This window comes from Camelus dromedarius, chromosome 30 (assembly GCF_036321535.1).
Source record: "Camelus dromedarius isolate mCamDro1 chromosome 30, mCamDro1.pat, whole genome shotgun sequence".
Classification (NCBI taxonomy): domain Eukaryota; kingdom Metazoa; phylum Chordata; class Mammalia; order Artiodactyla; family Camelidae; genus Camelus; species Camelus dromedarius.
In genome coordinates this window covers 12,113,434-13,204,643 of record NC_087465.1, presented here as the reverse complement: position 1 = coordinate 13,204,643, position 1,091,210 = coordinate 12,113,434, and the positions used below count along the sequence as shown (strand labels likewise).

The following is a 1,091,210-nucleotide window of genomic DNA, read 5'->3' as shown; positions in this document are numbered from 1 at the left end:
GAGCACACAATGAGTCCTTCTAATTGACTGACAGACATGACTTTAAAACATATCTTCATCCTATTACTGTTATAAATACAACAAAAACTATTTCCCCAGAAATAAAAATAAAATTAAATTAAACTTTCTTGGCTGACTGATTCATTCATTCAACAGATATTCAGTTAAGACCTATTACATGGAGCAGCACATGGAACAGAGGATGAGCTTCAGGGCAGGCCAGGCCCTGAAGACGTGTCTCTCCCAGCACGTGGGCGCAGTGAATGACAGCATCAGTTCTCTGAAAGAGTTCACTCAAGAGCAGAAGAAGGGCCAGAAGCTGAATTTCATGACTGAGAGACTAGACTTCCAAAAGGGAAGATTAAATAAAAAGTACAGCATGGTGACTATAGTTCATAACACTGTACCATATACCTGAACAGTTTGAAAGACTAAATTTTATGTGTCTGTACGTATCCTTGGGCAGTTTTATTTTTAATTTCATTTTAATTTTTGAATGGCTAATCCATTCACATGGTTCAAAACCCAAAACACACAAAAATGCACATAGTGGACGGTTCTCCCTCCACCTCCTTCCCTCACCTGCCAATCTAAGGGAGGAGATCTTAAATGCTCTCACTACAAAAAAAAAAAAAAAGAAATGGGAACTATGTGACAGGATAGAGGTAGTAGCTAATACTATGGTGGTAAAATCATTTTGCATTTTATAACTGTTTCAAATCAACACACTGTATACCTTAAACTCATGTTATGTGTCAATTGTATCTCAATAAAGCTAGAAAAAAAAAAAAGAAGACCATTTTCTTCTTGACCAGTATCTGATAGGCAAAATCTGCTAGTGACTCATTGGGCTGGTGGAGTTTATTCCTCATCTACACTCAGAGGCCCTGCCTTGTCTTCTCATGCAGGCAAAGCTGGGACAAGGGGTAGGGGCTGGTCTGAAGACAAAGCAGGCCTAGCCTTTCTCAGAGCCAGAAAGAAGAAACTGGCAATGAGGATGATAATAAACAGAGAGCCCAAAGCAGCCCCAGACCAGACCCAGTGTTCACAGGGACCCCAAAGACCACCAATAAATGAACTGACTGCAATAATGCTGATTTCATCCACTTAAAAAAAATGTTATTTTACCCAATTCAAGAACTCTTCAAGTGTTTTCCTGACAGGGAGCCATCAATCACCAGTACAGCCAAAGTCTTAACCAGGCCATGTTTTCACTTTATACTTGCTTCCTCTAACCCCTGCCTAGCTAGCCTTCTTGGTTAGCACACAATTTTCCCTTTTTAATTTTATAAATTGAAAGATGATTAGTGTGGATTCCATTATTTCATTCTTTCCCTTCTCTTTATATACAAGCTCATCTCCTCCAACATTTTTAAATAAAATATTCTACCTTGGTTGATCGATCCGCTCCTTGGTTGTCATCCTGTGGCTAGTCTCACTTATTAATGTGTTCTTTAAAAAGGCTTGTATGCAGATAAAAAAAATGTGACAATGAGTGTGTATATGTCCATGAGTGACTGAAAAATTGTGCTGAACACTGGAATTTGACACATTGTAAAATGATTATAAATCAATAAAAAATGTAAAAAAAAAAAAAAAAGGCTTGTATGCAGCAGGACCTTATGGCTGTTCCCTCACTGCATCTAGAGAGGAGAGTGGTCAGTGACGTGTCTCATCACTGCAGGATAGAAGATGAAGACATTCATGAAAATACAAGAAGCTAGAACTTAATACCCAGAAAAGTCAACTGTGTCCGGGACAAGAGGCCAAGAGAGGGTGGGGTTGGCACAACTGGTTAACAGGAGCCAATGTTTTCCTTCTTTAGGGCATTTCATCTTCCTATTGAATGTCTGTTCCATTTCACGATTGGAAATTTAAGTGCCGAATGTTTGCTGTTTTCATCTAGTTTGAAGACCTCAAAGATGGACATATGCCTGTTACAGTCTGGAGAACTTGGTAAATTACAGGCTGAAAAGCAGTTTTAAGTCTGGCAAACTCACTCTGAAGATTTATTTCTCTTTGACCATTGGCAAAAAACCTTCCAGTCACTTTTAGGTAATGAAAAGTTCAATCTGAAAATGAAAGGTTCTCACCTAATTTAGCATATTTCCCCTGTCCTAGCCTGGCTTGCTTTAGGAGCCTACAGTGTGGAGAGGTTGTGTCATATTTGTCCTCTCCTGTCTTTCCTCATCAGTCCTTCCTCCCACATTCAGTATGCTGCCTCTTGTCCTACAGGGAGGGGAAAAGGAGGAGTCTTAATGGAACAGTGCAGCTCTGATCTAACATTGGTACCCTCTGGCAAACATCCAGAGTGAACTCTTTCATGAGATGCTACTGTGAGTTTTTGAGAGTCTTCTGCTGGGGACCTCTAACTGCAGCTCCCTGGTGTGTGTTCTGTCCCTCTGCTAGTTACTTCTGCCTTCCCACCCCTTATCTTTATATCCCATGTCATATATCCAGCCTTTTTGGCTTAGATGCTTCATTGCTGGCTGGAAGCCCTCTAGGGCAGTGTCCTTCACAAGATGGGGAGTGGCTGACTCCCTTCTCTAGGGTCTGCATGTGGCTTATAGGAAGTACATACCTTCATCCACTTGACAAAGATGCAGCTTGCTCCCTACTCTGCCCTCTGTGACTTTAGGAGTAGAGGATTAAAGCAGTAGTACTCAATGTGGGGCAGAGAACAGGCGACAGGGACATTTTGGTTGTCACAATTAGGGTGGGGGGAATGCTACATGCATCTAATGAGTATGATGCCAAATATCCTACAATGTATAGGACAGCTTCCACAATAAAGAATTAGACCCAAAATTCAATAGCCCAAGGTTGACATATACTGGAGCAGAGGAGCAATATTCAGGACAATGTAAAAGTCTGTAATACCCTACAAGAGTTAAAACTGAATCAGAACAGAAACAGAAACTGAGAAGGGTCATCACTTAACTGTTCTCTAGAATTTCCAGAAGATCTGACCTATTTATCTGCTGTCACTGGGCAGGGACTCATGCATAGGTCTAGTTATAAGATTATAAGATACTCTCAAAATGTGTTCCAGCTCCCCACGTGGATGTCCCTCGATGCTAAATCAATTTCTCATTAAAGACTTTTGCTAATTCTTAAACTACCTCCTTACTTTGCATTTCTGTAAGTCCACTCAGCACCACATCTGAAAATAGGAAGATTAGTCAGCATTGCATCTGAAAATAGGATTAGTCAGAAACCAAAAATGAGCAATTCTTAGGTACTTGCTTTGAAGGCAAAGGGCTGTATCAGTAATCACCATTGTAAGGCATTATGGCAAGAAGGCACAAAGGCGCTTGTAGGTAGTCAGCAATGCAGGGGCCCCCAACTGGCAAGTAATGATGAAGACACTAAGGACAGGCAAAGCTCAGCCTCATTGGACAAGTTGATCACTCTTCGGCTGGGGAGACCAACATTTCTTTCAATTTAAGTAAACTTAGGTACGGTGGAATGATTCGCATTTCATAAAGTTGGGGCTGCAGAGAATTGTTCTATTTTATAAACTGGATCTGTGTCAATTTCATGTTTATTTCAGATGTTACCAGGTAGTCAACAGTGAACAGCAAAAGACAGTAGATTTGGCAGTGCCATAAGGTAGCAGTTGCCAGATGTGATATACGAGGAAAAGGTGTTATAGTGGAAAGAAATCACAATGTGTGCAGCTGCTATCATAGGGTTTTGGAAAAAATATGTAAATAGAGCTATGCAGCATAAACATAATGAGGAAATGGGCAGGTCTAAACCCTGTAGAGGTTAGAGTAAACACAGCTTGTTTAAAAAACAGAGATGGTCCTTGTAAGTCCAGCTCTGGTGGGTGCACACAGCTTATATCTGATTCCAGGCTGTGGGAACAAGACCCTTCTTTACCTTAAATAAACAGGAAGTTACAACCAAAGAATGCAGTGTAAGGCACAGTAACTTGATCTGTATCACTCTGTGCACTGGATTGCAGTGCTTCTGGATTTATATATAAACACTTCAGAGCTTTAAATGGAAAAAGGCTAGATCTGTTTATCTCTGTATTGTGTACTTGGGAATTAAGAGAAAATTAAGGAAAAAACCTACTGTTACAGTAAAGGCCCTGACTGTAATGTTTATAATATAAAATTCCTTTCCTTAGAAAATGTGGGGAAGTATGTTGGGAGAACTTTTAAAATAGCACATGGAACAGAATGTTCCCTTCCACAGATGGAAAACTAAGTGCAACCTGTCCTTCCCCACCACCTATGGCTTGGTAATGTCAAGCAAGCCAATGTGAACTGAAGGGAAGGACCTTCTCTAAGGCTCTCCATATCTGGATTTTTTTTTTTTAAATTGAAGTATACTTGATTTACAACGTTGTGTAAGTTCCTGGTGTACAGCATAATGATTCAGTTATACTATATATGTACGTTGCTTTTCATAACAGTTTATTACAAGATATTGAATATAGTTCCCTGTGCTATACAGTAGACTATTTTATATACTGTCATTTGTATCTGCTAATCCCAAACTCCTAATTTAGCTCTCTCCCCACCTTTCCCCTTTGGTCACCATAAATTTGTTTTCTATGTCTATGAGTCTATTTTCTAAATCAGTTCATTTGTATTTTTTTTAAATTCCACATATATGTGATATGATATTTGTCTTTGATTTACTTCATTTAGTATGATAATCTCTAGGTCCATCCATGTCTGGATTTTATCAGAGATTCACTTTTGTCTCTTATGAAGAATTTGCCTTGATTCAGAAATGGGCTTCTCAAATGCTGGCCCCGTCCCTCTGTTCTGAGCCTTTGTTTGGGAAGCTGTAGAACTCCTCATTGGAGAGTACCTGGGGCACTGTCCTTTGGGGGACCCTGTAACTTAGATGTAAAAACTAGAAGTGACCCCAAAGAGATCCTGAGATTGGCTCAAGGCTGAGCAGACAGGAAGTGACCAGGACCCTGTCTGCTGACTGTAGGTCAGGGTTATGTCTGTTCTTCCTGAAAATGCCTATGGTCCCAAATGTCTGTACAGCTGTGCACACAGATCCACATGAGTCTGAAGGGTTCTCTCCAGTCCATCGAACAAGTGAAACTCATTTGCATCTAGCATTTAAACTTAGCATGTATAAGCTAAGTGATACTCAGCAGTATACTCAGCATACATACAGCATTAAATTTAGTAGGTATAATTTTATAGACTGAGGTGAACAAACCTAAGGATATTTGATCTAAAGGAAAGAATGAAAGATAGTCCAAATCTATTTATTTTTCTGGAAGCCTCAGAGAGCTGGCCTAAGTTCCCCAAGTGTACCCTTCAGTGCAGCCTAATCTCATTTTAGCATTTAGCATTTGAGTACTTTGTACAAAGAAAATATGTTCCTTGTTATAGAAGCACAAACAGCACTGACTAACCAAAGTATAACTGCAAACCCCCTACAGCCATCCTGTGTTTGCCTTTAGCTCTTCCACTTACTATCAGTGTAACTTCAGGCCATTATTTACCTCATAGGTGACTTGTTACTTCTTCTGTGACAGGAATAAAAATAGCACCTTCCTTGCTGGAATGCCAGCTCCCCCCCTTATAGAGCCAACAGTTGGGGGTGTGGCCCAGGAACTTGTAGTTTTTGAAAGCTCCTCACATAAGTTTGATGAACAGCTAGACATAGGAACCACTGGTTACGATAATTCCAAGAAAATAAAACTACTATCTCAGGAAAATAAAAGACATTTATATTTGATGTTAACCCAAATTTGGGAGAATACTAGTCCAGTTCAAGAAAGATTTAATTTAGCATGTATAATTTTATAGACTGAGATTAAGAGAGGGGGGAAAAAAGCAGCAAACTCTTTGGTTGCTGGCAGGATTTTCTCAGCTAGTTTGTATAAAGTACTTAGAATAGTCCTGGGAACACAGTAAATACTCAATAGAAGTTGGCAATTATTCTTAGTATTGAGTAGAAATTGTATTGGTTTGTTTAGGAAAATGGTAAGTGATCTTTAAAGCGGCGAGTACTCAGCTCTTTATGTGAGCAAAATGTCTTTTAGAAGTTACATATAAATATTAATGCACATTAAAACTTCGCCTCGTATGTTAACTTCTTACATTCTCCCATTGAGCAATTTTGGATAATTCTCTTCTTGCTCTCACTTTACATTTTCTGTTTTAAAACTGATATTAATAATCCTTTTACCCTTCTGAAAAACAAATACCAAAAAGCATCTAGAAAAGGCATATGTTATCCTTCAAAGAAGCTGGAACCAGAAAAATCCTTTAGTCCATCGTCAGGACAAATGTTAGAAAAATAAATTAAACACACATATCTGCAATAAAATTCTAAAAAATTTTCCTGCCTTGCATGTGTTTATAGTATAAGATGTATCTGAAGCAGGCATGATGGTTTGGAGGTATAAGATGTTTGGATTTGATTGCTTCATTTCTCTAACTGAATTTTAGGAGGGTCCTTATCCTTCCTTCACAAGCCTTCTATACCTTGCAGGCATCAGCCCACCTCTTCCCTGTTCTTAGTTGGGACAGGGTGACAATTCTTAGCAGATATAAAATGACTGAGTAACTTTTAGGAACGTCAATCAACCATGTGCTGGGTCATGAATGCGAGACCACTTTGTGACCCTGCTCAGTTATTTTAACCCTCTCTTCTCCCCAAGGCATCCTTTAGCCAGAGCACCAGCCACTACTAAAACGTGATTATAAATCATAGCTATTTGCCCAGTGACCCTTCTTATAACACACACACACACACACAAAGCTGTGAGCTCTGAGGGCTCATGCCTAGCACAGACAGCGTCTCTGCTGTTGATGAATCTTTATGGAGGCCTTATCTTATATTTTGAACAGCAAAGCTCGGGCTCTGTTTTACTGAAGCTGTTTATATATCTCATCAGAGTAGATCAGGAAATGTGGTTGACAGCATGAGAAACATAATATTTGCTGGCCAGCATTAAGGCAACCTTTCAGCTTGAAGGCATGATCAATGGAGTGTGCCTGAGGCTCTGTTTAGATTAAGGGAAAGAATGCACTGGTGGCCACATTCATCCAAGCAAATCATTTTCCCTCCCTCGGGCTGCAGTGGAAAGCTTTCCAATAAAGCGATGACAGGATTAAACACAACCAGCTCCTCACACACCCCTCATGTGGTTCTTGGCCTCAGGCTGGGAGGAACCTGGGCTCTAGTTTGACTAGGATGATGGCTTTGCAAGAAAGGGCAGCCCACACTCTGCTTCTACCTAGCTGTGTGGCCTATAGCAAGTTACTGGTTCTCTCTGAGATTTGCTTTCATCATTTGTAAAATGAAGATGTAGTTGTCAGCATTCTCCAGAGAACTCTCTATATATTCAGATATATTGTATTATATATAATATATATACATTCACACACATACATATAACATAGTATATCTAGATATACATATATATATTATTTATCCATTTACTTTTTGGGGATTTATTTTAAGGAACTGGTGCATATGATTTTGAGGGATGGCAAGTGTGAAAAATACAGGGCAGGCCTGGAGGCTGGAGACCCAGGGAAGGGCTAAGGCTGCAGCTTGAGTCTAAAAGCAGTCTGGAGGCAGCATTCCCGCTTCCTCAGGGGAGTTCAGTCTTATTTTCTTCAGGCCTTCAACTGATTAGATGAGTTTGCTCACATCATAGAAAGTCAACTGCTTTACTCAAAATTTACTGATTTAAATGCTAGTCTCATCTAAAACACACCTTCCCAGTGACATCTAGACTGATGCTTAGCCCCAAATTGGGTACCATGGACACCGTGGCCAAGCCCGTGGGCACATAAAATTAAACATCACAAGGGATGATAATAATACTTTGCTCAGAGTGGTCTGGGGAAAATTAAGCATTAATGCTTAAAAAACACTGCACAGGACTTGATAACTGACTCTGTGTCCCAAGATTTTAGGGCAGATTTGACTCAATTTAAGACTAAGTTTGAAAACATTAAAACATGTGAGTTAGCATCAGGTGGAGTTCAGCACACAACCAAGTCCCAGCATCTGCTTCAAATCTTTTCTCAGCGACACTGCTGAGCCCCCAGCAACATGCTTCAGAGTCCCTAGAAATTGGGGAGTGACACATTTGTAGAAAAGGCATGTTAATAGGCTCATCAAGTTTTCAAAAACTTACCTTCTGCTCTAAAAAAACAACAAAGAACTTTTGTGGGTCCAGTCAACTTTTCGTGGGTGTTTCCAGACCCTGTGGCCCCAATAATGTGGAAGGTAGAGGAGTGAGTTAAGGGCTTTTTTAACTCTGTCTTACCAAGTGCTTGCCCCAGAGTTGGAAAGGGTGCTTAAGAATGTGGCTCCCACGTACATCTTTCTCTTTGCGATATGAAATATGGCCTCAAAGAAAACTTCATTGTTTCCATTTCAAGGTCCTTTTGAGAGCAGAGAAACTGGGCAGTTACTGGTGGAATGCCACCTTTCCAAGATTTATTAGGCATTGTGGAGGGCTCCGTAAACTCAGAAGGTAGCTTTTGTATCCTGCAGCACTCACAACTGATTTAATTTCATGTCAGTCCTGGAACAGCAACCAGAATATGAACTGCAAGTTTATAAATTGCTCCTTGGAGCAGCTAACCATGCGGTGGGGGGGTGTCAACCAGAGCGGAGAAGCAGGGGAAGCTGGCAGATTGAGAATCGGAACAGCAAATGAGCAGATACGTTTCACCAAAACTAAAGTTCTCATCCGGCCCCCATTTCACCCCCCAACCCCTTCTTTCCCTTGAGTTTGTCTCCTGCCTAAAATACTCATTCTTTTTTTCCAGAAGGATGTCAGATGGGATAGCAAAGGAGAAAATGGATTAGGCTACCACAGTGTGTAGGGTCTTCTGGATTTTCAAAGACCATTTCATCAAAATTCTGCTTGAGCCACTCAGAATAAACAAAATAAAGCCTAATTTACATCTCCTCTCACAACAGAATCCCTGATGGGAATGTTAAAACAAACTGATGTCACTAAGAAAACAAAGCTAATACTCAGAAGCACTGCATTCTTACAGGAGCTCAGAACGTGGTTTGGATTCATAGCATCAACTAAGTCAAGCCTTAAAATGAGCACGCAATTCACAATGTTATTGGAAGGAAAACATATCGCATATTGGGATAAATCTAACAGTCTATCAGCTCCACTGCAGTGGGGCGCTGTCCACGAGGGTGGTGGCAGCCTGTATTCCCTTTTGTCACTTGGAATTACTCTGGACCAACAATTTGTGGATAATGTGAGGACAGACTTACCTTGGTGACAGGGTGGTCACAGCAGTCTCAGAGGTACTTCCATGTCTCCAAATGTATATATGCAGTTAATTCTAAAAAAATCAAAAGAATACATTTTTATAGCAGACATGTACACCAAAAATTGACACAACATTGTTAACTGAGTATACTTCAACTGAAAAAAAAAAATGCAGCCTGTCAGCACCCAGGCTAGTTAAGAAATCATCCCTGTTCTCAGGCAGCTTGATCTAGTAGGTGGGGAGGATGTAGGTAAAATTATACCACAATATGATGAGTGCTGTGAGAGAGATGCTGTTCAAGTACAGAAAAGCCAGTCAAGGAAGGCTTCACAAAGATGGTGGCATTTGAGATGACTACTGATTGGTGAGTTATATTCTTTGTTTATTTTTTTATTTTACGCTAAGCAGAATAAAAGTAGAGCCACGAAGAGAAAGCCATGGAGGTGTGAAAAGGCCAGAAATGTTCCAGGAAAGGTGAGAATTTAGTGTGTCTGAAGCAAAAGACCTGTGAGCGACTGAGCAGACGAGGGAGAGAGTGCAGGAGCAGCCTACTAACAGCCTCACGGTGGAGATGTGGTGCTCAGAGACTCCAGGAAATGGCCATAAGGGTGAAAAAGGACAGAATTTGGGAGGTATTTGTGAGTATGGAGGCTGTGAGAGAAAAGTTGAGGATACACAAATTTCTAGCTAGGAAGTCTAGGCGGGGAGGTCACTCTGTTGAATGAAGTCATCACTAAAGTAATGGAAAAGATAATGGCAGATACCAATTGCTGGGGCAACTTGAATGGGAGATAGATTGAGGGGCGGGGGGTGGGAGGGTGGCAAGTTTTCCTTAAGGTCGTTTAAAATCTCTTTTCAAATTAATGACAACTGTGCCAATTCAAGAAGTCGCTCCAACAACATAGAAAAGAATTTGTGCTAAACTCCATAAGCTGAGTTAATTTTGAAAGAGAATCTTGATAATAGTTACAAATTATTTTTCATATTCAATTACATAATTTTCATTTAAGTTAAAAAAAAGTTTTAACCTTTGACCCAAAGAAAGCTCATCTTCAATTATTTTTAAAATATGCAATTTCATTTTAGTCTGATGAAGAATTATTTTATTTGACAAGGATCTAAGAAAAGACCAATCTGTGCAATATTAAAATAGCACAGAACATTCATCTAAGAATTTCTTTATAGGAGGTACTATAATTTTGGCGGTGAATACTTTTCCTTTATCAGATCGGATGGATCATATATGCAATAAATTACTTCTTTCAAAGTGAAATTCCATCTAGATCAAGTTACACTCATTCTATATGTGCATGTGCCTACCTGTCAAAGCACCCAGCCATTTCCATAGCCAATAACTGATATATCATTAGCTTCATAAATCTTATTGTCGCTAATTTTACAAGGCAACAGGAATATTTCATACACAGTGATTTTCATTTGGCTTTTTTTTGTTATTTTTTTTTAAGCAACTCATTTTAAAAGTGAGGAGAAAAGTAATAGTACTACAGAGAACCACAAATGAACCAAAGCTAACTTAATGAGGTTGATATGAACTAACTTAAGTTAAATGCATTTATTTGTGTGAACTATGCTGCAGATAATCCCACTGATGGGTAATATTTAGACAAATACACTAGTTGTGAAAATAACCAAATGAAAATATTTGCATACACTGACATTTTGAAAATCAACCTGAATATTATCAAAATTAGGAAATTCCTTATAATATAGTGAGATAAAGAAATCTCTATTGTAAATAAAATTGTAAGTTTAAGATGTTTAATTGTACTGTATTTTACATAGTCACTGATAAAACTAATGCTGTTAAGGAGGTTCCTAGAAATCAAGGATAGAAACAATATTTAATTATAACCTGCTAAGTTACAGTCAGAACATTTGGACATTTGAAAATAGATTTGAAAATCTGTCCTCAATCTCCAGGTATGCACTGGCCTTACCTATGCATTATATATTGAAAGGGAAAGTATAACACTGGTAAAATTCCAGCATAACAAACGAAGTAGGTTGGAAACTCAGTTTCAACTTTTTAGGAAGTCAATATGTCTAAAAAAAGTTAAATTTCATTAGTTTAGGTTTTTCTTAAGTGATCTTGTAAATGAAATGGAAGAATAAATTGCTCAGTGTAGAATGCAAATAAAGTGGAAAAGTCTCATTACCCATCAGGTATTTTGGAATTTTACTCATAAAATTTAGGGTTAAATATATAAAATAAAACAGAACAAATTATTCCAGAAAAGTATATTTGGAAAGGATCTGAATCATTTTGATTTGAAGCCTTCCAGAAAAAGAGCATCATAGTTTTTTGTTAACAGCTTATAGCTTAACGCTGTAATCATGGTTCTTGGATTTACTGAACAATTTCTGATAATATACTTGAATAAAAATGTTATTTTTAAAGTTAAGAGGTTAATCTTGTAAATATATTAATGTGTTAATAAAGATAACAATTTATTATCCTAATTCAATTTTGTAAATGTTATAACAAATCACTAATCAAATATTTTCAAAATGTCACTTTTTATATAATAATAACAAATTATGTTACTTATTGTATAAAAAGATAAAAGCTTGTATCAGGTACTATTCACTGCCAGATACCAACTAAAAATGAGATTTTATTGTTACAGTGATATGTAAATTATGAGTGTTTGTGTGTAGACAAGTTTTAAAATTTCTATGAATATTTATTGAGCTTTCCTTATATGCCTATTGAGATAGAGGGAAAGAAAAACTACCTTTAATGGAGCTTCATTTATATCCCATACTCTGTGGTAAGACTTTACATCTATTTTCCCATTTAAAGATGAGAAAAGATATGAGGTGGCTATATTTACTCTCTCAATTACATAGCAGTTAAGTGGCGATACTATCTTTAAAAATAAGATCTGCTAAAAAAAATAAGGTCTGCTAAACATTTAAAGAAGAATTAATGCTAATCTTTCTCAAACTCTTCCAAGAAACTGAAGAGGAAAGGACATTTCAAACCCATTTCATGAGGCCAACATTCCCCTGATTACCAAAGCCAGAGTAAAGGCACCACAAGAAAACTACAGGCCAACATCCCTGATGAATATAGATACAAAAAATCATTAAGAAAATGCTAGCAAACAAAATTTAACAGGACATTAAAAGGATTACACAACATGACCAAGTGGGATTTATCCCTAGGATGCAAGGATGGTTCAACACAAAAATCAATTAATCAGATATACCATATTAACAAAATAAAAGATAAAAATCACATGATCATCTCAATACATTCAGAAAAAGCATTTATCAAAATTCAAAACACTTTAATGATAAAACTAGGAATAGAAAGAAGAACTTAACAAAATAAAGGTATTTATGAAAAGCCCACAGCTAACCTCATACTCAATGATAAAAAACTGAAAGCTTTCCTCTAAAATCTGGAACACAGAAAAGATGCCTAGTCTTGCCATTTCTATTTGAGATAGTACTGAAAGTCCTAACCAGAGCAATTAGGCAAGGGGGAAAAAAAAGTGGGTATCCAAATTGGAAAGGAAGAAGTAAAACTGGCCTGCTCTTACATATAAGGAATCCTAAAGACTTCATGAAAAAACTATTATAACTAATAAATTCAATAAAGTCTTAGGATACAAAATTAACATGCAAAAATCAGTTGCATTTCTACACACTAACAACAAATTATTTGAAAAAGAAATGAGGAAAGCAATCTCATTTATAGTAACACCAAAAAGAATAAAATATTTTGGAATAAACTTTACTGAACAGGTGAAAGCTTGAAATTGAAAATTATAAAAACATTAATGACAGAAATTAAAGAAGATACAAACAAATGGAAAGAAAGCCATGGTCATAGATTGGAAGACTTAATATTGTTAAATTGTCATATTATCCAAAGTAATCTACAACCTCAATGCAATCCAATTCAAAATCCCAATGCATTTTTTACAGAACTAGAAAAAACAATTCTAAAATCCATATGGAACCACAAAAGAATATGAATAGTCAAATCAATCATGAAAAAGAAGAACAAAGCTGGAGGCACCATACTTACTGATTTCAGAGTTTTTTTTACAAAGCTACAGTTAATTAAACTAGTACGACACTGGCATAAAGACAGATATAGAACAACAGAATAGAATCAAGAGCCCAGAAATATACATGTATATATTCAGACAATTGATTTTCAACAAGTATGCTAAGAATACAATGAGGAAAGGATACTCTCTTCAATAAATGATGTTAGGAAAAGTGATATCCACATGTGAAAGAATGAAATCGGACCCTCATCTTACATCATATGCAAAAATCAACTAAGAATGGATTACAGATTTAAATGTAAGACTTGAAACTTTAAAATTTACAGAAGAAAACTTAGAGGGAAAGTTTCCTGACATGGGTTTTGGACAATGTTTTCTAGGATTTGACACCAAAAGCACAGACAACCAGAGCGAAAACAGGTATGTGGGACAACATCAAACTAAAAAGCTTCTGCACAGCAAAGGAAATAACCAACAGACTAAAAAGGCAACCTACAGAATGGGAGAAAGTATTTGCAAAACACATATCTGATAAGGGATTAATTCCTAAAGTATATAAGAAAACACACACACACATACACACACACACAAATAACCATAAGGTTAGCTTGACTGTGATGCACATAAATTGCTTTTTTGTTTTCTTAATTTAAATTATTTTAAGCATTCAGAAAAGTATATAAAATAATGGACCTTGTTTAATTACCATCCCTCATTAGCAAATATTAACATTTAATCATATTGGCTTTACATTCTTTTGAGAAATTGAACATACAAAATATAGTTAAATTCCCACCTAGTCCACACTGTTCCCTTCTCTCAGTACTTAGGGGCACTACTGGCTTGTGGTTGATGTCAGTCCTTTCCCTTGTATGTTGTTGTAATTTCATTACCTATATTTACAAAATTGTTGTCACAATTGTGACTTTATTTTCCTCATCTTTATAGTTTAGAGATTCATCACTCTTCATAAATGTAGTGTTTTGGTCTTCTATTTAGCTGCTCTATTGTATTCTACTGTATGAATATTATCCTCTTTTGAGAGGCATTAAAGTTGTTCTCAAAACTAATTTACTTTTTGAGTTGAATTCCTAAAGCCATTTGGAGTTTATTTTTGTGTATAGTGTGAATTTGGAACCTAACTTATTTTTTCCACATCACAACCAATTTCCTCCCCAATTTTTATCTTAATAGGCTGTCATTTTTCCCTTAATTTATAATGCAATATTTCAACTGTTACTGTGCTAACTTACTTTAATAGAGTGTTTAATATTAACTCGTTCTTGCAGTCCTATGCTAAACAACCGTTGGTTCTGATATATTTTTCTAGCATACTGGTAGTTTTGATATGCAAATATTTTAATTGGAATTTCTTCTATATTCAAAACTATGATTTTAATTATGATTTTTTTTGACTCATTAATTTCTTAGAAGGATTTTAATAGTCCAAAAGTATTTGGAGGATATCTTTTGAGTAATCATTGCTAATTTAATTGCACTGTACTCAGAGTATAGTTTCTCTCCATGCACAAAAGTTCTTTGATATTTGTTAAGATTCACTTTGTGCTTAGTATGTGAAATATTTTTGTTAATGGTGCATTTGCCCCAACACAACATTCTATGAAAAGATCTGTATGGATATGTATATATTTGCACAAGTGTTAACAATGTATATGCATATTTTTAGATCTCAAGCCTTGGGTATCACCCCTATCCCCAGGTTCTATAATATAAATTGCTGAAAAACAAATTCCAAAAATATACTACTTTTGTCTAAATGTTCAGGTCCCAATGTTGAGAGTGCAGTGCATTCAGAAAATGGCACAACTTACAACTATACTTTAACATAAACAAACAAAAAACCATACATATGTATGTGTGTGTGTGTGTGTGTGTGTGTGTGTGTGTGTGTGTACGCGCGTGTGCGTGTCTGGTGTAGTGGTCAAGGTCATGCAGACCACCCTGGGTTTAAACCTTGATTTTGCCATTTACTCTACCATCTTAGAAAAGATTCATAACTTCCTTGAAACTCAGTTTTACCAGGTATTGATATCAATGTGTAAATCCTTGTTACATTTGTTCCAATGGGAAAAGTAAGCAGAAGAAATGGGTCTCTGTGTGGAGGACTGCAGGGGACTGATACTGAGTGCATCCCCCTTGTGTGCAGGTACTCCCAGGTACTTCACATACATCATCTCATTTGAACCCCCATGACCATTTCATGAGGTGGTGTGCCTGTTGGGATTTCCATTTTATAGATGAAGAAAGAGTCATTCTCAATGTTATGTAATATTTAAATAGCAGAACCAAGATTTAAACTGAGGTCTGTCTGAAACTCAAATTCATGCTTTTAACCACTACTTAACACTGCTCCCCAGGGTTCCAGAAACAGTGAGGGGAAGCCATGGAAACACTAAATAACTAAGGAATGGGGAGATTCCTGAGTAGGGAGGGAAGGCTGAAGTTCAGTTGGTCTTGATGGCTGGATAATTGGTCCAGCCACCTAGTTCACTGAAGAACCACAATTCCAGGCACTCTTGAGAATAAATAAAATCAGTAATAAAAAATCCTTACCAAAAAGTAACGAAATTATCTAAAGTGATCTGCTCTCTTTCTAAGAAACAGAGGGCTGTGTCACTTAAAAATGCAATCTAATCTCTTTTGAGGCTAATTATTATTTCCTATGACCAGCCATTCCTTCTGAGACTAGACCATCGCTTACATGCAAAATACTTGGAATCAGACTTGGAATGATTTGCTACACTTGAAACATGTGAAGCTATTCATAATATGAATCTATTCAATATTTAGAATCCCTCTCCCAGGTCAGCTTTCTATTAGAGAACAAGGATGAACATCCAAGAGCTGAAAACAGGGTTTCTATCATTATTGTGCCAATATCACATACTCTCACAAGAAAAGAATATATTTTTTAACACCTTCAACTTTCATTCACCAAGAAAAATACTAGATTTATTTATTAGGTGAACATATTAAAGACCCACAAGTTCTAAAATATCTTCTATTTTATAGGGATGTTTTGGATGTCTTATTGTCATCTGGGCTTTCCACTTCTGCTGCTACCAGTTACTGGAAAGGTGTGATACACAGTGCAAACAATGACCTGAAATATTCAGCTACAAGGAAAAAACTGAGAAGTCTGGATACCTACAATCTATAAATAAAAGAAACAAAACTTTATAACAAAAAAGAAAATACAGTAACCATATTTTAAAAAGTACACATTCACCAGAACAAATGAATAAAATTTCTAATAAACCTGCTGTCTTGGCCAGTGTTAAAGGGAAAACCACAGGCCCAAAATGGTGTCACCTGTGCTAAAGCCCATGATGGCAAACCTAGACTTAATAACTGACTCAGTTTTGACCTTCCCCAGAAAGGTGATCTTAATTGACCAGTCTGGAATTTTCTGGTCAAGCACCAGTAAGGTAATCTGTCAGATGGGCCCTCTCCATCCCCCTGAGGAAGAACAGGCATCTGCTTGAAAGATCCTTGCAATTCCCTTCCCCCTAAAAAGATGTTGTGGCCTAAAAATTATCCTCTCCTTTCTTTTGCTAATGGCTCCCTTGCCCACCATTCTTCCTATAAAAGCCTTCCATTTTGTACAACCCCTGGGCATATCCTTCCAGTTGCTGGATGGGATGCTGTCTGATTCACAAATCACTGAGTAAAGACATTTAGATCTTTATATTTATTTGGTTGAGTTTTGTTTTGTTTTATATATATTTGGTGGCAGTGGTGAGATTGAAGTGAGTTTCCAACTGCATTTGGGGACAACCAGAAACATAGGTATAGTGTCCAGAGAATCCTTGGAGTTCTGTTTTTCTCACCATTTCCTAGGGCCATTGCTAAGTTCCTCTCGGCTGAGCTCCACTCTTTTTGTATTCAAACTCCAAATCTCTTTGGCTTTCCTTTGCAGGGCAGGCAGGTCAGCTTGAGCTAGCAGAGGGATTCTGTCATGGAGCCCAACTGAGCTGGCAGACAGATCAACTCAAAGCCAAGCCCCTAACCTTTTCAGACCACAATTCCCAGGATGCAGCAATATCTTTTGGTTATTGCCAATGGTGGAAAACCCCAGCCCTTGATTCTGTTCCCAGATTCCATGTTAGGAACTCCTGACATTTGTCTGCAATTCCCCAATTGTTTGGATTCCTTCCCCAGATTCCTCATTGGGAACTGTTAAAGTCCAGGATGGAGTAACATCTCTAGGTTACTGCTGACATATTAAGGTGCACATGTTTGTCTTGTTTTATGCAGAAGCTTGTTTTATGTTCTGAGAGCCTGACTTTATAGCTTCAGGTTGGGCTCCAAAATACGATCGAACAGAAATGTGAGTTGTACTTCATTTACAACTAAACATGGCTGGATAGAAATGTGGGTTAAACTCTTTTTGTGGCCAAGAACCTACCAGACTGTTACTAGCCCTCAGGGAATTACAGTGGTCCTCGGGGAAATGTTTCAAGTAGATAAGATCATATAAGAGGTGCATTTTAAAGCAAGAGCTATGCAAAAGCCTGCAAATTCCAAAGTAGCTTCATTGAAAGATTCATTGCAAAAAGCTGATACAAAATTAGACACGTAAGAAGTACCTAAAACAAAACTACTAGTGATGTGCCGCGTACTTCTTCCCTCTCTCACCGCAGCCCTCACGCACATACCCCTAACTCTCTCTTTCTGAACTGCCTTTCCACCCTGAGGAGACTATGAGACAGTCACCACTGAGGACAAAATGATCCGAGGCACAGAGGAACCCCCTCACATAGAGTAAAAGAAATTCCCAAACCTAGGGAGCAACCCCAAAAGTTTTTGAAGAATTGAGTTATTTTGGGGGCCTATGACCCCAGGCTCCCAGATCTTCCTCAGCTTGTACACATGTTGCTAGGACCTGGGAAAGCCCAAAACTGGATGTAGGAAGCAAGAGGGTATAGTGGGACCCATTGAGGTGGCCGGTCAGTGACATGGTGATGCTCGGGTTGGTAAAAGAATTTACCAGAGATAACGTATGGGAGTAGAAAGGAGTTCATTAGGGTGCACTGCCATACACAACAGCAGGCCACACAGACAAGAGGTGCCCGTGTGATCCCCGAGGGCTGGTTGTTGAGGTGTTTTATAAGGTCAGGTCACAAGGTGCCTTATAGCTTGTGCACAAGTCTCTGATTGGCTGTAGGTGAGGTCAGAGGTTTAGGGTCTATGAAGGGCGGTGGGGTCTATGACCCTGATAAGGTGGGCATCACCTGGGGCTGTCAGTTTGCTCGGGGAAACTGCCCAGCAAAGAATGTCAGGCATCTGGGAGCCCAGGAATGGGGGTCATCAGGCTCTGAAGGATGTCAGTTGTCCCAACAGAGGGCAAACCCCCAAGGATAATATTCCAGATCCCCGACCAGAAAGGGCTCACAAAATAGCAACTGGTCTTTTAAAAGCCATTACAAAACAGTAGAAAATAAAATGGGAGGCCTGTAGCCTGACTGAAGTCCTGACGACAGCTGAGCACTCTTAAAGGATCCAGAAACCTGCCAGGCTAATAGCTTTACAGCTACAACAGCTCCAGGGCCAGAGACCCAAAATAACACCTAGGCCGCCCTCAGTACACCCTCCTAGATGTCCATTATCAAAACCCTGGCCCAGAAATCTATGTCGCAGTTATAATCAACTGGAACGCTGGAAAAGAGATTATCCTCAAAGGCCCTATGCAGATTCTTCAACATGAAGTTAACTGTCCCTGTATCGGCCCCTTCCAAAGTTCACAGGACTCTGAGGGGTTTCCTGGTTAACAGCTATGTTATTCCCTTAAACAGCCACAGGGAAACTAAAATTAAAATTAAGGGGGTCATTCAATATTGCCAAAAATATTTATTGTTCATTCTGGTTAAAACCTGACAAGATATTTCAAAGGACTTAATCACTGTATGATCAGAAAAGTGGCCAAACTGGAAGCTGACATTCAGAGCCTGATAGGTATTTTCTAGGCCTTTTCCCCTCAGTTAAATGTACCCAGAAGGAAAGAAACACTCCAATAATAGGTGGATGGGAGTGTCATTCCTCTAATACCATTTAAGTGACAACATAATTCTTCGAGGTATTAAAAACAGTTGTTCTTACTTTACAAATCTAGTCTTTACAGGACCAGAGGTGTGGCTTCAGAAACAAGTCAAAGTCTAAAAATCTTTTTCGCCAGATCCCAAACCTCTCCTGTTTATCTCAAAAGGCTTGTCCTTGTGCCTTTGAAATATAAACGTGAACTCCTATCTAGGTAATCTCACTGACATACAAACTTCAGGGAGATAATTATTATCAGAAGGAAAATAGAAAGTGGGGAAAGTGTCATTTGGAATTTAGGGAATTAAACTGTCTTCTAAGGTCACCTGCTTGCATCTATGTGTGTCTATATATAATGCAAATTAAGGTATTTTTGTACCTCTGGATGGTATTGACAAAATTAATTTGTAGAAGAGCTCTCTGTAGTTGGCTTGAAGACAAGTTTGTAAGGATTGGGCATTCCAAAGTTCTCAAAAATATAACAGAAACTAACCCAAATGTTTTCCAAGTTCACATGACCTAAGATAATAGTTAGTAAATAAAAGCTAGTTTAAATTTGTTGGTTTAATTAAAACAGATCTATCTTTAGAGTTATCAGCATTAAATATAGTACTTTTATTCTACCTAGACTTACAATTTTTTTGCATGAAAAATAAGTTGGTATGATAAAATTTTCATAAGTAATCTAAATATAATTGTTAAGAGGTAGTATATTAAATAAATAAGACCAGTATCAAAAAATTAGGTGAATTTTTATAATAAGTTTCTCAAATGTTTTTGGTAACCTGAAACCTTAAAGATTTGCTAAGATTAAGTTAAATGAAAAAAAATTTATTGACTATGTGGATCATTCCCAAATAAGAAAAAAAGTACTCAAGTTTAATTACTGAATACAGGTTTCTCCATTGTTGGCTTCTTACTATAGAGAAACTGAAGATAAATTGGGATCTATTAGTAAACATGTTTAGTGCCACACTGAGAAATTGTCTATGAAAAAGATACATTTCTAGAAATTATGAAAAGTATTTACAAAGCCACAAAATGCAAATATGAAAGACAGGTTATACTTGTTTACCTCTTAGTTTTCACTAGAAATTAAAGTTTCTAAAGGTTAAGAATTCTAATTAACATATACAATTAAAACTACTGGAAATAAGAGAAACAACTCTGTGTGATGTGGTTTTTAGTTAAAAGATATAAATAAAGATGCATTTTTTATTAAGGAAAATGAGTAATTTTGTCTAAAATAGAACTTTCTGGTTATGAAGGACAAACTAAAGGTTTACAAAAGGCTGAAGAGAGAAAGAATTTTACCTTGTGTAATCAAGCTGGCTAAAACTGAATTGTTATTATGAGGGTTTTTAAAAACTAAGTTTTAATATCAACAATGTACTTACATAAAACTAGAACTAAATTTTCTTTCATTTACCAGATAAGAAAACTAAGTATTGTTTTCATATTGTTCTGTAATCCTATTTAGTCAAGTGTTCAACGTTTTGGACATTTCTGACAAACTTCCCAAAATTAAATTATAAAAATGAAGTCTTTTTGACCTGAGAGAAACTTTGAGATTTTTCCAGAGGGCCCTTGGAATATTCCAAAAGATTTGTTAAACTAATTAGGCTTACTTGATACATTACATTACATGGGAAGCACTGTCAAATAAGAAGTAACATTAAGCCTTCTTTATGTTGTTTCTGTATAGGTGGATGTTATCAGTGTTCCAGAAATTGTGTAAAATTCCTGGAAGCTTGATATGTCCTGGCATAAAATGTCTATTACCAAAATGGACGTTCACACTAAAAGGGCTGAACCTGAGAATCAGAGAAATACCCCGGCTGACTTTCATTCAAGGGCAGCAGCAACAGAATGTATAGATTGTGGCCCATGTGGATGAAATCCATTCTGCTCCTGCAAAAAATGACCCCTTATTGCCAGACTTTTGCCATCTTGATGTCCTTGTAACATGATGTCTGCTCCCCAAAGAAATTTAGATGCATAAACAAGGGCTACTGGAAAAGCCAAGATGCCTTCTTGGATCTTCCTGGCTCCTTGGTGAATCCCATTTTTTTCTTTCTTTCTTTCTCTTTGTCTTTTTCCCTTTCTCTTTCTCTTTTTCCCTTTCTCTTTCTTTCCTTCTTTCTCTTTCTCTCTCTCTCTCTCTTCCTTTCTTCCTTCCTTCCTCGTTCCCTCTTCTTTCTTCTCTCCCTCCCTCCTTTCCTCCTCCTCCTTTTACTCATCATATTCCATTTAAGAAAAACTAGCTTTGCCCCTAGAACAAGGCCTCAGACCTCCTCCCTCTGGACACTTTGAACACCTGTGGCTGGACTTCATTCAACTGCCACTTAGTGTGAACTATTAATATGCTCCTGTAATTGCATGTATGTTTTCCAGATGAGTGAAGCATTCCCTTGCTGCAAGGCTGATGCCCTGACAGTAGCAGAGAAATTGTTAGAGACCGTGTTTCTCATATGGGGTATATACCTTCCACAATCTCCAGGGAAAGGGCACCCACTTCACTAGGCAAACCATACGAGCCTTAACAAAACCTTACAAACTTCCTGCAATTATCCCTGTACCTGTCACCCTCAATTATTAGGCAAAGTTGAGAGAACTAATGGAAAACTAGATTCAAACAGAACAAGAATTAGTAACATGAGACTAAATGAACTAATGAGGATGATTATAATTTTTATCGGTTTGTGTTTAAATTATTGCTGGTTCTTAGAATTTTTTTTCAGATTTAAAGAAATCTTTTCTCTTAAGCTATCGACAGTTTGATAAGATATACTTTGTGAACGATGAAACATTTACTTTTTCCCCCATCTGATCCTTTCAGAATTCAGAAACTCTCAGTAAGTATTCTTATTTTCATGCTGATTGTCAAAAAAAAAAAAAAAAGTTTTACTGTGATTATCTTTGGTTAAAGAAAAGGGTAATTGTAGAGAGAAAAATTATGTTTGCACTTTTGTAGAAATTATATTCTAGTCTTGTTAATTATCTTTGAGGTCTTGTATGATCTCTAAGTGGGACTGGATCCTGAATTCTTCTAGTTTCCTCAAATATGACTCTCCAACTAACATTTTCAAATTACTCTCACCCTATGGGTTTGGAATAATTTAGAACAAAGACTGCCCTTAAATCTTCTTGGAAGGGACTTACTACCCAGATGTCAATCAAATATCAGGGATTTGAGTCTTGGGTACACATCTCACAGCTGATGAAGGCTCCAACCCACGCCTGGTCCTGTACAAATGCTGGAGGCTTCCTAATCAAACTGACAAAGAAGAGAAGCAGCGGGACATCAACACAGACTGCTTCCACCCAAGATGATGGATCAGGACTTCATACTTTAACTAAGAATCCTTTCTTTTCTTTCCTTTACTCTGGCCTTGACCTGGAAAGATAACACAATCATCTGTCTCTCTCAGGCCACTGTCAAGGGCAGGGTTGGAGGGGACAGAGGTTACCTCTGGAATTTAGGATGACTCTATTTCAGGCTAGGAGAAAATCTATAACTGAACACAGCAATTCCTGTGAATAAATGCACTCCCTGAGTAGGAACAGATACAAATGGGAATAAGATCAGAAACCTTTCCTTAATTCTTGAAGATATTGTATATTCCATCGCTAAGGCATTAGTTGCCCAGCAAAGATCCTCAGACTCTCTGCCCAAGGTTGTTCTTGAGAATAAGACCTTAATTATCTTTTAGATGAACACCTGTGTGATGAAACCTTTGCCTATTCCTCCCTCCTCAAAAGAAGATGTCCTGGCCTAAAACTAATCCTATCTTTAACCTTGCTAACTGCTCTCTTGCAACACCCTTCTTCCTATAAAACCTTTCCGTGTTACACAGTACCCTTAGAGCACCCTTCCATTTGCTAGATGGGATGCTGGCCGATTCATGAATTGTTGAACAAAGCCAATTAGATCTTCAAATTTTACTCCGCTGAATTTTGTTGTTTTTTTTTTTTTTTTTTCATTTTTTTTTAACAGAATACCTGACTTCATCTAAACATAATTACCTTCCAAAAGCCCCACTTCCGAATGCCATCACAGTGGAGGTCAGGGCTTCAGTTATGAATTTTGTGGGGACACAAACATCAGTCTATAACTCCTGCCAACCATTAACTCCATAGGTCCTAACCCTCAAACAACTAGCAAGACTGCTTTCTGATTTCAACAGACTCTATGATTATTGGTTGCTGCACATTTAACTGCACTAAATTTTCTCTTAATTCTTGTTTTCTTATCTAATTTGTAAGTTTAATCCTTCTTAATTAACTGTCTATTTTTGCCTTATTGTGGTCTCCTCATCCATGAGAGGTGTCATTTATTTCAACCACTTATTACCTGTAGAATGCAAAATTAAGAATCATTCTCTTTTAACAAATGAAAACCCATTACTAGGCTGTTGTCATACTTCCTCTGTGTACAGAAATGTAACACAAAAATTCATTTTAAGGCAAATTACAACACATTTAACTAAACTTGGATTTCTCAAGCCCATCAAAGGGTAGAACTGCCTTCTCAAGATTTCAAGGGTTGTTCATGAGAAGTCCTCAACTTCTTCTTGGTGAGGAAGTGCTCCCAAGTGATCCACTGTCTTGTCATCCCTCACAGAGTAGTGGAGGATGCTGTGGAGGTGTGACAAGGCCTGGGGCAGCGGGTGCAGAGCTGTGGCTGCCAACTGAAAAGTCTCTTGGGTCGTGCTTGGGGATTGCTGTTTGTTTGTTGGGGTTCCAGCTATAGTTTGAATGTCTCTGTCCCCCTCAGGTTCATATGTTGAAATCCTAACCCCCAGTGTGATGGTATTAGGAGATGGGGCCATTGCGGGGTGATTAAGTCATAAGGGGGGCCTTCATGAGTGGGATTAGTGCCCTTAGAAACCCAGAAAAATCCCTCTCACCTCTTCCACTTTGTAAGGTTACAGCAAGAAGGTCTTGTGTAAGGAAGTGAGCTCAGATCAGACACAGAATCTGTTGGCGCCATGATCTTGGTCTTGCAGCTTCCAGAACCATAAGAAATAAGTGTCTGTTGTTTATAAGCCACCCATTCTAAAGTGTTGCAGCAACCCGAAAGGACTAAGGTAGCATCTGATCAACATGTAAGGCTTTCATACATTTTCAAGATTCCAAGAGAAAAATCCACAGCATTTATCCACAGCATTTATCCACAGAGTAATTAAGTAGACGAGGAGAATGAAAAAGCATGTATGCAGGGGAAACCTAGAGGAGATTCAACCCTGATCTCTTCAGTAATTTTGAATTTTTTCACTCTTTCTTATGCATTAACAGTCTCATACTCTTTAAGGACACATCTGTTTTTCATGCGATGCTTCAATTCACATGTACAAAAAGACATTTGTGTACACAGATGAGATAAGGGCAAGGAAATCTCCAGCATCCACATGTACACAGGTGTCAATGTTTTAATGGAGAGTCACTGAAGAGCACACTTAAAATGTCACATTTCATAAAACTTTCCCCCACCCAAAGACATAAAAACTTGGCTGGATTTATTTGTAAAACTGAAATTACTCTCAAAGAGACTTAGCTCACCTTCCCATGGCAACCAAAACAAATTTGGAATTTAAAGGCTAGGTAACTGCAGCTCGTCTTGTTAAAACTATCATATGAATGCTGAAGGAGGCTTTGAAAAACCCGGACATTCTCGTAAACATTAGTTTTGCAGAAGTTGCCCCCCAATTCAGTTTGGTACCAAATCCTTCTGAATGTGGGCTCAGAGCAGGCTGAGTCTTTAGTGCAGCTATGAGCAATACTTCTTTCTAACCAAGTGGGAGAAGCTGTCAGAGTCTCATTGTGGGATAGTTCACATTCAATGTTTGCTACAAATTAGGAAGTAGAGAGAGAGTGAGGGACCTTCTCCAGAGGATCTGGTCCTCCCAGCCCCTCGCTCACAGGACAATCACATCATCCTTGTCACATCTCATTTGGAAAAACTCTTCCTAGAGACAGTGAGTTCACGATCGCGTATAAAACAAAATCATTGTGCAGTAAACTCCACCAATGCCCTTCATATGTCAGCAGGGCTGCTCAGACACCATTAACACAATCAAATCCATCCCCACACCTCAGGTCGCTGCTTGGGTTTCCCTGCTAATGCATTCCTGCAGTGTCTGCCTTTCATGTTCTGACTTTGCTCAGAATAAAAACGACTGGGTGTCCCCCCTCTGTAGATTCTGAAATGAAAAAGAATCAATTAGACCAGCCATATTTCCATCAGGGGGGCTACTGCTGTTCCCCAAACAGCTTAAGCTGTCTTCTCATAGTTTATGATGTCAGCAGGCTCTCCCGACTGAAATACAGCCTTGAAATCTCACTCCACCCCCTCTCTGGCCCTCTGTCTGCAGTATATATTATTCTTGTAGTTTTCAGAGACAGCTGTGTGAATTAATGAACTGATGTGAGAATCAGAGTTGGCCTGGAGCCCCATTTAAAAGTCATGTCGATGACCTCATAAAAACAGCAAAGAATGCTTACAGCTTGCTTGTAAAATAAATCCATTTCTTAATAACTTGGAATGCCCACATAATTCAGCACATATTTTAACCCCAAATGATTATTTCATAAGAGAATGAAAATTTCCCATGAAAAAGACATTTAGCCAACCCAGGCAACTATAAACTTTAATTGATATTTCACAGTATGTACTAGTTTGGCCTCCAGGGAGTGTAGAATATCATTCTTGCACCTGCATTTTAACTCCAGAGTTATAGTATTTCAACCATTAAACATTTTTCATTAAAGCACTTCATATAGAATTAGTCTAATCTGATTTTTAACAAAAGTATTCTATATTTAGTTTTTCACACTGTATTAGTCCAAACTATCAGAACTAGGAAGGGTGTGCTTTTGTTCACTGGCAGGAGCAAAAGGGTGGTCTGTCTGCACCCTCTCGCTTCAAAGATGGCCCTTTCTGCGACTGCTGGCCTTTGAAACAAACACGGCATTTCTAAACTGAGTCACTCCCCGGACAAACGGTGGGCCCGAGAGAAACCAAGACACGGGGTCGGGGAGCTCAAGTGGTCTGCAGGATCCTCTCCCCTCCCTATGAACAATCATAAAACCCCACAGAGTGGCTCTTAGGAAGCAGGGAAGGATGTGGAATATTTTTCTCGGCTAGAGTGGAGAAATGTACAAACATTTGCATCTTACGGTTTGAGTTTTATAGCTGTTATCTTGCTGGCAATCTGGGGCGAACAGCTGCAGGATTTTAGGATGTGTGGCTTGAACAACAAGGAAAGGGGCCTTTCTAAATGCTGCGAATCAGGATGGGAGAGGAGCTGACGTGAAATCGGAGGCCAAGCAACATTTCAGGAGAGTTCGCTGCCCTAGAGAGCTCTTTCTCCCTGAAAGGCTAAACTCAGTTCTCTCTCACTCAGAACATTAATTTCTCTGGCTTGAGAACTCCTGAAGTAAATACAAGTAGCTCTTTTTAAACAGTGGTTATACTTTTTTTTTTTTCAAGTGAACAAGTCCTTGAATACTTTTCTGACTTAGTTTCTCCAGGTTTGCTTAATATTATTTCTCTTACCGATGTTTCAGTGTGACGTGCAGTCAAACTGAACATGATTCATGACAGTTTATAGGTAACTCTGCCAAACAGACGTGCTGTGCTAGACTTTAGCCAAAACAATCCCCGTGTGCTAAACAAACGTCGGCCACAACTACTTGCTCATATTATAAAAGGAAACTTGGAGTGATGAAAATATTTTCATTAGGTATGTTGGAATATTTAATGTTGGAATATTAAAGCTTCTAACGCAGTTCTGATAGAATGTACAGTGGTTGACTTCACACAACATAAAACCCCCAGGACCCTCTCATTGGTCTGGTGAGTGTAAGGTGTTGGTTAAAGCATACACACATCCAGTATTTGACCTACAAACATGGCTCATGCCTACTCTCCAGTCTCACAGTTCCAAGGCCTCCATGAGTGTCACCACAAGAGGGGACCAACAAAGAAGGTAACTGAGGCCATGCAGAGTGAAAGCTAAAAGTAGGGGCCCATCCCAGAGGTCCTTTGTTAACAGAAGCAGGGAGCAAAAAGCCATCAAAATGGGACTCCTCTTGCCCAGCCAGTAGGGAACCAATCTTATCTTACTTTGAAGAAACAGTCTGCATGCTGCTGTCAACAGAACATCTGTATATCATTGTTGTGAACCTGTGAACCATTGTAACTGGTCTTGTAAAGTCACTTCCCACCTGTCCCTTCTCTGGCTGGTGGGAGAAGCCACACCCCATCCAGGATTGGATTCCTGGATGGGGTGTGGCTGTGACGGCCCCTAACTTGCCTCAGAGGGGCACAAAGTCAGAAAGGAAACGTCAGAACTCTGACCTTGGATGGGAAAGAGGTGGTCCAAGCCAGAGATTCCTCATCTGTCACATGGATTAAGAAAGCTTTGTACTGTAGTAAGACCTCAATGACAAAAAGCAGGTAACACACCTGGAGCAGAGCAGACGCTCCAGGAGTATTTTATCAACTCCCACTTTCATTACTGGCTCTAGCAATAGAAATAAAAGCTAAGTGCAAGCCAGTACCTCAAGCCAGGTGGCTGGTTGGGCAAATGAGAGGCAATGTGGGTGAGCTACATTCCTACGAGGCACGTACTTCCAACAGGCTGGTGTGAGGTGCGAAGGAAGTGCTTCTTGCTTCCAGGAATTAAGGACTACAGCCCACTGATGAGAACCCAGGGAACTTAGTGCCTCCTACTCTAGGTTTAAAGATTTTAGGAGAATTTGGACAAGCATGCTCGTCTCCCCCCATCACACACACACACACGAGGACTCAGACAGGGACTGAGACCTTATGAGGAACACAGTGTGTGTGCAGCCTCCACTGTCTCTCCCTAAATTGACCCAGCCACCTGGCCCCTCTTCCTACAAGACTGAAGGATGACTGACTGGAGGTTGTCTCTTGTCGGAAAGTAACCAGTCCACAGAACCAGCACGGTCCCCTCTGGGGTGTGGAGAAAGGGGTGGGGGTGAGATGGCTGGGAGGGGAGTGAAGGCAAAGAAAGAGTCCTACCCGTCCTTCTCTCCTCCCTCCCCACCCCAAAGCTCACGTTTATGAGCTGAGGAAGCTGGTTTCGTAAGCAGTCTTAGCAGGCTGTGAGTTTACATGGTAAATGGCTTCAGTTTTCTAGTATCTGCTCTCAACTGTGCTCTGCCAAACTCTCCAGTTTTCCTTGGTAATACTAGCCTGAGTCCCTCTTTTTGAATCACTTCAATTTTAAGTTTTCTTTTAATTCTTAAAGTGTACTCCTGTTTTGTTTTGTTTTTTAAACTCAAACATCATACTCATTTCAAATTTTTCTTGTTCCCAGACTAGCACAGGCGGGAGGCTCCAGGAGCAGAGTTGGGATGGGAGTCCTCCCTCTCCTCCACACCTGATCCTTTGAGGCCGAGTGGGGAGGAGGTAAGAGGAGCCCGGATTGTGTCCACCTGCTTGAAGACCCCTGATGAGAATCCTCTCTTTTTCTGTTCTTTGTCTCAGCTTCTCTGTGTAGCCCTGAGCAGCCCCTCATTCCATCTGTGAATCAGGTGTCTAAATACTGACTAGCTCAGGGCACGGAGGTACACAGCTGGTTCCTCAGCACTGCCGACGGTCCAGGACCATTCCTAACACCCCAGGTCTCAGAGAGCAGTAGTCCTCAGAACCCACAGTGGATAAATGGGCTTAGTTCTGAGTCCTCCACCTTGACCAAAACACCACCCATTCTGGCATGAGGCAAGTGGCCGGTGGCTGGATTGGCTGCCCTCACCTGGCTGACTGAGGAAGTCACACATCCTCTGCTGAGGCACTGGGGACTCCATAAACCAGAAGATGGATGGCACGCAAGAGCAGCGCCTTCGGGGAAAAAACATAGTGAAGCAGTGCTGCACTAAATCGAGTTGTTCCAGAGGCATCGTCCTTAAAAAGAACCCTCTAGAATTGCTGCCCTGTGTTGTTTCACTGTTGTAATGAAGAAGGCTACTGAGGGAGGGAAGAACGGATGAACAGAGAGAGTGAAAGAAGGGGGTGTGGACTGGAGCAAGAAAATTGAAAAATAATACAGTGACTTCTTTGACAAGGAATATATATTATTGATCAATTTCCTCACTAATGACTAGAAGGAAAAGCAAAGGAAAAAAAATCCCAGTAAAAGTTCATAAATGAGTTGAGTTGACCCAGACTCCTTGCAGTTTCTATACATCTGGACTACAGATTTCAAAGTTTAAGATCTCATGGATGTAAAAAAGCAGGAAGAATGCCCTGAGAATGAGCACTACTCCAGGCATTCTGCAGTGAGGAGACATCTGTTCCATCCTTGGGTCTCTCTTTCCTACTCCACAGTTACACTGGACTCTACTTGTCTGAATCACACATTCAGCTTTATCCTTGTAGTAACAGTGAGTTTGACAGCTATCGTGACAATAATGCTGTGTAACAATCCACCACGAAAGTCGCAGCCGCAGATAAAGACGTGCGGGGAGGTGGGGTCAGAGGGGCTCCACGCGCATTTCCTCCTCCTCCTGTGATGAAGGCCAGTCTTCCCAAGGAGATGGCAGAGGTGCAAGAGGGCAAACAGAACCACTGTTCAGGCCTTTGCTCATGGCATGACTGCTAACATCCCCTTGACCAAAGCAAGTCTCAGGGTGAACCGAAATATAAGGAGAAGTGGCGAAAATACTCCTTTTTATTAGGAGAGCTACAAAATCACACGGCGAAGTAGAAGAACATAGAGACGGGTGAATAACTAAGGACACTCATACAATCTGGCAAAAATAGTAGCTGAGATTTTGAAAAAGACCTGTGAGGGTAAACAGGACATTAAAATGTATCCCCTATTCCAGCAGCCACAGGTAACTACGATTGATAATGATGTCATCATTCCAGTATTTTTTCCAGGGATATTAAAAAATTTTTTTTTCAAACTTGAGCTGAAACTAAAAATACAGTTGTGAAGGTAAAAATGTCATCAAAGTATATCAGAAGCATTTTTCTATATTGATAAATATTCTTAGACAATTCGTTTTCACTATCCATATAGTACAGCATAGAGGTAGGCTGTATTTTATTTAATCATTCCACTGTTGTTGGACATTTAGTTTGTGGATACTATTTTCTTAATTAGTATGGTAAAATAAAAATAAAAATAATAAAAATGACACTTCCTGAGTCCTAGAAGCATGTGGGAACATGCTGAACAGGCAGGTTGTACAGCAGATAGGGAATGAAAATTCAGGTTTGAAAGAGACAATGTCATCCACCTTCCTGGATGTACTCTCAGGAAATCTGTGTCTTCTTCATGAGAGGCATCAGTCAGGATTTAGCTTTTAGTAAGCTGTATTTTGGCTATAAAGCAACAACAAAAAATCCTGATGTTGAATAAGAAAAAACACACTGTAACACATAATGCCAATAGGTATCAACCTAATTTTCTAGCATTTTGCTTTACATGTGTTGCTCTCCTAAGCAACAGAAAAGTACCAAAGGCCACCAATTTTGATGCCTGGATGGTGCTTCCAAGTGGTTTTCTAATGGCTGTCCCAGGCAATCAGGGGAAATTTTATGCTAGTAACAGTTGGCCAGTTATTTTAAATGGTTGAGGAGTTTATCTGTATCAAAAATAGTTACAGACTTAAAAACCCATAAAAATCCCTCTTTTTAAAAATTGAGATGTAATTGACATATAACATTCTACTAATTTCAAGTGTACAGCATAATGATTTGATGTACGCATATACTGTGACATGATCACCACAATAGGTAACATCCAAGATCCCTCTATTGTTAGCAGAATGTGGTCTTTCAAAATTTGAATCCATTTGGGGGCGGGGGAGTTTAGGGCAAATATCAATCATTTACAACTTAATATGATTATCAGGTCAATTCATAACACAGCCAATATTGAAAAGGGGAAAGTACATAAAAACCTAAGAATTTACTGAAAGGAGATGAAGGTATTGCTTGAAACTAATTACTGACAAATATTCTTCAGGCTGCTAGAAGAGTGAGCACATGGGAGCCAGTCCCTGTATCTGGTGCTTCAATGGGTTCTGCTTTTTATTCTTACAGATTATGTGCACGCAGTTACTCACTCTGGTCACTAGATGGTGCTTTTGTGCACAACAGCACTTGGCTTTGCGACCTTTGTTCCTTCCCTCCCAAGAAGTGATTTATTAGAAATTCAAGATACACCTCCATCTCAACTAATTAGCCTTTCATTAACAAACATTTTGACTTTAATTATGAAAAAATTATAAAATAATTTTGTATCAAAAATGTCAAAATAATCGGGAAAAAAATCAAATATGTGATCTACCCAGACTTTCTCTGTAATAGTACAGTATGAAAGCTTCCAAATAAAAAAATCATTTGATTCAACTTCTGCTTCTCTAAACCAACAGATCTGCTAAGACAGTGCAATTTGTCTGGAAGGGTCTTGGCTGAAATTAATTAACGTATCGAAAGTTGAGTTCTTTATACATAAATAAAGAGTTGTGGGTTACAACCTCACAACTAACTTTCTAGCTGAAAATTTGATGAATTTACTTTTCCTCTTTGCACCCAAGTTTTTTGGGTCCAATTCTTTAAGAAATTCTAGGCTAATGTTAAACATCCCCTGAGAATTTTGCTGCTCTCACAAGTTCCCCCTCCCTGCCCCTGGTTGGTTTCAAGAACACCAAAAACTAGTGCTTTAATTGGAAACTGAAACCACTGTCAGGCAGTCTGGTGGAGTGGGAAGCACAGTCACTTCCTAGCAGGGCTGATATTCAACTGTAACACTGTCATGAGCTTTCTTCACATGGACGCTTTCCAAGAATATAGAAATTAGATGATCTTAGTGACAAAAATGATACTCCAAACACCTTGAAGCTCGGTGAAGTTTTCAGTCATTCACTAAATCATTAACCCCAGCCCATCAGTTACCTCCTGTCTCAGATGTATCGTCAACCTCTCCCCTCCTATTATATTTTCCTGTTTCAGATTAACAATAGCAAGTTTTTCTACTCACAAAAAACAATCACCACCTCCCTTAAACTCATGTCCATGTTTACTAGTCCATGTGTTTCTTCCCTTTTGTGGTCAAACTTCTGAAAACAGCTGGAATTCACTGTCTTCATCTTCCACTCATTCTCTCCATCAATAGCCCTAGGACTTCCCATCACTGCGCTGAAATCATCCATGTCAAGGTCACCAACAGCCTGCTAAATCACAAATTCAACTCTTTGCAGTTCTCATCTTGACCTTGTTGATAATTCTTGAACTTTCACATCCCTTGATTTTATAGTCATCAGACTTTGTTGGTACACACACTTCTCAGGACCCTGCTCACAAAGACACACACACACACACACACTTTTTCACTTAAAAGGAAAGAATTATTTTTTCAAGTATAGAACAATATAAAGTATAATCTAATAAACACTGGCCCACAACTCAGAACTAACACCTTTTAACATTGTTTGGTATTTGCTATCAGACAGATTTTTCCCCCAATTACACCCTTGGGAAAAGTATATAAGTAATAGTAATCCTATATCACCCTTTTAAAACAAAAAGGGAATTTCAGATAAAGCTAAAGCTTCTTTTATTCACTACCCTTATTCAGGCCTATTTCCTTCCCTGACCCTTTCCTCAAGCATTATGAGATAGGTGTGCAGCCATCCAGTGCCTTTTAAAATTGTTACTTAAACACATATGTCATCTGTTATTTGTCTCTGCATGTATTTCCTATATTTACATAAATGATGCCATGCTCAATTTTTTACTTGTTTTTGTGAGGGACAGTCAACACTAGTATTTTAAGGTCAGTCTACACTGCTATGTAAAATCAAATTCATACCATTTAATTATGTTAATACATTTATTCATGTGACTATGTAATTTGATACATTCAATCCCTTAAAAATGAGCATTTAGGTTGTTTTGGATTCTTTGCTACTGCAAAGAAGGCTGTAATGATCTCTTTTCCTGTGTCTCTTACCCACACGTGAGGAATTTTCTCAGCTACATCTACCTGGAAGTGGGACTCATTCCTGGGTCTTCTCAAGTCTTGTTTCAATTAGATGAATGCCTCAGTCCACTTCTAAAGTTATCTTTTTATTAAAAAAAAACTAACAATGTGACTTCCTAGCTTAAAATCTTCCACGGGCCCCTATTTCACTACAAAATAAGCTGCATGGTCCTTAGGGTCTAATATAAGGTCCTTCACTATCTGGCTTCTGCCTCCCTCTCCAGGTTCATCTCCCACCCCCTTACCCCATCCTCTAGTCCTACAGAACTACTTTCAGCATTTCAGAATTTCAGAACGACTTTTCTGAGTGGGACACCCTGGTCTCTCCTTGCTCTGCATTTGCACATGTTATGCCCTGTGTTTAGAATACCTGCCCCTTGTAATCTTTGCTGACTGTTTGTCATCCTTCAAGGTCAACCTAGATGCCATACCCTTTGGCTAGCCAACAGCCCACTGTTTCTCTCTTTTTAAGATGATTTAGATATTCAAAACAAAACTTGCATCTTCTAAAAATTAATTACTAAGAGTACTGTCAACACTATCTTCCCCCATCCATACCTTAGGGCAAAGAATCTGCGAAGTTTTCTGCTCATAACAGGTAGCAGATCCTGCATGAATGCCCTGGAGTAAACCCTATTGTCATCTCTTTTTCGCTGAGAACACTGAGATTGGAAGCAAACTGTGTACAACTGCTATTTGAGGCCAATTTAAAGAAGGGGAGATGCGTTCCACTATTTCAAGAGAACAGTTTACATTCTTCTTTGTGAAGTGGCTACACTCTGTTCTACCCTTGCTCTCTCTATTCTCACATCTGTGAGAATGATTTTTCTAGACACAACTCAAACCCTCCTTCTCTAAGTGGGGCTGCAGTGACCATTACAACATGTGCACCTTGTTTTACACAATCTCCATGAACAAAGGACCCAGAACACTCACTTGGGCTAAAAGGATTTCACAGCTTATGGACCTCGCCATATCTTACTCATGAGCGCGTTTCCTCCTGCAGATGTGAGCTGCGTCAACAGTCAGAACTGATCGATTCCTCCATAGATAAGCGCATTTCACACATAATCCAGAAAAATTATCATTTGAAATATGGGAATAGGAGTGGAGTCTTGATCCTCTGTGAAGGTAATCAAGCACCCTGCCCCATAAGGATTGCATTTCCAAAGCCTACAGTGAGGGGGTTCTGACCGTGGTGGGGAAAAGGAAAAATGTTTGGTTAAGAATCACATGGAGAGAAATGTACATGTTATAGAAGTTTTAGCTTCCCTTCTTATCACTACTCTCAATAAGAAACTTTCCTGAGTACCTGCAGATTCTGGGCACTGTCTTAGGCACAACGAATCCAGAAATCAGGGGCTGGGAACAGGACAGGGAGCTCACAGTCCATGGGAGGAGACAACTAATCAACAGATAATTATATCAAGTGTGATAGACACTGACTTGCCAATGCTGTAAAACTGCAAAGTGTAATAAAGAGGTTCTGAACTGAGACTTGAGGGTCTGAGGCACAAGCAGGAAAGGAGGAAAATGTGCCACTGAATGTACAAGGTGATGAAGGGGACAACGAGCAGTTGGATAAATTAGATTCATTCCCAGTAGCAGGCTCGTGTGTCAGACCTTGTGACAGAAACAGTGACCTGGGGTGGGGCGGGGTGGGTTGTGAATAGTGCCCACCCATCCACCCATTCTCTGAGGGGCTTGTCTTCTCAGCCAGGGGGCATGGCACTACGCAAAATGCTCTCCTGGTGACAGCCGCCACCCGTGCCCACCTGGGGCCAGAATGCAGAGAAGATCCATCAGTGGAACAGGAGTTCCTCTGGGGCTGGCTGGCCTGTCTGCTCAGGCCTCAGATTTCCTTCGTGATTCTTTAAGGCTCAGCAGTCACTCTCATCCACCACCTTGGCTGTAACCTTCCAAAGGCACAAGCACACTCAGGTACCAGCTGACCCGGGGACTTCTGGGGCTAGATTTGCTAGTTGGCAGAGATAGGGCTCCTAAACATGCAGGTGCCCTTCCCCAGGTGGCTCCTGCTGGCCCTTCCAGCCTCATCTCCTCCCACTCCCCACAGCTCACCCTGCACCCAGCCCGATTCACACACCTCCTGGAGCTCCACGCAAACATGCAGTCTGTTCCCCATGCCTGTAATGGCTTTCCTTCCCTCTTGTAACTGGAGAAAATCTCTATGTCCTTCAAACTCCAGCTGACTTATCCGGCCATCTTCAAGCAGAAAGGATCACCTCTTCTCTGTGCGTTCAAAACTCTGAATACAGCACGTTGTCACACTGCTCAGTATTACTCGCTTTACATGTTGAATCCCACTCCATGCTGAAAGCTTCCTCCCGGCCCCAAACCCAGTATCTTCTCCGGTTCCTTGTCTTTGCAATCAGCACCTCCACTGGCCTGACGTGATGTAAAACATTCCCCTTTACCTGCTTTCCAGTGCCTTCCCAAATCTAATTACTTGTATCTCCTAAACGCCTCTTAAAATTTCTCTGTATTTGCCTTATTACTGGCCTAGATTATTATTTGCTTTCCTATAAGGTCGCTTTCACTTTTTAACTCAGCTAATTACCTCTGGCCTCATCCCCCACATCTCTGAGGAGGCAGTATAGCCCATTGGTTAAACACACAGGCTCTCCTGCCTCCTGACCTGAGTTCAAATTTCAGCTTTGTTACTTACTGTTTACACAACTTGGTAAAAGAAGAAAGGCTCGCACTTATCTCTAGGGTTGCTGTAAAAATGAAATTCAGAGACACATATAAAGTGCCTGGAGTAGATCCTGGCACAAAGTAAGGACTCCCAAAGCATCAACAGTTATCATCATTACTCTTCCAGCATCAGGGACACCTTTAGAATTATTTTTAAGTCATTTGATAACATCCCTCCCTGGGAAGAAATGCTTATGAGACTTCCCGTGGTCTTTGGAATTTAGTGGGGTTTGTAAGACCCTCCATGATCAGCTCCCACCCCCCTACCAGACTGCTCTCTTCTACTTCCACAAACACCCTGTGCTTTAGACAAGGACCCCCCTTCTGCCCTAGCCTTTCAGCACTCCCCTTAGCCTCCTTTCCTGGTCAGTTGTTTCACTAGCAGGCATTCCCCCTTCACCCATCTGGCCATTTCCAACTTATTCTTGAAAATCAGTTCACAGGCCACGTTCACTACCTAAGGAGCCCAAGAAAACAAACAAACAAACAAAAAACAAAGTAGTTTTCAAACATGCTAATAAATACTTTGTATTTATAAATACAGATAGCATTTTACGTAGGTTATAGTGTACTATAGTTATTTAGGGCTTTTTTTCCCCACTGGTGCAATGCCCTGTCCAGGGTTCTTCTGAACTGACCACCAAATAGCTGTATGACCCCTGCATTCCCCAACTAAAAGTGTATTTCAGCTTTGAGTATTTAGAATAAGATCTTTGTTGAATGATAGCTGTCCAGAGCTGTCCACTAAGATTATTTGTATTTCAAAAGCATTTGATAATTTCAGTAGACTTGGATCAAGCAAGGATTAAAGACATTTGGGGCTGTGAGACATTCAATGATTAATCTTAACACACATTTAAGACCACTTCTGTCCTATCCCTGGAAATATACAAGCAAAATAGAGAAAAAGTCTCTGTCCTTCAGTTACCAAGGCTGACGAGGAGACAGGTATGTTAATCAATAGGTTTAAAGGAATGATAAATGCTTCAGTAGAGTGCAGGGTAATTTGGAAAGAGAGACAGGGAAGAATTTAGTTCTGTCTAGAAGCAAAGGTGAAGCCAAGGTAGACTGAGGAAAGACACGTGGGGTGGCTCATGTTCATCTGTTGAAGGAAGGCCTCAAGCATAGAGCACAGGTGTGAGGCATGGAAACCATGGGCCTCAGAGCACAGGAAAAGGATGAAAGTGTTCTCACATTCCCTTCAGAGTTCACCTCATTCCCTGGCTTTGAACAGGAGGAAGGAGTTTATCAGAGAACTCAGTAATACAACACAATATGATATAACATAATATTATGTGATAGTTAATATGTACATGTAGTACATGCCAGTACTGCTCTAAGAACTTCACACGGATTGACTGAATTAATCTTCACACCAACAACTGATCTAAAGAGAGGCTAAGTTATCAGGGTCACCCGGAGAGAGGCAGGGCTGAGATGCGAGCCTGGGCACTGGCTCCCAGCTGCTGCTCCTCAAGGCAAGGTCTCAGGATGTTAATGGCAGCTCTCCACTGAGTCGTAGGAGGTGCCTGAATCATGTAAGATGCCGATGGTTATTTAGATCCATGCTGTCTCAATCATGGGTGGTGGTTGAGAAAACGAGGATTTTACACACCCAATGAAGATAAAATTTCCCTAAAGTTCTCACACAAAGTCCCAGGGCCATGACTGCCCTTGAAGGGTTTTTGTCCTTTTTGGAATAAGATACACGGAAGCAATTATATCTGGTGTTTGGGACAACTACCTGGGTCAGGGGTGTGCTGTTGTTGAACACACGAGCACACACAGTGTAAGAGGTTCAGGGGACACCCCGGTAAGTGAGATGGCCCAGCCCCCAGGTGCTTTCAAGGCAGTGGGGCAGTAGGGCAGTCCTGTGGCCCTCACACACTGACTCAGGGCAACGGAAATTCCTAAAGGCTCATATAACAGCAAAAATGGGGTGGGGGAGTTAAATCAGAAATAAAAGAGTCTACCAAAACTGGCCTGAAGGATTTTCTTCTACTACAAATAAACATGAGCCTGCACACACAGACACCCCCCCATCTGCAGGCACAAAAACCGTTTTGCCTAAAATCCATTTTAACCTGAGAAAAGGGCCACACCTGGGTAGACTGAGAAGTCAGCTTATCAGGGGGTGAAGGTATAGCTCAAAGCAGAGCACATGCTTACCAAGCACAAGGTCCTGGGTTCAATCCCCAGTACGTCCTCTAAAAAAAAAAGTAAATAAATAAATAAAGCTAATTACCTCCCCCCACCAAAAAAAATAAATAAATAAAAAAAATTAAATTTAAAAAAAGTCAGACTATCTAGTGACAAATACAAATAAGATTTTTCTTTTTATAGAAATAAAACAGTGAAATTTTAAAGCCCACTAAGATGGGGGCTCGGGTATAGCTCAGTGGTAGAGGGCAGGCTTATCACAGGCTCAATCCCCAGTGTCTCCATTAAATACATACATAAACAAACAAAAAAATCTAATTACTAAGCCCCCCCATTCAAATTAAAGCCCACTAATATAGACTCAAAATCAAAACTTCTTAGAGCCACTATTTTTCCTACAAGGCACTGTTCAGACTCCCCTGCCAGCTGGCTGGGGTGTGTGTGTGAAAAACCGTAATATTTCGGGAGTTGTCCCTGCACCAGACATTTTTCTCAGCATTGCGGGCTGCTCACCCCACGCTGCCCGGGCACCTGCAGGATCAGTCAGTTTGCTCAAGCAGCTTCCCAAGCAAATGACGTAGCTTCCCTTCTGTTGTTCCCAAAGACCAACATCTGTCAGAGATCAGCATATGCATCCGCGTATTAAAGCGCTCAGTGTTCTAAGGCCCTGCACTTAATTTTCCCTTGGGTAAACAGAGCCAATAATGGATAAATACTGAAGGATCAAATATCCTTAAACTATTGGAAAGAGCTGTGAGTGCAGACTTTCATCCACATCAGAAGTGAGAAAAAAAGACAGCAAAAAAATACGACAGAGGCTCTCCAAAGCGTGGGTGAGGAGCCTGGAGGGAGTTTGTGCCACTGACCAAGTAGCGTGTGGGGAAGCATCATGGTAAATGGTGGTGGGGACAGAGCATTAAGGAGCTTTCTGGCTAAGTGTATTTAAATGTTAAATATGGCAAAAAAAAAAAAAAAAAAGAGAGATCTTTGCTCTCTTCAGAAAAGAACAGCAGAGGGCCTTGTGGTTGCCATCCTCCAGGTTGAGTTGACCCCCCCACCTCTGTAACCATACACTGAAAAGATGTCTACAAATGTCCTACTAATTGCATTTTGAGAGAAGTCCCCGTAGGAAGATGAACTCTGAACGTGCTGACAGGCTCGGCCGTTGAGTCCACGGTTGGTTTTGTAATGGATGCGCCAGCTCCGCAGGGAAAACACACAGCTCAAGTGTTTCTCCTTCTGAGGAGGAACATTTCAGCCTCTCAGGAATTCTTGTCTAATCCAGGGACATGATGCATTTCACAATTTCTATAGAATCTTTTAAGAAAAACACTCTAACCTTTGAGGTAAGTTTGCCTCAAAAGATTATCCTATTCAAACTTGATCACCATTTGCAGCCACACTATTATTTTCTGATTTCCTTAAAAGAAAACAGCATTCAACATTTCGGATTAGAGATTCCCTTTTTGTTACATAAAAAAATTAGAGATGTCGTTACTTAAAAAAAAAACATATAAATCAATCTTGCCATGGACCGAAACTCTTCAGAGCCACGTATCTACCTTACCCAAAACACGAGAGTCTACTTTTGAATTATCCATATTTAGAAAGCTCAGAAAATGTTCATTTTTTTAAATAAAATAAAAAAGATTAAATATATGGCTGATGGCCTTGGTGGTAAACTGCCAAAGGAAAGCAGAAAGAGAAGTTCCAAGTGACATGCTCCTTGGAAACCAGCTGTTGAGAAACCCCCAGGAGAGCCACACTGACATCCTCTCTGGATCTTCCTCTGCCTCCAAAACTTCCACCATGTATAGGCAGTCCCCCAACTGCACCCCGTGTCCTTTGCAGAAGGAGCTGAGCCCTCTGCTCTTATTCAGCCTTGCCAGAAAAGCACCTGGGTAAGCCTCAAAGTGGGAAAAGCAAAATATCACCTGTACTTGAGTAAGAGAGGCAAGACAGCCATCAAAGGATGTGGCTCAACACAGACTTGGGTTCCCAGCCACCTCCTCTCTTAAGAGTGAGCTGTCAGTACAATCCAAAAGAGAATGGGAAACACAGAGAGCAGCGCCTAAGAACGACATCATATTTATTTTCCAATGGGTTAAAGAATGTTTAAGCCTTGAGAAATCAGTGAGGGAATAACAACACATAAATCCTATAAATAATAAATGAGCTGGATATATAATCAACTGCATTGAAACCACATTAACAAAATTACCAATAACCGAGAAGGCAGAGACAGCAAAAAATAAATAAAATCACTGTCACTCTTAAAAGCTCCTCATTCTTATTATTGCTTGTGTTTTTGCAAGGGGGTCCTTTCCATTTACGTAGTGAAGAAAAACAAACAGGCAAGCATGTGTGTTTCAGAGGCAACAGTCACACGACTGCCATGTTTAAGCCCACTTGTTGAAATTTCTTCTTTGGCTCCATGGATATTTTGATTTTCTTCCTAGAAAACTTATTTCTGTGCTTCCACCTTCTTCAGAACTAGAGAACTTCTAGTCTATTTTTGTACATATTTTCTCATGTGATATTCACAATCAATCTACAAGTTGAGTATCATTATTTTAGAATGAGCAAAGGAAAGGCTTATTAGCAAGGCTACAGAAAATGCCTTTGGACAGTGAGTGAAGAGTTAGACTTCTAACCCAGAGGTATCTGAACCCTAAACCTAGTTTCTTAACACATTATGCTTTCTCTTCTAAAGAAATGGACTGCTGCCTTCTCACCACCAAGGATCTCTTTTTAATTTTTTATTTTTCTCATTGGACCCAAGTTTTGATAGAATTTTGAGCAGCAAACAAATTATAGAGTTTAAGTAACAACTAATACTCCACTTGCAGTCATAGGAAACATTTATTAAAATAAGAGCATCTGACCAACATGGGATAATACTGAGCTGATATAATTTCAATCAAAGAGCTTTCAAAAAGATATTCTTATTAGTCGTCTATTTGACTTCTTGTTTTAAATGTTTATATCATTAGGCTTTTTGAAATATTAAAAAGAGCCATCCTGTGGGCCTCTGGGACTGTGGGGGGCTCTGGTCTCTAATCCACTTTGGAAGACACCAAAATCTGTGTGTTTTTAAGTAACAGAAGCGGGAGATGCGATTGTGCTTTCGTGAGAAAACATTACCTTGAGTCAGAAATCCTTTCATATACCAACCTAAATCCCTCTCGCTCCGGTGTAAACCCATTTCCTCTGTGGTCTCAGGAGAGATGGGAACAGCTGCTGGTCGTCTTTTAATTCTCCCTTTGTGACCCAGGGCTGGTCCGGCTTTATTGTCCATGCACTACGTTGTGAGCCACTTTGGACAAATCCCTGACAAACTGGACATTTGTTACCCCAATTCTCATTTCTCAACATATTTTCCAGGTTCTCTTTTTGTTATACAAGGAGAGATTTAGATTCTGGGGATCCGGACACAAAAGCTCCAGGCCTGAGAAGTATCTCACAGGACTGCCTGTATTCTTCATGCAGCACCAGGCTGGAGGAGAATGAAAATCTGATATCATGATAGCTGAGACTAATATCTGTTGCTGCTATTCCAACTGCCTTTAGTACTTCTGGAAATTCTTGCCTCGGGTCACAGTCCTGTTACCAGCTGGGGTCAAAATACACCAGATGAAGGATTCATATTTCCATCTAATTCATTATACTGATGGCTTTTAAGAAGCATCTGGACTTGGGCATATTAGGGGGATTCATAGAGAATACACTTGGAATAGTGACAAAACCGTTTTCCGTTGATCATTCAGATCCTGCCCAGTCATTAAATGACATTTTCAGTTCTCATCAATTCCATTTTAAATTTCCCTAAATAAAAACATATAAAAATAACATTTAATCCCACTCTTAAGAAAACTAGGGGCCTGATCCACTTCCTTACATCCCAAATAACCCCAAATCCATGTTTTCCAGACAAAATCTCTCATTGTGCTGCTCTGGATCTCCAAGTTGGAAGCACCAAATAATGGCCGTAACAATATTGAGCATAAATGTCAATCTTTTATGCAGCTACTTAATGGAATCAACTTCTTAACGCTATTTGCTGTCTCATGAAGGAAAGGAGAGTAGAACAGAACAAAGCAAGTACTCCCCAAATTTCTAGATTCTCATTTCTAGGAAAAAAGGAAATAAATCACCCAGAGATAACATCAGTGGCTTTATCTTCAGTCAGCCCAGTCTTTCATAAAGTCAAGTTTTTAATCAGAGCTCTTTGGCTTCAAGGGCAACTGATAAGTTAGTTGTTAAGTTAGTTGTTCTTTAAAAAATTTTTATAACAAAGTCGCCCTTCCTCTGCAAAATTAAATTTTTTATGACATTTTTCAAATCTTTTTTTTTTTTTTGATTTATTATTTCCCATTGGCTTCTGAGCCTCTGCAAGAAGCTTTGTGTAGTCATTCTCTTTCAATTCTTAGATTGTTGACTGTAAAAGAACTACTGAAAATAGAAGCTAAAAGCTGGCCTTCCTATTGAAAAATGTCTTCCTAAGAACCAGGATTCAGAATGAACATCCAGTGAATTCAACTTGCTGAACTTTCTAAACCACCTACAAACTTCCACAAACATTTTAAGGGGATGAATCACAAGTATATTTACATTCCTAATTCCACCTAATCACAAAAGTAAAGTTTATGTTGTCAGTGTTTTTATTGAAAATTAACAACCTCATTGCTTCTGCCAAATAAAATAAAACAAGGACAACTACCTGGTGCATATATGATGCTACAGTGAGGTAAGTCTCTGGGACCAGGATACTTGAAATAGGAAATTTTTCTCCTTTCATGGTTGTAGAGGATCGAATGGTGCCTCCCCAAAAGATATTCCCACATAAACATCCACAGGGCCTGTGAGTGTTAACTTATTACAAATAAGAGTCTTTTCAGATGTAATTAAGAGGACTATCTGGGTAGGCACTAAATCTAATGGCAAGAATCCTTAAAAGAAACACACAAAAGAAAACACATGGACAGAAGAGAAGGAGGCCGTGCGAAGACAGATGTGGAGACTGGAGTGATGCAGCGCTGAGCCAGATACACAGAGGAGAAAGGGATGTGACCATGGAGGCAGTGGTAGGAACGATGTAGTCATAAGCCAAGAAGCACTTGGAGCTACCAGAAGTTGGCAGGAAGAGACAAGAAACTGAACCTCCCCAGAGCCTTTGGAGGAAACTCATCCCTGCTGACACTTGACTTTGGACTTCTGGCCTCCAAAACTGTGAGAGAATAAATTTCTGTTGTTTTAAGTCACCAAGATTGTAGTAATTTGTTACAGCAGCCACAGGATACTAATAAAATGATTTAAAAAAAATTGATCATCTTAATAACCAAATTGAACTATGCAGCCAAATCTACACAAATCTACGGTCCATAAATCAATAATGAGAATGGCCAAAAATAAACGATTCAACTGCAGTTTAGTCATTCATAAAACAAGTATTCACTCAACTCCTATGTGCCAGGCTTCAGGGATAAAATTGTGAGTGAAAACAGACACAGTCCTTGCCCTCCTGGATTTTACAGGCCAGTGGGGAGATGCAGGCACCAAGTAAACAGTCACATAGTCAGGCTGGAGCGTGTTTCAAAGGACCATTGTTGGCTCCATCATCACTGTGGTACTTATCACCTCTTTGGTAAGCTGGGTGACTGCATACTACAGCTACAATTTGTGCACCACTTCAACTGGTATCTCTACCACTGTTTACATCACTCTGTAGAAACTGCTCTCTTGTCTAGAGACAACATAATGTTATGAAGCGAGCACGAGCTTTGATGTGGGCTCACACCCAAGCCCTAGCACTGACTGAAGTCTTGTGATCCTGGACATAGCTCTTAACTTCACGGACTTTGCTTTCTTCACTGTGATTTGTTTTGGGGGGTCGTACGAATCCAGGAGTATCCATATACAAAGTGCACCAGATGGCTGCCAACACTTTGGAGTAACATAGTGAATGGTACTGCTTATCTCATGTGCCACATCAGTGCTACTGACCAGGTGGGCGTCCCCTTCCCTCAGGGCCCCAGGGAACCCTCCCTTTGGCCTCCCCAACTCTTTTTTGTCTCTGCAGCCTGCCCAGTGTTTCTCAGCCACTTTTAGGGAAATCTTTTCTTCTCCCCACACTTCCATCTTCCGGTTCTCCAGGACCACAGTCTCAGGCTCACTTTTTCTTTTCTATACATTCTCCCAGCCCATCTGAGCAATTCTTTGGTTTCAAATATGCTATATATGTGATGGTTTATACATATACACATACATATATACACTTATAGATACACACATATACATATATGCTCATATATATTATACATAATATATATGAGCCACACAAATAGTGTATATCTATAACATTAATGAGAATGTATGTGTATAGATAGGCAAGTATATACCTCCCACATCTCTATCCTGAATGCAAATCTCTATATATCTATTTGTCGCCTAGATATTTCCACTGGGACATCCAACTAGCAGTTCAAACTCAACATGTCCAAAAGCTAAACTCTTGGCTTTCTCCAAAACCTGTTTCTCCTTTTTTTTTTTGCCTACATGAGGGAATGTGTCACCTTGAGCCTTCCATCTAGTCACCTAAGCAAGAAGCCTGAGGACCATTCTATCCTGTCTGTCTTCACAACACATCCAGTCACCAAGTCCTATTCTTTATACTTCTATGTCTTTCTGAAATGCATCTTATCTCCCTCTCCCTGCCTCTGTCTTTGTTCAAACTCCCATTATTTTCTCACATGGATTCCTGTAATGGCCTCCTAAGGCACCTCCCTGCTCCCAGCCTCTTCCTTTAATCCTCATTTAAATCTATCACCCCTCCAGTCTGTCTCCAGTACAGCCACCAGAGTCATCCTTCATAAATGCAAAAATCATCACACAATTCACACTCATCCCCAGGTGAAATTCTCCTGGGGTTACTTATAACCTTCACCACAAAAACTAGAGCTTTTGTCAAAGCATACAAGGCGCTTGTCACCCTCTCTTTCTCACCTCTCCCTGCTCCTCTGTGTCCATACTCTTCAGCTCTTCTGAACAAATTTCAGCTACCATATATGCCCTGCTTTCCAAGGCCTCCATGTCTCTGCTGGCTCCCTGCCTCTTGTGCAGAATTCCCCTTCTCCTTCCCCTCCTCTCCATCAATTCTTCTCTCCCACCAAGGTTCATATCCCCACTTTTTGCCTGACCTTTTCTGATCAGTCTCTATATTCTCTCTGTCCCTCCTTTGGTCAAGACTGAATTGGATAAAAATTGTGCTGTACACCAGAAACTGACACAATATTGTAAACTGACTATAACTCAATAAAAAAAAGTTAAAAAAAAAAAGAGAGACTGAATTAGATACCACCCCGCTTTTGTAGTCCACAGACCCAGGTATTATCATTCTTTTCTGTCTTTCCTGCAGATAGAAAATACCACGAGGTCAACAACTGGTTAGTTATCAGCCTAGCAGCCAGAGGAGCAGGTGAGGCAGCTCCTGAGGGGCACCTGTTGCCTCTGGGGAGTGGGCTCTGCAGTTCCTTCCAGCCCTGGGAGGGCTAGCTTGTTCCAGGGAAGGGTGGGCCACTGCCACAAACTCTGCAATTTCAGAGTGGTTCAGTAGAGCCAGAATCCTCAGGGGCAATCACCTAGATGTCCCCAACTCATGTTTCAGGGTACCAGATTCTCCTAACCAAAGCTCTCCTTAACACAGCAGACTTGCTTAACCGAGCATTCATGGAGCTCTGTGACTCCATCAGATCATCATTCTGCTGTTCAGCTGCCTCTGCTCTTCAAGTACAGGAAAGAAGGACTTTTCTGTGTGCCTAAAACTGTGTGTTAATGGCCCTTAATTTCTCATCCTCCTTCTGTGGGGCACCTATACAGGTACCCAACTCTACTGCCTTTGTAGATTTTCTCCTAGATACCAGAGTATCACATCTGTAAACCTTCTACTTCATCCAGACATTTTCCCAGCTCTCCATCTGTAAAATCTGAAACAAGGGACTATTTGGACCCTCCATACCACTCATGATGGCATTCTCTTCACCTGCCATGTGGTGACAGACCCAAATCTCCATATGATCCTTGTTTTTGGGGGACCACTCTCAGGATTACTTGTTGTTAGTTTAGGACCTGTGAGAAGCAGATTAGATGTACGAGAGATTTATTGAGGGAAACATCTGCAAGGGAAAGAGCTGGAGAAGTGGCGAGAATCTTTGGATGACAGTGCAGATGTGACCTCCGTGAAGGATGGAGGGAAGAGAGCAGGGCTGGGTGGGAAGAGTCACATACTGCAGAGCAGTTCTGAAGAGGTTCAGCTAGGCCAATGGGGAGTCCTTGGGCCAGAGTCACCCATCTGGCAGGAATGGATGTTTTTATCTGTGCCACAGTCAATCACTGGCTAGGAGCAGCTCATAGGAAGCATGGCCCTGGTGGGAACACAGTGGTAGGTTCAGAGCTTAGCACCTGGAGCCATCCAGCAAGCACTTCCCTTAGAAGAGAAGTGATTGGCATATTTGCATGGCCACCACACTCAACCAGTTGTCAAATGACTGGCTTTGTTATAAAACATAGACAGGCCATCCTCATTTTACACTCTTTCAAAATGCATGGATTTCAGTTATCATGATTCAGCTAAGTAACAACAGTCCTAAAACAATATGGCTTAAATTTCAGTTACCACGTTATATTAACTGTGTGTAAACTGCATAAAGTACAAACTTTGCTGCTAGCTCTTTAGTTCACAGATCACTACATACATAACAGATGCACACCTGATCAATGTCCAATCACATCACTTCTTTCAAAGTCTGTTGGTGATTGGTCACTGTGTGTCAGTTATAAAGTTCATGCACAGAGAGCAAAGCAAGCATTTGTATCATCTCCTTGTCTCCTAGTGACAGTCCTGTATGACATTTCATAAATGGATAATCAGAAGAGGGAAATGGCTAAAGAATATGAAAGTCAAACAAACAAACAAACAAACAAAAACCAAGAGGTGACAATGCTAGAAGTGAAATTTGAATTGAATGTAAAGGGAGTTAGAGAAGAAATAGCTGATCATGGGAAGGTTGATCCTGCCCCTGTTCGAGACTCTGGACATGCAACCAGAAGAACACAGTGAAGATGGAGTTACTGACATTAATGAGGAAAGTTGTGATGAAAAAGATAAAGATATCACAGAAGGACTGATGCTATTAAAAATCTCCATATTAAATAAGCTCCTAGAGATATTTCACAACACTGGAAGTGCAAAGATAAAATGCTAGAAGCTGACCCAAACTTAGAAAGGAGCATGACGGTTCACTGAAGCACAGGGAAAATGCTCACTCATATTGTAAATTATATGATGAGAAGGCAAGCATTCTGCAAACCACTCTTGATAAGTTTTTTGCAAAGGTGTAACTTTAATCTGTAATGTTTCCAAGACTTTAAATTACAGTATACTAAAGAAATATTAGTTTTACTATATTTTATTTTCCTATTTATTTATCTTACAGTAAGAGTTTTTAATGTTAGACAAAAAATTTTAAAGATCACAGAACAATCATAATTTCTTCCTATTGGTTATTAACACTGCTTTGCATAGTTTCAGCTCACACAGTCATTTTAATAGTTCTAGACAAAGTAGAGATTATTTATTATCTATCACTGACTTGACCATGCTGGCTCTTTCTTGCTAATTAAGTAGCAGTCACAAATGATTTAAATAATCAGCCAATACAAAATAGGTAAAAATAATTAAACAGAAAATTCATATAATTTTTATCAATCTAATCACGTTATTTAGCCAAATATCAAATTACAGCATATGAAAAATTTCCTAATGTTTTTAAATGTTAGAAAATCAACAATCATTATCTAGCTATTGTGGAATTCTGAAGGTTCAACAAGAATGTTGAGGGCATACCTAGTATTTCCCCAGCTACTAAGTGTAAAGATACTTTTTCAGTGAGTAAATGAGATTGGGCAGCATATAAAAAGAGACCTTCCTCAGAGTACAAGTTAGAAACTCTTTCACATCTTCTTGTTACTGTCAAGATGGTGAATACACAGCTAGCTTCTTCCTCAAAATCAAACTTGCAGAAACTATAGAAACTAAAGAGAAGCTTGGGCTCCAGGACTAGAAATAAGTGAAATGGCCACAAGAAAAGACCATGGTAACCTCTTGTTAAAACTGCACGTTGTCTTAAATTCATGTGGGTGGGAGCTTGCAACTGCAGCCTGGGGCAGAAGGGATCTGGAAGTAGTAGAACAGATAAACAACAAGGTCCCACCGTATAGCATGGGGAACTATATTCAATAGCCTGAAATAACCTAGAATAAAAAAGAGTATGAAAAATAATATAGATGTATAACTGAATCACTATGCTGTACACCAGACACTAACACAACATTGTAAATCAGCTATACTTCAATTTTAAAAAAAAGGATAAACTGGAGGAAATCACTTCATTTTCTCTCTCATCACCCTGTATTGTCTTCGTACAATCACTGCCATCAATTCCCTAGAAATAGGCAGAACAGCCAAAGCACCAGGACTGGGGTCCTTTGATACCAGGGCAGTTCAAAAGTTTTGTGTGTAAACAGTTAATAAAAGTGGTGGTGGGTGCTGATTGAGGAGCTGCCCTTGGACACTCGATTACCCAACCCCTTTCTATCCAAACTGGCATGGCTGGTGGAACATCATCTAAGGAGACTGTCTTTTCCTAGTTCTTCATCTTCCTGAGTGTGCAGTGGTGAAACCCTACCCCAGAGACATGCTTGGTGCAGTGCCAGAAGCAGGAATGATCAACAGTGGATGTGAGGCACTTGAGCCTCTCCTCCTTGAGATTCGTCCTGTCCCTTCAATTTAAACTCACCAGAACGGGTACAGTTTAGGGCATGGACTTCAGTTGCTTCCCCATTTATGTTTTCTGACTGAGTACCTGACACCTCCAGGGAATATCACAAAGCCCAATACATACATACACACATACATACATACATACATACATGGTAATCTAGGTTCCCACAAGAACTTTCAGGATCTTTCCTTTTCTTTGGGGTTTTTCACAGAAATTCCCAGTTCCTAATGGTTAAATATAATATTCCAAATAAGCGATAGTCCTGCCATTTTTATATTAAATTAATAGCATGTGAAAAACAATTTTATAAAAATCAACAACAAAAATGTATGTGATACTTAAGAATTTGGTCACATGTGAAACTCTGGAGGACATTTTTACTCTTTTCATAGAGAACAAAGAAGAAGGGAAAAGTATGAAAAGAACATTTAGAAAGAAAGTCCTAAGAGGAGAATAAGAAAAGGAAGAAACTGAGGGATGGAAGGTGGCCTACGAAAAGGATGACTACCTTCGAGGTGGAAGAAGCCATTAGACAGGACTAAAACAGAATGAAGAGCATGCTAGGGTAGAAATAGTATGCAATTCTTAAACACTGCTTTTTAAACAAATACTAAAAGAAACCCTAAATAGCACAAAATCCTGAAAAGACCCAAGTTTATTTATTTGTTCTTCCTACCTTCCTTCCCTCTCTCCTTTCTTCCTTTCTTCTTATCTCTCTGTCTCTCTCTCGCTCCCTCCCTATTTGGACACAGGTTTATCAGGGGTATTCACAGCTTCCTATGGGGGAGATCTAGCCTCAAGATCTAGTTTAAAACTGCACTGGCCTCTGTCTGCTGCAAATCCACAAATAGGGAGTTCATTGTATCTTTAGTTTTCATTTGAGATTTTGGCTTCCTGAAACCGAGCCTATGGTGCAACTTACAGGTTACCAAACCAGGAAAATGGAAGGTCTTAGTTTCATTGGTCATCATTAAAAGCAAAGCAAAGACTGGTATTACACATGGATAATTTTTGAGAGGCAGTCAGTAAGCTAATTTTGGGATAACTACATATAAGTGTGAACCAGGACCCGCCGTGATTTCCTTCTCAAATAAATACCTGCTGAGACCCATAAATCACCCACACGTTAGTTTGACTGAGTATGTGTGTTTTTACCAAAGGCTGATAGCAGTAGCAGAAACAGCTCAACCAGCTTCTGAAATGAACAATTAAACCAAGTGTTTATCTTCTTAACGTATCATAGACTGTATGTTGAACCCAAATAGCACCACAATTTATGAGCTTTATTAGATTCAGTCCTATTTCCAAATTGAGGCGCCTCTATGACTTTAACTATATAGGTGCCATACCATAACTATGACATCTTCCTGGTGCCTTGAAAGAGTTGATTTTTTTGTAATGCTTAACAACCAGGAACTATGAGACAAAAAGTTATTTAATGCTATTTTAAAATACATTTATATAAGTTATTTCTACCATCCTCAATTAACCCAATCCAAAAGAGCACTTGGGTAATAGCTATCCACTCTTCTGGAGTTATCTGAACCCTTTAAAAGTGACGTGAGAGAAAAGTCCTTCCCAATTTATCAAAATTATCTGTTAATGCTGGTTAGTCGTGACTGTCTGTATAGACCGTATCCTGGGCTGTCCTGGTTGGTTAAGGAAAGCAAATGATTTCTAACATTTGCTCAAGAGTGACTTAAAATTCCAAGTACAAACAACCACTCTCTTTTTGGAAAAGAAGACGTATATTTTTTGCCCACCTGCCCCTCTTTCCCAAAGCAAGCTAATGGAGAGGTCGGTACATCCGGGATGTATGTTTAGGGGTTTAGTAACCTAAGGCAAGGCAGGAGGTACGCCTCGAGTTTACTTCTCAGGAGAGCAGGCCATTTGGGTCCCTCTAGAACACAGTCACCCTGAACATAAGAGACCAATCTCTTGTCCTGATAGTGAGCAAGTTCAGTTCCCTGTTAGTTCTGTCCCATCCACCAGCGCAGCCACATAAATCAGGGACCCAGAAAGGTGGGGAGAAACTGGGGAAAAACTCAGTCCACCTTCCTCACAGGATGCTACAGTGTAAGTAAAATGAACACATTCAGGAGTTGGTTCTTCTTGCTAGATACTGTCTGTTCCATGACAAGGAGCTAGTCCCAGAATGTGCTGCACAACACCTTCAAGTGAAAAATACTACTGCCCTTTGAAAGAGAATCAGGAAAACACACACATCCCCCCAGCTAGAGGGTGCTGACGCTCCCCGGTTACTGTTCGAGCCACGGCGTTTCCTCCCCACGCGCATCAGGATGTGGGCAGTCTAATAGCATTAGCTGTATACTCAGTGATTCTGAAAACGGTCTTTACACTTCCTCATGGGGGCCCATGTGAGGCCATGTCCTCCTCTAAGTACCGAGGACACAATTCTGTGTCTCATTAATTAAACTCTTCTGATCTAACTGAGAAGACAAAGGTGAAATTCACTGCGCCCCCACCCGCAGCTGCGCCGTCGTTCCCTTGCAGAGCTGTATTCATTCTGCTGTTACATGCCTTAGACTCTTTCAGCCTGCCTTCCCCGACTCCCTCGCTACACTGGAGGCACAGGATGTCTCACCCTTATGACAGTTTATTACTTGTTTCCCATTTTCCCAAATCATTAAAACTGTGTTATTTTCTTCATCGCTCGCCAAAGCACTTGGGCCTGAAGCATTCACATGTACGTGGCATGTAAGAGAACCCCACTCAGTCACCCTTGGAACCTGTTATGGTGCACTCTGTTGAAGTTTTAGGCTCTCAGTTGACAGCACTGCCCCATGATTTGAAAAGAAAGTCTACAACACAAAGACTTCAATACGAGTTTTTACATTATTAAATTAAAAGAAAGAATACATCAAGGCATTTCTCACCAAGGCAACAGGAAGTAACAGAAGCACAGGAAGAACACAAGTCTGCTCCAGCTTTGGAAAGCCATGGGGAAAGTGTGATGGGAGAAGCCGAACTGATCTGGGGCAAGTCCCTCTTCCAAGCACAGTTGCAGTCCCTCTCATTGAAACATGGGGGAAAGACATGTTTTGTACACTTAAAATTGCAAATTGAACATTTTTCATTTAAAAATATCAGTCTAATGCTTTAACTGCTCAAATTTTTAAAGTGAATATGAGAACTGTCTCATTTAATTCCTTTAACATAGCAAGACAATCTAAAAAGGACTTCGGAATTTAAGCAGCTCGAATTCTCATTAACAAAAGATAAAAAGGCAGAAGAATTTAGGGTTCTTAGCTTTTATAGTGGAAACCAGGCACCTGCCGTGGTCTGTGCACAGTGGTGGAGACTGAGCTAATTTAATGGAACCAGTGAACAGGTTACATGTGTGTGGTGTGAAGGGGATGGGTTTTCGGATAAAGCTGCTCAGAGTGGAAATCAGTATGAGGAACACCTGGCCCGACTCCCAGCCATGCATTAGTTAGAAACTGGAGAAAGAACCACTTTTGGAACCACTAATGAGCCCCAGGTGAAAACGCTGTTCACTTTTTTTTTTTTTTTTTGGAATTTCCAGTGTTTTGATTGATGAGCAGATTGTTTAGGATTCCTAATTTTCCACTACATTAAAACATAGCCTTTGTTTTTCCTCCCCACTAAAACATTTTTGTCTCTGTCTCCCACACACGCCTCTCACTAGCTAGAGAAAGGGTCCGCTTCCATTTTGGAATCACTTGGTGAGATGGACATGCTTAGGGTAGTTCGAGTCTGCAGAGTGTTATGATCCAAAAAATTAAAATTGGAAACATGTGAGGGTTTAAAGTGGCTAATTAATAAGTACAAAGTCTTGCATTTTCTTACATTTGCAGCATTGTTACATTAGACAAGATTTAGAATATTCCAATATTTTAAAAGAAATTGCCTGTAATGTAAAAGAAATCACATTTGTAATTAAAATGTGTAAATGCACAGTTACTCTCAAATTTCAGGTGCTGAGAACCACTGGCTCTAAAGAAAAAGAACCAAAGTGAAATTTATCGTTGTATGGCATCATTCATTCAGCAAATATTTCCCATGCCTATTGTGTTATGAGCTACTCAGAAATAAAAGTACACATAGGAATTAAGTCACATTTCATGTTTTTATTAAGACTAAGGTTTTGCAGATAAATGGCAACCATTTTAGATTTGTTTTTCAAACAAATTCATTTTCATTATTTATTCAAAAATTATTTACTGTACACCCAAAATTGGGCAACATCGCAATGAATAAGGCAAATATGGTCATTGCATTCATGGAATTCATAGTCTAATGATGTTGATAAACATGGAGCAAAGAAAACTAAAGGTGGAAATTACTATAATTATGACTGAGTAAGCAGTAAAGGAAATTCTAGGGTACAGTGAAGCAGTGTATGGAATAGAGGGACCTAATATTGACCAGAAAATCAAAGAGGATCTCCTTGAGGAAGTAATATTAAGTTAAAACTGGAAAGATAAACAGAAATTAGCCACATGACAAGAGAGGCAAAAAGAAACTGACACAAAGCAGACAAGGTCCTGGGAGGAAGCAAACTCCAGGATTAGAGGGAAAAAAGCAGGCATCTCTGTAATGGTTTGCATTTCCCTACCTATGTAACTAAATTGCTGAATATGTGACAAACTTTTCTGGCTTATTCAAGTTATCATTTTAATCATCAGTGACTAATTATACTCTTTTAAGAAATGGCCTTTTTAGGAGCTGTAGAGATGTGGAGAGTTGCTGTCCCTGAAATAAATGGCCCCATATAATTGTGCTTGAGGCCCTGTATTTGATATATGTTTTCCCTGTAATCTCTTGGGTTTTTTTTTTTTTTGTTTTTTTGTTTTTTTTTTGCTATCAACCATTATTTCTGACTTCTGATGGTGTTTTTAGTAGTACTGTTCCTATTGTCAATTTTTATCTTATAAGCTACTCTGGTCTAGAAAACTAGAGAATATAAATGATTTTGTGATTATGTCTAAAAGAAAAATTAATGTTAGAACAAATAACCAGGCTCTGAGTAAGAGCATGGGCCATACACAAAATATCAAATCCTTAAGTCACGAACTCTATGACATCTATCCTGATGTTTTAGAGACCCTTCTATGTCCACATCTGTGTGGGTTCTTAAGAAGTCATGCTAGTCCTGGCAAGTCTAAGCTTCTCATTAAGGAACACTGATTGACATGTTCTGTGTCTGTAAGCTGAGTCCCAGAACTTCATTCAGTCTGCACCTCATACTCCCCAATTCTTTTCAACCTCTTGGCTACTGAACCCAATGCACTTACCATTACAGCAGGAGGAATAGTATTAAAGACAGCCTGGGCCAGGAAGGTAAAGGAATCCTAGAGGAGAGATACCCTCCTAAAGGGTAAGCTTCACTCCAGTCAATTGTTGCCAAGGTAGCAGGTGGCTCAGTATGACCACCAGTAAACCACCAGTATGTTCTGTTTTTCTAAGAAGGCTGGAAATCTGATTTTTCACATGAAACTCTCTCATTTAGAAGCACTGCCAATTAATACAAATTATTTTTTAAATTTGGAAGGCGAACAAAATTTATCTCTGAGCTGGAATGCCTTCATTTTGAAATCTCTGCTTCATTTATAATCTCTGCCATGCTCCTTTCTGTTTCCCTCCAAGCAGTGGTGTGCTGGTACATGCTGGACAATCAGCTTTCTGTGGTGTAAATCCCTGGACAATTTCAAGCTATCAAGTGACATCACTGAACTCAGAGCTTGTAAGGGACACACGGTAGTAGCATATCACACAGATACATGTCAGTGACTCCAAGAGCTTAAAGAAGGGTGAAATAATTGGGAAGCAAGGAGTTTTGAGTGTTTGTTACCTTTGTTTTTAATATAATTTATTTAATTGGAAGTTTAAAATAATTTAATTTTTCACAATGGCTGTGTGTAACAGTTGGCTTGTAAAACTCCAGAGCTTAGCAGCTCTCCTGAGCATCTACACATCATCTCCTGCACACAAGTGCTACCAAAACATGCTCTAGTTCACCATCACTGGCCACCTCTGGCCTCAGACCTCTCCTTCCAGTGAGTTAACTGTGGGCAGGCAGCTCTCCTGTTAGTCCTCTCTATGACTAGCCCTGGGGGTCTCACTTGGGCATCATTCAGTTAATAGTGAAAATGACTGATCTCTAGAAAGGAAGATTTTACTAAAGTTAACATGTAATATTGCAAACTCCTATAAACCATTTTATGCATACATTTCGGTGGGTAATCACAGTGGTGTGCTAAAGACACACAAAACCACAGGCTAACTGCAGGACTTCTGCCTGGAGTCTTGGTGTTACTAAGTAGTTGTTCGTTTTTTTTTTTAAGTCAAAGTTTTGGTCACATATAAATGAAAGCAAATTAGGAGAAACTTGTTTTTTCACATCTGCCCACCTGGAGGGTTTAGGGAATGGAGGCATGAAACTGAGTGAGACAAATCAGGAGAGCTTTCATTGCCATGCAAGTTTGTGACTTAACACTGATAATTCTGAGCATAAGGCTAGTGAAGCCAAGACCCGTAGCCGATCTTTGATGTACATAGAAAAACATACGTAGATAATAATACACCAAGTTCATAATACAGTGAAGAGTAAGTGAATTAGTATTTGTAAGGCTGTTAGAATGGTACTTGGTGGGGAAAACAAAAACCCAACCCCTCAAAAGGGTCAGTCTGGTAAAGGCTACAAAGGTGGGAAGGAAGGGGAAGGAAACAGGAGTCAGAGTCTCCCTGAGGAGGCAAAGGTCAGAGATTAGTGACACCCCTAAGTCTGTCTGCAGGTACCAGCTTGCTCATACTATTAGTGCTCCACGGAGCACACTGCACAGGACTGCAGGGGGGACCAAGGACCCCACCCACAGTGCTGTAGCTGAGTTACAGGGCACGCTGCACATGCTCACAAGTGGTACCAGGGAGGCTGCCATGTCACAGTGCTGTAGCTGTGACAAAGGGCTGATCTGCTGAACTGATGGGATGGAATGTAAGGACAAAAGTCTGAGGAGATTTACTAAAAAATAAAATTAACTTCTTTATGAATCAGTAGTTTAATTTTGTTTCTTTCTGATTTTACCCAAAACTGGCTTTTTCCACACCAGTTCAACTTACTGCTATAAGTGCACTTATAGGACTATTTATAAACATCTGAGTTTGGGATTTCAGGGCTATTTTTAGTTGATCTATTTAGATGTATAATTTTAAAATTATATTTTCATTTGATGACACAGACTGATGTTTAAAAAGAATAAAATGTTAACTTCAAAAAACACAAGATAACAGGGGGAATTTAAAATGACACACAATTACCTTTCTGACTTTTATGGTGTTGTTTCTAATACTCAATATAACTGTCTTGTGACAGGAAAATTATAACATTATCATAAACACAATTAGTACATCAGAACCAGGCACAGGTGCTCTTACAAACATTGAGTGTAAACAGAATTCTGAAATATGGATTTTATTCTGTAGATATGCAATGAACCTAAGCCACAGTATTTCTTTTGCAGGAATAAAACCCTGCAAAATAATTTAATGATACTGTAATGCATTCCCTGCCATTTAAAAAATTGTCACAACATTTTGAAAGAATAGTCAGAAGCATTATACTAAATACAGTAGAATTTTTAGCTAGGATCAGAACATGACAATGAAAAGCATAATTAAAATTAAAGCAAATTAGAATAAGGAAATGAGGATGCCACGATGGCATAACTGGGACAATACTTCTCCCATTGTAAACAATAATTCTTTTTTAATGGGCAAAATTTATGAGACAAATGATTTTAAGATTTGGTAATAGCACAAGACTCATTCCTGAAAGAAAATAAATGAAGGAAGCTCTATGGTCACTCAAGCATTCAATCTCACATACTTTTTGATCCACTGTATTGGGAGGGGGACTCACAAGTGGTACAGATGGGTCTCACTGAAATTATGAGACAAATATTAGAATTCATGAGCCTGAATCAACTGGTATTTGAGTATCAGAGTTTGAAGAAAAGGATTCTAGAATTCTCCATATCATTCATCTAGCATCACTGGCTGACTACCAGCATACACATGTATAGGGTGAAATTCCATGAAACTACATAAAGAACAAGAAGCCACAAGCTGAACAATTCCCAAAGCTCACATGGGCTAAAGATGTTCAAATTTCTTACTCGGTAGAGTGAGGAATCCTTGTTGAACATTCAAAACATTTACTATAGACCCCAGAAGGGCCATGTCCCAGAGTAAAGGCTACTCTAAACTCTCCCTACTAAAGATTAAAAACAAGCCTCAGAGGATAAAGTGGATGTATGCAACTTAACTGCATGCCAAAAAAAAGCCCATCACTCTCTGAGGAAAGAACAAAATCCAGCATGCAACAATGCAATATCTATAATGTCTATATTCTGCTTAAAGGCCTCTAGACATTCTAAGGGGCAGAAAAATATGACCCATAATCAAAGTTAAAATCACCCAATGGAAACAGACATGAAATAAATTATATATTTGCAAGAGGGACTTAAAAATAGCTACTATAAATATGCTCAAGGATCTGAAATAAAACATGAATATCATAATGATTAAAATTAAATATATGAAAACCAAGTGGAACATATAGAGATAATATATACAAAATACAAAACTAAAATTGGATAGGAGAAGAGCTTATTCAACTCTACAAAGAAAAAATCAGTGAGCTTGAAGATAAGTAACCAAAATTTTTCAAAAGCACAGAGGATCAAAAACGACTAAAAAGTTTAACAAAACCTCAGAGGTGTGGGGACTATCAAATGGTCTATCATATTTTTAATTAGAGTCTTAGAGGAAAGAGATGAGAAGAGGGGTCAGAAAAATAACATTTAGAGAAATAATAACTAAAAAATTCCAAATTTGATGAAAAATATAAACCTACAAATTCAAGAAAGTCAATGCTTCCAAAGAAAAGCACACCAAGGCAGTTCATAATCAAATTTCTGAAAACCAATGTGAAAAGTATAAGAGAATAGTTATAGAAAATTATAAAAGCAGATATATAACAAACATTACATAGAGATATAAAGACAAGATTGCTGACTCCTCATGCAAAAAAACTCCAAACCCCCGCCTCCAAAATGCAACTAAGAAGACAAGGAAATCAGACCTTTAAAGTATTCAAAAAATCCACCTTAGATGAAGAGTGCTGGAAAAAACTTCACTCTTATACTAACAACCAAAAAAGCTGAATAATCTCTAAAATCATAACTTTTCTTGGACTCGTCAGAACTGAAGACACAGAGAAACCAACTCCTCGGACATCTAAGAAAAGGCAAGTGCCTCCACGCACATGCGTCCCTGGGGGCAGAGCATAGGAAGAAGGCAGGGCGAAAGGAGGCGGTAACATTTTGGCTGAAATGCATGACATATTACTAAAGGTCAAGTGGGGCGAGAGTGAAAGTTTACATGTTCTGAGAATTACAGATGTGGGAGCTTGCACCCACTCACAGACCCTTCCCTGATCTCACTGGGGCACAAAAATTGCTGAAATAGGACAGGTAACCCAAGAAAAACAACCTTGTGTGAAGGCCTGGAAAAGGAAAGCAGTTGCCAGTGTGGAAGGGCAGGAAGTCCTTCCAAGGTTCTCCTTCCAATGGGACCAAAAGCCCGAAGGCATTAGGGGAAGAGCAGAAAACTCTTTGTCATCCCTAGGGCCAAGGCCAGCACTAGGATGAGGTAAGTGATGCACGTAGGTGCAAAATACAAGGAGGCACCCACTCCCAGGTTTGTGCAATGCCAACCTTGTGCTTGTACAAACCTCTGAGTGAGGATCACCTGAATTAGTGTGTCAGTGCTTCCAAAGTAAGGTAAGTCCAAAGAATGTTCTTCACCCAGGTCCCAGCCATTCACAGGCACTCATGAAAACCTATTGCATATAGGGAAGAGAAAGGGGGAAAAAAAAAACTACTTCCCCTGGGAAAGGAGTGGAAATCTGGCAGGAACTCATAACACAAGTGAGTCCCTACCACTGGGGAGGAACAGGATCACTGAGAAAGTCCTAACCCTGAGACCCAGAGTCACAGGGCCTGCTTAAGAATGAGGCCAAGCCAGGATGAAGATAACGTGTACTAATCTCCCATCACCAAGCTAGCCAGCCTTGAATAACAATCAACATCAGTCTACCAATGAGAGGCAGACAAGAGCTTGGGGAGAGATCTCCGAACTACATGCTCACAGTACAGTCTAAAGCTAAGAGTGGAACAGGAAAATTGAGAAAAACCCATCAGAAACCCAGTCCTCGCCCTGACCACAAAGTAATGCTGGAAATACTTGAAGCCAGCAGTGTATTAAGAGTAACCATAACAACACGCAAATTGAGCTCGGCTCCTAAGAAGAATTTAAACCCTCACAATAAAGACCTAGCAAAAGAAGGGTTGTGTTCATTACTAGGCACAAATAAATACGCCTGAGTTTCAGGAAATTATTAGATGATGCACAATAAGAAAGAAAAAAGACAGCCTGACTGTCAAGAGACCAACCAATCAACAGAACCAGGCTCAGGTAGTGCAGATGTTAAATCTATGAAACAAAAGGTTTAAATTTCTGTGATTCACAATGAGATACAAGAACACAACTATTAAAATGGCTAAAATTTTTTTAAACTAATAATACCTAAAATGCATAGCAACTGAAACTTCTACATACTGCTGGTTGGTATGCAAGATGATTACAGCCACTTTGGAAACCAGTTTGACAGTCTCTTGTAAAGCCAAACACTTACTTACCACATGCCCTGGCAATCACACCCCTATGTATTATCCAGATGAATGAAAAAGTGATGTTCACACAAAAGTCTGTACACAATGTTTACAGTGGCTTTATTCATAATTGCTGAAAACTGGAAACCCTAGGTGTTCTTCAAATGATGAACACATAAATAAAATATGATACCTTATACACTAGAATATGACTCAACAGTAAAAATGAATGAAATACTGAATCACATAATAAAATGGATGAAACTTAAATGTGTTTTCTAAGCAAAATAAGCCAGATCCCAAGTGCTATATATTGCATTATTCCATTTATATAACATTAAAAAGGGAAAGTTATCAGGAGGAAAAACAGATTGGTGGTTACCGGGGGTCCATACTGATATAAACACAGCAAACAAATACATAAATGAAGGAGGAGGAGTAATTCATCCTTGCAGAATAATTCCAATCATTAAATGTAGACAGAATGAAGGAAATAGAAAATGGCCATCAGAACACAACAGCAGCAATTGCTACAGGCAAATTTTATCAGCGAATGTTAAAATCAGTGGACAAAAGTTTAAAGAGAAACAGGGTATCTGCACAGCCTCAAGGTATCTCCCCCCAAATATTTATTAATTATAAATAGGGAAATAATAATTTTACATTGGAGTACGCTGACAGCCACCACCTAACCCAAGTCACCAAAATTAACGCCATCTTTAATAAGATATATTGATATTATGAGCCCCCAATATAATGCCCTGAGAAAAGCCCATCATCTCTGTGATGCATTTCCCCAAAATAAATAACCTTAATCTACTCATGAGAAAAACACCACAGAAAACAAACTGAGGGACATTCTACAAAAAAACCTGAGCAGTACTGTTGACACTACTTTTGACACTCCTGTGTGTTAAGGAGGATACAAATAGAGGAAAGATTGAGAAACTGTCCTAGGTCGGAGAAGATTATAGAAACATGACAACTAAATGCATTGTGGGCCCTGTTTGGGATCCTGAGAAAGAGAAAGAACACTAGTGGAATAACTGGTGAAATCTGAGTAAAATCTGTCCTTAGGTTAACAGTACTGCGCCAACGTTAATTTCTTAGTTTTGGTAACCATACCGTGGTTAGGTAAGATGTTAACATTAGGAGAAGCTGAGTGAAGCATCTACAGGAACGCTTTACTATCTTTGAAACTTTTCCCTAAGTCTAAAATTACTTCAAGAGAAGAAGTTAAAAATAACTCTAATTAATATGTTAAAAGTTCTTGACAAAAGGATAAGCAACATCCATAAAGAAAAGGGCGATTTCAGCAGATAGAGGGGAACTAAAAGACAGAACCAAACGGAAATGGTACCAGATATAAAGATTGTCTTTGAGGGGCTCACTACTAGACTTGCACAGCTGAAGTAAAATTCAGTGATCTTGAAGACAAAGCAACAGAAATTACCCAAATGGAAACACACAAAAAATAGTGAAAAACAAAGCATAAGAGGGCTTCCAAGAGGGCTCCGAAAGAAGGCCAAATGGTCTAATATACTGTAAGTGGAACTCCAGAAGGAAAAGAGGGAATAAGGCAGAAGAAATATTTATTTTATTTAATTTTTATTTTTAAACAACTTTATTGTAGTATAATTTCTCTATGGTAAACTACACATATTTCAGATGTACAATTGGATGAATTTTGATAGATGTAAACACCTATGAAACCATCACCACAATCAAGATACCTAAGATTTCCATCACTCCCCAAGAGGTGTAAACTTTGAACTTCCAATTTATTCCTTCCCACCCCTTTTACTCCCTGGTAACCATAAGTCTGTTCTCTATGCCTGTGAGTCTGTTTCTCTTTTGTAAATAACTTCATTTGTGTCTTGTTTTTTTTATTCCACATATAAGCGAGATCATATGGTATTTTTCTTTCTCTTTCTGGCTTACTTCACTTATACGAAACATAAAATTTATTATTTTAACCATTTTAAGTGTGCAATTCAGTAGCATTAACTATATTCACCATGCTATGTAACCATCACCACTCTCTAGTTCTAAAACTTTTCCATCACTACAAAGAGAAACTCTAACCATTAAGCAATAACCCCCTCATTCTCCCTTCCCCTGATGACCTCTAATCTATGAATTTTCTTATTCTAGATAATCCATATAAGTGGAATCATTCAATTTTTGTGTATGGCTTATTTCACTTAGTACAACGTTTCTGAGATTCATCCATGTTGTAGCATGTATCAAAACTTCATCCCTTTTTATAGCTGAATAATATTTCACTGTATGCATATACAGTTGACCCTTGAACAACACAGGAGTTGGGGGCACCCACCATCCATGCCTTAAAAATCCACCTATAACTTATAGTCGGTCAACTTACATAACTTGTAACTCATAACCTTCCTCATGTATCCAGCTCCTCCATATCCATGGTTCCACACCTGTGGATTCAACCAACCTCAGATCATGTAGTACACTGCTGTGTTTACTACTGAAAAAAATCCACTAATATGTGGACCCTCACAGTTCAAACCTTTGTTTTCCAAGGGTCAACAGCATTACATTTTATCAATTCATCTGTTGACGGACACTTGAATTGCTTCCACTTTTTGTCTATCACTAGTCATGTAGCAAGGATGCTGCATTATGCTGCATTAGTAATGCTGCAATATGAATATTCATATCTGTTTCAGTTCCTGTTTTCAAATATACATATATATTTCAAATACATATATATACTTGTAAAGTTTTTAAAGGGCAAAGTTTAAAAAAAGAAAAGGTTCAAATACATAAAAGAAGTGGCAAATAACCCAATAGTGAACTAGGAAAAAGAAAAAAGTACACACTTATTTTCACAAAAGAATAAAAATAAATGACAAATAAATATGGCAAAAAGGGTTTAGCATTATTAGTAATCAGAGAAATTAAAAACAAGAAAATAAGAAAACACATACATATGCCCATGATTTCTTCTACCTGGAAGACTTATTATGTCACCTACAAACACACATTTCAGACCAGCTACATCTTTTTCCTTATTTTCCTCTGTTCTCTGTGAGGACCTAAAAACAATGACACTCTAGGAGCAATGGGCACATCCAACACAAAGATCTTGGTTTCTAAATCCCATTCTCTACCAAAAGGAACCAGAACTTCTTGGGAAAATGTTGATTCTAGGGCTGGGGAAAGGAAAGTACAAGGTGAGCCTAGCACATCTTGTGCAAAAAATAAGTAAGGAAGTGCTCAAAGAATGATGGGACATGTAGCAGGCCATAGGAGACAAGTTAAGGGGCTCCCCATGGTCAAACTGTGACAATTTGAGCATCAAAATGAATAATAAAAGTAATGGGCTATTACTGACTTGAACAACAAGAAATAATCAGTGAGTCTATATTGGTGTACGTGCGTGCATGCATGCGTGCATGTGTGTGTGGGAAAGAAGAAGGAAGAGAAGGAATAAGAAGGAAAGCACTTCCTCAAGTGACAGATAACTCCCTACATGTGTTTATATGCTAATTAACAAAATTGTCTGTTCCCTCCACACCTCCTGGATAGCAGGCCTTTTCCCTTTTCTAGGTAAGCAATTACAGAATAGTAGGTCTGCTCTGGGGAGGTACCAGATATTCAGTGTGTTTCAGTGTTTCACTAAAGAAAGTCAAAGGTTCACAAGATGAATACATGTAGCACTCTACAGTTACAACAATACCTCAAATGCACGCAGGACTTCACAATTTTTGAGGCTCTCTTGATTTTTGTAATGAATATAAGAGAGGTGCAGGGCGAGTGATTATTCTCATTTTGCAAACTGGGAACAATGAGGCTCACAGAATCAAGTAACTTGCAGAGAAGGAAATACAGATGAAGTTTTCCGTCTCAGTTAATTGTTTCAAGAAGTATGTTCTATGGAGCTTTTATCCTTAGAGACAATAGTCAGGTATGCTTAATCCATCCTCACCACGCAGCAGCAACAGCAAAGCCAAGTACGAGGCAATCTGGCCTCATGGACTTGAGCGAGTTTAAAATTCAAAGGCCATGTTTCATTTCTGCCAATGATTCACTCTGTGGCCAACTTATAATGGGGTGGTATTAGTTTTCTCATGTTTTACATTTAAAAGGATAAAACATGGAGGTTCATAATATAGGCAGTTAAAAAAAATACAGTTAAATCAGAACCTAAGTGTGTAGAGAGAATTCTTTTGCTTTTGAGCTCACTGACACTTCCAGACTTTCACCTAGGATTTGCATGTGGCCGCTTGAATCTCAAGTCTGGGTTATTTGCAATATATGAAACACTGTGAGCGAGCAGTGGAGTTTACATTTGCAATGAGATCTTCCTCTGAAAGGATTGAAGCTGAACTACTATTTAACTTTCCATGTTTGGAAAAGGAACTGAAATAAGCGCTTAAATCCCTTTCCCCCCATTTTTGTAATATGAGCCCCACTTCAGGAAAGCTCTCCTCTTTCCCCACACAAAGAAAATTTTTATGCTCCTATCTGATGTAGAGCTATCTAATGACCAAAGAAAATCCCAAGATCTTTTTTTCCTGGAAAAGCCCCTTGTTTTAATGGAACAGTCAGCCTGGCAGGGAGAACACAGCAAACTTAATTGGCAGCGGTGGAGCAGATGGTGCCTGGAGTCTGTTCACGCACCTGATACGGCTAAAACAGTTCTTGAAAGGGCAACATGTGGTTTTCCAATCGCAGGGAACTGAATATTATGGAAACTCCACCCTTATAACTTGCAATGTCGTATGGTATTTCACCAACTGTTATTTCTCAGATTAGTCTGTGAATAAAGACATCCCAGAGAGGAACTGAAGACATTCTTTATGATATCTGTTCTGGACACTCAGCTTCTCAATAAATTCTCAAGTGAGTCTCAACTTTAAAAACTTAGGACTTCCCCACTTTGTGCTGTTCACCATCAATATTCTAAAGTTTAATGCTTTGTGTTTGGCCAAGTGCTTTCATATTTATTATTCACTCATTTACTCATTTAACAAATACTGTGCATCTCCAAAATACAAGATATTGCAGGGAATCCAAAACTATTAACCTAATCTCTTCCCTTGTGGAGTTTAAAATCCAGAATAGGAGTAACAGCACCATTTAATTTACTAGTAAAACACAAGCTAGTGTAATACGTGACAGAAGAGAAGAATTTGGGATGCAAAAGAGGAAGAGATGCTCTAGGTTTGGAGCAACTGTTGAAAGCTTCATGGGGGAGAGGCATTGCCCTGAGCTTTGAAGGATGGGCAGTGGGGAGGATTTCACAGGTGAAGTTGTAGGATGCTGAGATGACAACAGCATAAGCAATGATAACCAGATACATGTGTGACAAGTACACTGTCAATCTAATCAAAATGGTAATGTTGATGACCAAAGTAGCCTACTGCTGCTCAAGTTACATTAAGTTATTCAGACCCCAGTATTCTAATAATTTTCAATGGTTGATGATTTAATGCATTCCTATTAGAATTCCTCCAAGTGAATAAAACAAAAAAATAATATAATAATGTACATTAATATTTAATAAATACAAAGAGCTTTAGTTAGAATGTAAGAAAAAAATGACCATTTTTGTTAAATCTTTTATAGAATCAAAGTTTAAACACACAAATGTTGCTTTGAGAGAACATTCCATGACATTAGAACATTCCATGTATTTTAAACTGATGGCCACTAAATTTTCCAGGCTTTTGTTTCCTAATCTGTAAAGTAGGGGCTTAGATCACATGAGCCAAAGAACTCCTTCCAGCTGTATGATTCTCTAAACACACCTACCTCGATAGCACAGAGCTATATATTATCAGCTGCCATCTAGATATTATCCAAATGCAATAAATTTTCAAACATCATTGCTTGACTCTACCACAAAACTGAATAACTTCACAAAAACTTTTTTTTTTTTAAGTTGGGAGACAAGAAGGTACCCAGACACAGAAGTGTCGAAAATTGCCATCTGGAGATTGTGCTGAGAACACCCATCAGAGCACTAGAGCTCTGACCTGAGGGACAAAAGTGAAAAGGAGGAGAGGAAGCAGATGTGGTGGGGAGGGAAGTGCTCTGACTGGGAAGAGGAAATGTGTTCTGTTCCCAGCTCTGCCCCGGACGAGCCATAGGACTTTGGATAAGTCCTTTCAGCTCTCTGGATCCCAGTCTCCTGGGCTGTAAAAGAAGTTGATCCAAGTAGCACCTTCAATTCAATTTAGGTCTTAAGTCTGTGATTCTATGTGAGACATATGATTCAATATCTTGGTGTAAACCACAGCAATAATGCTCAAATTCACCAAAAGAATGTCAAGCATTATTTTGCACAGGCATTGTTACTATTCAGGAAGTCTTCTCTACCACCCCTTCTGTTTCAGCCCAGCTTTCTGCTTTCATTGCTGAATCTTCTGATTAAAACCAATTGTTCCCAAGAGTGGAAATGTTCCACTTAGCTCCTGAGCCCCTCTAAGAGGATTTCTGAAACTTGTGGGTGACCCACTTCTGTTCCACTCAGTTATGTGGGAAACAAGATTCTCTAGATGCTTCCCATTGCTAAAAATGGAATGCATTCAGCCCAGACCTCCAAGTTATTAGCCTGGAAGACAAGCAGAAAAATAACTGAAACTCAGAACAGCTGTCATCCCTGCTACGTCCTTAAATTTCTAGTAATTAAGTACTAAGGGGAACTGAGCAAATGTGAGTCTTCCATTTGTTTGCAAAGGTCATGAAATGAGTACAAAAGAATAAGGGTTATGACAGTTTATAGAACACATATGTTTATGAAACAATTATTAGTAGATAGACGTTCTACTTGGCATTAAGGTAACTTTTGTCCCTACCTTACATGAATGATATCCTTGGAGTAAAAAAAAGAACCAAAAATGAAATTCCTGTTTGTCAAGAAAGTTAAGCTTCATTGTTAGCTAAATTGCCTACACAGTGAAATTCATCACTTTAGCGTACGCACATTATTTTTGGCTAAGCAGTCTTTGCATACATCTTTTCACTTGCCCCATTCATTCATTCATTCATTCATTGATCTAAGAAGGCACCTGGCTTACTTCTAGTTCAGAGCCTCAGGTGGGAGTATATTCACTAAACACTGTAATAGACACTGAAGGTAAATGACTGTCTTCTTCTACCTGTAAATCTACTTGTTAATGATCTAAGATAGTCTAATGATCATCACCTCTCACAGCACCCCCACCACAAACATGCTTTTTAAAAGAATTTTATGAGTTTTTATTAGCATGTTAATTTCTTGCATAAAAATTAAACTTATATATTCTTGCCCACTTCATTTATTAGTTGGTTACAATGGCTATAAGACACACTTTGGAAAGGTATGTAATATGGTGAATATGCAATAGTTTCAGAGCTAAAGAAGGATCAGAAAATGAAAAGCCTGTGAAATTCACAGAAAGGAAGGCATAAGGTATGCCCCGGAAATACTCCAGATTGGGCAAAGGCTGATAGAAACCAGGGCCCCGGCTCTTGAAGGCTTAAGGAGGAGGACAATTGCATGACTCTGTGGTGGAGACTGTAATCAAAGTAGTTAGAATATGAGCGTTCATGTGGGCGGCCATTGTGGTGGGGGGTGCGGGGGGTGAGTGCAGGGGTGGACGGCAGATGGAGGTTTAATGGTCTGTGATACATGGTAAGAGGGGCCTCCATTCACTGAGGTCTACCCTGCATTAACCCTGGCTGCAATCCTGGGAAGCAGCTACTATTACTATATTTTTAATCTGTAAAAATATTTTAAAACTAAAGCTCATGCAATTAAGTAACGTCCCCAATGGCTCAAAGCTAGTAGTGCCTGAGTCAGAGCTCACACTCAGATCTCCTCCACTCCCAGAGCAGGGACATGCCGTTGCTTCCTCTGGTGCACCCTGTAAGTACTTTGTTCTTCTGATGCCCCTGATTCCACAGGAAACTTATCACATAAGTAGAAATTCTGTTTCCCATTCATCTTTCCCACAAAATGCTGTAAACTCCTCTAGGAACTTTGGGTCTGACTAAATCATTCATTGCTCAATGCACATAGTAACTAACATACAGGTCTCTGCTATCCTGTGAATACTGGCACCTTCCTATTCAGCTTACACTTGTCCTGTACTTTGTCAGTGTGGCAGATAAGTCATTTCCATACAGACTGTATTTCAATCTCTAAAGAGAAGGTGCAAGATTTTGAATTTAGTTTACATACTTTCTTTCCTCCCCACGCCCTTGCCCCCTCACCCTCTCTTCTGCCTTTCTTTCTTCTTTCTTTTCTTCCTTCCTTCTTTCCTTTCTTTCTCTGCCTCCCTTCCTCCCTCCCTTCCCTCCCTTTCTTCCTTTCTTTCCTTTCTCTTTCTCCCTTTCTCCCTCTCTCTCCCCCCCCACCTCTTTCTCTCTCTCTCCCTCTCTCCCTTCCCTTATTTCTTTTTCTAAATGGTCATCCTTAGCACTAGCATCTGGAAATAAAATGGCATCTAATCTAAGAAATATAAATATTGTGTGTGCGCGTGTATATGACAGAGAGATGTGTGAATTAGTCTGTGATGTGAACTTTAAATTTTTTGATTTATTATAAATTATTCTAGACATATAAACCTGCATGAAGAATAATAAAATAAATGCCCATATACACATTCCTCATCTTAAGAAATAAAATCTTTCAAGTACAGTTGAATTCCTCTAATGTTCCACCCTAAATAAATAAATAAATAAATGCATTGTGATGAATTAAACAGAAAGCATAATACCTGCTTCCATTTCATTTTCAAATTAAATTTTTAAATTTCATTTTAAAACTCACTGTTGAAAAAGTTACTTTCATTAGTAACAAAAGGTCCTATCACCTTCTGTGACCTAACTTCACGTGTACTTGAATGTCTTTCTGTTACTTCACATTCAAATCACCAAAACCAGAAATGACCAACTTCCCCACCAGACTGCCTTCCCCTGCGGGTTTCCCCATCCTGCAAGCAGCGTCACAACTGCTGCAGGTCACCCAGGTCTGATGTGTGGATCACACAGGACTCTTCCCTTGGCAGTTCCCCCTAAGCCCGATCAGTCTCCAGATGCTGCTGTTTTGTTTCTCTGGGTCAGTCCATGTTTCTCATCTCCTTGGACACATTCCAGCCCAGTGGTTCTCAAACTGTCATTCAGGGACCCATGGGAGTCCCCAAAAGTCTTTCAGTGTGTCATGGGTTCAAACAATTTTCATGATAATTTTTAGGTGCTATTTGCCTTTTTCACTTTCTCTCACAAGTGTACAGTGGATTTTTCTGAAGACCACATGTCTTGTGACATTACAACAAACTGTACGGCAACTGAATATATGACAATCCAGACAGATCCTATTAAGCTAGACAGTAAAGGAACTTGCAGGAGTGTAAAACAAAATCATTTTCTCAGTATTTTGTTTTAAAAATACTTTTTCATGAAAATGCTTTTGTTAATATATAATGGGTTTATTATTATTTTAAATAATTTAATACATATTTAAAATTTTCTTTTAATTTCAAATTTGACAAACAATAGATAAAAACCCATGTAAACAAAAGCACTCTGCAGTCCTCCATCATTTTTATCAATGATCCTAAGACCAAAAATCCAAGAACTGCTACACTAGTCCATGTCTCATCGCCTCGTTTCTGTCACTTGTGCAGATCTTCTCAGTGACTTCCCAGCCTCCCATCCTTCCCCTGTCAGTTCATCTACACAGGACTGACTGCTGAGTTCACCCTCCTAAGAAAATCATATTTTCCATAATATTATTTCCATGTTAAGAATCCATTTATGTAGTAATCTTTAGTTCCTATAACATTTTTCAACTTTATCAATTCTCCAGTTTTATCAACCACAATTTCTCCCTCAAAACCATCCACTTAAGTCATCTACTGGTCAGGCCAGTTGCACTGACCCCAGAATATGATTTCATTCACCTCCCAACCTTCATTCAGATTGCTGTCTCCCTCTCCATCCCTGGACTCGGTACCTTTCCTCTGCCTGGTCTGAGGCAGCAAAGAGAAGTATGGAGTTAAGAGCACATGCTTTAGAGTCTGGTTTGAACTCCAGTTACCTCTTAACTATGTGATATGGGCAACTTACTTCTGAACTGTGAAACAGAAAGTAAAGTACAGTAGTACCTACCTCAAACGGCTGCTAAAGATTTTTTAAGATCATGTTTAATAAAGCAGGTATTCAGTAAGTGATGGGCCATGTTTTTATCCAAATCCTGCCTAAGATTTCAGCTTTTCCATGAAGGCTTCTCAGTCTTTTTCATCCAACACTGATCCCTCCCTCTTCCACTCCACTTACTGGCATGGAATTCCATTTTGGTCCACACATTCCAAGTGAGATAAGAATGGACCATGTGATCTCTCTCTCTTTCTCCTCTCCCACCTCCCTCACTCTCTTTCCTTCTCTATCCCCTCTGGCCCTCTCTTTCTCTCTCCATATACATATCTGTTTTCTTGGACCTAGCCAGTGGTGTTACATCTAGGTCAATATATCCAATGTGTGTGTCTCTGTTCCTCTGCCTTCCATAAAATGATACACATAAACCAATTCTCAGCTGACAGGGCCACATGAAATGCATTTGATCTATAACCTTTCATTCCTCCTGCCCTTCTGAGAACAGCGAGGCCAAGTCTTTCTCTAGGATAATAAATCCATTCATTTGAAAAAGGAAATTCAAACAGGAAACATTTTATATAGAGAGGCAGATCTGATGATAGGATCATCCAAGCTACACAAAAATGAGGCCAAAGGCTGGTTGATTCTGGCTGCAAATCAATCCTACTGTGAAATGACTTTTAGCCATCCTCAACTTCTTAGAGGTGTGCTGGGAATTTACAGGGTTTGAAATCCAGTTAGGACTCTGTCAGTAAGAGATGGATGTGGACTGTTACAGGGTGTACAAAAGCCTTCAACTTGGAGTCCAGGCTTGCCTTGACTTGTTCTGAGGTCATGGACAGCTGCTTCATAACTGTGAGTTGGTTCTTTGACCTCTGGAAATTAGCTTTATGGTCTGCTAAATGGACCACTGTTATTAAGGGATAAAATTTTATATATATATATATATAAATAATACATATACATTTTATAAGATTGGTGTGTAATGCTGAAATCCACCTAACATTTCATCCCTTGGAAGTTAAAATTCTGAAAGATTTGTATATCTCAGTCTTGAGAGACTCCAATATATTTTTTTAAAGCCATATTCACAAATGACCTAAAACATAAAGGTATTTGTCTTAAAAGCATAACCCTGGAATGTGATTACTTATTATGTTTCAAAGGCTTTATAATGTTGTAGAAGGCAGGCACCAGAGCTCTTGAAATATACAGTAGATTAACAACTAAGAAAAAATAGCATTTTCCTAAAAGTTCTTTCTTAGAGATCTCCACAAAGGTCTTTACTCAAAGAGGAAACAAACTCCATATCCAAGAAACCCTTTGATTTAATATTTTGGATCATATCAGTCTTTTTCCTCGTCCTCTAGAGAGGCTGGCTATGTGGTAGAGTGGCCAAGAGTGCGATCTCTAGGTAGAGCTGGTTGGCTGAATTCAAAGGCTGGTTCTGCCCAGTGGGGAGCTGCGTGACCAGGCAAGTTACTTATCTTCTCTGTGCCTCATTGATCTCATTGGTAAAGCAGGTGCCACGCTAATACTTATCTCATAGATTTGTTGTGAGGATTACAGAATTACTCCTCTTATTCCCATCATGTTCCTGGGCCAAAACAATTTGATTTTTAATGCAAGGAGTTGAGGTATGAAGGATGTCAGGATCTCTGAGTAGCTAAAGGGATGCAGGGAAAACTGTCCCTCGGCGACATCAGTCACATGAGAAAACAATGTCTTCCTGAGGCTCTCAAGGCAGAGTTGAGAGGCACAGTAGTTTCAAATAAGAGTCCTACTGTGATAGATATGGTGCAGGACAGTGCTTCTCAAACTATCTGTGGTTTTAGGAAGAACCAGTTCTGTGTTTTATTTTCAACTTGTTGTGGGTCAACATTGTTGTCAAACACAGTAAAAATATTGTGGCCATCTCAAATGGCTATAAAAGTTTCTGAAAGCTCATTCTCACTTTCTGTGTTTGTCTATCACAGGCCAAGTACAGAAAATTCACAGAACAGCACACTTGGAGGAGTCCTGACACAGCGGACACTTGGCTTCCTCTTGGCTGCCCGGTGTCAAAACTATCTTCCTAGGTTTGGGGAACTTTCTTCTGAGGCAGAACTCACCTTCTATACTAGAAGTTGAAATGGTCAGTGGGCAGCTACTTGCATTTCCAAGCCTTCTTTGCAACTGAAATATGGGCACATCATTCCAGGCAGTGTCTGTCAAATGCAAAGAGCCCTGATTTTGAATCAGAAGCCATAAACTGAAGAAAGGGAGACCGTGCAGAATCCATTTTGGTGATGCTGCTTACGGATTCATCTAGTTCCCAAAGGCAGTGGTGGCAACAGTTCCAACAGTTGTACCCTGTATCTAGGATTGATGATTGGCTCTCTGTTGCTGTGTAACAAATTCTCTGCCTCCCTCCAAAGGTAATGGCTTCAAACAACTATAAACATTTCTTTTTCTCAGTTTCTGTGGGTCAGGAATTCAGCAGCACCGCTGAGTGGCCACGGCTCAGAGTGGTTTGCAGTCAAGATATTAGGAAGACTGCAATCATCTGAAGGTGTGAGTGGGGAGGGAGGGCCTGCTTCCAAGTTGGCTCACTCAGGTGGCTGGAAAGCTGGTGCTGGCTGTTGGCTGGGAATGCAGTTCCTCTCTTCAGGGCTCCTTGACACACGATGGCAGCTGGTTTCCCCCTGAGTGTACAATCTCAGATACCAAGGGGAAGCTTCAATGTTCTCTATAATCTAGTCTCATGAGTCACACACTGTCACCTCTGCCAAACTCTATTGGTCACACAGAGCAACTCTAATTTCATGTGAAAGGAGACAGCACAGAATATGAATACCAGGATGGGAGACTCACAGGGGCCATCTTGAAGATGGCTACCCAGGGCAGTCTGTGGATTTATATCCTGTGGCAGTTCCAAAACATGTTCAAAGGCATCTTATATGACTGAAATGTCTCCAAGACTGGTTCTCTGACCCTCTGAGAGACTGAGTGGTTCTAAATATCTTTTTATCAAATTTCTTTTTGCTAAATTAACCAGGGTTGGTCTCAGTTGTTGGTGATTAAAAACTGTCTGAGCTATTTTGAGGAAAAGACTTAGAAACACATTTTTACCTGATTATCCTGGAAAGCAACCTAGTATCTGTTTGCAATATAGAAAGCTTGGTTACGTAAAATTAGAATATGCACACTATTTCTAAGCTGGACTACAGCCTTGTCTCATGATGATTCACCTTTCATTGCAGAACTTCCAGCCTGGACTTCAGGTGGAGTTGTCAGTACCGTTATGAACATATGTTTTCACAAGTTACAATTTAGGTCACAAAAAAGTTTCACTCAAAATAACTATATTAACAAAATTATCTTTAAATATATGAAGCAGAAGTTTTTCAGATTTTTTTTTCAATTTAAAAGTCTCTCATGACAAATGAGATAGGGAAAAGCATTATAGTTTAGCACAGGCATGCATAAAAAGCACACAGAACCACTTTGCAAACAGTTTGGCATTATCTATATAACTGAACACATACACAATCTATGACCCACCAACTCTAGTGTTTGGCTTATACCTAAGACAGATGCATGCACGTATTCATCAAAAGATTTGTACAGTTATGTTCCTGCCAGTTCTATTCATTATCCAGACACACACAAAAAGTACATACTGCACAATTCCACTTACACAAAGTACAAAAAAAAAATGACTGAGTTAGTTTATGGTGTCAGAACCAAGGGTAATGATTACCCTAAATAATAGGAAATGATGGTGACTAGCAGAGAACAAGAGAAGAACTCCTGGGATAATGCTCTAATGAAAATCTAGTTCTTGATTTGAGTGCTGGTTGCAAGGGTGTATTCAGTTTGTGAAAAAGTGCACACTTATGAACTGTGTATTTCTATACGTATACTTTCCTTCAGAGAAAGGTTTACTTAAAAAGCATAATAGGTACATTAATTTGCTATTTCTTATCTTCTTATCTTCCATGGCATTTAAAACCATAAAATAAATATGACATTTACTTATAACTTTTTAATTTATAAAAATTTCATCTACTGAGATAAACTAGTTTATTGCTTTCATTGTTATAGTAACTAAATGCACTTACTTACAAATTTATTTGTATGTGAAAAGTTTCCTTTTTAGGGAAAGGAAGAGAATATTTTTTTTACCTTTTTCAAAAATGGAGAAGTTGATTTTTCTCTGTTATAGTTTAGAATCCATTACTTTTTAAACTTGGCAAAGAAATAGTCCAAGAGGAATTTGCTGGGACAACCTGAGTAAGTGATGATGGAGTTGGAGTGAGTGTTTGGACTTCGTGTGCTATATATAACCATGACCAATGTGCTTAAACCAACTCCAGCAGCACCAAGCGACACCTGTGATGCGTGTCCCTTTGGATGAAAGTTGTGGCTAACTTGTTTACTCAACTGAATTTCCTGACCTTTATTTTAACGTGAGCCTTGAAGGGGGAAAAAACTGTTCCTTGCAAAAACATTTTATCTGAAATCCCAGAAAAAAAATTCTAAAGGATGGTTCAACTCTTTCATGACACCATAACTAGCTTTTAGCACTGAAACTTAGCACTGAAATGCCTTCCTCCAAAAGTCTATGAACAAACCCGGACATGTTCACCTATCACAAGTAAAATTTTTTTAACAGAAGAGATCTTTGATTTCAGGAAGAATTCAGATTCTAAGAACTGCCTTTTTTGATTCTGTATTTTCATTTTGACACCACGCTGCGGATCTTTCAAAAACAATAGCTCCCTATCACTAGCCATCAAGACTGTGCAACGAAGCCATGTTACAATCACACGCTGGGAATTATGGCCGCTAAAGAAAACGTGACTCCCAAAGTGGTCGCACCCCATTGCCTGCCTTTTAGGTTTTGTGCTGGGTATGTCTGATCCAAGATCCTTCTTAGATGGGTGATGAGAAATAGCTCAGCAGTTCTTCTCGGGGTGAGCGCTGGGTGAATGGGACCTGGTGTAAGGAAATGCTTCTCCCCCTGCTCTCTTAGCTCTCAAGTATTTTACATTAAGTGGTACAGAAGTCTAAAACCCAACATCTGAATGGTATGTTATCCTTTAATCAGTAGTTTACTGATCTACTAACATGTTCTGCACAAAAGCATTTTCCTTTGGGATCCTGGGAACAATTTAAGAGGTCCATTTAGTCATTTTTTAGGTTGCTTGTGCCTGCCTCTGACACAATATTGATCTGACAAAGTGGTTTTTCTTTTTCCTATCTCTAGAATCCAGCCAATTTCCCAACAAATAGTAGGTTCTTAACAAACGTTTGATGAGCACATGGACAAATGAGTAACACATGACCCTCCATGGTAAGAAGAGAGTCCTTGACAAGAGTTATAAGCTGATAATGTTGAATAGAGCGGACTTGCTGAAGAGGACGAACCCAGCTCTCAGGAGTTAGTTACAACACAGCATCAACTGGACCGCAGGGCTCCAACTCTGGAGTGCAACCTCCGGCCAAGGTGAGTCCAATTTCCCAGGCTTCGGAACCACTACAGGAAACCTGTTCCCCACTCATAGCTGAACCAGCCCGAAGGCGGCAGTGCTGCTGGCCGGCTACACGGGCTACTCAGAGGCTTTCTGGCATTGGGCATGTCTTCTTCACTCATTCTGAATTCAGAAATATTTACTTAATGTCTAATACTAAATGTGTATTATGTGCCAAATATTGAATTTGCTACATAAATTAAGTACTTAATTCATTTATGTTCATAAAGCAAGGATAAAAATGTCTATCATGCAAGATTCTTATAAAGTTGAATGAATTACATTATGTAAATCCCCTGACATTTTGTCTGGTGCATAGGAGTTCAAAAAATGATAGCTATCAGTACTGAATATAATGAGATGCAATTTCATCTTAGTCAAAAACAAAACATGGTTTGGGAAAGATTACAGTAAAAACCAAATACTGAATTTTTTTTAATTTGCAATTTGAATATTTTATGATCCTGAGTTGCTACTTCCATTAGTTTGTAATTAAAAACAGACATTATCTTTGTATTTGACCCAGTATGATGGAAAACACAACTAGATATTTCCAAACTGTACAGCTCTAGTGATGACTATATTATCATGACTCATAGCTGTTTAACACCCAGTTCCCTCTTCTAAGGACCAACCTGGTTTCCAGGGTAGATCAATCTCCTTTGATAAAATGCACTTCAATGATTACAAGATCAGCAGTATTTTCCTAAAGTATGTGACAATTCATGTGTATGAATACTTAAAATTAGTCTTAGGCCCTCCGAACTCAAAATGAACTTTCCTTCACCTGAAAATACTAAAGCTTCATCATGGAAGCTAAAGATTTTACTTTCTTAATAGAACACATATTTCAATGTAACATTAATTTAATCTTTCATACCTTAGTAGCAATAAACTTAAAAGACCTTTTCCTAAGCAAGTTTTGAGGGATATGGAGTAAAGTTAAGTTTCTGGAAGAAAACGGCTTTCAAGTATTGGAACTCAGAAAGGATGCCACGCATGATGGGTGAGCTTCACACAGGGATCAGAAGAAATGGTGTTGAAAGTGGAGGCCAAGAGCACTGGAGCCATTCTGCCTAAGTGTTAATTTTTTGAAATTTCTAGTTAATCAAATTAATGATAGCCAGATCATTCATTCATCACAATTTATTAAATCATGAGACCCTTGTGCTGAAAGTGGTTCTGTGACACTGGCCAGTCATTAAAACTGTCTGAACTTCAGCTTCCTAATCTACAAAATCAGAATCATGTCAGACAATCCTCTGATGATCTATGAGTCACTGCCCTTGTACCAGACACTGTCAGTGTCCCACTCAAAGTCCTTGAGCCCCACTATTCAGTTCCTCCAGATGACATCCAATGGCCAGGGCCTGCCTCACCTCTCAGTGCCAGGGGACTCTTGCCAGAACCATGGAAATACCAGTGCCAGGAACTGACACTCAGCCAACAATGATGGGAGCTGGTGTATAGGTATTCAAGCTTCCTCACCTCCTCAAAGGAATTATTTTAAGACCCCACACCATTCCCCAGGGCTTCCCCCATAGAATTAAGCTCCAGTCATCCACACTGGTGGCTGCCTTCATAACTCACCCTTTCCTGGCTGTCTCCCTTTCCTGTATTTCTTTTCCCAATGTTCTAATACATATTCCAACTTCAAAAGAAACATTGGAAAATCAAACTCTTCAGAGTTATCTCCCAATATAAACATACTTTTCTTATAGGTCTTGGATTAACTGAGATTTAAGAAACACTGCATTGGGGTAAGTGCCCATTCTGATGCTCAGAAATAAAGAGCTTGTGCTTTACAAACAAAGCAAAAACAAACAGCTAAATTCCAGTTCCTTAGAATGAACCATTCACTCCTAGTGTAAAGAGAAATCCAGAGATAGAAAGTTCATGTGCTGTCACATTTTTGGATCACACCTGCTCCCTCCCCAACTTCCCCTAATAAATGTTCTTGTAATACAACAGTATCTGGTATCAAAAAATCCCCAACTTTGTACTTGCATAATCACATCAATAATTTGATTTCTACAGTACTCTGTGTTTTACAGATTGAAAACAAAATTAGAAAATGTTTATCATTGTGTTTCCTACAAATATAGCATTAATGAGCTGAGAGGGACTTGTTAGATCAGAAAGAATGATGTTGTCAAATGTAGATAGTTTTTTAATTCATAGAAAAGAAGTTCAGTGTAAGTGGAAGCCTTAAAATTAGTTGCCAAATCTTCCTCCTCCCCAAATCACGACTTTGGTGGATGCTTTCTCTAGACGGTTCTGAGCCCCATTAAAGGCAATACAAGCAGTCTCAATGTGGTCCTGACTCCTGGCGTACACACGTCGAGAAGCCTGAAAAATTACGAAACTGAGCACCAAAGAATCTAGCTCTTTACTTTCTCCCCAGTCACCCCTGATTCTAAAACCATCCTTCACTGAGCTAAATGCCAAATAGTCCCAAGAGAAGTCAAAATAACAGTCCATCTTCAGGGTAACAGAGGTGAAAGCCACTGGTTTTCCCGACTTTCCATAATACATCCATCCCCCCATCTGTCCTGCTCCCAGCCAGCTTCGGGGAACTTAGTTACATTCAGTGAGCCTCTTACACTAGGTGTCAATGATAGGTCAAAATCCCCAGCTAATAGAATAGTTTCCAGTTTTCCAGATAAGGAAGCAAAGTTAGGGCTTTCCTTCTACACCTAGTTGGAACTGGAGCATTGTCTCTGGAAAGGGTCCTGTATGTAAGTGTATCATCTTCTAGGGATGTTACCTAATCCACACACACAAAATGGTCTATATCAACTCTAAATCAGGAAGTAGCTAAACCTAAAAAAAATCTGAGCTATATGAGATATTATATGAGATATGAGACTCAGATATCCTAAGTGGCAATATAGCTAAGCTGTGGGGTCTTCTTTTTTTAACTAGGATATGTTTTAAAAACTCATTAAAAACATAGTGTACAGAACGATTCAGCCATTTGCCACATGTCACCATTCCAAGAGCTCACAGAGCTGGCCTCTGATAAGTCTCTGCCAGTTTTCTTAAGGATCAAACCAGGTTAACAATATGAGTTCACCCTCGGGGTTCTCAGGAAGCATGACTAATAACATGGCTGGGAAACACCGTACAGACAGAAAAGCCACACACATGCAGCAAGGATACTCACGAGCTTCAAAAAATCAGTTGGTGGACATGAAAAAATATTATGTTTGAAATGTGAAGAGTTCTGAAGATTTATTTGACTTGCAGGGAAGAAGACCAGAAATAATATAGTTTTAGAAGACACTTTCAGTCAACTTTAACTTTCCAACCTGATTGCTGTTTGGCCCCTGCCTCATTGCCGGGGACAATACCCCCAGAACAGAGAACTCAATTTCTAAGCCCCCTACCAAATCTGACACAGGAAAAAACCATTCCAGTTAAGCTGAATGGAAAAAAAAGCCTTGCAGATTTCAGGCCTTCATTTGAAAGGCACCTGTTTTATTTTGTTTTCATCACACTTAGTGAAATGTAAAATTCACTGGTTACCACCCTTTTTTCTAAAGGTTCAGATCACCCAACTTGATCCCCCACACTTCTGCTTGGAAACAGACCCACCAAGCTCGTAAGATTAGACACACTTCAGTATGTTTCTTGTCCTTTTTGAATGTGGGCAAGGGTGGGGATGGAAGACAGGGGATGCAAATTTTGGAAGTTTCCCTTAGGGTAATTCAATTTTGGGCTTTGACTCTAAAATAAACCAAGAATAAGAGAGATGAGACTGTTATTTTGAAATTAATAATGCTATTTCATCTAAAACATTCCAGAAATATTAACTAAGAGAAAACAGAATTGAGCACATTTTTGGAAGCCCTGTTCCAATCTTCCCACAACTCCAACTTTCTCACTCTCACAGACTTTGTTCTCTGTGTCTTCTTCTCTATACCAAGTGTCCCTCACTGACCTCATCTGGAAGGATCCGCTAGCTTCAACAGTACCAGGGGCACAGACTACCCCAAAACCACAGGAATGGAAATGACCTTATAGTGGATGAATCATTAATTTATCAAATTATTGGGAAAACAATTCAGAAAAAATCAACAATGAGTCAGTGAGATCATTTGTGGATAACATGCCATTGCATTTGGGCTCATCCATACAAGTGTTATCTTATTAATTCCTCCAGGTGGTTTCACAGCATGTTGTCAAGAGGTTCCGCTGCCCTCCCTAGCCGACCCAGAAATACCTGGGACACAGGACTACAACACTTACTGCATAGTTAACAGAAGTTTTAACTGAGAGAAAACTCAGATGAAATACATGTCATAAGGTAAGGTAGGACGTTTCAACAGGAAGTATCAAAAAAGCTTTATGCAGTCTCAACAAATAGGGGTTTATTTCTCTCACATCAAGAGAATTCTGCACGTAGGCCAAAGCTGGTGTTAGGTCAGCAGCTCAACATCAGGGACAATGATTCTGAACAACTTTCTCTCCTTTATAAGATAGCTGCCCCCAGCTCCTGCTGCACATCCCCACTTAAGACAGAAAGAAGCCACAGCTGACCCTCTTAATGGGAAAGCAAAAGTTTTTTGAGAACCCCACACTCTTCACCCCCACTCCCCAGCACTTTCTGCACATATCTCATGTCCGCCCCAAGCCGTAGGAGAGGCTAAGTAGGCGCTCAGCTCTCCCACCAGCTGCTCTCGGAGAAGTAGGCAACTGGGAATGGATGTTGGGTTAACCACCTCATGGTCTGTCCAGTATGAACTTGAAGTGAGAAGACAATCACTCTTCGCATGACCCTTCCCCTCGGCTGTCCTCACTGGGGCTTGTTACTTTTCCCCACTAGGCAGGTGAGACCTTGAGAGCACTGGTTCCTGTGTGCACCTCCACGGTCTCTGGGACCTCACACTGTGCACTGAAACTTGAGAGCAACCAAGAATTCTAGCAATTCTTTGCATCCTCAGCATCTGACACCAAGTCCTAGTTGATGGCTTCCCATTTTCTAGCAAGATGCAGACCCCTAAATGGCTAAAACTTATTTAGTCTTTTTTTTTCATCCTGAGACACATGTGTCATTAAAACTTCTCCAGAGGGACATGAATTCCTTTATTTGTTTTTATCATGGCCAACTTTTTCCTCTTTTCCCTCCTTGCTTTGCCAGAGTATCTGTGCCCATTAGGACCACCAGGGACAGAGGGTGAAAGACCCAACAAATCTTTCCATGGAGTCTATCGATATATGCAAAATAGTACCAAACATATGCGAGTGGAAGAAAGGCAAAGGCAGGAAGCTAGCTGGACTCCACAACAGGTGCGAAGTTCATCAAAGTGACTTGCTCAGTGCTCATCCTCAGCTCACTGGTTTGCCTGTGGGTTATTTTATCAGCTTTTTAGGACTCAGGCGCAGCCTCCAGCTGTTCTGGATGCCTCCTGAGTGGATTTAAGAATCACTCCTTCCTCTAATTATTTAGAAATGTTTTCAACTTGTTATCACACATTTGGGAATTATTTCTTTTTTACTTAATGTAGCAGCTAAAATAGCACCAAAAAATATCAGACGTCTCACAGTTATCACAAAACAAACAAAAAATAACACTAATAAAGCAGTTTGGTCAATACAAAAATTATTACCTGGGTTTTCCTGGACTGGGTAATTAGCAGATATGTTTCTTCTACCTAGGTTTTACCACGTGTGAGGCTCCACCAGGAGAAACTTCTGTGAGCTCTTCCTCCTGGCTATGCTGTGGCATTCAGGTAGATATTCTGGGAGGGACTGCAATAGGGAAGAACAAATCTGACTCTGTATCTGTTTCTTTTACTTTAACATTCATAACCTTCATATTCAACCTGCTTTTGCTTCGAGTTACGAATGTTGCTTATACTCTGATATACACAGGATAGCCCAAGTTTACTTTATGCTCTATTCATTGATACTGCTCCTGACCACCCGTCAGCATGGCATGGGTGGGTAGGTCCCCTTGGAGTGATGCAATTCCTGCCAGCATATTCAAATATATATTTTTTAAATTCATATCTCCATCTTGTTTTGCAACTAGATAAAACTCAGTATGTTTTAAAAAACTTAAAAAAAACCCAATAATCATAAAAACAAAACAAAAAATATGGGTATTGTCTTGTAAAGTACCTAATACTAATATATTAGACTGTGTCCTCTTCCCCAGTGCTGACAATTCAGTTCCACCACAATTGCCATCACTCTTTCAGGGCAGACAGGGATACACTTACACCAATCAAAGGTGATCAGACTGTGTTAGAGCACAGGATCTATTTTCTATGTATCTAGCATGGGTAAATGAAGAAGTAGTGAAAATGCAGAAAAGATGGTCAATAAATATTATGTTGCCTATTTGGATGAAAATAAAACCAAAACTCAGCAAATGGCTATTCAATGTGGATTATAATTTGTCCAAATGCTATTTGCTTTTTAAGACCTAACTCAAATTCTACATCCTCCATAAAGCTTTTCCTAATTTCCTCTCCCCATCTCCACTCAGGTAAATATAATAGTTCTCCCTCTGAACCTACATGATTTGTCTTTTATACTTAGCACTATTCCACATTATGTAATGGTTCCACATGTTTATATCACTAAGAACAGACACTGAAATACATGTTAAATATTTTACTATGACTACTAAAATCATTTACATTTATTTACTTTTTAAATTTAGTTTCTGGTGTCGAGCATAGTGATGCAGTTGTTATACATACATATATTCCTTTTCATATTCTTTTTCATTATAGGCTATTACAAGATATTAAATATAATTGCCTATGCTATATACAGTAAGACCTTGTTGTTTATCTATTTCATATGTAGTAGATAGTATCTGCAAATCTCAAACTTTCAGTTTGTCCCTACCCCATCCCTTTTCCCCTCTGGTAACCATAAGTTTGTATTCTAATGTCTGTTGATCTGTTTCTGTTTTGTAAATAAGTTCATCTGTCATTTTTTTAGATTCCACATATAAGTAATACCATATGGTATTTTCCTTTCTCTTTCTGGCTTACTTCACTTTGTATGATAATCTCTAGGTCCATCCACGTTGCTGAAAATGGCATTATTTCATTCTTTTTTATGGCTGAGTAGTATTTCATATATACACACACATTTATATACACACCACATCTTCTTTATCCATTCATTTGTCAATGGACATTTAGTTGCTTCCACATCTTGGCTATTGTAAATAATGCTGCTATGGACACTGAGGTGCATGTATCTTTTTGAATTAAGAGTTTCCTCCAGATATATGTCTCAGAAGGGGATTGCTGGATCATATGGTAATTTTTTAAGGAATCTTCATATTGTTTTCCATAATGGCATCACTAAAATCATTTACATTTAACAAAACAAATTATATCAACCCAGATTCAAAACTGCTAGCAACACATCTGGCTAAACGAAGCAAAGATTAATTTGTGAAAACATACTGAAGTTCACCTAGCAGGGTGTTTGGAGAAACAAGTTTGGGAATAAGAAGGAACTGTCAGTGCTGAAAAGGAGGAGCCACAGCAGGAAGAGTGCTCAGCACCTCAGCCAAAATAAAAGACCCCTGCCTTCCCTTTCATGTAAGCAACTTAGCTACGTACAGGAGGCAAGAAAATAAATACCCATGGAGGGAAGTGAGCATTTACCTAAAAATGCCCTCACAGTAGAAGACTACACACAATGAAGGAGGGATAATTCTCAGAATGAAGAAAAGAAAGGAAGGATGGAGGGAAGATGGGAAGTGGGGGGGGTAAGGAGGGAGGGAAGGAGGGAGAGAGAGAGAGAGAGATCAGAATGGCCAAAATAAAAAATAATGGCACTACCAAATGCTGACTGGGATTCAGAGAAATTGAACCACTCAAGCATTACTGGTGGGAATGCAAGATGGTACAGCTACTCTGGAAAACAATTTGGCCAACAATTCTTACCAAACTAAACATGCAATCACCATCTCATCCAGCATTTGCACTCTTGTGTATTTATCCCAGGGAAAATGAAATTTATGGTCACCTAAAAATCTGAATATGAATGTTCATAGCAGCTTTATTCATAATATCCCCAAACTGGAGTCAGCCCAGATGTCCTTCATCAGGTGAATGTTTAAATAAAATGCAGTGTAGACATGCCACGTAACACTACAATGCAATAAAAAGGGATCCACTATTAACAAATGCAACAACTAGGATGAATCTTCAGGGATTTACACTGAGTTAAGATAGCCAGGTCCCAAAGATTAAGTACTGTATGAGTCCATTTATGTAACATTTTTGAAATGACAAAATTTTAGAAATGGAGGACCGACAGATGGTTGTCAGAGGTTAAGGAGGTCAAGGGAAATGGGCAAGGGACAGAAGACCATGGATGTGGGTCTAAAAGGGCACAGGAGAAATCCCTGTGGTATTGGAACTGCTTGATATTTTTATTGCAGTGACGGATACACAAACCTACATGGGTGATAAATTTTAACGTAATTTTAATACACACACACACAAATGATTCCAAGTAAAACTGGGAAAATCTGAACAAAGTCAGGGGTTGATGTTACACTATAGTTTTACAAAATGTTAGTACTGGAGGAAAATGGGCAACATATACAAGGGCTCTCTATTATTTCTTCTAACTGCACGTGAATTAAAATGATCTTAATAGAAATTTCAACTAAATGCATGCACACACACAAATCATTATTAAACACCAACTAGGAGGCAAAAATTCTTCTCCTTGCCAGCAGCCGAAGGATAATAATAGTACAGTATAATAGTATAGGATAAATAATAGTACAGTAAAAGGAACAGGTGAATTACTGATTTCCAAAGAGTATGAAAAGTGCTATAATTATGAGTTTGTGCCATGGGCTACAGAAGTTGAAGGGCCTGCAACAAGGCAGGAAGGATTCACAGAGGGTTGACATCTTCACCAGGCTACAAGACAGAAGCCAAAGGTTATTAGATGGTTGGAAAAAGAAGACCAAGGCACTGCAGGCTGAAAGAAGAGCGCGTGGAAAGGCGGGAAGCATGGAAGAACATGGAATGCTTAGGGAACGGCTCTGAGCATGGCTGAAGCTTAGAGTGGAGGGACAGGAGACCCCACCAGGAACAGAACTGTATTCCATCCTGAGAAGCTGATGTTGGGTCCTTTGGGTAACTTGGAGCCAACCAAGAGTGGACAGGTTGTGTCATATTAGCTAGTTATGTGACCTGAGGGAAATCTCATTTAAGTCTCATTGCCTCGTCTGTAAAATAGGGATAACATAGTTGTGGAGTTTAAGTAGACATGATTAATTATGTTATTAATTGCTAATTAAGTAAGTAAACATACATCTAAAGAGTTTAACATTGCACTCAATGACCATTAGAGCAGGCAGGAGAGGAGGAGTGACAGTCGTCAGCATGCTGAGACCTGCAGGAGCCTGGAGGACCACAGCTGAGGTGCTTTTCCTGGGATGAATGAAGGGTTGCAGAACAGACACAGTGGGGACATAGTGCCCATAGTGGCTCTCGACAGCCAGAAGGAGCAGGGGGAATGAGCCTGTGGACAGAAGTGTGAGGCGTCATAAAGGAAAGAAAACGAGAATGCATTGAGTGGCTACCACATACCTTATCATATTAGCTCACTTACTCTTCACAACAGCTCCATTAAGACAGGTATTATTATCCCCACCACGGAGAAGAGGAAACTGAGGCTCAAAGAGGTGGACTTGCCAAGGATTATGTAAGTAGTAAGTGAGAGCACTGAGATTCTAAGCCAGGTCTTTCTGTACAGTGTCCATGGCCTTCCCCCTACACCAGGTAAATCATTTCTAAGTTTTAGTAAATGGCCCATAAAAACAGTTCACCATCGGTAATAAGTAATTCTATACAACAAATAATTCTCTATGACTAATAGGGTTTTTATGCCTCTCAGCTCCCCCCTCCCACCAAAGCCCCAGTCACTCTATTAGAAAAAGAAAACAAAAAAGTCAACAGGAAAGAACACGTAATTGATTAGGATTACAGCTGGCACTCCAGATGCAGAGAAAATAAATGATTATCCAAGTTGAAGCTGAATGCTTGATAGCACCTTATACTGTCATCCAGGAACAATTACGCCTCAGCTCTCACCTTTCTCCAGTTAAAATCCCTTAATGGTTTAAACATAATCTCCCAATCTACCTACCAAATTAAAACACAAAGTTCCAGGAATTTGAAGGAGGAAATTCATAACGAGTGAGGGAATAATGGTGGCCAGCTTCTTGGCTTCTACCCTAGCTGGGTTCAAACCTTTCATTTCATATGTTAATTCACTACTTAGAGCCCAGGTAATAAATCTACTTAATCTCCAGGTAATATATACACAAGAAAAAAAAATTCCAGGAATGATTCTCTTTAACCACTTTGCACTACAACAAACAGTAAAATCTGTGATTTGTGATTTATCTATTTCACTTTTTCTGAACTGTAGAGGTATATGTTCAAGATATCTTATTCTTCTTGATTTTATATATATATATGTGTGTGTGTGTGTGTTTTACATATGATGCACATATATATATGCATATACTATCTAATCCAGCAACGCAAGATTTTTTTCAGAAGTTACTATAGCCTAAAGGATGATACAATGTCTGTTTTTCATGTGCAAACTTTTGTGTGGACATGTTTTAAAATCGATTGGATAAATACCTAGGAATCTGATTGGTAGGAAGGGGTGTTGTATAATAAGACTATATTTAGCTTTATAAGAAATTGCCAAATTGTCTCTCAAAGTAGCTGTATTATTTTGCATTCCCACAGATAGTGAGAGTTCTTGTTATTCATCCTGTCCAGCAATTAGTATTGTCAGGGTTGTTTTCTTTGTTTTTTTTTTTTTTTCTAATTTTATCCATTTGAATAGGCATGTAATGGTTTTAATGTGAAATTTCCTAATGACAAATGATGTTGAGCATCTTTTCATATGCTTATTTGCATCCGTGTATTTTCTTTGATGAGGTTTCTGTTAAGGTCATTTACCCTGCTTTAATTGGCTTGTTTATTTTCCTATTGTTGAGAGTTCAAAATATTTTAAAATTTCCTTTGAGACCTCTTTTTGGATTCAGATTGCTTAATTTCAAAATATTTGGCAATCTTCCAGATATATTTATTTCATTGATTTCTAATATAATTTTTAAATGACCTGAGAACATACTTGGTATCACATCTGTTCTTTTAAATTAGTTAGTTTATTTTGTGACCCAGAATATGGGTCACAAAATATGTGCACTTAAGAAGAATGTGTATTCTGAAGTTTGCTGGTGGTGTGATAAATGTCAATTTTGTCAAGTTGGTTGATAATGTTGTTCAGACCATTTATATCCCTATTGATTTATTTTCTGCCTACTTGTTCTATCAATAACTATAAAGGCATGTTCAAGTCACCACTGATAACTATCGATTTGTCTATTTGTCCTCTCAGATTCATCAGTTTTTGTCTCATGTATTTTGAAGCTCTGGTATTAGGTGTGTACACCTTTAAGACTGCTATGTCCATTTGTAGAACTTTCCACTTTATCATTATGTAATGTTCTACTTTATTTCTGATAATACTCCTTTTTCTGAAGTCTACTTTGACTGAATTTAATGTAGCTAGTCTAGCTTTGTTTATCGTTTTTGTTTTTGTGTGCGGGGGGGTGGGGCAGATGGGTGACAGCCTTTGATTGGTAAGGTATCCTTTGCTTTTTGAAAGTTTGCTTTACAGCACCTCCTTTTTATGAAAGACCTATATTAGTGCCTGTTTTTGCTAACTGAAAGAAATCTGAAGAGGAGTTTTGCTTTTATAAAAATGGCAAAAAGCAAAAGCAGAGAGGAAATGGGTGAGGGACAAGATAGGGGTAGAGGATTAAGAGATATAGACTACTACATATAAAATAAATAAGTAACAAGGATATATTGTAGAGCACAGGGGAATACAGCTATTACTTTGTAATAACTTTAAATGAAGTATAATCTATAAAAATACTGAATCACTGTGTTGTATGCCCAAAACTAATATAATATTGTAAATTAACTATACTTCAATAAAAAAGAACTAGTGTTCAGCATTTTTTGCAGCATAGAGGTAGCACACCCCCAGCAGTGAGAGGGCACCACCAAGCTCCTTCCCCAAGAGACCTTCAGCATCTCAAAGTCAAGCTGCCATAGCTTTCAAATGTGCCTGTGAGCATCTGTGCTTTATCTCGATTTAATTTTTGCATCTGTCAGCAAGATGTGTCCTAAGGCAACTGCTTCTTCGCTTTAAGCCATTTTGGCTTATGAGAGGTTTCACAGGAACGCTCTATTTTTGGATAGAGGGGGTAACCTGTATTTGCTTTTACTTTCAATCTATTTATCTCTCTATATTTAAAGTGAGTCTTCCATAGACAACACATAACCGAGTCTTCTTTCTAAATCCAGTCTAGCAATCTTTGCCTTTTTACTGATGTATTTAGACATTTAAAGTGATTATTGTTACGGCTGGACTAAAATCTACTTCCTTGCTGTTTTTGACTTGTTCTATTTGGTCTTTCTTGCTTTTTTATTTACTTTCTCCCTTCTCTGAATGATTTTATGATTCTATTTTATCTCCTACAGTTACTTATTATTTATATCTCTTTTTTAAACAACCAATAATCAACTTATTAAAATAGTCGATGTAAGCAACTACAATGATGACTTCAATCTCTACTCCTGGCTCAAAAAGGACAGAAGTAATCTGCCTAACATGCTTGGAAGGGCTGTACAAGACAGTGTATCACTTACACATCCTCATCTGGAAATGCGGCAAGTCTTAGAACCTTCACCATGAAGAGTTTTTCTCATAATGATTCTCAATCTCAGAAGACATCCAAACCCATCTTTTCACTTTACTGTTCTTTTCCTTTGAGCCTCTGATCAAGTCAGCACACACCTTCCCCAGGGAATTTACATGGGGGACAGTTAGGGTAATTCTTACTCAGTGAACCACCATGTCCGGTTCCACCAGTGTCTTTCTAGTATCAGTAAAAGCCGTGGCTGCCACGTGACTGTGGCATGATTTCCTGACTGACTTCTTCCTCAGCAGGAAGGAACTGTGGTGAGTCAGGAGCAGTGGCCACAGTGTCTTTCTCGCAGAGGTTTGATACTATTTTTTAATATTTAACTTTTTAATGATTAATGAGTTTACCTTCAAATAGTATTATACCCCCTCAGATACAATGTAACAATACATTCTCCAGTCCTCCCATTCCTCACCCCACTGTTGTCATACACTCAACTTTTACTAATAAACAGTTATAATTTTTCCTTTACATGGTTAGCTTTTAGAACTAAAAATTTAGAAAAATCCACTTTATCTTCATTATTCATTCTCTGTATAATGCAAGTTCCTGATATCATATGTCTTCCACCCAAATACCTCATTTAACACATCTTGCAGAGTAGACCTGCGGTAATGAGTTACCTCAACTTTTGTTTGTCTGAGAAAGGCTTTGCTTCTTTTTCACCTTTGAAAGATGTTTTCACTTTACAGATGTCAGGTTTCTCCTTTTCAGAACTTTACAGACAGCATTTCATTGCCTTCTTATTTACATGCTTTCTAATGAGAAGTCTGCTGTAATTTGCATCCTTGTTCACTTATGTAACATCGTGTTCTTTGGCTGCCTTCAGCTTTCAGAAGTTTGAATATGATGTTCATAGGTGCTGGGTGTTTGAAAAATTCTTACTCATTATTTCTTCAAATATTTTTTCTGCCCTCTTCTTTTTTTGTTCTCCTGGAATTCCATTTATGTGTATGTTAGGTCATTTGGTGTTGTCTACAGCTCTTAGATGCTTTGTTCTTTTTTTTATCATGCATTTTTTTCTCCCAGTGTTTCACTTTGGGTAATTTCTGTTGATCTATCTCCATTTTCAAGCTCACTGGCTCTCTTCAACTACATCAAATCAGATAAAATTACAGATAAAATTGCTGAAGGCATTCTTCATCTGTTCCTGAATTATTTTCCTAAGATTTTCATTTTCATAGTTTCCATGTCTCTGCTCAAAGTACCTACTTGACCACGAACATTGTCTCCCTGCTCCGTTAGCACCTTCAACCTATTAACCACAACTATTTTAAATTTCCCATTGGACAGTTCCAACATCTAGGTCATATCTGAGTCTGACTCTGTTGACTCCTTTGTCGTTTTAAACTGTGTTTTTAGTTCCCCCTTTGCATTCTAAAGTTTTTTGTTTAGAATTGGATGTATTGTACATGACAATAGATACTGAGATAGTTACAGTTGGAGATGGGTACACCTTTCCTTCTGCTGGGCCGTTAGTGTAGGGTTCATATCAGTCTAGTCAGGAGTTAGGCTGGTCTGAAGCTTGCTTCCTTCTTGGGTTTGGGTCTCACACTTGGCTTAGGTTTTTGTCCTCTGTGCAACAGACAGAGAATCTGTCTCTTGCAGCTCTCCCAGTTGCATTCTACTCTTAATATTATTTGACACTTGACAGGGCAATGAAGCTGCAGGAATAGGGGAAGGAGGTGTTGTCTGATGCTCTGATTAAGCCTCAGATTTAGGGAGGCATTGTGAACCTGGGTCTGCGGCTGTGATTATCTCTAGTATTCCCGTTCCTTCTCCAGGGGTAACACTGGGTCTACAGGGTCCCAGCCCCACTCCCTCCATGGCCTTAGTCTACACTTTAGTTTCCTTTTCCCTGCATATTAAGGCTTTGGTTCCTCTGAGATGATACAGAGGATAAATCTGGTAGTGTTTCAGCAGTGGTTTCTGTTCCCTCCCCTGTTCCAGCCAGGATTACAAGGGAAGTTTTCTTAGACCTCTCCCCAACCTTCCCTGTGAATTCCTAGAGGAATTCCTGGAGGAAAACCCTTCACAAGACTGTGACCCTCTACACACACACATGTCTGCAGCCCCAGGGACTTCACACTCCCACTCAGCCTTTAGCAATTCATTGAAAATTTCCAGGCTGAATCTTCCCTTTGGTTTATATAGAGTTTGGCAACATCTTTCTTTGCAAGCACTTGTCTCTCCCCACATTTCAGGGTAGTTGTTTTGCCCTGCAATTTTAGTTCTCCTGGGTTCAAAGGTCATTAATTTCCAGCTTGTCAGCTTTTTTCTTGTTGTTTCTTTAGGACTGATAGAGCCTTTCAGCACTCTTTATCTCCAAATTGAAATAATAAGTCTTTCTACAAAGAGGCAATTTGACTCATCCCACATACCTCTCATAAAACAGTGAATAAGTATAAAGGGCCTACAAGGTTTTTTTTCTTAATTTTTTTTTTGAAGTATAGTCAGTTTACAATGTTGTGTCAACAGTCCTGGTGTACAGCATACTGTTTCAGACATACATATACATATATATATTCATTTTCATATTCCTTTTCACCATAGGTTACTACAAGATATTGAATATAGTCCCCTGTGCTATACAGAAGAAACCTGTTGTTTACCTATTTTATATATAGTAGTTACTATCTGCAAATCTCAAACTCCCAATTTATCCCTTCCAACCCGCTTTCCCCCCAGTAACCATAAGTTTGTTTTCTATGTCTGTCTACAAGTTTTTAAAGAAAAAAAAAACAAATTTTCAGTTCCTGCCACATAATTAATTAACCAGGAGCGTGACTTCAAATAAGAAAAATGGACTGATAAGACTTATTAGACCCATCACTCCAAAAGGATCAAATGGTACAACTACATGGAAATGATCTGAAAAGTAAAAAAAAAAAAGAAAAGAAAAAAAGAAAAAGAAAACAGCTATGGTATAAATACAAAGCATGAGCTTATATTTTATTTTTTAGTTGAAGGTTATATGATAAAAAATAAAACAGGTGTTTTATATCTGGTCACATAAAGATTCAGGTAAGTTCAATAACATCTAATGAGCATCTACTCTACGGCAGACTCTGTGCTGATCATCTCTCCCTCTGAAGAATGAACAGGAAACAATCTGTGCCCTCAAGGAGCTTTTAGTCCAGCAGAGAAGACAAATTATGTTTAACCTGACTCAGCTATTTAATTGTGATTATCTGAAACTAACATCTGGCCACTTCATTTTTAGGAGAAAACTGAGTAACACAATACACATGTGTGAAATAATTTTTTACAATTAAATTATTCCACATTAGGATACTATTTTAAATTTGAAAAAAATAACTGATTTCCTCTCAAAATATCACCCTGATTAAAACTTCATTAAATATAAGAGAGTTCTTAAAACTAAAGGAACATTTTACACTTTAAACAATTAATTTGTATCTCACATATTACAGTAGCATGCTTTAAAGAGCTGAAACTTGTCATCACCAGAAAAATTACATTAATAATACTTCATTTTTAAACAGAAATAACATTTTAATGTATTACTTGGGTAGCTCCTTAAATGATTTACTTTTTTTTCCCAGAAGGTCATTTATAACTGAGGCTGGACAGTTAGATGTAAAAACATGTGTTCAAAAGTTGAGACAGAAATGGCAAATGGCCACATTCTCAAGATCATGTAATTGAGTGAAATAGGGAATTCAATACCTTAGCAGATGACAAGTTCAAGGACGACCCTGTTTTAGCAAAAGCTAAGTTGGAACACATGAAACCATCTGATTCTGAGTTTTCATGTGAATCGTTTTGGAGCACAAGGATTAATGAATGTATGAGAATGTGTCCTTGGATTAGAATGCATTCCTACAGAATGAGAATAAGAAATATGAGAAATATTAAAAAGAAAACAAATATAGTATTGTTAATTTCTTACTACGTGATTCTAAAAGACTTGAAGCAAAGGATTCCTGTGACTTCTTCAGAGGTGGGTTGCTTTCCCATAATGCACCTGCATGCAGAAGACAACTGTAAATGGTATATGATTCTGTTCAGAGTCAGAAATATTCACAAACTACCATCAGACTTGGCTCAGCCTTCTTTATACACTGCTAGGTTTGTCTTCTGGAACTAATAAGATTAAAAATTCAAATCTGCTTATGCATTGAGCTAAAGAGTAGAATTATCTAAAAACAGATATATATTTATATCTGTATATATACAGATATATAAAATTTATGAATTTGAGGGTGCAATTTGAGAGTAGTTTTGTTAGTCATGAATGTTTGAGATTAAATCAACTATGTAATTTAAAACTCAGTATATGGAAGAACTCTACCTTCAGTTCATGGGAAATATTTCATCAAACATAACAATAGATGATGAGCTAAATAGTTAATATAAGTGAGTCAGACCCTTCTCTGTTTATAACAAAGACAAATCAAAGGTCTACAAGAATTGCGAACTATTCTATGGTTCAGGGTCAGTCTGAACAAGGGTACCAGCTGTTCCATTAGATAATGTCTTGGATAAAGTCACTCCTCAATGAAAATTTTCACACTTTGTAATAATAATGCATCACTACTGAAAAAAAAAGATGATGACAAATATCCCAGATAGTCCAGAAATGAATTCTTTTCCATGACCAAATGTATTTGCTAAGCCAAGAAAGAAATAATGAGCATTCTGCCAAACTCTATGCTTTTGCAATGGTTTAGAAATTAATAATACAGTATTAGTACAATGAGAACATGTATTCAGAGAGAGAAAGTGCTTTACTGTGATCTTACTTCCCACTTTCAGGAGAAATAAAAAAAATGAATGAACAGATACCTTTAACTTTCAGAGTTTTTGACAATTAATGAAAAATTAGGACACAAATGATACCAGAACTGCTTTTTGTTCCTTCTTCTAAAAGTGTCATTCTTTCATCTTCCAAACCCCTATCAATTGGTAATGAGAAGAAAGGAAGAACACTCTTGTCCATGATAGAAACACAGGTGGGAATGTTAATAAACTTATTCTGATGACAGCTGCTCTCACTCTCGAGGTGATAATGAGACTTATAGAATATACTTGACTTGTGTAGCCAAAACATGCTTACCAGTTGCAATGGTTAACTATATATATATATAACTAAATCTAAGAGGTTATTCTTAGATTTTCTTTTTATATTGCAGATTTTTTTTTTTTTTAGATGGCACAAAATCATGCAACAGTTTGCTAAGTTTCTTTCATCCAAGTCATAGTGATTCCTGGGAATTGAGCAGCAGTGTTGAAGATTTGCTGAACAGTAAATCACGTTCTTTATTGCAACTGTGGCTTTACAATGATTTGAATTATGCTGGGATTCTGTTCTAGGCAATTTGAAATCAAACATGAGAATGTTAATTTCTTGCAACCAAGACATCTCATACCACAATATGATACGCATGGCTGCTATACAGTAATAGCCGAGCAACATTTTTTAAGCAGAGAGCAGTCAGTGTTCTTTTTCAAGGCAGATGTTTTCCAGATTTGCTATTGTCACTCATTAAGAAAGTAAGAAGTCTGTGAGTTATGATAATGTGAGGTTTGATATTGTATATGAAATTCCATCCATAAAACACCACAGATTTTCTCAGCTAATTCTTCCTTTTGCTTGCTTTAATTGGTTCAGTGTGACTGTTTTCCCATTAGTGTAGAAATACTTATATTGCCTGTGTGATAAAATGTAACCTAGCAGAGGAAATAGGTAGGCAGTGGGAATACTGATAAAGTGGAAGGAGAGTAGGTATTTTAGTTAACAGGACTCATATATTCAAAAATTGTGTTATTTTAAAGTAATTATAAAGGGAAAATTTTGTGTGAATTTTATGAGACTTATTAATACATGTTGAATTTGGGGAACAACATACTTTGGAGGAGTTCAAAGCATTGTACAAACATTATCCAATGGACGCTTCCATGTAAGAATAGGTCTTACGTATTTTAGTGGAGTGAACACAGCTCACATGGCCCAACAGTGACAATGAAGCACTTAAAAAGGTAGAACAATGAGTAGAGCAAAGCCTAGATTTTTTTCCCTCCAAGAAATTGAGTTTGATGCCTGAATTATCAGAAAAATAATGTGGCAATATACCAGTGGGTGACTGTAATATTCAACCTAATATATACCTTCTTAAAGTTATCTCCTTACCTAAATTGATCTTAAAATTTGAAATAAGATAGATGACCTTATTGACATTACCATCAATTTTAAAAATTATGATATTTTATCATCTTTCATTCTTTCATTTCTTCCAGATATTTGAGTTGAAATATCTTCATAAAAAATAGAGATTTTCAATAGCTGCTATTAAGAATATGTATCTTTTTTAAAAATTGATTGCTTTTATAGGGGTCATTAGTGGTGAAAGAGGTTTCTATTTTCCCACAGCAGTGGTGTGTGGTATCTGTGCAGGGCTCCCAGCTGGCCTGCTACTCAGAACAGAATCTGCAAACCCACATTCCAGATTGCCTCAATATTGCAACATGAGATGCTTTAAAGAAGTAAAAACACAAATAGCTTAAGAGACGATCAGTGGAAATAAAACAATGACATTTTTATAAAACTTTAAACTAGAAGCCTTTAAAGGGTACCATTTTTCTCAAACAACTGAAAAATGATGGCAAGACCCATATACTACTCATGACATCTGAGCAATTTTATGCAAAGCACTGAACAAAATATTAAGCCTTCAAATACAGAAGACTCATAATTCAGTAACTACACCTCCTTGCACGTAACTTTCAGCAGTAGCACTTAGGAATTCATGTACCAAATGCAAACCCACAGACTCGGCTATGGGTGTAATAATAATGGCTCCCAGAGTTTAGTAATTCCAAGTATGAGTATTATGCATGTCTCTTCTTTTTTCCCATTACACTAGGGCCATAAAATTTATTTCCACCCCAGGCAGCCAGCACGTACAGCCAATTCATTATGATTATCATGACACAAAGGGAGAAGGGACTATGGCTCAAGAGGAAGGGACTTCACAAATGTAGAACAACCCCTCTGCACCAACGTCAATACCAAGGGAATTCTGAGGCTGACTAGGGACCCCAGATGTCACCGATGAGATTTCTATACAGATGAACTGTTGAGTCCTCAACTGGATTCTCTGAAGCCCTTCAATGGCAGTCCATGGCTAAACTATACTCAGCCCTGATCTGAGTCTAGGTTGTGGCAAGGGCAATGGTGAACTGAGAAATCCTGTGCTGAAAGGACTGCAGTCTTGCAGAAAGATGCTGAACTTTTATCTTTCGATGACACTATTCCTCTACAAAATAAATGATTCTGGCCCCAGGCAGACTGATATCATCGTTAACAACCTGCAATAAGGTGAACTCTGAAACCAAGAAGAGGCAGCTAGAGTCCATGAATTAGCTTTGGACCACCCCAAATGCCTGCACACAGCCAGAGTTAACACATGGAGACAGAGCCAGCACACTTAATAATCCATCTCAATTGAGAGAGATTCTGTTATTTGCTGAAAGAGAACTTATCTCATCAAAAGATAAATCTCTTTAAAGAAATCCAACTATAACTTACTGAGTAACTACTACTCTTAGGCATTGTCTTGGGGTACTTCACTTGATTCTCAAAAGTCTTTGAGTGAGATTTTATTATCCCCTATTTTACAAATTGAGGCTGAGTAATCACAGCTAAGGAGGGATGAAGCCCCCTGAGACAGGCTGATCCAAGCCTAAAGCTCAAGCTCTTCCCACTGCTGTCCCATGCCATGGTAGATTACAGATGGCTGCAAATACTTTGCCACTCTTCTCACTGAAGGATGAAATCTAACTGTCTTTTCCCCTTGAATCTGGGTCAGCCTTAGTAACTTGCTTGACTGTTAGAATGAGGTAAAAATGACATCTTTGGACTTACGAATCTAGGAAGCATTAAGTCTTGTAGCTTACACCTAAGACTTTTTGGAATGGTTGCTCATGAAGTCCTGAGCTAACATGAGAGAACATGTAAAGAGGCTCCATGACTAAATGGGAAGGGGCCCCAGTTGCACCCAGCCTTCTAGTCATCCTCACCAAGACGCCAGGCATAAGCCATCCTGGACTGTTCAGACCAGGCCAGCCATCAGTTGAACATCTCCAAGTGACCCTCGCTGATGCCACATGGAGAAGAAAAAGCATCATCTGCTCCCTAGCCAAATTCCTGACAGACCACGTCATAACATGATAAAATGATTGCTGCTGTGAGCACAAAGTTTGGGGGTAGATAGATCTGCAACAATAATTTAATAATAATAAAAAACTGCAAAAACAATTTCTTCTGTGATACAACCAGACCGTAAACCTAAGACAGCCCCGGGCAAAAAAAAAAAAAAAAAGCCTAATATTGTTGAAAACTAAAACATTCTCTGGATCTTTGATAAATGGGATATGATTTTTTGTTTTATTTTTCAAGTTAGAATATACTTGGTTGACTAAAGAGGAGAACGGAAGAAGAGGAGAAAAGAAAAATGTTACTCACAGGCCACATGTTTGAAAGGTCCCAAAGAGAAAGAGAAAGTTAGAATTCTTTTGACTTCAAGTGATGGAAACCTTAATTAAACGGCTTTAAAAAAACCACAGACACAAACTTCTATATATAAAATAGATAAATAACAAGGTCCTAATGTAAAGCACAGGGAATTACATTCAACATCTTGTAATAACGTATAATGAAAAAGAATATGAATAAAAATATATAAATATATTCATAACTGAGTCACTATGCTGTACACCAAAAACAAACACAACATTGTAAATCAACTAAACTTCAATAAAAATAAAATAAAATAAAGGGAACTATGGAACGTATTGGTACATGCAACTGAAAATTGTATTGGGATGCTGACCTTGGACATGCAGGATTAAGCTGCTCAAAAGTATCATTAAAAAACATGTTTCTCTCCATCTTTCAGCTCATTTTCCTCTAGGCTGGCTTTATTCTCAAGGCAACTCCCTCTTCATGGTGACAAGATGCTTTATATTTAGGTTATATCATAATGTGTCAGCACCAAACTCTCCAGCAAAGGGCATTTTCATTTCGAAGAGGCCCAGAAAAGGGTGTCATTTGCCTGGATTGGGGCACACACCCTTCCCTAAACCAGTTCCTGTGGTCCAGGAAATGCAATGTTCTTACTGGCCAGGTCTGTGTCAGCAGACTACCCACGAGCCTTGGGAGTAGGTCAGCCCTATCTTGCCACGAGGACTGAGAGTGGAGTTGCTCAAAGGAACCTCGTGCATTTTTTTTCCATCAGAAGGCCTGGAGGGTAAAGACTAGAGAGAAGAAGATGTGCTTCTGAAAGTCAGTGAGAAGGAAATACCTGTCCCTTCTTTACATCATTAAAATCATTTCCACTTGAGTATCTGAATCACAGCCATAATTTACTCTTTGAAGGAAATGGCTTTAAACAAAATGATGATCGTCACGCCCTCCACATCCATCTTGCTCTCCCCTCTCCTGTCTGAGGACACGCTCCCCTGCTCCCTTACTGGTCTCTGCAGCAGCCCAGGCCCCCACCAGAGTCCTCCCCTCCCTGGTGAGTGTCCTGTTTTCTGGACCTAATCTTCCTTCTGAGAACTAGATAATCAACATCAGCTACTTGAGCCAGTGCCCCACCTGCTCTGGGCCCCTTCTTCCTGTAAAACGAGAGGACTGTTTAAGTCACCTCTAATGGACCTTAATAAACAACTTCCTCAGACTTTCACTGAGTCACACCCGAGAAAGGTGAACCCTGATCCCTTTATGTGCCTTACTGCCATGACCAGGTGACAGGAGGGGACTCCTGCTCTCCTTTGTAAATCAGTAAGGGGCAAACTTCCAATCTCTCCCTCCCTCTGAAGGGGAGGAAGCAGACACTCGCTGTCTCTTCCCGGCGTACTTCCTCCTCCCTGCAGGAAGGAGCGGTGCTGATCTGTTTGGTGGAAGCCTGGCTTCCACTAGCGCCCATTTCCCTGCTTGATGAGATGACAGGCCACTGCTCGCCTGCAGCAGGACATCTAGTTCTCTTGGACGGACCTGGGCTGAGGCAGTAAGAGCCCTCTCCTCCTCTGCTGTGAGCCCAGCACTGCCTGTCCTGAGCACTGACCCGCTGCAGAAGAGGAGCCTGCCCCAGCTGGTGGGGACACCTGCCATCTTCTCCTGTTCCAACTCCTCCCACCCTGCGGAAGCCGTCCTTGGACTGGCGGTAAGTGGACCGGATGGCCACACAGCAGATTTGGCTCTTTTTGTAAATACAAAGGTTTTTCTTTGGGCTGGGAGGAAGGGGATGCAATTTTGACCTCAGGTCTAAGCCATATTCCCTTATGTAGACTTCCCAGAACCTTGAATTTTAATGTCTGAGCCACGTTCTCCAAACTAGATTTCCCAGAGCCTTGAATTTTATCCACTACTTCTCTGCCTAAAATGGTGATACTATGAACCCCAATTTGGCTAGTGATTCTTCTCTCTCTAGGTGAGAACCCTACAGGGGCGAGAGGCCACCTCGAGCTCTTATCTGCCTCTAACAGCCATTTCCAAATTACCTTCATGTGCATTCTTATCATTTCAGTCTCAAAACCACCTTGTGAGACTGCCAGGCAGGGATTATTCATTTCAATTTATAGCCAAGAAAATGGAGATTTAGAAAAGTTAAGTGACTCAGCCATGGTCTAGTTAGTTAGCGGTGGAGTGAGACTAAGTCCAGGTCATCAGACAATGAGACTAAAATCTCAAAATCAGAGGCACACTAACATTCATTCTATAGCTTCAAAATTCTACAAGAACATTCTACCAGAAGAATAACTCACCCAGCAGTTACTACTGATCCCTGTACTGCTCTGGCAAGAAACTGTTATGTAAACTTCAGAATTCAAATCTTTATATAGGATACAGGGTACAGGCAAAAAGAAAATCATGCAGATAACAAAGCATCAGAATGTCAGGTGCATGATTTAATGTCTAAGCTGCTGTGACGCCAGGACCACGCAGATCACAAAAATAACACACTGCAGATGTTTTATCCACGTAGATCTGAGTGAACATTATGGAACTGGATGCCCTGGTGAGTATCTGTAACTGTGTTGCTTCTGTTGTTTTTAAGCACCTCATTGGCTAGGATATTGGATATCACCAGAAATAATGTAAGCCTTAAAGCCTGTCAAATTGAGGCAGCCTGTGCACCTGCATCCAGCCATCCCCCACCACAGCCGTGCTGGCAGCTGTCAGTGTTCCCACCCTCCCCCACGTGACTGGGAGTCCCAAGTCCCAGGCAGGCTCTGTCTGCTTATGTACAAAGAGGAAACAAGGTTACAGACAGGAAATAGGACAACCTTGGCAACCTCACTACCTCTAATATCCAACCAGCAAATTCTGAACTCTACACAGTAAATTGAGGAAATATTTTTGAAAACAATACCTTCCACATATTGGATGCAGAGGTGGAATCTTTCAAGAGAAGAATTTCCCCACAGTCTCAAAATCTCAAATTAGTATCTGAACATGCCTCTGGATGTTGAGCAAAACCAGTGGAGAAAAAACTAATTGATGACCATTCTCTAGTACATCTTGTCTCACACTAGGAAGTGGTGTGAGCTTAAAAATTATTTTCATTTGACACTTACTGGTTTTATAGGTAGTTTTTCTACTTTTATTTCACTTTGTATGTGTAGTGTGCGTGTGCATGTGCGTGTGCACGTGCACAAGGAAAGGGAGAGAGAAGGCAAGGGGAAAGAGAGAGAGAGAGAGGAAAAATATTGACTATTTTGTGTGACATCTGGATTACTTTGTTCTGTGTTTATGGATAAAGCAAGAGGCAGTAAAAAAGTCAATTTCACAGTCTATAGTTCACAACCAGGATATAAAAGAAACAGGAGAATCCTGTTATTCTGGGAGAATGACAGCGACAAATTGAATCACATGCCTAGTCCATAGTAGGTGCTCACCATGTCCTTGCCGAAAAAGTGAACTTAAATTAACTGGGTTCATTACAGAATTTATTGATTGAATGTATGCTAAAATGAATATTGCTAGTTGGTAGCAATGGGAGTCTTGTGTTTGTATGTGAAAGCATCAGGGAGATAAGAATAAAAGAAAAAAAATAAATACATTTTATTTTTAATCACCTAGGAACTGTTTAACTAAAGTATTAGGTACTATTAACTTGTCATCATCATAGAGACAAATAGTTAAGGACGCCCTTCTCAGTAGCCTTCCCTCTTGGATGTAGAGGGAAAGCCTTTAGAACACAGCTGTTCCTACACCAGACTCTCAAGAGAATGATTCAGTTCTTGCCATGGAAAGTCTAACCATAGAAAAGTTATTAAGGAAGATGTAGAAGCAAAACCACAAATGCCCACATGCACAGGAGTGTGGTCTGCACAGGAGTGTGGTCTACACAGGACGATGTGGTGGACAAGCAGTGTGCAAATAGTCTAGCTAAATCCCAGTAGCTAGCTGCTGCTCCTGGAGTCACACTTCATACCAAGAGAAGTTGAAAGAAAAGATTGAAAGCAAATTCCTCAATATATATAAGACCTCTTAACATTCTTCTCCTTACACATGAACAGGAGAACTGACACTTCATTTACTGCGTTTCTAATTAGATCTCATTGTGTGTGTGTGTGTGTGTGTGTGTGTGTGTGTGTGTGTGTGTGTGTGTGTAAAATACATCACAATTCAGTGGGAAAGGGAATGATGTCAGCAAAAACGGCCCATCAATGACCTCCAAAAATTCTCTCCTCCAACTCCTCCATTAAAGCAATGAGAAAACTCACAAATTGTCAGATTCAATATTTTCAGAAATGCTAAAAATTAACCAAAGGCTCCCAGAAATTTGGGTAGTGGCTTTGCAAGAAAAAAATAGCTGAATCTTGGTAAGAACAGTGTGCTTTGTGGCATTTTAATTTGCCCTATGCCCATTCCTCCTCTCCAGCTCCTCTACATTAGCCTTGAAAGCTGACAGCTCAAAATCATAGTGAAATTCAGCAGACTAACAGCCACTGGAGGGAGCAGAATGAGGTAGAGCTTCATTAAAGTTTCATTCCAAAAGACTTGTCATTATCTGAACTTAGTTCTCTGCAAGACCCTACTTGAAGTGATATCTTTATTTAACCTGACTCAGAGCTCACCCAGTACAAAAAGTATTTTCTCCAGGTGCATTTGTCAAAAATTATAGGCAATTGTTTAACTCTGAAGCTGCTTAAGGTAGTAAATAATGTACCCGGATAATAATAGGCTAACCAAAAATGTTAAAGGGAAAAGTTTGGGTAAGACATCTACAGGGGCTTTGAAAAGCTCTGAAATGCTCCTGGGAATTGAGAAAACCACAAATAGAGGTACGTCTGTGCACATCCCCAGAGCTGTGCACATGCTTAAGACCTCGAGGCTCTCTGCAAGCAGGAAGGGAAGGCTGAGGGAGAATTGTGAACTGCTTGGCTAAGTGTTGAAGCTGTGTCCTAGCACACACACAGTGAGCTCCTCAGCAAAGACTGGGAGATTTACTGGTTCCAGGCATTTAAGGAAATCTCTGCCTGATCATTAGCAGACCATGAAGCTAACTAAGTAGAAACTTTGGTGGTAACACACAACAAAGAATACAGACTTTAGGGAATTTGTGCAGGAAAGTCACTAAACAAACAAAAACAACAGCATAGAACTGCAAACCCTGGGGAGGAAGAAGTTCTGATTTCCAGAGTTGCCACCACTACATGTCTGGTTTTTTTTCAAAATGTCTGGTTATCTACAAAAAATTATGAGGCATGCAAAGAAACAATAAAGTATGGCCCACACATGAGGAAGAAAAGCAACCAATAGAAAAATATACCTAAGGAAGTCCTAGACATTGGACTTACTAGACACAAGACTTTAAATTAGCTATTTTAAATATGTTCAAAGAACTTTTAAAAGAAAAGTCTAAAGACTAAAGGTAAGTATGAGAATAATATCTCACCAAATAAAGACTATCAATAGAAACAGAAATTATAAAAAGAAACCAAATAGAAACTCTGGAAATTGAAAGTACATAAATTTAAATGAAAAATGTACCAGAGAGGATTCAACAGATTTGAGCAGCCAGAAAAAGAACAAGTGAACTAGAAGACAGCTGAACTGAGAATATTATCTGAGAAAGAGAAATAAAAATGAATTAAAAACACAGAAGAGACTAGAAACTTGTAGGACACAGACATACTGTAATATATGAATTATGGGAGTCCCAAAAGGAAAGGAGAGAGAAAAAGAAGCATAAAAATTATTTGAAAACTAATGGCTGAAACTTTCACACATCTGATGAGAGGTATGCATCTATATACATTCCAGAAATTCAACATATGATAAGATAAACAGATATCCACACTGAGACACATCAAAATCAAACTGAAAAAAAACAAAGAGGGAGTCCTGAAAACAGCAAAAGAGAAGCAACTCATCGCATAAAAGGGATCCCCAATAAGATTGTAGTGATTTCTTCTCAGAAACCATGGAAACCATATGGCTGTGGGACAACATATTCAAATTGTTGACAGAAAATAGTCAATATCCAGCAAAGCTATTTTTCAAACATTAGAAGCAAATTAAGACATTCTCAGTTTAAAAAAAAAACAGAGAAAATGCGTCACTATCTAACCTGCCCTACAAGACATACTAAAGGGAGCTAAGCAGTATTCTGCAAATTCTTGAATACAGACAAAGAAAAAAAGAGCATTGTTCTTTACAATGTAGCCAAAAAAAAAAAAAACAGTATAAATGTTTTCTGTTGCTGATAACTCCTCTATTTGATTTAAAAGACAGCTGCATACTGCAATAATTATAAATCTGTGTTGATGGATTTCTTTCAATGCATAAAGATGTAATTTGTATGACAGTAACAGAAAATAAGGGGGGGAGGAGAAAACAGAGCCCCATATGAGCAAGGTTTTTGTATGCTATTGAAAGTAAGTTGGTATTAATCCAAAATAGATTGTTATAAATTAAGATATTATTTGTAACCCTCAGAGCAACCAAAAATAAAGTAATTCCAAAAATATATAGTAAAAGAAATGACAAAAGAATTAAAATCATACACTATAAAATATCTATTTAACACCAAAAAGAGGCTGTAATGGAAGAAAAGAGGAATAAAAAACATGTAAGATATACAAAAAACAAACAGTGATATGGTAGGCATAAATCCTACCTCATTGGTAACTGCCTATATATAAATGAATTAAACTCTCCAGTTTAACTCTCCAAAGCAGAGACTGGTAGAACAGATAAAAAACATGATCTAATTGTATGCTATTTGCAAAAGATACTCTCTAGATTCTAAGAAACAAATATGTATAAAATAAAAGGATGGAAAAGATATACTTTGCAAAGAGTCACTGAAGGAACTAGAGTGGCCATACCAATATCAGACAGAACAGACTATAGTACATTTTTAACAGATTGAAGACTAATAATAATAATAATAATAATAATAATAATGCCAATTCACCAAGAAAATGTAACAATTATAAACTTATATAAAGAATACCAAAATATGTAAAGTAAAAACTGTCAGAATTAAAGGAATAATTAGGAAAAAATAAACAATCATAGTTGGATCTTCAATATCCCATTTTTAATAATGGACAGAACTAGAAAGAAGATCAGCAAAGAAATAGAATACCTGAACAATACTATAATACATGCACGTATATGTAACTTTCCACACAACAGGAGAATGCCATGGAACATTCTCCAGGATAGGGAGTATGCTACATCATAAAACAAGTGTCAGTAAAGTAAAAGCCTCAAATAATAAGAAGTATTTCTCCAATTATAGAAGGATATTTGGGAACTCACACAGATGTGGCAATTAAACAACATACTCCTTAAAAAGTCAGTAAGTCACAGAAGAAATCACAAAGGAAATTAGAAAATACTTTGATGTAAGAAAAGGAAGACACAAGAAACCAAAACTTGAGAAATATAATTAAAGCAGTGCCTGAGGGAAACTTATACCTTTTGTATTAGTCAGGGTTCTCCAGAGAGACAAACTCAAAAGGATACATATAAGAGGAGATTTATTATAGGAATTAGCTCACAGGATTTTGGAGGCTGAGAAGTTCCACAATCCAATCCACCATCTGCAAGCTCGCAGTGGAATTCAGTCTGAGTCTGAAGGCCCAAGAACCAGGACAGCTGCTGTCCAAAGGCAGGGGAAGATGGATATCTCAGCTCAAGTAGAGAAAGTGAACCTGCCCTTCCTCCACATTTTAATTCTACTCAGACCCTTCAAACGATTGGATGATGCTCATTCATGTTGGTGAGGGCAATCATTTTTATGCAGTCCACTGACTCAAATGTCAATCTCTTCTGGAGACACCCACACAGATGTGTCCAGAAACAATGCTTTCGCAGCTATCTCTGGGTATCCCTAAGCCTAAGTCAATACATAAAATTATCCACCACACCTGTAAATGCCTATATTTAAAAAGAAAAAAAAGATTCAAATCAATAACCTAAACTTCCACCTAAAGAAACTAGAAGAGCAAAGTAAAGCAAATGCAAGCAGAAAGAAGAAAACGATGGTCACTGTGGAAATAAAACAAAGAATATAAAAATAAAGAGTGATCAACAAAATCAAAACGTTAGCTCTCTGGTAAGATCAACGAAATCAAACCTTTACTTAGAATGACCAAAAAGAAGAGGCTGGATTCAAATTATTAAACCAGGCTTTAAAGAGGGGACATTAGTATTGACTTTACAAAAATAAAAAGGATTATAAGGTTCTCTATAAACCTTTTATGAGCAATTGCATGCCAACAAATTAGATAATCTAAATTAAATTGGCAAATTCAGATAAAGATACACACTACCAAAACTGATTCAAGAAGAAATAAAATTTCTGAATAGACCTGTGACAAGAGATTAAATTAGTAATTACAAAATTTCCCAGAGGAAAGCCCATAAATGCACCGGTGAATTCCTTTAAACATTTAAAGAACGATTAACACCAACCCTTCACAAACTCTTTGAAAAAGCAGAAGTGAAGGGAACACTTCCTAATTCATTCTATGATGCCAGTATTGCACTGATGATGCCAAAAACAGAGAAAGACATAACAAGAAAAGAAACCAGAATCTCTTCTGAATATAGACATAAATATCCTTGATAAAATATTAGCCAATCAAGCCCAGCAATATATAAAAAGGGCTATGTATCATAACCAATTGGGATTTATTCCAGGAATGTAAAGTTGGTTTTACATTCAAAAGCCAGTTAATGTAATTCACCATATCATTTGAAATAAGTACAAAAATCACATGATGATCTCATTAGATGCAGAAAAAGCATTTTGCAAAATCCAACACCCTTCATGATAAAACATCAAACAAACTAGGGGTAGAATGACACTTCTTCAATATGACAAAGCACATCTATAAAAAATCCACAGCTAACATCATACTTATTGGTGAAAGAATGAATGTTTTTCTCCAAAATTCAGGAATAAGAGAAGGACATACGCTTTTATCTCTTCTTTTCAACATTGTAGCTAGGACAATTAGACCAAAAAGAAAAAAGCAAGAGAGAGAGAGGGCTGGAGAGGGTGTGGAGAAGAGGGAACCCTCCTACACTGTCAGTAGGAAAGTAAATTGGTACAGCCACTATGGAAAACTGTCTACAGCTTCCTTAAAACACTAAAAATAGTTACCATATGATCCAGCAATCCCACTCTGGGGCATACACCCAGAAAAGACAAAAACTCTAATTTGAAAAGATACATGCACACCAACGGTCATAGGAGTAATATTCACAACAGTCAAGACACGGAAATAACCTAAATGCCCATCAACAGATGAATCAATAAAGAAGATGTGTGATATATATATATATATATATATATATATATATATATATACACACACACACACACACACACACACACAATGGAATATTACCCAGTCATAAAAATAATGAAATAATGCCATTTGCAGCAACATGGATGGACCTAGAGACTATTATACTAAGTGTAGTCAGCCAGAGAAAGACAAATATTATATGATATGACATATATGTGGAATTTAAAAAGTAATACAAATCAACTTATTTACAAAACAGAAACAAACTCACAGACATAGAAAACAAACTTATAGTTACCAAAGGGAAAGGTGGGGGGAGGGATAAATTAGAAGTTGGGGATTACTAGATACACACTACTATGTATAAAATAGATAAACAATAAGGATTTACTGTATAGCACATGGAACTATATTCAATATCTTGTAATAACCTATAATGGAAAAGAATCTGAAGCTGTACACCTGAAACTAACACAAGATTGTAAATCAACTATAGTTTAATAAGACAGAATGGGAAAACATATTTACAAATCATATATTTGATTAGGGTCTAGTAGCCAGAATAAAGAAAGAAAACTTACAATTTAACAACAAAAATACAAACACTCCAATTAAAAAATGGACCAGGACTTGAATAGACTTTTTTTTCAAAGAAGATATACAAATGGCCAACAAGCATATAGAAAAATACCAAACATCATTAGTCATTGGGGAAATGCAAATCAAAACCTCAATGAGACAGCACTTCACACCCACTGGGATGACTATAACCTGAACAAAGTACAATAAAGAATGTTGATAAGGGTGTGGAGAAATTGGAACTTTTCTACTTTGCTTCTGGAAACATAAAATGGTACAGCCACCTCGGAAAGTAACCTGATAGATAGTTAAACATAAGAGTTACCATATAACTCAGCATTTCCACTCCTAGATATATACCCAAGAGGCTTGAAAACATATGTTCACACAAAATTGTATACACAAATATTTATAGCATCATTATTCATAACAGCCAAAAAGTGGAAACAACCCAAATGTCCATCAATTGATGAATGGATAAACAAAATTCAGTGTATACACACAATGGAGTATTATCCAGCCATATAAAAAGTACTAATATACGCTAAAATATGGATAAACCTTGAAAAACATTATACTTAATAATATGTTTATAATAAATAAACTAAGGCATTAAGTTCTGTAGCTTATTATATGGATGGCTTATAAATGAAATTAAATGATACCATTCATGTAATATAACCAGAAGAGACAAATACACAGAGACAGAAAGATCAGTGGTTTCCACGAGCTGTGGAGGAGTAGCTTCCAGGAGGTGAGGAGTGACTGCTAATTGTTTTGGGGTTTCATTTGGGATGATAAAAATATTTGGGAAATACACAAAGGTAATGATTGTACAACCTTGTGAAAATACTAAAAACCATGAACTGCATGTTTACGAAGGGTGAATTTTGTGGTAGGAGAATTATATTTCTATTAAAGGAAAAGATTCAGGGGTCATATCCATCTAAACAATGTAAAGGAAAATTTATAATTAAAATCAGTATTTTTCAACCAAGCAGCATAAATAATATCAAAAGGAAATATGAAAAGTCAACGTGTTGATACTTAATAGTTACTTGGGGCATTTTCCTCCCTGGCATGACTAATTTTTCCATGACTTCTAAGATGAGAACTAAATTTCAAGGGTTATGAGATTCACTATCCCTTTGTAATTTAAATATTCCCAATTTAAGCACAGAATGCCTAGTATTGCACATGATCATGCTTATTAAATTCTCTAGGATTTAACTGTCTTTATGAACATTCTGTGCAGGGTAGGCCGGCAGGCTGGAGACAGAGGAAAGAGCTGGAGCTCAAGTCTGAAGGCAATCTCCCTGCAGAATCTCCTCTTCTGAGGAGGAGGCCAGTCTTTTTCTATTAAGACAGTCAACTGATGGGATAAGGCCCACTCACACTACAGAGAATAATCTGTTTTACTCAGTCTACTGATTTAAATGTGAAGTTCATTTAAAAAAAAAAAAAACTCCACAAAGATATCTAGAATAGAGTTTGATCAAATATCTGGGTACTATGCCCTAGCCAAACTGAAACATCAAATTAACCACTGTGGGCATATGGTAACAAGAGTGCTAGACTCCTAGTCTGGAATTCTGAGCTCTCCTTCAGCTGTCTCTCAGCAAGGGACTTCACCTCTCTTAACCTCAATACCTTTATTGTAAAATGTGTGAGGATACTGAAATTCGGTGTGCAGGGTGAGAAAATAAGGGCAGTCAGGGACTAATCTGACTTACACTAGTTTTTTTCCACCCATTAAATTATATATCACATGCCAGTGAGTGCCCTTTGGCTAATATTAAGAAATCAGGGGCTTACCATTAACTTACAATACCCAGTATTTGCTGTGTTCTAAATGGCTGTGGAATATATTGAAAGAATTCTGCCAATACCTGCAGGTAGCCTAAATTTTGAAGAACAGTTTGTGTGTATGTATGCATGCATGTATTTATGTATTTTAGTTGCAAGGCCAAGGCACAATTGAAAAATATAATATACATTCAATAAAAAACACATAATATTTAAAAAATAAATAGAAAATAAATATATGGACACTTCCATATTGTACTCTGTGCCAATAGCACCCTCGAGACTTGTGCAACTCAGTGGCACTGTGTCTACAAATCCTTCCGTTTCTACTAAACCCAAAAAGAAAAAAATAAACAAAATGTGCCTTCATTTTGCCTCCCTCCTGCATACCACGGGTCTCCAACCATATAAACTTCTTCTAAAACTCAGAGTATCTCCCCTAATATCTCCATATTCTTAAATTGCCTACCTCGTTAAAACCTAACTGAACCCATTAGCAGCTTATTCCCACAAATTCTTCATACTAAATATGCAACCTCATTATCAAGATTCAACTATTTTTACCTAAAAACCAGTACCTATCAACCACAGTGCTAGAAAACTTCACATTTGTTACTGGGTGTGAGTGCTACTCAGCCAACCTCATCAGGGCCTTTAGTGCAGCTCTGAAAGACTTTCCTTACACCTACTCAGTCCTTTCTTACATTGTCCAAAATGGTTACTCCACATTTCCCACTTCTGTTAATCTGGATTGCTCATGCCTACTCACCTATTCTAAGCCAATAACCTTAACTTAGAGTCCATTGAGCAAATAAAGCCTCTCAGCGGCTAACAGCACTTTAACTTCCCGTGAGAAACCTCTGCTGATCTACAGTGCATCCTACATTATTTTCAACTCATTTCAGGCAAAGAGGTGTATCTTCTGCTCTTCAAAGCTAACCCCTCCATCTCTCTGGGAATATGGCCCATTGCTATTCCTTTTTGTTTCTCATATTTTTAAAATCTTTAATCTCTTCCTCAAAATACAAGCATGTCTAAGCAAGTCTAATTCAAGAAAGAAAGAAGAAAAGAAGGAAGGAAGGAAGGAAAGAGAAAGAAAAGAAAATAAAAGAAAAGGAAAGAAAGAGAGAGAGAGAAAGAAATAAAGAGAGAAAGAAAATTTTCTTACTAAAGTGCAATTCCAAAGACTTCCACTTGACGAAAATTGAGTTCCAGAGATAAAATTAAAGACTCACCCTTCCATGTGAAACCACCACAAAACAGGCAAAATACATGAAATAATGGTTCTCCAAACACTGGGCACGAGGTAGTACAGGACAGGGGACCCTAAGGGACAGGAAAGCCCTATAACGGCTACAGCCGCCCTGGCTATCGCCACCACAGAGGCTTCCAGGCTGAGGAGCAGAAAGCGAGAGCCCAGACCGACCTGTTGAGTGGAAAAGACAGAGCTGAGAGACTGGGCAGAACAAGGCAGCTGGAATTCACAGAGAAGAGGACCAGAGAGAAGGGAGCTGCACAGAGAGAGAACTCTGGAGATCTGCAGAGGGTCCCCCTGGGGTTTTCAGCTGATCAGCACAAGAATACATGGAACCTACCAAAGGCTGAAAGGAACTCCCACCAAAAAAGATCAGAGGGAACAGTGCCAGGTCCTCACACAGGACCAGGAATGATACCTGCCCCAGCCAGACTGGAAAAGCTCAAGATTCACAGGGCATTAGGTCGAGTGCTCGGAAGAGTCCTGCCTCAGCAGGGGGAATAATTAGGCTTAGAACAAGCACTGCGCTGATTCCTTCTACCTATTTTAAAAGCAAGATCGAAAAGGATTACATGATTTCCAACTAACTTAAATGAATCCCAGAATAAGACAGATAATACTTCCAGGAATCCAAAGATGCCAGCAACCAACAGACAAAATTCACAAAGTCTGGCATCCAAACAAAAGTCACCAGGCATGCAAAGTAGTAGGAAAATGTGAGCCACAATTAAGAGAAAAAATACAATAGAAACTGATCCAGTCACACAGCCAACATGCTGTCTGGGCCTGCTTTCCTTTACTTCCTCAGTGGTCGCATTCACTAAGGTGGAGCCCTGCTCCAGCATCCTAATTTAGGGAGTGACCCAGGTCAGTCTCCCTCCTCAGCTGGGACAGTTACATTCCCCTTTGTGCAAAGGAACTCAACTCCTGGATGCTCCTGCCTGGAGGAGACCCTGAGGACCTGCCAGGAGCTTTGACTCCACTCAACGTTCAGTTTCTGTTCTATTCCTGGTCCACAGAGGTATTTTTCTAGCTTTTGCTCATGGCTATGTCTTTTTAGTTTCCTACTGTTACACTTTAACTCTTATTGCCATGTGTTCGGAGCACAGGGGAAGCTTCAAAATAAGACCTTTCCTCAACTGCAAGTCCCACCCCCATTATCCCTGAAATTCCTCCCTTGCTTTCAAAGACATTACTCTCCCTTGGTTTTCCTCTCACCTCTCTGATTACTGCCCCTTTTTCTGAATCCCCTTTCTCTGTTCACCCAGTAAATGTGTGGGCCTTTAAGGGTCTCAGTCTCCCCTTACTCTATGATAAAGGTTTAATCTGAGGCTTTGTAAGTCTGTGATCCCCTGAAATTTTTTAAAAATTTTGAATTTTTTTCAATCAGGAAAAAAAGTTACAAATTCTATTTAAAGTCAGATTTCATTTTCATAAGAAATCTTGCACTGCAGTGTTTACCATAAATGCAACTCTTTAGTTATTTAGAATTAACTCCGTGGTTGTGGCAAGTATAGTATAAGTAAACAGACATATAAAGCTACATTTGAAAACAGAAGATACTCTTTAGAAGTCCATTCAATTAATGAAAAGTTAAATTGGATCTCTGTAAGTGTTGACAGTGGGGGAGAGCAATAAACTGAGTTGGTTAAATGAAGGGCAAAGGATAGGTTGAACGTGTGTCTCCCATGAATAACGAGTGAATACTGGACTGTGTTTACGTGTTTGTGAATATTTTAAATCATCAAATATTTAGTTAGTACCTTTCAAAGGCAGTGATAGATACTGGGAAGACCCAGATGAACAAGGCACAGCCTCTGCCTTCCTTGAGTTTACAATTTAGTCTTTTACTTTTCTTATTATTTATTTTAATTCTGCTCCTCTATTCCCTAAAGGGAGTGGCTTGAGTGTGGCAATCTAAGAAGGACTAGGGGCAGGGTGATGAAACAGGCATGAGGATAACTTACCCAGTTCTGTTTCCAACATCCTCAAAGAGTTCTCCTTTGAGACTGAAACCTGCAGAGAAATGTAGCAGCATTTTTCCCCTCTCTGCTAGCTAATTGGCTCATTATCCTTGCTAATTGGGCAGAGCAGCACAAATAAGCCAAAGGAAAAAAAAATCAAGAAAAAATGGGCACATTTCCCAAAACACCTCCCAGTTTTCTGATCGTTATAAGAGCTCATTTTAGAACTGGAGGTCAGAGGGGCTTGGGGCTAGGAAAACAAAGTTTGTATGTAAATAAGCCAGGCCTCCTTTTACAGAAGAGTTTAAGGGACTGGTTGACAAAGTGTACAGAATCCTTGCTCTCCGACACCACAAAGTATCTATTACATGAGAACTTCCTTCTGGCGCCAGGCAGCATTTAGTTTTTACTTAATGTTCTATAGAGGATGGGGCACTGAGGGGGAAGGGGACAGAGGGTGCAGGGCTGCTGAAATGAGAGTGACTCTGAGCAGAGCCTACTTTTGGGAGAGGGGGAGGACAAGAACAAGCCCCCAGGGGAGAGAATGGGGACAATAACGTAATAACTGACCTTGTACAATGTTCTACAGTTTCCAGTGGAACTTGCACACCGGCGGTCTGCTTGTCCCTCACCACGACCACCTGGGAGGTGGCTATGCACAGAGAAACAGCTCCAAGAAGGCCAGCAAGTGGCCAAAGGTGGCTGAGCTGATAGGCAGAGACCTCCTAATGTCTAGAGCAGAGGTGCCTTTTCCCAGAACATGCCACATGGCAGGATGTCACTCTCTCCTTAAATTAAATCCAAGGCTTGGGATCACATACTGGAGACCAGAGCTGGCTGCTACATTTCAAGGCATGTTTAGTAATGGAAGGTTTTCACACTTCCAAAGTACTGCCAATAAAATTCAACAGCAAAAGAAAAAAATCTCCTATGTCAGAGTCTTAGCTTCTGCCTAGGAATGAAAGGCTGTCTCAAGGAATTTTTTTAAATAAAATTTCTATCAGACCCATGACCCACAGTCCAGACTAACCTGCTCTTCAGGAACCACCAAATCGGAGAAGTCCAGGGTTTCTGCAAACAGGCCTTCCAAGGAGATCTTCGCCCAACGGGGCTTTTCTTCCTGAGAGCTGGGCTGCTTTAATCTCCTAATGGAGTGTTCAAAGTCATTTGCAGGAGACAAGCAGCGTTCTAGTAATCTGGGGTTTGCAAAACAGTTATGGCGTCCAAGAATCCACATGTACAGCTTTAAACAAAAAATCTTTTTCACAGTCTCCTGCATTTTCAATTGCCAACACAATCAGTGAGGGCTTTTCCTTCTGCCCTAAATGGCAGAGAAAATCAAGTCTCTGAGTCTCATCAACTTCCCGCTCCCCTTTTTCATGCTTCATTCCAGCTTGTCTACCTTCAAACTTCGCAAACCTCATGTGTCCAGGCACTGGCCTGCCTAAACCCTAAGGCCTCCTGGGGCTCCAAGGAGGGAAAAACCTGGCTGCAATTCTTGGATAAATAAACGAGCAGAGGAGGATTTGTCGCGTCATGGATGACAAAGGACTCCTCCCATCCCAGTTCCACTGTTCCCACAGGCGCGTGACTGGCAGGGTCCAAGTGCCAGAAGTTCCATTCTCTCCCGGTCAGGGGGCGTGGAGACACCCTGGGCGAGCCCAGGAGCGAAAGCGGCCCCAGGCTTCGGGGAGACGAAGAAACATGGCCGGACTGACCTTGCGCACCCCACGTGACCTGCGCGCCCCGCCCCTCGCCGTGTGACTTGCAAACCACGAGACCGGCACCCACGTGACCTGCGCGCCGCCCCCCCCGTGTGACCGGCACCCACGTGACCTGCGCGCCGCCCCCCCCCCCGTGTGACCGGCACCTACGTGACCTGCGCGCCCCCCGCCGCGTGACCGGCACCCACGTGACCTGCGCGGCGCCTGCGCAGAAACCTCCAGCTCCCAGGCTCGGGCGTCGCACTCTGTACCCGGCGCTGCCCTGAAAAGGCCCGCGACCTGGGCCCTGGAGCCCTGGCTGGTATCTGCAGGGCGGCCCGTCCTGCCTGGGGAACGTAGCCCAGCTCTACTTTGATAGTTTTCTCGGTTCCGCGGGCTGCAGAAATCCAAACCAACCAGAAGCGTTTCTCAGCCTGTTCTGGGGTTGCACAGATTCGAGTAGCTGGGTACACGTGAAATGGTGCAGGCGGAGGACAGGGTTAGTAAGAGGAAACGTGTTGCCATGTGTGCTTCCCGCATTATGGTGCTTTTTCCCAGGAGAATGTGCCTTCTGAGTGGGCGGAAGTTGGTCTCACCAACACCTGCCCGCGGCAAGGAGTAGACACCCAATGCACATTTGCAGCGTTTATCCCTGAATTATCTAATAGAAAGAAATAATGTGAGTCACATCTGTAATTCTAAATTTCTAGGAATTTTATAAAAATAAAAAGAAATGGTAAAATTATCTCTAATAATATGCCTCCTTTAACCCAGTATATCCAAAGTATTATCCTTGTCATATTTTTTTAAATCAATGAGATATTTTACATTCTTCTCATATTGTCTTCAATATCTGATGTGTATTTTACAATACTGTATACAACTAGCCACATGCCAAGTGCTCAATTTCCTCATATGGCTGGTGGCTTCCATGGTGGCCAGTGCTGATCTAGACTGTTTTTTTAGATCAAGGTATGGTCAGTTTCTTTGGCCAACTGGACAACCCAGAACATCAGGAGGCTCTGGGGACACCACTAGGAAAGTCATGTGGGGAGGACTGTATCCATTCAAATGCATTCCCACCAACAACCATTTCTTAAACCTACTTACTACAAGCTTTGACTTGTGTTCACAGAGTATAGACACAGCCCCGCCCCAAAAAAAATTCTGAAGGTACTTGACTTGCTCAATGTCAGACGTCCTTACCTAGTACGTACTTCTGGTGGGCGAGTGGCATTAAATGGCTTTTTTCTATAGTCTCTGATTATTGTCCACCTCATTCTCCCTTTTTAGAAAGCCAAAGTCTGCATTTTTTAATATTTTAGTAAATTATGCACCTTTTCTGTGTTACACGTAGCATGCTGCTTCTCCACACTCTCATTTAATCCTGTCAGTAACTCTGATGTAGGCATTTTATCCCAGTTTTCAGATAGGGAAAATAAACCTTGGAGAAGTGCTATGACTTTCATGGTGAGAAAACTTGGAGAAAGATAGATTCTAATGTAGTTCCATCCATTTTCCCTCAGTAAAGTCTCTTATGAGATCTATGGAAAACGTTGGGCTATGGGACCTTGCACTTCAGACCCTAGAAACCTGCAGTCAAAGCAAATGAAACATCTGGTGCCCTCTGAAGCCCAGAACAAGGCCTGATATACAAACTCTGGGTCAGTTCTGGGCCCTGACACTTAGTAAATGTGTGATGTTGAGAAGGCAATTCATAGTAATAAAAATAACTAGCATTTATTGATTTTCTCCCATGCATCGGGCTGTGGCCCAGGCAATTGGTTATATACTTCCCTTCCTCACAACAAAATAGATACTTCATATTGTAGATTAGTAATCTGAGCCTCAGGAAAAGTAAATTGCCAAAGGTCATACAGCTAATAAGCAGAACAGCCAGAATTATTAATGTATTAATTATTATTAAATGTATTAATGTCTGATAAGATAACTTTAACCCCACTTCCCATTGAATACTTAAAAAGAATATCTTAACTAATTTCAAAATCATCAATATATACCATAAGCAACTGTGTATTCATGTTTCACATCTAAAAGGTTGTAAAGCATGAGCAGATAGGAATTGGTTTCAATGTGCTTTTTTTAAAATACAAATGTAAAAGTTTTATTATTCACCTGCAATGTGTGGTAACTAGGTCAAACAATTAAAACAACTGGGTTTTCAAAAGAATTCTACTTGCGTTAGTCAGCTCATGAGGTTTTTGGAGTCACTGAGAGAGAAGGAAAAGTAAAAGCATTTTGAAAGTGTGAAGTGGTGACAAAAGTCAGATTTCATTACAAACATGTTAAAAGCAAACTTCAGTTACATACAAACAGGAAATGTATATGAAGATACATTTCTTAACTTCATTAGGAGTCTGCAACAAGAAAAAAAAGAGTGAAAGGATGGAAATATAACTAGAAGAAATGGAAGGAAGGGGAAATGAAAAAAAGATAAAATAGAGAAAATAGGTGTCTTTCTTTAAAGAGATCAGAGGGAGGACGGGAAGAAGGGAGAGAGAGAAGGGAATGGAGGGAGGGAGGAAGGGAGAAAGAAGAGAAAAGCAAAAAAAAAAAAAAAGAAGAAGGGAAAGCAAAGGAAAGAGCTATGGGGGGAAAAAAAAGAACGAATCCTTGGGGTCAGGCAGTTGCTTCAAGAAAAAGAAACTGGCCATGACCTGCCTCGCGTTGAGGCTGGGTACAGTTTTTGCGACTGTTTAGAGAAAATCTAGTGCTCTCTCTGCCATTAATCTTTTCTAAAGAAAGACTTTGTTCTGCACCTGTATAAACAATCCAGATTTTCAAAACCTATATGCCTGCCTCTAATGTGTGAGACTCTGTACTTATACTGATAGCTTCAAGTCATCAATAGGTGATGCAGAAAGCTGCCTGAGATCTCCCCTTTACATCTTTTTGCTCCCCCTTCTCTTTTTACTTTTCTCCTTCGCCTGTCGCACTAGAGTCAAGTTCAAGCTCAGGCATCCCAGGAAGGATTTCTCTGCTCTGTCAAGTACTCCCTGGGTGTTCCCAGCCCAGAGAGAACCAAGAGCAAGGGATCTTTTCACTTAACTGCTCCCAAAGGAACCTCTCCCCCAGTTCCCCTCCCGCCTCACCACCACGACCACCAACCCCACACCCAACAAAATGACAAAATATACGGGGAGAAAAACCTCTGCAAAAGGGGGCGAACTGGAGGGGTTTGGCGAAACATCCCCACGGGAGACGAAGGTGGAATGATGCCTGAATGATGAAGTCAGCCCGGGCCAGCCACCTGTTGCTGCACTTCAGGCAGGGAGCCGGGAGCATTTGTTCTGCTGGAGGAGGTGGTGGAGGGAGGCTGGCCCGGCGGCTTCTGCCCAATCCGTCCCGGGCAGCCTGCACATCTGTCTCCTTAAGCTTCACTCAGCTTGGGAAACTGTGGGCTCTTAGGAAAAGGACAGGTAAATACCTAATTTGCACGTGAAGATTCAATTTTCTCAGTGTAAAACGGAGTAACTAACCAAACCCCGACTTCATAGAGTTTTATTTTGTTGTTTTACTTTTGTGTGTTTTAGTTACTCAGTGGGCAGTCGCATGGCACCTGGAGCAGTGCCTGGCACACACAGCAGGCACTCAATATAGCTGGCCATTGGTGTCCGCTTCCAAAATGAAGTACACATCCCTAGGCCACGTTTTGCAAACGCCCCTCGAGTTAGAAAATGATGAGACCGCAGTTGTGTTTTGTCTCCTTTGAGGGGCGGAGCATACTTCTGGGTGCTGTTTTGTCTTTTTTGTTTTCTTTTGTTTTTACTTTGGATGATTGTGCTGCCTTAGCATCCAGGAGCGCTCTCTTCAACACACCATCTAAAATAGTCCATTCCCTAGACTATAACCTGAAGAGCTGGGGTAGGCTCCTCTGTCTTACGCACTGTGGTATTAAAAACAAAATTGACGCAAGGAACTCTCAAGACAGCAGAAAACAGCAGATACAGCATCCTGTGCTGTGTGGCCAGGAGGGGTGTAGCGACTGGAATACCGAAGGGCCAGGGATTCTACACATGGATTTTGACTCCATATCCTATTTACCAGCCTGTTGATTTGGGGTCCTTAATATCTACGTCTGAGGCTTAGCTCCGAGTTCTGCAAAGCGGAGATAATAACATTTAAATCACAGATGTTTGAAAATAAAGGAACCAATGTAGATGAAAGTTGTGTTAATCATTTATTGACGTTAAAGGAAAAGAGGGCAGGAAAATGAGAGGTAACTTGCAGATAGTTCGGTGTTGTTTGCTTGTTTAGCTTTTACTCTTTCGTCGGGCCAGGCTTGGATTGGCAGTCATACATTATGAGTGATGAACTTGGAAAATACAGTTCTGATGGAAAAAACTTGGGACAGAAGCAAAGGTCGCGATCCTAGGGTTTCCAAGTGTCCGGCAATCTTAGCCATCGCTAAGATGAATGGGGAGGGAAGTGGGTGGGAACGAAGGTCCCTCCTCCACTCACTTTACGCACACTTATCTCGCAGTGACCCGTCGGTGTGGCCCAGGGGCCCAAATCTCTGCTCAGCAGAGACTTCCCCTTCCCCGCCCCACCAGCAGATCCTCTGCACTCAGAAAATCGGTCCCCACCCTTTCCACGCCCCCGCCCCACCTCTTGCCCCACTTTCCAACCCCCTGTTCTTTGCCCGGGGTGGTTTGCTCCGAGCAGTATGGATAAATAGACCTGTCAAAAGGCGCAGCGCGCGGTTGTGAGCGCTGAGCCTGGGCCAGGGCGCTGACTTCTCGGCCGCGCTCTCACGGGGCAGCGGCGGGGCTCCGCGCTTCCCGGCCGCGGTATCTAGAGCTCAAGGGAGTTCAGCCTGTCCCCCCGCCTCCGCAAGCGAGCGGAAGGCGGAGACCGCGAGGCTGGCCTGGAGGAGGAAGGCGGGGACGTGGGGGACACAGCGATGTCCACCGGCTCGGTGAGCGACCCCGAGGAGATGGAGCTGCGGGGTCTGCAGCGGGGGTACCCGGTCCCCGCCTCCAAGAGGCCGCCCCTCCGCGGCGCCGATCGCAGCTACATCTCGCCCAGTGACAACTCTTCTGCGGAGGAGGAAGACCCCGACGGCGAGGAGGAGCGCTGTGCCCTGGGAGCGGCCCGCGGCGCGGGAGGCTGCAAGAGGAAGCGGCCCCGGGTGGCGGGGGGCGGCGGCGGCAAGAAGCCCCTCCCGCCCAAGGGCTCGGCCGCCGAGTGCAAGCAGTCGCAGAGGAACGCGGCCAACGCCCGCGAGCGCGCCCGGATGCGCGTGCTGAGCAAAGCCTTCTCCCGACTCAAAACCAGCCTGCCCTGGGTGCCCCCCGATACCAAACTTTCCAAGCTGGACACGCTCCGGCTGGCTTCCAGTTACATCGCGCACCTGCGGCAGCTGCTGCAGGAGGACCGCTACGAGAACAGCTACGTGCACCCGGTGAACCTGGTAGGGGCGCTGCGCGCGAGGCCCGGGGCGAGCGGCCCAGAGATGCCCAGCGCGCTCCCGGGCACCGGGCAGAGTCTAGTGGACGGGAGGAACCCTGAAGGGGGATGGCGGGTGGAGTCCGGACTGGGTGGTGAGGAGACCAGTTTAGTTTCTCCCAAATCATAGGAGATGCCAGCGGTTTTCCTGGAGGAGAACCATCCACCCTTCTGGGTTTGCATCATTCTGACCATTGTACGTGGTGCTTTGCCCAGTGACAGCTATTGGTTAAAATCCTACTTCCGGGGTGAATCTAGGTTCCATCTGAGTCCGTTACCCCGTTGCAGATTGCATGGCAAATCGCCCTTCCCTAACTGTTTCCAGCTGAGTGTGACAGGTTTGAATCAACGAGCTCTACTTTCTGAAAGGAAGGAGCAAAGGCCGAGCTCTTTTTTAAAAGACTTTGGATTTTTCAGTTCTTGAAGAACAGCAGAGGTTTCCCCAAACGGGATTTGTCTGGAAAGTCCCTCTCCGACTTGCCAACACTCTGGGCTTGAGAAAGATCATATCCTAGTTCCTACTTGGAGCGAATGGCTGAGAGTGTGTGTGTGTGTGTGTGTGTGTGTGTGTGTGTGTGTGTGTGTTAAGGAGAAGAAAATTAAGCGGCAAAATCCCTAATTCATGCAAGTTTCGCCGAATCATCGTGAGGGCAGCATGGACGGACACCTCACGTCTCACGTTATCAAACTCCAGTAAAATTAAAGTCTTAGTTTAGAGAGAAAACAGGCAGATTCCCAGAATATTGACAAATTCAGATCTACTCAAAGACAGGGATATTCCAGGGTTCATTTTGGAGAGCGGTTTCGGTTTGAAACGGTTGTTTCTCCCACAGTATCTAATGCTCTTTTTGATTTTACAGACTTGGCCTTTTGTGGTCTCGGGACGACCCGACTCTGACACCAAAGAAGTTGCCGCAGCTAACAGATTATGTGGGACCACCGCTTAGAAGGAGCGCCAACTCGACAGGATTATTGGTTAAGCGCCTGGGTTTGGGGGCCAAGGAGAGAAGCGAGACCGAGTGAGAAACCCCAGAAATGGGAAGTTCCATTGGATTCTCCTAGACTCCCCCACCCCGGAACTGTGAACTCAACAGGTGGCGGGCGTTGGGGGCAGAGCCTGAGGGTCGGAGGCGCAGTTGTCATCACAGGGCGCGGATTGCTAGGCTGCCACGCGTCCGGGCGACGACACTTTACGCACGGACACAGATCCAACCTTGGCTTTTAGCAGTGTAGACTAACCCCGGCGCTGCAGTCTGAGCCCAGGCCAGCCGCCCAAGCGTTAGTTTGCAAGCTAAGCCAGATACACATCTGCGGTGGCACGACTCTGCACAGGCCAGGCCCTCACGGTTAGGCAGTGGTTAGAACGCGCTCTCCATGGTCGGCTTTAAAAACAGAGGTCTTCACGTAAGACCTACATCGGGGTAAGCTCTTCAGTTGCAAAGAGAGGAGTGTGGCACACCTGGCCCAGGTTTGTACCCTACAGGTCAGCTCCCCCTGCGGGACGGACTGTGCCCTCTCGGTGCGGGGAGAGGGGGAGGCGCGCTTTCAGAGGCCAAACCCCGCTGGGTTTTCCCGGGAGCTTCTCAGCAGTTCGGCCTCCGGTATGGCGAAGCCCTTCACTCCCCGCAGGCTCCCGTCTCTTCCTAACCGGGCTCCCGTCTACCCTCCTCCCCTTCTAGGCTCGAACCTCCCACAGGCCTCCCACCACCAACCTAGCTGGGCCTCCTTCGGGGCCTCTCTCTACTCCCTCCTCCCACACCTACTTGCAGCCCACTCACCCCACGTCCCCTGCAACTCCTGACTGTCCCCGCCTGGCCTCCCATCTCCAAGCTCAGGTGGCCTCCTCCTCCTCCAACACTGCCTCCCGGCGCCGCCCACGTTTTCCTCCGTGGCAGGACCTCGGGCTGGACCGCGGAGGCTGTTCGGTACCTAGTGACCTGCTCAAGGGGACCGCCTCGCTGCCCCAGGCTGCACTACCATAATTAGCAGATGTAAATAAATTTATTTTTTTATGAATAATAAAACGCGTTGTGAAAACCGAGTGCCCTTGGGGCATCAGAGTGTGGTCTTTGTTGCTCTTGAGCGAGCTTGGCCTGGGAATTCACTTAAAGGTGCCCTCTTGTCTCTAGGCAGGGATTGGGTCGCGTCAGCAGAAGGGCGCATTTCCAAAGGTAACTCTCATTAATTTCTATGGTTCTGATTCTTCTTCTCAAGGCAAGGGCTACTGGAAGGCAAACCCTGGAGGCTTGTTAGGCCCTAAGAGTCTTTTGGGGTCAGGGTCAGGTTGAAAGGTATACACTCTTCAAAGGCATATAGATGCACTTCTTTCTTCCTTACACACACACACACACACACACACACACACACACACACACGTACATATATTGGACACTTTCATCAACCTATTAAGCACACCCCCTTGCCTACGATTGGGTAGTTTAAGCCCATACACCCGGAGTGGGAGATGGGTCTCCGGTCCAACTGACAGAATAAAACCGTAATACAAGGTGCCAATTTGCATTTCAGTAGCGCTTTTCTTTTTTTCAAATAATTCTTATATAGAGCTTTTGACGTAACCACCTTATTTTCCTTGTTATTTTCTTCCATTTCCACTGCAGTTTTCGCAGGAAGTAATGACTTGGGAAGCCCATGACACGGTGTTTTAAATGCAGGTCTTTTTTTTTTTTTTTAAAGGAGCATTTTCTTTGTAGAACATTTAGAAAATGTAGAAAAGTGTGAAGGGGAAAAACTACCTAAACAACTGTCCAATTTGAGGTGTGTCTGTTATTTTATAAAATTGAAAGGCAGTTTTCTTGACCAGAGAGATAAAATACAGCTGGAGTTTAGGAGGTGAGAGGGAGGTGAGGGAACGTGATTTCCTGTTTTGAATTAAACCAAACCAAAACTCTGGAGAACTGCTTTCTGGCACCATTTTCTTGGGCTTTTGTTCATGCTCAGTGGGGATCCAGCCCGCAGGTCCAGTCTTCAGGGTAGGAGTCTGGGGGTCTAGTTACTTGGTTTCTGTGGCATCTGGCTCTCTGGTAAAAGAAAACCGGGGAGTAAGTAGTGACAGGAAACCTTACCATGGAGGTTAAAGGCACTTTGGCTGGTTGTAAGTTCTGGGTGCCTAGATGAAGGGTGTCGGCTGAAGCCAGCTCTTAGTCAAGGTCTTTTCCAAAGCTTCCAGCCAAGGAGGTCCTTTTCATGGAAAGGAGCCATCATAGTTTAGGCATCTTTTGAAGGTGAACCTTATGTCTGAAGACCCCTACTTGAAATCCAAGCTCTGCCACCCCACAGACTAGGGACCCCTCTCAACCTCAGTTTCCTCATCTACAAAATGGAATAATAACAGTGCCAGCCTCAGGAGACTGTCATCAGGAATAAATGTGATAACAATATTTCAGCAACTCTTCTAAGGCAGTGAGCAGTGCCCTAACTGCTGACTGACTACTATGAGAAAAGGGAGGGGAGGCTTTGGCAGAGAAGGACACTTTAAACAGGTGGGACATCTCAGGAATCCAGTCTTTAAGACAGGGTCCTGTTTTGAGATGCCTGGATGAAAACAGTGAGAGTAGTGCCCCACCAGAGCAGAAACAGAAAAGAAGAGAAAAGAGAAAAGGAAGGAAAAGAAAAGGAAAGAAAAGAAAAGAAAAGCTATATTTGTAGCAAATACAGATAAGAAAAAGCATTTGAATAAACAAGGAAATATTAGGGCACATTTTCATAAACCAAAGAAAATATTTTAAATATGTGTTACTATTACAATACTATTATATTCTTTCAGGACACTTCAAGGGCAAACTCACAGATTTTCTGCCCCTTATTCTGCCTCCCACACCCATTCAGATGGTACTGTTTGCTGACTCACAGACCCACAGTGTTGTACTCTGCAAATTCATTTTTTATTGCACTTGATAATCCGACAATTTACAAAGAATAAACAACATTTTCTCAAGAATGTTTTACTTCGTGGTTTCCGTAAAAAATCCAATGTCAAGAATTGTTATTTTACAAAAAGAGAAGAAACAGTGAAGCCAATTTCTAGTAAGTCCCAATGATTCAGTATAAATTGCTCAAGCTTCTGGGCAAGGGATGCTGTTGGGAGAAGCCTGAAGCAGCTTAAACCGGTCCTTCCTTGATCAACCACAACTACTGACTATTCTGACTACCGTGTGCTCAAAGTGGTAGAAAAGCACCCCCAGACTTTCCTTTCTTCTATTTTGGCTTCATCATTTTCCTTTAGGGATTTGGGTTGGAGAAACAGCAGTTGGGGCTGGGGAAATGAGGGAATTAAAAAGAAAGAGAAGTAAGATTGTCTTTAGGGTTATTTCCATTTGATTCTACAACTCTGAGAGAAAAGTTGAGGGAAAAAAATTTTAAGAAATATAATGTAAAAGTACTGAATGACAAATCAAATGAGTAAATTGAAAAATATTCTTTAGGGGGCTTTTTGAGGGGCCAAAGCATTATTATTAGTGAGACTGACTCAACCAAAGAGAACAAAAATCCCCTTTCACAGGCTCTTCCTAAGATGAATATTTTAAAAGAAATGTTTTCAGCCCTGTAATTCTGAAACACTTCGGCATTGCTCTTGGTTGTGGATGGAGAATTGACCGGGGGCGTGTTCTTCTGCAATGAGCTTCCAGTTACAACTTCATGTTCTGATGGCTCCTTCAACAGACAGTGACAATGACCATTACAATTTACAGATGAGATTTTTTCCCCCAGTAATAAATGCTTCATAAATCAAAAGTAAATAAGAAAGACATCCCCGCTCCATAAAAAGAACTATGTGGAACATACCCTATTTTAATAGGTAATAGGTAGATGGTTTGCCTAATACTTTCAAAATAAAATGAAATGACCAAGGAAGTGTCTGGGAGGGCAAAAAAGTAGGTAAGTTCGTAATTGACTTCTCACTGCCAAGCATCTGACTTCTGGGAGAATTCACTAAGAGGTACAGATTGGCTCCCCTTGTACTGGGCACCTGGCTACTCTCTTCCTACTGAGCACTTCAGCTTATCCACCTGAGGGTGGGCAGTGGGCTTGCGTCTTTGCACTCACCACCTACCATTCAGCGCCTTTTCTATGCTGTTTTGCCTCTTGTATTATTTTTTCTTCTCTCTCTCAGAACAGTGAAAAAAATGGTCCAGAGAAATCCCTGGAATCCATGACTCTAAGACAGTTTAGGAAGTAGCTGGAACCTGAAATCTACATCTAATTGTGTAAACGTAATTAGCACGAGAGTACTAGTGCCTTGAATGATCTCAGCCCTTGTGGTTCTCCTCTCACCATGATAGGTTATGGATCAGCTTTGAGATCCTTCACTGCTTGTGGTAAAGAGACTTGTGGAGCAGTTAAAGGCAGGAGCTTTCAGCTGGATGGAAATATGGTATTCGTATTGACTATTACTCTTATCAATAGAAATGGGGAGGAGTAGGGAGTAAAGAGCAAGAGGTTTTTATCTTTCACTTTTCTTTGTTAAAAAGTTTATATATTATTTTTAGAGTTTTTAAAAACTCATATTTTTTAAAAGGATTGCAAGCTGCCGTGTCAGATGTAGCTGGTTCCAGTCTAGCCCTGCCATCCACAGCCCTACACCCTTACCCATTTTCCCTCTTCTCTGTGAGGTGCGACTGATACATCCTACATCACAGACTGTATTGAAAATGGATTAAATGAGATAATTCTTTTAAGCACCTGAGCAATATTCTATAAACATTAATTTTTTTTAAAAAAGTTGAAGACTTGACTTCTTTCCTTCCTCTAATGATAGTTCTGCTGTCCCTTAATCCTCATCTGCACATTTGTCCTGCCATTCCCCACCATCACATTTATCGCCTTGCTCTTTTATGCCACATCTAGTTGTCCTATATTGTTGTCATGAAGGAGAAATTTTCATTTGGTTTTCTCTTTAAAAATGAAGATCATAAATAACACTTAACATCAAAAATTATACATGGGATACAAAACAAATCCATTTAGGAATGCAAGATGGACCAGTGGATTTTGATGTAACAGAATCCCAAAAGTTCATTGATATGATTTCAGATTTCACATTGTAGCCAACTTTTCAGAAACCATACTTGTGCAGTCTAGGTGTAGAATCAAAGAATATCACAATTACCTAAAATGGCCATTAAAACACTTCTTTCCTTTACAATTGCAACTTGGTGTGAGGCTGAATTTTCTTCCTATACATCAATCAAAATAACATATCACAACAGATTGATGTGGAAAGAAGAAATGAGAAGGCTCTCTTCTATGAAGTCAGGTATTAAAGAGGTCTGCATAAATGCAAAACGTTGCCACTTTTCCCACTAAAATATTTTGGAAAACATAGTTACTTTCGTTGAAAATATGTTATTTACTTTCACATGTAATTAGTTCATTATTATTTTTAAATAAATTAACAGAAGTTTCCTCTCAGCTTTGACTTCCTATCCAGTAAATATCAACAGATACAAGCCACATAAACAAAAGTTTTTCAATGTCTTTAAGATTTTTTTCAAATGTAAAAATATCAGAGGCAAAAATGTTTGAGAACCACTGACCTAGATAATTCCTAAGGCCCTTTTCATTGATAAAATTCACATTTTCTTGATTTTTGTGGTGATCTCAGCAGGACAGGAGCCTGTAGATCACGTCCAGGTTGGATACAGGAGCAAACATTACATCCAAAAGATTCTCTGGAGAGGTTAAGATGACAACTTAGACGGGCAGGCCTTCTCCAGGCAACATGGCTCTGGTCTAGGCAGAAAAATCAGCAGGACCAAAGTGTGTACTGCTTCCACACAGGCTGCTCTCAGAAAGATCTCGGTACCATTTCCTACTCTTTCTGTCTCATACCCATCTCTCCTGTCCCTATAGGCTCTTAATTTTGAGCGTTTGTAGCCTCAGGACTGGACCTGGTTTTCAGATGAAAGAGAAAGTGATGTTCCAAATTCATGACGGTAAAATCCAATTTCTTTTGCCCCTATGTTAATATTCCCTGAGGGCTATGTTAGAATCATCTCATTATATAGCACTAATGTAAGAAATTTACTTAAGGAAATGGGGGAATCATTTGCACTGTTCCTCAGTTAAGAGTTTTCACGTGTAGGTTTGCCAAGTAGGGGAAAATACATTGATTCATGACAATGTTGATTAACTTCTACAGGGCACATCACTGAAGTAACTGAAGGCCTTGACATGCAGAATGTGAGTAGAAGAGAAACAAAAACAACAGCAAAAATGCACAGAGTCCTCAAATTCTTTGGAAGCTAGCATCTTCAAATGCAAAGAAAGGATCCCATAAACTCAAAAGTTCAGTAACATGAGGTCCAGGGGACTTGGATGATCCTTGAAGAAACTGTTCTGAGAGCCAGGAATTAGGAGGGAGTATCCTCTTGCAGAAGTAATAGCAGAAACTCCTCAGGCTGAACCCAATTAAGGAGCATCAAAGTGGCCAAGGGCAGTGCTGGAAGGGGCGGAAGCCAAGGCCTCAGGAGCCTGAGGGGAGCAGGCGGGTGAACCCAATGTACACAGAGAAAAGGAGGGAGCGGTGAGGGGAGGAAAGACCACAGTTCTAACACTGTCTCAGACCTCCACATCACCAGGCTTAGGCTGGATGCTATGTACTAAACAGAACATCTTCAGCGCTTCTGACCAGGCACTGTACCACTCGCTGTTTACATGCACACAACGCTCTGGCAATCCCTAACTTTTATGTGCTTTCATGACAGGTTTCCCTCAAACAGTGTTGATGGAGTAGATCAAGCTATCCACCTCCTCTGTCTGACACCATTTCTTTGGATGCTTGGGCTGGGATGGGGTTGGCTGGACTAGACGATGGGGAACTTAACCATCAAAGATGGTTTCTGGTGAACCGGGCCTCCCATTGCCCACACGCTTGTGGAGGGCTGGTCCAGGGACCTGCTCTAACCAATAGAAGGTGGCAGCAGTGACTCTGACAGTTCCCAGCCTAAGCCTTAAGGACTAAACACTTCTCCATGCACTTATTTGGGATCCTTGAGCCTCTGTGTGAGAATTCCAACCATGTTTCTGAAGGGACTGCATGGAGAGGCCACAGGAGAGAGACCCTAAGAACTGAGGAGCCCAGCTGACAGTGAGGACTGAGGCCCCACATGGATGATCCCAGCAGAGCCAACAGTGGAGGTGTCTTAAGGAAAGTGAAGAAGCTCTGGAGGACAGATGGCAGAGGTAAGCCATCCCCACCAGGCCCTGTCCTAATTCTTGACCTGCAAAATTGTGAGACATAATCATAATACAGTTGCTGTTTCAAGCTACTGAATTGGGGGTAGTTTCTGAACTCAGCAATAGATAAGCAAAACATATTGTCAAGTCAATTTCCACCTCTGCCATTTATTCAAGAAACACTTACTGATCATCTGCTATGAGCCAGGACAGTGCTGGATGGAATGAAATGAATGACAGCGTTGCCTGGCCTCAAAGAGCTGCCAAGGAACAAAGAAAGGGATGAATGGACGGATCGTTGAAGTACGGTGTGCCGAGTGCCATGAGGGAAGGTGATGCTCTGCGAGGAAGGGCACAACACCCAGCCTTGGATCATCATGGAAGGTTTCCCACAGAGCCAACAGGTGAGGCCAGTCTGGACAAAGCAGGAGAAAGGCTTCCAACTCTAGTCTGATGACAAGGGTAACGTCCAGTATGGCAGTGAAGAACACAGACTCTTACTAGTGACTTAACATCACTGAACCTCAGCTTTCTCTCTTGTAAAATTAAGATAGAATAGAACCTACCTGATGGGGTTGTTCATGAAGGTTCAAACCAGCAGTGAATGTCACACACTTAGCACAGGGCCTGGCATCATAGGTGGTCAACAAATGTGAGTCTGTTAGTTTCAGCGTCAGTGACACCTGCACACTGAGATGACCGTTTGAGAAAAGTCATTTTCTCCGCATGGAGGAGAAATTGCTAGGAATCTCTCTGACTATTCAGAGTCCCTGATTTTTCCTTAAATCTGAAAATTCTCAGCCTTTAACTGTGATTCTGTTTCAGCTCTCCTCTAAAGGGATTGGCCTCTTCCAAATTTTGAAATCTCCAAGGTATTGATCTGCACGACAAGCAACACACCTAGATCACTTTGGGGTGTGAGGATAGATTGTTAAAATATATGTGCATGGTTAGGACAGCTGGATAGAAAAATGTGAACATTGATCATACGGCCATTATAACATACCGGGGTTAAAAACAGCACCAACCATCTGTGCTGATACAGATGCACCCACAGTATGCACCCCTGCCTTTCAGCTCCCCTCCGATCTGGTACAGAACCTCTGCTCTGGAGGGAAATTTAAGACCCTCTGACCCAAACTGTCCTGGACTAGAATTCACAGACTCTGAGTTTCCCGTTGGCACTCGGCCCACTCGATCTGAAGGACACCAGCAGATAAGGATTTGGCACCACGACAGCTATTTTCTGCAGCTGCTTTCGAAGAGCACTGGCCAAGCACTGGGGAGGCTGCCTAGGGTGACAAGTGGGGTGATGTGAGAAACTGACTAGTTGGGTGGCCCCGGGCAACCACTCCCTTTTCCAACTTTGCTTTCTCATCGAAAACGAGGGGCCTGGGCTGGTTGAAGCCTCCAGCCTCTCTCAGTTCTAAAGTGCCCCCTTTGTTGTGGGTCTTCTGAATGCCGTCGGTGATGCCTCCTGCAGTTTGTTGGTACATCACAAACAGGGAGGCTGAAACCCTGAGCAGAAGGACAAAGTCCACCATAAACGTTCTAGATGAGTTCAAACCCCGCAGGCATCTTTTGACTTGTCTGTTCTATGGAAGAACTGTGCTATTTCTGCGTGATTTTATTGTCAATTGTAAACTTCACTACAGACTCTTCATTTCTATGATAAATGCTCAGTCTTACAAAGGTACTAAAGTCTTCTTCTGTGTGATACAGAAATCGAAAAATAGTAAGTTTTGATGTTTAAAGCTATTTCTTTCTGAAGGCAGATTTTCATTAGTATTAGAAAATATGATAAGACAAGGAGATTTGTCAGGCCTTTGAACAAGTGTTCTATGATGATATTTGATTTGCCCCAGATTCAGAATTATAGTGGAAAAACATCAGATCCAAATAAAAGAAACTTCAGAAAAAAAAAGGCAAAAAAAAAAAAAAAAGGCTTTCTTTAATATGCCTAGAAGCCTAGGAAATGTTGACATCTGTTCTCTGGTTCTGAGAATTGAGTGAGCCTTTCCTTCTTTAGGTAGGTTCTTTCCCCACTGCTACTTTTGTAGTTTTCACCTGTGTGATTTTTCAAAATTTTGGTTGGTGCTTTAACAGCACACTTTGTAAGTTTGTTTCACGTCTCAAGATGTGATTCACCGGAGCCTGGGCTCTTAGAATGCTCACTGGCATGCAGTTTGCAGGATGGATTGAAGGAGGTCCCATCTGGACAGGCCAGGCAAGAGAGACCGAGCCCTGAGGCTGAGAGTGGTGGTGGGGACACAGGGGTGAAGCTGAAAGACATTTTACAGCTAGAATTGAATTGACTGGATTGTAGACTGGATGTGGGTGATGAAAGACAGGAAGAAATTAATGATGACTACAAGGTTTCTGACTTGGGCCAGACAGTGTACATACAGTATGTCATGAGTCATCATTTATCACTAAAGTTTAAAAGGGCAAGTTTGAAAGAGTACAGAATTTAGAAACCCTACCATTCATTCAGGAACTCTACCGTGCATGGGCCTAACAAGATTCTTATCAAATTTGGTTTTGTTCCAGGGATTCAGATTCGAAGTGGGTACACTAACAGCTCAGAGCCTAAGGAGAGACAAGGACTACTTGGTTCAGAGACACAAATCTTGGAAACAATGTCCCTGCCCCAGTTCTGCACGACCATGGCTTGCTCTTGTTACTGAACTGTAAATGCCTTCAGCACAGGGGTCATGGTTTTCCAGTGTGTGTTTTTATGAAATTGTTTTTCTGGTACAAAGCAAGTGCTCAATAAATATTTAATGAATTAGTGCTAATAGAAAATAGTTAATGCTACTCTTTGGTTTAAATTATGTTTCTGTTGTGAAATGATGGTGATTTGGGAAAGCCTGCTCTCTAGAGACACCTGAGACACGCAGTTGTCACAGAACAACCAGGACACTGCTTGACCGGTGACACTGGTCCCTGGTGCACAATGCAGCATGCCATCTCTGCATGTGATCTGATGGTTCCTGGGATCCTTCGGACAGAAAGGAGACTTATTGAGTCAGTATCATAAAGCACAAAGCTTTAAAATTGGAAGAGACACATTAATATTGTAAACATGCTAAGTCTCATGCTATGCACTTTACAGATAGTAACCCTTTAAGTCTCTCATTAGACTATTAGTAAGTCTGTGATTCTCTTCTTTTACAGAGAGGAAAACCGAGGGCAACAAAGCTTGAGTAACTTTCCAAGGGCCACACAGGGAATAGGTAGCAGACTCAGAGCTTAAACCCAGTTCTCTTTAGTTCAGCATCTGAACCCTTAACCAGCCCCATCCCATTGCCTCCCCAAGGATGTCTCCACCAACAAGGCCACCTTAGCCTTGCGTGTGACCTAGGGCCAATGGATGAGCCACAGGGTTACACTGGCTCTGAGTTCTTCAGCTGGTGTGGACATGGGGAAAGAAGCCAGGGTCTGTCTGCTTAGCTGGCAGTGCCAACCACAGCAACCCAGGGAAAGGCACTTGAAATCTATAAAGATATCTGTTCCTCTTTGGTTGTGTTTTCCTCTTTATTTTCTGAGGAAGATGATTTGAAAAACACCTGATGTCTACATGCTGAGCTGAAAGACGTAGATCTATCCTTACCTGGAAAGTTTAGCTCAGAAGATTGTACACTCTTGAAAAGCCCAGCAGAGGAGGCAGGAAGTGGCTAATCTGAAGATCAGAGACGAACCACTGGAGGGCAAAAGGAGGTGGGGAGAGCCGGGAAGGGCCATGACTGAGGGCCCTTCTCACCACAAGTGTTCTCTGATTGTCTCCCCACCCTGCCTACAATGGCCAGTTGGATTAGATGTGCCTAATAGATCATTGTTTAAGTCAGCTGAGGAAGACATAACTTTCCACTAGCAACAGGTGGTTCCTTGCATTATCCATTTTCACAAGGACAGGACAAGAGATAATATGTCTGAATTGAAACATGTGAGAATTAGGGTACCCCTAAGGAAGCTGCCTGATAAGAGGTGTTTTAACCATCTGGGATTAGGGATTGCCCAGGAAAGCAAGGGTGTTTTTTCAAACATATGAAATCAATCAATGTAACCTGTAACATATCACCTTATAGAATAAGGGAAAATAAAAACCCACATGACCATCTCAACTGACACAGAAAAGGCCACTGACAAAATTTAATACCCTATCATGATAAAAAAAAAATTCAGAAAAGTAGAAAAAGAAGGGAAATTTCTCCATATCATAAAGGGCAATTATGAAGAATCCACAGCGAACATCAAACTCAACGGTGAAAGACTGAAAGCTTTCCCCCTAAAATTAGGAGCAAGTCACAGATGCCCACTTTCCCCTCTGCTGTTCAATATTGTGTTGGAATTTCTATCCAGAGCAATTAGATAAGAAAGACAAATAAAAGGCATCCAAATTAAAAAGAAATAATTAAAACTATCTCGTCTCCGATGATATGATCCTAGTCCTATATACTTACAGTAGAGTCCACAAAAATCCACAAAAAGCTGCAAGAGCTAATGAATGAATTCAGCAAAGCAGCAAGATCCAAGATCAACACACACAAATACGCTGCTTCTCTATGCTAGCAATAAACAATCTGAAAAGAAATTTTTTAAAAATTCCATTTGTAATAGCATCCAAAAGTATAAATTAAAACAAGAAGGTGAAAGACTTGTACACTGAAAACCATAAAACATTGCTTAAATAAAGTGAACAACTAAATAACGGAAAGGGGTCCCGTGTTCATGGATTGGAAGACTTAATATTGTTAAGATGTCAGCACTACATAAAGTGATCTACAAATTCGATGCAATCTCTATAAAAATTCCAATGGCTTTTAGGCAGAAATGGAAAAGATGATCCTCAAATTCATACAAAATTGCAAGGGGCCTCCAACAGCCAAAACAATCCTGATAAAGAATAAAGCCCGAGGACCCACATTTCCCAATTTCAAAACGTACTACAGCAATGCTACGGCAATCCAAACAATGTGATATTAGCATAAGGATAGACTGAAGACCAATGGACTAGAGTTTAGAATCAGAAATAAATCCATACATCTATGGTCAATTGATTTTTGAAAGAGTGTCAAGACCATTCAATAAGGAATAATGGTCTCTTCAACAAATGGCACATTGGGGTGTCCACATGCCAAAGGGTGAAGTGGGATCTCTACCTCACACAGCAACCAACTCAGAATGTATAAATGACTTAAATGTTAACAGTCAAAACCATGAAACTATTAGAAGAAAACATGGGGTAAATCTTCAAGATGTTGGATTTGGCAGTGGATATAACATCACAAAAATGAGCAACAGCAACAAAAAGGACATATTCGACCTCATCAGAATTAAAAACCTTTGTGTATCAGATAGTATTACCAAGGAAGTGAAGGTAACTGACAGAGTGAGAGAAAATATTTGCAAATTGTGTTCTGATAAGGGTCTAGTAACCAGAGTATGTAGAGAAGTCTTACAGCTCAATAGCAAAAGGACAGTCTAAAATTTTTTCAAATGGGCAAAGGACTTAGATATTTCTCCAAAGAAGTTATACTAGTGATTAACACGCACATGAAAAGATGCTTACCATCATTAGTCACTCGCAACATTTGAAACAAAACCACAATGAGTTACCACTTCACACCCACTAGGACGGTTATGCTAATAATTATAAAGAGGACAGTAACAAGTATTGGTGAGGTTGTGGAGAAATTGTAATCTTCCCACATTACTGGTGGGACTGTTAAGTGGTTCAGCTGATGTGGAAAACAGTTTGAGAGTTCTTCAAAAAGCTAAACACAGCATTATCATATGATCCACCAATTCCACTCCTAGGATTGAAAACAGGTACTCAAACAAGGATATGCACATGACTGTATATAGCAGCACAATTCACAAAGCCCATAGATGGAAACAGCCCAAATGTCCTGAATAAATAAACCAATTGTGCCATCACCATACAATACACTATTATCAGTCATAAAAATGAATAAATGTCACAATGTGGATATTCCTGGAAAACATTATGCTAAGTTAATGAAGCCAAGCCAAAAGATCACATATTGTGTAATGCAATTTATAGGAAGTATCCAGAATAGATAAATCAATCCATTAGGACAAAATGCAGATTGGTCGGTTGCCAGGGCCTGGGATGAGGGGGAACAAGGAGAAACCCCTTAAAAGGTAGTTAGTTTGTAATGATGGAAATGTTTACAGACTAGATGGAGATGGTGGTTGCATAACATTGTCAGTGTACTAATGTCCACTACATTATTCACTTTAAAATTGTTTATTTTAATGTCATGTGAATTTCATCTGAAAAAAATGATGTTTTTAAAGTAATAACATATATTTGTTATCAAGTATAAGAAAATGAGTCACTGAAATCCACCTTCAACGACAGTAAATACATCTGTCAATAGACATTTCCACACTATGTTATTTGCTTCCATAACCACCGTTTCTGCTGTGTTGGGAACTCTGCAGCTCCAGTACTTACCACAGGGTTCAATCAGAGAAATAACGGAATTGAAGGTCAAGTTTTTGAGTTTTGTCATGCAACCATCCCAGTCATGCAAGGCTGTGATCAGCGTACCATCTAGTGACCAGTTTGTAAGTTGCAGCAAATCCTTTGCTTGCATATATCAACCCTGAGGTTACTTTCTGCTTTTTCAAGCTCAAGTGGTTTAAGATTACTGGTCACGAATACAAAGGTCAGGGTTACACGCCTTCTTGAAGACTTCAAATTCTACAATAAGAATACATTGTCGTATCCTGGATTCCCTAGGGACAGAGCCTGAGGCAAAAGCATGTGTGCTAACACCTGACTGGGGAACAGGGATCCAAGGAGAGCGAAAAGTGGAGGGAAATGGAAGAGAGGCAGGGAAGGAGGGCGAGCAAACATACGGTGGTGCAGAGCTAAGCTGCTTACAGTTTGGGGATGAGCAGGGGGCTCAGAGAGGCTGCAGGAAACTACTGGGTCCCCAGAGGGTGGTGGTTCTGGTGGAGGTCCTGCAGAAGGGATGGGATGGATTTCCTGCCTTCTCTATCCCTCTTTCCTGGAGGTCCACCCCACCTGGAGTCTCCTTCCCATACACCTGCCCTGGGCACCACTTGGGGCCAGGCCCACACCCTCCTCTAAGGACACAGCCCTGTGATGGTGTGCCCACCCCCAACCCTCCACGATGTCAGGAGTCCCTGCTGGTGATGCGGTCCCCTTACTGAAGGCAGCCATGGAGCTCATTAAATGTCATTCCCTAGAGGTGGAACTTCTTCCTAAGCAACCAACAAGAAAGCAGCTGCTGGAAGGGGTCTTTCTAGAGAACAGTCCTTGCTGGAGGGAACCCAAAGAGGCTTATAAACTGGGTTCTGCATGTGTGTCTAAATGTTAGGGGCTCCCACTGCACTAGAATGTGTATTTTCATCTTAAAACAGACAAGGAATTTATACATGTGGGATGTAGGTTTTCCATGAGAAGGACCAGAGTGATTCTAGTATTTTCATAAAGACACAGCAAGAGAATCTATCACCCCATATTTATTCTCAAAGACAAGGTCTGGGTCTAACACGAGTAAAGCGGCCATAATTATAGTCATTTCCCCCACTTATTTCACATAGGACTGTTGAGATGAAAACACACGTTCTAGTGCAGTACTGACTTCTGTTTACTTTTTTTCCATTTTGGCTCTTCACTCCAGCCAAATGATAGTATGGATAAAAGCAGAAGCACTGAAAAAAAAAATGGTTAACATATATCTTTGCACTTTGAACTGCTTTAATTAATCTAAAAATTGGTAAAACCGGTCATTTAAAATGAACACATGAAAATATAAGTCTATACTTCTCCCTTGTGGTCAATAGTGGTATAACAGAAATGAGGGTTGCCAGTGAGAAACAAAAAGGCAGTTATTTTGGAAAGGCTGCGTGTAATTTGGTTGTTCTATGGCACAGAATTTAATTCTTCCATTGTCTGTTAACTTCTCCAAACTCGCACATTCCCCTTCTGTAAAATGGAGTAAATACGAGAGGTTAAGAGAGTGGCTGGGAGCAGATGAAATGTGAAAAGGCTTCGCTCTGTTCCTGGCCCAGGTGAGCACCGAAGAGATGATGCCTTCCCCTATGAAATTAGAACAACCTCAAACGAAATGCTAGATGCAAAAGCTTGGAACTGAATTAGTCCAAAACTCATTCTAATTAATTAATTTTATGTTGAAACGTACCCAACCTATGCATTTTAAAACCTTCCCAAATGATAAGTAACATATCTAGACATCATTTCCTTCCTTATTGATTTCTTAGGAAAACGTCCTTTTCCACAATAATTTTGAGGTTCCTGTCTTTGAATTTTTTAAAAATTAATCTTTTTCCTTCTAGTGTATTCTGGAGCCCTGGATCTCAGAGTTCTGGGTTTGCCAGTAAAAGAAATTATACAAAAAAAAAAAAAAAAAGAAAATTCATAAAAGGGATGATAAATTTTGATTTTGCCAAAATCAGATACAAAAAAGTCATGTTCAAACTATCATCATGTCCAAAAAAGATGGAGTATTTAACACTCAGACAAAAACGTAGGAAGGATGTTATTTCAAAATGAAGGGCAACTCTTTCAACTGGAAAACTTATTACCTTGTTTTTATTTTTCCTGACTCTGATGGTCTTCAGGAACTTTCCTCACAGGTGGTTGGCAGCAGTGAACAACCATTTAGACCCAGAGTAAAGGCAGCGGACAGGTGAATTGAGTCCCCCCACCCCCCAGATTAGCCCAAATCAAGGACATAGATATGTGACAAGACACAGAATGTACATAAATGTGAGAGTGTTCCAGGATTTCCCCCTTTCTGGAAGCATCCGATTTCTCCCTCCTGGTCTCTCAGTTGGCATGGCCATGGTGAGGGGCAGTCCGCACCATGCCATGAGTCTCTTTCCATAGGAACACCGCCAGGCTAGGAGCTGTTCCCTGGCTTCTGTGATACAACTACACTCTTGGTTCCCGCCCCCTTCCCTGGCTATTTCTTTGGTCTCTTGAAGGCTCCCCCACCTCCACCTGTTTCTGCCCGGTGGTACCCAGAGTCCAGTCTAGTTCCTATACTGGTCATCTGAAGCAAGAAAACACCATCACGTTCATTCTAGATTCTCTCCAAGCTGCGAATCATAAGGCCTTTCATCTGCTGTTCATTTGTCACGACACCTACACTCGAGAGCCTTCACTGCCCTCCCTTGGATGAGTTCAAGTTTGCAGACGTCGCTTTCAGCATGGGAAGGATCCCAGCCTACGGCCTCCTTGGCTCTATTCATTGCATTCTCATGGCTGTGACCCAGAAGTGTTTCTATTGACAAGCATGTCACTTTCAATTCTTACTGATTTCGTTTAATTGTTTTTCACATGTTTCACCACTAACCTACTTATCTCTCCTTGCACAGTTGTATCTTTTCACCCCCAATTTATAACTTTGCATCCATGTTCGTTTAACATTAAACTAGCAAAATTAATATCAGCCTGTAAATTTGTTTTTAGTCGTGGGCCCCAATTAAATTAACAATAGAGTATTTAGCCATTTGGTGGGAGGTTTTATTAATTTCTCAAATGTGCTTCCCTATTTAGGAGACTGAAAGAGAACGTGCTCCTGGAAGATTCAGGTAGTTCAGTAGGTTTTACAGATATATACATATTCTTTCTCAGATTCTTGAAATGTAATTCTGATAAGTAAATGTAACTCAGAAAATGAAATGAAGTTCTGATACATGTATATCCGAATCACTTTGCTGTACATCTGAAACTAACACAACATTGTAAATCAACTGAAATGAAATAAAATAAAATAGATGTATTATCATAGGGCATGGGGACTCTACTGCAAATATAATTTGGTTAATTAGAAATATATATGTATACCTGTATTTATGGATAGAGTTTAGGGGTCAGCAAGTTGGTTGATTGGACGGAGCAGGAGAAGGTGAGGAAAAGGTATGTCTGGAGAGGGAGTGTGAGGCTGGATTCCCAAGAATGGCTATATGTATATGTGTGTGTGGGTTTGTGTGTGTGTGTGTGTTTGTGAGCAAATACTGAGTACCAGCACCATGCTAAGGATGTTTCGTAGGTATTTGCATTGAATCCTTACAATAACTTTCTGAAGTGGAAATTATTTATCTATATTGCTACAGTGAAAAGACCCAAGATTCAGGGAGATTGAGCAAAGTGCCCGAGGTCACCAAACTACTGAGTGACAGAGCAGGGATCAAGCCCAGGGTGTCCTTACTTCAAGCTTCTGCTCTGACTACCGCACCCTAGAGCTTCCTCCAAAGGTTTTTCCCCCAAGGAAGCATCATTTGGGGACATAGCCTTTACTTCAAAGGGACACTTTGGAAGAGAAAATGTTCCTTTTTCCTGTCAAAGAGGTTGTTGGGAACTCTGTAGGCATAAGGGTAAAGGAAGGACATTGCTCATTAGGAGAAGAAGAATTAAAAATTGCCAATCGGGCAATATTATCTTCCCAGCCTTCTCTCCCGGGTCCCTGTTACTTATGGGAGCCTGTTTCCTCTCCCCTGCCCTGACCCATGTTCCCTCTATGAACCTTTGAAGAAACCATCATTCATTTTCCGTGAGACTCAACACTTGTTAAGTGTCCCTGCCTTACAATTAATAATTTCTATGAACATGAGTCACTGGAGACCTGACGTGCTCAAGTTCAAAGACTACAGCCCATGTGTTTACGAGCTGTTTCCATAAAACAGGAAATGGCCTGTTTTTCCTGAATAGTTGCCCTTGAATCAATCTCCTTGCCAAAAATCACAGGGTGTGGAGTTGTTACCTGGCTTACTAGCGGGAGGGCTATAGTTTTTGCTTCCTGCTCCCAAATTTCAATGTGCTTTCAAAGAAAGATGCACAGACCATGGCTACATCCATGTACTTAGCCCAGGAGTTAGGGATTTTTGTAAGATCCCTGAAAGCTGGGCCTTGAAATCTGCAGAGAGGCTAAAGATCCCTCTTCCCTTCCCATTCTGCCTGACCACTCATCTACAGAAGGATTCATTTTCCTTTTCTGCTTTATTAGTAATATTCCTGGAGTGGTTATACTGAACCAAATCCTAAGCTTTAGAGGCATGAATTCTCAGAAGCACCCTGGGAGATGGGCACACTGAGAAAGATTGCCGTGTGGAGACCTTCAACTACTTTTCAAAACGATGCAGCAAAGTGAGTGGCAGCATCACTGGATGAACTCAGGTGTGCCTGAGTCCAGAGCCCTGGCATCTGACTGCTTGGCACTGCTGCCCCCGTGGGCTGGCCCTTTACAGCTTTTAGTGTTTAGACTCTCTCCTTGTCTGATGAGTCCAGGAAATGTTGCTGGTGGGAGTCTGGGTTTCACCAGCTGCGTGGATGCAAAAGAAAAAGGGCTTGGTGAGCAAGGTGAGAGAGGAGTGGGGACATCTAATGCAGTGTAGGGAGCTGCACTGGCACGTCTGAGGACGTGGACAGGGACCAACTCTGCGGGACCGAAGTGCAGGGGGGCAGGGGAAAATCAGGGAAGTGGATGGGAGGTGAGGACACGGGGCCAGACCAGGAGAAATTCACGTAGACTCCCTCGGAGGACCTCCTTTCTCAACCTTAGAAAGCAGACTTCTATTTGACTTTTGTTTCAAAGCACTTTCACAATGATTCATTAATATCCACTGATTCATTCAGCATGCATTTTGACACGACGTTTAGATATAGGGAATCGTGCTTCACATTCGGATGGCCAAAAGGAATCATCGAGTGTGAGCCTGACAAAAAGGAGCCCGTCATCTCGTGGGGGTGGGGAATAGAGTGGCAGTGTAAGGGGTGACGAAGCACCTGGCTTGTGGACCAAAAGGAAATGAATGGGCTTCCAGCTGAGCTCCACACACAGGAACTGTGTAATCACAGGCCAACCCCTTAACTCCTCCTAGCCTCAATTTCCACAACTATGCAATTTCATAGGAGGAGAAGGAGCAACGCATGTGAAATATACAGCAGAGTTCTTACCACATGATGGATTCAAAAATGTGCGCTATTGCAATTATGTAAGGAAAGAGTTGCCTTTCATTATTAAGAGGTGCTGTCACTTCTTATAACAAAGGCACGTTCTATGCAAATGAATTCTGTTGCAGTTATGATGTTTCAAAGCATCAAAAGATTGAATCTAAAATGTAAATGGTTACCAGTTTGACAGACAGACAAGATGGGGTTAGAGAGGCGTTCTAGGCAGAAGCAACAGCTTACGCAAAGGCATGTGAAGTAAAGAGCAATTACAGCGTGTTTAGGGATCAGTGAGTTAATGGTTAGAAGGAGGAGGAGCAGGAGAAGTGTCTGAGCCTGCGGCTGGATTCTCAAGAGTCTAGCTGGCCTGGTGAAGAAGTCTCATTCCTCGCAAGTCCCTCGAGATCCCTGAAAGAATGAAGTCACAAAAGTATCTGCTACGCATCAAAAAAAAAAAAAAAAAAAAAAAAAAAACCTATTGGGAATAATCTTGGGCTGACCAAGAAGATTTTTAAAACCACAGGGATTGTTATTTTTCTGAAAGGAAAGCACCCTAGGGCAACAAGCTTTGACCACTTGTCAAAGGCTGAAATATTTTCCATAATAAGACAAGGAGGAGGTGGAAGGCCAGATGCCCATTGTTCTAAACCTATAGATTCATTTTTCTTCTCTGTATTAATTTGTTCTCTTCCTCTGCTTGATTTCTTACCCACAAAACACAAGAAACATTTAAATCTCAGCAAGCAAAATAGGAATGATGTGAATGCATTTTCTCATTTCCCTGAGTTGTTCTATGAAATCAATGTGGTGGTGGGTCCAGTGAAAGCTGATGTTCTGGCCAAAATGCTCATAATTTTTTTTAAGTGAAATCCACAAAAATCTGAGCACTTTTTCAGCATTTCTGCTATACTTACTACCGTATACCAAATAGTGCCTTGGGTCTTAAATGACTTGCGAATGAATTAGCAATTTGGGAGGCCAAAAAATAGCCCTGGGGGCACAACATAACTTTTATTCCCAGTACAAAGCGACCTCCCTCTATGGACCAACAGTTGCTTCGATTCTGTTGGAGCCTTGGTGTCAACAAGGACAGGCTGACTGGTCCTATGGTTGGTCCGCACTAGAGAATCTACTCTGGCTTCAAGATGTGAGATGAAACCACTGGAAAAGAAAAGAGTGAAACTTCCACTAAGCAGACGGGCTTTGAGGACTGGGATACTTCCTGTTGAATTTTCAGCTTAAATTAAGGTTTATCCAACTCCTTTCGTGTTGAATATAAATTGATTCAGCTCCCACTGAAAATCTTTCTGAAGTGCGGGAGGCCAGCCTGTGAATTTCAGGCTAGATGGTCCCATGGAATTGTACAGTGCCGTGGGGTCATTTTATCACACCTGAATGCTCATTTTACCCAGTTGCAGACCTGAACAGTAAAAGGCGGGCAACCAACCTGTCTGTGCATTCCAGGATGTGCCCGAGAGACGTTTTATTGTCCTCCGTGTTATGGACTCAGTTGTGTTGCCCCAAAGCCCTAACCCCTAATGTGATTATATTTAGAGGTAGGGGCTTTACAGAGGTAATTAAGGCTAAGTGATGTCATATGGGTGGGACCTAATCCAGTGGGACTGGCGTCCTCAATAGAAGAGGAAGAGACACCAGAGCTCTGTCTCCCAGCATGTGCACAGAGGGAAATCCACATGAAAATACAGTAGGAAGTTGGCCATCTACAAGCCAGGAAGAGTCGTCGCTCTAGAAACCAACCCCAGTGTCATCTTGATCTTGGACTTGTAGCCTCCAGAATTGTGAGAATATAAATTTCTGTTGTTTACAGCCCCCCAGTCTGTGTGTTTTGTTATGGCAGCCCTAGCACACTAATATCCTGCTCTAGATATGATTATGATGAAGATAAAGATAATGAGGAAAACTTCTATTTGCTGAGCAATTACTATGTGCCTGGCTTCACGCTTGGGTGCTTTGCATACGTCTTTTAATCTGGACCACTATCCTGTGACGGAAACTTGGCACTTCCTTTTGGCAGGAGAGCAAAAGAAACGCTCTGGTTAGTGGCGCTGACCTCCCATTAAATAAGATTTGGTCATTTGGGGAGGCATTATAAAGTAAAAAGGTGACTTTTTTTAGGCATGTGTGAAAATCATCTCATTAGCTGAATCCACAGACCTGAAGCTCAGATCCTGCTTTTCAGATCCAAGGCAATAAGATTTTCACATAATGAATGTAAATGTGGCACTTAATACCTAACAATCTTGCCTCATGTAGCACACCTGATACAAGAATTCAGCAGCTGAATCCGCTAGGGGGCTGTGAAAGCTTCTTTCTTGCAGCAGAGGGCAGCCTCTGCCTGGGAAAGGACTACGTTGCACCCCCGCCCCATCTTAACTATATGCTGATCTTCCCTCATTTCTGATACATTGTCCTGCAAACTCATTACCTAAATTAAAAATTGTGTTCCCAGATGAGTCTCAGTAGAAAATCTTCTTGAAAAGGATTATTGCTGATAAAATAAAGCCTGCCAAGGAGCTTTTGACACGGCCCTTCCCTAGAGAATGATTCTCTAGTGTTGAAGAATAATAAATCCTATTTTATTTATGTTTTGGACATAGCCTTTTAAATTTATTTTTCTTTCTTTCTTTTTTAATTGAAATAAATTAATATGCACTATTATGGAAGTTACAGGTCTACACTATGGTGATTCACAATTTATAAGTGTTATACTCTATTTATGGTTATTATAAAGTATTTGCTTTTAGACTTTTAAAATTATAGGTAATTGCAAACATATAGAAAAGCACAGAAGACATTAGAATAGATAAAGAAGAGTACCCACCCCCACTCAGAGATATGAAGGAAATTGTATTCAATTTTAATTTGCATTTCCTAAGGACTTGCAAACTTGCCATATTTACTAGCAAAATCCGAATGAAAGTGATAAATGAAGGAGACATGGAACAGGTTTCAGAAATCTGGAGTTGTCATCTTGTACCCACCTCTGACTCACTGGAAGATCTTGAAAACATTGCATTACCTACATAATGAAGAATATAGTTGAACCAGACTATGTATCTATATATATATACCTATGTCTATATATTTAACCCTGATTCTGTCTGCTTCTTGCTTCATGTAACCTGGGCAAGTTATTCACCCTCTCCAAGCCTCAGCTTCCCGACCTGTGAAATGTGGACTAATAACTGTGTCCACTTCACCGGGTGATAAGGATTCAGGGTGAATTGCACATAAAGCCTTTAGCTCAGCATTTGGCACATAGTAAAGGTGCAAGGATATTATTAACCTCGTTGGGCTTCATTCAGCATCTTCATGTTTGGTATGAGGGACATAGAAGAGATCTTTAAGTCCATTATCAATGGAAAATGCTAAATCTTATGTGTGTTTAACGCTTTATTGCTAATACCCTGATCAGAGCAGAAGGATTCTACACTCTCAGTGTCAGACACATAAGAAACACTGATAGAACATGGTACAAATCTGCATTTTCTCACTGGCAGTAAAATATCTCTAGGGCCAAAGGCTGACTGCTTTGTCTCTGTTGTGTTCTTTCACGAATTCTTTTAAGGGTAGGGACTGTATTGCAGTTCTGTGTTCAACTCAATTCAATTAGAATCATTTACTGAGTACCTAAAATGTATAAGGCACTTTCTAAACACTGTGGAAGGAAGATAAATGAAGCACAAATTCTCCCCATCACGATACAATAATCTAGTAGAGGAAGATAAGATATGGTGACAAATGATGAATGCTGTAAGTAAAATTTACCCCAAGGGGACAGAGCAAACTGCTCTGTACAAGTAAGCCTTCAAAGTGGGTAGGATTTGGATAGGATGAGATGGGGTGGCCGTGGGCATCCAGGCAGGAACATTCTAGACAGAAAGAAAGACTGAGAAACTGGCAAAGCCATATTTGTAGTCCGGACCAGTTAAAGCAGGGATTTAATGGGGGTGGAGTAGGGGGTAGGGCTGAGAAGATAAATTGGAGCCAAATGGTGGGGGGGCTTTGAGTGCCAATTTTAGGCCTTTAGACTTCATGAGATGTAACGAGATCAGATCCTTGCTTGAAGGGAGGGTGTGGGGAACGGATGGTAGTGGTGGGGAGAAAATAGAAGTGAGGCTGTGTCAGTAAACAATTTCAGTGGTCTGTTCAGGGGGGTTGCAGATCTGAATTATAACCCTGGTAGTAAAAAGAAGATATGCATGTGAGAAAGATTAAAGGATGAGTCATTTATTCATTCCCTGTTTCATTCCTTCCTTCCACTTTCATTAATCACCTATTCTGATCAGGTACCTGCCTCACAGGAGAGATTTAAAGAAAAATCAGACAATCCCCGATTGAGGCAGGGGAAAGATAATTTAGTCAATACTTAGATTTTCAAGGATGCTTGTCATGGAGTTGGGATAAGGGTGGCTAGTGAGGGAAAGAGAGAAGAGAAGGACAATAATGCCACTACAGAAGCATTCAACACTGGAGAAGAGGAGGGTTTGAGGGAGGACGATGAGATCATTTTGAAGTGGAGGTCAGCTTCTAAATCTCAGTGGGTAAGTGAATGGATACGTGCATAAGAATGAAAGGCTGCATTCATCACCACCCTCCGTGAATCAGATACCCAAATATTATGATTAAATCTCTCCGAGCAAAACAGCGTCTCCACATTCTAAAGCGCTTCTATAATGAAGGGCAAATACTGAAGAAAAGCAAAACTGGGAGCTCAGTGTTTAATTCTCCAGATCTCTGTGGCGAAGTTCAGAAAGATAGAATTGGCAGCCAAAATGTCACAATTCGCAAACAGAAACATTGGCCTTATGTTTTTACACCACAATTCAGTTACTCTGGACTTATTGTTCTTTTTCTAGTGTTTTGGCTTTAAAAAAAAAAAAAATTCTGGCATTATGCCAATTCCCTGTACATTTGCGTGTGTGAGAGCAAGAGAGAGACTTCACATCTCTCCCCATGACTTTATTTAACTGCTTGATTTATTATTACAGCAACTTTCTCCCTATTCAATATTTTTAAAATCCTATTTGTTTTATTCTGCCACTCTCTGATTTTTATAATTATCAATGTCAGTCTTCCCTCAATAGAGCCCTAAAGGTGGAGAATGAAGTTTCCAACCATGTTCTGTCACCTTAATCTCATCTGAGTCAAATCTAAGGACCTGAGGATTAAAAGGATGGAGCTGAATGATGTCTGCAGACACAGGACATTGTCCACTTTTGGGAGTTCAAGATCCCTGGACGCTACAGTTTGTCCAACTGTCCCCTGCATCACCAATACTTGTGATAATGCAGATTTCTGCCCTGGCTCTGCCAGGCCTATCAGAATTCCTAGAAGTGGGCTGGGAAAACTCATTTTTACTAGCTCCCCATGACATTCAATCCATCCAGAACCGTTGGACAGGACGATCTTTACTATTCCCTGCACTAACATAATTATAGGGCAGATTGGACCTGAGACAAAATAAGGAAGTCATCCTGGCCGGGCTTAGGTTCTCCCCACTCCCTTTGGGGCACAACCCCCTCAGCAAGCCCTGGATATTTCCTCTACCTCACCCACCACCACTCCCCACCTTAAAACACTCCCAGAGTCGAAGGCCCAGCCTCTAGAAGCTTCTCCTCTTTTCCTGCCTCACTAAGTCTGATCAGACTGGGCTACAATTATTTCCTCACATTGCCTGCATCTGCCAATATGTGCAGGGGTCAACTTGCCTTTTGGAAACTGCTAAGAGTTGTTCAGAGTGGAGATGACTTACCCAGGCCAGTGGAAAGCAGGCAGGCTGAGAGAGCTCCTCAAACTAGAATCCTAACCCCTTCCCATCAAAATGTCAGTTCTCTGGAGATAATGACTAATCCAGGGAAATGACTCCTCTGAGAGAATTTCAGACCAGTTAGAGGTGGGGAGGGCGACATCCTGGCAGATGGGTGGGGTGACGGCTTTTTGGGAGACATGACAGTTTGAGGTTTCTGGAATCTCATCCATGGGAAGATGCTCCGGCCTAAGGTCGATTCTCCTTATAAAAATGCAGAGCTCATCCACGTGTCTTTACAGAGAGGAGATGCAGGTGCAATCTCTTGAACCTTGTAGAGAAACTCAAAATACTTAGAGATCAGTCTGAAATTTCAACAACCCTTCGTAAACATCTCAACTCTGATAAACGTGAAGGTAAGGATTTCCAGCATCCTAAGGAAATAGGTTTGGAAGCATGCAGTCTCACCCATTGAAAATACTCTCAGGGTCTGCGAGATGGCAAGAATCATGCACTCGTTTCATTCAGATGAGGGACTTGATTGTAGGAGTGGGATGTTCACTCTGAAATTCTCTCACAGGACCCTCCGATTAAGTTACCTGGGACTTTCACTATAGCCCGAGTGACTTAAGAGAATGTAAAGGATCCTGTGAGTAGCCATGGTCTGAAGATTATTTTCTTTTTAGTTAAGGCAGAAAACATGAATGTGTGATTTTCTTAGATAAGGTATGGACCAAGCAACTTTGGTGAGTGGTGTGGGTGAGCTTGGAACCCACCAATCCCACCCGTCTTGGGAAGCACTGCTGGGATGGATAACCCTGGTCCATGAGGTTCATGAACGACACACACATGTGAGCAGGTGGGCACAGGTCTCAGGTGATCACTGCCTCTGTCAGTTTCACCAAATACATGTATGGCACCACCAACAGCATGACAGAATAGCACTGTGTGCACAAGGACGGACGTTCACGGGGTGCTCACCATGAGCCAGGACTTGAACCAAGCTTTTACATATCTAACATCATTTCATTTTGTAGTGGGTCTGATGATTATTTCCATTTGTACAAGTAGAGACGCTGAGATTTAGGGAAGTTAAATAACACCCTAAATCGCCAGCTAGTATCGTGTGTGGGGGAAGAACTCAAGCCCAGAGTTGGCTCTCTGAAAAAAGCACAGGCAATAAATGCGTGGAAATACTAACCTAAATCCCACTATTCAGAAGGAACTATCTGCAACATCGCTGTCGCGTGGCTTCCCAGGTTTTCCCCTATGAATATTACAAATAAAATATATATATATATATCTACATACATACCTATCTATCCATCTTTTTTTTCATTTCACAATATGTAGCTTAGAAATATCTCTACACAATCAGGTTTTTAATGACAGACAGAAAAATGGTCTGGTCACCCCGGGTCCTCTGGGCTTTGGCTGCAGCAATGTGCTTATCCAGTACGATGCCCACAGAGCACCCAGGGCGATGGTGCCATAAAATGCAGAGCTGGGCACCCAAGTAGATATCGAGACCGCAAAGTCCTCCGGCTTTGAAACCCTCTCCAGCACATTCTCACATTGCAATATTTTACAGAGAAGGGTAATGAGCCCGAGAATTACCGCCCTCCAGCTTTGGGGGAGTGAAAAATGAAGGGTTGTTTTCCAAGTAATGTGAGGCCAGGCAGCTGGCTCAACAGTCAACATTGCCAGGCTTCTCCGAAGGCCGGCATCAGCCCCCACCTCCTGCTCACCACCAAATGTCACGGTGCACCTCAAACCAGGGAAATCTGTCCTTCTGCAGGATGTGCCACTGCAAGAGCAAAGTGGGTTTTATTGGCTTGTGGTTTCCTAGGCTCTTAGAATGTTGAATGCAGCCTGTGCGTTTGGCAGCTGAAGAACTCCAACGAAACCACAAGCTTGGAATTGATTAGTTCCTGTTGGTCCCCCTCTTCCGCCAATATCAGTACCTGTCTCTTGATAAATAGACACAGGAACACACTCCAAACACAAGGTCCTTGACCGCGAGCAATAAAAATGTGCCTTGACCCACTGAAATAAATTGTATCAAATGGAGTTATTGTTTCCATTTATTATGTATTTGTCATGTCCCATGGAGCGGCTAGTGGAATAAATATTTTTTTTCCAGTGGAAAAATGAATGTATGACAATCAGAAGTATTAACGATTACAGAACAGCTATTCTCCCCAGCCTGGGCCAAGTTTAATTCTCTCTACCCCTGAGCAAAAGCCCCACTGCAGATTGATGACTTTTTTTCTCCACTTGGTGTTTTCTCAGTCCATACCTCAAATTGTCTCTCTGCTGCTCCTTCTCTTTCTGGTCATCATAACCAGTTCTCCAACAGTCCCTTCTAGGTGCCAAAGTTAAAGAAATATTAGTGAGGCTGATAGGTTTTAAAGGAGTTGAGTGGTCCAGGAATGGGTTTTGAATTGATTCAAAGAAATGGCAACTTCAGTACAATATTTTAGTTGGAATAGGAGGAAATGTGTCTTTTAGTGACATTAGCAAATTATTCAGAATCACTGTCACATAGGGACATCTGAAGATCATATTGAGAATTTGATTAATTGGTCTCATTCCTACAGATAACCTAGAAGAAGATGGAATAATTTACATTTGTTATCACCTAGTATGAATTTGGTAGATATAAATAGCAATATTAAAGATTAATCATGTGGTGAAAACTGTTACTAGACTATTCTGTTAACAATAGAAGGTGAACACAGAGCAGGCACTTAGTTTTCAAGCTTTTTTGCCATTAAAACAGCTTATGTGATACTATCTGTCTTGTCCTATTATTATACAGAACTAAGAGCACCTTAAAAATGTAGGTCTTGATTAGGTGGTGGCCTCCCCCTTGATCCTGGTAGAGTAATGCTGAGTTGCCTCCTAAGGTCCACAGTGCTTCTGTTGACCTTGAACTTCAAAAATACACTGTTTTAGCCAGAGTGAGCTTTCTAAATGACTGTCACCTCCCTGCTTAACCATGTCAATGGCTCCCTTTGGCCACTGAGGATAAAGCACAAACTCAAGAGCATGGCTTAAGGAATTGATCTCAATGTGGCCCCAGGTCATCTCTCCTGCTACTTCCTCTCTGTCTCTCTGCTCCCCAGCCATGCCATGAACCACCCTGGGTTCCCCTATTTCCATGTTTGTAGTCATATCATCATACCTAGGCCTGAATACAGGCTAGCCCTTCCTCCAGGACCCCACAGTCTCTTACCCTATATTAATTTTTCAAGATACTTAGTATCCAAGTGACATGCCCTAGGCTGTGTGCCAAGCCAATGGTAGAGTCAGGATTTCAGAACATAAATTCTCTGAACATTTGACCAAGGATCCTTAAGAAATAAGCCTTTGGAATGTCAACTGTAAAGGAGTTGGCTTCTGCTTGGAGACTTTCTTAGTATTGTCCAATACTGCCAAAATGTGTGTTTTGTTTCTCTGGCTTGAAGTAGGAATCAAAACAGCGATTTTTACTTCTAAAACAAGATCAGGGGTTTAAAATGTGGATGTAATAATAGCAGGCAACTGCTGGCACTGCTCAGATCAGTGTCTGTCTCTTTGACACATGCTACTCAGGCTTCAGCAATGTGGCTACTAAAGGAGATGACAAAACCTTTTGTGCGTGTCTCCTTGAAACACCTCTATCTCATAGAGGTAAATTACACCACATAGATTATCAATGAGCCGGTGATTCTCTAAAGCATGCTTAGGTATGCAAGGCATTGGGATCCTAGGATTTTATTGATCACTGAAAGTTTCCTATGTTCTCCAACTTGGCTCATTCATGGAAAATGATAATGAAAGTCTTCTCAATCAGTGTGAGATTTTCAAAAATATTAGCTCCCTTTCCTCTGTATGTGTGCAAGGATATCTTCCAAGCTAAAGTCTCTGTCTGTGTTGGTGGGAGCTGCAGGCAGTAGTAGGGTGTCTTAGGATGTCTTACATGTGGCAGGGAGGGTGAGCGATGGCACTGGAGTCAAGGAAGTGGGAGAATAGAAAGAAAAGTCTTGAGATGATGTCAGTCAGGTACATAAGCTGATGAAATGGCTCCTGGGCTGGGGGAGGCGAGTGGGGACAGCAAATCAATTGACTGCAAAGACCTGGCCACCCACCCCAACCATTCTTTTTATCATGCCATTGATTTTGGGTCTACTGTGAATTGCTGCAGACTTATGCACTGTGAAACTACGATGAATTTGTCACGTAGATGTAGTATGAACTATTTTTACTGAATCTTCTAATAACCTCTGATATACCTCCAATCAAAATAAACCTTCATGGATATATTTGAATGCGTGTAGTTTCCTTTTTAATGAAAAGTGAATTTTAAACTCTTGAGATAAATAGCTTAATGGAGCCTGGATATTCCTGGCATGTGTTAATTATACCTCATGAGAAATATGCATTGGAAGATAGTTTGCCAGATCACATACACATGCATGAAATATCTCATGGGACCAACAGTAATTGTTCTTCCCAAAATTCTTGGGTTCCATTTTATTTCTCAAGATAGAGCTATAAATCTGATAGCAATTGAACTCTATCAAGTGTATGGAGCTGTTAAACAAATGTAAGGAAAAGACAGAATACTTAAAACATCATGTCAAAGTAAATAACTGGGTGCTTCCCAGCAAAGACAACTTTACATCAGCATGGATACCAACACATGGAAGCAATTAATAGAAGTATTTTCAGTGAGAAATAGAAACATATCTACGGCCATTACTGAAATGCATTAAACAAGATGAACTTTTTGGAGAAAGTGAAAAAATAATATTTGCTAAAAAAATAAAAGCTTTTGGCTGTCATACAGTAATGTGTAATACTAGTGTTTTTGAGGTTCCCAGTCCTTCAATCCTCTTTATTCATGAGTGCATTGGAAACAGCAGATTCTGATTCAAATCACCTTAAATTCAAGGACTGCATTAATGGCTATTGGCCTCCTTAGAGCATTTTCCTAGAATGATTGTGCTGTCTGGAATTTTATTTATTTGTTTTCAAAATGAAGAAAAAATAATTCAGAGCTGGCTAGGGATCACAGAGTGTATATGCCTTTTAAGAAGTTATTTGCTGAAAAATTATTCACCATTCCAAAAAAAGCAAAATTACCCCCCAAATTGTTTCTTTTCCTCTTTCAGCCCCAAATGACCTAAGCTTGAAGATACTTGAAAAATAAAGGTCCTCAGAGGATATCCAACGTGTGGAATGAATTAACAGGAACCACAATGGCACTAAAGTTAATAATTATATAGTAAAAGAATGAAAAATTGGCATGCTTCTGAAGTTAACATAACAAATAGAGAACATGTAAGGAGCACCCTTTGCCAAGTTTAAGATGAGCCCAAAACAGAACTTTGAACTAGAATTGTACCTATTTTCCACGTTAGTTTGCTCAAAATTGTTTTTTGTCATTGTTGTTGTTGTTAAGGGAAGAAGGTCTAAAAATATATATTTTGCAGGTGACAGAAAGCTGTTGGCTATTAAATGGCTCTTAGATAATAATATATGATTCAAGTGTAAATGAGTCAGAAACATATGGATTAGATTTCCCTTAAATCTGTTCAAATATTAAAAGTTGGGGGGGGACGGGGGAGGCACTTGGCAAATGTTTTGGAAGTTTTTCAAAACTGTAATGTCTAAATGTACACTTTGAAACTGCTGTGAAGTCTGGATGGTCCCCAGACTCAGTGATTGGCTTAAGCAGGTAGATCCTCTGGTCACAGAAATCATTTCTTCAATGGCGAGAGCCTAGTCCTTCCTGGAAGAATCATTTACCAACACTCAGCTGGCAACCCTGGAAAGAAAGACATCTCCAAGGCAAAAAATTGAAAACTTCGTATCTAAGTGGACTGAGCAAAGCCAGTTTTAGACATCAGATTCTGAATGTCTGATTTTGCATTGGTATTTTAAAAATCTAACATGCTTTCAGACTTTCGATAAGTATTTGTATGAACAGCTTATATCGTACCATGCAATCACTCAGGGTGATAGTCAAGATATTTACTAACCTGTAACTCATAGGCACCATATTTAGGAGAAATGCTCATGTCCCTAGACATACCTGCTGGATGTCAGTTCTAAGAACAGCTATCTTTTTCAGATATGTGAGTTCAATAAACAGAAATGAAACATCCTTTGAAACTCTGGAAATATTGTGTGGAAGCAGTCAGCTCCCTACAGTAACTCATTTGGTTAGACCCCCATGGCAGCATGGCCAGGACAGGATTTGGACCAGAAAGCTGTGCCCCTGATTCATATTCTGGATTGCACTCAGATCCCACCCACATCCACAAATTCCTGACCCTCATCACGAGGCGGTCCAGACAAGGCTGTGTGAGCAGGGTCAGGTCACATTCATCCCCACAGCCAGAAAAATGAATCGAGATTTATGGGCCACAACCACAATATGAGGACAGATTATTATTTATGTAATAAGCCTATGATGATCTGTTTTGGCTCTCATTTCCCTACAAGATCTTTTAACCTATTTCTTGATGATGCTAGCATTATTAGGCATTCTTTCCCAATCAACTCACTTTTATTTTATCTGGCATGAAACAATAAGGCTTATAAGAGTTTCACTATATCATGGCTCCATATGCATTTATTTTTTTTCTCATCACTGCAGAAACTGTCTGAGGTGGGCTCTGGTCCAGCCTGCTGGGGATATGTACATCTCTGGATGTGTATAAACATGGGGATCCGAATATTTTCTTTTAAAGCACTATGGGTGTTTGGATTGTTCAGATATATTTTTAGGTTTTTCCTTTTCACTGGAAGAAATTCTCCCTAAAGAGAGTTTGCTCTATACTTTCCCCATGAGAGCTGAGAAAGTGGAGAAATACCCTCCCAAAAACATAGGAAAAAAATGTATAAAAAGTTTGGAGGTGAGATGACTAATTTTAGAGTAGCATAAAAAATAGCTTTTTAAAAGTAAGAAGACCTAAAGAGGCGTTTCTTCAAAGAGGACATACCGATAGCCAACAGGCATGTGAAAAGACGCTCAGCATCACTAATTATTAGAGAAATGCAAATCAGAACTACAATAAGGTATCACCTCACACTGGTCAGCATGGCCATCATCAAACGTTTACAAATAATAAATGTTGGAGAAGGTGTGGAGAAAAGGAAACAGCCTACGCTGTTAATGGGAATGTCAACTGGTATAACCACTATGGAGAACAGTATTGAGGCTTCTTAAAAAAACTCAGAATAGAACTATTATATGATCCAGCAATCCCACTCCTGGGTATATATACTCAGAAAAGATGGAAACTCTCATTTGAAAAGATACACTCACCTCAATGCTCACAGCAACACTATTTACAATAGCCAAGACTTGGAAGCAACCTACCTATCCATCAATAGAGGACTGGAAAAAGAAGCTGTGGTATATATATGCAATGGAATATTACTCAGTCATAAAAAAGAGTGAAATAATGCCATTTGCAGTAATATAGGTGGGCCTAGAGATTATCATACTAAGTGAAGTAAGTCAGACAAATATCATATGTATCACTTATAGGTGAAATCTAAAAAAAAATGATACAAATGAAGTTACTTACAAAACAGAAACAGAGTCCCAGACATAGCAAACAAGCTTATGGTAAGGGTGAGGGGAGGGATAAATTAGGAGTTTGGGATTACGAGACACACAATACTATATATAAAATAGATAAACAACAAGTACCTACTGTATAGCACAGGGAACTATATTCAGTATCCTGTAATAATGTACAATGGAAAAGAATCTGAATAAGAATATATATGTGTGTGTGTATATAAATATATCTGAATCACTTTGCTGTATACCTGAAACTAACACAACACTGTAAACCAACTATAATACAAAAAAAGAATTTTTGCATATTGACTTGTATCCTGCAACCTTACTAAACTCACTTATTAGAGAAAAAAAAAAAAGTAAAACTGCCCCGTGACATTTAATGGTGACTCTAGGTAGAGAAGCAGCAGCAGAAGAAAATCTTTCTTTTGAAGATCTATTGCTCACTTCTTGTAGTGGGGAAGACCAGATTTAAAACCTGATGTTTGAAAATGGGTATAAAGTTACAGTTACGCAAGGGTAGTAAGTTCCAAAGATCTGCCCGTCAACACAGTGCCCATAGTTAATATTATCATATAATATTATAATAATTATAATGAAATATTTTATACTTAACATTTTAAGAGGGGTTGATCTAATGTTAGATGTTCTTATCACTCACAACAAAACAAAACAAAACAAAAAACAATGAAAGGACACAGGGAAACTTTTGGAGGTGATGGACATGTTTATTACCTGGATTCTGATGATGCTAACACAAGTATATGCATATATCCAAATTCACAAAATTGTATGCATTAATTATGTGCAGTTTTTGTATACCAATTTTACCTCAATAAAACTGGGAGAAAAGGAAAGAGAGAAAAAAACTTTCTAAAAATGCGTTTCTAAATGAAACAGAAAATAATGATACACATTGTGCAAACTGTCCAATTCCCCCATAGGTACCATCTATTAGTGCTGATATGTATCAGGCCCAGCAGTAACTGCTTAACCCACAGGGCAGCTCTGTGAGGCACTTGGGCAACTTACTTATCTCTGTATTAGTCTCCTGATTTGTAATCGGCCAATAATAGCACCTATCTTGTAAAGTTGTTGGCGGGTTAAATGAGGATAGAACATTGACACAGTGCCTGTCACACAGGAAATGCTCACTAAATGGGAACTATTGCTATTACTCTAATTTCCCTCTTAAAGGAAGGCACTCAAGGCTTGGACACGTCAAGCTCGCAGACAGACACCGATCTGCCTAATTCCAGAGTGTATGCTCTTAGCCCCTGAGTTATACTGTCTCCCGATTACACAAGCAAATGTATCAGTTAGAAATTTTCCCTTTTTGTCTCCTACTTAATGTCTTCTTTGTCTTATTTATACAGAATCAAGGAAATCCTTTTTGGTCATATTCATAAGAACAATTGCTTCTTCTCTCTCCTTGTTCCAAAGGTAAATATTCTAAAACTGGCAAGTCCCTGTAATTATTTCACCCAAATATGATTCTATGGAAGTTGAAAATATTTCCAGGTAAATGTTCAACTCCACATTTTAAGGCTGTACCATGGAGATTATGTTCTGCACCAGTGCAGACTTCAATGAAATGGACCATGCAATTTCATAATCATGCGTATATCTGATTTACCTGAAACCTCATTTAGTCTCTGTGGAAGCAGCAACTAACATCTGGCTTTACTTTGAAAGACCACAAAAGGGTCTTGTTTGCGAGTCCACCGTATAACGTCATCCTAGCCAGAACTGTGCATACAGGAGGGAACTTAAGAGCATCCTTCCTCGGAAAGTCTGAGCAACTCTAACGTTCACTTTGAGAAGACGCCTTCCGAGAAGGAGGGACAACTCCTCCAGTTTGGAAAAGAAATGATAAGTTCAGGAAGGCACGGCGTCCTGACGACATCCCCGATCTGCTCTAGTGATCATAGTTCTCTGCTGGTCTGAGAACAGGGTTGGTATTCTATTGTTTGCTTCCATGTGGTTCTGGCTGCTATGGGAACCACCACTTTGGTGTTCTAATGGTCAGCACGTCTGACTCACTTTGGAGAGAGGTACAGTAACACGATGGCATGCTTTCAGGAAAAAGCATGGAAAACAAAACAGAATCCGTGACCCCCTTAAAAGAAAAGGAGACTGTCTAACATACAAATCGGGCTAGACCCGAGGGCCTGGCTCGGTGGTGCGTAAAAGGAGCTCAAAGATGGTGTGTCTGGGAGTCCGTCCTCTCCCTTGAGTGGTGGTTTCTCCACCACCAACCTCTTAACTACCTTCTTAAGCATGTAATAACACAGGACATGACCCTCGCCTGGAGTTCTCAGCACTTCACTCCTGTCTCCCTGCACTGCATCTTGAGAACAGCTGAGTTTAAAAAAGTGTGGATTGTTCCACAACCGACTCAAATAAATTACCTCCAGGGAGCTGAGCAGTGGCTCCTTTGTGACCTAGCTTGTCTCCAGTGGTCCTGCCCCAGTCTGGGAACAACACACAAGCCATTGCATTGCCTTTTCCGGAAGACCTGGGAGAAGATTTGCCCCTTTCAACCTCTTTCTCAGGACATCACCGCCCATTCAAGTCCCTGGAAACACAATTCTTAAATATGAGCTCTCCCATTTTTGGATGATAGGGAAAAGAAGTGAGATCTGAGACACTGTTGAAATTTCCTGGTCTCATGAGTAATATTAACCCATGAAAAGAGAAAATGTAGAGGTAGGATTTTCAAAGACTTTATTATGTAAGGGTAAAATGGAAGAATAGACAACATAGAATATGTCAGTACAAAGATGGTCTATGGACAAAAAGAAAAAATAAATTATATAGATCTTAAATACATCATTCAAAAAAAAAAAAACAGACTCAAATTTGCCACTGCACTGTGTCCAAGTTAGCCTAGGATCATAAATTAATTACTTGGAGTGTAAATTAAGTCTCTTTAGCCACCAGGGGGTCCAAGGTAGCAAACTGGGCCTTTTTGAATCCATAACTTAGCAAGTAAGAGTCAAACCCAGTGATATTTCAAGAACCAAGAAAGTGGTTCCAAGAGGAAGTTGTCTTCCCGATAAATGAGCAGAGATGGAGAAGTCATTATGACCTGAAGTCAGAAAGAATGAACTCTTTCTTAAATCCATGCTTAATAAGAAACTCTAGCCCCGTTGAACACTCAGGGAATCAGAGAATGTGTATTAACAGTCATCAGCTGGCAGTAACGGAATGCTTGGAGACTAAAGGATGGAGGTGACTTTGTAACATAAACAATTCACAGAAATGGCTAAATAACTCATTTATTTATTAATCTTGGAGAACTTGGAAGCCTCCAGGAAAGACTGAGTAAAAACAAGTATTGTCTCAAAACTTAAACAATGGTTTGGATGATATTCCAGAATGTCAGAACCTCCTATTTCTATGTATCCACGTATGAGCTGGGCAATGTGTAGGGTTCAAAGACGTCTGTCGGGTTTTGTTTTTGTTTTGACAAAGTAAAGGAGCTTTCTTTCTAACTTTGGATGAAAATTCAAAAATAATATGGATAAAACATTGTTTTTAAAGAGAGGATCTCTGTTTCCTATGGGATTCCGTACTTCCTCTCAACAGTTTTCCAGTTCCCACAGAGAAAGTTGGAAATAACTCACACCCTTCTCAAGAGTCCTTCCTTTCACTCAGCCTTTATAATGTTTGTTTCCATGGACCATTTTCTCTGCCTGGAATTCCCTTCTCCTGGAGGCCCACCTGCTGAACATCTTCCCACCTCTCAAGGCTCAGGGACCCAGACCCTAGATACGTGAAGGAGAATGAGAAGAGGATGTGATGTAACCTGGGGGCATGACAAGAACACGATCATCTCAGAGCCTCCAACAGCCTCAGGAGCTTGGTTCCCTTGATTTAAAAGTCCCTTTGCTGCTCTGCACAAATGTGAGGAAAGGGGGCAGATTTCCAACTGCAGATCCAGGTCTTAAGAGGCCACAGCATAGCAAGTGTTTACTGTGTTTAATACTTCCCAAATAGGACAGTTGTCCTCCCCGATGGAGACAGATTTGGAGTTGGGGGTGATTCATAAAGCAGGCTGAACAAAGTCTCATATTATCAGGCCCCCAGAAAGGGTTTCCAAATGGAACAGATGACAGCTGCTGCTTCCAACTCCACACTGAGAAGCTTCAAGAAGACAGGGTCCTCTAAAGATTTATCTATTTTGCTTGAGTTGTGTTCGAAAAGATGTGAAAAGAAAACAGATGGATTATATGCACACAAGTACCTGAGCACGTGCTGTGGAAAACAGTTTGGTGGTTCCCCAAGGGAATTTAAACAGAATTACCATATGACCCAGCATTTCCACTCGGAGGTAAATGCCCACAAGAATTGAAAACAGGTATTCAAATATTTACACACAAATATTCACAGCCGCACTCTTCATAGTAGCTTAAAGGTGGAAACAACCCAGATATCCATCAATGAATAAATAAACAAATGTGGTCTATCCATGCAATGGAATATTATTCGTTGATACAAAGAAATCAAGTACTATACGTGCTGCAGCACGGACGGACCTTGAAAACATCACGCTGAGTGAAAGCCAGACACAAAAAGTTACATATTACACAACTCCATTTCTAGGAAATAGCCAAAATAGGCAAATCCATGGAGACAACAAGTAGATTAGTAGTTGCTTAAGGATTAGTGGGAACGGGGAATGGGGAGTGACTGCTTAAGGAGCACAAGATTTCTTTGGGGGATGATAATGTTTTGGAACTAGTTAGTGGTGATGGATGTATGGCATTCTGAATACACTAAAAAGCATTGTGTTGCACACTGGAAAATGGTTAATATTGTGAGATGTGAATTTCACCTCAACTAAAACCCACAAATACACACACACAGACCCCTCAACATTTAAGGGTTACAGAGACCCTAAGACACAGAGGACCAGCACAAGTGCATGGTACTCCAGGAGTCCCAAAGGCCTTCTGTTTCAGTTCAATGCAACACAGAAAACTGTAAAAAGCATCTCCAAATTCAACTCCCAGTAACTCTGTTCTTGAATGATATGGTGGCAGGACCCCTGGGCCTTTTCTTTTGCTGCTCAGAAGCAAAATGTGTCAGATGGCCCATCTAACAAGTTTTTCCAATAATCTCTGGGCAATTTCTCACAGCCTTAAGTGAGAAAGAGGATTTTTAAAATGGAAAACAAGGTAAGGAAAAGTACTCTCTCTGAGCTTCCAACAGCTTGATTTAAATCGAAGTTGGTTCTCATTGCCTTTGGATTGTTTCTTTCCTCCCCATTTTCATTACAGGAAGCTATTTGAGGCCAACCCTCAAATCAAGTCTTTGGCTCTGTTTCTCTTGGTCTAGTTAACAAAATAGAACGGTTTAACCTAACTTGTTTCTTCTAACAATTTTGTAGTCCTTACACGGATGCAAATATGTTCAGCTCCACTAATATTTCATGCTATTTTTTCTAATCGAGAGTGTTTTCAAGAGCCTGCTATGTTCCGTAATTCCCATCAAAGTATCAACCACAAACAAATTCACTTGCAAATAAATTTAAACTGACTTAGCCCATCAGAGGAGGCTTACCTGAATCCATAGCTCCTTGACAGGTGTCTCTGGGTGGAACAATAGAAATTAATCTGTGGTTGGCAAGTACCAAGGGGTGATCAGCCCCTCAAGGTCACTGTGAAGAAAGTTGCTGGCTTTGAGCTTCAAAGAATGAAAAGGTTTCCTTTCTGACAAGAGTGGATGTGGTGGAGGTGTCACTCAGGAAGATGATAGGGTTACCAGCCTGGAGGTAAAAATGTCATTTGGAGCAAAGTGTCTTTTGTGTCTGAGCTGATGTTTGGAGCAGGTCAGGCTAAGGGCTACACAATGACATGCCAACTTCCAGCTCTAGGGGCTTCCTCTCATGCCACTGGAAATCCAGCAACTTGTAAACCTGTAAAGGTTGAGTCCCTTTCACTGCAGAGCATTTCATCGCAGGAGCTTTTCCTGTTTCTTCAGCCCAATGTGATTGTCACACGTAAGTAAAAACAAGCACCTTCCATGGTACCTAAACACATTGACAAGACAGCAATTAAGCCTCTGCTGTTGACATAATTTTGGCCTGGGAAATAAAAAATCATACCAGTTAGGCTCAAAAATCACTTTCAGAAGTCGAACTTCTGTGTAATGCAGGCTGAAGACCACCGTTATTCTCACCCTGATTCCGTATGCGAAGAGGTCTAGTAGCGTCTGAGAAGAAATCATAGCTTAATCATCCACTGTGTCATTGGCATAATTTCTAACACCAATACAGAATCCCTCTGTATACTTTTCATGCAAAACTTTCCATAATGCCCAGTTCTCCACTGGAGCCGGCTGGATGCCCAGAATGCCACACTGCTTATCTTGGGGAAAACTGCAGAGAAGCGTTTCCATCTAGAAGAATAATCATCCCAGGGACACAGTAGTAAATCTGTTTCAGTTGAGTTTCTCATTGCAATGAAATGGAACACTTCTTCTAGAACTTTAAGCCTGGGTTCGCCCCATTATAAATGAAGCAACTGTAAGGTGCTGTCTCTGGTCAAGTTAAAATATGTTATGGAGGCAAACTAGCATTGCCAATACCATGTTAATATTAAGATATGCCAACTATGATGTCCATTAGGAGAGGCAAAGTATTTGCCTAACGGCGGAAGCAATTATCCTCACTCCACCTTTCATACACGTCGTTGCCCACATGCTGTATTTTGCATGGTTCCCGTGACAGCCCTGTGGGATACACAGGGTGCATGCTTCTCATTCTCATCTCACAGGTGATGATTTTGAGGCTCTGTGAGATGAACAGCACCCCCCCCACCGCTGAAAGCATCCCACACCAAACCCAGGCCCCTCCCTTTCCACCTCACCACAGTGGTTCTGAACTCAAGAGCAGTGTCCTTAGGAGGTGACAAGTAAGTCTGTACGAAGGACAATGGAGAAAACTGCTCCTTAGGGGCTGCAGAGGAGCTTTTCAACCAACGTCTTTTAGAAGAAAGAAGAAGGTGCCTTCACTCTTGCCCTCTCCCTTTTCACAGTCAGTGTTCTGCATTTTGCTTTCATGTTAGACAGTGATACCTGGAAATGCTTTGAAATTATTTGAGAATAATGTCAAGCTTTAGAAATTATCAGTGTGGTTTCTATTAAGATAATGAGAACAAGCAGGGTTGGGAGTCCTCCCCACTTTGCTCTGTTCCTTCACATCAACCAACGGGGAACGATTAGGCGGCCCAGTGCCTGCGCAGACCCGTGGGTACCCGGATGTTCTGGAGACACTGGGCAAAACTGAGGTGCATCATGTCAATAAGTTTCCGATTTGTCCACTTGAAAGCGCTGGTGTGACCATGGCAGGTGGCTGATTCAAGAGGCAGGAATAAGGGGATGCCAGAAATGGAGGGTTGAGACGAGGTGGTAGGGCACCTGGCAAGCACCTGTCTTGTTACAGAAGGCTCTGAAGTGGGAGTTAACGCTTTGATTATGGTTGCAGAGTCACCAGCTACCCGTGGCCTGAGGTCTCTGGGAAAGTCACTCCTTTTCCTGATCTGACGTGTCCTATTTTTAACACCCACAGGGTTGTACGAAACCAGGATTTCCCCAACTTCAGTTGTTTACAAATTGTATGCATAATTATGTTCCTTCATTCAACATATGATGGGTACAATTATTTACTTAATATTTCTTAATATTTGTCTCTCAATCTACTTACTACTTTACTTATCTTTTTATTTTAATTTTGAAATTTTATGGAAATTTAGTGTATACACACTCACAAATCATAATATATCCTAGATGAACTTTTACACACTTGACACACCCACACCACCAGATTATTGCCTGCACTCAGAAGCTCCTTCCTGTCCCGTGCATAAGGGTAACTACTCTCCTGATAACCAAATAGATAGATTTTGCTTGGTCTGGCTTCCTTCACTCAATATTTTGTGAGATTCACCTTCATTGCTGTGTAATGTCTTGGTTCATTCTTCTCCTTGCTGTGTAAGTTCCCTTATGTGAGCGTCTATAGTGTATTTGTGGATGGCCTTCTGGATAATAGCCAATTTGGGACTGCTACAAACAGGGCTGTTAGAACATTCTTCACATGTCTTTCAGGGAATATAAATCCAAGTTTCTGTGGATAAATATCTAGGCATGGCATTGCTGAGTGGTAGGTAAGTGTTTTCCAGTGAGGTTACCAAATACATTAATTTTAAAAGAAAATTTTGCATCAGTAGGGCAGATGGGGAATCAATGCCACTTACCACAAAAAAGAAAACCATACAAAAGAAATGCCATAAAAAGAAAACAATGGTGGGGGGAGGGTATAGCTTAGTGGTAGAGTGCGTGCTTAGCACAGATGAGGTCCTGGGTTCAATCTCCAGTACATCCATTAAACAAAGAAATAAACAAACAAACCTATTTTACACCCCACCTCAAAAAAGAAAACAATGTTACTACATACCAGCTCAACAATGGCTGCTGAAGGCTGTGTGCCTGAGGCCTCGCTGGCTTTGGCAGCTGCCATATGCAAATACTAGGGAGGTGTTAACGAGGCTGTAGTACTAAACAGAGACTTTCTACTTGATTAAAAAGAATGTCCAAGAGACAACTGCAAAGGCAATTACTGTCTGCTATGAGAGTCGATGCTGTTTAGTGCTGCTTTCTACCTAAAACCATCAGGCATACCTCAAGCAGTACATACCTCAATGAGCTACAGTTTGGGGAGAAAAAAGAACTATATGATATGAACAGTCTTTTCTAATTCTGACATTCTATGACTCTAGACTAGCAGTGCTCAACTGAGGGTGATTTTGGCCCCCAGGGAATATTTGGCAATGTGTGGAGGTATTTTTGATTGTCACCCCTTGAAGAGAGAACACTACTGGCTTCTAGCGGGCAGAGGCCAGGGTTGCTGCTAGACATCCTCCAACGTGCAGGCCTTCCCACTCCCAAACAAAGAGCTACGCTCTCCCAGATGTCAGTGGTGCTTCAGGTTTGAGAAGCCCGACTGCAGACAGGGATGTCATCACTGGGAAGGACCTTCCATAGGAGAATAGAACTTTGCAGCGATCAAAGGGATTCTGCACTGAAAATTATTAGCTGATGATTTCCCAGAGAGCAAATGAAAAGTGTAATAGAGCTGGGTGAGCATTTGGGTCTGAGACCTGCTCCCTGATCCTTTCACCTACCTGTGAAACCCATACCAGAATGAAGTCAATTTCCAAACAAGGTTCTACTTCCCAGGTGATAAGTCCCTCAGATTTCCTCCCAAAGAAATTAAGCTAACTGCAACTTCCTACAAGTGAAGAAAAGCGTAGTACTAATCACCTTGTTTCTAGTGCTATTGACCTGATTGCCATTTGGGCTGACAGTTGCTTCCCAGATCTTGTACCCTCGCTCAAGGGGAGTGCATTTGGAAAAAGATTTATCTCTGCCTCGCCTTTTAGACTAGTGATGCCAAAGGAAATGCATTCAGTAATCTTTACAACATCTCCATGAAGTATTATAACAATATACATTGTCCCAACTGTGAAACTCCAGGGTTTGATAATGAAGGGGAGACGGTGCCAGAGTTGGAACTCAGAGTTTCCTGTGGTGAGTTCACTGTGTTCAATTATTTTCTTTCATCATGAATTCGACACCCTTTGTCACATCAGTCCAACAAGGAGGAAAAAAGATGAGATAATGGAGAATAAAAAGAAGTACTTTAAAAAAATCAAGAGAAAAGTACCATGGAAAGCCAATTAAAGAGGGAGTCTGTGAGTTAGCAAAGCATTCTTTGGCACTCCCAAAGTGCTTTGGAATCAATTGATTAGCTGATGTATCATTTAATGTGATGGACTTTATACAGATAAAATGAACACAATAATCCTATTTTACCACATAATTGGTTCGGGAAAGGAAATATTCATTGATATTATCCTGAGTTGCAATTCTTTAAGCATAAAGATTCCTATTCAAAATTGAAAATTGAACTTTCTGTCTTGTAGCTTACCCAGAAGTAATCTGTCAAAGATATACTGTTGCAAAGAGAGCTATTGATTGAATTGGGAATGTTCCCCTTGGAGGTTGCCAGTAGGCATTTTTTTGAGCACCTCCTGGAAGAGTTTACATTGATCAGTTCTTTCTGACACCTTAAAATAATGTTTGAGGAATGAGCTTTCGACTTGTCTCAGGATCTGACTTGAAATTAATAGTGGGAAACCTAGGAAAGCCCAAGTAAAGACAAAACAGGGCAGAACTCAACACTAGAGAATCGGTGGTAATGGAGAGAAGTGTTTCCTTATTAGTTACATTTTCAGCTAAGTGCAAACTCTATATAAATGCTCTGGGGGCCTGAGGACAGTTTCATAAAACACTGTGAATGCCTGTTTGAGTGACAGCAGTCTACATAAAAAGTAATGTTTTTTTCTGAATCTTTGGCAGTAACAAGAAGGGTTCATAGGGCTGCCTGTGTATAAACCAGTAGTATAATAATTTTTTTTAATGGAGGGACTTATAAAGGATACAGCTTTTTATCTTACCAAGTAGAAGGTTTTTAAAAAAGTATTTGAGCATTTAAGACCTATCATCACCACCTTTTACAAAAAGGACATTTGAGCTCTAGCAGTAGTAGTTAGAAACCATCAAGGCAGAGGTGATCCAGTCCAGCAGTTTTCAAACTTTTTGATCTTAAGATCCCTTTTAACTCCTCAAACCTGCTGAGAATCCTATTAGATTTTTAAGACTAAAAATGATTAAGCACACTTTTAGATTGATGACATCATCACATGTCAGGGAGCCTCTGGAAAACTCCACGGTCCACTGGTGAGAGCGTGAGTGAAAAAGGAAAATTACACCTTTGGCTGTCATCGTGAAAATAGTTTTGACCATGAGGACTGCTTGAAAGGGTCTTGGGAACCGCCAGATATTGCCAGACCATCCTTTGAGAGTGGCTGATCCTGTCCAATGCCTTAGTTTTATTGATGAGGAGGAGATTGAAGCCTAAAAGGTGATCTTTTCCAAGGTGAGAGGCGGAAATATGTCAAAATGCAGGTGCACACCCACGTGCACACCCACATGTACATGCATGTAGGCACATGAACATCAAGTCCCGGGTAGTCAGGCTCTGGACCCTGCCCCACACAGGCAGGAGGACAAGCTGCACTGCCACATCTGGGCCACTCCTCGAGGACAACAGCATAGAGAGTGAAAAGGACAACCTGGCCTTTAGAATAGTCTGTCTGCTTCTCATGACTGTCCCATGAAAGACATCTTTCTTGTTGGTAGATTATAATTATAAAGCTGATTACAAGTAGAAAGGCAAAACTTTGGCCAATCTAAGAAAGAATCTTCCCATATTAAAGGCTGTTCTGCTTAAAGCAGCAGCTTTCTGCTGGAATACCGATTTCTCTGATTTGGAGGGCTAGCCCCAGCTTTGCAGAACAAAAGGAGTAATTGGAAAAGGGAGGTCTTAATTTGTAGTTTGTTGTTTTTTGAATTTAAGCCAGATCCTGAAGGGAAGACTATGGTGCCATTTGAATGACATAAAAGAAACAATTTCTCAGCAACGCCAGTAATAGAGCTTGTGTGTGCTGTTTGACCGCATGGTAAGGAAAATGCCTCTCTAAAGTTGATGTTGTTTTGCAGCTTTTTTTTTTTTCCTGCCTATGGCTAGAAGAAATATCTGGGTTTAGAATGCTATTACTTGCATTAAGCTACCTTTGCTTACAGTGACTAAAAAGAAGTTGTCTTTGAGGCTGAGTGTTCTGAAAGTTTACCCTTCCAAATCAATTACACCACAAAATTTCCTTAACTCATCTTAGCTCTGCCATTGGACATTTCTTTCTGTCAAGGGAGATGTCATCTGCATTCCTAAGCTTTTTATGCCAAATTGATAAAAACTGATACAGTATTTGAACGGGACAGTAGCAGATACTTCGTAGAAAGAGCAATGAAGCTAGGGTCAGAAGTCTCAATTTAAAGGCTTTGCATTTATCAGCTCTGTGAGTTTGGCAAATGACTAGTTTCTTCTCTGGAATGGGCAGATGAGTGCCTGTCTCACAAAACTCTCCTATTCAGGATGTCCCTTACTGCCTGTGATCCCCAGCAGGGCCCAGAATGATCTGTGTCCTCATTAGCTCTGCTGTTACAGACACTTGGACCAAGCGGCCGACCATGACTCTGGATTTAGGGAAAAAAACTCTTCCACAAAATGAGGACAGGGCTATAAGTGTCAAACTCTCAGCTCAGTTCCTGATGTAATAACATCTTAGTAAATAAGACCCAGTCTTATTTTCATCATTAATAAAATAATGTTTCTAGTAGGGGAGAATTCATTGGGATAGTCTGAAATCTTAGTCCAGACCAACAGTATTTCAGGAGCTGAGCTGTCTGAACTCCAATGGAACCTGGCGATTAGGGAAAGACTTGCTCTGTGCCCCTAGGTGCATCCTTGTGGTATCTCTTTTCATGATCCTAATTAAGGAATGATTTATAGAACACGTATTTGCACAATTGAAAAATAACACTTTAAAACAGTGGTTGCCTTCTGAACTGCGTACCGGCCTAGAGCTAATGCAGTTAGTATGGTAACTGTGTACCAGCCGAGAGCTAAGGCAGTTAGTATGGTACCCAAATGCCCGCCAGGTGATTGTCTTACTTTGATGGCCACCCTGGCACCTCTGAGGCCACAGAGCAACACTGAGCTGCCATTGTGGCCCCCTGGAAGGTACCTAGCTATACTATTTTCAAGTATTTCAATATTTAATTTTAAAAATGGATGGCCACTTAAAAAAAATTTCAAAACAATTCCACTGTTTGGATATTTCCAGTGTCCCGACCCCTGGATCAAAGATTTCCCATTATATGCATATTAATAGTTCATGTGTGTAAAAATATCCCAGTGCTAGACACCAGTGTGTTCAAAACAAGTCTGCTGGGCTGAAAGGAAGAACCCTTATCACATGCCCTTCATTTTCATAGCAATTAGTATTACAGAGCTTATTAAAATCAGCTGTGGGAAAAATATTATTATAAAAAATCTGAGGTCTAAAATCAGGCAATAAGGGCCATTGCAGGCCAGGCTTTGTGATTGCCCTCTTAATCCTATGGAACATACACAGAATTATAATTTGCAAGGGCCCACGTCAAGTCATCAGGAAATGAAGCTTACAAATGCAAACTTATCATGAAATCTTAAATTGGCAGAAGTAATTCTGGGATGTGTATAGGAAAATGTGATGCTTGCCTTTCTAAGCAGATAAGACTGAAATGCAATGAAATGTTTGTAAAGTTCCACTAAAAATTTGGCCCTGGAGTCTGCATCAAGTTATATAAATATTCATTTGGAAAACTGATGAGTACAGCTGCATTTTGAGTTGGCCAAATTATCATAAAATTATGGAATCAGAAAAATGGAATAAGTGGATAACTTAAAAAAAAAAAAAAGAGAACTACCCCCCTTCCCCTCTGTCGTTATATTTCACTATTAAATAAACAGCTTCCCCAGGACCCTGAAGACAACACCAAAGCTCCCCTACCCTTGGGATTTTGTGTTACAAGAACCTACAAATTCCCTTTATTGTTTATACTTGAGTTAGGTTTTTTCTATTACCTGCAACTAAAGCATTCTAACCCAGAGGACACACTTTTTCTTGCTTCAACTTTTCACCCTGTAGTGGATATTGGCAGTTCCCCATGATGCATTAATTATCCCTTTTACCTTCCTTCCCCCCCCAAAAAAAGAGGAAAAAAATTTTGTTCAGACGTCCATCTCTCCCTACATCCCACAAGGCCATGTACCTCGAAGGAAACTGGTCCTACCCCAAGCTCCAGGGATGGCAGTTCCCCAGCTGGGTTTCTCATCTTTTATAGGTGAGCTTCTTGCATGGTAGCCAAATGATTACCAACAATGTGGGGAGCCATTACTTCTTGTTTACACTCAACAGAGAGCAAGTATTTCCAATAAGGGGTTCCAGACAAGAGTCCCTAAATTCACTGTGACTTAGATCACATGCCTACCAAATAACCAGTTACTTCGGCCAGAGGGAAGAAATGCACTGTCAACTGTTGTAGGGGAGGGTTCATTACCAGAACGAAAGTCTACCTACTGTTAGAAAGGGATAAACTGAATAAATGCTGAGTAGGCAGGCTGGCCAGATTTAGTAAACAAAAATGCCAGGTACTCAGCCAAATGTGAATTTCAGATAAGCAACAAACACTTTTTTCGTATAAGTATGTCCCACAAATTGTGTAGAACACACTTACACTGAAAAGAATGTTATTTATCTGGAATTTAAATTTCAGATCAGATTTAGTTGGCTGCCTATCTACCATGTTTGTAGAGGTAAACATCACATTATATACAATGCAATACGGTATAATCTATCTCGGTGTGGCATGTGAAGGGACAGGTGTAATCATGACTACAATCTGAGTACCAGTTGTATGTCAGCTATTTATTTAAATCAGTGTTGATCCTATTAACAGCACAGCACAGTAGATATCATTATCCCTATTGTACATATTATAAAAAATGTTATGCTCAGGAAGGTTAATTCAGGGTCTCAGAGGTAGTTAAGTCACTAATCTGGGGTCAGAAGTCACGAAACTGGTGGCCTGAGCCCAACACTGCCATGCCTCTCTTCCTTTCTAGAAAAGGTTACTGTGAGCAGGACACCACTCCATCCTGACTCATCCATCTCCAAGCCTGTTTCCTTTGACCCTAAAAGTTTCCTTTAACTTTAATTATGACCCTATTTTAAATATAGCTGTAGTGCTCAAGAGAAAAAAAATCTGGAGAATAGAGAGCACAAAACAATATTTAAGGCTGGATGGCTCAACAGACCTGGGTACGTGAGCTTTCTTTGAAGACTATTTTTGCCCCTTAAATGTGTACATGCTTCCCCAGAAGATCCTAGTTGGGGTTAGTTCAAAAGTCACACACCTTCATATACATTTAATGTGATTGATTTCAAACATTCCAAAATGCTGTGTCTCCTCTGAAAAATTTATAGTGAAGTTCATTATCTTTGTAAATGATTCATTTAGGCAGGTCTTCGTGTCTCACCTGCATCTATCACTCTGCAGAGCAAGGCTCCTGAACCATTCTTAAGTTCAAACATAAAACAGCCACTAGCCATCACAAACAGGATCCCCAGTCAGGATTCTCTTCTGTTCATAAAATAGATACAGTTCATTTTTCTTTTCCCCACTAGATCAGGTTCCTGAACCCATAATCGTATCTTTTTTTTTTAACCACTGTTTTTGAGCATTTTCCAAGTCAGTCTGCCACACACTGAAGTTGCAGTCAGGACTCCCGTGACCTGCGTGTGTGTTCCAAGCACCTGTGTCTCAGCTCAATCCCTATGTAACTAGTCAGCCCCCATCCTTTACTAGTGATGACAGGTGGGAGTCAACAGTGACTGGGTGGGGGTTGTTGGTCATTGGAGCAGAGAGATGGTTAAGTGTGCTTTGGTAAGTTGCAGAATAATTTTTCCAGCTACAAAGGATAGCCACTCATTTCCAGGTGTTGTTAGCAAAGCAACTAGACCAAAGAGTCAGTTTCCCCAGATGGCTAAGGGCCACTTTTCTTACGGGGCATCTCCTTCTCACTAATTTTTTGCTCTCACATAACTGTGGGTTGGAGATTAGGAGAGAATGCTCAAGATCAGTGGTCACCGTCGCCTGGAGGAAGCAGGAACTATAGGAAAACCTATCTGTGAAGAGATGGCCTCACTCCAGCAGATCTCAGCAGCCTAATGTGGTGGGCTTGAGTGGCAAAGGCAGCTTGCTGTGGCAGGTTGACTTCAATCTCTGTTAGTCTGAATTTAAAAAAAAAAAAAACAGAGGGAACAACTCGTATAGATACTTCCTTCACCCCCATGTCCCTATTCATGTATTAATGATACTAGCTGCTTTCATAAAAGCACATAACACTCTTGACATTACTGGTTAGTATTCATTTTGCAGATCACTGTGACCATCAGATCTTCTTCTGCCCAGTTTGCACAGAATGGGTCCTCCTTACCCACTTTCCTACCCACCCTTTCCTCCTCCTTTATTGATTCTTGTCAGATTGTAACTTTCAATCCTGTCTTGCTCACTTGTATCCTCATTTTCTATTTGACAATTTAATAAGGTTGCTTTGCTATTTTTAATTTGGTTCTCTATAGCACCACAATGGCCTAATTTAGCCATCCATATATTTAATTGCAATATTTTCTATTAGATTTTATGTGTCATTGATTAAAAAGCTGAATTGTCTCAAGCTTGAGCCAGACCACCATTGAATTCTAGGACATGCATTTCCTCTGGCTGGCTGCCCTAGACCAGCAACGATAACGCAGAAGTATTAGGTGGCTCATTGTACGTATTCAGAGCACATTTATATCTCAAGTTGCTTTCCCTGCACCGTATTAGCCTCCGAGGTCATTTGTTCTGCCCTCAACAGGAATACTTGCAAACAACAAAGCTGCGTGAATATTAACCTGATCAGAATAGGAAATGCAATGTGCTGAAATAAGATCACATCATGTACTCCAAACACATTTCAGTCCTCATCTCCATAAGCAATCTTAATTTTGGAAATTTTTCCCAATAATCAGGAAGACATTTTTGTCATGTGTTACATCACACTTTTGTGTTGTCATCTTAAAAAAAAGCACATAGTGAAGGGGAAAGGTGACAATCAGAGACATATCTGTGTTAATAGCTTCTAATCTTCTTTTCTGCCTCCTGCTTTTTCCACTGCAATTTAAATGCTTTGCCTTAATTGAAAAGAGACTCCTGGGTGCTAAGGAAGACCACCAGGAGGAATGTTTCTCAGTAGGAGGCTTGCTACACCACTCATGACGTGGTCGGCTTGCTCTCAGTGCCACTTCACCTTTCTCTGAGGCATTATCCTCGTGTATAGCCCTTTCCTAGAATTTTTGCATCTGTACCTTTCAGCTTCATCAGCCAGAAATGAGCAACCTACTTCTTGTGATTCTTTCCACAGTTTTTCATCTCTTGTCTTTGTCTTTTTCTCCACCTCACTCACCATATCTGTGTGTTTTCCTTGGATCTACTACATTACAAGCAATGATCTAGGCACGGTGACTTCAAAAATACAAAACAGCTGCTCTTACAGAGCTTCTAAATAGGGTTGGGGTCGGGAGGACAGATGCTAAATAAGTATATAAAGTCAGGTGGGGATAAAGATGAGTGTGATGCTGGACATGTACACCCACCAGGCACCTCTCCCTGACCTTCTGATGGTCCTTCTCTGTGCTCTGAGATGTGGGAAATTCATCTGCTCACACAGTTCCTCCCCAAGGCTGTTGTGTGAGTTTATGTCTGTATCTATTTCTTTCTAGTCCTGATTTACCATCACTCTCGGGGGTGAATTCACTCTTCTGGCTGGTGTTATCTAAAACAGACCTTATGTCGCATTCTCTGACATATTAGCCTCTGGGGTCACATTCTCTGATATAAGGTCTATTTTAGACAACACCAGTACCAAGCACAGAGGTGTTCCAGAGCAACTGGAGCTCTTCCACCTTGATGGTAAGAATGCAAAGTGGTACCGTGGTATGGGAAACCAGTTGAGCAGTTTCTTATGAAGTTAGACATACGCTTAACATAAGACCCAGCAGGCTCACTTCTGGGTGTCTGTCCTCGAGAAATGATAACCCCGGCACACACAAAAATGGAAAGAAGCTCTGCTCATAATCACCAGGACCTAAATGTCCTTCAGTGGGTAAATGGATAAACAAACTATGATACATCTACACGATACACAGCTACTGGGGAAGAAGGGAACTGTTAGTACGTGCTACAATTTGGATAAATCTCAAAAAGCATTATGCTAGGCGAAAGAAGCCAGTCTCAAAATGTTACACACTGTGTAATTCCATTTATGTAACATTCACAAATGACAAAATTACAGTGACGAGGAATAGACCAGTGGTTGCCAGAGATTGGGGTGTGGATGGTGTGACTATGGACTGATATAGCAAGAGGGCGTTTTGGGGAACTATTTTGTAACTTGACTGTAGGGATGGTAATAAAAGTCTATACATGGGTTAAAACTTGTAGAACTGTACACCAAAAAGGAAACAATTTTGCTATATGACAACTTTAAAAATAATAAAAGAATAGAAAGTCAAAAAATAGACCTTATTATAATTTCTCCATAGAAAACTCCAATGGATCCAAGAACAATAGTGCAGGGAAGACATTGTGTCTATGCTTTTATTTCCTTTTGTGTATTTAGCTATTGGATGGGCCAAACATCCAGGGTAATTGACTGCATTTTTGGTTTTTATTCAGGCATCTGCCGTTGTAGACTCAGGGCAGTCCCTAAATACCGTTTCAGCTCTCAGCCATGTTACTTTCATTCTTCTCCACCATTCAAGCAAACAGGGAAGGGATTCCCCGTGGTACTTCCTGACAGATTTATCAATCCTCAACCAGGCCAATTTGAGAAATCAATACCATCGTAGCTCTGAAGCTGTTATAAATTTCAGCTTTCAGGTTAGCAGCCTTTAACAGGCAACCGGGGTCTAAACATTCGGGCACATCCTGCCATTCACTTTTACCACATCGAATCATTTCCAGATATGGAAATTTGTGGCCTCTGGGAACCACTTGGACGGAATGGACAAAATTGTCACGAGTCAAAGGTGAAGCCATTTTGTTTCCATTTAAGGATGGAAACCATAAAGTCATTTGTTTCTTTACTAACAGGTTCTGAGTGTGGAAATTCACACTTTCCTCTGCTTAGCCCAGACACCTTCCCATGGACACGATGGCTTAGGAGGAAGAGCTACAATTTTTGTTTTGCCATATGGACCTAAAGGAGTGTGGACAAAGGGCTGAGCCTGGCCTCTGAATGTAATCCTACAAATCAAGGCTAGAACACTGAACGGAGCAGGGCTCTAAAACATTTTCCTTCCTATGTGATAACTTTAAAATATCAGTTGAGGGGAAAAAAAAACAAATGTCAGCTGTGAAATGAATATGGCTTATGGAGGCCAGGGATTTTGCTGTTTGATTCCAATTAGAGGTAATGACAATCATGAGAATTCTTGCTGCACCTCTCCTTAGTGTAGGTGTTATTTTTGCAATTAAAGCTCTACATGTGTCTCCGCAGGGTTTTTATTTAATTGGCAAACATGGTATGGCATATGTCAAGTTTTATCAATTCTTAGGCCTGTTCATGAACAATTGCCTTGAGTTTGCTGATGTTTAACATCTGCACCCCAAGTCTCCCATTCCAAACACCACTGCAAATTGGTTTCTAGTCCTTCAGCCATTGGTCCATAGGCTTATGAACAGATTTATAAATGACACCCATTAAGCTTTGGAAGAGTCAGAACAATTTCAGAGCCAGTTTTACTCTCCTTTTTTTTTTTTTTGTTGATGCCAAAAGTTATAGACTCACAAGTCTTGTCTGAATGAAGGCTGTACATGTACCTGAACACATCTGGAAGTAGAATTCATTCAAACAGTAATTGTACTCATTATTAATATTTCTACTTGCACATTATCCCTGAATATTTATTCAGGGCAACACTTGAGTAAACCGTGGTTACGTTACGGAGAAGAAAATGTTGGTGGATGTAATGGCACCTCTGTATGCCTCTTACAGAGCACCGTGAGTCTAGGAGTTTGTGTTTCCAAGTATACAATGGGCCCCATTCTTCCCTGAGGCCACAAGGAGGCACTGGTTTAACACTTTCCTGGCCCACTGTGTAAGCTTTGGTGTAAGCTTGCCCAAGAGAGTAGTCAAAGCTACAAAAACAAAAACAGCACCCCCCCAAACCTCCCACCAGCCATTAAGAAAATTACCAGAGGAAGGAGTAAGTTGTATGAAAACTCATCACCACTGGAGAGAAAGAATGGAGTTCACAGCCATCTGGGATAATCACCCCAGGATCCAGCCCTTTGCCCCTCAGTGATTTAGTTTCACTGTCTTATCTCTGGTCTTTCCCTCTGACTCAAGGGAAGAGAGGCCATTGCCCTTCCTTAAAGGCTAACCTCTAGCTCTTCCCATCCCGAGGGGACATTCTCACTCCCATCAACATCTTTAGTCTCCTCTTCCCCTGTGAATTCTTTGCCCCTTTGTCTTATATTCCCAAGTCTGTCCCCATCTTTAAAACTGTCTCTTGAACCTGAAGCCACATCTAATAACTACCTTTGTCTTTTCTTATCATTACCAGACCTCTTATAAGAGTGGTTAAGTCACATCGAATTGCTGATCTAAGAAAGAATAAAGTGGTTGCTAAATGGGGTCACTCTTTTGCTAAAACAGCTCTTTCTGAAGTCAACAATCACTTTCTTTGACACTATGTTTACCATCATCTGCTGCTAGAAAGTCTCTCTTCCTTTTCCTTCCATGACTCTACATAGTTTTGGTTTTCTTTCTAGTTCTCTAAGGTCTTCTCTAGTTTTTAACCTTTTAATCTTTTTCCTCTTAACCACACAAGTTCAAACACCTTGATTTTTTTTTCTGGTTTATTGTTATTCTACTCACTCAAAAAATGAACTCTTTTTGGCTTACAGGTCTCTAGGTGCAGATGTACAGTTGTGTAAGCATGACCACAATCCAGATGCAGAAATGTTCCATCACCTCCCCAGATTTTCTCGCACTGCCCCTTTGTAATTAATCCCTCCCTCCACCCTAATCCCCTGGTAATGACTGATCTATTTTCTGTTCCTAAAAGTCTGCCTTTTCTAGAATGTCATTAAATGAATCCTACAGCATGTAGCTTTTGAGTCTGCCCTTGAATCTCCACTTTAACTGCCTTAGTACCATGTGGCAACAATCAAGTGGCAAACATTCACTGAAGATGAGGCCAGTGACTATTAAATCCAGGGATCATAGAGAGATGAGTCTTCAGCTGTCTTGGAACATTCCCAGGGCTACTAGTTTGTATTCAAAGAATTATTTTTTTACATTGTTTATTGTCATCTCTTCCTTCACTCTGTCTGAGCTTCTAAAGAGGCAGGCCGGTTATGGTAGGTGAGGGAAAGGTTAACAAAAATGGTATTTTTTCCCAAGTACAGGTAGTGAATCATGGGATCTGTCCCTGTTAATGGGAACCTCTTCCTATTCCATAAGGTCAAGCATTCCTGTGAACTAGGAAACTGATTTTCTGGAAACTGCAGCCATGTAAAGGATGTCAAACACATCCTTCGCTTTGGGGAGATTGACCAGGACATTTGTCGGTACTACTGAGAAAGCCATTGTAATCTATGGAACAGCCTTCACATGGCACCTGGCCCAGTGAGTGAACTATAGGAGGGTCTCAGACACTTCTGTACTAAGTTGAATTGATATGAGCATCAACAATATAAGTGTCACAAAGGTACAAGTAAATGTTGTTAGGTCCTTTCCTGAGCACACAATGCAGCTATAAATCACTCCTCAATTGAACACAAAGGGTTGGTTACATAAAGTAAAACTATGAATTTACCTGCTCAACTAAGGGCAAAAACCCAGCTAAGAACTCAATCAATTCAAATGGAATCAGGTTTGAGAAACAGAAATCTTAATAAACATCATCCTAGAGTAGAGAACATTCAATGTCCAGAAAATTTTATTTTGTCCTGATGGGAAAAAAATCAATTCCTTTCCAAGAATGGAAATTGTTTTCTCTGTCTATTCACACATCATGGGGAAAAATTAATTTTTTTCTTTGTACTATACATGACTTTAGATGACACCTTATTCAAAATATTTGATCAAATACTTCACCGCTTAACAAAAAAAGAGGGAGATTTATCTGCCCATAAAATACAAACTATTTTTTTCTTCCCTTCATTATTAGTAAAGAACCATTTTTTAATAGATGCTTATACACTCATGAAAGAAAATGTATTAATACTTATATAGAAAGTAAGAGCACTGAAAATCAGTCTGTAATGCCCATTTACCTCCACTTTAGAGTTCCATTAAGTCTATGAATTGGCTCAGCAAACTGTATCAAATTATTCCTGTTTGATAGACAATCGGTCTACCTGAGAGACTTCCTTCTCCATGGGGCCATTTCGTCTGATCGGGTATCAAATGACTTGCTGATTATTCTGACTTCAAAGGCTACTGGCACTAAGATCTTCAAGGTGGTCTGCAATGCCCTGAGTGTTGAGGCCACCTGTCAATGTGGCTTCCAAATTAAAGAGAATCTGCTGGGAAATGAAGAATAAACTTCCTCTCCTTCAAATCAGGCGGATGAACCTTGAGCAATTTTACTTTTTCAATACCGGTTGGTACGGGGAGGGTATCACCAAGATGAGTCCAGTTCCCTCTGTTTTTGGTATAGATGCATTTACTTGCCAAAAGTATGTAAATATCCATTTGTAGGGTTGCAGATTTTAGAGAAACTTTGAGTAAAGACCTTCAATCTTCTATTTTTATCAGTTTCTGGAAATATTTTAGTACTGTATTTATACTAACGGAAAGTAATCACTGAGTTTAGAGATGCATTTTGAAAAGAAAAAATTGCAAATACTTGTCAGCTACATTTTCTTTTCTGTTTGCAAAGCTCTAGTAAGTATTTGCCTAACTTTTTTTCACTCTCATTTATTAGATGATACTGCTTCCCAAATATAAAAACTAGGTCAGTGTGGTAGCTGAGAATAGTTTATAAACTTTGTATATTTGGGCTGACTCATGTCATAAAATACAAGACAAGGTAAATTGCTAAACTCTGTACTTTAAAAATTGTTTAATAAAAAATTAATACAACTGTTTAATAAAGATGGTAGAAATGTAACAAGCTCACGATGAATTAAAATAATATATATGGCTAGTTTGGGTATTTCATGTAAATTCATCTTTATCAATTTTTATATGAATTTATATGTGGAAATTATATTTTCTTAAGTATATGTGGCTCTAGATTTAAGTCTAATGACAAAACTCGCAGAGGTTTTGTGCACTTTATTTTCAGGCATTTGTTAGAAAAGAAGAAAATGATTGCTGTTTATTAGACTCTGAAACTAAACCACGTTGTCAGCAATTAGCTTGAACAGACAAAAATACTATGAAGCAACTCTTCATTCGTTTTTAGGTGCAGCCTCTGGGGTACAGAATTAAATTTTTTAAATTGTAACTTTGAGCTGGCATTGAATAGAGTTGGACACTTTTAAGCATCTGATGATTTCCATCAGGTACTTTGATGTTTCAATGTGCGCATTTCTCCTTTGTTTAAACAGGCTTCAGAATAAATAATTATGAAATGTTGCCTGGCTCTTCTAACATTTTAGGAGACCAAAACTGATTGTTACTTTATTGTTTTATGTTTATCATTATAGATTTTTTAAGCTTTTTATTTCAAAATAATTTTAGACTTGGAGAAAAGTTGCAAAAAATAGTCCAGAGTTCCATACATGCTTCATTCAGCTTTCTATAGCTTTCCTTAATGTTGGCACTGTGCATAACCATAGTACAGTTATCAAAACTAAAAAATTAACTTTGGTACAATACTATTAACTAACCTACAGACTTTATTCAGATTTCACCGGATTTTCCAATAACGTCCTTTTTTTCTGTCCCAGGACCCAATCCAGAATCCCACATTGTGTGTTTAGTTATCATGGCTTTTTAGTCTCCTTTATACAACTTTTAAAATAAAATCTGAAAGTACTTTTCCATAGTAACTTATTTTCCCTCATTACTGGGTTTTAACTTTCATTCATGTTTATCATTACCATTTAGAGGGCTTTTTTAAATAGAAAATCTTAAAGCAATCTGGTGAAATACATTCTAAAGTTGCCTCTCTGAAATTCACAACACAATAAACTTAAAAAAAAAAGAACTCCTTTTAAGTTCTCTGTTCAGCTGGAGTTGAAATACTTGGATTAGTAACTTTACTACTGATTCAGATTTCTACCAATGGTTACTTCTGGATGGTCTTAACTTTACTATTTGACTGGACACTTCAAAACTCTGGGGATCTTGTGTTGTCTAGCTGTCTTTCCCCTGTAATATCACCTAGTCTGGAGACAAGCACTCCATGCCTGAAAACTAAATAGTACCCAAATACACGTGCTAGTTTAAATCACTGAAAATGTTTGTGATGTTTGCTTTCTTCAAAATAAAGATGAGGGTTGAGGTTACAGTACAAAGAAAATGAGGAATAATATTATATTCAGTGTATGCTATTGACAAAGGAAAAAAAAAAAAGTAGTGCACCTACTAAGTTTGTTCTGTGCTTGCAGAGGGGAACAATCCTTGCATTTTACAGGGGGTGTTGCTCATCTGCTCAGCCCACGATGGGTCCAAGGATCTTAACTGCAATCCTTGTCCCCGACAGAATTTCCTAAGATTTTAAAGAGCACGTTATCACAGAAGAAAAAAAATCACCCGGGAGTGTCTGACCTACATTCACACAACGCATTACCACATGGTGGAGGTTGCGGGGTGCTACCGGCACAAGCCAGGCTTTCCACTTTGCCCTGGACTCTATCCTTCCTGGCTTCCTAAAGATGCCAGCTTCTCCGGTTTCCCCATCTCTTCTGCATCATCATTCTCTCCTTCTCTATTGGCTAATTCCCCTCAGCCTGCAAAGATTCCCTAGTGTCTCCCAATTTACCAACATAAACCCTCTGATTCTCAGTCTTTTCCCAGCAATTGCTCATTACTCTGCTCCTCTCCAAGTCACACCTCTTTTAAGAGGGGTCTTTGACATGCTGTCTGCACTCACTTCCTCATCTTCCATTCTCTCTTCAATTCTCCTCCATCAGCTCCTATCATAACAGTCTGCTGAAACTGCTCTTTTCAAGGTCACTGGTCACCTCCATTTGCCAAAGCCAATGGACACACCCTTGTCCTTAACTTTCTCAACCTCTCAAAAGCCTTAGACAGGTTGAGTCCAACCTTCCTTAAGTTCTCTACACTCAGGGCTGCCCTGACCCACCCTCCAGTTTCCTGCCAAAATCACCGGCTTCTTCTCTGTTTCCTTTGCCAGCTCCCTCTCATCAGACTGAACCTTACATTTTGGCATTTTTCAGGGTTCAGTCCTCAACCAGTTTCTGCTATTCCTGTCGGCCTTCTCTTTGTGCAGCCTCTTTCCACCGAGAGCTTCAATTTTGAACTAAATGATCACTCCCAAATTTGTATCTTCAGCCCATACCATTTCTCTGGTTTCAGTTCTTTTTCTCAGTCACACGCTTGCTTAACAATGCCATTTAGGTATCAGATATTTTCACCTTGCCGTTTCCCAGGTGGACGTGATTCCCTAACCTCTTGCTCCATGCCCTTCCCCCGTCTCCTGCAGCCCTTATCTTTATTGCTCCCTTTCCGATAATTCTCCATTCCAAGTCAGCAAGGTATAGGGATTCTAATTCCAAATATAATCTCAAACCCAGTAATGCCTACCCAACGTCAATTTTTCCCTTCTTCCTTTCAGCAAAATTCTAATTTTTGTTGGAGGTCACGACGTGCTTAGTTGCAAAGCTTCATTCTCCAGCCTCTCTGGCACAGGGGGCTAGCCAGAGTCCTGGCAAATAGGATGCAGGTGGAAGAAATGGGTGGGGCTTCCAGTAAAGAGCTTTAAAGAGCTTTAAAGTGGGGAACTATTTGCTCTGCCTCTCTTTTCCTGCCTGGAGTGAAGACAGGCTGGCGAGGGCTGCATCAGCTGTGTTGCAATCTTAAGATTATACTGAGGGTGGAGGCACACTCTAGGGAAGATAGTGGTGAGAGCAGAAGGAGCCGCCATTTCAGCCCTGGAATGCTCATTATGTAAGAGAAAATTGAATCTCTGTTAAATGACTACTATCCTGGGTCTCTGTTACAATCACATAGGATTCCTAGCTGATAAAAGTTATCTTTCTACATCTCCACTGCATCACCCTCATCCAGGCCTCTCTCATCTCTTGCCTGATCTTTTTAAAAAAACTTATGGAAGCATCTCACATCCTTGCTTAAAAACCTTTGATAGAGTCTCATTAAGCTTAAAATGAAATACAAGTTCTCTAACATAGCACGATGAGGCCCCTGCCTAGTTTCTCTAGGTCGTCTCATATCATGTGTTCATCTTTATTCCCTGCCATCCTTGAACATGTCTAGCTTTGTCTCACCTCAGGGCCTTAGGATGTGCTGTTCAGATTACCTGGAAACATCTATACCCTATTCCTTCTCCCCCCCTCCCTCCTATTCCAAAGACTAGCTCTTTTGTCTTTAATTTCCAGGTTAAATGTCACCCCTCTGACCATTCTGCCTAAATTTGCTCACACTCCACCATAACTTTCAACTGTTGCCACCTTTTAGTTTTTATCATGTTCGTTTCAGTTTATCATGATTTGTTTGTACCATGTTGTTTGCCTTTTTCTTTTTAAATCTTAAGTTCTATGCGAACAGGGTTGATGTATTTGTTCCCTAGCTTTGTTCTTTGCTGACAAGCACCTAACCAGGGTGTCTGGGGTTGCTTGGCTCACAACCGTGGCTGAACATTAGAATCACCTGGGGAGACTTTAAGTCCTGATGTCTAGGCCTTGCCCATCTAAAGTCAGACTTCATTGTTCAGTCTCGGGAACTAAGGTCAGTACGTTCTAAAAGCTCCCCAAGTGATTCTAATGTACCACTAGGTTTGAGAACCACCACATTAGGCCAATGGTTCTCAACTCTTGGCTGTACATCCAAGTCACTCACTGGGTGAGTTTTAAAGCAATACCAGTGTATGCACCCCACCACCAAGGTTTTGATTTCGTCTGGGGTGGGGGCTCTGAGTATAAAATTCTTCCCAAGTGATTCTAATGTTGTCAGGGTGGGAACCACTTGTATAAACGCTCAATACATATCTGTTGCCTGAACGAACACAGCTCACTATACAATTAATTTAAACATAACCATACACAACAAACTTTATGTGATAGTGTTTTCATATGGATTTCTATTCTTCGTCGATAGGAATTGGTTGAATCTCTTTGGCAGCAATTGTCTGTTCTAATTAACACCAGGGTTCATGACACCCTCCCCTCCATACCTGTTTTCTCTTACTTGTGGTCACTCTGGGACACATTGGGTTTCTTGTTTTCTTGTATCAAGAGCCTTGTCACTATTGACTGATAATTCTCAGTTTTATATCTGCAACTATACCAAGTTCACACTTAAATGCCAATTGTATGATTACACTTATATGTGGAATCTAAAATAATGGAACAAACAAATAGAACAAAACAGAAACAGACTCACAGAGAACAAACTAGTGGCTGCCAGTGAAGACAGAGGCAACAGAAGGGAAGGGGATGAAGAGGTACAAGCTACTAGGAATAAAATGAATAAGACAGAAGAATTTAATGTACAGCACGGGGAATAAAGCCAATATTTTATAACTTTATGTGTAATAGCATCTATAAAATATCAAATCACTATTGTACACCTGAAACTAATACAATATTGTAAGTCAACTCTACTTCAATTAAAAATAATTATTCACAGCAAAAAAAAAAATGTTATGTCCCTACTTACAATCTCACCCCCCAATCCACTCCTCACACAGCACCTGGCACAAAGCCCATCACAGAGAAGATGCTTTTCACGTGTTTGTTAACTGGAATGAATTTATCAGCTGTATTAGAAAAGGGTTGCCATACCCCAAGCTCCAAAATGTCCTGTGCTCTCACTATTTTCTTGGGTCCACAGCTTTTTCTTCCAGAAGCCTCTGTCCTGAGCCACGCGGGCCTGGGTTGGGGAAGCTTCCTAATTGAAGCTACACTGAAAAGGCAGCTCCTACAATCCCTTGGTGCAAATGGGCTTAACTCCCCTCGCCCCTTTCCTCAGGCAGAATGTTACTTTTTCCTGTTTTCTGAATTTAATGTTTACACTCTGCTGTGTATGTTTTAAAGATTTATTCCAGCATGGCTTTTATTGTTATTTTTTTTAATTTAAAGTGAGTTTAAAGGGGCCACACTACCTGGATTGCCACGGGACATGCTGAGGATTTCTGAGAAACAGGAGGCAGGATAACTCAGAAAAAGCCAGCCAGCCCCAGCAGAGACAGTGCCTTCCGGGAGGACCAGAATTCTTTACAAATTATCACAAATGACTTAGTATTGAAACTCACACTTACCAAAAGGAGACTGAAAAACATCCTATTTACCCTCGGATGTAACTTTCTATCTAACCAGCCACGCCCTGGTGCTGCCGGACCACCCAGACCGGAGAGCACCAGTTCTAGAGATCAAGGATTTTCTCCGCTTATCGCCACACCGCGACCCCGGGGACGGTAAGCAGTTCACGAGTATGTGCTAAGTATCGGATTAACGAGCAAAAATTGATTGATACATGATGGACCAAAAAAAAAAAAAGGATTTTAAAACGTAAATTGTAATATCAAACTGGGAGCAATTGCTTACTGCGAGGTGACGTTTTTGGATTGGGAGATAGGTGTCCAGATTTTTTTTTACTGGGAGCAGTGTTTAAAAAAAAAAAAAAAAAAAAGACCCACTCTTCTTTGTGTGTGTGCGCCATTGTCTCAGAGACACAGGTCCTGGGCGGACAAGGACATACATAATTCATCCTCCTACATGAGGGACTAGGAGGAAACAGAAGCTGGGTCCACTACGAACCACTTTGTTTGCGAGCTCCTGACCATGTAATTGTTTTAACCGCTAGCAGGTGGATAGGAGATCCAGGTCTTCAGGACCTCAGACTGTTAATGTCTGGAGATGAGTGAGTGTGAGCCAATCAGGACCAGGTTCAGCTGGAGACCCCAAGAGAGTTTCTTTAAAAATAATAGAGAAAGATGGCACAGTGGGAAGTGAAAGTGTAGGAAAGCAGCATGGGGTTCAGTTCAAACGAGTGGAAAGTAAGAACCCCTCCCCAGACAAGCTTAGCTTCCTGTGTTCCGAGGTCACCCCGAGCTTAGACCGTCACAGGTGCTGATCCCCTTCTGCAGCGTTTCCTGCTGTGGAGTGTGCACCTGAGAGGTAGAATTCAGCTGCTGTAACAGGGACCCGGAGAGGGGTATCTCCCCCTGTGTCTCCTGCCCCAGACCCTGCTTCTCGGATGCCAGTAAAAAACTAACTTCTTTGCCAAATATATACATCTCCACTGCAGTTGCTTTTTCCCTCTAACTCTAGGAGAAACTGATGTTAATTGTGTAATTGTCCCTTTCTCTTAGGTGTCAGCAAGGAGCCTTCCCAAATAAGGGATTCACCCATTTTGGGGTGAAGGGAGAACCTACTCTTTAAAAATCCATTATCATGAAGGCTTTTCTATCACAAATCTGTCAAGCGAGTGTAGCTAATGCTGGATGAACACGACAAGCTTATACAATGCTAACCTAACATAACTAAGCCATCTTCTTTGTTTCCTGGGCTCGTCTTGTGACTGTAGCATCAACTGGTTCTCAACTGGATTAACTTCGAGTTCCAATCCATCCTTCAGAATCCTAAATTTCATACTTTCATGGAACCATCCGGTAAAAATAGACATTAGCTCCCATCCAACTCTTGTTTCTTAAATGTTTGTAGTCTTTTGCTCTCTCAGTCAGACAGAAGCACTGGAGTCTTTTCTTCTCAGCCATTAGGCTATTCTTGGGTCATCAGTGTTTTCACTCAGGAGCAAAGGAAGCAAATGGTACCCTGGCTGGTGCAAGGCCTGGTGTATGCTCTCATAACCCAACAATGAATGGATCAGACACTGGAAGCCTCTTGAAAGCTCATGTCATCCCCTCTCAATTTTGCATTGTTCCTTCTTAATAGTTTCCAGTAGATTCTGAGAGCCATGAGAGAAAGCTTTGAAAAATATTCCAGGCAGCCCCTGACATGGACATGAATCCACCCAGCCTGAACCTGGTTCCTATATAGTGAGCATCCTTTGAACCCTGACACTGTGCCAGGCAGTGCTGTTAAGTGCTTCCCATGCATGAACTCATGTAGCCCCCACATCTGTATGTGCCACACCCATGGGGAGGTGGAGGTGCTGACCTCGCTCAAGGTCCAACAACTAATAATCAGAGCTGGTATTTGAACAGAGGCTGCGTGGCTCCAAAGTCTAGGCTCTTAACTGCACACCGCTGCCCTATCACTGACAGGAAATGTAGCATGCCTTTGTCCTCAACAGACTGCGCAAGCCCCACGTAGCAACCCTGGGACAGTTCCTTTGCCCTCCTGCTGTGCACAGAAAGCTGCTTAGACCAGATCAACTGAACTCATGTTTGTTTTTTTAATAGTCAGGCAATAGTATGTGCAGAGGTCTCGCTCCTGTCTTCTTTGCCAAGTCTCCATAAGCTAACCACGCTGTAACATTGAGAAATCTGACTACCTCCTCCATACCTTTTTTATCCAGTTCCCTCTCCCTTCACCCCTACAAATACGATCTCTTTTTCTGAGTTTGTTCTTGAAGTATAATTGGCCTACAATACTACATTAGTCCCTGTTACACAGATGACTTTTTTCTATACATTTCAAAATAATCTTCACATAAGTCTAGTTATGATATGTCACCACAAAGACATTAGTTAGTTATCGACGATCCTTCCTATACTATACATTTCATATGGTGACTCATTCATTTTGCAACTGGAAGTTTGTACCTCTTAATCTCCCTCACCTATTTCTTTCCTTACTGCCCTCGACCTCTGCTCTGGAAATCACCTGTTTGTTCTCTGTATCTATAACTCTGTTTCTATTTTATTTGTTCATTTGTTCTTTAGGTTTCACATGTAAGTGAAATCATATAGTATTTGTCTTTGTCTGACTTATTTCATTTAGCATAATACCCTCCAGGTCCATCCAGAATGTCACAAAGGATACGATTTCATCAATTTTAATGGCCAAATAATATTCCATTGCATATATACACACCGTATCTTCTTTATCCATTCATCTGTTGCTTCCATATCTTGGCAATTGTAAATAATGGTGCAATGGATGTCGGGGTACACATATCTTTTTCTAATTTGTTACTTTGGGTTTTTTTTTGGATAAATAGGAGTGGAATTGTTGGATTGTATGGTAGTTTTACTTCTAATTTTTTGAGAAATGTTTTGCTGCTACCCCTTTTTCAGCTGCAGAAGTCTTGACTGTTTTATCACATGGCTGCTATGTCTCCACAAGTCCCAGTTTCCACTCAACACTGCTATCCATTTTCAGGCACAGTAGTCAGTTCAGTCTCCAAGTTTCTCCTTCTGTGCCCCCCATATATACATACATGTTGGGGCCTAGATCTATGGGACACAAGTGTGCACACGTACAATGGAATACAGAAAGCACAAAACTAAGATTTCACATGTCATCCCATTTAATCCTCATGACAGCCCCATGCAGTAGGTACTCTCTTTCAACCCACATTATAGAGAAGCTGAGGTCCAGGGGGTTCCATAACTTGCCCACGGCACATGGCTAACATTGGCTTTGGGATTCCACTGCCCTCTAACTCCAGAGGCTGCCCACACGCACAGCAGGGAGAGTGCTGAGCCCCCAGGACACCAGCGTGGCAGTACTGAGTGGAGCTCTCCAGTCCTCCCTTTCTAGGAGCACAGTAGAGTATTTTCATTTTTTTTTTTTTCAGTAAAGCACATCCATTCCAGTCAGTCTCACCAGGGGAGCTGTCAATTCAAGAAGAATCAAAGTGGTTTGCATTTTTCTTTGCAACTCACCAACAAACTGCTTGTCATTTTAAAAAGTGGAATAATACAGTCTGTCTCATAGGCTTATTTGTGAGGATGACTTGAAGTAAAGGTAACTGAGCACCTTGCTCAGTGCCTGGTACACAAGGGATGCCCTTAATAAATGCAAACGTTCCACGTTATTATGCAGTGAAGTATAGCATTGGGCTGATCGCTAATGACCTTGTGAAATAGTTGCAAAACAAATGATTATAACTTACATGAAAATTCATACTTTTAAAATCTGAAACAGCCATTGATACTATAATTTTTATTTTTTTCATGAAAGAAAATATCATAAAATCCTTTTCCCTGGGTAAGTTCCACTCCGATTTGGGGTTCAACTTGCTTCATCCTCTACCTCCTTTCCTTATTTGTGTACAAACAGAACATTCCCTCAGTGAATCATGTGAGTTTGAAAAAAGCCATTTATGTCCACAATGTAAAACATGCAATTTACAAGAGTCTCCTCCAGAGTTGTGCCTTGTGACTTATGTACAGTATTTCCTTCCTCTCAACAAGAGAGTGAATTAAGTCTTGAATGCTACATTGACAAAATGGAGCAGCAGAAGTGAAGGAAGAGGATCTAAAAGCATCCCTTTGAGGGCCAATTTGTCTGAGGGCTGCAAAAACAAACAAATGGTGGGGGAGGGAGGGTGAGTTAGATGTGCCCCAAAGGGAATAAAACCCAAACTGAAATAGGCCAAACACATAAATTGCTATTAAATCACGGCTTTTATTTTTCCTGCCTTTGCCCTTCTAACTTTTGGTTTCTCAGTAAATGAAAGGAATCATTTGAAGTAAGGGCCTGGAGAAGGCAGGCCTCTGACCCCTAGCTCGACCACAGAGATCAAAGGCAGGCCCCATATGTGTGAGATATTATCTTTTCCAGGCAAGTGGGCATGATGTTTTGTGATGCAGTAGTGTGGAAACAGACAAATAGCCAGGTTAGTGACCGCTGGGAGGGAAATGATTGACGTGGGGGCTGAGCATGAGGAATGAGGGGACTCGGAAAGCCCGTCTCCCTTCTGAGGCCTTTTAGGGTATATTTCTCACAAATCCTTCAGTGGTTTTCTTGTTAATTATGTTACCTGTGACTTTGGTCCAAACCACATTTTCACGTTTGCCATGAATGTTTATCTCTACAAATATGCCCCTTATTTGTTTTTTTTAACCTCCCTTATTTTTAAATGCAATTAAAGTTTTTGTTTTGCAGGGCAAGGCTCTAGGATTTTGTGTGTGTGTGTGTGTGTGTGTGTGTGTGTGTGTAGATAAATAATATGACTAAATCTTTACTAGTAATCATAATAAAATGCCGTTAGTAAGATCTCAAGATGAAAACAGGTAGGACTACCCAACAGCTCCAAAGGATCTCACTCTGCAGGGGAACTGTGCTTCCCTCTGCCTCGGTTGTCCTCCCCCCACCACCCCACACACAAAGAGAATCAGCCCCCCGGGGCAGCTCCCCCTTTCTTCCTGGGACCAGTGCTGCATCCACAGGAGGACGCTGTGGTCTGGCCCCAGGCAGTCACCCGCAGCTCAGAAGCTTTCAGGTGTCCTGGCCCAGCACTCGCCTTCATCAGGCTGATCATTAACGTTCCTCAGAAAGAGAGCAAAGCAGAACGGAGGTGAGATGGATTTCAGCCCGTGTGGTTGAACTTGACCTTTCAATCATTTTTCCTGCACATTCTACTCTCAACATTCTGTGGGGAAGCCAGGGGCATTCCTGGGCTCAGGGAGTGTTGCTGCCTTTCCAGCCTCCTCCGAGTACTTTCTCTGTCTTTCTCTCCCTCCCTATTTAGTTCACTCACTCACTCCTCACTCTTGCTTTTTCTCTTTCTCAATTGATTCCTCTCTTCCCAACATCTTCTTTGCCCCAGAGCTTTATGGAATAGGTCCAGCTAGCATTTTCATGGAAGTAAAAAACCCAGAACCCAGACTTCCTTGTTTAATATGCTCATCAAATTTCCTATTCCTACTTGGGGGTTTATCCTTGCCCCTGTGTTTGTAACACATACCCCAACATACACAACACATATACCAACACACATTGATAGGCGCACACACACACCACCATACACACTGGCACATGCACTAACATGTCAATACACACTGATACACATACACTAATATGTACTAACACACACAACACACTAATATGCATAGCATCTCACACACATACCTGCGTGCACATGCATGTAAGTACATATGCAGAAAGCAGTCACTTCTGAGCCCTGAAACATTTCTTTATCCAGCTGCCATCCTTAGGAGTGGATGCAGATTGCCAGTTTTCAAGGTCATCTGTTTGTCCACTGATGAGTGGAGAGGAATTCTTGTCACTCTCTTTGTGAATAAAAATTACTATTAAAATCTTGCTGAAGCTGAAAAAGCTCCCGGAACGTGAAAACAAAGCCTACATTTCAGCTAAAACACAGGAGTGTAATAATCAGGCTTTCTGCTCTCAAGTAGACCCCCAAAAGCAGAAGAGTTCCTGTACTTTAGGGCTTTGTGAGCAAAGAGATTTAAGCACGAAGATTTTTCATCATGAGCCAAATAGGAGATTATTCCTGCTAAAAGGATATTCATAATGTTCAGGCACCACCAGATAAGGGACAAGTAAGCACTATAGTTTTATCTAAATACGTGGATTTACATTAGCAGTTTTCAAAGTCTTTTGTATGAACTGGGATGGAGTAAGTTAATACAGCCTCAATTACCAAGCTAAAAAAAAAGCAGTCTGGTGATCTCCCTGCCCCCTTGTATCTGTCTAGACAATTTTAGACAAAAGAAACTCATTTGCTCCTGGAGGTGTTGAATGAAAAGTCACCGGGGGTTGGTGGAGGGGGAGGGGGTGGAAGTCAAAAGACTTGAAGCAAAGAGCCTTGTCCTTCCCAGGATCTAAAAATGAGGATGTACTGTGTATAGAAACCACCTTAGGAATAATTGGGGGTTGTGGGGGCTCAATGGCTAAAATTAAAGGAGGAATTAATTTTCTTCTAAGTTTTCCTCATCTCTTCAGTAGAGTATAAAATAAAACAACTTTTTAATTTTAATGCATGTATTTTATCTTTCCTAAAAATATGCAACTATACTTTTCTTTTCTAAATCATTTAAAAAGTATCTTTTAATCCAGAATTTTATTTCAATAATATCCTTAGGAGCCATGCTGTGGGCTCTAGGGCCAGATGGTTTATAAGACCACCTTATATAAGAGCTGTTTTTCTGCTTCTAAAAATAAATTCCTGCTGACTCCAAGACTGACCTGTGCTACGCACAGCATTATGCCAAAAAAAAATCAGCTCTGTGCTTCCAAGACAATTTTTAATGGCACATCTACGGCACAAATACTCTGTTCTTAGAAGAGTTAATTCAAAACTTTTATTCATAGTAAAAGGTAATGTGAGAAGAAATTGATTGTTAGTTAATAAAGTATAAAGGATGTTTTACTTAGGTAAAACTAGTAAGTAAAAATGCAAACCCCATTTTAATGACTGTCAGCTCATGGCACTGACTTTGTTCAGCTTTGGCTGGAATCCCTCCTTCATGGCTCCATTGTGCAGTGACAAGCTTGCCTCATAGAAACTATGGCAGCTTGCCTCTTTTCCCAACTAACAGTAAGTTTCCTGAAAGGTTGAGACAGTTAATGTTTATATCCCCAGCAACTAACATAGTTTCTAGAGCACAGTGAAGACACAATAAATGTTTCCTAGGTATGTTTTATTTTATTTCAGGGCAAACGGAGGGAATTTGTTTCTTTCCAGATCTGGAGGTGGGCCCTTGCTAGGGTTGATTCCACTGATCACTGGTGTCCTTAGACACCAAGATTGCACGAGACTTGTCATGTTGACTTTTTATTCTTATACTTCTTGCCTCTTGACGCAAGATGGCTGCTGTTTCTCTATGTATCATTTTTCATCCCAGATAGGAAGCTTAGGAAGGATAACAAAAGATTGTGTCTGTTTTCACCTGGAAAGCAAAAGCTTTCACAGAGTCTCCCTCAGCAGACTTTGCCCTGCATCCTTTGGGAGAAGACTGTGTCACAAGGCCACCCTCACTGCAAGAGAGTCTACAAAATCAAACATTTGGCTTTCTAGTTTTTATGATAGATTAGGAAAACAAAGAAAAGTGGTTTGGGAATGGTTGTGTTGAGAGAGAGCCAACCTACAGTATCTGCCTTGGGCATTGAAAGTGGATTGTCTGATATCCTGGATATTGGTGTGAACTGATTTTCTTTCCTACTAAACCCAGAACTCCTTGAGATAAAATATAGCTTCATTTCTCTTTCAATAAATATTTGTTGATTGAAAGAATCAATAAATAAATGAGTTTAATTATATTAGGGCAGAATAAACATAGATACTTTCGAGTTTGCTAAACCCAGTTTCTGATACACTTAATCCAAAGAAGGTTAGTTTGCAAACCTCATGAGGGAGGGTTTCCTGTTTTAAATTTCTTGAGTTCCACAGAACTTCACACTTGACTTCACGCACACAAGGATGGGTGCTCAGCTAATACTCTCTTGACACTGAATGAAAAAATAATGTGAACTAGCTGGTCACAGGGCAGTTCCATATTCTGTCATGAACCAGTGATACCTGAAAATTTCTCAGGACAAAAAAACTGTAGCTTTCTTAATACTCAGACACTTGATCAACAGTTACTTAACTTTTGAAAACTGTATTTCATAAACTTAGCACTAATTTCAGTCTGTTTCTGGTTTAATAGTATGAATTTTTCCTCAGTCTCAATTTATAATCCCTGACCCCAAATTTGAAATAATCACCATTGGATTCCATATGATCCAGTAATTCTGTATTATGACTCACATTCTGGATAAATCTGCTATGATTGTCTCCTTTCATGATAAACCCCTGAAGATGTTTCACTAACAAAGTAGGCAGATCATGTGGTTGAACACAGAGCAAGTTTACAGTGAAGACATAAAAGATTTCCATGGAAAAACAGTCTTTCCTTACCCAGCTCACTCTCATTATTCAGTGTGAAGGTAGAGGGCACTGCAGAGGTCACGAAGGTCTTTGTCCTGGACCTCCTCCACTGACTGCCCCTAAATCATCCCATTGCACTGAGAAGAGACCTTCCCCTATAGACTTTTGAGAGGAACACAGTGCCCTTCATCAGTTAGTCCAAAGTTTGAAAGGCTCAATTTCAAATAATTATCCTTACTTCTAATATAGATCCCACTTGCTGAATTTTGTTCATTTTTATCACTCTGGCAACAGAAGAGTTGGAAATAGCTCACTAATAGCATCTCAGTGTAAAAGGTTTTACATGAAGGGTGCTGCCTCTTTCCTTGTCCTTGGAGCTCAGTTGCACTAGTCCTTTTAACATGTTCTTAAGGATTAATTTTCATTCCCTGACTCATTCTTCAGATGGATATTCCCCTGAATCTGCTTCAGGTTTTCTTTAACTGTATGCAGTGGCGTAGCCAGATAGGTACACGCTTCTTTCTCGCTGGTGCTCACTCAACCTAGACCTTGAGAATTCCTCCCACATAATTTTGGAATCTCAGTATTGGGGTTTTTAAAATTTTTTTTATTAAGGTATAGTCGATTTACAATGTGTTAATTTCAGGTGTTCAGCATAGTGATTCAGTTGTACATATATACATATATATATATATATATTCCTTTCCTTATTCTTTTTCAATTGTTAATCTCAGAACTTTGACTTCACTCCTGTCTAGCTAAGATGTATCTAATGTATATTATTCTCATTATTACATTGTGCATTTTATATTTTAGCCTTATTATGTTACTACACATTTTGTTTTTCATTACCTTATCAATTTAAAAGATCACTTTACATTTTTATTCTCGAATAATATGCAAATAGATTATCTCCAGGTTTAGGACATGTTTAATGGCAAACTTTATAAATACCAGTCTCTTCACTCATTCACGTATTCATTTATTTGTTCCTTCATTCAACTATAGGAGCCAGTTATATGCTGGTTAATTAAATTCAGCCAATTATATGCTGATCACTATGCTAGGTACTAGGAATAAAATGATCTACTTTCATAAATCTTTCAGACTATTGCGGGAAGAGGCATTAATCAGTTACTCCCGTTAGTAAGTATAAAATTGCAACTTTGACAAAAACAGTGACAGAACAGGTAGATTTGGCTTCATCGGGGGGATCAAGGAAGGCTTTCCTGAGAAAGCCATGCTTAAGTCAAGTTCTGAAGTAAGAGGAGGGATATACCAAGTGAAGAGTGGAGGGAAGAACATTCTTCCAATCCTCAGATTACTCCTTCACTAAGCAACATTTATTGGGAGCCTGTTATTTGCCAGAGATGGTGTCTGATACTAGAAATGCAGCAACAGACCACTCAGGAGCCCTGCCTTCTCTGAGCATTTGGTCTAGCGGGGAAGACAAATATTAAACACATCATCACTCCCCCAAATGATATAAATTACAATCAAGATAAAGGCTACAAACAAGAGGCATCAGGGCAGCTGGGAAATCCATTAAGATCTGCCTGGGGCTTCCCTGAGAAAGCAGCATGCAGAGGTCACTTGAAAATGGTACCCATTGAGAGGACCAATCCCTGCCCGCTAACTTACGTGAGGTTTCTAAGATAGATGCTTATTTTCCACCGCCCATTTTCCCAGAAAGAAATGCTTCATGGGTGTGAAGATACTTAAGAGTTAAGTGGTCTCGGGTGCTTTGCTGGGTCCACTGATGAATATGCAGAGTAAAGGAGTGTGGAATCCTTCCCTCAGCCCTATGCTGGCTTCTCCTTCGTTAGAGGCAGATCCTTGCACAGCCTGGTGGAATTTGTTCTTAAGAACCTAGACCCTTCATGTCTGTGAGTCCGAATGGATTTTGTTTGGGTTCTTTTTCCTCCTTACCCAGTCATGAAAGGCAAAGGCTTTTCCTTTTCTTCTAATTATGAGCAGTGCTGGTTCTTTCCTGTCTCTGTCCCAAGTCTTTTCAGAGATGTTGGCCAATTATTCTTAACCTAGATTTTATCAAATGATTTCCTACACAAAGTGATTTCCTGCCCATTTACAAAGCATGGCTTGGCCTCAGTATTTTTAAAGTAAATATTTTATTTAAAAAAATAAAAAGATGTATTTGTCTATGTAATTAATGGAAACACTAGCATTTGTCTTTTTTTATTTTTTTTACACAAGCACGTCTTTTCATTTTCTTTACCTTTACTCTTATATGTCTTAGCTTAGTTCTCTCTCTGGATTTATCTTTGAGCAATCAATGCCAACTTTTTCTTGTGGGCATACACATTTGCATTTGGTTTCTTGAATTGTTTATTTTTTGTTGTTATTATTGTGGAAACATTTTTAATATTTTTTTTCAAATATCCTAAGTGCTGTGTTATAGTTCTTGCTGTTTTAATGTTTAGCCTTTAAAAATACTTCTGCAATATATTTGCCACACATTATTTTTTTAACTTGATAAGCATAAATCAACTGTGTGATTGAAATACACTTTCCTTACTTCATAAAAAAGTCTCCTCTTGTTCTTGGAAGCCCAAGTTTTAGCATTTGTCTCTTTTTAAGGTTAATTTTCAAATTTAGATTTTTGCATATCCCCTTTTCTTTTTATAAAACCAGATTACAAACATTTTAAGGAATGTATTTATTATCTACTCTTGAAAATGATCTCCAACAGGAAACAAGGTTAAATTTATATATGCACTCCCACAAATGCTCCCTTATCCATGCATGAGGATAGGCCAACTTTCAAAGATGTATTTGGCACATACTATGTGCTAGACATTTTGGACACTGAGAAGAATTGTGTGCCTAACTCCATGAGCTCCCAGCCTGGTTGATGGGCATGGAGGTGGGGGAAGGATGGAGGCTGGTATAGACATTTTCTTTATATTAATTAAGCTCAAATACTTAAAGTCTTAAGTCACTAGCAAGTTGGCTATCACAAAAACAAGAGCAAAGAACTACTCTTGCTTGGAGACTTTTAGCAAATCCCACAAAATAAGATTTTTCTTATTTACTGTTTTTGTTTATTTTTACTGCAGGTTTTACCCTACTTTCTAATCCCTAAAACAAGTAACCAAGTGTTGAGGAAAGAATGAGGGAGAGAGGAAGAGAATGTGAACATGAGATCTTCACGTCTCTGCTCTCTGGTGGAGGTGGCTAGCTGTCCACTTAAGTTCCCTGCTTGCCTTGCCTCCATAGATGGAGTTGCTGGGAAGTAGCTGCCCAATGGGGGACTACATTTCCCAGCATCCTTTGCATCTAGGTCAGGCTGTGTGACTGTGTTCTGACCAATGGCATGTGGGCCAATGGGATGAGTGCCCCAGACACTTCCACTCTCTCCCTTCCTTAATGACTATCATCTCATAGGGCTATTTTATACTGACAATGATGGAACCACAGGACTTAAGAAGCCTGGGTTCCTCAATCACCTCTTGGGATAGAATCACTTGACTGGGAACATCCGCGTTGGACTGTGATGTGAGAGGAAATAAACTTTAATTTTGTTAAAGCCATGGAAATATTAGGGTGGTATCTCTACCAGTTAGTGTTACCTTTAGAAATACACAGTCCTTATTGTACTAACAAAGCAGCAAGAGAATGTATGGCTTGGTGCAGTGTTGGTCATGAGCCATCTCACCACTCTTGTGATGCAAAGGTGACATTTATATTCTGGCTCTGCTGCTCTTAGCTCCTGGTAAAAGAAGATCTGTCTACATTCCTGGGAGACTGAAAGTCACAAGTTTAGTGTATAGTGTTAGTACCATGTTGTCTCAAGTTTGAAGTAATTTGTTGAATTTGAACCTTTTAAAAATTCTTTTTAAAGAAATTTTAAAATTTATTTTATTTTTAACATTTTTATTGATTTATAATAATTTTACAATGTGCCAAATTCCAGTGTAGAGCCCAATTTTTCAATTATACATAAACATATATATAGTCATTGTCACATTTTTTTTTCTCTGTGAGCTACCATAAGATCTTATATATATTTCCCTGTGCTATACAGTATAATCTTGTTTATCTATTCTACATTTTGAAATCCCAGTCTGTCCCTTCCCACCCGCCGCCCCTTTGGCAACCACAAGTTTGTATTCTATGTCTATGAGTCTGTTTCTGTTTTGTATTTATGTAGCACAGAACTTTGAAAAAGTATAGATGGTGACACACTGGTCATTAAGTGTGTTAAGAAGGGCCCACCAGATTCCAATGAATGACACGTGTAAACCTGTCTCTCTAATTAAACGAGCAATAAAGAGCTTTCATTTAAAGCCATGCATCTTAGATTTTTTTTTAAGACCTAGGTAAAATTGCTAGAAATAGACACCTTTATAAAACAGACTTTGCGAATGGGTCTTTTTCCGTCCATCCTTGATATAAACTCATCTGCTTCACACAAAACGAACTTCACATGACATATTTTTCTGGTGCATTTCTTCCCAAATTTTATACACTGGGTACATCATATCTGGAACAAATATGCTTGCACAAGGCCACTCTCCACCACCCACTCTGTGTATAGCTGGAAAAGTCATAAACAGTCCTTGGACGCTGCAACATGATCTTTAAATCTGCAATAGCTGACGATGATTTTCTGCCTGATTGGGAGCATAATGCCTTAAAGGAAATTTCAGAGCCAGCCTTGGACAAACTCCGCTGTTGGTGACATCTGCCTTATTACCAATAAAAATGATGTATTGCGTAACAGCAAATTACTCAGCAAACAATTCCCAGAGTTCACCTTTGCTACGGAGTGTGAAACAGAACTACTCCCTTTCCTGAATGTCAGGAGTTTTACAGAGGAGAAATGACCTACCGACAGTTACTCAATGGGAAATGTCCCTCCTCAAACAGATACATGATATTTAACTTTACACACTTGCTACCCGTGGAAAAGAGTAAAATAAAACCACCAGTTCAGTTCTTGCAGAGTTTATATATATATACACATGCATATATAGTGTTCTGCAGTGAATATATCATTATACAGTGACTATTATATAGTATGTGTAGTGAATATATATAATATATGCAATGTATTATGCACACACACACACTGGAAAAAAGTCACATGCAATCAACAAAGCCTGCTTCAAAAGGATACTATCTCAGCAGTTGTGTGCCTTGGATAAACATTATGACTGCAAACTGGTTTGAAATATCCTAATGAAGAAAAATTTTGAGGTGAAGAAGTCCCTAAACTAACTGGAGTATCTCACTGCCCAAATATTGCCAGAATAAAATATAAGCAACACAAAAAGCCCATTAAGCTTTAAAAATTTTTTTCTTGTTCTACTGATTTGAATCGGGCTGGAAATCATGGCTCAGTAAATTAATCCCGGATAAATGTGTTTGTTGTGATAAAACCCACATTGAGAGGCTTAGGAATTGCCAGTTCACACATCTGAAATAAAAGCACCACTCATCTCAGTCACATCACCAAATACTGTATGAAAACTTTATTAAGTGAAGGAGTTTGTGTGCTTTTATTAAACTCTGCCACTTGTTTCTTGCTCATATAATGGGAGACGTTACATTTATCCATCTAACATTTTATGTTTAATGCATCTACAGAGGATTCTTTCCCAAACCTTAGAATGCACTGTATCGAGCGTGCTGAAGAAAGTCCTCATGTAGCCTAGAAGGACACTGGCCCTTTAACTTTTAACACACTTCCCCAATTAAGCGTTTTAGGCTCCAGACTTTAACAGCTGTCTGCAGCTGTTGAAAAGTGATTTATCATTGTCAGAGTTCATGACCAAAACATTAAAAGCGTTTTTTTTAATGTTTGGCAGGATAACTTTCATCTATAGTCATACATCCTCTTTAATGCTTTCTTATTCACAGTAGCAATAAAAAATGAAAGAAAAATATTTTACTGAATAATTTTGAATTATATTTTCCTCACACAGAACACTCTAATGATTTGTAAAAATCTTTTGTGTAAGAGAATATTGCTCTGCAAAATATTTGTTTTGTTTTATGGAGAAAAGTGTGGAGTTTTGCTTAAAAGCTTTTTGATGATAATCTGATTTTATTCATGCATGGGAAATTCTTTTAAATTCTAAAATGTTCAAGGAAATCCAAAACCATTTCCCTGTTTTTGAAATAAAAGAATTTTTTTTTTTTACTGGTGTTAAAAAAGGTTTCCACATCAAACATTCAGTGTTTTCATAGTGTTATACTTTGTTTTTAAAAGAAGCTTTTTTTACCTTAAAAATTGCAAGTGGAAGGGACTCAAGCATCTGTAACCTCAGGTTCATCTCTGACTAAGCACCATGAGTCCACTTCTCTTGGAGAAAATTGAACGGAAGGCTTTTTTCACTTACTACTTTCTACTTTTCTATGACCATTTGTCTAAATTTATCTGGGATTCAACATTAACTCAGTTTGCTAGACACCTGTTTATTTCATGAGCAATTCTTAAATGCCTACTGGGTTCCATGCCTACGGTGGCCCAAAGGCCTAAAGGCATCTTAAGACAGGAGTGCACACTCCACAGGGCATTTACTGCACAGGTCTTTTATCTTTTCTGCATACTATTTGACCTCCATTTTTTCCCATATCAGACAGCCAACATAGACATTTATGACAAAATCATTCTGTCGTTTGCTTTTTCAAAGTTCTGTGCAGTGAAAAATTTCAATTCTACTCTGGAAGAGATTTTAACCCTGAAGCTGAAATCCATTAACATCCTTCCCAACTTTAGTACAGAGCCTTTTGATATGTCCTTCAGCGGATGCCCCCTACATCCCATTTCTGTTAGGGGCTGTAGGAAATAAGATTCAGGAATCTTCAAGTCCTGAAATCAAAGCAGTATAAGAGGGACTGGCTAGAGTTCATCAAAGTGGTCTAACTCCTCACCCGGGCTCTCTGCCACCTCCCCCACAACCGTGAAGGTCTGGAGCCTACTGCAGGGGCACACGTGCGTTAGAGCGCTCGGTGACAAATGAAGTGGAAAAAGAAGTAAAACTTGAATGAAAAGACTTCATGAAGCTCGCCACTGAACCATGGGCAAGGTGGGGATGTTGAAGGAAAATGCAGATCGTGTTTGTAACCACTTAATGCTTTACAGAAAAACAGGAACTAACTCAATTGAAGCTGGCAAGTGCTTCTTAACAATTCATCTTAAGTGACTCTTATTTTTGGTTCATCAGTGGCTTCACTGAAGAGTAAAAGAGAGAGGACAGAAAGCAGCATCCTTGTGTGTTTGGTTTTGCTCAAGTATCCCTCTGTCAGCTTGCCTCCCTGAAGAAAAGGCAACTGGCCTTTGCAGTGTTTTGGTCATAGATCTGTCCTCCTAAAGATAATAATTTGCTTGAGCAACTTCCTGTTTTAAAGATACTCCCTGGGGTGTTAGTGGCCCTGAATTACAGAAGAAACAAAATACTGTAAGAATGCTAAAGCTGCAAACTCCAGATTAACCATGACCGAGAATAGAAGTTCCTCGGGAAACACAAGGAATATTAAAAGAGGATAAGAGACACTCTAATTTTACCTTTTTCTTTTTCTATTTTTCCAACATACTGCAGGCTTTGGCTTTATCATATAAGGGAAGCAAACAGTCTGGAGGGAAAAATAAAGGAGCCGGAATCAGGACTCAAGGTTAATAATGGCATTACAATATATCCAATGACTTTACAGACTAACATGAAATCACTCGGTCATTTCCTCTTTCTCATAAAGAGATTGGGACACCTAGGAAACCCTTTTCATTGTTTACTACCACTGTCTCACATGCCATGGCCAACTATGAACTGATGTGAGATTCAATGGGTTAGCCTGGGAAGAAAAGAAGCCTGATCATAAATTTGCCTGATGAGGTCTCATTATTTTAAAAAGTTTAGTAAGGCTTCCAGTTTGCTTATCGTGGTAGAAAGCTTTACAGGCTCAGCCAGAACACCTGGATGAAATATGTCTATGGAAAGGCATTGGTACAACAGGCTTTAAAAAGGTGAAAAGATTTTTAAAGAAGGCCCCCAATAAAAAAGACCACAAGAAATGTAAATTTCACATGTAACTTTCTTTAAGGACCAGCTAAAATATGTCAAACAAACCATTCCCCTTCTTTAACAACAACAACAAAAACAGTGGGTTAGAACATTAATATCCTCAAAAAGATCCCTTCTTAACAAAAAGTGTCTAAAAAGTGATGTCAATATGTTTCTGTAAGTAAATTGTAGTATGTAAATTGCTAAACAATATATGTGTGAACTTAAGTTTACATTAAGTCCAATTGTTGAATATCATCTTGGAGGAAGAAATTATTTGTAGTTCAGTTCTGAAATTGGAAGTTTGTTTTATAGATTTATTTCTCTAAAGGCTTGCTTCCTTTGACCAACTCTATAAAGCCAAAATTACCATGCAGTTGAAGGAAAATATGCGAGGAAAAAGAAGCTCTGAAATTTGTGGGTAGAAAGATTATTTTTTAAAGGTGACTGAAAGCCATACAAAGATAATCAACATCTAAAGAGTAATTTAGTCCCATAAACCAAAAATCTGAAATCCTTTAATTATATCACAAAAAGTTGCCTTTCATCAGAAAGACTTTTATGAATATGTGTGTGTGTGTGTTGTGCATTGTAAAGCATTCTATAAATATGAGGTATCACTGTTATTACGGATCCTGTGAGGCAGCAGCATCTCCTAAGTAAGAGAATCAAAGCTCTGATCAGAACCTGGTCATGAAAGCATAGTCAGTGGTAGAAGTGGTAAACAAAGGATGGAATGTCGGACCTAAGCTACACAAAAGAAAAGAAACTCACAGTAAAAGTGAAGCTGTGAGACCTTGTTATTTAGAAAGATCAAGAAAGGCTTCCAATTAATGATACTAGTACTACTACCGATGATGGTGATGACGGTGATGATGACGGTGATGATGGTGATGTTATTCCAGTTGGTAAAGACAAACAGTGTGGGTAGCGAATGTTTCCCAGAGTTAATGGGAAATGACCTATTAAACAAAATGTGGAAACATCTAACTGAAGGCTACTCACAGACCAGGGATTAAAAAAATAAATAGCTTTCATCTTGCACCCCAACTCCAATTGATTGATTTGACTCCTAAATCAACTAGTTAAGAAAGATCCTGAGGCTGCAACTTACCATGAAAGAGAGCCAAGACCAATTGATGATGCCTGTCTTAGGCAAAGAAAGGGGAAATGGATGGAAGTTCAGAGTTGAATAAGGGGAACGGAATAAGGGTAAACTGAGAGCAGGGTTGGGCTCAACCAAATGGTGAGTGGCCTGTTCTCTGTTTTCTTTTCTAGAATATAGAGGGATCACTGGAGATGTGCAAGGTGGAAAAGAACCCACATTCTGCCTAGAACCATAAAATCATAAAACGTTGACTTGATTACTGATAGTGTCAAAGTCAGAGATTCAATATTTTATCAAAAAATGATGATAGGATCACCCAAGAACAGACAGCTTTCCCTAGATGAGGAGCAGGTCTACGGTGGATAGCCTCTGTCTGTCACTGCAAGGGTGCAGCCCCCCTTGTCACCCTGCTGACCTGCTGACATCACCTTGGGAGATGGACCTTCATGGACTGTCTCCGTGGGCTCTCTTGCTGTGTGGCTTCCAGTTGACTTCAAGCTCAGTTCATCCAATGGGAGGTGATGAGAGGAGGTCAGGAGGTCAGAGGAGAGGAGGGGACCGACATCAGTTCCCTCTCCACTAGGTGCAGGTTGGCAGTGACTGAATTCCTCTACCAAAGGCCACATCTTTTGTCTGGGAGTTTTCTTTGACAGCTTCAGCTACAGCTCTCTCTGAATTCCAGTGACCCTTCCCCATAGCCTTGGGGTAGTAATGGCTTCCTGCTAGTGCTAACTACCAGGTGCTTATGGTGCCTGCTGGATTCCCACATTTTGTAAATAGTTCCTTTATTAAATTTTATTTGTTAGAATGTAACATCTTTTTCCTCTCCTTCCTGAGACTAATAAAAGAACCCAAATATGCATGGCTCTATTTTCTAGGGCTACAGTAACATTATTGTAGCTGTACGGGAACAGGGATCTTTGATTCCCCTCCAGAATTTCCATAAAGCTCCCCTTTCTATGACATTGACAATCGATGTCATCTCAACAAAGTGTTAAGAATTCTATATGTGAAATTTCAATATCCTCTCTCAACGAGATGACACCCTATCCCACCTGTCCTCAATTGTGCAAACACACACACACACACACACACACACACACACACACACACACAGCCCACCCCATTTAAAAATCTGAATCAGCCATGGCTAACCAGGATTAGCAATGTCTACACCCAGGCAATAACATCTGCCTTCCTTGCCAGTGTTCTTGGGCCAGTGAAATCAAAAGGTGGTTAGATTTAGGGGTTGATTAGATTCAATTTTTTTTTCAAGAATAATTGCACATGACTCTATGTCCTATCAATAGGGGCATAATTTCCTTTTGCCTCACATTTTGTTATGTTGTGGCCTTTGATGATTGTTAAGATGCATTAATTAATTAGCATTTTGAAAAGTGGTGATAGTCTATCATTCCCTCTTCAGTTATTTGGTAGAAAACTTCTATTAAAAACATAGAAATTTCTCCTCATGAACTTTTTGGTTACTCTGAGGTTCAATTTAAACAGGAAAGGCAGATTAAATGCTCATTTTTCCCCTTTATCAGTTTATAGAATAATGAGTTTGTTCCCTAGCATCCTCTAAAGATAACCCATGAAGTTTCTCCCCCAATCAATTTGTGTATCATTGTGAACCCATGGATTTAAACATACTTGATATATTTTAATCCATTGACAGTGTTACTGGTAATGGTCAGGTTATCTCATCCTTGGTTAATGGAACTCTCTTCTGAATCCATTTGGTACCACCCCAATAGTCATTGTTATTTCCTTCCTTCTGCTACAAACAGACCTGCCAGGCTGATGTTACACATTTCCTATTCCTGATATTTTCTCTCTATAGTTCTCTGAGCCAGATTCCTTTTAGTGGAAAATTGTACTTAGAGACTACAAACTGGGCACTCTTGTTCTTTTTCAAAATTATCTTGGCTATTTTATTGCTAAATATTTACAACATGGTACAATCTTCAAGAGCTTAACCAATAAGCCAGATGACATCATTTATATGAGGAATCAAAAAAAATCATAATCAGGACACAAATGGACTAATTATTATTTTGATTATCACAAATCAAAACACATTTAACTGTCCTTTATGACTGGATTACCACATTCTGTTGATTCTTATTTTGTAGTTGGCTTTATTCCTTTGATAACTATGTAAGTTTAAAAAGCTAAAGCTCAAATCTGTTCTTAGAAACAATAATTAGTACACACATGTAAACTAAAAAAGTGCAGTGTACTATATATATGTACTTACATGCAATATAATATGTATGTGCAGTTGAACTATAATAATTCTACCTAATAAAACTGAAAAAGGAAAAACAAACAAAAGATATTTAAATTATAGTCAAGAAAAGATGCTAGTAAAAATAAAGAAGGTTTTTAAGTGTAGTCTAATTATAAATTCTACTGTGTTACCAGTTCATAAGTGAATATTGGCCTGTTAGTATGTTTTCTTCCCTGCGCAGCCTTATAACTACTTAAACTCAGAGAAAATGCTGTGAGGATAAGAACCTCCTTTCTTGTCCCCACACATGTGCACAGACTTTAGCCCAATACCTAACGCATAATAAATGCTAATTAAGGGCTATTGCTTTTATTATTTTTAGCTGGATTCACAATCCCCCTTTCCCATCTAAAAATGAATAAAAAATGAAATAATTTTAAAGTAGAGGGGAAAAAATTCTGTTTCCTGAAGGACAAGCAAAGGCTAGTTAGTATGTGACTCATTCTACTTTGTTACAAGGTGTCCCCTGTGTCACAGAAGAGATCGGGTAGTTACATCTCTCAGAACCCCCTTCCCCATGTGGGGGAACTGAGATTTTTGTTGTGTAAGAAAGTAGATACAAATATAATACTCACGAGGTTAAGTAAAAACCTACATCCCTGAATTTGATTTGGTTGGATCAATATGACTTAAAGATTTATTTTAACACACACACACACTCCCTAATATATCCACTGAAGAAACCTATGAATGATGACCAATGAACAGCAATGAATAGCCCTATTGCACAAATTGTAGCCTCCAAGTGTTTCCTGCTGCAAAAAAAACAAATACTCTTAGAGAAAGAACCAATTACAGGTCTATGGCAAGAAATGAGCAAGGTGAGGCTACCACATCTTGTCATGACCACAAAGCAAGGAAAGAAATCTAGTGTTTTGTCAAAAGAACCAAGGAGCCAACTTGAACAGGCTCTCCTGGCCAAGGATTGGACAATTGAGCAGCAGTAAGAATAATAAAAGCAAGTTCCTAGTGTAACTAAACACGAACAAAAGCCCCATTGGTTACACTTTTGAAGAAAACTAGGAAATAAATAATGAATGCCCAGTAATCAAAGACGTGTCCTTTTCTTTTTTTTCCATGTCCTAACCCAGCAGACTTTTTTGCAACAAGGCCTCACCATCAGGGCTCTTTCTGAACTTTTGTTTTAGGACCCAGGCTGCTCTCATGGCACATGCAGCCCTTACTGTCCCTACTATCAAAATGCACAATGAGGACTTTATCTTTTCTGGTACTGAGTTCACAGGGAGTCACTAGAGAGGGAGCTTCCAGAGTAAAGTCAGTTACAGACAAACATTAATGGAAGACCTACTGGGAATAAGATACTTTTTGTCCCTAAAGATGCAGTGAACACCAAGCCCAGTCCCTGCCATCAAACAGCATGTATTTTGAGAGGACACAGTTTTATATAAAAGAACAAAGAAGGAGATGGAAGTGAGGTGGTTTAAGGGACAAAAAGGGCCAACAGACAAATGATTCTGAGTAGAAAATGTCCAAATAAAGAGACTGGTAGGACAGCAAATAGAGGCAAGAGAGGAGTATTATGAGATAATTCCCCAAAGCTATTACTTTCTCCTTGTTAAAGAAAGCCTTTAACAAGGTATTAACAGTATGCATTTTAAATGTTTTTCTCCCCTTCTTTCATTGAACAAAATCTGAGTTATTCATCTCATCACCCTCTGGCTTAAGCAAACATAGAGGCAAAAGCCCTGGTACAATAGGAAAGCGCCATCTCGCAACACACACTTCAACGTAATGACTCTTTTCCTCCGAGAATTGGTTTTGAAACTCACCCAAACTTACTCAGAGGAAACTCATTTTGACTGTAATAGCTACATGTGTAATGAGATTAGGCTGACAGAATCTTGCTCTTTTTCTTTTTTTTTCCCAGTCTAAAATATATCAGATTTAAAAGCTTGTCAATCTGAGAGTAAGGCAGGGATAGTAACTTTGTGAGCCAGGGGTGGTTTACAAGTGTACAAAGCTTGCAGTTTTATTTTCTCCACACAAAGACTGCTTTTATTATAAACAGTATACTCTCGCTGGGGAGTATCAATTCGAGTGTCTAAATCTCCAGATAGAGGTATTTCCTTGCCCAGGAGTCTAATAAGCATGCCAGAAAACCACACAGAGCAGAACACTATATGCCTCCTGCTAACCTGGGACCATCATCTTGTTAATTTCCTGGTGCTCATGTGTATTTTGTTAACTCATCAATTCAGCGGTTTCTGCATATTTTATGCTTTACCATATATGTCAGGATAATAGTACACGGGTGGCATTTGTAGGCAGGAGGGGAAAGACTTGTCACAAACAGGTCTCTGGGTTTCAAAAAATGGCCCCTGAAAGAGTTCTTCTTAAATAACAAACTCCAGTGGTACTCTGTCATTCTGGGCTGCAATGTGAAAGTTTCTCCTTTCTTAAAGTCCTGCATGGTCCTATTTAACATGTATTTTACACACACAAACACCACACACAAATTATTTGAACACATGGTTCTCTGAACTCCTTTGGAACATATTATCTGCATAATTCACTTAACCTTCATCATATGCTACCTTGCATTGTTACTTAATAGTTTTATGTCTATAAATGCTACTCTTCCAGAATAAAATGCTTAGATCACAGAGGACTGGGATTAGATCTCTTATCATTTTTTTAAATCACTGTCCTCTCTCTTTGCTCCCCACTCCCACCAATGCCCAATACACTCCTCTGTACATAACTATTGCTAAGGAAATGTATCAGTTACCACCGGCAACAGCATCATGATTAGCAACAATAATTATCGACTATTAAGCCACGTGTTGAACTGGGTAGTTTGCATTCATAATCTCTGTATTCTTACAAAACTTGCCTATATTTAAGCCCCATGTTAAATTTATCATAAAATATTTCAAACATTCAAAAATAATGAGTCTATGTACCCACCATTGTCAGTGTAACAGAAACCTCTATAATGGACGTTTTAATATATACTGATACTAAGGCTCTGAGAGGGTAAAGGGACTTGCCAAGATTTCACAGTTGATAAGGAGCCACTTCTAACTGAAGTGGGGGATTCCAGAATAAAATGTAGACTATGTAGAAAGGACCAAGTTTAGCTGTGTAGATAATAGAAGTGCGGTTCTTGAAAGGATTAACCTTGAAAGGGTTAAAGCAACTTCCAGAATTAGCTAATGTATGGCCAGAAAGTCACTTGTCAGTTGTGAAAATGTAGCCAGTATTTAGAAGAACTTATTCCACAATCATCCCAGAGGGATTCACTGATCACCCACTCCTTCCTCTTCCTTCTTATCTCACGGTTTGCTGATTTTTATAGCATGTTCTTCTTATTTTCCATGAAACATTTATGAGATTCTGCCACTTTAAAATATTGTCCTAGCTCCAGAAGGGAGATGTAGCATTGCTACAAGTAAGTGTTTGTTTGATTTTACCAATGCTTCAGATACATAAATGTCAAAAGAGACAGAATTCTTGCTTGGAAAAATGTTGGACTTTGGGGGGAAATTATCTTAAGAATTGCAATATCTCCAGGCTATAAAACTCAATTGGGACATACTATGAAAAGAGTCTTTCTAATAAGAGATTTCATAGCCTTACTTCTGACTGGGACTGGAAATACCACATAATAATTAGAATGAAAAAGCTTTCAATATTTTTAGGCTTAACTGGAAAATGTAGTACAAAAAAAAAAAAGCCCTAAAACACCCCACAATAGTTCAAGAAGTTAGGACCTCACAAGCATCTTAGACAGTCATATGGAAGTGTGTTTTGTTGAGGAAAACACTTTTATGATGATTCTTTTAAACCTGTATCCCTCTTCCTAACTTAAAACACCAAGATGCCATCTGCTGTTATTACAAATGTGTCTTCCTAAATGTCTTACTAATATTTTAACTGAGTGGAAATCAGTTCTAGAATCAATAGTCTATCAATCCTTCAGTCAAAAATGACATATTTTCCTAATAGACTCTCTGCCCTGTATTTACCACAGTCTGGATGTCTTTAACTGATTGTTCAAACATTCATTCATTAAATTGATTTCTGTTAAACACTCACTGTTTTGTGCATTGTACTAGAGCCTAAGTGGAAAACACAGAAGAATAAGCCTTAGTCCCAATATTGAGGGGCTTTCTGTGGAAAAGAAGACATGCAACTACAAGCTATAATACAATAAATAAACTATAATACAATTAATAAAGGGTTAAATGCCACAAGTGAGGTACACATAAAGGTTTATAGATGATCTGAGGAGAGAGAATTTTTTTTCATAAAAGAAACAAAGAAAGCTTTTTTGAAAAGATGGAATTTAAACTGGGTCTTGAAATATTGAGAGTATTTGGATTTTGGATCTAGAAGGGCATGATAACCAGGGGGAACATGTGAACAAATGTGCAGAGGAAGATAATATGGAGCTTGTACTATGACTCAAAGCAGAACGTCTCAGGGCCAGTGAAGTGGGCGGGGAAGCTGCTGGCAGCCAATCCCCAGTCCTAGACAAGACACACATCCTTCTCGTAAACCTCAAATGCCATTCCTAGCAGTCTGCATCATTCCTTTACACACAGGGTTTGCACTTGCTTCAGAGACATTACTGTGGGGTGTGCAAATGAGTAAGAGCAGAGTTAGACTGAACACAGGAGATAAATTGGGAGTCTGTCTTTTTTTCTTCCCCAAATAAATGGTAATGATGGGCACTGACTCTTCACATGGATTAAGGAAAAGAGAAAGGATGGTGCTAAGCGAGGAATATGACAGAGGAAGATGGTATCACACTTTGGAAAATTGTGACTGCTATGGGGGGTTAGGAATGGCTGACAAAGCATCAAAGATATCTTGGGAGTACTGAATCACTATGTTATACACAGGAAACTAATATAATACTATAAATCAATTATACTTCAATAAAAAAAGATATCATGGATATTTAAAAAGTGGCTACAAGGATGACAATACCATTCATAGAGGTTTAAAATCCTGAACAGAAACCAGAGGAAATAGAATGAGAATTATTCTGAATAATGAATTTGAATGTGTGGCACAAGGCCTAGTCCCACTGGGAGTGACAGATCACTAGATGTCCCTCCTCTGAAAAATATAGTTTCCTTTTCTTCCATAGCAACAGAGTTCAGCAGAAGGCAGGGCCACCCAGCTAGAGACTCAGCCTCCCTGACAAGTTCAGTGTGGTGACATGACTGAGTCAGGGTAATGACATGTGAGCTGAGTGACAGAGACCACTCTGGGGCTTGGTCTTCTGACCCTAGGCATGGACTTCTCCATTTTGTTTTTCTCTTTCTCACATGCTGACAGGAACATAACCCAGTTCTGGCCAGACATATGTAGACAACACCTTCACGGGGCAGAACGATAATTTGAAAGGGCCCTGGGTTTCTGGATGACTTCCTAGAGTACAGGTGCTCTGCCATCTTGTGAAACAGAAAACAAACTCCTGCATTATTCAAGTCATTGTATTTGGACAGGAGCTTAACTCTCATCTTAGCTAACATAGTAGGCACTTCATAAATATATACTGAGTGAATGATTGAATAAGCAAATTAATGAATGAACTTAAGACCGAGTTAGAATATTAAAATAAACATATCTGGGGACAGAGGGAAGTGCATGTCCAGAGTCAAGGAGAGTGTTTAAAGTGAAAGCAGGAGTTGGTATCTACCGATATGGATGAATGGTTGAGACTGGATGAGATTATTCAATTAAAGAGAGAGAGGAAGGAAGAAAAGAGTGAAGGAGGGAGGGAAGGAAAGGGAAGAGAAGGGAAGGGAAAGAGGAAAAAAGAAAGAAAGAAGGAAAATGGTCCCAGAAACAGAAACGGAGGAGCCAAGACTGATCCTTCCAGACTATATTCACATGGAGAATGTCAGGTGGGAGAAGAGACAGAGAAGGCATCGTCAGAGAAGTTAGAGAAGCAGGAGAGATGAGAGTTATATAAGCCAAAGTAGGTGAGTTTGGGAATGAGATGTTTTAAGGAGTTGGGAGAACCAGATCAGTGGTCTGAGTAGGTGCTGGGAGACCGTGATGGACAATCATCTTTCCAGGAGTCTGGCTGTGGCCCAGAGGAGGAACCAGGGAAGCATGGGGGAGCTGGAGGGAATGGGAGGATCAAGAGAAAGCTGAGTTTGGATAGGAAAACAATAGCATGTTGGCAAGCTGAATGGAAGGGACTTTTGAAGAGGGAAATACTAACAAATGTTCATGGGGATGGGGTAGGAGCCACTTAATTGATTCAGCAGAGTTTCAGGTTGGGAACAAGGGATTAGGTAGAAGGATTAGAATGGAGTAGGAGGAAAGAGGTGAAGTGCAGGAGAAGTTGGATGGAGATGCAGGAAAATTTTGAGAACAGAAAGGCCAGGAAGTAGGGAGGGAGGCTGAGGGAGTTTGGTCTCTAACATTCCTCTTTTTATCCACCCACAAGAACAAGGCTCACTACAGTATTCCCTACAGTGCTCTGTAATGGTCTTGGCAACCTGACATTAAGCTTATGTCTACAGCACATTTCTGCATCAAGACAAAAGAAAAATAATGCTGATTTGTATGTGCTGCTACCCTATCAAAATAAAAAATACGTTTTTCCAAACCTATTTCTCTTATTTTTCTCCAACATTATTAGGATGAAATATTTACTTTTATATTTTTTTTCCTTGACTGTGTTATCTTAGCATTTAGTAGGAATGAGAGATCATGCCATTTAGTGTGAAATTTCTTTTGATAGCTCGTACAGTATAGTTAAGTTGGTGGTCTACAACAGTTTTCCTTTAATTTGACAAGTTATTAGGCATTTATCTTTGCATCACCTTCATTGTCATCTTCTGACAAGTCCTGTCTTTCTTAGCAGCATTGTCAGAGCATTAGACACACCCAGAGGAAGACATGCAAGTATTTTTTCTTTAACCTAAGTACCTTAATAACATTAAATAATTAAAGAACTGTCAAGCAGGTGCTAAAGTAGAAACTGAACGATGTTTTCAAATCTTTGAACAGCATGTAACTTAGCCGTGACGTTTATACATTATAAAGGACAGATGGAGAGATGGTCATTTGATTGTTCACAGTTTTACAATGAATGAATGAACTGAACACAAAAGATTACTTCCCATGTGTTCAGTGGTTAACAGGGCAGCATGCAGCTTTTAAGGCCCATTAGATGTTCCTTATGTCAAACTCACATGCAGTTACTAACAGGCCAATGGCTTTTGAAAATGTAAAGTTGACTATATAGCAGCATAGTTTGGTTAGAACACTTGAAGTGATGATGTAAAAGTAGATATATTATTCTTTTGTGGAGCAGAATTTGAAGTCCGAATACCTATAGGTCACATGTGTGACTTTTGGCAAATGATTTAGTTTCTCTGTTTTACTTTTCTTCTCTACCCAGAGGGGTGTTGAGTCACAGCTTTGGAGGCTTCCTGGATGTGGTCTGAAAGTGGTTCCTGCACACAGACAGCAGGGAGAGGCCCAAGAAAGAGGCAGGACATTCCAGATTGGTAGGTGGCAGGTTTAATAAGCCAGGAAACTCACTAATGAGGCTGCTCTTGAGTGGTTACAAAATGGATAGTTTTCTGTATCCCCCCATCAAATCTTAAAAATGTATATAGAGGCTGTAACAGGATGCAGTCATGCATTCAATCCAGATGGTCTCCACAATGCCTTCCTCTCCCAAAGCCGTGTCCTTGGGACAGCTCCTGCTGTGGGGACGGTAGATAGAGCATATATTCCAAGGGCAGGGGAGACGTGAGGATCCTCTGATTGCCTGGGTCTTGCTTCAGGGTCAGCCAGTGGTCAAGTCCTCTTGATTATACCCTCCAACCAAAGGACTTACTTGTGTGATGAAATTAGCTACAGCTTATTTTAAAGCATTTTCTTTAATTTGTAAAACATTTCATGTAGCCATCCATTTATTGATTGATTCATTCAACATATATTTCTGAAGAACTACTGAGGGCTGAACCATGGGCTGGGCTCCCAAGTGACTGACAAACTGGCAGGAGCAAGCTATGAAGGGTCTTGTTTAACACAGTGAAAATAAGGGTCTCACCCAGAAGACAGTCAGGGGCAAGTGATGAGATTTGCCTTTGAGGGAAACTGTCCTGACATGAAGAGAACTGATCTAAGTGGTGAGAGTGACTGAGACCAGGAGACAGACTTCTGTCTACCATATTCCTTTATGATAGCATCTCTTCGTTGCAGAAAATTTGGAAAATACATTAGAAGTTGTTAATATATTGTTATATTTTCTTAGGGCAGCCACATGTCCTCGGTTTTCTGGGATAGACTTATTCAGATACCCGGTCATGTTATTCCCAAAGGACACTTGTACTTGTTGAACTTGTCCAGCTATGCCAATGAACTTCAGATTCCCAAGGCTAAAGTGAAAGAGTGTTATCATTAAGTTACTTGAAGGCAGAGTATGTATTATTCCAGAAAAAAAGACAAGAGTAATGAGTATGAGTAAAAAAATAAAGAGAAGCAGCAACGGCCAGAAGACAATGAGAAAAAGAGGGCATGCTAAGGTCCCATTAGGGAGGAGCTTGTTTCCAGAATGCCAGTGACTTTCTGCCATAGAGTTGAAAAGCAGTTTGGCCCAATCAGTGTTGAGTTGAAAGTAACATCATCAATGCCAGTAACTTAAATGCCTTGCTTTTCTCTGTAAATTCAAGTAGACTCAGTTGAGTAGAGGTGTAGTCAGTCTGCACATCATCTGGGCACCCAATACGTTGTCACACAGTGAACTCATCCATCATGTGTGCTGGCCAAAAGACAGAGGACTTCTGCTGAGATGACAGGGACAAGAAGGATTGTAAAAAGGAGAGGGCCATGGTGACATCTGCATTTGAGAAAAGTTACTCTAGATATTGTAGGAGGCAAGATCTCTGTGGAGGCTGTTGGAATAGTCAGATGAGAGAGGCAGGGAGATAAAGATTTGAATTAGGACTATGGTAGCTGAGATAGAAAACAGAGGACAGATTAGGAAATTGGATGTATCCCCCCAAAATTCACATCCACCCGGAACCTATAAATGTGACACTATTTAAAAATAAGGTCTTTGCAGGTGTAATAAAGTTAAGATGACACCATGCTGGATTAGATTGGCTCTAATTCAAAATGAATGGTGTCCTTATGAGAAGAGGGAAATTTGGACATAGAGTCAGAGACACAGGAGAGAAGGACATGTGACAATGCAGACAGTGACTGGACGCTGCAGCCGAAGATTGCCTGTGCCCCAGGGAAGCTGGGAAGAAGCAAGAAAGAATTGTCCTCTTGAGCCTTCAGAGAGAGCATGGCCCTGCCAGCACCTCGATTCTGAACTTCTGGACCCTGGAACTGTGAGAGAATAAATTTCTGCTGTGTTAAGCCACCAAGTTCATCATAATTTGTTACAACAGCCCTACAAAACTAATATAAGAGGGGAAAATATTGGACTTAATCTTCATTTGGGTCTGAATGGAGAGGGAGAACTTTGGTCACGGGGGAGTGAATAGGCAGCTGTGGAACTAGCTAAGCAAGAACATATAGCAGAGTCAGCAAACTGCCCTCAGCTAAAGTCTACTGTCTCCATATTGTTGTTAATAAAGTTTTATTGGAACACAGCCACACGCATTTGTTACATATAGCCTGTGACAGTTTTCCTGCTACAATGGCAAAGTTGAGTAGTTGTAGCTGAGACTTCGTGGCTTGCAAAGCCTAAAATATTTATTATCTGAATCTTTGCAGAGCAATCTGCCAACTCTTAGCATGCAGGAAGAAGGTTTAGGGCTCTGATGAATTCAAAGGCTCTACAGGACAACTGAGTGAATGTGTCATCAACTGAAAAGAGACTCACAAAAATATTATAGGAAGTCCTACATTGATTTGACCTAACAGTGGAAAAGTTAAACTGTAAAATCAGAACTGCGCTAGGTTCATTATTAAGTCACTGCCCCAGAACGATAGATATTTACTTTGTTCAAGATAAGGAGGGAGGGAAGAAACCATGATACACCTCCTCCAAAAGCAAACTAAGCATTTCAGGTCATTCTGGTACTATCTAATTTCTACCACATTTTTCTTCCATAAAAGGCAACCATTGCAGAGACTCATTATTGCCTGCAAGAAAAAAGGCATTCCATGATGCTGTATTACAGTCTAAGGAAAGTTTTCTAAGCTGTGAAGTGGTCATTCACTTCTAAGTCTGTGAACACATTAAGAGTTCTTATCCCAGCACTCTAGCATAAAACATTCTCCGGAAACTTTCCCACCACATACCCCCAACAGCAGACAGAGGATCGCATAGATCCTAGGTTGGGGGCCTGGCCAGAAGGGATGCCCAGCAAGGTCAGAACTTCTTTGAAATCCTATGTTCAGCTTTAAAACACATTTAAATTTGGGGTTCTATTCTGTAAAAATATTTGTTTTAATCTAAAACAATGTTTCTTTGAAAGCCAGTGTCCAAAGTCAAGTCTACATGTAAAACTTACAGCTATAGTACATTTTAGCATTACCAAATTATCCTGAGAAGGCTGCAGTACAAGTGTGCTGGAAATATGTTTTGCTACACAATGTTCAAAAAATGTGTATTACTCATTATTCAAGAAAAACAGCAGACAGACTGGAATCACAGACCCAAATCAAAGTTGACAGAACGATTTTTGTCAGAATCAGGAAGTTCTACAGTTACTTCCAAGGCCTTGTCTTAAAATTCATAGTGATCAAAAATTATATCTGGACTCTCCCACCCTCAGCTATATCTTTGGCAAAGGCTTCTGGCTGAAAAAGCCACCCACCACTCTAAAGAGCAACAGGAGAGGCAAATGTGCTCCATCTACCACTGAGCATCCAAACCGTGTTGTGCACCATCACTGGACATATTCATAAGGAAAGTTTTTCATAACGTCAATTCTGGCTTATCTCTGATGACAAACCAAATCACAAGATTATACAAGATTTGGAGATTCTGCATCTTATATTTTCTATAGAGATGTAGTTAGTCAAGAAACTGCCAGAGAAGTGAAAGCTATCCCCAAACAATGTGCATGTATTACTTTGGCCATAAAACATTCCATTTGTGGGTAAACTGCATTGGCTGAAGGTGACCACTGCATTATCTTGGTATCTGGGATATCTTAGCTTAAAAGTAAAGATTGGAAAGCATCATTACTTTGTCAAAGGTATGTTCTTTTCCACGGGAGTGGATTAAGAAACCTTGGCCAAGGCTCCATAGGAATCGTGCAGAATGAATTTGTGTTCTAATAAATCGACTCATGTTTCACAGGACTTCTCCATTCATCAGGCTTAAGATACTAAAATAAAATCAGAACAGTTATTCACAACCTACAGATTTTCAGATGCCATTGTTTCTGACAACTATCAACCAGACTGTAGGAATTCATGAGTAGAACCTTGCTCAGGTGGTCACCAACATACCTCATCTTTCTTTTTTTTTTTTTATAATTTTTTTTTTTTGCAGGGGGGAGGTAATTAGGTTTATTTATTTTTTTTACTTTTTCAGTGGAGGTACTGGGGATTGAACCCAGGACCTAGTGCAAGCTAAGCAGGCGCTCTACCATTTGAGCTATACCCTCCCCCCATACCTCATCTTTCTGAAGTGAATAATTAGCCAGATGAGAATGTGATTGACTTGAGGATACTGTGAGAGCAATTGTTGGAAGAGATTGATGCTACAACTCTCTCCACGTGAATGCAAAAAAGAATCTGTTTTGCTGAAATACACATCAGGAGGTACCTTGGCTAACTCAATCCAGATTTAATGGCTGCACGAGTGTTTAAGACAATACCATATTTTAGTGGTTGCTTTCCTCAATAATTTTGCCCGTTTCTATTACAAACAAGAGGTTTTGCTAAGAATTCTGGGGCTAGAACAAGGATTACTGCTACTACAATTGAAATCAAATTCTTTGCTGTCATTTTCCCTTAGGAAAATAAGATTTTCTAGATGAAGTAGCTTAAGAAAGAAATTAGGTTCGCTCTCACTAAGTAGGGAAAGATAAAACAGCATCACTCTCATGCCAACAAGAAGCTGCGGAAAATAAGCAGGGCCCTTCCTGCAGAGGCCGCTGCAGTTTTTCAGGCCAGACCAGAGAGGATGAGGGGCAGCGTCCAGCTTCAGGAACATTCTAGGCCCAGGAAAAATGAAAGTTCTAGAAACTTCAGCTACAAGGAATCTTCCCGGAGTATCAGAGGAGTCCCTACATATGCTGCATAAATGTTTGTTGAGTAAATAGGTGACAAATGAGCAGACTGTCTTTTCTATCCATGGGACAGAAAAGCCTGTGGTTTTGATGGTCCCGATGATGTAGATTAGAGGGTATAAAAGTCAGAGGTTCCCAGAAGCAAAGCTGTTCTCCCTCCAATCAGTGTGAGAAATATGCAGAAAAGTGCCCACTATGTGTAAGGCACAGGTTTGTTTAATCTCGACAAACAAGTTTATACAGAGAGATAGACTGAGACCCCCAAAGTTCATTCATCCACCAGTCACTGAAAGCTTGTTAGGTGACCAGAGCCAAGGCCCTGCCCTCCCAGAACTGACATTTTAACTGGTGGAAACTGTCAGTAAACAAATACATAAATAATGTATTCAGTAGTGATAAGTGCTCTGAAGACAGTTGAAGCAGGAGGAAGGAGCAGAGGGTCAGCGGTCAAGGGAAGCTCTGATACGATGACACTGGAGCAGATGTGAGGAAGGTACATATCCTCTCCAAAGCAGTGAAAAAGTGGCTGATTTTGTGTATTTATGTGATTGTCCGATTTGCCCATGTGTCCAGTTCCAAAGTGGTAAACCTTGGGGTTAGTTGCTGATTGTTGAATCACCATTTCCTGAACATCCTTGGCTGCCTTGCTCCAAAGAAAGCCAGTTCCTGGCCTTCCAGGAATGAGTCTGTTTCCAGAGCACAGCTGAGCATTTGGGCAGCACCATATTGATCTATGATTTTAGGCCCAGTTCTGGAATTCAGCATCAGTCTGGTATATATGTATCATGCTCCTTTGGAGTTCTTGTTACAGGGCAACTCAGAGCCCTAGAATAGCAGTGATGGCCTTTTGACTCAGTAAAATTTTTATTTAAATGATATGAAATGAGGCTTTGTCCAGCTCTTCCTTGGAGAGTTTGCTTTTAGATGGACTGGAATCATTCTCTCCTCCTAAAACAAACAGGAAAAACACTCACCTATTAATATGATGGCAGTTGAATCTTCTCTTTCATTCCTGGAGACCCACTGTTGTTGGCAATTAACCAGTACATGGATGTTTTGGTCAATAACTTTCAAGGACAAATAATAATTATACTCCAATCAAACTCATTATGTTTGACATCCAGTTGGATAATATAAAACAATTTCACTCAACATGTTAATGTGTTAGTTATGTGAGGATGGGTTCAGGGGCCTGTAGTGGATACATCAGGGTAAAGCCTGTGCAAAATGAAATCACTGAATGTTTCATTTGAGAATCAGAGATTTGTGGAAGCCTAGGCTGAAAATCTCTCTGAGTCAGGTTATTTCTTTTGCGATTTAAACTATAAAAACCCAGGGCTTCAATTAGGTGCTAATTGGATGAATCCAAAGCTTCTATTTAAGTAAGTCTTGACTGCCAGCAGTTCTGAGGTAAAAGAATTAACCTTTGTGAACATTTATGTTAATAAACAGGACTGGAATGGATCTCAGAAATTACAGATTTAAATTATCAGATTTTGTGGTATATAACGATTTTGCTAAGTTTTCCTAGTAAATCATGTACGTAGTTAATACCCAACTTACCAGCTGGTTGTGTTTCAACATTATATTTGTAAGTTGATACAAAGTCAGAGTGTATTTCCAAAATCAGTGGTGTTATAATGGTGTTAAAAAAAGGAAATTAGCTTATTTAATATTTAATCCATGTTAAGACTAGGTCAGTTTGCTTAATCCATATTGAGACAGTTCATTTTAATTCGCAATTTTTAAAGCATTTATAATGTATGTTATTTTGAACATTGTGTCAAATGATGAGCTACTAAAAGGCTCTGGGGTTAAATTGCCAGAAGATGAATCCTACCTGCTAGTTACCAGCAACGTGAGTTTGGACAAGTACTTATTACCTTGTTAGCCTCCGTTTATACAACTATACAAATTTGTAGGAGGGTAATAATAATAACATGTATTTAGAGGTTTTAAGTTTTAAACGGCACAGGCCCAGTGCCTGGCATGTGTGAACAGTCCATAAATGAGTAAAACTGGCTAAAAAGTCTGATATCATCATAAACGAAAGCACTTCATCTCCCTGCTGGTGTGGTACCGCCGTGAGAAACCACAATCAGGAGGGGTCTCACGCATCTCAGTCGGGGACCAGCGTAAGGGTCTGTTAATCAACTTGGCTTTGGCAAAGCAGCCTCCTTGTGAGGAGGCAGCCTGTAACTAAGAGGGTCTGAGAAAGTAGTCCCCTTTCCCCCTTTCCTCCTAAGGTGTCACCACAACTGCCAGGACAGGGATATGGCTGAGAGGACCTCCAGCCTCTTCAAATCGTGGCATTGAATGAAGGCCACAGGTCCATGGGGTTCCTCTAGAGGTTTCTTCCAGGGGAGACGTCTTTGTGTCTGTCCCCAGTTCATCTGACATCCGCCACTGCTTTAGCTCTTCAGCATCTTGGTGGTATCCAGTTTCTGCAGATGAGCTCTCACTGTCCTTACCTGCCTCGGGCCAACATCTGGACCTGCTGTGACCATCACCACCACCCTTTGGCTTTATTCAGCCAGATTGTAGATCCAGGGCAGAGAGAGCAGACAGAGGGCTGAGAGGGTGTGGGGCGAGGGGAGCAGATTGTGCAGAAGGGGGTGATGGTGCAGGTACACGGTGGAGACTAGGGGACCAATGGCGATACTCGTTTCCCATCCCAGAGCCTGCTCCACCCTTCCCACCTCATTCATAGGGATCTTCTTAGTCCTTTGAAGTATATGTTTCCTTTTTCTTTTTCAACTCTCTGTCCTCTGATCCTACCTCCCTTGTAAACCATAATGATAGCTGCTGAGCAGGAAGAAAACACAATGGCTTGAGGAATCCATGTCCTATTGGTACTTCTGTGTAAGATCTACCCCTGCCCTCTGCATGACATGGGTGGGCCTTTAAGCAGTTAGTGCAGGAGAGACTAGACAAGTGATAAAATAAGTAGATAATATCATGTATTATATATAAAATAGACATAATGAATAAAATTACATATGTACTATTTTATATGATATATACCAATAAAACATGTAACATATAATACATACTAATCAAGATATGTATCATTATAGAGAAGTACTATGTATAAACTTATATTTTTCTAAAAGAAAACACAGGCCCATTAAGATAAGTGTATATTGCTTTACCTCCCAAAAAACAACATGAATCCTTGTTAAAATGTTTTATATATGCCACAAATATTATGAAGAGAAAGAGAGAGAACTCTGTTGACAAACAACCACAACACTGGATAGTTGTTGATTTTCACGGAGTGTGAGGCTAAGGGCAGTGTGCGTTCTTATCTCCACCTCATGAATTATAAAAGCAAGAAGCAGTCTAGTAAGTATGAAATGAAAATAATCACCTGGTGGAATCAGCCTCCTGTCTCTGTGTTTATACAGCAGAGTTTTTCAAGCTCTCTCTCAGGACAGAATCGGGGAGAGGGACCAGACAGCATGGAACAGGGATGGGGAAGAAGATGAGGAAAGAAAGGGAAGCCAGTAACAGTTACTTCTTGCTGCTTTTCTTCCTACGTAATGCACACCCAGTCTGTGTTTCAAAGATCTGATTTTCCTCATTCTCATGCAGATCATCTGGACGTCTGGGTGTCTGGAAGGAACACATCATTAGAGGCTGGGTTTTTCTGGATGGGACACAAAAATCTCTAAACAGTGATTTTTTTTTAATCCCTAAATTTAATTTAGGACTTCAGCCTTTCCTACCTAGCATCTCTGCCCCTGCTCTCCTGTGACCAGTGGCTGTCTGTGCACCACAGACCCTTTGAGAAACCTGCCGCTAAGTTAATCACTGGGTGGCACCCAAGAGCCAGAAAAGATGGATCAAATTGCAGACACTCTCTAATACACATATTTTAACAATTTCCTCCGTCCTCAGCAAAATTATGCTAATATTTTAGTTGAGTTTCCTCAAGTCTGGAACTCAAATTAAGTCTGTCTGTTTCATTTTTATGATAGTGCTTGAAATCACTTGCAGACAAGGGGTTGTTGGGCCATGAGATTTATAGTGGCAATGCCACAAAGGTCAAACACATCCTGAGGAAGAGGAAAGCAATCTGTAGAACCAGTGTTTTCACTGCAATAAAGTTTATAGCAGCATTAAGGGAATAGTTACAAATCAGTCGGATGGTGTTGATTTCATTGAGAATAAGTATATTTACACTTGTAAGCTTTCTCTCAATAATATTCTGAATGTTTTACACAATGGGGTTAGTGAAGGTTGGATCTAGGCATATTTCATGAGTGACAAAATTTGTTTTTCTTTTTTCCACCCATCCTTCCACTTGTGACTTTCACAAAATGGGTTTATAATGGCTCTGTAGGGGCTCAGTAAAGGTTTGGCAATTTTCTGAGATTTCCAACAAAGTCAAAGGTGCTGCAAAAACTTTAAAATGATGACTTGTGTGTATGTATGTGATTAAAGAGGAGATCAATCTAGAGAAACAAAATGTCCCTAATACTGAAAAGTGCTCTTTTTTGGGTAACTAGTAATTAGTTCTCCTTAATGCAGCTAATTTTGTATCATTAGGATTTCTCATTGCATGCTCAATCCCTGGATTTAAAGGGCAAAACACAAGTACCCCAACCTATATAAAATCTACAAAGAATTACATTTATGCTCAGTGCAATCGTTATCTTAAATAGGTTCCTTTTGTTATTCTTATCACAGTACCCAATTTCCTTCATAGAACTATTACTTTTTGTAGTTAACTATAAATAATTATGTGATTATGCTATTATTTGTATTAATTGGGCTATTACTATATAATGATCTGATCTGTTGTTTAGTTCCTTACTTGCTGTCTATCTTGTCTGCTAGATTGCAAATTCCACAAGGGCAAGAACCTTGTCCTATTCTTGATCATAGTCCCAGGGCCTCTGACTGTGTCTGGCACTTAGATCTCAAAAATATTTATTGAATTAATGAATGAATATTGCCATATTCTCGGGATTTTTCCACATAGTTTTTCTCACCCTCATAGTAAATCTAAACAAAGAAAATATTTTCTAACTCTATTAAGTAGTTTTCTAGAACCTGTTTCTATCTTGTGTTTTTCTTCTCTACGAGCTGATGGGGCTCCAGTAGACGTGGGGGAAGGAGAGGTGGCTCTTACTATCTGTGTTCTCTAAAGCAGAAAACTGGGGCTTCAGGCTGTCAGTCTAGTATGTATAATTTGTTGACAAGAAATCATAAAACATGGCCTGGAGCAATCCTCTCTGAACCAGAGCAGAGTTGTCTGTGTATAAACTGTGAAAATCTGTGGGGCTCTTGTGGGTGCATTTTATTTTCCCACGATTGCCTCGTAAATATGTTTGTGTTTAAATATCCTTCAATCTCAATCGTAATAGAATTTAGTTCAACCATTTTAAAGTCATATAAAGTTTGGCCACTTTAGGAAACAAGTAGACCATAGAATAATATGCTAAATGGTTAGTTTGATAGGGCCATTATAAGATAGACTGAACATTTGGATGTTTTTATTCTTTTTAAAAAATAATTTTTTTTTATTTTTCCAATTATAAAATTAAAACATAGCATTGTATTGAAAATATGAAAAATTCAGAAGAAAATTAAAATTACCCCAATTCTTACTGTTCAAAGTATATATTTTACTTGGAGAAGATCATGTTTGTATTTATCTTAATGGAGAAATTGGTCTCTCATCAACGTAATACCTCATTGGCTATTGAACCACAAATAGTCATGACTTAGAGACCCATGGTTTATCAAATGTTTTATTGAACCACTGCAGAAAAGATAAATTATGACATTAATCAAATTTTCTTCTTTAGTTATAAAGATTACTGAGCGTAGAAATTAACATTTTCACATATGGTTATGAGTATACTTAAGGGGGAAATCCAAATGGGTTAAATAAGGTTTTATTATTAATATTACAAACATAATTAGGTAAACATTTAAAAAATTTTAAAACATAAAGGAAAATAATTTTAGACAATAGCAATACTAAATTTATTTTTGAAAAAAATATTTTATAACATGTCTCAGTGGAAGGATTATCCTGAAGAGCTGAAACTAGTGCAGATTCTAGAACACAGATGCCCACAACACTATATGAAAGAACACGCCTGTGGTAGCAAAAATTTCTATCGGTAACTGAATTATATCACTTTTTATTCCAGAACCAAAGTGTTTTAGAGAAATTCCATGACATAAACAAGTCTAAGTCATCTCTCATTGTCGAATTACTCTGATACCGGGTGGAATACAAGACAAGTAGATGAACTGAGACTTTGACCTTCACGTCTGTTGTGGACTGAACTGCCTCCCCCATCTACATCGTATGTTGAAGCCCTAACTCCCAGCACCTCAGGATATGGCTGTATTTGGAGATAGAGTCTTTAAAGAGGTAGTTAACTTAAAATGAGGTCATTAGAATGGGCCCTAATCTAACATTTCGATGTCCTCAGAAGAAGAGAGCATTAGGACACCCACAGTTACAAAGGGGGGCTGTGTGAAGACACAGGCAGAAGGCAGCCATCTAAATGCCGATGAGAGAGGGGCCTCAGAAGAAAGCAACTCTGCTGACACCTTGATCTCAGACTGCTAGCCTGTGGGAAAATGCGTTTCTGTTGTTTAAGGCACCCAGTCTGTGGTACTTTATTATGGCGGCCCTGGCCGTAACATCCACCATCCAACTTGACTGGAAAATATGATGAGAAATGGAAAGTGGCTGGCTAAAGAGTGTGGCTACTGTCAAAGGTTTCAAAGGCCTCTTTGCCTGGGTGACAAAAATCCTCGGTGTGTGGGAGTCAGTCTTTTGGCCTAGGCGTGGCCTGCAGAAGGCCCTGTGAACGTAGAAATACTTGTGAGCAGAAGTTAACATCCCCCCTTGCCGGCCGCTACTGTGGCCTCTGGTGGAGACTGAAGGACTGGGACCCAGGTTGAGGGTATGGTGATGTGGGCAGTGAGGCAGGGTGAGGAACAGGGCAGGTCAGGACGATGCCAGAATGTGGACCCTAGAGAGATAAGCCTGTGTAGGTTGTTCTGAGGGACCCGAGGGCCACGAGGAGCCGGTGAAGTGGTGATGTGCCCCTGGAGGGCACCATCTGCGCCCCTGGCTGCGGTCTGAGGGCCAATCTCACCTCCAAACTTAAGCTGAAGTGCCAAACAAAGTGATGAAAAGGTAGAACAAGTGAAAATCTGGTAAGAGTGGCTGACTCCTAACTTTTAAAAACGTTTGGGTGAATGCGCATGGGTGTGTGTGTGCATGTTGTGTTTGTAGGGTGCGCACGGATAGAAAGCTGTTGGCTGCATTTAAGAGACAGGAAACAGCTATTTGGAGAATTTTCTTTCTCACTGAATCTGATGCTTGGAAATTATTTCGACGACCACTTCTAACACTAATCTGCCGCGTGTCTTTGGATAAATTACTTCACTTCCTGGGTCTTGGGTTCTGCACCTAAAAAAATAGAATGATGGAAAACAGGAGTGTTAGCTGATCTGCTTTTCGAACCAGCTGATGAGGTACTTGAGTGACGGTCAGTACTGAAATAAAATGTGCTGGCCTTGCCTTCAGACTGTGAGGTCACAGTGCATAAGACAGCAGAAAACAGCCACTCTAGGTATGAAAAGATGGTCATCAACGCTGTCCAAATGTGAGAATGACACGGACAAAAATCATCTCCAACAACTGAAGGGCAAGCTCTTTACAAACTGGCCAGTTGTCTATCTTCTCTTCCTCTTCCAGACTAAGCAAACACTTGCTCAGCTTACACTATGTGTGGACAATGGACTGGACCGTGCACATGCTTTTGGGTTGTGTCTGGGGTGTTTTCAGGAGTAACAGGAAGGAAGCATATGACACATGAAAAAAAAATACTGTAATTTCTCTAAATAATCCAGTTATTGCTATAATTTCAATCCTGGAAGAAAAGTTGATCCTGAAAAATATCTTTGAGGACAAATATTTTTTCAAAAGTAATGTAAATCATAAAAAGATGAACTAAAATAATTTAAAATTTAACAGTACACCCCAGATAATTTTTTTTAAGCTACAATGAATACAATAATTTTGTGCTCAGAACATTAGAGTTATTTTCACAACTTACTGGGTACGCTTGCTCTAATTTGACCTCAAATAGATATTGGTTACAATGATGACATGTAGAGAAAAATAAAGATACAGTCCATAGGTGGAAAAAGTGCAGAATTCAGAAAAATCGAATTGAGAAGCCAGCATTCGTTGTTGGTGTGCTATTTGTGTATGACTTCTGAGTTCTAAACCTCACTCTGCTCTGGGAAATTGACTTAAACTTGGCTTCTTCACCTTCAAAATGAAAATATGTTCTTAAAAATACATTCTCCAAATCTCCACCTCAAGCTGCAGTTTTTATCCTGGACCCTCAGGACTTCTGTGTGAAAGAACTCATTGATACATGTATTTCAAGCAAAGGAAAAATAAGATTTACTTTTTTGTTAGGGCTAAGCAGACACAGGGAAGTGACTCCAGCTTTTTCTGAGAAACTTGCCTGACAGGGAGAAAAAAAGATGCATAAATCAAATGAAACTTGGGGACACTGAAAGATAAAGCACATGAATGTCTCAAGGTTGTTTAGTTTATGAAGGTTTCCCTATTTGCCTAGCAAACATGTAGGACCCTAGGAAGGTACCCTCCATGGGCAGTTTGAAAGCATACAGCATTTAAGCAACTATGGAATGTTTACTGTCTGTAAAATATGTTCTCTGTACAATAAATCTATTAGAATTATTAAATGGCCAGACATCCCAATTAGAAGTCCTAAAAGTCAAATTCTGGAGTTTTAAAATGAATGGAATTGGATAATGTCAAGTAACTTTTGGAGAAGTATCTATATGTTGATTTCTAAAAAAAAAAAAAAGGGTAAGAAATATAGCTTTAGTTTTGTCCAAGAATGAAATACAGTGTGTTAAAAATTGCTTCAGCCAATTTCAGAAACTCCCATAAATTCTTCCGCTGTGTCTCTCTTATTGGACTGTCAACAGTGATAACACTTCATATTCAAGGTATATTCTCCCCTTGTACAATGGATCGACTTAGTACTTTTCCTTTCCCAATTATAGATGAAGTGTGGATGAAATATGGAAGGCAGTTTCCAGGAAACTCAATAAGGGAGAATTCTTCGTTATTTTAGTAATGCTGCTTTGTGAATATTAACGTGATGTTAAATCTACCAAAATAGGTTGTAAAGAGACAGCAACTTGTATTTTTATGGGAAATATTTTCTTACAGCCTAAGAGAGAATGGAAGCCATTTTATCAATAAGTTCAAAACTTCAATATAAATTATGACTTGTTTTTAAGATATATTTATTTAGGCTTGTGTTCCCAAAATATAAGCTTCAATAGGTCGGGGACTATAGGCCACTGCCCACCATTGCAGCTTTCTTGAAGTTTATTCTAATACATAGTTTTGAGTAAGCAAATCAATCAAGAATAATGATTGTAGATCACTGCAATAATGGTTTTATTGACTTTTATCATACAACCCATGTTTTATGTTTTGTTCTGTTTTTAAAGTACTAAAATCACAATGGATTTTTTTCCCTATTCCCTTTCCTTGGTCACTCCTAACTGGTCTTTACTTCCTCCTAACCCAAAAAGAGCAACCTTACATTCCAGTGATTTAATGTACGGAATGCAAAGCCTAGATTGTCAGAATTCACAAATTCTAAATTTGTAAATGATTTATATCAGAGAAAGGAACTGATTTCCTAGATTTCTACATGTATCTTCTGAGCTTTGGGTTACCTATTCCTCAGCAAGCTGTTCCTTACAACTCTCATACTTTTCCTAAACTTAAAGCAATCTTGAAGTCACTCTTGGTTTCTTATTTTTTTGTGCCTTCTCTGTAATTTGTCACTCAGACTGTTACTTCTTCCACTTGGACTTGCCCCTTGTTGTCCATTTTCACTGCTGTCACCCTGGTCCCCATCGCCATCAGCCACAAACATCTATTGCTCAATGTGACAAAAGCACTCTATATAGAATGTTCTGCAGACCACATTATCATCCTGGCTTTAACTCCATCCTTACTTCTGTTTCCCATTTCAATCCATTCCAGTCCATTGTTCACACCACAGGCTTTTATTTTCCCCAAACCTTGCTGAGATTCCAGTGAGCCACCCATAAGGAGTCATCCCCAAATGCCAAATCATTCTTTTATTCATTTATTCAGTACATTTTTAACGGTGTGTCCATAACTGAATGCAACATAATGTCATTTGTTTGTTCTTTACTTATTCATTTATACCTTCCCCTTATTCCAAAAAGAATTTGATGGCTTATGTTAATATGCAATAAAAACCAAATAAAATCAAGTAAATAAGGACAATGGAATTTATCCAGAAAATATATCTTTTCTCTCCACATTAGATAAAATTAGAGTACAGAATTGATAGCAAGACAAGAAGAAAGATATAACTATTTACCAGATTCACAATATATGTAAGATTAAACTTGAACAATAACCAAGATCCATTGCTCAGGAGAAGTACTCTATTTTCCTATTGAGATCAGAAGGAAATTTCTTCTGTAGGTCCTTATCGAAAGAACATGTGTACTGTAAAAAACAATGTCCTCACTAATACCCTTATAGCTGGTTTCATAGGGCTATTTTCAGGAATGTGCCTCAGTGTTCAAGAATTGTGTAACACTAAATGGAGATTCAAAAAAGCACTTCTAAGAGCATGGTTTTCAAAACGTATTGTATGCACAGTATAGCATTGACAATAATAGCAATGACAATTATAGTTGTTTGAGCACTGATTATATATAAGTTATAATGTGCATCACTTTACACACATTGTTATTTAACCCTTCCATGACCTCTTGAGGTGGACATAATCCCATTGAACAAGTGAAATTAAAGAGCTCAGCCATGAACACTTAGTAAGTATTGTTCAAACATAAAACCCTGCCATCACATTAGAACCCCCTCGTGCCTGATCAATCAGCCCTCTCTCCCTTACAGTAACCACTCTCCTGACTTCTACCATTATGGATTAGTCTACCTATTTTAAATGTAATATGAACGAAATCATACAGCATGCATTATTCGGTGTCTAGTTTCTTTCACTCAATACCATTTGTAGAATTCATTCATGTTGTGTGTAGTTGTAATTTGTTCATTTTCAAGTTGTGTAATTTTCCATTATATGACTATACCACATTTATTAACCATTGTACTGTCTTGGACATTTCTGTCATTTCCAATTTTTGACTATTATGCATGTTTTGCTGTTATTCTTAGTTTACATGCACCCACATTGTTATGGTATATACATCACGCGGGGGAAGACGGTCTTTAGCATTAGGAGATAAAGCTGCACTGTTTCCCTGCAGGGTCCCTCTGTCTTCCTTTCTGCTCCTTCTTGCATAATTCATCTACATCAGAAATATAGATTAATTCAATCAAAGCCATTTCCTAATGAAAAGAATCACAACAAAATTAAGTCCCACAAAAGCTTTCTATTTTTTTCCTAAAATTGTAGCAAATTATGACTAAATCATCTTTGAGAACGTTTAGTTCCACCAAGAAGTAAGGGTGAAGTTTTGTTCTATTTTAATTATGGGATGTGGTGAATGAGCCACTGCACGCCAATTGCTGTAGGCAGGAAGCACTCTCAAAAGCTCCTTGACACCACCTATCAGACCAAAGCACTAAAATTTCTTTGAACTTGAATTTTAAGTGCTTGAAACACTGTAATCTTAATTAGCTCTGACACATAAATTACTTCATTTTACACCCACAACCATTAGCACTCAGAATTCTATGTCAAAGTTTCTGAGTTCTCAGATTAATGTGTACGCCATGAAGACCTGTTATTGCCCCGGGAAGGAGATGTCTTTCGCCTTCAGTGAAAAGGTATAGCATGGAAAGTGATGCTTTGCACTTGGTAGAGCTCATGGAATTTATCAAGAACATTGCTTAACTATCGTCTAACACTGTCCCCCCCAGCACTCAAAAAAATGATTATTCAATTTCAACCAAGATGTATTAATTTAAAGTCCATAGTCCATTTAGCTCATCCAGGAGGTTTGCAAGTTTTCTGTGAAAATATTTTACTTCTATGTTTTCATTAGTTAGATGATTATCTTAAAAAGCTAGTCAAGCCATCCCTGGCTTACCTAGATGGGCATCTCTCACTGAGCCTTTGCCTCTCAGCCTCAGTGCTCATGTTTGCCTTTGCTTTTTCAATAGCATTGGCTGCCATTGGGTTAATTCTGAACTTCAGGCTAACCCAAAAAAAAAAAAAAAAAAAGAGAAGAGCTTTGTATGTCAATAAGGTGTTCAGACACGTGGTTTTGAAATAATTCAGATAAAATAATTCAGAGAGACTTTAAATACTGGAAAAATGGAACTATCACATAGCACATGGTAATTTAGGAAGGCCGGACTCAGAAGATGTCAAAAGAATTTGTGCTGGCACCTAGTACCATTTGTGACAAAGCATTAAACTAATTTATTTGTCAAAAGAATTTGTGCTGGTACCTAGTACCATTTGTGACAAAGCATTAAACTAATTTGAATTTTATTGTTTTCTTGGGTTTGAGCTTGATTTATAAACACATCCTTGTTTATAGATGTGTAATGGTTATAGAAATACAGGGTTTATGTTTTATTTTCATTCATATTTGAGAAGTATTAAAATCATATGAATAAAAACTTGGAGCCTGTTAGAATTGTTTTCCTTTAAAATGGATCTTTACATTTTTTTAAGCTTGAAAGCACTGCTCTGAGAGATCAGTAATGAGAGTAGCTAATATTTGTTGATAACTCTGCTTGCACTGTGTTTTTAATCCTCCCAAGTATCGTATAATGGAGTACTATCACGTAGGGTGGTGTAGCTGTACGTGATGCAGTGCTACAACAGATCCTCTCTCTGGCCCATGTTACAGGTGACGAAACTGACCTTAGACAAGCCATGTCCACAGCTTACGCATGGCTGCCCTGATTCCCACTCCCAATCCTGACTGTCCACTATGCATTGTGAGGCATTGGAATGCATTACCAAGAAAATCTAGTTTTTCCTAAAAATATAGACAATGTTACCTTTTTCAGACTATTTCAAAGTAGTCATTGCTCAGAGAAATGAACCTCACCGAGTTTCACGTGATGTCATGGGCAGCGTTACAACACTGGCATGTCATTTATGGCTGGACCCCAGCCTTGTAGTTTTAGGTTCCGTTTCTGTAACTCACCTGCTGCTGCTGCTACCATCTCTCCTCCGGGGTTTCGCCTTAGAGACACTGGCTGTACACTTGGTGGCCAAGGTAGGGCAAGAAGGGTTACTCTATCAATGAGAACCCCCATCCTCAGCAAGGACCTCGAATTGTACTGTCTTGGGGGAGGGTGATATCGAGCAGGCAGTGGGAAGAGCAGAAACAAAAGACAAAAAGAGTTCAAAGCATGTTCAAGTGGACACTTCTGCCTCTCTGCAAGGGAAGAGATGTGTTTAAATGGAAACCAGAGTTGCCTGCTTAGGTTAGGTCTCAATTATACTTATCCCTGACAACAGAGACCTGGAGAGCTCCAGCTCAGAGGCTGGAATAAATCCCACTGATTTGATTGGAAATAATAATGAACAATATTTCAGCTGCTTTTCTTACAAAATGTAAAATGTTATAAGGTGCCTTAAGGTGATGATTTCATTGGATGTATAGAATAAATTCTCAACAGTAAGTAGAAGTAAACACTGGAAGAGGAGCCAAGAAAGATCCAAAGCAGCATCTCTAAACAGACAAAACTTGCCAAGTCTAATAACTTCATTTAGAACTGAAAAGAGTAGTTTAAAACTATACTTCTGAATGCTTTCCTCATAAAATAAGATTCCTATGCACTAGTAATGCTGCCATAATCACATTTCTCTGAATCTTCTACAATTTGTAGTTTTTTCTTTTTTGAAATTTATTGTGAACTATTTTAAAACACATGAAAGTAAATGTAATGCACATGTGTATATGGATATATAGAATGAGAGAGGGAGAGATAAAGAGACAGAGAAACATCTGTGTATGCACCACTCAGCTTAAGAAAAAGAATTTTTCCAATGCACTTGAAACTCTTTGTTGTACTTTTTTATGACAGCTTTCAATGTTGCCACTCCCAAGGAAATATCATGAAATTTTGGTCTATCATTCCTTCACTTTTATCATCATTTTATAATATGCATGCAGATCTCAAAATAATATGTTGTGATTCCTGATACATTTAAATTTGTTTCTACTGCAGTCTTATTTTTATCTTCTCTGATATAGATTGAGTTTTCAATTTTTTTATTCTACATTTTCTTTATAATAGCATGAAACTTCCACAGTCTATTACAATTTTTTTCCAGGGGTTATGGTTACTCTTAAAATTCTAACATGAGCATTTACTGAAATATAAAATTAATCAAAACCTTTAACTTCCTATCAGATCATAAAAGGATTTTAGAATGGGTCAGCTGATCACCCACCCACATCCCCGCACATGTTATCATATAAGTCTTTTTGTTTTCTCTCATTGCTTAACTCTCCAGGCTAAACATTAGTTTTATTGTGTTATATAGTCAGTGTTCTTTTCAGATTTACACACATCTTTGCCATTTTCTTTGTCTACCAGTTTTTCTTGAATCTCTGGCCTTGCTTTGGGATCATTGTCCTTTGGCCTGAAATAGATAATTTAGAAGTTCTTTTAGGATGGTGTCAAAGTGGTAAATACTCCAAGCTTTTGTTTCTCTGATAATGATTTGATTTTACACTTGTTATTCAAAGGTAATTTTACTGACTATAAAATTCTATGTTGACAGTTATATTCTTTTAGCACTTGAAAGATATTCCATTGTTCTCTCACTTTTATTGTTACCAATGAAAAAACAGCTGTTAATTTAACTATCTTTTGTTTTGGTTGCTTCTTTTAATCCTTTAAATTATGTTTTTAGTATTATATTTCACTACAATGTATGTGGTGTAGAATAATTTTTATTTATTTTATTTGGATTATTATCCTTTCTGAATCTGAAAATTCTCATCTTTTATCAGTTCTGGATTTAAGTAAAATTATATTTTTTAATTTTATTTTTTATTCTTATACAAAAACTTAATATTTTTAAAAATTTTAAATATCACACTCCATTTACAATTATTATGAAATATTGGCTGTATTCCTCATGTTGTACAGTACCCCCCTGTAGCCTACCTTACACCCAGTAGTTTATACCTCCCACTCCCTCACCCCTCTATTGTGCCTCCCCCTCCACTGGTAACTACTATTTTGTCTTCTATATCTGTGAATCTGCTTTTTTGTTATATTTACTAGCTTATTGTATTTTTTAGATTCCACATATAAATGATATCATGCAGTATTTGCCTTTCTCTGACTTATTTCACTTAGCATAATGCCCTCCAAGTTCATCCATGTTGCTGCAAATGGCAAAATTTCATTCTTTTTTATAGCTGAGAAGTATTCCATTGTGTGTGTGTGTGTGTGTATACCACATCTTCTTTATCCACTCATTGTTGATGGACACAGGTTGCTTCCATATCCTGGCAATTGTAAATAAGGCTGCTAGGAACATTGGGGTGCATGTATCTTTTTGAATTAGTGTTTTTTTTAATATATATACCCAGGAGTAAAATTGCTGGGTCATATGATTAAAATGACCATACTACCCAAGGCAATCTACAGTCAATGAAATCCCTATCAAAATACCAATGGCATTTTTCACAGAACCAGAACAAATAATTTAAAAATTTGTACAGAAACACAAAAGACCCTGAATAGTTAAAACAATCTTGAGGAAGAAGAACAGAGCTGACTTCAGACAACACTACAGAGGTACACTAATCAAAAGAGTATGGTACTGGCACAAAAAAAGACACACAGATCAATGGAACAGGTTAGAGAGCCCAGAAATAAACCCATGCACTTATAGTCAATTAATCTATGACAAAGGCAGCAAGAATATACAATGGAGAAATGACAGTTTCTTCAATAAGTGGTGTGGGAAAACTGGGCAGCTTTGTGTAAAAGAAAGAACATTCTCTAACATTGTATACAAAAATAAACTCAAAATGGATTAAAGACCTAAACATAAGACTGGATACTATAAAACTCTTAGAGGAAAACATATGCAGAACACTCTTTGACATAAATCAGAGCAGTAATTTTTGGGTCCATCACCTAAAGTAAAGGAAACAACAGCAACAGCATATGGGACCTAATTAAACCTAAAAGCTTTTGCACAGCAAAAGAAACCATAAACAAAATGAAAAGACAACCTACTGAGTGGATGAAAATGTTTGTAAATGATATGACCGATAAGGGATTAATATCCAACATATATAAACAGCTAGTACCACCAACATCAAAGAAATAACCCGATTAAAAATGGGCAGAAGAATTGAATTTTCCAAAGAGAAAATGCAGATGGCTAACAGGCACGTGTAAAGATGCTTAACATCGTTAATCAGGAAAATGCAAATTAAAAGCACAGTGAGACATCACCTCACACCTGTCAGAACAGCTATCATCTAAAAGAACACAAATCTGACACAACATTGTAAAATGATTACAAATCAATAAAAAATTGTTAAAAAAAAAAAGAATGGCCAACAAAGAATATGAAAACAATTATACATACGTAGGTATATGACTGAAACATTGTGTTGTACACCAGTAATTGACACATTGTAACTGACAATAAAATAAAGAAAGAAAGAAAGAAAGGCCAACAACAACAACAAAAAAGAACACAAATAACAATTGTTGGCAAGAATGTGGAGAAAAGGGAACCCTCGTACACTGTTGGTGGGAATGTAAATTTGAGCAATGTGGAAAATAGTATGGAAGTTCCTTGAAAAACTGAAAATAGAACTTCTATATTACTTGCATTTTAAAATTACACAATCTAAGAGATTTATGTTCATATTTTCATTGTAAGTGACATTTCTACACGGAGGCTCTAAACCAGACTTTCAATATCAGCAATCCTGTATTAACTGAATTTTTTGTGTGGAATTGGTACACAATATTTAAAAGTTAGTAAATCATGGCAGATTTCTCCCACTTCTTAGGTGTCATATATTAAATTTACTTCTCTTAGATTCAACTCAACTATATCTATAAGAGAGTAGGAGACAGATAAAATGTTTATTGCCCACTTATGAATAACTTTATAGATACAGACAACTTAAGTTTCTATATAATTAACCACCCCTAAAATTAAGAAACCATAAAAATAAAATGGTTGTATAATAGACATTGATTCACCCTTGGCACACAAATACTTACCAACTGCTCTCAAAAAACTATTTCCTCAAATTTTTCCCTGTATACTAAATATAATGAAGTGGTATAGTGTATGTGATTTTTTTTGGTGATAAATATAAATTACATCTATATTGTATATTATTTTCTGCTTGAAACTGAAACACAGACTGTAAAGTTACTGTATAAATAGCTGGAAGATTAAAAATATTATCCACTTTGGATCTACTTAAGCTTGTCATATTTAGTACACACAACAGATCAGAACAGCTTAGAAATGTCAGCTCTTCTGTACTGTTTGTCTCATCCAAACAGCTACTTTGGATGAGGTCTGTACTACGCAATTTCTATTTAAGAGACACCCACACTTAACAGTAGATCTCTGATGAGTAGCTTGGATCCTTCAGAAGAGGATAAAACATAGTCAATGGACATTTTAAATAAATACTGGTCTGTCAGTTGATTTTCATAACAGAATGCAGGATATTAATTATAAACTAGAGATCTTTCACATTTATATTGCTCAAGCCTTTTTGATATGACTCTTTTTTTAACAGCAAAGTGTCTTTGAAACACATGCCTTACATCTGAAAGAACGTCATTTTTTTGGATGCAAAACCACGTTGTTCATTTAGAATTCTTTTACAACAAGCAGGAGGTCAAGAAAAATAGCTTGATAAGATTAATGAAGCTGATATTAAACTGTGCATGCAAATCAGAATTATAAACACACTGTGCTTAACAAAAGATCTTAACTGGTAAGATCTCACTCAACACTGTAACCTCTTTTTTCTCTTAGCCTGGCCACTAAGTATGCCAGGAATGGTAATTGCTTAGCTAGTAAAAGCGGTTTTGCTGAAAATAGACCTAAGAACGTGCTATTGGCTCATATAAACCTTGTACAAGTTGAAATATTTGTTTGAGGATCCAGCCTTAGCCTCTTGTGATTCTTCTCACTCTTATTACACAGAATCTGCCTCTGTCCTTGGCTTCGTCACATTTTACTGTCCTTGACAACCTGTTCTGGAGTGAAAACCTATCTGACAAACTATCCAATCATTTATTGAAGATTGGTTTAGAGTCTGTCGTATATAAATACCATGCAAGGCATTAAGGAATCAAAATGTAAACAAGAAAACTCCTGCTCTTCAGGAGTTCTGGTGGAGCAGAGGAAATCCCCAACCTCTGTGTTAGTGCGGGAACAGAAATGTGTACCAGGCTTGGGTGGGCATGAGGGAGGGAGCTGTGCTTGAGGGGAACAGACATTTTCTCAGGTGAAGGAATACGTGAGCTCTGGCTGGAGAGGTGAGTAAGAGTTGAACTTACAGCCAAGAGGAAGGATGAGGAACTTCCAGAAAGTGGGCACTGTATGTGGAAAGGTGTGGAGGCATAAAATAACTTGTATTATGCAGAGTACTGTCAGCGCTTTGGTGTGGCTGTGAGGCACAGGGGTGCGAGGGAGTAGATGGTGAAAGATAAGCTGTAGAGGCAGACACAGACGTATAGAGCTGTATTGTATTGCAATAATTCTAAGATGCACGTGCTTTCACATTTTAACATCCCTGAGATTGAGATGCCTCCTTCACATGATGGTATCTTTCAGTAACTGTCATTTGGGAGGTTGTTGTTATTTGCTGGCATATGTCATGGCTGTTCCAGGTTTCAGTTAATGTACAACATGTTGGGTTAATGCCATTAAAATTTCTTTTAAAAATTACACATAATTCATCAGCTTTGAAGCAAAAAGGGTTTTTGTTTATGCAGAAAGGCACAGAAACAGAGTAGCGGGGCTTACTCTTGGTATTTGAGAAGTAAATCTGACAACATTCTTTCAATAAATATAAATTAAGAATTCTAAGTGATAAAAAGCATTATGCCACAGTTTAATTGGCATTTTTTCTTTCAGAGTAGTACATAAAGTAATGATGTATCTTATAATCAATAGTATGTTGGGTTGGATGAAGTATCAGTTATTAATAAGTAAGTATAATACTCTACTTTGATTTAATCACTTCTGTGTTTTGGGTTTTTTATTTTTGTTTTTTGCTAGAATAAACTCTCATAAAATATGAAAAGGTAATTTGCCCCCCTCCCTAAAGAATGTGTTGTTGATTCTGCAACTCTGGGCTCTATGTGAGTATATTAATAATCTTGGCATTCAGGTGAGGTCATCAGTCCCGAGGACACACTCAGACGCACACACACTTCAGATCTTGACTCCATGACTTCAGGGTTAATAGGAACTGTGGACTTTCCAGACACAAGGCAAGTAGAAGTAAGAGAGGTCAGACTTCCATAAGAGTGGATGCACCAGTCCATGTGGAGGCTGGATCCAAGCTCCAAGGCCCCATCAAATACCCTAGAGGTCAAACTTGATATGGAGCCAATGAGCACCAGCTCTTGAATGGACCATGAAGACCTAGACAAGGAGTGTCTTCAGCATGCCCAGGATGCCTGGTGATGCTCAGAGGCTTCTTCCTCCAAGTAACCTAAACTGTTTAAGTTTTAGAATTTTACTAAAATGCAAAGTTGGAGGCACTACCCACAAAGTGTGAAAAATTACAGACACTGGACTAACAACCTTAATCAGTGGGGGTTCATATTGGTGTGAGTTGATTTTAAAAATAAATAAATGTGGCACCTCATCTGAGCATTGAGTATAAATGTATTTCTGTAACATCAGGCTAAAGAATTCTGAAAGCAGAGGGAACCATTCATTGGGCTTTAAATTGGGAGAGCGGATTAATCATATCTTTAATATCTTCAGTGTTGTTCTGGCAGCAATCAAGACAATGAAAGTGGAGAAGGGCAGAGATGGAGGTGTCGTCATTCAAGTAGGAGGTATACGTTGCAAATAGACATGAGAGAGTAAAGCATCTGGAGAAAAGTTGTGTAAGGAAGGGGTGTTTTAAGTTAGGAAGTCTTCAAGGAATCCTCAAATCACACTGCAGTGGCAGCTGATGACTCTGATATATCATGTAGTAAGTAAATGTGTACTTCACTCAAGACATAACTTTGTCTAATGAAGCTGGATATTATCAACTGAAAACACATGGTTCATCCTGTCTTGTGACACAGTCAGGAATTCAATATAAATTGGAGGGCATATGGACAAGGAATATGTTTGCAACCAAGCCTAGTCATCAGGTAAGACAGACATTAAGGAAACTCTTCTCTCTATCCTGGTCCTTTGAGCCAGCAGGGTGCAGCCACACATCGTATATTTGGATATTAGAAACAATTGCATCTTCTTGCAAACTTTGAACTGTTGACTTTGTAGCCCTATATCCTGGCTTTTGTTTTCTTCTACAGGGCTTAGTTTGTCTTAACCCTTTGGTTTCAGATCCTTCACCCACTAGTAAGGATCCTTTACCCAGAGTATAATCTCCCCCACCTTAGGCTCACCTTGTTGGAACACAGTCCCTGTTCCAACCACATGCCCTGTTACTGGCTAAGCCACCTCAACACACCAAAACCCCACCCCACCTCCCCACTCCTGGTCCCATGATGAGAGGAGAGGAGAAAGACTCTGAATCAGTTACATGTTCATCAGAGAGGAGTTTGGTAAGCAAAACCTGGTCTCCAAGGCAAGGGTAGCTGATGTCTCTGTGAGAAAGAGTCAGCAGTTTTCACACATGTTATTTGGATTTCCCAGGAATTAGACAGAATCCCAACAAGATGATGGAGGAGGGAGCCAGTATCAGAATTCCAGATGAGTAGTCAGCATCAGGAGAATCAGTTCATGAAGTTGATGAATTCACAGAAAGGGCCTGGAAACAGTAAGACAGGGAGGGCTCTTGTCCTAGGAGGAAGGTAGGAAACTCAGCAAGGGGCTAGCCTGGGAATCAAGGAAGAGTATCCAGGTTAGCAAATCAGGCAAAAGGACTAGTAACTGAATCTCAAAAATAAGACCAAAACACAACATTCCACCAGACTAAAAAATTAAGATTATGCTAATTATCAAGGGTGACTTGACCTTGGGCACAAATAAGGGACTAGAACCACTGAATTATTTTCTATGTCAACATCATCATCATCATCATCATCATAGATAACATTTATTAAGCTTTTACCACGTGCCAGGCGTCATGCTAAGTGATACATATGCATTAGTTCATTTAAACTTTGAAGTGCTATTAGCATACTGATTTTATAGCTGAGAAAACTGAGGCACAGAGAAGGTAAAGAACTTCCAAATGGAGTAACTAGAGAGCATATGGAAAAGTAGATGTGAATCCATTTCTCACACTCTACACTAGGATAAATTCCACATGTTTCAGATATTTAAATATAAAAATTAAACTATAAAAACATTAGAATAAAAAGTGAATTCATTTATGCTCTGAAGTGATTCAAAATCCAGAAGCAATAAAGGAAAAACACAGATAAATTTAATTACATAAAATAAAAATTGTTGCCTAGCAAAAGATAAAGTGTGAAAAGTAAAAGTACCAAATCAAACTTGGAAAAATACTTACAAGTTATAACCCAGAACAGGGACCATCCTAATTTATAAAGAGCTTTCAAAAAGGGAGGAAAAGGAGATGGAAAACCTTATAGAAAAATAGGTAGGAAATGCAAACATAGAACACATAGAAAATGAACTTCAAATTGTTCCTTAGCCATATGAAAATAGACACAAATAACCCATAATAAGAGAAATGGAAATTAAAAGTATACTGAGGTTGGCAAAAATCCAAAAGTTTGGCAACATATTCAAATGTAATAGCACTCCCATACATTTGTGGTGTGGATGCAAATGACATAGCCATTTGTCAAGAAACTTGTAGTCTCTAGAAAAAAATACACACTTATTTTACTCTTTGAGCAAACCCACTTTTAGGAATCTATTCCATGGGCACAGTGTAAGAATACAAAAAGATAAGGGCCATTTATCATAGGATATTCATAATAGTATAAACTAGAAACAAAATCAAATGTACATTAACAGGGGGCTGGTTGGATACATCAAGATATATGCTCATATTAGAATACTATGCAGCTGTAAAGAGTGAAGAATTGGGAGATATATCTATACACTACTCTGGAGTGGATGTGCTGTTAAATGCAAAGAGCAAGATGGAGAAAATGTGTGTAGTATGCACGTACTCATCTAAGAAGTTGGAGAGCTGTGACAGGCCAAATAATGGTTTCCCCAATGATGTCAAGGTCTTAATCCCTGGAACCCAAAATATGTTACCTTACATGGCAAAATGAACTTTTCAGATATGGTTAAATTAAGGACCTTCAATTGGGAGATTGTCCTGGGTTATTGAGGTGGGTGCAGAGTATCCCAAGGATCAAGATGGAGGCAGAAAAGGGGAGTTAGAAGGAGACGTGGCTACAGAAGAATGGTCAAAGAGATGCAAGGTTGCTGACTTTGAAGATGGAGGAAAGAGGCCACTGGGCAAGGAACATGGATGGCTCCCTGCAAAAAGCAAGGAGTTGGGTTTTACCACAGAGCCTTCAGAAAGGCACACAGCCCTCTGAAGTATCAATTTTTCCCAGTGAAAGCTGTGTCAGACTTCCAACCTACTCAACTATAGAAACCAAATTTGTATTGTTTTAAAGCCACAAAGTTTATGGTAATTTTTATGGCAGAAATAGAAAATTAATACAGGAAAGAAGACATAAAATGAAAAGAGTGGTTGCATAAAGGGGGAGGGGGGAAATAAGGAGACACAGTCAAGGATAGAAACAAGATTTATTTTATAGGTTTGACTTGGACTGTGTAAATATTTTACATAATCTTAAAAAATTTAAAGTAAAAATGTCCATAAAATAAAAATGGGGTGAATTAGTTGGTAGCACAACCACCCAGAAGTTCAAAGTGGCTAAAAAACAGTTATTTGATTATAATCTTTAATACAATATATCTTGGAAGAAAAATTTTTGAAACTGCAAGAAAAAAATCTTATACTATTTTCATTAATCATATGGTTGGTAGTAATTTTTTTTTTTTTGTTATTTTGAATGATTTTGGGTGTATTATGGGAGACAGAAAGAGAAGTATCTGATATTCTAATTCTATCAGTCTGTGTCACTAGAACTCAAATTCTGAGCATGGGGTAAAGGAGATTCAGATTTGAGATCAAAAGGTTAAAATAAATCCTGCCAGTCCTCAATCTGGATTGGAATTATTTAAATTTATGATGAATTCTACTTAAGACAAAAATTTTCCTAGATGTATTTGCTAAAAAGATCCAGAAATAATGATTAGTAACAATGAATATTCTTCGTGCCTGAATTATAATTTCCAAATACATTTTCCTACTACCAGGGAGATTCAGTGAAGATTTCAATGATTTCCAGGTTTTGGAAAGAAATATACACTATGAATCTGAATCAGCTTATCATGCTACATTGCAATGAAGCTATAAAAGAAGACTTAAATCATGTCAAAGAACACAGGAATTTACTCAAAGAGTCACTCACTGGTCAAAAATGGATTAGGATAGATAAGGAAAGGGTAATAATTGCAATCAGATTCAAGCATTTTGGACACATTTATATATATAAGTTCATAAAGATAAACTTATTGGTCATTGTTGAATGATGCTCAAATATCAACTCTTTATTTTGAAAACTGGCCTTTCCATGCAGACTACACCTTTGGATAACCCAATAGCAGATGAGGGTAAGTTTCTCCTAATAGAGATATTCTAGCTGATAAATGAAAGGAATGACAGGTTTCAAATATCACCATTTTGCAGCCACTAATGGATTAGTGGATCAATGATGGCTGTTAATATCACAAAAGAGAGAACCAGAAATTATGTGCCTGTTGATAGAAGAACATAACACTACTTATGAAGTCCTCTCACCAAAAAAAAACACACAAAAAAACAAAACAAAAACAAAACAAAACCAAAAACCACACACATAAAAAAAAAAAAGAAAGAAACTTGAAACTTTTCAAGCCTCTGGATCCAAATACCAGTTTACAGGAAATTAGATAAAGCAACCTGTTGAATGATAGCACAGTTCTGCACTAATTAAAATTCAGATGATGGAAAACCCTACGGGACAGATAATCCAGTCAGATAAATTTAAGGGAAGAAATGTGATGGAGGAAAAAGATAAATTACAAGAGATCTTAGACATTTTGACCAGTCACAATGTATGGATCTTATGTGGATCCTCATTCAAAATACATTTTAAAAAATCATGAGATAATTAGAAATGTGAGCATTTACTGGATATTGATCACATTGAGGAGTTTTAACTTTTATTAGCAAGGCACTATGGTTAGTTTTTTTTTTAAAGAGATCTTGTCTTTTAGAGATGTATATACTGAAATATTTACTGATGCACTCATATGATGCCTGGGATTTGCTTCTAAATAATACAGGGAGAAGAAAGGGTGAGGATAGAGATGAAACAAGATTGGCCATGAACTGACAATTGCTGAAGCGCAGTTACGAGTACACAAGTATTTCAGGGTTTGTTCTGTTACTTAATATACATTAAAAAATTTTTCCATTATAAGAATATTTTCTTTTAAAAAGATACACACACACACACACACACACACACACACACACACATATGTGTATATATAATAACTTGCACAAGTTCTCATAGCTGGTAAGGAATGCGGCTGAAGTTCAAATTCTGATCTGATGCTGGAGCCCCTTTTCTTTTCATTGATGACACTGTACTGCCTCTAAACGTTGGATGAGACAATGTTCCTGCAGTGTCAATTCATTCAACTTCACCAATCCATCAGCTCCAGACTCCAAAAGGGAAAGGATGCCTTCCCTGATGTAATTTACAATACTAAATGGCAGAGGAACTGGGGTAGGGTTTGTGGCTCTGTGTCTGACCACCCACAACTGCTGAAAATCAGGTGATATCTTCATAGAGAAAATACATTCTAGACCCCTGTGGGTCCCCAACAGTTGGTCTACTGTGGTGCAGGCCTTCTAGTAACACTGGCTAGACAAGTGTGAGGATCAAGACATAACAGGGTAGTTGTCTGCAGCTGGTATCAGAGCTCAAAGCTCTGTGGAGCTAATTCCACTATTTGAGAAGTCACAGGTCGAGAGGGAGGATAAGGAAGGTTTAGAGTCCATGACGATAAATAGAAAACTAGGTTTTTAAATCAGAGATGTGGTCAAGGAAGGGAAGAGCACGAATGGGGGAGCTAGAGAAGGGGCACCACCAGAGAGAAGGGAGGAGGAGACGGATGAGCCTGATCCACAGGCAGAAGGGATTTACCCTCTGCTTTCTTTGGTCCACCTGTTGGGGATGGTTGGGTCCAGCACAAAGGCCTGTAGGACAGTCAGAGGACAACAGGATTGATGCATTTCTTATTGAAGTAGAGGGAAAGGAGTCAGAGTTGGCTCAGAACCTTTTTGAAATCCTGGCTTATGGGTGAAGGTACAGAGGGTATGAACCACAAACTATAAGCCTCGACCTGTGAGCAAGTAAAATAAACATCCGTAGGCCAGATCAATAGGGGGGAGATGTCTAAGTACTTGGTCTGTCCTTATGTGAGAAGAAAAATATATGATTCAAAGATTTAAGAATTAATAGTCAGAAATTCAGATACTGGCTCTCTGTGACATCCAAGTTTGGCATGGTGTAGAACAAACATCTGGGTGATTAAAAACTTGACTTCTATCCTGGTTGTTTTGGCCTCTTGAAAAATAAAACCTAACTAATTCACATCACATAGTCAAGATTTGGGAGGCAAATTAAATATGGGTGATAATGAGTCAGAAAACAGACCAGATTGCCTCCAGAAAGAGAAAGAGGTCTTTGCTATTCAAAGGGTGGTTCATGGACCAGCAGCATGGGCATCTGGGCAGGTCCTGGATAGAGAGCCTTTCAGACCCATCACCAGCCCGACTGAATCAGAATCCATTCTAACTACCCCTCCCCCAGATGGTTCTTGTGCAATTAAAGTGTAAAAGCACCTCTAGAGCGCTCAGCATTGTTACCACCCCCATCATAGCAACCATGTATTTCACATTTGTCCTGGGCTAATACTGTTCCTTCACATGAATCGTCTCAGTGCACCCATGTGAAGAAATTGCTATTATTATTCCCATTTTACAGATGAGATAACTGACATCCAAAAACATTTTTAAATTTGAAAAGGCACATGGCTTGTAATGGATGGATCTGGGATTCAAACTCCAGTTCTTAGAACCCCAAAGTAGGAATCTTAATTCCAATTTATCCTTGGAAATGTTCATACCTATGTGTAGAAACCCCACTGGTTATCATTATGTTTGATTATGAAGAATGAATATATTACAGAGACAAATAAAGGAGAGAAGGCAGGAGAAAGACCCACCATCACCACTGAAGAATTTTCAAAGTGAGTTAAGACCAGACTTAAAACAGTGAAGCAGAGCAGAACAGGCAGGGCACAATAAGGGCTGTTAGATGGCTTTCTTCACTGATTATTCCAACATTAAAAGGTTCCATGTTCCACAGAAATATTTGTCTGAGAGAAAAACAAAATTAACATTTTAGGTTTCATCTGTTTTGACAAATGCATAACTGCCCTTAGCCTGGCAAAGATTTCCCCTGTTGTCCCAAATGAAAACTGACTAAATTTGATGTGAGTTTAGAATGAATCCCTACTGTAGTTAGGATTTGCTACAAAGCAGCTGTTTCTTATTCTCTTTTCTTGAGGATCATGTGCTAATTATGACAGACTTATTAAATGTCTTCAGGAGGCTCTCCATGAAGCTGTACTTGGCCATTTATGAGTAGTTCCTGAGTTTATCACAAAATTTCTGCCTGATTCTCTTGATCTGGGGGTGGTTTTTTAAGTCACTGGGAGATAATAATCAGAAAGAAACAGCATGCCTCAAAATCTGAAACAGGGCTATTTTAATCAGTACATTTTAATTTAAATTACTTTTAGCTTATTTTTCAAAGGGAGATTCCAGATTTCTAGCGTTTATAATTCTTTCCCTTTAAAATATTACTTTGAAGTGGGCACAAAACACAGACGGTGGCTGCATCTACATGATGCAGTCACAGGGTGAAAAAAGGACATTCTGTCAGAACAACTTCCTGCCGCTGTCCAAGGCAACCCAAAGCATCCCAACAGCGCCTCCCTCCCTCGAAAGCTCATCTGCAGATGGGCTTTTAAAGCACCCCTCCGTGGTTTCCTGTCATTCCCATACCTCTTATCTCCATTTTTTCCCAACTCCCTGCCACTAATCATTCACTTTAAATCCTTTCTTGTTCTCTACCCACTACTGAGGAGTTAATTCAGGCTGTGTCTCCTTTACTCAAGGAGTTCCCCATATATTACTGGTGCTCATTCTCCATTTTTCTGCCATTGTAGCCTGAGAGCATTTTCCCTAAAAGAGGTGAAAGAACTTGTTTAGTTCCTGGAGGCCACTATGGAGTTTCAGTAGCTTTATTCTGGTTGAGCTGACCACCACCCACGTTGGCCTGGCTGAGACTTTGTCCCTAACTCACTGCATCTCCTCATGATTACCTACTTTTTCTGCTAGCGTAGTCCCAACAGAGGTCAACTGGCCCAGTGGGGAATGGGAATTATTTGCTCCAAAGTCTACCTACAGCTTTGAAGAGTCCCATAATCCATGGGCTAGTATTCTATCTCCTATGTTAAGCTAGAACAGACCTGGGAACTCAGCTGGTTACAGGCAGGTATTGAAGCTCTCTTACTTGTTTATTTGCAAATTATTTATTTTAATTTTAAAGAGATATAATTTATATACCTCAGATCTTACCTTTACATTATAAAAACCCCCCTAACAGGTTTAAAATACCTTCTTGACAAAAATGCCAACTTTATCTTTAATATCAAGGAAATCTGATTGTCCAAAATGGTGCCATAAAGCTGTGAATATTGAAAATATTAATAAGTAACTTGCTGCACACAATTGCTCATAAACCCAAATTTTAAAAATACTTAACGTGCTCCATTTGCCATATATTCTAACATTTCTGCTCTGTGGTGGAGATTTGTAAGAGATGATGAGAGGCAAAAGATGTTAGAATAACAAAAAATATTTCTATGGATGAGTAAACCTTTTAACCTTTTAGTGGCAAATAAATGCATTAAAATTCTGCATTACAGAATGCACAGATCTTAAGTTTATATTTTAATAAACTTTGATAGATTATACACCCTTGTAATCCTCATCCAAGTCAAGATATAGGACATTTATTTCAATTATCCTATGAAGTTCCCTGTTGCCACTTTCCAGTCAACACCCTAGCCCACAGACAATTATTCCCATTTCTATATAAATGGAGTCACACAGAATGTACTCGTTGGGGTTTCTTTTGTTCAGTATAATGTTTTTGAAATTCATCTGTGTTTGTATGTATATCTGTAGTTGGTTCTTTTTATTGCATATTCATATTGCAGTGTTTAATATACCATAATTTATGTATGATTCAACTATTGATGGATACGTGGGCTGTTTCCAACCTTTAAGTTTTATAAATGAAGCTATAGACATTCATGGATAAGGCCTTTTGTGGACACCTGTTTTCATTTCTCTTGGACCTGTGAGTGGAGTTGCTGAGTCATACAATAGTGACATGGCTATCTTTATTAGGAACTGCCAAACTGTTTTCCAAAGCAGTTATATAATGTTTTTAACTTCCACTAGCAAAGTTTGAGAGTTCTGATTGCTCCTTTTTCTTGCCAATACTGGGTACTGTCAGTCTTTTTAAATTTCAGCCAGTCTAGGGAGTGGGTAGTGTTGCCTCATATGGTTTTGATTTGAATTCCCCTCATTAATAATGATTTTGTGTGCTTATTGGCATTCATAGTCTTATTTGGTGAACTGTCTGTTTAGATCATTATTTTTAATTATTTGGGGGATGTAATGTTCTGAAAATATCAACCAAGTCTAATTGGTCTATTGTATCATTTAATTTCTCTGTTGCCTTATTAATTTTCTGTTTGGAGGATCTGTCTAGTGATGTTAATGGGGTGTTAAAGTCTCCTACTATGATTGTATTCCCATCAATTTCTCCCTTTATATCTGTTAGTATTTGCTATATGCTTCTATATTGCATGCATATATGTTAATGAATGTAATAGCCTCATCTTGTATTGCTCCTTTAATCATTATAAAATGTCCTTCTTCATCTTTTTTATGGCCTTTGTTTTAAAGTCTGTTTTGTCTGAAATCAGTATTGCTGCTCCTGTTTTCTTGTCATTTCTGTTTGTGTGGAATATCTTTTTCCATCCTCTCACTCTCAATCTATGTGTGTCCTTCTCCCTAAAGTGGGTTTCTTGTATGCAGCATATTGTGGTTTCTTGCTTTATTATCCAGTCTGCCACTCTGTGTCTTTTGATTGGAGCATTTAGTCCATTGACATTTACAGTAATTATTGATAGATGTGTGTTTATTGCCATTTTGGACTTAGTTTTGTAGTTGATTTGGTATTTCCTCTTTGTTCATTTCTTTTTCTTTTTGTGGTTTGATAATTTTCCTTTGTATTATCTTGGTTTCTTTTTAGTTTTTGTGACTCTATTGTAAACTTTTGGCTTGTGGTTACCCTGTTTTGTACATATAGTAACCCATTATTATATCTATTTTAAACAGATAGTAATGTAAGCTCAAACTCATCCTACCGAAAAAAAAAAAAAACCTCAAAAAATTTTCTTGCTCCCCTCTCCCACACTTAATGATTTAGATGTCCTCTTTTACAATTTCATGTTTATTCTCTTGTAGTTCATCGTAGATATAACCTTTCCAATTATGGTTTTCTCTTTTCTGCAGCATCCTGCTTCTTTTCTATTTAGAGTAGACCTTTCAATATTTCTTTTAGCATGGGTTTAGTTTTGCTAAATTCTTTAAGTTTTTGCTTGGCTGTGAAGTTCTTTATCTCTCCTTCTATTCTAAAGGATAGCCTTGCTGGATAAAGTATCCTAGGTTGTATCTTTTTCTCCTTTTTTGAAATCATGATCTAGTAGACTTTCAAGGTCTATTTCATTGATCTTTCAGGGATTTCTCCTGCTCTTTTAATTGGGAGTGGTTCCTCTGTGTCTTCATTTTACTTATATCTCTCTGGTACTATGGATTATGGAGTATCAGTTTATCTACTGTGGTCCTGAAGGGGTTTGTTTGTTTGTTTATTTATTTATTTATTTATTTATTTATTTATCTAAAGTGGATGTGGAAATAAAACTACAGAAGAAAAAGTTTAAAAAAGAAAAAAAGATTTGAAAACAAAGTATAATTGATAGCAGAACAAAACAGAAATAAAAATCACACAATTTTTTAATTAATAAAAAATATTTTAAAAGAAAAAATTTAAGGGGATTAAAAATTAGAAACATAAAAAATTAAAAATTAAAAAAGAAAAAGAAAAAAAGAAAAAAATTTTCCCCTGGAGACTGTGTGCTCTTAATTTTGGGGGGAGGTCCTTCTTAAGTATGGGTCATTGCCAAGTCTTCCTTCCGTGCCTTTTGCCTGTTATCCCTTTGGTTGGGGGTGTGGCCAGTGTTCTGGTGGCCAGAGCCTGCCCTGGCTATTGAGCGGGGCCTCCTTTTTATTCTGTTGTTGTCGCCGCTCCTGCCCTCGCCCTGCTGCGGGAACTCCGCTCTGTGGTTCCAGAGGCCCTCTGGTAGCGCCCCGGGTCTGTGCCGGTAGGCGGGGGGGGTCTAGTTGGGCGAGTCGTGCCCCTCCTGACTCCGTGTCCCGGGGCCAGGCTCGTGCACCGGTAGGCGGGCGGGTTGCTCGCCCGTTCGGTGCCGCTCAGCGCACTGCATAGGGTCCGTGCTTGGCAGGCGGGCTGGAAGAAAGCGGCCTTACCAGCCCACGCCATTGCTCTGTGCCAGAACGCCGCTCCCTGTTCATTTGTCTCAGAGCGCAAGCTCACAGAGGCACCGGGGCAGAACACTCCCCTCTGCCTGGGGCTGTAAACAAGCCTCAGCCCCGTCTGTGAGGTTACGGGGCCCCCAGATAAGGATTCAGGTTTCCGCCCGGCCTCTGCCCGGGGAGCCGCACACAGGAGAACATGGTGGCTGTGGCTGAGCCCGGCCTTTATGGTGCCACAGGTCTGCAGAGACAAAAGCTATGGCGCCACTCCCCCCAGGGCACACCAGCAATGTTGCTTTGCTTTTTTTCTGTGTGTATTTTATGGGGGACCCAGGCTGTTCTGCTCAGCATAGCACAGCACCCTGCAGTCCCCCGGGGTTGCCTCTGTACAGTCCCAGTCCTCCACCTGGCTCGGACAGCCTGTCCCGTCCCACCCCTGCTAGTTCATGCCAAGGGCTGGGGGTGGCAGGGACCCTTTGTGCCCATTTAACTTAGTTCTGTCAGTAAAGGGCTATTCCATACAGATTCAAGCCTCGGAGGCTCCCCCTCCATTCTGCTAACCTCTCCGGGTGCAGAGGGGGAGACCTAGCAAAGGAGCACTATTCCTCCTTTGCCTCTCTCTCCCTGTGGGACTGGTCCCGCACTATTTTCTTTTTTCTTCCTTTTTTCCTTTTCTCCTACCACATTGATGGTGTATTTTGTCTTTTTAAGGAAGTGGTGTTCTGTCAAAGTACAGCAGGTGTTCTGATTGGATGGATGGGTCCGTGGATGTCAGTCTCGGTGTATTTGTGGGAGAGGGTGAGCTCTGAGCGTCCTACTCTACCATCTTGGCCCATCTCAAGAAGAGAACTTTTAACATGAACAAAACATCAGTGAGGGCTGGGGCAGCTTCACACAGCCGTGTAATTGGATTAGGGGTCTTCACCTGTGAGCGGAAGCAAGCCTGAGCAGAGAAAGAGGTCTAAGGGTGCTGCGGAGCCGAGGGAGCCCTGGCCAACCTGGCAGGAAGCACGGGGCTGAACACGCCCATCAGAGTGTTCTGTGCGACCTTCATAAATAAGCTCACGTTGCTCCATCGCCAGGTCCAGGCCGCCCCGGGAAGAGTATGCCCTCTGCAGCTGAGGGGGCCCGTCACCGGGCCTAGCTCCGAGGGCCCTCCTCCCCGCACCCACTGCCGCTGGGCTTGAAGCTGCCCCTTGAAGGGGGATCTGGAAGCACAGCTCAGGTCTACCACAGACAGCACAGACTTCAGAGCCAGGCTGCTGAGCTTCACCTCCAAGTAAGGTCTTAACTTCTCTGTGCTTTGGTTTCCCCAAGTATATGACGGCGTTGGTAACAACTGGCCAAAGCTGGTAACCCTCACGGGGTTATGTGACAGTTATGTGACGACTAAGCGCTTAGAGGACTGACGGGCCAGTATTAAGAATCCTATAAATAATCACTATTACTGTTCTCATTACCTCATTTAACATTCCCATGGACTCTACAAAGTAGGTATTCTTGTCTCCATTTTGCAGCTCAGCAAACTGCTACTTTAAAAGGTCAAGTAGCTTGCCTAAGGTTACCCAGATGGTCCAGGCTGGATCAGAATCCAAACCCAGGTGTATTTGCACCCCCAGGTCACCTGGATGATGAAATACATTTTTTGCTATTGTTGCTTGTTTGCTGCTCCTGAATTAATTACATAGATGTGCTTCGAGTTCTCTTTATGACTAAGACACAGCACAATGTCCAGCACAGAAGAGGCAGTCAATAAATGTTTACTGACTGGAGGAACAAACAGCCAAGGGTTTCTTTTGCTTATAGAGACCTGGCCTGTTGCAGCCTTGCCTAATTCTACCCTTGAGCTGAATTTTTTTCTTTCTCGTTTTAATCATGCATAGGCTGTACATTTGACACTGACATCATAACCTCCATGCATAAAACCACTAAGTAAAGTTGAACGGGGTGCAGACATTTCTGGAACTTTATTTTCTGTCTCCCTGAAGAACTTCAAGCACACAATATAACTAAACCGATCTGCTTTTTCTCCATAAATATGTGTTTGAATTTCTTTTTTGTTTTTTAATTCAACAGGAGTGATTAGAAAAAAGTCTATTATTTATTTTTTATTTTTTAATTTTAATTTTTTCCTTTTTCAGTTTTATTAAGTACAATTATTACAGTTTGATTGCACATACACATTATATTCCATATAAATAAATACATATATACACTATACTGCACATTTTTTTTTGGTTTACATGTATGTGCTGATCATCATTTTTCTATTTATTTTTAATATACCTTATTGATTTATAATAATTAAGATGAGTAAGAGATTCAGGGGATTCATCAAGGAGGTACTAATTCTCATCTAATCTCCTAAAATATCATGGCTAAGAAAAATGGTGAAAACATTGCAGATTTTATAAGCAGCACATGAAATATGAAATAGTTTAGCAAGGTGGTAGCACAGTGTGCAGTTAAGTCTTTGTATAAACTAACACACAGGCACAATTTGGTGGGAGAAAGCAAAATTTGGTCTATGTCACTCATTAACGTCCCTGTACAGTTTTCATTAATAAATTCATCAGGGGTTAATGGGAGTCTCATGTGAATAATCAAGACCAGGGTTTCCTTTCCTGGCTAGTTTACTGATCAATCTTAACAGTTTAGTAGCAATCAAATTTCCTGGAAAAACAAGGTCTTAAAAAAATGGTCTGGTTGAGTGAAATATTGTAGCAGACATCTGTGATTTTTGCTCACCCTTTCTGAAAATAGCACCATGATTTTGCCTTGAAAATACCCATCCCCTAGTCTCTGTTTCTGTGGTCTGAGTGGAACTGTGGGACCTAGATGAGGTTCAAATAAAACATTGTGAACCAGTTGGAACCCACTGGACTCAATAGCAGAGTTTTTGTTGGCCTGTTAAAATAAAGAATCTCTCTTTTTCTCGTGGGGTTGATGAGTAGATAGGCCATAATGTAGTCATTGCTGGCAGCCACAGTACCACCATAAGGAAGCTGACTTCCAGGGAATATGGTGCCAACATGGGACGGGAGTGTGAACCAGGAGGGAGAGAGAGAGGAAAAGCTAGATCAGAAGGCAGGTAGGGAGAGAGGCAGAACTGATAACATTGTGTAGCTCTTGGATCTAGCCATACTTCAAGCTCACCCTGGTATTTTTCAGTTGCTTGAGCCAATGTATCTTCTTTTTAAGTCAATTTGAGATGAATTCTCTACCACATACGATTGAAAGAGTCCTAATATTATAGCTACTGCCTTATGAAAGCACCAGGTTCCACGATGTTCTTAAATATTTGAGTTTTAGATGGTAGCAAATACATTTTCCCAGTACTTCAGGTTACTTTCCACACAGCCCCAATGGCCAATTAAAAAGTGATATCTTCAGTGGCTCTACCAGTGTGATTTATATTTCAGTGTCACTAATAACTTAGTGTTTCAGAGTTACAGTACAGCTTATGCTGTCTTATTTGTTTTTGAGTTTGTGTTTTTGTTGTTATAAGTTACACTTGATTAGCCTGATGAACTTAATAGGATAACCCTTAAATAAAAATGACTAGCTAATAGTAAATTCAAAATTTAAAGAATTGAAAATCATATAGAGAAAGGAGAGATCACTGTCTAGAAAACAGAGTACAGAATTCTGGTACTGTCATTAAACAATACACTTAACGTGCAAGCTTTCTAGCAACTAAAGGCCAAAAGAAAAGCAGAAGGGACTTTCTAATTTCCATTGTCTGTTAAAAGGAAGGTTGTCAGTTATTCAGAAGAGACAAACTTCCTAACAAAATTTTTGTTAAGTTTTTCTTAGAAAACCCAGAGTCATGGGTTTTTAAAATTTATTTAGGAGTCTGGGCTTTTGCTAGAGAAGTCTCCTTTTGTTTGCTTTGTTTCTATTTTTCCACTCATCTTGAGACTTGGTAGTGACTTTAATAAAATGCCGTGATAACATTTTCATGGCTTGCCTAGTGCCTAATGATTAGAGAAAAAGAGATAGAAAACAGCTGGTTGAAACTTCAGCCAGGCCAAGACTGAAGCGATGTATCTTATCAGACAATTGAAACCACGTGCTCCAGCCCTGACCTCAAGCTCAAAAGGTCAAGGAGGTAATGTGCAAATTCGGGATGCTTCTGAAAGTCTTTTAAAAGGACTTCTGGGTGGTAAAAGCTTGGCTGAAATGATTTCTTCATGTTCTCTGGAAATTCAAAGCCAGCATTTTTGCACAGCGTCTGGGCAAAAGTGGTTGAATTTGACCTTGTTACTTCAAAGCCTCTATTACACTCTTAAAGATAAAGGAAAACATCGCTGCCTCAAAACAAATGGACCGTCGGCTCCAAGCAATCATTTGAAGGTACTTAAACAGTCAAAAGCCATTAATATTATCACAGAGTTGTATTCCTTTTCTTGGGAATCCTGCAGCTACAATTCAGTTTCCTTTGCCAGCATCTATGTTTGGCTTCCTTTCCTTTCCTTTCTTTAGTCACAAGTCTCTTGTCTTTAAATTGAGTGAGTCATCAAACAGTTTATAAGACTCAGTTAGTCCCTTTCTCATTTCTCCAGAAATCTGTATCCTCTTTTCAAAAATCCAGAAATAGCTATATTAAAACCACCATATCGGTAAATCAGATTTAGTAAGAGTTTATAGTGCATATAAGAACAGTTCTCCAACCGGGAGTTTTCTAGTGTAAAATTGTTGTGAAGCTCAGGGGTCTGACATCACAGAGTGGCTTCTAAAGTGAAAACGAGAAAGTTGTTTAACCTTTGTAATGATTGGTTATTAGAATGGAGGTTTTCCAGAAAGCAGGGGATGGTTTAAAAGGATGAGCTCATATCAATTTTAGGAAGATGACGTGTTTCTTTTATGGTTGTCAGAGGCATTTATAGAAGTTAAGTTTTGCTTATGTTTATGAAATAACCTAAGTTAAATGTGGATTCTGTTCATGAATAAGCTAGATTTAGCTTTGCTTACGTGGCTTATATGGTTTTGCCTGCTCAGGGAACGTTCAAGTCTTGTCTCCATTTTGTATTTAGTTTTAACATCTGTGAGGCCCCAACTTAATGATTTTTCCCCTCTGTTTTTTTAGAGTTTGCCTACTTAATCCCTCATTGATAATTCTTATACACATATATATTTTGTATATATTGCCTGAATCATCTGGGCTATTTATTAATCATTTTATTAGAAAAGTCTCCTGCAATTAAGCATCTCAATCTCAATAAAAATCCTTGAGGTAATAATGCGGGAAGCAAAGATAAAATAATTTAAATTACATAAAATTACATTTCCTTAAAACAAATCGCAGTTTTTGCTTAGACATCCCCGGGTTGTGTTGTAGGTATGTTGCCTTCTCTGGTCCCCTTCTCATCACAGCAGCGAGTTCCATCCTCTGGTATTTCATTTCAGTGCAAGCATCGCCCCCAAACCGCACGACTTTAGTCGTAGGATTGGTTTGTGGCACAGCTCTTCGAATGCAGCTGTTTATCCATGATGTCTAGAAATAAAAATGGGGAACCGTGGGAGAAGAACAAGATACCTTCTAGAGATGACAGAGAGAATTCTATGAGAGATGGGAAGAGCAGGAATTATATTTTTTTATACTTGGAATATGCATGTGCTTATGAAAATTTTGCTTATTTCTATTGGTGAATTCTTACTCCAGATTTCACCTTTGCATAATGTGTATCATTTCCTTGTGCCTGTAAAGATGATGACAGTCGTAAGATGTATATTGTGTCACAGTATTCTGATAGCATCCCTCATGTTGAAGACCATAGATTGGGAGCCGCCAGAATAGTCTTTGTGGCCAGCATAGAGCAACGAGACACCAAGTCATCTCAGAATATTTATAAATAAGCAGTCTAGGAGCCACAATTTTGGGTTGGAAGGGAGGACTAGAGAAATTTTCCTGGAAGCACATTACTTTTCCTTAAATTGTCTGTTACTTTTGTGTGGCTGAGGAAGGGGGTGGATAGATGGGTGGGGTTCAAAAGCCCCTAGCTCAGGCCAAGCAGCCCCTGGACTCTGTACATGACTCAGCTAAAACTTTAGGTTCCCAAAGAGGAACAAACTCAGGAACAGTGACAGGGATAAGCACAAAGGTCACAGAGCTTTTAAGTTGTTAGTTTGGTACCTGACTGGTCCTCCTATTGATGTCTGAGTATTGTGAGTGAGATAAGGATTTGAGTGCATTTTACAGTTTTGCATGCCCATCCATTGCTGTTATTTCCAGGATCAAAAATGCAATTACATTCAGGTCCACGTTGCTGCTCCCTTTTCTACTGTTTTGTCTTTTTCATTCTTGTGCTGACTCTTCCCTCTTGGGTTCGCTTGTTTTTTTCTCTTTCCTCTGCCTTGAGCAGCATCTCGTGTTGATTCTCTTGGATCTTCCTCCTCAGAGCACAATGGAAGCAGCTATTTAATTGTCCCCTCAGGCCATGTGCTTTTGGGAGAAAAGCACTGGTTACCAGATACTGTGAGAGAAGCCAGGTACACAGAGACTATTAAGAAACCAGCAGTGAATCTGATCCTAGCACTGCCCCACTGGCCACCCAGAAAAAGGCATGCAGTGATCAGTGATCATGTGGGGTGAAGCCCGCAGACTCAGTTTAGAGGCGAATCCTAGCTCTAGCCCTCACTAGCTGCATGATCTTGACTTCACCATTTTGTGCTTCAATTCCTAATAAAATGTAGATGATGGTAAGTAGTTGTGTTACTCGCAGGTTGGTGATGCAGGTCAGTGTGTTAATATGTAACAAGTGTTTAGAACCATTCCTGGTCAATAATAGGTGCTAGTGCTTTTCAGGTGAGCCCGCTTGCCTCACTTGTGCTGTGACATCTTTTACAGCCCCCTCCGGGAACACAAGCATGCTGAGCCCAGGGGGAGAGCTTGCAGTGAAAGCAGGGAAAGAAGGGTGGACAGGCTCCTGGGTGGTGCTTCAGTTGCAAGATTTGGCCCAGAGCTAGATTTGGTTCCTGTCTTACAAGGAAGTGGGCGAGGTCTTGTTCAGTGCCACACTGGCTCTCCCAGAACCCCTGGCATGCAGCCTCCCGCCTGGTGCCCTCCGAGCCTCCTACAGAGACTCCTGAAGAGACTGAGCTCTTCAGTTCTAGACCACGACATCAGTGCAAGTACCACACCTCGTAAGATGAGATAACAAAAACACGTCAATCACGCCACAGATTAACCTCTGGTAGATGCTTCACATGTACCACAATTCATTCCATGGCTTTTAAGCTGTCTGGTTAAGTCCTATATGCTCAGCTTTACAACTCCTCCATAACAAAACTAAATTTAGATAACTAAAAGGCTGTCTCTTCCAATTCATGTGCCCTCAATGGCGCATGCTTCTGTGCAACATGGACAGTTATGAAGGTAAAGCTTATACTTGCATCTCAGCCTAAACCTTCCTTCCTCCCTGTCTCCCAACTTTCCCTCAGTCTTTCCTTCCTTCTTCCCTGAGCAGCTCCAGAAAGAATGTGAATCCAGCCTTCTTTGATAACACCATATCAGTAAGGACGTGGGGGAGAGGGCACTATCACACGTTGCTACTAAAAAGATGAATCAGTATGAAATCTACTAAGGGCAGCTGTCGAAATTGCAAATGCACATCTTCTTTGACCTAGTGCTCGGACTTCCAGGAATTTATCCTACAGATAAACTCTCAGGATCTAAACAGAAGAGGTACAAAGTTATCTATTACAGAATTATTTGTAATGGTCAAAGATTGGAAATGACGTAAATGTTCATCAATACTTTACAGTGTTTCAGTCTACTTGAAATCTCCAACCCCAAAAGAGAATGAAGAGGTATTGATGTGGATTATTTCCCATGATACATACACATTCTTACACATGTGCACATGCACACACCTGTATATGTTACCAGCTAAAATATCTTCAGAAGAGAGAGAAATACATTGTTTGAAGCCTGGCAAAAGGAAGGCTTTTCATTAGTCAAATTTGGTTTGGCTGCATTTAAATGAAAAAGAAAAATAACCAAGGCTTAAGCAAGACAGAGAAACGAATTTCTCTCCCATGTGAATAAAGTCCAGAGGTAGGCACTCTAGGGCTGATGCTACAGCTCCATAAAGTTAGACTCCCTAGACTGTTCCAGCCTCTGCCCTCCACCCTCTCAGTTTGTGACCTGTGTCCTCATGGCGCCGCCATCAGACCCCCTTCCAGGAAGCAGGGCGGAGGAAGGGAGGAGAAGCCCCTCCATTTTCAGGAGGCCTCCCAGAAGTTTTACCCAGCACTCTCACTGCAGGTCACTGACTGGACCTTAAGGATGTGGCCACACCTCATTTCCCAAGGGGCTTCTAGGAAATGTACTTTAAGGCTGAAGTAAGGAAGAAAGCAAGAATGTACATTGGGAGGCTACTATCAGTCCTTTTGTCCTTTCAAATCACAGAATAAATTACCAATTTAAAAACTAAATAGAAATCACATTTAAAATGGAAAAAAAAAAAAAAACCCAGCCAAAAAGTTATACATAGGTCAGACCAGCCTTTTTGAGGGCTTATCTCTGATACCACACTTTAGCTGATTCACTGAGGAGCCACCCTTTCCTCAGGTCCTGGCCTCTTCCAAGTGGACCCAGGGCTCCTCCAGTCTCTCATTCTCTCTTGAAGCCAGCACCTAATACTGGCCTGGGGTTCAGGAAGTACCTATCATGCTTGCAAATTTCCGCAAAGTGCTACCTTCACACCATCTCCCAAAGGTCATTTTCAGAATTGAGTTTCAATCCACCAGGTAAACTCAGAACCATTGCTCTTAGAGTATTATTTTTAAATAATGTCTCAATATTACTGATGAAAGCAACAATTTTTGCCACATAAGCATGCCTTCCTCATTACCTGACTTAAAGCAGCTTTATGTATTTCTCTAGTAGGAAAACAAAAGTTTAAATTTCAAGCTCTATTTAACATGCTTGGGCTGAGGAGTGCTTCAGAAAGTATACAGATAGCTTGATTTTGGCATCCCAAATCCTAGTGAAGAATAATTTATATTATTTTAGGGTGTATTTATTAATATGTGCAATGCGCATTCAGTGTAGAAGTTCATTTAATCTCCATTATTATAATATTTGACTTATTAAGCAAACTTATTTAATGCTTTATAAATAATTTTATAACTGAAACCAAGCTCTTTGGCCACCCTTCAGGAGTTGCAGCTATTAAAACAGAGTGAATTTGTTTTAAAGAGTTCCTAGTCGGCACATTTTTCTTTGTATACTAACGATGTCAATTGTGACTAATAAACACTAAAAGCCTTTCTATCCAATAATAATGATGGTGCTCGGGGATTGTTTGCTTCATGTAGTGTAGTCATCTACCCACAGGTATTTAGGCTGGTGTTCACCGTTCATGTTTCCTAACTATTCAGAAAGCAGGACTATTTAGCAGAGTTTGTGCTGCGTGTTGTGGCCTGTTGCATCCTGCTAGCGATCTGTGAGCAGTTAATGGAGTCTTGAGACTAGCACATGAGTTCTGTTGACAGGGCCCCCTTACTACATGCTTCTCAGTTTTCCAGGTAAGATGAGGTTTTCACTGCGCTCCCCTGGAGGGGGCAGTATTGGAGTGGAACTTGATTGTGGGATCCCTATAAATCCAAGTGGGTTATTTTGCCTCAAAAACAGAAAGCAGACCCCCAAGTCTGCACCTCACACTTTTGCATATCTGGGCCAGGGCCCCCTTCCCTCCTGTGCTATATGATAGGACCTTGGTGTTTATCTGTTTTATATATGATATGTGCATCTGTTCATCCCAAAGTCCTAATTTATCCTTCTCCTTCCTTTCCTCTTTGGTAACCCTAAGTTTGTTTTCTATGTCTGTGAGTTTATTTCTGTTTTGTAAGTAAGTTCATGTATATCATTTTCCTAGATTCCACATATAAGTGATATCATGATATTTGTCTTTCTCTGTATGACTGACTTCACTTAGTATGATAATCTGTGGGTTCATCCAAGTTGCTGCAAATGACATTATTTCATTCTCTTTTATGGCCAAGTAGTATTCATATATATATATATCCCACATCTTCTTTATCTAGTCATCTGTTGATGGACATTTAGATTGCTTTCATGTCTTTGTAAATAGTGCTGCTTTGAACATTGGGGTGCATGAATCTTCTTGAATTAGAGTTTTCTCTAAATATACACCCAGGAGTGGGTTTGCTGGATCATATGGTAACTCTATTTTTAGTTTTTTAAGGAAGCTCCATACTGTTTTCCATAGTGGCTGCACCAAACTATGTTCCCGCCAACAGTGTAGTTTTTTAATCCACACCTTCTCCAGCAATTATTATTTGCAGGATTTTTGATGATTGCCATGGAATGTTTGATGGTGACCAAGCCTATAGCCAAATGGACAGTCCATTGAGACAGATCAAGAGAGTAGAAGGAGAACCAGCTAAGACATTGATGTAGCAGAGGTGGGGGATCTGGCAATGATGGAAGCTTGGGCAACAGTGATAGTGATGGGGATGGGCATGAAATATAAAAGCAAGAGATATGCATGTAGAAATGGCAAGATTTTATAGTGACTGAATATAGCAAGAGAAGGAATAAAATAGGATCCGAAGTTTAGGGAACCAAACAATGCTGACTCTACTGTGATAAAACTGATATTTGAGTAGGAGCTTCTGTATGGGAACAATTGGGTAGAAGATGGAAAATTAGTTTTTAAATATGTTTAGAGGAAATTAATCCTTTGGAATTAAAGAAAAAGTCCCACTGAATGGAAAGATTTATTAATAAAACAACATACCATAAAGGTATCTGCATAATGAATTTTGCTTCATTTTTAATCCCTGATTATGTGAGGATAACTCAATTACATAAGAAAAAAACTTTGATTTAGACTATCAGTTTTCAATTCCTCTTTGCTAATGAGGTTATACAGGAAAAACAGCAAAAATACAAAAATTTGAACATAATTAGGAAAGGAAATTTTTAAACTAAACTTCACCAGTTTCCAGAGATGTTTAAAGAAGGAAAAGAAAGAGGTTGCACACATTTTCTTTGGCTTGTAGCCCAAGAAATTGTACTTCAAGCTTCATAAGAAATCAAAGTAGGGAAAAATCTGGCCAAAGCAAAAATAAGACAGGAATTGGGAAAATTTTCAGCAGATATATCTTGGTTAGATTAAAAAAAAAAAAACTAAGAAAAAAAGTTGCATTTTGTAAGAGCCGTAATAGTAATGAAAACTTTAAGCCTCATTCATAAGAAATGGGTAAAGAAGTATGAAGATCTGACGGATATGGAAATAGGAAAAGAATATGCCTTTTTTCCTTTTTGCTAGTAGATCTTAAACTAGCTTCTCCACTTATGTGCAACCATGTGACTTTGGACAATGAAAGTATTAAAGGTTGTTACCAGAATTTAGGGAGCTAACCCATGGAAGGGCTTGCTGTAGCGCCTGCTGGTTAACGCACTCTTTGATAAGCCATTGCTCTTCCAACTCTTTGCTGATTCTACAATGAGCTCTCGCCTTTGCTAAAGGACTGGATTCTGACTTTTCCTTGGTTTTGCCCGTTGTTCACGGGCAAACACCCTTCCAGCTTTATAGCAGGGGTTAGGGTAACGTTTCCAGCTTCCAGAACAGGCTTATTGGCTCATGGGTGTTTACCAAGGATAGGCGTGCTCTTCTCAGTGGGATCGTTTCTTCCTTTCTCCCAGTTTCTAAAGCACTGAACCAAATATCTGCAATATTTCCACCCATAGCACATGCAGTGCCGTCTTTGTCTGCCTCTGCCTTCTGTGCTCTTGGGAGGCAGTAACCCCCTCAGTCTCCCTTTCCCCCGTCTCACCCACTCATACCCATGACTTTATTCCTTACATTTTCTGGGAGTTTCAGTCTTCCGGTGAATGGAAGTGCTTGGGATTAAGCTGGCCGGGGATAACAGTAGCAAGATCCAGCACCACCATGTGCCATGCCATGTTCTGTATATTGTACAGACTCCCTGAAAACCTCACTGAATCCTCATGCCAACTCTATAAGGTAGATTCTCTTATTATCCTCATTTTACAGATGAGGAAACTCGGGCAGAGAGAGTCAAGCTCTTTGTGGTGAGTAGTGGAGCCAGTCCTTGAACCTGGGAGGTCTGCTTCTAAAAGCCACCCTCTTGACTCTACATTACAGCAGGCATGCCAGCACCTGGGTGGCAGAACAGTGGCAGCCAATGGCATTGTAGGTCCTGGGGGTACAGGCTGCTGACCCTGCACAGAGTCAGGGGGCAGACGGCACCTCCCCTCTTCTCGGAGGAGAAGTAAAGAACAGCCACTCCTATTCCTTTTCTTAGTGGAACCTCTGTCTTACCATCAGGGGAAATCCCTCCCAGGCCTCCTCCACACTGTTTTTCGGATTGGATCCTGGGGCTTTCTCTTGAAAACCTGGCCTCCAGGAGGGAGCCTTTTCCTTCATTCTCAGTAGCCCCCATTTTGAACATTGCTTCTTCTGCTAAACAGTGTCCTCTCAGACACAAGGTAGGCTTCCAATTTTGCCATCAAGGTACTATCCCCTGATACACAGCACAGAGAGCCTCGCCACAGCTTCCAAGGCTAGAACGGGGGCCGTCACCGACAGTTGTGCAGGTTGGGTACTGCACGAGCTAAGGGAGCACCATATGCGCCGTTGACATCATAGATACACATATTTATTGCAACAAATTTTTCATCAGATGGCAGTGAATTCTCTTGTTCTAACCAAATTTCTAGTATCAAAATTTTTTGACAGATAGAGACAACATCTTAAGGAGAGAGTATACCTTCCTCATTTTTTTAAAAGAGGGCATTGTATGGGCTACTGATGGCCCTAGCTGATGTCAGCAGTATTCAGGCTTCTCAGGCAGGCTTCCTCTGAGTGCCCCAAAGCATCCCCCAGCCCTGGCCCCTTCCCGCCCACCCTATTTAGACTGAAAACACTGATTGTTTTCTAGCCACAAACTGGCCCAGCCCTCAAAGAGAAGATATTACCTTCCAAGAAACTCTACTTCCACTTGGCCCTGAAAAACATCCCTTTGACGTGAAAGTCTGGCTACTTCTTTCTGGAGAGAAGGGAGTAGGAGTAACTGGTAAAAGAAACTACATACTTCCATTTTTCCTTTTTTCCTAGGTGAGGTTAGAACAAGAAAAAAATAAAAATAAAAGGACCCAGTTAATCCCCTACTCTTGCCTAAAGAATCCCCTTATAGGGTTAATATTTGCACTTCTCTCTCTGGTCTTTAAAATAGGATCAGTCCAAAGAAATTTCCCTTTGCTTGGCTGAAGGGTGAAATAGAGGAGGATGCAAATGAGGTGGTTTGCACAGCATTACTGAGCTTGCAAATGCTTAGGAGGGGAAAATAACTGAGAGGGAGAATGAGGGGGGACAAAGGACAGGTTAGAGAGAGATTTGTGGTGATGCCATGAGGCATAGCAACTGGGGAAGGGAATATAAATTGGATTTTAAGGAAGTTTTGCTGTGTTTTGTGCCATGCAACCCTCTCCTCAGTGTCCCTAAATAACTTCAGAAGAAAATGCATTACTTTGAACGGTATTTGAGGACTAGACTTATTTCTTGAGAATGTGACACTATGCTGAGATGAGCCTTAAAGGAGAAGAAAGACCAAGAAATATTTATATTATGCTAGTTTGGGGTCTTGTGTTAGTTTTTCCTGTATACCTAAGTATCACTAAAAAACTTGTTTCTAGAGGCATCCGTAGGTGACAAAAAAGAAAAACTGTGGTTAAATAAGGATAAGAAATCTCACACCCTAGAATCCTCTGTTCCTCTCAGCATCTTAAAGGTGCACAGGTATCCTGGAGAAAACTCTGAAATACTTGTTACCATCCTGCAGTGTTCCATTGGTACTGACCTGGGAGATGTAATAGATATGTTAATAGAGATTAAAAGTGGCACTGACGGGGGCTACTACCTGTCATTATCTGAAATTGGAAGACGGTTTTTATAATATAGAGGTAATCCATTTGTTTCTGAACACTATGGCCAAATATTGTTGACTGAAATGAAAGTTGTCACAGCCAACCAAGCAAAAATGACTTTGAGAAATTTCAAATCAACTATCATGTTAAAAGAGTAGGACAAGGAAGAGAATTACTGTAAATTGAGGCAAGTTTGGGTTCAACTGAAAGAAATGTGTATTTTCTGTGATTCTCTTAGAGTCATCGTATACACAATGATCCGGCTTGTTTCATTGTTTTCGAAGGGAATGCTTTCTCAAAGGTACCTTCTAAAAATGAGTGGTACTTCAAGACCAATCCAATGGGTCGGCCTTTCATCATGGGTGGCAGATTTGGACAAATTTGCTTGTTGATACTGATTAATGAGCTATCACCCTTGGGGTTATTAATTTTGAATTTTCTATGATGAGTGAGCTCTATTATGTTTCTGAGGAATTGCTCCCAACTCACCTGTAAGACCAAATGTTTATGTGTCACTTAAATGCATATGTGTAGAAGATAAAGGAAGGGGGAAAGGAAGGATAGTGACCTTAGGGTTACAGACAACATTTAAGTTCATTTAAATCAATGGCTGCTGTTTATTTTCCTCCGGGACTGTGGGCTCTATCAGATTTCATCACATCACACACCTGCATCTTCTTGGTTTGTTTACTTTCCACCCCATGACTGCATTCAATAAACAGTGCTCAGAGGGAATAACCTCAGAGATGGGGTGGAGGCGAAAACCAGTGATAGAAAATCTTATTCTTAAAGCATAATTTGAGTAAATACAAAATTTCATTGTCTGAATTTTGGGTAGTTAGTTGTAATCTTACGTTTTACATATAAATTTTACAACATGTGACTTTACAACAGTTACTATTTTTACATATCACTTTACAACAGAAAATAAATGCATTTGAGAGAGTTCTTCTCAGGGACCCTTTTTGCATATAGTCACTATTGGTTTTTTAAAAAAAATAAAGAAATACCATGTTTTATTCATCTCAGTAGGCAGCAGGAATCTGTCACCATGTCATTTCTCCACAACTTCTTAAAGAGACATCTTTCCATTTGTGCCTTGAGGTTGACTGTTTTAGGATGCCTTTTGAATGGCTGTTTAGATTAATCTAACACCTCTTCACATCCTTGTAGTTGTGCAGATGAAGAGGGCTGTGTGGATTTTAAGTTTTTATTGTCAGAATGCCTTCTTCAGGAAGAATTACACACCAAGCTAGCAAGTAACTATTTGGTGGCATCAGTCAGCACAAAAGAACATCAGAACCCTTCCAATCATAGAAACTGTGCATTTTGGAATGTGCTAGTTTTGGTTTTTCACACAGTGTTAAAACCACATTGAAGACACATTACCTCTCAGACCCTGAGGAGACTGAGCAAAGCCACGATCTCAGTGCCTTGCATGGGGCCCAGTGTGTAGTTGGCAAGCAGTGGATATTTGCTGAATTGACTTGAAACTGAACTATATAAAATCATCATGTACAGCAGATTGTAGGCTCAGAGGATCTTAGAACTGAAAAAGTAATAGTGATCGCCTTCAATAGTCCTCTCATTTTTTTCCCGATGGGAAACAAAGGCAATGAGCAAGATCCGAATTACTACTTCAGAATTAAAAGACCTAGAATGTGGATACTCCCTTGCCTTCTCACATTTCCAGAATTATGGGATCTCAGAGTAGGGATAGGTCTGAAGTTAGAGATAGCCTGTGATGCACAGATCTCCTTTACAATACGCTCTTCAAATAATCCCCCGAGAAGACTGGGCCAGGTGACATGGTTCCCTGGACACATAGGGGAGGTTGTAAGCCCCTGGAAGAAGCCCCACTTCTGACATTTCTTGGCACAGGGGCCAAGGAGAGGAGGTGTCAGAAGGCAGACAGGTAAAAGGGTGAACCCAACTCATATTTTTGGTTCTCCTGGGGCACAGAGAGGGTGCAGGAAAGGCTCATGATCACAAGATATAAGATGAAATAGGTGAGGACTTTGATACCAGTGGGAAATAATTGGTACCGTGGACTCCAAGAAGTGAACCAAAACCTTGCCCCCAAATGCCAGATGGGACCAGTAGCACCCAATGGGCACTGGTTCATAGAACCACATCAGCCTATCTGCAGACACCCAGAGGACACAGACAAGAATATGAGGGCCCTCATACTCTACTGCTAACATTAGATTATGCAGAATGCACACGTGCACACGTGCAGATGCATGCACACATTTATATACTCAAATGCACACTCATCTCCCCAGTCACCCAGATCATCTTGGAGAGAACTGGGGACAGGAGACAGAGATGAAAAAAATCTGAGAGGCTGGGTACCTTTCATAAAGAGGATGAGGAACTTCTTGTGCCAGGTGAGACAGAGTACGCCCACTACAGCCCGTATCTTCTACTGATTCCATTTAACTACTCTGGACAGAGTAAAAGAGCAATTATGTGAGCACTCTGAAAGTAAACGATGGCAAGCAGCTTAGGGAAGGACGTCAAAAGCTGGAGAATGACCAGGTGCCACTGAGTTTATTGGGCTCTATTCCCTCCTTTATATTTTGACATTGACCTGAGGGCAACTGATGTCCTGGAACATGGTAGCAGGTGTGGATAGTAAGGCTTCCAAGAGACATCTCCCTGTTTCCAAGAGGAGGACGGGGAAATGTGGACACTGTGAGTTTTAAAGAATATGTAAGAGGGAGACTCTTCTGTCTCCCTCCCTCTGTCCTCCTCTGGTTCGTTTTTGAGGGCAGCACCAGTCATGGAATTGCACTGCCAAGTAATGGTGGTGGCACCTGTCATCTCTAAAAGAAAATGCATCTCTCTGGCCAGAACTGGGAGAAGGGAGCTCCTGAAGTCTGAAGAGTGTGGAGAAGTCTCATCTTTGTTATTTTTGTCTCTCTTTTATCTCACTACTTAGCACTTAGGATGAGACCAGTGCTGGGGGATAAATATCTTAGAGGAACTCCTGCTTTCTAGCTGGACACCTAGGAAAAGGGACTTCTGAAAGCCAGAGAAAGTGGGGGATATTTCAGAGAGACGAAAGATGGAGAAAAGGCTCTCGTATCTTTGTGTCAACCGACCCAAGTTCCTGGCTAACCCCTGAGCTGCTGTGGAAAAGAAATCTAGCAATAGTTTTAGGGGCTGAGCTATAATAAAAACTACCACCCAAATCTTAGACTAACCACTAAGTGACACATATGCAGAGCAGATGCAGACAGCATAGCAAAGGCTTTGAAAACCTAACTGGAACCACTGCTGAGAGAAGGCAAGACAGAATGTGTGAGCTGAATACAGCTGGGCTTGGCGCCTCCCAAAACAAACAAGCAAATCAACATTCTCCAGGGGATTTGAACAAGATTATATCCAAAATGCCCAACATACAATCCAAAATTGCATACCAAAAATAAACAAACAAAAAAGTCTCAGGAATATCTGATAAATTCCCAAGAAAAAAGACAATGAACAGTTGCCAGTGCCAATAAGACCCAAATATTGGAATTATTAGACGAAGCCTTTAAAAGTGATATAATAGTGAACACTCTTGACATGAGTAGAAAGCTGGATGTTCTCAACAAAGAAATAAAGACTGAGAAAGAATCAAATGAAAATTTTAGAATTGAAAAATACAATAATTGGAGTAAGAAAATTCACTGGCTAGGCTCAATAACAAAATAGAGATAACAGAGGAAGGGCTCTGCAAACTTGAAGATGGGCCAAGAGAAATAATCTAATCTGGAAAAAAAAAGAGGGAAAATATTGAAAAATATGATCAGATCTCAAGGATTTGTGAGACAATAACAAAAAGTCTAACATTTGGGTCTTTGGAGTCTTAGGAGAGGAAAAAAAAATTTTGAAGAAACATTTGCCAAAAAATCCCCAAATTTTGTGAAAGAAATCAATTTACAGATTGAAGATACTCAGAAAATCCAAAAAAAGAATAAACTCAAAGAAAACCATGCCCACTCATGTCATTATCACTGATTTTTAGCAGTTTGATTAATTATAGACTGGGATTTCAAAATTGCAGAATAGATAAACAAGATTATACTGTAGAGCACAGGGAAATATATACAAGATCTTATGGTAGCTCATGGAGAAAAAAATGTGACAATGAATATATATATGTTCATGTATAACTGAAAAATTGTACTCTACACTGGAATTTGATACAACATTGTAAAATGATTATAACTCAATAAAAAATGTTAAAAAAAAAAAAAAGACAAATCTTGAAAGCAGCCAGGGAGGGATACATTACATAGAGGGGAATGATTATTTGAATGACTGTGGATTTCTTATCAGAGGCCATGGAAACCAGAAGACAGTGGAACAATATCTTTAAAGTGCCAAAAGGAAAGAACTGTCATTCTTTGTTCAGCAAAGCATATCTTTTGGGAATGAAGACAAGGTAGACATTCTCAGATAATTGAAAACTGAGAGAACGTATCACCAAAAGATCTGACCTAAAATAAATGCTAAAAGAAAATTTTCAGGCTAAAGAGGGAAGCATGAAACATCAGGAATGAAGAAAGAATAACAGAAATGGTGAAAATGACAGACTATTTTTTTTCCCTGAAAGGTCTTTAAAATATTTACGACTGTAGAAATAAAAATTTATAACACTGCCTGGTGGAGTTCTCACTGAGTGTAGATCTAAGACATGTGGCAGCTGCAAAGCAGAGACTGAGTATTTACCTAGGGGTCTATTTTGATGACTGTATCAGGACACTCTGGTGACGTCTCCCCTGCTACCCACTGAGGTGTATGCTTGTGAAGAAGATCAGAGCAGTTCTAGAGAAAATAAAGTTTCCTTACACAACTCAGTTGTACACAATTAAATTAGAGATCTTGTCACACATATTTTTCTTCTTTTTGGAGAGAGAGAGACAAAATATTTGCATACTTATCATACTGTTTCTAATCATCTTCATATTTCAACTTGACCTCTCAATCCAGGACTTCCAAAAAGTGTGATAGAGGTTGAAAATTTTTTAGCACACCACTCTCTTTTAGCTGATTCCTGTTTATCTCCCACTCCGAGTGACCACTGGTGAGCTGGAAGATTATGGTATTACCTATTTTTTGTAAACTGAACAGCATTTGTTAGACAACCGAAGCTCTGTTCTTTCCCCTGATTTTGTTAACTGTCCTGTACCAGACTCAGTCCGACTCCGACCCCAGCCCCAGTCAAGGTGTATTTTATTCCCTGGTTGCACACTCCTGCTTTGGATCTTTAAGTTTAGGGCATGGGCTCCTAAAAATGACTGAGCATAGAATTTTTTTTCATCTCTAGCCTGCTGATTGTAGTTAGCTAGGGCTTCCTACTCTGAAGAATTTTTCCTCTAATTTTCTAAAACTGCGTACTCATCCTTTTAGGATACAATCTTTTACACCAGGGCATGTAAAAAAGAGTCCTTTGGATTTTCTTGTTTTGCTTTCTTTCCTTGATACCGTGTTTTTGGAAACACAGGGATGATGATTGGAAACCACACACAAATATTCTGTTTCTTTCTAAAGTTTGTATCATGGAATTTTATCCATTTCCTTATCAGCTTGCTATTGTTTTTTTTTTTTTTCTCCTCTTTTTGGTTGGGGGAAAAGGAGGGTCATTTTGTGAGGTATCAGGAGAAGAATTATTAGTGATTTGATTTTATTCTGCTATCTTTACTCAGAAGCCTTAGCATGGGATAAAGGTTTTGGCTGCAATGCAATATATGCGTTTCTGAATAACTCCACATCCTGCAAAATTGTAGTAAAACATAACAAGGCTAATAGAGAAAAGAAAATTAGATATAGATCACTCAAAACCTATGCAACTTTGTAATCAGAGCATCAACAAAGAAAATAATCTAATTAAGTTAATGACAAAGTTAAAAGATGTTGATTTTTTTTTTAATGGTGAATTCATCTTTATGGATAAAGAAATAAGGAAAGGTTGAGGCTACTGAGTTATGGAAGCCAGGATGAAATGCCCACGTGTCAGAAGGACATCATAGCAAGGACTTCAAAGACAGAGCATGTAAACAAAACCAAGTTAATGGGGAGGCTAGAGGGTACAAGGACGTAGCACAGTACTGAATACCCCTGCAGCTCTCAGTCAGTGGCGCTCATGTAATTTGCATTTAACTGCCATTATTTGATGATGTAAAACATTATCATGCTGGGGAAAAGCCATGTATAAATTTCATATGAAAATTCTCAGTATATTGACATCATTTTTTTTTTTTTTCTGTTTCCCAGTTAGCATGAGCTAGCTTGGATTACTGGAAACAAATTGTGCCTGTTCATAGGTGATATTTCCTGTGAAGGTCATTTCAGCAGAATCTCTAGCTATATACTAACTCATAAAAATGGTACTACACTGCAAATTTTAACAATGATTTTGTCAGTGTTTTAAAATACTAAAACATGAACAATTAAAGGCAGAAAAAAATAATGACTTTGGTACTTACTAAATATGCTTAGATTATCATTAAATATGGAAAGATTGGAAATAATCTATACATGCAACAGGAAAAAATTTGATAAACTAGAGTACATCAATTCACTGGAAAATAATGTGGACACTAACAAAGATTTATATTAAAATGTATTATCAAGGAAAGATACTTAATATTACATGAAAAATATGTAATAGACATCACTCTGTGTGCACATATGCATGAAAACGTTACCTGTGGTTATCGCAGTGTCTCAGTGTGGTAGGATTCCAGTTAATTTTTATTTTGTTTTTTTTCCCCTCTTATCTACATTTTCTTTTTTTCTGTAATCAACTTATATTACTCTTGCAGTAAGATGAAGGGAAGCTGTTATGAAAACTCACATCTGAAAATATTTTAGCTCACATTATTTTATAGCAGGAAACAGCAAGCAATATAATTTCAAAACCATAGGGGGCTGGTCTTAAAGAATCTCTTCTGCTTCGACCTGCTAGGCTGGTGGAGCTTGGTGACATGTAGCCGTGGCATGAAATGTGGGTCTGGGGTCTGGGGAGGTTATACCAACACTCACTTAAAGGTCTGTTGGATTTGGTCTATTGCAACATCCTATGCTTATCAACAAACTTTATTTTCAGAGACCATCCATCTCTTATGGAAACATTACTTCCTCCATGGCACATGTGGATGCAACACAATACAGAGTCTTTACTGGGGGAAGGAGTGACTATAACAACAGGAAAGCAGGTTAATGCTACATCATGAATCAAGCCACCAAAAAAGAAAAAAAAAAAAAGGGTTTTCTTGCACTTGCAAATGTGACCGCATTAGTTTGGGCCACCAAGAATGAGGAAGATTTGGTGGGGCCTCCCTTATTTCTGAAACCCAGCAAACAGGGCTGGATCCCAGGGGCTCTCACACAGTTATCGTTCTTCATGATCATAACATTTGTGTAACACTGCACCAGTGACTTAACTCCTCTGGGCCTCAGCTTTTCTAGTTGCAAAATGTTTGTGATGATCTCAGAGGTTCTCCTCTCGCTCTGAAATTCTACAATGTTATAATTTAGGGGAATTCAGTTAATATTAATGGAGCACCTAAGATGTGCAAAATACTGTGCTAGACTCTTCAGTTGTCCACAGTGAGTAATATGCAGTCTCTCTCCTCAGGAAGCTAGTAGTTTGATAGGAGACACAACATACAGATAATTGAGGCAAAGGCAAAGTAAGAGTGCCCCTATAGTAAAACAAATACAGTGCCTGAAAGTTGGAAACAGCCTCAATAAGAGTTCTAAAGCTGTCTTTCTGAATTGTCTTCTTTAGCCATTTTCAATTTTTTTGGACATCTAGCTCTCTAAAATATGAACAAATTCTTTTCAAAAATCCCAAACTGTAACAAGCCAATAAAAATAGGAATCTGCTTTGTTGCAAACACTAATGGAATTCACTCCAATAAAATAGAATAAACCCTCAATAATTCAGACCAAGGAAGGTGAGAATTGAGATTTAATGCAAAGTCCATTATAGGATATGGGCATTATGTGATTTTAATGACTTCTAGTTTTACTTTCAAGGGTTTAAAGGATCATTGCCTAGAAATCATTACAAAATGGCTTTTGCAGAAGATAAAATTTGAAAGCCCCCTGTATGTCTGGTTCAACCTTCTTAGTGTACAGATGGGAAAATTCATACAAATTGGTTATTCCAGGCCCCAAAGAGAGAAGTCATTTTAAATGACACAGCAAATGTTTGTAAATGGTTATCTGATGAACTTGATATCTCTTGAAAGTACCATGTTCTCCAACGTTCTATGTGTTGCCTACAATCTTATTCCATCTGTTAATTTGAACTGTATGTACGTGAAAGATATTTGGTAGCAAAAGTAAGCTTTCATCTATTCACTTTCCATTCATCTTGGCACCAAACAGGCAATTTCTAGCCTATATTGTTAACATGAAGGGCGCTGAAGGAAGAAAGAAGTCAACAGATACTAACTATCCTGATGGTGTGTTTCCAGGAAGGACAAGGGCCTGACCTTCTGCATGCAGATTAGCTGCCTAGCAGGTACTATTGAGAAATATTGTCAGGCATTTTAATGCCCCAAATATTTCCCCTGCTAAATTGCTAAGGCTAAATTAGAATTGTGATGAATTCATTCCTCTGGAATATAATTTTTTTTCACCAGATATCATGTGTGAGAGATAATACTTCATCTATTAGGTTAAACCATGTAAAGTAGTTGCTTTGGTAGGTCAAAAAGTGGCAATTTTGTATGGTTGAAGCTATGTTTTATAGAATTAAATAATTAGATATTAACCAACCTCTTAAAGAGCAGATAATAGGGCTTGAAAGAAAAGAGACACAGGAAAGTGATATATTGACAGAAAAAGGAGTTAGAAACAAAAGGTGTAGGATCAGAGGTGGCCAGGAGAGCAGATGCGGGTGGAGTAGGAAAAAGGGAAAGGATGAAATGTGGACAAGCGTCTTCAGCGCCAGCTGTGTTCAGAGTTATGAAAGAAAGAAGAGACATCATCTCAGTCTACCAAACAAGAAGAGAGCATACAAAATTGCTAGGGAGCCATACGAGTCTGTATGAAATCAGGAGCTGGATTGTTTTCAGACCACACGTATTACAACAATTCCAAAAAGAGAAAGATCACTCTAGGTGGTCAGGCAAGAGTCTAAAGAGGCAACAGCTTCAACTTGAAGGATCTGAGTAAGTGGGAGGATGTATATGCTCTGATGGCAGATTTGATCTAAAAAGAAAGGGGGCAGCTTCCAATGTGGATACAAAAAGGGACCTCCATCCTCCAAAGACCTCTATCCTTCTCTCCTTCCTCCCCTTGCTTGGGGTAGCCTAGCATTTCATCCTTTGTGATTTAATTCCATGTGAATTTAGTAAGTCTTCATGTTTGGATGCAAAATAAAAAAGGGATGGATAGAAAGAGGGACCCTCCACCAAACAATGCTTCTATAATCCCTGCCTTAACATCTCTGTCATTGAGCAAGAAGACTCATAGCACTTTATTGTTTCTTAACTTCATGACTTTCATAGTTAGACATATGAGGTGACAAAAAGTCCCATCTCTTAGGCTTGTGAACTCAATTTCAGTTCGAATTGATTGCTAGAAAATAAGTCGATAGAATGAAGGCAGGACCAAGTCCTCAGCATCAGCATGTTAATGTTAAGCATGCAAAAGTTTTTAAGCATAAACTGAATACCCAAATAGCTCAAGAGGGAAGAAGATAATGCATTTGGCCTCAGTACAGGTGGTGTGACTGGGCATCCAGGAAAAGGTAGAGATGTTCTGAGCAGAGTTCACTGATGCTTCTACATGAAGACAACTCTACCTGCATTTCTGAAAATATATCTGAGAACATATTTAGAGCAAGTATTATAAAAGCTGATTGCCCCTGTTTTTGAGCATTTGTAATTTTTGGATTTTCAGTGGTTGTCTGTTTTATTTTATTTTTAACCATACAAACTGAAATATCTTCAGGATGTGTTTTCACTAAGAACTGGGTGTGGACGTTATAAGATAAGGTTTTGGCAGTAACTATTTAAAAATGACATCAGAACAAATCTGACAAACTTCAAGAACATTATTTGTTGAAATGGTCCTTATTATTCCTTCTCCCCACCCCAAGATTCATGATTTATAAGATAGTTATTGTTATCCTACAGAAATTTCATTCCATCTGTGGTGTTCCCACAATTTTTCTATTTTTGTTGTATTCCAGATTTTAACAATCTACACTTAGGAAAGGGACACAATATTATGAAATCACATGTCTAACTATGAATGTTATAAAGTTAAGAAACAATAAAGTGCTGATCATGTCGTAGATCTGACTGTCCATCTGTACTCGCATCTGAGATGCATGGCTCCCTCAAAATTCATGTCATATCCTCAAGAGCTAATTGGTGATTTCAATCAGAGAAGATTAACCTTTTTTATTCCCTTTTCCCCCTCTTTCTCTTTACCTCCAACCCTACATTTATTTTTTTCTTCCAGTTGTCTTGAGACATAATTGACATACAGCACTATATACGTTTAAGGTGTACAGCATAATGACTTGACTTAAATACATCATGAATTGAGTATCATAATATGTTTAGCGAATATCCATCATCTCATATAGAAACAAAATGGAAGAAATAGAAAAATTTTATACTTGTGATGAGAACTCTTAGGATTCCCCCTCCCGAAAACTTTCATACATAACATACTGCAGTGTTCATTATTTTTATCATGTTGTACATTAAATCCCTGGTACTTATCTGTCTTATAAGTAAACGTTTGTACTTTTTCAACCAATTTCATCCAATTCCTGCTCCCACCCTTGCCCACCTCTGGTAACCACAAATCTGGTCTCTTTTTCTATAAGTTTGTTTGATTGATTTTGAAATGTAATTGACCTACAGCACTATGTTGGTTCCTGTTACACAAAAGAGTAATTCAAGATTTCTATGCATTTCCAATGATCACCAGGATAAGTCTAGTTAGATACTAAGACATGACATAGTTATTGACTGTATTCCCCATACTCTACATTTCATAATTTGGATTCATTTATTTTGCAACTGGAAGTTTGTACCTTGTAATCTCCCTCACTCTTTCTTTCCCCTCTCACACTGAGTCTACTCTGGCAACCACCTCTTTGTTCTCTGTATCTGTAATTCTGTTTTGTTATGTTTGTTCATTTGTTTTGTTTTGTTTTTTTAATTCACATGTAAGTGAAATCATATAGTATTTGTCTTTCTTTGTCTGAATCACTTCACTTACCGTAATTACCCTCTAGGCCCATCCATGTTGTCCCAAATAGTAAGATTTCATTCTTTTTGGTGGCTGAGTAATATTCTGTCATAGAAATACACTTATCACATATTCTTTATCCAGTCATCTATTGATGGGCATCTAGGTTGCCTTCATATGACAGCTATAGTAAATAATGCTAACAATGAACACAGGGTTGTGCATAACTTTTCTAATTAGTGTTTTTGTTTTCTTCAGATAATTACCCCAGAGTGGAATTGCTGGGTCATATGGTAGTTCATTTTTATTTTTTTGAGGCATCTCCATACTATTTTCCATAGTGGTTGCACTAGTATACATCCCCACCAACAGTGCACAAGGGTTACCTTTTCTCCACATCCTGGTCAACACTTGTTATTTGTTGTCTTTTCGATAATAGTCATTCTGACAGGTGTAAGGTGATATCTTACTGTAGCTTTGATTTGCATTTCCCTAATGACTTGTGATGCTGAGCATCTTTTTATGAGTCTGTAGACCATCTGTATGTCTTCTTTGGAAAAATGTTTATTCAGATCCTCTGCCCATTTTTAAATCAAGTTGTTTGTTTTTTTGTTTTTTGATGTTGAGTTGTGTGAGTTCTTTGTATATTTTGGACATTAACACCTTATCAGACATAGCTCTTGCAAATATATTCTCGCATTCAGTAGGTGGCCTTTATGTTTTGTTGGTAGTTTTCTATCAAAACATATAGTTTCCTGTGCAAAAGCTTTTTAGTTTGATGTAGTCCCATTTGTTTATTTCTCTTTTATTTTCCTTGCCTGAGAAGACATACCCAAAAAATATTACTGAGAGTGATTTCAGAAAGTTTACTGCCTATGTTTTCCTCAAGAAGTTTTGAGGTTTCAGGTGTTACACTTAAGTCTTTAATCCATTCTGAGTTTATTTGACTGTCAGGCTAAGCATTTTGAAATGCAATAGAAAAGATGCTCAGGAAAAAATATTGGGGGGTGGTCAATGAGATCTAGAATTTTTCTTCTGGATTTCTCCACTAGTATTTTTGCACATTTTTTGTTTTATTTACAGTCATACATCACTTTTAGATTCAGTGTCTACTTTGTAGAACAGACATATCCTCTGCTGTTGTTTGCCTTGTATAAAACTTTAAGCAGACTCTCCTAATTTCCTATCATGTCACCAGAGAGCCAGAATTAGTTGATAGTTATAAATCTCTTATGAATATCAAGTGTCACTGTGATATGTAAATACGGGGTTGGAGGTGGGGATCTGATGGGAGCTGAATGAGAGGCCAACTACCCAGTGAAGGGGCTCTGCCCGCCTGGCTCTGGGAGCCCTCTGGGCCTGATCCAGGCAGTTCTGACATGAGACTTATTCCTCCCTTTGCCCCTCCCCTCCTCCTGCCTTCCATCACTGCAGCCCTCTCACCTGCTTCGGACTTTCCTGCCATCCTTTGGCTTTTGAAAACTTGATACAACCAACTACTCCAGGTTTGTGGTGGCCTTTTGATGGGGCAGCTTGGCTGGGCTATGATCTCCAGTTGTACAGTCAAACACTACTCTAGGTGTTGCAGTGAGGTGTTTTGTTGATGTGACTAAAGCCCATAATCAGTTGACTCTGAGTAAGGGAGAGTAACTGAAGTACTCCAGGTGAGCCTGGTTCAGCAGCTGAAAGGCCTTAGGAAAGCAGAGGTGATGAGGAAGAAATTCCACCTTTGGACGGCGGCCTCAGCCTGTACAGAGAGTTTCAGCCTGCTCTTGGTGACAGCCTGTCCTGTGGATTTTCAGACTTCCTGAGCCAGCCTTCACGTCATCTAAGCCAAAGCCTTGTGATTAACATCTTATATGTTATTGCCTACTGGTTCTGCTTCTCTGGTCGGATGCTGACTGGCACAGTGTTCCGAATTTCTCCCCAAATTGTATTTGTTCCTGGAGCAGAGCTAGGGCTTGTGTGTGAAGGTTGCAGGGCCACCTTGTACTCAAGAGGCAGGATGGCAGTCTGTCTGAGAAGCTGTAGGAGCACATGGTTTGACAGAGTCCTGCTGGGCCCACGTGGAACTTTGGCACAGGCAATAGTAAACCCTGCTACCAACTACATAAGAAAAAGGAGCAGAGACAGAAGAGAGAAGGCCTCTCACTCACAGAACACACGGTTGGGGAAGCACTCCCACAGGCACAGAAAGGGTGAGAAAACCCAGGTCCTGAGCTGTCCCCAGTCTGAATCACTTCTGCTAAGGAAAAGAGCCAGAGAGCCTCCCTTCCCTTAAGAGACTTTCATAGATCATTAGACTATTTGATCATGTAAGCCATGCACAGTTGAATCTCAGGGAGTTCTGGGAATCCCTGTATTTCTAGATCTAGCTCTGGAATTTAAGAGAGAAACTCGAATTAGGAAGGGGAGAACAGGAAAGCAGTCAACTGGTTGGCAGTAACACTCACCTATGGGAGATACTTTTAGGTCCATGAATTAAAAGGCATTAAGTACAGGCTTGAGAGCCACCCAGACAGGGGGCTTTAATAAGCTTTCTGAGCAAATCCACATTCAGCTCTCTCATTTGTAAAACGTACATACTACCTACCATAGGCTTTAAAGCAAACAAAGCACATTACATTCCGGGCATATGGAAATGATGTTCCATAAGTGTTAGCCCCCTTCTAAATATATAAACTCATGGGGAAAATAAAACTGTTACAGGAGCCCTGAAATGAAGATTTCCATCAGATCCTATTCCTCCATTCCTGTATATGTCTTTGCTAATGATTTTTGATGACTGTTTGAATTTATATTATATTCTCCTTTGTTTGAAGATGAAGATCAGTTTACTTCCTGCTCTGGTGAAAAGTCCCCAGATTCTGGGTGATCAATAAGCATCCTTTTTATCAAGAAGGATTGCCATGGTGGTGCAATACATTTTTGTAAAACAGAAACATAGGACTTTCCCAGTATCCTGAGTCAATGGCAGAGTCAGAAATAGATTCTAAAACTGCTGATCCGTTGTCCCATGGTCTGCTAGCTCAAGGGATCTTTCTTTTAATACCTCTATGTGTAATTAAGTGTTGAGTTCTTCAATCATATACTTTCCCTCTGCCTGTAAGTTTTTTGCTGATGACCAAGAGCATTAACTCCTTCCTTCCTTAAGCCTTGGGAAAAAACTCAAAGAGAAACTCTATAACCCTGGGAATGTGCCACAAAAATGTAACCAAGGAGACTTTTATTGGCTAATGATAGAAAGAGTTACCCAGCAGGTTTGAAACTGGAGATGGGCCTCTAATCTCAGTGATACATCAAATGCAAAAGTTACGTTTCTGGATTCCTGGAAATATCACATTTCCTCGTGGTCTTCCGCTGCTTTCTCTTCCCTGGAGATTATTTTTCCCTATTTCTTAAAATTAGTCTCCTTTTCTCCTGAGGAGCTTCATAAAATTACAGTAGTGTTCCACAATAGAAAAAATTTTTCTGAGCAGGAAGGTGAAAAGTGCAGTGTATTATCATATCCTTCCACAAGTCACATGGAATTCTTCAATATGTGATGGGAAATTCAACAGATAGATACACAACAGATTCTTATTTTCCACGTTCTCATTCCAGTGGAAAGGGGCTTCACCTCCAGCTCAGAGCACTTTCAAAAGTGTGTGGTGATCAGGCCAGGGGGGAGCATGCAGATTCAGACAAGGGGAATTAATCCATCGTTGAGAGGTAGTTGAACTCAGGAGTGACTCAGCAGTTGACTGGTTTTGAGAATTTTGGTTGATTCTAGTGGTCACACTGTTGGCTATTTTGTCCAAAAGAAAAAGGGAAAAACTAAAAATGTGTTCACAGTGAATTGCTGTAGGAAAGCTTCTCTTCCTTTGCTGGTGTTTCTGACATTAAGCCTTCACCTCTGTTAAGCAGTGTGGCCTTGTTGGGACTGGAAGCAACACAAACCCCTCCCTCCCCAGTGAAACCAAAACACCAGCGGTAGAAGGGACTGTGGTCCCCATTGCTAAAACTCCCTCTGACCACCCAGAAGAGAATTCTGTTCCCTGCTGCCCCTCGGTGGTGTTTCCTTACCTTCTTTCTCTTCTCTATCAAATCCAGCCTCCTTGAAAACGGGACGAATGGTCAGATCTCTTAAACTATAGACTGCCATCCTGGTGCGGTCTTACCATGCATGTAAAACAGAAGGGACCAGACTTTTAGAATGAGGTGGGTTTTCCTCTTCTGTTCTCTCACTCTCCTGCCTGCCTAGAGCCTTCGGGGAGAACGTGGCTGGGAAACACAGCCATTTAACAAGACATCTGGAAATGAGTGGCTATCTTAAAGTAGTCACAGGTAACAAACCATTTGCCCTGGGAAGAGCAGCACAAACATGGACAGCATTCAGTGCAATCCCAAAGATGTTCCCAGATCTGCACTAATATAAACGTCCCCACAATGCCCATGGCCCAGAGCTTCCTACCGGTGGGAATCTTGCCTTGGATTTATGGGCATTGCGTCTCTAAATCTGTGTTAAATATTGAAACATACAGGTGTACTATGGGTAATTTGCATTTTCATCATTGTGCCTTTTACATTGACCAAATTTTCTATAATGGATATTACACAATTGTGAGTTTTTTTTTTTAAGAAAAGGGAATCTATTTGAAATGTGGTTGAATTAACATGACATTTGATGCACTGTGAAATGCTGACAAATGACATAGTTGAAATGTCGCTCTGTTTTTCTCAAAGAATTCTTTGTTCTATATCTAGATATAGGTGATGTTTTTAGTTTTAGGAATTTTTGTAGTCAGAAATACATTTGAGATGACACTAACCAGACTCTCTTCAGAGTCAATTTTAAGTTATCCTTATAAGCTACTTTTATCCTCCCTCATCTCCATACAGAGTATTTAATTATGTGGCGTAGACATCGACGGCATTTCTTCTTAGGTATAGGAAGGTTGTCTTATGGTTTTTTCCATAAAGCCTAGTACTTTGTACATAAAAACGTACTTTGAAAAATCTCCATAGGATATGTCCACAAACGCCATCGTATTTTCTTTTTTTTCCCCTGACAGTCATTGAACCTGAGAGGTAGGGGTGCTATTTATTAAATTACACATGTGACAGTGTATTCCACAGCTTTTTGTGCTTTAAAATTGCAGTATAAAGACAAGTTATCTCTCAACAGGGGCTCAAAATTGGTGTTGGCAAAGTTAGTAAAGAAGAAAAATCACAGGAAAGTTTTGGAATGTTTAGAATACCTGTCTAGGGACCTTCTAGATATTTTTCAGATTTCTTTATGTTTTAATCAGAGAGCAGTACAGCATTAAGGAGCTTGAATCTGGGGTCAAATAAGTTCACATTTTCCTTCTATCAGTTACCACTTGGCTAACCTTGGGCACTTTGACGAGTTTCTTTGAACCTTAATCCCCTCATCAGTTCAATGGGACTTAGAAATGGTTAAAGAGTAATTGTTAACAAAGGTAAAATAATTCTCATACAAATATAAAATGAATGCACGTCAAAGAGTTTTTTAACTCACTAATGAATAAGGAAAACCTTAGCTGTTATAATTGGCACAAAGGAGAATTCAGATCTACACATATATGAATGCCTTTACAAATGCTGGAATGAATTTGCTAATGCATGCAAAATGGTTGTATCTCCACCAGAGAAACTTTATCTGCATTCCAATGAACAAGAATCATTTGCATTGCATCAGTTGTCTACAACATTCAGAGTTGTAAAATAATTCAGACAATGAAAGATGCAGATAGCCCATCCAGAGGGATATACTCACTACCTTGGATGTGCTAGAACTCTGCGGCTCTGCCTGAGGCATCTACTGACTGCTTCTTTGGAGGATGAATGTGACCAAAAATATGAAGGCAATTTTAGACAATAATTGGGTACCTAGGTTTGAAGTCAAAGATCTCCTGATTTGCAGGAGCTTGGCTCTTGAGAGTAAAAGTTTTTTCCTGAATTTCAAACACTTCCTTTAAATATCAAGAAAGGGTCTTTAAGCCAGAAAAGAGAGCATACTGGATGTGACATCATCTTTCTTAAACTCTGTCCAAGTCTGAGTGGAGGAGGCTGGAGATAAAAGGAGAGGAAGCCCAGATTGTGACTGTGTTCCTTGACACCTGCATCTGGGTTGTTACCTACAAAGGGCAAGAGAAGCCCCAAGATTGAGTTCCAGATTAGGATGCTGAGAGTGGAAGAGATCTGGCCCTGCCTCCCACCTGCAATTCTGGGAGGAGGCAGCCTCACAGCACTTCCCATTTTTGTATGGGGTGTGGATGTGATAAAGACAACAGGCAGCATGGAATATTCAGTGTTAGAGCAAGCCCAATGCAACGCCCTCCATCGCTGGTGCCCTACACCTGGCTTGGGGGAGAGCCCACAGGTGTATGACCCCATGCATGCATTTGGGGGTCTTCTCAGTGCTGGGTAAGAAGAGGAAGGTGTAGAGTGCTCAGACAGCAGGAGGTGCTGGTGCTGCCCATGGGCAGACGAGGCCACGTACAGCAGCTGCTGCTACTGCAGGACCCAGGCTAGAGTGATAGCCCACCTGGGCGAAGATATCTCAACAGAGACCAGAGAGGAAAGAGGCAACACCCTGATATCCAGACAGCCTCCCCTACACTCAGAAACCTCCTGAGGTCCCCTGAGAAAGGAGAAAGTTCAATATAAATTTGACCTTGCCAATAACAGAGCCTGAACCCTGAGTTGTTGATTGACCCTAAGGTGTCTACACTCCAAATTGCAAGACTGAATTGACCTGACAGCTTCAGTTGTTTCTACTGTAGCATTAGGCATTAGACACAACAGTGACACACATGAGATGGCACATTGCTGATGTTTTACAGAAATGCTATTGAATAAAGCCATCCTCCACAATACCTTCTTAGCATTTTGTGGGTACCTCTACTGAAAGCAGCCTCACTCTCTTTCTTTTATTATAATTAGTTATTTATACAAGTCTTTCTCCCTTACTAGATTCTGGTGGGGCCTATATTTTATGCATATTTTTGTAACACCCACCCTAGTCCCTAGTAGGTGCTCAATAAATGTTTATTGAACTGAGTTGGGGTTTTTCTAACCTAAGTTAAATTTTCTGTTTCCTAAGTTAAGTGTTACTGTTTCAAAGGATAAATGAATCCCCCACTCTGCCACAGTTTCAGAGCTGAAGGGTATTAATGGTCCTTAATTTTATTTCTATCATGTATTTTCTAATTGCAAAATGACTAAAGTTTGTGTGTGAGGGTGTGGACACCCGTACATGCATATGTATGTGTGTATATACATACGTGTGTGCACATACATATATAGTAATGATATAACATGGCTCTTAAATGGCTTGATAGTTTCCATTTTGACCAGTGTGCCTTCACCATATAGGCTGTGGTCACGGAATTGTATTCTGCTGGGGTATTTGGGCGGTATCACTTGGGCATCCATGCCTTTCCTGAACTAGATGAGCACCTGGCTCTGTTTCCATGCAGCTGACTGAGTTCAGGCTGCACCAGCCACTACCTACTAAACTTCCATCGAGCTGTCAAAGTTGTTTCATCATGCATGGCTAGACCACTTTTTTTTTCTCCTTGACATGTTAAAATGAACCCAGAACTCATCATTGCATAAAGTCGCTGAATTGTTCTTTCCAATAGCATTACCTTTTACTTAGCAGTCTTGTTTTTATCTGCCTGAAATTGCAGTGTCTGGCAGACAGAGGTGCAAGCTGCATGAGTTCGAGGACAGAAGTGCCAAGTCTAAGCATTGCAAAGTGGCCACTTGGCTTGTGCGCCCATCTGACCCAAAGCCCGAGTCCCTGAGGACCTCCGAGGAGGAGCATCTGCTGGCCCAGCACCCCACGGAGACTGGTGGGTTCAGAGTGAAACCCCGATGTTGTCGTGAGATTGAGGGGCAAGGTGCCAGGTGCAACCCCTCTCTCCTTGTGATATCTTCCTATTCTTGATGACTTTTGCCTCACTGCTGATTCTGCAAGCTGACTCAGCATCCTTGCTCCATTTGCTGACGCTGGTCATTCCTCTTTTAAACGGTTCTCCAAGATACTTGACTGCATCCAGATAAGCATTATCCACTTGTCTCCGACTTGCTGAAGGTGGCCTTGGGCTGCAGAGGTGAGTACCATTCTGACTTGCCTTTAACTAAGTCTCTCCTTGGATACTAATGAGATGTCCAAAAGAGCTAGCTCTGTTTGTTTCTGGCTTTAAAACACAAGTCAAGGAAAGATTTCATGACCCATAGTGTCACCTCTGCTCTGCAACCAATTCTAACTGCACCTTTAAGCATTCATTAAGAATATCCTTAAGTGTGCCTCACTGAACAGCCTGAGATATTGCCAACTTTGGGTGGACTATTCTCAACACCCGTTAATGGATTTTTTAAAATCTAGTTGGCTAAAATATGAACTTTCCAGGTTACTGAAAAATTTGAAGACATTGTCATCCAAAGTATGAGGTCTTCATAAAATCTTCCTGACTTTTCAACTACAGCAACTTGAGTTTAAAATCCACAAGGTTTAAACAGCATTCAAAACAGGTTTATTAAAGTTTCGGACCACGTTACACAACTTTGCACAACATAGGCTCATTTCAGATTCTATTACAAAAGATGGCTACCACACATGGGGAGGTTAGCTGGCCCCCTGGCTTATAGCATTTAAGTGCAGGCCAGCTCTGAGAAGGAAATTCACTGTATCAGGGAGATGCAGGTGGTTCATTTCATGCCTGTAATCTAAATTATTAAAGTTAAAATGTTTAAAACAGCACCTGGACTTTATAAAAACTCAGTGCTATAGATGGGATTCCAAATTGTTTAGGGATCCAATCATAACGGCTTATGTGACTTTCTAAGAAATGTTCTTTTGAAATCTCATTACTGTTTGATGCTTCCCGAAGTTGATTTGTGGGTAGGGGTCTAATCTGAGAGAAATCTGCTTTTATTTTTGAGTGATAGCAACATGAAAGGAATATATGTACGTATATTTTTACCTCTTTTGCCTTTTTCTCTTTCACATTACTCAAAAACATCTAAGTCATAGACACCAGGCGATCCTTGTAGGCTGAACTTGATGTGAAAAGCAAATTAGAAAGAAGTTCTCCAAAATGTAATGAAGTGGTTTGAAAATGCCAGACTACTTCTGTGGAATAGAAAACTGTGTTGGCTAAAACAGCAAAGATTTTGGCGCAGTTAATTACAGCAAATCAAAAAGTTCACCAATGGTTACTCCCTAGATGCAAGTGTAAAAGCAGTCAGTCAATTTAGATGACTGGTCAACCAGACTTAAAAAACAAACAAAAAAACAGAATGGTTGATTGAAATGGTTTGGGGACAGATTCTTTTCAGTGTCTATCTGGCTTTTTGTGCCCAATAGCTCATGAATCCTGTATGGAGAAAAACCACAGGGCAACCACAAGTAATACATGCTACACTGATCCCCAAGTCTTTGGTGCTAGGAGTACAGACTCAACAGAGATTCTAGCAAAACAGTGAATACAAAGAAATGTGCGATGGGACTTATTTGGTGCCAGTTATCTTCTTTTGCATAATTTACTACAATTTTGTCAAATTCGTATGAAGTTGATTTTTAAATAAATAAAATAATAGGAGATAGTACTATATTGGAGATGGCCAATTAATTTTCAAAAACTTTTTTTTTACTTGTTCTTGTCTTCATTCATAACTCTTTATACAACAGAATAGGGTCTTTATTTCTTATTTAGGATCATTCAGGTTCTCATGATCTTAATTCTGGCCTTGTGTTCTCTTTCAATACACTGTATGTATGTCTGAAATGTAGATGATTGGGTTGAACATGGACCCTGCAGGGTGCAGGCTGGGAGTTGTTTTTACATATTCTATGGAACATGTTTCTTTCCATCTCATTCCCTTCTTTCCTTTAAAAGTGAATTATAGTGTATAGTCAGTTATAGGACCCTCTCAAAAAAAAGACGCTTTCCTGTAATATTATTAGTATACACACACACACACACACACACACACACACACACACACACACACACACACACACACACACATACATACCTTGATGCATCAGTTTTATAGGTAACATAATCAATGTTACCAACATTTTGTTCAGCTTAACAACCTATAGAAGAAGCTGTCAAGACTTCAAGCTGAGAGTATGCAAAACTTAGAAAATACCTAAATTAGAATTTTGTTGCCAATGTTTGAACAGCTGCAGTGGGCACACAGAGCATATGTTCCTATCACAATAGTAATTTATTTATTTATTTGTGCCTAAAATATTGATTCCAAAAGAGTTCAGGGCAGAGTGGGAAGCATGACAATGATGTGATCTTCTGATTAGAGGTCAAACTGTTATCCTATTTGCAAATCTATCAAACAGGGCTAACAGCCTATCAAATTAGTGGAGAGTGGCAGACCAGAAGTCAGATTTCCCCTGCGTTCCTGTGCTCCTTTTAGTATCATTCATTGTATAATCATTCAGAGCCTCCTGAATGCCAGGCAAGTGCTGGGTACTGGGAATATAAGGTTTGAATAAGACATAATTCCCACGTTCCAGAACTGCAGGAATAAAGGATAAATGGGTAAATAAAGGCAGATAAATGCCTAAATCATTACTGAATACAGTAGCTCCATAATTAGAAACACGGATGTGGTGAGAACACACACAGTCAATCTACCTGGTCTACCTCCAGTTGTAAGTTTTTGGTACACTCTAGCCACAGTGTTCTTCAAAATGCAAATCCAACTATATCATCATCACTCACCCCATATTAAAATCATTTTATTGTGTTCTACTCCTTTGAGAATGAAGACAAAGCTCCTTAATATGGTAGCCTACAAAACCCAACATCACCCTGCTCTGGTGTCCCTGTGTCTGCTTCACTCTTGGGTTCCAGCCATGCAGGCTTATACTTTTTCTTAACAGCTTTATTGAGATATAATCTGCATACCATAAAAGTCACTCTTAACCTGTTTCAAGTGTACAGTTCAGAAGATTTTGTTATATTTACAGAGTTATACAAACATCATCACAATCTAACTTTAGAACATTTCCATCACCCTATAAATAAACCTTATATCCATCTACAGTCATTCCTCAGTCCCAAACCTGAAATCCAAACAACTACTAATCTACTCTCTATCCTTACACATTTGCCTTTTCCCTGGACGTTTTATGTAAATATAATCATATAATGTGCATCCTTTTGTGCCTGGCTTCTTTCTCTGAGCATTATGTTCTGAGGGTCATCCATGTTGTGAACACTTATCAGTACTTCATTTCTCTTTACTGCAGAATAGTATTCTACTGTATGGATAGACCACATTTTGTTTATCCATTCCTCAGTTGATGGACATTTGAGTGGTTTCTATTTTAGGGGTATTAGGAACAATTCTACTCTGAACATTCCTGTGCAAGTCTTTGTGTGGACATATATTTTCAATGCTCCCGGGGAGATACTTAGAAGTGGAATTGCTGGGTCATATGATATCTATGTTTAACCTTTTATGAAAAACTGTTTTCCAAAGTAGCACCACAATTTCTTATGTTCCTGCCGGCAATGTGTAAATGTTCCAAGTTTTCCACATTCCTGTCAACACTTGTTATTCTCTACATAGTATAGCCATCTTTAAAATGGTATCTCATCATGGTATTGATTTGCAATTCCCTGATAACTAATGAAGTTTAATATCTTTTCATGTGTTTATTGAGTATTTGTATATCTTATTTGGAGAAATATCTATTCAGATCATTTGCCCATTTTTAATGGGTTGTCTTTTCATTATTGAGTTGTAAGAATTCTTTATATATTCTGGATCCAAGTCATTTGTCAGATATATGATTTGTGAATATTTTCTCTCATTCTATGGGTTATCTTTTCACTTTTTTTTTAGCTTTTTACTGATAATTTTTTAAATCCATTTCTTGTTTTTTTTAATATATATTTTTATTGAAGTTTTAAAGTCAGTTTATAATGTTGTGTCAGTTTCTGGCATACAGCCTAATGCTTCAGTCATACATGCCAATACATATATTCATATTCTTAGTGTGTCTTTGGAAGTGCAAAAGTTTTTAACTTTTATAGTTCAACTTATCTTTTTGTTTTTCTTTTATTCTGTGCACTTCTATTTACTTATCTATTTTTAGAGGAGGTACTGGGGATTGAACCCAGGATCTTGTGCATACTAACTAAGCATGCACTCTACCACTTGAACTATATCCTCCCCTCTTATTCTGTGTGCTTTTAACATTTTATCTAAGGAATCACTGTATAAGTCAGCTCTGGCTTATTCTTACTCTCTTCTTTTTGCTATAACCTTTCCCACCCAACCTTTGTACATGGTATTCCCTCAGTCTAGGACACTCTTTTCTCCCCCTCCTCCTCACCTAGTAACTTGAATCTGTCCTTCCAACTCTCAGCACAAACATTACCTCAACAGAAAAGTCTTCTCTGACCTCTTGGATAGGTTGAATCCCATCTTAATAATCATGGCAACGAGAAACTCTCCCATAGCACTGACACAGGTACAGATTTTCACTTGTTCTGATGATTATTTGATGAATATTTGTTTCTCCCACTGTACCTGAAGTTTCTCAAAAACTGGATTGGTCTGTTTTGGTTTACCATTACATCCCCCACACCTAAGACTCTTTTTGGCAGACAGGAGGTACTCAATAAATATTTGTTGAATAGATGAGTAAACAGTAAATAAAGGTCTTAGAAAGATTTCACTGGGAAAGTGTCACTAGAATTGGATCCTGAAGGATGAAGTAGGAGTTTAACAAGCAAAAAAAAAAAAAAAAAAAAAAAATAGGACAAGGAACTGCAGGCAGAAAAAACGAGCCATACAAAGAAGTTAAGAAATGAAAGTGAAATAAAGAATAATGAAAGAGCTTGACACGATGAGAAATTCACTGGGACAGTCTCATGCACACGTGTGTGTGTGTGTGAAGGTCTAATCAGCTGTGCAGGGAATGATGAAAGATGATGGATGGGATGAGATGTTTCGATGCATGTAGAAGAGTGACTGGCAGTTGTCTAGGAAGCAGGGAGAGGGGTCTGGAGTGGGAAGAGCCTATACCCACACAGAGATGGGTAAAGAGGTTATGCAGTCTTCCAGTGCTCCTGACTTCTCTCCCTCACCCCTGCCTCTTGGGTACACTAATGGAATGTGTGGTACCTCCCAGGAGTTACACTTGGTCAACGTGATGTCAAAGAGAAGAATCCAAAAGGAGTCTAGAGATGGAATGTCAAACATCTGGCCCCTGTTTGGGGGAGACATCTTGGTTAGTAAGCCCCTTGTATCATTCAGATTACAACCTATAGGGAACCGGAGGCAGCTCTAGATAGGAACAGGAATACTCAGGTGCCCTTGACTTCACTGGTTCAGTGCTCAACTCTGCAAACGGTGCAATTTACAAATGGCAAACCCAGACACATCTTAACATGGGAAGAAGGTTCCTTCAGCCCATCTGATGTGAAACTACAGTAATACCAAGAAAGTTGTGATAGCAGAACTCAGCACAAACTAATCTTCCAAAAGAGACTATCAAATGGCAGTCTGTAGAATAATTTGAGGACTCACATATTTCCACTCTCCATTTTTGTTTTTGTTTTGATCACATTAAAAAAAAGGTTGTGGAGTTTATAGTTTCAGCAAAAAGAAAACGATTGTGTTCGCAAAGTTTTTAATCCTTTCCGTTTAGACAGTGGATAAAACTTTTTTAGGTTTACCTTCTTCAGTTGGATCTTTTTGGCTCATTGCAATGGTTTATTTATGTTTTTGTTGTTTCTATTGGCATTTTTAAGGATTGGAATTTGAAGGTGCTTGACATAAAATAAACTCACACACTGATAAGTTTGGAGCCCAACAAAACTTTAAAACCACAGGTTCACAATGAAACAGTGAGAGCTTTGAAATTCACAAATCCAGGCTAAGCCAGGGATGAAACCAAACATGTTGCAGAAATGTCTCTATGTTCAAGAGTTTGAGTCTCTGTGTATTGGTCTGCTTTCTTTCACTTATGTGATGGAAAATCCCCAAAGCTACCAAATCAGTCATATGAAGAAATGAACACCCCCTGAAATTAAAGGTTTCTAAATAGCTGGTCTCTAAATATTCTTTCTGGTTTTTGTTCCTCTTGCCTATCTTCTTCCACACTGTGTAAGGATATTTTCCCCTGAAAAATAGATACCAAACTCAACCCCTTCTCTGAGTTAGCAGCTAATGTGGGCGGTGTGGAAGGAAGACTTTGCTAATAATATCTATGTGACAAAGTTTACTTCTGTGTTTTCTTTTGATTTGTACTGATCTTGAGCTGAATTATTCGGTTTTTGTTTAGGATAAATAATTTCTGCAGATCTCTGCAAGTTTGCATTAAAAAAAAATAGTGCTCTCCAGACACCTTTTTTTTTCAGACCCGACAGTTCATAAATTGTAAGCTAGCATTTTTAGCCTTAATGTATGGTAAAAACAAGTCCATGTTGATATCTTGGACATGATTTAAAGGTACTTTTATTTTTAACGTTGTTGCAAAACGATTCCTTTCATCTGCTACCATCCCGGTTTATTTCACATACGTGAAACAGGCAAGCCATGCATTTTCTTTTCTGGCCACTTGAGGGAATCAGGCTTTAGAAATGGCAGATAATTTAGGTCTTTATTTCAAAAAATAGAGAATAAATATTTATTTGTTAACAAAACGGTTCTCCTGTCATCTAGACCTCAAGAAGATCACAGAGCCCAAGTTCTGAGACAAACTGTTCTTCATATATTTATATCCAGGTGCGAAAGAGGAATTACTGATAAATGGGAGTCCTGGGAAGTACTAAGTGAGGGCCCTGCACACAATTTATGATCAGCACTCTTGGACTTCAGAATGATTAATATCGTCAATTCTCACTGGAAAAGAGCTGTTTCAGCCCAGGAGAGGACTGTATATTACTGTTTATAGAAGCAGATAACATCAAAGTAACCCACGGCTTGTGTTAAGCAAATACAAAACTCTGGGTCAATGCAAATTAATCCTAAAGGAGTAACGGAAAGTTCTTAATGACTGTGAGATCTATACATTATCACTTTCCATTCAAGTGGTGGAAAACGGTAGAACTATTGATGAGATTTGCAACTGGCCTCCTTTACTGTGTTGTGCTAACAGCTGCACAATAGCATATTCCCCAAGAAAGAGCCTTATTATCTGTCCATCTGTAGTTTGTTAATGAAGTGTAGAAGCCTATGCAATTTTAAAATTACGTTTGGGAGCTTCTGAACCATTTTAATATCATGTTTCACAACAAAAACGTAGCAAATCACATTATACTTTATATATTCTTATACGTTAAGTGGCTGTGTGGATGGATGAATTAAAGACTGTTCTCTTATCTGCATTATACTAAACAGATGTTATTTCAAGGGCATATTATACAGTTTTTTTCCCCAAATGATGTTGTTACTCAGTGAATAATTACATATTCCTTTGGTTTTAGGAAGATGAGAAATTTGTAAACAAAAGAAAAATATATGGAGACATTAACTGTAATATTTAAATGTTTTATGTACACATTTTAAAAAGCATCTTGGGGACTTTGAGTACAATTCAGAGGAGCTGTGGGTAAAATAAATTCCTTGACAAACATTTTAATATTTTTCATTCTGTAAGGTTGGTTTTTGCTTTAACACATTTTTACCCAAATATTTAAAATTATTTCATTGCCCCATTTGCATGATGTCTTGTATTTATATTATTATTTCCAAATGAAGTGCAGAATGCCAATCTTCTCCAGATAGGCATAGTAATGAATTTAAAGCACAGTAATGAATTTAAATTTATTTAAATCAGCTTCACATCCTCTGCCTGACATAAAATATATAAGGTAACTTTTTCTTTTTTTTTTTTTTCCCTGCTGCTACAAGTCTTTTACCAATTCCAAAAAGGTAGGAATCCAATTGGCTTAAATTTCACATCCTTTTCCTCCTTGTACAGATTTTGCTGAAATAGATAATTGGCCTCCTGAATAATCTGCTAATTACTTAATCCAATCTCTAATAGAGTAAGTTGATTTCCTTCGGAAAACATGCATAGGAAAAATAAATTAGTCAATGAAATTACTCTGTAGTAAAATATATTATTTAAATATTTAAAGATTATGTCATTTAAATTAGTGGCTTGAGCTCAGATTCCCAAAATTAGTATTTGACCATAGGTTTTATTATATAATTTAGAGTGAAAAGATTCCTTTAGTCTAAAAGACACCAAGAGCAATTATGTTATCCCGATGACGGCTTCAGATGGCGTGTTTAATATTCAGTGTTTACTGATCTGTGTGTGTTTCCGACAAGTCATGTAAAATTAGGACTCACTTTGCTCTGCTCAGTCATGAAATGGTCCAGACTTAACCAGCCCTGGATTTGAGCATTCAAACCGTAGTCTAAACCACTGGTTGCTCATGCTTTTTAAAAAGGCTGCCTGCCATTCCAGAGTGTCATGAAGATGTGCCATTGCTGATGTGATCTTCTTGGAAACTTAAGTCATAGTGTAGAAGAATTTATCCCATTAAATTGCTGAAGTCCTTTCTCTCATGGGCCATGTTTTCAGTGTCTTGATCCATGTCCTTGTAGATGCCTCAAACTAAGCATAGACGACCAGTCCAACCCATCCGATGACGTCTTTTAGACAGAGTGTTATTGTCAAATTAGTTTGTCCTCTGTTTGTATACCCTTTTGTATTTATCAAAGCTATTTCACTTAAAAAAATGTTTTTTTGTAGTGGCATAAACCAATCAGGGCAGAAAAAAAGCCCATTTAACATATGAGAAACCTGAGTCCCCAAGGTCCACGACGAAGCTTAAGTCACTGAGTCCAAGGTCAAGCAGCAAGTATCTGTGCTTCTGGAACCATAGGCAGGGATTATGACCCCCAGTCAGGGATTCTTTTTATAAGCCAGTTGCCAAAATGAGTTGCACAGTTTTAGTGAAGCGATCTTCAAAAGCCCCATTTGGGTAACAGAGGATTTCAACATGTCTGTAAACATCTCAACTGTAGGGATTCCGATCTGTGATCATTGCTGAGAGTAACCCATGATGGAGACGCTACTAAGGAGTGTATAGGACTGCAGGATGTTGCCTTGTTTTGTTTTACTGCTATTTTATGTGCAGGGAGGAAAGGAATTCATTCCAATATCTAATGGCTTTTTCAAAAAAATGAAACTTTATAAACTTTGTTTTTATATACATATTTACCTCCTATATAAATTTCCAAAACAACATCTTTAAATAATAGCACTTTACCTCTCAACTGTGACATGATAATTATTTCAACTTTTCTCCAGCACTTGTCCCTTATTCTCCCTCCCTGCTGGAATGAATACCATGTACTTTTCTATAAGTTATAAGGGGCAATAAAAACCCTGCCCAGTGACTGGAATGGTGGAGGATGCTGGCATGCCATTTATTAAAGTAGAGTTTATTTCACCTCTGGTTAAAATTTGCAACCATCACTTTTTGTATCAGTCATTTGAATAAGTACTAGCCACTTGGGCTACCCTGAGGGTTGAGAGTTTATAGTGACTGTAAATCTATTAAGCCACAATTTGCACATAATAAAATGAAACAGCAAGCAGTTAACTGAAAGGCTCAATTCTGAGCTGCCGAACAATTTCCAGGAAAAGTCCCTTCTGAAACAGCTCCTGCTCCTGCTCTCTCTGCCTTTGAGAAATTCAATCAGGCTGATTGAGGAAACCTGGAGAGAGTTGGCTGTTCCTTCCTCCAGTTCATAATTGCCTCGTAGACTATTTAATCATCTGTAGATGAAACAAAGCTGGTGCTGTAGCGGGCCGGAAGCAAAGGCATGTGCTTATCAATTGCTTCCTACCACCCCGAGAGCCAGCACCCATCTCTGAGCCGTCCTGCCGGCTGGCGGGGGAGCTGCAGGCAGACTGGATCTTCCGGTTGTCAGTACAGTGGCCTTCCTGAATGCCTTTATTTTATTACAGTAAGGCATACAGCGGCCAAGTTTTTAAGAGCTCAGCTCAGAGCAGAGAATGAAGTCTTTCTACTTGCAGGAGAATGCAGATGGGCCTGGATAATGCTAACGAGACCAGAACTTGCTGGGTACGGATTTGACAAGAAGAAATTGAAGAAATCCTGGCATTGACTAAGCAAAACAAAATGATCGTCTTCCTCTGAATGACCGTCTACAAGTAACTTTCAATCTGAGTCTGACATATATCTAGACTACAAATATAATCTGTAATATAAACAATCAGGTGCTTATATGTGCGTATTCAGGTGCATCCCCAGGAAAGCTGAATTTTTTGTTGGCGGTACATTTCAGTGCCCCATGGTGGTGGGTGACCCTGGACTAGCACACAAAAGGTCTGGTCAGAAACCACATGCCCAGTTTGATTAAGTAAGAAAAGAAGACGGGCTGGCGAGTGGAGACACTGAGAACTAGAAAACCTGATACATCATACTAATTGACTTGGAATATTAGCCTTCTGTTGAGCTGTGGAATTCGTTTCCTCCTGAATATAGACAATATATTCTCAAGCTTAAGGCCCATAGGTAACTCTGTGATGTTGTCATCAACCTCGATACCTGATTTTAAGAATGAATTTGGGGGAACGTTGTGTTTACAAGAGAATTCCGTAAAGAATAGTTCCATTGTTTGGAGCTGTCCGTTTGATGATCACAAAACAATCTTCTGTGTTTTTCTTTTTTAAGCTTTTCTTGTCAGTGGGAAATTTTTAAGGAATTTTAATTCCGAAAAACACTCACTTCTGGCTCCTGTGTGCCAATTAGGTTCTATTCATCGACTCAACAGTTTCCTGTTACCTGTTCCTTCAGGTAGAACAGAGTCTGATAGCCCTGCCCTTTCCCAGGCTTCTGTGCAGGGACCTTTGCTGCCTGCAAACAGTAGGGACACCTGTTTTCTGAGCAGGGAAGGCCAGCATCTGAAATCCTAGGAATGGGGCTGCTTTTGAAAACAGGGGTGCTTGATAAGGCCATCCCTGTGATAGGCAGCGGAAATTTGATAATGAAAGGAGATGCCTAATAGATTAATCTGGTGTGATTTGCCAAAACACAGGGTTTTCTGGAAGATTATCCACACTCCCAATAGGAAGCTCTTTGTTTGGTGAAAGTCCCCACTTATCATTGTGAGCTTTATCGCAATAAGAAACATAATGGTTTACTTGTTTACATGCGCAGTAGATATATTCAGAGCTGGGCTGTGGGGCTGTGAACTCCCTTTCATTTGAAATGTTTCCACCATGCAGGTTATTAGCTAAGGGGGAACAAGCAGTTGGACACATATAAAATTTAAATCTGCCTTGCTTAGATTGGCAGGAACGAGTGTTATTTCATCCACTGGGAAAAGGTTTTATTTCCTGCCCAAATACTTGCAGAGGGGAATCGCAAGCTCATTTGTAGCCATCGTATATGAACGTGTATATGTATTTGGAGCGAAGTGGTTTGTCTACAGCAATGGACTTGTTGCTTCCAACTAGTTATTTTCCACTTTAATTATTTCATTAGCTTGTCTTACTCCTATTTTGGCTGGCTTACCATAAAGGGTGACTTCTGCCTCTGCATTGTTTACATTGACCGTGTAGCTCAAATCTCAATGCATCTTGAACAGGACTGCTTTGGTATTTGGAATTGATTTTTAAATATCTCGCACATCCGGTGGGACAGGACTACCAAAGCCCAATGCTCCTGCTCTGAAAATAAACAAAATAATATCCCCATGTCTGAGCGCAACTTGATTAAAGCTCTCCCCACTCTTTTTTTTTTTAAGTCATCCCCTGTATCGACAGAACTCTTTTTTTGTGCTCATACAAAAATAAAGCTTACCAGAGCAAATAAATATCTGTACAATGCAGTAGAAATACTGAATTTTATATGCCATGTGCCCAGGGTCTCCCTGCTGGGGTTCAAATGATGGCATCTCTGAGCTTTAGTAAGAATAACTAATATTTATTGGCTGATTATAACATGCTGGGTGTTGTACAGGGACATTTTTAGGCTTTTTTCCCCCATGTAATTGTCACAACACTTACTCTTCCTCTCATAGGAGGGAAAATAAATATGAGAAGGTCAATGACTGCCTAAGGTCGCACATCCTTGCAGTGACAGAATTAGGGCTTGGACCTAGGTGCCAGGTCACCCAAAGAATGGGTTCCCAACTCCCCCGTTTCATTGCTTCTTAGATGACCTGACTTTCCTTGGGATTCAATCTTTAAGGGAACTGAGAGTCAGGTAGGGGGTGGTTATTCTTATGGGATAGATGAGGAAGGAGCGATTCCCAGCGGGAAAGTCCAGGAGGCGTGCAGAATCCACTATATCCTGCTCTTCCTGCTGCAGTTGGAGACTTTGGGTCATTGAATGACCTTTGCCAGTAAATGTCATTACATCACATGTTCAAGTGGGAGAGACAGAAGGATAGAGAAAAGTATAAAGGAAAATTGAGAGCGGAAATCTGATAAACCTATCAAAAGAGAATGGATCTTAAAAGAATTGTCTGTCTAGACCAACTGACGGCTATATACAAAAGTTACTGGTTCATGAAGGTAAAAATGGCTCCAGTGCTGGGAAGAATTACCACCAGGTAACACATGGCACCACATGAAAATGGCATTGCGCCTTCTTCAAACAGGTCTTAGAAGTGGAAAGCACTGGAAATCTGTTCTTTACAGTTACAGTTTTTGTTTCATATTTTACAGTTGGTGGCGGCACATGTGGCTTTCCCGTCTTCCTTCTCCAGTCCTCTCGTTAATCCAAATTGGGGCTGTTCTTGTCGAAACATAACTTTTCACGGGGGAATAAATCTCTATCACATCTTTTGAAGTTACAGTCAAGTGGTCTCACTGGAGCCTGCGATTTCAAGTTTTTAAACTGTTTTCTAAGATGTTTCCTGATTGAAATATTTGCTTCAGGGTAGGGTCATGATATATTCTCATGTAGTCAGCATTTACTTTCATTTTATACACACACACAAACATACATATATATACACACACACACACACATATTTTTAAAGTCCTTCTAATTTTGAGTCATTTTGATCAAAGAACAGTGACTGTCAGTCATTTTATCTCGTGTGCTGCAGCACATATTTTCAGTTTATTTATTTAAGGAATACGCCCCCTCCCAGTTGTTTCTGAATAGAAACGAATGGCTGCATGACCAGACCTGAAAACCATGGTATTTCCTTTTCATAGATGTTAAAACACCATGAATAAGCAGGATTCCTCCCCATCAAGCACCTTCATGGTTAATTAAATCTCCACACGGAGACACAGAGAAGACCCACGTCTCTGTGGTGCAGTGCTGGAGTCCCAGGATAAACACAAGAACAGAATTGCTTGTTGGGCTTGGAACCTTTTCACTAGAAGCTGACTACTTCAAATAACTTATTTTTCTTTGACTCTAATTATTTACTTCGACTGGACTGACTTTATTTTCAGGACTAGAAATGGTCATGTAACCTCCAAAATGTCTTAGCCATGAGAAGTCCCACGTGAAAAAAACAAAAAAAACAAAAAAAAAACATGAACCGTCACGTTACATTCTGGCTGCACATTTGTAGCTTTGAATCACATTAAAGTCTCCACTTTATAAGCGTTTTCTACCTAGTTTTAGGATGAAGTACAAGTCACATGAGATAGGGTTGTTTTTGTGTCTCGAAGATTCAGATAATTTCTGCTTAGTGCCGTGTCTTATTTTTATTATTATTTATTATTATTGCAGTTTTGTTATTTAAATTATTTTTTAATTTGTCTGTTTTTTTGCATTAAAAAGTGCTTTTTGTTCCTCTCTGTATTAATACGCTTTCAGTTCTCAACATAAGGATCAGAAGCTCAGAAGCTGATCCTACTACAACAGTGATTCTCTACAGCTTTTTCTGGGAAAATGCATATCTACATATTAAATACTTCTCAAGTCCCTCCCCTTGAATATATCTCTTCCACTATCACTTTTGTCCAATCCACCATCATTTTTCATCACAGCCACAGTGGTCCCCTACACAGTTTACTGCATCTACTCTGGCTTCCCCCAATCCATTTTCTGCCTTGCAACCAGAGGAAGTGTTCAGAAAGTGCAAATCTGATCATGTCACTTTGTTTCAAACCCTTGAAGGTTCCAGTGGCTCCCAGGGTCAAGCCAAACCCCTATAGCAAGGTCCAAGCCCTCCTGGTCATCTCTCATGCTAGCCTTCTGCTTCTTCCCTGCACTTCAGGGACGCTGGCTTTCTTTCAGCACCTTGAGATCCCTATGTTACGTCCTGCTGCACAGATTTTGCACACAGTCTTCTATCAGACTGAAATGCTCTTCCTTCTTCTTTTCACTTTTCTTGGGAAGCTTCCCTTCACCTCCTTGACTCAGTCAAATTTTCTTATGATCTCTCATAACCCTGGGAACCTCTCTTCTGTAGTGTCTATTACAGTAGCATCTTTATATTAATTTATGCGTCTCTCTTCCCTACTGGAGGTAGATTCCAAGACACTATCACAAAGACATGTCCCCCTGTTGTATTCATATAGTGGGCACTCAGTGAATATTTGCTGAATGATGAATTAATGGATTAAAAGATGGAATGGTATGGTACTGGCACAAGAACAGACACATAGATCAATAGAAATGAATAAAGAAGACAGAAGTAAACCCACACACCTATGGTTAATTAATTGACGACAAAGGAGGCAAGAATATACAATGGAGAAAAGACAGCCCCTTCACTAAGTGGTGCTGGGAAAACTGGGCAATTACATGTAAAAGAATGAGATTAGAACATTTCCTCACACGATATACTCAAAACATACTTAGAATGGATTTAAGACCTAAATGTAAGACGTAAAACCATTAAACTCCTAGAAGAAAACATAAGCAGAATACTCTTTGACATAAATCACAGCAGTATTTTTTTAATCTGTGTCTTAAGGCAAAAATAATAAAAGCAAAAATAAACAAATGGACCTAATTGAACTTAAAAGATTTTGCACAGCAAAGGAAACAATAGACAACCCACTGAATGGGAGAAAATATTTGCAAATGATATGATTGACAAGGGGTTAATATCCAAAATATATAAACAGCTTATACAACTCAAAATAAAAAAACCAAACAACTCAATCCAAAAACTGGGCAGAAGACCTGAATAGAAATTTTTCCAAAGAAGGTATATGCATGGCTAATAGACACATGAAAAGATGCTCAACATTGTTAATCATCAGGGAGATGACAGTCAGAACCACAGTAAGATATCACCTCACACCTGACAGACTGGCTACTGCCAAAAAGTCTACAAATAACAAATGTTGACAAGGATGTGGAGAAAAGGGAACACTTGTACACTGTTTGTGGGACTATAAATTGGTGCAACTAGTATGGAAAACAGTATGGAGGTTCCTCAAAAGACTGAAAATAGAACTATCATATGACCCAGCAATTCTACTCCTGGGTATACATCCAAAAAATGAAAACATGAATTAAAAAAAGATACATGCACCCCAATGTTCATAGCAGTGTTATTTAGAATAGCCAATATATGGAAGCAACACAAGTGTCCATCAAAAGATGAATGGATAAAGAAGATATTTTATATATATATATATATATGTGTGTGTGTGTGTGTGTGTGTGTGTGTGTGTGTGTGTATAATGGGATATTATTGAGCCATAAAAAGAATAAAATTCTACCATTTGCAACGATGTGGATGGATGTAGAGAGTATTATGCTTAGCAAAATAAGTCAGAGAAAGACAAACAGTATGTTATCACTTATATGTGGAATCTAAAAAAAAATACAACAAACTAGTGAATATAACAAAAAAAAAAAGAAACTGACTCACAGATATAGAAAATAAACTATTGGATTTCAATGGGGAGAGAGAAGGGAGGGGCAAGATAGGAGTATGGGATTAAGAGATACAAACTACTACATATAATAAAATAGATAAGCAACAAAGATACATTGTACAGCACAAGAATATATAGCCATTATTTTGTAATAACTTTAAATGGTATGTAATCTATAAAAATATTGAATTGCTATGCTATACACCTGAAACTAATATAATATTGTAAATCCAATATACTGCAATAAAAATAGATTGCTAGATTTTGCTAATGCATTTGAAGTCCCAAGAGCACCAAACAGCACAAGCTGACAAACAATTCTTTTCAATACCAGGAATAAGAGACCAGTCTCTTCTCACAAACAGTGCTGTCTGAGGCACAGTCAACAGGTGGTGGGGCAAGTTAGAGCCCCTGCACATTAGCCTAGAGCATGGGGTCCCCACCAATAATGTTTGAGTCAGGCAGATTTCTCAGCCCTTCTTAGGGATGCTTCCTATTTCTCCCAGCCTGCAGACTCCTGAGGGTATATACAGTGTACTTTCCAAATGTGTGAACACCCGAATAGTGTTAACAGGTGAGGAAGCATAGGAATTCTTCATGAAACCATGCTCTGCTGTCTTTTATTTATTCTAGAAGTTGGTTCTGTGCACACTGTGTGCTTTGTGATGAAGCTGATATTCAAGAACGGTGAACTTTTGCAGAAAAAAATTAATTTTATTGACAATTTCAGTGAAAGCAAGGGAACCAGTCCTTGTTCCAACAAATCACCCACGCGGCATCACCAGCTGGGTGAAACCTTGATAACATCAGGGGACATGAGATTCTTCACCCAAAGCTGCCAAGAGACCTGATAAAGCAAAACTCAGTCGAGAAGTCTTACTCCCAGGTGCTCCAAATGATGACCTGCTGGGATGATAACTCTTCAAGACTTGGGGCAGACGTCTATTCCACAGTCCCATGATGTTCCAGGCCCTGTGCTCAGGGGCTATGAGAATTACCAAAAGCAGGAAGTCTCTCAAAATCCTTATCATCAAGGCGATCTGAAGCACAGAGAAATGAAACATTTATTGTACCAAGGGCTGGAGAACTGAAAGAATTCTTCACAGAGGAAATTACACTTGAGCCAAACCTTGAGGGAAAAGTCAAATTTCCAGGGAAAGTCAAGGATGAAGAACATCTCAAGAAAGAGCTTGACCCAGAGCAGGCAGGTATGAGACTACAAGGCAAATCCAGAGAACTGAGGCTAATTTATCATGGCTGGAGTTCAGTGAGAGGAAAGGGCAAAGAGAAGAGTTAGAATAATGCTGCTAGTTATCCATTAGTGGATTCATGGATGGGAAAAATAGCTGTGGTCCTTCCTGCATTGAGGCCATCTGTTGTCTTTTCCCTTCCCTTCCCTTCCCTTCCTTCCTTTCCCTCCTTCCTTCCTTTTTCCTTCCTTCCTTCCTCCTTCTCCCTTCCTTCTTTCTTTCTTTCTTTCTTTCTTTCTTTCTTTCTTTCTTTCTTTCTTTCTTTCTTTCTTTCTTTCTTTCTTTCTTTCTTTCTTTCTTTCTTTCTTTCTTTCTTTCTTTCTTTCTTTCTTTCTTTCTTTTAGAAACCATTTTCCATTCTGAGACTTGGTGGGAAGAATAGCTTAAGACCACTCAGTGGTTGTTGTGACCCATTCAGTGGCCTGAGCAGTGGGAGCTGCAGACCAGTCTTCAGTGGCGGGCTGAGCGCTCCAGTCTTCAGTAGGGAAGAGCTGAACAGGCACAGAGGGCACCTGCCTGCCTCCAGACCAGTCTGCCATCTCAGGCTGAGAAGAAGTGAACGCAGGAGTTGGACCACTGTCTTTTCAAATCAAGTAACATTTTATGTAATCTAATCTGCCCTCCTGCAAACTTTATTGCTGCTTGTAGGGTTACAACATCTGTCATTCTGCCATCCCATGTTTAAGCATTATGTGGCAGTGGAACTGGATGAACGTGAGCTAATACATGAGTATACTAGTTTTGTGTTGCTGTGTAACAAATTACCAAAACCTTAGCTGTCTAAACAAGAAACATTTATTACCTCGCCATTCCTCTGGGTCAGCAGTCCTGATGTGGCGTGGCTGAATTCTCTGCTCAGGGTCTCACTGGGATGAAATCACAGTAGCGGCCAGGGCTGCTGTTCTCACTTGAGCCTCAGGGTTCTCTTCCAAGTTCATGATTATTGGCAGAGCTCATCTTCCTGAATCAGTGGGACTGACATCCCCATTTCTTTGCTGGCTCTCAGACAGGGGACACTCTCAGTTTCTAGAGGACACATGCACAGACACACACACACACAGCCTAGCCTCCTGACCCTCTCTATCTTCAAGCCAGCAACAGCGCTTCAAATCCTTCTCATGCTTTGAATCTCTGACTTTTTCTTTTCCACCAACTGAAAACACTCCCTGCTTTTAGAGGGCTCATGTGATTAGGTTAGGCTCATGCATATATCTCCTTATTTTAAGATCTACTGTGCATATAATGCAACCTGAATTTGGGAGTGAAACCCATCCTATTCATAGTGATCAGGCAGGGTGTTTACAGCAGGGTGGCAAATCTTGGAATTCTGCCTGCCACAATGAGCATGACAGTGGCTGTGATTCAGCTTAGTGTAGACAGGGAAGGCGATGACAATTAAAAGCCCCTCTAAGCTATTACCTGCTCCCGAACTCTACCCCACTGACCTACCATTCCTAACTCTGAAGTTCTTCCACTGGTGTTACTCACCTAGGTTAACCAGCAAACAAAGGGACACTGTCTCTAGAGGCCACGCTGACCAGGAGGAAGAGGAAGACAACAGCGGGGGCATCCTTCTCCACATCTCTCATGTGGGCGTATTTGCATGCATTGATCTAATACAATTCCTGGTTACCAACTAGGATACTCTCGCAGGTGCTACTGTACTTTGCTGCCGTGCAAAGTTCCTTTAGGGAACCATCCCTGCCCCCATTCCAACTCTCTGGGACTTGAATAGAATTAATGCCCTGCCTAGTAACCAGAGGAGTATTGGACCCATACCTGCCTATGAGGATACAACAACCCTCTAGCCACAGTGATTTCCTCAGGGATGTACACACAACCCAGGCTGAGCCAACCAGCACCAGCAAGCCCTGAGCTATCACTAGATCTCTCTAGAAAAAGAAGCTTTCTTTCATTGGTGATAGCAATGAAATCAAGCAGGTGTCTTACCCCCAACACTATTGACATTTAAGGCTAGATAATTATTTTTTTTGGGGGGAAAGGGCTGTGTGTTGTAGGATGTATCACAGTATCCCTGGCTTTTACCTGTGAGATGCCAACAGCCCTCTTGCACCCCTATCCCCAGATGTGACCATCAAAATATCTCCACACATTGTCAGATGTCCCTTGAAGGGCAAATTCACCAGTGATTGTTAACTTCTGGCCTAGAGATACTGTGTCCATCTTGTCACCAAGAGGAGAGATGCTACTTGAGAAATTAAACCAATTAAGAGAACAGGGCAGAGAGATGGAGAGGAATAAATCCTGATGACATGAGCTGAATACTTCTGAATCTTTTCTGAGTAGATCTACCCTAGATTTTTTGCACTATGCAACAATAAATTCCTTTCTTTGCCTAAGCCTATTTGATTCAGGTTTCTTTTACTAAATCAGGCACTTTGGATAACATAAAGCCTGAGAAAAAAGATGCTGGAAAATCAATTTCAATCAATTCTGGTAACATGAGCCTGGGTCAAATGCTTAGGAAAGTGAGCTTCTTAAAGTTAAAGGGTATGGAATCTAATGATAAACTTCATCAAACTCATAATGCTGTGTTTTTCTTGCCTAGAATGCTTCCCATCAAATTTGTCTTCATAGTCAAGTGAGTAGTAACTGCCTGACTGATAACTGTCAGACAGTCTCTGAAAGGAGATTTTGCCTCAAAGAGTTGTAAAGGGTGATTCTGTAGGACTTTTTCAGATGCAAGTTACAGAAGCAAACGTCCAATTAGCTGAAAGAAGTGTATTTAATCACAAAAAACAAGAAATTGAACACCAGAGGTCAGGGAAGGCTAGAGGTGTGAGCTGGTACCAGGACAACTGAAACCGTTGACCTTGCTTTCGCCCAGTCTCTGCCACTCTCCACATGCAGATTTCTTTTGCCCTTGATATGAAATAGCTTCTTAAAGTGGCACAATTCCTAGCTGCCCAGGGTTTCCCAGTGTTTTATCTTCCAGCCACAGAGGTGGGACTTCACATCTCTATCTCAAGTTCAGTCAGTGAGCCCAGTGAATTCACTTGGATCTGGTATCTTTTCCCCAGTTAATCAATAAACTGTCACTCATGGATGGGCTACCTCGAAGGGCCCTGTGCTAATCTCTAAGCAGTGGTGGGGGGTCATGTAAGGACTTGGCAAACCCATGTAGTAACCAGGAGGACTGGCGGGGTAGGGAGGAGTGTCTGGAAGGACCACAGGCAGTCATTCTGGACAGAGAGCATTCAAAGGAAACTTCTTTGAAACCTTTTCCTTGAGGTCCGTGCAATTAATATCAGGTCCTGCTATACTTATATTGTTTCTTCAAGGTTACTTTAGTTCAGCTTATGAGCAACTTGGATAAAGTATAATGATCCTGAGATGTCCAGCCCAGTGAAACTAAATTGGGGAAAAAAAAAAGCCTCCTCGAGCCCATGGCAGAACCTCATTAATGGCAGCCTTGTTAAACAAAGCTTATAGATGGAGTTGATGGGACCCAGCCCAGACAGGGAAAGTGGTACCTGTAGCGGGTCCAGGTATCAGTGCCGCCCAGCTCTCTGGACAGCTCCATTGTTTGTAGACCTTTAGCTGGAGCTGGAGCTTGGTGCCCTGTTGACGCCAGAATCCGTCTGCCAGGTTCCCGGAGGACTTGCTGGATTTCTGGATACAGTACAAGTTCCCTGTGTGTTAGTGCAGTTGAGAAACTTTTCCATGTTCTTTTCTTTTTTTTTTTTTCTTTAACTTTCCCTTTTATAAACCCAACAATGGCAGGGGCTAGGGAGTGAGAGGAGAGAGAGGCAGGAGGAAGCTGTGGGCCTCACGGAACTCTCTAATTCTACGTGGGAAACAATAAATTATCCCGGTAAACCCACAAGCTGATTTACATCTTCTTGACTTAAAAGATAACCGGGAAGGAGGGGGAGGGAAATGTTTTATTTTGCTGAGTTTGGAGCTAGGATCCTGAAAACTCACCAGAAATTTGAAGGAAGGAAGAAAGAAAGAAATACAAAGAAACAAACAAAAAAAACCTCACCTACTCAACCCATTCTCACTACATGCACGGAGGTCAACAAGAATGGTTGGAAAACTTGCACATGGCAAAGCGGCAATCGTTAAATATTTGTTTCTGCAACAACATATGAGCTTGACAAGGATTCTAGGCTAAACTGGGGCCAGAAGAAATTTTAAAAATCCAGGCCAACCCTCAGAGCCAAATGGAGAAAGAGATGCGGTTCTTCCCTTCCTCCTCGTGGAGATAAACGGTCCGCAGATAAGGGCACATACGGTATTTCTGAACCTCAGCTCCCAGGTCTGTTTTGACTTCTCTGCAAAATGTTTCTGAGGCAAATTAAAGTTAGAGGAAAGGCACAAATCTAATCTATGAGCCTGTTTTTTAAAGTATGAGACCTATTCATCTAAACAGTGCTTTTCAAACATGTTTTTTCCTCCAGCGGTTCCACATGTAACCTCATTCCGAGCTCTGAAATATAAAACAGAGAACTGAGGAGCTGCTGTGGCCGAAATGGAGGCAGGAGGCCCAGAGTTCCTTGTGCTTGGCTTCCCCCCTCCCTTAGGTTTCTGCAGAAAACCACTGACCTGAGGCTCTCTGACACTGAGCACCTAGACAGAAGTCACACTGTGGTCACTTGTAGATGCTTGAAGGAAAGTTCTGGGCCAATTCCCCAGAGGGTGCCGGAGGTCAAGCCTGCCCTGGTAGTTTGCTATCATGGCGGTCATTACACCTCGCGAAGGTGAGATTCCAAGACGGAAGCCACAAATGACAGACATGGAAGTGGGGAGTGGACCACCTACAAAGACAGGCTGGCCAATTTCCCACGGCATGAAGTTAGGGTAACCTGGCAAAGAAGCAGAAATTGATAGTCCTTCGCACCCCTAGAAGCACGTGGATCACCAGCCCTGCACTTAATCACTCTCTGAGAAAATCCAATCTTTGTCCCAAGGGCTGAAGACCAAAGGAGGCAGGATTGAGAGCCTCCTTGCCACAGTGGCCGTGGCAATTGGAGCCCCAGGTTACTCAGCTTTCAGATGATGCCTTCCCTGAGGTCTCAGCTGTCAGGCAGCTGTGAGTTCAGATTGAGGTGATGGGGCTACAAACTCATGGGATTTGTGAATCAACGTGCTGCCTGATAGCTTGCTACCTGTGAGTGCTAAGAACTAAAACCTGATCAATATACAATCTTACAGGAATAATTTCCTCCTTTTTTACCCTCAAGAACATAGATTCAATAGCCTAAAAAGGCAGTTTTAATTTCCAATCCAATTGCATTTTACATTTAATTCAATTTAAATTCAAATTAGTATGTAATATGCAAACTATATTCATTCTCCCCCTATAATGTCCTTGGGAGGCAGACAGCTGATGACTGCTACATATTTGCTCATATTTAACACGCCTAAGACAGAACTCCTTGTTCTTCTACCCAAGCACTCTCCCTCGCCTCCTTATCCCAACATTCCTCTGGTTATTTATGGTAAATCTTAATTCCTCTCTGTCTTCATACCCATGTTCCATGAATGAGCAAATCTTGTCAGTAACACCTCCAATACATATTCTTAATCTGACCACTTCTTAGCATCCCAAAACCCTAGCCTGAGCCATCATCATCTTTTGTATCATCTTATTGGTTTCCTTCCTGTCTGCCCTCCATTCTCCGGTTAGCAGTCAGAATGATCTTCTCAAAGCTTAAATCAGATGATATCACTACCCTTCATAAAATCCTCAAATGGCCCATCATACCAAGAAAAATTCCAAACTATTCACCATGCTCTAAAGTTCCTAATAATCTAGCTAATTGTCACCTACAACTCTTACCTTCCACCCCTAAAACCCCACCTGCCTCCACCAGATCAGCCCTCTTCATGCTCCTCAAACCCACGCCCATTCCCATTCTGGGCCTTGGCAGTGCTATTTCTTCCACCTGGAAAATCCTTCCGTCAGGTCTTTGCAGATCGGGGATCACTCCCTCAGCTGTTTTTGCCCACGAGCTAAAACGGCCTTCCCTATACCACTCACACAGGCTCTGTACCACTGGAGTATTTTATTGCCTTTATGATATTAATCACTACTTACAGTTATTCATGTATTTTTATTAACGTATTTATTGCATTTTTCCCCCATACTAGAATGTAAAATTTGTGAGGTCAGGGATTTTTGCCTTATTGCTCTACTTCCAGGGTCTAGAATGGTGTCTACCACATGTTGGCCAAATGAATGAATTTTTTCTCCCCTAACTGTGGACCAGGTACTGTGCTAAGCCCTTTGCATGTATTCTTACATCAATAGCTAGTCAGGGAGGCAGTAGAACACAGTGGTAGAGTGTGGACTCTAGCACCAGAGTCCTGGGATCAATTTTTTTTTAGTGGAGGTACTGTAGATTTAACCCAGGACCTCATGCATGCTAAGCATTTGCTGAGCTATACCCTCACCTACCCCAGGATCAAAGCTTAACTCATCTCTGATTAGCTGTGAAACTTGAATAGTTGGATCTCACTTTCCTTATCCCAAAAAAAGTGAAAATAAAATGAATGCCCACCTCATAGATACCCACAACATACTTACAACAATATCTTCCCCCATCGTAAGCATTTAGTAAATACTAGCTGTTATTACACTATCTCACTTTGTCCTCACGACAACCCAATAATGCTTATCTACATATTACATCTAAGGAAAAACACTCAGCCAGATAGAATAATTTCAACCCTAGTCCATGGAGCTAGTACTGGGTAGCAGTGAAGATTAAGCCTTGGCCAAGACCATGTTTTCAGTACTCCACCATGCTGCTTTACTCCATGGGCTATCTCCAAGATTCTCCAAATTTCTGGGAAAGCAGGATTCTGCTCAAATTCTCATGTCCTTTAACTCTTGAATAGGTTTATAAATCTTTGGTAGACTGGCCATTCTGGGGGAATCTTCATGGTTTCAGTGAGGGAAGACATTTGTAAAAATTTAATGGACCTCCTAGGAATAGTCAATTAGTCCAAAGATGGTCACCTCAACCCAGCTAGACCAATGAATTTTTGGACTTGAATCAAGTGAAAGTATCAAGTCAATTTCTGTCCAGTCATTGAAGATGTAAAATGCAAAATACAGGAGCTATCAGTGGTTACATGTCCCAGTATGTTAATAAAAAGCCATCTGCAGAGAGAAAGCAGCTAAAAATGAAAGATAAAGAAGAGTCCTGAGTGTTTTCAGTTTCCTGATTTCTGTTGTTCCTAAAGCCCAGGACTTATCCTATCATTCACAGAGTTAAAATGTTCAAGTCTTTCTTGGATGCCAAGAGCCGGTTCCTATTAAGTTAAAGTTGAGTTTATAACTTACAATCAGAATAGTCTCCAGTAAGAGACAGAGGAGCATGTGTGTATCAGCATGTGTGTGTGTGTGCAGTGCATTTGTGTTGAATGCCTAACGTGTTGAATGCTTACAATATGCTGAGTGTGTCCTCTGTGCTGGGCACTGGAGATACAAGGATGACCAAGACACAGCCCCAGTGCACTAGAATCCTCTGCTCTGGTGGGAAAAGGCTGATGCAAGAGAAAGAATATCATCAATACTATGCAGTAGATATTACAACAAAAGTTATGCTTATGATGTTACAGGAGCACAGAATAAAAGCATCTAAAGGGGAGGTGCCGAGAGGACTTCCCTGTCATCATACTTTCTTTCTATTTCTTTTGCATCTCAGCCTATTCTTTCTCTCCTTGGAGAGCTCCCTTTCCTTCTCCCAATGTGGCTTAAGCTTCTTCTAACTACATCCACCATCTCTGGATTACACGATCTATTCACAATTTTGGTGACCACTTAGATGGGGGAACATTCTAACTGTTTACAACCTACACTCCTCTCCACTCTAGATGCTTCTAACTGACTAACTCATGCACATCATCTGGATTGCTCTCAAGCCCCTCAAACTCAGTATATCCCAAATCGAACTCATCACCTCTGGAACCTATTTCTTCCAAATTCTCTTGCCCAGATTGAGGCACCATCATCTGCTCAGTCATCCAAACCAGAAAGCAGTGACATCTTGCCTGCTCTGCCTTCCTTGCCTTACCTGGTCCCTGCTGGCCTCACCTGTGGAGACTTCATCCTCCCTCACAGGACCACTGACCATCCTAAAGCCTTTTCTCTCCTCTTGTATACATACATCATTGACTAAGGCAGACAACCTTCAGCACTTAACTCAGGCATCACTTCCTCCAGGAAGGCTTCTCTACCCAGGGCTCTGGTAGGTGGGTCCCAAACTACACTTTATTATTTCCATTTCTTTGTCCTGACACTTCCCATAGACTGTTGTAATTATTTCCCCCACTTGGCTGCAAATTTCTTAGGGCAATGACAGTGTCTTATCCATCTTTTATCCCTAGTCCCTACAACAGTTACTGGAACACATAGGAGGTCTTCGATAAATATTTCATGGATTGATGAGTAGATAAATGAATGAAAGAAATAGTGAATGGGTAGCTATAGTGGGATACATCTAAATCTTGACTCCCTTTCTGTGATAGTTCCACCCACACACACGTGATCCCCAGAATGTCATCTGTAGTCTAAAATTGAGCAGGGTGGGAGAATGGGGCTTCGGGTGAAGACAGGCAGGTTCTCCAGGTTGTTCACACACCACATCAACACTCACCTCTGTCTCAGGCTTTTCCTCAAGGCGTGTACCCACACCATCCCCTTCTGCAATATATTTACGTCAGTCTCCTAGCACATTTTACCTGTGATCCAGCATCCCCAGCAGCATCCAAATGCACCTCTTCACTCCAGCATCCATCATACAGTCTCGTATAAAGCAGCAACAGAATGCTGGACAGTATGGTAGCCTTATAGATACAAATATAGATACTTCAGTGTTCCTGCTTTTAAGACCACATTTTGGAGGGGATAACCAACTCTTGTCCTGGCCAACTTTCTAACAAAGATGGAAGATGCCTCCTGCAGTTCCCCACAGTGAGACGGTGGGAGCACCTGCTTATTGCCTTCGGGCAAAAGAACAATTTCCTCCTCTCTCCTCTCTTCCTGTCACGTGCACATGTTACATGCCACTACCATCTCTTGGAGGCACCTCGGTCCCTTCATTCACCCAAACAAGTCTTTGGTTGAAGTCCCACCCTTAGCCTTCTCCACATCATCCCCCAACACAGGTACAGGTGTGCACACTTGCTCCAGCTGCTCAGCCAAGCTCCTCGCTCATATGGAATAATAACTCTACCTGGAACTGGATCGCAGTTCTCACAATGACCAGAAACTGCATTGGGATGAATAGATGGGAAGACTGAGCGGGAAGTGCCAATGGTAGGAGGGACTCTGGGAAGCTGAAGAGAGGAAAATGGAACAGTACTGTTCCAACAGAGAACTTCTTTCTTCATCATCTTTTCCTTGGGGCCACCATCCAGCAGAGAAAAGAAAGTTTAATGAAGCCCCATAACTATCACGGATTGAAGTATATCCACAAAAAGAAGTTTGGAGGTATTACACATCCATGGCACAAGGTGACAAAAACCGTAATTCTCTACAAAGATTCCTGTATGAAAATAAAATGGATGGATGAAAGGATGAATGGGTACGTGAACAGACTGACAGATGAATAGATAGATAATAGATTTATATCTTCCTCCTTTCAAAAAATATCTTGTTACCTTTTTAATATATTATATATTACCATAATATTGTATGCTTAATATCTCAAATATCTCCATATTGTGACAAATGTTGAAAACAGACAATTAATCTTTCAGTTCAGTCATGTATTTGTTTCTTATCTTAGTGATGCTTTTACAATAATCCCTCCTTTCAGAGACATTTTTCAGCACAATTTAGTTTAAGAAACTCGGAATATTAAAAGAGAAGTGGCTTTACTTTGGCACAATAGGAAATCAAACAGCATTTCAAAACTTTCTTGCTAATCGTATGAAATGACAAATAAAGTGCCAAGCATAGTGCTGAGCACAGGGCAGGTGACCAACAAGTTTAGCATCCTTCAGTCAACCCATTCAAATAATCAAGTTATTGTATTGTGGACGTCAATGAGCATTAAATAGTAATTAGCAACTAAATACAAAAACTTCCTTACTGTTCCTCGTGATGGTTTAAACATGCAGATGTGCTTTCTCCTCACTGTGATGAATTCTCTGATGTCAGGTGTTCTAGGGCCCAAATTGTGCTTGGACCATCTTCCAGCTGGTCAGGTTACTTAACATCTCCAGGTGAAGTTACTTAACATCTCCAAGGCTCAGTTTCTTTGTCTGCAAAGTGGGGACAATAAGAGAGTTGTTATGAAAATGAAAGAAGACAATACGACATTCAAGGGCTTAGAGCAGTGTTGGCACGTAGTGGATACTCTCTGAATACAGTGGTCTGGTTTTTCAGGTTGCAAGCTGGAGCATAATTGGCTTCTTTATCAGAAAAACACCTGGAAGTTTGAAATGTACCAACCACTCATAGCCTAGAAACCACACACAGATACTACAGCAACAGAAAGAAGGCAATGATTTGTGCCACATAAAATTCTTAGGATTCATTAGCTTAGTGTCTCTAAAATCAGCAATTGGCATATTAGGAATATCTGAAAATATGCCTAATGCAAGTATAAATCACTTCCCACCTTCTTACAATGGTTTATGGTTGTGGAATTGAGTTTCAGCCAAATAATATCAGTCAATGAGTAATTTAGAAGTAGCCCAAAATATGTAACACAGAAGTGTTATATGCAACTCGAAAGTAAATTATGTATCTCACAAGAGTAAGAGAGAACACCACAGTCTGGGTTTTTGAAATTAGAAAGAGCTGTTATAGGCTATTTGAATAATAATAAGTAAAAGTTAATCTGGTCTTGGAATTTCCACAAAAATATACTAGGTTATTTTGTGGATAGCAATAAGGAGAAGGTAAAGCACAAAATACATAAGCAGGAAAGTGATTTATAAGAACAAGAAATGAACCGCACCACTTCTACGTGTGCGACGTACACGAGTTTCACATTTGCAATTCTAAGAAGCATAAGTCCACATGAGTTTTCTAAACATGGAGATGCCCCGCCACAGGGGGATGTCTCTCTTAGAGTAGAAGGGGCATCTCTGTCGTTGCTGCCCTGTAGTTCCACGTCCCATGGAATGATTTCAGCCTGGAGTCTGGACTTTGAGGTCACAGTTTGAGGCACGTAGAGTATGCAGTTCAGAGCTCATCATTATGAAGGGTAAATAGGATGAGGGACCATTTTCTTTCTGTTTAAAGTCCTAGTAATTTCATATTAGGAAGCCCTAAGAGCACAAGCATAAAAGAGACTAGGAGAGAATTGGTCAAAATAGCACAGAGAAGGGAGGAAAAATAAAAAAAGCCCTGGAAACAGCAACAACAAAAGGCCCCTTTCTTCTGGCATTGTTACCCCGGATCCCCATTTCTGTATATTTTAACTTTTATTCTGTTTATCAGTTTCTATCTAAAAAATAACGTCTGCGTCAAATTTTCATCCTATGTAACTCTATGAGGATTCTCTTTTGCTTTCTTGGAGTCTAATTCTCCCATGGCATTGCACGAGATGTAAATCTGACCCTAAGGGAATATTATTTCAGTGAGAGGAGAAACTGCCTTTCATGGCAGCATGGTATCATTTAAGTGTTTTTTTTTTTAATGTAATCTTTAAGGGAGATATAAAATTTATAAGTGGTAATGATATCATTTTAATCATTTGCAGCTAATAGACCAACACAAAAATGACGGTGTTTTCTTCTTAAGTGGGTTTAATCAAATGCAGAGTTTGGGAGTCTCCAATTTAGAGATATTCTTCAAATAAGCACTCTGCCTGCTGAGTCACTGTGGTTTTCCTGGAATTGGTTTCTGAAGGTTGGAATTTACATGGTGGAGCATTTTTTCTGTCTTAAAGGGCCTCTCCGACCCCAACTCCAACCCGTTCTCTGGTTCACTTGCCCCCCTGTGTCGTGGGCCTGAGGGATGTCTCCATGGACAACCTGCAGGATTGTGTGGCTTCCTCTCTTCCTGGTGGCCCAGGTGGAACTCCTTCAGGAGACAGCAGTGGGATCTAAGGCAGTCCCGGCTAGGGAGACCCAGTCCATTATCCATAACCAAGCTACCCGTCTCAGTGTCCATACATATTCTATACTAATGATCATTTCCCCTTACAACTATAAAAGCTTAATGTCAATCAGTTCTGCTACTCCAGTACTGGTATGAATTTTCAGTGTCTTGCCAATTAGTGAAGTTTGGGCTGTGTTTTTAAAGACCTGATCAGTTTTGCTAGCAGTGCTTGCTCTCTGAAAAAAATACACTATTTCTTCAAAAGGGCCAGAGAATGACTTCTTGAAATGTATGGATTTTCTGGTGCAATAAAAATTGAAGGAGAGAAAAGGGAGGAAAAGAAGGACCGATTGGGCTCAGGATACTGTTCATGCATCAAGTCTGGGCTCTTTTCCCTTCAATGTGCACAGACCTTTCCTCTCTTCTATTCTAGAGCAGTGCTGTCCAGTGGAATTTTCCATGGCGATGGAAATACTTTTTATCTGCACTGTCCAGTACCACAGCCACTAGCCATGTTTGGCTATTGAGCATTTGAAATGTGGCTAATGCAACAGAGGAAATGAATTTTTAACTTTATTTGATTAATTAAAATTTAAACATAAGAAGCCCCACCTAGCACTGTTTTGGCTAGTACTGTTCACGAGTCTTGGGTTGTATAATTTTGAGTTCATTTTTATTATACCCATTAGAATAAGATATATTTACATTTCCTCATGTCATTTCCAAATCTGACTGCAAATCATAAAGCAAAAAAATTGCTTTCTTTTTACATATCCCATGGGGAAAATGTTCTTTATTGGTCTCTCTAAAAACTTAGTCTATTGCTAAAAGTTCATTTGCCTTTTATTTATTTAGAAAACACAATGTATTCAATGAAGATAGGGAAAAGCCTAGCTTGATCTGTGCTCTGGGAAACCCAGCTCCGAAGTATAGGTTTGGTCTCTTTAACATAAAATTACTATAAGATCAAATTTGATTTGTTTTGGCTTGCTAACCACTTTTAGATTTTTAATTGTTCTTTATTGCCCTGACAGTGCCTTCAGGGTCTATGCTGTAGGACCAGGTCATAATAAATTCCTTCCAGCACTTCTAAATTTCTAGTAATGAGCCTCTCTTGGAAGGAACCCAAAACATATTAGTCTTATACCAAATTCTACACAATCTTGGGTTACTATAAAACACTCATGCATTTTCTAATTTTTTTTTCTGAGTGCTTTGTAATTTATTATCTAGAACACAACTTTACTTAGCCAAATTATAATAAAGGAGCTTGTGATCGAATTTGTGAAATTCTAAATAAATGAATTTGAAGATAATTAGGTATGTATAGTGCTGAAATACCTGATTCTAGTCATTCAAATGCTTCAATTTGTGAAATTTTTATAGCACTCAGTCAGGTAAAAATCTATAATATGACATTTTAAGATATCATTTGATGGGTTTCTAGTGTGTTGTTTAAAATATTGTACACCATTTCTGATTTGTATAGTTATTGCAATAGCATACGTTCTAGGTAAAATTTTTAGGTAAGTTTAAAAACTAATCAGAAAGGATTCCTTAAAACTACACAAATACTTGAGGTATTATTAAAATGTATGTGTAGGTAAAGACAAATACTGATCTGAAAAGGAGTAATCCTTAAAAGTATCTTTCATTGCACTTGAAAAATATCTCAGTATTAACAATATATAATTATTCTGGCCCTATTAAAATATGTTTGATTAAGTAGTGAGTAAAATTATAAAGAAGAAAGTAAACAATATTTATTTGCTAAAATAAAATTATGTATTTAAAAGAAGAGGGTGAATATTTTCTTTTCTTAAGCTTCTTTCAAAAATACCATATGATACCACTCATATGTGGAATCTTAAAAAGAGAGAGAGAGACAAACGAACTTATTTACAAAACAGAAACAGACTCACAGACATAGAAAACAAACTTATGGTTACTCGATGGAAGGGGGTGGGAAGGGATAAATTGGGAGTTCTAGATTTGCAGATACTAATATACATAAAATAGGTAAACAACAAGTTTATACCGTACAGCACGGGAAGCTATATTCAGTATCTTATGGTGAAAAAGAATAAGAAAATGAATATATTTATGTTCCTATATAGACTGAAGTACTGTGCTGTACACCAGAAATTGACAAAACATTGCAAACTGATTATACTTCAATTAAAAAAAATTTAAAAATCTGAACAAACCATAAATCACAAAAGATGGGGAAAAAATGATACCCATGTGTATAAATCCTGATACGATACTAGGATTTAGATGCTAGAGGGCCAGCCTTGACACTAACCATTATCTCAGTGCTTAGATGTTTCTGAGGAGATAAAACATAATATCAGGAGTGGTTTTCAGACACTGGACACAAAGCCACAAAGGTCTTTGACTAAAGCTGGTTTATAGGCTTTACTTTGTGATTCACCCTTTCTCCCTACTGAACTATCAAAGCCTTTGCTTGAAAAGAACCATTGGTGAGTAGGGAAAAATAGAGGAATTCCCTAATTCTCTATCAAAACATTAAAACCACCTAGGTATTCTTATGGAACCTACATGCAGAAAAATGTAGTAGCAATAAGATGCATTCATAAGCCCATACAGCCAAAGAAATGTACAATTTCAAAAGAACACAGCTCAAATAAGAGACAGTAGATATTTAGGCAAATAACTTAGACATGTACATTAAGGAGATAAAAATTCTCAAATTTAGATGAGAAATTTTACTTAAATGCTTTTTTTTTTTGCTGTCATTTAATTTAAAAACTATTAAGTTGGGGAGAAATATGCAAGGCAATTTGGAAATAAAGCCAATCTCAAAAGAGGAAATGTGATATGTGAACTCACTATAAAGGATGAGAAGAGTTCAAGAAGTCATGAGCAAATTCAGGGATGTTGAGAAACCAGTTCAGCTTCCTCAAGCTTTCTATTCATTAAGTATCCTGATTCCCAAAGCAGAAGCTAAGTGATGAAGCTGCAAGTACCATGTGCAACATTATGGTGACTGAGGTAGAGTCTTGTGAAATGACTTCAGAGTTTATCAATGATGATATAAGCAAAATATCCCCTTGGAGAGTAAGTTTTAGCAGAGCTTTCTAACAAAACTCCAAAAGGAGCTACAAAGCAATGAACACTTAGAGATTCTCTGATGTGGCTGTTGTGTTTGTAACTAAGAGGCAGCATGGAGTAAATTTGCAATGGCCTTTTTGTCAAAAGCCTGAAGTTCTGATCTGTGGTTATTGAATTATAGAATCTTTGGGTTAGAAACCTTCTTGCATGTTGCTAATTCCTCCCAACCCTTTCTGAATAATCCTGCTGAAGGCTCATCCAGCTTCTTCATAAACACTAGCAGCATCAGAGAATTTAGCAGATGGTTCTTATTTTCAGAGAGTTTTATTTGTTAAAATGTTCTTCTTTGTGGAGTTCCTAAGTGCATCTATCTTTAACTACCCTTCTCTAGTACTAGTTATATTTTCCCCAAACACTCAAAGTCGAGACCTCCTTCCCAGAAAATGCTGGCCACTTGTTAAACTTCTATTCTCCTTAGCTGTTTTCGTCATTGCTCACTCACCATGCTTTATAGTCTTCACCATCTTTTCTGGCTCTCTACAGTTTGCCCATGCCCCCATTAGACTAGGGCCCCAAGGAACCAGCAGAGTATCCCATGTGTTGTCTGACCTAGGGGCATTTATCATAAATAAATGTGAATCTTAGTTTTCTTCTGCATCTACTGAAATAACCATATAATTTTCCCCCCTTTATTCTATGGAAGGAATGAGACAGACCTCACTGATGAATTTTATAAATGTAGACCCAACATTGTGTTCCTGGAATCAGTCCAATTTGGTCATAATCTATTGTCCAATATATGTATTGCTGGATTCTACTTGCACATATTTTGTTTAGAATTTTTAGCATCTATCTTCATGAGTAAGAGCAGCCTCAATTATTCCTTTCTCATAGAAGATTCACCAGGGTTGAATAGTAAGGTTAGGCTGGCCTCATAAAAATGAGGTAGGAAGTGTTCCCTCTCTTTCAGTTCTCTGGAAAAGTCTGTGTGCTAATTCTCCCATAAATGTTTGGTAGAGTTTGCCAGTGATCCATCTAGTCCCAAAGGATTGTTTTGTTTTATTTGTTTTGGTTATTGTTGAAGTTTCAAAATTACAGAATTAACTTCTTCAGTTGTCATGGATCTTTTGGAATTTTTTCCATTATAGCTGTTTCATTAATATCTGGTCTTATTTTATTATTTCCTTATTCTTTTTGGGTTGAGCTGTAGTTCTTTTTCTAACTACCTGAGGTAAATTTTTAATTCATTTATTTTCAGAATTTGTTCTTGTTGTATATATGAAAACAAGACATGGTTAGTATTTTTTTGTGTGTGCCTTTGATGGTATAATTTAGTATATTTAACTTTGAATGTAATTACTATTTTATTTTGGCTTAAATCTATCATTTTACTATGCTGTTCTATTTGTTTTGCTTGTTCGCTATTACTTTTTCACTCCATCCTTATTTTAGATTAGTTTTTTTTTCATTTATTTCTTTATTGGTTTGGGAATTATATTTGAGGGGAGATATTTTATTAGTTCTTATCCTAGAAATTATAATATGTACCTTGACTCTTCAAAATCGGGTGTTAGAGTTCTAATTCCAAACAAAACAGGGGACTAGATTTACCCTCACCTGAAACAACTGAAACACTAGACACGATATATGAAAAGGTATCTCTAAGGACATTGGGCATAAAGGAACTGAGGACCGTGGTCCCTGAGAGGCCAGAGATCAAAGAGCCAGGCCTTGCAGTTGCCTCTGCTTATTGCCCAGAGCAGGTCAGCAAGCCTTTGCAGGCTGTGGGGAAGCAGGAGGGTCCCAAGGGAAGCTGGTGGTATCTCTGAGTTGTGGAGGTGGATCTGGGAGCCAAGGAAAGCACATTTGCTAGGGCCTGTGAGGCAGAGCGCTGAAGAGAAGAGAACTGCACGGGGGCGGACTGTGGAAAGCTGTAAAACGTTTGTCTCAAGTATTTAGTTGGATACTGATCAACACATGCATATGAAGAAAATGACCCAAGGCCATGGAGGGAACCACCCAAAATATTAGAGGGAACAGTGTCTAAATCACCAGGCACAGAAACAGTGGCTGCTCCTATATTAACTCTATTTTTTTTATTTTCTGTGTTCTTAATGCTCTGATGTCTGGGCTTCACTGACAAAGGAGAGATTACCCCTCAGGGCCAGCTAATTCCCAGAGAAGCAAATGACTCCACTTTTCATAGGTAAACCAACCAACCAAGAGCCCATACTTCAGCTGTCTTCTTTATTGAACTCTCATACTCCAGGAGGGGATGCTCCTTTGCCCTGATCTCCCTAGGGCCAGGTACCCGATGACTAGGGATCACCCCCACATCCCAGAGCCAATGAAAATTAACCATAGGTTAGATGCTGCTCTTATCCCACATAACAAAGGATAAAACAAGACCCCCAAAGATACAATTGATTCCAAGTAACTTAACCACATCCCACAGTAAAGCTCAAGAAAATTTTTGAGAATATAAAATACCTAACACCCCTCAAAACAAAATACTCTTTTTTGTTTAGCATCAATAAAAAGTCACTAGGCATGCAAAGAAACAGAAAAATATAACCCATAATAAGGAAAAAAATCAACCAATTGAATGTGATTCTGATATGACACATTTATGGTAAAACAAATAGAAAAATACTTTAAAACAATTATTATGTTAGAGAAACAATTGAATATTTTAAGGCAGGAAGGGTCTAAAACAGACAGAAATGAAACTTCTTGAAATGAAACTCACAATGATTGAGATGAAAAATACACTGGATCAGATTAATGGCAGATTGGACATTGCAGAAGAAAACATATTTAAACCTGAAGACATAACAATAGAAACTATCCAAAATGAAACACAGAAAAAGGACTGAAAAAAAGTACAGAGGATAAGTGATCATTAAACTTTAGGACAATTTTGTGCAGCCAAACATAAATGAAATTAGAATCTCTGAAGAGAAAGAGGAGAGAGAAAAAAATGCTTAAAAAGTAATAACCAAAACTTTTCAAATTTGGTGAAAACTGCTAACCCACAGAGTCCTGAAGCTCAATGACACCAAACATAAGAAACACACCCAAGAAAAGTACATCAAGGCTCATTATTATCAAAATGCAATTTGAATGATAGTGAATCTTAAAAACCAGTAGAGGAAAAAAAGGGAGGTACAAAGTTAAAGATGACAGCAGACCTGCACTACAGAAATATTAAAATCCTTAAAGCAGAAAGAAAATGATACTGGATGAAAATCTGTATCTACACAAAGGAATGGAAAGAATCAGAAATGGTAACAACATGGGTAAACATAAACACTTTTTCTTGACAGTTAAACATACAAAAGATAATCAACATTTAAAGCAAAACAATAACAATGTATTATGGGTTTGTAACATATACAAAAGTAAAATATATGGTAACAATAGCAGAAGGGCTGGAACAGGACAAGTGAAATTACACTGTTGTAAGGTTTTTATAATACAAGTGATTTAGTATATCACTTGAATATAAATATATGTGTGTGTGTGTGTATATATGTTAAAGGAACCAGTAGAATAACAGAACAAAGAGTTATGGTTAATAGATCAATAAAAAATCTGAAATGAAATCATTTTTTAAAAGTTGCTCAATCCAGAAAGAGTAGAAAAAGAGAACAAAAAGAAAAAAGAGCCAGGTTCATAGACATCTGACCTATACAGTCATATGAAGCCTTGCACTTAACAAGAGTCCCATGTCTGGATTAGCACTCTGCTGCTGACATTTTTAAATGATTAGTAATTTATGATCACGAAGCCCATGTTTTTTGTGTTGCACTAGGTCCCCCCAAATTATGTAGTTAGTCCTACATGGGACAACTAGAAAACAAACAGCAAGATGGTAGATTTAATAATCACATTAAATGTAAGTGTTCTAAACACTCCCATAAAAAGTTGCAGACACTCAGATTGGATTGAAAAAAATATTCTCAGTTGTATACTTCCTACAAGAAGCAAATTCCCTCTCTGTAAGTCCAATTTATTAGTTTATTTTTTATGGATAATGCTTCAGTTTCTTAAATAGTATACCAAAGTATTATCCATAAAAGAATAAATTGATAAATTGGACTTCATCAAAATAAAGAAGTATGCTATTTGAAAGAAACTGTTAAGAGACTGAAAAGAAGCTAGGACTGCAAGAAAATATTTATAAATCACATATCTAATTTTAAAAAGCCTTGTTTCCAGAAAATACAGAGAACTCTCAAACTCAATAATAAGAAAACAAACTAATAAATTCAAAATATAGACAAAAGATTTGAACGGACCCCTCACCAAAGAAGATGTATGGATGGTAAATAAGTACATGAAAAGATAACCAACATGTTTAGTAACTAGGGAAATGCAAACTAAAATAATGAGATATCACTACACAGCTATTAGAATGCCTGCAATTGAAGACTGACTTTACTATGTGTTAGTGAGTATGTGGAGCAAACTGGAATTCTCACACCCTGCTGGTGGGAATGCAGAATGGTATAACAACTTTAGGAATTCATTTGTCATTTGTTTTTTGTTTTTTGTTTTTCAGTTAAACATATATCCACCATATGACCCAGCCATTCTACTTCTAGGTGTTCACCAAAAATAAAGTAAAACATATGTCAACACTAAAACGAGTATGCAAATGTTTATATAGGAAATGGCCAAAAACTGGAAAGTAACCATAACCAGTAGATGAGTGAATCAGCAAGTGGTACTCTATCCATACAATGGAATACAATTCATCAATAAAAAGAATAAGCCTCTGTTACATGCAGCAACATGGATAAATCTTAATTATGCTGAGTGAAAGAAGCCAGAGAAAAGAAGAATATATTGTATGATTCCATTTACCTGAATGTCCAGAAAATGCAAACTCATCTATAGTGCTAGAAGGCTGCTCAATAGCTGCCTGGGAATGGTGTGTTGAGGGCGGGGAGATTACAAAGGGGCACAAAGAAACTGTTGGGGTGCATGTATATGTTTCTTATCTTGGTCGTGGTGATTGTTTCATGGGCATTTATACACGTCAGAGCTTCTAAAATTTGTCAGCTTACTATATATCAATTATACTTCAAAAAGCTTTTTAAAAAAGAGCCCATAAAGATATTACATGTGTAAGAAAAATAATAAAGAAAACCTTTACATTTAAAAAATATATCATGTTAATAAGTACTCTTATCCTTATCTTAGACAAAGGACTTAATTTATCCCTCTCCCCATTTAGATTACTGTTGTGTGTTTTAATTCTCTCTGTAATTTTATCCTCATAGGAAACTCTTATTTTATATATAGTCAGCATTTATATTTCCCTATATTTGATCATTTTTCCTTCTCCATCTTTTCTTGCATCTCTTATCTTACAACTGGAATGATTTTTATTCTGCCTGAAAAAAAAAATCCTGGAGTATTTATTTTAATGCAGAACTTCTAAGGGAAATTGCTCTCATTCTTTATTTGGAAATATTTTGTATCACTTTTATTTCTGAAGGATTTTTCTCTGGATAAAGAATTCTAGGTTGGGAGGAAATTTTTCCATACATTAGTGATATTATTCCTCTGTCTTCTAGCTTTGTTGCTGTTAAGAAGCAGCTGTCAGTCCAGTGTTGCTCTTAAAGTAATCTGTCCCTTACTACCACCACCCCTGCTACTTTCAAGAATTTTTCTTTGTCTTTGGCAGTTTTTCTATGATCTCTAAAAGGCATGGATTTCTTTTATTTTTATGACTTTAGAATGTTAAACTTTTTAAAATCTGTGAATTGATAGTTTTCATTACTTTTGGAAAATTTTAGTCCACAGTCACTTTAAATATTGCATCTTCTACATTCTTCACCTCCTCTACAGTTGAATGGATGTTAGACCAACTCACTGAACTCAGTCTTTCACTATCTTTTGTGTATTCCATATCTTTTTTGTCACTCCACTCTTTATTAGGGACCATTTATTCTTAGCTACCAACAAGTTTACTGTTTGTCTCTTTTCCTGAGTTTATTTTATTCTTAAACTCAGCCACTGCATTCTCAATTTTAGTTATTATAGTTTTCATTTCTGAATTTTCTATTTAGTTCATTTCACATACTCAATATCATATTTTAGTTTAAAGCTTTTTGCTGTATTTATGTTGAGCTTTTATTTCTCTGTACATAGCAATCATAATTGTTCTGTAATCTGTGTCTGGTGCCTTTTCTGTGTGCAATATCTATAGGTCTGTATCTGTTGTCTGTAGTTTGTGTTTGATCTTCATCATATTTTCTTGACTCCTCATATGCCTAGTTTAATTGTTTGTTGGACACTGCATTTGGAAAATAAGTTTTGAACGTGATTTGAGACCTAAGATAATATACTTTCCTCCAGAGACAACTGTCTTCTTTTGCTAACATTTTACTTTTAAAAGTTCCAAAAAATGAAAAAAATTAAAGAATTTTACAGTGAATGTTTGTATATTCACCAAACTCTACCTTTAACATCTTTAAACATTTGACTACACTTTTCTTATCACATATCTATCCATCCATGGGTTATTATTTTCTCTGCCAAACACAGGAGAAAAATAATAATCTGGGATCGTTTCAATCTAATTTCAGGGCTTGAGAAATAAAATGAGATGAAGGTTGCAGTCACTGCAAAAGTTGTTTTATTCCTCCTTCCTTTTTCCTTGTGAGTGTGCGTCCATTCCTTCAGGGCACTAACCCAAAGCACATGGTGATTTAAGGAGACTCTCTCCCTTGGAAGACTCCAGACTAAACTTTTGGTTCCCAATTCTTTGAAACTACTAGATGTACTGCTTACTCTATCAGCAAATCTTCCACAGTAACAGACATCCCCAGGGCAAAACAGCCCCATAGTGCAGATTTCCATCCTCTGGATTTGCATCTCCTCCTTTATAGCATCCTTGTAGTTACTCAATATTGTGTTAGCTTTTTAATGCTTTTAGAAGTTTTTGAAAATATTTTGTTCATATTTTTTAGTTTTCTTAGTGGAAAGAAGTGAATGACCTAGACTACCATTACCAGGACATAATTCTCCTGTTCTCTCTTGAACCCATTCAGATCATAATTTCATCCCTATCATTCCATTAAAACGGTTCTTCTCAAAGTCACCAGTGACTCCCAAATTTGCACTTCCAATGGGATTCCCAGTTTTCATCTTGACATTTCAGTAGCATCTAGTATTAATGATCAAATTTTGCTTTATTCACTTGGTTTCTGGGACTTCCTATTCTCCTGATTTTTCTCCCATCTCAACTAGCTGATCCTTCCCTAAGATCCTTTGCTGATGTCTCTTAACTTGAACTGGATCCTAAATATCAATGTGGCCAGAGCAAGTCTTTGCAAATGTTCACTTTCCTGGGTCTGCTTCCTAGGTGATCTCCTCCTGTTTTAAATAGCATACACATCCACCTTGATTGTCACATATTGTTAACCAAATCCTAAATCCAAATATCAGAGACATTTACCTTTCATCTTTTTTTTTTTTAGTTCTCTATATTATATATGTATATATAATATATATATATATACTAGTTTAATTTTAGGCTGGTTTAATTTAAAATTTAATTCAAATGTAATATTTGGATTTAGGATTCCCCTGCAAGATATTTTTTTTTCCTTGTGATACAGCCACCCTTCTCCACCTCTATCCCTAGGTTCACTCTAACTTTTAGTGACAAAAAAGGCCAAGGGTGATACATGTCATGGATTATAAAAATCTGAAGAACTCCATTGCTTATCAGTTGGCAACCATGCCAATGGAAAGTGCACAATCATAACTAACTACAAAGTACTTAGGATCTAATAAATTTGTACCTTAAGTTTCCACATCTAAGAGAGAAAAGCATGGGGCAGAGGATAATAAATGGAAGATAAGGTGACTGAATCAGTCTCCTAGAACTCTAATGAGAAAATGAATGGAGCCACACCAGAGCTCCTCATGGCTCATCCCCAGCCGCTAAATGTCTTCAAATACCAGATTCCACATGTCCCACAATTTATGGGAATATGCATTCAAAATATCATTAAGTACTCAAATAGTCTTGTCTTTTAGTAAAGTTTTTAATCTGTAATAAAAAATGAAAAGTCATTCCTAGAGAAAGGCAAGGAGGATAATGTGTCTACTGTCACAAAGCAGCCTGGTAGGTAGGAACAGAATAGAAACCTATGGGTTATGATTTTTTGCCACCCATCTGTTCGATATCAAATTGCCTACACAACATTTTCACATTCACGTCTGATAGGCATCTTGACATTAACATATCCCAAACTGAGTTCTTGATTCCTCTACTCCTACCCTGGCTCAAGCCTCTCTTTCTCAAAGTTATACTTTAATAAATGTCTTCATTATTCACCCAGGTTTTCAGACAAAAACTTGTATGACATTACAGAATTTATAACTTTATGACTTTAACCAATTCTGGAAATTTTTGACTTACATATCTTCAAATCTTTAACCCCATTTTCCTTTCCTTCCTTCTGGAACCCCAAAACCAATTTGCTCAATCTTTTCATCATGCTTCCCTTGTCTCTTACACGTTCTCCATACTTTTGTCTCTTTGTGCTTTATTTGTGTTGACTTATTGTCTACTTCATTAATCCTCTTTTTGGCTGTGTCTAATGTGGGTTTTTTATTATTATTACTGAAGTATAGCCAATTACAATGTGTCAGTTTCTGATGTATAGCATAATGTCCTCATCATGCATTTATATACATATATTCATTTATGTACTCTTTTTCATTATAGGTTATTACAAGATATTAAATGTAGTTCCCTGTGCTATACCGAAGAAATTTGTTTTTTAATCTATTTTTATATATAGTGGTTATCATTTGCAAATCTCAAAGTCCCAAACTTATCCTTTCCCACCATCTTTCCCCGGTAACCATAAGATTGTTTACTATGTCTGTGAGTGTTTTTGTTTTGTAGATGAGCTCATTAGTGTCCTCTTATTTTTAGATTCCACATATGACTATTATCATATGGTATTTTTCTTTCTCTTTCTGGCTTACTTCATGTAGAATGATGATCTCCAAGTCCATCCATGTTGCTGCAAATGGCATTATTTCATTCTTTTTTTTTTAAATCACTGAGTAGTATTCATTGTATAAGTATACCACAACTTCTTTATCCAGTCATCTGTCAGTGGACATTTAGGTTGCTTCCATGTCTTAGCTGTTTCATATAGTGCTGCTGTGAACATTAGGGTGCATGTATCTTTATGAATTAGACTTCCCTCCAGATATATGCCCAGGAGTGGGATTGCTGGATCATAGGGTAAGTTCAATTTTAGTTTTTTGAAGATTCTCCGTACTGTTTTCCATAATGGCTGCACCTAACTACATTCCCACCAACAGTGTAGGAGGGTTCCCTTTTTTCTGTACCCTCTCCAGCATTTATCATTTGTGAACTTTTCAGTGATAGCCATTCTGACTGGTGTGAGTGGATACCTCATTGTAGTTTTGATTTGCATTTCTCTGGTAATTAGCAAAACTGAGATTTTTTTCATGTGCCTATTGGCCATTTGTATGTCTTCATTGGAGAATTGTTTGTTTAGGTCTTTTGCCCATTTTTGGATTGGGTTGTTTGGTTTCTTTTTGTTATTAAGTTGTGTGAGATGTTTATACATTCTGGAAATTAAACCTTTGTCAGTTGCATCATTTGCAAATATTTTCTCCCATTCCCTAGGTTGTCATTTTGTTTTGCTTATAGTTTCCTTTGCTGTGCAAAAGCTTGTAAGTTTAATTAGGTCCCATTTGTTTATTTTTGCTTTTATTTCTACTGCCTGGGTAGACTGTCCTAGGAGAACATTGCTAAAATTTATGTCAGAGAATGTAATGTGCTTTTAAACACAACTAGTAAGTCCTTAATTTTAATTATTTTATTTTTCAGCCTTAATATTTCTATTTAATACTTTTTTTATATCTGGTTATTTTCTGGGAGTCACTATCTTGCTCTATATATTTTAAACATATATCAGTGTTTTTTTACGTTCTTGTCAGATACTCAAATAATTGGATCTCCAGTTGGTCTGCTGATATTCTGTTACCCTCTTGGTTTTCAGTTATTTAGTCATGTTTCCTGATGCTTGTTTATTTTTGGTTGAATGTCAGACATTTGAGGCTCTGGATGATAATTTCCTCTAGAGAATTTTGATAAGCCCTAAACTCCAACTTTTGTCTCCCTAGCCCCGTGAGAGTGCTGAGAATTCTGCTCAGTTTTTCAGCTTCTGTGCTACCATACACGGCTCTGTAAATGTTTCAAGATGAAAAATAGCACTGAGTGTCGGGCTCACTCTCTGTACTTACTCTTTTTTGGGGAGGAGCGTGATTCTTGAAGCTTCATATTTTGACTGTCTTGGTGGCTCCATGATGACTTTATATCCATGTTTTAAATATTTTATCTAGTTTCTCCAGTTCTTAGTGCATGGTCTGATAAATTCTAATCCACCATAGCCAGAGCAGAACCCACAGGAGTCAATTTTGATTTTCCCCTCTTTCTCCTATATCACCACCCATGTTTGAACCACCAGGAAGTGCTGTGGGTTCTATCTTCCTGAATATATGTCAGTTGTAACCAATTATCACCTTTTTATTCTAAGCCAACAGCATATTCCACTTAGACAGCTACAGTAACCTCCTAAATGGCAGGGGATTTAACTTTAGATTAAAACTTAGAGATTATTTTTAATTAGAGAAGTAATATAAAATAGATATGGATAAAGGTATTTTTGTATATTTGGTGCATGAAAAGGTTCCTTTCTGATCTCTTCTTCTCCTTCTTCTTCTTTTTTTTTTTTTTTTCTTTCTTAGGAGGTAAGATAATCTGCTGGGAAAGAGGTAGAGGTGTCATATAAGAGGCTTAAGGAGAGTAAGAAAGTTATTTGATCAAAATAATGCAGCATTGTTGAGATCCCATTTGAGGCTTGCCACAAATGTAGTTGAACCAAGCTGCCATGTTGTATGACACAGAGGAAATAAATAGTTGGGCTCACCAAACCTGATGATTTATAAGTAAATATAGTTGAAAGAGAAGAGGTGGAGGAACTTTAGGTTGTTGAAAAGATTGTTTTTATTATTGGAATGATGGCTTGCAAGCTCTAATTTGGATAGGACCAAAATTTAAAAAGCAAAGGCTAATATATTTGTACAAAGTGAAATGGTCAATGACCTAGATGTCCCAAATAAGGTGACAGAAGAATTACAGTGGGGGTAGTTGAAAAGACAAGTTGAAAGCAGGAGGGCCGTGGTCAGGTATGGACTCCAAAATTAGTGATATTGGAGGTAAGGAAATTGGAGATGAGATGTTGATGATGTCGGAGGTGAGGTTATAACCTGAGTGAACTGGAGTGGAGAGTGAGGAGTGAGGTCAGCAGGAGGGGGGACCAAGATGGCAGCTGAACCTGTGGGCACTGAAGTAACTCAAGATGATGGTCAGGCTTGAGGTGGAGGAAAGGACCATAGCCAAAGGCCAGTGTCTTTCAATGGCTAGGAAGTTCAAAGAAGAATGGCCTAGCCCAACGAGATGGGCTTCAAACAGTAGATGATTAATAATCCTGAGTGGTGTGTGGTGTTAGGAAATAGACAAATGTATTCATGAAAGTGGTTTCTTTGTTTCCCACAGCTCAGAGCTGTGTCAAGGATGAGAAAATAAAGGACATTTCAGGAATGACTGAAGAGTGGAATATTGGTCAAGTGTTTATAACACATAACTTCCAGGTTGCCGTCCAACCTTGAGAACCTAGGATAATAAGATGTCATAAAGTATTTGTATTGCCTGGACATGATGCTTCTCAAATGAGACATACCAAAAATTCTTGTTTTCTGGAAGATGAAATTAGTTTGTGGTATTAAGTAGTGTCTAAATATGAAAAAAAAGAGCTATTGCTAAATAATTATTTCATGGTGAAGAAAAAAGGATATTATTAGATGATACTTATTTCTCAAGAATTTGAAAGAACATGCTAGTCATAAAAATGGCTCCCTTAAGATAAAACAGCAAAGCTGCTCATTTTGTTGAAGTGGCATTTCTGTGTCTATAAATGATTTGTGTGATTTCATCAGTAATGTGCCCATAGTGACTTGAATTTTTTGTAAATAATATGGTTGTATTAATACATGTGTATCTTCCAAAAAGACATGGATTATGGCTTTCTTTTTACGTAGAAATTTGTAATAAGGAAATTTTTTCATTTGTTGATTAGCTCTGAGTTATCCAAGGGGTCCCAGGTTAACCAGAAATATCTTCATTTACTTTTTCATTTATTCAACAGATATTTGCTGAATACCTCATAAGTGCAACTTACTGTTTTAAAAGTCAGAGATATAATGCCAAAAGAAAAGAAAAGTCTAGATTTAGTATTCAGTACTTAGTATTTTCCAAAAATGGTCATGTAATTTGATTCAAAGAACAACAAATAGTCCAGAATAATGTGAATTTCTGACCGTTCACTGGCTAATTTGAAAAACTATTAGGTTTTAAAGATCCTTGCACATTTGTTTTCATTACACTCTGGTATCAGTATGAGTATTCATTGACAAAAATTGTGGCTTTTTTTTTTTTCATGAAACCACCAACTTATTCCATAATCTACAGAATTAAATGCTGAGGCTGATTAAACCTATGCTTATAGGCAGGCTGACTTTCCTTCCTTTTATTCCCAGGACAATCCCTATTTTTCTGAGTAATATTCAAAATATCCTGGTTCAGGAAATAAAATATATGGTCAAATTACTTATACACAAATGAGCTACAGGATAGTGCTTAGGAATATATTTTAAAAGAAATAAATAGAATGTACAGGGGCCAATTATGAATTTATAAAATGACTTTATAATATTTGAGTTAAAATTTTCTATCCATAACCAACTATAGACTCTCTATAAGGTTTATTTAGTGTTATTTTTTTGCATTAATTATTTGAAAACAAAGACAATGTTGATTAATGGGAAAGTGGGTTTTAGAACAGATTTTTTAACGAGTGGTGACATATGATATTTATCTGCAGAATCAGTAAAAGCTATTAGCTTTGGGTTCCGCCACAGAAAGACAGCAGCATGTTATGCATGATATCCAGAAAAAACACTAGAATAGTTTAACGAGCAAATTTCATTGTACCCTCAGGGGTGATTTTTAGTCAAGATCACTCCAAGTCTGCTGTAACAAAGGTCAGAATATAAAGAACACAGAAGTACTGTCCAAAGTGCCTTGATCTTTTATTGGTGACTCACAGTGTAACTGTCACTCATGGCATTCTCAACTGACAGTCTTTCCTTTAAATCTGGGAATATTTTTTGATACGTTCTTTCACTTATGTTTTTTTCCCACTGGCGTTTGTAAGCTGTGGCCTGAAACATATTCATAAAACCCATTATATATGTGTATAGATAATGAAGAAAGATTTATCCTGAAACTACTTTTTAGAATTAAGTCTGTTTGGATAAATTATCATCCTATCCAAGCCAATGAAGGACTATTACCCCCTGGGTTTCTGAGGTTAAGAATTTGACCTAACAAAAGTGATAGCTCATGTCTCACCCAGTGTCGGTTCATTAATAATTTTTATGTGCAGACCACAGAGATGCCGTTTTGAGAAATTCAATTCCGTGTAAAGATGTCCTAAAGATATCTTAAAAACTTACCATGACAGTGTTAAGGGTGAATATGTACCCATTTGATAGGTGAAAAAACTGAAGTTCAAATTTAAAAATCACCAAGAAGGGAAAGAAATGTAGAATCCAGATTTCTGCTGTATGGAAAACAGAAATGTATTATTTGAATTTTTTAAAAAAGGGATGATTAGAAAGGGTGTGGGGATTCAAATCCTATTGATCTTGTTTTTCAAGTGATGTCAATAATTACACTGGCACTCGGTGAGCACCTACTCTGTGCCAAGAATTCAATGAAGTGCTTAATCTACACTATCTAATTGAATTCTCAGTACAATGTGGTAAGGTGGTTGTCTTCACAAGTGCTTTGCAGAAGAAGAAATGCAAGCTGAAAAGATTAATTTATTTGCCTTGGTCTCACAGAGTCAGGATTCAGACCAGGCTGCCTGCTTCCAGAACATCTGCCTTAAACTACGCTGCTAAACCAGTTAAGGGACATTGTCACCCATGATGTTCAAAACCCAGTGAGACTGCATACACTACCTCCATTTTGCAAGATGGAGAAACGGAGGCCCTCGCCCTGAGCAAGATCACAGCCTTGCTTGACTTCAAAGCAAAGCTCTTCCTCCTATACTGGGCCACCTCCTTAATCTCATACTCACCCCTCTCCAAACTGTTTTACTTTAAAAAAAATGTACCATTCTCCCTCTGTAGAGGCTAGTACTTTATCCTCCCACTGGAGAGAATTTGTCCATGTGGCTAAAAACGGAAGTGTTTCTGCTCATGCAGTCACTGGTGGCCTCCTTCTCGCTGTCTCAGTGAGAGCCTTTTATGACTGTCACCTGGCATGAGGTGTGCACACATGATGTGTACATATAACAGACAGTGTGATTGTGGGGGGACATGACACAACTCAAACCAATATAATAATGTATTTCCACAGTAGCTATTTTTTTTATCTTTATTTGCCTACTTTTCATCTGATATTTTTATATTCTACTTCCAACACCAGAAAGTTTTTAAATGGAGGTGGGAGGCTTTGTAGACACACTTAAATCACCTGAAAAGTTATTTTTAATTTTTTCTGCACACCTTCCAGCTTAGTACAGGAATCCAGTGAAACAAATGTTTTATTATTTGCCAAGAAACTACTTAGTTCTGATTTCTAGCTGTGTGACTTCAGACGAGTTATTTCTCTGTGACTCAGTTTCCTTTTAAAGTGGGAATAATAAATGCACTTACTCCAGAGGGTTGTTGTGAGGGTTAATTGAGTTAATTCATAAAAAAAATCTGGAATTCGATCTCAGAATTCACATTAAGAACCTGGCAAATGGATGACCAGATTTCAATTTTCATGATGTTAGGATTATGAAGGTATTTAAAGACACAGACACAGACACAGACACACACACACACACACACACACACACACACACACACACATCAGAGCCTTCCAATGACTTGTTGCTTGTCCAGCTTTCCCTTTCCTTTGGCAATATCTTCATGGTCAATCTAAGTTTCATGAACACAAATTACATACCCTCCCTAGTTGCAATCATTTTGTTTTTGAAATTGGAGAAATGCTAAGCTCCACTGGAAGTGACCCATGGCAAGGAAGACATTTTGAAACTAACAAAATAAAGAAGCTTCCTACTAAAAAATGGCAGCAAACTTTGGGCTGAAATTTTTGGTGAGAAGTCATCATCATCAGTTATTTTCTGAAATAGACCATGGCTGTGGTTATTGTCACCCTTCATAGGAAAGAAATCTCGACTTAAGTGACTGTGCAACAGAATGCCTTCCAAAAACTTTAGGTAGATGAAATATAGCATGTTCTTCATAACAGAGGGAAATCATATTTTTAAAAAGGCAAACCAGATACAGATTTCAGTCCCAAGAATATTAGCAACGAGTTCACCTTATCTAGAAAACAAATGTGAGTGACAACCACTACATTGAGATAGTTGTCAGATCTAAGCACACACACACCACTGTAGGTCACGCTCTAAGTAATACTATGATGGACTGTACCAAGAACAAAAGGAGGCTAAGCTTCCAATATACGTGATATTTGGGTAATTTTAAAAGACATTTGTAAGGGAAATGCTGAAGTATACTCTTTTCCAAAGATTTGTTGGCCGAGTTAGATTTGTGTGTGTGTATACATGAATACTTATAGGTGGTTTTGCCCAACATCATGAGTGAAAAACTTCCCTGGATGTTTCATTGTTTCAAACTATATATTGTTTTTCTCTAAACTTTGCTATTATGGCAAGTACCATGAATTTTGTTGATTATCATTTTAACTTGGCAATGCTTGGATTTTCTCTGCTGTGAGCTGGTGCCAGAACCTACTCAGTGAAATCTGCCCATCCTGGAAAGATTGTAGATTAAAAGCAAACACATAATGTGAAGGAAGACAAACGTGCTCCCGAATGATAATTAATACAACACATCACTGAATAAAGCGTACAAATCTTTTATGGCCGTCTGTGTATTATGCCTGTATTTGTAGTCCTGAATCCACAATGTGACTGTTATCTTTTTCTATGTACATGGCATGTTCTGATTTAAAATTTCAAAATGCTTTCCCATGTCAATGACAATCTTAATAGAGTCCAATTAGTTCCACAAGGCACTTTCTGATGCACAAGCCTCTGGCTTGATTGCGGTGAATGGTGGGTATTTCCTGTGTTTAAGCCCACATATGGATTGAGTAAGGCAGTGGCAGAGAGACTACTGTTTTCCTTCACTACATCTTCATTTCTTTTTCACAGGCTAAGCCTTTTTTGTTTTTCCTGGCTCTGTTGTCAAAATACTGACCAAAGTTTTGGCTCATGGTTTGGAACACCAGGCCAAAACAATCCTATGGAAACTAGTGTGGCAAAATGTATTTTCATCTATACATTCACCATTCAACCATGCGCCTTACCACACCCACTGACCCACGCTGTGGTTTAAAAACAACATGGGTTTGCCCCCAGAACGGTTTGATTTATATGACACGTTTTTTCAAGCCTGCTCTATCAACATTAAAAAATGTTCTGAGGGTTGGTTTCATCACATCTCTTGTGGGGAAAAAAAAAAGTATTACCTACACTAGGATCACTTTAGTTTCTGTTTTTCAAAACAAGGTGAATTCTTTTTGCATTCTGAGAATTTTTTTTAATGCGTTCAAATAATAGGAGATTATTTTGATAATGCAGGAAAATATGTCTGAATCAGAAAGCAGTTAATGTAATTATTCAAAGTATTTCCTATCAGGTTACAAATAAGAAAAGATTAAGAAATTTCCTTGAATGAGTCTTCGTGCTTTTCTGTTTAGGCTAATTCAAAGTGATTAATTCTTTTTAAGTGTCAGAATCCATATTTTTTTCTTGTCTTTCTAGAAGTGCTGGCTTAGTTCTTTAACTCTGTTTCACAATACAAAAGCATCTCCCAGCCGATTTTGAATATTGCTTGACAGATAAGATTGTCCAAAGGTATCTTTACAAACAGTGATCCTGCTCTTAATTATTCATCCACTTCATTTCCTCCTCTGAATATCCACTGAGTCCACTTTCAAAGTTCTGAATATATTAATGAATCCTAATTGCCTCTCCTGTCAACAAAAACAGAGTTTGATTTGCATCTCATAGTACCTGTTCCACTCAAGATATTTGTCTTAAACAAGGCTACACTGGAAAATTTTACTGAATTACATTAAATTTGCCCCCTGGACTTTATCCCAGATGAACAGCAAGAGCTAAAATGGTCAAAAAAATATCCTTTGACTTTAAATTAAGTATTAAAACTTTCAGCAAAATGCAATTTATAGTGTGTGCTGCAGAGAATTTTATGGTTCCCCCTTGAGAGAGAGGGGGAGAGAGGCAAACTCTTTAAAAATGTGGAGAGATTTACATTTTTAAAGAGTTTGCCCCTTCTCTCCCCGCCCCACCCCATCTGACTACCTAAGTCTTAGTTAATATTTCTATCTCTAGTAGTTCTGGAAGGATAGTTTTTGAGGGTCCAAAATCTAGATTCTCTGTTTTGAAAGTTAAGAACAGTGTTGATTTGGGAACATTGACATAAGAGAGAAAGTTAAAAAAAAAAAAAAAAAAGAGTGGAAGGCATGGCTTTTAGATTGCTGGTGCATCCTTTGGGCGATCTGATAATGTAATGTTTGTAAGATATTTTAGTTAGCTCGAATCTTGAGACTTAATTGTTCTCTTTCCTAGTCTCAATCCAATTACCATCTCCTAAACGGGGGATTTCCATAAAGTAGAGACGTTCTCAGTTCAAAATACGCTTGCACTTTTAGATTCCCGGGCTACGGATACTACATAAAGGTTTTGAAGCGCATGTGGGACAAGGGTTTAAGATTTTAAATCAGAGGCAGCTTTTGGCGCTGTCACTGCCTGCGGGTGCCTGAGCCTACTGTACCCGGGCGTCCGCGTTCTCCGTGCACCTCACCATTCCTGGCTGCCCGCTGTCTTCACCTCGAATCCTCCGAGGCTGCACAACCCACAGTAAATGCCCTAGTGTAATCCCCGCCCAAATTCAGGCACCCTGGGGCGGAGGAGGGAGTGGTGGTAACGTCACATCTTCACGTAAATCTCTGAATTGAGAACGCGGCGCGGTAACCCGGACTGCAACGCCCATCCACCCATCAAGGGAAATCCACAGATGCATTAGAAGGCCAACCATATACCCGGATATCCTGTACCTAAGCGGGCTGCGTCTTTAATAAGCTAAACCCGCATCTCGAAGTGCCCTTTACAATTTAAAACGTATAGCCATTTCGTAGGAAACAGAGAAAAGCTGAAAATACCTCGAGCAAAGAAAACAAATTTTTTTCTTTTTGTGGACAAAAGGACTTTCATTTGTGATCTGTGAGCTATTTAAATATTGGTCCTAAAAATATTGGCTATTGAATTACCAAAGTTTTTATTAACTATACAGCTAATAAAATAATTCTTGAAAGGCTGAAAAGAATAAAAAATTATTATATTGCATTTACTTTTATTAGGAATGTGCAGTTTATCACCTATTAATAGTACATTCTTACTCTGTAATGCAACAGGAATACATCTGTTTCTAATACTTGCTGTATAGATCATTAGCCTACCGGTCTTTCTGATCTGTTTCTCCAGTGGCAGAATAAAAATCATAATTAATGCTATTTTAGTGCCTATATGTACCCTTTTTGTACAAGATCAGAGATGTTATTGGGTCTGCTAATGTGACCCTGGTTTTCAACTCAGGTGATTAGTGTAGGGAATTAAGTGTGTCTAGTTATTATCCATTGAAGATTGTAAAGATACAACAATCAGAATCATAAGTCCAAATGAAAAGAAAACGTGATTCTTTGAAAGTGTTTAGAAGGGTGCACAGCAGGGCATATTTTCTTTCTTACTGGCAAGAGTTTGTAACTGGATACATTAACATTACTGAGAACATGAAAACATGAAACAAAAGTATTGATTCAAGAATTCACTGAAGAATCCAAGTGCACACTGGCTGGTTTTATTTTATTCTTTTAAAGCACAAGTTACATCAGTTGTTTATGGCAGACAGGTACAATATGGCTGGTCCTCTCCATGCATTTTTTTCAACAGACATGAAAGAAAGTGTTATTTGTATTGTTAAATTTACATTATCTCCCCTTTAATTGCATCAGCTGCTAACTAGATCTAGAAATAATGACATTTAAAGGGAAAATGGCAATCATCTCCAAAAGACTGCAGTATAATGGAAGAACCTAATTAATTTAACCTCATAATCTTCTATAATGGCAGAGTTTCATCATTCCCACAGATGGAGCTCAGAGGAATTAACAGTGCTGTGTATCCCCACAGACTCCACAGAATGGCTGGCGCAGGGGAGATTTGTCTTTATATTGCTTCAACTCACATATTGGCAATGGTTGCTGGAAGTTTACTAGGAAGACAAAGTGTGTAGCATTAAAAGGTGGAAGTAAAAAAAAAAAAAAGAAACCTCATTTTGCAAAATGTCTTGCCTCCAGTTTTATATGGTAGAGGCAAAACAAAATCTTTGTTGAAAGAGGGGGACCAAGAATTTCAGATTACCTATAAATATTCTTTTGCATTTAAATTGCAACAGAAAGGGAAAGCAAAGGCTTAACCCCAGGAAAATGAGAGATTTGCACATGTCTACAGCTATACTTTGAAAATGCCATTATTCATTTTCTTCTTGAATGATTTGTAATATTTTCTGCAACTTTTGCTAATATTGGAAAATGGAAAGATGTGGGGCTCCTGTGTGGACACACAGGTACAATAGATTGGGGATATTTTTAAAAGATGGTAGCATCATGAAAATAGCTTTACTGCTCTGATTTCTCTGCTACACTGTTGAATTCCCTAGGCATTACATATGTACTGCCCAAATTCATTATCAGTAAAGGGATCTGGGAGCATCTCTCCCAGCCATTTTTCTTCCAAAGAAGCCAATTTCTTTCCATTGTCAAAAATAACTGTATATTATTTTACATACTTTAATTGTGAGTATAAACATGGATTCCTGTTTCTCTGATCAGGAGTTAATCTCAGAAAATAGTGACAACAGTGAAGGAACCCCAGTGTCAGATTCCGTATGTATCTCACTTGTGTTAGATCAGCTGATAATCGTGAAATTGAAATTATTTGCTTGGGTCCCACAACAGTCTTAAAAACAGAGTAGATGGTAGCTGCAAAGGACGCACCAAAGGAAGAAACGTTATCATCTGTATTATTGCAAATGGTCACTCTTATTCATTCAATGATCGTTGCACTTTTATGTGCCAAGTAAGTCCTGTGTTAGGGGTGAGAATTGGCCTTTCCTGCAGGTGCCCCCACAACGAGTGTCGAATTTTACCCACATTTTTTTCTATCAGAAAGTGGTTTTTAAGCTGCTGATCTAAATTTCGAAAATGCCCCCTGAATCTCTCTCCACCTCTGGAAAACTGGCGAATCTGCCCTCTATGGCAGACGGTCTTTACCTGGAAAAAGCACTATTATTAGTCTTCTGGTGGCACTTGGCCCAGAGGATTCACAATCTCCCAAACGCATTAGCAAAGGTGTTTCTCCCGTCAATAGTACTGGGGATCCTTTGACTGCGTCCAGCACCGCCAGCTCACAGCCTTTGCAGGAGGAGCCCAGACAGCCGAGATCCCTCGGACGGGTCTGGGCTTCTGCGCACTTTCCCGCGCCTGGCCTCGTTCCTTCCCCGGACTGCATGAAATTCTGCGAGGCTTTAGCTCAGGCCAGCAATTGATTTGAGTGCGGCTGGGAGTAGAGGGGCGGCGGTCTTCAAGCTGTGATGCGCAGCTTTTTTTCCACTTAGATTGTATGTTCACGGAGAAGGATTGTTGGCGGGGCTGGAGTTGGGGGAGATGTTAAGCCTCCCCAAACGACCTTTAGAAGCTTTAACCCTGCCCTGAAAGGGACCTTGGCCGAGGTTAAAGTCGCCTAAAAACGAGGGTGGGGAGGTGGTGTCCTTAAGGAGAAAGGAGACTGGGGAGAGAGGATTTTACTCCTTGTAATTTTCTGCTGCGGCAGTTTTCGATGCTAAGGAAATGACACTGACCACAGGACAGTCCGCAGAATTGCAGAATGAAAACCGAGGTGGGGGTGGAGGTTGGAGACCTCTGATTCTTAGAAATCAGTAAAGGGCGAAAGGTTTGGTTCTCAGGAATCTGTGGGCAAAGGGGCATCTGCGTTTGGAGATGCTGTGGCCTGGCCTTGGAGCGCGCAGGGTTGGGCGGGAAACAGCCTGGCACGTGGTTACGCTTCGGTTAAAGAGGGCTGCCCTGGGAGTCTGAGCTGGGCTCGAATCCCGAGTCTGCGACCTCCTAGCTGGGTATTCCTTCATTGAACACATATTACCTGATGGCTCGCCCCGCGCTAGGTATTATTCTAGCCGCTGGCTGGGCGTACAGCCGTGCCATCTTGGGCAGGGTCACTTGACCCCTCGGAATGTCATTTCTTCATCCATACAACTTCAGGGTTGGACGACTACAAGGCCGCTAGGATCCCTTCCAGCTGTCAAATATGACACAGGCGCGAATGGGTGTGCCCTCCGCTGACGGATGAGCCCCCTACTCTCGGCGGTGGGCGGGGAGAAGGACCCGATAGGCCCTTTGCTTCGGTCACTTCTAGGCAGGCAGGATAATATTGTTCCTCGTGCTAAGCCGGCACAACAGAACCGTGCAGAGGCGCGGGATATACCTCATCGCGGCCACGAAAGGCTTGTTTTCCAAAATACGACCGCACACCGAGGTGAAACCTCTTTTCAGAGGCGTATTCTTCCATATCTGACCATCCTCGGTGTCAGAACAGGCCTCGGCAGCCAGCCGGCCGGCGTTAGGCCCCTTTACAGCCCGGAGCCCGGCCTGTCCTTACCAGGCGACTCCTGCCGCGGCCCGGGGTCCCACTCTCGCCTGCCACTCGGAGGAGAACGGACTCCAGCCGGCTGGAGCCGGGACCACCGCGGTGCCCATGCCGGCGGCCTGCGCCGCCCCGCGCTGCAGAGCCCAGCCCTGGGTACCGCGCCCATCGCGGCGCCCCCCAGCAGCGTTGGCTTTGTAGTCCCAGTTTCCATCGAACCTTGTGAGGGCCTGCTCTCGCCTCGCGGGGGTCTGTTTCCAGCTCACGCTGGAAGTGGAGTTCGAGGACAAGGGAGGCGGCTGCCTCCGCCAGCCGAGCCTCTGGGGTCACCGCGCGCACCCCACCAGCGCCGGCGAGGCAAGCTTTTCCCGACCCCCGGGCCCCGCGCCGGGGCAGCCGCGCTCCCGCATCCTCTCCGGCCGTTCGATCTCCCCAACGCTACAGGTGGCAGTCAGGCCACCGACCCCCATCTCCAGCCCAGGCCTGCTGCGCCTTCTTCGGCGCGCCCCGGCGTGTGGAGAGGCTGCGGTCTGCTGCGAGCCTAGTCCGGCGCCCTTCTCGCCCGCGGCCTCCTAATATCACCGCCGCTGCTCCTTCCTCTGCCTCCCACGGTGGGCTTAAAGCCTCGTGGTCCTTCTGGCTCATTCCTCCCGCTCCCTCCCCCAGCTCCCGTATCCTGGAGCTCCGAACCTGAGTGCGTGACTGCGCTGCCGCGTCCACCCGCCCGACCGCAGCGGAGCTCGCGGGGGAGGTGGGGAAGAGAAGGAAGGGAGGGGCGGGAGGAGATGGAGCCCAGGGAGAGGCCGTGGGTTGGGGCAAACTGATCCTTGGAGGCTAAGCAGAAGCAGCTGCTGGTAATAGGCGCCGCCGGGGAGGGAGCGGGTTTCCCAGCCCCGGTCGCTCGCGGCTGCGGCGGGCGCGCGGGCTGCCAGAGTCACCGCCGGCAGGAGCGACCCGCAGCGGAGAAGCCTGCTCCACAGGCAGGCCTCAGTGCAGACCCCCTTAACTTTTGTGGGACCTGTCAGTCCCAGAGGGCCTTCCTGATCCACCCTCCTCACCAAGACGTGGTAAAAAGCCCCTCACACCGCACTTCCCGCTTCTCGCACCCGAACTAGCGCTTAACTTTTTACCTCCTTGCACCCTAAGAATGATGCTTAGATGTGCGTTATCCCAAGCCTCGTAAGGCGGTGGAACGGTGAATGACAGTTCAAGTCCCTTGGCCTCCTCCCCCCAACACCCAGCACCCTTGCGCAGATGGCCAAACACTTCCCATTGTTCTGAGGTCGGGCAGCAAGGACTCGCTTCACTTAAAACTGTTTCTTTGATTATCTTTTCCCACGTACTTCTGAGAAGGGAAATAAGGAAATGATGCCTGTTCGGAAGCTTTAACTATTAGACAAGTGTTTGTAAATGAAAACATTTGGAAACTTAGGAAAATTAATAAGCACATGAAAATCCACGACAAACCATAACAACTGATTTTTATCCATCATTTTATATCTGTCCTTGATGCATCTAAATATAAACCCCCCTGTGATTTTATGTAGTTTACATAGACCACAGACATTTGGCATTTGCTCTTGAGTTTTATTCCGATATATTCATGAATTGGCAATTGGCCTTCCAAACCTACTAAATACATATTTCAATCCTGGAAAAATAAAATTCGGTTCAATTTATTGCATTTACATTTTATGCAGTGTTTTTTTTTTTAATTGGGGGAAGTTCTCTAAAGTCTTCCCCTCCCCCTCTCCAACCCCCCTTAGAGTCCTACTTTCGTGGCCTCTGGTTCCACTACTTTAGTGATATCTAGTAATAAAATCTTTGTGGTCCCAGAATATAATCAATCTAGAATTTCTTTCCTTGAATGTTTACATCATACAAAGTTTTCGTTACAATCTTGTTTAACATGTTTTGTTTAATTCAAGACATGTTAGAAAGAAAAACAAAACTGAACGTTCCTATGGAGGGAATAATTTTTCTTAAATCTTGATTGAGTTATCAGCGGTAGCACTTAATCTTTCCTTTCCAAAGAAATTTGTGTTTGATTTTATTTATCAAATGGTGCATCTATGTTGAAAAAGTTTGTCTTTTGATTCTTTTTACAATCGTATATATACTGTTAGCAAGTAGAAGGTATCTTGTGAAGCAAAACAGCTTCCAGAAGAAAACCACTCTCTTTCATGCATCTGCCTACCTGTTTAGCTAACCAAAACATATTATAAAAAAAAGATGTCTTTTCATTTTGCTTCTCTAATATTTGAGGGCTTCAGATCTCTCTAAATAAGTGAAATTCGAATGTCCTGTTTGAGGGAGATTATGTATTTCTGTATCTTAGCTTTGGACAAAGGAACTGTTCATAGTCTTTGGGGAAAAAAATCTACTCCTACTTGGAAACAGCCTAGTGGACTGCATCTCTCTGTGAGGTTTCCCCGAAAACTCCCCACCGCGGAGCTGCTCGTACATCTATGTGCGTAGACGCGTCGCTGTCCCTCTTCCACTTTTCTTGGATAAGTGCAGCTGTGAAGAACCAAAAACAGTATTATTGGAAAGGCATAAGGGAGATTGTCGAATTCTAAAGCTGTGCCGTAATTTCCAGTTTCACTTCTCTCCTCTCCACCTCCCCCACCCTCCTATCCAATTTGCAGGACCACGTGTGCGGTTCTACATCCCACAGCCTCTTCTCGAGTTTCTTGTGTAGTTTTTGTTTTTTTCATCTCAAGTAGTCAGAAAAATAATGCCGGGGGGGGGGGGGGAAGGCCCGAAGTCGAATTGCAGAGCCACCAGGCAGAGCGACAGGACGCGCTTGCAACACTACCAGCAACCGGGAGTCTCCCCGGGCTTTTCGGAGACTGCATCAAATCCACATGTGCCAGCGTCCTAGGCAGGCGGAAAAACACGGGTCTTACGAAAGAAGCTGGGCTTCCGTAGAGTGAAGGCGAAATCGACAAAGAAAACCCTCCTACCTGAGGTGAATTTCGCTTAACTCTCTGAACCGGACTCAAGTCGTTTCACGATCTGTGTTCGTGCGAATCTACCTACGTCGCCAAGGACCCGCGCGCGCCCCAGACTCTCGGTCTCTCTTCTCAAGCTTCCTAGCTCAGTTTTCACATCAGATGGGTCATCCACGTTTGATCCTCGCAGCCACATTCGCAGTATTTCTTGAACAGTGAACACCTCTTTCCGAGGCAAACGGTTTGATCAGCATTTCTAGCTCACGTTTAATTTTCAACAGACATTCATACCCCCTAGTGCCTGGCCTCGCTGGAAGTCCACTTTCAACAGCACAGGGTACAGGTAAACGCTGGGTGCGTGATTTCGCCTCTGTTGATGTCACTGCATCTGATTTCACTTCAGAATTCCCTGTGTTGCTGGAACGACACCCAAACCTATTGAATCGGTGACTTGAGACAGCTAAGAAATTTTACATAACTTTAAAGAGTAAAGATTGCTAAAAGCAGTCACACTGCTGGGACCACAGGGATCTTGTTTTCTTACATATGGAAGAACAACTCCTTTTTCACTCCAACAAATATTTTTGCCCCAGCTGATCACCAGTGATTTCCTTAGCTGATTGTAAAGTGGTTAAGTTTTCCTCTTGCTATATAAATTTTTTGATTTGAAGGGAGATACCTATATCATGTTAGATTTAGGCAAATTATTGGGCTTGCCATTTACTTCAGGATCTACAGCAAATTAAAAGTGAAATCCTGGGACGAAGATTTTAGAGTAGAATGGCCATTAGCAGTTAGCATGCTGTGTACTCTTTGAAAAGTGGTAAAAATGTATCTGTTAGATTCCTTCCTTTCATATTCACTATAGACATAATGTGTTTGGCTATGATTCAGTTAACATATAGATTTTATATCATGTAAAAGCACTGGTTTAAATGATGCACAAAGTAATTTTCAATGTTGTTCCTTGAAAGATAGCTGAAGCTAGCAAACATTTGTTTAATAAAATAGAACAACCTATAAAAAATAAGCACGCAAACAAAATGTCTGGTGTTAGGAGAGAAACCACATGGAGGCAAAGAATAAAACAAAACAAAGAAAAAAACCAGACATAAACAAAAACAGAAACAAAAGAAGTCAACCTCAATCAGCAATTCAGCTCTCTGAATATCTGACTAATATTCAAGGACACAGTAGGTTTCATTACCAAGAACATCTCTTTAGTGCCTCTTGTTACATGTTAAGAAATAAAGGCAATTACAATGTTGGAAACACAGTTTTCCTCACTCTAAATATTTTATGCTTATCAAGCAAACAATGGGTTGTTTGCTTTCTCCTTTTCACTACTCCTTTGGCACTAAATTTGGCACCTAGATGGTGCTTGGCTTGGCACACAGGGCAAGGCAGTTTGAAAATTATCTTTACAGCTACCTCTGGTGCTGTTCTTCAGGCATACTGTTGGCCAATAGAGAGCTGATTGTTTTGTCTAAATGGGCCTCAGCCCACAATCTATGCTTTTATAGAATAACCCTTTATGTTACATCTTTTCAATGAATCCAAGCTTTCTTATCCTGGGCTGTCTGAAGTCAGAGTGTACCTGTTTTGTTTTATTTTTTGCATGATGACAGAACTCACAAAATGGAATAGATTAAAACAAAAAGTTTAATAATAATTTATAACTATAAACCTAAAGTCAATTAAAGTATTGTCAGCTCTCTGCCAAATACATGGTCAGGAAATAGCAAGTGAGATTTAAGCCGGATAAGTAGAAGTAGTATGTCTAGGGAAACTGAATCTAGGAGTCATAAACTTGAGGTCCAACTCCACACTGTTCGTGAATCAAACTCCCAAATATTTCCCGTCCTCTGGCCATTAGAGTTTACTTATGAAGTATGCAGTTCTGTTCTAAACTGCACTGGAAGAAAAATTATGTTGGATTTTTTTTTTTTAAATGCACCTGCAATTTTATTCTTGGGGGACGAGGTGCAATTTTTTGAATTTCCTAGGTGTGAGAAAGAAGAATAAATCTGATGCTTGTTTGTCATATGATATTATAGAAATGTAAAAAGAACAATCAAGCCATTGCATTTGGGGTTGGGGGGGGATAAGTGACTTCCACACTGAGGAATCATGTTCCCCCAAAGCCCTTGTTAGATATCCACTTTTTATAAAGGTAAAGGCAGCTCACAAGTGGATATGTTAATAAGTAGAATGATCTGGATAAAAGCAAACTGGAAGCTCAGGAAAGCTCCATGTATAACAGTCATTGGCAATGGAAAGCATATATATGCTGAGAGAAAAATGATAAAAAGAAAAGAAAATCCAAGCAAGTGAGATTAAAGACACAGAAGGACTGCATCTCAGTACCCTTGGAAGATTCATTGAAAAGGAAAAGATCAACAGAACAGGTTTTTTAAAAAATTAGTCAAACATACAATCAAGTTTACCATAGTAATTATTTATGAGACATAGGATATGGGGAGAACATCACCTGAAAATTATCCTCAAGTCTGCTTTAGTAGAAATCTGGCCAAGAATCCTAGTGTTGCACCCCTCACTTGGTCTCCTAAGCTGTAAGTGCATAAAGATAAAAGTAAACTTAAACTTGTTCTCTCACCCCAGGCCCTCTCACTGCAGACCTTCAGAATTCCTAGTGTGATTCAAGAATTTGAAGATGTTCTTTTAGAAGTCTTGATGGGGGAAATGTCTTTCCTAAGGTTGGTCAACTATAAATGCTTTAGAAAACCAGTCTGAATGTAACAAGAAATTGGATGGAAAAGTAAAAAAAAATGTATGGTTCATGTAATAAGTTCCCGTGTAGGGAGTAGACTTCTCCCTGGCTTACCTCGTATGATTTTTAGGGGAGCCGTAGGCATAAACATTGACTTTAAGATTACAGGATATTCCAGTAGACTAAAGTACACAGATACTTTTATAGTATAAAGGTCCTGGAGTATAGGGACCATGTCTTGAGTCTTGTGCATAACTTTTCTTAGTATTATTCTAGTGCCTTCAATCAATGCTCTCCAGCAAGATGCATTCTACACTGAAGGAGTTAACATGATTCCTACGAGGACTAAGCAATTTAACTGAGTAGAAGAAGAGAGGTCAGTACTAGGGGAAAATGACTGGTCTATTAAAAGTTCTTTAAATAGTCCCTGTACATAAGAGCACTTCTAACTCACACCTGGAGAGCTGACTTCTCTCTTGGCTATTCCCACGTGGTCCAGTCTTCTCTCACTGATGCTCAGGGGTAAATCTTGATCTAAACTAGTGGCCAGATCTTCCTCCTCCTTAAGAAAACTCCCATTAGGTGCATTTGACAAGTTTTTCTATAAGAAATTACATTACCGAACTAAATAATAAAGGAATTTTAAAAAACATGTGTGAGTGTGGAGTGTGGGTGTGTGTGATGGAGAGAGAGAGAGAGAAAGAGAGAGAGAGCAATTTCTTTCGAATCGGGACTAGTCATAACATACCTGTCAGTATAGGCAGGATACAAATGCTCAAAGAACCAGAAAACTCCTGTTGATTTTTGCCCTCTGCCTTCTGTGGATCTGTATTTGAAAATCCGAGTAGGACCCGGATTTAAATGTACATTTCTGTCACATGTGTTCTGTGTTTATGCCATAAGCCCTGGTATAACTCTACACTTAAGGAATCTTTTTTGCCTTTATGTGCAAAAAACTGTCATTTCTCTATTTTGCACAATGTAAGTTAGGCCAGCAGTTAGGGTTAGCGTTTTATGACATGTAAACAACTGAATGTTCTAAGTCCAATATAAACTAACAGATACATAATTGAGTCCTTATGGCATTTACTAGTTACACACATGGAAATCCAACAAATAAATATATCTATATATATACATCAATAGATGAAAATAAACTCATATATATCCTCAAATGGATAATTATGAATATATGTTTTATTGGGTTTTGGCTTGGCATTGCAAAGGACATTTAAGTTTTTCCTGAAAATTTTATTCATGGTAGTGTTCATATCAAATGAAAAAAATAAGGATATTTTATGTCACGAATAAACCTATCTTGGGTGGTATAATTCATTTGCAGATTGTGACCCTATGCCCAGGCAGGACTGTAAATCCACGCTGTGTGCCTGTGACTGATTTGGTATTTGGATTTCTGATTTGGCTGAGAGATGTGTAAAAACCTCAAGTAGTCAACAGCTCCCTATTGGCTGTGCATCTGAGGGGCTCAGGAACATTGTTTATCCCAGCAAGTGTCTGGAATACATTATACTCGATAAATTGGCTCCTGCTACTCCCGTTTTGGAGAATATTAAGAATCTGTATACTGTGCTAAAGTAAATGTACTTTGACCAAATAACAATTTTCCTTAAAAGAAAATTCTAAATCTTCTGAATCTAGGATTTGCCAATATTTTAAACACATGGCATTTCTGAAAAAGCAATAACAAAATAATTCCCCATACCTTTGAATTCAGAAACTGGTTCAAAATTTAGGTCTGTTTTTATTCAAAGGCCATATGAATCTGGGTTTCGAGAAGTTAAAAAAAATAAAATGGTGAGATATTCGGGTTGAAAGTTGTTCTACATATTATTTTTAAGAAAGTAGCAGGAGTAAGGATCAAAAGACTCCTTGTCCTAAAACATAAACTTTTTAGATTATTTGTTGCTTCTGAATTATATCGATTTTCCAAATGTGATTTTCAAATAAATCACAGGCCTGTAGTCTTTGACAAGAGAAACTTACATTGCCTTTGGTGGGTTCTTAGCAGACACGTATTTGGAACTTTGAGGTTATTGTTTGCTTCCTCCTGAAATAATACTTTTGATCACCTGTGCTTTAAGAGACTCTGGACTTGCTTTTTTATGTTATGGAAATTCTTTCTATTTATGAATGGGTAGAAATGATAAGCAATGAATTCAAAAAAGCAAAACCATCCTCATCAGCTGGCTAAACTGGTTAATATTTCTATTTGGACAAGTTACTGGGGTATTACTGGGTTAACATAATTGATCAATGCCTTGACTTCTATAGGAAGTCCTCTTCATCCAATACACATGGTCTATTTTGAAAAGTTTCTGGCTTTGTGTATATATAAACATCCAACAGCTTAGGGTGAAAAATCAGTCTTTGTGTATATTACCAATTATCTCCTGTGTAGGCTTTATCTCCAAATCTATAGCCTGTGGTCTTTGAAGGTGAAGGATTAGGTCTCATTGTTCTGACTCAAACTTCACGGTATCTACTACAAGCCTACAGATACTCGATGACTGATGGGAAACTACAGCAAACTGTGTGAATCCAGCAGATTTTGGAAGAGTGTGTTCAGTAATACCCGTATTCATGCCACGCTCTATACTCTCCGAGGCCCTTTGGCTCACACGATCTCATTCGATGTGAATAATTGAGTTGGAGGGGGAGGGGTGGGGCAGGGATTCACTTGAGAAGGAGAGAAAAGTGCAAACATTTGAACGCTCACTGAGAAGCGTTGAGTCCTTATAAGAGCAAATCCTCAAGGTGTTTTCATCTCTTTCACTGCTTGTGATTGGATCCTAGTCAAGTAAGAGGAAGTTCCCAAAGGAGTATCTCAGATTACCGGCCTATAATGGATGCTTCAACCAATGCTGAAATACTTCACAGGTTGAAACCAGATTCTCTCGCCCCCACTAAATCACAGATGCAAAGGGACTTGAGGGTGACAAACTTTCCCTTATCCCCCCAAAGGGTTCCTTGATGCCAAGAGAGACAAAACATTTCGTAGTAAGGGCTAGACGTGGACGTTTAGTCCAGGCCCCTCTGCGTGATTCTGGGCAATCCATTTACTGCTCTTTGCCTCAGTTTCCCTAGCTATAAGAAGAGAACATAATTTTAAGACCTCTTACAAAATTGTTTGAATTCCGGATGTTTTGAGAAATTTCAGTCTGACTGCATATTCCTTTATAACCTCCAAACCCCACCAGGAAAAAAAAATCACCATGTCACTCTACCAACCTTTCCTTCAGGGCCACCTCCTGCACACCTAGCTCCCCTTGTGTTAGCAGAGCAAACCCCACCACCGTCTCCCTCAGCTGAAACACTGCAAGGGCCCAGCCTCAGAGACACCCTCCTCGGGGCGTGGGCACCAGGCCCAGCTCCAGCTCCCGCGCGGAGGGGAGTCGGCGTCCTGGGCTGGGGGTTGGGGAAGGGCGAGGAAGTGGGTACTGGGAAGAATCGGGGTGGGGGGTGAGGAGCTGGAAAGAGGGTTCCCCTCGCCAGCGCCCGCCCCGGTGTCGCAGCGCACTCAGAGCCGCGCCAAGGACGCCCCTCGACCCGGAGACACAGGAGCATTTCAGAAAAAAAGAAAGAAAAAAGCCCGGACTGGCTCGGATTTCTGGAAGCCAGAGCAGTTTTTGCCCTAAACACCGACACAGAACCCCTCTTAACGCTGCCCCGGCCTCTCCGTTGCCCATTTTCGATTTGGTTTTGGAAGAACCGGTTCCTCGGTCCCGCGTCGCCGAAGTTGTGACACGAGTAAGTCCAGCCTCCGGGCCCCTGTCGCCGGCCACCCTCCCCTGGCGCGCTCTCTTCCCACCTTGGCCCCCGGCGGCGGCGCTCCCGCCCCTGCCCGGGCCTCCAGTTGGGTTGTGGTGACCGGGAGACTCTGTTGTGAAACGAGATCTGACCCTTTGGCTCCGAGGCCGCGGCCAAGAGCCCGGGGCCGTGAAGCCCGCGGCCCGACCCGGGCCGGGAGGGTGACGATCGCGGCCCTGGGGCGGCGGAGGGGGCGCAGCCGACGCGGCTCCCCGGCCCCCCGCCGACGATCGCGCGAGCCGCCCGCGCCCCTGCCAGCCTGCCGCCTCCAAGGCCGCCGCCTCGGCGTGGGCACCGCCGCCAGGTATGCGGAGCCACCTGGAAGGGCGCGGCGACGCGCGCGCAATAATGGGGACGCGCATCGGAAGGGTTCCGGGGGACGCCGGCGTTGTCCCCGGGTCCCTCAGCATCAGGGCGCTCACGTGGAGGGATGTGTCTGGGGGTCTGTTGGTTTTCTTCCAGGAGGTGTTGACTGATGGGGACGTCAGAGGATGGAGAGGGTCAGCTTGCCTTTATCTGATGTCGTGATTGCCGTCCTGGACATGTGCTTGCAATTGAAGCTCCAGTAGGGGAAGCATTTGGGGAGCAGTCTGGGCAAGGGGCTATTTATATTTAGCGCTTTCTAGTCCCCGGCGTTTCTTCTTTCGGCCCAAAGTGGGTTGTTTGGTCCCACTCAAAGAGGCCAGTTACGAGCAGTAGCAGATGAATTGGAGGGGCCAACAAGGGCGAGGTGTCATTAAAGCAGGGAAAATAATCTCCGCTTTAGCTCTGGTGAGGATTGGAGGGAAAAATGGATACTGCAGAAATGTTTCTCATTGTTTATGTTAATTAAGACCCACGCAACTGCAGCTTTTTTGTTTTGGTAGCCAGACTGACTAATGCTTGCTAGCTAGCTAGGTGAGTCATCTCATAAAACTAAACGCTTCTTGAAAAAAATTGGGTGGGAGAACGACTCAAATCTGTCAAGAGATGTGAATTGATTATGTATTCAAAAGAACCAATAGTGAGTGTCTACTCAGCAGAGAGGATCCCAGCTCTGCGTGGCAAGTGCAGGGATACTGTGGAGCAGGATGGCCCTCCAGGTCAGGGAAGGCGTTCTTCCATCCTTTCAGAGACCCTAGCAACCTATGTGTCCTGTGTCTCTAGCTCAGAGCTGTTCACTCAGCCAACACAGGGGAATGTGCCATGTACCAAACATCTTGTTACATGGATTAAAATGATTTCTGCCCTGAAGGAGCAGTCTGGTGCACAATTGTGACCTAATAGGACTAGTGCTCTGATGGGGAAACACAGATGGATAAGGCTTCCCTGAGGCAGGACTGAATGCTCCTTGAAGGTGACGTAGCAGTCGGGTGAAGTCTCATAGAAACAGGCAGAGAGCTGTGGTCAGCAGGGCATCTGGAAGGGGCCTGATGTAGCCACAGGTGAGCAGGAGAAATGCAGGGAGCAGGAGAGATGTGCAGGGACAGTGACTGGGGACAGATTGGAAAGGGCTTCAATGTCAGACCGAACAGACTAAATCAGACTTGTTCCCTCTTTGGAAGAGAGTAAAATCCAACAAGTTTCACAATTTGGAACATGTGAAGGCCTTAGGGAGAAGGCAGAGGAGAGCATAATTAAGATGTTACAAAATAAGAAGTATAAAAAAAATCTATTAGTGGGATTATTTAGCCTATAAAAAAGTCAAAGTGTTCACAGAAGGTAATCAGAGTGAGGGAGCACTATCAGAACAATCTTGTTTTACTAATTGTTGTTTTAGTAACCTGAAGTGCAACTTTGAAATGTGTCCTGTTGTCCTGGAGTGACTGACTTACATGATCATTTTAGAATGTAAAAATGAGAAACAATTAAGCATATTGCATTGTAGTTTTATGACTTCATCCTTTACAGAGTGATTATTATCATTCACTCACATGTTCATTGAGCATGGACTATGTATAGGGTGCTTTCAGACTTCTCCATCCTATTAGATGGTATTAATGTCATTGTGTAGATGAAGAAATAAACTCAGAGAGGTTAATACATTTGTCCAGGCATACAGAGTTGATGAGTGCCAGAGTTACTGAGCTAAATCCCTACCCACCTGCCCCCCAAGTCTTCAGTAGTCTTTTTCTTTACCCTTTGATGTCATCACAACTAGCTAGCTGTTTGGGGCTCTCTCCTCTTTATCATTTCCAGCAGTAACTTAAAAGAAGGAAACTAAAGGAATGATTTTGAGGTTGGCATATTACGCAAAGCTGATTGGATAGCTCAGTCATTGGCTTACAGAATCATGGGTCAAAGAGAATCTGAGTGAGCTTGACTGACAGGCAGAAGCTAACAACATGAGAATTTCACAGGAATGAATCAGTTCCCCAAGTATAGAACAGAGGGATTATGACTTGAAAACGGGTCATTTGCAAAAGAGTTTGTGTGTCCCTAAGCTCAATAAGTGCCAGTGGCGTTTGGCTCCAGAGGCCACTGGCTAACAGACATGTTCTGTGGAGGGGGATCAGAAAGTTAAGTAACTCGTTTCTAAAAAGGTGAGTAATTAGGTTTTGGGCCTAGAGAGGAGAGCTTTTAGGAAGGATCACTGTAATCTTCAGCTGTTTCAAGGATGATTTTGTATCAGGAGCATATTAAAATGTATTTGTGTTGCTGCAGAAGAAAACTGACCCTAGAAGAGAGGGTTTTGATCGGTCTGTTTCAGCTCATTATAAGGGGAAAGCCTCATAAAGGTTAAACCTTCCAGCTGTGGACCAAGCAGCTTGGCAAGCTGGTGAATTTCTGTCCCCAGAAGTGTTCATGCAGAAGCAAGTTGGAGATCTGTCAAGGAGGTTTCAGCTGATTCCTGCCCTAGATGGAATTTGGATTCCATAGCTTCCTTCTGTGTCGCCTACCACATTTTTCCCCCATCCCATTATATACTCATTAACTGTTTTCTTAGTGGATTAACTTTCTTAGTGGATTAACCACTTTAAACTTTTCTAGTTTTGCTTAAATAAAAGATGTCCTATGATTTTAAGGAAAGAGTGAAATTGCAAAGAAACCCTGGGTCAGTGCCTCTTTTCTGACAGCTTAATGCTTTCTCCATTACTGTCTTTATTTTTGGTGTTTTGGCCTTGGAGACTGCAGTCCTGCAGTCTTATTCTGCATCAAGCAATCCTTACTTTGGGCAGGACGCAAGTATAAGTAAGAGTCAGCATCCAAGAAATGAGGAAATTGCTTTGTTAAACTTTAGTTGTGATTGTCAAGGGTAAGGGTGCAGGGAGGCATTCATTCCCTTGTTCTTCCTAAACTACACATGTAATCTGCATAACTTCTAAGCTCTAATGAGGAGCTCGGTTCCCCTGTAGTAAATACAATACCTAATGAGCTGGACATTGAAGTCTCTGCCTCCATCCATGATTAAAATTGCCTTTGAATTTTAGCAGCAAAAGAAAGCAAAATGACATAAGAGTCTGAGAAATAGGTTTTCATCTTATTTTTAGAAATAAATCCCCTTCTTTTACTCTTGACAGCTGAACTTATTGTGGGTTAAACAGTCCAGCAGGAGTAAGTACCACCTGTGTTAGAGAGGAGTGTCGGTGGATGAACATCTGGTTAAAGATCAGCCCTAACACCTTGTTTGATTTGGAGGGGCAAGGGCTTATAATTCCCAGTGAAGAAGGCAGTCACTATCAAAACCACTTGTTACCTCGTTAATAGTATCAGGAAAAAGGAGGTCGACAATTGATAGGAAATATGAATTGTGGCACATTAAAAAAAATCAGCTTTAGGAAGTGTGTAGTTCAATGAATTTTGACTGTTATGTACACCTATGTCACCACTACCATCAAGATATGGAACATTTATGACACCCCCAAAAGTTCCCCCTGCCCCTCTGCAGTCCATCAAACTCCTCTCAAGCTCCATTTCTGCCCCTGACTCCAGGCAATCACTAGCCTGCCCCCGACCCCTCCGGATGAGTTTTTGGGGTGTATTTTTAATATCTTCAGAGATATTCGATGGTAGAGCTTTCTCCGTAAAAGTAAAGGAGTTGATATTTCAGATCCCTTTTTCTTTTTAATAAAGTCAGAAAACTCATCATTTAGTTATCGTTTTTTTGGACAGCAACAGACAACCACTGAATGGGACCAGTTTAGTTGTTCCAAAGCCTAAATTATTTTAAAATTAAAACTGTAGCCTTGTTAGGCTGAGCAACTACTTCTGTGATGCACTGTGTACGAGTGACATCCGTGGGGAACTAGCAATGCCTAAAGTCAGTAGCTGGAGCAGAACTAATGCACCAGCCTGGGGAAAGTTTAGATAAGCTTATCATGGGTGATTATGCTTGGAAATATTTTCTCTTAGATGCCTGAATTTCCTCATTCTATGTAAGATTTATAAATCTGGGGTTCTCAAGCATCATCCTATTATAGCATACCACTGTCGCTCAAGCCTCTCGTGAGTGTGCCACTCGTCATAATCAGTGGGCAACGGTGACTTTTCTTGTGCTTCAGTAGAAATTATTTTATGATAATGGCTGTCAGACTCAACCTACTGAGTCAGGGGACATGGTGACTGACTTTGCTGAACGTAAGAGGACAAAATGATTAATGGTTAAAGATCCCGTGTTTACTGAAATGCGTTTTGACTTTTCGTCTTGAGTCTAGGGGAGCAGATTCCACTCAAAGAGTGACGTTGAGTGAAAGAGCAAGCGATGAGTGTGTAATAACCGGCCAACTGTTATCCGCACAGTGATAGCCCACACCAGTGATTTAGTTAAGGCTTCCAAGTGTCCTGCCATGCTGTTCAGTGTTCAAAAGTTTGACATCAACACAAAAATTTGATAACTTCTAATATAGGGAGGTTCATGAATGTTGTCAAGGTTACAGATTCCTCTTCTAGCAACTTTATTTGAATATTTAAAAAATATGAATTCTGTGTTTCATCCTTCCACTAGGGCCAGTGCTGTATGAGAGAGAAATTTGAATAAGTGAATTTGACCTCACTTTAAAAGAATTACTATTTTTAGCTGTCATGCCTTTTGATCCTCTAATTAGACTGTTTAGAATTTATCCTTAAACAATTAAAAAGAAGGAAAAAACCTGTTGAATAAAAATGTTGAAGTGTTATATGTGATGGTGAAAGAAGGAAAAACACCCCAAATGTTGCACTTGATAGGAATACCTCCCCAATGGAATACTACATGGCTGTTAAAAATACAGACTGTAAAATGCTTATGAAACAACATGAAAAGAAACCCCAAAAAAACACAAGCTTGAATATTTGCTGTGATCATAGTTATGTAAAATTGTGACAAGACAGTGGGGTTGAGGGGATTCTATGTGTGTTTCTTTAGAGTTTTCTTAATATTGTTAATGTAGAAAGTGCTACATTAAAACAATGTGTAGGTCTAATGTTCCTGAAAACATAGCTTGAATTCAAGTCCAGTTACTGAATGCACACATGTCATCATTTTCCTAATCAGTGCAGTGTCAGCTCATGTGATTGTCCCCTTGCCTTAAAGTCTTCCCCAAAAGACAGAAGGAAGTTGCTGATGGTGGAAGCAGAAATCTGGTCATATTTATTGAGAAGGCCTATAAAGAATAAACGGGCTTCATACTTAAAACTTTAAAACAGCAGTACCAGTAAATCAGTGGAAAAGCTATAAAAGCAAATTGGTGTCGACATTTATTTCTATAGAAACTACATCTCTGGCTGTAGAAGACTTTCACCAATGCAGGGCAGAACTTGTTTTTCATTAATGGTTTCAGTGGTTGGGACGTGGTCCTTCCAACAATTGGAAAGGTCAGTGAGAATTTGGTTTCTGACTCACTTGGGCATGCCCAGTCTCTGCTTTCCTTGATGTAACCAAATTTCTTAGGAAGGTGAGGACAGCAGAGAAGAGGCCACCTTGAGATCAGGCAGCTTGTGGCTTCTGGAGCCAGGGAATAGTGAGTTGAAAAAGTCTCTGGACGTCATTTATCCAATGGTTCATTTCACTGCAGGCTTCTGTTTGTAAATTTTCTTAAAGACCCCCTTGATTTGATATGTTTATTCAATCTGCAGTTGAAGTCTTCTGGGGATACACTTCAGAGTGGCCCTTTTTCTTTTCTACAAAGCAGTGTTCCACCATTAGTTTCCTTCTGCTTCTCAGGAATGTTAGAAAACTCAACACTTGGTGAGAAGGCAAAGATTAAAGTGATGGTGTGTTGTAATGAAAATACTCTTTCATCCAAGAAGCCACAAGTTATTAACAGTGTCTGATGGATCTCTGGTTCATTAGAGATGATTTATGTGCTGTCTAAACTATAACCCATTTTTCAAAACCAACAGGAAAATTAAAATATATGTGACATATAAATTTTTTGCAAAGATTATTTTCTTCCCAATCACATTAATTTCCATATCCACCCCGACCTTATTTTTCTTCCATCTAGAAATTCTGCCCCATGCACCTGCCTACCCCCACCCTTTCTCTGTACCTTGTACTCTTACTCCAACTTGACAATAGTCGGGATGTTTGTGATGAGCTAGAACCGAAGTAAGGTCATGTTTACAGGTGAGATGAGGTGCTATTGCTTGTTTCAGCAACTGCCTGGCTTTAGCCAATGGGTGGAAAAGACTAGAAAGTGTCTCTCTGGGGTGGTGAATATGGATTTTACTGAACCTAGAAAACCTGAGGTTCAAAGCTCTTGAGGTTTTTTTTTAGGTAGCTAGGGTTATTTGTAGAATTGGGGAAAAAACTGTTATCCCAGGGAAAGCTTAAATTATAGCAGGAGTGCACAAAATAGATACTCTGTCTCACATGTGTTAAAATTTCCAAATTTAGAACTATTCTATATTTTAACAATGAATAAGATTGCTAGTTGTAGTAGGGGATAAAACATCACTTCCAAATGTGTATCACTGAGCTCTGGAGGTATAATTATAATGTCCTCACCAGGGGCTCAATTTCATAATGCTTCTGGGCCCCCAGAGGGGATTTTGTGTGATTGCAGGATTTGTCAGAGTGCAGTCTTAATTTGATGCTTTCCTGTACATTCTGTTTCATCATGTATAAATCTAACATTTATTTGCCATTGTTTATTTGCTAGCATGTCTATACTAGTTTTGGCTGCTTCCAACCTCATTCCCCCAAGAGTGGCAAATATAAAGAAAGATCCTCAGGCTTCCATTAATCTTGTGTCAGGAGAGTCTATGTAACAAAATTGGTTTTTCTGTCGTGTTTCATCAACAGTCCAGGTGATTGGGACAGAAGAAGGCATAGTTCCCTGAGGTGTTGCAAAGGTCAATTCAAACAGGGCCAGGACTCTGTTTTTCCCTTGCCCAGGTTACCACCCACTGTCCCTCTGGCCACCTGCCTGCTTCTGCTCAGCACTGATGCCAAGGGTAGCATCTGGCCTGGGGCTGTGAATGCAAGTCAAGAGCTCTACAACCGTGAGCTGTGGGTGCCCCTACCTTGTCACCTGTGGGCTTCAGTGGCCTTGGAAGGGGCTACATACTGCTGTCTGTCCAGGAAGAGCATCTTTTCCAGGTGGTCTGCCTAGCAAATATGAAGAATCAGGCTATATTTAAATGTATGCCCAGCTTTTAAATGTGCACCCAGCTGTGCAGCTTTTTCTCACTGTTTTGCTCAGTTGATCTTTTCTCCCTACTTAAAGAGTAGTGACATACATTTTAGGAAGAGGCATCCAGGCTTTTCCTCTATGCTCAGACTAGATCACGGAATCGACTGGGTGTTGAATTTGGCCAGTAGAGCCCCAGGACATCTTTCATTCCCTTTTCTCTTTATGAGAGATCTTTCACTTGAGATAGAAAGTGAGCTAGCAAGATGGCCTTCCATGGTGTACTAATGATAGACAGGTAGCCTTCCATTGGGTACAACTAGTGGAAAGATGGCCTTCCACTATGTACTGTGCCAACAACTCTCCCTCCACTTCGGGAGAGGTACCAAATAGTTGACCCAGGAGTGGGTAAATAAAGGCTTTGGTCTTTGGAGGTAAATGCACAGGTGGGTAATTAATCCAGTTCCCTGCTTTGACATGCTGGGTGTTGGGGATGGGTGTATGGATGGGTAACTGCCACCAGACTTCTGGCACCCTGTCATATAGGGCTACTTTTGGTACCAAGACATCTGCCTGTACTGCTCTATAAATCTCCCCAAACAAACTTCATCTCACTGATCCTTCCATTGGTGTGCACCTCCCCTCCCAGCCTATACCGAGACTAGCCTCCTTGGACCTTCTTCTGTTCCTTCTCTAGGAACCACTCCTTGGTTTAAATGAAGTCCCTTTGCAGTTCACCTCTAAGTACCCTCTAGATCTATATAGTTTTATGAATTATGTCCACAATATGTATGTAGGCAGGTAGCTAGATAGGCATGAATTGATGAACCTGTGTTTGCTTGAGCCTGTTTCTTAGGGTATTGGAACAAATAATTCAAAACCTAAAATTTGATAAATCATTTTTTAAAAAGTTGATTGAATGGTAGCACCACCACTTACCTGCCTATCTAATTTTAGCTCAGAGTTTACATGTCTTCAAAAATTGTCATGTATCAATAATATTCATTCATTCATTCATTCAAAATATTTAATGAGCACCATATGTGGCCAGAACTAGAGAGCGAGGCATGGTCCTAGCTCCCATGGAGCTACAGGCCAGTCAGGGAGACAGGGAGAGAAGTAATTACAGTCCCATTGGATAAGTGCCATAATGGAGGCACAGGCTTATGTATAAACCATGAAAGATCAAGTCCAGCAAGGGAATTAAGGGCTTCCCAGAGCCAGGCTCCCAGGTATCAGTAGACCCAGTCATGGCGTATATTTCATGGTTCGGGTTGACATGGAGAAATCTGGAAACAACTATGCTGATTTGACAAGCAGGGGAGGATTTGTAAATAAAGTCCGTGGGTCTCTGTGCTTTTCTGATTTGGGGATGGTAGTGGAAACATCTACCTGAACTAGATGAGGGCTGATTCTTTTGGCTTTCTCAGTGGTCTCAGTCTTTTCTCTTTAGCTCCGGAAACAATAACATGCATAGTATTCAGTGCAGAAGAGTTTCATCTTCAGAAGACATAAAATGACGAGTGAAATACCTTCTGTGCTCGTGTAACTTGACCATTCTTAATGCCTTAAACTGTTCAGTAAGTCCAATAGGGAAACACGGAAAAGAAACACATGGGAAATAATCCTGGAATATCAAGTATACAGACTTTGATTGGAACATGCTCTCAGGACAGGTATGGAGAGGACAGGAATTTAGGGGAAATCAGAGGGGGCTTTGTCCTGGGTCTGCCCCCTTCTGTGAGGAATGAGGCTGGACTTTGTCTCACCACATATAGGTGCACTGTGGGCAATTTATGTGAAAGCACTTTGTAAACTGTAAAAGTTTTACCAATGTGAGGCAGGGTTATTATCATTATTTTAAAATGCTACTTTATCGCCTGGAAAAGTTAACACACCTCCAGAGAGTAATGTAAGCATTGAAACAAATCTAGTTTCTGTAATATCTCTTCCCTCATTATGTAAGAAATCCTCTAAAAGCAATGCTGGTGGATTTTAAGATTCAGTTCTGAAATTTTGTGCAGTTCAAAGTAGAGTGGTCTGTTGTGTTTTCTTGGGCTAGCAGATCATAAATACATCCATATGATTTTTATTTACTGCTCACTGGAAATTATGAAATTGTTTCTTGTTGAAACTACAAAAATATTTAGCTTTAATAAGTATTCTCCAGATTTTAGGAGCAATTTATGAGTCTTATGTTATCCAACAAGCATCACATCTGTGTTGACAGTGGATGAGGCATATGTTTTCTGGCATTGATAACTGTGAGCAAAACAATCATAAATAGGAATTACTCCGGCATTTCAGAATTACGTCGCAAAGGATCCAAGCTTGGAATGTTGTACCTGAAAATTATGTGTGTAAATGCTTGTGTTCATTAAATTATAAACCTAAAATATAAGATGTCATCCAGCTGAAGCCTCCCATTTCACAGATAATAAAACTGAGTCTCAGGGAGCCTAAATTATTTGCCAGAGTTCATTCAATAAGGGGTGGAGTCGGAACCTGAATTCAGACCTCTTGACTTCCTCTGCAGTGGTTTTCCCACCAGGTTAACCTGCAGAAGTTCAAGTACAAAAAGTGATACTGATGGGCAGCTAGGTGAATAATAATATTATTATTCCTTTTTGAAGATAGCTGAACTTAGAATATATTTCCAAACACTATATTGATTGTCCATATCTTGAAGCAAACTCCCATTCTTCTTGAAAGTGTTGAGTCTCTGAAGGTTCAAAATTGATCAACCGTGAAACTGTGACCTAATGTAAACTTGCTAAGAAATAGCATAATAATATCCTTGCCCTGAGGGCAAAACACTCAGCTCTAGCTTTTTCCCTTTTATCCTTGCTCTGACTACAATCATATTTCTTTGTGAGTATTTCCTCTTTGCATTGTGGTACAGCTGACGTTGATAGATAGCATGGAGAAACTGAATTCAAAAAGAAAAAAAGAAAAGAAAAAAAAAGCGCTTGTACTGTTGGCTCAGAAATGATGTGTGTGGAAAGCTCTCTAGCTGCCCTCTTCATTCTTTTTTTTTTTCCCCCTCCTTGGGCTGCAGCTGCTGACAGCAGACACACTGAGCTATAATTTGGCCACATTTGGCTCGTGTAAATTGTGATAAACAGTGAGCCCATAATATTTATTTTAAAGATTCATTCAGTGAAGGTAAGTATTCTTGACTTGTGTATACACGCTAGTGAATGGAAAGCTGCAGATATGAAAAAATAAGCTCTTAATTTCACGCCACACAATTAATATAGCTGCTCGATGCTCTATTCTTCACAGGTGCAGGGGAGTTGGAACCCTTTGAAGAAGTGTGTAGCTAATAGCCCATATATAATTCGGAAGAAGAAATCTTCAATGGAAGACCCTTGGGGGATAAATGGACAGTCTGTAAGTAAACAGAATGTCAGTCCTAAGGCAAGAGTTATTACTTTTAAAATCGTAATTACTATTTTTGTTGTAACCTGAGTGTCTGGAAATTCCTCAAAAGCTCTGTACCAATTTTTAATGATTTTCAAAGTTATGAATTAAGTAGGACATGATTTCATCAGCCTAACCTAATTTATATCTTTCTTAAAGGCATCAGTTATCAAAAGTAGAGGTCTAGAGGAAAAAGCTAACCTTTAATATTACTTGATTATACCAACATGCATAACGTAATTTTCAGACTTAGATTTTCCTTTGCCTCAGGGAAAACATAGATTTGTCTCATGACACTTGAAATGAATGCCTAAGTTTGGATTGTTTTGTATGTGTTTGTTATTTATGAGAACACTTGTGTGGGTGTGCATGTCTTTAAAATGTGTAGTTTAGTGTGGTAGTTTTCACAGTTTGACAAACTCTTGAGTCGGCTTTAAATTAAGGAGAACCTTAGGTCTCTTGGGTTTTATTTTGTTTGTTTATCTTGCGAGCAGAAGAGAAAGGGCTCAGAAATTTTCCTCAGGTTTGTATCCTTTGGCTCATAAATGAATATTCCCAATTAGAGGTAATCTTATAAATAACCTTTGAGTTATTTAGAGCTTGAAAAAGTCAGTGGATTTTAATGTTAAAAAAAAAAAAGCCTATTTCAGTAAGTTAGAGTTGTTTTCTTGGAAAATTTCCATAGCAATATTTGGGGTGGCCTTATATAGCTTTGCCTTGTAAATTCTCTGATCAGTTATGGCACTTTTAGATGTGTGGTTTTGTAGCTCAGCTTTGTTCGCCATGGAATTATTACAAACCCGAAGTGTGATCTTTAGTAATGCTGTTGTGGTTCCTGTAAATGTGTGTTTTACAAGACCTACTGGTTGTTATGCAATAAGCAGTAACTGCTAATGGATTAGAATTTTAATAACACAGGGTCAAATGCTATCAAGGTCCTTTGGCAGTCACATTGTATGCAATTACCAACTGCATTTTATGGATCTCCCAAATCATCTTGTGAGGTAATTCACAGAAAGCACTTCGAGAACATTCTGTACGGTGTAGCTTTCACACTGAACAGGAAAAGCACCCTTAACACATTTAATTTGTGTTCTTTTAAACTCCTGTCCTGGGCCTGTGATCTTCGATTTTCTTATGATACAAAAGATGGTTTTGTAGTGCATATAAAATAAATGAAAAATAAATGCACGGATAACCGCTTACTTACTTACCTAAAAGTAACTTTCTTCTTTAGATTGATGCAGGTTAAAGTGTCAGAGAATCGCTAACAAATTGAACAGTATCTGCAAATAAATGCTACAGAATTTCTTCTGAGATTTTATATTCTGCCAATTCTCATTTAAGACAAGAAATTAAGGTGTGAGACATATTAAAAAAAAATAACAGGTAAAGAATATAATAATTGAATTTTTTTTTTCTGCCTATCCTAACACAAAGAGGTGTTTAGTGGGCTAGCTCATCATGTACCATTTTGAGGGGTTTTGTTCCGTGAAGAGTGAAGCAGTTTTATCCTTCAAAGATACCCGGCTGTCTCAGAGGTGGAAGACTAGGGAGGGCTGTTTCTCAAGGGCAGACAGCATGTGGCATCAGAGAAGCCATTTCCGGGCAGTTTGGCCCCTGCCCACTCAACTGCAAAGGGCACGCAGTGGTTTCAGAGGTCCCTGGGCGGGGTGGGCTCCTCCCAGCTCACCTGCTTTGGCTCTCAGGTTTCCCCTTTCCTGAGGGAGGTGGGGACATGGGCTCAAGATGGAAAGAGGACCTAGAACTTAGCTGAAAGCAATAAAGTAACAGGAAAATTAAGGAGTAGAGGGAGACCTGGTACCCGAAGTGCTTGCTCTTCCAAACGTGAATTACGCTGTCCTTTGCTCACAAAGTTTTTCTTAGAGAAAGTCAACATCTTCAGAATAAACACAAGAGTGTATTGTACCCCCAGTAGTCTGCGGATGTAGCCCCTGGACCGCAGCGGAGTTTTGGAAATGTGCCTTTCATGTGACAAGAGACGCTGGCAAGAGACCACTGGCAGAGGTGAGGTAGCTTCTCATTTTGAGCCTAAGGACGTGTGGCACTGGGCCAAAGACTGAAATGAGAAATTCTGCCTTTCTTATTCTGGAATTTTCTGTGTGTTTTCCAAATCTTGGAAGAAGTAGCTCATGTGGTTTTGCAGGTCTTGTTGACTCTTCCAATTGCCTCTGAGGACAAAAAGGAGAGGAGGACGTTGGTGGGGCTTTACATCACTTTAGTGTTAATTCTGGCCCCTCCACTAGCCCCTCTGGAGGAGCCCCATTTGGATGAGCCCAGCTCCACTGTCTCTTGGGGGTCCTCTCAAGGTAAAGGCCTCTGAAACACAGACATCAAAAGGCCAACCTATGGCTACATCTTTCAAGTTCTTTAGTTTATGAGGATTTCTAAAGGGAAATTATGTCAAGATGAGAAAGGTACCTACTAGCGCTTAAAAAAAAAAAAGCAAATTAAAAAAAAATCAGTGTATTTTCCTAATGAAGCTGTGATCCCTATAGTTAAAAACCCTGCGTGCTGTAAACCTAAACCTTGTGTCTGATTTAGATAGAGTCCTGGCATCTTGAAAACTACATTTTAGATTCAGAGTCAGAAGACAAACTAGTATGTACAGAGTAGATGAACAACAAGGTCCTACTGTGTAGCACAGGGAGCTATATCAATGGCTTGCAGTAACCTGTAATGAAAAAGAATATGTCTGTCTGTCTGTCTGTCTGTCTATCTACCTCTGAATCACTATGCTGTACACCAGAAACTAATGTAACATTGTAAATCTCTATAAAACAGAGACAGCATTTATCTTCTATTATTTAAAATTGTTATTTTGTAGGGGCTAGAATATAGCTCAAGAGGTAGAGCACATGCTTAACTTAGCATACACAAGGTCCTGGGTTCAATCCCCAGCACCTCCTCTAAAAATAAATAAGTAAATCCTCCCTGCAAAAAAATTTAAAATAAAATAAAGTTATAATTTTGTAGGTCAAGTGGGGTCATGTATTTAAAAATTCTTTGATAACTGAAAAGTGCATTATAATTCTAATGCACTTTTATTGTAAGTATCATTAGAAAAATGTCGGTCATGGATAAAAAATTATCTGGACACCTTCAAGTCCACAATAAAAATTTTTAAATGCAACCATTATACCAGTGCCAGGTGTTATAAATTCTGACACTACATATGTTTGGTTATGTTATCAGCTGTGGAGGGAATCAGGTCTCCCAAAACTCTAAAAGGAGCATTTTATTATAAATGGTAGACAGTTAACTTCCTTTTATTAACAAAACTTCAGATGGTAATATTTTAGAGCTTTTTTGAATAATTGTATTTTAGGGCTCTGTTGTATTCTCATAACTATATGGTAAAATTGAAATGCTAACAGCTGTTATTGCAAGAAAACCATGAACTAAAATATGTATATATCTTATTGCTATACTTGGACATTCTAAAAATGAAAAGTGACTTTTGACCAAAATGTAAAAATTAACTACGTATTTATTAATGGAGAGAAGGACACTATTTAGCAGAATATTTTACTGAAGGTAGTTATACAGGTACAGTACATCCACATAAGTCAAATTAACTGGGAAATTATAAATTAAATCAGGATTCCATTCATTCAGCTTTACCAAGAATGAGATACTTTATATAAGCGAATTTTTTAAGTAAATGAAAAAATATAGAATTCAGTAGTTTTCAGTTTCCTTTTTTAAAGCAGGAGCCTGTGTTAGTTCCATCAGGCTGCTGTAACAAAGCACAATAAACTGGGTGGCTTAAAACAACAGAAATTTATTGTCTCACAGTTCTGGACGCTAGAAGTCCAAAGAAGTTGTTGACAAGGCTTCCTCTGAAAGTTGTGGCAGAAGTTTTCCTTGCTTCTTCTCAGCTTCTGGACATCTAGAACAATCCTTGGCACTTCTTGGCGTGCAGCTATGGCACTTTGATCTCTGCCATGTTGTCACTTGACATTCTCCTCTTACGCCTGTCTTTTCTCCTCCTCTTATAAGGCCATTAGTTATATTGGATTAAGGACCAACCTAATGACTTCATCTTAACTTGATAACATCTACAAAGATCCTTGTTTCAAATAAGGTCACATTCACAGATACCGGGGATTAGGACTTCAACATATCTTTTTCGGGCCGATACCATCCAACCTGTAACAAAGCCTAATGAGAATATGTGGCTTCAAACCTTATCTATTTGCTTACCCATCCCACCTCCCTCCATTTCACCACTTGGAATAACTCAGTTTACTTGGTGGCAAATATTTCAACTCACCATGAGCTGGCTTAAGCAAACAAAAGGAAAGTCTTAAGGAAAAAGGTATCTGGGGAATTCAGGGAGATTTCTTTCTATTTTTCTCTACACATTTTCTTCTGTCCTCCTTTTCTTTATAGACTGGCTTTTGTACTCCCCTTGTACAGCACTGGCTGCCTGCCGACCACAGGTTACATGTTACTGATCCATCTACCATGCAGAAAGAAAGACTCCTCTTGGTCTGGCGTGAGTCACAATTCTGTGGCTGATGGAGCCAGGAGCTGCAGCAGAAACATGGCAGTGCCCAGAGTAGGGACTGGGTGCACCACCCAATAGGTGCCTCCCATAGAACCTTCAAGAAACCCCCAGGTGTACTGATGGAGGCACCAGTTTGAAACCACCATTCTAGTCCTATCTCATGATCTTACAGATGGGGAGGTTTAGCCTTTGACGTACCATCACCTACATGCTAATCATCTTGATAGAAAAACCTACAGGTGAAAATATATACAATTCTTTCCTGATGACTTAAGGTCTCTTTACAACTGTCAGTTATAAGCTGCATCCCTAATAAGCTAGTTTCTCTTCTCTCCCTTGATCTGACAGTAGCAATGCTTTGCATTTTCAGCTCCAGGCAGTAAAGCCTAGAGCTGGGGCTAAACTGGCTATAATGGGATAGATACTTTTGTGAAAAGACAGGCAATTGGGCATCATGAAGAAAGCCTTGACTTGGAATCAGAATACCTGATTTTGAGTCACATCTTCCTAACCATGGGACCTTGGGGAAGTTATTTCAACTTCTAAGCCTCAACTTTGTTTTTATAGAGATAGTAAGATCTACATTGCTGGGTCTCTGTGATGTAGAAATAGGATATCATATGCCAAAGCACTTTGTAAACTGTAGAGCAATATATATGGCCATTAGTGCCAAGCCCTGTGGGGCATAGTTTTGGAAAACGCAGGGCACTTGGAATCAGACATATCTGCTCTGGTCTGTGCCCTGCACTTGGGCAAGTTTTTAAACCTCTCTCATCCTCAGTTCTTCCTCAGTTGTAAAGAAGAGATAATAATACCTTCTTATATGATTGGAAAGAACATATGAAAGTCAGCTTGTGCATGAGAACACAGTTTCTAGAGCCTGACCCCCTGCATTCAGATTTGAGCTGCAATACTCAGTGGCCGTGTGACGCTGGGCATGTCTGTAAGCCTCCCTGGGGCCACTTTCCTCGTCTGTAGACAGGGATGATGGTAATAACTTACATCACATGGTTGGTGTGAAGATGGAATGAAATTATATATGGGAGAGTGCTCAGACTGGTGCCTCACATACAGGAAATGCTATCTCTGTGTTTGCCATTGTTACTAATATTATCTCAAACATGCCAGGCACACATATAGTAAGTGCTTAAAAAACACTGGTGGTTATTTAATTAAGATGGATCTGACTGGGGCGATGAGATACTACCTCTTAATTGAATTCTATTAGACACACATTCACAGGGTCAAGGGGAGATGGTGTGGGATGTCAGACCATGCTGGAAGGAATAAAGCAACATTTCCCTTTGCATGGGCAAGGCTGGTATGCCCCTTAAAAGAGCTCAGGTTGGAATATGGTCTGAGAGTTTGGAAGAGACTGGCTGTCAAAGTTCAAAGTGGGTACCAGGTTGTATTAACAGTTGGGTATTTTAGGTGAAGAATAAAACCTAGACAGGAAAATTAATCCAGAGCCAGGACAGTGACTTGTTTATATTTCTAGGGCCAAACACAATGTCAAGCCCTTTGCATGCACTCCATAAACATTTGTTTATCTGAGCTGACCGGGATCTTGTGTCCTGGGACAGCTCAATTGGTCCATATGCACCAAACAATTACAGTGTGACAGGGATGAAAATTGCTTGTGGCTGATGCTGTAAAGAAAGCAAAGAGGGGCTCTAACCACTGAGACTCACTGCCTCTGACCTGGCACCTATGTGTGGGGCGCTGACAGCACAGTGACCATGGTGCTCAGAAGTGGATGTATACGAGCAGTTACCAATCATGCCATTTGCATCTCTCTTTCTGAGGAAAAGGCACAGACTTTGGGACTTTTTTTTTCTTTGGAGGTAAATGCAGCTTAAATACTTAAAAGAAAAAAAAAAAACCAACACTTTCTGGTTTACAACTCTTTTATAGATGAAAAGTCACCAAAAGTGTGAGTTCAAATAAGAAATCCATTTCAGTATAGCAAAAACACAATAAAGGACCAGAGAGTAGATCCTTTGGGCTTTGTCGGTTAGAAGATCTCTATGGCATGCACTCAGCTCTGCAGTTGTGTCGTGAAAGTATTGGCAATACAGAACAGAGCCCCGGGGTGATATTAATGTGCTTCAGTAAATGGAGGATCCCTGCCTGTGTTCTCTTGTTAGCACTCACAGGTGAGCCTACCATTGCACTCCCACCCTCTTCAAGGTTTCCCATTTTGTTTCCATCAGGGTAGCTCTGTCATCCTGGATTTGACTTATTTCCTCTCTCTGAGTCTCATTTTCTTCATTTATAAGATGGAGAATTGAGGAGATGATCTCTTCTGGTTCTAACAAGTATGATTCTATTAATGTTCATTTTATACTGGGTAATTGAAGTTTGTAAAGTTTATGCATTGCAAAATAAATGTGTGCTGGTTGCCAGGGGTTGGGCAGGAGGACTCATTGGGAAATAGAGCATCTTTTTGAAGTGCTCAGTTTGAGGATCTTATTCCACAGTTCCAGGATTGCCTTTGACCCTAATATGATGCAGCTTCACATTTCTAAGGTGTCCTTTTTTTTTTTTTTTTTTGTGACCTTCTTTATCCCTCAGTCAATGAATATGATTATTGTAGAGCCCATAGAATATTTTTATATTGGCACTGATATTGTGATAAGGGTTCTTTGATGTCTTCATTTCTGTACATGTGTTATTTTACTTATATGTAATATTATATACAAACATTCCTATGATTAATTTTAAAAGGTGCTTGGAATATCTTAAAGAAGCACTTCTACATTTTATTTCCACTTCCTGTGTTTGTAGCGAGTTGAAAATATGGTTATAAATTCTTGGATACTCCTCCCTTTCATACATGTAGCTTCTTGACGAGGAACCCCTTGAGATGAATTCCTCCCCTTGGGTATGGTCTAGACTTAGTGACTCATTTCCAATAAGTGGAAACAAGGGAGAAGTGAGGTGTCAGTGTGGATACTAGGTCATGAAAGCCACTGTGGCTTCCTTCTTGCTCTCCCTTGGTCACTCACTCTGGGGAAGCCAGCTGCCATGTTGTGAGGGCACTCAGGCAGCCGTGTGGAGAGGTAGACTCTGAAGCCTTCTTCTTCCTTTCTCCATGTGAGGGAGCCTTCTCAGAAGTGAGTCCTGCAGCCACAGTCTAGCCTTCAGATGATGCAAATAACTGAGGTGCATCCTATGAGAGCCCCTCATATCCAGCAACACTTAGATAAATGGCTCCCAGATTTCTGATTTTCAGAAATTGTGCAAGATAATAAATGTGTGTTATTTTAAGATGCTAAGTTTTGGGGCATTTTTTTACACAGCTGTAGATAACTAATACAGTAATCTCATCAACTATTTTTGCATTAAAATTATCTTTACTCTATTTATATAAACATATAAATAAAATTAATAAAATTATTTTTTCCTATTCCATTTCATGTAGAAGCAATCACAGGGTGCTTTCTCTCTTTTGCAAACTGGTTGCATCCAGATGTCAGTTTATTTATCTTTATCTGCTTCCTCAGACAGAAGTTTTTTTTCCTCACACAATAAATGCTTTAAACTGCTAATTAACATATATTTTATTCTCTCTTATATTGTCCACACTTACTTACAAATCTGCTTACCTTCCAGACTGTGAGCTGTCTGAGGGCAGAGGATATGAGCGGAATAATCACCCTCCTCTAGCATTCAGCCCTCTCTACTTTGTACACTGTAGATGCAAAAAATGTTTTGGTTGCATGAATGAATGAATGAATGAATAAGCACAGTTGCCTGGAGCAGAGGTTTTGTAAACAGAGAGAAATCTTCACATGTGCTAGTTTGGCAGCTTTTGCTCCACGTGGTTCCTGGGAACCAGGCAGCTTTGGAAACAGACCAGAATCAAGCTCAGAGCTTTCCTTGCTCCATCAGGTTTCATCAAGGTAAAGGAACACTGAAAGCAAACATCACTGCTGTGAAACCTCATTAATTGGACCTCCGTTAATGGAAAATTTCTGACAATTTAAGCAGAGGATGAAGTTAATTCTTACATATGTCCTTTAGGAAAATAGGATTATAAAAGAAAATAACAATATAGATTAATTTTAACTGTAGGAAATATACGAAAGTAGGCAAAATAAGCTGAATATCATATACAAAAATTTCATAGGCTTTTTGCAAATAAATGTTATTCATTGAAGAAATTTTTCCAACTGCTCTACTATGTTAAACTAGATCAATTAATGTTTATATTTCAGAGGAATTCTTGAAATTTCTTTGAGAGGTCTCCCAAATTCAAACTGAACAGAAATCAGACTAACAGTCTCTTTTTAAAAAAATTTTTGATTCCTGCAATGCTCACATCTCGCATCAATAAAGTGATAACTGAGCTTGTGTTCTTATTAGTTCAAGTCAGAGGATACCCGTGGGGTACAGGAGGGAGCATGGGCTTGGCAGGCAGCCGGAAGCTTGTGTTGGAGTTCCAACTCAGCCGCTGGCTGAAGTGTGTGCAAATCTCTGATCATTTCTGAGCCACAGTCTTCATCTCTAAGACAAGATAATATTTCACTCCTGGGTATCTCAGAATTCTTGTGAGGATCAAAAGGAGAACACGCGTGTCTTTATTAAGCAACACATGTACACATGTTGTGTGTTTATCAAAAAACAACAAATGCATCTCTCTTCTTCCAGATTGTACTAAAAAAATTCCTGGGTCCTTTTCAATAGTTTTCCCTTTTTTTGTAAGAGAAAGGAAAAAAGTTTTTTTTAATTACTGATTTTATTTCATTTTGAAATATGGTGTTCATAATTCGAAGGGACATGAGATAATTGCTATTGGGCTGTTCAAATATTGAAATAGATGACTGTTCATTCAGTAGTTCTTGTTTTTACTTAAATCATGTATGGACTAAAAATTCCTTTGAAGAATCCTAAAATTTATGGAAATTTATTTTAATCCCTAGAAATTCTCAATTTTTTTTATTATATCAAACATCATTTGGCAAGGCATATAGGATATGTTCATTTCTCTTTTTAATGAAGCTATTGTATTTCTTTCAAAGGATAACCATCTGAGATGTTTTTCAAGAATAAAATTTTATGCTTTGAGTAACCAAATATTCACCTCAACACCAGTCATGTTTTACAAGGAGAAAAAAAAAATACCTCCTAGATTATTTATCATTAAAGTGATTTATTTAAAATTGCATTTCTAATTTCTACTAAAAAAAGAAATAGATTTTCTTGGCATAAGAAACACTGACCAAATACATGTTTCACTTTTTTTACCCTCAGTGTTTACATTAGTGATTTTTAGTGCTTTGTCTATCCAAGTTTCTCTGAAACATTAAAAAAAACAAACATACATTTACCTGACTTTATGTGGTAGGCTGGGAGGGTTAACTTCAAAAACTGGGTTCAAAAATACTTTGTGTTCAAGTATGTGAAATTATATGCCCTGAAAAATGTTGATAATTGGTTAGCTATGCCTGCATTTAACCACTTGTGTTCTCAAAATAGGAGACTGTTGGTGGTGAAGTGGAACTTAAGCAACTTAAAATAATTTCATCCATAAAGCTGACTTTGATTCAAGTTTATTTGTTAAAAAGTTCACATTATGGGGAAGGGTATAGCTCAGTGGTAGAGCGCATGCTTAGCATGAACGGAGCCCTGGGTTTAATCCCCAGTACCTTCATTGATAAATAAATAAATAAATAAATAAATAAATAAATAAATAAATAAATAAATAGTAAACCTAATTACCTCCCCTCCACCAAAAAACATTCACATTAGATCTTAGAAATTAGCTGTTTGCTCAGATTCCAAATTATCTGGGGAAAAAAAATAGACTTACCATTTACTGTGGACCAACACAAACAGATCTATATTTTAACTTAATCAATTAGCATTTTATCTTGTCTTTTTTAAAAAAATGATTATTTTTCTGGTTGCCCTGAGGTAGTTTTTAAAATATGATGACTGACTTCAGTCAAAATTGATATGCTCTTTATCTGTTTTCAAATCAAGCTGTGAGTTAGGCTGCCATCTTAAAACAATATAACCAATGGACATTTTCAAATGAATGCGTGATCTATTTGTGATACTGACTGGGGACTGTAAGTCACAGAACCATCAGCAGTGGCAGCAGGGAAGGTACTGGACTAATTCACACAAGTGCCATGTGAGTCTATGGTGAGTGAATTCATTACTCAGAGCATTCAAGTCCTTTGAAGATTATCTTTCACTTCTTGGGACAAATGTGATCTGCTGCAATTTTAACTGAAATTAGTATTTCCTATACTGCCAGTAAGAGTTGAATAGATTTTCATATTACTTTGGAAGAGCAGGCTCTAAAATCTTAGAAAGTTCTCACCTACCTTAAACAATGAGAAAGGATGGTATAATATGAAAGCACTTGTAAAAAAAAAATTAAGTTTTTAATCCTCTAGTTTAATGAAAAGTTTTAAGATGATAAATGTATTCTGCTAAAAAAAAAAAAACAACCCACAAATACTGCATATTAAGTCAATTGAGATATTGTTCCAAGTCCTTTTAAGTTGTTGCCAAACAAGTTGTTTGCGTTGGTAGCTAAATTTTCTATGCACTGTGTATTTTGAAGTCATTTAAACCAATAATAGTCCTTAAACACTACAAGTTACGGGAGAAGATGAAATGGGCTGATTTTCTTGGGAGGTATCCGCTTTAGGTCCTTGGAGATGTGTGGTGCCTACTATTACTACAAAGAATAAATAACATTTATTAGGCACTTACTACATAACAGGGCTGTTCTAAGCACTTTTCACATATAGCTTTAGCTCATTACTACTTGGTGATAATCTGTTGAAGACTCATGCATGGGAATATGGTGGAACTGGATTACCTCTAAAATCCCTTTCACCACTGAGATTTAGTGAATCCATGATTTATTACCTAGTGCTTAATGAAAGAGCGGAAATAGGGCTATAAGGATCAAGGTGGTTTTTCCATATTCAGGGAGGCAAAATGCATAATGCTCTCTGTGTTCCTTTGGGGTTAGCATATAATTTTAAAGAAAATGTGCTATATTTTTCCAGAAAGGCTCACACAAAGCACATACAGATTAAAAATACTTCTGCTATTTCTTGCCATTTTCCAAGCCCTCTGTGAGTTCTAAAATACAGTAATGAATTCCCTTAATTCTTTATAGTATCTAACAAAATTAATTCTTGACCCTTAATTAAGTAGAATAGGCTTTAGCTGGTTATAAATTAACTCAAAGTAATAAACTTGTTCTTTCTTCCTTTCCTCCTTTCCTTCTTTCTCTCTTTCTTTCTTTCTCTTTCTTTCTTTCAAGTTCAGGTCAGTAGTTACAAATTTGACCTTAAAATGGGAAATCTAACTAATTACTTGTAGAATAAGCAATAAAAACCTTTGAAAATATGTGCAGCCTCAAGAGAAAAGTATAACAAAGCTTTCTTGTGAAATGTTTAGAAAACACAAAGCAATTTACCTCACTTTTCTTTGCATTTACAGTAAAAATAAGTATGTTTAGAAGTTGATGGTTTAAAAAAGTATATTGAGACCATATATCCCACTTCTAAAGTTTTACAAAAGTAAAGGAATTCTGCAGTGATTTCTCCAGTTAATAAGTGCCTGCTTTTCCATGCATTCTGGTTTCACAAATTTCTGCAGGGCGTCCATGGATGCTTCTTCATTTTGCTTTGAACAGTCTTTCAGCTTCTCTTGTTTCTTTGTATATACATGAATTGCTTCCCATATGTAGTTCCAAATTAAAAAAAAAATTAGTATGAGTATTTTCAGTTAAGTTAGAATAAAACTCACAGATATGCTCATCTTGTTAGCCTTAATTCCATGATATTGAAGTATGAGTGATACTGAGCACAAATTTGTGCTATGACTGAAGGTATCATGTTCAGCTATTTTTATAGCTTTTTTCTCATTATTTGTTGATGCTGTTTTCATCTATTATTAATGATACTATATATGTATATATTTGATTCAACTCCAAGTAATGCTGGCTTAATTTGAATTAAAAAAAAAATTTTTTTTAAAAGAAGGGAACTAAGTATAGGATTGGGGGAATAATTAACCTAGTATGTCCAGTCTCATGATAAATATTTTTTAAAAAACTTTTGCAAATGTACTTAGATGTTGAGATTCATGAAACCCTGGGAACCAGAATATATTTGCAACTAATTACAAAGACAGCTAACTGCAGTCTCTTATGTAAATTTTAAAATGATGTGACTTTTAAAAATACATTTATTAAATAATTAAATTCTTAGATAAATAATTAATGTTAGAATTAAAAATAAATTCTAATGTCTAATGTGAACTTTTGGGGGATAATTAGGTTTATTATTAATTAAATAAATAAGTGTATTAATACTTAAAGATGCCATATTTGGGGTTCATCTATCTTCTGTCTGTATACTTTGGATCTGAAAAAAAAAAATGTTCCCAGCTTCAGTTTTTATTTCCAATGTTCACTACCTCTTGGATGGAATTAGCCCAAATCAAGAGGAGCTCAATTCAGCTCACTCAAGCTGAACCCTGGCCTGGGGGTGGGGAGGTGGGGAGAGGAAGCTTTCCTTCATCTCCTCTGAGGTGTGGTTCTGTTTACTTTGGAGAGAAAAGATACAATTATCTCCTAAAGTGGATTAGACATGGCAAGAGGAGATGATACGTTTGCACTATAAACTCTCAAGCAGCTGTGAGAATGCCTTATGTGTGAAATTTCTTACCTTCTTAAAAATCTTGATAGAGTTGTAGCTAAGCTCTTAACAGTCAAAAACAAACTGCCAGTGAAGTTTATTTTCTTTTTTGCTGAGTTTTCTGGACCATTGTTCCGCTTGAGGGGCCCTGTTTGTTAGTTTTGGCCCGAGGACCTCTCTTCCTTCAGGATAAGCTCTCCTTAGGCACTTGTACAAGTCGGTACTCAGGGGCTGCCTAACAGTTTATTCACAGCCCCGGCTAAAGCATAATTCAACTGCCTCACTTCCTGTCTCAGAGGAGGGGGTGGCCAACAAGGGGGTTTGTATCTGTAATGTAAAAATATAGTTGATTTTGTGGAACACTGGGACATTTTTGTTTGTTCTTATAAAAGATTCCTGCTGGAAGTTTTATTTTAAACTTGGCTTTTAGCCTTTTTTTTTTTTTTTTTTTTTTGCTGTGCCTTGGATGCTGATCTGATTTTCTGCTTTCACGGCCCTTTTTTAAAAAAAAATTTAAAATATTTAATTCAACATTAAGTGTGCTTACAAGCCACATAGCAGAATAAAATCACATTACAAACGTTGTAGTATTAGATTTTATCACCATTTATTTCTTCTAGCCTGTCCAGGGATTTCTTCATGTTCAGTAGAACTAATTTGCAGTCAGACATTGAGGTCTTCTAGGAGGCCAGCAGGCTCCAGAAATTAATTTATCCAAATAACCGATCCCTCCTAGGCCAACCATAGAGGGACACCAAAATGGCCTAAGAAGGCAGAGCCTCCTTTTGAAGTCTGGAATGTTTTGACTGACTTGAAACAGGCGGCTGGAATGAAAGGATAATTTTCAGTGACCCAGGGGATTTTTTTGCCATTTTCAAATATTAGGTAAAACAAAGAGAAATTGCTTGCTCTAATTTAGAAAGACTTAGTAATCAGGAAGGCGACCAGACTGAGAATAAAGTTCCAAGGTACATATAGCAGAAGCTTATTTACTGGGCTTAGGTTGCTGGCAAAAATCAAAATTATTATACCCTTAAAAAACCTTACAGGAGCTATATTTTAGTCAGTATATCTGCATTTTCATCACCTATACCTGCATTATTTTCTTAGTATTAAAAAAGAGAGAGAGTTCATTGCTTTGATTAGTTGCCACCTAAAAATACTGCTATATTAAAATCTTAATTTTATTAAATGAACAGGAGGCTATATTTTAAAATAGCCTACCTTACTAAATTGGTTTACTGGAAGCCCTAAGTAGGTATTTCATATTTGTCAAATTTTCAAAAAAATTAAATCTTTAAGGCCATTAATTCTTGAAAGCCAACTGTCACCTGAGCTGAAGCATGAGACCATCCAGGTGTCTTTTGACTACCAGCTCAGAGTAGATCAAAGTCATTTTGAAGAGACTCCTTCATTATACTGTAGATACATATTCATTGTTGCAGAAGGAAAAATACCTTTTCTGGTTTTGGTTAAAAAAAATGAATTAAAAGTAAGAATTGGTAACCAAATAACTTCACATTAAGATAGAAATAGGAACTGCTTCTTTTTACACAGTACATCCCATGTCCCCTATAGCACAATTACGCACTTAATAGTGTTATTTAGGAAAAAAAGGATTAAATAATACTTGTAGTTGAAGACTTCTGGGTATTAGTAGATGCCAACTGACTTTCTGGTTTTAGAGTTTATTCTACAGTTTTGGAGAATTACACAGTAATTTAGGTACTTTTAGGCCATGAGTATGCCAATCCTGTTGCAGGCACTTGGTCATTCTTGGTCCTGGATTAATTTAAATGAAAAATAAATTTGTAATTGTATTGATTTTGATCTGTATTCAGGTTTGTTTGCTGGTTTTGAATTGCAATTACTGAAGCTTTCAAACCTTTTTCCTTTAAGTTTTATCTTTTTGTACCAGTTTTCCATTAGATTGGCTGCCCTTGCAAAGCTAAAGTGCACGGTAAATATAAGAAAAATCTCTGAAGGCAGACTGTTCTAATGGGAGGTGACATTCACATTATTCTTGGGTGTTGCAGAAAGAAAATAGTATTGTCATTCACCTTTATATCATTTTCAAGTTTTTCGTTTAGCTACTGAAATTCTGAGTAAAAAATAAATAAAAAACTCAGCTCTTAAATAAATTGTGGGAAATAGCCTTTGGAAAAGAAGTAAATTGAGAGGTTTAAGTAATGGTTGACTGGGGCCAGCAATGTTGATGAATTTAGGTGGGAAGGGGAGTTAAGCTGTCTTTGGTAATAAGAGCTAAGACTCTCTGTAAGTACATGGTAGAGGTTTGAGAAACGTGTGCAACTGAAAATATAGGAGGACAGTTAGGAGATAATAGTTGCTTCTGCCAGTGGACTACAGCAGAGAATATCTGCCAGGGTCGCATAATCCACTGAGCCAGGGGAAGAAAATAGAATTTCTAGTTTTAAATTTCCATCTTTTAAAAAAAATGTATTTGTGTAGGTTTTATGTGTAATATGTTAATTAAGTGCTGTTTGCATTAATGTATAGATATATGTTGCTCAAATTTTTTTTACTGATGAGGAATTAATGTTTAAAAGATGTTTGGGAATGGTTAGTTTTGATAATAGCTAGCTATATGCTTTATTCTGCATATTTTCCATTAGGAACCAGCAATTTTATACTTTGATAGGGAATCTAAGTAATACAAAACTCCTTTGTATTCATGATTAATAAATGCATATAGATATTTTCATGTTGAAGATGAATATTTCATATTTTCTCTACATTCTGAACAACAAATCTCAGTGGGGCCTGACCCACTTGATTTTAAAGATATTTTATCTTTAAAAAGTAATACTAGTTCTTTACTTAAAATCAGTGTAATGTGAATGTATATCATTACATACATATTACGTTATGCATACATATAATAGTGAGGAACCTTGAGTAAAAGGTAGCTGATCTTTTTTTTTAAATTATGTGAATAGACTTGATGATAACTATTTTCCTCAATACTATGCATAGGTTCATCACTTTGTTCTGTCTGCAAGTTACTATAAATTTGACATCTGGATAATTAACCCTATAGTTACTTGGCAATAAAAGACTTAGTGCTTTTTTTCCCAAATAAAAGATTAAAATATTTTCATGTAGAAGAAGAGTTCATCTTAGTATGTTTAACTGCAGATGCCCAAGGATAATGAATTCAGTTTCGGGCAATTTGAATCTGAGCGGTTTGGAAGATATGTGGGTAATTTATGTTGACAGCTGAAAATTTGGACATAAGTTTCTAGAGTGGACTGGCCTAGAAGTATAGATTTGGGGCCATTAGCAATTGGATGATTCTGAAGCGAATATCTAAGATATCCCAGGAAAAGTGTGCTGAGGAAGAAAAGGACCAAACAAGAGAAGATTTAGAGGGATATTAGAGCTGAGGAGAGGGTGAGGGTGCAAGTATGAAGTCTGAGGTGCAGTTGGAGAGGGAGAGGAGCCAGAGATGGTGAGACAGCACCCAGAAGAGGAGATGTCAGTGGTACCAGGTTCCTTTGAGGGATCAAGATGGATAAGTACTAAAAGGTATACAGTGGACAGTGGACCGTAAGTCCTAGCAGTTCGATGGGAGAGCGAAGGGTGGAATCCAGATTACTTGTGTTGATAAGTAAATGAGAACTGAAGTATTGAGATTCAACAACCCTTTCTAGCAGTTTGACTGAGTAGGAAGAGTTAGAGCCTTAGCTAGAGCGAGATGAAGGACCGAGGGAGGATTTTTAAAGGAGAAGGTGTTCATGCCAGAGGGAGTCCATGGAAAGCCCATCCTTCCTCCTCGGGTTCTAAACTCCCTTCAAAGTCACTGTCTCATATGCCCCTGCTCTTCAGAAGGCACGACATGGTAGGAAATGGGAGACGTATGAGGAAAGCTGTATTTGGGGCCACAGGATATTTATATCTGCATAGTAGCAAATAATCATGTATGTGCTGCTGGGTGAAGATCAACTTGTACTAACTGTCATGCTTCTAGAAGCTGTACTTTTTTCCTTGGCTTCGTGTATTCCATGCCTACTTTTCTGCTTGGCAAAAGCCTCCTCCTCCTTCTAGTTTGAAATCAAAGGCCAACCTCTGTATGAAGTCTGCTTTGGTAACTCCAACCAGTTGAATTCTCTCTTCTGTGGTCCTTTAAGAGCTCTACTGAGGCTCTCAGTATATTGATTTACAACTAGCTGTTTACCTATCTCTCTTCCAATGAACTGTGAATTCTCGGAGGAGCACCTGTCCTGTCTCTTAATCACTAGCCTATCACGTTGCCTGGCATTTAGTGGACACTTAATCAATATTGCTTCAATGAATGAATGGATGAGGGAGGACATGAGAAAAGACAAACTGTAAGTATTGTGAGAGGCACCAAAACACTGTCTTTGTGGTGACAGATTATTTATACCCATTATACTCATCTATGTGTAACTAGCTAGCGGCCACCTTCATCCTATAAAGATTGGCTAATTATTATGGTTAATTGAGATTATGTTTTCACATCATGACCCCTATTTATTCAAAAGTAGGAATATACTTAGTTTATTTGTCTCAGCCTTTTGAAAAGAATATATTTGTGTAGGTTTTATACTGTATGTAACATGTCGAGTGGAGATGTACTTAGTTTATTATAGTCATCATTACTTGTCAAGTATGAGAAAATAAGTTAGAATTTCAAAAGGAAGTCTGAATTGCAAACTGTCCTGTTGGGAGTATTTAGAATACACAGTTGTAGTTTTAATAGAGGCTAGAATGCTCAGTGAACTATTGTTGAAAAGTTTTGTTTGCTTTTAGTTCTTTTCTTCACAACAGTCACTCCCACTACATAAGAATCATCAAAGTAAGTGGAATGCAAATTAGTGTAAAAAAAAGAAAAAGGATTGGATAAGAAATGTTTTATGTGATTTCTGTTTCCCATCATTTATTCCAACATTCTAGACGTGACACTTTCCCGTCATGGGAATGTCCTGGTATAAACTGTATCAGCAGTGAAAATATGCTATTGTATAATTAATTAATTGTTTTGATGTTATTCAGATTCAATTTGATTGTGAGCTCGTGGTTAACTGCATACTTTTACAGAGCCAGCAACTGAACACTTTATTCATTTTAAAAGGATAAAGGAGATTAATTTCTCTTAGACTTAGGATCAAGAAATTGGGAAGGAGAGCATGGGCGAGGGAGAGCATGGCTTCGGGTCATGTGACTTGGGTTCTCATTTGGCCATTGTCAGTGACTGGCTTTGTGACCCATATCAAGTTATCATCTGGCCTTCCTCCTCTGAAAAATGAGCTAGTGAAACATCATGGAGTTGCAAGAAATACATGATATGGTGCTTAGCATATGATAACTACTCAGCTAACACTGGTTGGTCTCTCTCTTTTGTCCACGATGATTTTCTTTTACTTGACACTAAAAATATGTACCTCATTGTTCTTTTTCACCTTGCTGCCAGGAAGGATGATCAGAGGCAAGTTTTGTGCTAATTATTGGGAGTTGTCTGATTCTAGATCTTTGTATAGTTCCCTACTTTTTGTCTTCTTTATTCATTTATATGTCAGGTTTTCTTAAAAGGCTGTACTAATTATGAATAGTACAATGGAAATAAAACTTCCTAACACACAAAAAAACTATTTAAAAATAAAGCAAAAGAAAATCACCTCAAATCCTCCTATTGAGATATAACCATTGATAGTGTTAGGTATGTATCTTCCCAGACTTTCCTTGGTGGATGTATGCAGATAAAAAATAATCTTATAGAAATTAGATTGTTCTATTTAATCCTATTTAATTTCAGAAGAAGAAAATTGAGGTAAGTCAAAGAATTGCTGAACTCCAGGAATATGTTGTTTTTACAAAGAATATTAATTGATGAAAGACAATCTCAAATTAAGGGGAAAGATTAATATGAAACTACCAAGTAAGAATTATCTTTTAGCTGTATGTATCACCTTTAGACAGACCATTGACTTTTTGCTTAACCCCAGAGAAAATTAGCCTACTGCTCACTTCCTCTTTCTCTGACAGTTTTTGTTAGCTATTCTTTTGACATTGTCAAGGTTTATAACATTCTGTTATGAAAATCCTAATAGTTATTTAATATCAAGTACTAAATACTCTTTGCTATTTCAATGAATCTAGTGTTTGTCATTCTTTTTTGTTAGTTTTGAAATTTTTAGTAGAGTGGTTGTCTAAGAAAGGCTCATGTTGTGCTGTGTTCCCTGATTTTGTGCAAGACTGAGAATGTTTAGATTGCCTTCCTACTTAATAGGCAACTTGGAAGAGTACAAGATTGTTGGGTCTCATTTTTTCCCCTTAAATTTTTAGACGTCATACTGGTGTCTTCTGTTAGTGCATGTTACTGTGGAGAAGGATGAGTTTGACTTGATCTTTCTACCTGTGAATAGTGAGATTCTTTTCTCCTTGAATATCCTTATGATCTTTCTTTGTCCTTGAGGTTTAATAACAACATTATGTTTGGGAATTGATTTGTCTGTATCACTATTTTTCCTTTTTTGGTGGCACACAGTGTGTCTCTTTGTGGCTTTTAAAAATTTTATTTACTAGGAAAACTATATTAATGTTATGTGAGACTGGTGTGCCCTTTGACTGAAAGTTCAAGTAAAAATTTGAGGCAACATTTTGTTTCATTATATTTGAAAATTTTAGTCTGGTTCATTTACTGAATAAATTCCTTCTGGAGCCTGACTCTGTATATGTTAGATATCTTCTATCTGTCCATATATTTTTTTTTATGATATCAGTTTTAATTCATTTCCATTTTGTTTTGAACTATTTTCTCCAGCTTCTCTTTGGTATCCCTGACTGTTTAATTCATATTTATTCTATTTATTGTTGGTTCTCTGTACTTTTTACATTCCTAGTTTTGTAACATTCCTAGTTTTCTGGTTCTTTCTAGAGTTCTGCCTGCTTACTTTCTGTCACCTTTTTTTATATTGTCTTAGTTGAACTTTTTTTTAAAGGGGTCATGTATTCTATAATTTATTTAAAAATTCTTTTTCTAAACTCTTTTTTGACTCTCCCTGCATAATGTCTCATGGGACATATGTAGTTCTGGACTGTTGGGAATCTTTCTGAAATTTACCTATGAACTCTAATGAGCTTAGAAGACATTATCATTCATTTGTGAAGCCATTCTGAAAGAGTATTAGGGAAGCTAGCGATGTATTCTTTGATAAAATCGGTGTTAGCATTGTACAAAATGCAAAATCTCTTACATTTTGTGGGTGTGCTTAGAATTGATGTGGCACTTTCTAGACTGGGACGTGCTTCCATAGGTATCACTTGATCATGACACCAAAATATGAACACACGGAAAATGTTACCTGCCTTCATACTGGGAAGGGGACTGGGTTTCAAAGAGTGTATGAGTCTTGGCCAGGGTCACCAGGCTAGTGAACCAGGCCCAGGACACGGTAAAGCAGTACTGAAACCCCACTCTGGTTCCTAGTTTGGTGGTATTTTCTCCCTCTCACTTTGTTCCTTGTGTTAATGGAAAGAAAATATTTAAGATTAATGTATTAGTTGCATAAATTCCTCCAATTTTTTAATATAATCCTGAGGTTTGATTTATTAAATGAGAACAAAAACATCAGTGACAGCATGTTTTAAGCAGCGGCATGGGACGTGGACCTTACAGGAAGTCTAATGGCTTCATGAATGGACTGCCACCTACTTCTCTTCCTCACATGCACCTTTCATTCTAACCATGAGCCTTTGTGCTATGGCACAATCAGTGTTCTCGCCTATGCTGTTTACTCTGCCTAGAATGCCCTGCAAGTCTTACATACTCCTATGTATCTCTTCCTGGAGTTAATTTCTACTCATCAAAGCAAAACAAAAAAGTCAATTTAAGCATCACCTCTTTTGAGAAGATGTTTTGCCTGAACCTGAAGGTCTGCCAGCTCTCTGCACAATTCCATCATGGTCTTGTCTGATAGCTGTGAAACAGTTGGTTTCCTTACACATCTGGGACCATGTCTGAGTTTGGCTTTTTATTGCCTACATCTGGTAGTCATGCTGGACTATAGTAGGTACTCAAAAGATATTTAGTGAAATGAAGAATAGCTCAACAGATTAGTTCAGTCTGCATGGTGATGGATTGAAGGTTTCTCAATAGGAAATTTACATTGTCATTTTTTTTTAGCACCATTAATCTGGCTTTTATGGACAGGGTAGTTTAAAGTGAAGAAGTGAAGAAAACACCTTAGGAGACTCTTACAATAGTAGGTGAGATATGAAGATAAATTCAGCATCTTCTTCAAAAATGTCAAAGCAGTAAGAATGAAAAGAATGACAGATTTTTATGAATGATTGATGGGATGGATGTCATTACTCACGTGGTTCTTCAGCCTGGGAAGTCCTTTTCCTCCTTTTTAGATATTTAAATTTCATTGTTGAAATTTTATCCATCCTTTATGTTCAATTCAAAGCCCATCGTCAGGCGGCTTATAATGCCACATAACAAACAAATGTTTTCTTGGCTTATGACAGCTGATGTGCCATTTTTGTGCCAAGAGTCTGCAGATTGGCTACTTTTGGCTGATCTAGACTGGGCTCAGCTGGGCAGCTCTGTTTCAGGCCATGGGCTGGCTGTGTTTGCTTTAGGGTTTGCTTTGGTTCAGATTTGCTCCATAAGTCTCTCATCACACTGGATCTGATGATCACTTGAAACAGCACGCTTAAAGATTTTACTAGTGTCACATCTGCTTATATCCCATGGGTCAAAGAAAGTCACATGGTCAAGCCTAACTTTAATAAAACAATTCCATATTTTATTACAGATTAAAATAATAAATTATTGTGGGAGGGTAGGATAGTATATCATTACAGAACAACAGTCCCAAATAGCACACCCCTAATCTGTGGTTCTTTTAGCTAGAAGCGCTGTTTGGGTTTGGAATTCTTGTGCCACTCTATTTGCGAACAGCACTTTCTTCTTTGTACTAGTAAAGCATTAATTCTTTAAAACAGAAAGCAATTTATTGTCTTTAATGACAATGACATTGTACTCTCCAATGGAGCAGATTCAAGTGTATAGTAAAAATGCTATGTATTTAAACCTTAACTATATTTTTGAAATAAAAATGGCATTCTGTTGGTGTTCAATTACAACGTATTTGTGGACATTCTTAGTGAAGCATGTAGAGATTTTTTCTTTTTATATTCTGTTGACTCACAGTGGCTAAGACACTACTGAACTTTATATTTAAGGTACTGAAAGTCAAGTTGCATTGAAGTTCACATAGAAAGGAGCATGAATAGTCCAGTACCAAATAATGAGTTTCCTTTGTTTAAGAAATTCTGAAATTCTTTTCAGGCAATTAAGATATTTTAGGGATGGCTTTCTTCCTGCCTAAGTGTAATTTCTAAAGTAGCTTGATTAAGGAACAAGCTGTCTGCTTCTTTTTGTATGAAGGTAATTTTTAAAATAATTTATTGCATGGATTATAAAAAGTTGACCTTTTGTGGAGGAATAGTACTGAAGAAAAGTTGGTTTTCTTGTTTTTTAATATTTATGGAATTGTGTGATTTAGGCTACTTCCAGAAAAATGATGTATTTGCTTACTTTAAGAAGTCAAACAAAATAATCTGTTATGAAAAATATGGTAGAGTAATATATTTTGGCCCCTTTGTGCTATAGAACAAGAGTGACAAAATGTATTTTTTCTGGATAACCAGTAACAGTGCCCTTTCGAAAAACCAGTTTGTTCTGTTGAGTTCCGCATAGTTTTAATGTCACTGAAGACTTCGAAGAAGAGTTTGGATAATAAGTTTTTCTGTCTGATGGAGAGAAATGTGAATCCAGACAAAGGAGAAAGTGCAACAGCAGATGCACAGAGACACAGCTCAGCCGACTTGGGCGGTGAGGTAGCACCATGACATGGAGGGTCCCTTAGTCAGAGCAGCACGTTTAAACCCAACAAGCCTTGATCAGATTCATTGACAAAGTTGACTAGTGACTCATAAAAATATAATGAATTCATATTTTATCAGTCCCTTTTAATTTAAAAAACATAAGGTCTATTTATTTGTCAGTATTTTGAGGTTAGGCTAAGACTTTTCCTTTGAGAAGGGTTCCAGGTATGGAATTCAGAATCCTCTTTTCTTGTTCCCTACCCGTATGACGAATATATACTCTTATTTCTTCTCTCTGTAGAAAAGACAGCTCACTGCACACAGTGGTCTGCACCTTGTTTTCTGCATTTACTATGTGTTGGAGATCATTCCGTATCAGTATATAGAGGGCTGCTTTATTCCTTCTATAGATGCATAGTATTCTATTAAGTGGCTATGCCATTATGATGGGCATTTGCAAGTTTTCTCTTTTTTTTTTTTTTTGCTGTTACAAGCAACGCTATGTGCATAATGATCTTAGAAACGTGTCATGTTGTATGTGCACAATGATGTATGTGTGATAAATTCGCAGGGGTGGGATTGCTGGATCCAAAAGCACATGCATCTGTAATTTTTACAGCCACTGCTGGATTGCCCTCAGTAGGTGCCAGAAGTGCAAACACTTCACCAGCAGTGTATCCAAGTGCCTGTGTTCTCCACTCCTTTGCCAAGAGAGTATATTAACAAACTGAAATTTTTGTCTGTCTGAGAGTTGGCATAATTGTTCAAATCTCAATGTAGTTTCAATGTGCGGTTCTCTTATTAGGAAAGGATGTATGCATGATGGTTAAGAGCGCCTACTCTGGGGCCCAGATACTCGGGGTTAAATTCGGGCTTTACTGCTCATTAGCTCTGTGACCTTGGGCAGATTTCTTAACTTCTTGGTGCCTCCATTTTCTATACTTCTATTGAAAAGAGTATAAACTACCTCACAGGGTTGTTTTAATGATTAAATATGTTAACATATATAAAGAGCTAGACTGGTATCTGGCACACAGTATGGTTGGGATATTATTATTGTTGCTGTTATTGTTAGTGGAATTGAACATTTTCTGTCTCTAAGGGTCTGTTATTGTTTCTTTTCTATGAATTTTTGTCCTTTCCCTTTTAGATTATTTGTTGGTCTTTCTCTTGCAGATTCTTATGAGCTTTTAATATGTTAAGCTGAGCCCTTTCTATACAATCTGCAAATATTTTTGCACAGTCTATTGCTTGTCTTTTATTTTTGCCTATGGTAAGTTGTCATGCCCACTCTCAACATTTATGCTATTGAATTTATCAATCTTTTCTTCTATTAGGTTTTAGGATTTTGCTTCATAGTTAGAGAAATCTTTCCCTCTTTCAGGTTATTAAGCAGTTCTCCACAGGGTTTTTCTCTAGTATCTTTATGATTTCATTTTTTTACATGTAAACCTTTAATCCATTTGGATTTTATACTGATGGATGGTTACAGAAAATTTTTTAATTTGCTTTTATCAAAGGTATTTTCCCAAGCATTAGTTATCAAATAATGACAATACACACAGAATGCCTTTTATGTAATACGATTAAAATTGCAAAATTACAATAATAGTAACTATTGTAATAGGCACACATAGGTTTGAGAAGGAACTCCCACGATATCTGCCTCTCTGAGGCAGTGATGGCAAAGGATATACATCATGTCTCCCAGTCAGGGAGAAGAACACTTTGAGGTAAAGAATGCTGAGGGAAACAAACACATAAGTAAAAACCACAAATTCAGTGGAATCTTGAGCTGGTACTTCTAAAGGCCGGCCTCCTTGGCAATGCTTCTTTGCAAGTCACCTTCATTCCTTTTCTAAATGCTTTTTGCCTTTGGCTCTTCCTTGGTACACATAGTCACAGTGGTAGGGTGTTGGATGTGAATGCAGAGTCCACCTCTTCGCTTTCTCAGTTTTAATACAGAATAATTCAAATGGGTGCAGGAGGGGTAATAAAGCTGACTGGGCAAATGAACTCAGCTTTTCTGGTGTCTAAAGCATTTGAGGGACCGATATTTGAGGAAAGAGCTGGCTGCGCTCTCCAAGCTGGCCGTGGCCATTGTAGCACCCACAAAAATCTGTTAGATCAGAAAAAATGATGGAATGCAGAAGATGGCAAACTCTGCTGCCGTAAAAGCATTCCTAAACTTCAGTCTTTTTGGACCGAGGGGAGAACATGGCTTCTCCTATGTGGGTGGTCACCTCGAGACTCACCTATTCCTGTCACAAGTTGCTAAGGAATGAAAAAACAAATAAATTTAATGAAAGTGTATTTGCTGCTGCTGTTACTTCTACATACAAGGTTTGCTTATTAATTAAGATATATCCTACCAGCGACATAAGGAACCACGTGGCAGCGCCCTCTAGTCCTGCCTCATATTTACTGAGCCAGTAGCTCTCAACCTGGACTCTAGACCAAACTGAAGGCCCTTGGCCCCTCTCCAGACCTAGAGATTCTGATGTGCTGCCAGAGTTGAGAACCAGAACACTAATCTTCATTTTATTTTATTTTCGTGTGAAATACCATAATGGAGGACGGAAATCAGAATTTCTTAAGATGAAGTCTTTGGTCCACCTGGGTCAGAATCACCTCCATTGTTAAAAGGGAGGCTTAGAGACTCCCTGCCTCCAGATTTACCAAAGCAGAATCTCTGGAGATGGAGGCCAGAAGTCTGCATTCATAAACACCTCAAGTGATTTTGATGTTCACTAAAGTTTGAGAACTGATACAGAACTAAGTTCTGGAATATTGGAACAAAATCTGAAGAATTTTATCATTGTAGAGATATGGAAGAAATTTTGGATCTCACTCTTTCTCTGAACAAGCTTTAGAATATGTGCTTTATAAGAGATTTAAAAATATGTGCAAATAAAAATATATATAAACCTAAATATGAGTTTTAGTAGTAAAAATATAAATCAAGGAGAGAATAATAGAAAATTAGTTGGGTGGTTTATAAAGAAATATGATAAATGGGACTTGAAACATATCTGAATAGTGTACTTGTATTTTACGTATTTTAAAATTCACTTGATTTACAAATTTGGAAGTTTTTCTTAACGAGTTGAGTTTTACTCAGAATTAAATGCAAGCTGTGCACCACCCAAAATCCCTCTATAATCAGTAATTCAATTAGTGATTCTATTTCTACAGTATTACATTTTTTATTTAAAATTGAAATTCTTAAAAGTTAGAGTAAGTGAAAGTATGATCTGTATTGTTTGTTTCCCAACCAGAAAGAGATGCAGGGTGAAGCAAATACATGAACATATTCACCTCCTAAAAAATAATTTCCTAAAAAGTAAATTAAACAAATACTTATTTAAGACAAGAAGTGATCATGCTACCTATGAAAATTATTGACACAATTTAGGTAGGTGCCTCTCATCCCAGGGAGGAGCTGATATTGAAATATCCAACAACTGGAGGCACCAGTGAGATGGGAGACCACCAGTAGGACCCCTACAAGGTGGTAGTTAAGTACATGGGCTTGGAACTGTAGACACCTGACTTCAAGTCCAGATTTGTTTCTTCCCCTGTGCTCTGTGGGCACATTGGGTACACTACTGACCTTCAGTGTTGGGTATCATTTGTTACAGAGGTAGTATTCCTAGTACCAGATTATCATCAAGGCCCACCTGGTGTGTATTTATTCCAACAATGACATTGTATTAGTCAGGGTGCTCCTGGAAAGCAGAACCAGTTAAGAGGTTTATTATGAGGACTTGGCTCTGGTGACTGTGGAGCCTGAGAAGTCCCACAATCCCAGCGGTCTAGTTCAGTCTCAGGTCCTGAGTCTGAAGGCCTGATGGTGTAAATCCAAGTCCAAGGGAAGGAGGAGATGAGATGAGGTGTCCTAGCCTAAAAGGGAGGCAGGGAAATGGGACAAATTCCTCCTTCCTCCACTTTGTATTCTAATCCAGTCCCTAATGGATAGAATGATGTCCACCTGCTTTGGGGAGGTCAGTCTACTTTCCTGAGGCCACTGACTCAAATGCTAATCTCATTAGGAAACACCCTCACAGACACCTCCAGAAATAATGTTTAATCTGGGCACACGCTGGCCATTGAACTTGACGTATAAATTCAACCATCACAGTGTCAAAGATTACTTTGTGAAAGCGTGTATTTCTACATTCTGAGCATGTAGACCTCAAGGGTAGATATGTAGTCTGATCTTTCCATGTTTATTTGGGAGTACTGAAGGCTGTCTCCTTCACTTTGAATACTATTTATTTGTTTAAGCTGTTTAACCATTTTTAGAGATTTATTAAGTACTTAGTGAGAGGATACCGTGATCCAAGGCCTGGGGCTAGTCACTGAGCATTTGAGATGAGTAGAATTCATGACCTTAAGGAGTATATACTTTTCTTGGAAAGAAATATATGTATAGAAGTAATTGCAATTCAGTATCAGAAGTGCTACAATAAAGGTAATAGTTAACTGATTACCAAGTTTATTAACAAAAAATGGGGACAGAACCAACCATTCAGTGTAATAAAAATGCCCTCTACACTTGGAAGCTAGAAAGGGTATGTACTCAGCTGAATAAAGGCAAGTGGCTAAATTTAACCAGATGCTTTTACAAAGAGGCAAGATTGTAGAAGAGCTCTTGACTAGGGGTTCAGAGGTCTAGGTGGTGGTCAAGGCTGTTATTGTCTGAGTTACGCTGATCTCTTTATCTCCAGGCTTGACCATCCCTACCTGTAAAGTGCTAAATTCTAAGTCATAATCTATGATTCTATCAAATAACTAGTATTGCCAAATAAAGATACAGGATGTCTGGCTAAATTTTAATATAAAATAAACAATGAAGAATTTTTTTGGTAAAGTGCATCCCAAATGTTTCCCAGGACATTCTTATTCTAAAAATTATTTGCTGTTTATCTAAATTAAAATTTAACTGGGCAGCCTATATTTTTATTCACTAAATCTGCAATCCCTGCAAGCAACCTTGAGTGAATTAGAATTACTAAACTCCAGCCCTGCTAGTATGGGGGATGAGAGCTGGGGAGTCTTATAGTTTCTTTCCCTGCAAAATAATATGTGGAGCACAAGAAAAATAATGAGAAAGGAAATGATCTGAAAAGCAGGTATAAGAAAAGATGTGTCTAGAATAGGAAGTATCACACAGCTCACACATCTGTCATTCCAGTGCTGATCAAGTCCCTTTTGTATCACCAAGTCTAATGGAACATCAGAGGAGAGGGGAGAAGTAATCTGGTGTTGCATTGTTTGAAGATCCCAATGATTAAAATTTTCTGAGAGATGTGTTTTAAAAATCTTTTTGTTTGTCCTGATTTTTAACAAACACTTCCCAAGCATCTAATATCTATCAGGTACCATCCCAGGTACTTGGACATGCTTATCTCGTAACTGAAAGATAGTGTTCACAGGTCCTAGAATTGAGAGCTTTTTCCAGTCTGACAGTTCCTGACATTGAAAGAGACAAGATGCAGTGCTTGCTGTTGTTCTGGTTACACATGTCTCCCAAGTAAATCCAGCCTGAGGATTATGAGAAAGACTTCTGTAGCAAAAAGAGTTAAATGTGCAATATTTGCCCAGAAAGAGTTAATCCTTAAGTATGCGATATTTGCCATTTCCAGGAAAACTGACTTACAAGCTGGGTTTTTCAAAGCAAATGGAGCTCTCCAGTAGTCTGAGTGAACCATTTTATTGACTTTGTGTAGCTGTGGCAGAATTGCTACTGTACTTCTTTCCGAGAGTCTGTTTCCCCCAGGGAGCATGCCACTTCCACTACAAAGACCCGAAGTTGTCTTAGCATCCAGCATGCGTGAACTCAGTGTTTTCCTACTTTTCTTTGCATCACTCTGGTATAAAATATGGCCTGGTTTATGCTTTCAATCATCTAAATTTGTCCAGGCATGATAGAGGATGCCATACAATTTTCTTTTGGTAGTTAGAGCTTTACTGACATAATTGCAGCCCAATCACATTTCAAAGATAACTAGTACAATATGTACATATTTAATTCAAAGTTTCCTGGAGGCTTTCAGGCAAATAATGACCATGTTTCCAAGCCATCTCAAAAAAAAAAAAAAAAAAAAAACCCAGAGACTCAGAAGTAAAAGTGCTTTTTCATCATCTACGCAAGGTTGCTCTAGGCAAATGTGTTTATTCCTTCTTTTTGACGTCCTTCCCCCGCCTCCCTCCCCCCAGGACCCTGCTTTCCTTTTATCCCCGACTTTGCCTCATATTCTAGATCATTCTCTTCCTTCTGTCCCACCACCCAAGTTTAATACACTATACTCTCCTCTTAAAGTCATATCAAGTGACTTGTGGGTTAATATGATAAGTTTATTCTAGTATGCTAATAAAACTTAATGGCTGGATGAGTTTTTACTCCAGATGACATATCTACCTTTTAGTAGTGACCTTTTATGGCTCAACACCAAGCTGAGGCCAAGATGGGAATGTAAGCATAAATTGGAATGGGTAGAGATTAAGGGGGAGTTTTTTTTGCACAAAGTCTCTCAGACCTCATCAAATCATACCACTAGACCTCTCTTTACCTGGCCTAAGTTTGGGTCTGACTTAAAATGTAAAGATTCTGAATGACCAGCTGAGATGAGGAATCCATATTGCTTGTAAATATCTTTACTTTTTATAGTAGGAAAGAAAGTCATGACAAAACTGCCTGTGTGTGTGTGTGTGTGAATAAAAACTCTTATGCTTGAGGGGAGATGCCAAGATGGTGGAGTAGAAGGATGCATAGCTCACCGTCTCCCATGATTACATCAAAAACTACACATTACACACAGAATACCTGTTGAACTTTGGCACAATATCTCTTACTTCAGAAATACAAGAAGAATCCTCACAGAAATGGGTCAACAACAAGGTCGTATTGTATAGCACAGGGAACTATATTCAATATCTTGTAGTCACGTATAAGGAAAAATAATATGAAAATGAATATATTGTATGTATATGTCAGACTGAAACATTATTTTTCTGTGCACCAGAAATTGGCACAACACTGTAAACTGACTATACTTCAATTAAAAAAAAAAAGCTCATGCTGTAGGAAAGTAGTAGGAAAATGCAGAATATAGATAACTCCCTTTCACTTGGATCACAGACGTGATTGAAGCAAAAATATAGAAATATCAAGGTTGGAGAAGGTGCCTGTATTCACTGTTAATGTAGCCCCTTGGCAGCTTGCTTAGAGTAAAAACTGATTCATGGCAGGTGATTTCCTCTCCTTTTTACTAAGTATATACAGCCACCTCCTCCAGCACGTAGGAAGATTCCAAAAGGAGGAGAGCTGGGACACCACTGGCAAATTAGGAGTGAAAGGGCAAAGCAGTGTCTGAAACACAGTGGGGAGTAGGGAGAGCTCTTTGAGAAAGGAATGAAGAATCCAGAAGAATCATTCTAGAAATGCTGTAAGATGTCGTCTCTTAGCTGTTGGGTGTTTGGTAGCTTCTGACAGCAGTAGAAGTTGTACATCAAGTCTGGTTTCTATTTTCCTCGTAGGTGGAGGTCAATCTTTCAAATTAGGTTTCTTTTCTGTGTATTTGTTTCCTGGTAACATGTGATCTTTTTTTCCTTTTAAGATGGTTGCAATGGATCAGAACAAATATATTAATATTCTCACACATTTAGCTTCAGTTTACACCTCTCCCCTGAGAGTCATATTCGAACATTCAGATGCTTTCTGGGCATCCCTTCTACTTAAGACATGGAGAGGTATTCAACATGCCTGAAACTGACCTCATTGTGTGTTTGTTTCATTTCCATTCATCTTGAGTCATCTTTTACTTTCCTCCTGTCAATTCCTCTTTTTTGTATCCAGTCAATCAAATCCTGCTCATTTTACCTTCAAAATAATTCTCAATCCTTACTTCAAGTTGATGTTAATTACCACCACCCTAGTTCAGTGGACTTGCTTCTTAAATTTCCTTGACTGGGTTATTTCAGTAATTGCTAATTTATTCATTTATCCCCACTCTTGCTCTTTTTATATCTGGTCTGTGCAACCAGAATGATCTATCTGGAAGACAATTTTGCTAAAACTACAGTAAAAATCCTGAATTCCTTGGCATAGGAAGTTCTTCATGGCTTCACCATATCAACCTGTCAGCAACATCTCAGCCCTTTCTTTTATAATCCAGTTTGAGTTAGATGCCCCATTCATAAATCTGTCATAGTCATATCACTGTATTTAAATAATTTGTTGAGCTTTCTATAACCTTCAACACACCCCTATTCCTGAAAATAAGCAAATAAACCCCAAGCAAAATCTCTGGTCTCCCAGTGGACAGGGACAGAATCTTACTCATTTTCATAGGCTCAGCAAAGCATAATGGCTCTCTGCAGGCCCTGGACTCAGACTGCACTCAGTCCTAGCTCTATCATTTAGGAATACACAGTCTCTGCTAAGTTACTAGCACCTCTGGGCCTCAGTTTCTGCATTTGTAAAATAGGGACAGTAGCGCCTGCTTCAAAGACTTGTGAAATTAAATGTCAGACATTTAGGACAGTCAGTATTTGGCATACAATAGGCAACCCATGGTTATACATTATTGCAGAGAACATGCTCAATACCTTATAAAACTGAAGGTGTATAACCAGAAGTCATTGCAGGACAAGGACCAGTTAGGATTTGATGAGGCTCTGACTAGTGATGAGAGCTGACCTTCTCTCTACTTTTCATTTGGAAGTAGGGCTGGACCATGTGTGCTGGTGAGCATTATGTAGGGTGTGAGGGAAATCTCCAAGCAGAGGGTCCCTGGCCCCACAACTACACCCTGGTTGGATTAGTACCCCAGTATCCTTGAGGGCTGATCCATTCTGTGTAGAATCCACTTCTCCTTCTAGAGCTGGAGGAAGGCATCTTGTCCTTGTCTAAATTAAACTTGTTGAGCCACAACCTGGTTCCTATTTGAGGATAATGGGTACTTTCATCAGGAGGAGGCTTCTGGGCCACAGCTCAGTAGTGGCATGAAAATGATGGACATTTGGAACCAATGAATGATCATTCTTTTTTGACATTTATTTTTAGCTCTTCTCATGACCACAGTGTAGTTTCTGATGCTTCACTCAAGTGCCCTTCCGAGTCCTGCTGCTACCTTTTTACTGTAAATGTAGATTCCATATACCATAACAGGCATAGAGACTGATGGCCCAGCGGTAGAAGAGGGCTTCCCTGATTTCTCTTCTGGTCTTTGGGTCTCTCCTCTCCTCACATGCAGAGAGATCCCAAGAGTGCCCCTGCCTTGAGCCCTTCCCACCATGTATGTGGTCTGGTAGACAGAATATGGTTCAGAGCTAATGCTCATAAGCATTATGCCCACCGAATGATCAATGTTCCTGGAGTGAATGTAGGGGTGTTTTCCTATCCTCTTCCTCCTTTACCTACCACTTCTCAGTGTAAAAACATTAGCATCCAGAAAAGTTCTGAAACCAGGTTCATCACAATGGGAAAAGGAAAAGTTTGAAATTAATTCTACTCTAACTATGTTGATACCAATATGCAACAGCTCCTTCATGGGCAAGAGAATGTACTGTGCTTGGATTTGCTTTTAATTGAAGTATAGTCAACTTATAATGTATCAATTTCTGGTGTGCAGCATTGTGATTGGATTTTAATTGGTGGCCTGTCTGGTTTTTTTTTTTTTTTTTTTTTTTTTGGTCTTTTCTAGAAAGTTCACCATACTAGAAAATGTGAAAGAGGTAAACAATGTGGAATAGATATCAGATTTTTCTGGCTCTTGAGAATTTAATCGACCAATGATAATTGGTGGTAATTGACTGATACAATTGGTTTCCCTGTGGTTCCCGGGAAAGACTGTGTGGTAAAAGATTTAAAGACAGAGGGTAAAATTTGCGGCCATTTTGAAGTTGCTGTAACTCTTTTAGGCCACTAAGGTACCATTTAGTAAATTAGTGTTTTGTTGATGAATTTTAGTTCCAGAGGTTAGTTCACAGAATAAGAGAAATTGGCTTAAAACATTGAAGAAATGCTGATATAGTCTCTGTGGGTAACTATAACTTCTAAATTACAGCAAGCTTAAGTATTTTAAATTAGAAACAGAATAATCTGTTTTCCTATGAATATTTAACACAGTTGGAGCTATAACATTTCAGGTAGGTATAAATAGAAATTACAACTCATAGTTAATTAAACAATTTGAAGATCCCTTCCTGTTTTACAGTCTGTTTTCAGTATCAGGGTATAATCTGAGTGAATTAAGTGCAAAGACCCATAATACAATGATTTGCATAAGGCTGCCAACAAAAATAAACCTGGCTGTGATTAAGGCTATGACAATGGTGTTAGCTTAGCTCCACAGGCTCATGGAAGCATGCAGAACAAGAGCAATTAGATTCACAAACTGATTTATTACATAGGCTGCAGGTGTTGAGTTTTATGGCAATTGGGGTTTATCAGACTTGCCTCTACATATTACAGTTTAGTTATATGGCCTTTTCCTAAAATTCATTCATTGGAACATTTTTAAAAATTAGACAGAGTGTCTTCGTACATGAGCTTTTTCTTAAAAAAAGTTAATTTGACTTAAAAATGTAAAAAATCTTGGTTTGAGTTTTTTCAGAATAAGACCGATATTTAAGAATAATAATTCACTGCTCACCTATTGCAGAACTTTAGTTTTTAAATGAATAATGTGCCTACAGAGCTTGCAGGGGCCATCACTGGGGGATGACCTGCTGGCCAGGCAGCCCCTGGCACAGTAGGAGTATGGAGGGAGCTAAGATGTTGTTGCTCACTGGGGAAGGCCACTCATAGTCACTAATTATTGAATCGTAGTTGTCATTTTGATGATTTTTTTTTTTAATAGAGGACTTCTGAGGAATTCATTTTGTTAGGGAAGAAAAAATAACCAGCACAGAATGTTGACTTAAAACTATATCTAAGAGTCTAGTAGTTCCCATAATTCCTAGAATTAAATTTTATTGAACTTTCAAAATAAATTTCACATCAAATCAGAGCTATGGCCACAGCTTGTTTTTATTGTGGAGGGGAAAAAAAAACATTGTCCTGGCCATACTATGGTAGTAATTTTGAATATTTCAAGCATTTTATTGCAGAAAAGAATTATCTTTCATAGCAGTTAAATTTTAAAGAACCACGAATGTTTATCTCTCTAATGTGTGGATTTTGCTTTTCTCAATTTCCTTTTTTTTTTGTATAAATTTGCAAGGTCATCAGCTTTGGGTTGGTGGTTCGCCTAAGTATGTTCTGTATTGTGGTATCTTCCAGAAGGACAGAAAATATTCATAAGCTATTTGGGAGTTTGCTATTGCTGTGTTTATAAATACAATGTTGCTTTGGCCTGAAGAAATGGAATGAACCTTATTACAAATTTCAAAACTTATGGTTCCGTTTTTATCTGTGAACTTGTTTAATGAATATTTTATTGAATTTGGCTTGGACGTATTCACATATGTGGTACTCATGCTTAATTCTGTTATTTACAGGGTGTTTTTCTTCTACATATTTTAGATTATAAATGCTTGACTTAAAGCAGCTGTGGGTTCACTCCGTTTTACCCCTTGGCATCAGTGCTTTCTCTAGGCCTTGTCTTCATTTACCTTTCACCAGATTTCAAATGTGCAGCATTTTTCTTGCACTTTTTGAAACCGAGCAAATTATTCACAAATGTTATATGGTGACTGAAGCTAATGATCTACCTTTCTTAAAATTCTTTTGCCTCTGTGCTTTACTTGCAAGAGTACTGATTTTGGCGAGGGTATACATTGCTCAGGCCACAAGAGTAATTTGAATGCACAAGTAAAAAGAATTTTTCTTAACCTATTATTCATCATGTCTTCATTTAAATAATGTAGCATTATGTCACACTGCTGAAATTGGTTAAAATAATGCATTGATTAAATGGAGGAAAAGTATAATCTAAAGAAATAAGTGAACTGGAACTCTTAAGTGAATTAACCTTACAGTGTAATGCATTTCTGTTTGCAGGGAACCAACAGCTTTTATAATTTTATGATTGTCTGACAATTTTGTTGTTTCTGAGGTTTGTTTGGAGTCTGTGAAATGAAGCACTATCTAATTTCAGATCTACACAGGCAAGCTCTGAAATTATGTGCAAAGCTATTCTGCCTGAATACTGTAATTATGATTTACAATGAAACTTGTAAAAAGTTAAGCTGAATTTTATTTTGAAATTTTCCCTAATTGATCCAATCCAATCCTATGTAAACCAAAGAAGCCTCTTGAAATTCACTACAGAAAGTTTCACTTAGAAAAAATAAAACGTATACTATATAATGAAGCTCACAATAATTTAAAATGTTCAGAAGAATGAAAGTCCATTTCTCCCCTAGTGGGAATAAAATGATCTTTATATATGGTATTGAATAAGAAGGATTTCAAAAAGCTCGTATGACATGATTTTCTATTAGTAGTTAATTCCCCGTGGTCTTTTTATGTAGTAAGAAAGGTGCAAATTCCTTCTGTACAGTTTTACTGTTGAGTACCAATGGCTATTATATTACTATTTACTTGATAACCTACAGTGGTGTAATTCTAGGCCTTTTAGCTGTTAAGAGAGCATATTCAGTCATGGAGGTAGAGTGGTGAGGCTGGTGAATGGGAGAAAAAACAAGATTGTGGGGAGCAGAAGAGGTCTAGCTGTTCCTAAAGAACATATGTGCACATGTCAGTTTATTCTCAAAACCATCATCCTTCAGACAGAGGGTATCATCTGCCGGGGACAGATCATTCCTGTCTCTACCTTCTGCCATCTCTTCTCCATATTTTTATTCCATTGAAAATATGTTGTATTCATTATTAGTCTATTAAGACAATTTTCAAAAATAGCTGAACATGTGAGGTTATCAGCATGTTTCCTAGGTAGCTAACAGGTCTGCAGTTGGCTGGTCCTGTCTCTGGGGCATATGTGCTGCTGTCATCCCTCTTGTGCCCCTGGTGGTTATTGCTGTGGGCATTACGATCGGCCCCCTATTCCTAAACCAAGACAGCATCTTGGACTCAGTTTTAAACATGACACCAGTTGACCACTGCCATGGACTAGAGTTGGCACTTGACCTCAAACCCATCTACCATCCTGCTTAGGGATCACAGCTCCTGGAAGACTGACAGTTGCCATCCAGAGTAAGATAAGGCCAGTAGTTCCTTCCCTGTAAAATGCTGGTTGGTATGAACTAAATGCTGGGTACAGTCAACTTTGTTTATTAAATAGAAATGCAAATTATAATTAAAATAATGATGATTGGTTGACTACACTCAGGAAGCTGAACACAGTCACAGGAAACAACATATGCCTCACACCTTCATCTGCTGTTATGTTAGCAACCGCCACATGACTGTATCTGGGGTTGCAGTTTGCATTCTGACTCTTAAGGGCAGAAGCTGTGGATACTTGTGTATTAGTTTGCTAGGGCTGCCGTAACAAAGTACCATGCACTAGGTGACTAAAACAACAGAAATCTGTTTTCCCACAGTTCTGGAGACTAGATGTCTGAGGTCAAGGTGTCAGCAGGGTTGGTTATGACTGAGGCCTCCCTCCTTGGCTTGTAGGTGGCCGTCTTCTCCTTGCGTCTTTTTATGTCTGTGTGTGTTTTAACCTCTTTGTCTTATAAGGACACTGATCATGTTTTAATCTCTAATTAAAAACTCCCTTCTCTTTGAGCCTTATCTATGGGAATGAGGAGTTAGTTTCCACCTGGTCCCACAAATAACGAGTTCAGCTTCCTCAGACAATGCTTCTTTTTTTTCTCTTCCTGCTTTCTTTTAAAAATAAAAAGAGAACACAGTGACATGCAGAAAACAGTGACCCGGGAAGCAGAAGTCCTGGGTCCTCATCCCACCACTGCCACTAATTAGCTGAATGGTCTTAAAGATGCCACTTGGCTACATGTGTTTTATATTCTCTATAAAATGAAGAAATGAGACCCCATGACTGCTTAGGTTTCTCTTAGAGCTAATATTTTGAGACTTTACCTGAAATTATTTTATTCCTTTAGTCACTAATTTATTCATTCTCCAATTATTTGAGTGTCAGTAGTGTGACTTGCTTTGTATGACCTTCCTCCCAAGAAGGAGCAGTGGTGCCCAACCCAAGTAGCCAGTGCTCTACATATGTTTTAACTGCTCACTCCCTTTCTCTCATTGTCCTTCATATCTATGGGTTCTGCATCCGTGGAGGCAACCAACTAGGGATTGAAAATATTGGGGGAAAAAAATATCCAGAAAGGTCCAAAAAGCAAAACTTGAATTTGCTGTGCACAGGCAACATAGTATTTACAACCACTTTCATAGCATTTACATTGTGTTAGGTATTATATGTAATCTAGAGATGATTTAAAGTATATGGGAGGATGTGTGTAGGTTGTATGCAAATACTGCACCATTTTATATAACAGAGCATGTGTGGATTTGGGTATCCTGGGTTGTGGAGGTGGGGGTCGATTCCTGGACCCAATCCTGCTAGGATTCTAAGGGACGACTTCATTCTCTTTTCTTGTCAGTGCTTCTTAATAGCATGCAAATCGCTTCCTCAATGAAAAAATTTTAAGTTTTAACAGATTACAACCTTCTCAGCTAAACAGCTTTTCATGTTTTCATGTTGTGGATTCTTTTCCACTGGATTTTTGCTTCTAAAAGCTCCTTCCAAAAGATGTTAAAACTTCTCATTGTGATTTTTAAGTCACATTTTAAAACATAATTACACAATAGTTTCTCAAAGAAGACTTATCTTGTAAACTCCCTAAATCATGCCATTTTCTCATATACATCTGTAATATATAATACACATATATATACCATATGTGTGTGTATATATATATAATATGTATATCTATCAGCCCATGAAATTTTTTTTAAAGTACTTCTATGTTTTCTATAAATACTGGCATTGGTGTATCCAATATTCCCACCATTTATATATATATTATCCCCACCATTATATCTCAAGTATCTGTTTATAAACAACTAATTTTCAAATTACTTCATTAAAAACATAAATTATAGATGATTCTATGGTTTTGTTTACTGGGTAGAAAAACGTTAACACAAAGAACCAGCAAGGTTTAATTCTGAAATGACTATGCCAGCATTAGCTACCCCATGGTTACTTAATTAAGCAAATCAAGAAACCTTGTCAGTCAGTTTTGATGGTGCAGAAGCATCTCCCTTCAGGAAGTCTTGTGGTCAGTGGGCAAAAATGGCAACCAGCTTCTCAAAAGTTGAAGGCATTATTATGTACTAAAGGTCACCCACAACTTTTATAATAGAGGACCAGCTGTGTAAACTGCAAGATGTTGTCAAAAGGAAGTGCCAAGCAAAACTCTGGTGCTGTTTGCTGACTGTGCTGAAGGGCAGAGAAGCTCAGTTCTTGCCCATAGTTGAGAAAATTGTGAGGAAAAGCGCAGCCTCTGGGAGGTGCCTCCACCCAGGGCCTGGGCCCCAGTCCTAGAGATCACACTTGGCCTCACACCCTGGTCCTCGGAACCTTCCTAATGACCAGGCCCGGATCCTGCAGGCTTGGGTTCGGGCTCGGGAAGCAGCTGGGCGGGCTGTGCTCCTAACTGGCCTAGTTAAGCTGCCAGTTCTTAAAACCTGGAAGTAATTCTTTAGATGGTTTGGAATCAGCATCGACTATGATGTGGTTGCAGCATTGTCAACTGAAGTTGATTAAAATGCATGTCATTCTCTATGACACTGTAATTAAAATAACCCAATTTCCAAATGGTGTGCAAGTTTTTGCAGGCCTGGAGCAAGAGCCCTTTCATGGTTTAAAAATGTGTTCGTGCTCCCCACCACATGATCTCAAACCACTGCCATCACCCCTCATTGCACAGAAGCAGGCAAACGGTGCTTGTTAAGCGCCTACTGTCTACCTGAAACCATTTAAAAACTCACACGTGGGCCAGACCCATGGAGCTTCGAGTATAGCAAAGGAGGTAAAGCAGGCTTATGGAGAAAGGTCAGTGAGCTGAATAGTATTTAACAGTAATACCCTCTGTTGTGTGTGCATTATATATGCATTTATATATTTGTTTGATTGTCTCGCTTTTTTCCATTGTCGTTTTTGTTTTGAAACAAAGCATTTACAGTGCTTGTTACATAGTACAATAACAAATAGTACAGTGGGATAAAAATATAAAGAAACTAAGCTGTCACGAAAATAAGGATAGAGATAAAATGAAGCCGGGGTAAAAGTAGCTAACAAAGATGAACATTCCAGAAAGTTCCAAAAAAGAGAGTGGCTCGAGAGGTAGGTGGAGAGTCAGGAAAGAGTGACTAGCAACTTGATGTGAGTTTTCCTTTTTTTGCTGTGACCACCAGGAAGTTCAGCTATAGGATTAAGGGTATCCATTGTACATTCTATGGGTTTTGACAAATGCATGATGACGTGCAGCCACTCACCGGATAAAAACATAACAGTTGCTCGAGAGAAACGGCTTTCTTGACATGAACACTGAAAGAATTTTCTCCAGTGCTTCTCCATAAAAGGGAAATGGTAGAAAATGTCCTCAACATCCTTATGTTCCGAATGACATCAGATTTCCCCTTGTTTTCTTACAAAGCCCTCAACATAGACAGAAGACAACACTAAAGTTTAATCCAGTAAATTTCTAATTAGCAGCTAAGGGTACACAATGAGGTTGAGGAGTTGTGGAGGTCTATTTTCATTCAAGAGTAAAATTTTAGACTATCCCAAGGAATCAGTGGGTTGGATATTTTTCGGTTAATTCTCATGAATGTTCTTTTGTGAATCTGGGCTTTTATTACTCTTTTGTTGGTTTTTGAAAAATGAAGCATAACATACACGTAGCAAAAATGCAAAGATCATATCTGAAATGTATAGTTTGATGAATATTTACATCAGTACATGTTTGTTTAAAACAATCACCCAGGTCAAGATTTAGGACAGTTCCAGCAGCTCAGAAAGTCCCTCTTCCTCCTGCCCAGTCAATACCCATCACTGTTCTGATTCTATCACAATTAGTTAGTTGTGCCTGTCAGTGAGATTCATGTAAACTGAATCTACTTTGTAATTCTTTCTCAATATAATGTCTGTGAGATTCATCCCTGTTTGTTTGTTTTAATATATAGCAGTCACTCATTCCTTTTCACGCTATGCAGTATTCTATTATATGAATACTCACAATTTATTTATCCCTTATAACACTGACATACATTTGGACTCTTTCTCTTTTTAAAAATAACTTATAGAACTTCTATGAAAATTCTTGTGTATGTTTTTTGTTGGACATATGCTCTCCTTTCTTCCAGAATGAAATGGCTGGTCAGGGCAGATGCATATTTAGATTTAGCTGATACAGCAAAACTGTTTTCCAAAACCAGTATACATACACTTCCACCAGCAATGTGTGAGCTTTGTAACTGTTCTGCATCTTCACCAGCCCTTGGCATTGTTAATCTTTAAAACATTTTAGCCATGCTGGTGCTTATGCAGTGTTACCTCACTGTGATTTTAACTTGTATTTCCTTGGTGAGTGAAATACCCTGCCTCATGCCTGTTGGTCATTTGTTAGTGGCTTTTGCCCAATTTTTTTTTAATTGGATTTTTTTGTCTTTTTCTTAATCACTTGTAGGAATCGTTACATGTTCTAAATATGAGTCCTTTGCTGGGTCTATGAATTACAAATCCATTCTCTCAGTTTGTGCCTTACCTCTTCACTATTTTGATGCCTTTAGATGAACAAAAGATGGTGAGCTTTTGGTAGGAGCTGGGCAGAAAAGAGAGGGTTACAAATGATATTCTCTGGCAAAAACTTACGGGGCAGTATGATGTTATGGTAACACACTTAAATTATAGGTACAGGTGGAAAATAGAACAGTGAAGAATAAGGTAGTAATTGTACGGTAGGTAAGTACAGGAAAGTTACAGATCTTTGTAGATTGGTTTGGGCTCAAAGACTTAGGGAATGTTCACACTGGGAGTGTTTTTGAAGACCATCTACTCGAACTCATTTTACAGATGAAAATGAGGCCAAAGAATGTTAAATCACCACAGCAAGTAATGAGACGGTGTAGAAAGTGAAATTAGAGCTGCTTCTTCAAGAGTAAGTGAGCTACACCTGGGAAGATTTTCTGGCTTAGCCCCCACTTCGAATAATTTGTTACATTATCCCAATCATACACTTGAATTTCTAAGATTGTTTCTTGGTACAGAATTTTCCCAAAGGAAGGGAACTGAGAAAATGTGGTTACTGTGGACAAACCACCTACTAGCTGGGCGAGCCTGATTAAATCATTTCATTTCTATGAAACTCTGGCCTGGATTGTAAGGGACAACAAGGAGTCAGACCTCGTTCCCAACCCCTGAATTTGGAACTACCTGAGAAGTAACATAGGGCCACGCAGATGAAGATATACAATAGCACCTTTACTGCCAGCCCAGGCTGAACTGGATAACGGGAGGTCACCTGACACAGTTGGAGTCTCTGATATCCATTCTCTTTCTCTGCTTCCGCCTGCGTGGCCTTGAGACCACCTATTTGCAAGAGCATTTGGGTCTGCAGGGCAGATGTGCTTACCCAGAACCCTACCCTAGAATTCTCTGGGGACAGAAAGAGAGCAGCAGTCCAGAAGGTCTCCCGCTGGAGTCTGGCCTGGGCTGCGGGCTCCTGGCTCTTACCAACGCTGGCTGCACAGAGAAGCGTGGTAACCGAGCAGCAGAATCTTCTCTGGAGCGAGAAGATGCTGAGTGAGAGTTGCTTTGCTCATGGCCCGTTCCTTCCTGACCCGCCAGGCAGGGGTGCCACCTCTCCTGAGAGGAGACATGACTCAGCCTCAGAGAATGGGGCCCACAGGCTCTTCCCAAATGTTTTCCCTGCAGAGTGAAGCAGAAGCTTCATGATCTAAAGACCATGGTAGGAACATGAGGGAAAGAGAGCAATTCCTCCAAATACCTCGGTTTCTTCTGTGCACCTCTTAAGGTTTTTGAGGGCTCGGAGGCACCATCCCAAGTGCACTGTAAAGAGGAATCCCACTGTGTCTGCACAGCGCTTTTAACACCATTAGAATTCTGACTCTGCTTCCACCATTATAATGGGGATTTCTCCGAGTGAGGCATGGTGCCTCAACACCAGGTCTAATGGTCCAAAGTCTTCACCACATCAGGCGTTCGGGACTTGCTGTGATGATTCTGCCCTGCCCCTCAAACCATGAAACCTGATACTACCATGATTCTCTACCCCCCCCCCAAACCTTTGGCGCTAATTAAGCTCTGTTTCTGAGATCCTAATCTTTGGAGGGAGGGCGGGAATTTCACAGGTCTCTTAAAAAGTTGGCAGAAGCTATGGACTCTTCAGTCACTGAAAAGCACTTCAAACAGAATTTTCTTCATTGTTCCAGGAGATGCAGAAAAGCCCTGAACTCAATCACAGAGCCCTTAGGATGCCTTGGACCTCAGTGACAACCCCCTGTAAGTGGATTAAGAGAATACCTCTGCAGGTTTTAAGACCCAATACACTTTAAAAATACAATATAAAGGAAAACAAAAACCATAATCCACTTATCCAGAGCTAATTAAGAACTTGGAATGGCAGCTTCCAAAACCAGGAAATTCTTTTTCCCCCCAATTGGTTTACTCTTCTATTCACTTGTACTTTTATTCTTGTTAAGTCTGTTGTCTTCTTGTTTAAAAGTTCTTGCATGACTCAGAGGAATGAGAAAACTGTGGATATGGGATTTGAAATTATTAGCCTGTGACTTTGCTCCATTCCCAAGCTCTTTCTTGTCAGTGTTATGTCACCCATAACTTTTAGAATGAACCCATTATTTGTATTTAATGGATTTACTTTTGCCAATCTAAATGAAAATGTTTCAAAATATGAAAATAAAATTCTTATTAGTTACATGTAGGTGAAAAATCACAAGTTTTTCTCCATGTGAAATATCTGATCGTTTAAAATATTCACCTGAATCTTTGGTTGGAGGAAACCATCTTGACACTTTATGTAACATTGCTAAGTTTGAATTTGAAAAGCTATGTTTTATTCACAACAATAAATATACAAAATGTAATATATACCACCAAGCACTTTGGCTTGAAATGTACATCAGTCAGTCAGACCTTCCCTAAATTTTCAGCCTTGGAATCTAGTTTTATGAATGACCATGAGGCTCTTTAGGGGGATTGGCATATGCATTTGAAGGCAACTGATAGGGGCACAGAACTTTGCATATTGCTTCCATGTGGCCAGTGAAGAATTCACAGGTGTGGTTCCCAACTCAGCATGTGTTCCCTACCCTCCAGTTCCCCTGGGACAGGCCAGCCTGGAGCCAAGGTCTGTGCTCTCAGCCAGCAAATGGAAGGGAGAGGTGTGGTAAGATGGCACTCCTCAGAGTTGGCACACTGAGCAGCAGGATGATCCCTGATGGTAGCAGGTATAATAGATCCCTGGCGCTTTCCCAGGAGTCTGCAATAAGTTTACGATGGAGAGTCAGGATTTGCTACTGGACAGCAAAACACATGGCTCATGTAACAAGCAAACTAGACTGTTGTGTGGTTACCTGGGAGAAACTCTGGAGCATCAGAAGACAAGGCACCACCACTGTCAGGGGCTTTGTCTCTGCCTGGCCCTGGAGAATGCTAGGGGCTGCTTTTGAATGACAGTTAATAATTCCCGCTACAGATGGCATGGCTCCAGAATCCTAGAGGTCTGTGTTCTGATTCTCTTGCTGTCACTAGCCATACACTCCATGTAGCATCTTCTCCCACGGCAGATGTCACCAGTACCATAGACCTGCCATGTCATTTGGTACACTTGGCAGGGCTGCTGGCATCACCTTCTGTTTGCAAGGCACCCTGGTAATGTTTTAAGTCGCCTGAGAAATGAGTGGAAGTAGGATCCCTTTGTGTAGAATATGTTGCCCCCAAAACCTGCTGAGGTCTGAGAAAGGTTGTGCTTCCTCCTGGGTGATAAGAGGAATGTAACTTGTCCTGTCCTTTGAAGAGGATTTCCCTGCATGCTTAGTTCACATTACAGGTTGGCTACATCATTTGCAAAATGAAAGTGTGGGGCCTCAGACAGGGGTAAGGAAGTCACTGTACTCGTCCTGTGTGCCTACCACCCCAACCCATAGCAGATGGATGACCCCAAAGGGATTTCAGCCTCCATGCCTGGACATGCTTGGTCAGGAGCAGGCTAGAGTCATTTATGACAATAGCAAAACCCAGCCATCACAGCCAGTGCATGGACCCATGTGATCCTCACAGCCATCCTTTGGGTAATTAAAGATATATGGGACATTTTGCCTGGCACTTTACGGTTAATATGCACTTTCCCTTTCACTGACTAATTTGATGCTTACTTTCCTGTCCTTCATCCTTCTGCAGTGCATGCTTCAGCAAAACTAATTCGTATAATTTTCTGAACACAACATTCCATCTCTCTTGTCTTTTTCCACAGGACAAAGGGAAGGTCTTTCCACACCTTCATCTCTTAAAACTCCCTTGAGATGAGCATCAGTCTTTTCCCTTTTCCTGGTGTGGATGGGCGGCTCTGGGTAATCAGGTCCCACAGAGCTGGGTAACCTGCTGCATTACCTTCCTGGATGAGTAGGGTCAACCAGCTGACTGATGTGTGTGTCCCAAGTTTCATTCAGTAGCTGTGAAAGACCCTGCAGAAGTCCCTAAAATATGGGAATCCTGGAGCTAACGCTTTTCTCTTCTTCGCTAAACTTTACCCCATGACGGAAGAGAACAATTCACCCTCTCATGCTGCTTCTTTCAGCCTTTGTTCGCTGCTCCCAGTCCAGTGCCTCATCCTTACTGAGCCAGACTCATTTCCTCGGCCTGAAGGAGGAACGAGAAGCAAGCCCTCTGTTGTCTCTGGGGGTCAGTGTAAGGACACAGTGAAGGAAAAGCCCTTGTGAACTTGGCATTTGGGCCCATTTCTATGCATTACATCACTGCTTTCAATCCTTACCTTCTGTCCTATATGTTTGCATACCCAGGAAAACACACGCACGCACACACCACGGACACTACTGGGGCTACGGTCATAGTCTTCCCACATCCTGCTGGTTTTTTCCCAGCTTCCCCAGAGGCCACATAAAAAGTCTTTTGTATATTCTAAATATTTGCTGAAGACTAAAGGGGAAAGAATGTGAGTGAATTTTGCATATTTTTAAAAAACAACTTTTTAAAAAAAAAAGCCTAAGTATATTTATGTTTCTTGAAAATTCAAAAAAAAAAAAAACCCTTCAGTTTCTTTTTTATTTCTTCTCCACTGTTCTCAACCTGATTGTAACTGGGTCCAGTCCACCCTTCTCTCCCTTCACTTCCCCCCAACCTCCCACCAAAAAAGCACCCCCCAAACTTAAATGAGGGCTTTGAAGTTTCAAACCAGATAAGAGAAGGGTTTGAGTGAGAAAATAGCATTTGAATCAAGTCTTGAAGGAGGTGAGAGAGTGAGCTTTGTAGCTATTTGAGGGAAGAACAGAAGAAGAAGGAAGAAGGAACAACCAGGGCAGAAGTCCCAGGAGAGTGGTATTCAGGGCTTGCTTTATTCTTTCAGAATAAAAGAGAAGAGTAGTGGGGGCCAAATGGTGTAGGATATTGTGGGCCACTGTAAAGAACTTGACTTTTCCCCTGAGTGACATGGGAGCCACTGATGGTTTTTGAGCAGAGGAACATTATGAGATGGCTTATGGATTTTTGTTTTTATTCACAACCCTATAACTACCACTGAAAAGGGATACAATATTTTCAGCACCTCCACTGTACCCGCTTTTCTAGTATATTCATCCGCAAAGGTGACAACATTCATTTTTTCCTGAGTATATACCTAGAATTGGAATTACTGGGTGATAGGCTAGGTACATGGCCTATGTCTAACTTTAGAAGATACTGTCAAACAGTTTTCCAGTGTAGGTGAACAAACCAGCTTCAATTCCCATCAGCAATGTATGAGTTCTCCATTACTCCACAGCCTCATTAACACTTGAGATTATTAATCCTTCAACTTTAACCTTCCTAGATATATTACTGTGGTTTAATTTGTATTTTCCTAATTAATAATTATGTTAGGTACTTTTTCATGTACTACTGGTGGTGTTTTTTTGACAAATAGGAGCTCTGAATTTTAATGAAGTCTATTTTACTAATACTTACTTTTATGGATGCTTCCTGGGCCCTGTTAAAGAAAGTGTGGTCTTCTCTTAACTTTCTTTCTAAGCAGAAAAAAATGTAGAAATGGAACCAACTTTGTTTGGTTTAACCAGTATTCAGGTAGACCTGAGACTTAACCACCCACTAAAATATCTTGTCCCTTCACCTCCCTCTTGGCTTCCTCCCCGTCTCGTTTCCCTTCCTCCTCCTCCCCACCCTTCTCCTCCTTCTCCTCCTCTTTCTCCTCTTCCTCCCCCTCCTTCCTTTTTCTCTGTGGGAGGATAGATCTCTGGCTTCAGTTTCCTGTGTAGCACCTGCTGATGCTGCTGATCATTTCCAGGCCACTCGCAGGACTGCCCAGCTGGATTACAGGGAAAGGGGGTGAGGGAATATAACAGAGGACTCTTGCAGATCAACCAGCTTTACGGTTGTATATTAAGCTCATCAGGTAAAGGGAATTGGTTCAGTTACATGTAGACCAAGTGTAGACACCACAAGGCAAAGACAGTATCATTTTTACTCCTTATAATACCTAGTGTCTTGCACAGTCCCAGCACATAGTAGGCACTCAGAAAATATTTTTTGAAAGATTAGTAAATTGATTCTGAAAAAAAAAATCAAAGAATAGGTTCTTGTGGTCAATATCACAGTTTAGAAGTTTATCATTATTTCCAGTACAATATGGAAGATGGTATAATAAATGTTTCTTGGGTCATTCAGTGATTTCCATCTTAAAATTGATGGCAGCCTTGGCTAGCTCATGCTTCCTCTTTTTCTTATCAAAAATTACTGTTCATTCAAATGCAGATATATACTTTGTACATTTGCTATCTCATTTGCTTTTGAAAGTTTGTTCATCAGAAAAAACAATTCTAATTTTCTTGCCCATTGAGAAAAGCCCTTTTTACTCAAGGAAATTTCATCAGACTTTTTATAGTTAATATACACATAGAGGCAAAATCTTTGAATTTGTATTGGGTAGATGTAAATAACTGATGTTTGTTTTAGAATACTCTAAATAGGTTGATATTTTGCTTAAAGATCTATTTAAAATTGAAGCTTAAACTGTCCTTTCTACTGATTTTCTTTCTTTCTTTCTTTTTGGTAAACTAGGTGTCATGTTTCAATTCCTTAGTGCTAAGTCCATTGACATCCATTATTTTGGACTCCACGGGACTGGGAAATTAAGCTCAGGCTTGAACACAACAAAGGCATTTATGGGATTTTTACTTTTTGGTTGAAGTTGTCTGCATTTTTTTCACTCTAGAAAGTAAATAAATTGCTCAGAGGCTAATCTTAATCTCTCAATTTTACAGACAAATCAATGGGATTTAGTTGGAATGGTTCAGGACAATGCGTATGTACAAGCGACCTAACTGGTGACAAGAACAGAAAACAGCACCTGCTTTCAGCCAAGTTACTGCTTTTGTTCTGTTGTACGAAGGTGAACAAAAGTGCCTTATTTAGCCCCATTTTGTATCTGGATTATCTCATGTCATATACAGATAATCCCCATTTACATTTTTCACACATTTTTAAATGAGCATTTTAATGAAGTCTTTTCTGTTGATTAAAACTGTCATGATTAAATGGCCTGAGGTTTTCTTGGCCTGTGAATGTATGAGATTTGACAAGAATTACAAACAAAATCAAGGAAACTTTAACAATGCATTATGGATAAACTTGACTTAGCAGTAAAGCACCAGGGATTTATTTTTTCTTTTTCTTCTTTATTTTTTTGGAGAGTGAAAGAAATAAGAACAAGAGGAGGAAATGAACATTTTAAGTGACTGCGTGTACTGCTTGAAATGCCGGGGATTATAAAGAATCAGAGAAGACTTAGGAAAACAAGAGTAAAAACAACTCTCTTCCAGTTCGTTGTTTCCAGTCTCTCTAGGACTGTTTGTGGAAAACACAGACCATTACATAATAAACACTTTATGTAGAAATCATTTTTGTCCGCCCACATAGCTCACTGACAGGTATTAATGGGGGGCGCAGAGATGGGAGGCACAGTTGAGTGGTGTTCAGGCATCTCAGGAAATGCTATCCACTGCTGAGTGACAGGGTGCTGCAGAGGCTGCGTCTAGTTACTGGTGCCATGGGATTTCAGCTGTGATTTCAGATGCTCAAAAATAGTGTCTGCAAGAGCCAGTCCCAGGGGAATTTCTTGTAAATAAAGGTATTGGTGTTGACTTCTTCTGTACATTCAATAAATATTTATGGTAGAGAGAGAAAAATACCATACATCACTTATATGTGGAATCTAAGAAAAATGACATAAATGAACTTATTTACAAACTAGAAATAGACACAAAGACATAAAAAACAAACTATGGTTACCGGTGGGGGTGGGGGCGGGTAAAGAGTGATAAATTAGGAGTTCAAGATTTGCAAATACTAACTACTATATATAAAATAGATAAGAAATGAGGCCCTACTGTGTAGCACAGAGAACTATATTCAATATCTTGTAGTAACCTATAATGAAAAAGAATATGAAAATGAATATATGTATGTATATGTATGACCGAAACATTATGCTGTACACCAGAAATTGACACATCATAAACTTAACTCTACTTCAATTAAAAAAGAAATCAGTAAATATTTATGGAGCACGTGTGTCGTAGGTGCTGGAGAGATAGCAGTGAGCAGTCCAGGTGCAGATAAATCTCTACCCCCATGGAGCCTATGGTAGCGGGTAGGGCAGTACTATAAACATGATAAATAAAGAACTTATACAGTGTGTTTCAATGGAACCCAGAAAGAGAAAGAAAATTAGATCAGAGTAAGAGGAATAGGAAATAGTGGGGCAAGTGCATTGTAATTTTAAATAAGACAGAGTAGGTAGGCCTCATCGAAAAGGTGTAATGTAAGCAAAATTTTGAAGGAAGTAAAGAGTGGGAATCATGAGGAAATCAGGGGAAACCTTTTAAGGCATGGAACTCCTAGTGAAAAGGTCTGAAGGAGGAGGCGTGCTTGGTGTGTGGGAGGATTAGAAACAGGCCACTGACTGTCATGGCAGGGAGAGAGCTAGCAAAGTTGGTGAGGCCAGAGAGGTCAAGGGGGTGGCGTGGGTGGGGAGTGGGCTCAGGTCAGATGGAGCCTCAGAGGCCACTGTAAGGACTTTGGCTCTTGTTCTCGGAAAAATGAGGAGTCATGACAAGGTTGTAAGCGGAGAAACCTGTCATTTTGCATTTTTCTTGATACCCACAAAAGAATGTTATGCAAAGATAACTGTTCTCTCGTATCCCCACAGTACCTGGTGTGTGGCAGGGTCAGTAAACATTTGTTGAATGGGTGGATGAAAATAGCAACCCACCCGTTCACAGATTTTTGATCCATCTGATGATAAAGTGCCTCGTTGTGAGATTGTTGTCTTTTCTCTGCCCAGGACTCAATGACAGATTAGACTTTCAGTGGAAGGTCTCACAGGCCTCCTCTTGCCCTGCTGTGAGCCTGCTCAGGGTTTGGGGGCTGTTGCCTCTGGGTCAGAGCCCAGGAACTGGAGAAGGATCTTCAGACCATGCCTGTCTGTATGGCTGGTGTCCACAGAGAAGGCAGCACGTCTGCTGGCTGCTTCTCTGGCTGAGTGGCTGTTTGTAGGTTGAGGTCTTTAAAGTAAGACCTTAATTTTTATGAAGCCCTATTCATTCACCTCCATCCATCATTTTCAGGGTAGCCATGGGTTCTCCAAGGGCAGCATTTCGTATGACTATTATAGAAAGTACGAACATACTACTCCCTTCCTGTTTCTCATCTCTGTTTATATAGACGGCTCCATCGGATGGTCACGAAGTGTGCCACTCCTATATGGTATCAGTGATAGATTTGACGGGTACATTTAAACCAAGTGATGTCTGTGGACGCCTCTGTTTATAAAGTTGAATGCTGAACTTTTTCTTCTCTTTCTTCACCTTAATAGCCTTTATTCCTGACCTTTATTCCCCCACATTCACTTTACTGAGTTATCATTTACAGAGTGAAATACACAAGTCTTTTTTCCCACCATTTTAACTGTACTAAAGTGTACAATTTAGTGTCATATTCACCACTATCTGGTTTTGAAAGATTACCATCACCCAAAAAAGGAACTCCATGATCATTAGTGGTCACACCCAATTCAGCCCCTGGCAACCACTAATCTACTTTCTATGTCTATGGATTTGCCTGTTCTGGACATTTCAAAGGAACAGAGTCACTCAAATATGTGACCTTTTCTGTCTGGCTTCTTTCATTGAACAAGACGTTGTCAAGGTTCATCCATGCTGTACCTTGTATGAGTACTTCCCTCCTTTTTATGGCCAAAAAGACTCCATTGTATGCATATATCAACTTTTACACATTTATTCATCAGTTGATGGACATTGGGGGTGTTTCTGCTTTTTGGCTAATATCAATAATGCTGCTATGAACATTCTTTTACCAGTTTTTGTGTGAACATATGTTTTCATTTGTCTTGGGTACGTACCTAGGAGGGGAAGTGCTAGGTCATATGGAAATGTTAACTTTTTGAGGAAAAGCCAAACTATTTTCCACAGAGGCTGCATTAATTTGGATTCCCATCCACAATATAAGAGGTTCCAGTTTTTCTGCATCCTCATCAGCACTTTTTCCTTTCCTCTTTTCTTAAAAAAAAAAAAAATATAGCCATCCTAGTGCAAAGGAAGTGGTATCTCATTCTAGTTTTGATTTACATTTCCCTAGTGACCAATGACGTTAAACATCCTTTCATGTGATTATTGACCATTTGTACATTTCTTTGGAGAATGTCTACTCAGATTCTTTGCCCTTTTTGAATTGGATTATTGTCTTTTCATTGTTGAATCGTGACAGTTCTTTATATAGTCTAGATACACGTCCCTTAGCAGATAGATGATTTGCAAATGTTTTCTTCTCTTGCATAGGTTGTCTTTTCACTTTCTTGATGATGCACTTTATAGCACAAAATTTTTATGCTTTTGATATTGCATCTAAGAAATCTTTGGCTAACCCAAGGTTACAGAGATTTACTCTAATGCTTTTTTTCTAAGAGGTTTATAGTTTTAGCTCTTAAATTTAGGTCTTGGATTTTAATTTTCAGTTATGATGTATGATAGGGTTCTAAATTCTTTTTTTTAAATTTTTGCATGTGGATATCCAATTGTTTCAGCCCTGTTTGTTTGAAAGGATTGCTTTTTCCTCATTGAATGGTTTTGGCACACTTGTTGGAAATCCGTTGACTGTAGATGTGTGGGTTTATTTCTGAACTCTCAATTCTATTGCATTGATCTGTATGTCTATCTTTTTGCCAGTACCACATTGTTTCAATTACTGTAGATTTGTAAAAGGTTTTGAGATCAGGAGGTGTATGTCCTCCAACTTTTTTCTTCTCTTTCAAGATTGTTCTAGCTGTTTTGAGTCCTTTGCATTTTCATATTATTTAAGATCAGCTTGTCCATTTCTATAAAAAAGGCAGTTAGAATTTTGATAGGGAATGCATTGAATCTGAAGATCAGTTTAGGGATTGCTACCATCTTAACAATAGAAAGTCTTCCAATCCAGGAACGTGGAATGTCTTCATATTATTTATCTCTTCTTTAATTTCTCATACAGTGTTTTGTAGTTTTCAATATACAAGTTTTGCCCTTTCTTGGTTAAATTTATTTCTAGGTATTTTATTCTTTCTTGACGCTATGGTAAATGGAATTGTTTTCTTAATTTCACTTTCAGATAATGTACAAATCTTTAGTGTACAGTTCAAACAACTTTGAGAAATAAATACACCTATGTTGCTAATCTTTGATAAATTAATGTAGCTAGAGATTTGGGTGTAGTTATCTCTTAATTAGAATTTAGCTAGGCTATAGGAAGATTGCAGTGATTTAAAGGTAAAAGTACTTTTGGATTTTTGTCATGTCTGTCCCAGAAGAATTGAGTTTTGTAAATTTTCTGTATAAGCTCTATACTCTTTGAGACCAACAGATGATGAAAAGAATGTTGTAATTTGTAAGACTTGGAGAATATCACATGGTTCAAGTGGATTTGAGGGATTTGGAGGTTGGGGTAGGCAGAGAGGACCAGAAACTCAGATTTTTTTTTTATTTGTAGTTGTTTGTAAGATCAGCTGAGCCCATACCAATTTGCTCACCATGAAGTTTTGTATGAGAGTTTCAGGTGAATCATGACTTAGAAAGACTTAGATAATTTGATGCAGTCATTCTATTGAATGACTATTTTAAATTGGGAAACCAAATTTCAAAATATTCTGTGACTTAAGGGTATATCTAGTGAAGACTAAAAAAGTCTTCAAGAATTTGTTTATTAGTTTGAAATTTACTTTTAGTTATATCAACAACAAGATGGGTAATAATTTGAGGTTCTATTTCAGGATAGACTGAGTAATAAAAAAAACAAATGAAAATTATAGCCAGCAAGGATTTTTGTTTATAAAAAAAATCTCCAATCTCTAACCATTTGCCCAGCTATGCAAACTGGAAAGGAGGAATTTGACGGCCATGAAAAGAAATTGGAGGACGACCCAAAGCATTTGTCTCTGGCTGCCAATAATTATACTGTTGTGCTTATTTTGAGTCTTATAGAGTTAGACTTTGGGACAAATGAGAGCAGGAGACAATAATATAATCAAGGAAGTTTCACTCAATTTACTACCTAGTTCTTTCTGGTTTTACATTATTATTTTTGCCTATGTCTTTATAACAAATAGTTAACATTTGAAACCTAGCTTAGCTTATTTTTATTATTATTAAAAAAACTTACGCACATAGTTTAAAAATATTTAAACAGGACAAGAGATCAATGAAAACCAAATCTTCCTTTTGCTCTAAACCTCCAGTCCCACTCCCCAGATATAACCATTCAGCTATTTCTTGTTCTTTTCAGAACACTTCCATAAATATAGATATACCTAGCCTTGTATGACCCAAACTGCACACACTATTATGTATCTTGATTTTTTAAACTAAATGGTCTATGTTGTTAGTTCCACATCAACACATAAACATCTATTTCATTCTTTGCAGCTGGTACAGAGTATTCCATTGTACAAGTGGACTATAATTTATTTAGCCAGTCCCCTGTTGCCAACCATGTAGATTTTCTTTTTCTTTTTAATCACAAATGGTATTTATAAATTTTGATGTAGAAGAGAGAAATAAAAAATACTGTTTGACCATAAAAATTATTCTCTGCATTCTGGAGTAAAGTGTTTTATGTACATGATCATTTTCACAATTTTATATATCATTAGGTAATAGTTTCTTCAAGTTGATTGTGAATGTTATTGAAGACAGTTTGTAAACTTGAGAATGAATGTGTGTGATAGCTGTGATCTTGACAGTGGGCTTCTCTAGGTGGAAGCTTTATTCTGTTGCACTATAAATAATATGGTGCTGTGGGATGGCTGGGTGTCTTTATGGCACAGTTGCTGGCAGAGTGGCTTGAGATAGCTTGTCCCCTATTATTGCTCTTGTTTGTATGTTCCATTCGACCTCACCCCTGGGGCCCTTCATGTAGTGCATTCATCTGGAAAGGGGTTCCCTACTGAGAGGCACTAGGGAAGTTCCATTTGAATCTGAGCTCTTCTTTTCCTAAATCCCTTGCCCCAACACACACATGCACAAAGACCATTGGACCTGTTTGGTAGATGTAGCCAGCAGCCAGAATTTTGTCCAGAACTAAATATGATGTGCTGGAACAAGTTGTCCCAAAGACCAAGTATAAACAAAGGAGATGCAGACTGGAGTTTCAGTAGCCCTCAAACAGGCATTTGCCAGGTTGCAAAAGCACCAGTCCATTCCAAGTAAAGGCATTGATTCCATTCAGTAAATGACCACTGTTAGGTCTTGCTCCAGTTTTGGTTCCCCACTTCTCTCCTCTTCTCCAACTGTCTAGTGGATACCCATTCTTTTAAGGCCATTGAAGTCCCATTCTCTTCATGAAAATGCCTCCTCCTACTGAGTGCATGCCCTTTCTCTGATTCTGGTGAAATCATTATATATACTAACAGTTCTCAACTTGCATGTTGTAATAGGATCCATTATATGATGTTTGCATATAATGTGTTGCTCTTTCCAGGGTCTTGTATTGATATGCTGTGGATTGCAGCAGATCAGAGCTACTTCCATCTGTCTCTTGCCTTCTCTAGTACTGTGCTCTCTACCCCACAGTGTCCCACATGAACCTGAACCCCTCACAGCCGCACGGATCTCCCATGCCTCTCTCTTGCTTTGTTCCCTTCCACCAGAGTCTGAACAGCCTGTCCTCTCATGTGAAGCACCACTCCCACTCCTCTTTGCCTCCTCATCTTTCAGATCTATACGCAGGTATTGTGACTTCAAGGGAAGCTTTACCCACATTCCCGACGAGCGCCTCTACTTTTGTCCCCATATGGCTCCTTTTATGGCACTGGCCTTTGGCTGGGACTTTACATATGGGATTATTTGATTAATGTCTGTTTTTCCCACTAGACAGCTAACGCTGTGAAGGCAGGGGCCTTAACATTTTTTTTCTTCATCATTATTTCTCTTGCTTAACAAATGCTTATTCAATAAATAAGTGAATTAATCAATCCACATTACAAAGCCATTATTCATATTTGCCTGCCTTTATTTGAACCATCAAGCTGGAATTAGACATTACTTGGGCTAATTTTTATCTAAGCCATAGAATTTTAGTTGAGAGTATTTTTTTACATATATGTCTTACTGGAAAAATATTTGAAAACCATTTGTTTATACTATTAATTTAACAATTATGTATTCTCCCCCTCTATTATATGGTGTTTTGCTCTTTTTCTGTCTAGATAGTAAGCTGGAAATATAAATAAATATAAAAATATAAGCATGGATACACAGATGCATGCATGCATATGTACATACATACATACATATATGTACACATAAACATGTACATATATCCATATTTCCAAAGCTATATCTAAAATACATGTGCTCATTATCTGTGTACCCAATACATGCACTGTGTACTGGTTAAAGGACATGGATTAAGCAGCCTGAGTTGTACTTTGGTCATAATGCTACTTAATGGCTGGCAGTTACCTTATGTATGATACTTAGCTTCTCTGAGCCTCAATTTCTTCATCATAAAAGAAAAATAGTAGTATTACCCTAGGTGGATTGTTGTGAAGATTAAATGGGATTATGCATTGTAGAAGATTTAGATAGTGACCGGTGTAATAAGAATGGCTGTTTTTTTAATGTTTAATGACTTTTCTATAATAATTAATGATTAAACGGTCATGACCTTGACCTATTTTTAATTCAAGACTGCGTAAGGGTTAAATCAGCAACCAAAACTACAGGGAGGAAATTAAGCATTTTTGGAACACTATTCCAGGAAAGGACCAGCAGTGATTATCTGTTAGACATCACCACCATCTCAGTAGAAATTTATCATCTCCTTGACTTGAGTGAGCCTTACAGTTTCTCTTTAAAGGTATTTGAAACATCGCATTTGGTCATGTGTTTTTCCTTTAACAAAACTGTTGACAGAGAGAAAAGGACAATTGGCTAGAAGGAGGCAGTGTTTAAAGTTGGCTGAATGCCTTGTTTTAAAGTGAAAAAAGAAACCAAGCTGTAAACATTAGACAAGCACAGGCTTACAGATGATTTCATAAAAGAGAGAAATGCGGTTGCAAAAGAGGATAAGTGTTTTTATCGTTGAATGTGAGACATATATTAAGCTCCAAATGATCTTTGTTTCTATGAATTTTCCCAGTGCACACGGGATTCCTGGTTCCTAGGAAATGGTAGTGGATCCTTCTGCAGAACGGCATGTGTATTTGGAGGAGGGTTGCAAACCTTCTCATAAGCATACAAAAGGTGATTTTGCTTTTGCCGGTTTAAATGACCAGTTTATAATGGAGAACTAGTGGGCTCTAAAAGGGGTTTGCATGATTTGGAATCAAAAGTAAAGTTTAGATGTTTGATAACCACAAGTATGCCACAACTCTGGAGACTTAATTTCCTTTGTATGATAACATCCTCCTCTCCCATCCTGCCCCAGCATCCCACCGACCAGAACGCGGCGAGAAACGAAAGAAAAGAAAATTCCTTTTCTACTTTGGGAAGTTGGAATCTCAGTGCTTTGGGAGGACGTACCCATTATCAAAAAATTTGAAACAATTTCATAATTTCTTCATATATTACTCTGGGCTGAAAATTTAATTAGGACAAAAGTAATCCAGAAACTGAGTAAGAGAGAATAATTTTTGTGTTTTGTTTATGAGAAAATGGTTATTTTTTGCTAGTTTTAATTTATATATATATATATTTTATATATATATATACACACACATATACACACACACACACACACATAAACACAGCCTTTTCTAAAATTCTTATTTTTTATTGAAGTGTGGTCAACTTACAATGTTAGTTTCAGGTGTACAGCAGAGGTTCAATTATACATATACATACATATATATATATTTTTCAGTTTCTTTTCTGTTACAGTTCATTACAAGAAATTGAATATAGTTTACTGTGGTATACATAAACACAAACTCCGATACATATACAATCCTTATACACACATATATAATCATTATGTTAAAATTATGTGAGAATATGTCAATATAGATCAACCGGCTTATGTTATAATTTGCTTTGTGTAGAAGTTTTAATATGAAACTCCCCATACATTCAGAAAATAATGATTATGTGCCTCTGGCATCCCTGAAATGAATTTTAAGACCCAATTGTGTAACAATTGTTTTCTATTTGTGTTCACATTATCTAAATGATCTGAATTCTGACCCTTTCCCCAGAGTCAGAGGCAATTCGGATTCTGTGCTCATTGAGTCATGAGAGTCTCATGAAATATCAGTTTTACTAGTGGGATTGCTGGCCTCTGGGGCTTAACCAGGACCACCATATATAACATTCTGAACCGCACATTGAGAACTACTAATGTCTCAAGATGAGTTAAGTAAGAGTAGTAAACTTTTAAAAGATGTGGGAAAATGAACAAATGTCTTAAGAGTAAGGTTTTCCTCCCATTTTCCCTTTTGAATAAAGTTCATTGGCACTGCTGTTTAATATGTCACAACCTTTGGAGCAACTACAGCAATAACTCTTGTCAGAAATTAAAGGCAAATCAAACATTTTTTCATCATATTAAGTATTAAGGAGATAAGACTTTTTAAAAATTCTACATACATCTTTTAGTCATGCAGTATTAAGTTTGTATCATTCCATGGACGTTTTCCTCCTTCATCCTTGAATATTTAGGACATTTGAAAAATAATGAAATGTCTTTGTATTTCCTATATGATTGATCTTTTCTATATCCTATTAATATTTATTTTATCTGTATTCTTTTGATCAGCGTGACTGAATCATTTAGCACATTAACCAAGAAGGCGCCCTAGAGATTACATACTCGAGGCACCTCACCTTCTAGAGAAGGGAACAGAAGCCTTAGGCTCTTCTAGTAAATTCAGAGTTGGTTTCACTTTTCTTATGAAATTCATAGGTGGGTTGTGAGTTCAATCAGAGGAAAACCATTGTTTCTGTTGACTGACGGAGAAAAGAGAAAGATAGAGAAATGACTTGCTCTAAGTATCAGATGTTAAAGTAAAAGCCATGGTAGAAAACAAATTATTTAAAACCAGACACCCAAACTTCCCTTGATTCTTTAAAATCCTGTTTGAAAGCAACTGTGTAAACCAGCTGATCAGATCATGTTCAGGGAGTCTTGCAAGTTTTGGTAGAAAGAGAAATCATCTGGCCAACCCTAGCAAAGGGAGAACGCTTTCCCAGTATTAATTAATTTTTTGTCGGTTTGCATGTTTGCAGTTACCTAGTGTGGTAACTGAAGTGAAGAAGGGTTTTATTGGAAAGATGCCATCATAGCTCATAGAATCAAAGGACTTGCTGAACAACCCAATGTCCAGAAGGGTGGCACCTGGTGCAATTCAGGGACCATCACTCCAAAGTTTTGCTGTTAAGGTTTCTCAGCTCCACTGATCTGCCATTTTTCCATGTCTTCATTTTAATGATCAAATGCTCCAGAGAAAGATTCTGATTGATCCAGCCCAGGTCATGCACCTTCCCTCCTATCAGTTAGTTATGACCTGGCCAAGGGGAAGGTTAAGGGCACAGAGATGATAGACACTTGAAGTTCATATTTGCATATCTAGCTGTTCCCAGAGAAAGAGGAACCCTTATGAGCTGGAGATGTACCTAATTGGCAACTACTAAGTCCCTAGGGTGCTAACAGATAATGTGAAACAACTGACTGTTATGCATATTTGCACATGCACGTGTGCACACACACACCTGATTCTAGATCTGAAGGGGAAAAAAAGGCATGGTTTTGATTCAAGGTCATATTAAAGGGCAAAAAAATGTTAATGTTTATTAGGTGTTTACAACGTGCTAAGCATAGTGTTAAGCATGACATGTGGATGATTTCATTTGACCCTCAGGATGACCCTGTGAGATGGGTACTACTCTCATGCCCATCTTACAGAGGTTTAGGAAGCTGCAGTGTTAGAAAAGTGGTGTATCTCCAAATCACAGTTATCTAAGTAGTGAGAATATCTATATCCATCTTGGATTCCAGAACCCACAGTTTTAAGGTGTCATTACCATTTCTCCATGAAAAAAAAAAAAAAAACAAAACACACACCTGACATGTGCCATTGAAATCTAGCTGTTTGTGTACAGCCTTTCTCTCCTCCTGAGATTTAAGCCAGTGGAGAACAGATTGTTTTACTTCTGTCTATATTTAACACCTAGCAGAGCGCCTGATAAACACATTCAGTGCCTGGATGAATAAAAGAATAAATGAATGAACATTTGACCCAATCAGGTACTAAGTTTCAAAGATAGTAATTCTCACGGGAGAATTAGCTACACTTTATTGCTAGATGGCATGTTGACTTCAAGAATCATTTATTTTGCTCCTACTGACTATGGGACAGACAATTGAAGAATGTGTGGATAGTCAAAGAAATATAACACATATTACCTCCTCTCAGAGTGCTTATAATTATTCACAGTGATAAAGTTCATAAAAAGAAATAGAACTATTTGATAAATATTAAGCTTATGGACATAAATATTGTAGGAGCTCAAAGAAGCATATTATACCAGAGACTGGGGTCGTTGGGGAAAGTGTCATGGGAACATAGAACTCAACGTGGGCATTGAACATACTGGACAGCTGTACGGAACATATTTCAGGCAAAAGTAGCACTGACAACAGCACAGCATTAAGAAATTTTGTGGGCATTAAATTTTTTTATTACTGTCAAATATGCATAACATAAAATTTCCCATTTTAACCAGTTTGAAGCATATAATTCAGTGACATGATGCACATTCATGATGTATGTTTGTGTTGTTTTTGGAACATTCTGACAAGTTCCAATCAGTTACCTGATTGAAATTCTCTTTAGATGCATGTACATTTTGATTATATTCTACCATTTTCCCCAGTCCTCAGTCCCCTCAGCTTATTTATGAAAAATTACATCATGATTTCCACAGACCTGGAATTGCTAAGCTGGTGTATGTGGAAACTTGAAGTCAAAAGATTCAGGATAAACCATACCAGATGAGAGAGTGGTGAAATCCTACTGGATAGGAAACCAGAGTTTTAACAACAGTTCTGCTATTAATGGGCATGTTCTGTTGCCTATTGGGATAAACTGGGGCCAGCTATTTGTATCTCTAAGATTCCTTCCCAGTGGTAAATCCCATGAATCCAACTATATTAAAATAGCTTATGAGAAAATTCTCTGTTACTCTGAAATTGAGATGTAGTTTGGCCTTAGTACTAGAAACAGAGGCCAAAGTAGCAGTCTAATTCAGTTGTGGAGAGCCCTTGGACCAGTTATGCCATCTAGACTTTGTCTTTGAGCAACTAAAGCTTCAAAGTCAGGGCTACAGACAGCTTTCCTACTCAAGTTCAATTCAATATGGTGTCAGTCTACTGAGACAGTAAAACAACTAACAATTCATGTTGTTCAAGACTGAACTGAATGCAATGAAGTATTACAGAAAAAAATAGTGGAATTCATACTCTAGGTATTCTAATGTATGAAAATCATTATTATCAGGCTATGAATATTGCAGAGAACTGCGCACGCATCCCCATGTAGAATAATGTATCATTTCTGCCAGTAGTCATACGAACAAATGACCACTTAAGATGTTATGTATTTTGATATGCTTTCTTCCCTAGTCAATGACTCTAATGGGAAGAGGCCCTCAGGCACTTAGAACCATTTAAGAAACTGCAAAAATTAATTACAAAATAGTGAATTTTAAATGGATCCCCAGAGACACAAAAGACTATTTGTGATTGCGAAGGTGCCAAATTTCCTGGGAAGTAGGAAATAGCTTATAACTTGTTTAACCTGGTAAACTAAGCATACAAACAATAAAAACATACAAGAATATAGGTAAATTCACTTCCTTTTCCTAGGCACTGGTAATTTTTTTTTAACTGTTGTTCTTTCTCAGAAGGAAATATGTCACAAAGGAAGGATATCGACTTATAAAACATTTAATACTCTGCATTAATACACTAGTTGGCAAACAGCTAAGATGGTTCTAATGTCTAATTCATTAGACACTGCTTTAAACACAAGGGATATTTAAAAATATTAGACTCTGGAAAGTACATTAATTTTGTGCATGTTTAAAATGTGTATTTTAAATTATGCTTGTTTTTAAAATCATGATTTTTTAATGCAAATATAATTCTGTTCTCATATTTAGCTGATTATCACTTTTGAGAGAACTGGGTTCCAGTATACCAGAATGAAATACACTTACAACTTTATTAACCTAAAAAGACTGAAATGCTTCAGAATATGGCTATGTACTGATTTATTCCCAACTGCTGTGTCATCTGACAATGTAAATAAATGTTCTAAAGTACATATAGGAATCTTATTGTTAGTAAACAGCAAAGTTTAAGCAAAAAGTCATTTATAAACCTATAGGTCTGAACGGCTTTTATCCAAACCCCAGTGGTAAGAAGGGTAGAAGAAAGATTTCTGAAGAGCCATGTGAGACTTTGTTTCCTATATCTTAACTTGCAGAGGTTCTCTTTTTTCCCAGAGGTTCTACTTGTAAATATATGTAAATGTATTCTCCTTGCTCAATTCCTTTCCTCCCCTTTTAATGAGAAAACAACGTTTCATTCAGAAAACTATTTTTAAGGTGTTCCATTGGGAAACATTTCGTCAAGAAATGCAAGTCTGTGGTCATCAATTTTTAGTGTGTGCAACTCTCCTTAATATTGATTAAAAGTTATGTCTCTACAGCTGCTTACATAGAATGATATGTATTCTTGTTGATAACTTGCAATCACTGCATGACATTATCATTCTCCTTTTGAAGGCTTTGGGTTTGAATGTAATGGAGTCAAGTTACTATATGGATACATGGTAATGCAAATTACATCACTCAAGGCAAAGTGTAGCTATGATTAAGTACAATCCTCTTCTTATAATGCCAGTGTTTCAACAGAGTTCCACTAAACAAGCGTTGCTTTTGGTATGATTTGTACTCACCTGTATATGCAGAAAACCTTTTCCTCCCATATGTGTCTGACATAAATATCATGTTGGCAAGAAGTTGCTTGGATATTTTCATGGTCATCCTGAGGCCACCATAGCTTTTCAGGGCTAATCTCCACATCATTTTAGAAATATTGGTAGCCCCAGTCTAAAATCATTTGATTACCCTTTAATAAAATAAAATTATTTCACTGCAAAAAGGCATATCTTTTCAGAGCAAGACGGTAGCTATCCATCTAGATCAGGCTGTTTTGTTAGACTATTTTATCATATGTAAATCTTTTTTTTTCTTTCATGAAGTATGAATGTGACCTTTTGTTTTTTAGAATTTGTGTCCTTCCATCACTTTGGAAATAATAGATGATCAATAAATATTTGAATAAGTGGATAAATAAATAAGATATAAACATATTTAAATTTGCAACTAATTTTGCCTTTCCTTTTCTGAATTCAAAATACTTTTCACAAATATTTTCTAACTTTAAAACTAGTAACTGGAATCTCCAGGAGATTTGGGGGAGTATCTTAGGTAGATGAACACTACTTTGCAAATACTGATGCGAGTTGTGGAGCCTAAAATACAGAATTCCTACTTTCTCTAAGGCAACTGAATTAATAGGGAATAAGATTTTATTTTCTCGCCTCTTAAGAATTTACGAGCATCTTAACACAATATGTCAAATGGCATCAGTGAAGCTTAACGTAGTAAAGAAGTGCCAGCGGCTTAATCACAGCGCAGGGTCACGCACGATCAAAATCTTAACCGGAAAGTAGACAGGTCGTTGGCATGTTCTTTGGAATAAGTGATCTGATTTACAAGAGTGAGTTCGTATGAAACATTCACAAAGGACAGTCCCGCCTCCCACACTTCAGCAGCGGGACTTTGGTGTTGAGGCTGTGGTTCTAGAAACTTGAGGACTGGCTGCAAAAGTTCGCAGTGAGGGGGCCGCAGCTCTGCACCCACTCGTTCTGCAACTGCTTCCACGCATTCTTGTGCTGTTTTCTGATTTAAATCTCTTCCTGATGTAAAATTGTTTTTCTTTCACTTTCAACAAGTGAGGGAGCAATGTAACTTCTTCTTGGTAAAGAATGAATTGCCAACGTTTAGAAAAGAAAGGCAAATTCCTGAGATTTTGCTGCTGAGAGCGGCAGATAAATTGGTTCAGCCATTAGGGAGGGTCCTCAAAAAATTAAAAATAGAACTACCATATGGTCCAGCAATTCCATTTCTGGGTATATATCCAAAGGGAAGGAAATCACTGTCTTGAAGAGATATCTGCACTCCCATGTTTATTGCAGCGATATTCACAGTAGCTAAGACAAGGAAACAACCTAAGTGTCTATTGATGGGTAAATGGATAAAGAAAATGTGATATATATATTTCATCCTAATGAAAGAAAGAAATCTTGTCATCTGTGACAACATAGTGGAACCTAGAGGGCATTATACTAAGTGAAATAAGACAGATGGAAAGACATGATATCACTTGTATGTGGAATCTAAAAAACAAACCATAACAAAACAGGTCTAACTCACAAGAGTAATTTGGTGGCTGCCAGGGGCTAGGGGGTGAGGAAAAGGGGGAGAAGTTGATGAAGGGGTACAAACATTTAGTTATAAGATGAGTAAGTTTTACAACCATTCTTTTATTTGCATGTTCTCCTTTTCCTTAACTAGGCTCTAGATTTCATCAGACAATATGATTAACACAAAATCCCAAATTCCAAGTTAATTTCTAGCCAAAGACTTTAATGGCCCTAGAGCTACTTTCTCATTCCCTAGAGATTATTTAATTTAAATTAGTGTTTCCCAAACTCACAGGATCATCAGATGGCCTGGGGTGTTTTTTGAAGTAATGCTATCTGAATCTCTTCCAAGTCTACTGAACCAGCTTCCAGGCAGAGACAAATGCTTTCTACTCTGTTTTCCTACTAAAAGGGTGCACAACCCAAGCTGCACATTTGAATCACCTGAGAAAACTGCTGACGCTCAGGTCAAATCCTTAAAGTTTTGACTTTCCTGATCTAAGAAAGGTCATGGAGAGCAGCCTATTTCTTCCAAAGCTCCTCAGGATGCTGGGGTTGAGACCCACATTTGGTGGTTTGAGCTTTACCCCAGTTATAATTATTTGTTCCCACATGTCTCTTCATTCTAGACTGAGCGCCTGGACAATGTGGACAACATCTTATTTCCTTGGTATCACAGATGCTGAATATGGAAAAAATGCTCAAATACTTTTGGAATGAATAGTTTAATGAACTTTACTTAGTGTGAGCTGATGAGTGGATGAGGTCAGTGATAGAAATTAGCATGTGAAGGAAATCATTTAAACCTATTTTGAAAATCTTAGGAGAGCTACTTCTCTAATTTCATATGCTGATGATCTAGAATACACTTGCAAAATTGGAAAACAGGCTTAATTGTAGGACAATGTATTTACCAAAAACCAGATAGTGGATATACAAATTGAAGGTTACTTTTGCATAATCAGGAAAAACAAATTGAAGTTAATTGGACAAATGAGAAGGGTTTTGACCAGGAATATAAAACAATATTAAGAGCAGTGTTAAATTAAAAGCCTGTAACTAATTTCTACTCTCAGGATACAATGAACAGTACAGAAGTTAACATAAATATGAAGACAATAGTAAAAAGGGAGAAAGAAAAACTTTCAAAAAAGAGAATATTTACATATTTAATATCTTGTATTAACTTAAGGTGAAAAAGAATATGAAAACAAATATATGTGTATTCATGTATGACTAAAGCATTGTGCTATATACCAGAAATTGACATGACATTGTAAACTGACTATACTTCAATAAAATATATATATATAAAAGAGAATAATCATATTTGAAAAATCAGTAAACAATGTTAAAGAGAACTCATTTGAAACAAAAATAGCAAAAATAGAAATATAAATAATAAGCCTGTATAGACCTAGGTTAATATGGAGATGAGAATCAAGGCACATTCCTAGAGTTCTATGTTGTTGAAGAGAATGAAGATCAATGTGGCCAATTTGGGGAGCTGGAAAAGCCCACTATGGCAAAACTTAAAAATAAGATAGTTGAAAATATTTTGAACCAGTATAGATAGGAAACAGAAGAAATAATTGAGTTAGGTGGGGGTTTTGCAGAAATTGAAAGCAAAAATTACAGTTAAGGAGCTGAGAAATGTGAGTAAGGATTTAGTCATGTACTCTAATTCTACAAGATTTTTGAGATTTCTCCAGCAAATTTCAGTTAATGGGAATTGAGGTATGAAGCCAAAGGGCATGCCATAATAAGCATGGGAAAACATTGGGAGAAGGCCCAAATTATGTCAGAGAAATGTGAAAGTCTCTTAGTAAGCCTAGGGTAGGAAGAGGTTTTAAAACTAGCCACCCTGCACTCCCCTCCCCCTCCCAAATCTCTGTGAATGTAAGAGTATTAGACAAGCTCATCATATAAAGTCATTGTTTTGGAATCTTAAAGCTGGTGGATACCACTGAGATATCAGTTTAGCAATTTTACAGATGATAGGATCACCATCAATAGCTGATGACAGAACTAGGGTTAGAAACCAGCCTAGTTTTCAAATAAGCAATGGTAAGTGAACATTTGACTGACATAACAATATGTAGATGCTAAGTGAAACACATCTGGAAAGCATATATAGAAATAGAAAGAGGAGAGTGCCAACACTCTCCATGGCTGTACAGTGATCCCCACAACCATGACAGGCATGAGAGAAACCAATGTAATGGTGTCAAGAAGAAAGTGGTATCACATGCAGACACAAAATGATGTTGCAGTGCTAATAATGTCTCTCTCTCTGTTTTGTTTTTGTTTTACCTGATTGCATTTAGTAATTTGCCTCAAATACTTTTTGGAAGTTTATGAGCCCATCTGTTGATTCCAGTGTCTTTCTACACATCAGCCCCTTCCCATCTTCCTATCCCTCTTTATCTAATTTCAAGACCATAAGTCATTATTTCTATAACACTCTTGCTAACATTGTAAAATCCTCTTGCCCTGTGTGTGTGTGTGTGTGTGTGTGTGTGTGTGTGTGTGTGTGTGGTTTGTTCACTCATCTAACAAAATCCCATTCTTCGGTAATCCCATCTATTGGTTTCCTTTTTACCTCTGTGCTCCATATACATTATGTGGTTGCTTCATTTAGCATCTTCATTTTGATGTCATAAAATCTCTTCAGACTCAATATGTGCAAAATTGGACTCAGGAGCTTTTCCTCCAAGCCTGTCTTTCCTCCAGTCTTCTTTATCTTCAGGTGTGATTCCACTTATTACCTAGTTGCTCAGGCTCTCAACCTTAGAGTCCTCCTTACTACCACTTTCTTCTTCATCATCCATATCCAGTCCATCACCAAGAACTGACTGCATTTTGACTTGACTTAAAGGAGCTTATGTGTAGCTATATTTACAGCAATGTAGTGCCTAATATCCTTCTTTAGTAGTGTATCCAACAGCTCTTGATGGTTGATAGAATATGGCTAATGACATAAAAAGCAAACTCTGGCTGGGTGAGGTAATGGAGTCTAAGAAGTCCTTAGGATTACAATAAAGGTTTAGGTGAAAAGACAAATAATTAGTGAATTTTTGTCCAGATAATAAATACTGAAAGTGTCAGGAAGTACCACTGTGATTTTAACATTGATATCCTTAGGAACTTTAAAAGAAAAACTCCAAAGTCCGTGGCCCACCTTAACCCAAATAAGTCAAAATTTTAGTATTTTCACATGAACATTAGTAGCTTTTTAAAGTACCCAGGTGACTCAAATATGTAACCAGGGTTGAATACCACTGATAAATGTTTTTAAATCTTCCCTCTATTTTCTATGCTTAAAACATCTTTCTGTTTATATCTTCTAGTCTCTCTTGCCTTTTTTAAAGCAAAATATCTTTATATCCAGCTAGAACAAGACATTCATTCTCTACTCTGCAAACTGTAATATGTGTACATTTTGACTTTCAGAGTTTACAGTTTCCAAAGATTGGTTTTAGCTTTAGCAGAATGGGAGCCTCTAATTAAGAAGTAAGAGAGTCAAACTCAAATTCATGACTTAAGATAAAGTGCCCTCGGTGTATATGCGAATTGTTGGTGAAACATCTCCTATGACTTGCTTTTGGAAAACTAAAAACTTTGTAAATCAGAAAAGGTAGTTAGTAAAGATGTGTCCATTCTACCAAGTGATAGTTTTCCAGATGAGGAACCACAGCAATGCTGTTTTCTCTGGTAAAAGGCAAAGATATAAGCAAATAGTTGTAAAGAAGAACCTTGATTAACAGAGTAGAAAATAAAAAGCAAATTTGGAAAAATAGACAAAAAATATTCCTCATAAACCCATAACCAGGTTGCTGTTTAATTTGTTTCTTTATGATGTGTGTGTGTGCATATATAATGTATAGATTTGCCTTGTATCATATATAGTTTTATATTCTGTTTTTATTCATTACATTAAAACATTTTCCCATGTAATTAAATACTCTCTGAAGGCATACTTTTAATTGACAACATGATCTTTAATCCATTCACACAAAATTTAAAAAATATTTCTCTATTGTGGATATTTTGGTTGTTTTATTGCTGTGCTATTAAACTAATTGCTGTGATGAACACGTGTACATTAGGAATTATTCCAGGTGTGTGATTTTTAGATCTAAAATCATGTGCCCTTTGAGAGTTATTATAACTCAGTGCCAAATCATTTTCCAGAACAATTTATCAATTTTTATCCCCATCATCAGTGAAAAAAAATCTATAATTTCACTGTACTCTCATAAAATTAAAAGTATGGTTTAAATCCTTTCCAGTTTAATGGGTGATAACAGTATTATAATGTGCATTTCTCTGATGATTAAAGTAGATGAACATTTTTCCCTGTTTATTAGCTGTTGGTATTTATTCTTTTGTGTATTTTATTTCATGATTTTTGCTTAGTTGTGAAATCATTTTAAGGAAGTTAAAAAAAGCATTAGTGAAATGTGATTCCATTTTAATTTATACATTTACAGTTAAAACTTTATAGTGAATCTAGTAGCCACAAATTGCAATCTCTACCCTGGTGAGGACCTCTGTGGGAGTCTTTGTAGTTCCTTGTGTATATATTAGCATTGAATAGCTATGAATTACTACAGTTGAATTCAATGCAATTAGACAGAACTTTTTCCATAGATGTGAACTCCACAAATCAGAGTGATCTGAATCGTCTAGAAGTGCAATCAGCTACGGATAGTTGTTCTGTGATGTGGTAACGTCAGTCACTGTGAGATGGCTCTCATGAAAAGGTGAAATGTCACAAGATTCATGGAGCACACACAGAGGAGGCCTTCAAAGAGGATCTTCTGGCTTTTTGGAGACTTTTCAGTAGCTCATATTTCAGACTTTTTAAAGAATGGACTGGGGATGATGACCGCTAGCCATTTTGTGATTGTTTAAGGCAAGATGTATTTATATGGATTGAAAGATGGGGAAGCTGAAGACCTCAGAGAAATGGAGGGCCTAGTGGTGAGTAAGTGACAGAGGATAAATAGGGCTACTGCCTTTTGTGGTGGAGGAAGCACAAAATTCAGGCCCTTCACTCTGCCTCTCTGTGTCTATTAATGATGGTAACATATGACCAGTCATGAGGTTCCAAGCACACCAGTGTGACCAACAGCAGAGCAGTATTCATGCTAGTTGGCATCCTTTGAGTTCTGCTAGACATAAAATAGATGCACAGTACCTGCTACCTAAGAAGAGGTTTCAGTGTATTTTAAGCTGCAGATGTCATGGACAGGAACATTTTATAAAGACCCACCAGCCTATAATGTGAAATATTTCAGTATTGTTTCACCTTCTGAAAGTCTGGGGCAATGAGGCATGCTAACAGCAACCACTCTGAGCAAGCATCACACAGATGGAAAATGCAGCAGTGTAGTCAGAAATAACCACCAGTCCTGAAAAGAGTAGCTGTCAGCATAATTAGGAAGATGGTTTTTTTAACATTTATGCTGAGTGTGAAGAATTACTGGCCACCTGTATTCTTATCTGCACTTGATGGGGGAGGGTATAGCTCAGTGGTATAGTCTGTGCTCAGCATGCACAAGGTCCTGGGTTCAATCCCCAGTACCTGCACTTAAAAAAAAAAAAAACTACATTTGCATCATCATAGAAAAGACAGCTCAATTTGATCATGTCCTTTAGTATGGGATTTTATCGAGTTAGGGGCTGCATTTTTTTAATCATGTGAATTTGAGGGCATATGGATGTTTAATAAATAATATTGCAAAATAGTGATTTAAATGTTTCATATAATCCTGAAGATTTTTCAGAAATAAAGAAAAGAGTTTTCTAAAAAAAAAAAAAACATTTACCAAGGCCTTATGTCTGAGACTGGTTACCTGTTTCATTCAACTAACTCTCCTAGTGTGTAGTTCGAGAGCAAATGAATACAAGAGGGCTAGAAAGGAGGTTATGATGCAAAGTGAAGCCCTGTAGCACTCACATGCTTCTTGTTTTCTGAAAAGTTTAGAATGATTTGTGATAATGAGAAAAATCTTAAAGCAAAATATACATCTAGAAAATAAGAGCCTGAATTAATATTAATGTCATTACATAAAAAAATAATTTCCTAACGCTTAACATTCTTACTGTCATTAGATGTCAAGCCAGACAAAAGTATTATTTTGTCTTCAGCATATTTTAACATTAGGTCTAATTCTGCATTTTGCTTACCTGATAGTTTTTCTTAAAAAGTGTTTTATTAGTCAGTCTTTGATTTCCTGTTAGTACAAAGTCTCCATTTCAGTTACCAATTTCAGTATCTCTTCAATTAATCACTATATCAGGTTTAAAACCCAGCCTCTTTTCCCAGAACAAATCATGCAGAATAGTAATGAGCAGTAAAAGAGGTAATATGGAATGGAAATAAAAAAAGAAAAGCGAAATACATGATGAAGGTGGGTTTTCAACTGCTGAACTCAGCCAGATTCTGGAAGCACATTCAAAATCTTTCAAAACATAAACCTACACTAAAACCTAAACTAAATGAAAACCAAACAAAAGGTATTCTACTAGTGGTAATGTTAAAACAGTGGGCTAATTATCTTGTGGAAATTCAGAGACTTTTTTTGATAGGATCTGATTTGAGTTTCATTTCTCTCCAAATTCACACATGGTTTGAATTAACATCTCTAGTTCTTGGAAAAAATATTACATTTTAAAATTGCACTTAAAACTACATATTCTCCATTAATAGATTGGTAATGGCCATCTTGAGGAATATTTTTCTAAAGATAGTTTTACTATCACTACCTCACACGATGCAAAATCTAGTTAATGGGCAGACAGTTCAAATCCAACTTCAGTGGTTAAAGGCAGAGTCCTTTCTAAGGGTATAAGTTTAGATGTATAATTCCATCTCCTATATTTCCAACTTCTCTGTGTAGAATTAGTGCTGTGAGCAAGAAGCACATAAGGATGCTCATTTCCTCGGCACCAAGTTTGCTCTCTGATTGCCTGGGTACCGATTTGTTCTCACCCAATACCAGCAGCAGGACCTCCTGTCCTTCACATCTTCATCTTAGTTGAATAACATCCCAATACTGTGATCTACAACTCTCTGTTGCCTCTCTTTGGTCATGTGTTCTGTTCTTGGCAAATGGTACTTAATTTCTGATTGTATTTTCTTGTTGTTATTCTGTTTTCTGAATCTGTGTCCCCACAAGTCTTAGAACAGTGAATGCCTGACTGTGGGCTCCTGATTAGATCCAATTCTGGAAGCCTATTTCTACCACTATTCTGACTTATTTTGCTCATGAATGCCTTCTCCTTTGTTAGAAAGGAAGATAGGGTTTTCATTCTGTGCTTTGAAGAAAATTCATTTTATGTACACTGGACACCTAAGTTTCAGTAAACTTATGTGACAGAGGTCACCTTGGCATAAAATGAGTGAAATAAGCACAACTACTTATTCTTCTCCTTGGAAATGAATACCTGGTGCAAACCCACTATTCATTTAGTGGGTAGATATTTATAGAAAACAGTTTCATCACATAGGTTGGAATCTAGGTTATAGAGGCTTCTGGAATCAAATTATGAGATTGTTTATCTCATCTCCCAGGGAAAACAAATGGTTGATCCCATTAGTATTTGTAGAAATACTCTAGAAAGCCGACTACTTGCTCTCTGAAACTATAACGTTCTTAATTTTTTTAAAAAAAATTTTGCTTTACATAAGGGCAAAACTTAAATTGAATGTTAAGATATCTTTTACTAAGCGGTCTCAGAACTTGTAGGTTTTGAGGGTGGACACAGTGGCAGTTAGAGTAATATCACTCAGTGGTATGTCGGGGCAAACACTACCATGCACAGCCAGTTTAGTTTGGCAGGTGGGCAATTGGGGGGCATAGTCTTGGAAATGGTAATTTAAAATGCTAATTAAATCAGCACTGTGTAGGGTTGTGTGTAATCATTATAGCAGAGTTCTCTTCAAAGATGTGTATTTTACAGTAAAAATAGTTCTTTTGTTTTCTTCAAATCTCTGAACTGTCTCTGGCCACAGATTTTTCCAGCTAAGAATCACAGAACCACTGGTCAGTTATCCCCGTCTACCTGCTGTCGGAGCACTTGCTCATCATTCTCTCTCCATCCTGGACCACTTTCTTGAATTTGTGTTTTAATACCTAGCATGATATTCTTTCTTCTGTCTCTTTGTGGCAGATCCTACAGTAAGTAGCCCATCTGCTATAGTCTAGTAGATAGCTGGGTTGGTTAACAGTACTTGCTGTGTGGTTCATAAATTCTCACAAGTTAAGAGTATATAGCTGGAAGTATATAGCTGACTGCCTTGTACTGGCTCTCATTTGACTGTGAATATAAAGCGGAGGAGAATAAAAGGTGAACTGTAATACACATGAAAAGTATTTCAGCATTATGAGTACTATGACATCAGTATTGGCCAGGACATGTTAAATAGGGTACACGTGACCCTGCTCTGTATGTGAGCCCTGTGATTTCCCACAATCAAAATGCCTGTGCTGTAAAATGGTCCACATCATATGACAACCACCCTCTTGTAAAGGAGCAGACCCAGAAATTACCTATATCTTATGGAATTTCTGAGAGACAGGTATACATCCTAATTGCTTTGTGTTTAAACTTGGAGGAGGTCACGTGCACATGTCATGATAGCTTATACCACAAAAATAAGATTCCCTTACCTAGGAATCTTGTAATCTTGAAAGAAGTCCAGCTGCCTCAGGATGAAAGTATTGTCAAAAGAAAATGTCTTTTTCCCATGAGACTTGTTGATTAATGGTTCAGTCCATCCCCTCAGAGAGCCATTGTGAGAGTTATAAAGATGGTATCTGTAAAGAGCTTAGTTCATTGTCTTACTCATACCAAGAGCTAAATAAATATTAACTGTAGTAATTTATCTAACTTTATCCTCATTTACAACAGACTACAAGTGGGCTATAGGATTAGACTGAATTAAATATTAAGAAGATGATACTTGGACCAATTCATTAACTTGTCCATAGTCACACTGTTAATATGAAGAGGAGTTGGATTTTGAATCCAGGAATGCCCAGTGTATAAGCCAATATGCTTTCTCATTCTCTGTATATAAACCATACTATGTTGCTTCAAGTCCATGGATAGAAAGCTGTAGTGGGGGGGGGGGAGCTGTTTGAGCACTAGATTTGCCCCATTGCTGTTCCAGTATTGTTTCTATGGGGAATGCATAGAACTTAGACTTTCAATCTGACTTGGGTGGTTCTAACTGTCTTCAATATGTAAGTAAATCCGAAGCAAATTATAGGTGTACCTCTTCAACTGCACTCTGCTGCTTATATACTGTACAAGCCTCTTATAAAAACTCCTATTTATGACTGTGATATGGGGCCTGTCATTCAGACCCCAAATCTTTGAAGTTCCTTTGTTGTTTTTTCCTTTCCTTTGTGCATACACATTTGGGTCTGTTTTTGGACTTATCTGTGGTTTTGATGAATGTCTGGAAAATGTTGACTTTCATAATCAATATGGCCTGCTCTGTAAAATGGTCCACGTGTGGATTTAAGTGAGCTTCTGCCTAAGCTTGTGTGTGTCCAGAGGAGGGTGATCTTATTTTGTTCTTTCCACCTATAGGGATCTTAGTAGGAGCTTGCTTCTCATGAACTTGTTTCTTCTGTTTTTCTCCATCATTTATACATTCCTTTATTCTCTATGTACTATTCCCAGGGAACTTTATCCATATTCATGTTGTTAACTACAGTTTAAAAACTCATAACTCTAAAGCTCATACTTCTAGTGACATCTAGGTTTAGATGACCATGGGAACTTGGTGTGTGAGTGCCACATTCATGGCCAGATGCCTACTGCACATCCTCACCTGCGTGTCACACAGTTTAGACTCAGCAGGTCTGAACCTGAACTCACCATTACGTCCCTAAACCTGTTGCATGTTCAGTCTTCCCATCTCAGAAAGTGCCCATCCTTGACCTATTCGTTCAAGTCTTGGAACTTTTGTCACCCTAAACTTCTCTCTCATCCATTTCCCACATCTAGTTCGTTATCAAGTCACATGAAGAATTCCTCCCAAACTCCTCTTGATTGCATCCCTTGTCTTCATTTGCAACAACTCAACCTTAACTCCAGCCCTTGCTAATTCCTGCCCTCGCTGCTCAAAGACCTTCAAAATGATTTTTTTAATCACCACTGCCAGAACGATCTTTCTAAAGCACCAAAAGAATCCTGTCAAACACCCCCTGTAAAATCTTCCAATGACTTCCCACAGCTTTAAATACAAAACTCAAACCTCTTGGCATAGCATCCAGGGCCTTTGCAATTGGCTTCTACTTCCAAATCATCAGGCTCCAGCCACAATGAGCAGTCCTTATCTTGTTGCCACACACCTCCATTATTTTCACAGCCTATTTTAATCTGCCTCAAATGACCTTCTCCTATTTCTTCTAAATAGAAAATGCCTAATAACACCTCAAAGTTCTATACAAGTGTCTCCAACTCTACAAGACATCTTTGATTTGGCTTACCCAGTCTCTACAGGCAGTAATCATAGTAGCTAATATTTATTGAGGAGTCACATGTGCCAGGCCATGTTCTAGGTATTTTACATGTCTGAGCCCGCTTAGTCCTCATAATTACTCTGTGCGGTGAATGTATTCATAATCAGAGCTAAGGCACACAGCTAGTTTAGTAGGAGAGCTGAGAATTTCCCTGCTCATTAAGCGTAATACTACTCACTCCACTTCCTTTAGTACCTGTAGGTGCTTAGTGAGTATTTGTGGAATGAATGAATTAGCAAATGTTCTTGCAACTGAGCTAATGTTGTTATGGTTAGGATTGACAGAGCCATTACATTTTACAGCTCTACTTCCGTGCCACTGACACCAGAGTGAATGTGAGCCAAGTAATTCCATGAAGGTAAGAAATGATGGAAGAGTGCAGTGAGCCTTTTTGAGTGAATTAATTGGAAAACATGATCTACCCTGAAGGACAGGTTCCAGAATCATGGTCACATGGGAAGACATTGAACAGCATCAAAGTGGTTCCTGGGAGACAAGCTGAATGACCAGCATCCCAACTAATTCATAACTTTCTGTCAAACTGTAGCTTAGAAGGTCCATTCCTAAGTTTCTTACATATCCCCTTCTCCAGCTTGTAGTAGCCGGTGTACAACCTGATCACAGTGTTTCCCCTTCGTTGAAAGGCAAGCAAGCTCAAAGTGTAAAGCAGTTAATAGCAGGGGAGCAGGGGACCGAGGGGTGGCCCTTGGTGAAGAACAATGAAGAGGCAGTTAAGCATCTTGGGTTCTAGTCCCAGCTTTGGTGCCACCTCCCATAGTGAACATGGGAAAATGAGTTAACCTTTATAAGGTTCAGCTTTACAGAATTATCTAGGCCTTCACTGGTCTTGCTGATTCAGTGACTGAAGATCCTTGTATCAAAATCTCCGACCTCGTCTTCAGTTCCCCGCTTGGCTGGCTCCTCGAAACTACACTGATCCAGGGTAGCCTGTCTTTTGAGTTTGGCCCTTTGCCTGTTCTGGCCAATCCTTTCTTCCTCAAGGAAAACCTCACGGCTTTCCTCCCAGACTCCAAGTTTACTAACTGCTCTGATCTGTAAGATGAATGAAGATATTCTTCAAATCTTCACACACAGATTTGGCCCTTCCTTACATTGTTGCCACATTTTTATATAAGCTGCCACTAGAGATCTATCTCCTGGGATTCTCCTTCTGGCTGGAGCTCTCACTGTGGCTAAGGCAGGCTCAGCCACATCCCTGTGTGCACTGTGCTTACTGCAGCTCCTGGTGGGCCCCTCACTGGGGCACCCCTCCTTTCTCTCCACCTATGAACACTTTCAACATTCCAGGCATCACTCTTACAATCCTCACATCCTTCAAGAAGTAATCACCTCTCATTCCTTCTGCATCGACCAACCCTAAGAGCACTTCCTGCCTATAACACTCATTTTAATCTTATTAAATATTTTAAGTGTCTATAATTCTTTCATGAAATTTTACAATCCTGGGGGACAAGAGTTGTGACATGTCTACAGCATTCTTCAGTGCCTAGTACATTGCTATGTGTGTAGTACTAAGTATCTGAATTTCCTTACTTCATTTCTTGATTTAGGTTGTTTATTATATACATATATTATATAAATTAATGTATTTAATTCACTAATGATCATTTGATGATGATCAAGTGAGTTGGTTATGAAAGATGCATAATCTTACATATTTCAAAAAACTGCATATTATCTTCCATATATTAGAGATGCAGAAACTGAGGCTTCAAGGATGAGCCTTGGGTCCTTGGTTATAAAGCTGTTTCTTCATAAATTTTTCCTGGTTTTCAAGCTGGCACAGAATTTGAGCTCTACTCTGTCTAACATAGTACACTGATATTTTGGTAGAGGGAATAAATGACACAAAAATATCTACTTGAACAGTCAGTACTAAATTTTTAAAAAATTGTGCCAAGAATGAAACTATCCAGAAATCTAAGAAGTCCCAACTGCAACAATAGCTCTTCCTCAAACTAACAGATTGAAAAAAATGAAAAACTTTGTCTGCTTAAAAACTTTGTTAGCTCATATATATATACTTACACATACATAGTGTGTATATGCATGTATATATGGATGTATGCTGATATACTATATATATACTATATATAAAGTGTATACACACATAAAATGAATATATACAAGTGCATATATACACACACCTGGAACTGTAAGTAATGTAAAATTATGCATATGATGATTATAATATCAGGAATGCACTAAAGATAAAATAGAAATGTTTTTAACATCATCACACTGTTTTATTGAAATTGTTTACAGAAAGGAAATAACATGGTTAATTTTAAAGTCCCCCTGATGAGAGGTACTGTGTTTGAGGCAGGATGACCTCTCCTTTATTAGTGTGAATTTACCTTCAAGGCAAACATTTTTCAATCAACACTAATTTGCATATAATTTATCAAGAGAGAAGCACAAAATAATTTTGTTTAAAGATTTCCCTTTGTTTTAAGTGTCATTAGCAGTCCTGACTAATCCGATTTTTACAATCTCATCAGGCGCTTTTAGAAAATCTCTCTGAACTCATCTGGAGAATGCATTTATCCCTAAGTGTTTCATATTGCATTACAGCCCAGCCGAGAGGCATAGCCTGCTACAGATGTTTATGTGAAATGCAGTTAACACTCTGCCAATTTAGTTTTTATAGGGACACAATCAATTTTTATTCATTTAAAAACCAGAATGCTTTCTTTTATTGTGTGCAGCCTCTCCTGATTATATAGCTAAACAAATTATTTCTCTGTTTGTACTAAATGGTACTATTGGGGAAGAGCGATGGCGCGGCATAAGTGTACCATATATACATCACACAAATAAATAATAGTTCCCTTTTAGGGTATTCCTTGCAATGGGTTATTTAAAACTTTTTTTCGTGTTACTTACTGTAAATACGCATGAATGAAATGTAAATCTTGCATTGGGTAGTCTGCGGGCTGTGTCATCTGATCTCGCGTTTCCGTAGCGTTTTATAGTTTATAAGCTATTCGCATGTACATTATCCCACGTCATTTAAGATGCTTAGATTCTGTTGTCAAAAGGTTGGAATATTCAGGTGTTTCGGTTGTTTTGCCAAAAGATGCCTAAAGCTCTGCAGTTTTATTGTGCTGCAATTAAAAAATTGCCTCATTGAGTGTCAATAATATGTAGTGAGAGATTTAGAGGACTGAAGGCAAAATGATCCTGGTGATATGGGAGACATACATTTATATATTTAGATACTTGAAAACCCATCATGTCAAAGTTTAGTGGAAACTCTTAACCATGGAGTGGAGATACAGATCCAAAACTGGCATTATAGACCACGCTGCCCTTAGGCTCCTGCTGTATTTGAATCCCTGCCCTATTGAAGTGGGTTGCATGGTGTTGAGAGAAGCTCTGGATCAGGAGATTTTTCTTAAGGGCTGATATTAAAAGCAGTGATTAGAGATCCTCTCCATAGAATTCAGTCAATCCTCTTTATAGGATAATGTTAAATAAATTATTTTTAATTATGGTTGTATATAGTTACATATGTTTGAGATTTAAGCAGCATGGAAAATACCATAAACATGGTTAGGAAAACATAGAAAAGAGCCTAAACAGTCTTCTAGTTAATTTAATAGCTTTTTTTTTCCTTTCAAAATTCTTATTTAAGTGATTGGATCATTTCCATATATGTTTTTATCCCAATGATAAGCAATTTTTTAGGCTGACTTTTATGAAGCTTTTGTTCCAATAGATATTTTAATAATTAAAATGAAGGAAATGAATCCATCTTACCAATTGTACAAGAATCAGTTTATATATTCAATAAAGCACCCTGCTGCCCCTATCCCACTATGTAATTAGCAAATAAGGCATAACCCATGGGTACTCTGCCCTCAAGAAGCTCACCATTCATTTGGGCAGCACCGGTGAGACACTGAAATGACAAACAGTAAAAGCACATTAGAAGTATAGTCTTGCAATACAAGAGCTGTCACGGGCAGCTGTGGTTACTGATCACGTGAGTAAAATCATACAGATTAAGTTCATATAGATATGAACTACATGTAGATCTGAACCGATCATGCGAGTAGAATCATAAAGATAAGTTCAGAGAAGAACCACTGTGGATTGCAAAAATCTAAGAAGCCTTCCGAGAGCCTTGAATGGTGGATAGGAATTAGATAGATGGGGAGAATAATCTGGAGAAACTGACTTTGCTTCCCAGAAAGGTGAATTTGGCACATTTTCAGAACTGCGAAAGTTTTTCATGATTCTGTAAAAGAAAAGCTTCATGGGTGTGTGTTCTGTGTGTGTATGTGTGTGGAGAGATATATACACACATACATACTATTGAGTTAATTTTTTTTACTTAAAGCTTGCTTTGGTAAAGTCACTTCAAGAAAGCTTGGATTGCCTCTTTAAATATATTTGGGCGTTTAATTGCACACCTATTTTTTATAGACATTACACTCAAGTCTTCTGTTTTGTTTTATTATTCATATTTAGTAAAATTTGTTGATCACCAAACCATTTTTTTCTCTGTCTTGTGTATGGCTGCTCAGTTAATTTATCCCTCACTGTCCATAACAGCTCACATCTACCTGTAGTTAGAAGCTGAACAAATTTACAGTTAAAATGTTTGGCATTCATGGGGAGGCATTGTCACCAAATTTCTGAAAGACCTTGTTTCCCTGGCAACTTTCTTTAGCTTTCTAAATAACCTCTAACTTTTCCTTTTGTAAGAAGTCTGTGTTATTCAACTCGTCTTTCACCAAGAGAACCAATGTGAATAGCTTTTCATGTTGAATTAATGCCATAACTTATTCAATTGTATACAACTTTTCCTTCTGCAAAACTCCTCTTATCACTGAAGTAATGTGCAAAGAATGTCCTTTGAGAGACAGGTTTACAGAAAACTGAAATGCTTTATTCTATTACTTACACATATTTTATTACTGTCTTTGTCAAGGAAACTTTGGGGTGCCTATATGTGTGAAATTGTGTGTGAGGTGTTAAAGTATATTTCTCAAGGTTTCCACTTGCAACTGAAATGATAACCGAAAAGTTATTACCATCACTGGGAGCAACAGGAGTGTAAATATTTAAATATACCTTTAATGGCAACTCCATCCTCCCTTGGATTAGGTCCCCGAATCTTGGAGTTATGGTTGATTTTGCTTTGCCCTTCACACCCCGTATCCAATCAGTTTGCAGATCAGTTGGGTCTACCTGCAAAACTCAGGAATTGACCACTTCTCAGCAACTTCACTGCTACAGCTCTGGAACAAGCCACCACCATTTCCTAGTTGAGGTGTTAAAATAGCCTCTTTGCTTCCTGCTCCATCTGCCTTAGTCTAGTTTCCATAGCCAGATGTGTCCCACATAAAATGCAGGTCTCTTCCTGTGATTCCTCTACTCAGAATCCTCCATGGCTTCTCGCATCACTCAGAGTAACAGAACAATGGCCTTCAAAGGGGCTGAATGATATGGTCCCCAGGTGCCTCTCCAACATCACCTCCTACTCATCACACCCCCTCACTAACTCTGCATTAGCCATGTTGACCTCTTTATTGTTCCCCAGACCCACCAAGTACATGCCCACTCAGGGCCTTCACATGTGCTGTTCCCATATTCTAGAATGTTCTTTCTCCCCAACATCCCCATGGCTTGTTCCCTTTCCAGGTTTTGGTCTTTGCTCACATGGGCACTTTCTTGGTGATACTTTATTTGCCCTGTCCCCACTTAAATTACAGCTTTCTAAATTCAAGCTGGGAACTATAGTTTCTCTTGTACCAGAATAACCTACTAGGTATTTCCCATATTTCTTTCATGCCTTTCTCCCTGTTTGAAGGTTAGCTCCATGAGAGAGGAAGTTTTTTCTGCTTTGTTTAAAACTATTCAAGCACCATTGGAGTATATTCTTATACTTATTTAATTCCTAATATTGACATCATCTAAGAAGTCTTAGAAGGAACTAGAAAGTCTTGAAATTTTCATATTCTTTTTTTCCTCCTCAAATCTTTCTCTCTACCTTTTCATATGTACAATAGACTATTATTTTCTATATACCAGAAATCTGCAAAAATATGAAGCTCTAAGGAGAAATTTCTAAGTGTATACCTTTCATGCTTCCAGAAGCCACAGTAGTTGGGACTGGAGGAAAGCGTCCTCTGTGCAGGGTTCCCGAGTGTGAGCAGTCTGGGGTTCGACCACGTGTCTGATCCAGCCTAGCAGTAGCCTGTGTCTCTTTAACCTTGCCTTTGGCTTATATGTTTCCTGGGACAGAGAAAGTAATCATTTTTAGCTTCAAAAGATTTATTACCATGCACCAGGCATTATTTTGGAGTAACGAATAAGTTTTTAAAAATCTAAAGCAATTTAAAAATGGAAATTTGGAGTAGAACTATGGTGGTTCTCCTAATGTCTAATTGTCTTTTAGTCTTTGTTCAATGTCTCAGTCTGCTTGGTTCCACTGATCTGAATACATTTCTCAAAGGCATCCTTTATGAGCTGATTTGTGTCCACCCCAGAATTTATATGTTGAAACCCTAACTTGTAGTACCTCAAAACCTGACTGCACAGTATTTGGAGATAGGATCTTTAAAGAAGTAATGAAGGTAAAATGAGGTCATATGGGTGGGCCTGATCCAATTTAACTGGTGTCCTTATAAGAAGAGAAGATTAAGACACAGACACGTGCACAGAGCAAGGACCATGCAAGGACACAGCACGAGAGCAGCCATCTACATGCCAAAGGGAGAAACCTAAGGAGAAACAAACTCACCTTGATCTTGAACATCTAGCTTCAGAACTGTAAGAAAGTAAATTCGTGTTGTTTAAGCCACCCAGTCGGTGGCATTTTGTTGTGGTGGCCCCAGAAAACTAGTATAGCATCCTACTGAGGAATGCCAGATGAGGGTGTTTGATGGCCACAAGCCCTTCCAGATCAGCCACTCTGAACACACACCACATCCAGCCTTCTTGTTAGGCAGATGATCAGCAAACCAAGCTTTGCTGGATTCTAAAATCTAGTTGTTTATTATTTTTCTTATATTGTCATCTTTTACATCTATGTATAGAGAACATTGTTATAGGTCCTTGGGATACAAATAAAGAACACAAAACAAAGCAAAACAAAAAAAATCAGATGTTTCTTAACCACTAGGGCCTTATCATCTATTGAGGAAAATGATACATTCAGTCCGTAAAAAGTTTGGCAAAAATTCAAGGAAGGAGGCAACTGTGAGAAACTCCAATGATACTTAAGCAAAATCTTAAAAATTTTGCAAGACCAAGACTAGTGGAGTAGTAAGAATTCTACTCCAAGAAATATAAGTAACACACTAATATGTGGAGGCTGGGATAATCTAGGAAATACGGTAGATCAGACTAGTTGAATGGAGAGGACCTGTCTTGCCAGGTTGCCAACTTTAGACTCCATAAAGTAGTCATAGAGGAGCCTCTGAAAGTCGTGATTAGGTGGATGATATATCCAAAACAATACCTTTGGAAAAACAATATGGTAGAAATGTGTGGAAGAGTTTTGGGGAGGGGAGTGAGGAGAATACTCCTCGGGATCTATTTTAGTCACTTCAGTCACCCAGGCTAATGCTTCCCAAAGTATTATCCTAAATTTCCTCAAAAGAAAATTTTCCTCAAAAGAGGCAACTTGTGGTTAAGTAAGTCATATGCTGATCTTCCTCAGCTTCCAATGGGGTTACATCCCAATTATGGTAAATTGGAAATTCTGTAAGTCAAAAATGTATTCAATGCACCTAACCTACTGAACATCGTCGCCTAGCCTAGCCTACACTAAAAGTGCTCAGAACATGTACATTAGCCTGCAGTTGGGCAAAATCATCCAACACAAAGCCTGTTTTATAATAAAGTGTTGAATGTCTCATGTACTGTATTGGATACTGTACTGAAAGTGAGAGGCAGAAGGGCTGACTGCAGGCAAATGATTGTCCGTGGATCAGCTGTTTGCCTTCATGATTGTGTGCCTGACTGGGAGCTGTAGCTCACTGCAGCGGTCCGGAATCATGAGAAAGTGTTGTACAGACATGGCCAGCCCAGGAAAAGATCCAAATTCCAAATTCAATGTACAGTCTCTGCTGAATGGCTATTACTTTCCCACCATCATGAAGTTGAATAATTGTAAGTTGAATAATCATAAATTTGGACCCTCTGCGGCATAGTCTTGAGGAAGCACAAAACAAATTAGCATATTTTAAAGGCCCAGAGCAGTTCCTCAGTAAAGACACCTGTTTAATTATGTTTAATGCTGTGTTTCCTATACTTATCTACCCCTGGGACCTTATTTTTAAATTTTTTTCTCCTTTTTTTTTTTTTTTTTTTTTTTTGTTGAGGTTGGCAGAGTAACGCCTCCAACCATCCCCATGGAATTAGCCATCTACAGAAGAGCAATGCTAGGAATTGCTAAGGTAGGCTTGTGGGCCCAGACCAGAGTGGTGGAAAAAGGAAAGTAAAAGACAGTACTGGGTTCAAGAGACATCTCAAAGGCAGAGTGAGTTGACGCGATCTCTCCGTGGGTCAAGGGAAAGAGACACTCATGAGTGATGCTAAAGTTTGGAGGAAGAGAGGCAGGCAGGATGGAAGGCTGAGGAACAAGGACTGTATCTTATTTCCTTTCTCTTTCTCTTTGCACTTAACAGAGGACTGAGAACCTGATCCATATACAAGTAGGTATTAATAGATTTCTTGTCTAGCATCTGAGTTAATACTAGGGAGAGGACTATTTAGACATGACATGCTAAGCTATCCATAACCATCAGAGCAAAACTAAAAATTCCTCTAAGATCTGAGAGGTTTTTGGATGTCTGTCTCAAATCTGCAAAGGCTATATCCACTTAATGAGAGCCCAGTTCTCTTCTCCCATGTTCTGAGGCTCTGCAGGTTTTGTTTCTGCCTCCTCGTCTCTTCCAGCCTTTTGCTTGTTCCTCATCTTCTCCCACCTCACTTTTTGAGCTGGATATGAAAGTGACAGGTAGCTTTTGATGCTGCACTCTACAAGGACTCTTTATCCTTTGGCTTCTCCATTTCTGGCTGCTTCAGGAACCTTTACAGCTCCAGCCCCAGTTGGTTTCAGGGATAACAACCCCTTGGCCAGCATCCCAGATGGGCTGGCTCCAGCCTCTCCTAAGGGAGTTAATTATTTACCACAGGTTATTTCTAGGCATGACTCAACTGGAAGTTCTTAGCCCAAATCAGGGTTGATGACACAGGGCACTATTCCAAACAGTATTGATTCATGAGCTCCATCTTGTTCATATCTCCCCTATTCCAAGATTTTAATATAGGTTTCCCAGTATTCATTTCTCTAATTTATTCTCTTGCCCTACTGGATTCTTTTGTGCTCAGGTATAGTTAACAGGTTGCAAATTAAGACTTCCATCCCTGCCACTGACCAGTTGTACATGACTCCGGGCATTGTATTAACCTTTTTGAACATCACTCTCCTAAAGCTGTAACATGAGGATAAAAATTATCTTAAAGATAGCTCCCTCTGATTATAGGAACATTTGAAAGAGATAATACATGTAAAGGATGTAGCAAATCTGCTGGCACATACATTGTTCAATAAAGGCTGGTTATTATTAGACCTCTCAGAGAAGATAAAACCAGTAAATTAAGATTTTAATTATAGGGTTAGTAAATTTTAAGTAAAATATATTTATTTCTTTCAAATATATACAGTGGCTCAGGCCATACCAGTAAAACATTGCTCACCATGGGTATTTGTAATTTATTTCTACTAGCGCAAATGTACTTGCATTTTAAAGCCATTTATGTATACATACACACATATATATCTCAGTCATCAATTCTCATCATTTCCATCAAGTACTTGATTGTGTTGATAATGCCAAAATTAAACTACAGGGTAGTTTTTGCCCAAATGATAAAAAAAAAATTAATTTGGAAAGACTAAATAACTGCTAATTTATAGTTCACCTTTTTTATCAATAGGAATAATAGAGTAGCAGTAGTAAACATATGAGAACCATCCTGTCCCTTCTATGCAAAATATTGCATTCACAGCGTATCTTTGTATCAAATCATCACATTGTACACCTTAAACTTACACAGTGTTATATGTCAATTATATCTCAATAAAGCTGAATAAAAAAGTTATCTCAAGAGGGCAAATTGGGCAGGGAATCAGAAGCACTAACAGGAAACAGCATGAGTCCCTTTTCCATGAAATAGAATGATAGATTCTTGGCTTGTCCCCTCCACCTCTTTATTCAATACATTATTTGTGAGGGCCCAATGTTTACTGAGAGCTTACTGTAAGGCAGGCTTTGTTTTTCCATCTATAACATTGTGAACAATTCATCATATTAGATAAGTGATCTTTGACAAAGATCTATTATTTCATACTGGGACTGATGATTTCTGTGTTGCTTTTCAACCACAAGATAATTCTACATATCTTCTACTACCGGGTGCTTCCCAATGTGGTGTATTATTATAATTTGACCTAAATTATCTAAAATACAAAGATTTTTATTAGAGAGTGTATGTGTTTAGCAACATTTTTACAGTGTGCTTAAAAATATGCTTTTTTCCCCAAAACAGCATAGATGTGTACTTGGGTGATTAAACATCTTTAATCATTTACTAAGACAAAAATAGGTTTGATTATATTTACATGCTATTTCTTGGTTAAAATCTGATGGCTCTGCCCTGTAAGTCTGTAAAATATTTTCTATTTCTTCAAGAAAATAAGTATCCAAGTTTGTTTGTTAATTTCAGGGGCCTAATGCTTTCTAGAAAACAAAGGAAATATTTGAAAAATGATGACTTTGATGTTCAGGATAAATTATGTATTCAAATGAATTTGGCAGAACAAAGCAATCTGAGGCATTGCATTTAAACTATTTTGAACTGATTTCTCCTCCTATAGAAGGTGACCAAATACTTCCATCAAAGGGGCTAACATGAGTAACTCGCTTTCAAGCTCAGTTTTCCTGGCCTCCCTGCAGACGAGAGTGAAAGCCTCTGGGGTATTCAGGTTCAGCAGAGCCTAGTGGAATAATTGTAGAAAATAAACACCCCTAGGAAGTATGGAAAAGGTGAATGGTAGTAAAATGTTATTAAACTTAGAGATTCAGCTTTCTCCCTTGTTTCTCCTGGCATATTTCAAAGGAAATGCCACAAGGACTCCGAGGTTTTTTAAGTCACATGCTGAACTTGCAATGGTATTAGAAAGGAAAGCCATTGTGAAATAGAAAAAGAAAAGAGCAGTTAGGACACTTTAATGAACACTTGAATGCACCTCAAATGAAAAACAGATGTTCTTTGTTAAATTTAACAGCATTTCTTATTCAGATTGAGGTAACTTGCCGAGCCAGCGGGCTAGAATTGGCTACACGCAGAATCTTGTTCTAGGAATGTTTGTCTATTTCTTGTTGTTCTGTACGGATTATTTCCCCCAGTTCTTTCTGCACTTAGATAAGAATGAACATTTGAACATTTAAGCCTTGAAAATTGATTTTACTCATGTATTTTGCATTACCAAATTTTCCTATACAAAGGAAGTTGATTACACTTTTAATTCATGAGGGAGTTTTTGTTTTGTAACTATTGCATAAATCTTATTCTGGCATTTCACTCGTTTTATTTTGTTTCTTTTCTTCTTCTTCTTCTTTTTTTTTTTTTTTTTTTAGTGCCACATTGCCACATAACAACATAGGGTGCTGTTAATGTTTTAGAATAGCAACTGATGTTACACTAAATACATTTTATTAATTCCCTCCCCTCCTAAAAAAAAATGTTTATCCACACCTCCTCTGTAGCCCACCTCCTCCACAAAAACCCCTACTAAACAAAGCTTTTTCTTGGTCAACCCATTTCAGTCCGTCAGTCAGTGGTATTCTTTCCCGTGCTCCAAACATTTGCTAACCTATCTCATCAGATTCATTCAATGGAAACATGGTCACAAGCCAATGCAGACTCACCCACATGACCCTTTCCTGAAAGGATAAATTACATTGCTACTCTAGCTCTGACTAGTTTTGAGATGCACTAGGTTTCCTGGTTTGGGGTTTTTACATTTTTTAATGTATATTGAACCACACCTGGCATTGTATTTAACCATTTATGTGGCTGAGACCACAAGGGTAGATTAAGAAAAAATTAAAGACAGAAAAAAGAAATTGAGAGGGAAGAAGTGGATAAAGCATTTGTGTATTAACACATTACGAATTTTTAAGTCAATGGCTTCACTAGGCACTACCTAAAGCATAAAAGGAGACAGGATCTTAGTCCACAACAAGGTGAGAGAAGTATGTGATTTATTCAGTACCATCCACTAAGGCAGTGATGAAATACAATTTGGAGAGTAATCAGTTGCTCTGAATGGAGATATCTTCTTGAGTGTTCCATGTCTCTTTTTCTCCCTGTATATTTTGGCTTGATGCCCAGGAAATTTATCCTCTTTTGTTTTTAATCTTTATCATTTAAAAAGAAAGCCCATAAAGCAAAACTACAAGCAGGTTGCTACACAGCCGGGAGATGCAGAATAAGCTAAGTAAACGAGGTGGGAAGAAAAACACCCACAAAGTGCTGCAGTGGGCTTGCCCCGTGGAAATTCCCATCTAGCAACATCAAGGCCAATGTCAGTCTGCAACAAGAGATGGGAAAAAAGACCAAAAAGATTACAATGTTTCGAGAGGACAAACATCATAGCTCGGAAACCACTTCTAAGTTTAGATCAGTCACGCTGAAGTAGAGAAAGGAAAGATAATGCTTCAAGGCAGACCAGCTTCATACTCAGTTAGAAATCACATAAATCTCACAAGTTGCAATCATGATTGATGCTATTGTGCAATCCACTTCATGCCAATTTTAGGTCAGGGTGTCAGATTTCTCATTCTAGGTCTTCTTCCTGTTTGTTTGTTTGTGTCTTTTCTCCTTTAGGAATCTTTAGGGTTAAATGATAAATTCTATGTTTTAAGGAGGACAAAAATTTCAGTCATACAAAAAAAAGTTATTTTTTTAAGAACAACTCTATGTTAGGAAAAAAAAAATAGGGAGAGACAGAGAGTCCAAGTACTGCCATATTAAAAGAGGTTGGATTTAGGGATCAGTCTTTCCAATTTATAAAACAAAATGATGAGTTATTGATCTTTTATATTATGGAAGTTTTTACTTGATTTTGAGTATACCAGATCTCTATTTTGCAGACCTAGTTTTTAATCTGGTCAAGGGGATTGGGGAAGCCAGGAGGCACAGGAGAGTATGTCTCTACTGTCCTGAGTTGGTAGTCACCTGCATACCTCATCCTCCACAAAGACCCGACTCTTTCTTTATCTGAACTCCAGTGATGTTTCCTTGGCCAGATTCTATGGCAAATGGTAGCTCTGGTATATCAGATACATCTGGGACACCTACTGTCTTACCATCCAGATGTAGCCCCCATCCTCATTTCACTCTTAGGATGCTTCACATGGAAGTGATAATTTGACTTTTTCTTCTTAATGTCTCTATGTAAGAATGAGCAGATTGCCATTTAAAGTTCTCTTAGAAGTTACAAAATCATATTATCAAGAGCTATGATTTGCAACCTATGATTAAAGAAATTCCACACAGCAGTCAGTTTAGGCCATGCTGAAGTATTTGATTTAACTTATAAATGCATACTCATTATTATTCAACTTTACAGAGTATCCACCAGAATGAGTGATGTCATATTTCCTTCCTTAGTCTCACTCCCCTAATCCAAACATCCCAGCAAAAGAAATATAAAGTTGTATCATAAATCAGATTCAGCTTCATGAGGTCTCTGTGGCTTTAATTAGGACCTTTTTGCCTTTTCTTCTCCGAACCCCCAGGTCTTTGGACATCCAGCCTGGACTGAGTTTGTCTCAGAACTTCCTTTTTCGGATCCTTTGCCCATCGTTGGCTCTGCCTCATCTCAATGCTGGCCTGTCCACTGAGTCCCAGGAATATCAGCCTTCTTTCAGACTATTCCAGTAAGCATGCTTGTTTACATTAGAATCCTGAGACACGGTCCCAATGATACCAAAGCAACAAATACACTCACCTACACACACATACATGCACAAATACATTAAGGATTTAATGGAGAATTAAGGTAGTAGCCTTATGTGATCCAAGGAGACCCAAATCCTGGAAAGGAGTTAGGTACTTTAGCTATTAAGCCCCTTGGATGAGGGGCATTTCCCACTAACCGGCTATACACAGAAGGCTTTTCCTGTTCATGTGTGTGCTGTGGGAGGAATAATTATTCACATTTCAGAACATGTATGAGTTAAAAATACTGGAAAAATTTCATAGGCTTATTGACAAATGAGGATTTTTTTAGATTAGTAAAATTCATTCACATATCTTATTTTTACAAATGACATTTTACTGTTTCAAGAGTTTGTTGTTTGCTTTCTTAACCTCTCCCTCTTCAAGGAATTTTTTTTTAAGTATGCATTTTCCTAGAAACAATGGGAAAAAAAAACAAAAGACTCAGGGAGCTCTTTTTGCCTCCCTAAAGTTCTGCGGGGAATTTTCTCTGATTTTTGGTGGCAGTTCCTACAGAGGCCTGGTCCCTGTTCCCAGGCGAGAGTCTGGGTGGGGCCTGGGAAACCCGGAAACCCATGGACACCATCCGTTGGGCTGAGGTGAGGACAGATACCTGGAGTGTCACAAAAGACTTCTCACCTTATACAAGTTAAAGTGAAAACCCTTAGCAGGCAGAAAGTTCAAGGGGAACTAGCATCGATCACATAGAGCAAGGAAAAAAAAATGCACAGACTGCAAACATACACTTTTCCAGCTGAGCAGATAAGATGACATTCTGCCGTCTTACTGAGATCAACGTTCCCTGTCTGAATAGTTCTTTTCTCTGATAAGTTTTAATTTGAATGAGCTTCACATTTTATTAAGGTGAGGTTTGGATTTGGGGAAAACTTCTGTCTTCATACAAATATCCCATATACAATGTATGTCCATGGATGAAAAACCCAGGATTCTTCTTTGGCAAAGAATTTTAGGACCTTCTAAGTGCAATAATTGAATTTTAATTTTTGAGCCAACAATCATGTTTACTTTCTAATATATTTTATAAGTCATTGTTACTATCTGAATCACTGAATTTTAACTCATGAGGACCTAAGCATGTCATAGGTCTGAATATATTAACTAGAGATTGTGGATCTGACTATAATTGTTGTAAGAACTCAGATTGCTTGTGTGATTCTCAAGATGTCTATTTTCTTGGCAACATTCTATGACTGAAAAGCTCTTAGGCCTGGAATGGGAATGCTCAGAAAGTAACTGTGGCAGGTGATGTGGGTCTTTTAGGTACTTTCATCAAGTTTTTTGTTTTATATTTGAAAGTAGCGAGAAGATTGCAACTTTTGTAAGGAGGAGACCATTCTTCTAAACATATGAGACTGTTGCCTAATGTTCACCTAAGGTAAAAAAAGAAATAGAAACATTAGCAAAAGATAAGGGAACAAAATAAAAACAGTTCACCTGGCTAGAAAGTGATACTAACCTGCTATCCAAGACCTGTATCTACTCAGTTCTTTTCAGGTTTCTGGAAAAACATGTATACAATAGAGTTATTTGGGGATGTACACCTTTGAATCAAGAGTCATATATAGTTTGCTGTTAACTATTTTATTAAAAAAAAAAAACGAAGTGGATATACAGGAGAAAACATCAAAATGATTTCATTAGACATTTTCAAATAGAGGTATTGCATACATGAATGACATTAAATGAAATCACCAAAGAAGATGTTTGTTTCATTCCTTACCTTGTCTGTCGTGGAATGCTAATCCTTTATACAGAGACACAATGTGCAATGAAAAGAAAATGGGGGTAACTAAACCAGAAAGCCAATGAAATATTATACATTTGTTGAAAATTACTACTATTATTTGGATATCCTAAAGAAATGGAATCAATTTAATTATGGATTTCTCTCCCAAATTTGAAAAATAAAACCAAATATTATCCCGTTACAATTGGATGGATCAGAGAACATAAAGATAAAAACATTCCAAGAACAATCATGAAGTTACATTCTAATTAGGAACACTGAGATGAGCATCAATCCTATTTGTACTGTTGTCAGGGGAAATTATTTCAGATGTTTCAAACAGCATGCTATCATTATTATTTAAATTCAGCCTTAAAGAATATATTTGTCAGCCTAGTTTTGTGCTGTAGGAGATCTAAACTTTGGATTGGTAGCAAAGATACACACCCCACCCTAACCACAACAGCATGAAAACATAACTCCTTTCCGAGCAATAGTATTTTATAGCATCTTATACTGAAGGGAACATACATTTTTTAATTTAAAAAAACCCAGGATTTAGATCCCAATTTTTCCATTTATATTTGTGATTTGGGCTGCATTTCTGCATGTCTCTAAGTTTAGTCTTCAAGTGTAAAATGAAATTAATCAGACTTGTCTTAGAGTATTGGGTCTAGTAAAGGTAGATGTCTGTAGATACGTTCCTTCCCCTGAGAATGCACAGACAACCACAAAGACCAAACTCTAGTTATGAACAGATTAGGACCATGTCTGCCTGGGGCATTGTACTTGCTATGCCTGAGAAACTACTGAGCAAATATTCTGCCACCTGGCCATCCCATTTCTAAAGACCCATAACCAATAGAAGAGACAGCAGCCCTAGAGAATAAAACCCTTAGTGTCCCCAGAGGAAGAATGGATTAGAAAAGTTGTCCTAAATATCCTCTGTCCTTCCCCAGAAAAACTCACCTGACTATCACTGACTTCTCTGTAAAACAGAACAGAATAAAACCATAAGGTCTCCTTATCAAAAGCGAAGTAACCTTTTTTTTTTCCAGAGTCATTCAAAACAAAGGATATTTACTACAAAAGAAATTCCCAGGTGCAGAATTCTTATCTTTCCTTTAAGTGAAACCAGACATTCAGATCAAAAAAATCTGGAAGTTGGTATCCGAGCATTGCAGAAACATCTCCTTTAAAAATGGGTAGTGATAGTAACTTATCCCAACACTACCCAACATACCTAGAATATTGATGCCTGTGCTTTTTCAATCTGAGGGTCAGCCCTGTCCAGCTTCACCCTTTGCACACACGTATTCATGTGGACAACACAAACCTTTGTTCATTTTGCAGGTGCGGTGGCAGCAGCTGTTGAGAGCACATTAGTTCAGTGTTTCAGCTACCTTTTTGACATCCCATATGTCTTAATTGAAGGTTAGAGAGTGGGGAGGAAGTTTGGAGGAGGACAAGTGAAGACCTGGATAAAGCCAAGTCACTGTATTTGTGTAACCCTTGGTTGACCGCTGCCACGGTCAAACATTTGTTCAAAGAGCTGCATCGTTTATTTCCTCAACCTTTCAGGACTTCCCTATCCACAGATTGCCCCTCCCCACCACATACACACTTGAGCTTGTAATGATGGATACAAGTTTTGAGATACACTGAGTATTATGTCACCATTATTTAAAAAAAAAATTCCTCTGGGCCAGTTGGCATGGTTAAAAAAGAACCCCTAGACTAGCACTCAGAAAGCCTAGAGTTTCAATTTCATTCTGCTATTAAACAGTTGGATGGCCTTGAGCAAGTCACCTTTTTTGGCCTTGATGTACTGGGACGAGGGGATGTCACAAGTCCTTTCATCTGTACTTCTATTAGAAATTCCTATCGAGGAGAAAGATTCATCAAAGTTTCAGCAGGATTCATGAAAACAGCAACAACATTAAGGGAATTGATTGATCACTCTTGGGGACTGAAGTAGCGACCACTGCTCATCCATCTCCTTATCCCTGATGAAAACAAGGAGTTTCCCTGTAAACAACGTACCTCCTTTCCAAGACTTGGAGAGCCCCATGACTCAGGTTTCAGGGGGTGGACCATTTGTCCCAGATATAGACCCTGTACTCTCAGGACAATGGGTTAGTTTTGTGTCATTTTAAGTGCACATTTGGACATGGGCACTACATGAAATTATGTTTAACTTAAAAAAAAAATCAAGTGTGCCTGGTCTACATCATTAGGCACAATGTTATTGGAAGGAAAAAAACTTGCCTGGACCACCTGGCTCAAATTTTGTGGTGTTTGCACCTTTGCCTCTCACAAAATGATGCTTTTAAAAATAATATCTGATAGAAGAATGATGTCTTTCACCATTCGTATTAACTCATAACTGATCACCTGTAACTGAGATAACTACTTAGACTACAATTTTACTATCCTAGTCTGGCTAAGTGCTCCTGGAGACTTGAAGCACAAAACTCTGCTCACTCAAAAAGCTTGTTAATGGGTCCCTCATGACTCAGCTATCAATTTTTTAGTATCAGATAGACATGCTGTATCCATTATTACTTTCACTTAGAGCCAGATCTGACCTGACTGTATAGCAGCTTAAGAGATTTTATTTATTTTCATCTTAGTAATAGATCCAAAGTAGAAAGAATGGTGCAGGGAAAATGTATATTTCAATTAAAAAAAACCTCCACTATAATATTATGAATGTAGGTACTTTGTCTTTTAAAACAATTGTTAATTTTTGCATATTTTCCACCTTTAACATACCCTAGGTTGTTTAAATGTGCTTCGTAAGAAATGATAAAATGACAACTTACCACTGATGTGTCCTTTCTTCCATCTCAGAGGGATTCATTAAATAATGCATGTGCCCATGTGAATTACTTTCTTCACTATAGCATCCCCAGACCATTAGCCAAATATAGCAACATTAACATCTTTCAACCCTTAGAAACCCTTTTGGCTTTCATTTAATTAAATTATCCCATTATGAAAACTCTTATAATGAGATTAAACTTAATTATTTATTAGACACTTTTTTGCACTAGGGAACCTATCAATTATGCATGGTTGAGCTAAACATTTTTCAATCCATCACCTTTTTTTTTTTTTTTCTCAAGGAAGGTGCAATTTATTAAGTACATTTGGGATACTATACCTGGCAGGCCTTAATGGGGATAAATATTTAGCCCTCTTAAAAACTACTATAATAAGGTTTAAAATTACTGTGTTGGAAAAATAGTCAAGAGAAATGCTGTCAGATAGTCTAGTGTTCTAGACTTCCAGTTTTTATAAACACACCCAGTATAGTTTGTGGTCCATCCTTGAGGATTTTTTGATTATTATGCACTTACCAAACATATCAAATATAGCTGAAATTTTACATATAGGAATAATTATGGAACTAGTAAATTATGCATTTAAATCATAAAGTTGTGTACCAATCCTCTACTAACATGTTAATATTAGTAATATCTTAAGTGCTGATTTAAAAGACTTTTATGGAAAATTCCAGAATCTACAAAAATAGCATAGTGTAATGAACCACCCAGGTAACCATCTTCCAGCTTCAGCAGTTGTCAACTCATAGCCAATCTAGTTTTAACTGTCACCCTCCACCTCCTCTCAATCCAACTGAAGCAATTCTGAGACATGATAATATTTTGACAGTCTTTATGAAAAACTATTGAGTATCTCAAAAGCAAAACTTTTTTGTTTTACAATGGACTGAGTGTTTAGTGAATGCTGTGATGATAAATGTCAAAATGTCAATTTGTGGCATGAGTTCTATCAAGTCTTATCAATATATAATTAATTATTCTTCTGGTATGATCTGTCTTAAGTCAAGACGGTAGGAAGCATATTATTAAAAAATTATAGTATATATGATATTGATTACCTGTGCATGCATATATATGTAGTAACGTAATGGATTGTTGTAATAGCTCTCTAATTGCCCTCCCCTCTCCTACCCTTGCCACTGTAAGTTTGTTTTCCGCACAGCAGTTAAAATGATTCTTTTAAAAGGAGTCATTATGTCATGACTCTGCTCCAGACCCTCCAGTGGTTCTTTATTTCACTCCGGGTAAAATGAAAATTGCCCATCATGCCTACAAAACTCCCCTTTGTAATCTGATTTCCTAACTGATTGTCTGGTCTCATTTCCCACTTCTTATCACTGCTTACTTCACTCCAGCAGCAGTGACCTTGGAGATGCTCAGCTCCCTGAAGCATGTTCAGACCTCAAGGCCTTCCCACCTGCTCCTCCCCAGCCATCTCTGTAGCCTACTTTCACACTTGCTTTAGCTCTTTGCCCACCTTTTCCTATCAAAGAGGCCTTCCCTAGCAACCCTGTACAAAACAGCACCTCACACCCCAACCCCACCATTCTTTATCCTCCTCCCTGTTTTGTTTTCCTTCGTAGCACTCATCACTGTCTGACATATTGGTCTTCCCAGAAGATGCGTTTCATGAGAGGAGGCACTTTGTCTTTGTATTGTTTTTTTCTGTATCTCCTCTGCCTTGAACAATGTCTGGCATATAATAGGGCACTCAATGAATATTTGCCAAATAAATGAAAGAAAAGTATTGGTTCAGTTTTCTGAGGTAACGTGGATGTTGAATACCCATAATGATGTGGTTCTTTTTCATGTGGGGGTGGGGGAGGATGAGGTGGAGAGGTAAATTAGGACCAATTTGTGTCATTAACATCACCATAATCATAATTTAAGGCTTTTTAAAGATGTTATTCTGCAAGCCAAAGTGCTTACGGGGTCAAGGCAAAAAATGGGTTCAGGAATGATGGGATTAGGCCAAGGAGACAAACTGAAGAGCTCATGCCCATTGAGAGAGTAGCAGAAAAATTTATAGGTGACTCTGAGCTCAGGGTTGATTCACCTTCTAATTTTTATAAGGAGAATCTAAAAAAGTGAAACTTTCTGTGAAATTCCTTGGTTTTAAAAACATCGTGTGAACCAAATTAATCATCTTCAGTAGACATTTTGCAATTTCAACACCAAGTGTTGGAGACCAGAAGAGCTTTTCAGATGGGAAAATGAGAATCACATTTGTCCTTGGGGAAGTGGCTTAGGCATCATTGTGAGGAGCAGGCTCACCTAGTGAGAGCCAAGAGGCAGAGAATCTAGCTAAATGGCTGCTGTGGTGGGTGAGGCAAGAATGATGGAGGTGTGGAGGAAGGTTTTATCAGAGGAGGTAAAAGTGACAAGATTTTATGAACAATTGGATGGAGAAAGGGAGGCCTTCAGGATGACTTCCAGTTTTCTAGTTTAGGAAAGCCGAGTTTGGCTGCAAGGATTATCGAGATCTGAGAATGATGATGGTGATTGTAAGAGAATGTGATTTGAGTTATCACTAGATATCAGGATAGAGATATGTTCTGGGCAGTCAGAAATATGGGCCAAGGGACATAGGAGTTAGGATGAAGCAAAGTTTCTCAACCTTGGCATTATTGACCTTTGGAGTGGAGAATTCTTTGTTGTACAGGGCTGTCTAGTACCTTGTAGAACGTTTAGCAGCATCCTTGGTGTATTCCCTCTAGAAGCCAAAAGCACTTCCCAGTTGTGACAACTGCAAATGTCTCCAAACATTGACAAATTTCCCTGAGGGACAAAATTGCTCCCCGTTGAGAACCACAGAATGAAAGATGTAAAATTTAGGCTCATCATGTCTGTCTAATGTATTTCAAATTTTTATATGAGTATGAATAACTGAGACTATTTTTAAATAGAGATATTGATTCAGTAGGCCTGGAGAAGGCTTGAGATTCTGCTTTTCTAGCAAGATCTCAGGCGATGCTGGGGCTGCCAGTCCAGGGACCATGCTTTGAGTGCAAGATTTCAGGTGACACTGGAAATCATGAGAATAGACCTGGCTCACTCAGGAAGGCTGTGAAAAGTGGGGGTTTTGGCTCTGCAAATGTGGGCTTTAAGGGAGTTGTGAATTAGGCTTCCCAATGATAGTTTTCTTTCATTTTCTCACTCTTATTTAGAAAAATTGTTTATTTTTCTTTTATATCTCAAATATTCTTATTAGAGGAGCAATGCACCCTTTTACTCGGGATTGGTTCAAGTCCCAGGAGAAGACAGAATTCCTCTCAGGTGATACAAATGAAGTGTATTTAATAAGGGAGCTCTTTACATAGGTGTTGGCAAGATTAAGGGGATAATAAGGCATGGTGATGCACCAAGAGACTGCCAGCAGTGGGATGTCCAAAGAGTGCTGGCGCCATGGAGGAAGGACTACTGAGGGGGAGCTGCAGTCCTGGAGGGAAGCCGACCCTGGGAGAACTGTGGCACACAGCAGGAGGGAGCAGGGAAGAAATACCCCTGCCTCTCTCTCCTCCCGCACTCTGATGGTCCTCCTGAAGCTTCCCATTGGCCAAGTCCAATTGAAGGTCATTGGATGGGAGCCTGGGTGATATAGTCTGCAGAGATCAGCCTGCTGAGGCAGGAGAGGGTGGAGAAGAGCCGAGAATGGGTCTGGAGGAAGGAAGGGACATGCAAACAATAGCTAATGTACACTCTAGATAGACATAAGACGGGCATACTCAAACAATGCATACTTGCCATTATCCCCACGGTAGGATACTGAGCATCGTCTCCAATATATAGGGATTAAATAAAAGATCTGCTATTAGGATCATAGAAATTTGTCTTGTTTATATTGGCCTTGGCCTTTACTGAAAAACGATACTGAAAGTGGGACAGAGCTCAGCTCTCTTTGATTCTACTTCTGTTGCTGAAAACACAGCAAGGAGCCCCAGGGCTTCCTTTCGATGGAAGCATGAAGCCAGAGAAACTAAAGAAGCAGCGGTGTGTGTGTGTGTGTGTGTGTGTTTGTGTGTGTGTGTGTGTTTGTGTGTGTGTGTGTGTGTGTGTGTGTGAAAGCATCCCAGGCAAGGCAGAAGAATTCTTTGGTGAGAGGAAATTCTTTGGTGAGAGGAAGGCTCAATTTAAAAATATTAGGATGACTCCCAAACCACAATTTGTCTGCCAGAGATGCTTGAAACCCCATATAGTGCAGTTAAGAGAGTGGACTTTAAAGTCAAGTAGTCATGTGCATTTGAGTCCTAGCTTTCCACTCGCTAGTTATGTGAGTGTAGGCTGGCCATTAACACATTTGGTATCAACCTTCTCGTCTAAAAATGGGAATCTGTAAAATGGGAGCAATAGTGTGGTACTTGTGCCTTTGGGTTATTGTGCGAATTAACTGAGGCAATACAAGTAAAACACTCAGAACTGTATGTGACATGTAGAAGGCCCTCAATAATTAGTAGCTTTGTTGTTATTATAAGGGTGATTGTCTCGAATCCAAATAAATGGGGTCAAAATTAGCGCAACCTCAAAGTGCTCTGAAAATGGGCAGAGGCAGAGGAAGAAAACTGAAGTGGTTCCTTCATCAAAGCATGTCACTAAGACTCACTGATACTCCTCTAATTCCCTTCAGATTACAGCCAGATAAAACATCTGATGCCTAGTGTCTCTGGTTTTCTTCTGTGATGTGCATACTGATAAAAAAAAAAAAAAAGAGATTCTATTTTATAAGTTTTGGGTCAGAAAAGAAATATTGATCTTCCGCAAATAAGTGGAAAATCTGCAAGGCCCCAGAACATGTCAGAATTTGTTATTTTATTGAAGGATTTTCCAAATAATCATCTTACGTGAGATTCATGGACTCTATTAGAGCTGCAGATTTAAATCAGTCTCTTTTCCAGAAGTTTAGTTCAGAAATGGGCAAACAATATGACAGCTTTTTCTGCTTCTTCTGAATAGTGGGATACCTGAAGTTCACAGGCATCCCAGAGGTCAAGGCTTTAAAGTACTTAACCATCAAATGGACGTTTCATTTCCTCTAAGTAAAGAGGGAAGCCACTCAGAATATTGACCAGAGTTCCAACCCAGCTTGACTGACTTTGCAGAAAATTTAGACATATATGATTGAGGTAATTATTTTATTTCAAGAATCTGAAGGAACTCTTAGAAAACAGCCTAAGGAAACTAGGAGAGGGTCATTTCAGGTGGGTTTTAATGTGAAATTTTTAGTGCTGGGCAAATGTATCTATAGACGAGCCAAGAGTGATAACACTGTAGCCATGCCTCTGCAGTGAAAATGAGAAAGACGGCAGACCGTGTCAAAGGTGGAGTATGAACTGGACACAGAAATGATGGGATAAGAATTCAGTTCAAGGAGTCTTCGAGAATCCTGGCGTTTCCTGACAGGAGCCTCCTGCAGTGAACACTGTCGTGTGCTGCCCAGATCCCCCGTCCGGATGAAGACTTATTCCCGGCTGCTGGGATTGCCACTGGCAGTGTGGCTGGAAGGCGCTTGCCAGCTGTCAGCTCTCTCTCAGGATTGCCTCGGCTGAAAAGCACAGCCTTGCCTGAGGGCACAACCTTCCTGGGGCAGCGCGCATCCCAGGACTATTTAATATGGGAGCACAGTGGCCCTGCTTCTAGCCCTAACTCAGGTTACCCCTGCAGGGCCTTCTCTTGTGTGGCCAAAGCCTTCCTGAAGCCTGCCTTGCAGGCAGCTTCTTTCTCTGCCCATCCTACTTTCCTTCTTACCCTTCCACAGTGTTGACCCCAACAGCACACCCTCATCAGCTGACCGAGTGCTAATTGTCTTAGACAATATTCTCTAGGAAACCCAACTTGTAACACTTAATCTTCAACTAACAGAGGGAACAAAGCGAAATAATTCCTTTCTTGGGGCGTACCTTTAGGAGTAACATTTTTAGCAGTCGTTATTAACTAAATAGAAATTCAAAATTGATTGAATATCTAAAAATGGCACAAATGTATTGAATCATGAGCTATACGATGGTTAACAGCATTGCTGTCAAGTGAAACAACGGCATGGAAATTTACTTTTGAACACAATTAGGTTACTTTTGTTGAAAACGCCTTTGTTCCTTTCCCATTATCAAAAATGGCTAGTCTTTGATTTGTGACATGAAGATTGTTTTATAGTCTTCATATCTGAAGTAAATTTCCAATGCAATAAAATAAATGGCACGCCAAATTTTGTGAATAGGTGTTTACGGGCACTTTATCCTGGGGAAATAGTTCATGCCTTTCACTGGATTCCCAAAGGAGCCATGCCCCCCTGAAAGTTTAAGAACAATTGGTGTAAGTAAAATGAGAAGCAGAACTAGGATAATATACTGAGCATATGGAAGGCACTCAAATACTTGCTGCGTGTCTAGGGGTGATGGGAGTTGCTCAAGCAAGAGTTTGAGCAGGTCCTGTCAGAGAGGCGGGCTGCTGGCCCAGGCTGTCATCACCACCACCACACAGGTGCTGGAGCCCCAGAACACACTTGTATTGACATTTTAATGATCATCTTGACTTTCTGCTCATCTTTGATTCTATTCCACTTCTGAACCTCCAAACTTCTACCTTTGCAAGTCTCTCCATTTTGCTCCTTCCCTCATTTTGTAGAAATAAACCTCTTTTACCTGTGGCCTTGACTTTGCATGACGATTCTGTTTCCTTAACCTGATTCTGCTGATTCCATCCTTATGCTGTATTTTATTTTATTTCATTTATTCATTTTTAATTGACATTTTAAAATGGAAATAGAGTTGATGCACAATATTATGTTAGTTTCAGGTTTACTGCATAATGATTTCCATACATTATGAAATGATCACTGCAATGAGTCTGTTAGCCACACTAAGTTATTGCAATATTATTGACTTCATTCCTTATGCAGTATGTTACATCCCCATGGTTCATTTATTTTATAAATGAAACTTCATCCCTTTTAATCCCCTTCACTTATTTCATCCTCCCTCTGGCAGCTACCCATTCTCTGCATCCGTGAGTCTGTTTTTACTTTGTTTTGTTTTTTAGATTCCATGTATAAGTGAAGCCACGGAGTGTTTATCTTCCTCTGTCTGACTTAGTTCACTTAGCAGGATACCCTGTAGATCCAACCATGTTGTTGCAAATGTCAAGATTTCATTTTTATGGCTGAATAATATTCCATTATATGTATATATACACCATATCTTCTTTATCTATTCGTCTGTCTGTGGATGCTTCTGTATTTTGACTGTTGTAAATAATGCTGCAGCAAACATAGGGGTGCATATATCTCTTCAAATTAGTGTTTTCTTTTCTTTGGAAAAATCCCCAGAAGTGGAATTGCTCTATCATATGGTTGTCCTATTTTTAATTTTTTGAGAAATCTTCAGACTGTTTTCCATAGTGGCTGCAGCAACTTACATTCCCACCAACAGTGCACAAGTTTCCCTTTTTTCCACATACTCATCAACATTTCTTATTTGTGTCTTTTGGAAGACAGCCATTCTGACAGGTGTGATGTGGTATCTCATTTTGATTTTGATTTGCATTTCACAGATGATTAGTGATGTTGAGCACCTTTTCTTGGTTCTGTTGGCCATCTGTATGTCTTCTTTGGAAAAATGTCTATTTAGGTCCCTGCACGTTTTTTAATTGAATTATTTGTTCTTTGATGTGCAAGTATCTTTTCCCATTCACCATGCTGCCTTTTGTTTTGTTGATCGTCTCCTTCACTGTGCAAAAGCCTTTTCATTTGATGTAGTATCATTTGTTTATTTTGCTTTTGTTTATTTTATTTTGTTCTTGCCTGAGAAAACAGATGCCTCAAAATATTGCTAAGGCTGATGTCAAAGAGGCTACTGCCTATGTTTTCTTCTAGGACTTTTATAGTTTCAGTCTAACATTTAAGTCTTCAACCCATTTTCAGTTTATTTTTATATATGGTGTGAGAAAGTAGTCCAGTTTGACGCTTTTATGTGTAGCTATCCAGTTTTCCCAGCACATTTATTGAACACATTTTATATTCCTGTCTCCTTTGTCAAAGATTAATTGACCATATAGGTGTAGGTTTATTTCTGGACTCTTTATTCTGCTCCATTGATCTATGTGTCTGTTTTTGTTTCAGTACCAAACTTTTTTTTTTTAATTGATTTTTAAAATTTTTTACTTTTTTTTTTTGTTTTATTTTTGTTTTGGGGGGGTGGTTTGATTGATTGATTGAATGGAGGTGTTGGGGACTGAATCCAGCACCTTGTTCATATTAAGCATGTGTGCTACCACTGAGCTGTACCTTACCCTGCAATGCTGTTTTGATTACTGTAGCTTTGTAGTATAGTTTGAAGTCAGGGAGCCTGACCCCTCCATTTTTGTTCTTCTTTCTCAAGATCGTTTTGGCTGTTTGGGGTCTTTTGTGTTTTCATACAAAGTTTAGAATTATTTTAGTCTATGAAAAATGTTTTTGGTATTTTGATAGGGATTGCATTGAATATATAGATTGCCTTGGGCAGTATGGTCATTTTAACAATATTCATTCTTCTAATCCATGAGCACAGTATATCTCTCCATTTGTTGCATAGTCTTCAGTTTCTTTTATCAATGTCTTATGGTTTCTAGAGTAAAAGTCTTTTACTTGTTTTGTTAGGTTTATTCCTAGGTATTTTATTCTTTTCAAACCAATTGTAAATGGGATTGTTTTCTTAATGTCTCTTTCCAATAGTTTGATATTAGTGTATAAAAATGGAACAGACTTCTGTATATTAATTTTGTGTCCTACAACTTTAGTGAATTCATTTATTTGTTCTAATAGTTTTCTGGTAGTGTCTTTAGGATTTTCTATATATAGTATCATCTCATCTGCAGATAGTGACAGCTTTACTTCTTCCTTTCCAATTTCAATCCCCCTTCTTTCATGACTGATAAATATGGCTAGGAATTTCAATATTATGTTGAGTAAAAGTGGCAAGAGTGGACATTCTTGTCTTCTTCCTGATCTTAGGGGAAATGCTTTCAGTTTTTCACTGTTGAATATGATGTTGGCTGTGGGCTTGTCATATATGGCCTTTATTATATCGAGATATGCTACCTGTATACCTACGTTGTTGAGAGTTTTTATCATAAATGGATGTTGAATTTTATCAAAAGCTCTCTCTCCATCTGTTGAGTGGATCAAATGATTTGTTTCAATGTGTTAGTGTGGTGCAACACATTGATTAATTTACCAATATTGAACCATCCTTACATCCCTAGGATAAATCCCACTTGATTATGGTGTATGATCCTTTTAATGATTGTTGAATCCAGTTTGCTAATATATTATTGAGGACTTTATGCTCATCAGTAATATTGGACTTTAATTTTCTTTTCTTGTGGTGTTTTAGCCAGGTTTTGATATCAGGGTGATGCTGCCCTCATAGAATGAGTTTGGCAGCATTCCTCCCTCTTCAATTTTTTTATAGTAGTTTGAGAATGATAGGTAATAACTCTTCTTTAGAATTTACCTGTGAAGCCATCTGATCTTGGACTTTTGTTTGTTAGGAGTTATTTATTTCTGATTTATTTTTACTGCTGGTAATTGGTCTGTTTATATTTTCTATTTCTTTCTGTTTCGTCTTGGGAAGAGTATACATTTCTAGGAATTTGTTCATTTCTTCAAGGTCATTTTATTGGCATATAACTGTTAAAGGAATCTCATATGATCCTTTGCATTTCTGTGGTATCAGTTGCAGCTTCTCACCTTTCATTTCTCATTACGTTTGTTTGGACTCCCTCTTTTGCTTGATGAGTCTGGCTAAGCAGACCTTGTGTCATGCACTGGCTGCAGGCCTGCTGGAGGACAAGGTAGGCTTCCCGTGTGGTTGGATGCCCAGCCCAGGGGAACATGGAGCTGGTGCCAGCCTACTGAAATGTGGGGCCACATTATAGTGTGGCTGTCTCACTGCATGTGGGCTTGGGGCTGGTGGCAGCCCACTGGTGGGTGGGTAAGCCCTTGGTGCTTTTATGCTAGAGAGAGGATTCCAAAGTGGCACTTGCCAGCATCAGTGTCCTTGTGATGGAACATGCACCCGAAAATGGCTACTGTTACTGCATCTTCCTCCCCAGGGGGAGTTCCAGTTTCCTCCTGCCACTCTGAAAGGCTCGCCAAGATCAGCAAGTGGGTCTGACCCAGGCTTCTTTTAAATTACTGCCTGTATGCTGGGACTCAGAGCATGTGAGATTTTGCACATGCCCTTTAAGAGTGGAGTTTCTGTTTCCTAAAGCCCTCCAGATCTCCCAAACATCAGCCCTGCTGGTTTTCAAAGCCACATGTTCTGGGTGCTTATATTCCCAGTGCAGGATCCCTGGGCTGGGGAACCCTATATGGTGTTCAGACCCCTTGTTCCTTGCTCCTCTGTGATTGATATTCTTCCTCTTTGTGGGTCCTGACTATACTGCATGTCTGCCCCTATTCCTGATCTCATTGTAATTCTTTCTTTACATCTTTAATTGTGAGAAATCCTTTCTGCTAGTCTTTAGATCATTTTCATAGATAGCTGCTTTATAAGTAGTTGTAATTTTGGTGTGTCAGTGGGAGGACGTAAGTTTGGAGTCTTCTCATTCCACCATCTTGGCCACCTCCTCTCTGTTGTATTTTGATATGTTCCTTTGTCATCCATATTTCTTGTAAATTGCAGTTGGATCTAGTATTTTGATCAGGGGAAGCCATATTTTAAGAGTTCAGGAGTGAATGCAAGTTGAGAAAGTGAAGGTAGAAAAATTTGACTAGTTTTCCAGAATGTTTGGCAGTGACATGAAGGAAGGAAATAGTTTAATATGGAAAGCTCATACATGCTTACAGAATAATAAAGGAAAAGATCCAAATGATTAGTAGTTTAAGATACAGGAAAATGGACATTTATGAAGCAAAGGCTTGTAAATTATGGAGTTAAAATTTAGTGAGTGACTTAGTATGTATTCATTTATTCACTTGTTACAGACTATGTACCAGGCATAGTACTAGGTACTGAGGAAATAAAGATAAATTTAAAACAAAACAAAAAACTTACCCTACATTCAACGGCCGTATGTGCTTATGTTCGAGAAGAGAGAGACCACCATGTGAACTAATAAGGGAATGAAGTATTGGTTTTGTAGGTGTCTTTACTGGGAACATTGGGTAGCTCAAAGGAGAGAGGGGTCTAGTTTTTAATTCTGACTGGTCTATATTCTGTGTGTTAAAGAGATAGCTAACCATAAAAAGGTTGGAGAAGAGGTGAGAGTGGGAATGACAGTGGGATGATTAAGTAATCATTGTTCTAAATGGTTGTTTAAAGAGAGAGAGAGAGAGAGAGAGCTGCCCTGGAATGGACGATGATTCAGAAAAGGGAATGCAATATAACAACAGAATATTAGGTCCTGGAAGAGGAGGCCTATTTGTAATCATTTGCCTTCTTGGAATGCCTGATATGATACCAGGTTGGCACCTATGGACTACTCTTATTTTTAACAATTGACCTGGATCCTAATTTTGTTCTGGCATCTTGGAGTAGATGTTAATTAAAGAGATGGATTCCTGGAGGTGGCTAGGCCAAGTGAAATACAATGAAGTGTATTTTTCTTTCATTTTCTAGACTTCTACACCTTAACATTATTTGATTCTCTCTTCCTTTACTGCAGAATCTGTCAGTTGATGTGTTCTTTCATTTTTACTTCTAAAAGCAGCAACCTTTAAACTTTTTTAACAGCAGCCCACAGTTGAAAATATTTTCCGTCACAATCTAGTACAAACACATTTGTATGTGTGAACATCTATATGCCTGAAAAAAAATTCATGGAGTGATACTTATCCTTATTAGGGGTGATGCCCTCTGATATTTTATTTTCTGTTCCATTTTTCAAAAAATGTTAATAACAAACCAGTTACATCACTTCAAGACCCATTAATGGGTTGTGACATTGGTTTGAAACTGACTTCACAGTGCTTCTTTCTTTCCCAGTCATGATGCTATAGCCAAATTAACTTACAACTTGTACCCCAAACAAGAACGATTACATTTTTAAACGCCTTTAATGATTGTATTTAAAGTTACAAAAATCAAGGATGCAATTTAAGAAGTGAAACAATCCAAATATGTTTAAAGAAAAAGTGACCTCCCCTCAATTCCTTTCCATTCCCATCCTCTTGAAGTGACCAGTTGCTAACAGCTTGGGATGTATCTTAACTTTTTCCATCCTTTTCTAAACATGTGTGTTATTTATTAGGTTTTGCTTTTGTTTTCAAAAATGGTATCATACCATGCACATTACTCTGTAACTCGCTTTTTCACTTGCAAATGCATATCCCTTTAGATTTATAGACATGGTTCTATCTTACTCGTTTAACTTAGAATATTAAGACTTCCTAAGTTTGAGCATGTTACATTTACTCATGAGTTTGGGTCTATAATATTTAATAATAATTTACTGTTTTCTTTATAAAACTCCTCACATTTCATGTTGAATTTGTTCTTTGGCATCTTATCTTTTGTGTTGTTATTTCGAATGAACTTTCTTATTTCAACAAGAGATTACCCCCACTCACCCCCCATTTTCAGTTTATTATTGCTAATAAACCCCAGACTTCATCTCGAATCTGAGAGAGAGCAAAGCAAAAGAAAAGTTCACCTCTCATTGAGGTTTGGGGAAATTGGTCACAAATTGTAGTTCCCTGAGAGAATCCCAGAGGTGGTAACTTGCCCATTTGCTGCATGTGGCTCTCAGATGGCTCATTGCTACCAACTCTGCAGAACTTGAAGGAAACCTACACTGGTGGGCAGAATAACCTACAGCTCCCGAGGTTGGAGAAAAGACCATTACTTGTAACCGTCCAACCTGGGACAAGAGACTAACTCCCACTGCTTAACGGGGGAAATGATTGGACAGCCCGCAAGAACATAAATATCATTGACATCCATTGTTCACTCATTTATCTCTACTTGAGAGACCATAATAGCCTGGTTTGTATGAATGCTAAGGGAAAACAAAAACCATAAGCAGACAAAGAAAAACCACAATCTATTTAATTGGGGCTCAATAATCTGAGGGAAAACCAACAAATTGAAATTTTTGGATTCCAATGAAGTAAAACTTTAATTGAAAAAAAACAAAAAGAATATTAGAGTTGCACTGGCAGCATAGAAAAGATTTTCTGGGACTAAAACCCATTGCTATTAATTTTTTAAAAACAGGTGAACTGAAAAAGAAAATGGCCACCTCTAGGTACTAAATCAGTGGTTTAAAAGATCAATGGGAGAAGAATCTCATGACAGAACAAAAATAGGTGGAAATTATAAGGTACATTTTTAGAAATTTTGTCATATATCAGAGATTTAATAAAGCAAAGGAGTTCAAAAGACACAGAATTCATATATATGGAACAAAAATTCTAGAAATATAAGATGTTTATTTAAACTCAATTACAATGGGAAACTTTAATAAACTTCCTTCAGAATTTGAAAGCTTTAGTAAATAAAAATAATAAGCACATAAATACATCATGTGAATTATACAGTCTACAAGCATGAATTAGTAGAATATACACATTTATGTAAACTTTTTAGCCTTTTTAAATTTTTATGCAATACTTACAAAATGTTATCATATATTTGGCCACAAAGAAAACTAACAGAGTGAAGTAATTTAGGTTTTACCTATTGCAATATCTGATCATTAACTAGTAAAACTAGACATAAATAACTAAAAGAAGACCAAAAGACTCTTAGATATTAAAAATTAAGAAATCCATTTTTAAATAACCAATAACTCAAAGAGAAAATAAAATTGAAAGTAAAAATTATTCAGAAAGTGGTACTAATCATAGCAACAACAATAAACAATTATTGAATGCTCACTCAATGCCAAGAACAGTTTCTAAGCCATTTTACCTAGAGGACCTCAACCATTAGAATAATCATAGGAGTTGTGTATATTGTTTTTCCTATTTGACAGATGAAGAAACTGAGGCTTAAGGAGGTTAGATAACCTACCCAAGGGAATACAAGAAGGAACAAGAGTTACAAGTCAAGGAACCTGCACTCTTAACCACAATACTGTAGGAATGATTCAGAGCAAAACCCATGCAATATTGCTAATTTGCATATGCTAATATGCTTCAGAGGGAAATTTATAGCTTTAAATGATTTCATTCTGAAAAAAGTATGAAAATAAATTATTTAGTTGCAGTAATGAGAAACTAACAATATAGAAGATACTGGCATGGTAGTAATTAATACTGACTGAAGTTAAGGAAATAAAAAGTAGGAAACTGAAGTCTGCTCTTTGAAAAGATTAATAAAATAGAGAAATTTTTTGCTATGCCTGATTTTTTGAAAAGGGAGTTAAACAAAGATATGCCACATAATGATGAGGAGATAGAACCACATATATGAAAGAAAGAGACTTAAGAAAGCTTTTTTTTTTTTTTTTTTTGGTAAATCTATAGCAATACATTTGAAAATTTAGGAGAAATGAATGATTTTCTAGCAAAATATGAACTAAAAATATTGACTCAAGAAGAAACTAAAACCCTGAAAGACCAAAAAACCATAAAGCAGGTTAGAAAGATAAATAGAGGTCTGTATTTTAAAAAGCATCAGTACTTCCAAGGACAACCAAGCTGGAGTAAGCTCACTGTAGCCTCTCTCTTTCACTGATTACAATGGAAACTCTGCACAAAATGCAAAGAGCAGCCACTCAGGACTCTGAAAAGTAAAAAAAAAAAAAAAAAAAAAAAAAGCAGGAAGTTTGGAAAAGAAGGTCAAAATTTAAGAAGCAAATTATACAGGAGTGAGTCCCATTTTTTTCTCTTTTCTCTCATGGCTTTGATTTGAGGATGATTCCCCCAGTCTTAATTTTGTAGCTGCAGAGATTTATTTGGGAAGGAAGAATGGAGAAAAACCTCATCTTCCTGACCATAAAACCAGGAAAAGGAACCAATGCCAGCCAAAGAGTGTGGAGGTAAAATCTTCAGGATTTTTTTCCTTTTTTTTTTTTTCATCCCTCCATGTCCTAATGGCAGCCCCAGTTGTGGAGCTGCGGGGGTAGAAGGTACAGACCACTAAAACTCAGAGAAACCCTGTTTTCCTGTCCACAGGAACTGGGAAAACAGACCCCTATAGTCTGAGAAGTGTGGGATAAAAATCCCTGTTGTTTTTCTTTTTCTCGTTTTAATCTTTCTGTTTTGACCATAGGCAGGCCCCAGTCAAGGAGCTTCAGCTGCAGCCAGAGGATAGATAAAGGAGACCCATGAGAGGTGTAGTTTGGTGGGATCCCAGAAAGGAGAAGATTGGAAAAGGGGACTCCCTAATTCTGTGTATGAACTGGTAAGCAGTCTGGGCTTACATCTGAGCTCTACATGCTTGGAACAGACCAAAAAGAACATAACAAAGGCTTTTAGAATTGCATTAATATATAAACCACTGTCCAGTTCCCAGATTAGCTCCTGAGTGCCTCACACATGGGTAGGTACCAGAGCAGCATAGCAAAAGCTTTGAAACCTAAACTGATATTGGGACCATTATTCACAAAAGATGAGATAGAACTTGCAGTCTGAAACTGACCAAATTCATTGTCTCCTAAAACAACAACAAGAAAAAAAATCAACATTTTCCCAGGACCCAGAATTTCACAACATAGTAATCAAAATGTCCAAGATATAATTCAAAATTACATGACATACAAAGAATAAGGGAAATGTGACTATTTCTCAAGGAAAAAGACAACCAATAAGTGCCAACTGTAAATTGAGATATTGGAATAGCTGGAGATTTTAGAGAAGCTTTTACACCTATGCTAGATGGAGTAAAGACAGTTAAAATCAATGGAAATATAGAAGTTCTCAGCAACATCACAGAAACTATTTTTTAAAAGGATAGAAATTTTAAAGCTGAAAAATACAATACCTAAAATAAAAATTTTACTGTACTGGCTCAGTAGCAGATGACAGAGGAAGGAAGTGAACTTGGAATAGATCAATATAATCCAACCTGAAAAATAGGAAGAAAAGAAATTGGAAAAAAATAATTAACAGAGCCTCAGAGATGTAGGGGACAATTTCAAAAGGTACATGCCATTGGAGTCTAAGAAGGAAAGGTAAGAGAAATTGGTGCAGAAAAAAATTGAACAGAAGAGGTAACAGACTAGGTGGCTCTGTCTTTAAATAAATAATAATTTCTATAATTTTTAAATTGTTTCACATTATACAAAAAGATAATTTCTCCTGTTCATTTTATAATACAGCTTAACATTAAAATTCAATCATAAACTTTAAAAAGGACAAATTGACCAACTTCATTTGTAAATACAAGATTTCCAAATCTTTAAAGAAATTTGATTAGCAAGTCAAATTTAGTAGTGTACTAAAAAATTACCAAATCAAATTTATTCCAAGAATTTAAGACTTGTTTAACATAAGGAAGTCTGTCAACATACATGTCATTACATCAAAAATTTAAAGGAGAAAAACTGCTATGACTGTGTCACTAAATGCAAAATATAAAAGCATCAGGTAAATGCAACAGTATTCATATTATACATTCAATAATACTACAAAAAAATTAAGCATCGACTAGGGAAAAGATGTATATGAAATAATGTTAACTAAACAGAGGGATAGATTGGGAAATCCAGAAAATTGAATATTGATCTAGAGATATTCAAAGTTTCAAATTGAACTATTCGCATTACAGTATAAAAGTGGACAGCACAAAAACCCTACAGAGACTAGAGAGCAATTCAACTGGTACCAAAATCAGTTTCAAAAAGAGTTTAACATTAACCTGTCATTCATACATGGATCATCAGATATTTTTAGAGTCATTTTTTGCCCAGGTGTTAGTGTCTTTTGCTTGAAAACTTTTTCACAATGTTGATAATTTCTACCTTCAAAAGCTAAGGCCAACTGTTGATTTGAACAACACTATAGAACAAATGGACCTAACACATATATACAGACCTCTCCACCTAACAGCAGGGGTCTACACATTCTTCTCAAGCACATGCAGAACATTCTTCAGGATAGATCACATGTTAGATTACAAAACAACACTTAACAAATTTAATAACATCAAAATTATTCCAAGTATCTTTTCTGATCACAGTGGAATGAGACTAGAAATTAAAAACAGTAAAAAAAAAAAAAAAAAAAAAAAGGAAAATTCACAAATACATGGAAACCAAGTGACACACTCTTAAATAACCATTGGATCAAAGAGGATATTAAAAGGTAATTTTAAAAGTACCTTAAAACAAAACAAGAACACAGTATACCAAAAGCAAAAGCAGAAAAGCAGTACTGATAAGAAAGTTTAAAGTTTATAGTGATAAATATCTACATTAAAAAAAAAAAAGAAAGATCTCAAATGAACAATCCATGGCATCTGTTTGTAGATAACATGATATTATATGTAGAAAACCCTAAGGTATCCACCAAAAGATGTTACAACTAATAAACTCAGTTAAGTTGAAAGATACAAAACCAACATGCAAAAATCAGTTGCATTTCTATACCTAAGCAATAAGCTATCCAAAAAGGAAATTAAGAAAGCAGTCCATTCACAATAGCAACAAAAAGAATAAACTACTTAAAAGTAAACTATACCAAAGAAGTAAAAAATTTGTATGCTGAAAATTATAAAATATTGATGAAGGAAATTAAAGAAGAAACAGATAAATGGAAAGGCATCCCATGTTCATGGATTAGAAGAATTAATATGTTTAAAATGTCCCTACTACTCAATGTGATCTAAAGATTCAATGAAACTCCTATCAAAATCCCAATGGCATTCTTTACAAAAATAGAAAAAAAAATCCTAAATTCATAGTTCATTTATAAATTCAGTTTCAGTCATTGAAGAGGAATAATTTCTGGAGATCTAATGTACAGCAATGTGACTACCATTAACCATACTGACTATATGGAGTACTTGAAATTTGCTAAGAGGGAGATCTTAGGTGTTTTCACACCCCCCCCAAAAAAGAAGGAAAATGGTAACTATGTGAAATGATGGATATCTTCATTATCTTGATTGTGGTGATTATTTCACAGTGCATAAGTATATCAAGACATCAAGTCATATGCCTTAAATATGTTTTTAAAAATGGTCAATTATACTTCAGTGAAGATGGAGGGGAAAAGCCAAACCCAGTAAGAAAACATGAAATTTCTATATTGACCCTCTTTGACAAGAGCTGTTTAAGTAATACAGAATCTGCTTTGCCAAATCACTTTCTGAAAATCTTGCCAAGTGCTCGTGGTTTTATGCAGTGCATTTAATACATCTCATTAGACAGGATTTCTGATGCATTTCAGGTCTTACTTAACCTGCATAATGTGGAGCTTTTTTTTTTATTGTTGTTGTTAATAATTAATAAAAGAGAGAACACATATCCTAACGGTTTTCTCTAAAGCAGAGATTTAACAATATAGTTTGCTATATTCAAAAGTATTTATAATAGATTCAAATAAGCAAAGAAGAAGATAAACAAGTAAGTCTTATATATTGAATTATAAATCCTATTAAAGAGAATAAAAAGATCATGAGAGTTTCCTGGAAGAAATGTATTTTCCCTGTAAAAAAAAAGGGCAGGGGAGGCAGGAGAAACTTAGTTTATCTCTTCCTTTTCTTTTTTTTTCTTTTATTTTTGGTTGTTGGTTGTTGTTGTTTTTGCTGCTTAATTGTCTTGGCAAAGTTCTGAGGTGTACCAGATTGGCCGGCATCCTGGTGTGGAGGGGTGGGGGGCGCCCAGAAGAGGAACTCTCTACGTCTTTTAGTCTACAGAAGAACTTGTGTGTAAGAACTGGCTGGCTTCCCAAATCCCCAGGAACTAGCTGGATGCTGTGAAGTTGCCAGAATTGACGTTTGATAACCAAGACCAATCTGCTTTAAGACTTGACATATAATTCCATTCATTTCCAAGATGATTTTGACTATCATTCTCTTGGTTACTAAAATAGACTTCCTCTGATCTGAGCTACGGTGCCAAGAAAGACCTGCTCACTTCCTCTTCCCAAATGTGTGATGAAGCTTTAGCATCTGAGAGTCATAGAAGCTCTGCATTTTTGTTTGTTTCATGTGACATTAATTAGAAGATTGGATAGTTTATTATCATTCTCTCTAGTTCCTATTCGTAAGTAGCTGAGATTGAAGCTAGCTGGAGATGATCAGTAATGTCATAGTTCCAGAAACGTCCTTTAACCGTCTGTCTCTCTATTAAACTATACAGTATCCATTATAATAGTGAATCCTCATAAAATTGTGAGCAGACAACTGAATAACTATGGTCACCTCACTATCTAACTCGTATCTCTCTCTGTTTTCTTTTTCCTGTCATCTTAGCCAAGCTTTTTTTACAAGAGCTGTACATATTTTCTAACTCCATTTCCTAACTTGCCAGTAATTCCAGCTGCTTCGAGTTTCTAGCTGTGATTACCAGTGGATTTCTTATTGCAAATCCTGGCCACTTTTCAGTCCTTAACATACTTGACCCCTCTATTATATGACCCTGAGGATCACTGGCATCATGTGAAGTAGAAATTGTTCAGTCTTTGAAATGTGGCAGGACTGGGTTTGAATAACAGGTGTCTTCATTCCAGAGTGACCTTGAGCAAAGTATTTTACCTTTTGGGACAATTCAGTTTTCTTGACTGGAAGATGAGTACAACATATTGATAAAGAACTTTGGGGGTTATGGACAGTGTGTACAGGTTTAGCACAGTTCCTCACATGTACTAGCTGTACGATAACTGTGTATTCCCTTCTTGAAGCCTTGTCACATAGTCCATCAGTTCTCCCACTTCTCTGATGATCCTTTGTCTGTGTTAAGATATGGCATTGCCCTTGGCATCTATGTGCAGCCCTTGTTCTCCACTCACCCTAAATGTTTTCCACTGCTCTCATGCTTTAACCACCACTTGGTTTCTAAGAATTCTCAAGGGTATATTTAGAACTGAAAACCTCAACTTAAATATCCCATGTTATCTCTAACTTAGAGCATCCAAGCTGAATGTATCACCTTCTCTGACACCTGCTCCTTTTCTTTATTCTTGATCTCTTTGTATGGCAGTGGACATGACCACTATCTACATTATGACCCAAAGGCAAAAATTTGTGAGTCATTGGCATTGCTCCCCTCCAACTCTACCATCATATAAATCATTTAGTTCCAACAATATCTTCCCAATATTTTTCAGATTGCTCCCTTTTCTCTCAAAAGCCCTTCTGTCTTTTTTTTTCTCTAGTCTAAGTCCTTATCCCTCAACTGGGTCTCTTTAGTGTATTTCTGGCTTATATTTGTCTCTCTTCATTCTATCATTTACAAAGCCTACCACGATTATCTATCTGAAATAGATGGCAAAGTTCCTCTTTTTCTTAAATGTTGTCAATGGCTTTTCTGCTTGTACACTGATAAAGACACCACATTCTATTCCTTTGCAAATGCTGTTTTGTTTGGCATTCCCCGTTTAACTGAATGACTTCCATTCCTCAGTGTTTAGTTCCATGATCACCTGTAGTAAGTCATCATTGACTTTCACATTCTGCTTCCTCTGTGCACCCTAATCTTTTCCTGTATTTCCCTAGAAGCCTCCAAAAAATCTATCACATCATCTGCTGTGGTTGCCTAGCAGATAATGGAGCTCTACAAGGGCAGGGAATATATCTCATTTGTCTGTATTCTCAGCACTTGGCAGTTTGGCCCACAAGAGGGACCATAAGATATTTATGGACAACAATTGAACTAACTCCACTCCGCCCAATAAAATCCATGTCTAGAACCATTTCACAAAGCCATTAGTCAAAAGATAATACTAGGTAGTTTGATGCAGAATGAAAATTTCTGTTTACAGTTATTTTTTGACTCCTTATATCAGATTGTCAAAAGGTAGGTGATCTCTTCCTTTTTAAAATTCCTTATTCTTGGCTTCTCATCAACATTCATGCTGACATGAACAAGCCATTTCTTTGTCCATAGTCATTCCTTAGCTCTCTAACATTCTAATTATGCTTATATAATCCTATTTTTCCCCTGAAATTTGCCTAGGAATTAGATTATAACCAATGGAAGAAAACAGTCTTCCCTATTGAAATCTGGGTCAACCATTCTGCATGTTGGAATAAAAAACTGAGTCAGCGATTGTGCATTGAAGGCCCACAAATGCTGATTGCTGTAGGTACTGCTGGCCCATACACTGTTTAAAAAAATATTTTTATGATAATATTTAAAGATTAGAAAGTTTCTTGTGGAAAAAATACAGATTTCTGGCTTCTCTCAAAAACTTGGAAGATACAGTAACAGTAATCTACATTCCTGTATGACAACAACCCACTTGTGCTGAACAGCAAGTGACCAGCTCAGATTCATGAAAGCTTGCACCACACTGTGCCCTGCCCCACTTCCCCATTTTTTTTTCACACATCCTGGTTCCTGAAGGTGTTGCCGTCTGCCAACTACCTCATCAGTGTGGACCCTGGTTTTGGAGACACTGCTAATCTCAGACGCATGAGTTTAAGATTTGTGAGGCTCAGAGATTCAGGAAGTGGTAAAATTAAAGAAACTAAAGAAGTGTGACTGAATAATTTGACCTAATTCAGAGAATTAGCATTACTGGAAAACAGAAACATCTTTCTAAGTGGTGTGAGAGTAATGCAGTTGAGTATATTTTTTACTACAAAACCAAAACAAGCAGGAGTGTGTTTTCTAGCTACCTCAGTGGTAAAAAGTCAGGGACACATTTTTCAAAGCATTAAATGGGAATGTACCCACCTGATCTTTATTAATGTTAATAAGAACCACACCACTCAGTGCCTTGAATAGTCTACTCTTAGGTGTTTCTCTATGAATATTTATGCAATCAGAAATAAAATGTACAGCTAGGTAGAACCCAGATAGATATATTTCAATTATAGAAGAGTTTCAAATTTTTCTAAATTCCACTTCAATTATATTCACTTAGAAGCATTATTTTTTTAAATGGAGGAAAGTTAACTGAGGAAGAATGACAGGGTCACATTTTGAAAAGAGATTGGATTAAAAGTTAAAAAAAAGGGGGGGGTTAAGTGTTACTTCTGCCTTCTGTCTTTGTCCTCAGCCTCCCTCAGCCTCCACCTTCTCATCTGTAGGGTTCTACAGGATCACTGTGCACTATGTGATCAGTATGCTACCTGACCTTTCTAATCTCAGGATTGTTATGGCCTTCAGTGAGATTAAGGAAGCAAAGTGCTTTATGAATAAAATAAAGCCTGTATAAACTCAAGATTTTGCTATATAATCAGTAGCTACTGTAACAGGAAGAATGTTTTTGGTGCTCCTCTTCTTGATTTTTCTCTCCCTCTGTACCTGTATCTCTCCCAATTTCTGTCTCCTGTGATGGCGAGCACGAGATTGAACTCTTATGGTTAGACGATGGCCCATCATATTGAGGTCATATTGAGGCCTGGGCTCATCCACTTGATGATTGCTGCCTGGCTGCTCCAGAATATGTTTCTAGTCATTCATTTTAATTAAATAATAATTCTGAATTTACTTCTTTATTAGAAAATAAGAGCTAACATTATGTCTTGAAAGCTATCAGCTTCATTCCTCAATAACTACGAGTCCATTAGAGAAATCTTTTAGATCATACTTGAATAGTCCTAAATCTGAGGGTCTACTCTCCACAGTTTGGCATAGAAGTATTTAGTATTTACTTAAAAATCACTGTATCGGTGACTGTGCCCTTCTGAGAACTATTATTAGGTCAAGGCACTGCAGACTATCTGCCTTCGTGCTCCAGACTTGAATTCAAGAGTAAGTTGCATTTTCTTCTCCAGGAGAACTGCCATCTCCTAAGAGCAGGAGTCAATGCTGAGTTTGCCTTTCCTTTCTAAGACACAAAAGCACCAGCTAAAGAATAATACTGGTGGAGAAAGATTTTGATATTGGCGTTTTTACTGCTTCTTTCATTCATTTATTCATTCAGCAAACACTTACCAAGGAAATATAGGACTGCACTAAGATCTTGAAAAGATAAAAGCAGAGCACAGTTGCTGCTTTCAGGAAGCTTCTATTCCAGGAAAGGAGGTGATATCTGCCAGACAGCAGAGTGATCTGTTCCCCAGTCCAGATATTTGTAGGAACAAAAATCCCAGGGAGGGGTCCCAACCTGGCCTCAGTTGGTTAGAAAAGCAAACCAGGGTATGTCCCACCAGGGGCAAGTCCTAAAGGATGAAAAGCCCCACTGTGAACGGGCAGTGGGACCTGAGGAGGGGTAAGTCGTCCCTATCCTGGATCTTACAATGCTTCGAAAAGAAGAAATCTGCACAAAGAAGTTAAGCCCTTGAAATAAACCTTCCTATAAATGCTCAAGGTGGAACAGACACGCCAATTTAAAATGTATGCAGGCTAATAATGTCAACAACAGGAAAACAATCAACTACCTTATTAGATAGTATATCATCAGAGGTCTAAGCTCATCCCTTAGCGAGGCTGGGAAATTGGATTCCCTCTTAAAAATCTAGAGAAGATTATGAACGTGGAAAACACTTAACATTATAGCTGCTCTCTCTGAGATGCAGTGAATTTTCAAAAGTAATGTAAACATAATAACAAATGTTCTGGTAATACTTATTGCAGTGAGGAGGTAATGGTTTTGCTCTTAAAAATGGAAATACTTTACACATACAGAGAATTAGAAATAATAATATAATTAATACCTGCATACATCTATCCAGATTGCCAAAATGTAACATTTTGGCCTTGTCTTGTTCAGATGTCTTTTTCTCTTTTTTCAAGATATGAAACATTAAAGAAGGCTCAGGTTGAGTCCCATGGTTCATTTTCTTCATTTTTCTCTCACCTTCCTTTCTTCCTAGAGGGGATTACTGTCCTGAATTTGGTGATCATCATCCCCACTCAAGTCCTTCTACTTTTACTACCAATCTGTCTCTATACCAATTCATATTATTGTTTTAAAACTTAGATAAAAAGTAGCCTATTATCTATTCTTATCCTTAAACTTGCTTTATTGCTTTAAATATATACATGCACACATATATTAAAAAATATTAAAAAAATTTAACTATTTGGAACAATGTTGTGGTGGATGTTTCATTTGTTTTCCTTTGTGCTCACATATAGGAGTTTCTCTAGGAAATGTGCCTAAAAATGAAATTGCTGGGTGAGAGGGCATCTTTACTTTTAACAAAATTGATGGACCTTTTTATGTTCCTGACAGTAGTGGATAAGAATTCCTGTTGCTCCAACTTCACCAACATTTGGACTGGTCAGAATTTATAGTTTTGGTTGAGTTGAGAATGAAATGTTAAGTCATTTTAATTGACATTTTTTAAATGAGGTAATCTTTGAAAAATTGGTATAAAAAAAGATAATCTTAGAAGACAGCATATCTATGGATATCATTATATTAATTTAAGTACCCCATGGAAGAAAAGTAACTTAAGCAAAGGTGCGCCTCCCCACAAAATTGTCATAAAATTCTAATCTGCATCTTCATTGTATGTCACAACCATCCTTATATTTACTAATGACATACAAGATGAGAAGAAACAGAATGCATATGCTAAGGCTATTGTCTTAGAATTTTTTTTAAGTTATGTTTCTTATTCCTGTTGGTCTGACATGCCACATCCATTTTAGTTATATCATTCTTCCAAAATGTGGACCAATGCAAATTTTCTACTGTTATAACACTAAGAATTGAAATGATTCCTTCATTGTAGAATTTTCTTAAGAGCCTAGAAATTTCATGCTATGAGCTGTCAGTTTATTCAGATTGAATAACAGATTGAAGCATGTAATTGCTGTATTTAGAAAGTGTAGGTCACCAAATCATAGAATTCTATAATTGAGTGAACTTGGAGGTACACCGTCTGACTTCGTGAGCAATCAGAGCCAATTTTTGTCTACATGTATCTAGTTTGACTGTCCATGCTGTGGAGATTCCTTGGTTTATCACCAACTCTGCTTTATTTTGTGCAGTGATTTAAGAAACAAGCATATATATCCTTTACTAGTCTATGAGAAAATGCCAGGCCCTGGAAAACATAAACATGGCTTATCTGTTTCCTATTAATGCATACCTTTTAAGGAGATAAACTACAACTTTAAAAAAATTGGAAGGAAATCTTTATAGTATAAAATAATACTGTGTGCTGAAATATATGTGAACTGAATCTAAAATTAAATTTAATGTTCTGACTAAGGTGGATACTTTACGTCTAATATACTGTTAACCATTTGGACAACAGTTGGTGTACTTGATCTTTTTAACTTAATTTATGTCTGTTAAGGTAGGGAACATTGAGATATTTTTAAAGTCACAGATTTGTGTATATTTTAACAACTTGCAATGCAAAGTAATACGATATTGTACATAGTAATTTGTTACTAGTGTATAAGTATTACTTCAGTTTAGTATAATATAATTTTAATTATGAAAATAAAGCTTTTATCTACTTTCATCTGGTTTTGATTTCTTCATTTTTATTATAAGATCCCTTCATAAATATTATGTAATTCATCTGCGGTTCTACTAAAATGTCTAGTTTTACTCTAACAAATGGGAGATCAGACGGTAGCCTTAACATATGCGTCCTGTTTCTTCTCATCTTGTATGTCATTAGTAAAAATAAGGATGGTTGTGATGTATAATGAAAATGCAGATTCATAACATGATTAGCTTGATGTAAAACAAATTTTAAAGTGCCCCAGGCTTTAAAGACATTACTCTGGATCTGTGCCCATGTTGTGTATACAGAGTGTTTTTTAAATTATAAGAGCCTAGAATCATCCTGTTAACTAAAATACCGGTAAATCCCAAATGACACATGGAGGGAGACAATTATAAATGGTGGGATGGAGGGAAATGTGTATGTGCAGAAGTGTCTGGGGTAGGGGGTAGTATGTTGGAGTATCTTAGACCCCTCTAAGAGGACTAGGAGGGGGAATATCTTCAAAGTAATTTGAGAACCAAAGTCCTAATGTGCATCTGCAGGATTGGTACTCACATCTGTAGAACCCTGACTTTAGAGATAATACCATAAGGATAAATTTAATAAAAGATGTTTACCTTAGCCCTGGTAAAAGTGGATTCTAATTTTTCACTGCCTTTGGGAAGACTACAACTTTGCCCAATCACTTGCTCCTCAGTCATCGTGTGTGTGTACCTTGCCCCAGGCTTCGACCTGGCCTCTGGTAATGGTCTGCTCTTTGCTCTTTCTCTCCCAGTTTCCTGATGCTCTCATGTACCCAATCCAGGCGAGTATAAAGAAGTTACGGGAAGTTTCATCTCACATGGGCGTGGAGGAGACTCGAGCACGCCTGTAGGCTGGGCTCAAGGCGGGGTGGGGAGTTAATGCAGAGACAGGAAGTGCAGAAGACTCTTTCCTTCTGTTTGTGTTCCTATTGAAACTTACCTGAACGAACACCAGGGGCCCAATTTTCTTTCTTTTAATTGGTATCTAACTGAAGTTTTCAAGGATATTCCAAATGGTGGGGACAATATGAGTAAAGGTATCTTGAGGAAGAGCACGTGTGTCTCCGGAAACTACAGGCTGGTTTAGGGCTAGAGCAGAAAGGGCACCAGGGTGTCCTGGGGGTCAAACTGGAAAGGTGGACCGTGTCTGGACTATGGAGAGGCTCACAGCTGTTTTATGGATTCAGTCTTAATCTCTGATGATAGAGCGTTGTCAGCTGTTAAAGGATTTTAAGCACTGCAGTGAAATCATCAGAATCCCAGCATCTGAAGTCAATGCTAGCTGCAGTGTGGAGTGAAGAGGAGGCTGGAGGCAGTGGACCAGCTGGAGCTGCCTGATCTGGGCAGTGGAAATAGGGCAGCATGCGTGGAGACTGAGTGCAGGATGTGGAGAGGTGGCATCGGCTGGACTTGGTACTGGATTTGGATGTGAAGAAGGAAGAGTCAAAGAACGCCTTGACATTTCCATCTTAGGTTACTGGTTGTGTGCCCAAATGAAAGAGAGAAATAGGGAAAGCAGGTTGGGGGCTAAGAATATGGGTTTCCTTTGATACAAATTTCATTCCAGGTGTTTATGGAGAAGCTAGGTGTTTACACTACCGAGGGATAGAATATGAGGGAAGCATGGCCAGGGTAATGCTGAACCGAACTCTGAATAGGCACTGGAAATTCCAGGCACAGGAACCCACAGGTCAGGTTTGAGACCTACTCCTGTCTCAGAACAGCCAGAAGGAAGCAGTGTTAGGGCTTCAGGCTGTGGAAGGAGCCTTGTGCTCATTCACCCAGGGCCCCTGTGATAAGCCAATGAGTTTGAACTTCACCTTAAAAATCAATGAAGCCTTTTTCAATCAGTTATGATGAGATTTGTATTTTATAAGGAGACTGTGGAAATGTAGGTACCCTGCTGTGGGGTAGCTTGTGTTGGGAGCTTAGAAGATGTCATCTGTTAGGGCAGTGTGCTGTTTATTACACTTTATGCAGGACTCAGATGTGAAATCAAAGTTCATTTGATTTCCCACAACTGATTGCATCCTGCTTCCAAGCACACAGCAGCAAAATAAAAACTAATACCAGTTACAACAGTAACGACAACAAAAATCCTTAAATGTGTCTATTCCAGGGTCCCTTCAGGATGTAATAATCCCTGATAGTTCTGGATTCTCTGGAACTCCTTTGCTTACCCTTCTCCCTGAGGTGATCTAAGTGCCCAGGGGACTCATTCATGCCCCATCCTGGCCTTGGGGTGGGTGTCACTGTTGCATCTCTGGTACATGTGCCATGCTGGGTGTCACCTGTGGCCCGCATGGAGGTGTCCTCTTCTTGCTGGAAGGCTGTGAACCCTGGTAGTGGGCACAGGTGTGGTTGGTCCTGTGTGGTCCTGTCCAGCACCATGCTGGTCCCTACTCTTCAAGTCCTTGGTCCCCATAGTGTCCTCCAGGCTCAGGTGACCCATTTGTGGCCTCCTCATTTTCACAAAAGGACTCAGTTCGTCAGATTTCTCAGCACTTTCATGTCCCTACGGGAGACCCAGGAATTCTTGGCTGCCCTCTCTCTGCAATAATGGGATGGGTTTTCATGCCTGAAGATGACTTTTGTGTATAGAAAGGAATTCACTATTCATTTGTGTTGTAATAGATAGTTGTTTAGCCCAGAGCTTAACAAGTCAACCTACAGAACTCATTTTACTCATGAATCTGGTTATTTTTCACAAAAATAAGAGAAATTACTTCCATTTATTTGTTTAATTAACTCATAAGTTTAACCAATTGTATCTTCTTGAAACATTAACCCCATTTAATTAATCAAATTCCCTTAACCATTTCAAATTGTGATCACAAGTCTATGATTTCAAGATGCAAGAAAGAGTTCAAATATCCTTAAAGTTGATGAGGAATAGAGAGAACAACCCAATGACTATAAAATGCATTACCTCGCTGGTCCTCAAATTTTTAACTATTAATAGTAAAAAGTCTCTGATGTCTTCATCCATGTGTTCACATTTTACATTTTTATTGTAAAATATAACCCATATATATAGTTCTTTATTTTTTAAACATATTTCTGTATATTTCTGGAGTTATATGACAACTCCAAGAGAATAGCAGGTAAGGTTACTAGTTCTTGGTTACTGACCATCCAATGATTTACTTTTACATATGTATATACACATACATATATATATATATTCTTTTTCAGATTCTTTTCCATTATAGTTTATTACAAGATATTGAATATAGTTCCCTGTGCTGTATGGTAGGTTCTTGTTGTTTATCTTTTATATATAGTTGTGTGTATCTGTTAATCCCAGACTCCTAATTTATCCCTCCCTCCCCTTTCCACTTTGGTAACCATAAATCTGTTTTCTGTGTCTGTGAGTCTATTTCTGTTTTGTAAATAAGTTCATTTGTATCCTTCTTTTAGATTCCACATATAAGTGATATCATATGGTATTTGTCTTTGTCTGACTTATTTCACTTAGTATGATCATCTCTAGGTCCATCTATGTTGCTGCAAATGGTATTATTTCATTCTTTTTATGGCTAAGACCATTCAGTGCTTTTGGTGGAGGGGTGGGGTCTAGTCCCACATCCTAAAGAGATTCAAACCTGAGCTTATAACTTAGGCGTGGTCTCCCTTCTGACAGCCACCTCTTCATAAGCCCACTGAGCTTTAACCAATTGTGTAAGTTTTTATTCTCACAGCCAGCGCCCAGAAATGGAAGGCTTCTCTCTTTCCTTTCTTGTCTTAGAGGGTCTTCTCTTACACTGTATCTTCCATCATCCCCATCCTAGCTTCAAAGCCTAACCTCAATGGGAGAAAGACTTTGGGGTTTGGGGAGGAGACATATTGCTGAGAAAAGGAAAGATATCAAGAATTAGTTCAAATTTCTAAAAATTAACTTTGTGATATCAAAGACGGTGCTCTGGTTATCACTGCACACATGTGGTAATTGAAGCATAGAAGGTAATGAGGTCGCACAGGAGAAAACCCTTGAGGGAGCATGGCATTTAAGAGGAATTAGCATCAGCAGAGAAAGAGCAATCCTCAGAAGAGACCAAGAAGGAAGAATCAGAAAAATGAAGGGAAAGTACCAAAAGGGAGCGGTATGACAAGACCTCAGGGAGAAGAAAATCTCAAAAAGGAAAGTGCAGCACTGTGAGAGGCTACAATTCAGATTAAATTACGATGTAACAATTATGACACAAAAGGACAAATGTTTTATGATTCCACTTATATGAGATGCTTAGAAAATTCAAATCCATAAAAACAGAAAGCAGAATGGTGGTTGCCAGGGGCTGGGGGAAGGGAGAAATTGAGAATTAGTGTTTAATGGGTACCGAGTTGCAGTGTGAGAATATAAGAACAATTCTGGAGGTGGATGGTGGTGATGGTTGCACAACATTGTACATGTCCTTAATGCTACTGAGTGATACAGTTAAAAATGGTCAAAATGGTAAATATTATGTTATGTATGTTTTACCACAATAATAAAAAAAAAAGATGTTACAATTAAGACAAGATAAAGACAGAAATGTGTCCATTGGTTTTGACAGTACTTATGTGATTACTAACCTTTGCAAGAGTAGCTTCAATGTAGGTGTTTTTATTACTTATTGCTATATTACAAACTGTCCTATCATTTTATTTGCCCATGATGCTGTGGATTGGCTGGGCTCAGATGGGTGGCTCTTCTTCTGGAACCACTTGGAATCTCTCCCAGTTGGTGTCAGATGGTGGCTGGAACTGGAATGTCTAGTGGCTTCACTCTCATGTCCATACCATGGTTGGTGGCTGGTAGACTGGGACCCCTCTTCTACCACATGACTAGCTTGGGCTTCTTAGGGATGGCTAGATCCAAAGAGTAAGCTTTCCCAGAGGATAAGCCCCAAGGTGCAAACCCAGTTCAGGTCTCTGCTTGCATCATCCTTGCTAATGACCCATCTGCCAAGCCCAGAATTAATCTTTTGGGGGTGGTATGAGTTCAATGGGGGCTACCAAAGTAAGAGCCGACCATGATGAGAGGGATGCCAGCAGAAAAGAGGAGTAATGACATTATTATATCAGGCTGGTGGGTATGGGGAAGCATAAAGAAATATAATATAGACACAGGAGTGAGCATGGTATCCAGGGTGACAGAGAGGAGGCTGGTGAGGAGCGAGGACAGGGGTGCGGACGAGGGGGCGTGTCAGATAGTCTGACTAGATAGTCATGAAAAGGCTTTCAGTTAACTTTCAAGTATTTAGATTCTAATTATTCAGGCTCTTTGTGCTTATGTCATGTTATTGTATGAGCAAGAAAGCAGAAAGAAGAACTGAATGGAGATGAAAGTCAAATCAGTGGTGTTTATTGTTCATGTGGAGAGACTGGAGTCATTCTTAATTTCTTTCTTGGCCTCAAACCCACATCCAGTCTCCAAGCCCTATGGGCTGTAGTTCCAAAATATGCCCTAAGGCCGACTACGTACCCTCTCCCCATGAAAACCTAGTCTACATGATTGCCACCCGTTACCTGGATTTACTGCTGCACTAGCTCCCTAATTTGCCTCCCTGGCTCTGTTCTTGTTTGCCTGTTGTCTGTCCTGAATGCAGCAGCCAGAGTGGTCTCATATGTGTAAATCAGATCATGCCACTTTTCTGCTCAAAAACAAAATAAGGGCAAGCAACCAAGAAAGCACTTCTGCTAACTTCCTGTTCCACCTAGAATAAGACCCCAGCCCTTACCCAGCCTGCAGTGCTCCATGCTCCACATCCGGCCCCGGTCCTGTGCTTCATTTTCTCCCTCCTCCACGGGTCTTTCTTTCTTCCCTCCTACTTGCCAAGCTGTCCCCTTTTAACTAGATGTTTCTTTTGTGTGGACCACATTCCTCTCTCCCCACCCCAATTTTTTACCTTTTCATCATTTGTGTCTCAACTCAAGTGACGCTTCCTCCAAGCAGGTTTCCTTGACTAGCTAACACCCGCCACTTCCCCCATGTCCTTTTCTACCAAACTACCTGAAACTTTTTTCCTGCTTGTCAATAACTAATACACACATAGGCACACACGCATACACACACAGGAGCAGGAAAATATCTATTTTTCTGTTTTTATTTTAGTCAAAATTATATGTACATCATCTTAAATGTCAAATAATTCTACAAAAATCACTCCACTTACATGTATGCCACACCATGTAGTAGTCCACCATTCCTTTTGATAAGTCAATTTCATCCTCTCCCCTATAGTTTATGTCTCCTTTCCATATATTCAGGTGTACCAACCGCTCTGTCATTTTATTCATCTTGATGAAAACTTTCCTGGTGCCTCTTGACCTTCTCCAATCTGGACTGCCTGGCGCAGAGCCATCCTAGAACTTCCCTTTACCATCAACACCAGGGATCAGAGTCTTCCCTCTCCTATTTTATTTACTTATTTCATAAAGGAGACTTGGTCCCAAATTTCAGTGGAATGTGTCCTCTATTAGCTTTCTGAGAAAGGATGTTTAGAAAATAAATTTTTGAGACCTGATATTTTGACTAATAGCCTTATTTTAAATATCTTCAATTTTCCTACTTGTAATAAAGTATGTTAGCATACAAAACTCTAGGTTGAGAATTATTTTTCCTTAAGGAATTTGAAGCCATTGCTCTATTACCTCCTGGAAACAGATGTTCCCATTTAGAAGTCTGAAGTCGTGACCCATGCTTTGTATGCAATCCGTTTTTTCTCTCTGGAAGCTTGTAGGGGCTACCCTCTTTCCAAGTGTTTTGAAATTTCTCAACAATGTCCATTGGTGTGTGGGGTTTTTTTCACTCACTTTGTTGGATATACATTGAGCTCTTTCAATCTGAAAACTCATGTCCTAGGAAATATTTTAGAATTATTTATCTAAATGTTACCCTTCATTTGTTGTTCTCTCTTTCTGAAACTCCAGTTATTTGGATGTTGGACCACCAGATTTTCCTACAGCTCTGCATTTTCTTATATTTTCTTTTCTTCTCTCCTATTTCCCATCTCTTTTGCTCTATTCTCTGGGAAACTTCCTCAGTTTTATTTTTCAAACCTCACTGAATTTCACATTTCTGTTATCCTACTTTTTATTTCTAAGGGCTCTTTTTTGTTGTTGGATGTTCTTCTTTTTTAAAAAAAAAATAGCTTTGTTATTATTTTCCTATCTTGTTTCATGGCTGCAGTATCTTATTTCTTGGGGGACGTTAGTAAGAGTTTGTTTTTGGTTTTTTGCTTTTGCATTATCTCTGTTTCCTGCTTTTGTCTGTTCATTTGATTTCTACATTTTTGATAGAGGCTTTCCTCAGATGTAAGTAATCCTTGACTATTGGCTCAGATGTAAGTGGGACACCCTAAAATTGATTAATGTTTAAGGACTTATAGACTATGTTTTCTACTACAGGGCAATCAGGCTGAGTCCTCTCCTTGGTGGACCACCAGGTATAAGTATCTTAAGTCTTTCCTCTTGGGATGGTTAGCCCTTTTAGGCTCTGCCCAGATAACCTTGGTACAGCTGCCACTGTTCTAGAAATCCTAATGAGGAAAATGTTTGGTGGAGGGAAGTGGGAGCACTTGTGCCAGAATTCCTTGTGTCCCAGCATTCAACATTCAGTAAACAGACTCCAACAGAGTCCACCTGGAGCCCCTTTCCTCAATGCATTCCAGAGCTTTCTCTTTCAGTCCTGAGTCTACTTATCTTACTCTCTGAGTAGCAACGGGAATCTAACCACTTCTTGACTTACACCTTATCCTCCTTTTCTTTTTAGCCTTCCTTTTACTTCCACTTCCAGAAGTCCCTGCTTCTACCAATTCCTGAGATGTAGGGGGTAAACTGGGTTGCTTTTCAGTTTTTTTTGACGCTAGGTTCAGCTTTTTCAGATCTGCTAAGTCAGTTACGAGTGGTCTGATTGTTTTTTCACTTCTAAAATTTGTTTCTGTTTTCTTATTACCTGCCTTCTTTGTTCTTTGGGATTTATGCTTTAAAATTTTTTTTATTGATGTATAGTTGATTTATAATGTGGTAATTTCAGGTGTACAGCATAGGGATTCAGTTACACATATACATATATATGTATTGTTTTTCAGGTTCTTTTCCATTATAGGTTATTAAATACATACACTGCTGTATATAAAAATATAAACAACAAGGGCCTACTGTATAACCCAGGAAACTATATGCTTTTAAAAAATATATTTACTGTTGTTGCTCTGGTAAGGTTTGTAGAGAAAGCAAAAAATAAATACTTTTATCCAGTTGGCCACCTTTTGATTTATTTACTCTCTTTTATGCCTACATGACAAGTGGGAATTCTGTCTGTCTGGCTGCTTCATCCTCTAGTGCCTGCAGTACGTGGCACATACTAGATGCATTTGCTGAATGACTAGCTGGCTGACTAGCTTGGTTACTTAGATTTCTGTATAGCCTAAAAGCTGCAAAATTTTTAAGTGACAGCATTGTGGATACATCCACAATGAGGTATTTCTTAAAGGCAGAAGATGTAGGGTTTCTTTAAAGATACTTTCTCTCCCTTGTGTCTCCTTAAAATTTTTTTAAATTATTTTTTCTGGATTTTTTTTTTGATTAACTATAAACTGATGTAGTAACAGAGCACATCAGGAGGAATATAATGGGCATAGCTAAAATACAATGTATGGGACCATTTTTGAAACTGAGTCTTAACTTTTTATTCCATTTTCCTGTCCCACCCCAACACATATACCAGGTGAATACAGTGATTTCTGGTCTCTTCTGATTTCTTAATTTCCTTAGAATTTGGTTACAGTTTTGGTTAAATTTGCCATCCTTTACGTTAGGATGGCAAATTTCTGGCACATTTTCAATGACTCAATTTTGCGCCACAAAGTAATTCAAGTACGTTTTGAATGTGAGAATGAAATTAACTCCCTTATGAAGATGACGCCCTACTCAGTCCAACTGTAGTTTCCAGTGAGAGGCAAATATAACAACATGTAAGGGAAATAAAGGAAGATGTAGAAGCAAAGGAAATTCAGAGAAATCATTTTTCTTTTGCCTACCCTGGCCATGTTCCATCAAGTAGCCGAGTGTGCATGTACTAATGAACTTAAACAACACTTATTGAGTACCTGAGATGTGTACCAAGCTGTGCCCAAACTGTAAACTCACATGCCCACCCATTCTACACTTGTTTAATTAAACTGATTTGAAATTCAGCTGGTGCTCTTTTACTATCCATAAGAGCTTTCACATCGCAGTAAACATTTCTATCCCCATGCTGTTTTGGAAATGTGTGTGAGTTTCCTGCATCTATTTGATGGTTTAGCCTCTTTACAGATTATAAATTGAGAGTATAAGTAATCTTAATAAAAAAAGGGCACAGAAAAAACCCATGCCGAAGCCAGAATGAGAACTTGAATCTCTCATGCATTTGCTTTAGTCCAGTGAGTAGTACACTCTTAAATCCAGATAAATTTTTAATAATTCTACACATTTAAGGAAAAGGACAGCACTGAAACCTTGACTAGTGATAGACATGAGATCCAAAAGTATAAAAATATAGGGGAAGAAGATCAAGGTTATCATATGCTGCTTCATAAATGTCTCATTTAAAATATCTTTTTTCAAATACGCATCTTTCATTGGTTGGTAATAGGCATGATTTGGGGAGACTAAACAAGAAAGCTTAGAGAGGTAGATCCTCCTTTTAAATAATCTTAAGTAATTAATCATGAATTCATTTATTTGCAGAGTTAGGTCATTCTTTTAAAATTAAAAAAAAAAATTTATCAAGTGCAGTGCCTCCCCAAAGCGATGAGTACCCTAGTAACAGTGCTGTAAATTTAAAACACATAAAGTCTGCACATCTAAAAACATTTTTTCTTCCCTTTAGAATGTCTAAGTCACGACATTTATTCTTTTAAAAAGGCCTCGGAGTTGAGCTGGCTTTCTGATTATCGTCTTGAATAACTTCCTCCTTTCTCTCCCACTTTGTGTCCTGGCCCTCCTTCACCTCCTCCGTGGCCCTCTCCAGCCACTTCCTGCTGGTGAGGAGGATCTGTCCTCTCAGGCAAGGATGGGAAGGAAAGTGAACAGCTCTCCCAGGAGGCCAGAGCTCATGGGGGTTTGCGAATCTTTCAGCAGAGGCTGTGGATGGTAACTGCGTGGTAGAGGTCTCCTCTCCTGGCTGTCTGACCTCTTGGTAAACTATTTGTTTTTCCTCATATTGATTAAAGAAAACAAGCCACCAGCCTATAACTCCCTACCAACAGCTCCCTACCAACTGTTTTTAAGAATCATACGCATTTAAAATACAGGAGTTCAGGAAAGCCCAGATCCTTGACTCTGTTTCACTCTGTGATGCAGGTAAGCCAGATCACTGATGACAGTAAAACAGAATTCCTGAAAGAAACAGGGGATGCTTCCAGACTTCCCCTTTGAAAGAGTATGAACCACAAATATAAAGAATCAGTCTAATACTCCAAATGTCAAGCCACCTCAAATAAGCAATTGTATTAATTATGAGCATCTAAAGACTAAAGTCTTTAAGTGTTAATTACACTTTGGCCATAAAAAGGTACTCTCAGTATTCGAACTTACTAAAGCTCTTGTTTCCCTTAGTACGTAAAGCAGGCTCTGTTTTTTTTTTCCTTACTCTACAGCAATTCTAAAGAAAAAACTCAAAACCCCTAGGCAACTTGATCGCCTGTAAGCCTGAATCTTTACAGTAGAGAGAAATGTCCAGGTTGTATACCTATTGACATTGCTGAATGAAAACATCTAGAATAATGGTGCTTCTGGTTGTGTTTCCAATAGCAATGTGATTGCAGCGCACTGTGGATTAAGTTACCGATCCTTTGAATTCTGACCTTCTGTCTAAAACAGCTTTAGAGGTTACTCTTTTTTTTTTTTCCCCCGATTTGGGAGACTAGAGGTGGGGGGGAAGTTAATGCTGTTTGAAGGAAGAAAAAATTTCTATAGTTTATTCAGTTTGGGCTTTTCATTTGTACCCTTCCTGGCAATTCCTTTGTAACAATAATAGGGCCTCTTGATTTCGAGTACTTAAAATTATACCTCCAAATACATAAGGAGACTTGGAGTGCGTGCTGTATGCAGTTATTTCCTCAGTGAACAAATCAAGTGTTTATGCTGTAACAGCTGTTGAGATCAAAACAATATCACACTGGATAAATGAAATTAAGGAATAAAAAGGGAAGAAGTTGACAGAACTGTCCATACAGTTGCTTGTTATAAACTCAGACCCTTAGCTGCTCTTTTTATTATAAAGAAAAAGTTGGGGATATTTATAATTCTACTTTAGGGAGATAATCCACCTTTTCTGATAAATAATGAGAAAAAAATATATCTCCTGACTTGATCATTTCAAGTTTAAGGATTCATCACATTTTTCCTCTATTGACCATTTAATGTATGTACGTTGATTTCTGAACCAGCAAAGTAACTTGCAATATGTTTGTAAATAATCAGACATTGTAGAGTGGGGATGTCTATTCTATACTGAATATATCATTCCAATATATATCATTTCAATATGTCACACACCTTTCTGGACTTACTTGCTTTACTAGGGGTCACCTTGCTCCAAAATGATGATACGACCAGGACACTGTGATGTCCCAGTGCTCCATCAACTGTTTAGTGGTAATTTTGATGGTGCTAAAGAAGGCAGATTCCAGAACAAAGAGGTAGTGAGGGGAAAAGCATATTAAAAGAAAATAGGATTCATATAGATAAGCTATTACATTATTTGTTAAAATGAATGAAGATTGTATATGAAGTGCCTAGCACAGTGCCTAGCCCATAGGAAGCACTCAATGAATGCTCATTCCCTTCCTTCTTCCATGACATAGTCATCATTTCTGAAGAATTTAAAAACTGTAAACTCAGCTGTCCTGAAACCTGGAAAACACAAGGCAAATTTCCAGATCCTCTTAAAGGTATTGGGAGGTGCTGACAAGATTGGTTTTGCCCATGGCTTAGGGACAAAAAGATTGAAGAGATAATCTGGGGTTTTTAGGTGGCTTCATGTCAACAGAAATCCATTTTATAGTGGGAGAAAGCAAACTAGCTTATTGCTCAGAATAAGCATATGTTCCCACGACCAATTGTTTACATATCTTTGGCAGAAGAAAGAAAAAGTAACTCTGTTTGCCATTTTGGAAAAACAATTGATTTTAAAATAGAAAACCTGATTTGTCATATTTTTCTCAGGTTAAGGACCTCTATCACCCCATTCCCTCTTCTTAAAAATCTGCCACTGCCCTCGTTTCATTATTAGTTTCAAGCAGTGCTGTTCAAACTTTCTATTAAGAATAATAATTAAAAGAAAACATCCTATAGGCAGTTATTACTCCATATGATAACAAGTTTCCCACCCTATATAAATAAATGGTTATTAGTCATGTGTAATAACCAATGTGCTTATTAGGGGCACAGGAAGTAGGTTATATTGCCCATATTGTGTTGGTATAAAGACTCATTTTTATTAAAATAATTTTCCATGGTACAGTGAATAGTTAGTAATTGCCTCCTTAAATGTACTGTTAACTACTATTCATGTTGGAGTTTGGAAAACAGTTAGCAAAACACTGGTAGACATTCAGTTTGGCGGAATTTAATATCATTCTTAAAATAAATAGAGGATGTTTTCCTTGGTTGTGTTTCAGCAGAAGGCTACTGGGAGCAGGGCCCTCATTGCAGGTCTCGTGCCAGTGGGGAAAGAGTAGGTCATGGAAGTGACCACTCCAGATGCCAGCAAGGATCGTAATATCAACCATCCAGACACTGTTCCAAAGGGTCCAGGACAGAGCCAGCAATGTCAAGCCATGGCATGGACCATGACGAGAGTTATCTGGAAGCAGAAGCACTAGAAGTACAGTATTTTGGAATATTCCATTTGCTGTTCTACTCTGAACAGTTTAAATCGCAAAATGTTGACTATTTCCAGAGAGTATGGATTTTAAGAATACGGAAGAAATAATAACTAGGATTTTGCTTTCGAAGGAAAAGCATTGGTCCTTAAGTGCTAAGTATATTTTGCAACTTACTATGCCATTGTTAACTTATAATCTTCCTAAAGAGTGGTAGAAACAGAGATATAAGAGATGGTTTACATCGGACCAGGTAAAGCATGCATGCTTAATTCTAAAATGATTTAAAGGTAAACACAAATAGAAGAAAAAAATTTCTAAGCCTATCTTTTATTGGAAACGTCACAACTATTCAAGAATTGTATTATTGTTACTGGAATGGAAAAAGGGAAAGGGACAAGCATCTTACCCTTTGTTTCCTCAGTGTTTGTTGTACTGAACTGGGTTAATCAACTGTTGATTCGTGTCATCTTGGGAAAGTTCTGAGTTAACCTTGTAGATCGTTCTAATGGATCCCTTCTATCTACCTTTCTCTTTTTTTCTTTTTTAATTAGGCATGTTTGTTTATTTTTGAAATCATGCTTTTATTTAAACTTCTCTGTTAATCGAACAGCACTAGCAACCTCTATCAAAATTGCAGGCTTCTGTATAACCAGACACATATCTGGCCAGCTTACTCTGTATGATAAAACTTGTTTGGAGGTTTATGAAGGAAAGTGTCCTTTTGAGGGTATGTCAACATTTTGTTACAATTGACTATTCCAAGTGTTTTCCTTTACCAGATGATGTTAATTTTTTGCTTTAGTGGGGAAAAGGCATATTAGAATTTTTTTAAATTCCTACTCATATGTCTATGTGTTGAAAATTTTCCAGGAAATATCAGATAGTAATGTTTTCTATTATGACTTGCCTTTACTAATGGCAAATTTTCAGCACATTTTCCTAATTTCTGTTGTAATGTGTCTGACTTTATTTTGGGAGCACCTTGGTCCTTAAAGGATATAGCTAAGTTATGTTATTCTGGTTAGTGAATTACACTAGAAATTGGGTCTTCTTAGTAATGGCTTATGTCTTAGCTGTTTATCAGAAGATAACTTATTTTGGTGTGAGTTGATGATATCTAGTACATATTTGATATTCAGAATTAGTAACTAGACAAAATTTGTGGATAAGCATGTGATTGTTTTTAAGCCATCTAATTTTGCTTCAGGAAAAGGAAAGCATTTAGAAGTGGGATACATGTAGTGGGATATTCCTTTTAGCCAATGACTAAGCTCTTAGTTACATAACGATGCAGCCTGATCTATGTCATATCAATTAGTGCTCACATTACGTTCAGCGTGCTTTTCATCATTTTCTTCATTATTACATACATCATGCCTTTAATGGTTACGGTTTGGTTATATAAATAAAAATAATTAAATTTCAATATAAAAACCAATATAACATGATAAATTTGATTATAATGTAGGCAATGATATACAAAAGTCAGGTACTTTACACAATATTCCTACTGTGTTGACGTCATCCAGTTTGTGCCTTCTGGATTTGCCAATACCATCTTTCATGGATCAGAAAAATAACATCTTGCCTTTTTATATCTGAAATAACTTTTAAACTATGGGAAGCCTGGGCACAATGCCTTAATGGAAAGTTTCAAACAGGGTTGAATTCTTCAACCAACAGCTCAAATTTTATATTTTATAGAGCTTAAAAATAAACATGATAGCAAAAGCAGTTACTGTGTGAGGGTTTGATATCATAGACAATGTATTGTTACATTTTGTCTCACAGCACTAGAGACCTCCATTATGTGCTGTATTTTATTTTCTGCAGATATCCCTTAGTATATTGAATAACTGATCACTTCTGGTCTGAGAACGTGGCATAGGTGGTAACGTAGTTCTATTTCGGCTGCATGTATGAACAGATCCAATAGCAATCAACTGATTTTTGAGCTGGCTTCCCAAATATGGTAGATGCCTGGCCCTTGATTCCTTGCCAGTACCAGACAAAATGAAATCCAAGGTGAGTTTGCAGTCTAAGCTGTCTCTTAGGTTTGACAAAGTGTTCTCTTCTGAGGAATTTAGATTAGCATCCTTTCTGGGGGAGGTGTGGTGAAGTCCATATTGAATTTTGGTCATTAGAACCTTCTTGTTCTGTTTACCTTGGAATGGTGCTTTCATTTACAAATTAGCAAAGTAAAGGCAAGACTGTGTCTATCTTTATGAGTTGATGATCTGAAAATGTATTATAAAATCATTTAAGAAGTTACTGTGACTTTAAAACCCTTTTCTCATACCAAGCCAAGAACCTTAACGAAAAATATGCTTATTTCTACAAATAAAAAGACCAGATACATAAAATAGTATCATTGTTAATGATGAAACAGTTTTAAGGAAAAACCCAGTGTGTAAAAGGTTCTATTTTTAGAGTACAAATTTGGTTATGATGAGTGAATAGCACCAAAAATAAACATTTGTATTTGAACTATGGTATAGGGCTGGGTGAATATAAATATGATAATTAGTCATGTAAGTGATGCCTTCTTTAAATATTTGAAATCAATATAATGGTTAAGTCATTGATCTAATAACTGAAGTCCTTTATTTGCCTAAAACATGATAGTAAGTAAATATCTTAAACTGAAGCTGTAATTTACTCATAATCGGAAGAGCTCGACTGTCTAGGTGAGTGTATAGATTATTATGCATAGATTCTGAGTTTAGTTAGAATGTTTTTAAAAGAACAGACTGTAAAGAAAGAGTCCTAGATAAAATAAATCCTTTCCCCCCAAATCATTTTAAAATATCAACGGTGAAATGCTATCTGGTTCATATCCAAAAAAACTTGTTCATGTAAAACTTGCCATTCTGGAGATCCTCGCAGATTTAACAGTCAGGCTTTCATTGTTAAACTGATAATAGCTTACACGTTTGCTTTTTCTCTCCCTTTACTTAATATGGAAATGGCTATCCTATTTTTTATTTTCCCCAGACCTGTTGTTACGTTCAAGAAAACGGTTTTTGAGAAGTATCGGTTCCCCAAGTTTCAGGGCCTGGGGAAAAAAAAAAGTTTTGGAAAAGTATTAAAGATAACGTGTAACTACTCCCCAAAGCTCGTAATTGGTAGCTGCTGCAGCAGAGCTGTGTGTTGACAGTGTCTCGGAGAAGTGATTCTCACACAGCTGTTTATTCAGATAGCATGGGGCGCGTTCATTTACATAATAAATTTTTCCTGTGCAGCAAGGTTGAGTCAGAGAGAGCAGTGCTCCTTCAATTGTTGCATTTAAACCAATAAGGTTAGGACAAGAGAATAGCTGTGGTTTGCGTTGCAAAAACAAAAAAAGCCCCGAGGCTCCACGGGCAGACCTACAAGGCTGCGCAAACAAATCCAAGAGGGGTGAGATTGTGCTATTTCTTTGTCTGGGGTTCTCAGATGCTATCTGCTGCTGCTCTTTAGTGGGGAAAGAGCGCAGGGCTCAAGGCGGTTACCAAGCAGAACGGTGGGAGCTGATGGCTCCGAGTTTGGGGCGAGGTAGAAACTCTCCAGTGCCACTTCCGACTTTAAGCCTTCCTGTTGCCGTCCGGTGTGGCGGTTTCCTCGCGGGGGAAAGCGTCTGCGCTCAGTCGCTCGGCAGCCCGAGCCTGCAGCAGCGGCCAGGCGGCCGTCCCCGCGGCCGGGCGTACCCCCGCAGACGCGCTCCGCTTCCAGAAGCGCCGGGCTCCGCTCAGAGCTCCTAAAAGCCCTCCCGCGTCCTGATCCAGGAGCAAAACTATGTCAGGAATGGAGGTTTGCTAAACCAGAAAATTCGGAGGAGCACATTAAACTGGTGGATGCAGCAGATGTAAGCGCTGTAAGTACAAGCTGACTGTTTGAAAAATAGTAGTGAATGACAACAGCTGTCCTGTGGGCAAAGCCCAAGATAACCGGAGCGCTTTGAGTTATTGTTTTGATTTGTTTTAAAATAAAAACTTTAGGGTGTGGGGAAGATTATGACACTTTGTACTTAGTGCTTTATTAGCCACAGAGTTGCATCATAAAAGTGTAAGTTCTTAACCCCCAAATTAGCTGAGCGATTAGAATCATTAAGAGGTAATTACAAATTAATTGTTAACAATTTTGTTGTGCTCTCTATAAATATAATACATGGCTCTTTTCTTGTAGGGAGGTTAGTTTTTCTCTCTTTTCTGCACAGACCTCAGCTGTAACTCCTTGATATTGATTAAAGCGGTAAATGTATCTATCCATTGCAACACACAGATAACTTTTCCTTCATATTGTAGTTTGATTTGAGATGAGGAAGGAATTAACATTTTCAAAGGACAACAGATAACAGAAATAAATTGAAACCACTTTTTAAGGAAGGAAATCCTTTTGTTTCAATAAACAGATTTCCCAAACATATTAAACAGGCTCATCTTCAAAAGGTGAAATAATAAACATTTGCCTAGTTAATGTATTTCTCACTTATTGACACGTAATATGACTTGAATGGACCTTGAAATCAAAAACAAGGCTCTTAAACTTTTGAATTACCATTTAAAATATTTGTCATTCTGAATCAGTATACGAATTGCTCATGACTCATAGGCTTATATTACTTGGGAGGAGTTTTTGAACACATTTAAGCACAGCATTTGCGGGCATTCAATAAATTCAGAGCTGTCATTGCACGTAGACAAACGTTTTTAGGTTTCATTTCTTAAAATGACAAGGGGTACGAAAAGTCGCTAGTTAAGCACATAATGTAGTTTTATAGGCTGGGGGTTGTTTGCTCAATGTGTCTTTCAGAGTAGGTTTTATTTTAGGTGGGTGCGAGTCTTTTTGCCCACTGTTTGGGATTTGAAGACATGCATCCACGAACAGTCATGCTTTTTGGCATTATCAAATATTTGATATTTGACTTTCTCGCTACTTGAGTTCTCCTAAGGCCCAAAGTGTTCAGTAAGTGAGCAAACAGCCCTGGATTTTCAATCCTGAAAATTCTTCGCGGTGACAGACAGAAAAACCTAATTGAGCCACTGTTCAGCTTTAGAATGGCAAAGGGAAGTCAACTGATCTGGGAGTTTTGTAGACATAATAAGTGATTTTCTGAAAAGAAAATTTCCATTTGACTGTGAAAATGTATTTTATAAGAATACATTGAAAGAAAAAAAAAACCTTGCAGCGAGAATAAAACCTTTTCTTCCATTTAATAAGATATCAAAAGTATTTCACTCAGCATCTTAAATAAATGCTACTTTTGAAAACAGTCCTTTCAGTCTATAGGTAGAATCAACGTTGTTTAAATACTTACTTGTTTTTGTTTTCACGGGGACTCTATTTTGTCATTTTCTTTAAACAAGGCACTTGAATCAGTGATACCGTATATTACATTAAAAATCTGTAAAGAGTATTAAAACAATTTTTTGGAGTCTTTGATAAAGAAGGAGGTAAGCGTTATACATTTAAAAGACATCTACCTTTTCCTGGAAGTTCATTTCACTGTTAGGTTTAGGTTTTTATTACATCATTGACACCGTACTTGGAAATATTGATTAAGGAGCTTTTTAGCAAGAATATATTCTGATTTAAAAGCAGATTTGTGCCTGAGGCACATTTTTTTTCCCTATAAAATACATTCTGATTAGAAAATTGCCATTGTCTTTCAAATTTGGGAGGACTCAGGTTGATCTGTGGTTGGGCAAAACCAGCTCGCCTGCCAAGTCTATTTAGAAAAGTTCAGTACTTTCACTTTGAAAATTTCTTTTTAGTTTGAAAAAAAAAAGTTTAAAATTATAGTCATTTTATAAAAATTGCTTCTAGCAAGCAAAAAAAGCCAGTGGAAAACCCATAATTTAGACAAGTACCTACATTTTATTTGCTCTCTGCTGCTGAGATTTAGAATCCCTTTCCATTTACAGTTTACTTTTCACAGAACATTATTAACTTTTTGGCTTCATCCATGATCTTCTGTCAGATGCTTTTGATTTGTAATTTAGCAAAGTATAATAAACAGTGCAAAAGTCATGAATTTTGCTCTGCATCCTGATCTCTGTGGTAGGGAAAATGTGATAAAATGTGTACCTTAAGTCTTGTTTGATGATCTCTCAAAGCAAGTTTGCCTTCTGGAAATAATTTCGGGGGTTGAAGAGCATGGTATTAACAGATTTAATGTGGCTATTCAATGGATTGGCGAAGTACTATGTGAGGTTTAACAAAATGAGAGAGACAAATTGAACATCAACAAAAGTTACATCTGTGAAGAATTATAAATTTAATTAGAAAAAAAGGCAAACTTAAAAGACCTCATTAACTAATCAGAAGTCAAAGTTACTCCTTTAGGATTCCTGAATTTAAATTCTAAGAAGCCCTGCTATCTTGTTTTCTCTGTATTTTCACAACTCTGTCAGTACGCTACACGGGGTGTTCTATACAAAGAGTTTTAAAAAGCATTAAAGTGAAATGACTTCATTGTAATATAAGATGACCATTTATAACGTTACGGGAAATAGTTTTGCACTCATAGGAGCATTTGAATTAAAAATACCAGATTAGGAGAAGACAAGAAACATATTAGGTTTAGGGATGGAAAGCAGAAAATGTGAGCTTACTGAATGCCCAGCAGCCTTTTTCTGAAAACCATGAAATAATGTTTTTCTCCTTTGAATGGAAACGTGCCTCATTAATTATTTTTTGCAACACGTTATGATTTTAGACTTTAAAACCCAGAAACTTCCAGAGATACTGTCAAACAGAAGAGAAAATCAAAGCCAATCAGAAATAGGTGTTCTTTTTAGATAAGTCATTACAAGAGTATGTTTCCTTACTGCACTGTAATCTTGTACTACACATAAAAAACTAAAAGCATGTGAAGTGTAGCATTTTGTAAACTGTAACTAATTTTGCTCACATCTGTGTCTAATTGTTGTCTGCATTCGCATTCTTGAGAGTAGATTTATTTTTCCTGGACCACGATGTGGATTCAGCTGACCAGCCTAAGTGAGGATTAGTTGTTTTAAAGTTATTTTGATTAAAGAGTCATTTTTAAAAACAGTAACACACAACACATGGTTTAAATAATCCCTGAGACACAAAAGAATATATCTGAAGTACACTTAATGAAATGAGGATCATGGATACAGAATCAAAACTTGTGGTGCACCAAGTACAGTACAGACCGAGTCGAGCCAGCATTAAAAAAGTATGTTGTGAGAATGCATATTTTTTCAGTGAGAAAACCTGTTAGAATAATTCTTATTTTGAAGTTAATCTTTTTATTAACAGATTGACTTTGAAATTTAAATATGATAGGTTAAACCTCAAATATAAATATAATCAGACCTTCAAAGTATACAATGAAACTAAAATTATATTTCTAAGATTATAGTCTCTAGCTAATACTAAAATAGGAATGTATTTTAACATTTAACAGAAAGTGTGTTTTACATAGTCTTTCACATAATTAAGCCAAGAGTGTTCTTAAAACTAAGTTAGTTCTCACCTATAATTTATTCCAGGTGTATACAAGTGGAAAAAAGAAAAAAAAAATTTATCCTTGAGGTATATTGCTGCAGTTTCTGAAGGAAAACATTCAGTCTTGTGTAAGAACATTAATTTTAACAAAAATTACAGAAGCCTGTTACCACAAAATGACCTATCTACAGGCATTAAAATTAAATTTTCATTGACTATGCAGACATCTCTTAAAAATTGCTTTTTGTCTTGCACATATTATAGGAAAATATACCTAGAAATTTCATGTAACATTACACCAAGATATTTAGAGTTTAACGATGCTTTATTCTTGCCAAAAAGGTAGTACTTCTTAATTTCATAAATCATAATTAAAAAATAACAGGACTCAATAGAAGAAATTTGGTTGGATAACTTTAATGCCATTTGAGATGCTTCAGTTTTCATCTTTGTTCTGTAACCCTAATTGATGTTAGTTCAGGTTGAATGAAAATGCACATCAAGGATTTGGAATTCTGAATCATTTTAAACGTTATGCAGAATGCTCTTTACTTCAGAGACAGGCGTTAGCCTGAGCCTGTGAGCCAGCAGCCCACCCTCACCTGAGCTTGTCACCTGCTGGCAGTTTGTGCTGCCTCTGGAGGAAGGGCAGAAACTAGCAAAGCCTGCGTGTTAGTTGTTCAGTGAAATCCCAGATACAGATTCATCTGGAGGCAAATGAGACCAAAACTCTGGCAAACTGAGACAGTGAATTGATTATTAAACTGTGCATTCTCGCTCCTGGTTTAAAAGATGGGAAATTAAAAAGCAAACTGCTTTTTCTCTTGCACCAGGCACTGATGGATTTCACTGAATTTTAAAATGAACTGCATTTTAAATTTGCTTGGGTAGATGAAGCCCAGTGCTCAACTGTGGGACTTCAGGGATGAGAACTCGCCTTGGCCATCCCGAATTTAGTCCTGGCATCGCCTGAAAGTTGCCCAGAAGCTGTTTTAGTGAATGCTAAATGACCAATGGGAAATATAGGAGAAAACCACCAGGATAAGGATAAGAACTGTCAGGAGTCAAAGGCGTGGGCGAGAACTCTATTTCAGCGGGTGATAGCAGAAGATGAAAGATCTTCTGAGGATGCTGGAGGGTTAATGCTTGAACTGCTGCTGTGAAACACGCTCATTTTGCTAATAGCTATTTTTTTCCAAGCACCTTTTCCAAGCTGCCTGGGTAAGGCTGCTTTGCATGTTGATTGGGGGAGGGGTAATCCCGTTTGCAGCTGTCATAGGCCAGTGATGAATCACTATCCCGTCATTTGGCTGCCTTCCCCCCCTGACAAGGGGAGGAGGAGGGTAGACCTGGAGGAGGAAACAACAGTGGAGGCTTCAACTTAAAGACAATATGCCTTTCACCGCTGCAGTATCCTCTTTTTTCTCTTTTGGTTAAAAGAGAGCATTGTCGTCCTCAGCCATGTGCTCTGTATAATTAAGAGCTGACACTGAAGCAGAGTAACAACAGCTTCTAATTTTTTACCCCTGATCACAGGTGCAAACATCTCAAACCCGTTCAGATGTTGCTGTTTCCTCAAGTTGCAGGTAAGGAGATTGTTGATATTTGACATTTGGGGAGATTACCTTTCTGTGACCCCCTATCTATTTTTATCTAGTATTTCTTAATTATTTCTATTAATAGCCACAGCTTCAGTTGGAAATTACTTGACAATTTGTGTGTGTGTGTGTGTGTGTGTGTATGTGCTTGTAGAGAAAATTTTAACTGTGTAGAAAGGGACTAGGAGCTTGGGTTTGAAAATTGTTCCTGGTGTTAGGAAATCTGTGAATGTGTAATGAGAATTAGGAGACAGAAGTTGGATTTTTAGCCATTTCTCATTTGAATTCAGAAGATTTAGGGAAGTAAAAACTCACTGTAGAAGTAAAATGGTTTCATGTTAAGCCATTTTAAAAACTGGTGTTTACAGTCAGTTTAAGTGCAACCTCTGAATTAAAATGACTAGTTTTTATTGACATGGTTGGGCTGAGGAGCAGACAGTCTTGTCTTCATACATGTAATAATAACCCCCCCTTTTAAGAAAAACACATAAAGTTTAAAATAAAGTGAATGGGCCTCAGACTTTCTAACACTTGGCTGTCAGAAAACAGAAAAGCCCTCTCTTCATTAATAGAAGATGAACGATAAATGGCTGGTTCTGAAACTGTGAGCATGAGTAGTGGCTTCTGTACCTTGGAGAGACTACGAAACTGCTGAGTCGAAGAACTTTTGGGGGGGCGTTTTGCTGTTTTTGTGTTGTGAAAATGCCCAGTTTTAGCAGTGAAGTGGAATTGATCTTACTTCCCCGAGTAAGTGACAGCTGAGGTACTCTGAGAGCAGTGTTCCTGGGGACTCACTGAATGCTGGCCCATCCCGCTCAGCTGGGCACACTGTATGTAATCCACAAAGCAAACAAGTGAGCCAGCATCATAATGTTTTAATGCTGCATTTGTTTCAAGGGAAACAGAGGAACAATTAAGCAGTTTGCCAGAGTAAACACATGCATCAAGGCTATCTCATTCCCTGTCACTGGACTCTAGGCTTCAAGTGTTTTATTTGGTTTGGAGACCCATTAAATTACAATTGGGCGGTAAATTATAAGGGAGTACCTAGTGCTAATTTATTAGATGAAACAGATTCCATAGAAAAGTGTTTTTTTTTTTCAATTTTACACCTTAATCTTTTCTTTTAGAAAAAATAATATCTTGGGTTTGTTTTTTTTTTCCCCCCCAATACAGAACACAAAGCATGACTACATGTTTTCTTTGGGAATAAAGATAGGTGGAATTGTCTCCTTAGATCTTGTGACTTGATGAGCTATCTAAGAGAGAAAAAGAGATTTAAAAACAAAAAAAATCTCCATATGAACGTTTGGCTGGATAGGTAAGGCCAGTGACATTTTTAATAATACATGTTATGAAAGGATGACTGAAGTTCAAATAAGATGAACTATTTTGAGGCTAAGAAAAGAGATACAATGGGACTTTTGTGCGAATGTGTTTCAAAGAAGGTGTGAAGTCGTTAGCGCATTAGAGTGGTGTTATGAATTTGGTACATCTGTCAAACGGAAGGCTTCTTGTCTTTAGGTCTATGGAAATGCAGGATCTAACCAGCCCGCATAGCCGTCTGAGTGGTAGTAGTGAATCCCCCAAACTCGATAACTCTCATATAAATAGTAATTCCATGACTCCCAATGGCACCGAAGGTGAGTGTCTGCCTTCTCACTGTTTACTTTGTGCTTTATTTCTTCATCAGTATACACTGTGTTTTTTAGGTGGTTATGATTTCGGTTGTCACATCCATGCAACTACTATTCCATTTCTTGTTCAGGTAGTTTGACTTATGAATCAGTAGTCACCCTCAGGGGCTCACATTATTGTAACATTACGTAGACTGGCTTTATTTTGTATATGTATACATGGTACACCTGTGTATGTGTGCATGACATGTTTAACCTTTGAGTGTGTTTTCTCTTCCTGTTGCTCGTTCTCCACAGCACAGTATCAATTTGCAGTTGTTTTGCTATCTAAGCAATGAAAATTTGGAATTATTTCCTTTATTTGACTTTCCCTTTGTTACTAAATATAACCAAATTTGTTTAAATGCAGCATTGGGCTGGGTTGTTTTTAAACATCAATAAAACAATTTGTGTGCCTAATGTTCTTGTGGCTTTGGCCATTAAAATATAAATAAGTAAAAAAAAACCAAAACCTTTATTGTTTATAAATATACAACCTGATTTGGAAGATAACGTGAAATTAATTTACTTTCTTAGAGATTAAGTAGCATATTTCAAACATAGTACTGTTACAATTATTTTTGTATAATTAATACGTATGAATATTTATGTAAGTAAAAATACCTACTTTAATCCATACATACCTATATATACCTAAGTCTAAACATATAGATAAAGCTATTTGTATGTGTTGTTAGCTGTCATGCACATTTATTCAGTTCCTATGCATGTTTTTAAATTTCAACAGATAGGTGGATATGTTATATATTGCATTGTATTTATTTCTACTTTAGCCTATTGAAAAATTCTTTGCAGGTGATATTTTTGCTTATTTATTCCTTATTAAGCCTTAGGACCTTGATGAACTTAGAACATAAGTTTCACTAGATGTTCAATACATTATCTATATTAGAATTCCATCCATACACAAAACCCTTAACCATCATTTTTTCTCAATCACCATGTTGATCTTTTATCACAGTTCTTAAAAATAAACAAAACTAAATGCCATAAAGTTGTTTGGTGCAGTATTCCAGTATGTATTAGCGAAGCCTTTCTGAAACAATACGTAATTTATGATAATAGACACAATATAAAATAACTTTTGTAGCAACAGTGAGTGCTTTTACGTGTAAGTAGTCTGTGTTTTCTTTTTTGAGTAAATAATTTATGAAAAATGGTCACTGTCAAAAGTAAAAACTTTGCTGACCTAGCTAAAAGAAATCCCTGAATAAGGTTCCTTTTCATCTGAAACACTTTTCTTCCTATTTCGATGGGCAATCAAAAAGAAATTTAAGTTATTTATAGGAATGTCATTCTAGCATTTAAATAGATTTTATAGAGCAAATAAATGCAAGCAGTTCTTTTTTCCTTCTCCTTTGGAATGTGGCTTCAGGTGTGAGCCTGACTGCTGTGGTGTGGCCTGGTGTGTGCAGGCACACAGACCGCGGCAGGCCCTGCACTGGTCGGCCCCACGCCAGCGTCAGCATGCAGGGCAGCATCAGAGGACCATAGGTGGAAACCTTTAACAGCCGTTCTCATCACTGTGAAGTCCAAATGGGACACTTATTTAAAGTGACTTAAAAATAAAAAAAGACTAAGTATGCTAGATTACTCAGCTTAATACCAATACATGTTGATAAGTGTAATTATGAAATTATAATTGCTAATTTTCTTACATATTAAAAAATGAAATAGGTATAAGGTGTTTTCATTTTGTCATCATCTTACTGGCAAATTGTCTCCTACAAAATAAGAACCAGGCAATATTGAAACAGAGCATGTTCTGGGGGCCGCCCCCTTGGATGGCTTTGTGTGAATGATGTGTGGCTTGTGTTTTAAGGGCATGCAAAATGATAATATTTCTGAATATTTACATTTAATAGCTTAATATCACATTAATATGTACTTGATAAGATTTTTGCGTATCTAAAATAAATTCAAAATAATGAAATATTTTAGGGAATTGTGTCATCTGCCAAACCATCAATCTGGGAAGTACTCGGAACTTATTTCTTACCCTAAAAGAAAATCTTAATTATCTTATGCCTTAGAACTGGATTTTTTTTAGACCCATTTCAGACAAGTACCCAGGTACTCAACTCACTCTGTTTCCAGGCATTCTGCACTGGTGAACTTTGCAAGGGTTATTGTGTTTAGAAAGTGAAGTTGAAAGATATCAATATGAATTATCCAAAGACTACATGGGATTTTAGTCAATCTAGTGGGGTGTTCAGTTTTATTTTAGTCTGCAGTTTGAAAATATGGACCCAAAATTTCACCATCTATATTACATGCCTATTCAGGGGCAAACAATATCAGAAAGTTCTGGGCTATTACTAAGTTTGTGAATCAATTTCTCATGCTACTTACATGTTCCATAATGCATTTGTATCATTTCTCTCAGTCACCACTAGAGGAATCGAGCTTAAAATCAGCAAATTCATAGTGTCTGGCCAGCTTTCCTGGGATATAATCATTATGGATTTTCCTATTCTTTCTTTGAAATCTTATTTATTTTGCAACCAGCAGTGTTTACCAATGAACTGGAGGAATGAAAGAACAAGAAATTTCTTCGCATTTCAAAGCATGTTTAAAAGATCAATCACCTCTCCTAACTCCGTAAGGAGTATTTCTACCTATCTCTGCCATGACTGATTTTAAGTGACTTCACTGTGGCCCGATTGGAATTGTCTCCTTAATTAGATCAACCAAGCTTCCCTTTAGTTTACACAGTTGTTGGCCCTGCCTCCACTTTTATAGACTGTCTTCTTTCACCAGAGCCTTTTTTTCCCCCAATTTCCTGCAACCACTTGTTCCTATAATGAGGCTAAGAAAACATGAAAATCTCCTGTATCAAAACCCATAACTTCATCTGAAGAACAAACAAGAAGGGAATGGAGTGGAGAGGCAGAGAATATTAAGTTTCTTCTTAAGTCTGCTGCCAAATTATCATAAGACTCAGTGTTTGTAGGTTCTGTACTCACAGGCTAGTGCTTCTTTTCATGGTTCATCTAAGGGATAAAGACAGACACTGAGCTACAGCCTCAAACATTTTGCTTTTTCAAATTTCCTAGTTGAAATGTTCTTTGGTGAGAATCGTTGTTTGAATGTTTCCTATTTCAAAAGTTGCAACTCTTCATATTTTTATATTTGATTCCAGGTTCTCTTGTGAATCGTTACTGGTGCAGTGAACAGTTGGTTTCACCCACTTTATAAGTCTTTGAAATAGAAAACATAAATATGCAAAAAATATAAAATAGCATACCTAAATGGTTGACTTGCATTCAGAAAAGCACTGTTAGAAGTGCTATGTTTCCAGATGAATTAATAAATATTTTAATTACGATTAAACAATTAAAGCTTGACCTGGAGAGACTGATGGAATGGTTATGTAAACATCATTTATGGCTTTTCTTTTCACTATTTTTCCTAGTCTTTGGGGCAGTTTGTCTTCCAGGACAGGATGGAAGAGAAATTTCTTATTAGAGAGATTGTTAAAGCATCATTTTTAAGACATAGGCTTTTGGGGGGTAATGTTTCTCTTAGATAAATATTGCAGCATCTAATCGGAGAAGATTTCCAATGTGTGGGTGTATGTTCAAGCCTCTCTTTAGTAGAGGCTGCGTGTTGATGTTTGTTTTGTGTGTAAGTGTGAGAATTAGGTGGGACACATTTCTTCAGAAGGACTCAGGGCTCTAGCAGTAAAAGGGTTTTTATTTGCGTACCTAATTAAAGCCTTGTTTGCAAAGCAGTGATTCTTTCCATCTTTGTTTTTTCTGGTTGTCTGAAGTCCATGGGAGCCTAAGATTGGTCAGTTCATATATTGCTAGTTTGAGTGTTTATTTTTGGTTGTCTGGGGGTGAGGGGTGGGAGAGGGCAAAAAAGAGGTGTGAGTGAGCAGAACTAAGAGCTCTAATTCTGAGCTTTTTCTATTGTAAATTTAGATTCAAACTCAGGAAGAAGCTAAAGTTGTCTTAAAAGTAGAGGAATTTGCCTTTAAGTGACATAAAACCAGATGCAATTGGAATCTTCACTCCAAACAGGGTTTCAGGAATTCTGATGGTAATTCAAATAGTAATTTTGAATTGGTATATCAGATTTCCAAGATGATAAGAGATGCAATCTTGAGTTAGGTGGCTAAGTTTTCTGCATGTTAAGATGGATTTAATTGTGCATTGCATATTTTAGGATCATAGGTTAATTCAATTTTACAAATTTCTATTATCAGAAGTTATTTTAAAGTTGCTTTATCATTTCTGCAAAGCTTAGAACACAAATTATCTGAATTTGTTTTCCTCACTGTAATTTTAATTTAGTAAAATACAGTTATATCCAACTAGAGTATTTTTTAAAATCTTATTTTTGAGAAATATATAAGCTCAAATGAATGTGTACAAAATTATGGCTTGAGGCTACATTTTAAAAGCTATGTTTATGTATTTGTGGTCAGATATTTTGTTGTCAATATAAAAATGATAATCTAATTTTATTATTGTTTACCTTCTGCACATGTTTTAGTTTCTGAAAGATTAAGGGACATTGGGAGGAAAGGAGTTTATAAATGACGTTTTAGAGTTTGTGTATAGCCACAGAATTGGCCTCTTTTAAATTGTTCTTTAGCAAAAGCTATGAAAGAATGAAAAAAATTTAAAAGTTAATATTTGCATATGTAGTATATGAAAATAATTTTCACATGCCTGCTGTTAGTTTATAATAATAATGGCTAATTTTGGGGAATAGCCTATTGTTAGTCACTAAGCTGACCATTCTCTGTGATTCATTAATCTTTAGAAAATCCTTTGAGATTGCCAACATAATGGTTAAGTCACTGGGTTTGAATCCCAGCTGTAATTTACCAGCTGTATGAGCTCGGGCACATTAACTTCTGTGTATCTCAGTTTCCTCATCTGTAAAATGGGCATAAGAGCAGCTCTTGTATCAGGCTTGCTGTAAGGATAAGTAAAACTTGTAATGTGCTTGGAACTTACTAAGTGCTCTGTATCTGTTAACTTCTAGGCTATGTGTAAATTGTAGCCTCTTCGATGGTACCGTAGCTATTCTATGCACGAGAAAACTGAGTCTTGGAAAGTTAAATACCAAGTTGAAAGGCACGTGGTTTGTAATTAGTACCACTGGTATCTGATCTGGTATTTGAGTCAAGTTCTATTAGAGTCCAGAGCCTGGGTTTTCAAATCACTGTATCACTCAAGGGAGAATAGATGATTCCCATCGTCTGCTGGTGCCTTTTCTAATACCTTCATACTAGACATGGGTGCCTCTACTGTCATGTTGGTGTCTTCATGACTGGAGGACACCATTCTCCAGCCAACGGCAGAGCTGTAAAAGGACCAATGGCATAGGCTTTGATGACAAAAGGACTTCATTATAAGGACATCTCCCAAGGGTAGTTTTACTCTGGTTCTTAAGTTCTCTTGTGCGTGAGTGTGTGAGATTTCTTCCTCGTGTTGTGTGCACATAGCATGTTGCATCAATAGATTAACTTCTAGGGGATTGTCTCTTACTAGTTTTCAAAGCTTTAGACTTAATTATAATTCCTTCAGCCGTCTGTCTATGTTAAGCCTCTCTGGGATCAAACGGAGATGGGAAGTCATCTCTGCTTTTCATTATAATAGTCATTATTATATGCACATTTGGATGGAAGCAGTGTTACTGGGAAATTTTTAAAGTGGTTGCAGTTTTGCTACTGCTCAGAATCGGTATTTTCTACCTCTAAAAGATTTTGAAGTGGATGATATACATGGTCACATTTCTCTGAACTTTGAAAACCAGGTGATATTAACCAAGTGAATCTCAAAGAAGCAGCTGCATTGGCTTTTGTTGAAGATCTGAGGGAAGAGCAGTTACCAAAGCCAAGAGGTGGGAGCACGCATGCTCCGCTCTGGGGGCGGGAGGAGAATGACGGCCTGTAAGGGGTCAAGTGGGAGGAGTAAAAGGGTGGTGTGTGTAGGGCCTTGCAGGTTGGCAGAAATGCTCTAGCCTGTTCTGTATCACTAACTGTATCTTCTGTAGTAAAAGTGGGAACTTCAATACTTACTGCCTGAAACTAGGCTCAGAGTTTCTTGATAAATGATAAACTCTATGTAGATAGTTTTCACCTACTCCCCATACCTCATAGTTCTGCGGCACCCCTCCCCTAGCTGGGCCAGAACTTTTGTATAAACAGAAATATGTATCTCCGTATGAGCATCCTACCTCTGGGAGAAACTGGTTCTCCCCAGAGAGATGTGCAAACCATTAACAAGTGCTAATATTTAGGTTAATCCTTATCCCTGTGGTCATGGATTCCAGCTGTAAGTAATGATGCCCAAGGGTGTCTTGGGGTGAGCAGTATATAGATAAAGTGGTGCGCATGTGCACGTGCTTGTGCTGACTTGGAGGAAAGTCCAAGAGTAATTCATTCTCCTCTCTTTGCCTCCAAACTTACAACATAATAGAAAAATAGATGTGTATATATATATATGCACACACACATATCTGCAAGTTTTCTACTTTTCCATTTTCACTTTGGGTAGGGAAAATTATCTGGCACATAGCTATCCTCAATGCCTGCTAAATATTGCCTTTACTGAGAGAATATAAATTTTGAGAAACTAATCAAGGATTTATGTTAAGTTTTAGGACCCCAAATCATTTCTAACGAAAAGCTTACTATGATTGTCTACAAGGTAGTTGGCCGGTTTTGTGAATTTTTCAGTTTTGTTTCATGCCTCCAGTATCCCATTATACTGAAAAAGGCGGGCAAATTCCACCAAATACATTCCAACGAGGTTATGTTACAGTACTCCCTGTAATACAAATTGGAAGCATTTTTTCCTTTGGTAAAATGAATCTAAATCAAAATCTAAAATACTTCCCTGTTTTATCATTGCATCTCTTACTGATACGGGGATATTCTGGGTGGGAAGAATACTTCTTTAACAACGCAAGGACTATGAGCTGAACTGACTGAGTTCTTAACAGCTGATGGAGCACATCTTTTATTCCCTCTACCCACCTTATTTATTTTATCCTCAAAAAAAAAAATTTAGGGTAACTTTTATACATCTCTTTTTAAAGAGTTAAAGTGACTAGTCTATGTTTACACAGTGTATCACCTGTGTCGGAAAAGAGGTTCAAAGTCATGTTGGGCTGATTTCAAAGCCCACCCACATCTTGTCCACCCTGAAACATGGGTTCCCCAGTAGCCTAAAATCCTAGTGCTTACTGAAGTACTTACCTGCCTTAAGAAATTTTTGTTACCTTATCTAAGGTTATTACTCAATGAAGGAATGACAGCTTCCATTTATATGTGTTTTTCAGCTCATCGAGGGTCAGGCTCCCTTAGAGGCAAAGACAGGCCTGTTCACTAGCGCGTCCTCAGCAGCCAGCTGAGGCTCAGCCATGATTAAGCAGTCAGCAGATGTTTGTTCCTGCATGTTACTATGTAAATAATGCAGGTGAATGATTACAGGAGGAGAGACTCTCTAGTTTTATTTACAAAGCATGAACAGATTCAACAAGTCGCTAAAGCCCATTTTTCAAATTTTTGAAAATGATCATTTCACAGACCAATTCGTGTAGGAGTGAAGGGCTATCCATCCAGAGAACAGTTAGCATTTCTGCTGAGTTTTAATTTGTTCTGTAGTAATGGGCTCGATTTGGTATGTATGGATGAACTGTGTCAGATATGGAAACTTCAACTTGGACTTCATAGCAATCAGCAGTGATGAATCAACTTCCACATAGTCCAAGAAACAACTGAATGATATAAAGATCAAGTGGTTAATACACCTACTAAAAACATAGGTGGAAAGAAATCATGATTGGAGATAAACATTTTTAAGGTGGGGAAAATTATAAGAGCAAGAATATATACACACCTCAGTGAAAAGAATATACATATTTTTAAGGATATGTGATATATAGGAATATATACCATACTATATATCTACCATTTCATTGTTAATTCAAGAAATACTTATTAAGTGATTGTGTCTAGAAATTTACCAAATGCCATTCTTGCCAAGGACAAGTTCCTAGTCTGCTGTGATTTGCAGAACTATGATCAGAGGGCCACCACACTTTATGATAAGGACTGTATTTTCCAGAGGAGGAGGAACACCTAGTCATGCCTGAAGTGGTTGAGGATGGTTTCTGCACTCTGGGAATGCTTCAACAGAGTCTCAAAGGAGAGGTAGAAAAACACTGGGTGCCAAGCCAGGAAGGAAGGGAGACCGTGGACTATTCTGTTGTAGTAAAGACATCCCTAATCCCAGGGGTGCTGTGCGTGTGTGCATATGTGTGTGGTGTGAGACCCAGGCAGAGCACACAGAGATGGGGCTGAGACCATCACCCTTTAGCAGATGATAAAGGGCTTTGTGAACCTGGCTCAGGGGTTTGGATTCAAACCTGAAGGAGCTAGGTGACCTGAAGGCTTGCACACAGGAGAGGAATGTAATTGAGTCTGTGTCTTGGAAATACACTTAGATAGTATTTTGAAACAGTATTCAATGGGTGGTAGATGTGGAGAAAAGACTCCACATAAGAAATTATAAAGACATTTTAATCTGAAATCATGTGCTTGTTTATATATTACTCTCTCAGCACAAATTTTTGTCCGATACTTGCCTAAAGGAAGGCGGAGAATGAAAGTTGCATTGCATGGTGGTGAGAGCATGGATTTTGTAGTCAAACTAACCTGCGCTTAAAAAAGTTCACCTTGTTGACTGATTGCATTACTAACGTGTGGGCTTTGCGGGACAGCAGAGCAGGGGGTTGGGAGAAGGCTCTGAAGCCGAGATACCAGCTCTGCCACTTACCAGTCAGGGAGTGTGATGCTGAATAATTACGGAGCTGCTCTCCATCTCTGCTTGTCGGTCTGTAAAATGAAGGCAATAATAATATCCACCTCTAGGGGGGCAAGGAGAGTTCAATGAGTTGGTAAAGTGCTTAGAACAGTCTGACTCCGAGGAAGTCCTTAATACCCACTGGCTGCTTTTGTTGTTGTTGTTGTTGTTATGATGTATGATCTCTGAGCCTCTGCCTTCCCCACTGGGAAGCGTGGGGATGGCATCTTTATCACTGGATATATTTCACGTAGTGGAGGCTCAAGGTTCTTTAAAGGCAGCAACAGACCTAAAATACTAAGCACAGTCACTGCCATCTCCTATGTGATCAAAGAATCACCACTATTATTAAATAATAATACATATTATATTTTTTAAACAAACATGTCCACTGGGACTGGCTACGGCAGCATCTGCATAGAGGGAGAGGATGTCCCCTCCCACTTTGAGATCCTCACATTGCCTAATAGCCTTTGCAGGTACTCTGACTACCTGGGGTGCCCAGTACTTGCCTGACTAATACACAGTGCAGGGAGGATGTATGTCTGGGAGCTCCTGTGATTTGGTGAAGAGTAGAAAAAGATGGGAAAAGGGTATGACCTGAGATGTAAATTTGGTAGGTTGATAACATTTTAGGCAAGTCAACCGTTTTCTTGCCAGATTGATATGATTGAGGTTCTGAGTCTGAGCCAGCTCATCTGTTTCCAATCTTCACACACTAGTTTATTTTACCATCCGCTAATTTGCAACATTCACTGATACACTTCTGTCCAGTGCCCTGCTATTCTGGGACTCCTGTTGCTGTGCCGTTCACTGATTGTTCAGATCTCCACGAGCGTCGTGATTAAGGATGATAAAACCCTAATTGGACAATGTTTGACTTTTCAGTGGTTTCATAAAAGGTATGGTAATCAAAGAAACTTGAAGCCTACCTGGGTGACCTTAGGCTAGTTTTTAAACATCTTTAAGCTGCAGTTTCCTCATCTTTTAAATGTGACAATTACAATAAATTAATCTCAGAGAGTTGCCCTGAGGAGCAAATAAGCTATTGTTTGTAAAGTTCTTATGAGCACAATGCCAGGCATGGAGTAAGTGCTCAGTAAACATAAACTAGTTTTTAAATGATTACTCTTCCCTGTGAAAATTCTACATAAATATTGCCTAGGCCATAAGTTGAGTATGTTTTATTGCTACTTTGATTCTTAAAATTGGAGCAATCTTTCCACACCATTGTGCCATGCTTTCATTATTATAACACACTAAAAATTGTTTAGATCCCACTTTGGAATCTAAGTGTGGGTATCTGTGGAAGATCATCAAATGGCACATTTAAGGTCTTTTCATTTCATTATATATATATTTTACTGAAAAGAAAAAATAACCATAAACAAATATGAACTCTAGTTAATGATATGAATGCAGAAGTGTTTCAGGGAACTGTATGATGTCTGCAACTTATTTTTTTTAGTTCATGTAGAATAATACAGTTTTATGAGGAATAGATGTGGGAAAGTAAATATAGTAAAATGTTCATTGTGAAATCCTGGTGGTAAGTTTATGGCTGTTCACTGTATAATTCCTCCAACTTTTCTGTATGTATGAAAATTTTTATAATAAAATATTGGTGATAAAAGTGAACCTCAGATACTTAACAGTGTCCTAGGGAGGAAATATGTATTTAGTTTTCACTGTATCCAGAGAACTATGCCAGATTCTAGCAAATATACAGTGAAGTATGTGGCATTACCCCTGCCTGAAAAAGCTCAGTCTGAAGATAGGACTTTAAAAAAAAATTTGGCAAAAACTCAAAGATCATGGTATGTCAATTAAATTATGAAGGTGAGGATTTTCAATCTGTGGCTTAGAGATGCCCAAGTATTGAACAAGTACTGAAGTTCAGCAAATTCTGTGCAAAAAGCTTTGTCTGAAGGATGAGGAAATTAACAGGCTGCATATATATGTAATTCTTTTTCACATATGGACAGTCTGTTATGTTTATTAAAATAGAAATTTTCTCACAAAAATTCACAGTGGGATTTTGTCATTATGCACTTTCTCAATCAACAGATCGAAAATAGGCTATCATCTGGATTCTGAAATATTTTGGTGTTAGAAAGAGGGCTTCATTCTCCAGAAGGCTAGAAGCCACTGATCCAAACAAAAGTGCTCTCAGAGTTCAGAAAAAAGAGCTCTTGAGCTTGCTGAGCTTCAAGAAGGAAAGGGAACTTGAGCTTAGTGTTGGAAAATGAGGAGCATTTGAATAGGTTGAGAAGAGACGGAATGCATTCTAAATGAGGGACCAATCTGAACAAAGGTAGGATAGTTCAGGAGGCTGTGAGGAGAGCAGTTGAACTGAAGGAAGGAATTGATGGTAGATAAGCTTGGAAGGATCATCTGGAGCCAAACTGTGGAGGACCCTGAACAGTAGGCTAAGGAATTTGGACTTCATCCTGGAGAAGCCATTGCATATTTTGAGCAAGTGTTTTAAGTATTCATCTGGCAGTGGTTCCAGGGAGAGATTGGACTGGGGCAGAGATGAGCAGTGGGATGGAGGCTCACACGATCTGTCCAGATTCCATGTGTCAGGAACCTGAGCTAGCATGGCAAGAAGGAGAGTTGAAAAAAACAAAACAAAACAAAGAAAGGTAGAGTTGCAAGAGACATTTTTACCAAAAAAAAGTCAGCTAGTCTAGACTGCTACACAAATCAGTGTGCATAGATTCTTCAATGTGCTGCACTTCCTGTGAATTACAGGTTTTGAAATTGACTCCCATGCCTTGTTGGCCATGTGTACCCTTAAGTGCAGGTTTAGTCTGTGTATGTTTGTTGATTTGGTTTTCATAAGATTGTGTTTGCTGTTTGTCTTCTCTCCTTTAAGAAAAAGAGGATGACTTCAAATTTATGGAGGGATAACAACTATATTCCAGGCTACAGAGCCAATCTAAACATAAAGGGATACTTGGTTTTCCAAATGGGTATTTATCAAAGAAAAAAACGTTTGTTTCATGGATGTACATACTTTTAGATAAAGGAGAAATAGTTGAATGGCTGCATATAATACTTATTCATTGCATGTCTTTAAGATATATAAAATATTTAAATTTAGGAGTACTGTTATGTTCCCCTTTTATAGTTCATGTAATTTTATTTATTTTCTTTACATATGTCTTTGGTATCCCTTGATGCCACTTTTTTAGTCATTTGATACAGGTTTTATTTTTTTTAATTAAAAAAAATTATATTAACTTTTATTTTTTTAACCTGAGATTCTGGATATTATTTTGTAGCATATCAGAAGTCCTCAGGAGTGTAATAATTAACAAGGAATTCCTACACATAAACATAACTAATTTCTTTTCTCCACATTCAGTAGATCTTGAACATTACCTAGAGTGCTTCCAGTATCAAAGTTACTATACATTTCTAAGATGACATACATTGTTTTCTACAAATGTATCTTTATATATATTTGTATGAAACATACAAAATATTTCAAAATACAAAAGCTTTAGGGAATCTTCCTGTGTTTTTTGGCACCAGGTGAAATGTCTATCTTTAAACTTCTTGACACAGTTTTTAAAAACATACATTTCCACTTCTGCCTCATGATTTGAGAAAGAGTGCTCATTAAATCTGTGAGTGATACTGTCCTTGACTCCGTGACTTAACATCATGATGGTTATACTTTCCTCTTGTCTTATAGGTTATTTGTTATCTGTACAGCAAAATCATGTGTGGTATAGATTTTTTAAAGGGCTTTTTAAAGGCTTACTTATAGCAATATCTAATATTTGCCTTTGGGTGGTCATGCCTCATGAATTATTAAATCTGTGTGACTTATTTACCTCTCTTTTGACTGATTATCTCTAAACAAACAAAAATAAGGCTCTCTTTAAACATACGAAAACTCCAATGATAGATGTTCCTTTATGCTAATGTCTCTTCTCCAAAGAGTACTTTGTTCAAAATAGCATAAGGGGCATATGTCCTGTAAGCAAAGGGCTTCACAAGAACCTGCACATATGTTGACTGAGTGATAATTTGGAAGGAAGAAAATGTGATCCTACGTTTGATCATACACAGTGTGTTTAATTGTCCCATGCGGTGTGCTGAGTGGTATGAAGTCCACTGTGATCTCCTTTTCAAAGTCAATTATACATTGTTACCTTTATCCATTCCTTCAGTGAATATTGAGTGTTAAGCATGGTGCTAAGTTCTGTAGGGATAGAAAAGCTGTAGTTCTGAAGACATTTATAATATGTTCAAATGGATACGACTGTGACATTTAAAACAAGGTTGAGTGGGATGTGTGTTTTAAAGGAGGTACAAACTCAGATTTAGTCACTCAAGGAGAAGAATCAGCCCCTACGTAGTAGATCAGGCAAGATTTGACAAAGCAGGTGGGACTTGGGTTGAACCTTGAAGGAATTGTGGGATTTGGTCAGATGTTTGTAGAACATGTCAGAAGAAAAGGCACTGGCATTATTGTGGATCTGAGGGAGCATTAAACACTTGGTAGACCAGTTTGGTTTAAATGTTGACTATGTATATGGACTCGTGTTTCTTTGTAAAATGGAGGTAATAAGTGTCACAGAGAAAAGTTAGGACAATTAGATGTGCCCTTGTATTTTGTAACACTCTTATATTCTTGTCAGTTACTAGTTGTTATACAAATACAAAGTGTGTGTGGAAGAAGTGGCAAGTAAAGCAAAAAAATAAAAATAAAAAATAAAAAAGCTTGGTCTTAGAGTATAGAGGGCCTTGAAAACATGACAAAGGAGTGAAAACTTAATTTGAGAGAAAATGGAGAGCCTGCTGAGGACTACAGAGCTAGGAGGGACTTGCTCAAATCGAGGCTGTGGAAAGAGAAACGTCTCTGCTTCAGATACAGAGAGTGGAGGCTGAAAAGCCAATTTGCCAGCTTTTCCAAGAGAACAGATAGAAGGTAATTAGGCTAGTGGCTGTGAAATTAGGAAAAATGGTTGTGAAAGATTAGAGTGGTAGAAATAATAGACCTGGCACTAAGGTGTGAGGAAAGAGGGGGTTGGAGGAATCAGAGTGAAAAGGACACTTGCAGTCTAGGTGGCATGACCATTACAGAGGGATAGGATGATGGTTTTGCATCTGAGCAGGTTGACATGTCCCTGATTCAGGCAAGGGCATTGCATGATTGGGCTCATAGGCTTGGTCCCCATGAAAAAGATATGTATGTGGGTAGATTTAGCAGTTGTCTACATAAGGGTGATTTTTTAAAAAAAGAAAACTTTGTAAAATGAAGCAACGTAGGATTGATTTTAGCTCTGGGTTCCAGGATGGGCTGGTGAAATTGGAGTGGGGAATGGATGGAGGTTTGGATAGAGGCTATACTGGTGACCCTTAAAGAGCAAGTCTGGCAGAAGCAAGCAAATGAAAAAGATAAAAGGTGACATTATTTAGAGGCAATGCGGTTCTAGGAAGCAGTGTAGCTGAACTGTTCAATAACCAGAGTGGAATGAAGGTAAATCTCACTGAGATAGAAGAGAGGATGGAAATCATAAAGAATAATTCAGAGATGGTGAACTGAGGGGTTTTTTTTTTTTGGTATGTATGTATTTTTATTGAAGTATAGTCAGTTTACAATGTTGTGTCAATTTCTCGTGTACAGCATAATGCTTCAGTCATACATGAATATACATATTTTTTTTTCACCATAAGTTACTACAAGATATTGAATATAGATCCCTGTGCTATACAGTATAAACTTGCTGTTTATTTATTTCATATAAGTATCTTCAAGTCTCAAACTCCCAATTTAACCCTTCTCACCCACTTCCCCCTGCTGCCCTGGTAACCATCAGGTTGTCTATGTCTGTGAGAACTGAGATTTGAAGTCCTTGAGCATTATAGTAGGAAACAAAACAGGAAGAACAAGAGTGTGCCAAGCAAAGGCAAGTTGTACTATTACAGTTGAAAGAAAAATTATGAGATGAGTTTAGATATTGCACGGGGAGGACCTCTGGCTCACTCAGGCTGCTGCCTTCGCTGTAATCCTGGGCAAATTCTTAGCACAAAGGCCAACTCCCAAACCAGCAGGCAGAGCTGCCCTCTGGGGGGAGAACTTGCTTTAACTGCCCTCTTAATTTATAGTGAGAAATATAACTAATCAATGGACTGGGTACTTGTCTCCTCTGATCAGCCTATCATCTCCCTGGATTGTGACTGCAGCATTTAAAGTGTGACTGGAAGTTGCTTGATGAGCACAGAATCATGGTATGATGGGCTAGTTGGATGAGCTTGATAGCTAACGTCACCAAGCTTCTGTCATCTGGTAGATCTATCTCCACTTAAATTTATGGTGAACAAAGACAGTGTTCTCTTTTTTTGTGGGCCACTGACAGTGTATTCATCCTAAGCAGTGCTGGAGAGAGATGCCCACATTTTCTCCTGGAATCCTCTATCACCATTGCCATATTCACCATCCTGCTGCTTGCTTGTCTCTCCAGAAAGAGTATATACTCTGATTGTAATGACCCAACTTATAATGAATGTTTTCTCAATACAATCGTGATTTGGTCCTGCCTTCTTGAGTTACATCCAAGTTGCCTTGATTTGATTTTGGTTATCCTGAGGCAGTGGCCTCGTGGTTGATCTTAGACAAGTCACTTAGCTTTATATTCTTTCCATTTGCTTCTCAAAGGGTAAGCTTAACTTTACCGTGAAGTTTATGACAGACTTTTGTCACATGAGAAACACTTTGATTTCTCACAATTACTTTTTAAAAAAAGATGCTATAATGATAAGGTAGCTATAAAAGCATGGCCTCTGGACCTAGCACAGTGCTAAGTGACTTATAGGCATTTATAAACCTTATGAGTGTATTATCCCCACCTACAGAAGAGGAAGCGGAGGCACACAGAAGTTGAGTGACTTTCCTAGGTCCATACTGATGATAGCAAAGCTAGATTAAACTCCAACTGATAATACCACAGCTGGTACTTTTTACTCTTTATCTATCTATCTATCTATCTATCTATCTATCTATCTATCTATCTATCATCTATTGTAACTCTTATTCACTGTTGCTTCCTGGTCCTACTCCCCAGGAGAAAGGCAGTCAGTATAGCAGTTATATGATACTGCTATGATGGTGATAAATATAATTGCAGTTCCTACTTTACATGAGATACTTCACATACATTTTTATGGGTTTCTATTGCATTCGGATAATGTAGATATCATTTTCTTTTTTTGTGACAAGAACCTTCAAGATGTACTCTCCCAGAAATTCTCAAATATGCAGTACACTATTAACTATAGTCACCATGCTGTATGTTACATCCCCATGGCTTATTTATTTTATAACTGGAAGTTTGTACCACTTGGCCCTCTTCACCCATTTTGCCCACCCCAACCTCCTTCTGGCAACCACCATTATTTTCTCTCTATCTGTGAGTATCTGTTCTCGCTGTCTATAATTTTTGCTTTTTTTGTTTATTTTGCTTTATAGATTCCACATATAAGTGAAATCATATGGTATTTGGCTTTCTCTATCTGACTTATTTCACTTAGAGTAATACCCTCAAGGTCCACCCGTGTTGTCACAAATGGAAAGATTTTTCTTTTTTATGGCTGCATAGTATTCCATTATGTGTGTATGTGTCTGTATCTCTATATATCACTGTAGATATCACTTTTTAAGTTTTGTATGTGAGATAATTAAGGATGGAGAGATCATACAGCTTTTACAAAGTGTTATAGCAGGTAACTGGATTATTTGTGTCCAAAAACCAAAGCTCAAAGACATTGATAGATGGAAGTCTGTGGCACCTCTGGAGTGTCACAGGTTGTCCAGTATAGCTCAAGCCTAAAATGCATGGTTGGGGGAAGCTCTTGAAGGGATTGAGAGAAATTAAAGGGGCAAAGGAGAATTTCCAAATATTTTTAAAGGATGAGTAGGTCCTTAAGTATCAGATGCACGACAGGAAACTTGGAGTGGTAGAAAAAAGACTTTTGATTAGTGGGCAAAAGAGAATAAAAGTTGCTGTTTTCTAATAGACTGAAGTCATGTAATGAAGGAAGAAGTGTGGTGGAGATGAAAGAATCCTACCTTATTTAGAGGCAAACAGGTCATTCATAGGTTTTTCTTTTCAGATAGGAGGCTTAGGTGAGATCATTGTTCTCAGACGTGGTAATACTTTAAATTGCTCAAACTTTTAAAAAAATTTAGTGTGTTTTTAAATTCAAAGTTTTGGAATGGTGCTCTGTTATATTACCTATGAAATATTTATAAATGTGATGGCGCTGGTCAGGATGGGCAAAGTTTTGGTGGCCAGAGATTATTCTTGTCTTTTTTACTTTTTGGTGGGTGTATGCTTGGCAACCGCAAAGCCAGAAGTGGTCTTTGTTTATTTGACTTTCATTCAGAAACTATTTTACATCACAATAAATCACCAGTCTCTTAAGCATCAGGTCTCTGGTGATCAAAAATTCAATTACAGTACGTGATAAAATCACGAATATCCTGGTAGTTACTTTAGGTACTGCCTCTTCTCTTCAACAGTGAGCCTTTTAAAGAATTGGGTTCATCAGGAAAAGGGAGTCTTTATTCCTTAGTGTATAGATGGGTATATTTGAACAATGGCAAAAAGCGATGGGCTGGGGGCCCACAAGAAAAAATATCCTCTTCTTTTCCTTCCTATTCTTTTTGCCTATTTTAATGGAATCCCAAGTATAATTGAATGCGCCTCTAGGGAGGGAAAGCTGTATTTGATCATGCTAATTATGGGGACTAGTTGGGGCAGGTCTTAGGGGTCTGGGAGTGAGAGTGGTTTTGGCATAGTCAAGTTTTGTGAATTTTTTAGTCCAGTCTACAGAATCATAGACCTTAAGTTTGGCAAAAACTGGGAAGTAATCTGGGCGGACGTCTCACACCATGGAAAAATTTCCGTCTCACTGTCTTTCCAGACAGGTTGGTGTGGACCTTCTGCTTGAGATCTTCCAGTAAGTTCACTAGCCTGGAAGTGTTAACACTCTAGGAAGATGAGGACTGCAGGGGTTTACCCACTGTCTCCACAGGGTGTGGCAGCACCTCAGTTGCCTTGCTCTGCTGCAGAGAAGCTCTGATCATTGGGAAGTGTCACTTACTGCCATTTCTTCAAGACTTGGAATACAAAATAGCCAAAACTAGATCCCATTTCTGCCACTTACTGTGGGACTTTGGGCAGTTTCCAGACCCCTCTGATTGTAGTTTTTGCATATGACATTAGAAGGCAGTGCCTCACAGCTGGCAAACTTGTGGGTTGTGTTCCGAGACCGACTTGCAGAATTGTTTAATGGAATTAATCACAATGTCTGCAAAGAATCTGACACATGGTAGGTACTTTGTACAACCTGTTACCCTTGGGCCTAATTCTTTTTCTCGGCATGTGGTATTTGACACAGAGTTCAGATCCTCGTGCTAATCTGTCCAATGCAGAGTGAAACAGAACAATTGCCCAGGGCATTATATGAGTTCTTTTCGAAGGGGGTGAGCTAGAATGTGGAGAACTGAGTAGGAACCTGTGCACCAGCCGTGGCGTAACACGCCTCCCTCCATCTGTGGCCGGGGAATGGTTATGAAGAAGAGAATTGTATTAAACGCAATTTCCCAGAGGCGTGAAGAGAGGAGGGAGACACAGGCTTGTATCAGAATTTATAAGCATCAACAAAGGCTTCAGATCCAAAACAACTGGGGGAAAAGTGAAGACTTCAGTCACACTATTGTTTGGTCTACGTTAAAAGTCAGTTGAAGTGATTCCATTTGGACTCACTGGTTTTATTTTTCAACTTGGTTTAGAAACAGTTTCAGTAATTAATTTTTTTTTTGAAAGTGACTAATCTGCTGCAACTATTTATAATGTGTATTTTAAAACTACTGACTATGCATTTACTTGTAAAAGATTCAGCAAGAGGGTGAGTGTGTCTGCTTGATGTTTGTAAGAGATCGGCAGTGCTGAGAGAAGGCATCACCCTTTCCCAGTTCAGAATTTGTTACATTGGGAGAGACGCCTCCCCAGATATTCTCTTGTTAAGGCCTTTATTTTGGGAAACACGTAATTGATTTCTAGGTGCCTCTAAGATATTCCCTCTTTTTGAAAACCTGCTAATAGGAATGTGTGACTCCCACTGAGTAGGCTAGACAGATTCCAATGATAGCACTTTACTAGTAGTTTCTAGGGAAAGCAATAATGCTCTTTTTTTAAAAAAAAAAATCTAAAACTAGTGGGGGGAAGGATTCTGAGGTGGTTTGTCTTATCTGTAGGGGTACAATCATACCATCATTTTATCAGTGGTGAACCTATAGCATCAATTTAAATGTTTTTATTTTACAGACTCAACTAAAATTCGGGTTTTCCATAGACTGACTGCTATCATTATTTTTAAATGGGAAATTTTATTTATTCTTCATTTACATTTAGTATGGTTTTGGTACTAAGTGTACATCAGACACTGATGATTTGGCTGCTAGATATGGCTGAGTGGTAATAATAACCCATTAAACTGAGCACCGTTTTTCAGCCATGCTGGATAACTGAGTAAGTGTGTGTGTGTGTGTGTGTGTGTGTGTGTGTGTTTGTGAGAACACATGCACACATGTATGTGAGAACGTGTGCATCTGACCTTGAGCACCATGAAAGCCTGTTGGTGTTATTTTCCACTTCAAGTCTTTCTAGTCTATCCTTTTGACTCTATTTGGCCAAATGGTTATAAACCCAAGGAAATAATTTCATGTCCACATTATGTAAATTTGAGGGATAAGTTATTTATTTTAGTAAGCGATTTAGTAAATATGTAAGATAACAATGAATTGAACTACTTTTAGCTTAAAGTGTTTCTTTTAAAGGTCAACTTGTCACAATCGATTGTTTCCTTAGGAAGAAAAACGTGAATTTTTTTTTTTTAAAAAAGACTGTTAGGAATTCTAATCTGATTTATATTCAAATATGAAAAGGTTGGTTTTTAAATTGTTTTCTTGTCATTATTTTGAATGTTGTATCTTCTCTACTGTGCCTTTTCCAGTAACTGTTGGTTGGGTATATGATCTATATTGTTTATTTTTGTAGTTAAAACAGAGCCGATGAGCAGCAGTGAAATAGTTTCTACAACAGCAGACGGGTCTTTAGACAATTTCTCAGGTTCAGGTAAGGAGTAAATATTAGTTTTTCACATTAATGTCAAACGTTATCTTTCCTATTGATATATATACAAATATATGCATGCATATGCATGTGCATGTGTGTATTACCTATATAACACTGCATAGGTTTTCTCAGAGTCCCATATTTGCAGTTCTAGTATTTTTATTCAGTGTGATGAAGGGTTTGCTGAAATCCTGGTGTCCTATAAAAGGAAATAAAATCATGTGGGGTTTTGTTCTAAATTATCTTTATATTTTTGACTTCTTCCCTTTGTCTCTCACCTGTATGATTCTTCTAATCACACAAAATTTGGCTTCTGATACCCACTAGCCATGTAACTGTCATGTCAGCTAGAGCTCAGACTTTGTAAAGCAGCTTTAAATCCTTACAGTAGCTTTTAATCTCCTTCTCATTAATAAAGGCTGCCTCCAACAAACAAAATCTCCACTTTCGACATCTGTGATCCTGAAATTGCTAAGAAAGTGACTGTGATAATAAATTAATTGTGAGGATATGATTGCATCTTTGCCAAATTACCCAGCTTGGGCTATTTCAACTAAAAATTATTTTTTATTAGAATTCTTAAATTTTTAACCATTTTCAAATTATCTGCTGTGTTTATAAAACCTCTCAATTGGGATTGCCATACTTTTGTCAATTTGTGATTGATTTAATCTTGCTCTCAGGGTCATTTCACATATACCGTAATTAAAAAGAGTTATATGTAGATGTAAAATGAAATGCAAATGTACAACCTTTATACAGATGATACCAGCTGGAGGCAATAAGGAAATAACAAAAGGTGTTATACTCATAGTTCTTTCGAAAACATTCACTAGATTTTGACTTACCACAGGCAACGCGCTTGGTACTGTTATGGATTCAAAGCTGTATGATGATGGTCCTGGCTTGTGGCTGAACAGGGTGAACAAATCACCAGACCATCACAGTACAGCTTGGTAATGCTGGAGGAATCCTGGCATTCTGAGAATCCTGAGAACACCCAGGAAGGACCCAGCAGAGACCAGTTGGGATGGGGTGATCAGGGAAGGTTTCCTGGAGGAGATGCCCATACTCAGACTGAAAGAATGGATTGGGAGTAAAGCACATGTAGAACTGGGGAAGGGGAAGCTGGACAGAGGGGACATTCCATGGGAGGAGACCGGGGCACAGATGCATGGAACTTGGAGGAACTGCTGATGGTTCAACATTCTTGGTGTATGTGGTGTGAACTATGGGGGGTTGGGGGCTGTGCTGAACTGAGTAGGGAGGCAGGGACCAGAGTCTAAATAGGCAGATGTGTTCTGCACGGTGTTTGTGTTTTATCCTGAGTGCCATGGGAGGTCACAGAGGAAGGGGACTGTATGATCAGGTTCACTTACAGAATGACTGCAGCAGGATGGAGGAGAGGCTGGAGAACTGAAGGGGAGAGACCAGTTAGGGTTTTTTTGCATTAATTTGCACAAGAAATACTGAATCCCAGATATAGGGTGCTGGCAATGGGTGCGGATTAAAATGTATTTATAAAATAGAATATATGATCGTAGTGACCAATGAGCATGGAGGTGAGTGATGCAGAGAGAGGGTGAAGAGCGAGGGACCCTGAGAGGAGCGTGATGAAAAAGACAGTGGCTCAGTTTGGGGCATGTTGATCATGAAGTAGCATCCTCCTAGAGAAGAAATTTCTCATTTTATGAAATATACACTGAAATATTTATGAGTAAAGTGGCATCTATCTACCAAAAAAACGTGAGCTCTCCATATGCATACCTAGGCACCAGTAGAGAGAGAAGAAAAGATGAAGCTAATCTGATAAAGTGTTACCATTTGGGGAATCTGGGTGAGGGATATCTTGAAAGTTTTTCTCCTCTTCTTGCAACTTTCCTGCAATTATCAAATTATGTCAAAAAATTAAAAAATGAGAAACATGAATGGATTTAGCCTATAGAGGTTTCAGTGGACAAGCGAGCTTTATTCCCCTTGGGCCCCCTGGCCCATATGCCGTTTTTCTATGCCTCCACCATAGTTCCCAGCAGGTAATCTGTGCTCACTGAGTTCATTGAATGGATGGGTGACTTGATGAAGAAGGAGAGGAAGTGGAGACAAGGAAGAGAAACATGTCTTTCAAGTATGTAAGTGTTAAAAGGAGAGGGTAGTCCCTTAGGAAGAGGGCTGGGGGGTTGAGGATGGCGTTTGGAAGGTCAGGGTAGTTTTGGCTGCCAACACTGACTTTATAGAGGCAGAGGTTAATGGTATAGGTAAAGGAGATAACTGATGGAGGGAAATCTCTGATGGGCCAGCAGGGGCTTAAATTCAAAACAGAAGTGGATCAGCCTAGAAAAGGAATAGCTTTCCCACAGAAACATCAGGGAAGGTGGATGGAAAGTAAGGTAGATAAGTCTGAAGTGGAGGAGGAGGCAGTATGGTTAGGGACTTCGTGCCTGAGCCCTCTGTTCAGACCCTCCAGTGGCTCCCATTCCTCTCTGGGTGAAAGCTGAGTCATTACAATTCACCTACAAGCCCCACTAGACCCCATCGCCTGCCTCCCTTGCTTCCTGCCATTCCTCTAATCAGGGCCTTTGCCACCACAGTCCCTCTGCCTGGACCACCTCCCTATATACCTGCCCGACTCCCTCACCACCTTCAAATCCCGCCTTCTCGGGGAGCCCACCCTGCCCTCCCTATTCAGTGTGATGGAACTCTCACTATAGATTTCCAGTCTCTCTAACATGCTGAGTCCCCCACCCACCCAATAACACTTAGAACCTTCTGCAAACTACATTGTTTACTTGTGTGTTAGGTGTATCATTGGCCTCTCACCCCTACCAAAATGTAAGCTTGAGATGGCAGGGGTTTAGTCTTCATTTGTGCCTTTGTATCCTTGACACTTGAAGAAGTATCTGGCACATGTTAGGCACTCAGATATTTACTAGATGAATTCATGAATACATGAACGAATGAATGGCCTCTACTTTTTCCTCCTCAGTGACTTCCGTGTGAGAGCAGTGATGGGCTAATGAGCTTGAGGAGATGGAGACAATTAAAATAGATACTGTGAGGAACTGAGAAGTTTGAAGCTGCTTAGAAACATAAAGGAAGAAATGATAGTGGAGCTGAAAGTCCAAACACATGGAACTAATGAATGTGAAGACTTTATGGTAGAGCAGCCTTTCTATATGAGGGCTTTGCTGCCCAGGTCGGAAGACATTTATCCTGATCCAAATTGAGGGTTTTCCAGATAGGGCATGGAAGACTATGAAGAGAAGAGAATTGAAGGTGTCAGTTAAAAAAAAAAGGTTTGAAATAACTATTCACATATCTAGGAGAGATAGACAAAAAGTGAAGGAAGGGGATAATAAATTGAGAGAATGTCAGGATGCCAGGAGTCCTGCATCTCTTGATGGGTTGGAGAACAGATGAGATGGGAATAAAGGAATGAGAATTCTGGGAAAAGAAGCTGTTCCTTCCTTAATCTGAAAACTCAGCAAGACCACCACCCCAGGCTTCTGTAGTCTGTTCTCTGTATTCCCCTTCCTCAGTCTTCATCACTACTTTAAAAATTATTTTTCATTCTTTCCTCCTGTAGCCCTATGAGAACAGAGATTCTGTTTGTCTTGTTCACACTTACAGTCCCAGTGGCCATCATGGGATGGAGCCCATGAGTAATGGGCAGTGCATGTTTGTAAATAAACAAATGAATCCATTGGTGCTGTTTTAGTCCGAGACTGGAATGGAGGGAAAGGTCCACGATGTGGTCTTGAGTGTGATGGTTGACATAGAAGGCCAGAGTTGAGGTGTGGACGGGGTGAAAGAAGTGTTGGATGCATGTTCCAGGATGATGTTGGGACATCAGGGGACACAGTCAAATACTAAAGTTTTTGATAAATGCCAGGCAGTGCTTAGGAGGTGGGTCATTCATGGAAGTGTTGAGATGTCATGAACGTCAGAGGAGGAAGGGTTTCATGCGAGAGCAGAAAAACAATGGTTTGGAAGAAACGATGCAGATATATTTTCAGGTCTCTGTGATTCTAGAATCTGAGAGAATGAGCAGCCTTTACTGGGAAAAGACACGCAGGAGAATCCAGGGCCTTGGAGGATGGTGTTGGGGACAGTTTGGTAAGAAGACTGAAGCTGTAGGGGATCTTGTTTGCCACAGACTGATTGTCTGTTGGACTCAGAGGAAAGGATCAGGTGAGCTGCAGAATTGGATCAAGGTATAGGAGGCACAGAGAACCATGGGGATGGACTTTTATTTACTGTCTTTTCCTTTTTCTCTTCTATTCTCCTCCTCTTCCTCCTCTACCTGCCCGTGTTCTCTCCCCCTGCCCCTCTGCTTTCTCTTTCTCTCCATGCCCCTTACTTCCCCCAGCCCTTTCATGAGTAAAGATGCAAAAACCAAGGCATGCTGCATTGGCTGTGAATAGCACTTAGAGTTTATAAGAGGAAGAGGAGGCTGGAGAAAGCAATCTCCAGGTGATAACTCTGAAGCCACTACGCCTCCTTCCTTTTCTGTGATGGCTTAGAAGTTCACATTTTGAATATTCTGGGTCTCTTAAGGAAAAAGACAATAAGGATAAAGAAGAAATGGAGTTATTCTGACACCGGTAATAGACTTCACCACCTTTGTCCTTCAAGGAATCCTAGCATCTTAAAGCATTAAGGAGGTATTGAGTCTCCCTCTTTTCCAGGGACATCACCAGGTGTCCTGGTGTGGGGAGACTGGAGGAGAGGGGTTGACTTTCCAAGGCACATGGTTAAGCTGAAAAATGCAAGACCTTGTTTATTATGTTTTTAAAACACAGTGTTGTTCTGCTCATTTACTCTTCACCAGTGAAAAGCAAAATTTTAATGATTTAAATGTCAAGAGCCATTGGGGTTGAAGACAATGTGCTTTCAGGGATTGCAGAGCATCTTTGCCTGCTGCTCCTCCCACGTCCACAAATCCCAGCCTGGTTGCTGATTTGTTAAATAAAATGCCACTTGATGATACTGATCGGACAACATTGATGTCTGGCGGTGTTTGAAAACTGGGAATTTCTAAAGGAGAAAAAAAAGATCACATGTGAGAAATGTGATTTCTTTGGTTTTATAATTGTTCCTGAAAAGGTCTAACTTTTTGAATCAGATTCTTTCATACATTCTTTCATGCTATGTATTGAGCACCTACTATATGCCAGGCTGTGTTCTGGGCAGTGGGAACTTAGTAGTGAAAAGTAGACAGGGTCCCTGCTTTCCTGAAACTCCATTCTTGTGGGAGAGACAGATGATAACTAGGTAAGTGGTAATGTGGGTAAACACGCAGTAAGAAGTGCTCGGAAGAAAACGAAAGCAGATCAAAGACTACGGTGAAGAGTGGAGGGGGATCTTTTAGAGAGAAGGCCTCTCTGAGGAGAGGGCATCTGAGTGGAGATCTTAGGGAAGTGAGAGAAAAAGTTTGGGTTCATCTAAATGTAATAGGATAACAGGGCTTGGAGTTGAGGCCAAGGGAATGGGGGTGTGGAAGGATTCATGTATGTTTTGAAGAGATCACTGTTTGTTGTGTGAAAAGTTCTCTATGGTCAGTAGAAGCAAGGAGACTAGTGTTCCCCTGGTTCCAAAGAGAGGGGACTGTGTTAGCCCACATCTTTCCCAGAAGAGCCACCGAGGCAGGATTCCATGTTTTGGGATTCTGTTAGGGGAACAGGCTGGGGTGGGGGAGGAACGGAGGTCAAGGGGTCATGCCCTAACCGCCCTCTCTGATGGCCACATGCGGGTGATGGAGCAGAGTGACAGACGGAGTGAGAAGTTGTCAGATTTAGCCTGTATTTTGAAGAGAGAGCTGACTGGACCTAGGATGTAAGAGTAAGGGGGAAAGAGAAGAATCCAAACTTCCTTTTAGGCTTTTGACCCAAGTGTGCAGTGGAATGATGTTGACGCGAGTGAGACAGGAGCCCAGGGCAGGGGCGAGCTGAGCACTAGCCAATGCTGAGAATTTTACTGACTTTCACAGAGGGTGGACGCTGAAATATCTTTGTGTACGCTGCCACAGGGGTTGACATTTTGTTTCCTAGGGATAATGTGAGAGCAGTCAAGAATTGTAAACTGGAGGATGGGCATGAAGAGGTTTCCATGTAAGAAAGGCCACTGTGGTGGCAGTTGTGAGAGTCGATGGGCAGTGGGTGGGATGCAGGGAAAGTGGCTGGATGGCTGTTGCTCTAGTCCAGGTGAGACATGATGGGGACCTGACCTGGGACAGGAGAGAAGGCATAGAGAGTACAGGCTGCTCAACAGGCACTTCTGGGTTGGGGACAGGTGACTTGAGAATTGTGTAACGGGGGAGGCGGGGGCGAAATGAGATGATTTTGAGGTTTCTGGTTTCCAGTTTGTATGAAGGAGGTCAGGAGATTTTATGTTTTGGTGGAAAGAGTAGGCATATGTGGGTTCAGATACCAGCTTTCCTTTTTATTTGCTTGAATGTGTTACTTAATTTCTATCCCCATATGTAAAATGGGGACAAAGAATCCTGTTTCTAAGCATTTTGCTGGATAGGTGGTGATGCTGTCCATTGAGTAGAATTAAAAATACTGAAGGAAGAGCAGATACGGGGACAAAGGAAGTGGGCATCTGAGATAATAAACACCTCTTACATAAACACTGTGTTATTCACTTCGTGTCATTAGTTCATTTAGTCTTCACAACAACCCTGTAGGTGTGGGTAGTGTTACTACCATCATTTCTCATGAGAACATATCCAGGCTTAGAGGGAGCAGGTAACTTGACTCAGAGCGCACAGAAGAGTTGGCTCTTGAATCCGAGCTGAAAGTAAATTCTGATTCCAGAACCTGTGCTTAATTACCACACTCTGCAGCCTCCCAGGTCTTTTTTCATGCGCGCACATATATATGATGCATATGGGCTAAATCCAAGCTTTGCAGAACCTACCTTACTCTGTGTAACAACCCTGACATCTTCCATTCTGTTATTCTATTTGTAAAATATTGTGGAGCAGAACCTATTAAGTTGAGTTTATGCTCTTTTCATGGGTCATGACCCACAGTTGGAATAACACAGGGATAGAGCCAGGAAAGAATCAGGGATTTCTGCAGCTCTCATCATCGGATGGCTTTGGGGTTTTTGTGTCGTAGGACACATTTGTGTTGTTCATTTCATTTAAAAAAAATTTTTTTTCTAACTGTGATTATCCAGGGAAGATATTATCCCTCCAGCAACTCCGCTAGATAAATCTACTCTGTCCTTGCCCTTTTCAGGCCAAGAAGAAGGGGGGTAGGAAGGTTGTAGTCGCACATGACCGGGGCAAGTGGCAGTGCTTGTGGTCCAAGTGTTCTCTCACTAATCCCTCCCTTCTATAAATTGCAGTATTTAGCTAATCCTCCCGTGGCTACTTGTGTGTTGGCCTCCCCATGTGTGGCAGACAGAACTTGTCTGCATATTGCATCTGTAGCATCTTGCTCAGTGCCTGGAACAGAGTAGTGACCCAACACGTGCCAAGAGACAGGGGACACCAACTGAGCTGACCTGCCCTCTCTTATTAATATGGTCTTCATCTCTGCCCAACCGACAGCCAGATGGTTGAAGTCCGGCAGCTCGCGAGAGTCACTCTGATCCCCGTCTATTCTCTTGTCCCTGAGTGAGGTTTGTTCACTTTACCAGGAAGGGATTAGTCAGAGATTTTTGAGATTCGAGCCCAAATCCACCCTGTTCTCCCAAATGCAAGCTAGAAAATTACATTTGAAAAGAATAACTGCACCAATGTGATGTCATGGGAATGTATAAAACTTAGAGTCCATGGAAGCTTAGGAAGGGTCTTAATGTAGAATATGATGAATAAGTAATAGAGCCTTGGCAGACAGTGATTATTAACAGAAGAAAATAAACATTATATCTTACAGTAATTGTACCCAAAGCATATGCATTTTTAGCCAGGAAAAGAATAGGAAGAATTTGGAGGGAAAGGGGAAATATATACATATGTAAACATGTAAATTTATGCAAACATATGCAAATGAATGTATGTAAATGTATGTGGATATTCATGTACATAGTGCTTAGAGCATATTTGCAGTGAAAGAAGCTGAGACGTACCACTTTAAGGTCTTATGTTAGCAAAAAAATGGGTTTTTTTTGCTTCTTTGGTTCGGAAAGAGTGTCAGAATATTTGATAGAGTTTAGGGCATTTCTGAGATATATTGAATCAAGTATATGCGATTAAAAAGAAATGAAATTCTACTTGAATACTAAAATAATCTCTTTAAAAAAAAAAACCTTTTTTTACTTGGATGTTGAAGCTGAGCACGTATAACTGAAAGGCAAAGGACCATCCACCTCCACACAAGAATAAAACAGGCTTAGCTTGCAACTTGAGAAGTTTAAGATAGTTATAGGAATGCATTTTTATTAAAAAAAAAAGTTGCTGAATCAGCGCAGGCAAATGAGGATCTGTCCTATTTCTCCTCCCCCAAGAGAAGATTAGGCCGTGTTTCTTGGTAACACAGTCGCAGGTGTGTGTGTCCCCTGGCGTACACACAACAGACCAGATGACCTTCCGGTCCTGCCGAGCCCTGCTGTTCAAGTTCATCCCTCCCCTTTCAGCGTCTCATTCCAAACAGTACTCAGGATTCCTTGTGCTCTTAAAATGTTGCCCCTGAAAAAATCCTCACAGCATGCTGACAGGTATTTAAGAAGATTGTGACTATGTTCTCTTAGAGTTGATTTAAAATTAGAATCACTTAATCAGTTCCTCTAGGTTCCTTAATTTAGTTTAACTTTCTATTAGGTTGATTTATGAAATTGCCATTTCTGCAGGTCAGAAAGTTTACAAGCTCCTGAGGTTCAAACTAGATCAACGCTTTATACATATTTTGTATTTTGTGTTGATTATTGTGCGTTATTTTTTTTTCCAGCAATTGGGAGCAGTAGCTTCAGCCCAAGACCAACTCACCAGTTCTCTCCACCACAGATTTACTCTTCCAAGTAAGATGTATTTTCTCTTAATAAGTAACTTTTCCAAGTAGCCTTTTACCTTATGTCAAGTCATGGCTTGTGCCCACACGTTACATCTTAATTTAGAGTGTGTTTCATAAAGATTTAAATGTATGTATGTAGATTTATTTGAAGCATCACCTAAGGAGAGACACTGAAGGGTTTCAGTACTTTGTATATTATACCTGAAGGTTACACTTTAAGAGACAGTCTTTAACTGGAATTTGTGATACAGTTGTTAATCAGTTATGTTGCATGTTTCCATCTAATGCATGGGCTTTCTATTTTCTGTCATTTCTGACAAATAGCAGACCATACCCACATATTCTTCCTACCCCTTCCTCACAAACTATGGCTGCATATGGGCAAACCCAGTTTACCACAGGAATGCAACAGGCTACAGCGTACGCCACGTACCCACAGCCGGGACAGCCCTACGGAATTTCCTCATATGGTGAGTAATCCTGCCACTTTAGCGATGACGTCCAGTGGGCATGCCTGTACGTGCGAATGTTTCACCTGGGTGGTACTTAAAGACTGTCCTCTTGGGCCACCTTAGGGAGGATCATCACCTTTTGTGTCCAGATTCTTAATATGATTGTTTGTAATGAGCATCATAAGAACTGGTGGCTACTTATCTTGAAGTCAGAGGTGGCAGATAGATGGCATGGTTCACATGCCCTCCTGCTCTTGGTTTTTTCCATTTATATCTCAATTCTTAATTGGCCATTTGAACACTTGGCTCTGGAATCCAAAATATTTCAATATATATTTCCGATAAAACTTCTGTGAAGGAAGTCTTTTGGCGTAAAGATTCATTTCCTGTTTATTAGATGCCTAGCTGTATTTAGAGAGATCCAAGCAGAATTTTCAACCAACCCTCACTCTAAACTTGAGGGAGGTTGTTGAGGGGAGTGTGTCATTAAATTTCCGTGTTATCAACCATTAGGAAAAGTGATTTATGTATCACAGCTTGGGCTGCACTTTAAAGAGGTAAATCAGGAAACATTTAAAACTTATATCCCTGTTTGTTGCTTCCCACCTGGAGATGATCTTTATCTCAGTGTAATTTAACTCCATTGTGACAAGGTCAATACCTGTAAATTAAAAATAAATCCAGCAAAATCTCAAAGTTTAATTTTTTAAAATCTTAGGATTCCCAAATGCTTCCTCTTCAATTGAATTGCAATGGTAATTTTAAACAAATTGCAACTCATTGGAATAGAAAAATATGGATTATTGGCATTTTGTTGAGAAATAAATAAAACCTAGTAATCAAGGAAAAAAATACAAGAAAGTTTGTAAGCAAAGACTGATAGAAAAGATATAGAATATTTTGTGATCGATATTCTAATTGTGTTTCTGCTGCTCCTGTTGTCTTGTAATAATGTTTTCTCAGTATATCGAAAGAAATAATGTTCTTCTTTAAGTATTTCCTTAACTATTAGAAAGTAAGTGGGTTTTTTTGTGTGTTTGGTTTGGTTTTGTTTTTTGGCTTTTTACTCTGTCTTTACCCTAGACCAGACTGACCATATATAAATTTCTTATAAAATACATAGAAATTAAAATGTAAACTATATATGATTTTACCTATTATCGTCTTATTTTTAAACTATCACAACTGAATGTGATCTAGCTAGAGGTTTTTCAGCCAGCCTTTAAAATCAGTCATAAAATGGACTTTCTAGAATTCTCTTTCATTTCTGTAAATTTTATTCAGGTTTCTCAAAATACTAAATATCAATCAAATTTGCATGTAATTTACTTTTAAACAATTTTTGTGCTAAATGAGGAGATGGGTTCCCTGATTTGAGTTCTGTAGCTTCAATTCTATAATGTGAGTTAAGGCAGTCTCCAATTTATATTCTCAAAATTCCTTTGTAAGCTGACTATCTGAAGTGTAAATGCATTTTCCAATACAAACAATACTCAAGTACTGCCAGACCTACCAGTGCTGCCAGAGGAAGGTACCATCCCTGTTACTGCCTTGGCTGCCAGTCACACAACTCTCCTGTTCTTTCTCCTCCCCATTCAGTCACAGCCAGGCGCTTTGCCAGTCTCCGGGCTTTGCCAGTGGTGTAGGGACTCCTCTAGTTCTAAACCATCATCAAATGTCCCTGTTGTCTCAAATAGTTGTTCCAGCAGCGTGAGATGAGCAGAGGTTCTGAGGTAGACTCAGAAGAGCAGAGTGAGGATGGAGGTTTTAGTGTGGTAGGTGGGGGTCGGGGAGGTGGTGAGAGTAAGGCTCCGTGTAAAGGGCTTTGACCCCAGGACCTTCCAGGCTTACAGTCTCCCAGGAATAATCCCCAGTGCTGAGTGTTTTCCTGATCACCTCCTTTCTTTTCTTTTTTGTGCCTTGAGGATAGGAAGATGCCCCCAGTGCTTCTGACTAGGCAGCCTATTTTTCTTGGGCCAATGCATGGAATAATAGGTCAGTGGGGAAGAAGAGGTTGTACCATTTTTCGCTGGGTCTCCATGGAGTTGACTGACGAGATGGGTTTTCCAGCTCGTGGAGAGAAGCCATGGAGATAGGTGTGGCTGTGGGCGTTTTCTGCCTCTTCCTGCTCTTCCTTACCTGTTCTTATCACAAGATTCCCATCCTGAACCTCCAAGCTAAAAACAAAGGTGGTACAGGTGTAGATGGGGAGCAGATCATCGTAGCCTCAGATGGAGAGAGAAGGGGGAAAATTGCTGCTGTGACAACATAGGAAGGAAGGGAGCTTTTAGAGCCATTAAGCCACCTGTCTTGGGCACGTGCTTTTCCAGGGACCATTTATAAGTCTTGGTTATTCACTGCTTTGGGATTGCCTATACAGAGAAAGTCACATTTTTAAAATGCTAAGTTTATGTGAAGACTTAAATGCTAAGGCTATTATGAGGTTATTTTTTAGAGCTACTCCAGGAATTAGAGTAGGCTGTCTCGGCCAAGAGTCAGATTCTTCCACTGCCTTAGGAAAGTTACCTAACTTCATTCTACTCATGAAATTCCCCTAAAATGGAAATAAACAGTGAGACTACTGTGCATTCTAGATCTCAAAGATATTATTTATCTAAAGTGCAAAGTAAAGTTATTCAAAAATGTGAATTCTCTTGGCAGGAATTTTCATCCCCTCCCTCTGTGGGAATTAAGGACAGTTGTTAACTTTCATGACTGTCTTTAATTATGATCCAGGGCTGAGCCCTGTACAGCCATACTGCCAAACCCAGCCCCTGAAATTAGGATGTCAGCCTGTCGCTTTGGGAAGTACTTGGAGGCTACAAATACACTGTTTTTGTATTGAGATATGATTTTTAAAAAAAGTGTACTTTAGGTTACACTTGAAATAATTATATTTGAATAAATATGTGCAACTACAAGGGACAAAAGGGGGACTACTGGTCAACCACACTGTGCTGTTGCTAAATCACTATGCTGTTCTACAGGATTGAGTTTTTACTATTCTGCTTCCCCCGTGCCTGCTTCCTGGTAGGTTTTGGATATTTGGGAGAAGGTTTCCCCTGTGTTGCTTAGTTCTCTGCCCAATACTGCTACCTCTGACTTCAAAGTGAGTTGTGTACTAAAATCAGCTTTGTGGTAGAAAAAGTAAAGGAAAAAAAATAAAACAAAAATTCTGTGAGGCTAGAGACTCTAATTAATCACTTTTTAAAAATTTTGACTCTGATGTTAATCAACATAGCAACATTTAGAATAATTTAGTTCAAATTTATTATGGCCATTTCTTCACTCTGAAGATGATCTTAAACTCTTCTAAAACAACACAACCAAGTGTAGAAATGATATCACTGGAGTTAAATTTTAGAGAAAATGGAATTCAGAAAAACAATATGGAAGAACAATGGGGATAGGAATCCAAATCTGTAATAATCCTGTTTTTTTTTTTTCATTGATGTGATAGTTAAGGGTATTTCACTGTAAGCATATATACCCTTGGTTATTGAGATAATATTGGGAAGCGTTTGTGACTGAATAGTTATGGGAGTATTTTGTATATTTACCAGCTTTTGAAAATGAACAGATAGATAAGCTATCACTAACTGATTTAGGTGCATTGTGGGCAGGCATCAAGACTGAAGGTGGATTGTCACAGTCTCAGTCACCTGGACAGACAGGATTCCTCAGCTATGGCACAAGCTTTGGTACCCCTCAACCTGGACAGGCGCCGTACAGCTACCAGATGCAAGGTCTGTATTCACAGTGACATTGATCTTCTCGTTAACCCTGTATGACAGTAGTTACTTTCTAAAGTAGAGCCTGATGGTATAAGTAGTGGATGATGGTGAAGGTGGACTGGGCTTTGAGGCAAGATGCCTGGTTCTAATTTGGCTCTATACTTACCTACTCTCTGGGCCTGGATTTCTAGGGAAAACATTGGATGATCACTAAGTCTCTTTTTCAGAAGGCTCAAAAATTCTTTGTGAAGTTGAAGTTTTCTGCCTTTGCTTCTATCAGTTAAGAAACGAATGGAAAAAAAAAAGTGATGTAAGGGTTGTGGTGTGATATATGCTAAAAACTGGCACTTGGTGTCAGCCTTTCTAAAAGGGCTATGTTCTCTTCATTGTCATGATCACAGCTCTAGAAATAGAGTATATGATATGTGTTGACTAAGTGATCTACCCAGGACCAGGGGATCATATCGACAGCCACTGAGTGCATCTTTAAGATATTGCTTCCAAGAACCAGTCCCTGGATTCTGATTTTGAAACTATAGACAAAACATAATGTAAGTGCAAAGCATATGGAGGGGCAGTTGAAAGTTTGCATTGTCAAAGCTGTTTCAAGAATACATGTTACTATAATTAGCAGGTTATTTACCATGCAGATGTGTCTGTGAAGTACTTGAAAATTGTTCTCGCATAGTTTAAACATTCTCCTAGTATCTGGTTTTTGCTACAAATGAGTTTAACAAATCATATTCATCCTCTTAATAGTGCCGAGCTATAGCTGAATTAAAGCCCTGATCACTACTTTTTGATTGAAGAGATTCTTTTTATAGTTTTTAATCCTTTTCTATATCTTTTATCTTATTCTTTATTGCATTAAAAATATTGTCTATTGCAGATAAATTAGAAAATACAAAGAAGCAAAAATAATTATAATCGAATATCCTATACTTTTGTTAGCACTTTGATATATGCACTATGGGATTATATTGTATAATATAGTGTTACAACCTGCTATTCTTTTAAAAAATTATTTCTTTTTTATTGAAGTATAATTGATATACAGTATCACATAAGTTATTGGTGTACAGCATGGTGATTCACATTTTTTAAAAGTTATATTTATTTGTAGTTACTACAAAATACTGGCTATGTTCCCTGTGTTGTATGTAGCTTCTAGCTTATTTATTTTATATGTAGTAATTTGTACCTCTTAATCCTCTGCCTCTATCTTGTCCCTCCCACCTTTCCTCTCCCCACTAGTAACCACTAGTTTGTTCTCTATATCTGTGAGTCTGTTTCTTTTTTGTTGTATTCACTAGTTTGTTTTACTTTTTGAATTCCACATGTAAGTGATATCATACGGTATTTGTCTTCCTCTGTCTGATGTATTTCACTTAGCATAATACCTTCCAAGTTCATCCATGTTGTTGCAAATGGCAAAATTTCTATGGCTAAGTAATATTCCATTTTGTGTATGTGTGTGTGTGTATGTATATATATATATATATAAAATCTCACATCTTATCCATTCTTCTGTTGATGGGCACTTAGCAACCTGCTATTTTTAGTAACAAATATATTGTAAACATCTTTTCACATCAGTAAATTTTATTCTACAGCATCATTTTAATGGCTGCATGGTTTCGTTGCTGTACCATATTTAGCTAACCCCCCTATTATTAGACACTAGAGCAATGCTACAAATATCTTGTGTACATCCTTAATTATTTCCTTTGAGTAAAGTATGAAATTTCTAGGTAGAAGTTTTAAGCTCTTTTAAAGATTTGTTATATATTTACACAAGGAAGGAGTTGTGATTTAGAGCAAACATTAAATATTTTACTTTAAGAATTGTCATTTTGAAACATTCAAGATTTTTGTTGTTTTCATGTTCATTTTCTGAAAATTGACAAGATAAGCCACTTTTTTTCTTTCGTGGTTGTGTTCATCTTTGTCTTATATTTTCTTATGTTTCTTAAACTTTGGTAATATTTTATAGATATATTTCCAACTTACCATTTTTAAGAGCTTTTTTTTTTCCTGCCCCGGAAACTAAAGTTTTCTGGGACCAGATCCATTAATCCTTTCATATGTTTGTTTTTGCCTTTGGTATAAAAAGGCCTGAATTATAACGTTTTGATTTATTTGATGGCTACAAAATTAAAACTGTCTTACAACAGATAGTATTTATTGTTAAAAGATATGACTTATGCGCTTGGTTCCAAAACTTGAAAGCGCCCCTGAAAAAGAACTGTTTCCCCACGTGCTAAATATCAGTTGAGGAAAAAGATAAAAAGAACAAGATGTGATGAAGAGACTTCATTAAAAAATTGAATAGTCTTAGGCTTTAGTAATGAAAAGCTTTTATTTGTGTCAAGGAGAGAGACGATAGACAAGCAGACAAATAAGTTGTGCGGTTGCAGAGTGTTGGGAGAGTTACAAGGGAAACAGACATCATGGTAGGTCCCACTCTCCCTGCCCTGGGCATCCAGGTGTCCTTGAGAAGTGGATCATAATGGTCAGAAGGAAACAGGTGATGCGCCTTCTGGAGAAGAGAGTTACCTACATGTGGCCTGAGCCCACATTCTGCCCCTTGGTTTCCTATCACAATGAACTGAGCACAGAAATCATGAGTTGAGTGTTTAGACACTTTTATAGGAGGTCGCTAGTCAATCCTAGGTGGGTGCACTCAAACACTGCTTTTAAGAAATGGGACTTGTACTCTGTCTTTCTTTTTTCATCTCATTCTTTTAGTAGTACGTAACTATTATATTTTGCTAAATTGTCAGTCTATGAAGGATTAGGAGAAAAAACTGGTGCTGCACCTCAGAAAGTTCAAGAAATATTGTACTTGAGCACGAGTTATATCTTTCTCTCCTCTCATATCAAAAGTTTATGCAGCAGAAATTTCCTAAGAGGACTTAACTAGCTATTGGAGTTATAGGCAGAGCTTTAGAATAAAGAGTGGAAATGAAGGACGAAAAATCTCTTTATTTAAAAAAAAAAAAGATATAAGGACATGTGTAGCCCCAAATATAGCAAATATAGCATTGCTTTCCTAGTCATTGGTTTCATTGCATCTGGGATGTTGTATTACAATTTTTGTGTTTTTATGTATCCCCTGGTTGAATGGCCTTTCCAGAATGGGGTTTTAGATCCCATTTTTCATGACTGAAACAGATATGGGTATTTCTAGAGGTGTATTTCTGTAGTATTTCATACAAGTATTTCCATAATGGCACTTCACTTATTTTTAGAATAATCTAAAAATATGATTTTCATATAGCAAACCAGATAAGATGCTATTAACTTGAAGCTTGCCAATATGATGATAATTAATGCTACATAGTGTGCTGTAGACTCCTGATGGTCAAATTTGGATAAATAATTAAATTCCAATTAATTTGTATTTCTTAAATATTAACTGCATTGTGGAAAATGCTTCACCAGTATAAAATGATTTATGTGCCCAGTTGAAGTCTGTTGACTTTTTAAAATACCTTTTAAAAATAAAAAACTCTATAATATCTGAAATTATTTTTAAAATTTTCTGACTTCTTGTTATCCTTAATGACTAACAGCGACTTTTCTTTGTATCAGTCTTACAGCTATTAAAAATTCTTAGAATCCTGGATGAGAGTGTATGTATTTTAGTTATCTGGGAGTATTTTACCTAACTTCCTCCAAGATCTTTTGAACTTTAAATTATAAGGTCTGATGATGAGTTATTCTGATTTAACTACTATAACTTCATTTTAGGATTTCACAATACTGGGAGAAATACTCTAGTAGCCCAGATGACTCAGGCTAACTCAGTAGTGGTATATATGCATATGGTGTTACACTGATTAAATTAAGGGATATTTTATCATGATCAGCTCTTTGGTTCTGTCAGATCTAGCAGACTGGATTAAGGTACAGTGAAATCTTGCGCTCTAGTGAACAGTGTCTAGTGTATGTTCCCGAGTCAGACTGCCTGTCGAACAGCCCTGCCCTTGCTCTCAGTGGGACTTCAGCATGGGACTTCACTTCTTCACGTCTCTACTTCTTTGTCTCAAATTTGGTGATAACATTACCTGTTCCCACAGTAGTGTTGTGAGATCTAATTGAGATTATCCATGTATGTTACTCTGAACAACATTTGGCACATAGTAACCATTCAAATGCTTAGTTTCATGTTTACGACATTCATTGTTATTGCGCACTTATTATATGCCCAGGACTTTGCTAATTATTTTACATATATTATCTCATTTAATACTTACAACAACCTGGAAACAATGACTTTCAAAGGTAGGAACCTGAAAATGCTGAAGAATACATCAAAAAGGAGAATGGTTTAGAACTATCAGACCCTGCCATGTTTTCTTTTTTTAATATTCTTTTTTTTTGAAATGGAGGTACTGGGGCTTGAACCCAGGACCTCATGCATGCTAAGCATGTGCTCTACCATTGAGCTATACCCACCCCCACCCCACCATGTTTTCTATACACATAAATGGAAACACCTATAGGGGAGGTGCTTACAGAAAACTACAAAAAATATAATGCAGTTGCCTGTAGTGTATCTTCTCTGAAGGATAGATGTGCTCTTCAGGTAACTGAGGCACTGCGTCACACAGCTAGCCCTGTAAGTAGTCAAAAATGCCAGCTCATGAAGCTCTAGAAAGTTTTCTTTAGAGAACTCATTTCTGGGCACTGTCTGTGCTTTGGCATTTTCATGGCACTTATGGGAAAGATTTGTGTTGTAATCTGTGGATGTTGTGGCACTGCCTTGTGAACTAGGCCAGCCTTGGTGCCCTTGTTTAGTCCAAGTGAACCTTCTGGATCCTTCCAGCTCCAGTGTTCAGCACTGCGGTCCATGGCAGACTTCCATGAATCCAGCACATGCCATTTTAAGCCAAACAAGGATCAGATTTTTGTTTTAGGTGCACTGACTAATACTGAGCACATGGAGTGAAACCTCAGGGACTGGGAAATCTGATTGCTTTCACCTTTGCTGCAAGATTCCAGAAAATTCTCTTTGTGCTTTAATTGGATCTCATTTGTACATCCAGTGAAAGATTAGAAACTTAAGTTCAACAGAGAAAGACGAAATGTCTCTGTTCATAGAGAACTGTAGAGTTCCTTCTGAGGAAGTGAGATCCTTGCTGTTAGTTTTTGACATCTTCCTGCTCCCCAGAGTCAGCCTCCATGTTTCTGGAAGAGGTTTTAGATGGTGTGAGATTTTTCTTCACACACCATTGACAAACCTTATGCAAATGAGCTAGCTGAATGGGGGAGTGTAGATGGACAAGGGGTGCCTGGAGACCCCTGGGTCAACTGTGCAGATCGTGTAAATAGTGTTTTCAATCAAAGAGCACAGACACAAGAATGAAGGGGGGTGTGAGTGTGTGTGTGTGCACGTGCGCACACACATACACATGCGTTCGTGTACTAAGGGCAAGAAAACTACTTACAAGAAACTTCTTCAACCTTTGACTCACTGACCAGTTTCACAGAGTATCTGCCCAGTTTGTCATGAGCAAGTTTTATTCTTTTATGCAAAAGAAGCATCTGACTTGGAAGCAAGTTTTACTTACAATTTTTTAAAAACACAAGTTCCAAACCTGTTGGTCACATCCCCATTTATTTACCCCCACATCCCGTATACCATAGACTTAGAGTTCCATCCAACCACAAAAAACGAGAAACTGTGATCATAATTTTGAGGCTGAATCACAGGAAGACAATGACATTTTGCTTAGCAGTCTGTTTGAGGTGAGGAAATGCAAAGAAGATTTTCACAGAAAAAGCAATGAAAATGAAGTCTGGTCTCTCGACGGTTTATGCTTCAGCTTTGAAGCAAACCCAGCTTTCTGTAATAACTTAGTTCTACTGATTTTTGACAGTTGCAGGTAGGGACCATCTTTTCTCATATTTTCACCCCCACTATCTGTAAGTCTGTCTGAAATAGACAAATGTGTGCTAGGAGTGGAAAGGCTCTGTCATGATGAAAGTTAGAAATTAAGATTCATAAGGACTTTAATTCTCTTCATTTTGGGGAAATGAATTTGGAATTGAGCATCATGAAAGTCTTGGTTAGTTTATTATCGTAGTTTGTTCAAAGCAGTCTTCCCTTTTGTTCGTAGTAGACGGAGCTGGTTGGAGGCATCACAGAATTGCCATCTTTGTACGGAAGTCTCTTCTGAGTGTTTTATTGGGATGGTGGGTACATTCCGGTCATTCTGCAGTGAGACGGTGTCAGGATTTGCCATGATAGATAGGAGGGACGACACGGATGCACAGGAGAGAAACCCAGAGGGCCCTGGAAACTCTGCTTTGTTTATTTTCCTTTAGGCTTTATTGCTCTCACTTAGAGAAGAAAATAACACAGATTCTCTCTCTTTGTATATAACGTTGTTTGTTCTGTTAAAGAGATTGGGGTTCCAGCCAGTGAGGAGAGTCAGTAAATAAGGGCAGAGGTTTGTCAATGGGACGTGGAGGGGTGACAGCTCTCAGCGCTTGGCACCTCGCTGATCTGGGGCTCGTAATGAAGTGGGAATGATCCAATAATTCTCTACGAAGGCAACCACCCTTATTTCCTCTGGGCTGCCTGTCTGTAGCTTTCCAAATATAGCTGAAGTGTTTCAGTTTATTCATGTTTTAGAACCTCAAAATTGCTTAGCAAAATGCACTGTTAAAGTGTTTTCATTATCTATAGAAGTGGTATTTTTCAAAAGGAAAAATATCAAACTCCAGATATATGGTTTTAAGAAAATCTATATTAAACCTTTTTAATAATCTGCTGTGATAAAACCTTTGAGATTTGCACTTCCTGGCATAAAATGACATGATAGAGTTGTAACTGGAGCCTGCATTGATGTTCAAAATTTCTCCTCAACTGCTTTGCCAGTCTTCTCACATTTATATTTTAGTTTGTGGCTTTTTTAGCATTCTAGAATTTTTTTTTTTTTGCTTCAGTTGATTTTTTAACGGTAATATTTTGTTTCAGTTCTTTTGGCATCTCCTGTTATTTCAAATGACATGTGTTGAAAATTGTATGGCTATCTTTTGAAATCTGGTAATCACAATAATTAATCAGTGATCAATACTAATATTATTATTGATAACAAATTGGTTTTTATTAAAATCTATAGAAATAGCTCAAGAAAGATAAATGTCAAGGCTTTGCTGTGTTTATTACCTTAGTTAAAAATTATCTTTGGAATATACAAACTATTATTGAGATAAAAAGGAAAACTTGGTCATTTAAACTCCTTCTTATAAGAAAAGGGGAAAACTGGTTTTAAATAGCCCATCTGGCCTTCAGAGGCTTTTCCCCAGGGAGCCGCACTAACTTCTGCCACATAGATCGCACCCGATGATGGACATAGCCCATGGCAAAGAGGCCAGGGAAGGAAAGCAAATGCACTTCTGTGAAAATACACGAGGGACAGTTAGCATCCTGCTTGCTGCGTAAGTGCTAGAAAATGCTCTAAAACATGGGAAGTACAGACAGGCCCCAGCAGGTTCCAGCATTCTTACGTTGGCTGGGATTCTGGTTTTTAATGTGAGTCCTTGTTCTCTGTGAAGTAGACCTTTGACCTACACGTAACCCTTTTTTTTTAATTGAAGTTTTTTGAAGTTATAGCTGGGCAGTGCTCTCCAGCTTCAGTCTCACACAAAACTTTGATTTAATACTTTAAATCATGTTATGAATCAACCTAGAGTGGGTTCTTCTTAATTGTGAAGAAGGTGTATTTATTTTTAATTTTTTTTTCAGTTTATTTATTCAGCCAGTATTTTATTTTATCTTTAAATGTTATTGATGTACAGTCAGTTACAATGTATCAGTTTCTGGTGTACAGCATAATGTCCCAGGCATACATATATATACATATATTCATTTTCATATTCTTTTTCATTAAAGGTTATTACAAGATATTGAATATAATTCCCTGTGCTATACAGAAGAAATTTGTCTTTCATCTATTATTAATAAAGGTTTTGAGGGGTTGATTTATTTTTAAACTACAGTCGCTTAGCACCTATAGAACCGGGTGGCCCACACAGCGTCTTCTAGCAAGACTGTTTCTCGTTTGTTACGGTTGACGAGACCACCACCCTTTCTCTGTAGGAACTCCTGACAGGGACAAAAAGAAAGCCAGTCGTTTGATACACTATCCTTGGGCCACTTTATATAATTGACTTTTAAACTTGTTTACCAGCCTCAAAAGAGTTACAGTGGAAGGCAGCTATGCTCACCACTGTACTACTAACACAAGGAGGTTGGGATGAATTAGGGTTGGGGATTAACATTACTATATACAAAATAGATAAACAATAAGAACCTACTGTAGAGCACAAGTAATAGTATTCAATTTCTTGTAATAACATATAATGGAAAAGAATCTGAAAAGAAAAAAATATATGTATGTATATGTATAACTGAATCACTTTGGTATACATCTGAAACTAACATTGTAAATCAACTACACTTCAATAAAAAATTAAAAATAAATAAAAAATAAAGTTATGATGAAGTCCTTTATAAATGAGATAGTTTGATACCAGATTTATTTATGAAATTTCTCAGATGCCCTTGTGTGTCCGTAATGTTTGTGGAGCCAAAAATTAATACCGTGTTTCACATTATATAATTCACTTTTGACATGACTGAATTGGAACATCTAAAGGGTGGATTTGGTGTGGTTGGGTGGAAAACTGACCTAGAAGTGAGTCTAATGGTCTTTGCACAAGGAGTCCTTGCACAAGGAAATCAACCGTTCTCTCTGCTTTTTGGAAAGTGGCAAGGATCCCGTTTCAGCTACCTCACCTACTGATGTGGCAAATAACCCGAGACAATGGAATGTGGAAATACCGAAATATAAATGTACTATAAAAATGTAGAATGTTACTGCGTTCTGAATTTGAAATTTTTCATATGCGAGCAAGACCCTTACTTTTATCTGTAGACCCATGATATACCAATATCTGAGCTAGAGCAGTGAGATTTTATGAGCTATTCAAATGATTTGATTTGATTTGATTTAAAAATCTGCTAGATTTTCCTTCTGGAAATTCAGAAATATTTTAAATCCTTCCACAAGGAGCTTATGGGTCCTGCATTGAATATTCTTCATATAATTGCAATCTGAAGTAGTGATTATAAACTAGTTTTTAAAGCTAAGCCTTTATGCATCATCTAGTTTAAAAGAAACCAGCAAAGTATGTGTCCTTTAGGTTAAAAACTTGAGAAATCAGCAATTATGCTTTGGTTATTTTTCCTTTCCCCACTGCCCTTTTCATTGCTGAACAAATAAGGAAGTTGAGAGATGTTTTTCTTTCCTGATGTCTTTTGGGCCCATTCACATCACCCTTCCAAACAGCCTCCTACCACCACCACCAAAAAAGTCATGGAAAGGGTTCCTCCCATTCCTACACTTGATTCTTTATGACAGTTGTATCTTCACTGGACCCTGGACTGAAATTCTCAGGTACCAGCTCTGTCTCCTGCTGGTGCCCACATGACCCCCCTCAAAGGCATGAGTCAGACACAGTTTCTCCTCCATGGGAGACAGGTGAGTAAATGTAACACATGGATTTAAGGAACTTATGGTCAGGATGAAAATAAGACTAATAAGGGCTCATTCAGCACTGTTCTAAGAACAGTGGTAACAATTTGTAGTGAGCTCTATTTCCCAGAAGGTAAAATCAGTGCAGAGGGGAATAGTCAGGGAAAGCTGATTGGGGCGATGGGACTTTAGCCAGATCTTAAACGATGGGAAATGGGGACTGACAGAGGGAAGCACTAAATAAAAAAGAGTAAGGATGAGTAAGACGAATTTTCAAGAGAGCAGGGGAGCAGGGACCTGTCCTGAATGGATAGGGTGAGCTGGGGACAGGAAGCGTTAGGAAGTGGCTTGGTGTAGGGTATTTCTCTCCTCACCACCTCCACTCCCAACTCTCCAACATCTCCAGGCCCAGTTATATAAACACACATAGCCTTTCACTTATAATAGCTTTCCCCCACCTCCTCCAATCCTGAAAAGGAAAATCAGAATTGTAACATTTCCTGTGTCCCAATATGCTAATAATGGTATGTTCAACATTCAGATTTGGGGGGTTTCCCATTAAAGAATGCCATTTCTTTTTCTGAACTGTTATTCTTTTTTTAAACAAATGATCAAGAAACATCTGTCACCTACCTTAAGTTTCTCCCCCTGCTGCCCTATCAACCTGTCACTCTCTGATCTTCTCCGTTGGAGAGTTTATCCTCACGTCTTGCCCAGAATACTGTTCGTGATGTTTTTCTGTGTGTTTTCCTTCCCAATCTAACCAGGTGTTTTCATTTCATCCACTGAGCAGCTCCATGTCAGAGCTTGTGGTGCCCACATAGGGAGCATGAGTCCATGTTTCTTCGTGTTGTTTTCATGAGTTTGTGTGTTTTTAAATTTTCCTCCCAGGCATAGACTCATAACACAGCTTCTTTTGGTCCACAACACTGTCTAGAGTGGCAGTTGTGCCTTTACTGCGCCAGGTAGATGTGCCAGTAAACGCTGTTGCCTGAACTGACTTGAGAAGTTTTTTTTTTCCCCCATAAAATAACATGTGTAACCTTCCCATTCAGACTATAAAATTTATCAACTTTAAAAAGAAGGCAACAGAATGAAAAAAATAATTTTGTCTTTTAGAGATGTTCTAAAGGGAAAGATTTTCCAGCATTCTGTTCTGGAAATTAGTGTTTCCCCTCCCTGCCAGAAAAGAAGCAGAGCTGTGATTTTTTTAACCTTTTTTTAAAAAAATTTTTGAAGTATAGTCAGTTTACAATGTAGTGTCAATTTCTGGTGGACAGTACAGTGCTTCAGTCATCCATATCACTTAAATGTGAAATCTGAAAAAAAAAGGCAATTTTTTTCATGATGGTAAACTATTTAAACTTTTAACTAATGTTTTCCTTTTAACCAATGGGGAAGAAGGGATCCCCACTGCCACCCCACTTGGAGGGTAACTTAATTCCAAACTTTACCAAGAATATTGAGCATTACTGGAGCTTCATTTGAACTAATCTCTGCTAAATTCCCTGAGTGAGAAATAATGGGTTCTAAATGGAAATTCATTCTACTTTGGGGGAATTTTCATTATATAATGTTACATAAAGTGTAAAACAATTTATCATAGAAAATTTCTGTTCTCTTTATCTAGAGATGACTTTTCATGTAAAGTCATTTGTGTCTAGGAAGGGAAGTACCTCCATATTACTTTTGATAGATGAATTCTCAATACTAAGCCTAAATCTATGACCTAAAGTTGCAAGTGGAGACTCATGAATCAAACAAAAACTCTTAGAGGATGGATCCTAATGGAAGAAGGAGGTCTGTTTTTCCGGGTCATGTCTGATGCCCTTTCTCACCTGTGGCATCCATATTCAAGCTTGGTGCATGGCAGCCTTCTGCACAAATGTGCCTCTTCTCCTGGGCCTGTGCAGAATCGGAAGTGGGTTTAGTAGCTACACATGGAAGCTTTCTTGGGAGCGTTGTCATTGCTGTTTTGCCTTTGCTTCGTGGTGTTCTGAACTTGCGTGAAATTCATCTGGTAGTCCTGGTACCAAATGTACATCAGATCAGCCGTCAAAGTGGGACCCTTTCTCCCTATGAGCTTTATGCAGCCCAGCACAAGGGCCACAAGCCCCCAAAACACACACTGAGATGCTTCCATTCTGTAAATGCTTGGTGAGTGTGACTCCTTTCTTAGTGTAAAAACAAAGCTTATACTGGTACGAGTTTTTTGAAGCAGTTGCTTAAACACCTGCTGAATTGGTCCTAAAGCAAAGTGGCTAGAAATCAGGTACTCCGGGTGTTTGGTAAGCCTGTGGATTTTCAGGTCACCTCCTCCCCCTCCTACCGCAGTAAGACAGTGATTCCTGTGTCTGAGGAGAGGCCCAGATTTGTGCCACTTAACTGGTGATAATCACTCCTGGTGATTCTGTAGCAAATAGTTAGCTGTATGTTGAATATGTTGGTAAAAAAATATTGAAAGGAAAAGAACTCTGGTGACTTTGAGGGGCAGTATACCGTGGAGATTAAGAGCTTCAACTCTGGGGCCAGATGGCCTGGTATTGAATCCCAGGTCTGCCACACCTGCCTATTATCTTGGGCAGTTTCTTCATCTGTAAAACGGGACAGAATACCACCTGCCTTGGGGGTGGGGTGGTGGTTTTAAGAGCTTGTGAGTTGTCACATGCAAAATACTTGATTTGGGCCTGGCTCAGAGTAAGCACTCAATGCATTTTAAGTATGATTTTTTGTTCTTGTCATTCCTTTTTGGATTCTATGTTTGCACCCCCTGTGTTTTTCCATCCTCTTAGAAAACTCGGTGAATTTCAGAACTTCCCATGAAGCAATAAAGAACAGGGTAAGAGCACATGAGAGAGCATTGTGTTGACTCTAAAACCAGACAGCTGTGCTGAGCTTCACTTCCACCCCATGTAAGCTCTATTATCTCAACCTCATCCTCTGTTTCCCTACAGTATCAAGTTATTGTCACGTATAGATAGAGCATGTAAAAGCCAAACTGACTCCTAACATACAGTAGGCATTCAATGCATGTTATCCATTGTTACTATTCATATATGTAATATATGCATATAGCAGAGCTAGAGAGGGAGACAGAGAGAAATTCCGTAACCGAAGTTAGGAGGAAAGAGAGGAGGGGAATTCAGGGATGATTTTTCTAAGGAAAGGCGTTTCTGGTCCATGCTGAATTGAGGAGCTGATTAGAAGTTAGCCGGGATGCAGTGGGAGAGGGTAAGAGGTGAACGAGTAGCCTTAAGAGAACTGCCTGTGAGGCTGGAATGTGTATCTGGGTGGGGTTGGGGTTACTGGGAGGAGACCAAAGAAATCTAAGAGATAAACTGAAGTCAGACCAAGTAGGCCCTGGAAAGGAGTTTGAGTTTTATCCTGAGGGTCACAGGGGCCACTAACAGTTACTTATTGAACAGGGGAGTGAGAAGGTCAGATAGGCACACAGAGAAAGTACTCAACTGGATTTGTGGAGGATGAACTGGAGGGGCCAGGAGGCGGGCCGGAAACTCAGTGCTGGTGGCCTGGACTGGAAGTTAGCAGCTCTCTTTGCCTAAGTCCTATGTGGAGGCAGCTGGGGCAGCCCTGTAGATCTGATTCTGGGGGTTCAAAATGAATATTGCCTGAGCCTGACTCTGCAGTCTGTACCCCTCTGCCTGAAGTAAGTTAGATCCTTGTGGAAGTTGCATTAAGTCTCCTGGGCCACTGGAGTGCCGTTAAACTCCTGCTTCAGCATATGGAATGGAACGGAATCTCAGCCTGCAATCAGCCAGTAAATGAGTATAACTTATGTTGAATTCCAGCTAATGTACAGTCGTAGGAGTAGCGTGAAGTCTGGAAAGTCACTTGAGTACCATTTCGAGTACTGAACTGTGATTTACTTGGTCAGTCCCCAGTGGCCTCTTTGTGCCCAGATAGCTTCCATGGTCTTTTCTACTTTGTTCCAGGGAGTAACTTATGGAATGAAAACATCCCTTTTTAAAATATAGTTTCTATATCTTACTCATTTTCTTGGTGGATGGGGAGTATTGAGGTCAGTATTTATTGTTCCAAAATGTATAGTATAAATGAAAGGAGCAAGTCATAACCTAAAAATGTGGAGTTTAAATGAACATAACAAGCCATAATCCAAAGTAATTTTTCCTATCAAATGTATAGAATAAAGTTTTAAAAAGTATTGATAGTCAGACTCTTATCCAAAATAAATTTATATCTTTTTACAAGGAATCTTTTAAATGCTCATTATAAGTTTGTGATATATATAATATTAATATAGGATATATTAAATAATAATATATAAATGTTTATTAATATAGAGATATATAAATAGAAACTAATATATTAACTAATAATATATAACATATGTTTACTATATTACATATAGTTAATTGTTCATTGATGTACAGATATATAGAGTGATTTATATGCCCATGAAGTCCAATGTTTAAAGAAATAGAAAACAAAACTGTTAACCTGATAAGACCTAGAGGTCCAAGCCTCTATCTTAGTTATCCTTTTGTCCTCATGCAGTTATCACCATGAGCCTGTTTTAATACTTGTTTAATAGATAACGTGATTGCCACGTGTAAGTGAACGTTAATTTGGGAAGTTGGTCTACTGAGGCTGTGATGCTCGTGGTGGATCAAGTATTAGCAGTGTGAGTGTGAGAGCTCTCTGCTTCTCTGTGATAAGTGTTTGGAGAACTTTGAACAACTGACATTCCTAAAATTTATAAATGAGGAAACCTTAAATAAGAGTCTGTGATAACTAAATTTAAAACTATCTTAGGAAATCTTTTCCCTTCTTAATAAAAATAACAAATCCTTGGATTGGGTTTTCAAAGTTCATAGATGCTTGATAAGTAAGTAGGAAAAGAATTTTAGATAAGCAAAGAGAGGAAGTCATATTTGCCTGGTTTGGGACAGTAAAAGGAGGGAAAAGATACATAAGTACAGTGGAGAATTTTAGAAACATTTACTGGAATAAACAAGAATAGTTCTGAACATTTGTGTTACTGTGGATTGTTCATTGTGTTTTCCAAAACATGACCTCATTTGATCTGTTTAAGAACCTATGAAATAGGGTTTTGCAGACAGGGAAGTTAAATCTTAGAGCAGTTAGATGATTTGTCCAGAGTCCAAACAGATCATAAGTAATGAACTGGAAACTCTAATCTATGTTTTCTGACTCTTAAGCCAGTCTTTAAATGTTCAGTAGCAAGTGTATAATTAGTGCATATTAACAACCGCATTGTAACTAAATGCATCTGTGCCTTAGGTAGTTCACACTGAAGACGTCCTCCTTAAGGTGCCAACATATTTACTGCCTAGGATGCTCATTTGCCATAAAATTTTAGTTTAAAAAAGTTTTTTTCTATTTACAGACATTACACAGGTTCTGAGTAGAAAACTTTTGTAATGTACATTGGCTCCATGAACATTATGTGACCATAGATTGCACCCCTCCATGGATTGAGATTTTTGTGCTTTTTAGAAATATTTTATGCTTTTAAAAATATTTCAAATGAGATCACAAAAAACAGTTTTCATTGTGTTAGTTTTTATTTTAACAAATTAGTATGAAATAATTCCCCATGTTGTTCAAGGTCATTATGGTACTTTTTTAATAGCTTCATAGTCATCCATTTTCCAAATAACACTTATAAGGACTTGGAGATGCTTTGTATGTTTTGTTATTAGAAACAACACTGACGAACATCTTTGCTAAGTACCTCATTGGATAAATCCATGGTTTTTTCCTTAGAGTAAATCATGGCAATAAAATTGCTAGGTTAAATGGCATATAAATTTTTTTCTTTTTTTTTCCTTTTTCAGTTTTATTAGGTAGAATTATTACAGTTTGACTTAAAATTTCTTGATCATGACTAAAAGCCCAACAGCTTCTCCTATTCAGATTCCCATTTTGTCACATATGAACACCATTTTTTATACATTTGCCATTCCCTGATCTTTTCAAAAATTGTTGCCAGAATGATCATCAAAAATAATGCATTGTTGCTTTGCATAGTTTAACTATAAGACAGTAAATCAGTTGAAGGAGCAGGCTCAGGTTTGTTCTTTTGTTTGTATCCTGCCCAACACCTGCTGTTTATTGTTGAGCACAGATACGTTTAACAAATAGAGCGTTATCTGCACAGCAGGTGTAATACATAAAACATCGATCATGTTCCTCTCTGATCTTTATCAAATACTTCAGGTGCTTCCATTCATTCCTCTGTGAAATGAAATAATCAGCTTTTTTGGCAGGTTATTCAAATGGCAAGTACGACTTGGAAAGCATTTTGTTTTTTGTGCTATAGGGAACTTTAAAGATCATCTAAACTGATCTCATTACTTTACAATAAGCACATTTAATGTAAAGATGTGAAAAATCCTGGTGTGTCTTACAAATTGAAATGGAAAGCTCGACGTCTAATATTTTTGCATGAATGTATAATTCTGTCCATAATTTAACTGAGTTCCTCATGGCCTCAGAAATTTAAACCTCTTTACTTTTTAATTCTTTGTAGTATAGTGAACCTGAAATTGTCAACCACTTTAAGAAAACAACACTTTAGGCATGGCAGTGGATTCTGGTTTGGGAAATAGACCAAATGCATTTGCAGTAACCTACAACTGCTTTATCTGAGTACTAATCTCCCATAGACACATCACTCTAAGTAGCTTCGTCAACCATGTTTCTTTTTATTTTGCTCTAGGTAGCAGTTTTACAACCTCATCAGGCTTATATACGGGAAATAATTCACTCACAAATTCCTCTGGATTTAACAGTTCACAACAGGTAATTTTAAAAGCAATTTAACTTTTGAAATTTTAAAAAATGTAACAGATGATTTTCTTATATAAAAAGACCCATTTATATTACACTGTGAGAGCTTTCTTAAGCCTTCTAATATATATTTTTTTCTCTTGAAAAAATCTCTTTAGCAATCTTATATGGTGAGTGGTTTGATTTTCAGATTGGTTTAATTTTACCTAGTAATACACCATGGAATAGGAGAAATATGAAGATTGACTCTGATCTTACATAAAATTTGTTTGCAAGTCTGAGACCTTCAGTCAGTGGGTGTTTGTGGGTCCCTCTGCGAAAGCAGAGAAGACAGAAACACAGACGTAATTGTGGTTATACTCTGAAATGTAGGAGTAAGCAGCAGTATTCTGACAGATTATCTTCTGTGTGATTTGCTTTGGTAGGACTATCCGTCTTATCCTGGTTTCGGCCAGGGCCAGTACGCACAGTATTATAACAGCTCCCCGTATCCAGCACATTATATGACGAGCAGCAACACCAGCCCCACGACGCCATCCACCAACACCACTTACCAGCTTCAAGAGCCACCATCTGGCATCACCAGCCAAGCAGTCACAGATCCTGTGGCAGGTAATTGCGTGCATCTGATTAGCACCACAGGCTCTATTTCTGGTGGTTTAAATGCAAATTTCTGCAATCGTATATTCATGTCATGGTTGCACACTTTTGACAAGTCTTGGCAAGGCCTTAATATAAGTCGAGCAGCATGATTGTGGCATGAACTTCGCTTTATTTATATTTGCTTTAAAATTTTACTATAAAATACATAACTTCCAAAGTGCATGAAAGATTTTATTTAGCAGTGCAGATAGTCAATTTTCAAGATAAAAATAGCTTTTTTGATGCATAGCTATAAATATTTAGATATAATTCTTAACTATAATTATAACTAATGTGTTTACATATGAATATTAAAATAAATAACATCACCTCAAATTTAAATATTTAATGGTGAGAAACATTAATGTTTTTCAAAAATCAAGTAGCATTAAAGGGTTGATCATGGAAATGTGATTCTCGGTGTCCACCCTTTCCCACTGATGACCTGCTGCGACCTTTATAATAGTATATCTGAGTGTGAGCATTTTTAACTCCTGCACAGAGCTTGATGGGCCTTTTCAAATGAAAGTCTCTGAAAGTTTTTCTACTGTGTCTTTAATACTTCTCCGCCTCCATTAATTTTTTCTGGAACTCTTACTATTGTATGCTTAATTTCCTAAATTGGTCTCTACCTATTTTTCTCATGTTTTCTCTCATAATCCTTGCGTCCTTATCTTAACTTTTTAAAACGTAATCTCTCTTTTCGTGGATTCTGAGGTGAGCTATTATCCTTAAAGAAGCAGCGAGTTTTTTCCCTTTGGCTTTTATTCCTAGAGCCAAAGCCCACTCAGTCAGGTTAAAATGGTCTTACAGTGAAAGACTCACTTCTACGACTTGATCATAGTGTCAGTTCTGGGCAGTTACCCAAAATCATGGAGGGGGAAAGTTTTTATGTAATGGATGCTTATTTAAATTTTGACTATAGGTTTATCTTGTAAATCTTAGCAGGTGACCCTCCTTAGGACTCTTAAGTGTTTAGTTGTTTTACCTTTTCTCTTAAGTGCATGCGATGCTGTTTTATTCTAGAGTAGGAAGTCGAATCATTCTTAATCTTGCCTTCCAGCTAACTGCAAATACTCTGCATTTCTGTTGCACATCTCAATTCTGGACATGCTTGTCTTTGATCATCATTATTCCATTTACCTTTATTTAAAAAAAAAACTAGACTGATACATTTTTCACTCAGTTCACAGGTATAAAAACAGTATTCATAGAACCTCGTATACGGACCTCCTCTGTCTTTTGATTATATTCCACATCTATGTAATCACATTTAAATAAACTTTGTTACAGAAAGTATGGAATGCAGTGTAGAAGTTATGTAGAATTTTCCTCTCCACTCACATAAACTTCATATAAGCATCAAAGAGGGAAAGTAATGGCTTGTTCAAATTCAGAAATATCTTGTGTTTTTTACATGAACCTTCTGGGTCATGCAGGCTTCTTGAGACCAAAATGCATTTTGAAATGAGGAAAGCAATGTGAATGAGAACTAGGAAAGCTCTTTAGGGTCTGTGGAGTAAGAGCTTGAGAAAAGGAGACAGCAGAACAGTTTTACTTAGTTCATCATATTTTGGTTATGAAGAGCACAGTATAAAACAAACTGGTGAAGACTTAATCATGTTTCTTAAATTAAGGTTGATGAGAGCTTTTTAGAATTAGGACATGTCATAAAAGTTGATCTCTGAAACTTGACATTGTTCTAAGTGAACTTTATTTATAAAAGGGATGCCATGTGAAAGAGTGGGGATGAGTGGGCACGAAGCCACACCCTGTGGGGGATGATGCGAAATTATAGTCAAATAGGTACTTTTCAAAATTTATATATCATTTTTGAAAGGTGCATAAATTTATCTTAAGACTGAATAATCTGTTTCAGATTTTATTTGAATAAATGCTTAATGTTTTAGATACTTATTACAATTTCAGTATCTTTATGGCTACAGAATAGGAATGAGTTGAACTGGGGAGAAAATAATATTTTCAGATTTTTTTTTTATGTTCACTACTTCCCACTAGAATACATGTGTGTGGATCAGCCTTTCTTGTGTTATGTAGTTAGAAGTGGAAAGGTCAGCGGGTTTACACATTAAAAAAGAAATGTGGATTATTTTAAAACTTCAAGGAAGATTTAATCTGGGTTTTTCTTTTTTTTTTTTTTTAATTTGTGGTAAGATTGGGGGTTCAGCCTAAGTTTTTTGGTATTGACTTTCCTTTATTCCTAGTCACATATAAAATTATAGATTTATCCTTCTTGATGAAAAGGGAGTTTTGATGACAAAGTACATGAAAATCATTTAAAGAGTTAGGAGGAATGGTTTATTACATTTAACTTAATGTTTTTGTTTGAGTTTGAAGTAAACAATAGATGAAATAATGAATGTCAGTTTTTGTTGAAATTATTTCAGGTGTTTTTTTTAATTTTTATTTTAACAGTCTATTGCGTTTAAAGTTGGTATTTTCTAGTACTGGAAAGTTAAATTCTAGTCATTATGTGATCTTAGGTATGACCAGATTTCTGCTCTCAGTTTCATGAAATTCTGCCATACAGATGAATCCACAGTACATGAATTCTCCCATCCCTTATGACAAGTGTTCTTTATTGTTCATAGAATTGTTACATCACAATGAACAGATAAAGATAACCTTGGTAAGGTTTGTTCAGAGCAAACATGTAAGGATTCATTTGTTTTTAATTTAAAAAATTATAGGAACAGTAGTAATCTTTCAAGTCCACAATAGTATGCAGTATTACTTATAAATATGTACTTCCTCATGAATCTTAAGGTGAAAATTATTTTAGTATGTTTATAAATAAATATTGAAAGCTGTATCCTCCCTTCATTAGACATGTGTAATACATTAAAAATAACGTAACTTGAATGTGAAAACTTAATCTCAAATTTTAAAAACTAAAAACAGTGCCTTTGCGTTCATTTAAAAAAATGGGTTTATTACTCATGCATTGAACATCTTAACAAAATAAAATTTACATCATCTGGAGATATATAAGAATCCATCTACTTTGAGAAACATAGTGAGATTTAGTCAATCATTCAGCAACATTTTAATTTACTCCTTGGGTTCAAGAAAATTATGCCTACTCTTAAACTAGCAATGCCAGCCTCCGCATGCCCAATTGCAGGACATCTTGGTTGTTTCCAGTTGGGGCAGTTGTAAATAAAGCTACTATAAACATTTGTGTCGGTTTTTGTATAGACATAAATTTTCATCTCATTTGGGTAAATACCGAAGAGTGTGATGGCTGTATTATATGGTAAGAGTATGTTTAGTTTTATAAGAAACTGCCAAAATGTCTTCCAAAGTGGCTGTATCATTTTGTATTTCTACCAGCAATAACGAGAGTGCCCATTGCTCCACATGCTCGTCAGCATTTGATGTTGTCAGTTTTCAAATTTTGGCCATTCTACTACTAGGTGTAGTGGTATCTAGTTGTTTCACTTTTATTTTCCTAATGAAATATGACTTTGAGTATCTTTTCATATAATTATTTGCCATCTGTATATCTTCTTTGGTGAGATGTCTGTTCAGATCTTTTGCCCACTTTTTTATTAGGTTGTTTGTTTTCTTATTGTTGAGTTTTAGAAGTTCTTTGTATGTTTCAGATACAAGTCCTTTATCAGATTTTTTTTTTTTTGCAAATACTTCCTCCCATTCTGTGTCTTGTCTTTTCATTCTTTGAACAGTATCTTTCACAGAGCAGAAGTTTTTAATTTTAATGAACTCCGTCTTACAAATTTCTTTCCTTTCATGGAACATGCATTTTATTTTGTATCTGAAGATTCATTGTCAAACTAAAAATTTTCTCTCTTTTTTTTTAAATTGATGAATAGTCAGTTTACAAGGTTGTGTCAGTTTCTGGTGTACAGCATAATAATTCAGTCTTACATGTACATACATATATTCATTTTCATATTCTTTTTCATTATAGGTTACTACAAGATATTGAATACAGTTCCCCGTGCTCTACCATAGAAACTTGTTGTTTATCTATTTTATATATATTAGTTAGTATCTGCAAATCTCAAACTCCAAATTTATCCCTTCCCACCCCCTTTCTCGCCTGGTTACCATAAGTTTGTTTTCTATGTCTTTGAGTCTGCTTCTTTTTTGTAAATAAGATTTTCTCTTATGTTATGATCTAGAAAATTTGTGGGCATAGAGTTGTTCATAAAATTCTTTTATTATTCTTTAATGTTCATGATATTGCTAGTAATGACCCATCTTTCATTTCTGATATTAGTAATTTATATCTTCTCTCTTTTTGTCCTGGTTAACTTGGCTAGAGGTTTATTAATTTTATTGACCTTTTCAAAGAGCCGACGTTTAGTTTCATTCATTTTGCTCTGTTGTTTCCCTGTTTTCATTAACTTCTCTGATTCTTGGTATTTCTTCGCTTTTGATTTCATTTGCCCCTCTTTTTCTAGTTTTCTAAGGCTTGAAGTTTAGATTCTTGATTTTAAATTTTTCTTCCTTTTCTCATATACACATTCAAAGTTCCCTCTAAGCACTGCTTTTGTTGCATCCCACAAAATTTGATTGGGTATTTTTTCATTTCATTTAATTCAAAATTTTTTTTTATTTTCACTATCATTTAAACGTTCCCTTTGAAAGAGGTATATATTTATAAACATTTTATTGGATGAAAATCTTAGAAGTTTGATAGTGTACTGTATGTGTCATTTGTTACAGATGTCCAGTTGCTCATATCTCCCAAATTAAATGGCTTTCTATTGTTAGAGAATGTGTTTAGTTTCTGAGAGAAGGGTATTACATGGTACCTTCAGATTCCACTATCTAAAGAAGAAAATTTTGGTCAGAGTCAACTCTATTCAAATCTAAGACTGTAAGATAATATTAAATCCAATATTACTTTAATTTTAAATGACAGATTTCATTTTCAATTCCTTTTAATATTTTAAAAGAAAAATTTCTTTAAAATGTTAAATTTATTTTTTAAAAAATTTTTGCAAAGATAATGGTTTTCTTCTATGTTTAAAAATAGAGGTAAGGAAAAAAGGAAAAGACATTTCAGGATGTTTTCCTTTTGTGCTAATATCTAAACTCTGATATTATTATCTCTCAGCCACTAAAGTGTAAAGAGTATATAATTTCTTTATACTGAATTCTAAAATCTTTTTTTATTGAAGTTTAGTCAATTAACGATGTGTCAATTTCTCGTGTACAGCATAATGTTTCAGTCATACATGTAAATACATATACTTCTTTGCATTTTTTTTCATTATAAGTTACTGCAAGATGTTGAATATAGTTCTCTGTGCAATACAGGAGAAACCTGTTTATCTGGACTCTGAAATCTTAAGGCATGTTGTTACCAACATAACTGAATACATTTTTTCAAAAAGTCATAAAAATAATTTAACCACTTGAGAGTAATTCATGAAAAGAATTTTTTAAATTGACTTTTCTTAGAAGAACACTTAAGCCATACTTTCAAAAATATTTTTCTTTATTGTATGACCCACCTGTGTATAATCAAAATATGAATACTCATTTGTAATCCAGTCACTCTGCTGTATTGAAATAATTTGGCTTGAAAACATTTTTCTAGTCCATAATGTTTTAGAACATCTCAATAATTATGACAGTGATCATATTATAAGGAAAAATACAATTATTGTGTTTAGAGCTTTACATTCCATTACTTGCAGTCTCACAAGCATAGCCATGAAGTAGGTACTATTGTCTCCATTTTACAGATGAGGAAAATGAGGCACATAGCTCTTGAATGCTCAATAAATGTTAGGTATTATTAAGTTAATAAAGAATTTTGAGGATGTGGAATTCTTCTGAAAGGAGTATTCACCTGTAACATTGTATTTTGAAAATAATACAGAGCAATCAGAGAGAGTAAAAAAGTAAATGATAAGTAAACATTTTAGGTTAATGCTAATTATTTATTTATTAGGAATGAATTTCAGTACGGATGCCATAGAAAAGTTACTTTTTCAAAGGATTTGTTCATTTGAATTTCTTACAAAATCTTGAAATCTACCTTTTCATGCCCTGACTGCACGCAGACAATTTACTGGTTAAGGTGATGTACAGGGATCTTGCCAATATTGAATTTCAAGTGACAGAGGAAAAATCAGTATAAGAGGGAATTCAATATGCATGGGAAACCGTTTGTTCCCTCTGCTTCTTTGATCCTTGCCAAGGCACACGAAAGTGGAGCAAAGCGCATGAAAAACAGGGGAACATTCTTGTGCAAAGTGGCAGGAGAGCTCTGAGCTCTCACAGGAACTCAGTGTGACAGGATGAAAAACTAGACTGCCAGCCATCTTCCCTATGAAGGCAAGAAATTTGGGCCACGTCTATACTACCTAGCGTGCCTACATCTGCGCTCTGTAGACAGAATCCCTGGGTTTTGCAAAAGCTTCCATCTTGACTCTTGTTTGGCCGAGTGTGCGGTTTTGCAGATCTTGAGGTGGGCCATACTTGCTCCTGTTCATTGATGCCTTGTGGGGTTTGTTCAGCTTAGAAAGAAACTATTTCAGCAAAACAATTTTAACTAGCAGTTTGGAAACATTTGCCAGCAACACAAACATTTGTATCTAAAATAGCCAGGCTATTAAGATGTGAGAAAACAAAACAGATCTTTGTCTGGGGTTGTTGTGTTTGATTGTCTAAAGGTGTTCTGTTCTGTTCTGTTGTTTTCTTTTCTGTTGTTTTCTTTTCTTCTTTTCTTTTCTTTTCTTGCTCCTTAGTGAGATTATAAAATTCCTGGGAATAAAATCCACTCTTTGTTTATATTGCCAGGAATGTAGTAAAAATGAATTGCCTTACCTTTGAATTTTGGACTTGTTTCCAACAAGTGAAAAATTCAGTGTTTTAGCATTTACCTGTTTTGTGCCTCAGTACTGGTTTGACTAATATTTTCAGTTGGCCTGAAATCAGGATACCTTTAAGAGTCAAATTTAGTACACTTGGATTCCAATATGTAATTTTTTCTCATATTAATATAACACATGATTTGCATATAAATAAGAAAATGTATATTATTGAGCTAATTAATTAGTTTACTAACCTCCCAAGCATTTATTATTTTATCTTCTTTTGTAGCTAACTGAGTCATTGTGTCTGTGAAGTGCTAAGTGTCCTATGGGACCAACACAAATCAATGTGATAAGTTGCCTTGTCTAAGTTGAAGGACATCAGCATTTACTGATTCAGTTTTTTAATTGGAGATGATTCAGAAAAGGACATAGAAAGTTGTATTTGCCATCCCTCCACCTTATTTAATTGGGGTTAGATGGTTTCATGGATGAATTTTGGATTAAGTTCTAAATAAAGGTAGTATTAAGGACTAATGGCTACCAGTTTTGTTCCTAACTTCATAGCCAAAGAAAAATTAAGTTTAATAATTTTTTTAATTTACTGAAGGCTAACAAATGAGGATGGAACAAAACAATAAAGGTCCACAAGGGTTTACATAGAAGAGCAAAACCGCCTTCAGATTCTGCACCAGCCCCTCAGTTCTTCTCCGCAGAGTTTCTGGTGTCTCCTTCTGGGGACACACTTTGCTCCTATAAACATGGATGTGGCCCCTGCCCTGAGCACTTTTATTTTTCTACATTCAAAGAGTTATACTTTTAATTGTTTCTCTTTTTCCTTAATGATCTTAGCATATTATACACACTATTCTATACCCTACATTTTGTACTTAGTAATATACAGGTAAAAATTCAATATGTAGTTCTCTTGTTTTTATATTTCATATACAAATATACTAATGGTGAATATATTTTGAGGACTTACTATGTGCCGAGCACTGTTCTAAGCTCTACTCATGCACAAACTTAATTCATTCCCACCCAGATCCAGGAGACAGGTGGCAACGTCATTTGCAGCATCTTACAGACAGGGAAGCTAAGGAGGGATCATTGACCACACTGGGTTTAACCTCTGGAAGCTTGGCTTCAGACTTGAGTTCTTAATTAGGAAAGCATGCTGCTTCTTGAAACCAATGAGTCTGAAGTTTCAAACAAGCAGAAAAATGAAAATGTAAGCAAAGAGTCACAAAAGATAGTAGCTATATGGTAATAGCATTTTCTTTAATCATTCATAACATATATTAGCGTAATCACTCAGGAGGGCATGTAATCAGGAGGCATTCAGTTAAATGTGTTAACTGTTTGAGCTCTATTTTGCTGATAAAGTAACGTAGGTCTGCAGTCACAGGCAAGTGGTGTGTAGTATATTGAAGGTGATCTTGTACTGTATTTCCTGAGTTAAAAGATAAGTTTGTGGGTCTCCTGGATGATCCCACAAATCTCTTATCTTCCACTTTCCTGAATCTGCTCTGTCCCTGCTTCCTGTTTATCCTATTTAGTAATTATCTGCCTTGGACTTGCTTAGGAAACAACTTTCACAACACCTCTTCATCCTTCCCCTCTCCTTCCCCCGCGAGGACCTCATTCTCCACCTTGCCAACTTTTTTTCTTTTTTTCTTTATTTCTCCACTCACAGCTCATGGCTGAGCAGCACTAAGCAGAGGATAATGATATTCCTGTATCAAGGACAAGGGAGGTCATGCATTGCAGAGGGAAAGCATCTTAATCCAGAACAATCACCTTCTAGCACTTTTGAAAACATTTCTGTGACCCCTTCAGAAACTTCACTCAGTCCCTCTTAATAAAATTGAAATTGCATTTTCTTCAGTGCCATTGTTTAAGACAAATTTTACTGGTTTTCATTTTCATGTTGCTGCTGATATTTGAGTATAAGTTTCTAGTATTTTACATTGTACTCATGCATTTTTCACTTAGATTATTGATTGGCAATCATGGATTGGAAATCACATCTACCATTGTTTCTGTGAGAACAGAGCGTCTGAGTTTCAAGCAACTGACTTAAAAATATTTCGAACAGAGCAGATTTGAAAATTGACGACTCTCTTCTATGCACAAATCCACTTGAGTAACGTTAGCATGAGGCAGTAGAATGATAGGGAAGTTTTGAATTTTAGAGTTAGACGTGACCTTATAGATTCTTTTGCCTAGGACTTTCACTTTACAGATTATGAGTAAGGAATCCAGAAAGATTGGATTTTGCCGAAGCTGCACAGCCAGCCTGTCATCAGTGGCATCTCTTGAGGGCAAGTTGGAGTAGCAGCCGTGCGAGATGTCATGACTTGACATCATGGGTTCTCCCACAGTGCCCGGGGCAGCACTGCTATCTCTTGAAGATGGAGATGGATGTCCTTTAATGAGTTCCAAGGTAGGATCAGTTAGGGACACAAGTTTTTGGAATAAAGTTATCAGGATTCTTTTATGTTAAGGCTTTTCTGGTCCTTTGATCCAGTAATATTCACTAAAGTTGAGTACTGTCCAATGCTTTCCAGTCACACCTGCCTGGGTACCACTCTCCATCCGCCCCCACGCCCATGGGGCACATCTGTGAACTTCTCTTGGGCATCACACTTCCTTGGAATATAACTCAGAGAAATTGGAGTGGCGGCTAGGGATTTGGCATTGGGCTAACCTGGCTTGGAATCCTGGCTTTGTAATTTGCTCTGGGCACGTCACTTAGCTCTTTAGTGTATCAGCTTTCTATAAAATGAGGATAAAACCACTCTTCTGTACAGGATGAATGTGAGAATGAAATTATGTGGTGGCTTGCAAAGTGACTGAAGGATGCTAGGCCTTCAAATATTTGTTTCTTCAATTATGCATTCAACAGAAGAGTGTAAATGCGTGCTGTGTGCCCAGCATCATGCCTTGTGCTGGGGACATAAAGGTGACAAGAGAGGCAAGGTCCATGGCCTCAGGAGGCTGATGTGTTCTTCCCTCCTGAAGATGATGACTGTGGTGCATTGTGCTTTGTGGGGTTTTTTTCAGAGATAAAGCCCTCAAAACGTGCCTCACCTGTTTCCTCCACATGAAATGTCTGTGGGGTATTTGAGCCAGAGGTTGAAACATGTGAGAAGGATGGTAGACATTTCTATGAGGTTGTCCATAGAGTATTGTGGAGTGGATGAAGGCCAGACTCCAGGGGTGACAAAGGTCTCTGTAAGTTAGTTCCATTTTTGACCGAGGACTTAATTTACCTGGGAGACCTCAATTAGTGATTTGTGAAAGGGAAACAGTGGTTATAGAATACAGATAGAGAAATCAAAAAGATTCTATGAAATTAATTTAATTAATACTTACTGGTCTCTGACTTCTGGTTAACTCTGTAAGATTAGTCAACAAGTTTACTTGCCTTGGCTTATTTTACCCAAGTTTTTATGAGAGGATTCTATGGCTGACAGTGTAAAGTTATCAAAGTTTCTTTGTCTTCTCTTAGCCTTTTTTAAAATAATTTTTTGAAGTATAGTTGATTGACAATTTTAGTTTCAGATGTATAGCAAAATGATTCAGCTATACAAATACATGCATATATATACACACATGTATTTTCAGATTCTTTTCCATTATCGCTTTTTACAAGAAATTGAATACGGTTCCCTGTGCTGCACAGTAGGTCCTTGTTATTTATCTCTTTTATATATAGTAGTGTGTGTCTGTTTATCTCAAAGTCCTAATTTATTCCTTCCCCATTTTCCCCTTTGATAACCATAGTTTGTTTGCTATGTCTGTGGGTCTCTTTCTGAAGTCTTCTCTTATCCTTTGAGATAACAGTCCCTGAGAATCTTACATAACGTAATGTATTTTATTCAAGGTCTTGATGAGGTTGCTTGTTGCCAAGGTAGATAGCTCCCACTTTCTTTTTTTCTTTTTTTTAACATTTTTTTATTGATTTATAATCATTTTACAATGTTGTGTCAAATTCCAGTGTTCAGCAGAATTTTTCAGTCATACATGGACATATACACACTCATTGTCACATCTTTTTCTCTGTGAGCTACCATAACACTTTGTGTATATTTCCCTGTGCTATACAGTATAATCTTGTTTATCTATTCTACAATTTTGAAATCCCAGTCTCTCTCTTCCCACCCTCCGCCCCCCTGGCAACCACAAGTCTGTATTCTCTGTCTATGAGTCTATTTCTGTCCTGTATTTATGCTTTGTTTTTGTTTGTTTGTTTGTTTTTGTTTTTTAGATTCCACATATGAGCAATTTCATATGGTATTTTTCTTTCTCTTTCTGGCCTACTTCACTTAGAATGACATTCTCCAGGAGCACCCATGTTCCACTTTAAAAGTCTCCCAGTATAAGGCTGTGTTCACCCTCCATGACATGCCACTGTGGAGGCTTGTTGGCCCATTACCTTGTGGGTCTGTGTGGCTCCCGAGTAGCTTTCTGAGGAGCATCACAGGCCTTCCCTGAAGGCTGTGGCCTTCTGCCTGGGAATCTTCCCTGGGTAGGTCTCTGAATTTCCGTAAGAGAATGTCATTTCCCTTCTCAGCACAGCTAACTTGGTGACAAAGCTTATGAGTCTCTCTCAACACAGCAGCCAAGAACCGCTCCACTCCACGTAGCTCAAAGTATAACCTCCTGCCTCGTCGCTGTCTAAGGCTCAGGTAGCAGCTTGCTTCTGTCAGCTGCCAGAGGGTAAAGAATGGCCTCGTTCTTCCAGATAGCTTCAGTTTTACCCTCAAAATAAGCAAAATGCCCAACATCAGTGCTCTGTGCTCAGAAGCACAGTCCATTGTGAGGAATCCGCTGTAATCGGCCTCAGGAGTAGGAGTCTTGTAAAACATGCTGTTTTATTTACCACGAGGGTGGGTTCCTGGGGTCACACAACACCCTCCCAGTGAGCAGTCCTGTAAGGCATTTCTGTCCCGTCTCTGTACGGGGCACACTTACGTTTCTGTAGACAGATGGGTTTGTCCGACCTCATGTACCGTGTGAGCCATTGACTGTCCTGCCTCTGCCTGTGTTGACTGCTGACCTCTGGGCAGGTGCTGACCACTGTCCCCACCCGACTTTATTTTATTCACATTCCCCACCTCAGTTTTTCTTCTGAGGTGCTCATTCATTGTTTTAAAGGGTTGCTATACAGTTATTGTGTATATATTTGGTGGGTATCTTAAACCTTTTTGGGGGAAAGGTAGGATATAAATTACTCAGAAAATAAACTTAAGAATTACAGTGTTTTATTCACTAAGATTAAGGGCCAAGGAAAAGATTCACCATGACCACTCCATGCTCAGGAAGTACCTGTTTCGCAAATTACATCACAACCATCTTTTTTCTTTTTTTGTGGAGGTGCTAGGGTTGAACCCAGGACCTTGTGCATGCTGAGCATGTGCTCTGCCACCAGGCCATACCCACCCTCCACAACCATCTCTTACATGACACCATTTTGGTTAATATGTGTACCGAAACCTCTTCAAGATTCACATAATTATAGCCCCCCAAGAGCTCACACGTCTCCACCTTTCCTTCACTTTGCGGAGTCTCACATCTGCCCTGTCTAATTAATAGGCTTGTATTCATTTCAGTTTGGCTAATTTATATAAAAAAGCATGTTGCCAGTTGTAACATGCTCCCCAAATGTAAGAATTCATTTTCTCTGCCACTGACATAATTTTCTTTTTCTTTTTTTTTATTTTTAACACTTTTTATTGATTTATAATCATTTTACAATGTGTCAAATTCCAGTGTAGAGCACAATTTTTCAGTTATATGTGAACATATATATATTCATTGTCACATTTTTTTCTCTGTGAGCTACCATAAGATCTTGTATATATTTCCCTGTGCTATACAGTATAATCTTTTTAATCTATTCTACAATTTGGAAATACCAGACATCATTTTCAACGTCTGTGGTTTCTTTCTTTTCCGTCCCTGACGACATTTTAAATGTTCTAAGCATGCTAAGAACTTTCTCTCTGTGGAGCCTCTTTCCTTTCCAGTCTTCCACTTAGCGTTCTCCCTGAGGTGTCCGTTTCAGTACATTTGTTCATCTAATTACCTCCCTTGACTCAGCTTTGATATTGAGAGTGGTTATAGAGGAAGCACATTGCTTTTGAGATGTATTCCTTGGACTTGCCACTAAATTCTATTACGCTGTTCTCTGATTGAAGGAAAGGCAGAGAGCATAGTTTTTTCTACTGCCACCTGTAAATGCGGCTTTGGTCATGCTCTTAAACATTCCCTTAGCTAATCATTGAGCATCTCTTAATTACAAGGTACTCTTAGGTTTGATAGGGATACTGAGAGCAAGAGGGTTATTCTCTGTCCCTAAGGAACATTCTCTGTGAACAGCCAAGCCTAATAAAGGTTGGATTTTAAAAATGGCATGCTAAGAGAAGCAGCAGTATGTTCTAGAAGAATGCAGGGACTAGAGATTTCTTTTCCAAATTGTTTGGAGAAAGAAACTAATGAAGGAGGTAGAATTTATCCTCAGCATCAAAAGATGTGAATGAGTGAGGGACGGAGAGGATAGCGATAGGATATTCATTCAAGACTGGAGATGAAGACCCTTTCACAGGGACTCAGTGATGGTATCATCTCCATCAGAACAAACTTCAACTGTATTTAAATTTCACTGAAGGATGAAAGCATTTTTAAGCTGGAAGATCACTTTATGATCATCTTTACCAGTGAGATGCCTGAGCCCAGAGAGATGACTTGAACAATTCACTTCACATGACAACACTAACATGTTATATGAAATACTTCAGCGTGCATTATCTTATATAATCTTCACAATGGTAGCGTCCTCATTTTATTGTTAAAGAAGCTAAAGTCCAGATAATGTGCAGATAATTATTTAAATGGTAAGTTAGCAGAGCCATTCAGATCATACTGTCTGGCTTCATTGGTTATGCTGTCCACTACAATGAAATTTGAACTGCTCATCTTTTCATGTTCTGTCCTGTCAATTAGAGAGGATGTAGAGATGGACCCAAATGTGCAGGATCCAGTCCCCTCCCACCACAGGTGGATTATTTTCCAAACATTGAATGAGAAGTTCACATTTTTGGAGTCAGTGCAGGTTCTGTAATCCATGCAGCTAAGCCTTGGTCCTGGGTATCTCGCCTCCTCCAGCCCCAAACCTCCAGGAGCAGGTGATGGCCAAACCTCCCCATCCAGGAGCCCTTCAGAGGCTGTACCACCCAACTTTGTCCTCATCCCTGCAAAGTAAGACTTAGAGAAGTGATGCTGTCTCCCAGAAAAGTCGAGTCAGGTCCAGTCAGGTGTGTGAGGCAGGAGAAGGCTGGTAGAATGAGGGAAATCATCTCAAAACCTAGAGGAAGCCCTGCAATCTACCCTCTGATTTTCAACCCAGATACGGCCTCACTTTTCTTTTACTGTGAAGGGTAAGGTGTCCTCCTCGTTCTGTGCTGTGATATCCTTTCCTCTGTAAATCAGAATTAACCTCTGCTTTCTTTCTTTTGATATTCCTGATTTGGGCTTGATATACCACCTTTCAAGATGACTTTTGCATACACTTAAGTTGATTTTGAGAGTCTCAAAGTTCAGGGAGCCTCAGTGTTGACTACCGTCTGGTGGCATCTTCCTACGCACCCGTATAACTGCCCCCAGTCCTTTAAGGCTTGAGTCTCTGACATGACAATACCTGCTTTTAGGGAAGTAATACTAAACCCCTTTCTTTTCATCTTGGTCCTCCAAGTAGCACACAGAATATATTTGACCCTTGAACAACATGGACCTGAACTGTGCAGGCCCACTTATACACAGATATTTTTCGACAGTAAACACTATGTGCAGTCTTGAGATTGGTTGCATCTCTGTGGATGTGGAGGAACTGTGGATACAGAGGGCTGGCTGTAAATTATGGGCAGATTAACGCCCAGGTTGCTCAAGGGTCAACTGTATAATTGCTGATTACCATGTCTCATGTTCACTAAATTCAGATAATCTTTATACAGGATTTCCCCAAAAGCTCTGCACTTCATTTTGTAATCTGTGTTGTTTTAGCATAGGTTCAGAGTCTAGCCAGAGATGGGGGCTCCCCTGGCCTCGACTCCATGTCGTTACACATGTAGCAAGAGTCTCCTCTCTGCAGGGAGTGGGGTTACTTAATTCCATTTCAGGGCAGTAATATTTCACCTCGATTAGACTGAGAACTGAGTAAGGAGGGACTCCATCCTCCCAAAGCACAGAGAAAGGGTCCTGCAGGAACCCTGAGCTCTGCCTCCCTTCCAAGTACCCCTGGCATATGTGGTCCCAAGGAGTGTAAAGTTAGATCAGAAACTCCCTGCAACCTTAGAATAAATGTGAACATTGACCCCTAAATCTGCAAGGACCCCTCCAGTGATGCAGCAGGATTACATCAAAGTCAAAGATTTCTGTGAAGGAAGACAGAATTGGAGGAAATATAAGCATAATCTGAGGAGCTCAGGCTTGGGTAAGTATCTGCAAATATGAAAGAAGCATTAAAACTTTTATATATATATATCAGTAAAGGAATATAAAAATTTGGCAAAGGATTTGGACAGTTCATAGAGGGAAATACAATTTTCAGGCACACGCATACAAGCATCTCCAATATCTCCCAGTTAAAACCATGCACTTCTGTTCTATGCTTAATGAGGTAGTAACGACATCTTTAAAACAGCGACAACCAGTGCATGTAAGGCTGTGGCAAAATGGATACATTGGAAATTGATAACAATCCTTTTGAACACTATTTGGTAATGTATGTAAGAAACCAGGTAACACTTTGAGGGAGGCATGAGAAATAAAGCCAGATAGATGCTCTGGGCAGTAAATCCCGCTGGTGTCTGAGGGTTGGAGTTGGCCAAGGCATTTTAGTTTGAAGATAACAAAGAGGGAGAGATGAAGCTATCAGCTAGTGAGATTTGGTAAATATTGTCCACCTAAAGCTGAGTCATCTAGGCCGTGTCCTCAATTTGACAAATCAGGAGACTGAGGACTAAAAACTATGGAGGTAACTTCCCCAAGGCTCAAGTAGGAGTTGTGAGCTCAGGGGAACTAGATAGAATCTTCTGAGTCGCAGCTCTGTTTTCCTTTTTAATATTGAAGGATTTATGGAACTCTTTAGTAGTATTTACAAATGCAGAATTTCAATGATCTTATGTAGATTTTAATGTTTTATGATTGGATATGTAGACATTAACTTTTAAATAAGCTTTAAAAAGAATTACAACGATTTCCCATTTGTAAATATTTTGACTTGCTAGTAGAAGTAATCAGATAATCTTTACAGATTCAATAGAGTAAAAGCTAAACTTGAGAAACACTCATTCTTTTGATCCTTGATTTTTCTTTAATGTCCGCTTTGCTCTCTGGACCCTTACTGCACTCTCAGAATGCAAAACGAACACAACCAGGGCTGTCCTCTGGGAGCAGGAGCGATGGACATTTGCTTAAAATAATTCAAACAACTTGTTATCCACTGTGAACATAAACAGTTGCAAAAATTATATAATCCTGTCAGAGAGATAAGTGTAAATACAAAATAGGAACCATAATTCAGATGGAGAATTCACAGAGGAGATGCTAGAGCTTGATTATAGGGAGTAATAGAAATTTCACAGGTCAAGGGAAGACAGGTAAGTATGGAGAAAAGCCATTCTAAGCAAAGGGCATGTGCAAAGTCAGGGAACAGTGTGGCACTTTCAGAGAGCTGAGATAATTAGGGGTGTCTGAAGTGCAGACTGAAGGGGGGAGAGCAGTTAGAGACCAGGTGTCAGAGAGGGACTCAGTGGGACTTTTCTTCTACTAGTGCCATGCTTGGTTCTAAGTAACTTTGCAAGGTATTGTTATTTCATTTATTCCCACTTTACAGATAGTGACACTGAGTCATAGAAAAGGAAAATAACTTGAACAAAGTCATACGACTAGTAAGTAGTAGGGTCATGATGTGAAATATGGCCATTGAGTCCACAGCTCAGAGTCCTAATATCTAGACTCTCCTTCCTGTTCCACACTGGAGTTTGGAGCATTGATGGGTTTTCAAGCTCATTGTCATGGTGGTGCAGACAGTAGCTGAAAGGCTACAGGTAGCAAGCTAGGAAGCAGCCTGTGGCAAGAATCAAGACAAAGGATGATGAAAACCTAAACTTGGAGCAAAAGTATTTAGGAGGGAAAAGCTGCAGAACTTGGTTTTGATTTGATGGAGCCAATAAGGAATTTCTGGCTTGGAAATTGGGTGGATGTTAGTACCATTAATCAGACTTACAGAGGAGGAGGATTCAGTTTGGGCGACATGAGTTGTGGTGTTCATGGATTATTCAGGAGGTCTGGCAAATAGTAGGATAGTCAGATCAAGAGATGAGAAGGTAAAGCTTTAGAATCATCAAATTGGAAGTTATTGAAATCTTCTTACAGACTCTACCAACCACTTAGAGCCTATAGTGAGATAGAGGACCATCGAGGGAACCCTAGGTCACTGTATTTCTCAAAATATAGTCCACCCACGGGCTGCCTGTCCACCAGTTGTTCATTACTAGTCCATGAGAACAGAAGGGATTGCTTCCTCATGTAACTATCACTAAGCACACCATTTACTCGAGCTTTTTTGTTTGTTTGTTTCCAATCTTAGCAAGACTTTTTGATGAAGGAAGCATCACATTGCATTGATTAACAGCTTGATGCCAACTCCTTATTTTGTCCCAGATCAGCACTTTTAGTATCACTGATAGAGAGGACACCAACATGGAAGCTTTGGGCAGAGGGAAAAGTACCCAAAGAGAGGGAGAAGGAACAGGGTGAGTGGTAGGGTGAGAGGCAGAAGGAAGGGAAGTTGGGTTATTCTCATGGACACGTGGTTTGAAGGAGTGAGTGTCAGGACAGTCACAGAGAGGTCAGGTGAGATTGCAGACTAAAAAATAATGATTTGGATTTGGCTACTTTAGGGTCATCAGTACATTTTAGGCGTTTTACCCCCTGCTTACTCTTCTGCCTTCTGCTGTCTCATTTTTTTCCCACCAATCTACCTAAATACTTCTCAAACCTATACTTTCGCCGTGTGTGCCAAAGACCTCTTTGACTCTAAATCTAAAATACTCTTGGATTCAGTCTTTATTTTACCTTCTCTCTCGGCTGATCTGAAGTTACTGACCCCTCTCTCCTTGCTGTCATATTCTTTCTTCTGCAACGCACCTACCTTGGTCTTCCTTCATACCCCGCCTGTCCTCCGCCCGTCCCTTTTGCCCACACTGCGTGTTTTTAATTGCACCCATTTCTTTCAGTACATTATACGTGGTGTCAATTTCCAAACCTAAACCCAGTCCGCATTTGTCTCCTGAGCTTTAGAGCAGTCTAACAGCCTAGGGGACATCATTACTCGAATGCCACAGACTCTTCGATTTCAGTATATCCAAAGCTGTACCTAAATTCTCACTTGCATTCTTCCCTCCCTACAGTTCCTCCTCCTTCCCAAGCCCCATACTTGTACTACAGTCTGCCCAGTTGCCCAGCCACTGGCATGAGCATCATCCTTCTTCCTTATCCCATTAGTTTATTGATTTCACCTCCAAATGATACTTCAACTCTGTAACTCTCCCTTATCCCTGCTACCTGCATTGGGCCACCAACATCCCTGACCTGGATGACTGAGTTATCCTCCCAACTGGTCTCCTCTTCTCAGCCTTCACTTGTCTCCAGTACCCTCACCACACAGGAGCCAAGTCATCTACCTAGAGTGTAAGTGTGGTTACATCACTCCTTTGTTGAATTCTTTCCTGACACTCCAGCCTCATCTCTGCACTCTACCTCTATAGATTCGGGTCAGATGGATTATTTTTCAGTTTTTCAAAATGCTCTCTTTTTCCGCACCTTCACACATGCTCATGCGACTACTTGGAGTATGTTTATATACTCTTTTTACTGGTGAGTTTGGCTTTCCTCATGAGGAAGCCTCCATGACCTTGCAAATCTGAGTTAGATGGACTTCCTCTGAGGTCTCCTAGCATTCTACCTTTCCCATTTTTTAACCCTTTCCATGTTGTTTTGTAATTTCTCATTTCTGTTCATGAATTAATGCCTTCCTCTGAATTTTAAGCCCCAAGAGGGCAGGGATCATATCAGTTTGGTACATCATTAGACTTCAAGCTCCTAGGACAGTGCCTAGAATAGTGTAAACAATTTGGTCAGTGTTTGTTAAATGAAACGAATGTTCTTCTGAGTACTTTCACACCCATTATCTCAGTGGGGGTAAAGAACAGTTTGGAGAGGATTTTAATGAAACTTGAGATGTTGGTGGATTAGATTAAATTATTTGTTGGGTTGTTTTTCACGAGTAGGAGGAAGGAGAAGTAGGAGTCAGAAAAGCTGGTTAGGAGAAAAGAAGCATTTAATTCCACCCCATAGAACAAAGAGAAAGAGTTGTTTTTTTTTTTTTTAACTAGCTTGCATTATTTAAATTTCATCTTCCTTCTGATAAGTTGAGGCCTGTAAAGTGTGCATGTGTATGCATGTGTGTGTGTGTGTGTGTGTTTTAATATTTCAAAGTGTCAAATTGTCCATCTTTTAGGGCTTTTTTCTTCACCTGGAAAACTAGGTAACATGATATAAAAATCTTGTATGCTTTGATCATTGAATTTGTTTTGTTTGGGGGGAGATTTGCAGAAGAGAGTAATTGATTTAATTACAGCTTTTCTATTTTCAAACAAAATTGAGATGGTATATATTTTTAGAGATTTAATTGAGTTTTTTAAAAAGGGAAAAAGAAGTGAACACCAAGAAATAAGGGAATAAGCAATCAATAGGAGGACATCTAGGCTAAGAAAACCTAGGTAAGACAAACTGCTTTGAGGACAAAATTATCTCTAAACTATCTGAAAGTCAAGGTGTAAAACATAATGTGATAAGACACATTGCTTGATGTCTTTAGCTGTTTCTCAAATACGAACTTCCAAAAGCTGAAGAGCTCACAAGTCAAAATAGACCTTTCAGAAAAGCACCTGAAATACAGGTCAAATTAGATGCCAACTGTGCCAGTTGCAAAGCATATGCTCCATTTTGAAATGATTAAGAAGATGGGTGTGTGTTCTAGGTCAGGTGGTTCCACATGGAGATGTAGACTGCAGAATATTTAAAGAAAAAAGAGGCCGAGACTTTTTCTTCAAAACACAGCTTGAAATCTAATGAACTCCTTAAAAAAATATATTTACTTGGAGCTCTGAGTTCTTTATAGAACACAGAAGGGAGAAGCTTGGTTTGGAACATCTTGAGAAGATGCCATTATCAACCTCTACAGGAAAACAGTCTAATGTAGGCTTAGAGAACGCTTAACTTTGACCAGCCAGCAGTGCATTCTAACGGTTCTATGAGATGAGTTAGCGCAACAGTGTATCCCAAATAACTACATAAACTGACCATCGAGTGGAGTTGTTTTGAAATTTCTGGCTGTAATTAACCAATAGGCTTGTAAATCATCATGGTGGTTTCTGGGTATGAGGAGCATATATCCAGCTTCTGTGAAGAAGTTTGCTGTCTTATTTGCTATGCCAGAGGGCATGCAGGAGTCTTGTCTGAAAATGGTAGAATCAATTAGGTTTCAAGGTTAAACAGGACGTATAGGACTTCATATGATTTCAAAACAAAATTTACTCTGTCAGACTCCATTCTTATCTACCCTGACTCACAAGGCTTTGGAGAAGCACTTAAACTTGGAGGTAAAACTATGACCCACCATGTGACACATGGAAGACCTTGTTGGTAGAATCAAGGCTGACAGTATGTTAGTAAAGGCTGCCAGGTCTTCAGCTGTTGTCCATAGTTTTCTGTTTGGTACAGTGTAACATCAGCGTCCCCATGAGAATCATCACTCTTGATGTTAGACTGAGAGATTCTAACCCACATCTAGTTAAGTGATCTAGCAAAGAGGTCTGGGGGCAGAGGCAGCACATCTGGAGGTTGGGGAGGTGGAGATTGTCTGATGGGTGAACTGGATGAACTAAGGGAAAAAAAATACCTAAGGGGTAAGAGTAGATGATTTTTTTGTTTATTCTGGAAACAGGATAAGAGTTTCCCCAACTCTACAACCACTGCCCAGCTCTTCCTCTGAGCTGGTTGTGGGTTGTTTTTTTATTTTGTGGTTTCTATACAATTATTTCTGTGGTTTCTCTGAGTTTCCCAGATGAGTAATTTTAAGGTGCTGCCTGGTTTAGGATGTTTGGTTCAGAGTCTGAGGCACAGGAAGAGCCTGTGATGAATGCTGTACAGAGTACAGAGTTGCTCATACATACATCAGCTCTCCTCATCTTGCCGCTCCCTCATTCCCACATAAAATAAGGGAGAAAATGGAGAATTTTAAATTAAAAAAAAAAATCTGTCTGATTCAGTTTTCCCTGGCCCAGAGGTTTTTCTCTATTTCTTTCCATGAACCAGAAGCCTTTTTGTAGGTGGGGGAGCGGCTGGTAAGGCAATCGTGTGAACCTCTTGGTATGGCTGGGTACTATCTGTAGGATGAGAGAGAAGCAGTGTGGACGTGGGGATTGGGGAGCCTTGTCTCATCACACAAAACCACCAAGAAAATCTATGCATCTTAGTACAACCTGGTGACTCCCACCTTACAATACATTTTAATTATTTCTAATCACGCACTAAGTCTCAAATCATATATCTCTTGAATTATTTACCAATGCAAGTAAAAGATAAAGTAGAGTTGGAGCAGAATGGAATGTGCTTGACCCTTCAGACTTCCCTGTGAATTAAAACAAGGTTAATTTTGACACAGTGGTGATAGAACCAAGAGATGAAATTTCTTTCTGTATTTCCACAGAGTACAGTACGATCCACAGCCCATCAACACCCATTAAAGACTCAGACTCTGATCGATTGCGACGAGGTTCAGATGGGAAGTCACGTGGGCGGGGCCGAAGAAACAATAACCCTTCGCCTCCCCCGGACTCTGATCTGGAGGTATGTCATTGCCAGCCCCCGAGTAAGTAGCCAGGAGTCTTGTGGTTCTACACCTGCCGTGATCAGGGTGTCCAAATGCCTTTGTTACTGCTTCCCCCCACTCCCCCCTCCCGTATTAACTATAAGTAAACTGGGTTTTTTTCCATATTAAAGATAAAGCAGTTATCCATTTCTGTTTTCTCTTCCATTGTAGCTATGTGGTAAAGCATTTGTTTTCTTTTTCTCTTTAATGAAACATAATCAGTCGTAGTTCTGCTTTGACCAAATTCTCTTGTACTGCTCTGTGTTGTTGCCACTTAAAATTAAGGATTGTACAAAAAACGCTTAATAAAATCCACTTAGAAATTAAAGACACACATACATATATATATCGAGAAAGGAAAAAATCTAGAATATTCTAAACAGAGATGATTATCACCTTATGTTTTGGTGGAGTTCAAAAGCAGGAGGGATTACATAAAACTTTAAAGGGTGGTAGATTTCATAGCCTTGAATCCACTGCAGTTAAGTTTCTTTTTACTGCCAAAGTGAAATCTGATGATGGAAAACATGATTATTTTGGCTGAAAAGATGAACAATGTCCAGCAAAACTTGTGGATATGAATATGTACTGGTGTGAGTGGGATTGAGAAGGAGAAAAGCAGGCTTGGGACTCCTTTTGTGGTATCTCAGAGACCTTTTCAATTTCAAATACCCCGAGAGTGTGTCAAGAGCCTGTGGGATGTGTCTGCTTAAGTTGTTAACTATCTGAAATCTGAACAAAATCAGGCAGGAATAATATACCATCCATTTGATAACATCCCCATAGGTAACATAAGGTGAATAGATGATGTAAGATTTTAGTTTCTATGGGTGACTTATTTATTTATTTAAATACTTGGCTTGATAAGAATAAAACATCAGATTAGTTATTTTAACACTTCTTCATGAGCTGAGATCAAAGACAAGGAAACGATAAGTTGAATGACTTTTAATGGATTGCCCCTCTCTGTCTCAGAAGTTATAAACAGACTCGTTTTAGCTCATTTTCCATTTCTTCAGAACTTAGACTGAGAAGCTATATGGAAGTAGGAAGAATGTATTTCTTTCCTGTATTTATATCAGGGTTGCCAACATGTGTATCCTCTTGTACCTCATCTGAGATTCCATCTGAGAAAAGCTGGGAGATACTCTTTAGAACAGGTGTGTTTAAAAAAAAAGAATAGTAAATTCAGGTTTTTTCATTTGCCTCCCGTTTCAAGACTAGCTTTTCATGTTGAAGTTAACTGATTATCAGGTTTTTCAGCCGAGGGAAAGACACACTGATTTGGTTCTTCCTTTGTAGAGGGTGTTCATCTGGGACCTGGACGAGACAATCATTGTTTTCCATTCATTGCTTACTGGGTCCTATGCCAACAGATATGGGAGGGTGAGTACCAAGAGGCATCCATTTTTAATTTCTTTAGAGTAAATATGCCTAGAATTGAATCTTTTTTTGTCCAAAGGGGAATGTGGTTTAACTTTGAATGTAACTTGATTTATTGAGATAGTCAAGTATATATGTGAGGCAAAAAAAATGTAAATGAACAGAAGAAGTTTCTTTCTTTTGGGTTCTTAAAAATGAGATAATCTTTATGTAATTACATTCATTCTTTCAGACCTCAATGAGTAAAGGTGATTGAATGCTATTCTAGGATGGAATATTAAAATATATAGATGACATAGAAAGGTCTTTTGTGTTATATTTTTTAATTTGCCACATTCTTTTATTCTCTTTATTCCTGAGGTATTCCATGAAGCAAATATTTCACTTGATACTGTCTTCAGTGATTGGCAGTGTTACCATTTTATTTTTAAAGCACCTGTTATGAATGTCTTTATTAGTCCCTTTGCTGTGGAGCTAAATTTACATGATGCTTAATAAAATTGGGCCTCTGAATGACAAAGGACCAATACATCCAATTTTGAGTTGTGACAATACTTATCTTGATGGTGCAGGTAAACAATAATATTATAGATCATCTTCCATGAATAGAACTTCAGTTTCACTGTTCTTTCTGTATTAGATTTCCCAAAACTTTGGAAATTCTTTTTGATTGTTTGCTGGCCTCATAAACCTTTTCCGCACAAAAAAAATCATGTTGTTTAAAGTGCCTTTAGTTATTTCTGAAATTACCCTGTGAATATGGTATTTCTCAGTTTTTGTAATCTTTAAAGAAATAATATTACAAGTCATAGATCCTTGAAGTTATTGATTTTGAGCATTAGAAACTGAGTTCTTGTGTTTTGGTGACTCCAGATGTTTATCACAATTACGTGTTAAAATTGACACTCATGAAATGTGCATGCTCTCACTACAGGTTTTATCCAGGTATTTATTCTTTCAACAGATATTTATTTCAATAATTACATATCGAGCACCTGATTTGTAGGTATCTGGAAGTGAGAGTAGAGGAATTATAAGCTGAGCTTCACAGTACTGCCTTCATTCTCATAACCCTAAAGAAATACCTAATCCAAAAAACTGGAAAAACGCACATTTGTGAGAACGAGAATATTCCACCATTTGAATTTCGATGAGAAATAAGATATCTGTAAAATTCAACATGCCCCATCTGATTGTCAAACAAATTTTCTATGAGAGGAAGACAGTTAACAAAAACACAGATTATAAAAAAAAATAAAGCCATAGACTCAATCATTCAGAATAGGTCTCTGCTTTGAAGCTAGCACATAGAAGGAGTCAATAAATATTAGCTGCTTTATTTCTTCTATCATTCCTTGTCTCAGAATTAGGAATATCCTGATTTCAAAACTATTCCTTTAAAAGCCTGAAATGTCAGTGTGGTTAGTAGGAAGCCTCTTGAAGATCATCTTAGCTGAACCATTTTAATGTTCCTCCAACTAACTCCTAAGGTCAAGAATGGGCTCCTGGAACTTGCACACAAGTGTTGAAAGGAGCTTACACTTAGGAAACTAACATTTGAAAACCATTTAGAAAGTCTCAAGTCTTTAAAAGCTTTGTCACTAGAGGCCAAATTGACGTAAAGAGAGTTGTCTCCATCCATGCACTGTTAGCCATTGAAAGGGGCCAGCTTAGAGCAAAGTGGTGAACATCCCATGACCCACTGACCTCACATCAATCTCTAGCTGTAAATGATTGGTTTACACATGGGATTCGCACCTAACCTAGAAACCACTGGCAGCTTAGAGTTTTCATTTGGATTCTTGACAATACCTAAACAAATATCATAAATTTTATTTTTACAAGTGTCAACCATTAGTATTTTGAGACTTCAACCAATAGTATTTTGTTTGTTTAGTTTTCTCCTCCTAGGGCATGTGATAAAAAGTTTTATGTAATTTTCTCAAGCCAAATATATGTATTTTTTTAAGTATGGATGATTTGAGATGTTTAAATGTAAGCTTACCATTTGTTTATAAGTTGAAGGGGCCTGGGGAGAGAGTGGCCACAGAAAACCTGATTGAGAGAAGGTCTTCCTGTGCGTGACTTTCTTTTTCTCCAGTTTAAATTCTGTTTTCTGCACTCATTGCTTGGGTGATTTTATTCTTCTTCTTTTTTTAATTATTGAAGTATAGTCTGTTTGCAATGTTGTGTCAGTTTCTGGTGTACAGTATAATGTTTCAGTCGTACATATACATACATTCCTTTTCATGTTCTTTTTCATTATAGATTACTACAAGATAGTGAACATAGTTCCCTGTGCTATACAGTAGAAACTTGTTGTGTATCTATTTTATATATAGTAGTTAGTATCTGCAGATCTCGAACTCCCAATTTATCCCTTCTCACCCTCTTTTTTGCCTGGTAACCATAAGTTTGTTTATTATGTCTGTTCTGTGTGTATGACTTTTTGAGCCTGAGGTCAGGATGACCTGAAGAGTCCAATTGATAATGTGACCATCAGGAGAAAGGATGTTCTAAGCAGAGGAAACAGCAAGTGTGGAGGCAGGAAAGGGTTTGATGTTTGAGGGATAAAGAGGCTGGTGGTGTCGAACTTAGTGATGGAGATGCATAGTCAAGAAAGATGTGGGCTGGGATGAGGGCAGGTGCAAAGTGCCTCCCAGCCATGCTCAACAGGGCTGATCTCATTGCACGTGCCATGGGAAGTCATTGGAAGACTTCAAGGGGGGACATAACAAGATCAGATTTAGATTTTTAGATTGATTTGGCTGTGTGTGAACTAACGGTAGGGAAAGAGGGGTGGGGGAACAGAGAGGAGGAGGTCTTAGGGGTGATCTGATGCACTAGCTGTAGAGATGGAGAAAACTGATTGGATTACAGATTCTACTGCAGATAGAGAATTGGGATTCAATTGGATTGTGCTGTTGAGCAATAAGTAATAGGAGTGAAAACGTCATTCCTGGGTTTTTGTCCTGAGCAACTGGGAGTGTAGTCATCTATTTGTTGAGATGGGGAAGAATTAATTGGAGGGGAAATGGAAAGTTCAGTGTTCGACAAGTTTGAGGTGCCTGTTAGACATCCACTTGGACCCTTGGACCAGGCAAGGAGGTCCTTGGAAGGTGAGCCCAGGACATGTGGGCATGGTGAGAGCTGCAGATGTCAGGGTTAGAAGCTCCTCAGACACTTAGCTTGATTTCTTCCTAAACGTTTGTGAGCATCTTCATCGTGCTGGTTGCTCATGGTCAGCTGTTATCTCATTACAGGGACACCCCCTATCCTGACAGGTTGACTTTTGAAGATGTGTCACTGAGGATGTTGAATAGTAGCCTGTAGCATGCAAGAAAGTTTGCTCTGTGTTCTGTTTATTAGAGAACTTTAGAATCTTAAATCTGATCTTTGTGTCTGGTAAAAATGTGTAGATCAACAAGGATACTTCCAAACAATAATAAGAACCAAGCTGATCAGAACTTGCATCCCTCTTGCTGACTCGGCACAAGGAGAGAAGTCTGAAAGCAGTTCAGGGGCAAGCCACATTTCTTGGAGCACAGATTCAAGGATGTTGCTGGCCATTGTCGGGGATCATGTGGCTGGGCCTTACTCTACAGGCATACAAAGACATGAATGCCTGACAATGTGATAGCTGTTCTGTCTCTATGGGAACCAGATACTTGAGAAGTAGCTTAGTCACAGTAGCTTAGGCTGCTCAATGAGTAGGCCATTCAGTAAGGGGATACGGGATCTGGTTGATATAATGCAAAATTAGAGCATGTTACAGCAATGTGTACCAAAAAACGTTTGAGAATGTCCCACCTTCCATGTAACCCTAGCTGTGGGAAGCAGGCATGCTGGGTGTTATAAGGAAGTATTGTTTTATAACAAAGGTGATGGGAACAAAAAAAGGATGCTGGGTACAGGTCAGGTTTTAGGAAAGAGAAACAGCATATTAGCAGGAAAATGAAGCCCCTGGGTGTTACTGTATATTAGGTTGTTGTTAATAATATCTATCCTGGTTGTTTTTCATACATTTTGTAAAGTTGCTTTCCAACTAAATCCAGATTCTCCAATTTTGCTGAAGAAAACTAGTCTTGACTTTTTTTTTTTCCATTGAATTTTCTCCTTGAAATAGGCAATATCATAATCTAGTTGTTAACGTCAAAGCACAGACCCCAAATTTATATTTCCAATGAGTATTGTGCTGATGCCCCAAGCATGGTTTGCTCCTTGGGGGAGGACTTCACAAGGTACCCAGTATCATGATTGTTTCAAGACTTTCTATTGTTGCTTAACAAATCATACGGATTTGGGCTAGAGTGGTCCTTAAAAGCATTGAGCGCTCGCCCCTCATTTTCCAAGAAAACCTAAATGTGAACATTTAAGACAGCATAAAGCTTTGCATTTTTAACTATAGGCCCTGCTTATTAAGAATTTCCTATGTGCCCAGGGCCCATTTAACTCAGCTTCAGTGCTCTGAATCTATTGCCAAGCCCATTTACAGATGAGGAAACTGAGGCTTAGATGAGGTTAGAGATGTGAGAAACACTTAGCACCTAGTCCGACAGAGAATACTTATTGTTCTAATTTTAGTGTAGCTGAACCTTGACTGTGAAAAAACAAAACAAACAAACAAAAACTCTTGAGCCTGGCATAGTGGCCAGTGAGTAATACGTGGTAGTATCTTTACATTTATGAAGTACCAATGTGTCTGTCATATGCCTTCTGGTGTATAGGAAGGACGTCAGATTTGAATTCACAGAGAGCTAGACTCAGACCCAAGCTCTAATTTTCAGTTCATTGACCTTGGCCCAATTGTTTCTCCATGCTGAGCCTCAGTTTCCTCTTCTATAAATCTGGCTACTTGCAGAATTGCTTTAAGAATTAAGCTATGTCAACAACATCTCAATAAAGCTGGAGGGGAAAAAAAGGATTCAAGTTGCGGTCATGAGTTTGAAGGGCTCAGCACCGTGTCTTATTAATAGCAATAATCCAGTAATAAAAACAGTATATGTCACTGATTAATCTTGTATCTGCTGTCTAAATAAGCATTTGCCTGTTAACACACCAGGCTTCTAGGAGGGTCCCATTTGTCACAGTGAGTTTAGATGAACTCAGCCTCCCTAGTGAGTGTAGTACTGTGATCATTCAGCATACTGATGAAAGAAAAGTTCGACAGTAGTTTATCTAACCCATTTCATCAGAACACCCCAGCTAGCCAGTATGGATTGCTGTTCTTACCCCATTTTAGGATGCAACACTAAAGTCCAAAATCTGTTGAGAGGCAGCCATCTTCCATGGTGGCTGATGTAGATGGTGAATTCATAGCATGGCACCAGAGTGGCTGGACAGCTAGCATCCTCCTCGGGCTCTAGAGGATCTGGTTACTTATACAGAATGATCTCTCTTTTGGGACCTCTAGACCAGGAGTTGGCAAACTTTTCTGGTAAAGAGGCAGGTAATAAAGAGGTCAGATTCTGTGGGCTATATGCCTGTCATAACTACTCTGCTCTGCCCTGGTAGTGCAGGAACAGCCTCAGACAAAAGAAAAAGAATTTGTCTCAGAAACTGTATGTGGCCTGCAAAGTCTAAAATACTTTTTGTCTGTCCCTTCAAAGGAAAAGTTTGCCTGCCCCTGCTCTAGATCGTGCTCTGACCTTTGTGTTGATTCTATTTACTCCTGCCTTTAGGACACCAGGACAATTCAGTGACAGCCACACTGTGGTCAACTAGACTGGAAACTCAGTGCAGACATCCAATAAAGCACAAGCCAGCACATGCATTTGTCAGGGTAGGTGAAGCGGCTGTAACAAATAGGCCCCAAATCGCATAGCTTAAACACAGTAGAAATGTACCTCTTTCCTATTGAAGGGTCTCGGGTGGATTTTCCCAGTTGCTTGGTTTGGGCAGGGTTAGGTAATGCAGATAATGGTTGTACATCTCACCATGTACAGAAGCTCCTGAGGCTTCTTCTGTGACCGCTGTCAGATTTCTAACCCACAGCGAGAAGAAGCAGAGGGGAGCATGAAGGGCAGGCTTGATGGGCCGAGCTTAGAAGGGTGCACACCTCTGCCCCCTTGGCTCAGTGCAGAGGAGACCAGGAGATGTGGCCTCACTGTGAGGCCAGGAAGAAACAGAGAATGAGTTTTGGTGGATGGGTGGCAGCAGCAGCCACAGGTTTCAGCTAAGAAATATTTGACAAATGAGTAAAACACAAAGCCCACTTTCAAATCCTTGTGGTGGCTCTGGCCATCCCAGCAGAGCCGGACCCTCAGGCTATGGGACAGGTGTACTGAAGAGTGATGAATGGCCAGTTAATCCTGGAGGATGGTTCCCTGATTTTATCCTCTTCTTTATGGATCAATGCCAAGTGAGATCAAAATGATGAAATAATTTAGGGTCTCCAGCAGAACTTCTCAATGCCATGAGATGACATAGAATCTAAACTCCCAGAACAAACCAAAAACACACTGCTCTTGACTATCAAAGGGGTTTCAAGCTGAAAGAGCCTCCTGCAGCACTTTTCTTTGCCCTTATCCTGATAATAGTTCTCTTCCCCTTTAACTGCCAGCCCCTCCCTCCTGACTGGCAGTGACATATAGCCGAAATGCATGTTCCTGCTACCTTATTGAATAAAGCCCTATTTTTCACATTCATATATGTGAAAGGGAAGGCAGTGAACACATATGAATCACCACAGCTTTCCAGCTACCACCAGCTTGGGACTTCCCTTACACAGAGGCAGGAAAAGCATCTTATATCTGCAAGTCTCACTTGTTCTGTCTTAATCATCCCATCTATAAAATGGGAGCAGTCACAGGGCTGTTGGGAAAACAATATACAGCATCTAGAAAAATACTCATAGGCACTCCCTAAATAAGAGCGATCACTGCTTCCTTTGGGGGTTCAGAGGAGGGGTGGGCAAGAGTGGGCAAGTGTTGTTCCAGGTAGCAGACAGGGAGAGGCAGAAGAGGAGCATAACCATTTAGGGAAACGAGAGGCAAAATGGCTGGATACCTGTCAAGTATGTTTGGAAGATCAGACTCATACTTGCAGAAGACAGGTGGCAGAGAGTGTGGTAATGGTAATAAAAATACTGCACTTTTGTTCAGCTTTCATACTTCAGACCACCATCTCCAATTAGTTTCTTATATCTAATTAGTTCCTTCTCTTTTTTTTTTCCCAAAGAGGAAGCTATGTTTCAGAAAAATTAAATGATTGGCCCATGGAAGCACTCATCAGGAATATAATCTAGCCTTCTGATCGCCCTCAAAAGAGGGATGCCAGGAGCCTTGGGTGCCAGGATTTTGCATCATGGGCATGGCGATGCCATGAACAATATTGAAACATTGGAGTGACATGATGGATGTGTGCAGTTCGGAAGATTGATCTGATAGCAGAGATTATTATGGTTCTCCTGGTGGGAAATAACAAAGGCTTAAGAGAATGGCTGTAATACTAGGAAGGAGATAGGAGAGAGGTTGCACGTGAAATCTGGATAGGTCTTTTGACTGGATTTCGCTGTGTAAGCTTTCTGCTGGCACTGCGCGGGCCCCTACATGTTGAGGCCAACTTGGCCAGATCTACCCTGGCTTTCTTTTCTTTCCTCCCTCTTTGTACCACTCCTTGGCAGCTGTCCCATGTTTGGGACTCATTGGGGTTTCTCCACAATCACAGTTAATCTTTGGAATGGTGAAGTTCTTTCTCCTATGCTCTACTTGGGTATTATTTTCATGATGTTGAAAGAGAGTCTCTTAAGTAAGGAGAAAATTAGAGCAGTCGAGTGTCACATATCTAATCAGTAAAAAGGACCTGATTAGCCCCACCGCAAGTTGGGATATTTTCTTTTTTAAATCATTCAGCCAGTAATTCAACCGTGATTTATTTTTCATGTGTATACATTCTAGTAATCCAGATTATTTCTTCATTGGCATCAGACCTACGCCCAACTCCTAAAACTTGGCATTTCACATCGGCTGTTCTGTGATAGGGCCTTATAAAATTGCAAAAAGTTGAGTCCATTGATGGTATTGATAACTTTAGACAGGTGGGGAGAAAACAATGGAACCTTTGGGTCTCGGAGGTTGTACGTATCATTTACATAAGACTTTCAGTAATATTTTTTAAAGAAATAACATTTTAGCATATTTATTTTCTTCTCTCCAATAATGGAGCTAATTTTCTCATCTTATCTTTAATCCTTCCCTTCTGAGCAATCAGCATGGGGCCACTCCTGGATGCAGAGTGCCCATTCCTGTTTTTCTGCTTTTTTTTTTCCTCCAAAACAAAAGATCTTAATAGGGAGAATTTATTTTAAATGGCATTCAGGCCCTGTTTGTGGCTGTAATATCAGAATAAAATAAGGAATTGCTTAAGGGGTCCAAAACGGGTATTTTCCCTTTCCTTGGACTGATCCTAGCCAAAGATTTGTTTTGCTTTGAGCATAGTTTATAAGACTTTCACAATGACCAACAAATTCTCATAAACCTGCTTACATCCTTAACATCACACCTCCCTGGGCACCTTTGTCCCCCAGTAACTGCTTGCCAGTGGAGGCTTAGTGACCCACGTAAGATCCGTGCAGACAGAATTTTTAGGAACCTTATCTTTTATTCCACAAATTTAAAATGTTTAAGTACCATATCCCAGGAAACTAGTCAGGCTTTCTGAAATAGTTGGGCCATCTTCTAGCAACCCTTTCTAGCCTAAGATAAATTCTTCAAATAGCATTTTTTTCAAACTTCATATATTATACTTTTTGATTCAAAGTAGAGTAGCAATTGCCGGAAGTCTGTGTAGGTTTGCTTTCGTAGATGCAACGGGGGATATTCAAATAGGAGAGACGCAAATGACGTTTATCATATATTGAAAATGTACTTGTAAGTTGGAAATAGTAGTAGATAAAAAATAAAAAGCAAAATTAATTTGGGGGCTTTCAGTAAAATAAACCCCCAATATCACTAGTAAAACCCAGTTACTAACTCACAATGCCGTGGCTGCCTAAAATTAAAACAATGATTTAGGTATTAAAAATATTTTTTAAATGTCTCAACATGAAGAATTTAAATTGGAAAATTTATATTGCTTTATACATTTGCTTGGTTTATTTTACTGTTTTTTTTTGGGGGGGGTTGTTGTTTTGCTTTTCACCTTAGAAAAATAAGATGGTAAAAGAAAAGGAATTAAAGGGCAAAACGTGCAAGGGTGTGGAAATAGGTACCAGAGCCACATTAACAACAGGAACAGTTTTTTTCTTTTAATGCTTTGCTGGTAACACAGCAGCGCAGAGAAACTGCTGTCTTACTAACATTTGGTGCTATTTTTAGCTGTTTTTGTTGTGAAATTTAAGTGACTCATAGTTACTCTTTTTAAACTACATGAGATCTAATGTAATATTTGGCATTGAAGCATCATTAAACCAAAACTAAAAGTTTTGTGATGTATCTTTTAAAATACATAAAAGGAAGAGATACTGTTATGATTCGATGAATGGTTAGCTTTAAGGTTTCTAGAGAAGGGACAAAATATTTTATTTTTCCACTCAGAAAGCATTCTGGATCCTATTCTAAAAACCTGAGGAGAGGGAAACAGGTTTTCTTCAAACTATCTATTCCGAGACTCAAAGGACTACGGATCCTCCGAGCCAAAAATAGAATTTTGAGAAAGTTAATGAAAATGGGTTGAGAAAAGCACTTTTGAACCAGTCTCCGTTCAGGGGGGTGGTAGGTGCTTGTTGAAGGCAGGGATCATGTTTGCCATTAAAAACAGATTAAATTGCCATTGAAGCCACGAAATGAAAATTAGGGATGAGTGCAAACCTCCCTTCAAAACAGTCTTTGTAGTGCTTACTTAAAAGACGGTTAAGATCAAATATCAATTTGCAATGCAGATGTAACGATGATATTTCTCAATGTAAATGGCCAACAAAATAACCTGAGCAGTGTGAACTTCAACTTGGTCACTCAGTCAATAAGGCTACTATAAACGTGGGTGTACAGATTCTCTCTGCGACCCTGCCTTCAATTATTTTGGGCACCAGAAGTAGAATTGCTGGATCACATAATAATCCTAAGTAGCCATCCTATTGGGTGTGACATGGTATCTCCTTGTGATTTTCATTTCCATTTCTCTAACGATTCGTGATGTTGAGCATCTTTTCATGTGTTTTCTGACCATTTGTGTATCTTCTTTAGAGAGTCTCTGTTCAATTTCTTTGCCCATTTTTTAATCGGGTTGTTTGCTTTTTCATTGTTGAGTTGTAGGTGTTCTTTGTATATCCTGTATACTAACCTCCTATCAGGTATGAGTTCATATATTTTCTACTATTCCATAGGTTATCTTTTCATTGTAATTGGATCCTTTGGTGCACAGAAGTTTTTAGATGTAGTCTAATTTATCTCTGTTTTCTTTTGGCTCCTGTGGGTTTGGTGTCATAGCCAGTAATTCCTGCCAGATTCAGTGTCATGAGGCTTTCCTTCTAAGAGTTTTATAGTGTTGCTCTTAGGTTTAGGTCTTTGATCTATCTTGAATTTATTTTTGTATATGGTCTAAGGTATAGATCCAGCTGTATTCTTTGCACAGGAGTATCTAGTTTTCCCAGTTTCATTTGTTGAAAAGACTGTCTTTTCCTCATTAAATAATCTGAGCACCCTTGTTGAAAGTCGTTTGACCATATATGTAGGAGTTTATTTCTCAGTTCTCTGTTTATTCTATTGGTCCATATATCTGTCTTTATGCTTGTCTTTATGTATGTCTCCATACCACACTGTTTTGACTGCTGTGGCTTTATAATAAGACTTGAAATCAGGAAGTGTGAGACCCAATTTTTTTCTTTTTTAAGATTGTTTTGGCTATTTGGGGTTCCCTGAGAGTCCATATGAATTTTTTTTTTATTGAAGTATAGTCAGTTAAAATGTGTCAATCTCTGGTGTACAGCACAATATCCCAGTCATGCATATACATATATATATTCATTTTCACTATGAATTTTAGAATGGATTTTTCTTTTTTTGCAAAAAATGCCGTTGAGAATATGATAGGGATTGCATTAAATCTATAAGTCACTTTGGGTAGTCTTGTCAACTTAATCTTAAATCTGCATCCATGAACGTGGAATGTCTTTTCATTTATTTGTGTTTTCTTTGATTTCTTTCAGCAACATTTTGTAGTTTTCAGTATGCAAGTCTTTTGCCTACTTGATTACATTTATTTCTAAGCATTTTATTCTTTCTGATGCTATTTTAAATGAAATGTTCTTAAATTCCTTTCTGGACTCTTCATTGTAAGTGTATAGAGATACAACTGATTTTGGTGTGCTGATTTTGTGTCCTATAACTGTGCTGAATTCATTTGTTAGTTCTAACAGTTTTTAGAAACTCCTTGGAGTTTTCTACATATAAGACCATGTCATCTGTGAACAAAGATAATTTTACTTCTTCCTCTCCTGTTTGAGTGCCTTTTATTTCTTTTTCTTTCTTACCTAATTGCTCTGGCTGGGAATTCCAGGACTAGGTCTGATGGATATGGTAACTGCAAGCATCCTTGTCCTGTTCCTGAGGAAAAGCATTCAGACTTTAATCACTGAGTCTGATGTTGCCTGTGGGCTTTTCATATATGGCCTTTACTGTATTGAGATAGTTTCTTTCTGTATTCTGTTCCCAGTTTGTAAAGTATTTTTCTCCAGTGGTTCTATAAGTTTTTTTTTTTTTGCAGTTTTTTTATATGTATATTATGTCTTTTAATCTGTGTGTTCTCACTCAGTCTATTTTTCTTAACTTTGAGTATTTCTATTGAAATAATCAGATTATTCATCCTGCAGAGTTCCTGGGAGTCTGGGTTTCCTTTCTGTTCAATTTTCACTCTGTTCCTTTGTCACATACTCTTTTGCCTCCTGTATTTCTTATGAATTAGTAGTAGCTATATGGAGAAGCTTAATTAGATTCAGGTTTGATGGTTTATTTGTTCATTTCAGTCAAGACTTCATAGGTGGGATATATCCTTCCAGTAAGAGATGCCTGCTGTCTAGTTGTTCTCTTTTTTAAACTTCGGCTTTCTGGTTGGACAGTCTCCTTTACCAATCCATAGGATATTCTTACTTATCCTGTAAATTCTTTCTTCTTGACTCAAAGTTAGTTGATTAAGAAGGAGAAAACTCGAGAGTTTAAGGGTTCTTTTAAACCCCCCAAGAACTACAGAACCAAGTATATGTGTATCTACATGAGAAATAAAAGGATTGACAGTTCGTGCTGCAAATAACTATCCCATAGCTACTTTCGGTGGGACAAAGTTTTGAGATGAAACTAAAGCACTTTCTGAATTTGGAGATTTTCTTAACTATCTCCTCTCTTTGAATATATTCAGTACTAGTTCAGATCCTTGATTAAGGCTTCCTGGTCACCACTAGTAGACCTTCAGTGGCTCAGGCAGGTGCCACATTACTTTATTATCTTCTCAGCAGCATAGTGAATGTCAGTTTTTATCAGCCAGAGTTTTGAGTTAGTGAACTAATGTGATTAATCGATAGGTGAGCCTGCTGCTTGGTGGCTAACTTTAAAGGTAACTCCAACCTGCACCTTGAGGCTGGGGTCTGGCCTTAGGCATTTTCTCTGTAGGTAGTTTCCTTGTAAACCTCAGTGCAAGAATAATAGTTAACAGAGCTTTGTGTACAATGTATATACAAAGTAACCTTGACTTGGAAGTAATCAATTATTTACATGAGGGACAGAATGCTGTGCTCACATCAGGGAGCTGAGGAACTGAATACCTTTCCCTGGTAGTCAGTCACACTACTCAGTCAGGGTTGCTATTAGTGAAAGAACTAATCCTAGAAGACCTCACTTTCCTTTCTTGTTACGATAGCTGAAGTTGATATCCTTAAAGTACTCCCACAGATTTATCCTTTGACCCCACCACAAACAAGACCTCGCCAAATTATGATACTCATCAAATGCTAAAGCGTAGCATCATTTTGGGAGCACTGAAATTTTTCAGGGTCTTTATATTGAAGGTACTAGATTTGGAATGTACCTCATTACTGTTTATTGCCATTTATCACTACTAGCCCTTTGTTGATAAATCTGGGTGGTGTCAAGATTTTGCCAAGACCTATTCTCCTAAGTTATTTGTAAATTAACTGTTAAGCAATGGATTTGGGCTGTGCTTAAGTACCTGTCACAAGATCTGACCCTTTAATGATTAAAGGGAATAAACTAACAGGCATCTATGTCCAACCCAAGGAGGTCACACTGATTGGTGATGCAAGCAATTAATTTTTTTAAGAATACTTTGAGTTTTCTACTGAATTGATACAGTACCTGGGTCCTATCTAAATGCCACCACCTCCCCCTCAGTTCCGAGATCTTCAGAGTATAGGGCAACACCACAGCTGGTTTCCTAGAGTTGGGTCATCTCTCTTAGTGATAAGAAGCTTGGTAGGCATCTTTTGGGAGAACTGATGGCACTCCTCCTGGGAGTGGTCACACTGCATGTTCCCTGTTTAACATCCACACAAATCAGCTTTGCTGATGACTGGGCTCTTAAAAACACAGTCACCTGAAAAATATTGGCATGAGGAATTTAGGGTTGCCCCTATCTTTAAAAATCATGAACTTCGCATCCAGTTTGAATGCAGAATGTCAATGCATCTTTTTGTAGTGGGGACATGGTGCCCCGCAGCTATTGTTGTAGTTTAGTGATAGTGGAAACACCACCACCACCACTGACAGCGGTAGCAGAGCAGCTTAATACTTGCCAGGCACTGGGCTATGCTCAGAAGTTTAAATATATGACCAATTTAATCTTTCAAATAAACCTGTTTTATTCCTATTTTACTAATGAAGCCCAGGATTTAAGTAACTGAACCTGCCCATCAGCCATCTAGTAAATAACAGAGTTAGAATTCCAATCTAGACTCTGACTGCAAAGCCTGCAGAATGACCACCATGAACTTGTGCACTTCCGGTGTCCTTCTGCCGTGCATGCTTGCAGGCTAGGAGCACAATTATCTTAGAATAAACTCCTTCCATTCCTCCCACATGTAGCAAAAGAGAACCCCTGTTAATGCCTTGTGTTAGGATTAGTGTTAGACCTAGTTCAGTCAAGAGATGCACTGGATGTCATCCTTGTAAGCTCAGATCACAAGGAGTTTCATTATTTGTCATCCTAAGAGAATTCTTAGATGGAAATTTGGAATCTGTGGGACAGCCCTGCAGTGACAACAACGTCTTCCTCTGGTGGTTGAGTCTTGGTGAGATTAAATTTCTGAATCACTATGAATTGTGCTTACTGAAAAGTGCATTTGTAATGGCCCTTAAAGTTTATCAAATGCCCTAGCTCATCTGTAAAACAAAGCAGGGCAACAACAGACCATATCCTAGTTTTCCAATGTTCAATACCCTCATGCATTTATAGGCACCCTTTTCTTTCATTACTTCAGATCAGATTATAGAATTTCAACATGTGAATTCAAGACTGACATGAGTCTCTCTAGAGGATGAATTTAATGGCATTTCAACATTTCTATGCAGTAATTTTGTCTCGAATTTCTTTCTTCTTTTTAAAGCATTTTCATCACATGAAGATTTAGTGTGCAGTGCTCAGGCTGAAAAAAAAATCAAGAAACAGTAAAAGAATGACTGCTGGCCAAGGATGATGCTGATAATTTGAATATAGGATGATGATAACTTTAATCTCTGTGGGCAGTTCTGTGTTCTAGAAACAGGAGTAAAAGATCTTGAGGCAATGGGATAATTAAAGATCCCTGGATAGTTGTTGAAAGCAAAACAATTGTTTTAGGCCTGGGTCCACATTCAGCAGATTTCATTTATAGTTAATTTTTCTATATAATGTTGCTTTCTCTTCAATAAACATAACCATCTTTGACTTATGTGAAACAGCCCTGGGTAGTCCAGCATTGCAGTGAGTTCCTTCACCTTATTTTCATGACTTTAAGCAGAATTTTACAATTTTATATCACATCAAAATAATTTAAGATCAGGTTTAAATTTCATTCCTGTTTGTGTGTGTGTGCACGCACGTGTGTGTGGTGTTGGATGCTGTCTGTCTTGTTTTAGTAAAAGAAACAGCTAATAGAATTTCTTTGGCATAAGAACTATAGAAAATTTACACTATATAGTAAATATACACTCTAGTAAATTTTTGTATTAAACAAGGACTATGATAAAAATATATGACTGTGTTTTCTCTATTTGAGCCTCTTCACTGAACTATTCAATTTTTACTAGGGAACTAAATTGCAGAGCACATAAGAATATATTTTGCAAGATGTGGTAATGCATAACACTGATGAGTTTAAAAAATAAATAATTGTATGCTGATCTTATGCTAGTCTTAGCCACTGCATCAAATAGATAAGGCTTTGTAAGCAGCTATTCTAAAAATGGGCTGCTCTTTAATCAGGTACAAATTACAAATGAACAAGTTTAATACTATTTTATGGAGATAGAATGACTTTAGGAATCAAATGTCCATTTTCGCCTTAAGCTAGTTGTCTGGGAATTTTTTTTTTTTTTTTTTTTTTACTGACAACTAACTAAAGATCAAATTTAATAGTTTTTCTTCATTAGAATTATTTGAAGCACCCATTGTTTATTACTTTCATTCATTTACTCCTCCGCCAAACTTTGAGAAAGCCCTTGCGCCAGGCATTGTGCACCGTCTCAAGGATGGAGAGATCAAGATACAGGGGTGTGGCTCTGCAATAGCATAGACAGGTGTGACACCTAGCAGCTGCCACGCCTGGCTGAGAGGAGTCAGGGAGGAGACTCCAGACTGATGGAGGTCAGTGGGAGAAGCCCTGTGCAGGGATGCAGGACGTGGGTGTGTGAGTTGAGCAGAGACTTCTATGTATTCATGTCAGAGGGAGACTGATCCAGTGAGCTATGCTACTGCACATAGTTATAAAAAAAAAATATGTCTGGGGAAGAGAAAATGATGGTGGTGTAAGGAAGGCATGGAATTGGAGGTCCAAGTGGCAGGAGATTGTGATTGAGTTGATATGGAAGTAAAGAGAGGCTTTTTAGAAGAATGCCAAGATTTGGGGCCAGTAGGGTACCATTCTCCTGACATAGGAAAACAGTAGGTTTCCAGGGAAATATGATGAATCCAAATTGCAGCCCATTGAGTTTCAGGTGCTCTGCATGGTATCAAGTACAACTGACCAGTAGTGATTATATATGGACCTACAAATGAGGTCTAAGATTTAATAGAGGGGAGTAGGGTGGTGGATGAAGACATGAGTGTGTTGTGGTCTGTGAGGCAGTATGAATAGGAATGGATGAAAACAGTCCTAGCAACCAACATCACTTAAGGGATAGGTGATGGATAATCAGATTCTAGGAAGATGCCCAGAAAAGATTGATGGTGTTATAGACATCAGGGAAGGAGAAATGTTAAGAAGAAATTAGACAGCAGTGGCAGACACGGCAGAGGAGTCAAGTTCAGAAAAGAATGGAAACATTTGGCAACAAGGTTTACTTGAAATGTTTCTTTGAAGTGGAGGCAAAGTTCTAAATAATTTTTCAAAAGTGATATAGCAAAAAAATGGTGTTTTGAAAGCCACCATTTCACAACTACAGCTCTGGAATTTGTTACTGCAAAACACAAGAAGAGTAAGATTAAGCCAAAGACATGGTGATTTTAATGTTCACTTTGGGTCTAAAAAATATGTCTTTTCTTTCTCCCTCTAAATATGCCAAAAGAAGCCATCAAGCTGTGGCTAGTTTATTAGCTCTTCAGTGTTAGCTTCTGTGACATCTGACTTGTATCTGTGACCACAGTTGTCTGCCTGCTGTCCTGGCTAAGTCTCCTTTTAGTAAAACACGTAGGGTGAGATAGCTTTGCACGCTGACCGCTGTTAACCACGAGCAAATCACAGCATTGTTACAAGGCAGTTTTCCTATCTCTGAAATCAAAAGTCAGCCTTCTCTAGAACCTCCTTTTCAAACTATAGGCACACATTAATGGGCGATGAAATGGAAAATGACAGCATACACTCCACACAGTGTGTAAAGCCTTCTTTTGCCAAACTCAGGTTTCAGCTATTTCAGTTCTGTGTGTGTGTTTGTGTCTGTGTCTGTGTGTGTGTGAAAGAGAGAGAGGAATGTTGCTAGATCATGGTGTGAAATATATTTTTTACTGTGGATTGTGGTTTAAAGGTGTTTGACCAACACTGCGCTTGACTAGAATCCCTCCTCCAATTCTAAGAGTCTCTCATCCCAGTTAACTATCACACTGTTCTTTTGATTTAGTCAGTGTTTCCTGACAATATCATGGAGTGGCAGGTATGAAAACTATTAAGGAATGACAGCTATTAGCAAAAGAGAAAAACATTAGAAGGTAAATAAGGCCAACATCTGTGTTATATTTGACCACAAAACTGAACATGCTTTTAAAATTTATTACTATTCTGACTCACAAGTCATGACTGTAATTTATGAAGAAGAGTTAGAGTGTGGTACACATTAAAAAACAATGGAGTAATTCTTTTGAGGGTGGCATAAGTAAGCAACCATATCAGGGGGAAATAATCCTTTTTCAAAAGTAACGATATCATGGCACATAAATTCCAGAATTGCCAATTAAATAAACGCGGTGAATCTCACTGCCTTGACACATAAAAAGATTCATTGACGTGGTTAGGAGACAAGTCAGTGTATTTTTATTGGCCTCAACTAGATGAAGTGCACACCTGAGTCAGGTGTTTTGTTTTAGAAACAGCTGTTTGAAATTCCCCTCCTGGTTAATTCTCCTCTAGGCTGTATTTGAGCATTTGTTTTTTTTCCAGCAGGCTTACTGATACTTAGAATTCTTGTGAGTGAGCAGTTTCCTATGAAACAAAGAGTCAATGGGAGTTTTTCTTTACTTACTTCTAAACTGTTTTTAATTCTTCTACAACCTACAGAAATTCATAGATTTTAGGTGGTATTAAGCAGGGACGATTTAACAAGGCACAGGAAATTTGAGGGATGTGTTTTCATTTGTCCCTCCCCACACAGTTCTTGGACATTCAGTTAACCCCTGTGTTTTTATTTCCTGCCTATACACTTACAAACCCTGGGGTATTTGCTTTTGCCCCTTTGCCAGTCTAACCCCAGATTTTTGGCAATACTGTGTATTCTGCCCCCTTTCTACTGCCATTTGGCTGGCAGAGAAGGCTTCCATGAGAGGGGAATTGAGGTCACATTGTTATCCTGCCATATCATCCCCAACCCTCCTCTGGTCCTCAGGGACTCCTGCAAGATGCTGAGGGGGTGGTGGTGCTAGTGGGGTGGGTGGAGTGAGTGGGATGGGTGATGCAGTGATGGTGTTGACTGCGCCTCCCTGGCCACAGCTGATTGGCCTGTGGTTGGCACCCCACGAGTCCCCACCCCCATCCACCATCCCAGAACCCTGCTTTCTCAGATGTGTTTAAACATGTTATTGTACCCAATTAGGACATGGAGATTTTTTTCCCTATGGGAGAGCAATGTAGTTGCCAACTAGCTATCTGATTTATTAGATGAGCAAACTGAGGCTCAATAAAATAAAGACACCTAAGTGGGAGAGCAAGGGTAAGGCCTGGCCTCTGGGCTTAGGGCTCTCCTTCTACCACTTGTTGCTACTTCCCATGGCCCATGAGAAGATGGGACTTGAGGTTATTACTCAAGGTCATGGTGGACTTTAGATACGTGGAGGGTGGGGAGTAAGACACAAGCAAGTCCTGACCTTTGGAATGAAGACAGTAGAAAAAAATGTACAAGGTTTATGTTGGACAGTGTTAGAAAGCAAGACTCTTTTATTTTCTCTGGGTTTTATGTTCTCCACTGTAAGACTCAAAGACTGGTGATACACAGAGTGCACTTCAGCCAGAAGGGTGACCTATGTGAAGGCATAATTTCTTTAATTAAGTGGTGATACACATACATGTAGGGTCCAAAGTTTTGCTGTGATAATAAAATAATATATCAGAAATTATTGTTCTTTGGAGAAATTTAAAATGCCAGACAAGTGGAAGTTGGTGTTGCTATTAGAATGCCAATAAAAACTTCAAAAACTCACATTACATTCCTGAATACATCCTCTCCAGAATTCTTCTTCTTCACTAATTATGCAGGATGTTCACCATGAACAGTGTTGCTTCCTGCATTCGATTCATAATGAATACAGTAACACCATGACACAGTAGCACCTTGCCAGTATCTCCACATCCCCTGTCTCAGGGCCAGCAGATGTCATCAGGGTATGAACTGTGTGGGACAGACAGCATTGGGTAGAAGCCACTGTGCACCTCAGAATGCTGCTACCTCCCTCTGTGTTGTACTGGCTGTTTGATGGCTGGATAGTGTCACAAGGATGTCAAGATCGCCTTCCTGAGCTGGACAGCAAGCCAGCTGGTCAGAGTGGCCAGCATTTCCTATTTTGAGTATGTTCAAAATTGGCAGGTAGTCCGAGCAAATAAACAGTAATGATAGTTATCATCTGGAGTAAAACTGGTATTTACCACCCTTCTGAAATGAATCAGCTCTGTGTCTGTTTCTGATGTTTGTAGCAATGCATTTAGATTGCTTGATGGATTGTGGCATAACATAAACAATGTCTTCCTGATTCACTGAATTTCTTGCTCCTGAAACAGATGTGAAGATCAGTTTTCTCTACTTTATATGTTTAAGTAACCCTAGGTTTTATATTTTTGTAATTTTTTTAAGCAGCGAGTTTTTTCTTCTTTATGCAAAGTACCAACAATATTAGGGGCACTCTTTAAATAAATCACTGAAGTTTGCATCCAGAGTACACCACACACTCGAAAAGCAGCTGGAGCCCAAGCCCTTTTGGCCTTTCCTGATGCAAACTCCCTCTCAGCGTGACACCCTCCTTCCTGTAACCTGAAGTACGCATGTTCCTGACCTGCAAAATTCTCCTTTTAGGATCCACCGACTTCAGTTTCCCTTGGACTTCGAATGGAGGAAATGATCTTCAACTTGGCGGACACACATCTATTTTTTAATGACTTAGAAGTAAGTTCTAATTATTTCATATACTCTTTTTGCATGTTTGGAAATAGGTGATTGGTCTTAAAATGACAATGGGGTATAATTTTTTGAATATATATATAACTGAAATAATGAGATTAACTAATTATTGATTATATGGTCGTGTATTTTGCCTTCATGGAATTTCTGTTTTGCTTTACTATGGCTGTTGCATTTTAAAGTTCTGTTCCACATGACCATTGATAAGGATTAAAAGTTGATGTCAAGAATCTTAAATGTTAAACCGTGTTGATTATCAGAAGCTACAGATTTCTCAGTTACATAATCACTGTTGAGATGGATTACCTTTAGAATCCACCAGAGTAAGACACAAGCAAGTCTTGACCTTTGGAATGAAGGCAGTGTGTTTGGAAGACAGTAGAAATCCAGAATTTGTGATCCTTGCTATGCTGTCCATGTTAGACTCTTATGATATTGGGTCAGATGCTTTTCTGTCTGGTTGGCCCAACTGGTTGTGTTTCAGTCAGGCGTCTTCTTTTTGGGTTGCCTTATGTCAAACTGCTGATGATCTTGTTTGTCCATTATAATTCGAGTGGAAACTTTTGTAAGATGGCTGGTTAAATGTGTTACAGGTAATGACAAACATGCTGATCTTGATTAGAAGGAAGTTTGTTGTTTTTTTTTTAATATCTCCATAATGAGAAAACTTGACTTATAACTACTACATTCCACTCTCTTCTCAATAGAGATAGCTGTTTATTTAAACCCTGCTCTTAAGCAAGCTGGTGGTAGGGCTGCCAACAGGCATTAATCATCACGTTGTTGTTTTGCTAGATTTTATAAATGTATGTTATTTCAGACAGGAGAAGAATCTGAAAGATTCAAATAGAACTTTTACTGATCAAAGTTAATTGGCAGCAATTGGCCTTTAAATATTTCCTGATGTTTCCCTTTTCAAAATCAAGCAAAATGCACCTTACTTAATAGATGAGCTAAAATCATTTGAAAAAAGCCAGCGTGTCACAGAACTGAAATGCGGTTTGTTCTCCATCTGTCCTGTATTTTGATTTCTTTTCATCTGCAGTGAAACTACTCGCAGACGAATTGGCAACTTCCAGTGCAATAAAATTATTTAAGTGTGCTTCATTTTTTCCCCATTCCTTAGTGAAATATTTATTTTTACACTTAGGGTGAAATACAAAAATGTTCTGCATTTTCAAGTGCTTGCTTTCTTTAAGGAGATTACATGTAAGGCATTACTATTTTTAAAGGTAGAATTAGTCCATATAAGTGACAAACTCAGAATTGCCTTTAGAAAAGCTTAATAATCATACTTATTTTCAAAAGCTGTTTCTGATTTATGGTTGTGATTCATTTCATAAGAGAACAGCACCAAAAAATTTCGTATTTCACTGGTACGTTAAAATTCCTTTCCCGTGTTTCCATTTGTTTCCAATGACACAGACTGGGCTGATATTTTGTCTTGGGTACAACCTGGTTACTCTTATTGATGTTAATAAGTGTTAATAGTACCCATCAAGAAGAAATTAGTAGTAATTTTCTATTGTTTTTAAACTCTGCCTTCTTAAAGCGCCAAAGCTTCTCTGTACAGTGCCAGGACTGTGTGGTGGAAAGTGAGAACTTGGGCAAAGTAGTAACTTGGTATAATGTAGAGAGAAAAACTGCCTGCCTCCATTTTGATGGGATATAACCAGATTTTTATTTGTTTACTGACTTATTCAACACTGGACTATAAAGGGAGAAGATCTGAAATAAGAGTAAATAATAAAAGTTCTAGTTTAGATATGTAGAGAATGCAGTTTTTTCATAAGCCCAAATTTAAAACAACAACTAGGGACATCTGCATAGATATTGTGATATCAGATCTATTCTTGGCATGAGGACTCTTTCTTATAACTAAAGTAGAAAAGAGAATGAAGGTCTAATTCAGCCAAATGTAAAAATCAATCACGGAAAATTATTTAAGCTTGTAACCATGCAAAAGTTGATTTTAAGCTATTTTATTTGAGAATAATATTAAGGTGTCAGCAAAAGGACAAATGAAAGGTTCACTTAGCCTCTGTCTTTGGAAATGGTTTACTTGCTCTAGATTTTGCACAATATTTTAAAAATAAATTGGTTTGTAGACTTATTTAAATCTTTCATTTCATATTTTTGTAACTCAAATCTGAGACTGGCCATAGCAAATGTTAGTTTCTTTCACGATAAAAAGTAAAGTTGTTTCTGGGGGAAAATAAATGTATGAGCGTAGTATTCTTTAGAAAACCAAAATTATCTCATCAGGCAAAAATGATGTGGTAATGCCTGATTTCACACTCCAATTAGCAATGTGCTGTGGTAAGGGACATAAATATTTTAATATATTTTAATTACATGTTTTTAGCATTTTAAGGTCTATAGGACATGTAATTTCAAGGAGATTAACAACCTATTGGTTAGCATGAAGTGTGATTTCTGAACTCTAATTGTTGACATTTGGCCTCTTTTTTTTTTTTTAAATCTTAACTTTTTGCCAGCACCTCTGTATAATTTGGTTAGTTCACAGCTGTGGCTTAAAAGAGATTCTGAATAATGAAATACACTATGAGGAGCTTCCAGGGACAGTCCTTGTGTTATCAGAGTACTAAACTTCAAAGTCTTAAGGCTTAAAATGGTTTTAACAATATTATTTAGGAAATTTTGGATATGATTTTTGCAATTTAGAAATATCCTAGTTGTGCTCCAAGACATAAAGAAGTGAACCATTTTTAGTTTTAAAAGTCCTATTTGTCACCTCGCGTGGTGACAGTTTTTAACAAAAGCAATCACAGTTTGAAGTAATTCTGTTGACACTTCTGGAAAAAATAAATAAAAAGGAGAAAGCTTGGTTTTTTGAACCGTTAAAAATGTGTGACTGTTTGACTTGTGAAGGGAGATGAGTGACAGGAAGACACAATTATCAGAGGAAATAATATTCCACACCCTCACCCCCACCCACACCCCCAGAGGAGGGTTTAGACTCGAGATCCTGGGTGCACTCCTGCCTTTCTTGTTTCCACATCTGACTATTCCCTGCATATCATTTTATCAAAAGATCTCCGTGTGCAATCCAATGGTGCTTATATGGAAGTTATTTTTTTATGAATCACAGTACAACATTGGAGGCTTTTTTCAGGTTCTTTAGTAAAGTCTGCCTCTTTCTAACTTAATGGGGAAAGAGCTCTTTCTGTTGGATTTTTATTGAAAGGTAATCTGCAAGCAGAGGAAAGGCCTTCTGAATATGATAATGTTTCAATGTAACTTGCCGCTGGATCTCCTGATGGATGTTTAAAGGAAAATATTTCATCAAGATGGATATAAGTCTAATGAAAAATAAGGCGCACACTTATATTGAATTTTCTCTTTCCGTCTGGTGTTAATGTCATGTCACTGGCGTCATGGTTACCATCCTAACTGGTGTTACCAACATGGTGGCCTCCAGGAGCCTGCTCTCAGGCCGCAGGGTCAGGGTTGGGAAGTATCAAGTGGAAAGCTGCCTTCAGCTCTCTCCTTCACAATCCTAGTACCTCGGTTAGTTGGGACAGACCAGAGGATTCTTTGGTGTCAGGCTTTACCACGTAAATATGCAGCCCTTTCTTGGGCCTTTGATATGGAGACTCCTGTCCCAGCTCTGATTTTTAAAAGCACATACTTTTTGTAGCTCCTCGTTTTCATATTTTCTATGCAGAAAGTGTCTGAGACCAAAGGCTCTGGTCTCAATAGACCGGGGTTTGATGAGTCAAAGGCCAAGGAAATAATCGTGTTGCATTTTCGCCTCTAGTAACCAGAAATGTCAGAGAGTAAGTGTTCAGCCTGTTGCCCATCAAATTGGCAGAGACTTAAAATCAGTGATACGGTCTACTGTGTAGTAAGACGACACTTGTGTGCATTGCTGAGGAGGGTATAAATTAGTACAGGTTTTCAGAAGAGTAGCTTGATGACACGTATTCAGGATCCTAGTATGTTGATCCTGTTACTCAGCAATTTCACTTTTAGCTTCTATTCCAAGAAAGGAGTTGTAGGCAGAGAACTTATACAATAGTAATAAACATTTATTGAACTTGTCCTCAGTGCTTTCCGTGCATTATTCCACTTAGTGCTCTGGCATTTCTGTGACGGGAGCACTGTTCTCTCCACTTTATGGAATAGCCAAGAGAAGCTTAGAGGGCCACACCGCTACTGAGCAGCAGGTTCAAGCTCAGGGCCAGTGCTTTCTAGGCCACGCAATCCCACGCTGTTGTCTCCTGCATGATGTCTTTTACCTCTAACATGGAGAAATATTTTAAACATCCTAAAATAGATGAATAGTGATTCATGATACATCCTCGCTGAAAATTGTTTTAGGATTGCCTATTAAACATAGGGAAAATAGTCATGGTCCATGTCAAGTTTCAAAATAGGCTGAACAGTGTATTTAATGTAATACAGTGTAGCTTTAATGTTAAAGTTTATGGCCCATATTCTGAAAGGCTACATATTGTGTGAGTCCAACCACTGGACATTCTGGAAAAGGCAAAACTGTGGATCTGCTGGCTGCCAGGGGTTAGGGATAGAGACGGATGAATTAGGTGGAACACAGAGGATATTTAGGACAGTGAAACTATTGTGTATGATACTACAGTGGTGGATGCATGTCACTGTACATTTGTCCAAACCCATAGAACGTAGTACACTGAGAGTGAACCCTAACGTAAACTACAATGTGTCAGTATCGTTTCACTGATTGTACCAAGTGCACCACTCTGGTGTGAGACGTTGATAGTAGAAGGCGTTATATATGTATGGAAGCACTGGGTGTGTAGGAAATCTCTATATTTTCTGGCCAATTTTGCTATAAACCTAATATATCTTTAAAAAGTAAAGTTTATTAATTTTGTGTAAATTATGGCATATTAAAAAATTGGAGGGAAATATATTTTTAAAAGCTACCATTATGTAACTTTAAGTTTAAAACTATGCAGTCTCACTACTATATATAAAATAGGTAAACAAGGTCCTACTGTATAGCACAGGGAACTATATTCAATACCTTGTAATACCCTATATATATAGGCTATTACATATATATATACACACATACACACAGTAGGACCTTGCTTACCTATTTTATATACAGTAGTTAGACTGCATATATATATATATGAATGACTGAATCACCCTGCTGTACACCAGAAGTTAACGTAACAATATAAACCAACTATACTTCAATTAAAAAAATAAGTATAAATAAATAAATGAAAATAAGCCATCTGAAAAATAAGTTGTACAATATGATTCTGATTTTAACATCTGTGACTTATTGAAAAATAACTGGAGGTAAATATCTTAAAATGTTGCGGTTTGGATGGCGGGGTTATAAAATACTGTTTCTCTGTGATGCTCCAAAACTGAGATGCTCGGTAGCATTTTATAATCTCTCTACCTCTGCCTGTCATCCAATAGTCCATATATATCTGTCGAGTAACTGCTAAGTGTCAGGCACAGTTCTAGATGCTAAGGATGCAGCAGTGATTGAGTCAAGGTTATTCCCTTCATGGAGCTGGCACACTGGAGGGGAAGGAGGAAATAAACACTATGTAAGTAAAATAATTTCAGGTAGAGATAAGTGCTAGGAAGAAAATCAAAGAATGATTGGATAAGAGAGGTTGTGGAGTGGGGCATCTTTAGTTGAGATGTTCAGAAAGGCATCTCTGAGGAAAGGACATTTGTGAAGAAATCAGGAAGTTGGGAGGAAGCAGCTGGAACAGCAGGAAGGCATTCTGGAAGGGGAATGGCCTGTGCAAAGGCCCTGCAGTAAGAATGAATTTTGCTCATTCAGGAAATAAAAAGATCATCCATGTGGTTGGGGCAGAGTGAATGAGGGGAAAGTGATAGGGTCCAGTTGTGCAGGGCCTTGTAGACTGTGGTAAAGAAGTTGGGTTTGTTTCTTTGGGTTTTTTCCCCCTCTAATCACATTGGGAAGGCTTTGAACAGTGTTAAGCATGAACATGATAGGCTAGTGTTTATACTTGGAAAAGATCAGCCTGGTTATCATATGAGGAATAAGGCAAAAGTGAAACCCATGAGACCAATTAGGAGATGGTTGCTTTGGGCTGAGGCTGCGGCAGTTCCAAACATGGTGAAAAGTCGCAGAATTTACAGTATAATTTGGTAGAAGCATGGACAGAATCTGCTAATAGATCAGATGTGGGTTGACGAAATGAAAACAGGTAAGACTGAGAGTTTGCACAGGGACCAGAGGTGGAGAGATGGGTGGTATGTGGAGAGGGAGCAACTGAAACAGAGAAGTCCTTGTGGGGCAAGAGAGGGTGGGATCCAGAAGCCAGGTTCCAGTGCTGGGCGTCGGTAGGAAGGCAGGCAGAAGCTCCGGGTATAGATGCAGGCAGGTGGCTGGGTTCGGTAGTGGAAGAAGAGGCTTCCTCCCCGCAGAAATACCTACCGTACTGTGTTACAACTTTCTGTCTACTTTCTGTCCCCCACTAGGGAGCCCCTTGAGGGCAGGGACCATGACTTTTCCACTTGAAGCCTAAGCAGTTAACACCAGGTTTGGTCCACAGAAGACTCTCCTATGTCTCTTTTATTTTTACCAAATGTTTTAAAGTAATTGTCTACAGTGAGTACTACTATTTTGATAATTTGCAAACATTCACTTTATAAAAGTAAATGACTAAATTCAGTCCTAAAAATAATTGAAATTGTCCAAGATGTTAAATTTTGATGTTATCCTTTTTTAAGTGGTATTTTCAAAATCCTTAGTGACAAAACACAATTCAAGAGGTATGATATAAAATGATACACAGCGTAGGTCCACTTTTAAGTTTAAAAAAAAAAAAGTATATCTATCCAAAAGAAGGTAAAAGATTTTTGACATTAAAAATGTTATGAAAAATAATTCCTATAATAAGAAAAGGATTTATCTCTGAAGAGCGGGATAATACTATCATGAACTAAACTAAGTTTTCTTTATATTTTTATTTTCTATAGTTAATAATTCTTATAATTAGAAAATTGTTGAATAATCATGACTCAGCTGTTCCAACTGGACTGAAAGCTCTCTGTGTTCTCTTACAGTTCTAGGGGTACCAGAGGTTGAATTCACAAATTTGTTTATTCTTAAAGGACCTCTCTGTGCCTCAGTTTCTTAGCTGTAAAATTGGATGATGAGGGTACCCACCTCCTAGTGTCAGTGTGAGGATTCCATCCATGACTACCCGTTCGGTGCATAGATCGAGCCCCGGAACACAGAAGCAGTGAGAGAGTCTGATCTGCTGTTATGGTTTATGGAGTATCTTTGATGCAACACACTGGACAGTAGGCCTGTGGGGGAGGGAGGGGAGTGACTTAGGGAGTGGTTAGGGAGTGAAGGGCGAGACAATGAGTGGTTTGCTGCCAAAATTTCCGTGTAGAATTCCAACAGAAATCATACCAGAAAAACGACACCAGCAAAAGCTCTGCCAGTGTTCAGCTGGCAAATACAAATAGTTGCAGACACATCACAAAGCGCTCCTCTCCTTTCCTTCCTCCCACCCCCGGTTCCACAAGGGGAGGTTTGCTTTCAGCAGTTAAATAGCTGCTGTACCTGCTTCCATCACCCCGTGCCTTGCTGTCCCTTCGTAGAAAACGAGGATGCTGGCTTCGTGTGGAAAGGACACGCGTGCCTTCGGGTGTGCTGGTCTGTTTTCCTTCCCTCGTCCTCGTCCAGCCTTGCGTGTGGAAGGACGGCTCGTGGAGCTCGGTGTCTGCAGTAGGGGGCAGAGACTTGCCGTGTGGGAGGTGACATCAGAGGGGAGGGGGCAGCAGGCTTTAGGCAAGCTCTTCTCACGTCAGTCCAAAGCACTGACTTCGATTCTGTCAACACTGTGAAGTCAGTCTTATCTCCAGTTTACACATGTGGGCAATTGAAGTGATTTTTGCCCAAAGCCACTTGGTTAGGTGATGGTAAAGCTAAGGTGGGAACAGGGGTTTCCTCTTCCAAATATCACTGCACAAACCTCTCCAGCTGGGTCCCATGACCCGGCTGTTTCTATAAAGGAAGTAGCAGCATCTCGGTGCCGACACATGCTGCTGTAATAGAGCAGACCCAGTAACGGAACGCGTTTCCTCGGGTGTATTATCCGTTAGCTTTGTTTCTCACTGCGACTTACAAACAGTGGTTGCTCAAGCAGCCTAAAATCTGTTTTGGGAAGGTTTGGAGATAACTGGATAGGTAGATAGGCTGTCAGATAGATGACAGACACGTGCACATGTCATTGTTGAGTAGACAAAAATATTATTTTAGCTGCCTCTATCTACATAACAGAGAAGAAAACTACAGTGCTATAAATGCACTCCTGCTCACTCTGTTCTGGACACTCTGCTTGGCACTGAGGAGAAGAGATGAAACATGATCACCGCCCTCAAAGAGCCAAGATGGGAGGTGGAGACAGAAAAGCAAAAGAACAGCTATATCGCAGTGTATTTCCACAGTGATGGAGACACCTGAGGACATTGGTACGGTCCAAAGGCAGGATGGGGGAGAGGTGGCAGGGCTGCGAGGGCAGGAGAAATGCTCCCCCTGGATGTCACCTTGGCATGAGAGAGCATGGCATTTAGGAACAGAGTTTGAGTAGACAGAAAGCACAGAGCCCCTGCAGAGCAGTTGTGAGGTAAGAGGACAGAAAGGGAGTCAAGAGCCCGATCATGAAAGGCTTTGTACCCTCTGCTAAGGAGGTTGAATGTCATATTGAATGCCGAGGGTAACCATTAAAGGATATTTGGCGTTGCTAAGGAGATGAATTGTAGCATGAAGTCACAGGTGTCAGCAGGTGAGAAGTCACCAGGGTTTTGTATGGTTGTGGGAACAGTATGGGGGCAGATGGGAAAGCTCTTAAGAAAGTCATCTGGAGAGGAAGGGGGACGATATCCAATGCAGCGAACTGAGAGGTTAGAATCTTAGTTTCTGGCTTGAGCAATAAGGTAGAGCTAGAAAACCCGGGACACTTAGCTGGCTTTGGAAGGAAGATGCTGAATTCGGTTTTCTGCTGTTGAGCTTGAAGTGTTTTGAGCAGCAGGCGGACTCCAGCAGTGCAGCAGGTCTGAAGCTCAGCAGCGGGAGTTTGAAGTCATCACCCATGAAATTGGTTACGGTTTCCCAGGAAGAACATATTGAATGAACAAGAAAAGTTCTCTCAGAGCAGGGGTCCCTGTGTGAGATTTTTGTTTGGAAACACCAAATCTCAAAGTATATTGAAGATCCCTGATTCAGAAAATGAAATAACGTATGAAAAGCAGAGTGGTCATTCTAGCACACTGATAATTCACCTGCCCGTGAACGTATCTTCCTGGTTGTACCCTAGTCTCTTACAATGTTTTTTATTGAGGCTTAATTGATGTACATTATTATGTAAGTTTCAAGTGTGCAACAGAGTGAGTCATAGTTTTTAAAGGTGATATCTCATGTATGGTTATTATAAAATATTGGCTTTGTTCTGTGGATGAAGTAGCTGGGAGACCACATGGTCTGAGGAAAGAGTGAATGCTTGAGATATGCAGCAACCTGAGTTCGAGCCTCGCTTACACTCATGTGTGACCTTGACATATCAAACCTGGCGGGTTTCAGAGATGGCCCTGCGGTGTGGTGCAGTCAGGAGATAAGGTTATCTGGGGCCCCCCACCCAGTCCCCGGCACAAGGTGGGCCTCGGTATACAGGATGCCTTCCCATCTTGCTGAATAGCAGTGCCGCTTCAGTTTTCACATAATCGGCTGCGTGGCCGTCAGTTTATTTAAAAATCCTGAGAAGCTGACCTGTTGGAGTCACATATGACAGCCTTTTTGTTTAGATTCTTGATTTTGACAGGTGCTCACTAATCTTCAACCTAGGAGAGAGTCACTACTTTCTAAAGCCAGACTTTCCTCGGTTACCTTCATAGGAAGTTTGCTCAGTCGAGAATTTTTTTTTTTCCTCAAATTGACTAGTGCAAGAGAAAGCCTGTAACTTCAGCTTCTCCAAAATGTGTTTCAGTGGCAGTCCCTGGAGTTTTCTTCCGTTTCGGGCAGTTACAATGGAGCCTCTATCTGGGCTCAGCCAGTCCAGTATGCGAACGGCATTTCTAAGGAAACACTTTCCAAAGCCTGGATTCTTCTTGTGGCTAATTGCGTGCTACGCCTTTGTAAAGCAGGTAGAGGGCCGAGGCCGGCAGAGAAGATGCTGGTTTTTGATCAACATTATTTTGTGATTTTTGTTTGCCTCTTCGGAAATAATGGACTGGGAATCATCTTTGGGTATTGATGTTTTGTCCAAAAGTTATAAGTTAAATCTCAAGATGGCATCCCTTTTCATTGGTGGGCACTGTTTTAAACACATATTCATGAAGTCCTACTGGACTTGCAGATAAGATGTTTGTACTAAGCAAAAAATAAGTAGCTTAGAAAATTAAGTGCTGAAAGGTAGTTTTTAGCATGTATGTAATAAGAAGGTGTAGAGGTGAGGTGAAATAATATTTTCTCTTTTTAAAATAGTAATTATAATCTTTACTTTCTTTAACATATAAGGGACATTACTTAAATTCTAAATGGCAAAAATGAATAATTCACTGTACTTGCAAGCATGTACCTATTGAAATATTCGTGAACCAAGTCACCCCATAACTGATGAAGGCCTTAAGGAAATTGATAAGGGCTTCCCAAAATCCAAGGGAAAATTTAAAACTTTATATATGAGTTAAGAAACATGAATTTTGTAAAACTTTTTAAGAGTGACAGTAAACAAGATGAAGCTATTCTTATTCTCAAGGACCTTAAAGTCATGTAAGCTCAGAGTAAGGAGGAGTGCTCAGAAAGATGAGGGGACATTGAAACTGCCACAAAGGATTAACAGGAATCAACAGAGCTGTGTGGGTTGGGCCTTAGAGAAGAGTGTTCTAAGCAGAAGGTAAATAGTGAACAAGGCTCCAAGATTTGGGTGATTAAAAATGTCAGTGAAGGGAAGTACTAACATAGCCTAAGGAGATAAATGAATCTCATGAATCCAAGTGTGTTCATCACCACAGTCATTCACTTAAACATTTATTAAGCAGTGACTGTGCTGTGTACAAAGATGCTTAAAATGTTAATAAATAAAAAACTAATGAAGGTCGATTATTTTAGATGCTTAAAATAGAATTGTAAGGAAGGTTGACAGTTGTTGCCCTACTTAACAGTCCAAGAAAATATTGGAGACTATCAGCCATTGCTTAGTTAAAAGAAATGTGAGACATGAATAATGTGGAATAGTATACAGCAATTTAAAAGGTAATACAGATGACTCGTTGATATAAAAAGATCTTTATTACATATTATTGCTACAAAACATGGATCTAGTTTGTCCTGCTTTTTTGGTTTGCATCCCCTACTAAAATTTAAACTCTATAAAAACCATGAGGAACTTTGGTTAATTAGGTGAGTGAATAGGACTAGGAAGGATGACAGAAGAATTTTAACAGTGGTTACTTCTGAGGGATGGAATTGAAGGTTATTTCTTTTATATATTTTTGTTTTGCATGAATTCTCTACATGAGTATGTATCATTTTGTACTCAGACAAAATAATAGATTTATTTTCATAAAACTACTCACTTTTTAACGCTGTGTCAACAAAATGCAATCATGTTAGCAGTTAGTTTCTGCTTGGGTCATCCATCTTTTCACATGAAATTCTGTCAGTCACACAATCTGGAACTTTCCATTCAGTATCCTCCATGTGCTGGGTCCACATAGAAAAGGAAGAGGCAGAACTAGGGTCCTATTTAGAAGATGAATAGAGAGAAAAGGACACATGAAAAGTTCTCTCCTCCTTCAAAGAATGTGTTACATGGTGGGATGCACTGAAGTGATCTGTGTAAGTCTTCATTTCCCTGTCCATCAAATGTAGAGTTTAAGGGAGGATTGGAAATAGCATGTAATACAAGTGCCTGACACAGAGTAGGCTCTTAGTCAATGTTGCTTCTGTTATTCAGACAGTGAGTTCCAGAGCAGACATCAGGGTTGGAAAAAAGAATCCAATAAAAGCTTGAAAGAGGAACGTTGCCTTAACAGGAGAGGGAGGAGAGTGAAGGTATTCCAGCCAGCAATAGACACAGCATTGTCTGGTGAAAGAGGGGAGTGGAGTGGAAGCCAGGCTGATGGAGACCAGCCAGCCAGGAGCACGTGATCCTTGTGATGGGCAGTGAGGGATTCCCATTGGATGGGCAAAGTGAAGGTTCATTCTAGAAGCCCGCTCACATTGGAATGTACTCAATGTTTCCAATTTAATTTTTCCAAAGCATCTATTGATCACCTCCTGGTTAAAAGGCAGAAACAGATAGACAGAAATAGAAGTGAAATGTATTACCTGCTCCCAAGAGGTGAATCCTTCCCAGTGGAAATTGTTTCCTGGGAGAGCAAAACCTGCTTTGAGAAAACTGCATTTGATGGTGATTAATGCACTGGCTGGGTTGCAAGGAGAAAGCCTAGAAGCACGAGGAATCCCACGTTCTGTTCCCATGGCTTTGCAAGAATTCTAGTTCTTTCCCTGAGAGAAAATCACCGTGACATTCATTTGTCCTCTCTCTCTCCAGCCCCTCCCTGTGTTCACGAAGCCTTCCTGGCAATATCTGCTTCTCATTTATGTTTGTATGCTCAGTGTCTGGTCTGTAAATAGGTGGCCAGGCATCATTAGTTGAATACATGACATAACAAAGGAAAGGATACAGGATGCGCACCCTGTGTGTTTTCTAAAGGTATTTCCACAGCTGATATACAACACAGATAATGTTAATGCTTATTAGTGGTGTATCTTCTAGTATTTTCCTGAATAATATATGAACTACCAAAACATATTATTTGTTGCTTGAAATGGTTAATTCACGGGGAAAGGGGTGGCGGTGGTTTTCTAAGGAGTGAGAATGAGTATGAACAGAATATTTCCTTAGTCTTCCTCTCAGGCACCCACTCACCCCTGCTTCCCTATTGACCCCCAGAGGTTTGGGGCGCACCAGAGCTGCCCTTCGGGGGGAAATTTATCAGATAGGACAGTTCACACCAAAGTAGTGGAGCTTAAGTAATGTACCCTTACCTGAATTCTTTGTCTTATAAAAGAAGATTTAAGAGGGATGACTTCGGGGGTGGAATTTCAGACCCACCGATACTTGGAAGAGAAGAGAGAGCTTTTTAAGTAAGAAAGTGCCCCCTCAGAGGTCCCCACTCCCCTACAAGGGGCTGACAGTGAGGGAAGGTGATGATGGAACCTTCCTGAAGCTCACAGGGAACCTATTTTTTTTTAAAGTGCCCGTGTCCGGTTCTGCATACTTTTCTCTCTGGAGTCAGCAATAATTATACGGCAGAGGAAATCGGCTTGGGGAATTTTTATTAACTTGTTAACTAAAAATGTTATTCTGAGCTACACATTCTTTTATACAAAATTGAGTATTTATGACCACTGTCAAGCCGTCTGGCTGTATAAGTTAACCAAAATTAATTAATTGATCTCTTTTAAACTTTCAGATTTCACTCCCTACCCTTACAAAAAAAAGAGCCACTTACAAAAACCAATTATGTTGAAATATTTCTTTAAAAATTGTATTGACGTATGGTTGGCAGTTCAAAAAAGGTGAATCAATAAGATATGGTAATAGACTGGAACTTTTGTTGCAAATATTGAATTTTAGAGTGTAAAATTGTTTCAGAAAAAAGGTCTCTCAAAATATGACCTATTTAATATTACAGATTTAATTCCTTGGTTTGTATGGGATCAAAATGGAAATGTTCTGTGTAAATTTAAATGTCTAGCTAAATGCTCTGTGTATAAATTAGTATGTGATTCATTTTCTTCAAATGGCAATGAGGGTTAAAAGAAAGTGATGGCAGAAAAGGATAAAAGGTTTCCTGGTTTGGGTATGTTTCTGTGCTTTGGGGCAGCAGGTTGGCAATAAAAAGAATGATTTTTACGAGAATGTGATTATTCACAGCAAGGCTAGAGTTGGTGTCACTATGAAAAATTCTTCTCTGGTAGATACTCTCAGCAGGAATAATAGATCTAAAAGAAAGGGAACAGGAGTTACAAAGAACATTGTGGCCAGTGACAAATTACGTTTGCAAAATAATGGGCAAACCCTTGGAAAATTGAGAAATCAGTTCAGTAGTAAATCAAAGGCTTATTCTTAAGAGTAGTTCTGACTTGACATTCAAAAGAATAACATTTGTTTAGATATGTGCTGTTTCCTTTTTTTTAAGATTCTGAATTATTATTTTGTACATTGTCAGCCTTTAATCTTTTGTCTTACTATTTTATTTTAAATTAGGTGATACAATTAAAATGTCTGACATTTTAATGAATAACTATAATATAATTTGACACATTATCAAACACTAATGCACTGCCCTATTTTGTATTTAAAGTTATGCAACATTTTCACTGATATCTGTGCAAATTTGTAAAATGCCATATCTTCTTAAATTAGCTGAATTATAAGTGAAGTTATGTACTTGGGCTGAAGCTTTTTGTGTATAATACCATGTGGCAGGGGTATAGAATGCCCTGAAATATATTGTGCTATTGCACAAAATATAACTTAATAAAAGACAAATCTGGTAGCGTTAGATATTAGGTATTCACTGCATATCTTTTCATTCACTGGGTACTTCTTATTCACTGTAGTTTTTTTAATTCACTGCATACTTTTTAAAAGTAAATTGTGTTGATATTTGATCAGATATAATATCTGCCATAATTATCAATTAAATAAATCTGTTACTTTTAGAGACATAGTGTTGAACAATTTTAAATCAGCCCATTCTATTTTAAAAACTTATTTTCAATTCTTTCTGGCTTTCATTAATAAGCATTTCTTTTTCTCACCCTTAAGTTGAGAGTGTAAATAAAGACAGATGTAGTCATATAACCATGTAAACAAAGTTATTTATGGTTAGAAAAAAAGGAACTCCAAGCAGAGAGAAACTAGTATTTTTTTATTAACACTGTACCACTCACTAAGAAGGAACTATCTTCATGTAATTTCTTTCAGGTTCTTTGAATGACATGGTACAGTGGTATCCTCATGACATCTTACTTTTAATGAGTACATTTTAAAAGGAATAAATATTATAAGAAAATATTAAGAATTTTAAATCATGTTTTCATCTTTAATTATTATAAGAAGCTTGAGAGTCCTATAAATTTTTTATTTAGTGATCTTAAATATTACTACAGTTTTGAACACATACAAAAACATAGCTTAAGCACTTTAACTTATCTTTTGCCTTAATATGCCATCTTCAGATACCTTCAATAAAGATTTTATTCTCTGAATATTTTATGAATATTCATCTACACAGAATCAGATTGAAAGGGCTAATTAATATCTTACCTTTGTTGAAACTGCTGTAATTCAAACTTGGGTTTTGCATACAGGTACCTAGGTTTTCTAGCTAACATAAACATGATTCTAGTAAAATATCTCTTGCGTTTAGATAATTCCTACAGGTTATTATAACTTTAAATATATTAAAATACTGCTTTTCTAAGTAAGAAACAATAATTACAAACAGCATATGTCTCCACACGTTACATCTTATTACCAAATCTCAAAAATAGACGTTAACATTCTCTCATCAGTTTCTGAGATTTGAAAGTCTGTTTTAATTTTATTTTTCCTAGTAGTTTATAGTCGTGTCGTCTGATTCCTATTTAAACAGATAGGGATATTTAAATATTGACTTATAACACGTATTGGCACCAATGCTGTGCCTGAGTAAATAGTTTTAAAGTGGGAATTTAAAGATAAATTTGCCCAAGTATATTTTAATTCCTTAACTTGTGTTTCTCAAACTGTCAAACAGAATGAGGCAGATTTCAAAAACTCCCTTTGTTCTTGATCTCCTGTGCCTTAGCCATGGGTAATCTGCACCCTTTCTTTTGCAAGGAAGGATTGGCGGTAGGAAAGCAAGGGTGACCAGGTGTGCCCTGGACAGGCATGACTGGACCTGCTTCCTCCAAGCGCTAGAGTCTTGGGGCTGCGACCCACACACCCCTCCTTCCAGGTGGCCCACGCCATAGGCTTGTCGCCAGTCCAACAAGGCAGTCCCAGGGTCACAGCAGGGCTGTGGGTCTTCCCTGCATCCATCTGAAAGTGCAGTGAGGGTTTTGACACACCTTTAGAAAGTACCCTGCAAGCGTATTATTCCCCATCACTAAGTATAAACACACAGCACGTTGACTAGACAGCCTCCTTTTTACAGAGCGAAACAGGCAAGTAAAACCCTGGTTTCTGCGAATTTACTACCTCATGGACAGACTTTTTTTTCATTGAAATATAGTTGATTTACAATGTTGTATTAGTTTCAGGTGTACAGCAGTGATTCAGTTATTTATATTATATATATTATATATGTTTTTTTCAGATTCTTTTCCATTATAGGTAATTACAAGATACTGAATATAGTTCTCTGTGCTACACAGTGCGGACAGAAATTCTTAACCACAGAGATCGACGCACTGAATCTAATTGTCAGCGAATTAGAAGCAGGGTTCTGCACCTCTTTCCCACCAATTAGCTTGTTTGACCACTCCTTCCCCTACTAGAACTTCTGAATCACAGAGATTCTCTGGGGATGATCCATTTCCCCTTGTTTTTCCAGTGAAGTTATACAAATATCTAGGCAGTCAGGAGTTATTTCCAAAAGCTGCCATGGAAATCACTGCTTTAAAACCTCTGTCACTCAAACACTGGACACCCTGTGATGCCTTCTGTACAATGTAGATTTTCTCTGAGAAAGAGGGTAGTGTGGGGAGATCTGCAGCGGGATGTTTCTCCCTCTCTTTTTTTTTTTTTTTCTTTTTCTTTTTAAAGTGCTGCTATCAAAACAAAGCTTTGTGTGGATTGTCTCTAACATACTGGAAATACTCCTGTCTAATTAAACATTTTCATGTTTAGGGCTAAAAGGAAAACTTCTTTCTAGTAACTTGTAGAGGTAACAAGCCAGTGTCTGTATGTTTGGAGGGGAGGTCAGAGCAGTAAATGTAATTGCTTGGTGACAGACAGGAGGGGACTGAGAGCCCCCCCGGATCCTTTCCTCGGGCTGGCCAACTCCAGCGGGTCTCAACAGTCATGTGGATGTGGAGACAATGAAAATAATTCTTTCTCTGGTGACTATTTCTCCTTCCATTTTTACTTTGTAAAAGAAAGGCTTGAAACAATTAGTTGGCAGTATGGTGTTAGTTTTCTCATGGTTAATTTGAGAAATGGAGCAAATAGAGCTCCAGTCAGCAGAACTGGGGCTTTATGTAACTCAACTTCTCCAAAGATGGGTCTGTAACATTTTTATATTGTTCCCTTTCATAACACGTGGGCTGCCTCGCAGTCTTCTAAGAGTCTCTGTTTATTCGGAGACTGCAGGTTTACTTGGAGTTTATGGTTCTAGTGTCAGGTTCAGAGGCCTCGTGCCCTGACCTGCTGGCTGTGACATCACTGGGCCTGGCACAGACAAGAAGACCCGTTGTGACTGCCTTAATTCTTTTTATTAATTTTTCCTCCACAAACCTGAATGATATGGTGTATTTTGACATAATTATGGCCCAAGTGAAAGGCTTGGGGGGTGGGGTGGGGGTGTACAACCACTACAGTATCAAAGCAGGATAAATATTTGCAGAAAGCTTCTGCCATAACTTAATATTTTGCATATGAGCCCCCGTACAAAATCAGAGTTATTCCCGGGGCTGGGTCCAAAAGAACATGTCTGGGGCCCGGCCCTGAAAGGCCAGAGAGGATGATGGATCAGAAAAAGGTCAGTGTGAGTCGCAGTGCCAAGAATAATGACAGAAGGGACCAAAAAGGCAGAATAACAGTGCAACCGGAGTTCTGGGAGAGACGGTGCCTTGGCCGCTCGGCCTTGAGAGCGTAGCCGGGGTGGCTTCCTTCACGCTCCCACCACCAGGCCTGGTATTTGGCTGCTTTGTGTGTTGGCAGATTTCCCCAGCCTTGCATGGGAGCGTTTTATAGTCCAGCCCCACGGGTGCTGAGATGTCTGCGCACTGAGGGCCAGTGGTGACTGCAGCTTGCTGATTTTATTTATCTCACAGCTCTGTCGGTGAAGTACAGGCCATGGAACATAACAGGGCAAGCTCTGGTTGCTTGGTCTGTGGTGCTTATTGAAGGGTGATCACAGAAGCCTGTCAAGTGGAACAGAGTCTGCAGGCTGGTACTGGTGGGTCCGTGTCATGTCTCTCTGATCCTCCCCAGCTGCCCTAGTTCAGCTACCGTGACTCTGGTCAGATCCTTGTTCCTGGGCTTCCTATTAGGACACGCTGTGTCAGAGTCGCTCCGCACCTCCACTCACACTGCCTACAGCCATGCTCTGTACCCCTCCACCCCAGGAAATGCCTGATTGCCACAGTGGCTCTCCCAGAGTTTCTCTCCGAAGTGCCAATCATTTGAAGCCCTGGTGGAGAAAGGAAGGGCTGGGGCTTATACTGGAGGATGGGAGGGGAGAAACGGACCATGGTGACAAACACTGTACACAGGTGGGAGTGGGGCAGATGAAGGGGAGGATGCAGGCTGGGGTCCGCTAAACTCAGAACAAGTGACAAGCCACAAAGGGCCTGGGTGCTGGCCCCCACATGGAGTGGGCAGTTGTCCACGCTGTGTGGCATTGAGGGGTGCTGGGAAGAAATGGTGAATGGCAGTCAGAGACCTGTATGGTATCTTGGCACTTCAGTTATTTAACTTTTCTGAGTCTTCATACTTGTACCTATAAAATGGGTGATAATGTGAAATGCTATTTTGTCTTCAACATAAGTAACAGTAATTCAACTCAACAAGAGATGGGAGTCTGTGTAAGAGACCCTAGGGCCTGCCTCTGCAGGAACTCCTCAGACTTGTAATAAATGACCCTTATTGAAGTTGTTCGCCATGAGTTTGAGAGGAGGAGGAAGATGCTCTTCAAGGCATATGGAGCGTCAGTATAGGCTCTTTAGTCATTGCGTGCCAGCGAGGGGTGCAGCCCTGGTGCTTTAGAACTTCTGAAAAGGGAGAAACTCATCTTGGGAGGGAAACAGTGGCCCAACCCTTTGGCAATAGCTCATGGGGTTAATCATGACATTTTCTTAGTAAAGGACATTGACAACTTTGCCTAGCACTCTTCCTTAGCATCTCTTTGTGAGATGTGAATATATGTGAAAACTGGTTAAAGAAGATATTAATGATATACTTCTAGCTTTGGCTTGACACAGAGCCTTTATACAAAAATGTTGGTTCTGACATCCCTTTTGAGAGCCATGAAAAAAAAATAACTCTTTGCCCACCTCTTGATCCCTTTCCAGCACCCACACCAATTCTCACATCTCTCATTTTCGGGGTAAAAGAAACTATATTTAGGAACCTTCCCTCTCACCTCTGGGATCTGTTCATAACCCCACAGAGTCCCTTTGCATCTCTAAGGCTAGGGTATTTCCTAGAGAGAAGGTTGGCTTGCCTTCCTTCCCCCATTCCTACCCACAGCCATTCAGAAGTAGAGGACCAGCACTGAGAGTCTAGGATCAAAGAGCTATGCTTTGCTTGTTACCACAGCTTCGGTGAATGTGCACCATCTCTTGTCATCCACTGAATATCTCTGTTGGAGTCCTTTCATCACAAAGGCAGCAACATGAACAGTGGGCCAGGCTGTCCCTCCTGATCTAGCAAAATACCATTTCAGTTTTTCGGACCTCTGCAACCCTCTTGGACTAAACAGATTTCCACTACTTAGCAAGAGGATATTCCTTTGGGTTCCAGGAAGAGACTGTGGCATTTCCCACAACTGCAATTAATTTATCACATACGTGGTTAGTTAATTAGCTTCTGTCTTTCCTGCTAAGCTGTAAGTGCCCTGAGGGCAGGGAACGATCACTTGATGCTACTTTCAAGGCAAAGCCAGCTCCTCACTGTCACCTGCTGGCCCACATGACTCCTCCCCTCCTGCCTCAGGGCCTTTGAACTTGCTCTTCCCTTGGCCTGCAGAGCTCTTTCCCAGACACCTTCACAGCCTGCATATTCCCCTCACCTGCTGTCTTTTTCTCCTTAGCACTTACCCTGTCTAACAGATTGTACATTTTGCATATTCTCTTGCTTGGGTATCTCTCCCAACTAGAATGTGAATTCCAAGATGGTAAGGATTTTTGTGTTCAGTGGTGGGTCCTTAGCATCTAGAACAGTACCCAGAACATAGCTGCCCCTTAATGAATAATCAGACACATGAATGAGTAAATGGCCACCTTTCTAAGCAAAGGCACCTGTCAGCCAGCTTGGATGGGTGTTGAGTGCAGCATCTACCAGGAGTACTTTCTGCCCCGAGTCTGACACCCAAACAGGTTAGGGGTCCTTTGGGCATTTCAAGCTTCAACAGGACAGATTACTGCGTGAAATTTGCTGAACTGGCTGAACTGGCGGTGGTGGCCCCTGTGTGGGTGCTCTGCCGAGACTTGGATTCGGTGATGACTTGAACTCTTTAAAACCCTACCACATACTTTTTGGAAGTTTATTTCAAAAGTACATTTTCAGCACATTCAGTCTTTCTGGAATAAAAACTTATTTTCTCGTGGGCTCCTGTATGTTCCGCACTCTGTGCATGAAGCACCAGATTAGGGTTTTTAGGAATATATTTGGCACCTGAGACTGTAGAAAGCTTCCATTTTTGTCCTCTGAGTCTCTCAATTCTTCCACTGGGGCTTTGCTCTTTTGCTGCTTCTGTTGTTCCGATGGGTCCGGGGCCCCTTTTGCTCCCCCTCCCCCAAGTTCTCTAATTGTCTGGGTTTGTAACGAATGCAGAAACTAAAAACAACCAACTATAGAAAGCAAAAATGAGAACCTAAAATGAGGCTCTTAGGAAGACAGACAAAAAGCTAGATGGCTTCTGAAAAGTAGGAGAAGGTGGGGGATGGGGGTCTCAGCCCCATGGTGGGGACAGTTTCAGGATGTCAGAATGCAGAGACCCACCATTTCTAACATGGGCGCAGATGCATTTAGTACAGGTGCACACATCACACGGCTCTGCTGAGACAGGAAATGGTATTTTGGTATCTTAATATTCTCCATTCTTTGAGGAATTAAAGTTTTTAATAGGTCACCATCAAAATCGTGATATCCTAGTTTTTCATTAATTTTTTTAAAAAAATACACAACTTTATTTCCCAAGACATTTTTGCCATTATTTGTAAACTCATACAAAGACTTAGCGGTGATGAAGATTTAGGATATATCTTGTCAAAGGACTGTGCAACAGAATACTTGTCTATTGTGAGGTGAGAGGAACACCAACTCCAAAAGCACATTTTCCATAGACATTTTAATGATTTAATTCCTAAAAGCACTACTCAGGCCCTTTAAAATGTTCTTGATTTTTGAATCTATTTTGATTAAAATGTTTCTATGCGGAGGAGGGTATAGCTCAGTGGTAGTGTGTGCTTAGCGTGCATGAGGTCCTGGGTTCAATCCCCAGTACCTCCATTAAACACACACACACACACACACACACACACACACACACACACACACACAGACCTAATTACCTCCCCCCCCCAAAAAAAGTAATTTTTTAAAAAACTTTAAATAAATCGTTCTACAAAAATTCTGCTGAAGATGGGGGAGGGAGGATTTCCTTGTGGCCACCACACCAAACTTCGCTTTAATCAGATCACTGTGAAGTGAGTTTGGTATCTGCAGGTAAAAAGCTAGAAGCTGTTGACCCTTAATTAGAGCAAACCCAGATACTGAACAATACTTCAAATGAGGACCTCAGCCTGGGAGCAAAAAGCCTTAGCTAAAGCTGGCAGGAGAAAACAAATACCGGATGTGGCCGGACAATAGGAAGCCTGGACTCACCCCCAGCCCTGGGAAGATAAGGCTTGTCTGTTAGTGATGGAGATTATCGACTGCATCAGCTTAAGAAAAGCCTCTTAACACCTTGCTTTTCCAAAGAATTCTTCCCATCCCAAGAGTTAGCCACACAACTTTAGGTCGGCTCTGATTCCTTGAATTAAATTCTTGTTAATGTATCCTTTCTAATTCCTCAGCTTCCTCCTCCCCTCTGTTCTTTCTCCCAAAGGAGGAAACTCCTCCACTGCGGTGCTGTGGCTTTGTTTCTTTGAAGGGGGTACACTTTTTTGCATTTGTTTGCATTGTACACTAGCCCTGCACCCCGAAACAGCCTTTTACTGACATGGCTTAGAATAGAAACTTAGGATTTAGTAATTTTTTAAACCCAGAAGTACGTTGTTGAAAAGACACAACTATCATTCATCTTCCGAATTACGATTAAATTAATAACTGAGAAATTCCCAAACATGTTTTCCAGGAATGACCTGTATTTAAACGCCTGTGAGGCCTCCTGGACTTCTCTTCCTTTTCAGTTATCTGGGGTTATGGACCTCAGGAGAGCAGGGGAGGGTTACAAGGTCAAAGTCTTTTCCTCCTTGGAACTTGCTGCTTGCTGGGAGAGGGTTGCCTGGAAAATAGATGCTTTAGAGAAGAGGTTGGGGGGTCACAATTTTAATTCTGTTAAAGCAACAGCTGGTTTGAGTTTCTTTCCACTTCTATCTCCTGCTCCCTTCCTCACAAATCCATGGAGAGCAAAGAATTTGTTCAGAAGGTACCGACAAAATAAAAATACACCTTTTATTACGGCGGTGCTTTACCTGTGTTATCTTTGTTACAAGTTGTATGTTAAGCACTCAGGGGATAGGCTAGATTTTATAAAATGAACTACAGAGTAAAGATGACCAGAGCTTTAGTCAGAAGAACCTTTTACAATACAGGATGCAGGCCTGCAAATTTCTTCAAATATTTTTTAACTAAAACTTTTCATGGAAATAAGTGTCATAAAGCCCTCTGGGGTGTCTGGAGGCTGACTGCAAAAAGAAGGATCATGACTAAAATATTCACGCATGCCAAGTGCATGTTACTTGTTTCTGGACTGGAGACCTTGTCTCCACGTTAGTATGCGTTCGTCTGTTCAACAAGTGTTTATAGAGTGTCTGCTCTTCCCGTAAAGATGCTCGGGGCTGGGGACCCAGCAGTAAGATGTGGGGTGCTTCTGTGTCCGCATGTTCATAACCGTGAAACTGTCCAGCAGGGCTTCAGCCCACAATCACACCTTCTATTCTAAGTAGTTTACCCGCAGTTTGGGATTTAAAAATCAGGTCTGTTCAAATCACATTATTGTCTAATCAACTCAGAAATCCAGTATTTTAAATGAGTGTGTAATAACAGTGAAACAGCAGGAAAAAGAAGAGTAAAAAAGTTTTTAAAATGGTAAAAATAAATATGTTTGATTATTTTTATTTAGGTTGTGAAGTCATCTCCCATGCTTTTTTCCAACACACACAGAGAGAGAAAGAGAGAGAGAGAGAGAGAGAGAGAGAGAGAGAGAGAGAGAGAGAGAGAGAATGAATGAATAAAACCTGCATCTCTCAAATCAATGGCAAACCAGTAACAGATTTTCTGGTCCGGGCTCCTCCGCACGCTGGCCTCAGGCTGTGTTGGTGTGTGGCTCGACAGCAATCAAAGGTCATAATTTCATTGGCAGTTAGCATCAGGTTTAATTTTTCTAGCATGTTAGATTTACCGAAATGTCTGGTTTCAGTTATGCTTCGGCACTGACTGAATCAGCTCTCAGACCAGCGTGATGTCTTCAGGTACCTGAGGCTTATGGAATATATGTGCTGATTGTTTTCAGTCACTTTCCCTTCTAAGCACAAAAATGTGTTTTCTGAAGCTGAATAACAGTAGTCCTTAATGACATGCTCATTTCTTATAGTGAAAAAGGACCTGAAGTAGGTAAAAATGTCAATTTAACAAGACTGCCACCTACTGATTGACATGGTTGGAAAACCCTCCAGTTACAGTTAAAAATAGCTGTGTGTGGTTTCTTGTTTTTTGTTTTCCCAAAAAATGTAGATGCTTTTTGAAAACTAACGTATCATTTTAATTGCATTTTAGGAATGTGACCAAGTTCATATAGACGATGTCTCTTCAGATGACAATGGACAGGACCTAAGGTGAGCCCACTGACCATGAAGGGATGGTCTCCATGTTGTAGTTTAATTGCTCAGCTAACTAAGATGAACTTTCTGTTCGGTTAACTTTGGGCTTTTCTTGCATCTAAATAGCACATATAACTTTGGAACAGATGGCTTTCCTGCTGCAGCAACCAGTGCTAATTTATGCTTGGCAACCGGTGTGCGGGGCGGTGTAGACTGGATGAGAAAGTTGGCCTTCCGCTACCGACGAGTCAAAGAGATCTACAACACCTACAAAAACAATGTCGGAGGCAAGTGACTCCCAGTATCTCACTGGATTGGTTAAGACAGTCTCAATAAAACACTGCAAGTCCCACACACTTCTGCATCATATGGTTTTGGGTGGAACAGCTTTGTTGAGAGCAGTTCCATCTAACCTGTGCTTATTCTGCTGTGATTTAGTGACAGAAAGATCATACTCCAGCCATGGCCCTGGCCAGGATGGTCTAGTCCTGGCTCCATTACTTAGTAACGGTGTGACCTGGAGTAAGTTTCTTGACTTCTTGCCTAAAGGACTTGAGATGAATTATGAAGCTCCTTCTATGCGGTAGATGCTTCTATGAATTTGGATCTTTTGATTGTGGCTGAAAATAGCTTTAGCACAAAAAGGAATATATTGACCTCATGAAAATTGTCAGGTGGGTGGTTTCTGGAGTGGCTGAAATCCAGCTGCTTAGATGATGCCATCGGTAATCTCTGGCCCGCGCTTTCCCATCTGAGTGCGAGTCATTGGAGTCACTTCCTCCCAAAAGGTGGCAAAGATGACCACCGATAGATCCAGACTTATCACCTACCAGTCAGGCACCTCCATGGGCTGGAAAAATGTCTTTCCCAATAGATTCAGCAGAAGTTCTCAGACAGACTTTCACTGGCCACCCTGAGGCCATACACCTACCCTGGGAGCCAGAGGGTAGGGTCAGCTCTGCCCAGATTACATGGCTGGAGGAGTGTGGGGGTGAGGATCCCCCCCAAAAGAAGACTTCCATAGCCAGAAGGGATGCTCAAACAATAGATGTTCCCCCCAGTGCTAAATAATTTGTCTAGTGAATGAGATCATGTGAAAAATCCCGTAGTAGACTCCACTGCTTGAGGGTGGTGGTAGAGTAGTTTTAAATGTTTATTATTTATAAAGTTGAAGAGACACGAGGAAGTAGTTCTTGCACTCTTAAACCCACAGGTCTGCTTGGTCCGGCCAAGAGGGAAGCCTGGTTGCAGCTGAGGGCCGAGATCGAGGCCCTGACGGACTCCTGGTTGACACTGGCCCTGAAAGCTCTCACGCTCATTCACTCCCGGTAAGTCCTCCCCGGGCCTCTTCGCACTGTCTGCCCGAAAGAGAGCTCTGCTTGATCATTTTGGAGATTGATTTTTCAACTGTTTTTCTTTCTTTCTGTTCTCCTAGGACGAACTGTGTGAATATTTTAGTAACAACTACTCAGCTGATCCCAGCGTTGGCGAAAGTCCTGCTGTATGGATTAGGGATCGTATTTCCAATAGAAAATATTTACAGCGCAACTAAAATAGGTAAGCCGCTTCTAGTTTATCTATTTAAAAATCAACCCGTTGCTTTCAGGCTGTTAAAAATGAAAAGCAATAGATAGAACTCTTTTTTTTTTGGAATGCTAAATGTCAGAAAACTTGAAGAATAACTTAACCAATTTTATTGTCCAAATTGGCTTTAGACATCAAGAGAAATACAAAGCAAAATCCATGCAGTGAAACTTAGATTTTACTGTACTGGCTAACATTAAAACCTGCATGTTTTAGCTATAATCAACTTAGCATCACTTCTAGATTATTATCTTATATTCATTCTTTTAGGCAACACCAACAAAAATATTTTATAAACTAAAACAAATAGTTGTATAGAGATACACAAAGTAGAAATTAAAGCACTCTAGTAACAGCTTTAACAAAACAACTCTAATTAAATACACCATTACTAGAACTATTTTTTTTGCTTTATCTTAATTCAGCGTGTATAAACAATTGAGTTCCCATTTTTGTTATGGGGATCCAAAAAATAATTACATTCTTGTAAGAAGGAAATGTAATTTGGGAAAAAAGATAATTGTGAAATTTAGTTAGAATATAAACCAAGACAAAATAAAAGTAGGGATTAAAAAAAAAAAGCCATGGCTCTTGTTCTTAGGGAATTCTCAGTCTAGCAGGGGATGCAGACATCAAAATAACTGTAAAATGATAAAGTCATATGTAAATGAGCATTTATCAAGTACTCTCTAGATGCCCAGAAGTATACTAAGCATTTTAGATATTAAAGTCAATCTTGGCAGCCTTTCCATTTTACAGCTGAGGAAACTAAAGCTCAGAGACTTAAGTAGATTGTTGAAGTTAACAGCAAATAAAGTGGAAGGGTCAGAGCAGATCTGAGTCCAAGTTCCAGCAGGCTCCTTGCCACACCCTAAGGGGTCCTACCAGTACGTGCCTGAATGTGCACTTCAGTGGGGGAGCAGCCACTCCCACCCAGAAGGAGGCAGAGGGCAGGGGTCAGTGAAAGCTAAAGGAAGACATGACATTTGAGCTGAGTATAGAAGGGTAAATTAGAGTTTACTAGGCAGATGGGCCAGTGAGAGGACAGCGACGGAGGAATTAAAATGTGTCCCCGCTGAGGGACCCGAGGGACTCGTGAGTCATCCTGGGTGACTAACAGCGCTCATGGGAAGCTGACACTGGAAAGGTAGACTTGGGTCTAGTCATAAATCGCCTTGTATGTGACTCTCATGAAACAAGTATTACATGAGTGAGTCCTGGGAAAGGGGGGTGAGTATCCTGGTAGGTGGGAAGAAGGTTCTTTCTGCCCAAAGAAAAAGGGGCAAAATGGAATCCCTGTAGGTCCATCTCTCTGTCTGCTTTGTGCTTCTCCTTCAACGCACTTACTAAATTATCCCTAAAAAAAAAATCACTTTAGTTATTTGTTCATAATCTCCTTGACAACTGAGTCTGTGTCTCACCCATCCTACAGAGACCAGCACATAGTAGGTGCTCAATAAATGTTGAATGAAATAGATGAATAAATGGCTGTTTAAAGGCTGACACACAGGTTTCTTTTAGGCAGCTGGGTCAGTAGTGACACCATTCGCTGATGGGGAATCAGGTTTGATGGCAAAGATAAGGGTTTGATCTTACTCGTGTTGAGTTTAAAGAACCCATGGGATATTCAGATAGCCCTGTCAACTTGGAAATAGTTGGAGTCTGAGAAAGACTGAAGCCTCCTGAGAAGGGCCAAGAACAGAATACTGGAAAGCACTTATTTTAAAAAAGGAATATACCAAAAAGATTCATAGTAGCCTGATAGAACCAGAATTTTTGTATGTTCTCCTGTAAACTAGCCATCAGTTTCCATCAGCTCAGTTCTTTATTCTATCTATATCAATAAAGAGGAATCATATATTTTTTAAACAGAGATCCAAGGTACAGGCTTATCAGCACATGAAAGAAAGAACATATTTCCAAGTAAGTGTATAATACCCAAGGGATAGTACTTAACTTCCCAGAAGGAAAGAACAAATAGTGTATTACATGCACATTGAACTTTAATCCCAAATAATGTGAAAGTGTTAGGATAATAGGAAATTACAATAACAATCAAGAAGGTATTTTTTTAATGGGTAATATTGGACTTGAATTTTTTTTTTTTTAGTACAGAATAAAAATTAGATTTAAAAACTGTGTGGTGGTAGAATCAATCTCAAAACCAGCAATAGAATCATTCTTCTGTGGTTTTTCTTAATAAGAAGAGTAGGGATTGAGCGTCCTGTAAGTTATTTGCTGATTTTACCACCAAATGAGTTAAAATTTGGGGATCAGTGCAGAAAAACCCAGGAAATTTCCTTGTAGGCAAAATGGCAAAGTCAGGGGAGGGGATGACTGGTCTCTGATTCAGCAGAGCTGTGATGTTCTTTCAGAGAAAATGGATTCATCAAAATGAAAACTTCATGTAAGACCTCAGATTAATGTCTAAAAGGCAGCTTCAATGAATCCTTATTGTGGAAAATGTTGACATGACCCCAAATTCACAATGTAACCTGTAGGAGACAGTGTTTAGATGAGGATTTTTTGGTCCACCAGAGCTTCACTTTTAAGTAACATTGAGAGTACCTTCCTTTTTCCATGAAAAGGAAACTTTACAAAAACACGCAGGCCTTTCCCTTTAAGGCAGGGTCGGGGCCGGTGGGTAGGGGTGAGTTTCATGACATCTAGGTGTTTGGTTGTATAGTTTTGGCAGTGAAAACTAGCCTTTGTATTTGTTTCTTAAATTGATTTAATGTTTCACAGGTTAGTGGGCAACTAAGGCATCATTGAAATTACATCCTTTGAATAAGGCTGGCCCTGTTTCATTCTGTCAGATGCAAACTAGAGATTTTAGTGCAAAATACAAATATAAAGCCGACATTTGTTTAAGCAAACAAGCAATTTGTTCATGTGTATATCTGATCCTTATTTGAAAGAGGTGCAGTCCCCGCTCAGCCATTCACATTTGAAAACTATAAACTGTCCCATTGTCCATTAAAATGACCCTACTGGTAGCCACGGACTTGGAACCCAGTTCCTGCCCTTAGAAACAATGGCTGTATTAACTGCAGGGATGTGCTGATGGCATAGCAGCCCCGGGAGCCCAAACTGGGTCTTGACATGGGAAAGATCATAGATAAAGAAAGGCATTCTCTTACCTTTATCCCGCGTTTCTTTTGGAAAGTGCTTCATTGAACGTGCGATGCCTGGGCAAGGCAGTCATGCTATGCTCTCTCTTGTAGGGCCCCAAATTACCTGACATTTATTTCAGAAGCAGCTTTCCAAGAATATTTCACGTGAACCCATTAGGCCCTGGGAGCCTTTCATTCAGATAGCTTATCCCATCCTTTTCTGGTTGAGATGCTAAGTCTCCTATGTGATTTCTCTCCCCGTAACAAAACCAATCCTTCAGTCTCTTCCATCCTTCTCAATAGCCTTTCGATCAGATATTATCTTCAGACTTTGATGTGCCATGAAATAGTTTTTAAATCAAGTTCAAATGTGTTGCCCAGAATGGCGAGCTTTTGTTTAGAATTCGCTTGTAAGGGAAAAGGACTGCTGTCAAACAAATGCTGTAACTGTGATTGACTTCAGTCCTACTTTCTAATAAGTGAGTCTTTGGGGAAAATGTACTAAAATTGTACATTTCCAAGGGACAGGATGCCACATGGATGATTCATGTACAGTTTGGGATGTACTGTGCTGTTCTACATGCGACCCAAATGGCACATAAAACCACCTAGTTTGCATGAGTATGATGGGGTTAGATGCAAAGCATGGAGAAAGCATTTTATATAAAATGTTCAATCCCTAGAGTGCTGACGTCCCCAGATTTTACATTTTTGATCATTTGCTTTTGTTCATTAGGAAAGGAAAGCTGTTTTGAGAGGATAATTCAAAGGTTTGGAAGAAAAGTGGTGTACGTCGTTATAGGAGATGGTGTGGAAGAGGAACAAGGAGCAAAAAAGGTGAGTGCACCTCATTGGTGTGTCCTGTGCCACTGAATTTTTCTTAGTCCTCAGAATTCTCCCAACTGGATCATTTAAGTAAGTTCCATTTCTCCTCAACAGATCATGAATGTGTTTAGAACTGTAAGCACTGACAAATGGCAGAGTAGATTTAAATCACTATCAAGTGATCTTTTTGAAGAGTGACAGACAGAAGCTCAAGGGTCATAGGTAGTTGGTCTTCATATGATGTAGACTTGGGGACAGAAAGGAGACTTAGCTCTGTGGCCATCATCCAGAAGAGAGACAGCACACATGTCTGCTCATGCCAGCGTGGCCCTCCCTACCCGAGTGCCTCCCACAGCAGACATCACCAGGTGATTAAACCTGTATTACCTGACCCTGCATGTAGCCTTGCAAACATCAAGTCAGAAAAATTACCAGCTGGTCAGAGCTGGCTTGCAAAACTATTTTCTGTGCTAGAGTATGGTGCCATCTTTTGATCACGAGGTCAGTGCCTTGCCTCTTTGGGGATGCTCAGAGAGGAGGAAGGCAGCAGACCCAACCGTAGGTCCCGTGACTCCCAATTTGCCCAATATACTTCTTTCTATTCTGTATCTGCACAAGTGTAATCCTGTCACTTCCCTTAAAAAGCTTTCTTGTTAATGTCCTTTGTTGCATTTTAAAAAGAGGGGAAGGAAGAGGACCACATCCCTTAGCCTGGCACTCAGGGTCTTCACAGTCTAGTAACAACCTGCCTTTCAGGCACCTTCACTCCTGCACCTTACGCAGGAGCCACACTCGTCTGCTTACTTCCCTTTGGCCATGCCCAGCACTTCGTCCCTGCTGCCGCCGCCCCTGCTGAGCATGATCCTTCCTCCAATGCCCTACTGTCATTGTCTTACTCATTTTTCGAAATCCGGTTTCTGTACCACCTTTTCTATCTCCCTCGTTTGTGAGAACTCAGCTGCAGGAGCACCACTCCTACTTTAATTGGAGAAGCTGTTGTAAGTAACTTGCACTCTTGAGCCAGACAGCCTGGTCTGAATTCCAGCTTTACTATCTACCAGTTCTGTGATTTTGAACAAGTTGCTCTACCCGTCTCTTCCTCTTTCCTTGTCTGCAGATGGGGTGAATAACAGCACCTAGTGCATTGGGCTGGTTTAAGGATTGGACTTAGTTAAAATATAAAACAGAGCCTAATAGGTAGGAAGTAGGCAGCAAGTGGTGGACATTATTATTAATTATTTGTGTATGTGTCTGTTTCAGCAGTGAAGTGTGTGCTCCTGAGAGGCAGGGACCTTATTTTGCTTGATTGTTGAGACTCTGTCTTCAATTTTTTTTCCCACAAATCCCTTAATCTTGGCACTGTCATGCTCTAAATATTTCTTAAATTGAAGAGCATTAAATATTTTATGAGATTAGCCATTAGGATAATTTTTTCTCTTCCTTACACGCTCACTCATAGAAATCACTGTATCTTCCCATAATGGAGGCAACAATTCAACTCTTCTGGAATAGTCCAGTATATACCAGAAATGGCACATAAAGTCACCAGACCATAGATGCAGCAGTAAGGGTGACAAGTGGCCAGCCTCCTTACAGAGTCTAAAGAAAACTTCATTCACCTTCAGTGCCTCTAAATGCCAACAGAAGCACAGAAGCTGACCCTACCTAGTTCTGTAAATAATAGATTATTTCACTTATACACATAGATGCATGATGTGCCCAGGGTTAGTCTCCCCAAGTGTGATGGGTGCTGTTGGAAACCCACACACACTTTCTTAAAGCCTGATGTTAAGCAGTGTTTGCCATCTCAGCACTAATTCTGTGTTCCAACTTCACCAGTGGCCAACTGCCATTGCCATTAGGTACATCTGCTAGCCCTTTGGGCTGTCTTCATAAAAAGAAGTCTTTCCCAGACTAAATAGAATACCCAAAACCCAATCTTGGAGAGTTAAAGAGAATGTTTGGTGGAAATCCAGACTCAAGTCTTTTTCCTGAGAAAGCCTTTGGAATCCCCATGCCATTTCTAGACAGGACCTTCTGGTGGGTAGGGGAACATGGAATAGGTTTACACCTCTGAGCTCTGTAGAACTGAAGAGGAGCATTTCATGCCAATATGGCCCAGGGCCAAGGTGTGAATCTGCCCTCCAGGCTGGTCCTTCTCCATCTAGTGTTCCCCAGAAAGATTGAATTTCAAGAGAAAGTTGCCAGAAGGTGGCTTTCTCGCTTGTGGTAGACAGACGAATATTTATGAAAGTCATTTAAGTCATCACTTAAAATGCAAGGAACACAAAATCTTTTGGGCCCCCATCAAGGTTTCTGTGAGTGAGTCTTAGCCTATACCTTTCTGAGAAGTATGTTTTTTAGATGTGTGCATGGGTGAACACAACAAGGAAAATGTAAAGGAATTCTTGGCTTGAGGTTAGAATTGAAAGCAGTAATAGAACTAGGAGTATTTGCTCCCTTTGAGGAATAGTTAAAACTGCTTCCACTGTCTTTCTTTGGTCATGTTATTTTTATTCAGGACAAACACACACATTTATACAAAAAGAATTAGGCAGCTCCGTGCAAAGAACATCTTCTTTAAATTTCTTGACCGTGCATGAATACTTGTAGCTTCAACTTTCTGTTGTAATTTCTTGAGATAAGTGTATGGGATGAGTCCAGTACCATCTGTTACAAACTCTGCAGCTTGAGAGGTAGGTGTGGGAACTCTAATGAAACTGTGACTAGGAGTTGTAAGAGATTTTTGTGTGTTTGTAAAGTGTACAGAGTTTTCAGAAGATGCAGATTCCTATTAATAGTGCATAAGATTCAGATATCATCCATCTAGACTGACAAAGTGACCACTTTTTTCTTAGATTCTGTCTAGCCTTTCTAGGTTACTTTGTGCATGAGTTAAGAGACAAGAATCTAATAATTCACAGTAAATAATGAGTATCTTTAATGTGTGGAGTTTTGCACAGAAATAGAGAATATTTAATTTAGGGGAAGTATTTAAGTATTTAATTCAGGGGAAAGACTACAATTTAGTATCACATTTTAAAAACTGAAAATTCAAGCTAGAGAAATAAAGAGATGGTCAGGTTATAGAAGGATTCATAATCATAATAGTAAGTATCAAGAATTACTGTCAATTTTAAAGCCCTCATCATGTCCCAGACCCTCTTTTAGGCACTTTGTACCCATCTCATTAAATCTTCACCAAAAATTTTATGAGGAGTCCTTAGATCCACTTTATAAATGAGAAAACTGAGGCACAGGAAGGTGAAAACAAGATCACACAGCTAGAAATTGGCCAAACTAGGATTTAAAGCCGATTATGAGATTTAGCACAAAGTTCTTTCAAATTATAAACTTTATTTTCATATCTTAATGATTTATTATAAAAAAAATTATTTTTTTAAATTGTTAGAATAAAGTGTGCAGTGTTTCATTCTAATTTTACATTCATGATTAAAATTTTAAAGATAAATCATTCATTCTAGTATATCCTGTAGTTTGCAAGCATTTCAGATTATTAAATTAAAAGCTGCCAAAGAACTAGTAACTAGTGGAGTTCTGCAAGTTTGAGCATAAAAATGTTTCACAAAACCAAAACATTTTGCATTTCTTCTAAATCAGTTTTAACCATTTAGCTTGTCTCTTAGTTTCCTTGTGACCTTTTAAAACTCTAGTACAAAACTCTCTTTCCTGCTGAGATGTCTTTCCTCTCCCTAAATAGTGTTCTGCTACTGGTAGGTACTTAAGCCCAGAAATGGAAACCAGGAAGTACTCTGCCCATGGCCTGTTTTGTCTCGGTCATCTGAAATCTGCTCTGTCCCCCTGGTTCTCTTTACCAGTGTTCCAGAAGTTTCATCAGTAATTTCATCTAATTCTGTAATTCATATTATTAAAAAAAAAAAAAAAAACCCTTCAAAGAGAAAAGGTTAGAAATACCTTTGGTTTAAAAAAAAAATTATTCTAAAAAGATCTCTTTTAAGAGTTATCTCCAAGCCCCTCTTTGCTCTTAGACTGTGCAAAGAAGCAAGTCATCTGCCTCTGGAGAGCTTTCTTTCATGTATCTCTTTTGTTGTCAAAATCTGCCAGGCTTTCTTTTTTACCATCAAATTCTTTGTTTCCCTAATACAGCTTACCTCAAGTGAAAATAACCAGGCATATATGTATGATTTTTAAAAAATCAAAATGTAAGTAAAAAAAATGCATGCTGACAGCAGTTTTTTGTTCCAGAGTAGAAATGGCCTCGTTTTATAACTCTGTAACAAAACTTTATTTACTTTTCAGAAAATGACTTAAAATGAACCTCTTGTGAGTAACATGGAGGGAAGGGGGATGGCAAGCATCCATTATTCTGCATAATGACAAAGGCTTCATCAAAATATGTCCAATTTAAATGTGCATTCCCAAACTTGCTGAAAACCCAGATGAAGCTGAGAATCTGATTAATAATGCTTGATTCTGAATTTAATCAGGAGAAAAATAAGAGCTTCTTTTGTTTAGAAAAGGACGTTTTTAATGCAGGTTTTTGCTTTTAGTTTGACTTAAGTGAGACACAGGGATGACTCACACTGAGTACAGAACTTTATTATTCTAAAGCCATTACATTCATTTAACTTAACGAGCACAAACTATCTGCCAGGTCTTTAAGTTGAATTTCATCTTCGTTCTTAAAGAGCTCACTCCTGTCCAGAGGGGAGGCAGATATACAAATAATCAAAGAGCAAAGCTCCATGAGTTCTTAGAGTATCTCTTTATTTACAATCTGGGAAGTATCTGTACCTCCATATGCAAATTTTCTAGAGAGAACATATGCATGTGAAAGCACAGATATAGTCTTTATTTTTTATACAAATGGTAACTATTCACTTTTTCTGTACCTGCTTTTTTCACTTACTATATATCCTGGTAGTTATTCCATTTCAGTACATGGAACTCTGCATCTCTAATTTCTCACAAATGGCTGCATCCGTATTCCATTACGTTGATGCGCTATAATTTAATGAGTCCCTGGGGGCTGAACATTTCGGTGGTTTCCAGCACTTACTATTACAAACAGTTCTACAGTGAGCAGTCATTGTGGTTCATGTGGGGGCAAGTGTATCTGTAGGATAGTTCCTAGAAGTGCAATAGTCGGGGCAAAGGTTATGTGCTTTTATGTATTTGAAATATTTTGTTAATACATTTTTAACAATTCAGCAAAATTCAGATTACATATGAGTGTCCATGCACCCAGCTTTTTATATTATTAATCTTATGTGTACGCAGAAGGGATCAATGCAAAATACCAGACAAGGAGGAAGGATGGCAGAATGGGATGTGGAAAGCTGCACGTATGGGCAAGAGGAATAGAAAGTATGTGTCATTATTTTCCCATTAGTCACGGAACATTTTGGTTCTAATGACCCAAAAGCATGTGCTACTTCCTATGATTTAGGTCTTAGAATCCACTTCTCTCAATATACACCTAATCTTGACCAACTAAGTCATATACACATCAGTCTCAGCTATCATTTCTGTTAAGATTTGTGTGTTTGCTCTGTTTCCAGTCCCATGGCTCTAGTTACCTGATGGACTCTCTCCATTTACGTATCCCATCTGAGTATCAGCACATGCTGAATTCTCCTGTCCCAAACCAGTTCACCCAAATTTGATTTGCTGTTCTCTACCTCAGACCCATCGCTGAGTAGTGTGAATTCTCTCTTCACCGTGTGTCTCCCATCATTGCACTCACTCCATTTCCCCTGTTCCTTTGCCTGGTTTCTCTGCTACCAGCCACACCTCTATTCCATCCTTCCCCCAGTGCCTCACTAAATTGCTTAACATACTTCTACCTGGAAAAGAAAAAATCTCCCTTCTTACTAGTGCTTATCATGAACACAGTGTTCCAGCCCCATCACCTCCACAGGAAGTAATCTACACCTTTGTCACAGAGCATCTCCTGACTGGGAGTCCCATCCCTCTCCACCTACCAAACCACAGTTGCTCATTCTTCAGATTCAGCGCAGAACCCATTTACCCTCTCCAGCTTAGAGCTGAGCTCTCCCTTCTCTGAATTTATTGTTTTGATTCTTGGTTTTACTGAGATACAATTGACATTCAGCATTGTATAAATTTAAGGTGTACAACCTAATGTCTTGACTTACATATACTGTGAAATGATTACCACAATAAGGTTAGTAGACATCCATCATCCCCTATAGATACAAATTTTTTTTTGTAATGAAAACTTAGGCTCTACTCCCTTATCTTTCGAATATACCATGTAGCAGTGTTAACTGTAGTCGCCATATTGTATATTACACACTTCCAGTTAGAAGGTAAATAAGTACTGGGGCTGTATCTTTTGACTACCTTCATCTAATTCCCTTTCCCTCCCCACACACCTTGCCTCTGGTAACCACAAATCTGATCTTTTTCAATGACTTTAGGGTTTTTGTTTTTAAATTCCACATCTAAGTGAGATCACACAGTATTGTCTTTGTCTTATTTCACTTAGCATAATGCCCTCAATGTCCATCCATGTTGTTGCAACTGGCAGGATCTCCTTTTTATGGCCAAGTATTTCATTATGTGTATATATACCACGATGTCTTTATCCATTAATCTGTCAGTGGACACTTCGGTCATTTCTATGTCTTGGCTATTATAAATGATGCGGCTATGAACATGGTGGTGCAGCTATCTCTTTGACACAGTGTTTTCATTTCCTTTGGGTACATACCCAGAAGTGGGATTGTTCAGTGATGTAGTACTTCTATTTTTAATTTTTTGAGGAGCCACCATACTGTTTATCATAATGGCTGTACCAATTTACATTGTAACCAACACCATGTAAGTGTCCCCTTTTCTCTGCATTTTCATCAGCCTTTGTTATCTCTTGTCATTTTGCTGAAGGCCATTCTAAAAGGCTCAGAGGTGATACCTCACTGTGGTTTTGATTTGCATCTCCCTGGTTAGCAACATTAAATGCCTCTTCAGATAATATCTTCTTTGCAAAAATGTCTGTTCAGGTCCTCTGCCCATTTTTAAATTGAATTATTTATTTTGCAGCCATCTCTCTCTGACTTCATGTAAGAAATACTTGTTCCAAGCTAAACATTGATGCAAGAAAAAAACTGTTTACTTTGCACCCATTTGGCCTAGAGCTATAATCTTCACATCAGTATGTGCTTAGTTAGGGAAAATATTATTTTGCACTATTAGTTCTAATTATTTGTTAACACGTGTTTGAGTTCCCTGTCCTCTCCCCCAGCCTCGGTTATGATTTACATTTAACAATGAGTGATTATAAGACTACCATTATTATTCTGTTTAAGAGGGTTACCAGGTGCTGCTCCACTGGGCTCCTACAGCCAATCAGGTCACAGTCATGTCTCTCTCACACAGCCAGGATGCTAGTGGTGAATTTCTCCTTTATCCTCTGCTCCTCTCCTTCACTCACAGCCATTAAAGTGCTCTTCTAAAATGATCGGCCTTTCATAACTGGCTCAACTATTATCTCCACTTAACAAGTGTTTCCCCAGTTCTCCGGGCAAAGGGAATGACCCCCCCCCCCTCTTTTTAGGTAAACAGTCATGATTGCTGCTACTCACCCACAGACTGAGCAGTGGGCCTGGGATGTCTTCTATACCCTGCCTGCAAATTCAAAAAGTCATTATTGAGTGAATGAAAGCCAGTACAGTCTATTTTTAGGATCTAAAGTTGCCAAGCAGGACATTCTAAAAATTTGAAAAGATCTCTAGTTCTTGGTTCTGGCTAATTCTATTACTGAGTGATAACACAAATATAGACATATTCTAAAACAGTATAAAATCCAGAAAGGTCTACACGTGATATTGAGCTGTGGTCAGGCTTTTAGCAGATTACTTGAGACAAAGAGTGTTAATAACCGAGTGACAACAGCTGTGTGACATACACCAAAATAGTAGCTTCTCTGTTCCTTACAGATAATCCCCACAAACTCCTCAGTTCCAAATTCTATTTGCTCTCATGCCACATTCTCCTAATAGTCTGAATTTAAAAAAAAAAATTCCTTTGAACTATATAATTTCAAATTATACTTAGGGTTCCACATTTTTTGTGTGAAAAAAATTTATTTTCCTATGGGCTAGACAGAATTTTGTCCTCTGAAAGAAAGGTAATGATTATCATTCACTTACCCAAGAAAAAGATTTGTACTTACTCCAGTGCTTTGGAGCAGTCAACTTTATAATCATGTTTTCATCCTTCATGGATGAGGTAACCTCTGTGGGTTCCCCACCCCCCCCCCGTTTTTCTTGTCTCTGGTTTGAATTTCACACATTTCACAAACCTTCCCATTATTTAAGCTAGATTTTGAGATTGATGTTTTAAACAATAACTACCAAAAAACAAAAACCTACCTTAGGTGTTCATTTAAAATTTTCCCATCTGGTAAAGCTGTCTAAACGTCAGAGCAAAGAACGCCTGATGGAAATAAATGAACAAAAGTTGCCTCTTACATGAGTAACATTAAGTTCTGGAAAATGTAAAACCACCACCAGCTAAAGGAAAGCTGCTTAAACTTTCGGCATGAAAAATCCACTGGGTACAGATTCTGAAAGGCAACTGTTGGACAAGGTTTTGGTTCGTAGCTACTGTGTTTTAGTTAAAGTTTGAAATCGGCATGCAAGTCACAGTGTAGATGTGCTGAAGAAAGACCCATCACCTTCTTAAAAGAAACAGACTCCAGGTTCCATTTTAAAATGCAGTCCAGTATTCTTAGGGGAGGATTAAGTTTGAAGTTTTGTTTTAAACAGATGTGATGTTAAGATCTTAACTGGCGATTTTCACAAGACTGAAAAAAGCAGGGGTGGGCAGCAGAATGGATTTCCAACGTGGGCTTCCAGGGCCCGTGCTGGGAGCGTTCTCCATCCTCACTGTGTGTCTGCCCCTTTCACAGCACGCCATGCCCTTCTGGAGGGTGTCCAGTCACTCGGACCTCATGGCCCTACATCATGCCTTGGAACTGGAGTACCTGTAACTGCCACATAGCACTTTGAAATCGCACATCTGCCCTGTGACCAGGAACGAATCCAGCAGGCCTGCATCCCGTGTCAGCGCTGGACTCCAAACTAGCGATTTCAACTTATTGATGCCCAGCTGCTGGGGGTCCTCACCTCTGCCCTAGCGGGATGTGAAGGACCACATCCCTTTCTTCAGAACAGCTGTTGACTCTCGTACTGTGAAGCCCATGAAAATAAGCCATGAGAATGTTCTAGCACAGTGTGATGTGTCTTGGCCACATTAACTACATGGTTCAAACCTGTGAAGAAAGGATCTGCAGATGCTTAAGTTTTTAGAATTTTCAATGTGATATAAACAGCTTCTCCAATACGGCCAACTTGATTGCACAACGAAGACTGAAATGTGTTTCCTGAATACCAGTGGGGGGATTTTTCTTGTAAAGGTTTACTTTTTGGTGTCTCATATCCAGGGTAATCTCTACATCTCTACTTATTTATGAACAGACTTTAAAAAAAAAAACAGCTTTATTGAGGTATAATTCAAGAACCATACAGTTCACTTGAACAGACTTTTCGGACATCAAATAATTGAAGAGATGATTAGCTTAAGAGAAGCAATTAAAGACCCTGGCCTCACGACACAGCAAGTACTTTGAATTTTAGCACATTGCAAAGTAGTTTAAAATATGTCTAATTTAAACGTATAATATGTACATCACTGAGACAATCATGTACAGAAAGAATTTTTGGTGTAAATTTGTAATAATGGATGATTCTTTTACATATTGTTTAGGAAAAGGATGCTGAGAGGTAGCAATGCCTTGCTCGTGAAGTATGAGGCAGTGTGCACTGATGTGCAGCGCCTCATCCAAGTACTGGGTATAAATATGTAGATAATGGATTTTTTTTTTTTTTTTTAGATAATGTTGTCAAGACCAAAAGCATGGATGTCAAGTGTCAATAGGATTTTGTTTTCCTTTTTTTTTTTTTTCTCCCCATCAGTTCTTTTTTTTAAAAATGCTGTTAGGAGGGCCTTGGTAAAATAACACAGCAGTGTCTTAATTTGGGGGAAAAAAGCCCTCTTACAACCTCACTTTTTCATTTTCAACCCTAGTGTATTATATGTAACTACTTGGGGAAAAAATGATTATTCAAATGCTTCTTCCCACAGAAAGAATGTAGCTGATAGATATATTTTATTAATAAAGTGGTTCATGAATTGGACACTCGCAGAGTTTCCTTGTGCTCAGATGACAGTGTCTGCATTTTCCTGTTTAAAATGACATTAGGGAGGACATTACCCCATAGCTGGAAATCAGCAAAACTTTGTAGTACTTCTTACCTTTGTGTCCTTCTGTCTTTTCCTCCACACTTAACTCCCCCTGCCCCCACCCAGCCCTCCCAGGACAAGTTCACTGCCTGCAGTGGACATTGCCGGTCGTCATCACCAAGGAAACAACACTAGCCTTCACCCTTAGGATGGCTTATTACATGCCAAGCATAATCTGGGAAATAAGAAGTCACCTTTGTAATACCCTAAGAAAGTTTCTCCAAAAGGGATCAATCAGTTCATCTAGGCGCTAGTTTCTCTCATCTAAAGCCTTCCATTGCCATGAAATTACTTCATGGATGAATTTTCTTTAATATCATTTTGGGAGGAAAAAAACACCAGTTTTGACCCAAAGTGGCTAAAGTGCTACTCTATCCTTTTCTCAAGGTTCATGTTGCTGCTAGAATTAGTTGTGAATTCTCCAGATGTGTAATAATAATAATTCAGTTTTTTTTCTTTTGCTTGAAGCAAACAGAAGTTGACAATTTTTCTAGCCTTTTCATTTTATGTTTTTGTACTCTGCAGACTGAAAAGACAAGGTTTATCTTGGCCTTACTGTATAAAGGTGTGTTGTGTCCACAATTGTGTACAGGATTTTTCTTCATTAAATTTGTGTTTAAATTAATAAAATGGATTTGTGAAGTACTGTAAGCTCCTTGCATGTCAGTATTTTCTTTGTCTTGGTTATGAGAAACAGCAAGATCTCAGTTGCTTTAAGGCTCAGAGTCCAACAAAAGGAAGTTGTGTGAAGCAATTGCAGTAATGGCTTTATCAGTCCTGGAGAGGACCAAGTGAGGGGAGTAACAGCTGTTTCTTTGATCACTGTAAAAACAGATGAATGGAAAAGCTCTTTGCTTCCTCCAAACCTATATAAACTAGACCCTGACTCACATTTATCTGCTATAGAACAGAATTCAGCATCAAGTATCTCGGATGCCAGAGCATAGACTGAGCCACTTAAATACCCAAGAGACAGCACTATAAACCAGTTTCATCTATAAAGAACGCCCACAACATACACCTCTAAGATTTAGCCAGATTAATCACCGCCAAAGAGCTATAAAGCAACACAACTCACTTCCTCCTGGGATTTAATCTTAGCAACACAACATTTGTACGTACAAACAAGTGAGAATCAAACATGCAGTGATCTGACTTGTTTATCAGGCCCAGGATGTTCATTTTTCACACACACACACTCGGCCAAGTGGCTTGAGTAATGAAGTGTCTGAGCGTCCTCCGACACCGGAAAATGAAGAGTTTGGGGAACATCTTCATAAGGCAGCAGTGGAGAGGGGCGGGACCATGAGGTCTCAGGCAAAGAAAGTATGGAAATAGGCAAAATGGAGAGCATATCCCCAAAAGATGACTTTTCTAAAGCACTGCTTCGAACTTGATACCCCCTGGCTAAAATGTTTAAAGGGCTCCCCTTGGACCACAGATTAGAGCCCAGATTTCTGTACCTGACATTCTAGGGTTTCCAAATAACATTGTAACTTTTTTCCCATTATCTCTCATTATTCTTATGAACAAACCTTCAGGATATATTAACTGGGCTCTTTAATGGACCCAACTGCCTGTAAGCATCCCTGCCTCATCTTTACTAGAGCTTTTCCACAGCTGTCAATGCTTCCTCCACCTTCAATCCACCCAAACCACGTCCAGCTCCATCCAGAGCCTTCTCCTTTGCAGAGCCTCCCTCCCCGTCACAGCACAGTGTTAGCTCCATCTCTTGAACTTCTCCCACTCAATGTCCACAGTCTTGTTGGCAGTTCCCATTATTCCCTTCAATAAAGGCTCACTGTCCTAGATGCTAGGGATGGAGGTCCCCACTTCTGAGGATGGAGTTTACATCGGAATAGGTGGCAAAAGACAAATGAATTATCAAATGAATGGTTAAGGTACCTTCAGTTGGAAACGTTCTTTATGGAAAATGAAGACAGGGCATGTGGGTCACAGGATGGACAGAGCCAAGACATGTGAACTGAGACCAACTGCTCAGAAGCAGGCAATGTGTGAAGATCAGGGGCAGAGGACAGAGGCAAAAATCCCCAGAAGAGAGGACTTCTATTTACTGCGTTCTAGGAGTGACTCACACCCACAGGTCCAAGAAGAGATGACTCTGGGAAGGAACTGAGACTCGGAAAGTCTTGCTAAGACATTTGGATGCTAGTCTAATGGCCACTGAGGGCTTTACACAGGGTTGTGACCCCATCTGATACCCTCTTTGCAATGATCGCTCGGACCACTGGGTGAAGAATGGGCTACAAACTAGCAAGAGAAGAAGTGGGGACACAACTTATGAGGCTAGCAGGGAGCAACAGCCAGGGGCAGATTAGGATGGGGAAATGGTCAGCTGGGTTTATTCTTTGTGACGGTGACGACAGCACTGGCTAATGTGTTGAACAAGGGAAGCAGTGAGACACGAAGAATCTGGACACCTCCAGAGGTAGGGGTCTCCCCACCACCGTGAGATAGCACACCCAGTGGCTGACAGCCCAGCCTTCATGGGCCAGCTGCCTGGGTTTGAATCCCATCTTCCCGGTTTTAGCTGGCCACGTAGTTTAACTTCACTGCGCCTTAATCTCCTTTTAATGTAAAAACGGGGTAACAATGTCTACTTCAGAGCATTATTATGAGAACCAAGTAAGTTAACATATGTAAAGTGCTTGGGACACCACTTGGCATGTTATTTAATGCTGCCCGTTATTATGATGGCCAAGTATTCACGGACATTTTTGTCCTTCCCAACTAAAGGACCAGCTCTTTGATGGCACAGATGATTTGTTTACAAGGGGACTGGCATGGTTTAGGAAACAACATGAAAAAGACAGTCTAGGGCTCAGGGTATAGAGCTCAGTGGTACAATGCGTGCTTAGCATTCACGGGGTCCTGGGTTCAATCCAATCCCCCATACCTCCATTTAAAAAATAAGTAAATAATTTTTTTAAAAACAGTCTAGTACCCTGACCTCAAGCATTGGGATGGTGGCTATTAAAAAAAAGAATCGCAATGATACCGCAGGCTTCAGGGAGCAGTACTGATGATGAGGGAGGCAGGGCTGGCAGGGCAGGCAGGAAACGCTCCCCCAAAGAACTGACATCTAAGCCGAGACCTGCAGGCTGGACCGGCCCGAGCAGGGTGAGGGGAGATGAGAAGGGGAAGAAAAGCCACAGGCCCCATGACCGGGGCTCAAGGAGGGTGGGTCGGCGTGGTCAGGAGAGCAGGGCTGAAGCTTTAACTGGCCTTCACCTCTGAGTAAAACTTCAGGCTTTTATTACACATGAACGTAACCATTCGTCCTCCACAGGAGAAAGAAAATCAAGAGGATGGGAACAGAAATCTCATCCAGCCTCCTGCATTAGCACACGCAGCCTGGACCCCTTCACGGTGGTGATTATTCCACACCAGGCTAGACCAGACTTCAGATGTTAGCTCTCAGTAGTGTCTAGCTGAGCCCTTTATTTTACAGATTACAAAACCCAGGTTAAATGCTTTGCCAGAGAGGTCACAGCCAAATAAGGCAGAGTCACGACCCCGACGGACTCTTGGATGCAACACGGAATCGTGAAGAGATCAGGAGCTCTCAGGCCAATGAAAGCTGGCTCTGTGCCCTGCTCTCTCGCCCCACCCCAGGGCTTCAGCAGCCCTTTCCATCTTCAAGGTCTATTTGGCATCCTGTCCGTAGTCAGTACAATTGTCCAGTGATACCTGAAAGCTGCTGCTTTTTTTTTTTTTTAAACCTTAGCACGTCTTCCAGAGGTTGGTTTAAAATTTGTCTTCCAATCAGCATTTACCAATGTCAAATTCACAGATATTTTGTAATACCTTTTAAAATTTGCTTTTCAAAACATCTGAATATGACTTGGATGTTCTCCAATTCAAATGAATATAAAGGAGGACATTTGCTTAACAGAACGTGGGGATGCTGCCTCGGACACTGTGTGTTTGTTTAAGAACTGGACAAAGTTTCCTTGCAGACACTGGAACCCCCACACTACGCAGCTACAGAGGCTTCTGCCAGTTCACGTGGTCCTGCCCATCCCGCTCAGGAGAGTTCTGACAGTCCAGGGGAGAGCTCGTAAAAGCATTTCTTTCTTTTGGTGTCTCTCAGAAATGTTTCCATGTCTCTCCATTCATGCAATTATACAGACTGACAGGATAACTTGTGGCAGAAAAAATGAAGAGGTTTGTAATTTGGGAAACCTTTGGCCCCACTGACTGAAAGCAGGTTGTTTGTAAAAAGGAAATCCTGACCTCAGCTAACTGGCAAACTCTGTCAGAAGCAATAGAAGGACGCGGAGGAGAAAGAACAGCACCGGGGGTTTTTATTGGCAACAGAAGAAACACGGATGCTTTGCTGAAGGAAAACCCTTCAGAGAGAAGTCTCCTGTGGGGACACAGAGTGTGCTCGGAGCCCCTGCGTGTGCAGACACACCCCGCGTCGCCATTCTGGACTGGTTCTGTGCACTGGTTTGACTGGGGGAGTCTGCTGCAGGGACCACAGCTTAGACTGTCAAACCTGAAAATGGATTTCCTCCCCTGAGCTGGGACGGAAGCCCCTCTTCTGCTACAGGCACTCTATGGCCTGGCCCATCTTCTCTCCATGTGGCTTGGCTCAAAGCCCCGAGACCCACAGAGGATGGGGTGCGCACCAGGTGGTAAAGGCAACCAGCTACCTGGTGCTGTCCACATTGGAGCTGCCACCGACTCACCCTCCCCACCTCCTCGTCTGCTGTGCATTGGGCAGGACCCTGCCATGACCTCTGGGGAGCTCCCTATGAGTGGAGGCCCCCACATGTTCTAATTCCCTTCTGCCAGTGCTTCTCGATTGGCTGCCCACTGAAAACACCTGGGTGCCTTAAAGACTCCCTGAGCCCCCCTCTAGAGATTCTAGTTTCATTTGTCTAGGTTAGTTGGGGCTTGCCTGGCAGTTGAGGTGAAGGGCCATTGCTTTGGGCCAAGCAGATCTGTAAGTAAGACCCCCAGTTCAAGTCAGCTTCCAGCTAGGTAGGGCCGCGTGTGCAGTGTGCTCGCCCGGCTCCTGGCCTTTCCTTTCCAAGCCATTCTGATTCCCAGTTGGCCATGCCTATGCCCCCAAAATCCTTGTGTCCCTGAACTCAATTCCATTAATCGTCTAGAGGGTTCCTCTTGTGAGTGGAGAGGTCTGCCTGGTGTCAGGGGTGTCCCCAAGGGGCTGGCCATCTAGTGGGGAAACAGATAACTTGAAAAAAAGACTGACAGGAGCCTCACTAGATCACAAGAACACTGGAAATCTGGGGGGGTGGGCAGGAAATGTTGCAAAGAATTGGAATTTTAGGATGGAAGCGCAGAGGGGACAGCAATGAATGTTGGCTGGAAACAAGTCTCATTAAGGGGGTGACATTTTCATAAGCCTAAAGGAAATGAAAGAATAAGATGCTAAAGGGCTCTTAATCCGTCCCTGGATTAACGAGAGAGAAATGTATAGTAACTGCCAGCAGGGAGACCGCGGGAGGACTGCAGTAATCCAAGCGACATGGAAGGAGGGCTTGTCCTAGGGCATCCCTGGGGATAGAAACCCGTAGCCGGTGTCCTAGAGGCAAAGCCAGTCATGAGCACATGAGACAGGCTTCCAAGGCCCTCTTTCTGCCCCCTGCCCCATCCAGCACTGCAAAGGATCTGGCGGGACCCAGCCAGCCACCAAGTTGTGTATGATGTCAGAGGATTACAGCTGCGGGGAGTGGCTGGTTCATTCTAAACCTTTTCTCTAATCCAGACCTTGTAGGCTGTGCTGTCTTTGGAACAAATTGTGTATCACTGAACGTGTATGTTAGCAGTGAACTGTTTCTAGGGGCAAGAATAGCAATCGAGTTTCCCCGATGGTTCCAGAAAGTGTAGCAATCAGGCTAAAGCCCTTTCCGCCCAAAGGTCACTTCTCCAGTTCAAATCAGCAGAAGGGGATGGGGGCTGGTGGAAGGAGATTTTAAAGACACTAAACCCTTCCTTTGGAGGATTTTACTATCGCCCTCCAAAAACAGAACCTGAAGGTGGGCTGGGAGGCGGGGGACAGGGGACAGGACTTTGGTCATATTTCCAGGAGGACAAGGGTCCCCACACTCACTCCCTGCACCCCCTTTAGGGACACTGCATCTGTGGAGACGAACCAGGTAACCAAAGGCTGCGCCAAGGTCCTTAAATGCAAGACCCCTTTGACTATGTTCATCACGCTCCCTTGTTTACAAGCATAGAGCCCGCCTCTGAAGAATGGCAGTGTTGAAGAAGGACAGAAAAGGAAGTTAGAGAAGAAAAACCAAGACAAAGAGTGTGAACAATGAGGAGCACTTGGTTTGTTGCGTCAACTCGGACATTAAAAAGAACTAAACCACTGAACAGGATGCCCTGCACTTGCTCTAGCCCTGACGTGCAGGAGGCCTGGACAACCCCCCCCTTCCTCCACGTCACAGGATCAAAGTCCCCCGTGAGCACAGGTCCAGACACCCCCCAGGGCAGGGGAGGAAGGGAGAGGGGGTCTGGGTGAAGGCCGCCCCGCCCCTCCACTGGCTCTTCAGAAAGGGCCTCTTTCCCCGCCTCCCCGTGTTCCTGTCTGCACCAACCCCTCACTGAGAAATCATGGCAGGCCCCACCACCTAGCCTGCTCGGTTCTTCAAATATACTGAAGACTTTGCAGAATTTCATTCTTCTCAAAGTAGTTAAAATGCAAGCGGGCGGGGGCAGGAGTTGATGGGGGAAGGGCACACCCTTATTGGAACAGTCTTGTTTTGAAAAACTTCTGCCCTCTGGGGTTGAAAGCATTTCTTGGCCCAGGCGAAATCAGAAGGTACCAGGATAGCTCCAGAAAGGCTTCCAGCCCCTGACCTTGAAATTTATTTGCAAAGCCTTACAGGAAATCAGTGCTATGTGTTCCATGAAAAACAAAGGAGAATGCAGGAATCAGGAAAAACAACAGACTGCTCCAAACAGCCTTACATCAACAGGCTTTAAAGAAAATGAGATGCTGAAAAAATAGTTCCCTTTGACGTGTGAACTTACTGGGAAGTTCATGTTTCCCAGGGTGGGGTTAAGGGTGCTGCCGAGATCAAGGCAGTGTGGAGTGGCCAGGACATCAGCAGTAAGGAGCGGGGTGAGCCAGCGGCTCCAGGCGCACCGGGCCTGGGAGATGAGTACTTTGTTTGGGAAGACTCCTAGGAGAATGTAACATTTCATCTGTACTGAGGGACAGGCGGGAGTTTCACAGATGAAAATAAGAAAGAGCAGAGCTGCAGGGATGGTGGAGAAAGTCTAAGACAGTTTCAGAAACGGAGCCTTAAAATTGCTCTAAAAACGAAGCATGACATCGGATGAGCTGACAGTCACTGATTACCATTCACAGAGTGCTTTCTACATACAGCAAGACATTCCTAAAGTGGCCAGAGAGGTGCAGTGCCCTTCAATGCCCAGGGTTCAGCTGACCAAAGGTTGCAAACTCAAATGACAGCAGGGGCATGTAATAGAAATCGGTGAATGACAGGGGCCTCTCTGGGAATCCCAGGGTGCTCTCATTTAAAAACACCACCACCACCAGCTTATTCTGGTTTGGTAGTGACAGTTCAGAAAAGGTTTTCTACACTGTAAGAAAAACACACGAACAAGTGTACTGTAATCAGCCCTAGGCAGTCATCCTCAGAGGGGCGAGGTAGGGAGGGTGTCAGAAAAGAGCAGGGGTCTGCAGACCGACAGCTGCTTCTCAACTCTACCCAGCTGTGGCCACGTGGGAATGCTGGCTCGGGGTGTCAGGTTTTCCAGCTCTCAAGAAAAACCAGATATCCTGATATGGGAAAGAGTTGGTTGCAGGAATCTTAAACTGTGTAAATTATGGCTCCAGATTTTAAATTTTGTAGACGGATTAAAACATGACTGTGGGCACAGTTGAAAACATTCGGATAATGGGAAATATTTGTGTGTAATGTTGAGGAAGGCTTCCTGGAGGAACTGATGTCTGAGCTGGACCTTCGAGAAGATTATTGGTCTCAGGTAGGAAGAGACTAAAATGACAGCGTCACTCCTACTTTGGAAAGTCACATCGTGCAACGGTCCTGAACTTGGCCATTTGCCAGAATGAACTTAGAAATATTTCCCCCCACATTCATAACATGTTTTAAATATTTAAAATGTTTATGTACGTGCTATAACATAGCTTCACCTTAAAGACATTATACTATATCAAAGAAGTCAGACACAAAGGGACAAATGTCTGATTCTAATGTCATATGAAAGACCTAGAATAGGACAATTCAGAAAGATGGGAAGTAAAATAGAGGTTACTGGGGGCCGACAGCAGAGAGAAATGGGGAGATACTGTTTAATGAGTACAGAGTTTCTGTTTGGGATAAGGAAAAAGTTCTCAAGATGGATGGTGGTGATGGTTGCACAATGTTTTACTGTACTCAATGCCACTGAATGGTTAAGAAACATGAACATGGTAAAAAAAAATTGTGTAATATAAGCAAGCCCATTTATCATAAAGAATACGGAAATATGTAAAAATTTTAAAGGATTTTTGTTCTCCACCTGTTGCCAAATGGATATACAATGGACCAACCAATTCTTTCCCTCACAAACTGTTAGGAATTCACCCCACTGGGCTCCTGCAGCCCAGAATTGAAGAATCCACAGGCAAAAATGCCAGCCATTCCCACTAGAATCAGCCTGGGTTGCCTGCAGTCTGACTCTGACACACTGTGCTACTGCTCTTTTATAGAACTCACGGGGGAGGGGTGACAGGAAGCTTCCAATTCCCCAGAGGCTGCGGTCACGTGACTGCCTTTAGGTGTGGTGCGCACCTGTGTGTAACATGTGCTGACCTGTGTAGGTACAGTTTGACTTATTTTACATAATTTTCTGTTTGTTGATTTTTTTTTTTAAATGTCAACTGCTTTAGATATTGTCCACTTTGGTACTTATAGATCGAGTTCCTCACTTTTAACAGCTGCCTAATGTTCCACTATATGTAAGTAGCATACCTCTTCCACTGACGGAGACTGAGGTATGTTGCTGGATTTTCCCTTTATAAACTATGCTGTCGTAAACATTCTTTTATCTGTTTATAAATGTGCACAAATAATTCATCTAAGTTAACTTCCTAGATATATAAGTGCAAGGTCAACAGTTATGATTACTTAATGCAATAAAATTTGCCAAATTATTATGCAAAAAAAATTGTACTAATTTTTATACTTGCACCAAAAGTACTGTGAAATCCGGAAGGCTCTGTAGACTCTGAGTCCTGCTCCCAGAGATCCTGATGCTGTAGCTCTGAAGTAGGATCTGGATGTCAGTATCATTTTAAAATTCTACAGGTATTTCTAATAATTGCCAGCTTAGACCCATTGATCTAAGTACAAGCTGAACATCAAATTGTGTATTATCTAATTGCAACTAAAATCTAAACACTAAGGAATACTGTTGACAGAAATTAAAGAAGTCCTAAGTAAATGGAAAGATATACCATATTCATAAATTAGAAGACTGGATGTTTTAAAAATGTCAATTCTCAAATTTATGTGTGGATTCAATGTAATCCCAATTAAAGTCCAAGAACAGAGAGAAAGAGAGACAGAAGGGGAGGGGAGAGAGATAGACAGAGACAGAGACAGAACACAATCTGATTCTTTAAAATAAACAAGAGCAGGAAACCTTACCCTAGCAGATGTCAAAACCAATCACTTAGCAGTTACTGTGGTGCTCATACTAGACTAAAGGAAAAAACAAAAAAAATCAAAAATAGAACTGCACATATTCTGTCACTGATGACCAGGATGAGAGTACAGGAAAGATGGCCTTTTCAATAAATGGTGCTGATCAGTGTTATTCCCACTTGGGGAAAAAAAATGAATCTTGACCCCTACCTCTCATCATACAGAAAAATAAAATCCCAACAGACTAAGTACAAATGTAAGATAAGATAGATATTAGAAAAATACATATAAAATATGTTTATGAACTTCATATAGAGATTAATGGGACATAAAAATAATTAACCATTTTTAAAATAAGTTGGTCTATATCAAAATTAAGATGTTCCTCTCATCAAAACACACCACTAAGAGAATGAAAGGGCAAGCCATCATGGGAAAAGATATTTGCAACATATACATCTGATAAAGTACTCATAAAGAGCTCATACAAATCAATATGGAAAAGGCAAGAACTCTCAAGACTAAAAAAAAAGGCTAAAAGGATATCCAGCTGACTGATAAGCATAGACCAAGTTGCTCAACGTCATTGGTTGTCAAAGAAATGCAAATTAAATCAATCATGTGGTATCTTCGCATACCAACAGAATGTGAAGAAATGAAAAAGAATGGCTGAAATGAAGAGAAGTAGCATCTGTACATAGCACTAGTGGAAGCATACATTAGTACAGCCTCTTTGTAAACCTGTTTGTTACTATCTACTCAGTTGGATCACGCTGCACTCCTCTGAATTACTGAGGAAGGTACTCTTAATGATTTATTTAGTATTATCTGTTGCCTTGAAAAACAATTGTTGTTTATTACACATATGTTTCTTAACCCCCTACTCAATATTTTAAACTTCTTGGAGTGGGAACAGTGTCTCATTTTCTATACCACCGAGTACCCAGCCCATCACATAGTAAATATGCAGAAGTATCAGCTGAAGGCGCTGCTGGTTTATATTGTAGGCCCACAAGCACATTTTTTATGCTACCCAAAAAACTCTAATTCATTGTTTCATTTTTCTTTGATATCATCTACATATTAAATACATTAATATCTTAGATTTAAACTTAATAAGATGCTATAATTCTATGTCTGGGAATTTATTCAGAAGAATATTATTCATTGATTTATTTATTCACGAAAATTAGACCTAATACACCTGAGGATGCAATGGAGAGCAAAAATAATTACCTGGCTGAGTTAATCATGACCAGAGCATAAAAGTGAATGCTTGGGTTCTGGTTCAAGATGGCAACATAGGTCGGGGGAGGGAAATAGCACAGTGGTAGAGCTTGTGCTTAGAATGCACAAGGTCCTGGAGTTCAATCCCCGGTACGTTAAAAAAAAAAAAAAAAGATGGCAACATAGGAGGATCCTGAACTCATCTCCTCCCAGCTGAATCCGCAGCGACATGCGGAACAACTCCTTCCGGAAAAAGCACTAAACACTGGCTGAGCAACTCCTCCACACAGGGTAAATGAGCGAAGGCCCACATCAAAGCAGGCAGGAGAGGCTGGAACACTCTCTCTCCAGGAACCCCATCCCTGGCACAGCAACCCACAACTGGAAATTCAAAACCTGGAGTTTCTCCCTGAGGAGTAAAGGGTTTAAACCGCACAGGGGCACCCCAACTTCTAAGGCCTGCATCATGCTGTGAAAACCAGTGGGGCCTGTGTCCATGAGACCCATAGGTGATAGCTATCTGAGAACACTCTCAGAGGGCTCACATGTGCACTCGCCCACCCCAGGGCTCAGTGTAATGGCAGCCCATCGAGAGGCAGCCAGACTATGTGCTAAAGAGGCTCATTCATTCATCTTCAGGCACCAGCCTGAGAAGTAGGCATGGAATTTAACATAATCTAGAAGCCTGCTGGCTGGAAAGCACCATTTTGGCTCTCTCCCTCTGCCATGCTCCAGAGCACAAGCGTCTTCAGGAGGAGAGCTTTTACATGCATCTGGTACCCTGACTTTTACATCTGGTGCCCCATTTGGGGGGCTGCTGTTCAGGGGATGTTTGTTGATCACCTGGCTCTGGTGGCCAGGGGACTTGTGATCCTGGATCCCACAGGACTGTCACAATTGGAGACAGTTCTTGGCAGAACAACACCCCCCACCCCCGGGGCACTGCATAGCTCAGGAGCTGAAACACACCCTGAGTCTTTCTGTGAAAGAGGCTTTTTGCTTGTCCAGGAGTTTTGGCCTGAGGGGCAGTCTTCTGGTTTGGCACAGAGGTGCCCTCAGGAAACAGAGGCCAGTGGACATCACCTTTCTGCCCTCTCTCTGCCTCACTCCAGCTCACCAGTATCTCCCAGGAAGGAGCTTATACCCTTGTCTGGTGCACTGATTTCTGTGGCTGCCACCAGGGGACACCTCTACATTGTCTGGCTCTGGAGACCTGTGGGGCCTAAGCTCAGGGGTCCCACAGGACTGTAGCCAATAGAGAAAGAGTTCTTAAATGGCTACCACCCACCCACCTCCCACCCCCCCAGGGCACAGTAAAAAGAGCTCACACAAATCCAGGAGCTCAGTCTTTCTATCAAAGAGGCGTATCATCTTATCATCATAGCTGCAGCCTGAAGGGCAGGCTTCTAATTAAACACACATCTAAGGGCTGTCGGTAATCCCTTCCAGAGGACGAATGCCATCTTTGTGCTTTCCCTCTGCTGTACTCCAGACCACTAATATCTCCTAGAACGGAGCTTTTATACACATCTGGCATCCTGGTTTCTCCAGCAGCCACCCAGGGGATGCCCCTGGTCACCTGGCTCTGGATGCCAGGGGGTCTTGTGTTCCTAGATCACACAGGACTGTAACAATCACAGAGACAGTGCTGGGCAGACTTCCACCCCCAGGGCACTGCGCAGAGAGCGACTGAAATACAACCCCAGTCTTTCTGTAAAAGAGGCCTATTTGCTTGTCCCAGAGCTTCGGTCTGAGGGGAAGACTTCAGGTCTGGCACACAGCTAGAGGCTGATGGAGATGCTTTCAGGGAATTGAGGCCAGTGGACACCATCTCTACACTCTCCCTCTGCCTTGGCACAGCTTGCCAGTATCTCCCAGAAAGGTGCTTCTACACTCATCTAGAACCCAAATTTTTGCAACTGCCACCCAGGGGACATTTCTAGCTTACCTGGCTCTGGAGGCTAGTGGAGCTTACACTTGTAGACCCACAGGACAATTCATATTTGCATATTTCAAAAGCTGTTGCCAGAAAGTCAGGCTTCCAATCAGTCTGAATCTCAGTGCTAAGATCTGCCCTTTCAGAACACTGGTAGGTCTTGGAACACCCTCAAATACTGGGAGCCAGTAAAAATAAAATAGGCTCCTGAGACAATGACAAAGCATTGAGAGACAGCTAAGAGCTAGAGCAGGGTTGAACAACAAGATGCATCTCCCACACAAGGCTAACCCTTCAAGACTGGGAGAGGTCGCTATTTCACCTAATGCACAGAAACCAACACAGAGTCAAGCAAAACAAAGGAACAGAGGAGTGTGTTGTCCACATGATAAAAACCTGGGGAGAAACCTTAATGAAACAGAGATAAGTAATCTACCTGATAAGTTCAAATGGTCAGAAGTATCAGAAGAGTGGATAAACATAATAAGGACTTCAAAAAAGAGGTAGGAAATATAAGAAAGTACCAGTAATAGAAGTCACGTAGCTGAAGAATACAATACTTAACTGAAAAGCACACTAGAGAGGTTCAGTAGCAGTACAAATGAATCAGAAGAAACTATCAGTGAACTCGAAGACAGGGCAGTGGAAATCACCAAATTAGAGCAGCTAAAAGAAAAAATGAAAAAAGAAAAAAACATGAGATACTTCGAGGGATTTATAGGACATCATCAAGCAGACACACGTTCACCATAATAGGGGTACCAGAAAAGAAGAAAGATTGAGAGAAAGGGGCAGAAAACTTATTTGAAGAAATTATGACTGAAAACTTCCTTAATCTGGGGAAGGAAACAGATATCCAGATCCAGGAAGCACAGAGAGATGAACTCAAAGAGACCCACACCAAGTCACATTATAATTAAAACATCAAAGTTTAAGACAAGGAGAGAATCTTAAAAGCAGGATGAGAGAAGTAACTTTAGTACAAAGGAACCTCAATAAGACCATTAGTAGATTTTTCAGCAGAAACTGCAGACCAGAGGGAATGACATAACATATCCAAAGGGCTGAAAGAAAAAAATCTGCCAATGAAGACTACCCAGCAGATTTATCATTCAGAATTGAAGGAGAGAGAGTTTCCAGACAAGCAAAAGCTAAAGGAGTTCATCACCACTAAATTGGTCTTACAAGAAATGCTAAATGGACTTCTTTAAGCTGAAAAGAAAGGGTGCTAATTCATCACAAGAAAACCTATGAAAGTGTAAATCTCACTGGTAAAGTTAAATGTATAGTAAAGGTAGTGAATTAGTCACTTATAAAGCTAATATGAAGGTGAAAAAACAAAAGCAGTAAAATAACTATAACTGCAATAATTAGCTAAGGAGCACAGATGATAAAAAGATGTAAAATGTAACATCAAAAATATAAAACATGGTAAGGGAGAGTAAAAATGCAAAGCCTCAGAATGTGTTCAAACTTGTTACCAACTTGAAATAGACTGTTACAAACAAGTTGTTATATATATAAGCCTCACAGCAGCCATAAAGCAAAAACCTACATTAGATACACAAAGAAAGGAATCTAATACCACTAAAAAGAGTCACCTAATTACAAAGGAATAGAGGAAGAGAAGAAGGAAGAGAGAGGAACTACAAAACAGAACACAATTAATAAAATGGCAGTAAGTACACACCTATCAATAATTGCTTTAAATGTAAATGGGCTAAATTCTCCAATCAAAAGACAGAGTGGTTGAATGGACAAAGGAAAAATAAGAACCATCTATATTCTGCCTATAAGACTTGTTTCAGATTTAAGGCTACACACAGACTAAAAGTGAAGGGATGGAAAAATATATTCCATGCAAATGGAAGCCAAAAGAAAACTGGGGTAGCTCTACTTATACCAGATATTACAGTTTTGTTTTAAAGTCTGTTTTAAGAGACAAAAAAGGGCATTATATAGTAATAAAGGATTCAGTCCAATAAGAGAATATAACATGTGTATATATTTATGCACAGGGGCACCTAAATATATAAAGCAAGTATCAACAGACCTTAAGAGAGAAAAAGACAACAAGACAATAATAGTAGAGGATTTTAATACCCCACTGACATCAATGGATACATCACCCAGACAGAAAATCAATGAAACATTGGCTTTAAACAACATATTAGAACCGATGGACTTAACAGAGATACACAGAATATTTCATTCAAAAGCAGGATGCATGTTCTCCTCAAGTATACAGCTGCCCCAGGTCAAGGCCCTATGCAGCAGAGGGCCCAGGACTCGGCCCCACAGACCAGTGCAGTGGCACTAACCCTGCAGTCAGAGATCCCAGGCCCAGGGTCTGCTCACCAGTGGGCAGGAACCAGCCCCAGGAGCCCCAGCACTCTGGCCCTGACCAACAGTGGGTTGACACAGCAACTCCTGGACCCCACAAGCCCTGCAGCCAGGGATTCCGGGAACTTCCTCTGACCACCAGAGGGCTGGCACTGGCCCCGGGATCAGCCCCACAAATAAGTGGGCAGGTATCAGCCCCAGGACCCCCTGGCCCTGGCCACCAACAGGCCAACAGCAGCTCTGAGACACCTTGGGCCCCTCAGCCAGCCAGCCCAGGATCTGGCCTCACCCACCAGTGGGCCAACACCAGCTCCAGGACCCCCAGAGGACTACAGCAAGAAATTCCAGGACCTAGATTCACTCATCATGAGCCAGAATTAGCCACAGAACCCCTTGGGCCTCAGCAGCTCCGATTCCAGCTTTGGGACACCTGGGCCCTGCAGCCAGAGACCCAGAACCCAGACTGGCCTGCCAGTGGGCTGGCACTAGCACAGGGACCCATCGCTGTGTGGGCACCAGCCCCAGGATCCCCTGGACCCTGAGCCCGACCACCAGCGGGCAGACACTGCCCCAGGACCACCACAGTCCTGGAGCCTGCTTTGTCAGGACCCAGTCAACACACCAGCAGGCCAGTACCAGCCCCAGGACCACCCAGGCCCCCACCCATCAGCAGGCCAACACCAGCTTCGAGATACCCTGGACTCCTCAGCCAGCCACCCTGGGACCCAGCTCCTCAGCAGCAGGACAGCACCAGCTTTGGGACACCCGCAGCCAGCTGGGTCAGGAACCAGACCCACCCCACTGGCAGATCAACACTAGAAAACAATCCTATTTATAGCTGCAACAGAAAGAATGAAATATTTAGGAATAGATTTAATCAAGGGGGTGAAAGACCTGTACATTGAAAACCATGAGACATTAATGAAAGAAAATGAAGATGATACAAATAAATGGAAATATATTCCATGATCATTGATTATAACAATTAATATTGTTTAAATGCCCATACTACCCAAAGCAAAATACAGATTCAAAGCAATCTTTATCAAAATTCCAATGACATTTTTTCACAGAAGTAGAACAAACAATTCTAAAACATTTGGATGGAAACACAAAAGACCCTGAATAGCCAAAGCAATCTTGAGAAAGTAGAGCAAAGCTGGAGGGATCATGCTCCCCGATTTCAAACTATATTATAAAACTAAATAAAATAGAATGTGTATTACAAAATTACATAATCAAGAAGTATGGTACTGGTATAAAAACACCATAGATCAATGGTACAGAATAAAGAACCCACTCTTAGATGAGCAATTAATCTGTGACACAGGAGACAAAAAATACAATAGGGAAAAGTGGTCTTGGGAAAACTGGATAGCCACATGTAAAAGAATGAAACTGAACCACTATCTTACACCAAAATTACCTCAGAATGGATTAAAGACTTGAACATAAGACCTGAAACCATAAGACATCTAGAAGAAATTGAATAGGTGGTAAGGTCCTGGACATCAGTCTTGGTAATGAATTTTTGGATTTGGCATCAAAAGCAAAGAAAACAAAATCAAAAATAAACAAGTGGGAGTATACCAAACTAAAAAGCTTCTGCACAGCAAAGGAAGCCATCAACCAAGTGAAAAGGCAGCCGACTGAATGGGAGATACTAATTGCAAATCGTATATCTAATAAGAGGTTTATATCCAAAGCTTATTAAAAAAAACTCACGACTTGACAGCAAAGAAACAATCTGATTTATAAAATTAGCAGAGAATCTGAATAGACATTTTTCCAAAGACACACAGATGCCAACAGGTACATGAAAAGTGCTCAACATCACTAATCAGAGAAATGCAAGTTAAAACCACAATGAGCTATCACCTCACATCTGTCAGAATGGCTGTTATCAAAAAGACCACAAATATCAAGCATCGGTGAGGTTGGTGGTAGAGAAAAGGGAACCCTTGTATACTGTTTGTGGGAATGTAAATTGGTGCAGCTACTATGGAAAATAGTATGGAAGTTCCTCAAAAAATTGAAAATAGAATTACCACATGATCCAGCATTCAACTTCTGGGTATTGATTTGAAGAAAATAAAATACACTAATTTGAAAAGATATGTTCATTACAGCATTGTTTGCAATAGCGAAGACATGGAAACAATATAACTGTCCACTAATGGGTGAATGGATAAAGAAAATATGGTATACATACACAATGGAATATTATACAGCCATAAAAATTAGTGAAATCTTGCCATTTGCAACAATATGAATGTATCTTGAGAGAAATATATGTGAAATAAGTCAGAAAGAGAAAGACAAATACAGTATATGGTAACACTTATATGTGGAATCCAAAAGAAAACCTAAACTAAACTAAAAATACAACCAAATTCACAGGTACAGAGAACAGATTGTTGGTTGCCAGAGGCAGGGTGTAGGGGTGGGCAAAATGGGTGAAGGGATCAAAAGGCATAAGTTTCCAAATAAAATATAAAATAAATAGGTCCATGGGGACATAATGTACAACAAGGTGACTATATTTAATGATACTCTATCGCACCTTTGAAAGTTGCTAAGTGATTTCCTAAAAGTTCTCATCACAAGAAAAATCAATTTATGCAGTGTCCCATGTTAACTAGACTTATTGTGATCACTTTGCAATACATACAAATATCAAATCATTATGTTTTACACCTAAAACTAATATACAGGCATACCTCATTTTATGGTACTTTGCTTTATTGCACCTCACAGATAATTACATTTCTTAACAAGTTGATATTTTCTGGCAACCCTGCTGCAAACAAGTCTATGGGCACCATTTTCCGAACAGTCTCATTTGCTCACTTCATGTCTCTGTATCACATTTTGGTACTTCTCACAATATTTCAAACTTTTGGGTTGCTATTATATTTGCTATGGTGGTCTGTGATCAGTGAGCTCTGATGTTACTACTGTGACTGTTTTGGGGTGCCACAAATCATGGCCATGGAAGACAGCAAGCTTAACCAATAAATGCTGTGTGTGTTCTGACTGCAGCACCAGCTGGCCCTTCCCCTGTCTCTCTCCCTCTTCTGGGGACTCCCTGTTCCCTGAGACACGACACTACTGAAGTTAGGCCAATTCATAACGATGCAACAGCCTCCACGTGGCGAGTGAAAGGGTAACTCACATACCTCTCACTTTAAATTAAAAGCTACAAATGATTTACCTTCGTGAGGAAGGCGTATCAAAAGCCAAAACAGGCTGAAAGCAAGGCCCCTTGTTCCAAAGAGTTAGCCGAGTTGTGAATAAAAAGGAAAAGTTCTTGAAGGAAATTAAAAGTGCTACTCCAGTGACCACATGAGTGATAAGAGAGGAAAACAGCCTTATTGCTGATACGGAGATTTTAGTGGTCTGGATAGAAGATCAAACCAGCCACAACATTCCCTGAATCCAAAGCCTAATCCAGAGCAAGGCCCTAACTCTCTTCAGTTCTATGATGGACAGTGATTCTTCTGATGGATCTGGGCAAATTAAATTGAAAACCTTCTGGAAAGGATTCACCATTCTAGATGTCATAAAGAACATGTGTGATTCATTAGATGTCAAAATACCAACATTAACAGGAGTTTGGAAGCGGTTGATTCCAGCCCTCATGGATGATTTTGAGGGGTTCAAGGCTTCAGTGGAGGAAGTAACTGCAGGTGTCTTAGAAATAGCAAGAGAACCAGAATCATAGATAAACAAAAAGGTCCAACTGTAGAGCACAGGGAACTATATTCAATACCTTGTAATAGCCTATAATGAAAAAGAACATGAAAAAGAATATAAATATATATATAGATATCTGAATCACGATGGTGTACACCAGAAATTAACACAACATTGTAAACCAACTATACTGCAATAAAAAGAAGTGCTTCTTTTAAAAAAAGACAGAGAAAACTAGAATCAGAAGTGGAGCCTGAAGATGTGACTGAATTGCTACAACCTCATGATAAAGCTTTAACAAATGAGGGGTTACTTCTTTTGGGTGAGCAAGGAAAGACTTTTTTTTTTTTTTTTTTTTTTTTTTGAGATGAAATCTACTCCTGGTGAAAATGCTGTGAGGATTGTTGAAATGACAACAAAGGATTTAGAATATGACATAAACTTAGCTGATTAAAAAAATGCAAGGTTTGAGGATTCAAACAGCCTTGCACGCTACAGAGAAATCTTTCCTGAAAGGAAGAATCAATTGATGTGGCAAACTTCTTTGTTATCTTATTTTAAGATCTTGCCACAGCCACCCCAAACTTCAGCATCCCCCACCTTGATCAATCAGCAGCCATCAACACCGAGGCAAGACCCTCCATCAGCAAAAAGACTGACTCTACAAAGGCTCAGATGATGGTTAGCATTTTTTAGAAATAAAGTATTTTTAAATTAAGGTATGTGCATTTTTTAGACAAAATGCTATTGCACACTTAACAAACTGTAGTGTAGTATAAATATAACTTTTATATGCACTGAGAAACCAAGATATTCATGCAACTCACTACATTGTGATATCTGCTCTACTGCGGTGGTCTGGAACCAAACCTGCAGTATCTCCGGGGTATGCCTGTAATATGACATGTCAATTATACCTCATTAAAAAATGAAAGCTTAATGACACATAAAGACATAGTATGAATTACACTCAGATGTGCCTGTAAGCTGGGGACTTCTGCCTCTGTGCTCCAGGAGAAACTTCTACCCCAACATCACACTCAGCATGCTTTATCTGTGTTGTTTTAATTGTCTAAGGGGTTAGAGAGGGGACCCCTTAGTCCTATGAGGGCAAGCACCATGTCTGTTTTGGTCATTGCATCTCCAGCACATAGCACACGTTAGAAATGATTTTTAAAAATGGAAGTACATCTATGCAATGAAATACTGTGCAAGTGCTAAACAAATTATGTAGAGCTATATCTATAATCATGGAAAGCTGTCCACAATATATTGTTTAGTCAAGAAGAAAAATCAAGGTACAAACAGTACACACACACACACAGTAAAAAATTTAGACTAATATCTACCAATATATACAGTGATCATCTCTGAGTGGTGCAATTTTGAAGCGCTTTAACTTCTTGATTATGTTTTTATTTTCTGAAGTTTCCAATGAGCAAATGATACAGCTAAAATAATTTTAAAACTTTTTAAATTTTAAAATGAAAACTTTCCTATTTTCCATTCCCCACGTTTAGCAAGTTTCAGCCCAAACACCATGTCTTCTGCAAAGAGAGAATATCTTCCACCAAAGCTGACTGTTGGACTGCCCAGTCCAAGGAGTAAAGTTTTCTGGTTTTCCATGATCTCTAATCTTTCTCTTCCATCTGCCCAGTCTGTGGGGTGGAAGGACACTGGGTCACCCAGGCAGGTCAACCCCAACCCCCTGCTGCAGCAGCCTTGGCTTGAACCTCTCCTTCCAACATCAATACCATTTCCTGGTTCACTGTGTGTTCAGTGACCACCTGTGTGCAAAGACCCTGACTATCTATGCTAGGCCCTGCATTAGAAGGAAAGCCTGGGGGATTGGCTGGCAGAGTCTATACCCTCAAGGATCTCTCAGACTCTTTGGGAAACAAGACACACATGCACAAGCACACACGTACAATCCCATCTCCCCAGGGCCACAGTCTTTGCCCTCCTCTGGTGATTGCTAGCCAGCATGCCAAGCAGCAGTAGACAGCATTGACTGGTATGCCTCTTTCCAGCTTATTTAACTGCATTTTAATATTTCCAACGGTCAAAGCACATACTCATGGTAGAAATTTTGAAAATTCCACAAAAATATAAAGAAACAATAAACCTATCCATAATTTTTCCATCTAAGGCATGGCCACTAGTAATAGTTCAACAGGCTACTTTTAAATAACTCTTTTATTCTGCTTTTTTTTCTTACATAGTTGAGATCAAATTGCATATTTGACTTTTTATCCTGTCTTTCCTGACAGTTTATGATTACTATTTTTGCATGTCATTAAGCACTTCCTAAAAGCCATCATTTAGGGCAGAATGATGTTTCATTAGATGAGCACATACTATCCGTCTGATGCTGTACTGACCACTGTAGCAGCTGTAAGAACTGACACTGGGGAGTGCTAACTACTTTTCTAAGAGCTGGTCAAGGGGATTATTCCATCTGATCTTTACAACTTTATGAGATAATTACTATTAATTCCATTGTTCAGAATTTTTTTTAAAGTCCTCAGCTATAGAAATGTAAAGCATTTGCCCAAAGTCCCAGAGGCAGCAAAGGGTAGAACCAGGATATAAACCTAGAAAACCTGACTCCGAAGCCCACTTACTTAACTACTGTATTATGCTGCCTGCTGTTCCCCCAAATGGATGATAATGGCTGATAGTAAACTGTATGCCAGATACCGGCACTAATTAATGATGTGTTAATTTACCTAATTCCCAAGATCATTCCATTACTGTCATCTTTTTACAGATGAAAAACTGAGATCTAGAGAGAGTAAGTAACACGTTTAAGATCATACAGGTAGGGAATGGTGGTCTTGAGCCCAGGTCTCTGACTCCAGCCACAGCCAGTGTTGTGAAGCTTTTCCTCTGTTTTCCTCTAAGAGTTTTATAGTTTTTGCTTTAATGTTTTGACCTGCTTTGAGTTAATTTTTGTGTGTGATATTAGGTAAAGGTCCAGCTTCATTCTTTTGCATGTGGTTATCCAGTTTCTCAAACACCATTTGTTGAAAAGACTGCCCTTTCTCCATTGAATGGCCCTGGCACCCTTCTTGAAAATCATTTGACCATATGTGAGGGTTTATTTCTGGGCTCTCTATCCTATTCCATTGGCCTATTGTCTTTATGCCAGTACCATGTTGTTTTCATTAATTTAGCTTTGTATTAAGTTTTGAATTCAGGAAGTATAAAACCTCCAACTTTCTTTTTTTTTTTTTTCCAATATTTTTGGGAGATATTTGGGGTCCCTGGAGATTCTATATAAATTTTAGGATGGATTTTTCTATTTCTGTTAAAAAAAAAAAAGACATTGGGATTTTGAGAGAGTCTACAATAAAGATATGCAAATCATTAATTGTAACAAAATACTGTGACTATTGGGAACCACTCATCTTCCCCACTAAATGGTAAGGCTTTCACGAGTAATCGTTTCATATGTATCCTTCTCAGAATCTAGTACTGGATCATGTGCTGGACTGTGCTCAGTTAACGCCTCTGAAGGAATCAGGGTTACAGAGCATCAAACACTTATTTCCTTGTCTGATAAGAACCAAGGTATTGTAAGAACTGAACAGAACAAACTGAAAATAAACACATTTCTTCTTTATGATCAGATTTCAAACCCCTCCACAGAGTAAAACAAAGTTGAGTCCTGTGTGGCACAATCATGTCATAATTTCCATGATTTTGTAAGAGATTTGAGTGATGCAAAATAAAGTGTATGGGGTTTTTTCTACAGTTTAAAACAGGTAGAACCTCTCCCCTCCCTCTGCCCGAGCCAGCTATAGCTTAATAAAATCTAAAAGTGATCTACATCCATTTATCCACATCTACATCCCTCTCCTGACTATTAAGGGTAAGTGCTTTATTTTTTTAGGGTCTAGATTACTGGCTGCATGCTTGTTGTAAATGCTCAGGAGTGGACATGGTTTATTCTATTTATAGCATTAGTACTGTTTTTTAAGTTTAAATAAACAGAATGAAGAATTGAAGTTCGCATAGTAATGTTCTCTATAATATAAAAGGTATGAAACATAAACTTCTTCCTTCCTTCTGTGGAGCCTAATAAAACTGCCAGTTGTTTATTTTAGCACAAGAAACTCTTGGCCTGCAAAGCACAGGAAAGACAGAAGAAATGCTCGCTTTGATGCTTCTAGCATTAACCCAAGAGGCCTTGTAAACCAGATAGCAAAACTGCCCTTACACTTCCAGCCCAGGCACTGTCTCCTCTGTGCTTCTTCTGTTAGCAAACAAAACTCCTAGAGCTCATGAAAAAATAGTCCAGCAGTGGTGATGTGCAGGGAGAGAATTCACTTTTATCTGGGCCAGGCGGGCTCCAACTTTTATGGGATGTAGACCTCTTTGAAATTTGATGAAATGTAGGAACCCTGATCCCCCATCCAAACCCAAATGCAAACATACTTGCAAAATTTTACATATGATTTCAAGGGGTTCAGACTAGGACTTCTGGTCTGCTGAATGCCAACTCTGTACTACATACAGGGCTGGGTGAATTAATACAATGTCATACACATTAATCTGGCAAGTGATGATGTTTGGGTCTGAGAGTTAAAGGGAGGTGTTATATAGAGTAACAACTTTGCTTGTTTATTTTAATTGATTTGCCAGGAAAAAGAGCCCCAGAGGTTGAAGAGCTGGGCACAGTAAAGAGACTTGGTAAGTCACTGTCCGGTAAAGAAGGTGGACTTGCCCAAAGAGAAGTCTGGCCTTTGCCCTCCATTTCTGGGAGGTAAACATCATACCCAATAGGAGGGTTTTTGTTTAGGGAGCAAGCTGGCCACACCAGGTATTTTAGGGTAGGTCCAGCCACATGCAATAGTGTGAGGTGGGAACTGGCCACCTGAGAGAGACCAAATGTGATTTAGAGTGAAGGCTTTTGATCATGCAGTTGACCTGGTGGCTGAGGTCAACTACGTGGGCTGTCAGTCAGTCAGACCTACAGAATGAAGCCCTCAGTGAACACCCTGGACTCTGAAGTTCAGGTGGACCTCCCTTGTTGGGAACATTCCACGTATACCATCACCTGTTGATGCCGGAGAGTAACACATCCATGAGGATGATGGAAGCTTTGTGTTTGGGCCTTCCCAGACTCTGCCCTACGCATCTCTTCCTTTGACGAACTTTGGTCTTTAGCCTCTGCCCCTAATAAATCATAGCTTGAGTATAACAGCTTTCAGTGAGTTCTATGAGTTCTTCCATCGAATGATCAAACTTGAAGGTGGTTTAGGGAACCACCTCTCAAACTTGCAGTTGGTGTTAGAAGGAAGGAAGACCTGGGACTGTGCCCTCTAACTTTGTTGTTCGATCCGAACTTGCTGTAGAGTCGTAGGCAGACTTGGCAGTGGAGGACAGCACCCTAACCTCACGGTTTGGCTTACTGTGTAGACACTTTCAAGCAGAGCTCAGTAGTGCCCAAGCCCTTGGCCACTGGCTCCCCCAGGGCTCTCTGGTAAGCTGTCAGAGGATTTCTAGACCCTCTGTCCTTGGGCAGGCCTAGCCATGGAAGACCCCCTGACTCCTGCCATGGAGAAGGGGTCTGGGACCCGTGAACACTCAAATCAAAGTGAGTCAAAACCTTAGTTAACTTTTCTCATGGTAAAGCCACCCATGTAGCCTCTCACACCCAAGCTTACCCCAGCAAGAATGGAAAGGAACTTAGCAAAGATGGAAGCTCAGGTACAGCAGAGGCCTAGCATTTCCTCTCTATCACAGCCTCAGCTTCTAGGACCAAGGAAATGTCTGAGGTAGGTGCCAACAACTGATCTGTACAAAGATTTCTCTCACAAGATCTGGTTCTGACTATATATTGATTCATGAGATCATAAAAGAGCTCATGGCACCCATGACTAAAAGGGGCTGGCTTTTTTAGAGCTTCACTGATGTTTATTGGGATGGAAAAAACCCAGGCAGTATACATTGAGTCAGTGTTCACAAATGAAACAGGCCAGTAAGATGTCTTACAATGGTGGAGACGCAGGTAATTGTCCAACCCCTTACAACGCTTTTCTTTCATCCCTCCTCCCAAAGTAGCATGAGACCCAAAGCTAGAGATTAAGTGGAAATCAGTACCCCTCTGCTCCTAACCTGCTCTTGAGGGATCACACATATATTAACCAATGTGCGCTGAATACTTTGTGTGCTTGAAGTGTGCCACTGAGGGGCCATGAGGTGGGTGGGAGGTTTGGTTCAATACATTAAAATAAGATCCTGCCCCGAAGGATTCACAGCCCCATAAGAGAAACAGGATACATAACCCGAAGGAACTTAAGAAAAGCCAGGTACAATAGAGAGCATGTGGAATACAAGAAAAACAAATAAATGACAACTTACAGAAATTCAACAGAGGGAGAGTGTGGGGTGAACAGAGGAAGTGCCAGGTTTTACACGGAGGAATTAGTGTTTGACGTCACCTAAATAAAATCATAATCATTACAAAGAAACACCATTAACTAGATACAAGACTCAGGATATTAGTGCTCTGGAAAGGTGTCTTTTTAAAAAGAAATAACCTTATTTATACTAGAGCTTCCCTAAGACAATGGAGACTAAAAATCCAAAAGGGCTAGCTGCCCCAACCCCAGAGGCTAGATCTTTTCATCCTTTGTCACCAGAAAGCAGGCACAGCGTGACCAGGATGGCTGACGGGCTTGCACAAGACCCTGCTGGGAATGAGCGGGGATTCAAACTCAGGCCTGCTGGGTGTAAAAGCTCACAGCAAGCCCAAAGTGCAGCCATGTGCCACAGCGCTGGGCGGCCTCGGCCTCGGACAGGGCTCGGTGTCAGCAGGGGCCAGGGGTGGGAGCTGAGAGGGGGAAGGAGGGTCTCAGTGGCCCAGAGGCAGCAGCAAAGGTAGCCGCCAGCACTGGGGCTGCCCACAAAGTGTGGCTTCTGGGCAGGATGTGAGGGAGTGGCAGCGGGCGGGACCCGGGGAGGATTGCCTCTGGGAGAGATGGAATGCCGGCCAGATGAAGAGGGGTAAAGCCTAGGTTTTTATGGATGTGTGAACTGTTTCCTGTGTTTTCCTTTGATCCCACCCCCCTCACTAAGGTGAGGGGACCAGCAGGGGGTCCCCCTGAGCTCTCGCTGCTGCCAGAGAGGAAGTTCTCTTTTCTGGACTGGTACTAGTGAAAACACAGTTTAAGAATTCCGCCCCTGGTAAGCACCTAGACTAGTTAATGGATTACATACTGAAGGCCTATTGCTAACTCTTTGGAAAAAAAAAAAAAGAAATGAATAGATGGAGCACAAGTGATTTTTAGGGCAATGAAATTACTCTGTATGATACTATAGTGGCTACATGTCATTACAAATTTTTCATGGAATATACAATATCAAGAGTGAACGCTAATGTAAACTATGGACTCTGGTTGATAATAATGTGCCCACGTTGGTTTATCAATTGTACCAAATAGGCCACACTGGTGAGGGATGTTGAGGGTACGGGAGTACATATGTGTGTGTGGGGAGGGCTATGTGCGAACTCTGTATTTTCTGCTCAGTTCTGCTATAAACCTGAAACTGCTCTAAAAAAATAAAGTCTATCAAAAAAAATAGAGAAATAAACTTGTTTTATTTATCTCCTTATCAGCAGCCTTCCCTTCCTTCCCCCACAAAAAATAGCCAACGAACTGCCTAGAGCATCCAGAATTCTGGAAACTACCAAGGGAAGCAGCAGGTTCCCACCTCCAGGCTCTGGGGCTGATTGTGCAACTTCCGTGATTCGGCCACTCTATTCTGAAATAATTCCGGACAAAGTGACAAGCACAGGTAACAGGAACACAATCAGAGCTGAACCCTAAGTTTCCGATTTCCTACTAAGGTGCAATGAGGAGAAGATAGTCAGGTGGAAAGGAAGATACCCAGAGGAAATAAACCCAACCCCAGCAGGAAGAATGAATCTGCCAAGAAAAGGAGACAGGTGGTGCAGGAAGAGACCTGGGCTCTGAAAGACCACTGTCCCCCCCTCAGTCCCTGAGGGTCTCTTCAGCCTGTTTTCCTGTCTGTAATGGAGACAAAGAACTTACTTGAGGAGAGAATCTTCTGGGTTAAGAGAGTTAACAACAAAATGCTAATGTGTGACACTGTTTGGATCCTGGGATGAACAAACCAACTTAAAAAGATACTTCCAAGACAATCCAAAAAAACGAAACAAAACTAGGTATCAGATGATACCAAAGAATTATGATGTTTATGTTTTGTAGAATATGTCTCTATTTTGTAGAGATACAAAGATGCAGAGATCACACAATGTGAGTCCTGGAATTTGCTTTAACATCCTTACCAACAAGGAAGGGAGACCGGGAGGGAGTTACAATTTTCAAAGGCTTCTTTTCAGCTCCACCCAGCTGTAAACAGCCAGTTCTTTCAAAGCTGCCTCCTCTAAAACACACTGCCACGTTGATCACCCAAGCTTTCCTAAAACATTCTCGAATATGAGCCACACAAGATGCGGCTCCTAGTCCGGGGCTGCCTCTGGGTATTACATATTCTCAAATCAATCACTTGACATTTTTACAGCATCACAAAATCTACACCTTTGCTCCAGCCTAAACCAACAACAAAAGCATCAGCCAAGACTGCATCTATTACAGGATCCTTGTAAATCAGCAGTTGCCTTTAGGCTCGAGGGGCCTCCAAATTTGACCAGCTGTTCGAAACAGTAAAATCTCATTAGCTCAATGTCCAACCACTCAACAGTGAGGTTTACTTCAAAGTCACACTCTGCAACCAAAGAGAGAATAACCAGGAAACTTCTGTACTTATTTATAAGTTAATTAACAAGCTGAGAACCCGATTTCTTCTCACTAGGAGAAAAAGGGAGAGCTTGCTATTTAAGGGTTTTTTTTTTTTTCTTTTAATTACTTCTCCTCTTCCCTTTTACAAGGAGAAACTTCTCTCCTGCTGGAAAGAAATGGTAGGACTTGACTTCCTTATGATCAAGGTGGGAACTTAGACATTAAAAGCCATTTGTGCAAGCCTGAGGTTGACCGCTTTGATCCACTGAAAAATTCCAAACAGTGATCATGTTTGACTTGGGCATCAGGCTGGGAAAAGATTGCCTAAACTTTCATCCCTGCTAAATACTGTGATGGAAGGAGGGGTGTTGTTTATTGGTATTGAAGTCAAGTTCACTAGATACCAGCCATCTTTCTTACACACATCAGCAGTGAAATAGCTGGTTGGCAAGTATATGAGACACTAAATCTGTCCCAGTCTCTATCAGATGCTGAAAAAAAGAAAGAGGAAAAAACTATGAGCATGTGGATTTATTTATTAAATTTTATTTTTCTTGTTTGGGGCAGGGGGATAGAGATACTGAGCAAAGCTATTTACAAAGCCCAGTTACTCTCTGATCCTTGGCCGCCCCAGGCAAGATATGCCACTCGTGTTGTCAGTGAGCACCAGATGTTTTCATCACTTTGTTAATAGTCTACAAACATCCAAAGAGTCTGATGACTACCCATGTTCTCATTTGTCTGGTGCGGGTTTATGGGGGGCACAGTGGTGAGCAAGGGCACCGAGAGAAGGCGGGCGGTGGACAGCGGTGAGATTGACTGTGTACAGCCCACCTTGGCCATCGATAAGCGTTTGCAGGGAGTATGGCTGTCAATACAGCAAAGCCCCCTGATGGGAAACAAATCCTAGGGGCCAAGATTTGGTAAGAGGAGTCCAGCCAGCACATTGAGGGATGGAAGCCCACACCTGCCTGGACCAATAAATCCTTCCCCCAGCAAAGATGCTGCCACATGTCCAGCCTGTGCTTATGTCTTATCTCATTAACACTTTATTTTTGTCATAATACATTCCACCTCTTCCAGAAGCCATCCTGGAAGATCTCAGCCTTAAAGTTGAAGAGAATAAAAGGAATGTCAGTCACCATGTCACTGTCACTATTTTTTTTTTTAAAGAACCGTATCACGCTCAGATTTTCATGGTGGCTTTTGAAAAAGTGATAATAACGTATTTCTAGTCAAATCAATCACCACTTCACTATTACCTGATTTCACTACATGAAGTTTCATGACAGCAGTAGTTTAACTTCTACAAGCAGACCTCCTGCTAGCGTGCTTGACTTTTTTGTGCTTCACAGATACTGCATTTTTTTTTAACAAATTGAAAGTTTGTGGTATCGAGCAAGTCTATTGGCGCCATTTTTCCAACAGTATTTGCTCACTTCGTGTCTCTGTGTCATATCTTGGTAATTCTTGCAACATTTCAAACGTTTTCACTATGGTTATATTTGCTAGGGTGATCTGTAATCAGTGATCTTTGATGTTTCTATTGCCAAAATGTGACTCATCGAAGGCTCAGTTGATGGTTAGCATTTTTTAGCAGTAAAGCATTTTTAAATTAAGGTATGTACATTGATTTTTCTAGACATAATGTTATTGCACACTTAATAGACTGCAGTAAAGTGTAAACATAATTTTCACATGCATTGGGAAATGTAAAAATTTGTATGATTCACTTTATTGTGATATTTGCTTTAAAGCAGTGGTGCTTTTGTTGCTTGGTGGCAATGAAAAGGCTCTCTTTCATTTAGATACACAAGGTTATGTATCTGAGAATGAATTTCACTCCCTCAGACTTTTCTTCATCCTGTTTCATCATGTTCCTCTCATATCACAAAATGCCTGTGTTTTCTAAAAATTCCACTGATCTGTCATGTGGATGCCAAACACACTTGCCAAAGGGAGTAAGCAGGAATCTTGTCCAGCATGTTTTGTGTTCTTTAAAAGCAACAGCAAACTGACCACGGAAAGCCACTGTCTAAGAATGAAACTGACAACCCCCGCGGAACAATCGGCTTTTGCTGGCAAACCTTCCAAATTACCAGGATGGTTTCAGAAACCAGACCAGAGCCAACATTAATGTATAAAACTCTGCCAGATTCTCACACAAGTTTTTAACATCACTCTCCATATTTTGGTACAGATGAAAGGATAATTGGAGGCCGGTGGAAAATATGAGTTTTTCTTTGCTTCTCACATAACCCTTCACATTCTAGAAGGGAAGGAAATGACTTATGTAATGTTATGATAGCATTAAATGACTATTGTTTTGAAACTAGTGCTAACCACCTAAGGCAGGTCAGGGTGTGGATTCTGGCTTTCCCTTGGAGGGAACCACTGAAGTCAGCTTCAGTTCTCTTCTCCTTTGGTACCCAATATGAGCTGAGCAGCAGCCCTCAACACAAAGACTTCCAAAAACCTGAGATTCTGCTCTTCCAGTCCAATGATGTGCTTAACAGGAAAGAGGAAATGAAATTAAATGAAAACAGGTTTCCAAAAACAGTGTAGTTACCGGCCAAATCAAAGTCCAAAAAAATTTTAACAGCCCCTGATTATATCCTTCGTAAAGGAGGAGCCAAAACATAATCCATCAGGAAGAAGACAGTTTAGTCCAAGATATTCCTTGAAAGGGAAACCCAGGAGTATATGAAGGCACTCCAACCCTCCTCACGGCAGAGAAGTGCAGCCCCTCACTGCCCTGAGCTGGTCCACAAGTCCACCACACCAAAACCCCATTCCAAAGCCAGCTCCCCAGCCTGGTAAGTGAGAAGGGCCCAGCAGAGAAGGCGGCAACAGCCCTTTGCTCCAAGCGAGCCCTGCATACATCTAAGGAAAATTAAACATCGGGTTACTAAGCTCCACGTAAGCATGCTTCCAGACGAGTAAGGAGCTCCAAAAAATGAACTGATGCTTTTTTCTAGCACACTGACTCTATTATGGCTAACATTACATCATCACCCATACACTTAGGCTCTGCCATTTATCTGTACACCTGGATCCAGCTGCTTGCTTCCCAGCAATTAATATCTTTCCTGATGCCTATTTTTATAGGCACATCTCAGCCTTTCTGCTTGACAGATACAATTTTGTGATTCCTACTGTTCCTCATATCTTTTCATCTTTTATTTATCCAGATTGACACATATAGCACCAAAGATTCACCCTTAGAAAGTGAAAGTAGTCCCAGTTTCCTCACCAGATACTGTTTTTGAGCAGAGGAAAGTGTAGGGCATAAGCGTTTGTTTTTTTTAAGTTTGTCCTATAAACAAAAGAATACCCAAACCATACACACAATATAGGTTTATATTTGAGCTTTGAATGCTTTGGGAATTCCACCATCTGTTGTTTAATTCACCTACTTCAATCAATCATGAGAACAAAAGTCCATTTTAATCAGTTGTACTGCCTTCAGTTTCTCATGAATATAGTTGAGAACTCCCTACAGATGTTCAGATCCTACATATGTAGACATCCTTCCTTCTTCCCCCCTCCTTTTCTACACTTGACCAGCTCCTAGTGATATTTACTAAACAAAGATGTATATCACCCTGTTATAAAGCATAAGATCTCTTACATTATTGGCCAAGTTTTGACGTGTTCATTCTTTATTCATTCAACTCGTATATTAAGTGGATATTGTGCACAAGTTACAGGTACTCAGAATATAATATATTCAAGAAACTTCAAACAACCCAATCCAAAAATGGGCAGGAGACCTAAACAAGCAGTTCTCCAGTGAAGACATACAAATGGCCAATAGGCACATGAAAAAATGCTCAATGTAATTAATTATCAGAGAAATGCAAATCAAAACTACAATGAGGTATCACCTCACACCAGTCAGAATGGCCATCATTCAAAAGTCCACAAACAATAAATGCTGGAGAGGCTGTGGAGAAAAGGGAACCTTCCTACATTGCTGGTGGGAATGTAGTTTGGTGCAGCCACTGTGAAAAACAGTATGGAGATTCCTCAAAAGACTAAAAATAGACTTACTATATGACCCAGGAATCCCGCTCCTGGCCATATATCCAGAAGGAACCCTGCTTCAAAAAGACACCAGCACCCCAATGTTCATAGCAACACTATATACAATAGCCAAGACATGGAAACAACCTAAATGTCCATCAACAGATGACTGGATAAAGAAGTTGTGGTATATTTATACAATTGAATACTACTCAGCCATAAAAATAATAAAATAATGCCATTTGCAGCAACATAGATGGACCTGGAGAATGTCATTCTAAGTGAAGTAAGCCAGAAAGAGAAAGAAAAATACCATATGATATCACTTATATGTGGAGTCTAAAAAAAAAAAAAAAAAAAGACAAACTTATTTACAAAACAGAAACAGACTTACATAGAAAACAAACTTATATTTACCAGAAGGGGAAGGGGATGGGAAGGGATAAATTGGGAGTTTGAGATTTGCAGATACTAACTACTAAATATAAAATAGATAAACAACAAGTTTATATCTTGTAGTAACTTATAGTTAAAAAGAATATGAAAATGAATATATGTAAGTTACTATATGACTGAAGTATTTTGCTGTATACCAGAAACTGACACATTGTAAACTGACTATACTTCAATAAAACATATATATGTATATATAAAAAGAGACTTCAATCACTAAGGAAAATAATGTATATACATAACCATAATGCAAGGTAAAAAGATAAAAGGAACACAAGGGATGTACAGATATAAGGCTGGGGCAGTTCAGAGGCATAACTTTAGGTAGAGAACATTCAGGGAAGGCTTCCTGGAAGAAGTTTCTTTTTAAGGTTGAAGAGTGAATTCACAAACATATGTGTGGTATACGTAGATTACCCTGTGGTATTTCAATAATGTGTCTGTTGCCTCTCAGTTATCACACAGTGAGCTCTGTGAGGGAAGGGGGTACTCTTGTCCACATTTATGTTTTCTAAAACCTAGGAGAATACCTAGAATGTGCTTGGTAATTGTTTATTGAATAATTTCATTAATAATTTGGTCACGGGGAGAATTCCAGACAGAGGCCACAGAAAGTAGTTGATTCTAGACAGATTCTTTCCATTCCATCGTTTGGCAAGTATGGAATCTTCCAGCTATGAAAAATAAAGCAATGTGTTTCTTGTTCCATTTGAAAACTGAATTTGATTTGAAACAAACTCCCTTGTCTTCTCCCCACATCCCGCTGCACAGCTTTGCCAGCCATTCCCGCAGGTGCTGAGAGACAACAGAGCTCAGGGTAGAAGCTTCCTCTTCTCACCGGGGTTCCTGGGCAGTGTCCTGACTGAGTGTGGGCTTCATTCATGGCCCCTCCAAAATATGGGAATGTTTCACCATGGCTACACTGAGAATTAACCAAACTCAAGAAAGTGTCTGGAGAGATTTAGATGGAGGTCCCCCTAGACCCACAAGGTATTAATGTGATGGAATGTTTAGAAAATCATGCAGCTTGGCTCAATTTTTCAAACTTGTGAGGCTCGCTCCATTTTGGAGTTATTGCTGTATTTCCATTTCCAACAGATTATAGCTCATTGCCTTCCACAGCCTGGGAAAGGACTTGGGGAAGGGAGTAAGAGAAAACAAAGCCTGAAGTCTGTCTCACTGCAGTATATGTGTATGTTCGAGGCAGGGGGTGTCTGCTGGGGAGGGGCTGGGAAAGAGTGCGGTAAATACCTAGACGAATGCCTGAGCCCAAGAGGTTCCCCGAGTGGACAAGAGGAGGGAAGCCCCTTCCCCATGAACTGGAATCCTTGGAGAGGACTGAACTGTCCTCATCCCCTACATTCTCAGCATTGTTTCTGTCAGCTCAGTGATAGTAAAGAAACTTTGATTTTTCAAGGAGGTACTTAATAGTATATTCATTTGATTATGTTTGGAGAGGTGAATGAAGACACGGCAAGCCTTGTGATCTCAAAGTCATGTTCATTAATGAGCTTCACTTTAGTCAGAATTAAGTGCCTGAGAAGGGCATTTGCTTGTCGACTCTGAATAGAGGTGTGTGGTAACAGCGCCTTACATTCTATGGCATCTGCAGTGTAATAAGTCTGATCATTTATGACTTATTGGACCATAGGAGAGTCATAAGCCAGGCATTTTCAGCCCCACGTAACAGATAAAGAAACAGACTTAAGTTAAACACATTTATTTCCATAGAATTGCTAATTAGTGATGGAGCCACTTGGTAAATGTCACTCCATTTCATTCTTACACCAGCCCTGCAAGAGAAGTGCTATCCTCTCATAGAGGAGGATTTCTGCAAATCAGAGAAATTAGGTTCTTTCCAAAATATCACAGAATCTATAAAACGGTGACTACCCTAGGTTCACAGAGCATTAAAGCATCAACTCTGTTCTTTAATCACGCTCCTCTATTGATTTGATGACCGATGTATTGAGCACCAACTATATGTCAAGCACTATTCTAAATACTTTAGATAGATCAGCATCTGGTGGTGTTTATATATTCAAGATAGAGATAAGTGAGTAAGTGAATGACTTCATGATTCCATGTCTGTGGCACATATCTACTGAGTCTCTATGGGACCAACCAATGTGAACTATTTGAAGTGAATTTACCAAGACTTAACTTCACAGGTGGAAATAGCTTCTATGTTTTTCTACATCGAGCACTGTTCAAGTGATCTCAGTAGCCATTGCCAAGATTCCCCTGCACTGTTTAGCCAGAATCCAATAACTATATCTCAGAAGAACCACTCCCGGGGTCTTAATAGCTAAAAGTAATTTCTCAACCCACAGTCTTCATCTCAGACCCCACTGTCAGACAGAGGATAAATTTGTGGTATAGCTAAGGGTATTCACATAAAATAATGTCTATGTTTTGTCGATGGTCCAAAGAATCTCACAACCCTGGTCTAAGTTTGAAAATAAAATGTTTACATTTTTGTTAAAGAGTAAGTTGTGTTACACAGAAGTGATTAGTTACAAGATTTTGTGCAACTCTGCCATCCAAAATTCAGGAATTTGGAGAGCGCAACACTACCATTCAAATATTTTCTTTCTTTCTCTCTGCCCTGACTTTTTTTTTTTTTTAACGTTAATTGATTTGCTCCATGAAATGCCCTGTAAAGTGGCCAGATGTTGTAAGAGAATCTTGATAGTATGGGAATTCAGCAGGAGACTCCAGCAGCACAAAATGATCCTCAAGTTTCCCCAGCTCTCCATTTAGAAAAAACAAAGGCTCCCATTTTAAGTGAGATTATAAAAAATCTCCTGGATTTCACTGGTAGTGTCTTAAGAAATATTTTAAAAATTGCCCACTACCCCTACCACTAAACACACCAAACAGGAATTTGTAAACACAGAGGCTATTACCCTGGACTAGTAGCCAGGAGACCTTGGTTGATTCTTGACTGCCATTGTCTAGCTGTGTGAACTTGGACAAATCATACAATCTCTGCATCTCACATCCTCATCATTTAAAGGTTAAATGAACCCATGTAGAGATGACCAGGAAGCAACTGGAAATACAGGTCCATAAATTTTGTCAAGAAGTCACGTCCGTCCGTATGGATTGGGATATACACTGAAGAAGGATGACTGTAAATAAGGCAGTTAGGAGGATTAGAGCTGACATTTCTCAAACCCATAAGGAGTATAGCGAAATTAGGTACACAAAGTTCCACTGAGTTCATAAGCTTTGTAGGTAAGTGCCAACAGAGGGGTGAAGATACAATCCATGCTTAGAATCTCTCAGTCTGAGCAATAAGGGTGCAACCTGCAAAGCTGAAAACTACTTGTTCCTAAAATGATGGGAACAAATACTAGAGAGGCAGCCATGTGGAATACTGAAGGAAGGATTTCTGTACTTAGAGGGAAGAGGGACTGGATGGTCTCTCAGTCCCCTTCTAACTCTGTATTACTATTCCGTGACTTAAGTAAGGAGTAGGGAGCAATGGTGGATGCGTGCAAAAATGAAATGAAGAACATAGTAGTAGAGCCAACCAAAGTTTATCTCAGAGTGGGAAGGGCAAGTGTAATAAAAATACAAAAGCTAAGAGACTCAAGGGAAAAGCAACGTGTGTGTCAGAGCATCAGTGAGGTGCCAGCCATGCCCCCACCCTAACCTGCTAGGGAGGGTAGATGGACCATCTCATCTCCAAGCCAAGACCACGCCACACACAGCACAACAAGCCTACACCAGACAACAACCCTTCTGTCTCCTCTCCCTCCTTACTTAGAAGTTAACAGGTCATTATGAGAAGAGAAAGCTTTGTTTACCAAAATACTGTAGCATATCCTCATGCTGAAAAGTCACAACTCCAAGCATTAAGAAAAGACACATATATTCAAACTCTGACACTTATAGCTCACACAGGATTATTTTTAGAAAGAAAGCGTATAAATCAGGCAACATTTTGCTGAGAAGTAAATTCTTTTTTATCAGTAAAGGAAATATGTGGCCTGATAGTGACAGAACATGGCCCTCTCCAGTTAGGCGATGCTTTTACCTCTGCTACTGGTTTAAAAATGCTTTTGAAATACACAAAGGATTTAAAAAAAAAAAAAAAAAAAAAAAAGGAGTGCAGTGCCTCGGGGAGTACCGCTAGTTTAAATAACACATGAAAAGTATTTATGAGCCCCTTTTTATGAGGTGGTCAAAGAAAAGACCATCCAGCATGTAACATAAGACTGGCTGAAGAAGAAAGCATTTCCAAACCACATTGGAGAGTAAAGCATGAATGGAATTTTATTTCAGTCTCTATTGCTTATTGAAATGAATGGTGTTTTCAGAAGGGGTCTAAATGATAATGCAGATCAAGGTGAGGCTTGCCAGAAAGAAAATTTACCACTCTATTATTTGAAGAATGTTCCTAGGTAGTACTGGAATAATCTGAAATATATGGGTTTAGCAAAAGGGGGTTTCTGGAAGGGGTAAGCTGTTGTAATAGGCCCAAGTCCACTTTGAATTCTGTATGTTGAGTATTTTGCTAGAATCAGGGCTTTGGAGTGACTCCATGTTCAGCAAATATGGCGAGCTCGTCTTCAGCCAACCATGCCCAGCCACTGGCCGCATAGAACCACAACACGTGGTGACAGCCCTCGGCCCAGGCAACGAAATGGACTGTTCGCCACTTACTCAGTTGTTGCAGGTGACCTCTCTGAGGAGCGCGTGGCTCCAGCTTCATTTCTCCTAAGTGGTGATGCACCTGGGCTCAGCGGCTCACAGCCTCCCTTCTGGGCCCCCGTGTGACAAAGAGCACGCCCTGGTGTGTGACAGCTGGCAAAGGTTATGGGTTGTGGAGGCAGCCTTGGAACAAAACAAAGCCTCTGGTCCCTAGAGGCACTGAACAGAGATCCTTGGCCTCATTAACTCTCTGTCTTATAATGAGCATCTGTCCCGTGAGTTGTATCAGTAACAAATTGTAATGGTAAAGTGTTCCCTCAGGCCACCAGTTGATTGAGTTCCATAGCTGTGTCAAGAGTACTGACATGTTCAGCCCCGAAATGAATGCTAAATGCTCCACAGGCACCAACTGGGCTGGGCTGTCACCTAACTTCGTGATTTCCAACAAACTCCTTCTGGATAATCCAAATGTCACAAGGTGTGCTAAATCTACAGGGGGTGTTTTTGGATGAGGAAAAAAATTGTTTAATAATTTTAAAAAATTTGTTTTCTATTTCTTTAGTGATGCATCCACATGAGATGATGGATGTTCACTAAACTAAAATGTGCTAATCATTTCATGATGCATGTATGTCAAATCACTATGCTGTACACCTTCCACCTGGACAGTGCCGTATGTCAATTATATCAATAATGCGGGAGGAAAAACATTTTAATACAATAAAAATACTCCAAAAAAAAGTAAAGTAGACACCATCGGATCTTCAACATCACTCCTCTTCAAAAAGTTCACATTTCAAGTTCAGAAGCATCAAGCAGGGTCCATATTTTGTAAATGTTACACTTAAGAGAGGCATTGCTGAATTCAACACAGAAAAATACAGTCTTAGACAAGTTGCCTTTGTGCATCTATACAACAGCTTCAAAATATTATGAAGGTGAGGGGAAAAGATATAAGGCAATAGGAAAGTCAGTTTTCAGTAAATTCAGTCAAATCATTAAATCATTTTTCAGTCCCTTTTACAGAATCAGACCTATTTTGTTATACATTTCTCTTTAAACATTCACTTTTCTCGTTCCTTGGTCATCTATCTTCATTATCTCCAAACTTCTGGTTTGTGGTGGGTTGGACAGTGATGGAGTGATGGATGCAAACCAGGGAGCCTGGTGGTGCCCAGTTAGAAGGGGCATCATCCAGGGCACAGCACAGCCCGGCCCACATAACCCCAACTCCTTGATGGCTGGCCTCCACTTCCCTTTCTTTCTAACCACCTTACCAGATGGAATAGTAGTTTACCAGTAGGAGGGAACTCCATCCTGTGATTGCCTCTATGTGAGACCACTGGGTGTAGAACAAAACAGTATCCACCCTTTCGCAGCTGTCAAGCCCAACCCGTTAACTGATCACTCCTTCATCTGTGCGGGGAAGAATGGGAGGCAACCCTCCAGGAGGTAAGGGGGAAAGTTTAATTACCTCCTAGTAAGAGATAATCCACAAGTCCTCACTTTTCACTCAAGCCAAGTGGTTTTTTTTTTTTTTTAATATGTCCTGCCATACTAAATGCAGAGCACATAAAAACAGGTCTCTGCCTCTTATTAAAAAAAAAAAAAAATCCCAGTCTTTGCCGTAACTGGTAGAGGCTGGAGCCTCAGTCTTCTGGGCAGGAATTCACTCCAAAGTTTACCAGCACAAAGGCATGTGGTGGAAAAATGTTTCCAATCTGATTATGGATTTCCAGTCATATTTGAAAGGCAAGAACTTCTGATCCTTTTTTCTTTTCCTCCAAATAATCTACCATACATTTCAACAAAGAAAAACTGCCACAAGCCCCTACTTGTTTGCTTTCTTCCCTCTAAAATAAACAGCACAGAACCTCAAGTATATCTGACTAATTGGAGGTCATTTGATTGGACTTTATGGTCAAATTCTTTTTCTTCCCCAGAGGCAGGCATACTTTAAGTTTTAAATGAAAAAGATGTAACAGCTGAATCCAGATGCAGCCCCAGTTTCTCCAAGAATATTTTGGATTATCTAATGGTAATTTACTTTGTTTAGAGTGTTCTGCAGTTTAAAAGTCATAAGCATTAAATCCGGCCAGTGTTTTTCCAGGAAGCCACTTCAGTACATCCTCACAGAGAGGTAGCAGAAAATTATTCATAAAGCAAAGTTCCAGCAATGTCAATTAGGTAATCATTGTCACTATGAAGATCACATATTATTTGTCTTGGCCCCCTCAGCCAATAAGTCTAAAGCAATATTTTTTAGTAGAGAGTTTTTCTATTATGGGTATCCCATAACAAACAGCAGAATCACAGTTCACATTCTGGGCCACTGCTAAGCTATGGTCCAGATATTGTGCTATTGTCTGCCTGTTAAGGACCATGCTGTAGGTGCTGGGATATCTGGGTTTCACAGATAGCATGCTCCTGGTAGCATCCAGGGACCTCTGAAAAGAGAACCACCTCTGATGATTCCCAAAAAGGGATTAATCAAGACTCTTTTCTGTCTTGGGCGTCATGTCTGCCAGTTTATGAAATGCTGCAACAGTCTGCGGACTTTTCTGTAATAAATCTTAGAAGTCGCTGAATTCCTCATTTATTTACTCAACAACATTGAGCACCAATGTTGGATCAGGTACTGTTCTAGGTCCTAGAGCCATTCCTCTTACAGAAGCTGCACCCCACCTCTTTAGATTTATAAACAACTTATTGAGATCATTTTCCATAGACTGAACAGAGGTTGCCATATCTGAAAAGACTTTGGGTTTTCTGGAGCCGATGGCCACCATTTTGTTGTGATTCTTTTAGTGATGTCTGTTGGGGTATTTGATACAGGGAGACATGGTGTACAAAGCCGTCCCTTGGTTTTTGAGACATGTTGAAGTAGAATTCCACTGACTAGGGCGTGTTTATGTGCTGTCGAAAATACCAGATTTGAAGATTCAGTCCAGTCACGCAGAGCCACTGCAGGGCTTCATCGGGGATAAGGTGCAAGACTGGGAAGACCATCTCTCCACGTGGCCTCCAAGCACTCCCACCAACGCATGCCCCCCAGCACACAGACATCCGCCCCAGCCCTGAGACACCGGGTAGGAAGCTGTGACCAAGGCAACAGGGCATTTCTTATGCTGGTTACATTTGCAAATATCTCTTCACAAATAATGGGGGGCTTGGGGCTGATGGGAAATGATTTTAGTTAAATTTCATCTATTACCATTCTGAGGAAAATGAAGAGTCAAATGAGAAACATTGATTTATAAAGAAGCTTTGTAGTCACAGAGGCCCAAGTTCTAGTTCTAACTACCCTGCTTCCCTGAGAGTCCCAAACAAGCTCCTTAGTCTCTCTGAGTCTCCTCTCTCCCATCTGCGATGTGAAGATTATGCCACCTGGGCCCCAGCGCTCTTCAGAGGGTTAAGTAAGATAAAGTGCCTACCATCTTGCTCAGCACAAAGAAGGGACCAAATAGTGCCACAAGTCTGTCCCCTTTCTCACTTAATACAGAAAAAAGTTCTGCCTTCATATAGGATTAAGAAGAAACAGTGTATTCAGATCAGAGTTCTGTAGTTTCCAGTAACATGAGAATCTCTACATAACCATTCAACTTGTTCACTTATTCTCCTATCTATTGGTCATGCTGCCTGTGAAAGGTACTGTCAAGGACAACTGTCACCAAGCTCTGTGTTATTACATAGTCCTTTAAGCCCAGATCTGCACGGTGTTTCAGTGAAGCCTCGAGTCAACTGCTTACCAAGAATATTTGAAGGTTTTTTTTTTTTTTAACACTTCCTAAGTATGTCCGATTTGTTTTTAAAAGGCAGGATTCCAATCTCACAGTCAGAAAATGTGGTGTTTGGGGTGGCAGTTATAATACTGTGACTATATTTCTCAAACCATAAATTGACATGTGGTCTGACAAGCATAAAGTGCACTTCTGGAGACAGTGGGATAGAATATTTGAAATCAGAACTGGAAAATTTGGGACATATGAAGGCTATAAATAGTGGGCAGAGATTGGGCTGGTTCCAGCAGGGACTTCATTCCCACTAAGAACCACATAATTAGCCAGTCCCCATTTGTTATACATATAAATACTAGTATATAAGAGAAGCAATTTAAACCAGAATGTTAAACAAGCCATGCCTCTGCCAGAGGGCTGCCTGGCACACACATCCCCAGTTCCCAGAGCTCCATGAAGCCCTGTACGGGACAAGGCTGTCGCGGGGGAACCGACCACATAGCTAGGAAACAAAGCACGGAGACCCACATGCACCCACCCAGAGCGGTGTGTTCATTTATGTGACTTGGTCATCTTCACCGACCCTTCGTCCCACAGGACAAAGGTAGAACGAGTTCACACACACAGTTCTAGGTCGGCCATGCCTCTCCCCAGCGGGAGAATCCACTTCTTGCTCAGACGCACTAGGAAGTGACTCCCCCCGCCTAGGCTGGCAGAGCACTGCCGGGGTGCAGGGCAGGAGAGAACTGGGGCAGAGTAAAGGCAGTGGCAGGAGCTGCACAGAGTGAATCTGAGGGGAGTTATGCTTCCTGACTACTCTCAGGTTGTTTACTAGGAATAAGGCGTGGCATGTCTCTACAAAATATAATGAGGACTCCAACACAAGACACTGAGGATGCCACTGCAGGACAATGCACGAGGTGTGGGGGTGTGACTATCAGAGCCATGGTGGGAACAGTCCGTGTGCTGAGCCCCCCTCATGGCTGGCACACACCAGACATGCTGCGATGCACAGATCCCATCACTATCTCACCTTTTACAGCTGAGGACATTGGGGCCCAAGTTCACACAACTTCTAATAAATTGTACAGTCCCCAGTTGGATCCAAGTCTTCAAATTCTTTGATTCCCAACATAACGCCATGGCAAGAGGAAATATATTTTAGAAAGGTCCAGAACAGATGCTATTTTCCTGGCCTTATGGTTCCCCACAGAAAAAGGATCAGAATCACTAAGGAACACTTTGAAAATATATAGGCTTGGGCCCCACCCTGGAATTCCTGATGCAGAGGGCCTGGGCCTCCATATTTTGAAGAAGCTCCCCATCCCACACTGGTGATTCTCATACACACTTCCTGTTAAGAACTTCCTGACAAGCCCAGCTGTCTCTGGCTGGGTTTTCACTTATTTTGTAGTGAGAAGAGATTAGAAACCCACATTTAATATTAGCATTAACCATGTGTCATCTACATGTACAAATCCACCTCTGATGAACACACAGGAATGGCTAAACAGCCCTAGATTCATGGAGGGGGGTCAGGCATTCTCTAATCACTCGTCAAGATTTTATATGCCGTTGATATCTACTCTGGGTGACACATTCTTGACTACTACAAAAAGCCAAAGTCACATTAAACTAAAATGAGGTTAAAGATCGCTCTTTCCAGAATGCTCTGAGGATGGCCAAGTTATGAAAACCCGGAAGAGGCAGCAGCCAGTGGTGTACGTTGTAGCAGAGCAAACAAGACAAGTGGCTTTTGGTAAATGGAATACATACATTTAAAAAGACGGAACACACACTTGGACTAAAAGCAAAAATTCCAACACACTAATCTCAACAAAGTACTCAAAATAAGAAGGTTTTAAAAGGATGAAGACAGTAGATGGGTTCATTTCTAAAATCATCCTTTGAAATTTTTTGGTGCTGTGACCATGGAGATGAGAATAAAAATGAAGTTGGCCCAAAAAATCCAAGTCCAATATTTCTGTATAACCCAAGTCTCAAAGGGCACCCATTGTTGACTGTCATATGTGTGCAATAGGAGAACAAAGTTAAACATATTACACTTGTCTCTGGGCTTGGTGACAGGAAAGAACATGACACCAAGGGTAACTCACATTCCCAACCTGTCTCTGCTACTCAGTGACTCAGGTAAAAGACTGGATTCCAGTACCTTGGCTGCCCAATCCGAAAACATGGACAGAGAGGAAAAGGGGGACTCTTGGTAGATGAGAGATACCACATTTGTACTATACTTACGCTCTAATTGCAAACTACCCACAGTTATGTACATTCTGTTTTATGTGCTTTATAAGAGTCAGATGTGGAATTCCCTGTGGTGGTGGTTGTTTTAACTCTCTAGAAACTTGAAGGGAAGTTAGAACTAAAAAGAAACTAAAGAAATGGGACTTAAGAATTAAATGTTTCAAATATTTTCCTCCCTAATGTTCTTTGTAAAGAAATGGAATACAGACTATCATCAGTGGAGGGCTTTCAAGTGAATCATAATCACATGCATGTGCAAAACCATTGGCGAAGTCTACATGTGCAATTAAATGCCTAATTATGCTTCAAGAGCCCCAGCATTCTTTACTGCTTACACCCTCAGGAAAACACACAGTAGCCTCCTGTCTGGAGTACGGGGTCTTTAAAGTGCTTAAATGCCATGAAAGTGCAACCGTGTGCCCAATTAGGGGTGCAATTGCCAAGTCAAAGCATGAAACTCAGTCTAGCCCCTGCCATGCTGGGTTAGCGCTCCAGAGCCTCCTACCAACCCTAAGGGCTGTGTTAACCAGCTTCCTCTGCATCCTGGAGCTCAGTGAGAAGTCCTGGATGCTTTATCCTTTGTCAGATTTAGAAATGGTACAAAGGAGAAAAAGTCAAACTTCGGGGCTTCCTTCAAGGGCTTTATTTCAAGAGATCAAAAAGTATCCTCAGATATTGCCTTGCTGGGGGGTGGGTAGGGTGAGAAATGAGGAAAGAAGGAAAGGAACCTTCTTGAATTCTCTCTCTCAATACTAATCCTGGTCAGGCCCCTTTTAAGTTTATTGACGCGAGATTAGGGATTACCACGATACACTCACTGCTAGGGACCCACAACACACATTCTGAAAAGGCTGTGTTGTAAGGATTTTGAATATTCTCTCATTTGGAAGTCACAGATAAATCTCTTTCATCAAAAGATCTTGAATCTGTTGGTCACCCATTTCCCCAGGTCCAGCTGCCTTCCACAGATTTTTAAGTAACTGCCAAATCAGTGCCCCTCCCAACCTTAGGGCAGCTAAGAAGAGGGTCCCAGTGGTGGAGAAGAGGAATGGGCTTAGACATGGCAGGTGGCAGAGTGTGGAGGGGTGTGGAGAGCAGGCATAGAGAGAGGAGAGCTGGTGTCAATCAACCCATAACAGCCAGAGGACAGGTGTTTCAGGGGCAGAACTTCAAGCCCTAGGGAGACCAGTGGGATGGCAGGATTTGAGTCCCAGAGGAAGAGGTGACTACAAGGACTCAAAGAATGGTCCCAAGCAAAGCCAGGGTGAGAAGCCAGAGAACGCGACGCTGGCCCAGAGTACAAAGACGGGGATTGGCCATGAGAAACAAGAGTCCAAGCCCTGGGACTTTTTCCTCTAAAAACTTTTACTAAACCCCTACTCTGTGTCGGTGTCGATTATGGCAGCCTGTGTGGATGATGCTACAGTCAACCAACAGATAAAAATAACGGTCAGAAGGAGACCTAGCAAGAGGCTTGGGATACTGAACACACAGCTATAGACTCCGGGAATCTTCTAGCTCCCTTTGCAGATTCCAGAGTCTGGGGTAACGTGCCAGTGGTTTCAGCTAGAGGATGCCCAGTGGTGCTGGAGCAGCGCCCCAGTGGGCAAGTCCGGACCCTGGTCTACTGGGATATGTTTATTCTTCTCCCCTTGTTTGTCCAGCCTGCTGCTTTTCTACATTCCCAGTTATCTTTAAAAAAAAAAAAAAAGAAAAGAAAAGAAGAAGGAGGGTGGGGGGGAAGTGACTTCACATGACTCGCCTCCTTCCTAGTTGGCTTAGGAACAAAAATCCCAGCTGTTGATATTTCACGCCTCATCATGAAACAGGGCTTGACCTCTCACTGGCAAGGTTGTCCCCCACTGTCTTGTGGGCACACAGAGCCTGTCCCACAAACCTCCTCCTTACTTTCACCAAAAGAGGTTCGTGTGACCGTGGGTGACTGAGTCATGAACAAACACAGCTGAAGTGGTGAGAGGGCAGCCCCAGGCTCAAAGAGAAAGGCAGTAACTGTGCCACAACACAGACAGTGAAGATGCTTTTACAAAGTAAATTGATGCCTGAGAGTGAAAATCACCTAGAACTAGATTCTGCCTTGAAACTTTCCCCTACTTTACTGTAAACATCCAATGGGTTAAAAAGGACTGAGAAAATATTTGGGGTACCCTGATACCTCATGACACTAATGGGCATCCAACAGCGCTGACTCAGCCCCCACCCCGTCAGAGGCCTCAGAACCTTCCTTCAGGTTCTCATTCTCCCTCCATTGTATTACTCAGTGGCTTTCTACTGAGCTCCCCACTTGTCTTTCCTCTTCCTCACAGACACACGTGCTAGAGAAATCTTCCAAAAGCCAGACTCTACTCAGGCTGCCCACTTGTTTGACAGCCTCAAGGACTCGTCTCTATATAACAGAACAATTGTAGCTGCCATTTGTTGACTGCGAGGCTAGTGCTTTACCTTGGTTATTGTCATTCTCCCAGTGGTAACAGAAGGTAGGAGGTGGCCCCCTCATCCATCCATTCCATAAACCAGCATGAACAAGTCCTCACTGAAGTCATCAGTGAGAAAGCTGAAAGTCAGAGAGTGTGAGCAATCCTCCCAAAGTGACTAGGAAGAAGTCACCTTACTAGTCACATGCAGGTCTATCCAGTTTGAAAGCTAGGCATCTCTCTACCCTCCCAGACTGCTGTATTGGGGGGATTAAAAAAAAAAGCAAACTCTTTAGCCGGTATTCAAGGCCTTAGAGAGCCCAGACTTAACAGATGTCTCCAGTTGGAGCTCCTCTGCCCACACTCTGTGTTTTGGTCAAAACAAATTACATACGGTTCCCTGGAAATGCCCAGCTTCATTCTGTGTCTGGGACTTCTGTTTGGGTCCTACCTCTCAGGATGCTTCTTTCCCTTGTAAATTCCATCCACCAGTCTCAGGCATGAAATGTTAAAAAGCTACCTTTGCCACCAAGCCTTCCTTGTCAGCACACCTGTACCAGCTGGAAGTGACTTCTCCTTCCTCTGAACCCCCAGGCAGCCTTGTGATGCTCTCGCATGGGCTGTGTCATGAATGGGCACACCACAAGCTTGGAAGTCAGAAGGACCAAGGTTTAACTCTTCACTTTTTCACTTACTATTTAAACCCCAGGACCTCTGCCTCCCTGCACTGTGGGACTGTTTTCAGAATTCACTTATGAAACAAATGGAAAAGTATTCAGCACAGCCTACCAAGGCACAAATGTCTGTTATTATTATTATTAAAATGGTTTGCATCCACAGATTATTCTGTCTTCTGACCATAAGCTCCTTGAAGAAGGGGGACTATCTTACTCGGTCTTCTATCTCCACTGTGATTAGTGGAGCACAGTAATCTTTGATAAATGAATGAGAGACCTGACAGAGCTTCCAATCTAATTTCAAAACCTATTAGGCTGCAACTGAAATGAAATCTCTCTTAATGAAACTGCAGCAAGAACTTAATGTGGCAAATACATGTATGCTTCAGTTATTGTTCTGTCTCTTTAGATGAGTAGAGTCCAAGGTCCATAATGCCATAGCCACAGGTAAAGGAGAGAAACAAGCTCAAAACACACCTCCCATCCTGCGTACGTGGATGAAAGAGCACTCACTGTGCTGAACAGCAGCAGGGGTCAGTGGTAGGAATAGCAGCCAGCATTCATCAGCACATAATAGATACCAGATGAGAGTTTGAACAGCTTCATGTGTGTTAACTCATTGAATCCTCACAACAACTGATGTGAAGGGGCTTCTACTCTGTCCCCATTTTCAGATGAGGAAACCGAGGCAGAGGAAAATCATTTCTCAGGCCTTACGGAAAGTGGGATTTGAATCAGAGCCCACAACATTCTACACATCCCGGCAAACAACGAGAGTCTCAATGCTGTGCTGTTTCCCCGCAGTAAGGATACTGGTCCAGTCAGACCTCAGAAAAGGTCCCTGTCACTGATCCACCAGTCACCCTAACTGGGATGCTTCCTTTAGGAGATCCAGATGCCATTGGAGGGGTGGAAGCAGAGTACTGACGAGAGAGTAATATCCATCTTTACAAGCCCATACTTTAGTGTTTGCAAAGATAGTTCCAAGGACACTAGGAAGACTGTGGGTAAGATGACCCACAGGGATGGAGCTGGAGGGCACAGGTAAAGGACCTTGTGAAGACCCTGGACAGCAAGCTTTCTGAAGAGGTCATGGTGTGTGAAGTAGGTCCAAGCCAAGACACAGGAATAAAGGAAAGCAGCCTTACTCCTGCTGGATTAGGAAACAAACATAAGCAATTTGATGACCATGTTTTTAGAATCCCACATTGCTTTAGGCATCAACTATCCACAGTTGGGGCTATGGGGCCATTTGACGTTGAGGAGTTAATATTGAAATTGCTGCTTAAGCTGGTTAAACATAATGAGAGCTCTTCCTGATGGAAACCATGAGAAAAAAAAAGGGACCACATTAATGCAGCCCAGAAAGGCTGCGACCATTAATTAGCACTGCTCTCACATAAACCGCCCATTCCTGAAGGGCCAGAGGCGCCCGTACTCTAGGGCATGAAGCTAATCAATTTCAGAAGAAGGAATTCTGTGAACCCTTCCTGAGGTTGCCATGTCCAGGACCATGATGAATCCCTGCTCCATATAAATCTGTGAGTGGTGGGCCTTCTACTAGAGGGTGACCTGTGCACCAGTGGAGGGCCGCAATGGAAGGCTTGGCTGGCATCGCAAGCCTGCAGAAGACAGCATCGGGCTGGCCATTCCATTCACTAATGTAGACCACCTCCTGGACAAGCTGCTTTTCATCCAGTTGGCCCTAGAATATGGCTTTTCAACAGGGTCAGTAAGGGGGCAAAAATTGGTTCTTAGGGGATTGAGAAACACTTACTCTTTTTTGTATTAATCAGATATACCTAAGGGACACAGGAGATTCATGGTAGTCCATGGTGAGGGGAGCCACTAGGGAAAAAACACACTTCCTTGTGGGAGAGAAGGACAAGAATGAGCCCACTTTTTTTAAACACTACAAGAGAGAAGCACAAGAAAATTGGAAAAGGCTGCTGATGGGAGAAGTAGGAAGACAGGAGAGACAACATTCCTCAATCTTCAGTTTTTGCCAAAAACCCAGCCATAGTCTTGAAGCACAAGGCGAGAGCCTAAGTCCAGGTCCTCCTTTTGCATAGCCTGGTCCTACCAGCCACCATCAAACACCACCACAAAGGAATCCCATTCGTACAAATGAGGGCAGATCCAAAGCTGTGCCCTGCAACTTAGGGAAAAGATGGCGAGGCCTCACGAGAAAACAAACCTGATGACACCTTGATCTTGGACTTCTAGCCTCAAGAAGTGTGGAAAAAATGTATGTCTGTTGTTTAAGTCTCCTGGTCTATGGCACTTCGTTTGGCAGCCCTAGCAAACTAAGAAACCTCCATGGTGGGTATGACTTCACCCCTAGTGTTCACTCATACTTAGTTCTTTTCTCCTGGGCACAACAGGGCAATTCTCCCAAATCTAACCAATGAGTTGTAAGCAGAAATGATGTATCACATTTCTGGACCAAAGCATTAAATTGCTGGGTCAAAACACTCTATAACTCTTTCCCACGCCATGATGATCAAAGAACATATGGAGAGGGAGCTGCTGGAAGACAGAGAAGTAGCCGAGAATTCTAGACCACCACTTCCCTAGAGAACTGGCCTGGATCTGCAGGGGACATGGGGTGAAGAAACAAGCTTTGTTCTGTTAAGCCACTGAGATTTTCAACATTTTTTTTTACACAGTACATCGGTAAGAATGGGGACTTAGCCTATTCTTGCTGATGTACACCCAGCCTACAGAGGTTTGGGAGAAAGCCTCTTGGTGGTTCCAGGGGGTCTCCTTGTGGGCCACCTGTGAAATGAGAAGTCTCCTCTCTAACAAGGTCATGAGAAAATGAAACAAACTGACCATGAAAAGAAGAGTTCAAACAAAGGAGCTGATCCACGCGGAGCCTGAACAAGCCAGAGGCAAAGAACAAGGATCCAACCACCTTTCTCTATGTTTGTCCCATCAGGCTGGAGGAGAATCCTGAGGGCGTGAGCAGTCAGTGGTAAAAAGCAGCACACATTTGGCATAAGGCAGGGCAGGCTGATGGGCTCTATGGTGGCATTAAGGAAATGTCCCTCAAGATCTTCTCTGGTTTCATTCTCAACAGGAAGGCCCTTTGGTTCTTGGAGTTTGATGTCCTGGTCAAGAAGAATATTTGTTCCCACGAAAATATATATTACCATCGAAAACCATAAATAGCTTTCCCTGTGCATGTCAATTAAGGGTGTATTTAGCCAGCAGAATTCTGATAAACACCCCAAGACTCCGTCACCCCAAAGTACACTAATTATTGATGTTACAAGCTTCCATGAAGAACTCCATGTAGAAGAAGCCAACAGGAAAACCCACCTTTACTACATAAAGTATGAGGGGATGGCTCCCTAAACTCATTGGGAGATTTCCTTAAACTTAACCTCTTTCCACCTGTGCTTTTTTGTTCATTTCTCTATCCTTTTGGTCCTCTTCTCAACGCCATGACTACTTTAACTTTTGCTCTTAACACTTGATTTGGGTCTCATGTGGAAACCCAGCAAAGGTGTGTGCAAGTTGAGTCCTATAAAAAGGACACTTGGGTCAGGAGGTCAGGAGAGGCACCTGACATCCAAGCAGCGCTCTGCTTGCCAGGACACATGAATTCCATGTGCTCTCATCCATGGAAGCCCTTATTATAACTGGTCTGCCCAGAGAGGGGACCTCTCTATAACTCATACAAAGGTCCTTGTGAGCTGGCAATGGCTGTGACCCACGTCACACACCCCTTTTCAAAGCTTTGACTGGCTCTCCATTTCCCTCAGTGCTACACCCACACTGCGGTGCACACACGTCAAAGCAGACAATCCCTATAACAGGGCTGCCCCATCGCCCTGGCTAAGACATCACTTCTGTCAAGTGGGTTTCCCTTGGCATCTGATGGACAGACGCCATGCCCACATCATTACTTAATTCTGTGGTTCTCAACAGTACCACCCAAAGGGGCAATTTGGAAATTTGTGGTGGTGGCTTTTTGGGTTCTCACAATAACCAGAAGCCCTACTGGCTTTAGTGAGCAAGGGCAATGAATGCCAGCCATCCCGCAGTGTGAGGGGCAGTCCTGCACCTCGGATAACTGTCCCTCATCCTGCATGATTCTCAAATGTCCCACCTAACTTCATGGAGATGAAAAATTTTCAGACATTCATGCAAATATTAGCTAAATGTGTGCCATGTGCTCACCACTCTTTCAGGGGTTTGGGGTGAATGAAATTCTCTGCTCTCTGGAGCTTGTAAAAAATCTATTTTAATTTTCTGAGCCTGGAACCTAACCCAGTTTTACAGTGAACAGAAAGTACTCCTGCACTGTCTTAAGATCTCCTTATGTTTCCTGAAATGGAACTGCCATGCAAATCAAGGGGAAACCGTAATTAATTTTGTTCTGAAGTTCACCAAGAATTGTCCACTGTATCAGAAAACCACATCACTAATTGTGTCACTCCCCATGACAACAAAGCCACAGGTGTAACTTGTCCTTCCAGTCCACATTTGTAGCAGTGCCAAACTTCGGACTCCTTCATTAACTTTTCACAGAGCCATGCCCAAACGCATTCAGAAATCAGTGTGATTTTATTGTAAGTTGCTTTCCTTCAGTTTCAGCTACATTCTAATTAGAGCGTGATATTGCTATTGTTGTTTTTTAATGTGCGTGTGGTTGGTTATATTATCAATGAATCTCATTTCAACATGGCAAATGTGATATAAAAAGTTGTGCCTTTCTCATATAGACAGGACACTGCATCTGAGAAGTTGAGAAGCAATTCCTTAACCATTGAAGTACGCAGCCTCCCAGCTTTCAATGAAAAGCCTCTTCCCCAACAATTTTCTGGAAAGCCTTTTGAGGACAGGAGATCCCTCATATTCCCCCTTTTTAAAATTCAGAGTCACTTCCAGTCTCATGAATTTAAGGAATAACTTCTCAAGGAACTATATCCAATGAAAGCCTCAACACATGGGGTAGAAAAGCATGTATGGCTATTTACAGTGAAATTACTGGGAAAACAACTGAATTCCAGACACACTAGTAACTTTAATTTCAAGCTAAGTAAGATTCTGAAAATCTCACATTCTCTACCATGATACCATAAATTTTCACAAAAGTTAATAAAGTAATCATTGACTAGTCATGGGTTAAAAGGCACAAGCTAACTCCTCAGCTGTTTGGGAAGATGTCTGTAGTTAATACAAACACATGATAAAAAATAAACTTCTTCTCTATGCCACGGCTCAACAGACAGTAAATGCCAAGAAGGACATGAAGCAGAATCCAGGAGGGCCGAGTTAGGAAGGAGAACGGCAGCTGAGGGGGAAGGCGTCTAAGCAGCCTGACAGAACCAAGGGTGCGGCCTGCTGGTCCCATCAATGCTCCTCCCAACAATGCCATTTACTGGCTTGCCTGTCAATGGATGGGTTCCTCTTCCTCTGTATCAGTCACAGTTCAGCCAGAGAAGCAGAACCAGTAGGAGGTGCTCTGAACTGAGCATGGGCTTCCATTCAGCCTATGCTCAGTTTGGAACAGTGCTGACCCCTTCAAACCCATCAATTTCAAATTAGTATTGGTGCCTGTGGAATTATCCACCCATTGTTTTGATTGCTACACAAGTTCCCGTTTTCTTCAGAACCTCAGTTTGTCTTTGCAATTAAACTCACTACAACAAAAGCCTCAATGACTGTTTTGGACATTTCAAAAAACCAAATAGCATTTAAAATAAAAGAGATGTACTCAAACAAAAGACATACAAAATAACTAGGGATAGATAACTAAAAAAGAATCATTCAAGGCCTGTGTAAAAAAAAAAAAAAACTAAAAAACTTTATCAAGATATATTAAAGTAAGGAACAAAAGTGAAATAAATTTAATCCTAGAAGGAAAAATATTATTTTATAAATGTAATTCATTATTTTATGTTATTCTTCCCTCAATAAGTTTAAGGTATTTCCAATACAGTTCACATGGTATTATCTTGTAACATGAAAAAGTGATTCTGAAGATTATCTGAAAACAAAGAAATGGGGATAGACAATTTTCTTTAAATGAGGAGCAATGCAGAGACACTGCTAAACTGTTTATAAAATTACAATAATCAGAACAACGTGATAATGTCATAGGATAAAGAGAGCCATGGAAGAGAATAGAAAGCAACAAAAATCTCTATGAGAAAAATAACCCTTCAAGTAACTGGAGAAATAATGCAGTAACTAGTAAATATTACTGGGAAACTTGATTATTTTTAAAAGTCAGTTATATCCCTAGTAGCAAAATAATACTAATAAAAAGTTGCAAATGAATCAGACATTCGGATAAAAAATAAAATCCTAACAGAGCTAAAAAAAAAAAAAAGAAAAGAAGAAATTAAACGCAAATAAAGTGAATGAACAAGCAGCCATGAAAGCATTAGCAGGTCTTCAACAGGAAGGGTGACAAATGGAAAGACTCAAGCATCAGGTTTCCAGACGGCTCTGCTAAAGAATTCACTGTGGCCTTGGGGAGACACTTCCCCTGCAGGCCACAGCTTCTTCAGCTGTAAAGCCAGGGCCGGGAAGGGGATCACGTCTATGAGCCCACTGGGACGGACATCCCACCACTTTACGCGCCCCTCCGGGGAGGCAAGGCAAGCCCAGCGGGGATACGGTGCTGAGTCATCTCCTCGTGGCATTGTGATAGAAATCACACCTCAGACAGCCCCCTTCTCTCTATTGCTCTATTTCATCTCACCTTCTCTCAGCCCTCTTTCTCTTGCCAACCATGAAACAGTAAAACTTAGTTTTTCACTCCCAGCACTTCAGCTATTCCGGCTGTTACTCAGACGGTTCAGCCCTCACTGGTATCTGATTTTGCTCTGGCCCTCCATGGGGGTCTAAATATCTCCTCCCCTCCACTCCGGCTCTTTCCAGCAAAACCCCACACCCTGGCCTTTGTTGAGAAGATCTTCCTGCCCCTCCCTGCACTGTCCTCCCTGCTTTTAATAAATAAACACTCTCCATGCTGGGCCCCCTCCTGCTCTCACAAAATCATGCTGGCATCTAAGAAAACTCTATGTGAGGGTGGGGGGCTGGAGGCCCTGAGATCTTTATGCAATCATACTCATTTTAAGATCTCCAGCCATTTAACCTTGGCTCCATTTTCCCAGAAATGACTGGCACAGGAAGCTCTTGCGAAGGGCTGTTGGCTCAAGGCTCACTTGGCGGGTCTTGGGGGATTCATTTCAGTTACAGTTTCATCTGCCAAGTCTGTATTCCCTGCTGACCCGGTTTGGATATTAAATTTCCATCAGGACCACCTGCCTGGTGTTAATTAGTTATGGTTTCTTATTTTATATGCAAACTTGTTTTAACATCCGTGAGCTGACATAGCGTCTTGGGCTTCTCCCTTGATTCAATTGGACAAGCAGTGTTCTTAGCTAACCCTGAGATTTGTACTTGAATAAAATGATGTAGCCAGGATGGCAGAATACCCAGCAATAGACCTAAGGATGAGGGTTGCAAAATCCAGGTAAATCCCAATTCCTATTTTTCTCCTACTCACTGTTTTTCAAAAATCTTGAATTTATAATCTAGGATAAGTTTTTCTTATTCCCCCACCCCACACACATGCCCTACGCTCCCTAGTAATACACATGATAGGAAAACCTTATAGAGAAACACAAACTTATTATTTTTAATGCTGCCCTAGACATCTCTGTCATTTTCACCCATCTGTGATGTATTCACCAATTGGCAATTACTAAATCAAGTCAGCTGGCTTCCTCTTGTTTATAAGGTGTTGGGTGGATGAAATGATCTTTTCAGACTTACTACCTTTCCTTTAGTGTGAAAAATCAAAGGCAAAGAGTTTTTTCCTCCACTGATGTGGGCCTGTTCTCAGAAGACCAGATAACTTTCAGAAATCTATCCAAAATCTCCCTTCAATCCAAGGTATGAAAGTAAACATAAGCACATTAGAATGGTGGACCTAACAGCCTACAGGAAACAGACTTGGCATTGACACATAAAGTCAGCCTAGAACTTTGGAAAGGATAAGAATCTCTCCTTACTCCAGGGATCAGAAATGAAACTTGAATCTCAGGGAGAGTCAGGAATCACTGGTTCTCAAAGAAGAGCTTGTGTCTGCAGGCAGTCTGATGTTAAATCCTTTCATTCTCGTATAATTTTGGACCAGCATTAAATGGAGGTGGGAAAACTAGCTGATACCACTGTTGTTGCTTTACATTTCCACAGAGCCTTCCTTAGCATTTTAAGAATCATCCACTTAGAGACAAGGCGCATCCATCCTCTTCACAGGAGTGCTGCTCTTTTCTCATGTGCTCCAGACTCTCTGATTTTATGTTGGGCTGTGCCAATGACTAAATCCAGGGCTAACATGGCTGGAAAGAGAGGGTATGGAATTACTTTTCTGTCATAATTTAATGGACAATTTTCTGGGTGCTAAGTATTAAATGGTTTTAGGAAGTGATGAATGGCACCAGCCTCGGGAATTGGAAGGATTCCATTTCACCAATTGCTCTCTTTTGGATCCACAAATAATCTGGGATTAGCTGGCAACAGGAAAAACCACCGGCCAGGGACACCTCCTCTTGCCCTCTGGACTCCTCCCCCTGAACACGGAGCCACGGGATGCCTCTGGATGAGGGGAGAAAAGAAGTTGTGACGTGCAGCTCAGATCATCTACTGGAGCCAATTCAGACTGGAAAAAATCCAGCTCTGTGCCGGATGATAGACAAAAATGTAATATCTAAAAGTGAACATTCTTTTGTTTTGAACAAAAATGAGTTACCGAAATGCAGTTTCCTGAAGAATTTTTACTTCTTGGAAGGTAAAATGCTGACATGTCCTAGATAATAGAGTCCATATATGTTTTTACACATGTGAATGCAAATGCACATTGGATATGTATTTTATGTTATGCACGTTACTAAAGTATACATCCTTCTAGAGGTAACGATGGATTGTGCTGAACAATTACACTGCGTTGTAATGAGCATGTACTGATACATGCTGGTTAGGTATAGCTCTAATAATTCCCAGCACAGTAGCAGTTTCCAACTCGTCAAAATCTAAATTCATCCATTCATTGGAATTTTAAGCACTGTTGTATGATTAGAGAAGAAAACAGCTTATGCAGCTCAGATTATAGTACTCTGTACCTTCACTCAGTCAATATTTTTTTTTTTGATGTGCTTAATGTGGTTCATTTATTGGGAGAGGTTTTTAAAGTTGCTTTTATTTTCTTAAGTTGACAAATAATCCGTTTATAATTTGTGTTAATTTCTGGTGTACCGCACAGTGATTCAGTTATATACATATGTTCTTTTTCATTACAGGTTATGACAAGCCACTGAATACAGTTCCCTGTGCTATACAGTAGGACCTTGTTGTGTATCTATTTTTTATATAGTAGTTAGTATGTGCAAATCCGGAACTCCCAGTTTATCCCTCGCCTCCCCTCCCCTCCCCCTCCTTGGTAACTATAAGTTTGGTTTCTATGTCTGTGAGTCTGTTTTGTAAATAAGTTCATTTGTGTCATTTTAGATTCCACATATATGTGGTCTCATATGGTACTTTTCTTTCTCTTTCTGGCTTCCTTCACTTAGTATGACAATCTCCAGGTCCGTTCATAATATTCTTTTCAAGGCCTGATACATGTGCTTACTTTCATGGCAAGGTTAAACATTATGTTGCCCTGTACCAGATGACAACTGTCCGACACAATCATGTTTTTGCTGTTCCTGGAACTCTGGGCTGAATTCTTTTTCCTTCCAAGAACTAGCGCTCTTTTATACATGTCACTTGCTTTTGTAATAATTACCATTTTGCTATCACTTTTCCTCCCAAATCACTTTATTCTGACTTACTGATCTCAAACCCTTTTTAAAAATTCCAAATTTCTACTCCCTTCCAATCAAAGGCCAATGTTTAAATCTGTCATTTATGTAACAAAAGTGCTACTTTTACCTGTGGATCCTATTCAACTCCCTACCGAATCAAGAAGTGTTAGATTTCTAACCAATAAAATATGATTATTTATAAGAATGTGACTTCCATGTTTTTGTAACATGAAGAACAATTCTGACTCCATATTAGATCTGCTCCTTTAGCTCTAACCCCATGCTGTCTCCTGTGCTTAGTCATACTGGTTCTGCACCTTTTGTAAAAGAACGTTGCCTATAGTCTGAAATATATAGGATAGTCCATTCTCAAGGCTCTGACCTTTAAGGGTATAACACTTTTCCATTAATAAAGAGATAAAACATTGCAGAACAGAGAATAACATTTGTCTTGTTGGAGGTTTACAGGAATATCATGACCTGACCTATATGAACAGCTTCAAGAACAAAGGATTCCAATATCAAGAAGTTTGCAACAGCTAGCCACACCCCCTCCCCTTTTTAGTATAAAAGGAGTCTGAATTCTGACTTGAGTAAGATGGTTCTCCAGGACACTAGTCTCCCATCTTCTCAGTCTGCTGGCTTTCAGAATAAAGTTGTTATCCCTTGCCCCAACACTTCATCTCCCAATATATTGGCCTGTCTTGTGCCAAGTAGAATGAGTTTGGATTCGGCAACATTTTGAATCATTAAATATCTTGTTTTCATACTTTGCTTGAAAGTATCAGGCAAGGAGTTAATTTGTCACAAATAAATTACTATCTGATTTACATTCAGTTTGGACTTCAAATCTTTCAGATTTAAAATATATTTCTTTTAAGAGTCTACCTTAAGTTCTTTCTGAAACAAAGTGGGATATATATGGGTAGGTAGAGGATGAATGGATAGAAGACTCATTAAAAAATAAAGCAGATTCAGTAAACAGAAAGATAGTAAAAAAAAAAAAACTACAGGAGATAAGTAAATTGGTTATTCAACATTAATTGAATACTGATGAAGAAAGGGTAAATTAGATGTACAAACTAAATAAACATGGATAATTATTGGCTAAAGGATAATCACAGTGTCCATATTTTTAGCTTTAAGGAAGGGGAAAAGAGAAAAACCATTCACTATAGAGAGCAATTCTCTCTTAGCCACAAAAAGACTAGTGAGGTAGAATTAAAAAAAAAATCAACCATCAGTAAAACTATAAAGTTGCAATTTGCATGAGAGAACTTCAAGTACCTGGCAAGAAACCATGACCAGAACCCAAGCTTGACTCTTAAAGTAATTATGCACAATAGAAGAAAAAATAAACTGATCTGTACCTTGATATTTGTGTTTCTTTCATTCCTGGTCTGTATCTATATAGTATCTGAGTTTCTAATTATAGTAAAGTATTAAATATTTCATCAGGGGTTCTATTAAGTCCCTCATCTGACCACACTTGAGGAAATCTTAGCATTTTGGTTTATGTGCTCTAACCCACAGTGCTATATGTATAGAGGTAACTACCTTAATTGCAGGTAAAATGTCTAGGGGGATTAAAGAGTCTTCCACTGAGCTGGCTTTTTTGTGACAGCAAATTTTGCAGACAGACATATTAAAAAAAAGAATAAAGCCTTAGTCCATTACATAAATCACGGAAGATAATATGCTATCTTTTTTTATAGCTTGGGATTAAACTATTTATCCACTATCAAAGGGGTCTTTGAATTGTTTCTTTAAGAAATGGTGATGATTAGGTTTTATGCATTACAAATTCTCTAAGTCTCCCTCATGATTAATACTGCACATTTTCAAAATAGCTTCCCAACGGAGCCTGAAAACAAACCACCACACAAGGAAACAAGCTATGAACACCTGTCCCTAAGGACAGGACAACTGAGATAACCAGGGCCTCGGAACATATACTGAGGTTACAAAGATTCATTTAAAATACTCTTTAAAGGAAAAGTAGCAAAGATTTGCAGTGTTTCCAGTTCTGTTTTACACAAACTAGATTTTCTACAAAAAGAATACAAGGCTTTTTCAAATAAAGATAAAAATCAGAAGAATCATGTTTAATATCAGAAATAAAAGTCCAGAAACAATATATATGAATTCTTTCCAAATGCTACTCAGTAAAGCAAAATTGTCTTGCCTGCCCCTCCCTCAGTGGGCGACAGTGGGTACCATCCTCCTCTTCATCCTGCCCTTCCTTTTCTCCCTCTCCCTCTCATTCATTCACAGGACTGTCAAAGAATTAAATACATTGCTCATAGGATGACTTAGGGTGAGAAACACTGATCACAGCAAATAGCTAATATACCAAGGATACTGTAAAACATATGCAGCTTATTTATCTATGTACAAGGCAAACAAAAACTCAATGTAATTTAGTCACTAGGTGGCAGGGGAAAAGATCCAGCTGAATTGTGTCATATGGAACACCCAGGAACACCTGAGCAGCCTGTAGTATCACTCATTTATTGGTATGTGTAACACAGGCCCAGCTTGAGACAGACTGCAAAATTTGGCTTAAACATTGTGTGGACTTTCATTAAGAAAAGCTTAAAAATATCCATACACTTAACAAAGACAATTTAACTACATGCAGGATTTTTCACTATCTTTTTTAAATGAATGATTTTTAATAGCTCATGTCTCCAGACTATGAAGCATTAAAAAAAAAAAAATCAGTCCGTACTTTGTGATCTTGGTTAAAAACAAAATCTTTGTTTTAGTCAGCTTTAATAGTAATCAAGCAATTTTCTAGGTATCTGACTCAAATGTTTTGCCTAATAGATATAATCCAAATGATTATGTCAATAAAAATCCAGGTAATGTGCTTTATGACTACCAAATTGGTATCAGATTCCTATAAAACCTAAAACAATTGCATACAAGTCACCATCATTGGGATTTAGCTGGTTTTATGTTTTTCCTCCATTAATCCTCCAGTGGGTGGGATTTATCTTTTTATGGGAAACGCATGACAAAATATTTGGTTATCAATTCATTATGAAAGTAGTTACATGGTTTTTACAATGAGGTTAGAGCAAAACGATTTTGGAATTTCCAGAATTTGCAGAAATGGAAAGAAGCCTGATCAAATTTGAATTCTGCTCAAGGAAGTGGGATCGTGTGCCATTTTGAAATGTGTATGCCTATGCATTTGCCACTTAAACTTCTCTTCTTGCCAGCTGCAAAATCTCCTGAAATGCCGTCCAGATTTGATTAAAGACAGGTTACTCCAAACTTCCTCTTACTCCGTATTCCCGATGTTGGAGCCTGCAGGAAGCACTTCCCAGGCTCCATGTTGCTGATCTCCAGCTGGGCCAAGGTCAGCCAACAGTTGGCATGGGTGAGAGGGTTTAAAAGGTCTAGGGACAGAGAGGTCAGGTATTTCTGCTTCTCCTCTCTGACAGGGATGGTCTGCCCTGCAGTATGTGGGCTGAATCCTCTCCATGTCTTCAGCTCCCATCTGATAAGCCAACCAACCCAAGTCTTGCCTCTGTGGGTCATCCAAGGCCAAGGTCTGATAGCACCATCTTTACTCTGTCCCTCCATTCTAAGTATGGGAGTAGCTTCCAGCTGTTGCCACCTCTGGGATACCTCACCATCGTGTTTGGTTTCCAGTTACTCCACCACCCATCTAATTCATTTCTCTGCATTACATTCTCTTTGTAACAAGTCACTGAAGTAGTTTATTTTTCCCTGGTTGGATCCTGATTAGTACAAGTGGTAAGAACAAGAGCCAAATCATTATGGACAAAAGAATGGGAAAAGGTGATGCTGGAGAACAACAGTATAGATTATTCCTCTACTAGTTACATGGAAAGCAAAGAGACTTGATGGCAGTTAGAGGGTGGTTTTATTTTTTTTTTAACCTGGGGTTTTTGATTGGGTAAGACATGGGCTTATTTTAGGCTGAGGGGAAGACATCTGTAAAGAGTGAGAGAATAAAAGGTAGATGAATTGAGGGAGTTTGATTAATAGAACCAGTTCCCAGAGGAAACAGGAGAATGTGAGGGGTTTCACAGGATCCAGCTAACGGGTTTGACCCCAACCTGAAATTGGTACCTTGAAACCAGCAATATGAAGGTAAGGATTGACGTGGCTCTAAGTCACCTTGGAGGTAAAGGGGGTGGCATTTTCTGATGGACTCAGTTTCTCCCAGAAGTTTGAGGCTTTATTGAGTTTGGAGGCAGAAAGGGAGCTGGAGGAGAGTGGTGATGGTTTGTAATTCCTCTGTGGGGGGTGGGGGAGAAACTGACCACGGAGCTCTGAAGGACTGATGGGAAATGCAGAGGGCCCCGCTAAGCTAGCAGACAGGAATCTTCGTGGTACTAATCTACATAGTTCTGTAGTTTTTCCCTCTCAGATATCAGTTGTCTCTGTTTGGGAGCAGGATGGCAAATTAAAGTTTGGGGGTCTTGCAAGATGAGCATTGTGGGAGCACAGGATGGCAGGAAATCAAAGGTGAGAAAGTGGTCTGGATGATCAGCCAGGGAATAGAGGCAGCATAAGCAGTAGAGAGAGTGCACAGGGTTGTACTGGTGGGCCGGACTGACCTCTAGCCCGGCTATGGGACCCTGGGCAAGTGACTTAATCTTTCTATGCCTCAGTTCTCTCATCCAAAAAGTGAAAATGGACCCTGCCTCAATGTGATAAGACTGAACAAGAAAACTACATACAGTGTGTATTACAGATCCTCACGCACACAGCGAGCTCAGTGAACAGCAATGGAGTTAGACATTTTCACCAATCTGAAACTTCTCTAAAACATACAAAAAATGTCAGGTTCCAAAACAAGCCCATTTCAGGCCACTTTTGGGGCTCCAAGCCATACAGGGAGATTCTGGTGAGACCCTGATCCACCATCCTCTAGAGAGAATGGAATGCTGTTTGAGAGCTCTGTGGGAAGATGAGAATCTCCATGGAATACAAGCCTCTGGGGAGCCACAGAACAGGCAATTCAAATGGGGCACAAAAATGGACCGGGTATGGAAAGATCCCCCTGGGACCAAAGGCTGAGATTCAAAGATGCCGGAGGCATGTGAGGAAGCAATCAGATACATTGTCTAGCAGCCCAGTGGAACCAGGCATCTGGCGCACCTCCCATGCCGCAACTTCTTTCTAACTAGGCACGGAGTGATCACTCAGTCTGCTGATCTCCCAGGCTCCTAGTTCTTTGCTTTCTGCCATCCTACTGACAACTTTTTTTCCCTCATTACCCTAACAGATGGAAGAAGATTCCCCATCGAGCCATCATTCTCCAATGCACCAGAAGATAGGAAACCCACATTCAGCCAATTTCATTTGTTCTAACAAGTTGTTAAGGATAAAATAACTACTTGAATGAGCTTTTTGGAAATAAGCTTGTGGGCTTATTTCACTTAAAAATAACTGCTCTGGTTCTTATTTCTATAATAAATAGGAGTTAAGTGAGCTAAACAGTACTATACACTTACCTATTTCACTCGCTCTCAGTGAAAAAGAAATGATAGTATCCTTAAACATTTAAAACCCTACAAAGTGGAGAATTGCAAACAATTGCATCCTTATCCCTTTAAGAAAGTTTAATGATATGAAAACGACACATGTCATCACTAATCCTGGGAATCAGAGAAAAAATATACAAAAGGCTTAATGAGAAGATGAAGAAAGAAAACTGGTAACTGGCATTTCTGGCTAGGGAATATGACCATCAACAGAAGGGCTACTGGCCAAACCTTCCTACAGACCGAAAGTACTAAAAGCTTTACCCAGAGTCAACAAATGCCATGTTCTGAGGAGCGGTGTCTTAGGGGACAGATCTGTTAACCATCAGCGGGCGTTTTTCATCTCACCGCTCATGGCAGGCAAGTTAAAGAATGCTTTGTATACCTGCTCCCCAGCAGAAGCCGGAGCTCCCAGGCACAGGAAGGCAGGTCCTGCCCTCGGGCCGGGGACAGATAACACACACACACAGGACGTGGATAGAGACACATAGCACCGTCTTCAAACACTTTCCTCCAGGCTATTACTTCTCCCTCATTTTTGACTCACTGAAGAAAAGCTTGAGTCAACAACAGGTCAGAAAGATGTGACAGACTTTTTCTTTCAGTTTTGTACTGAACATAGATTTGTCTGTTCAGCAAAGTCAGAGTGGCTTGATACCCTTGCTGAAAGCAACTTTCATACCAAAGAGAAGAGTGCATAGAAAGGTAATTTTGAAATAAGTCCCCTTTTCCCAAAGGGGAAAGGGAGGGGGAAGAATAAATTGGGAGTTTGGGATTAGCAGATACAAGCCACTACATACCAAATAAACGAACAACAAGGTCCTACTGTACAGCACAGGGAATTCTGTTTAATAACTTATAATAGCCTATAATGAAAAAGAATCTGAAAAGGAATATATATATGTATAACTGAATCACTATGCTGTATGCCAGAAATTAACACAACACTGTAAATCAATTATATTTCAATTTAAAAAATGAGTCTGACAGCCAGGTCCCTTCACAGCATGCCCGGTTTACACACTGTATCTTAGTGTCATCCAATAAACGTGAACATCTGCTGGATGCTGGATGCTGGATGTAGCATATGCTACAAAAGGCCACCCGATTTCTCCAGCAGGAAGGAGAGGGACAGAGATGGGAGGACAGTAGCAGGAGCTGTTCTGATGCCATGACAGCTACCACTCAGCCCACTCTTGGGTGAAGATATGCAGTTCTAAGCATCACACTGTGGGAAAAATGCTACTGAAGTTGCAAAGGTACAGCGGAGGGCAGATGGAATGACTCAGAGCTTCCAGTATGAGGCCCATATGTTGACTTCACTCTCCTGTTGCAAATCAGTGGTGGTGAAGACCCCACCAGGAGGAACCTCCCAGAGCCTTTGCTTACACATGTCAGCATGGGGCAGAAATGGTCCTTCCTGAGCCCCTGGATGTTTAGGGGAATTTTTTTTTTTAACACCTGGTCCTAAAACCCATTCAAACTAACCCACGTGTCAGTCAAAATCCAATCTTTCTGTCACATCAAAACAAAGTTCCTTGATCCCTACAATCTTATTAACTGTTTATATCACAATATAAGAATTAAGATATTTACCAAATGTTACACAGCAAACCTGACCCCAAAACCAAGACAGCAGCAGAGTCACCTATTAAAATATAGTAGAATTTCTATTAAAATGTAAGAGATGTTCCTCTATTATATTTTACCTATGCAGTTTACTAACACTGTACTTGAGTTGTTTTTCAACGCCCTTGTTTCCAAGGTAACCAGTTCATTTGGATGAGGGACTGAGAGTGGGGAGGTGGGGGGGAGGCACAGACAAGAAAGCATTATTTAGATTTTTTTTTATTGAAGTATAGTTGATGGACAATGTTCCAGGTGTACAGAGTGATTCAGATATATAGACATATAGATATATATATATATTCTTTTTCAGATTCTTCTCCATTATAGACTAACAAGATGGTAAATATAGTTCCCTGGGCTATACAGTATCCCCTTGTTGTTTAACAAGAAGGCATTTTTTAAGAGATGCATAGCGTGAAGTCAGCCTGAATGAACCTAATTTGCTGGGGCAGGGCAACAATACTGAAAGGGTGTGCTCCATCAGAGACCTTTTGGATTGTTTCTGACTGGGTAATTTGAGGAGAGTTTCTCTATAATGGTGCCTCTTTCACACAGCAGGACTTTTGAATCCCACCTGTAAATCTGGGATGTCTATGGGGATTTGTCTGTCTTTTCCCTCCCTACCTCTTTTGTCTCTACCTCTTTTTCAGTTATTTGTGAAGATAAAATGGTCCTCGTAATTCTTTTATGCTAAAGAAGATTGGGTTGTTCTGCCCCGAAAGTGGCACATTAATTTTGATCAACAATTTGCTCATTGAAATTCAACCTCTAAGATATTTCCCCTACCTTCTGCTTGAAAAGGAAAAATGTCCATCTGAAATTCTTGGTCTATAACAAATACTGATGTTGCTTTAAATTAATGTTTAGTACTTAGTTCATACTCCTAGTCTAGACAGGTGTATGCTATACACACAGATGAATTAGGCTATCTACATTAATTTTCTTAAACTTATAATTATTTCTCTGACCAAATATAAAGATGAAGTATTCAACTGGTATTAATGTAAATGTGTATTATAAAATCACCTTGTTATATCAGTCTGCCTTGGAACCATGTATTTGTGTCTCAATTTTAAATTGAAGTTGTGAAATGTTTTGACTTTGTATCACAGAATCTAGCTGTTGAGAAAGCATGTGTACACACACACACACCCCATACCTTAGTAGTATTTACAATGGAAACAACTTAAATGTCTGCTTTGGATTGGTGAATAAACTAAGATATATCCACACAACAGAATACCATCTAGCCACCGAACATAATAATGCAGAACAATGATCAATGACATGGAAAGGTGATACCTTCACAAACAAGAAAACATCAAAAATTGCAAAGGAGGACATACAATATCCCATTCCTACTTAAAAAAATACATGTAACCTTACACACACATAGGATAAAAAAGGTAAAAGATATTTTCTCAGAATAGTAGTAGTCACTACTTCTCAGAAATTAGATTATGAGTGGTTTTTGTTTGTTTGTCTGTGCTTGTCGGTCCCTAACCTCAGCCCCATCCCCAAATTTTGCAGGGAGTGTGCTGAATAAAAAAAAAATCAGTTATTTTTCAATTACTTTTTTAACTGAAGTCAAGAGAGCCCTGAACTACAAGGGGCCCCTCACATCGAGCATAAGGACAGGACAGCCAAACCAGCTGAAATGAACAAAATTTCAAAAGGTTAGAAATGAGTAAAGTGTGCAACAAGCCATGATTTGTGCTAAGTTGAAAGGAACCTGGCTGCATTGCTCGTGAGATGATGTGACTACTGCAGACCTAGCCTTCCACTCACTTCTCTTCCCAGGCTTCTCAAGGGTATCTCTTGGATTATGCTCTGAGACTAGGGTCCAGAAACAGCCAGTGGAGAGTGCCATGAATGCATAGTGGTTTTCTGGTTTTTTTTAATGGACATTTAGTTGATTTAATATATTTAAGGTGTACAGCAAAGGGATTCGGTTATAAATATATATACACATTCTTTTTCAGATCCTTCTCCATTATAGGTTATAAGATACTGAATACAGCTCCCTGTGCTATACAGTAGGTCCTTGTTGTTTATCTGTTTTGTATATAGTAGTGTTTATTTGTTAACCCCAAATTTCCAATTTATTCACCCCCACGCTTTCTCTTCTAGTAATCATGTTTGTTTTCTATGTCTGTGTAAATAAGTTCATTTGTATCTTTTTTTAGATTCCACATAAGTGGTATCATATGATATTTGTCTTTGTCTGACTTCACTTAGTATGATAATCTCAATATGAAAACAAACGTAAGTATGTATATGCATAATTGGGACATTGTGCTGTACACCAGAAATTAACACATTGTAACTGATGGTAATTCAGTTTAAAAAAAAAAAATCTCTAGGTCCATCCATGTTGTTGCAAATGGCATTATTTCATTCTTTTTTCATGGCTGAGAAATATTCCATTGTATATATTACACACCACATCTCCTTTATCCACTCATCTGTGGATGGACATTTAGGTTGTGTCCATGTCTTGGCTATTGTAAACAGTGCTGCTATGAACATTGGGGTGCATGTGTTTTCAAATTAGAGTTTTTGTCTTTTCAGGATGTATGCTCTTAACCTTATAGAAATACTGGTTGTGTCTTTATTCGTGATGACCATTTTGATAAATTTTATGTGTCCAAGGCAAACTGTAAATTTCCTTGTCAAAAAGCTATAGTTGTAGTAAAACAAGCAAATAATTATGGATTAAATAAGTTACTCATCAACATGTGCTTTTTGAAGAAAAAGCATTTTTTACAAAATACATTTAGCATGACATAGAGAGAGGGAAGAAGGAAGAGAGCAGAAAGGATAAAAATCTTAAAGAAAAGTAAAGAAAAATAAAATTTTCAAAAAAGGTAGCCAGGGGTGAGATTAGCTTACCATAATACCCCAAAGACTTGAAAAAACAGAGCCATAAATTTATATTTAAGCTTCTTAATAGCCAAGGCCACAAATGAAACACAGTCAATTCTATAATTCATAATATTTCTAAGATAAAAGCGAGTCAGAAGCACTGCAGAAACAAGAGGGCAATTTCTCCCATGGACTCTTAATAAGGACCCTGTGATGTGATAAAATTCTCAGCCACACCCCCTGCAGGACACGCATGCCTTGTGGAACCATTTCTCACAATGGTCCGTAATGTAGGTTGACGGCGCCACCCCAACTCACAGCTCATACAACTAACTCAGAGGATGGAAAAGTTAACACAGTGATCCAGGTTCACAGCTCAGTGATCTTGCTTCATCTTAGGGTATGTTGTTTTCATATGCAGGAATGTACAAACTACATACCTTTTTCAATGCTCCATTAATTCTGTCAACCAAACTTTGAAAAGTAGAGTTCTTCAGTGAGCCTGACACACTAGGCCCTCATACCAATATTCACAGTTCAAAGCAAGCCTGTATGTTTTAACAATCAGTCTACTAAATGAAAAGTTGTCCTTTTATTCATTCATTCAATTAATTAAAAGTAATTCAACAACCAAGATGTAAGATTTCATACCTTTTGAGTTTCAAGGCATCTCCCCTACTGATTCATTTACATTTAGAAAACTCTCAAAGACAAGCAGTCTATTGTAATAAATGCTGTTTTTTAAAGCTTTTCATTAATGCACTGCTCAATCCAAGAAGACTCCTGGCTTAAATGCCTTTTCATTACACTGAATCCCTAGTTATTGGTCTCTTTGTGAATGGAGCAGGTTTAAAAAATCATCCCAAAGCATGTTTCATGTAGTCTTAGAACAAAACTCCTCTTGGAAGCTTACTTCCTGTCCTGGAGGAGGTGGTGAGGAAGGATTCCCCTGCCCCCTCCCCAGAAAAAGAAATTTTAAAAAAAGTAATTCAACAAACACTTATTGAGTACTCATTTTCTAGAGATTTGTGTGCTAGGCTACCAGAGGGGACCGAAGCTGCCTTGGCCACTCTGGGGCCCTCATGGAAATGGCAAATCAATCTAGGGCACCATCAGCACTATGATGTTTGGGGCTGTATAACCCTTTGTTGGGGTGGGGGGCCGTCCTGTGCAGCGTAGGGAGTTTGGCTATACCCCTGGCTTCTCTCTACTGCATACCAGTAGCAATGCCACCAGTTGTGACAAGCAAAACTGTCTCCAGATGTTGCCAAATATCCCCTGCAGAACCAGTGAGCTAGAGAGCACATGCCCTAGGAAACTACAATGAATCAGTTCAGAGAGAGGAAGCAGGGGTGCTGAGAGGATGTGGAGAAGAGGAACTGCCCCATTCCCGGGCCCCCGAAGGCTTCCTTGAGGAGGTGAAGTTTAAATGCTACAGGGAACCAGATGTCTGAAAAAGGGGACTCCACATAGAAGTGACCTGGGGATGTATACAGATGGGGCCAAGCGCTACCTCAAAACACCATTTGAATCTACTCTAACACACAGTCCATCTGTGACCAAGAGTCACGTAAAAGGCTTTGAAAAGACAATTTTTAAAAAAACCAGCCAAGTGCACCTTTGAGAGTAACGGAACTTTCTGTCGTCCTTCCTAAGATAAAACAATCCCAAAACACACCCCTAGTAAGGCTGAGTTGAACTTCAGTATAGAATTGCTAGCTGTGACCCAGTTAAATGCTGGGACTAATGAATTAATATATAGATTGTACCACAGGAGGTTACTCAGTATTCATTGAGAGAGATGTTTTTACTTAGAAACATAGCATTCAACAGAACTTTCTGCCAATTATATTAATTAAAATCAAATACATCCAGTAACTAGATCGGTACCACTTTAAAGTCACTTAACTGTTGCTTCTACCACCATAGAAATCAAGAATTTGGACTGTATGATTTCCTAAAGATCCTGGCCATTTTTTTTTAAGTTTTCTGGATTTAGAGCTATATTTTTTATTATAGATTATTTGTACCCTATTTCTAAAAGCAGATTTTTGTCCTTAGAGCAGAACAGATGATTTCAATAAATGTATTCAAAGGGCTGAAGTGTTAAAAATTTAGAAGAAAAAGAGATTCTAAGACTTTTCTGTTTCTTGCTTACTTCTCCAGTTGATACCCCCAACAATACTACGGGCAGAGAGGACTAACTCTTAGGTTTTAGTGTGATAAAATGTATTACTTTCATCATCATTCTCTTTCTATAATTGATAAACCTGAGGGTCATTAAAATGCTAATTAATTTTCCCAAGGACACAGGCAATAATTAGCCAAGCCAAGAGTCAAAGCCGTTATCTTCTGACTCCACTGTTGGTGGAGGAAGGACATCACAATCAGCCTTCAGGAAAGGAAGGGGGTGTGGCATACACTGGGAAATCCCAAAACAGCACTGGGCATAGATCCCAGAGGAAGGGGAGAGCAGAACAGGTGTTTACCCTTAACCCTATGCTTGGGGGCCCTCCCAGAACACCGTCTTCTACTTGATCAAAAAGGGAATGGTAACAAAGGGTACTTTTGGTATGGTAGATACTTTACATTTACTATCTCTCATCCTCACAACAGCCCTGTAGAACAGGCCTCCCTGAAACTTACAGGCACATGAATCACCTGGGGACCTGGTTAGCTCTAATGCAGGTTCTAATTCAGCAGGACCAGGGTAGGGGCTGGGAATTTACATTTTTAACAAGCTCCCAGGGGGTGCTGAGGCTGCTGGCCCCAGACCTCAGACCCCACCTTGAGGAGCAAGTACTTTTATGTAGAGCATAAGAGTCACCTGAGAGGCAAGTTCAAATGCACGCTTCTGGGACCCACCCCAGACATGCAAGCACAGAAGGTCCATGGGAGAGTCTAGGAGCCTCTGGTAATATGTGCTCTGGGTCATTCTGAGCCAGTGGTCCAGCGGACTATAGAGTCCAACAGACTTGGATTAAAATCCTGGTTCTATTACTTTCCAGCCGTTGGAAAGGAACTTGAGCAAATTAAAACTTCTCTGAGCTTAGATTTCCCCCATCTACAAAGTGAGGATAATAATAATAATAATAATAAAAGCCTCATTGGATTGTATGGGTGGTTAAACACAATTTTCTACGTAGCATATAACTAGCATATAACACGTATTTGGAAAGTGACAGTTGTTGTAATGGTGTTGATGTGATGATGAAGATGCTCATCAAATAGATAGGCTCAGGTGCAGAGGGGGAAGATCACTTCTTGGAGCTAGTTTATTAAGCAAGATTTGAACTCAGATCCAACTCCAAAGCCATGGTCATTTCACTGCATCAGATCACAAGTACCTGCATTTATGGAAATCACCCAAATCACTGCTTCCTCTGCCGCTATCCTGCTAGTTCTGCCAGGCTCTTCCTCTCTGACCTTTTTTTTCAGCTTCCTCCCTTGCAACCTTCCCTCCCCCACCCCCCCACCCCCATCGACCCTTTGAATTTTGTTCCCAGGGCTTGACCTTCAGGGTTCTCCAGGGACCCTCTGTTTCTCTTGCCCCTGGCCTCCTGGGGCAAGGTCACCCTCCCAGCCTGCTTACCCAGTTCAAGAGGGAATTTGTACATATAGAAAAAGATGATAGGGAGAAGACAAGGTCTAATTCTGAAGATGTATACAAGTATTTTTTGAATTTTAGTATGATGAGCAGACCCTGCCTTTCACCATCCAAGGATCTCACTGGGAAATTTTACTTTTTTAATGAACAATTCTTGAGAGAATGTCAATCATAGCTATAAAATATCTAGAAGAGTCCAAATAGAATTATTTACCCATTGTACTCCAATACACATGGGAGGAATACAAAACACACGTGAGAGGTAACAGTCCCATAAAATACATGACAAGAAAAGCCACAGACTTATATTACTACTGCTCTGGCTGGAAAGATATTTTGTGGAGGACTGAGATGTTTCAAAATGTTGGGAAATACTCAGGACCCTAAATAAGCAAATTGTTTTAGCATTTCTGTTCCAAGTAATAACATTCAATGACTGCATGGAGATTATTTTCAGTAGAGATTTTATGGGAAAACTATAACTGGAAATAAAAGGAATATTCTAGCCATAAACATGACGTATCTCTTGTTGCACATGTTGGTGATGACATTGAATGAGATCTCCAAGCAAAATAAGAGTTATGATGTGTGGTGTCAGCATAATAAAATAAGACTTCTCCCTCTCAAAGGTCAAGTCTTGGGCTTCATAAAGATGTACAGAATTTCACAGCCTGAAAACTGTGTTGAGGGGACGCTGAGAACCAGATGGCAAAAGAGTTTCAAAAGAGCAAAATAGAGCCTTATGCCCCTGCCTTAATTCATTGCAGCACAAATCAGTGTTTTAAACAAGCCATTCTCTCCAACAGTCTTTTTTAAAAATGTTCATAGACATGAATTCTCTTGAAGAATGTGTCTATACAGAAAAAACACATGGAGAGTTGAGCTGTCATCTTAAATAGCCGGCATCCATCATTCTGTTTCTTCTTTAGTAGGTACAAATTCATAAGGCTACTCTCGTTATTTAAATAGCTTTTAGCCTCCATTTTTCTTTCCCTATACTGATACAAAAAGTATGACCAAGGATGGAAAAAGTGGGGTACACAGAGGTCAGCTGAGCTGAAATAAAGTGTCTCCTTAGCTAGAAGAGGTCCGTGGTTAGCTTTGGGCTTCACAAACACATTGCCTGCCTTAATCTGTTATTTACAAGGTATATGACCTGGGACAAGTTACTTAACCTAAGCCTCAGTTTTTTCATCTGTAAAATGGTAATAATAACCCCCCCAACAGGGCTGCTGTAATCATTAAACAGTATAATGAATATGAAAGACTTGGCAGAGGTCTTGCTCACAGAATTTTTTTTAAAGTATACACATAACCATTTGATTGAGCTAATTCACATACCACACAATTTACCCCCTTTAAGGTGTAAAATTCATGTCCTTTAGTACATTCATACATTCAAAGTTATGCAACCATCAGTAAATTTTAGAATATTTTCACCAAAAATAAATCTGTCTTCATTAGCAATTACTCCTTATTTCCCCACAATCCTTGCCCTCCCCCACCCTCCCATCCCCAACCTTGCAGCCATAGGCAACCACTAACCTACTTTCTGTCTCTATAGATTTGCCTGTGCTGGACCTTTCATGTAAATGGACTTGTATAACACTTGCTCTTTTGTGACTGGCTACTTGCCCTTAAAATACTGTTTTCCAAGTTCAACTAGTTTGTAGCATGTATTAGTACCTTATTCCTTTATGTTGAGGATTAATATTCCACTGTTTGGATGTATCACACTTCAGCTATCCATATCCAAGAGTTCCTATTTCAAAAGTCATACTATAGGAGTATTTACATGGCCTTGGGTTAGACAAGGATTTCTTAGATACAACAGCAAAAACAAATGATAAGAAAAAAATAGATAAATTGGATCTAATCAAAATTTTAAAATCTGTGCTTCAAAGGAAACCACAAAAATGAAAAAAAAAAAACAGCAGAATGGGAGAAAATATTTGCAAAGCACTTATCTGATATGCAACTGTTCTAGACCACTTAAAGAACACTTAACAGCTCAGTAATGAAAGACAACCCAGGTGAAGCATCCAAATAGACGTTTCTTCAAAGAAAACATACAAATGGCTACCAACAACACGAAAAGATGTTCAGCATCAGTAGCTGTAAGGGAAATGCAAATCGAAAGCACAACAAAACACCACTAGAATTAAAAAGGGTTGATGAGAATGAGGTAAAATTGGATCCCTCATACATTACTGGTGGAAATATAAAATGGGATGACAGTCCCTTTGGAAACATTTCAGCAGCTCCTCTAAAGGTTAAACACAGAGTTACAAAAAGCCCCAGCAATTCTGCTACACCCCACCGCCTCAGTGGTGCACTGCAAGATTGTGTTCTCAACCTCATCCCCATGATGTTGACTCGTTACTAATGACTTTTTGCTTGTTGACTTTTACCTCTTTTGTGCCTTTGGCAAGGCTGGAAATTATTTCCCACTCTGTGCTTCCTGAGTTATCTCTTAAGAAGACAGAAGTGTCCTGTTTTGAGACAACCACCCTCAGTGGCCTCCAGCCCACAGGACTTTCTTATGCGTTCCTGGTCCTCATTATCTGCCACAGGGCAATTTATGAGGATGGTTCAGCTTCATCAAGGCAAATCAGTGCTACCTGCTGGCCTTCCCAAATCTTTCCAGCACTGTTTAAATGGCCAACCATTTCCACCTCACTTTCAGTAAATAACTTCTACTGACAAGACGTAAGTTATTAAACACAAACAAGCTTTCCAGGTTTGTTCCACTCGGCTTCTTCATTAACGGCACCTGTAGGTCTCTCTTCCACTAACTTGATGCTACGTGCCTTAAGGTTATGGACTGTGATATTTTTCATAGTGACTTACTCACCCAGCCCCTTGCCCTTAGAGACAGTTAATTAGGTACTGCATAAATGAATAAATAAATAAAAATATGTGGCAAGTGAAACAAATCCTTTATCATGCAAATCCGAGACTCCATCTATTTCACTGATGTGCCAGTCCATAAGGTTCATTTAACAGAACTGACAGCTGGGCCCAAATCACATTCTGCACCACTTCCCCTCAATCCAGCAGCGATGCAAAACAACTGCATGTCTAGCAATGACATTTCAGAGACGCTTCAGTCACACGTCACGCTTTTTTGGTTGCAAAATAGTTCTTTGTGGTTGTTCACAGAAGTTACTCAACTGATTTTAAAATTTGTTTCAGTTACTTCAACATTAGTTATCCACTACTTTCCCTAAGATTTCTATCAAAATCCAGCAAATAACCCTGGTTTCTTGGAAGAACATTCTGACAACTAAAACGGTTGACTTTCTTTCCAGGAGCGAGCCACTTCTGTTTCTCTCCTCCCCACTTGAACGCCCATGGAAAGCTTATCTTAATAATGGCGTTTGCTTAATAGAAGCTCATATTGAGCTACTTGCAAAGCTTCCAGTCACTGCCATGGATTTGATTATCTCTGCCAGTTAGCCGCGACCCCTCATACATGCTCCAAAACCCTGAAAAGCCATCACACCAGCTCCAGCAGTTCTAGAAAGGATGGCACGGGTTGGGGCCCATCTCCCCCTGGGGAAATGAAATTAAAAGTAAGAGCAGGATTTGCCTTTCCTCATATCTAGGTTCTTACACGAGCGTGTGAACTCAGTCACCAGGTCGGAGAGGCTCCCCAGACCTGAAGTACTCACCTCTGTATGTTGCCCGCGAGGCCAAGTCTCCCTGCAGCAGCGACAAGGCGAAGATTTACAGCTCCGGCTCCAGCTCCACACCGCCGCGAGGTCAGTGGCAGCCAGGCGGCCAGGCAGCCGCCTCGGACCTGGCAGCCTTCCTGTAGTTACTCCTCCGACAGTTTATGACTTGGCACATTTGCTGGCTTTTGGCAGCACTGCAAAGGACTTATTGATCTTCAAAACCCACTTTGGCTGTTGAAGGAAACAAAATCAATCTCTGAATAGATTTCTCCTCTTGATTTATTTCTTTTTCACCTTCAGTTCTGGTGGGGCTTGGTTTTTCACCCGAGGAACTCATCCTACCATGAGCTTTTGACAACAGAAATCCTCTTCCATTTAAACTGAAGTGACCTACCACAGGGAGAGAACTGGAGTGATAGCCAAGGAAGGCGAGGTAACTTCTTAAGGAGGACTGGCGTTCTTGTGCCTCGAGGTTGCCCTCTGGTTTGGGTGAGGGGGAGGTGGGGCTTTCAATTGCTTCGCAGGTGAAGGCACTTCCTTTCAAAGAGTATTTCAGGCTTCCTGACTGATTCTCAGGGATTAGCAATCCACTCTTAAATGGCTACACCAGCATGGAAAGTACTAGATCTTCATTCAAATATGCATAATATTAAAGTATTTCTAAAGTACTAACCATTAGTCACTTACAAGCCAGCTTGCTCTACCAGATTGTGATTTTCTTGCAGTCAGGATCCATTTTACCCATTTCTGTGACTTCAACACCTCTCTCGGTGCCTCACACACAGCAGAAGGGACTCCATTTGCTAGCAGAATAAATAAATGAACTTGTAAAAATTATTTAGAATTTAGCAATAAAGTCTTCAAAATCTGGGGGAACAGTAATTTCTTACTCACAAGAGTAACATCTAAAATAACCACAAATGGTCCATGTGGCATCTCTGTAGAGCAGACACATCTGCTAAAATTTAAACCGAAAGTCCTCCTACAAGAGGCCCCGGGAACAAACCTCACCTCATTCCAGGCAGTATAAGCGCCCTGGAGAAATTCTGTGAGTTCTCCATCCTGGGCCCTTGCTTCAAAAAGACTGTAAAGTCAACAAGTAGATTATGCGTCCCTTTGACATATTTTCCAAGGGCCCAGTGGATTTTAACTTTATCTTAAAAAGTGCAACAGCTGAATGAAAAAGAGAATCTAACAAAATTTACTTGCTTAGGTCTAACCCTGAAATCATTCACTTAAATAAGCTCACCTGCATTTCTTAATCCCCAAACGGAGGGTACAATACAATAAAAGGGGAGGTAGGCATGACTGTCCCCCTACAATAAGGAAAAGAATAGATAAACATAGTGACAAGCAGCAGCCACATTGCCCTAGATTTTATTGAAAATAATTTAATAGTTAGGTTATTTTCTTTGAAAGTTTATGTTTGCTGCACCTAGAAAAGGAAAGTAAGTAGTGGCCGGGTGAACTAAGCTATTGCCTGGGCACGACATGTGTTAAAATTTGACCCCGTGTTTTGTATTCATTGTCACCAGCTTAAACACATATTGCCGAAGAACCATGCACTGAGGATAAGCTGGCTGACAGCCGTAAGGTGTGTTTGCAAGAGTTCTAATGATTTACTTGCAATATGTGCTGAATACACTTCACCTCCACATTTCCTGCAGTTTAAGGCAGGAGAAAGGAACTCCCCTAAAATGAAAAAGCAAGCATCTCAGAGCAAAAGGAAACTTTCTTTGAGAGCAGAAATAAGTGCTGCTCAGCACTCGGATGTGATGAAAAATCATTGTTTGGAATCAACGGCCATCTTTGTGGAGAATTACAGAAGCTTTGTAACTTGTTAACAGACCTGAAAGTCTACAGAAGCTTAAACTCCACCTAATTACCATTTCCATAAACCTATGGACATACCTAGTGTGCAGCCATCTTTCTCAGGCCTTCCTGAACTTCTTCAGGATCACCCCCGCAGGCCCATTCTAGCTTGTTCAAGCCGGACATTGGCCCATCATTGTCAAAGCTGGGAAGTGGGTTGAAGGGTTTACACTGAAAAGCAACATTCAAACAGGTGAACCCTCAGTAGTCACAGATAAGAACCAATTACTTTTCTGGCTCTTCAGGGTGACCTTCAGTTCCTTTTAACAATGAAATAAGAACTGATTGTTGACCTTACCTTCCCCTTCACCAAGGTAGGTTTCAATGCTATTTTCTCAAGGACTTTACTTCAACTACCCTTTCTTAGCTGCTGCTGTAACATCTTGGTCTCAACCATTCTTTCCCTTCAAACATGTTCATTTCCTTCCAGAGAAATACAAAAGCACAGAAAGTTTCCTTCCACCTGCTCTACCTACCTCTCATTCTCTGCAATCTGCTTTTTCTTCCTCCCTGCCTCTGTTTTCAGAGAGTGGTCTATATTCCTGCCACCCTCCTTACATTCCACATCCTCCCCAGCCCCTGGGCTCAGCTTCTGCACCAAATGCCCTGTGTAGCTTTCTGAAAATTTGGATAACAAATGTTCAGGCCTCTCTTCTGGAAATCCCAGTTTAGCACATCTGGGCTAGAAATCGGAAATTCCTTTGGTTTTAATTCTTCACAAGTGATTATGAGGCACAGTCAGGATTGACAGGACTAGCCTTCAACTTTTGCAACCTGATTTCTACCTCCAACACTATTTTCTCTCTTGAACATCCCTGAAAACCTCTGGATCACCAAGTCCACCTGCCTTTGCGGCATTCTCACCATCCTGCAGCATCAGCCCTGATGAATAATTCCACTCTCCTGAAGTAAGACAGAGCTCTCAACATCTTTGACAGTCTGTCTTTGTCTTCTTCCCCAACAAAACTCCTCCAAGGTCCTCCACTAAATGCACTCTTCAGCACTTCCTCCTAGGCTTTCCTTTTCTTTCCTTTTCTATTGCACCCTCAGCAAAACGACCTCAACACCCTTATACATCCAGGCTTCTAAGTTCCAGATCCACTTTTCCTACTTTCAAAAGCAGAGCACATGGTCAGAATTCCTTGCCCCTGAGGTCATGACAAGGGAAGGCATGAAAGCTTGAGGTTTCAAACCCTCCTGAACTTCAGAAATACTTAAGAAACTTACTGAAAATGCACACATGCAGGTCCCCCTGGCAGAAGCTGATTGTGTGGGTCTGGTTTGTGGCCCTATCTAGAGGCTGTATCTTGTTAAAGGTGTGTAGATAATTGTGATGCTCACCGAAGTTTCAAATCCCTGCTAAATATCGTGATCAGAAGTTTAGCAACATTTACCCTGAAGGATCCCAATTTTCAAGAAAAAAAATGTGTCATTCTTTGAACTATTAATAGCAACTATGATTTATCATGTCAGGAATAGCGTCAGGGAGTAAGTCGAAGTTGACCAGGATGCCACCACAGTGCAGTCATCCTGAATACAACCAGACTCTTTCTCTCTTTAAGGCTGGTCTCAGTACATTGCTCCATCCAAACAAAACCAACTCCAAAGTCCCAGAGACTAATGGAATGCCTTAAGTTTTATTGAGGAAATGGTTACATCTCATCATATACAGTAAAACTCAATTTAAAAAATCTATAAACATTTTTATCCTAAAGTTACACTCTGGAAACCTGCCAAAGTAATCTCAATCTCCTCCAAACCCCTCTCCTTCTCTTTCTGCATTTTGACAGTTTTTGGCAGGGACTAACTAATCCACTCATCTTTTAAAACTATGACTTCTGAAAGCCCTTCCCCTAAGGGAAACATCAGCCTATGGTGATGGTTATAGCAACCATGGTCACCATCTTTACCTGGACCCAGGTCCCTATCCTTCTGGTTCATGGTTTACCTTCCAGTAAAAAACAAGCCAGACCCATCAGAGGCAGGAAGTTTAGGAGAGGGTGGGTAACCAAGCAATGGACGGCTGTGAGGTCCAGAAGAGAACAATTAAGAAACATCAAAGAGTAAAACCAAGAAGCGGGCAAATTACCTATCAGAAAATGTATCCAGAGAAATTCAATGAGAAGTGATGAATGCAGCGAAGGAAGGCAAAGCATTAAAACAAAAAATTAGAGCTATAGTGAACAGAAACCTAAGTTGAATGGGGGAAGGATCACACTACACAATAATATAAGAACAAGCTAAGACCAATGACCTAAAGTAATATTCACTGCTTAAAGGATTAAATAATTTTCCTGTCTTGACTGTGCACTTGTCAACAGTAAGGACCAATTTTCATCTATCTCTGAACGGACCCTGATAGGGTATGTTAGTAGATGAGTGGAGGCATGAACAAATGGATGAATTAAGATAGATGATCTGAAGTTAGTTGCACTACTTTTTCAATACACAGTTGACCCCTGAACAACACAGATTTAAACTGCACAGGTCCCCTAATACATGGATTTTTTTTTCAGTAGTAAATACCATAGTACTATAGGATCTGCTGGTCGGTTGAATCTGCGGATGTGGAATCACAGGTAAGGAGGGACAATAAAAGTTATATGCGGATTTTCCGCCATGCAGAGGGTCAGCCCCTCTAACCTCCCCCGCATTGTTTAAGGGTCAACTGGACTAACTTCCTGCTTGTTAACGCAACTTAAGTGATTTGTTTTAAAGGACATGGTATCACTCAAAATCATTTTACCATCTTGTTTACTCCTCATCAACTCTTTCTCTGTGTCTTTAAAAATGGTCAGAAAAACTATGTGTATTTGTCTGTGTCTGTGTGTGTTTTTTACAGGAAGGCAATAATACTCCCTCTCACCTTCCCAAAGAGTCACATCCATGTTCAAAACGTAACATCAGACTTCTCAGCGCTTATGACTGTTGCACAACGCCTAGGAAAACAAGACATTACCAATATCATAGATGAAATGCTGGCTATTTAGATATAGTCAAATATATAAGTCGTTTTCACAAATGGATTCAAATTACTAATCTATGTTTGTGTGTGGTCTTTCAGGTACACAATAAAATGTTAATGTAAATACTGGGTTAATTTTAATAAATACTATTTGTTTAGACTGTGGATTTTGTTATAAAGTCAATAAGAATTTGGTGAGCTAATTAAAATAATAAAATAAAAATGCATGCACTAAAATTGTCATGCCAAAGTGCTAATATCTGCTTTCAACACATAAAGTGAAATATAAATTCTTTATTCTGAGATGTATCATCAAATATGACTTGAGATGAGTCAGTGCTTTACGCACCATGTTGGCTGACTATTCTATTCCAAGATTCAAGGTGTTAATTTTAATCTTTAACGTCCCTATGTTTCAGGAACTACAACCTTGAACGAATAATTAGATATGCCAAAATATTATTGCTGTAGTCCCCTACATGTAAAATTTGGATTATTTTTGACATAATGTGATTAAATAACAATCTCTTAACTTTCAGGTACACAATAGGACTCTATTCTAAAATTATAATAGGCTCACCCCATTTGGAAATGGCTATGGCCCCAGGTTTTATCAGCCTGATACTACTAATGTTCAAATTAAAATTTTTCCTTTACTCACTCTTTGGATGAAAGTTGGCTTTCCTTATACACCAGCCTACACGCTAACAAACTCATAAGCTACAATAACAATCATAACTGTCACACAGACCTGAATATTCCTATCAGCCCAACTCTTACTGATGCATATTTTAGTCTGTGTGACAATTACAATTCTAACTGTCCATTAGTAAACTGGCATTCTGGTTTTTAAAAAATAAATTACTTTCTCATTCACCTTTGTTCATCTTGCCATGAAACCACCTGGAGCGAGGATCATGTTGCAGCAAATGATACTGACGTTGTTCCTTGTGGGCTGACACATATGGTGCCAATGGCCGGAGCAATTAAGCACATGGATAAAAATTAGGTGGCCTAGAGAAAGCAAAATAGGATATTAGGTTGTTGGAAGACACTCCCATCAGGAGACGATGAAAAACAGTATGGTGCCCCATTAATTCTTTCACCACCCTGAAGAACCCAGGAAAGCTGATTCCAAAGTCAATTCCAAAATCAAGTGATCTTTAAAAAAAAAAATCAAATGCTGGATATTGTCCATAGTTGGGAAAAATAATTTGCAAATTCATCATAGTTTCTTGGTACACAGTTTGTCGAGGCTGGATTACATGTTCTCTGTTCAAATGAAGCTACTAATATTAAAACAAGTGAAAAGGTTTTTGAATTTTGATGTTTGACTTTAATATTGATATTTTCAATAACAGAGACAGATTCAACCAACATTTCAATGTTGAATATAACTGTAATTTACTCATAAGTAGAACTTCAGTAATTGTCTCCAAAACAAAACTCCAACTGAATGCTAGTAAAATATTGATTCATTTCTGAATTGTTTATTCCCAAATGAAGACATTAATTCTTGTCTTTCAGTAAAATATATAGTCAATGCCCCATTTTCTCTTTTGTCATTAATCATATATGGTATTCCATTTTGTACTAATGACAGTTAACGTCTGGAAGTTATTGAATTTTACAAATGACTGTTACTAAAGGAAATAAACAACTAGGCTATGGCATCACTATCCTGCTATTGTAATAAGTAGATGCATTTTAATTATGATATTTTGTAACATGCCTGGAACTGCTTTCTAGTGCTTTTTGTAAAAGCAATGAAATCTTGATAATTTTATAGCTGACTATCACTCCTTACTATTAAACTGGTCACTGGAAATGTAAAGTGATACTGCTGATGGGATTATGAAAATTAGATTTTGGGATTACTAAAGTTTGAGCCATTGTATGACTACAATTTCTGTAATTAACTATCCCAGAAAGAATTTCATTTTGTTATATGCTGATGTCACTGCTTTTGTGTTGCTCCTTGGAATGACTTTTGTGAACATGCTGGTCATCAGTGAAAACCAGCTGCCTATTTTTTTTAAATTGAAACATAGTTGACTTATAATATTATGTTAGTTTCAGGTGTACAGCATACTGATTCAATATTTTTATAGATTATATCCCCTTAAAACCATTACAAAATAATGGCTATATTTCCCTGTGCTGGATCTGTCCTAATGAATGGCTAGTTTGAGAGGAATACTAGCTCTCAATCTGACAGTAGTCACTTATGTAACATTGGACAAATAATTTTGGTTTTCTAGGCTCTTGCTATTCAAAGTAGAATTCAGTTCTACATTCTTGCTGATGTCTGGTACTAGGTCCCCAAGTCAGAGAATGCCCCACCTGATAATACTGACCCTCTTAACCCCCTGTTTACTTATAAGAAGCCTTGTGGTTGAGGAATTCCTCCACAGTCATCCCTGGTGTCCCCAACTTGTACCCCTCGGTTCACTACTTGTTATTTACTGTCTTAGTTATTTCCTGTGTGTTCAGGCTGCTATAACAGAATGCTGTAGGCTGCATGGATGATAAACCACCATCATTTCTGCACATGGATTTACTGAATCCCTTACACACTGCTTTGACTTCTTACATAGTGTGGTAACAGGCTCATCCCTATGACATTTGTAGTCTCATTTTCAGTGTCATCCAGAGGTAGATGACTTTTTAGAAAGATGACACTGACCTTATGACTCAGCTATAGTGATGATTCTGGGATACGGTCTTGAGGGATGCAATACATACTCGAGGCCTACAGCCCAAATATATTGCCATTTCTTTAATGGTCAGAATATAAGAAATCTGGGAAGCCATCTGGGTAGGTGGAGCTGGTGCTTCTCATGAATGTACCTAATGATTCATTTGCAAAGTAACTGCTTCATGGCCAAGATTTTAAACTCTATTGATTGAAGACTTTAGTGCCCAAAAGAGGAATGCTTCTTCCTAGAGACAAATAATGATTCCACTGCATTAGAAGGCAAGTCTTCCATATGCCATTTCAGAAGTTGGGGGTAAGGGGGCACAGATCTTTGTTTTGCTAGAGTATTTCTCATCGCATGGGGAAAATATGGTTGCTACTTCCCCACAGGATGTAAAAGGAATACAGTTGAAACCTGAGGAGCCTCCATAGGGCACCTCTGTGTACTGTGATGCCAGTGGTAAACAGTCAGAAGACCACAATTATCTTATATGTGCAGAATCTCAAGGGCCTTTGAGGAACAAACTTATCTCTGGTTCCAGTCTCCTCTGCCCTAAATGGAGGCAGCAGAGACAGGCAGGGAAGGAGGAGAGGGGTTGTAGTTCTTAGACTTAGGCAATCATCAGAACATCTGTAGGGGTTGTTAAAACACAGACTGCCGAGCCTCATCACACAGTTTCAGATTCAGTAGGTCTAGAGTGGGGCGCGATAATCTGCATTTCCACCAAGTTCCCAGGTGATACTGATTACTGGTAATCCTGGGACCACACTTTGAGAACCACTTCTTAGGGCCACCTCTTCCCAGACTCCCAGATATGAACATGATAAAATCCACTCTACCCTCAAATCCCCATCAACTGATATGATGGTCTCCTTTCTTCTGAACTTTGGTCTGAGAGAGAAATAGGGCAACTCGTGTTTCATTCCATGCTTCCCTTAAACGTGTCTGTCTCCTCGCAATACCTGTGGCCAGAAAGGGTGGACTTGCAGTTAAATCCTCCAACTCTCTTGGGCTTTTCCTCTACATTACAGAAGAAATTCTATGACTCAGAGGTGGCCACGCTGTTGATAGGCTAATGGTAGATAAAGGAATTCAGAAATCTCTATTGTACCTCTACAGAGGTCAGACTCTAGACTACTACCTGAATGGAAAGGTCTATAAAATCAGTTCTAAGACTCAAATTTAATCTATGATTCTGGCTGGCACCCCAATTTTCCTTGCCTTTGAGCAATTAGGTTCTGCTTGGACTCCATGGAAGATTTCAGAGGGAAGTTAGATTAATCAGTTTAATTCTAACCAAATAGCAGTTTATATCTGAAAAAAAGGAAAAGGAAGGGTGGGCTTGTGTGAACACAAATGCACAAGCAAGAGCAGGTGCATCAGGAGCTATGTGGTGGAACACAGTAAACGGTTCACTGCCTGACTCCCCCTCTGAGGGAGGCACACTTTACACACAGAGTGGGGCCCCAGGAGCTACGTCATCAGTGTTTCCACACTTCCCGGTCAAAGCTGATTGATCTATATCTGACCTAGATGAGCTCATGTGATTCTCTCCCTCAGAAATGTAACCAGAGACTGGCTAAACCTGAGCCTTATTAATGTAAACCCTTGTAGAAAATGATCATGCAATCCTACTGCTGAGAACCCCAACATTGCCTTGATATGTTCTCTTCCCAAGATGTAGCAATAACTTTAGATTTGAGAGAGACAGAGAGACAGAGACAGAGAAACTATAATAAGTTGATTTTATGTGAAGTTAGCTGGAATCGGTTTACTTTTCTTATAACCAAAAGTATATTATCTAATATACAGGTCCTATGCCAAATTCTTTACAAAAATTATTATACTAAATCATGACTGACAAGCCCCTTGATGGCAGGAATTATCCTCATTTCATAAATGAAGAAATGAATTTAGTTCCTGCATTTACACACCTAGAGAGCAAGGCCAACCTAAGACCTGGCCTTGGGTCTGATGGACTTCAAAGTTCTTAGTTTTTCTACTGCCTCCCTCACTCCTGAAGGAGGTGGAGCTAGGACCCTAATGCCATCTAGATATCTAATTTTAAGCCATCTGGTTTCCAGGATCTTTAAGATCCTATGCCTCTTTTTGGAGTTTAAAGTATGATTGGGGAAATAATTTTTTTTTAAAGGGAATAAGGTAAAGAAAACCACCAGCACCAAGATAGTGTCTCATACTATATAAGGAGAAGTCAATACATTTGCCTGATTTCTGAATTATAAATTTTTTAATGAAATGTTATGATTACTTCTAAGTACACAATGGAATTTGAACGAGGTCAAGAAACAATGCCTAGAAAAGGTCATAGTTTACTAATGAGTAGCATTTATAATTACTGTATCAAAAGAGAATTCAAAAGGCAAACCTCTGATTACATGCAATTATAAAAAGTAAAGCAGATGTTTCTAAAGTTGTTAAAAACAATACTCTAACATCATTAAGGACTTTGTCTTATAACTTTATTTGCAGCATTAATATTTTCTAAGTCCTTTCAAATACTGAACAGACTGGTAACCATCTACCCAGGCCCTGACCAGATTATCATAAATTCCAAATTAATCCAATTTAAGGAGATTTCATTTTAAGTTCAGCTTTTCATTAGCTCTTCACAGACATCTCTGAACATAAACATTGGAAGCCCTTGAAATTTATTAACACATTGTAACTTTTGACTAGGCTGCCTATCTTCTGATCTTTAGCCAAGTTAATCCTGAAATGAAGGTAACACAGAGGAACAAAGGAAGCAAAATTGTCTTCAAAACATCTAAGAAATTGTGTTCAAGGACACAGAGCTGTTCTTCAAGAGCTATCCACAGGCCGTGAATTATTGATAAATTGAAGAAATGAACAGATAAAATTTCGAACTACTTGATCAGAATAAATAAAACATTATTGCTGTGTTGATTAAATATATGACAGATGATTCAAATATTTCCCTTTTCTAATTACAATTCATTTTAAATTGAATTTTAAAGTCTTATGCTGCTCTCTTAATTGTTTTGTTTTTGTTTTTCTTTAAATAGACTACAAGCTCTTTAAAGAATTATGTCTCACACTCATGTTTCCCTGCAATGCCTAGAACAGAGCTGAGTAAATAACAAAGTAGGAGTAACAAATGTCTTATTTCCCATTTCCACTTTAGTGGCAGTGTCTGTCTAGGGAGAAGTACACAGAGAAAGATTGTGAATTCATGACTAGACTACACCAAGCAAGCCTGCAGATGACTGATTAGTGATGTCTGCTCTGAGCTCTAGAGGAGAAAGTACAGCATGCATGCCACCTGTTTTTCCATCTCACTTGCAGACATTCATTTCATACTTGTTAAGTGAATAAAAATGTACACAAGGAGAAAAGGATGACATCAGGTAAATTTTCCCATTGAGTTTAATCTTTATCCACATTCAATAAAAATTATACTGCATGCGAGTTCATTATTAGGCATGGAATCAATAAACTTTGAAATGTAAAGGAAAAGCAACTAGCTTACAAAATCATGAGATACTTTGTGATCATATCAGATCTATTCTTTCAGATTCTTTATTCAAAACTAATTCACTTCAAATCTTCACACCTCACACTAGTGGCAATCAAGGGGCCACCTGCTTTGACACCTGCCAGTGATGGGGAAAAGCTCAGCATCGTCTTAGTATATGAAAGCTGCTCTCAATAAATTCCCCCAAAGCTCAGAAAAAAAAATCCTCTATTTAGAAAATGACAAAGCCAAGGATTCTCAGAGCTAAATACTAAATACATATGAGCAGAAGTGTACACACTGAAGCTGGTTCAAGGGCAAAACATGTGAGCAAATGGGCTAAAGTTTATCAGCCTCAAATCACTATGGGAGTTCTTCTTGCCTTAGTAGCTGGTAGTAGTTCCAGTAAGATCAGAAGAGATATAATTACATCTGTCCCCTCACACACACACAGCATACATACATCTACCCTGACTGTATACCTCTAAGCCACACCTATATGAATATGCATATCTCTAAGATTTGTAGAAGTTTCGGGGAAAGTCAAGTTTCCCATTAGCTTCTCTACAGTGAGGTGTATTTAAATTCAAATAGTATGTCGAAGAAATTAGGAAATAATTATTCCAGTCATAGTTGTGTAAAACTCTCATAGGGTTTAGGCTAAGAAATACAGCAAGTTAAAACAGAAAAGAAGCAAAACAAACCAAAAAACATTGATGAGTCTTACAGAAAATGATTAAAAGCCGTGAGTCCACCCATGGCACCTGCTACCTGACACTGGGAAGTCGGCACTCAGCGAGGTGGGTGGTCAAAAGAATCCCCAAGGCCATTGGGTTTGACCCCAATTATCTTCTATTGTAAATAGGCCATATGTCAAATTCCAGGATAAATTGGAAACATTTGATCTATCTTCTGCTCCTAGATTAATTTTAAAGATTCATTTTCTATTCTTACAGAGTCTTTATTTGGGCTGCTTTACCCTTATGTTTTAAAGAAAAGACATCTTATATTTGCCTTTATATATTCAAGAAGATTCTCTCTATAAGAATAATTTGGGAAGAAGAGAATTTAACAGTCAGACAGATTTTGGAGAAAAAAATGGCAGGAAATTAGCGTACCCAGAATTTAAGGTAATGACCATCCACTGACTTTTTCAAAAGAATCTATGTTAACTAAGGGGAAAAGATATCTAAGAAAACATTTATTACCATGCTTAACAGAGATGGATGCTTTAACAAATCTCCTCATTTCCCCATGCAAATCATTGCTATATCCATGCAAACCAACACAAATAAATATATCACATATGAAAAAAATAGTCCTATGAGCCTTTGAGACATGTTTGGGAAAAAAGCTTCCTTAAAACAGACTATTAAACCTCTGAAAAGATCCTGATTTATTCAGTAATGAAAATAATATTAATGTAAACCAACATGGCCTACAACCAAATAGATTCTGCATGAGTGAATTCACAACAATGTGATTTTCATAAAACAATTTGGCATTAAAACTAAACAGCATAACAAAATAGAAGCTACACTGCCCATCCCCCACCAAGTACTCATGCTCCTGAATAACTTAATATGTACTTCTAAATTTTGCACACAAGTAATCTATTGGAGAAAGGAGTTCTGTAGAAACCAGTGCTTTTTCTTCAAATTAATCAGAATGAAATAAGATTCATTTAAAGTCTAATTTTGAAGGGTTTTACCTACTTAATAAAATACCCCTGAAGTTACAGAATGGTAGAGAATGTGTTTATTCTGGTCTTTTTTTTTTTTTTCTTTTTTGGAAAGATGAGTCCATGGGTGTTAGCCTAATAGATAAATTGCCCTTGAAACCATGGATAGCACCACCTTTGTGCTCATTCGTATATGACCAGGTTTCTAGTTCTAAAATCAGAGATACTGTTTCTACTCCACAGATAACACAGCAACAGCTTCAAGCAGTGGAAAGATGAAACGGAGCAATAAAGGGCTGAATGAAAAGAGAAGGTCTTACTGTAATGGAAAGAAAACAGCCTCCTGCTAGTCCTGTCTGACCCTGGCTGCTACTTAATTTTGAATTTTGTGTAGTGATACCGAAGAAGTGATGAGAGGTAACTGGTGAGGTAAGGGCCTCATACGCCCCTCAGGTCACACTCAGGTCTCTCACACACATCTCCACTGACCTCTCCTTCTCACTGTCCCTCTGCCCCTTTCCCTCACATGACCCTGTCTCCCTCCTTACAATGCACTTCTTCCCCCAACGGCATCCTTTATTCTCTCTAAAGCTCTAAAAAAGCATCATTATATGTTGTGGAAACAGCTAAGAAAGAAAATGTAGAAACATTTATCTTAGCCTAAAAATACATATATTATATATACACATATGCATATACATATGGTCTAATGAACTTTCCACCTTTCCACAATAAAGCATTAATAAGACCGAAGCAAGATCCTCAGAGTATCAATGATCATTAATGATGTATCCATTACCAATAAGTGTTAGTGTCACATCGATGATGCATCTATAAATACACCTAATTACAATATTAAATAGCTGGCATGTATGATTAATTTACTTTCCTCAGCAAGTATACATTAAGAACTTGTTTCTAGAAAGTTTCTAGAGAGTCTCTTATTACAATGATATACAAGCTTTAGCCACATGAGTTCATCTACACCTCAGACTGATTCTTAGAAAAAGAAAAAAATTAAACTATTTATTGTTCATAAGATCACTGAGAAGACCTGACCACACTCAGCAGACAGAAAAAGACAGAAGCTCCCTAGACTTCTATTTATCTATTCAGCCAAGCTTCAGTTTTCAAATATAATCTGAAATATATAATGTATGAAACGTGGTTCTCTGAAAGTTCAGGGAGAGAGTGAGCTCTGATGGCCGTTGGTACCATCCTTGCCCCCATCACCAGCTCATCAGCCCAGAGAAGAAAGTACAAACGTGGCATTCAGGGCAATCTCAATCATGCAGCATTATTATACACATCGTGACCTTTGATGAGCTTCCTCCACATTCCGGGAAATGTAGAAATGGTCACCCCAACTGTAAGCTAGAAATTACTGCTCACCCACATGGTACCCCACCAATGCCACCAGGTAACCATGGGGTATTAGACAAATCACCCTGTTTTCTGGGTCACTCTTGCAGCCATGAAATGAAGACCCCTAAATATTCCTGGATTCTAAACAAGTGTTGCTCAATGGAAATTAGGAAAATTAGTCAGAACATTTTTTCTACATAATCTAGTACTTATAGTCAACTTGATCAGTGTCTGAATCTCCAGTTTTTAGAACACTGATGGCTTTTCTTGAGGGTATTGTTTCTAGTTTTCTTTTATAATTACATATTTTCCTGACACTGAGGAAAGAAGGGTTTAAGACATAAAGCACGCCATTCCACTGTTTATAACAGAACTCCTAGAAGGTTTAGTATGGGGGAATGTTGAAGCTAAATGTCCTAAAATGAGGCTTGGGGATTTAGTACTCCACTTATCTGTATCATTACCTTGTGTATTTGGGGACATTTAAAATTTAATTATACTTATTGCATTTCTGAAGTGATCAAAGCACATATTGGGCATAATCTAATTAACAATTTTAACTTCCTCAGGAAAGAAGAGGAATAAATTGCTACATAATGTAGGAAGAAGAAGAAAAAGAAGGGAGAGAGGGAGAGGAGGGGGAGAGGAGGCGGGGAGAGGGAGGAGGAAGAAGAAGGAAGAGGGGAGAAGAAGAAAAAATTACTGGGACATTGTGCTGTACATCAGAAATTGACACATTATAATTGACTGTACTTCAATTAAAAAAAAAAACAACAATGGACTAACAAACAGTAAATTCCAGAGTGATACATTCCATCAGCTTCCCATGTCACCCCTACAAACAAAGTGTACAAATCTATAAAACTATTTATAAACCAAGAAGTCTAGAACCCTGAGGGCTCTACTTTATTTCAACCCAAGCTCCAGGGTAAAAGCATTCCTTCACTCTGATGAGGGACACATGTTCTAAGAGTACCTTTTTAACTTATTTTTAAATGTTAATGAATCTTTAAAAGGAAGTAAATCTTATACCTTTTTTGCTGCTGTTTTGCTCCATCCCCTAAAAGAATGGGAATTCTCCATTCACTCAGACACAGCTATCATTACTTCAGTTCCAAATACAAATGCATCTGTTGAGTGCCTACCATGCTCCGAGCAGTGTTTCAGGTACTGCATAGGTTACAGAGGTGAGCAGTTTAATTAGGGAGAAAAACAGCATGTGGATTACATTGAATGGAGCACTGGGTGCAGGAAACTGCCTGCTGGAAGGAAATGGGAAAAAGTAGGCTGGAAACAAAGCATGAAAGAACACATCTTCTTTGAAAAGAAACTGGACATTTTGTTAGGCAAAGGAGAATTATCAAAGTTGTGTGTGTGTGGTTTTGTTGTTGTCTTTTGGTCAGTTGGTTGGTGTTGTTATTGTTTGCCTAGAAAAAACATGATTAGATGATCTGAGCTTTGAGAGAATGAGTTGGGCGTCCACGTGCAGGATGGAACTGAAGTAGGAAAGACAGGTGGTGGAGAGGACAGCTGAGTCATATTGAAGGTGCAAACTAAGACAAGGGTAGTGTAAATAAGGAAGAAGGGAAAAAAGATTTAGCAAGTCTTAGAAATATAATCATCTGAACTTGGCAATGATTTTGGATGTAGGCATGATAGAGGAGGTATTGAAAATAATGCCTCAAAGCATTATCTCACTTTAACTGAGACAGGGGTCTTTGAAAGGGACGTGGAGGGCCAATTAAATATGTTGAATCTGAGGTCCCCGAGAGCACCGGATCTGGCATAGATGTGTGCCAGGAACCTAGACATGCATATCTGGAGCTCAGAAGAGGTTGAAATGAGAAATGTGAACCTGGAAGTCTTTGCCAACCAAAGTCCTTGAATTAACTGACATGAGTCACTGGTGAGGTATTAGAGAGGGAGATGGAAGCTAGGAAATTAAAGATAGTCTGAAATTCCTATTAATCACAGACACTGAACCCAACCTATCTCAAAGATCACCCCCATTCTTTCTTCCTCCTCACCCCCATTCAGTTATCCTTTTTCACCACCAAATATATCCTACCACCTGTCATCACCACTTCTTATATTGCCTTCATTATTCATATTCTTAGCCAAAAGAAAGAACTCTTGTAAGTCACTCTTGGCTTTCCTGGTCCTCAAATCCTATAGATCTTTCTCTTTGAAAATCTCTTTAATCTAGCATTCTTTTTGCCAGCCTAGTTCCTGAGTTTTGCATCCTCCTTATGTCTGACTTAAACTATCAAGGCCTATTCCTAACTGAAGCTGTCTCTGGTCCCTCCCTGCTCTGTCCTTTCTCCAAATTACCTCTAAGAGGTATCTTCCTAAGAGATCAAACAGATCACACCCTCACCCTACGTTAAAGCCTCTGAATGCTAACTCTGCAGAGAATGACAGCAGCATCCGGGTGTGATTTTTAATGCCCATGTCTACCTGTAGAAATGCTGCTGAGCAAACATCACCTTTTCTGTGAGCCTTTCCTTGTTGGTCCCTTCCTTAGTACTCTTCACCCAGCACTGACGTTAACAATTTTTGTGCTATCTGCTATATCTACACCAGCTGTGAAGGAATAGTGAGAGATGCTGAGGAATCATGAGGCCAGTGATCGAGAACAATCAACAAAAGAGAGGTTGAGGTCCTGACGAGTAATGGTGGGAGATGGTAGAGACTGGAAAATGGTGACCCAATATGATAAAGGCCAAAATCCTTAAAGTGGCTCTAAAGGCCTGATGACCCTACCCCTGCCCACCCCTTCAGACTCATCTCAAACCATCCACCTTGGTCTCTGAAGCCACCTTTCACTGACCTTGCAGTACAACCTCTGTCCCTTTGACGTGCTGCTCCCTCTGGCAGAATCACTTTTGCTTGCCTGCTAATCTAGATCCATCCAATCTCCATTAGAGTCTCCCTCCCGCAGGGACCAGGGCTGATGCTCAGGCTAGGTCAGGTGCCCTGCACATGTTCTTGAGCCCTGAGATTTTCCTTGACAGCCCTTGATGTTTGCAGGTAAACACTTATTGACATGCTTTCAGTGACACACACACACACACATGCACACAAAACCCTGGAAGATCTTTGTAGTTAATAAAGTAGTAACACACCTAGTTTATTTCTATACGTTATTGAAAACATGATTGACAATCTCTTCTGAAACACTATCCTTCAAAAGTCCAAAGACTGACAGAGCAACATATTATTAACCTAATGTCAGCCGAGGAGGGGCTGAAGAGGAATTCGAGGAGGTGAGCTGCCCAACTGGAAAAAGGCACAAGGAGCCGACATGGAGCAAAACTGCACTTTATTGCAGTACAGGCGGGTGGCATGTGTGCCTCAGGTGTACACACTTGTCCTTTTATAATACTAGTGGTGCATGCGTAGTGTTCATAATGCTGACTCATGTACTGGCGCATGCATATTATTCATAATGCTGACTCATGCTACTAGTGCATGCATACATTTACCTCTGACCAGGTGCAAGCTATTGTGAACTTTGGCCTGGGCCCCACGGCTTACTCACTTAAGGCTGCCGACACCTAATATAGCTTTTCAGAAGGTAAAAGCAGATTCTCGAATGTGTGCCCCTGTTACAGACTCAAAAATCCAAAGCAATTCTTATTAACAGTCAAGACCTGTCAACATTTATAAATTAAATACATTTTTTAATGATTCATGGAACACTTGCATGTGCATAGGCTGGGTGAGTATGTGAAAATTATGTCCAGCTGAATCCAAGAGAAACACAGATATGGATGAGTGAACAATCAACCCTGCCAATCTACACTTCAATAGAGCAGGAAACAAAATTACCGTCTTTTCTCTGGCCCTGTTATGGTAGACCTACAATAAATATTTATTAAATGAAGGAAGGTGCTGAAGTCCTTGAGAAATGGGCACTATTGAGTCTTTGGTAGCTGAGAAGGATGGAAAAAGTGTGGAATAATTGCACAGTGAAGACTTCCCAAGAGGAGAATGAGCAATTGTGGTTAAACAATAGCTTGGAAACAGGAATAGGGAGAAAGAGGGTTTCAATAGTGGGGAGCGGCACCGTTCAGCCAGTTAAGGAAAAAAACAAAACAAAAAAGCTCTAATTATGTTTAAATGGGAAACTAAGGTGGAATTTGGAGTGTGGGGTTATGACTTGACTTTTTAAGCCCAGATTTAGACAGAGGATTTAGGTTTTCCAACAGAGAAATGAGTATGGGATATACATGCCCCTAACATTGCAGGATGTTGTAGCAAGTCCTCCAGATCCTGTTTGTGCAGCATTTATCTCATTCCCACCACTCTTCCTCCCCAGAGAATAGCTAATGAAGAACTGCCAAGACTACCTTGGCAGACCTATCACCACCAAAATCTTACTTCAGTTTTAGTTGGTTGAGAGCATGGCTTGTTTTCTGAAAAGTGCCATCGAGTTGGTGTCTAGCAGGAGCTTAATACCTACTAGCTCTTTGGAGATGCCTGAGTGAAAGGTGCTATATACTAAAATTATTAAGTTTCACCATATGCTCCTAGTTGCTCACGGAGGTGAGAAACAGCTGGTTCATCTTTGGAAAGCAAATTCTTAAGTCCCTAGAATGAACAGCTTTTAGGAAACATATTTATCAGTTATAGAATTCACTTCTGACTTTTATTCATAGTAGCCAACTATTCTAAGCTATTTATTTATCCACCCATACCTACTTCATTCTCTAATTGCATTTAAAATCTTTTGGGGGAAAAACTATTCTAAAACACATCCTTGTTACATAAGGGAGCCATATACATACAAGTTAAAGGCATACTAATTTATCAATATCTAAAATTATTAAGAAGCTATTTGAAAGTACCAGAATAGTACCAAAGTTTCATTCATTCATGAAATGATTGATTGCATATACTCTGTAGAAATGGATTCATATTTCTGAATACATGTTACTTTATATCCCTCAAAGAGAAAAATACATTTGCACTCAATATGCATTTACAGGATAATATGACACAGGTGTGGTGATGGTAGAAAAGAGAAAGCCAGCTATAAAGAAGAAAAATAAAAGCTTTTCTAAGGAAGAAACTCAGATTTCAGAATGGAGCTGTGGATTTGGAAACAGGAAAACAGCCAAACTTGTAAGATGTTTTTCATATTACATGGAAGCTCAGTCTACCAAAATCTCACAAGCAAAGGTCTTAGAAAGGCATGTTATAAGGCAAAATCAAGTTTATGAGAATGGAGATCTTGACTTAAGCAACTGAGGCCCTTAAGACAGGTTGAACAGGAGGCTGCTATGCAGCATGGGGCTAACATGAAAAAGACATGCAGAGGAGGCAACATAAAGTATCGGAACACTCACCCCCTGTGGAGTTTCATGTTCGTGATGTATTAAATGACACACTGCTGTTGCTGAAGAAGGATTCAGCATTGACATAAAAATTTCAATGTGTCAGTCTTTACAGTGGACACAAGAATTTTATACACTATTACATTTATGCACATTTTTATTATCAATACTACTTTACATTAATTTTTAAAACTGAATTCATAGCTTCTTAAGATCTGGTCATTCCTAATTTTCGGACCTTGCAAGACAGAAAAATAAATCGTGATAGATATCAAATGTTAAAAAATTGACCAGAATGGCTTTTTGCTGACACAGCTTAGAAACTATACATCTCAAAATACCTGTTACTGCAAAACACTGTGGTTGGAAATGCCAGAAAGAAATTTTTATTTTAGAAACAACTGCATACTTTTGAATGGATCTTATGATGATAGCTAATGTGAAAGAAAACTGGGAGTCCATTTATGGTAAATGTATCTCAGCAACCAAGTGAAAAGCCAAATAATGGTAATGGTGATGATAATCATAATAATTCATCTGCTAACATTTACTGAACACAAAAGTGCTCATCTAATTTAATGAGACAATTCCATTTATATGGACTTTCTATTTAATTATAATAATAAATCCAACAGGCATATTCCCTAAGATATATGTTCAGAGAGTTTAGCCTAGTAGTTAAGCAGTTAAGAGCACAGCATGGATACTAGAGTGAGATAGGGCTGGTGTTGGTTACCCCCTTAACTAGCTGCATGACCTTAAGCAAGTTACTTAACCTCTCTGTGTTTTTGTGTCTTTCATCAACAAAATAGGAATATTAATGAAAATTAATTGCTATAATATATGTAAAATGTTTGAAATAGTGCTGGTAGACATTAAATGCTCAAAAGACGATAACTATTTTAAAGATGAGTAAACTGAGGCTGAGAAGTTCAGAAACTTGCAAAGGCCACACAGCTAGTGAGCAGCAGATCTAGGATTTGAATTCTAGCAGTACGGCCCCAGAGCCCAAGCTTTTAGCCAAATGCCATCATGAACACAAAAACTTGAATTTGTTCTTATAAAGAAAGAATTTGCCATTTAGATTTTATATATGGTACATGTTATAATTATTTCAAAATTCTCATCCAAATTTAATATAGAGATATAGAATTATGATCCATATTTAGAATAGTCATTGATTTGATTCAATTAGTCATAGAATTTTGAATTTTAACCCATTCTTAGTTCATCCTATGACCTCCCAACATCCTATATTTAATTCCTTTAGTTTGAAAAACATTCTTGTTCTACTAAGACAAAATTGAAAAGGAATTATTATATAGATCGATTTGTATTTTGTAAATCATAGAAACAAAGATTTTTAGTGTTTTTAAGTTAAAATTTTTCAATCATAATTCTAATTCAAATTTGTACCCTTGTAAAATTTCAAATCTTACCAGACTTTTAAAATTTCACAAGAAAACTTGTAATAGGATGTTCAAAGAGTTTAGTGACGATAGAATAATCTTTCGAGCATTTCATTTGTTTCTTCGGTCTATTTTTTAAATCACCAACAGCTAAAGAGTCCCCAGATGAATTCAAAATCACTACAACCTTTTGCGTTTCCTTCTAACATACCTTAAAGATCACTAACCTGCAGATATTTGGATGCTTTTCAATATATCACAAGGCAGAAAAATTATAGCTTCCCTAGCACTTGAGGACTTTTTGTTGCTGACGTTAGAAACATCTTTTACTACAAGTTTTATTAAACACTGAAGAACACACATTACAGAATGGGAATCACCTCCATTCACTGAAAGAACACTGTGCTGAACACAGCTTGCAAGTAGCTTGTACTAGAGAATTTTTATTAAAAAAAAATAAATTACCAATGAAAATGCAAAGTCACTTCTCAGAGCTAAGTAGATTTCTAATAGAATTACAGGTCATCCTAAGTTAAGCACAAGCAGGTGAATGAATGACCACGATAAGAAAGGATGAAGCCTTTCTGAGACTGTTCTAGAAGAGTCCGTGTGAGGGCATCAGAGAATCACTGTCTCCCAGGCACCTCCCAAACCTGACCTGAGTCCCTTTCCCATGGCCCCTCTGTGGATCGTGGTGCCCGCAATCTCTGCTCATTGCACATTTCTCTGGGAAAACGTACAATCTAATGTACAAAATATATTCCTCAGACCCCAGCCCCCTTTAGTGGCACAGAACTCTCTCACCCCGCCACCACTAGACTGCGGGTACTTTGGATTGACCAGATGACGGGAGTGAAGGTGGAGAACATGTCAACCAGGTCAAAGGGGCCCAGCCTGGCTTTGAGATGGACATTACTACCAAATGAGGGCTGCGTGGGGAGAGGCAAGGTTAGATGGGAAAATAAACTGGAGATGAATTGGATGTATGTGCTGTTGAGTTTAAAAAGCCTGAATGCATATCCACAAACAGATTTTTTCAACAGTCTCAGGAGAGACTTTGTAATTAGGAGAGAAATTGGGGTTAGAAAGCTAGATTTAGGAGTCATCTTTGTCGACACGATAGCCAAAGATTTGGACCTAAAAGAGATGAGTCGGGAGAAAACGTAGCCTAACAAACAGGAGATCAGCACAGAACCCTGAGAAACGTGCCTCTGAGGAACAGATGGGAGACGAGGAGCCAGCAGTGGAGAAGATCTAAAGGACGGAGGACAAGGGGGCTGGAAGAGGTGGCTGACAATGTCAGGGTTTGTATAAAGTCAACTCACATGGGAGTGGAGGAACTGCAATGCATCTGATCTCAGGAAGCCTCGGGTAACCTTTGGGAGAGCAGTTTGTCTGAATTTCTCAGAGAGGAAAGCAACATTTAGTGGAATAAGTAACAGCTTAGAAATATAGCCTCGTCTCATCAGAAGTCTAGACATCAAAGAAATCAGAAATGACCATTACGTGTCAAGGAAAGTTTTTCATTGTCACTGTTTCTTTGCTTTTAATCTTTGTGTTTGTTAAGACATGAAAAAAACAAGAAGATGTTTATGAGCAGAAGGAAAAGATAAGCCAGTGGGGAGGGAAAGATTGCAGATACAAGAGAGAAAAGGGGTGTTTAATGGGGCTGCAGAATGGAAGACAATTGGAAAAGTCACCGTGGAGTGTGGGGTAAAGGGCATCCCAGGCAGCAAGTGAGCAACAACTCAGGTTTCAGAGAGGATGGTGGGGAGGAGTAGGGAGGAGACAGAGCACAAAGACAGCACAGGAGAGAGGAGAAAAAAGACAGCACAGGAGAGAGGAGAAAGCAGGGAGGCACGGAGCTGGGGCCATTCAGGGTTTATGCTGATAGGCGCGTTAAGCACTGATCCTTTGGGAGATTTTCCTGGTGGGTGGTGAGTAATTGGGGCAGCATGAAAAGGCACTGAATGGCACAGTCACAAAATCCCTTTTTTGTCTATCTCCATCCCTGCAGATCAAGACCAGAAGCAGCTGAGATTGCTTGCGGGGGAGGCTCCTGGTGGAGACAGGAACTGCACATCTGCTTTGACACCCTTCAAACTCAGCATGATTTAAAATGAAAAGCTTATACAGTATTTACTCGAAGGGCCAAAGTCAGACGGAAAATTTTTCAATTATAAAATTCCAGCCCTGCCAGAAGAACTCAAAGCCCTGAGGAGAAATACAAAGGCCACGCCAGGCCCACAATAAAACTCAGGTAAAATGGGAATGTGGGTCCCCCTTTAATTTGGTATGTCTGTCCATGTTTCTGCCACCAATGTTTTGAGAAAGAAAAAGTAGGTCTTCTTTTTCTTAAAGAAAAAAAAGTTTTTTCTTTTTTTTTAAGCCAGTTAAGACCCTATCAATATGTCATAAAACCAGGCTTGCTTTATTTTAGGATTGAAGGTGTTATGAACTAAACACAGAATGGTGGATTTATGGATCCTTGACACTGGTAACACTGGTAACATCTCTAGAAAAACATTCACTTACCCTCCAGAGAGATACTGGCCTTCAGAAATCTGTGCACTCAGTCTATATAGATTTATGTATTTAAGCTTCAATAAATAAACTGTAATCTCCTGCACTAAAAAAAATCCCATTTTTGTCTCCTGGAAGAGTCTGCAGTGTGTGTCTTGGGGAGCCCTAGTTCACCAGTGGTTCCCTTTTCTGTTCTTGTATGTTAAAGTGATTGAGAGTCATATTAGTCCAATGCTCTTTTTCAATAACAGAGTATGGTTTTATTTAAGACCTACTTGCCTCTTACCTGGTTTACTGCTACCCAACATGTGATCTTCTAACCACAAGGAAGGAGTTTTCCTCTCCAAAAATGTCCCAACTCTCCATCCCTGGATTTAGCATTGCCTTCCTTGGAATCTCCATGGCACTTGGATGTTACATCTCCTAAGACATTTCTCATCCAGTACTTTGTAGAGTAGTTATTTCCACACTTGAGGTGTATGACCCTTGGTGCCCTCCCACAGAAGCTGGGTACAGAGGTGAGGAGACTGTGGTCACCTCTGCCTCCCCTGCAGCATCTGGCCCCTTTGTAATCATACCGAGGTGGTAAAATGAAGAAAGATATCAAGCAGCCAGCATGAGTTCAGCATCAAGTATAGTTTGTGGGCAACTGGGTGCGCCCTTTACTCCGGAATTGGGGCCATCTCACACATGAAATAACATCTCAGGAGTAGACAAGCAGTGTGCTTGCTGCCAGTCAAACTCCAAGAACCTTTCTGCCTGTTTTTCCAAAAACAAAATAGAAAATACGGAACAAAAAGGTCTAGAGTTCCCATCTCTACAGCCAAAACATGTACAGTAGTGAGCTCCCATAAAACCCTGCTTCATCTGGTGCCAAGACATCTGACCAGCTTGCACAGTTACAGAAGGAAGTCTTTTCACCATCCTCAGGCACAGTTTGGAGACTGGCATTTCACAGGTAGAACCACAGCCTTAAAGCGACTCTCTACCTCTAAGGCAACCAACTGCAGCCCTGTTTGGGAGATTTTAAAGAGAGCAATTTCTGAAATCCATTCTGCCCAGGCTCACCCAGAGGATCATGGAAAGAAGAGAAAGGTACTCTTTGCCACATCCGTAACTCAGTTTAGACAGCTGAGCCCCAACCATGACTATAGAGGATTATACCAAAGCCCTGCTGGCAGATTCAAGGAAATGAATGATGTAGTAATTTATCCAGTGCCTACTCTTGGCCAGATATTATGTTAAATGCCTTATATACATCACTGCTAATCACTATATCCTACAAGGTGAGCATTTTCCTCACAACCCGATAGACAAGGAAACTAAGGCTCAGGGAGTTTCAGTAACTTGCCCCAGAGTCATAGCACTACCAGATGCCCTAGCCAGGATTCGAAGACAAATCCCACTTTGGAGTCCACTTGACCCCAAAGCCCACACCCTTTACATTACATCAAACTCCCTTTATGAAATGCAGATTCTAAAACAGGAAAAGTAATCTTGAGAAACTATGATACTCATTCATTAAAACCAGAAAATGTAAGCATCCACACTACCTGACACTGAATGATCATGACGGTTCCTAGGCAGAGAAGCCCCCAAATTCTAGCCGGCTGTGTAGTGTAGGGAGTAGGAACTTGAATTCCCAGGCAGGCTCAGCTCAAATCACAGAACCATTTATTAACTCTCCAAGTGCACCAAAAAAGCACTTGGAACAACTTTCCATCTTTCTCCATCCCAACATCCAAACTCCATTCAACTCCTCAGAGGAGGAGCTCAATCTCCCCTCCTGCCTTCCTCCCTTCCAGACATGGCTGTGTTTGGGCATCTGCAGGAGTACCGTCAACAGCCTCCTGGGATAAGTTGGTCAAGAGCTACGGTTCAGCCAGAGCAATGGTTTGGACAGTTGTAGGAGTACAAGTTCAGGCTTCTCTGTCTCCTTCCCTGCAAGAAGTCACCCTAATTCCACTTCAGCATGGGGCTTCAGCGCAGACCGACTAGGTGTCAGCCACCTCCAGTGGTAAAACTCCTGCCAGGACAGCCTATTTAAGACCCAGATGTCTGCTTCCTACTCCTCTCCCCCACCCACCTTTCCCTGGTGCAAAAAGTACATTCCTGTTTTTAAGGGAATGAGTGTAATAGCTGACTGGATCCAAATGGGCTATGCAGAGAATTTTTTTTTTTTAGTTGATTGAGTTTTTAGTTGTTTTCGAATACTCAAAAGTTCTGATTCTCAGAAGGCAGTATTCTTTGCTTTGAGCCGTCTCAGCCGTGGGAAGATAGAGGGCACAGTGTGAACCAAAGTGAGAGGGCAGGCAGGGTGGCCACACAGGAGAGGCAACAACTGCACTAAATGTTAAAAAGTGAATGGTAGACCAATAAAATAATTTCCAGAGAGACTTCATTTAGTTTGGAACTTCTCTGTTATATTAGATGTGAAAATTTTAGGAAAGATGTAAAATGAGATGCTCTCTGGTCACTCCATCAAGGCTGGTGTTACTGTGTTATTCACCCCCTTGTCACTAGCCACACCTACTCCACCTTGTCCTATGTCACAAGGGGTATTACAGTAAACTATCTTGATATTGGTCAACTGCACTGTGATTTCTATACCACAAATTCCCTGGGGTTAATGAAATATTGAGGGTGGAAACCTTACTTTATTCATTCTTATCACCTCCCAGCATCCAGCACAGTGTCCCTGGAACAGTTTAGGTCTTTAATCAGTTATGTCGAGTTGACCTGAACAATCACTGAATCACTTCAGGAATTCTAAGGCAGTCTGAGGCCATTCCCCAGAAAAGCAAACAGGTATCACCAGATTTTGATAAGCATAAACCATTGCTTCTTAATATTTTCATCTTATGATGCCAGAGGGCATCAATCCCTTACAAACACTCTAATGTTTATGCATTCTCAAATTTGAGTACTGCTGGAGTTTCAGATTCTCTATGAAATTAGCTAAGAGAGGTTTCACTTAGCAACTCCAGAACCACTTCCAGACTCACGTGCTTACAATGGTACCAGTGATAAGTACATTAAAAGCTTTCTCCCAGAGGATCAGAGAGCATTCTTAATTATGTCACTGTCTCTACAGCACATACTTTTTTTGATTACTTTAATAGGTATTAGAAACTACTCATTTGCATAGTAGGAGAAAAGAAAACCAGAGTATCCAGGTCACCTGTGCAGACTGATCAAATCATAATAAGTTAATTTATTTCACAGAATCCCAATGGCAGATGTCCCTATATATGGTGATGAAGAGATATCCAAAAATCAACTGCATAAGGATATTCAAGCTGTCCACCAGCCATCCATCCATGGGGTCATCTGTCTATAAAGCACACTGCTCAGAGAAGTCTGATCATCATTCCAGAGAGTAGTCATTGTGCTTCCCGGAGCACATCAGGAGCTGGTCACATGACCACTCTGGCCAGAAGCCATGTCTGGGGCCTAGAATTATCTCTGATATTGGAAAGATCACAGGAAACTTAGCACATGCCTGGATATTGGGCAAAAAGAGTCAAAAGACATCTACTTGTCTTTAAGAATAAACCAGGGAGCCATAGTAAGAAGCCCTATACATTATACATTGACTCTAGAAGACAAACCCATCAGTCCTGGAAAGCGCTCCATTAGAACGACTTAAAGTACCCCGAAACAGATGATAATATTGACCAAAAAGATTCATCACTTCATTTCTTCTTGGTCTTGAATGCTCCAAAGGAACACTTTTCTGAGCTTGATCCCCCAGTTAGACTACTCATTCCCACTATAGCTTGTACGTTCTTCTTTGTAGCACTTGATAGAACTGCAGTTTGCAGTGGACTTGACAATTAGAATGTGAACCCTCCTGGGGCAAGGACCAGGTCCACCTTGTTTGCCTTCATACCCTAGGACCCAAATGCCTGCCCAGAGGCAGACTCTCCAAAGAAGTTTGTTGCAGGCACGTATGAACCTTCAATAAACACATATTGACTACATGCGTGAGCTGGGAACCATGCTAAGTGCAGATCAAGCCAGCAAAAGGAATCAGAAGCCAGCAGAGCCAGGCCAGCTGAACCAATTAATAGCAACATCTACAAACTTGATGAGAGAGCTGAAAAACTCCGAGACAAACAAGAGCTACTTCTGGGTGCCCCTTTTCCCTCCTCCCCTTTGCAAGCCACAATTACATACCACAATTACGGTGCTGCCCCTGACAGTTTTGCCAGTTCCGCTGAGGTGACAGGGGTCCAGGTGATATGAAGTGCAGAGAGCAGTTGGAAGGGCACGTGATGCGGCCACACCAAGGCGCTTCAGTGGAGTTGTTTTCAGGTGACTGAGTGATCACCACGTCGATAAAATCCTTTCTTAACTGCCATCAGGTATTGTCTTTTTAGCTGCCCCTCCCGAAGTCTCATTACAGCCTAAAGGCAGAGAGTACACAGTAACTGGGGGAGCTCAATTACCGGGGACCTACTTGTCACTCATGACTATAAAGACATCTTCAGAGAGACTGAATCTGGTTGGGTAAAAGCTGGTCATCTCCTATAGCAGTCTGGTTTGGGGCTGCCTGCATCACCTATGGTGTTATTGAATACAAACGTTCTGGCTCCATCTTAGATCTACAAGATGAGACCCTACTGAGGAGACCCCACAAATCTTTTTCACAATGCTCTGGCTTTTATACACACTCCAATTTGAGCATTGCAGTCTCTGCCGATTTGAGACAGGACTGGCCTAGAGAAGTTCCTCTGGCAATGAGGGACTGTGATGACAAGCTCATCCCTTGTTTGTTCTACTTTGGGCTATGAAACAGGACTCCACAAAAGCCTGGAGGGACATGGAGGGGAGCAGAAGGAGGGTATTTTCACCTGGCAATTAAACAGTGGAAAGAAGGGCAGGCCAAGTGAAGGAAGAAGGTAGGTCACGTTATTCAAATATAGATAGCACTTCATGAATGAGGCTCCTGGAAACTGCCCCGGACTTTAAGGTTTAAATTCTGTACTAATGATTTGCCAGTATAATAGATGATCTTACCTCTCAGAGGGCCGCCAAATTAAAACTTAAAATATCCAGCCCTGGTCAGGGCTTGGAGTATTGAGCACTCTCAGATGCCTTTAGTGGGGAGTCAAAATTGGGGCAGCCTTTTTGGAGAGAAATTTGCTAATAATTATCAAATAAAAAGTATACCTTCCTGTTGACTTACTATTTCCACTACTAAGAACCAATCGTGCACATTTGTCTAAATCCACTGAATATACGACACCAAGAGTGAACCCTTAGGTGAACTACGGACTTGGATGATTATGATGTGTCAGTGTAGGCTCATTGTTAGCAAAAAAAAAGTACCATACTGGCGAGTGATGCTGATAATGAGGAGGCTATTCATGTGTGCGGATATCCAAACCAATCTCTGTACCTCCCTCTCAATTTTATTGTAAACTTTAAACTGCTCTAAAAATTTGTCTTAAAAAAAAAACCCTATGCTCATTGCTCATTAAGTATTTATTTGTTTGAACTTAAAAAAAAAAAAAAAACTTCTCTTCTAAGTTCCACCACCAGAGAAAGGAACACCCGAGAGCATGAATGCTTCTAGAAATGTCGGCACTGTCACGATTCTGAATAAACTTACCTTGCTTCAGTGTAACACTTAAAAATCAAGAAAGAAAAGGAACCATTATGTTGACAGGTTATAGTAGGAGGAGCCATTTCAATGAAAAATCACTCTCAATATTTTTAGCCAATTTTAATGACTTGAAGCAGTGGAAAAACACTCATAATGATTTTTCTTGTCCTTTTCAGCTGCCTTCCTCTTGGCTCACAAAACTTCCATCACTGTCTTGCAGCAGTGGAAGAATTATTTTCATCCCGCAGAAGACTTGAAGATTTCTTTCTAATAGCTCTGTTCGGTTCTTGAGTAAATAGAAATAATTCCACTACCTCTTTAAAACTTAGTCCCCCATATGTATTCTAAGAGATGCGGAGGGATGTGTGGAAATTATGGCTCAGCTCAGATTCACAGCCTGAGGTTATAAGGCTCCTCGCCAAGTTTTCACCTATATGGAATCATTCACCAGACTCAACCACTCTGCCTCTATCCGAAGGAAAATACTAACATGATTTAACTGCAGTCAAGAATTCCAGTAGGTCCTCGCTAAATGTGGCATAATCTTTTCCATGCGTAGAGAAAAGGAAATCATTTTGCTAATCTATGCCTCACTTCAAACAATCACGTTTCAGAGCTCAGTCCTCCATCAAATCTGAGGCAATTTAATGAACTTTAAATTTACTTGGTTAAAAAAAAGATATAATTTGGAGAACTACCACAAATTCATGGATACAAGAGCTTTATAAAAAAAAAAGTGTACATGGCTAAAATACATCAGAAACATTCTGATTTTTCCAAGGGTTTTCTTGGAAAGTCATTTTCACACTCTGCTCATCATTTCTCTTTTACTTCATTATTTCAGATAATTTCAATGTCATGATACGGGTGAAGGGGTGTAGAGCTAGTGATGTAGTTAGGGGTGTAGAGAGAAAGGAGATATTCAAGATGCAAACATCACAAGAGGGAACTTGCTAAAGAAGAGAGCACCATGAATGGGGAGAGGTCTGGAAGACAAAGTGTTTCTTGCCAGACCAGTGAGACTGTAGACAGTGTGGTTAGACCCATTTGTGGTTTTCCTGTGATCTCTTGTCAAAGGCAGATAATTTAACAATGGTAAGAATAAAGGAATGATTTACCTTATAGCTGATGTGGCAGGAAAAATACTTTAAGGTAACTTTTTCTTCAGGCAATGGAGTAGTAAAGACAACAGCCCAGGGTTTACATGAAAAGGTAGCATCATTTAAGGTGGAAAACTAGTTCAAAGAAGTTCTGAGGTGCTAAGAACACAAATTGGACATGAAGAAAATCAAGATCAAAAAACCAGGTTAGTGTCAAAATGCATTAACTTAGAAATTCACAGACAAATATTCCAGTTAAAAAGACAGACTTAACTGTTGCTGCTTCTACCAGGACAGCTTAGCAAATTGTGACTTCAAAGCAAGCCCTGCAGTGGTTGAGAGGCTGATGCTGTTTCTACCTAAAGGTCAGGGTAGGGGTGAGGCTGGGGGGAACAGGTGGCTATGTTCAGTTGACTGCCTCTTTGGGAGGATGGTGTAAACCACGTTGTAAGCTAAAGAGTAAACCATATGAGTAGTTTTAAGGAGGTGTTTAATGCTCAGGGTTGTTAGATGGGTTGTTTTACCAGTATAAATGGGTTTAAATATAAATGGCTCTAACAATGGAAAATGCTCCAGAACAGGTTGTGGATGTACAAAACTGAAGAGTTCTCTGTGAGAGCTCCCAACCCCATAGAAACATGTTCCTCAGTGGGGAGAGACAGAAGACAAATAGAAAAATCCTGGTCGAGATTCAGGAGTTGATTCTAGTCAATAAAGTGTTTCTCTAACTGGGATATTTATACACTGTATGATAAGAAGAGTGTAGAGCTGCCGACGCCTCTCCAAGAGTCAACTCATTCTTTCCTTTTCCAGCAGAACCCAGTTTTTTCCAGGGTTGCAAGTGCTCAGTTACAAAGAACTAAATAAACGACTGTGTTTTCCAGCCTCCTTTATAGCAAGGGGTGGGCACAAACTATAGACAGTGATGTACAAGCAGAGGGACCAGACAGGGCTTTGAAAACTCTTTGAAGACTACTGATGCAAGTGAGACATGTTTCTTTTGTCCTTTCCCCTTTCCCTTCTTCTCCCTGATATGTGCACAAGTTGGCTTGGGCTCAGATGTCATCTTGGGAGCGTGAGGACAAGAGACACATTCCTCGAGGATGGCAAAGGCAAAGCCCAAATCCTTGATGGATCATGAAGCCACCATGCCAGTCCCAAACTACCTATCTCCATTCTGCCTTTGCATGAGATAAAAATGACCCCTGATTCATTCCAGCCATTGGGGTTTTTGAGGGGGAGAGGGAGGGGTGCAGGGTTCCTAGTACAGCAAGGTGACTCCTCACTTGTACAAAGTATAAGGTGCATATTTCACATTTTCTGTCCCATTCTCCTCGTCTTTAGTCTACCAAGTTCAAATATTTAAAATGTAAACTTCCCTGGCAGAACATACAAAGTATCTAGTAGTAAATGCTATCTGATCCCTTTTTTCCTACAGTTAACCACTTATCCAATGGAAGGAATGAGAATGTTAATTTTAAGAGTGCTGTGAGGGTCACTCCCCAGTAAGACCAGGTTGAGGTGAGGTGCCATGCTGCGGGCATGCATATTAGCTGACCACCACTCACATTTCTACTAATTTTTATAATTATTGCTCAAAAATTCACCTGCTGTTTTAAGAAAATCAACTAAGACTTTAAGTCTTTTGAATAGTTCTACCTCGATTATAATCACAACCAGAGAAAAAATTAAAAATTGTATTCAAAAATAGCAGTGGAGACCCCAAACTGAAGAGTTTACTGTGAGAACTGCCAACCCTACAGAGCCATGATCCGCAGTGGGTAAGACAGAAGACAAATGGACACAATTCTTTTTGGGATTTTAGGCATATTTTAAAGCTTTAAGAATTTCCATGAAGACTTATATGAGATAAAAGAAATTAAAAGGAAAAAAGAAGTCTTTATAAAGTGATTTGATAATTTTTTTTTAACTCCTCAAGTTTCCATTTTGAAAGTCACGTATCCCTAGAAATAAGGGGAAAAAAAAATGAAAGCAGCTCCAATGCATGGTTCTGGGATCTCATAGGATTCCTCAGTTCCAAATGTAAATAACAAACTGCTCTCCTCTGATTGACTCTGCTCTACCACCATTACAATAGACCCTGACAGACAAGTTCAGGAAGACCTTCCAGTTCAAGGAAGACCGAGATGCAGAGGGAAGATGTGATGGGGTGGGAGAGAGGCTGCTTCCTGTCTTGGTCCCCCTCTTCCCACCTCAGCCACTTTTAAAAGCCCTTTATTCATCTTGACACAAAAAGCCAATTCAGCTCTCTCATGGTGATGATGATGGTGAGGTGCAATGGCACACTGTCTGTCAAACATGGATTGTGCTCAATGTTTTACGAGAATAAAAGATTTAGCCCCACAACCACAAGGTGACACATTCCTCCCCACTCTGAGACTCAGAGATCCAGTGGAAATTCAGGTGGAAGGTGGTTACAGCACAACGTGTATATTTTTAAAGCAGTAAGTCAGCCTCCAGCACTCAAGATCCACATGGCTTCGCCCTACACCCCCTTAGTGCCCCCACTATGTCTCCCATGGATGAGATTTCCATTTCAGATTATGAAAAAAAAGAAGAAGAAAGGAAGAGAAGCAACACTTTGCCAGCTTTTACTCTCAAAATGGAGAGCAGTGGCATATGCAGCTTAGATGAAGAGTGACTTTGGAAGCAAATTCTGGCGTGACAGACCCAGGATCAATTGAGAGTAGAGGTGGTGGGGACACTGTTATAGAAAAATGACCCAGGTTCTCAGAAAGCAGTTGCAAGGTCCCTAAAAGAATGGCTTCCAGGATGCTGAAAACACAAACACAAACCTAGCCCCCTGAAAAAAAATGTTCTGGATTTTCCAGAAAAGCCTCCTGGTTGGGGGGTTGAAGCATGTGGAGTTTGTATTCTAAAGACATGCTTTCTGTATCTGGAAGGAACTCTAATTTAAAAAAATACATGCACCTCAGAGTTCACAGCAGCACTATTCACAGTAGCCAAGACATGGAAACAACCGAAGTGTTCATCAACAGATGACTGGAACGAAGATATGGTATATATACAATGGAATACTACTAAGCCATAAAAAAGAATGGAATACTGTCATTTGCATCAACATGGATGGATGTAGAGATTATCGTACTAAGTGAAGCAAGCCAGAGAGAAAGAAAAATACCATATGATATTGCTTACACATGGAATCTGAAAAAAATGAGACAAATAAACTTATTTACAAAACAGACAGATTCACAGACACAGAAAACAAATTTATGGTTACCAAAGGGGGAAGGAGATCTGGAGGGATAAATTTGGAGTTCAGAATTTGCAGATACTAACTACTATATATAAAATAAATAAACAACAAGATCCTACTGTATAGCACAGGTAACTATATTCAATACCTTGTAATAGCCTATAATGAAACAGAATATAAAAAGAAATATATATATATATATATATATATATATATATATATATACACACACACATGTATAACTGAATCACTATGCTTTACACCAGAAATTAACATAACATTGTAAATGGAATATACTTCAATTAAAAAAAAAAACAAAAATAAAGATATGGTTTTACTTTAGACTTTGTTAGTTTGATAAAAAGAGTGAAGTTCTCTAAAGATGAGTCCATGAACAGTTTTTTTAATATTAAGATACAGTATCTTATTGTAAGTATCATATTATAACTTTCATCTATAAGAGAAACAGTCATTTCCTATATCAGATATAAATATGACTGCTACTGTTATTACTATATAACTTGGAGGCAGCAGGAGAGTTTTGAGGGGCCTAACACAGTGCATCCACTAGGCAGGAGTGAGTCATTCCTGCTTTAGAGACAGAAGAAATTATAACACTGTGGTGCAAGGGGAGCTCCACTTCTGGAGCTGAGGTGAGGCTGCAGAGACCCACTTCTGAGGCAGAGCAGCCTCAGGAGAGCATCCAAGGTGGGAAAGAGAGAGGGGGAGACCCTCAGACTCTGGCAGGGAAAGACTAGTCTTGAGAGACCAGTGACCCTGCTGTGGGGATTCAGATCAAAAAGTGGTGGTGGTGGCAGTGTCGTCACCACCTGGCTCATGTTGCCGGCAGGCTGCTGTGAACGTTAGGGAAGCAAGTGTTGGTTACACAAATATATTATTTGAATCCTTTCCTGATTTCTGTAACAGAGGACTTTTTTTTTTTCACATGATTTTTTTTTGTCTTTATAGTCAAGTTTTCCATCAGGTCCCATCCCAGTAACCACAAATGAGACTTACAGTTTGGGGTTTGGAGTTGCTCGTGTGGGCAGAAGCCAGCACTTGTACAAGCAAAAGTGTATGTAAGGAACAAGTTCTCGTCCAGTTAACGGTGGAAAAACCCAGCCTACGCCAGCGACATCCACATGGCGGTCGACACGCTGGCACTGAAACAGCCACACCCTGTGGCCTGGGACCGCAGGCCGAGAGCAGGTGCCGTTCTCTTCAAAAGTCTGCTAGTGTGATCATCTCTAAGGCTCACAGGCACAGAAAACCAGCTGATGGTTACTAAAGGGGGAAGAGGGAAGAGGGATACATTAGGAGTTTGGGATTAACAGATAAAAACTACTGTATATAAAATAGATAAATAACAAGGTCTTATCATATAGTATAGGGAACTATATTCAATAGCTTGTAATAACCTATAATGAAAAAGAATATATACATATGTATAACTGAATCACTATGCTGTACACCAGAAATTAACACAACATTGTAAATCAACTATACTTCAATTAAAAAAAAAAAACCTGCTAGTGTGTTCTATAACCAGAACTGGGCATCTTACTAATTATTTCAGGCACAAAGGTATTTCCCAGATGACATGCACCTGGGACATGACTCCAAACTGGGCTACAGCCTCAGGGGACTGCACTGCTCCCACCACCAGTAGACTGCTAGTCATTCCAAACATGAGAATGAGCTGTAAGCAGAAAAAGAATTCTCAAACTGCCCCCAATAACCCTGTCCAAGCAAACCCCATAGCTGTCTGGCGACCTGATGTTCTCCTTCATTTCTAAGCTAATTTACCTGTTTCTCAGTTACCATCTGGAATATTTGTAACATCTGTAGACAATCTGAGGAACACTGTGATTCATGAAACTCAATTTCAAAAATCAATTTTAAAAAGACACTCCCTACAGTTTTTCTTGCTCCCTGGGACTCCAGGAGTGTTCTCACAAAATCCTTGATTTGTTTCCAGAGCTTATCTCATGATTCTCGTTGTCTCTGGGAAGGGGTGTCATTCTAACAAGATCTCAGTGAACCATTAGATCAGCCAGTTCGGTCTAATTGCCAAGCCAGGAAACAGCCCTTAGCAAATTTCAGCCTCTGTCTGCATCCTGTGAAATGCATATTTTAAAGGTAGAGATAAATAGATACTTCTCTACTTAAAGAAGATTTTAGATATTGTCAAAGGAAGCATTTTTCTCCACATGTGAACATTCTTCTAGAAGGACCCAGGCTCACCACAAGTGTATCCTTAGAAGGATGCATTCACTGTAATTATATGTGGTTTATAAGACACATTAGGCAACTGTGTCTGTGAGCAGACAGAGAGGTTCTCAGCTGGGTGACTCACAGCACTGCATGGGGAAGATTACAATGTTCCAAATAGGTAATAAGCACTTTGCAGAGAACAGAATAAAAGAACAAAATTCTGTTTTCATATTAGTTGGATGAACCTTTGATCTGTGAGAGAAATGAGGGCCTTTGGAAAACACTAGCACCACTATTGTTCCTGTTCAACCCGCTTATACTAATGCGCCCTGTACCTGTTCTGAAAGAAGAGCTTTCTCAAAGGCTTTTCATTTACTCCGTCATCATTAGAAATGACTCATTATGCTCCGTAATTTCAGAATTCCCAAGCAGGACAATGAAGAATATGAAACCCCTTCAGGCCTCTTCATTAACAAAGCATTTACACAGATGCATGCATATATACATGCCGTACACATGTACTCATGCGTGCACACACATATCTACATATGTGTATAAAACACATACATACACTCATACGTATATGTGTATATATGTATACATGTGTGTGTGTGTGTGTTATATATATATGTATATAAACAGACACATAGATCATTTTCCACTCTGAGAAAAAATCTCTCTTCTGTCACAGGATGATCCTCTTTCACATTAAAAACTGTCAGGGTGATAATCATAGCAATGGCAAACGTTTTCTCATGTACATCCTCTTTTAAGTTACAGAGTCATTTATGATTGTTAAGAAAATGGTTCTGCTTCAAAAATTCTCTGCCATTTTTGTGGTACTGTTGAATATTTTTCATAGGCACATTCTTGTCCTTATCCCAGAGCCTATACATCTGTCATCTTTTAAAGCAGCAGTTCTTAATGCGGGAGGCATGGAGATTCTGTCCCCAGGGAACATTTGACAATGTGTGGAGACAATTTCAGTTGTCATAACTGGGGAATTGGCAGGCAGGACTACTGGCATCTTGTGCGTGGAGTCCAGAGATGCCATTAAACACCCTACAATAAAGAATTACCAGGCCCCAAATGTCACTGGGACCGAGGCTGAAAAATTCTGTTCACACTAAAAACCTCATCTTACTCAACATTACCACTGTCCTTCCATCTTTCAGAACTGAGCCAACACTAATCACCAGGAAGATCCCCCTCAATATTCAACCAGAAGCGTATTGGTGTGCTGATAAGTATTCGCCCTTCAGCGTCAGAATCATCCACAGCTTAACTCCAGAAACACACCTGTCTTCCGTAAGATGCAAAATTGTTTCAATCTAGTTAATGGATCTATTGGGAAATGGTATAAAATGAAAGTATAGACAATAAGAGAGTATGTGTATTAGTTTCCTCGGGTTGCCACAACAACTCACCACGAGTTAGCTAGGAGGCTTAAAACAACAGAAATTTATTCTCTCACAGTTCTGGAGGCCAGAAGTCTGAAATCGGTGTTAGCAGGGCCCTGCTCCCTCTGAAGGCATCGGGGAGAATCCTTCTCGCCTCTTCCAGCTTCTGGTGGGTCCAGGCATCCCTTCCTTGGCTTGTGGCTGCATCACTGAAATCTCTGCCTCTGTCTCCACTGGCCTTCTGCTCTTCTGTGGCTTCTCCTCTTCTGCCTGTTATAAGACACTTGTCATTGGATTCAAGGCCCAACTGGGAAATTCAGGATGATCACAAGATCCTTCATGAATTACAGCAAATACCATGGTCCTAACTAAGTAAGGTCATATTCACAGGTTCCAGGTGATAGAGCTTTAGAGGGGCCACCATTTAATGTCTCTGTGTGTGTGTGTGTGTGTGTGTGTGTGTGTGTGTGTGTGTGTGTGTGTGTGTGTGTGTGTGTGTGTGTGTGTGTTTAAAAATCACTGTTACAAGGCCAGGCTCAAAACAAGCAAAACATTTTCTCAAGGTATAAAGTAAGGTTTAACGTACATTTACCTGGATTAGTAACCCCACCACAGCTTCTGTCTATTGAATTAAAAAATGTATCATTTCTTGCAAATGAAAGCTACAATGAGGTATATCACCTCACACTGGTCAGAATGACTATCATTTAAAAGCCCACAAAGGATAAATGCTGGAGAGGCTGTGGAGAAAAGGGAACCCTCCTACACTGTTGCTAGGAATGTAATTTAGTGCAGCCATTATGGAAAACAGTAAGGAGACTCCTTAAAAACTAAAACCAGACTTAACATATGATCAAGCCATCCCACTCCTGGGCATATATCTGGAGGGAACTCTAATTCGAAAAGATACATGTACCACAATGTTCATAGCAGCACTATTTACAATAGCCAAGACATGGAGGCAACCTAAATGTCCATCAACAGATGATTCGATAAAGAAGTTGTGGTATATATACATGATAGAATACTACTCAGTCACAAAAAAGATTGAAATAATGTCATTTACAGCAACATGGATGGACCTGGAGATTGTCATCCTAAGTGAGATAAATCTGACAGAGAAAGGCAAGTATCATATGATATCACTTAAATATGAAATCTAAAAAAGTGAAACAAATTAAGTTTTTTACAAAACAGAAACAGATTCATAGACATAGAAAACAAATTTATGGTTACCAAAGGGGAAAGGAGAATACACTAGGAGCTTGGGATTAGCAGATAAAAACTACTATATATAAAAAAGACAAACAACAAAGTCCTACTATATAGCACAGGGAACTATATACATTATTTTGTAATAACCCATAATGAAACAGAGCGTGTATATATATATATGCATAACTGAATCACTATGCTGTATACCAGAAACTAACACAACATTGTAAATCAAATATACTTCAGTTTTTCAAAAAAGAAAAAAAATCTATGATTTCTATCTACAAACTATTTAAAGCAAAGACCAGGTACCAGAAAACTTGGTGACTAGAGAGAATGCCAGAGAGAAACTAGCATGTTTACTCGCAGGTAAACAGCATGTATTATTCAAGACAGGTGAGGTTCAGTCTCACTTGCACGGTGCATGCCTCCATAATTCTCCCAGACAGCTCTCAAGTGTCCCACTGTTTCATCAGATGAAGGCAGAAAAGATCATGGAACTTGAACAAACTTCTAAGAGGGAGAAAGACCTTGAAAGATATGTTGTTAAAATGTCTTCATTTTAGAAATTAGGAAACTAAGATCCCAAAAGCTTTCATCTTTTATTACTTGCCCAACATCTCTCAGACAGGCAAGGCCCGAGGCAAGATTAGAAGTTTCGACTGTCATTCTAGGCCAAGGTTCTTCCTCTACATTATGGTTCACCTACTTTCCTTCTGCTACTAAGTACACCCATTTTCCTGATCTTTTAGCTGAAATAGGAGATCACCACCCATAGGACACATTATTTTCTTTCACTCTATGTCAGGCAGCTTGGGTGACCATGATAAGAGACCATAGGCTTTGTGTCTTAACAGAGATCTATGTTCTCATGGTTCTGGAAGCTGGAAGTCTGTCCATAGCTCAGCCCCTATCACTTTACATCAATAGAGTATTGTTTTTCAAAAACAAAATTTTTTTATATCATTTAATCCCCATAACTTTGTGACTTGTTCCATTTAACAAATTAGGTAACTGAGGCTCAGGGAAGTCAGTTGGCTGATCCAAGGTCACACAGCAGGTAAGATGCAAGCTGGAACTCAACATATGCCTTTTATTGGGATTCTAGAGCTCTTTCCCAGTGTCCAAGATGACCTTTTGTATTGGTCACCTTTTAGTAGCTGTTCTTATAAAGCACACATGGACATTGTGAAAATACATGGTTTCTAACAAGGTCCTTAGAGAGACCTTTGAAAGTCTAATGTGGTAATTCTTACACCTGACCATCCAACATATTAGTGACTTAAACCCCATAGAATGGAAACAGTTTAATATGTCATCTGTTCTCATGTACACCAGGAGTAGGACTTGAGAGGAGATTCAGCTGTTCTAACAGTAAGCCATCAAGTCCTACCAAAAAAATCATAAAGGAATAAATGATTATTCACGGTGATAAGAGCACATGTATTTTGAACAAGAAAACATTATGTTAAAGAATGTGAGAGAAAAATGATGTAGATTTATTCTGAGAGCTTTTCAATAAAACCTCTAGGATGGAACACTAGAAATGTTTCATTCCATAATGTTCTGTCAAGGTTTTTCCAAATATAAAAAACAAAACTATTGTCTGTTGATAATGATATAAATTTCAAGAAGATTCTGAGTATAAACTTAAAAACTTAACACGTAAAATACATTCTCTGTTACATAAAGTTAAGAAAAAACTTTACTACTTATGTTTACTAATAAAAATTATTAATGTTTATAGGTGTGGTGACACTAGTGTTGTTATAGAAAAATTCTTTTAGAGATGCACATAGAAGAAACTATTAGGAATGGAATGGTATAGGTCTGTGATTGACTTTCAAATACTTTGAAAAATGAAGCAAATATGTGTTAAATCTCAGTGATAGGTATATGGCAGTTCATCACACTAGTCTCCGTACTCTTATCTCTTAAGATTTTATGTCTTAAGATATGCCTAAAAATTCATAATTAAAAATAGTAGGGTATTGCATATAGTTCACTGTGCTATACAGTAGGACCTTGTTGTTTATCTATTTTATATATAGTAGTGTATATCTGCTAATCCCAAACTCCTAATTTATCCCTCCTCCATCCCCTTTCCTTTTTGGTAACCATAAGTTTATTTTCAATGTTTGTGAGTCTGTTTCTCTTTTGTAATTAAGTTCATTTGTCACAGGGAACTGTATTAAATATCTTGTAATAACCTATAATGAAAAAGAATATGACAAAGAATATATATACATGTATGTATAACTGAATCACTAGGCTGTACACCAGAAACTAACACAACATTATAAATCAACTATACTTCAATTTTTAAAAGATTTTAAGAAATAATAGGATATGTTATGAAGTTACCAAAATCTTGGAAGCAAAATATTAATAGTACGTTATTTAACAGACAATGACCACAGAGTAATGCATGCATGGCCCATGTAAGTAGAACACAAGGGAAGAGATACACATTTATCTGTCTAGAGAAACACATCCCATCCCTCTAATTTCTGCTGCTAGTACACATTGATCAGCATCTTTGGAGCAACCATAACTCTCCTTATTATTAGAATTGAAAAAGAAATGAAGAATTCCATTTTGGGTAAGATGGGCCAGTCTGGTTTTTCTTTTTGACATACAAAACCTGTACATAATTAATGTATACAGCTTGATGATTTTGGAGATATGTAGACACCCAGGAAATGAACACCACCTCCAAACTTCCCTCTCACCCTATTATTTACACATATTTTTGGCATAAGAACACAACTTAAGATTTGTCCTCTAAGCAAACTTTTAAGCATACAATCCAGTGCTCCAGTAATCCAGTTAACATGAGACTCTATACTGCACAGCAGACAGTTGGGTTTTGACTGCTAGCATTATTCTCGTGATCCACGGTAAATGCGAAGAGGCATTTTCAGGAGAATTAAGTCCCCATGCAACTAACAGTAAAAGCAGAATTTGTGTGGAAAGCACACAAGAGCTCATACACATTCTCTTTAAGCTTCAATTTGAAAGAATTTCTGAAAGGTTAGAAGCCTTCCCCCCTGAGGGTATTCAAAAAGCCCAGAAGTACTTTTTTGTCACTTGTTCTGAATTTTTTTTCCCCAAGATGAAGTACAGGAAGCTGATTCAGAGGAGCTAGTAAATTTAATCATTTAAGGGCCCCATGCCTCCCCCTAGTCTCCCCCCACCCCATGCACAATTCCTAATTCCTACCCAGATAGAGGACAGAGATGACCTTGGGTTTAAGTGGAGCCTTTAGCCTACCTTTGGGCTTTTATTCAAATAAAGCCTCCCATTTTACCTCTCCTGTGAATCGTGTGGGTGTGCTCAAGCAGAAGATACACATGCCAGGAAAACAAATCTGGTCATACACTTGGATTCTCCTCACTCCGGTCTGTTTCAAGAGGACCACCTGGCCTCCGGAAGCTGTTAGTCACCATCAGCTCCCAGTTTGAGGATATCATAATAAATTCATGATTTTATTTGATAAATAACTCTGCAATTGACCTCACAAGATTTGAGATTTTGGAAACCTGTTGGGTTAGAAAAGATGCTAAACCAAGTGACAGGAAAGAAGACTAAACCTCACCTTATTAAAGGAAGACAAATGAGGTGCGCGTGTGTGCAAAAGCCCAGCTGTGAGCTCCCTCGCCATCCTCCCCATAAGTTGAGAGGAGGAAATGTTCCATCTCCAATACCGAGGAGCTGAGACAAAGAAGCAGTGTGGTCAGTGGACTGCCTCACAATTCTAGGAAAAGTTGAAATTGTATATTCAATATTTTGCTATTAACAAAGAAACAATTGTTTCTAACAAAAAATCACCCCTAATCCTGCCCTGGGAAATGGTGTGCACTATCAGCACATTGGTCTATAGACGCCCAGATGCTCAGAGAGGTCTGCCCCATCAAATCTAACTAAAAAATGACCCAGTCCATCACCATCAACCCCACTGTGGAAAATTTGGGTGCTAAAAGTCGGAAAACCCAAATCAGACTGGTTTACGCAGGAAGCGACATTAATCCAAAGGCTCAGATGATGTCTCTGTCTCTCGAATCTGCAGTTCTCCATGATGGCTTCATTTACAGGGCTCTTGTGATGAAAACATGGCCACAAGCAGCACCAACAGGTTATATCCTCCCAGATTTAAATCCCCGAGGAAATAAGCCTTCCTTCCTACCAATGGCTTTTGTAAAAGACCAGGGACTGGTTCCAGTTGGGTTGTATGGTCATCCCTGAACTACTCTGGCCAGGGAACACAAGGGCCTCAGGAAGGCTGAAGGCCTGGGGAAGGGAGAAGTGCGGGGGAAGGCCTTTTGCATCTCTAAGAGCAAGTCAGCAAGCAGTGTTGCTTATGCTCCAGTGCCACAGAGCTAGGCATAGAAGAACCCTTTAAAATTTTACCCACAGCCCCTTAAATATTCCAGGCTACACTCAGATTCTCATCCCAGCTTCCTTACTAACGGCCAAGCTTTGTTACTGAGGAGCATCTTGCCTGGTTCCTTCTTCCCTCGGGCCAGTGGTTCTTCCAGGTGGCTTCTCAGCCCTTTGGGATATAGTCACCTGGCATCTCTATCCCAGCTGACTTTCAGGTTAGAATCTAAACTCTTTCTTCCTAGCGTTGTCCATGTGGTGTCAATTTGGGAGGCCTTTTGAAAGACAGCGTTTGGTTGGCGTTCTGATCATGTTTTACATGTGTAGTGGGTGACAAGAAACTAAAGTGAGATAAATTTGCTTCCACTTGGAATAGCTATACTCACATAAGACAGCACAGAGATGATGGACCACATGGTACTGGGCCCACTCTGTCATCTTGCTGCCTCCTTTGGGTGCCAACTCCATCCTCAGCAAGTACAGTAAGTTATAAGTGGACCCATTTCTAGAGCAACAGCTGAAGGCCTGCACATCATCATGGCCACGTGGCAGGGCCACTTCTGTCTCTGTGGAGGTAAAGGCTGAGTCCTCATGGAAGGCACGTATGTAGGAAGAGCAGACTGCAGAGTCAGCTTGCTTGGGTTTGAATCCACAACTCTGCAGCTTACTAGCTGGGTAACCATGAACACGCCCTTGAATGAGACAACCTTTCCTTCTCTGTGCCTGATTTTCTTTGTATTTAAAAAGAGGATACTTTAAATCTGCCAGCCTTATGGGATGATTAATGGGATTAAATAAGGTAGTACCCATGAGGGACTTATCACAAAGCCTGGTGCATAAGCTGTCAGTAAACGTCCCCTGCCACGGTGAGTGTCACAACCACCACCACTACCAAAAGTGAATGTGATTGAGGAACATAGATTTTAGGTACAGATTTCTTAAGTTCAATTCCAATCCTGTCTCTTACTGTGGAATCTTGACCAGTTACCTAAGCTTCCCAAGACTTGGTTCGCTTATCCAGAGACTAGGAACTACAATGGTACTGGCCTAACAGAGGTGGAAGTGAAGTTCAAGTTCAATAAGCATATCACTAGGCTCTCACATGTCGTCTATCCTTTTATTTATGTGGCATGACACTGGAAGTGTTGTGATAAGACCCTCCCTCCTCAGTATCAAAGGGAAAAAAATGTTCCACAATTGCCACTTCTGTCCCAGGCACCTGGAATTCAGGAGTTTGGAAAATGTTCCTTTCATTTACAGGCAATGTTCACTGTTAAAGGTAACTGCCCTGAGGTGGCCAGGAGGAGGGGTACCCCAGCATCAGCTCCAAGGTGACACTTAATGGGGATGAGGGTAAGGGTACCAGACAGGAGACCCCTGGAGTGATGTGAACAACACATGGGGAGCCTGACAGTGAAAGAAAGGCCTTGGATGTGGTGGTCAGCACTCCCTAAAAATGTTACTGACCTTCTCAGTTCGGTCAAGGCTTCATGTCAGAAGGTCCCACCAGGCTCAGCGCCCAGATTCTCCTCGCGGTCCTGAGCACAGCATCTCCACAACAGAGCAAGCCAACCGCAAGATTCGCCAGGGCTTTCTTCAGATTCTGAAAACCTCGAGTTTTCTGAAGTAATATTGAGGCCACATGGAACTAGTCCTGGAGCGGATGGTTTAAACACTTGCTGTGGCCCCAGCTCTTTCCCGTCGTCTCCAAACAGTATTTTAATAATGATACAATCCCCCTCTTCAGATGTGGAGAAACTGGAGAACTGAATAATTTCCTAAGACCACAAAGCACAGAAGAGGCAAGACTGTCTCAAAATAATAGGATGAGCTGAAGCAAAAGAAATCTTCAACTTATTAGCCGAACAAGTTTTCATCTATGAAGAGAACTCCTCAAGGAAATCTGGACCACTCTCTTTCTGAAGCATGTTTTAAAATTCAACCAGACTAAACAATGGAGACCACAGGGAACAGCCCTCCGCTTGCCAGGTATTAGGGGACGGGGGCTGCGCTGGCATCCAGCCCTCGTCTCTGTGATAAGGAGCCCTGGTTACCTGGGCTGCTGGGCCGGGAGCAGAGGCAGAGAGAGCGGGTTGTTCACACCGACTTTCAATTTTCATATGAGCAAATTTAATCAGTTCCTCGGCACGGCCCTCCTTTCAAGTCTCTGGAAACCTCTCAAGGGAGAAAATAACACTCAGAAACACAGGAATCTTTTCTCTTCTCTGCAGGCATTTGTCACAGCGCCAGCTGCTAAGTGCACAAATTTTGGCAAATCCAGTCACTTTGATATACTTTTCCCAGGGTTCCAAAAGAAAAGATAAACAAAGAACTTGTGACTGCAGGGGGAGCAGAGGTAGCCAGGAGTTTAAGAGGTAGCCCATCTTCTTTATGTTCCTGGCAAAGTGTCAGTGAGAAGAAATCATCTTGTTAGTGGCTTCTAAGACTGCAGGTTTAAGAATGCCTGGGGGCACTCTGTGCGCAGGCTCCTGGGGTTTGCGCCACTTCCCACAGGTAAAGCAGAGGGCAGCGGCTGTCAGCCATGGCTGTGTTTGGGTTGACACTTTTTTTTTTATAAAGCCAGGAAAAGTATTCCCCATCTCAAACTGGTTCTCAAAAGGCATATGGATTTTCTTGAACACAATTTCTCCATGAACTAAACAGGAAAGGCAAAAATAGTCAATATTTTCTTTAGATTTTATGAGAACAAACAGGATATGTCTAATTAAAACTTTTTATTATCTGGGCCCTAACGACTTTGGGAGGAGTTTATTTCTCCTAGGATGAGTTTTTATAACCACATCAAGATCCAAGATGTTAAGGAACCAACGGCACGGGTGGAGATGAGGGCAAGTTTAAATATTAGCCACATTTTGATTATATGCATTCACCTTTCTGTAGTTCTCAGACACATTTCCTCAGCTGTCAGCCTTATTATTACCCCACTGAACAAGACAGACTTTAAACAAACACTACTTTTTGATCCTGTACTTCCCTGGATATTTGCCAAGAATTTGAGATGTAAGAAATAAAATCTCACCTTCAGTTTTTAGTAAAATTAGATCCAGGCCAAGAAAATGCAGCACAAATCGAGCGTCTTCTCCGATGCTGTGCCGGTGATGTCATAATTGGAGCTGAGATTAGGAAACCTCACAGGATCTCAGCTGTTATTCTCACTAATTCCTTAGTCAATTGAATTACTTTCTTCCCACCCTCTGCCAATTTATGAAAAATCAGAACACTGCCTAGCCTCACGGGAGTGTGGTAATATATGTCTCTGTAGATGGAGGCTGGAAGAAAGGGAGGCTAGATTTCCCTGATCTTCTAGGTCCTCGCTGCAGGGTTGCAGGTGAGCAAGGTCAGCAGGGATGCTGACTGCCCTAGACTGGCCCTGCGTGGCTGCATCTTGAAAAGGTCCACTGCAGCCTCTGCTAGGTCCAGCTCTGCAATGTATTGTGTTTTGGGTTTTTTCTATTAACTGAGGGTGACTGGCTTCCAGATACTGACATGAGCCAAATACCTATAAGACTGATTCAAAACACCAAAGTATTAATTCACGGTGATAAATATAACTCCCAAAGGCTCAGAGTGGCCTTTGAGTGTAATCAGGTCATTATTTCCTCTAGAGGAAAAGTCACATAGGAATCTAAATTACATTTAAAAGGCACTGGGTGATGCTCACAGGAACTACCACCAAGGGGTGACAACCTGTGCTACCCAATCCATTTCTAGGAACAGTTCTCAAAGAGGACAGGAGGACAGTCTTTGGTCAGCGCTGACCCTCCGATAAATTAGTCTCCTAATGTTTTTCCAGAATTTAGGTAAATCACTACCATCCCTAAACAATAAGGTGATAATCCCTTTAAAAATGTGATTGAGAAAATTATAACATTCTTTTTCTGAAAAAAAAAAAAAAAATAACATAAGACCCCAATAACTTTGACAGGGCCAGGGAAAAGGTCCAGGGCCCTTGACTGAATTTGTGAGGTGCTGTGCATTTCCAATGTAAAAATCTGGAAACAAAATAGCTTTGTGGGCAACACACAAATTAGACTCCAACCAGAGGGCTTACTTCTGCAGTTGAGAAGATGACAAACTAATCTATAATGTTTTCTCTTCTGATATTCACCTTCAGAAGTGACATTTTCTGACCTTGCTTCCAAATTTGGAACTGCATTCTGCTGTGTGCCATGCTCCCATGTGGCTCGAGTGTCTTGCCTCTGCTGCTTGGCTGGTTTTATGGAAGCATAATTGTGGTTCAATAATAAAATGAAGGGGATGCTAGAGATCTTCCATGTCCAGCAAGGCAGAAGAAGAGTTCTAGCTCAGTATGTGTTTAAGGAAGGGTACCAAAAGAATTAATACCATTAAAGCCGACAAATTAAGCATTACAAGTAAGACGCTCATGTAAGGAATAATTCCTTAAACATGTGCATCATTGTGGAAATTCTCTCAATTCGCCCACTCTCTTTCCTCATATCTGAAAGACACCAGGAAATGCTAGGAAGAAATTCTTTTTCTTTTTCTTCCTGGGTGAATAAATTTGTTCACGGGCAATTTTTTTCTGTTTAGTAATAGTAAGAGCAACATCTGATATTTATTGAGCATTTAGTGCTTCACTCCAGATATCATACCAAGAACTAAAATAAATCTTCACAACTATTTCATGAGTTAGGTCCAATTATTAACCCTAGCAGGCACGAGGGTGAGAAAATAAGGCAAGTTGTTTAAGTTCGGTACGGCTCAAGCTCACGTAGCTTGTAAGGGTCAGGGCTAGGGCTTAAGCCCCAAAGAGCCTGCCTTCTTAACTACTAAGGAAAGTGTTTCCTCAAAATTTCAAACTATAAATACTTGTGTAATTTGGCCTAACCCATTATATCCATTAGTATTGACCTTGTAAATTTGATTACTATGCTAAAGCTGTTTCTTGTTCCCTTCTCCTTCATGAAAAATGGGCAAATATAAAATTAGAACAACCTCCTGTTCTGTTTCTCAGTGAATGACTTTATTATCATCTCAGCCAATACTGAAATCCCCATTTCAAAAAAAAAAAAAAATCACCACCCACATTACCTTCATTGTTAATATTTATAACATGTGGTGAAAGGGTTTAGAACTCAACTTCATTGTTCCAACAAAAATTCAAAATCTTCCAAATTGGCCAAGGGGTCCTACTTCTAAAAGGTTTACTCCTCAAATAAAGGCCTCCTGCCAACGTGTCTGACAAAGTGAGTCTCAAAATTTGAAAGTTATCAGAGCATCTTTTGGCAGGTTAAAGAGAGTTCCAAGTGTCACATGGACTCCTAGAACTGTATCTCCAAAAAACAGAATTCCTTCACATTTGTATATAAGAATTTAACCAGATGTTCATTATGAGGAAAAACAGCCGAGTTAACTAAGCAAGGACCTATTCATACTCTACTGTGAAAACTACCAAGCCTAACGTGACTCAAAGGAACTCAATTTGCTTTTAGAAATATTTAACAATAATTCTCCAACATTAGTATTTAACTTTCTGAAAAGGGACCCCTTAAATCTTTGGGGGGCAGGTAAAATAGTATGGAAAGCATCCATTTTTCCAGTTCTTTCTGATGTTTCCATTTTTCTAAGATGTTTCTTGACACTGGAAATGCATCAATGTCACAGGGGGTTAATCATTGTCCAATCACCATATTACTGTAGGAAGTAGCCTAATCAGTTAGTAGAATCCTTTTCTGATCTTATTTCTCTAAGGATCTCAAAGGAGAACATCAAAGAGGGTTCTGTTTCAGGCATGAAGTTCCCCTTCAATTTCCCATTAATCTCTTGATGCCCTGATGCCCAGGAAACATGGACTTTCTCCTTCCCTCCAATTTTCCAAAACCACATTCAAGAGAATTGAGCTGCTCTATAACATATGCTCAGAAGACAATTCCACCTTGATACCCTCCTGCTTTGTGTTTATTTCCTCTTATTCTCTCATTTCCCATCTCATTAAATTTGTATGTATCCTCATATTTTCAAACAGTGATCTTTTACTTTAAATATTTTCCATCTGCTTCAACTTCAGTCCTTTAGAACAGAAAAAAAAAAGGAAGTACATACAACTATTTCCCAGAAATAATCCCAAGATATTGGTGTAATAAATGTGATACCAAACATCTACCAAATTAGTGGATTAGAGACAAAAATCTGTTCTCTGGATTTCCAATCTTTGTTTTTTAAATATTTCCTATTTGTTAGGCTGTGATGTTGTTAAAGATATCATTAGTGTTTAAAGAGAACAATATTTCATCTTCTACTCATATTATTTAAAGAATAAAAAATTAGTCAAATACTTTTAGCTCACATAAATAAAGCAGGAATTCCTGCTGAGGAAAACCTGATTAGAAGCCTCCCCACCTGGACCCTATTAAAACAATTTGATTGGCCATCTCTGTAGGCTAAATGTTTCAACTATAGCAACATTGATCCCGGGTTCTTAATTTAGAATATTTGCATGAAGAAGGGGGGGGAGGGAGAGGAAGAGGAAGAATCATCTAAGCAGTACATCTTAACTCTTCAGTTCAATTGAAAGCAACAGTTATTTACTATAAATATATAGCCACTTAGGTTGCTAATTATAATAATGAACTATTTCCCAAAGTTCCAGTGGCACCCGTAGCTGCAATAGTAACAGAGATGGCACTTTGATTCAGATCCCAGGGCCCTCACCTTCAGGCCCACAGTCAACTTCAATAGCCATCATGGTCAACAGCAGTGCAGCTTCAGAGACACTGGAGGCCGGGCTCTCACTCTTAGTGTCAGCAGGGAAAATGAGACATCACCTAAGAGCAGAGATGTCATCCAAGTGAGAATTTTAAAACAGCCAATATCAAATGTAGACAGATAAACAAGATTATACTGTATAGCACAGAGAAATATACACAAGATCTTATGGTAGCTCACAGAGAAAAAAATGTTGACAATGAATATATATATGTTCGTGTATAACTGAAAAATTGTGCTCTACACTGGAATTTGACACAACATTGTAAAATGATTATAAATCAATAAAAAATGTTTAAAAAAATTTTTAAATAAATAATAAAAATAAAAATAAAATAGCCAATATCAAATGGTGACCAAAAGGACTGATCCACATATTGTATGTTCTGGATAGACCTTAGAGAAATTATGTGGGAAGAAAATGATGGGAATGTAGTTACCACAAAGTAGGTGAAGTTACAGCCAAAATACTACATTGAAATTATAGTTGTGATCCAAATCTTCGCCTTCAGACTGCCATGGACTGGAAAATACACTTTGTTTCAGTTATTTGTTTCTGTGTAACAAACCACCCCAACACTTAGTGGGCATAAAACATCCACTGTTGTGTTAATTCTTGAGATTGTATGAGTTGACCGAGCTCAGTTGGGTGGTACTTCTGCTCCACGTGATGCTGATGGATGTTGCGGTTATCTGGGGCTCAACTGGGCTAGAACTCCCAAGATGGTTCACTCTGCTTGCCGAGAGTGAATATTGCTTCTTGGCCATGAGCTTGGTAAGAATGTTGAACAAAATGTTTGGATGCAGCCTCTTCATGTGATCTGGGCTACTCATCCGGATGGCAGTAGGGTTTCAAGAGGGAGCAACCCCTGAGCTAAGGAGGTAAGAGAGCAGAAGCAGCCAGTCCTTTCAAAGATGTGGACTGAGAATGGACATGGCATCACTTCTGATGGTTTGTTGATTAAATCAGTCACAGGTTCAGCCCAAGCTCAAGGAGATAGATAAATATATACTTTCTGAATTTGTGGCCATCATTTCTCTGCATACCCTCTGTCCTTTGATTTCAAGAAAGGGAAAAGCAGTCGACAGAGAACTGGGTTACTATCACAAACAACTAGGGACGGGGAACTAGGATAGTGATGGGGTGCAGAAATCCATTGCAAGTCCTCCCTGTGCTTGCTCCACAGGCTTCCTTTACATGCCTTAAAGTCCATTTTTCAGATTCAGCCTGAACTGCTGCATTTAGAATATCCTCTCCATTTCTTGACATTACACTGCTGAATGGGAAACACCTCTGTCTGGTCAGGAAACCACAAATCTTTTTTATCTGTTTCACTTTGCCCTTGATGTTTTATACTCCCGAGCGGCAGGGCTAGAGGAACTGGGGCATGTGCAACCCTCTGAGGCATCACTGACTTCACATCAGACTCACAGGGGAGGGCTTATTAAAATCCCAGGCTGTGCTCTGGATCCAGTGAATCAGACAGGCACACACACGCACGCGCACACACACACACACACACACACACACACACACACACACACACACACACCCAGAGACAGGAAAACTCTCTAAGTGACTGAGATATGCAACCTTTTGCTGAGTGCATTGTTTAAAAGTTTTTAACTTTAAATTCTTTGGGGGAAAGGCTCTTACGTGGAAAACTCATATATATATAAAGTAGTTTTCCTTATATCAGATTGAGTCACACAATTTTCTTGGTCCTGCCTCTGCCCTTGTGAATAAAATTAAGCATAAACCATTCCAAAAGCTTATCTTGGCCACAATCTACTGTAAGTACCACTGGACTAACTGTGATGGAAACCAAGGTCCAGACAAAGCAGGAGGCGTGCAGCTGACACGGGGCTGCTGATTCCAGTGTGCGGTGGGACCATGTACCCTGCAGAGCTCCAGGCTGTTCAGAGCAGTTACCCAGGACGTAATCACCATGCAATGGAGTCTCTGTGTCCAAGCAGGAAAACTCTGGTAACAGCTTCCCAACAACAACTGTGGAATCCCCACTCACATGGCAGCTGACCCCGGTGCAGCACCTTTGGAGTGAAGAAGCAGCCTTGAAGTGGGCACCTGGCCAGCACTGTGCATGCCAGGAGAAGGAGGCAGCAGCCCAGGAGAGAAAGACAAATCCTCCTTCCCATAAAGTGTGTCTGGCACGCCTGGTCAAATGCCGACTAACTGGAGTAAAGAAGGTTGAGTCATCCCCAGAATCATGCGTCCTAAGGGCTAATGTGACCGTAACCTTTCTGTGCCTCGGTTTGCCCTGGAAGAAAATAAATCTGAGTCCTTGATGCCTCCCGAGGATGCTGTAAGGATTGGTGAGACAATGCCTATAAAATACTGTGAAGGGAGTTGCTAAGAGCTAGATGAAGACAGGTGTATCATTAAGACCCACGCAGAGCAGGCCAACTGATGAGTTTGAAAACCTTGCTCCCCCTCACTTGGAGATTTAAAGGAACACACCCAAAACAGGCTCTAACTGTTCATGCCCTAATCTAAACAGCAGGCTCTCTCTAGATGCTGGCCAATTAGTTCAAACCAGACCAAACCAAACACCAGTCATTTCTGATCATCAGAGCTGCATTTACTGGACGGCCCATGTTTTCTTTGATAGAAGGGCAGTAGCCAGCAAGGTTTCTTCCCCAGGCTGACAGCCGTTTCCATAAAGCCATGTGTTTTTTCAGAGCAGCCTACGGTGACATAGCAGCCCAGACATATGGTGTCATTATTCAGCCGACACAAATTTGACACTTAAGTGAATTTATTATATTTTGCTTTGCTCCTGGTGCCTGAAAGGCTTTGCCACTGTCTCTTCATAGAGCTTGTCACAGATGTTGATGTATTTTCCTCCTCTGTGGCCAGGTTTTACTGTGGAAACTGATACAACTTCACGATAGAATTTCTAGATGAATTATTCACGCATTGCATGCTTTCTGCACACAGGGGCTTGGAAGAAACCCATACTATTCAATAAATGGTCTTTCTAATCCTCTTTAACAGAGCATTCTCTCCTGGTTTAAACTGTTTCTCTTATCGCCTTTGTAATCATAATGTTTTGGATAAAGTATTTCATAGTTGATAGTTCAGTTAAAATATTCACAATATTTCACATTAACGTGCAACAAAATTGTCCAAGCACTGGGATGAAACTGATCCGTTCGAGCAATAATAAAGCACATGGGCCAAATTCTCATCAGTTCAACTTTTACTCACTTAAAACAAAATAAAACAAAACACACACACACACACACACACACACACAACTGAACCCTTTAGTTGATTCTAATTCCAAAGATTTATAGAGCAATTCCTGAAGTATCTCAATATTTGTTGTTTTAGACAGAACAGGCCTCTCCTAATGCTAATACCATCTGTAGAGATGAGTTTTTAATTGAAAAGAATTTTCAACTTGATGGAAAAGAGTCAGATGAACTCATCACTGGCCTCTGAGAAAAGATTAATGAAACAAAAACATATCAAGCTCCTTTAATACCTGGAGAAGCCATAAGGATACCTCCAGTGACATTATGGGCTATGGTATATGGGAGTGAATAACCTTAACATGACACAGTAAGCCCGGGGAAGAGTTAAGAGCTATAATTACAGTTTTTAAAGTATACTGACCTGTTGACCTTTAAGATTTAAGACTTTGCCTCAGGGTCATTTCTTAACCGAGTTTTTGTTTTGTTTTATTGCGCTTCATTGTTTGTGTTTTTTCTATTCCCAACTGAAATAAGTTTTCAACTTCATTCTGTAAAATTCCAAGGGATTGGAAAGTTAAGTTTTTCCTTATCTTTGTCTTATTTTATAATTTAATAAATGCTTGGAAAGTACATGTTTTTAAATCAGAAATCTCTTCTTTTAGAATTTGCTTTCTTTTCAAAGAGCACTGACATCCTGAATTGTTCCCAGAACAGATGGCAAAAGAATTGCAGAAAAGCACAAAGGAAGATGAAATTCTAGCTAATGACTATTATTATTTGAGCACATTCAGGCTAAGTGCTGTAGATTTCATTTACGGAGCTTTGAGGTCCATTCATGCATAACTCTCTCATTTGTTGTCCATGGCTCCCCACCCCCCCGCTCTTCCCAGCTTCTCAAAGCCTCAACGTTAGAGTCATCTTTGGCTACAACTTCTCACATCCTCACACCCACCCCAATCCCACAAGTTCTAACAGTTCTTTCTTTCTTTGAAATATGTCTTCTGGGGGGTGGTGCCAAGATGGCGAGTAAAGAGACTCACAGCTCACCCTCACCCACAAATACACCAAGAATTACATCTACAAACCCACTGAATTGCACAGAACACCTACTGAACTCTGGCAGTGTTTCTCACTTTCAAATATACGACGATTCTCACAAAATCTGATAAACAACAAGTTCATACTCTATAGCACAGGGAACTATATTCAATATTCTGTAGTAACTTACAGTGAAAAAGACTATGAAGACAAATATATGTATGTTCACGTATGACTGAAGCATTATGCTGTTCACCAGAAATTGACACAATATTGTAAATTGACTATACTTCAATAAAAACTTATACACATACCCTTCGAAAAAAAGAAATACATCTTCTATTCAAACCTCTTAGTTTTTCTCTACTCTGCTCCAAGCCCTCACTGTCTTCATTCAGACATCCATGTAATCTGTCCCATCTCATCTGCCAGCCTCCAGAATGTCCCTCACTCTGCCCTGTGTATCATGACACACCATTTTAACACCCACTGCTTAAGAAGCCATGCTAGTTTTCTACTACCTAGTGTATATCCTTTTATATATATTACATATATACATATATTATCTCAATGTGCTGGGTTTGTTCTAAACTTTTAAAAATACTGACTCATTGAATACTCATACCAACCTTGTGAGGTAAAAACTAGTACATCCTCTTTTTTATAGATGAGGACACTAAGGCACAGAGACAATAAATAATTTGCCCAAGATCACACAGCCAGACGGTAATGGATGGAGCCATGATTCGAAGCCAGTCTGTGTTTAACCAATATACTGGAATAACCTGCACCTGCATCATGTTTTGTATTTTTTTAAACAGCTTTCATTTCTTGTTTGACCCAAGCCCTCAGTCAGATGCTGTTTATCCCTAAATCCACCTAATTTGGTCTCTTTTTAGTGAAAGGTCTTCCATTTCAGTGGACCACTCTCCTTACGTGTAACTGTTTCCCGGTCTTCCACCTTTGCCTGTGAGGGTTTTCTCACCTGAGCTCTCTTCCCACTTTTCTTTCTTTGACATGCATATACCAAACAATATAAATTATAAATATTTACCCTTGTGCTATGTAAACTTCTTGCAAGATGTAACTCAGTTCTCAAAGTAGGCTTTCTGACATCACAGGCACCTCTGTTCTTCTCTGCCCTCTCTCGGTGCATATGTACACAAAACCCACTGTGATTACACTTTCTTCCAAGAACATACTCAAACTCCCCTTCTTCTCTGAAGCCTCCCTCCGCTCTCACGGGCAGAACTTACAATCATGACAACAGTGTTCTCACAAGGCAGTTGGCTCATCCCTTGATTATCACCCCATCCATCTGGGCCACCCATCCCTCTACCCAATGATGAGCTTCTCAAAGGCAGATGCTCCAAAACCTCTGCCTGGATCACAGCATAGAGGGGAGTCAATGTGAATTTTTTAATACATTATCATGAAGTTCCATTTTGCTTTCTACCTGTCATATGTGTGTGTGTGTGTGTGTGTGTGTGTGTGTGTGTGTACTTATGCATACCTATCTATATAGATACGTGCATACACATATATCTTTTTTATTTTCCAACAATGTTATAAATCCAGTGAAGACAGATCTTGCCTCCACTTTCCTTGTATTTCTCATCAAATCAAGTACAGGGCTATACCATCAATCCTCACTAAATGCTTGCTGTATGAATGGGTGAGTTATTAAAATTACCCCAGGAAATGAAGATCTTTGGCTTGCATTGCCAAGTGTTAAAAATGGCACCACTCAAAAATACAGAGTCAACCACACATTAAAAAGTACTAAGAATAACTCAATATTTCTTGTATGGAACAGTTGCATTTTCTTCTGAGAATCCATATGTTAAAGTCTCTCTCTGTATTTCCCACAAGAGCACTTAAATCCAGAACTCACAGTGTACCTGGCTTCAAACCAAGTACATTAGTTATTTTGGAATTGCAGAATTAATAGTCATTCTCCCACTTGCAGATCTACCTCAAATAAAATTGTATTTCATTTGGAGTAAGAGTTATAACTCATAAACTCAGTTACAGCAAGCGGCACCAGCACAACTCTTTATCACATATCCCATTGCCCAACTTCAGAAAAATACTAGCAATTATGATTATTAGCCATTATAAATGGAGAAGAAAAATCTCTTCCCTCAATGCACAGGATCTGGACACAGAAACACACATTTTACTTACACCAAGAACCAAAATGGAATGGCAGTATTGTGATTTATAGGCCAGGGGCTAGAACTGTGTACAAATTCAGGAAACCATTTTGGCAATTTAAAGGTAACATTCAGATACCTGAGAACAGAGCCAGGATAATGTCATTATCAAACATCTCATAACTTTAACAGCAGAACCAAACAATGGACCTATTTGAAGCCACCTTTATAAATAAGTAAATAACTGTATAGAAAATATTATGTCTTAATGTTTGTATTATTAATAGATACATTTCTATTGTCTTAAAAGTGAAGAAGAGAAAATCAACATTTCAAGGACTCAGGGAGGCTCAGCCTTAAGCCGTGTGGCACACAACCAATGGAAAACCACAGATGCGGAGAGACCAGCCTGCTGGACAACAGGGTGGGAGAGAAGAAATGCATTCATTCAAGTAGTCTTATTACTCAAGTTAGGTATAAATAGAAAAGTCAAACAACAACAGTCCTTCTACACAGCAGCTGCAGATAAGACTCAAATAAGTAATGTCATATTTACACGTCACGGAGAGAACGGTTGACTTCTCATTTTTTTCAGTCATTCCCATTCACACAGAACATGAGCTTTTCCCACTACCTCCTAGAAGGGAAGAAGCTGGCAGTCATGGGACTATGTGATATCCCAGTAATGTGGTGGTACTGAAGACCTGGATTTAATTTCGCTGTGTTTCCCACTTTAAGAGCTGTCTCACATTTTATCAAAGCTAATAACTTTTAGTGATTCCTAATTAGGATACAGCTGGTTTGGCCACTTAAAGATAAATGTTTCCATATGCAAATGAGTATATTTTCACATGCAAATGAGTCATCATTTAAAAAAGGACTCCAACGACCAGCCATTCACACACATGCTTACTGAGCACCTATCACACAGTGGGGACTTGGGGTAGGCACTGTGGGTGCGGAGAAAAATGTGATCCTTGCCTTTGAAAGGAGTTCATGGGCCCTGAGGGAAAACAGACAAATCAATTTTTAAAAGATGAGATTAATGCCTCACATTCAGTATGTACTGAACACAGAAAGAATGCATCTAGCCCCCACTGAAGAGCCTGGCAAGGCTTCCTAGAAAAGTTGACACTTGGTCTGGGTCTTGCAGGTTAAGAGAGTAACTTTGTTTCTTGCACACAGTCACTTTGGAGGTCAAATAAAATGGACGTAGAGGAGGTGGTTTTAGAACATATGCCTTTGCAGGAATTGAGATCCCAGTTAGTTGTAAGGTTGAATTTTAATAGAGAAACAATTTTATGGCTGTCTTCTCTGCCTGCCCCTGCACTAGGGAACTACAGAGAGTACAAACAGAGAATAAGTGATGGCCTTTGCCTTCAGGAGGGTATAATTTAATTAGACAGTAAAGATCACACACATGACAGCTAAATAACCAGATAGGGCAGTATTTGGTTCTGTGCTAGACCTCTAGCTTTTCCAAGCCAACTATGAATCACTTTCTATTCTTACCCAATCTTCTTTCCCACAACTTTGTTAATGATGTGTTTGCACAACAGACAATACTCATGTATAATTCTTATAAAGTTTTTCCATTTGTTTGTATATAGATAAAACCAAGAACAAAGCAATTATCCTAATAGATAGACATAGCAAGAAACCAAACTTGGGTTCATATTTCTCCATATTTATGGTACATCCCATGTAGTCTTGCTTCTTAAAGAAACAGCCCTCAATTAGAGGCCATTGTTCTTGTTGTCATTATAGCTATTATACAAAGTTAGATATAAGGATGAGTCAAGGGACTCAATCACAGCTTAAAGATTTGCCAAATTGGAGAATTAGATTTATAACTGAGTTATGTGGTTGTTCCTCCACTGAATCATATTTGCTATATCGGAGAAAACACTATCAGTATATTCTACCATTTAATGAGATAATTGCACTAAAAAGTGAATCTTTAATGTGTAAGGTCTTTTACCCCTACTTACAATGCAGTAGTTTGTTCTAAGAGAACATCTTACAGATCATTGGTTGTAAGAAGACATGGATCTGGGCTTGCATGAAGATTCTACCTCTATTTTCTGCCCACTTTAGCAATTTGTTTGACTCTTATGAACCTCAGGTTTGCCATCTATCAGATGGGTATAATGATGCTCACTGAATCATTCCAGAGGGTTACAGATTAGAAGGAAGGAATGACACACACTAACTCTGAGAGCTAGTTAAGTCTCCGATTTGGAAAGCAATCTAAGTGGAAGTGAGGTGGCCACACATAGCAGAAATGGGTGAACAGAATGGACACAGCTGTCTGAAATATTATCCATACAAAGAAAGACCTCTTTGGTCACCTAGAGAATCTCAGCTGTCCCTGCATCACCACCTCGGCCTTCAACAAGAACCCGCACGATGGTCTCCGCACCTCCATTTAAGGGGACATTGATATTTCCTAACTCTTAATGGCCATTCAATAAACAGTTCCAATTCTATTCTTTGTTACCAAATGATGAGTTCTTGGTTTGTACTTTCAGAAATATAAAATGAATATAGTATAGAACATCCACTTTTCCAGGAGCTACATGAGTTTGGAGGGGTACATGTAAGAGTACAAGCCACGAAACACTGTTACTCCTTTAGTTTCGCTCTCTCCCCACAAGTCTGACTTCCCCCGCCGGTCTGGGAGCCCCTGCTGGACAGCTTCAGTAGGTTCGAAATCCGGACTCCTCCCAGCTCCCACTCAGCATTCCTCCTACGGCCTCTCCTGTTACTGGGAGAAGTGACGCCTCCTACTGGGCTTGAGACTATGAACTCTCCAAAGCCACGCCAACCTCCCAAGCCAGCCATGCCCTAAGGCATGTCCTCCATCAACGCAGCATCTTGCCAAAGTAGTAGCAGACTCAAGCATTCCTGATGTCACCCCTACCCGAGGCCTCTCTGCTGAAGTGGAGAGAATACCTCTCCTGAGACCCTTGCCTGTGATTCTGCAGGCGATCAAGCCCCGCCAACCCCTACCCTGAGCTGCACACTGCAGGCAACCTGCTCAGCTCCATATGGAGGCCCCCTGCTTCCTCCACACTCTGCTACCTGGTCCCAAAAGTGGCGCTGCGTTATGTACCCTAGCATCTCAGACATTTTAGTAAAGAAGGGGAAAATCTCTCTTACTGGTTTCACTGAGAGTCTTCTCCACTGGGATCTGGCCTCATCACCAGGAAAAACCGTGGCACACAGAAGACAAAACTGAGAAGTCCATGCAGAACAGCCCCCACCCCACTTCATACAGGCTTGGTTCTCCAACCTTTTCTCTGCCTTAGGATGACTCACCCTTCTTAGGAGGCTTCTTGGACTTTTTTCAAATAGTCCCCAGACAAGCACATGACAAGCCTTTCAGATCTGCTGGAATCTCAGGGTGTATGTAGCTCGGGTTCAAGCTGAGGCCCTTGCTGTAGTCATAAGCTCAAGATTTATAACTTACAGCTTCTTGATAAATTACTTTAATATGAAACACAGTGTTTGGAAATGGAAAAGTATTTTATTTTCCTAAACTCTATTTGCTCCCTCCTCCCCATCTAGAAAGTATACGTACACCAATCAATACACTTAAATTTAGCCATTTTCTGTTCTCTTCACCCTTACCAAAATTTAAAGTGATGATATTAATCTACGGCTTTTGTCTCAGGGATTCCGTTATTCTACGAATGTGCTCAAGTTGGAATATTTCCAGCCTACAGAGTTTTTGCTCCCGTTCTTCTGTGATAAAAGCGTTTCATTGATCAGTTGATAAAACAGGCTGATTGCACTTACTTGTGTGAATAACATAATCCATGGAGAAAAGCTGTTAATATGTGCCAATTTATTTTAACTATTAAATTATCCTCAAGGATAATTCTTGATAATACATTAAATTATTCTTTCTATTACCATGGAAGTTTCATACTTCAAAAGGCCGTTGGCAAGACATAAGGAATGAAGTCAGAAATATGCAGTGGTGAGAAAGTATATTCCAATTTCCCAACATCTAATTAAAAAACCCTTTATTTCTAAATTAGTCATTTTAAGTAATGTTACAATATGTGTCCCTGTGTGCACAAACCAAAAAAGAGAAGCACTCCTTGAAGTATTTAAGAACACTCTCTAACCATTTTAGTTGGTTCCTAAGAGTGGCTTCATTAATCATTACTTCACTCAGGTAATTTATTTTTCATGCCACTCCAGCAAATTCTCCGGTTGTCTTTAATCTTTCCCAGCAACTACCACAACTAGTTTTTATCTCTGAGGCTGTTTCATTATCCCTCCTGTCAGACACAAAGCAGCACACCAAATGAGTGATCTCAACAGCTGAAAGAACTACCTGGCAAGAGCACATGTGGGGTGAAGGGAGAAATCACTCCCTGAGACAAGGGAGAAATTCACTTTGCAGGAGATTTAACATGCTTCGTGTAAGCTTAAGTACCACACTTGGAACAGATAAAAATCTAGGTATATGGCATGCATGTGAGAAAAAATTCCAAATCAGTGACCCCTAGAGGTATAATACACATTCTGCTATAGTTTTAACAATATTTTCCAATTTGACTCACTCCCAATGAGATTTGCCGTGAACTTTAATGAATCTTTGAACTTGAACTCACATGCTACAGTCTTTCTTTTCACACATAGCTAACATCCCTGGAATCAGACAGTTAAATTTTCATTTAATCTAAGTCATTTTTGAAGTAATTTTATCTTTCAGGTCTATGAGAGCCCATTTTACTGTCAAAAAACATAATTTAAATAAATGTTGTTTATAAACTTTATATATATATATATATATATATATATATATCAGTATATATTAAAGAAAAACAAAAGATCAAAGATGCTTTGAGCATCTCATAATTAGATGCTTTATTTTGAGACACTGATATTGAGAAACAAGGAAAAATGATTATTTAAGAGGGAGAAGAGCCATGAAAACAGCTTCCATAATGGCTAAATGGAATTGTTCAAAGCAGCAAACGGTCTTAATTTTACTACAGGCACATACAAGTGACCTAAAGCCAATAGCAATTCTTTGTTGAAACTTTCAGTGAGATGGTGTTTTGGAAATGAAATAACACACCTTTCCATAATATCTGGTCTTTGGAAAATCGAAAATGCCTAGGGTTCCTTGGTCTGTATTTCAGGCACCACTCTTCATAATGCACAAGGATTTTTGCAAGTCTGACCATGACTTGAGGTCCTCTAGACCTCAGTAAAGATCTTGTAGACAGGTATGAATGTTCTACAGTGCCCTTTCAAATGTCTAATTACAAAGAAGGATCTGTAATATCTCCTACATTTAACCCAGAATTAGACATTTTCAGGCATAGCTACTCCAGATTGCCTTCCAAAGTGTGGCATGGCTGGTACTGACCTGTAAGTCTTAGATTCTTCGGTTTCCTCTGACCAGAATAGACAAAAGAAACCCTTTGTCTTGTTCTGCACTATTTCCTCTGACCAGCATCTGACCTGCTATTCAACCACCCAGTGTCAGGGCACCAGGAGAACCATGAATTCTCCATGAATGTCCCAATTTGACTTTCTCCCTGGTCCTGAGTGCAATGTGTCACACATGAAGCTGTCCAGATCTCAGGGGCACTAACACAGGAGCCTCAGTGATATGTTCTCTGCTCAAAATGGCTGCTCTGAGGTAGCTGGGGAAGTTGAGGAGGCAATGACACCACACCAAATTTGCTCCCTAGCGCAACAAATGCTTCACTTGAGGGAAGCACTCTTTAAAAAGGAAAAGACAGCTGTTTAATCAGCGTAGTGATCAAGGAAGGAAGCAGTGGCCTGACTGCCGGGGCCTTGCCTGAGGTGTACCAGGAGGCCCATCTGTCACATTTCACATCACATTGGATGTAGACTTTTGCCTTAATCCCCAGATGAAGTTGTCCTACAGTCACCATACTGTGTGTGTAAAAGGTGAATTTGTTAAATATACCCATTTAGTAAACCAAAATCTTTCTGTAACCCTCTTTAGATGTTTATTTTAATCTACTGGGAGGAAAAATACACAGAGCACTTACTAATGCCAAGGACCATTCTAAGCACTTACTGTGTATTAACTCACTTAATCTTCACAGCCACCCTGAGGCAGGGGCTATTATAAGCCCCATCTTACACATGAGTAAACTAAAGCACAGAGAGGTTAAGAACTCATCTGAGGTCACACATCTAGCAAGGAGTGGCACCCAGTTTCTAACCTAAGCTGTCTGGATCGATGCTCCAAACCACTATGCTCTACTGCCTCCCATGGAAGTGGCTCTGAGAGGCCCTGACCTGCCCCCTGAAGCTTTGCCCTGGCCCCAAAGCAGGATATTCTCATGGTCCCAGCATTTTCCCTTTCTGGATATGGCTATGATCCATGGGATGTTAATGATCCCACGTGAGCCATGGCTGGGCCCTATATCTGGATTCTAGGGTAAGCTGGTCTCAAAGCATCATCTGAACAAGCAAGATGGCCAACACACACACACAGCAGCCACACCTTGACCCGGTAGTCATCCCATTCTCTTTCCTCGAGGTCCCCTCTCACCAAATGCTATGATATCACATGTAGACACTTATTCCTCAGTCACTTATTTCCTCCTCAGGCTCAAAGTTAGAGTCTAGTTAGCATTAGTCCAATTGCTTTATCTTACCAAGCAAGAGACACTACTGTAAATATGCAGGAATTTTAAAATATGCTCTAATAGATATTACTGCCCAATACTAAATTCCCTCTGGTTTATCACATATTTTAAGCAAAAACACACTATCTAAACCTACACTTACTCTGTCTTTTACTTCTTCTTTCCCAAGGAGTGAAAATTGCAATGTATTCTTTAGAAAAGTCCCCAAATGTAGGCTTAAACTTGGTCTCCTTTTCCCTCATTTCCTGAAGGCAAAATAATTACAAACAGAACTTTAAGAAATCATGCATGCATCGGGAATTTGGTCTTTCTTCTTGGTATCAGCTTATTCAGAGGCCAATCCCTTTGAGAAAAGCTAGTGGTTCTCTCGATACCAGCAACTCCAAACCTCTTCCTTTAACCAGACTGTGACATTGTCATTGTATATGGTTTTGGACCACCATGCAAGCAAGTCATTTTAAGCAGTTTTTAACATATCCTGTGACTGATGAGGAGTCAAACTTCATATTTCAAGCAGTATTAAAAATACAGCTATTTCCAGTTGACGTGTATCAAGAGATTTTTGTATGTTCATACCCTTGACCAAGTAATTCCACTTTGGGGACTCTATCCTAGGGAAATAACCTGAATAACAGAAAAACACTTCATGCACAAAGACAGTAAGCCAACTACCTAAATGTCCCTGAAATGCAGGAATGGCCAATAAACTATCCACTTAAAGGAACATTTTATAGCCCTTGAAATAGAGTTATGAAAATTTTATAACATGGAATATTTTTCTCATGTTAAGTAGAAAGTTAAGATGAAAATTATATGTACAAGTTAATCACTCTTATGTAAAGACTAAGTAATTCTGACTCCTTAAGTAGTCTTAAAAGAAATAAGAGCTTGCAAGTCTCAAGCCAAGGGGCTCTAGAAGAGCTGTTGGTTTTTTACATCCTCTTATATAAGGTGGGATCCAATAAATACTTGTTAAATTAATGAATAATGAAAACATAGGTGTTCACTATTATCTAATAAGTTACAGCGTATGAATCTGCTGATATGCAACCATTCTGACCAATAAAAACAGCAATTTCATATGGTTCAGCTATACAGAGTCAATGAGCCTTGACCACCACATGTTGCACCAGAGCAAGATGAAATAACCTGAACTTCCCAGCAGTCACTCCCTCCTTCCCTCCCTCTCTCCCCTCCCTTCTACCCCACAGAAGTCAAATAATCAGCCTGAAGAAAATCCAACTGGATATTTGACACAATATTGCAAAAAAAAAATTTTTTTTTTCAAAAAGACTTGTTGCTGACTTCTTCCCACATTGCCATCATCATGTAGACATACTTTAGGCTTAAGCAGGAGGAACACATGATGGTTAAGCTTTCTTTCCTATCTTGGGATAATAGATGCTAGATAATAATTCTCATTTCCTACACCTAGACACCTAAAGAGACAATTACCAGAGGATTTAAGAGATATAGGGATTTTTCTATTAGAAATAATCAGTGATTCCTTTTCAAACTCTTGAGATCACTCACTATGGTCTTCTGATTTATTTCCTTTCAGATATGTAAAATGGGAAAAGTTGAACAGACGCTCCCTATTTTGCAAAGAAAGCACTTTTATTTCTATAGATTTCCCTCTTCACAATCCCCTTCCCCACTCCCAGGCAATTAACAAACGACAAACATCATAGGTAACCTGACTTGGAGGTGGCAGGGAGTGGGGTGGGGTCAACCTAAGAAGGCTTGGAACAGATTCAAAACAGTCAAGCAATATTTCCAATATTACAGACAGCTTTTGGGCACTATTCTACTGACAAACATTTTTTAGCAAAGTCTACTTTTTCTTTTATCTTTTCTAGTTCCTTTATGGCAAAGAATAAATATGTAACTGTGTCTAATCACCTTTGTAAAATTCTCACTTCTACGTCTGCCCTTTTCAGAGTTACAGTTGTTAAAATTCTTATCCAAAAAATTCTTATTAAAAAGGAAGGGAGCTAGGAGAATTATTTGCGAGAACTGCTGGAGTAAAACAATCTAAGTTACTCTCGTTTTTTTAAGTTTCTACAACTTAAAAAAGACAGAATAACAAATATGAGATGATTAAAGAAAGCAGTTGATTTGAATCCATGGTGTGGTCTCAGCCATAAGTGTATATAGTCCAGTCTGCGCTTGTTACTGAATTGACAAAGGTTGATTGGCAAGTTGCTCTGATCTGATAGCAGTTTGTTAGGGGAGCTTAGGGAAAAAATCTTTAAAAATAATTCACTTCCAAGAAAAGGAAGAGAGATATAAACTCTGTAGATTTAAATACCTACCTATCTGCTTTCAGTGTCTATGAAGCAAAACAATATCAAATATTTATTTGAGAAAATGAATGAATCTAACTTTTATCAGCATTTAATGTACATTATTATGTTCCTATTGTCCAAAGACAGATGTAAGCTTTAATACAATTTAACCATATAAGGAATCAAACTGAGCTTCAAACCTATCCAGGGACTTACTTCATTCTTTTGTTATTCCAGTGACTTTGTTTGGATTTAAAACTCAAGACAAAATGAAAAGTAATACTAAAGACACTAATATTATTGCAATCACCTGAAGATTTGTCACTATAAAATCACCTTATGTTTCAATTTAATTTTATAATTCCTTTTATAGCAAAGGAACTCTCTAAATCTTACCCAATGTTTTCATAAGGACCTTATTCAAACCTTGTATGAGGCATTTGCTCAATTAGAAATTAAGGGTCTACATTTTTGTTATTAATTTGGTAATATCAAATTCATGACTTATAAAATCACAGGGAATTGTTGGGAAAAGCACTGGACTAGGAGATGTGATTCCCAAGAGCTGGTCTCTGTGCTTCACCACAGTGAACGTCTAGCCCCCCAAGTGCATTAAATGAGAGTTTTGTTAGATGATTACTTAGTTTGCTTCTGCTGCTTCCTAGATTCTTTTAACTTAGTTGTACTTTCTAATTTCTTAATCAATACAATGGAAATGATAACAAAACCAAGTGAATTCTAAGCTGACTTCCAATATTAACTTGCCTACATTTCATTCATGGGCACTGTGGATGCCTGAAGATTTCTATCTACAAGTTCCAAAAGATATGATACAATTTCAGAGATTAAAAACAATCAGAAAAAGTCACCTCCTGGAACTGACATTAAAATAAGACAAAACAGATACCATTCATCATCTTTCTGGTAACTCACATAATGAGATGGTTTCAAATGTGGTGCCCACTTGGTTATCAGTAATGCAACTAATGTAAAGAAAGTGTACTCTCACCTGACAGTTGGGGAAAATTACAAATCAGCATAAGCAAGAATTATCTTGTGGCTGGAAAAAAACTCCTGAATTATTATGTTTACATTACTATCCAAGGAAGAGATGCCCCAATCCTGAAAGTCAGTGACAGATATCCAGAAAGATGAATTTGAATTCCACTAACATTTATTGAACACTAGTGTGCCATCCATTATGATTGGGTCTTTCATATGTTAGCTCATTTAGTCTTCACAAAACCCTGAGTTAATATTATCCCTACATTACCGATGAGGTGCACAGATGTCCAGGAACTGTCCAGGATCACCTGCTTAGAATTTAACCCCCTTGTTCTCTGACTCCAAATCCCAATGTTTTTGCAATTATGTTACTCTTCAGAGAATGGGGGGGTGCGGTTTCTAACTATCCTAGACATGAAAAGAAGTAATCCATTTCCCTTTGTTATAAGTTTGTGCTTGTAAACAACCTAACTTATTCTTCAGTGTTGGAGCAATTGTCAGTGGCACCCCTGTAAACACATCTGTATTTTTCAAACTTCTGTCCCTATGGTTTTATAGTATTTTGTTCACATAGGTTACATGATTTGAAAGGTTTTTGATGACCAAACAGGTTATATTAAATATTGTGTGCTCTGTTACAAAATCTAAGTCTTACCTAAAGATTCAAAATCAGCAAGTACTCACAGTAATATTATGAAATCATATAAATCACTAATGTGGCTATGATGATGAGTAAATAATTTAAATAAGGATTTAGACATGTGAGCACTGCTTACTGCTATTGGGCCCTTAATTTTGGCTACCTCCGCTGTATCTTATCAGAGTTGGTGAAATGATGGATCAGATGCATTTAGTTCAGACGCTATTGATATGTGGCTCTGCTCTCTGCTAATAGCATATGGCTAGAGCAACTACGCCTCAATGTTCCTATGATTTCAACATCAGAATGCCTGAGCAACACGAGATGACTCATAAGTCTGGCCAAAGGAAATGAAACTCATCATGCTTGTTAATATCTTGCCTTAATTCAAGAACATGTAAGATAAATTAGGTTTGCAGAAATATTTGACATAGCCTATGGGCATCTTATCACGACTTTCTTGGACTCCTTGACATCAAGTGAAGAACCACCAGGCTAGCAAACTTCTTGTTTTAAGTTAATATATTGCACTGTGTTCAAAAGTCATCATTCTGGTTTATAAATCATTCCTGTGCATTTAATTGGCACATGTTAGTTTTTTAAGGTACGTGCCAATGGTTTAACTTTGACAGGCTCTCTCTGGATGATTCTTTGTGGGCAATAACAGTAATTGAATGTTTCAGTATCTCCATATCAAGATCATTTACCATACTCTATGACTCAGCATTTCCATATCCAGGTCTTTACTCCAAGGCTTAAGTGGAATCACAGAGAATAATGGAAAACTATCTAGTTTCCTGACAATGAAGACTTGTTTAAAACATAATACATTGTTCAACAAATGTTTGAGGGCTATTATATGCTAGGTGACAAAGATTAAGTCATGAATGAGACATATGGTTACTACATTCATGGAGTTGGAAAGATATATGTTCCAGTGACAATTATTACATAAAAAAAGACTCCAAAATTTTGTGGCCTAGAACAGCAACCATCTTCTCTATGCTTAAAGATTGTGTGACTTAGGAATTTGGACAGGGCATGCAGGAATGGTTTATCTCTTCTCCACGATGTCTGGGACCTCAGCTGGAAGACTTGATAGCTAGAGATGACAGAAGGAGGCTGGAATCACCTCTAGGCTCCTTCACTGACATATCTGGGCTGGGATGAATCAAAGACTTGGGCTGGCAACCAGAACACCTACATGCAGCTTCTCCATGACTTGGCTACCTCCCAGTATTAGAACCCAACAGTCTGGTTCTGGAGCCCCCACTTGTAATGCTTGTTAACAGCCATAATAATTCTGAGAAATAATATTATAGATTATTTTACTACTGTTTCTCTTTGCTTACTGATATTTCTAAAATGGGAGGAAAATAAAGAAATGTTTCCTTGAGGTTGTTCCTGTACTCTCATAGGTTTCTACATGCAGTGTTTTCCAAGCTGGCCAGATCAGAAGAATCATCTGACACATTTGTTAAAAATACAGATTTAGGACCCCACCCCAGACCTACTGGCTCAGAATCTTCAAGGAAGGGGCCTGGATAGTTGTATTTTTAGCAAATACTTATAATTGAGTAAAGTTTGGAATCTCTACTATACTGTGTATTATATTTGAGGTCCCTCAAATCTTTGTGGCTTTTTTTGTCCTTCCTGCAGCTGTCAGAAACCACTCAAATAAAAGAAACCACCCAACCATGTAATGAGTGATTTTATGTAATAAGGAAGTACTTTTCTCCTAAAGGCTGATAAACATTTGATAGCTAAAGGATTCCTGGCAAGCCTAAAGCAAGATTTAGCATCTCAGAGTTGTAGTAACCCAGCAGTGTTTTCAGATGATGAAAGGACACGTGTGGGATGGGAGGTGGTGTCATCTTTGGAAAAAACAGTGTAGTGGTGAGAACAGACCACACACTAGTGAATTATACACATCAAAGGAAGCAAATACATACTATATATTTACTACTTAAAAGATAACTTAAAATAAGACCTAACGTCCAGAGTTGTGAGAAAAAAAAATCAATTAGAAATGTGAATTGATTACATAATTTAATTTTCCAAACACTTTCTAATATCTGTTTTTATCTTGAAACATAAAATCCACAACATTTTTACTCAGATCAGAAAAGTAAATTATGAAAGCAATTCAACTGCCACTCAAGGATATCACTTATCTTATAATTATCTTATTTGGAGCAAGCACTTATGTAAATATCCTCAACTCAAGATAATCTTAATAACATCTAATATAGAAGAATTTACTATATGCCAAGTCCTGCCTCATTTGGTTCTCACAACACTCTAATGATCCTCACTGCTGTCAGATGAGGACACTGCAGTCATTTGCCCAAAGTTTCACAGCTAAGATGTCCCAGAGCTGAAATCTGAACTAAGTACAGCATTAAATCACCAAATGATGCCATAGTGACCTTCATACTAGTAAAAGCCATACAATCATTATATCTGGCATGTGCATATGCGTTACATTTAATAGCCATAGAATTTGAGGTCAAAATCTATTTTAAGCAGGTAGACATACACGAACGAGGGAATTAGAATCATTATTTTAAAAACCATTATTAAAAAGTATTTTCAACTGCACAAAAGAGAAATTGCACAGGCATATGGAATATATAGTAAGTATTTGCCTGAAAGGCACAAGTAATTTAACTTGACAAATACTTATTGTATGAGTAGTATGTATAATATTTAGCTCCCATTTTTTTGGAATTTACAGTTTAGATTAGAAGGACAAGACACACACAAATATCAATATAACAAGAGAAAGAAGAGAAGAATTTATTCTTCTTTATTTAGCAAATACTTTCAAAAAGAAGAAATGCTATTTTATTGAGAAAGTAGGCATAGCCTTACTATTAAGCTATGACTATAACATTCTTCATTAAATTATGAAAATTGAGACTTCACCCAAAAAGGGTCAAGATTTCAAAATACCTCTAAGTTCATTCTAAAGCATAAACCTCAAAAACAATGTTATAATGAGGCTTCAATATATTTAGAATCTTAACTTTAAAAATTCACTTGGGAATCATTAAAATATTTACTGGAGTTCTCTTTCTCCTCCACTTCCATCAACTCCATCAACACCTAAATGTCCTCTTTGCCTCTGCCAGGCATTCCCATACTCTTCTCAGGCTAGATTTCTGTCATCAAATTCCCAATTACAGAAAAATGAACCACCAGCTTGGTCTAGGGCCTGAGCAACCAAATGCTACAGATTAAAGTTTTCTGAAAGCTTTTTCTTCTCAAACTTCCTGAGACCACACTGAGACTCCTATAATGAAAGGACTAGTAAGGACAATGGACTTGAGGGCCACTTTCAGTATATTTTCAAGCAAATGTTCCTGGGTATGGTTTCCTCCACTACGAACTGAGGGTCTCACCTGCCCTTCTCAGCTCTCAGGGAAGCTGTGAGGATCATGGCAGTGAATATGGGATGATTCACACAGGGAAATGGAAAGGACTATGTAGAGGTAAGAGATTACTACTGTACTCTGGAAGCAAAGTCCTTCTCCTCCCCCCACAAAAATCTAAGAAACCTAAGCTGGTTTACCAATTTTTCTTCATCAGTTTATCAAGAATGCATCACTACTCAAGATGCCGTGCATGCAGTCTGTCCTGCCAACATTTTTAAGTCTGCAGAACAAATATAAATGGATACATGGAAGGGTTCCTGGCCTTGGTCCTACATAAATACAAATGCATTCTATTCATGATGATTTATATATAACCAAGCCATCCCACACATCTCCTTATAAGAAGGGTTAATCATGGGCTATTAAAGATACACAAATGATCAAGTAGCCTGCATCACTCTACTATGAGGGTGCAGAGAGCTCCACAAAGTCACATTTGGCAATGTTGATTTAACACCTCATAAAAAATCCAGCTCTTTAGAAAAGCACTCTGGTCTTCAGACTGGGGACATAGTGAGAAGAGTTTAAAATAGGTCAATTAGCCAACTTTTTTTTAAACCTAAAAGCTTGTCCAGAGCATGGTACAACAGACTTTTAAATGTTCAAAAAGAACTGTGCGTACTTTGTCCACGTACCAAGACGACTAGCAACTTTTCTCAGTAAACTATATTTTAGTTCCTAATTTTTTTCTGTGTTCTACAGAAGAATACGGTGATGTTTTCATCAAATAAAAATTTTAAAATATACCTACCCTTAAAGCAGAATAATAATTTTAGGATTAATATCTTTGCTCTGTTGGTAATATTATAGTTTCAAAATAGACAACACTGAACTATTATTTATGTCCAGAGAGCCTCTAGAACACTGTATAATGTTAAGAAATTATAACTTTCACTTTGGATTACACATTTTGGCAAAACAGAAAACTGAGAGTTTCATTATATTAATAAGTAAATAAAACCCACACTGAATGCAATTGGTAACTGAAAATTTTCCCAAAATTAATATCCTTGGGTACACTTTCAAAGATCATATGAACAAAACAATAGCTGAAATGTTTGTTCCATTTAGTCTTTTATCTGTTTCTTTAGGAATAAGAATCATAGTAAATATGTCAAAGTAACTGAATATTTTACATTAGAAACCTGATTTTCCTTAAAGAATTGTATCTGTATTCCCCAATTCTTGGAATTGAACAAGTCTCATCCTAGCCCCTGAAGCATAAGCACCTTTATCTCCTGACACAGAACAGCTCCTCTGGTGACTTGGAGACCAATGGGAAGGCAACAGACCTGGTGGGAAGGATTACATAAGAAGGAGCTCTAGTCAGTGTGGCCAGAGGAGTGTGGGTTAATGGAAACTGGGAGGTCATGGCTGCCTAGAGACAAGGTTGACTAATACTGCCACAAATCCTCTGAATTCCTTTTTCTCTTGTGCTCTCTCTCTCCCCACACCGCGCCCCCCGGCCAACTCTTGAATATATCCTTGGCCTCTGCAAACAGAAAGAGCTCTAGGCTCAATTCTATGAATCATTTGTTCCATGGTGTTAGGATGTTAGCATCCCTGATGTAGGAATGATCCTTTATCTACATTTGTACTTCTAGCCCAATGCCTGACACAGAGTAGGTGCTCAGTAATTTTGGATGAGAAGTCTCAGCTATGACCTTAGAAATAGAATTGGAAAATAGACTGATTCCAAAAGGTTTTTAGAAATAGAATCAACAGGACTTGGCAAACCCTTGGAAGTAGAGAATAAAGATAACAGCCACGGATAAGTCAGATTTCCAGCTTGGAAAGGCATAAATTCAAGAACAGTCTGGAGACAGGCGCACAGTTTGGACAAATTGAATCTGAAATGTTCGTAGGCCAACCAGAAGGAAAAGGAATAGCAAGGAGATGGGCAAATACCTTAGAAGAGAATTCAATGCTGCACTGATTCAATTTTGGCATCTCCCATCTACAAGTCCCTGTCAGATACACAAATGAAAATAAGATCATGCAGGGTGAGAGTAGAGTATGAGGAGAAGAGAGCGCTAAGGACAAGAAGTGAAGGTGATACCTATGTCAGGGCCAGGCTGAGTGAGGGAAACAGACAGGAGAGGTGAGAGAAATTTAGATGGCATGGCATGGCATAGCATCGTGAATACATGAGCTGGATTAAGGAGAAAGAGAAAATACTATGGAGAGGGCAAGCAAAACCACAAGGACCCAGAGAAGGTAGTTAGAGTTACCTTACAGGAGAGGAATGATGCTCTGCAGGGGATTTATTTCAGTAGGATAGAAAAGCACACTGCAGCAGATTAAAGAATAAGAGCGATTGTCATTTCAAGCATAAAAGCAAGAACATTTCGATAGGAACAGACTGTTGGAAAGTTGGGGTCAATGGGAGACCATGTCTTTTACTTTGATTTTCGAATGTCTAGTTCAATTTTTCATGATAACTTACACGATGCTTTATTGGATGGATAATTTAGAAGGCTTTTTCAAAAACACCCAAGAACATTTGCAAAGTAACATTCAAGACCACGTTTTCTTAGTTTAAGGTGTCATAAGTGTTGAAAGGATGAAAATTTCATAAATTAGTTTTAGCTAATGGGTGAATTTAGTGGTCCAGCAACAGTCAAAAACATTACATAGCTACCATTGACCAGTGAGCTGGGAGTTTGTCCTTCGGTAGCTCTCATCTGTTTGAGAGCTGACTGGCAAGCTAATACATTTCCTCTCTAAGCAGTGCCTGTGTTGGGTGCAGAGGTGAATACAAGAGCTCTGGGATCAGCGTGCCTGTATGCACTTGGAGCAACCTGATGAAGGTCTGTATCCCTCAATTTCCTTATGAATAAAATAGGGCTATTGAAAGCACCTGCTTCATAGGATTGCTATGAAGATTAAATAAGTTGATGCATATTTTAAAAGCTTAGAGCAAAAGCAGATAGACAGGAAGTGCTCAATGAAAATCAGTTACTGTGTTCCATACATTTCATCACACAGATGGAAACTGGGTTTTTATGATGATCATCTTGGGGTCCACTCTCTCCCATCTGTGGTCACCCTAACTAGGATGATGCTTATTGACAGAGGTGTTACTACTGAATTATCATCACAGGGCATGAACTTTATTCTTCCCTGAGCTCCATTCTCTCCAGAGGGGTCCTCCTACTGAAACATGACAATTGTCGGCAAATCAAGAAACTACACAGTGTTAGAGATACAGCCCGGGGTTATGGGACAGTTTTTCACCTTCAGAACAACCAGGGAATTGAAACTTGGCCTCATTAGTGCCATGTTGCCAACCAGCACAGCTAACTGAGCCAGGCATGGAGCGCTTTGCAGATTTTGAATTGTCTGAAAAATGTCAACTTGTCAAATCACTGAGGAAAGGTGTTAAGAACTACTGAACTTAACCATTATTGCCATTAGTCCAAGACCTAGACCAAGGCAGGTACTGAGAAATCTAGTCCTGACCTAGGACCAGACTTCATCCTAGGTTTGTGCTGGCACAAGGTTGGCATTCACTAAATGCCCTCTGGGTTGGCTGATCACTGAGACTAAGTTCCTAAGCATGCATAATAAAAATAGTAACCTGCCTAAAGATCAAAATAACAGTAAGTAGAAGGTATGTCAGTATTTTATATGACTCTGCCTGGCCAGTTAAGAACCAGGTGTTCAGAGCTTTAACTATTACTATATATACGGTTCAGAACAGATTTTTATATGTGCTTCCCTGAAGGTAAAGTACTTAGCCTTCTGAGTCAACTTTATAGCCTCTTTCTGCTTTCACCTTAATGGATAACATCCGTCTACAAATTTGTAACATCAGTGAATTCTAATAATGACTGGTGAGAATTCCATCCCTATTTGAAGGTTAAGACATTTTAAACTTCATTTCAGTGTAGCTTAATCTAAAAGTTAATCAACCTCAACCTCAGAGATTTAACAAAAACATGAAAGAATAGCTCTGAGACCAACCTGTGTTCCACTAAAAACCCTAAGAGAAAGTGAAGAGCTTGATCTCTTTATTGGATCCAGCACGGGGAGGCAGCTACTCAGTCGAGCTGCTGGCATGAACCTCCGCCAGCCACATCAGGGAGGAAAAGTTTCCCAGGCAGCCTCCCGCATGGCTTATGAAAGAATAAAGACCCAGAACATTTAGCTCTTCATAATACCTCTAGATCAATCCTTGCAGTAAACACCAAAATTAAGAGCTAGGTTCCTTACCGTTTCACTTTAGGCTCTTTGTCCTGCTTTGTCTCCTGAATAAGGATGATGGTGAATCATTTCCAGGAGTTTCATTAAAATTCTAGACTCAGGTCCCTTAACTCACCAAATCCTTCCTTATTTGTCCCCATCCATAAAATATCTTATTGACAGGGCCAGGAAGAGTAGATGATAGTGAAATAAAAGAAGAAAAAGAAGGTATCTCTCACTTGGATCCTATATAGAAAAAATTTATATATACTCTCATTTTTAGAAAGTGAGTGCAAAAGAAAAGCATTCTGTAGTCTCATCAAAATAATTTAGGTGTTCAACAAACTTGAAATCAATGAGGTACTACTTGGGCAGTGAGATGGCAAGTATGATCAGCTCCTTCCTCTATGGCTGTAGAAACATGTGGGATACAGCTGTCAATCACAGATTTGAATGATACTCAGCTAAACTACTTGATAGGGCCATTTAATTTTATCTTGTGTTTATATTCTCAGGTGACTATGTTTTGATTGGAAAACACGATCTGAAACTTAGAAAGATATTTCCCAAGAAAGTTTCAGGATTAGCTATTCCAACCTAAATTTCATTCATAAAAAGGCAAATTTGTGTTCACTCTTAGTTTCTTTTATTCAGAAAATCATCTTCTTTGTCTTTGTTTTTATCCTACTGCCTAACAAACGTTCTCCCATCCTTGCTAATTTTGCCTGATTTTTACATCTTTACCGCTCTGCTCACTCTTCAAGCACCGATTACCCACTGTGTGCCAAGCTTTGGGCCAGAGATGGGAAATCAAATATTTCCTGCCATGACCCCTGCCTTCACAAAACTCATTTCCTACTCCTCGGTCAATGTGTTACCCCCATTATTTACAACCTGGGTTACTCCACTTTATGTCTTTGGAAGCTCCCACCACCTCTCCATTAGGTATCTATTTTGGAACTTACTTCTCCCTGCCAAAAATTCTTTGACCTTCACACAATTTTAGGGCAGGTATCCTATGTCTGTATTATACCACATCTTCCTCTTGTAAGAGCCATTTCTCTCCAAACTGTTAGCCTTGAACATTAGCTGCTTTTCCCAATCCTTTACATTTCTTGATAATCTTATAAAGGCCAACTTTATGCATATGTTCTAGAATACTTCAGCTTCCACTTTTGGGTGCTCATGCTTTGCCTACTTTTCTCTTCATGAAAACCTTTCCTCTTCTCCTCCACTTCCCAGGCTCTCTGCAATCCTTTCAATTCCTAATTATCCCTGCTGTTTCTAGAGACAAGAAATTGATACAATAAAACTTTAACTTTGATCTGGGTGATTTATCCATTCACATCACAAAATAGGAGGTTCAGAGAAAAAAACCTCTGACAATTTTGGTTATTTTGAAAGCAAAGTAAATTTTACAAAAATTCTTAAACCTGAAAGCCTATTTCTTTTATACATTCACTATCATATCTATGCAGCCACTCAATCAAAACCAAACCACACTGCAGAGAAACTTTTGGAAAAGAAAATTAAGTGCTTCCATTATTTGAGTGACTAGGCTCCAGTGCCAACAGGCACTTGAGTCTGATTCAATGTCAAGTTGCATCACTGCCAAGTCAAGGCATATACACCTGCTCATCCAGGGTGCCCTCCCATTAGCTCTTCTCAGGAACATCTGGACCAGATTCAAGCTACCTTGAATTCCAAAGGTACCCTGTAGAGTCTCTCTCTCTCGATCTCAATCCTTCAGGAATATAAGGTATCATTTGGTGCTTCAGAGCTTTCTGCTAAACTAGCAATACCCCCTTAGAGTTGAAACTGCTTTGTGAGCATTTCAGGGCCTGCCTTCTAGATTACTACCCATTAGTATGAGTGACAGGTGCTCTCTGTGCCCCTCCTACTCCATCACGTCCTCCATCCCACCATGCCCTCAATCCCCAATCGCTCCTACCTCTTTACCTCTAAGCATTCTTGGAGACAGTGAATTTGACTAACAGCAACTGAGTCCAAGGAATTCAAACAATAAACATAACAGCATTGCAAGTGTAATAAATTCAATGTTATGATAAACATAACAGCATTGCAAGTGTAATAAATTCAATGTTATGAATTGATCAGCAGTTCAAAATGTTAACACTTGAAGATGTATTCAGATGTGTTTATCTAAGTGTACATATATATTAAGGACCTCCTCCACACAATCCCCATTGTTTCTGTATCATTTATGGGAGCCATAAAAGGCAAACCTACTCCATACCATTCATTCTTCACCCTGCCCATCCCTGACATGTACCTCAGTTGAAATGCCAAAATTCCACAGAAAGCGCTTACTGGAAGGCCACGTGTAAAGCCACACAAAGTACACTGATAGCTTGCTTGATCACTTGTGAATTCAGTTATTCCAGCATAATGCCAGGCCCAGAGTATACCAACAATACATAGTCATTAATTAATTACAAAGCCTCCCATAACTGTAAATCTAAGAATTAAGAAAGCTCCATTAAGCAAAAATTAGATATTTAGAGTTTAACAGATATGTGTTTTTTCTTAAGGAAACTGAGACCCACTAAAACTAGCATCTCGTTGATAATAACTAAACCCATATTTAACTTTCAGGACTTTCCCATCCAATGGCTATATGACTAGAAGACAAAGAGCATACGGCCAATGAAGCTAGCTAGGGCCTTTAATAGATGTTGGGCTTCAACCTTCCTTAAAATTCCCCATTTAATTGTTAATGCCATTATGAAATTTATTACTAGTGGCAGAAATGACCCCCATAAATTACCTGAGGCTTGACTAATTGAAATATATGACGGGAGTATCATATCTGTAATGTATTTGATTCAGAAAAGGTAGCTGTGTTTTGTATCAAACTGGATTTGGCAGTGCACGTAGGGCTTACAAATCTCTGGTGTCAGACTTGCGCTAAAGCGCCATTTGTTTAGGGACAATTCGGAGAACATGAGCGAGTAGGAAAGAGTAGGTCCAGATGTTCTGCTTAAGGCCAGGTGTGGCTCAGTTGGCCTGTTTAGTGATGAGGGATTTTCCAGAGCACAGGAAGCAGCACCTGTGTGAGATTACACACAGATTTAAACTCTTTACCAAGTTGAATGCCTTCTGTCTGGTCTCTTCCTAATTGCAGTGACCTAGACAGATGATCTCAGGTGGAACTGGCCAAACATACAGATTTTGCTACTACTTGATTGAAAAATATAAAAAGAGCTCAGTTGTAGTTTGATCTTAAATAAGGAAGATCAACTACTAATATAATGAAATCAAAGTTGAGAGCACTGAAAAGATTAAAGCTCACCAAATTAATAATTAACCCAGGCCTTTTTATTACTGTTATACCCTTTCCAAAAAACAAACAAACAAACAAACAAAAAAAAACGCCACCATATTTCCTATACAAATTCAACACCAAATCAGAGTAATACTGGAAAAATGAATTGCTAGGCACATGTGATGCTGTGTTGGTATTCAACAGGTCTTGGCTGTAAATTGGTTTGGTGTGTGTAGATGACTTTTGGCTGCCTTATTAAAGGAAAATTCTGCTAGTAAAAATACACAGCAGCCTTTTTTATATAGTAAACAGATGTCAGCCTTTCATTGTAAAGTATTTTTGATTCAGGAGATGTCAAATATTACTTTAACAGACAGTTCCTGTCTACAAAGAATATTTAACTTTTGTAAGATAAAATAGTGACTCAAAAGTTTTGGGGTCTTTTTTTACACAGCTAATGGTGCACCATTAAAACAAATGTCTTTGAAACTCTGGTCTTAGCACTTTAATTTAAAGATGATCTTTATGCATTTTTCCCTGGTGTATGATTTTGCAGTGGTAACTTTGCAGTTAAATTGTGTTGATCCAACAGAACCATCCTCCCCTAAGTCTACTGTGCTTTCATAAACCGCTGATTCCTCTTTAATTACTAGAGCTGTAAGTTCTAGGTGACAGAAAGTACAGCGGAGATGAACAAATCAAGACAGTAGAGCTGTTTCTGAAGCCAAAAGTATGTGCCAAGGACAGCAAAGGAAATAGTCTTTTCATTATCTAACAGCTTCCGTTAGATGTTTTTTTGATAGAGTACATGTCTCTTTTACTATAGAGTAATGATCCTTACCTCAAAGGGGAGTTCGGTGAGGACTAGATGAGAAAACATTTATTAAGCACTTAGTACAATGCCTGGCACATAATAATAGCTCAGTAAATATTAGCTGCTGGTAAAGGATCTAAAGGGCTGAACTAGGGTAAAAGCTAAATAGGTCATTCAGCCTATTTTTAGGATAAACCTTAGGCTGCAGATGCAAAAACAGTGTTTATGATTCACCCAGGGTCCATCTCAGCCAATTGTGGCTGGAATTCCAACAAAAGAGTTTGGAGCCAAAGCTTTATGGCAGTAAACAGTGAGCTTTTCCCTGGAATGCCCTCCTCCCTTCCTTGGACACAATCGATAAAGGATTAAAGAATTGTAACCATTTCTTTTCCACTGCCCACCCTCCTGCCCAAGCTCTCTTCTTCCCTCCCTCTCCAACTCTGCATCTCTCCTTATCTGTCTTTCTATCCATCTCTTTATCTTTGCTTCTTTCTTAGATCTGACTCACTGTGGACTTACACTGGGCTGTAAAATCCTTGAGGGCAGGATTCAAGCCTGCACAAGTCAGCCGAAGCCCCTTGCAACCCCCAGCACAGTACTGTGTGCAGAGCAGTAGCACAAGAAATACTTGACTCAATTTCTTATTGCTAGTGAAGAATGTTTTTGTTTTCTTTACACAACAATAACCAATGTAAAGGAGAGCAAGATAGGGCAGGAAATCGCTAGAACAGAGAAGCAAATATATGTGAAACCACAACCCAAGTTTTACATGAACCTAACCAAAAGCCTTCAAGAAGTGAAAAATATACTACTACGTAGCTGTGAAGTGCATAAAAGACTGTCATCTGATAAATTGTCGTCCAAATTAATACTGGATGTTTTCATCAAGTTGTTGCAAACAGTTCTCCCCATAACGCTGGTTACATGTGGAAAATCCCCACAATGAGGCACGCCAACCAAGTTACTGATGTGCCTTATTTCTCTGCCTTCCAGAGTTTCAGCTAAAGGGCAGCAAAAGAAATTCCAATATAAATTCTTTTTTGCAGCAGACACAACAGCAATTATAGCTGACAGTGCTTCCACAAGTTACCTAGTGAAATTCCATCTTTATCCTCAACCAAGTCGTTAGAATTCACACTCAACACACCATCTTGTGAGAAATTCACTTTCTGTTTTCTCTAAAGTCCCCAAAATATAATCTGATTGTATGAATAGAATGAAATAATAGAGTTTCTTCCCAGCACTTTCAATTTTTTTTTTTTTGGTCTTTTTCTGATCATACCAATAAAAAAATTCAAAAGTGTTTGAACATAGGAGAGTAAATTAGAGCTGAAGCAGGAGAGATGCCTTGTAGACAGCCACGGAGTGCGGGGTGGGTTACTGTGTGTTTATGAGCATTGTCAAGCTCCCATTGTTTTTAGGCAAAATGGTGATGTAAAAATTATGCCTCTGCTCTTGGGGAATGAAAATCACATAAACTGTCTCCTGTAAATCATATTTTGCTCGTCTAAGTGGATCAGATGGGAGAGCAGGAGAGGGGGCCTCCATGGCGAGGAGCTTTGATCATTTTGATCAAACACAGACCACCTATCAGCTTCCAAGTGCCACCATGCGTCATACACATTTTCAATATTGTGTCATAATAGCTACCAGTCATTGTCGTTGAGATAAAAAAGGGTTTGTAATTAAACATATGATTGGATCCAGACATTTTAATCATGCTATCTATTTTGCAAAGCAAGCCTGCTGTCTTTTCAGCAGTCCCCTGGAATCGCCCTAGGATGACAATTTGCATGCTAACTGAATTCATGTCCCGTGCAGATTGCACAAGGCCATCTGTTGCTGATTGTTTGGGTCCTCTGTTTTGCAGACTCAAATATGAAAATGTAGAAAGTAAAAGGCAAATTATGGAGCCCAGGGCAAGGGAGCAGACTGTTTGATTTTTCTTTCTCTGCTGCTATCCCTCTGGAGGAGACGATTACAGAAACGAAAAACGCTCCCCCTCCCCCCGTCAGTCCTCCTGGCCTTATGATAAAATCAGTGCCATGAAATGATGCTGTTTCCCCACTGCTTCTTGTCTTAGTCTCATTCACCTTGACCAGAAAGAGACCCCACTCCCAACTCCAAACACAAGACAGTCAGAAAGGGGAGGGGCTGCCCTGACTCGGGAGCACAGACACAAGAAGAGACAGGGCCGAAACGTCCTCTGTTCCTTAGAGAAGGTGATCGCTGGGCTTGCCAAACATTCTCCCCAGCCCAGTGAAGACTGGGGAATACGAAGTATGCGCAGGGGAAAGAGCTGTGTCAGGTAAACACAGAAGGGGTCATTAAAGACACGGAGTCTTCAAAAGGCCGTTAACAAACCTTGCCAAGGAGGACTTGCTCAGGTGCAGCCGTGGGAGAGCTTCCCCTGCTTCACTCAGGGCAAAGGCCAGGGACAGAACTGAGATTCGGAGAACATCTCCTACCAGTTGTCATGGGCCCGGCACCCTGAGGAGTGCGTCCACCTTCATTGTTCTCCACTCCTCACAATATTGTCCTTTTGGAAATGAAGAACCTACAATTCAGAAAGATTAAATAATTTGCTAAGGTTACCCAGCTAGGAAGTCACAGACCAGGGTCGATTCATATCCGGGTCTTTTCCCTCCGAGCACATGACACTTTCTTTCATGCCACGTGCTCCCCCACGCCTCGGGTGGCGTGAATCAACCTCTTTCTTCACTCTCCACACAGCACAAAGTTTATAACTTGGAAAAACCTACCCCTCTTATCTTTCATGGGATGTAGTCAGCTTTTGCCTTAACAGAAGATAGGCAAAATATTTGTTTCATTGTTTCAATAAGTCCAAGTTGAGGATTTACTTTTCCAAGTAACTGCAGGCTGCCTGGAGACGGGAGTGGAACATTTCAACCACAGGAGTTGCCTGAGTAGGCCAAAGTCACCAAGAGGGTAAAGGACACTGCTCTCCCCCATCACTCTTCCACCCCACCCACTCAGCTCCCCATTTAAATCCAAACTCGAACACTACTTTTTGAGCACTGACTATATGTCAAGGACACACACTTGTATTAATTTGTTTGCAGCCTTAAAGCAAGCCCATGAGATAAGTGACAACAGCCCCTCCATCATCTGATCCTAAAGAAGTGAGGCTCAGGGAAAGGAAAGGGATTGCTGATGACACTCAGCTGTTGGAAACGGAGGCCATTTCCCACTGCCATGTCTGGCCCCATCATCTCGGTGCCTACTTTTTCTTATCCTTCCCATCAAACCCCATATCTCATATTGTAGACTAGCTCAGAGCCCTCATCCACTCATCATCCTCTCCCCCAGCATCTCAGCTTCCTCACCCTACCTCCAAATCCCACACCCAACTCCTTGCTTACAGCAGAGGTTCTCACACTTTATTGTGTTTAGAAATCACCCGAAGAGCTTGGTCAGTTTCCTATGTCCGTGCCCAGATTCAGCAGTCCCCAGTTCAACAGGTCAGAGTGCGGCCTGAGACTGCATTTCTGACAAGCTCACAGGTGATGCCAGTGGCTATCCATGGTCTGGTGGCCACTCTTTAAGGGCCTCTGCCAGCCTGACTTTTAGTCTCTCTGCTACTTTCCCATGGCTGGAGGCCTTCCTCCTCTCCGGCAGAAGAGCTGAGATGTTTGGACCCTCTCAACCTCGCCCTCACACTAACCAGGACCACCAGGAAGATGTGTTCTGACACCCTGTGCCCTGACACCCTGTGCCCTGACACCCTGTGCCCTGACCTGGCTTCAGTGGGAAGCCTCCATCCTCACAGGCTTACTTCTTCCTCTAGAAAGGAGCCCTCTCTCTAGGCTTTTAGAACTAGACTTCTGCTACTGGATGTAACCTTGAGCTAATGACATGAACTCTATGCCTCGGATTCAACATCTGCAAAACTGGCATTAAAATATTTACTTTATAAGATACAGGAAAGACCAAAAGAAGGAGCATAAGAGTGACATTCCCAGGACAACACCTGACCCGGAGGAGATGCCCAGACCACATTCGTTCTCTCGTTCCTCCTTTCCTTCCTCTCTTGGGATGTGTGAAGTTCAGCGCTGGCCTCCAAACGCTGCAGCAGCCACTCAGCGCAGGGACGAAACCGCCCAGACAATGAAGAATGGCGGCAACGCGCAGCTGCCACGCTCCAGGCATTTTCAGAAACTGTGAGGGTGGCCTGCACTGCTGACGGCTCTGTCGTTGGTGTATGGAGGAAGGGGAATTTGATTCTGTCGCACTATTTGCTGGATACTTTGAGAGAGTCACAGAAGCCAGGACCCTCAACGTAAGGAGAGCTGGAGAGGCTAGATTTGCTCTCTGCCCTGGGACCTCCTCTCGGAGGATGTGGGTGGGAACCTCAAGCTGAGGGGGTGCCCCAGCTTAGCCCCTGAAAAAGAGCATTGAACCCAACAACTCTTTAGGCTTTTTCATTTTCTCCTTTTCAAAAATCCCATAGTCTTTCAAATTTTATAAATATTAACATTCTTGTAGTACATTTTTTATTCTCTTAATCTTTTAATTTCTGGTTTCTACAGTTTCATGGAATATTCATTATTCCCTGCTTTCTTTGTCTTCCTGCTTTTGCCATTTAGTCTAATTTAATGCTTTTTTGTTTCTAAATTTTGTCTACTTATTTTAATTTCATGTCTTTCATCAGCGGTTTTCCTTATAATTTTAATTGCATACACAATGCAGGATAATTTCAGAGAAATCACATATTACAAACAAGCAAAATGAATTTTTTTTTAAATCATACTCCCATTCACCCAAAGATAATCATATACCACATGTATTTGTATACGATTCCAAACTATTCTCCTGGCAGAATATTCTGAATTTCCTATTAGGTTGGCTACTTTAATCCTTTTTAACAGTGTAGACTTTGGTTTGTTATTTTCCCAATTCTCTGGTTTAGTTTTCTCACCTCTTTGTTTTGCTGTCAACACTGTATTCTGGCTTTCCTTAACCCGACACATTTTTACTCCTCTATTAGTTTTCTTATACTATTTATGTTCATTCTAGCTTTTAAAATAAAGTCTTTGTTACTATTCTGATTAAGTTTTTCATTTACTTTGCTTGTTATTGTTTAGGAGTTTCCATTTTTTAATTCTTTTCATTCTGAGTTTTTGAATGACCCACAGATAGAGTTCCCCAAAAGAGATGGTTAAGGATTCACAGCAGCCCAGCAAGCTCCTCATAATACAGATTGTAACCCTCTCGATGCTGAATCACCTAAAAGTTACTTGAAGCAAGTAAGTAAACCCATAAGTTGCATTTCTTCCCAAGATCATAGTCATTTTCCCCGAGTGGACATCATTCTTGGGCCATGGGAACAGTACAGCCCTCTTCCACACGTCTCCTCCAGTTCCACATTATGGTAGTTATATGACCCACAGCTACGGTATAGATCATCACAGACATTTGGAAAGAATTGGTTGCTACAAATTGGATGCCAAGGTGAGAAGGAGGTTCCATTCAGGCAGGACTCTCAGGATAAAGTCTGTCTGGTATTAACAGGGAACCTGAAGACATCAAAATTTCTAATAACAGTCCATGAACAGAGCCATTATTACAGGCTCCACAACCAAGTTTTTGGAATCCTATATCCACTTGTCTCCGATCTATTATCACCAGTATGACTCACTATTCATTTAATTGGGGTCCCAGGAGACCCTGCTTAGCGTCTAAGTCTCCCAAACTCCACTGCTTTATTAAAAAGACCAAAGATAAGTTAACCCACGTGGAAGCAAATGTACTTTGTAGGGTTTAGCGCCCACAACAATGGCCTCTTCCATTTTTTTTTTTAAATCCTAAGTTTGTTTTCCAGTCCAAAAACCTTCAAGATACAGGGAAGTAGATCAAACACTTTCTTATGACAGAGCTAGATGCCGAATGGATTGGTTTGAGTTCCTGGAAAATAATCTGATTAACTTAGTCTGATTTCCCTGATTGGTTGTTTCTTTTACTTTCCACATCACATATGTACTCTGATTGGAGGCATATCCAAGAAAGAAATTCACTTTTTTGGGTGGGATTTTCTCATTGACATCTCCATCCACCAGCCCAATACCCAGTACCACAGTCCTCTTCCCCCACCCTCACTTTGTCCCGCTAAGGGCTTAGGTTCTGGGCATCCCTCATATATGTCAGTTTCCACTCTCTCCAGTTTGCAGTAACTATCCTTAGTCATTTAACTCTTCACTCACTATTTCTTGCCTTTATGTTAATTATTTGGGCTAAAGAGTCCTGAAAACTCTCATATCAAAGAGAACATAACCATTCCATGCTTTTATCTGACTAAATTAGACTGCTCATTTCAGGTTAAATCATGCAACTAATAACCCCCAAGATGTGTCATCCCAAACTCACTAGATTCTCAGCAAAGTCCCTTCTTATGAGCAACCTTCCCCTTGTGGAATGTGTCTGAATAAAAACTTAAATGTAAAGATCCAAAACAGACAGCTTTTCACCCACAGGTTAGCAAGAGTGCCATCTTGGCACTTGCATGGAGAAAATACCCTCCTGGACATGAGGACAGGACTGGACAGGACTGGCCTTCTGACCTCAGACCCTGCTGGGGGCTGACACAGCTCCTAAATGCACTGAGGGAGAATCTCTTCCTTCTAATCTTGATTCTTTTTCTCTAATAAAATGTACAGAATATGCCTTGATGTTTATGCTCAGTTGAAAGCCAAGCATCCCCACTTGTTTATTTGAAAACTCCCCATATTTTCCAATGCCAGATGTGGGTAAGAATTTTCCCTGCAGTTCATGAAATCATAAACCATAACATTCACTTTAGAAAGCATCTTTTGTTTCACAGATGAGGAGACCGAGGCCCAGAAAAATTAAATGAATTTTCCAACACCACAGGATTAAGAATCCAGACCTCAGTAATTCCAGGTCAGAGATTTTCCCACAACAGACACAATTCTTCCCACACTCAGTGAGCATTTACCACCCACCTGCCCCAGCCAGAGTCCTAGGGTCTGCCTGGATTTTGCTAAATGTAGCCTCCATTTCCTTGCCAACTTACTTGGATCAAGTTTCACAACGGTTGTGCATTCAAGCTGGGACATCTTCTGTGGCAGCTTTAGAAATAGCCACCTACTCCCTATTAAGGAAAGGGACAACACGAAAATGAGATTCTCCCGTTACAATTGCACTGATTTCTACCAGCATCTGGTAAGGAACTGCTTCCCAGTATCTCTCCCAACTACACTACAATGGCAGCACCTCTGTCTTCATTTACAATCATTTGTCTTTCCATTTTAGTCAGCTTCATGCCCCAAACCAAACAACGCCTCACACATTATTAAAACAATGACCGTGTGTCCTTTATGTCACACACTCTCTATGATGGCAAATAAGCTGCTAATAAATTCCCTGTCTGTGGCCAGGTTATTTGTCCTTATTAATTGGGATACTGAAACCCACTCACCTGCCTCTCAGAGTGGCAGGACAGCCTCAGCACTCAGAGATTATCCAGAAATCCTTCAGTATCCGATTCTATCACCATGCAGCCAACAACTCTTCTACTGCTTCCTTCTTAGAACCTAAAAGAAGTTCATGTTTGATAGCATGGTTCCTCTCAGGATGACCCCAGCCAACATAACTGGCCTGATTTCCCACCCACCCTTCCCTGCCCCTGCCCCTCCCCCAAGGGCCATGTCAGTTATGCCTTGTTTCCTTTGCAATTTTTCAGGATGCCCTTCCTCACCTCCTCTGGTAAACCAGGCATACTTCAACATCATGGTTAAATATCTTCTCCTGCATACATAGCTCATGCTTTCTTCTCTGAGTTCCCATAAGGTTTGTAACATTATTATCTGTTTACAAGTCTTATATCCAAAGAAATACCTCTGAAGATATTCTTGGGAAGGTCAGAGGCTTCATGAACTATGGTTCTCAGAAATGCAAAGCATCCATTGTTGGTAAAGTTGATAACTTTGTCCTCTTTGGCTACATCTTCAGTTTAGACAGGGGAAACATCTGTATTCATTCACTGAACCAATATGCGTCAACTGCCTAATACAACCTCCACATCATTCCAGGTGCTGGGGATAGAGAAGGATGCCGGGGGCCGATGGCCTAACACAAAAAAGCAGCTGTGTGTGGCCAACTTCTTTGTCCTTACTAACTGGGATACTGAAGCCCACTCACCTGCCTCTAGGAGCGGCAGGACAGGCTCAGGGCTCAGAGATTACCCTGGCGGAACATTGACAGGAATTAGTTAGGTCTTAGATCCATTAGTTTATCAGAGAGTTTGTGAAAAGGTGACCAGGAAGTAAGCTTTGGGTTGAAAAAGAAAAATACTAAAACTATTAGCCAGAAAAATACTACTCTCTCATTCTCTAACTCTGCCCCACTTGGTGAAACAACATGTATCACCATTACAGTTAAAGGAGGAATTGTTGAAGAATTGTTCCCTGGCTCAGGAGACTTTTATCCCACTTCATTTCTTTGTGAGCATTTGCCTTTGAAGCTTCCTTGCTGCAAGACCTTTATGTTATACATGAGAGCATCAGGCCAACGACTTCTAAAGCCAGCAGGAAAACAGTACCAAGAGTTTTAGAGTTTCTGAGCATCGATTCCCCTAATGGCCCAAAAGTAAACTTGAGTGAAAGAGACTGCACTCAAAACACAGCAACACTTTCCCAAGCACCAGACAGGACTTGAGTGTGGTGTCCTCACTAACTCGAAAATTGTTGGAAGGGTTTGCTTTGAAGTCCATTGCTGAGCACACCACATGGATGCCAAATGTCATCCCCTCCTGGCTTAAATCAGTGCCAAGGGGAGACCTCCACCCAACTAGACCCTTCTCTTTTGACAGCCTAACACAGTCCTAACTGGAGAGTTCACCTCCTGCTGCCCACGGGGGAGGAGCGTCATTTACCAAATGCTATGAAGTTTCCACGTGAAAAGGCATCTATCTGAGTGATACGGCAGTCCAACCAGACAGCTTGCCAAGGCTTTCCTCTAGTTTCTATTTCCATGCCTGTATTTCCTACAGCATGAGTTTCAGTATTTTCAATTTACTAATACTTTCAATGGTTATGAAGATGCACCCAACTGCACATATAAAGGCGAGTATGGGGTTGGTTTTTGGGTGGTTTTTTTTTTTTTGCAGTTATAGTAATATCAATAAGAAACAATTAAAAGAAGGACTATATAAAACAGAAGTTGCCCATTGAATGCAAAGATTATACTTTTTATTTTAGACCCTTTCATATAAATCTACTCAAATATACAATAAACAGAATTAGGAAGCTAATTTTGTATGCTGTCACCCAGAACACACTGAAAAGAAAACTAATATAAACGCAACTTGAATTATTTTTGAAAAAGCCAAAAATCTACCTCAACTTTAGCCCTTATTTTAAACATTATATTAAATGAAAATCACTTAAAGGAGTGGGGGGCAAGATCAGTGAAGGGGATTAAGGGGTATAAACTACTAGGTATAAAATAAATGAGTTCAAGGATGTAATGTACAGCACAGGGAATATAGCCAACATTTTATAATAACTTTATATAGAGTATAAGCTATAGAAATAGCGAATCACTATGTTGTACACCTGAAACTAATATAATCTTGTAAATCAATTACATTTCATTTTAAAAAATTGTTTAAAACAAACTCTTAGCAGATATGATGGGCTATTCCTTGCAGTCTTTATTATTGTAGGTAAACTAACATCAGTCATACTCTCTGTGCCACTAGGAGAGCATTATGACCCCTGACACAGCCTATCAGGACATGATGGAATTAGCCACACTTACTAAAATGACAAGGAATTCCTTATGGTATCGCAGCAGCCTGAAAACGGTAGTGGAATTTCTCTTAGACCATCCTGATACCCAGCATTCAATTACACACTTAGAGAATCTGATTTGGTGTCATCATATCTACTTTTTTGTAAACATTTGAAACATTCTGCTATGTATTTTCACACATATATTTGATAATTAAATATGGAAACCCAAATAAATTCAACTTTCTAAAGCAGATCTCATGTAGTTTCTGAAAACCAGTTCAGAAATTGCTGAGCATTTGCCTATATTTGGAACATTTGGAACCACAGAACAAGATGAACGGCTGATTTTTTAAGTTTACCTAGAATGCCCTTCTTCTGTGTTGTAACATTAGCAATAATTATAATACTACACATTTCTTACCTCTTTGCAACTGACAAAGTAGTTTTACATCCATCATCTCTTCCAAGAGACTGTAGGCTCCACCGTGACAGGAGTCAAGCTGTCTTGTTCAGGGTTATTTCCCTTCTGCCGGGTGCAGTTACATGCTAATTACCTCTACTTTTACATGATGAGTAATTTCATTCAAGCAGGCATGCCAGGTATAAATATTTTCATTCTAGAGATGAGGAAATAGAGGGTCAGAGAATTAAACATTAATGTATATAGAAGTAAAATAAGTAAGGGCTCAAGCTGGTTCCAGAGCTAGGCCTTCTGATCCCAAGCCCATTTCTTTCCACTGACCTCACCATGTCATCTTGCATAAATTTTTTTTAACTAGCTGTTAATCCACAAACTGTTCGGTCTTTTATGTTACATGACCCACATGATGACCTTGTGAGAAGAGTATGGGACAGAGTTTTCCCATTTTGTTGATGTGAAAACTGAGACTCGGGAGGGTCACAAATCAACCTGCTAATAAGCGGCAGGCCTAGAACTAGAGCTACATCTTCAGGGTCTCTGCTCATCACCCATCTCTCTGCTTCTCCTGATCCTCTTCCCAGCTCTCCAAGAGGTGGCTCCCATCTCCACATGTACTTACAGTAAGTCTGCAATGGGTGGGCAGGAGGCCAGGCACTTTGGGATAGATACACAGGACCCACAACACTGCCTCTACCGTCCAAGGAATTACCTTCCTACGGCAGGTTCAGACAAGAGCATGGCTGATCATATGACAGACCCAACCATGAAAAGCAGAAAAAGGGGACAGAGAGAAGGCACAGGAGTCTGTCAGTGCAACAAGGAACTAAGGTATCTAGGGCCACAAAGTGCAACCCTGATCCTGACTCCAGTTTACTCTCTAATCATGGGTAAGACACCTACTTTCAATTTCTTAGCCTGTCAAATCGGGAATACAGTGTACTGCTCACAGCAGGAGGGTGGATTTTGTATAATCTAGTCTTTCTTTTTAAAGACTCTATACCTTACAGCTTAAATTTAAATAAACTATTTACATAAATTTGAATAAATTAATTTGATTTAAATAAACATTAAAAGTTGGAAAAGTTACTTTCCAACTTTTAATCAGAACTGCGTCCCTGTAGCACAAGCCTTTTCATGTATCCCTCACTAACTGAACCCTCATCTTGCTCAATGTGCCTCATTCATCGAATGGCTCCTATTTGTCTAAATGGTGGGTCTCTGCAGAGCTGTGTGTCAGAATCATGTCCGTGGTTTTAAAAAATACAAATGCCTAGTCCCCACCCCAACCCAGATGACTTATATTATCCTTTTTTTTTTTTTTTGTCAACAGAATGAGTTGGGCTCAAAATCATTTAATAATGATAAATATCTTTGTCTCTGTAATTTCCTATAGTGAATTAAGGCATTTCAATTTTCTCTATCTAGAGTCAATAAACAATTGTCTATAGAGAATTTCTAATTTAATTCAAAATAATCTGAAATGTTCTCATAACTTTTTAGGTGAATAAACTGTGCACTAAATTCAATGGACACTAAAAATAAAATTAATGTCTTTCTTCTTGGAGGAGGGTTAGTGAAAAAGAATGAGAATGAACTTTGTTCATTTTAATAAATAATTATTTTTAATTGGTGAAAAGGATACAATGTCCTGGTAAGAAGGGAAATGCTCATTAGCAATGACCAATATAAGCTACTATAATGAAATATACATTATATAAAATATATAATGGGAAATAAATGCAGTGGCTACTTTAAACAAAAACATGTTTTTGTTAGGTTATGGTGCTACTTCCTAAAAAAGTGAGGAACACTGGAGTTTGAAACTGACCACTTTGTCACTAAACTACTTTGACAATGTCAATGGCCTGAATTTGTAAATGACATGAAACAGCTACTACAAGAGCAAAATTGTCTGATTCTTGTTACTTTGTGGTTGCTCTGTATTTCAGTGACAAAAGCAGTTTCTAGAAGTCACTGAGAATCATATATGAACACATTAAGTTTTTTTTTCCCCCATGAAGTACAGATCAAAAGGACTCCCTGAAGCCATGTCTGTCCTTTATTTCTGCTAGCATAATTGCTAATCTATTTGGTAGAATACTGGCATTTCACTTTTTTCTAGGCTCATGATTATATTACTTTTTTATCTTTGCTGTCTAAAATGCCAGCAGTACACTGGAATAGCTCAGTGACTTTGGTCATAATAAAAACTTAAAATTAAGAGTGACACCTAGATCTCATGGTATGGTTGGGAACAGAAAAAAATAGATTAGGAACTAGCTATTTATTTATAAGCTAGAGCAAGTTGCAAACAATGAGATAAAAGAGAAACTAATCTTTGGGGGAAATTCTCAAAATTTAAAAAAAAAATTAAGTTTCTCACTCTGACACCAATTCAGTGCACAATAGTACCCCCTTATCAATGAGGGATATGTTCCAAGTGGGTGCCTGAAGCCGTGGATAGTACCAAACCCTATGTATACTAGGTTTTCTCGTACACATACATATTTATGATAAAGTTTAGTTTGTAAGTTAGGCACAGTAAGAGATTAACAATAATGATTAATAAAATAGAAAAATAATAACAATATACTGTAAAAAAAAGTTATGTGAATGAGGTCTTCCTCCTCTCTCTCTTCTCCCCCTTTCTCTCTGTGTGTATGCTTCCCTTTCTCTCTCTCAAAGTATCTTATTGTGCTGTACTCACCCTTCTTCTTGTGATCATGTGCTATGGAAAAAATGCCAACGTGATGAGGTGAAATGAGGTGAATGATGTAGTCACTGTGACATAGCATTAGGCTACTGTTTACCTCCTGACCCTAAGTCAGAAGGTGGATCAGCTGCTTGGGGTGCTTCTGGATCACAGAGCCAGGATGATGTCAATGTTTGGAGGCCAGGAGCAGACACTGCCAACAGTTGGGGTTCCTGGGGGGACAGAGTGGGATGGTGTGAGATTTCATCAGGCTACTCAGAACAGTGCACAATTTGAAACCTCTGAATTGTTTACTTCTGGAATTTTCCACTTAATCTTTTTGGACCACAGTTGGCTACAGGTAGCTGAAACCATGGGAAGTGAAACCATGGATAAGCGGGGACTATGATAGTCTGTTCTATCAGAATTCTTCTGACCTGTCAATATTCTTCATTTTCATGTGTTCTCACTGAACTTTAGGCAATCCCCAGGCAGAATAAAAGTACAGAGGGGAAAAGTTTCACCAACAGCTACATTCATAGTATTACACATGGGAATGGTCACAGACCTTCTCAAATGCCACACTAGTGATGCCAAGTGATAAGCTCTCCTGTTGCTCAAAGCACCTGCATGTGAATCCCCTGGGGTGCTTGTTACACTTGTAGATTCCTGAGCTCCTCTCTACAGTGCGGTAATCACAATCTCTGCAGGTGGAGCCCAGGGATCTGTACTTAATACACCCTTCAGGCAACTCTTAATAAGAAAATTTGAGAACCAGTGGACCAAAAATGGACGAAAAGTTATTCATATTATTTCCAGTCCTTTAAAGAAACTTGAGATGTTTGCATCTGACTCTGACCCTCAGGAACTAAATTGTGGCTCACATCTTAAGCTCGGTAGGGAAGTACTCATTTTCCATTCCAGTTTAGAAAGCATTATGTTATGAGGTGGGGGTGAGGTGGCAAACTATCAGTACAATTGGAGGCTTAAAAGCAGAGTCCTCCTTGAGACAGTTGAACTCATTACCTGTAATCACTCAGAGAGGAAGTACGGTTACCAAAGAGCATGCTAAATGCCCGCAGGTCCACAGGAGGCCCTCAGTTGAGATGCGCTTAGTGTAGAAATTGGATGATTAGAGAGTGCGAGTTCAATTAAATTTGAGGAGCTATAAAGTACTGAGAACTATACAGGGTGCTAAAAGGTTGTGCCTAGAAACCTTTGTTATTACGAACTATGAGAAAAAGAGCTCTTTTGAAGTCTGAAGTTCAGAGTGCAGCTTTAATGCTACTTCAATGAAGGCAGCATCTTGGCTTTGCTGACCATTGTTTAATCTAGTAATTTTTTATTGAAAGTAGCTCAGTTACAGGTAACGTAGGCTCTTCACAGGGATTCAATGGTTGGAGGCCAGGGAGGGGGGTAGAGATTCCAGCTCACCAAATGACCTAAAGTATATTTTGTAAATTCTTCTTTTAGCAACAACCCCAACCATTCTTTAGTGCACACGTTCAAAGGTAGAACTCTGGAATGCTGTGACATTGTATTCAATTTAAGTTTTGTTTCTGATGCTGGAGACAACTCTACTTTGTCTTCCCATTGAAATCACTGTAGATAAAAGCAGTGCATAACACTGAGTCATTAAAAACTACTAGGCAATTAAAATCTGCTCAACTAATTAAAATAATATAGATATCAAACTTTCAGGTCTTAATAATTTTTCTTGAACTTGTAACAAAGAATATCTGACTAACTGGTGGCTCATATACCTCATATCTTCATTTTACATCTGAAATGAAGAAATCCAGCCTATTTCCACAGCTTGTACATTCTTTAATGTCTTCCCAGGAGAATGCGTGAAGAGACATTCTAGCTGTGACATGACTTTTATCGCACTCCAAGTATTTTTCAAATGAACTATGGGAGATACAAAAGTAGGAAAAATAATTCATTTGATGGGTTTTTTTGCATGTTTGCTAGGTTTCTAGATGCTATTTTCTAATGCTTGACATATTTCAGTGAACAACCAACAAAGGACAAAAACTGTGCCTCCATTCTACTCAGGAGAAACACATGATAAACATAATTTTTTTTAAAAAGTAAACTATAGTACAGAAGATGATGATTAGTGCTGTGAAAAAAATAGGGCAGAGCAAGAGGGTTTGGGAATGAGGGAGTGGGGAGGTAGGCTGTGATTTAAATAGGATTATCGGGGGAGGCGGGAGGCTATAACTCAAGTGGTAGAGCGCATGCTTAGCATGCATGAGGTCCTTGGTTCAATTCCCAGTACCTCCTCTAAAAGTAAATAAATAAATTAACTTAATTACCTCCCCCTAAATAAATAAATAAATAAATAAATAAATAAATAAATAAATAAATAAATAGAATTATCAGGATAGTCCCAAATATAAAGATGAAGATTTGAGTACAGACCTAAAGGAGGTGAGGTCATCACAAAGCAGTATTTATGGGTAAGGGTGTTCCACAGTGCAGGAAAGGCTAGTGCAAAGGCCCAAAGGTGGGAGCCAGACTGGTTGGTATAAGGAATTACAAAGAGGCCAACGTAAAAGAGGAGGAAGATGAGAGGGAGTGGTAAGATATTAGATCAAAGAGTAATGGGAGGAAGTGGCAGATCATGTAAGGTCTTGCAGTTCATTGCAATGATCTGGTTTATCCTTGGAGAGAAGTGGTAAGCCACTGAAGAGTTTTGAACAGATATAATAGAAATGCACATACAGTCCCAAGACCCTAAAGCAGCAAGCCTAGAGTCAAATAGACTTGGGTTTGGATTTTCCTTCCACCTCTGATCAGCTGTATATTCCTACTCAATTTTCTCATCTATAGTAAGGGGTAATCCTTGCTTCAGAGAGTGGTTATAACTATTTACTCAGGTAATGTTCCAGCTGCCTATCCCAGAGATTGTGTTGTTCAAGATGGTGGCCAAAAGGTATTTCCATCCTTTCTTTTAAAAATCACAGCCAAGTAACATAGCAAATGTTAAGAGAAATCTGTACCACAATATAAAGACCAAACGTAGATGGAGAAATGGTAAATGGCTAAGACAGAGGAAGCAGAGCAGACCTAAGACTCTATAAAGGGAAACTGTCCCCACTTTCATGATAGCCCACATCACCCTACCACACCCCCTGCCCATGCCCACTCCGAGATATTAAGAAATTGATACTAATGCAAAACACCCTGATCATTTTTACTATAACCATTGCAGTAGTTATTAATGGATGTGCCCTATATTTATTTTTGAAATGGCAATTATGACCCCCAAAATGCCTGTTCTAACTCTTTCACTCACTCTTCTGTAGCAATCCAGCCAAATATACCATCCTCATCTTAATCTTCCTAAAGCCCAGCCTTGAACAATATATCATTTGGTCAAACATCTTAAAGGAACTCTTTTGCCCACAGGAAGAAACCTACACTCCTTAAGCAGGTCCCTTGGTATCTCTCCAGTATGTTCCTACAGGGCTTAAACATAAGACAAGACACTAGAAACCTCTTAGAAGAAAACATAGGCAAAACGTTATCCAACATAAATCTCAGCCATGTTCTCCTAGGGCAGTCTACCCAAGCAATAGAAACAAAAGCAAAAATAAACAAATGGGACCTAATTAAACTTAGAAGCTTTTCTATAGGAAAGAAAACCATAAGCAAAACAAAAAGACAACCTACAGAATGGGAGAAAATATTTGCAAAAGATGAGACTGACAAAGGTTTAATCTCTGGAATATATAAACAGCTCATACAACTTAAGAAAAAAGCAAAGAACCCAATCCAAAAATGGGCAGAAGACCTAAACAAGCAATTTTTCAATGAAGAAATATGAATGACCTACAGGCACATGAAAAAAAATGCTCAATATCACTAATTATCAAAGAAATGCAAATCAAAACTACAATGAGATATCACCTCACACCAGGCCATCATTCAAAAGTCCATGAACAATAAATGCTGGAGAGGGTGTAGAGAAAAGGAAAGTATCCTGTGGTCGCCTTGGAGTTTCAGGATTCACATTAACATAGTAAAGGCCTGACTAAAGAGGAATGCTTAACTTTAACCCAGTGTTTCCTCAATTTACTTAAACCAAGAAGCCTGGTTTCAATAAGTATCTCCCTAAATAAGTTTTCTTCAGAACACAGTTTGCAATACATTGCTGTATATTGTCTTTAAATAGCATATAATTCTCCATTTCATAGCATAAATTTATTTTCTTTTTATCCTTTGTTGTCTTAATAAAAGCAAAATGTAAAACCCCTCTAGATGTCATTTTATTAAAATATCCAGATCCGATGATTTCAGACTCTTGCTTGCAGGCAAGATTCTGGTGCCAAGGACAGGCCAGTTAAGCAACACTCCCCACAGGCTGCCTTACTGGGCCCTACGCACTTCTGGGTGGGTCCCCCCAACCTACCTGGAATCGTTCCCTGTGTGAGACCCAACAGAATTGCTCTTAGGCAGCTCTACTGCTCTTCTGGGCAGTCTGCACTCTTCCTTATTTTCCCCAAATTCCAAAACTGGTGACCATCAAGGGGAAAAAAATCTTAAGGAAAAATAAGGATCTACTAAATCACTTTCTTATCATAAACTTGTGCTTTTGGACAACAAGCACCAAAGAAATCTGTAAGAGGAGCTCTGTGCCCAGCAGGGCCTCACAGGCACTGGACTAGAATCAAGGCTCCTCTTCCCGTGCCTCTTCTACATGCTATTGGTGATGATGGAATAGAATGGTTTAGAGTTTAGACTCCAACTGAGACTGCCTGAAGTTAGGTTTACCTCTTATTAACTCAGTTTCCTTGATTTCATTATCTGTAAGCGGGGCTAGTGTAAGGAAGTGTTTAAAACAATATTCAGAATGGAGTCATCTCAGTATCTTCCATAACTCCTTTATCTATAGTTCATCTTTCTCTGCATAATAATTAGCTTCCGCTTGACCCAACAAGGTGGCTAATTTCTTTGTCCCCTTTCATTCAAAAGCCTACTGTCTACAAACCTATGGCTCCCAGTTTGAATTCTTGCAAGAGAGAAGTTGATTCACTGCTGGCCAGGGTCATACAATCTGTAAGGATACCCCTTGCTCTGGACAGGAAAAGCATATGCATTTTTTCCCTTATGAGATTTTTAACACTTTAATAGAGTGGAAAAGTTTTCAGTAGAGCATGTCTCCAATTCCATAATATACAGTGGAGAAACAGGATTTATAATTCACCGTTTAGTGCCCTGCAAGGTTGGTGTTTTCATTCCTTTTTTTTTTTGGATGAGAAAACCAAGACAAAGAAAGGTTGAGTTCTTCAAGCTTAGCTGAGAGTAAATGGCAGAACAAGCATTTCATTCTAATTTTATTAACTCCAAAAATCACTATTTTTTCCATATAGCCTCCCTATATTAATTATTTAACATAAGTTCACTTTTACACAACCTTTGCAAAACATAAGAATTCTATTGTGACTTGTATTATTACTTGGTCTGTAATGAATTTTGTCTGTTACTTGACAAATGGAATTTCTCTCATATTAGTTTCCCTCTAATCTTTTGATTTCTACTCTATTTACTAGGCTTCAATATTAATATGACTATAAAATGAGCTTCAGCTTAATAAAATGTCTACTTGGGAAGAAGAATTATAGATTATTTTAAATCATTTTTATTAGCTTTCTTAAAATAATATTTGTGCATGATGTCACAGTGTACTCAGCAAAGGTATAAAATGATAACCTAAAAAATAAAATTCTTACCAGATTTGTCCTTGTATCTTTGTCTTCAATTCTCTACAGGAAAGTAATTTAGAAAGAAAAAACAGGGGAAGAGACAGAGGAGAGAAAGGAAAAGAGACAATGATTTCTCTGTGGCTCATCCTTAGAGGTTATGTTCACACCTTCAAAATAGATAACTTCTCAAAAATGTCAGAATCATTGTTCAAATACAATGTACAAGGATTGTCCATTTCAGTCTTTTTTATGATAATAGGAAATTAGATGCCATCAAAAGTTCATTGTGGTGACGTCACTTAGGTCTCACCTGCTTAAGCAGATCCCCACAAAGGCTATTCAATCTGAGCACTGTAAAAGTCATTTCCGTTTAAGCAGTATTTAAAATCCCAGAATGTTAAACTGACAGACCACCAAGATTATTTAGACAATGTGTCTCATTTCATAGTAGTTGGTTAGTAAATAGAAAAAGCTAATTAAAGTATACAATCATAAAAAATTACTACATTCATAAAATATGATTTTATATTATTTTCTTAAAAATACATAAATCTACACAAATTTGTATTTTTTGTCATTGTTGGACTAAGGGTTTCTCTGTGAGAATGGGTCTTGATTAGAATTCCAAATTTTCTTTCTTATATAACCACATCTACAATGCATGAATACATTGTCTATGATTTTCCATTTCAATTTCTTTAAATTAGAAAATTAAGGACATTTTCAAAGTAGTCTGAGGGCAGAAAAACTTTAGAATTTTGTCATTTATTTTGAGTCTTTTACAATTGTCTTACACCTAATTTAACAGCAATTTCTTTTAGCAAACACTTTTATCAAGCTTTTTTAAAGTATTCAACTTGGTTTTAGCACTCCCATTTAAAATGTTTACATAATATTCAATTAAATAACATAATGGCAATACCAATATGACTGGCATGCAGAAATTTCAGATAAACTCAGCCAACTCCAGGAAAACATGCAACTCACCCAATTGGAGTAGATGTACCCAGGAGTACCAGGAAAAAGCATGTTACCTACAGTTAGCTTTCAGTGTATCAGAAGCATCAGTGAGTGTTACTTATTTGTAGAGATAATGGCAAGCTTCCAGTAATCCAGATAATTAAATGGAGATTGGTCAAGAAGCACTTCTACTATTGGACCATTACTGAGTTTTGGGATCTGGCCATGCCAGAAAAACCACATGTAAACATAACGAAACTCCAGCGGAAACTCCGGACACCTGAAGTTCAGGTGAGTTTCCTGGCTGGTGATATACACGGCTGTGCCAGGAGGGTGATGCCTACTAAAGACACAGAGGCTTCATGTTTGGGACCATCCCAGGCCTCACCCTATGCATCTCTTCATTTGGCTTGTTTTGTATCCTTGGTGATAACATTGTAATCATAACTATAGTACTTTCCTGAATTCTATGAGTCATTCTAGCAAATTACCAAATTTGAGATGGGGAGTGGGAACCCCCATATTTGTAGCCAGCTGGTCAGAAGTACAGGTGGTCTGGAAAACCCTGAAGCTGGTGGCTGGTGTCTGAAGTGACGGCAGTGTTATTGGAGGGCATCCTTAACCTGAGAAGTCTGTGCTAATTCTAGGCAGTTGGTGTCAGAATTACATCACATTCTCAAACAGAGAGGTCCCAGGACACTGCCAAGGGAAGTGAGAGAGCTGGAGGCACAGGCAAATTTTAGAAATTCAGGGATTTCATCTCATACCATATCAAACCTATTAAAATGTTCTCACATCCCCATATTAAGTAACATTTTGCTTTGAAAAAGCAAATAATTTTGTTTTTGAAAAATTTTCTATACATAACTCAATTTACTATTACTTATACTTTCTCAGAAATCATGGTGAATACTTGATGTGAGAAGAATCGAACTTATAAATTATTTTCACATGTAATAACGTTATAGATTCTAAATTTAGCAATTAATGAAGGGCATGATGTTACATTTTATAGATCTTTCATTTAACATGTTACTAATTTCAGTTTTGTGGTTTTCTTATTTTGAGCCAATTACTGTATTTTTTCAGTTCTCAATGGTTGCATAGGCTCTTAAATACATGGTTTAAGTTCCGCAGTGTGTCTTAGGTGCCTAAGGTGGAATGGTTCTGCTGGGCATCCCAGTAGCTCTGTTGGGTGGGAACATGCAGTCAGCATGAAGTACTTATCTTCACCATCTTGAGCTGCAGTAACAAAACACCACAGACTGGATGGCTTAAACAACAGAAATTTACTTTCTCACCATTTTGGAGGCTGGAAATCCAAGATCAAGGTATCAGCAGATTCTGCTCCCGGTAAGAGCCTTCTTCATGGTTTGCAGACAGCTGCCTTCTTGCTGTATCCTTACATAGAGGAGAGAGAGAGAGAGCTCAGATATCCCTTCCTCTTCTAAAGACATTAATCATGTTGGATTAGGGCCCCATCATTATGACCTTAATTACCTCCTAAAGACCCAAATACGGTTACACGGGGCAGCAGTTAGGACTTCAACATATGTATTTTGCTGGGACACAATTCAGTCCATAATAATACAGGATAATTTTGTTGTTATTCATTTATATTTTGTTCTTTCCCTTTCCTCATTTTAAGCAAATAGCTAGGCCTCTGGGCACCCTCTCCTTTGAGGCGTTTGTATCGCAGAATAGAGCAGAAACTGCTTAGAGCTCACCACCTTTCCTGGCTTTTGTTTTACAGAATCATTCTTTACAAGAATTATTTGAGATGACTGGGCTAGGAAAGAAGGGAGCAAGCAAATGTTTTCAACAGAATTAAGAGAGAGATTTCACAGGACAGGGAAGAGAGCAGAGATGATCAGACCCCACAGGATGGTGACAGGATTTCAGAGGTGATGACTATGAGGGCAGAGAAATTTCCCTGGGTCCCGCTTGACCTGCTGACAGCCAAGAAGCCTGCCTTTGAAGCAGTGTGTATGGGTCTGAATGATTACAATAGCAGTGGCAACAATGGTAGACTGAAGATTAGAGGTCCTCCGCTTCTCCAGGTACCAACCATATAAGCCCCCCAGATTCTTGGTACAACCATGAAAAGGAAACGAGCCCTCCATAATGATGGAGTTTTAAATGCCCTACCACTAGCAGAGCAGGAAGAAAACTTAGAAAATAGAAGTAATTTCATCCATATAAAATTTAAAGTGACATTTCTTACACACCAAAGTTTGTAGCATAAGCTGCTCTTTCTCTGAAGACAAAGGTATCAGCATTTTGCTGCCAATGTGACTGTTCTTGGGCCCTGGAGGGCCTTCACTCTAGCCGTGTGGCCCAGTGAGGCAGGGATTACAGTCACTTCGACTTAAGGACGAAGCATTCAACCACTCATTAAACAAATATTTGTAAAACACCTACTACGTTCAGAGCACTGTGTGCTTCTTCTAGGGAAACCTTAGTGTGCACAATGCCAGCCTGTCTGGCCTCTACCAAGAAACACAGACATCACACAAGAAATGACAGTAAAATGTGACACACTAAGTGATGATGCAGGCAGTCCACGTGTTACGAGCGCACAAGGAGACCTAGCCGAGCAGTCACGGAGGGTCCCTCACAGGAAGTAGCTAAGAGCAAAGGAGTGAACAAGAAGTAGCCAGGCAACAAGGAGAAAGGAAACTAGTCTAGGAAAGGGGAAAGAATTCTACTTACCAAGTCTTGAAGGACCAGTCACTGAAGCCCTTTTAGGTCGTCTAATTCAACTACATGCTCCACATAGGAACCTTCTCCATGGTATACTAACACATTGTGGCCCAAAATTTGCTGTAAAAATATGTCCCCTAGCTGATTTACAGGTATATTCACCACTTCATATTTGAGGATTTAAACTAGAAAAAGTAAGGGTGGCTCTTGGATGCACCAACAATGGCTGGCCAGCAAACGTTGACAGTCTGACCTGAGGGCTGTTACGTGGACACAGAATTATATTGACACAAAGAACAATAATAAGTCCTAGTAATGATACCAGGAAAGTGAAAATATCCCTTAGAAAATGTTCTCTTAAAAATAATTAAAATGTGGGGGGAGGGTACAGCTCAGTGATAGAGTGCATGCTTAGCATGCACAAGGTCCTGGGTTCAATCCCCAGTACCTCCTCTACACCTCCTCCCTAATAAAGTAAAATAAAACAATTAAAATGTAAAAGTTTGGATCTATAGTAGCTTAGAAAATTCACATATTTAAAATGCTTCACTCCCAATAATGACAGACTCCACAGTCATTTTTATACATAGCAATAAAAAATATGGAAAAGGAAAAAGGCATATTTGGGACAATGGCTTCCATCAAAATAGATGAACTTACAAAAGACAATAAGTAGATGGCCATCTTGTTCCTCAGCCTCATCTCACGGTCAAATCCCAAAGGGAGAAAAGGCAGTGCAGCTCTCCCCTTTTAATTCAGTCCATGGCTCATTGGTCAGAATTTAGCCCATATGGTACTGGTCTGAGTTTATCCTGAAGAGAGAAAATCATTTTGATCTACATTGGGTAAACTTTTCTCTTTAATCAGCGTGGCTGGTTTTATTACATGGTTTGAATTTTGCTTATCTGTCACTCCAACTACTACCACACTGTGAAAAAAAATAAAAACATTTTTAAGTGGATATAAATTACTAGCTTTACTTACTCTGAGCTGATTTGATGCCTTTTCACTTAGCTAATTCTTGTTTTAGAAGCTTAATTTTATGAGTTTATCTTACACATTTTCACCACTTACCTCTTCTTATTGAAAGTTAAACTTCTGGCTTGCCAAAAGGAATATGATCATAAACTGGTGTTCAAAGCCAAAAGCAAGCAGCATTATGAAATTGTGCTCTTAAGTCCTGGCTTTACATGTTTTTAATCTTGGACTCTGGCTATTAAAATATGTGTAATGTGGTAGTACTTCACCCTCTGACATATGGTGAAACAGAAATCCCAGATTCCCAATACAGAAAAGGAGGGAGAAAAAAAAATGAGAGAATGAAAATAAGAGACATCCTTCATTTCAAACACTTCTGTAGTTATCAATGTGTGTGATTCTACCAAAAAAAAAAAGAAAAAGACTCCTGCACGTTGAATCACATGTACAGGAAGTTTGTCCCTTAGACTGTACGTTAATATTTATTAAACCAGCCTTTTGTTAAGATTTAGCCATTTCACAACATAGAGATAATGGTGCAGTCACTCAAAACAAGTACCCATTTCCCCTTCTTGAATAAACTTGCCTGGCATTCACAGCTCTGCCAGGATTTTTTTTTATTTATTTTTATGGAAATATAGGTGATTTACAATGTTGTGTTAGTTTCAGGTGTACAACAAAGTGATTCAGTTATACATACACATATATATTCTTTTTCAGATTCTTTTCCATTATAGGTTATTATAAGATATTGAACTTAGTTCCCTGCACTATATGGTAGGTCCTTGTTGTTTATCTATTTTATGTATGGTAGTGTGTATATGTTAACCCCAAACTCTCAATTTATCCCTCCTCCCCCATACTTTTCCCCTTTGGTAACCGTAGTTTGTTTCCTATGTCTGTTGAGTCTATTTCCGGTTTGTAAATAAGTTCATTTGTATCTTTTTTTTTTCAGATTCTACATATAAATAATATAATATATTTGCCTTTCTCTGTCTGACTTACTTCACTTAATTTAATTTTCTCTAGGTCCATCCATGTTGCTGAAGATGGCAATATTTCATTCTTTTTTATGGCTGACTATATATTCCATTGTATATATTATACACCACATCTCCTTTATCCAGTCATCTGTGGATGGACATTTAGGTTGTTTCCATGTCTTGGCTATTGTAAATAGTACTGCTATGAACACTGGGTTGCATGTATCTTTTCCAGTTAAGAGTTTTCTCCAGATATATGCCCAAGAGTGGAATTGTTACATAGTGCAGTTACTCAAAACAAGTACATATTTCCCCTTCTTGAATAAACTGTTGCCTGGCACTCACAGATCTCCCAGGATTATTCTCAATTTCAATCATCTTAATAGCATTTTTTCCACTTGCCTTTGCATATCTTCAGGTCTTTCTTTCATATCAAACTTCCAAAATCAAGCCAACGTTACCTATAAGGTATTAGAGGAGACAATTATTGATTATATGCTTGCCTTCTTCTGCTTCCTGACTTAAGTTTCCACTGTTCTGTTTTTCCTACAGCATCGTTTCTATCCTTCTCAGCAACTGCAGTGGAATGAGAGAAAGAGCACTTCTTTTCAAATAAATACGGCAAAGTCATGGAAAGGCTCCCACTGGCCAGATGTGGGTTTCTCTCTCTGCACTGTGGCCAGGGGGGCTGGAGGGATTTGGTGAGCAAGTCTAGCTCATGTGTTCAGATTCAGAGAAGCCCAAAATGAGTGGAGTGAAAACATGCTGTTACCTGAAAGAAAAATCTGGGGGCTGTTTTCAGAAGGGGAAACAGATACTGAGCTAGCAAACACAATTCTTATCTACTATATCTCCTAAGCAAATTTTTTATTCCAAGATGTAATTAAAATTACATATGATTTAATATATTCCTTAAAACCACATATTGATTTATTTAAAGTAACATAAGTAAATAAGAAAAAGATAAATAATCTAATAGAAAAATGGGCAAAGTATACAAACATACAGTTTACAGTAAAGAAAAAAAGACAAACGCTCCATAAATATAGGACAAACTGTTTGGCCTCACTCACAATAAAATCAGAACAAGAAAGAGACATTCTTCACTTATCAAAAATAAAATCACACAATGCCATTTTTTAATCTTGAAAATGCTTATAGTTGGAGGATACCCAGTACCTGCAACTGGGCATAGGAAGTGGCCTTTAGTGGAAGTGTTAAATTGGTGTAAATTGGTAGAGAAGGATCTATCAAGTAACTGTCAAAACTAAAACCCCTGACTCAGCAAGCCCAGTGCTAGGAATTTACCTTATTGATATACTTGCAAAACTTCCCCAAGACATGCATACAGGGACAGTCACTGAAGTGTAATTAAACTGCAAACTAGCTACAACTGAAAACAACCCAGTGTCCTCCAATAGATGACAGGATAACTAAACTGTGATATATCTTTATGATGGAATACTAGGAGGGCAGGTAAGAGAACTGAATAGCTAGCTCACTGGGGGAAAAGCTCCCAGATACCAAAGTAGAGAAAAACAAGGGCAGAACAGTGTGCTTCATATGACATCTTATGTGTGAAAAGGAAAAAGGTTGATGCATATATGTGGGAATGTGCACATTTTTCTGGAAATACTCAAATGATAATAGGAATTATCTTGCAAAAAAGGAGAAGGGTCCCATCTTCCATTTTATACACTTCTCTTCTAATGATGCCAAACCTACTAATGAAACATACCTACTAATGATGTTTCCAACCCTTTAAGTGTGTTCGTTTTTTTTTTTTTAATGTCAACAGGGATCATCTGAGTGGAAACAACACAAATCATTTTTATATTTTCTTTCTGCACTTTTCTGATACATAAATAAACTGATATGCATTATATATATTTAAAATATATACTTAAAAGAAGAATAACTGATGGTATATTGGCATAACTTGATATATAAGAAAATAAAATGTAATAAAATGGCAATAATTGGGAGTTTACTATATAATAGGCAATATTCTAAGTATATGTATAATTTCATTTAATCCTCAGAACAACATTATAAGTACTTTTATTATCCTCATTTTACAAATGAGAAGAATGAGGCTTAGAAAAGCTTAAGTAACTTGCCTAAGGTTCCTCACTGAGTGACAGAGCCAAGATTTAAACTTAGCCACTCTAAGTCTAGATACTACCAAAGGGTAGTTTACTGAAAATGTAAATAGAGTGTACCTTGCCTTATTTACTACTGAGTCCTTTAATTTCTAACTCCTCTTTCAAGTTCCCTGACCTAAACTAAATGTATAGAATTGAGATGACAAAAAAATCTTGCCTTCCCCAGGATGGAGAAAATCAAATGAGAAGATTCAATACATAACATCCTTTAAAAATCATGACCCACTCCTCAACTCTAAAGTATTGTTCATATACAATGAGACCTCCCGCAGGACTGCAGGCTGACAGCTTAGTAACTGCATTTCTGAACTGGGGGAGGGCCTTCCACACCGGAGAACAAGCCTGGTTTTAGCAGCCTTCACCTGGAGATCGCACTGGGCTTCAGCTCCTTATTGAGTCTTGAGCCCAGACTATGAGGCAATGGTCTGATCCTCATTCTGAAGTACATAAAATCCAAGAAGGTTAACTAATTTCCCTAAGGTCACACAGAAGTCACTGGTGAGGTTGGAATTGAAACAGAAGTTTCTTAATTCCCAGCCACTGCGATGCTCCCAAGACAAACTCTTGTTGAATAAATTACACATGGACACAGGGGCACTTTACAATCCCATGGAGGAGAATCCCCAGAAGCAAAATATTTCATTTTAAATTGAAAAATCTCAGACTTACAAAAGACTGATGTCTTCTCCAGCCGGCAAATATGCATCTCAAAGAATCTCTCAGGAAAGTCTCCTAAACATTCTACATAGCACATCTCGTCTCTAGCAACCGACCTGAAAAACCAGTGAAGAACAGTCAGTACTGCTATCTGGCAGGCAAATGTGAAAGGACGGATGTATAAGAACAGTTTTCCCTGAAAGCATCGATTTGGTATGTGATTTTAAATGACCAACACACCTGCATAGAGCTGTAGGAGGAGCCCCACGATGTTCACTGAATGGAAATGAACTTAAGGATAAAGCCTACAGAAGTTGGGTCAAGGTCAGCCACTCTTCCTAAGGGTCATTAACCTCCGATCCCTAAATAAGACCACTTTACAAATCATTAAAATAATTATTTTGATGGAAAACAATGCAAAGGAGTTTAGCACAAGTCCACCTCAGAAAATTTGCATGGAGCAAAGATGATCCTGGCTTAAAAAAAAAAAAAAAAAAAGACTTCTGCAGAGTAAAATTTTGCAGACATACAGGTGGAGCAGGGAGGGAAGAAAGTGTTCCACACCCATGTGGTTACTCTGTGGGCAGAGAATAAGCAGGGAGACTCTCTCCCCTTCCCACCCCTAACTCCAGCCCTCCTGAAATACCAGACAGAACTCTGAGGCTCGCCTCTCTCTAGTGTATACAGCATGTCCCAGGCTACACGAGTTTTAAGGGCACTGGGTCATCTAAATCTAAGTCAAAATATGCCAAGTAGCCTGCCCTGCTCTCACCCAGGACCGTGTTTGCAAAACTTACCTCACTCCAAAAGCATACAAAGTTCCATGGATTGTCCCTCAGGCTGTGGAGAAACAAAATGGGCGATTACCTCCCATGTAGTTCTTTATATTTCTTCCCCCCAATTTCCACTTTCCATAAGAGTTGCCACAATTCTTCCCTTAAAGAAAGACCTCTGGCCAAGCTCGCCTTCACTCCTCTGGGCTCTTTCCTGCTTCTTTTCCTGCCTTGATTCTTCCTATTTGCATCCCCACCCCTTGCCCCCCAGGACTTCCCCACTTCTCTGGGATCCTGTCAATCAGCCAGCAAAGGGGGCCAGTAGAGCCAGAGGCCAAGGCAGGCAGAGCCAAGGTGAGGAGAGGGGACCAGGATCCAAATCAGGACCCTCCTGACTAGAAGGGCTAAAGCTGGGGCAGGACTGACTCACGATCAAAATGGAAACCCACTCGCAGCCAGTACTTCTTCTGTTCCCCTAGTTTCCTGGAATGGAAATAGTAATCATATCAATTAAATCAGTTTCTATGAGGAAAGCACAGAGCCGAGCATCCTGTGAGTGCTCGGGTAACGCCCACTATTACCATTATTCTCCTATACACTGGACCCCTCCACTCCTGCATCAAAGTCTAGCGCAGGTGAAGGAAGGAAAATGCTGAAAAGCATTAGTTTGCCACAGTGGCTCTCACACCGTGGCCAAGGACTAATTTTATTTTTAATTCCTGTCTGTCCCGGTTCTACTGTATATGTCTAGAACTCAGCTCAGGCCACATGCAAGTCACCAGGAGAGTCTGACAACGAGCGAAGAACATGTGAACAAGTTGAACCCTATTTAACGAGATGAGTTCACCAATCATGAGTTCATCCTGCTTGGATGTCACAGTGTCATATTATTAAAAATATTTCTCAAGTCTCGTTCTCAATTTCTAACACGGACCAGTAAACAAAGAGTCCTCAGACCTCTGTATCACAGTGGGAAGTGATTGACTAGAGATCTTAAGCAGAGTTCTACCAAGCTGGATCATTCTGAGTTCCAGAAGTCCTTGAAAATGTACTTAGCCTTAGAGACAACTAATACAATTCCAACCATTTCTTCAAAGAACCAGAGATACGCTTACTGATCAAACTTCCATGACCCTGTCTCCAACCCAGGCCTTGGGCTAAACAATCTGTGAAGTGGGCAAAGCCCCATGGGCACCATGTTTCTTCTGGTGCCTAATCCCTTCCCACCCTTTCTCCCCAGCCCACCCTGGCACAGAGATGCACTGAAATTAAGAACAACCCACTCTCACAAGAAAGCCATTTGATAAATGAATTCATGCTATCATATTAGGAACTTGACAGAGGAAGGGAAGGAGAGGGGATAAGATGGGGATTTGAATTGCAAAATAGTAGTAAAGGAAGAATAATGTTTAATATAAAGAAACAGTAAACACACAATCACAAGTATAGGTGAGAATGTGGAGAAACTGAAACCCCTTAGCTAGTGCCAGTGTAAAACGGTGTAGCTCTTTGGAAAACAGTCTGGCAGTTCCTCAAAATGTTAGGCACAAAATTCCCACATGACCTAGAAATTCTACTTTTAAGTATCTACCCAAGAGAAATAAAAATACAGGTCCACTCAGGAAAAAAAAAACAAACCTGTACATAAATATTTAAAGCAGCATTATTCATAAGAGCTAAAAAGTAGAAATAACCCAAATGTCCATTTACAGATGCATCAAAAAGTAAAATGTAGTGTAACTACATGATGGAATATTATTCAGCAATAAAAAGAAATGAGGTCCTGATACATGCTACAAAATGGATGAAACTTAAAGATATAACAAGTGAAAAAAAAAAAAAGTCACAAAAGGCCACATACTGTATCATCCCATTTATATGAAATACCCAGCAAAAGCAAATTTATAGAGATGGAAAGGAGATTAGTGGTTGCCTACCGCCAGGGATGGAGTGGGTGGAAAGGAATGGGGAGGGACTGCTAACAGATACGGGCTTTTCTCTTTAGGAGAACAAAAATGATCCAAAATTAGATTGTGATGATGTTTGCATAACCCTGTGAATATCACAAAAAGCACTGAATTATACACTTCAAATGGATGAATTTTATGTTTGTTAACTATATCTCTAGAGAACTTTTCAAACAAGTAAAAATGTTAGCATTTAGAAAAATCTATTAATGATGAGGTTTCATGCTTCAGTTGGGAGACTGGTTTGGAAGTGATAGAGATACTTCCAGAAGCTTCAAACCATGCAGGGATAAGCCTTATGTATAATATATGTAAATACAATTTTAAAGCTGCAGAGACAACAAGACTGCAGTACCTTCCCTTACAACGTGAAGAGTGTTGTTATCCTTCTATAGAGATAAAGATTTCCTCTTTTCTCAAGACAAGTCTTCTTTATTTAAAATGTTTTCCTTTTTTTCTTTTTCATTTTAAAATGGAAATGCATGATCCAAAAACATATAGGAAAGTGCCCTCTACACACGATCCTAATCTATCCAAGCATGTTGGCCTATGTTGACATTTCTAGCTCTTGAAAGTGGGGAAGACATTGTTTCTAGCAGATGGGATTGCATTCTCTTCCCTTCCAGAAGTTGCTAATGAGTTAGAGGCCACAGGGCCTGAGCACTGGGAGGTCCTACAGGAAGAAAACTCCCCAGGATGCTCCAGAGACCCCTGTATGGGAGCCAGGGCAGGGCTGTCTGTTTACTCCTCTCAGAGACAGCTTGTACTGATAGTTGGGTTTATAGGTCTAGGTCCACTTAACCTGCCAAGGGAGACACTGGAAGGAGCATTCACTTGGAATTCACTTTGGGGTGTCCTTTTAAGTATCTACCCTGGCAAAGCGAGGTTCTGCTGGGGGTTCGGTGTTTGCTTTTTCATGGCACTCCTCCCCCTTCCAAAATTCACTTCTCTCATCTTCTATCTATATAGTGTCTTCAAACAAATAACAAATTTCAGGTACACATAACTGCTTTGCCATTTACAGATCATTTGCAATGTAAATACAATGAGCTCAAGAGTATTCTTGTGTAAAGTGCTAACAAATATTTGTTCTGCTGAGGAGAGGCCCAGCCCTCCTGGCCGGGAACAGCCTCTGTCAGGGCCTGAGGCCTCTAACTCTGTGTCCCCCTCACACTTTGGCAGCTGAGGCAGGCTGACCTCCTAACTCAGTGAAATTGAAAAACCATTTAGTCACAAACGGATATTTAAACAGTTTCATTCCTTGGCTTCTCTCAGAGTCTATGTTTCTAAAACAGAATTCAGTTTAGGAATAAAACTGTGCTTTCCTTCATGTGCTTGCTGGGCCAGAGCAGCCCATATCTGAAGCTGTCCTAGAGGAGAGGTGACCACTGTTGGCTGAGCCCTCCAGACCTTCTCCTGAACTCATGGTGCTGAAGGTGTCCTGGGGTAAAGGTGCCACTAAGTCACAATGAAATCTCACCAGGAGAGGAAATGATAGGTAATTTCCTGAATGACAGCAGTCTGGGTGCAGAGAGAAGGGAGGGGAGGGGAAGAGTAGGAGAGGGAAGGAAGAAAAGGGAAGAGCTTCTCTGCAAGGGAAATACCAAAGTACACCACTCTTCCCTTGGTATCCCCAGGGGTTGGTTTCAGGATGCCTCTGCAGATACCAAAATCAGCAGACACTCAAGTTCCTTATATACAATGGCGAGGGACATTCAGCCCTCTCTCCGTATCCACTGAGTGCAACCCACGGGTCATGGCAGCCAACTATATCCCAACTCTTCGTGGTCTCCCACTGTTCACGGTCTGTCCTTGAAGGTTCTGTGACGTGCCCTAGGTTGCCCCATCTTACTTCTCCCTGCTCTGTAAGACCCAGCCACACTCACCACACTCCCTCCCGGAACCAGGTCTGGGCTGCCTGCAGCCTGCACTTTGTTTTCCCTCTTCTCTCTGACTCGATCACACCACGTCATCCATCAGATCTCAACCCAGATCTCTCAGGAATTGTTATAATTTTGCAGCTGTGTGAGTATTTGATTGTTTCACTCCCTTAACAAAACTGTAAGCCCCTGAAGGGAAAAGTTTGGAAATACCTTCTCTCCCCATCTTGCCTTCAGCAGGGACTGGGGCATAATAGACATTTAATAAGTATTGAATGAATACATTAGTGAATGAATAAATGTAGCTAGGACTCAACTCAGGTGGGTCCCTTCCAAAGCATGTTTTCTTAAATGGACATTTGCTGGACAGAGAAAGCCCAGTCATAGAAAGAGTTAGGGGAAGAGCACTCCAGGTGACAGGGTTACCAAGTCCGAAGAACTGTGTGCTTGAGAAAGAGAAAGGCAGCCAGAGAGCAAGGGGGTGTGACTGGAGGCCAGAGAGACAAGGAGGCTCCACTACTTACTAGCTGTGTGACCTTAACCTCTCAAAGCCTCATCTAAAAATGATAGCACCTACTTTATAGCACTGTTATAAAAGTTATATGAAACAATCCATGAAAGTACTTAGCCTGGCACATAGTAAAAAGTACCTAAAACTAATGCCTTGCAGGATCTGAAATCTCCAAAATATACAGACCTTTATCTAAGAGAGATTTTTCTTTTTCTTTCTCTTTCTCTTTCTCTCCCCTCCCTTGTCCCCTCCTCTCTTCCCCCTCTCCTCTCTCTCTCTCCACCCCCATACTTCTCTACTATTTCTTTCTTTCTCTTTCTCATAACCTCCCAACCTACTGGAGTATATTTGCAAATACACTGGCTGTGACCCTAACATTGCCCCCATCCGCACTCCACCACATCCCCCAACACACACACAAGTACTCTGCGGCAAGGTAATCCCTATAAATTCCAGGTTCCTGTGCTGTTTAGCTGATCACTGCTTTAAAATAAATCTAAAAGACAGAAAGAAACACACTAAATCCTCATTTAACTTTCCAGAGGTGTTTTTAACATTTATCTTCAAATATCTAGGACTTCAAAGTTTCTCTGTACAAGCAGTTAAGAAAAAAGGCGAACTGACAGAGAAAGCATCAATAAGAAAAACAGAGTTTATTTGGCAATGGTGCAGAAATATGCTGCCTGGGGCTACTACTCATGAAAATACATTAAAAAGAGATCCCAGAAAAGCCTTCAACCATCAGGTAAAAGGGTATAAAAGTACTGGTTTTTTTTCACATTTGTAAATATTCAGGGAAATTTTTTTTAACTTAAATATGGAGACATCCCAGTCTATACATGTTTGGGAGGCAATCCAGCAGCTCGCTAGTCAATTCTAGGGGTAGATTGTCAATATTCCATATCAGTTTTCTTAATTTAAATAGCTGGTGGCAGCAGAAAACTTCAGTTTAAAGCTCATGGATTTGCCTATTTGCTGCTCTAAGAGCCATAAACATATGTATCTTTGGAAAACTATCATGTGTTTTCAACTTCCTGAAGAATTCTTGTAAAGTATAACTGAACCACATTACCCTTTGTCCTGAGCTTTTATGCCTCTAATGGACAAATTGGGAGGAGGCTGAGAACAAATGTGCTATTAATTACCCAGATGGCTTTTTAATAGAACCTTGGATTATTCTTCAGCCACTAAACATTGTCCAGAAATTTCTTAATAACGCTGGTGTGCAAGGCATTCCTTCCAGGAGAATAAAGATCTCATTGACTGGCAGGCTCAGTTATGTCAGGTTAGTTTAGGAGACGGTAGACAAAGAGTGGGTATTGTACAGACCAGAGAGAATGACAGACCATATCTGAGCTGCCCAGTCTCCCCAGCAATGACAGATTTTCTAATTCACTGCAGATTCTCACAAAACTGGGTGGTCAGCTTTAGAGAGAATCAACAGTGGGTCTATTGATTCTGGGTGGGAGCAACATAATTCTGAATTAACCTGAATTGAGTCAATACAACAGAGAGTCTTGGTATTGGATTAAAATTAGGATTAATACATTAAATGTTAGGTCAGAATGTTAAGTCCCAGTGCTGAAAGGCCTACATGAAATAAGACAAATACAGGCAGGTATTTTAGCCAAAGGATAATTTGTACTTTTAGACTCTAGAAAGGCATCACAGACAACAAATGAAACCTTTTATGACAGTACGTGTTCTGATACGGTTTTTTTTTTTTCTTCTTGGGTTATAAGCAGTCATTTTGAACATATGCCTCTCTTCTTAAGTTCATCATATACATATATATAGAAGTGATGAGAGAGAGAGAGAGAAGCTTTCATCTGACACAGTAATGGTTGCGAGACATCCTGGCTCATTTTTTGTTCCCGCTTTTGTAAAATTATCTCGCCAAGGGCAAAATCTGCTGCTTCGGGCTTTCCAAGTAGACAGCGATTAACTTTCACTGTGCTCTTTCCCAGACGAATGCTGTTGTTAAATCATGAAGGATGCAAACAACCATTTTGAATATGTTTTCCCAACTATGGAATGAATGTATTTATATTTAGGAAAATAAGACTAGGTCTAAATACCTCACAGTTTCCTACAGTAATTATTTTAACATAAAAATTCTAAACTGTCTTAATTTTCAAACCACATTAAAAAAAAAGTCCAAATAGCTATGTCTACAGAAAAGAATATGCATATTTGTTGCAAAATAGTCCTAGTACAACCAAGCAAAATAGTTCCCACATGAGCTGAGGTAAAAGTACTTGAAAGCAATAAAACTGAATGTAAGATTTTGTTGGATTATGTGTTTTCTTAAATATTCCCATTACTTGGAATGCCTTCCTCTTACTGTATACTTCGTCTTGCTAAAAAAATGAAGAGATAAAAGATTGAAATGACCCTTAACACGTTAAGAGAGTACTTTTTCTCATTTAAAAAATGAGATGCTTGTACTTAAATCTTGATAATTTATAAAATCTACCTCTTAGTCTTCGTCTTTCCGTTGACCTTTCTCTCTTCTCCTTGTTATGTGATCACCCTAAAATGAAACCAATAAAGGAATTTTTAATAAATTTGAGAAGACTGTTGTCTGTATCTTTCTGCATACTATAATTTAGTCACATTGTCATTTAAAAGCATCACTTGTTAGCAGTCATAATGGTGGGTACATTCTGCCTTCATCTAGGCAAGACATATGTTCAGGTCTTCAGATGTACTTAATCGTAAGTAGCTTATGATTTATAGTTCAGTTCGGGGTTTACCTGCCAGAGGCTCTTTGTCAAGTCTTACAAACTGAAAGAGTTTCCACTTCCATTCTCCATCTTGATCCAAGTTTGTTTTCCCAATGCAGCCTTGTGCCTTTATCTAGCACCTGCACACTGAACCCTGGTGGTGGAAACTAGACCCCACAAAAGCTTTTGAGCTTCAAATTATATCCCTTTTAGCAAAAACTTACCTTCCTGAACCGCTCTGTATTAAAACCCATCAGTCCTGTATCCTATTCTCAGAGTCCTGCTGGGTAATTCAGTTAACTAATTTAGAGTAGGTTGTGAATGTGACTTTCCATCCCTTCACCAGTGTTGCAATGTTTTACATAAAAGGAGTGTCTCTTAGGTATCTGGACAGAGGAAAAACTTAGCAGAGGATCTTCACAGGCAAATTACATCACAAAGGCTTCCATTCAACATACTCCCAAGATAAGCCTGAACCAATGACACTTCCTAGAGTCGTGTAATAAGAACAAGGGCTTTAGAATCAGGCTTCAATTTAATCCTGATTTCTTGGTTTACTAGTGCTGAGGTCTTAGAGAAGCTACTTCCCCTCCTGAGTTCTCAGTTTGCTATCTGTAAAACAAGGATAATGATATTTCACTCTGAAGAGATTGCTGTAGGGACTATATATGCAAAGTACCTGGAATACAAATCCTCAAATAAGTGTTTGACATTAATCTTTCCAAAGGAAACATGGGGATACATATTTATGATGATCATATTTTTATTTCAAAAATGAAGTGTTCAGGATATGAAGAGTATAAATGACATAGGGGGACAAAAGGACAAAAATATTGGAGGTCAAGATTGTTCCTCTCAAATGTGAGTCCTAGAAGCAAGATGTCTGCAGCGTCTGCTACACACTGGAAAAGTGCTACCTGGCGCTAGAGAATTTTTTACACAGGCTATAACTACAGCATGAAATAACAAAATACAAAACAGCAAGTCTGTTTTTCAGTTGTAGTAAGTCCGAGGGCTGCTAGGTGTAGCTTCCAAAAGAATGCTAGTTAACACCAAATCAGATTTCTAAATAAGTCCAGAGAACAGGCAACTCCAACAAATGGACAAGTGTTCAGGAGATGTTTGTTTATACAGACATCCTCTAACACTGTAAATAAGATAAGAATGCACACTCGTTGCAGCAGTCATAAAAGCTAGAATGGAGTTAGGTAGTGTCTAGACACCTTTGATCAAAAAACAGGGATTAGTGGTTGCTGAATTTACTAACACAATTTTCTTTCCTTTTCTCCAATTATTTCTATTTTCAGCCTTCACTTTTAGGATTTAGTTACAGCATCTTGCACTGCTTAGTCAGCAGACATGTGCCATTTGGGGGATGCAATGATTCCCTTTTCCAAAATTAAATTTTGAAGCCAGAAGTGTCAAGTTTCATTTCTCATTTAACGTAATTCTATGAGACTTTACTCAGCATTATAAGACCAAGTCAGTACCCACCGGCCGTCATGTGTTTCCAGGCGTTAAACACACACTGAGTCATGCCCAAGGTCTTGCTATTAATTATCTTCCCATGCACCATCTACGACAAACCTTTATCCATTAAGTAAATACTCATAATAAAACATGGTAAGATCACTAATAAACATATAATTTAGTTAGAGAGATTCAATGTATGCAAATTAACAATGACAAAATATTATGGTATAAATTATACCAAATCATCACTATAAATCACTTTTTAACCATTCAATGTTCCTTAAAAAAGTAACTTGTATCAAATGTCATGCTGGCATATATTTTCTCTGTTTGTTTCACCTAATGATGAATCCCAACAGATCGGGATTTAATAACACAGCATCCATCATAGGTGGCCCTGCATTTGCTATTTTCTGTGGTATCAGAGAACCTCTTTCATTACAGGACAGGCTCAACTATAAGACTGCCTGAAGACATGGACCGGGGAGCAATTTTACAGAGAAATTTCTGTCTATATGCTTGTATGCCAGGGGGATGGGATATAAAGGGACAACCGAATCCCTTTCTTCTAAAGCTTATGGTAAGTAAACATTCTGATCGTCTTCTCTCCTCAAATTCTTTCTTCCTTGCTACCTCTACCTGGTCATCCCTTCATGGAGAGGTGGCTCCTAGGCAGAGACTTAACTGCTGCTGAGAGAAAGGAAATTCCTCATTCAACCCCAGCTGCTATAGGATGTAAACTGAGACTCATGGGGAACACACACCATGAAAAACATGAGGAGCGGTCTTCGTAGAGATGGCCCATAGCTATGGTGATGTTTCCCTGCCTGGAGGAAGAACTGGAATCTCGGGTAAGATCCCATACTCTCATTTACTCTTTCTTCAGGGTACTTTTTCCTCTCACAATTTTATATTCTTAATAGTCTAAAAAAGATTATGTTTGTTCTTTTTTTGACTCACAGAGTTTTCCCGTGTTTGGCAAAGTTCTTTGTTCTCTAGAACAACCCAGTTGTTTTTCTCTTAGGCTAGAGAATTATATTTTACACTGTTTACTGTTTTATAGCATCTGCTTATAAAGATGGATTTATTCTCTTTAACACTTCTGTAACAGCTCCTTCCTCAGATGAAAATCTGGTTTGGGCGTAGCTCTCCAAGATGAAATAGAACTATTTGGAGTTGGAGGGGGGAGGGTGGGAAATAATTCTCTCAATCTCTGAGAAGTACAAGTTTGCCTGATGTATATGTGGGAGATGAACTTACGCTGGACAAGACTCATAGAAACATGTTGGCCTTATGAATTATTTGAAGTTCAGACAATTATGAAGCATTTTTATTTATTATTTTACAGAAAATACTCAAATATACAAACCTGAATTATTAAAAGTACTGATGTGTACTAATTAATAAGAAAGTTAACCAGAATATAACTTTACTAAAAAAATTTCCTATTACAAGAAAAAATTAAAATATGAAAACAGCATTCACTATAGTAACAAAATTATCAAGTTTTAAAATTAGACTTTAAAGTGCCATTTCTGTAGTTTCTGATCTCTGAAAATTTTCATAAATCTTTACCTGGAAATATGGTGCCCAAATCTCCAAGCTCCCAGTCCAGGATTTTAACAATGCAGCTTTCCTTAGAATTTCTTTCCCCAAAGAATTTTTTGTTTCTGTTTTGGGGTTTTCATTTCATATTTTTAAACAATTTATTTATTCACACAATAGTTTAATTTCCTTTGAAAGCCAGATGATACCATCTATTCACCTTGTTTTGTTGTCTTTCCATATGGTAAACATTGATCTTTCCCCAACTCTCATAAAGGTCAATTTTTAAAAAATCTATGCACACACCAAAATCACTGAATAGGAATGTTCAAATCTCTGGGAAAACTAGTACTTGAATGTTTTTTAAGTGCCAAAAGATCACAAATGGGGGGATATACCCTTCTCTTAATCATATGGGAAAGAGAAGAAGAAAGCAGATTTTGGTAAAGAAAGGCCTATAACCTTTCATTGCCATTAAAAACAAAACAAAAAAATCTTTTGGCAGTTGACAACATTGTTTAAAATATAAATATTTGAATTTGATAATACTTTGTATTCAGCCAAACATTTACGTTTTTTAAAAGCTGGCTTCAAAAAATTTTGTTCCAGTTTTTCCTTAATTTTTGAATCAAAATGTATTTTAAGAAAAATGAAATCTATACACTCCTAGCTTATTCCTCTTAATTTTTCACCATTTTGTTTTTGGAAGATCATCTGGCAGCCAAAAAGCCTTGGTCTATTTCCAGATTTTGTCATTTAATTATTAAATTTTATTTGACCAACAATTAATAAATCATACGTTTGGAAAACTGAGTATTTATTACAATCCTGAACCCTTTAGGTCTTAAACACTAATAAATGAATAAGTGAATGAGTTAATGACAAGGAGGGGACAACTCAAAATCATCCAGATAATACTTAAAAATGTTTTTAAACTCTCTATCAGTTAGTAGTGGTTGAAAATTTTATCCATGCTGTACACCTTAAACTTATATCGTGCTGTATGTCAATTACATCTCAATAAAAATAGGGGGGAAAAAGACAATTTTAACCCAGTGCCAAAGAAAACCTTTCCTTTCTTCAAGTATTAATTTGGCCAATATAAATACAATTTTCATACATTTTCTAGGCTATCTTATAAATTCCCATATGCTCTATATAAGCCATTTTTTTGAAACATAAATCTCTCCAAACTTTGAAATAAGGCACATGTTTACAAAAAAGTATGGAACATACTGGCAAAATGAAACTTCCCATTTAAAATGGGAATGTAAAAGAAAAAGTTGCTAAGACTTATGAGCTGGCCACAGAATGTGATCCTAGAACTCCAACAACAGCCACCATGGACTAAGAGCTTATTATGTGCCAGGCACTTTGCTCCACGCACCATATACATTATTTCATTTAATCCACATGAAAACTCTGAGAGGTCAGTAATACTTTCATCCCCATTTTGCAGATATGAAAACTGGAGTTTAAAAAGATTGGGCCTTGGTTTAAACCTCAGACTATGTATGTTCAAAGCTGGCACTCTGAAGCATTCCTAAATGAAACTGCAGTGGGAAAGGCCTGTAATGTCATAGAATGCAGCTGTCATAGCAACAGGCAGTCACTCCCCCTTAAAGGATTTTTCCAACCCGCGCTGCCACTTGGACTGTTGCTCCCTCCTTTGCCTCTGGGCTGTTTTTAGGTTGCCAAGGAAGGTAAGTAAGTGATTAATGTCAAGGCTCCTGTAAAACATAATGCTGTAAAGGTACTCTAATGTGAATCCAGATTTTATCCAGGCAGATCATAGAAATGTTCCCAGGGAACCACAAAAGTCAAATATAGTTATCAACTATGATCACTCTTTAACTAGATGCAAGGTGATGTGTTTCTAGGCTACAAGGAAGCATCTTGTGTCTCTATTACCCTAGGACTAGACTGATCCCACTGTTACAGCAGGAGCTTGCCTAAGACACTTTCTTACTTTACACAGAGACTAGGCAAAGTCATAAATGAAAATATAACTGTTTGATAAGCACATTACCCAAGTGGAAAAAATAAAACCCTTTTTCAATGACAGAAATCATGATTTAAGAGCACCAGATGTCCGGTTCCTTATCTAGGTGGAAATTAGAGACTTTGGAAGAAAATATCACTTCTTTCTCAGCAGATACATAGATTATTACTTCCGGTCCACAACTTATACAGTTTTAGTTCTCCAGCTTGCCCCTCCAAGAGAAACAAAGTGAATACCTAATAGTCATGAGCTGAAAGTAGCCAAATTATAGAATTAAAGAGTCTACTGGTTTTGTAATTAGACAATCAAAGGGCATTTCATACCTCTGGTCCAGAGAGACAGAGAGCACTAACTTTCAGCAGGGATAGCATTTGTAATTACTCCCAAGACTTACATAAGAAGAAAGTAGAAATTTTAAGACCACTTCCAAATCTAGTTTTAAAATCAGAGACAATTTTCAAGAAATTCAGTTCCCTCACTTGGGGTTCCTAAGCAGTAAACCCCCTTCATCAGATTGAAGTGGCCGCAATTTCCAACCCAGATTTCAGTTCTTTTTTTCATAAGAAAATGTATTCCCCTCTTCAGATGTACTATTCACTTGATCTGGAGTGATTGTGATCTGCTATGTGTTATGTTTTCAGTTTTGTTGAAACAATAAACCTGTTTAGGACCAAATCGCAGCCAAACTCAGTAGCCTCAGTCCATTTCTTCCCTGGAGATAACCTTCATCTGCTCCTCTCTAGATATAAATCCTACATATCTTGCAAAACAGCCTAAATTCCCTTTTTCTACTGAAATTTTCTCTGATAATCCTCACATGAGGTGTTTGTTTCTTCCTATGACTCTACCTGTCTGCAGCACAGATGTGGCATAACCGTGCATTTCCTAGCACAGTTAATAATTTTTTATATCTAAACATCACAATTTCACTTAAATTATTTCCTCTACTGAAGGAACTAACAAAAAACAAACTCGATCTAAATCCTCCCCAAATTGCATCTGCTACAGCACCCAGCATGGTGTCTGCCACACCCATTATCTGCTAAGTCAGAATCTGAGTTATCCACACGCTGTAGGCAGATCTTTGTGCTACAGTTACCAGGCTTGGATTGATGCTCTTTTAAGTGACACCCGAAGAATCCAGATAAACAGTGAAATCTTAAACAGCCCAGCTGCTAAGAGTTAACCCAGGGGCCTTGGGAGGACTCTCTCCCTCTCTCCCTCATTAGAATGTCTCATAGTCAGATTGGTCTATATTGTTTTTCTTTCTCACAAGCAAAATTATTTTTACAAAATAGATTTATATCTACCACTTTTGGTATGTCTTTTCCCTGAACCGAAGCCTTCAAGATCTGCCAGCATTGGGCTTTCTGGGCTTGTCTTTAGGTTTGACTTGGGCACCATTTTGAAATTGGAAAATAATAAAGCTGGCGGTTGCTCAAAAAGTTAAACATAGAATCACCATATGACTCAACGATCCCACTCCTAGGTATATAATCCCCAAAACTGAAAACAAGCACACAAACAAATACTTGCACAAAAATGTTCATAATAGCACTATTCACAGTAACCCAAATGTCCACCAATGGATTAATGAATAAACAAGATGTATTACGTACCTATGATGGAATATTACTCAGCCATAGAAAGGAGTGAAGTACTGATACATGCTATAACCTCAAAGTATTATTCTAAGTCAAAGAAGCCAGACACAGAAGGTCACATGCTGTATGATCCTATTTGTAGGAAATATCCAGAACAGGTAAATCCATAAAGGCAAAAAGCAGATTGGTGGTTGCCAAAGGCTAATGGAAGGGGGAATAGGGAATGAATGTTTAGTGGCTACAAAGTTTTATTTTGAGCTGATAAAAATGTTTTAGACCTAGATAGAGGTGGTGGTTGCACAACATTTTAAAGGTACTAAATGCCATTGAATTATACACTTTAACATGGTTAATTTTATGTTGCATGGATTTCACTTCAATTTTAAAAAATAATAAAGTTTGTCTGGCTCTTTTAGTCCCTAATACCCAGGGAGCTACAGAAGCAGGGAGAAGGGGGGGCCTAACTCAGACGGGAAAAGTATTTGGAAAGGATTCTATCTAAGCCAAGACCTGAAAGACAAGTAGGATTTAAACTAAGCTGGGAAGGTAGATGCAGATGGAGGAAGGAAGGGGGAAAGAAAAATATCCTAGGAAGATGTGTGTATGACGATCTAATAATATAACACTGACAGAAGTTACTTCTCTTCTCCCATAAAATCAAATTAACAAACATGTATTATTCATCTACTATTTGTGGGGAGCAATGCTAGGTGTGGGGAGAAACACAGGCAAAAAAATGGGCATACAAGACAAATAAATAGCATTTATTGAGCACCGCCTATATGATGGATATCTTACACGTATTATCTCAATTAATTCTTTAAACAGACCACAGAGAAGAGTAAAAGTAATTCTATGAAGTTAAGTAACTTGACCAACATTGCACAACTTGTAAATGGAAGAGACAAAATTCAAATCTAAGTGTGTCTGACTCCAGAGCCACATACAGCAGGACATAATTAGAGCTGCTGGAAGTTGAATAACTTGTAAGACATCAGTGGAGAGATGTCACAGCATAGAGCACAGTGCTCCCTGCCATGGGCAAAGGACATGGAAAGAACTGGGACCAGATCTGAGGAGAAACAGATGTCCCAGATCCCAGGGCCAGAAAGTAGAGATAAGGAGGAAAAGGCTTGGTCATCAACTGCTCCTGAAACTCTCCCCTGACCCCACTGTACTGCGGTGAGGGGGCCTCCTCTCTGCACTTTGTACTTACTCCGTCAGAGCGCTCCACAGAGTCAGTGTTAGGCTTTGTATTTTTACTTATATCCCAGTTCCATCACTTACTAGCTTTGAGTAAATTACAGAAAAGTACACCTCTCTGTGCCTCAGTTTACATATCTTAAAAAACAGAATAATATTAGTAATACATTCTGGATTCAATGAATTAATATATACAAAGGGCTTAAATGTCTACAATACACAAGTGCTCAATAAACATAAATGTTTTTGTTGTGGATGTTGTATTAATATTTCCCTCACCAGGAAATCTCAGCTTCTTAAAAGTAAGGACCATGTCTTTTTTTTCTATCTCCAGCCTCTAGCACAGATGCTGGTAAACAGAAAGTTTTGAGTTAAGGTGGTGGTTAACCCAGTACTATACCGGTTAGGGAGATTTTTCAGGACTGAGGCTATGGCATCCTCTAAAATCATACTCTTTTGTTGTAAACCGCTTGACAGCTATAAAATAGAGATTGTCTGTCATCAAATATTTATTGAGAACCTACTATCTGGCAGGCTCAGCTTTGGGGACATAGGGTTCTCTAAATTGCCAGGACTGAATCTAGTCCAAATGGTTGATTTATCATTCAGTTTAGACAGGGAAATAAATAAGAAAACACACACTTGTACAGCCTCAAGAGAAATACCTGTGCAGTGTCAAAGTCTTGGCTATCATTACAAAGAAAACATTGCTACTCATGTACAAAACAAACTATGATCCATTAACTCAGCACAGAAGTCCTTTTTGGCTCCAAAAAAGCTGGCACCCAAGCAAGTTTTGTAGTCACACTGCCAAAAAATACCTGGCCGATACATTTTAACGTGCTTCGTTGTTTTCTTTCAGACATATTTCAGTAATTGCCTGTCTGCAGATACAAGATGCTTACAGGAAGTGATTAATCTTTCATGAGATTATTCTACAATTCCTTAATGCAGTACAATAAAAGCTTGAAGGGACAGCCACAGTCATGTCAGTGCATGCTTCAAGGAAAGGATGTTTTAATGGGAGATAAATCTGATCACATGATAGCCATTGATGATGAAATCTCTTTTTCAAAAGAAATCAACCCAACAGGACAAATCCACTCCCTGGGGGGAAAAAAAAAAAAGCCCACCTCTAAACCTAAAACCTTTCTTTTTTTCTGGTAGGAGGCCAGATGGGATCCTCGGACATCATGAAACACTACAGCTGGAAGCTGAATGGTTCACCTATACCCCAGCCCCCCGCATGGAGATACTAAAGATGAGAAAGGCTCTTGTTTGCTGTCTGAAACAGGTGTGGTTGGACTAAATGGGGAGAAGATGTCCAGCTGGAAGAACCCATCAACCAGCTGCCCAGGGCAGTCTGCTTAGATAAATACCACCTGTTACTAAAGAGCCAGAGAAAAATTAGTCCTATCCCAGGAACCTGCTGATTCTCTGCCTATTATGCTGAGGCTTTTGTGTCTTTCAACCTCCCAAATCCCATGTGTGTCTCAGAGCGATGGTCACATTCGCTGTGCTTAATTTGATTCTGGACAGTGACAGAGGCTTTTGGAGCATTAGGTTAAAATATTTTCTGGGGGCCAAGAGTGCATACATGAGAGAAAAACAAATAACACCTCTAAGCAAAGGGGACGACTCCAAAAGGCACCTTTTAACTCGACAGTCTCAGTGCCCTATGGAGTCTGGCCACCTTGAAGGACGGGCCAAGGCCCCATCTTCTGCATGCTGTTCCCACACTCTCCCCACTCCTCAGGTAAAGCAGTCCTCTCTTAAGCAGTGAGTTTGAGTAAATACACAAACACACCCACGCACTCACTCCTTTGTTCCTGCTGTTCCCATCCTTGTAATGTCTTCCCCTGAACCTTCCAAATCCCACTCTTCAAGACCCAATTGAAATCTGCTTCTCCTGGAGTCTTCCCCAGAATTTTAGCCCAAAATCATTTTCTCTGCACTGCTATTGCACTGAAAGTCCACAATGTACACTTAGTCACTCTAAGCTGCTGCTTCCTACTCTTGTCCCAAGTAAATCTTATCTCCCCAACAAGACTCTTTGAGGGTAAAACTCTTCCCTCTGAGGCCTAGCCTATCATCCAACACAAAGTTAGACATATAGCAAATCAATAAATGTACTCTAAACTGATGTAACACTGTCAAAAGTTATTTGGGATGACAAAATGCTAGATCTAAACTAGAGATCTTACTGGAAAAGGCCTCTAAAGATTTCTGCCTCAAGGCTACCAGAAGTCAATGTGCTGGAAGCCCTAGACATGTAGCCAGAAAGTTTGGGACTGAATCCTGGTTTTCCTAATTGGTAACTTTATGATTAATTATTTTAACAATATCAGTTCCCTCACCTATAAAATGGATCTCACAGTGCCTAAGTCAGGGGACTATACTGGGAAGCTCCAACGAGGCAGTTTTGGATACAGTGTTCACATGCATCACCAAAACCAGGCATAATGGTTCTTTAGTAAACTGTACAACTGCTTCAACATCGAACTGATTAGAACACAATGACATTATCCTAAACTGATGCTTTTTAGGCTCCACAAACTTGACTAAGAGAATCATCTGGGGAGCTTGTTAAACTATAGATTGCTGGATCTCAGTTTTGAAGATTGTGATTTAGGAGGGCTGGGTGTGCCCAAGTGAATCCAACAATTAGCCACATTTAGGAACTACTGGATGAAATCATTTTTGTCCATATTTATTTTGCCCAGTATCTGACTAGTGAAAATTTATTAGGATTATGACTTTCAGAAATGTGTCTTAAATGGTAAACACATTGATAATGGCATTAGTGATATTCAACTTAAAAATAGGTTTTATCTCCCAAACCTTTCTCACAATTAAAATCTATATAGTCACATACACACACATATGCAGGAACATGAATGGGTGTGTGTGTGCGTGTGTGTGTATTTCCTGAAGGTATGTGCTGTAATTACCTAGTATTCCGGAACCTCTCATATATCAATTTATCTCTGTAATCTGATCATTTGCTGCAGTCAGGGTATGTCCCATTTCTATTCCCCCACAAAGTTCACTCATTTTTGTAAAATAATTACTTCAGCTAAAAAAGAAGACATTTTTTACATTTCAAAAGTGAAAAAAAAAAGTGACACACCAAGAAAAAAGACAAAATCATCAAGGATATGAAACTTACTTTTAAGGAAGCAATTTAGGGCACTTTTCTACCCTGAAGTCTACCTAGCTCAAGCAGCCTTGAGCTGAGAATACAGGCACTCTTAAGAAAGCCCTCAACCCAGGGCATTTTGTCCCTCAGCTGGGCAGGGGTCAAAGCAATCAACAGTAGTTTAGACTAAACAGGAAGAAAACCAGCTCAGTTCATGTGGCAGACACACAAATGGTCATCCCATTCAGAAACAACCAAAGTTTGAAAAGAATTTAGGTTGCAATGGTTGGCTTATACATGTAGATAAATACCTACACCTTCTGTCTCTTTTAAATGTATTTAATAAGCACACTCAGCCATTATATTGTGCAGAAGTTTCCCACAGAGACTTCATGAAAATCGACTCAATGACTTTTTTAAAATTATCCCAGACACCGCTTCTGGTACAGAGGAAACCAAGCATCCCCTTTGCCTGGGCCCCCCGTGTAAGGAAAGCCACTAAGTCTTTCACAGGAGCAGATTGTCCCAACTTAATTGAATGAAGTAAACTTGGGGAAATACCTGACATTGCCAACTTGACCTCTGCTAAGCCTTTTGAACTTCAATCACTGTCCTCCAACACAAAGCCTTCTATTAGGCTTTTCAGCTATTTCCCCTGATTACACAGGTAGCTTATCTTAAGGATTCCATGGTTTCAGTTATCATTTCTGACCTGATTGTGAGACAAGTATTACTTCCGTGCTGGGTTTTATGTCTAAGCCTGCAGAGGTATTTGCAGGTTTGATTGAGTAAAGAGCATCTCAATTCAGCCTCTTGTCCACCAAGATCCAATAATTTATTTTAAAGAAAAAAAGGTTTAATTTATAAGAACATAAGTGAAAAAGCTCAAAGGAATAACACTGGACAGAAACTGTCCAACATCATAATTTTTGGTATTTCACATAGATTTCAAAATTTAAAATATAATCTGTAATATGAAGCAGTAAAGATGAAGATTGTTCCCAATAAACAAAGTGCAGATGGTAAAAACAAAACAGCCTGAATTTCTCAAAACAAGCAGAATTACTTATTCCCTTATATCTAATTACAGAAGAAGAAAAAATTGAAGTTAAAGTTCAAAATACTTTGAATTAATTACCCATCCTGGCAAATAAAAGGTGCTTGGAACCCAAGATGTGAATGGCAGTTATTTTAAGTGATATTTAGTCCTATCTTAGCATCTACTTTTCTTGACTCTATAGAGTACATGTAACTTTTACAAATATATCAGAACAAAAATTTAAATATACAGCAACGTTTAGAATCATCCAGTTCTTTACTACAAAGTAAAATAAAATATAATTTGCCCTCAGCAGATTTTCAGTGATTTAAAACATTGCTAACACCCAGTGCCAGCAAATGTGGGGAAAATATACAAATACAAATATACAAATACAAATACATAGGAAAAATAAGCAAATTTTGTGGAAAGTAATTTGGTTGGTAATAGCTATTGAAATTTGAAATGTGCATATAAAGCTATTCATTGAAAAAAATGTTTACAATAGCAAAAATGGAAAAAATTAAGTAGGGAAAAAATCAAAAATAAAATTAAAACGTTAATAGGGGAATAGTTCAATACAACAATACACTGCCGTTAAAGAGCTTAAAATGTCCTCCATGAAATGACCTAGAAAATGTCCATGCTGTATTTTTAAATAAAACTGATTCTAGATAAATTTATTTAATAATATTCTAATTTAGGGTATTAAATGTATATAAAGTATAAAACTAGGAAAGAGGGATGATATACATCAAATGGCCAGCCAATAGTTTTTAACCCTGGGCAGAGAAAACGTATGGTGGGAGAGGTCTGTAGCTTCCTATTTTATAAATCCAAACAGAAATGGAGGAATGATAGGTAAATTCTATTTTTTTTCCAATATATTTTGAAACATTTTTAAATTAGAAAAACATTTAGAAACCAAAAGCCTATATTTAAATAAATATTAAATGAAGTAAATATTTGTTCTCATCATCTGCAGAATAAAACATCTGTGAAATAACTGACCTCTTTATTTAGGGAGAACGACATTTATTAAAATGAGTTACATTGTCTTGGACTCTTTTCCTTTACCATTTGTTGTAACTGGTTTCCACTCAGTCTAAATGTAATAAACATGAATATTTTCTTTCTTTTTGTATATTTGAAAGGCGAATTTGTTGAAGGAATACACATCTTGCTTGTTTTATAAGCTTGCATGGTAATTGTAAGAGTTGCCTCAAGAAACTTTATTATGTTGTTTGCTCCATTAAATGGGAATTATTTTCTTTTAAGTGGAACTGTGGAAAACTAAAGGATGGGGTATTACAATATTCCCAGTGAGTCTTCTGACTATGAGTTGTTTTGTTTTCTCTACAAAAATAAAACATGGTATTTACTGATCCAAATACTACTGAAATAAAACAGATTATCAAACAGTTTTTTGTTCATATTTTCCAAAACTATGTATCTTATTCCTGAAGTGCCCAAACTTCTTCTCAAACCAAAAATTTGAATATTAGCCAACCAAACAAGTCTCCAAAGCCTGGTAAGTGTCATAGAGGGATGTTAGTATTGGCAAGAAAAGTGCGTGAAATCTATTTCTTCTGCCACAAGCTCTTGGAATTTCCTGGCATTCCATTTCATCAGAATATCAGTTTATCAGTATAGCCCAACAACACCCAAGGAGACAAGGGGCTTAGGAGTTAAGAGTTATTATAACACCCACATAATTCAGGCAATATATAAATCTAATGTATTTTTTATATAACAGAAATACTTACAAATTAATGTTTATCAAATTTTCCTTCTCTTCTTACCCCTTCAGTTTTTTTATTAATTCTACTTATGTAGCCTTGAGAAATTTAACCTTTCTGACTCTTGGTTTCTCATCTGCAAGATGAGAGTAATATTATCATCATGAAGATTTATCATGAAAATCAGGTGAGCACGTTGCTTAGAACGGTATGGAGCTCATTATACAAGTTCCAAGAGTGGTAGTTTTGTTATAATTAATAGATATTAATGACAGAAATACTGAAATTAAGAGACTGTGCTGTGGATGCAGGGCAGTAAATTCCAATCTCTAAAGATAAAAAAAAAATCAAGTCTGATTTTTCAAAATAAAGATTTCGGGCCCCACTCACCAAAGATTCTGATTCATTTCAGTCTGGGATTAGGCATAGGAATCTCCAATTTTCACAAGTATCCCAGGCAATTCTGAAAAGAAGCAGTAATACAGAAGGAAGAGTAGAAGACCTTAAAAGAGGAAGGAGGAATAGGATACATGACCCTCCTCGCAGAAGGTCTTCATTCTTTACTAACATTAACTGCTTGCTCCTGACTCTAAGACAGAGAAATCTTCTAAATCTAACATATTTATGTTATGCCAGAAAGAGAAAGAATCAGAATGGTTCTCCCACTTCATCTCCACCATCTCTGGCCACATTTTCTTCCAACTGTAACAAGAGTCTGTTAAAAGCCCTTAGTGCTGCTCCATTATGTTTTATTCCTTTGAATTTCCATTAATTTGACACTAGTGGTGTAGGATCAAGAAATTAGGATGACTGTTGTAAAGCCACACATTTAATTATTAGGTATTGATCCCCCAATGTAAAAGCATTCATAGCTCCATCCAAACTTGGGATTCACATCAGTTCCTGTGTCTCACATGTCAGATGACAGGGGAACCTCTCAGTTACCCACTTCCCCCATACAGCATCCCGACTCAGGGCTACCTCTCCTCCTGGGTAATGGACCTAATGAATATCTTGCTCCCAGGCAGAAGGAGGACCCAGCTTTTATGGGGCCTGAAGCCTATCCCATTTAGAGGGCATTCTTAATTTCAAAAACCCCTCATTTTTCACAAAAAAACATATGGTCATATGAATTCAAGGCTAGAGCTCCTCTCAGAGCCTTAGACATTGTTATAAACTGTTCTGTGTACTCCCTCCATTCATATGTTGAAGCCAAAAGCCCCAATGTGACTATATTTGGAGATGGGGCCTTTATGGGGGTAGTTAAGTTCAAATGAGGTCATAAGGGTGAGGCCTTGATCTAATACAACTGGTGTCCTTTTAAAAAGAGAGAGACACATCAGAGATGCACACACACACACACACACACACACAGATAAAAGGCCATGAGAAGACACAGAGAGGAGACAGCCATCACAAGCCAAGGAGAGAGGCCTCGTGAAAAACTAGCCAGGACAGCACCTTGATCTTGGATTCCCAGCCCTCTGAACTGTGAGAAAATAAATTTCTGCTGTTTTAGCCACCAGCCTATGGGATTTTGTTATGGCAGCCAAACAGATACTACAGAAACAGTCTGCAACTGAGTGCCCTGAAGCTACTGTCACTAGCTTCTTCCTACACCCCCTCTCTTACCATACAAGCTGAATTTCACATCCCATTAAAGCAACATCAACTCTAACCCTAGACCAGTGGTTCTCCAGGTTGGCTAAACATACCATATTTCAAAGTCCAGTTCAAATATTATACTCTGTGAATTCTTCTTTAATCTCCTTAAATGAAATATATTTTCCCTACTCCATATCCTATACCACAGATATCTGCACCCCTCTTGCTGACTTTAATTCTGGCTTATATTGTCATCAGTCATTATTCACATTATACTATAATATTCATATTATCATTTGTAGCTATTAATATTTACATTAATTCACAATGAGAATGTTCATATTTTAATTAGTCATTTAATTTCCTTGTGGCAAGAGACCATGTCAACTTCCACGCTTAACACAATAATTTGCATGGCGGAAGCCATTAACAATTGTTTACTGAATTGACTGATATTTGTAAAAAGCCTTAAGGTCTTTAGGAAATAGAATTGAGACAGTTAATTATCTAAATATCTATATAGCTGCCTATAGAGCATATACATAAAACCAAATAATTTTATATTAAAAAGGTCTTAGAGACCATTTATTACCAGCTTTTTAAAAAATGTTTACCTATTTACCAAGCATCACCTAGTGAGTTGATAACAGATTCAGGACTAAAACAGAAGCCTCATGAACCCTAGGCCTCATCCTCATCCCATCAAGCAACCTGGCCAGTCATCCAGATCTGATCAAAAATTGTAGATGGGCACATCCAGCTACTTTAGAATCATATAAAGAGCACTGTGCCAACACAGAGCAACCTCTTGATCATGATGTGGCTTCCACTGGAGCTCCTCCTAAAGTTACTGAATGCACAGATCTCATCAACATGAATACTGTAGTCTAGATTATCATTTTATTTCTCATTGTAGCTAAATAAACTGGCATTCTAATTATTTTAACTTAAACTTGAAGCAGATTGCAAACTTCTTGGAACTAGTTCAACTGCTGTGGACATTTATTTAAACTTGAGAAAGAGAATTTCTCTTACTTCTAATTCAAATATAGCAAAGTCCGCAATGCAAAGCAATTAACATACACCTAGCCAAACTTGGAACTGACTGACTCAGGTCAAAGTGAATAACTGATTTAGCCTCTGCACTTAAACCCTTGACTTATTCACCAGAAAGGTAAAAATGGCTCTGGTGTCGATGCTGTTTGGAATATGAACTACAACATTCTGAACCATACCTCAACTGTCAGTTCCCCCATTGCTGGTCGCTGAGTCTAAGCAGTGATGAAAGCCATTAGATAGACATTGCTGAAAATAAAGTGCTGACGAGAGAGGATTTATATCCCATTACCAATCCCCTGAGCCATGCCATGAACCTTTAACTAGACATTTTATCATGTTGGTTGCCGCTCTCTGAATTTTCTCTAATTTGTCTCTTTTTCAACATGTGGTATCCCCAAACTAAAAGCAGTTGAAATATGTTCAGGCAAGACTAGTGCCAAGTCACTGGAAATAATTTTTTTTCTGGTTTAGGACATAATGCTTCCATTAACACAGACTGATACCACTTCGAAGCAATTTGAGGGATCCCTCTTTTTTCACAAATCATGTTTTTTTATTGACCTTAATAGCTCTCAGCATGCCAAGGCATGGAGCGGCAACTTATGGCCCCAACAACAAAGTGAAGGACAACTTTGAGAAAAGAATTAAGTTGTTCTTTGGTGCCATGAAGTCCTCCCTTTAGACTCCTCCTCCCAACCCTTCCCAGGTGGCTCTCCATCCTCCTTCCCCTCAATCCAGCCAGCCCATCTCATCTACATATTACCTAATCTTAACTTGAGTGTGAAAAGTTAAAGTCTTAGTAGATACAGGCTTACATTTTCTAGGTTTCTACATTTTTAATGTGATTCTTGAGAACAAAAAAAAAAAAAGAATTAAGAACCAAAGTAATGAACTTTTCTACTGTGAGATCATATTTTACCTAGGAGTTGAGTTCTAAAGTTAACGTGAAATACAAAAATCAAGCTCAGTCAAAATTATCATTGGAAACCTTAAGGTGACTGTGGTAGGCAGAATTCTGAAGGTGGCCTCCTGAGAGTCCCAATCCTGGTTAGTCAATCAAACACTAATCTAAAAACCATTGTGAAGGGATTTTGTAGATGCGAAGTCCCTAGTCAGTTAGCCTTAAAATACAGAGATTATCTGGGTAGGCCTGGCCCAATCAAGTGAACCCTTTAGAAGCAGAGTGTTTTCTCAGGTTGATAGCAGAAGGGGAAATCAGAAAGACTCAAAGCACCAGAAGTATTTGCTAAGCCACTGTGGCTTACAGATGGAAGGGGCATGTGGGAGGACCGACCAGAGACTGGCCACTATCTGCTGCAAGTAACCCCTGGCCAACAGCCAGCAAGGAAACGAGGCCCTTAGTCCTACAACCATGAGAAACTGAATTCTGTCAATAACCTGAATTGAGCTTGAAAGCAGATTCTTCCCAAGTCTCTGGTTAAAAGCCCAGCCTAGCCAACAGCTTGATTTCAGTCTTTTGAGACTCTAAGCAGAAAACCCAGTCAAGGTAGCCCAGACTTCTGACCTAAAGAACTGTGAGCTAATAAATGGGGGTGTGTAAACTGCTGAGTTTGTGGAAATTTGCCAAACAGAAATAGAAACCTAATATTGTTCAATACAGTAGCATGAGGCTATGCTGTTTAAATTAACTTTTACTCATTTAAATTCTTCTGTCACACTAGCCACACATCAAGTACTTGACAGCCACATGTGGCCACTTGCTGCCGTACTGGACACTACAGACCATAAAACTTTTCTGTCATCACAAAAAGTTCTTTTGGACAGAATGCTCTGGAAGATCCAAAAGAATCAGTTTTCCTGCAGCTTTGGCCCAGGTGACTATTTCTTCAGTTAAGCAGCAAATAATAAAGTTGGATTGCACTTAAGGATCATGCGATAAGTAAAATTTGTATCTTTAATACTGTAATCACACTCAGCCCTGTGAGATGCTCACACCATGGAGAAACAAAAAAGAACTAAGACTGATCAAGGGAAATAGACTTCTCCCTTCTATTTCCTGCTCACACCTAGATGCATAATCAATTTGTGAGCTGGTGGGTAGAATCTATGGTATGATTTCCACCCTCTCTCTCTGAACAACTAGAGTTGGACTTGTTTCAGTTACATGTGCACATGATGTGATTCCACTGTACCCTCCCTACTTCTTCTTTGCAGAAGGCTAGCCATCATATGTCTGGGCCATCTGGGAGGAAGAACAAGTTGGAACTAACTTTAGAGGCTGACAGTTTGGCAGGAGGTTCTCCTGACTTGTAGTCTGGCGGTCTGGTCATGCTGCCTCCCCAGTGGCTGTTCTAAACTTTTTGAATGCATTTTCAAAGGTACTCTTCCCCTCATCCTCACAATCGGTGGGGCAGTTATCCACTACCATACCAAAGAGAAGAAAATGGAGCTTCAAACAATAAGTTGCTTGTACATATTTTTTGTCTCTGTAAATATTAAAAATCAAGGCTGGTTGAAACAAACAGTTAACCTCCATGTCACACATTGGGTTTTCCTTAAAGTAAATTAAATGAAATACATATATAAAAATATCAAACCGTGTACCAGGGAAAATTCTCATCTTTTGATGTCTCAGTAGATGTTTCACGAAAGTAGTGAAGAAGGTTAGATCTGTTTGGGGTAAGTTGAGTTTAAAAAGGGGGAAATGTTTTTTTTAATTTTCAGAGCCTTTAATATCTAAGTGAGCAAATAAATTTACAAGAAGGTTGTTTATAAGGTATGTGGAAGATTTTCCCAGTGAAACAGCTCTTACCATCTTGAATACATTAGTGTTACACAGATCATAGTTTGGGAAACACTGACATAAATTTCAGATACATCAACATATAATGTTTATTTATAATGTATCAGAAAGTGCTTTGTAAATCAGCCTGAAATTAGTGCCTGCACTGATCTTCTCACCCATTTCAGAAATTCCTATCATTTTTTCACTTAGCTTACTGCCTTTCTCTTCTAAGTATTTGTTCTTTCCCTCATGCCTGTGTTCCATCCCAGTTTTTCCCACATACCCAGTAGCAAGTGTTTCTCTACTAATCACAACAGCCTCTTCTGCATTTCTTTTGCACTCTGCTTTTCCTTTTCTCCTCTCTTATCTAACCACCTCTTCCCCCAGTTGGCCCTGTTCATTCCCTATTCTCAAATAACACGAAGTACACATTGGGTGCTCATGGTATATCCACTTCATGCATGAGCCAGGTTTCTATTCTAGTAACGTTTCTCCTATCATCCCAACTATATCTCTTTTTTAATGTTTAAATTTTACCATACCAAAATAAGGATTAATTTCATAAAGATATTATACTTGTAAACATTAATAGTGACAAAACCAAGAGCTTCCACTGTTATTTCCAGAGTTGTAGTTTGATGCTATCATTCTGGAATAGAGTATTCTGACTGCCACTTGTTTGGACATGGAAAAAACTTATTCCTCCTACCCTAAACACTGCCTTGCCTACCACATCCTTTCATTCATATACCCATCTGTCTGTTCTTTGTCTCAAAGTATTTTTTAATTTCTTCTTTGATTTCATCATTGATCCACTGTTTTTTTTTTTTAAGTAGCATGTTGTTTAATCTCCATGCTGTCATTTTTTTCTCCTTTGTTTTCCCATGGTCCCATCCATCTATTCTTTATTCTACATACTGATTGAGGGTTTCTATATGCTGTTGACACTCTATTTTCTCAGGCATTGAAAATACCAAGATTAACAAGACATGGCACCTATTGAAAAGCATATAGTCTAGTCATAGAAGACAGGCTAATAAACTCATGATTACATGCATTCTCATCAGTGCTATAAAAAGTATGGAAAGGACCCTGCTGGAGGACCCAAGAACTTTATGAAGGTAAATAATCTTCACAGACAATTCAACTGAAAGTGCAAGAGACACAGATGTTAATGTGACAATGTGGCACAGGTCATAGGCTCAGCAAGCAGAGAGCATTATTATAATGACTACCCCTGAAAGCTGACGCGAGCAGAAAACTTGAGGTTAAGTGTTTGACTCCTGGCTTGGGGAGCCTATATTTAAGCACAGTTTCTTTAATCCTGCAATAGTGATTCACGTTAGAGCCAGTAATGAAGGGAGTGGCCTCATATAGTGGAACAAGATCTTATTTGGTAGTTTGGTCAGGTGCACAAGGTATTTGGGGAAATATAACTCCTTATATGGAGATATTTCATTCCTTTGTCCCTCTCTGTGTCCTGGATTTTCAAGTGAACTTTTGTGAATTCACTGAGTCCCCTCAGAAGACATCCTTGAGGTGGCCTTAGGGTAGAGAAACTTGTTCACAGTCTGAAAAACAGACCAGTGTGTAGACATGTACACAGGAGTTTGCCAAGTGGAGAAAGAAAAGAAGCAGAATTCAAGCAGAGGCACAGCATGAACACAGGCACAGGGAAGTGATGGTTTCAGCATGTTTGGGAAGTGTTGAGTTCACTCAGGAAGCCCCAGTGCTATGGAGGGAGAGGAGGCCCGATGATGGGTAAGAGCCAGAACATGAAAGAGCTTGTAAACAAGGTCAGGAGTTGACATTTTGCCCCATGGATAACAGGGAAGCCAGAAGAGGATTACAGCAAGAGGCCCACAGAGGAAGAAGGGGGAAAATAAATTAGTAATTTGGGATTAGCAGATATACACTACCATATATAAAATAGATGAACAACAAGGACCTACTGTATAGCACAGGGAACTATATTCAATAACTTTTAATAACCTAAAATGGGAAAGAATCTGAAAAAGAACAGATACATGTATATGTATAACTGAATCACTTTGCTGTACACGGGAAACACTGTCAATCAACTGTTCTTCAATTTTAAAAAAGCAAGAGTTTCACATGATCAAATTGGCATCCCAAGAAGTAAATCTGGTGATATTTTAGAAAACAGACTGAGCCCAAAACAGCCAATTTTCTGGAAATATGGTAAGAAGCTGTAACAGTGGTCTTGGGAAGATGGGGCTGGGGAGAGAAGAGAGTCTGAACCAACGCAATCAAAACTAAAGACTAGAAAAGAGGGTAGTTTGTAGAACTGTTACTGAGGGAGAATTCATGGCATACGGAAGCCATCTTGGACTAGCGTGCAAGGGTCAATTATTACATTTTCAGAAATTCTCTGAGCTGGTTGCTAAACCATTGGTATCTTGGAATCATCAATGGAAATCAGCCACAGAAATTAGCAAACACTATAAATCTGACTTTTTGGTTTTTCAAGAGTCAGTTTACCAGAGTACTAAATGGAATTGACAGGATTTGGTGACCAGATAAAAGGAACAAGCAGGAGATAACAGGTATTGAGGCACGTGAAACTTTTACCCTCCTTAAGAAAAATAATATAGACTATGAATTCAAATTTAGGCATAAATAATGGACAGCAAGAGTATTCCTGGAAGCCAGCAATAATTTAAGTATATGCGGAAGTGACTGTAAAACCGCAAAAAGAAATCCCACTAAACCCAAACTAACTGTGTCCCCAACTCAGCTTCCCCTTTGCCAGACACTAAAAGTGCCCACAACCACTCCAGCACCACATCACATGATGGGAAGTATGTCAGAGGAGAAGTCAAAGTGGAAAGAAACAACAGTCTTAACCCACTGTGGTTAAAATGTCTTACTTTTGCACATTTTACAAATATATATAACCATGTGAACCCCTTGCGAGGGCAGCTCACAGAACCTGGGAAAGGACCCATGCAATTGCAAGAATTTGACGCCTGAGCTTGGTCGGTTTCACGGTGAATTTGCCTCTAGGTTGAGACAGGTATCCAGGTCAACACGAAGGTTCAGGAGACCAGCATGGCTCACTGACTAACTTACTTATACCCCCTATCTGGTTCCACAACAGACTCAAGATGACAGGATGAACAGCGATGCTGTTATCTGAAGAGAGCAGAGCATCCCTCTGAGATTCAGAGCTTTCCCTGATTCATGGAGAAGAGAGCAGTATTCATATATCACTGTTAACTGTAATCAAGAACCAATCTTAACTGATAACCGCAGCCCCAACATCCCAGAACTATTTCTAAAAGCACACTGACTTCTTCGTTCCACGGGCTCTTGTAAGAGCCACCTGGTCTTCGGCTGTGCTGCTCCTAGAGGACGTCACAGTGAGGAAAGGTGAAATGTGTCTAGCACAAGCCAGAATAATCCATTCCAGACACATGTGTAATGCTGGGGAAACAGGTGCAAACAATTGAACCAGCTGTCAGCAAGCTACAGGGATCGCTTTTGATAACTTAATCGTGAGTTGATCCGCGAGCCACATTGGCAGCATCACTGTCATAGCTGACTGCACATCTGTAAACCTTTTTGAGTCTCTTCTGATGTCCGTGTGAGTCCGTGAATAGCCTGACATCATGAGAGACTTAAATTGAGCATGATTGCTGCTGTTTCCGTTTTCCTGCCACAGAGCCAGAGAGTTGACAAATGCCAATAATGGCTAATTTTCACTACTGTTTGTCATATGCCATACATGGCAAGGGCAGAGACAGATCCTGCTGTCCCTGAGAGAATCCTGCCATTGTTGGTTTGAGGGACTGCCTACCCTTTCTCTGTCGGATAAGCTATTTTCCCAGTAGCCCATTTAGGGAGTTTTTGCTGTGTTTATCTCAGCCTCTTCATCTCATCACCAATGATAATACCCCATAATCAGCTCAGAAAAGATTTTAGACCAATGAATGTTTACACTGATAAAATGTCATCATTCTTGCTATTCAAGAAAAATGTCACCACTATAATTAGCTGAATAGATAATGATTCTCAGTAAGGAGATTGGAAATCAGTAGTAACCCTTTATCTAAGAGATTTGTTAAGAGATTTATATGAAAAGATTTATATGAAAATCTTTCTATATATATTCTATTATTAATTGACCACTTCAGAAAAGAAGCTATTTTGTTTTATTGGATTCTTTGAATTCTGTTAAGCATTTAAAATTATATCTATCATGTTCACATTTTTAGAACTTTAATTTGGAGGATGCAATATATTTTAATGGAAACTCAGATCTGAGTGAAAATTCAGGCTGTTGCTATTCAATTTAGGACCTGGGGCAAGCATCAGTTTCTACATCTATAAAACTGTTGTGAAGAAAAAGAGAACACACGTGAAGTCCTTGGCCAGTGCCTCATGCACAGTAGAGGGTCAATAAATGGTAGCTAAGGAAAACATGTAGAAAATGCTTATTTCACTTCCTCTGGTGAGTTAAAATATTTTTTCTTGTTTCCTTCATTTCAAAATAATGGAAACAATTACTCAAAAATGTAGACATTTTCCTAGGAAAACATCACAATCATGTCCTGACAAATTGAGATAGGTAAACGCAAACATTTTCCTTAAGTGTCTACGTCTTATGCATTCTTTCCCTGAACTGTTTTCATTTGAAAACTGGTGAACTCACTTAATTCCACATCATTATTTTTGGTGTTTTACCAAAAATGAAGATGTCATATTTCATATCCACTCTCCAAGAAAAATCTCTCGCTGTTCAAATTTAGCAACCTTCATTTTTGTGCCAATGCCAAAAACAAAAAAGTTCTTGTGAGTAAAGAGTTGTTTACTTTTCAGGTTATTTTTCATGCCTGAACAAAAAAAAAAAAAAAATCTTAATAAAAGTTAACATATGAACTTAATTTATTGTAAGTATACTTTTAAGGTGGAATTTTATATTTTCATTCTTCAGTAACTCTCATATTTCACACAATATTTTTAGACAAAATTTTGTTTATCATTAATGTAATATATATTCAACCTTCACAATAAGATTCTACTTTTAGGTACTCCAATTAATATAATTTCTTTTGTTTAAAAAGTATTTCTAAAAATAGGTGGGATGAATAATTATTTAGACATCATATTTTTCTAAAATTTACCGAAGTATGGATAATATTTTTATTCATTCCCTTTAAAATACTTACAGCAGCTGCAAAGTATTGCTGTTGCCTCATGGGCCTTTCATGCACTGCTGCTGATACAAGCAGAGATTTTTTTTTTTTTTAATTCAAGTATAGCTGATTGACAATGTTGTGTTAGTTTCTGGTGTACAGCAGAGTGATTCAGTTTTCCATACATATATATTTTTCATATTCTTTTCCACTATGGCTTACTACAAGATATTGAATATAGTACCCTGTACTAGATAGTAGGACCTTCTTGTTTATTTCATATGTGGTAGGTTGTATCCAAGCAGAGATTTTATAAGTAACTATATCAAGACCTTCCAGAAAGAAAAGTATGCCCATGATGTAGATAATGAGATAATGATAAGAGTTTATAAATCTCAAAGAGCCTTCAAATGAATCTTAATATCTGTGCAGCATTTTAACAATTCTGAAAGCCCTAGGCAAAATCATAAAGGAAGAGAAGTCTGATTTAATTGATCTCAGTACACAAGTTTTTAGTGTTCCCCTTCCCAGAGCTGGTGCCCTCTTACTGTGTGCTAGGTACTGTCATGGTCACTTTGCATGCTGTGGGCACAATGCATGTAGTACAAATAGGTCCCATACTCTCACGGAGCCTGCAGACCAGTGAGGAAGACAGCTAGTAATCAAATAATTATAAGAATAAAGGTACATTCTATAATTACTGTAATATGGCAGGGAGAGTGGAGAGAAAGATGAGGAAGCAGTTAACTGGACATGTGCAAGCCACTCTTCCCAGGTGCCAAAAGACTACTCTGGAATACCCTAGATCATTTCAGTGATACCCCAGTGGATTCTTCACCCAGGCCTAACATTCAGTATTATTTCTTCTTCCTTTTTTCCTACCTTCTTCAAATCAAACCATTCACTGTTACAGTGTTTTGCTCTTGGCAGGCAAAATGAATTTTGTTAATACAGCAAATACAAAAACATTCACCCAAGCATATGAATGTCTAACAACAGGGAGAGAAACTATCACTGAGCTTCTATGCCATGCCTGGAACTCAGTAGAATGCTTCCACATGTTAGCTCACTTACTCTTTCCCCAAAAATGTCTATTAGATATATATTATTATTTTCTTTTTCACCAGATAGAGAAACTAAAGTTCAGAGGAGTTAAGTAACCTACCCAAAGTAGACAGATTATAAACAGCAGAGCTGAAACATAAGTATCTCATTCTAGCCCAAGTCCCTGTTACTATATCAACAATGCTTCCACTGTAAAAAGATCTCATGAACAACATGTTTGGATCCCAGCTCTTAAATACCTCTAGTTTTATGATAACCAAATGACCAAAGCTGAGACCACTACTGTTCCCTTTATGGGAACTCTGTAAGACCCCTTGGCTGAGCCCTAGTCCAGCTGAGCTGTTCCCCAGTTGCATTAACTATTTTATACTCCAGTCCAGGAAGCAGATGTTATCTATTCCTTAATCTCTGGATTGGTTCCCAGATCCGATTCCTTTGTATCTGAGGGCTTTGTTTCCTCCAATTCCTTCCAAGGATAGGAGCCCTCCTTATGTCCAGGCTCTCACCTAATTTCTCCCCCTCTCTGGATCCCCCTGATACAGTCTGTCTGCTCCCTGCACCCACCCGTGTTGGATTCCTTCTACACTGGTCTTTCCCAGTCTTTGGGCACTCTGTCTTCTTTCAGATCTAAAGACATAGACTGAAAGTAAGGGGATAGAAAAAGGTACTTCATACAAGTGGAAATAAAAAAGACAGCATTTTCTCTAAGATCAAGAACAAGACACGAATGCCCATTCTTGCCACTTTTATTCAACATAGTATTGGAAGTCTTAGCCACAGCAGTCAGGGAAGAAAAAGAAATAAAGGGAATCCAAATTGAAAAGGAAGAAGTAAAACTGCCACTGTTTGCAGAGGACATGATACTACATGTAGAAAGCTCTAAAGATGCCACTAAAAAAACTCCTAGAACTCATCAATGAAATCAGAAAAGTTGCAGAGTACAAAATTAATATACAGAAATCTGTTTCATTCCTATACACTAACAATGAACCATCAGGAAAAGAAATTAAGAAAACAATTCCATTTATAATCACATCAAAAAGAATAAAATACCTAGGAATAAATCTAACTAATGAGGCAAAAACCTGTATTCAGAAAACTGTAAGAGAGTGATGAGAGAAATTGAAAATAGCACAAATACATGGAAAGATGAACTGTGCTCATAGAATGGAAGAATTAATATTGTTAAAATGATCATATTACCCAAGGCAATCTACAGATTCAGTGCAATCCCTATCAGAATACCAATGGCATTTTTCACTAAACTAGAACAAATAATTTAAAATTTGTATGGAAACATAAGAGGCCCTGAATAGCCCAAACATTCTCGAGAAAGAAGAACTAAGCTAGAAGTATCATGCTCCCTGATTTCAAACCATACCATAAAGCTAAAGTAATCAGAACAGTATGGTATTGGCAAAAACAGAATCACAGATCACTGGAAAAGAACAGAGTCCAGAAATGAACCCAAACTTGTATGGGCAATTAGTCTATGACAAAAGAAGCAAAAATATAGAATGGGAAAGACAGCCTCTTCAATAAATGGTGTTGGGAAAACTGGACAGCTACATTCAAAACATCAAACTGGACTACTCTCTCACACCATACACAGAAATAAATTCAATATGGATTAAAGATTTAAATGTAAGACCTGAATTCACAGAATTTCTAGAAGAAAACATAGGTAGTAAGCTCTTTGATACTAGTTAGTAATATTTTTTTTGGATATGTCTCCTCAGGCAAGGGGAAAATAAGCAAAAGTAAACAAATGGGACTGCATCAAACTAAAAAGCTTTTACACAGCAAAGGAAACTATCAATAAAATGAAAAGACCATCTACTGAATGGGAGAGGATATTTGCAAATGACATATCCAATAAGGTTACTATCCAAAACATTCAAAGAACACATACAACTCAACATCAAAAAACAAACAATCCTCTTTAAAAATGGGCAGAAGATCTGTATAGCCATTTTTCCAAAGACATACAAATGGCCAACAGGCATATGAAAAGATGCTCAGTATCACTAACTATCAGGGCAATGCAAGTCAAAACCACACTGGGATACTACCTCATACCTGTCAGAATAGCTATTATTTAAAAATAAATAAATTTTGGTAAAGATGTGGAGAAAAGGAAACTCGTGCACTGTTGGTGGGAATGTAAACTGGTATAGTTGCAACGGAAAATAGTATGGAGTTTCCTCAAGAAATTAAAAATAGAACTATCATATGATCCAGCAATTCCACTCCTGGGTATTTATCCAAAGAAAATGAAAGCACCAATTCCAAAAGATACATCCACCCCTATTATCACTGCAGCATTATTTACAATAGCCAAGATATCCAAGGAACCTAAGTGCTTATTACTAGATGAATGAATAAAGAAGATGTGATACATACATATATTTATTTACATAGATATTTATACATAATGGTGTGTGTGTGTGTGTGTGTGTGTAATGGAATATTATTCAGCCATAAAAAAAAGAATGAAATCTTGCCATTTGAGACAACATGGATGGACCTGGAGGGTATTATGCTATATGAAATAAGTCAAACCGAGAAATACAAATACTGTATGATTATACGTACGTGTGGAATCTAAAAATCAAAACAAGTGAGCAAACATAACAAAACCGAAATAGTTTTAGATACAGAGAACAAACAGGTGGTTGGCAGAGGGAAGTGGGTTGAGGGAGGAAAGAAATAGGTAATGAAGATTAAGAGATACAAACTTCCAGTTGAAAAATAAATGAGTCATAGGTATGAAATATACAGTATGGGGAATATAGTCAATAACTAAGTAATATTATTTGTATGGTGACATATTGTAACTAGATTTATCATGATGATCATATTGAAATGTGTAAAATATCAGATCACTATGTTGTGTAACAGGAACTAACATACTGTTCTTAGGTCAATCATAATTCAAAAACAAACAAACTCACAGAAAAAGAGATCAAATTTGTGGTTACCGGAGGAAGAAGTCAGGGGAGGGCAAATTGGATAAAGGCAGTCAAAAGGTACAAACTTCCAGTTATAAGATAAATAAATACTAGGGATGTAATGTACAACATGATAAATATAATTAACTCTGCTTTATGTTATATATGAAAGTTGTTAAGAGCAAATCCTGATTTCTCATCATAAGGAAAAGTTTTTTTCTATTACTTTAATTTTGTATCCGTATGAGATGATTCACTAAACTTACAGTGATTATCATTTCATGGTATATATAAGTCAAATCATTATGCTGTACACCTTCAACTTATATAGTGCTGTATATCAGTCATATCTCAATAAAACTAGAAGAAAAAACTGAGTGTTTGAAGGAAAGAAAAATTATAGTCCAATCTCTTTCATGAACATAGATGCAAAAAAGCCTAAATGTATATAAATATTGTGTTATATATTCTTATGTTTATGGTAAAACATAATATATATACTATATAAATATATAGGTATGTATATGCAACTGAAGCTAGCAATATATAAAAAATGTTATATCATGACAAAATTGGTTTTATTTCAGGAATTCAAATATGGATTAACATTTGAAAATCAATCAATGTAATTTCTCACATTAAAAGAATAAAAGAAGAAAAAGAAACATACAATTCTCTAAATAAATGTACAAAGGAAAATCTGATAAAATTCCAAACCTCTCAGCAAACTGAAAATAGAAGAAAGCTTTCTTAATCTGATAAAGTATGTCTACTTTGCTTCAAAAAAAACTGTAACAAATATAATCTTTGATGGTGAAAAGCTGGAAATCTCCCTTTGATATCTAGATAAGAGAGCCCTCTAACATCACTTTTATTTAACAATATATTTAAATCCTAACCAAAGTAAATAAGATAAAAATAAATAAATAAAAGTTCTACAATGGGAAAGAAAGAAAACTTTCATTATTTACAGATGACATTATTGTATAAATAAAAAAATCCCAAAGAAGTTATAGATAAACTATTAGAATGAACAAGTGGATTTAGCAAGACTCCTGGACAACAGGGCAACAAATAAACAGCGTGTCAGTAGATTAGCAATAAACAACTATAAAATAAAAAAGTTTTAATAATACCATTTACATTAGTATCAAAAATATCAGATACTTAGGAACAAGTCTCATGAAAGATATACAAACCCCTCACAGAAAACTGCAGAACATTACTGAAGAAAATTAAGGAAAATCTAAATAAATGGAGGGATATATTCTGTTCATTGGTTATTAAACCAATTCTAAAATTTTTAGACAAGATCCAAAAATAGCCAAGATAGTCTTAAAGAAGGAAAGCAAAGTTGGAGAACTTATACTAGCAAATATCAAGAGTTATTATAAAGTTACAGTAATTAAGTTAGAGTAGTTAGGGCTTTTTTTTAAGTCTACAGAACATAGTTTCCCAGGCAGTCTCCCATGCAAGTGGCTCAAAAACAGATCAATGGAACAGAATAGAGAATACAGAAACAGATCCATACATACATGATCACTTGATTTGTCAAAAATGGCATTGTGATGGAGTGAAGAATGGATGGTGAATGATACTGGCTCACCAAAAGATGTCTTTAAATGTTCATAGTATAGTAGTTTTCAAAAACTGTGAACAACTCACATGTCTATCAACAATATCATAAATTATGGTATACTGAGACAAGGAATACTATCGGCTATGAAAATGAGAGAATTACTATTACACATAACATAGATAAAACTGAAACATAATATTGAATGTAGGAAGCCAGACATAAAAGAATATATGATAAAAGAACACATACTATATGATCCAAGCTATATAAAGTTCCAAAATGGGCAAAATAACCCATGTTATTGGAAGTCAAGGTAATTACCTTAGGGGTGGAGAGAAGCTAGTGATTGGGGAGGGACCTAGGTAGACTTTTGGAAGGGACTGGTAATATTCTCTTCCTTGATCTGGGTTATAGTGACACAGATATGCTCACTTTGCAACAATTCATTGAGCTGTGTATTTATGATTAGTGTACTTTTACATATGTTGAATTCAATTAAAATGCATTTAAAAATATTAAGACTCTATGACTCCTTTCTATTTCTAGTTAATAATTTTCTAATTACTGGAATTTTTCTCTATTAAGTTTTTCTTTATCATAAATTCCATGTCATTTTCCTTCTTTTAGAAATATGTTGTTATTATGTATATAAATCTGATGGGTGTATTATTATATATTGATTTATAATCTGCTTCACTGATCCTCTTCAATATTTCCAATTACCAACCGCAGTTTTCACTATTTATTAATACCTTTTATTTTATTCAAGTCAACTTTAATATCTATTTTATTTGTCCTACTGTCTGAGAATAGATTTTCAACATTTTTTAAATTGCTATGTTTCTTAAACCTGAGTAGTTCTCAATTGAAAGTGTACATAAAAGTCATTTGGGGAATTTGTTTAAAGTGCATGTTTCTTGTTCTCTGCAGAAATTCCAACTCAGTAGTATTTGGGATGGAGACTAGGAATTTTCATTTTTCACACATTACTTCAACTGATTGTGATGCAATGGATCCTCCATCACTGTTTTGAAACACTCTTATAGACCATTCATTTTGGTGATTTTAAATTTTCCATGGGTTCTTTTTTTTTTTTTTTTTTCACTTGTGCTACAAAACTTTCCACTGGTTTATGTATTTGTGGGGGAAATGGAAAGAGGAATCAGGGCAAGGTTGGTATTCCTTGTTACTGGAATTTAACTACCTAATCTTTGTTGTTTAATTACTTCGTCACTTCAAAAGATGTAGTAGACTTTTTAAGGTATTAAAAAGAAAAAATTCTTGAAACTCTCCTTGCTTCTGTGACATTACTTACTTCAAGCCAATCCTTCTTAGTTTCCTTTGCAGGCTCTTTTTTCCCCTCTCTTAAGCCCATTTTCTCTTCCCATTCTATGCATTTTCCCTGGATGATCTCATTCATGTCTGTGGTTTCAAGTACCATCAATATGGTCTTTAATTTCTCCAGTCTGAGCTCCAAACAAGAATATTATATTGCCTGTTGGCGGGAGGGGGTATAGTTCGGTTGTAGAGCACATGCTTAGCATGCATGAGGTCCTGGGTTAAATCCCCAGTACCTCTATTAAAAAAGAAGAAGAAGAACACTAACAATGAAATACCAGAAAAGGAAATTAAGGAAACAATCCCATTTGCCATCGCATCAAAAAGAATAAAATACCTAGGAATAAACCTACCTAAGGAGGCAAAGAATCTGTACTCCAAAAACTGTAAGACCCTCATGAAAGAAACTGAAGATGACACAAACAGATGGAAAGATATACTGTGTTCTTGGATTGGAAGAATCAATACCGTTAAAATGGCCATATACAAGGTTCAGTGCAATCCCAATTAAATTACTAACGATATTTTTCACTGAACTGGAACAAAAAAATGTTAAAATTTGTGTGGAAACACAGAAGACCCCAAATAGTCAAAACAATCTTGAGAAAGAAGAAAGGAGCTGGGGGAATCATGCCCCCTGGTTCCAGACTATACTACAGAACTACAGTAATCAAAATATTGTGTTAGTGGCACAAAAACAGACACATAGATCAATGAAACAGGATAGAAAGTCCAGAAATAAACCCACGTGCTTATGGTCAATTAATCTATGACAAAGAGACAACAATATACAATGGAGAAAAGACAGTCTCTTCAATAAGAGGTGCTGGGAAAACTGGACAGCTATGTGTAAAAGAATTAAATTAGAACATTCTCTAACACCATATATAAAAATAAACTCAAATGGATTAAAGACCTAAATGTTAAGACTGGATACTATAAAACTCTCAGAGGAAAACATAGGCAGAACACTCTTTGACATAAATTGCAGCAATATTTTCTTCAAACCAGCTCCTAGAGTAATCCAAATAAAAGCAAAAATAAACAAATGGGACCTAATTAAACTTAAAAGCTTTTGCACAGCTACAGATACCATCAACAAAATGAAAAGACAACCTACAGAATGGGAGAAAATATTTGCAAATGATGCAACTAACAAGGGAGTAATTTCCAAAATATACAAATAGCTCATACAGCTTAATTTTAAACAAACAAACAAGCAACCCAATCAAAAAATGGGCAGAAAACCTAAACAGACATTTCTCTAATGAAGACATCCAGATGACAAACAGGCACATGAAAAGAGGCTCAATATTGCTATTAGAGAAATGCTAATCTAAACTACAATGAGGTATCACCTCACACCAGTCAGAATGGCCATCATTAAAAAGTCTACAAATAATAAATGCTGGAGAGGGTGTGGAGAACCCTCTTGCACTGTTGGTGGGAATGTAAATTGGTGCAGCCACTATGAAGGATAGTATGGAGGTTCCTTAAAAAGCTAAAAATAGAGTTACCATATGATTCAGCAATCCCATTCTGGGGTAGATATCTGGAGAAAATCCTAATTCAAAAAGACACATGCACCCCATTGTTCACAGCAGCACTATTTACAATAGGCAATACATGGAAACAAACTAAATGTCCATTGACAGATGAATGGATAAAGAACATGTGGTATATACAATGGAATATTACTCAGCTATAAAAAAGAATGAAATAATGCCATTTGCAGCAACATTGATGGAACTAGAGATCATCATATTAAGTGAAGTAAGTCAGATAGAGAAAGACAAATATCGTATTATGTCACTTATATGTGCAATTTTAAAAAAAAGATACAAATTTTACTTACAAACCAGAAATAGACTCATGGACATAGAAGACAAACTATGGTTACCAGAGGGGAAAGGGGCAGGGAGGCATAGATTAGGAGTTAGGGATTAATAGATGCACATTACTATATATAAAGTAGATAAAGAACAAGGACCTAGTGTTTAGCACAGGGAACTATATTCCATTTCTTGTAATGAGCTGTAATGGAAAGAATCAAAAAAAATTATGTATGTATGTATATGTATAACTGAATCACTTTGTTGTACACATGAAACTAACAGTGTAAACTGACTACATTTAAATAAAAAATAAGAATTTTTTAAAAAGAAAAAAAATTGCCTGTTAAAAAATATCCATTTAACTATCCCTTGGGAACCCAGATTCAATATGTCAAAAACTGAACTCCTAAGCTTGTACCCCAAATCTATTCCTCCTGCAGTATTTCCTATCTCTATGAATTGCTATACCCAGTCAACTATGGCCAACGCTTGATTCTGTTCCTCTCACCATCCACATTCAGAAGACTTCCACCTATATTATCTCTAGATTCTGCCCCCTCCTTTTGTCCCCACCAGAGCCACGTCAGTCTAGCTTTTATGTAGTATGACTCTAGCTCTTCTCTCTTCCTCTAGTCATGCCCTTTTCATATTCATATTTCACACCACTTCTAGTGATGCTATAAAACTATAAATCAGATCCTGTCACATTTGGGCTCAAAATGTTTCCAAGTAGCCTTCTATGTAAAACTTCTAAGCAGAGTACACAAAATCTTTTAATATTTAACCCAGCCTTCATCTCTCCCATTATTTCTCCCCTCCCCAAACTCAAAGCACAGCCATTCTGAACTACATGCAGTTTCCTTTCTGCCTCTCATAACATACATGTTTTCCCATGTGCTGCTCACGCTGCCTTCAACACCCTTCCCCATCTCAGTGTCTTACTTGTTCATACCCATCTTTCAAGTGTTGACTTGGATATCAACTCCTCATCCAGGCTTCTCCAGCCTCTGACTTAGGTGCTAGTCCTCTGTATGCTCTTAACCTCCCATGTATGTGTTCACTGCTCTCACAGCACTTATCTCACTGTAATCACCGTTGATCTATTTTTCTGTCTTCCCAGCTGTATTTTTCAAATTTTACTCAAGTCCTTACCTAAAAGAAGCCCTCCCTGACTACCCCATCTAAAAAAATACCCAACAGCTCCTTTCTTCCCCACCTTATTACTTTCTATCCTGCTTTAATTTTCCTCCTGGCACTAATAACCACCCAACAATGTATTATCTATTCATTTGATCATCTGTTTAGTTTCTGACTTCTCACTTATGATAGACACTCCAAGAGAGCAATGTCTTATTTCACCACTGTATCCCCAGAACCTAGAAGAGTCCCTGACACATAAGTGCTAGATAGGTATGTGATAAACAAATACAAGAATGTAGTTTGGGTGTGTAGTTTCCAACTTTTACATCACTGTATCCTCATCACTTAGAACTAGTGTTACTGACACAAAGTATATTTTTAATAAATATTTGATGAATTAACAGATAGATGGCTCTGAAAATTGCTCTACCAAAAATATATATTAAATTTGTATTATATATTAGGTGTGTGTGAGCTGGGGTCAGGAGAAGAGTGTCTGTAACTAAGTTACATGAATAAGTGAGATGTTAAAAATGATTTAGTACCAAGAAAAACAAACTTGTACTAGGAAATAAGTAATGAGGTCCAGCACCTTTGCTTAAAAATCAAGTAGCTGGGGATTTGTGTTAGGCATAATTCTAAAGATATCCCCCAAGATTCTTATCTCCTGGCTATGCAACCTAACACTAATCTACGTAGTGCTGTGAAAAGACACTGCAGATGTAATTAAGATTACTAATTACCTGACCTTAATAGAGGGAGATTATCCTGGATTAACCAGGTAGGCACAATATACTCACACAAGCCCTTAAAAGCAAAAGAAGAAAGCAGAGACTCAGAAGAGATGCAACAGAAGGTCAGTGAGTATACCCTGGTTGCTGATTTTGAAGATGAAGAAAGAAAGCCACAAACCAAAGAACATGAGTCTCAGCCTCCAGAAGCTGAGAAAGGCCTCCAGCTGACAGTCAGCAAGGAAACAGAGACATCAGTCCTACAACCACATGGAACTGAATTCTGCCGGTTTTCCTAGAGCTTCCAGATAAGAGCCCAGGCCAACTGACAGTTTTATTTCAGCTTTGTGAGAGATTAAACAGAGAAGCCAGCTGGGCCACCCAGACTTCTGCCCTATATAACTGTGAAATAATAAAGGTGTGTTGTTTTAAACTACTAAATTTGTGGTAATATAACACAGTAGCAAAAGAAAAGTAACAGGCTCATTTCCTATTCTATCACTAGTTTACAGGGAGTCTCTGAACAAATTATTTAACATTTCTGCGTTTTAATTTTATCTCAGGTTCTACAAATAAATGGGGTTAAAAATAAACAAATTAAGTAAAAATAACTGCTTAACAGAACTTCTTAAGAATCGAGAACAATCTTAAAAATCCAATGGAATCTACTCATATGCAGATTAGAAAAATGGGGTTCATATCCCAAATTTGAGATTTGGGGTCAGATTTCCTAACTCCCAGTTTAGTGCTCCTTTGACAACAGCATGTAACTATAGCACTTCACAGATGGCTTGCAGCTGTATGTGGGAGGAATGGAGGGAGGGAGGGAGAAAGCCTGCAGCTGGCAAAAGAAACAAGAAATTTGTTCTTGGCTCCCTGACTTAGTAGTTGGGCAAAACCTGAGGAAGTCATTCATTGCCTCAGAGCCTCAGTTCTCTTGTCTGAACAATGGAGAAAATACTACCTGCTCTGCTTTCTTTACAGTATTCAGGTCAATAAGCATTTATTGAGCAGCAACTACATATCAAGTATTGAACTCAGTGCTATGTTATAATGATTTATATAATTTCATATAATTCATTTGTAAACACATTGTTTCAATGTCATGTGATGCATGTTATACAAAAGGTAAAGAAATGGGCTATGGGCACTCATGGGAGGGTCATCTAATCCAGACATCCAATCCAGACATGAAGACAGAGGAGGTAAAGAATGCCCCAGTACCTTGACAGACAAGTAGATATTTGCCAGCAGAAAAGAGCTTTACAGACAGGGGAACCAACGTGAGCCAAAGCATACAAATAAGAGAGAACATAGTGTGGACCATAAGGAGCCTGTTTTGCCAAGAACCTAGAGTTTGTGAAGACTAGTTCATAGGCAAAAGCCAGATTATAAAAACCATTGTCTGACTTGTTAAAGAATATGAACATTGTCCTGTAGACAATGGAAGCCATTGAAAGGTTTGAAGCAAGATATGAAATGTGGAAGTGTAGAAGACTGATTAGTGAGAGTCTAGACTGGAAACATGGGTAGAGGCTATCACCAAATTGCAGGTGCAAGATAATGAAGACCTGAAAGGGGGAAAAGGTATTTGGGATTTGGAAGAGAAGAAAGACTCAAAACATCTTCAGAACAAAGATTCTTAAACCCTGCTTGTACAATAGAATCCCCTGGTCCCATGCAGACCTCCTCAATCAGAATCTGCAGGGACAAGACCAGGCTCTTTTCTAAACGTCACAGATAATTTTGATGAGCACCTAGGTTTCTGAGCTGTTCTAAAGCAGGGGTTAGCAAATTACAGCCAGGGACCAAATCTGACCCATTTCTTCTTTTTGTATAGCCCATAAGCTAAGAATGTTTTTTACATTTTTAAATGGTTGAAAAAATCAAGAATAATATTTCATGGTGCAAAAAAATTATATGAAATCCAAAACTAGTGTCCACAAATAAAGTTTTATTGATACATAGTCACACTCCCTCATTTACATATTTTCTCTGACTAATTTTGTGCTATGACGGCAGAGTTGAGTAGTAGCAACAAGGACCATGTGGCCCCACAGCCTAAAATATTTACTATTTATTCCTTACAGGAAAAGTTGCCAACTCCTGATCTAGAGCAATGGTTCTCTTTCTTGGCTACACATTGGAATCACCTGCATTTTCCAAGTCAGATATCTGGAGGTAGAACCCAGGCATCAGTATTTTTTGAATGCTCCCTGGTAAGATTTAACCTGCACAGACAATGTTGAGAACCACAGAGAGTTATACTGACAGAAATTAGTGATGGATTAGATATGACTGATGAAGGAAAGAAAGATGGATTTAAAAGACATTTTTGAGGATTGTCAGTGTTATCATGAGCAAAAAATGAAATCTCCTTTCTATATTCCCAGTATCTAGCATTGATTCTGATGCAGTAAACGTATTCAGTAAAAGTTTACTGGATGAATGCATGAATTAATTACTCCTCATTGAAGTAGTCTCCGTGCAAGACATGTAGGACATAGTTTATGTTAATTTCAATGCCACAGAAAACTTTTGAAAAATGGACCTTGTCCATGTACAAAAAAAATAAGTTTAACTTGAACAAGACCTCCAGAGATTAATTCAATAATGTTCCAAAGAATTAAGAGAAAATTATGCATAATATTACAAGACAATCATCATAAAAAGTCAATTTTCAGTTACTCAATTTTCTGAAACAATAATTTCCTTTTAACTCTGGCACAAATTATTTGTATAACTTTCTATTTTTTGGATTCAAACTAATTCAAATAGTCAAATCAGTTCAGGTTATGTCAGCATATTATTGCTTTTGGCCAAGGGCCTTTGCAAAACTTAGAAAGAAAAGAATAAATAAGATGTGGTATTTTAAATAAGTGATAAAAATCAAAACAGAATAGTTAAAGGTCATGTTTGAGTATAAGAAAAAGCAACAACCTTTCAGAAATTATTATTGTGGTGTCTAAAGTAAGTCTGGATATCAATCACAGACAGTTAACCATTTCCATACTGTACAAGGGCTGATACTAGTTAAATTAGGTCTCCCTCCCAACTCTGCTATGCTCATCAATATTTTCTACCTTTCTTCAATGTATATATGCTGTTTGGAGACAGGAAGATAAAGAGAAAGTGAGAGGAAGGGAGGCATTCTAAATATATGGGTACCTCAATCTATAGAAAGTCCTAAGTCATGGCAATGGGTATGGCTTCAGTCCAGACTGTCATAAAGGCATGTCAGATTTTTGAAAAGGCAATGTAATTTAGGAAGTATAATCTATTCTATCGTTATTAATTATTTTTAACTGAACAAACTTTTATACAAAACAGCATAGTAACAGTGTTTTGACCAAAGAGCTAAGATTACTCTGTGAGAAAACATTTGTGAGTCCACCAAGATTGGGCAGGGATGAAACAGTCCATGGAATTTCAAACAGAATCCTTCTAGGTCTCTCGCAGGCAGAGTACAGTAATTTTCATGGGGAATGGTGACTGAAATGTGTTAGCATGTTTTCCATTTCCATTTTTAAATGCTGTACCTGATTCTGGAAAAGGCAAAGGCAGATAACAGATCATTGGTTGCTAAAACTGGAAATGGAGAAAGGGTTGACCACTAAGGGATAGCACAAGGGAAATTCTGGGGGTGACAGAACTATATCCTGCTGGTGGTGGTAATTGTACAAACTACACATTTGTCAAAGCGCATAGACGTGTGCACCAAAAAAGTGACTTTTACTGTATGTAAATTTTAAAATAAAAATTGTTAAATATCATATACACATAAATCTATCATGAAAAATGTTTCATATAGTCATCAGAAAAAAGAAGATATCATTTATATTGACACAAAGTCAAAAAGCATGTCCATTAAAAGGAACACACTTATTTTCCCCATATCTCCCCATATTTCCCCATTTCAGAACAAACAAGCTCAATGGTACATAATTTATGTAGATAAGTGTTTATCTTTTAGCCAATGGCTGGTGTGGCCAGTATTCACTGTAGCCATCAGGTAGATGCAGAATTCCCCTCAGATGAGAATACACCCCACCAGAGCCCCCTCTTCTAGCCCTACAACCCGAAGGGCCTCGTGCATGGACAGAAGCTAATGTTGTATTTTTTTCTTTCCACTTTGTCAGCCTTCATAGGCTACCCTTAGTTTAATAATATGTAAAACTCAAGTCTAGAAATCAAATAATCAAGTTCTTCCTATTCTAAAATTTGACTTAGACCGGTAAGACATATATGAAAAATCTACTTCAGGAAAAATGCGCCAACTATACTAATGTTGGAGTTTCTGTTTAATCCACCATTTTTGCATTGGCTGCCAGTAGTAAAGAATGTGGACTCAATAAGACCATAAAGAAACCAGTGGAAGATCTGGGTGAATTTACTTAAAATCTGGGTGGGGGTCAGAGGGTGGGAAAAACTGACCTTTCTAACTAAACACAAACCCCAAGCAGTTATCAGAAAAAGGGACACAATGGTCAATAGGTTATAAAAAAAATGCTCAGAATACGTGTCTTCACACCAAGGCAGGCCATATGGCTAAATATTCTCCACTTAAAGATTTCACAGTCCTGAAAATTTTTGGTTGTAAACCATTGTCTCATAAAGAGAGTAATGAGTAAACCCAAATGTGGAAGATAGGGGAAAATGAGAGATGCAGTCAGATTGGAACTCTCTGCTGTGGTATGAGGGAGAGGACAAACAGGATCTTTCTAGACACAAGGTATTGCTAAAATGGACACCTCTATTCACCTCTATTCATGCCCTCTCTTTCTAATAACAGAAATCTGATTTTCCTCATTTTCAGTTCATGTGGTTTGGGTGAGACTGACACTAACAAAATTCCAGAACGGGCATGTGACCCAGGGCAGACCAACTAGTCAATGAAACTCAATTCTTATATTTTGGTTGGAACTATTGGGAAAAAGGCATGCTCTTCCACTTGAATTGTTGGCAAACTAGGACATAACTCTAGAACTACTGATAGCCATTATTGCCATGAGGGAAGAGATTGAGCCAAAAAAAAAAAAAAAATGGAGCCAATAGACAGAAAAGCAGAGCCAAGAGAGAAAGATTTGACCTTATTGACATCACCTGAGTTTCTGGATTAGACCATGTCTGAAGCTTTAGGCTTTTCAGATATGGGGTCAAAATATTCCTTTTTTTCTTTTTTCTTAACCCGTTATCAATAAAAGAGAGTATTCTCTAAAGGATTAGCCTATGATACACTCTAGGTTCACACTTTTAAGTATTTGAGAAGAGTCAGTACTACAGTCACATAGCTCATGTTACAATCTTAAAAGCTTCTTTGCAATAGGGAAAGTCTCTAGCAAACACCATGCTTTGTGTTAACATCTTATTGTTTATTTCTTAACTTGTGTATAGTTCCACTTATTATAGATATATTAGAGTATTCAAAGCTTTCCCCATTCATAGGGATCTCTGGTAGAGAATAAACTTCTTCACAAATAAGGAGAAATGTATATATTAACAGAGGTATCAGAATAACTCTTTATAAACCTTCATAAGTTATTTACTGAAGTAAAGGTTATAAATATTAATAAGGAAGAAATTAAATTTTAAAACATGAGACCAGTTACCTTTTTCTCCTCATTACCTCACTCAGTATCTGGAACTTAATAATATTGGTTGAATGAATAAAAAGATGAATAAATGAATGAAAAAATTAACATAAATCATTACCTAACATCTGACTCTCAGATTTTTCCCACATAACATTATTTCTTTGTTGATTCAGTCTCTATACTAGTAAAGAGTGAGGTATAAACTGCAACTTGGAATCACTATACGTAATTAGTACAAATCTGGGGCATACACTAACACTTTTTCAAATAGCCCACTCTTATGGTTGAAGAAGACACCATGCCTTCGGGAGATTTTGCGGATGATAAGCTTCTTATTGTCAGTAGATAAACAGACTGTCTGCCCCTTATTTTCCTTTTCTTTGCTCTTCTCTATTCTTTTCTTTTGCTAGTGAGGCTTTCAGCAAAGGAAAATGAGTGGTAAAATCATGTGACCCAAGTTCCACTTGGAACATTTTAGTAACTCTAAGCTTCTAATTTATTTTGATCTTTTCACAGGCTTAGAAAATAGGTAATATCCACATACGTGTCTTAGAAATAGAACTTTCTCACATTAGTCTATAGTCATTTATTACAAATCTCCACAATAATCTGACAGTTGAAATGCTACTATCAACTTTTCAAAAGCAGACAAACTGAGAACCAGGATGGACGATTGACCCCCCTCACAGCAAATTACCAGCCTAGAGCACAAAGCACCAGCCTTCCATATTTTTTGAGACCACAAAATGGTGGCTGCCGTTCCAAACCACGAAGATAAAAAGCAATGCAAAAGCCCCACTAATAGAACAGGCTTTTAGAGAACTTTATTCCCTCTGGCCATGTCTGAGCTGATGACAGTCTAATTCTTTCCTGTGCTACAGTATATGGGACTAGACTCTCAAACATTGGCATGTAGTCATTTCTAAAGACAGTCACAAATACTAGTGCTTTGGAATTGTATTCAGATTAGGAACCTGCTAGGAAGGTTCTGTTTTTCCTATAGTACCTGACATAATTGTAGTATTTGATCAATGCAAAATATTAATAAAAGTTATCATAACTATTTGAAAGGAAAGAAGATGTTGTCTTATCTTTTTCTGTAGGACCTCCATATCTTGGAAAATATCATACTAGTTAATTCTAATGATAACCTTGCAAAAGAGATTAGCACGATTTTCCTCACTGAAAGAATAAAAAACCAAAATTACTATGCCTGAATCACAGAATTTAGAACTGAAAAAAATTCTAAGAATTATCAACCCAAGCTTCCTCATTTATATCCTATATCATTTTTATTCCTATCATCTGCCAAGCACTACATTAGAAGCTGAGTTTAAAACAAGAAAGACATGAAAATTGGGGGCCAGCGAGGTCACATGATTTCTCTAAAACCACTCAGAGACTTTGAGGCAGACATGGTCCCCTCTTGTGCCCTGTTTCCAGACCACACTAGCGTGAGGTCAGGAAAGGTTTCTCCTATCTGAGATTTACTCTAACATGCTGTGCCCTTACCAGTACCTCGAACCTGATATGCAGGATGATCGCTCTTAAAATACAGTTTTAAGGCTTTTATTTTCAGATCACACAATAACCTGTAGTGGGTAAGGAAAGATGTCAAATATTTTCCTTGGAGACAGCAAGACAGAGTGAAAGAATGAAGACTCAAGATCAAGATGGACCTATCTGTCAGCCTAGGGAAATTCATTTAATCTCAGCGATACTTGATTTCTTTTATTTTTTCAAGTGTCCAACAGAAATAGTAACTACATTATAAGGATGTTACAAGGTTAAAAATAATGCATGAAAAGTGGTTCATACTTAGGATGAGTATAATACATGTTCACTATTATTCTTATTATTTCTTTAAATTTCACACTCCAGTTTTAGAAGAGAATTGTTCTATTGTTAGAATGCAAAATTTCTTTCCATTATTCCATCGGCCAGAGACAAGGAAAGACTGGTTAGTCTTTAAATTAATCTTTGTAGTAAACTGTGTTCCCAAGTTCAGTGGAAATTCCCTCTAGCTGGCTAACTGGCTCATCCTCTAACTGCCTGGCCACAATTCCTTACATTTTAATCCAAATATGCAACCCTCCTGTGAAAATGCCACTGCACCCACAGTCACTTCCTTTTCCCACCCCCGTATCCTGGCTTTCCCCCATTAACCTCTCCGGTTTTATTTTCAATAAGATGCAGCAGGAATTAACTAAGCATTTTGTAGGCAAGGCATATAGTGGAAAGAAGACAAACCAGACACAGATCCGGTTCCAATCACAGCTCCTCCACTGTGGAATTTTAACCCAGATGGGTGCACTTAGTCAAATGCCTTGGTCTCCTGAGTCTCAGTTTTCCTCCTCTGTAAAATGGAGACGACAATATACACCTCACAGTGTTGTGAGGTTTAACGAGACTACATACATTCAAAGGATCGAGCACAAAAGAAACTCTCAGGGTAATAGAAACTATTATTATTTTGAGAGGGGTTTTACCCATCCCTTCTAATGTTAAATTGTTGGAGCTTTTACTCTGACCAGGTTAGGCTATTTTATAAAGTAAATCAGCAGTAGGACCTTATTTTTTTAGTAAGACAACCTCAATAACTTTCCCTTGACCCTCCATGTGAAAAAGCACCCTAACTAGCATCACTGACGTCACAAGACTTCAACTGCAGCCGCTTTCTCATGGTCAATCTCAAGTGCTTACTTTCAGAGTCTCATTCTTAGAGATACATTAATGTGCACTGGGTAAAGATTTATAGACCGCTCACTTTCAGAAGCACAGGCCCGTTTTCAAGATGAAGAAAGCAAAGTGAATTTTTCTTCTCTTATCCCTTTAGATTAAGACCATGAAGTACTCCAACAGATAGGACATTACAGATAGGACATTAGTTTTATCAGCCACCCCTGCTCTGTTCCACCACTTAAAGCTCATTCAAATCAGATGAAGATTTTCCACATATATGCAGTGAATCACCTAGGCTCACCTTCTCACCTAATTGCAATTACAACTGTTAGTTTATTTTATTTTTCTATTTTTTAATTTTGAGACAATGAAATTTATAGCCTTGCACTGGAAATATAAGCTCTAGCCTTATAACACTAAAAAGTAATTGTTAGTAACATAAAATTAGATTTTAAAAGAGCAAGCTTTATTAGGATGTAGATGTCTTGAGTGGGAATGAATTTCAGGGTTGATCCCAGTTTGGGAAGGAATGTGAATTCCCTCTTTCCTATGAACACACACACACACACATACACACACACTCTCACACACAAGGACTTTCAATCAATACAAATAAAAGACTCTCTCTGTTGTCAGTTGAAAAGACAAATTCTTCCTTGGGGAAAATTCTTCACTCCTTTAAGCAAACTCTTTCTACCAGCAAATAAACTAACAAAAGCACTCCTCCCTTTTTTTTCCACATAATCAATTTCAAAACCTGAACAAATATGGGGAGAGCGACACTTTGATACATAAAAACTGTCCTGTGAAAAACTAAACAGAAGATGTCAGGATGTCCCACTTTCTAATTAGAATTATTCACAGAAGATATTATGTTTTCTTGCCTGGATAAAGGCTACTTCAGACCAAAAGGGTTAAAATAAACCGCACTGGATAGTTTTCAATGAATTTCTGTTGAAAGTTTTTTAATAAAACATGGTGCTGAGGTTAAAACTTTTAGATCTGGAAAGGTTATTCTGGAGATCATCCACCCTGGGTAATGTGGTATCTAGAGACCCGATAAGGTTAATCCAAATTATCCGGGAGATTACCCCTGAGACAGCAAACGGTTCCATAAACATCACCATTGCTATCCCAAGTAGAGAAATGATATGCTTCACTTTTGTTAGCGTTTTCAAGGAGAATAAACCTGAAAATGTCAGTGAAATGAAGACCTGAGTTTACAGGCAAAGCTGCCAGTGGACCTCTGAATTATGAGGCTAGACATTCAGTAGCTGCCAAGCTACAGGTCAAGCACTTCAAGGTCAACTTTCACCTCTTCCACAAAACCCATGATGAAATTTCAAAGGCTTTTATGTGAAGTTTTATTAACTTAGGTTAGTTTGAAAGAAAAAGGGTAGGCAAAGCAAAATGTGAAATTTCATTATCTTTGTCCATTGTTTTCTGCCTCTTTGCTGCAATGCTTGTAGGATCATGCATGGATGATCAATTATTCTGGGCACACAGTGGGAAAGCAGGGTGAAAAGGCTAAGAGGATTCTTAAAACAGGGCATTTGCCACACAATATTCAAGAACTAAGGAACTTAACTTCTTTTTCCTTTTACATTTTCGTACTTTCAATCTTTGAGTTATTTAAAACTAAGTTGAAATAGCTTAAATTTGTTTCATAAGTATCATAATGTTATAAGATTGTAGAGAAAAATACAAATTTACAGATCGTAAACTAAAATCCTTTATTAACAGGTACATAGCAGGTGCTCAATAAATGTTTGCTAGCAATTTCTGCATTAAAAACAAAGCCACAGTGTAAGTATTAACATGTGCAAATTGTGTTATTTCCATACTCAAGTGACTGTTCATACAAGCAAAAGCTGTTTGGAAAATGAAAAGTTTAAAATATATCTAGATATGTGAATATGAAAAGACATTATTATGCAGGGGAAAAAAAGAATCACTATACTGGTGTAATTTAGAGATTTTTGCTTACCTTTCAGTCAAGTTACCTAATTCTAACACCAATATGGGGACATTATTCTATAAAGTCCAAAATTACGGTTGTTCTATACATTTCAATCTAAACAAAGACTAAAACAATCTGTTTCCTTCCAGCTCCATTGCCATCACCCTAGTACGTGCCTCTCACATCTCCTGTCAAGACTACTGCAATTGTCTAACTGATCTTTCCAAATTCTCACTGTCCTCTTTAAAATCTAGTCAGTTTACAATAAGTGGTTTGTTTGTTTGTTTGTTTGTTTGTTTGTTTGTTTGTTTGTCTGCAGGTCTGACTACATCACTTTCCCTCGTTTGCAGTATTTCAATAGTTCCTTCTTCAGAGCCTATCATAAAAGGCCATGTGGCCTCACATTCATGAAAAGCTACAGACAGAAAGTTTGGCCCTACCTCCAAGTGAGAGTGTACACGCTGTAGTCACAGAGACACAGGGCCAGGGAGGAGATGCTCATCATACAACTTCAAATCGGAGTCCCATTACCAACCTGCACCACCTGCAGTAAGCTTTCAACTGAGTTTTTTAGTACGTTCTGTAATTATCTTGTGAATAGCATATTTGTACTGAATTGTATTATTATGTATTGAGAGTATTAAAATTAAAGCCCTAATTATTAGCCCTTTTTTAGCATTTCTTTTTTTTTTTCATACACCATAAGCCATGGCCTAAGCTTCTCTCAACAGCTGAGAGGTCCTTTTCCAGCAAACTTGGGATAACACAAGTGCTTAACATGCCCACAAGACCCAACCCTCTGTCTCCTACCTAAATCTACAGCCTCATGATGTCACCACACTCCTCCTTGTCTCTGAACTATGACAACACTTACCCTCTTTCTGCTCTTCAAACAATTCATGCTCCTTCCTGCCATAGACCTTTGCATACACTATGCCCCTGACTAGAATATTCACCTTTCTTCACTCCCTCATGGCTCTGTAGGGTTATCTCCTGCTTATCCTTCAGATCTCAGCTCAAATGCCACTGCCTCCAGGAAGCCTTCCTTGGCCTCTCTAGGTAGACAGGTGTCTCCAAATACACATTCTTTCAACACCATGTTCTTCCCCTAGTTATAATTATTCTTTTAATTACATGATTCTTAGATTAATGTCTGTCTCTCCACCAGATGTAAGTTGTAAAAGAAGAAATATCTTTTCATCAAGGAATGGGGAGAGGCAATGTGTGTGTATATACACATACTTCCTCTTCACCCAGCACAGTTGGCTGGCATTTATTAGAAGCTTAATATATATTTGTTTAATGAGTGAATGTTCTTTTTATCATATCATGCTGCTTCTAAGAAAAATCTGAACAGATATTAAGTATAATCTATGTTTTAAAAAGCAATCATATTCAAAGCCTAATCTGTACTGGCCCAATGGATCTGAAACAAATAAACAAACAAAAAAACTTTTCAAAAAATAGGTATTACATCAAAATATTGCAATACCTCTTCAAATAAAACATCTCTTTTGCTAGTGACTTTGAGTCTAAAATAAAAAACTCTAACCTCAGGTGCATTAATCAGCTTGGCAGGGAAAATAAAGGACCAGTGATTTAAGAGACTATGTGGGGGTTTATGCTACAAACAAGATGGACTGAGCCAAAACATTCAGCTGACTCAGTTCTCCACGGCTCTTTAAGCATCTGGGTCACATGGAGGAAAGGAGAGGTACCCATCACTGCTTCTCAGCCATCCAGACATCCTTCAATGAATCACATCAGTGACATGCTTTGGTTCCACTCCCATCTCACTTGTTCATATGGGTAGAGGCTAAAGAGAAAAGGTCTCTCCCACTCTGCAAACCATCAATCATATATCAGTAGAATGGATAAGTAAGAAAACTAGATTATATACATAATATAGTTGTAATGCGTATGTAATTGTAATACATCTGTAACTGTAATACATATGTAATATGTATACTACAAAAATTCAACTTCCTACACACAAAGGAAAAGAGAGTCTAAACAACAGGAAATAAGAGTGACTTGGTTGTGGTCACAGGAAACCTCTGATGTTCATAGAAAGGCCATTACATATCAGCAGTTCAACGGCTAACATATAAACAGTTCTTACTAAATGCTAGACACCAGTCTAAGTATTTTCACATATTTTAACTTGGTGAATTCTCATAACAGTCTTGTGAAATAGGCATTTTATCATCAACCCCACTTTACAGATGAGGAAACTGATACACATGGAGGTTAAGTAACTTTTCCAAGGTCACACAACTAGCAAGTGGAAGAACTCGGGTTGAAACCCAGGCAGACTGGCTCCAGAGTCTATGCCCTTAGAAACATTATACTGGCTTTCAACAGTTGTCAGTCTCAAATTCCACAATTCTAAATTCATCACATCACTCTCAAACATCCAAAATTTCAGGGTTTTTTTACAGAGACTACTAACCAACAACTGTTTGAAGCTGCATATATCCATCTTCTCAGCATTAGAGCAAATACTTAAGATGTGGAAGAAAGGCATCCAAGAAAAGAGAAGAAAGTCAAAGTAAAGGTCAGAATCAACTCCTCCAATTTGGTATCATAATCATAATCATCGCTAAAATTTTTTGAGCACTGTGTTAAGTGCTTTAGCAAATTGTCTCATTTAAACCACACAGTAACACACATAGATCAATGAAACAGAATAGAGAGCCCAGAAATAAACCCACATACATATGGTCAATTAATTTATGACAAATGATCCAAGGGTATAAAATGGGGAAAGGACGGTCTCTCCAATTAACAGTGTTGGGAAAACTAGACAGACGTATGCAAAAAAGTGAAACTGGATCCCTATTTACACCATACACAAAAATTAACTCAAAATTAATCTGAGACTTGAATGTAAGAGCTGAAACCATAAAATTCCTAGACGAAAACAGGCAGTAAGCTCCTTGACATCAGTCTTAGCAATGATTTTTTGGATTTGACACCAAAGCAAAGGCAACAAAAGCAAAAATAAACAAGGGGGACTATATCAAACTAAAAAGCTTCTGCACAGCAAAGGGTACCATCAACAAAATGAAAAGACAACATACAAAATAGGAGAAAATAATTGCAAATCATATATCCGATAAGAGGTTAATATTCACAATATGGAAAGAACTCATATAACTCAATAGCAAAACAAAAGAATCTGATTAAAAAATGGGCAGAGAATCTAGACATTTTCCCAAAGGCATACAGATGGCCAACAGGCACATGAAAAGTGTGCAACATCACTAAAAATCAGGGAAATGCAAATCAAAACTACAGTGAGATATCATCTCACACCTATCAGAATGGTTATTATCAAAAAGTCAAGAAATAACAAGTGTTGGCAAGGATGTATAGAAAAAGGAACTTTTGTACACCATTGTTTGGAATATAAATTGGTGCAGCCACTATGGAAACCAGGACAGAATTTTCTCAAAAAATTAAGAACAGAACTGCCCCGTGATCTAGCAATTTCACATCTGGGTATTCATCCAAAGAAAACAGAAACACTAATTTGAAAAGATACATTCACCCCTATGTTCACTGCAGCATTACTTACAATATCCAAGATATGGAGGCAACCTGAGTGTCCATCGATGGATGAATGTATAAAGAAAATATGGTATATAATTTCAATAGAATATTATTCAGTCATAAAACATAATGAAATCTTGCCATTGTGACAACATGGACAGAACTTGAGGGCATCATGCTAAGTGAAATAAGTCAGACAGAGAAAGAAAAATAACATATGATCTTACTTATATATGGAACCTAAAAAAAAACCAACCAAATAAACAAAAACTGAGCTCATTCATGGATACAGGAAACAGATAGGTGGTTGCCTGAGGCCGGGGATAGGGAGGTAAAATAGATGTTATAAAATATATAAGTCATGGGGTTGTAATGTACAGCATGATGACCACAGTTAATAACACTTGTGTTATATATTTGAAAGTTGCTAAGAGAGTAAGTCTTAAAAGTTTTTAACACAAGAAAAAAATTTTGTAACAATGTATGGTGATGGATGTTAACTAGACTTATAGTGGTGACCATTTTACAATACATACAAATATCAAACCATTAAGTTCTACACCTGAAAATAATATAATGTTATATGTCAATTATATCTAAATTTTTAAATGAAACAAATAAATAAGCCAACCAAGCAACCAACCATACAGTAGCCCTATGAAACAACACTACTTCATTTCATCTTATAAAGAACTTGGGTCTCAGAGTAGTTGAGCAACTGTCACAAGGTCACACAGGCAAATCCAGAGCCCATAAAAGAACTATTTGATCTTCTGAAGTTCTAGATTCCACAAAGCCCTTAGAACTTGGGTAAGATACTTGTGCACAAGCAAGAGGGGGGAAAAAGGTGAAAACAGTAGAGTTATGGGGGTGAGGAGGCTAGACTGAGTAATCGCCAAGAGAATGCCTTTGCAGAAGTATGAGGAGGAGGAGAATTTATCACTAGCTCGTATTAAAAAAAAAAAAAAGAAATACTATAAATAAAGTCTAGAGAACGTTAGGCAACTTCTAAAGAAGTTAGAGACATGATAGTAAACATTCACATGACAAATATTGGAAAAGGGATACAGCAATACAAATAAGAATAATAAAATAACAACAGCAACAATTACGATACTGTTTACTAAGTATCAGGTATTATTCCAAGGACTTTATCAACTCATGTAGTTCTCAAAATCATTCTGAAAGATAAGTACTATTACTATTCATATTTTACAGATGAGGAAACTAAGGAATATAGAGTTTAAGTAACTTAATCAAAGTCATACAAGAGGCAACTCAGGCAATTTAAGTCAGAACACATGCCATACTTACTTTTAAGATATTCATGGTGGAAGCCTTAATTAATCTGTTTATATTAAGTGTATGTGTGACTTCATATGCCAAATTCAGGGGACATGCAAATATTTTCATTGGTTTTTTTTTTAAATAGTATTTTAAGTCTGAATATTTCTATTTTAAAGAAAGGATTATGCTAATTTTCTGTTAAACTACATTTTAACATGAAACTTAAAAAAAACTAGACTAGTGAAGAATAGATAACCATGGGCATACATCCTAACTCTAATGATAGTTAAAATCCCCTTTATTTATTTCAAACCACAATCTCTCAAGTCTTCATTCTTCCTCTTTTCTTCCTTCCTTTCCGCTCTCCCTCTTTAGTCTAAGTGGCAGACCCCATCAGGACAGTAATGGTAACCTATAGGAGGGTGATATCAGAGCTGGGGACAAAAGGCAGTCAGAGCAGTTCAGTAATACTGCCCCTTAAAGATGGTGTTGGCACCAGGTGTCACCGCGACAGCCCCTGTGAAGGTGGTAGTGGAGTAGGGAAGCAGGGACAGTCTTACAAGGTCAGTAATTGGCAACATAAAAAAGACTAAGCAAGTGAGTAAATATATTGATCATAATGGGAGCCAGTGTTCTCAACGATTGAGACGAATCTAATGGTATTGGATTGGAATCGGCATTATCAGTGTGAACTCACAGTTTCAAAATACACAAATATAGAGATAAAGGGATGTGTGTACTTATGTGTATTTTTTAGCTCTGGCCTGGGAACAGCAGCATCCCAATAGCAACGAGCACAACTAGCACCCAGTTTTGGTTTCTAAATTCTACTTTATGCCAAAAGAAACTAGAACTTCTTGGAGGAATGGCTGAATCCAGGGCTGGGCAAGGAAAGTGCAAGATGAGCCTGAAACATATTTTGGCATCAAGAGGTAAGGAAATGCTAAAAGAGTGAAAACGCATCAAAAGGACACAAAAGATAGCTTGAAGGGGCATCTAAAGCCAAATCTGGGCCAATTTGAACATCAAAATAATAATGAAAATAACAGATTACAAAGCATTGAATAAAATAGGAATCACTGAGTCTCTACCAACATAAATAAACAAACAAATAAATGAGGAGAAAAGAAAATTCTGCTTATAAACAGGAAAAAATTACAGAATTAGAAAAAAATCACTTAGAAACCATCATATTAATAATTAAGTCAAGCATGATACATCAACGCATGCTAAAACTAATGGGTGAAGTGAGGTAAGGAACAGGTATTTTCAGAGTTTCAGAGTATTTACACACAAAAAAAACAGAAATAAAGGAGAAAAGCAATTTTACAGTGAAGTCTCCTGGGAGAGACACTATGGTAATCAAGTGATCAGAGTTCGCATCACCAGCAAAGGGGCAATCAACAATGTGTCATCCAACTGGAATGCAATGAGAAAGCACACCATCACTTCTGTAATATTATTGCCAAAAACTGAATAACGTGACCATGAAGAAACATTTGAAAAGCTGAAATTGAGGGATATTAACAAAGTGTCAGTTGTGGGTTCAAAGATGCAAAGGCTTCTCAGGGGGCTGGAGGTAAAGAAGTGAGTCTTTTCTCCTGGATGACGCTGAACTCCTTGAAGCCCTATTATGACCATAAGAAGGAATCTAAGGACAGAGCCAAAGCTAAGAATGACAAACTGGATATACAGAAGAATCTTAGCATCCAATAACCTTGTTCAGCCACTGAATTAACCAACCCTGAAGATTGCTTTATCTTGGGATTTTCTGTTATAGAAAATAACAAATAGCCTTATTATTTAAACTAATCTGAGATGGGTTTTCTGTTGCAGCCAAAAGCCTCTTCATATATACACATATATGAAAAAGTATAAGATCAGAGAAAATTTCCTACAGAGAGAATAAATCTTAAAATATGCATAAAAATCAAGAAGTATCAGCCATAGGCCTCAAATTTCTTAACAGTTGCCACATCTCAATCAGTTTCCGGAAGGTTACAGTGCTGTGCAGGTGGATTTTTGTAAGTAAAAGACTGCAGACTTCCTGTAGAAGCCTACCACCAGGCCCAGTCCACAGAGGAAAGGCGGGGCATAAAGACAGCTAAACCAACCCATCACATTCAAGATCACAGTTTTTTTGTTGTCGTTGTTGGGGAGAAAGCTCCACATTTCTTATTTAAATAAAACATCAGCAGCATACTCTGCCTCAAGGTTTCCTCAGAAGTTCCTGTAACTCAATGCTTAACATCCCAAAACATGGGTTAGCCAAGCCCAGGAGATCACAGAGGTGAGCACAGCAAATAGCCCCATCAAGGTCACTGTGGAGAACAGTCAACGTAATTTGCTTGTTAAAAACGTCTGCACCTAATACCAAACCCAGGGACCATGTTCAAAGTACCCAGCCTAGTAGCCACGCTTGACCTCTAGGATGCTGTACACAAAACGCCGAGTTGAAGGAATGAAGAGATGAGATAATAGTTGAGAGATAATGTTAAATGGGTTCCTACCCAGCCAAAGCTATCAGGTTTCTCTGAAATGGCATGTGACTTCACTGCGGTATCAGCTTACTTAGGTACTTGCCATTTGTCTGGAAGGAGATTCCACGTAGGGGGATTGCCATCTGCTGGTGGCTCTCTTCTTAGGGACAGATACCCTTGAAATTTAGGGACTGTGCCTTACCCCAAGCCATACACAGTTATTCAGCAAGTGGTAGTTTCTTTTTCATTGTGAAAACCAGACTGCTTTTTCCATTGATTAGACAGATATAAAACTCTCCTGAGGAAGCTGAGCAAAGTATCTCAAAAAAACAAACAGAAGAGAAACAAAATAGATGACAAACACATTTTGCAAGACTATCAGTTTTTGTCTAACTAGTACACTAATATCCTGAAGATAAAATAGTCTTCATGTTCCAGAAAGTATTAACAAAATTTTGTTAAAGGTGAAAAAGAATATGAAAATAAATCTATGTGTGTATATGCATGACTGGGAGATCATGCTGTACACCAGAAACTGTCACATTGTAACTGACTGTATTTCAAGTTTTTAAAAGTTCATTATAGGGATGGTGACTCCTATGCTTAGCAAAAACAGACATAAGTGTAGTACATTGGTTTATCTGAGCACATATTTAAACATCAAGTCTTAAAATCTCCTGAGAGTCTTTATCCCTCAGGGAAAGTATTTTCCATGTGGTATACAAAAAGAAAAGAGAAAGAAACACTAGCTTCCAAGCACAAAGCTATAAATTTAGCCTTCAAAACAGAGGTTAAAATTCCCTTTTTTAGTGAAATTCCTTGGAAGCATACTTCTTTATATTGTAGGTACAGCTGTGCAGGCAAAATTCAGGACACAGTTAGACTACGAAATTTTCCCCACTATCTGCCCAGTATATCTTCAAGTCATAGACTGTTATAAATATGGAATTAGGTCATATTGTTTCATCCACAGTTCATTCTTCAGAGCAACACTCTTCTCTTGAAGAATACGGCAGGATCTCTGTGTCAGGAAACAGCCCCTCAGAATAGACCAGTTTGGGCTATATTCTTTTTTGTGTGTGCTATTTTCTTTAATGGACAGTAACAGGAGGTGAAAAAATTAGAAGGATAAGCAACCTTAAAAAGGGAGGAACTCCTGCCACATGCTACAATGTGGATAAACCTTGAGGACATTATGCTAAATGAAATAAGCCAGTCACAAAAAGACAAATACTGTTTGATTCCACTTATATGAGGTTTCTAAAGTACGGTCAAATGCACAGAAACAGAAAGTATAAAGGTGGTGGCCAAGAGCTTAGGGGCAGGGGGAATTAGAGTTTAATGGGTATATATCGAGTTTCACTTTTGCAAGATGAAAAAGTTCTGGAGATCTGTTTCAAAACAATGTGAATATACTTAACACTACTGAACTGTACACTTAAAATGGTTAAATGGTAAACATGATGTTTTATTTTATCACAATGAAAAAGGATAAGCAAAAATATCAGAGGCTGAAAATACTAGAGGCTGATCTATAAGCAAAGATTAAAGGATTTGCTATCACAGTATTTAGTCTAGCAACAAGGAGTATACAAGGTCGCTTAATCACATGGATTTGAAAATGTCTCGCAAAGAGCAAAGAGCAAACCCTTGACCTGTTTTCTCTACCTTTGCAGAGGACACACTGATGAAACAAACTAAAACCGCACAGCAGCAGCAGCAGGATGTAGCAGAAAGAACAGACAGAAACTTCACTCTACTTCTAACTTTGTGACTGGGATAAATTAAGTATCAGAGAGAGAACACTGTATCTGTGAGGTAATACGGGTTTTAAGGAGAAGTCGTGACTGCTTCTGACTCCCAGACTTGTTTTGTTTTTGTTTATTGAATATATGAATTTGGGCCAATTACTTACATCCCTGAGCCTCAGTGTTCTCATTTATAGTGTAGGGATAATGGCACCTACCTGGCAGGGTTGTCATGAGGTTATGAAATCAAATAATGATGGAATGCTATTAACAGAATGCCTGATACATACTAGGCATTCAGTAAGTGTTAATTCTGAGTCTTTTACAGCCTGTTTCCTGTGAAATAGAGGGTAATGGTAACTACCTAACAAAATAAAACTATAAAATATCTGATATATGCCTTCTCCAAGCCTCAAGTTTGCCATAAAATGGGTGCAACAATATTTATTACATAGGAGGGTTGTGAGAATAAAAAGGGATCAGGAATACAAAACTGTTCTACACTGGACCTGGAACATAGTAAGTGCTCAACAAATCTATTATCATCCTTATTATTCTTATTTAGGAATGTATCCAATAATCAACTCTTGAAAAAGATTAACGATAATCGTACCTGACCCCAGATCAGCTGTCCTTTTTGGCACTGCTTAAGTTCCTCTCTAAAGGAACAGAAATTTTTGTCACTAACAGTAACATCAAATGCCTGAACTTCTGCATCAGCAATGATATTCAAGGAGATTTCAAGCCCTAACTGGGAAGATGATTTTCAGTAACAGTGAAGAATCATGAACATATAAACAAGAGATACCGGTTAAAAACCTCAAGACATTTCATTCAGCATCAACATTAGCTGGTAATTTTCACCATTCTCACGGTATCTGCTTCTGATTAGTACAATGTTGAAACAGAAAAACAGAGCAAGGGAACGCTCATCCCCCACGGCCTGCTCAGTGACCCTAAGAGAACACTGCTTCTCTCTCAATTATAGAATCTACTGAAATCCAAGGAAAACAAGAATTCAACAGGCATTTCTGTTGCCTCCAAACCAGAGTTGATACCAGCACAACCAGGACTTGACTAATTGTGAAGTTTGCTAGTTTTATTTCTCCAGCTCCATTCCTCACCTTTGAAGCCCTTATCCCATACATCTTCTCCTTTGAGCCCTTTCGCCAGGGCTTGGGCTCACGGCAGCCCTCTGTTCTATATCCCACTTCCAAAAGATGCCTGTCCCTTGTCCCATCTCTTCAGCTCAGTGCTCTGAACACTGATAATCTGAAAGAAAAAAAATCCACAATAATGTGATAGCACGTGTGTACAGGGTTTCCTATCCCCAAGCTTCTCATTTACAGTCGTATGGAGCCTTGTTGGAAACTATGTCTTAACCCCAGAAAGCCTTAGTAAGTCATTTATTCACCAAATGTTTACTGAGTACTTGCTATTTTGTGTATTATGCTTTGTACTAACATTCCATACATAAGTGAGATATGGGCTCTGATTCAAGAAGCCCACAGCTAGCGGAGAAAACAAATACATGTGAAAATAATTCCAATATAATTAAATAAGTGGTATTAGAGGTATATACAAGAAGCTATCACAGGAGGTAGCTGGGGCACAGAGAGGTTAAGTAAGCTTTTGCTGGCCACACAGCTATAAGGAGTAGAACTGGGATTTGAACCCAGGTATTCTGGCTCCAGAACCTGTGGTATTAACCACTGTGTAGTCATGGGAATAGTTTCTAATGAGGCTATTTATTTTGAAATAAAAATCACAAAGTAATTTAGAAAATGTGCCCGATCAACTTCATAAAAGAAAACTCTTAAAACAATACATTGAACCTGTAGGGGAAAAAACATGATACATATTAAGAGACTGATTAATCTTCACAACTGTATCCCCAATACCTAGCACAGTACATATCATAGGTATTCTATAGACATTTGTTTCTAAAAATGAAATATTTATAAAACTGAATGCACATGTACCTTAACCTAGCAATTCCACACCTAGGTATTCACCCAAGAGATAGAAAAACGTTATATCCATAAAAAACACTGGTACAAAAAAGTCTGTAGCAACTTTATTTGTAAATCTAAGGGCTGGAAAAAAATAAATATCCATCAATAGGAGAATGGATTTAAAAAAAAAAAAACAACCCTGTAGTGTATTTATACAATGGAATACTGTTCATAAATAAGAGGAACAAGCTACTGATACAGGCAACAAGACTGATGAATCTCAAAAACAGTATGCTGAGTAAAAGAAGCCAGTCACAAAGAGTATATAGTGTACTTCCATTTACATGAAGTTGTACAAAAGGAAAACTAATCTTACGTTAAAAAAAAAAAAAAAGGAACAGTGGTTACCTCTGGGTGGGGGACAGGGATTGACTGGGAAGGGACGTGAGGGAAACATCTAGAGTGATGGGAATGCTCTATAACTCAGGGGAGTTTAGTTTAGGTTACACAGGTGTAATCAACTTGTCAAAATTCAGCAAATGTTCACTTAAGACTTCTGCATTTTGGGGTGAACATTTTACCTAAAAAAACTAAACAAATATAGAACTCTACATATAAATTGTACATGCTGAAGAGGTTAAGGAGAAGCATGCTAATATCTACAATTTACTTTAAAATATGCCCCCAAAAATTAAGATAGAGATGGCTAGATATATGATAGGACAATTATAGTAAAATGTTAATGGCAGAATCAGTGTGGTGGGTATATGGGTATTGACTATAAAATTCTTTCTACTTATCTGTATGTTTAAAATTATCCATAATAAACTGTTTTCCTTAAATTAGACAACAGAATAGAATGAAACAAAATAAACTAAAATATCGGCGGTGAAAAGAATCTTCAACATCAGCTATTCTAAAGTTACATCTAATGCAGGAATCTCCTCTACAATCTCCCAAAACAAGTGGATTGTGCCAGCCTCCGTTTATGTATGTACAGTGGCTGGAAGCTCACTATACCTCAAAGCAGACTACTGTATCTTTGAACGTGGCTAAAAATAGTTTGTTAACTTAACATTTAGACTATACTTAAGCAGAGAAGGCAGAAAGGACAGCATAATTTTGTATATGAAGTATAATCCAAGGAACTAGAAACCTGGGATTTGGTGTGATATCTCCCCTCTTCCCAAATCCTTACCCCATTGGCTGACTATTGTTTTCCCATGGTTAACTTAATTAAACTATGTGGCCTACATCAATGAATGGTCATTCATTCATTCAATAAATGATTATTGAGCCTATACGATATTTCTTAAAACTTTAATACCTGAAGGCATGAAGGCAAAGAAGCAAACCAGATGATGCTGAGATCTCTGTCCATTCTAAAGCCTATGATTTTGGGGTAATAATTAAAGAATGAGCCAATTGGTCTGTTCTATATATCTAACTAATTAGAAGAGAAAGGAAAACTCACTTTTTTTTCCTTAGTGGAAGGGGTTTTATTTGAATTATATATAATTGTCTTGTTTCTTTTCCTTTTGAAAATAAAGACTAGATTGCACATTTAAATTTTCTTATATAAGTGTCATTTTTGTTAAAGATAATTTTCCAAGCTATGGCCTCTTTTGAAAAAATCATATTTTGAGCTGCCACTCCCAACCAGAAAAGGCAAGCCTCTTCCTTATTAGACCATAGCTCCTCCTCGTGGTTGACAGATGTAAGAGCCTTAAATTCAAACCACAGAAATCATTAAAAAAAATTTTTCATGTGATCATATTAGGATTAACTCTAAGATGAAAAATACCAGCATGATTTTGTCTTTACTCCATTTCCCTATTTACTCATTCATCTGGTGAACTAATCTAACTCAATGATCATACTTGGGAGAGAAGAGAGAAGAGAGAGAAGAGAAACCAGAGCACAATTTTCAGTCTCAGGATCTGTCTTGAATCTGTGGTAGTTTAAAGTAGCAAATGTTTTACCTCCTCAAATCTAGTTCTAAACAATAAATTTGCTTTGATCTATGGTAAATCCAAACTATTGCATGGCAAATTACAGACTATGCATCACTGCATAACAGCTCCTATCCTACTCAACATAATTCTTATCAATGGCTTAAATGAATATACAGAAGGATTTCTTATCAAATTTGTGAATAACATTAAGATGGAAGAAGAGTTAAAATACCAGGTGATCACATTACAATACAAAAAAATTTTGACAAGCTGAAAAATTACGTGAAGCTAAAAAGATAGATTTTTAAGTGAAAAATCTACCTCAAAAATTTAATATGAAATATAATTGGGACAAAATATAAGATCTTTCATTAAAATTTTTCAGAAAATGAACTGAAACAAGATTGGCAAATCATAGACAAGCAATGGCACATTTAAAAATTAACAGTGTGAGTTGGTTATTCAAAAGCTAATAGGAATTTGGACTACATTGAAATAAATGGAAGCAACCTAAATGTCCATCAGCAGTGAAAGGATAAATATTGGTATGGTTATTATAATAGAATACAATGTGTCAGTGAAAATGAATGAACTAAATCTTCATATATCAACATAGTTGAATCTCGCAAACACAACAGTAAGTTGCAGAAGAATATATACATAAGAACATTTTTATAAAAGTGCAAAGTTTTTAAATGCAGAATTATATTATATATTGCTTGGAAACACATAAATATATAATTTTTAAAAAGAAAGAAACACATGGTTACTTTGAGAAAGTGAGTACATTGTGGGGAGCTACACGGAGAGTTTCCACTACTACTTGGTAATATGCTGTATCTTTAATCTGTTGGTGAGTCTATGGATACCTATTGCATTATTCTTTAAATCTTTTGTATGTCTTAAATATTATGTGATTTTTCTTATATTTAGATTGCACTTTGAGAAGCAGTGAAAAGACAGACATAGGCATCCCGTCACGGAGCTTACATTCTGGTGGAGGAGACGGACAGAAAGCACATAAATAATTTTGGAGCATGGTAAGTGCCATTAAGGGTTTGTTTAGCAGTTCCACAACTTACTAGTTCTGTGACCTTGAGCAAGTTAGTAGCCTCTCTAAGTCTCATTTATAAAACAGAGATAAAAGTGTACCTTACTCATGGGCTTGTTTTGAGGATTAAATGAGTTAACTGTCTAACACATAGTAACATTGAACAGGGGTTAGCTAGTAATATTAATATGAATAATCCAGTAATTACACAGCACTCCTAGTTTATATATATATATATGTATATATATACACACACATACAAATATGTTTTACATTAAATACTTGGCTACAACTAACCTTCCTTTCAGCTCATTCTCTTCTCAGCAGAATTCTTTTCTAGTATCAATCCTGTAAGTAAGGACTTCCCTCCTTAATCATCTTCTGTCTGTGTTGTGGGAATTCAGATCCTTTCATCTTTTTCTATAAATCTTTTCTTCCACTCCAAGAGCTGTGTGTGACCATTTTTGCAAAGTACTTTCCATTTCTCTTTTCTTTTACTTTTTTCCAACAACAACAAAATTCAACGTCCAGGTCCCTTGCACACCCAGGCCCAGTTGTTTGTGGAAACTTGAAGACCAAAAGGATTTCAGTACTGTAGGTCAGTATGCCCTCATCTAGTCTGGAACAATAATGCAAATGTGATACTCTATAAGAATGAGCTCACAGAAGAGTGGGGCAAGGTATTCATTTATAGAAAGGAAATTGCACTCAGGATACCTGCTTTCTAGATCAGTGAATAGATGGCTATCAAGCTAAAGTAAACCTCTTAAAAGTTAATTTTTATGTGTAAGTCAAGCTGTGCAGAATGACCCTGAGATGGAATTAGGTTTATGGGATAGGAACCAAGAAGTGCATTTACAGCTGCTCAGACACATAAGAAAAACTACTTCTAGGATCATAACAGGTGAAAAGAATTTCAGTCATCCCTGCCAGGGAGGCAGTAGGATGCAGGAGGGAAATACCTGGGTTTCAAGCATGGATATTTACTAGGTGTGAGGCCTTGGGCAAGTTAGGTAATCTGTCTAAGTTTGTTCATTACCAGTAAAATGGAAAACATAATAATAATATCAACCTTATACACTACTTTGAGAATTAAAGGAGATAATGATTATATAAAGCATCCTGGATCTAAATATTTATGAGAGCCAATACAGTTTTCATCTTTGAAAAGAAGTATGACTAATTTGGCCAAAATCAGCACAAATTGCTAGAAGGGTAAAAATGCAGAGTTTTACTGAAAAATGATTTTTTTTAAAAAAGGGGGAGGGCTTATGAGATGGAGATGAGATTAATGAAAAGAAGTCTTTATTAATAGGAAATTACATAGTTTCTGCTAGAGGGAAAATAAAAAGAAATTAAAGGATATTTAATCAAGGTAGAGACTCAAATGTAAATATTTTAAATATAAATATTAGTTCAACAAATGTTTCCTTTCCTCTTCTCTAGCATGTATCTGGAACAGCAAGAATTTGGAATTTTAAAATCCAAAGAAGTTAAATCCTTAAAAAGTTTCTCAGTATATTATTCAAGTCTAAACTCTGCCGTTCACTACTTGCATAACCTTAGAAAAGCCAATCCTTTCTAAGATTTGTAGATATAATATAATGATACCCATCTTATTCTATCCCATAATGTTGTTCGGAGGAGTGAAATCAAATTACAGAATACTTGTTAGAAGTGCTTTGTAAACTATAATGTGCTATATCAACAGACACTGGATATCTAACTGATTTATATAAAAACAAATTTATATTTAGTAGGAAACCTTTGCTATGATGATTGATAAGTTTTAATTACAGTAAGAGTAAGTGACTCTGTAAGCTCACACAAATAAATGACTACAAGTCCTTAAAACTGATGAGCAAACAACTCTTTATACTACACTAATCAGGACTAGGTCTGAACCAGCAGGTTTCACAAATCTTAAGAATGGCAGCTTTTCAGTGCAAGAAATCTCAAAGGAAAAAAGATCAACAGATTTCACTATATAAGCACAAAATTTCCATACATATAAAATATAAAATTAAAAGGAAGAAATATTTACAACAAATATGACAAACAGCTAATATCCTTCAATAAAGGCCTGATGAAAATTGATGAGCAAAACAATAAGACTGCAAAGAAAAACAAGACAAAGGCCTTTTTCAAATAAATAAACTCATTTTAAAATCAACCTGTTTAATCATCACAGAAATGAAAATTGAAGCCAGAATATGGTATCCTGTTTGAACATTACTTAGCAAAGACTCAGAATTATAAAAATGGTGTGTTGGTACAGGTGAAATGGGAACTTCCACAGGTACATTGCGAAAATTAGTAGACTCTTTTTGGAAAAATAGTCCAATATCAAGGAGCTTAAAAATAGCCAAATCCTTGGTCCAAAATTTCTACCTTCTAACCCAGAGCAAGGTCCTAAGGACTGCCAGAAGTGCATGGAAATTAAGTATGTAATAACAAACAACAACAACAATAATAGTTTTAGCTAGCAATTAATAAGTGCTTACTTGTATTTTCCTGTTTAATCAATACAGAAGCTCTATCATTTCCTTATCCCAAATAAGATACTGAGGCAGAGAAAAATTAAGTAATTTGCAAAAGGTCATGCATTTAGTAAGTAGAGGAGCTAGGATTTAGTTCATACTTGGACAATAAATTTTATTCTTTTCATATAAAAGATAAACCACAACAGAAGAATTTGTGACAATAAATGCCAAAGAAATACATATGTTCCATTTATTTTGTTGGTAAAAGTTACTGTGGTTTTCAATAGGAAAATTTCTGTTTCTTGGGTGAAAACAGATTGAATTTCATTGGTAATGAAAGCAGTTTAATTCTTCTGAAAGGTGATAACTGAGAATTGTTGGGGAAATAACAGGGAGGGATGGAAAAATTAATACATGTATTGATCTTAAAATGGGAGTTTGGACTTTATTCTCAGGACTCTTTAGTGACCCACTGGATAATATAATTAAGGATAATGTAACCATCATGGTTGCTATATACTCTATTCTCCTAACCACTATTCCCATTCCCCCCACCAGTCCTTCCTACACATTAAATTGAATGTTTAGGTAGTCAACCTGAAGCCCCCATCCAAACCTTAGAAGCTCTTGTTCCAGTCTCCATATAGTATCCCCACTACTGTCTTCTTTATACACGCGTAAGCTACAGAAAGGGAACCAATCACGTGTTAGTATAACTGTAAACTAAGGGATATATGAATTGCTGGTTTCATAGTTAAATCATACGTTAAAATCCAAGTTTATTTGGAAGTTACTTTTTTATTCACTAAAATCTTTTCATTAACCTTCATCTTCTTTGAAGATGGAAGACTCCACCATAAAGCAAACAGTATGCTGTTTAAAATCCTTAAAATGATACCAAACTTGGTCAATTCTTTCAAAAATTGCCATGCAAGTCAGGAAAATATCAGGCAGCCAAGCTGAAACAAAACCTTAACTTTCTTCAGCTAATTGCTCCCATCTCACAGATTATCAAGTGTCTTCCATGATGTCTGCACTCATGTTTTATGACATTGTTAATAACAATATTCTTGCACAAAAAGCCTTATAAAAGCATCAAGTGATTTTATTTATAAATAAAGTGTTCACTGGATTTATTAAAAAATATTAAAATGGATCACAGAATTTAACATTTTTAACAGATATCTACTATGATAAAATTGGAAGTTTCAGTTTAAGTTCGATTAACTATGAAATAAGCAAATTTAATTTTACTTGCTTAATCTTTCCTTTCTTGGTGTATTTTTATACATATTAACAACTTGAAAATGACCTCCCTTTTTCCAATAAATACATTAATAAGCAGTGCTGACATTTTTCTGGACTTTGCTTAAACTGCCAGAGATTTTTGGCATTTTGCAAAATGTCTAATTGCAGTGTACGTGGAGGCCAAGGAGTGAACTTCTTTGCTTTTAGAGAAGTATCTGTGACTGCTAAAATATACTACAGCCTAGATAGAAGGCCTGAGGAATATTTCCAAGATCTCACAATATAGCTAACAGGTTTTTTTCAACCTTATAAGCTTTCCAAACGTCCTTCTTACTTTTCTAATTAAATGAGGTACCACAGGTAAAATGCCTACACACAATAGTCTCTCAGATGTTAGTTCTCTTTTCTCTACATATGTCAGGGGAAGGGTGGAGTGGAAGTTAAAAAGAGCACTGGATAATCTTGGGTCTTAATTTTTGGTAACTACGTTCACATCCAGACTTGACTGACGTTTGTGTCGTACTGTTTTTCTTTCCTGCCTGTTTTCTAAGAACTAAATTTTATAACTATTTATGAAAATAAACAACACAAATCATATATACACACATAAATAAAAACTAAATATAGTTTTTAATCATGGAATAAATATTCCATCAAAGAGACTTTTATGTTCCACAGAGGCAGTTCTCAAATGACGTTCATGGTATCATGTTAAAAACCAGAACACGGTCCATTTTTACAGTAGATTTACTCAATCACAGTTACTAATCAGATTAGCACTGCTTTTATGTCCAACAAATTTTAAAAGTTGGGGGATCATTAGAGGAGCTACATATTATGAGCCTGTAGCCTGCATTGTGTTTTACTTGTTAAACTTTTTTTTTAAGTGGTCTAAAAAACAGCTTCAAGAAATTATTGTTGTTAAACTACACTTATATAGGATACAAATGCATCACACAAATTGATTCATTTTTAACATTATAACGTGAGCATTTTTATTTTAAAAGAAGCTAATCTTTTACTTATATCAACATATTAAACAGCTAAGTTCCATTTCTACATACACAATATTTGAGACTAGCACAGAAATGTTACCTAGAGAGTTTATCAAATTAGCTATAACAGAAAAAAATCTATATATATGGCAATGAAAAGCCTGCAGAATCAACCAACCTGAGCTATTACATTTCTTAAAGGAAATAACATAAATCAATACAAAAAATTTTATCTAGATAGAAGAAGGTAAGTTTTCCATGCCTTTCAATTTCTCATAACTTAAATATAAGAATTATTTAAGCCATTTTTTCTGACTTAAATTAGGTTAAACTGATGTCTTCTATTCAAAAAAATGCAAAAGTTACATTATCTAATTATGTCATTGGATGAAGAATGCCCAATAATGAAAAATAATAATAGACGGACCAAAAGAAGTCGATGTTTGATTCTGCTAATAACAGAAGACAGGCAAATAGACCTTTTACAAAGCTTCTGATACATCACAAAACTGATTAGTTCAAACTTCATCCCTTGGTTTTTTTCTACAGTCCACACTCAGTTTTGACTCAAGACTCAGTCAAATCTTGGAAAATGAGAGTAAAAATTCAACATCTGAGAATTTACAATACAAATGGCTTATCCCAACACACAGCCAATAGAGTCTTCCCTTAGAAAACAAGACCCAAAATAAGGTGTAATAGAAATTCATTTTTACCAACACACTTATCTACTATTCTGATGTCTCAGACTCTATTTTTCCTGATGAATCATTTATTCTATTACATTCCCTAATTTAAAAATCAGTTACAAAATAATATATATATATTATATATATAAAAAACAAACTGAACTTTGCTGAAGGAAGTACAATTCATTTTTAAATCTCTTTGCAGAAAATTCGATTTTCTCGTACGGTCATTGCATGGGAGAGGGAAAGAGGAAGGAAATGGATAGTTAATAGAGCGTGTCCATAGATCCCACAAATGAATGATCAATTTTCAAAGGATCCTAAAGTTTCCAGGTGTCTAGTAGAGTTCCCCATGGCTTATCTATTAAAATTCTAGAGGACAACAATGACATTCACAGACATGGCTGTGCAATCATTTGGGACACATATAAGTGACTGAATCTTTGACAAAAGAAGCTCTTTAGGGTGGTCTCATGAAAGAACTATAGAAACTTGGTATTTTCAGAAGCTGAAGAGAGAACTAGTAAGTCAAGCTTCAAGAAAATGTCCTTTTTACTAGAACTGAAGACAATTTTCCAAAGGTAAGATATCTTATCAGGATTCTGTGAGAGAGTTGTATGAATAAAATGTTCTACTCCAGGAAAACTTTGAGGGAAAGCATAAAAGGAGGAAATCAATCTCCCAGGCAATGAGACTCCAAGAAGAATGCAGGCTAGCAAATTTTCAAGGTAGCTGAGCAGACCACTCAATGAGTTAAGGATAGGAAAGTCGACCAAGTCCAGCTGGGAACTCCAACAGGAAAAAGCCTGAGGATACGATCAGTAACAGAGCAGGGCAGGGTGTACGGAGAAGAGCTCCAAATTAACAATTTATTTTTCACCAAAAAACTCAAACAGAGGAAAGAGAACTTCTAGCAAAACGTCAAACATCAGGACTCCATGTTTCAGAGAGTCTACACAAAGAAGAAACCAGAGAATCATGATGAGTGTGGAACTTAATTCAACTCAAAATTAAATACTCTTGCCACTGATGCATAATGAACAATTTTAACATGACTTTGAGGGTTGAAAAAGCATCAAAATCTTGCAGGACCTCTGTGATTATCATTAACATCTCTATTAATACTAGCTCGTATTTGTTGCTCTAATGAGTCCTTGTATCTAAGAGTTACATCTTTCAAGAAGTGCTTCTTTCATTTAAATTGAGCCCACTGAAATCTAAGACCATATACCAAAATTCAAGAAGACTATAAAATACCTTTCTTTGTGTAATCATAGATATTCACTAGACACTATTTTTTGCCCTTCCTAATGTTCTAAGGTATAAATGCCTGCCCATGGCTCTTACATAGAATAAGAGAGAAAGAGAGAATGAGGAATGAGGATATATAATTTTATTTAGACTTGGTGCTCAATTTCTTTTAGGTTCTTGGTATGTAGTTGGCAGGAAGATATGATCACCTTAACAGAACATTTTCAAATCTACTTAGTCCTCACTTTAGTCTTTTACAGAGGCCTATTTTGGGGTCTATCTGAATTCCTGGTGCAGTAAAAGGCATTTGTTCAAGGAGGTTTTTGTAAGCTGAATTGTGTCCTTCCAAAATTCATATGTTAAACCCTAACCCCCAATACCTCAGACCATATTTGAAGAATAGGGCCTTTAAAGAAGTTGTTAAGGTAAAATGAGGTCATAGGAGTGAGCACTAATGCAATATGAATGCTGTCCTTATTAGAAGGAAAGATTAGGAGACAGACAACAAGCATAGAGACTGAAGGAGAACCATGTGAGGACACAGCCAGAAGGCAGCCACCTGCAAGGCAAGGATGTAAGCTTCACAAGAAACCAAATATGCAGATGCCTTGATTGCGATTTCTAGCCCCTAGGGCTGCAAGAAAATAAATTTCTGTTGTTTAAAACACTCAGTCTGTGATATTTTGTTATGGTAGCCCTAACAAAGCTATACAATGCTAATGAAAAAAAAAATGAGAATAAGACGAGGCTAAGAAACAGCTAAATAAAAAGGGTCAGCCCTGAATAAAGAACAGAGCTACAAAACCTAATGAAAAAGAGAAAGAGAGGAAAGCAAACATAGGTCTTAACTTCTCTAAATTCCAGATTGAAAGCAATAATCTTGTACCTATAACTGTGTTAAAAAACAACAGATAAGTGTTGTGTACTTACTACGTGCCAGACACCACGTTAACATTTAAAATAGGTAAAAATAGAGGATAAAGTTAACCAATTATTTGAATATTCCTTTTCTAAAAGACATAATGGCTGAAAATGCTCTACTTTTCCCTAAATGAAAATGGTCTTTTGTATTTCCTTAGTCACTACCTCAGAATCAAAGTTCATTTTTTCCAGTATTTTCTGAACATATATTTAAGCCAGTCCACCTCTAAAAATATAATGATCTAATGTTTTCATTAAAAAAATTCTCAAAAGACTACAAATAATTTTGATAATATATATTATTGCAGTAATTCACAATTCCACAGCAAGAAAGTCTTGCTGTAGAAACTAGATTTCAAGTTCTTGGAGAATGGAGACTTTATTTCTATTTTAGGCAAAGTAGTGAGATGGGCAAATTTTATCTTCAGCTTTCCTAGTGCCCTTCAGCATCACCCCAGCTCCTTTAAATAAACCCCATCCACTTGGCCAAGGACTCAACCTTTCTTTCCCATTGCCATCCAAAACTTCTCTCAGGGGACAATCTCATAAACCTACCTCACGGAGACAGGAAAATATTTTAAAATACTAAACAAAAATATCTCCACCCAAGCACAAGAATGTTTTTCCAGCAGCAATTTTCTCCTAAAAGAAATTCTAGTCTCCTGTATACTTTTTTAAGCAACCATGAGAATTTGAGTTCCTGAGTACCTAAATTATGCCATTCTTATCAGCGATAATTGGAGAGAAAAAAAAAAAAAAACTAGTCTTGATAGGAAATAGAAAAGACAGAGTAGATGGCAGAACAGAAATTTTTACACTGGCCCATCCCCAGAGACAAAGGAAGCTGTGGAAAAGTAACCTTGGAATTACACTCTACTTCTGTAAGAAGGGAGGAAGTTGAGCTACACATTAGAGTTGATGACATGTTTTATGCAAATTGCAATGATTAAAGCCAAGATATAGACTCTTGGGTTGAGGACATAATTTAGGAAATATCTACTTACTTAGGTCAAATATATTAAAAAAAAAAAAAAAAAAAAAAAGGCTACCCAAAGTGTGATAAATGTGAGGTCCCTACATTATGCTGTATTTCTGGGACCACAGTCTGGAAAGCTGGAGTCAAAATTTCGGGATCATAAAATTCAAAAGGCATCCAGACAGGGCATCAGACACAAAAGAAATATATGTTTTATCTCCTATTAGGCAAACTGAACACTTCTTTAAATTTCACTGAAACTAGCAGATAGAGATCCTGAAAATTTTCTAAGAAGCAAGCAGTGATTGATGGAAATTAATTGTAAAAGTATCCATTATTTTTAATATCAAATGGTTGAAATGTTACTGACTGTTCTCTTTATTTCACGTACTAAAAACTTCAACATTTCTAATCCAATTTATCTGATAATGTTTTACATTCCTTAAGTATAAATTTTCCTACCACAGAGTTTTTTCAAGAACTTGGCTCTCTCAGTGTATATATGAGTGTTGGGGCTGGGGGCTTGTGAGGGGTCTGTTCTGTTTGCATTTTAAGAGTAGGTAAAATCTTAAATCTGGGGTGGGGAGCAGGCATAGAAGGAAACAAGTCATGTTTCCTGCTAAAGCTAAACTTACTACTCAGGAAAACTAACTTTCACTAGGTACTGAAAGCGTTCATTTAACTGTCCTGGGCAGTCATTAAGTTAAAGTAATTATCTAGCCTATATCCCTGCTGCCAGAATTGTAATCTAGTCCTCTTTTCTTAATATAAGTTATTATATCATTTATTGTTAAATTAATTATTATAAAAATAGAATACATAAATTTAATTTCTAAGTTTTGACGCCCCCTAGTGGTCTAATGGTTAGGATCCGGTGCTTTCTCTAAGTTTTGAGGCAAATATAAATGGTGTAATAGTTTGGGGAAAATTAGCAAATTCAAATATAAGGAAAAGAATCCTTAATCTCCTACTTGTATTACTCATGGACACAAATATTCTCGTTCTTCCAAACTACATGAAATAATTTTGACAAGATCTTCTATGACAATTATGATAAATGGACAAGCTATAATTAAACCATCAAAACTGTCCTGATGAAATTTAGAGATGAAAATAAGACTGCTTTTAATCAAAATACTGTTGCTTGGAAAAAAAAAACATTTAAAATATTATGCAATACAATGAACTAAACTGATTTTTAATCGGGTTGATATATGTTTTCATTTATAATGAAGCAATGGGTTAAGTCTATTAAATTAATGCATTTATAATCCCCCTTTGATTTGTACATACTAATGACATTCTTCCAAGTATATGGTTTCTCTCAGAATTTGTACTTCCTTAGGGGCCTTGGTGGAAGAGACATGACAAGGAAAAGGTTTTTATATGAGCCAGCCTTCCTTTCTTTGAAGGCTGGAAGGTCACTTAAAAGACCCTAGGGTTTCTTCTCCACTTTCCTTCAAATCTAATCATAGAGCCTGACACCTGTTCTGTCTGCAAAAAAAGTATGGCCCTAGAGGAATGATTAGCTAACGATTGGAGAATGTCAACATTTTCTTTAACGAAAGGAGAAAAAAAGCCTTGGCAAGGACAACAGTACTTTACATTTGCAAAGAGCTTTACAGGATACAAAGCACCATCACAACCATTATTTTATTTGATTCTTAAAACAACCCTACAAGCTAGGTAGAGCAGCTGTTATTTTCATTTTACCTAATTGAGGCTCAGAGATGTTAAGTGACTTTCCTAAAGTCCTCAAATTGTTAAGTGACAGAGTCATAATTTGAACCCTTCTTTAAATTCCAGGAACAACACTCTTTTCATCACCCCTCAGAAAAAACTGAATACAAGAACACCAGTAGACAGCTTCCTGGAAATATAGTCCAGTCTCTCAAGGGAAAGAGTGGCAACTCTTCAGATGTTAATAACAAACTGAAGACTTCTAAGAAGTCTGATTCCTTTTCTCAATTTTCCAAAGATATCATTAAATATTTTCTTTCAAGGAAGCAACAGAGAAACAGGAGTGTTATCTCAACTTTCAGTCTCAAGGTGGAAAACTCCTAGACATCCACAGGCATCTTATCAATAAGTCAGACACAGAGGGGAAGCTGGAAATGTAATAGACAAACCAGGAAATCTGTTTCCATGCAGTGCTAAACAAACAGCTCCAGGGGTGAGAGAACAGATCCAGACTGCTGCTTGTTGGACAGCCAGCTCTTTTTCTTCACAGCTTCCTCGTGTATGTCTTTGCCTGTAAGCAGTGTTATGAAATAGTGTGATTTTAATCAGCTTTGACTGTACCTTGCTCTGAAGGTTTACTCAGTGCAGTCCTTGGAGGCGCATTACCATTCGGCCCCATTCCAGGGAAGAAGTCTGTTCTTCATCAGCTTTAGAAAGACAGGAGTGTTTTTGTCTCACCATTCCAGAGCTAAAGAAGGACCTAAGACACAGATGGCCAGCCATGGACTTGGCCTTGCCAAACTGCAACCACACACGTCAATAGGCCAGTGTGTAACCCAATTCTCTAGTAATGACTTAGCAGAGGTATGTCAAAATGGCACAATCTCTAGGACCACTCAATCCCCAGTTACATTTCCCTATAGGAATTTAATGCAAATGAAAGTCACAGACTGTCAAATGTATTCAGCATGACCCAGCACAAATGTTATCTAATGCTACCAATACATATGGCCATTTGCCCCCAGATTTCATAGATTTCTCCAGAATCTCTAAGGTTCTTTAAATAGGTTCATTCAACCATTCACTTAACAAATAGTTCCAGACACTAGTTTATGGTGGTAAATGGTCATAGTTTAAGTGTTGGTTTATTACAGTTAATAAAAGTCATAATCTCTCCACTCATGAAGGTTAGAGTCTAGGTAAGAGAAAGTCAATAAACAGACACATTGTTAAATTAAACAAATGTAATTATAAGGTAAGAAAGATGCTACAAAAGAAAAATAAATAAATAATGCTCTAAAACAGGAAATAATAATACTTAGATGGAGAATGATTTTTAGATAGGATAACCAGGGAAGGACTTTCTGAGATTTTAAGCTGAAAAAGAGATAATCATATAAAAATTATATGAAAAAGCATCCCAAGTAGATGACCTGAGCAAAAGTGCTAAAACATAAAAGAGAATGGTATCTAAAGACCAGAGAGGAGACCATAGGAACACAGGAACAAAGAGAAGAACATTGAGATTATAAAGGTAAGTACCGCAGAGTAGAGCATGTAAGTCTTTGTAGTCCATGACACAAAGTTTTTTATTTATAAATAAATATATTGGGAAACTAGTCAAATGTTTTAAGCTGAAGACTAACATAACCCTATTTACATTTTTAAGAGATCATCTGCTCTCCTCATTGGTATATGGAAATGGATTGGAAGGAGAAGAGGAAAGAAGAAAAATACCAATATGATGCCACTGTAGTAGTTTATGCAAGATGTGATGGTGGATGGACTAAGATAATGGCAGCTGAGATGGAGAAATGTAAACACATTCAAGATGTATTTTGGAAATAAGTTCATTTGTGTCTTTTTTAGATTACACATAGATAACTGATATCATATGATATTTGTCTTTCTCTGTCTGACTTACTCCTATAACTCAATCACTGTATAACTCAATATATGCGACAAACTAACACAACATTGTAAATCAACTATACTTCAAATTTTTAAAAAGTAAAGATATATTTTGGAGACAAGCTTTGCAAATCTTACTGATGGACTGAAGGAAGGTGGTGAAGGTTGAGGGAGAGAGATAAAATACAAATGGCCCTAGGTTTCTGCCTTAAATGATGATGCCATTTACTTAGAAGGAGAAGACTGAAGGAAGAATAGGTATCAGAAAGGATGGCAAGATGGAGATAGGGATTAAAAATTCCATGTGAGGCATGTATATACCCAATAGAATTGAAAATCAATGTTCAAACAAAATTTTGTCCACAATCATAGGAGCATTATTCATAATAACAAAAAGAGCAGAAACAGCCAAAGTTCCCATCAACTAATAAGTGGATAAACAAATGTGGTATATCCATATAATGGAATGTAATTCAGCCAGAAGAATGAAGTACTAAAACATGCTACAACTGGATGAACCTTGAAAACATTATGCTAAGTGAAAGAAACCAAATGGTCACATAAATGATTTCATTTATATAAAATGTTCAGAATAAGCAAATCCATAGAGATAGAAAGTAAATAGTGTTGGAAGAAGGGGCAAATTAGCGACTGCTAATGGGTATGGCATTTCTTTTGGTGCTGATGTAAATGTTCTAGAATTACATAGTAATTGTACAATCTTGTGAAAATACTAAAAACTACTTATGTATACACTTTAAAATGATTAATTTTATATGTGAATAATATCTTAATATAAAAAATAAATTTAAAAAATTGCAAATGTACATCTTTTAATGCTAATCTATAATGATCTGTAATGAGATTTTACAGATATTTATCTTTGAAAATGTCTTTCACAGAGATAGGTACTACCAAATACTGATAGTAATCCATAACCATATGATTTTAATTGAGTATATTCATCACTTGGAAGGCATTTTTGGAATTCCATTAGTTATTTTCTTGGTATTTTCCTTACAGCACATTATTACATTGCAGATTAATTACTTCTAATTGAGGATTAGGTGGAAGCTCCCCAGTTGCACAGTTAAATGGATTTTAAAACATGGAATTTCTTTTGCATTTGCATTATAATCTAAAAAATGCTTCTGAAACAGATACCTGCTATAAATTTGTATAGGAATGAAAGTCTCATTTCTTATTTTAACTTTGGACAGTATAGGAAGTGTGTAAAGAAGCTTGACATTACTAGAGATTCAAAAACCAAAAACCAAAATGACTCTGCTTCATTATAAGTTACTTATGTAAGCACTGTTTTTCTTATAATTTTGGGTTGAATTCATTAATAAACTTCATTAAGCTGCAGCAAAAGCTAATTTCCAAAGCCACTCGGTGTTTGATAGTAACAATTCAAAGTTCTTCACTTTCAAAAACATTTCAGTCTTAGCCCAGAACTCAAAACATCACAGTAAAATATTAGCACTGCTGAAACATTGAACCATTGTGTGGAAGGGCAAGCTAGGATATTCTGCTTCTGTTTCCGACAAAAATTCCCAGAACTCATAATGATTAAACCCGTACGAGTGAATGAAGTTCACTGTTAACACTGCGGGTTCAAAAATAAATAATAGATTCAAATACTTCCTGCAAAGTGCCACCAAATAACCAAAGGCTTAAAACAACTTTTATTTTCAAAAGCTTTGTTAATTTGTTCAACCAAATCTTTCCTGTTTCATTCATGTTTTTATTATCATCATTTGTAACACATTTTAGCAGATACCATCCTCAGGTTGTACTAAATTAGTGTTTTCATAACTTATTTGAAAATATTCTCACTGGTAGTTGCTCCTTGCAGACTTTTCAGAGGGCTGCTGCTTTATCCTTTCAAACTTAGTATTAATTCTTTAAATAAACCATAACAATTAAGGAATATCAGTAGCATTTTTCAACTCTTCAAGAACCAAGGAAACCCACTTGAAATCAGTTGCCTTGTTTTTTAACTGACTACTGATGTTCCTCCTAACGTCCTCAACTCCGAGCAACCACTTTTGCCAAACAACTAATAATCTTAAACAAATGCTTTCTCTGGACATATTTCTTCTTTCTAAGTGCTACAAATAAGATTTAATTAATTCACCGTCAGAAATCCTTGCTTGGCAATACTAAAGAAAAATAATGAAGCTGGAGGAATAACCCTCTCAGACTTCAGACAAAACTACAAAGCTACACTAAACAAACAGCATGATATTGGCACAAAAACAGACATATGGATAAATGGAATGGAACTCAAATTCAAAAACACATATATATGCACCGAAATGTTGATAGCAGCACTATATACAATAGCCTAGACATGGGAACAACCTAAATATCCATCAACAGATGACTGGATAAAGAAGTTGTGGTATATTTATACAACAGACTATTACTCAGCCTTAAAAAAATAGTAAAATAATGCCATTTGTAGCAACATGGATGGATTTGGAGATCAACATTCTAAGTGAAGTAAGCCAGAAAGAAAAAGAAAAATACCACATAATATCACTAACATGTGGAATCAAAAAAAAAAAAAAAGACACTAATGAACTTATCTACAAAACAGAAACAGACTCACAAATATAGTTAACAAACCTATGGTTATCAGGGGGAAAGAGTGGGAAGGGATAAATTGGAAGTTCGAGATTTGCAAATACTAACAACTACACATAAAATAGATTAAAAGAACAAATTTCTTCTGTATAGCACAGGGAACTATATTCAATATCTTGTAGTAATCTATAATGAAAAAGAATATGAGAATGAATATATGTATGTATGTGTATGACTGAAATAGTAGGCTGTATACCAGAAATTAACACATTCTAACTGACTGTATTTTAATTAAAAAAAAAAAAAAGAAAGAAAATAAATCCTTGCGTGGCTAACTAATGGATCACTTGAAAACTTACTTTGGTTGCAGCCTCATGTTTTTATTTTTGGGAAAAAAAAATTTGCCATGATGAGATATTTCATGTTAAATTTTCTAATTTTTCCTCTTTCCTATGAGTTGGGAATATTGTGATGAATAGTATGCTAATGTCAATGTATATTGCATTCTTTCAGCACAGCTAATGAGTCATTTCACAATAAATAAATCCGTTACCATCTAATTTCTTAACAAATTATTAATTTAAATCATTAAACTCCACTATGCCTTAAAAGTATTATATTCAAAGTCAAGTTTTCTCTTCTTATTGTGACATGACAGGAATACCCTTGTAATTAAAACAGTAAATATAATGTCATGGTACAGTGATATGTGGTACACAAAATGTTGTCAAGTTGTAACTGCATCACTGCAATTTATAGTGCACTGAGCAGCAGTGGGAGGCAAAGAGATCACCACATATGGTTTCTGTCACAACTATCCATTCTGCTTTCACAGAGTCACAGATAATCATAAATGAATGGATGTGGCCATGCACCAATAAAGCTTTACTTACAGACACTGAAATGTGAATTTCATATTAATATGTCAAAAAATATTATTTTGATTTTTTCAACTACTTTAAAATGTAAAAAACACATTTACCCACACAAATGAGTACAGGTAAAACTGTGAAAATCTGAAAAAGGTTTGTGGATTGTATCAATATTTTTGTTGTGATATTAAACTATACAGTTTTGCAAACACCTACCATTGGGAGAAATTAGAGAAAAGTTTACATGGATGCCTCTTTATTGTTTGTTTTAACTGTACATGAACCTACAGTTATCTTTTTTCTTTTTATATGTATGTATTTTTTTAATTGAAGTATGGTAAATTTACAATGTTGTGTCAATTTCTGGTGTACAGCATAATGCTTCAGTCATACGTGAACACATATATATTTGTTTTCATATTCCTTTTCACCATGAGTTACTATAACATACTGAATATAGTTCCCTGTACTATACAGTATGAATTTGTTGTTTATCTATTGTATATATTAGTTAGTATCTGCAAATCTCAAACTCCCAGTTTATCCCTTCCCACCCTTTTCCCCTCCAGTAACCATAAGTTTATTTTCTATGTCTGTCTGTTTCTGTTTTTAAATAAGTTCATTTGTCTTTTTTTTAGATTCCACATGTAAGTGACATTGTATGGTATTTTTCTTTCACTTTCTTTTTTTTTTAACATTTTTTATTGATTTATAATCATTTTACAATGTTGTGTCAAATTCCAGTGTAGAGCACAATTTTTCAGTTATACATGAACATATATATATTCATTGTCACATTTTTTTCTCCATGAGCTTCCATAAGATCTTGTATATATTTCCCTGTGCTATACAGTATAATCTTGTTTATCTATTCTACAATTTTGAAATCCCAGTCTATCCCTTCCCACCCACCGCCCCCTTGGCAACCACAAGTTTGTATTCTATGTCTATGAGTCTATTTCTGTTTTGTATTTATGCTTTGTTTGTGTTTTTTTTTTTCAGATTCCACATTGAGCAATCTCATATGGTATTTTTCTTTCTCTTTCTGGCTTACTTCACTTAGAATGACATTCTCCAGGAGCATCCATGTTGCTGCAAATGGTGTTATGTTGTTGGTTTTTATGGCTGAGTAGTATTCCATTGTATAAATATACCATAACTTCTGTATCCAGTCATCTGTCAATGGATATTTAGGTTGTTTCCATGTCTTGGCTATTGTAAATAGTGATGCTATGAACAGTGGGGTGCATATATCTTTTTGAAGAGCCTACAGTTATCTCAATAAAAATTTCTAATGAAAAACTCTTAACCCACAGACCATGTAAAAATAATTATCAGGTCAGATTTGGACTACAGGTCATAGTTCGCTAATCCCTGGATGAGGCTAAGATTTCTTTGATATGAAACAAAAACAATAATCCATAAAAGAATAAATTGATTAATTGGACTGCACCAAAATTAAAAACTTCAACTCTTCAAAAGACTCTGTTAAGAGAATGACAAAACAAGCCATAGACTGGGAGAAACCTTTACAAAGTACGTATCTGATAAGGGACTTGTATCCAGAATACATAAAGGACTCTCAAAATTCAATATGAAAAAAGCAATCTATATTTTTAAGTGAACAAAAGATTTGAACAGACACGTCACCAAAGAAGATATGATGGCAATAAGCATATCAGCAGATGCTTATCATCATTCATCATTAATAAGACCCAAATTAAAATCATAATGAGAGGTCACTGTACATCAGAGCATCCAATATCAACAAAATGAAGACATCAAGTGTTGACAAAGACATGGAACAACTGAAAATCTCATGCACTGCTGGTAGAAATATAAAATAATACAACCATTTTGGAAAGCAGTTTGTCAGTTTCTTAAAATGTTAAACATATAACCAGCCATTCCACTCAGACGTATTTACTCAAGGGAAGGGAAATACATGTTTATACAAAGACTTGTACACAAATGTTTGAAACAGCTTTATTTGAAAAGCCAAAAACTGGACACAACTCAAATGCCCATCAATGCACAAATGGATAAACAAAATGTGGTATATCCATACAATAAAATACTCATCATTAAAAATAATAAACTACTGATACATGAATAACTCTCAAATGATTATGCTGAGTGAAAGAAGACAGGTTTTTTTCTTGAAATATAGTCCACTTACAATACTGTATTAGTTTCAGGTGCGTAACATAGTGATTTGATATTTTTACAGATTACACACCATACAGTTATTATAAAATATTGACTATATTCCCTGGGCTGTAACATTACATCCCTGTAATTTATTTATTTTATAACTGGTAATTTGTGCCTCTTAATGTCCTTCCATTTCCCCCTCCCTTCACTCCTCATATGGTAATCATTAGTTTATTCTTTGTACATGAGTCCATTTCTGATTTGTTATATTTATTCGTTTTGTTCTTTAGATTCCACTTATAAGTGAAAACACATTGTATTTGTCTTTCTCTGACTGATTTCACTAAGCATAATACCCTCCAGATCCATCCATGATGTCACAATGGCAAGATTTTATTCTTCTTTATAATATTATATATTACTATAGTATGATAATATTATCCTATATTATAATCATTTAAGTGATAGTCCATTTATGTATTTATGTACATATATATACACACACACACACACACACACATACACCATATCTTCTTTATCTATTCATTTGTGGTTGGGCACTTATGTTACTTCCATATCTTGGCTATTGTAAATAATGCTGCTGTGAACATTGGAGTGTATATATCTTTTCAAATTAGTATTTTCATTTTTCTTTGGATAAATACCCAGAAGTGGAACTGCTGGATTATATGGTAGTTCTATTTTTAATTTTTTGAGGAACCTCTATACTGTTTTCCATAGTGACTGCACCAATATACATTCCCACCAACAGTGTACCAGGGTTCTCTTTTCTCCACATCCTCACCAATATTTGTTATCTGTGTTCTTTTTGATGATAGCCATTCTGAAAGGTGTAAGGTGATATATCATAGTGGTTTTGATTTCGATTTCCATGATGATCAGCAATGTTGAGCTTCTTTTCATGTGCCTGTTGGTCATTACTCTAGGACTTTCATAGTTTCAGGTCTTACATTTAAGTCTTTAATTCATCTTGAGTTTCTTTTTGTATATTGTGCAAGAAAATGTTCTAGTTTCATTCTCTTACATGTAGCTGTCCAGTGTTCCAAACACCACTTTTTGAAGAGACTCTCTTTTCCCCATTGTATACTCTAATCTCCTTTGTGATAGATTAAACAACAATATGTGTGCTGGCTTATTTCTGGGCTCTCTATTCTGTTCCATTGATCTATGTGTCTGTTTTTGTATCAGTACCATACTATTTTGATTACTGTAGCTTTGTAATATAGTTTGGAATCAGGGAGTGTGGTACTTCCACCTTTGTTCTTCTTTCTCAAGATTTCTTTGGCTATTTGCAGTCCTTTGAGATTCCACACAAATTTTAGGATTATATGTTATAGTTCTGTGGGAAAATGCCATTGTTATTTTGATAGGAATTGCACTGAATCTACAGATTGCTTTAAGCAGTATGGACATTTTAACAATATTAATTCTTCCAACCCATGAACATAAGATATCTTTCTTTGTATTTGTGTCACTTTCAATTATTTTCATCAATGATTTATAGTTTTCAGAGTACAGGTCTTTCACCTCCTTGGTTAAATTTATTCCTAAGTATTTTATTCTTTCTGATTCAATTGTAAATGCAATTGTTTCCTCAATTTCTCTTTCTGATAGTTCATTATTAATGCATAGAAATGCAACAGATATTTGTATATTAATTTTTTATCCTGCAACTTTACCAAATTCATGGATGAGCTTTAGTGGTTTTTTGGTGGCTTCTTTACAATTCTCTATGTATAGTATCATGTCATCTGCAAATAGTGACAGTTTGACTTCTTCCCTTCAATTTGGTTGCTTTTTCTTTCTTTTTATCCATTTCTTATCACTAGAACTTACAATACTATGTTAAACAGAAGTGACAAGAGTTGGCATCTTTGTCTTATTCCTGATCTTAGAGGAAAGAGTTTCAGTTTTTCATCATTATTATGTAGAGATATGTTCCCTCTGTATCAGCATTGTTGAGTTTATCATAAATGGATGTTGAATCTTGCCAAATGGTTTTTCAGCATTTATTGAGGTGATCATGCAATTTTTATCCTTCATTCTGTTAATGTGATATTTCATGTTGATTGACTTATGAATATTGAACTATACTTGTATCCCTAGAACAAGTCCCACTTGATCATGATCCCCCTTTTAACATATTGTTGAGTTCAGTTTGCTAATAGTTTGTTGAGGACTTTTCCATCTATGTTTATCAGGGAGATTGGCCTATAATTTTCTTTTTTTTCTAGTGTTTTTGTCTGGTTTTGGTAATGCTGGCCTTTTAGAATGAGTTTGGAAGTGTTCCTGCCTCTTCAATTTTTTTTGAATAGTTTGAGAAAGATAAGTATTAATTCTTCTTTATATTTTTGATGTTTGGTAGAATTCCCCTGTGAAACCATCTGGTCCTGCACTTTTGTTTGTTGGGAGTAGAGTTTTTCAATTACTGACTCAATTTCATTATTAATAATCAGTCTGTTCAGATTTTCTATTTCTTCTTGATCCAGTCTTGGAAGATTATGTTTCTCAAAATTTATTCATTTCTTCTAGGCTGTCCAATTTGTTGGCATCTGACTGTTTATATTAATCTCTTATAATTGTTTTTATCCCTATGATATCAATTGTAACTTCTCCTCTTTTAGGTCTAATTTTATTTATTTGGGCCCTCTGTCTTTTTTTCTTGGTGCATCTAGCAAAAGGTTTACCAATTTTGTCTTTTTTAAAAACAGCTCTTAGTTTCGTATTTTCTATTTTTTTCTCTATTTCACTTATTTCATTCTGATCATTATTATTTCCTTTATTCTGCTAATTTTTTGCTTTGTTTGTTCTTTTTCTAATTCTTTAGTTGGAAAGTTTGGTGGTTTATTATAACCTAGGTGTTCCACAGGTTTTGGAAAGTTGTGTTTTTACTTTCATTTGTCTCAAGGTATTTTTAGATATCCTCTTTGATTTCTTCATTAACTTATTGATTTTTAGTAGCATATTGTTTAGTCTCCATGTGTTTGTGTTTTTTCCAGTTTTCTTCTTGTAATTTATTTTCAATTTCATACCATTGTGGTTGGAAACCACAGATACAGAGGATCTCAAATATTTATTGAAAAAAATCCCCATATAAGTGGACCTATTCAGTTCAAACCCATGTCGTTCAAGGGTCAACTGTACACATGAAACATTCACCAAGACAGACCCAAAATAAGTCTCAATAAATTTAATGCCACAAAACAAATTTCAACAAGTTAATGGATAAAGTCATACAAAGTACTTTCTGGGGCCACAACTACTGAATTAAAGTAGAAGTCAATTCCAGAAAAATATCTGGGACATTCTAAAATATGTGGAAACTGAGCAACACCTTTCTATAAAATCCATAAGTCAAGGAACCAACCTGATTTTGTGGGGGGAAAATCGTAAGACAATTTTAAAAATATTTTGCACTCAAGGAAAATGATACTACACCATGTCAAAATTTGAGAGGTCATCTAAAGCAATGTTTAGAGAGAGATTAACAGTTTAAATACTTATATTAAAAGAGAAAAAAATTGAATCAATTGTCTAAGCATTCAGTTTAGGGAACTAGGAAAAAAAAGCAAATTAAACCTAAGTAAACGGGAAAAAGGAAATAATAAAGATAAGAGTAGAACATAATAAAACAGAAAAGAAAAGTGAAAATCAATAAAATATAAGTTCTTTGAAAAATTTGATAAAATTGAAAAAAACACCTAGTTTAAAGAAAAGAAAACTCAATTACTAATATTAGGACTGAAAGAAGGAAAATCACTAAGATCCTACAGATACTTAAAAGAAGAGACTACTATAAAATAATTTATACAAAGTATTTTTGATCAATTACATAAAATAGATAAACTCCTTAAAGACACAAATTAGCAAAACTAGAAGAAAGAAAATCTGAATGTCCCCCATATCAATTAGAGAAACTGAATTAGAATTTAACTTTTCTCATAAAGTTCCAGGCCCAGGTGGCTTCACTGTTGAATCATTTCAAATATTTAAGAAAAAAATAACATTCATTCTTTAAAAAGAATTCTTAGAATATAGGAGGATGGACCCCTCCTCAGCTGATTTCTGAGACAAGTCTTTTCCCAGTATCAGTAAGAGGCAAAGACATTACAAGAAAAAAAAATTTAAGACTAATATGCCTTATGTGCAGAGAAGCAAAAATCTTAATAAAATATAAGCATTAAATCCAGTAATACTTAAAAAGTACAATACATTATGAGCAAGTGGGGTTTTCCCAAGAATACAAGGTTGATACAACATTTGAAAATAAGTCAATGTAATTCATCATATTAGCAGAATGAAGGAAAAAAAAGATATCTGAGCATCTCAATAAATGCAGAAATTACATTTGACAAACTTCAATACTCATTCTTATCTTTTAAATCTCAGAAAACTGAGACTAGAAGAAAACTTCCTCAACTTGATAAGCGGTATCTACTAAAAACCTAGAGCCACTAAAAACCTACAGCTAACATCATGCTTAAGAATGTAGACAATATTTCTCCCCCAAAGATCAGAAACGAGGCAAAGATATCTGCTCTAACAACTTTTGTTCAGCTTGAGGTCCTACTAGTGAAATAAAGTAAGAAATGAAATAAGAGGTACACTATTTGAAAAACAAGAGATAAATTATCTTAACATGCAAAAGAAACTATTAATACATAGAAGATACTTAGAAATCTACCCCCAAAAGCTACTAGAATTTAATAAGTAAATTTAGCAAGTTTACAGGATGCAAAGCCAATTTACAAAAACCAGCTGTATTTATATATCCTAGCATGAATAATTAGAAGATGAAATTGAGAAAATAATACCACTCACATTAGCATGAAAAATGAAATACTTAAGGATAAATTTAATGAAATACATACACTGAAAATTATAAAATATTGTTGAGAAAAATTAAAGACCAAGGTAGGTGAAGAAATATTCGAAAACTCAATAGGATTAAGATATAAATCTCCCCTCCCTAAGTTGGCCCAAAGATTCAAAGCAAGCTTAATCAAAATCTCAGGAGGCTTCTTTGTAAAATACAAAATTTATATGGAACTGTAGAAGACCTAGAACAATGAAAATAATTTAAAAAACAATAAACAAAGTTATAGGACTTACACTACTTACTTCAAACTTACAACTACAGTAATCAGAACAGTACACACTGGCCTAAGGAAAGACATATACAGTAATGGACCAGAATAGACAATCCATAATTCTATAGGGAAAGGACAGACTTTTCAACAAATTGTTCTGGAACAACAAATTCATTTGGGAAAAAATGAAATTCAATCCCTGTCTCATACCACACACAAACACACAAAACCCAAAATGGCTTAGAAACCTAAATGTCAAAATTTAGAGCCCCTAGAAGAAAACATAGGAGAAAATTTTTGAGACTTTGGGGTAAGCAAATACTGATTTGCTTTGACCAACACAATGTGAATGGATATGAAGTGGAAGCTTTAAGAGCCAGGATATGATTTAACATGTTCCCTTTTCAATGTAATCGTGAAAACATCTGTCCAAATGGAACCTCTTGTCAACCTGTGCAGAGATCCTGCCAGCCATTCTGTGGACACGTAGCACTGAGTGAGTGTTAAACCTTTGTTTTGTTAAGCCACTGAGATTTGGACATTCTTTGCACTGAAGCACATTCTAGCCCGATTAGTAATAAATGGATCTGTTACACAATTCATGTGCTATTTTTCTCAGAAATGTAAGGCCTTATTGACACTTTTAATCCAGAAAGCTGGCATATCATCAGTTGAGAACTTCCATCAAGCATAAAATTGGAAGTACGAACTCAATGAAGAAATATGCTGTTAAAGGTGACATGTGTCCATCCTCCGGGCAATGCAAAGAAAAACTGAAAAGTATTAAAGAGTGCCAAAGGAATGGTATGGAATCATTTCTAATGAACCACTGCTCTAAATTTTAAATCTCTATACTTTTATTCTACATAAAGGCAGCCCCATACTAACAGTCATGCTCTGCCTTCTTACTGAACCTAACAAAATTACTAAGAAATGAAGAGTCCATTGCAACCAACTGACTCAAGGACTAATTAAGTGGCTTGACTTTATACTGGGTTTTAATTTCAAATAGTACAATGACACACTCATTCTGTCCATTCATTGTCTTTGTAGTTAGCAAATTAATCAAGTGTTTTTGACCCTGAACACTTCCCCTGTATAGCTGACAAATGGAAGTTAGAAATGGTATGCCAAATTTCACCATGAAGCTATCAATTTCCTTCCCTGAGTCTGATCCACACACATTCCAAAAGATTAACACACAAAATTTAATCCAAGTATTTCTTTTCCAAAATGCACACTTTGAGGCCTCTTTACAACAACCAGGATCATCCAGTTTTGCATGTGGAGCTTGTTAAGTGCTAAGCCAAGAGAAAAGTCAGCCTGATGGGAGGACGAAAAAAAGCTGTGTTGCTCTATGACCATGGCCAGTAGGCTGCATTCAGCTAACTTCTTTCAGGCATAATCCATCATTGACAGAGCCAATTTGTTAATGCATGTTCTCTGGCTGAATTAGGCCACAGACCTACCACCCAGCATACCATTATATCCATAGGCATGCCAAATAATACTCCTTTTTCAGCTGGGCAATCCAAACTAAAAATCCCTCAAAGAGATTTATAAACTGCTTACCTCACCATATCTATTGGTCAGATCTGTTTATAACCACTCAAAGAACATTTCTGAGCACTCAGTAATCATAATATTGGGGCTTTTTACAAAGTAACAAGACTTCTGTTATAGCACAATGACTATGTAATAGGTTTATCACAAAAGTATGTTTCCCTTACATGCACAAATAACCTTTTATATAAAACAATAACAATTCTCAAAACACTTACTCAACTGGAACCAACAATGCTTTATTCTTGCCATTAAAATTCTTTAAACTTTCATACCAAAATATTCCCCTTACTTTATACCTGGCTAGAAATGGGGAAAATTGAAACATTTTCAAGTCCTAAAAAGCAAAGACTTGCAACTCATAAATTAAAAAATCAAAGAACTGATTTTGCTGTTCATCTCACAAGGTTTTTTTTATTTTATTTTTTTAACATTTGTATAAATATTTTTTAAAAGTTGCCTTGGTATTTCAGTATGATGTTATGATGAGGAGATACCCCAATTGAGAGTACTTGCAGTACATAAAATGAAACATTATACACTTTTAAACTCCTATCAGTGTCATAAATGTTATAGGATTCCTGACTTGATAACTTGTGAAGACTAACAACCAGGGCATTTCACAGAGTTTTTTATTTTTTATACTTTTTTTTTTTAATGGAGGTGCTGGGGATTGAACCCAAGACCGCGTACATGCCAAGTACATGCTCTACCACTGAGCTATTCCCCACTCCCCACAGTGTTTTAAGCTAGATTGGATTGCCAAGAAATCTGCTTTGCCCCAAATCTCTGCCTAGTATAAAAGTGGGCCATTCAAATTCATTTCAGGGTCAGCACAAGTTAAAATTCAAATTATCAGCTTCCTTTGACATGGAGTATTGTCCCAAGCTTACAACACTAAAAAGAGATATACATCATTTCCTTTATGTTCACTTTCATAAGTCTTTTATTCAGAGATCAGCGAAGATCTATACAGACAGCAAACACATTAATATTTACAATGTTTCAGTTATCACTCTAGAGTCTGGGATTACAAAAGTGAATAAGACACAGTCCTGGTCTCAAGTTGCTTAAAGTCTAATAGAGAAAACACACTGTAATCATGCAAAGATAAAGGTATTCTCATAGTGTTATGGTATCCACTTGCCATGTATAAGTTTGGTACTTGGCTGGACCATCTTAAATAAAGTCTAATGATGAAAGTATTCAATAGTACATTACACATGGCAGGCAAAACATTTTCGTTTTTTATGTTTTATTTTGTTTATCTAAAACCCTTTTAGAGTATTTTATTGGTTTTTATCATAAGCCAATTTTTATGTATTTTTAAAAAGTGATTCTTGCAAAGATCTCTCAATATCCAACATTATCTTTGTCAGGTCCTCAAAGATTCATGCTATAGCTGGACTGGACCATTTGCTTTACTCAAATCTTAGAAAATGGGTCCTGGCAAGTGAGAATGCATTATCTAAAGGTCAATCCACAAGTTATCATTAGTTGATACAGTCAAGGAACATTTACCAGCTTACATATCAATCAGCACAGGCCACATTTTCTTCTGAGCTAGTCTAACCCTATCTTCACTTATAGGCTAATGTCACATGCAAGTCAGATGAACTAAAATAGTCACTTGATCATAGATAACAAGCGTAACATTTTTTGAAATATATTAACAGGCTTTCCTCTTTTACATACCATACAGACATCCTAAGGTATCCATCTTCATTGAGAAGTGGGGTGAGGAGATTAGGATTGTTGCAGCATTAATATAAAGAGAAATAAAAGGTAGTAATCACTTGGGCCACAAAATGGAATTTTCAAGTCAACAAGGATAAAAAATAGTCCTGAAAACCAGGCTTTGTATGAGAGAAAAGGACTTTTTTTTAATTCCTTTATTTCCTTGTTTAATGAGTGAAGAGGAAGATATGGCCAACTTGATTAGAGATTTACACATAAAAGAAGTCCAGATAAGACAGCAAGAAGCGTGAAAGTCTATTCCTTCCTTTGCAAGTGGCTTTGGGGAAGAGGAAGGAAGATAGATGGAAGGGAAGCAGCAAAAGCAAAGTATTTCTTAACCTACCCTCTCCAGGCTGAAGTCCCAAAGAGGGGAAAAAAAAATTTTAGGTAAGATAAAAGGAATGCTGAGGGCAAAGGGGCTTTTTGTCCTTTGGGAGTCAGGAACAAAACACACTGTGCAAGGCTAATATGGGTACAGCCCCAACGAAATAAAAAAAGGCAGAAAAGAGTAGTCATGCAAAAGGAGAGCCTAATTATCATTCTTAATCTCCCATTTAGCAGAATAAGCCCAAAGGTTTCCCCATACCCCTGAGGAAAGAATGAGAAGTTAATAGGATAGCAGTCATGGTGCGGTTTCTATGCTGAAGAGCAAGGAGATCCACAGAAGAGGCTGTAGGAGGCAACCAGTGTTATGTGCAGTTCATGGTAGAGACTTGAGACAAATGCAGTGTCAGTGAGAGCCAAGATAAGGCCATGCCAGAAAGGATGAACCACCAGGTCCTGGCAAAGCTGAGTTTAAACTTATATCAGGAGTTGTATTAGTTGCAGACTTCAGGATCAAATGCCAATATATTACCTAGAAATGGGGTCCACCAAATCCAGCTCACCAGTTATCAGCCAGTGTATACTCAAGGATCAACACAAGGCCAGGATATAAGTTCCCCTTCCCCAATACACTAGAATACTAATTTGAAGCAAAGCAACACCACTGTTTGATTTGTGCTTCAAATAAAAGACAGAGACAGCTCATTGGCCTTACATTCACTATAAGATGAGAGAAGAAAAGGAATTTCTTTTTGTTTTTTATTCAGAAATAAATTCTAGATCTGCTTTTTAATCTGAAATTTCCATGTAGGCCAAAAAGTTCAAACACCTATAAATTGAATATATTCATTGTGTATGAAAATCACTTATTATAAATAGGAGAAAAATATTACTGGAACCCCTCCAAGGGCCAGCCATGAATTCTCAAATTATACCTACAGGGGGATTCTGACCTCAAACCCAAATCTCTAAAAATGCTGAAAAGTAGCAGAGGACAAACTGACCCAACCCTAACCCTAATCCTAACCCTATGTATTTGGGTAGATAGGTTCTCAAAGAACTTCAACAGATGATCCCTGCTCTATCCTGAAAAGGCCCAGAAGGTCCCATGACCAAGTACACTAAGTAAACAAGACCACTGCCTTGGGACATTTTTCAAAATTAAATCACCACTCTTTAGAAGTAGTGGTGAACCTTGTTCCACCCTTACATGTATTAAGCTTTCACTCCAATTACAGGTAGAGAATATACCAGTGGGAATCTCTTAGTTTACCTTATAGCCCACAATCTTTCCTCTCTAACCTCCTTCTCACAGACCCCAGGCTGAGATCCCTGCATGTAAATACATTTTTACATCCTCCAAACATAAAATTATTCTAGATCTGATCACAAAATTATTCAGGGTCAACTTTTCTTTACCAGAAATCCACCCCATATGGTTCATAATTTCAAGAATGCCTCTATACTTTTTGTTAAAAAGTTAACAGGAGTATGAAAAACTCATTTCAGCTTCATAACTTAATAAATAAAGCTCACCAAATTTTATAGCAGACTTGAGACTATTACTAGTGACTGAATTTTTCTAAAACTTGGAGATTATAAGGATCCCTTAAGATCAGGAACTTTATCTTATTTATCTTTTCTCTTTGGTAATTTTTTTAAACCTTTTTATTGAGTTATAGTCATTTTACAATGTTGTGTCAAATTCCAGTGTAGAGCACAATTTTTCAGTTATGCAGGGACATACATATATTCATTACCACATTTTTTTTCGCTGTGAGCTACCACAAGATCTTGTATATATTTCCCTGTGCTATACAGTATAATTTTATTTATGTATTATGCATATTTATCTATTCTATTCAGTATCTACAAATTTTGAACTCCCAGTCTGTCCCTTCCAACCCCCCACCCCCTTGGCAACCACAAGTTTGTATTCTATGTCTATGAGTCTGTTTCTGTTTTGTATTTATGTTCATTTTTTTGTCCATCAACAGATGACTGGATAAAGAAGATGTGGTATATTTATACAATGGAATACTATTCAGCCATAAAAATGACAACATAATGCCATTTGCAGCAACATAGATGTCCCTGGAGAATGTCATTCTAAGTGAAGTAAGCCAGAAAGAGAAAGAAAAATGTCTTACTTATCTTTGTGACCTCAATGGCTAACATTCTACTTGGAATATGATCAGTGTTCTTTAAATCCTTATTGATGTGAACAGCTGAACTTAAACTGTTTATATATTAACATTTTCAAACAGTATCATGACTTAGGATGACTCCAATACTTAGCATAAGGAATGACACTTTTAATACATTTTTTAAGGGATAGTGAGGTTTCTCAAAAAGTTAAACATAGAATTATTGCATGTTCTTACAATTCCACTCCAAAAGAGTTGAAAGCAGGGACTCAAACAGATACTTGTACATGAATGTTTGTAGCAGCATTATTCACGATACCCCAAAGGTGGAAACAACCCAAGTGTCCACTGACAGATGAGTGAGTGGATAAACAAAATGTGGTGTATACATAGGATGAGATATTATTCAGCCATAAAAAGGAAGAAAATTCTGATACATGAACATGGATGAAACTTGAAAACATTACAAATGAAATAAGCCAGACACAAGAGAACAAATATTGCATGATTCAACTATTTAAGATACCTACAGCAGTCAAATTAATAAGGAAAACAGAATAGAGTTTTCTCAGGGGTTGGGGAGGGAGGAATGGAGTGCTATTGTTTAATGGGTACAGAGTTTCTGTTCCAGATGATGAAGAGCGTTCTGGAAATAAACAGTGATGATGGTTGTTCATCATTGTGAATTACTTAATGCCACTGAATTGTATACTCAAAACTGAATATTATACCACAATGAAAAGAAGATCGTGACTACTAAATATTAAAATAATGCTTCATAAGGTGCTCTGTAATAACGTGCTCTACAAAGTGAAGGCTCCAAGACATACCCACTTTTGTATAAATTACTTATCTTATTTATTGATGTGAACCTCCAAGAGAAACAAAGACTAATCTGTTAAAAAGTAAACATGTAAAATGGCTGAAATATTTAAAATAAAGATCAATGATGATTCCCTTATCAGAAGCCTTACCATTTTACAAACTAGTATCAGGCCAGTGTACATTTTATTCTTACTTAGAAGTAAATTAAATAAGAATGGATAAAAATATGTTGTCGTAACAGAATTTTAAATAACTATAAAATGATAACTGCTAACGATATACTAATTTCATAACTGAATAACATTTTTAAAAGTCACTAGATTCATTTTGTAACATGTACCTTAACAAGTGAATATTAAAATATACATTATTTGGACTTAAAAGTATGAAGGTATATGGTGAAAACAAGCAAATTAGAATGCTATGTCCTCTAAAGAGTTAAAATAAGCTGTAGTCTTTGAGCAGTCACCCTCTAGGACCGTGTCTTCATAAATTTGATTCATTTACAGAGTGTTTTTGATGATAGGCAATTCTTTGTTGAAAGTTAAGTGCTCTTTTATATGAATAAATAAAGAAGGCTTTGGTTTGAACTAATATATTATTTTGACAAATGTTTATTGGAAACCCAATTATGGGTTCATAAATCAGGGTTTTTTGTGGTCCATCAGGTGAGCTCACCAGTGCCACCAGATGTCACAATGCATACCAATAGGGTAATTAAAACAACTCCATAGGATGCTGTCTCTTTTCTACACAATAGCAGAGTAAAAAATGGTTTATTATCTTTAATTTAACTTACTAAAAATTCTTTTGCAAAATGTTATAATCATACCTTCAAGAAAGAAAAACATTTGTTTTCTATTTACTGTTGGATTAAAATGACAAGGTCAAGAATGATGTATGATCCGTCAAAGAGATGATTTTCAGACATTCCTCACAATAAAAAGGGAAAAAAACTCATCTGCGCATACCCCATGACTGAACTACGTCCTTAGAAGAGTTATTACTTTTCTTTTTTTCCTTCCTCTCCTTCCCTTCCTTGCCCCCAACCCCCTTTTTGAACAGCTGTTATTTCCTAAAGAAGTGAGTCCTACTAAATGCCTACTGTACCTGGGGTAATGCACATTCAGCTGTATACTGTACGAACTTGAGTTGGATGAAAAATTCCATGATGAAAGCTTCTTCTTCATTACCAAAAAAACAAAAAACAAAAACAAAAAAACATGGCAAGACAATTCTGGCAAAACAAAAAACACATTTCTACTGAAAACTGGAAAGACTTTTAACTCTAAAGATTTGGAAGTCCCTATATAGCCCAAATGTACCTATCATGAAAAGGGAGGGAATGAAGATTTAATGAAAGCAGGCATTTGCAATATTATAACCAAGAGTGGGAAATTTCCTTGACATTTGATTTTTTAATCCCAGTGAAAGATGTACAAAATCAGATCTTAGTGATTAGTGTCATATATAAAATACAGCCTAAGAATTCTGTCTCTTACAAATATTGCAAATAACAAATATTGTTATATCTCTAACCATTTTAAATCTTTCCTTGTTATAAGCCCTTAAATGACTCAGTTTTGCTTTTTGTGTAGGCAATGTACCTTTTCCTTTATAGAGAGAATGATACATATGATTTAAGATATTTGAGTATATTCTGTGATGGAAATAGAAATTATACGTTTTCCTGTACAATACAGTTAAACAGTGTTTCTGCCCTTTTTTGTTTATATCACTATTTAGTGATAGAAACTCAAAGATCTCTGCCTGTCACAAATTGCTAGACAGACCTCTACATAATTCATCCCAAACAATCACAAGTAACACAGGCCAGCACACCAGAGATTTGCCTCTAGACCAGCCTGGCAGCTCCACGTGAAGCGCCAGCAGGGTAAGGCCACACATGCAGAGCTCTGCTATTACTCTTTAACTGTGCTGCCCAAGCCTTCTGGCTTGGCTATTGCTGACAGTATAAACAAGAGGGTGAGTGGCAACTTAAAATGTTAGCTGTTGAGCTTCTCTAATCTTAAACCCAAGAAATTATGTCAGCAAGACTGACTTAAAAAGGACACTGTCTAAATACAGCTGTTATCTGTGAAAGACAAAAAAAAAGTTACCATTGTGTCATAGAAAAATGTTTAGAAAGGACTGAACTGGGAACTGTGTCTCATAGAGCATCCCAGATTCAAATTATCTGAGCAGCTCCATACAAAGAAGGGTTATGTTTAAATGGATACCTGTAGGGCCCTGAACTCCCACAATGAATCAAGAGACTCTTATTGGCTGAGCTGTATGAATCTTCATAATGTCAGGTTAGTGGACAGTTGTCAAGAACAACACAGTGCTGTGAATAGTGGCATGTCAGCATGAAGCGTTCCACTGACTCACTCCTTCGGGAAACTAGTGAGAATTATTAAAAAGCAAGCAACTAAAGCTTCTGGAAATGGTCCTAAGTGTAAACAGCAACTGAAGAAATATCTACTCAAGAAAACCTAAGAAAGTTTCTATAAGAAAGGTGAGAGATTGTGGTATTTGAATCAAGACCACTCTCCCCACCCCACACCTAGCATAGCGAGGCAGACACTCCACTCAAGACTGCTGCAGCCAGGAACACAGGACTCCCTCTCAGGGCTTTCTTCCCAAGGGTCAGCAAGACTTCAATGTTCCTCGTCTTGCACCCAAATGTCTGCCACAGGAGATAAGTCCCAGGCAAGTACAGTCAAGAGGTGGGGGCTTTCTACTTTCACTCAACTCCCACTTGTGGAACTGAGGCTCCTACAATGGGGTTGTCACCCAGAGAGAAGCTTGCCACTGTCCCCACCCTCAGCTCCAGAAACACAGCTCAGAGATTTTTACCTGGAGGAGAAGCAGTCATAAAACAGATAGTTCCTGATCTCTTCCCACAGATACTGACTTCATTTGCAATAGAGCTTAGAGAAATTTAACTTACAAGCACTCTCAGGAACAGTGGAGGTTGTGGTAAAAGGCAATTGGGAGGAGATTTGTGTGTCTAATGAAGAAAAAGCCTAGACTGTAGGATGGTTAATATGCAGGAGAGAACTGGGAAATAAGACAGCTGGGAGGAGTTCTCCTGGGTCAGAACACATATCAAACACTGACCTCAGAAACTATTCTGTCCAAAGAGCCATATTTTGATTGGATTCATTTGTAGAGGAATTTATGCTCTAGGACATTTTGGTGAAAAACAGAGCAGCCAGCCAACACTTACTACAGTTTTAACAGCTGAGTGTGGCCAGGAACAGTGCTGCTGTCATCCCAAAGCGACTGTGGGCAAACCTAAAACTGTGCCTCCCTGAGGAGCAGCATCAGAGTCTTAACACTGAGAGTAGGGGATAGGGGAAGGGCAGACTGCACTAAAATAATCCAGCCAATCACTAAACAAATATATAAGTAAATAAGCCCCAGAATGAGGGGACTAGTGCCCAGAGTTCTTACAATATATTACCTAAAATGTCCAATTACCAACAAAAATTATGAAGCATGCAAAGAAACAAGAAATTATGACCCATACTCCAAAAAAGATAAAAGTAGGCAACAGAAATGTCCTATGAGAGCAACCAGATGTCTGATTCAGTGTAAAAACTCTTCATACTAATCATTATAAACATGCTCACAGAACTAAAGAAAATCATGTTTAAAATACCATGTAAAAACCATGTTTACTTAAGGAAAGACTATTGACAATGTTGTACCAAATAGAGAATATCAGTAAAGAGACAAAAATTATTTTTTAAAAGAACCAAATGGAAATTTGGAGTTAAAAGTGCAATAACTGAAATTTAAAAATTGCTAGAAGAGATCAATGATAGACTTGAACTAGTAGAAGAAAGAATTGGTAGATCTGAAGACAGATTGATAGAGATTATGTAAGCAAAAAAACAGAGAGGAAAAAGAATAAAGAAAAATAAACAGAACCTCAGAGAACTGCGAGAAACTATTAGCCACACAAACATAGAGATAAAGGAAGTACCAGAAAGAGAGAAAAAAGAAGATCCATGACCAAGCGGGATTTATTGTAGGGATTCAAGGTTGGTTTAGCATCTGAAATCAGTTAATATAATACATCATATAAGTAGAACAAAAAACAAAAATCACATAATCATCACAACCACATAATCATCTCAAAAGAATTTGAAAAAAATGTCACCCCTTCATGATAAAAACATTAAACAAATTAGGCATAGAAGAGAACTTCTTCAAACTGATAAAGAGTATCTATGAAAAACCCACAGCTAACATCATAATTAATGGTGAAAAACTGAACTCTTTCTCCCTAAGATGAGGAGCAAGTCAAGGATATCTGCTCTCATGATTTCTATTCAACATTGTACTGGAATGTTCTAGCCAAGAGAATTAAACACAAAAAAGAAAAGGCATCCAAATTTGAAAGGAAGGAGTAAAATTACATTTGTAGATGACATACTCTTGCATATAGAAAATCCTAAGGTAATACTAAAAAGCTATTACAACTAATAAGTGAGTTTAACAAAGTTTCATGATACCAGATCAATGCACAAAAATCAGTTGCTTTTCTATACATTGGCAATGAACAATCTGAAAATGAGAACAAAACAATTCCACTCACAATAGCATCAAAAATATTAAAATACTTAAGATTAAATTTAATAAAAGTACAAAATTTATACTCTGAAATCTATAAAACATTGTTGAAAGAAATTAAAGACCTAAATAATTGGAAAAACAACCCACATTCAAGGACTGGAAGACTTAACATTGTTAAAATGGCAATACTTTCCAAACTAATCTACAATCCCTATCAGAATCCCTGACTTCTTTGTAGAAATTGACAAGCTGATTCTAAAATTCATATGGAATTGCAAAGGAGCCAGAATAGTCAAAACAATCCTGAAAAAGAGGAAATAACAAGAAAGACTCACACTTCCCAATTTTAAAACTTACTACAAAACAATAGTAATCACAAGAGTGTGGTACTGGTACAAGGACAGACATACAGATCAGTAGAATAGAATTCAGAACCCAGAAATAATCTGATTACTCTTTGGCCAACTGATTTTCAACAAAGGTGCCAAGACCAGTAAATGGACAAAGAATAGTATTCTCAAAAAATGGTGCCAGGAGAGGTGGATAGTCACATGCAAAGGAATGACATTTTGAATTCTTACTTCATACCACACACAAAAACTAACTCAAAATGGATTAAAGACATAAACGTACAAACCAAAACTATTAAACTCTTAGGAGAAAACACAGGGGCAAATGTTCATGACCTTGGTTTTGGCAAAGGGTTCTTAGACATGACATGAAAAATATGAGTAGCAAAAGAAAAAAATTGATAAATTGCACTTCATCAAAATGTAAAACTTTTGTGCTTCAAAACAGGCCATCAAGGAATAGGAGCAAATATTTTCAAATCATATATTTGATAAGAGACTTGAAACTAGAATATATAAAGAACCCTCACAAGTCAGTAATAAAAAGGACAATAACCAAATTTTAAAAATAAGCAAAGAATCTAAATAGACATTTCCCCAAAAAATATATACAAATGGCCAATAATAAGCATATGAAAGGATGCCTGACATTATTAGTTAAAAGGAGAATACAAATCAAAACCACAATAAGATACCATTTCTACCCACTAGGGTGGCTAGTATCAAAAATGACAATTGATAATCTGCTTTATTCAAATTCCACCTATTTAAATGTTAATCTTATCCAAAAACACCTCATAGAAACATCCAAAATACTGTTTGACTGTATATCAAGGAACTGTGGCCCAGCCAAATCTACACACAAATTAACCATCACAGAAGTGATAGATAAAGGTACTGAAGTTCTTTTTGAGGTGATGAAAATGTTCTAAAATTGACCATGGTAAGGATGGAACATGTCTTAGAATACACTATAAAACACTGAGTTGTACAGTTTAAATAGACGAGTTGCATGTGACTTATACCTCAATAAAGCTGTTTTTAAAAATAGAATAAATAGATTACCCAGTAATTGTCGCACAATTTTTTAAAAAGTGCTTTTCATTCACAGACCACCAAAAAATACAAAACTCCCTCTGAAGTGGTGATCAATTAAGAAACAGGTTATTTACTAAAACTTATCCTACCACAGTGCTGAACCCATAGACAGCCCTCAGATCTGTGAACTGAAGTTTAGTGTATACTAAGTTTAATATTTTTAAAAAGTACTTAGGTCTCACTTTTTCACGAAATAAAAGGTGCATGTCTTAAAATAATAAATACGACTTACATGTAGAATTATCTCCATAACAAACTAAACCTATGTAGCTTCTTTGGGAAAATACAAATTGTTCATGTTCACCCCCAAAGACTACTAGGTATATGTGCAAATGTCCACTTAGAAAAGTCCAATTTTTAATTTATTATGATCACGAAAGGGGCATCAGCCAGAGTTAGAGTTGCATCATACCTCTATGACTTCCCCAATCATAAAGACAAGATTTGATTTATATTACAATTGAGAATGAACTTAAAGATACTGTACAGGAAATTCATGTTTGGCTTTGGTCTTCTTACAGCTTGCGGCAATACTGTGGCTGATAGCACAAAACCAGGGAAACTATTAAGCAGCACATCCAATTTGTCTGTGGTTCCACTGCCCTCTGGTGGCTATTTTGTAACTAGTTATTAACAGCGATATTAGCCTTCAAAAGTCTGCAGTTCTCAAAGCCAGGTGGGCAGGCCAACAACTTAACAACATCCAGGAACTTCTTAGACATACAGATTTCAAGCCCCACGTAAGACCTACTGAAAAGAAACTCAATGGACGGTGCCCAGCAAACTGTTTTAACGGACCCTCTAGGTGATTCCAATGCACACTAATATTTGAGAACTACTAGTCCAAGGGAAGCATTCTATTTGTGTTTGAAGCAAATGTGAAAGTATACAGGTGCATGTGATAATTAATTTTCTGTATTAACTTGACTGGACTAAGGGATGCCAGGATAGCTGGTAAAACATTGGTTCTGGGTGTGTCTGTGAGGGTGCTTCTCAAAGAGCATAACGTTTGATTTGATGAACTGAGTAAAGCAAATGCCCTCCGCAGTGTGAGCGGGTATCATCCAATCTATTGAGGGCATAAATAGAACAAAAAGGCAGAAGGGCAAATTCGCTTTCTCTTCTTGAGCTAAGACATCCATCTTGTCCTCAAACATTGGCGCTTCTGGTTTTCAAGCTTTTGGACTCAGATCAGTACTTACACCATTAGCCCCACAATTCTTAGGCCTTCAGACTTGGACAGAATAGCACACAGGCTTTCATGGTTCTCCAGCCTGCAGACTTTTCCGCCTCCATAACCACGTGAGTCAATTCTCACGATCAATCTCCTCTTACGTGTATCTGTATCTATCCTATTGGTTTTGTTTCTCTGGAGAACCTTGACCAGGACAGTGCTTATGAGTGTTCTTTAATGAGAGTCTTGCTCATAATTATTCCAATGTTTTTCCTAAATGTTCAAAGGCCTCTTATATGCGCAGAATAATCTAGAAAAAGCTAACATTTAGTTGGGGAGATTCTAAAGTGTTATAAATCCATGACTGGATGGTTCAGAAAATAACAGGATAAAATGAGTAAGAATAAATTCACTAGATAGCAAAAGTTCATTTTAAGAGCTTGTTAACTAGCCAAAACATCTGACCCGGATCCACTTGTTTGCTTCTTGGTTATAAAATCAAGGGGAAAATGTTAGTTGAATGGATTGAATATTCAATCCAGGTTTCTGTGGGGCATTTAATATTCAATTTCTTTAGCAGATGTATATTATTTTCTACCCATTTTCTCCATTACATGAATTGCTACTTCCCAATACATATATTGTTAGTTGAATTATTGAAACTATCAGTGATACAACCTCAGCTCCATCCTGAATTAAGGCCAAAATATTTGGGCCAAACTTTTTAAAATTGTATTGTGGGCAAATAAGTAATTTACTAATAATTTGTAAATCATGTATATGTTAGTATCAGCTCTAGGCTGCCAATGGTTAGTTCATCTACTTATCAGATAAAAAAAAAACAGCATGGTCCCACAGAAAGCAAACAGGACTTGAGGTCAAAAGTATGAGATTTGATCTGTGTGAGCTTTGGTGAGTTACTTAAATTCTGTGAGGCTTGATTTTCCCAGCTAAAGGGTAGTGATGATGATGAGAAGGAGGAGGAGGAGGAGGAGGATGATAATGATGATAATAATAATAATAATAATATCTATATTGCCCTTTTTTGTGAGGGCCAAATAAGTAAGGGTTAAGAGAAGTTTAAATGTTAAATAAATTTACACACCATTTTTAAGCAAATAACACAGAACAAATGCAAATATTACAGAAAGATTGCTGAAAATATTACTGGTTAATAAAAAAAAGATGGGTAGAGCTCTTACTGCTTAAACCCTCTCACAAAAAAAAACAAAAAAAAACCACTATAAACTCTGGACAAAATATGGGAAAAAAAAAGTGAAAGCACTTGAGAGCAAGAAAAGCAGGCAGACACTGGAAAGAGGTTAACATTAAGGGGAAGAAATGGCACTAAGTGAAGACAGACCACAGTCAACACACTGAGCACACAAACCCAAGTAGAAAATCTGCAGTCCTAGCAGTTTAAAGTCCCAGAGGACAGCGTATGGAGTGACCACATTAGCTGAAAAGTGACAGTGAAAATTCTAGAAAGGAGCGAGCCAACATAGAGTAAACCTCATTCCAGATATTAATTCTTCCCAAGTCTCTGACTGACTCTGAACTATGCATACATGAGGGCAGACTCCAAGCAGTACATTGAAGGCTAAACAAAAAAAAATTGTTTAAAGTTCAGAGTTTAAAGTTCAAGCTAACTGCTTGCTAAAAAAAAAAAATCCTATAAAGAACAATCAGAATCAAGAGGATCTAAAGTGCATCACTCATAACATCCAGGACACAATTCAAAATTAGAGGACATATAAGGAAAGCAGGAAAATGCAACCCATACTGAAGAGAAAAGGGGATCAGTGGAGACCAATTCTGAGATGATGCAGATATTGGAAATAACAGACAAGGATTTTAAAGCATCAATTATAATTATTATCAAGGATAAAAAGGGAAATATGCTCATAATGAATAAAGATATAAAAACTTAGCAAAGAAATAAAAGCCATAAAAAAGAACCAAATGAAAATTCAAAAATATAAAAAAAAATCTGAATTCTTTTTAAAAAATTCATTGGATGAACTTAACAGACTTAAGATAAAATACAAGTCAGTGAACTTGAAGACAAATCTAATATAAAGGACAGAGAAAATAAGCTGGAAAAGAATGAACAGAGCCTTCACGGTCTGTGGAATAATATCAACAGGTCTAACATATGTGTTAGTGAAGTCCAAGAAGAGAGATAATGTGATAGAAAGAGAATATGAAGAATAATGGCCAGGAACTTTAAATATGGTGAAATTTATAGCTTTAAGATACTCAGAGAACCCCAAGTAAGATAACTACAAAGAAAAGCTATACCCATAAATACAGTAGTCAAACTATTGCAAACCAAAAACTAAAGGTAAAATCTCAAAATAGCCAGAGAAAGGCAACATATTATAAAAAAGGGGGGCAATGATTTGAATTATCACTAACTTGTCATCAGAAAGAATGGAGGCCAGAAATTAGTGGAATAATCTTTAAGATGCTTAAAGAAAAAAACTGTCAATCCAGAACTCTATATCCTATATATCCTGTAAGAATAAAGCAGAAATAAAGATATATTCAGATAAAGAAAAAGAAAAGAAATTCATCACCAACAAACCTAACCTACAGATGATGTTATAAGAATTTCCCTTGGCTGAAGGGAAGTAACACAGAGGCATTTAAATCTTTAGGAAGGAATGACAAGCACTTTCATTTTATGACTCAAAGGTTTTTGGTCCTTTATGATTCAAAGGTACTGATTCAAGAACTGCTAAGTGAGTTTAACTTCTTTTCTCATCTTCACTCTCTCAAATATACATATATATAAATAAACCAAACATCCACAGAAAGGGAGAAATGCAGTAAGTGGGGTTCACACATACAAGGATCATGTTCCCAAAGTAAACTGTAGATTCCCTAGCTCCATCAAGAGTAAAAGGTTCTTTCACGTTGCCTAACTTTCTTAAAGAGTAGTGCAAGGGACATCTTACTGCGTTTTTATATATACTCCTTGTAAGCATATAAATATAGCCACTTCTATTACTTGAGATTTTTTTAAGTTACTATTAAGTGAAAATCACAAATAGTAAACATTCTGAAAAATAGTTTGTCAGTTTCTGTAAACGCTTCAGTATGTTACTCTCTCAAGAAACGTAATTTTATTCTACACTTGTTTTGTATCCAAAACAGTACTTAACAGAGTGCTAGACAGAGAATTAGCACTTAACATTTACTTATTGTTTTCTAATAGTTGAAATGTGTCGTATCCAGTAAATTCACCATTCTTCCCAACAGCCAGACAGCAATTTTATATTAAGTTATAAAACTAAATGTAGGAATGGCAATTTTTTTCTCTCTGTAATAAAGAAGGCTGTTGTTTGAGGACACATTCATTAAGAGCTGACCCAAGGAAAAGAAAAAGTAAAGAACTGAAAAAGAAAAGAGAGTTTGATAGAAAAGCTTCATTATTTCCAGGAGTTTAACCTAACCCAACTGTCCTACCTATTACTCCTACTTCTTACTAGAAAGAATAATGCAGAAAACTGTTTAAATATGATTTGGTTACTTCAAATCCTTACTCCACTTTTTAATCAGGTTATTTGGGTATTTTTGTTGTTGAGTTGTAGTTATTTCTATATTCTGGATATTAACACCTTATCAAATACAGACATTTCCCCAAGGAAGATATACAAATGGCTAACAGGTACATGAAAAGTTCCTCAACATCACTAATAATTAAAGAAATGCAAATCAAAACGATAGTGAGATATCACCTCATACCCATTAGGATAGCTGCTATCTCCTAAACTGATTAATTAATTAAATAACAAGTGTTGGTGAGGAGTGGAAAAATGAGAATTTTAATACACTGTTGGTAGGATTGTAAAATGATGCAGACACTACAGAGAACAGTATGGTGGTTCCTCAAAAGATTAAAAATAGGATAACCATATGACCTAGCAATCCCACTTCTGAGTGTATATCCCAAAGAACTTAAAGCAGAATATTGGAGAGAGATTTGTGAACCCATGTTCATTACAGCATTATTCATAATAGCCAAGAGGTAGAAGCAACCCAGTGATGGACAGAGAAAATATGGCATATCCATACAATGGAATATTACTCAGTTTTTTTAAAAAAAGAAGGAAATCCTGTCACATGCTACAACACAGAAGAACCCTGAGAACATTATTCTAAGAGAAATAAGCCAATCACAAAAAGACAAATAACATATGATTCAACTTATTTGAAGTATCTACAGTAGCCAAATTCATAGAAATAGAAAATAGAATCGTGGTTGCCAGAGGCTGGAGAGAGAGAGAGAGGAATGGGGATTTGTTATTCAGTGGGAACAGAACCGCAGTTCTGCAAGATGAAAATGTTAAGCACAACAAAGCGAATATAGTTAACACTATTGAACTGTACACTTAAAAATGATTTTAAGATGGTAAATTTTCTGTTTTGTGTTCTTCTTCTTCCCCCCTTTCTTTTCCTCTACTTAATCTGTCCCTTGCTCAAAATACACACACTGAATCAAGAAAATGCAGGAAAGAAGAGTGAGTATTCTGCTATTCTCTTCCTTTGAGTTCCCCACAATAAGTACATCAGTTTTAGTTCAGAAACAATGAGGGAAAAGTTGGGAAGTTCAATTGCAGCCTTCTAATTACAGGAAGCAGACCATTTTTTTCAATTCAGGTTCAAGATGGCAACTCTACCAGGCAATAAGCAAATATATCTAAGTACCCAAGATCTTCAAAACCAAATGAGAAATTGATTTAAATAATAAAAATATTATTATACTCTCTAACATTCATAATTAATGTAGCAGAACTGATCTCAAATAAAAGAAGGCAAAAATAAAAAACAACACATACACATATGCAAACATTTTCTTTACTAACCAATGAAACAAAAAAATTAAACATATCTCATAAGTGAATAGCTTATTCCATTAGGAAATACTTCATTCTACAATCGCTTTGAACTGGTTTTCCATCAATTTCATCCATTTTTGTTTCTTCACTTCTGTTTGGGTGCAAAGTCCCATAATAAATAATAAGAAAGATAATTCCAAGGAGAAAAGTAAGAGCTATAGTGATGCTGATAGGTATAAAATAGTCTGAATTAAAAATAGAGAGTGGGTAAAACCAGAACACAATCAATATCCCCAATGTGGCCAACACTCTTACAATATAATAACAAGACATGGGACATTTGGTGTTCTGTCCCTTAATATTAAAAAATGTAAAGACAAGAATGAATCCAACAACAATCCTATACATCAATTCCATACCCTGGGAAGCACAAAATTGAGTGTCCTCTTTAAATGCCCACAATATGCCTAAAAACCAAAGAAATGACAACAGAAATAAAGCAATCTTAATATTTAAGAATAAAAGAAGTACAATGCTCAACATCCAAGATAATAATGTAAACAACTTGTAAAAGAGATATATGAGTTTGGGGCAGGGTCCATTAAGGAGATTTTTATCTGGCAAAGATTTTCTTAAAGCTATTTGATAATCAACAGTTGACCAAGAAATAGCACAGCAAGAGACCATGATGGCTGCATCTACAAAACAAAAAAAATTTTTAAGATATATTTTTATAAGAATAATAATAGCAATATTAAATTACTATATGCCATACAAGCTTTACCTGTATGCACACATCCACAAACATATGTCAGGTACTTTATATACTCATCTAATCTTTTGAAATAGGTATTAATATTCCTATATTACATATGAAGGAATTGATATTTAGAGAATGTATATATTACTTGACCCAAGTCACACAGCCAGCAAGTTGCAGAGAGGTGAAATTTGAACTGAAATCTGCCTGATTCCAAAGTTGGTGTATTTAACCACTACATAAGACTGCTTATAAGAGTCTAAATAATGCATTGGACAAATTTTATTGAGCAACTGGTTTAATGGAACACTTGCCATACTCTGGAAGTTCTCTAAGAGACTACAGTTACAGTCCTAGCTATTCCTGTCTTTTTTGCTTTGACCTTGGCATATAACTAAGTCACTAAAAAACAGTATCATGAGAGAGAGGTGGGCAGGGAGAAAGAGAGGGCAGGAGGTTAAACAGAAAATTCAACATAAGTATGAGATATCAACAAGCTCAGTTTCCCATATCTTTAAGATGATGGATCAAATGAACAAATGTGTTCTAAAACTTACAAATTTCTATAGGCTTGACATCTTTACCCCATTTTTTCCCCAACAAGTAACAGAAGAGTTAAGTTCATTACTACTCTGGAAAGGCATGCCATTAGCCCCACTGTCAAAGCTGGGGACTTACAAAACTGAAAGCAAAGATACTGGAGAATTAGAAAGAAAAAAAAAATTTAGAGCAAAATACAGAATGTTCATTATTCCCACTTAGCCTCATTGGCTCAATGAGTTGGAATTCTTTTTTCCTTCTTTTTAATTCAGCAGTATTTGAATTAAAATATCACTTTCTGCTAAATTTCCCTGTGATTTCTTTTTTATAATTGGCTTTAATTTCCACCAAACTAAAACATATATAGTTTTCAAAAGTCAGTCAGTAAGTGCCACAGAACTTAGAAGAAAAATAGGAACTTGCTCTATCCCTCCCCACCCCAGTCATGACCCCCAGAAAAAAATCATTATCAACTTTTCTAGCTTTTCTTCTGACATTTATTGCCATATTTCTAAGTGAAACACATATTGTGCTATTTCTTAATTTACCTATGTTAGACACTACTTAATTGATTTCCTAATTGGGAAAAGGAAATTTTTGCATATGCACACATATATACACACCCTCCTTCCATTTTCCTCTCCCTCCTTCTATCCCAAAGAGTAACATCGCAATTTTTGGTGGAATCAATATTCAGTGTTTACTTTATTATAGCTACATAAATACAGCCCTTTTTTTTAGCTCAGTCACGTGCTTCAGAGTGAAGCACTCTGATTATATTTCCTTTCTTTTAAAACTTTACATTGTTTCCTTACTTTGCTTAGTTTTTCATGACTCTTATCAGTATTTCTTAGCAAATTCTGTAAATTAATTAATTAAACTTCTTGATATACATCTATTAGGTTATTTTTTTCTTTAAGAATATGAGCCTTCTGCTCAAAGGTGGTTGTTGTCAAGGTTTGCTTCCTATCTTCCCCGAGCTTCCCTTCACCTCTCTTCGGTGCTGACTTCCTGTTTCCTGTTTCCGTATTTCTTTCTTGCTTCATTCCCATGTTTTGATCAAACATTCTCCAGACATTCCTGAGAAAAGCGGCACCCCAGCCAAATTTTGAGACCACGTATGTCTCAAAACGTCTCTATTCTACCCTCATATTTGATACAGTTTTGTTAGAAATAAAATTCAAAGTTTAAAAATGGTTTCCATTGAAACTTTGAGGTCATTGCTCTATTAAGTTCTAATCTCAAGTGTTACAGTTAAGAATTTCAATGCTATTCAGTTTCCCTATCCCTAAGTGATCTTTTTTTCCTTCAAATCTTCTAGAATCTTATCTTAATCTTAACTGAAATGTTATAATGATGGGCTTGGTATGGGCCAGTTTTATCACCCTTTCAATCTAATAACCCATGTCCTTCAGTGATAAGATGTTTTTATTCTTTGACAGTTTCCCTAGAAATCACAACATGCATATTAAACATATCAAAGTTTAAAGTTAATCAATATTTTCACCTCAAAAGTAGATTTATCATGAACCTAGTGAAGCTTAAATCAGGACCCACATATGCCCAGACTCCTTCCAAACCTAGCAAAGCCCTAGCAATAGGTTCACTTTGTCATATATTTTTATATAATCTGGAAAAATAAGATATTTTAATTGCAATTGACCAAATTCCCCGCCTCTATTCCTTCTTACCCATCCCCACATTTTCCCCTGGTTTACTGAAGCAGCTGTGGTCATTTTGGGGATCTGGCTAAAGGGAAACTGAGTTGAGAACACTTTAGGTTTAAGGGGTATGTTTACAAGATTTGCTTGAATAACTACAACTAGTAAGTGACAGATCTAGGATTCTCAAGCAGTTCTCCTGATCTTAACACTACACGATTACTGCTCTCAACAAGCCTTTAATTACTTAACGTTAAGGCACAATGGACTATGCTCATTCAGCTGGTGCTATCAGTTTGACATCATTTCCCATTTCCCACATACCTACCTGTTCCCAACATAATTTTCCTGATCATTTTGCTAGTCTAATCTGTACATTTCACTCCATCCAAACTAAATTCCTTGTCTTTGCCAAACCATGCCTTTGCTTCTGCACTCCTCTTGGTATGAAATGACCTTGCCCAATCATACTTATATAGAATCTTACTAATTTCCTTCTGATTTGACATTACTGACACCAGTGAAGAAAACTCCCAGTAAGACTCCCAATATTCACTAAATGAGACATTGGCAATAAACTAGTGTTGTTAATTCAAACAGTATTTAAAATTAGTTCACCAAAAATAAAAAATCTTGATCTATTCTAATCTTATGGCATATTATCTGAAGAAATTGTTGAAGCTTTTCCCAAATTTGACAATAATCAAAAAAATACATATAATATTGTCATTAATTTGTGAAGTTGAAACTTTCCCAAATTAAAAATAAATAAAAAAACAAATTTCAATTAACTATGCTAGAAAAAAGACTGAATCTTTTCTCCCTATAGAAATTATATTATAAAATCATTATCAAGTCAAAAGCCAATCAGAGAGTAAACAGCCAAAAAATGTAGAGAAAAGAGTATTAAAATAATAAAGATATATTACTTTTCTTTCTCTTTTGAAGTTTGTGGTACTGGTCAGCTTTCTTATCCCTGTAATTTGCTGTAATTTATTTTCTTACTTTAACAGTGCCTACTTTCATACCTTTTATGGACTGAATTGTATTCTTCCAAAATTCATATTAAAGCCCTAAGTCCCAGTGTGACTACACTTTGAGACAGAACCTTTAGGGGGGTATTAGGGTTAAGTGAGGTCATAACAGTGGGGCCCGAATTTAATAGGACTGATGTCCTTGTAAGAGAGAAAGAAACACCAGAGAACTCACTTTCTCTCCATACATAGAGTAAAGACCATGTGGGGACACAGCAAGCAGGTCTGCAATCCAAAACCTGCAATCCAAAGAGAGAGTCCTACCACTTCTCGGCCTTCTGGCTAAGATCAAGTGCAGAGAGTCCTCACCAGAAACCAACCCTACTGACATCTTGACCTTGGATTTCTGGTCTCCAGAATTGTAACAAAATAGCTTTCTGTTGGTTAAGCTGCCCAGTCTGTGATAATTCTGTTATGGCAGCCCAAGCAGACTAACAAAATATCTAATTTTGTTTTCCTAATAATACATTCTTTTTTTAAGATAAGGTCCCTCTAAATGTTTTAGTTTTATATCTCAAAAGACCCAGATCCACCTTTGCTTTACCTTTCTCCTAAACTACACAAGGAATTTTAAAACACTTTAACTCCATTCATCTTCCACCTGACTTACAGGTTATTGCTTCCTTGTACATTTAGTCTATCTTTTCTTAGCCACACGGTAGAATTTTTGTTTATACAGTCAATTTTCATTTAGATTTACCCACATATTTACTACCTGCTTTGCTCTTTATTCCTTCTTGCATCTCAGAATACTTCTGTTCTATCTGAAGGACATTCTTTGTTATCTCCTTTAGTAGTTATATGCTGTGGTATGGATTTCTTTTTTTTTTTTAATTGAAGCATAATCAGTTTACAACGTTGTGCCAATTTCTGGTGTACAGCATAATAGTTCAGTCCTACATATACATACATATATTCATTTCCATATTCTTTTTCACTATAGGTTACTACAAGATATTCAATATAGTTTCCTGTGCTACACAGTATAAACTTGTTGTTTATCTATTTTATATATATAGCAGTTAGTATCTGTAAATGGATTTCTTTCTACTTAGTTGCTTGAGAAATGATGGGCTTCTTGAATCTGTGGGTAGGTGACTCTCATCAGTTCTGAAATCTTTTCAGCCATTAACTTTTCAAATGTTGCCTCTGCTCCATTCTTCCTCTCCTCTCCTTCATGAACTCTGATCAGATGTATGCTAGACATTCTCATCCCATCTTCCATGACTCCTAATATCTATCATATTTTCTATCTCTTCCCATCTCATAAATTCTACTTTTTTCTTTTTCAAATATAGAACTCATTTTTATAGTTTCCTATTTCATATTTTCAAGTTCATCATTTACTCCTTTCAACATAATACAATGCACCTGGTAATTTCTAATATCTAATGTCTTACTGAGTTTTTTTCTATTTCTGCTGATTCTTACTCTTGGTGCCTCATTTCTTCTGGTGCTATAAACTAGTATAAACTATTCATTTTCCTTGGAAAATGGTTTGTGAGAAGGTGGACTCCTCCAGGGAGGATTTATACTTGTTTCTGCCAGACACCTAGGGGCACTATCAGTCTGGGACCACTTTAAACTATATCATAACTCGGCTTTTATTTGTTTTGAAGGTGCTTTGTTTTGTCTTGTGTTTTGGACTAGTTAGAAACGTGAACTTTGGTCACAAATCATGTTGTTATAACTTCTCAGGGACTTTTTTTCCCCTGTTCTAGACAGCACCAAGGCAATATTCCTTGCAGTCTCTTGGAAGTGGAGAATGAGGTAGATAATGTCACTTTTATCCTGAGCAGGGTGACTTTTGGTGTGCCAGCTTTGTGGATTAGGATTTTCTACCAGATGTCCCTCCCTTGTGAGTACCCTGAGTTTTGTCTCCAGTCCTCCGCACCCTGGGAAGCCATCAAAACCAAATCTGCTGTTTATAAGGTTATATAGAAACCCTCAGGGTACAAATGCCCTCACGGTCCTGCTTAACCCTGGCATTCCCACTTTCATGCACATTTTGGCCTGTTATATCAGACTGTGTTATGCTTTTATGAAGACTTTTGAAAATATTTATCCAGTTGTTTTAGGTAATTTCACAGGAAGGGTTGATTCAAATGATTTAGCCTTTCAGTGGTAGAACTGATTTGAATAACCCAAGTTTTCCATCTGCTTTCCATCTTCTAAATACTTGCTGATATTTCTACTTTGCTGTTCTACTCTGCATTCTCTTTGTCCTTGTAGGTTTATATTGTTTTTACCCCATTAGTCTACTCTTTAGCATGATTTCAGGAAGGAACAAGATAAAAGAATATGTTCAGCCTTCTGAAGTACTTATATATATAAACTTGTTTTTTAAATTTTTTTCTTTTACATTTTGAGTTATTCTTCCTGATTATCAAAGCAATATATGGTTATTGTAGGAAATTTAGAAATTCAGAAAAGTATAAAGAAGATAAAATAAATATAGTCATTCATAATCCCACTGCCCAGAAGCAGTCACAGTTCACATTAGCTTTTAGCCATAATACAGGCTATAAGCTCTAAATGTTGATCTTCTAGCTTCAGGGACTATATAATACTGAACCTTTAAGTCCCAATCCACATATTCTTTGCATTACAAGGAAAAAGAGGTCTCATACACAGTAGGTTCATTTCAGTGTCGTACTAACAACCAAAGTAAAGGTAAAAACATTAGAAGGGACTCCAGTCTAGACACGGGAAACTAGGAACAGGAAGACTGGGGGATGAACTGATCTCACAGGTGAGTCTAAGCATAAAGGAAACTCTGGAGGAGAGGATAATCTGCTACACTGATGGTGAATATTGAAACTATTATTTAACAAATAAATAGAGTTTTTAATATCTCAAATTAAATGCCTATTAAAAGATTTTTTTAATGGAAATACCAAATTGTCCTTTAAAAATGTACATTTAACCCAAATGAGGAAATCCGCTACAGAAGAGCAACATACTGGTGAATCTGCAAAACTTTCATTAGTTTTGTAGCACTGGCACCTTCACCCAATGATTCCAATTCCATAAGGAATTCACCTTATGGACAGAAATGGGATTCACACATGCAGAAGGATGCATGCACAAGATGATTCATTGCAGCATTTTTTCTGCAATAGCAAAACAGTAGAAACAACCTAAATTAGCATAAAGAGGGGCATGTTAACTAATTTGTGATACATCCATAATTTGTAATACTATGCAAATAATAAAAATAAATGAGGGAGCTCTTTCTGTACTGATATGTTTAGATCTCCAAGATATGTTGTTTATGTTGTTAAGTGCAAAAAACAAAAACAGTTTTATGTTACCATTTCTATAAAAGAAAAAATGATAGGCTTTTAAATTCTTTTCTGAAAGAATCATCAAAAAGCTGACAATATTTTCCTTTCTGGGCAAACAAAGGAAGGAATAGGAAGAAGGGAGAGGGAGACAACGTATCTTTATACACTTTTTGATATTTCAACCATGTACTTCTTTTCAAAATATAAATAATTCTAAAAAGAAAAATGATAAAAAAAAAAATCTAACCCAAAGAGTTATATAATTGACTTAAGATATCAGTGGCAACCACCTAACAAAAGGTATTAAGAAAGACTTACACTGAGAGAAATTTGCTTGCTCATGTTCCAGAAGAATGTAGAGCTGAAGAGCAAGTTGTGGGCAGCCTTCCAGGTAGGTCTCAAAGAGCCTTAGCATGCTCAAATCTGTCACTCTATCTATAATTTCTTTATGAGGATCAATTTGTTCTTCCACGAAGTTATCAGTTTTGCTGCTATATTTGAAAGCCACATGATAACCCTTCTTCAAGGCAAACCAATACCTGTAAAGTAAACATGAATATTTACCTTCAGTAATATATTCTTTATATGTGTTAATATACATAATAATTCTGAAGAGAGCAACATGTGTTTCAGTATAGAATTTTCCCACAAACTTTCCCTACTATAAATTTCCCTCAACTTTGTGAACATCTCATGGTGGCTTTATGAGATTCAGACTCCGTAACTTCTTTTTTATTGAAGTATAGTTGATTTACAGTGTTGTGTCAGCTTCTGGTGCACAGCAAAGTGATTCACTTATATGTTTGGCAGATTCTTTTCTATTATAGTTTATTACAAGGTACTGAATATAATTAATTCTGTGCTATACAGTAGGACTTTGTTGTTTATCTCTTTCACATACAATAGTTTGTATCTACTAATATCAAACTCCTAATTTAGCCCTCTCCGCCCTTTTCTCCTTTGGTAACTGTAAGTTTGTTTTCTTTATCTGCGCAGTCTCCATAAATTTTATTGCATGTTTGATGTGCCAGTGTGTGCCAGCACTGTTAAACATGCATAATCTTATTTCATCTTCCCAATATTATGAGAGATGAATAGGTATTATTCTAAATTAACAGATGGAAAAAGTAAGACTGAGAACAGAATGATGTGCTGAAAGAAACACAGAGTGTAAGAGGCAGACCTGAAGTCCAAACTTAGATCTTATGATTTCAAGTCTTAACCACTACATTCTGAAAGACAAACTGCAATTTTCACTTCATATAATTTACCTTAACTAAAAGACAGATACATCCCCTTAAGGTAATGTCAAGGTTGAAGATGAGATTGAATCTTCTTTCAAATTAATCTAGCAAATAATTACAACTGACCCATGAACAAATTAGGGGTGAGGGGTACTGACTCTGTGCAGTTGAAAATCTGAGCATAACTGATAGTTGGCCCTGTGTATCCTTGGTTCCCTGTCTGTGGATTCAGCCAACCACAAATCATGTAGTACTGCAGTTTTTACTACTGGAAAAAAATCTACATATAAGTGGATCCATACGGTTCAAACCCATGTTGTTCAAGGGTCAACTGTACTCAATAATCTAAAAGGTGCTAGGCTCTTCCATCATTACCATCCTGGAAAATATACAATGTTTCAAAGACTCTTAAAATATCCTTGCTCAGGCTCTTCTTTAGAAAGAATTTTTAAATAAACATGAGTTATCATCATTCAAGTAAATTAATAACAAAAAATTGAGACACTTATTTTGAAAATATCTGAGGCTAGCAATAAGACAACCAGCATTCTAGCCCAAAGATTATCGAAACTCTTTATCCACACCTCAGCTTCCTTGTATATAAAACTAGGGCAGTGCTATATATTCTGTTTCAACCTGTTCCTTCTGTCAATGTTTCCCATTTCAGTAAATGATACTAACATTCATCATGTTACTCAGACCAAAAAGTGGTAATAATTTCCAACTGCTTTGTCTCATACCCTATAAAAATTCCTCAGCAGGTTCTCTTGGTTCTTGTTCTAACTTCAAATATATCCCAATCTAAACACATCTTATCACTTCTACTGCCTCCATCCTAGTTTAACCAGTCAACATTCCTGACCGGGATTACTTCTATTGCCTCATAATTGGTCTCTCTGCTTCTACTCCTGCTCCCTCGGCATTCTATTCTCTACACAGCATCTAGATTGAACCTCTTAACCACAGTTCAGGTGTTACTCCTCCACTCAAAATGTGCCAGTGATTTCCATCAAATTTAGAATAAAACCCAAAGCCCTTACCATATCTTACAAGGCCCTCCATAATCTGCTTCACAGACACACTACCCCCACTACCTCTCCATCTCATTTCTCCCGTGCTTCTAGTGTACCCATCTTGCTGCTTTTCCCAACTTTAAAGGCCTTTGCTTTGCTAATACTCTTCCTGGAACTCTTCTAAACCCCAGAAATTGTACAAGTTTACTCCTTAAATTCATTCAGATCTCTACTTAAATGCCACTTCCTCATGGAGATCTTCCCAGATCACACCATCCATCACATTCTAACTCTTTATCCTCCATTATTTTTCTTTACCAACACTTGACACATTGTTTACTTTTTTTATCTGTACCTTCTCATAAAAAAATAAAATTTACATGAAAGCAGGGACTTTTGTTTCATTCATTGCTACATCCTAAAACAACTAGAAGAGTACCTGGCACATAGTAGGTTCTCAGAAAATATTTACTGAATGAATAAATGAAAGTTCACAACAATTTTCCCATAAAGATAAAGAGACGTAGATATGAAAGAACTTTGAAAAGTTGAAAGTGTAACACAAATATAAGATATTCTTGTTGTAAACAAGATGGATACATATATGGCTATGCAAAGAATCTTCACCTAGCAAACAAAAGTATATTTTTATCATCACAGTTTTATTATAACATGACCCATTATATTCAGTGTGGGCTAGATGCCAGGAAAGAATGTTTACAAAAGTGATGAGAACATGACCTCCACCTTTAATGACCTTACAATCTAATATGAAGGTCAAGCCTATAAAGTGCTAGCTGCAATACAAGGCAGAAGAAATAACCACTCAACAGAAATGTAAATATTATGTTGTGAAAGTACAAACCAACTGAATCGCACAGAACACCTACTGAACTCTGTCTCTTGCTTCGAAATACAGAATTCTCACAAAATCCGGTAAGAGAAAAAAAGGAAAAAAAAAGAAAAAAGAAAAAATCAGCGCAGGATTGATCATGAGGGGAGGGAGTAGCATAGGAAGAAAGGCACCATCACACTGGGATGCCCCCTCTCCAGCTGGGATGTCAGTGGGGACAGAAGTGGAGTTTCTGAGGTCTAGAGGAGAAAATGGCAACCACCTGGCAGACAGAACTAAGGGAAACTGACACAGAGGGTCCCTGCGATCCCCAGTCCTAGACATGAGTCATCAGGGACAAGCTGCAACTGGCTGCTGGAGATTGGTGAGAAGAAGATATAACAACTGTAAATATATATGTACCCAATATAGGACCCCCTAAATATATAAAGCAAATATTAACAAACATAAAGAGAGAAATCAACAGTAACACTTATATCAATGGATGGATCACCCAGATAGAAAAATCAATAAGGAAAAACTGGCCCTAATGGCACATTAAACCAGATGGACTTAATAGATTATATACAGAACATTCCATCGAAAAGCAGCAAGATATACATTTTTTTTCAAGTATACATGTAACACTCTCCAGGACAGATAACAAAACAAGTCTCAATAAATTTAAGAAGATTGAAATTACACCAAGCATCTGTTCTGATCACAATGGCATGAGACTAGAAATCAACTACAAGAAAAAAATGCACAAAACAAAAACATGCTACTAAACAATGAGTCACTGATAAATCAAAGAGAAAAAAAAAAATACCTGGAGACAAACAAAAACAAAAACATGATAATAATTCTATGGAATGCAGCAAAAGCAATATGGGCTTGTTTATAGAAATATGAGCTTAATTCAGGAAACAAAAATCTCAAGTAAACAATCTAACATAAAACAGTCATGTTAGAAATGGCAAGAAGATCTAACTTTTTTTTAATTTTTTTGGAGTCCCAGAAGAAAAAGAGACAGAAATGTGGTAAAGAAAATGTCAGAAAAGTTAATGGCTGAGAATTATGCAGAGCTCACGGAAGATAACAATCCATAGAATCAAGAGAACCAGCAAATCCTAAACAAGAGAAATAAAAATAAACCTACATCCAGATACATCATAAACTGTAGAAACCCAAAAATTTAGAGAAAAATTGTAAGATCTGCCAAAGGGAAAAAAAGACAAATTACGTTTAAAGAACAAGAGTAAGACTGACATCTAGCTATGCAGTAGTGACAATGGAAACAAAAAGACAAGAGAATGTAATTTGCAAAGAGAAAATAACTACTCATCTAGAATTCTGTGGCCACTAAAATATCTCTGAGGAAAGATGGCTATCAAAATAGCCCAAATTCAAAACCCAACCGTAACAAAATAGTATGTTATCCTCTTAATATTTGTCTTTAATTCTTCTCTTTTCCTTTCGTGTGTGTGTGTATGTGTATGTATGTATGTGTACACATACATACATACACACACATATATATATTTCTTTTAACAGAATTAAATCCCTTAAGATAATAATGAAAAGGTCATGAAATTAGGTATATGGAAAACCGTAGAATTCTCAGGACTTATTTAGATCCTACTTCCTTTAACCATAAAAAAGGTTTTAAACAACATGATTCTTAAGGTTGTTTTTAGTTCTGTGGATGATTCTGTACCTAGCTAACCACAGCTACTGCATTATTGCAATAAATTTCATTTTGTTAAATCAATGCTATAAGTAACTTAAAAAATAAGTGTTCTTTCAGAGTTGCAAGTGAGGCTATATTTACATAATCAGTCTTAAAATATAAAATAGAGAATAAAAGATTTACAAGACATAGAAATGAGCCCTTTTCCTTCTCATAAAAAGTAAGTACATATTAGAAAAAGTAACTTAATTAGGTAAATTAAAACATTCCAATAATGAACCTGGAAAATTCTGACAGTACAATAACTTACATAAGCACTGTTAGTGAGGAGCAAGTGACCTTTGTGCTACATGCAAACAGGGGAACTTTGTACATTGACTACCCAGATACAGAAAGGTAGTTTCTTTTTTTTTTTTTTTAAATATTCTAAACTCTTTTTTTTTAATTGAAGTATAATCAATTACAATGTGTCAGTCTCTCGCTTACAGCATAATGTCCCAGTCATACATACACATACATATATTCGTTCAGAAAGGTAGCTTCTAAATGAATAAAAGAATAATAATGTTAAGGATCAAAAGTGTATGCTCACCGTGTAAAAACTCCTCCTTGCAAGCAATGAAGTAGAAGAAAACAATGCTGGATTTCTTGGCCTGCTTCCTTTAAATCAGCCTTGAACCAAGAATAACTAAAACACTGTACCACAAGTGTTCCAAAGAGCATAAAGCCTACTGTTAAAATACCAAAAACATATTGTCCTTCGTGGAAAAACCTGACAGTCACCCAGATGTCCACAATTAAATCAGCTATATAGATTATAATGCCAAGAACTGACATCACAAAATTCAACTTAGTATATTTCATTATAAATCACTATATCTCTTGGTTATCTACCTTCTTCTCTCATACAAAAAGAAAAAAAAACAGAACAAATATAAGTGCTTCCTTTGGTATAGCACTGAATTTTAACTTCTACTCCCTAAATCTATTTAGAATAAAGAATAAATATTATGAAGTTGGAACACTAAAAACCAAAGTGACTAATTTTAACTTTCTTTTCTAAACCTCTAATCTAGCTGTTCCAAGGTCAATCTGCTGTTTCAGTGTTCTTCATTAGATGACAACACCTAAAATGAAACATATAAAAGAATCTAAAAATCTTGAGTATAATATTAAAAACCCTAGGCCAGGCCTTTATCAAAGCTCTATTTTTCCTAAAAATAATATATTACCAATTAATATGACTCTTATAATAGCTCCCAGAAAGTAAAGTCTCAGAAATATAGTTACTAGTTTATAACTTCCTCTCAGACTATTTATCTTTTTAAAAACATATCCTACTCACAAAGATATTTATCACAGAACCATTTATAGTGGCAAAAAATTGGAAAAAAAATCTAAATGTGTCAACATAAGGAATTGATAATATCAGTAGATTCATAAAATGAATATTACAAAGATACTAAAAATACATTTAACAAAAGTACAGTAACTGTGAAAATTCTTAATATACTTTTGATTCAGCAATTTCATCCGAGGATCAAACCCCTAGGGAAATATTTACCAATGTGCGCAAAGAGCAATATATGCTCTTTGCAGATTCTTTTTTATAACAGTAAAAAATTGAAAACTGAAATGACAATTGAGAAGCCTAGTTCAATAAATGATGGTACATCCATACTAAAGAATACACTGTGCAACCTTTAAAAACAATGAAGTAGCTTTGTCTAAACTGACTTTGGAAGATCTCTAAGACATATTAAGTAAAAAAAATGCAAATGCCAGAAGGATAAGCACAGCATATGTGGTTTTTAATTCTATAAGGAGAGGACTAGGGAGTTAGGGGTAGGAAGCAAATGCAATTTCAGTCCTTTAAACATTCTTTCATATTGTTTGAGTTTTTTACAACAGTCATGTACCAATGTATTACTTACATAATTTCTCAAAATAAAAACAATAGTGATACTTATAAAGAATTTTGATGACTGGAGAAAATATTTGTGCTACTGATGATAGCTAACATTTACTTAGTGCTACATGCCAGCTACTGAGCTACATGCTGTATACAAAATTCCCCCATTTAATTCTCACATCACACTTAGGAGGTAGATACTACTACTAAGAATGCTATTTTATAAATATAGGCCAACTGTAATCTGCAGATGAGATCTGACTTAACTGTTATTTTTTAGTTTTCCTAATTGCCATCATTTCATATAAAAATTCAGATTTTTCAAGGCTATCAAAAAACTCAAAGATCTACTACACTAGACTACCATTCCTCCATGAGCAGTGGTGCCCCCCAGATGGGACATGCTCTCTCAAGTTCACCACAGTAGCCAGCCACCCCACTTCAGTCACTTCAACAGCTAGGCCTCAATGTTAATGCAGCTACCTACTAGCTGTGTGTCCTTAAATATGTTGTTTTACCTCCCTATGCTTTATTTTCTTCATCTGAAATGTAGAGATAATAATGGTATATACCTCACAGAGTTGTTGTGAAGGTTAAAAGAGATAATATATATAATACACATAAACCTCTGGAAACCTATTTGGCACAGTTAGGGCTTAACAAATGTTAGTTATCATTATTCCTTGCCTGTCTGCCTGACACTTACAAGCATCTGAGTTTGCAATCTACAACTTAAAGGAATGTTAAATGAAAAAATACTACGTTATAATTGCCAAGCTTTGAAAATGCAACAGAAATATAACTGGAGAAATACCAAAAAAAATGTTAACAGTGGTTTTATCTGGGGAATTAATGGTATTATAGATGATTTTTTCTTCTTCATGCTTTTCTATATGTATAGACTGAATAGTTTCTCCCCAATAGTCATCATGTTGAAGTATTAACCCCCAATGTGACTGTATCTAGAGACAGGCCTTTAAGGAGGTAATAAAGTTAAAAGAAGTCACAAAGATAGGGCCCTAGTCCAATAGGAGTGGTGTCCTTATAAGAATAGGAGGAGACACCAGAGATCTATCTCGCCCCCTCCCACCCCCAAACACACACAGAGGAAAGGCCACATGACATAGGAAGAAAGGAGCCATCTGCAACCCAAAGAAAGAGGCCTCACCAGACACCAACCCTGCTAGCACCCTGATGTTGGGCCTCCAATCTCCAGAACTGTGAGAAAATTAATTTTATGTTGTTTTAGCACCCAGTGTATAGTATTCTGTTACGGCAGCCTGAGCCGACTAACACCCTACATGTCCTACAAAGAACATTTATTACTTTAAAAACGAGGAGGGGAAAGTTTTACTTAAAAACACACACAACCTAATACTTACAGCATTCTTGTCATTTTACCACTTATAAGTATTTTGTTTAAAGGTCTTCAGAATAATATTGAAAGATATCTCACTCTTCTTACAGAGGAAAAAAAAAAAAAGGTTCATTATTGCTACTTTTCCTGTCAAGAATGTTGTGGCCAACAAAATGGAAAAAATAACTTTTAAAAAAACTGAGTTTTTCCAATCTAGTAGGCCATGAATTTCCCTGGTAGACTTGTTTGACGCAGAGTGGCCACAAACGTTCAATTTGTAAAAAAGAGAAAGAGAGAGAAAGATAGAAAGAAAAAAGTACGAAAGAACAAAAGAATGAATATCTGTGAAGCACAATAAAGCAAAGTACCCCCAGGAAGGTGTGGCGCTCTGGGGGAGGGGGAGCCCCCTGTCGGCAGCTTTCCCGTCACTTCTTTTGGAGCCCGTCCTCGGTCTCCACCTCCTCCCCCTCCGAAGCGCTGAACTCCTTCCCCTACCCCTGCTCCCTGTCCTCTCCTCTTCCCTCCAGGTCGTGCCCTCCCTCCTTCTGGTCCTAGGCTCCAGACGGCTCACGCCCCACGCCCCACGCCCCACATACCTGCATCTTCAGCTGTGACCTCCGGAGCCCTGCCTGCCCCTTCACAGCTCCCTCCCCTGCCTGCACCCACCTCAGCCCCTTCCTGACTTGCCTTATTTATTTGTTGGACGCGTCTCTGAATATATCCGCCTGGGTCCCACCTCCGCCTTCGCTGCGCGCGCGCCCCTCGCGCGCGCCCCTCGTGTTTCAGGGCTGACCGTGCCCCTACCCCGACTCCGCATGTTTGCGTCTTAAAACGAGGTAGACCTTATAGATAATTTCCCTAAAATTACAGACTATAATAACTAAGCACTCCATGTGTGCATTTCTTTTTTTTTTAACATTTTTTATTGATTTATAATCATTTTACAACGTTGTGTCAATATGTGTGCATTTCTTAATTGCTCTCCCCACAAAGAGAGCTTCCTTTACCTGGCATGGATAAGAAAAACACTAGCCATTTTGGATCAAGCTTTACAAGATTGGAAATAATAATTTCTAATAAACTTAGAAATTGCATTATTGACAGAACATAAACTAATAAACTCAATAAACTAATCTGATTTGGCATCTTCTAAATTCCTAATTCAGTGGAGCAGAACATAACACCAACTGGAAAGAAAACTACAAAGCAAAGTACGTAATAAATATAGAAGCTCTCATAAAAAAGGGGGGGGCATGCAACTCTTTCAGTGACCACATAGTTGTATAACTTGTATGAAAGATAGTTCATCTTTATTCCTACGACTGATCAATACCACCTTAGGAGAAATAATGCCACCTACAAAATTTGACATAGAGAATTCATGATACTTACTGACTTAATCGGACAGTTTCAATCCAATCACATTCAGAGGTCAGCCCAGCTGTCTGGCTACCTGGATGCCAGCCAAAATACACAACCCTTTCCTGCTGAACTCATATGATCTCTTCACAATAAAGAAGATACCTGAAGTACAAACCAACAAACTTTCCCTTGTCAATCAAATTTAACACACTTGTTATAGACTTACCTTTCAAGTATAAAAAGCCTTCTTTAACTCAAAGCCCCTTCCGGAGAATCTTCATCTTGGGAATCTTTTATTTCTTCCTCACTGAAAGCAAGGATAATAAGGGGTGTGTGAACCTTTAAGATCGAAACTAAAATGAAGCTGAAATCACCTGTTAGTCATATATGCGATTTCTCATCCAGTGATAACAGAGTCCATATAGTTGTGACAACAGGACACCCCTTTAAAACTGTCACATCGGGGAAGGAATTACATGGCTCCTTTTATAGGCTGACTAGGTTACAAGCTTTGACTGTATTATCAATTAAGTTGTAAGAAAATGCAATTTGCCACACAGCATATCCAAGCAGACAATTCATGTTTGAAAAGGAGAGAGATTCTTGAACCTGAAATACTGATAAAGAATTTACAATATATCATTAACTTAGACCTACTTTTTTCAAACTGTGTACCTTCTCAAACCCTGTGCCTCAAGAATATATGGTTGTTGGTTTCTATTCCTAAAATAAACACTACAGTTCTATTTCCAAGCCTTTGCTCAAGGTTATTTACTATCTAGAATGCCCTTCCACCTACATTTCCTGTTAAAGTTCTATCAGCTCTTCAAAAATCAGCTCAAAATCCACACCTTTAAGTGTCCCTGGATCTTCCTAGTCAATTTGATTCTCCCTTCCTCCTTGCTATCCCATCACTTTAACTATACTTCTCTAGGACTTACCCACATATGCTTTAAAATAAGATCATGTACAACTCCTTCCTATTATAAGCCTCTAGAAAGCTGACCATCTTATTCATTTTAACACCCCCCCATACATCTACAATACCTTATAGGTTACAGGTAGATGATAAATTATTGTTAAATGTAACTGAACAGAATGTAAAAATCATTGGTCTTATTTCTTGGGGAAGAACTTAAACTTCAAATCATATTGCTAAACATATTCACAAAGACTCAGTTTTGTATCTGTAGCCTAGAACTTTCTTCTCAGCTCAACCCACATATCTGTCTACTGATTTCTTTACAGGGATATCCCACAATCACCTCAGTTTCTACTTGTCTAAACCAAGTTCATCACGACCCTCTGTTCCTGCTCTTCTGCTAGTGTCTATTGTCACTTTGCACGACTCTACTCAAGTCACTTAAATTTTAAATTATTTGTTGCACCCATTTCTTCACCTACTAAATGAAGAGCGTGGCAATTTATTAAATGAAATGGTGATGAAAAGCACAAGGGAAATCCTAATTTCAAACCAAAAAAAGCTAAGGGATAATGTTTAGAGTAAATGATAGTGGTTGTAAAAAGCGCTTAGCACCGCAGTAAACGCTAAGTAAACGTTCGTTACTGCTATTTATTATAAAAGGCGCGCTACTCCTCACACACACCCCCCACCATCACCCGAGAAGCTGACGAGCAGCCCTTCCGGAGACTGAACTCAGTGCCTAACCCCAAACCTGCCTGCCCTTTGCTCCATCACAAGACTTCCCAGGTTAAAACGTCTATCGCCCACTTGGATGAACTCGCCTGCCTGGACACAAACTCCAAAGAATGTACCAGGCTCTGTGACAGGCGATAGAGCCCGCTGACAGAATTCGAGCGTCGCCTCACGCCCCCTCAAGCCTCGCGCGGCCGAACTCCTTTGCGCCTCGGCCCGCGAAACCCGGGCAGCGTCACGTGACCTCTAGCCCCGCCCCGGCACAGCTGCCCATCTCTGCGCCCCCTCCCCTCGCTCCGCCCCTCCCCGTGGAGTCCGGTGACCGCTGGCCCCGCCCCCAGCACAGCTAGCTATTTCCCCTCCCGCTCCGCTCGCGCGGCGTCACGTGACCTCCGCCCCCGCCCCGGGTCTTGTTGCTGGTTCCGCCCTCCATCCGCCTGCGCGGCAGAGACAGAGATGGCTGCCGCACTGCAGCGGGTCGAACGGCTGTCCAGTCGGGTGGTTCGCGTCCTGGGCTGTAACCCGGGTCCCATGACCCTGCAGGGCACCAACACCTACCTGGTGGGGACTGGCTCCAGGTAAACGTCCCCTTTAACCCCGATTACACAGCGGCCCGCAGGACGCGCGGAGGTGAGACTGCGACGACTGCTCACCGCGGTCGGAGAAGCTGTGCGCGAGCACCAGGCACCGCACGGCGGCCGACGCCCCGACTCAGGACAGCCCCTAAATCACGACCACCCCAGGTGGTCAGCTGACTTACAAATGACTGATGGAGAAAAACAAAATCCTGTTTTTGAGACCCAATTTACTTTGCTTGATGTTAATGCCAAGATGAGCATGTTAAGCTGTTGAGAAACTAGGATCTCCTGCAGTTGTTACGAATCCAGGAAAGCGTTTACTTTGCACCCGCTGGTTTTTCACTGGTTGGCCCAGAGCATAACTTCCTTTCGCAAAAGCGATTCGTGTGCTGAGGCCTTTTTCTTAAATCAGCAGTAGAGGGCAGGGTTGCTGTGAAACCCAAAAGAGACCCCTAGCCCTTGGGAGAGAGGAGCTGTTTTTCGTTACTATTGTGTGGCCTTAAGTTATTTTGCAGATGGAATAACTTGTCTGTATTTCTAAGAGTTTTCTCTTGTTCAGCTGCATTCTGTTTTAGTGGAATTATGCAGAAACGGGCATATGTGATTTACTGCACAGTAAGTGGGTTGAGCTATTTTTATATAGTACTTAGTCTTTAGTATACTCTAGACAATAAAATAAGATTCAGTTCCCCTTGAGCACAGAATTTAATTGTGCAGTTGAGACGTATTAAAATTAATAAAATACAGCTGACTACTAAAAACAGCTTAATAAGTATATTTTATTGGGGTTTCATTTGAAGTATCTACTGTATTTGCCTTTTTCTAGTAGATCATAGTTTTGGAAACAGCAGGATGGGGAACTGGAAATACAGCAAGTCAAGCAGGTAAAAAGTTAAGTCCGGGGTAAACAAGGCAGGGTCAGAGCTTTAGGTGCCTCCAGGATCTAGGAGGATAGAAAGTGAAGCACGAAAAACACCTGATATCTAGCACAGAGTCTGGGTTGGCTGAGACCCCAGGAAGTCCATGGGTATTCTCTTCTCTCTTCAGTGTGTCATCTTAAACGAGTTCTAAAGTCAGTACCTAAGATGAAAATAGCATATTGTTAAAACTACCCTAGAAAGTCGTGAAAACACTGTGTTGAAGATGAGTGTACTGTCTCTCAGTGAGTTCAACACAGCCTGCTTTTTCTTCCAGCGATGAAACAGATGGCTGGTTCTGTCTGAAAACCAGATGAAGAAGTGGGCTTGCCAACTTTAGGGGCCATGTTGTATGAAAAATAAACACTATATCCTTAAACACTAGAATCACACTCAGCATGGCAAAGCGCTGGTGCTGAAAGACTTAGAGAACCTGAAACTGATTGAGGGAAGAGCAGGTTCAGTCTTCAGTCTCGTACTGCTTTAGGCTGCCACTCACATGAACTCGTGGAGTGGAATGGTGAGAGCTGAGGATGATCATGAGCCCATACAGTTGAGCTAGAATAAGTTAATGTACAGGTGCTACTGCCGTGCTGTATAAGTAGATGTCAGGTAATCAGCAATGAGTCTTAATTGGGTCCAAGTAAGAGGTTCTGATATTGGTATCCGTCTGTTCCACAAAGATCACAGGTGGCTCCTGTATCACTAAACCCAGTGGCATTTTTCCATTCCCATCTTATTTGAACTTCATTATCTTCTTACACTGTTGACCGCTCCCTCCTTGATGTGCTAACCACATTCTCCTGTCAAAGGAAGGTTCAGAACCATAAGTACAACTAATAAGGTTGTCTGGGTAAAGCAATAAAGCAGCTCAGACATTTTCCCCACGCATCCCTGCTGCCTTCACTTTGATGTAAGGAGCCCATGAAACACATCAAGGATCCATTTTGTACATTGTGCAGATGAGTTGGTTTCCTTAGGGACACCATTGAATCAGATTCTTTGATATCTTTGAGACATTTGAAGATACTGTTAAATATTTTTTTTATTGAGTTATACTCAGTTCACAATGTTGTGTCCATTTCTGGTGTACAGCAGAATTTTTCAGTCATACATGAATTTACACATATTCATTTCACCATGAGCTACTACAAGATTTTGTATATATTGAAGATACTGTAAAAGATCTTGAAGGCAGATCTGGTGCCAGAATACCTGGTTCTGCCATTTCCTCGCAGAGTAACCTTGAGCGAGGTACTTAATTTCTGGATAAAAGAATGAAATGCCCACCTTGCAAGGTTGTTCTGAAGAATATAATTGTTAAAATATGAAAAGTCCTTGGAACAGTGCCGTATTTAAGTGCTGTGTAAATGTTCAATATTATTGCTAATATTCCTTGTTCAGGCTTATATTTAGCTATAAGTTTTTTCAAAGAGCTTTCTTAAGGTGAGATTATTACAGTTAAGCTGATACAGCTGGTTTTCAAGCATGTTGGAAGCAAAATAATTTATGCAGTTTCTTAAATGTACTGTAATTTATGAGTGAGAAATATGCTGCTATTAACTCTGTGCTCCAATTGTGTGATTATCTTTTAATTTTCAGGAGAATCCTCATTGACACTGGAGAACCAGCAATTCCAGAATATATCAGCTGCTTAAAGCAGGCTCTAACTGAATTTAACACAGCAATCCAGGAAATCATAGTGACCCACTGGCACCGTGATCACACTGGAGGCATAACTGATATTTGTAAAAGCATCAATAATGGTAAACAGAAAACATTAAGCTCATTGAAGAAAACTGTTTTTGGAATAATTTAATTCAGTTAGCAAAGCTAAGTAAGCTAGTAAACCATGTACTGAATACATTATATTTAAATGGTACTTTTAGAAATGAACATAACTTGAATACTGTCCCCAACTTTAACAAGAGAGGAAAGGAAAAGTCCTATTTTCTGTTTCATAACTCCTCCCTCTTATTTTTCCCCTTTGCGCAGTGATGAAGGTCAGTTTTAATTTAGTTTGTGTAACAATGACTATTTTAGATTGCATAATGGCTAACTACTGCTGAGCATCCACCTTGTGCCCGGCCCTGCGTGAAAACTTCTCATGAGTTCTGTGAGGCGGATGCTGTTACTGTCCATGTTCTAAACGTGGCCTCACGTCTTCTGTAACATAAGGCAATCACCGGTGTTATATCCAGGGTGGAGGGAGAGGGGGTGAGCCCTACAGGTATCTGAGAGGAGGGCACCCCAGGCAGAGGGCAGTGCAAAGGCAGAGACCCTGGAATGGGGGTATGTTTGGCATGTCCAGGCAAGACGAGGTTAAGAACATTCATTCACAAAAAGAATGTACGTAGGCATTCAACTAATATTTTTTAACATTTTTAATTACCTTCTTTTTAGTTCTTGAGACTATAATTGGGACACCAGAACATTCTCAGCTACAGCACCCAGCATCACCAGGCTGACCACTGTAAAAACCTGCCTACCTACCCCTCTAACCTCCTTCCTCCCAATCCAAGGGGACTGCCTGGCACAGGAAATCATTCTCTATCAATCAGACTTTTCCTCACCTTTCTTTCTCTTGTCTATCATTCCATTTTGTGAATTAAAAACTATGGCAGGGGGAGGGTATAGCTCAGTAGTAGAGTGCGTGCTTAGCATGTATGAGGTCCTGGGTTCAATCCCGAGTACCTCCATCAAAAATAAACAAAGAAACCTAATTACCTCCCCTTGCCCACTAAAAAATTAAAGAAAAAAAACTGGCAAAAAAAAAAAAAACACTATGGCAAAATTCCTTAATTAGCTTTGGTCAGCTCCTTTAGCATGAGAGCCAATTTGCAAAATTAAAATGTTTATGGCCCCCTTTTTCTCCTTCATAAATCAGCTTTATTGAGCCTGAATTTACATACATGAAATGTACCCATTTTAAGTGTATAGTTTGGCAAACGCCTATATGATCAATCAAGATAAAGAACATTCTCACCTCCCCAAAAAGAGGCCCCCCATCCCTCTCTGCAGTGATTTCCCCCTCCACCTCCAGCAACCACTCATCTGCTTCATTTCACTGTAGATTAGTTTTGCCTGTGTTCCAAAGTTGCCCGTAACATAGGGATCCAGAATCACTCTGTCCTTTCACACAGCATCATGTTTTTGAGATTCACCCATGTTTCCTGCATTAGTAGTTTGTTCCTTTCTTACTGCGAAGTAGTAATCCATGGTAGGAAATTGCCACCATTTGTGTATCCATTCACCTCTTAATGGACATCTCACCCACTTTCTTTAAAGTAAAAATTAAAATAGCTTTGGGTTCCATACAAAATAATACTTATATACTAGATTACCTAATATATTGATTTAAAGAAAATCAGGGAGAAATTTGACACTGTTTTATAGCCACTAAAACTTTCATACTTTATTTATGAAGTGGCTGGTTGTGTTTCATTCTGAACTTTATTGAAGCTGGACCAGCTATATGCAAACCTTGAGTTATTCCACATTGAAATTATACAGAGGTAATGGTCAGAATCTCCCCGCAAAAGTTCCATGTGTTTCTTCATTCTCTAAATCCTTAATCATTAGCATTCTTGTTCTGTTTTGCTTTATAATTTCTGTTCCATATTTTAATTATTAGTTTAATTTTTTATAACTTTGTTGAATTATTAGTATGGCAGAAATTTTTCAACTACTTGACAGCACTAACAACCTGTGTTTTTACAGGCCAGACCAAAATTATGAATGCCATTTATAAGATTTCTATGGGAAGATACAGTAACTCCGAAGCAACCTGCTTACAGAATTTTAAATTACAATCAGTGTATGATTTAGCAACTCCTGGTGACTTACAGGGAGCCAGAATTTTACTAGACATGAGAACTGTACAGCCCCAGGCTGCTTAAGTGTTCTGTTTTGGTTAGTTTTTGACTAAACCTTACAAAATATATTTTGTTATTTGATAATCATTATTTTGCAGCTGAAGTTGGGCCTTTGCCATGTATTTAACATTCTAGTCCTAGAAGTCAAATATTTGTTTCTATGCTATTCAATTAAAGTGTGTTTTTATTGGAAAGTATTATACAGGAACAATATTACATGTTTGTATGAACTTAAATAATTAGTATCAGCAATGATGTTATAATCTAATATTTAAACCTTAACAAATGAGGGTTTCCTTCTGATAAAATAATTATATGATAGAGACAGAAAGTAGGTAAGTGGTTGCCAGGAGGCTGGGAGAAGGTAAGAATAGGGAATGAGTACCACTGGGTACAGTGTTTTGAAAATGTTCAAAAGTTATACAGTGATTATGATTATACAAGTCTTTGTACTGGAAAAAATACCCACAGAGTTGTACATTTCAAAAGGGTGAATTTTATAGTTTGTGAATTATATCTTGATAAACTCTTATTAAAAATTATTATTATTATATGATTGCTTTCAGCATGCCCTTCTCCATCTTGCTCTTATATAAGTTGCTGTCGTGAATATAAGTGTTTTCATATTTGCATATAATTTTAAAAACTTAAATGGAGTTATTTTTATAGGATGACATTTATTTTCTAATTTTGAGGTAATTGAGTTTTTTTGAAAAGATTTCATAACTAGAAGTATAATATCTCCACCTCTTTACTGAAAGATAAAATTATGCAGATTAAAAATAAAAACAAAAAACCTCACTATCTCACTCCATAATGAAGACAGCCTTATTCTGTAATGTCAGTCCCCGAATAGCATATTATTTTTGCTTCAGCCTCAAAGATAAAAAATAGTGGAGTTTGGGGCTGGAGAGGGAAGGTCTAGTTGCTGTCATTTTATTTTGTTTTTATTATATTTGCAGTATTTCTACCTCCTTTATCCTCCCTACCAGCCAGATTTCTATGCCTTGCCAATTTTCCTCTGAATGTCTTTTTCTCCCTCTGTATTTCCATTGATACAACACTAGCCCTGGTTACCTGCTAGCTGGGTTATTGCAGTCATCCCCTCCTGGTCTTTCTGATCGCTCCCCCTACAATCCCCCCACCTACAGCTTCCAGACTAATTGACCTTTTAACACTATTTCATTTTCTTACTAAAGAGTGCACGGTAGACACATGTGATAAAGTTTTTTTTTTAATAATTTATTCTTTTTGCAGGGGGAGTGGTAATTAGATTTGTTTGTTTATCTATTTATTTGTTTTAATGGAGGTACTGAGGATTGAACCAAGGACCTCGTACATGCTGAGCACACACTCTACCACTGAGCTGTACCCTCCCCCCACTGAAGTTTAAATTCTGCTCTATGAAAGGCATCTTAAGGCCCTCCATGATCTGAGCTTATCCTATTTGCCCCTCTCCTCTTTATTTGAGAGGCCCCTCTTCCTAGCCAGTGTTTTGCATTAGACAAGTTCGTAGCATTGTGTTTTGCACAGATGCCACACTCATCCTCATTTCTATGCCTTTCTAATGCTGTTCCCCTTACCTGCAGGTCTTTCTCTGAACTCTTCCCAATCCTCCTCACCCTGTAAGTTGTACCGCAAGTTCTATCATATTTATGAATCCTTTCCTAATTGTTTCTCCTTTCTCTAAACTCCTGTTGCTTTTATTAGCTCAGTTGTTCATTTGGTATCCATTAAATGGTACCGAGTGTAGTTCTCTAATTATTGCCTGTTTGTGTTCTATTTCCCCAATTATGACAGTGTTTCAGCACTTTGATGTCTTGGTGCTTGTAGTTACTGTACATAGTATACTGGTTAGATCATTGCCAGTTAGCTATTTGACTGGTTAATTAATTGATTTTCTTTGTGTCAGTGAGGGTAATATGCGTTACATTTATTTTAATGGTTTAATATCTTAGCCCCAGGTTTGGGGCTTCTTTTCAGCATTCACAGAAAGAACTTTATGTTATCATCCTTTTATTATTAGCTATTGGCATGATGCCATGACTTTTTTTTTTTTTTTTTTTTTTTTTTACTATGTGTTAGGCATCTCAATAGAGAAACGTTCCTGGATTCTGTATTCCTGCCTCTTCAACACCCATCTCAATCTCAAAGCTAGCTGAAATTATGAAGAGTGACTTTCAAGTTTTTGTATAAAATAGGAATGACTAGAAAAACACACAGGCTTTTATAGAGACCTAGAGGGGCATAAAAGAATAAAAATCTCTGTCGTTGAGACAGCAGGAACAGTTACCATCCCAGATATACGCTGCTATAATTCATCCCATTTCTATTGCCTCTAAATGTTAATATTTTTTGTAGCCTTTCACAAGTCAGCTCTATGAAAATTGATCTCTTAAAAGGCTGAATTATCACTTAAAGTGTGACAATATCTTTTACGTGTTTTGTGACTAGACACTGAATATTGCATTAAAAAACTCCCACGGAATCCCAGGAGAGAGGAAATTATAGGAGATGGAGAGCAGCAGTACATTTATGTGAAAGATGGAGATGTGATTAAGACTGAGGGCGCCACTCTAAGGTAAGTAAATGTCCTTGAGCCAGGAAGGGCGGGGGGTGAGGGGTGTCAATGTATATATGTGTTTTAAAAAGAAGGGTAAGGAAGATTTCTACATATTTGCTTGCATGAGTGAAAGTATCTCAGGAGGGATACAAAAGATCTGGTAACACTGGTTACTCTGGGAAGAGAAAATGGGTTGCTTGAGAAACATGACAAAAGAAAAAGCTTTTCTATCTGCCTTTTTTTAAATGATTTGTTTGAATTAATTGATCACCTTTTTTTTATTGAAGTATAGTGCACTTACAGTGTTGTGTCAATTTCTGGTGTACAGCATAGTGTTTCAGTCATACATATACATACATATATTCGTTTTCATTATAGGTTACTACAAGATAGTGAATATAGTTCCCTGTGCTATTGAGACAGGAGGGAACTGGGCAGGGCCCAGCCACTCAAGGAATGACAGCAACCAAAATGGTGGAAGAGTCACCTCCTAGTTGGTCTTGAGGATTAAGAGGTTTGACTTCTAATAGACCTTGATATTTATTATATGCTCATTGTAACAGCGGGATCAAATAACATGCCCACAGGCGCCATGAAAGCCCCAAGGCTAACCACAAAAGGCCAAAGGATGGGTGGTGGCCCAGTCCCTGGGAATCCCAGCCCCTTCCCCAGGGCAGTTGGATTGATCCCACTTGTAGGTACATGAAGCTACTGAGAGCATAAATAGTGACAGCACCAGGCCTAGTGGCCCTTTTCACTCTCTCCCCTTTGGAGACGGCCCTCTGTCTATGGAGTGTGGACCTACTTTTACTTTAACTTGAGCACCCAATTCCCACACCTCTTTCCTTGCCTTTCTCTTGCCTTACACTCTATGCAGTATGTATCTCTCTAAATAAATCTACTTTTGCTCAACAGTGGCTCGCACTTGAATTCTTTCCTGCACGAAGCCAAGGACCCACACTCAACCGAGACCTGGGACTCAGCCCTCCTCACACCCCACATCTGTTTTCCTGCATTACTATGATTACCTTTTTCGAAAAAAATTTAAATTTTAAAAGAATAGATTAACATTTCCTGCTTGGGGGGATTTAGGGATCCTACCCATCGGTTAAATTCAGGGCTTTCTCGTGCTCTAACTTCCAAAAGGTGACCCATAGCTGAAGTAAATACGTTTCAGGTCAGACCCATAATCCCCCAAGACCTATCTGAGGGATTCAAAAAGGTGTTTCAAACTCGTTTTTGGTTTTTTTTATGATTGCTTTTTTTTTAATGGGCTTGATTTTATCTTTATTGTATTTGTTTGTTGTTTTTGTGGGGGGTGAGGTAATTAGGTTATTTTTGTAGGACGTACTGGGGATTGAACCAAGGACCTCTTGCATGCAGAGCGCGTGCTCTGTCACTTGCAAACTTGTTAACTTTTAAAACCAAATTAATTGTGGTTCCCCACAATCTGTACTTGCTTTGTGACTTGAGAATATCTGCTTCTCTGTACTGAAGTTTTTTTCTGCTAAGACAGAAGCTGACTCCTCCTCCTCACTCTTCTCGCTCCCTCTCCCCTGACCCACCACATCTAATCAGATTAGGTTTTAACCTCAAAGATCTTGTCTGCTTGCCAAATTTGGAAGAAAAAAAAATACAATAGAGATAGAGATAATACCCACCAAGCATCCTAGTAAAGTGTAGAAAGTTATCAAGGTTTTTCAGTAAGGATTTGGTTCTGGTTGTAACCTTCAGTCTCAGAGAAAAGTCAACCTGACAGCTTTTGTTGGCTGTTTCAAATTTTCTGAGAGAGCCATCCTTATAAAGTCTGCTCTATCACAGAGGTGGCAGAACTAGATAAATGCTCTACCTGATGAATGGGAAGGCCACAGCTACAAGGCCTCTGATCTTTAGTAAAGCACCTCTGATGTCATTTCCTCTTCTCCCCCTGCCTATGTGAAGTGAATTTTAATGCAGTTTTTATGCAGATTAAAGCATTAGCCACCCAGGTGACTGGAGAATTGGAATTTCTGATTCCCTGATTTAAGAAATCCTATTGCCTTCAGCCTAGAAGATATCAAAAGAAAATCTAAAGCGAGTTCTGGTGTGAAGAGTGGGAGGCAAATAATAAAGGAGGTCTTGCAAGCACATTGACAGATAAGACAGTTTGCAGGCTCTGAAACAGAATGGTTCTCCAAATGAGTTTTTGTAGATTAAAAAAAAAATTGGATTCTACTTATAAATGCATTCTGTGTGTGATTGTTCATAAGACTGTCCATAACATAAGATACATACCCACACCCACATAGTTGTTCCATGGTTTGATTTACATACACTATGAAATGATTATATTAGTAGGTTCAGCTAATATCCACCATCTCATATAGATACAATAAAAAGAAAAGAAAGAAAAAACAATTTTCTCCTTGTGATAAGAACTCTTCATTTACTCTCTTAATAACTGTTTTATTTATCATACAGCAGTGTTAATTTTAGTATTCATATTGTCCACTATATGCCCAGTACTTATTTATCTTATAATTGGAAATTTGTACCTTTTGACTACCTTTCTCCAGTCCCCCCCCCACACCTCTGGTAACCACAGGTCTGATCTCTTCTATGAGCTTGATTTTTTTTGTCTTTTTTGAAGATTCCACAAATAAGTGAGATCACGCAGTATTTGTGTTTCTCTGTCTGGCTCATTTTACTTAGCATAATGCTTTTAAGGTCCATCCATGTTGTCACACATGGTAGGGTTTCCTCATTTGTTATGGCTGAATAATATTCCTGTGTGTGTGTGTGTGTGTGTGTGTGTGTGTGTGTGTGTGTGTGTGTGTGTACACACCACAATTTCCTTATCCATTCTTCCATCAGTGGACACTTAAGTTGTTTCCTTGTTTTGGCTATTATAAATACACTGCTATGAACATTGGGGTACAAATATCTTTCCCAGTTAGTGTTTTCATTTCCTATGGCTATATTCCCATAAGTGGAGTTGCTGGATCACATGGTAGTACTATTTTTAATTTTTTGATATTCATATTGTTTTCCACAGTGGCTGCACCAATTTACAAGTCTACCGATAGTGCACAAGGGTTTCCTTTTCTCCACATTCATGCCAGCATTTGTTATCTCTTTTTGCTGATGGCCCGTCTAACAGGGCTGAGATGACATCTCATTGTCATTTTAATTTGCATTTCCTAATGACTAGTAATGGTGAGGATCTTTTCATGTCCCTGTTGGTCTTTCGTATATCTTTGGAAAAATGTCTATTCAGGTCTTTGATCATTTTTTTTAATTGGGTTTTTTTTTGCTGTTGAGTTGCACAAGTTCGTTCTATATCTTAGATATTAATTCCTTACCAGATATATGATTTGCAATTTTTTTCCCATCCTGTATATTGACTTCATATTTTTATAGTTGCTGGATATATACCCCCTAGAATCATTTTCACATAACATTGAATACTTTAATTAACAGATTGTAGTGGGTTTAATCAGAAAAGAGATGATTTCTAACATCTCTTTAATACCTTGCTGCTGGTACAGCTATAATACTGTAATTGTTTGCAATACATAAAGCATACACTTAGAAACCATAAAAGCTTAATAGTTTTTAATGACAGTTCTCAATGCCGCTCAAAAATAATTGCTCCCATTATGCTAGTATCTCATGTTCTTGTACTTTCTATTACATTTTTAGTAGATTTTTCAAAGGCTTTACATTTCAATATTTAATATTAAGGATTTGATTTTTTTTTTTTTTGGCAAAGGAGAAACTCTTAAGTTATAATCATTTCAGTTTTCTTAAATACTGTTATTTAAGAGTTGGATTTTGTCAAATGTGTTTGTAGTGTCTAGGGAGATGGCCTTACTTTTCTCCATAGCTTTATTATTAATTTCAGAGCTCTTACAATTCTGAAACACCCTTGCATTTTTTGAACAAATTTTACTTGATCACAATGTCATTATTTTTAAATTTGCTTTTGAATTCTGTTTGTTAATATTTTAATTAAGATTTTAATAACAATATGCATTAGTAAGATTGGGTGGTAGTTTTCTCTTTGTGCAGCCTTTATCAGATTTGAGAGTCATAAGTTTTCCTTCTTTTTCTATGCTCTGGGATAGATGAAGTAGTAGTGAAACTATCTGGCTTTTAAAGGTTTGTTAGAGTTGCTTGTGGAAATACTGCACCTTTAGTTGTTAATGGCAATTACACATCTTTTTGGTGAGGGTTCATAATTGCTTAGTAGTAACACTGTCCTGTGAGGAAAGCTTAACGCGTGTAATTTAAGCTTATTTGTGTACTTTCTATAGATTTCGCTTTTTAATACAAGACTAGACTTAAAAAATCATGTAATCTAAGTTTCTTCATTAAAAGAAAGGTTAATGATTTCCAGAATCTCAAAACCAAATTTGAAAATACATTTAGGTCAGTAGCAAGGCTTATCGAGGTCTAGAGGAAGGGAGGCATTCAGAATTACCTGTGATACTCTGGCTTTGTTGTGCATAAAAATACAGGCATATGCAAATAATTAGGCAAAGAAGTGCAAATGGATGCCTCTAGGGAGAAAAAAATTAAACAGGGTGGAGCAGTAACAGTAACAAATCTTGAAGGACTATTTGATTCTTTGCTGTGTCTTCATTTTTCCTTCCAGGTATTTGTTAATTTCCCACTCTGAAAAAAAATTAGAATTGGTTTCTCCCCTTCTCCCATTTATGGGCAACGTTCCTGTCTCCCAACCTTATGGGGTCAAAATTTTGACGAGATTAGTGCTCAGTGTTTCCACTATTAGAACGATAGACACTGCAGCTAAACCATGTTGTAAACTGTGCTTACTTTTCCTTTCCTGCAGTTAATAATTGTTTTGTTTTGGTTTTTATTTGGATCATTTTCTAGGTACTTATCATTAACTCAACTCTGATTACATACATCTCCTCTCAGGATATTTAAGTGTATCAGGGATTCTCGCACTTTCATCTTCTGGAAGAACCTCCCTCCCTCAGAGCCTCCCAGCCTGCTGCGTTCCAACTGGTTTCCCCCAGGTTCCATTTAGTTGGGGAACCAGGCTGATGCTGCCGTCACCCCACAATTCCCTTCACACTCACCCTTTGCCTCTCTCTAGCCTCGAACCTCCTATTTCCTGTACCCCATCCTTTTCCTGGTACTCCTTTTTTGGTGGAGCTCATCTGCAATAGCATTCTGAGAAAAAAAAACGTGCATTTTTGAGGACTTACATGTCTAAAAATGTCTTTTTTTAAATCCGATTTGATTTAAGGTGCACTGGGTCTGGATTCCAAGTTGAAAATCTTTTTTCAGTCTCAGTTTTGTATGCAACATTTCATTGCCTTCTAGTTACAATATTGTGATTGAGAAATCTGAAACCCTTCTGATTCCTGAGCTTTTTCACTGTGTTCTGAAATGTCACCACGATGCACCTTGGAGGGAGTTTATGGTGCTGGGTCTTTGTTTGATAGGCCTTTTTAGTCTGGAAACCTGTGTCCTTCAGTTCTAACCATTGTTCTTGAAGTTGCTCATTGATTATTTTATCTCATCTGTCTTGATCTGTTTCATTTACTAAAACTCCTTTAGTAAGAACTCTTAAATTTGTCCTCTAACTTTATTTTTTTCTCCCATTTTCCATCTTTTTGGGGTTTTGCTATACTTTCAGCTTTATCTCCTAATCCTATTAAGTTTTTCTTTTCTCTTCTCACATTTTTAATTTTCAGAAGCTCTTTTGGCTCCCTAAATGGTCCTTTCACACTATCCTTTCTTCCTTCATAGTTGCAACTTTTTGTCTTTCTGAGGACATTACAGTTTTGGGGGATAGGCGGTTGTGTGCTTTTTTTTTTGTTTTGGGGGTAATTTTCTTCCTTTTAATTTTTTGCCTCCAAATAACTTTGTTTTCGTTTGCTCTCCTCAGTGAGAGGGGCTTTCTTCAGATGTCTAGAAATTCTGCTCATCTGGTATTTACTGATGTCTTCTCACGGAGACTACACAGCTGTTTGGGAGCTCTGAAAATGTGAGGAGAGCTTTTGTAGGTTGTGAGCCTCACTCTAGGGTTAATCTAGATGAATTGTTTAATTTAGTTGGGGAACTTCCCAAACTGGTATCTTAGAGTCTTTCTTCCTGAGCTGGTAAAATTCCCCAGAAAAGACTCTTAGAGTCTTCATGTAGGATAAAAGCCTGGCTGCCAGCCTTTCTAGGAGCTGAGTGTGAAAAGAAGGCTTAGAGATTCACGCAGCCTGGTTTCAGTATAGTGTCACTACCGCCACCTGGGCCTGTGTTTTACCCTCTTCAAAGGTTAAATCTCCAGTCTTCTCCCTCAGTGGGGTCAAACTGCTCAAAATGGGAAGAGAATCTGAGGATCTAAATGTTTGTTAAGCAGACTCTCAACCAGTCCTCGTTTTAGCCTCCCCTCCCACTTCACCTTTTACTCCAGATTCCTGGGACCAACATCCTGAGACTGGAGAATTCTGCAGTGTCTGTAAATCTGGCTGGTCCTCAGCTCTTACCAACCCCAGCTTAGGCTTCAGTTTTCTCATGTCTGATAAGTCACTTATCACTCATCTGTCTTCTTTCTAAATTCTAAAATTTTGATGATGTGGTCCATTGTCCTCACCCCTGGGAGTTTATGCCATTTTTAAAAAATCCCTTTATGGTAATTTTATTGGTGTGTTAGGAAGAACAGTAAAGATGCAGGTGTTCAAACCACTATCTTTAACCAGAAATACATGTTCAGTTCCTAAATAGTAAATACAAATCTGCAATTCTATTTGCCCTCCCCTCCCCCACAAAATCCATCATTGAGAAAATGTATTTAAAGTATTCCAAGCACATAAAAATGCAGTGCTATTTAGAATAAGCAAAGAGAAAGATAATTGACCTCTTAAGCTAAATAAAATTTAATTTAAACCATATTTCATTAAACATTTATTGCTATTTCCTGTGATTCAGTTATCTGAAATGTAAAATGAAGAGATTAATAGTACCCACCCCAGACCAGTAAAAGCATTAAGTGTATAATACCTGTAAATCCCTGAAGTCAGTGCCTGGCACATGGAAAGCAATATATTAATATTAGCTACTACTAATTGCTAAGCACTGGGAATATAAAAGCGGGAATATGACAGGAGTCCTGCCTTTCAGGAATTCATAGCCTTGTAAGGTTAGAATGGTAAACAAATAGGAAAACAACATGAAACCTGCAATAACAGAAGTATAATTCAAAGTATAGGAGTAATAACAGAAAAAAAATAACCAGTAGAAAGGATTATCTCTATGTGGCTGAGAAATCAGGTTCTCTACAGAACAAATTATTTACACCTAGCTCTTTGTTTAACTAGCTTACTGTTAGTATAGTTATAAACCTTATATAAATGTAAATGGAGGTTATTGAACTAAAATATTTGTCATGTTTTAAGTCTTTACTGTTATAATAATTTTGTTTATTAACAAAAGCTGAAAACTGAAGAAGACAAAGGAAATAAGTGTGCTAAATTTTTTATCTTAATAGAGGGTGAAATCAATAAAAATTGCTTTGTTCTGTCAATTTTTAATGTAAAAGTATAAAGTATGTTTCTTTTAAACTTTTAGCTATCCACTACTAAAATAAAATATTTACCATTTATTAGGCATGTAACTTTGTGCCAAATATGCTGAGCACTTAAATGCTTGTCTTTGAACCTCTCAGCAATCCTTTGAGACACATATTATTCACATTTCAGTGAAAAACTGACATTAAGGGAGGTTAGTTTGCTCAGTTTCTTACATCTACTTAAGGATAGGTAGCTGACAAATCACCAAGAAAAGAACAAGAGGAAATAAAATGCAGTACATATAAAGGTGACAGCAAGAAAGTCTAAAAACCAGAAAGCTTAAACCTTAATGACTGAAGTGAGTCAGACATACACGTATGGGGGAGGGAGGAGGGAGGAGAGACGTACATAGAATAACTACTCTGTTAAAAAAAAAAAAATTCTGAGACCAAATCAGAAAAACAGCCAAAAAATACTGTTTTTAAGGGTGCTCATCTCAGTATTACTGATGGAGAAAAACTGCCCAGCAATAGGCAATTAAATTATGATTCACTCATATAGTAGACTGCTCTGCAAACACTAAAAACCGTTTTAGAAACAATTTAATGATGCAGAAAAATACAGTGTGGTAAGTGCAAAAATTTTAAATCAGATATTAAAACATCTCAATTTTGTTTTTAAGATATAAATATACAAAGAAAATCTTTAAAAATTAATATTCTTCATCAGAAACTAATACAACATTGTAAATCGACATTTCAATTAAAAAATTAAAATTTAAAAATTGATACTCTTAAAAAGTAAAAGCATATGATCCACCAATTCCACTTCTGGGTCCATATTCAAAGAAAATGAAATCACTACCTTGAAGGGATATCTGCACCACAGTGTTCACTCCAGCACTATTTACAATAGCCAAGACATGGAAACAACCTAAGTGTCTATCAACAGATGACTGGATAAAGAAGATGTGGTATATATACAGTAGAATATTACTGAGCTATAAAAAAGGAAGGAAATCCTGCCATTTGCAACAACATGGGCAGGCATTATGCTAAGTCAGACAGAGAAAGATAAATACTGTATGATCTCACTTAAATGCAGAATCTATAAAATCCAGGCCCTCAGAAACAGAGAACAGATTGGTAGTTGTAAGAATTGGGAGGTAGGGGGTGGGAGAAATAGGTGAAGGTGGTCAAAAGGTACTAACTTCCAGGTATAAGATAAATAAGTTCTGGGAATGTAATGTACAGCATGGTGACTGTAGTTAGCAGTAATGTATTGTGTATTTGAAAATTGCTGAGAGTAGATCTTGAAAGTTCTCATCACAGGAAAAAAATGTAATTATGTGAGGTGATGGATGTTAACTAAACTTATGGTGATCATTTCACAATGTAGACATACATAAAATCATTATCTTGTGTACCTCAAACTTCAATGTTGTATGTCAATTATATCTCAGTAAAACTGGTGAAAAAATACATCAAAACAAAAAAGAAGAGAAATTGCAGACACTATGACATATCACTATACTATAATTTATCTCATGAGGTGTGCTTCTTGGCCTATTTATAGACAGAGCGAGGGAAAAAAATGATTCATGATTCCTCAGTTCAAATAACAAACAACCCCAAACCTTAATTTCCTTATTTCATATGCATTTTTCCCTTATCCCATACTGAAAACCTTGGTTCTCCACATCAATTTATTTACTTGTTTATCCTATCAAACAATTAACACAAATTCATTTCAGAAACATAATAACCAATAATATTGCCAGCAATAAGCATATTAAAGTTCAAGATATCTTTGCAGTTTTTTTCATCTTATGAGATATTCATATATATATATATATATTTCTTTTTTTTTTTTTTTTTGGAGGGGGGAGGTAATTAGGTTTGTTTATTTAATTTATTTTTAAGGGAGTTACTGGGGATTGAACCCAGAACCTTGTGCATGGTAAGCACGTGCTCTACCACTGAGCTATACCCTCCCCCTATCTTAAGATATATTCTATTAATAATGTCTTAGTATTGCATTTAAAGCTTATTTGAATTAATTCATTTGTTACTGTGGCTTTGTTATCTATCTAGTACACAGTAAGATTCACTTCTTTCCATATTCAGTATTAAGGTTTTCTTTTTCTTTTTATTTAATTTTATGTTTAGAATATATAAAATATTTACATAGCTTAAAAGTTAAAACATAAAATGTTAAAAGTTCTAATCAGAGAACTCTTGCTTGAATCTGTTCCCTACACCCCACCTGCCTACCTGCTATAGGCAGCTATATTCATTAGTTTTTTATTTATACTCCCTTTCTTTTTGCAAAAATAAGGAAATATATGCTTATATTTTTATTTACCATTCTTTCTTATACAAAAGAGCATACTATGAACACCCTTTTGTGCTTTGCTTTCTTATCACTTGACAGTATATCCTGCAGATTACTCCATATGAATTCATAGAGACCTTCCTCTTTTGATAGCTGCATAATATTCCATTGTGTGGCTGTACTGTACTTTATCCATAGTGCCCTATGGATGGACATCTGGATGTTCCTACTATTTTGTTATTACAAATAGTGTATGAATGAATAACTTGTACATATTTTTTATTTTTGTAAAGGTGTATTTTCAGGGTAAATTTTAGCAGTGGGATTGATGAGTCAAAGGATTAATGCATATGTAATTTTGCTAGAAGATGCTAAATTCCTCTCCATGTAAGCTCTACCATTTTGGACTCCCACCAGCAACATACGAAAGTGCTTTTTTCTTAGTTTTTTCTCATAAAAGAATGTGTGTTGTGATGTGTGTGTGTGTGTGTGTTTGAAAAAAAATACAGTTTTAAATAATAAAAGCACTATCTGAGTAGTGGAATGATTGGTGATTTTTATCTCCTTTAAGTACTTGCCTTTTCTGTTTTCCAAATTTGTTGTAATCAGTGCTTATTACTTACAAGAAAGAAAAGGTAGCAGAAATATTAAATTTGCACTTTAGAGTGAGAAGTGTGATTTAGCTAAAGCAGAGAATTTTCTGATAATTTTCAGAGGGCCACAAGAGAAAAAGGAGCTTTTTTAAAAAAAACTTGTTGACATCCTTTATTTGTGTCTTGTCCAGAGATGACAGAGAATAATTTACTTCCCAAAATGTCTTCTAAGCCTAAGAGTTCATAATTGCTACTCTTTCTTCTTTGAACCAGAGTTATACATACACCTGGCCACACTGATGATCATATGGCTCTACTGTTAAAAGAGGAAAATGCGCTCTTTTCTGGCGATTGCATCCTAGGAGAAGGAACAACGGTATTTGAAGACCTCTATGATTATATGAACTCCCTAAAAGAGTTATTAAAAGTCAAAGCTGCTGTTATATATCCAGGTAGGTAATTTTTTTAATCTAGCAAACCATTTGTGTCAGATGATGAGGAAGATTCATTTTGGTTTGTCTGGATGTGTTCTTTGAGTTCTCAGCATGGAAGAGATACATATAAACTACTTCTTTCTAAATTATACCCCTGAGCCTTGTCTAGCAATGAAAAGAAGGCTGAGAGTTGTATTAATAACTTTTTATAAAGATATAAGGGTTATTTTTTAACATTTTATTAAGATATAAGGAGATAAATATAAAGATATTTTTAACATTTTATAAAGATATAAGGGTTATTTTTTAACATCACACAGCTATTAACAGAACTATTTAAAAAAGGAAATAAACTTACTGGAACAAGAAATTTTTTTCATTCCATAAGTTATCTTCAGCTTTGCTGTTAACTTGATTTCTGTTGTGGACTCTATTTTAGCTGTGTAACCAACCTTGGGTAACATTTGACCTCTGAGATTTAGATTTTTTAACTCACAGTACGGAAATACCAAAGGCTTCCATACAAACATAAACTGTATATTTATTTTAATTCTCCAGAAAAAGAAGCCTGTTGTTAGTGTTCAGCTCTGATGGCACTGCTCTGGAATATGAATCTCCCCTCCATCCTAAAAGCTAAGAAAGATTCAGGACCCAAGAAGAAGCCCCAGAAGGAGAAAGAGACTAGATTACCTAATTTTTTAAGTTCTTCTAACCTGCTCCTAACCAAAGAGCCATGGAAAGCTCTGTAAATAAGTGTCTTCTATACCTTCATATTTTCTCATGAGCTCCCACTGCTGAGGGGATAGGAAACACATCAGTGGGGCTGGACATTTAGATTAATATTATGACATAAAAGGAACAGAGGCTGAGAGCTATTTTGAAAGAGAAGAGAATAGACATTTGATGCACTCACATTCGAGCAAAGCTAACGAGAAGCTGCCTAGTACAGGTTCTCGGACTGTTCGCTTCAGTGAGTCCAGTGAACTGGCTTATTATCAGCACAGCTGGGACTCACGTGTAAATGATGTTCTGTAGCCATAGCTACTGTGCACTAAAGCCTGCTACCCTACCCGCCAGGTACTGTGCGGGGACCTTCACAGACCTGTCCTCACAAAAACCCAGTGAAGCAGGGAGCGTGGTCCTCGTTGCACAGCTGAAGAAATAAACTCAGAGATTTAGAGACTCACGGCCACACAGCTAATAAATGAGTCAGAATTCTAAAGCCTGTGCTCTTTATAGAGCAGGTTAGTCTGCTTCTGAATATTTTGTTATCAGATATTTTAAACATCCCTCTTGCAGACTTGTGTAATATATTTCACTGTCTTTACAGAGCAAGTAAATTTCAGTATAACTTTATCTGGGTTATTAGCATTTCTGAATTACTAGCGTAGACAGAAGGCTCTTAAGTTCTTCTGTGGTTCTTGTGAATTTTTAATAGCTCTTGGTCACTTACATAAAACTATTTAACATCCCCATTGTCAGCCTTTTGTAAGTTAAGAGCACAAAGTGGTTAAAAGCTCCCGAGTCAGAATCCCAGCTTCTTAGCTATGTAACTGTGGGCAGATTATTTATTTTCCCTATGCCTCAGTTTCTGCTGTCAAAAGGGGATAATAAAAGTACCTAACTGCTGGGATTCTTCTAAGAATAACATATATTAAGCATTTAGAGCAGTGTCTGGCAAATCATGAACACTCAGTAAGTATTACCTGTCTTACTGTTGTAGTTACTGTTTTATTGCTATATTTATTTTCTATTTTTAATGAACAAAATAACACAGTGTATATAGATTTTGATATGTCTCTAATGTTTTTTGGCATTGTATGTCATTTTTAAATCTCTTCTTACCTGCATAGTTTTCCAAATAATTTATTTATTATGTGTTTAGTATGCTTTTTCAATATATCATATGAATTATTTTTAAACAATGAATTAAGTTATTCTTAACTTTTTTATCTGGTTGAAATAATTTTTATAATTATTCTGATTCAGGACATGGCCCAGTAATCCAAGATGCCGAAGCTAAAATTCTACAATACATTTCTCACAGAAATATCCGAGAACAGCAAATTCTTACAGTATTTCATGAGAACTTTGAAAAATCATTCACAGCAATGGACCTTGTAAAAATTATTTACAAGGTAACTTTCATTTATTTTACTTGTACATAGCCACAATTGTAATAGAATAATCTATTCAGTAGACTGCAGATGTGGTAAACTCATCACATCCCAGAGCAGAATGAGTCTGTTAGTTTCATAAGTAATGTCACTTGTATAGATTTGAGACCAGTAAGCTCAACGTTCTAGAACACAGAAGTCAGATAAACACCAGCCTGCAGGACAAAAATAACCATTCTGAGCCATTAATTAAGGCTTTCATACTTTGCTCAGGCAGGGAGAGACCATTGCCAACAACCTGATGAATAAGCTTTATTATGACTTATGTATTAGTCTAGTCATCTTGATCACCCAGTGTCCCAACCTGCAGCAAGTGAGAAGGGGTGATCTGCCAGGGACTGATCCTGGGATTACAGCAGTGAGAAGCAGTAGCAACGCCTACCAGCATATGAAAAGGAGAAAGAGCATGAAGAAGAGCATGCATGGAGTCATTCCATACGTAGAGGAAGAGCCCCTCAGGGGCCTCTGAGCACATCCCTGTGGCAGTCGACCAGTATAATTCAGTTTCTTGGCACATGTTTCTTAGATATTTGCTGTGTAGGCAGTATGGCTTTGGGGTTAAGAATGTAAGCTTTGCGGCAGGGGGAGGGGCGAGGAATATGGCTCAAATGATAGAGTGCATGCTTAGCATGCACAAGATCCTGGGTTCAATCCCCAGTACTACCTGTAAAAATAAATAAACAAACCTATAATTATATCCCCACCACCACCAAAAGAGAAAAAGAATGTGGGCTTTGGAATAAGATTACCTAGGTTTTCAAACTCCCACTATCACAACTACAGCCATAAGATAACTGAGAGCATAACTAAAGACAAGCTTGAAAAGGAATTGGGCCAGTTTCAATTAGTAAAGGACCTTCATGTCCCATAGGCCTAAGTTATCCAAAACCAGTTAACTCATACTCAGTGCTCTTTGTTTTACAAGGGAGGGATGAATGAGTAAAAGGGCTGAAGATGAAAAGTGCCAGGAGTAAAAGGGTAATGTAAATATTTAAATTCTGTGGAAGACTTCATTTCCTCTCAGTGCTACAGTAAAGCCACTGGACGATACACTGATACACTGATCGTTTTTCCTAACTTAAGTTCAGACAGCAGAACTCTCTGATAACCCTCACAGGTGAGTCATCCAGTAACTGTGTGTGCCTACAACATGCTGGATCTGCATTCAGAGGTGTGTTCACTGTGCATACGTCTGCAGCATCTGTTGCATACAGAACAGCATTAGGCATTATAGACACATTTATTCATTCCACACATGGAATGAATTTTCTGAATGCCCTCACGTACTGGACTAGATGCAGATACCAAGATGACTACAGATCCCTGCCCTTGAAGGACTCACAGTTTAGAGAACACAGACATGTTCAGTGGATACTTGTAATACTGGCTCTTTCATAATAGTTCCCATTTTTTGAGCACGTTATTATGTGTTAGACACTGTACTAAATGCATCACATTTACAACAGTAATTTGAGGTACTTAATTTCAAGTACCTTGAGTTTTCACTAGATAAAGATACTATTATTCCAACTTAACAGGTTAAGAAAAAAACTGACAGAAAAAGTGTGAGCCAAGTCATTTTTCTGAGGGCACAAAACAATTAGCTGTCACATACTCAAATGTCAGAAGTCAAATACTCAAATCTTGTGTTTTCTGTCACTCCAAGCTTCCTCCAAGGCCTATACACAGTATGTCACAGCATAAAGGAAAGAGGAATCAGGTCTACCTGGTGAAGATGCAGGGTGATGAGGCTTGTCTGAAAAAGCTTCAGAAACCTAACTATTGAATTAGATCATGAAGGAGTAAGCATTCCCCAGGCCAGAGTACAGGGGAAGGGAAGTCATTCTAGACAGAAGGAAAGATGTATTCAAACACTGGGAGTCATAAAAGCATCATGCATGTTTGAAAACCCACAAAGAAAATGCATTCGACTGGAGGCCAGAATACATATTGTGGATGGGTGGGAAAGGGGTCGGGGGTCCCAGGAAATGAGGCGGGAAAGGCAGGCATGAGCAGGTCATGGGAAGCCCGTGGTTGCCATGCTAAAAAATGTGGGCTTCAGCCAATAAGCTGGTAATGACCACTGAAGGATCTTAGGCAGGGAAATCACATAATGAGATCTAGAAAATCATGCTGGTGGATATAATGCATGGTGCTGGAGCTTAAGGCAGAGTTTGGGGTTGGAGGTTTATACTTGGGAATCATTAATTCATAATGTTGATGTGGCAGACAGGTTGAGTAAAAAGAGAAGCACGTCAGCGATACAATTCACTATAAACATCAGTATTTAAGAGAAGTCTGGGGAAGGATAAATTTTAAGCTTGAAATACATATAATTTTATAAAAAGGTGCAAAGATCTTATCATGTAACCAATAAATAAACCATTGGGCCATTTGTCTGTAGCAAAACTATCAGAATAATTTTTACATTTATTTATTCATTCATTAATAAAATATTGAGTTCCCACTGTGTGCCATTTTGCCAAGCACTGGGCATTCAGTAGTGAACAAAACAGATACACTACTATCTTTATGGAGCTTACGTCTATTTTATCTATAAATAGATTTTTCATAATACAGTGACCTGGAGCGAGGCATGTACAAGATGAAATTGTTTTGATTATTACCATATAAAAATGTATTTGAGTTAAAATTTTCTTCTTTGGCATTTTTTCTTTAAAAGTTTCAAAAAGATCAGCTCTGTTCTTTTCTAAAAAAGAAATGTTTTACTGTCACTCATTTTGCTTTCAGAATACTCCTGAGTATTTACATCAAATGGCCCAACATAATGTCTTGCTTCATTTGAAAAAATTAGAAAAAGAAGGAAAAATATGTAAGTATTCTACCAAATTTCAGTTCTTTTACTACCACAATTTAAAATATTTTTTAACAAATGAACTAGTTTCCTTTGAGGAAAAACACCACCCACCGGAGTTCTCCCTGGAATGTCACTGTAAACTGGAGAGACAGGCACTAGAAAGGGTCAGTTTTGAAAGGCCAGTGGACCACAAATACGAACAAAAGCTCCCACAGGGATCAGAATCCCGTGTGGGGGTTCCAGTCCTCACCCACCAGAATGACAGTCTCAGGCCTGTAGCAGGAAGATAGCTTCTCCACTCCCAGACCACACGGCCACGAAGAATTTTACACGTAGAAGATTTGGGAACTGGCCAAAGGTTTAGCAGTAGTAAAGCCAAAGAAATTAAAACAGTAATTCTATAACTGTTTACTAGTGTGAAATTAATTCATCATATTAATAGTCTTAGAAGTTAGAGCCTTAAAATCAAGAGGTTCAAAGTTGGATTTTGTGTAGAAGCTTCAGCAATGTTTTTATATATAAATACACACACACACACACACACACACACACACACACACACAAGCCAGCTTTGTATTGAGCAACAGAATTATGTTAGGAGTTAATGCTTTTTCTAGCTACAAGATAACTTAAAATCTAGTGATTTGCTTTTCTGTTGTTAAATTTTTACTCTCTAATTTTCTTTCCACAGTTAGCAACATGGATCCTGACAAGAAATGGAAAGCTCATCTTTAGTTTCAGATGAATGAAAGTTTCTATTGTTTTGTTTTCAGAGGATGGTATGTATGTTTTGTTAACCATGAATTATTTACAAAGAATATAGAGTGTAGAACATTAAAAATAAACATAGCTGTACTTTAAAATAGCATCATATTTATTCTAAAATTGTATTTTACACCTGTACTACTGGCTGTTTATCTAACCTGGTTCTTATAACATTTTACCAAAAATTCAAAATCTAACAGTTTATCCATTTTCAATAGGTAAAATAAAACAGTTTCTTTTAAAGTAATAATATGTATGTAATTTAAACAGGATAGTATTCTTAGATAGTATTTAAATAGTCTTTATCTATTATCAGTGCTCAATAATACTGTTTTCTCTAGCTGCTTCAGTGAACAGCACAGATTTCAATGTAATCCCTCCTTTCTGCAGCATTTGTCTAAATCTGTAGCTAACAGCTTTGTTTTCACGTTCCTATCAATTACATCATGATTATGTATCAGTTCTACAGCTCTGTATCATGTATATTTTCTTATAATGGAATTCCACAAATGATTCATGTAAATCAACTTTGGTAATAGAAAAATATTAAATTCCCAATTAAAGATGTTGCAGAGAAATAATTTCTGTAATCCATTAGCACAACCAACTTACTTTCCACCTTTAGGTTTTAGTATATAAACAACCATCAATATCTATGTGAATTATATACCAAAAGTTTTTTTTAAATTAGAAGATTATAAGACAGGGCATTTTTTAATGTAAGTAGTGTTTTCAAATAGTGGTTAGGTTCAAAGGAGCCAACCAATGCTTATTTAACCCAGAAGGTTGCCAAATGACAATACAAAAATGAACTCAGAATTCTGAGAGTATACTTTCTTTAATCTTCCTTAAAAACTTAAAATTCTTTATAAAAACTTTCTCTGCCATGGTTACCACTTCCTGCCCCTTCTCCCAAGGTCCCTAGCACTTTCATACCATTCTAAACACTGGAGACCAGTTGTGTTCCTGAAACCACTGCATATTACAAAATAACTGTGAAGTCAACAACAAAAAACAAACAACCCAATTCAAAAATGGGCAAAAGGACTTGATAGACATTTGTCCCAATAAGACATACAAACGGCCAGTAAGCACATGAAAAGATGTTCAACATCACTAATCATGAGGGAAATGCAAATTATAACCACAATTAGATACCACTTCACGCCCATTAGGATGGTTATTATCCAAAAAAATGGAAAATAACAAGTGTTGGGGAGGATATGGAGAAACTGGAACCCTTGTGCATTGCTGGTGAGAATGTAAAATGGTGCAGCTGCTGTGGAAAACAGTCTAGTCGTTCCTCAAAAAAACATGGAATCACCATAGGATCCAGCAATTCCACTTATGGGTATGTACCAAAAAAAACCTGAAAGCAGGGACTTGAACAGATTCTTGTACACCCAGGTTCAGGGCACCATTATTCAAAATAGCCAAAAGGTGGAAGCAACCCAAGTGTTCACTGAAGGATGAATAGACAAAAAAACTGTTGTATATATGTGAGTGGAATATTATTCAGCCTTAAAAAGGGAAATTCTGACATGTTACAACTGGATGAAACTTGAAGGCATTATGCTAAGTGATATAAGCCAGTCATTAAAGGACAAATACTGTATGATTCCACCTACATGTGGCGACTGGACTAGTCAAATTCATAGAGACAGAAAGTACAGTCAGTGGTGGATGCCAGAGCTGTTGTTTAGAGGGTAAGGAATTTCAGTCTGGGAAGATGAAAACAATCCTGGAGATAGATGGTGGTCATGATTGTACATACATCAAAGTGAATGTCCTTAATGCCACTGAACATACACTTAAAAATGATCAAAATGGCAAATTTAAAAAATAACAACTAAGTATTCTCACCAACACCAAAAGAGAAAAACCAGTACTCCCATCCCTATGTATAGCACACATCCACAGAATTTAGACAAGAAACCTGATTCTATGAATATGTAAATGTTTAGTTACCTCTTACTTGTTTCTCCATTCTTTCCTATCTCTCTAAATGAAAACACCATTCAGCTGATCAAAGCAGAAAACCCAGTAGTCACTCTTGCTGTGCTCCCCACATCTCATATTGAGTTCTTTACCAAGGACTTCCTGACCATTGCATTTCTAGGATTTATCAGTATCTCTTACTTCATCCATACGTCTTAGTCCAGGCCATCATCCTCTCTTGCCTGGATTACTACAACAACCCTTAACTCTGGTCTCCCTACTTCCATTCTTGGAAGAAGTTAGGACACAGGGGTAAGAAGGGCATTCTGAACTGGGGGAACCACATGCACAAAGCCACGGAATCACTGTTTTTTTAAAGGCACCACAGCACACTTCAAGCTGCAAGTGGATCTATTGAAAGGGCTGATAATGGGAGGTTACTAAACTTGGTTATTTAAAGTCTAGGCAACTGAGCTTTAACAAAAACCACGATGTTAACTAAGTATCTGCTTTGTGTGGGTTCTGGGCCAGGCCCTGGGGGTACAAAGGGGAACAAAACAGCATCTGAGCTCTCAAAAGAAGCTTGAATTCTAGTTGTGGAGACACACAGTTACAATATGCAGTTATCAGTAAGTCTGTTTGGAGTAAAGGAGGAGTGTATATATAACCTGGTTGGGTTACAGAAAGCTGCTTAGAGGAGCCTAAGCCCAGTCTTGAAAGCTGAGTCAGTGGCAGCCAGGTGATGAAGTTAGGGGCATTTGTTTGGGAGATGAGAAGACTCGTTCCAGTTGGAAGAAATAGTGTATGCACGTAAACAGAGATATGGCAAAGCATCACGTGGTTGAGGAACTAATTTACATAACCAGACTATTTTGAATAGTGTTTGTGGGTCGAGGTCACAGGGCTGAGAAGCATCTCCTGAAAACAAGGAAAGTCACGGGAGCCAGTGTACTGTCATCCAGCCATGCTTCACACAGGCTGGAGTAACACAACTTAGCAACTGGAAAGCGGCCGGTGGTCCAGGGCAGGGTTAGTATCATTTTGTTGCTTCCTCAACAGCAAGTTTGTCCCCAACCACTATAATACATTTGTTCTTCCTTTTGTTTCTGTCACTCCAGCCAATTATGTTAGCCTCCATTCAATAACCCAGGAGTTGTGGATTATTCATAGCTTCTACTTACCCATTTTCTGCTTATTCAAGAGTTTCTACATCCTCCTTGTCACCCCTCTGCCCTCTCTCTATAAATCTTCAGCTTCTGTTTTGCAACCGCTGAGCAGCCCTCTAGCTGTCTCAGATTCAGTTTTCACAGAAGAGGACCCAACTGGTGTAATTAATCTTCCATGTCCCTTTCTGAGAGCTTTCCTGCCATCCTGTCTTACATGTTACTGATCAGGCCTTATGGTAACTGCTCTAGACCAATCATCTGGGACCAGAAGGATCACAGGAAATTTTATCAGAAGGGTACCCCATTCAGCAGAGGCAGTACGCAGGGTAAGCATTCTGAGATGGCCTTCTCAATACAGTGGGAGAAGGAAAAAAGAAGCCAAAGGAGTCTCAAAGGTAGTAGAAGACAGGGTAACAGATCTGAGAAATATTTAAGAAGAGAAATAGAACTTAGAGGCTGATTAGGTCTTGAGGGATGGGGATCAGCTGGAAAGGAAGTCCAATGGAGCTGTAGGTTTCTGGCTTTAAGCAGCTGCCATAGTTGCTGGGTTGCTAGCCAGGACGAGGGAGCACAGGAAGTGGGGTAGGTAAAGTGGGGAAGGGAGGAACGATGCACTGTACTATAGATGTGAGTTTGAAGTACCAAGGAACATCAGAGGGAGATGCCTAGTAAGCACTTAGATACATAGAATGGGGCTAACTAGATAGGATATACTTTGTTGCATGTGACAAAAACTAATTTTCAACTAGTGGAAGCAAAAAGAGAAGTTGGTTGGCACTTGTAACCAACCTGAGAAGAGTAAACAGTAACGAGGATTTGGATCGCATCAGTACAACCCCAAATGTCCCTCTTTTTCTCCCCCTTTGGGTCAGAGCTCCCACAGCAGACTGGTTTCCTCACATCGTGGGGGTCGTGGTTACGGGAAGCCCTGGGCTCATATCCTAACCACTCACAACCAGCCAGGAAAGCTGGTTCTTCCAGCTTTAGTTTGGAAAATCCTAGGGGGAAGGATTCTTGGTTATCCTGGCTCCTGACCCAGTCCTTAAGCCAGTCCCTGTGGTCAAGGAAACGAGAGGTACTAGATTTGGCCCAGCTCTGGTCCCGTGCCTACCCCTGTGGTCAGAGTGGGTGAGATCTTTTCTCAGATGGAGAAGAGAGTCAGAGGAGGATCCTGGACCAGTATTGAGTCCTTACCGAATAGCTTTCCCTTCTTTCCAGGGTGTGTGAAATAGGTAATAAATCAGAGCCCTCTGCGGTAGCTCACAGACAGACTGGGCCAACTCCTGTTCTGCCAGCACTGGATTTCTGAGTCTCTCTTGCTCACCAGCACCATGCACCAGCGTGAATCTTGCTACCAATTTCCAGGCATTGTTGAGGCAGGAAAACTCATCAGTCTTTCCCCTCTTTTCACTTTGGGCAGAGCTTAAAAGGATTCTTTGTTTTGGAAGGGGGAAAGAGATTCAATATTTGAAATACTGATTGTGAAATTTTTAGTTCCAGTCACATCGATGCCTGACCTTTTGAAAAACATCTGGAATTAAAATGGAGAATGGGGGAGGGGCATGTGTAAGTATATTTACTTGTGTATGGAGAAAATATCTCTAGAAAAATACCCCCCCCAAAATTTTAATTGGTAACGTTTATTACCTCCCAGGAGAACTTACGGGTAACTGAGGGACAAGGGATGAGTCTGGAATCATCATAGTCTACCCTTTTACATCTTTGGACTTTTAAATTATTGAATGTATTGCTTATTCAAAATAGAAATAATAAAACATTTTAATCAAAATAAAAGGCCCAAGTCTGTCTTACAGGATTTACTGAGCTAGTCCCCCAGAGCAGAGGGGAGATACATGCCCATGGGGAAGATGGAAAGCTGATTTGCACCCCAATCTACAGAGATGCTAACGAAGGTGGTCTGGGTTAGAGAGAAAGTAGGAAGTCCCACACTGAGGTTGCAATTAAAGCAATAGGTAAACGTGTAGACCTTCGGGTGGGCATGCAGGAAGAGAAAGAGCAAGGAAGATTTAAGGAAGCTTGATCAAGGATGGGATAATCACTGGGAGAGTGGTGTGACAGCCACCGAGAGAGGTATCCAAGAAGGGATGGTCAATAGTATTAAATTTTATGTGCTGTTTGTGCTTATTTTATCCATTATTATATAACATCACATTAAATTCTCAACAAAGTGACTGCTGATTACCAATTTTAACCTGAAAGATTCCTCGAAAATGCTAAAATCCTGACGCTCCAACAAATCTACATTAGAAGCCATTAACATTGTAGGCAGTTTTTCAAAGCCCATTAAGCATTATTCTTTGAAAAGGTAATTCTTAGGTACTGACGATCTGTGGCTGATGGATCACATGTTTGTTGCCACTCCTTTCCAAGACCCAATAAAAAACAGTATATATTAAGTTTACAGAGATACAGATAAAACATAATAGTAAAAGGTACAAGCCTGAGAAGACAGCACAAGAGGGGTTTGCAGAGATCTTAACCTAATTTTGAAAGACAGTGAATGGAGCCAGGGAAGTGATAAAACTAGAGATGAAAATCACTGCAGGAGGGGAGGGAGCCAGCTCACCCTAACCACCCTTTGAGAAGATTAGAACTTGGCAGCACCAGGTTCTGCAGAAAGTGGGGGTACAGCTCTGTTCTAAAAGTGGGATTGGTGAAAGCTTGTATGTGCTAAACAGTCAGCCAACCACCACCCCAAAGAAGAGACCTAAGTTTCATCCAGTGCGAAAAGCTGGAAAAAAAAAAAAATTAAGTGTAAGTTAGAACAGTAGATCTCCATTCCCCTTTTCCCACCTTTCCCCAGAACAGTGGCTGCCAAATAGATGAATGCCAGGTAGAAGACTGGAAATTTCATCTCAGGAGAAAGTAAATAATCTAGAGAGAAAAAAACTTTCACATACAGTTACATTTGGGTTCTCCAACGCAATGGCCGTATCTCCAATGAGGCCTACAATTTGACAAACCCTCCCATACCCCCACCCACACACATATAGTTTCCAATCAGTATCTCTTAACATAAACAGAAATCCAAATGTCATCAGGAAGATGCAAAACAAGCAGGATCTTAAAGAAAAAAGACTGTAGGAAAAAAAAATTTTTAATTATTATTATCCTTTTTTTATTATTTTTTTAATTGAGTTATAGTCATTTTACAATGTTGTGCCAATTTCCAGTGTAGAGCACAATTTTTCAGTTATACATGAACACACATATATTCATTGTCACATTCTTTTTCACTGTGAGCTACCACAAGATCTTCTATATATTTCCCTGTAATTCTTAGTACCCTTAGAGAGATAAGAGAAGGTAATATAATTTATAAAACAAGAACAGGGTACTATAAAAAGTAGCTCTATGAAAAAGCCTTGAAAAATAAAAATATATAACCAAAATAAATAGGTTGGAAAACCAAGTTGAGAAAGTTTTTGGAAAACAACATCAAAGATGAAAAACAAAAAAGAAGACTTTTTAAAAGAAAACCAAGAAGTACAACATCCAAGTAATAGGGGGTACAGAAAAACAGAACTGAAAACAGGCAGAAAATATCAAAGAAGTAATACACAAAAATTTCCCAGAACCGAAGGACATGAGTCTTTTCATTGAAAGGGTCTACTCCATGCCCAGCAATGTAAGAAAGATAGAACAACCAAGAACAATCAAGTCATGCCATTGCCAAATTTCAGAACATCAGGAGTAAAGAGAAGCTCTTAAAAGATTACAGGGTATGGGAGTGATGGAAGGACTGGGGGGCTGGAATCACTCAGAAGGGAGCATGGATCAAAATGGCGCTGGCTTTTTCAGTGTAACAGTGGGTATTAGGACATAATACCTTCCAAAACCTGAGGGAGAAATTATGTCAAGGTTTATAACCAACCAAACTATCGACCTTGTGAGCATGTAAGGGCTCAAAAATTCTATCTGCCATGCACCTCTCTCTAGGGAATTGCTAGATAACATGCTCCAGAAAAACAAGAAAAAGGAAAGCCCACAATTAAAATAGTAAATCCAACCTAGAAAAATATCAAAAGTGAGTTCTAAGACAAAGGTGTCCCCAAAGCCTGCTCCAGATTGGAGCAAAAGGAAGTAGAGGCTTTAGAAAGAGATCTCAGGGTCAGGGGAAATGGAATTGATTATCTGGTATGGTTGAGCCTTTAGTGGGGGGAAAAAAAAACCTGCTGGCAGTCATACAACAGCTCTCGTTGAGCAACTGAAAGAATGATCAGCTAACTGAAAACCACATTGGTAGGGGAAAAACGAGGCAATTATTGATTCCCAAAAAAGGCTATGCTAGGAAGGAAATAATTGCAAAATACTATCTGATCCTGCAATTTTACATAGGCAATAATGTAAACACTGATTTTAAAATGTGTTGGAGGATAAGAGAGGAAAGGAAATGGCAGGCTGAGAATGCTAAATCATCACCTATGATAACAGAATGTCAATTCTATTATCCATTTCTTCCTTTTAGTGAGACCAACATCTATTCTTCTGGCATGTGATGCAGCCTATGCTTTTAATGTTTTCCCCAAAGGGCAGAAGAAATTTTTCACTAAAGAAGCTCTCTCAGGAGGGAGGGTATAGCTCAGTGGTAGAGCACATGCCTAGCATGCACAGGGTCCTGGGTTCAATCCCCAGTACCTCCATTAAAGGTAAATAAATAACCTAATTACCTCTTTTTCCCCACCATAAAAAAAAAAAAAAGAAGCTCTCTGGTTTCATACCACAGAAGTTTTCCCCACCTACTTTGTGGAAGTAGATTAATCTTGGTTCTTCCCCTGCTTCGATTTTCAAAAATAACGAAAATATCTATCACAAATGGTATATCCCAAGATTTTATATCTAACCCTGAAACTCTAAGGAATATTATTAACCACCTGGTCTCTTGGTACAAAAATATGGTCTTGAACCACTTTCATCACTATCAACCGGGGTGCTTATTACAAATGAGCAGATTTCTGGTCCTTAACCAGATTTACTGAATCAGAATTTCTGAAAATGACCAAGGAATATAATTTTTTTCCACTTGATGCAAATAGTTCTTTTTTTACATGAACAGAATTATAATTTACTATTATGTTGTTGGGTTTTATTTCGTCAAAGGTCAGTGTGAGATCCACACATATAAAATCCCTACCTGGTTTCTTTTTTTCAATGCTATTTAGGACATTGTCTCTTTTATTATTCCACATTCTTCAGTGTTCATGGAACAAAATCTCTCAGATTTCAGAGCTAGAAAAAAAAAGATTTTCTCACCTGTGAACTGTTTCCTTTATTAGACTAGAGCTTGTCAAAGTTGACTAATTATTAGAATCACCTGGGGAACTTTTAAAACATGCACAGCTCCCCTGACTCTATGTAAGACTCATGTTAATATCCAGGTTAGGGAGGATCCATGTGACACTAGTAATTAACTATGTTTCAAATGCTTTCCATGGGACAAATATCTAGTTATCTCACCACGTTCACATTTTGCCTTGACTTCCTGGAAGCTAGTCTTAGCAGTTTTTCTTGGAATTCAGTTCTTTAATATAACTATTGTCCTTTTCTCTCCCCTATTTTATTACTTGTCTCATTTAGTACACTTTTAATGAATTTCAACTTCAGAGGAAATAATTTCTAATAATACTATCCTTGGGACCAGTGCATTCCTTGCAATAGCATTTAAGCCTCAAATAAATCAGTTATTAGGATTAAAGAGTGAAAGAATATTGGGAGCTTTTAAAAGTTTCATCATCCAGAGTTTATGGAGGCTTCATGGGAAATTACTGTTTGAAAAGTATTCTGAAAATCATTGCTATTAAATGCTGTATGTATACTTGAGATCATGATCCCCCTTTAGTCTCCTCATTACGGGCACCCTCAAGACTAAATTCATTCTCTTCTTTTTGTTTTATTCACCACTTTACAGAGCTAATCCATTTGAGTGGCCACCATGCTGAACAATTTCCAAATGTATGGATGAGCTTGAATCTTTCACTAAAGCCCCAGGTCTAAGTCTTTTGCCACCTGCAGGAACTCTTCACGAGGCTGTCTCCCAAAGTGCAGGCATCAATGTGAAGAAACTCAATATAGCTAAAACTCAACACCTCTGCTTACCCCAAATCCTCATCTTCCTGATTCCTCCCCTTCCCAGCTCACCATCTAGGTAAACAGCATCGCTATTCTCCCACGTCCCAAGCTGAATTTGTCCTCGGTCACTCCTATTTCGTTTAATCCCCAATCCACTTAGCAGGGCAATATTTATGCTAAAGTTTGAGGATGGAGATGCAATTTGAAGGCCAAAGAAAATGCTGGTGGGCACAGGAGATGACCAGGACTGACAAAGAGCCTAGGAAATGAAAGTGGCTCGATTCATAGGGACGAAATCTATCATTTGTCTTACACTGTCTCAGGGATCTCTCTCTCTTTTCTTCCCTGGCCTAGTGCTCATTTCCTAAATTAAAATAAACTACTAATTGATTTCCCTGCATGTGGCCTATTCCTATTCCCATTCATCATCGTGGTGACAGTGGTGGTAGTAACAGTTTAGTAATATATTTGTCCAATCAATCCCTCATCTATAGAAAAAGAATGATATACTGCCTAACTCGAGGAGTCATTGTGAGTATTAAATGTTCATCATATTTAGCACAGTGCTTGGCACCCAATAAATACCAGTTGCTATTATATTGTGGCTGTTTGGGATTTTTTTAAAGTTCACATTTTGCTTTTAATCCAGATATCGATATTATGTATGTTGTTGTTGTTAACGGAACACATTCACATATTCCCTTATAATTATTTCACTTTGACGTGTACCAATTAAACACAAAACACCATATTTACTTTTAGTAAGATCTTACCATAACTTTATAAGATAAACACATTCTTGGGTGTTAAAATTTAATAGCTGTAAAATCTTAAACTAGTTATTTTACTTAGCCTCTGCTTCCTTACTGGAAATAGGGAAAACATTATATTCCTGGTTGATACGAGGTTAAAATTAATAATGTACATCAACAGTGCCCAGGGGATTGCCAAGAATTACATACATTTTAATTGTTTCTACTTGTGCTGTAAACTCTGTCTTCGAGCACAAGGGCTAATGCAAACAAGGAAACAGCTCCAAAGAATCCTTGGCCACCACCCCAAGACCTTGGTTCTACTAGGCACTGAGCCATACACCATTCTTCTGATGGCTACAAGGTATCATGTCAGTTCAACTGTCACAAGTTCCCTGAGGCATAAGCCCTCCAATTTCAGAAGCAGTTTAGCAAAGTATTTTGCACAGAAGGATGTTCTCATGATTTCACTCTCCTCAGGCGAAAGTGACCTACTGGGTGGCCTTCCTGGCAGAGGGAAGTCTCCACTACTTTGTGAAGAATCTCCTAAATCTGCTGCTGTGTCCTCGTGCACCAGTCTCCCCAGAAACCACTCACCTACCACCATTCTCCTGCCTGTTCATGAGAACTAGGACCCTCTGGGAAGCATAACAAACTCAGGGTTAAGACCCCCACCTCTACCTGTGCCTGCCGAGATTATTTCAGAAGTCCTACTAACTACACACCTCCAGAGTCCTTGGCCATTGCCTCAAATACAAGTCACTCCATCTTCTATTCTTCTCATTCTCTCATGTTCATACTACTGTTGGATTTTTCTCCCTGGTCCAACCACCTCCTGCTGTTCGTCTGCCTTTATTTATTTTTTTTTTAACGTCTTTCTTTTTCTTTTTTTCTTAAAAGTGCAAAATACTTTTTTTTAAACATTTTTTTATTGAGTTATAGCCATTTTACAATGTTGTGTCAAATTTGTCTGCCTTTAGAAGCTTCCCACCACTGTGTTCTCTTGAACATCTATGTTGGTCCATATTCTTATTTGCCCAACACCCTTTCCTCTGTATCTTCTAATAATAGACTTACTTACCCTACTATTGGGGAAAAGCACATGACCAAGACAGGCCACATGACCCACATATGATCATACAACCACGCCAGCCTAGTCTAGGTCTTTCCTTGGGATTGCTCTGATAGAACTTGTGAGCATGTTCTCTGCTGTGTAAATAAAGTCCATTTACAATAGGGAAAAATGAAGCCAACATGAAACAAAAGACAGGAGAGGAAAAAAAGATACACTGAGAGAGAGTCCTGATGAGGCCAACTTACCAGCCCTGGGACTTTGGGCAAATTACTTAACATCTCCAAGCCTCAGTTTCCCCATTTTTAAGTTAGAATAACGACTATTGCATAGGGTTTCTGTGAAAACTAAATGATATAACCTATGTGACAGCAAAATACCTGGGACAGTGGTCATGTAACAAATGTTAATTTCTTCTTTTTCATCCTTTTGTTCCCCTAGGAGATGCTGAAATCCACCAGCTCCATTTTAGTTCTTAACTTCTATTAGGCGCTGTCTTGCACTTACTTTCTCATCATCTCAGAACTGACTTTTCCTCTTTATATACATCTTGAAAGACCAGCTAGAGATAACCTCTATGAGGGCAAAAAAGCGTCTTTATGTTTCTTTTATGTTTCTCATAATTATAGCAACCCTATACCACAGATTGGATAGACCCAATTTTAAACAATCTGTTTTTTGTCCTTTTCAAAATTATTTAAAATGTCCTGAGAATCTCAGCATTTTACGGTCCAAGCTACATTGCCAGAGCAACATTTACCAGGAATATGGTTTCTGTATGTGGAGTAGCCACGCTGGACACACCTGAGCAATCAATCTGCTTAAGAGGACCCTCCAGGGCCCTAAGACCACTTTCCTCACTACCAGGACCCTCGTTCAGAGGATTTGATGGCAGTCGCCCCTCCTTATAAACTTCGTAAGAGGCCCATCCTAAAAAGGAAACTAAAATTCAAATTGATTCCCCCACGTTCCCCTAAAAGACCGCCTGGGTAATTTTCCCGCGCCTCGGGACCCTTTCCACCTTAGTCCCCTCGGGAGGCAAACCTTCAGCTCATCCATCATCATCACCACATTCTCCTCCCCAGGTGGCCCTTCATCCGCTTACTTGACTTAAGCTCACCTCCCCCCAGCCCTTCCCGGGCACCCCTGGGAACCCCGTCGTTCAAAATCCTTCACACCCTCCACACCTTTCTGCATATTTCCCTCGCCCTCTCGCTTAGAAACCTGGTGGCAGCTCTGAGTGGAAACTAAACCCTGTTTCCCCTCAAGCCTTCTCGGGAGGCAGCTGCTTGTTGCCTCCCACGCCCTGCACACCACAGAGCCCAGGGGCGGAGTGGGTGTTCTTCCTGACCCTCTCTGCCGAGGACAGACGGTTCTCCTCCCTCGCCCCCAAAAGCCCAGCTTCTCGGGAAGCCCAAGCCCTCCAACTAGACCACCTCCCTCCCCCACGTGACGACCTCACCCCCCCACCCCCTGCTAATCGGGCTCCCCTGCTCGGCCCCCTCCTCCTCATTCCTGCCACCTGGCGCCCTCGCGGGCTCCCTCCCCTTTCTGCTCCTTCAGTCACTCTTGGTGACAGAAGGTCCAGGTAAAGTGCGCAGAGAGCGCCCTCCCCTCCGGACTCCTCTCTGCCATGAGCCACCCCTCCTTCCCCCTCCGCCCCCCACTCCGTTCTCCCTGCCCTTCCCGGCTCACGGCCAAAGCCCGCACAACCTCTGCATTCGCTCCCAGCATCCCACCCTCTGAGCACTCCCTCCTCAGACAGCGAGCCCCGCTCCAAACACCTTCAAGCCCACGGGCGCCTCCAATTCAGAGGTCCTAGCACGCTGTCCTGACCTGGGGATACAGAACTGGCAGGGGACAGATGGCCCGCTCACAAGGGCTTCACTGGAGGGAGAGTTTCATGAAAGGCCTGGTCACAGAGGAGTGGGCCGGTTGAGGGAACCAACCAGAGACAGGGAAGCGCCAAGGGACGAGGACTGTGGGAAGCCTTTACCATCAACAGCCTGAGAGGCCAGGGAGAGAATCAGTCCCGAGCTCAGTGAGCTAGAACACTGAGAGAAAGGCAACCAAGGGTCATGGCCACCACAGAACCACAGTCAGGCAAGGAGGGGTCAGGGGAGAGTAAGTCACCAAAACGCTCTTCTGGTTTTTGGCCCCAGTGCCTTCCACTGGCTGAACTCAACTAGAAGTTAGAGGGCCAGGGAGCCTCAGGGTTGCCGTCTGGAGAGGATCGCCTTTCACAGTGATAAAAGGGTGGAGGGTGACAGAGTATAAGGACCACAGCCACCTCCTCACAGCCTTCACTTCCTCACCCCTGCCCCAATCTGGGTTTCCCCTCAACATCCTTGCCTCTGTCATACCACTCTAGCCAGCCCCAACTCTCTGCCTTCTCTGTACCTGTATCCAAGCAGGGGGATGGGACTGGAGAAAATCATGTGACTCTGCCCACGAGTCTCACTTTAAATTTATGTCCCCAAGTCTCACAAAGGGGCTGCTGTCTGGTTACATTCCTCTCATCCATTCACCCTCCCCCAATTTTACCCCCTTTTCTCCTCAAACTCCAATATGCTCTCCCTACTCCTGATGACTTCATTTCATAGCAGACTGGTAAAATAGAAGCAACTGGAAGAAGACAACTTCATCTTGCCACTCCCAGCCTGTCCACAAGCCCTGCTTTCCCCTGGTTCCTGTGGGAACTCCAGCCCTCTTCCTGTGGGTGCTCTGTCCACGAGATGCCACCACATCTCACAGATTGGCAAGTATCTCCTGTAGAAGAAACTTCTCTAATGGTCATTCTCTCTGCGTGCAAACAGAATAGATCATATCCAAAAAGAAAGCAAAAACCTTCCCTAGACCCCTCAACCGCTCTCCAGCTACTTGTCCATTTCTCCACCTCCTCTTACAGGAAAACTTCCTCAATGAGTTGCTTATCCTCACGCCTCCATCTTGCCATGTTCCATTTTCTCTTGAACCCACTCCGATCAGTCATTTATTCCTACCGTTCCAAAGAAAACACTCTCTTGAAGGTCAAGAATGATCTTCATAATAAGTCAGGGTCCTAGCAGGAGCAAGTGGCACATTCAAATTGGGTAATTTGGGAGAAATGGTCATAAAAGGACTCTTCAGAGCTATGGGCAGGGTGTAAAGAACCCGCAAGAGATAATGCCATCCCCCGAGGCTATCACCATGGAGTGCTTCAAGGGGCCCGAGGAAGGAGTGGGTACCAGAGCCCAAGAGGGAGCTGAGGGAGAGGACTTCCTGACAGCAGCTGCGACCTTTTCTGGAAGATGGCACTAGCGCAGGAGCTCCCCCCTGGGCTGGCCACAACTTTCTCAGGCTGCACCTCAGTCTGAGGCTCTTCCTGCCCAGTCCTCCTTCTTTCTCTTCACAGGTGTCAGACCTGCCGGTGGTCTGGAGGCTTTCCCTACCAGCTGCCCTCCCCTTTATTTTTCACCAGTGTTATTGCCGATCCATCTCTTACGATTCTAACTTTGTCTTGCCATCTGTTTCCTAGATAACCTAAATTGACACAAACACATCCTCTGTCTTGCCAAATCCAACAGTCATCTCAAGTCCTAAGGCTGATCAGAGTATGGCAGGTTTATGCAACTGAAAGAGACCAGTGGGGGGTATTTTCTCATAAAAGAGTGAAAAATAATTAAATCTTAAGGTCTGAAAAAGTGAGTTTCAGTTTAAAAGCTCACTTCAGTGGAACAATGAATTTCCAAATAACCTAGAATACTTCCATCTCACCCTTCACCAAACAAGTCTTGAAAATACCCATCACATTCGTAATTACTTGTTTATCAACTGTCTTCCATTCCAGGTAAATGAGTTTAAAGAACTTTCTTTGGGGAATAATAAAAACGTTCTAAAGTTCGATTGTGGAGATGGTTGCCCAACTCTGTAAATATACTAAAAACCATCAAATTGTACTTTCAAAATAGGTGACCTATGTGACATAAATGATATCTCATTAAAGCTGTTTTTAAAAATGCAATTGATTATGGGTGAGCTGTATTAAATTACATATATATGCTGCATCTTCTTTATCCATTCATCTATTGATGGGCACTTACAATGCTTCCATATCTTGGCAATTATAAATAATGTTGCTGTTAATAGTGGGATGTATGTATCTTTTTTAATTAATTCTTATTTTGTGATTGGCTTTATTCATTTGATAATTACGTAAGTCTAAAAAGTTACAGCTCTAAACGTTCTTAGCAACAATGAACAGTACATATACGTAAATTTTTAAAATATGTGCTATATTGTGTATTATTTACATGCAATGCACTGTATATGTGCAGTCAAATTATAACAATTCTACCTAATAAAACTGAAAAATAAAAAAATGCAATTGATGTTTTTAAAAATGCAAATGAGAGACAGGCACAGAAGTCAGTGAAGGTTTCAGTGAGGTTCCATGTGAATGAGACTTGAAGGAACAGAAGGAGTGTGCTGGGTAGATGAGAGGAGAGGAGAAAACGTTCCAGTTGGAGATAGCAGCAGGCACAAAGCCAGGGCAGAGCCTGCGAAGCGAGCACACTACTGTGTGGCTAGGGTGTGAAGCCCAGTATTCCTGGTACTAAGAGACTGGAGCCTATAGAGGCAGGGTTTGAGCCTGTTTGGGTAGGCAGGTGCTAAATCATAAAGTGCTAAAGGGAAACCACTAAAAATTTTTGAAAAATTTTGTTAGAAGCATCATTCTAATGTGAAATTGCAAAGTGATTTGGAGGTAAGTAAAACTATTAATTGTTTCATCAGAAAATAGGAAAATAAGAATAGCTAACATTTATAGAGCCCAAACTCTCTACTAAGTGTTTTCCTTGAATTGTCTCATTTAATTGCTGAATTAGGTACTACCGTTACCTCCTTTTTATAGATGACATCCACATGCTTTGCTCCTTCATCTCTTCAGGTCTTCCCCACACTTTCCCTATTCAATCCCTTTATTTTCCTCCAGGACTCTCATCTCAACTTAACATATGCTTCACTTTTTAAATCTTGTTTAAAGATTATCTTCTCATACTAGAATGAAAGCCCATAAGAATAGGTTCATTCGTGTTTTTCCTTCAGTATCCTCAGTGATTAGCATATGGTGGACTCCCAATAATTTCTGAATACATGAATACATAAATAAATAAGGAAATCGAGTGTCATGGAAATTGAGCAACTTGTCCATGATCATACAGGTAATAAGTGACAGAATTCTGGTTTAAAAACCCATGTTCTTACAAACCTCTGGCCAAACTCACAAAGAAGAAAAAAGAGCGAGCACAAATTAGCAAAATAAGAAACGATAATGGAGAAATTACAACAAATAAAATAGAAATACAGAGTATCATACGAGAATATTATGAAAAACTATATGGAACAAAACTGGATAACCTAGAGGAGAATATAGGCAAAACATTATCTGACATACATCTCAAAAATTTTCTCCTAGAAGAAATAAAAGCAAGAATAAACAAATGGGACCTAATTAAACTTACACGCTTCTGCACAGCAAAGGAAACCATAAGTAAAACAAAAAGACAACCTACGGAATGGGAAAAAAAATTTTGCAAATGAAACCGACAAAGGCTCGATCTCCAGAATATACAAGCAGCTCATACGACTCAATAAGAAAAAAATAAACAACCCAATCCAAAAATGGGCAGAAGACCTAAACAAGCAATTCTCCAAGGAAGACATACAAATGATCAATAGGCACATGAAAAAATGCTCAATATCACTAATTATCAGAGAAATGCAAATCAAAACTACAATGAGGTATCACCTCACACCAGTCAGAATGGCCATCATTCAAAAATCCACAAATGACAAATGCTAGAGAGGCTGTGGAGAAAAGGGAACCCTCCTTCACTGCTGGTGGGAATGCAGTTTGGTGCAGCCACTGTGGAAAACAGTATGGAGATTCCTCAAAAGACTAGGAATAGACTCACCATATGACCCAGTAATCCCGCTCCTGGGCATGTATCCAGAAGGAACCCTACTTCAGGATGACACCTGCACCCCAATGTTCATAGCAGGATTATTTACAATAGCCAAGACATGGAAACAGCCTAAATGTCCATCAACAGATGACTGGATAAAGAAGATGTGGTATATTTATACAATGGAATACTACTCAGACATAAAATCTGACAACATAACGCCATTTGCAACAACATGGATGCTCCTGGAGAATGTCATTCTAAGTGAAGTAAGCCAGAAAGAGAAAGAAAAATACCATATGAGATCGCTCATATGTGGAATCTAAAAACAAACAAACAAACAAAACAAAGCATAAATACAAAACAGAAATAGACTCGCAGACATAGAATATAAACTTGTGGTTGCCAAGGGGGCGGGGGGTGGGAAGAGATAGACTGGGATTTCAAAATTGTAGAACAGATAAATAAGATTATACTGTATAGCACAGGGAAATATATACAAGATCTTATAGTAGCTCATGGAGAAAAAAATGTGACAATGAATATATATGTGTTCATGTATAACTGAAAAATTGTGCTCTACACTGGAATTTGACACAACATTGTAAAATGATTATAAATCAATAAAAATGTTTAAAAAATAAAATTAAAATATAAAGACAGAGGGAAAAAAACGAATTTCTAATGCAAACATTAAAAAAAAAAAAACATGTTTTTAAACCAAGGCATTCACCAGAGTTGCAACATTGTAGACAAGAGGTGAAGTCCCCCACTGCAGCAGTGGGAAGGGGGAAGGGGGACAGAATGGCCTGGGTTTGATAACAGTTTGCATATGAGAGGACGCAGACGGTCCTGCATGACTTTGGTTTCTAGATTTGGCAAATGGGTGGAGAGTGGTACAATTCATCGGGACAAATAATACAAAGGAGTCTTGGTTTGGGCAGAAATATGAAAGAGGAGGACATGCCTAATATAGAAACTTTTTTTTTTATCATCTCCCTAGATTGTCAATAAGTGTTGTTAATAATAAGCATGAGGCAAGTAAATTCAAACTGATCACTTATCCCATCTTCAGTCGGATGCCAGGTGGGGAATGAGGGATGGGAGATGGGTAAATGAGACCAAATAGGAATTATTCTTTTTAAAAAAACTAATTCAAGCCTACAAGGAACAGGAAAAAGTCCTCATAAGTGTTTAAAATAACTCAAGTTAATTTTTAAGGCAGATGCTAAAAACCGAAGAAAGCTCCTACCTTTCTGTAGTTAAGCTGCAGGCATATGTTTAGATTATCTTGATAGTGGCGGTGGCTTTCAAGAAGTGACAATCAACGTGCAGGCAAGCACTGGCACCCAAGTCCAGGGTGGCCAGGAGGGCGGCCAAGCATGCTTGAGGCGGTGCACGCCACAGTACGTGGCCGCCCACGGACCCCGCAGCGGATTAAGCTTGTAAGTAAGCACAGGAAGCTCGCGCCTCAAACGACTCCCAACCCCCGCTTGGTGCGGAGCAGGGGAGACGCAGCTCAGGTTCCCTGCACTCGCCTGCCGCTGACAGACGGCCTCCGGTCCCTAGGCGGCACTGTGGGCTCGCAGGGGCGGCAGCGGCACTACCGAGCGCCGTCTCCCCAGTGCGCACGCTCGCCTCCTCTGTGGGCTCCCTTTTTTTTTTTTTTTTTTTCTTTTTTTTTCTCCGGGCGGCCCCGGCGGCTGCGTACTGGCTGTGGGATGGGAAGTGAAGCCCCAGCGAGCGGCAGCGGCGGGGCTGTGAGGAGCAGCTAGTGGGAGGCGGCGGCGGCGGCGAAGGCGAGTTAGTGAGCAGCTGGGAAGAGCGGAGCCGGGGCGGAGTACCTGCAGGCACGGGCGGCGGATTCACCATGGCGATTCGCAAGAAGAGCACCAAGAGCCCCCCGGTCCTGAGCCACGAATTCATCCTGCAGAATCACGCGGACATCGTCTCCTGTGTGGCGATGGTCTTCTTGCTGGGGCTCATGTTCGAGGTGAGACCGGCCCGCGCCCCAACCGCCCACCTCACCGCCTCCTCCTGGGCCCGGGCTGCCAGCTCAGCGGGTCGGCCCCGTACCGCGGGGAACCCGGGCCGGGGGGACGTGCCGGCCCCGGGGAGCGGGCCTACCTGGCCCGCGCCTGCTGGGGCTGCGGAGCCCCGGGGGCCTGGCCGCCGCTAGCCTCCCGCCGGCTGCGGCCGGGGCCGGGGCCAGCGCGTCGCCCCCTCGGCTGCAGCGCGCGCCTCCCCTGCCGCTGCCGCCGCCGCCGCCCCCCCCTCCCGCCGGCCGCGCCGCGCCGCGCCGCGCCGCACCGCGCAGTTCCTGGTTCCCGCGAAGGGTTACGTGGCAGCCGGCGAGGGGCCGGCGGGCGGCGGGGGCGGCCCCTGCGTGCCGAGCTGGCCGCGGGCGGTGGGCGGGCTGCGGAATGGCCGGCGCCGGCGGCCCGGCGCGTCCAGCTGGCCAGGCCGCGGGGCGGGAGAGCGCTTGGTGCCGGGTGCGGGGGCCCAATGGCACGGAGTCTGGCGTGAAACCGACGGAGCCGGGCGCCCGCTGCCCCCTGGATGGGCGGTGGCCGCGGGGCAGCGAGTGATCGCCGCGGGATCTGCGCTCCGAAGCGCACCCGATTGTCTTAACTCCTGTCTCCCAAACTGGTATTGTTACCAGTGGCCGAACTTTTTGCTCTTACACTTGCTTTTTCCTTAAAGAAACAAAATCTGATACATAAATCCAGGTTCTGAACAGCAGTACCGTGAAGTCGAATAATTTCCTTTTCGTTTCTTGAAGTAGGAGAGGATGAAAATGTCAGGAGTGTGTAAATTCTCCTCCCACAGAACGAGTATTGTGATGACTTGGTTAACAGCTGTTGAATGTGGGTAATAAACTTTGCAAGGTGAACGTGTAACATCCCACGGCTTTCTTTCCCTCGCTCCCCAATACACACGCCCATTCCTAATTTTTCCGTTTTAAATTTTTCTCTGTAGCTCCTGTACCCCATCAAATATACTAATTATCTTACTTGATTATTGTCTGCCCTACTCCTGAGATGCAATGTCAGTGAGGGCAGAAAGTTTTGGGTTTTCTTAATCTATTTCCAGCGCCTAGACTAGTGCCTGGCATAAAGGAGGTGCTTGCAAAATATTTGTTTAGTGAGTGACGTTAAGAATTCTTGAGAAAATCTGGTGGAATGAGGTTGCCAGTGGCCAAAACAATGAATAATTTTCTAAAATAGAGCCTATGTGGGTTTTAAATGTTATTAAGTAATCTAATTTTTTTTAACGTATTTTTGCTTCTCTTCAAACGGGCTTTTCTGAATCTAGATGTAGATGTTTTTAATTCTTAATAGTGTTCTCTTAGTACACTGCTAAGGAGGTAGTAGGCATCCTGAAAGGGAAGGTAGAAGGAAACTAACATATGTCACATACTTCGCTTTAGGCTGGGCCTGTGCTTCTTACTTACTGAACCACCCAAAGCCAAACCCCAGTTTTTCTGCGCTGTGTAAGGAAATACCACCACCTGTGCTGTTCTCACAGACATTGTTGCAAAAATCAGATAATATGGTGTGATAGCATCTCATGGTTTATAAAGTACTATATGAATGTATGTGATACTAAAAATGCACTGCCTAACATTTGTACTCACCTTCCAAATTTTACATTTAGGTATACTTTCTGCTTTGATATAAGTAATACTCGTGTATATGCAATATTTTGGACAATTTTGTAAAACTTGTCATAACCTGTCTCCACATGGTAGGAATTCCTACCTTTAAAGACATAATTTAGGAGTAATATTCCCTGCAAGGTATTTTGTAGTGCTTTGTATGAAATGGAATATAAATCAGAAATGCTGACACTTAGAAATGTCATAACTTTGCTTCTATGTAAACTATTTCATGTTCTCTTACCACATTTCTAGGGAAGTTCACCACCTCCCTGTACCTTGCCCCACATGTCAATGATTTGTTAGCAAGGAGTGGATGTTTGTGTACATCTGTGTACCTTTATGTACATCTATAAAATTTATAATTTGAAATAGATACAACCAAGATCTGAACAGAAATTTTTAAAGTCAGTTCAAAAAAGAATGTTAAAGTAGTATACAGAAGGAAGTTTGTGCAGTTGTACTGCATTTTTCTCACCGTACATTGAAGTTTTAGGATTTGAAAGTGTGTTTTCAAAAGGTGGGAAAAATTTCACTAGCTTAGTTTTGCTGCTTGACCTTTAAGCTAATTGCTGCTGAATATCAATATTAATGTAACTATAGAATGCCAGTGTCTGTGCTAGAATAATAGAGAAGCTGATGTTTTTGCAGCAGAACTGTTAGGCCTTTTGTGTAAGTATATTGAGGAAATGTCAGAGTGTCTATGGTGGAATTGACAAAGCAGTAATAGATACTGCACTACTAGCCAAAATGAGTCAGTACAGACGCTGAAGCTAAAGGGACTTCACGGCTCTGCCGCTTGCGGACTGCGTGACCTTGGGCATGTCATTTGACTTCCCAGAACTTGTTTCCTTTTCTGTAAAATGGGGCTCATCAAATTACTCTGAGAATTAAACTAATATGTATAAGGCCTAGTTCAGAGTTTGGCTTACAGGAGGCGTGCCATAAATGGTGGCTCATTATTCCTTAGGTGTTTATCAAAGTTGGAAAATAGAAGACAGCATTTTTATGTGAGAGAAGGGTCCAACAGTTGGACACTAAAGAGATTATATATACTGATCAGGCGGATAAAGCAGTAGTTTGTTTTGAGGAAACGTAAGAGTTTAATTTCCAGGGGACTTCATGTTACCAAAAATTGCTGTGAAAGTTGAAATCATGTTTTTAGTAGAGTCAGTATCTGTCCACATAATGCAGATCAGGGTATGTAATTAATGGCTTCATATTCCGGTTAGGAAATTTTAACAGACAAAAGATAGAAGGATACTTGAGAAACATTCTGAAAGTGAGGATACAGAAGAGGAGTTAGGGGTTTCCACGAGGAGTATTTTCTTCTGGATCGGAGTTACTTTCCAGATACTCAGAAGTCCGGATTGTTTGTGCCATGCGAGATTTGGGGGACCTTTACAGTTAAACTATCACAGAACAGTCTTGAAGGCTTGTTTTATTTTTAAGCCTGACTTGTCTTAATGCCAACACATTTTCTTTTCTTTTCTTTTTTGTTTTGAGAACTTAATTTTATATAAGCTGATGGGGAAGTGGGATTTGCTATTTAGAAATTGCCTTTGTCTTTCGGGCACCCAATCAGTGTAGTAGTCACACCTTCCGCTAACAAGTACAAAACAGTTAACATCTCTGTATGACAAGAAAAGATACCAAGCCCCAACAGGTAACCACACAAGAAATATTTTGGTATTCCTGATATTGTATGTCAGGAATGCAGAATTAGATAATTTTTTAAAGTTTGTGATAACCTACTTAATGTGTATCTGAATAAGTCTCATTCTTTCTTACTAAGTGGAAAGCAGTGCTTTAAATGTCCAAAACGGTCAAAAGTTCAGTTATGTTTACTTTTGAGGGCATTATATATTTCTGTAGCATATATTATTCCAAGCTAATTTGTCTTACTATTGTTTAACTGTAATATTAGTTTAGCTAAAACAATGCTGGCTGGGGTATGAAGCTTAGGAGGCCTAGAAATTACTAAGAGCATGATTACTGGCTTAATTTTTCTATTAACTTTTGGGGGTATGTAGTTTATTTTTCCTTTTATTCTACTTAATGTCACATGCTAAACTAGCTGGAAGCCAAATTTTAATTTTATTTGGAAGCCTAGCATAAAAGGATAATCTAATTTTTGTTGCTTTGGGAATTTGATATTAAATTTATCTTTGAAGAATTACACTTGTCAATTGTAAAGGAAACTTAAAAAGGTTTTTTAGCAATGGTAGTGGTGAGTTCATGTTCTGAACTAGAAACAGGGATGTGGAGTGTGTGTATGTTTATGAAGCCTAAACAAAGATATTAAAAAATGAAATTTAGTAATCAGTCAACTTTATTAAAAATAGTCACATGAAAGCAGTGTTACCCTAGAAACTCATGTCATCATTCTCCTCTAATTCATACATGTGAATGACCCAAAGTGTGATACAGAAAAGCCTTACTGGCCTTTTTCAGTCAAGTGACCTTTCTGTATCTACCTCAGCAAAGTGACTGTAGTGGCCATGCCCTGGACTTTATCTCACAGGCCTGCCGTGCTTCCAGATCCTGAATTCCAGCAGGGCAGAGCTCAGCTACAACCTGCATGTTGTTCCTCTCCCTCCTGCTGCTGCTGCTGCTCGTTTGCCAGCTCCACCCGGTCCAGGCTTTTACGGTGCCTGGTCCCCTTTCCTTTTCTCCAGTATATTAGCCCCCTCGTTGCTTTGCTTTTCGTCCTGCAGACTTTAACTACTAGTCCAGACTCCCCAGGCCCTCAGCTGCCTTCCCTTCTTGGTCTTTCTCCCTGTTTGGCCTGCAGATATCCAACCATGGATCCAGCCTGCCATCTGTCTTTTCTGTGCCTCCCCATTTGTGGATCGTTAAGTGTTGTCAGAGAAAGTAGTGCATTCACGCTGATGGATAATATTACACAGCAAAGGTCCCTAACCTCAGACAACAGTAACACCCAGGCATCTTTTTACTTTTCCCTGGCCAGCTCCTTTCCCTAACTAGAGACATGTTCATCATTCAAGTCCCCAACTATGCTTAACAGTGGTACTCCATTTTTTATTTCCCACAGGGAAAGTAATAGTTCATCAGATGTGAATGTCTTCATTTCCTTGCCTTTTGAACTTATCTGTCTGATCATTTTTGCCTTCTGCCTGGTCTAAGATGAAAACTGCTCAAGATTAACTTTTAGCTCTAGCCTTATATTTCATTCCCTTGCAGATCTTTCCATCCCTTTATACCCTTATATGTTTCAATCCTCCCTGGCCCTGGCTCGTTTCCTGATTGCCCCCACACAAGTTCAGTCTCTCCCATCATAAAACAACATAAATCTGGACCTGGCGCCTGTCGCTGGGAACCATTTGTTCCTCTTGTATTCCACAGTCCACTGTGATGTGGCTTTTGCTCTCACTCCTTCATTGACATCACTCGAGCTGTGACCACTGATGACTTCTTAAATTGTCCGGTCTGCGGCAGCCTTTTCCCAACGTCGCTTTTGAAACTTTGACTTTATTAACCACACTTTTTTGAAATGTTTCCTCTTTGGCTCTGGGGGCATCGTGCTCTATTCTAAATCTGCCTCTCTTTGATTATTTCTTCTTTGGCCACTACCTTTTTCTCTGCTCTCTTCACAGTTCTGATGTTTTCCTACTCATCGGATCCTGTATGCGCTCTGTGGATGATTTATATACTTCTACAGCATCAACTCTGTGCTCTTGTAAATAGACTTCCAAATCTTTAACTCTGGTCTCCCTGCAGAGTTCCCGGTGTGGGCCTTACCTGCCTGTTGGTCTTTCCATCTGTATCTCTCACAGAAATCTGCATTTATCTAAAACTCATTCTTCTCCTTCCCCTAAACCTGCTGTTTCTCCTGTATTCCACACCTTTACTAATAGTATTGCTTTTCATCTACTTGTTGAAGCATCAGTACATAATCTTTGATTCTTCCCTCTTGCTTACTAAGCCTTATTCTGCCTCAAAAGTTCCCCATCTGTCCAGCTGCCACTGCTTAGTTCAGGCCTCTTGTCTTTCACGTGGTCTCTCACAGAGCCCTTAGACTTGACTTGCATCCTTATTCCAAGTTATATTTTATCTAATGTTTATTCAGTGATACTGATCAGTTGCCTGATATGTGCCATGTGCCATGCTAGGCTCTCAGCATGTAGAGGTGAGCAGAGACAGGCGTGGCCCCAGCTACTATGGAACCTACTTCCTAGTGAGTGAGACAGCAGTTATGAATGTAACCACACCAGGAGAGTGTGTTTTGTAAGAAAGGAACACAGATCCCTAAGGTAATCTAGCAAAGGAAATGACCTACCCTAAGAGGCAGGGAAGGCTTCCTTGAAAAGGTGAGGTTGAACTGAGATCTGAAGCAGAGAGGTTTCCCCACAGTGCTGTAGACGGAACTGCCCTGCGCTGTGGTGGGAGGAGGGAGTCCAAGAGGAGGGGCCAGACAATGGAATGTGATGTGGGCCATGTTGACATTTTGTTCTTATCCTAGAAAGAATGGGAATCCAGTGAGGGACCTTCGGGGCAGGGGTGGAGGGAGGGTGAGTGTGGGAATGGCAATGATTCTGGTTGCAGTGTGGAGTCCAGATCCAAGGGGACTTACCCCCGTCAGCCATCTTCCCAGAGAGCTCCTCACACTGGTCATGCTAGAGTAAAATGTAAACCACCTAACTCAGCAAGCTGGGCCCTGTCTAGCACTTGGTAACTTTGCTGGGTCTTTCTACCCCTTCCTGCTGCGCGCCCATGCCAGACCCCCTGTTTCCTTCTCCTCCACCTTTGCCCTCCTGTTTCTCCTGCCTCTCCCCAGCCCCCTTTATGAGCCTCGGGGACTTGTATTTTCCAACAAGAGACAGCTCCTGCACCACATGCCCTGAGAAGCCCTTCCAGAGCCTGCCTTATTCCTCAGCCCAGGAAAGACAACAACAAAATGCAGTGTTTATCCTGCGTTCTCACTGGCACTGACTGCAGTCTGTAACAGCTTGTTTACCATCGTCCAGACCACACTTAAGTTTCTAGTCATCGGGATTATGTCACTCATTTTTGTTATCCTGTCTTATGTGGCACAGTGCCTGGTACCTGTAAATATCAAGTAAGTGTTCTATTTTTCTGTTCTGACCATTTTACTTTTACCAGTAATCAGATCATTTAAATATTTATTGACCATGTAACTATGCCAGGTGTGTGGGAAATTAACACAAACACTCCACAGATCCTGCCTTTGATCCATTTTTGTCATGATAATTGTGCTTCCTTTTCTTTCATTAATTTACATTTAAATTTTTTCTTGAATAGAATTTTGTGTTCTATATACAGATCTAGAGTAGAGAAACATTATTTATCAAAACACTGTTTACTGGAGCTACAGTATCTCTTGAAATCTTAAAGATAGGAGTGAATTACAGTCTCATCCAAACTGTAGAATGCTCTGGTGGATTATGTTAACTTCCACGCTCACCTCCTTGATGATCAAGAAGTCCAGTCAAAAAAAAAAAAAGAAGTCCGGTCAAGCCTGTTGTGGTGCCACAGGGACTTAGATGTTTGGACAGAACTTGTAATGTTCCCCCACCCCCCAATTTGCTATTTGGGAGAAGGTCACAAATGAACTTGATCTTTTTTTTCTTTCTAGGTAACAGCAAAAGCTTCTATAATTTTTGTTACTCTTCAGTACAATGTTACCCTCCCTGCAACAGGTGGGTAGTTTTCTTTTGGAATTTTCTAATTCAGTAGAAAAATTCAGTTGGACAGACCTGGAAATTTCCATGAACACTAGGTTCTTCATTATTTTCACAGATCTCATTCATGATGAGACTGAACATTATTTTGATAATTTTGTAATGCAATATCTGATGTTTTTGGTTGACTTCACCCCATATATTGTATGAAAATCAGTTTTTATGTGTCTGATGTTTACTGTATATTTTTGTAAGTGGGCTTGAAATTCCATCAATGAACCTTTTTTAGCCTTCTCTTCCCTGTGATCTTTTCATAAGAAAAATCCTAAGAATAGATATTTTATATTTGTTTAAAGTGTCATTGTTCAATCAAGGTTTCTAAGGGCACAGTGTTCAGGTTCAGTTTTTCTGACCTATAGGTTATGTTTTGGACCTGTAATAACAACTATCTTAATAAGCCCATTTAATTTTCATTTTTTTACTGTGCTCGACCATTCTACCTGTCTTTTTGATCAATGAGCTCTAGGAGTTATCTGGTAATAGCATCCAAACTATACTTTTAGGTTTTATTTCAAAAAGTTTTCCTAAATGACACTATGTAAAAATCAAGTTGTTATGGGAAGTTGATTGTAGTTGAAGACAGTAATAAAATTAACTAGCATGGGTGAGGGATGAGGTATTCAGGTAACAAAATATTAACATATTCAGGCAGTAAACTTGCCCCAAGTGTCTATTTAGAATGTAAGATAATTATACAACACTGAGTTGGGGTTTTGTTCAGTTATATCATTTTGTAAATATTTGATTTAGTAACTCAGGTATCAGATTACTCAAAACCACAAAGTTGTCTTGAAATTTGAGTATGCCAGAGAAGAATAAAGCTCTTTTATCAATTCACAAGCATTTGATTAAGATATATTCTGAAAAATGTTAGCAATTTTAAAGATTAAAAACAATTTTAAGTAGCAGTTGCTTCTATCTCTACTGCTTAGAGTTCAAAATGAAGTCAAGCAGAAGTTAAGTCAGCTTTTCCATCAGAATCGTAAATGTGGTGTCCAGTTTGAATGTAGAGCTAGTAGTAGGAAGTTTCCACGGTTCTTTGAAAAGACAAGCAAATGGGTTAAGTATAACTTGTATAACCTAATCTCTACCCCTGAGGTAATATCAATTTTACAGTCTTCCCAAGGATCTGAGCGTGGCCCCCTGTCCCTGTTTTTTTGGTCTTTGACACTGTAACTAACATGTGTCCAGTCTTTGTAAGTAATTTCTGAAGCTTTAGATAATCTGACTTCTAGATAGTCTCCTCAATTTTCATCACTTCTAAGACTTAGGATGTCCAAAAACAAATTACCATGACGTTTCTGTAGAGTTTATTTATTAGGTTAGTCTTTTCTTGTTTGTTTCCATAACTGTTGTATTTAGTGCTGTTTTTATAATCTTATGTATATTTTTGTGTGTGTGTGTGTCCTGTCCTTTTTGGCCTTCAGAAGAACAAGCTACTGAATCAGCGTTCCTTTATTACTATGGTATCAAAGATTTGGCTACAGTTTTCTTCTACATGCTAGTGGCGATAATTATTCATGCCATAATTCAAGAGTATGTGTTGGATGTAAGTATACAATCTTGGAAGTCTATACTTTGCAAAATACTAGCTCTCTGTACTATGATAGTCATATATTAAATATATTTTATAATCTTAATTATTAACAATTGTTTTTATTTTTAGAAAATTAACAGGCGAATGCACTTCTCCAAAACGAAACACAGCAAGTTTAATGAATCTGGTCAGCTTAGTGCATTCTACCTGTTTTCTTGTATTTGGGGCACATTCATTCTAATATCTGTAAGTATGTACTGTGGTTAAATTTTCATCTCAAAGTGTTTTATTATATACTCAGAACAGAAAATGATGTCCTATTTTTAATGCTTATATAAGCAAACCATGAACCTTAGAAAATCCTTCCTCTGGTACTGTTTTAATCTAAGATTAGGAATTCAGTTGAACTAGTATAAATCAAGTTTCATCAGTAAGCCTCTCTTTTAGTTAGTTTTTATATGCCAAAGATTGCCTACTGTCTTTAATGTTTCAGAAAGCTTTACTCATTTTTAGCCAATCTGAATGTTTTCATATCTTGTAGTCATTTGCAGATATCTGTATTAGCAGAAAGACGTCAGTGACACTTTTACTAGGTTACATAAGTTGTACTGTTTCCAGTCATTTCCTTCTTTAAAAACAGTCCAGATATTTTCTGAGAAATTAAAATACTGATTGACTTTTCCAGTAAAGCTGTCTAAACCTTTTAAGTGTATCATTCTGACTACTGAGGGAAAAGATAGTGTCTACTTTAATATTAGTAATACCAATCCTTTAAGTTTAGATGAAGCCCAGAGTTTACATATTTTTGAGTTTATCAGGACACATAATTTTTTTTAATCACCTATTAGAGATGAATAAATAAGCAAAGTGAATTTTCCAGGGTACAACACTTAAGACTGGAGATAGACTAAAACTCAAATCTTTCAATCCAGTGCTTGTTCCATTTTAAACTGCTGCTTTAATAATACTTTATAGATGCATGTAAAGTTCAGCTAACATCTATATTATACATTAAAAAACTTCTGTATTGCTGTAAAAAAATCTATCTTGTACATTTAAAAAAACATAAACGTGTTATGTTTCAGTGTGAACATATTAAGGATAAATTTTTCTTATATGCATATACAATAATTCTCACTAAATAGATGTGCTTATCTGAGAAAAAGATTTGGTTAGAAAGTGGACATAATCCTGTAAAACTTGGCAGCTCCTTGATCTTTTGTTTCCTGTTGGGTGCCGCCTCTCTTCTGAACCACTCCCCCTTCCCTGATTACCCACAACAAAATTCATCCCTCTAGTAGCTGAAGTACCTCAGTTAAGTACCATTCCTCTTTTTTTTGGTGGTGGTATGTTTGTTTGCATACATGTATTTTTTCCTCTGCTGGATTGAAAGAATTTCAAAAGCCAGGAATTACGTCTTCTTTGACATCATGTCACTCATACTGATTTTCACTTCACTAAAGTCAGCAATTCAACTGAACTGAAAATAACTAAAACATCTAAAAAGTGTGACTTCAGTGGGCTCTTTGGAACTTGATGTGGAAAATTGTAAATGTGCAAGAAATACAAATGCTGTCTTATTTTCTAAGAAGTTTGCCTGCTTGTTAGGCTAATTTTTGTATCTTCTTTCTCAGGAAAACTACATCTCAGACCCAACTATCTTGTGGCGAGCTTATCCCCACAACCTGATGACGTAAGTTGTTTTTAGCAGGCTTTCCTCAGTTAAGGACCATGGTCATGTCACTTGTAAGCAGGACTTGTTCTGGTTATTCTCTTTAGGACCTTAGGCAGTCACATCATAGGTATGTCTTTGGCAGTCCCATTACTGTAAGAAAAAAAATTCTTGTGTGCTTTTTTCACATGTATAGTCTTTTCAACACACCTGTTACCTTGAGAAAACTGATTTTAACCATAATTCTAGTTGAGTCCTCTGTCTTCCCTTTCTCTTCCCTCACCCTTTCTCCTCTTCACCGCTCTGTCTTCTACATTTTTCTGCTCCTTTCCTTTGCCCCAGTCTCTTCTTACTCTTTCTGTTTCTTATTCTCTTACATTATTAGCTTGAGGGCAGGGATAGCTTCTTTTTTATTTTCCCAGCCCCCCCAGGCTTCTGTTCAGTGCTGTTAAGAAGCTCAGGGGTTGCAAAGATGGGCAGCTAAATGATTGCTTCTTCAAGCCCAGCTCCAGTACAGCTAGTCCATGTTGTCCTTGCTACTTTCGCCTACATTGGCTTCTCCTTTCCCGAATGTGTCATTTTGGTGTATAATATTTTATCTATACATTGTCTTGGTGGTTCTGTAATTGTCTCCTTTATGTAAGTCTTCTGTCGTGCCCACGCTCACCAGGACTGTAGGGGCCTTGACAGCAAGGGAACTCTCCCTTTTCACGTGCTCTGTCGGGCCAGGCTGTAGGTGCGCGTCACCGAGACAGTGCGCAGTACACGCACCATGGTGTGCGAGCCGGACAAAGCCACGTGAGCGGAATAACACGGCCGTGCACATCACCCACTCTGCTGGGCCACTCTAACTTGAACGTCATCTTAATTCAGTGAACTGTTGTAGAATAGGATACAGATACCACCTTTGTGTGGGATTGTGTCTTCCCCGTCTCCCCGCCCCCCCCCCCGGGATTATTCAGATTGGCTTCATGTTTTCTATTTTAGACCTTGGAGGAGAGGGAGGGAGAGCAGAGAGAGCGGGGGGGGGGGGAGGGCAGAGGGGGGCAATGTAGGGAGGAGACGGGATTCTAGACTGACGGGTGCGCCTCCTGGGCCAGCTCCTCTCTTGAATCCTGGGCTGCCTCCATTTATTCGGGGCTCTCAGTGACTCAGCCGGGTAGTTACTCTAGTTCCCTAAGAAAAAAGCCAGGGGCTGTTTGAAATACGGATTATACAACCTGTGCACCTTCATGTTTCCTTCAGCCTTTCTGCCCTTCCCACGTCCCTTTTGATGAAGCCTTAGCGGTCTGAGACTCGACTCCTTCGAGGCGTGTTCCTTACGTTCTCTGCAGCTCACGCGGCACACTTGTCAGTGTTAATTCACTGGATGAGGGGGGCTCTGTTTCCTTGCAGCTCGCTCGCATGTTAGCAGGGTTCTGCGGATAACGTCTTCACTTGTGCTGTTTAATCCAGGGGAGCTGACTGATGATGGGAGACCCTGGGGCGCTGGGGGAAGTGGCGTTGGAGTGTGGTTGAAAGTGCACAGGGTATCTAAGGGGGCCTGAAATGATAACACAGAGGTAGCTACTTAGTATATCTTGACTTCCAGTATTTGTTTTTACTTTATTCTTTAAAAAATATTATGCTTTAAAAGGTATTTTTTACTTTCTTGTGTTGTGCAGATTTCAAATGAAGTTTTTCTACATAGCACAGCTGGCATACTGGTTTCATGCTTTTCCTGAGCTCTACTTCCAGAAAACCAAAAAAGTAAGTGGAGATTTTACAGTTTCAAAAATTGTCTTGTCATTTCTTTCCTTTTTTTTGAGAAATCTAAAATTGAACATTTCCTCCTGTCTCTAACCTCCCTCTCACTTCAGCTCTTCCCCCATCATTCTCTCACCACCGCTCTTTCCACAAAGACTGAGCATCCTTAAGTCTTTATTGGAGAAACCTTTAGTCATTTTAACTTAGAGGGGCATCTTACATTTAAAGATCTTACATTTAATTGATCACTTTAAAATTGTATTAGCGGTAATTTAAATTAAAATTTAAACAAATTTTGAAATGTGATACTAGTTTTATGTTATTGATATTCTTATCATTTTCACAAGTGAGACCAAAAGGCTTAATTAAATTATTCTACAACTTATGATACTGTATATAAGTCCCGAAGAAAAATTCAGTATTGAGAAAAGTAACCCATAGTTAAATATTCACCAGTGAAGCTTTTCCTGAAATAGGTGGGGGAAATGTTTATTTGTTTTAGCAAGTGGGGAAATGTTGGTTTTGTTTGAACAGCCCGTGAGCGGCTGAGCACTGCGGTGTCTCCTTTGTGGTTTCGCCCTCGGTGCTTCTGAAGTCAGGCTTCCCTGGTGTCACAGAGTTGGACTTTACTTCCATTCCAACTCTTTCTCCTCTCCAGCCTGTACTGGCTCCCTACTGATTCAAACCACAACAGAGCTGCTCACCTGTGCGCTAAGTGTTCTCCCTTCTGTGCCCCTTTCCCTCTCCTTGTGCCTCATTCACATGGACATCCTCCAACGCATCAGTTCTCTTTTCTGGAATACCTTTTCCCTCTGATAAATTAATCAGGCGCTTTTATTCTCTTCGAGAGTGGAGGAGATTCTTTAAAAAACCCCATATGTGAAATGATCTGTAGGTGGGGCTGTGGATAAGAGAATTTTAGTTATGAGTTAACCATGAAGTTGAGTGATGGTACATGGGGGTTCATTATACTCTCTGTTCTGTGTGTTTTACATTTTTCCACTTTTAAAACTTTTTTTAATCCCCTTACTTTGAGAAGGTTTCCAAAATAGAAGTGTAACCACCCTTCCGGTGACTAGTTTATTCCTGCCTTCTCAAAAGCCACAAACGCTTATTTCTATATGTGCTGCAAATAGTTAATTTATGAGTATAGGTTCTTGATTACTACTGTTTCATGTCTGTATTTTTCTGTGTTCTGTGTCATCATGAATGTTGTCTGCTACAATTAGAAAACACCACCAAATTCCATGTATAAAGTATGAAGTCCGTGTATAAAGTAAGATGTTTTCTGGTTGATTGTAAGAATTAGGATGAAGAGCCTTCAAACCTTTGACTTAGAACTGTCTTAAGATAAGATAAAATTCTTAGGCTCACAATTTCCAGTAACCTGTCCATATTCAGTAAGCACCTAATGTGAGCCATGGATGTCCTACAGCGGCTCTGTCCAAAATAGTAGCCGCTAGCTACATTTAAATTAATTAAACACTTTCTTGGTCACACTAGCCCTATGGCAGGCACTCATTCGCCACATGTGGTTTCACTGTCTGCCATTTTGGATCAGAGATAGAGAACGTGTCTCATTGCAGAGCATTCTGTTGGACGGCACTGCTGAGACCATCACAGTTCCTTGATGTCTTAGTACCATGGCCCAAATGTTTAAAACTCTTCATGTACTTTTATACTCACAGGCATAATACAATATCTCCAGGTTTCATTATTAATTCATATGTCTGTATCTTGTTCATTGACCATGTAAGTAAAGAGGGACATTTCAAAAATAATTGTCCATTTTTGTTTTCAAAGCTCATTTCTTATCAATTCCTGCCAGATGGCATTTCTCCAGAAATGCAATCTAATTTTTATGGAATAATTTGCATAACTTAGAACTTAACTGAAACTATTTTTAACACCTACATATGACAGTTGAAAGTAACTGTTGCAAGTAATTAACATAATTTTAAAGTAACAGCTGCATATGTGTTAAACAGTTTCTTAAAATTTATAAAAATTATTTTTGGAAGAACTCTTTACTGGAAAAAACTGGTGCAGTGATTGTTTTGATCCGATCCTACAGAGAAATGAAGGAACACTTAGTAGCGGTTCAAGAGGTGTGTTAGTCACAAGTTACTCAGTTTCTTATAAGAAGAATATTTTAATTACATGTAATACATATGCTTCAATATAAACAATCTCTATTTTTGCCCAGGAAAGGATTCAAAATGTAATTTCTTAGCCAACCTGAATATATGAAGTTTCAGGGAAGTGTGGATGAAATAGCCAAGTGTTTTCTTTCTGATATTCAGTTTATTTAGTTTAATTATCTCTACATATAATTGCGTATCATATAAATTGTATTAAAGTAGAAGAATGCTTTTTCCCCACTCCTACTGCAGGAGGGTTATATTCACACTTTTCATGTGCAGCTTTGTTGTTAATATCTGTCCTTCATCACTAAAGCTACTTTTTGAATCATCTCAGTCTTTCCAGAGTACATCATTGCTTCTGTCTTGATTCCTCCACTAGACCTCAGTAGCCATTTAGAAATGACACTGATTGAGGTTTCCAGGCTCTGTGTCTTACCCAAACATGTATTTGTTGTTGTTGTTCAAAATAATCGGTATATTGACACAACATTGTAAAATGACTGTAACTCAATAAAAAAAAGTTTTAAAAAAAACACTTTATAGAAAAAATAGTAATAATCAGTATATAGTGTGAGAGTTTTGAAAAGATTTAAATATGAGATGGTTTCCTGTGTTTGGGCGTACATGTGATACTCAGTTTAAAGTTTGTTTTTTAGTACAGAGTAGTTAAGAAAAACACTTTCTTACAAAAAGAGAAATTAACTAAAGCATATGGCTGACCTTTTTAATAAAAAGATGTTGGAATAAAAATGTCACCTGGTTATTTATAATTTTAGAATTTGATTTACTTGTACTCTGTTTCTTAGATTTTTCCATGAAAAATGAGACTATCAGAATTTTAAGTCATCACTGCATGACATCATCCTTATATAAACTATTTGACTGTTAGTGTTAAGGAGCTTGGCCACGCTTTTCTAGTAACTCATTTTCATTATATATTTTTTCTGTTCAAGTATTTTAAAAGTTTATTCATCTTTAAACAAACAAATAAGCAAAACCTCGGTTCTGGCTCCTGGTAGAGTAAGTTTATTAACATAACAAAATCATGGCATGATGTGCAAAAATGTCATGAAAACCAAAATAGCTTTCTCTCAGCCACTTTTATACTCACCTAGTCTCTAGATTCTAGAACAGTGGTGAGCTGGCCTTGAGTGGCGCTGACTCCCTAACTGAGATCTGTAACCTGGCCTGTGAACTGGTCCCAGGAACAGCCTCTAAGAGCACTGGTGTTTCATCCAGCCTCATCTACTGTCCCCGATCCCCACACCTCGTGGAGACATTTGAGCCTCAGAGACCGCGGTGCTGGGCAAGGTCTTTATTGTTGGCCTCAGACATGGAAGCAACCCCACCAGTGGAGCTAACCTCATGAGAGTTAGACAATGTCAGAGGAGTTTGGCCTAGAACAGGGCTGCTAAAGGCAACCATTTACTAAATGAAATCTAGATTACATTTCTCATTTTAAAAATCATGCTACATCACCCCCATTACCTTTGAATTGTTAGAATAACATGAAGTGCTGTTAACCTAGGGTGTATGTTCTCCAGTTCACCACACTCTCCACCACTCCCTGTGGTGGACTAATCTCTGTCACTCATTTTATGTTTACTTTTTCTCGGTTAGGTTTTGAGTGTGCAAACATTGCTTTAGAGACACTGGTCAGTTTGTATAAGGCTGAAGGGAACGTTACTTAGAAAAAGGTTTCTTGATTCTCTGTACTTATGAAAGTTGAAGACAAAACTATGGCAGAGCTCTTGCTGGACATTGGATGGTTGTGGAGATGGATGCTGTGATACATTTTAGTCTCCATTATTGATTTAATTGGTTGACTACCAGAAGCAGGGTAAGATGCAAGTTGAACCTGCATTGGGGAGGAAGCTCTGGGCTTTTCGTTACTAATGGGAAGCAAAACCTTGACTCAGTTAGGTTGAGATTTAAGGACAAAAAATAAAAGAAACGGAATGACTTTTCAAAATGTAGTCTGTAATTTATAATTTAGTGTTTTTAGATTTGTGAGAGGGAAAAAAGATAGGTAGCTTATGTTGTCTGCTAAATGACATATATTTAAAACTTATTTGTGTTTCTTTTTTTTTTAACTTTTTTTAATCCTCCTAAGTTACATTTCTGTAAAATAATTTTTCCAGCAGTTATTTCAGCAAATTAGTTTTTTATATTGACTTTCACAAGTTTTTATGTAATGAAATGAGTTTAGTGTTCACTCAGCAATTAAACTAAAAAGCTTCTATTATAAGTTTTGAGTACCACCCCCCCCCAGTATTATTTTCCCCTCTGAAATTTGGAACGTTGATTAGCACACCTGAAGGAATATGAGAGTATTTCCCATACATAGTCACTGACATGCCACCTTGCTGAAACTTAAAATGTTTTACTTATAATTACAGTGAAAATTGAAGTGTTTTGTTGTGTACGATCTAAAATCATGTTGTATGATGTGAATGGTATATACACCACACTTTGGGAAACACGTATACCGTGTATGTATAGTGGCACCTCTATATCCATAGCATATCACATTGCTTTTATAACACTACTGAGCTGGCTTAAACGATAAAAGAATTAAGAGGCTTCCTTGTGGTTGAACTTCAGCATGTTATCTCAACACCTTTCTCCCTCTCTCCTTTATTAAGGAGAAATATTTCTTTGGAAGCTTGAAAATTATGTGGATCTTCACACAGTCTATTTTCAGAGATGTTTCTCACCCCAGTTGGAAGAACCCCTGTAAACTTGGTACCATGCCTTGGGAGTCTTCCCCAAGAGTCCGAAGTACAGGACTCTAGTACTGTTCGACTGTCATGTGTTCCACCTTTCTAGCACTTGATCTTTGTACCATGCTTAGTAAAAAAAAAAAATTTCAATTTCAGAACTATACTTGTGAACTCCGTTCTTTCTCAAGATTTGGTGAAATAACTCTCTACTGAGATGTAGGGGGCAAAATGGAAGACCAATAGAGGCGTGTGCTCAACTGTGCTATATGCCAGAGATGAGTCTAATGAGGTTCCAGACAAATAGGTTCCAGTCCGTTCAGTCTGCCGACATCAGCTGCCATTTAAATAATATTAATTAGATCCATAATACATGGGATAACCAACCAGGCTCATAGAGCCTTATAATATATATATGCCAGGCATTGCCAAAACAGAGTAGAAATTAGAGGTACAGACATTTTATAAGTTGTTTATTGGGCCTAGCACTGTTAATATTTTGCAGACATTTTTGACTACAACCCAAGGTGAAAAACTAAATTTTACCTAATTGTGTGTATGAAATATGGAGTAAAATTTTCATGAAACAATACAATGTGCACTCTAACATTTTTTATCCTATTTCATATTTTAAAAGATGTTAGGGTGACCCCCCCCCAAAGTTGATTTCGTGATCCACTTGACTTACATCTTTGAAAACCACCTTCTAAGATAACCAGGTCACTGGGGACTATGGAAGAGAAAAAGAGAAGCAAAAGTAAAATCTGGACCCTTAGCTTACAGGATTGTTAAGAAGAGAAAGAATATACACTTAGGTGGCATCCTAAGTGAGAAGATGAATTTTAACCTTCAGTTTTAATGATTTAATTGGCAATGAAAGGGGCTAAAAGTGTGAGCTAAAAAAACTGAATACGATTTAGGTGAGCAAAAGCATCTCCGCTGGCATAAACATAGCAATTTTCATATTAGAAGGTCGTGGTTATTAATATTGTATCATTTAATGTTTATTATAAAAAGAACTACAGACCTCAGTCCTACAAGGGATTTTGAGTTCATCTAATACCTGCAAACCCAGGTGTTATTCACGTTTTGCAGATGAGAAAGCAGAAGCCAGGAGAGGTTAAAAGAGCTGTGGCCAGCTAGGGTGAGCATCTGGGGAGGGTGCAGGCCAGAGTAGCCAGCGGGCCTCCTGCTGCTGTGAGAGTACATTTTCACTGCCACCCAGCCCCTGCGGAGCAGGACTGTGCCATCGTGTTTTAATCTATTATGCAATTTTCCATTTGCAGGAAGATATTCCACGTCAGCTCGTCTACATTGGCCTTTACCTCTTCCACATTGCTGGAGCTTATCTTCTGAAGTGAGTTAGGATTTTTCCTGCATGGGAATATGGACTGGGCAGATAGTATGTTAGTCTGTCTTAATTGATAATTAATCTTTTCATTGTAAATGTGCTCTTTTAACAGCTTGAATCATCTAGGACTTGTTCTTTTGGTGCTGCACTACTTTGTTGAGTTCCTTTTCCACATTTCCCGCTTGTTTTATTTTAGTGATGAAAAGTATCAGAAAGGGTAAGTTGTTGAGCCATTCTGTTTTCTTGTGTAATTAAAGTCAGTGCCTGTGTTGCCAAGGACCTTGTTATTGCCAAAGTCCGTGACGTGGGAAGTCATAGTGGTTTATAAGCTGTTGGTAGCTTTAAATAAAATCACACTGTTTAGCAATTGAAGTTGGTATTTTGTTCTCTAAAATAGTCTTTCTAAACTAGAAAGATATTCTATTAGAACTTGTAATTTTGAGGGCTTTTGAGGTTTACTTTTCTGTTATAACTTTCCATCTTGTTTGTGCACAGTTTTCTTTTGGAGAAGGAATAGTAGGGAAGAATGGATTTTCAGAAGAAATTGAAATAGATCATACAGCCTTAAATATATTAAAATATTTTGATGAGAAGATTGAATTGAAAACAAAATTGAAGCAGTAGGACTTACAAAGAGTGTGTAGCCTTAAAAAAAAAAAAAAGAAGCAAAAATAGGACTCATGAGAATTGTGTGCATAGCTTTTGTTCTGTTTTATCCAGCATTTCCCAAAATTGTTCTGTATACCAGTAGTTCTGAAGATCATTAACCGGTGTTACACAAAAAAAGAGATCAGCTAAACAAAAAAATCTTTCTTTACTGGACTTCCTAGAATCTTACATGTGCTGATATGTTATATATCTCCAAGAATGTGATAATATGAAGCATTTCCCAAATGTTATATTTCAGAATCCTTTTTTCAGAACAATAAGAAATGCTGTTTTAATATACATGTACTGGCTCCTAGAATCTTTTATCTTTGCAGTTTTATAATCTGACTTAATGACATTTTTCTCACAGATTTTCTCTGTGGGCAGTTCTGTTTGTTTTGGGAAGACTTCTGACTTTAATTCTTTCGGTACTCACTGTTGGCTTTGGCCTTGCAAGAGCAGAGAATCAGAAGCTGGATTTCAGTACTGGAAACTTCAATGTGTTGGCTGTTAGGTATGGTCAATTTAACTTTTTTCCCACTTTGCACTACTATGTAGTATGTATTAACAGTTTATGATATGAAAAAACAAAGGGATAAAGATGGGGGTTAGGAAAGATATTCATTTAATAATTAATTTCACACCTTTTGCAATTCCATGTCTAAATTGGGGAAGTACTAAAGCATTTATTTAACTTCTGCGATTAATTATTCATGGGATTATTTATTTAACATAATCTTGTCAACAGAGTGGGAGTTTAGCACTGAGTTAATACTGTAAAAGCAGGATAGACTACTTTATTCAGTGGCATTGTTTTGGTGCACTCTGATTTTCTGTTTATTTCTTCATATTCCCAGAATTGCTGTTCTGGCCTCCATTTGCATTACCCAGGCATTCATGATGTGGAAGTTCATTAATTTTCAGCTTCGGAGATGGAGAGAACATTCTACTTTTCAGGCACCAACTGTGAAGAAGAAACCAACAGTGACGAAAGGCAGGTCTTCTAGAAAAGGAACAGGTTTGTATTCAGTCAGCAGGGGAAAACCTGGAGTGGAAAACTTTTTTTAATATGGGATCCTATTTATAATCATGTCTTAATGAAGGAAAATTTATTCTACTTTTTAGCAAAATTAGAAACAAAATCATCTTGCCCCATCCTGCAGTTGGTAGTTCCCTGGGGTCAGCTGTCGCCCTTAAAGGTTGTCCCCTGACGTTTTCTCTCACAGGTTTTCCACGCTTAATCACTCTGAGTCTCTGTAGACCGACGTGTGCGTGGGTAGGTTTAGTGGATAACTAACCTGGAAAGTGAGCTTTCAAGCACTGTCTTACTCATATTTAAAAAACAAAACCTCTTTTCAGCCCCTTCTCATCTACCATTTAGTCCCAAGTGGAACAGCTTTTTGTGATAACTTCTGATTGAATGGTCTTTCGTTTTTGAGTCTGCATCTGATGTCTTTTCTCCTTCTGGCTTTTGATCAAAAATGCATTGACAGTGCAGTAATTTTTTCAACTTGTAATGTTAATAGTCAGAGCTGTAACACAAGGAGGGCCATGTTAAAATGTCTGTCATTGGTTTGCTCCTTACAAGCCTTCATATCTGATGGTTTATGTCCTCCAGCCCTGTCCTTATTCAGGCTTGGGTCAGCAACTCCTGACCCTTTGCACTTCATAGAAATTTTAGTTCATCTTGGCCAATTTCCACACAGAAAAAGAGCTTCACTGGGGTATTAGATTGAAATTACATTGAATCTATAGATCAGTTGAGGAAGAACTGAGTATTTCAGCCCATGAAGATGATAAAGACCTCCCATTTACCTAGATTATCTTTTGTTTCTCTCAGTAATATTTTTTAATAACTGCTTTTTTTGGAATAAAATTCACATACCATAAAGTTCACCCTTTAAAGTGTACATTTCAGTGGTGGTTAAGTATATTCACAAAGTTATGCATCTAATTCCAGACCTTTTTCATCACCCCAGAAAGAAACTACATGCCCATTCACAATTATTTCCCATCCTTTCCTGTCCCCTGCCCTAGCAGCCACTCATCTGTTTTCTGTCTCTATAGCTTGGCCTTTTCTGGACATTTCATATCAGTGGAGTTATATATTATGTGATTTTTTGCAGCTGTTTCTTTCACATAGCATGTTTTTAAGGTTCATATGTGTTGTAGCATGTACCAATACTTTATTCCTTTTTGTGGCTGAATGATATACTGTGTTTTGGTTAGCCATAAGTTGATGAATGGGGGTATAGCTAAGGGGTAGAGCACTTGACTGCATAAGTTGATGAACATTTGGGTTGTTTCCACTTTTTGGCTACTCTGAATGATGCTGTTAACATTCATGTACAAGTTTTTGTTTGAATACCTATTTTTTGCTCTTTCGGATATATAGCTAGAAGTGGAATTGCTGGGTCATACAATAACTGTATATTTAACATTCGGGGGAACTGCTAAACTGTTTCCAAAGTGGCTACACCATTTTACATTCATTGTTTTGCATGTTAATACCCAGTTGTCCCAGCACAATTTGCTGAAAGACTAATCTTTATTGAATTGTCTTGGGAGTTTTGTTGAAAGTCAATAGATCATAAAAGTAAGAATTTATTTCTGGACTCTCCATTCTATTCTGTTCATGGATATGTCCATTCTTAACGCCCTTGTCTTGATTACTGTACCTTTGTAGTAAGTTTTGAAATCAGGAAATGTGAGTCTACCCGTTAGGTTTTTTTTTTTTTTCATGTTTTGATTATTCTGGATGCCTTGCACTTCCATATGAATTTTAGGATCAGTTTGTCAATTCCTGCAAAAAAGCCAGCTGGGCTCTAATATGGATTATCTTGAATCTGTAGATTGCCTTAGGGTTTGTTAACATAGAAATCTTTCTGTCTATTTGGGTCTTCTATGATCTCGTCAGTTAAATTTTATAGTTAACAGTGTAAAAATCTTGGACTTCTTTATTAAATTTATTCCTAAATATTTTATTCTTTTTAATGCTATTGTAAATAGAATTATCTTCTTTTTTAATTTTTATTGAGGTATAATTGGCATGCAGCATATTCATTTCAGGTGTACAGCACAGTGATTGGATATTTACATATATTTGGGGGAGAAGTAATTAGGTTTATTTATTTATTTTTAATGGAAGTTCTGGGGGTTGAATCCAGGACCTTGTGCATACTAAACATTCACTCTACGAATTGAACTATACCCTCCCCCCTTAAAATTGTCTTAATTTCATTTTTGGATTATTCATTGCCAGTGTATAGAAATGCAGTTGATTTTTGCATATTGATCTTGTATCCTACAACATTGCTGTACTTATTAGGGTTTATAATTTTTAATTTTGTTATTTCATAGTATTTTTGTGGATTCCTTTGCATTTTCAGTATACAAAATCATGTCATCTGCAAATAGAGATAGTTCTACTTTTTCCTTTCCAGTCTGGATGTCTTTCATTTTCTTGCCAAATTACCCTGGCTAGAACCTCCAGAACAATTTCTAATAGCAAGAGCAGAAAAAAAACATCCTCATCTTGTTCCTGATCTTAGCAGGAAAGCATCTACTCTTTCACCATTAAGTATGATGCTACCTGTGAGCTTTTCTTAAATGGGCTTTATCAGGTTGAGAAAATTCCCTTCTATTGCTAGTTTGTTTGTAATTTTTATCAAGAAAGAATGTCAGGTTTCTTCACTTGCTTTTTTCTGCATCTTTTGAGATGATCAAATAGTTTTTTGTCCTTTATTCTATTGGTTTCATGGATTGTATTAATTGATGTTAAGCCAAAAATGCAGTCCTGGGATAAGCCTCACTTGATCATATATATAATCATCTTAGATGTTACTTGATTTGGCTTGCTGGCATTTTGTTGAGGATTTTTACATCTATATTCATGAAGGATATTGATACGTATTTTTGGGTGGTGCATTGATGTTCAAATGGAAGTCCAATCTTATATTCCTGGCATCAACCCAAGTTGATGATGATAATTTACCATTCTTGCAGGATTTTTTTTTTTTAATATTTTCTTAGAATTTTTGCATCTGTGTACATGTAAATGGTTGGGCTACGGTTAGCCCTTTTTTTTTTTTTTTTTTTTTGGAATATCCTTGTTAGGTTTTGATATCAGAGTTATGCTGGCTTTATAAAAAGTTTTGGGCAGTTTTGTCCTTTGTGTAGGATCTGCATTATTTCTTATAATGTTTGGAAGGACTCACCAGTAAAACTGTCTAGCCTGGACTCTTCTTTATGGGAAGTTTTTTGGTCTTTTAGGAGGGGGATTTTTAAAAACAGATTCACATTCTTTAATAGAGATAGGATTGTTCAGATTTTTCTATTTATTACTGTCTCTCTTTTGGTAAATTGTGTTTTTCAAGGAATTTATCCATTTTGTCTAAATTTGTAATGTGTATTGATGTAAAATTATTCATACTATCCTGTTACCTTAGTAATACCTGTAGAGCAGCAGTGATTTCCATTTTTCATTTCCTGTGTTAGTAATTTATGCCTTTCTCTCTTTTTTTTTTTTTTTTCCATCAGCCAAGAACCAACATTTGGCTTCTTTTGCGGATTTTCTGTTGTGTCATTTCTGTTTATTTCCCTTTCTTTAAGTTTAATTTGCTATTTTGTTGTTTGTGGTTTACCTTGTTGAGATGGATCATTGATTTTCATCCCTTCTCATGAATCACCTGCAATTAAGGGCAAACTTCCCTTTCAGCAATGCTTTACCTTCATTTTACAAGTTTTGATATGTTTTTTCATTATTGTTCAGTTCAAAATATTTTATAGTTCCAGTTGTAACTTCTCCTTTGACCGATGGATTATGTATAAGTACATTGTTTAATTTACAGATACTTGGGCATTTTCTAGTTTTCTTTTTGCTACTGATTTCTAGCTTAATTCAACTCTGGTTAAAGAACATAGTCTGAATGATTTCAGTTCTTTGAAGTTTGTTGAGACTTTCATTATGGCTCACTCAGCATGTGTTCAGTTTTGGTAAATGTTCCATTTGGACTTGAAAAGGTTGTATATTCTGTGTCCATTGAGTATTACGTTCTATAGACAGGTGTCAGGTCAGTTTGTGTTGTTCAGTCTTTTGTATCTTTACTGACTCAGTGGAAGGAGTTTTGCTTTTTCAGTTACTGACAGAGGGATTGAACCCAGGACCTCATTCATGCTAAGCATGCGTTCTACCACTGAGTTTACACCCACCCCCCTGAGTATACATTGGATTTTATATTTTCTTTTCTGAAGGTACCTTTATGTATAAAAATGTTATTACTTGCATTTATTTATCAAAGAAATTAACCTTGATTTTTTCTCTTTTCAGAAAATGGTGTAAATGGAACTGTAACTTCAAATGGAGCAGACTCTCCCCGTAAAAGAAAAGAGAAATCTTCATAATGAATTATAATCTAATTGATTAATGTCCCCAAAGAAATCTGCTTTTTACTGTATCTTTCAACCCTAGAGGTCTTTTTCTGTTCTTGAAAATACAGTTTGTGCTCTTTGATTCTTGCTATTGTACTGTTTCATGCATTTTTTTTTAAGGCATTTGAGGGGAGGATGAATTACTAAAAATTATTTTAGCTTAGATGAAGCTACCTGCCTTCAGAATAGTTTAGGGACCACCACCATATTTCATTTTGTTTTTTATCTTAGAGCATTTTTCTAATGATTTGGAGAGAGAACTATTTACAAAAATTCTACATATCAGTAATACAATTTCTTGCTCTCACCAATTTTTTATATTAGCAAGATGGCCTGTTCCAGCAAGGTCATATTTTTTAAGTTATCATTCAGGGCAAAATGGAAATACTTAAAGTCAGATGTCAAACTTTAATATGTTTTCAGTGTTCTCTAATTTTTAGGAATTTTTGTAGCCTTTACACCTGGGAAAAAAGATTTGTAAAGTCACCAAAATAATTGTGTACTTTATTTTATAGTGGTTGTTAATGTTACATCCCCATTTTTTTAGGGAAAAAAGCATACTTTGGTTATGACGTGTGGAGATTTATTACCATATGTATTGAATCAAAATATCTTATATTAACATAAAAGTATTTGTGAAGTAAAGTCTTTCTTGTGCATTTTCAACACTTGTAAACTGGAAATCAGAAAATTAAATATTTACTATAAAGAAGAAAATCTGAACATAGCCCTTTTTGATACTTTTATTAATAATGATTCTTTAATGGGGCTTGTCATAAGTTCAATATGCACAGCATCTTAGAAAAATAGTGTTTAACCTGAAAACCCCTTTAAAAAATAATGCCTACTTTATTTATATCTATAAGAAGGATGTTGGGTAAATATATTTGGAAAACATCTAATGCACTAACCTTAAACTGAAAATTCATGTGGATAAATAGTCTTAGAAAAGACAGTACTTTATGTTATAACTATAGCTTTGGTCCCATCTTTAATTGAGAAACATTTATCTGTATAAAACATATTTTTGGATAAATATATATATATATTTGTATCTCTACAGAAAGGCTCTAAAAAACATTTGAGTAAAGTATTTGGTTCCCTTTTCTATAATTATCCTTTAAAATCTTTGTAGCTCTATTTGGGTTTTTGTTGTCTTTACAGGGCATACATCACTCCTTTTGATGTTCACATCTTGCTCCCCTCTTCCCACTTCTGTCACCAGCTAATGTTTGCGCCATTTTTAGTATAAAAGTTGCAGACCTACTAGGTCTGCAGTTTAATAAGTTGCCATGCTGCTAGAAAGTTGTGCTTTCTGTTTCCAGCTGTTTACCTACTTTCCTGGAAAAGTAGTAGGTCTCTGTAGCATCATGGAGTCTGAGTGGAACCAAATCTCTGCCATTAAAAACTGGCATTATATTGAACTATACGTTGAGAAGTCAATCAGAATAAAAATTTTTACTTTCACAAGCTATCCTGGATGTTTTCTTTGTTGTTAGCAAGTGTTCGTGCTGTTTTAGCATATAATCTCATTAAAATGTATACATGTTTAAACAGTATAATCTTGATAGACATTTAGAATAACCTTTCCCCAAAAGTGTGTTCTGCTGGAAAAGATGATTACTTTCATGTATTAATGAAGATAACTAGGGAGAAAAATGGTTCATAACCAAATAAATCCAGGGACTCTTAAGTTAAACTTAAATCTAGTTTTTTTTTTTTACTACAAGACTGGTCATTCCTCGATATGCAGATGTGCTTCCTAATGCACCTAGAATGATGACAACAGAGATAATATGTAGTGTTTCCCAGCTCATTTAAGGAGCCTTCTTTTCTGTGAAATTACGTACAGCACTTGTGCTCTACAGCTTACACTATGGGTTTCAGCAGGGGGAGAAAGCCCTTGGTGTGTAGGTGAAACTTTACAAGGCACACGTTCATACACAAGTGTAACTGTACAGAGTAAGCCGTAGACCCCCTCCTCCCAAATGCTCCGAGGGAGGTTATTCTCCACTGGCTTCCAGATCCTGCAGAAGCTGCCACTGTCACCCGGCCTCTGGTCAGATGGGAAGCATCGTGGTGGGACCGTGAGCCAGGACAGCTGTCTCACTGAGTGACCTCCAACTAGCTGCTTTGCCAGTCTGGGCTTTAGTCATTTGCTCTGTAAAATGCCTTCTCCCTGTATTTTAGGACACAGCTGTGAGTCGTCCAAGTGGACTATTCTGGAGCAGAAGTTTTAACGGCGTTCGTCTGAAATTAAGTAATTCTGCAGAGTCCTTCAATTCAGAACTAATTCTGGAGCAAAGCTTGTGTAGATGAGGAAATGGGAGAGAAATGTTTTGTTGCACAAATGTTCACAACAGCCAATGACACCTGTATTTCCAGGGTGTTGCCAAATGTTTTCACTGAAAACTGGTTATGCTGCCTGTCTCCATGTGGACACCAATAAAAATTGATATTGATCACCTGTTTGCCTTTTTTAAAGAGTGGCTTTAAAAGTAACCCTGGAGGAAATTCTAGGGTAATGCTTCTACGGATGTTTTTCCAGAAAGATCACATTAGATGTGATAGGTAATTCAGTTAAGAAGAATCTATTATAGAACTTTGGGTTGGGAATTCCAAAGTGGACATTAGCAAGTGTTAGGAGGAAGAATAAAGACTAGTAACCCAGGGCCTGAAGAGAATGAATGGAGTTGGACTGAGAATGTACTGTAGAAGCCCTGGGTAGACAGACAGCCCAACCCACCAGGATGAAATAAGAGACAAGAAGTCACGCTCTAATAACAGGGCTTCGTTAATCTGGTTACTGAGCACCACGTAAAACCATCAGCCATTTGCGGGAGGCTCAGCTGTATCTTGTGAAGACAGCAGAGCACAGTATTTACAAAGACAAACTTAGTCCGTGTTTACCTAAGCCTAACTTGCTTTACAGAAGTCTACCCTAGGTATCTGTGTGCCACACGTCACCCAGCTTTATCCCATATTCAAAAAGAGCCTAAGCCAATTTGTCTAGCTTAACTATTTTTAGTGAAAAGATTAATACTGTATTTGCTTAAGGCTGAAATCAAACATTTTGCACATCCTGAAAAGAAGCCAATTAGAAAAAAGTATTTAAGACGCTTAGGTTCCATTATATAGTCTAATCCATAACCATTAGTAATTTAACTTTGACTTCACCTTGGCCAAAGAAAGGAATCTCTTCTCATTTTGAAGACCAAACTTCAAGTGATAAATAACCTTGTTGATTTCTGTTGATACTAATAGGTACATAGCAGTGAGACCAGCAGGCCAGAGTTCAAATCTTGACTCCTCCACCAATCAGCTCTGTAGGATCTGATTAATGTCCATGCTTCAGTTTCCTGAGATAAGCAGTAGGACCTACCCCGCAAGGTAGCTCTAAGAACAGGTTGTACATCGCTCCATGCCTGATCCTTACTAAATGTTAGTTGTTAGCTCAGAAGTTTGTAACAAACAGCACAGGGGGTGAATGGCTCATAGTAAGTAGTGAGTCATTTTGAGTTGTTGCTCCTTTCCCCTGTAGGACGCATGCTACAAGGTCGATGAGCACTCATGCTCACAGTGCAAGAGCAGTGCTCCCTGGTTGCTGCCCTTGGTGGGGTGGGGGAGGGCAATGACATTGCCCAAGATGTTTAAGCCACTATTGCAGACGTTGAATCATTGTACGGCGGTAAGCATGCTTACCCAGCATAAGTCCACAAATCAAACTTTCGAGTCTGTACTGAATCACTTATGCTTATGTAACACAATAATCATAAAAGCAAATAGCATGTATAGTTTCTAAAGAATGATTTTTTTTAAAAATTAGAGACCTATGGTTTATGAAACCACAGTTTCATTTACATGAGAGTGAGTACAACTTCCTGAGAACTTTCAGCTGCTTAGAGTCACCTTACCTTCTAATGGGAAGACTGGAGCTCCATCAGGTAAATGAGAACATTTAAGGGGGAGAGGAAAAGGGTTATTATAAGATAATGTTCATCAAGAAATTCAAACTGATCTCGTAAAATGTCCTAGAAATTACAATTCTGCAAATAGACTGGAAGGCCTGGATGGGGTGGATAGACGCCTAAGTGTGAGTAATATATGAAACAGACCAAAATCTGAAGACTGAGGATATTTTGTAGTGTATGGTTGATTGACTTCTGGACTAACAGCTTTTTTCTCCCCCAAATATGAGAAACTATAATAAAACTTCTTAGGAAAACAATTAGAGATTAATTTTTCAAGAATGCAATTTGACTAAACTAATTTAGGTTACTAGTGATCTTCTGACCAACTAGAGTGGTCCTTTTCTATGTCTTGCTGATGTCGTTCACAAGAAGCAAACAAAACAGTAAGACACAGGTTACTTGCAACCCAGGTCAGAAGGGAAAACTGTATCTATACTAAGAAATGAAAGATAGAAAGATCAAGTGTGGTTTTTAAAAAGTGAATTCAATTCTGTAGGATTAAGGATGACTCCTAGATGACCACCAGGAGTATAAAATTGGTATTTACCTAAATCCTAATACATAGAGGAAGCTTTGAAAAATTCAACAGAAAATATGCAAGGCTTGGTTCAACCTGATTTTCAAAGAGAGCTTGCAAAACCGCAACATCAGTCATTCTCAGTGAATAGAAAACCCAGTTCAAACCTAGAAGACATTTCTCCACTGATGTGACATGGTGGGTAAACTCTGTCTCAACGCAGAAATAATGGAACAGAGGAATGTGAGGAGGATGCGGAAATCACCACGTAGCAAAAAGAAATCTCTTTCTGAAGTGAGCGAAAATATTCTGCAGGGATTTCCATCGACCTTTATAGAGCACATCTCTAAATACTGGCCATTAAACAGAAAGCAGTCTCATCTCATTCATTTTGCTATTACACAGCATCTTAATTTTGCATGGCCTGTGGGTTTTTCCCCCCAGTGAGAACACTAAAACAACAAAGAATTTGAAAAGCAAAGCCATCCTGTGGAATGTAGCTTCAGGTTTAAGTAATCACTGCAGCCCTTGTTTCACTGTATTCTGATGAGCGCCAACATCTTAATTACAGTCCAGCATCTCCTGTTCAGCAGGCAGTGCCAATCATCCCCCATTATGCATTGATGTGCAGTGAGGACTCGTTAGGGGCTGCTGCAATCACCACCCTCTTTTTCCGCTCACACCCCATCAACTTCAACGTGCTTGGTCTCCAGAGGTAAGAGCAGCTGGACACACTATACTCATTAACCCAGCTGCCTTTGACATTTGTTCCTTTAAAGAAAAAAAAAACACTAATGTCACAAATTCTCTACTAAAGGAAACACTTTCAGCCTGTGGGGTGTTTTTTTTTTGTTTTTTTTGTTTTTTTTGTTTTTTTTTCTCTTGCCTTGATTATTGCAGCTGCTCCTTTATACAGGCGCTACACTTCCAGCTGAAATAGCACTCTTCCATTTCACACACCGGGCTTCAGAATTCCACAACGAAGCCCTTCCACTTTACTACGATTTGATGTGACGGAATGGCCAATGGGAGGCACCAAGCTGAATGCAGTCCTGGAACTTCACTCACTGATCTGAAATTCTGGCTTTAAATGATTTGAAATTGATATTTCCAATTGCGTAAACAAAACGCTGAAGTTATTAGCCATGTAGGATATTTTATACTTAGTGTTTCTCATCTCAAAGAAGCTCAATTTTAACAGGTGCCTACCCTCTCTGCCTCCCCTGGAGCTCTGCAAATGTCTGTTCTTGAGTGGACAGTTTCTGCCGAATCCCAGGCATCTTCATCTTTCCCTGGGCACAGCAGGGCCCCAGGGTGGGAGGTTGCATCTAAATGGAAGAAATGGGGAAGGGATGTTTGCATTTTAACACCGTGGTATAGCAAAGAACCAGCCTCTCTGACCTCAGTCCCCAAAACACCCTCCAGCAGCCCATTCCTTATCCTCCACCAATGCCTCCCTCACTCTTGGGCCTTAGAGGTACCCACCCTGGGCTTCTCAGCTTACAGGTAATTTTCTCAGACAGGCCTTTCCTCCCCTTCCCGCCATCCTTCTGTCTCTTTCAAGCATTCGGCATACACCCTTACAACACTTAGAATTTGTCATTCTGTTTTTGTACATGGCTACTTGTCCTCACACTTTCTAAACTCAGTGAGGGCAGGAATCACGCCTGTGTTGTTTGTCCCTGTAGATTCTGAGCGTTGGTTAGAACAGCTCACTCACGACATTGACACCAGGCCCGGGGCCTCCAGGTCCACCCAATTTCCTTGGCGCCACCGTCTCTCCGAAACCTTCCTCCTGCCGCCGTCTCCATGGAGAGGTGTGGTTGGCAGGTGGATACCTGCGTGGTTGGCAGGTGGATAGCGGGCAGGTCACAGGAAAGGAGGACATCCATCACTTGTTTTCCCCTGGTTTTCTTAGCCGGTCTTTCTCCGGCAAAGATGCCAGTGAAAATGAAACTTCTTGGGACCCTCTCAGCAACACTGGTAGGTCTGACGGGTGAAGTGTCTGCTTATTTTCTAGCAGGCGTAATTGGCATTATTTTACTATTTCCTTCCTCCTCACATTAAATGAGACCCTGCAGGTTAATAAACTAGAACAATGCACTAAATCGTTCCAGGCGGGTGGGCAGAAGAGCTCGCATCTCAGCCCGGAGGCCAGGAGAGATGGTAACTGGCTTTCAGGGAGAAACATTGTTGATTTCAGACTATCAAGTTCTGGTTTAAGTCAGAACGAAAAACTGCAGGGAATCAACTTCAGGGGTCCGCCCCCTGGCCTTAAGCAATTAGTCAAGAATAACCCACAGCCTCATCATCTTTTAAGACAGTGCTGCTCAAACTTCAGGCCAGGGACCAGTTCCTGTTCTAATCTGCAAACTGTCTGTAATCAATCTGCAATGAGATATGTACAGAGACGAAGGAAGCCTTTAGAACTTTTATGGCAGTTTGGAAGAGTAGTTTTATGTCTGTTGAATCAAAAAAAAAATTGAGTTTGTGTTTTATAGTCTTTGGGGTTTTTTAAATTGAATTTTCCTAGTACCTTATTTTTTTGTTGTTTTTTAAAATATTGCTCCACAATGGATTTAAAACAAAATCGGTCCTTCCCCACAAGTGCACTGAGACCCATCGCTCTGAGCCACTAAGTGGGCCGCAAAGGCACTCCACTCAAAAGCACGAGCAGTTAAGCCTCACGGTTCCCCGCAAAGACCCAGAAATGCTCTTGACAAGTCAGAAGGGAGCTTGGACCCACCCTTTCTCATTCAAAACAGTCTTTGGCCAGATCCTTGGCAGCCTTCCAGATTTCTGCCAACAGAAAGCACAGATAAGGAGGCTTTGAAAAGTGGAGTACACTCCCCTTAAAAGCCAGATTTATCCAGAGTAGACACTTGATTTTACATGAAGGCCACAAATTGAGGGCCGGCCAAAGGGAGGCACACGGAGGACGGAGTGGTACCAGTGTTGTCTTTGGAGCCAGTGTCACATCTGCATCTTCTGACTCTGAGGGAGATAGAAGAGTCTTGAGCTGAGATAGTCACAAAGCCTGTGGCATAAATCCCCAAATGGCCACAATGATATAATCAGTTAAATAAAATCAGGTATTATGGTTAGAAAAACAGCCCTCCCAGGTCACCACATTTACCTGTACAGTTATTCCTATAGTGACAAAGAAAGGTGAGGCTTGCCGTTGGGTGGATTTTGCCAGGGAAATGCCACAATATCCCCAAGTGGGATGTTTCATTGCACGTAGGTCTGAGGACCGCTCACCCAGCCAGCCCTTCAGTGCTCTCGGGCAATTGAAAGTACCATGTCCTTAGTGGAATCGCCAGGTTCCCATTATTTGTATTTTTAGCTGTTCTCATATGTCTTTAGTTGGTATGTTCCATTCAACTAAATTGGTTGGATTTTTTGCAGGCAGAAGAAATAACTCCCTACATCTTGTGTAATTTTCCCACATGCCTATTATGTACTGTACCCAGTGGGTTCTGAATAAATGTTGACTAACCCATTAATAAAATGATGTAAATCAAACAGCAGGTTGCTTTTTTTTTCCCTTTTGAAATGCATTTATTTTCCTTGCTGGTATACTGTTGTATTCAAGGCTCCAGAAATTTGATTTAAAATTAAAATTTGATTGGATTAAAGAACATAGAAAAACAATATAAAACTCCATTAATTTAGATCCAATATGCATGGGTATCACACCCACACATAGAATTCGGTGAGTCTACTCAATACCTATTAGCTCAGGCAAAATCCAAGCTGTCCAGCCATTGGAGGAAGCCGATGAGATTTCTTGAAGGGGAATTTAAAAACAGGCCTAGAGCTTTTTTTTTTTTTTATGTTCTCTTTTCTCATCTCTTCTCCAATTCCCCAAAAATTATCCAGAAAGGTTCCATGTGTTCTTTCTTGGCCACAACAAACAGTGAGCGGGGGCCCAGCTATGAGGGAGCCTGGATGGGGTAAGGGTCGCAGGGCTAAGTGGGGACCGCCCAGTTTATGGGAGCACATGCTTTTCCCTGCTCTTTCCTGAGTCACGTGTCCCTCTGCCCTGGGTCCTTCACAGGGAACCCAGACTTGAGAACCAACGACTTCGGTATAAACTGAGAGCAGCTCTGGTCTTACCACTGAGCAAGAGGCACCAGTGGTGACAGCAGGGGAGGGGGCGCAGAGCTTGGAAAAGTGGGGAAAACACCTGCCATGTCTTGGATGACTCTCCCAGTTGATGGTAAGCGCCTCCTCACTGGACTGGACAGGCAAGGAGCCGCCGTCCTGAGAAGAGTAAAGGAAAGTTCTGGGAAGATTCAATGGAGAAGGAATTTATTGTCTGGGTGCCCTGATGCCTCCTTTGTTTTGTATTTATTCCATGAGGAAGTGAGCCTTGGAGTGCATACTTACAGTTCATTCATTGATTCATCAAAAAATTATCAAGGGCCTACTCTGTGTCAGCATTTAGTGTTTTTGCTGGAGAGGATTTGAGTTTCTGAGTCAGATCATGTCTTGGAAGTCCTGTTCCAGCTCCTAAATACAATTGCCTTTATTTTCTTTCTTTTCAATATATACACATTTGTTTTTAAAATTATACCACTAACACACAAATTCATACTCAGATAAGACACATGACACAGATGAATAAACAGGAAAAGTTACTTTCACTCTTTATTCTTCTTAATCTCACTTCCCTCACTGGTGGTGACCACCATCAACAAGGAAACCACCTTTTTCCTGTCACATTGATTCATGTTTCATCTCATTTCCAAAAGGGTTCAATCCTGTTTTCAAAGATATAGACACAGAGAGATAAAATATATTCTAAGTTTCCTAGGAGCCACTGTTACAAAGGGGGAACTATCCAGGTTCATAAGGTAAAAGTAAACCATGTGCTCATTGAAAAGCTCGATTTCTGGTTCTGTGATCAGAGAACAATGCCCTGCTGGGAAAACACGGGAATGCAATGAGCAAGATCCTCATAATCACAATCAGTAGTTTCATGGCTTTTCTTACTACAGCATTCAAGGTCGATGGCATCATGCCATTGGATCAATTTAATATGGGCCAGTATCAAGCCCTACGGATTAGCACCTCTCTGATAGGCTAAATTTTGGATGACAGGATTTATGACACAACATTAATTTATTGAAAACAGGAATCAGAGAAGGGAGCAAAAGTAAAAGCACTGCAATCTTCATTTTTATAAAAAGTGAGTCAGAGTAATTGTTTTTATTGTAATTTAGGTAATTAGTGAGACTTGTGACATTGATTATGAATTGCTGTATAGTAACCATTAGTAAAATTAAAAACAGGTTCTTCACCCTCTAAAATATTGCGAAAGGCAAGCAAAAACAAAGTTCTGTTTATATTGAATAAAAAAGAACAGCAAGAAAGCCAAAACAAAACCACAAAATAACATGACAGTGGTCATAACAGTTATGACAATTGAAAACTCTTATTAAAAGGCACAGTCTGTGGGCATGTAAATTGGTACAACCACTTTATAGAACTGTTTATCAGTGTCTTGTAAAACTAAAACATGCATATCCCGTAACCCAGCAATTCTACCCCAAGGCACATTCCCAACCAAAGTGCATCTGAGGTTGACTGAAATATACACAGAAGAGTGTTCACAGCAGCACTGTTTGAGATGGTCCTAAACAAGACAGTGCCCAAAAGACCATCAACAAAAAGTGCAAAATTAAATTGTGGTATATTCACGTGATGGAATATTATTCAGCAGTAAGAATTAGCAAGGAAATAACAACTTCAGTTGTACCTGCCTACATGGGTGAATCTCATTGACACAATGTTGAGCAAAAGAGCCCAGACACAGAAGTGCACACACTGATGAATCCATTTATATAAAATTCAAAACAACATGAAACTAGTCTGTGGTGTTAGAAATGGTTACCCTCGGTGAGGCTAATGACTAGAAGGAGGCAAGAGGAGGGTTTCTGGATGTTCTTGATCAGAAGCCTGGTTCCACATCTTTGTTCACTTTATGAATATTCATTGAGCTACACTTAGAATTTGTGCACTTCTTGAATTTTGTTTTAATAAACAATAAACTTTTTTTCCTCACAGTTCTGGAGTCTGAAAAGTCCAAGATTAATGTGCTGGCAGATTTGATATTTAGTAAGACCTGCTTTCTGGACAGCTGTAATTTTCTTGTAACCTTACATGGTAAAAGCAGGTGGGGAGATTTCTTTGTTCACTTCTTCTACAAGGGCACTGATCCCATTCGTGGGGGTTCCATCATTATGACCTAATCACCTCCCAAAGACCCCACCTCCTAATACACTCACATTGTGCATTACATATCAACATGTGAATTATTTGTATTAAAGTACAGTTGATTTACAATATTATATTACTGAATGTTTAATTTCAATAAGCCACATTTTAAAAACAAAATTCAGCAGCTTTCTGTTTATGAGAGAACACAGCTAGCACAAAACAAAAGAAATAAAACATAAAAAATATGAGAAATAGAAAAGATCAGCCATCATTTATTGAGCATTTGTTGTGTGCCAGTGTACTATCCTAAGTGCTTTCCTCATATTATTTTACAGTTGACACTTGAACAACTTGTGCACAAGTTTAAACTGCACAGGTCCATTGATACGTGGATTTTTTTTCGATAAATGCATACAATATACATGACTTCTGGTTTACTAAATCCACAGTTCCACATCTGTGGGTATGGAGGACCAGCTATGGGACTTGAACATCTGCAAATTTTGGTCCCTGCAGCAGGTTCTGAAACCAATCCCCCTTGGATACTGAGGGATGACTGTATTTACTTTTCTAACAACTCACACTTTATACAATAAGATAAATACAGTTATTTATGCTTCTAACAGATGTAATCAATAGAAAATTAATAATAGCACTGAACATGTATTCATCAAGTAATACAGCACCAAAAACACATAGAGCAAAACTTTTAGAGACAAAAATGAGTTATGGAAATAGAATTGCCTTGTAGTGTAATAACAGCGCCTTCATAAAACCTATATCAAACCAATTAGGCAAAAACAAAGAAAGTCATGGAAATTTGAACCATATACTTTATATATGTCCAAAGAAGACTTTTTTGAAAAATGATCATATATTAGGGCAAAGAAAATCTAAAAGAAAAAAATTTAAATAGCAGTAATTAAAAAGATCACACTTTCTGATTAAAGATAATAAAATTAGAAATTAATAAAACATATTTAATCTACAATAAAGTTTTTAAAAACTCACATTAAAAAAAAATTAAACCTCCTATCCTAAAAGTAAGAGTCCGGAAAACTACACTTAGGGGTGAACTCATGCCCTTACAAGGTTTTATGATTAGAAAAAAGAGAAAATAAACTAATAAAATGACTACTTATAAAATTAATATATAAAAATCCTTTAAATCACTATTAAACAGTTAAAACTGAAATAGAGAAAAGATTCCATTCACAATAGCCAAAGGATAAAGAAAGAAGCATACACTTAACAATAAATGTCCAGGAACTAAAAATTATGAAACTATATAGGAGAACATTTGAAAAATGTGAGCACATTGAGAGACACACCAGTCTTGTGAATGTGAAAACTGAGATTGTCAAAACTCCCTAAATTAATTTACGGGTATAATATAATTCTGATCGCATTGCCAATTGAAAATTTTAATCAATTAAGTAACTCAAACATTTTATCTTGGAATAAACAACTGAGACTATTCAAGAAAATCAGAAAATTAAGATTAATGAGGGGAAAAAATAAAAGCTATCAGCATTAGACTTAGAGACTTCCACTTCTGGTAATGGAAGATAATGGCCGCCTAAGTATTTCAGATAAACACTCTCCCTTAGAGAAACCAGAAAAATCTGGACAAAAGATAAGGGTCATCTACTCAAAGGCAAAGGAGAACTAAGAGGAGAGTGAAGAAATACTGGGCCTGATCCAGGGAACTACAGGGCAAAAGAGGTGAACCAAGGGTAGTGTCTGTGCATTTTAGAGGGGCTGCTGAGGTCCCGGGAGGCTGGTCCATACTTCTGACAGCTTCTTTGGGGCTGAGGACACAGGGACTGGAATTTAGGGTTTACTAAGAAGGTAGGACCCAAGTAAACCCTCCACTTTGGGTTGGGACCCTGAAGAACTACCTCCTAAGAGAATCAATGAACTGAAATACATAGGCCCTAAAAATGGGGACTAAAAACTTTCTAATCATCTCAGTTCCTCAACAGATTATTGCTAGCATCTCCCCCTACCCCCACTCCAGGCACTAGAAACGTAAATCCTCTCATCATCCAAGTTCACTCAATTATTTCTACAAACAGCTTTGCAAATAAAATGTCTGGCATGTAATAAAATGCATATATATATATATGGAAAAATTATTCAACCATTAAAAAAAGGAAGTCTTGCCATTTGCGATGACACAGATGGAACTTGAGGGCATTATGCTTAGTAAAATAAATCAGACAAAGACAAAAACTGTATGATCTCACTTATATACACAATCTACTACCAAAGTAGTTTATTTATTTTTTTGTTTGATAGGGGAGGTAATTAGGTTTATTTATTTACTTATTTATTTAACGGAGATACCAGGGATTGAACCCAGGACCTCATGCATGCTAAGCGCGTACTCTACCTATGACCTATACCCTTCCCTGCCCTATATGTACAATCTAAGGCAAAAACAAAAGCAAAACACCCTGAACTCATGGATAAAGAGAATAGATTGGTGGTTACGGGGGAGGGGGCAAAATGAGTGAAGGGGGTCAAAAGGTATAAACTTCCAGTTATAAAATAAATAAGTTATGGGGATATAATATACAGCATAGTAACTGTGGTTAATAATACTGTGTTGTATCTTTGAAAGCTGCTAAATGAGTACATCTTAAAAGTTCTCATCACAAGAAAAACATTGTAACTGTGTGGTGATGGATGTTTAGTAGATTCATTGTGGTGATATTTGACAATATACACAAATACTGAATCATTAGGTTGTGCACTTGAAACTAATACAAAGTTATATGTCAGTTATATCTCAGTTTCTTAAAAGGTGAGCTAGAGAGACAGGAAGTCTTGCTCAGAAAAGGGGATGCCTGGACTTGAAGTGCTGGAGAGGTTGCAGTGATTGACAGTAACTAGGTCTAGAGAATGACCACTGGGGTAAGTGGAGACGCGGAATGGGAGATGACAAGGAGAGTTCAAGGTATGAGAGGCCTGGGTATTGAAGCGACCATCAATGTGTATGCTAAAATCACCAAGAATTAACACGGGAGTGAAGTTGGAGAGACTCACATTGAGCTAGGAGCTACCATTTCTGAGACATGAAGGGGGTACCCTTGGGTCAGAGGATGCAGCACTATGATATTGTGGATGGTGGATGATGTAATCTGATGACAGGAGAATAAAGCTGGATGGATGGAGGGAAGATGAGGGAATGGCCTGGAAGCACCAATGAGGAGAGAGGACACTTCCAGGCCCAGTGGTGCAGGGGGTTGGAAAGAGGACAACAGGGTGAGATCATGTTTTGTTTAGAGCAAGAAGCTGAGGAGAGCGTCCAGAAAGGTGGTAAAGGGTGCACAGGAGTTTGCTAAGGCCCAAGGGCTGGATATAAGGGTTTCAGGAGTTAGGGAGGGAGGGGGCGTGGACAGAATAAAGGAAGTGTGATGCCACGTGAAGATTAGGACGGCAGGAGTGGAGGGGTGACCCGGATGTCCCGGGAATGATTGAGCACAGCTAATTTGTCCTGATTGAAAAGAGATTCTGGTGGGGAGTCTGCCAGTGGTGTTCAATTAGAGGTTGAATTACCTGCTGTTTAGTGTGTTGAGTGTCTTTGTGCTAGTTTTCTTCTCATGCTTTGGAATTTTTGTTTTGTTTGTTTTGTCTTGCCTTGTCTTGTTTTGGTGTGGTGTCAGTGTGTTGTTGGCTTTGTCATATCTTTCTAAGCCGCCTCTCCTGTGGCAGGTTTGTTGCTGCCTGCATCAAGACTCCTAGGACCCTCTGGTCCGGAACCAGGTTTTCTCATTCAACAGAGATAAAGGTGGGGGCAGGGTTCGAAGGGGCACCAGGCAGCATTGACTCGGTTCTGTCTGTACCGCTCTCTGCTGCCTCCTGCCAGTGCAAACGGGCACCGGCCTCCCAGCTCCAGCCAAGGCAGTGGCCCCAGCTTTCTTGGACTCCTTTCACACTTGGGGAGCCCCTCTCTGCCCCAGGGTCACCTGCTGAGCCCAGCTCCCAGCTCCTGGCTCCTGGCCATGAGGACAAAAAGCTACAAGGCAGGCTGGGAAATGTATGTGCAAGACTACACACTGCCTGGACCAAACTCCAGCTGGATCAGAGATCTGAAGGTAAAAAGAGAAGTTAATTGTTATGAAATAATCAGGGTTGGGGAAGGTTTTTAGAAGAATTTTTTTAAATCAAAAGATAAATGATTCTGTAATGAATTAGGAGCTCTAACAAATCAGTTTTTTTAACTGAGGTATAATTGACATATAACAATATATTAGTGACAGGTGTATAACATAATGATTCAGTATTTGTATATATTGTCAAACGATCACCACAATAAATCTAGTTAATATCCATCACCACACAGAGGTACAAATTTTTTGTCCTATGATAAGAACTTTTAAGTTCTACTCTCTTAGCAGCTTTCAAATATACAACAGAGTATTATTAACCATAGTCACTATGCTGTACATTATATCCCCAGGACTTACTTATTTTATAATTGAAAGTTTGTATCTTTTGACCCCTTTCACCCATTTTGCCCACTCACCACCCCTTGCTGCTGGCAACTACCAATCTGTTTTCTGTGTCTATGAGTTCAGGGTGTTTGGGTTTGTTTTTGTTTTAGATTCCACAAATAAGTGAGATCATATTGTCTTTGTCTTTCTCTGTCTGATTTATTTCACTTAGCACTTAGCCCTCAAGTTCCATCCATGTTGTCACAAATGGCAAGATGTCCTTCTTTTTTCATGGTTGAACAACTTTCCTCTGTGTGTGTGTGTGTGTGTGTGTGTGTGTGTGTGTGTGTGTGTGTGTGTGTGTATCACAGCTTCTTTGTCCATTCATTCCACTGATGGACCCTGAGGTTGTTTCCACATCTTGGCTATTGTTAATAATGCTGCAATGAACATGGGTGCAGATATCTTTTCAAATTAGTGTTTCCATTTCCTAACAAATCAATTTTTGAATGACCAAAATACCCAATAGAGAAATCAATAAAATATAGACAGTTCACAGAAAAAATACAAATATACACTTTTAAATATATAAAGAATTTAAAAACATCACGATGGGAAAAAGGCAAATTAAAGCTAAAATAAACACTATTTTCACTTGTCTGCTATCCCACAAGATCAGCTACTTCATCTTTGAAAAGTGCTGACATATCACAAAAGCAGATGGGTCAAAGAAATACTTAACATATTTTTGATGTGTTTAGTGTCCCTATGCATTTAAACATGCCATTTCTTCTGAACAGAATATCCTTCGACTCCTTGTCATGTAGATTTACATCTAACTCCAACTCATCCTTCAAAACTCAGTTCATTTCACCTTCTCCAGAAAGCCTTCTTTGCCTACCATCACAACCACCCTAGTCTGAATAATCTCTCTCCTGGGTTTCTGTGTAATCTTTTTTTTTTTAATTTGGTCATATTCTTGTCTCATTGATTTCAGTCCCTGATCTCCTTGTTTCTTTTCTCAACTACTCTGTGAGAGCACCAAGTCTAATTTAATTTTGCGTTCCCAAGGCCTCGCTCATTGGAAGCACTCAAAGATTCTTTGTTGGATGTATGAATGAAGAACTTGTTACTTCACTGGGAGGGAGATTATACATAGTTGATTTAGTGACACTGGGTTCTGTGTTAAGCACACTCCACTGGGAGGCAGTGTTGTGCAGTGAAAAAGCTCCCAGCTTTGCAGGACAAATGCCGGGGCTCCCATCTCACTTCCACTGCCTTCTACCTGCCTGTTTTCGTGCCATGCAAAATCTTAAGACACCAGCAAAAAGGGAAAGATAAAAAGAATAGTTTTCTTACAAGATTATCAAGAGGATTTAAAATAATTTAAGTAGACCTAGGTAAAGTATTTAGCATATTGTAGGTGTGTTTATCATAAGGGAGGTCTTGATTACTTGCTTATATATTAATAGGCACAATTGCAGGCAAAGATCTAGCTCAGAGAAGTGTTTTTTTGCAATTATGCTGCAGATAACAGTTAAAAACTGTCAGCCCACTTCTCACCTCCCTCGGACGGCTAGGGGTTGCAAGACCAGGGTCAGAGGCTCTCAGGGCTCCATGGGACTGGGGGACTGGGAGTCCCATGGGGACTTAGGCAAGTCAAGGGCTTGAGTGACTATTATTGCCAGGCCCTGGTTCAGCTGCCTGTGCATTAAATAGATTTTTATGCACTGGCCTGGGAAGCCAGCCACCATCAATAATTCTGTTTCTATGGGGAAAGGCTTTCTGTGTTCCAAACAACCAACTTACTAATGAACTCCTGGAACACAACCTATTCGTCTATGGGGACCAGCTAACTGGGTTTACACGGTGGAGGCAGCAGCCTGGGACTGCGCTCTGTTGATCTAATTATTGTGAATTCTCTACAGCGACTAATCGAGCTGGGGGCTCCACAATTGAAGAGGAATTTTCAAAAATTGGAGAGGATTCCACAAAGAACCACAAAGATGATTAAAGGGCTGCAGGAAAATTTAGTCTGGTCTCTATAGTTTTAAGAGGATTATGGACACAATCCATGAGATAATCACTCTCAAATGGAAAAAGTGTTTGATTCTGTACGGTGTCCAGGGCCTTAATCACTTGCAAATTGATGATACATTCATACAGAAGGGAACCTATGTTTGCTAAGCACCTATTTCAGGGTATCAGACACTTTCTGGGCCTTTTACACCCAATATTTAAGTTTATCCTCATGGCCACCCTGCCAGATGGACATCATGATACTCATTTTACAGATGAGGAAACTGAGACTCTGTGAGATTATTTGTCAAAAATTTTATAGCTCAGAATACAGAATATAGATTCCAATCCAGGCCAGATTAAGTTCAAAGGCCCTCTAACCCATTTTCCACATGGCAAGAGGGCTTTTTCTGAAATACAAACCTGATCATGTCTTCCCCTGTGTAAACCATCTTAGGGCTCCACTCTGCTCCTGGGATGGAACTCAGGCTTCTCATCATGGCAGCCAGGACCCCGTGTGCCCTGCCACCTGCAAACCAGCCTTGCCTCCTGCCATCACCCGTCCCCCTCAGCCCTAGTTCTGGATTCAGATATTTTCCTGTTTCTCTGTTCCTCCAGATGCTTCAAGCCTCCACTCCCTCACACACACGTCTTCTCTCCCTGCTTCCTTGCCTTTCTTTCTCTATTAACCAACTTCCTTCTCCCGCTGTGGACTTCAGCTTGCATGTGCCTTCCTTTGGAGGCCTTCCTGGGCTCCAAGTGGGGGCTAATCAGTCCTTCACAGCAGATCCCATGCCCCACACAACTGAATTGTAACTGCACATTGATTTAGCCTTAGGCATCCTCCACCCGATAAACACACACACATACACCCCACTCAGTCACCATTTGTTAAATAAGTGTTGAATGATCGTATCACAAGTTATTTTTACAAGCAAGAATTTAAAATACTGACATTTACAAAATATTTACCTTTTTTAATGAAGAGGATTTGAGGTAATCTTGATCACAACAGCTCTCCTTTGTTTTCTGATACGTTTTTTTTTGAGAAGAAGGAAAAGAATGTAGTTGCCGGGAGCTTACTGGGAGTTGTGCAAAACGTCAGCATGCCCACAGGAGGGTGTCCCACGGTGGACTTCATCCATTGTCTGGGTCATGGCAGAAAAGAGACAGAGACCCTTTCATCCCTTAGCTTCAGGAAGGAACCAGTGAATCCATGACATTCAAGAGAACATGGATGTTTGTAAAGTCCTCCAGAGAGACAGCTCCCATCCTATCTGGTGTCAAACAACCCTTGGAGTCAAGAAATTCTTCCTTTTGTTGAACTTTAATAAACCCATTTGTTTTGTGTTCTTGGCAACAGAGAAAAAACAGCCATTATCCTCCATGCAGTGGCTCTTCTGAAGTTTATGTTCATTGCTGATGCTTCTTAAGTGATCCTGGAGCTTTTTCTCTCCAGGTTAAGTAATCCCAGGTCTTTAGCCCTTCTTGGCTGGTCACTGAGTGACTATTTTGCTTTGGCTCTGAACTCCCTCCACATTCTCTGAATCCCATTGAACTATGGAGACCAGAGCCGGTCCAGCTCCCTTACAGTTGTGATCTGTGCAGAGCAGTGTAGCAATTACCTCATGATACAGACATGCTTTTCATTTGCCACAGTTCTCTGCTTGCATTTTTTTCAATCAACAGAACTGCAGGGTTGTGACAATTCCTCCCGGTCAACTGGCTATCCACTAAAGCTATACTTTTAATTTTCCAGCCAACTGCCTTTGAGTGGTTGGCACCTTGCCTTTGAACATGTTCACTTTTCAACTCCAAGTGCGTAACCCTGAATTTTCCCCTGCTGAACTCCATCTGGTCTGCATCCCATTATTCCAGCTTACCAGCATTGCTGTCTAGGACTACTGCAGCCTGCAGAGATCTTTCCCCTTTGGGACACCTTTGTGTTTTTAGTTGCCTGTTTCCCGTGCACATTTTCTATTGATCCGTGCATGGGTCAGTTTATGCTAAATTATGCTGCTGTAAATAAATCATCTCCAAATCTCAGTGGCTTAAAACAATAGTTTCTGAGGTGTTTTTCTGGTTTTTTAAAATTTATACTATATTTCCTACACTGGTCATCAGAGAGGCTCTGATCATCATAGTGCCTCCATGGTCCAGGTTGGCAGAAGTTCTACCATCTTGTGACACCACCATCTCAGTGTCAGTCTTCAGGGTTCACTGGGCAGCAGCACAGAGCATGGAGAATGGAGAAGTTTCACATGCTTATTCTATCTAGAAGTGATACACGTTGCTTATGCTAACATTTCTTTGGCTAAAGCGAGTCATATTATTGTGACTCATTCCAAGGGGAACATGTGCTCCGAAGGAGAGAAAAACTGGAGAGAAATCCTGATATTCACCTAAAGTCTCCCACAAGCAGTGAGATCCCAACTTTTCTAAACACAGCAATCTTGTATTTTATTTCTGCATCATCCATCAATTCTTAAAGACCTGTATATTCTGGGCTATTTTAATCCCACAAAAATAGAGGCATTTTTCTCTTCCACGTTCTAGATTATACATCAAGATGTTAGGTTCAAGACCAGATTCTGCAGAAAGCTGCTAACAGAATGTTAAGATGGAGCCACTGATCATGTTTCCTCTCTACAATTGAGAGTGCTATACAAAGTGGCATTGTTAGGAATCCCGTGGCATGAATTTGTGAGAGACAGCACTCCCTCAGTCTACCAGATCCACAGCTCAGCTAGACGTGCATTTATAACTCATCACATTTTATATACAGAGAATGTAAATACCCACTGTCCCTAGAGGTTTGAAAATCTAAATAAGACAAGGACAATAAAATCTAAATGGAGAAGTGAGTGCTGCAGACAGTGGACTGGGAATCTGAGCCTTCCTCAGCCTCCAGGGAGCCCTGGGACCTTGGGAAAGTCACTCCACCCCCTGGACCTCAGGCTCCAGCTCTTTCTTAGAATAGGATGGGACTTGATCTGTGGTGCTCAGCTCTAGCTGATCATCAGAATCCCCTGAGGAGCTTTTTAAAAACAGATTCTCATTCCTCACTAAGCCTTCTAAATCTTCTAGGGTGGGACCTGGAATCTATTCAGAGTTGAGATGAGCTCTAATCTTTAAATGTGGAATACCCCACAGTTCTGTCTTGACCCCTCCTCAGATTTCTCTCATGTCAGTTGCCACTTATATTTCCAGGATTCCATGTCTTCAGTTTGAATGTAGGAAGAATAAAACTGAATTCATCATTTCATTCAGCCCTAAACTGCTCTGAAAATATCTAGATTTCATACAGGAAAATGGTACAATTTTCCATCCAATCATTGAGGCCAGAAAAGGCTAGATTCATTTTATATTCATCCCCAGTTAATCTCTTATTCTAAATATCCCTCCCCCTTATGCCCAAAGTCACTGCCCTAACTCAGGCCTTCATCATCTGTTGCCTGGACTATTACATTCACCTCCTGGGTTTCCCTGACTTGCTTTTCACTGATTCCATCCACTACCCCATCCATAATCCTTAGTTCCAAAGTGACCATTCTAACATAAAATATCTGCTAAAAAATCTTCAGTGATTCTCCTATTGCTAATAGTTTAAAATCTAAATGCTCTTGCATTTAGACCTAGACATTTAAGGTCTTTCAAGATGTTATCCCAGCATTTCAAGGCCATTGGCAGTGGCTCCCCTGCTCACAATATACCCCAAGCAATACTCAGCCACTAGTGGTCCCTCAGCTTCTCCATGTCTTTGCACACGTTTTTCTCCAATAGAAACATTATTCTTATACCCACTGTCAGCTATAGGAATCCTTCATGGTCTTCTTCTGACAGACTGACAAGATAGCTACTCCTTTGCTTCCCCTGTGCTCTGCTTGTTACCAAATCCAAGTTTGTACTGCTCACCACACAACAAGCCAATACTTGGGAGACAAGTTGTTGGGACAAGGAATATCAGCTTTATTCAGAAAGCCAGCAGACTGAGAAGATGGTAGACTAGTGTCCCAAAGAATCGTCTTACCTGAATTAGAACTCAGGCTTGTCCCCATAGGTCAAGTCATGATGTTCCTGTAAACCTCCAACAAGACAATTGTTACTCTCTGTCCTGAAACTTTTTAATCTCTATATGAATGGAAAAGTGTTGTACCCTCAAAGGTCAGATCCTTGAGAATGGGCTCTCCTGTATATTTTAGGCTATAGGCAACATTCTTAACCTGTAGCAAAAGCTATAGAATACGAAGGTTAAAGTAAAAGAAACAGATCTAATATGTAGTCTGATTTGTTCTTCTCTATTATATGTTCACTCTTCCATTATAACATTTATTTGATTGGGTTATAATGGCTTTTTCTATATCCACCCCTCTGCTGGAATGGAAGCTACTGAGGGCCTGGGGCAATGCCTGGCACAAAGCACAAATATGTCCAGACTGTATGAATGAATGAATGAACGAGTGAATGACCCTGTCAGCCCTAAACATTCTACATGTCTAGGAATGCTTCAGGACAAACATGAAGTCTAATCTGCAGAAAGGTGGGAATGGACAGAGGTCTGATCAGGGAGTGAACAGCCACAATCACGTGCAGGCTGCACAGAAAAACAGCATCCTGACCCCAGCTCTGCCCGGTGACATCCTTACTGCTGAAGGTGTTCTACAAGATAAAATTGGAAGCAAAGTGGCTGGAAAATTAAGATCAACTTGATTGAAAAATCACTAAATAACATGATTTCATAGAGGAACCTTTTAAATGCTTCAAGTGAATTATTTTCACTTCCAGCTGCTTTTCTCTGACCCTCTTCTCAAGTATTGACATGTGCTAAGCCTAAAAAAACTGAAACTATCCTTAGAAAAACTAAAAGATGCAGAATTTCCAAAGTGAAGAAATCTTCCCATTAGCTCTTCCCTGGAGGAAAGCTTCACTGACAGGCTCCTTAGTTCTCCTGCAAAGTCCAGGACTCAAATATGTGACTTCTGTGGTCCAGGCCATCATCACTGTGAAAAATGTCTCTCTTTTAATACATTTCTTGTTTAAACAAACCTTAGAGGACCGTTTGGTGCCAGCTTCTTAGAACTGGCGGTACAATGATTTTTTTTTTTCTTGACTGTTTATGCTGCCCTGCCTGTAGAATTTAACTAAACAAAGAACGTTTAGTGTAAGGTAGCAATGTGGATGAATAGTTTTTTTGTGTCCTTACGAAAAACGGGGGCTCCAAAGAACAAATCAAAAACTCATTAGGAATAATTCTGCCCTACCCAGTGATGGACAGAAATCATGCAGGAAAAAGGGAGGAAATTATAAAAGACCTTATTCTAAAGAGGCAACGGAGTCAAATGTCAGTCAAAGAACTGTTGAACGAAACCGAGACCAGCCAACAGCGCAGCCTTGGGAATGAACCACCACAACCAGCCCTCTGTGTCTCTCCTTCTGTGTCTCAGTCTCTCTCTGTTTCTGTCTCTGTCACACACACGCATACACATCACAAATGGCATTCATTCAGTCAGAACCGTGTCAGGGCAAAGACTCTTTTGGCTTGACACTTAAGCTTTCCAATAGTTACTGGTATGAAATTCTTGGGCAGCAAAGAAGCAGCAGTGTTAAGAATATTCTCTGCCATGTATTAGATGCCACTTTAAAAGGTGGCAGGCAAGGTTTTAACACGTGCTGCTTGAGGGTTTTACACAGCCTCTCCTTCCAGACACAGGAGATTAATAAACCTCTCCCCCAACTTTCGCTCTACGCCCACCTCAGTGTCTATCCACAGCAATGAGGAAGAAAAACAAAATTCAAATAAGAAGATTATGCAAATGTTTTTGCAGATCAGCTTCAGTCTGCAGCCTCTGCAAGGGGAAGGGAAATGGATTGGGTCAGGTCAACAGGAGGAAAAAAAACCTCCTTTAAACTCAACCTTCTTCATGCTCGTTCCTCGGAGACAAGCAGGACTTTGGATGAGGCCGTTGGGCCCTGTCCTGGGTGCCGCCCAGCCACAGCCCCGTCCCACGCCAGGAGCCGGGGCCCGTGTGGGCGCAGCAGTGGCTGATGCTCCTGCTTTCCCTTGCTCCACTCTGCACGTGTCATGTTTGTCAGGATCGCTCACTGCGCTGAAACATGGTCGTGGGAAACGCTGATGACCACTTTGAACTTCAAGTAGATAAAGAGCAGAATAGTATCCGAGTTGTCAAAATAAAGCGTGTCCTTCTAAGGAGAGGCCCACTTACGACTAGCCTATGCCCTGTCCCCCACAGAGCTGTCCTTTGGCATCCCCCATCCATTTCACTCCCGTCTTCGCCCTCTCACAGCCTCACACCCACTGTCCTGATCGGCTCAGACTGCTGCAGCAAAATACCCCAGACCAGGTGGCTTACAAACAACAGGGATTTGTTTCTCAGAGCCCTGGAGGCTGAGAAGTCCACGATCAAGGTATCGACAAGGCAGGCGTCATTTTGAGGCCCCTCCTCTTGGCTTTTGGTGGCCCCCTTCTCCGTGTGCGCTTGTATGACCTCTTCTTTGTTAGGTGTGTGTGGAGAGGGAGGTGCAGAGGGGAGGAGAGAGACAGAGAGAACCCTCCTTGTTTATAAAAAGGACACTAATCTGTTGGATCAAGGCCTGACCCATATAACCTCATTTAACCCTAACTTACCTTCTTATAGGCCCTAACCCCAAATACATGATTTTGGGGCTCAGCTGGTCCGCTCTGTTTCAGGTTACAGCAGCCAGGTGCTTGCTTCTTGCTGAAGGTCTGTGGGTGGCTCCACTCCACGTGTTGCTCACCCTCCATTGACTAGTAGGCTAGTCCAGGCATGTCCCCTTCATGATGGTGGCTGTGGCTCAAAAGCAAAGTAGGAAAATACAAGGTCTCTTAACTACTAGACTTGGCGTGGCACACTGACATTTCTGTTGATATCACTGGCTGAAGCCCCATGGTCAAACCCAAAGTCTAGACACGACAGGGAGGTCCTGACAACAGCACAGATGCAGGAAGGGGTGAAAAACTCAACATACAACATCTCCCTCTTCCCCACTTCTCATAGCTGATGCGTTACACTGGGACTGGTTTTATCATCAGAATCTCCTGAATGTGTCTCATTCTTATCGTCTCCTCCATCATTGCCCTAATCTAAGCTCTCACATTCCACTTGGATGCTGTAATAGCTGCCCAGTTGGTCTCTGCCTACCCAATTTTGCACCTAATCCCAAAGTGATCTTTCACATTCACAGGTCTCTGCGTCATTACCTTTGCCTCTTTTTTATTCTGAAGGTAAAAGCAAATGTTTCTTATAACCACCTAAGGTCCAGAGTCATCTGACAGCCACCAGCCCTTCCATCTCATCTTATAACCCACCTCCTTTGCCACTCTGTGTTTTGGTCCCACAGGCTTTCTCTCAGTTCTTCCTGAGTGCCAGGCTCCCTGCAACTTTAGGGCCTTTAAAATACTGTTTCTTTGCCTGGAACCCTGCCCTCTCTCCACACTCCTAATTCGAATTCTTATCCTTCACAGCTCAACTTGAACATCTCTTCTTCAAGAAAGGCTTCCTTGATGCCCCAGACCAGATCGGCTTTGTTTTAGAAAGTCTCACGTCATCATATACCCTTACTTCAAGTCACTTTTTGCATTTTGTCACGATGCATGTATTTGTGAGATTAGTCAATGTCTCATCTCCCCAGCCCCAGGGGTAAACTCCAGGGAAGGAGGCACCATTTTGAGATTTGCTAATCACTATCTCTCAGCGCCTAGCATAGTGCTTGGGACATGGGAGCCACTCAATGCTTTTTTGTTAAGTGAATGAATAAACAAACTGGTCCAAACAATCCAGAAAACAAAGCTAACTCTTTCCATTCTGTTTCTCAAGAACCTGCAGATGTCCACACACTTTGAATTAAGATTTAACATGGGCATTCTATGTTAGAGAAGAATGCAATTCAGGACAAATTATCGTTTCACAGGACAATGAGAAAATCTTTAGCCACAGACTCTTTCTGTATCCCTTCCTGGACTTAATCCAGGTTCAGTCTAGCAGAAGAGAAAATTGTATGTGTAAGTACTCTCCTACATACATGCTCTTGGCAGTGTGACTTGCACTGCCTCAGGAGATGGGGTCTGTTTCCCCACCCCGTGCATCTGGGCTGGTCTTGTTATTTATTTTGCTAATAGAATGCAGTGGAAATGACATTGAACCAATCATGAACCAGTGTCTCATGAAGCCTTGCATGCATCTGTTCTTGGACTTCTCCCATGCCACAAGTTCAAGCTCAAGCTAGCCTGCTGGAGGATGAGAGCTTGTGTGGAGCAATGTCAAGTTATCACAGCCAATGCAATTCTAGATCAGCCCCCTGCCAACTGCCAGGCAGAGATCAGTCAAAATTGCCTCAGATCAGAACTGCTCAGCCAACCAACCTATACATTCCTGATCTAAGTAAATGCCTGTTGTTTAAGTTTGGCATGATTTGTTACATGGCAATAACTAATGGAGATAACATTTAAGGCAATATTACTAGGCTTCTCAAATTTATCCCCCACCCCCTTCGCTCCTGCTCCAATAGCACAGAACTTTGAGATAGGCAGATCTAGTTTTAAGTCTTCTTGGAAACATGGATTAGTCAGATGACTTGGACAAGTTAATAGTGCTAAGGCTCAGATTTATTATCTATAAAATAGGGCCAGTAATAATTGTGGCAGAAAAGGGACCTAGTTGGCCCTCAGTTTATCTTCTTTCCTCCATGTTTTAGATCTCCCAATCTTTAGCTGGGCACATGGCCACCCACCTAGGTGTGTTTACGTGACTAAGTTCTGGCCAATGAGCTCTAAGTGAAATGTCATGTCGTAGGAATCTTCCTAAGGGAACCAGTACGCTTCTTTTGCCCCTCTTTTCCTTCAGCCCTTTCCTCTCTGTTGGCCTTGCAGCTAGGGACCACTTATCAGGGAGAAAGAGTTTGGGTCCCCAAGGACTTTGTGGAGCAGAACTGTGAAACCAGACCTAGACTGCCTACCTCTGGACTTTTATGGGAGAGAAATAAAATTCTCCCTTGTTTAAGATGTTGCTATTTTAGGTTTCTGTTACTCGCAGTTGAACCTAGTCTTAGCTAATATAAATACCTTCCTTGCTGGTTTGTTGTGAGTTAGGTGATAAGTACCTGACATCATGCCTCGTACAGATAACATAAGTGCCTGACATCATACTTAGTATACAGTAAGTGACAGTAAATGAATGTAGCACATATTATTTTTTGATTTATAATAATGGTAGAGGAAATAGCAATATACATCCCCAGCCAATGTTGAGATAAAATTGGCAATACTGTTGAAGTCAGCTAAAGTTATGGCTGTAGTCACAACATTTACATAATAGTATAGATCTATGACATGTGTTTGTTGATAATATTATCTTAAAGAGTTTCCTTCTTAACTCACTCCTCACTAAATTAAAGTTTTATCTTAATGAAATTTGGGAAACAGATCTACATTAGCAGTGTTAGTGCAGCATTTGCTTGGCCATAAATTTTAACTCACTCATGTAGTAATCCCCTCAAAATATGGCAAAACAGGAGATTTTTTAACTTTTTTTCCTCATAAATATTTCAAAATTATATTAAGAAAATGCAATCTTTAGATGTACTTGAAAAGTAATGTTATATATTAAATTACTACATTCGCTCAGGCAATACAGTTTCTTAACAAAAAATTATACCGCAGCTTTAAAATACTGAAAAACTTTCTTTTAGCTATTGGAAGATGAAATAGTTTTTAGAAAATGATTACCATTGTAACTCTGCCATTAGCTTCTTTGGTATTCCCTACTGTGAAGATTATTATTTTGAGACTTGGAAAGTCAGCAAAAAGGCATGCAAAGCCTCCTCCAGCCCTGAATCAATTTTTTAAGACAAATTTTCCTCAGAAATACGGTGAAACACAGAGAAGTCATTCATTATGAGTTCCTCGAGCAAAAATTCTTTTTAATTATTTGGACATTGGAAAAGGAACTCACAGAGAAATACTGTTCACAGCGGATTCCATAAAGCATTTGACAGTTATGTGTCACTAGCAAAGTGACTATTAGGTCCCAATTTAACTGGAATGGGGCTTCCACCATTTAGGTGCCTTTTAAAGTTAATTAGTTGCAGAAATCGATTATGAAGACTTTTAATAAGTCCTATACTGTGAAGGTCAGTAGAGATTTTTTAAATGGCTATTAGAGGAAGTTGGTCGGAAGAGTCTTAAAAAAAAATCCAAACTAATTTAACAGGAGAGTCAAGGTTTTAAGGTTTAAGTAGTCTTGAGATGTCTTAAGGAGGGATGGTAGTCTGACTCATGAGACACACAAGTACATGAGAAGCATAAGTCAAGGCAAGAGGTGGGGCAGTCTGTGGTCCAGGTGCCTATCAGTACGGCCAGTGGGATACTAGTTGGGAACAGTAGAACATAGGGCTGGGAATGCAGATTGTGACGTTACTGTGACATTACAATGGGCTCTTGCAGCTAATTCATTAATAATTGGTAACCATTAAAGGGTTTTAACAGAAAGGTTAAACAAAAGTCAGTCCTGACTTCACTGGGTGGATTCTACCAAACATTTACAGAAGAGTTAATACCAGTTCTTCATGAATTCCTCTGAAAATTTGAAGGACAGAGAGCACTTCTCAACTTGTTCTATGAGTCCAGTATTACCCTGACACTAAACCCAGGCAAAGACAGCACAAGAAAAGAAAATTATAGACCCATATCACTTATAATTATAGATATAAAAACTTCAACAGAGAATTTAAAAACCAAGTCCAGCATCATATAAAAGGATTATCATACATGACCAAGTGGAAGTTATACCAGGAATGCAAGGTTGATTGAACATTTAGAAAAAAAAATCAAGTAATGTCACCATATCAATAGAAAAAAACAATAACCATGTAAACATCTCAGTAAATGCAAAATAAGCATTGGGAAAAAAACAATCCTCATGAGAAAAAAATTCAGCAAACTAGGAAGTGAAGCTAACTTCCTCAACCTGATGAAAGCCATCTAGAAAAACTCATAGCTAATATCATACTTCCTGTTCTTTTCCCTTAAGGTCAGAACAAGATGGGGACGTTTGCTTTCACCAGTTCTGTTCAACATTGTACTAAAAGTTCTATCCAGGGCAGTTAGGCAAGAAAAAGAAATAAAAGTCATCTCAATTAGAAAAGAAGTAAAACTATCTCTAATTGTAGATGACATGATCTTGTATACTGAAAATCGTAAGGAATCCACATTTTAAAAAACCCCATTAAAACCAATTAAAAAGTACAGCAAGGTTGTATGATATAAGATCACTATGCAAAATTAATTATATTTTTAATCAATGAATGATCCAAATATGAAATTAAGAAATTCCACTTATGATAGTATCAAAAAGAATCAAATATGTAAGAATAAATTTAACAAGAGAAGTGCAGAACATATACTTTGAAAACTACAAAATTCATTGAAAGAAGTTAAAGATGATCTAAATAAATGGAAAGACATTGAATGTTGATGGATCAGAAGACTTAATACTGTTAAGATGGCAATACTCACAAATCAACCCACAGATTCAATGCAATTCCTGTCAGAATCTCAAGTGGATTCTTTGTAAAAATTAATAAGCTGATCCTAAAATTCATATGGAAATTTAAAGGCTCAAAAATAGCCAAAACAATCTTGAAAAGAAGAACAAAGTTGGAGTACTCACATTTTCCAATTTCAAAACTTACTATTAAGTTACAAATAATCAAGACTACGATACTCATGTAAGGATAAATATACACACACAAACACACATATATATATACATATGTGTGTATATATATATTATCTATCAATCTATATATCTATCTCAATCAAATAGAATGGAGAATCCAACATAAACCCTCACATTTATTGTCAATTGCTTTTTGACAAAGTTGCCAAAACATTGAAACAGAAAGATTAATCTTTTCAACAAGCGGTACTGGGACAATTGGATTATCTACATACAAAAGAATGAAGCTGGACCTCTACCTTACACCATACACAAAAATTAACTCAAAATGAATCAATGACCTAAATGTAAGAACTTAACCTATAAACTTACAAGAAAACATAATGGTTTAAGTCTTCTTATATTGGATTTGGCAATGGTTTCTTAGATATGACACCAAAATACAAACAATCAAAGGGAAAAAAAAAGATAAATTGGACTTCCTCAGAATTAGTAACTCTTATACTTCAAAGGACACCAATAGAAAGTGAATAAACAAATCAAAGAATGGGAAAAAATATTTGTAGATCATACATGTGGTAAGGGACCTGCATCTAGGATATATAATACTTTAGTCAATGGCAAACAAATAACCCAATTAAAAAATGGTCAAAATCTGATTTGACATATCTCAAAAGAAGATATACAGATTGCCAATAAACACATGAAAAGATGCTCAACATCACTAGTCATAAGGGAAATGCAAATCAAAACTGCCAGGGATATCTGTACACCCACTAGGTTAGCTATAATAGAAAAAGACAGTAACAAGTGTTGGTGAGAATGTGCAGAAATTGGAACCCCCATGTGAGCTGGTGGGAATGTAAAATACTGCAGCCATTTTGGAAAACAGTGTGGCAATTCCTTAAAGAGTTAAACATAGAGTTATATTATGACTTAGCAATTCCATCCATAAGTTTATGCCCAAGAGAAATGAAAACATACATTCATGCAAAAACTTGTAAATGAGTGTATATATAGCAATAGTCATAATAGTCAAAAGGCAGAAACAATTCAAATGTCCACCAACTGATGAATGGATAAACAAAATGTAGTATCTCTACATCCTACAACATGGATGACCCTTGAGAACAATCTGCTGAGAGCAAGAAGCCAGCCACAAAAGACCACATAGTCTATGATTCCATTTACATGAAATATCCAGAACAGGGAAATCTATAGAGACAGAAAGCAGATTTGCGTGCTCGCTTTGGCAGCACATTGGAACAATACAGAGGAGATTAGCATGGCCCTGGCACAAGGATGATGTGCAAATTTGTGAAGTGTTCCATATTTTTGGGAGTTAGAGATTTGCAGATACGAGCTGATGTATGTATCGAATAGATAAACAACAAGTTCATGCTGTATACCGCAGAGAACTATATTCGATATCTTGTAGTAACTTATGGTGAAAAAGAATATGAAAACGATATATGTATGTTAATAAATTACTGAAGCATTATGTTGTACACCAGAAATTGACACATTGTAAACTGACTATACTTCAATTAAATATATATGTATATGTGTGTATATACATAAATATATATGTATATATATACACACACACATATATATACCTACATACATACACATACACAAAAGTCAAAAAAAAAAAAAAGAAAGAAAGATTTGCAGTTGCCTGGGGCTGGATGGAGAGAGGATTGGGATGTAATATTTAAGGGTTTATTTGGGGGATGATAAATATGTTCTAAAATTGTGGTGATGATTGCACAATTCTGTGGACATAGGAAAAACTGTTGAATTGTTTAAAAACAGAAAACAAAAAAAATCAAACGCCAGTGCTATGTTTGAGGAAGATCACTCTAATGGGAGTGGAGAGAGACAGAAAGCACAGAGACCGATTATGAGGTCATTACCTCTAATCTAGAAGTTTAGAGACAAGATTTCTCAGGTCTTTTCTTCCTTCACTCTCTAGGCCCTTTCCCTTCAAACGCAATTAAAACACACTGAGTTATCAAATCTACACTTGATAAATTCACAAATACGCTAGAGGATGGGACTCCGGAAGAGAAGATCATAAAGGGAGCTCCCAACTCTCTCGTGGTCAATTTTACTATTTAAGTAACCAAGGGAAAAGACCCATTTCTCAATTGTTTACTTAAAGATCAAGAATTTAAACTTAGATTCTAGGCAAGAGGTATTTAGCTGACATAGAGTCTCCTGCTAAGTAGGGAATGAATTTCTGCTTTGTGCCTGGCACATAATAGCTCTCAATTATATTTTTTAATAAATTAAATGAATGAATTTTAAGAATAAAAATAGATTTTATGATATGTTATATAAACATGGCCATGAAAGACACTGTGAGATGAGAAAATAATGCATAATCTTAAACTGGTGATGGAGAAAAAATTAAGAATGGAGAGAAAAAAATAGGCAATTATTTAACAAGACAGCAAATCTCTAAAATATATCATGACTCAGAGATATAGAAAACAAACTTATGTTTATCAGGGGTGAAGGGAGTGGGAAGGGATAAATTGGGAGTTCAAGATTTTCAGATGCTAACTACTAAATATAAAAAAGATAAACAGCAAGTTTATACTATATAGCACAGGGAGCAATATTCAAAATCTTTTAGTAACCTGAACAAGAATATGAAAAGGAATATATGTATGTATATGTATGACCAAAACATTATGCTGTACACCAGAAATTAATATAACATTATAAACTGACTATACTTCAATAAAAGAGAAAAAAAAAGTTACTTTATTTTCATCAAAAAAATAAATTTTACATAGTAATTATATATATACACACACACACACACAGACACACAGACACACACACATATATATACACACAAATGTACATACACATATATGTCATGAGTTTCTTCCATCTCTTCCAGGGAAAAAAATTGGAAAGAAAAAATAATAAATCATAAAGTTATATAAAAGAGTAAGAAAGCACAGGGAATTATATTCAATTTCTTGTAATAACATACAGTGGAAAAGAATCTGAGAGAAAACTATATGTACGTATATGTATAACTGAATTTCTTTGCTGTACACCTGAAACTAACATTGTAAATCAACTGCACTTCAATAAAAAAAAAATTTAAAAAAAACAAAACTGAAAGAGCTGGAAGGAAAAATAGACCAGATAATAATAATAATAATAATAATAATAATAATAATAATAATAATAATAATAATGTACTAAAAAATGAAAAAAAGAATAAGTATATTGTACCTTAAGAATATAAAGAGATAAAAATTAATGTAATGCATCACATCAACAGTCCAAAAAAAAATCATATGATCATATGGATAGATGTATAAAAATCATTTGATCAAATCCAGTACTGATTCGTGATAAAAGCTCTCAGCAAACTAAGAATAGAGGGAAATGTTCTCAACTTGAGAAAGAATAAAAAAGGCAGTTATACAAACCAGAAACCAAAGTATTTAAAGGAGGCAAAGAGGAAAAACAAATTGTTACTCATGCAAAATTTTACTAAGGAAAAAGTGCAATAAAGGAAAAAGAGATTTAGGAAAAGCATAAGGAAATTAAACAGAGGAAAATAAGGAAGTAAAACAAAAATAAGGATCTGTCTTCAGTATCCAAAATTGAAAATAACAGTCAAACAGTCATCAGAAACACCACCCTGGGACTGTCACGTTCTCCCCAACCAGTTCCAGCCAGAAAGATCATCTAGAGAGCTTCTGTTCTTTGTTCTAGGGAGTAATTAGGAAATTGGGAAGAAATAAGCCCAAGATTCAGGGATTACTAACTGCCATCTCACAAGAATGATGATTAAAATATTGTGATTAAGAATCAGGGACCTTCAGCCCCTTTGAGTGCTGATTACAAAGTGATTAGTAGGGATTACTGTGAGATTAACAATGTTTGCAAGGAAGATGATTTGATTCATTCCAGGCATTAGGGACAGAGGTGGCAGATGGTTTAGTTATACCAAGAGAAACTGTAAAGCATACAGAATAAAAGACAGTTGGATTTTTATCCTATTTCATTTGAAAAAGGAAAACATAGCTCTTCATGGGAGACGACACGTTATTTAAAGTTGCATAGGCTTAGGTCATACCTTTTCAATTTGTCAAGAGTATGAAAATGATGTGATTAGTTTCTGTCTGGGAGGGGAATTGAAAGATCCAGATAACGAAAACATTAAGGCTAGGATGCCCATTTGGTCCTTTATGTATTAATTAAAACCCTTTGATGGGAATTTATGATGTGAACTAACTTGCTTGGTTTACCATTTAGACAGGTGTGGAAGGAAGTAGTTTAGATGTTCAGACTAGTACTTGCATATGCAGATAACATGTTAATGAGTTTATCAGCTGATGAATCTGTAAAAAACATCCCCAAATACGGAAGCCTATGTTTAAAGCAGCTCGTTCTAAAATAAGTTTAAGACCAGCTATTTGCTTGATAGGGCTGACAAATAGGAACAGGTGATGATCTTGGAAGAGGCTGTTGTTTAAAAATGAATCAATTGGGAGTTTAGGAGGGTTTTTCAAGAGTCAAAACAATGAAAAAAATCGAACAGAAAATAGTTATAGTAGATAAGTTAGTGTCTCTCTAAGCAGATTTGGAAGTTACTTTACTGTACTGAATGTGTTATTAATCAAAAGTACTTCTCATTGCCTTGAGCCATATGGAAGTGATTTGCCATGTTTTTCTTGCTGTCCATTTGCAAAGTTATGTTTGAGGGAGCTGGCAAAGTGCCTTTAAAAAAACACTATCTTTACAAAGGTACCTTAATGAGCTGATTGAAGATGAGATTCTTTGCATGGCAGCCATGAGTGATGTGGTTGTCTTAACTTGTAAGAAGAGTCTATGTAGGAACAAACTTGACAAAAAATTCTGTGTCAAATAATTCTGCTATTCTGAGACATACAAAGCATGTACGCTAAATACACTGACTAGTTAGAATTATCTATAGAAGAGCCTTTCCAGTCAGTACAGTTTGTAAGCATTCTTTTATAACCTTTTGAAAACCTCTCATATGATGAAGAAACTTACTGATGAACTATTAAAAGGTTACTGAATCCTCTCTTGAAGCAAAAGGATTTTAGGGAAAGAGGCAGGAGGCAAGAGTCAGGATATCTCATTTTCAGGACCAAGTCCACCACTGGTTGTCACTTGCCCTTGCCTGACCTTGTTTTCTTCACCTGTAAAAAGAAAAATACCTAATAGTGGCTAATGTTTATAAAATGCTTGCTATCTATCAGGCTCTGTTAAAGCAGTTTATGTATACTGATTTCATCTCCCAGCAACAACCCGTGGTACGTGGTACGTACCATTGTCATCCCCATTTTACAGTAAACTGAAAGGAGATAATAGATCCTATCAGGTCTCCTATAAGAATGATTAGTAAAATGTAAGGTTGTGAAGGTTTTTTTGGTCTTAATTATATTATTAATTATATGATATCCATACAGGAAAAAAAGTGGAAAAGTGAAAAAAACCTTATGTCACCATACACAAAATTAATAGCAGATGAATTTTAATTCCAAATATAAAACAATAATACTCCTAGAAAGAAGACAAATGAGAATATTTTCATGAGCTTGAGGTAGGCAATAATTTCTTAAACAGGACATTAATAAGTACTAACCATAAAGATCTGTAAGTTGGACTATATTAAAATAAGATCTGTTCATCAAAAGACATGAAAAGGGTGAAAAGGAAAATGACCAAGTGGGAAAAGATATTTGTAATGCAAATATTCAACCAAAGAATCATATCAATATATATGAAGCCAAGGAAAACTTATAGATATGTGCACCAAGAGTCATACACACAAGAGTTCACAGCAGGACTATTCATAATAGCTCAAAACCCAAAACAATTCAAATATTAGTCAATATACAATGGAGAGATGTATTATGAATGAATACACATACCATGGTATTTTCATACTATGGAATACTATGCAGCAATGAGGATGAACAACCGACTGCTACATGCAACACTATGACATTTTCACAAACATTAATGTTGAATGAAAATCAGATTCAAAAGAGGACATACTTTTGATTACATTTTTACAAAGATCAAAACCAGGCAAAACTACAGTGAAAGAAGTCAGAGTAGTAGTTAGCTCTGGAGTGAGGAATGACTGATTGGTGGGACCAGGCAGCTTTCTATGGTGTTAGTTATGGTCTACTGAACTGAGTGGTGGTTCTGTGGGTATGTTCACTTTACAAAATTTATTTGGCTGAACCTTTCTGTACATGTAATACTTCAATAAAACATTTATTGAAAAAGAAGTTCACTTGTAGGTTCATAGATCTATGAAAATTTATAGGCAGCACAAACAGAAGGATAGGAACATAATTTTTCTTCAAGCAATTCTTCAGGATCCTGTTGAAACGATGACTATGTCTGGGCTTATTACAGGCACTGAAAGAGAAAAAAGGATACATGGGGTTTGAATTTTTTCTTTTTAATTTTAATTAATGATGTAAGATCAGAACCTTTATTTTACTATTATGACAAAGAATAGTGTTTATTGTCAACTTCACTAAGAAAATGTACCCGCCATTACACTTGTTCTACTTTTGAACATTATAATTCTCCCTTTTTAAATTTATTTCCAGCTAAGAGTACTTATTTTCAAATTTCCAATGTTTCCAATTCCCATGTATTCATTGAGCTTTATTTGCATTATCTTTGATTTTTCTTTCCCCTTAACCATCAATTTTCACTGGTTAGTAACAAGGATCAACCTCAAAGTAACTAGTGTAAATTCTCAGGTTACCAGCCTACTGAAAACAACAAGCTATCATTAAGTCTTCTTCCTCTTTTGCCACTTGTGAAAAATAGATAAGTTTAGGGCAGCATCCCAAATACATTTCAAATACACTATCATTGAAACTTGTCACAAATGGTGGAAAGGAAATGCTGATTCATAATTTGCTGGATCAAAGTCCCTATGACAAAATTCAAAGATTTTATTCTTTTCAACAATCAAGGCAGAAACAGAACAACAGTAAATTGCAGATTTACCAGGAACCCAGGTTTTACATTCTTTGTGTTAGAAATTCCTGGATCCTTAGAAAGTTAACTGTAGAACAAACCCATTTCTGGACTTCAGAGGGCACGTATACAACAAAGAATTGGGCAGTGCATTTCTCCTTTAAAAAAAATTTCTACATCCCAGGTTTCCGAGAGCCTTAGGAGTAAATTGCCTTTGGGCAACTTCAGATCTGGTAAATAAACAACCCAGATTCTTATAAGCACAGATAGCTAGAAGCAAAATTCTTTAGCCTTGGGTTGGAATCTCTCCAGGGAGAAATCAAAGGTTTTGCCTTTCAAAAATTGCCCGTGACCTGAGGCAAAAAAGTTTAGAGCTGGTTTTCATAGATACTTCGACCATAGCTACAATTATATACCTTCCTACCCTCCCAGGCCTTCCTTATCAAGAGACTTAATGTTAATAAGAAGAGAACAGGTTGAAAGTCTTTGAAGTGGCCACTCACCTTATCAGGAACTAATCTGTGATGTCAACATCTCTAAGATGGAAAAACCAAAACTACCAGGTTTGAGGCCAAATTCTTTGGCCAAGTCTCCTTTTCCTCCCCATGTCATCCAGCTGATGGAAAGAATATCATCACCTGTTGTCACGGATCAAGAAGAAAAGATGTCTGTACCTGCACTCTGCACAGCATTTTGAAGACCAGAGATTATGAATATGTATTTTTCAAATTGGGCTCACATAACGTCCTCAAGTCAGTGCAATCAAAAGAATAAGCATTTCATTGACTTCTCAGAGACCATAATTTTTGTCACAAGTTAATGTACTGATGCGCATTAACTGTGATATTAAACACTCTAAGAAATTCATGTTCTATGCCAAACTTGAAGTCAAAGCACACAGAAGAGAGAGGAGTTCAGGAAGATAAGCCATAGAGACAAGGGACAGAAATCACTCTTCACTCTTCACTCTGCCTCTGCTCTGGGATAGAAGTGAACCACTCTTACCTCAGAGTGGTTTTTGCACACGCCATGTGCCTTCCCCACACCCCATTTTGAAATTAAAAAATGGCATGTGAACTCTCTGTATTCCAAGTGATAGATTTCATTGATTTTAAGACATATTTCTCTCATTTATATATCTCTGAAATTGGAATATATCTTATAATTAGTGGCATCTTACAATTACAACTGTCAGCATTTTAAATTTCTAAGTGGTACCTACAATAATAACATGTCTTACCATTAATTCTGCCTTAGAATAAATCAAGGATGGTATACATAGATGTAACTACATCCTCGAATGCCAGATAATTTTTCCAGGAGCAGTTTCTTAAATATTTCTCTTGACAGAAATTAGATTAAAAGAGATATAAAGATTTGAATCTTGTTTGAATCCTGATTTTAACAAACCTACTGAAAAGGACATTTGAGGGGCAATCAGAAAAATTTGAGCACTTAACTGGATATTAGATGATATTAAGAAATTACTGTTAACTTTCAAAAAGTGTAATAATATTATGATTTAAGAAAAAGGCCCCTTCTGTTTTAGAGATACATAGTGAAATATTATGGATGAAATGATATAATGTCTGGGATTTATTTTAAAATAATCCAAGGAAGGGGTTGGGGCAGTAGAGGGTTGGGGTAAGGAAGACTGACCATAGATGACAACCACTGAAGTAGGGTGATGGGTTCACTATACTTCTCTCTACTTTTCTATATGTTTAAAATTCCCATGATGAAAAAAATTTTTTTAATGTCCTAAATTCTGAGTTTTGTTTCAATATATTAATATATAAATATTAATTTAATATATTAATATTTAAGACACTCCATATATCCATAAAATTATTTTAAAAATAGATTCCAACTGTATTCAGTGCTCCTCCAAAATATATGTAAATAAATTTCCTCATCAAAATGTTTTTACAACTGACATTTTATTTATTTACTGGATGCTTTGTAGTTCACAGATGCTTGGAAGTATTTAACAGTGTAAAACCCTAAGATAAACAACTTTCTTTCCAGAAAGTATACATTTTTAGAAAAGAAATGCTAATGAAATAGGGACAGTGTTACATTGCAAGAGAGATGGGCAGGTAAAGTCAGGGTGCCTGGGGGTTCTGTTGGGGTCTAGCTTCACCACTAAAAAACTATGAGACCTGGAGCAAAGCAATCAAGTCCCCCTGGCTTCAGCTTTATCTTTTATTAAATTAGGGTAATATTGCAGATACAACTTTCTATATATAAACTAGATAAACAACAAGGTCCTGCTGTACAGCACAGGGAACTATATCCAGTATCTTGTAATAACCTGTAGTGAAAAAGAATATGAAAAAGAATGTATATATAAATGTATAACTGAATCACTGTGCTGTACACCTGAAACTAACACAACCTGGTAAATCAACTATACTTCAATTTTTTTTTTAATTAGGATAATATAAACTGCTTTATCTGCTGCAGAGTGTTTGGAGATACAAATAATTAGTGACTGTAACAGCCCCTTAATGGTTAAAAAAAATTTTTAAGGGTGCTCTTTGTAGCAAGGCTTCAATAAAATGTACCATCAGATTACCATCTGAGGCAGTGTCAACACAGCCGTCAGGAGAAAAAAATCAGTCATCTAACTGATTGTCTTGCTATATGACACCAAACAGTTTGGCTGAGTTTCTCGCTGGCTTATCCAAACAAAGCAGATGTTTCAGTCCTATCATTACGGCCCTCAAAAGTCAGCTGTCAGCCACGCGTGAAGTCAGGTACTGGGCTGGGCACCAGGCACGGTGTTGTGCAGCTCTGCAAGGCTCCAGCTGATGCTGGGCTAATGAGGTTAAAGGGAGGGAACAGGTGGGTGGACAGGTTCAGAAGAAAGCTGACCAGGATTCATAGGACCCTGTTTCAGACCTTAACAGATGAGCAGCGTGAACTTGCACAAACAGCAAGCAAGCAAAGCCCCTACATTGCCTGGGTCCTACATATATGTTGGTATAGTTCTAGACAGTTTTAAAATTCAGACTTTCTGAAATATCTGTCCTCAAAGCTTCTTTCACTTGTTCTGTGTTTCCCTCATCCCTGTTGGTAATGCATTTAGTCTATTCATGGCAGGTATTCTTCCCTGGTGTGTGTTGGGGATAACTGTCCAAGGACACATACAGAGATAGTGAGAGGGCTGGAACTGAAAGCTATGGGATGATCAAGCCCAATCATGTTTTTAATCTCTTGAAGATGACAGTCATGTCTTTATTATAATGCTTATGTCATTTCTTTGTGAAATCTTCATTGTTTCGGAAACAAATCTAGTCATTCTTTTCACTCTCCCATAGAATTAAAGTAATGTTCCACCAGAAATGAGATGTCTTTCCCCTATTTTCTCTTTCAGCCTCGACAACTTGCTTATACATCTTGTTTATACAACCAATGCTGCCACTACTAAGCAGTGTGATCTTGCATAAGTCACTTTACCTCTCTGAGCAACTGCCTTCCAATCTGTAAAATGAGTTTTGGATCAGCTGCTCTTTTCAGCTCTTTAATTTTCTGAACTTCTGATTCTTTAATGCTTACCAGAATGCTTAGAAAAGAGATGTTTGACTGATAGTATTTTCTTGCCAACTGAGGTTTAACCAACAAATAATTTTTGTTATAATTCTTTTTATTTAAAAATATTTCAACCATGCATTATAATTCTTTTAGTAAATTCAAATGCCAAGTCATAAATGTAACAGTAGTAAGTCAAATCTGATAGAATATTAAAAAATAACATATATCAAATTCATCTGAAATTTATTCCAGGAATGCAAGGATAGTTTGATATTGATAAGCATATTAATATAATTCAGCACCAGCAAGACTAAAGAGAAAGAATATTTAAATATGTTGATTGATGATAAAAAGATATTTGATGAAATTCATTTTTTACTTATTTCTAAATGAGCACTATAAGTAATCTTTATTAATATGGTTTTAAAAAATTATCTTAAAACCATAACCAACTTCATACTTAATAATGAAATTTGCAAAAACTTCCACATAGCCCATGTTCCTTGAAATTCCTAAAACTATTTTAAAAATTTTTTATATATGTGCATTTTTCTTTATTTTTGTTCTAAGATAGTTTTTATCAATTAATTTCTTTTTTCCCTTTTTCAGTTTTATTATGTAGAATTATTACAGTTCGACTGTATATGTGCATTTTTTTAGAATTAATTTTTATCAAATTCTCAAAGGGATAGAGCACACAATAAATGCTCCAGAAGCATTCCCATAAATATCAGGAACAAGAAAAGGATTCTTGCTATTACCCTTATTATTTAATAATATTCTGGAACTTCTGGCTAATGCCATAAGACAAGAAACAGAACCAAGATGCATAACTATTAGGAATGAGAAAGATTAGATCATCATTATTCGAGGACAATATGATTGTATAAAGTTCTTTTGATTGCAAGACATAGATGCATGCTCAAGTTATTAATTAGTTATATCAACTGATTATGAAGATACATAGGAAGCCAAGAGGAGAGGAGTCAGCCACACTGAGTGGGATGTTGCTCAGGACAAAGGAATATAATCATATGATGACTGGTATCCTTAGTTCTTTCCCCCTGTGCTCTACCATGAAGGTGACTGATCGCCTATTTCTACTATATTTAATTCATTTACAGAATCTATATGTTTCTTCTTTGTAAGCACACTTGCCCTTTCCATGTTCCTGCTCATCAAACCAAACTGAAGTGTTTATAAATGTGAATCCAGTCCAATTCTCCTTTTATTATGTGGGAAATGTAAAGGAGAAATCCTCATCCTCACTGTTGTTCATGGAAATCCACACTATTGTTCAGGATCCATAAAGCTGAAATGAATTTCTGGGGTGTGCTGTAATACTGAACACAGCTATCTATTAACCAGGTCCATGTATATTCATCCTCTGTCAGTACTTCAGTGGGAAAAACCAAACTGGTTTGGAAAGGGATAGCAATTCAATTAGATGAAGCCAGAATTCACAGTCAAGCAGCTTGTTCATGAAACTGAAATATGACTGTTCTGTGACTATACCTGACAGAGAACTTCATAGTACCTGAGAGTGACCAGAGGTACCCCTAGGACTTACCTTAGAGTTCACCCAAGGGACAGGGCAAGGCTAACCCTACAGAGTAGGTTTAAATGGGCAGTAGTGGAAAGAAATTGTTGTGTTTTGCTTGCACCCTATGGAATCCTGCTCTTTAAATAGAATGGTTGCAGTAATAACAATAACAACCCTTAACATTTATGGAGGAGTTACTAGGTGCCAGTTCATGTTTAAAGTACATGATACATCCTTGTTCATTGAATCCTCGCAACCACTCTTGGAGATAAACCTATGGATTTTGTAAAACCATTTACAGAAAAGGAAGCTGGGATTTAGAGGAATTAAGTGCCTACCAATCATAACACAGCTAGAAAGTAGTAGATCTGGAATCCATTTGATGTTAGCACATGGAGACAGGAACCCTGGCAGATCACCCCCCGCCATGAGCAACTTGTAAGCACAGTAGCAAGTCAGTTCTCTCATATGAAAAAGGGAATGGTTTCAGGAGGCATGGACTTGCTCCCTAATCTCCAGGATCATCCATGCAAATTTCCTTCAGGTTCCACCAGTGTCCTAATCTACAAAGGCCTCTCTAAACTCATAGGGCCAGTGGGAAGCGTCCCTGAGTAGGTCTCTTTTGGGAAGAGTAGGAGGAAGATTCATGACATACATTTGTGGTTTTACAGCAGTCTTTCTTAAAGGTAACTGGCCTTTCCTTTCGTTAAGAATGCTTTGCATTATTTAATGAACTCAAGTCTGGGACTGGCCTGAGGGCCCAGTACTCCTTGCTCTGTTGAGTTTGAATTGAGTAAAAGATCCTGTTTGTCAGGTTTGGATTTTTTTCTTCTGATACAAACAACCCTTTGCATTACCTGACAATTTTGTTCCTGTGGTTCCCATAATTGACAAGCCTGGGAGATTGCACTTCTCCCATGGCCACTTGCTATCAATGCTTCACCACTGAGGCTCCCTGGATGACACACCCCACTTGGCTTCTATCTCCCTATAGTTACTATCTGGAACCCCTGGACCCCCCACCCCCCACCCCCCATCCCCCTCCCCACCCATCACAGTTCATCTCATCTGCACTTAGTCAGTAAACTGACTTCTGTGTCAAGCACTTGAGGTGAGACATTAGATAATAAATGAAGGTGAACTGGGTGTTAAGAGTTAACTCATGTTCAGCGTTAGAAAGATAATAAAAAACTAGCTGAACAGTCAATGGCTTAAGTTAGGATTCTCAAAATAGCATGTGTCACAATTTTCCCCGTACAAAAACAGTTGTGTCCTAATAACTTGTACCTTTATTACTATATCTGAATGATTTTATATATATATATAAATCATATATAGTTAGAGATATTGATAAACACAAAAAAATACTGATAAATAAAAAGCATATTTTAAAACATGTTATGAAAAATTTGTTACTGGTACATGAAAAGAAAGAGAGAAACAGGATGGGAAGGAATAAATTTGGGAGTTTGAGATTTGTAAATGTTAGCCACTATATATAAAAATAGATTTTTTAAAAAAGATAAACAGAAAAGAATTAAGATTTCTGAGATATTTCTAGATATGAATGTATAGTATAAGATAAGGTGATGGGTCCATTTGGAGGGAAGATAAATGGTGTTGACACACTTGGCTAACCATATGGAAAAAAAGAGAAAAAAGCTTGGATTCCTACCACACTCCTTACTCAAAAACAAAATCCCAATAGCTCAAAGATTTAAAGATGAAAAGTAAGACAATATTAGAAGAAAACACGGATGAATTTTTTCCTTTTCAACCTCAAAGTAAGGATAGGCTTTTTAAACACGTGAAAAAAGCCACAGAGAATAAAGTGAATACATTTGCCTACATAAAGCAAACATTTCTTGGTGAAAAGCTACTATAAAGTTAAAAACCAAAAACAAACTTAGAAAAAAAAAATCTTTGCAGCAGAAAGGATAGAAAAAAAAAGACTAATTTTGAAGCATCCTTAAAATAGAGAGACAGAGACAGAAATAAGTGAAGAAGGAAGAAGGGAGGGGGAGGGACAGATGTGTCAAGATGTGAAAAATTTGTTCACACAGAACAACATACAGGTTTGTTTAAACATAGGAAAGTATACTCATCTTCACTTGTAACTAGAGAGAAGCAAATTTTAAAAACACTGAGTTATTTTTAAGCCATCAGAGGTATGAGGAGACAGTCACTCTCAGGCAGTGTGAGAAAATAAACTGGTATTGCCTCTACCGGAAATAAGTTGTTAACGTTAAAAAACAGTTTAAATGCAAAACTGTCGTTTGGCCCAGCAACTCTATTTTTAGGCATTTATGTTAAGGCTCCCAAAGACTATATGAAAATGTGTATTTATTACAATATTTTTAGGAACAAAATACTACATGTCTACCAAAAAGGAGCTGATTAAATAAATCATGCTATGTTCATGTGACAGAATACCATGCATCTGTTTAAAAGACTGAGTTACAGTATCATGAACTGATACAGAATTGTCTCCACATTTTATTGTTAGGTAAAAAAATACAATTTAGAAAAATGTGTAGACTATGCTCTGATTTGGGCTCATAATAAGAGAGGGCCATTACATACACATGCTTGTTATATGGTTTTTAAGGAAAACTCTCAATATTATTTTGGAATAATATTGTCTAAAGAGAAAAAACACTTTGATCCTTTATGTAGTGGCAGAAGAATTAATCTGCTCATCAATAAATTGTGATTAAGGATGCCCTTGACTCATTATCCCATACCCAGCTCTTATCCTGAAGGTTTTATTTAAAAAAATTTTTTCAGATATGGAGATGCCTCTTTTTTTTTTTCATTTTTTTAATTGAGTTATAGTGATTTTACAATGCTGTGTCAAATTCCAGTGTAGAGCACAATTTTTCAGTTATACATGTGAACATGCCTCTTCTGATTTCATTTTTCTTATAAAAAATGATAAAAAGAAATAAATATTTTTTGTTTTTGTTACACAGTAAGTTCCAGTTAATCTCAGTTTACTACTTCAGTTTGCTTGAGCAATTAGAAGTACTGTGAGAGGCAGGATAGAATTAATATCAGCAAGGAAACAAAAAATCTCCCAGCACCCTCTGCAATGTAACAAAAAATCTCCCAGGAGCCTCTGAGTCGCCTTTGCTTTCTGCAATTTTCTGTCAAGTGCAGGGAAGAGGATAAAAGGCAGGGGTCACCACTTCAGGATCCTGTGTCAACAGGCCAGGGAGGGGTGTCAGGGAACTGGAGTCAGCAGTGTTGTAGCTGGTGGCTTTGATGACTGAAAAACCCTTTACAGTTTCTGCAAAGAAAGCTTAAGTTAATAGAAGTATGAGAAGCTAGGATAGTCACTTCCCTGAGTGAGTGGTGCCTGTGTCAAATCTGAGCCATTTTCCCGGATTATGTCTCAGACCCTGTTATGACTGGCAAATGGAAATGAGAAGAAACCACTCTCTAGACATATTAATTTGACAGTTTTCATCCCAATACATTTAGCAGCAATCAAAATAAGAGGAAAATATTTAAATTGGTTCTCTCTCAATCTCAATTTTCCATTTGCTTAATAGCTTAAGAAAATTTATAGATATTTAATGAAATTATCTTGGTCTAAGGTAGCAGTTCTTTTTTTTTTTTTAAAGCCTTTTTTTGTTTGTTTTTGAGGGGGTGGTAATTAGGTTTATTTATTTACTTATTTATTTTAATGGAGGTCTGGGGATTGATCCCAGGACCTTGTGCATGCTAAACATGCACTCTACCACTGAGCTATACCCTCCCCCGACTAAGGTGATGGCTCTTAATTGGGGGTGATTTTGACCCCCAGGGCACATTGGACAATGGCTGGACACATTTTTGGTTGTCACAACCAGGAAGCTGCTTCTGGGCATCTCATAGGTAGAGATGAAGGATGCTGCTAAACTATCAGTACACAGTGCAGCCCCCACAACAAAGCATTATCCAGTCTAAAATGTCAGTGGTGACAAAGGTTTCCTTGGTTTCTTTTGTTTTAGTAGGTAAGTGATGTGTCCCTGCTTTAATCCAAGCTCATGACAAAATCCAGCCTTCCTTTGATTTAAGATCATCAACTTATTGTTTATGAACCTAATGCCATTCTAGAAATTATCAACTAGCTTTCAAAGTACATCTTCTTAGTGTTTCCTCTCTCTCTCTTCTCTCTCCCTCACTTTCAGACTAAGTTATATATTCTTCTGAGATGCTCCCAAAACACTCTGTAAGTCTGCTATCTTCTTTTTTTTCCCTTGTGGTTTTTTTTTTTTTTTTTGAGGGGGTAAGTAATTAGATTTATTTATTTACTTATTATGGAGGTACTAGGGATTGAACCCAGGACCTCGTGCATGCTAAGCACGTACTTTACCTCTGAGCTATACCCTCCCTGCATCTGCTACCTTCTTTATAACAACTAAAACTTAGTAATCCTTTATGATGTGTCAGGTTTGGGTTAAGAGCTTTATATGCACAGCTCTTTTTCCGCTCCACCACCGCCCTCCAGGAGAGGTGTTATTTTCCTTCCTGACTCACTCAGAGTACACCTGTGCCTACAGGACACTGCCTTACTTATCACACCAGCCTGTGACCCCTCTGATCTTCACATCAGCCTCCCCTCATCCAGTGGGTCTTATTACTCCTTTATCTTCAGAGCTTCTCATGCAGAGGCTGATGGGTAGTAAGATGAGTGACTGATGGCTGAATGAACGGACATGTGGTATTTAGATACATGTCAAATCTGGAATCTTGTCACATCTATAGTCCCACATGTAAATATTCTCTGCCACATAAAGCAGACAATCTATTTCAGTTTTTTTATATACCAAAAAAAATAAGGATTGAGAAATACTATCATATCTAGAGACTTCTATAAGTGTATTTCACTAAAAATGTAGGTTTTCATCCTGACTTTGTGTTTCAGTGTCTTAATTCAATCCCCATGACCTAAGAAAAGCAGCGTTATTCAAGAAGTATTCTATTGGAAACCTTTCCTAGGAACAGTTTATTTGGTTGATCTTTCAAATACTTTGTCACATTTAATAATATCTGAAGTAAGTGTTGAAGCGGTTTTACAGTTTTGGTGCAGGGCGATCTGCTGACTGGTGAAGTCTGTCTGTAGCTTTTTCACAGAGAATGTGTAACCCTATTGCGTCTGCACAGTGAAAGCTATACAGGGAAATCACCACTTGGCTTGGACTTTCAAACGGACTTTGTCCTTTCCCGTTGTCCCACAACCGTGGAGTGGCTCTCTGGCACATGGGGAAGAGCTCCACGTGTGTGCGGAAGTCACTGAAGGTTCATCCCTTTTTCTTTGGGGAGTGGGGAATGCAGAAGTTTTTGTTGTTTCCTGTTGTTCATTCTTTTTCACTATGAATGCACATTTATTTATTATTTACTTATTTATTTATAAACATTGCAAAAATACAAAAACATCAGAGTGGTTCCATTAAAAAAAAAAAAAAACCTCTAGCTCCTCATTCTTTACTGCCAATCTCTTTCCCCATAAGTAAACATTTTTTTAGTAGCATTTTAATTTGGGGTGATTAATTAACATTCGTGCTGACATCAAAAACCAACGAAAAGGTGGAGTTTCCCTCCAGGTCCCCCTTCCACCACAGCAAGTGCTCACTGTTATTAATCTTGTTTGCCCTTCTGGAATGAACATAGTTTTATAACATTTAGAAAAGAACACTTTCCCTCAGAGTCCATTTAGCTCTAAGCTAAATATTTGCAACATAAAATTCGGTAGAAAATGTATGCACATTTGTTGGCCATTTCCCTCCTTTCTAGATGTAGTTTTAGAATGAAACAGAAGAAAGGCACACAGGCAAGTCAGTCAGCCACAGTCTGACTTAACTAAATACACTTGTGTCCTTCAGAAGGTAGTTAATTGTCTTGATTTTGTTGGCTTATTATGGACGGAGGAGAGGAATCCTGTGTAACTTAGTAAACTTTTTTCTAAAGTACAATTAGGAAAGTGCCTACTATTTTAGATCTGGCACCTGGTTGAAATGAATAAAAGTTGTACGTTGGCTTCAGATCCTGTTGTTACTTATAAACCTGAACCACAAACATTTCTGTGTGATGTAACTGTCCCAGGCAAAGGCCAATAGTTTTCCAGGAAATGTCCTCAGGACTGCATGTGTTTAAGAAGTGTGTTCTCAGAGCTTTCCCAAGATAAAATTGTACTGTTTCTCCACATGAGGGTGGACGTTTAAGTCACCCTATTAAATGCGTTGTCCCAAGTCTATCAGAGAGGACTTTTAATGCTAGTTCCAGTCAGAATATGGGTCTGAGGCTTAACGTGCTGGCCCAAACTTCCGTTTTCAGGCTTTGTTGTTCTTATTATTTTACTTTGCCTCCATTTTCCCTCCATGTTTGTGCAGAAAGGAAAAAGAACTTGTCAGGTAAATACAGCTCTCGAGGAAACTATGGACATGATATGAGCTATACAGATTTTTCTCAAAACAATAATTCCTATTTAATCAGGACCTGAAAATCTCAGGGTACATTAAAGTCTTCTGAAACATTTTCATCCTATTTTAAATCTCATTAACTTGCTATTTTATCCTCACAGAGCCCATATAATGGAAGGAGAGAGAACAAAGTATCATTACCTGTTTATGCTTGAGAAAGCTGGGGCGACAGAAATAGCTTAAGTGCTCAGGGAATTGCACCGAGTCAGAGATAACATCTAGGAAAGAATTCTGCACCCCTCCCCCCCAGCATTGTCAGCGCTGCTGAGAATGCTCAGTTTGTAGCATTCTTTCCCTGGCCTTTGCCTGAGCAGCTCCCCTGCCTACAATCTCATTTCATTTTGTCAATTGGAAACCAATGCATAGAGAGGATGGGTGTCCCCACCCAAATCACGTGGACCAAACATAGGAGCTAAAAACAGCAGGTGAAGTTGCCTGGCCTTGGTCTGCACCTGGCTCCTTTAACCCCACCTTTGGGGTCACAGCATTAGAAGGTAGAAGTCCCCGTGTCTCCTGGAGTGATGGCTTCTCTCCTGCCCTGGAGCCTATTGCTCCTGCCAGCCAAGCCAGACCCCTGCTTTGCCATCGGTCAAGGGCAGGGTAGAGGTGTCCTGGGCCTGCACTCTGGAAGTAGGCAAAATGCCCAACACAGAATTATCAGGACAATTCAGGGCCAGGTGGTGTATATCTGCAAAACACAAACAAGTCAGGGGGAGGTCGCTGGAGGCCTCAGGAAACTGTCTCAGTTTCCAGTTGACTTTGCTTTTGTGCATAACGTCTAAAAAATCCCCACTGTCCCCATCACTGTGCATCATTGTAGGTCCAGGTGAGGAGGCTGTGTTGCACTGAATCCCTTGGAAGTCTCTCCTCCCCAGGCATCTTTTTTTTTTTTTTTTTTTGCCCCAGCCATCTTGAAGCTGAAAACCATTAAAATCAAACCGAGGGAAAGAAAATCCTAGTAGTCTAAGAAACATTCCATCAGAGAGCACATCCCTTGAGCAGTGAATTTTTCATTTTATCTGCTTTTTACTTTAAGGCACGTTTGAGCTCCAGAGGCCTCAACAAGTTACCCATCAGAGGTTTTTCCAGTACATGAGAATTTCTTTAATTGAGAAGGGATGAGGAAGAGGAAAAGTTAGAACAGGAGAGAGGGAACAGATGTACAAAGTTAATCAGAACAAAACTGGATGCCATTTGCTACACACATTAGTCGACTATCGCCTGTAATAAGCACTTAATTTTGTCTGTTATAGAAAACTACCTTTTTATGGAAGTGGCAGTTCTTCTAATTATAGAAAAACTAGAAATTACGTGTAAACAAGAAAAATCACCTAATCACATCACCAGAGATAACCACCATACAATGTATTGAATTTCTATCATGTTTATTCTTCCAGTGTTTTCTTCTTTATATATGTGTGTGTAATATATATTTATGTAAAACAGAGACTGTGATACACATCATTTGGTACACTACTTTTATCACTTAACTATATAGCATAAATATATTTTTATGGGAATAAATATTTATCTACAAAATTAGCTTTAATGGCTGCATAACATTTAATTGCATGGGCATCCCTAAATTTATTTAATCAGCATTATTGTACACATAGTTTGTATACAAACTTTTCAATATGGTGAGCAGTTCCAGAATAAACAGTCTTATACAATTGTTCTCACACACCCATTTAACTATTTCCTTAATACAAATTCCTGGAAGTAAGGTTTCAGGGTCAAAGAAGAGTACATTTTCAAGCTATTGATTCATTTGGACCATTTAAAAATAGTAAACAAAGAAGACTGGAATACTTTTTCTTTAAAATCAAAAGGAGCAACAAAAATTAGAAGAATGAAGGAAAAAGGATCAGAAAATATACAGTGTTTTAAAAATAATTGTTGCCAGTAATTTTTTTAAAGTCTTTTTAGTTTCAAATCCTGGTGGTTTGTGGGTGAAAGAGAGAAAGAAATGTGGGAGGATTAAGGGATGGACAAAAAAAAAATCTATAAATAAAACAAGGGAAAGGGAAAAGGAGACACAAAGGGGGAAACCCATAACTCCTACTTCAGTCCTTCGGTCCCCTCCCCTAATTCCTCCTTGGCTTTCAGGCAAAAGTCTGAGTTCCCTGGTGTCTCTAAATGGACTCAGCCCTGAGTGTCCAGGCCCAAAATAACAATCACATGCACATCCATCTCACTGTGACACTCACCAGGATAGAGACCTTCCTTTTACTTAGTCTCAAACTTTGTAGCACAATTTTATAGGCTGAACTTTCTATTTCACTTTTGAAAATGTAGGCGAAGGAAAAATAAAATATTTTCTAAAGTTTATTAGTTATGAGGAGTAAAGTTTCAAAAGTGTGTGATAAACTATGATTGTTTTTAAAAGAACTATTGCTTAGAATTCTAAGAAATTGATCTTCAGAAGATCCCCAGTAAATGAGACCCAAGTGCCTTTTCAATGCTCCAGAATAATCAATATCTTGCATACTAGACTTTTTAAAGTTTGGTTAACTTTTAAGTAACCAATTATCTGTTACTTCCTCTTTAATGTTTTTCACCACAGAGCAACTTAAGGACAGGGTTAGGTTAGCTTAGCTGCTTTCCATCTTTAGGGTGATACCTGTGGTACCCTGGCATTCACAGGACAAATATGTTTTTGGAACTTTCAATTTACACTCTTAACAAATGAAAAAATTCTTAATAAAGAAAAGATAAACTGGATCATGGAAGAAAGGGCATTTGATGAAGGGGTAGGGAGCTGCACAGGGCGCAGCTGGTGAGAAAGAAACCCACCAGCAAGAAAGAACGTTCCAGGCAAAGGACACAGATTAAGCAACTCCAGACAATAATCTCAAAGTAGGTGTGACCCACTTTTGAATAAGAACTCTGTTGAAATAAGGAGAGATGATCCCTATTTCAAGTGGAGCCATTTTGGGGGCTTGTTGTAATCTTTTCAGATTGCTGTGGCATAATTCCATAGACAAACTGGCTTATAAACAACAAAATTTATGTCTTAAGTTCTAGAAAGTGGGAAGTCCAAGATCAAGGCACTAGCCAATTTGGTGTCTAGGATGGGCCATTCCCTGGTTTATAGGTGGCCGTCTTCTCACTGTGTCTTCATATGATGGAAGGGGTGAGGGAGGTCTCTGGGGTCTCTATTATAATGGAACTAGTTCCATTCATGAGGCCTCCACCCTCATGGCCTAATCACCTCCCAAAGGCCACACTTCCAAGTACCATTAACATTAGGGATTAGGTTTCAGTATATGAATTTAAGGGGGAATAGAAATGTTCACTCTATAGCAGTAGCTTTATAACTTTGGGCAAACAGGCATAAACAAATCTCTGGCCAAGGAAAGACTAATTTGATTAGCTTTTTTCTGTTCTTAACACATCACACTCAAATTAGCAATCAATATATTAGCAAATATTATTTTGTTATCAGAAGAGGGTAAGCTTATAGAGTCTCCACTGAACAATCTTAAATCTGGTTGAAAAAAGAAAATGAGTACTGGAAGAATTAAAATGCATCGAGGGTAGGGAGGGATAAATCGGCAGCTCAGGATTTGCAGATACTAACCACTGTATGTAAAGTAGATGAACAAGGTCCTACTGAATAGCACAGGGAACTGTATTCAATACCCTGTAATAGCCTATAATGAAAAAGAATATGAAAAGGAATATATATGTATATATCACTATGCTGTACACCGTAAGCTAACACAACATTGTAAATTGACTATACTTCAATTAAAAAAATTCATTGAAATATTAAACCATAAGCATTAACTGAAAGTTCAGTGGGAGTTCATAGATCATTTCAGAGAAAGGGGAGTGGTCTCGAGTGGGAGGTGGGACCTTATCCATTTCATCAACTCTTGTTAAATAGGCTCAGTACTAGGAAAGACAGGTGCTGGATCACTAAAATATGCCTTTGTCCTTGGATGGCTCATTGCCTAATGGCGAGAGCCTGAAAATTAAATAAATAATTACAGTTCAATGTTATAATACAGATATGAACAAATTACTTAGGGAGCAGAAGGTATTTACAGGAGCACAGAGGAAGACTGACTCAATGACAGAGAAAATGAGAAGAAAGGACATTAGTGTTAAGACTTAAAGAATGAGTTGGGTCTTATTTAGCACTTAGGTTTTGGTTTTTTTTGTTTGTTTTGTTTTTTATTTTTTAATGGAGGTACTGAACCCAGGGCCTCATGCCTGCTAAGCATGCACTCTACCACTGAGCTATACCTCCAACCCCTAGGGCTTGGGTTCTAAATGGTGATGTTTAAAGTGAACCCTTAAATCACCCATAAGGAACAGCATCTTCCTACAGAGAATCTAGATATCCAGTATTTGGTAAGCCCAACACAGCCAGATTTTCCTCCGGTTGAGGAACAGATTGTTACTTCTACTTTGAGCACCAGATGAAGAGTTGGCTTGTGTTTATTGGCTCTGTTGTATGAAAAACACTTCTCTTTAAACACTGGGGTGACACCCTCTGTGGTGAGACATAGACAGTAACATATGAGAAGCACAGTGGATCTGAGCAGACTGAGGAAGCAGTAGACTCAAGCCTCCCGTCTCATGTTCATTCAGAAACACAAAATCATGAAGTAGAATGGGCGGCAGAACTGTCCTCTTTCTCCCTGTCTCTCTGTAGAGTGAAGAGTTGAATTCTTAAAAATTAAACTCACAGATGATAGAATTGCTCAACTTGTGAAGCAGAGGGAGAATGGTATTGTATACAGATGACAAGATGGGGGAAGACATGGAAATGGGAGAGGATCTTAGCATGTTCAGAGAATATTAAGATGTCCAGGTGGTGAAATTATGGGATAGGGTACCAAGACATGGGCCAACTAAGGTTGTATCATAGAAAACTTCAGATTCCACTGATATTTTAAAATCAGGAGGTGACAGGATGGGCCTTATTTTTGGAGAGACCATTTTTGTATCATGGTACAGATGAGGTCAGCAAATTTTTTTCTGTAAAGGGCCACATCATCAATATCTTAGGCTCTGTGGGTCACATGTCATAAGGCACATGTCTCTGTCACAAGTACATATATCTGCCTTGTAGTCCAAAAGCAGCTGTAGACAGACCATGTGTAAACAAATGGGCATGGTTGTGTGCCAATAAAACTTTATTTACAAAAACAAGCTGTGGGCTGGATTGGGCCTGAGGGGCCAGAGGAATGATATTAGCCCAAACAGAGAACACTTTTTATTGTTTGTGAGTAGTTATGAGGAAAGAGGATAAGGGACATTTATTGAGTGCCATCTTTGCCTACCATGTGCCAGGCAGTATTTTACATACATTACTTCATTTGTTCCTCAAAACAGTTTATAAGTAGCTATTATCATCACCATTTTCCAGAAGAAAGCAATTGAGAGTCCAGCTGGGGTCGGTGAGGCAGCCAGTGAGTGACCGCTAAACCCAGGCTCGTGCCATGGGGCTGAAGAGTTCTGGTTTGAATTTTGGCCAGACTTTGCAGAATAGGAAAGCTCTAAACTATGAAATACCACAGAACTCTACAAAGTGGTTTCACTGATTACTTCCTTGGAGGGAAATCACTTTGGGGAGCAGAAAAAAGCATAAAGTTCTAGGTTCAAATCCCAGCTTTGCCACAAATGCAGTGCCTGGAGGCAGCCACGTGAGGAGGCAATGACCATAATTAAGAAGACTGCTATGTAAGTCGAATGAGAGATGTAGAAAACCTGTCTTAGGCTGGGCTCAATAAATGGTGGATAGTATTACTTTACAGTCAATGTCTAAGGATGTCTGGAAGATGGTGGGACCCCACGGAGTCACCCGAGAGACATTCTCTCCGTTTGAGTCTTACAAGTACCTCTTAAAGGGTTTCACCATTTTGCTTAAAGGACTTATCTCCTGTTCAGAGTGTGATGACATTTAAACAGGTTTTGAACTGGGCTGAGGCCCATTCCATTTAAAGGCTGGCTTTAGCTCCCCGCTTTGCTCTTGGCAGCCACAGCGGTCCGTGTACTCTGGGGTTTCAAGCACCGTACATACTGGTTTTCCTGTGTTCAACACTTTTCCCCCACAATCTGCAGCTTCTACCCAATTTCCCCCTGCTCATTCTCTGATCTGTCAAATTCAACAATGGATGGGTTTAGAGGATCAGAAAACAGAAGTGGAGGAGAAAGGTATTCTAGAAAGAAATGCCTCCTTGTTTCAAAGGAATTCACTAGCTGTCACGAAAGGCAAAACAGAAACAGCCCAGAGAAAACTGGATTTGCTAAAAAAGCAAAACGAATCACCAATCCCTACTTGCTTCTTCTTTTTTTTTTTTTTTTTTTTTTGCAGGTAGCAGAGCCTCACGGGGTGGTGGCCCTCCTCCACTTTCAGAGCCTACGGACACCACTCTTCCTGTCTGTCTCCTGAGGAGCACGTTCTGGACGTGGACCAGTGCCTTTATCCCAGAAAGGTTAGTCTGTGAACTTCTTGCTTTCTAGTATGTTCTAGGTGATTTTAGAAAACAAGACTACTGCTTTGCAACATACCAGGTAAACAGCAGTTTCCATTTCAAGGGGAAATCATACTTGACCATCTTGCCACCTTGGTTCCATTATATTAGAAATATATAAGCAGAGATAAACACAGCTTTAGTGGAGTTGGTTGTACATAGGAAAGGAATAACTGGGACTTTTTAGATAAATGGAACTGACAAAGAGCCAGTACTGCACAAAGTAAACACAGCTATAGGAGAGTTATTCGGAATGCTGATAACTGCAATGATAGCTGAATATGTTGATGCAAAGGTCTTTTCCCAAGATTTGAAATAAAATCTCCCCCCGCCCCCCAACACCATTTAGCCATGCTGATAAAAATCACGTTGTCAGAAATGACAGAACTAATCTGTGACTTTTCCCCAAATCAGTTTTGATGTAATACAAAATTAAATGAATAGTTTCCTTTTTCTCTTTTCTTCCCCCTACACAAATTAGAACAAATTGTACTGCTCTCTGTGTCCTGTTACGCAAACTGGCTTGACATAAAATTCAGGATTTTATTTTATTGCAAGATTAGGAGGAGTATTATCAGAGATCCATTTCCCCTCGACATAGATTGGGTTCTTAAAGGATAACTGATGATTTCTTATTGTGAAATAGTGTTCAAAGTGATGACGTCTGGGATGGTTGTTAGATCTAGTCCAGAAGTCTCAGGGCCTCTCAGGGTCTGCTTGTTTTGAGTTTATTAACTGGGATTGTAAGAACCAAAGTTTCCCAGTTCATGTTTCTTCTGCTCAGCGATAAATTGGAGAGAGGGGGATGAGTCACACAAGCAATCCTTGTGGTGATTTGTACTCATAGCAATTCACACTTACAGTCCTCTGCCAATTACACTCGCCTTGCAACTCCTGACACTTAAACAGGCAGTTTCTCACATGAACATATGTTTTGTTCCCCTTTTGAGGAAGTGAATCCCAACCTCAAATGCACTAGCAGGCCGTGATTAGTTCTAAACCCTGGGCTTTATGATAGGAAAATTGACTTTAAGAAAACAAGAGAACTATAGAAAATTGACTTTGTTTTCTCTTTTCCAAAATGGCATCAAATCACTGCCCCAGACTTTCCTTCAATGTGCTTGTCAAAAGCTCCTCAAGAAAATCATCCTGAAATCCATCAAACTAATAAACATGTTCCTTCGAGTTGTTTTACTTCAGTATGATATTTGGCAAGAAAATGCGGTCAAAGAGACTGCATCATATTAAATGGATTTTGTGTTTATTGACTACTTGTAACACTACTTAATTGATTTATGTCTGCTTTAGAAAGCTTTATGCTATGAAACCTAAAATATATCATTTATAGTTTATTTAGTCCTGCATTTGGTAAAAGCTGGCATAAGGCCCTAGATCAGGAACTTCATCGTTCTGTTATAGCACTGTTTCTATGAGAAAAATAGTATTTAATACATTTATTTCCACTTATAGCAAATTTCCTAGGAATATAATCCCCATGTAAAGGCTCCTTGTATTTCCCAAGTGCTACCCACTGTCATGGTCCCACTGCATTAGAATGAGGTATTTCTGTCTTCTTTCGTGACTTTGAGTTAAAATAATAAATGAGAGAAAATAGTAAAAATAAATAAATAAATAAATAAAGGATATCTTACAACCTACAGTCTTCATTCTGGTTTTTAGAACTGGTAGGAGAGGCCTAAGACTTGATAGAAGAAATATTGCAATAGTAATAAGATTTTGAAAACTATCTATGATCAGTCTGTCTAGGTCTATAAGTAAGTCTCAATATAGTTACTACTGCTGTGTGGGTACCAACATCAAGAACCAGATATATATATATCTCCTAAAAAAACAAACAAACAAAAAAAAACAGACCCCAGTCTCGTGTCACCAAGGTGGCCCATGAAAGGGTTACCTGTGGTGCTGAACCTGTTGCCCCAGCCCATTTGCAGTGCCCTATCCCATCCTGCCAGCCAATTCCATCTCCCCAGGTTTCCCTCCAAAACAAGCTCACAAGTCTTGTTTCTCCTGCTCTCCTAATCCCACTAGGGCCATCTCCTGAACTCCCCCAGTTCCATGAGCAAGAACCAACAAATAAGTGATATGAGATAATTACTTCAAAGCAATCTATCTGAAGATGCAGGAAAAACTGGGGGCAGAGGCAGTATTCTCTGTTGAAATTCCTTTGAATGATCACATCCAGTGCCACTTCTCTTTTGAAATAGGCCAGGGCAATAACCATGAAATGTTATATTTTTGTTTGCATGCTAAGCACTAACCAACATTGGGCTAATGGCCTTAGTGGGAAAAGACCCTTCCTGAGTCATGTAAAATGGTGGCCGATGTAAACATTGCTTAATTTGCTTTGAAATATGCTTCTGTTAACATGTATTTACAAATGATTTGATCTCAAAATTCAAGCAAAATTAAACAGAGGCATAACTCAAGAGAGTCCGGATGCTGTCTAGGCTCCTTATTCCAAAGTACCCTCCCGGCCTCTGCCTATCATGTCTGCCAGGCTAAGTCTGCTAACATTCCCGACTGAGGGTAACTCACCAGCCCCAACGTCTGTCTCCTGAATCTTCCTTGACTCAGAGACGTTTGTTTTGTGTTTTGTTTGGGATTGAGGTGAAGTGCTTCCTTCGCTAATGTGTACATTTCATGTAAATAAAGCAGTGTCAATTTAGAAAACTGACAAGTCAAAGTAAGTTATTATTGTGAACAGTGGAAACACTGTTAAAATTAAAAGCAAGATTAGCTGCATGTGATGCAGCCTGTATTGACAGCTGATGGCATCTGTGCATGCACCTAGCAGATTATTCTGCCAGAGCATAACTTCACTCTGTGGCTTCCTGCTCCCACCCAGCCCACTTTCCCACTTGTTTTCTTTATGGCAGCTCACCGTGTGGTATTGGAGACAGACAGACCAGCCCTCAAACCCCAGTAGTGATGCCACGTAGGAGCTGTGGAAGTTTGCGTACTTAACTTTCCTGAACCTCGGTTTTGCCATCTCAAAATGGGATTGATTACACTTCCTTAATAAAGAAGATTCTGATTCTGTATGTAGAGAGCACAATGTCTGGTACATCCCCTTTTCTCAATTCTGCATTAATTTCCATAACAATGTAACAGTCTGGTTATTTGGCACTAAGTTTTGTACTCATAGGTGGAAATCGTATTGTTTTATTGGATTTGGGGAGTAGAGAAAAGCTTCTTGGCTAACTGTCAGTAATCAGTGAAGTTCTGCAGAATTATTTGCTCCATTTTGAGTGTGATTCACCCTTCTTGCTTAATTGTGGGCAGGTTTGAATTCCTTCCTGGGTAGCTTCCTGATACAGCCTATCGTGGTAATACTGCTCGTTGTAAACCTAAAAGAGGCATTCTCCTCTGGGAAGTTATTTCTGTTGTAGCTACATATTAAAAATGCTTTGGTAATGTTAACCACACTGACGCTGAGTCATTGCCAGTTGAATGAATTTATTGTGCCCACAGGACAGTTCCTCATCCTTGTGGCCCCTTCTCCAGGAAGCCCTCCTTGATAGCCTGATCAAAGGTTCTCTTGTCCCTCTTTGTTTTGCTTATATTGCTCTCATATTATGTTTCCATTTCAGCTTTGTTTTAATGTTACCTTTATAACTTTCCCACCAGATTGTAAGATCTTTGTGAATATGAACTATGTTTTATGTTAACGTAAGCAATTGTCCAGTGGAGAAATCTGCCAAAGTTTTGGATCAGCCCTAAACTTCTCTCTGGAACCTTCTCTGAAAAGTTCAACCCAGTCCAAGCCTGCCCAGCCCCCAGTTACTATAACATTTATTCCAGTGAAGCATGGCTTTAGCTATACACTTTCACGTTAGTCTCTAATTATTTTACATGTATTTATATAATCCACAAATAAATTATAAACTTGAGAGCAGGGACTATGAATGAGATAAATGAGGATATCCATGAAAGCTCTAAAAAAGGGTGATCAAATGAAAGAACAGTTGTGTTTTTGCTTTTTCTTAGTGCTTGCCACATAATTGGACACGTGGAAAGAATTCAGCATATACTTGTTATGGGACTAACCACAAGTATTCATAGAAGTTTTTGCATAGGTGGCTAGGCCTTTTGGGTCAACGTCTGTCTTTTTCATTCCTCAATAATGTGGAAGCAAATACTTTTAAGAGCATGGGAAATTACCACAGCATCAGAATATTCAATGATCTGTGAGGTGAACCAAGATGGAAAAGAAAACCAACCCTAATAACACACAGACTAAGTGTGCAAGTCCTGTTCCACGGCGGGCACGTGAGGATGGCACATCTAACCCCAGTCAGGCTGTAAGTCAGCAGGACCCGTGTCTGGGTTGCCTGCAGAAATTATCACCACTTTGGAGAAAACAAATCAGGTAACCGATCCACTGGTGATGCTCTAATACAGCCACCTCCTAATATTATCTAGATTTCTTTAAGTAGGTTGTCTAGGAGACATTATTTGCTGATAGTTGTGCCTCCAAGAAAGGTTTCTACAATAATTTTGCAAGCCCAGGGCCATACGATGGAATAATATAAATCTAGAGAACAAAGGTCCTTTATTAGTCAACCCTGAGTCATTTTTTCAGTGGAAAGATATTTACTGAGCACATACTATGTGCCTGAACAATTTAGGTGCTGGGATGCATCAATGCACAAAACAAACAAAATCCCTTCTCTTATGAAGATAGTATGCTGTTAGCTGAAAGAGATAACAATCCATAAATAGAAGTATATGGGGGGTAAGGGACAAAATGGGGGTGAAGGAGTGGGAGGTACAAATTATTGGGTGTAAGATAAGCTACAAGGATGTATTATATGACAGGGGGAACATAGCCAGTATTTTGTAATAACTGTAGACAGAGTGTAACCTTTAAAAATTGTGTAAAAATATCACCTTTACCATATGCTAAAACCCTATGTATGCATAGGTCAATTTCTGGTTCTGTTATGTTCCATTACTCTATCCTCAAATAACCACACATTACATTTATTCTTACAGAGTAATATTGTATTGTTTTGTCAAGTTCAAAAAGGCAGTTGCAATTTTGATTGAAATTGCTTTAAATTTATAGATTCACTTGGGGTAGAAGTCACATCTTTATGATATTGAGCATTCCTATCCAGGCATATCCAGGATTGGTGGAAATAGATCTCTCCATTTACTTGTATTGTCTGTAATGTCTTTCAAGAAAGCTTTATAAAACTTTATGGGGAAAAAAAAAGTATATCTATGGGGGGATAATAGCTCAGTGGTTGAGTGCATGCTTAGCATGCACAAAGTCCTTGGTTCAATCCCCAGTGCCTCCATTTTTTTTAAAAAATGATAAAAAGATAAAATTTTTTAAAGTATATCTAATATAAATCTAGATAGGGAAACGTCTCATGAAGCAAAATAAAGCAGGTCAAGTAATTGAGAATGACAAAGGGCAGGCAATCTAATTTAGAGAAAAGAGCATGAAGGTCTATCTGAGGAGCTGGCATTGAAGAGACCTGAGATGTAGGACTGTATGAGGCAGGGAGCTCCAGGAAGTAGTTACAATAGCCCTAGAACACAAACTGGCTTCTTGGGAAGCCAGGAAGGCACCCTGGGAAGGCTTGTGTGGCTGGTGAGAGAGGAAGGGTGATACGCAGGGTGTAGATCATGTAGAGTCTTAGAGTTCAGCCTGTATTCTCAATGTTTTGGAAAGCTTCTGGAGGCTTCAGAGCAAAAAAGTAACATGATCCAGGTTACATTTTTAAAAGATCACTCCGGCATTGGGGGCGGGGAGGCAACTGGGCGCATAATTGATCCTGTGGGAGACAAGGTTGGAAGGACAGAAACCAATCCAGAGACTGTTACTATAGTCCAGGCAAGTGATGACAGGAGCCTTGGTCGGGGTGGAAGTCATAGGAACTGTGAGAAGTGGTTTGATTCAGAATACATTTTGAAGATAGTGCTGGAGAACGTGCTAATGGATTGGATGAGGGAAGTGAGAGAAGCAGAGCACTCTGACCTTCCTCATCATTGATAGATAGCAGGAAATAGTCACTAAAATTCAGCCGTGTGGCGTTACGCACACTGAGATATGCCTACACCGATACTAAGGTGAAAGAGTTGAAGTTTGTCAGCTTGCTTTAAAGCAACCAATTAGTGACTGAATTTAACCATCAGTTGCCAAATAAATATTTGAAATGATTCTGCCATTTCTTTCAACAGTTTTTGCATGTATGTCCCCATGTCTTATTATTTATATACACAACCTACATGGCCAGGGAGAAATCTGTATCTGAAGGGTACCAGGTCAAAAGTCTGAGGTTCCTGTTTTTACAGCCCAGCACTCTAGTCCTTCAGATGAAAGAATTCAACTCTCTAGAGATTTCCAAATATCTAGCTAAGTAGCTGCAATTTCTCATTTTTATCCAAAGATTTGCTGTCATATAAACCATAGCAATCGTGTGAAGGTATCACCCAAGAATAGCAGTGGCGGATCACCTCATTAATGATTGCCCTACTCAGACCTGTTCAGACTCCAGAAAAAGACCTAGGGTATAAAATCGTAAGCTGCAACTGGGTAAGAACACCAAGCATAATGACACTCAAGAAATCTGAAGAAGATGTTCATAAGAGCTAATAATACACATAGACCCAGATGCTAAAACTGAAAATGAGTTTACAATGCCTTGTTAAGGCATGAAGTCATCAGTCCTCAAATGCAGGATTGGTTTAAATGTTTTTTGAAAAATCAAAAATTTACATCCACCTTGTTTTTCAATTCAGTTACTTCAGATAAATCAACTTACTCGACAGTCATATTTAATATTTACAATGTTAAAGAACCTTTGCAAATTATTTCACATGGCATACCCATGTGGGGATGTCTAATTTTTTACGGCTGAAGGGCGAAGAACCCGAGGCAAAGCCCCAGCTAATGTCCTGCCTGTAGCAACCGAGCAAGTTGGCAACAGAGCCAGGGAGGACACAGAGGACAAGACGAACAGTGTTGTGTGGGTGAGAGGCAAGACGCAAACTTAGTTCGTGTTACTCATTGACTCACACATTGAATTATTCAGCTGCATTGCTCTTTTTGGCATGACTTGGATAGAGCCTCTCTCCACACTCTCTCTCTTTTTTTTTTTTTCCTATTTCAGCAATGGAAGTAGAAACATGTTTACAGTAATAGACATGAAATAGACATAATCAAATTAGCACTAATGAAAAGAAAACCAGATAGGATGGAAGATAAAGGACAGCCATACACTAGAATGTTGAGAAATAGAAAAATACATTCAGGATGGTCATTTCCAAGATAATTATAAATATATATTCAAGTCCATAAAATTTGGCCTGACACAATTGGGGATGACACTGAATTTCACTGAGCTTAGATAAATAATGCCTTCAGGAATCAAAAAAAAGGCACATGTGAAAATAAAACACTAATACAGAACTCAAAGGAGGACTATGACCCAAGGAACAGAATAATTAGAAAATCATAAAAATATCTTTTAGAGAAATCTTAATGTATTTTAAATGAGACTGTTGTCAGGGATATTGGCATATTAATATGACTTTTAAATATTCAGAGCAATCTGTTGATAAAATTATCAGCCAGAAAGAGCTGTCTTCATTAAAGCAAAAAAGACAAAACAAATCCCTGACTAGGTTACAAATCCTCAACTCCAAGACTTGAATGAAATGACAACTTTATGCTCAGCTCTCGAGGTCAAGAAACAGTCAAATTGGCTAAGCAACGACTAAAAATAAAGTCAGCAGACCTTTTTCAAAATGGATTGAAGGTTCCTAAAATATATATATTCTCTGTGCTGTTGATTCATTATGAAAAAGTTACCCATGCACACATGAGCTACACTTTGAAACACTTTTGACCCGAAGCATGTAATAAGTACTCTCTCTGCTGCCAAAAGGGCCAGTCAGTTCAGAGAGAGTTTGCCTACATAATACCAGACATCTGTGCAAAAGCTGCAAATTTTGGTCATGGATTTTAATGTTTTGTCGACCTGGTGCCAAACATCTGGGTATTTGAAAATATCCAGATAATTGGCTGAGTTTTTTACTTTTCATCCAGATGTTTGGCATCAGAATTAAATACCATCTTACTATGTAAGTGCATTTGTGATGTGAAAGTACTCACATTATACCCTTAATATAGGAAAAAGAAGGGTTTAAAGTCATGTATATACAATGTGATCTCAGTTTTGAAAACAAAACTTGTAGATATGCACACAGAAAACAACTTGGAATTGTACTGAAATGTTTACAGTGATTATTCGCTCTCTGGGTGGTGGGATTATTGCTCATCTTTATTTTACTTGTAATTTTTAAAACATTTTCTAAAGTTCTTCAGGAAAACATGCATTGCTTTTATAACCAGAAAAGCACTTTAATTGTGTGATTAGGCAGTGTCAGTGAATTTGGAAATGAAAAGAGTTTAATTTATTGCTTGGCATTGTGTCCATCCAATCATAGTCGTGGACCTACTGGTAAATTTAGGCTGGTTTTGGAAAAGCAAGTGAAAAGTAAGTTAGCAAAGATAGAAGAGCTCTGGGAATCTCACGACTACTAAGCACGCATGGCTGGAAACAATGGCCTTCCTGGCTTTTTCTTTCTGAATGGACCAGAATTTTTATTCGGTGCACAACCCCATCTATGTCCACCTGCCCCCTGGACGTGCAGGCTTGGAACACCCAGTGCTCTTCTCAGCGATGTCCAGTGCTGGACTGGTGTGTGGAGAGCTGATCCCAGCAACACTCCTCTCAAGGCCACCACCTCCCAGGGCCTTCATACCCTCTGATTCCCAGTCCCCTTTCCTCTCTGGGGTTGACAAACTAAATTTTGCTCTCAACAGCTCCTCCAGGGTTAGACATGTAGAGTGTTAACATTCTCAGTAGATTTAGCCCAAATCCTTCATTTTATAAGTGCAGAGACTGAAGCCCAAGGAAGTTAAAAGCCAAGCCTACGATGGTACATTCAAATCTAGAAACATCTGTTTCCAGCTCAGGGCACTTTTCGCTACATAACACAGTGCTACGATGGCTATTCTAGTCCCTGAACTTCTTCATCTATGAAATAAAATAAATATTTGCATGCAAAGTGCTTCAAGATACTTGAGGCAGAAACAATGTACAAATATCAGGTTATTATTTTGGCACCTTTTCGTATGTTTTTTATAAACTCTGCTATTCCGTAATGCTTAGAAAAATTAAATAGACTCTAGATAGACTTTCAAATAAAATCCTAACAAAAATACAAGCTCCTAAAGCATCAGTATTTTAATTATCCTGAATTTTTTAAAGAAACCAAGTGTTCTGGGATGGTCTAAACAGTTCTAAATTAAATGAAGACCAAATGGGAAAGTTATCTGGAAACTTTTGCAATGGAAAATTTGAGATCCCTTTTGAAAAGTAACACAAAGAATGAAGGACTCTAGTGTGATTTTTTTTTCAGCCTTTGTAGAGAGCAAAGCACCATAATTCATTGATGAATCCCATACATTCGTCAGTCATTGTTAATTTTAAAAAGCTGTTCAATAAACAACACTTTAAATGCTCTTTTTTGTAAAAAAGCAAGCACTATACTCTAGCTTATTTTAAATATCTTCCCATAGTTCAAGAACAAATTAAACTCTCCTAAAAAAAAAAAAATACAAAATTAACAGATCTGAAAGAAAGTGGCTCCCTCTTTCTGAGCAAATTTAAGGCTAAAGAAATAGTTGATAAAGCTTCTGTCCCTCCTATTCCCTGTCCAATAGGAGAGAAGAAAGAACAAAAATAATCACTTCTAGGCAGTGAGCCCTATGGTTACATGCAACTTGCTTAACTCAGTTCTTTATATCCAGACCCAAGAAACACTTCCACATTGTAATGAGTATCCCAAAACACATGCTTAACTGCTTCTGGAAACATCCTTAATTTTTTGACACTTCCAGGGTTTCTTTGGGTTTTTTAAATTATTTATTTGCTCAAGACATGTAAAATATGAAAGGAGGCACGAAGTTAATCTTTACTTTGTCTCTTCTATACATTTAAGGTTCTTTTCAAAAAATTGTACCACAAACCAGGGCTCGGGGGCATAAAGTTACTAGCATGCAGGCTCATTATTGTTTGTGTGTATGTGGTATTTATGTTTTCAAAGCATTTCACCATCATTAACTTCTTGTCAGCTAAGCAGGATATTGGACTTGAAGGAAAAATTATCTAATCCAGCATGGAAAATTCTGTTCCTTAAAACCACACCTGAAACAAGCAAAGTTCTTGTTTCTTTGTGCCAGAACGTTCTCAGTATGGATAGCTCACAAAATAGGTCCCTAAAATCTTTGCAGAGTGAGGTCAGTGGGGGAATTTTGTCTCATGGGATGGGTTTTGTTGCTATTGTTATTTGGGGGATTTTTGTTTGCTACTGGCAGTGATTGTAGTGTTTTTGGTAAATTTGTTTTGTTGTGTGGGGATTGGGTAGGTTTTTCAGAAAGGAAAAAAAAAAGTATGGTTAAGTTACATTGTCAAACTGAAAACTGGAGCCTGCCAACATTCTGAGATAATTTAGCTGATGGTCGAGTGCTACCTCTGATACAGAATGAAACATTTTTAGGAGTGAGGGGGTGGAAAGATAAAGGACAGTTTCCTCAAAGAAAGGTCAAACAACCAAGCAGTCCCTTATAAGGAAAGTGTACATTCAAGTTTCGATGAAGAGAACAGCTCAGGTCTTTGCACAATCGCTAGTTTTGCATCCTGTCACTCACTCTCTTCTCAAGAACAGTTCAGAGCTGCTGGGCTGTCATGAGCATGACTTGATGCCTCTGAATTGACTGTGTTCCAAAACCTCATTATTGGAAAACTTTTCCATTTGATGCTAAATATAGGGTATTATATAAACACAATGTATTATAGGTCAAATCCTGTTACCACAAATGCTAAGAGGCTATCCAATTTGGAGTTAAGAAGGGAGATTGTATTAGAATTTTACAGTATGCATCAAATCTGATTACAATTATGTAAAACAAAACTCTTTTCAAGCCCTAGTAATGGGTAACATATTTCAGTTGTTGGTAGAAAATCTTTGAGTTCTTCAAAATGAGAGTAACCTTAAATGAAACATGAACCAGTTCTCAGTCTTTTTCATTCCATAGTGATCTTCCTCCTAAAGCCATAGAATGTATTCCTGTTCTGCTCATTTAGAATTTGATCATATGTTATGGAGTGACATGCTCATATGATGTTTAAAGTGTAAGATTATCTAGCATTTTCTATGTGTTTCTATTTGTCCCTTCAACTTGATTATGATGCCTTGATTATGAGGGCAAATCTCCAGGGTTTACTTATGTGTGTATTTCATATTGCTAAGCCTAGAGAAAGTCCATAATAAAAGGGAGGGAGAAAGGCATGGAAGGAAGGAGCAAGATGATGGTGTGGCAAATGGAGACAGAGTAGAGGATGCCCAGCTGAGAGGGCCTCATTGAGACATCAGGGGGTTTTATTTAATAAGGAAATCCCTCACTCAACACCTGATTTAAAACAAAAGAAGGGAATAGATTCAGTCTAGCTTTCTACTTCCAAATAGGTGAGGTTTGTAAACTTGTTAAATCTCAAATGCATTTCCCCTGAACAGGAGTGTGTGTTCATCTTTTAAGCTTTAGAGCCAGGCTAAGACACATTCTGTCAGAGCTCTTTGTGCAAAATGGATTAGTTTCACCCCCACCGCACATGCAGAGAAGGAGGCCCCTTCTCTCCTTGCTGAGCTCTGCCAGAGCCCGGGGAAACCCTTTAGCAGCTACGGGATCGTCCGTGCTGCCTGCCTGCCGCTGGCTCTGGCTGTGAGCTCACTGGAAGGTGTCATAAAAACTAGGGAGATGGGAAGAGGGTATAGGTCAGTGGTAGAGTGTGTGCTTAGCATGCACAAGGTCCTGGATTCAATCCCCAGCACCTCCACTTAAATAAATAAATAATAAAAACCTAATTACTCCCCACCCCCAATAAATAAATAAAAATTAAAAAAAAAAACTCAGGTGATGGTGGGATCTTGACACAAAATTTTCAGCAGCAGCACTTTGGTAATGTTTTGCATTGAAGTTCTTAAGCTCTTGCTTCTTCCAAATAACATTAGACTGATAGGTCTCTAGTTTTGCTCCTCTGTCTGAAAATTCTAAGTTAAAATTTGTCAGGTAGGGGACCTTCTGTACTAAGGAATATTAACCTTTATTCTTCAAGAGAATCTTTGGAATCTCAGTCTGAGTAATATCAGATTCAGAATACAGAATCAAACCTTTCTTCCTGTTATGTTAACTGTCTGTCTCTTAGAGAACCTTGTCTTGGAAAAAGATCTCCATTCAATTCTTCAGCTCCCAGCTCCTTGCAATCTCTATAATCTTTACTTTTTTCCATTTATTTCCTAAGAATTGCCCTATGGATAGGATGATTGTATAATTAATGCTCCAAACTAAGACACACTGCAATTTTTTTTTGTTACAGATTTTTTTTGTAATTTTTAAAATTGAGATTTAATTCACACAACATAAAATTCACCATTTTAAAGTGTACAATTCAGTGTTTTTTTTTTTTTTAATATGTTTACTGTTGTACAACCATCCCTTCTATCTGGTTCCAAAACAGTTTCATCTCCTTGAAAGGAAACCCCATATGCAGTAAGCAGTGACTCCTCAGTCCTCTTCTCCCCAGGCCCTAGAAACCACTAATCTACTTTTGGTCTCTATGAATTTGCCTATTTTGGACATTTCATACAGATAGAATCATATAATATTTGGACTTTTGTACCTGACTTCTTTTATGAGCATATTTTCAAGGTTCATCTCTGTTGTAACATGAATAATTATTTCATCCCTTTTCATGGCTGAATGATATTCCATTGTATGGTTGTATGACATCTGTTTATCCATTCATCAGCTGGTGGATATTTGGGTTGTTTCTACATTTCAGTTATGATGAATAATGCAGCTATGAGCATCCATGTGCAAGTTTTTGTGTAACTATCTCTTTCCATTTATCCTGAGTATAAACCTAGAAATGGAATTACTGGGTCATTTGAGAATTCTTATTTAGCTTTTTGAGGAATCAACACACTGTTTTCCACAGTGACCATTCTATATTCCCACCAGCCACTTATGAGGGTACTGATTTCTTCACATCCTCACCAACACTTTTTAATGTCTTTTGCACTATAGCCGACCTCATGGGTGTTACATGGTATCTCACTGTGGTTTTCATTTGCCTTTCCCTAATGATTAGTGATGTTGAGCATCTTTTCATGTGCTTATTGGCTATTTGTATATCTTCTTTGGAGAAAAGTCTACTCAAATCCTTTGCCCATTTTTAAATTGAGTTGTCTTTTTATTGTTGAATGGTGAAAGGCCTCTACCATGTAGTACCATATTACAACTACTAGACTGTTACCTGGTATAGCCATTACAAGTATTTTCTTCAGGATATATTGATAAGCAAGGGGAGAGAGCTATTAATACTTAGATAATACAGGCACAAACTGAGACCATTCCAGGCAAAACAGGACAGATGATCAACCCACATGTGGAAGTTCAACTTGATTCAGCAGGTTGAAGAATAAACATTGTGTTAATTTTAATAGGACAATTTATCTATCCAAATAATCAGACATAAATCATAAAAGTCAAACTCAGTACCCTTCCTGTACTACCCAGAGTGCTAGATACTGTGAAAAGGAATCTAAAAAAATATTTAAAAATTCATAATCCTTTAAGCCACTGAAGGTCAAGATGAAAGGGCAGAAGAAACATACACATAAACAAATAACTAATAAAGTTAGGATTTAGGTGCTATGGTGGCCTAGAAGAAGAAGAAATGAGTGTTGGAGTACTAAGAGAAGTTTCAGCCTTGGAGGACAGATAGCACTGAGGTCAAGAGAAATTCTACTGTAAAAAGTATGTGCATTATGGAGGGATGTAGTGTATGTGTAAGACGGGCTGGAGAGTCCGGAAGCGTAGAGTAACCTCATATGCTTTTATGGTGAGAGAAAGAATTGAAAATAGGTATGTGTTTCACATAATAGTTCTGTTCTCCCCTTTCTAACTTTTTAAAAAATTACTATTATTGAAGTATAATTGATTTACGATGTTGTGTTAGTTTCTGGTGTACAACATGGTGGTTCAGTTACACATATGCATATATATACATTTTTTATATTCTTTTCAATTATAGATTTAAAAGCTTTTGAATATAGTTCCCTGTGCTGTGCAGCAGGACCTTGTTGTTTATCTATTCTGTATATAGCAGTTTGTATCTACTAATCCCCGAAAATGTGGAAGTCTTCACAAATTTGCACGTCATCCTTGCCCAAGGGCCATGCTAATCTTCTCTGGATCGTTCCAGTTTTAGTATATGTGCTGCTACAGCAAGCACCTAACTTCTTATATGATCACCTGTAAGGAGAAAAGTCTCTGAAAATGAGAAGTGTATGCACTATTCTACAATCCTGCTTGGAATTCAATTAAAATGCGACTTTGGAAGAAACATAGCAGCCATTCAGAGCACACTGGATTATTGTTGTGGCTACTGCCCCATGTTTCCTACTGCCCCAACTGGAAACTCACCCTTGGCTGGTACTTGCCTGCTAGCACTCAAGGCTCTTATGGCTACACATGAACATACCCACTTTCTAAAAAGAAAGTAAACTCTGTGCAGGCAGGAGCTTTCTTACTGATTCATCTGCATCTGCACCTCCATTCCACACCGCTCCCCTGTGCTCTGCCTCCAGGTGGCTGGCGGGCATGGATTCTGTCCTCAAGGGCTGACTCCTGCTAAGTTCAGTGGGTGGGTGGTGATCAGAGGGAGGGAGGAAAGTGAGATCAGGATACTGGGTTCCCTGGCTCCTCTCCTGTGAGGTCCTCTGCTCCTCACAACTATCTCTACCTGGGTTCCTTTGCCCTCTCCCTCTCCTTGTCCCTTCAGAACCCAGGTATGGGGACAGTTGCATTCATGCTAGCCTTGGGTTCCTGCACAATCCCTCCTTACCCAAACCTTTGCAATTAATCCTTTTTGTAAATAAACTCCCCTTGGATTATCCTAATTTGAATGTACCATCTGTTTACTCTTGGGACCCTAACTGATACAGTCCTTGATAGTACCCAATACTTTAGCAGGTGTGTAACAAATATTTGTTAAATAATTAATAAGTGAATAAACGGGGAGCAGATGCTTCCGTTTCATCTTGTTTCCCCTGACAATTACTTGGGCAGAGGTGAGGTGTTTGATAAAGGCCATGCCACTGATAAATTATCAGTTTGCACTTAATGTAGAAGTTATTTGAGAAACCCATTTTTAATTTCAAAATGCCAAGTGACATTGTATATAATTATCTGTAATAATGTAAAGGTGGAAGCAAGAGATATTTTGATATTTTTTTCTAAGTTATAGAAGTGACCTGTGTGTGTGTCTGTGTGTGTGAGAGAGAGAGAGACAGAGAGACAGACAGAGAGAGAGAGAGAAAGAGAGAGATACATTGTGTGAGTTTAATATCAAAGGGAAAAGTGGAGAAGGTGGTTTTTCTCTCATTTCAAAAACTTCTTATATTTTTCTTGCAATTTCTTAGCTGTTATTCTGATTTCTGTCTTGGCCAACTGTTACACTGAATGCTTCTGATCACAGGGCAGGAAAAAAAATAATAACCCTGGGGTGTAGTGCACTAAATTTTTAACTTTAGTTTTCTTACCTCTTTCAATTTTGTCTTCACTCTATTCACTCTGATTTTCTGTCCTGTTTTGATGCGTGTGTGTGTGTATTTTCCATATGGCTCTGCTAAAGAAAGGAATTTCTTACCTTCAAGCGTACTAATCCAAAGACATTCCTTTTACATTATCAGCTTTCCCACAGAAGCAAGATATTCATAGCTGCCTGCCCTACAAAGACTAATAAAACTTTCTTTTGCTTTCATAAATGATCCCTGGTCCTCTCATTTTCTTGAGGGCAAGAAGAAAGAAAAAATACAGCATTCGTTTCCATTTTATCTCTTTGTAGCTGAAGAAAAAAATCTACTAGAAAGAACAAAAATGCCCATGCAGGTTCTCCTTAACAAGAAATTAGGTTAGAATGAATGAGCCTATGAAAGATGATCAAAGATGAGTAATACTGAAGTAACAGACCAAAGACCAAAGCAATGGTGACCGTCCCAGCAAACACTGGGAAGAAAAAGGAAAGTGGAAATTTAGATTCACGCTCAAGCAGGGATTAGAAGATTAAAAAAAAAAATTCAGTCTCTCAGAAAACATTTGCAGAACATCTTCTTGGTGGATTTGAAGTGAGTCACACTATAAAGCTCTTGGACAGTTATCTGACTGGGTGCGATGGGTGTGGCCACCATCATTTGACTGGACAGAATTCCTACGGCTTTCTAAATTGGGACCTTGCTACATGATCTTTTTAGAAATTTCTTTCAAATTATTGCCTAGACTTGTCATGGCTTGTCCCAAAGCAGTCAAACAACTCTCTTCAATATGCTTTTTGGCCCAGTAGAGCTGTTCTGAGCCTTGATGAGACTGACTGTGCCCCTAATCTGGGCTCAATCATGAGATGAAATGGCAGGGGAAGGCTGTAACCAGAACGTCCTGCTTCAGTGACAGTGTGTTAGGTTGTTTTCTTCAAATAAGTATGCCATTCTCAATTACAGTTTTTCTCAAAAAATAATTCTCAAAGATTGCCACAGGGGAAATTCAATCATAATTATCTTCATATTAATTTTCCTGTGGATTCTGTAAAATAGAGATGAATTGTCATCACTCTACTGCATTTGAATTTCCACTATTTCCCTGATTTTAAGCCAGTTAAGCTCAATTTTTGATTTGGTCAATTGACTGAAAAAATCTCAGGAAGCCTAGCATCGCTTAGCAGCCTCAGACTTATGTTCAGATGACAGGACCATAATGAATGCTTTCTTGCCTTTTAGGCATAGTTTAAGGTGTACATCAACCCTTAAAGATTCCAGAGGGGGCAAAGTTCATATTAAATGTCATATTTTCTTATCCTTTAACTACTTCTTACTCCTTCTTACATAGCTTGCAGAAAAAGAACTGTTTATTTCTGGAAAAAAAGTCAATAAAAGCGGATCCTCCCTTCAGATGGAAAAATTGAGTGAAATAGAGAAAAATAGTTCAGTTAATTAGAAAACTTCCTGAGGACTCTCTGGGGAAAGGCAGGGAGGAAAAAAAAAAAAAAACAAACTGAGATTTCCAATAGATTTAGGGAAGAAAACAAAAGCAAAACTTCATCCCAAGCCATTATGTAATGAGGAGCCAGAAAGGAGAACCATGAGAAATATAGTCCTACACTATACAGCAAAAGCTACAACCATAAGGGTAACAAAGGAAATAACCAATGCTTAGAATGAGGGGTTCTCTGTGTGACTAAGAACACTAGGATGTTTTTGCACTCCTACACTCTTCCACAGCCTTTGGAAGGCAGCATAGGGGTTAATGTGACTATGAAGCTATCCGGGGAACAAAGGAAATTTTAGGCTGATGAAAGTAACGGTTGATGGTTTGACTTTGGTGCATAACATCTTCTCAAGTCTACCGAGTGTACTGTCCTCAAATTGAAGAGCTGCTTTAGGAATGAGGAGCAGAAATAGTACAGTGGACGGGTGGAGACGGCTTGCTCTGAAGAGCTTTTTGTCTGGTGATTCTGTGACTAAAGATAATATTTGTTTATCTTGTATGTTTAACTTGTGTCTTGTAATCCAGAGAGCTGGGGGAAAAAATGTGGAATTACAAGTGAGTTAGTGAACAAACCCATAGTATAGGGTATAATTTCTAGGCATGGGAAGGGCAGGAAGAACAAAATCAGCAGTTATGATAGAATGTATTTTTTTCTGTGCTCTCTCCAATCTTTCCAGTAGGATAATTTTGCAATTAAAGTGCTGATTGCACAGCAGCATTTCATATAAAGTTACGTTGCATTACTCATGGAAGCTACTTGACTTGAAATACTTTCTTACTTAGAACTCTCAATTCTTGCATACTTAACTGATTTTTTAAAAATATTAAATAAAACAAAAAGGTCTTCCAGAGGCTCTCAGGGGCTAGAAAGCCCAAGGCTGCATGCAGTACACTGAGGAGGATTTAAAACTTTCATATCATCCAATCACCAAAGCATGATTAAAGAAGCTCTATGAATGCACCAGATATTATAGGTGACCAGAGGAGTGTGGGGTCTTGGGGCAATACATCTAGGCTCTTTAAGGATAAAAGGCCTAGCAAAATTCCAGAAGGAAAATCTATGTTCTATCACCACCGCATATTCTCAGTGAAATCAGCTCCCCCTCCTTCTCTCATTGCAGGCTGGGCTCAATATTATTGAAGTAAAGCCAACAGCAAGTTAGCAAACCAGCAGGGGAGCAAATTGATTATACAGTTAACTGTGGAAAAACTGAAATTCTTTATTAAGGGAAAATGAAATACAGTTAATTTATGCTTCAACGGAGACTTTCCCCACGTGGCATTTACTCTGCTGGTTCTTTGACTTTGCTGTGAAGCTGTAACTCGGCCAAAAAATGACAGAAGCTTTACTGATTTAAAAATAAGGCAGGTTTTGAGCTTTTTTTTCCCCCTTGCATGATGATTTTTCCAGCTACAATTACTGTAACTCACTCATTATAGAGGATAACATAGAAGGCAAACAGGCAAGAAAAAAAAAAGTGTGGTAAAACAGTTGGCAGGATGTGAATTAAAAGTCTTTGCCATCTAATTTTAAACAGTATTTATAGAGAGTACCCGTAATACAGCATTCACCATCTCACACAAAATCTCTTAAGTAGTAGAAATGTTACTGAAGTTGTTAGCAAAACTAGTGGACAGTATTAAGTGAAAGAAATGAATAAAACCCTGAACTCCAAATGTAAGAGGTAGACTCAAGGTTAGGTACATCAGTTTGGTGTAATTTTGAATTATAAGACCTAATGCTGAGGTTCCCCTTCAGAATTAAAAATAACATTAATGATTTAAACACATAAAGCAGGCTTTTAAAAGATCTGCATTATATATATTGCAATATATTTTGCCTTATTAATTCTGAAAACAGCCCCAGGTTCAGAGAAACTACTATGTTTTTAAAAACTTTTTTATTTTGATAGAACTCTAAATTCTCACCTAGTTGTAAGAAGTAATACAGAGAGGGTCCACATACCCAGTGCCCAGTTTGATTCCACAATAACTTCTTAGGAATTATAGTACAATGTCACAACCTGGAAATTAACATTGATGCAATCCAGCAACCTTATTCAGTTCTTTACACACTCATTTGTGTACGTGTGTATGTGTGTGTGTCTATACCTGATTCTATGCAATTTTATCACATGTGTAGATTTATGTGACCACTACCCGTCAAGATACAGAATAATTCCATCACAAAGCTCCCCTCCCACTCCACTCTCTAACCCCCTGGCAACCGCTAATCTGTGCTCCAACTCTATAACATTGTCATTTCAAGAACGTTATATAAATGGAATCATATAATAAGTGAACTTTTGAGATCGGCTTTTTCACTAAGCATAGTTCCTTTCAGATCTACCCAAGTTGTTGTCTATAAATAGTTTGTTCCTTTGTATTGCTGAGTGATATTCCATGGTATGGAGATACCATATTTGGTTTTTTATTATTAATTTTTGTATTGAATTATAGTTGATTTGCAATATTGTGTCAGTTTCAGTGTGCAGCAAAGTGACTCAGTTATACATGTATACATATATACATTCTTTTTTCAGTGCTTTCCACTATAAATTATTACAAGATATTGAATATAGTTCCCTGTGCTATGTAGTAGGACCTTGTTGTTTATCTATTTTGTATATGGTAGTGTGTATCTGCAAATCCCAAACTCTCAATCTATCCCTCCACCACCCTCCTTCCCCACCTGGTAACTATAAGTTTGTTTTCTATGTCTGTGAGTCTGTTTCTGTTTTGTAAATAAGTTCATTTCTGTCATTTTTTTAGATTCCATATATAAGTGATATCATATGATATTTTTCTTTCTCTTTCTGGCTTACTTCACTTAGTATGACAATTTCCAAGTCCACCCATGATGCTGCAAATGGCATTATTTATTCATTTTTCTGGCTGAGTAGTATTCCACTGTATATATACACTGCAACTTCTTTATCCAGTCACCTGTCAATGGACATTTAGGTTGTTTCCATGTCTTGGCTATTGTAAATAGTGCTGCTGTGCACATTGGGGTGAACGTATCTTTTCAAATTGGAGTTTTCTCCAGATATATGCCAAGGAGTAAGATTACCGGATCATATGGTAAGTCTATTTTTAGTTTTTTAAGGAATCTCCATACTGTATTCCACAGTGACTGCACCAAACTCCATTACCACCAACAGCGTAAGATGGTTCTCTTTTCTCCGCACCCTCTTCAGCATTTATTGTTTGTGGACTTGTTAATCGTGGCCATTCTGACTGCTGTGAGGTAATATCTCATTGTAGTTTTGATTTGCATTTCTCTGATACTTAGCAATATTGAGCATTTTTCCATGTGCCTATTGGCCATTTGTAGAGACACCATAATTTGTTTCTCCAGCCACTGAAAGATAATTTGGGTTGTTTTCCCTTGGGGGGAATATTAGAAATAAAAGTATTATAACATTTGTATACAGATTTTTGTGTGCATGTAAGTTCTCGATTCTCTAGGATAAATGTCCAAGAAAGAGAATTGCTCTGTGTGTGTGTGGGGGGGGGGTGTATACTTAGTTCTGTGCAGTTTTGTCCCATTAAGATTACTGTGTTGACCACCAAGGTCAAGATGCATGTTATTTTTTAGCAATAAAAATACAGTGCTCACATCTCAAGAGCAACACGCTTGACCAGTTGCTAATAATTCAATATTTACCCTTAATTCAAATATTTATTAAGCATGCACTAAGTGTTAACACTGTGCCAGACACTATCAAATAGAAAGAAGAACAGAGCACAGCTACCCCACGAGAACGGCATGTTGGAGCAGTTGCTCAACACCCTATGATGTTGCTAAACATGACACATTGTATAAAGACCTCCCCAGGCCAGGGTTCGCTGCCTGACAACAAACACCCCTTCCCCCGCTCTCAGGCTGTAGGGTGCACTTTTGTAACATTTTCTCCTGCTTTCAGTGTAAGGCTACTCAGAGAAGGACACATGTTGAGCCTCTTATTCCTGTAGAGGAGTCCATTTACTCATTCATTTAAAACATTTATTTTAAGCACCTACTGTTGACCAGAAATGGCACTAAGTATTGGAAATTCATCGATGACTAGAAAGCTGGCCCTGTCCTCAAGGAGCTCAAAGTCCAGTGAAGGAACATAAAAGATTGACTCTGCCTTGCAGGAACTCACAGTTTAGTTACACCCTGGACACTGAATAAGTAGCACAATAAGGCCTTGTAGGGGGTGGGCTTCCGAGAGATCCAGGCTTGAGCTGGATCTTGAAGTGATGAGGATTTGCATGGCAGAAGGTTAGGGAAAAAGCATCTCTGGCAAAGGGAAAAGCAAAGGCAAAAATAGCTCCATTTCAGGTGTAGGAAGCAGGAGAAAGAGTCTATCAACTGGAACTGGAGTTTCTATGGGGCATTAGTGAATGGTGACCCCAGAAATTACCTTTGATCAGATGTGATGGCCTTCAGTGCCAGGCCTGCCATTGGCCTTTGGAGTTTTGGTTATTAAAAGCTAAGGGAGCCTTTTGAATATGAGGCTAATATGATCAAAACTTTGCTTTAGAGTAATTAATACAGCACTGTGAAGATTATGTTAAAGAGGATAAATCAGAATTTGAGAACTGTAGTTTTAAGAAATTTAATCTTGTCCACGAAAGAAAAACTCTTTGGTGGGAAATAAATAGCTTCCAGGATCCTTAAGGTAGATTTCCCTAGTCATCCTTTCCACCATATGGGGCAGTGCCCTGAAGAAGTATCAGTTTCACTGAACAATAACAGCACAGACTAAGGGCTAAATTAATAGAAAGGTATGAAAATCAGAAGAGAGATGAATTACTAAGAGTTCAGTTAATTGAACAGGAATTTCTTGGAGATGTTTGGACTTGAACTGAATCTTGAAAGAAGGACATACACAGATGGAGAGGACAGGGTAAGGCCCTCCAGGCAAAGGATCTGTAAACCCAAGGTACAGAATGGGCCTGTGTAAGACAGATCCAAGGAGCTATGAACAGGGCAGGTTGCCTGAGGCAGAGTGTTCATGTCCTTGAAGAAGTTACAAAAATGTGTACAAATATGCAGAGAATAACTGCTGTCTAAAGATTATGATTCCTTTAAGTTACAGAATAAAGAGAAGAATGTATTATGCCTACTATTATAATACACTCCTGTCTTTGAAGAAAGCCTAAAAATTTTACATTTACTATGTTTTTGCTAGTAAAAAGAATTTTCAAGCTTTTTTGTGGAAATGTACCACATATGGGTGCCCATCCATACATGCCCTATCTTAAGTTAATACCACTACTTTAATTGGGGGGCAGGCACTAAGATTATAAAATGTGGGCCATTGGAATCCTATCTCTAATCATCTTACCATCTTGGTAGCACTATGCTAGGCGTCGTGGTGGCCCAGAAGAGGTATAAGGCAAGCCATTCCCTACCACAGGGCAAGACGGAATCATTCTCCAGCAGAAGTGACTGGTTATAGTGATTCCCAAAGACTTCAGGGGAAAGAAAAAAATCCTTAGAATGTGAGGACTGCAACATTCTAGGACACTTTATGCAAAACAGAAGTAACTGTTGACAAAATAGCATTACAAGAAAATAAATACTGCTCAGATGAAAAATTTGACCCTGTATTTCACAATTAGGCACGTGCTGTTTAAGATAGCAAAATTTCCTAAGAAATTTCCCTTGTGCAAAGGAAGGCTTTTTCAAATTAATTTTGAGCTAAGGAAACCACTTAAAAAATACATGAATGGTTGGTCCAGCCACTGTGGAAAACAATATGGAGATTCCTCAAAAGACTAAGAATAGACTTATTGTATGACCCAGGAATCCCACTCCTGGGCATATATCCAGAAGGAACCCTAATACAAAAAGACACCAGCACCCCAATGTTCATAGCTGCACTATTTACAATAGCCAAGTCATGGAAACAGCCTAAATGTCCATCAACAGATGATTGGATAAAGAAGTTATGGTATATTTATGCAATGGAATACTATTCAGCCATAAAAATGACAACATAATGCCATTTGCAGCAACATGGATGTCCCTGGAGAATGTCATTCTAAGTGAAGTAAGCCAGAAAGAGAAAGAAAAATACCATATGATATCACTCATAGATGGAATTTAAAAAAAAAAAAGACAAATGAACTTAAATATAAAACAGAAACAGACTCACAGACATAGAATACAAACTTGTGGTTCCCGAGGGGAGGGGGATGGGAAGGGACAGACTGGGAGTTCGAAATTTGTAGATACTGACAGGTATATATAGAATAGATAAACAAGTTTATACTGTATAGCACAGGGAAATATATACAAGATCTTGTGGTAGCTCACGGTGAAAAAGAATGTGAAAATGAATATATGTACATTCATGTATGACTGAAAAATTGTGCTCTACATCAGAAATTGACACATTGTAAACCGACTATAACTCAATTTTATATATATATATATATATATATATATATATATATATGAAAAGTTAATATGCAGAATGATGACTGTCCGTTTTCATCTCCACTGAATTTAGAACAAAAGTGAAAGTAAGGTTTCAGGTATGTTGCTTGAGGGATTTATGTATATATACATCCAAGTGAGGACTACTGTGCCTAAGAAAGTTGGTAAATGTTCTCTTCAGCCCTAAGAATAGACTTCCATCCATTTAGATTGACTTATATAGAACTGTACCTGAATGTGTGAGCTGGACCAGGGGGTCTCAGCTTTAATGGGAACATTAATCCCCTGGGGATCCCATTAAAATTGGGTGTGAGAAGGGGTCTGCAATGTTGCATTTCTAACAAGCTTCCGGATAAGACGGTGCTGCTGGTTTGGAGATAACAGAGGCTACACGACCAGTCAGTCTCTTAGTGGCTCCTCTAGGCCTTTGAGTCTTTTGACTCTCTTTTCACATCTTAATTCTGAAGTCCTGACCACAAAGCATACTGAGACCTCAGGGGCAACTGGGAGAGGTGGACTTAGGGCTGGGGAGTAACAGTGCAGGGCAGGCACTCTGAAAGGTAACACTGAAAACCAAATAACAGTGTCAGACTGAATGGAGTCAACTCAGGCTGGATCGAGGAGGCTGTATCTCAGAGAAGGACAGCAGGAATCTCCAAGTGGAGTGATAGTTTCAGTCAAGCTGGATGAGGAATCTGGATGGGCAGTCCCTCCCCTGAGCTCCAGTTCACACTGTGAGTCCCTCCATTATTATATTTATGGTACTGTGTTGACTTCTGCTTATTAAGTCTTACATCCCCTCCAGACAGTGCACTTCTTGGCACAAAGCTGTGTCTTCTATTCACAGCACATAGAACTTGCTCAGGAAACATTTGTTGCATGACTGAATGAGTGATGAGGCATCACATCTCCATTTATGCTGTTTCCTCTCCCAGAATGCCTTCCCCATCTGGCTGATGGAATAGATCCAAATCTCTTATGAGGCTCAGTTGGAGCATCACCTCTTCCCCAAGTTTTCCCTGACCCCCTTCTCCACCGGTGTCCACTGTCCTTCTTGAACGTCACCACTGCACCTTGATAATGTCACCATTACACCTTGTTAATGTCACCATTACTTCATCATGTGTCTGTGAGCTTCTTAAGGGCAAGGACTGTGTTTAATTTAGTTTTGACTCCCTAGCACTTAGCACAGTTCTTGGCACATAGTGACATCCCATACACTACTAAGTATAGCAAAAGCCATTCAAAATTAATCATTCAAACCACAGGTAAAAGCAAAAGCAGTGTTTTATGTTGAATTAGTCTCTTTCATCAGAGGATATTAAAGGATATTAAGTTATTTAACAAGAAATGCTTGTTAAACTTTGTTAACGAGGTAACAATTACGCTACCTATTTTACATAAACGTAGCCTTAGAAAAGGACTTCGGCAGAAGCCCACATTTCTGGATGGAAAGAGGGCAACACAGAAAACCATTTAAATGTAGGGCCCACAGAATGCCCTCTATTCAGATATTCTGAAACATTTCAGTGACTGAATTTCTAACCCCTCACCCTGGTGTTTAGTATCACATAGACTTAATCTTAAGTAGAGATTTTAAACAAATTCTAATATTGGGGAAAAAAAAAAACTGGGAGAAATCTTTCATCCTAGCTTCTGGTAGCCTGTGTTATATACTCCTAGATCAAGGTCTTTATTAAAATGGATATTTTTTTAAACAAATGTAACTTCAATGGCAATGAGTCCTCAATATAAAACTCCCCACTCAGGCCAAGTCAATCTCTTTAAAATTTTCCCAACAGTCACAATTTATAAAACATGTAAGCCAAATCCAATAAATCAAGTAAATAGCATTGCATAATGGAGGCTTAAATATAGAACAAGACAAGCCAGAAAGGTTCAATTAAGTAAATGCTGTACATACATCTAGCTTTGGTGAAGTCAGTGTAATATATTGGGTTATTTCAGTATAAAGCCAAATAAAATAAGATAATTTAATGATTAAATAAAAGAGAGGAAGAAAAAAGAATAAAATGAATACTTTAGGAAAATACAGTGGGCAGAAAAAATCCTAGAAGAAAGAAGAGTTTTGAATTATAGATTACTCTTAACAAAAATTCTGGAATTGAAAAATAGTGAGGAAAACTCAGAAATTCTGGTAACAACACAACAATGGAGTGAAATTCTCTGAACAAATAGAAAGTAGAATTGTAATTGTGATTTTTAAATCCCAAATGACTTTCAGATAATCCCTATGTAGCAAAAGTACATATATACACACACACATAGTATAAAGTTACCATGGTGACGGCAGACTACTGAAGGAGTATCTAACTTTAAAACAATTAGGTGGAAAACGAAAAGTTCATCTAATCACCCAGATGTTTTGTCTTCATAGTTGGAAAATTATACTATTTCAAGCTATCTGGGTGACTTAATGAACTTACATTTTTCCTATGAATGTTTGATTCTGGCCAACCCTCTCTACATCTTTGTAGCAGAAGAGGAATAATATCAATTAGAAACAACTTAACTCATGAAAAATATAACTGTTATATGTATGTACCATGCAGTACCCCTGAGCACATGTCCATATACGCTAATGAGTCTCATTATTTCATTGAATCTGTAATCTTTAATCCTCGCCTGAAGTTCCAAAGGACCTGACTGCCTGGTGGAACTTTTATCTAAAAAGTCCCCCAAATTACTTCAAACTCAACATATCCAAAAGGGATAATCTTCTCTTCCATGTGCGCTTCTCTCCCTAGCCCCTCTCTTTGAGGGGTGGTTACTTCATCCATCCCATCACCCAAGCCAGAAACCTGGAGACCTTTGATCACCAGTCATGTTCAGTCAGTGATCAAGCCTTTTGACAATTATGCTCCCTTACCACCTCAGACTCTCCTCTCTAGTCAAAGCACTGTTTCTAAATTCAGATTCTTACTGTCTGTGCTTGGAAAATTGCTCCCTGCTTTGAAACCCTTAAATAGCTGAATTATTGCTTAAAGAATGTAGACCACCTATGATCTGACTGCCACCTGCCTGTCCATATTGGACCCCTCATCCCATCACCACTCACATCTTAAGTTTTTGAGGCTTGTAACTTATTTTTAACATGATTACTTTGAAAATGTCTAAATCCAGAGGCCCTCTATTGACATGTGTGGCTCCACCAAAGCTACTTTTGATACATAGATCAGAAAACATGGTCTTTATTTGTTCTGCCTAAACATGGATCCATACCTAAATTCTATCCGTTTCTCTCTCTCTTTAAAGATGTTCTTTTTGAACACAAGGGCATGAGACAAAATGTTTCTATCACCCCTACAGTGCCCTGCATACTGTAGGTGCTCAATAAGTATATTTTGACAAAATACTATTGACTATTATTTTATAGACTTGCATGTTCTTTCTCTTGGAAATAGAATTACGTTATGAGACCACAGTATTTCTTATCCATATAATTTGATGGGAGGAAAGGCAAAATAAACTATAAATTCAATTTACTGACTTACTTATTGAGGAAATTGAGATATTACCAAGTAAAATATAGATATCCCGTTCAGCTTTTTCAAAAGACAGATATGTAAGAAAATACCTATGGCTAACATCAGTTTGTGATGTGCTTTCTCAGTTTACTTAATGGAATTATAGCTTCTAATCAATAGAGGAACAGCAGAATTCCCAAGCAACACACAAATCTCTCAAGGAAATTGATGAAAATAAACTGGTTTTTGTTAAAAATCTGGGACTTTACCCAAAATATATGAATAAAAATATTTCAGTAAATTAGGTTGGTCACTACTATCTTATTCAAAACTATGTAAACAGTGGCTAGAACGAATATACTATTTGGAACATATAGAATTTAATTTCAGAGAAAAAAAAAAGTACATTGAATCATAGTTACCTATTAGTTTGAAGCATGTTGGCCAAATCTAAATTCATTACCAGGGATATAAAAACATATAAATCTGAAATTGTCATTAAAAAGAAGGTACGTTATAATTTTAATTCTTGAGAGTCCAGCATTTCTCCTGTTTTTGTGACTTAATCCCAGGATTTCCAAAATTTGAAGGTGTGGACTTTGCTTGGCCTAGTGCCAATCTGAAATGAAAACCTTATCTTCTGAAATCCTGTAGAGAAAGACATCATATCTACTTTGTTGTTTTTGTTGTTTTTTTTTTTCACTCAAAGTCCTGTACTTCCCATTGTATCAGATTCACAGAAATATTTAATTTATAAATTGAAACTGTCTACCTTGGTCTCAAATGTCAGGGAAATGGTTAGCAAATTCGAAACTAGTGATGAAATTGGACTTGGCTGTGTTCTTTCAGTTATCTGTATGAGCAAGTAGTATAAATGCAGTAACAATACAGGACTTATCCAAGAATTAAAATATTTTAGTAAATTAGGTTGGTCTCTGCTATCTCTTTCAAAACTATGTAAAAAGTGATTGGAATTAATAGACTATTTGGGACATATTTTAATTAAAATTCACATACAAGTTGGTGCATAAATATATATATTAGGCCATGTGGTCTACGTAGATTTATTACTATTAACATTGTCTGCATTTTCAAGAGTTGAAATACACATAGCCCAAATAACTAACAGTTCATTCTGTGAAAAACTAATTAATTCGCTTTGTGAGAGTATGGTAGAGGCATTCACCCCATGACAGCATTTTGGTGCAACCACTTTTCACAAACACTGTATTTCTGCTTCTTGCTCTACCGTAGAAGAGCTGCAGTAAGCAAAAAGCAACCCCTTCATGGTGATCGATAAGCAGCATTAGTGCTACATACATTATCATTCCAACTAAGTTGGGTCTCTGTTTTATGTTCCAATGTACAGCATTTTCATTTGGTGATGTCAAGGGGATGAAAAATGTGCGGTTTATAAAATGAAGTATTGGGTTTACCTGAGAGATCACATCTTACAAAAACACTCAAAATGCAGAAGCACATCTTCAACTTCACCAGAATAAGGTAAATTGGGAAGGGATAGAAACAAAGTATTTATTATACATTCATTACAAAAATATTTATTTAATTAAAAACAAAATGCAAAATGTACAGGTACTTCTACAAACCATCAAAATTGAACTGCTATAGTTTTTAGCACCCTCAGCCAATATTTACTTATATGCAAACATAATTTTTACATGTGCATGTTATAATAATGGGTTAGGATAAACTTGTACTTTCATAAGAGAGCACTTAGGTGGTATTTTAATGTTATTTTCACAGTTCACTTTATTTTATTATTGACATGGATCCATCATACAGCTGTTTTTTTGTTTTTCAAACATACTGTTTATTTGAACAATTGTCAGCAGAGATCTCCATTTTTGGCCAGGTTTTTAAAATCCATTTATTAATTTAAAAAGAAGGGAAAAAATTCCATTTATTAATTAGAAATAAGGTGACAGATGAGACAGGAAAAAAAAACCCTATTTATTAAAATCAACACTCCTCCTCTTTTACTTCATTTCCTGGATTCTTGACTCTTTAATCCAATTAGCCTTAGGCTGTGGAGTAAAAAATAATATGCAAAATCATCACTCAATTAAGGGTGCTTTCTAATGACCTGTGTATCATGCAACTCACTCCAGCGTTATTACTTTTCTTCCAGTTAGGAAACAAAACAAATTTTTTTTTAATTGAGTGGAAATGATGATTTTAGTTCAGTTATAGCTAATTAAAAGTACAGTCAGCCCTCGGTATCCGTGGATGTAGAACTCGCTGATGGAGAATCCGGGGATACTGGGGGCTGATGGTCCTACACCATTTTAAATAAGGGAAAACCCACAGGGGTCCTGGAACAAATCACTGGTGGATGCTGAGGAGCGATGACTTAGTGCTGAGCTGCGATGACTTAGTGCTGAGCTAACCTACAGTGACAGCAAACACTTCAGTGGTTGCCCTGAGGAAGAGGGTATTTGGGAGGGAGCTGAGGGAGGAATTATCAAGGGACACAAGGAAACTCTTGGAGGTGATGGGTATGTTCACTGTCTTCACCAAGGTGGTGGTTTCAAGGATATACAGATCACAGATTGTCAAATTGTACACCATAATCACTTGTGTTTTCTTGTATGCCAATATCCCTTAATAAAGCTATAAAAAAAATAGTTCTGTTGTAAAAGTAAAGGCAATTATTAAAGTTAAAAGCAATTATCAAGTAACTGTAATTTTATACCATTTCCCTCAAGGGAGTAAAAGGTTTTCCTTTTTACCTCATTTTATTTGTGTAAATTTTAAAATGCAAAAGCAAAGGACTTTTCACCAGAAAAATTTTAAATGTACTAAAATTGACATTGTCCTGAAATTACAAATCATCTTTTGCTGCTATTTTTATGTTCTCAGTCTTTAATCTTTTTGTTCTTCGATTTGATGATTAAAATTTAAAGCTTCAGATTTGTTATTGTTTTTATTCTCCACTTGAATTGTAATTGTTTCATATTTCCTATTATTCCTTTTTAATAAATGTGAGTCTCTGTATGAGAAGAGAGTGAAATGTCAAACAAGATTCTTAAGGGTGAGTTTACAGCTATCACAACTTTGTACTTCTTGTATAGCAAACGACTTTAGTCTTGAAAGGAGCATAAATTTGAAAATAAAAAAGGAAGAAAGAAAAGATGAAAGAGAGGGAGAAAAGGAAGTTGAAAGAGAGATGCATAATTTAAGTGGAATTGTAACATATTTACAGCACTCCTCCCTTCTTACAGGGGCACATTGAAGTAGCTCTGTTTAATTGAAAGGCTTGTCACCGCTAGGACAATCATGTGCACCAGCAGAGAAACAGCATTTAGTAGGAGCAATTCGGGAGGCTGCTGCTCAGCCTCACGTCCCAGTCGCCAGATACATCATTTTAATCAGGTTTCAAATATAACTGAGCCTGTTAACAACATTGCAACAAAACATCTTAAAATTGTGCGTTTGTAATTCCTGACGGTAAATGGGTGTGCCTTGTACTTAGCCTGACCCAGTCGAACCTGCTTTGGCAGAAAGCAGTAAAAGTGCACATTGGAAATTTGAAATTGTTAAGGCCTGAAATGCAGAGAATCCAAGATGATTAAAGATCGACATTAGCCACAAGAACTCTTCATCCTTCTAATTTTAGACTGAAAATCGTGCAAAACACATAGTGTCCCACAAGAAAATAACTAAGATAGAGTGGTATATTTTATTCTAGACTTTTTTTTTTTTGAAGCAAATTAGTTCCAAGTGGCACGGGGTGGATTCCACGCAGAGGGCACGCTGCTTGCTGAGCGATCTGCCCTACAGAACAGGTGCTCTGCTGCCTTGCTTCAGGCAAACTGCTAAACGAAATTCCTGTCTCCCATCGTCACTGACAGTGGAACAGCTGGAAATTAAAGATTTCCAGATACATTGTAATGTTTTCCTTTAAAAACAAATTTTACACATACAACAGCAAAGGCATTTTTAAGAAAATTTTGAGGAAAAATATCATACTCTTTGAGGAGGGAATCATCATAGTCTTATGATACTTATGTCTACATGAGAATTCTGTTAGTTTTCTTGCTACTTTTGCCATATTTTTATGTCATTTTATAATCAGACAGTAAAGTATATTTTATTGAAATACTGAAGATCTTAGACTTTCTCCATTTTCACTGAAACATCCTTAGTGCGGGCAGGTTTATGTAAACTGGTTCCTGTGACATATGTTTGTGACATTTTTCTATACCTGACCAGAAGTATCCAACTTAGCAAGCTGGAGAAGCCACGGTATCCAGGTGCACCCTGCCTGGTTTGACTTCCTGTAGAATGAATGTAGACCAGTGGTTTGGCAGCATATTTCACACGCAGGTCATGAAATTTGGGCTCACAGGGCTGCTCTTGGGCACCTTCCTCCTATTGCCTACTTCCAGGATAAATAGTTTGCTGCAGTAAATTGAGGGAAATAGAACAGGGGCCCAGGGCTGGCAAAGGGTGCACCTGTTTGTACAAACAGTGGGAAATAACTACTCGACTCAGAACGTTAAGAGAGTTTGCAAAGGTTTTTCGAACATTCAAGGAGTATGTTATCGAGCTATTTTCTCGGCTTGTAGTACTAGAATGCATAACCAGCATGACACTATTTTGCTGAACAATATAAGTACTCATACTAAGAGAGAATTAGTCTGAGAAAAGATTAACTGCTTTTAAACAGAAATGTAAGATTAACAGATAAAAAGAAGATATGGTACTTTATATATTCAGTTTTAATAAAGTGTTCATGTGAACACATCTCTGCTTACACTCAGATATAGTTCTATATTTGATAATATTTTTAATCTTCCTTTTTAAAGTAAACGTTATATATTTCAAGATTCATATGTCTCAGTTTAATTTCATCAATTCCTAATTTTATTAGTTTCTCTGTTTTAATGAAATGCTCTTGATTTTTTCCACTGAAAACTAAAGATATTTAGTACCTTAAGTTCACCTATAGAAATATTAACACTGGATCTGCCATCTAATGGTATGTCAATAAACTCTAATTTTCAGCTGGGTGAGAAAATAAGAGTATCATATTTAATTGAGAATTTACCATTAGACATGATATCAGATTAACAATGGCCAAAGAATTAGAAAATAAGGCACACTGAATATAATTTAGGCTTTCTTTAATGGTTTAAAAGCCAATTCAAGATTTTGCAGTGTCTCACCATCATGATCGTATTCATTCATCATCTCCAGGTGTGTTTATGGAGCTAACCATATGTCAGGCACAGGACTAGGCACAAGAAATAAAAAGACAAATTGATTCACAGTCATGGACCCTGCCCTCCAGGAACTTGTATCAAATAATAACAGTAGATAAAAGAACCACACACTAAAGCTTTCTGGTTGACAGCATGCCCCGTATTGGAGTTCACAATGCAGATCATTATCTCGAAGCAAGACCACATAATCTGCTGGTCTTTTAGCCAGTTCTTAGCTTATTCACAAGTACCCAAAACTAAATCAATTTGAATTGATTTATCCAGTACAATTTCATGTAACTATTTGAATGCTTCATAGACATCAAACATAAAAGTATAATACCTTCTCTTTCTCTATTAATCTTAACAGTTATGTTTAAAAGCCATTAATTTTTTTTCTAAGATTAATTTCCTTTAATAAGAATGCTTTTATTGGTCATCAAAATTGTGTTATATGATTTATACCTTTGGCTCGCTCTGACGTACGTTGAGTATTTTTAAGAGCGTCTTGGTTCACCTTATCAGTTGCGGTGGATGAGAATCACTTGTCTATTTCCCAAACCTGTTATTTCCCAGTAGGAAGTATTAGGTCATCTCTTTTCTCAGCCCAGAAAGCCCAAATTATCCAACTACAGACAGAGAAGAGCTTTTGCTGTGTACCTGGTATCCACTTTTTTTCTCTGCGTAGATTTCTTTCATGAAAAATATACTTGAAAGAGCTGAGAGAAATGGAGATAGTGGTCCAGATAATCCTGGAAACTCCGACACCATTCACATTCCCTCCTCTGATTGTGCCTTGGAGGAGCAGATGAGCTGTGGACCCAGATTTAGGCCAGGGAGTAGGCAGTCCTCAGATAGAAATGCTCAAGGCCAGAGTGACACACAAACCTCCTAGCACTGAAGGCATCACCAGGCTATGGGGAAGGGTGTGGGGTTTAACTCAACATCTTGTTCTACCATTGTTTCCTGTCTGAGTTGAAGACACCACCCAGTTGCTGAAAACCAAACCCCGATGGCCTAAGCAAGGGAGAGAGTATCAGGACTGACCTTGAAGTTCAGGCTGGATAAGGAGGAAAGAGAAGACTGGGTTTGGGTGAAGGACAGTGACAGGTATTAGAAGCAGATAATTATAAGTGCCAATGGAGTGGAAGGATTGTTGGACTTGAGGCAGCAAGAGGGGTGAGGGGAAAGGGAGTAAGAAAGCGGAGGTATAAGGTGGGGAGGAAGCCAGTTTAAGCTTTAAAGTCTGAAGTATGGCCACAGGCAAGAGGCTGAAATAGCGATGGGCCGTCTTTCCAGGGGAAAATTGCAAGGTACAGAGAGGCCAGGGTGTGAGACTCTTAGGCATGTGGTTAGAATGTAGGTGGAAATAACAAGACATACCATCCCCGCACTAAGGGAAATGGGAATGCTAACTGATCACTGCCATTGGAGGGGACTCACTGTTGCCCGGTCTCAGGAGATGCATTTCTGACATCACTTGCTACCTATTCTCAACAAACATTGATGTACTAGGGGTTTATTGGCTGAGATCTTTATTTTATCTGCATCCTTTAGAATTGTCCTAATGGAGCCCATGGGCATGACCCACATACACTCCATCACTCACTCACCTCGCACAGCAGCCACAGCAAGCCTTATAGTGAATACCAGGCCCATGTGGGGGAGGGGAGTCAGCCAACTATGGCCCACCAGGCCCCCCCTTTTTTTTTTACTGCCCCTGAGCTAGGAATGATTTGTACATTTTTAAATGGATGAAGGGAAAAAAAATCAAAAAAAGAATATTTTGTGAGAAATGAACATTATGTGAAATTCAAATTTGAGTGTCCCTAAATAAAAGTTTATTGGAGCATAGCCACATCCATTGTCATGTACTGTAGTTGGCTGCTCTCCCACCACAAAGGCAGGGGTGGGTAATTGGGACTGTCACGTATGATGTCATATGTATGAGATCGTATGTTCCACAAAGGCGAGAATGTCACTATCCGGCCCTTTACAGAAAAAATTTGCTGACCCCTGCTGTAAGCATTGAAATAGTCCTTCATTTATTTATCCTTTGGAAAACAAACTATCTGCTACACATCAAGGAACCCTTATCAAGAAAAGAGATGCTAGTTGCAGGAGAGACCAAAGCACTGCCGAGGAGAGAGAGCAGCAAAGAGGATTCAAGATGCAGCAACGTGGGTGGACCCAGAGGGCCTTATGCTCAGTGAGATAAGTGAGATGGAGAAACACAAATACTTGATGTTATCACTTAACACGTGGACTCCAAAAAATAAAAACAAACAAATGTATATGACGAAACAGAAACAGACTCACACCTGTAAAGAACAAACCAGTGGTTACCAGTGGGGAGACAGAAGGGGGAAAGGGCAAGATAGGGGTAGGGGATTAAGCCATACAAACTACTGTGTATAAAATAAATAAGCAGCAAGGATATGTTGTACAGCACAGGGAAATATAGCCATTATTTTGTAATAACTTTAAAGAGAGTATACTCTTTAAAAATATTGAATCACTATGCTGGACACCTGAAACAAATATAATATTGTAAATCAACTAGACTTCATTTAAAAAAAATGATGAGGGAAGTGCAAGAGTGTCTTTGGGGCCAAAGTATGCTGAACACGATGGCCGGGGACAGACCGGGGGAGGTAAGACCCAATTGAAACCCCAGTGCTGCATGTTGTTAGTCAGTCACTTGGTTCCTTTGAGTCTCAGCTTATTATTACACGAAGTGGGATGGTCATTACCTCACTGGGTGGATGACCTATAATAATCTTTACAAAAGACCCTGGATTCAGTAAATGTTAATTTCTCCCCTACCTTTAGCAGTGAGATCTCAAGAAAGAATGAATTACAACTTACATCACTAAAAGACCACTTAACACATGGCAGCAATAAGGGAAAAATTTTTTTTTCATCTTCCAATCTCTGTACTTCAGAGGATTCAATTAGAAACTATAAAGAAATCTCAGCCTTTGCATGGATCCAAGCAGACAGAATTAAGGCAGTGTGGTGGCAAAAACACACTGTGCTGTAACACGAATATCCCAAATTAGGAGATGGTTAATACATTATAGTACAGCCATATGACGGGATATTGGAAAGCTGTAAAAAGAAAAGTAACAGTGTTTTTAATGACATATATAAAATGTGAACGATATAATACTTAGTGGAAAAAAAGCAGAATATAAAATTTTATATACAATACAAGCTCAACTGTATTTAAAAGAAAAAAGCCCAAAAAGAAGAGTAAGGAATAAAAAGTATATGAACTTTCTGAAAAAACTGTTTTATTGAGAATTAATTCACATATTAGGTATGTTTACAGACCAGAACATGAACTTTTTCATTTTAATTATTAAGTTTGTGAAATCGCCATTCCTCTCTTTTTTTCTTTTTTTCACTGGAGGGGGATTGAACCCAGTCACTCTACCCCTGAGGCACACCCCACCCCCTCCCTAGGGCGTGAACTTTTAAGACAAAACACCAGGAGTTAAAAAGATTTGTACTTACACTAGGTGCTTCAGGCTCTCCCCTCCCTGAGCGTGGGCTGCCTTTGCTTACTCTTTCAGAGAAATCTTGCAAGAAGCACTGAATTAGCTCAAGCTTTCAACTCCCTCATTTTGCAGGTAAAGAAATGGAGCCCCAGAGGAGGGGACAGACTTGCCTGAGGCAGCACAGTGTGTTAGCCACAAAGCAGGAACTAGAACTTTCCAGTTTGAGTTCAAGACACCTAAACATGCCAATTGTCTAACGTCACCTCTCTTCTTTTCTTGCTCACATCCATATGCGCTGTGGTTTCTAAGTGGTTGCAATCATAGTATAGACACAATTTGGGGGACTGCTAATTCCTTAGAACAGTTTTTCTTCTCTCAGGTCCTGCTATGTCAACATTTATTCTTCTTTACACTTTTCTCTGAGTCTGTATACCCAGTCCGCTTGCTGTATTTGCGAGCCTGGGCAATATTTTTGTAAACGCCCAAGAAACTCAAAGGCCCCTTTTATTAGCAATTGTTGGAATCTCTGACCTCATTTTTAAATTTACATTTGAAATTCTTTCCTCTTTGAAGTTTGCCTCTTTACAAAGTACTTATAATCTTTCCTCTTAATCTTTCAAGACAATGCATACTGTAAAAAATACTTTTCTCAAAAAAAAAAAAATACTTTTCTCTTGCTGGCCACCCCCAGCCTCTTGAAGGAAGAGCTGGGCTCATCTCCATATCCCTGCCCCCACTGCCCCGCCCCCAACAGAGAACTTCTCTGCCACAGGTCACTATGGATCGCATTTTTCTTCTTTCCTTACTCTTTAGAACCTGCCTTCAGTTACTTCTATCTTAGCCCAGCCATTCTCAACTTTGCCTACATTTAGAATCACCTGGCGGGGCTCCTCATTTATTTTTACTGGGATGGGGACATGATTCTCATCTTCAAATGGGGAACGACAACTTCTGCCTTGGATGAATAAGTTAAAGTGAATGTATTTTCCTAAGGATAACTTGGGTGGAAAATAAGTCCGGTTGGGAAATTAAAAGATTTGAAACTTGGCAAAAGGAATTTCATCTGGTGTCGTTTGGAGATGAACGGGGAAGTATTTTTTTTTGGAAAAGACCACTGAAATTATACAAGTAATGGTTCTCATTCATTCATTTATTCATTTGTTATTCATTTGTTAAAAACCTACACTGTGCTGGACAGTAGAGGTTTACATACACCCCCTGTTTTCAAGGGACTTACAATCCAGTAGTAGGAAAAAAAAGTACTCTCTTCAGCAAAGATGAAGTGCCATCTGTGCTATGACAGAGATGTGTATGGGCTTCCCCTGAATGAAGAATGTGTTACAGTCTAATTTCATGCATCTTAGTATAATATATTTTATTGCATTATATCTAAACCAAAATTTTAAAAATATAATAATTCATATCTAATTGGAAGTTACAAGAAGGTGAAATGCAGACCAACATCACAGTTGTATCAATAGCAAGTGGAAGGTTGTTTGAAACTGAGGTCAAATTTGAGAGTGCTTTGACAATGACAAATAAAAACAGATTAAACATTGGTGTAAAAGAGAAAAACTCATTTTAATAGATTTTGCTTGAATCATTCTGAATTAATGAAGATACAGTGACAGAGTTAGATTAAGAGTAAATACAGAGGGGCGAGGGTGTAGCTCAGTGGTAGAGTGCCCGCTTAGCATGCAAGAGGTCTTGAGTTCAATCCCCAGTACCTCCATTAAACAAATAAATAAACCTAATTACCCGCCAAAAAAGAGTAACTAAACAATAAAAATATATGAGATAGGGCCAATGGGATAGACCAAGAATGGAATAGAAACAATTTGTGGGGAAGAAAAAAAAGCAAGAAAAAAGAATGTCTTGTGAAGAAAGGATAATCATTCCAAAATAAAGAAAAGAGAGTAGTATGCATAATAACCCAGTACTGGAAAATATATGTTATTACAGAAAATCCATTTACTATTTATTTAAAATATGCCATATAAAATATATTATTTTGGATCATTTAAAAACATTATTTTAGGAGCAAGCAGACTGAAAATAAAACTTTAAAAATTGTAAAAA

At 38.8% G+C, this 1,091,210-nt stretch overlaps 5 protein-coding genes, 1 long non-coding RNA gene, 2 other non-coding genes and 1 pseudogene across 22 annotated transcripts; 5 read left to right on the top strand and 4 right to left on the bottom strand.

Moving 5' to 3' along the window:
• Nucleotides 1-117,915: 117,915 nt before the first annotated feature.
• On the top strand, nucleotides 117,916-120,811 carry MSC (musculin). Its single transcript, XM_010979342.3, has 2 exons — nucleotides 117,916-118,792; nucleotides 119,688-120,811. The coding sequence occupies exons 1-2, from the start codon at nucleotides 118,283-118,285 to the stop codon at nucleotides 119,772-119,774; spliced, it is 597 nt and encodes a 198-aa protein (XP_010977644.2). The 5' UTR covers nucleotides 117,916-118,282; the 3' UTR covers nucleotides 119,775-120,811.
• A 230,473-nt stretch (nucleotides 120,812-351,284) lies between these two features.
• On the top strand, nucleotides 351,285-625,727 carry EYA1 (EYA transcriptional coactivator and phosphatase 1). 7 transcript variants are annotated; one of them, XM_031441477.2, is made up of 18 exons: nucleotides 351,291-351,334; nucleotides 491,215-491,264; nucleotides 492,801-492,919; nucleotides 512,883-512,960; nucleotides 521,858-521,927; nucleotides 522,248-522,390; nucleotides 525,996-526,118; nucleotides 542,382-542,464; nucleotides 542,878-543,064; nucleotides 564,752-564,891; nucleotides 566,216-566,299; nucleotides 586,210-586,299; nucleotides 610,275-610,333; nucleotides 610,445-610,605; nucleotides 611,532-611,646; nucleotides 611,754-611,875; nucleotides 615,752-615,852; nucleotides 624,758-625,727. In XM_031441477.2, exons 1-18 carry the CDS (start codon nucleotides 351,302-351,304, stop codon nucleotides 624,836-624,838), a joined length of 1,839 nt encoding a protein of 612 aa, XP_031297337.1. In that variant the 5' UTR covers nucleotides 351,291-351,301; the 3' UTR covers nucleotides 624,839-625,727. The 7 variants fall into 7 exon arrangements, with proteins under 7 accessions (XP_031297338.1, XP_031297337.1, XP_031297335.1 ...); XM_031441475.2 differs by having other exon boundaries at nucleotides 525,981-526,118; XM_031441476.2 differs by having other exon boundaries at nucleotides 522,245-522,390.
• On the bottom strand, nucleotides 589,642-733,845 carry LOC116149638 (uncharacterized). Of its 2 annotated transcripts, XR_004133250.2 has the most exons (12): nucleotides 733,508-733,845; nucleotides 729,268-729,408; nucleotides 726,718-726,947; nucleotides 704,907-705,043; nucleotides 703,931-704,003; nucleotides 701,104-701,235; nucleotides 700,442-700,508; nucleotides 699,866-699,995; nucleotides 699,190-699,423; nucleotides 597,907-598,072; nucleotides 593,489-593,631; nucleotides 589,642-590,605 (listed from the first exon to the last, which is right to left on the bottom strand). It is a non-coding gene; the product is annotated as an uncharacterized LOC116149638 (long non-coding RNA). The 2 variants fall into 2 exon arrangements; XR_010378482.1 differs by lacking the exons at nucleotides 589,642-590,605; nucleotides 593,489-593,631; nucleotides 597,907-598,072 and adding an exon at nucleotides 662,464-663,804 and having other exon boundaries at nucleotides 733,508-733,840.
• Nucleotides 733,846-736,114: 2,269 nt separating this feature from the next.
• On the bottom strand, nucleotides 736,115-974,688 carry XKR9 (XK related 9). 5 transcript variants are annotated; one of them, XM_064480873.1, is made up of 23 exons: nucleotides 973,957-974,315; nucleotides 929,740-929,820; nucleotides 925,475-926,009; nucleotides 920,422-920,642; nucleotides 811,821-811,877; nucleotides 805,417-805,469; nucleotides 805,011-805,053; nucleotides 804,226-804,329; nucleotides 801,794-801,852; nucleotides 800,091-800,242; nucleotides 798,029-798,128; nucleotides 795,795-795,827; nucleotides 791,817-791,964; nucleotides 790,069-790,286; nucleotides 787,362-787,557; nucleotides 784,624-784,738; nucleotides 784,219-784,296; nucleotides 779,532-779,724; nucleotides 752,087-752,213; nucleotides 748,393-748,505; nucleotides 743,167-744,096; nucleotides 740,918-741,033; nucleotides 736,115-736,374 (listed from the first exon to the last, which is right to left on the bottom strand). In XM_064480873.1, exons 3-5 carry the CDS (start codon nucleotides 925,744-925,746, stop codon nucleotides 811,873-811,875), a joined length of 498 nt encoding a protein of 165 aa, XP_064336943.1. In that variant the 5' UTR covers nucleotides 925,747-926,009; nucleotides 929,740-929,820; nucleotides 973,957-974,315; the 3' UTR covers nucleotides 736,115-736,374; nucleotides 740,918-741,033; nucleotides 743,167-744,096; nucleotides 748,393-748,505; nucleotides 752,087-752,213; nucleotides 779,532-779,724; nucleotides 784,219-784,296; nucleotides 784,624-784,738; nucleotides 787,362-787,557; nucleotides 790,069-790,286; nucleotides 791,817-791,964; nucleotides 795,795-795,827; nucleotides 798,029-798,128; nucleotides 800,091-800,242; nucleotides 801,794-801,852; nucleotides 804,226-804,329; nucleotides 805,011-805,053; nucleotides 805,417-805,469; nucleotides 811,821-811,872. The 5 variants fall into 5 exon arrangements, 4 of the variants coding, with proteins under 4 accessions (XP_064336943.1, XP_031297343.1, XP_031297342.1 ...); XM_031441483.2 differs by lacking the exons at nucleotides 736,115-736,374; nucleotides 740,918-741,033; nucleotides 743,167-744,096; ... (15 more) ...; nucleotides 811,821-811,877; nucleotides 973,957-974,315 and adding exons at nucleotides 912,825-913,519; nucleotides 974,549-974,683; XM_031441482.2 differs by lacking the exons at nucleotides 736,115-736,374; nucleotides 740,918-741,033; nucleotides 743,167-744,096; ... (14 more) ...; nucleotides 805,417-805,469; nucleotides 811,821-811,877 and adding an exon at nucleotides 912,825-913,519.
• Nucleotides 931,588-965,532, top strand: LACTB2 (lactamase beta 2). 4 transcript variants are annotated; one of them, XR_010378481.1, is made up of 10 exons: nucleotides 931,591-931,748; nucleotides 934,268-934,431; nucleotides 938,130-938,165; nucleotides 938,995-939,121; nucleotides 949,821-949,999; nucleotides 951,971-952,119; nucleotides 954,910-954,991; nucleotides 955,668-955,755; nucleotides 960,340-960,411; nucleotides 964,775-965,532. XR_010378481.1 is itself a non-coding variant. In XM_064480874.1 (9 exons), exons 1-8 carry the CDS (start codon nucleotides 931,627-931,629, stop codon nucleotides 955,709-955,711), a joined length of 903 nt encoding a protein of 300 aa, XP_064336944.1. In that variant the 5' UTR covers nucleotides 931,591-931,626; the 3' UTR covers nucleotides 955,712-955,755; nucleotides 964,775-965,532. The 4 variants fall into 4 exon arrangements, 3 of the variants coding, with proteins under 3 accessions (XP_010995855.1, XP_064336944.1, XP_031297348.1); XM_064480874.1 differs by lacking the exon at nucleotides 960,340-960,411; XM_031441488.2 differs by lacking the exons at nucleotides 960,340-960,411; nucleotides 964,775-965,532 and having other exon boundaries at nucleotides 955,668-956,306.
• Nucleotides 948,542-948,614, bottom strand: TRNAG-ACC (transfer RNA glycine (anticodon ACC)). Its single transcript has one exon. It is a non-coding gene; the product is annotated as a tRNA-Gly (tRNA).
• On the top strand, nucleotides 974,566-1,000,807 carry TRAM1 (translocation associated membrane protein 1). The gene is made up of 11 exons (XM_010997552.3): nucleotides 974,566-974,697; nucleotides 981,980-982,043; nucleotides 983,513-983,634; nucleotides 983,752-983,868; nucleotides 985,257-985,315; nucleotides 986,959-987,043; nucleotides 993,191-993,261; nucleotides 993,368-993,472; nucleotides 994,274-994,417; nucleotides 994,761-994,921; nucleotides 999,233-1,000,807. Exons 1-11 carry the CDS (start codon nucleotides 974,575-974,577, stop codon nucleotides 999,304-999,306), a joined length of 1,125 nt encoding a protein of 374 aa, XP_010995854.3. The 5' UTR covers nucleotides 974,566-974,574; the 3' UTR covers nucleotides 999,307-1,000,807.
• Nucleotides 1,000,808-1,029,461: 28,654 nt separating this feature from the next.
• Nucleotides 1,029,462-1,029,558, top strand: LOC116149689 (U6 spliceosomal RNA; annotated as a pseudogene).
• Nucleotides 1,029,559-1,067,565: 38,007 nt separating this feature from the next.
• Nucleotides 1,067,566-1,067,672, bottom strand: LOC116149687 (U6 spliceosomal RNA). Its single transcript, XR_004133329.1, has one exon. It is a non-coding gene; the product is annotated as a U6 spliceosomal RNA (small nuclear RNA).
• Between the last annotated feature and the right edge of the window lie 23,538 nt (nucleotides 1,067,673-1,091,210).

Bases quoted from the DNA above. Each gene is read 5' to 3' on its own strand.
- MSC (XM_010979342.3), top strand. From the start codon at position 118,283: ATGTCCACCGGCTCGGTGAGCGACCCCGAGGAGATGGAGCTGCGGGGT. The intron at 118,793-119,687 runs GTAGGGGCGCTG...TTGATTTTACAG, and splicing joins ACGTGCACCCGGTGAACCTG to ACTTGGCCTTTTGTGGTCTC.
- EYA1 (XM_031441473.2), top strand. From the start codon at position 351,302: ATGGAAGACCCTTGGGGGATAAATGGACAGTCT. The intron at 526,119-542,381 runs GTCTGTATTCAC...ATTTTGCTCTAG, and splicing joins GTACAGCTACCAGATGCAAG to GTAGCAGTTTTACAACCTCA. The intron at 615,853-624,757 runs GTGAGTGCACCT...CCCCTTTCACAG, and splicing joins AGGAACAAGGAGCAAAAAAG to CACGCCATGCCCTTCTGGAG.
- XKR9 (XM_031441483.2), bottom strand. From the start codon at position 925,746: ATGAAATATACTAAGTTGAATTTTGTGATGTCAGTTCTTGGCATTATA. The intron at 920,643-925,474 runs GTGAGCATACAC...TTTACTTTACAG, and splicing joins CAAGGAGGAGTTTTTACACG to GTATTGGTTTGCCTTGAAGA. The intron at 913,520-920,421 runs GTAAGTCTTTCT...TTTGTTTTGTAG, and splicing joins GCAAGCAAATTTCTCTCAGT to ATGCAGCCATCATGGTCTCT.
- LACTB2 (XM_064480874.1), top strand. From the start codon at position 931,627: ATGGCTGCCGCACTGCAGCGGGTCGAACGGCTGTCCAGTCGGGTGGTT. The intron at 952,120-954,909 runs GTAACTTTCATT...TTTTGCTTTCAG, and splicing joins TTGTAAAAATTATTTACAAG to AATACTCCTGAGTATTTACA. The intron at 954,992-955,667 runs GTAAGTATTCTA...TTCTTTCCACAG, and splicing joins AGAAAAAGAAGGAAAAATAT to TTAGCAACATGGATCCTGAC.
- TRAM1 (XM_010997552.3), top strand. From the start codon at position 974,575: ATGGCGATTCGCAAGAAGAGCACCAAGAGCCCCCCGGTCCTGAGCCAC. The intron at 987,044-993,190 runs GTAAGTGGAGAT...TTCCATTTGCAG, and splicing joins ACTTCCAGAAAACCAAAAAA to GAAGATATTCCACGTCAGCT. The intron at 993,262-993,367 runs GTGAGTTAGGAT...CTCTTTTAACAG, and splicing joins GCTGGAGCTTATCTTCTGAA to CTTGAATCATCTAGGACTTG.